General features: G+C 43.9%; 1 protein-coding gene, 3 non-coding genes and 6 pseudogenes across 7 annotated transcripts; 5 read left to right on the top strand and 5 right to left on the bottom strand.

Annotated features, from left to right (window-relative positions):
- The first annotated feature begins 121,319 nt into the window (after nucleotides 1-121,319).
- Trnat-ugu (transfer RNA threonine (anticodon UGU)) lies at nucleotides 121,320-121,394 on the top strand. Its single transcript has one exon. It is a non-coding gene; the product is annotated as a tRNA-Thr (tRNA).
- A 28,181-nt stretch (nucleotides 121,395-149,575) lies between these two features.
- On the bottom strand, nucleotides 149,576-149,693 carry LOC126428652 (5S ribosomal RNA; annotated as a pseudogene).
- Nucleotides 149,694-210,542: 60,849 nt separating this feature from the next.
- On the top strand, nucleotides 210,543-1,068,286 carry LOC126428105 (uncharacterized). Of its 4 annotated transcripts, none has more exons than XM_050090006.1 (9): nucleotides 210,543-211,225; nucleotides 803,124-803,267; nucleotides 901,289-901,429; nucleotides 929,951-930,097; nucleotides 937,455-937,595; nucleotides 962,323-962,437; nucleotides 966,516-966,610; nucleotides 1,023,811-1,023,903; nucleotides 1,063,539-1,068,286. In XM_050090006.1, the coding sequence occupies exons 1-9, from the start codon at nucleotides 211,066-211,068 to the stop codon at nucleotides 1,063,769-1,063,771; spliced, it is 1,269 nt and encodes a 422-aa protein (XP_049945963.1). In that variant the 5' UTR covers nucleotides 210,543-211,065; the 3' UTR covers nucleotides 1,063,772-1,068,286. The 4 variants fall into 4 exon arrangements, with proteins under 4 accessions (XP_049945963.1, XP_049945965.1, XP_049945964.1 ...); XM_050090008.1 differs by lacking the exon at nucleotides 1,023,811-1,023,903 and adding an exon at nucleotides 1,048,118-1,048,149 and having other exon boundaries at nucleotides 1,063,539-1,063,669; XM_050090009.1 differs by lacking the exon at nucleotides 210,543-211,225 and adding an exon at nucleotides 796,779-796,805.
- Nucleotides 321,851-321,968, bottom strand: LOC126428505 (5S ribosomal RNA; annotated as a pseudogene).
- Nucleotides 360,746-360,863, top strand: LOC126428484 (5S ribosomal RNA; annotated as a pseudogene).
- On the bottom strand, nucleotides 396,101-396,175 carry Trnaw-cca (transfer RNA tryptophan (anticodon CCA)). Its single transcript has one exon. It is a non-coding gene; the product is annotated as a tRNA-Trp (tRNA).
- On the top strand, nucleotides 452,932-453,049 carry LOC126428654 (5S ribosomal RNA; annotated as a pseudogene).
- Nucleotides 489,734-489,808, bottom strand: Trnas-cga (transfer RNA serine (anticodon CGA)). The gene has a single exon. It is a non-coding gene; the product is annotated as a tRNA-Ser (tRNA).
- On the bottom strand, nucleotides 496,588-496,705 carry LOC126428522 (5S ribosomal RNA; annotated as a pseudogene).
- Nucleotides 1,068,287-1,089,802: 21,516 nt separating the features above from the next.
- On the top strand, nucleotides 1,089,803-1,089,919 carry LOC126428634 (5S ribosomal RNA; annotated as a pseudogene).
- The last annotated feature ends 37,378 nt before the right edge of the window (nucleotides 1,089,920-1,127,297 follow it).

Genomic DNA, 1,127,297 nt, shown 5'->3' with positions numbered 1-1,127,297 from the left:
TTTTAATAGCATCCAGGCGTCAATTTAATCAACATTTCTATGTTTTTAAAACATTTAATCCCAAAATCACTTGTCTTTATTCTGATGTGGACTCACAAGACTGAAATCATGAACTCTCTGTAGCTCGTCGTCTAGTGGCTAGCATTGCTACCTCTGGGTCACGGGTTCCTGGGTTCGATTCCCGGCCGGGTTGGGGATTTTCTCTACCCGGGAACTGGGTGTTTGTGTTGTCCTCATCATTCCATAATCATTCATGAAAGTGGCTAGACTGGACTGTGTACAGATTGGGAATGTGTACAGGTGCTGATGACCGCGCAATTGAGCATCCAAAATGTGTGTGAAATCTTATGGGACTTAACTGCTAAGGTCATCAGTCCCTAAGCTTACACACTACTCAACCTAAACTATCCTAAGGACAAACACACACACCCATGCCCGAGGGAGGACTCGAACCTACGCCGGGACCAGCCGCACAGTCCATGACTGCAGTGCCCAGACCGCTCGGCTAATCCCGCGCGGCAGTTGAGCATCCTACAAACCAAATATCATCATCATCATCTGAAATCATGAATTGTAGTCTACACTACAGGAACACAGAGACAAAAGTTCTCTAACAAAGAACCTGAGTCATACACCTTATTGTTAGCATCACTGCTGAAAGACAATTCTAGTGGCGTGTCTATGTGCCTTGCATTTGTGGTTCAGCTGAGAACCTTCTTAGAACAGATTATAAAGGTAAATTACACTAATGAAATCTATTAATTTAATTAAATGAATTTTATTTTTCAGTATTTTTATTACACTGAAATATTTGTCTAGAGGTCACATCCAATAAGGAAAATCACATTTAATTTATTCTAAATTTTAATATACATCATAGTGTGTAACCTTATGAACAATTTAAGCTTTAACACACCCTCATAACATAAGTCAGTACCAGTTAAATACCATTTCAGCAAATGGATTTCAGCGCATGGACAGCTATTGATAACATGTAGAAAAATACTTAATAAATGATAGAGAGATAATATGTGAGGCTAGTTTTGGTATTTAACAAAACAATTACCTCTTGTTATTTGATGATAAAGAAAAAAGTCGAAACTATCTGTAAATTTTATTACTTTCTGGTTATTATACACATGATTACCCATTTATGCATAATCAAAAAGCCACCAATTAGTACTCATTTTTTTCATTGACGATGTCCAATTTTTGTTCTAGCTGCATCTGAGAATGTTTTACCTTAGACAAATTGGAATTAGATTTGAGTTAACTCATAGTATACCGCTTTCGAGTTAATAACGAATGATTGCACAGAAAATGATGGGTATCTAGATTGCTTGCTCGAAATAGTGCTATTAATAGTGAAACATGTGAATGTATTTACATTATCCCAGGCAACAAGCAATGTGTTGTCTGATACAGTTTTGATAAGAAACTGCAATGGGAGTATATTTGTGCTGCTGGGACAAATTTTTACATGGTTTTCCTTTTATTTAACGGGATCTATTTGGCAGTCATAGCAGTTTAGAACTGAAAGCTACAGAAACGTTAGCCAGCCGAAAAAGGTATTACAACATTTCAGTTCCATATCGACAGGAACTGTTCTCATTATACACAATGTTGTCGCTTATGGATAACCAGAGCCTATCTTATTTGACTCTTGCTATGGAGAGCACCTCACCTTATTATCAGGTGGGATTGAGGGAGGACATAGAAACAAATCGGAAGCGGGCTGCTAGATTTGTTACTAGTAGGTTTGATCATCACGGGAGTGTTACGGAAATGCTTCAGGAACTCGGGTGGGAGTCTCTGGAGGAAAGGAGGCGTTCTTTTCGTGAATCGCTACTGAGGAAATTTAGAGAACCAGCATTTGAGGCTGACTGCAGTACAATTTTACTGCCGCCAACTTATATTTCGCGAGAAGACCACAAAGATAAGATAAGAGAGATTAGGGCTCGTACAGAGGCATATAGGCAGTCATTTTTCCCTCGTTCTGTTTGGGAGTGGAACAGGGAGAGAAGATGCTAGTTGTGGTACGAGGTACTCTCGGCCACGCACCGTATGGTGGATTGCGTAGTATGTATGTAGACGTAGATGTATAAGAATGTTGCATTTTAGGGGCTGCTGAATATTTTGGTGAATCGCTATAGAGCAATTACATGTCCTTTGATTTATTACCTCCGATTATCTTCGTGTCTCCCCTAAACTGAAAACGCAGAGAGTGGACAAAGAAATTGAAACAGCAAAAACACAACACACTACCGTACCTAATACAGTGTAGCAAAACCTCGGGCTTTCAAAACATCTTCCAGTCGTCTCGCATTACACCCTGTGCATCTTTCAAGGCAATCGTGTACCATTATTCCTGAAAACACATGGCGACTTAAGGTAATTATGAAGGCGATGGACAGTGATCACACACTCTTCTCTCCAAAACAGACCACAAAGGTTCAGTAACATTGAGATCTGGTGACTAGTGGCCACGGGTGATGCAATAATTCGTCGTCGTGCTCATGACACAAGTCCTGGACGATGCGACGCGTGCGAACGGTAGCCTAGTCGTCTTTGAACATAGCATCACCACTGGGGAACAAACATTGCAGCATGGCATGGACCTGATCAGCCAAACTGGTCACATAATCCTTGGCAGTAATGCGTTCTTGCAGATTAGCCGTGGGGTCCAAGGAACACCACGATATGGCTACAGAAATCATCACCGAACCCCCGCCGTGTTTCACTCTTGAGACGTAAACTCGGCCAGAAACCTCCAAACAAATGAGTTTCTTCCATTGCTCCATAGTTCATGTTTCTACATCTACATCTACATCCATACTCCGCAAGCGGAGGGTACTTTGAGTACCTCTATCGGTTCTCCCTTCTATTCCAGCCTCGTATTGTTCGTGGAAAGAAAGATTGTCGGTATGCCTCTGTGTGGTCTCTAACCTCTCAGATTTTATCCTCATGGTCTCTTCGTGAGATATATATAGGAGGGAGCAATTTACTGCTTCACTCCTCGGTGAAGGTATGTTCTCGAAACTTCAACAAAAGCCCGTACCGAGCTACTGAGCGTCTCTCCTGCAGAGTCTTCCACTGGAGTTTATCTGTCATCTCCGTAACGCTTTCGCGATTGCTAAATGATCCTGTAACGAAGCGCGCTGCTCACCGTTGGATCTTCTCTATCTCTTCTATCAACCCTATCTGGTACGGATCCCACACCGGTGAGCAGTATTCGAGCAGTGGGCGAACAAGTGTACTCTAACCTACTTCCTTTGTTTTCGGATTGCATTTCCTTAGGATTCTTCCAATGAATCTCAGTCTGGCATCTGCTTTACCGACGATCAACTTTATATGATCATTCCATTTCAAATCACTCCTAATGCGTACTCCCAGATAATTTATGGAACTAACTGCTTCCAGTTGCCGACCTGCTATATTGTAGCTAAATGATAAAGGATCTTTCTTTTGTGTATTCGCAGCACATTACACTTGTCTACATTGACATTCAATTGTCATTCCATGCACCATGCGTCAATTCACTGCAGATCCTCCTGCATTTCAGTACAATTTTCCATTGTTACAACCTCACGATATACCACAGCATCATCCGAAAAAAGCTTCAGTGAACTTCGGATGTTATCCACAAGGTCATTTATATATATTGTGAATAGCAACTCCTCTGCGGCACACCTGAAATCACTGTTACTTCGGAAGACTTCCCTCCATTGAGAATGACATGCTGCGTTCTGTTATCTAGGAACTCTTCAATCCAATCACACAACTGGTCTGATAGTCCATATGCTCTTACTTTGTTCATTAAACGACTGGGGGGAACTGTATCGAACGCCTTGCGGATGTCAAGAAACACGGCATCTACCTGGGAACCCGTGTCTATGGCCCTCTGAGTCTCGTGCACGAATAGCGCTAGATGGATTTCACGCGATCGTCTTTTTCGAAATCCATGCTGATCCCTACAAAGTAGATTTCTAGTCTCCAGAAATGTCATTATACTCGAACATAATACGTGTTCCAAAATTCTACAACTGATCGACGTTAGAGATATAGGTCTATAGTTCTGCACATCTGTTCCACGTCCCTTCTTGAAAACGGGGATGACCTGTGCCCTTTTCCAATCCTTTGGAGCGCTACGCTCTTCTAGACACCGACGGCACACCGCTGCACGAAGGGTATATTACGTTTTTACTGAAGAATTAGAAATGTAAAAATAATCTGCAAGATGGGTGCCTTGACTCTTAACGCTAGATCAAAAACGCACAATGGACTGATCGGAACAACGTTTGGCCCGATTCAGGAGAAATGAACAAGATTTTTTGCGCCGGTTTGTGACCACAAATGAAATTTGGGTACACTACTATACTGCAGAGACAAAAAAACAGTCGAAGGAGTGGAAACATGCTGATTCTAAGCCACCAAAGAAAGCAAAGACAATTCCTTCGCGGGAAAGGTGATGGTATCAGTGTTCTGGGATGTGAAGGGGTTCAAAAATGGTTCAAATGGCTCTGAGCACTATGGGACTTAACATCTGAGGTCATCAGTCCCCTAGAACTTAGAACTACTTAAACTAACCTAAGGACACCACACACATCCATTACCGAGGCAGGATTCGAACCTGCGACCGTAGCGGTCGCACGGTTCCGGACTGAAGCGCCTAGAACCGCTTGGCCACCACGGCCGGCGATGTGAAGGGGTTCCCGTTTGTAGATTATCTCCACACTAGGCAAGCAATTACTGAAGAATACTATGCTGACCTCCTGAACAAATTGCAACAAAAGATACGCAAAAAAAGGCCAGGTTTAGCCAGGAAGAAAGTCGTCTTCCATCAAGATCAGTTGTAGAATTTTGGAACACATATTACGTTCGAGTATAATGACTTTTCTGGAGACTAGAAATCTACTCTGTAGGAATTAGCATGGGTTTCGAAAAAGATGATCGTGTGAAACCCAGCTTGCGCTATTCGTCCACAAGACTCAGAGGACCATAGACACGGGTTCCCAGGTAGATGCCGTGTTTCTTTACTTCCGTAAGGCGTTCGATACAGTTCCACACAGTCGCTTAACGAACAGAGTAAGAGCATATGGAATATCAGACCAACTGTGTGATTGGATTGAAGAGTTCCTAGATAACAGAACGCAGCATGTCATTCTCAATGGAGAGAAGTCTTCCGAAGTAAGAATGATTTCAGGTGGGCCGCAGGGCAGTGTAGTAGCACCGTTGCTATTCGCAATATACATAAATGTCCTTGTGGATGACATCGGAAGTTCACTGAGGCTTTTTCGGATGATGCTGTGGTATATTGAGAGGTTGCAACAATGGAAAATTGTACTGAAATGCAGGAGGATCTGCAACGAATTGACGTATGGTGCAGGGAATGGCAATTGAATCTCAATGTAGACAAGTGTAATGTGCTGCGAATACATAGAAAGAAAGATCCCTTATCATTTAGCTACAATATATCAGGTCAGCAACTGGAAGCAGTTAATTCCGTAAATTATCTGGGAGTGGGCATTAGGAGTGATTTAAAATGGGATGACCGTATAAAATTAATAGTCGGTAAAGCAGATGCCAGACCGAGATTCATTGGAAGAATCCTAAGGAAATGCAGTCCGAAACCAAAGGAAGTAGGTTACAGTACACTTGTTCGCCCACTGCTTGAATACTGCTCTGCAGTGTGGGATCCGTACCAGATAGGGTTGATAGAAGAGGTAGAGAAGATCCAACGGAGAGCAGCGCGCTTCGTTACAGGATCATTTAGTAATCGCGAAAGCGTTACGGAGATGACAGATAAACTCCAGTGGAAGACTCTGCAGGAGAGACGCTCAGAAGCTCGGTACGGGATTTTTTTGAAGTTTCGAGAACATACCTTCACCGAGGACTCAAGCAGTATATTGCTCCCTTGTACGTATATCTCGCGAAGAGACCATGAGGATAAAATCAGAGAGATTAGAGCCCACACAGAGGCATACCGACAATCCTTCTTTCCACGAACAATACGAGACTAGAATAGAAGGTACCCTCCGCTACACACCGTCAGGTGGCTTGCGGAGTATGGATGTAGATGTAGATGTAGATAATATGGCTCCATCAGACTTCCATCTCTTCGAAAAACAGAAAATTTTTGTTGCTGGGCGAAGATTCACTTCAAACGAAGAATTGACAGCCAGAGTTGACATCTATTTTGCAGGCCTGGAGGAAACTCATTTTCGAGATGGGATCAAGGCACTGGAACATCGTTGCACCAACTGCATTTATCTAAAAGGAGACTACATTGAAAAACAAAAAAAGTTTCACTGAAGTACTTTTTTCTATTCCGTCCCGAGAACTTTTCAAACCACCCTCGTACAAATTCCACAAATACAAATAACAGACTCCCAATAGGCGTGTCTCAACACACACACACACACACACACACACACACACACACACAACATTGTGCAACTACGATCGTAACTCTGGCGCACGGTGCTCCATCACGCACCTGACCTCACGCATGTGCGTGCGTTGCTCTTTTTTCCCTCCCGTCGCTCGGGGCAAGTTTTACAGCGCGAGTGATCAACGACTACACAGTACTCGCGGCGTCCTACGCCAGTGCAGCGGTGAAACAAACTGCGCGAATCTGCACCACCGACCGCTGCGGAATGGAAAATACAGTACCCTCAAACGTTATTTTGACGTCCAAAATTTCATTGCGACACAGAAACTTACGGAAGAGACACGATGCCAACGTGAAGCTACCGACAAGCGTGGTGTAACTCTATTTAATTTTCCGCTCGTTTCGTAAATCAAAGACCTGTTACAGCTACTCGATGTATTCTCAGCCGATTGGTTCAGAACGGAGCATCTTTCTTCGACATAATGTAAATTTTCGGTTGATTAAAGTTGGTTCCCGCGTAACATAATAGGTACTTTTGTCACTTTTTTATGTTTAATTTGGTGAACTGAAACTAGAGTAAACTGAATTGCTATTTTTTAAAACTGGAGAAACTGCAAAAGGTGGAAATTTGACTAGATGGAACCTGGATAAACTGAAAGAACAGAGGTTGTAGAGAGCTTTAGGGAGAGCATTAGGGAACGATTGACACGAATGGGGGAAAGAAATACAGTAGGAATGGGTAGCTTTGAGAGACGAAATAGTGAAGGTAGCAGAGGATCAAGTAGGTAAAAAGACGAAGGCTAATAGAAATTCTTGGGTAACAGAAGATATATTCAATTTAATTGACGAAAGGAGAAAATATAAAAATGCAGTAAATGAAGCAGGCAAAAAGGAATACAAACGTCTCAAAAATGAGATCGACAGAAAGTGCAAAATGGCTAAGCAGGCATGGCTAGAGGACAAATGTAAAGATGTAGAGGCTTATCTCACTAGGGGTATGATAGATACAGCCTACAGGAAAATTACAGAGACCTTTGGAGAAAAGAGCGCCACTTGTATGAATATCAAGAGCTCAGATGGAAACCCAGTTCTAAGCAAATAAGGGAAAACAGCAAGGTGGAAGGAGTATATGGAGGGTCTACACAAGGACAATGTTCTTGAGGACAATATTATAGAAATGGAAGGCAATGTAGATGAAGATGTAATTGGAGATATGATACTGCGTGAAGAGTTTGACAGACCACTGAAAGACCTAGGTCGAAACAAGGCCCTGGGAGTAGACAACATTCCATCAGAACTACTGACAGTCTTGGGAGAGCCAGGCCTAACAAAACTCTTACCATCTGGTGAGCAAGTTGTATGAGAGAGGAGAAATACCCTCAGACTTGAAGAAGAATATAATAATTGCAATCTCAAAGAAAGCAGGTGTTGACAGGTGTGAAAATTACCGAACTATTATATTGGAGCAAATAAGCCCTCGGTCACAAATATTAAGTCAAAATTGACCTGGTTTCGACGCTAGTATGAGCGTCGTCTTCAGAATTAGACTAACTGTTCTGAAACATATTAGGTATATAGTACATTAATAAAATTAAAGTTTGTACTGACTGGAAGAGATGCAGTACTTACAAATCACATATTAAAAAAGATCTGAGTCGGAAAGGCGACGTCATGAGCAGTTGTGAGATGGCGAGCCGCTAAGGGCTGCTCGTACTTTAGTGAACAAGGGTTGCAACGAGACTATTTCAGAACAGTTAGTCTAATTCTGAAGACGACGCTCATAGTAGCGTCGAAACCAGGTCAATTTTAACTTAATATTTGTGACCGAGGGCTTATTTGTTCGAATATAATTCTAACACGGTCACTGAACCTCAGCAGCTATGTTCAAAGTTTTACCGAATTGTTAGTTTAATAAGCCACTGCTGCAAAAAACTAACACGAATTCTTTACAGACGAATGGAAAAACTGGTAGAAGCCGACCTCGGGGAAGATCAATTTCGATTCCGTAGAAATGTTGGAACACGTGAGGCAATACTGACCCTACGACTTATCTTAGAAACTAGATTAAGGAAAGGCAAACCTACGTTTCTAGCATTTGTAGACTTAGAGAAAGCTTTTAACGATGTTGACTGGAATACTCTCTTTCAAATTATGAAGGTGGCAGGGGTAAAATACAGGGAGCGAAAGGCTATTTACAATTTGTACAGAAACTAGATGGCAGTTACAAAAGTCGAGGGACATGAAAGGGAAGCAGTGGTTGGGAAGGGAATGAGACTGGGTTGTAGCCTATCCCCGATGTTATTCAATCTGTATATTGAGCAAGCAGTAGAGGAAACAAAAGAAAAATTTGGTGTAGGAATTAAAATCCATGGAGTAATTCGAGGTTCGCCGATGACATTGTAATTCTGTCAGAGACAGCAAAGGACCTGGAAGAGCAGCTGAACGGAATGGACATGGTCTTGAAAGGAGGATACAAATTGAACATCAACAAAAGTAAAACGAGAATAATGGAATGTAGTCGAATTAAATCGGGTGATGCTGCGGGAATTAGATTAGGAAATGAGACGCTTGAAGTAGTAAATGAGTTTTGCTGTTTGGGGAGGAAAATAACTGATGCTGGGCGAAGTAGAGAGAATATAAAATGTAGACTGACAATGGCAAGGAAAGCGTTTCTGAAGAATAGAAATTTTTTAACACCGAGTATAGATTTAAGTGTCAGGAAGTCATTTCTGAAAGATTTTGTTTGGTGTGTAGCCATGTATGGAAGCGAAACATGGATGAAAATGGTTTAGACAAGAAAAGAATAGAAGCTTTCGAAATGTGGTGCTACAGAAGAATGCTGAAGATTAGATGGCTAGGTCACATAACTAATGAGGAGGTATTGAATAGAATTGGAGAGAAGAGAAATTTGTGGCACAACTTGACTAGAAGAAGGGATCCGTTGGTAGGGCATATTCTGAGGCATCAAGGGGTCACCAATTTAGTATTGGAGGGCATTGTGGAGGGTAAAAATGGTAGAGGGAGACCAAGAGATGAATACACTAACCGGATTCAGAAGGATGTAGGTTGCAGTACCCGTGGTCTAGGAGTAGCGTCTTTAATTCATCATCAAAACGTCTTCGGTCCCGGGTTCGATCCCCACCACTGCCTAAATTTTGATAAATAATCAGCATTGACGGCTGAAGACTTCCGGCATAAGAAGTCAGCCTCATTCTGACAGCGTCCTTGTCGAAGAGGGCTGAGGAGCGGATAGAGATTCAGGGCACTCTCTTGTCCTAGGGGTGGGAAATTGCCCCTAAAGGTGGAAGAATCAGCAATGATCAACGACATGAGGTTGCAGAAGGCAATGGAAACCACTGCATTAAAGACACGTAACGTGTATCCACAGGACATGTGGCCTGTAATTGAAGAAGTGTCATGATGATCTCTCCATTGGCAAAAGATCCCGGAATAGTCCCCCATTCGGATCTCCGGGAGGGGACTGCCAAGGGGGAGGTTACCATGAGAAAAAGATTGAATAATCAACGAAAGGATAACGTTCTACGAGTCGGGGCGTGGAATGTCAGAAGCTTGAACGTGGTAGGGAAACTAGAAAATCTGAAAAGGGAAATGCAAAGGCTCAATCTAGATATAGTAGGGGTCAGTGAAGTGAAGTGGAGGGAACACAAGAATTTCTGGTGAGATGAGTATCGGGTAGTATCAACAGCAGCAGAAAATGGTATAACAGGTGTAGGATTCGTTATGACTAGGAAGGTAGGGCAGAGGGTGTGTTATTGTGAACAGTTTAGTGACCAGGTTGTTCTAATCAGAATCAACAGCAGATCAACACCGACAACGATAGTTCAGGTATACATGCCGACGTCGCAAGCTGAAGATGAACAGATAGAGAAAGTGTATGAGGATATTGAAAGGGTAATGCAGTACGTAAAGGGGGGCGAAAATCTAATAGTCAAGGTTACAGGAGAATATGGGCTTGGGACAAGGAATGAAAGAGGAGAAAGACTAATTGAGTTCTGTAACAAGTTTCAGCTAGTAATAGCGAATACCCTGTTCAAGAATCACAAGAGGAGGAGGTATTCTTGGAAAAGGCCTGGAGATACGGGAATATTTCAATTAGATTGCATCATGGTCAGACAGAGATTCCGAAATCAGATACTGGATTGTAAGGCGTACCCAGGAGCAGATATAGACTCAGATCACAATAAAGTAGTGATGAAGAGTAGGCTGAAGTTCAAGACATTAGTCAGGAAGAAGCAATACGCAAAGAAGTGGGATACGGAAGTACTAAGGAATGACGAGATACGTTTGAAGTTCTCTAACGCTATAGATACAACAATAAGGAATAGCGCAGTAGGCAGTACAGTTGAAGAGGAATGGACATCTCTAAAAAGGGCCATCACAGAAGTTGGGAAGGAAAACACAGGTACAAAGAAGGTAGCTGCGAAGAAACCAATGGTAACAAATACTTCAGCTGATTGATGAAAGGGGGAAGTACAAACATGTTCCGGGAAAATCAGGAATACAGAAACACAAGTCGCTGAGGAATGAAATAAATAGGAAGTGCAGGGAAGCTAAGACGAAATGGCTGCAGAAAAATGTGAAGACATCGAAACAGATATGATTGTCGGAAGGACAGACTCAGCATACAGGAAAGTCAAAACAACCTTTGGTGGCATTAAAAGCAACGGTGGTAACATTAAGAGTGCAACGGGAATTCCACTGTTAAATGCAGAGGAGAGAGCAGATAGGTGGAAAGAATACATTGAAAGCCTCTATGAAGGTGAAGATTTGTCTGATGTGATAGAAGAAGAAATAGGAGTCGATTTAGAAGAGATACGGGATCCAGTATTAGAATCGGAATTTAAAAGAGCTTTGGAGGACTTAAGATCAAATAAGGCAGAAGGGATAGATAACATTCCATCAGAATTTCTAAAATCATTGGGGGAAGTGGCAACAAAACGACTATTCACGTTGGTGTGTAGAATATATGAGTCTGGCGATATACCATCTTTCGGAAAAGCATCATCCACACAATTCCGAAGACGGCAAGAGCTGACAAGTGCGAGAATTATTGCACAATCAGCTTAACAGCTCAAGCATCGAAGCTGCTTACAAGAATAATATACGGAAGAATGGAAAAGAAAATTTAGAATGGGCTAGGTGACGATCGGTTTGGCTTTAGGAAAAGTAAAGGGACGAGAGAGGCAATTCTGACGTTACGGCTAATAATGGAAGCAAGGCTAAAGAAAAATCAAGACACTTTCATAGGATTTGCCGACCTGGAAAAAGCGTTCGACAATATAAAATGGTGCAAGCTGTTCGAGATTCTGAAAAAAGTGGGGGTAAGCTATAGGGAGAGACGGGTCATATACAATACGTACAACAACCAAGAGGGAATAATAAGAGTGGACGATCAAGAACGAAGTGCTCGTATTAAGAAGGGTGTAAGACAAGGCTGTAGCCTTTCGCCCCTACTCTTCAATCTGTACATCGAGGAAGCAATGATGGAAATAAAAGAAAGGTTCAGGAGTGGAATTAAAATACAAGGTGGAAGGATATCAATGATACGATTCGCTGATGACATTGCTATACTGAGTGAAAGTGAAGAAGAATTAAATGATCTGCTGAACGGAATGAACAGTCTAATGAGTACACAGTATGGTTTGAGAGTAAATCGGAGAAAGACGAAGGTAATGAGAAGTAGTAGAAATGAGAACAGCGAGAAACTTAACATCAGGATTGATGGTCACGAAGTCAATGAAGTTAAGGAATTATGCTACCTAGGCAGTAAAATAAACAATGACGGACGGAGCAAGGAGGACATCAAAAGCAGACTCGCTATGGCAAAAAAGGCATTTCTGGCCAAGAGAAGTCTACTAATATCAAATACCGGCCTTAATTTGAGGAAGAAATTTCTGAGGATGTACGTCTGGAGCAGAGCATTGTATGGTAGTGAAACATGGACTGTGGGAAAACCGGAACAGAAGAGAATCGAAGCATTTGAGATGTAGTGCTATAGACGAATGTTGAAAATTAGGTGGACTGATAAGGAAGGGAATGTGGAGGTTCTACGCAGAATCGGAGAGGAAAGGAATATGTGGGAAACACTGATAAGGAGAAGGGACTGGATGATAGGACACCTGCTAAGACATGAGGGAATGACTTCCATGGTACTAGCGGGAGCTGTAGAGGGCAAAAACTGTAGAGGAAGACAGAGATTGGAATACGTCAAGCAAATAATTGAGGACGTAGGTTGCAAGTGATACTCTGAGATGAAGAGGTTAGCACAGGAAAGGAATTCGTGGCCGGCGGGCCGCATCAAACCAGTCAGTAGACTGATGACCAAAGAAAAAAAAAAGGTTGCAGTAGGTACTGGGAGATGAAGAAGCTTGCACAGGATAGAGTAGCATGGAGAGCTGCATCAAACCAGTCTCAGGACTGAAGACCACACCAACAACAACATCGTGTGTCTGTGTTCTAATCCTAAACAATGTAAATGGTGTAGTTACGGAAAACGCTAACTTATAAAAGAGCCGCCAAACTGAAATCGTGTACCTGTACTTTAATTACCTTCAAGTATACTATGTGATGAAAAGTGTCCGGACACCTGACTGAAAATGACTTACAAGTTAGTGGCGCCCTCCATCGGTAATGCTGGAACTCAGTATAGTGTTGGCCCACCCTTAGCCTTGATGACAGCTTCCACTCTCGCAGGCATACGTACAATCAGGTGCTGGAAGGTTTCTTGGGGAATGGCAGCCCATTCATCATGGAGTGCTGCTCTGCGGAGAGGTGTCGATGTAGGTCTGTGGGGCCTGGCACCAAGTCGGCGTTCCTAAACATCCCAAAGGTGTTCTATAGTGTTGTGACTTGGCAAGACAGCCAAGCCACTATGAGGTAGCCGAAAGGCACGCGTTTAAGCTCACAAGGGTGGCGCGAGGTCTGGAACAGTTAAAGGAGTTGAGTCTAGTAAAAAAAGTACGTAGCTTCTGGAATACTTAACTTTAATCCGTAATTGGTAAACATCGGTCTGACTGTACCTGCATCACAAGATAAATAGCAAATGATAATGTCGCCTTGCTAGGTCGTAGCAAATGACGTAGCTGAAGGTTATGCTAACTATCGTCTCGGCAAATGAGAGCGTAATTTGTCAGTGAACCATCGCTAGCAAAGTCGGCTGTACAACTGGGACGAGTGCTAGGAAGTCTCTCTAGACCTGCCGTGTGGCGGCGCTCGGTCTGCAATCACTGACAGTGGGGACTCGCGGGTCCGACGTATACTAACGGACCGCGGCCGATTTAAAGGCTACCACCTAGCAAGTGTGGTGTCTGGCGGTGACACCACATTCCTCCCCCGCAAATCAGCGTACGGTTGTGGTATAAGGCTTCCACCCGCCGTGGGGAGGACCCCATGTTGACGTATGCGACGAGGTGGGGAGCCTAACAACAGGCGAGGCTGTGCCACCCGCACCCTGCCATGCGGTCCGAGGGGAGCTAGGAAACGCCTGAAAACCTAGTCCAGGGTGCACGCCAACATGCGGTGTACGCGCCCGTAGAGAGACAGGAGGGGCCGAAGGGTCGACCACCATCGGGTCGGGGCACCCGACGGGCGAAGACGTCCTTTGGTCCGGAGCGGGCAAGAAGTCCATGGCGTAGGACAACGGGTCACGGGAAGCGATCGGCGGCGCGTGACCCAGGGAGGCGCCCGGCGGTTGCAGCGACGCGTCCACTGCGGGCGTCGCCGGCGGGAGAACAGGCGGCGGCGGTGGCGGCGGCGCGTCGCCATGGGGCAAAATGGAAGGCAGCGTCGGTAACACCTGGGGATGAGGCGAGCCAGTTGATAGGTCCCCAGGGCGCTGGTCGGACGGCACCGTCGCTGAAAGCAGACGGGGAGCGGCAGAACCCGTGCGACGACAGAGGCGCAGCTGATTGAGATGCCGACGCACCTCACCAGAGGCCCCCAAAACCAGATACATAACGCGGCCGAGGCAGCGAAGAATGCACCCTGCGGGCCAACGCCGTGAACCGCGATAGTTGCGATACTATACAACGTCGCCTGGGGCAAAAGCAGGTGTCTGCCGCTGCACAGGAACCTGATGCGGCGGATGTAGCAAAGACATCAAGGTGCGATGAGGGCGACCGTGGAGCAACTCAGCCGGCGAGCGACCATCTCGGGGCTGAGAGCGATACGTGGACAAAAAGAGCAATAACGCGTCCTCCCCAGAATGAGACTCTTTCAACTTCAACATCTGTGACTTGAAAGTCCTGACCAAACGATCAGCGGCACCGTTTGACTGCGGCGAAATCGGCGCGGACGCCAGATGTTGAATACCATTGGCCTTGCAGAATGACTGAAATTCTGCGGACATGAATTGTGGGCCATTGTCGGAAACAATAGTCTGTGGAAGACCTTCAATGCAAAAGATAGCGGATAACGCTTGCATGGTGGCAGAAGACGTCGTGGAAGACATCCGGACAACAAAAGGAAAATTACTGAATGAATCTACCACAATCAACCATCGAGCATTCCAGAATGGACCAGCAAAATCGATGTGTAAGCGTTGCCAAGGGGAAGTGGCTTTTGGCCATGCAAAGAATTTCCGCGGTGGTGCTGATTGTTGTTCGGCACACACCATGCAAGAAGAGCACATATTCGTAATCGCGGCATCGATTCCGAACCAAGTACAGTGCTGACGAGCAAGTTGTTTCGTTCTCACTATACCCCAATGTCCTTGGTGGAGAAGCCGTAAGACAGAGGACTGTAACGAACGTGGCACCACGACCCTGGACTGATCATTATCAAAACGCAACAGCAAAACACCACGTCGTACAAAAGTCTCTCCTTGTGAGCAAAATATCGGCGAACCAACGGATCCTCGATCCGTGACTTCGACAAGGGCCATTGCGTAGCAACAAAACGCAGAACGGTAGCAAGGACAGGGTCTGCAGCTGTGGCTGTAGCTACACGACGAAAATCAATCGGAAACGAGTCGACCACGTCATCGGTTTCCGAATCAATGAACATGCAAGCAAGTTCGGAGGAATCGAGTGCTCTATCCTCAGCAACAGGCAAACGGGACAACGCATCGGCGTTTCCGTGCTTAACAGTGGACCTATACAAGATATCGTAGCGGTACTGCGAGAGGAAAATTGACCAGCGAATGAATTTCTGTGCAGTACGTGGAGGGACAGGCTTGTTCGGATGAAAAAGCGATGTCAAAGGTTTGTGGTCTGTGATGATGGTAAAGTGACGACCATACAAGAAATCATGAAACTTAGTAACACCAAATACGAGAAAGGCAATATGGCGATCATGCGATCCATCTTTGTGCGCAAGCACAGCACCGATCCCGAAATCCGATGCATCCACCCTCAACAAAAGGGGCTTCCGGGGATCGAATGGCGTAAGGCAAGTATTGGAAAGCAACGCCGATTTCAACTGGCGAAAGGCGCGTTCGCATTCCGTCGTCCAGACGAACGGAACACCTTTACGGCGTCAGCGATGAAGCGGAGCTGAAATGGAAGAGGCGTGGCGCACATATTTATGGTAGTAATTGATTTTTCCCAGCACACTCTGTGGCTGCTTCAAATTCTGCGGCGAAGGCAAGTGTTGTATGGCACGGAGGTGCTCTGGACTGGGATGTATGCCTTGGGCATTGAGTACATGTCCCAGATATGGTAAGTCACGAGCAAAATACACACATTAGTCCTTCCGCAAGCGAAGACCATTTTGTCGCAAGACCTTAAATGATGTTCCGAGATTGGCTAAATGTTCTTCTTCCGTCTTTCCGGAGATCACGATATCGTCCAGATAGTTTGCTGCTGAAGGGACCGACGCACAAACAGTTTGCAGATATTGCTGAAACAATGCAGGGGCGGATGCACACCCGAATGGCGGTCGTTTGAATCGATACAAACCAAGATGCGTGTTAACCACCAAAACGCGCTAGGATTCTTCGTCCACTGGTATTTGCAAGTACGCATCTGCTAGGTCCAACTTCGAAACATATTTACCCGGGCACAGTTTGTCAAAAAGATCTTCCGGGCGGGGTAAAGGAAAAGTTGCCATCACTAGTTGTGGATTCGCTGTTGCCTTGAAGTCCACACAAAGTCTCAATTTTCCGGAAGGTTTTGACAAAATTACTAAGGGTGATGCCCAGAGAGAAGCCTCCACACGTTCAATCACACCTTGTGATTCCAAATCGTTTAACGTTCTTGCGACCTCATCATGCAATGCGTGGGGAACATTGCGCGCTCTGAAAAATTTCGTTTGCGCGTTGACTTTCAGTTCCAAATGTGCTTTATAGTTCTTAGCGCAACCAAGGCCCGGTGCAAAAATGTCTGCAAACTCTTCACATAGACAAGAAACACTGTCTGAAGGCACAGTCTGGTTCACTGATAGGACCTGATTTACTATAGACAAGTTAAACAACTGAAATAAATCTAAACCAAACAAGTTCACTGCAGAAGAAGAACGCAGGATGTACAATGACACAAGTTTTGTTTGTCCCTTGTATGTTGCAAGAAGGCTGCACTGTCCTAACACAGGGATTGCTTGTCCTGAATAACTACTGAGCTTAACATTTGCGGCACGCAACGGAGGTGTGCCCAGTTGTTTGTACGTGTCGTGATTGAGCAGTGAACTGTAGCTCCGGTATCGAGCTGGAATGGGATCACTTTGCCGTTAATGTCCAAATCTACAAAAAGTTTATTGTCCTGCTGACGACAAAAGCGACTTTCGCGTGCAACGTGAACTGACACTGGTACAGAATCACTTGCGACTTGACGGGATTTCCGGCGATGTCAACGCACACTATTTGTGGGTCGAACACAGTCACTGTTAGAGAGAGAGGCACTGGGCGGAGTGGAATGAACTACACGAATTTCCATGGGCGAAGGTTCATGGGCCTGAGTATTCTGGGTTCGATTCCGATGCCGGCGTGAAGCAAAGGGCCTGGAATGGTTGTGAGTGTCCAATCGGAGCTTTTTCTGGCAAACACTTTGAACATGTCCTTTTTTATTACAGAAAAAGCAAATAGCCTGGCGTGACAGGCAATTCTCACGCGAATGTCTAGTAGCACACCGCGGGCATGATTTCACTGCATTTGCTTGCTTGCACGGCACACGTGGCGGAGAGCTTGGCGGCAGCTGCGCGGCCAGGCGCGAGGGCTGTTTACTGTTCCGTGCAGCTCGCCCGGCGGGCTGGTTAATGTGACACACGGCTGGTGAAGTTTCAAATGATTCCGGAGCAAAGTCAAGTGTGTCTTGCCGATCCAATATGCCCATCACTTGTTGAAGGGAGGGATTGACTAGTTTCAAAATCTGTTCCCGTATACAAACATCAGAAACGTTCTGTGCAATTGCATCACGTACCATAGTATCTGAATAAGGGAGGCCATATTGACACTCAAAAGCACAATCCCTAGTAAGGCCTTGCAAAGTTGCAACCCACTCCCCACTGTGATAGTGACGCGCAAAACGACAAGGGGTGTAAGCCCCCTCCATGGAAAACACGACCGCACCATGACACCACCGCCTCCTAATTTTACTGTCGGCACTACACACTCTGGCAGATGACGTTCACCATGCATTCGCCATACCCACACCCTGCCATCGTATCGCCACATTCTGTACCGTGATTGGTTACTCCACACAACGTTTTTCCACTGTTCAGTTGACCAATGTTTACGCTCCTTACACCAAGCGAGTCATAGTTTGGCATTTACCAGCGTGATGTGTGGTTTATGAGCAGCTGCTCGATCATGAAATCCAAATTTTCTCACCTACCAACTAATTGTCATAGTACTTGCTGTTTATCCTGATGCAGTTTGGATTTCCTGTGTGAAGGTCTGGATAGATGTCTGCCTATTACACATTACGACCCTCTTCAATCGTCGGCGGTCTCTGTCGGTCAAGAGACGAGGTCTGTCTGTACGCTTTTGTGCTGTACATGTCCCTTCACGTTTCCACTTCACTACCACATCGGAAACAGTTGACATAGGGATATTTAGGAGTGTGGAGATCACGCGTACAGAGATATGACGCAAGTGACACCCAGTCATCTGACCACATTCGAAGTCCGTGAGTTCCGCGGAGCGCTCCATCCTGCTCTTTCGCAGTGTCTAATGACTGCTCCAAGGAAAAAAAATTCAAAACCACACATCCTGTTGGAAAAGGTATGGCTACGGTGTTTTTCGATTCCGAAGGATTCTTGCTTGTGGACATCATGCCAAGTGGAACCACCATAAATTCTGATGCATATGTGACAACACTGAAGGAACTTCAAGCTCGACTGAGTTGTGTACGACCACATCGGCAAAAGCAGGATGTTTTGCTGTTGCACGACAATGCATGGCCACATGTCAGTCAAAAAACCATGGAAGCGATCGCAAAACTCGGATTGATAACACTGAAACACCTGCCTTACAGTGCTAATCTGGCTCCATGTGACTACCATCTCTTTGGGAAACTGAAAGACTCTCTTCGTGGAACAAGGGTTGAAGATGATGACTGCCTTGTGCCGCTGCCAAATAGCAGATCCAACTTTAGATAGACCGATAACTTACGCGATATCGATATTTCTCAGATATAGATATTTTTCGAGATATAGATATTTTTGGGATGGATATTTTTCGAAATATATCAATATTTTTAGATAGATTGATGTTCTCTGATTATTGACATTCTTCGAGATAATGATATTTCTCGATAGATCAATAATATTCAACAGGTCGACATTTTTCGACAGATCAATAAGTTTCATAGACCGTTAAATGTAGAGAGGTCGATAACTTTCGGGAGATCAATAACTTTCTATGCAAGGATGACTGTCGTGATTTCGATATTTTTCGAGATATCTACATTTTGATAAATCGTTCCGTTTGAACAATACATGTAAACAGATGGTACTTGCTATCAGATCGATATTTCTGGATAAGGTGGTGACTTTCGAATTATCAGTTTATCTCGATAAGTCAAAATGTCGATAATTTTCGATTGTAATTGTACATATATAGAACGATGTCATAATAATTCGATATTTCACGTTATGTCGACATTTATTGACATGTACCTTTAGCAATATATCGAACCTTTACGACATGTCGAAAGGCAACGGTACATCGATATTTACCAGTATGTAGGTATTTCCTGATAGATCGGCTGGTTTCGATATGTCTGTGATTTTCGATAGATCATAAACATTATGTATGTCGATGAATCTCATGTTGTCTATAACTTTCGATACATCGATATTGTTCGTAATATCGAAAACATACGAATAAATGGAATATTTAAGGAGATCTAAAACTTTCGGTGTATCGACAGTTTACCGGAGACCTTTATACCTCGATATATATTGATAGCTTTCATGTGATCAATAGCTTTCGAGCGGCTGATACCTATCGACGGATCAATATGTTTAGAGAGATCATTAAATTTCCAATGACTAATCTCTTTCGAGAGATCGATGGTTTCCGAGATCGAACGCTGTCGAGAGGTCAATTACCTTCGAGATGTCAATAACTTTCGTGGTATCTGTCGAGAGATAGATACCATTTGAGATATCCTTTGATAGATGGATCTTCTTTGAGAGATAGACAACATCTTGTCCACTGATTTTGGCCTTCTAGGCCATCAGACCTCACCCCTTGCGATTTTTCTTCTGTGCGGGTACTTGAAAGAAAGAATCTTTGTGCCACCTATGACATAATTATATATATCGGGTGATCAAAAGTCAGTATAAATTTGAAAACTTAATAAACCACGGAATAATGTAGCTATAGAGGTAAAGATTGACACACATGCTTGGAATAACATGGGGTTTTATTAGAACAAAAAAAAAAAAAAAACAAAAAAAAAAGTGCACAAAATGTCCGACAGATGGCGCTATACAGCAAAACATGTCTGCTACTGTGGCGGGTGAGAGGTACACCTATATGTTACAGAATCGCATCATCCCCAGCCTGGCTGATAAACACCTGCTGGAACGTACGATGTTTATGCAGGATGGCGCTCCCCGTATTGCTAGACGCGTGAAAGATCTCTTGTGCGCGTCGTTTGGTGATGATCGTGTGCTCAGCCGCCACTTTCGTCACGCTTGGTCTCCCAGGTCCCCAGACCTCAGTCCGTGCTGTTATTGGCTTTGGGGTTACCTGAAGCCGCAAGTGTGCCGTGATCGACCGACATCTCTAGGGATGCTGAAAGACAACATCCGACGCCAATGCCTCACCATAGCTCCGGACATGCATTACAGTGCTGTTCACAACATTATTCCTCGACTACAGCTATTGTTGAGGAGTGATGGTGGACATATTGAGCATTTCCTGTAAAGAACATCATCTTTGCTTTGTCTTACTTTGTTATGCTAATTATTACTATTCTGATCAGGTGAAGCGCCATCTGTCGAACATTTTTTTGAACTTTTGTATTTTTTTTGTTCTAATAAAACCCCATGTCATTCCAAGCATGTGTGTGTCAATTTGTACCTCTCTATCGACATCATTCCATGATATATTCAGTTTTCAAATTTATACTGACTTCTTGATCACCTTATATATATATATATATATATATATATATATATATATATATATATGTATATATATATATATATATATAACTTCTATGGACTTTGTCCCACTTCAACATGGGGTCGGCCCTGTTACTATGGATTTGGCGACGTTAGTGTCAGAGGATGGCCGGATGACCTTTCCGTCGGCAACCCGTAACCCCCCCCTCCCCACGGACGGAATTAGTGTCCCCCAGCTGTCTGTGTCTAGTGCGAACGTTTTTCAAATGTCTGTGTCTGCGAGTCGTGTAACTGAGGTGTGACATGGGAACCAGCCCAGTACTCACCTAGTGGGATGTGGAAAACCGCGTAAAAACCACATCCAGCCTGGCTGGCACACCGGCCCTCGTCGTTAATCCGCAGGGCTGATTCGATCCGGGGCCGGCGCGATTACCTGAGTCCAGGAAGCAGCACATTAGCAGCCTCAGCTGACCTGGCCAGAACGTGGCTGGCTCTGAGCACTATGGGACTTAACATATGTGGTCATCAGTCCCCTAGAACTTAGAACTACTTAAACCTAACTAACCTAAGGACATCACACACATCCATGCCCGAGGCAGGATTCGAACCTGCGACCGTAGCGGTCACGCGGTTCCAGACTGAAGCGCCTTTAACCGCACGGCCACACCGGCCAGCAGGCCAGAACGTAGAACAGATTAGAATAATCCATGCATTTTCAGTAATCTCTTTTATTATGGAGTTACTTGTTACTGCAATTGCGAATTTTCACGGGTTGGCTGGACTTACCAGATTTTCGTTGCCTACCATCCACATAGATCATGCAGCCTTCGAATTAAGAATGTCAACAGTTTTTGCCTGCTGTCGATATCGATACTTGCAAGATACTGTTCCGATGAATTCCGAGACCATATCACAATCTGAGTTCCTGAGATCAACCAGGACATGAAAAAGCAGCGAGAAGGTGACTCCAGTCTATACATGTGCAGAGAGAAGATTTAATAACATATTTTTTATTTTACGTACTAAAACATGGCTGCAATCCATCTGACAGATTATGAGTGCAATGTTAGTTCTAATGGCAAAAATATATTTTTTTTTGCATGATATAATGAAAATTTAACATCTATTCTTTTTTCCTGTATTTGCACTGTGAATCCTTGCTTCTCACTAAATTTCATGATTATAGGTCAACTGGAAGTTTAGTATAGATCCTGGTGAGTAGGTTTTAGGGTCTCAAAATATGACCGTAGTTTTTTACTGCGTTGTGTTTCACACCACCAAGCGACTGTGGACCTTAGTACGTCACATAAATTTGATCTTGATACGTCTACCCGTTCCTGAGAAAAAGTGATCTTAAGATACGGACATCTACATCTACATCTACATCCATACTCCGAACGCCTCCTGACGGTGTGTGGCGGAGGGTACTTTGAATACCTCTATCGGTTGTCCCTTCTATTCCAGTCTCGTATTGTTCGTGGAAAGAAAGATTGTCGGTATGCCCCTGTCTGGGCTCTAATCCCTCTGATTTTATCCTCACGGTCTCTTCGCGAGATATACGTAGGAGGGAGCAATATATTGCTTGACTCCTCGGTGAAGGTATGTTCTCGAAACTTCAACAAAAGCCTGTACCAAGCTACTGCGCGTCACTCTTGCAGAGTCTTCCACAGAGGTCTATCTATCATCTCCGTAACTCTTTCGAAATTACTAAATGATCCTGTAACGAAGAGCGCTGCTTTCCGTTGGATCTTCTCTATCTCTTCTGTCAACCCTATCTGGTACGGATCCCACACTGCTGAGCAGTATTCAAGCAGTGGGCGAACAAGCGTACTGTAACCTTCTTCTTTTGTTTTCGGATTGCATTTCCTTAGGATTCTTCCAATGAATCTCTGTCTGGCATCTGCTTTACCGACGATCAACTTTATATGGTCATTCCATTTTAAATCACTCCCAGATAATTTATGGAATGAACTGCTTCTAGTTGCTGACCTGCTATATTGTAGCTAAATGATAAGGGATCTTTCTTTCTGTGTATTCGCAGCACATTACACTTGTCTACATTGAGATTCAATTGCCATTCCCTGCAGCATGCGTCAATTCGTTGGAGATCCTCCTGCAATTCAGTACAATTTTCCATTGTTACAACCTCACGATATACTACAGCATCATCCGAAAAAGCCTCAGTGAGCTTCCGATGTTATCCACAAGGTCATTTATGTATATTGTGAATAGCAACTCCTCTGCGGCACACCCGAAATCACTCTTACTTCGGAAGACTTCTCTCCATTGAGAATGACATGCTGCGTTCTGTTATCTAGGAAATCTTCAATCCAATCACACAATTGGTCTGATAGTCCATATGCTCTTACTTTGTTCATTAAACGACTGTGGGGAACTGTATCGAACGCCTTGCGGAAGTCAAGAAACACGTCATCTACCTGGGAACCCGTGTCTATAGCCCTCTGAGTCTCGTGGACGAATAGCGCCTATTCAAAACCCATACTGATTCCTACAGAGTAGATTTCTAGTCTCCAGAAAAGCCATTATACTCGAACATAATACGTGTTCCAAAATTCTACAACTGATCGACGTTAGAGATATAGGTCTACAGTTCTGCACATCTGTTAGACGTCCCTTCTTGAAATTGGGGATGACCTGCGCCCTTTTCCAATCCTTTGGAACGCTACGCTCTTCTAGACATACAGTACACCACTGCAAGGAGGGGAGCAAGTTCCTTCTCGTACTCTGTGTAAAATCGAACTGGTATCCCATCAGGTCCAGCGGCCTTTCCTCTTTTGAGCGAATTTAATTGTTTCTCTATCCCTCTGCCGTCTGTTTCGATATCTACCATTTTATCATATGTGCGACAATCTAGAGAAGGAACTACAGTGCAGTCTTCCTCTGTGAAACAGCTTTGGAAAAAGACATTTAGTATTTAGGCCTTTAGTCTATCATCCTCTGTTTCATTATCATTTTAGTCACAGAGTGTCTGGACATTTTGTTTTGATCCACCTACCGCTTTGACATAATACCAAAATTTCTTAGGATTTTCTGCCAAGTCAGTACACAGAACATTACTTTCGAATTAGTTGAACGCCTTTCGCATAGCCCTCCTCACACTGGCCGGCCGGTGTGGCCGAGCGGTTCTAGGCGCTTCAGTCTGGAACCGCGCGACCGCTACGGTCGTAGGTTCGAATCCTGCGTCGGGCATGGATGTGTGTGATGTCATTAGGTTAGTTAGGTTTAAGTAGTTCTAAGTTCTAGGGGACTGATGACCACAGAAGTTAAGTCCCATAGTGCTCAGAGCCATTTGAACCTCCTCACACTATATTTCGCTTCGCGTAATTTTTGTTTGTCTGCAAGGCTTTCGCTATGTTTACGTTTGCTATGAAGTTTCCTTTGCTTCCGCAGCAGTTTTCTAACTCGGTTGTTGTACCACGGTGGCTCTTTTCCATCTCTTACGATCTTGCTAAACGGGAAGTTTAGTATAGATCCTGAAGAGTAACTTTTAGGGTCTCAAAATATGACCGTATTTTTTTTATTTGCCTTGACTTACAAGCTTAAATGTTTCACACCACCTAGCGACTGTGGACGTTAGTACGTCACATAAATTTGAACTTGGTAAGTCTACCCGTTCCTGAGAGAAAGAGGTCTTATGATACGGACAGACAGGCAAAAAACGACAAGTAATTAAAAAACTAACACTTTTCGGATTTTTTACTTTACTTCCGCTGTGAAACATTGGTTCTTGACAAATTTCATGATACTACCCCGACGTGAAGTACAGCATAGTTTTGACGAGTGAATTTTCGAGTAGTATAGTATGTGATACAAATGGCCGCATCTTTTGATTGTGTTGGTCTTAACAGGCGGCCGGACAACAAAGCGATGCTACAAGCTTTGCGTTTTTACCGACTGAGTTACGGAACCTTAAGAACGAGAACGTCGCATCCAGACCATTTGTGCTGAGAGTCTGTCGTTCTGGTTCGTGGCACAGACCATTGTCCACCAGCGTCCGGCTACCGGTGTCCCGGTCTGTGGCCTTCACTGACTACGGACAAGGTCGTCCGCGTCACGCTCATGTTGTCACTCGTTCCTGGAGTGCAGCCTTGGCTGCCGCAATCCGTGCACTCGCATGGCGGCAATTGGTAGCTCAGCGGTGGAGATGTTAACACTACCGTTCTACTGTAGAGTCTGTGAAGGACGTGACAATAGACAGTCCGTAGACGGCTTTCGCCTTATACGCCGCGAATCACGACACGGTGCGTCGCAAGAGGTACACTACTGGCCATTAAAATTGCTACACCAAGAAGAAATGCATATGATAAACGGGTATTCATTGGACAAATATATTATACTAGAACTGATATGTGATTACATTTTCACGCAATTTGGGTGCATAGATCCTGAGAAATCAGTACCCAGAACAACCACCTCTGGCCGCAATAACGGCCTTGATACGCCTGGGCATTGAGTCAAACAGAGTGTGGCGTGTACAGGTACATCTGCCCATGCAGCTTCAACACGATACCACAGTTCATCAAGAGTAGTGACTGGCCTATTGTGACGAGTCAGTTGCTCGGCCACCATTGACCAGACGTTTTCAGTTGGTGAGAGATCTGGAGAATGTGCTGGTCACGGCAGCAGTCGAACATATTCTGTATCCAGAAAGGCCCGTACAGGACCTGCAACATGCGATCGTGCATTATCGCAGATCGAATGAAGGGTAGAGCAACGGGTCGTAACACATCTATAATGTAACGTCCACTGTTTAAAGTGCCGTCAATGGGAACAAAAGGTGACCGAGACGTGTAACCAATGGCACCCCATAACATCACGCCGGGTGATACGCCAGTATGGCGATGACTAATACACGCTTAAATAAAATATGGCGTTTCAGTCTTCGATCTCTATTCTTTATTTTCAGTTACCGGTTTCGGGCTAGCTGCCCATCTTCAGATCATATACTGTAGTTACAGAGTAACTTGTCCGTACAGAACACTCGGTTCGTTGTCATAACTTTACTTACGACAACGAACCGAGTGCTCTGTATGGACAAGTTACTCTACAGCTACGATATATGATCTGAAGATGGGCAGCTAGGCCGAAACCGGTAACTGAAAATAAAGAATAGCTATCGAAGACTGAAACGCCATATTTTATTTAATCAACGATCGCGGAATTCCCATTGAGACTATCATGTCTAGTTTTGATGAATACACGCTTCCAATGTGCGTTCACCGCGATGTCACCAAACACGGACACGACCATCGTGATGCTGTAAACATAACCTGGATTCATCCGAAAAAATGACGTTTAGCCATTCGTACACCCGGGTTCGTCGTTGAGTACACCATCGCAGTCGCTCCTGTCTGCGATGCAGCGTCAAGGGTAACCACAGCCACGGTCTCCGAGCTGATAGTCCATGCTGCTGCAGTCGTCGTCGAATTGTTCGTGCAGATGGTTGTCGTCTTGAAAACGACCCCATCTCTTGACTCAGGGATCGAGACGTGGCTTCACGATCCGTTACAGCCGTGCGGATAAGATGCCTGTCATCTCGACTGCTAGTAATACGAGGCCGTTTGGATCCCGCACGGAGTTCCGTATTACCCTCCTGAACCCACCGATTCCATATTCTGCTTACAGTCAATGGATCTCGACCAACGCGAGCAGCAATGTCGTGACACGATAAACCGCAATCGCGATAGGCTACAATCTGACATTTATCAAAGTCGGAAACGTGTTGGTACGCATTTCTCCTCCTTACACGAGGCATCACAACAACGTTTCACCAGGCAACGGCGGCCAACTGCTGTTTGTGTATGAGAAATCGGTTGGAAACTTTCCTCATGTCAGCTCGTTGTAGGTGTCGCCACCGGCGCAAACCTTGTGTAAATGCTCTGAAAAGCTCATCGTTTGCATATCACAGCATCTTCTTCCTGTCAGTTAAATTTCGCGTCTGTAGCACAACATCTGCAGCAGTGGTTGACAAGAAAATGAGACAGGGTGTTATTCAATTTGTACATTGAAGAAGTCGTAAAGAAAACCTATGAAAAATTTGGAATAGGAATTAAAGTTCAGGGACAAGAAATAAAAACTTTGAAGTTTGCCGACAACACTCTAATTATATCGCAGCTAGCAAACAACTTCGATGAGCAGTTGAACGAAATGGACAGTGTGCTGAAAGGAGGATATAAGATGAACATCAACTAAAGCAAAGCGAGGATAATGCAATCTAGTCGAACTAACATCGAGCACAGATTTAAGCTTCAGGAAGTCATTTCTGAAAGTATCTATATGGAGTGTAGGCACGAATGGAAATGAAACATGTGTGATGAACAGTTTAGGCAAGAAGAAAATTGAAGTTTTTCTAATGTGGTGTTACAAAAGAATCCTGAAGATTAGGTCGGTAGATCACATAACTAATGAGGAGGTACTGAATAGAACTGGGGAGAAGAGAAATTTGTGGTACAACCTGACCAGAAGAAGGGATCGGTTGATAGCACACATTCTGATGCACCAAGGGATCGCCAATTTAGCACTGGAGGGAAGCTTGGGGGGTAAAAATCGTAGAGGGAGACCAAGAGATGAATAAATAAAGTAGATTCAGAAGGATGTAGGTTGCCGTCGGAGATGGTGAGGCTTTCACAGGATAGAGTAGCATGGAGAGCTGCATCAAACCAGTCTCTGGACTGAAGACCACAATAACACATACATGATGTGCACAACATCAACATCTTAGCTGCTCGCATTGATGAGAAGCTGAACTGGAAATCAGATGTCAGAGATCTTCTTAAAACACCTTAGCTCTGCAACTTCTGAGTTATAAACAATATCAGATTTAGCAAATTGAAAAATTAATGTATTTTTCCTATTTTCACTTACTAATACCTGATGACAATACGTTTTAGGGTTAATTATCACTAGGCGAACTGTTTTTGTACAGAAACATGTAGTAAGGATAATAACATGTGTAACCACTGTAGGACTTTTTTTCAAGACAGCCCTATGCTGACAACAGCATCACAGACATTTACTTAGGAATTTTGTTGCCAACAATCAATGACAGTTTCAAAGCAACATTAGTTTCATACACATAATACTAGAAGGAGAAGTGACTTACACCATCCACTTAGTGTTAGTCAGAAAGGTATTAACTCAGCCATAAAAATCTTTGAACATGTTCTCCGATTTCTGTATGTGTTAAGAAATCGTTAATTAAACATGTAAATTGTCACAATGTTGTTGTAAAACTGACTCACTGCATGGCATGGCGAGAGGTTGGAATTATGATGCACATAACACCTAAATAACTAACAGTTAAATAGTTATTGCAAATTATCACAGATGACTGGCTGCAGTCATTTCTGATAATCTTCATCCACTTCAGTCTCAGTGTTCCACACCCATAATTTGATACAAGTTTTAAATATTATTTTACAGAAAGCCTTTATGTAGGATGTAATCAATATGATAATACAAACATGAAGGTATTCCGTCCCAATCAGTATGGAACGATGTTATACACAAAAACAAAGTGAGTGAATTGCACAATTCTTGCGCTAGTAGAATATCACTGGGAACAAATAATTATAATCAAAATGCGTTTTACTGAAATTTCTCTCTTGCTTTCTGCTCGTTGTCTAAGGTGGATTTATTATGTGACGACAGAAACATCTTTCTTCGCGTTTTTCGTCATTTATTGATGTTAGATCTGTTGTTGATAACCTTCCTGCACACAAATAACGAACATCCTCAGATGAGAGCGATAGAATCTTTTAGGCAGAAAGTTAATCGTAGACTGACTGGCATATTATTTATACAGGTGGAAACCTAAATATTACTCTCTGCACTGGCACGCAATGCCCGTTTCCCACGAGAGTGTTTTGGAAACAGGAACATCCTAGTTTTGTTACTTTCATAATCTGCACATTAATTTTGAGAAAAATATATATCTTTAGAACCCTGAGAATTAGGGTTACAAGAACACAGATTTATTTATTCACATATTATTGAATGTCACAAAAGAACATTATAAAATGCGAAATATTTCTAGTTTCAATAATGTTTCTAAGAAAATTTTTTTTGGGAACATAAAACTGTTGTTTCAAAAGTGAAGAAAAGGTGGTGGAGGTAGTCGGGCTATTATAAGTACTTTTCAGGTGTATAGATATTTGACGCAATACATTCTTAGTAGGTATTGTAATTTTATCATATTTCTTTAAATAAAATGTATTTAGCAAAGCTAACTATACCAGGAGAATCAGGAGACAGGTAGATAAACGCAGAATAATGAATGAAACATCTTTAATAAAATGTCAACCAGTTCTGGAATACTTTTGTTACACTCTTACTGCAAAAAAGAAGTATAAAATGTAGTTTGGTTGATTAGCTTCCCATTTTGTTTTAATTCCTTCCTTTATTTTAAAACGGACCATGTGATGCCGAATCATTATTGCTACTGTGTAAGGCAAATGTGTTGTAGTAGACTATAGCTCAAAAGAAATACTTTTATTAGTTACGATGCACACCGAATGAAACATTTAGTTATGGAAGTATGTGATGGTATGTAATGCATAACTGAGATGTAAATTAGTATCGACAGCTTTTATAAACAATGGAATCAATATTACGGTAATGGAAATGTACCCACCCCAAGATACTCCTTTTTTTGTAACTGTAAGGTTTCTAGTTTACTTTTTGGCACTCAACAAAAGTTATGTGAGCTTTAGATTTTCTTTTAATGTGTTATATTTCATACGTGTACACTAAACATTTTTCAAACAGTATTCTTCTATATTCGATATGTTACGTCATAGAGATCCTGAGTACAAGCAGTGTGATCTTTGGTTGTGAGCAGCACTGTCGTTGATGTAAGCGTTCTAAGAGAAACTAGTAAGAGCGTCAAGCGTTTGTTACGCTTCTCAGCTGTCTTCAAACAGCTTTCATAGTACAGAGAGAAAATTACAAGGGCGATGGATTGTGAAACATGACTTTGTAAAGATTAATTGGATCTTTTCAGGTTAGGCGTTACTGCACTGCTTGCTTGCCTCATAGTTACGATATATTAGGATAACGGAATTTTTCTTTATTGGCCTGGGCCAGTCAGTTTCATTGTTCAGACTTGTGTAAGAAAATTTGTCAGATCACATGGCTTGCACTCAGAAGTTAGTTTTAGAACTCCTTTACCATTTTCGGTAGTTAATTTCATGGTAGAGAATACTTTGTTTTAAATTTTAAATATTTTTGTAAATATCATTTTAATTGTTGAGGTATGACTATCAGTTTTCGGAAAACAGTTTTTAATGGATAAATTACTTTTAATCATTTAGATATTTCGCATTTCATCATTATCCACTCACGAAAGAATTTCATATTTTCTGATTATTTGTGTCGCAGCATTGCGCTTTGCGGAACAGAGTAAGGTTGAAGCATGAGCTGGTTAGAATAGTTCCACGTCCTCGAATTGCAATGCACAAGGCCTTTTGTTTCCTATTTACCTTGTTTGCTGGTGCGCTGCATATTTTGTATTCATCACTTACAGCAATACCGAGAGTCTCTTGCCACAAAAATTGGTTAGGGTCGGTTTAACAGTGCAGTCAGGATTCAGTGAGACCAGTCAGTTAGCTTTGCTTTTCAAAATTCACTATCACGTCAAATTAGGCAAAGTTCAGTTCAGATTTCATTCCATATGCAGGCAGTCTTTTGTTTTAGAGAGCAGTGTTGGGAACTTGTTTGGGCCGGCCGAAGTGGCCGTGCGGTTAAAGGCGCTGCAGTCTGGAACCGCAAGACCGCTACGGTCGCAGGTTCGAATCCTGCCTCGGGCATGGATGTTTGTGATGTCCTTAGGTTAGTTAGGTTTAACTAGTTCTAAGTTCTAGGGGACTAATGGCCTCAGCAGTTGAGTCCCATGGTGCTCAGAGCCATTTTTTTTTAACTTGTTTGGTCAGATTGTTTGAGTAAACAGTTGGGTTATTTATTATTTAAAAATTCGTTTGCTAAATTTATGTAACATTTTATCCTGTTAGTTTGTGTGTTGGAACTGCAGGTCACGTATTTTGACGTCACACATTGAAGTATTGCGTTGCACAACACAAAATTCCACAGGATCGCTTATCTATCGCTTTAGGTTTCGCTTTATAATTGATTTGTTGACGTTGCTTATGATACAGATACAGTTTGAGTTATCGAGGAGGAGGAGTAAGAGACTAGCGTTTAATGGCCCGTCGACAACGATGTCATCAGAGACAAATTACAAGCTCGGATTAGATTCAAATGGCTCTGAGCACTATGGGACTCAACTTCTGAGGTCATCAGTCCCCTAGAACTTAGAACTACTTAAACCTAACTAACCTAAGGACATCACACACATCCATGCCCGAGCCAGGATTCGAACCTGCGACCGTAGTGGTCGCGCGGTTCCAGACTGTAGCGCCTAGAACCGCTTGGCCACTCCGGCCGGCCTCGGATTAGGGATGGATGAGGAAAGAAATCGGCAGTGCCTTATCAAAGGAACAACTCTGGCATTTGCCTGAAGCGATTTAGACAAATCACGGAAAACCTCATCAGGATAGGCGGACGCGGGGTTGAACCATCGTCCTCCCGAATCCGAGTCGAGTGTGCTAACCACTGCGCCACCTCGCACGGTAGCTTCAGTGTTGGCGATTCATTTTATCAGATAGCATTTTCGTAATTACACAATTGCATTGTTCTGGACAACAACACAGATGTTGTTGTGGTCTTCAGTCCAGAGACTGGTTTGATACAGCTCTCCATGCTAATCTATTCCGTGCAAGCTTCTTCATCTCCCAGTGTCTACTGCAACCTACATCCTTCTGAATCTGCTTAGTGTATACATCTCTTGGTCTCCCTCTACGATTTTTATCGTTCACGCTGCCCTCCAGTACTAAATTCGTGATCCCTTGATGCCTCAGAATATGCCCTACCAACCGATCCCTTCTTCTAATCAAGTTGTGCCACAAACTCCTCTTCTCCCCAATCCTATTCAGTACTTCCTCATTAGTTATGTGATGTACCCATCTAATTTTTAGCATTCTTCTGTAGCACCACATTTCGAAAGCTTATATTCTCTTCTTGTCCAAATTATTTATCGTCCACGTTTCACTTCCATACATGGTTACACTCCATACAAATACTTTCAGAAACGACTTCCTGACACTTAAATCTATACTGGAAGTTAACAAATTTCTCTTCTTCAGAAACGCTTTCCTTGCCATTGCCAGTCGACATTTTATACCCTCTCTACTTCGACCATCATCAGTTATTTTGCTCCCCAAATAGCAAAACTCCTTTACTACTTTAAGCCTCTCATTTCCTAATCTAATTCCCGCAGCATCACCCGTTTGAATTTGCCTACATGCCATTATCATCGTTTTGCTTCTGTTGATATTCATCTTATATCCTCCTTTTAAGACACTGTCCATTCCGTTCAGCTGCTCTACCAGGTTCTTTGCTGTCTCAGACAGAATTACAATGTCATCGGCGAACCTCAAAGTTGTTATTTCTTCTCCATGGATTTTAATACCTACTCCGGATTTTTCTTTTGTTTCCTTTACTGCTTGCTCAATATACAGATGGAATAACATCGGGGATAGGCTACAACCCTGCCTCACTCCCTTCCCAACCACTGCTTCCATTTCATGCCCCTCGACTCTTATAACTGCCCTCTGGCTTCTGTACAAATTGTAAATAGCCTTTCGCTCCCCGTATTTTACCCCTGCCACCTTCAGAATTTGAAAGAGAGTATTTCAGTCAACAACACAGATACACGAGTACAAAGAACAGCAGTTCACTTGCTGCAGTTTCAATTCACAAATTGAACATGAAACAGTTACGTAACACACTCTTAAGTGTCAAGCTGGGTGCAGTCGTTTACGCAACACAATATTTCAACAGTATATCCTGAAGTCACCTTCAGCAGGTACGAAGTAGTGCGGTATTTTGAAAGAGTACTTTGTCGTCCTCTCGGAGTGCACCAGGATCGACACTCGAGAGCAAGAGGAGCAGTCGATTCAATGACAAAGCGTTGTCACCGCTCTTTGCGCGGAGGAGATATACCAGAGTATCACATGAATTGTGACGACAAAGTACGCTGTGGAAAAGTCGTGTTACGAAAACGGCTGTGCGCGGCTCGACATCTGAGGGCAATACAAACTACATACGTTACGTAAACAAGGCCCCTTCTCACGCTGTTGGCAGCTAGGAGCTGCTCTACACACATACGAAGTCCCCACTCTGTCCTCTGCGGGCCCTTTTAAATATTCACGGGGACCAATGCGGCATCCAGCAGAGGAAACTGGCGCCGGAGGGGGGGGGGGGGAGGGGGCGGTGAAGGGGGGAAGGAAACTCGATAAGGGAAACCCAGGCGCCCTACCCATCCCTACTGCACCCACTTGGGCCCTCCAGGCGGACCAGTTACATCGGGGCCCCATCTCCCGGCAATCTAACGCGAACCCTTCCTCCGGCGGACAACGAGGGCCGTGCAGAATCACGACTTAGGAAGACACGCTCACAGGCACTGATATTACGAGACGAGGGCGCTTTGTATCGCACGAAGAGCAGCGCTAGATATTGTAGGGCCACTTCCACGTCGCGTTTCTTACAACGCGGCGCCCTGTAAAGCGTCACCAGCGTTTCTGAGCAACGGCCAAATCTCACGAGAACATCTCTGCTACAAGCGAGGGACGCTATAGAAATTTTGCAACACAAGTGCTCTACTTTCAAAAGTTGCAACGTGGTCTCGGATTAAAACAGTGATTCAGGAAGCATAGAATGTGTCTTTTATTTCCACCTATGATCAGAAAACTTGTGGTCAGACTACCTGTTCCAGTGAGCAATGAGCATCTTCAGACGTGTTTTGCAACATGTCCTAATACAATAGAGCCACAGTGGCATCGTCACAAAATATTTATCGATACGGCTTTATTATATAACGACTTGTTATAAAACACGTCTGGAGATGCTCATTGCTCATCGGAACAGGTAGTCTGAGGACCACAAGTTTTGTGATCATAGGCGGAAACTGACAAAACACTACCATCTGGTGAGCAAGATCTATGAGACAGACGAAATACCCTCAGACTTCAAGAAGAATATAATAATCCCAATCCCAAATAAAGCAGGTGTTGACAGATGTGAAAACTACCGAACTATCAGTTTATTAAGTCACAGCTGCAAAATACTAACGCGAATTCTTTACAGACGAATGGAAAAACTGGTAGAAGCCGACCTCGGGGAAAATCAGTTTGGATTCCGTGGAAATGTTGGAACACGTGAGGCAATACTGACCGTTGTTGTTGTTGTTGTGGTCTTCAGTCCTGAGACTGGTTTGATGCAGCTCTCCATGATACTCTATCCTGTGCAAGCTTCTTCATCCCCAGTACCTACTGCAGCCTACATCCTTCTGAATCTGCTTAGTCTATTGATCCCTTGGTCTCCCTCTACGATTTTTACCCTCCACGCTGCCCTCCAATGCTAAATTGGTGACCCCTTGATGCCTCAAAACGTGTCCTACCAACCGATCCCTTCTTCTAGTCAAGTTGTGCCAGAAACTTCTCTTCTCCCCAATTCTATTCAATACCTCCTCATTAGTTACGTGATCTACCCACCTTATCTTCAACATTCTTCTGTAGCACCACATTTCGAAAGCTTCTATTCTCTTCTTGTCCAAACTGGTTATCGTCCATGTTTCACTTCCATACATGGCTACACTCCATACAAATACTTTCAGAAACGACTTCCTGACACTTAAATCTGTACTCGAGGTTAACAAATTTCTCTTCTTCAGAAACGATTTCCTTGCCATTGCCAGTCTACATTTTATATCCTCTCTACTTCGACCATCATCAGTTATTTTACTCCCTAAATAGCAAAACTCCTTTACTACTTTAAGTGTCTCATTTCCTAATCTAATCCCCTCAGCATCATCCGATTACATTTGACTACATTCCATTATCCTCGTTTTGCTTTTGTTGATGTTCATCTTATATCCTCCTTTCAAGACACTGTCCATTCCGTTCAACTGCTCTTCCAAGTCCTTTGCTGTCTCTGACAGAATTACAATGTCATCGGCGAACCTCAAAGTTTTTACTTCTTCTCCATGAATTTTAATACCTACTCCGAATTTTTCTTTTGTTTCCTTTACTGCTTGCTCAATATACAGATTGAATAACATCGGGGAGAGGCTACAACCCTGTCTCACTCCTCTCCCAACCACTGCTTCCCTTTCATGCCCCTCGATTCTTATAACTGCCATCTGGTTTCTGTACAAATTGTAAATAGCCTTTCGCTCCCTGTATTTTACCCCTGCCACCTTCAGAATTTGAAAGAGAGTATTCCAGTTAACGTTGTCAAAAGCTTTGTCTAAGTCTACAAATGCTAGAAACGTAGGTTTGCCTTTTCTTAATCTTTCTTCTAAGATGAGTCGTAAGTTTAGTATTGCCTCACGTGTTCCAACATTTCTACGGAATCCAAACTGATCTTCCCCGAGGTCGGCTTCTACCAGTTTTTCCAGTCGTCTGTAAAGAATTCGCGTTAGTATTTTGCAGCTGTGACTTATTAAACTGATAGTTCGGTAATTTTCACATCTGTCAACACCTGCTTTCTTTGGGATTGGAATTATTATATTCTTCTTGAAGTCTGTGGGTATTTCGCCTGTCATGACTGGCTCTCCCAAGGCCATCAGTAGTTCTAATGGAATGTTGTCTACTCCCGGGGCCTTGTTTCGACTCAGGTCTTTCAGTGCTCTGTCAAACTATTCACACAGTATCTTATCTCCCATTTCATCTTCATCTACATCCTCTTCCATTTCCATAATATTGTCCTCAAGTACATCGCCCTTGTATAAACCCTCTATATACTCCTTCCACCTTTCTGCCTTCCCTTCTTTGCTTAGAACTGGGTTGCCATCTGAGCTCTTGATATTCATACAAGTGGTTCTCTTCTCTCCAAAGCTCTCTTTAATTTTCCTGTAGGCAGTATCTATCTTACCCCTAGTGAGACTGACCGTAAAACTTATCTTAGAAGAAAGATTAAGAAAAGGTAAACCTACGTTTCTAGCATTTGTAGACAATGTTCACAATGTTGACTCGAATACTCTCTTTCAAATTCTGAAGGTGGCAGGTGTGAAACACAGGGAGCGAAAGGATATTTACAATTTGTACAGAAAGCAGATGGCAGTTACAAAAGTCGAGGGACATGAAAGGGAAGCAGTGGTTTGGAAGGGAGTGAGACAGGGTTGCAGCCTCTCCCCGATGTTATTCAATCTGTATATTGTGCAAGCAGTAAAGGAAACAAAAGAAAAGTTCGAAGTAGGTTTTAAAATCCATGGAGAAGAAATAAAAACTTTGAGGTTGGCCAATGACATTGTAATTCTGTCAGAGACAGCAAAGGACTTGGAAGAGCAATTGAATGGAATGGACACTGTCTTGAAAGGAGGGTATAAGATGAACATCAACAAAAGCAAAACCAGGATAATGGAATATAGTCGAGTTAACTCGCGTGATGCTGACGGAATTAGATTAGGAAATGAGAGACTTAAAGTAGTAACGGAGTTTTGCTATTGGGGAGCAAAATAACTGATGATGGTCGAAGTAGAGAGGATATAAAATGTAGACTGGCAATGGCAAGAAAAGCGTTTCTGAAGAAGAGAAATTTGTTAACATCGAGTATAGATTTAAGTGCCAGGAAGTCGTTTCTGAAAGTACTTGTACGGAGTGTAGCCATGTATGGAAGTGTATCGTGGACAATAAATAGTTTAGACAAGAAGAGAATAGAAGCTTTCGAAATGTGGTGCAACAGAAGAATGGTAAAGATTAGATGGATAGATCACATAACTAATGAGGCGGTATTGAATAGAATTGGGGAGAAGAAGAGCTTGTGGCACAACTTGACCAGAAGAAGAGATCGGTTGGTAGGACATGTTCTCAGACATCAAGGGATCACCAATTTAGTACTGGAGGGCAGCGTGGAGGGTAAAAATCTTAGAGGGAGACCAAGAGATTCATAAGTATGTAGTCTGCAGTAGGTACTGGGAGATGAAGAAGACTTAACATCTGCGGTCATCAGTCCCCTAGAACTTAGAACTACTTAAACCTAACTAGCCTACGGAGATCACACACATCCATGCCCGAGGCAGGATTCGAACCTGCGACGGTAGCGGTCACGCGGTTCCAGACTAAAGCGCCTAGAACCGCACGGCCACACCGGCAGGCAGCTTTTCTCAGTCTATGGGAATGGCTGTTCACAGATGAGGCTGTCGTGTTTAGTCGAGTGATCAGTAGTGACTGAGATGAAAGAAACGTTCAAGAAGTAATTGCGAAAAGATGTTAATGACGTAAGATTCTCTGGTGGCATTGCTACCCTCTGCGGAAGTACTGTAGAACTGCAGGCGCTGTTTAACGAAATCAGCGCAGTACGGACTGACTGTAAGCAGACGTAAGACGAAAGTTACGAGGAGCAGCAGAAACCAGACTCGCATTAAACTTAACATAGAAATTGGTGACCGCGAAACAGACAATGCGGATTGATTCGGCTACCATTGAGGCAAATTACGGACTAAAGTGGACATGAAAAACAGGCTGGCACACACAAAGAGCGCATTTCTGGCCATTGAGTCATTAGTCATCAGACTGGATTGATGCAGCCCGCAAAGAATTCCTCTCCTCTTTTCTGTCGGACTGCACGTGATCAAGTATTTTGCAGGATGTATTCCTATGTCTGTCTTCCTCCACAGCTTTTACCCTCTGGAGCTCCCTATAGTACCATGGAATGTACTCCGTGCTGTCTTAACAGGTCCTTTCATACCATCTCTTCATCTTCTCAGTATTTTTCATACATATGCCAAAGATTTCGGTTCTCTTCAGTTCCGATTTTCCCGCGTTCCTTTTCTCAGTACCTTACAATGCTGTGCTCCAAACATACATCCTCAGAAACACACTACTGGCCATTAAAATTGCTACACCAAGAAGAAATGCAGATCATAAACGGGTATTAATTTAACAAATATATTATACTAGACTTGACAAATGATTACATTTTCACGCAATGCGAGTGCATAGATCCGGAGAAATCAGTACCCAGAACAACCACCTCTGGCCGTAATAACGGCCTTGATACGCCTGGGCATTGAGTCAAACAGAGCTTGGATATCGTGTACAGGTACAGCTGCCCATGCAGCTTCAACACGATACCACAGTTCATCAAGAGTGGTGACTGGCGCATTGTGATGAGCCAGTTGCTCGGCCACCATTGACCAGACGTTTTGAGTTGGTGAGAGATCTGGAGAATGTGCTAGCCAGGGCAGCAGTCGAACATTTTCTGTGTCCAGAAAGGCCCGTACAGGACCTGAAACATTCGGTCGTGCATTATCCTGGTGAAATGTAGGATTTCGCAGGGATCGAATGAAGGGTAGAGCCACGGGTCGTAACGCATCTGAAATGTAACGTCCACTGTTCAAAGTGCCGTCAGTGCGAACAAGAGGTGACCGAGACGTGTAACCAGTGGCACCCCATACCATCAGGCCCTGTGATACGCCAGTATGGCGATGACGAATACACGCTTCCAATGTGCATTCACCGCGATGTCGCCAAACACGGACGCGGCCATCATGATGCTCTACACAGAACCTGGATTCATCCGAAAAAATGACGTTTTGCCATTCGTGCACCCAGGTTCGTTGTTGAGTACACCATGTGTCTGTGATGCAGCGTCAAGGGTAACCTCAGCCACGGTCTCCGAGCTGATAGTGCATGCTGCTGCAAACGTCGACGAAATGTTCGTGCAGATGGTTGTTGTCTTGCAAACGTCCCCATCTCTTGACTCAGGGATCCATTCGTTACAGCCATGCGGATAAGATGCCTGTCATCTCGACTGCTAGTGATACGAGGCCGTTGGGATGCAGCACGGCGTTCCGTTTTACCCTCCTGAACCCACCGACTCCATATTCTGCTAACACTCGTTGGATCTCGACCAACGCGAGCAGCAATGTCGCGATACGATAAACCGCAATCGCGGAAGGCTACAATCCGACCTTTATCAAAGTCGGAAACGTGATGGTACGCATTTCTCCTCCTTACACGAGGCAACACAACAACGTTTCACCAGGCAACGCCGGTCAACTGGTGTTTGTGTATGAGAAATCGGTTGGAAAGTTTCCTCATGTCAGCATGTTGTAGGTGTCGCCACCGGCGCTAACCTTGTGTGAGTGCTCTGAAAAGCTAGTCATTTGCTTATCACAGCATTTTCTTCTTGTCGATTAAATTTCGCGTCTGTAGCACGTCATCTTCGTGGCATAGCAATTTTAATGGGCAGTAGTGTATTTTCCAGGAATTAAGTGAGGCCTATGTGTGATACCAGTAGACTTCTCTTGTCAGGATCTCTTTTTCCCAGTGCTAGTCTCCATTTTACGTCCTCCCTGCTTCGTCAGTCATGGGTTATTCTGATGCCTATGTAGCATAATTCCTTAACTTCGTGTGCTTCATGATCACCAATTCCGATGATAAGTTTTCTCTGTCTTGTTTCCTGCTCTCATTTCTTTCGTTTTTCTTCGGTTTCCTCTCAATCCATAATCTGTGCGCATTAGACTGTTCATTCCAGTCAACACGACCTATAATTCCTCTTCACTTTCACTGAGGATAGCAATGCCATAAGCGAATCATATCACTGTTATTATAGAACCCTGAATTTTAATCAGACTCCTGAAACTTGGTTTTATTTCCGTCATTGCTTCTGTTAACATCAAAGATAGGTCGTAATATGAGCAAGAAATCTCTGAGGTTGTACGTCTGGAGCACAGCACCATATGACAGTGAATTACGGCCTGCTGGAGAATGGCAAAAGAAGAGAATCGAACAGTTTGAGATGTGGTGCATGTAGAAAAATATACATTGGCCAAACAGGCCGGAGCTTTACTGCGCGATACGAAGAACATACATCAGGTACCGAACGAGCAAAATCACTCTTTGGCCATCACATAGCGTTAAATAAGTATGCCGAAGGGATGGTACAACAGAATTTGCAAGTCCTTCGTTACGCTAATAAAGGCTCATTATTAAATATTTTGGAGAAGATCGAGATATATGCCCATTATAGAGATGAACCGTCAGTGCATCTCAATGAACAGTTAGATTTTCGTGAAAAATATTTTTATGAGCTCTTTGACGAAATTCTATGAACACATATCTACTCCTTTGTTCAGAAAATCATAGGACCCAGTTGTATCCATGGCAGAAATGTACCTTAGGACAGTACGTAAATATTTATATCACAATTTTAAACTTGCAACTAGAAATATTACGAAATATGACTCCGTTTTTAATAAATAAGTTTTATAACATTTTAATAAGAGACAGACTGAATCTAGCATAGATGTACACTTGCAGTCGAGTCACAACTCACATATCGATATGATGCCGCAATGCCAAAGACCTCCACAACATCGTTGACTTTGAAACCATTGTGGTAGTACTACCTTAGCCCATAGAGGGCACACTGACTATGCATCGTCTGTACAGTTATTTTAAAGCTTTTAATTGATATTTTATACAATTCCATGATTGTAAAGCGATATTGTACATAACTATTTTTATGTTAATATTGTACTTTGTTTTTTACGTTTTGACGGTTATGTGAACCCATTTTTACACTGATTGGTTGATGTGAGGTCGAGGGAGAAGAGGTAGGCGGAGCATCTTCGTACTTAAGCGTATGCTCATCACTTGCTGGCACCCCCTCTCTCTGCCCCCTTCTCTCCCCCAAGTCCTTTTGCCTTTTCTCATTCCCTCTCGCATCTGCCCTGCCCCTCCCCCCCCCCCGCCCCCCGCCCTTATGAGTCCTTTTCCTCCTTGTTCCCCCCCCCCCTTTTTCGTTTTTTCCTCTCCTCGTTTTTCCCCCTCCTCCAGGTCCCCCATACCCTGTCTGCCCTTGGCTCGGGAGTGTCATCTTTGTGCCGCCATCTTTGTGCAGTGTTTCACAGTGAGTGTTTTACAGTGAGTGTTCCGTGTTGTGTGCCTTTTGGGAAGCGTTGCGAACGGTCGTCATACTGTCGCTGGGTGTGATTTTTATCTCTTGCGAACAGAAGCCAGACTGTCACCATGTTTTTTTTTATTGTGTGTCTACTATGTTAGTTGTCTGATTCCTGTGTATTTTATTAACATTGCCAACCCCTTTGCTTTCTCTTTTAACTTTCCGCATTTTTCCGCCATTTTACACTTTAAGTCACCGTTATATCGCCTGTTTTTCTTGTTTCGTTTCTTCTTCCGTTTTTTAAAAAAGTCATACTAAGCTGCTGCCAGCCTGCCCCCTTTGGGGGGGAATTGAAAATCAATAAAGGAAAAAAAAACTTGCTGGCACCAATTGACATCACAGCAGCTGAGAAGAGTGCTCCACCTACCATCTTCGAAGGATGCCATGGGTAGAACACGTCTTATTGTATTTTATCGTCCACGCCTACTACAGTAGTACAGGTTTATATGCCAACTAGCTCTGCAGATGATGAAGAAATTGATGAAATGTATGATGAGACAAAAGAAATTATTCAGGTAGTGAAGGGAGACGAAAATTTAATAGTCATGGGTGACTGGAATTCGGTCGTAGGAAAAGGGAGAGAAGGAAACGCTGACTGTGGATTGGGGGTAAGAAATGAAAGAGGAAGCCGCCTGGTAGAATTTTGCACAGAGCACAACTTAATCATAGCTAACACTTGGTTCAAGAATCATAAAAGAAGGTTGTATACATGGAAGAAGTCTGGGGACACTGACAGGTTTCAGACATTATATAATGGTAAGACAGGGACTTGGAAAACAGGTTTTAAATTGTAAGACATTTCCAGGGGCAGATGTGGACTCTGACCACAATCTATTGGTTTTGACTTGTAGATTAAAACTGAAGAAACTGCAAAAAGGTGGGAATTTAAGGAGATGGGACCTGGATAAACTAAAAGAACCAGAGGTTGCACAGAGTTTCAGGGAGAGCATAATGGAACAATTGACAGGAATGGGGGAAAGAAACACAGTAGAAGAAGTATTGGTAGCTTTAAGGGATGAAGTAGTGAAGGCAGCAGAGAATCAAGTAGGTAAAAAGACGAGGGCTAGTAGAAATCCTTGGGTAACAGAAGAGATACTGAATTTAATTGATGAAAGGAGAAAATACAAAAATGCAGTAAGTGAAACAGGCAAAAAGGAATACAAATGTCTCAAAAATGAGATCGACAGGAAGTGCAAAATGGCTAGAGGACAAATGTAAGGATGTAGAGGCTTATCTCATGAGGGGTAAGATAGATACTGCTTACAGGAAAATTAAAGAGACCTTTGGAGAAAAGAGAACCACTTGCATGAATATCAAGAGCTCAGACAGAAAACCCAATTCTAAGCAAAGAAGGAAAAGCAGAAAGGTGGAAGGAGTATATAGAGGGTCTATACAGGGGCGATGTTCTTGAGTATCAATATTATGGAAATGGAAGAGGATGTAGATGAAGATGAAATGGGAAATATGATACTGCGTGAAGAGTTTGACAGAGCACTGAAAGACCTAAGTCGAAACAAGGCCCCAGGAGTAGACAACATTCCATTAGAACTACTGACAGCCTTGGGAGAGTCAGTCCTGACAAAACTCTACCATCTTGTGAGCAAGATGTATGAGACAGGCGAAATTCCCTCAGACTTCAAGATGAATATAATAATTCCAATCTCAAACAAAGCAGGTGTTGACAGATGTGAAAATTACCGAACTATCAGTTTAATAAGTCACAGCTGCAAAATACTAACGCGAATTCTTTACAGACGAATGGAAAAACTGGTAGAAGCCGACCTCGGGGAAGACCAGTTTGGATTCCTTAGAAATGTTGGAACATGTGAGGCAATACTGACCCTACGACATATCTTAGTAGCTAGACTAAGAAAAGGTAAACCTACATTTCTAGCATTTGTAGACTTAGAGAAAGCTTTTGACAATGTCGACTGGAATACTCTCTTTCAAATTCTAAAGGTGGCAGGGGTAAAATACAGGGAGCGAAAGGCTATTTACAATTTGTACGGAAAGCAGATGGCAGTTATAAGAGTCGAGGGACGTGAAAGGGAAGCAGTGGTTGGGAGGGGAGTGAGAGGGTTGTAGCCTCTCCCCGATGCTATTCAATCTGTATACTGAGCAAGCAGTAAAGGAAACAAAAGAAAAGTTCGGGGTAGGTATTAAAATCCATGGAGAAGAAATAAAAACTTTGAGGTTCGCCGATGACATTGTAATTCTGTCAGAGACAGTAAAGGACTTGGAAGAGCAGTTGAACGGAATGGACAGTGTCTTGAAAGGAGGATATAAGATGAACATCAACAAAAGCAAATCGAGGATAATGGAATGTAGTCGAATTAAGTCAATAGCAACAGCAGCTTGTTCAGACTCCCAAGAAGAGAAATCGAATATCCAAGACTTGATAACTCTATGCAGACTGAAGGGACGAATGAAACTTTGTACCAAGGCTGGGTTTCGAACCCAGGTGTTCTCTGAATTAGGAGGGTAACTGAGTTTCAGGTGGGATTTCACGATTCGTTTGGTGCTGAGAAGCTATCACAATACAATTGGAGAGCCTCTACAAGCTGTTTGAGTTTAGGAGGAATACCAAGTGGGCTGAGACGTAAGTGGGAATTTGGAGTGAGGATGGAGGCATGCTAGGGTAGTCCGTGAAGCTGTGCAAGGCAGCCACTGCGCCGAGGCGGCGTAATAGTCAGTGCATTTGCCGAGTGAGCGGGAGGCCTCGGTTCGAATCCCGGCCTTGGTACAAGTTTTCATTCGTCACTTCAGTCGGGATATAAACATCAAATATGTTTGAGACTTGGAAAAGTCTCTGGAGCCAAGTAGTTCCATTTGATCAAAACCGCACAGAGCGAGCTCATAAAGCAAATACCACGAAAGAAACACATAGAAATGGATGGATTATTTCAATCCATTTTATGTAGTTGCCAGACGTATCTGTTATGTTACATCACTTCTGTTATGTAATATTTTAGGTTGTGCTTCATAAAGTAGTTCCATATGAAATGGTAGAGTCGATGTAGGTTTGGGGATAGTTAATGATCTTAGACTTATATCAAGGGCCAGTCGGAGTGGTCGAGCGGTTCTAGGCGCTTTAGTCTAGAACCGCGGGACCGCTACGGCCGCAGGTTAGAGTCCTGTCTCGGGCATGGATGTGTGTGATGTCCTAAGGTTAGTTAGGTTTAAGTACACTACTGCCCATTAAAATTGCTACACCACGAAGATGATGTGCTACACACGCGAAATTTAACCGACAGGAAGAAGATGCTGTGGTATGCAAATGATTAGCTTTTCAGAGCATTCACACAAGTTTGGCGCCGGTGGCGACACCTACAACATGGCGACATGAGGAATGTTTCCAACCGATTTCTCATACACAAACACCAGTTGACCGGCGTTGCTTGGTGATACGTTGTTGTGATGCCTCGTGTAAGGAGGAGAAATGCGTACCATCAGGCTTCCGACTTTGATAAAGGTCGGATTGTAGCCTTCCGCGATTTCGATTTATCGTATCGCGACGTTGCTGCTCGCGTTGGTCGAGATCCAATGACTGTTAGCAGAATATGGAATCGGTGGGTTCATGAGGGTAATACGGAACGCAGTACTAGATCCCAACGGCCTCATATCACTAGCAGTCGAGATGACAGGCATCTTATCCGCATGGCTCTAACGGACCGTGCACCCACGTCTCGATCCCTGAGTCAGCAGATGGGGACGTTTGCAAGACAACAATCATCTGCACGAACAGTTCGACGACGTTTGCAGCATCATGGACTATCAGCTCGGAGACCGTGGCTGCGGTTACCCTTGACGCTGCATCACGGACAGGAGCGCCTGCAATGGTGTACTCAACGATGAACCTGGGTGCGCGAATGGCAAAACGGCATTTTTTCGGATGAATCCAGGTTCTGTTTACAGTAGCATGATGGTCGCATCTGTGTTTGGCGACATCGCGGTGAACGCACATAGGAAGCGTCTATTCGTCATCGCCATACTGGCGTATCACCAGGCGTGATGGTATGGGATGCCATTGGTTACACGTCTCGGTCACCTCTTGTTCACATTGACGGCTCTTTGAACAGTGGACGTTACATTTCAGATGTGTTACGACCCGTGGCTCTACCCTTCATTCGATCCCTGCGAAACCCTACATTTCAGCAGGATAATGCACGACTGCGTGTAGCAGGTGCTGTACGGGCCTTTCTGGATACAGAAAATGTTCGACTGCTGCCCTGGCCAGCACATTCTCCAGATCTCTCACCAACTGAAAACGTCTGGTCAATGGTGGCCAAGCAACTGGCTCGTCACAATACGCCAGTCACTACTCTTGATGAACTGTGGTATCGTGTTGAAGCTGTATGGGCAGCTGTACCTGTACACGCCATCCAAGCTCTGTTTGATTCAATGTCCAGGCGTATCAAGGCCGTTATTATGGCCAGAAGTGGTTGTTCTGGGTACTGATTTATCAGGATCTATGCACCCAAATTGCGTGAAAATGTAATCACATGTCAGTTCTAGTATAATATATTTGTCCAATGTATACCCGTTTATGATCTGCATTTCTTCTTGGTGTAGCAATTTTAATGGCCAGTAGTGTATTATTGGTGACTAAAGTCTCTGTTTTGCGTACATGATGTATTAAACACACGGAAAAATCCTACACACTTATGCACCAACCCAATATATAAAGCAGCTGTAAATTATTGGAGGAAGCCCAAGAAACGTTATAATTTTAAGTACCGTGTAAGGAACACCCTACTGAATACTTTCGCTGAAGGTTTCCTGACGGACCAGCAGAGAGGCATTACGGTACCGCTAGGGAGGATTTTACGTCCTGCCAGTTGCAACATTCCTGGCCCTACAGCACATCCACACACGTACACAACCACACGCGGACACACTACTTGCTTCGCAAATCGCATCCCGGCGGCTGCAGCGGTGCGGACCCTCATGCAGTATTGACGCGGCTCACCGCCAGGGCCGCAGGTGTCGGCGGAGTCTCATGAATATCTCTGGCCGGCAGCTGCCCCTCTGCCTCCCAGGGGATCCCCCTGCACCGCTGCACGCGCATCTCTGGTGGTCGCGGGCCGGATACCACGCCATTTCCTCTGCCGGCCGCACATTCACTGTGCTTCTCCCACTAAGCAGACTACTCTTTTGGTTACTCGACATATAAGTTTCAACACAGCCATGTTTTTGGTGGGGTCTTTCCATGACTGTTGAAAATACGAATGAAAACATAATGTAAACAATACCACATTTTTAAATAAACTATTTAAATTATGCCTTTCAGATAGCTATATTTGACAATTCTGTCTGATGATGACCAAATATTGCAAGTTGCATTTGTAATAACAATAATAAAAATGACATCCGTAATTAGAAACAACCATTTTTAAGACATACATGAAGTTTGTGGAACCAGACAACCTGTAACTAAACAAAGTTTTTTTATTTGTGGCGTATTTCGTGGCGCTTTGTCCCATGATCAGATGATGGTATGTGGAAAATAAATAAAAAAACTTTAAATTTAGGCACTGGCGACTTTCTGTTTTATTACTTTGAAGCACTGACATGTCAAACAACTACACAAAGTCACGGCCACTAAAATACACAATAGGGGTCACACAGTTTGTGCACAGGAGCAAGCTGCGATACTTACGTCACAGAAAACCCTGTTAGTGCCCCGTACGGCACCACTGCCGTACGTACTGTGTTGCGATTAAGTTTTTGGGTGATAAGAAAGCCGTCTACTTGCTTATGAATTGTTATCGGTGATTGACTTTTAAGTGCAAATTAATGCTACAGTTATCACTATATTGAGGGGTTCAGTGAAAAAAAAACATTGATTAGCTGTTCATGGCGACTTGTATTAACCACTGCATGAGGAAAAAGAAAGTTAGGAATTAACTTTTATCAATCCCTGAGACCATAGCTGCGAAATAAAAATTGATTACTGCTTGTAAGGATGACTGCAAGTTATACCGACCCTTTCACGACAGTACACGCTACCAACACGTTCCAAAAAGCCGCGCAAGAAAATGCTATTTTTCGCGGGTCATACCTCGTGTTCTATTGATCACAGATATAATGTGTCAAGGGCTTTGGATAGCCCTTGGCCCAATAATCACTTGTATACCCATCGGAGGAACGAGGATACAGCAGCTATGCTCAAAATTTAAATGTTGTCCACTTCTCCCACCCAAGGTAAATTGAGCAAATCGGTTGGTTCTTTTGCGGTCTAGGGTAGAACGTAGGCGGCTTATTAAAGCACCATTTGTTCATAGGCGGTTCCAGAGAAAATCCAGAAAAACCATGATTTTTGGGTACAAAGGTACCAGTTGTGGGAATGGCCACTTGTACAATTTCTGGGTTTGGTACCGCGTCATAATGTAAAAACTACTGCTGGTATAGAAAAACCAACGTTTCGGCCGCTGCAATCGTGGCCGAAACGTTGGTTTTTCTATAGCAGCAATACTTTTTACATTATGACGCAGTACCAAACCCAGAAAACTTTTATGTCGACTGACTCTGGCCGCGTAAGCCTACGCAATGTACAATTTCTGTTCATGGCAGATCACCGAAATTTTTTCATATGTTATTAAGATGATGTTCTGAGCAATCTTGTATCTTTTTCCGATGTCATTATCCAGAGGTTCATAGATACCGTACTTATGCAAGTGGTATCTGGTCTGACGTGTAAATGTAGTTTTAGCTGACGTAATGAGAGAAATGGCAAGGGAGACACGGCTAGGGTTCTAGTGCCATCGCAAGGGATGTAGCCAAACCATGCTTTAGCCAGAGTTTTTTGACCAAGGAAGCTTTATGATACGCCGTGTCTGTACAATAGGAACTTACTTATGTAAAATCTGGTGTGAGGCGGAAACATAGTTTATAAAGTGGCCTAGAACGGAGAATTTTGTTGTAAAGAGTTTCCGTTATCACCTGGGAAACCCATGTTGTATTACTGAAGCACATGGAAAAATTCTTTTTACGTAAAATCCCTTCTGAGATGTAAAATCAGTTTTGCTGTGTTTCAATTTCACATACGTAAACTATCTAAATTCTATTGACCAATATATTTGATTTCATATGAGTTACATGCCCTGACACGTCAGAGAAAAGAATGGAACCGGTGGAAAAACTATCGAAGAAAAGAAAATGGGAATGTGTTCCTGTTTATTAAAAGACTCTGACTGGAAAGTGAATTATCAGCTACCTCATTCTAGTGTCTTTACTACCTTTAAAATTTTTCTCAAAAATGTTGGTATGGGAACATATTTGCGCTTTTTTACGCTGAGAGAAGAAGTCAGCGGCAACCCGCCAGGGTAGTCGAGATCGCTAACGCGCTGCTTCCTGGACTCGGGTAGGCTCGCCGGCCCCGGATCGAATCCGCGGATTAACGACGACGGCCGGTGTGCTGGCCAGCCTAGATGTGGTTTTTAGGCGGTTTTCCACATCCTACTACGTGAATGCCGCGCTGGTCCCCACGTCCCGCCTCAGTTGCACGACTCGCAGACATTTGAAACACATTCACGCTGTTTCACGATTTAGACTAGACGCAGACAGCTGGGGTACGCTAATTCCGTCCCAGGGGGGTGGGGGTGGGGGTGGCAGGAAGGGCATCTGGCCATCCCTTAACATTAATATGCCAAATCCGATTAACCATGTCCGACCCTGCGTCACTGCGGTGCAAGGCGCAAGCGATAGATAGATATATAGAAGTCAGTGGCAATGGGAAAAGGTGGGAAAGTAATAAATTCTGGAAGATGGTAGACTGTGATTGTGGTATAGAAACAGTGAAGTAGACGACAATATGAGAGAAAAAGAGGCGAACACTGGAACATAGTTCACAGTGACAGAACAGTGCTTGGAAAAAAGTGAAGGAGACAGTGCGACTTGGTCAGGGATAAAGACAAGAAGAAAGTGGAAGTGCATGAGAGCCAGTGATATTGAGTGACAGTCAATGACAATGACAACGAGAGAGGTAGCGACTGTGAGAAGAGACAGCAGCAGCGGGAAGGAATGAACGAGTTACTAACAGTAAGAGAGAGCAACAGAGAGATTTGACAGTAAGAGGAGACTGTAGCAGCTGGATATGAGGAAGGGGGCTTTGGCTGTGAGATAATTACAAAGAGTTGGGCCTAATGAGTGGATCGGTATCAACTTCTTAAAGCGATGGACTAGTTGGTGCAAATGAGGTACAGCTAGGGGAGCTTGTGGGAGTAATAGGTGAGTTGCATGTTTAAAAAAAATATCGAATATGTTCGCATGCGAAAGTTATTGGAAAATTTTTAAAGCTGCTGAGGAAGGTAGACTGAGGCAGCTGGTATCCCTTTTCAGCAATATTTCACATTTTTTTGTGGTCTGATAGGACTATTTTTCCACTTGTTCCGTGAGCCAGATCGCTGGCCGATCATCAGCGATCGGCTTGTTATCTTTGGCGCGTCCCCGGGCATGAGCATCTTTGCGTTTTCGGCTGGGGCGCGCGGGACGGCGAGTAGCAGTCGGTTTCGGGCCGGCCGGTGGGACCGGCGGAGTTGTGGCTCGGGCGTAAGCACGTGTGTGTTACGCTGGGGCTGTCAGCTATTCGTGAAACTCCTGCGGCGGTTACTGGTTGCCTGGAAGGCATTTGACATAAAATGTGCCAAGCCTCGCAGTGAGAGGGGAGTCCGGAGTTGGTGTTGGCCTAGATGTTTGTACAAATTGAGGTGCCTGTGTGAGAAGCATGGCGTGGGCCCGTCGGTTGCTTCGTCCTTCTGGCAGCCACCGCAAGCGGATGTTCGGCCGGAATGTCTACAGTTTGTGCTGAGCATAGTGTGAACAATTTCTCGTAGGATGTGTTCCCAGCCAGACTTTTAGCCTGTGTTATTTGTGGCTGCTGTTCCCTTGTTCGTTACTGCTTCCAGGTGTCCTGTAAGGTTTCACAGCAAAACTGTGTTTTTGTGGCATTCTGTGTTTCTGGCTCAGCCTCCGCCTGGAAAGGGAAAAGATGTAACTTTTCAGGCTTTCCCGGCGAGATCTTGACATGTGGCATAATCGGGTCTACTGCCAGATGTTTGTGTCGCTCTGGCACAATATTTCGGCCACGTAACTCGTTGCCATCTTCAGGTGCTACCTGAGACTGCGGTATTGGAGGATCTTGTCCAGTATTTATGCCGAGAGGGCGCTGGGTGCTCTCTCTGCCGTCTGGCGCTGCTTGTAATGTGTTGTCTCTTCCTCAGCAGTAGACCCGATTATTCCACATGTCAAGGGAAAAGATCTTCTGAAATTCCTTAATGCTGTAATTTAAACATATAAAAAAAATGTACTTTCAGAATAAGCGCCTGTTTGTTTGGGACACTGCAGTTCAAACAGGAGTGGCGTAATATTAATGGGTATTTGTTATTCGTGAAATGAAGTGTATTTAATGTCTTGCAGTTTTCTGGGGCACGCAGCTGTGTTATTGAACTCATTTTGTTCTGTCGGGTGAATGACTGCACCCCATTTCAGTGTATTCTTTTGAGTAGTATTGTAAGGTTTTTTGGATATTTGTCAGTTGGGTGTATTGATTCAATTTTGTTTTTCTCTTTCTTTTGAATTACGGTGAATCGTTTAGTTTATCTGGTTATTGGCTTAACTCGCGCTTCACGCATTGAATCAGCTGATATTGAAATTGTTTTTCTTTTATTTCTGTTTAATGTCAGACAAATTCAAATATAACTTCATTTATGTTTCCAGAGTGAGATTTTCACTCTGCAGCGGAGTGTGCGCTGATATGAAACTTCTTGGCAGATTAAAACTGTGTGCCTGACCGAGACTCGAATTCGGGACCTTTGCCTTTCGCGGGCAAGTGCTCTACCATCTGAGCTACTGAAGCACGACTCACGCCCGGTCCTCACAGCTTTACTTCTGCCAGTATCTCGTGTCCTACGTTCCAAACGTTACAGAAGCTCTCCTGCGAACCTTGCAGAACTAGCACTGCTGAAAGAAAGGATATTGCGGAGACATGGCTTAGCCACAGCCTGGGGGATGTTTCCAGAATAAGATTTTCACTCTGCAGCGGAGTGTGCGCTGATATGAAACTTCTCCGCAATATCCTTACTTTCAGGAGTGCTAGTTCTGCAAGGTTCGCAGGAGAGCTTCTGTAAAGTTTGGGAGGTAGGAGACGAGATACTAGCAGAAGTAAAGCTGTGAGGACCGGGCATGAGTCGTGCTTCGGTAACTCAGATGGTAGAGCACTTGCCCGCGAAAGGCAAAGGTCCCGAGTTCGAGTCTCGGTCGGGCACACAGTTTTAATCTGCCAGGAAGTTTCATTTCATTTATGTTATCTGGCATAAACGTGTTGGATTGACCTTAATGAATTATGTGCAATCGAAGTAAGGGACGCAGTCTTTCATTAGTGCTTAACAGTGGCGTGTGGTTCGGGTTGCGAGCCCCGTGCTCGAACCAGTTCTGGTAGCAGAGCGTTGTTGCTCTGTGGTTACTGCTATTGCGCATGGTTCATCTTTTAATTAATGGATGTTGTCTTTAAATTGTAAATTTTTGGTTCTGCTGTGCGCTGTTCGTGTGCATATTTTACAGAATTGTCATGTGGGCACGTGCGGTCGTGGGGACTGGGTGCCTGAAGAAGGACCAATTGCAATACGAGTTACGGATTCGAGGACGGTGGCGTGAGTGAGCTGTCTGCGCGGCTGTGCTCGTCCTGCCACCTGCTGAAACCTTCACTACTCCTCCCGGTAGCTGCCGATCCACAGTGGACGTCCCGCTGCGCTGCGACTGCCCTGCCGCACTTCCCCACTTCCCAGCTCTCTCGCCCACCTCGGGCAGTGGTCGGAAGTCGCCCGTTGGGCGTGCCGGCTTCGCCTGGGGTCACGGCCAAACTTCACGGCCACGCCTCCGTCTGACGCAACGCAGAACGGCAAGTGAAGTGGCCTCGCGTGGTCGCCTGTCATACGGTTCAAGAGCGACGCAACCTCCCGGAGAACCAAGCCAAACGGCGCGTCAGCAGCTAGCGGAAAACCCCATTTCTTCACTTACGGCAGTGGTTCCTAAACACGGGCTAATTACCCCCCGATGGATAAGTTGTAATTTTCTGAGGGGTAAAAACAAAAGGGTTCAGTTGTGTTTCGGATACTTTTAAAAATCTTTAGTATTATCGCTATTTTGTAACTATTGATTACATAAGTTGTAAGTAGCCTCTTTGTATGTTGGCAGCTCTATAGACTGTATTAATATCGCTGACAGCGCTTCGCGCCCTCGGTAAGAGAATGTGTAGTTGCATGGACTAGCAGGTATCCAGCGGACGGCTTGGACATATCTCCTTCGTGAAGACTCAGTGTTTGTATGATATGTATTGTAAAATGAGGATGGATACACACACACACACGCACTCACTGGTCATACCGGACTCGAGAGCCCATTACCGCAGCAACATATTTTCGCCATCTGTCCCTGTCTTGGGCTATTTCCTTCCATTCACCTTCAATACCTAGGCTACTCAAATCAGCCTTCACATTGTCCTCCCATCTACGCCTCGGTCTCCCCACAGGACGTTTTCCTTCTAGGTGCTCCACCAGTACTCTGCGCGCTGCCCTGCCCTCATCCATTCGAGCTACGTGACCCGCCCATCGCAGCCTACGTGATTTAATAATACTGATTATGTCAGGGCTTTAGTAGAGTTCATGAACCTCTTCGTTATGCAGTTTTCGCCACTCTCCGCTAATGTCGCCGTCTTTGCTCCGAAAATTTTCCTCAAAATTTTGTTTTCAAATTCTCGAAACGGCTTTTCATTTTGCACAGTGAGAGACCAAGTCTCACACCCATACAACATAACTGATAGAATAATAGTTTTGTATATTCTAATCTTTAAATTCCTAGACAATATCCGTCGTGAAAGTAGTCTATTCAGTGAGAAGTAGCACGCATTTCCCGCCCGTAATCTCTTCTTCAGTTCGGATTGAGCCGGCCACAGTAGCCGAGCGGTTCTAGGCGCTACAGTCTGGAACCGCGCGACCGCTACGTTTGCGGGTTCGAATCCTGCCTCGGGCATGGATGTGTGTGATGTCCTTAGGTTGGTTAGGTTTAAGTAGTTCTAAGTTCTAGGGGACTGATGACCACAGCAGTTGAGTCGCATAGTGATCAGAGCCATTTTTTTTTGTTATCTTACGTGGCACCTGTCAGAGCCAAAGGCCCGCTAGTGTACCTCTGATGACTGCACGACACGAAGTTTTACGCTTCACCTAAGCCCGTCAAAACCGCCATTCAAATTGTATCGAACGGATGGACGTGTGGGAGTATCGAGACAACCTCATGAATCCACGGACCCTGCATGTCAGCAAGGGACTGTTCAACCTGGTGGAGTCACTGTAACAGTGTCGGACGTGTGGAGTTGGAGTGATACTGGACCACGGATACGTCTATATACGACTCTCCAAAGTGACACGTATGTAAGCATCCTGTCTGATCACCTGCATCCATTCATATGCACTACTGGCCATTAAAATTGCTACACCACGAAGATAACGTGCTACAGACGTGAAATTTTACCGACAGGAAGAAGATGCTGTGGTATCCAAAGGATCAGCTTTTCAGAGCATTCACACAAGGTTGGCGCCGGTGGCGACACCTACAACGTGCTGACATGAGGAAAGGGTCCAACCGATTTCTCAAACAGAAAAGTAGCAGTTGACTGGTGAAACGTTGTTGTGATGCCTCGTGTAAAGAGGAGAAATGCGTACAATCACGTTTCCGACTTTGATAAAGGTCGGATTGTAGCCTATCGCGATTGCGGTTTATCGTATCGTGACATTGCTGTTCGCGTTGGTCTAGGTCCAATGACTGTTAGCAGAATATGGAATCGGTGGGTTCAGGAGGGTAATATGGAACGCCGTGCTGGATCCCAACGGCCTCGTATCACTAGCAGTCGAGATGACAGGCATCGTATCCGCATAGATGTAACGGATCTTGCAGCCACGTCTCGATCCCTGAGTCAACAGATGGGGACGTTTGCAAGACAACAATCATCTGCACGAACAGTTAGACGACGTTTGCAGCAGCATGGACTATCAGCTCGGAGACCATGGCTGCGGTTACGCTTGACGCTGCATCACAGACAGGAACGCCTGCGATGGTGTACTCGACGACGAACCTGGGTGCACGAACGGCAAAACGTCATTTTTTCGGATGAATCCAGGTTCGTCCAGTGGACGTTACATTTCAGATGTGATACGACCCGTGGCTCTTCCCGTTCATTTGATCCCTGCGGAACCCTACATTTCAGCAGGATAATGCACGACCGCATGTTGCAGGTCCTGTAGGGGCCTTTCTGGATACAGAAAATGTTCGACTGCTGTCCTGGCCAGCACATTCTCCAGATCGCTGAGCAACTGAATATGTCTGGTCAATGGTGGCCGAGCAACTGGCTCGTCACAATAACGCCAGTCACTACTCTTGATGAACTGTGGTATCGTGTTGAAGCTGCATGGGCAGCTGTACCTGTACACGCCATCCAAGCTGTGTTTGACTCAATGCCCAGGCGTATCAAGGCCGTTATTACGGCCAGAGGTGGTTGTTCTGGGTACTGATTTATCAGGATCTATGCACCCAAATTGCGTGAAAATGTAATCATTTATCAGTTCTAGTTAATATATTTGTCCAATTAATACACGTTTAGCATCTGCATTTCTTCTTGGTGTAGCAATTTTCATGGCCAGTAGTGTACAGTGTTCATTCCGACGGACTTGGGCAGTTCCAGCAGGACAATGCGACACTCCACACGTCCAGAATTGCAAAACTGTGGATCCAGGAACTCTCTTCTGTGTTTAAATGTTGTAGCTCACCGCACCTCACACCACAAGGCCGAGGTCGGGGCCCGTGTGACTTGGATAGATGTTCTCTAGGAGACAGTGCTCAGCAGGTCTACGTCATACGTGCAAACGACAATCATTTGTGTGCATGCAGAATCTGCTTTCTTCTCTGAAGGCTACGACCCGCCATTGCATCTTCCACACGCTCATGTGATGACACCAGCCCAGCCGCAGACACCGATGCTGCAGCGTGATGGGAATATGGATTAGAGACGTCTGTTGTAAGTAGGCTGTTTAGGTTCTTACAGAGTGTTTCAAAAATAATCGGTATATTTGAAACGGCAATAAAAACTAAACGAGCAGCGATAGAAATACACCGTTTGTTGCAATATGCTTGGGACAACAGTACATTTTCAGGCACACAAACTTTCGAAATTACAGTACTTACAATTTTCAACAACAGATGGCGCTGCAAGTGATGTGAAAGATATAGAAGACAACGCAGTCTGTGGGTGCGCCATTCTGTACGTCGTCTTTCTGCTGTAAGCGTGTGCTGTTCACAACGTGCAAGTGTGCTGTAGACAACATGGTTTATTCCTTAGAACACAGGATTTTTCTGGTGTTGGAATTCCACCACCTAGAACACAGTGTTGTTGCAACAAGACGAAGTTTTCAACGGAGGTTTAATGTAACCAAAGGACCGAAAAGCGATACAATAAAGGATCTGTTTGAAAAATTTCAACGGACTGGGAACGTGACGGATGAACGTGCTGGAAAGGTAGGGCGACCGTGTACGGCAACCACAGAGGGCAACGCGCAGCTAGTGCAGCAGGTGATCCGACAGCGGCCTCGGGTTTCCGTTCGCCGTGTTGCAGCTGCGGTCCAAATGACGCCAACGTCCACGTATCGTCTCATGCGCCAGAGTTTACACCTCTATCCGTACAAAATTCAAACGCGGCAACCCCTCAGCGCCGCTACCATTGCTGCACGAGAGACATTCGCTAACGATATAGTGCACAGGATTGATGACGGCGATATGCATGTGGGCAGCATTTGGTTTACTGACGAAGCTTATTTTTACCTGGACGGCTTCGTCAATAAACAGAACTGCCGCATATGGGGAATCGAAAAGCTCCATGTTGCAGTCCCATCGTCCCTGCATCCTCAAAAAGTACTGGTCTGGGACGCCATTTCTTCCAAAGGAATCATTGGCCCATTTTTCGGATCGGAAACGATTACTGCATCACGCTTTCTGGACATTCTTCGTGAATTTGTGGCGGTACAAACTGCCTTAGACGACACTGCGAACACTGGTTTATGCAAGATGGTGCCCGGCCACATCGCACGGCCGACGTCTTTAATTTCCTGAATGAATATTTCGATGATCGTGTGATTGCTTTGGGCTATCCGAAACATACAGGAGGCGGCGTGGATTGACCTCCCTATTCGCCAGACATGAACCCCTGTGACTTCTTTCTGTGGGGACACTTGAAAGACCAGGTGTACCGCCAGAATACAGAAACAATTGAACAGCTGAAGCAGTACATCTCATCTGCATGTGAAGCCATTCCGCCAGGCACGTTGTCAAAGGTTTCGGGTAATTTCATTCAGAGACTACGCCATATTATTGCTACGCATGGTGGATATGTGGAAAATATCGTACTATAGAGTTTCCCAGACCGCAGCGCCATCTGTTGTTGAAAATTGTAACTACTGTAATTTCGAAAGTTTGTCTGCCTGAAAATGTACTGTTGTCCCAAGCATATTGCAACAAACGGTGTATTTCTATCGCTGCTCGTTTAGTTTTTATTGCCGTTTCAAATATATCGGTCATTTTTGAAACACCCTGTATATTGGTAACGCCACCGCCACGTAGCGCTCTGTATGAAAATGACTGGCTGTGCTGTGTTTGTCTCTGATTTTGTCCCATCGTGTCTAACTTTTGAAGATTTTGTTCCATTATGTCTAACCTTTGAAGATTTTTTTCCATTGTGTCTAACTTTTGAAGCATTTGTCGCATTTGTTGTATTAATTGTAATAACAATGCACTGATGTCTGAAACATTTTCCTCAATGCTATTTGGCAGTGCATTTGAACCGCCAATATTCACTTCTTGAAAAGCAGAAAATGTGTCTTGACTCATTTGAGAAAAGAGTGAGGACGCAAAACCTGAATCTACAGTATTTGCCAGATTGTGTCCTGTCAGTTCGGATTCCTGAGGAGAGCTGTTGCCGACCGATCGATCGATACTGCTTCCCTGTTCACTGTCTACACCATTATTTGCAGCCCGCTCCATTTGCCTATGCACAGTTACCAAATTACTACTTTGAACATTAGTTAATTCATTACACAGTGGCGCTAACACACTGCTTTCGTCTTCACTATCATTTCTCAGTTTACTTTGGAGCCTAGTGTTACGTTTTTCACACGCCATAATTATCACGTATTTCACACGATAACAAGAAAAGCACAAATTGAAGAGCAAAAATAAGAAAACACATTAACATAGCACTGAAAATAATATCTAGTTAATTGCTAGTGCAGCTGCATAATACTTGGTGCAAACCTACATGCATGCCACAACTGTTTTACTGTACAACAATGAAAAACTACAACTACAAAGGAAATTCTCTCTATAAATACGCGCTAGCAATAAACAGTAGCTGCAATAATTACACAAACTACAAGAAAAAATCAGAAGATTCCAGTGAGGTATCCTCGGCTAAGGGTCGACATATGAAACGTCCCCTTAGAAAAATAATACATGACTGTGCTTATCAATCTCTTACATTATTTGATTTTCAAACAGCTGAGCAGAACTGAACGTACTCAGACATTTCGCTCTTCACCTATTCTGATCAACACTAAACTGACACACAATATTTTTAGCACAACGCAATCTGACTTTCAATAATCCCTACAAAAGAATGGCCCTGACTAACATTAACGTATACCTTCCGCAAATCACTTACCTCACAAAAATCTTCGTTACTCGTACTACTGCAATACAGCGACCGCCACTACTGCCAGCTAAATAAAAGATTCTAACTACTGAAGGCACTAACTACTGATAGGCATAGTTAGCAAATGAAAGATTTTGATAAAGAACAAACAATGTATTTACCTTAACAGTGTTCAAAAGTCATAATATATATATCAGTTCATGACATCCAGTTTTACAAATTTACTGTCTCTGATGGACACACGCCCAGATCGTCCGCTCTCAAAACTCCGCCATCCCTCTCCCCACATCCACCACTGCTGGCGGCTCACCTCCAACTGCGCAACGCTACGCGCTGTTCACATCCAGCTGCCAAACACTACAATAGCGACTATGCCAACAATGCTAACCAGCCACAGACTGCACACAGCACAGCGCCAGTGATTTTCGCACAGAGCGCTACGTGGCGGTGGCGTTACCAATATAAGAACCTAAACAGCCTACTTACACTGTGCCTTAGTCCCACTGCTAATAACCATTTTGCGCCAGTTCGTGTTGGCACGCCTGGGCTCACGAGCCCTGTTGTCTGGGCTGTCGTAGCAGTACTATCTGCCCTTACGGTACGATCGCCCTGGCTTGCGTCTGTGCTGCGTGGGCGTCCAGAACCTCATCTACGACTATGATCACGTGGCCACTGATGCCAGCCAGCACCGTTGCACAACCTTGGGTGTCAGTTCTCCGCTAAGGACCATCCCCCCACTCACAAGGCAACAGTTGGACCAGACTCCCTCACCTGGCTAGCACGAGTGCGTCTGTGTGGCATAGTTGCCTGATTGCATCACGTGTTTGCTTCACACTGAGCCTTCTGGCTTTGAGCATTCAATATTAAAGGGTAGCCACAGATCGCTCTCTGGTAGCTGTGCCGCTACGCTGTTGGCGAACGACGTGGCAACCATTATCAGTATATTTGCTATCCCCCAGGTGGCGTATGTCGTCATCAGGTCGTCGATGTCATCTCTTGAGGTGTACTAATTTTTTACGGCAATGTACACACATCAAAAAAAGTTTTGCAGCACCTCGGTTCCGATAGTTCAGGAACCTGTACAGAAAATTGGAATAGAGATCAGTATACGAGGTGCATTCAAGTTCTAAGGCCTCCGATTTTTTTTCTAATTAACTACTCACCCAGAATCGATGAAACTGGCGTTACTTCTCGACGTAATCGCCCTGCAGACGTACACATTTTTCACAACTCTGACGCCATGATTCCATGGCAGCGGCGAAGGCTTCTTTAGGAGTCTGTTTTGACCACTGGAAAATCGCTGAGGTAATAGCAGCACGGCTGGTGAACGTGCGGCCATGGAGAGTGTCTTTCATTGTTAGAAAAAACCAAAAGTCACTAGGAGCCAGGTCAGGTGAGTAGGGAGCATGAGGAATCACTTCAAAGTTGTCATCACGAAGAAACTGTTGCGTAACGTTAGCTCGATGTGCGAGTGCGTTGTCTTGGTGAAACAGCACACGCGCAGCCCTTCCCGGACGTTTTTGATGCAGTGCAGGAAGGAATTTGTTCCTCAAAACATTTTTGTAGGATGCACCTGTTACCGTTGTGCCCTTTGGATCGTAATGGGTAAGGATTACGCCCTCGCTGTCCCAGAACATGGACACCATCATTTTTTCAGCACTGGCGGTTACCCGAAATTTTTTTTGGTGGCGGTGAATTTGTGTGCTTCCATTGAGCTGACTGGCGCTTTGTTTCTGGATTGAAAAATGGCATCCACGTCTCATCCATTGTCACAACCGACGAAAAGAAAGTCCCATTCATGCTGTGGTTGCGTGTCAGCATTGCTCGGCAACATGCCACACGGGCAGCCATGTGGTCATCCGTCAGCATTCGTGGCACCCACCTGGATGACATTTTTCGCATTTTCAGGTCGTCATGCAGGATTGTGTGCACAGAACCCACAGACATGCCAAATCTGGAAGCGATCTGTTCAAAAGTCATTCGGCAATCCCCCAAAACAATTCTCTCCACTTTCTCGATCAATTCGTCAGACCGGCTTGTGCGAGCCCGAGGTTGTTTCGGTTTGTTGTCACACGATGTTCTGCCTTCATTATACTGTCGCACCCACGAACGCACTTTCGACACATCCGTAACTCCATCACCACATGTCTCCTTCAACTTTCGATGAATTTCAATTGGTTTCACACCACGCAAATTCAGAAAACGAATGATTTCACGCTGTTCAATAAGGAAAACGTCGCCATTTTAAGTATTTAAAACAGTTCTCATTCTCGCCGCTGGCGGTAATATTCCATCTGCCGTATGGTGCTGCCATCTCTGGGACGTATTGACAATGAACGCGGCCTCATTTTAAAACAATGCGCATGTTTCTATCTCTTTCCAGTCCAGAGAAAAAAAATCGGAGGCCTTAGAACTTGAATGCACCTCGTAAATATCATTTCCGCCGTTTCTATTGCTCATGAAAACCACACATTGCATGTTGTACCATCATACAGCGAGTCGATCAGAGGTGGTGGTCCAGATTACTATACACACCGGTACCTCTAATACCCAGTAGCACGTCCTCTTCCATGGATGCTGAGCCGTGGAAAAAAAACTTGCTGATTTGAAGAGCGCGCCGCAGCGCGTAGTGTGAAGCAGTCGCCCTCCGTTTCTGGCGGCGGCGCCGCTGTGGCAATCGCAGCTTTGGTGTCTCCCTCTGGTGGGAAAAGGGGAAAGGTTGCTGTTCACGTGCATTTAAGGGGCGCTATGAGCTCGCCAGTGAGTCAGTCTGGGTCAGTCTCACGTCCCCAGTTTGCTAGTCTGTCTCTCGTCCGCATTTTTTAGGCAGTTAGTGTCTGTCTGTCGCTCGGAGTGCAACTAAGTCTGTCGTTCGCACCAATCTTTAAAGCCGGCGAAATGAGAGTCTTTCCACTCCGCCAGTAAGAGAACAGCGAATGGTCGCCCGGTCGGGGCTTAGTTCCTGCACCTGAGTCTGCGCGTTAGGCCGCCAGTCTGCTCGAGTTTGCTCAGGCAGTGGTCATTGGCGGTTGGATCGATTGGTTGGTCGGTCGCGCACTGAGACACGAGATGACTTGTCCGTCATGAGCGTCGGCGCATGTGAAGTCCCCACGTGAGTCCAGTGGGCCGCGGCGTATAGCGAGGGGTAGTGACTTCGCGGCCGACACGAGAGCAACAGGAGTCAACCCACGACATCGGTCTGGCCGGGGCGAGCTGCGACGCCGTGAGACGGGAGATCGGCGCGCCTTCCTGCGCCCGTTGAAGCGGCTGGCAGCGGACGGTTCGGGAGAGCGATTTGGGGGTGCTGCGCCAGGTCTTGTCGAGAAATCGCAGTTTATTAGAAGTTAAGTGATTGGTGATATGTTGTTGATTTACTCTTGTTAAATTCTACTTGTTTTCTTGGTGAAGTCACCGTGTACTGTAGAGCATCTTATACTATTGTTTGGCCAACCTTGTAGAATTTTATATAAGATTGCATTTGATGGGCTTTTGTTTAAATGATCATTTTAGTATATAAAATTGCCACCCTTTCACCGTCAGACTTCTCTTAGAAGTTAAAATCAAGTTGCACCTTCCGTGGCAAGGTTAATATTTTAATTGTTAGTATTTTGTACCATTTCCATCCCTCCTACAGGGGGTGCATAATTTGTATGCTTGTTTGAATTGGTAAAATTTTTAGTTTAAAGTAATCTGGTGTGTTGCAGATTTGCACTAGTGTAGTCTTTCAGAGGTTGTTGTGAGCGGTCGTAACTACGGCCGTGTCAAAAGGGAGCGGCAAGGTTCTCAGCCCGAAAGCTCATATAGTCAAAAATTTGTTTCTTTCTGCCTCTGAATAAATTGTAACTTGATATTTAGAGGTTGATTTCTGATTATAGTTTTAAATCTGTTTCCTTTAAAAAAATGCTTTAGGCACCATTAAAGTGAATAAATTGTCATTTGTTAAAAATCAATTTGCTTATGATTGTATCAGTTACTCCCTGGCAACTACTTCCACACTCACATAGTGTGATTAAATGTGTTAATGTTCTTGATTCGCTAGTAAATAAAATAAATTTCTAAGAATATTCTTTGAAAATAAGCCACGGTTCAGATGCATTCCTGTATGCGTCGTGGCATACTATCCACAAGTCCATCAAGACACTGTTGGTCCAGATTGTCCCACTTCTCAACGGCGGTTCGGCATAGATCACTCAAAGTGGTTGGTGGGTCACGTCGTCCATAAACAGCCCTCTTCAATCTATCCCATGCATGTTCGATAGGGTTCATGTCTGGAGAACATGCTGACCACTCTAGTCGAGCGATGTCGTTAGCCTGAAGGAAGTCATGCACAAGATGCTCACGATGGTAATGCGAATTGTCGTCCATGAAGACGAATGCCTCGCCAATACGCTGCCGATATCGTCACGCTATCGGTCGGAGGATGGCATTCATGTATCGTACAGCCGTTACGGCGCCCTCTATGACCACCAGCAACATACGTCGGCCCCACATAATGCCACCCCAAAACACTCCGAGACGCCAGGACACTTCCCTTGTTGACAGCCCTTACTGGCACAAAGCAACAATGCGGAAGCGAGCGAACCGCAGTATTGACCGTCTAGACATGGCTGAACTACAGACAACACGAGCCGTGTACATCCTTCCGGCCGGCCGGTGTGGCCGAGCGTTTCTAGGCGCTACAGTCTGGAACCGCGCGACCGCTACGGTCGCAGGTTCGAATCCTGCCTCGGGCATGGATGTGTGTGATGTCCTTAGGTTAGTTAGGTTTAAGTAGTTCTAAGTTCTAGGGGACTGATGACCTCAGATGTTAAGTCCCATAGTGCTCAGAGCCATTTGAACCATTTACCCCCTTCCTGGTGGTATCAGTGGAACTGATCGGCTGTAGGACCCCGTCCATCTAATAGGCGCTGCTCATGCGTGGTTGTTTACATCTCTGGGCGGGTTTAGTGACATCTCTGAACAGTCAAAGGGACTGTGTCTGTGATACAGTATCCACAGTCAACGTCTATCTTCAGGAGTTCTTCGAACCGGGGTGATACAAAACTTTTTTTGCTGTGTGTACCTCTACATCCACATCGATACTCTGCAAATCACATTTAAGTATCTGGCAGAGGGTTCATCGATCCACCTTCACAATTCTCTATTATTCCAATCTCGTATAGCGCGCGGAAAGAATGAAGACCTACATCTTTCCTTACGAGCTCTGATTTCCCTTATTTTATTGTGGTGAGCGTTCTTCCCTATGTATATCCCTCCCTATATATAACCCTTCTGAGTTCATCGTTAGGAAGGGAGGTCGCGTGAATTGCAAAATTGAAATGAATTCCCGTACAGCATCATTCCCGAAGAAAATGCACATGCTGGCTTTCCTGATCCAGTAATTCCAGCAGGGCTAACAAAACAATAAAAAGTTTATCATTTTGAAAACATAAAGACGTGCTACAAAGAGGAATAAAGGTACAGCGTGTCCCGAAATAGAACATGAACCAGCGAGAAGTGACGAAGAAGATCCTAAGGAAGAATCTGGCCCTGCCACACAAAGAAGAAGAGACGAAAATGCTGTTTGTAGATGATCTTGAACCTCTTCAGAGAAAAGTATTTTAGAGATAGGAAAAAAAAAAATCACGTGGCTACTATAAAATATGGATACTCAATCATATAGTTTTGGGGATTTAAGAATTCAAAATTTTAGATAATTTGTGTCCATGAATGGCTTCAAAATCAAACTTTGGTTTAAGTGATGGAATGAATAGAGTAAAAATACCACTATTTTGCCAAAAAAAGGCTGCACCTGGTACGCTAAATTTTCTCAATTTTGGGCCAACTGATTTTGCTTTTAAATTTGTGTACACTAAAATGTGCTGTAGGTCCGAAACTGTTAACTACTTGAGGCGTAATGTTAACTTAAAAAAAGTCTGTGCCTCTTGACAAAGGACTTTTTAGGTTAATATAGCCTGACTGAAAAAAATCGCAGCATCGTGAGACATGAACGAAAGTCGGTAGGCGTGTTTCTACATCCGAAACATGATGTCTATTCAAATTTCGCGCCCGCTCCGTAAGTGTGGCACTAGCAGCGCCAGTATTAGGACGAAAATCAAGTTAGCTTTACATAAACGCAGTTACGGACGTAAGCGTTAGTTACCTTTGAGGTTGGACGTGGTCAGCTGACGTTAGTCAAGAATTCGTTTAAGGTGACTGAACCATAGATTTATTTTCAAAGAATATACTTACGAATTGTTTTTTATTTACTAGCGATTCATCAAGAACATTAACACAATTAATCAGACTATGTAACCGTGGAAGTATTTACCAGGGAGTAACTGATGAAATCATTATCAAATTGCTTTTAACAAATGGAAATTTTATTCGTAAAGTTTTTTTAAAAAAAAGAAACAAATTTAAAATTATAAGCAGAAAGCACCCTCTAAATATCAAGTTACAATTTATTCAGACGCAGGAAGAAACAAATTTTTGACTGTATGAGCTTTTGGGCTGAGAACCTTGCCGCTCCCTTTTGACATGGCCGTAGTTACGACTGCGGACAACAACCTCAGAAAGGCTACACTGGTGCAAATCTGCAAGACACCAGATTACTTTAAACTAAAAGTTTTAACAATCCACACAAGCACACAAACTATGCACCCCATAGGAGGGGTGGAAATGGTACAAAACGCTAAAATTAAAAAAAAAAATTAACTTTGCCACCGAAGGTGCAACTTGATTTTAACCTGTAAGAAAAGTCTTGCGATGGAAGGGTGGCAACATTACATACTAAAATGACCATTTAAATAAAAACCGATGAAATTCAATCTTATGTAAAATTATACAAGGTCGGCCAAACAAGTTAACATGCTCTACAGTACACAGACACCGCCTCTCAATATGATAGGTAAGATCAAAACATATTTAAGGAATTAGGCTGTTACACTCCAAGCAATAAATTCCTTAACACGCCGAATCCGACAAACATGACAGAGGCAGCTCCGAACGACAGACAGACACTAACAGTCTAACAAATGTGGACGAGAGACAGACGAGCAAGCTGGGGACGAGAGACTGACTCCGACTGACTCCCTGGCGAGCTCATAGTGCCCCTTAAATGCACGTGAACAGGCAACCTTTCCCCTTTCCCACCAGAGGGAGACACCAAAGCTGCGATTGCCACAGCGGCGCCACCGCCAGAAACGGAGGGCGACTGCTTCACACTACGCGCTGCGGTGCGCTCTTCAAAACAGCAATTTTTGCCACGGCTCAGTGACAAAGACGCCTCACTGAGTTTGGACGAGATCTTGTAATAGAGCTACGAGAAGTTAGATGTTCCTTCTGTGATACTGCACAGAGACTTGGCAGGAATTTAGCCACTGCACATGACTACTGGCCCGCATTGGTCACTAGAAGAAACAGGGCTCCGCATGGTCATATGGCACCACCTACAGGGAGGGCCAAAATGCTCGGCGTGTGGCTCTGGCGCATCGTACTGCATCTGCAGCAGCAATTCGAGCAGCAGTTGGCACCACTGTGACACAACGAACTGTTACAAATCTGTTATTTCAAGGACAGGTCGGAACCAGACGCCCTGTAGCGTGGATTCCAATGACCTTGAACCACCACCATTCTCACCTCCAGTAGCGTTAAGCCAGAGCTCCTTGGAGGGAGGATGGAGGTGTGTTGTGTTTTATGATGCACGCTGGTTCTGCCTCGGTGCTATAGTGCGCATCATTTACAACGGCGGCCGAGTTTAGGTTCGTTCTGCGCATCTGACGTCACAAAACACAGTCAGCCAATGAACAGAGAACGACGTTGCCAGAGCTCGACTGCAGTGCAGAGCACGGACGAGTGTCTTCAGTTTTAGAAACATTCAGTCATAAATAAAGTAATTGAACAAAAGCAATGTCTTGATAGCAGACTTTCTTTTATAGAAAGTTTGGAAAAAACATTCCTTATACCAATTGCTTCATATTCTATTAATTAATTAAACCAGACAAGCACTAAGCCTCCTAATTCAGGCGATAGCAAGAAAAGGTGTTTGTATCATTCTCACGAACCGCTTTTTCACAATAAAGAACAGCGGTAATTGTTTATTTCCTATTGTACTTCGACGAAACGTGAGTAATTCGTAGTCATACCAACAGTGTTTGTCGGTATTTTGCGTGATTGTTTAGAATCCTCCAGCAGTTTTACTGAACAACGAGTTGCATTAGCGTAATGGTTAAGGTGTTTGACTACTAAGCAACACGTTCTGAGTTCAAACGTTGTTCGGTACTTAATATTTTCTTTGTTTAAAAACGATATCGAAGTGTCTTACTTCATGAATTTTATTCGTTTGAATGTAATTTTTTGAAATTTCTAGTGCTTTGTCTCTTCATTATAATCATAATAAGTTTTCGGTTTATTAATTTTGTCCTCCAATATTTCTTTTCACAGCAGTTAAAAATAATGAAAAGGCACACATACAATATTCATGTTATCTGTTTTGTTTGTATATCTTCTCTTCCGCTGTCGCTGTTTTACTATTCATATTGAGATATATTCTTTTGCGACAGTATTCAAAGTATTACTTTGAGCGGAATTTCCGCTCATACATTGCCAAGCTACTTGATTGTCTGACGCAGTTCTTTGCTTCGCTGCTTTTTCAACATCATCATATTCAATGAAACTTCCTGGCAGATTAAAACTGTGTGCCCGACCGAGACTCGAACTCGGGACCTTTGCCTTTCGCGGGCAAGTGCTCTACCATCTGAGCTACCGAAGCACGACTCACGCCCGGTACTCACAGCTTCACTTCTGCCAGTATCTCGTCTCCTACCTTCCAGACTTTACAGAAGCTCTCCTGCGAACCTTGCAGAACTAGCACTCCTGAAAGAAAGGATATAGCGGAGACATGGCTTAGCCACAGCCTGGGGGATGTTTCTGGAAACATCCCCCAGGCTGTGGCTAAGCCATGTCTCCGCTATATCCTTTCTTTCAGGAGTGCTAGTTCTGCAAGGTTCGCAGGAGAGCTTCTGTAAAGTCTGGAAGGTAGGAGACGAGATACTGGCAGAAGTGAAGCTGTGAGTACCGGGCGTGAGTCGTGCTTCGGTAGCTCAGATGGTAGAGCACTTGCCCGCGAAAGGCAAAGGTCCCGAGTTCGAGTCTCGGTCGGGCACACAGTTTTAATCTGCCAGGAAGTTTCATATCAGCGCACGCTCCGCTGCAGAGTGAAAATCTCATTCTGGGATCATATTCAATGTTTTTGTTGACTGATCTATGTTTTGGGAGGTATTTTCTGTCCGTTGTGACAAACACAAATTGTTTACGCACTGTGCCTCACTGACAATATATTTTAGTTTCTATTTTTTATTACATCCACAATTCAAAAATGGTTCAAATGGCTCTGAGCACTATGCGACTTAACTTCGGAGGTCATCAGTCGCCTAGAACTTAGAACTAATTAAACCTAACTAACCTAAGGACATTACACACATCCATGCCCGAGGCAGGATTCGAACCTGCGGCCGTAGAGGTCGCTCGGTTCCAGACTGTAGTGCCTAGAACCGTACAGCCCCTCCAGCCGGCCGTCCACATTTCAGTTTTGTGTACTTCGCCAACTTTGTTTTAATCAGAACTTTTTAGAAAAAAGCGAAATGACTCTGGTATATAGAAAACTTTTATTACAGTCGTGAAAGACGGAATATTTCTCAATATTACATACGACACCAATCTGGTACTTAAATGAGATATTGTTATACAGTAAATTTTTTATGAAATTTAGGTATCTTGTCCACATTTCATTCTCAATACTGTGGCAACTAAAATGGACCATACGTAAAGTATACGCTATGGACTTTTACCTCTGCAAATTCTTCAAAATTTCGTGCAATGGTTTACTACAATTGATGCTGCAGAATAACTGCGTTGAACATCGAAATAGAATTAACTGATTTATGGAGGGAAGGTATCAGTCAAGAAGATGTGTAGAAATCAGATTTTTGGGCCAAATAGTTTTTGTGAAATCGAATGATAAATGTGTCAAAGCAGTCGGAACACCATGTGTCTGCACAGGCGAGCAGTGCAGTGATGACAAAATCGCGCACAGCGCGTAATGCGGCGAGCACTTGTCTGTAGCAGAGAAAGGGTTAGTGCGGCCGTGGTGGCTTTACTTCACAAACTGCGCGCTCCCCCCTAAACGTAAGTTTGCGAACTATACTATACTATGGCGCTGCTTCTCTCGGCGCGTGCGTCGTTTGCCACTGGCAACGCAGCAATCTCCCGCGTCTGGGCGGGCATGCGCGAACCGCCAAGATAAAAGAATTGAACTATAGTAATGGCCGCGTGTTGGCCAGAAGAAGGCCAGTTGAGGTCTGCTAGACAAACTGCACCTACACCTGGAGATACAGTCCGGAGTGCGATTTCGTATGACAGCGAGCACACTCTCATGGTTATACCATTTGTACATCAGTCTGGTGATTCGACCTGTCGTGCAGACATTCGCGAACAGCTTGTAATATTTCTGGCTTAGTCAGCCATCATATTAGGCTTCAAGAAGCTGTTCCCAGAGCAGTGGAGATGCAAAAAGTACATAGATGACGAAATGTGGTGTGAGGTACCTGTGACAGATGTTAGATTCGGTACCATTCCCGTGAGAAAGACCGCCTGCATAATGCTACTGCTCTGTGATTGGCTGCTGTGTTCGGAGCAACGGCGCCAAAACATTATAGTTATTATTATTATTAGTTAAACTACTCATTGGAATGACTTCACCTTTTAATATAAATATCTCTCAACAGCCGACTATCAATCAGTCATTTTAGAATTATTAAAAACAATTTAAATCAAAAACAAAAGACTGTCGAAATTGCAGACGAAGCACTTCGGAAGCGTTCGGGTCGCGCCTTTTCTAGTATGTCGGATGTGTTTCCAGTTTTTATTTAAGTTGCTGTTCGTCACTCTGGAATAGGCAGTCGAGATGTACAGTCATGTTGTCTGTGGCAGGATGTGTTTGCCATTATTCAGTATTAAAAGATTCACTCCGGTAGTCATGAGGCACAGACACGTGCCACAAATACTGTAAAGATACATCTTCGTAAACATTGTGTTTGATCACGTATTTTGCTGTATCAGAAGGTGTTGTATTAAGATCATGTAGTCTTCTCGTGTGGCTATATTAAAATACGCGAGTGGCATCCCAAAGAGGTGATACATTATTTTAGAACAGAACCTCGCCAGAAGTCAGTTTCAGCCTCAAGATACAGAACCTACGACCTGCGTGCTGTTTCCTGCGCTGGGGACATCAACTTGAAGACAGCAGGTTAGTGAACTATAACAGAAGCTTCGTATTCCACACAGTGCAGTGGAAACAACTAGGCGCCTCACGTGTACTGCATGTACAGAACAAATGTGCTCAGTGACACGTCATCTGCAGTAATGCAGGGGAGGTAAAGGTGGACGATCGTTATTAACACCAGCCACCAATTCATTCTTCCTTTCTTGCCGTAAGCTTCCCATGAGATATTTTCGAACAGAATAACGGTCGCCAACTTCCCGCTTTTGTAACCCAAACTGCTCTACATAGACATCTTGTCTCGGGCTGTTCGATCACTATCTCCGCCTGCAATCGAGCACATATGGGACATCATTCGGCGACAACTTTAGAGTGATCAACAACACGCATTAACCGACCCTGTGCTGATCAACTAAGTGCAACAAGCAAGGAACTCCATCGCAGAAGCTTACATCCGGGGCCTCTACAACACAGTGCATGCACATTTCCATGCTTGCATTCAACATTCTCACGGATACATCAGTTATTACATGGTACACCCCAGGCGGTACATGCTTCACCCACTGTCCCTGCCGTCGAGACATCTTCCCGGGTACCGGGCGCGGTTGGGCCACTCTCTCCCCAAGGGGAGTGGCGGGTTCAGCGGCGTTCGCGGCGCACGAGGCGGAGGGTCAATGTGGAGGCTGGCCGTGTGGCATCGCCCGCTCTGCCTGTGAGTGGACATGTGGCCGCTCCTTCAGCAAGGTCCGAGCAGGCACACGGGGGGAGGATTTATTAGTTATTGGGAGCTCCAACGTTAGGCGGGTGATGGAGCCCCTTAGGAAAATAGCGGAAAGGTCGGGGAAGAAGGCCAGTGTTCACTCTGTCTGCTTGCCGGGGGGTCTCATCCGAGATGTGGAGGAGGCCCTGCCGGCGGCGATAGAGAGCACTGGGTGCACCCGACTGCAAATTGTTGCTCATGTCGGCACCAGTGACTCCTGCCGTCTGGGTTCAGAGGTCAGCCTCAGTTCGTACAGGCGGTTGGCGGAATTGGTAAAGGCGGAAAGCCTCGCTCGCGGGGTGGAAACTGAGCTAACTATTTGTAATATCGTTCCCAGAACCGATCGCGGTCCTCTGGTTTGGAGCCGAGTAGAAGGCTTAAACCAGAGGCGCAGACGATTCTGCGGAGATCTGGAGTGCAAATTTCTCGACCTCCGCTATCGGGTGGAGAAATGTAGGGTCCCCCTGAATAGGTCAGGCGTGCACTACACGCCGGAAGCGGCTACAAGGGTAGCGGAGTACGTGTGGAGTGCACATGGTGTTTTTTTTAGGTTAGAGAATCCCCTCCCTAGGCCCGACAACACGCCTCCTGAGACGCGGCAAGGTAGGAGTAGGCAAAATGCAACAGGGAATAACAATATTAATGTGCTAATAGTAAACTGCAGGAGCGTCTATAGAAAGGTCCCAGAACTGCTCTCATTAATAAACGGTCACAACGCCCATATAGTACTAGGGACAGAAAGTTGGCTGAAACCAGATGTAAACAGTAATGAAATCCTAAACTCAGACTGGAATGTATACCACAGAGACAGGCTGGACAGTGAAGGGGGAGGCGTTTTTATAGCGATAAGAAGTGCAATAGTATCGAAGGAAATTGACGGAGATCCGAAATGTGAAATAATTTGGGTGAAGGTCACGGTTAAAGCAGGCTCAGACATGGTAACTGGATGTCTCTATAGGCCCCCTGGCTCAGCAGCTGTTGTGGCTGAGCACCTGAAGGAAAATTTAGAAAATATTTCGAGTAGATTTCCCTACCGTGTTATAGTTCTGGGTGGAGATTTTAATTTGCCGGATATAGACTGGGAGACTCAAACGTTCATAATGGGTGGCAGGGACAAAGAATCCAGTGAAATTTTTTTAAGTGCTTTATCTGAAAACTACCTTCAGCAGTTAAACAAAGAACCGACTCGTGGCGATAACATATTAGACCCTCTGGTGATAAACAGACCCAAACAGTTAACGCAGAACAGGGAATCATCGATCATAAAGCGGTTACTGCATCGATGATTTCAGTCGTAAATAGAAATATTAAAAAAGGTAGGAAGATTTTTCTGTTTAGCAAAAGTGACAAAAAGCAAATTACAGAGTACCTGATGGCTCAACACAAAAGTTTTGTCTCAAGTACAGATAGTGTTGAGGATCAGTGGACAAAGTTCAAAACCATTGTACAATATGCGTTAGATGAGTATGTGCCAAGCAAGATCGTAAGAGATGGAAAAGAGCCACCGTGGTACAACAACCGCGTTAGAAAACTGCTGCGGAAGCAAAGGGAACTTCACAGCAAACATAAACATAGCCAAAGCTTTGCAGACAAACAAAAATTACGCGAAGCGAAATGTGGTGCGAGGAGGGCTATGCGAGAGCCGTTCAACGGATTCGAAAGTAAAGTTCTATGTACTGACTTGGCACAAAATCCTAGGAAATTTTGGTCTTATGTCAAAGCGGTAGGTGGATCAAAACGAAATGTACAGACACTCTGTGACCAAAATGGTACTGAAACAGAGGATGACAGACTAAAGGCCAAAATACTAAATGTCTTTTTCCAAAGCTGTTTCACAGAGGAAGACTGCACTGTAGTTCCTTCTCTACATTGTCGCACAGATGACAAAATGGAAGATATCGACGACAGAGGGATAGAGAAACAATTAAAATCGCTCAAAAGGGGAAAGCCCGCTGGACATGATGGGACACCAGTTCTATTTTACACAGAGTACGCGAAGGAACTTGCCCCCCATCTTGCAGCGGTGTACCGTAGGTCTCTAGAAGAGCGTAGCGTTACAAAGGATTGGAAAAGGGCAAAGGTCATCCCCGTTTTCAAGAAGGGACGTCAACAGATGTGCAGAACTATAGACCTACACTCCTGGAAATTGAAATAAGAACACCGTGAATTCATTGTCCCAGGAAGGGGAAACTTTATTGACACATTCCTGGGGTCAGATACATCACATGATCACACTGACAGAACCACAGGCACATAGACACAGGCAACAGAGCATGCACAATGTCGGCACTAGTACAGTGTATATCCACCTTTCGCAGCAATGCAGGCTGCTATTCTCCCATGGAGACGATCGTAGAGATGCTGGATGTAGTCCTGTGGAACGGCTTGCCATGCCATTTCCACCTGGCGCCTCAGTTGGACCAGCGTTCCTGCTGGACGTGCAGACCGCGTGAGACGACGCTTCATCCAGTCCCAAACATGCTCAATGGGGGACAGATCCGGAGATCTTGCTGGCCAGGGTAGTTGACTTACACCTTCTAGAGCACGTTGGGTGGCACGGGATACATGCGGACGTGCATTGTCCTGTTGGAACAGCAAGTTCCCTTGCCGGTCTAGGAATGGTAGAACGATGGGTTCGATGACGGTTTGGATGTACCGTGCACTATTCAGTGTCCCCTCGACGATCACCAGTGGTGTACGACCAGTGTAGGAGATCGCTCCCCACACCATGACGCCGGGTGTTGGCCCTGTGTGCCTTGGTCGTATGCAGTCCTGATTGTGGCGCTCACCTGCACGGCGCCAAACACGCATACGACCATCATTGGCACCAGGGCAGAAGCGACTCTCATCGCTGAAGACGACACGTCTCCATTCGTCCCGCCATTCACGCCTGTCGCGACACCACTGGAGGCGGGCTGCACGATGTTGGGGCGTGAGCGGAAGACGGCCTAACGGTGTGCGGGACCGTAGCCCAGCTTCATGGAGACGGTTGCGAATGGTCCTCGCCGATACCCCAGGAGCAACAGTGTCCCTAATTTGCTGGGAAGTGGCGGTGCGGTCCCCTACGGCACTGCGTAGGATCCTACGGTCTTGGAGTGCATCCGTGCGTCGCTGCGGTCCGGTCCCAGGTCGACGGGCACGTGCACCTTCCGCCGACCACTGGCGACAACATCGATGTACTGTGGAGACCTCACGCCCCACGTGTTGAGCAATTCGGCGGTACGTCCACCCGGCCTCCCGCATGCCCACTATACGCCCTCGCTCAAAGTCCGTCAACTGCACATACGGTTCACGTCCACGCTGTAGCGGCATGCTACCAGTGTTAAAGACTGCGATGTAGCTCCGTATGCCACGGCAAACTGGCTGACACTGACGGCGGCGGTGCACAAATGCTGCGCAGCTAGCGCCATTCGACGGCCAACACCGCGGTTCCTGGTGTGCCCGCTGTGCCGTGCGTGTGATCATTGCTTGTACAGCCCTCTCGCAGTGTCCGGAGCAAGTATGGTGGGTCTGACACACCGGTGTCAATGTGTTCTTTTTTCCATTTCCAGGAGTGTATATCTGTAACGTCGATCAGTTGTACAATCTTGGAACACCTATTATGTTCGAGTATAATGACTTTCCTGGAGACTACAAATCTACTCTGTACGAATCAGCATGGGTTTAGAAAAAGACGGTCGTGTGAAACCCAGCTCGCGCTATTCGTCCACGAGACTCAGAGGGCCATAGACGCGGGTTCACAGGTAGATGCCGTGTTTCTTGACTTCCGCAAGGCGTTCGATACAGTTCCCCACAGTCGTTTAATGAACAAAGTAAGAGCATATGGACTATCAGAACAATTGTGTGATTGGATTGAAGAGTTCCTAGATAACAGAACGCAGCATGTCATTCTCAATGGAGAGAAGTTTTCCGAAGTAAGAATGATTTCAGGTGTGCCGCAGGGGAGTGTCATAGGACCGTTGCTATTCACAATATACATAAATGACCTTGTGGATGACATCGGAAGTTCACTGAGGCTTTTTGCAGATGATGCTGTGGTGTATCGAGAGGTTGTAACAATGGAAAATTGTACTGAAATGCAGGAGGATCTGCAGCGAATTGACGCATGGTGCAGGGAATGGCAATTGAATCTCAATGTAGACAAGTGTAATGTGCTGCGAATACATAGAAAGATAGATCCCTTATCATTTAGCTACAAAATAGCAGGTCAGCAATTGGAGGCAGTTAATTCCATAAATTATCTGGGAGTACGCATTAGGAGTGATTTAAAATGGAATGATCGTATGAAGTTGATCGTTGGTAAAGCAGATGCCAAACTGAGATTCATTGGGAGAATCCTAAGGGCCGGCCGGAGTGGCCGTGCGGTTCTAGACGCTATAGTCTGGAACCGCGAGACCGCTACGGTCGCAGGTTCGAATACTGCCTCGGGCATGGATGTGTGTGATGTCCTTGTTAGTTAGGTTTAAATAGTTCTAAGTTCTAGGGGACTGATGACCTCAGAAGTTGAGTCCCATAGTGCTCAGAGCCATTTGAACCATTTTGAATCCTAAGGAAATGCAATCCGAAAACGACGGAAGAAGGTTACAGTACCCTTGTTCGCCCACTGCTCGAATTCTGCTCAGCAGTGTGGGATGCGTACCAGATAGGGTTGATAGAAGAGACAGAGAAGATCCAACGGAGAGCAGCGCGCTTCGTTACAGGATCATTTAGTTTCGAGAACATACCTTCACCGAAGAGTCAAGCAATATATTGCTCCCTCCTACGTATATCTCGCGAAGAGACCATGAGGATAAAATCAGACAGATTAGAGCCCACACTGAAGCATACCGAAAATTCTTCTTTCCACGAACAATACGAGACTGGAATAGAAGGGAGAACCGTTAGAGGTACTCAAGGTACCCTCCGTCACACACCGTCAGGTGGCTTGCGGAGTATGGATGTAGATGTAGATGTAGATGTATTAAAGTACCAGCATTTCGCATTTTCAATGGCTTACCTCGCGTGATCTTGCAATGTTAATCACTTGAATATGTTACACAGACAAATGTATACCCGAAATTTCATTACTCCACGTTAATTATTTTTTGTGTGGAGATTTTTTTCCATGAGTGTATGTTGGCCAGTCAGGCAGAGCTGTAGGAATTAGTTTGTCTGAACGTAAGCGGAGCTTAAGAAAGAAAGATTCAAATTTTGCCGATCATCTTTTAGCAGAAAACCAGTTATGTGAGGTAGAATGTGCAGTTAAGAAAAGCAGATAGGTGACCTTACTCTACATACTGGAAATCAACAAACATATGACACACAACGCCAGTTTAGTATTAAATAATGATACCCTTTTTTCCCCTCCCTCTTTTACGATAAATTTTAGTTGCAAATAGTGGATTGACCTGTAAAGTCAACTTTATTTTTTCATTAGTTGTTAAGTGTGTGAGTCCCACGTCATTTTATGTGTGTTTGCAACATTCTGTTTTCACCTGAAGATGACCTAAGGATCCAAAAGCCGGTTCGTGATGAGACGAATATAACTTTGAAGAAAAGTAGTTGTTTCCTATTTAATATTATTATTATTTTCCGCCAAGCATCGATGGAATATTCAGTTATTTTAGTAACTTCACACGTAATACTGTAGCAGGGCCTATAAGTGAATTTATCCGTATGTCTCTAGTCTAAAACGAAGCGTTTGTGTATATATTTAAAAAAACGGTAAACAACAGCTAGATACATCGTTGTAACGAGGATGACTATTTTAATCGCACTTAATTAGTGACGACGACGTTCAAAAGTAATTTCAAATTATTTCGAAATCTGACCCACGAAAGTACCTTTTGAAGGTGTGCTTCTTAGTGTTTGTTTTGTAGACAATAACGTCTTTACTGAATTTATTTTACATTGGAAAAGATAACGAAAATTGTTTCTGGGTGCATTAAGATCAATGGAGCACATCTTGAACGGTTTAATTAATGTTTTATCAGATCATCCTCTTGGGTGAATAGCTATCAGCTACCGGTGTGTTGTCTTCCGCTAATCATAATATAGCAGCAAATTATTAAAACGTACAACGGAGTTTATGGCACTGCAGAATTTTTTGCTGTGGTGTTTAGAAGGAAAATGAACGAATATTATTCTTTCATATCACTAAAATCCAGTTGTGTGTTGAAGAACCTGTACCAGCGCACAAGAAGCGGCCAGATAACAGCTTTTCTGAAAGAGTAAGAAAAATGCTGAAAAAAGGGAAAAAGAGCTGTCTCTGGCTTTTACAACAAAGTTTCGGCGCAATTAACCACTCCCCCCTCTTCTCAAGAAAACAATTCACGGCCGCAGTACACGGTTTGTGCTGAATCCTCCCCGCCTTTGTGCCCAGAGTTTTACGTTGTCTCAAGAGAAGAGGTAAAAAGAAAAAAAAAGCTGATGAGGAGAGTCGGCATTTATCCTTGAGACAATGGCCGCTTTCTGCTTCTGCAACTCGAATGCTCTGCCAGGTGCAGAGAAACCACCTTACCGAGACAATCGCCCATTACACATTGACACACTCTCTGGATTTTCAGTAGCTATAATAATTTTACTGATATTCTACCAATATCACCGTCTAATTTTTTTTTTCGGATGTTTCTTTCACTTCATGAGTCAAATCATTCTAATTCTGGGTTGACAAAGACGAATACCAAAATTTTTATTTAATTATAGTTTCTGAGATATACGATAGGTGGAAGTACAGGATGTCCGTAAATTATCTTTACAACTGAAGACTTTCACAACTTTAAAACTATACTAGATATTAACAAATGGTTTTCAACATGCTATAAGTCAAATCGAAATTTTTTTAACTTCCAGGTGACGCAATTTTGACGCAGAATTGAACTTTAAAAACTGATAAAATGTGGACATCGCACGAGAAAGGTCAATGTGTGGCCCGGTTCACACAGACGACTTCCGATACCCAAGCGCAACGGAACTTTCCAACAAGGTATAGAAGGTAACCACCGTCCCCACCAACTATTCGGACTTGGAACACGTGATTTATGGAAACACGTAGCGTTCTCCATAAAACAGGGGGGCAGGTCGCCCATCTGTTTCAGACGCTGACGTAGTCAAAGTACGGCAGGCGTTTGCAAGGTGTTTGGCAGAATCGGCCAGAGACTTAGAAATGAGACCATCATCAATGCACAACGTCTTGCATGAGAGGTTACGGCTGTATCCCTACAAGGCACAGCTGCTTAAGGCCTTGAAACCTACGGACAAACCTCAGCGCGAACGGTTTGCAGTTGATATGCTAGGCGAGACTGACACAAACAGTGACTTTTTGGAAAATATTTGTTCCTCCGATGAGAGAACGTTTCATGTATCCGGCAAACTGAATCGTCATAACGTTCGCATATTGAGTTCATAACAGCCTCAAGTTGCACATCAGACAGTTCAAAATGGTTCAAATGGCTCTGAGCACTATGGGACTTAACATCTGAGGTCATCATTCCCCTAGAACTTAGAACTACTTAAACCTAACTAACCTAAGGACATCACACACATCCATACCCGAGGCAAGATTAGAACCTGCGAGCATAGCAGCAGCGCAGTTCCGGACTGAAGCGCCTAGAACCGCTCGGCGACACTGGCCGGCCAAAACAGACAGTCCCAGGGTCAGTGTTTGGTATATACCGATACACAATTGCGTCATTGGTCCATTATTTTTACCGAGTCTGCCGTCAACGGTGGCGTTTACCTGGACATGTTACAAGAGTTTTCTGTGCCACATTTGGCACATGCAACCCAGTGTCATATTCCAAGAGGTTAGGGCATCACCCTACTGGTCCTAAACGTCCGTCAAATTGTAAATGAAAAGTTTCTGGGTAGGTGGACTGGACGAGATGGTCCAATTCGATGGCCGCCGAGATCCCCTGAGTTCACACAACTACACGTCTTCCTGCGATGTTCTGTAAAGGATCTGTTACTTCGAACCAAGGTTAGGGACCTGCAATCCTTGAAGACGCCCATTCGCAATGCATTTGAACATGTCACTGTGGAGATCTTGAATCGTATATGGAGAGAAATGTAGTTCCCACAAGATGTTATCAATGCCACTAAGGCTGCACACATTGATGTGTGCGAATGAGGATACAAAATTTTATGAGTTATCTTATCACACATTGAAAAACATTGGTTAATATCTACACTACTGGCCATTAAAATTGCTACACCAAGAAGAAATGCAGCTGATAAACGGGTATTCATTGGACACATATATTATACTAGAAGTGACATTTGATTACATTTTCACGCAATTTGAGTGCATAGATCCTGAGAAATCAGTACCCATAACAACCACCTCTTGCCGTAATAACGGCCTTGATACGCCTGGACATTGAGTCAAACAGAGCTTGGATGGCGTGTACAGGTATAGCTGCCCATGCAGCTTCAACACGATATCACACTTCATCAAGAGTGGTGACTGGCGTGTTGTGACGAGCCAGTTGCTTGGCCACCATTGACCAGACGTTTTCAATTGGTGAGAGGTCTGGAGAATGTGCTGGCCAGGGCAGCAGTCGAACATTTTCTTTATCCAGAAAGGCTCGTACAGGACCTGCAACATGCGGTCGTGCATTTTCCTTCTGAAATGTAGGGTTTCGCAGGGATCGAATGAAGGGTAGAGCGACGGGTCGTAACATATCTGAAATGTAACGTCCACTGATAAAAGTGCCGTCAATGCGAACAAGAGGTGACCAAGACGTGTAACCAATGGCACCCCATACCATCACGCCGGGTGATACGCCAGTATGGCGATGACGAATACACGCTTCCAATGTGCGTTCACCGCGATGTCGCCAAACACGGGTGCGACCATCGTGATGCTGTAAACAGAACCTGGATTCATCCGAAAAAATGACGTTTTGCCATTCGTGCAGCCAGGTTTGTCGTTGAGTACACCATCGCAGGCGCTCCTGTCTGTGATGCAGCGTCAAGGGTAACTACAGCCACGGTCTCCGAGCTGATAGCCTATGGTGCTGTTCCAGCAGATGGTTGTTGTCTTGCAAACGTCCCCATTTGTTGACTCAGGGATCGAGACATGGCTGCAGGATCCGTTACAGCCATGGGGATAAGATGCCTGTCATCTCGACTTCTAGTGATACGAGGCCGTTGGGATCCAGCACTGCGTTCCGTATTACCCTCCTGAACCCACTGATTCCATATTCTGCTAACAGTAATCGGATCTCGACCAATGCGAGCAGCAATGTCGCGATACGATAAACCGCAATCGCGATAGGGTACAGTCCGACCTTCATCAAGTCGGAAATGTTATTGTACGCATTTATCCTCCTTACACGAGGCATCACAACAACGTTTCACCAGGCAACGCCGGTCAACTGGTGTTCGTGTATGAGAAATCGGTTGGAAACTTTCCTCATGTCAGCACGTTGTAGGTGTCGCCACCGGCGCCGACCTTGCGTGAATGCTCTGGAAAGCTAATCATTTGCATATCACAGCATCTTGTTCCTGTCGGTTAAATTTCGCATCTGTAGCACGTCATGCTCGTGGTGTAGCAGTTTTAATGGCCAGGGGTGTAGTATAGTTTTTAAGGTATGAGAGTCTTAAGTTGTGAAGATAATTTATGGATAAGCTGGATTTTATTTTAACAGACTAAGAGAAACCCATACATTTTAATTACACACTCCAACAGCACTGAAAGTGTCGTATTATTTTAGCCGCTTTCATGTCATCTCGTTGTCTCTGTAGGGCTATACTGTGGGTAGCCAGGAGATGGTGTTGGTTGGTGGCCGGTATCCTCGTTCTATAACCCAAACTGCACGCAGTTAGTAACTGGGTTCTTTATTAATAAACAAAGAGCTACTATGGTACGAGCTTTCTTCTGTACGGTCCAAGCAGCCTCAACGCTGCTGAAGCAGAAGTCCGCTAAGATCACTATAAGGTTTCTATGTACTGCCTGTCTCTGTGCCAGAGGCTAAGTCTGCGGCTGCGTCTCAGTGACACGCTGGATCTCACACGGCGTACAGACTCGAACTGACTGACTAACTGGCCCGACGGTCCACGACGGCGATCCTAAATATTGGCGGCGGAGGGGGCGTTGGCGGCGCGTTTCCAGCAAGCCTTGTCGTTCTCTCGTAACCTCTATGCCTCACGGTGTCATCTCGCCAGCACAGAAAGTCCTTTTGACATTTTTTTTTACTGACATTTCCAGTGTAGGAGATCTAAATTGCTGGAAGAATACTTGGCAGTTGGTTGAATACGAAGAAAATCAGGTGGTGGCTTTATGAGATCACTATCTTTTGGCTTTCCTCTCCTGACATCCCTAGGATCCCTAAACACAGACCAGTAGTAATTCTCAAGTATCACCTCATTCAAATGCCCTCGGCATTTGTTCCTTTATAGAAATATCCTAATAGAAACTCTCTTCTTGTTGTACAACAGCAAAGGAAAAGGTCTACAGATAAGTGAAGAAATTGCTGTTTAAGAGACATGTTGCATCCGAGTTTATGGTATCTTTGCAAAAATGCTTTCAGCATATGACTGCAGCTTTCGTTATCTTTTGTTGCTTAACAATTCATGAAAGGCTCCCTGCGCAGTTTAACATTCTTTTGTCAAAATCAGACTCTTGGGATGTGGAAGGCCTATTCGTTTATTCTTCTTCTTCTTCCACAGTGTCTTCATTATTACGTCAAGCTCACAATTCTGGGGTGAATTAAGAAGAGTCAAACTGTCTGAATGTGGAATAGGTCGAACAGCAGATGAAAGATTACAGTACTGAACACTGAGCGAGGTGGCGCAGTGGTTAGCACACTGGACTCTCATTCTGGAAGACTGCGGTTCAATCCCACGTCCGGCCATCCTGATATAGATATTCCGTGATTTCCCTATATCACTCCAGGCAAATGCCGGTATGGTTCCTTTGAAAGGGCATGGCGAACTTCCTTCCCCGTCCTTGCCTAATCCAATGAGACTGATCACATGTCTGTTCTCCTCCCCCAAACAACACACCCCAGCCACGGTACTGAACTGTTACTTGCTTCACTAGAGCTGACGTATTCGTCTTGTGAGAATCGGCAACTGTATGGATATTTAAGATAATTCTCATTTATTGTTCAGTCTCAGCTGCACATTTGTAATTACGTTACACGTTTCTGTACTTCAGGATCATCTTCAGATCTAAAACAAAGTAAAAGTAAACATGTACCATCTAATATATTACAACAAGTAGAAAAGAAGAGAACTGTATGTAAATGTTGAATTTACTTAAGTAGTTGCGCCATCGAACAGTCTTGCCTACTCAAAATCACATTTCAGAGTACTGTGTTTTCCAGTTGCAGGCAATGTTTTAAATAGATGTATGTTGGAGATAAGGGGGAGAACAGGGAGGCTGAAGCGGAAATTTGACAAGGAATGCTTTTATCAAAATATAATTCCAACGTATGCAAAAGTTAAAATCGGGAATGAAAAGCAAGAGCTCGTTAAATAAAGAAGAAAACTGAAATTATATGAGTAAAAGCAGAAATCAGGGAGGCATACAGGAACAAGGACGTATTAAATGAACAGTTGCAGTTATTGCAAATTTCAAGGTAACTATGACGCCACCTCCTGTACAGTGTCATAGCCAGTGTAGATTTATTGTCGATAGAGTGGGCACCCTAAGAACCAAAATAACTGAGGCATCATTAGAAAATTTTATGTACGACACGTGGAAACAATGGTGAAAATTGTGCCTAAAAAGCACGTGTTCTTCGGCAAGCTTCTTAATCTTACGGATATTCCTCTGACAGCTGAAGAAATATTTCGTCAAAAGGTTTAAACTATTGTCCCAAACCAACGTTAGGACAGAAAGACATGAAGACAGTAATAGCAGAGGTCAAATACGCTGACGTAGCAAAGCTTCCCAGTCGTAAAGAGAATGACCTAATCCCAAAGTACAAAGGCGATAGAAACACAGCTGCAATCAGAAAGTAACCGTACTAAAGAAAGTAAAATTATACACTGAAGAGCCAAAGGAACTGGGAAACCTACCTAATATCGTGTAAGGCCACCGTGAGCACACAAAAGTGCCGCAACACGACGTGGCACGGACTCGGCTAACGTCTCAAGAAGTGCTGGGGGGAACTGACACCACGAATCCTGCAGGGCTGTCCATAAATCCGTAAGAGTACGAGGGGGTGGGGGTGGAAATCTCTTCTGAACAGCAAGGCATCGGAGATGTGCTCAATAATGTTCATGTCTGAGGAGTTTGGTGACCAGCGAAAGTGTTCAAACTCAGAAGACTGTTCCTGGAGCCACTCTGTAGCAATTCTGGACGAGTGGCGTGTAGCATTGTTCTGCTGGAATTGCCTAAGTCTCTCGGAATGTACAATGGACATGAATGGATATAGGTGATCAGACAGGATGCTTAAGTACGTGTGACCTGTCAGACAAGTATCTAGACGTATCAGGGGTCCCATATCATTCCAACTGGACACGCCCCACGCCGTTAAGAGCCTCTACCAGCTTGAACAGTCTCCTGATGACATGCAGGTTCCATGGATTCATGAGGTTGTCTCAATACCCGTACGTACCCATCCGCTCGATACAATTTGAAACGAGACTCATCCGACCAGGCAACATGTTTACAGTCATCAACAGTCCAATGTCAGTGTTCACGGGCACAGGCGAGGCATAAAGCTTTGTGCCGTGCAGTCATCAAGGGTACACGAATGGGTCTTTGGCTCCGAAAGCCCATATCGACGATGTTTCGTTGAATGGTTCGCACACTGACACTTGTTGATGGCCCCGCATTGAAATCTGCAGCACTTTGCGGAAGGGCAGCACTTCTATCGCGATAAACGATTCTCTTCAGTCGTCGTTGGTCCCGTTCTTGCATGGTCTTTTCCTGGCGCAGCGATGTCGGAGATTTGATGTTTAACCGGATTCCTGATACGATACACTCGTGAAATGGTCGTACGGGAAAATCCCCACTTCTTAGCCACCTCGGACATGCTGTGTGCCATCGCTTGTGCGCCGACTGTAACTACCACGTTCAAACTCACTTAACCCTTGATAACCTGCCATTGTTGCAGCAGTAACCCATCTAACAATTGCGCCAGACACTTGTTGCCTCATACAGGCGTTGCCAACCTCAGCGCCATATTCTGGCTGTTTACATATATCTGCATTTGAATACGCATGCCTAAACCAGTTTCTGGCGGTGTCCCAATGCCATTATTCCCTCTCTGTAGTGTTCCTCCAGAAGTGCTGCGAAGTTCCCATGTAAAGCCGCGATGGCTTCTCGATTGGACGTAAAGCGCTGACCAATGAGGAAATCTTCAGTTTTGAGAATAGATGGAGTTCCGTGTGAGCCAAATCTGCGGAACAGCGTGGATGTTCCTGCACTTCATAGTACAAATCCCTCAGTTTCCCCATTGCAAAGACAATTTTGTGGGCGCGTGCACTGTACTGGTGGAAGATGACTTTCTGCTGCTTTAAACGGCGTCTGCCTTCACGATTGCTTGTGTCCAGTTTCGTTAGAAGTTTAGTATTCTCCAGTTACGGTCTTACCTTTTTCAAGATAGGCAGTCAGCAAAATTCCTTTCGCATCCCAAAACACCTAAGCCACGATCTTTTCCATGGATGGCACCTTCCTTGCCTTCTTTGTAGTCGAAGGACCGGCTTCAGTCCACTTAATAGCCTGCTGTTTGCATTCGAGCATGCATTGGTGAATCCATGTTTCATTCACTGTCACGACAAAAAGTCACATCCCTTTTTCTTAAATCGCACCAAGCATATTTCGGAAAGTGTCCTGCTAACATGTAACACGTCAGCCTCAGTCACAAATAGAAACCAAACTTTACCCAGGTTTCAGCCAAAATAATTTGGCCTTCTTCAGAAGCGAGTGACACTAAACTACTGCATGCCAAAGTTTGGCCATGTCATGTATAAAACTGCTAAATTTAGCATTGGAGGGCAGCGTGGAGGGTAAAAATGGTAGAGGGAGGCCAAGAGATGAGTACACTAAGCAGATTCAGAAGGATGTAGGTTGCAGTAAGTAATGAGAGATGTAGAAGCTTGCACAGCATAGGGTAGCATGGAGAGCTGCATCAAACCAGTCTCAGGAATGAAGCTGGCCTGAGCTCCCAATTGGTGCACATTGACAGCGCAGAAAGATACGTATATAGCTTCTTTTCTGTGTTTACTTCGTAGATTCTTACTTAAATTGCGTGTGAGTTTCGTACAGGAGATGTAATTTCGAGTTTTAGTTACTGTAATCGTATATTCAGGCAGATTGTAGCGCAGTCGTTAGGCATTTGTACAGGTTAGTTCATACATTCTTTGCGTGTTTCCCTTGCATAATCTAGGCACGGACTCATGTTTCAGTAACTGTTGTTCAACATCGATTACAATGGACAGGGACTGTGATTGCTGTGTTCGGATGAGGGCTGAGTTGGCATCCCTTCGCTCACAGCTGCAGGCGGCGCTGACTTCGGTCGCACAGCTTGAGGCTGTTGCCAATGGGCACCACTGTGGGGAGCCGGACTTTGGTATCATGGGGAAGTCAACCTCGTCCCGTCTGTCCCCAGATCGGTTTGCCGCTTTGGTTGCCCCGGTTGCTGCCCGCAGTGTGGCTGAGCCCTCGCCTGTGGTTGATTGGGAGGTCGTTCCAAGGCGTGGCAGGCAGCGAAAGACGTTCCCGGAGGCTGATTGGAAAGCCTCCACGGTGTGTCTGACAAACAGGTTTCAGGTACTGTCTCTGGCTGAGCCAAATGCAGCTGCCTGTTCTGTTTGAGAGAATGATTCTCAGCCTTCAAGGTCCGGGCAATCGCAGAGGGTGGGCTTATTGGTAGTTGGGAGCGTAATGGGGCCCCTTAGGGATATGGCGGCTAAGGAGGGGAAGAAATCCAGTGTGCACTCCGTTTGCATTCCGGGTGGAGTCATTCCTGATGTGGAAAGGGTCCTTCCGGATGCCATGAAGAGCACAGGGTGCAGCCAGCTGCAGGTGGTGGCACATGTCGGCACTAATGACGTGTGTTGCTTTGGATCTGAAGAAATTCTCTCTGGATTCCAGCGGCTATCTGATTTGGTGACGGCTGCCGGTCTTGCTTACGAGGTGAAGGCAGAGCTCACCATCTGCAGCATCGTTGACAGAACCGACTGCGGACCTTTGGTGGAGAGACGGGTGGAGGGTCTGAATCAGAGGCTCAGACGGTTTTGCGACCGTGTTGGCTGCAGATTCCTTGACTTGCGCCATAGGGTGGTGGGGTTTCGGGTTCCGCTGAATAGGTCAGGAGTTCACTACACTCAGCTGGCGGCTACACGGGTAGCGGAGGCTGTGTGGTGCGGACTGGGCGGTTTTTTAGGTTAGAAGGCCTCGTGAAAGTACGGGGTCGGCTGCAATCTCAAAGGGTGCATGGCAAATACAGGACGTGCTTGGATCAAGGAACAGTCGGAATTGTAGTTGTAAATTGTTGTAGTTGTGCTGGGAAAGTCCCTGAGCTTCAAGCGCTAATAGCACAGAATCGGAAATCGTTATAGGTACAGAAAGCTGGCTAAAGCCTGAAATAAGTTCTGCAGAAATTTTTACGAAGTCTCAGACGGTGTTCAGGAAAGATAGATCAGGCAGAATTGGTGGTGGAGTGTTTGTGTCTGTCAGTAGTGGTTTATCTTGTAGTGATGTCGAAGTAGATATTCCGTGCGAATTGCTATGGGTGTAGGTTATACATAACAGCCGAACTAAGTTAATAATTGGCTCCTTCTACCGACCCCCAGACTCCGATGATATAGTTGCTGAACAGTTCAGAGAAAATATGAGTTTCGTAACGAATAAATACCCCACTCATACGGTTATAGTTGGTGGGGACTTCAACCTTCCCTTGATACGTTGGCAAAAATACTTGTTCAAAACCGGTGGTAGGCAGAAAACATCTTCCGACATTGTCCTAAATGCCTTCTCCGAAAATGATTTCGAGCAGTTAGTCCACGAACCCACGCGAATTGTAAATGGTTGCGAAAACACACTTGACCTCTTAGCCACAAACAATCCAGAGCTAATAGAGAGCATCATGACTGATACAGGGATTAGTGATCACAGGGTCGTTGTAGCTAGGGTCAATACCGTTTCTTCGAAATCCACCAGAAACAAACGCAAAATAATTTTATTTAAAAAAGCGGATAAAGTGTCACTAGAAGCCTTCCTAAGAGACAATCTCCATTCATTCCGAACCGACTATGCAAATGTAGACGAGATGTGGCTCAAAATCAAAGATATCGTAGCAACAGCAATTGAGAGATTCATACCTCATAAATTGGTAAGAGATGGAACTGATCCCCCATGGTACACAAAACAGGTCCGAACGCTGTTGTAGAGGCAACGGAAAAAGCATGCGAAGTTCAGAAGAACGCGAAATCCCGAACATTGGCTAAAATTAACAGACGCGCGAAATTTGGCACGGACTTCATTGCGAGATGCCTTTAATAGGTTCCACAACGAAACATTGTCTCGAAATTTGGTACAAAATCCGAAGAAATTCTGGTCGTATGTAAAGTACACAAGCGGCAAGACGCAGTCAATACCTTCGCTGCGCAGTGCCGATGGTACTGTTACCGACGACTGTGCCGCTAAAGCGGAGTTATTGAACGCAGTTTTCCGAAATTCCTTCACCAGGGAAGACGAATGGAATATTCCAAAATTTGAAACACGAACAGCTGCTAGCATGAGTTTCTTAGAAGTAGATACATTAGGGGTCGCGCAGCGACTCAAATCGCTTGATACGGGCAAGTCTTCAGGTCCAGATTGTATACCGATTAGGTTCCTTTCAGATTACGCTGATACAATAGCTCCCTACTTAGCAATCATATACAACCGCTCGCTCACCGATAGATCTGTACCTACAGATTGGAAAATTGCGCAGGTCGCACCAGTGTTTACGAAGCGTAGTAGGAGTAATCCATCGAACTACAGATCTATATCATTGACGTCCGTTTGCAGTAGGGGTTTGGAGCATATACTGTATTCAAACATTATGAATCACCTCGAAGGGAACGATCTATTGATACGTTATCAGCATGGTTTCAGAAAACATCGTTCTTTTGCAACGCAGCTAGCTCTTTATTCGCACGAAGTAATGGCCGCTTTCGACAGGGGATCTCAAGTTGAATCCGTATTTCTAGATTTCCGGAAAGCTTTTGACACCGTTCCTCACAAGCGACTTCTAATCAAGCTGCGGGCCTATGGGGTATCGTCTCAGTTGTGCGACTGGATTCGAAATTTCCTGTCAGGAAGGTCGCAGTTCGTACTAATAGACGGCAAATCAGAGTAAAACTGAAGTGATATCAGGTGTTCCCCAGGGAAGCGTCCTGGGACCTCAGCTGTTCCTGATCTACACTCCTGGAAATTGAAATAAGAACACCGTGAATTCATTGTCCCAGGAAGGGGAAACTTTATTGACACATTCCTGGGGTCAGATACATCACATGATCACACTGACAGAACCACAGGCACATAGACACAGGCAACAGAGCATGCACAATGTCGGCACTAGTACAGTGTATATCCACCTTTCGCAGCAATGCAGGCTGCTGTTCTCCCATGGAGACGATCGTAGAGATGCTGGATGTAGTCCTGTGGAACGGCTTGCCATGCCATTTCCACCTGGCGCCTCAGTTGGACAAACGTTCGTGCTGGACGTGCAGACCGCGTGAGACGACGCTTCATCCAGTCCCAAACATGCTCAATGGGGGACAGATCCGGAGATCTTGCTGGCCAGGGTAGTTGACTTACACCTTCTAGAGCACGTTGGGTGGCACGGGATACACGCGGACATGCATTGTCCTGTTGGAACAGCAAGTTCCCTTGCCGGTCTAGGAATGGTAGAACGATGGGTTCGATGACGGTTTGGATGTACCGTGCACTATTCAGTGTCCCCTCGACGATCACCAGTGGTGTACGGCCAATGTAGGAGATCGCTCCCCACACCATGATGCCGGGTGTTGGCCCTGTGTGCCTCGGTCGTATGCAGTCCTGATTGTGGCGCTCACCTGCACGGCGCCAAACACGCATACGACCATCATTGGCACCAAGGCAGAAGCGACTCTCATCGCTGAAGACGACACGTCTCCATTCGTCCCTCCATTCACGCCTGTCGCGACACCACTGGAGGCGGGCTGCGCGATGTTGGGGCGTGAGCGGAAGACGGCCTAACGGTGTGCGGAACCGTGGCCCAGCTTCATGGAGACGGTTGCGAATGGTCCTCGCCGATACCCCAGGAGCAACAGTGTCCCTAAGTTGCTGGGAAGTGGCGGTGCGGTCCCCTACGGCACTGCGTAGGATCCAACGGTCTTGGCGTGCATCCGTGCGTCGCTGCGGTCCGGTCCCAGGTCGACGGGCACGTGCACCTTCCGCCGACCACTGGCGACAACATCGATGTACTGTGGAGACCTCACGCCCCACGTGTTGAGCAATTCGGCGGTACGTCCACCCGGCCTCCCGCATGCCCACTACACGCCCTCGCTCAAAGTCCGTCAACTGCACATACGGTTCACGTCCACGCTGTCGCGGCATGCTACCAGTGTTAAAGACTGCGATGGAGCTCCGTATGCCACGGCAAACTGGCTGACACTGACGGCGGCGGTGCACAAATGCTGCGCAGCTAGCGCCATTCGATGGCCAACACCGCGGTTCCTGGTGTGTCCGCTGTGCCGTGCGTGTGATCATTGCTTGTACAGCCCTCTCGCAGTGTCCGGAGCAAGTATGGTGGGTCTGACACACCGGTGTCAATGTGTTCTTTTTTCCATTTCCAGGAGTGTATATGAATGACCTGGGTGACAATCTGAGAAGTTCTCTTAGGTTGTTCGCAGATGATGCTGTAATTTACCGTCTAGTAAGGTCATCCGAAGACCAGTATCAGTTGCAAAGCGATTTAGAAAAGATTGCTGTATGGTGTAGCAGGTGGCAGTTGACGCTAAATAACGAAAAGTGTGAGGTGATCCACATGAGTTCCAAAAGAAATCCGTTGGAATTCGATTACTCGATAAATAGTACAATTCTCAAGGCTATCAATTCAACTAAGTACCTGGGTGTTAAAATTACGAACAACTTCAATTGGAAAGACCACATAGAGAATATTGTGGGGAAGGCGAGCCAAAGGTTGCGTTTCATTGGCAGGACACTTAGAAGATGCAACAAGTCCACTAAAGAGACAGCTTACACTACACTTCGTTCGTCCTCTGTTAGAATATTGCTGCGCGGTGTGGGATCCTTACCAGGTGAGATTGACGGAGGACATCGAAAAGGTGCAAAAAAAAAAGGGCAGCTCGTTTTGTATTATCACGTAATAGGGGAGAGAGTGTGGCAGAGATGATACGCGAGTTGGGATGGAAGTCATTAAAGCAAAGACGTTTTTCGTCGCGGCGAGATCTACTTACGAAATTTCAGTCATCAACTTTCTCTTCCGAATACGAAAATATGTTGTTGAGCCCAACCTACATATGTAGGAATGATCATCAAAATAAAATAAGAGAAATCAGAACTCGAACAGGAAGATTTAGGTGTTCGTTTTTCCAGCGCGCTGTTCGGGAGTGAAATGGTAGAGAGATAGTATGATTGTGGTTCGATGAACCCTCTGCCAAGCACTTAAATGTGAATTGCAGAGTAATCATGTAGATGTAGATGAACAACACGTTTGTGTTCCGCAGTGAGAATACGCTGCACCCACCTTGCGCAAAGCTTTCTCGTGTTCAGTTCTTGCTTCGAGCTGTGACCAGGACGTTCCTCTGACATCCCTAGCGCATTAGCAGTATCACGCAACTTTATACGCCGATCTTCCAAAGTCACATCATTCACTTTGTGGTTGGTTTCCGGTGTGGTTGCACTTTCTGTACGTCCTTCTCGTGGATCGTTGTGGACGATCCCACGACCACGTTTAATCTCGGCTTCCCATTTCTTCACGGTGTAAACTGAAGATGAAGAGCCGCTACACATATTTTCAAGCCGCACATGAACGTCGGTAGATGTTAAACTTTCTTTTACGAAGTTTAATCACCACATGATACTCGACTTTTTCCATTTTCTAGATTTATGTGCACTACTTCTTTTTTCTACTATTTGCAAAATTTTGGATGCTACATATTGAGTGTTAGAAGTGAAGATGATCCTGAGTGATCGAATCATGTCATCTAATTGAAAATGTGCAATTGAGATGGAACAATAAATAAGAAGTATCTTAAATGTTCTTTTCTTGACCGCCAATCCAGGTTTTATAGGTGCAGTCAGGCGGAAATAGTAGTTATCTGCATGGTGTGCAGTCCCACGTGAAGCTACAACCGCAGCTTTTTTATTTTCTCACCCATTCTCGTTGACTAACTGAACAAGAGGTGCCACACATATGCTGAGGCCATGATTTATCATGGTCTCCTACCTTCATATCAAAATAACGTCGATGGACAGTCTTCAGAAATGGCGTCAGACTGAGATTCTACGACGAAATTACTCATTGAATTTACATATTTCCTTGGCATTTCGATTTAACAAATTTTCCACCTGAAAAGCACTCGAAAACCAGAAATTCTGCACTAATTACAACACAAACAACTTCATTCTCACAGTCACAAAAGTAATAACAATGTTTATAAAGTACGAACAGACGAAGAGTGTGGTACGGGACTTCAAGTCCCACCGCCACACCTCCAAAGTGAATTGCAGTGACGACGCAGTCACTGCCCTGTGGAAATTTACTGCTTCACCAACACAGTTAGACCGCAATAGACCGGTAATGCTGTATTGTAACATATCACCCCGGACTACAAGTCCATTAAAAGAAAAGAACGTTGCAACATCAAAACAAAATAATCGCCGAAAGCATTATATCTTTTTCTTCCTTGAAAACTTGCATTCCAGTATGGATAAACGAAACAAGACTATAACTATGTTAATATTACGAGGAAAAGGCTTGTACCAAACCAATGAATACGAGTAGCTATGTGACTCGGTAACGGTTTGAGTTCTGAACTAGAGAGATTCATTCGCATTATATCTTTTTCTTCCTTGAAAACTTGCATTCCAGTATGGATAAACGAAATAAGACTATAACTATGTTAATATTACGAGGAAAAGGCTTGTACCAAACCAATGAATACAAGTAGCTATGTGACTCGGTAACTGTTTGAGTTCTGAACTAGAGAGATTCATTCGCATTATATCTTTTTCTTCCTTGAAAACTTGCATTCCAGTATGGATAAACGAAACAAGACTATAACTATGTTAATATTACCAGGAAAAGGCTTGTACCAAACCAATGAATACGAGTAGCTATGTGACTCGGTAACGGTTTGAGTTCTGAACTAGAGAGATTCATTCGCGATACTTGCGTGTAGCATGTCCTATAGACAGTAATTTAGATGCATAGTGAACGTTACGTTGTCTGCACGTAGTGCACTTGTTCCACATCGTCGACGACAGTTACTTCATCCAACAAGGACGCTCTAAGTAACTCGTATTCTGATGTATCAGGCGATGTAGCCGCCATGTAACGCAGCTGTCTCAAAACTTTGAACCTTCCTCTATCCAGTGACAAGCACACTGGGTTTCTACCTTTTATAGTTCGCCCATGATAAATATTTGACATCCTTTCTTTTTGAATCACCGGATATTTACATTGCATTAAAGCGAATAAATGATGACCAACTATGGAGCTTACAATGATCAGTGATACTGTAAGCATTTCCCATTGTTGAAATGTTCTGTAAAAGGCAGTTTCAATTTTTGATGAGAGAAAGTAGAAACCTAAGTGTTTTAATCTCTGCGGGTATTTGCTTGTGGCTATCTAACAGCAGATAACTGGAACGTGAGTCAGGCATTTTTTTTTTTTTTTTTTGAAGGAATTCGAAACGGGACTTCGTGGTTTTTTTGTTTTTTTTTTTGTTACCCTTAGCTTCTCAGGTCATTTTTTGCCACACTCTCTCCCTCGTGCGGTTTCACAGACTGCTACATTTATCAGCCATAAAAACTACACTCAGCAATTTCAGTGAAACAGTTTAGATTTTTATGTAAAAAATTTCATTTATACCACCAAAAAATATTTTCAAATAAATTTTAAAGTTTATTTTTGCGAGAAAACGCAGTTTAACAGAAAAATGACAGAATGGTTCAAATGGCTCTGAGCATTATGGGACTTAACATTTGAGGTCATCAGTCTCCTAGAACTTAGAACTACTTAAACATCGCACACATCCATACCCGAGCCAGCATTCGAACCTGCGACCGTAGCGGTCGCGCGGTTCCAGACTGAAGCGCCTAGAACCACTCGGCCACACCGGCCAGCCAAAAATGACAGAATGAACATAATATTACATGATAATATTAATGCTATGAAATCTCAAACACCCTGCTCTGTAAATTTTACTTTATGCTATATTTTTAATGTTAATTATACCTGTAATGATAAAAAGATAAAAAAACTCCCATAAAATATTTAAAAAATGGAAATTACACTAGTACTTTTAAAATTTTCAGTTTCCTTCTCCCAGGTTTGCTTTGCACTCGCTGGAAATTTTTGTGGAGAATTCAGGTCAGATTGGCTTCTTGCAACAATGGCAAAAACAAGGTGTGTTTCTCTTCTTTTTTGGGTCAAGATGGAGCACGTTTTGCGTTTCCCAATCGTTCTATGACTTCCATTCTTGGTTCTACTACATCCAAAGACAGTAAGTGGATGAACGAAGTTCACGGGGTATGTGATAGCTGATGACATGCCTCTTATAGTTGGTTCTACTACACCCAAAGACAGTAATTGGATGAACGATGTTCACGGGATATATGATAGCTGATGACTCGCCTTTTATCTGTGGTGTCACCAACGAGTTTGCAAGCTTCTTCAAAAAATTAAAGCGGTTCACGTGAGTATTGTCTTCGTAGAAACTGTGAAGCACAAACTCAGGTACTCCTCATATGTCCAACACGTGAAATATTAATGCCATTGGGCTTCATTGGAAAAGGCTTCGACGACCAGCGATATTTGTTTCGACCTAACATATTTCTAGCAGAACTTTTAGCTAAAGGTTCAGTCTCTACACTTCTGTCTTCATGTCGTTGATCACTTGTTTCATTCAAGGAATTCACGGATACCAGAAAAAATAAATTCATCTTCATTTTCTCGCTGTCCCTTTTCTGAGTTATGTTTTCGTGCAATATATTTGTCGCTTGCAGTTTGTCACTATTTGATCCAGCTTCACTTCCTACACTATCCTCGAAACATTTTAAAACAGTATCCTTAAAGTCGGTGTTCGTAACAGGAACAGTAGACGGAGACATGGCTCCTGAATCCATAACGCAAAGTCTCAGGTGCGTTCTCAGAGACTGCTAGCACGAAATAAGCGGTAGTAGCATAAGTCCACGTCACGTTCAAGTGGCTCCTGAAAAAAAAAAAACACAGCAGCTTCGGGAAAGAGCAACCAGACAGTGCTGTAGTTATCGAACCCCACCTCTGCGCATCAGCAACACACTAATAATAAACGCAAGCGGTTTGTGAGACCACACCTGCGACGTTAAGGACTAAGATTCGTTTCAGTACGACTTAAAACGAAAATTGGCGTACTTTATGCGTTAAGTCATCAGTTACTACAAACAAACAATTAAATCTCTTGAGCATTACATTATAATGTTTCAGGACTGACTAATGTTATGGCCGAGAGCATATATATATATATATGAGCAAGTGGGAGATGGCCAACTGAGTTAAGGGAATTATACCAGCACCTGCCTGTAGTTACTTAGGAAAATACGGGAAACTTAAGGTCAGAATGACCTGATAATTAACCAGAAAAATTGTCTCATGATATATAGTGCCTCATTCAGAGACAACAAATGATCTCTGCTAACGTTTGTTGAAACCGCAGCAATAATGAAACACGACGCTGTCCGACAACAATTAAAAGGCGTTCGAAGTAGTTTGTTTCGTGCCAGCGACTACGAAAGAACCTTGAGTGAAGCCATTCGAAGACTTTTCCACTCCGACAGCTGAACAAACGCTGCAAAACTTGTTTCTGTATAGCGGTTCCCTGATGAGAGGAAATTGGTTTACAGACTTCTGTTTATGCCATCGAGATAAGACCGCGAAGATAAAGTCACTAGTCGTTAGCACGAGGCAACATTATCTCGCAGCTGATCTGCTGAAAATAGCTTTGTACTTCACTGCGTTTGCAGGAGAACGATTAAGCGAGCGAGTATTGCCTTACGCGAATGAGTATTTCTGCGTGTGTGAGCGCGCGAGCGGTGCGTGTGTTTTGTTTGTGTTTGTGTGTGTGTGTGTGTGTGTGTGTGTGTGTGTGTGTGAGAGAGAGAGAGAGAGAGAGAGAGAGAGAGCTGAGCCTTGTTTAGCTTGAAATGTATTTGGGGTGTAGGTAAATTTCCATTACTGTAGTAGTCGATATCGAGCCATATTCAAATAGAAGACGTATGTTTAACATATAGTAATAAGGACACCTAATCGTATTATTTGTTTTAAGATAAAAATATAACAGTTTCGGCACCTACAAAGTAAGTATTAAATAAAATTTCTACACAGGTGAAAGTTGTTTGTATTAGTTTTGACATATCTCAATGTAAACCTCCTTTTCTCAACTTTTAAAAGAACTGTTTTTTCCATAAATATTTTGCTTCGAAAGATGATAAAAACCTTCGGATTCTAAAATAGTCTTCCTCAAAATTACTAAGATTTCTTTCACCAATACCATATTCTTGCAATAGAAATCTTCAGGTTTTTAAAAAGGTATGCTTTTGTAAAAACTAATGTTATAATTGTAAAATTATTGAAATTAATAAGTTTATGTTTACAGCGGAAAATCAGTGCTGCATTAATGATGAATACTTATATCTAAAATACACTTAGTTTTTCTGATGTTTAATTTTGTTGCATAGTGATTAAGGTATTCAGAAGGATGTAGGTCGCAGTAAGTACTGGGAGATGAAGAAGCTTGCACAGGATAGGGTAGCATGGAGAGCTGCATCAAACCAGTCTCAGGACTGAAGACCACAACAACAACAACAACAACAATGATTAAAGTGGTACATTACAAGTTCCACCTATTCTTCGCACAACGACAACCCTACAGCCAGCAGCGTTAGTTGCGATAAATGCTTGTAAGCGATTAGTAAAACACCTCTACCACAATAATGTTATTAACGGGGACAAACACACTGGATATCATTACTGTTATCACTTATTATCGCTCCCGATTTTTTTGGTAGTCGTAGGAGATGGTAGAGTATAAATTTATTGCAAGCCAGATGTTTTGTGCCATGCCGGTAGCGAGAATATTGAGCCAGTTAACAACAATAGTACTGTTTACTACGTTGTTGTTTCAGAATGGTAATGAGAGACGCCAAACTTTACCTCCCCTGTCACGTGATCTTATTTGCCTAGTTGCCCCATCATCGCCTGAAAATAACGCATCCGACAGATCTGAAGAAGTGAAACACAGTGTAAGCTTTCAGTTATGCATGATAAAACTAATTTTGCTGATAGAACGTTTTATTATCAGTTAGGCCGGTTGCAAACACTCCTTTTAAATGGGAGAACCCCAGCCACAAACGAAAACTCTAAGACGTTCCGCAAGGAAATCAAACTCAGTTTTTTAGTTTATTCTTATACTTTCAATACAGCAGATAAATTTTAAGTACAAAAGTATATGAGATTTCCTTTCAGAGCAAATTTAATATATTGAAATTATCGCCTATTCCTGTGGATCTCATTCTGAAATCGTAAGCTGAAAAAAAAATGATTTTCTGTTTGTCTACAGCCTATGCTGCAACGAATCGTCATAAAGGCACAATAATAAAAAAATAATTGGAGTTCGAAGGCCAAGGCGTCACTTTGGTGCTATCAAATGAAAACTGATCCGTTTAAGGCACGATCTGAATATTTTATTGTGAATCCAAAACTACGCAACCGTTCTTTACACATAAAACGACTCGTACGCTTTCCGTTCAACTTAAGCAATAAAAATTGCTGTTGCTCACAATACTTTACTGCTGTATTTGATATCGCCACATTCCCGTGGGGAAGTCATTCGGCTGACGTAACATCATCGTGATACTTTGACGACCTATAATTTGGTTGGAACGATTAGTTAAATCGCAGGAATTTATGGAATTCAGCTTCACCACAAGACGTGAAACGCAATTTTGATGCTCCTGTGTACCCTGAACGAACAGAAAGACTTCTACTGTTTCGTCCAAATTTTATAGACGCAAGAATAGCGCACACTTCAAGTGTGATTTATGTTTGGCAAATAAATAACTGTGAATAATCTGCTGCAATTTAAATTAAATTAACAGAGTTGGTGATCCCATTATTCATATTACTTAAGGGTTAAGACCGCGGAATCCCAATTTAAGGTTGCCCAAGTAACAGCTTCAAGGGAAAGAAAAATTTGATTTTCGGCATCTCATGTAATTATTGACCAAATTTTAAAGATTAAAATGCTGTCATAATGTACTCATTAAGGACTTTAATTCTATGTTGAAAGTTTTGTACCGTAAGGCAAGTATTAGAACTATAAACTTTGTGTGTGTTTTGAGGCATTGTAACTCAGAGCGCGAGAATTATGCAGACTATACTGATCAAGTATTTGAGAGTGACAGCACTTAGTGATTTCCAAAAAAAAAAACTTTACACACCTTTTCGAAACTTTTTCTCGCTTAGATTGTAAGGTTCTCATGTGTTGTCTGCTATTGTAAGTAAGTCACCTTTATTGTACTGGGACAAAGATAAATGATGGCACTGCATAAGTGGTGAATAAGATCCTTGACTCTGTGTATTTACTGTAATCCGTGTTTGACCTGCTAGTCAGTTGTGAGAGCTAGGACATTAGAGGCACAGCACCGTGCGGCTTTGGTTTCTAGAGAATGAGTTTAGTTTTCCGTGAATATTGGAAAAGTTATATACAATACTTTATTGTGGAGATGAAACCTCATTTATAATACTTCCTTGTGCTCTATACTGTTGGAGAATATTTTGAAGAAATATTAAAGGAACTATTTGTAGTTTCTTTGCAATGCGAGAATTTTGTGATTGTTAAGAGTCTTCTTGAATTCTACTGTCTTTTTGTCAACAATCACTTTGATTTCTTAAGAAGAATTTTCTTTAAAATAAGACCCGCCTCCATAATTCCAAGTAACGTTTTAAATATTCTGTCGTGTGTGTATTGCACCTTTAGCCACAAGAAAAAAACGACCTTTAGCTGCTGCATCTGCTGACTTGTATTTGCTTTCGAGAACAGCAGTACAAAGACAAAAAAAAAAAAAAAACAGCTTGCTGAGCAAGAAATAAGCGACTTTCATTTCAAGGCAGATGTCGCCTTGCATTCTTGAGTAAACAGTGTGTGGTCGGGATTGTCAGGTGTTGTGCAAGCAAGCAGATTAATATTCAGTGAACAGTATTGGAATTTCAAACAGTTACTTATTCCGAGTAGAGCAGTAGTTTATTTTTGTGGAAATTCAATGTCAATCATTGCAGGTTCATATGGCGACACGTGCGTAATGTACACTACGTGATCCAAAGTATCCGGACAACCCCCCCCCCCCCCTCCATCCCCCCAAAACATACGTCTTTCATATCAGGTGCATCGTGCTGCCACCTACTGACAGGTACTCCTTATCAGCGACCTCAGATATTCTTAGACATCGTGAAAAAGCAGAATGGGGCGCTCCGCGAAACTCACGGACTTCGGACGTGGTCAGGTGATTGGGTGTCACTTGTGTCATACGTCTGCACACGAGTTTTCCACATTCCTAAACATCCTTAGGTCCACTGTATCCGATTTGATAGTGAAGTGGAAAGGTGAAGGTACACGTACAGTACAAAAGCGTACAGACCGAGGGCTCGTCTGTTGACTGACAGAGACCGCCGACAGTTGAAGAGCGTCGTAATGTGTAAGAGGCAGACATCTGTCCGGACCATCAGGATAATTACATTAAATGTATTTTTCCGAAACCCAACCAAATCTTCTCCAAGACAACCTTCCACTACTCCATTCATTCTGCACAAATAATAATTAGTGTCAGTACTTTGCAACTATGACTTATTAAACTGATAGTTCGGTAATATTCACAAGTGGCGTTACGTCACTTTTTTGGAATTGGGAGTATTACAGTTTTCTTCAACTCTGGGGGGATTTTTATAAACTTTTATGGACGGCTAAATGCGCTTACTAGGGCTCCGGCTGCAACTATTGTAGTCCATACAGTCTCATAAACGTTGGTGTCAGTATAAAGTGTGGTGAATTCTCATTTTGTTCGTCTTTAATGTTTGTTGCCTCGGCAGTATACCTCCTAGAAGGCTTCGTAACCTCTGACGGAGAAGTTTGTTGTAAATTCCGAAGTACGGGAGCCTTAACTCGATACGGCAGCCCTGCTGAACGAATAATTTATTCGCGCTCTGCACTTTTAACGAGGAGAAAATGCTGTTGGAAATTTTAGTACGGCGCGTGAGTTAAGACCTCAAAGATAACGCTGCGGGTGAGGACGTATCGCGAAAGAGATCTGACTGCACGGGAAGTTGTGTCGGGGTAAATAGTTCCCGCGGAAAATTGTGGGAGGGGAGATGAAGTAGGCGAGCATCAGTGTGGGAAGGCAGGGGGAGCGGGGGAGGGGGAGGGGGATAAAATAAAGAAAAAGCTCTCTAGAGAGAGAGACAGCGTGCAGGGATAAAAACAGAAGAGAGAGGAGACGGAGAGAGAGAGCTCAAAAGAGGAAAGTAAACACGTGCCGACTCTGAAGAGACACCGGTGCCAGACATTTCAGCGCAAAGGCACTCTTCTCTGTAGAACCCAATTATAGCTAAAATGGAATGGGTAGAAAGCTTCTTTTCGCGTTACGGTCTCCAGGAGATGTATCTGAATATTACAAAACCCGAAAAAAATGTTCCGGAAAAGTCCCAGGTGTTGAACACTGTGACAGACCTGTCAGGCCTTCTCGCCGTGACTGATTAATGGGTGTGCTTCCAGGCGCTCTGCTGACTCATTGCTTCCACTACGTGGACAACACATCGAGGACCGACCGCGTCGTCTTCTCCAGATTGAAAGGTCTAGTCATGAAATCAATTTTTTGGGTTCTGAATCTCAGTCGGTGAAAACGGAATCATTATACTATCACTGATGTCTGTCAGTCTGTCGGTCCGACTGGAAAAACTCATTTTTCCTAGGAACGGGCAGACGTATCAACTCGAGATTTGTGTCAGATACCACGCATTACGGTATCTCGGCCGTGTGAAAAAGTGAAGCTTCTACGTCAGTCCAGATGCGGCCATAAACGTCACATACACTACTGGCCATTAAAATTGCTACACCAAGAAGAAATGCAGATGATAAACGGGTATTCATTGGACAAATATATTATACTAGCATGTGATTACATTTTCACGCAATTTGGGCGCATAGATCCTGAGAAATCAGTACCCAGAACAACCATCTCCGGCCGTAATAACGGCCTTGATACTCCTGGGCATTGAGTCAAACAGAGCTTGGATGGCGTGTACAGGTACAGTTGTCCATGCAGCTTCATCACGATACCACAGTTCATCAAGAGTCGTGACTGGCATATTGTGACAAGCCAGTTGCTCGGCATCCATTGACCAGACGTTTGCAATTGGTGAGAGATCTGGAGAATGTGCTGGCCAGGGCAGCAGTCGAACATTTTCTGTATCCAGAAAGGCCCGTACAGTACCTGCAACATGCGGTCGTGCATTATAGTGCTGAAATGTAGGGTTTCGCAGGGATCGAATGAAGGGTTGAGCCACGGGTAGTAACACATCTGAAATGTAACGTCCACTGTTCAAAGTGCCGTCAATGCGAACAAGACGTGACCGAGATGTGTAACCAATGGCACCCCATATCATCACGCCGGGTGATACGCCAGTATGGCGATGACGAATACACGCTTCCAATGTGCGTTCGCCGCGATGTCGCCATACACGGTTGCGACCATCATGATGCTGTAAACAGAACCTGGATTCATCCGAAAAAATGACGTTTTGCCCTTCGTGCACCCAGGTTCGTCGCTGAGTACACCACCGCAGGTGCTCCTGTCTGGGATACAGCGTCAAGGGTAGTCGCAGGTCTTATGGGACCAAACTGCTGAGGTTATCGGTCCCTAAGCTTACGCACTACTTAATCTAACTTAAACTAATTTACGCTAAGGACAACACACACACCCATTTCGGAGGGAGGATTCGAACTTTCGACGGGGAGAGCCGCATGGATTGAATTTTGGACCCACCCCCATTCCGTAGACATATGAGTGCCCTCGCACTTAACTTTCACTAAGAACAATTTGTAACTTTTGCAGGCGATACTGGTGAACAAATCCCACTATAAAGTGGTTCTCAGAAGATTGACTCTCCCTAAATATTGAAAAAAAACTGTGGTCAGCTCTGTACAACATATAGAATCATACCGACAACTGGTGTAGCACATGAGCAGGAGTAACTAAATATGGTAAAATTCTCACACTTTTGGGTGTACTTATTGATGAAAATTTCCGAGCTGATAGTCCATACTGCTGAAAACGTCGTCGGACTGTTTAAGCAGATGGTTGTTGTCTTGCAAACGTCCCCATCTGTTGACTCAGGGATCGAGACGTGGCTGCACGATCCGTTACAGCAATGCGGATAAGATGCCTGTCATCTCGACTGCTAGTGATACGAGGCCGTTGGGATCCAGCACGGCGTTCCGTATTACCCTCCTGAACCCACCGATTCCGTATTCTGCTGACACTCATTGGATCTCGACCAACGCGAGCAGCAATGTCACGATACGATAAACCGCATTCGCGGTAGGCTACAATCGGACCTCTGTCAAAGTTGGAAACGTGATGGTACGCATTTCTCCTCCTTACACGAGGGATCACAACAACGTTTCACCAGGCAACGCCTGTCAACTGCTGTTTGTGTATGAGAAATCGGTTGGAAACTTTCCTCATATCAGCACGTTGTAGGTGTCGCCACCGGCGCCAACCTTGTGTGAATGCTCTGAAAAGCATAAGAAATCATTTGCGTATCACAGCACCTTCTTCCTGTCGGTTAAATTTCGCGTCTGTAACACGTCATCTTCATGGTGCAGCAATTTTAATGGCCAGTAGTGTACGTCGATATTTCCAAACTCACTCACGTAAGCCAGTAGCCCCCATTAGAGTTGACCCCGGATCATGAAATTTCGCTAGGTGCAAGATTTCACAGTACAATTACAGGAAAAAAATCCCAAACTAGTTAATCAGGTAAGTACATCACATAAAAAATATTGTTTGCCCTGTGTCTGCCGTTCCGTGTGTTAAGGCCCCTTCTTCACCGGAACTGATAGAGGCAGCAAGTTGAAATTTAGGTCACTTACTATGCTCTACGGTCCCTTGACGATGTAAAAAATGTAAGCTTTTAAGTCAATGCAGTCAAAAGATAAGGCCGTTTATGTCACTCCTCAAAACCAATAGGTTTCTTCCCGTTAATCTATGATCATGAAATTAGCCAACAAGCAAGATTTCACACTACAAGGAAAAACTCTGAAACTTATTGAATTGTAATTATATCGCATAAAAATATCTTTTGCAATGATAATGCACATTGCGTTCATTATCCATCAAAAGCATAATAGTCGAACATTACTGCATGCAAACCTAAAATATAAGTTGATAGTCATGTTATAGAAGCCAAATAAATATATTATATGAAACCTTCTCTTTCTGCATATATAAACTGAAGTCCCCTGCTCGCTTCATTTTGCATGTGCTGACAAGTCTGAGGGGCGAAGGTACAGATTTTGATACGGCCTTGGCATTCCCGGGACCTATATCTTGCCAGTACAGCATCGATGTGGACAACAAGCAAAAATCGTTGGATTCTCGATTTCCAGCATTGATGAACTAAATATCTACATAACTGAGTTTGCACGAAGCCCTCAATGCGCTAGTGCTACTCGCGTTTGGCCAATATTTTACGTTTGTCGGTTAAGACGCCTTCTTTTCAGGAATGGGCAGAGGTATCAAATTCTAACGTCTGAGTCGCGCTCACTCCCTTAAATTGACTTTACCACTACCAGCCTTTAAATTTCTTACCATCAAACTTACAGGCTTGGACATCATCTCAGTGACCTCACAGGAACCTGTGAAACCTTGCAGTAGCTAACCTCCAATCTTTGCTCCATATTTCTGATTCTCAATAATAACACGGTCAACGGTCACCAGTGAAGTCCGACAGTGATGTCACCTTCACTATTCAATTTTTGACCTGAGAAGGTCATCCTTGCTGTCAGCGTTCCTCCATTCCTCAAGTTAATAATCTTAGTATAACTGAACCTCAGTTTCAAGTGGAACATTTACCTCACGATCAGGCTGATTAATTGTCGAATTCACTTAATCAGTTCCCAGACGTCTTGACTAACCCTTTCGGGCTTGTTGGTAATGACGAATACGAAATTCAGCTCAGTGACGAAATCATTGTCAGGTATTATCCCTACCACTTGTCACCATCTAAAATGTAGAACTTATACAATTAAATTTTCCTTCAGACATATGAATCTCAATTTTATGTATGATAATGACAGATTCTCAAGAAATCAATTGAAATTTGTGCCACTGTTGGGAAGGACGGTGTCCTGTTGACTAGGCAGACTTGTTAGCCATTACACGACCGTAGCGGTGTAGGTAATACTAGTGCAGGGACTATCTTAGCCGAATGCCGTTCCCATTACGTATGAAGCTTGGCCGCTTTTCCAGTACCGGGGAGCGTTGGCAAACCTGACGATCTAAGAAGAGGAAAATAGGCTAAAGGGGGGAACTGAAGTTCGTGTGAGGGAGGGCACTGGCCTAGGGTAGCCCGTGCGTGTCTGTTGCAAGTATTGCTATGCTTGTGTAATGACTAACACATCTACCTAATAAGCAGGAGAGCCAGGTTCAAGTCCCGGCTGTGGCACAAATTTTAATTGATTTCTTCGGCGTCAATCATTATCGTAAAATGTAGAAGATGAGAAATGTATTTGATACATCTACATCTACATATATACTCCGCTAGCCACCAAATGGTGTGTGGCGGAGGGCACAATTCGCGCTAAAGTCATATTTCCCCCCCTCTGTTCCACTCGCGGATCGCGCGAGAGAAAAACGACTGTCTGAACGCCTCAGTACGAGCTCTAATTTCCCTTATCTTTGAATGGTGATCATTACGCTATTTGAAAGTTGGTGGTAATAATATATGCTCTACTCCTCCGTTAAGACTGGATTTCGGAATTTAGTGAGCAGCCCCTTCTGTTTAGCGCTTCGTCTATCTGCAAGTGTGTCCCACTTCAATCTTTCTATGAGATTTGTAACGCTCTAAATGTATCAGTCACGAATCTTGCCGCTCCTCTTTGGTCATTTTCAATCTCTTGAATCAGACCAAACTGGTAAGGGTCCCATACAGACGAACCATACTCTAAGACTGGACGAACTAACGTATTGTAGGTTATTTCCTTTGTTGAAGGACTGCATCGCTTCAGGATTCTAACCAATAAGCCGCAATCTAGAGTTCGCCTTACCCGTTACTTGTGTAATCTGATCATTCCGTTTGAGATCATTTCGAACAGTCACACCCTGATACTTGACTGATGTTACCGCTTCCAAAGACTGATCATTTATTTTGAACTCATACAATAATGTGGATTTTCGCTTTGTTATACGCACTAGGTTACACTCACTAATATTGAGAGATAACTGCCAGTCATTACACCACGCATTTATTTTCTGCAAATCCACATTGATTTGTTCACAACTTTCGTGTGATACTACTTTCCTGTAGACTACAGCATCATCGGCAAACAGTCCAAGGCCACTGTCAATACCATCAACCAGGTCGTTTAAGTAAATCGTAAAAAGCAGAGGACCTATTACGCTGCCATGGGGCACACCTGAAGTTACTCTTGTTTCTGTTGAATACGTTATTGTATTTGATATTTGAAGGAGCTAATATTAGGAAGTTTGTATCTCTGTAAGCATCTCGCATGCTTCTGATGCCGAAAAGGAAGGGGAAAACGTTACAGGCCAGTAGCTGACTGTTGCGCTCTCAACCAAAAACCTAGTCAGGTCGTGTGGAAATATCTTTCCGCGGTCATCTTGTGTCTGCTCGAGGAATAATGATTTATAAGGAAAGAATCAGATCTTTTGATGATTTTCTGCCTTAGATGATTAAGAAAGGAACAGCACGTTTTATTGGCATGGTTAATTTTTTATGGAAATTTATTTCTGGGTTTGCTGTGTTGGCTGCATTCCTTAATCAATTCCAGTGCAGAGGTGAGCCTTTTGTTAGTAGCAATAGCACGTGGCATTAGATGTCTTAATACAGGCCCTCAGTAATGCTCTTATCCTTGCAATACACGAATTTCAACGTGAATTTTGTTTGCAGACAGACGCCTACAATCTAGGCATTGCCGCCATTATGTTGAAGATCACCTGTGTAGCCATCGACCACTGGTTTACGCATCGATAGCTGCTCCTAATGGTGAGGTTAAATATTCATTGTATGAGCTGAGGTGTTGGCTGTTCTGTTCAAGTTATAAAAATTTAAATTCTATCTGCAGCACAGAAAATTTCGTCTAGAGACCGACAACGAGGTCCTTATTTGGGTTTCCGGTCGTCTTCACAACTGGGATGGATGGCTCGTTGGGCGGTTCGGATTTCAGGCTTCTGTTTTACTGTTACTCGCATAAAAGGGGGTAACAGCCGAACTGCAGAAGCGTTGAGTCGAGTCTTTAATCAAGGCCAGGAGCCAGAGAAACTGTTGCATGAAGAAGGGGATTTGCAGTTCCTCAGTACCACCCTGACAGAGACTGACTATCTTTTTCAAAAACTTATCAAGACGTAATACCAGGATCAAAGGTTTCATCACCATCATCAGTTATTTGCTATATTAGCAGGTCGTTTGCCTCTCCATTTTCTGCGATCCATTGCTTCCTTCTTAAGGCTGCAGTATGTTCTACCGTCCATCATGTCAACCAGTATCTGGAATCTCTTTCTTCCTCGCTTCCTTTTCCCTTCTACATAACTTTCTAAAACTGTTTTTATCAGTCTGTCGTTCTTTCTTAATATATGCTCAGTCCAATTTCTTTTTCTTCTCTTCATTACATCTACTAACTGTCTTTTCTCTCCCACTCTTCTCAGTACCTCTTCATTTTTTACTCTGTCCATTTAACTTATTCTTTCCATCCCCCGCCATGTCCACATCTCAAAAGCATCCAGGCTGTCTCTGTCTTTCTTCCTCATAGTCCATGTTTCAGCGCCATATAGAAGAACTCTCCATACAAGACATTTTATGACTCTCTTCCTGAGTTCTCTGTCCAGACTGCCGCAGAAAATTCTCCTTTTCTTATAAAACGCCTCTTCTGCCATTGCTGTCCTTGTTTTAATTTCCGTGGTGCACTTCCAGTCGGTGTCTATCCTGCTTCCAAGATACTTAAAATTTTGCACCTGTTCCAGTATTTCTCCATTCATCATAATTTTTATTTCCTTATTTCCTCCTAGTGCCAATACTTTTGTTTTATTTAATTTTCATTCCATATTTTTTTCTGTTAGTTTCAATGGTGTCCACTAAATCCTGTAATTCTTTTTCCCCTGTGGCTAGAAGGACTATGTCATCAGCAACCCTCAAACACTCTCCTTCCTCCAATTTCTACGCCATTGTTGTCTAATGAGCATTGGTCAATCATATTTTCCAAGTAGAGGTTGAAGAGAGTAGGTGATAGACAGCATCCTAGTCTTACTCCTTTTCCTAGTCCGATCCAGTTTGTACTTTCTCCTCTCACTTTAACTGAAACTTTTTGATTAAGATACAATGAGTTTACAAGTCTTCTGGTTTTCCAGTCCACTCTATTTTCCCTCATTATAGTCACCAGCTTGTCCCAAATCACATTGTCAAATCCATTTTCTGGATCGATGAAGCACATACATAGGTCTCTTCCATTTTCAGTAAACCTTTCTCCTAAGATTCGTAGAAGCCCTATTGCATCTCTGGTGCCCGTATTCCGTCTAAAGCTAAACTGCTCCTTGCCAAGATTCTCCTCCATTACTTTTTCAAGTCTCTTATTAATTATTCTTAACATCACTTTGGCTGCATGTGAAATGAGGCTGATTGTCCTGTGCTCGCTGCATTTCTTGGTTCCTTGTTTTTTTCGGTAATGGAATCATTATTGTTGTCAGAAAGTCCTCAGGCCATTCACCACTGTCATATATTTTATTACATAATCTCAATATTTCTCTTATTCCATCTTGGTTAGAGCATTTTAATATTTTTCCCGGTATCGTATCTGTACGTACCGCTTTACCATTTTTCATTGCAGGGTTAGTGATATTAAAAATCAGTTCCTTCAGGTCAATCTGTTCAAGGGTATTGACTGAACGATGGTATTGCGCTAAATACGAAAGGAGGACTAAAGTCTGTCTTTGCTGTGAGCTTACTCCCACAGTTTACTATTATTTCCATTTTTCTCCTTGTGCAGGCCATTCAGAGTTCTTTGCAACTATGATGAAGACTGAGTATCATCTTACTTCGCTCTGCGTAAATTATGATGTCTGAAAACTGCTATGACAGTCTCACGAGTATCAGGTAACTAAACCTAATACCAATACATATCGGGTCTTTTACAGCCCAGTTGAGAACAGGGGCTAACGGACAAGCTTTTCACATATTACCTGGAGCCCATTCCGCGAAGTAAACGTGTATCCAGAAAGGCCCGTACCGGGCCTGCAACATGCGGTCGTGCATTATCCTGCTGAAATGTAGGGTTTCGCAGGGATCGTATGAAGGGTAGAGGCACGGGTCGTAACACATCTGAAATGTAACTTCCACTGTTCAAAGTGCCGTCAGTGCGAACAAGAGCTGACCGAGACGCGTAACCAATGGCACCCCATAACATCACGCAGGGTGATACGCCAGTATGGCGATGACGAATACACGCTTCCAATGTGCGTTCACCGCGATGTCGCCAAACACGGATGCGACCATCATGATGCTGTAAACAGAACCTGGATTCGTCCGAAAAAATGACGTTTTGCCCTTCGTGTACCCAGGTTCGTCGTTGAGTACACCATCGCAGGCGCTCCTGTCTCTGATGCAGCGTCAAGGATAAGCGCAGCCACAGTCTCCGAGCTGATAGTCCATGCTGCTGCAAACGTCGTCGAACTGTCCGTACAGATAGTTGTTGTCTTGCAAACGTCCTCATCTGTTTACTTAGCAATCGAGGCGTGGCTGCACGATCCGTTACAGCCACGAGGATAAGATGCCTGTCATCTCGACTGCTAGTGATACGAGGCCGTTGGGATCCAGCACGGCGTTCCGTATTATCCTCCTGACCCCACGGATTCTACACTCCTGGAAATTGAAATAATAACACCGTGAATTCATTGTCCCAGGAAGGGGAAACTTTATTGACACATTCCTGGGGTCAGATACACCACATGATCACACTGACAGAACCACAGGCACATAGACACAGGCAACAGAGCATGCACAATGTCGGCACTAGTACAGTGTATATCCACCTTTCGCAGCAATGCAGGCTGCTATTCTCCCATGGAGACGATCGTAGAGATGCTGGATGTAGTCCTGTGGAACGGCTTGCCATGCCATTTCCACCTGGCGCCTCAGTTGGACCAGCGTTCGTGCTGGACGTGCAGACCGCGTGAGACGACGCTTCATCCAGTCCCAAACATGCTCAATGGGGGACAGATCCGGAGATCTTGCTGGCCAGGGTAGTTGACTTACACCTTCTAGAGCACGTTGGGTGGCACGGGATACATGCGGACGTGCATTGTCCTGTTGGAACAGCAAGTTCCCTTGCCGGTCTAGGAATGGTAGAACGATGGGTTCGATGACTGTTTGGATGTACCGTGCACTATTCAGTGTCCCCTCGACGATCACCAGTGGTGTACGGCCAGTGTAGGAGATCGCTCCCCACACCATGATGCCGGGTTTGGCCCTGTGTGCCTCGGTCGTATGCAGTCCTGATTGTGGCGCTCACCTGCACGGCGCCAAACACGCATACGACCATCATTGGCACCAAGGCAGAAGCGACTCTCATCGCTGAAGACGACACGTCTCCATTCGTCCCTCCATTCACGCCTGTCGCGACACCACTGGAGGCGGGCTGCACGATGTTGGGGCGTGAGCGGAAGACGGCCTAACGGTGTGCGGGACCGTAGCCCAGCTTCATGGAGACGGTTGCGAATGGTCCTCGGCGATACCCCAGGAGCAACAGTGTCCCTAATTTGCTGGGAAGTGGCGGTGCGGTCCCCTACGGCACTGCGTAGGATCCTACGGTCTTGGCGTGCATGCGTGCGTCGCTGCGGTCCGGTCCCAGGTCGACGGGCACGTGCACCTTCCGCCGACCACTGGCGACAACATCGATGTGCTGTGGAGACCTCACGCCCCACGTGTTGAGCAATTCGGCGGTACGTCCACCCGGCCTCCCGCATGCCCACTATACGCCCTCGCTCAAAGTCCGTCAACTGCACATACGGTTCACGTCCACGCTGTCGCGGCATGCTACCAGTGTTAAAGACTGCGATGGAGCTCCGTATGCCACGGCAAACTGGCTGACACTGACGGCGGCGGTGCACAAATGCTGCGCAGCTAGCGCCATTCGACGGCCAACACCGCGGTTCCTGGTGTGTCCGCTGTGCCGTGCGTGTGATCATTGCTTGTACAGCCCTCTCGCAGTGTCCGGAGCAAGTATGGTGGGTCTGACACGCCGGTGTCAATGTGTTCTTTTTTCCATTTCCAGGAGTGTAGTAAGAACAATAGCCACAAATAATGAATTTGATTCCAGCACTATTGACAAAATTCTCAATAAAAAATTACACCCAGTGAGCACATACATCGACCGAAAAGGAAATGGTGTAATTTACATTTGTAGGTAAAACTTCAAATAGGATGAGCAACATTTCAAAAGCAAAGGGTTTCTGTGTGCTTTTCTACGTCCCACAGGCCGTAGGCAGATATCTCTTCAGGTCAAAAGATAAACTGCAGTACAGCATGGAAAGTGGGGTTAATAAGATCATCGGTCATTGTTGCTACGTTGGCCAGAGTGGGAGGTCAATCTCCACTAGGCTCAGAAAACACCACAGAAGCTGAAGATTAAAGAGGCCAGGATATTCTCTGCCGAAATGAAAACCACGAATACAGCATTGATCAGACGTCCTACACAAAGAGGGAAATGGTGCACTCAGTTCGAAATTTTAGAAAAGTAAGAGACAGACAGGTGTTCAACCTGGAGGAGGCTCTGTAATGGCGTGGGGCATGTGCAGTTGGAGTGATATGGGACCAATGATACGTCTAGATACAAGTCAGACATGTGACTCGTATGTAAGCACCCTGCCTGTTCACCTGCATCCATTCATGTCCATTGTCCATTCCGAAGCACTTGGGCAATTCCAGCAGGACAATGCGACACCCCACACGTCCAGAACTGCTACAGAGTGGTTCCAGGAACACACTTCCTGGAACCACTCTGTAGCAGTTCTGAGTATAAACACTTCTGCTGGCCACCAAACGCCGCAGACATTAACATTATTGAGCGTGTCTGGGATGCCCTGTAACGTGCTGTTCAGAAGAGGTCTCCACCCTGTCGTACTCCTATGGATTTATGGACAGCCTTGTAGGATTCATGGAGGCAAATGATAATGAAATGGACATCCTAGCTGCAAAGAAGCGTTGATATACTTCATTGAGGACATGTTGAAGATGTGTGCCTCGACCGGTACTCGAACCGGTACTGAGCCACCGAGGGCACAGAGGACAGTGCGCCTGCAGGAACTTATCCCTTGCGCGCTCCCCGTCATATATAGTTAAAATATGGCTTCCCGGCCATTGACCTTCTTGCGCGAACGCACACGCTATGCCCGAACTCGTACGGAACTTGGTAGATTAATTTGCCACGAGTAATGAGTATGATGGGCAAACATCTATTAGGCGCACTACGAATGTAGTGGTGTGGACATGTTGGGAATGTGGGTCTCAAGGGGAGCGTGCAAGGGATAAGTGCCTGCAGGCGGACTATCCTCTGTGCCCTCGGTGGCTCAGATAGATAGAGCGTCTGCCATGTAAGGAGGAGATCCCGGGTTCGAGTACCGGTTGGGGCACACTTTTTCAACATGTCCGCAGTGAAGTATATCAACGCCTCTTCGCAGCTAGGGTGTCCATTTAATTATCATTTCATTCTAGGAAAGCTGCATGGTCATCAACGGTAACTGTTCCTTCGGGAGCAGATATTACCGTCATATACAGGGTGTTACAAAAAAGTACGGCCAAACTTTCAGGAAACATTCCTCACACACAAAGAAAGAAAATATGTTATGTGGACATGTGTCCGGAAACGCTTACTTTCCATGTTAGAGCTCATTTTATTACTTCTCTTCAAATCACATTAATCATGGAATGGAAACACACAGCAACAGAACGTACCAGCGTGACTTCAAACACTTTGTTACAGGAAATGTTCAAAATGTCCTCCGTTAGGGAGGATACATGAATCCACCCTCGGCCGCATGGAATCCCTGATGCGTTGATGCAGCCCTGGAGAATGGCGTATTGTATCAAAGCCGTCCACAATACGAGTACGAAGAGTCTCTACATTTGGTACCGGGGTTGCGTAGACAAGAGCTTCCAAATGCCCCCTTAAATGAAAGTCAAGAGGGTTGAGGTCAGGAGAGCGTGGAGGCCATGGAATTGGTCTGCCTCTACCAATCCATCGGTTACCGAATCTGTTGTTGAGAAGCGTACGAACACTTCAACTGAAATGTGCAGGAGCTCCATCGTGCATGAACCACATATTGTGTCGTACTTGTAAAGGCACATGTTCTAGCACCACAGGTAGAGTATCCCGTATGAAATGATAACGTGCTCCATTGAGCGTAGGTGGAAGAACATGAGGCCCAATCGAGACATCACCAACAATGCCTGCCCAAACGTTCACAGAAAATCTGTGTTGATGACGTGATTGCAAAATTGCGTGCGGATTCTCGTCAGCCCACACATGTTGATTGTGAAAATTTACAATTTGATCACGTTGGAATGAAGCCTCATCCGTAAAGAGAATATTTGCACTGAAATGAGGATTGACACATTGTTGTATGAACCATTCGCAGAAGTATAAAGTAGTGCCTGCACACGCTGTACATGGTACGGAAACAACTGGTTCTCCCGTAGCACTCTCGATACAGTGACGTGGTCAACGTTACCTTGTACAGGAGCAACTTCTCTGACGCTGACATTAGGGTTATCGTCAACTGCACGAAGAATTGCCTCGTCCATTGCAGGTGTCCACGTCGTTCTAGGCCTTCCCCAGTCGCGAGTCGTAGGCTGGAATGTTCCGTGCTCCCTAAGACGCCGATCAATTGCTTCGAACGTCTTCCTGTCGGGACACCTTCGTTCTGGAAATCTGTCTTGATACAAACGTACCGCGCCACGGCTATTGCCCCGTGCTAATCCATACATCAAATGGGAATCTGCCAACTCCGCATTTGTAAACATTGCACTGACTGAAAAACCACGTTCGTGATGAACACTAACCTGTTGATGCTACGTACTGATGTGCTTGATGCTAGTACTGTAGAGCAATGAGTCGCATGTCAACACAAGCACCGGAGTCAACATTACCTTCCTTCAATTGGACCAACTGGCGGTGAATCGAAGAAGTACAGTACGTACTGACGAAACTAAAATGAGGTCTAACATGGAAATTAAGCGTTTCCGGACACATGTCCACATCACACCTTTTCTTTATTTGTGTGTGGGGAATGTTTCCTGAAAGTTTTTCCGTACCTTTTTGTAACACCCTGTATAGTTCATGGTGCCAGTTCCGTCCAGCACTACTTCAGACATTAGTCGAGTCCATGCCACGTCGTGTTGCGGGTTTTCTGCGTCCTCGCGGGAGCCCTACACGATATTAGGCCGGTGCACCAGTTTCTTTGGCTCTTCATTGTATGTTTCCGGGGCTTAACATTTTAAATTAATTATTTTTCCAGGCCTCTCTCTGCCTGCAACAAGGCAAGCCCACTTATTGAATCAACAGAGCAGTTAAGTTACGAAGTGAGGAAGCAGTGTGGGAGAGAGAGATGTTTTTTGACGGGCGGCTCGGCCAGTACAGTGAGAGAGAGAGAGAGAGTTCCCCCGGGGCGCCGCTTTCTGCCGTCGGCGCGGACCTCTCGTCCTCGCGAGGCGTTGTTAGCCTCCGTAAACACCGCGCCCTGCACGCAGGGCCTGAGGGCGCAAGGGCGGAGGGCGGAGGCCTCGCCCTGATTTCCCCCGAGGGCCCGCGGCGCGCGCTAAAAGGGCGCCGGTTTTGCGCCGCCGAAGACTCGCAGCGCACGTCTGAGAACGAGCTTTACGACTCAGCACTACACGCCGTAATCACTGCTGGCACATACTCTGCCTCTCTGTGTATTACCTAAAGGCCCTCAGACTCGTGACGGACCTAGAGTTAATGCGAGTGACTCAACAAGAGATGGCCACGACGATGGGATCACGAATTTACTTCAGAGTTTATACACCTCTAGCAGGCCGTTGCAACAACGTGATGTGTAAGCAGAAAGGTGCGCTAGTCTAGTTCTACACGTCTGTGTAACTGATGTACAGTACTTTGATTTTATCCATACTGAATGAGAGGTCGTGGTTGTGAATGTCAATGTTAAAAAATATATCGACTCAACCACTTGTTTATAGTGTAAAACACTAAGGCTCAAATGGCTCTGAGCACTATGGGACTTAACATCTATGGTCATCAGTCCCCTAGAACTTAGAACTACTTAAACCTAACTAACCTAAGGACATAACACAACACCCAGTCATCACGAGGCAGAGAAAATCCCTGACCCCACCGGGAATCGAACCCGGGAACCCGGTCCCGGGAAGCGAGGACGCTACCGCACGACCACGAGCTGCGCACAAAACACTAAGATTGACGTGTTTCGGAAGTCAAGCTTGCATCATCAGAATAATAAAAAGTAAAAGAACCTGTTAAAACTCGCTAAAATGGGACATAAACCAGGCACAATAAAATTGATGATAAAATTAAAACATCGTGGCTACTTCCCCTGTTGCAGCCGTGTCTTCCAAGGTGCATCTCCACATAGTCGTTAAAATATAAAAAACTCTAAAATGGTGTCGCCTATGGTCTTCAACATCTAACCACATGGTTCTCTCTCCTGTCGTCGTAAACCGCCCGTGCGTCTTCGTTGATACCACACAGCACGTAGCCAAACACGACACTGAAACGCGAGAGCTCACGCGCAAGTAAACAAGGAAGCCACCGAGATGTCTATACAAACAGATAACGTATACATGTTCCAAGGACCTCATGAAATGATGGTATCCTGCCAATTGCTAAAAATGTAGTCACTAAAAGAAACCAGTGAAATGTTTGAAAAAGTTATTTGTATCACCAGTTAGCTGTTCATTCAGTGTGTTCTGATTATCCACGCTATGTATCGTAATTTCCAGCTGTTCTAGTAGATCCAGCTTTTTGCCTTTGTCCTGTCTATGTAAAATAACGAGATCCTAATCTGTTCCCAACATGGGGTGTCCCATTTCCCAAATATGCGTGGCTACAGCTGACTTTTCGAAATTATTAAGCCGGAAAGCATCGCTATGTTCTTTGTAACGTACTTTGAAGGACCTACCAGTTTGGTCCACATAGCTTGCCTTGCACGTGTCACACTGAATTTTATGGACCCCAGCTCTCTCATATTTATCGCTTTCCTGCTGTAATTTATTTCTTACTTTAAACCGCAGCGTATTATTGGTCTGAAACGAGGTATCAACTTTAAAAGGTTTGAAAATGTTTGCCACTTTTTGCGAAATATCAACGAAGTATGGTATTGTGACTCTCGTAATATTATTTGCGGTATTCTTCCTTGCATTCGCGCGCTGTTTCTGTCGAATTAATTTATTGACAACATTTTGGTGATATTCGTTAGCTCTGGCTAGTTGTTTCACGATGTTCAGCTCAGTCATTCTGTCTTCTTCATTCATAGGGACTCTAATGGTTTTATCTATCAAAGATCTAAAAGCAGAAAGTTTCTGGCTCTTAGGATGGCAGGAATTATTTTGTATCAACACATCAGCTGTGGTTGGTTTCCTAAATATTTAAAAAACTTGTCTACCATTTTGTTTCCTAATACTTAGGTCGAGAAATTGCAGTTCACCGTTTTTCTCTTCTTCCACAGTGAATTCAATTTTACCGTGTAACTCGTTAAATTTATTTACTATTTCTGCAACTTCTTTTTCTTGTCCATTAATTTTATTATCAATTTTATTGTGCCTGGTGCATGTCCCATTTTAGCGAGTTTTAACAGGTTCTTTTACTATTTATTATTCTGATGATGGAAGCTTGACTTCCGAAACGCGTCAATCTTAGTGTTTTACACTATAAAAAAGTGGTTGAGCCGATATATTTTTTAACATTGATGTGCAGTATCTGTTCGTAGCCGCCCGCTGTTAGATTTCATGGTGGTCAAGTGTTTAGCGCCCGATATACATAAGAAAAACGTGTATGGGGCGACGGTTAGACTCCTGCTGTAACTTAAATTTTAATCTATATTTAATTTATATCACAGTCTTGGTTGCAATTTTAGTTTTTTATTTCTCAACGACGCGTTTCGCCTTATTTAGGCATCTTCAGGTTATCTTTTCTAGGTGGACGCAAGAGGCAGCATTATGCTTACTGCCTGAGCCCCCATCTTACTCTGTTACTCGCTCCTGTGAACGGGAACGCGTTATGCAGATCTTGGTGCCTCTCTCGACCATCTAGAAAAGATAACCTGAAGATGCATAAATAAGGCGAAACGCGTCTTTGAAAAATAAAAAAACTATAATTGCAACCAAGACTGTTTTTAACCAATACTGTTCTGCACTGGTTTGCTGTATGCTGCATACGGATTGGAAGAATTTCTAATTTATATGACATTTGAGACGTAATAAAAATTTTAAAAAATCACGTATGTTTGCATGAAGTTTTAGTTATTTTCATGTTATTTGACTGCGTACTGTCTTTAATTAAATTTAGTTACTAGAACAACCATATTTAACTAATCGACAAGTAAATCAAGAAACGAGTAGAGTTTTCCTGAAAATGTATTCCTGTCGTGATTTACGAGAACCCTTGCACATTCGGTCTGGCAGGGTACCGGAACTACTTTGCGCCTCGGCGCTTAGGGCTGCAAGGGTAGGCCCCAGTTGGCAGTCAACCTGCGTAGCGGTGAGACGTGGCTAGTGTAGCAAGAACGAATACTATAGGTGCAAATTTTTTGAATATCGAAAATTTTCTCTTGCACTACAAAAGTTAAAGTTTGTGCGGGACTCGATCCATCGCCTTATACACATACATGTTATGGAGCTAGAACGCTAACTACTCGTCCAGAATGAACTCTAAGATCCGCCACCTGCGCACAGAAACACTACAGGCCATTAAAATTGCCACACCACGAAGATGACGTGCTACAGACGCGAAATTTCACCGACAGTAAGAAGATGCTGTGATATGCAAATGATTAGCTTTTCAGAGCATTTACAGAAGGTTGGCGCCGGTGGCGACACCTACAACGTGCTGACATGAGGAAAGTTTCCAACCGATTTCTCATACACAAACAGCAGTTGAATGGCGTTGCCTGGTGAAACGTTGTTGTGATGCCTCGTGTAAGAGGAAATGCCTACCATCACATTTCCGACTTTGATAAAGGTCGGATTGTATCCTATCGCGATTGCGGTTTATCGTATCGCGACATTGCTGTTCGCGTTGTTCGAGATCCAATGACTGTTAGCAGAATATGGAATCGGTGGGTTCAGGAGGGTAATACGGAACGCCGTGCTGGATCCCAACGGCCTCGCACTCTAGCAGTCGAGATGACAGGCATCTTATGCGCGTGGCTGTAACGGATCGTGCAGCCACGTCTCGATCCCTGAGTGAACAGATGGGGACGTGTGCAAAACAAGAACCATCTGCACGAACAGTTCGACAACGTTTGCAGCAGCATGGACTATCAGCTCGAAGACCGTGGCTGCGGTTACCCTTGATGCTGCACCAGAGACAGGAGCGTCTGCAATGGTGTACTTAACGACGAATCTGCGTGCACGAATGGCAAAACGTCATTTTTTCGAACGAATCCAGGTTCCGTTTACAGCATCATGATGGTCGCATCCGTGTTTGGCGACATCGCGGTGAACGCACATTGGAAGCGTGTATTCGTCTTCGCCATACTGGCGTATCACGCGGCGTGATGTTATGGGGTGCAATTGGTTACACGTCTCGGTCACCTCTTGTTCGCATTGACGGCACTTTGAACAGTGGACGTTACATTTCAGATGTGTTACGACCCGTGGCTCTACCCTTCATTCGATCCCTGCAAAATTACACACTTCAGCAGGATAACGCACGACCGCATGTTCCAGGTCCTGTACGGGCCCTTCTGCATACAGAAAATCTTCGACTGCAACCCTGGCGAGCACATTCTCCAGATCTCTCACCAATTGAAAACGTCTGGTCAATGGTGGCCGAGCGACAAGAGGCCAGTCACTACTCTTGATGAACTGTGGTATCGTGTTGAAGCTGCATGGGCAGCTGTACCTGTGCACGCTATCCAAGCTCTGTTCGACTCAATGCCCAGGCGTATCGAGGCCGTTGTTATGGCCAGAGGTGGTTGTTCTGGGTACTGTTTTCTCAGGATCTATGCACCCAAATTGCGTGAAAATGTAACACATGTCAGTTCTAGTACAACATATTTGTCAAATGAATACCCGTTTATCATCTGCATTTTTTCTTGGTGTAGCAATTTTAATGGCCAGTAGTGTAGCGCACCCCTTCCATTTCAGGCGTGCGGGCTGTGCGGGGCTTCCACTGTCAGTCTTTCGAGGTGCAGGGGTACCTGTGTCCCTCAGTCGGTGGAAAAGTCTACCGAAAAGCTCATCAGTGGGTACTCTGCGCTGTGGATTTTTTTCAGCATAGAATGCACGGGCTCGCAGGCTACGTCTATCTGGTAAAGTATAGCAGAACATCATATCCACCATTTCACTTGTCGATTAGCAGGCTTCCATTGCTAACAAGTCGTGGAAGAGAGAAAATGTAAATGTTCTGCACCGTTTGTACCTGCAAACAGCGCAATAACAGTAAACACATAAGTGAATCCTCGTTTGGAAGAGGGTGAAACGTCACGATACGTACCAAGGGTTCACAGTACCGTACAACAAGGCACGCAAACACGACGATAATTAACGTAGCCTACAACACGACTCCAACCACACAACTCCATGTAGACCACCTAAAGTAGGTAAGAGTACTGTGAGTAAGGCATGGTAACAGCCTGCTGATACGTTTGACGGAGCGCCAATACAACGATTGTTCTAATATCCGCAACCAAGCGTCGTGCAGCCTTTCCTATAAACACGGATGTATCTCGCAAAGTGTGCGTTTCCCGACTCATGTTTACTGGGTTTATTTTTCTGGTTACGATGAGTGCTACCATCTCTCAAAATATTCGACACTTTGTTTTAAACACCCAGTATAGTTGAGGAACAACAGAAGACTTATAACACTGCCTTGGGGAAAGTTGGTTGCTAATCCACGATTTTGAATCGACTACTGTGTACTGTGATCTTCCTTATAGCAAATCAAGAATCCAGTCTAACAAGCGAATCGATACCTCAAAGGCACGCAATTTGATCAAAAGCGTCTAGTGAGGAATGCTGTCAAATGCTGTGTCAAAAACCTTCAGGAAATCTGGAAATATGGAGTCAATTTGAGATCCCCTGTCTATAACACTGATTACTTTCTGGGAATAAAGAGTTAATTGTGTTTCACAGCCGGCTGGGGTGGTCGAGCGGTTCTAGGCGCTACAGTCTGGAACCGCGCGACCGCTACGGTCGAAGGTTCAAATCCTGCCTCGTGCATGGATGTCCTTAGTTTAGTTAGGTTTAAGCTAAGTTCTAGGGGACTGATGACCTCAGAAGTAAAGTCCCATAGTGCTCAGAGCCATTTTAGCCATTTTTGTAAAAATGAAGACAGTGTGGAAGAAGAAGAAGAAGAATAAACCAATAAGCCTTCCACATCCCGATTTTGAAGAAAGAATGATAAACTGAGCAGGGAGCCTTTCATGAACTTTTAAGCAAGAAATGATACGAAAGATGCAGTCATATGCTGAAAACATTTTTGCAAAGATACCATAAACTCAGATGCAACATGTCCCTTAAACAGCAGTTTCTCCACTTACCCGTGGACTTTTTCCTTTGTAGTTGTACAACAAGAAGAGAGTTTCTATTAGGATATTTCTGTAAAGGAACAAATGCTGAGGGTGTTTGTATGACGTGATACTCGAGAATTACTGCTGCTCTGTGTTTAGGAATCCTAGGAAAGTCAGGAGAGGAAAGCCAAAAGATAGTGATCTCATTAAGCCACCTCCTGATTTTCTTCGTAGTCAACCAACTGCCAAGTATTCTTCCAGCAGTATAGAACTCTTACATTGTATATGTCAGTAAAGAAATGTCAAAAGGACTTTCTGTGCTGGCGTACGCTGGCGCGAGCACACCGTGAGGCATAGATGTTACGAGGGCGTCGATAGAGGCCAACGACAAGACTCGCTGGAAACGCGCCGCCAACGCCCCCTCAGCCGCCAGTATTTAGGATCGCCGCAGCGGACCGTAGGGCCAGTTAGTCAGTCAGTTCGAGTCTCTATGCCGTGTGACATCCAGCACGTCACTGAGACAGGGCCGCAGACTTAGCCTCTAGCACAAAGACAGGCAGCACATAGCAACCCTATAGTGAACATAGCGGACTTCTGCTTCAACAGCGTTGAGGCTACATGGACTATACAGAAGAGAGCTTGTACCACACCACATGGAAACTTCACTTCAGTAGCTCTTTGCTTCTGAATAAAGAACCTACACTACTGACCATCAAAATTGCTACACCAAGAAGAAATGCAGATGATAAGCGGGTATTCATTGAACAAATATATTTTACTAGAACTGACATGTGATTACATTTTCACGCAATTTGGGTGCATAGATCCTGAGAAATCAGTACCCAGAACTACCACCTCTGGCCATAATAACGGCCTTGATATGCCTGGGCATTGAGTCAAACAGAGCTTGGATGGCGTGTACAGGTACAGCTGCCCATGCAGCTTCAACACGATACCACAGTTCATGAAGAGCAGTGACTGGCGTATTGTGACGAGCCAGTTGTTCGGCCACCATTGACCAGACGTTTTCAGTTGGTGACATATCTGGAGATGTACTGGCCAGGGCAGCAATCGAATATTTTCTGTATCCAGAAAGGCCGGTACAGGACCTGCAACATGCGGTCGTGCATTATCCTGCCGAAATGTAGGGTTTTGCAGGGATCAAATGAAGGGTAGACCCACGGGTCGTCACACGTGTGAAATGGAACGTCCACTATTCAAAGTGCCGTCGATGCGAACAAGAGGTGCCCGAGACGTGTAACCAATGACACCCCGTACCATCACGCCGGGTGATAGCCACTATGGCGATGACGAATACACGCTTCCAATGTGCGTTCACCGCTATGTCGCCAAACACGTATGCAACCATCCTGATGCTGTAAACAGAACCTGGATTCATCCGAAAAAATGACGTTTTGCCATTCGTGCACCCAGGTTCGTTGTTGAGTACACCATCGCAGGCTCTCCTGTCGGTGATGCAGCGTCAAGGGTAACCGCAGGCATGTTCTCGAGCTGATAGTCCATGCTGCTGCAAACGTCGTCGAACTGTCCGTGCAGATGGTTGTCGTCTCGCCATCGTCCCCATCTGTTGACTCAGGGATCGAGACGTGGCTGCACGATCCGTTTTAGCCATGCGGATAAGATGTCTGTCATCTCGACTGCTAGTGATACGAGGCCGTTGGCATCCAGCACGGCGTTCCGTAATACCCTCCTGAACCCACCGATTCCATATTCTGCTAACATATTCTGCAGCAATGTCGCGGTACGATAAACCGTAATCGCGATAGGTTACAACCTGACCTTTATCAAAGTTGGAAACGTGATGGTAAGCATTTCTCCTCCTTACACGAGGCATCACGACAATGTTTCACCAGTCAACTGCTGTTTGTGTATGAGAAATCGGTTGGAAACTTTCCTCATGTCAGCACGTTGTAGGTGTCGCCACCGGCGCCAATCTTGTGTGAATGGTTTGAAAAGCTTATCATTTGCAAATCACGGCATCTTCTTCCTGTGGGTTAAATTTCGCGTCTGTTGCACGTCATCTTCATGGTGTAGGAATTTTAATGGCCAGTAGTGTATTTAAGTCTTCAGTTGTAAAGATAATTTGCGGACACCCTGTACTTCCTCCTACCGTATATCACAGAAACTATACCTAATCAAAAATTTTGGTATTCGTCTTTCTCAACCCAGAAATAGTATGATTTGATTCATGAAGTGAAAGAAACATTCGAAAAAAAATTATACGCTGATATTGGTACAATGTCAGTAGAATTATTGTAGCTACGGAAAATCCAGAGAGTGTGTCGACGTGTAATGGGCGATTGTCTCGGTATAGTGGTTTCTCTGCACCTGGCAGAGCATTCGAGTTGCAGAAGCAGAAAGCGGCCATTGTCTCGAGGATAAATGCCGACTCTCCTCATCAGCTTTTTTTTTTTTTCTTTATACCTTTTCTCTTGAGACAACGTAAAACTCCGGGCACAAAGGCGGGGAGGATTCAGCATAAACCGTGTTCTGCAGCCGTGAATTGTTTTCTTGAGAAGAGGAGGGAGTGGTTAATTGCGCCGAAACTTTGTTTTAAAAGTCAGAGACAGCTCTTTTTCCTTTGTTTCAGCATTTTTCTTACTCTTTCAGAAAAGTTGTTATCTGGGCGCTTCTTGTGCTTTGGTACAGTTTCTTCAACACACAACTGGAGTTTAGTGAAGGTATATGAAAGGATAATATTCGTTCGTTTGCCTTATAAACACCACAGCAAACAATTAAGCAATCCCATGACGTCCGTTGTACGTTTTAATTATTTGCAGCTACATTATGATTAGCGGAAGACAACACACAGGTAGCTGTTACCCATCCACCCAAGAGGATGATCTGATAAAACAGTAATTAAGTCGTTCAAAATAGGCTCCAAATGGTTCAAATGGCTCTGAGCACTATGGGACTCAACTGCTGAGGTCATTAGTCCCCTAGAACTTAGAACTAGTTAAACCTAACTAACCTAAGGACATCACAAACATCCATGCCCGAGGCAGGATTCGAACCTGCGACCGTAGCGGTCATGCGGTTCCAGACTGCAGCGCCTTTAACCGCACGGCCACTTCGGCCAGCTCAAAATAGGCTCCACTCGGCTTAATGCACCCAGAAACAATTTCCGTTATCTTTTCCAATGTAAAATGAATTCGGTAAAGACATCATTATCTACAAAGCGGACACTAAGAAGCACACCTTCAAAAGATAATTTCGTGGGTCAGATTTCGAAATAATTTGAAATTACTTCTGAACGTCGCCGTCACTAATTAAGTGCGATTAAAATAGTCATCCTGGATACAAGGATGTACCGAGCTGTTGTTTACTCGCAGGAGGCGTGTGCGAGATTGTTCCTGCAGTCGCGCTATCCTCTGTGCCCTCGGTGGCTCAGCTGGATAGAGCGTCTGCCATGTGAGCAGGAGGTCCCGGGTTCGAGTCCCGGTCTGGGCACACATTTTCACCTGTCCGTGGTGACATATATCAACGCCCGTCAGCAGCCGAAGGTATTAATATGATTCTAATTTCGTTCTAGACGGCTGCAGGTCATCAATGGCGTCTGTTCTTTCGGACATGTACATAAAAGTACACTGAGGCGCCAAAAGTAATGGGATTCCTTCTAAGTGGTAGTACAGCAAATCGTCGTGGCATGGACTCACCTAGTCTTCGAAGTCCCCTGCAGAAAGTTGACCCAAGCTGCCTCTAAAGCCATCTATAATTCCGAAAGTGTTGCCGGTGGAGGATTCTGTGCACGAACTGACCTCTCGGTCATGTCACATAAATGTTCAACGGGATTTAAGTAGGGGGAATCTGGGTGGCCAAATCTTGCGCTCGAATTGTCCAGAATGTTCTTTAAACCAATCGCGAGAAATTGTAGCCCGGTGACACGCCCCATTGTCATTCACAAAAATTTCATTGTTGTTTGGGAACACGTATCCAAACATAACCATTTCTAGTCAATGATCGATTCGATTGGACCAGAGCACCCAGTCCATTCCATGGAAACACAGCCCACACCATAATGGAGCCACCATTGTTGTAACTGACAGTTTGAAAGCTTTTACAACTTTTATTTACGTGGTCTTCATGGAAATGAATGAATAACAACGGAAAGTCTCAATCACAGAGCCAGCAAGAATCTCCTACTAGAGGCAACAAAAGATAACGTCTAAGTTTCCCACAAGACCCCGAGGTAACACACATACACTCAATTCCAATTCCTATTCCGATGGCGATGACGTAGTCTTCCGGGAAGACGTCCTTGAGGTCGGTACTCGGCGTGAACTGACGTCCAGTGCTGGTTTTAGCCGTTAAATAGCATTGGCCAGCCAATCAGATGTTGCCGTAGCAATACTTCCCGCAGGCCATCTCGAACTCGATCTGCAGGAAGTAGTATGCGGAATGTCTGTTTCCATAACAGCCTATGTTTACAATTGCTTACGCCTTGGGAATAGACAACATCGGTCCTGTGTAGTGTTAGATGTGTTGCCGGCCCGCAGGGGATACCTTGGCGACGGCGTAACAACCATAATGTTGAGCAGTGCCTTTTTGACGGGTCCGTGGCTTCGTGACGTCTGCGCCACAGTCGAACCCTAACGTCTACTGCTACCAACTGAAATCAGGACTCATCTGACCAGGCCACGGTTTTCCAGTCGTCTAGGTTCCAGTCACTATGGTCGCGAGCCCAGGAGAGGTGCTGTTAGGAAAGGCACTCGTATAAGTGCCCTGCTGCCATAGACAATTAACGAGAAACTTCTGCGGTTATTTCATGCACAGTTTCTTGTCTGTTAGCACTGACAGCTCTAAGCAAACGACGTCGCTCTCGGTCGTTAAATTAAGGCTTTTTCCATGGTCAGAGGTAATGCCTGACACCTGGTATTCGTGGCACATACTTGACACTGTGGGTCTCGGAACACTGACTTCGCTAACGATTTCCGATGTAGAATGTCCCATACGTGTAGCTCCAACTACCGTTCCATTACGTCGTGTGGCCATATTCAGGTTGGAAATCTTGTGAGACGAATCACCTGAGTACAAATGGCAGCTCCGCTACTGCATTGTCCTTTCATTCATTGTGTCTGCGAAACTGGCGCCATCGGCATATGTGCATATCGCTATCCTATTCCAAAATCGTACTGGAAATCGATCTCGGTGAATATCAATAACTCAAGAACAGTCTTAACCGCATTTATTATTGTTATAATGCCGCCAACCGGTTTCAACCCGACGTAGGGGGGGCGTTTACACCATTGGTCGACTGCTCGTGGTGTCATTCCTGTATACATAACGGCAGGAAACTATCGAGCAATGGTGTGAACGCCCAGAAGATGACCCCTACGTCGGGTTGAAACCGGTTGGCGGTATTATAACAATAATAAATGCGATTAAGACTGTTCTTGAATTACTGATTATAATACTAATCGCTGCTTCTCTCCACAACCATGTCGTCCAAAAATCGATCTCAGTGAGATGGATCTGTAGTTCAGCGGATTACGCCTACTTCCTTTCTCGAGTGCACCCTGTACAACTTCCGAGTCTCTTGGTGCGGATCTTTCGTACACCTTCTGGGTCCGAGTGTAGGTCCAGGCGATGTGAGGCAGCGAAAACACACACACCCTGTGTCGCCTGTGGTCAGCCGTGTCACGCTGTCCTCGTGTTGCCGCAGTAAACGACGAGACGGCCGCAAACACGGTAATTGCCGTCGCCAACAAGTGTAGGCTGGAGCTGGGCCACTTGCTGCTCGCTGAGGCAGCAATTGGGGGCGGCCGTTTCGCCGCTCTGTGACGCGTCATCCTCAGCAGTTTGCTTGCCGAGTGCCCGACTTACTGGCGGCAGGCCGTACTACCGGCTTCAACGCTCATCTCCCTTCATCTGCCAACAAACTCCTCTCCATTTTACATATTCCGCTGTTGGCGTTTGCTTCAAAGACTTTCGAGGCAAACCCCCTTCTTGCAGCGGTGTACCGTAGGTCTCTAGAAGAGCGTAGCGTTCCAAAGGATTGGAAAAGGGCACAGGTCATCCCCGTTTTCAAGAAGGGACGTCGAACAGATGTCCAGAACTATAGACCCATATCTCTAAAGTCGATCAGTTGCAGCATTTTGGAACACGCATTATGTTCGAGTATAATGACTTTTCTGGGGACTAGAAATCTACTCTGTAGCAATCAGCATGGGTTTCGAAAAAGACGGTTGTGTGAAACCCAGCTCGCGCTATTCGTCCACGAGACTCAAAGAGCCATAGACACGGGTTCACAGGTAGACGCCGTGTTTCTTGACTTCCGCAAGGCGTTCGATACAGTTCCCCACAGTCGTTTAATGAACAAAGGAAGAGCATACGGAGTATCAGACCAATTGTGTAATTGGATTGAAGAGTTCCTAGACAACAGAACGCAGCATGTTATTCTCAATGGAGAGAAGTCTTCCGAAGTAAGAGTGATTTCAGGTGTGCCGCAGGGGAGTGTCATAGGACCGTTGCTATTCACAATATACATAAATGACCTTGTGGATGGCATCGGAAGTTCACTGAGGCTTTTTGCAGATGTTGCTGTGGTGTATCGAGAGGTTGTAACAATGGAAACTTGTACTGAAATGCAGGATGATCTGCAGCGAATAGATGCATGGTGCAGGGAATGGCAGTTCAATCTCAATGTAGACAAGTGTAATGTGCTACGAATACATAGAAAGAAAGATCCTTTATTATTAAGCTGCAATATAGCAGGTCAGCAACTGGAAGCAGTTAATTCCATAAATTATCTGGGAGTACGCATTAGGAGTGATTTAAAATGGAATGTTCATATAAAGTTCATCGTCGGTAAAGCAGATGCCAGACTGAGATTCATTGGAAGAAGCCTAAGGAAATGCTATCCGAAAACAAAGGAATTAGGTTACAGTACGCTTGCTCGCCCACTGCTTGAATACTGCTCAGCAGTGTGGGATCCCTACCAGATAGGGTTGATAGAAGAGATAGAGAAGATCCAATGGAGAGCAGCGCGCTTCGTCACAGGATCATTTAGTAATCGCGAAAGCGTTACGGAGATGATAGATAAACTCCAGTGGAAGACTCTGCAGGAGAGACGGTCAGTAGCTCGGTACGGGCTTTTGTTGAAGTTTCGAGAACATACCTTCACCGAAGAGTCAAGCAGTATATTGCTCCCTCCTACGTATATCTCGCGAAGAGACCATGAGGATAAAATCAGAGAGATTAGAGCCCACACAGAAGCATACCGACAATCCTTCTTTCCACGAACAATACGAGACTGGAATGGAAGGGAGAACCGATAGAGGTACTCAGGGTACCCTCCGCCACACACCGTCAGGTGGCTTCCGGAATATGGATGTAGATGTAGATGTAGAAACTCTAAAAAATTTTCTGTTCTAAAAACAAATCAAACCTATACTCATAGAGGGTGTTTATAAATCTACAGGGTGGAAAGTATTTAAACCGACAAACTCTGGGAGATTGTAGGGAACATTAAAACAAATATTTTTCCCTAATGTCATTTTTTCCTATTAGGATTACTTAAACCGGTGGAGGCCGTATTACGCTCTTCAGTTGTTAGAGGCCGTATTATGATCTTAAGTTCTTAGAGGGCGTATTACGCTCTTCAGCTGTAGGCAACTGTTGTGCACCAGTGTAGTAGTGCATTGTCTCTGTTTACTAATGGACCGATACACTTGGAGTGAGTACACTGATATGGTTGGTGCGTACTACGTAGCGCACCACAACGGACGAGCTGCACAGCGGGTTTATCAACAACAATATCCTAATCGCCGTATCCCGCATCATACGACCTTTGCTGCTGTGTACCAACGTCTGCGTGAGACCGGGTCAATTAGCAGATTACCTGGACGGACGCCGTCGCACGGTAAGAACGCTGCAATTTGAGGAAGCTGTCTTGCAGCATGTGGAGCGGGATCCTTCAGTCAGCACTCTTGAAATTGCAGTTAACATGGGAACGAGTCAGACGAATACAAGAACAGTCCGTCGAGAGCAATTGTTACGTCCATTTCACTTACAGCGAGTCTACAACCTGGAACCAGTTGATTATCCATCCAGAGCACAGTTTTCGCAGTGGTACCTGGAAAAGTGTGAAATGCCTCCTACATTTCCATCCTTTGTGTCTTTTACCGGAAGCAACGTTCGGTCGTGATGCAGTCTTCAACATGCACAGTTGGCATGTTTGGAGTGAGGATAACCCACATGCCACAGTTACTAGCGCTCATAAAGTGCGGTTCTTCGTTAATGTGCGGGTCGGTCTTGTTGAGGATTGTTTAATTGGGCCGTATCTGCTACCTAGGCCATTAAATGGCAGGCACTATTACAATTTTCTCTCCAGAGGATTGCCAGAATTGCAGGAAGACGCCCCGCTCCCTACAAGACAATGCATGTGGTTCCAACATGACGGGGCGCCGGTATATTTCAGTCGTCGTGTGCGTCGATTCCTGGAGCGACGGTTCCCAGAAACGTGGATTGGCAGAGGTGGTTCTGTACCATTGCCTGCTCGATTTACGCAACTCCTGTTGCATCAGAGGAGGATGTGGTTGCCTGGATAGTAGCAGCAACAGGAACAATTCATTATACTCCTGGGGTTTTTGCCCGTGTCAGACAGAACATGATTTGACGGTGTAACCTTTGGCCGACCGGTGCGGCCGAGTGGTTCTCGGCGCTTCAGTCTGGAACCGCGCGACCGCTACGGTCGCAGGTTCGAATCCAGCTTCGGGCATGGACGTGAGTGATGTCCTTAGGTTAGTTAGCTTTAAGTAGTTCTAAGTTCTAGGGGATTGATCACCTCAGGTGTTAAGTCCCATAGTGCTCAGAGCCATTTGAACCATTTGGTGTAGCCTTTGTTTACGTGTCAATAAAGCCATTTTTGAAAATCTACTGTAATTGAAATTGGGTTGCGTTGATGTGTTGTCTCCTGGTCATAAAAGAAATGGAAAAGTGCTTGTTGGTTTAATTAAGCTGCCGCCAGAGAATTCTTCCTGTACCGGTTTAAATACTCCTCGTAGGAAAAAAATGACATTAGGGAAAAATATTTGTTTTGATGTCCCCTACAACCTCCCAGAGTTTGTCGGTTTAAATACTTTTCATCCTGTACATAGACGGCCGCGGTGGTCTAGCGGTTCAGGCGCTCAGTCCGGAACCGCGGGACTGCTACGGTCGCAGGTTCGAATCCAGCCTCGGGCATGGATGTGTGTGGTGTCCTTAGGTTAGTTAGGTTTAAGTAGTTCTAAGTTCTAGGGGACTGATGACCACGGATGTTAAGTCCCATAGTGCTCAGAGCCATTTGAACCATTTGAACCTGTACATACAGGGTGTTTCATAGTTCACATTACACACTTCTAGAGGCTGTAAAGGGGAATTAGTAGATAGAGTTTTACACGGAAATCCCTGTCCGGAAACGTCATCCAAAGACGCTACAGAAAGTCATAGTTACAGGCACCTGCGCCTATCGATGTACGTGTACAGGGTGTTACAAAAAGGTTCGGCCAAACTTCCAGGGAACATTCCTTACACACAAATTAAGAAAAGATGTTATGTGGACATGTGTCCGGAAAAGCTTAATTTCCATGTTAGAGCTCATTTTAGTTTCGTCAGTATGTACTGTACTTTGTCGGTTCACCGCCAGTTGGCCCAATTGAAGGAAGGTAATGTTGACTTCGGTGCTTGTGTTGACATGCGACTCATTGCTCTACAGTACTAGTATCAAGCACATCAGTACGTAGCATCAACAGGTTAGTGTTCATCGCAACGTGGTTTTGCAGTCAGTGCAATGTTTACAAATGCAGAGTTGGCAGATGCCCATTTGATGTATGGATTAGCACGGGGCAATAGCCGTGGCGCGGTACGTTTGTATCGAGACAGATTTCCAGAACGAAGGTGTCCCGACAGGAAGACGTTCGAAGCAATTGATCGGCGTGTTAGGGAGCACGGAACATTCCAGCCTATGACTCGCGACTGGGGAAGGCCTAGAACGACGAGGACACCTGTAATGGACGAGGCAATTCTTCGTGCAGTTGACGATAATCCTAATGTCAGCGTCAGAGAAGTTGCTGCTGTACAAGGTAACGTTGACCACGTCACTGTATCGAGAGTGCTACGGGAGAACCAGTTGTTTCCGTACCATGTACAGCGTGTGCAGGCACTTCATTATACTTCTGCGAATGGTTCATCCAACAATCTGTCAATCCTCATTTCAATGCAAATGTTCTCTTTACGGATGAGGCTTCATTCCAACGTGATCAAATTGTAAATTTTCACAATCAACATGTGTGGGCTGACGAGAATCCGCACGCAATTGTGCAATCACGTCATCAACACAGATTTTCTGTGAACGTTTGGGCAGGCATTGTTGGTGATGTCTTGATTGGGCCCCATGTTCTTCCACCTACGCTCAATGGAGCACGTTATCATGATTTCATACGGGATACTCTACCTGTGCTGCTAGAACATGTGTCTTTACAAGTACGACACAACATGTGGTTCACGCACGATGGAGCTCCTGCACATTTCAGTGGAAGTGTTCGTACGCTTCTCGACAACAGATTCAGTGACCGATGTATTGGTAGAGGCGGACCAATTCCATGGCCTCCACGCTCTCCTGACCTCAACCCTCTTGACTTTCAATTATGGGGGCATTTGAAAGCTCTTGTCTACGCAACCCCGATACCAAATGTAGAGACTCTTCGTGCTCGTATTGTGGACGGCTGTGATACAGTACGCCATTCTCCAGGGCTGCAGCAGCGCATCAGGGATTCCATGCGACGGAGGGTGGATGCATGTATCCTCGCTAACGGAGGACATTTTGAACATTTCCTGCAACAAAAGTGTTTGAAGTCACGCTGGTACGTTCTGTTGCTGTGTGTTTCCATTCCATGATTAATGTGATTTGAAGAGAAGTAATAAAATGAGCTCTAACATAGAAAGTAAGCGTTTCCGGACACATGTCCACATAACATATCTTCTTTCGTTGTGTGTGAGGAATGTTTCCTGAAAGTTTGGCCGTACCTTTTTGTAACACCCTGTGTAAATGGTGATTCCGAGACAATATTACAAATTCTCTAGGCTATTGGAGAAGGATATATGTATCAATTCGTGTTAAGGGTCCCTGGTTTGGAAACTACCGAGTCGAAAGTTACAAGCGAATATCATTCTGATACCTCTGACAGTGCTGTTGTTGCTAAGAATGTAGGTATGCAACTTTCAGATACGGTGAAGTGTGGACGAAAACGAGGAAAATGTCTAGTAGATACGGACTCTAAAATGCATATTTCCGAGGACTTATTCGTCTTCACTAGTGTGAGAGCCTGCATCTGGCGATCTCGCGGTTTCGTTCTCGCTTCCCGAACACGGGGTCCCGGCTTCGATTCCCGGCGGCGTCAGGGATTTTCCCCTGCCTCTAGATGACTGGGTGTCTGTGTTCTCCTTATCATGTCATCATCATTCATGAAAGTGACGAAATTGGGCTGGGACATTTTTTCTTGTTTTGATTCATACTAGCACCTCAGAAACTTGCCTACCCTACAATCTTAACAACAGTGTCAGTACATGTACGAGGGTTGTTCAATAAGTGGAAATGAAGTCCCATTCTTCTTGACAGAGCATAGGGGAACGGTACTAGGGACCTGTACCGCCGTACTAGGCAAGATCTGAATGGCGATGGTTTGCCATTGCCTTCCTCCGACCGTAATAGGGATGAATGATAATGATGAAGATGAAACAACAACACCCAGTCGTCTGAGGGCAGGTGAAAATCCCTGACCCCGCCGGGAACCGAACCCGTGACCCTAGGCTCGGGAAGCGAGAACAGCGGAAGTTCTACATCTACATCTACGTGATTACTCTGCTATTCAGAGGCAGAGGGTTCAATGAACCACCTTGAAGCTGTCTCTCTACCTTTCCACTCTCGAACGGCACGCGGGAAAAATGAGCACTTAAATTTTTCTGTGCGAGCCCTGATTTCTCTTATTTTATCGTGATGATCATTTCTCCCTATGTAGGTGGGTGGCAACAGAATGTTTTCGCAATCGGAGGAGAAAACTGGTGATTGAAATTTCATGAGAAGATCCCGTCGCAGCGAAGAACGCCTTTGTTTAAATGATTGCCACTCCACGTATCATGTCTGTGGCACTATAACCCCTATTTCGCGATGATACAAAATGAGCTGCCCTTCTTTGAGCTGATACGGATCCAACACCGCACAACAATACTCCAGAACAGGGCGGAAAAGTGTAGTGTAAGCAGTCTCTTTAGTAGACCTGTTGCAGCAGCCGAGAATTCTTCCGGGTTGTAAGGCCGTGGTCCATGGAACTCTTCTATCCCCGACGTTTCGTCCAAAGCTACGTTGGAGATCTTCGGAGGTGCTTCTGGTTGGGGTGAGCCTTGCCGACAGACGAGTCGGACGTCAAAGAACGGCCGAAATACCATGGAAAGTGGGTGTTGTCTGGATTTCACGTGATAGCATAGATAAACCTTGTCAAGGATAAAATATAACTATCGATCACAGTATGTCAAAGATAAAAACTTCTCATCGATTCTGTAGCACTACTGTCCATGTATTGCTGAGTTTCATAGCTTCTTCTTTTCTATATAGCCGTGGATAATAGTTCGTCATAGTACGTAAAATTTCAGTTTCAGAAAATTTCAATACGTGATCACCCGACTGAAGAGGATGTTCCGCCACGGCTGATTTGTCTGTTTTCCCTAGTCGGCAAAGACTTTTATGTTCCGTCAACGGTGTATTCTCACTTCTCTTTGTAGTTCCAATGTAGACCCTACCACATGTACACGGAATCTTATATACACCACTAGCAGACAGACGGGGACGTTTATCATTAATGGAACGCAGTGTTTGGCCTATTTTCTTAGTTGGTCTGAAAATCGGTCGAAAGTTATGTTTCCTGAAAATCTTGTCTATTTGATGCGTAAGTTTTTTGATGAAGGATAGAGGAGCCGTGTTCTTCCATCGCTGTGTCCTATCGTTGTCCTTAGGCCACCTGTTATTCGGTCCCAAAACTCTATTTATTTCCTTACTAGAGTACCCATTCTTCTCAAGAGTCTGCTTTAGATGTTTTAACTTGGTGTCCAGGTGTTCCGGCGTACAAATCCTTTTAGCTCTCTCCACTAGACTTTTAATTACACCTCTTTTCTGTTGTGGATGATGAATGGAATCCTTATACAAGTGTCTGTCGATATGTGTAACCTTCCGAAAGACTTTATGTTTCAAGCTGCCATCAGTCTGTCTCATAACGAAGACATCCATGAGGGATATTGCATTGTCTTTCTCCATTTCCATGGTAAACTGGATTTTAGGATTTATACTATTTAAATAACAAAAGAATTCCTCTAAAGCTTTTTTGCCATGTGACCAAACCACAAATGTATCATCCACGGATCGATACCATGGACATGGTTTCTTATTCGCTTTTTCCAGTGCTAATTGTTCGAATTCTTCTACGTAAAAATCGGCGACACCATCAAACTGCTCATAAAACTCATCCTCCCACTGGAACTGACTAGAGGTGAGACAGCGTCTGAAAAGAGCAGTCAAATCTGCTGGGAAAACATCCGCTATGTAAAGCATAACTTCGTTAAGCGGAATCATCGTAAATAACGTAGTTCTTTATTTATGGCATTTCTCAAGAAGATAAATTGTTAACATCGGGTATAGATTTGAATATATAGATATAGATATAAATGTCAGCAAAGCGTTTCTGAAAGTATTTGTGTGGTTTGTAGCCGTGTATGGAAGATAAACTTTGACGACAAAGAGTTTAGACAAGAAGAGAATGGAAGATTTTAAAAGGTGGTGCAACAGAAGAATCCTGAAGATTACATAGGTAGATCACGTAACTAATGAGGAGGTACTGAAAAGAATTGGGGAGAAAAGAAATTTGCGGCATAATCTGACCAAAAGAAGGGATCAGTTGATAGGACACGTTCTCAGACGTCAAGGGATCACCAGTTTCGTAGTGGAGGGAAGTGTGGGGAGGAAAAATCGTAGATGGAGACCAACAGATTAATAATAAATTAGGCAGCGTTGCAATAGTTACTCGGAGATGAAGGCTTACACAGCATAGGAGAGCCTCATCAAACCAGTCTGCGGAATGTAGAGCGTAACAATAACATATAAAGGGAAAACTTTGTTTCCAAAAATTTCGGGAAGTTCTTGACCTATGTACTTCAAGTTTTTGCATGATACTGTAATAAAACATTCGGACGGACAAGGTGTCCAATGAAGGTGTTCCTGATTTCAAAATAAAATATACTGGAAACCAAAATCTTGTGATTGCTTTAATTTCAAGTTTGACGGTGGATAACAAATGGCAAAAGAAATATTTTCACGTGTAAAATTTTCCTTTGGTTATACTGCCAAATCTCAAGTTCCTAGTTCAATGGGAAGTACCATGTAGGTTTTGATGAGTGAGTTTTCATTATCAAAATATGCGTATAAACGGCCGTATCTTCCGACTGCATTGACTTGAAAGCTTCAATTTTTCATACAGCCAAGGGACCGTAGATCTTACTATGTGAGATAAATATGAACTTGATACGTCTCCCATTTCCTGAGAAAAAGAGTTCTTAACAATCGGAGAGCAGTCAGACAGACAATCGGATAACAAACCGATCCTATAAATGTTCAGTTTTTACCGATTGAGGAACACTAAAAATGTCCACCCTTTCTCATTTTTAAAGCTGTCAGTGGCTCAGAAAGGTGTTCAATACGCACCACCAAAATTTTTTGATCATTTGCCAAATACCATAAAATATTTCACAGGTACTGAAGCAAGTTTTAAATCTAACCTGAAGTTGTTGGACATCTCCTTGTATTGCATGGACGACTTTCTATTTAAAATTTGGCGCCGTGTAGATTTTATCTGTAGTGCCATGAGTTGAACTAAAAAAATTATTTGTTCATTAATGTTAATACTAATCATGTGTACCTGTAAAGTGAATCTTTCCACAGCATTTCGATAAACAAATAATCCTGAGTTAATAACGAGCATCAAAGCCGATCCAGGGATTAGTGAACACAGGGTTGTCGTAGCGAGATTGAATATTGTAACCCCAAAATCCTCGAAAAATAAGCGAAAAATATATCTACTGAAAAAAGCAGATAAAAATTCACTTGACGCCTTCCTGAGAGACAATCGCCACTCATTCCAAATTAACAATGTAATTGTACACCAGATGTGGCTTAAATTCAAAGAATATGATCGGTAGCAATTCAGAGATTTATACCAAATAATTTAACGAACGACGGAAATGATCCTCCTTGGTACACAAAACGAGTTAGAACACTGTTGCAGAAACAACGAAACAAACATGCCAAATTTAACAGACGCAAAATCCCCAAGATTGGCGATCTTTTACAGAAGCTCGAAATTTAGCGCAGAGTTCAATGCGAGATGCCTATAACAGTTTCCAAAACGAAACTTTGTCTCGAAACCTGGCAGAAAATCAAAATAGATTCTGATCGTATGTGAAGTATGTTAGCGGCAAGAAACAATCAATGCCTTCTCTTCGAGAACAGCTCCCAACATGAGTAACGTAGAAGTAAATATCCTCGGAGTAGTGAAGCAACTTATATCAATAAAAGTAAGTCTTCTGGTCCAGACTGTATACCAATTAGGTTTCTTTCGGAGTATGCTGATGCATTAGCTCCATACTTAACAATCATATAGAACTGTTCTCTCGACGAAAGATCCGTACCCAAAGACTGGGAAGTTGCACAGGTCACACCAATATTCAAGAAAGGTAGTAGGAGTAATCCACTGAATTACAGGTCCATATCTTTAACGTCGATATGCAGCAGGATTTTGGGACATATATTGTGTTCGAACATTACGAATTACCTCGAAGAAAACGGTCTATTGGCACACACTCAACATGGGTTTAGAAAACATCGTTCCTGTGAAACACAACTAGCTCTTTATTCACGTAAAGTATTCATTGCCAGTGACAAGGGATTTCAGATCGATTCCGTAATTCTGGATTTCCGGAAGGCTTTTGACACTGTAACACACAAGCGGCTCGTAGTGAAATTGCGTGCTTATACAATATCGTCTCATTTATGTGACTGGATTTGTGATTTCCTGTCAGAGAGGTCACAATTCGTAGTAACTGACAGGAAGTCATCGAGTAAAACAGAAGTGATTTCTGGCGTTCCCCAAGTTAGTGTTATAGGCCCTTTGCTGTTCCTTATCTATATAAACGATTTGGGAGACAATCTGAGCAGCTGTCTTCGGTTGTTTGCAGATGACGCTGTCGTTTATTGACTAATAAATTCATCAGAAGATCAAAACAAATTGCAAAACGGTTTAGAAAAAATATGAGAATGGTGCGAAAATTGGCAGTTGACCCTAAATAACGAAAAGTGTGAGGTCATCCATATGAGTGCTAAAAGGAATCCGTTAAACTTGGGTTACACGATAAATTTGTGAAATCTAAAGACCGTAAATTCAACTAAATTGCTAGGTATTACAATTACAAAAAACTTAAAGTGGAAGGAACACATATAAAATTCTGTGGGGAAGGCTAACCGAAGACTGCGTTTTATTGGCAAGGCACTTAGAAAATGTAACAGACCTACTAAGGAGACTGCCTACACTACGCTTGTCGTCCTCTTTTAGAATATTGCTGCGTGGTGTGCGATCCTTACCAGATAGGACTGAAGGAGCACATGGAAAAAGTTCAAAGAAAGGCAGCACGTTTTGAATTATCCGGAAATATGGGAGAGAGTGGCACAGAAATGATACAGGATTTGAGCTGGAAATCATTAAAAGAAAGGCGTTTTTCGTTGCGACAGAATCTCCCCACGAAATTCCAATCACCAACATTGTCCTCCGAACGCGAAAATATTTTGTTGACATCGACCCACATAGGATCGATCACCACGATAAAATAAGGAAAATCAGAGCTCGTACGGAAAGATATAGGTGTTCGTTCTTTCCGCGTGCTATACGAGATTGGAATAATAGAGAATTGTGAAGGTGATTCGATGAAACCTCTGCCAGGCACTTAAATGTGATATGCAGAGTATGCATGTAGATGTAGATGTAGATATAGAATCACCTGCGTATCCAAGCAGTTTGTACATCTTATGCAGATGTGTCGTTTAGTGTATGCCGTGCACAATGTGTTACAGTTTTAATGGGCAGTACTATAATTCGTTGTCTTTATGGCTATAAACAACAATGTACAGATCTAGATGGCTAGTGTATGAGGTGTGCGAGAAAAGTACTGAGACTGATTTTTTTCTACCAAACTTTTTACTTTTTTTTTTTTCAAACAACAGTATTGTTCCCTTCAAAGTAGTTTCCTACGGCAGCTATACACAGGCCGAGTCACTGTACCCAGCCTTGGTAGCAGCGCTGAAAGGTTTCAACTGGCAGGGCCTCCAATACGTCGGTCACGTTCTTTTGAATCTTCTCCAGAGTCACAAAGTGACGTCCTTTAAAGACATTTTTGAACAATGGGAAGAGTCACAAGGACCCAGGTGAATACGGAGGCTGTGGAACAACAGGAATTGCTTTTGAGTGCATGGAGCTGGCTGTGTGACATCGGGCATTGTCATGATGGAGCACCCACTTGCCTACAGTGTCCCGTCTCATTTGATTCAACCTGAGACTTTCAAGGATATCTTTGCAAAACACTCGGTTCACACTTTGTCCTGGATGAATGAATTCCTTATGCAAGATACCACTTCTTCTTCTTCTTCTTCTACTTCTTCTACGAGATCAGGCCTAGTGGACCGCACGCTGCTAAAAGTTTCCTCCTCCAATGTATTCTGTCCATTGCTGCTATCCGCCATCCGTCCACATATATTGATGATCGGGCCGGCAGCGGTGGCCGAGCGGTTCAAGGCGCTTCAGTCCGGAACCGCGCGTCTGCTACGGCCGCCGGCTGGAGTGGCCGCGCGGTTCTAGGCGCTACAGTCTGGAACCGCGCGACCGCTACGGTTGCAGGTTCGAATCCTGCCTCGGGCATGGATGTGTGTGATGTCCTTAGGTTAGTTAGGTTTAATTAGTTCTAAGTTCTACGGGACTGATGACCTCAGAAGTTAAGTCGCACAGTGCTCAGAGACATTTGAACATTTTACTACGGTTGCAGGTTCGAAAGCTGCCTCGGGCATGGATATGAGTGATGTCCTTAGGTTATTTAGGTTTGAGTAGTTCTAAGTTCTAGGGGACTGATGGCCTCAGATGTTAAGTCCCGTAGTGCTCAGAGCCATTTGAGCCCTTTTATTGACGCTTGGTTTAAAACTTCATGGAGTCCATCCCTCCAACGCATCTTGGGTCTCCCTCGCGGTCTCTTTCCTGTAGGTGTGAAATCCAGGAGCTTCCGAGGCCATCTGTGATCCTCCATCCGGGCCACATGGCCGGCCCACTGCATTCGTTTGGCTTTGACAGTTCCTGCTATGTTGGGCTGCTGGTTTAGTTCCTCAAGCTCTTGGTTGTGTATGATCTTCTATTTCCCTGTGTCTGCATCCAGAACCGGACCGAGGATCATCCAGATTATTGTTAAAGATTGGAGCTGCACCGTTTCATTTTTGATTTCCAGAATTGATAATGTTCTCTCAAAAACGAGGAGCTTATGGAAGTTCTGTTTCCCAATACTCCATGTCTCACTGCCCTATAGAACAAGCTGGATCAGGCAAGATACCACTACTGTCAAAGAAGCAAATCACCATTGTTTTTTTCTTTTATTTGATCGCCGGCCGCAGTGGCCGTGCGGTTCTAGGCGCTAAAGTCTGGAACCAAGCGACCGCTACGGTCGCAGGTTCGAATCCTGCCTCGGGCATGGATGTGTGTGATGTCCTTAGGTTAGTTAGGTTTAATTAGTTCTAAGTTCTAGGCGACTAATGACCTCAGAAGTTAAGTCGCATAGTGCTCAGAGCCATTTGAACCATTTTATTTGATCATTCGAGCTTTTTTCGGTCGAGGGGATGTCTCAGTGTGCCATTCCTCACATTGCCGCTTTTTCTCAGAATCGTAATCAGAAGTCCAGCGCTCATCACACGACTGAACCATTCGTAGACATTGCCAATCCTCTAAAGAAGATTAACGTAGACGTTTCTTCGAGTGTACTTCTGTCTAGTTGTGAGATATTTTGGGCACTATTTTGGCACAAAGCTTTAGCAAGTGCAATACTTCCGCCAAAATTTGATGTACGGTGAAACTGTTTAGGAGTACCACGTAACCCATCGTCTTTATCGTGAAACGCCGTTCTGATCGCGCACTAGCACAAAGACGATCGACCATTTCGTCGGATTTTGAAGTTGAAGGTCTGTCTGAGCGGAGATCAACTCCAACGTAATCTCGGCCTTCCAAAAACGATTCGTGTCAGCGAAAAACTTGTGCTCTTGATAAGGAATGTTCCCCACATGCCTCCCCAATGTTTCAAAAATCACACCCGCGGATTCCCCAGTTTAACAAAAAACTTGACGACGTAACCTTGCTCTAAATTCCGCTGTTCCATTTTCGTAATGAACAACAAAAACACAACTTCACTGATGGCGCTCTCAAAAAACACGTGATGGCTATACGGATTTGAAATAAGAGTGAGCATCTGTAAGGAGTGAACACACTGGTCTACCCAACTACACTACTGGCCATTAAAATTGCTACACCAAGAAGATGTGCTACAGACGCGAAATTTAACCGACAGGAAGAAGATGCTATGATATGCAAATGATTAGCTTTTCAGAGTATTCACACAAGGTTGGCGCCGGTGGCGACGCCTACAACGTGCTGACATGAGGAAAGTTTCCAACCGATTTCTCATACACAAAAAGCAGTTGACTGGTGTTACCTGGTGAAACATTGTTGTGATGCCTCGTGTAAGGAGGAGAAATGCGTACCATCACGTTTCCGACTTTGATAAACGTCGGATTGTAGCCTATCGCGATTGCGGTTTACCCTATAGCGACAATGCTACTCGCGTTAGTCGATATCCAATGAGTGTTAGCAGAATATGGAATCGGTGGGTTCAGGAGGGTAATACGGAACGTCGTGCTGAATACCAACGGCCTCATATCACTAGCAGTGGAGATGACAGGCATTTTATCCGAATAGCTGTAACGGATCATGCAGCCACGTCTCGATGCCTGAGTCAAGAGAGGGGGAAGTTTGCAAGACAACAACCATCTGTACGAACAGTTCGACGACGTTTGCAGCAGCATGGACCAGCTCGGAGACCATGGCTGCGGTTACCGTTGACGCTGCATCACAGACAGGAGCGCCTGCGATGGTTTACTAAACGACGAACGTGGGTGCACGAATGGCAAAACGTCATTTTTTCGGATGAATCCAGGTTCTGTTTACAGCATCATGATGGTCGCATCCGCGTTTGGCGACATCGCGGGGAACGCACATTGGAAACGTGTATTCGTTATCGCCATACTGGCGTATCACCCGGCGTGATGGTATGGGGTGTCATTGGTTACACGTCTTGGTCACCTCTTGTTCGTATTGACGGCACTTTGAACAGTGGACGTTACATTTCAGATGTGTTACGGCCCGTGGCTATACGCTTCATTCGATCCCTGCGAAACCCTACATTTCAGCAGGATAATGGACGACTGCATGTTGCAGGGCCTTTCTGGATACAGAAAATGTTCGACTGCTGCCCTGGGCAGCACATTTTCCAGATCTCTCACCAATTGAAACCATCCGGTCAATGGTGGCTGAGAAACTGGCTCGTCGCAATACGGCAGTCACTACTCTTGATGAACTGTCGCTCGGATGTTGTCAGGCTGTTTACTTTTGCCACACACCTCGTAGTTTGAACCTCGCAGAAGACGCATGTTTTATTTACCTATGGCCGTATTTGATTCCCTATTTTTTCCGTCCTGTTAGTGTTAGACACAAGGGCAAGTGACTCTCTCTCTCTCTCTCTCTCTCTCTGTGTGTGTGTGTGTGTGTGTGTGTGTGTGTGTGTGTGTGTCAGCACGTCAGCACGTGCTCCGGTCACGTGCGCCTACGTGGTCGCGTGCTGCAGCAGCGGCAGCAGTGCGGTGGTGGGGGTTAGGTGGGGGCTGTGTAGCAGCAGAGGAGGGGATCGATACCCCCTCCATATCCTCCCCCCTGCCCTCCCCCGCCTCTACCACGAGCCACTGCGGCAGACGCCCTCGGCCCACCGACGCCTGGCGTCTTCCCAGGCGTCAACCTGCCGACCCGAAACCGCGGCAGACACTGGGTGGGACACACACCGCCGCTGAATGCCACGGCCACAGGCCAGCGAGAGCGCTCCGCGGTTCACCCTTAACGAGTACTTGGCAGGGAGTTCACAGAACCAATTCCAGACTACCTGTCCACTACCGTTCCCCTCTCGAAAAGCACGTCGGAAACACCGAAATCATTCCGTGCAAGATCTGACCTCCATTATTTTATTACCACATCCGTTTCTGCACTATGAATGTGTTAGTGAAAAAAAAAAAAATATATATATATATATATATATATATATATATATATATATATATATATATATTCACATTTCACAGAGAAAACTGGCGATCGGAAATTCGCCACAACGAAAAATCACCTTTCTTTATACACTACTGGCCATTAAAACTGCTACACCAAGAAGAAATGCAGATGATAAACGGGTATTCATCGGACAAATTTATTATACTAGAACTGACATGTGGTTACATTTTCACGCAATTTGTGTGCATAGATCCTGAGAAATCAGTACACAGAACAACCACCTCTGGCCGTAATAACGGCCTTCATACGCCTGGGCGTTGGGTCAAACACAGCTTGGATGGCGTGTACAGGTACAGCTGTCCATGCAGCTTCAACACGATACCACAGTTCATCAAGAGTAGTGACTGGCGTATTGTGACGAGCCAGTTGCTCGCCCACCATTGACCAGACGTTTTCAATTGGTGAGATATCTGGAGAATGTGCTGGCCAGGGCAGCAGTCGAACATTTTATGTATCCAGAAAGGCCCGTACAGGACCTGCAACATGCGGTCGTGCATTATCCTGCTAAAATGTAGGGTTTTGCAGGGATCGAATGAAGGGTAGAGCCATGGGTCGTAACACATCTGAAATGCAACGTCCACTGTTCAAAATGCCCTCAATGCGAACAAGAGGTGACCGAGACGTGTAACCAATGGCACCCCGGGTGATACGCCAGTATGGAGATGACGAATACACGGTTCCAATGGGCGTTCACCGCGATGTCGCCAAACACGGACGCGACCATCATGATGCTCTACACAGAACCTGGATTCATCCGAAAAAATGTTTTGCCATTCGTGCAACCAGGTATCACTCACTATAAAACTTGTCCCTAATTTCTGACTGTCGCAATGATGATACGCGACGGTGGTATGCTTTATCACGCAACCGCATAACAAGAATTACATCGATTCTGCACGTAGCTGGTTGTTGCGTAATGTACTCCAGAAAGACGTCACCAGCTTCAACACTAGCAGTGTGAGGAATCTTCATGCTCTCTCCTCCTGTGTGCTCTTTTTCATCACTTTCATCATTACTTTTTGCACGCGTTTGATTATTTCTTTACCTGTTAAAGTTTGGTCCGTGTCACAGTTTTCCTCAATCAGCCACTTAGTAACATCTTTACCATCAATTTCTTCTCCTCCTGGAAGGTTGCGGAACATGTCAGTGTACAAAGTAATTGATAATTCCGCATTGACTGGCTCATCGCTGTCACTCGCTACTGGATCCAACTCGGCATCAATGGATGGTGACAATTTTCTCCAGCTCTTCATTATGGTAGTAATTTTTACTTTATCCCATGCTTCGGTGTATTTTTATTGCTTTCCACGCCTTCAGTATAGTCTAGATATAGTCGTTTTCACTTTCATTCAGCAAGGAGACAAGAAGTGAATGTCGACAATGACGATTAACTGATTCCAAAATTCCCTGGTCCATTGCCTGAATTAGGGCTGTTACATTGGGTGGGAGAAAGAGTGCTTGTGTACATACCATCGAACTTTACATCTAAAGGATGACTGGGAACATTGTCAAATACTATAAGTATAGCTTTCAGTGGAAGCTTTTTCTTCTTTCACTCTTTTCTCTGTGCTGGTACAAACGTTTTATGGAACCACCGAGAGAATATTTGTCTGTCCATCCACGTTTTGTTCTGAGCGCAATACTGCACTGGTAGAGTATTATTTATTTATTTATTTATTTACACGTCAAGTTCCGTAGGACCAAATTGAGGAGCAAATCTCCAATGTCATGGAACGTGTCAGTACATGAACTTACAACATAAAAGTAATAACAGATAAAAATAGATGTTCATGAACCTGCAAGAAAATCAGTCCATAAGTTTAAGCAAACGATATCAGCTATACAATGAGAATCAGCTTAATTTTTCAAGGTACTCCTCGACAGAATAGAAGGAGTGACCCATGAGGAAATTCTTCAGTTTCAATTTGAAAGCGCGTGGATTACTGCTAAGATTTTTGGATTCGAGTGGCAGCTTATTGAAAATGGATGCAGCAGTATGCTGAAACCTTTTTGCACAAGAGTTAAGGAAGTCCGATCCAAATGGAGGTTTGATTTCTGCCGAGTATTAACCTAGTGAAAGCTGCTTATTGTTGGAAATAAACTAATATTGGTAACAAGAAACGACAATAAGGAATATACATATTGAGATGCCAATGTCAAAATACCTAGACTCGTGAACAGAGGTGGACAAGAGGTTCGTGAACTCACACCACTTATTGCCCGAATCGCCCGTTTCTGAGCCAAAAATATTCTTCTATAATGGGAAGAGTTACCCCAAAACATAATACCATACGACATAAGTGAATGAAAATAAGCAAAGTAGACTAATTTACGTGTTGAAGTATCACTCACTTTCGATACCGTTCGAATAGTGAAAATGGCAGTATTAAGTCGTTGAACAAGATCCTGAACGTTGGCTTTCCACGACAGCTTACTATCTATCTGAACACCTAGGAATTTGAACTGTTCAGTTTCACTAATCATATGCCCGTTCTGTGAGATTAAAACGTCAGGTTTTGTTGAGTTGTGTGTTAGAAACTGTAAAAACTGAGTCTTACTGTGATTTTACGTTAGTTTATTTTCTACAAGCCATGAACTGAGGTCATGTACTGCACTACTTGAAACCGAGTCAATGTTGCACACAACATCCTTTACTACCAAGCTAGTGTCATCAGCAAACAGAAATATTTTAGAGCTACCCATAATACTAGAGGGCATATCATTTATATAAATAAGGAACAGGAGTGGCCCCAACACTGATCCCTGGGGCACTCCCCACTTGACAGTACCCCACTCAGATCCCACATCACAGCCGTTTTCAACATTGTGAATAATGACCTTTTGCTGCCTGTTGCTAAAGTAAGAGGCGAACCAATTGTGAGCTACTCCCCTTATTCCGTAATGGTCCAACTTCTGGAGCAATATTGTGAGATCAACACAGTCAAATGCCTTTGTTAAATGAAAAAATACGCCAAGCGTTGGAAACTTTTTGTTTAGGCCATCCAGTACCTCACAGAGAAAAGAGAATATAGCATTTTCAGTTGTCAAACGACTTCTAAAGCCGAACTGTACATTTGATAGCAAATCGTGTGATATAAAATGGTCGATTAACCTTACACACACAGCCTTTTCGATAACTTTTGCAAACACTGATGGCATAGAAATAGGTCTAAAATTATCTACATTATCCCTTTCTCCCTTTTTATAAAGCGGCTTTACTACTGAGTACTTTAATCGCCCAGGAAACTGACCATTCCTAAAGGAAAAATTACAAATATGGCTAAATACAGGGCTAACATGTGCAGCACAGTACTTTAATATTCTGCTAGACACTAAATCATAACCATGAGAGTCCTTAGTCTTCAGTGATTTAATTATTGACTCAATCTCCCTCTTGTCTGTATCACAGAGGAGAATTTCAGACGTCAATCTCGGAAAGGCATTTGCTAAGAAATTTATATGATTTCCTGTAGAAACTAAATTTTTATTTAATTCACCAGCAATGCTCAGAAAATGGTTGTTAAATACTGTACATATATCTGATTTATCAGTAACAGAAATATTGTTACTGCGAGCTGACTTTATATCATCAACCTTGTGCTGCTGACCAGACACTTCCTTCACAACTGACCATATGGTTTTAATTTTATCCTGTGAATTAGCTATTCTATTTACATACCACATACTTTTTGCCTTGCTAATAACATTTTTAAGCACCTTACAATACTGTTTGTAATGGGCTACTGTAGCTTGATTGTGACTACTTCTAACATTCTGATATAATTCCCGCTTTGTTCTACATGATATCCTTATCCCACTAGTCAGCCAACCGGGCTGTCCATTACTGCTAGTACCCCGTTTAGAATGTTCTAATGGAAAGCAACTCTCAAAGAGCATGAGAAATGTGTTACGGAAAGCATTGTATTTATCATCTATATTATCGGCACTATAAACATCTTGCCACTCTTGTTCCTTGACAAGTTTTGAAAAACTCTCTATTGCTGTTGGATTAACTTTCCTACGTAGTTTGTAATTAAATACGACATTGGTGTGAGTACAAAAACCTTATAGTGTTAAAATTTGTGCATCATGGTCTGAAAGGCCATTCACCTTTTTACTAACAGAATGCCCATCTAGTAATGAAGAATGAATAAAAATATTGTCTATGACTGTGCTACTGTTCCCCTGCACCCTAGTTGGAAAAAACACAGTTTGTATCAGATCATATGAATTTAGGAGATCTACCAACATCCTTTTTCTTACACAATCGTGTACATAATTAATATTCAAGTCACCACATATAACTACTTTCTGGTACTTCCTCCAAAGTGAATCAAGAACCCTCTCTAGCTTAAGCAAAAATGCTCTGAAGTCGGAGTTAGGGGACCTATAAACAACAGCAATTAGAAATTTAGTTTCACTAAATTCAAATAATGCTGCACAACTTTCAAATATCTGTTCAGTGCAGTGTCGTGATACGTCTATGGACTCTAATGAAATAATGTTTTTTACGTACAGAGCCACTTCCCCACCCCACAAGGAACTCCTCGAGAAACAGCCAGCTAATCTGTAGCCTGGTAAAGGAAGCCTCTGAATTATCAAATTATTTAAGTGGTGCTCTGATATACCAACAATTTCAGAGTCAACATCTATAAGCAGTTCACTAACTTTATCTCTAATACCTCTTATATTTTGATGAAATATGCTAATTCCTTCTCTACTTGGAAGCATTACATCCTCTGGGGGTGAGCCCTTAGTTAGAGGCAGTTCCTTTAAGTAGGTATACCTATCAGCTGACTTCAGTCTAAAAAAGGTGCAGCTCTAACACCAACTACTACAGGAATTTTTCCATGAGTGATACCACTACCACCACCACGACCACCCACTACACTGTCACCTATAAGCTTAGCCAGCCTCCCCTTCCCATACCTATTGAGGTGCAGGCCATGCCTGGTGAAACCCCATCTACTGATAGACGCAACTGGCACCACTGAGATGTGATCCATGCCCTCCCCAGCCCCACGTTAACGCGCCTAACAGCCGCATTAAGGTGAGGCCGATCATGACGCTGAAACAGTTGCACGAAATGCACATTAGTGCACCAGATTGAGTAGCTATCTTAACCAAGTCAACACTGACATCATATTCCCTGTCCCAATCGAGACTGTTCCCTGGTCCACCCACTAACACTACCTGATACTCTTTCGTAAAATTCTTACATAACTCCCCTATGCTTTCAGTCACCTGAGCCAACCCTGCACTAGGCTTCACAATGCTGGTGACCTGGTACTCACTCCCCAACACTGCCTGCAACTGTTGGCCCACACCTCTACCGTGGGAACTATCTAGCAGCAGAACCTCCTTCTTTCTGCTAGACTTTGCAACTAACTTAGGCCTCCTAATTGCTGAGGACTGCTGCAAGTTACCTACATCTACGGCTACACGAGGCTCCTCTCCACTCAACTCTGACAGTTGGTCGTATCTATTGCATGTATGCAAAGTAAAACTGTCTGAATACCTCCTCTTCCAAGCTACCTTCTTGCCAACTGCCAGTTCCCATTCCCCAACACCCTTCACCCTCCTCAACCTATCTAGCTCCTCCTTTGCGCATTGTAACTGCACCTGAAGGGCACAGATCTTATGCTCCTGCTCCTCTATTAACTTCTTTCTACTACAGATTCTACATTCCCAGGAGAGGATCTCCCTAAAATGACCACTGGCTTCCCCAGTGCATTCCCCCCAATGAAAATACTTTGAACAAATCCCACACCGTAATCCACTACTCACAAACCTACGATAGAGCCCACACTTTTCACTCACGATAAATTTTACAATTACTGAAAAAAACTATACGTCTACGTTACCGAAGTTCAGTTACACCAGTAGAACTATTTAAGAACTAACAATAATGATCTCGAAATTCTCTGCCTACTAAGAAAGCAGCTACTTGTATTAATACTACTACAACACAGCCGATACCAATACCAGCAAAACATCACAAAATTATTAGTTAAAAGCAAAAAATTAAAACGACCACTGTAACACTAAGCGAAGTTAAAACACTAAATGAAAATTTTACAGAAATATTTCACTAGAAAGAATAATAAACGTCAGTTGAAAACTGAAGCACGAAATTTACTAAACGACTTCAACACACTGAAAACTCTACAAAACACAGCGAGCGAACGTTTACAAAAGTTTATTAAGTCGTTATTTCGCCACAAACGGCACGCAACACCGCTGAAATCTATTATATTTAATAACTGTATTACAGAGCACAAATAAGTTGGTCAGTACTTAGCTTATAACCGCTACAGCTGCAGTCAGTGTGTTGAAAACAACGTGGATTTTGGGATTTTCCAATCACCATAAGCGGTAGTTTATGAATCCCATTTGCATTAAAACACGCCACTAATGTTATGCACTGTTTCTGTTGCTTGTAACCACGAGTTTCCTTCTCGTTCTTGGCAACTCATGTATTTGAAGGACGCATCTACTAAAAGAGTCCTACTTCATCAGCACTATACAAGGCATCAGCAGTTAAATCTTCTTCCTCTATTATCTTCCGTACTTTGCTTACAAACTCATCAGCATCCTTAGCATTAGCTGAGCGACTTTCCCCGGTGACTGTCAGCTGCCGAATGCAATGTCATTTTTTTTCCAGTTTGATAGCCAACTTTCGCTCGCTGCAAACAAGTTACTATCGCCAAGTTGTTTGTTAAATGCAGCTGCTTTTTCCTTTATAGTTGGGCCACTGACTGGAATTCCTTTACTGCGTTGTTGTATGAACCATCTATAAACAGCCATGTCCCGTTCCTCATTCTCACTCTTTCGCATAAACTTCCGTTTTTCCGCCTCACTATCCATTTGTGTTGAGTACTGTGGAATAACATTTTCTTTCTTTTTGATGTCATAAATAGTTGCTCGTCCAACACTAAACTCAGCAGCAATGGCTTTCTGCGAAGAACCTCCATTTAACGTATCTAAAAATTTGAGTTTCTGCTTGAGGTGCAGCGTAATGTGTTTCCTTTTAAAAGACACGACTCCGAACTGTCATAAAAGCTACAATTTCAAAGACAGTATGTAAATCATTGTTTAACTAAGGGTTGTTGTGCACGATAATTCACTGCACACATGTTTTTGGATGTGCGCCGGATTACTGAGGCCGGAATACTGAGGGCCGGATTAGCGAGAGTCTAGTGTGTTCCTGTACAGAGACAGACATTGACGGGTTTCTAGGTGCCAATGTAACAGGCAATCATTCCAACACAGCTGAGTGGCGCCACGTTGTTTAACTAGTGCCTGCTGGCCGCGTGTGAAATCCGAGGAGTGTCGAAAGGGATGCCTGTCACACAGGCGCCTAGTAATCAGTGAATGGCTCTCTCTGTGCAGGAACATTTTTAGAGTGCCCGACAAAGGTGTGCAGGTGATGCTAAGGGTGTTGCCAAACTGAGGGCCTCAGAAGGACCCGTTGGCGTTTTATTCACGTGCGTGCGAATGTCGCAGATCCAATGATCACGACGACACAGCGGGGCGCGAAACAGGAGCCATTAAAAAATCGTAAACACCCTTTGCTGCTTCGGGTCACGTTCAGTTTGGGCCCAATTACTTTGAACAGTCCCTAGTGGTTCTACTCCGTACACCAGAGCAAAAATTGCAAACGCACCCCAAGGCTCGGGATCACGTTCAATGGGGTTGCGGGCCCACAGTGACCTCAGTGAAAGATTGAGTCGTCGAGGGGCGTGTCATCAGTGTCAAGGGCTGTCAAGAACGTCGTCCTGTCGCTTATCGCACATTGGCTTTGATTCAGAGCACAAAAGCAAGTAGGTCATAGGCGCCCATGCTATAACCTTGTTGTTGTTGTGGTTTTCAGTCCAGAGACTGGTTTGATGCAGCTCACCATGCTACTCAATCCTGTGCAAGCTTCTTCATGTCCCAGTACCTACTGCAACCTACATACTTCTGAATCTGCTTAGTGTACTCATCTCTTGGTCTCCCTCTACGATTTTTACCCTCCACGCTTCCCTCCACATTAAAATGGTGATCCCTTGATGCCTCAGAATATGCCCTACCAACCGATCCCTTCTTCTAGTCGTGCCAAAAATTTCTCTTCTCCCTAATTCTATTCAATACCTCCTCATTAGTTATGTGATCTACCCATCTACGGCATTCTTCTGTAGCACCACATTTCGAAAGCTCCTATTCTCTTCTTGTCCTAACCTTTTATCGTCCATTTTTCACTTCCATACATGGCCACACTCCATACAAATACTTTCAGAAACGACTTCCTGACACTTAAATCTATACTCGATGTTAACAAATCTCCATTCTTCAGAAACGCTTTCCTTGTCATTTCCATTCTACGAAAAATATCCTCTCTACTTCTACCATCAGCAGTTAGTTTGTTCCACAAATAGCAAAACTCCTTTACTGCTTTAAGTGTCTCATTTCCTAATCTAATTCCCACAGCATCACCCCATTTAATTCGACTACATTCCATTATCCTCGTTTTGCTTTTGTTGATGTTCATCTTATACCCTCCTTTCAAGACACTGTCCATTCCGTTCAGCTGCTCCTCCTTTGATGTCTCTAACAGAATTACAATGTCATCGGCGAACGTCAAAGTTTTTATTTCTTCTCCACGAATTTTAATTCCTACTCCGAATTTTTCTTTTGTTTCCTTTACTGCTTTCTCAATATACAGATTAAATAACATCGGGGATAGACTACAACCCTGTCTCACTCCCTTCCCAACCACTGCTTCCCTTTCATGCCCCTCGACTCTTATAACTGCCATCTGGTTTCTGTACAACCTTAGAACACTAATACGAAAAAGAAGTTAAAAGCAACTACACCTTTAGCGCAAAGAGAGCTACGAACAAGGACTTCATCTTGGAGAAAGGTCCACGAAATACGCCATGCAGACAGCGGAGGTCCCAAACTAAAGACTAAATGTTCTCCGTCATATTGCTATGAAGGACAGAAAGTAAAACACGGTCGACAGCCCGCGGATCGTTCGCTAAAACGGCCAACAGCTCGAACAGCAAGAATACGCTAGAGCGTAAGTGGTTAAAAAATGGGCATTCCGTCACTAAATGGCGGTCCGTCCAAGGTTGACGATACTGAGCACATATTGATGTGGGATCACCACATAACAAATGACAGTGGCTAAAACGACAGAGCCCAGTAAGCAACATAGCTAAAATGATCTCCTGCTGAGATGAGGTCGGTCAAGCAGCTGGACGAGGTTTAATTCCATGGAGCTTGTTCCCATGAAGGGAGACCAGTGGGGAGGCAAAAGGCGACAGCACCTGCTGACACACGGTGAAACTTCCCCTTAGAAAAATTATCAATAACTGTGCTGATAAACCTCTTACGTTATTTGGTACAGAGTCAGCTGAGTAAAAGTGAACGTACTCGGACAATTCTCTCTTTACTTATTCTGATCATCAATAAACTGACATACAATATTTTTCGCGCAACGCAGTCTGACTTTCAATAATCCCTACAAAAGAATGGCCCTGACTAACAATAACCTATACTTTTCATGAATCACTTACCTCGCAAAACTCTTCGTTGCACGAACTACTGCAATTCAGCGAGCGCCATTACTGCCAGCTAAATAAAAGATTCTAACTACTGAAGGCACTAACTACTGACAGGCATAACAAATGAAAGAATTTGATAGAGAACAAACAATGTGTGGTGAGCGTACTGTAAGACCTTCAGTAGACACACCATCAGATTATTTGACTTGTCACACTAACGAAGTAGGCGAGTGTCAGCAATATGTCTCGTGGTCTTATCGTGGCGTGTTTATCTTCTGCCGTTAGGTCAGACAATAGAAATGCCACTTGCACGCTAAGAGTAGCAGATTGACGGTAAGCAACTTTAAACAGAACTTGATTAATTTTCACACACATTTATTAAAATAATAAAAAAGCACTCCGTCTGCAGGCCACGAGTGGCCTACCGGGACCATCCGACCGCCGTGTCATCCTCTGTGGAGGATGCGGATAGGGGGGGCGTGGGGTCAGCACACCGCTCTCCCGGTCGGTATGATGGTATACTTGACCGAAGCCACTACTATTCGGTCGAGTAGCTCCTCAACTGGCATCACGAGGCTGAGTGCACCCCGAAAAATGGCAACAGCGCATGGCAGCCTAGATGGTCAGCTATCCAAGTGCCGGCCACGCCCGACAGCGCTTAACTTCGGTGATCTCACGGGAACCGGTGTATACACTGCGGCAAGGCCGTTGCCATTAAAATAATAACAAGCATAAAAATTACTTAACTTGTTTCTGGATGCTATTTACAATCTGAAGTTCCTTTGGTACTGGTACGTTAGTATTATTCTCACATATATCTCTGATACTTGACAGAAGTGTCTATACATTTATCTTCATGGCTATGTACAGGAATATGGTAATGTTATTAGGCGCAGACTGAAACTTGACTATAGACTGGTACAGACAAATGTAGAGCTCGTACAGACTGGTATAGACTAATGCAGACTGGTACAGACTGGTGCAGACAAATGCAGACTGACTAATCGGAGGTCTGTACACTCGTTATAATACCTCACGCCTTCAGGTATCACTGCGCGAGTGTGATCCGCGAGGAGAAAAGGTTCTACGTTAGCAGCAGTCTCATTGGCTGCGTTACATATTAATACGCGGATCGGCGGAAGCAGAATTTGGTCCGTCTCTAAGACAGCGCCATCTCGTAGTGCGGAGACGGACGAGCGCTGCGCCTGCGATGTTGTGCTTAGCGGGGCGCGCTCTAGTGGGAAAGTTGTGTACGCGCTGACTGCGCAGAACTATGTACACAACACAATGTATTTACCTTAATAATGTTCAAAAGTCATCATATATGTATCTATGAATTCATGACATCCATATTTACAAATTTCCTTTTTCTGACGGACATACGTCCAGATCGTCAGTTCTCAAAACTCTGGCGTCTCTCTCCCCACATCCACCACTGCTCGCGGCTCACCTCCAACTGTGCAATGCTACGCGCTGTTCACATCCAACTGCCCAACACTTACAATAGTGAATATTCCAACAATGCCAACCAGCCACAGACTGCACACAGCACAGTCAGTATAGAGCGCTACGTGGCGTTACCAATATAGAAACCTAAACAGCCTACGTACATAGCCCTTATGCTCCCCACAAAAATCTTACAAATTGTTTTGGGCAGTGCGCAATAGATATTTGTTAAAAAAATTTATATTAACGATAACAGATATCAAATGCACACAATTATTTATATACTGTTGGTCAAAAGCAACAATTGCCCTCTGTCCATGAAGACTGTCCTGATCATTCATGACAGTAGTAATTGCAGTTTTTTTCACAAAGTTTGAGCAGTAACAGAAAATGCACACGGAAGTAGTGGATTTTCATGCAGTCTTGAAGAAGTAGTGTTGTCCTTCGAACGGAAAGAGAGTGCTGACTCCTGACATGCAGACAGGTAATGGGCCACAACAGAGCAAACCCACAGCAGAGTCAGTCGGAGTTTTGATGTATATTGGTAGGTAGGTCATCACAGAGCAGACCCACTGTAGTCCTGGTAGATTATGGTAATGGTGGACCATCAAAAGTGCAGACCCACTGTAGTCCCTGTAGAGATAATGGTATTGGTGGGCCATCAATGGTGCAGACCCACTGTAGTCCCTGTCGAGATAATGGTATTGGTGGGCCATCAAAGGTGCAGACCCACTGTAGTCCCTGTAGAGATAATGGTATTGGTGGGCCATCAAAGATGCAGACCCACAGTAGTCGTTGTAGAGACAATGATATTAGTGGGCCATCAAAGGAGCAAACCCACTGTAGTCCTTGTACAGATTGCCAGCAGCCATTTGTTGTGACGGTGCGGGTGCACAATAACCATGGAAGAGTCTTGCGGATAATGTAGCAAGTCCATAAACCACCACTTGTGCACTCACAAACTTTCTGTAATGTCCTAAGAACCAGCAGTGCTGTTAACCACTCCCTTGCTGAATTATCAACACGCGTGCAAACGCTAACAGTCTCCTTTTTTTTAAACTTACACATATTATGCATACACTACGACCAACAGAAACGTGTGCAGTGAAATGCAACTTAATGTGAAGAACTGGTGTGTATACAATTACAAATTTACAACACGAGAATACAATTAAGAAGGTAGAGAAAACATCATTAAAGAACATAATAATACAGATAACATATGTAGTGATACAGGCTTTACAAAAGAATAGAAATAAATATGTACGTCGGTGTTACAGGAATTATGACATAAGTAAATACGTAAAAGATGAGAAGGGCTTTCGAAACGTTAACTTCACGCTTAAGCATTAAAACAGAACAGAATAAATAATGTGTAAACACCTGTACAAGGTAAACAACGTATTATTATTGCACAGGCTACTTACAACGGGAACACAGAGATCATGGGAGGGGACGGAAGGCCTAGCTGGCTGAGGTACGGGGACTGCAGCCTTGCCAGCAGAGTCAGCGGCCTCGTTTCCCGTCAGACCGACGTGACCAGGAAACCACATAAACGTGACAGTGGCTCCATCAACAGCAAGCAAATGGAATATTTCTTGAGCCCGTTGCACTAGGGAATGGACTGTGTACAGTACACAGAGCTTCTGAAGTGCACTGAGAGAGTCGGTTGAAAAGCCTGTGTCGGCGGATGTAGTGCGTGGCCTGATACAGGGCGAAGAGCTGTGCTGTGCATATTCAGCAGTGTTCTGGAAGCCGACACCGAAAATGGTCGGCGCCAGTGACGGAGGAACAGCCGACACCACAACCGATCTTAAAGTCACCAGTGGTGTCACTAAGTTGCGTCGGAAGGTCAAGAAACTTGCAGCGCGAAATGTGTCGGTGTCAACGTCCAAAGGTAAGCGGCGGTTTCGTTGAAATACTTTACGCCTGAGACGTTTTCGCGTCGATTGTCAGCAGCGGTGTGTCTGAAATGTTTTCTTCGTCCGCCGATACAAGAACTGCTCGATTTCAAAGCAGTGGATCGTGTTTGTAACCTCCATCATAGAGTCGTCAAAAGAAGGGTGGAAATTAACTCAAGCCCACGATGGCATTTTCCAGAATCGTGTGCCGGCCGAAGTGGCCGTGCGGTTAAAGGCGCTGCAGTCTGGAACCGCAAGACCGCTACGGTCGCAGGTTCGAATCCTGCCTCGGGCATGGATGTTTGTGATGTCCTTAGGTTAGTTAGGTTTAACTAGTTCTAAGTTCTAGGGGACTAATGACCTCAGGAGTTGAGTCCCATAGTGCTCAGAGCCATTTGAACCATTTGAACCAGAATTGTGGTGAAATTTCGTGTCAGTATGACACAATTTTTGCCTGCAATACTCTCTTTCAAATTCTGAAGGTGGCAGGGGTAAAATACAGAGAGCGAAAGGCTGTTTACATTTGTACAGAAATGAGATGGCAGTTATAAGAGTCGAGGGGCATGAAAGGGAAGCAGTGGTTGGGAAGAGAGTGAGACAGGGTTGTAGCCTCTCCCCGATGTCATTCGACCTGTATATTGAGCAAGCAGTGAAGGAAACAAAAGTAAAATCCGGAATAGGTATTAAAATCCATGGAGAAGAAATAAAGGCTTTGAGGTTCGCCGATGACATTGTAATTCTGTAAGAGACAGCAAAGGACTTGGAAGAGCAGTTGAACGGGACGGACAGTGTCTTGAAAGGAGGATATAAGATGATCAACAAAAGCAAAACGAGGATAATGGAATGTAGTCGAGTTAACTCGGATGATGCTGAGGAAATTAGATTAGGAAATGAGACACTTAAAGTAGTAAAGGAGTTTTGCTATTTGGGGAGCAAAATAACTGATGAAGGTCGAAGTAGGGAGGATATAAAATGTAGACTGGCAATGCAAGGAAAGCGTTTCTGAAAAAGAAAAATTTGATAACATCGAATATAGATTTGTCAGGAAGTCGTTTCTGAAAGTATTTGTATGGAGTTTAGCCATGTATGGAAGTGAAACATGGACGATAAATAGTTTGGACAAGAAGAGAATAGAAGCTTTCGAAATGTGGTGCTACAGAAGAATGCTGAAGATTAGATCGATAGATCACATAACTAATGAGGAGGTACTGATTAGAACTGGGGAGAAGAGAAATTTGTGGTACAACTTGATTAGAAGAAGGGATCGGTTGGTAGGACATGTTCTGAGGCATCAAGGGATCACCAATTTAGTACTGGAGGGCAGCGTGGAGGGTAAAAATCGTAGAGGGTGACCAAGAGATGAATACACTAAGCAGATTCAGAAGGATGTAGGGTGCAGTACGTACTGGGAGATGAAGAAGCTTGCACGGGATAGAGTAGCATGGAGAGCTGCATTAAACCAGTCTCAGGACTGAAGACCACAACATGACACCATTAGCCCACCTTAAACCTCACATGATGCTAGAATGAGATTTTCACTCTGCAGCGGAGTGTGCGCTGATGTGGAACTTCCAGGCAGATTAAAACTGTGTGCCAGGCCGACGTTCGAAGTCGGGACCTTTGCCTTTCGCGGGCAAGTGATCTACCATCTGAGCTGCAGAGTGAAAATCTCATTCTGGAAACATCCCCCAGGCTGTGGCAAAGCATGTCTCCGAAATATCCGTTGTTCCAGGAGTGCTATTTCTGCAAGGTACGCAGAAGAGCTTCTGAGAAGTTTGGAAGGTAGGAGACGAAGTACTGCCAGAATTAAAGCTGTGAGGACGGTTCGTGAGTCGTGATTGGGTAGCTCAGATGGTACAGCACCTGCCCGCAAAAGGCAAAGGTCCCGAGTTCGAGTCTAGGTCCGGCACACAGTATTAATCTGCCAGGAAGTTTCAGACACGTTGCTGTCTGAAGATTTGCCGGGCCCGAGGGTGAGATAGCAAGGCGCCACGCTTCGGTACCATTAAAGAGGAAGGTTGTAGACACCTCTCAGCCACATTTCAAACTTCTGCACTGTACTGAGAGACAAATACGGGGGTTCGAAAAAATGACCCTTTGCTCCTGTTGCGTAGCGTAGTTCCGCGCATACAACTCCTATAATTATTGTAGCAACGCTCCGTCGCAGCCCTAGGAAATTAGAGATACTGAAATACGCAACCACTGTTTCGAAACCAATTGAGCCTACTGGAAGCGAAGATGTAGTCACGTTGTTATAGAGGTACTGTTACGCCTTGGAGCGAATACACAGCGGACTTTGTCCCCCTGCCAGCTCATTTTTGTCAGGAATTTTTCGTTCGGTGAATATTGTTGCGTGACTGCGACAGAGCACGCGTCACGGTCCTTCGTAATGAGGCCAGAAGGGCGTCGGCACGGAACTACCGGCCAATGGCTTCTAGTGTCTCTCCGCTACAAGGCATTCTGTAAGCTCCTAATTTACATCCAGAATGTGGCGCGAAGAGAAATGTTGCTCTCAAAATATAAGGAACCATCAAAATGTTTCCGTTCGATGGCAGTGCACTCCACAATCGGTATTCCACTGAGGAAAAATCGCAATTATCCCAACCGCCGCACCAGGTTGAAGATGGCCGTTTGGTAAAACACTGTGTTCTGTTGCGTGAACAAGTCCGCAACTGCCTATAGGAATCGTCGACCCTTCGAGGCCTTTTCTATGAACCCAAAGGCGTGGTAATCTCATGGCGAGGGATCAAAACTATAAGGCGGATGCTGCATTGTCTCCCGCTTCTGACGTTTCGTCTTATATGCGTATACATTCTTCATTCTCCGAACGACTTCGGCAGACAAGAAAAGAATAACAACATGTTGGTCCTGTTTGAACGCATTTGATAATAACGTCGCCATAGTTCACGTTTCCGCGTTTACCGCACGCACGTCGGAAAGTCACGAATGTCACACTAATCCCTTGCGTTCATGTCGGTGCTTATATACCAGCATCGGAGTCGAGCTACGTTGCGTATCCGTTACAGCGACGCTCTGAAATGGACACTTTTTTGATTGCCCCTTATATCACAGATCGGATGCGCCAGACGCCACTAGTCTAAATACACCTTTCAAACGCATTGTTGTACACACGAGACGTAGACGGCCACTTAGCTTCCTAGATTCTTGGTCGGCGTCTTAAAAGCATGATTTGGCACAGTAGGTCACTGTGAAAATTACCAGTCTGGGTCAAACAACAGACGAATCTCTGTTGTTGTGTTCTTCAGCGTGAAGACTGCTTTGATGCGTCTCTCCGTGTTACTGTAGCCTGTTCAAAGCTCTTCATCTCTGAATAACTACTGCAACCCACAGGCTGCTTGTTACAGTCAAGCCACGGTCTCCCCTCCAGTTTATATCATCCACGCTTGCTTCCATCAACAAACTGACGACTCTTTGGCGTCTCAGAAAGTGCCTATCAACCTATTCCTTCTTCGAGTTAAGATGTGTGATAGATTTCTTTATTCCCCGATTTAGTTCAGTAACTCGTAATTAATTAATTAATTGATTAACAGTTCTAAGCAAAGAAGGGAAAGCAGAAAGGTGGAAGGAGTATATACAGGGTCTATACAGGGGCGATGTTCTTGAGGACAATATTATGGAAATGGAAGAGGGTGTATATTAAGATGAAATGGGAGATATAATACTGCGTGAAGAGTTTGACACAGCACTGAAAGACCTGAGTCGAAACAAGGCCCCGGGAGTAGACAACATTCCATTAGAACTACTGACAGCCTTGGGAGAGCCAGTCCTGGCAATACTCTACCGTCTGGCGAGCAAGATGTATCAGTTTAATAAGTCACAGCTGCAAAATACTAACGCGAATTCTTTACAGATGAATGGAAAAACTGGTAGAAGCCGACCACGGGGAAGATCAGTTTGGATTCGATTGAAATGTTGGAACATGTGAGGCAATACTGACCCTACGACTTATCTTAGAAGAAAGATTAAGGAAAGGCAAACCTACGTTTCTAGCATTTGTAGACTTAGAGGAAGGTTTTAACAATGTTGACTGGAATACTCCCTTTCAAATTCTGAAGGTGGCGGTGGTAAAATACAGGGAGCGAAAGGTTAGTAACAATTTGTACAGAAAGCAGATGGCAGTTATAAGAGTCGAGGAACATGAAAGGGAAGCAGTGGTTGGGAAGGGAGTGTGACAGGGTTGTAGCCTCTCCCCGCTGTTATTCCATACGTATAATGAGCAAGCAGTAAAGGAAACAAAAGAAAAGCTCGCAATAGGCATTAAAATCCATGGAGAAGAAATAAAAACTTTGGGGTTCGCCGATGACATTGTAATTCGGTCAGAGACAGCAAAGGTCTTGCAAGAGCAGTTGAACGGAATGGACAGTGTCTTGAAAGGATGGTGTAAGATGCACATCAACAAAAGCAAAACGAGGATAATGGAATCTAGTCAAATTAAGTCAGGTGATCCTGAGGGAATTGGATTAGGAATAGTAAAGGAGTTTTGCTATTTGGGGAGCAAAATAACTGATGATGGTCGAAGTAGAGAGGATATAAAATGTAGACTGGCAATGGCAAGGAAAGTGTTTCTGAAGGAGAGAAATTTGTTAACATGGAGTATAGATTTAAGTGTCAGGAAGTCATTTCTGAAAGTATTTGTTGGAGTGTAGCCATGTATGGAAGTGAAACATGGATGATAAATAGTTTAGACAAGAAGAGAATAGTAGCTTTCGAAATGTGGTGCTACAGAAGAATGCTGAAGATTAAATGGGTAGATCACATAACTAATGAGGAGATATTGAATAGAATTGGGGAGAAGAGGAGTTTGTGGCACAACTTGACTAGAAGAAGGAATTGGTTAGTAGGACATGTTCGGAGGCGTCAAGGGATCACCAATTTAGTACTGGAGGGCAGCGTGGAGGGTAAAAATCGTAGAGGGAGACCAACAGATAATACACTAAGCAGATTGAGAATGATGTAAGTTGCAGTAGGTACTGGGAGATGAAGAACCTTGCACAGGATAGAGTAGCATGGAGAGCTGCATCAAACCAGTCTCAGGACTGAAGACCACAGCAACAATACAACCCATCTAATCACAGTCCTTTTCATGTAGCATCACACTTCAAGAGCTTCTACTGGTTGTCGTATCAGACGCCAAATGCGGCATATTTACACCAAATGTAGTGGGTGGGTGCCAGGAGGTGCCGTATTAAAACTCGGTGAGAAATTTCCAAATGATTTATTGGTTTCCACTACAGAGCTTCGTTCACCCCAGTCGACGTCACAGGCCCTGCAATGCTGAGGCCACTGCCCCGGCCACCTGTGCAAGGCAGCGCTGTGTCGTGCCGGCCTTGTAAGCCAGCTGTAGAGTTCCGATTACGTCAGGATGGCTGCGCCAGCAGCTGACTCAGTGACCACTGTCCTCGTTGTCTCCATGCTGCTCCTCCTGGAGCTGTAGGCTGGCCCCACTGCTGCTTCTTCCTCAGCTGGCGTAGCTGGGGATGCAGCGGCAACGACAGCCCGTGATCCGGCGTCCGAATCTGCGGCCCCTCGCCACGGAAGTCTCTGGCGTGTGTCAGGAGCAGAGACGACTGCCCGCGGTAGCGAGCCGAAGAGTGGCCCGCCATAGTTGACTGCAGGCCCCGCGTCGGCCTCAGAGGGTCGAACCAACGACCCGCCGTGGACTGGGATGCTGTCGCCCCATCTGTTGCTGCGTGGAGTGACACTCCCCGCCGTCCAGGAGAGCTGCCACACTTCAATGAATCTCGTTAGAAAACAACACCTATTTATACTCGGCTGCGCATCTCTGTTCCACTAACACGTCACTACGCGTCACGTACGCACCACACCCCGGTTGCACCAGTGGGCCCCTATTGTCTTCAACTTGGCCATGCGAAATGCTGTGTTTACTCTTTTCAGCGGTTCGACGGCCCTGTGGCCTCCATTTCACTTCACAACCGCTGGTCAGCGTAACTTGCTGCAATCCGGCCCACACCTGGCTGTAACTTGCGCTCAGAATATCGCACAAAACTAACTTTTCCTGTCCTAAACGGTGGTGCCGCTGCATACTCTTTTCTTGTCTGAACTGCTTGTCATCCAAGCTCCATTTCCCTGCAAGGCCACGCTCTATACAAGTACCTTCTGGAAATACTTCTTAATACTTCAATTACGAATTTTTCTTTTCTCAGAGATGCTTTTCTAGATATTACCAGTCAGCAGTATGTGTGCCCTCTACTTCAGCCATCGTCATTTATTTCGTTGCCCAACAGCATAACACAGCTACTACTCTTAGTGTCGCATATTCTAGTTTCATACCCTCATCACCACCTGATTTATTTCGATTACACTCCATTTCGATTTACTCTCGATTCATGTATCCTCTACTCACTTGACTGGTCATCCCATTCAGGGTCCATCCATTGTTCCTCTCTTTCGCCGAACACAGCAATGACAGCAGAGAATCTTGTGGCTGATGTCGCTGCGCCCTGAATTTTAATCATATGGCTCACTTTTACATCCGTCTTCCTCGACACACAAATAGAGAAGTAGGGGAGAAGTGCTGCATGTCTGTTCTACGCCCTTTTAACCCAAACACTTCGTTCTCGCAAGGATGGCTGACATAGTGTTTAGTGTATCTGGGATTGTAAAACAGTTAAGATCCTTAGATGCCAGGAAGGCATCTGGCCCAGACGGCATCCCCGTAAGATTGTATGTTGACTTTGTTACAAATATAGCACCATTCTTATTCATCATATATCAGAGATCATTGGAAGAAGGCTCAGGTCATCTATAAAAAGAGTAGAAAATAGGATGCACATTATTACCGGCCAATATCACTGACATCGATTTGTTGTAGAATCATGGAATATATTTTGTGTTCAGACATAATGACCTTTCTAGACTCTGAGAAACTCATCTGCAGAAACCAGCACTGGTTTAGGAAACAACGGTCATGATAGACACAACGGTCGTCTTTGTGCGGGACATACAACAGGCTCTAGATACCGGCTCCCAGGTTGATGCTATATTTATCGACTTTCGAAAGGCGTTCGACTCAGTTCCGCGCTGTCGCTTGCTCCAAAAAGTGAGAGCTTACGGTCTATCCGATGACATATGCGGTTGGATAGAAAGTTTTCTAACAGACAGGGAGCAGTATGTCGTCCTGAATGGGCAGAAAGAAACAAGCGTAACTTCGGGTATGCCCCAGGGCAGCGTAAAAGGTCAGCTGCTTTTTGCGATTTACATAAACGATCTGGTTGATGGTATTGACAGCACCAGTAGAGTGTTTGCCGATTATGCTGTAGTCTACAGGAAAGTAGTATCACGCGAAAGTTGTGAACAAATGAATGAGGATTTGCAGAAAATAAATGCGTGGCGTAATGACTGGCAGTTATCTCTCAATATTAGTAAGTGTAACCTACTGCATATAACAAGGCGAAAAGCACCATTAATGTAGGAGTACAAAATAAATTCCCTGTCTTTGGAAGCGGAAACATACGTCAAGAACGTGGGTGTGACTATTAGAAATAATCTCAAATGGAATGATCAGATTACACAAGTAAGGGGCAAGGCGAACTCATAGATTGTGGTTTATTGGTAGAATCCTGAAGCGATGCAGTCATTCAACAAAGGAAATAGCTTACAATATGTTAGTTCGTCCAGTCTTGGAGTATTGTTCGTCTGTATGGGACCCTTACCAGTTGGGTCTGATTCAAGAGATTGAGAAGGTCCATAGAAGAGCGGCAAGATTCGTGACTGGCACATTTAGCCACCGCGAGAGCGTTACAAATCTCATAGAAAGTTTGAAGTGGGACACACTTGCAGATAGACGGTGCGCTAAAAGGAAGGGGCTGCTCACTAAATTCCGAAATCCGATCTTCGCCGAGGATGTAGAGCATATATTAATACCACCAACTTTCAAATCGCGCAATGGTCACCATTCAAAGATAAGGGAAATTAGAGCTCGTACTAAGGCGTTAAGACAGTCGTTTTTCCCGATCCGCGAGTGGAACAGAGGGGGGTGGTGGGGGGGATATGACTTTGGCGCAAATTCTGCCCTCAGCCACACACCGCTTGGTGGCTAGCGGAGTATATATGTAGATGTAGATGTAGACATGGGGTATGAGAGAGACCACCCTAGCTGCTCGATCTATGAGGATATTCACTGGGAGTACTTCGTTATAGTTAATCTGAGAACGGGTAGTATTACGTGGTTTCCGACACATCAGAAACCTAGTAGTGTTCTAACCATAAACAAATAAGCCATGAACAGAGCTTTCCTGTTTTCTGCTATTGCCGACTGACATTTGAGCCCGTGGCTGTGTGCAAAATATAGATTGACTCTTACACAGAAGATTGCAGGAACCAGCCACTTATTAAAACTGCAGTAATTGTATGACACTATAACAAAATATATAGACAGAAAGATGGGTTGGCAATGGGTAGCAGCCTAGCTGGGATGTTAGCCGGTATTTACATAAATCACGTAGAGCAGAGATTTTTGAAGCTAACAGTCACATCAACAGAAAAATCATCTACTACAAAAGATATGTTGTTGTTGTTGTGGCCTTCAGTCCCGAGACTGGTTTGATGCAGCTCTCCATACTACTCTATCCTGTGCGAGCTTCTTCATCTCCCAGTACCTACTGCAACCTACATCCTTCTGAATCTGCTTAGTGTATTCATCTCTTGGTCTCCCTCTACGATTTTTACCCTCCACGCTGCCCTCCAATACTAAATTGGTGATCCCTCGATGTCTCAGAACATGTCCTACCAACCGATTCCTTCTTCTAGTCAAGTTGTGCCACAAGCTCCTCTTCTCCCCAATTCTATTCAATACCTCCTCATTAGTTACGTGATCTACCCATCTAATCTTGAGCATTCTTCTGTAGCTCCACATTTCGAAAGCTTCTATTCTCTTCTTGTCTAAACTATTTATCGTCCACGTTTCACTTCCATACATGGCTACACTCCATACATCGCTATGCTCGACGTTAACAAATTTTTCTTCTTCAGAAACGCTTTCCTTGCCATTGCCAGTCTACATTTTATATCCTCTATACATCGACCATCGTCAGTTATTTTGCTCCCCAAATAGCACCTCAAAATTTTTATTTCTTCTACATGGATTTTAATACCTACTCCGAACTTTTCCTTCGTTTCCTTTACTGCTTGCTCAATCTACAGATTGAATAGCATTGGGGAGAGGCTACAACCCTGTCTCACTCCCTTCCTAACCACTGCTTCCCTTTCATGTCCCTCGACTCTTATAACTGCCATCTGGTTTCTGTAGAAATTGTAAATAGCCTTTCGCTCCCTGTATTTTACCCCTGCCACCTTCAGAATTTAAAGTAAAAAATGAAAAATAAAAGTGCAGTTTTGTAATATTTGTAATATTTATATATGCACATCCATCCCAAACCATTTACTGTGCTTTCAACGTATGCTATGTCCGCCCTCGGTAGCTGAGTGGTCAATGCGACAGAATGACTATCCTAACGGCGCGGGTTCGATTCCCGGCTGGGTCGGAGATTTTCCCCGCTCAGGGACTGGGTGTTTTTTGTCCTAATCATCATCATTTCATCTTCATCGACGCACAAGTCGCCGAAGTGACGTCAAATCGAAAGACTTGCACCCAGCGAACGGTCTACCCGACGGGAGGCCCTAGTCACACGACATCTTTTATTTAACGTATGCCACAATATGTCCATAGCGATAACATTTATTTATGGACATCTGGCCATTATCATTAACTTTTGTTCCAATGTATAGCATAATATTTACATAATGTCACTGCAGGAACACTTTATAACAGACTGCTTTATTTGTTTATCTTAATGTTAATCAGTTCTCTTTCATTGTAAGTAGCAAGTAACGTAACATTAGCAAATTGTAAATTTCTACTGTCACACACATGTACATAATGAAATATCTCTGAGAGTGGAAGTCTTTGTCATTGTTGTGGTTGTAATATCGCCATCTTAGTAAGCATACCTCCATGTGATGAAACTTCTAAGCGTGTGAGTGGTGCGTTACATTATGCACATATATACACAAAAAAGTGTATTATACAGTTATGGATGTTGCAAGATGATAGGCAACCTGCTCTGGAACGTAATGGCGCGGATTCTTCATTGTAAGCAACCGAAACATCTTCCATTTGATAATTATAATTTGTTTACATCACTTAAAATCGTCCTGAGGCACAATTACAATTAGAAAGACATTGTCTCACATTTTGTTTTGGTTGTAGGGCATCACCACCCCAAGGAAGTTTCGACAGGTGAGAAAACAAAACACAAATGTAATGTAAGGCGTGAACTAACCGTTTGAAGATGAACCTATTAGTTCGAAACCGGTAACGGCGCAGTTTAAGTAAATAAATGCGATTGTGAAAAGTGGCTGGTTTCTGTAATCTGCTGTGTAAGAGTCAACCAATATAAGCGAGACAAACCACTATCGTGTATACAATTTTTGATTGATAAGGGTCGTGTATACAATATTTGATTGATAAGGTGTTACAGATGGTTGCGAGAAAGAACCCGAAACAGTACATTTTCACAGCAGAACGTTTGCTTTCTCGGAGCTCCTTTTAACAGAAAATCTGTACATTGCTGTTTAAAAATAATGTAGCTTAGGGTCTCCCTGTATGTCTGTTACAGTATCGTACAAAAATCTGAAGTAAATCGGCCAAAAGCTTTTCGAGATTTTTGTTAACAGCGTTTCGTCTTTGTGTGTTATTCATATATGCTTATACACTATACAGGGTGAGGCAGCTCAGTCACAACACCCATTGTATCTCCCCAACCAGAACAGTTACAAAGAGGCCGTTTGGACAGTGAATTGCAGGGACAGGGGCTACTTGAATACATCACATTTCATTTTTTTGCCATTTTTTACTACGGAGGTATGCGGCCATCTTTGGTTTTTTTTTAATGGAACACTATGTTAAATTTTAGCGTTAACATGATGGGCTTAATAAGACGGTTTCAAATATGTGTACATCATAATATTTAGGCGAACAGTTTTTGAGACACAGATATGTTCTCGTATCGTGTTCGTCCTTCGAAGCGCCGTTGTCCAATGCGACCTTTCCTGTTGACCACTGAGGAACTTAACAGGGAAGGCGTTGTTTTCCTGCTTCTAAATAACGCCGCAAGGTGGCGCACGAGGTAGCTGGAGAGAAGGGCATAAATGTGCTGCTGGGGTAATGAGACATCGCATTTCCATGACAGTTTCTTGGAGCAGACATGAACACCAACGAAGAAAAGTTAGATAGGCTTCTAGTGTGTGCTGAAAGCAGAGGAAATGCTGTTAGAGCAATAAAACGATATGGAGAGCTGTATCCTGATCGTGAGCGCCCTACGCGCCAGCTTCTTGCACGCATTTGCAAGAAACTACTTGAATCGCGATCATGGAACGCCATACAGAGGACGAGGCAGAAAACTGCAACTGGCGAGGTACATGAAGAGGGCGTTCTAGCGTTGGCGCATAACGACCCTACTGTTTCGTCGCGACGTATCGCCTCGGAATGTGGTATAAGTCGGAGAAGTGTTCTACGCGTATTGCACCGGCATAGATTTCACCCGTTTCACCTCTCATTACATCAAGAACTCTCCGGTGTGGATTTCGAACGGCGCCAGGAATTTTGCCGCTTTGTTCTGCAGCGCCTACAAGATGATCCAACGTTTTTTCAACGGGTGCTTTTTACTGATGAAGCGACTTTCACCAACCACGGTAATGTGAATTTGCATAATATGCATTACGATGGCTTCGACAGGTACAGCAGCAGCATCCGTGGAGTGTTAACGTGTGGTGCGGCGTCGTCGTAAATGTCATTGTGGGGCCGTACGTCATTCCGGGTGTTCTAAATGGCAATAACTATGCACAGTTCCTGCGAAACGTTCTGCCCATTTTGCTGGAAGAGGTACCACTAACTACGCGTCAGTATATGTGGTTCCAACATGACGGCTGTCCTGCTCACTCTTCCCGTGTGGCTACAGAGCTGTCAAATGAAAAGTTCCCGGATTGTTGGATAGCACGACGTGCTGAAGTCAAGTGGCCAGCCCGGTCTCCTGTTTTGACCCCTCTTGATTTTTTTCTGTAGGCAGCAATCAAACATAAAGTTCATGCTCAAATGCCAACTACGCCAGACGATATGAAGCAACGTATCATCGAAGCGTGCTCTGATATCTCACGTGACACCCTCGCAGCCGTTCACAAATCATTTGAACGGCGACTGCAAATGTGCATTACACCAGAGGGGAAGCATTTTGAGCACATGCTTCAGTAAAGTTTTGTATCATGTAGAGTATGTATTTTGCATCTTTGTGTGTATTTGCTTCGTAATGTGATCAATAATAGATATTTACAAATAAAAACCAAATACGTACGAAATACACTACTGGCCATTAAAATTGCTACACCATGAAGATAACGTGCTGCAGACGCGAAATTTAACCGACAGGAAGAAGATGCTGTGCTATGCAAATGACAAGCTTTTCAGAGCATCCACACAAGGTTGGCGCCGGTGGCAACACCTACAACGTGCTGACATGAGGAAAGTTTCCAACCGATTCCTCATACACAAACTGCAGTTGACCGGCGTTGCCTGGTGAAACGTTGTTGTGATGCCTCGTGTAAGGAGGAGGAATGCGTACCATCACGTTTCCGACTTTGATAAAGGTCGGATTGTAGCCTATCGCGATTGCTGTTTATCGTATCGCGACATTGCTGCTCACGTTGGTCGAGATCCAATGATTGTTAGCGGAATATGGAATCGGTGGGTTCAGGAGGGTAATACGGAACGCCGTGCTGGATCCCAATGGCCTCGTATCACTAGCAGTCGAGGTGACAGGCATCTTATGCGCATGGCTGTTACCGATCGCCCAGCCACGTCTCGATCCCTGAGTCAACAGATGGGGACGTTTGCAAGTCAACAACCGTCTGCACGAACAGTTCGACGACGTTTGCAGCAGCATTGACTATCAGCTCGGAGACCGTGGCTGCGGTTACCCTTGACGCTGCATCAGAGATAGGAGCGCCTGCGATGGTGTACTTAACGACGAACCTGGGTGCACGAATGGCAAAATGTCATTTTTTCGGATGAATCCAGGTTCTGTTTACAGCGCCATGATGGTCGCATCCGTGTTTGGCGACATCGCGGTGAACAGTGGACGTTACATTTCAGTTGTGTTACGAACCGTGGTTCTACCCTTCATTCGATCCCTGCAAAACACTACATTTCAGCGGGGTAGTGCACTGCCGCATGTTGCAGGTCCTGTACGGGCCTTTCTGGATACAGAAAATGTTCGACTGCTGCCCTGGCCAGCACATTCTCCAGATTTCTCAGCAATTGAAAAACGTCTAGTCAATGGTGGCCGAGCAACTGGCTCATCACAATACGCCAGTCACTACTCTTGATGAACTGTGGTATCCTGTTGAAGCTGGTTGGGCAGCTCTACCTGTACACGGCACACAAGCTCTGTTTGACTCAATGCCCAGGCGTATCAACGCCGTTATTACGGCCAGAGGTGGTTGTTCTGGGTACTATGCACCCAAATTGCGTGAAAATGTAATCACATGTCAGTTCTAGTATAATATATTTGTCCAATGAATACCCGTTTATCATCTGCATTTCTTCTTGGTGTAGCGATTTTAATGGCCAGTGGTGTAATTGTGACCACTAAGAGCCTCCTCATATACATTTGTATTTCTGTTACTTAAAACGTATTAACATCTTGTAATATATTAATAGTACGTTTTCTACTATTTTGGTATCACAGTTCTCAAATAACTGAATAATATCTGCGCGACATCATTAGTTAATTTTTGCGCAAAATATCGCAGTATGTATGACTATTGTCGGGTAAATGGGCGTGTTTGTGTAAGGACGGACTCGTGACGTTTACCATGTACTCTGCACAACAGAATAGGTTGCACTGGACAACGCCGCTTCGAAGGGCGAACACGATACGAGAACATATGTGTGTCTGAAAAACTATTCACCTAAATATTATGATATACACATATTTGGTTGGTTGGTTGTTTCGGGGAAGGAGACCAGACAGCGAGGTCATCGGTCTCATCGGATTAGGGAAGGACGGGGAAGGAAGTCGGCCGTGCCCTTTGAAAGGAACCATCCCGGCATTTGCCTGGAGCGATTTAGGGCAATCACAGAAAACCTAAATCAGGATGACCGGACGCGGGATTGAACCGTCGTCCTCTCGAATGCGAGTCCAGTGTCTAACCACTGCGCCACCTCGCTCGGTATATACACATATTTGAAACCGTCATTTTGAGCCCATCATGTTACGCTAAAATTTAATATAGGGTTCCATGGCCTCATATCTCTGGAATAAAAAATAGCACAAACATGAAATGTGATGTATTCAAGTAAACCCTGTCCCTGCAATTCACTGTCCAAACGGCATCGTTGTATCTATTACGGGTGGGGAGACACAAGGAGTGTTATGACTTATCTGCCTTACCCTGTATATATTTTAAAAAGTATTGTCCATGCTAATCCTTAAAAGAGTAATATGTAAAAATATTAAGCAAATCGGTCAAAAATTTTTCGAGATTTTTGGAATCATTGTTAAACAACGTGTTATATTGTACTTCAGATTTTCGGTCTTTCCCTATTGCTTATACCCAATTACCTGAGAATTTCAAAAATCTTGCACCACTTCACGTTGCCGAACGCTTTTCCCACGTCGAAAAACCCTATGATTTATGCCGTGCTTCCATTATTAGGCGCAAGGTCAGAGCTTCATCTCTGGAACTTTGAAAAATTGGTCATCTAATAGATGTTTAGTTTTCTTACCGTTCTTATGTATATTGGCAGTAGCTTCTGTATATTAACTATGAGGCTGCTGCGCGATAGATAAGCCCTCCCTATCTGCGAGATTGTGTGTTCCACAGTCTTCATGAAATCATATGTTGTACATCTAATGTCGCAAATTCTACACACCATCTTGAATAGTCGCTTATTTTTCAATTTTCCTTGTTGTTGTTGTTGTGGTCTTCAGTCCTGAGACTGGTTTGATGCAGCTTTCCATGCTGCTCTATCCTGTGCAAGCTTCTTCATCTCCCAGTACTTACTGCAACCTACATCCTTCTGAATCTGCTTAGTGTATTCATCTCTTGGTCTCCCTCTACGATTCCTACCCTCCACGCTGCCTTCCAACACTGAATTGGTGATCCCTTGATGCCTCAGAACATTTACTACCAACCGATCCCTTCTTCTAGTCAAGTTGTACCACTAACTTCTCTTCTCCCCAATCCTATTCAATACCTCCTCATTAGTTATGTGATCTACCCATCTAATCTTCAACATTATTCTGTAGCACCACATTTCGAAAGCTTCTATTCTCTTCTTGTCCAAACTATTTATCGTCCATGTTCCATACATGGCTACACTCCATACAAACACTTTCGGAAACGACATCCTGACACTTAAATCTATACTCGATGTTGACAAATTTCTCTTCTTCAGAAACGCTTTCCTTGCCATTGTCAGTCTACATTTTATATCCTCTCTACTTCGACCATCATCAGTTATTTTGCTCCCCAAATAGCAAAACTCCCTTACTACTTTAAGTGTCTCATTTCCTAATCTAATTCCCTCAGCATCACCCGACTTAATTCGACTGTATACCATTATCCTCGTTTTGCTTTTGTTGATGTTCATCTTATATCCTCCTTTCAAGACACTATACATTCCGTTCAACTGCTTTTCCAAGTTCTTTGCTGTCTCTGACAGAATTACAATGTCATCAGCGAATCTCAAATTTTTTATTTCTTCTCTCTGGATTTTAATACCTACTCCGAATTTTTCTTTTGTTTCCTTTACTGCTTGCTCAATATACATTCATGTCCCTCGACTCTTATAACCGCAATCTGGTTTCTGTACAAATTGTAAATAGCCTTTCGTTCCCTGTATTTTACCCCTGCCACTTTCAGAATTTGAAAGATAGTATTCCAGTCAACATTGTCAAAAGCTTTCTCTAAGTCTACAAACGCTAGAAACGTAGGTTTGCCTTTCTTTAATCTAACTTCTAAGATGAGTCGTAGGGTCAGTATTGCCTCACGTGTTCCAATTTTTCTTATGATTTTAAAAATTCGAATGGAATCTAAATGTTATAGACGCAGGGTTATGGGGCTTTATCCGGAATATATTTCGATCTAGGTACAAAGAGCCTTCTCCACAGTGCTAAATAATTGCTTCATGATTGCAAACTTGTGGGACATTGTGTAAATAGATGACGCTAGTGTTTGGGAAGTCCGCACCTTGTCTGATTTGCAGCCGTTCAGATTCTGTCGCGCAGCAGCTGAGTTGCCTGAATCTGGAGGAAAAAACACCCGCGCGTGTCTTCGAGGCGCGGGGCGATTACCTGCGGAATATTTACGATCTGCGGGATGGGGTTATGATGTAATTTACCCCAAGGAGGGGTTAAAAATTACCCCTGTTATCAGCTGGAAGCGGACTCCAGCGCCGTCGCTATCTCCTCCAGAGGGCCGTGCCCCCGTTAAGCGGGCTGTCTGCTCCAGCAGCGTTATCTGGACAAGCCTGGAGACAGGCTGGCCATCGCAGTGGGGAGTCCCTGTTGTCTGTTTGTGTGGCCAGTGTCTCGGTCCAGTGAATCGAGCCGCTGTGACGCAGTTGGAGCAAGTTCGTCTCGCCCGTATTCAGACACGGTTCTCTGTGCTGGGCACGTCTGTGCTCTGACGGGCCGAACTAAATTTGACTTTCCTCACGCGAGATAGTAACAGGCGCACGTGTCAGTATTCGAGGAATGATAGGAAGTTTTAATTACGAGGCTCGTCCACAAAGGAAGTTCCGTTTCTATCCGCGGCAGCGCTACGATCGCAGGTCCGAGCATGCGCGGCAGTTACTCTGACTCAAGGAGAAGACATGTGCGCCATTTTCACATCGCTGCTGCCGATGTGTGCTTTGTAGTGCTTCTTTGTAATGTCGGCCGTAATTGAAAATGCCCCCGCGAGGCGCAATTCCTTAATGGTCTCTCAGTAACCACGTGCATTGATTGTTTGGTCTCGTGGTAAGAAATCAATGAGCTAAATGCCTTTTCTGCCCCAAAAAACAGTGCACATGACTTTTCGAGGCGTCAAGATTTTCTTAGGCTTAACCTTCGTTGGGGATGAACTGTACCTCCATTCCACTGATTGCCGTTTTGCCGACGGCTGTGGCCGAGCGGTTCTAGGCGCTTCAGTCTGGAACCACCCGACCGCTACAGTCGCAGGTTCGAATCCTGCTTCGGGCATAGATGTGTGTGATGTCCTTAGGTTAGTTAGGTTTAAGTAGTTCTAAATTCTTGGGGACTGATGACCTCAGATGTTAAGCAATAGTGCCCAGAGCCAATTGAACCATTGTTTTGATTGCCGTTTTGTTTCAGGGGTGTCGTACGATTCCCTAGTCTCATCCCCCGTGACTATCCGAGAAAGAAAACCATCGCCTTCTTCAGCGCAGCGTGTCAAAAACTGAAGTGCACTGCCCATCCGTTGTTTTTTGTGTTGTTTAGTAAGAATTTTGGTACCCAACGTGAGAAAAGTTTTCGAAATTTGAGTTTTTCATTAACAATTTCATGAATTAGTGATCGTGAGATATGCGGAACTTCCATAGCAATAGCACTAACAATGGGAGGCCACGACGTTTGGAACGCGGATTTACTGTAAACTCCGTACACTCATAGTACTCCACGAGGACAACAAAATGTGCAAGCAGTAGCGCGTACTTCTCAAGCGTTACTGAGAAAATCGCAAGATAATTTCGGTCGTCGAATATATATATATCTGTGCGTGGCCATTTTAACCATGAAGCGACTGCAGCCGAGTGGCGATGGCACGGTAGCTCAGCGTTTTCGGTCAGACGGTTAGCTTTCCTTTGTGATAAAAAAAACTGAGCGAACGGATCAACGAACAAACTGAACGCGTGTCATCGCACGTCCGCCCTGAGCAAATTCAGCGAACAATATAGAACGAAATCTTTTTTAAGACGCTATTAAAATACACTCGATCCTGCATAACCAATTATCAGCGCCGATTTTTAAGGAAATACTGCGTTATGCATGGTTTGCTTCCAAACTACCGTCTGAAAGAGAGGTTTTTGAAAATGTTAACAAGGGTTGTTTTTCCACAGGAAACGTCAAAAGACCTTGCGTATGCGGAAACACAGCATTTATTCAATGGAGCTGGTGCCGTTTAACTTTATGTTTTCCATGTTTTTACGAAAAATACCATCCTGCAACTTGTACTCGTAATGTCGAAAGCGACGATTAATTGTACATCTTTCGAAAGGCGTCTGTGCCGGTCAAAACTTGGAGGTAACAAATCGTTTCGGGCTCCTTCCAGGTATAAGGCATTTCTCAAATCACGGACAAGCATTCACTTTCAGTATGACTTTATGCGTTTGGCCGTTTAATAGTCGATAGTTATGAATATTGTACTATATGTGAGAATAAAAATTAGTAGACTGCCGAATACCATAGTAATTTTAATAAAATTTCATCCGATTACACATACTTTCCCCATTATATCAGTTGTAATATAAATAATAAAGAAAATGACTGTGTTGAAAATAAAAAAAAAATAAAAAAACTGACGAACGCAACTCGATCCAGAGATCCAGCGGCTTGAACGTCAAACACTTTTTTTAAATTGTTCTATATTGTTCTTTAAATTTGTTCAGGGCGGACGTCCGATGACACCCGTTCAGTTTGTTCGCTGATCCGTTCGCTCTTTTTTTTTTTTATCACAAAAGAAAGCTAACCCTCTGACCGAACACGCTGAGCTACCGTGCCGCCAACACTCGGCTGCACCCGCTTCATGGTTAAAATGGCCACGCACAGATGTATATATATTCGACGACCGAAATTATCTTGCGATTTTCTCAGTAACGCTTGAGAAGTACGCGCTACTGCCTACACATTTTGTTGTCCTCGTGGAGTACTACGAGTGTACGGAGTTTGCAGTAAATCCGCGTTCCAAACGTCGTGGCCCCCCCTTGTAAGTGTAAACTTACGGTTGTGCTTAATCTTCTCTTCAGTTGTGTCAACCAGTTCATCAGTAACCGCAAACAGGCGTCCACTTCGTTCTTCATCGTGCACTTAATCACGTCCTTCATTGAGCAGTCTGACCATCTTCTAACCATTGAATCACTCATAGCATTTGGTCTGTAAGCCTCGCAGATTTGCCGATGAATTTCCTTTGGTTTAACTCTCTTTGTATTTAGAAAACGAATCACAGGTCTGATTTCACACGCAGCGGCATTTTCAATTACGGTTAACAATTTAAAGAAGCACTACAAAGCACACGTCGGCAGCAGCGATGTGAAAATGGCGCACGTGTCTTCTCCTTGAGTCAGGGTAACTGCCGTGCATGCTCGGCACCGCGATTGTAGCGCTGCCGCCGATAAAAATAGAAACGGAACTTACTTTGTGGACGACCCTCGTATTACTAGCGGACGAACGAGTAGTTGTCCAGGTGTTCATTTTTATAATTTTCTATTACACACGAAAACAAAGAAAAGAAACTACAGTCAGTCAAAATTTTTACAATATTGGTAGAGTCATTAGTTTAAGGAAAAAAGAAGTAATGGGAGGCATAGGCATAGGGAATTCAGTAACAGAGGTGGAGTTTAATAGAGCTTTGGAAGACGTGCGATCGAGTTAGGTAAAATGATAGATAACAGTCAATCGGAATTTCTAAAACCATTGGGGGAAGTGGGAACTCAACGACTATTCAAGCTGATGTTTAAAGTCTATCAGATTGGAGACATACCACCATACTTACCGAAAAATAGCATCCACGCAATTGTGAAGTCAGCAAGGGCAATTAAGTGTGAGAACTAACGCACAATCAGTTAAATAGCTCATGTGTCCAGCTCGTTGAGAACAATAATACGCAGAAGAATGGAAAAGAAAATTGAGGATCTGTTAAATGACGAGCATTTTGGCTTGAGGAAGGTAAAGGCACAGAGAGGCAGTTTTGCCGTTACGGTACGGTAGATAATGAAACCAAGGCTAAGAAAAATCAAGAGACGTTTATAGGATTCGTCGAGCTGGAAAAAGCGTTCCACGATGTAGAATGGTGCAAGATGTTCAGAAATCCTGAGAAAAATAGGGGTAAGCTGTAGGGAGAGACGGGTAATACACAATATGTACCAGAACCGAGAGGGAACAATGAAAATAAAATGACAAAAATGAAGTGCTCGGGTTAAAAAAAGAGTGTGAGACAGGGATGTAGCCTATCGCCCGTACTGTTTAATCTATACGAGGAAGAAGCAAATTCCGGAAGTAAAATAAAAGTTTAGGAGTGGATTTAAAATACAGAGTAAAGGTCATCAGTGTTATGCTAAGGGAAACTGAAGAATAATTAGAGGAAAGTGAAAAAAAAGCCCTCGGTCACTATTTTTAATGAATTAACCAGGTTTCAGCACTGCTAGGAGTGTCTTCCACAGAATTTAAATCAAAGGATGGTCTATAACATGGTCACAGAATTATGACTAAAACCGTACAAGTATGGAATCATCGTGAAAGACTGGCAGTACTTATATGTCATGTCTCTGAACGTGCAGCCATGTGCAAAATTTTAAGAATTAGAGGACGTGTTGAATGGAACGAATAGCCTCATGAGTTCAGAATATGAACTGACAGTAAACCGAAAGAAGAGGAATGTAATTGAACGTAGCAGAAATGAGCTTAGCGATAAACTTATCGAAATTAGGGAAAGAATGAAGAAATTATGCTACCTTGGATGGAAAATAACATACGACGCACGAAGTAAGGAGGATATTAAAAACAGGTTAACACAGGCAAAGAGCGAATAGCTGGCCAAAAGAAGTCTTCTAGTATCTAACATAGGCCTGAATTTGAGGAAGAAGTTTCTGAGAATGTATCTTTAGAGCACAGTATTGAATGGTAGAGACTCATGTATTGTGAGAAAACCGGAACAGAGGAAAATGGAAGCGTTTGAAATGTGGTGCTACAGAAGAATGTTGACAATTAGATGAACTGATAAGGTAAGGAAAGAAGAAGAACTCCGCAGATTCGGCGAGGAGAAGGGCATGTGGAAAACACTTTGAAGAAGAAGGTGCAGGATTACTAGACCTGTTTTAAGACATCGAGGAATAAGTTTCATGGTACTAGACGCACACGGGAAAAACTGTACGGGAAGACAGAGACTGAAATGTACCCAACAAATAATTGAGGACATAGCGTCAAAGTGCTGGTCTGAGAATTTAAAGGTTGTTACAAGAGAGGAATTTGTGGATAGCCACATCAGCCAGTCAGGATACTGACGATTAAAAAAAAGTGATCGGTGGGCGAGAGTTACGATCAGGAATAGACTGAGTTAGGAAAACACGAGCGACGCGCGGCACTGGGCGCCAGTGTTGGCAAATCGGCGCAGGGTCTTATATGCTCGTTCACCCGAGCGTTGAGCCTTGCAGCATAAAACACGAACGCTATCCCACATAAGGCTTGCGAGACAGTTTTTGGCAAGGGTCGGCCGTGACGTAACGTCCTGCATCTGCATTGTGTACACAGGGCGATATCGAACGCGCCTGCGAGATCGCGTGTAGGCAGCCCGCACAACAGGGCGGTAAGCGTGGTGGCGGCATTCCAGCTGGCCACTGCTGTTGGCTCGCACACACACAAACAAAGATCGCTTGCTTTTCCCGTTACTTTCAGCCTACACTCTCAAAGTCAAAAAATGGCTCTGAGCACTATGGGACTCAACTGCTGTGGTCATCAGTCCCCTAGAACTTAGAACTACTTAAACCTAACTAACCTAAGGACATCACACACATCCATGCCCGAGGCAGGATTCGAACCTGCGACCGTAGCAGTCGCACGGTTCCGGACTGCGCGCCTAGAACCGCGAGACCACCGCGGCCGGCACTCTCAAAGTCCTTCGCAGTTTATAGCGTTTGCAGGCATATTTATCTGTACAGTCAACACACAGGTGACGTAAGTCATGGGCTCCTTTATATGCATGGCGATCACAGCCGAAATATTGCGTGATTTGAATAAACAAAGCTGCTGCGTATGTTTATTCAAATGATAAAAAGTCATGGGATACCTTCCAATATCTTGTCTTAATTCCTTCAAAAAGGCTCAAATGGCTCTGGGCGCTATGGGATTTAAATTCTGAGGTCATCAGTCCCCTTGAACTTAGAACTACTTAAACCTAACTAACCTAAGGACATCACACACATCCATGCCCGAGGTAGGATTCGAACCTGCGACCGCAGCGGTCGCACGGTTCCAGACTGTAGAACCTAGAACCGCTCGGCCACCCCGGCCGGCTTAATTCCTTCGCCCAGCGTAGTTAGCAATCGACGAGGCATGGACTCAACACGTCGTTGGAAGTTCAAAATGGTTCAAATGGCTCTGAGCACTATGGGACTTAACTTCCGAGGTCATCAGTCCCCTAGAACTTAGGACTACCTAAACCTAACTAACCTAAGGACATCACACACATCCATGCCCGAGGCAGGATTTGAACCTGCGACCGTAGCAGCAGCTCGGTTCCAGACCGTAGCGCCTAGAACCGCTCGGCCACCCCGGCCGGCCGTTGGAAGTCCCGTGCAGAAACGTTGAGCCATACTGTCACATTATTGTGACATCGACGGTGTTCATCTGAAATATCAAAAAAATTTCTAAAAAGTATTATACCTTCCTACTTATAGTCTAGAATACGACGGAGTATTCTCCAAAAGAAATATTTTGCCACTTTTCACCAAAAGTAGAACTATCTTTTCAAGCAGTATATTTTTTTAATTTAACCTGTGGAAAAGAAAATATTATTATAAACTGAAGCGCCATAGAAACTGGCACAGGAATGCCTATTCAAATTAAGAGATGTGTAAACAGACAGAATAGGGCGCTGCAGTATAAGACAACAAGTGTCTGGAGTAGCTATTAGATCGACTACAGCTGCTACAATGGTAGGTTATCAGGCTTTAAGTGAGTTTGAACGTAGTGTTATAGTCGGCGCACGAGCGATGGTACACAGCAGCTCCAAGCCAGTGATGAAGTGGCAATTTTCTCCTACGACAATTTCACGAGTGTGCCGTGAATATCAGGAATCCTGTAAAATACGAAATCTCAGGCATCGCTGCAGCAGGAAAAAAGATCCTGCGAGAACGGTACCAACGACGACTGTAGTGAATCTTTCAACGTGACAGAAGTGTAACCCTTTCGCAGATTCCTGGAGACTTCAATGCTGGGCCATCAACAAGTGTCAGCGTGCGAGCCATTCAACAAAAAAAAAAAATCGATATTGGCTTTCGAACCCGAAGACCCACTCGTGTACCCTTGATGACTGCACGACACAAAGCTTTATGCTTCGCCTGGGCCCGTCAACTCCGACATTGGACATTTGATGACTATATACGACTCTGTTGCCTGGTCGGACGAGTCTCGTTTCAAATTTTATCGAGGGGATGGTCGTGTACGGGTATGGAGACCTCGTGAATCCATCGACCCTGCATCTCAGCAGGGGACTGTTCAATCTGGTGGAGGCTCTGTAATGGTGTGGGGCGTGCCATGTTGAAGTGATATGGGACCCCTGATACGTCTGGATACGACTCTGACTGACGACACGTACGTAAGCATCGTGGTCTCCAGGAAGATTCTTCTGAGTCTGCTGCCAAACTCCCCAGACATGAACAGTATTGAGTGTATCTGGGATGTCTTGCAACGTGCTGTTCAGAAGACGTCTCCACGTCTAGTACTTTTACGGATTTATGGACAGCCATGCAGGATTCATGGTGTCAGTTCCCTCCAGCACTACTTCAGACATTACTCGAGTCCATGCAACGTTGTGTTGCGGCACTTCTGCGTGCTCGCGGCGGCCTTACACGATATTAGGCAGTTGTAGCAGTTTCGTTGGCTGTTTAGTATATTTGGACTGAAATAGTATATGAACATTCTCATCCTTTATAGGTGCATGTGATATATATTTCATCATGAAAAAATAAAAATATTCAGAGATTTAAAAATATATAGCGTGAGAGGCCAGAAATGTTGCCTGTGTTGCTCGTAGAAAGTTGTTAAGAAAATTATAAAATTAATTTTGGTAACATGTGAGACATCATTATCGTACAATGGCTTCTATGAACGCCATTTATTTACGAGAGACTCCGTGCGCGGCAGTGCGAGAGTAGTTGCGATGGCTTACCTTAATACCAGCGATAATTTTTTATTTGTAGTTGTTAGAGGCCTTTCATCGCTGCACCCGTCACCCAAAATGCCGATATAAGGAGTCCAAAGGTAACTATAGATACTTTCGTGTCTCTATTTCCTACGATGTCGAGCAAAATATATCTCTTTGTAGGGTTTTGTGAGACCCGAATTTTACATCAGTAAGCTACAGCCCTATTGTCCCAAACACGGAATATATGCACTGGGCGCAAAATATTCGCTGTTGCTGCTGCTATGTCTTCAACTAAGATCTCTGCACGAGGATAATTAATTTTTTTACAGAGATCACTGCGTATTTTTATAGCCGTCGTACGCACTCATATGTCGTAATAACAAAGTACAGTTCTTCACACTAACTTTCCGTCAAATTTCACCGTAATCGTTTATATCCCATTCTTGGAGAATCAAATTACTTCCTCACATCTGCAGATTCTTCCGGTGTTACATCACTGTTAATACGCCATACCATCGATTCCGATAACCGGCAAGCTTTTGCTGTCAGGGCAGAATTAGATAATTAACCGGTTCAGCTGTAAATACAGGGTGACACAGAATAACGGGAATGTTTGAAATGAGTAGTGGCAGCCATGGGCAGGTGGCAGCACTGCGGGTTCGTGACAGTTAGCGAGCAAACAGTCCGCTATTTCAGTAATCGTGGATCAGTGGAACGGACAACAGCGTCCGTTAGCCATAAAAATGTTTTATAAAACCAACGATAGTTTGGTAGCGGGGCAGAGGGAGTTTCGACGTGTTTATAATTTAGGACTTCATGATGCCGTTCCGTCGAAACAAGCGATAAAATGTTGGATTAATAACTTTGAAGACACTGGATTTGCCCACAAGAAGAAACAAACAGGACGACCAAGAAGTGTCTGTTCTCCAGCGAACATTGATGTTGTACGCGAGTCTGTCTTACGGAGCCCACGGCATTCAGTTCGTAAGCAAGCAGCATTGATTGGAATATGCTGGGAGAGCGTTTGCAGAATTCTTCATCTTGATTTAAAATTTTATCTGTACAAACTACAGATGGTGCAAAAATTGTAGGACAACAATTACCGGTTACAATTAGGATTCTGTCAACAAATGATAACAAAAATAAACAATGACGATGAATTTCTAAAGACGTTGTGGATGTCAGATGAGGCACATTTTCATCTCACAGGTTACGTGAATAAACAGAGCTACCGTTACAGGGCAAACACAAATCCTAATGACGTTCACGAGCGCCCTTTACACGCTAGTAAAGTGACAGTATGGTGCAGTGTTTCATCACATAGGATTATCGGACCGTATTTTTTCGGAAATGAACAGGGAAACGCAATAACTGTCAATGCCGATCGTTGCGTGGAGATGTTACGAACTTTCGTTACACCTGCATTGAACAACGTTCCAGACGTTCAAAAAGCCTGGTTTCAACAAGACGGAGCGACACCACACACTGCACGGTAACCAATGGCATATGTGCGAGAATTGTTTGGCATCCGTGTGATCTCGCGATTCGGTGACATTCCCTGGGCGACCTAGATCGCCATATTTATCCGTTTGTGGTTTTTTTTCTTGTGAGCCTACCTGAGGAGCAAAGTCTACACGACTCGACCAAGAACCATGGATAAAACAGAGAATTAGGGATGCAGTTCACATTATCCCAACTGAGATGTTGCAGCGGTCAATGAGGAATCTCAACAGCAGATTTCACAAATGTACTCGTACAGGAGTACGCCATCTACAGGATGTAATTTAAAGAAAAATTATAAATGCCGTCAGTGTTTCGTAAATGGCAAAGTTGTAAGGTTTCAATTATTATGAATGTAATTCCTTCCAGTCATCACTTCTAGTTTTATTCGATTGTGGAAATGTTCCCGTTTTTCTGTGTCACCTTGTAGTTTGATTGGTTCAAAAGCACGACCTGTTTCGGCGATTACAAGCCCATCTTCAGATGCAAAAGGACCGTGAGGCGCGTGGCCAACGCACACGAACTTCAGGGCTCCGGGCAGGTGACAGCCACACGTGGAGCCGAGACACGATTCCGCTTGGTGTTCATTGAGTGCAGTGTGTCCAGTGTGCCACGCCCCTCATGGATCTTATACACCTCAAGATAGGCTTATAGCGCCCGAAACAGGTCGCGAACCAATAAAGTTATTTACAATTCAAGCGGTTAAATATCTATCATGAAGCTCGAAATCTTACGCTTTTGTTGTCAGTTTATGAATTTGGTTAAAAATTGTACAAATGGTGATCAAAAAGTTTGAAGGCCGTACAGTACTGAATCTACACTCATGCTCACAAATTAAGGCTAACTGCAGAATGTGGTGCCACACAACGTGGCACTACACAAAACTGGCGCTAATAGCACAGGCACATAGGGAACACACACGACACATATCTGTAAGTCCGCGGTATTGGTGATAAGTTGAGAAAACTGTCCCGAAACACATGTACTACAAAACGCCACTGTTTCCTGCGCATATACCCCGACATCAATATGGGATATGATCACCGTGCACACGTACACAGGCCGCACAACGGGTTGGCATACTCTGGATCAGGTGGTCGAGCAGCTGCTGGGGTATAGCCTCCCATTCTTGCACCAGTGCCTGTCGGAGCTCCTGAAGTGTCGTAGCGGTTTGAAGACGTGCAGCGATACGTCGGCCGAGAGCATCCCAGACGTGCTCGTTGGGGTTTAGGTCTGGAGAACAGGCAGGTCACTCCATTCGCCTGATATCTTCTGTTTCAAGGTACTCCTCCACGATGGCAGCTCGCTGAGGCCGTGCGTTATCATCCATCAGGAGGAAGATGGGACCCACTGCACCCCTGAAAAGGCGAACATACTGGTGCAAAATGACATCCCTGTACACCTGACCTGTTACAGTTCCTCGGTCAAAGGCATTCAGGGGTGTACGTGCATCAATCATAATCCCACCCCACACCATCAAACCACGACCTCCATACAGGTCCCTTTCAAGGACATTAAGGGGTTGGTATGTGGTTCCTGATTCACGGCAGATGAAAACCCGACTAGAATCACTGTTCAGACTATACCTGGACTCGTCCGTGAACATAACCTGGGACCACTGTTCCAATGACCATATACTGTGTTCTTGACACCAGGCTTTACGGTCTCTCCTGTGACCAGGGGTCAGTGGAATGCACCTTGCAGGTCTCCGGGTGAATAAACCGTGTCTCTTCAGTCGTCTGTAGACTGTGTGTCTGGAGACAACTGTTCCAGTGGCCGCAGTAAGGTCTCGACCAAGGCCACCTGCAGTAATCCGTTGCCGTCTGCGGGCACTGATGGTGAGATATCGGACTTCTTGTGGTGTTGTACTCTGTGGACGTCCCGTACTGTAGCGCCTGGACACGTTTCCTGTCTGCTGGAATCGTTGCCATAATCTTGAGATCACACTTTGTGGCACACGGAAGGCCCGTGCTACGATCTGCTGTGTTTGACCAGCCTCCAGTTGCCCTAGTATTCTACCCCTCATAACGTTATCAGTATGTGTTCTCTGAGCCATTTTCAACACACAGTCACCAATTGCACGTCTGAAAACTTCTGCACACTTACTCGCTGCACCGTACTCTGACATTCACCAACACACCTCTGCGTATGTGGACTGCTGCTAGCGCCACCGTGCGACGACCGCAGGTCAATTTCACCGCATGGTCATACCCCGAGGTGATTTAAATCCGCAAACCGCCCACCAGAGCGTTGTTTCACCATATATCAGGATTATCCTTAATTGATGAGCATGCCTGTATATGCCTATCAAGCAAAATCGCCGTGAGCACTGAGGCAATCATGCCACCGACGCACAAGGCTGAAGTTACTCGTTTGGTGGAACACCGAGTCCTGCTACGTGAACAAGTCCGTAGCTGGCTGCTGCAGATCCTTCCCCGACAGGAATCGCCGATCCTCCGAAGCCATTTTTATGTGACTGAAGGCACGATAAACGCTTGGGGAGAGAGCAGCACAGGTGACAGCCACACGTGGAGCCGACGCCCCTCACGGTTCTTATACACCTGAAGATGGGCTTGTAACGCCAGAAACAGGTCGCGAACCAATGAAGCTATTTACATTTGAAGCGGTAAAATATCTATCATGAGGCTCAGTTGCGGATGTCCTATTATCCAAATCTTACGCTTTTGTTGTCAGTTTATGAATTTGGTTAAAAATTGTACAAATGGTTATCAAAAATTTTCCTTTCGAAGGCCGTAGAGTCCAGAATCTACAGGGTGAAAAGTATTTAAACCGACAAACTCTGGGAGGTTGTAGGGGACATCAAAACAAATATTTTTCCCTAATATCATTTTTTCCTATCAGGATTGTTTAAACCGGTGGAGGCCGTATTTCGTTCTTCAGTTGTTAGAGGGCGTATTACGGTCTTCAGTTGTAGGCAACTGCTGTCCACCAGTGTAGTAGTGCATTGTCTCTGTTTACTAATGGAGCGATACACCTGGAGTGAGTACACTAAATGGTTCAAATGGCTCTGAGCACTATGGGACTCAACATCTCAGGTCATAAGTCCCCTAGAACTTAGAACTACTTAAACCTAACTAACCTAAGGACATCACACACACCCATGCCCGAGGCAGGATTCGAACCTGCGACCGTAGCAGTCCCGCGGTTCCGGACTGCAGCGCCAGAACCGCTAGACCACCGCGGCCGGCTGGAGTGAGTACACTGATATGGTTGGTGCGTACTACGTAGCGCACCACAACGGACGAACTGCACAGCCGGTTTATCAACAACAATATCGTAATCACCGTATCCCGCATAATACGACCTTTGCTGGTGTGTACTAACGTCTGCGTGAGACCGGGTCATTTAGCAGATTACCTGGACAGGGACGCCGTCGCACGGTAAGAACGCTGCAATTTGAGGAAGCTGTCTTGCAGCATGTGGAGCGGGGTCCTTCAATCATCACTCGTGCAATTGCACGTAACGTGGGGACGAATCAGACGAATGTAAGAACAGTCCTTCGAGAGCAATTGTTACGTCCATTTCACTTACATCGGGTCCACAACATGGAACCAGTTGAAAATGGCTCTGAACACTATGCGACTTAACTTATGAGGGCATCAGTCGCCTAGAACTTACAACTAATTAAACCTAACCAACCTAAGGACATCACACACATCCATGCCCGAGGCAGGTTTCGAACCTGCGACCGTAGCGGTGGCTCGGCTCCAGACTGTAGCGCCCAGAACCGCACGGCCACTCCGGCCGGCAACCAGTTGATTATCCTCCCAGAGCAACAGTGTGGAATGCATCCTACATTTCCATCCTCTGTGTTGTTTTCCGATGAAGCAATGTTCGGGCGTGATGGAGTCATCAACATGCACAATTCGCATGTTTGGGATGAGTATAACCCACATGCCACATTTACTAGCGCTCATCAAGTGCGTTTCTTCGTTAATGTGTGGGTCGGTGTTGTTGGGGACTGTTTAATTGGGCCGTATCTGCTACATAGGCCACTAAATGGCAGGCACTATTACAATTTTCTCCCCAGAGCATTGCCAGAATTGCTGGAAGACGTCCCGCTCCCTACAAGACAACGCACGTGGTTCCAACACGACGGGGCGCCGGCACATTTCAGACGTCGTGTCCGTCGATTCCTGGACCGACGGTTCCCAGAAACGTGGATTGGCAGAGGTGGTCCTGTACCATGGCCTGCTCGATCCCCAGATGTGTTCCCTCTGGACTTTTTGTGTGGGGAGAGATGCACAACCTTGTTTACGCAACTCCTGTTGCATCAGAAGAGGATCTGGTTGCCCGGATAGTAGCAGCAGCAGGAACAATTCAGGATGCTCCTGGGGTTTTTGTGCGTGTCAGACAGAACATGATCCGACGGAGTAACCTTTGTTTACGTGTCAATGGAGGCATTTTTGAAAAGCTACTGTATTTGAATTTGGGTTGTGTTAATGTTTTGTCTCTTGGTCATAAAAAAAAAGGAAATGTATTTGTTGGTTCAATTAATTTGCCGCTAGAGAAATCTTCCTCTGCCGGTTTAAATACTCCTCATAGGAAAAAAGTGACATTAGTGAAAAATATTTGTTTTGGTGTCCCCTACAACCTCCCAGAGTTTGTCGGTTTAAATACTTTTCACCCTGTATATGCGTATGAAGCAAAATCGTCGTGAACATTGAGGCAATCACGACACCGACGCAGCAGGATGAAGATACCAGTTTGGTGGAACACCGAGTCCTGCCGCGTGAACAAGTCCGTAACTGGCTGCTGCACATCCTTCCCCGACAGGAATCGCCGATCCTTCGAAGCCATTTTTATGTGACTGAAGGCACGATAAACGCTTGGGGAGAGAGCAAGACTAAAGGGCGGGTGCTTGAGTGTGTCGCACTTGCCGAAACTTCTGTGTTACGACATTCGCGAGATGGGGACGTGCCTTATCTTAAAGCAGCTGCACCCCTTGGTAGACCACTCCAGGCTGGTACTTTTTCGACAGACGTAGTGCGTCATACACGTTCTCCATTTTGCGATGAATGTCTACCGGTGTTTGTCGTTGAGCATCCAATAAAGCAATGTTCATACTCTGGCGATGTTTGGACGCATCTGGTAATAACGCCACCACAGCTCACGTTTCCGCATTTACAGAACGCACGTCGGAAACACACGAATGCCACACTAATCCCCAACCTTCATATTGGTGCTTATATACCCGCATCGAATTCGCGCTGCGTTGCACATACGCGTCAGCATCTCCCTCGAACGGAAACTTTTTGACGCCCCTGACATTATTCTTGGCTTCTTCACAGTTGGCTAGATCAGTAAAAAATTCAATACGTTCGATTACGACAAGTTTAGTTTGTTTCTGTTTTGTCGCCCTTTACGGATCGACCTGCGTTGCACTACAGGGAAGCTCTTGCTCCTGCATTACGCTCACTGCGAAATACGAGTCAGTGCACGTTGCCGCGGAAAACTGAAATTTCTACATCTACATCTACATCTACATTGATACTCCGCAAGCCACCCAACGGTGTGTGGCGGAGGGCACTTTACGTGCCACTGTCATTACCTCCCTTTCCTGTTCCAGTCGCGTATGGTTCGCGGGAAGAACGACTGTCTGAAAGCCTCCGTGCGCGCTCTAATCTCTCTAATTTTACATTAGTGATCTCCTCGGGAGGTATAAGTAGGGGGAAGCAATATATTCGATACCTCATCCAGAAACGCACCCTCTCGAAACCTGGCGAGCAAGCTACACCGCGATGCAGAGCGCCTCTCTTGCAGAGTCTGCCACTTGAGTTTGTTAAACATCTCCGTAACGCTATCACGGTTACCAAATAACCCTGTGACGAAACGCGCCGCTCTTCTTTGGATCTTCTCTATCTCCTCCGTCAGATCGATCTGGTACGGATCCCACACTGATGAGCAATACTCAAGTATAGGTCGAACGAGTGTTTTGTAAGCCACCTCCTTTGTTGATGGACTACATTTTCTAAGCACTCTCCCAATGAATCTCAACCTGGCACCGGCCTTACCAACAATTAATTTTATATGATCATTCCACTTCAAATCGTTCCGCACGCATACTGCCAGATATTTTACAGAAGTAACTGCTACCAGTGTTTGTTACGCTATCATATAATCATACAATAAAGGATCCTTCTTTCTATGTATTTGCAATACATTACATTTGTCTATGTTAAGGGTCAGTTGCCACTCCCTGCACCAAGTGCCTATCCGCTGCAGATCTTCCTGCATTTCGCTACAATTTTCTAATGCTGCAACTTCTCTGTATACTACAGCATCATCCGCGAAAAGCCGCATGGAACTTCCGACACTATCTACTAGGTCATTTCATGTGAAGACACGACACCACACGGAAACACTGGCGGTAGCCTCTTCCACCGCTGTAGTCTCTATGTGGCAACAATGCTCCCAAGCGGACAAACCGTAACACTTCGCGCCTGAATACGTCATGCAACGCGTGTGACCTCCAGGTGCCTATTTTCGTGATGGTAACTATAGCAGAAATCCTTGTAAAACACATGATATGTTGAATTTAAGTGACGAAAGGTGAAAATATGAAAATGCTAGCGAAATGGAATCCAGACATCTAGAAAATGAAACTGACAGAAAACGCAGAGTGACTAAGCGGTAATAGATAGTGGACAAATGTAAGAAGCATGCATGACTAGGTGAAGGATAGCTGCCATCGATGGGACAATTGAACAGACGTTTGGAGAAAAGGGAAGTAGCTACATGGATATCAAGAACTCGGATGACAATCTAAAACGAAGCAAAAGAGGAAAGTTGAAAAGTGAGAGGAACATGTAGAAGGACTTCAAAACGGAAATTAACTTGAAGGCAAAGTTACAGAATGGGACAGGAAGTCATTGTTGATGAGGTGGCAGATAAAATACTGCGAGAAGAATTTGATAGAGCAATGAAGCAAGTGGGAGCAAGGTCCCTAGGGTAAACGGCATTCCCTCAAATTTACTGATATCCTTGGGAGAACCAGCAAAGAGAAAACTGTGTATAAGATATATGAGACAGATGAAAAACTCACGGACGTCGACGAGAATGTAATAATTTAAATTCCAAAGAAAGCACGTGCTGAAAAGTGTGCATATTACCGAACAATCAGTTAGCGTATCATGACTACAAAATACTGACACGAAATATTCATAGAAAAATGGAAAAACTAGTAGAGGCTAACATCGGAGAAACTAAGTTAGATATTTTCGTCACTTGTATGACTTCTCCTAGAAAAGAGGTTATGAAAAGTCAAACCTACATCTACATCTAGATCTACATTCATACTCCGCAAGCCATCCAACGGTGCGTGGCCGAGGGCACTTTACGTGCCACTGTCATTACCTCCCTTTCCTGTTCCAGTCGCGTATGGTTCGCGGGAAGAACGACTGCCGGAAAGCCTCCGTGCGCGCTCTAATCTCTCTAATTTTACATTCGTGATCTCCTCGGGAGGTATAAGTAGGGGGAAGCAATATATTCGATACCTCATCCAGAAACGCACCCTCTCGAAACCTGGACAGCAAGCTACACCGCAATACAGAGCGCCTCTCTTGCAGAGTCTGCCACTTGCGTTTGCTAAACATCCCCGAAACGCTATCACGCTTACCAAATAACCCTGTGACGAAACGCGCCGCTCTTCTTTGGATCTTCTCTAGCTCCTCTGTCAATCTGATCAGGTACGGATCTCACAGTGATGAGCAATACTCAAGTATAGGTCGAACGAGTGTTTTGTAAGCCACCTCCTTTGTTGATGGACATTTTCTAAGAACTCTCCCAATGAATCTCAACCTGGCACCGCCTTACCAACAATTAATTTTATATGATCATTCCACTTCAAATCGTTCCGTTTGCATACTCCCAGATATTTTACAGAAGTAACTGCTACCAGTGTTTGTTGCGCTATCATATAATCATACAATAAAGGATCTTCTTTCTATGGATTCGCAATACATTACATTTGTCTATGTTAAGGGTCAGTTGCTACTCCCTGCACCAAGTGCCTATCCACTACAGATCTTCCTGCATTTCGCTGCAATTTTCTAATGCTGTAACTTCTCTGTATACTACAGCATCATCCGCGAAGTTCCGACACTATCTACTAGGTCATTTATATATATTGGTTCAAAAATGGCTCTGAGCATTATGCGACTTAACTTCTGAGGTCATCAGTCGCCTAGAACTTAGAACTAATTAAACCTAACTAACCTAAGGACATCACACACATCCATGCCCGAGGCAGGATTCGAACCTGCGACCGTAGCTGTCCCGCGGTTCCGGACTGAGCGCCTAGAACCGCTAGACCACCGCGGCCGGTATTTATATATATTGTGAAAAGCAATGGTCCCATAACACTCCCCTGTGACACGCGAGAGGTTATTTTAACATCTGTAGACATCTCTCCATTGAGAACAACATGCTGCGTTCTGTTTGCTAAAAACTCTTCAATGCAGCCACGCAGCTGGGCTGATATTCCGTAGGCTGTTACTTTGTTTATCAGGCGACACTGCGGAATTGTATCGAACGCCTTCCGGAAGTCAAGGAAAATGGCATCTACCTGGGAGCCTGTATGCGGTGGTCTCGCGGTTAAGGCGCTCAGTCCGGAACCGCGCGACTGTTACGGTCGCAGGTTCGAATCCTGCCTCGGGCATGGATGTGTGTGATGTCCTTAGGTTAGTTAGGTTTAAGTAGTTCTAAGTTCTAAGGGAGTGATGACCACAGAAGTTAAGTCCCATAGTGCTCAGAGCCATTTGAACCATTTTTGGAGTCTGTATCTAATCTTTTCTGGGTCTCATGAACAAATAAAGCGAGTTTAAAGAAAACGTAGATTGGAGAATGCTTTTTAAACGTTGACTGGTGTACACTCTTAGAAGTTCTGAAGCTAGCAGGGGTAAAATCGTGGAGCGAAAATTTATATGCAGCTTGTACAGAATGTAGACAGCAGTTATAAGAGTAGAAGGGTGCAAAATAGAGACAGAATTTGAGAGAGGAGTAATTTAGTTTTGTCGCCTATTCCATACGGTATTTAATCTGTACACTGAGCAAGCGGAAAAGGAAACGAAAGAGAAATTGGGAAAGTGAATGAAAATTTATGGAGAAGTTTGCTTGTAACACTGCAATTGCGACAAAAGAGTCGGAAAAGCAGTTAAACATAATGGACAGTGCCTTGAATAGTATTTATAAGATGAACACTAACAAAAGTAAAGAAAAAGGGTAACGAAATATAGTGGAATTTAAGCAGATGATACCGATGGAAGTCGATTACGGAAAAAGACAGTAAACGGAGTAGATGAGGTTTTGTATTAAGGCTACAAAGTAACTGACGATGGTCCATGTAGAGAGTATGTAAAATACTGACGAGCAATAGCATAAAATGAGTTTCTGAAAAAGACAAGTGGAAATTTTGGATTGAAGAAGTGTTTTAAGAAGGTGTTTATACAGAGGATAGCCTTCGACGTGGACGATGAACAGTTCAGACATGACGAGAATAGCTGTTGAAACGTACTATTACAGAATGAAACGTCCCCTTTGAACAATTATACAAGACTGTGCTTAAACTGACACACAATATTTTGTTAGCGCAACGCAATCTGACTTTCAAAATTCTCTACAAAAGAATGGCCCTGACTAACATTAAACTATACCTTTCACAAATCACTTACCTCACAAAAATCTTCGCTGCTCAAGCTACTGCAATACAGCGAGCGCCACTACTGCCAGCTAAATAAAAGATTCAAACTATGGAAGGCACTAACTACTGATAGGGATAGTTAGCAAATGAAAGATATTAATAGAGAACAAACAATGTATTTACCTTGATATCATCATATATAAATATAGCAGTTCATGACAAATTTCAAAACTCCGCCACCTCTCTCCCCACATCCACCACTGCTGGCGGCTCACCTCCAACTGCGCAACGCTACGCGCTGTTCACATCCAGCTGCCGCTGCCCAACACTACAATGGCAGACAACAATGCAAACTAGCCACAGACTGCACACAGGTGGCGTTACCAATAAAAAAACCTAAACAGCCTACTTACATAGCCCCCATGCTCCCCACAAAAAATTTTACAAATTGGATTGGGCAGTGGCCAATACAGATTTGAAAAAAAATTTTTCATAATTACAATAACAAAGAAATCAAATGCACACACTTATTGATACAATGTTGGTCAAAAGCTAAAAATTTCTCACAGTCCATAAAGACAGTCCAGATTGTTCATCACACTAAAAATGCAGAGTTTTTCTCAAAGTCTGAGCAGTAAAAGAAAATGCACACAGAAGTAGTGGATTTCCATGCAGTCTTGAAGAAGTAGTGTTGTCCTTCCAACGGAAAGACAGTGCTGACTCTTGACATGCATACAGGTAATGGGCCACAACAGAGCAAACCCACAGCAGAGTCAGTCGAAATTTTGAAGAGTATTGGTAGGTAGGTTATCACAGAGCAGACCCACTGTAGTCCTGGTAGAGATTACGGTATTGGTGGGCCACCAGAGGTGCAGACCCACTGCAGTCCTTGTAGAAATAATGGTATTGATGGATCATCAAAGATGTAGACCCACTGTAGTCCTTGAAGAGATGGCCAGCAGCCATCTGTTGTGACTGTGCAGGTGCACAATCACCACTGAAGAGTCTTGCGGACAATATAGCAAGTCCATAAACCACCACTTGTGCACTCACAAAGTTTTTGAAATTGTCCTTAGAACCAGCAATGCTGTTATCCAGTCCCTTGCTGAATCATTAACACACGTGCAAACACTATCAGTCCCTACTTCTCACATATTGTCCATATACTATGACCAACAGAAACGCGTGCAGTGAAATGTAACTAACAAGTTAATAATATCATGAACTGGTGACAATTACAATTTTATAACATAAGAATACATTAACAAAGGTACAAAACACATAATTAAAAACATAATAATACAGATAACATTTGTAGTAATAGGGGCTTTACAAAAGAATAGAAATAAACATATACATCAGTGTTACAGGAATTACGACATAAGTAAATACATAAAAGATCAGAATAACTTTTGAAACATCAACTTTACACATGACCAATAAAACAAAACAGAATTAATAATGTCTAACATCTTTACAAAGTAAATAACATATTATTAGAAAAATTCTACAACATAAGTCTGATGAGGTAAACATCTAAAGACAGGAAGAACATATATACACAAGGGTACCCAAACACATGGTGAGATAACACAAAAGGAAAGGACAGGGTTTGTTTCATTGCAGTATTTTGCAAACAAAACTTTCTTTGCTTCTTGGAGATCTCCCTTCATTCATCATTATTCCCAAAAGTCCTATCTAAGCCTGCCTTCTGTATTTTGTTCACATCCTCTGTCAAAAATAGTTTTTCTCTCTGCTTTCTGTATTCTGTTCACATCCTCTGTCAATAATAGTTTTTCTCCACTGTACAGTATCCTTTTTATTTTGCCAGACCGTTTTCTGATAGCTTCTCAATGCATTTCTTATAAATTTATAATAGTTAGTTTCCTATATAGTCTCCTCTTAAGCTAACTTAAATCTACTGAGCTCAGATACTAAACTAAGGGACGAGGCAATGCAGCAGCACATAACAAATTAACACAAACAGCAATGCAAAAAAATGGAAAATTGCAAAGCAAGCTACAGTAAATATAAATTACCAAGCAATGCAACATTACAACTAATATGAGCCAATGTACAGTAACAAGAAAAATAAGTCAGTAGTAAAACCAGTTTAACAGAGTAACACAATTTAAAATTCAGTAGCACTATGCCTGGCAAACAGCAGCAGCAAATATAAAAAATATAAAACTTATATCTATACATGACAAAGCTCAAGCAGAAAAGATATTACAGTAAAAACAACAATGCAGATAAGGGAAGTGTATATTCACATCTTAATGTCTATGTAAATTAAAGTGGTGCACCACAACAACTTATTATAAAAAAAATATTACCATGAACTTGAAAAGAAAATTATGTGTCCAGTTACTGTTACTAGTCCCTTCCTATTGTTCTTTCCTTTCCAAGTGCTCCTTTTTTTAAGGAATGTGGATTACAAAATTATCATTTAATAGATCTGTTGACAGAAAGTGCTCACATTAGCAAATACATCTAAGTTTATTTTATAAAACTAATGCTGTAACACAGCTGGAAAACAGGTATCAAATGAAATAAGCAATTACGCAAACCAAAGCATAAAAATATCATTCAATAGTCATGTGACATTTCATAAGTTAGTAGAAATTCTCTCAACTCTCGTAGAAAGACGCTTGTCGTAATCAGGTGTGCAGATGTAAAAATATTTCTCGTCATTTCATTAGGCATTTCAGTAAATATCATAAATTACGAGCTCCACAGTATGCTTTCAACAAGGAAATGTCAATAGCGAGTATAATGGCCTCCCCTTTTTTTTTCTACCTGTGCCGCTGAAAGGCTAATGGCTTTTTTTCGGGCGGCTGTCGCCCAGGTGGGTGCCCGCGACGCATTACGTGCAGGTGGTCACTTAACTTTCTTACGGAAATATTTACGACAGCAGTTTCCGCTACAGTGACAGTCTCACATAAAAATATTTCACAGGTCAAGAATTAGCGTTGCAAATCTGTAGAAAGAAAATTCTATAAATATAAGTGTCCAAATAAAATATTCGTCAGCATTGTGATACAGTCACGCATTTACGCACATTTCATAACTCTTAAAGCACGATTCTTGGTTTCCAACATACTTCTTATTCCTCATATACGGTAGCCTCATCTTATTGATCATAAACATATCTCAACAGCATAGTACACATCGACGTCGTAATAATATCATAACATCTCAGTCAATTCTCACAATCGTCGTAGCTTCCTTCAATAATTTCAAAGCCTAAAAAGAATTCTCTGCTCATTTAAATAGTGTCACCTACCTCAAACGTACTTTAAAAATCATGATCTCATACCAAATACATCATTCAAAGCTCTCATAGTATCACAATGGGTCCAAAAAAATATGAACAGTTCACACAGTACAGACAAAATACAATTTCATAAGTGTGAAGTAATCCAACTCTGTAATTGCGTAAACATCTGTCACTGACGTAGTAAAAAGAATGTTTGTTTCTCTGTCAAATAATCAGATAGCTGTGTAATTCTGTGTTAGATAAATATGGTACCGAAGTGTAAAGTTGTATAAGCAAATACCATATTAGCTAGGGCTCTTTGTGCTTGCCAAACACATGGTACACAAAGTAAGCGTGTACCCCCCTGAGGATTATTGTAATTATACCCTCAGGTGTTACAGATTACAGCAATGGAATGAAATGTATCACGGAAAACTTTCTTTGTAATTCAAAAATCTTAAAACATTTATTTTTAAAGTACAAAATTAATCACTCAAATACGTGTCCTGTAGCGCTAAATATGCGTCTTGCTGTAAGATAATCTCTGTGGAAGTGTCGTAGTTATCGTCCTCCGAAAGCTAAGTTCTGCAGAAGACAATGTACTTACCTCATGATAGACGAGAGTGAAATGCTTTGCGTATAGATATCTTAGTTATTACGCTTATTGTTGTGGTAAAGAACGTACTGTACTGTAACGTATTGTTGTGCTACGGAAAACCCTGTCTCATTGTAGCTATACTACAAAAGTTACTACTAAAACATGTTTTACTTTCCAGAATAAAACAGAAAAACTGTGCAGATATAAAACAGAAACACCGCAAAAGCAACATTGTATATTGTCACTCATTAGTAGCGTCGTGATAAAATCATGTAGCTGTCACATAAACTAACCACTGTGTCATCTGGTATTTCACAGAAAGTACTTTAAATCCAGAATATATTTTCAAGTAAACCAAAATGTTGCATTAAAATCTCATTAGCAGTACCAGTATATGTTTTAAGTATGTGAGCTTTATGGTCGTTACGTAATCGTGCCACTAACAAACAAGAATGTACACACACAATAACGATGTGTCGTCAGTTCACTATAACAATGCATTCGTAATTTCTGTTGAAATAAGTTCTCTTGGTTCTTGACTGGATATTTAACTTCAAACATTGTTGCATGGTAACAGTCTCTAAGTCTGACAATGCATACTAGAAATGTGAAGTGAAAAGTTTTATGGCGAACATAAAGTTAAAAAGCAGATTATCTTTCAATAAACGGTTTTACATGTGAAATGTGGTGTAAACCTTTACTCTTCCTAGTACTCAGAGTTTGAACTTGAATGCAATTGTCAGGCGGTATACGTCGGTGAAGAATACTGGAATTTTTCTCAAGGTTAGCGTCTATGTTATTTTTCTCTGAGCCAGCCGGCGCACGCGGCTGCCTGCAGTGCGAGTCATTGTCTGTCCCTTTGTTGGCGCGCGTCGTTATTGGGATTAGGAGACCTAGCTTCTACAAATTCACGTTGTCGAAAGTGCCCTGCTCTGTTTGAATCCCGCCAATTCTGATGCAATTCAGGTCTGTCGTTACAATCACATCGTCTGTCGTCATGTCGGTAGTTCCTGTAGTTTCTTTCTTGTCGGTTAAGTGGTGGAGAATTTCTCCCTGAATCGTAACTGCGCACTGGACCGTTGCGTCTAAAGTTATTCTGTCTCCCGTAATAATAATTATTTTGGTTCCCATATTGTCTGTTTCTCTGATTGTCTCTGTGATAGTCATTACCACGGAGAGGTGATCTTTTCCTGTAGTTATTACTACTCTGCCAATGGTTGTGATACGGGTGGTGTCTGTTTTGGTCACGATTTGTGTTGTGAGAATAGCCTTGTCGTGTCCAGTTATTATTTCTTTCATCGCGGAATTGCGACGGATGTGACCTGTAGTTGTTGTGTTCCTGTTTTCGCATTACGCGATTGTCAGTGTCAATTTCTAGTTCTTGTAACAGTCCCTGAAAAGCCTCAATGTCTTCTTTGCAACGTCCTGCTAAAATAATATGTCGTAAATGTTCAGGCAATTTGAGTAAGCAAATGCGGATGAGTTCTGAGGGGCTGTATGGGTTTGAAAGATACTGATTCTTATGCAACATGTCTTCAAAATATTTCATAAGACTGGAAAATTCAGATTGTTCGAAACGTTTCATCATTATGATGCCATGTTTTACTCGGTCTTGTGTGGCTTGAGACCAATATGCTGAGAGGAAGGCATGGTAAAATTCTCCTTCACTGTGGCAATCGTGAATGACTGATCGCATTCTTACAGCTGGTACATTCTCCAAGTAGCCACACATAAATTCTAATCTGTGTTCTAACGACCAGTTGGGAGGAAAACAATGCGAGAATTGATGGAGCCATGCTTGTGGATGAATGTCGTTGCCAGAATTCTTAAATGTTTTGAATTTACGTGTAGTAATGAACACCTTATAGTCAAAATCATCATGTCGGCGAGTCGCATGTCGGTCATTGTTACTTCGTTTCGGCGGTTCCATCTCAAAATCCAATGCGCCTTGCCAATTTCTTTCATAATTTCCGAAGTGTCCTGTGTTATTATTTTGTGTTTGTTCCGTATTTCTATGTCCCTCTTCCCGTACTGGAGCGCGAGTGTCCTCTGAAATATGTAATTCTTGTATTACTTGTGCCAACTGATCTTGCACTTCCCGGATTTCTCTTTTGTACTGTGTATTGATTTGATTTTGATTTTGTTTGAATTTTCTTATTTGTTCATACTCTTCTGTGTCAGTGAAGGCTACGGGTCTTGTGTCATTCAGATCATCATCTACCTTTGTAGATAAGTTAGTGACCTGATCCGAAAGTTCGGCTACTTTCTCCGATAGTGTACTTATTTCCTCCATGTGTCTTTCTGAACCAATTTTCAGGGTATCTACTGTGTCCTTTAAGTTTTCCTGAGTTCTTGCAAGTTGCGTAACCGAATCGGTAGATGCAACTGAGTCAATTTTAGCTTGCAAGGTCTCATGATTTTCATGAACAATAGTTTGCAGTTCTTTTATGGCTGCTTCGTGATTCTGTAATACATTTTCATGACGCGAAAAAATAGGTTGGAAATGCTCACAAATTTGTGTTTTTACGTCATTACAGACCTTTTGACATTTCGATTCGATGTTATGTAACTCAGTGGTTAAATCTTCACGTGTTTGTTCAAGTGTAGTGTCTAACTTTTGAAGATTTTGTTCCATTGTGTCTAACTTTTTGAGATTTTGTTCCACTGTGTCTAACTGTTGCTGTGTTTGTCTCTGATGTTGTTCCATTGTGTCTAACTTTTCAAGCTTTTGTCCCATTTGTTGCATTAATTGTAATAACAATGCACTGGTGTCTGAAACATGTTCCTCAGTGCTTTTCGGCAGTGAAGTTGCACCGGCAACATTCACATTTTGACAAGCAGAAAATGTGACTTGACTCATTTGAGAAAACGGTGAGAACCCAAAACCTGAGTCTACAGTATTTGCAAGATTGTGTCCTGTCATTCCCGATTCCTGAGGCAAGCTGTTGCCGACCGATCGATCGATAATGCGTCCCTCTTCACTAATTGTTTCACTGTCCACGCCATTGTTTGCCGCCCGCTCCATTTCCCTATGCACAGTTACCAAATTACTACTTTGAATGTCTGTTAATTCATTACTCTGCGGCGCTGTCACACTGCTTTCGTCTTCACTGTCATTTCTCAGTTTACTTTGGAGCCTAGTATTACGATTTTCACACGCCATTATTGTCACAATATTTCACACAACAACACAGAAAAGCACAATTTGAAGAGCAAAAATAAGAGAACACATTAACATAGCACTGAAAATAATATTTAGTTAATTGCAAGCGCAGCTGCGAAAAACTTGCTGCAAATCTACATGCATGCCACAACTGTTTTACTGTACAACAATGAAAAACTACAACTACAAAGGAAATTCTCTCTATAATTACGCGCTAGCAATAAACAGAATCTACACTAATTACACAAACTACAAGAAAAAATCAGAAGATTCCAGTGAGGTATCCTCGGCTAAGGGTCGACATATGAAACGTCCCCTTTGAACAATTATACAAGACTGTGCTTAAACCGACACACAATATTTTGTTAGCGCAACGCAATCTGACTTTCAAAATTCTCTACAAAAGAATGGCCCTGACTAACATTAAACTATACCTTTCACAAATCACTTACCTCACAAAAATCTTCGCTGCTCAAGCTACTGCAATACAGCGAGCGCCACTACTGCCAGCTAAATAAAAGATTCAAACTATGGAAGGCACTAACTACTGATAGGGATAGTTAGCAAATGAAAGATATTAATAGAGAACAAACAATGTATTTACCTTGATATCATCATATATAAATATAGCAGTTCATGACAAATTTCAAAACTCCGCCATCTCTCTCCCCACATCCACCACTGCTGGCGGCTCACCTCCAATTGCGCAACGCTACGCGCTGTTCACATCCAGCTGCCGCTGCCCAACACTACAATGGCAGACAACAATGCAAACTAGCCACAGACTGCACACAGGTGGCGTTACCAATAAAAAAACCTAAACAGCCTACTTACAAGAAGAACGCAGAGGATTAGGTGGATAAATTTCGAAGGGTGTTCAGTAAGTAATGCAACACATTTTTTTTCTAAAAACAGGCTGGATTTATTCAGGATTCCAGTACGCCATATTATTTCCCACTCTTTTGGCTACAAAACCCTATTTTTCACAATAATCTCCGTTCAAGGGGACAGCCTTATGGCGCCTTATTGGGAGAACGTGTACGCCCGCATGGTCCCACTCTGCTGGTCGAAGTCGGAGTGAGGGTCTTGGTGCATCTGTAACCTCCGCATCCTGCGGCGTGCGTCCTTCGTTGGACCAAACAGGTGGACATCGGAAGGTACGAGTTCTGGCCTGTAGGCTGAGTGAGGAAGAACAGACCAATAAAGTTTGGTGAGATTCTCTAGGGCGCGCAGATCTGTGTGAGGCCTTGCGCTGTCAATTGTCACGGAGATGGAGAAATTGGTTTGCATTCTTGTGACGACGAACACGCTGAAGTCGTTTCTACAATTACCGGAGGTTAGCACAATACACTTCAGAGACGCACAATGAGGGAGGACGTCAAACAGAATAACCCCTTGAGGGTGGGAGAAGAAAGTCGACATAACATTATGAGTCGAGGGTGTGGCGCCAATACATGGATTAACGTTTTGTTTCCGGTTCGAACTGATGACCCTGAAGCAATGTTTCATCTCCTGTGACGGTGTCTGACAAAAAAAGTCACGATCAGTCTCGCAACACGCAAGCAATTCCGCACTCATTGTCCTTCGTTGCCCTTTATAGTGTTGTGTTACGCGGCGACAAAACCTGTGGGTAAACATCTTTGAGTACCCCAACAGTTGAGAGTCAGCACTACCAACAGATCAAGAGACGTCCACCTGAGCAGCCAGATATTTTATTGCAATCCGTCGACCACATCAGTTGATAGTGTGCGCACGTTCCAACATACAAAGTGTCACAGGAGATCGTACAGGTTTGTACGACTTTTTTGCAATGATGTCAGACACCTCGTGCATCGGCTCACCGTGCTTTTGTTCACCGCCAGATCTCCGTAGACTTTCTGCAAGTACCTAAGAATATGAAACTTCCTGGCAGATTAAAACTGTGTGCCCGACCGAGACTCGAACTCGGGACCTTTGCCTTTCGCGGGCAAGTGCTCTACCAACTGAGCTACCGAAGCACGACTCACGCCCGGTACTCACAGCTTTACTTCTGCCAGTACCTCGTCTCCTACCTTCCAAACTTTACAGAAGCTCTCCTGCGAACCTTGCAAAACTAGCACTCCTGAAAGAAAGGATCTGCCAGGAAGTTTCATATCAGCGCACACTCCGCTGCAGAGTCAAAATCTCATTCTGGGAACATCCCCCAGGCTGTGGCTAAGCCATGTCTCCGCAATATCCTTTCTTTCAGGAGTGCTAGTTCTGCAAGGTTCGCAGGAGAGCTTCTGTAAAGTTTGGAAGGTAGGAGACGAGGTACTGGCAGAAGTAAAGCTGTGAGTACCGGCCGTGAGTCGTGCTTCGGTAGCTGAGTTGGTAGAGCACTTGCCCGCGAAAGGCAAAGGTCCCGAGTTCGAGTCTCGGTCGGGCACACAGTTTTAATCTGCCAGGAAGTTTCATATCAGCGCACACTCCGCTGCAGAGTGAAAATCTCATTCTGGACCTAAGAATATCTGCGACGCTCTGTCTTGCGCTAAAAGAAACTTAATTACTGGCCTCTGCTTGGAACGCACCAACCTTTCAGATGACTACGTATAGCGCTGTCACCTATCGGTTATTTCATGGAACTATGGGGGCTGCAGCGGGACTAATCCACAATCTCCCACAATCAATTCCGCGTTTTTTTGAACCGAAATTGCCCGATAAAAACCATATTGCATTACTTATTGATGGACCATCGTATATGTTTCATTTAAGCTGGCAACATCCAATGTAGCTCGTAACGTAGTCTCAAACGCGTTGCCATTCTGTCCTACAGCATCATTAGCAATCTTATCTAAAACCTTTCGGGTAACAGAAACTCTACTCAGGAATGACCTCGTGACGAGGTAAACACACCTATGAGAATCGTACCAAAGAGGACTAAGCAGGAACTATTGAACGTATACAGAAAAGAGGGGCACGAATGGATTTATTCGACCCATAGAAGAGTGTCACGGGAGTGCTGAAGCAACTGAAGTGGCAGACACCTCATGACAGACGCCAACTGTCCCGTGAAAGCGTAATTTCTTAATTTCAGGATCTGACTAAAGGTGAGGGATCTACACTGAAAATGGCACACCTGCGTAATACGTGCAGGGCCCTAGCGAACACGCAGAAGTGCCGCAACACGAGTCGATTAATGTCTGAAGTAGTGCTGGAGGGAACTGACACCATGAATCCTGCAGGGCTGTCCATAAATCCGTAATATTAGGAGGGTTTGGAGATCTCTTCTGAACAGCACGTTGCAAGGCATCTGAGATATGCTCAATAACGTTCATGTCTGGAGAATTTGGTGGCCAGCGGAAGTGTTTAAACTCAGAAGAGTGTTGATCGAGCCAGTCTGTAGCAATTCTGGACGTGTGGGGTGTCACATTGTCCTGTGGGAATTGCCCAAGTCCGTCGGAATGCACAATGGACGTGAATGGATGCAGGTGGTCAGATAGGATGCTTACGTACGTGTTACCTGTCAGAGTCGTATCTAGACGTACCAGGAGTTCCATATCACTCCACCGTTACAGAGCCTCCACCAGCTTGAACAGTCCTCCGCTGACATGCAGGGTTTATGGATTCGTGAGGTTGTCTCCATATCTGTACACGTCCTTCCCCTCGATACAATTTGAAACAACACTCGTCCGACGAGGCAACATATTTCAAGTCATTAGCTGACCAATGTCGGTGTCGACGGACCCAGGGGAGGCGTAAAGCTTTGTGTCGTGCAGTTACCAAGGGTAGACGAGTGGACCTTCGGCTGCGAAAGCCCATAGCGATGATGATTCTTTGAATGGTTCGCACGCTGACACTTGTTGATGGCGCACCATTGAAATCTGCAGCAATTTGCGGAAGGGTTGCAGTTCTGTCACTCTGAACGATTCTCTTCAGTCGTCGTTAATCCCGTTCTTGCATGATCTTTTTCCGGCTGCAGCGATGTCGCGACCTCAGAAATGCTGTGTCCCGTCGCTCGTGCGACGGCGTACAATGCTGTGAAGAACCGCGAAGCGGGTGTCAATGCAGCTGCTAGACATTAGTAGGTACAGTCCACCACATACGTGTTGGACCCCCCCCCCCCCCCCCCCATCACCATGATCTTGAAGTTGGTGGGGAGGCTTCCGCGCCTCAGCGATACAAATAGCCATACCGTAGGTGCAACCACAGCGGAGGGGTATCTGTTGAGAGACCAGACAAACATATGGTTCCTGAAGAGGGGCAGCAGCCTTTTCAATAGTTGCAGGAGCAACAGTCTGGGTCATTGACTGATCTGGCCTTGTAACACTAACCAAAACGGTCTTACTGTGCTGGTACTGCGAACGGCTGAAAGCAAGGGGAAACTACGGCCGTAATTTTTCCCGAGGGCATGCAGCTTTACTGTATGGATAAATGATGATGGCGTCCTCTTGGGTAAAATATTCCAGAGGTAAAATAGTCCCCCATTCGGATCTCCGGGCGGGGACTACTCAAGAGGACGTCGTTATCAGGAGAAAGAAATCTGGCGTTCTACGGATCGGAGGATCTGGCAAGTAGATTAGAAAATTTAAAAAGGGAAATGGATAGGTTAAAGTTAGATATAGTGGGAATTAGCGAAGTTCGGTGGCAGGAGGAACAAGACTTTTGGTCAGGTGGATACAGGGTTATAAATACAAAATCAAGTAGGGGTAATGAAGGAGTAGGTTTAATAATGAATAAAAAAATAGGAGTTCGGTTAAGCTACTACAAACAACATAGTGAACGCATTATTGTGGCCAAGATAGACACGAAGCCCATGCCTGCTACAGTAGTACAAGTTTATATGCCAACTAGCTCTGCAGATGATGAAGAAATTAATGATATGTATGACGAGATAAAAGAAATTATTCAGTTAGTGAAGAGAGACGAAAATTTAATAGTCGTGGGTGACTGGAATTCGAGAGTAGGAAAAGGGAGAGAAGGAAAAATAGTAGGCAAATATGGATTGGGGGTAAGAAATGAAAGAGGAAACCGTCTGGTAGAATTTTGCACAGAGCATAACTTAATCATAGCTAACACTTGGTTCAAGAATTATAAAAGAAGGCTGTATACATGGATGAAGCCTGGAGATACTAAAAGGTATCAGATAGATTATATAATGGTAAGACAGAGATTTAGGAACCAGCTTTTAAATTGTAGGACATGTCCAGGGGCAGATGTGGACTCTGACCACAATCTATTGCTTATGAACTGTAGATTAAAACTGAACAAACTGCAAAAAGGTGGGAATTTAAGGAGATGGGGCCTGGATAAACTGACTAAACCAGAGGTTGTACACAATTTCGGGGAGAGCATAAAGGAACAATTGACAGTAATGGGGGAAAGAAATACAGTAGAAGAAGAATGGGTAGCTTTGAGGGATGAAGTAGTGAAGGCAGCAGAGGATCAAATAGGTAATAAGACGAGGGCTAGTAGAAATCCTTGGGTAACTGAAGAAATACTGAATTTAATTGATGAAAGGAGAAAATACAAAAATGCAGTAAACGAAGCAGGTAAAAAGGAATACAAACGTCTCAAAAATGAGATCGACAGGAAGTGCAAAATGGCTAAGCAGGCATGGCTACAGGACAAATGTAAGGATGTAGAGCCTTACCTCACTAGGGGTAAGATAGATACTGCCTACAGGAAAATTAAAGAGACCTTTGGGGAAAAGAGAACCACTTGTATGAATATCAAGAGCTCAGATGGGAACCCAGTTCTAAGCAAAGAAGGGAAAGCAAAAAGGTGGAAGGAGTATATAGAGGATCTATACAAGGGCGATGTACTTGAGGGCAATGTTATAGAAAGGGAAGAGAATGTAGATGAAGATGAAATGGGAGATACGATACTGCGTGAAGAGTTTGACAGAGCACTGAAAGACCTGAGTCGAAACAAGGCCCCCGGAGTAGACAACATTCCATTAGAACTACTGATGGCCTTGGGAGAGCCAGTCCTAACAAAACTCTACAACCTGCTGAGCAAGATGTATGAGACAGACGAAATTCCCTCAGACTTCAAGAAGAATATAGTAATTCCAATCCCAAAGAAAGCAGGTGTTGACAGATGTGAAAATTACCGAACTATCAGCTTAATAAGTCACAGCTGCAAAACACTAACCTGAATTCTTTACAGACGAATGGAAAAACTAGTAGAAGCCGACCTCGGGGAAGACCAGTTTGGATTCCGTAGAAATATGGGAACACGTGAGGCAATACTGACCCTACGACATATCTTAGTAGCTAGACTAAGAAAACGCAAACCTACATTTCTAGCATTTGCTGACTTGACGAAAGCTTTTGACAATGTTGACTGGAATACTCTCTTTCAAATTCTGAAGGTGGTAGGGGTAAAATACAGGGAGCGAAAGGCTATTTACAATTTTTACAGAAACCAGATGGCAGTTATAAGAGTCGAGGGACATGAAAGGGAAGCAGTGGTTGGGAAGGGAGTGAGACAGGTTTGTAGCCTGTCGCCGATGTTATTCAATCTGTATATTGAGCAAGCAGTAAAGGAAACAAAATAAAAATTCGGAGTGGGTACTAAAGTCCACGGGGAAGATATAAAAACTTTGAGGTTCGCCGATGACATTGTAATTCTGTGAGAGACAGCAAAGGACTTAGAAGAGCAGATGAACGGAATGGACAGTGTCTTGAAAGGAGGATATAAGATGAACATCAACAAAAGCAAAACGAGGATAATGGAATGTAGTCGAATTAAATCGGGTGATGCTGAGGGAATTAGATTAGGAAATGAGACAATTAAAGTAGTAAAGGAGTTTTGCTATTTGGGGAGCAAAATAACTGATGATGGTCGAAGTAGAGAGGATATAAAATGTAGACTGACAATGGCAAGGAAAGCGTTTCTGGAGAAGAGAAATTTGTTAACATCCAGTATAGATTTAAGTGTCAGGAAGTCGTTACTGAAAGTATTCGTATGGAGTGTAGCCATGTATGGAAGTGAAACATGGACGATAAACAGTTTGGACAAGAAGAGAATAGAAGCTTTCGAAATGTGGTGCTACAGAAGAATGCTAAAGATTAGATGGGTAGATCACATAACTAATGAGGAGGTATTGAATAGGATTGGGGAGGAGTTTGTTGCACAACTTGACTAGAAGAAGGGATCGGTTGGTAGGGCATGTTCTGAGACATCAAGGGAACACAAATTTAGTATTGGATGGCAGCTTGGTGGGTAAAAATCGTAGAGGGAGACCGAGAGATGAGTACACTAAGCAGATTCAGAAAGATGTAGGTTGCAGTAGGTACTGAGAGATGAAGAAGCTTGCACAGGATAGAGTAGCATGGAGAGCTGCATCAAACCAGTCTCAGGACTGAAGACCACAACAACAACAACGTGTCGGAAGTTCGTCTTGGACCATCACCTGTTCTAAATAGAAGGTACTGATAAAAAAATGACGTGGCACATAATAAAACCGCAGTCTAGTTGTTTTCCTCCGAACAGAAGGACAGTTCGAGTGATGGCTTTCAAATTAGCTGAAGGACTGGCGATATACGAGGGTCACTCCAAAAGAAATGCACACTATCTTTGTAAAAATAAAGTTTTCATTCTGAATGTGTGAAAGTTTCACAGTGTGTAGATACATCCTACCCGCTTGTTTTCAAACTTATTTCAACCTGTTCTCGAAGGGTGGCGCCGTCACAGCATGTCTTCAAGATGGCTGCTACACTTGATGTTCGTCAGAAGCAACGTGCTATGATATAATTCCTGTGCTGTGAAAACGAGACAGTGGGAAACATCCACACGAGGTTGAAAATGGTGTACGGAGATGCCGCTGTCTATCGCAGTACAGTTAGTCGGTGGGCAAGCGGGTTACGTGATGAAAGCGGGCACGGCAATATTGAGGATTGTCCTCGCAGCGGCAGGCCTCGTACTGCACACACTCCAGACAACGTGCAGAGAGTTAACGAATTGGCGACTGCTGACAGACGCATGGGATAGGGGATGGAAGTGTTTGCAGAATACTGAAAGTGTTGACATTAAAAAATGTTTGTGCCAGGTGGGTTCCCAGGATGTTGACAGTGGCTCACAAAGAAACAAGAAAAACGGTATGCAGCGAACTTTTGTAACAGTACGAGAATGGTGGAGATGAATCTCTTGGAAGAATTGTGACAGGTGATGAAACATGGCTCCATCATTTTTCACCAGAGACGAAGAGGCAGTCAGTGGAGTTGCATCATGCAAATTCACCCAAGAAAAAAAATCAAAATCACACCTTCTGCTGGAAAAGTTATGGCTACGGTGTTTTTCGATTCCGAAGGACTCTTACTTGTGGACATCATGCCAGGTGGAACCACCATAAATGCAGATGCATATGTGACGACACTGAAGAAACTTCAAGCTCGACTGAGTCGTGTTCGACCACATCGGCAAAAGCAGGATGTTTTGCTGTTGCACGACAATGCACGGCCGCAAATCAGTCAAAAAACCATGGAAGCGATCACAAAGCTCGGCTGGACAACACTGAAACACCCGCCTTACAGTCCTGACCTGGCTCCATGTGACTATCATCTCTTTGGGAAACTGAAAGACTCTCTTCGTGGAACAAGGTTTGAAGATGATGAATCCCTTATGCACACTGCCAAACAGTGGCTCCAACAGGTTGGTCCAGAATTTTACCGTGCGGGTATACAGGCGCTGGTTCCAAGATGGCGTAAGGCAGTTGAGAGGGATGGAAATTATGTGGAGAAATGAAAATATTGTTCCTAAAGGATGTATCTACACACTGTAAAACTTTCAAACATGTAGAATAAAAGATGGATTTAAATAAAAAATTGTGTGCATTTCTTTTGGAGTGACCCTCGTACATACCTGCAACGATGAATAAAGAAACAATAGCAAGCTATTTCACCGTGCTAGAGAGATGCCTCCGGGACAATGATTTAGTCGGGAAACCAGGTCATATTTTTCATATAGGATTGTCGTGGTTTACAGCTGAATAACAAACCTTGGAGAGTAATAGCAAAGAGAGGCTAAAAAATGTGAGCACTATTACTAGTGGTGAAAAAGGCGAAACAACTTTATTTGTTGCTTGTTTCAGCGCTGAAGGAGTGTAAATTTCTCCCTACTGCGTTTTCAAGGGGAAGAATACGGAACAAGCGTTTACTGATGGAATGCCACCTCGCTCACAAGTTTTGATGAATGAGGTCCGTCAACAAGTGCCAGGGTGCGAACCATTCAACGAATGATCATCGATAATGGTTTTCGGGGCCCACTCGTGTACTCTTGATGACTGCACGACACAAAGCTTTACGCCTCGTGTGGGCCCGTCAACAAGGACATTCGACTGTTGATGACTGGAAACATGTTGCCTGGTCGAATGAGTCGTTTCAAATTCTATCGAGCGGTTGGACGTCTCCGGGTATGGAGACAACCTCATGAATCCATGGACCCTGCGTCTCAGCAGGGGACTATTCAAGCTGGTGGAGGCTCTGTAATGGTGTGGAGCGTGTGCCGTTGGAGTGATATGAGACCCCTGATACGTCTAGACACGACTTCATCAGGTGCCACGTATGTAAGGATCCTGCCTGCCCACCTGATTTCATGTCCACCTGCATTCCGACGGACTTGGACAATTCCAGCAGGAAAATGCGACACCCCACACGTCTAGAATTGCTACAGAATGGCTCCAGGAACACTCTTCTGGCATATTTTGTGCTAGGCTCAGAGATCATTTTCCTCCGAGAAAACCGTCTGGAAAAGTTTTCCTAATTTTGGATGGGCATGCCTATGGCGGATGTAATAGAGTGTCCAAAGGCTAATACCACAACACTGTCAAGTCTGCCTAGTCGTACTGCCAACTTCTCTCACTTTCTTGAACGCCGTTTCTTCAAGTCATTGAAGACGTTTTACTAGTCCGCTTGTAACAGTTTCATCTACAATAACCTTCTCAGACAAATAACAAGACTGTTGTAAGTAGGCTGTTTAGGTTTTTATGTTGGTAATGCCAACTGTATGATTACATGATGATGGCGTCCTCTTGGGTAAAATATTCCGGAGGTAAAATAGTCCCCGATTCGGATCTCCGAGCGGGGACTACTCAAGAGGATGTCGTTATCAGGAGAAAGAAAACTGGCGTTCTACGGATCGGAGCGTGGAATGTCAGATCCCTTAATCGGGCAGGTAGGTTAGAAAATTTAAAAAGGGAAATGGATACGTTGAAGTTAGATATAGTGGGAATTAGTGAAGTTCGGTGGCAGGAGGAACAAGACTTCTGGTCAGGCGACTACAGGGTTATAAACACAAAATCAAATAGGGGTAATGCAGGAGTAGGTTTAATAATGAATAGGAAAATAGGAATGCGGGTAAGCTACTATAAACAGCATAGTGAACGCATTATTGTGGCCAAGATAGATACGAAGCCCACACCTACTACAGTAGTACAAGTTTATATGCCAACTAGCTCTGCAGATGACGAAGAAATTGAAGAAATGTATGATGAAATAAAAGAAATTATTCAGATTGTGAAGGGGGACGAAAATTTAATAGTCATGGGTGACTGGAATTCGAGTGTAGGAAAAGGGAGAGAAGGAAACATAGTAGGTGAATATGGATTGGGGGACAGAAATGAAAGAGGAAGCCGCCTGGTCGAATTTTGCACAGAGCACAACATAATCATAACTAACACTTGGTTTAAGAATCATGAAAGAAGGTTGTATACATGGAAGAACCCTGGAGATACTAAAAGGTATCAGATAGATTATATAATGGTAAGACAGAGATTTAGGAACCAGGTTTTAAATTGTAAGACATTTCCAGGGGCAGATGTGGACTCTGACCACAATCTATTGGTTATGACCTGTAGATTAAAACTGAAGAAACTGCAAAAAGGTGGGAATTTAAGGAGATGGGACCTGGATAAACTAAAAGAACCAGAGGTTGTACAGAGATTCAGGGAGAGCATAAGGGAGCAATTGACAGGAATGGGGGAAATAAATACAGTAGAAGAAGAATGGGTAGCTTTGAGGGATGAAGTAGTGAAGGCAGCAGAGGATCAAGTAGGTAAAAAGACGAGGGCTAGTAGAAATCCTTGGGTAACAGAAGAAATATTGAATTTAATTGATGAAAGGAGAAAATATAAAAATGCAGTAAGAGAAACAGGCAAAAAGGAATACAAACGTCTCAAAAATGAGATCGACAGGAAGTGCAAAATGGCTAAGCAGGGATGGCTAGAGGACAAATGTAAGGATGTAGAGGCCTATCTCACTAGGGGTAAGATAGATACCGCCTACAGGAAAATTAAAGAGACCTTTGGAGATAAGAGAACAACTTGTATGAATATCAAGAGCTCAGATGGAAACCCAGTTCTAAGCAAAGAAGGGAAAGCAGAAAGGTGGAAGGAGTATATAGAGGGTCTATACAAGGGCGATGTACTTGAGGACAATATTATGGAAATGGAAGAGGATGTAGATGAAGATGAAATGGGAGATATGATACTGCGTGAAGAGTTTGACAGAGCACTGAAAGACCTGAGTCGAAACAAGGCCCCCGGAGTAGACAATATTCCATTGGAACTACTGACGGCCGTGGGAGAGCCAGTCCTGACAAAACTCTACCATCTGGTGAGCAAGATGCATGAAACAGGCGAAATACCCTCAGACTTCGAGAAGAATATAATAATTCCAATCCCAAAGAAAGCAGGTGTTGACAGATGTGAAAATTACCGAACTATCAGCTTAATAAGTCACAGCTGCAAAATACTAACACGAATTCTTTACAGACGAATGGAAAAACTAGTAGAAGCCAACCTCGGGGAAGATCAGTTTGGATTCCGTAGAAACACTGGAACACGTGAGGCAATACTGACCTTACGACTTATCTTAGAAGAAAGATTAAGGAAAGGCAAACCTACGTTTCTAGCATTTGTAGACTTAGAGAAAGCTTTTGACAATGTTGACTGGAATATTCTCTTTCAAATTCTGAAGGTGGCAGGGGTAAAATACAGGGAGCGAAAGGCTATTTACAATTTGTACAGAAACCAGATGGCAGTTATAAGAGTCGAGGGACATGAAAGGGAAGCAGTGGTTGGGAAGGGAGTAAGACAGGGTTGTAGCCTCTCCCCGATGTTGTTCAATCTGTATATTGAGCAAGCAGTAAAGGAAACAAAAGAAAAATTCGGAGTAGGTATTAAAATTCATGGAGAAGAAATAAAAACTTTGAGGTTCGCCGATGACATTGTAATTCTGTCAGAGACAGCAAAGGACTTGGAAGAGCAGTTGAATGGAATGGACAGTGTCTTGAAAGGAGGATATAAGATGAACATCAACAAAAGCAAAACAAGGATAATGGAATGTAGTCTAATTAAGTCGGGTGATGCTGAGGGAATTAGATTAGGAAATGAGGCACTTAAAGTAGTAAAGGAGTTTTGCTATTTGGGGAGCAAAATAACTGATGATGGTCGAAGTAGAGAGGATATAAAATGTAGGCTGGCAATGGCAAGGAAAGCGTTTCTGAAGAAGAGAAATTTGTTAACATCCAGTATTGATTTAAGTGTCAGGAAGTCATTTCTGAAAGTATTCGTATGGAGTGTAGCCATGTATGGAAGTGAAACATGGACGATAAATAGTTTGGACAAGAAGAGAATAGAAGCTTTCGAAATGTGGTGCTACAGAAGAATGCTGAAGATTAGATGGGTAGATCACATAACTAATGAGGAAGTATTGAATAGGATTGGGGAGAAGAGAAGTTTGTGGCACAACTTGACCAGAAGAAGGGATCAGTTGGTAGGACATGTTCTGAGGCATCAAGGGATCACCAATTTAGTATTGGAGGGCAGCGTGGAGGGTAAAAATCGTAGGGGGAGACCAAGAGATGAATACACTAAGCAGATTCAGAAGGATGTAGGCTGCAGTAGGTACTGGGAGATGAAAAAGCTTGCACAGGATAGAGTAGCATGGAGAGCTGCATCAAACCAGTCTCAGGACTGAAGACCACAACAACAACAGCAACATGCCACGTAGCGCTCTGTATAAAAATCACTGACTGTGCTGTGTGCAGTCTGTGGCCGGTTGGCATTGTTGTAATATTCGCTACTGTAGTGTTGGGCTGTTGGATGTGAACAGCGCGTAGCGTTGCGCAGTTGGAGGTGAGCCGCCAGCAGTGGTGGATGTGGGGAGAGAGATGGCGGAGTTTTGAGTGCGGATGATCTGGACGTGTGTCCATCAGAGACAGTAAATTTGTAAGACTGCATGTCATGAACTGATATATATATTACGACTTTTGAACACTATTAAGGTAAACACATTGTTTGTTCTCTATCAAAATCTCTCATTTGCTAACTATGCCTATCAATAGTTAGTGCTTTCAGCAGTTATAATCTTTTATTTCGCTGGCAGTATTGGCGCTTGATGTATTGCAGTAGTTCGAGTAACGAAGTTTTTTGTGAGGTAAGTGATTCATGAAAGGTATAGATTATTGTTAGTCAGGGCCATTCTATTGTAGGGATTATTGCCGGCCGGAGTGGCCGAGCGGTTAAAGGCGCTACAGTCTGGAACCACACGACCGCTACGGTCGCAGGTTCGAATCCTGCCTCGGGCATGGATGTGTGTGATGTCCTTAGCCTAGTTAGGTTTAAGTAGTTCTAAGTTCTAGGGGACTGATGACCACAGATGTTAAGTCCCATAGTGCTCAGAGCCATTTGAACCATTTGAGGTTTATCAGCGTAGTAATTCAAAAATTTTTCTAAGGACACGTTTCACTGTAATTTGGCGAATTCTTGGGATCCGCTTGGGCGAAAGCAGCAACAGTGCCGAATCCTTTATCTGGATGTAGGGCAAGTTTAATCGCACCTTTCGGAATGGCAGTTTTCCCAGAGCGTGCCTACCTCCCCACCGAAGAATCAGCGGAACCAACACTGGTAGAAGCACCTCCTACCACCAGTGGAGTAGTTAGCAGTGCTCCTACAGTTTTCAAGACATCACAGAGGTGCTAGCGGTTCCAGAGATACTTCAAACACCAACGAAAGTCCCAAATAAAATAACTCTGATCGTGGAGGTGAAAACAGAAAATCACAGCACGACGTGCTTCCACAAAAGTTGCTAAAACTATGGAAAACATTAAACTGCAAACTGACAAAGCCAACGGAGCTTATTAAAAAAAGCAAGGAGGTGTATAGGCAAAAAGCGAAGAAGCCAAGAGCTCTGTCAGTGAAGGAAAAGAGCAGGAGCCACACATCTGGCTGAGCAGACTCTGACCCCAACCTGGAGATGACAAAGAAGGCCCTGGCGAGAACGTGTGTGCGGGAGTGCTACTGCACAGTCATCAAAGCTGGTTGGCTCAAATGCGTCATCTGCAAATTTCGATAACACTTGTGACATACATAGTAAAGTTGGGATGTGGAGAAAGAGATAAGAAGCGGATTTTTTTGATGTGTCTCATAATTTTTAAAAGTTACCAGTTTGAACGGCGAAGGGCATTGCAAAGCCTTTTGTCGGCGTCTAATACCCTATTTATTTAATTAGAATGTTTTCTACGATTTATTTCATGTTGTAATTGTTGTGGGTTGGCAGGAGAGCCAACACCGGGCTACAAGAGGAAGCCGAAAGGCACGCGTTTTAGCTCACGCAGGCTGGCGTGAGGTCTGGAACTGGTCAAGGAAATTAGAATTAAGAAAACGGACGTAGCTGGTGGAATACTTAACTTTAATCCGTAAATGCTCTTGACGGTACATTATTCATAATATCAATAGTAACTGGTAATGGCGCCTTGCTAGGTCGTAGCAAATGACGTAGCTGAAGGGTATGCTAACTATCGTCTCGGCAAATGAGAGCGTAATTTGTCAGTGAACCACATCGCTAGCAAAGTCGGCTGTACAACTGGGGCGAGTGCTAGGAAGTCTCTCTAGACCTGCCGTGTGGCGGCGCTCGGTCTGCAATCACTGATAGTGGCGACACGCGGGTCCGACGTACACTAACGAACCGCGGCCGATTTAAAGGCTACCACCTAGCAACAAGTGTGGTGTCTGGCGGTGACACCACAGTAATAAATGAAACATTGCATAGCTTGGCATACTTTTTTGACTTTGTTACCTAGTGATGGTCACTCCATCTCACCCAGATGGTCTAGGATCCATGGACCAGTAACTTTTTTTAACCTCGGAGTCCTAGCCGACAATTTTCAGGAATTTGTCCTATGACTGTTGCAAATATATTTGGTACTAGATAACTGTGGGTCTTTTTAATTATTATAAAATGCCTGGGGTGTCCTCGATTGGCATTAGAAGAAATGTGGTCCGTTTCTCCCGGAATTACACTGTATAACATAGTAACCACTTAAGTACCATAACCACTTAACCTCACGTATTTATTTACGCTGTATTTCATCGTTTGGAGGTTAGTTATTTTCACATAGGGCGCTTCTAACACTGTTTTTCTACCGTAAGGCAACAATACTTCGCCACAGTGGAGTAATAAAAACCGAAAACAGACGATAATGCAAAGTGTATCTTGAAAATCATGTGAAACAGCCGACTGATGATGAAGTTTCCACTTCGAAACCGGTAACGGCGCTATTTACCTTCATAAATAGCAGTATTAATAGTGGCTGGTTGCTGCTTTCTTCTCTGTAAGAATTAACCTACATTAAAATTTACCACGTCGACCTACGCCCTGCTTCCCTCCCTCGCTGCTTTCGGCGCAGCCTCCGCGGCCGTAATCCCATCCGGAGACGGCCTCCGCATAGCTGCGCGGCGCGACACAACAGACGCCAGAGTTCCGCTCCCCACTCCTTCCGCCCCTCCCCTTCCCCTCTCGCCCGCCCCCACCCCGCCTCCCTCCCTCCCCTCCCCCCCCTCTCGACTCATCGACGCGCGCTGCAGTGCCGCCAGCCCACAGTCTGCACGCTGGAATCCCCCGGTGCAGCAGCGGCAGCGGCAGCGGCGCACACCACACGGCCAGGACGACCACGACGTCGACGCCGCCCCGGCCGGCCACTTGTCGCGGGGATCCCTCACCCTCCACTATCACCCGACGCTCCGGTGTACTTGCCCCCACCCCACATGCGGCGAATCCGTCTAGCGGCGAGATAAGCGGGCGAAAACGACGAAAATATTGCCGAAAATAGAGAAGCCACCCCCCTGTGCCGCAGAAGGGGGTGAAAACTGCCACCCGCCGACAGGGATGTGACGACCGCCGGAACACCTCCACGTAGAAAAATCCCGCGGGCAGCAGCCTTTTGTTTCCGCATTTTTCTTTTCCGTTCGCTTCGTTCCGCCGCACAGTAGTTCGTTTACAATTCCTCCCTATTCTCATCCATGTTGTCCTCCAGCTTAAATCGCTAGCCTCTTGATTCTTTTCCTTTGTCTCCCCTCACTTTCTTCCCGGTATACCGTTTGCAATAGCGAGCTTTATTTTTTTTTTAAAGAAAGTAAAAAACATGGGGGGAAGACGTCCGGCGCCGAACAGGCGCTACGGAAGCCACGCATCACGGTGGCTGACCCTCCACGGGCCGTGGTGGTTGATCGCGATGGTTGCCGCTGCGCTGGTTGGCCACGTGGCGGGAGCTGAGGTGTCCGTCTCCACCGCGGCCGAGAATGGTGAGTCACCACCGGTCGACGTCAGAATCTCCACTGTCGCCTCACTTTCACGCTTGGCTCTCTGCTAAGAAACTAGCTCGTAGAGCGGCATGATGTTGACTGTTCGCTTTGCATGGCACCTCCTTTGTTCGTCTCAAAATGATCAAGATACTTCCTTACCCGCGCTGTTTTTCCAATAAAAGCACTGCGTCCTAGTCGCTGAAGGGTGAGAACGAATTCCACACCATCAAATATTCCAACATTTATAGTACGCTACACGGCCAGTCAAATTAGCAACAGTTGAAGTAAGTTTCGCGATTACAGCCACAAACAGACTTAATAAATCAAGCTAATGGAAGACATCCTACACAAAAAGCAGTGTGTATGATATATAGCGTCCATAGTTGCTTCACAGTTATTTAAGCGGGGTAGGACGTCAAACGGGCCGACTTGGAGCAGGAGAGGCACCACACATTTTAATTTCCACTGTCTATACTTTTACAAATAAATTCATAAATCTTTGTCAACACGACCAGGAAAGATTCAGGTTTCAAACTCATAGCAATGTAAGTTCAAAAGTATAACAAAATAAACTTTTTTTTACGTGTGAAATTTCATCATTTTTTCACTTACTATTGGCTACATTTGTTGCTACAGGTACACTTTTCTTCAGAAGTAAGAGAGATTCTACGATGCATTTTGCACAGCATACGAACCATACTTACAGGGGTATAAAACTCTAGAATTTATTTAATTAATGAAAAAATGAATGAGCTGTTACATGTTTAGAAAAAACTCAAATTTTATGGTTAATTATCTCAATTTTTAGCACAGTTTTTAATAGATTTGGAAAATTCTAGAGTTTCATACACCTGTAAGTACGGTTTGTATGCTGCGCAGAATTCATAGAAGTATCTCCCTTATTTATGAAGAAAAGTGTACCTATTACAACGAATGCAGCCAAGAGTAAGTGAAAAAATGATGACATTTCACATGTAAAAAAAAAAAAAAATTGTTATATTTTTGAACTTCCACTGCTATGAGCGTGAATCCTGAACTCTTCCTGGTCATGCTGACTACGTTTTATGAATTTATTTGTAAAAGTATAGACAGTGGAAATTAAAATGTCCTGTGATGCCTCTCCTGCTCCCAGTCGGCCAGTTTGACGTCCTACCCCCCTTAAGGTACTTAAATTCCGTCTGTGCAACTACGAAAAAAAAAATGCGTATTTGTATCACCACACGTATTCCGCTTTATTGATATATCACGTCGTTAGCGTTCTGCAATGAAACATATTTAAAATTTGCTTTGCCTTCGACATTTAAAAGCAATTCTTCGCGAAAGATACTGAGGTGTGATTGTTTTAACTCACGGCATTTTACGTCCGATTTGTCCTAACTTTAGCAAGTGACGCCCACTTGTTAATTTTTGAGATGCTCCTTTGTCTGGCAAGGTGTTTGTTTGTGGCATTACTCGTTTCCTGACGTGAAATGTAGACAGACGCCAGCTCACACTGCTGTGTCCTATTTCACATCAAGGAACTTCTATTGCAGCAAACAACAACGTGAGAGCATCCAAAAGCACCAGTATCAAAGGAAGGAACACATCAAATGTGCCAGCAGACTTAACTGTAAGCGAAAATCGGGCGTAAAATGCCGCAAGTAAAAAAGAAAATGGTACCTCAATGTCTTTTGTAACGACCTGTTTTTAGATCTAGCAAGTAAACAGAAGTTGTAAACATGACCACTGACGGTGTTTTACCTAGGTAAAAGCAAACGCGCATGCTCATATAAAGGAGCATTTGGACTGACGGAATTTAAATAGCTTTAAACCTTTATTTTATTGGAGCAAAACAGGTTTCGACCGTCTTGGTCACTATCAAATGCCTGAATACAGAAAAACATGCATTAATGCAAAAGTTTATTTCATCTGTTGTATAGGAAAACTAACAAATATATCGAATAATTCACAGAACAAGAGCTACTTACATTACAAACCATCAAGTGCGTCCAACGTCGTCAGATCTCTGAACAACAGACATTATCAAAAACCATGGGTGTAAAAATGGTAGAACACAGAAAACTGTATAACATGAAAGTACCAACCGTAATTCGTAATTAGTCTCTATGTGGCTCATGTTACTAATTGCGATGTATGTTTCCTGTTATACAGTTTTATGACTTTAGATTCGAGTAATTTGTCAATAATGATGGTTGAGATATGCGACTACGCGGGACGCACTTGGTGTTTTGTAGGGAAGAGTGTTAGCTTAATATATTTCCTTATTCCATTTTTAAATGATGGCATTCAATTTTTATGTGCTGCAGTCGTTTTTTGAAATTGCAAGAAATACTACGGAAAATTCAGTGTTTTCGAAATCTGAAAACATGTTTCGAGGTACAGAATGGACACGTACCTAGAAACAAACAAATTTAAAAGCGCTGTAATCGAAACAGACTTGTCAAAATTGTATTCAACAGTCGATGTTACATTGATAGTCTACTACACACCAGTGAAATCGAATTAAGCAAAAGTATTTTGAAATAGTAGCTATTGGACACATAGATAAATTTCCATTTTCAAGACTGGTAAAAACTATTGAAGATATTACAGAAACTCACTTCATCTGCAAGTATCACATGTTCCACGGTAAAACACCGCCATCTGTTCCTGTGTACAAGAAAGTGCACTACCGACAAAGTATGGCTTAACTATCCACATGTTATACAAATAGTTTTAAAAAACATATAGGATTTTATTCGTCATAAGCATATGTACCTGGAGAAGTAACAATATACTGTAAATAGCTTTAACGTATTTACAAACTCTGCATGAAACACAACCTCATGTTTCAAAACAACAAACATTTTAGAAAATGGCGCATACTGCTTCTGGCAGTCTGAAGCGCGCATTCCTTCATTTGATTCTAAAATCAATTACTAAGACTGAAATAGACTCCAAAACACATCGTGTGTTCCTACGTACACTATCGTCGAGGAACAGCACTTTCCCCTACTGTAACTGGCCCTTATTCTGTCAGTAATTTGATATAGGTCTTTTCTCGTACAACAGCCAAAAAGAGGTTTCCTGTATTCAGGCACTTGATAATGAATAAGAATCTCGAAACAAGTTTTATGAGTACAGTTTATAATATCTTTCCAGAACGTTTTTCACTTGAGATAACTGCAATACTGAGCACTAGGCAGCAGGGAAATTTAAAGATACAGAGATCTGTTAAATGACACTGTTACATACATGAAGGCGAATATTGCTGATCCTTTATATTTTATGAAAGCTTGCATAACAGTTGATCTTTAGTTTCCTTTCGTACTATTACAGAATTTCGACCTTAGGCCATTTGTCAAGCACCTATTTACGTTTGCTAGCTGCCAGAGCATCAAAACTCGACTGAATTTGCAATTTTTGCCATCGCAGATTCTTTATGATCGATCGTCTAAATACGTGAAATAAATGGCTCTAGCACCGTCGTAAGTTGTATTGAAAAGTACCTATTTTTATTTTTTGGTGGTGACTAACTTCGGACACCTGTGTCCATTTTCAATCTACCTGTGCAGTAAGTGTGCAAATATAGGCGGTAGCCCAATTATCGAAACTGCCCCTGCAGTAATAAAAGCTATATATATGGCCTACTTAACAACAGCAAAATAAACTAGACAGAGTTCTCTAAAGTGCGTCCTATGTGGGGTATTTTGCTCTTGCTAAGTCGGCCATATACGGCTTTTATTATCGCTGGGGCAGTTTCTATTGTTGAGCTATCGCCTATATTTGTCACACTTACTGCACGGATAGTTTGAAAATGGACACAGGTGTCTGAAATTAATCACCATCAGGAAATAAAAAATAGATACCTCTCAATGCAACTTACAGTACGACGGAGCTACAACCATTTATTTCGATTATAAGACAAGCTGCGGACATATTTTTTCCCTACATCATGCTGCAAGTTCGTAACTAGCTACGTGTCTACGTAGCACGAAAAAGAAACTGTGTAAAAACTGAGACAGTTGCAGGCGGCGTGGATTCTCTCAGCAGGTGCGGACCCAGGTGCAAAGAAAATCGTTCTTCGTATTCGAAAGTTCCTGGCAGATTAAAACTGTGTGCCGGACCGAGACTCGAACTCGAGACCTTGCCTTTCGCGGGCAAGTGCTCTACCAATTTTTTTAACCAACTGAGCTACCCAAGCACGACTCACGCCCCGTCGTCACAGCTTTACTTCTGCCAGTACCTCGTCTCCTACCTTCCCGAGTTCGAGTCTCGGTCCGGCACACAGTTTTAATCTGCTAGGAAGTTTCATATCAGCGCACACTCCGCTGCAGAATCAGCGCACACTCCGCTGCAGACTGAAAATCTCATTCTGTTCTTCGTATTCATTTGAAATAATTTAATGTAACTGTGTAACGTCGCAGCCTTATTTAATTTCCTCCAACATAAATGGAAGGCTAAAAACTTATTAATGGTGTTGGTGTTTCTACGTAACAAAACAGATATATAAATATGGAATATGAATTTTTGATAGGGAAACGTTTGCTTTCATTCCCGTTGATTCTTCCAACATTTTACGTGCTCGAAGTCGGCAATGACCCAAGCTTCTTCCAAATATCGCGAATTGTTTCCGATTATTGTAATCAATTATTTTCTATGAAGACAGCTCAAATAACAGATTCATACGGTCCTGGAACAATCAATTCGTTTTGTTACGTCAGTTACCTTCATGAGTCTGCTGTCGAATGAATACCTGCACGGCAGGATAAATGCAAGTACACTACTGGCCATTAAAATTGCTACACCATGAAGATGACGTGCTACAGACGCGAAATTTAAATGCTGTGACATGCAAACGATTAGCTTTTCAGAGCGTTCACACAAGGTTGGCGCCGGTGGCGACACATACAACACGCTGACATGAGAAAAGTCTCCAAGCGGTTTCTCATACACAAACGGCAGGTGACGGGCGTTGCCTGGTGAAACGTTGTTGTGATGCCTCGTGTAAGGAGCAGAAATGCGTACCATCACGTTTCCGACTTTGATAAGGTCGGATTGTAGCCTATCGCGAATGCGGTTTATCGTATCGCGACATTGCTGCTCGCGATGGTCGAGATCCAATGACTGTTAGCAGAATATGGAATCGGTGGGTTCAGGAGAGTAATACGGAACGCCGTGCTGGATCCCAACAGCCTCATATCACTCGCAGTCGAGATGACAGGCATCTTATCCGCATGGCTGTAACGGATCGTGCAGCCACGTCTCGATCCCTGAGTCAACAGATGGGGACGTTTGCTAGACAACAAATCTGCACGAACAGTTCGACGGCGTTTGCAGCAGCACGGACTATCAGCTCGGAGACCATGGCTGCGGTTAGCCTTGACGTTGCATCACAGACAGGAGCACCTGCGATGACGAACCTGGGATCACGAATGGCAAAACGTCATTTTACGGATGCATCCAGGTTCTGTTTACAGCATCATGATGGTCGCATCCGTGTTTGGCGACATCGCGGTTAACGCACATTGGAAGCGTGTATTCATCATCGCCATACTGGCGCATCATCCAGGGTGATGATATGGGGTACCATTGGTTAGACGTCTCGGTCACCTCTTGTTAGCACTGACGGTACTTTGAACAGTGGACGTTACATTTCAGATGTGTTACGATCCGTGGCTCTGCCCTTCATTCGATCCCTGCGAAACCCTACATTTCAGCAGGATAATGGACGACCGCATGTTGCAGGTCCTGTACGGGACTTTTTGGATACAGAAAATGTTCGACTGCTGCCCTGGCCAGCACATTCTCCAGATCTCTCACCAATTGAAAACGTCTGCTCAATGGTGGCCGAGCAACTGGCTCGTCACAATACGCCAGTCACTACTCTTGATGAACTGTGGTGTCGTGTTGAAGCTGCATGGGCAGCTGTACCTGTACACGCCATCCAAGCTCTGTTTGGCTCAACGCCCAGGCGTATGAAGGCCGTTATTACTGCCAGAGGTGGTTGTTCTGGGTACTGATTTCTCAGGATCTATGCACCCGAATTGCGTGAAAATGTTATCACATGTCAGTTGTAGTATTATATGTTTGTCCAATGAATACCCGTTTATCATCTGTATTTCTTCTTGGTGTAGCAATTTTAATGGCCAATAGTGTAATTTTTTTCTATGAAGACAGCTCAAATAACAGTTTCATACGGCCCTGGAACAATTTGTTCGCTTTGTTACGTCAATTACCTTCACAACGATGCTGTCGAATGAATACCTGCACGCTAGGATAAATGCAGGTAATAGGGGATGAGTGTTTTTTTGTGTTTGTAAAGCTTGCGTTCTCACAGATCCATACAAATCACTATTTAGGCTTCGACTGAGTACTGTTTAGTTTTGTCTCTTGCTTTTTTTTTTTCGCCAATGATACAGTCGCAGTGGATTAACGTATTTGGAGGTGGACAATACGCTCCTCGCGTCAGACAGTCCGTGCTGCGTCACTATAGAGTTTCGACAATAAATTAGTGATTGCCGGAACGTACTTGTTACAGCTAGTGTGATTCACGAACACTAAAAGTCACGTCCAATAGATCGAAGTCATTCTGAAGGATATAGAGATATCGAAATGCCGCGCGGGATTAGCCGCGCGGTCTTAGGCGCCGCAGTCATGGACTGTGCGGCTGATCCTGGCGGAGGTTCGAGGCCTCCGTCGGGCATGGGTGTGTGTGTTTGTCCTTAGAATAATTTAGGTTAAGTAGTGTGTAAGCTTAGGGACTGATGACCTAAGCAGTTAAGTCCCATAAGATTTCATCGCATTTGATTTTTGAGAGATATCGAATATGTTATTTACTCTGTCTAGTTCACCGATGAGGCAAAACACTAAGACCACCTTATTAATATTGCATTGGTCAATGTACAGTACACAATACGGCAATGATTCAGCGTGCCGAGCATTCGACAGATGTTTAATGTGTTTCTAGAGGTACTCACCGCCAGATGACCCCCTAGCGTCTCAGATGTGTTCAAGGGATGCAGATCGGGCAACATGGTGGCCAAGACAAAGTGCAGCACGATTCTCACCTTGTGACACGGACAGTTATCCTGCTGGAAAATGATGTCACTGGCGGGGAAGATATGCAGCATTGAGGAGTGCAGGTGGTCCGCAATACTCACGTACTCCACGGCCGTCGCATTGCCTTCGTTTGGTACCACAGGTCCTGCGGAAGCCCAGGTGAATGTCCCCCATTCCATAACGCTGTGCCAGCTGAGTGCGGTGCACATTTCGAGCAACCGTTCACTTGGATGATTGCATATTCGGAAACGATGATTGATCCAGTGTAAGAAGAAACGTGACTCATCCGACAAAGCGACACGTTTCCAATAATCCGCGGTCCACATATCAACAATCCGGTACCCAATTTGATTGGCGATTCTAACACACTTTGTTTACCAGCTTTTACCAGCTTCTAGCTAAAAATGTTCGATCAGCATACTCGTAGATTTCGAGTTTGTCTTAAGTTCAATGGAATGCTTGGACCGTGTACTTATCTTGTTGGTTTCCACGACTTTTCTCCACCAATTCAATGTTAATTGGGGTGCAGAATATTAACTGCTTCACTGCAGAAATACCAGGAGTCAATGTGGAAAGACGATTATGTTAACTAATTTACACCAGCACATAGTTAGCATTTTCTGTTAATTTTATACTGTTCCGGAACATTCGTACAATGGACAGCTCAAAGAAAGAAAATGAAAACAACTGCCGCGCTGTGTGGCCGCGCGGTTTGAGGCGCAATGTCACGGATTGCGCGGCTCTCCCGCTGGAGGTTCGAGTCCTCCCTCGGGCATGTGTGTGTGTGTGTGTGTGTGTGTGTGTGTGTGTGTGTGTGTGTGTTTGTGTTGTTCTTAGCATAAGTTAGTTTAAATAGTATGTAAGTCTACGGACCTATGACCTCAGCAGTTTGGCCCCTTAGGAATTCACACACATTTGAAAATTTTTTTAAAACAACTGCCACTCTGTTCCCACTCCCGAGCTCTTATATAGTTTCAAATGATTTTTATTCCAGTCTCTGATCACAACATCAATTCTTTAGACGATGACCGGTTTCAGTCCGTAATGACCATCCTCAGATCTTTTTTACACCATGTCCTAAAGTGATAAGGCCGTAATAAAAAAGATCTGAGGATGGTCATTACGGACTGAAACCCGTCATCGTCCAAAGAATTGATACTGTGATCAGAGACTGCACTAGAAAACATTTGACAGCATTGGATCACTGTTTGTGTACGTGATTATGTCGCAGTTGGTGAAACTTACATGGTTTCTTAAAAATACAAATTCTTTGAAAGTATTGCTCAACAAAGTCATGTTGAGTTACAATTAAAATTGGTGCTTCATAAGAAGTTACAGTTACAGTCTAGTATGTAATAAATGACTGACTATAAGAAAGCTATTTCTAAAATTGCTTTTTAAATTTAGTATCAAAATTCTGCTTGAGAAATATGACTAACTATACTTAATAGAAAACAATTAATATCTTCTTAATTACGACAGGAATTTTGATACTAAGGTAGTTTGGAGTACTTTACATAACGCGGGAATAGATGTTGAGGTTCAAATTTTGCACGGTAATGTCGTTTTGACCAAATGATCGAAATAATACTTTGTTTATGACAGAAAGTTGTAGAACTCGTAGTTACAGAATTAACTGCAATGAGTATGATTTGAGGTTTCATAGAAACATAATCCCTTGTGAGTGAGCATAACGTTTAGTGCGTCAGCTAGCGAGAAATCTAGCCAAACATTAATTTTCACGTTTTATGAAATAATCGACTTTTGACAATTAATTTCCCATTTAATGACTTAGCTGATTATATCACTAACATTTCTACGTGATTATTCTCTGATAGTTGCATAAACGGAATAACGTTACAGTGAGTAAATATCATAAAATTGAAAATTACAAGAAGATGCTTTTCCAGTAATTAAAGATTCCTGTTAATTGTATTTAAATGGGTCGTAGTTGACTAAATGGGTCTGTTACGTTTTATACACCTCGTATACAATGCTCTTGTTACAATACAGAGTACCAAAAGTTGTATTTTAACGTTTGGTGCACTCTGAAATGCGTATAATACGTAAAATCGTCGTACCGAATACTTCATATAAGGGTCCCAATAGTATGTCTTGTCACACGGTGCAGTTGAGGGAACACGATGGGGAGTTTCCTTCGTGGGTGGTATGAGGCAGTCCGCCACCATTTCCCCTCCTCTGCCATCCTCTTCATCTCAGAGTAGCACTTTCACACTACGTTCTTCATTACTTGTTGGATGTATTTCGGTCTCTGTCTTTCCCTAGAGTTCTTACCCTGTACAGCTCCATCTGGTACCATGGAAGTCATTCTCTGAAGTATTAACACGTGTCCTACCATCCGGTCTCTTCTTCTCAGTCTTTTCCACATATTCCTTTCATCGCCTCCTCACTTACCTTATCAGTCCACGTAATTTTCAACATTCTTCTGTACGCCACATCTCAAACGCTTCGATTGTCTTCAGTTCTGCCGGGCGGTGTGGCCGAGCGGTTCTAGGCGCTTCAGTCTGGAATCGCGCGGCCGCTACGGTCGCAGGTTCGAATCCTGCCTCGGGCATGGATGTGTGTGATGTCCTTAGGTTAGTTAGGTTTATGTAGTTCTAAGTTCTAGGGGACAGATGACCGCAGATGTTAAGTGCCATAGTGCTCAGAGCCATTTGAACCATCTTCTGGTTTTCCCACTGTCCATGTCTCACTACCATACAATGCCGTGCTTCAAACGTACATTCTGATATATTTCTTATTCAAATTATCGCCTATGTTTGATTCTAGTAGACTTATCTTGCTTTTGCTCTTGCTCTTTGCCAGTGCTAATCTGATTCTGACGTCCTCCTTGCTCCGTTCGTGATTTCTTATTCTGCTGCCTAATTGGTAGGATCTTTAACTTCATCTACTTCGTGAACATAATCCTGATGTTAAGTTCCTCGCTGTTCTTATTTCTGCTACTTCTCGTTACTTTCGTCTTTCTTCGCCTTGCAGTCAATCCATATTCTGTGCTCATTAGACTGTTCATTTTTCATTGAGGATTGCAATCTCATCAGCGAAGCCTATTACTGATATCCTTTCTCCTTAAATTTTAAGTTCACTCCTGAACTTTTCTTTTATATCCATTATTGCTTCTTTGATGTAAAGATTGAAGAATAGAGGTGAGGAACTGCATTCCTGTGTTACACACTTTTTAATCCGAGCGCTTCGTTCTTGGTCTTCCTCGCTTATTAACCCCTCTTGTCTCAAGTACGCGTTGTATATTATCCTTCTCTCCCTATAGCTTACCCCTACTTTCCTCATAACTTCGAACATCCTCTTGTACCATTTGTCGAACGCTTTTTCCAGGTCAACAAATCCTATGAAAGTGTCTTGATTTTTCTTTAGTGTTGCTGCCATTATCAGCCGCAACGTCAAAATTGCTTCTCTGGTGCGTTTACCTTTCCTAAAGCCAACCTGATGGTCATCTGACCACGGATACCTCATATCAAAATGATTCCTGAACAAACGCCGAAAGGCCGGCCGGAGTGACCGTGCGGTTCTAGGTGCTACAGTCTGGAGCCGAGCGACCGCTATGGTCGCAGGTTCGAATCCTCCCTCGGGCATGGATGTGTGTGATGTCCTTAGGTTAGCTAGGTTTAATTAGTTCTAAGTTCTAGGCGACTAATGACCTCAGAAGTTAAGTCGCATAGTGCTTAAAGCCATTTGAACCAAACGCCGAAATTTCTTCGATGGACTTACGGTTGATCCTATACACACTACTGGGGTTTCTTCACCTCCTTGTTTCAAAATTCATGGCACAGAAAATTAAACTTGGCACTGAGGCATGTGTCTGTATTCATTTGAAATGTGTTCAGATCGCACAGTCAAAAAAACCAACAGTTCTGTAACGACAAAACCGTCTGTTTCCCATGAGGGTTTTTTTCGTAGGACTCCCGAGCAACGTCAGTACGTGATGGGAAAGCCCCCTTGCTCGGATACAGGACTGAATCCGTCGTGACAGACCACCGATGACATCATCAAGCCAGTCCCGGTCAAAACTGTTCCACTCTTCAATGCCGATTGTGCGTAAGTCGCGCAGACCACTCAGTCATTGTCGATTTCGATAAACAGCTCGTCTCTATCGATCCCTCACATATGCGACTGGATTTGCGTTTCGAGAACTGAAGACCACTCGGATGTAGTGACGCTGGCATGTTGAAGGAACGTGTTCATGAGAAAAGCACGTTGAGCCTGTTGATTTACCATCTATAGGGACGACACTGTCACTAAAATGTCGGCGATACGGTCCCAGTATAGGCTGCAGAATCTCGTCCCTGTACCGTAGAGCTGTGAGATTGCCTCAACAACCGCAAGTGGTGTGCGGTGGCCCCATGTAATCTCACCCCAGGACACCACCCAACCACCGCCTCGTTGAATAAGTGGGACCCAGTATTGGACGCGTCTGATATTACCGAGTTGTCTTCAAACACATTGTCTGCGATTATCAGATAATAACATATCCGGATTTTGTCCGTAAACAACAGTCAACGTCAGTCCTGGGGCGTTCATTGGGCATGGTTCTTATGCACTTTTAACGAAGTCCGTGGTGCTGCTGTTTACGACGAGATGCCTGCCATGGTCAACGGTAATGGAGATTCGTCTCCTGACAGTCTGACGCAGTACACGACGTCCTGGAGCCTCTCGGAACGCCAGATTCAGTCCTGGAGCTCTAAGATATCGATCATCCTGTGTATCTGTCGAATGTGGACGGCCGGTACGGTAAAAGCCCGCAACACTACCTGGAGCCGGTACCGCGTCCACACCACATCACTTTCTCTTCTAAATACACGTCGAGAAAACTCTCGTGGCTGACAAGTCTTCTGCACTCATGGGATTTTCTGATATCTGGAATGTGTTTTCTTATAGGACCACTATCCAAGGATTTCCACCCAATAATATTCAAACAGCAGACTCTGTCCACAATTTATTAAAATGCCAATACTAAACTCTTTTAAATAACAACAAATTCATATAACTTACAGAACTTAACAAATGGTTAAAAGAATGAGCTTTAAAAAACAATAACGGCGGCTTGCCACCATAAAATCAAAGAACCTTTTACAATAGTGCTTTTAGAGTTTACCCAAGAGACAAAATCCAATAATAAGTTAACCTGGCAACACAACTTAAGATCATTTGACACTTGGCACCATAAAATCGGAAAACAGTAAGAGCAGTAATAAACTTAAAATAAATAATAATAATGGCAACTTGGCACCATAAAATAAAAGAAATTTCTTGTGCAAGAACTAATTACAATGGTGATTTAAAAGATTTTACTGCAGAGACCAACATCCAATAATAAGTTAACTTGGCATTACAATTTAAAATCAATTATATAAAAAAAACTTTGAGAAAGATAATGGCACTTGGCACCATAAAATCAAAGAAACGCAACATACAACCAATAAATATAATAACAAAATAATAATTTGATACAACCAAAGGGCGAGGGCAACTCCCAGCGCAATCACAGACGAGCGAGCTCTCAACACTTTCAGAGCCTTCCCACTACAAACGGTCCCCGAAATAAACCGCTGAGAGCTCCCCGACATGCCTCCCACAACTGCCCATCACTTACGCACCTTGGTTATGTTCTGTAACACACGACAGATAATATCAACACAAGATAAAACTCAAAAATACGGTATAACATCCCGACAGCACATGATAACCACGACGCAGTTAACTCGGGCGCTCTTGACAAGTGCCGGAAGCCAACACACACGACACAACAAATAGCGCTTCTTAAAACAAAACAATAACAGCCAAGTGCACATGAATAGTCAAACCACAGGCTTAGAAGTGCCTTAACGACACCAAACGCTACTATTCCACCAAGTTAATAATAACGCAGTGAGATAAAAATACAGAACATACCACTAAATGCTGTTACACAAACCAAATTGACGAGATCGTGTTGTTCAGGTCCCAGAAGACCACATATACCAAGCAGCAGTAATTCGCTATGCCTATACTGTCCAAAACGGCCTTTCGTGGGCAGACCATACCTAACACATCAAATGCCAATCTCGCGTCCGTCGGCAGTCGTAATTTAATATATTATTATTTTTATTTTGATTGTTGCCGACTTACGTGGTGGGCCTTAATAAAAATGATATTTCATTCAATTTTTATTTACGATTAAATGCTTTTGTGAAGTTCTCCTTTTTAACAATATTAATCTTGAATTACTTGTTACGTTAATGAATGTTAGACTCGCAGAATCTTAAGATTTGATCATATAAGTTGAACAATGGAATGAACTTTTCATATTAATTTCCTCGGCTAGTCAGTTCACTTTAAAGCAAAAAATCTTTAGTTATTAATTACAATTGCGTCCCACACACGCGCTAGAGTATTTTTTCTTACCTCCGTTAACCATTGCCTCGTAGTCGGAGTTCTGGCTCTGACTCTCGGCTGTTGTACTGAAAATAAGAATCTTAAAGCTACGCATTTTCTGCAGCGTCGGGCAGCTGTGGAGAAAAATGTATATTATGTTAATAGCGGGCGATTATTTCGCTTCCGCTTTTTTTAAGTTAATATCGCCACGTAATGGCGTCGTTGGCTGCATCGGCCGCTGCGATTGTTGAACTGCAAATTACTCGAATGCAGGTTAATTCAAAGGAAGGCGGACATGAAATCGGGGTCACCTCTTACAAATTAAAAGTGAACAATGATATTAAATCAATATATTATTTGCTTAATTAATACAAATATGCTTACATTTGCCAGCACTCGCAAGATGTCCGTCTACACGCAATCAAGACAAGAGAAGAAGTGAAGACGACTAAAAAATTAACAAAAGAGCCTATCTTGTCGTCTCTTTAGATCATTTTGTTATATTTCTTTGCACTCGAAACTTACACAGAGAAATTATTATTTTATGGGTACATTATGAAATAAAATTTTTTAGTGTCTCTTCTTTATAAATACTGTTTTTTACGTGTTTTCTTATTACCTCACTGGGGACGCTATACCAAATATACCATACATGAACGCAACTCCGGGTAGGTAACAGGAACCACCTACGTGAATTCCTTCAAAAAGCGACGAACAGGCACCACCAAAGGCAACGCTGAGCAGACCGGCTGGGCAACGACCCACTCAGCGGGATAACCAAAAGATACTCCAGTTGAGCAAATAAATTAGTACCAACAAATGTCGTAACGTGCCACACACACACACAGCAAAAATTTCCAACAACGCCGAGCCACATCAGAAACCGCTGCTGGAGCTTCCAGCAGAAAATCTGACGAGCCAACCGAGCCCACACCCTAACCTGGTAGACGACTCCAAAATTCAGCAACTAGTGGTCTCCGGGCCAGAGTATCACAGGACCCCACCGGACCTCCACATCAGACAAGCGGGCAGAACGAGTACGCCAAGTAATCACCACCGCATGTCCAGCACAGCGGCGAGTCGCCTCCTCCCCAGACCACTCTGCTCATACTGCGAGGCACAACAACCTTAACCCGTCGGCACACGGACCGTGCATCCGAACGTTGAGCGTTGAGCGTGCCGAGTTTCTGACGTCATAGCGTGGAATAGCACGCTCGGGAGTCTTACCGAACGTGCAGAGCAATATCCGGCGTGTCAGATATTCTGAGCGTGCGTCTGAGCGTTGACCAATGAGATGGCACAACGCCACCTACGTCACACGCACGCCGTCTCCCTTCAGTGCAGAGTTGTGATGCGCCATATTGGCATTCATTTCAAGCCTGTATGTATATTTGCCGTTTCTGAGCACCAGCAAATTGAGAATCACTGGAAAACCAGTTGTTAACTGTGTGATTCGTTCCAATAAAACGATGAGAAACATCATATTCGTGGCAAAAGAATTATTGTAACTTGCGTATAATGAGAGTAGGCTATTTGAAGGCAGCGACACACTGAAGATCCACCCAAAATGCATTTTTCTTGGTACAATTTGTTGCCATTAAATTTCAGTTAGTAACGTATCTGCGATTAAGGTTTTAACAAGCGGTAAGACACTATGATTAGATACGAAAGGTGTGATGCTGGTTTACCGTAATGAATAGCGACAGTGTCCTACAACGAGTTTTTTTTTTTTTTTGTTGGGGCGGTGGTTCGCGTCATGACACAATCAGTTATTTTTTCCTAACATTCGCTTTTTTATTAGGTTCTGGTACTTTATTATTAGTTTAATAAAAGTATAGACTATAATATTTGATGTTATGTAAATACAAGTTCACCTTTTTTTGAGGGGTGACATTGTTCGACTGGCTTAATCGAAAGGACAGCTTGCGCTACTTGTATAAAGATACTTTGCTCCGTCTTCTTTTACGCTTCGTAATTCACATGTTGAAATGATTCTGCTACTGGGTAGGAACAGTGATCAAGTAAGACTGACCTTGGGGTGTTACTAAAATGTGGGAATGATGGCTCAAAATGGTTCAAATGGCTCTGAGCACTATGGGACTCAACTGCTGAGGTCATTAGTCCGCTAGAACTTAGAACTAGTTAAACCTAACTAACCTAAGGACATCACAAACATCCATGCCCGAGGCAGGATTCGAACCTGCGACCGTAGCGGTCCTGCGGTTCCAGATTGCAGCGCCTAGAACCGCTCGGCCACTTCGGCCGGCTGGGAATGATGAAATAATGTTTATCTTATGCGGAGAAGTGTTCCAAATTTGTACCGCACTGTTTGTAATGGAACTTCTATATGTCTATGTCCTTGTTGATTGGACATGGTACTTTCCTTTTCGTGGACGATGGAAGAAATGTGCGTATTAATAGAGCTAACGTGGGAGTTTTACGCGCGCCCGTTGAGTAAACAGTGTGATTTACGAACTAGAAACATCCCTCAGCTGCCGCTGGAGTGCGTTGCGATCGCGTATACCAGGTTTGGGCCCACGTACCGTATGCACAAGTCGCATCGTTCCTGAGCGTTCAGCAGCACGTTGAACTTGGCGAGCTCGACGTTAACGTTCGACAGCACGGCCCGTGTGCCGACGGCTTTAGAGCTAGTCACCAGCAGGTCAGGCAGAGCGAACTTCACGTTCCGTGCAATACCCAGAAAACCGACTACCCTCTCGCTTTCCGCCGGCCACCGCAAACACTCGCCAGCGACGTAATAGTAATAGCAAATTACCACCGAAGCGCCACCCGCACCAGAACAGCGAACTATAGTCGATTATAGCGCGCGCTCTAAACAAGATCACAGGATAGCGGCGCGCGCCATATCAATAGCTATCATTCGTCTCAATTGTGCTTCACGGCATGGCGGATCTGACTCTGTCGTTCCGCAGACCCTTAAATGCTTCCCTGCTGGTGCCCTTAAATGCTTCCCTGCTGGTGATGATGATGATGTTTAGTTTGTGGGGCGCTCAACTGCACAGTCATCAGCGCCCCTACAAAGTCCCAATATCTGTACAGACCATTTTTTTCATAATCGAATCTAGCCACTGTTACGAATGATGATGATGATGATGATGAGCACAACACAAACGCCCAGTCCCCGGCCAGAGAAAATCCCCAGTCCGGCCGCGAATCGAACCCGTGATCCCGTGATCCAGAGCCAGCAACGCTAGCCACTAGACCACGAACTATGGACTTCCCTGTTGGTGATTTATTTGGAACCGAGATGCTGCAATCGATTCGAATAAGACGATTTACCCGTATGTGCTAACTGTGTGTATGTTTACTCTGTTTAATCTGTCGAGTCAAGGCGTCGTTCTGTTGTTTAAAATGGTTAAAATGGCTCTGAGCACTATGGAACTTAACATCTGAGGTCATCAGTCCCCTAAAACTTAGAACCACTTAAACCTAACCAACCAAAGGACCAGAATGAATCACACACATCCATACCCGAAGGAGGATTCGAACTTGCGACCGTAGCGGTCGCGCTGTTCCAGACTGAAGCGCCTATAACCGCTCGGCCACAGCGGCCGGCGTTCTAATGTTTAGAAACTGTCACACTTGAGCTGCCTATCGGCACAGGAATAGTCACAATAGGGCAATAGCAACAGTCCTGTACGATATGTCGTGTGATGAAGGAGTTTTGTCGACCTGTGAATTATTCTGTTAATTTTTTTTATCTTTCGTTGTCGTCTCCCATAGACGCGATTCCGTCCTGTCAGCGTCTGAGTGAAAGGGTGAGGGAACGGCGCAATTGTCAATAGTTTCCAACTCGACAGAAGCAACGTCACCGAACAAATTTCGTATTGTCAGACCCAATTGCACTGATGCGCGGATATTATCTGTACAACACAGTCACAAAGGTAACTGGGGTTATCAACCGGAACGGATTACTCTGTGTCAACTCACTGGCGACCAACACTTCCCTGTGTAATGGCCGTCATTAAACGACCACGATAAACTGTTGTGTCTGTGTGTCTATTTGCCGGGACAATTGCGTCACACCCCGTGCGACCTTTTATATGGGCTTGTCCACACATGTACAAACAAATAAACGCATATTTAGGCATATTCGCAGTGTTTATGACAGTTTACATGTTTACGTCTTCATCCGGAAATCGGTGTCACGGGGTAATAGCTGTTTTTAATCCCCCCCTCCCAGATGAACGTTTCATACTTTGGAACCTATACCTCTAGTCCACCTTACTATTTTTCTTACTTTGACATTTATTAATAACAAGACATTTACAACCACTGAATATGCACTTCGTCAGCGTTTATACCAAGCTTATGTCAAAATAATAATTCCTATTTCATAGCTTTTCTAAGCATTTAATCCGCTAGCGTATTTACCAATTATCCCGATGACTATTTGTGGTGTCACCGCCAGACACCACACTTGCTAGGTGGTAGCCTTTAAATCGTCCACGGTCCGTTAGTATACGCCGGACGCGCGTGTCGCCACTATCAGTGATTGCAGACCGAGCGCCGCCACACGGCAGGTCTAGTCTAGAGAGACCCCCAGTTGTACAGCCGACTTTGCCAGCGATGGTTCGCTGACTACAGACGCTCTCATTTGCAGAGACGACAGTTTAGCATAGCCTTCAGCTACGTCATTTGCTACGACCTAGCAAGGCGCCATATTCAGTTACTATAATTCATATATTCAAGAATGTATTCTGAACGAATAATGTTGTGAATCATGTACCGTCAAGAGCGACGTTCATCATTAATGGTTTAAAGTTAAGTATGAAACTAATTACGTCCGCTTTCTGAATTCTAATTCCTTGTCATGTTCCAGACCTCACGTCAGTTCAGTCTTCCCTCCTCACGCCAGCCTGCGTGAGCTAAAACGCGTGCGCTTCGGCCTCCTCTAGTAACACGGTGTTGGATCTTCTGCTAACACAAAACTATTCGCCACTGCGTCTAGACTAATTGCGTTTAAAATCCTCTCAATTCTTCTTTTCTTCCTACTGCCCAACTGTACGATAGTAAAGATATAAATATCTTCGAAGTAACATCGCAAACGACGTATTTTGTATAAAACCATTTTTGCTTTTGGCGGTTGAATACATATGATAAAGTGCTCCTGTACCGCTAACGTGAAATACCATATTTAGAAGTTTACGCTAAATGTTAAGAGTGGGAAAACTTCATTTACTCACAAAATTTTATTTTGTTGCATCACACTGTACGATCTGTGGCCATAGGTATACGTACGCATGTATGCTAACGTTTGTCCGCCACCTTTTACATTGTCTTTTAAACGTTCTCACTGCGTGCATCTAAACTCTTAGCCACAGTCTCCAACTTGCAAAACAGACAGTTTAACATTCGCTCCATCCATCTGTCCAAAAACCTAGGAAATACCAGTGTTTAGCGTTTAAAAAAACCTGCTGATTTGGTATCAACGACCCATTTTAACTGATCGACAAAAATATGCCATACGATACACACCTATGACTTTGCATTCCGTATGAAGGCAAACTGCCCGTATATTCAAACTTCATGACTGATTAAAACTGTCTTTCGGACCGGGACTCAAACCTGCAATCCTACCTTCGCCAGGGATGTTCTCACCGACCGAGCTATCTATGTACGACCCCGACATGTGTTTATAGTCTGTTTTTTTTTTCAGTACGACTCTGGTATTTTCCAAACGGCACAGAAGGTCCCTAGTTCGAGTCCAGGTCAGACGCACAGTTTTGATTGACAACGATGTTTCGAAACAGTGAGGTTCCGCTGCAGATAGAAAGAGTACTTCTGAAGATAATTTCTTATACTCAAAAATGTTTATGACTAGGGTACATTTCAAATAATATGTTTCTTTCAGTGAAGTCTCACAATATTGGAAAGTAATACAGTGAAAACCCAAAACATTATGACTACGTACTTAGTAATGTTTAGCCCATCTGCGAAAGGTAGTGCAGCACAGATTCTGGGTGGCATGATTTCGACAAGACCTTGATAGCTTTGCGGAGTGATGTGACACCCGGCAACTATGCACAGAAGTTTTAGTAACATTTTCGAAGCAGAGAGATCTTGTAAGCTACACTATGTGATCAAAAGTATCCGGACACCTGGCTGAAAATGACTTACAAGTTCCTGGCGCCCTCCATCGGTAATGCTGCAATTCAATATGACGTTGGCCCACCCTTAGCATTGATGACAGCTTCCACTCTCGCAGGCATACGTTCAATCAGGTGCTGGAAGGTTTCTTGGGGAATGGCAGCCCATTACTCACGGAGTGCTGCACTGATGGGAGATATCGATGTCGGTCGGTGAGGCATGGCACGGAGTCGGCGTTTCAAAACATCCCAAAGGTGTTCTGTAGGATTCAGGTCAGGACTCTGTTAAGACCAGTCCATTACAGGGATGTTATTGCCGTGCAACCACTCCGTTAGGGGCCGTGCACTATGAACAGGTGCTCGATCGTGTTGAAAGGTGCAATCGCCATCCCCGAAATGCTCTTCAACAGTGGGAAGCAAGAAGGTGCTTAAAACATCAATGTAGGCCTGTGCTGCGATAGTGCCACGCAAAACAACAAGGGGTGGAAGCCCCCTCCATGAAAAACACGACCATACCATAACATCACAGCCTCGGAACTTCTGTTGGCACTACACACACAGGCAGATGACGTTCACCAGGCATTCGCCGTACCCACACCCTGCTATCGAATCGCCACATTGTGTACCGTGATTCGTCACACAATGTTTTTCCACTGTTCAGTCGTCTAATGTTTACGCTCCTTGCTCCAAGAGAGGCGTCGTTTGGCATTTACCGGCGCGATGTGTGGCTCATGAGCAGCCGCTCGACCATGAAATCCAAGTTTTGTCATCTCCCGCCTAACTGTCGTAGTACTTGCAATGGATCCTACGGTTTGGAATTCCTGTGCGATGGTCTGGGTAGATGCCTGCCTATTACACATTACGATCCTCTTCAACTGTCGGTGGTCTCTGTCAGTACGCTTTTGTGCTGTACGTGTTCCTTCACGTTTCCACTTCACTATCACGCTGGGAACAGAGGACCTAGGGATGTTTAGGAGTGTGGAAATCTCGCGTACAGACGTATGACGCAAATGACACGCAATCACCTGACCACGTTCCGCGGAGCGCCACATTCTGCTCTCTCACGATGTCTAATTACTGAGGTCGCTAATATGGAGCACCTAGCAGTAGGACGCAGCACAACGCACCTAATATTATAAACGTATGTTTTTGGGGGTGTCCGGATACTTTTGGCCACATAGTGTGTACACTGATAAGCCAGAACATTATCGCCGCCTCATAATTAATAAAATATTCCGCGCTATTACGCCGTGGTCGAACGGATTTCACCAGGGTTTTTTTCGTTATATTACGTTTATACCTTTCTGTCCCGGTGTCCTTGTGGTAGCGTAGGGTGCAACTGCATGCAGGTAAACAATCGAGAATGCCTTTTTGAAGTTGAAAATAGTTGTGTAACTAACAGGCCGAGGCGACGGTTTTCGGATCACGGTTTTATTTTGAAGTCCGTAGCCTACACCTCGTTGACATTTTGAAATATTTCTCTTCCTTCCGATAGTTTGGAAGCAAACCATATATGACCAGTGATGAAAGAACTGTACATTAAAAATTAAGTTTAAGTGGAACTCGAACCGTCGCCTCACACGCTTTCATTTTTCGTAGCACGGACGCTAACCGCTTGACCACAATGAGCTCAAACGATTGCTACCAAGCACACATACAGGGTGTTTCAAAAATGACCGGTATATTTGAAACGGCAATACAAACTAAACGAGCAGCGATAGAAATACACCGTTTGTTGCAATATGCTTGGGACAACAGTACATTTTCAGGCAGACAAACTTTCGAAATTACAGTAGTTACAATTTTCAACAACAGATGGCGCTGCGGTCTGGGAAACTCTATAGTACGATATTTTCCACATATCCACCATGCGTAGCAATAATATGGCGTAGTCTCTGAATGAATTTACCCGAAACCTTTGACAACGTGTCTGGCGGAATGGCTTCACATGCAGATGAGATGTACTGCTTCAGCTGTTCAATTGTTTCTGGATTCTGGCGGTACACCTGGTCTTTCAAGTGTCCCCACAGAAAGAAGTCACAAGGGTTCATGTCTGGCGAATAGGGAGGCCAATCCACGCCGCCTCCTGTATGTTTCGGATAGCCCAAAGCAATCACAGGATCATCGAAATATTCATTCAGGAAATTAAAGACGTCGGCCGTGCGATGTGGCCGGGCACCATCTTGCATAAACCACGAGGTGTTCGCAGTGTCGTCTAAGGCAGTTTGTACCGCCACAAATTCACGAAGAATGTCCAGATAGCGTGATGCAGTAATCGTTTCGGATCTGAAAAATGGGCCAATGATTCCTTTGGAAGAAATGGCGGCCCAGACCAGTACTTTTTGAGGATGCAGGGACGATGGGACTGCAACATGGGGCTTTTCGGTTCCCCATATGCGCCAGTTCTGTTTATTGACGAAGCCGTCCAGGTAAAAATAAGCTTCGTCAGTAAACCAAATGCTGCCCACATGCATATCGCCGTCATCAATCCTGTGCACTATATCGTTAGCGAATGTCTCTCGTGCAGCAATGGTAGCGGCGCTGAGGGGTTGCCGCGTTTGAATTTTGTATGGATAGAGGAGTAAACTCTGGCGCATGAGACGATGCGTGGACGTTGGCGTCATTTGGACCGCAGCTGCAACGCGGCGAACGGAAACCCGAGGCCGCTGTCGGATCACCTGCTGCACTAGCTGCACGTTGCCCTCTGTGGTTGCCGTACGCGGTCGCCCTACCTTTCCAGCACGTTCATCCGTCACGTTCCCAGTCCGTTGAAATTTTTCAAACAGATCCTTTATTGTATCGCTTTTCGGTCCTTTGGTTACATTAAACCTCCGTTGAAAACTTCGTCTTGTTGCAACAACACTGTGTTCTAGGCGGTGGAATTCCAGCACCAGAAAAATCCTCTGTTCTAAGGAATAAGCCATGTTGTCCACAGCACACTTGCACGTTGTGAACAGCACACGCTTACAGCAGAAAGACGACGTACAGAATGGCGCACCCACAGACTGCGTTGTCTTCTATATCTTTCACATCACTTGCAGCGCCATCTGTTGTTGAAAATCGTAACTACTGTAATTTCGAAAGTTTGTCCGCCTGAAAATGTACTGTTGTCCCAAGCATATTGCAACAAACGGTGTATTCCTATCGCTGCTCGTTTAGTTTTTATTGCCGTTTCAAATATACCGGTCATTTTTGAAACACCCTGTACATACGCCACAAAGTAGACGCGTAAAACTTCTCTTGTAATTTTCTCGCAGGTGCCGGAGTAGTGCACCTTGCTACTTGCACATTATGTAGTTTTAATGGTCTACTAAAGGTGTAAAAAGTTTGAAGTAAATCCGTGATCACGATGTTGTTGCCTCCCCTTGTTAGACCTCTTCTTACGAGGGGAGGCCGAGACGTTCCGATCACGAATACACTTCACACTTCGTCGTCCATTAGGACAAAATAAGGGCAAATAGTAAGGCACATTACTTTGCAGTTTCAAGAAAATCGCATGAGAAGTGTCGAGTGTCGAATATTTATCGGTACGTTGCGGCGCTGAGCTCGAGACGGCGGCGGTCAGGTGGTTAGCGTTCAAGCTCCGTAATCACTGGATCGAATACCGTTCAGTTTTTTAAATGCATATATTTCCAACTCTCGTCATGTTATTTCACATATAAGATACAAGCGAGGTCATCGGTGCCAACGGAATACGGCTGGATGGGGAAGGAAGTTGGCCTTGCCCTTTCATAGGAACCATCTCGGCATTAGCCTGGAGTGATTTAGCGACATCACGGAAAATCTAAATCAGAATGGCAGGACAGGGTCTGAACCCTCGTCCTCCCGAATGCGAGTCCAGTGTGCACTGCGAGTCGACTGCATCACCTCGCTGCTCGGTAATGTTTTCTGAATTTGCATTCTTATTTGCCGGTTTACTGATTGCAATTATTACAACAAATTTAATATTTGTAACTACTTAGCCGCGCGGAGTGGGCGCATGGTTTGAGGCGCCATGTCACGGATTGCCCGGTCCCTCCCGGCGGAGGTTCGAGTCCTCCCTCGGGAATGGGTGTGTGTGTTGTCCTTAACATAAGTTAGTTTAAGTAGAGTGTAAGTCTAGGGACCGATGACCTCAACGGTTTGGTCGCCTAGGAATTCACAAAAAATTCACAAACATTTGAACATTTTTTTTTTGTAACTACCTAAAGGTAAACGATAAAACGTTTCCGCGACTCCTTTTTGGACTCTTTTTCACTGTAGACCTGTTTGAATTAGGAAAGAGGGACTGATGACCCCGTAGTTTCGTTCCTTTAGTCTCCAAACCAAAAGGAAGTCTATCACAGGACACAAACGCATGTACAAACTGACTTTTTGCTGCTGCATTATTCATAGCATTCGTCATAGGCAGTAGTCGAAGAATGGAGAATTACCTATACTTTTGTAGTAAAACTTAAAATCATCTGATTAAAAAAAAATCGCATGTACACTATTGTTCGCGCTAGCACATCCTACGATTATTTGTACAGTACCCTTATATTCTGGCTTATTGTAACTCGTATTATTGAACAAAGTTGTTTACACCTTTATTTATCGATGTCCGACTTGGACCTTCCAAGCCGGTTCCTCGTCCTTGAGACCTGTCTGTGGGCCGAAGCGTCCAGGTGCGAAGCATTTCGGGTACCTCAACCGGCTGCAGCTGTAAGGGGTTTCGAAACGGCAGGTATACGAGTACGTTTGCAGGGAAACGTCATGCATTCGGTTGTTTACTTGTCGACAGTTATATACGCAATATTTGTTGTATAAATTAAAATCAGTGAACAGCCCAATATCACTGGAAACGCAAAAAAATTTCATGTAAAGACACGTGTCTTTTGTATTACATTACCTGTCAAATGTTATCTACGAGGGCTATCCACAAAGTACATTACGTTTTGGAATTAAAAATAAATTAAGTATTGGATTTTTTTAATTATATACAGATGAAAGCCACACTTAAATACTACTTTTCTACATAGTTGCCATTTAAATTAAGGCACTTATCGTAGCGATGGACGAGCTTGGAAATTCCTTCGTCGTAAAAATCTGCCGCCTGCGCCTTCAACCACGTGGTTACCTCTTCTTGAAGCTGTGCGTCGTCATCAAAACGCTGCATAGCCAACCACTTCTTCATTGCTGGGAATAAGTGGAAGTCGCTCGGTGCCAGGTCGGGACTGTACGGCGGATTAGGAAACAACTCCCACTTAAAAGATTCGAGAACTTCACGAGTGGCATTTGCCGTGTGGGCCCGGGCGTTGTCGTCAATCAGCAAGATCTTTGAGCCCAACTTTCCCCTGCGCTCGTTTTGTATTGCTCTTCTGAGGTTGTGCAGAGTTTGGCAATACCTTTGAGAGTTTATTGTAGTGCCTCTTTCCAGGAAATCCACAAGAATCACACCTTTTCTGTCCCAAAAGAGGTAACCACATGGTTAAGGCGCAGGCGGGCGAATTTTACGACGAAGGAATTTCCAAGCTCGTCCATCGCTACGATAAATGCCTTAATTTAAATGGCAACTATGTAGAAAAGTAGTATTTAAGTGTGGCTTCCATCTGTATATAATAAAAAAAATTCCAATACTTTATTTATTTTTAATTCCAAAACGTAATGTACTTTGTGGATAGCCCTCGTATATCAAATAATATGGCCGGTGATGAAAAAAATACATATTTAAAAAACAAAAAAATAACTGGGTCTCGATCCAGGGATCTAGCGTTTACGGATCTTGAACGGTAAAGCACTTGACCGCCGGCACCTCGTGCTTCGAGTCGCAAAGCACAGACATTTATAGGACGCGTAAAATTTCTCTTCAGATTTTTCTCCAGGTAACCTAAGTAGTACGCCTTAATGTAGCACGCGCAAGTTACGTTGTCCTAATGGACTTTTAAAAGTGTAACCTATTTTCGCTTAGAAACTCTGAACATTCCCCGTAAATGCGACAAAACTGCATTTATCGATGTAGTAGATGCCGTGTCAATTTATGCTTCCCATATTTGTATGACAGCCAAGGTCCTTGCAGCAGTGGTAACACCGGTTCCCGTCGGATCACCGAAGTTAAGCGCTGTCGGGCTGGGCTAGCACTTGGATGGGTGACCATCCGGTCTGCCGAGCGCTGTTGGCAAGCGGGGTACACTACACAGAGTACGCGAAAGAACTTGCCCCCCTTGTAACAGCCGTGTACCGCAAGTCTCTAGAGGAACGGAAGGTTCCAAATGATTGGAAAAGAGCACAGGTAGTCCCAGTCTTCAAGAAGGGTCGTCGAGCAGATGCGCAAAACTATGGACATATATCTCTGACGTCGATCTGTTGTAGAAATTTAGAACGTGTTTTTTGCTCGTGTATCATGTCGTTTTTGGAAACTCAGAATCTACTCTGTAGGAATCAACATGGATTCCGGAAACAGCGATCGTGTGAGACACAACTCGCTTTATTTGTTCATGAGACCCAGAAAATATTAGATACAGGCTCCCAGGTAGATGCTATTTTCCTTGACTTCCGGAAGGCGTTCGATACAGTTCCGCACTGTCGCCTGATAAACAAAGTAAGAGCCTACGGAATATCAGACCAGCTGTGTGGCTGGATTGAAGAGTTTTTAGCAAACAGAACACAGCATGTTGTTATCAATGGAGAGACGTCTACAGACGTTAAAGTAACCTCTGGCGTGCCACAGGGGAGTGTTATGGGACCATTGCTTTTCACAATATATATAAATGACCTAGGAGGTAGTGTCGGAAGTTCTATGCGGCTTTTCGCGGATGATGCTGTAGTATATAGAGAAGTTGCAGCATTAGAAAATTGTAGCGAAATGCAGGAAGATCTGCAGGGAGTGGCAACTGACCCTTAACATAGACAAATGTAATGTATTGCGAATACATAGAAAGAAGGATCCTTTATTGTATGATTATATGACAGCGGAACAAACACTGGTAGCAGTTACTTCTGTAAAATATGTGGGAGTATCCACGATTTGAAGTGGAATGATCATGTAAAATTAATTGTTGGTAAGGCGGGTACCAGGTTGAGATTCATTGGGAGAGTCCTTAGAAAATGTAGTCCATCAACAAAGGAGGTGGCTTACAAAACACTCGTTCGACCTTGCTCATCAGTGTGGGATCCGTACCAGATCGGGTTGACGGAGGAGATAGAGAAGATCCAAAGAAGAGCGGCGCGTTTCGTCACAGGGATATTTGGTAAGCGTGACAGCGTTACGGAGATGTTTAGCAAACTCAAGTGGCAGACTCTGCAAGAGAGGCGCTCTGCATCGCGGTGTAGCTTGCTGTCCAGGTTTGGGCAGGGTGCGTTTCTGGATGAGGTATCGAACATATTGCTTCCCCCTACTTATACCTCCTGAGGAGATCACGAATGCAAAATTAGAGAGATTCGAGCGCGTACGGAGGCTTTCAGACAGTCGTTCTTCCCGCGAACCATACGCGACTGGAACAGAAAAGGGAGGTAATGACGGTGGCACGTAAAGTGCCCTCCGCCACACACCGTTGGGTGGCTTGCGGAGTATAAATGTAGATGTAGATGGAGAAACCTTGTGAGGCAAACTGAGGAGCTACTTGATTGAGAAGTAGCGGCTCCGGTCTCGTGAACTGACATACGGCCGGGAGAGCGGTGTGCTGACCACATGCCCCTCCATATCCGCATCCAGTGGCGCCTGTGAGCTGAGGATTACACGGCGGCCGGTCGGTACCACTGGGCGTCCCAAGGCCTGTTCGAACGGAGTTTAGTTTATATCTGTATAACAAGTACCGTCCTGCAACGAGTGATGTCGAGAGCACACCCGACGACTAATTTGTACGTTACTCTTGCGGTCTGCACGTTGTGACTTAAGTGATTGGGAATAACGTCATTTGCATCATTGTTTATCGAGGTTTAACTTGGGCTTTCCAAACGCATCCCTCGTCCTTGAAAATGTAAATACAAATAGTAATCAGTCAAATAAAATATCAAATTCACTACAACTTCATGAAAATGCACGTGGTTTTTTCTTCGTTATACAAGGTATTACCTTTGAAATGTCATACAAATTAAATAATGTGACCACTGATGAAAAAGATGTAGATTGAAGAGTAAGTGGTACCGGGATTCGAACCGTCGCATCGTCCTAAGCGCGAACACTAATCACATGACCACCCTGACATTTAACGGGCGATATCTCCTCAGAGATAGGTCAATTACATAATAGAGGCGGAAAACTTCTCTTGCTATTTTCTCGCAATTTGCAGAGTAGTGGCCCTTACTACTAGCAAATTATGTCGTTTTAAGGGGAGGTTTACTATCTTTTGGTTAAAAAAATCGATTTTTTTAAATTGCATTTTTGGATCTATAAAAGTGTTTCAAATCCACCCCTGAAACGGTTTTTCCGAATACGGAACGGAAATGTTTGATATTCGAGGTTGTATATAAAATGTACCTGCCTGAAATCGGCCTTTTTCACGCAGCTGTTTTTTTCGGGAATTTCGATATTATAGCCGCGAAAAATTATTCTGTGTGCTTGCCCATGACTAAAACTGATAAAGTGATCAAGGAGCTTACGACGTACTAGGGCTTGCCAATCCGACGGCATTCCAGTTCGGTGGAAAAGATGAAGAAGGCAATTTGGGCAACGTATTTCCACAAGTGTTCGACAGATGATCACCCACAACACCAGAATTCTCCGGCTGGGGAAACTAGTTGGTGCAAGTGGCGCATTGCAGAGCCTGCCGGACATCTGGACGGATATCAACACGACCAGCCGCTCTCCAAAGAGTTTCAAAAAGTGATTCATGCGATCTACGAGGCCCTTTCGGAGGACGAGCTATTGTGCCGGTGCTTGGGAGGAAACAAACAAAATTCCAATGAAAGTTTGAATGAGTGTGTTTGGCCCCAAGCATTTGCATTCTGGTGCGAAGACTGTGGAGATTGCGACTTTCCTGGCAGTGAGCAGCTTCAACGATGGGTATTCAGCAATTCTGAAGGCCATAAGAACGATGGAAGTCCCCCTGGGACTCTCTCTATTCGACGCAGTTCGCCAAACATTCCGACCACCACCGGATTCAAGCGGCCGAAAACCGCTTGTCACCGGCCGTACGAGCGGCTCTGGAGCAGCGCAGGATGGCTCAGATGGAGCAGACCGCCCTCTGTGAGGAAGAGGAAGGACTAGTTTATGGACCCGGAATAGCAGATTGAAAGTACGTTGCATAATATTGCAGTTATATGTAGTCAAAACTGCAAACGCGTTTTTCTCGAAATGCCTTTTTTTTATCGCGCGGTATCTTAACTTCAAATCTACTGAACCGATTGGCATGATTCTTTGTTTCCGACGAAGCTACTAAATTGTCTAGGACTTGTACCACTTTCATTCCGATCCATCAAACTATAAATATTTTTACCTGGCCGACGAAGTCGGAAAATCGATGAAAAAAACCCTATTTTTTTCAAATGGCCGCCATATTGTCTCCTATGGTCGAAATAAGCGAGGTACAACTCGCAAACGACAACTCAGTTTTAATTTCAGACGAGCCGGCTGACCTGTGACAAACCGCACGTGGAAATCTACATCGAAATTTTGTTTCGTTCCGACGGCACTTCCGCATTTGCTCTTTGACATTTCCGGTTGAAAAAAATTCCAGTTTGTAGAGGAAATATCAATAAACATTTTAACCAAATTTTACACTGATATCTATAATAAATACCGAGAAAAAAATTCTCAAAGAACATGCTTTTTTCGGGCCAGAGATAGTAAGCCTCCGATTAATGGTGTACTAAAGGTGTACAAAGACTGAAGTAAATCCGTGATGCCAACGTCGTGGTCTCCCCTTGTTAGTAAATGCGGTCCAAGTGGAAAACACTCTCTTCATTCAACAAATTTACGGAAGTAAAAGAAAGATTAAAAAAATATATTGTTTTCAATTGTATATCTGTAATAAAATTTTCCGTTTCCAGTGGTGCAATTCTGCAAACGTCGTCTGCTTCACAATGCCTCGTGCGTCCGGCAGTGGCACACAGGTCGGCTTTCCGCAAATGAATCGGTTAGCGACAGCTGGATCGATCCTGCCTCACCTTCGACTCACGGCCGCATGCTCTCGTCAAACATTAAAACACTGCCGGCGGGCGAAGAATGAGGTGGACGGCGTTAGCTGGTGACGTGCTTCCGCTTTCCAAGACAAGGCGACACGTAATGAGTGAAAAAAAAAAAGTTTGTAGCGGAATGAACGCAATACATTGACGTCCCGAGTTCCGAGTAACGTCATTCATCAAAGTGTCTTACCACCGTCGTGTATCCGTTGTGCAGTTTGAATCGCACAATGGAAATATTTTATTCGGGAAAAATGTGCTTCTACTGACCTTGAACGTCAAGAGGACGAGATAATATTAGCGTATAGGAGTGAACTCCCGATTCCTTACAAAATCGAACGCCAATGTACAATGCTTTAGACGTCTGATTACTTTACAAATGAGTTAATGTGTTAAATACTTGACGTTAAGCATGCAAGCGAAAATTCAGATTATGCTTGAAGTTTGTTCGGAGTCGCTAAGTGCGCTCATTGTGAAACACTGGGTATGTATATTCTGCGGAATTTGGCTTCCGCTTTAAGCAAACAGTAGTCTTTTTGCATGTTTATGGCGTCGGATCTGCTGAACTAGTGCCATAAAATGATATAGTTTTCCAGGTACATTCAGCAGAGTATGTGGATACCGACTGCAAACTGTGTTGCGAATAGAGTGGATAGTAAAGAATTAATAAATTAAAAATACATCCCTGACGCTGTTTCACTCCATCAACAGTGAAATGTAGGAAGCGATAGACTTTTTTCCTTTCTTCTATTTATGAGGGTGGGGTGAAAGTGTCAGTGAGAAAAAGTCTCGTGTAAAAGTTTGAAGTTACATGTTTTCTAGCAAGTCGCTAAGTGATATCATTCTTAAATACCAGATGAATATAATCCGTGTGTTTCTCCGCAGCCACATACGCCGGATGAACGAATAAGCATCGTTCAATAACTAATACCCCCAATTTTTTTCTTCGAAAATATTTATTGTTAAGAGGCAGAATTTGGTGACTACACTACTGGCCATTGCAATTGCTACACCAAGAAGAAATGCAGATGATAAACGGGTATTCAAAAATATATTGTACTAGAACTGACATGTTATTACATTTTCACGCAATTTGAATGTATAGATCCTGAGAAATCAGTACCCAGAACAACCACCGTAATAACGGCCTCGATACGCCTAGGCATTGAGTCAAACAGAGCTTCGATGGCGTGTACAGGTACAGCTGCCCATGCCGCTTCAACACGATACCACAGATCATCAAGAGCAGTGACTGGCGTATTGTGATGGGCCACTTGCTCGTCCACCATTGACCAGACGTTTTCAATTGGTGAGGGATCTGGAGAATGTGCTGGCCAGGGCAGCAGTCGAACATTTTCCTAATTTAATTCCCTCAGCATCACCTGATTTAATGCTGCTACGTTCGATTATTCTTGTTTCGCTTTTGTTGATATTCATCTTATATCCTCCTTTCAACACGCGGTCCATCCTGTTCAACTGCTCTTCCAAATCCGTTGCTGTCTCTGACAGAATTATTTCATCATCAAACACCAAAGTTTTTATTTTTTCTCCCTGATCTTTAATTCCTACTCGAAATTTTTCTTTTTTTTCCTTTACTGCTCGTTCAACGTACATATTGAATAACATTCGTGACAGCCTAAAATCCTGTCTCACTCCTTTCTCAACTACTGCTTCCCTTTCATGACCATGGACTCTTATAACTGCCATCTGTTTTCTGTACAAGTTGTAAATAACTTTAGGCCCCCTGAATTTTACGCCTGCTACCTTTAGAATTTCAAAGAGACTTTTCTGTCAACATTGTCAAAAGATTTCTCTATGTCTACAAAAGCTATAAACGTAGGCTTGACTTTTCTTGACGTATCTTTTGAGATGTTCAAATGGTTCAAATGGCTCTGAGCACTATGCGACTTAACATCTATGGCCATCAGTCCCCTAGAACTTAGAACTACTTAAACCTAACTAACCTAAGGACATCACACAACACTTTTGAGATGTCGTAGGGTCTGTATTGCGTCGTGTGTTCTTACTTTTATCCAGAATCCAAACTGTTCTTCCCCGAGGTCTAGTTCTATAATTTTTTCCTTTTTTCTACAAAATTTGTGGTAATATTTTTCAACAATTGCTTGTTAATCTGATACTTCGTTTAATTTCACACATGTCAGCACCTGCTTTCTTTGGAACTCCAATTATTACATTCTTCTGGAAATCTGAGGCTGTTTCATGTGTCTCATACATCTTGCACACCAATGAAAAAGTTTTTTCATGGCTGTTTCTCCCAAAGCTATCAGTAGTTCTGACGGGATATCGTGTACCACCAGTACCTTGTTTCTACTCAGATCTTTCAGAGCTCTGTCAAATTCTTCTCGCAGTACTGCATATCCCATATCATCTTGATTTACGTCTTATTCCCCTTTATATAACAGTTCTTTCAAGTTCACCTCTCTTGCAGAGACGGTCTACATACTCCCCCCACCTTTCAGCTTTCCCCTCTTTGCTTAGGACTGGTTTTCTATCTGAGCTCCTTGTGTTCTTTGTCCCAAAGAACTCTTTAATTTTCCTGTAGGTGGTATTTATATTTCCCATAGTGAAATATACTTGCAAGTATTTACATTTGTCGTCTAGCCATTCCTGCTTAGCCATTTTACACTTCCTGTCAATCTGATTTCTTAAACGTTTGTATCCCCTTCCGCCTGTTTCATTTCTTGTATTGTTATATATTCTTCTTTCATCAATTAAAGTCAGTATCTCTTCTGTAATCTAAGATTTTCTAATTGGCATTCTCATTTTACCAATTTGAATCTCTGCTGCCTTTACAAAGATGACTGAAGCATTATTCCAGAAGTCACCTGGAAGTAGCTGCGACCACTGTTCACCTGACAGAAACGTTTGTTTTCGACATAACGACATAATGCGCAGTCAGTATCACCTGTGGTCTGATTAAGTTAGAATGACGTGCGCAGGTTCAGCCGACTACTTGGCCGGGACAGGTTCATTACTGCCGTGGTCGGCCGTCGATTCAATCACGACAATCGATTCCCCCAGCTGACCTGCTAAACGGTGCCAAGCGCCGAAGGACGCCCGAACAACAGGCGACGCAAACGCCACTGTCGGCGTACAATAGCCGTAAAAGTGACGGGTCGCGTTGTGTGCTAGCAAACCATCGCAATCCGCGACATATTCGCAGAAAAACAGCCAAATGTTTGCTACAAGCAAGAACACTAATGTGATTGCCAGTTGTTTCACACGCAGGAGTTTGAGGTTTAGTCAGATGTCTCACCACCGAATAACCTCATTCCTGAGACTATGCGCTCTCGTACGTAAACAACATCGAATATTGCAGAATCTATTTATATTAGACAAATCAGAAACCTTTCGTTCTGTCAGAAACGCGAAAATGTATGTATACTCAAAACAGAATTACCAGCTCCTTATTAGCTTCCAGAATGAGATTTTCACTCTGCAGCGGAGTTTGTGCTGATATGAAACTTTCCTGACAGCTTCTGTGAAGTTTGGAAGGTAGGAGACGAGGTACTGGCAGAACTGAAGCTGTGTGGACGGGTCATGAGTCGTGCTTGGGTAGCTCTGATGGTAGAGCACTTGCGCGAAAGGCAAAGGTCCCGAGTTCGAGTCTCGATCCGGCACACAGTTTTAATCTGTCAGGAAAGTTGCTTATTAGCTTGTTTGTCCCTCTTTGGAACTAAATACATCATCGCTGATTCTGTGTGTCAGGGATCCGACAGTTTGTTGCTAGATTTGTGGAGGTATGAGGCATTAGCTCCCCACGCATAAGTAATGTAATTCGCTTACATAACGGGCCGCTGATTTGCGTATACAGTGATGGCGCCCAATAGCAACCCAAATGGGTTCCATAGCATTTACGTCAGGCGAATTTGGTCACGAAGAAGTCAAAGTTGTTGTTGTGGTCTTCAGTCCTGAGACTGGTTTGATGCAGCTCTCCATGCTACTCTATCCTGTGCAATCTTCTTCATCTCCCAGTACCTACTGCAGCCTACATCATTCTGAATCTGCTTAGTGTATTCTTCTCTTGCTCTCCCTCTACGATTTTTACCCTCCACGCTGCCCTCCAGTACTAAATTGGTGATCCCTTGATGCCTCAGAACATGTCCTACCAACCGATCCCTTCTTCAAGTCAAGTTGTGCCACAAACTCCTCTTCTCCAGAATTCTGTTCAATACCTCCTCATTAGTTATCTGATCTACCAATCTAATCTTCAGCATTCTTCTGTAGCACCACATTTCGAAAGCTTCTATTCTCTTCTTGTCCAAACTATTTATCGTCCATGTTTCACTTCCATAAGTGCCTACACTCCATACAAATACTTTCAGAAACGATTTCCTGACACTTAAATCTAGACTCGATTGTAACAAATTTCTCTTCCTCAGAAACGCTTTCCTTGCCATTGCCAGTCTACATTTTATATCCTCTCTACTTCGACCATCATCAGCAATTTTGCTCCCCAAATAGCAAAACTCCTTTACTACCTGTCCGCAGCTCATGGTCGTGCGGTAGCGTTCTCGCTTCCCGCGCCCGGGTTTGATTACCGGCGGGGTCAGGAATTTTCTCTGTCTCGTGATGACTGGGTGTTGTGTGATATCCTTAGGTTAGTTAGGTTTAAGTAGTTCTAGGTTCTAGGGGACTGATGACCATAGATGTTAAGTCCCATAGTGCTCAGAGCCATTTGAACCGTTACTACTTTGTCTCATTCCCTGATCTAATACCCTCAGCATCACCCGAGTTAACTCGACTACATTCCATTATCCTCGTTTAGCTTTTGTTGATGTTCATCTGAAATCCTCCTTTCAAGACACCGTCCATTCCGTTCAAATGCTCTTCCAACTCCTTTGCTGTCTCTGACAGAATTACAATGTCATCGGCGAACCTCAAAGTTTTTATTTCTTCTCCATGGATTTTAATACCTACTCCGAATTTTTCTTTTGTTTCCTTTACTGCTTGCTCAATATACAGATTTAATAGCATCGGGGAGAGGCTACAACCCTGTCTCACTCCCTTCTCAACCACTGCTTCCCTTTCATGTCCCTCGACTCTTATAACTGCCATCTGGTTTCTGTACAAATTGCAAATAGCCTTTCGCTCCCTGTATTTTACCCCTGCCACTTTCAGAATTTGAAAGAAAGTATTCCAATCAACATTGACAAAAGCTAAGTCGTAGAGTCAGTATTGCCTCACGTGTTCCAATATTTCTACGGAATCCAAACTGATCTTCCCCGAGGTCGGCTTCTACCAGTTTTTCCATTCGTCTGTAAAGAATTCAGGTTAGTATTTTGCAGCCGTGACTTATTAAGCTAATAGTTCGGTGATTTTCACATCTGTCAAGACCTGCTTTCTTTGAGATTGGAATTATTATATTCTTCTTGACGTCTGAGGGTATTTCGCCTGTCTCATACATTCTGCTCACCGGACGGTAGAGTTTTGTCAGGACTGGCTCTACCAAGGCTGTCAGTAGTTCCAATGGAATGTTGTCTACTCCCGGGGCCTTCTTTCGTTTGTTCGCTATAATGCTCCTCATACCACTGTATCACTGTTCTGGCTCCGAGACACGGACAATGATACTGTTGAGAGATGACGTCCCCGTCGGCAAGACATCAAGCATGAAGGGATGCACGTGGTTCGCAGCTGTCAGCATGTCTTCAATTACTACCACAGGTCCAATGCAAGCGCACGAGAATGTCTCCCACTGCGTAATACTGCTCCCACCAGCCTAGGTCCCTGGCGTGCTGCACGTTTCGGGCCACCGTTCACCTAGATGACGGCGTTCGTGGAGACGACTGGTGACCTAGTGTAGCAAACATGTCATCCACCCGAAAAGCCGATTCGATGGTCGAATTCCGATGGTCCTGTGTCCACTGCAACCGTAATCGACGAAGTTGTCGGGTCAGCATGTTAGCACATAGGGATGGTGTGCTGCGGAGCTCCATGTTCAACAGTATACGATGAACGGTGTGCTCCGAAACACTTGTGTGTGCACCAGCATCATTGCTTTTTCGGCAGAGATGCTACAGATCAAAAATGGCTCTGAGCACTATGGGACTTAACTTATAAGGTCATCAGTCCCCTAGAACGTAGAACTACTCAAACCTAACTAACCTAAGGACATCACACACATCCATGCCCGAGGCAGGATTCGAACCTGCGACCGTAGCAGCTGCGAGGTTCCTGACTGTAGCGCCTAGAACCGCTCGGCCACTCCGGCCGGCTGCTACAGATCACCATGTATCGTACTCTACAGAGCATACACGCCTCCGAACCCCACGTTCTGTGAAGAGTAGTGGACGTCCAACCATTTAGTGCCTAGTGGTGGTTTCACTGTCCTTCTACCTCTTTCCATAGATGCTCACGACAGTAGCACGCGGACATTCGACCAGCTTCGCCGCTTTCGAGATATTCGTTCACGGTCTCTGCGTAATAATAGTCCGCCCTTTGTCGGAGTCGCTTATCTCAAAATGTTTCCCCATTTGCAGCTCGTATCTTCGCTAGCGTGATCCCCCGTCCGTGTCTGTTCCGCTTACATACCTTAGTTATCACCTTACGTGCCCGCAACGCCACGTGCAGGCATCCAACATCGGAGTGGGCAGTGGTTATACTGTTTCGTCTTATCAGTGTGTGTGTGTCATATAGCAATATCCGATCCTACCACTTTTAGTTTGAAGAGTTTTTAGCAAACAGAACACAGAATGTTGTTCTCAATGGAGAGACGTCTGGCGTGCCACAGGGGAGTGTTATGGGACCATTGCTTTTCACAATATATATAAATGACCTAGTAGATAGTGTCGGAAGCTCCATGAGGCTTTTCGCGGATGATGCTGTAGTATACAGAGAAGTTGCAGCATTAGAAAATTGCAGCGAAATGCAGGAAGATCTGCAGCGGATAGGAACTTGGTGCAGGGAGTGGCAACTGACCCTTAACATAGACAAATGTAGTGTATTGCGAATACATAGAAAGAAGGATCCTTTATTGTATGATTATATGATAGCGTAACAAACACTGGTAGCAGTTACTTCTGTAAAATATCTGGGAGTAAGCGTACGGAACGATTAGGAAGTGGAACGATCATATAAAATTAATTGTTGGTAAGGCGGGTGCCAAGTCGAGATTCATTGGGAGAGTCTTTAGAAAATGTAGTCCATCAACAAAGGAGGTGGCTTACAAAACACTCGTTCGACCTATACTTGAGTATTGCTCATCAGTGTGGGATCCGTACAAGGTCGGGTTGACACAGGAGATATACAAGATCCAAAGAAGAGCGGCGCGTTTCGGAGATGTTTAGCAAACACAAGTGGCAGACTCTACAGGAGTGGCGCTCTGCATCGCGGCGTAGCTTGCTGTCCAGGTTTCGAGAGGGTGCGTTTCTGGATGAGGTATCGAATATATTGCCTCCCCCTACTTATACCTCCCGAGGAGATCAGGAATGTAAAATTAAAGTGATTCGAGCGTGCACGGAGGCTTTCCGGCATTCGTTCTTCCTGCGAACCATACGCGAGTGGAACAGGAAAGGGGGGGTAATGACAGTGGCACGTAAAGTGCCCTCCGCTACACAGCGTTGGGTGGCTTGCGGAGTATAAATGTAGATGTAGATGTAGTTGAAGTTTCCTGAAATCTTTGCTCATTTTCTTTTCTTTTTCTTTCTTTCGATCTATTCCTGCGTGGTTATGCTGTCAATGGTTCAATTCTGTAATTATTCACTATAGATAATGATACTACGGCGTCATTCACCTCCGAAAGTTAGACTTTTTTTATTCATCAGTCTTATGACTGGTTTTATGCTTCCTGTCACGAATCCCTCTTCTCTATCAACCCTTTCACCTCACTTACAGCTTACGTCCTCAATTATTTGCTGGATGTATTCCAGTGACTGACTTCCTCTACAGTTTTTGCCCTCTACAGCTCCCTCTAGTGCCATGGAAGTTGTTCAGCGATATCTCAACAGGCCCTATCATCCAGTTCAGTTTTCTATATATGCCTTTCCTAGCCGATTCTGCTGAGAACCTCCCCGTTCCTTACCTTATCAGTCCACCTAATTTTCAACATTCTTCTGTAGCACAACATCTCAAATGCTCCGTTTCCGTTCCAGTTTTTCCACAGTCAATGTTTCACTACCATACAATGCTCTGCAATATATACGTCAAATTAAGACTCTTTTTTCTCAGGAATGGATAGACTTACCAAGTCGAAATTTATGTCTCATACTAGGCTTTAAGGTCCGTTGTCGGTGTAAAATCCTGAACCTTGTAAGTCAATGGAATCAAAATATACAGCCATTTGCATTTTTTTGGTACTCGCGAGTCCACTCACGAAAACTTATATAGTACTTTCCGCTGCTGTCGAATACTGAAATTTGGCAAGGAGCAAGGTTTCAGATAAAGGAAAACCACATCTCAGATGCTTCGATTGCCTTCTGTTCCGGTTTTCCCACAGTCCGTGTTTCACTACCATCCAATGCTGGGTAATAAAAATCATTAAAATTGATTACCGAGTCAATTTTGGAACCAGTTTCTTGTATTTTCTTACCAAGCTCTTGCGCAGTACTTTACTTTTTTTCTTGTTTTGGTCCATACTAGCACCACTGAAAGTTGTTTGCCCCCTACAGTTTAGCAGCAACAGTGCTGGTATCTGTATTCTACTGTCAGAGATATCATAACGGTTTTCGCTTCTAATTTTCGACTCTTTCGTTTTCGATGACTGGTGCTTTACCTCAGATTGATACGTTTATCCTTATCAGTCACTCTATAATATGACATCATCATGAAAACACCCTTTATATATATTGTTGTGTCTAGACAAGACAGCCTAGACACAATGAGAGGAAGGCGAAAGGCACGCGCTACGCTCACGCAGATGGGCGTGAGGTCTGAAACAGGATACGTAATGAATGCTATAAAGAAAAGTACGTAGCTTCTGGAATACTTAACTTTAATCCATCCTTTTTGGTACATCTGGAGATTGTGGCGATACAAGTGAGACTCTTTAGATACATGCAATGTTACTAATGGAGCCTTGCTAGGTCGTAGCCATTGACTTAGCTGAAGGCTATTCTAACTATCTGCTCGGCAAAGGAGAGAGGCTTCGACAGTGTGCATCGCTAGCTACGTCGTCCGTACAACTGGGGCGAGTGCTAGTCCGTATCTCGAGACCTGCCTTGTGGTGGCGCTCGGTCTGCGATCACGCAGTGGCGACACGCGAGTCCGACATGTACTAATGGACCGCGGCCGATTTAAAACTACCACCTAGCATGTGTGGTGTCTGGCGGTGACACCACACACACACACACATATATATATATATATATATATATATATATATATATATGTATATATATATATGTCATCATAGACACCATATATATATATATATATATATATATATATATATATATATATATACGAGGCCTGTTCAGAAAGTAAGCTCCGATTGATTGCCAAATTGAAACCACAGTGAACATCAGAAATGTTTTACTTGTAACAATTAGCTACACCTTTCAGCTACTTCTCTACGTAGTCGCCGTTCTGACTTAGACTTTTGTCATAGCGTTGTACCAACTTTTCAATAGCCTCATCATAGAAGGCAGCCGCCAGTGCTTTCCACCAATTCTCCACGCTGGCCTACACCTCGTTGTCTGTGTCAAAATGTTGTCTTCAAAGACGGCGGTTCATGTGACCAGAGATGAAACTCAGGGGGAGACAATTGCGGACTGTATTGTGGGTCATCTAACATTTCCATTTGAAAACGATGCAGGAGCATCTTCATTGCCCCTGCAGAATGCGGCTGAGAATTGTCGTGAAGACGAAACAGCACGACAGTTATGTAATGTTAGCTGCATAGCTTCAGGCGAAATTTCTCACCAGGCCCTCGTACTTGGCGGCAGACACTATTTTCTAGACATCTTTACGCACTCACTGCGAGCTCAGAAATGAGAAGAGCGACGTGATGCTAACTGGGGCTATACTAGAGACACTACCCAACACATCTGTGCAAAGCTTTATCGGATTTTCATAGTCGTTTCCATTTCGCGACCGATCGGAGCTTACTTTCTGAACGCTCCTCGTATATATATATATATATATATATATATAAAATCATGAAAACACCCTTTATATATATATATATATATATATATATATATATTTATTTATTTATTCTAGAGTGACTGATAAGGATAAACGTATCAATCTGAGGTAAAGCACCATTCATCGGAAACGAAAGAGTCGAAAATTAGAAGCGAAAACCGTTATGATATCTCTGACAGTAGAATACAGATACCAGCACTGTTGCTGCTAAGCTGTATATATATATATATATATATATATATATATATATATATATATATATATATATATATATATATATATATATACGTTTACAGGCGCCTGTGCCTATAACTTAGCTCTGTAGCGTCGTTAGCTGACGCATATAAAGCTTGATCGACTGAGTCCCCTCTACATCCACTATAAGCGTGTAACTTGAATGGTGAAAGACCCTGTATATACAGCATACCACATTAACCTTGACTGTCCCGAATAAGATTTTGCCCAGAGGAAAAAATTAAAGAAATCTATCACGGAAATGACGTTTAACGACCGGAGGGATGTTAACCCGGGTGACTGCCTTTCTTGTAAGTTGGTTCGTTACGACGATATGAAGAGCAGTAAGTCTGCTTTAAACAGCGGCCTGTATTTTTTGTTTGGTAATCCACTACTTCTCCTCAAGAACTGTTTAGAATGCTATCGCAGTGTAAAATTCACATGAATATGAAGGTATTAACTACAAGGGCGTGCGGTAAAGTAATGCCTTCAACCTTTTTCCTTCTGAAAACTCATAAAGATGTTTAATAAAACAAACTGTATCAACATTCTATATCTTTCTTCTTCGTGTCTACATATTTATTCCTCAACATAGCCGTCCTGGTGACGAAGACATTTTTCCTAGCGGGAAACCAGTTTGTTGATACCATCACTGTAGAATGTTTGAGCTGTGCGAAATGTCCATTAAATAATTAAACGCCTGCCGGGTACAGGAGACGGCAACACGGAGCGATTCGGCAGGTTGCCGATCTGCCTTACTGTAGGCGCATTGTTTCAGACGCGCAATTGAGCTGTGTCCGAACTGTGGCAATAAACCGTTTCCAGATCATGCGAAGCTGACTACGATAACGACGTTTCACTATGATCTCAGAGGCTGGAATTCTGAAGCCAGGTACTCCTTATGTTTCGGTTCAACATACAAAGCTCGTGCGTGGTGCAGCATGGCACTGTCATGCTGAAGAAGCATAGTTTGTGAATTCAAAACTCGATTACAGAACGCTGTTTCTCGCACACCGACATTGCTATGTGGCCCACCGCCATGTCATGCCCTACCATTCCGAGCCGCATTGGGTCGGAACTTATGTAAGCGAAGCAGGAAAGTCGCCCGAGTAACAGGCATACCATGTAACACCTCAACCGATACTGAGAACAGAACAAAAAATTGGGAGACATTAGTTTTCAGCACGCCCACATATTTCGTAGAAAAAAAATTAAATTCTAGCGTAATTCTTACGGCGCATATGTGTTAAAAAACAGCAGGCTCTCTCTCGATATGGCGATAGGGGTATGGGGGGGGGGGGGGCAGTTTCACGGAAACGATACACGAACTGAGGGAGGCAATCATTAAAAAAAAAGGGTGTGTTTCGTTGTGGCGAGAACTTCTTATGAATGCTGAATCACCAACTAACTCCTCAGAAGGAGTGTTTAACACCCTGTCGACATCGAGGTCATTAGAGATAAAGCACCAGCTCGGAATATTTCAAAGATTGGTAAGGAAATCGGTTGTGTCCTTTTCTAGGGAACCATCCTTGCATATCACCTGGGGCGATGTAGGGAACACAGGACGTTTATTCGGAATTGAAAATACGGAGAACCTCCAGGTCTGGAATATAACGACAACAATGAATATTTGTACTGCACTGGGACTCGAGCCCGGATTTCTCGATTGTCGCGAGCGGTCGCCTTAACCGTTTCGGCTATCCGTGCACACTTTACAGCCAGACCCAAACTTCCACAAGTCGTTGTCTACCCGTCAGTAACATGCACTCGTAAACTTACTCTAATTCGCTCGCGGAAGACATTTTAATCGAAGGTCGCTCGTTTCATACCAGCGGATAAATACAATATTACAGTCTCTATGTATGTAAGACGTACGATGCACTGTCCCTTCAGACATGCAGGAATCGCCTTAGGAACATTCCATCGTACTTCTTACATACACAAGGACTGCAATATCGATTTAGGGAAATCATGGAACACCTAAATCAGGATCGCCGGACGCTAGATTGGACCGTCGTCCTCCCGAACACACTTTGCTAACCACTGCGCCACTTCGCACAGTTTCTCTTCAGAATGTGAAATTATTTTGTTGGCACCCATATACAGGGTGTTACAAAAAGGTACGGCCAAACTTTCAGGAAACATTCCTCACACACAAATAAAGAAAAGATGTTATGTGGACATGTGTCTGGAAACGCTTAATTTCCATGTTAGAGCTCATTTTAGTTTAGTCAGTATGTACTGTACTTCCTCGATTCACCGCCAGTTGGCCCAATTGAAGGAAGGTAATGTTGACTTCGGTGCTTGTGTTGACATGCGACTCATTGCTCTACAGTACTAGCATCAAGCACATCAGTACGTAGCATCAACAGGTTAGTGTTCATCACGAACTGGTTTTGCAGTCAGTGCAATGTTTACAAATGCGGAGTTGCCAGATGCCCATTTCATGTATGGATTAGCACGGGGCAATAGCCGTGGCGCGGTACGTTTGTATCGAGACAGATTTCCAGAACGAAGGTGTCCCAACAGGAAGACGTTCGAAGCAATTGATCGGCGTCTTAGGGAGCACGGAACATTCCAGCCTATGACTCGCGACTGAGGAAGACCTAGGACGACGAGGACACCTGCAATGGACGAGGCAATTCTTCGTGCAGTTGACGATAACCCTAATGCCAGCGTCAGACAAGTTGCTGCTGTACAAGGTAACGTTGACCACGTCACTGTATGGAGAGTGCTACGGGAGAACCAGTTGTTTCCGTACCGTGTACAGCGTGTGCAGGCACTATTAGCAGCTGATTTGCCTCCACGGGTACACTTCTGCAAATGGTTCATCCAACAATGTGTCAATCCTCATTTCAGTGCAAATGTTCTCTTTACGGATGAGGCTTCATTCCAACGTGATCAAATTGTAAATTTTCACAGTCAACATGTATGGGCTGACGAGAATCCGCACGCAGTTGTGCAATCACGTCATTAACACAGATTTTCTGTGAACGTTTGGGCAGGCATTGTTGGTGATGTCTCGATTGGGCCCCATGTTCTTCCACCAACGCTCAATGGAACACGTTATCATGATTTCATACGGGATACTTTACCTGTGCTGCTGGAACATGTGCCTTTACAAGTACGACACAACATGTGGTTCATGCACGATGGAGCTCCTGCACATTTCAGTCGAAGTGTTCGTACGCTTCTCAAGAACAGATTCGGTGACCGATGGATTGGTAGAGGCGGACCAATTCCATGGCTTCCACGCTCTCCTGACCTCAACCCTCTTGACTTTAATTTATGGGGGTATTTGGAAGCTCTTGTCTACGCAACCCCGGTACCAAATGTAGAGACTCTTCGTGCTCGTATTGTGGACGCCCGTGATACAATACGCCGTTCTCCAGGGCTGCATCAGCGCATCAGGGATTCCATGCGACGGAGGGTGGATGCATGTATCCTCGCTAACGGAGGACATTTTGAACATTTCCTGTAACAAAGTATTTGACGTCACACTGGTACGTACTGTTGCTGTGTGTTTCCATTCCATGATTAATGTGATTTGAAGAGAAGTAATAAAATGAGCTCTAACATGGAAAGTAAGCATTTCCGGACACATGTCCACATAACATATTTTCTTTCTTTGTGTGTGAGGAATGTTTCCTGAAAGTTTGGCCGTACCTTTTTGTAACACCCTGTATAAAGACAGAAATGATCGTCCTAATAAGAGAAATCAAAGCTCTCACGGGAAGATTTAAGTTTTTCCTCTTGCCCCCGCCCTGCTCGAGAGTGATGCGTTAGAGAAACAGCTTGAAACTGCTTTAATTAACCTTCTGTCAGGCACTTAATTGTGAATTGCACGATGATCATGTAGATGAAGGTGTAGGCACGCAAGTGTCGCTCCAACAGCCTGATGGTTACAACCTTCACAGCTGTAAGTGTGAGTGTGACTGTACTGAACAGCAACGCTACACTCTGTGTGCTTTAGGGAAGCTTTGTATAATGTTGAACCGAAACATCAGGAGTACCTGGCTCCAGAATTACAGCCTCTGAGATCATAGTGAAACGTCGTTATCGTAGTCAGCTCCGCATGATCTGGAAACGGATTATTGCCACAATTCGGACACAGCTCAATTGCGCGTCTGAGAGAGTGCACCTACAATAAGGCAAATCGGCAACCAGCCGAATCGCTCCCTGTTGCCGTCTCCTCTACCCGGCAGGCGTTTAATTTATTAATGGTCATTTCGTACAGCTCAATTGCGCGCCTGAAAGATTATATTAGATTAGTACTTGCTCCATACATCGTGAATACCACACTTCGTAATGATGTGGAACGTGTCAGGTTAATAAAAGATGTCTATACGAGATATTACATTAGACAAAATATTACATGGCACTCAATATTTTTAATTTTTTTGTAGGGGTTGGGAAATTACCCACTTACTATATCCAAAAATTCATCTAATGAGTAGAAGGAGTTGCCATTAAGAAATTCTTTTAGTTTCCTTTTAAATGCTATATGGCTATCTGTCAGACTTTTGATGCTATTAGGTAAGTGACCAAAGACTTTTGTGGCAGCATAATTTACCCCCTTCTGAGCCACAGTTAGATTTAACCTTGAGTAGTGAAGATCATCCTTTCTCCTAGTGTTGTAGCCATGTACACTGCTATTACTTCTGAATTCATTCGGATTGTTAATAACAAATTTCATAAGTGAATATATATATTGTGAGGCTACAGTGAAGATTTCTAGCTCTTTGACTAAGTGTCTGCAGGGTGATCTTGGATGAGCTCCAGCAATTATTCTGATTACACGCTTTTGCGCAATGAACACTCTTTTACTCAATGACGAGTTACCCCAGAATATGATGCCATACGAAAGCAGAGAATGAAAATAGGCGTGGTAAGCTTATTTACTCAGATGTATATCGCCAAAATTTGCAATGACCCTAACAGCATAAGTATCTGAACTCAAATGTTTCAGCAGATCCCCAGTGTGTTTTTTCCAGTTCAACCCCTCATCAATGCATACACCTAGAAATTTTGAATATTCTACCTTAGCTACCGATTTCTGATCGAGGTCTATATTTATTAATGGGGTCATTCCATTTACTGTGTGGAACTGTATATACTGTGTTTTGTCAAAGTTTAATGAGAGCCCATTTGCAGAGAACCACTTAATGATTTTCTGAAAAACATCATTTACAATTTCACCAGTTAATTCGTGTCTGTCAGTTGTGATAGCTATACTTGTATCATCGGCAAAAAGTACCAGCTTTGCATCTTCGTGAATATAGAATGGCAAGTCATTAATATATATTACGAACATCAGAGGACCCAAGACCGAACCTTGCGGCACCCCATTCTTGATTGTTCCCCAGTTTGAGAAATCACCAGTTTTTTGCATATTATGTGAACTGTTTATTTCAACTTCCTGCACTCTTCCAATTAGGTATGATTTAAACCATTTGAGCACTGTCCCATTCATACCACAGTACTTGAGCTTACCTAGAAGTATTCCATGATTTACACAATCAAAAGCCTTTCATGATCACAAAAAATCCCAACGAGTGACTTCCGGTTACTCAGAGCATTTAATATTTCATTAGTGAAAGCATATATAGCATTTTACGTTGAAAAACCCTTCTGGAAACCAAACTGACATTGTGTTAAAACTTTATTTTTACAAAGGTGTGAAGCTACTCTACAATACACTACTTTTTCAAAATTTTTGGATAAGTCAGTCAGAAGAGAGACTGGGTGGTAGTTGTTGACATCAGACGTATCCCCTTTTTATACAGTGGTTTAACAATGGCACACTTCAGTTTATCTGGGAAAATACCCTGCTTCAGAGAGCTATTACATATGTGGCTAAGAATCCCACTCATTTCTTGGGAACAAGCTTTTATCATCTTGCTGGAAATGCAATCAATTTCATGTGAGCTTTTATTCTTGAAAGAGTTTATTATCTTCCTAATTTCAGAAGGAGAAACAGTGCGCCTACAATACGGTAGATCGGCAACCTGCCTTATCGCTCCGCGTTGCCGTCTCCCGTATCCGGCAGGCGTTTAATGAATAAATGATTATATCTCCTACATGTAAAATGAAAGTGGAGGGAGGAGAAAGGAAGGAAGAGAAACAAACAGAAGGGATTATTGATAGCTGCATCTCGACTTTATGCATAATCAGCGGCACCGAGTGAAAATGTATGCCGGACCTAGATTCGAACCGGGATCTCCCATTTACTGGGCAGTTGCGATAACCACTGCGCCACCTGTACACAGTGGTCATCGGAAATGCGCAGAGTATTTCGGCGCGCCTCTCAGCCGACCCACGTTCCCACCGAGGGCCACCTATCTGCGGCAGGCGCCTCTGCCCTTCATGCTCACTTCTTTGAGATCCTCGACAGGAGCTTGTATATTGTGCATCCACACAATGTGGTGGACTTATGGCCGATCCAGGTGAGTCAATTATATGAATGTATGGTGTATGGATACGTGTAAATAAAGATACACTCCTGGAAATGGAAAAAAGAACACATTGACACCGGTGTGTCAGACCCACCATACTTGCTCCGGACACTGCGAGAGGGCTGTACAAGCAATGATCACACGCACGGCACAGCGGACACACCAGGAACCGCGGTGTTGGCCGTCGAATGGCGCTAGCTGCGCAGCATTTGTGCACCGCCGCCGTCAGTGTCAGCCAGTTTGCCGTGCCATACGGAGCTCCATCGCAGTCTTTAACACTGGTAGCATGCCGCGACAACGTGGACGTGAACCGTATGTGCAGTTGACGGACTTTGAGCGAGGGCGTATAGTGGGCATGCGGGAGGCCGGGTGGACGTACCGCCGAATTGCTCAACACGTGGGGCGTGAGGTCTCCACAGTACATCGATGTTGTCGCCAGTGGTCGGCGGAAGGTGCACGTGCCCGTCGACCTGGGACCGGACCGCAGCGACGCACGGATGCACGCTAAGACAGTAGGATCCTACGCAGTGCCGTAGGGGACCGCACCGCCACTTCCCAGCAAATTAGGGACACTGTTGTTCCTGGGGTATCGGCGAGGACCATTCGCAACCGTCTCCATGAAGCTGGGCTACGGTCCCGCACACCGTTAGGCCGTCTTCCGCTCACGCGCCAACATCGTGCAGCCCGCCTCCAGTGGCGTCGCGACAGGCGTGAATGGAGGGACGAATGGAGACGTGTCGTCTTCAGCGATGAGAGTCGCTTCTGCCTTGGTGCCAATGATGGTCGTATGCGTGTTTGGCGCCGTGCAGGTGAGCGCCACAATCAGGACTGCATACGACCGAGGCACACAGGGCCAACACCCGGCATCATGGTGTGGGGAGCGATCTCCTACACTGGCCGTACACCACTGGTGATCGTCGAGGGGACACTGAATATTGCACGGTACATCCAAACCGTCATCGAACACATCGTTCTACCATTCCTAGACCGGCAAGGGAACTTGCTGTTCCAACAGGACAATGCACGTCCGCATGTATCCCGTGCCACCCAACGTGCTCTAGAAGGTGTAAGTCAACTACCCTGGCCAGCAAGATCTCCGGATCTGTCCCCCATTGAGCATGTTTGGGACTGGATGAAGCGTCGTCTCACGCGGTCTGCACGTCCAGCACGAACGCTGGTCCAACTGAGGCGCCAGGTGGAAATGGCATGGCAAGCCGTTCCACAGGACTACATCCAGCATCTCTACGATCGTCTCCATGGGAGAATAGCAGCCTGCATTGCTGCGAAAGGTGGATATACACTGTACTAGTGCCGACATTGTGCATGCTCTGTTGCCTGTGTCTATGTGCCTGTGGTTCTGTCAGTGTGATCATGTGATGTATCTGACCCCAGGAATGTGTCAATAAAGTTTCCCCTTCCTGGGACAATGAATTCACGGTGTTCTTATTTCAATTTCTTTTTGGCTTCATAAGAAGCACAGTGCAAGATTAATTTATTTTTCCCATTTCTTCTGATCCTTTAGAGTTTCGTCAACACTTCACTGACATTCGTATTCCACTCTCTAGGACAGATGTGTCTGCGTTGTATAGTTTCGTCACCTGAGTTCTTAGTTGGAAACGTCTCTGAAGGTGTTAGAGCTGTTTTTGTTGTTGCAGTCTTCAGTCCGAAGACTGGTTTCATGCAGTACTCCCTGGTACTTTATCCTGTGCGAGGCTCTCCATCTCTGCATAACTCCCACAACCTACATCGATTTGAACCTACTTATTCTTTTTTATCTCCTTCTCTCCCTCTACAGTCTTTACACCCACACTTTTCTCTGTTACGAAAATGATGATTCGTTAATGCATCATAATGTGTCCTATCAATAGATCCCTATTTTGTCAAGTAATGCCATAAATTAATTTTTTCCTCAATTCCATACTGTACCTCCTCATTACTTACCCAATCGAACCATCTCATCTTCAACATTCTTCTGTACTCCATATTTCAAAAGCTGTTCGCTTCTTGTCCCAACTATGTATCATCCACTTTTCACTTCTGTACAAGGCTATAAATGAATGAGTATGAAGAAATTCGTAACATTTAAATACATTACCGATATTAACAAATTTTGCCATTGCCAAACATCCTTCTATTTCCTATCTACTTTGAGCATCACTAATTAATTTCCTACCAAATTCGCAAAATTCGTCTACTACTTCTCGTGTCTCATTTCCTAATGTCATTCAGTGAGCATCGCCTGATTCCATTACACTCTATCGCTCTTGTTTCACATTTATACTGAAAAGCCAAAAATACTGGTACACCTGCCTAATATCGTGTTGAGCAGGCAGAAGTTCCGCAACACTACGTAGCGTGGACTCGACTAATGTCTGAAGTAGTGCTGGAGGGAACTGACTCCATGAATGCTGCAGGGCAGTCCATAAATCTGTAAGAGTACGAGGGAGGTGGAGATCTCTTCTGAACAGCACGTTGCAAGCCGTCCCAGAGATGCTCAATAATGTACATGTCTGAGTAGCTTGGTGGCCAGCGGAAGTGTTTAAACTCAGAGGAGTGTTCCTGGAGCCACTCTGTAGCAATTCTGTGGGGTGTCGCATTGATCTACTGGAATTGCACAACTCCTTCGGAATGCACAATGGACATGCATGGATGCAAGTGATCAGATAGGATGCTTACGTATGTGTCGCTTGTCAGAGTCGTATGTAGACGTATCAGGGGTCCCATATCACCAACTGCACATGCCGCACACCATTACAGAGCCTCCACCAGCTTGAACCATCCCCTGTTGACATTCGATGTCCATGGACTCATGAGCTTGTCTCCATAACCGTGCATGTCCATCCGCTAGATAAAATTTGAAAGGAGACTCGTCCGAGCAGGCATCATGTTTCCAGTCATCTACAGTCGAATGTCGGTGTTCACGGGCCCGGGCGATGCGTAAAGCTTTGTGTTGTGCAGTCACCAAGGGTACACAAGTGGGTTCTAGGCTCCCAAAACCCATATCGATGATGTTTCGTTGAGTAGTTCGCACGCTGACACTAGTTGATGACCCAGCAGTGAAGTATTGAATTTCTGCGGAAGGGTTGCACTTCTGTCCTGTTGAACGGTTCCTTTCAGTCGTCGCTGAGGCCGGCCGGTGTGGCCGAACGGTTCTAGGCACTTCAGTCTGGAACCGTGCGACCGCTAAGGTCGCAAGTTCGAATCCTGCCTCGGGTATGGATGTGTGTGATGTCCTTAGGTTAGTTAAATTTCAGTAATGCTAAGTTCTAGGGGACTGATGACCTCGGCTGTTAAGTCCCACAGTGCTCAGAGCCATTTGAACCATTTGAAGTCGTCGTTGATCCCGTTCTTGCAGGATGTTTTTCCAGCCGGAGCAATGTCGGAGACTTGATGTCGTACCAGATTCCTGGCATTCAAGGTACACTCGAGAAATGGTCTTACGGGAAAATCCCCACTTAATCGCTACCTCGGAGCTTCTGTCTCCCATCACTCGTGCGCCGACTACAACATCACGTTCAAACTCTCTTAAATCCTGATAATTGCCATTGTCACAGCAGTAACCGATCTAACAATTGCGACAGACACTTGCTATTTTACACTACTGGCCATTAAAATTGCTACACCAAGAAGAAATGCAATGATAAACGGGTATTCATCGGACGAATATATTATACTGGAACTGACATGTGATTACACTTTCACGCAATTTGGGTGCATAGATCCTGAGAAATAAGTACCCAGAACAAGCACCTCTGGCCTTGATAACGGCCTTCATACGCCTGGGCATTGAGTCAAACGGAGCTTGGATGGCGTGTACAGGTACAGCTGCCCATGCAGCTTCAACACGATACCACAGTTCATCAAGAGTAGTGACTGGCGTATTGTGACGAGCCAGTTGCTCTGCCACCATCGACCAGACGTTTACAGTTGGTGAGAGATCTGGAGAATGTGCTGGCCAGGGCAGCAGTCGAACATTTTCTGTATCCAGAAAGGACCGTACAGGACTTGCAACATGCGGTAGTGCATTATCATGTTGAAATGTAGGGTTCTGCAGGGATCGAATGAAGGGTGGAGCCACGGGTCGTAACACATGTGAAATGTGACGTCCACTGTTCAAAGTGCCGTCAATGCGAACAAGAAGTGACCGAGACGTATAACCAACGGCACCCCATACCATCACGCCGGGTGATACGCCAGTATGGCGATGACAAAGACACGCTTTCAATGTGCATTCACCGCGATGTCGCCAAACTCGGATGCGACCATCATGATGCTGTTAACAGAACCTGGATTCATCCGAAAAAATGACGTTTTGCCATTCGTGCACCCAGGTTCGTCATTGAGTACACCATCGCAGGCGCTCCTGTCTGTGCTGCAGCATCAAGCGTAACCGCAGCCATGGTCTCCGAGCTGATAGTCCATGCTGATGCAAACGTCGTCGAACTGCTCGAGCAGATGGCTGTTGTCTTGCAAACGTCCCCATCTGTTGACTCAGGGATCGAGACGTGTTTGCACGATCCGTTACAGCCATGTGGATAAGATGCCTGTCATCTCGACTGCTAGTGATACGAGGCCGTTGGGATCCAGCACGGTGTTCCATATTACCCTCCTGAACCCACCGATTCCATATTCTGCTAACAGTCATTGGATCTTGACCAACGCGAGCAGCAATGTCTCGATACGATGAACCGCAATCGCTATGGGCTACAATCCGACCTTTATCAAAGTCGGAAACGTGATGGTACGCATTTCTCTTTCTTACCCGAGGCATCGCAACAACGTTTCACCAGGCAACGCCGGTAACTGCTGTTTTGTTTGAGAAATCGGTTGGAAACTTTGCTCATGTCAGCACGTTGTAGGTGTCGCCACCGGCGCCAACCTTGTGTGAATGCTCTGAAAAGCTGATAATTTGCATATCACAGCATGTTCTTCATGTCGGTTAAATTTCGCGTCTGTAGCACGTCATCTTCGTGGTGCAGCTATTTTAGTGGCCAGTAGTGTATATAGGCGTTACCGACCGTAGCGCCGTATTCTGCCTGTTGACATACATCTATATTTGAACACGCGTGCCTACTCCAGCTTCTTTGGCTTCTTCAGTGTGTATCACCTATCTTCTCCTTTAGTCTACTCGTATCTTTTTTTAGAATTTTGAACATCTTGCACCATTTGACATTGACGAACGGTTTTCTTAGGTCGACAAATTGTATGATCGTGTCTTGATTTTTCCCCAGTCTTGTCTCCATTATCAAGCGCAACTTCAGAACTGCCTCTCCTGAGCCTTTACTCTTTCTAAAGGCAAACGCATGGTCATCTGACAGGCCCTCAATTTTCTTTTTCATTCTTCCGTATATTATGCTTGTCAGCAGCGTGGGTAGTGAGTTGTTAAGCTGATTGTGCGATGTAGGTCTCTCAGTTATCTGCCGTTTCCCAGTCCGCCACAGATATCGAAACGATCGCTATTGAAGAAAACTGAAAAGGACTATGACGCTCGCCGTCCGCCTAGCTAGATTTTGCCATCAGAATATACATTGCCTGAGTAGAAAATCCTGTATTCGGTGACTGCAGGATTTGTTTAGTCGATTCCGGACACGCGTCTTCTCCCCTGGTTGCGCCTATCCTGCTGTTTGCTTTCTCCGTCGTGTTCTGTGCAGACAGAGAGTCCCAATTTGCTCGTCTTCGGGCGGCAGTCAGACTGAATCGGTGCCCGGTAACCGGACAGGCGGTGTCTGGTGGCGTGGGAAACCTAGCCAGCCGCGGTGCGCGGGACTGTCGGCGCCAGGGAAATCGATATCGGCGATGTTGGCAGCGCTGACAAAACACCGCGTTAGCCCGCCGACTGCGGCTGGCGCCGGGCAGTCGTCACGTGACCCAGCCACGGGACGGGCTGTTGTGGTGTGACGTTCATTTAATAAACGGATTTAAATTCCGGTTGTGGTAATTTGCTGTCGGGAGGGCTTTTAATTATTCTGTGTGATTGATCTAGAGTCCACCGATCTGCCCAGCCGAACCTCGTTGCACAGTGATTTTGTCACCGACAGAGGCCAAATAACACACGAAAGGGCTGTAATTTAAATCCCCTAATAGTCACTGCTTTATACTGCTGGACAGGGTGACTCACTGTAAGACGTAATACCCTTTTTACCTCGTGAACGGTTACACTCATCGAATCCAGATTTTCGACAAATCTTAGAGCGTCAAAGGGCACGTGTGTTTTTGTTTGGTTAATGTTTTTAGAATTGTTATCAACTGAAAGTTGAAAGACAACATTCCATTACAACTACTGACGCCCTTGAGAGAGCCAGTCCTGACAAAACTCTACCATCTCGTGAGCAAGATGTATGAGACAGGCGAAATACCCTCAGACTGCAAGAAAAATATAATAATTCCAATCCCGAAGAAAGCAGGTGTTGAAAGATGTGAAAATCACCGAACTATCAGCTTAATAAGTCACAGCTGCAAAATACTAACGCGAATTCTTTACAGACGAATGGAAAAACTGGTAGAAGCCGATCTCGGGGAAGATCAGTTTGGATTCCGTAGAAATATTCACGCGAGACAAAACTAACCCTACGACTTATCTTAGAATCTAGATTAAGGAAAGGCAACCTATGTTTCTAGCATTTGTAGACTTCGAGAAAGCTTTTGACAGTGTTGACTGGAACACTCTCTTTCAAATTCGAAAGGTGGCGGGAGTAAAATACAGGGAGCGAAAGGCTATTTACAATTTGTACAGAAACCAGATGGCAGTCATAAGAGTCGAGGGACATGAAAGGGAAGCAGTGGTTGGGAAGGGAGTGAGACAGGGTTGTAGCCTCTCCACGATGTTATTCAATCTGTATATTGAGCAAGCAGTAAAGGAAACAAAAGAAAAATTTGGAGTAGGTATTAAAATCCATGGAGAAGAAATAAAAACTTTGAGGTTCGCCGATGACATCGTAATTCTGTCAGAGACAGCAAAGGACTTGGAAGAGCAGTTGAACGGAATGGACGGTGTCTTTAAAAAAATGGCTCTGAGCACCATGCGACTTCACTTCTGAGGCCATCAGTCGCCTAGAACTAATTAATCCTAACTAACCTAAGGACATCACACACATCCATGCCCGAGGCAAGATTCGAACCTGCGACCGTAGCGGTCGCTCGGTTCCAGACTGTAGCGCCTAGAACCGCACGGCCACTCAGGCCGGCGACAGTGTCTTTAAAGGAGGGTATAAGATGAACATCAACAAAAGCAAAACGAGGATAATGGAATGTAGTCGAATTAAGTCGGGTGATGCTGAGGGAATTAGATTAGGAAATGAGACACATAAAGTAGTAAAGGAGTTTTGCTATTTGGGGAGTAAAATAACTGATGGTGGTCGAAGTAGAGAGGATATAAAATGTAGACTGCCAATGGCAAGGAAAGCGTTTCTGAAGGAGAGGAATTTGTTAACATCGAGTATACATTTAAGTGTCAGGAAGTCGTTTCTGAAAGCATTTGTATGGAGTGTAGCCAAGTATGGAAGTGAAACATGGACGATAAATAGTTTGGACAAGAAGAGAATAGAAGCTTTCGAAATGTGGTGCTACAGAAGAATGCTGAAGATAAGATGGGTAGATCACATAACTAATGAGGGGGTAGTGAATAGAATTGGGAGGTAGAGGAGTTTGTAGCACAACTTGACCAGAAGAAGGGACCGGTTGGTAGGACAAGTTCTGAGGCATCAAGGGATCACAAATTTAGCATTAGAGGGCAGAGTGGAGGGTAAAAGTCATAGAGGGAGACCAAGAGATGAATACACTAAGCAGATTCAGAAGGATGTAGGTTGCAGTAAGTACTGGGAGATGAAGAAGCTTGCACAGGATAGAGCAGCATGGAGAGCTGCATCAAACCAGTCTCAGGACTGAAGACAACAACAACAACAACAACATCAACTGAAATACTGAAGTAAATACTTTTTTTAAAATGGAACCGTATACTTTTCATAACTGCATTCGATAGTTCTTGAGGAGACAATTACAGTAATATAGCGTTTGATAATGTCGACGCTTGGACATGTTGTAAAAATACGAAAATGTCCTAGAATTTGTGATCAAGGTGGCTGGAATCGACACTAGCGATGCAAACTTCGCCAAACAGAGCTCTCGTGCTACGGTGTGTCAGAATGACTACACATTTTCCTGTTTAATTGTCTGCACTGCAGGTCGCTCATTTCTGCTTCAACATTCGTTGCGTGCAGACATGTACACCAGTGAGGAAAAGTTGGATAAAATAGTTTTATATGGTGTGTGTAACAGAAATGCAGTAAAAACGGTACAGGGCTATCTATCCGGAACGTCAGCTTCCGATGTGCCAGGCAATTGCACGAACCATTAAGACGCTAGTGCGGGTAGGTGTCATTGGCGTCCTACATCGACAGAAATTCCATCCCTGTCATCTGTCACTACATCAGGCACTCTACGACCGTGATTTAGAGTGTCGTACCGAATTTTGTCAGGTTGCCCTTCAGCAACTGAGAGACAACGCTATGTTTTGCAAACGTGTACTCTCTACCGATGAAGCATCGTTTACTAACCACGATATTGTAAACTTACATAACATGCACTACTGGACATCCACACTGGCTTCGTCAGGTGTAACATCAACTCCCATGGAGCGTAAACATACGGTGCGGCATCATAGTAAATTACATTCTGAGACCTTACTTCATCTCGGACATTCTCACTCGCACATTCTGACAACATTCTGACGGTTCTTCTAGAAGAGGTATTAATGGATATTCGACAGAGTTTGAGGCTGCAACACGACGGTTGTCTAGCTCATTCGTCTCGTGTTGCAACGAAAATACTAAATGGGGACATTCTGGACGTTGGATAGAATGAATATGTGTCCTTGAATCGCCAGTGCGTGATCTACCATATCATCCACCGTAATTACATATCTTCATCGTTCTACGAACAGCGATTGCAAATGTGTCTTTCAGTCCATGGTCAACAATTTGAACACATGCATAATAAAGGATAGAGTTATTTTTTTGGAGGGCCAAATACATGTTATTTAATTGGAGTGGTTATCAAATCATTGTTACCAAACTGTTTATTTGATTTTCGTGTGTACGAAATTGCATCACAGTCTCAAATAAGTCGACAGCTTGTACTGCACGTGGCAGGTAACACTGTCATTACGACGTTTCGTTAAGAACAATATTTATTTTCCGGAGAGCAGATGAGTCCGGGTGCACCAGTTTAGGCTCAATCACAATTGATTTCAAAAATGATGTTCCAGCAGGTTCTTTTGTTATTTGCATGAGAGAGAAAAGGTAGTAAGAAAATAGCTGTGATGGAGACAGTGTTTAAATCTTCCAACTTTGACTGCCGTCACTTAATTCAAGAAACAAAAATTCTCCGTAACTACGAGATATTCTGTAAAGGCTTCCTCTAACGCTGCAGCATGCAAAAATAAAGTATATCATTAGCTGAAGATATTTTTCGCAGCTTTAATAATCTCCCCATTATTCTTAGGTGTTATACAACTACACAGAAATAAGTATCTACAACTTGCGATCAACATCCAGCTTCTATTCCTGTCGTCAGTCATCAACATCATATCGATAACTACACAAAACCCAACCGCCAGGAAAACATGAAGCGATGACGGCAAGCCATTAGGCATGGCTCGGTCTTTAAAGGCGTCACCCATTAAATCAAAATGAAAATGCAACACAAATTTTTTTCTAGTGATAAAACACACACACACACACATAATCCACAACTTGTGTAAAATATGTCGAACATACATCACGTGCGTTGTTGCCCAAAATGTGTGTCAGTTACACACTTTTAGTTACATGGCATGTTTCGATCACTCAAGATCTTCTTCAGAGTAGTGAACTCTCGTATGAGGTACTGAATAAACAAGACGCTGCTGCAACTACTTAGGTCTGAAGATGATTCTGAGTGATCGAAACATAACATGCAACTAAAAATGTGCAAGTCGGAATGAATAGTAAATGTGAAGTATTTCAAATATTAATACTGTTGGCCATTCTCAGAAGATGAACATGTCGGCCGTTATGAAATAAGTCCATGACACTACAATATTTTGCGACAGACGAGATTTGCCCTCCCTGCATACGGACGTTGTACTGAAAAAGTTTGGTTTCGCTCATACCCGACATCTTTTACGGATTTAAATTTTTTTCTCCTTTTGCATCATCACTTAACATGCTTTGTCAATAAATATGTAGCTTCCTCGAAATTCTGTATTCTTAAAACCAGCAAACGAGGTAGTTAATATATTAACTGCTGCGCTGCGTACACCATATTCTTCTTTCCTCAGTTTTAACTTAACGCAAAACTGTGTTAATCATTTAACATCTGATTCACTGCTGAATACCGTTCCAGCATTTGTTATTGGCGGATCCACTCTCTCCGATTATGGGTCTGTAAGCAATTCGGCTGGGTTCTGTGTCTGTGCTAGGTCACGAGTTGGCTAATGACCTGTTCAAAACACAGCCTACACCAAGGCGGGGGTCTTACGCCAGGTCGATATTTGAGGCAAATATTATGCAACCGCTAGTCCGCTGCACGTACGTCATGACCTAAGTAGACATGGCTGTCTAAACATGCAAGACACCACCACAGATTTCGTCACACAATGCGATTGAAACCGTAGGAGAAATATATGCTGCACGGTCATTTAGAGCAACACATGCAAGGCGAGATGATCTCACGCAGAGATTAAAAAAATACATTAGAGCAAAAAATAAGCGTTTTACACTGTGGGTGATTCAAATGTTTTATGGAATTGATAGCATAGTCAACAGATACATCACGTTATGTTTAACAAAAAGAATACGTTAAGATGTACTTCGTCATTCATCAGTTGGAGACAGAAGATATTTTTCTCGCGAGGAAAAACATTAATGGAGTTCCACAAGGTTCAATGCTGAGGCCTCTGCTGTTTTTCGTGCATATTAATGGTTGGTTGGTTGGTTGGTTTTGGGGAAGGAGACCAGACAGCGAGGTCATCGGTCTCATCGGTTTAGGGAAGGACGGGGAAGGAAGTCGGCCGTGCCCTTTGAAAGGAACCATCCCGGCATTTGCCTGGAGCGATTTAGGGAAATCACGGAAAACCTAAATCAGGATGGCTGGACGCGGGATTGAACCGTCGTCCTCCCGAATGCGAGTCCAGTGTCTAACCACTGCGCCACCTCGCTCGGTGCATATTAATGGTCTTCCATTTAATATACAAGGGTTGTTCGGAAATTAAGGAACGATCGGTCGCGAAATGGAAACACAGTGAAAATCAAAATTGTTTTCTTTGCACATTTAGCTACACCTACCAGGTATTTCTGTACATAGTCGCCGCTCCGACTTAGACATTTGTCGGAGCGTTATACCAAATTTCCAACACCATCGTCATAGAAGGCAGCCGCCTGTGCTTTCCGATAATTCTCTACGCTGGTCTATAGCGCGTAGCCTGCGCCCAAGTGTTGTCTTCGTATCCAGCGTTTCATGTGAACAGAGATGATACTCAGGACGAGCCAATTAGGGCTGTGTTATGGGCGATTGAACACTTTCCAACGTAAAGGCTGCAGGAGCGTCTTCACTACCCCTGCAGAGTGCGGCTGAGAATTGCCATGAAGAAGGAAGTGCGTGGCAGTTGTGTTAGGTGGGCTGCATTCATTAAGGCGAAGCCCCTCAGCGGGCCCTCCTACTTGGCGGGAGACATCGTTGTTCTAGGCACCTTTACTCGCTCACAGTGCGCTCACAAGTGAAAAGAGCGTCTTGATGCGATCGCAAGTCTCTAGAGGAATGGAAAGTTACAAATGATTGGAAAAGAGCGAAATGCAGGAAGATCTGCAGTGGATAGACACTTGGTGCAGGGAGTGTCAACTGACCCTTAACATAGACAAATGTAATGCATTGCGAATATATAGAAAGAAGGATCCTTTACTGTATGATTATATGATAGCGGAACAAACACTGGTAGCAGTTACTTCTGTAAAATATCTGGGAGTATGCATACGGAACGATTTGAAGTGGAATTATCATATAAAATTAATTGTTGGCAAGGCGGTTACCAGGTTGAGAATCATTGGGAGAGTCCTTAGAAAATGTAGCCCATCAACAAAGGAGGTGGCTTACAAAACACTCGTTCGACCTATACTTGAATATTGCTCATCAGTGTGGGATCCGTACCACATCGGGTTGATGGAGAAGATCCAAAGAAGAGCGGCGCGTTTCGTCACAGGGTTATTTGGTAACCGTGATAGCGTTACGGAGATGATTAGCAAACTCATGTGGCAGACCCTGCAAGAGAGGCGCTCTGCATCGCAGTGTAACTTGCTCGCCAGGTTTCGAGAGGGTGCGTTTCTGGATGAGGTGTCGAATATATTGCTTCCCCCTACTTATACCTCCCGAGGAGATCACGAATGTAAAATTAGAGAGATTCGTGCGCTTTGAGACAGTCGTTCTTCCCGTGATCCATACGCGACTGGAACAGAAAATGGAGGTAATGTCAGTGGCACGTAAAGTGAACTCCGCCACACACCGTTGGGTGGCCTGCGGAGTACGGATGTAGATGTAGTTGTAGACGGTCATACTAGAGACACTGCCCAAAAAGTCTGTGAAAAGCCTCGTCGGATTTGCAGTGTGGTTTCCATTTCGCCACCCATCATTCCTCACTTTCCGAATAGCCCTACTGTATCAGATTTAGATCTTTTTGCAATAGGCACAAGTGACAGTCAATCCATATAATCATAGACTCAACATAATATGTTGTAAATAATATGTTTGTAAGTATTGGTGACTGATTTTTTACTTTTTTTAAGCGCAGTCGGGACTTGGATGGACGACCATCCGGGTCGCCATGCGCTGTTGCCATTTTTCGGGATGCACTCAGCCTCGTGATACAGATTCAGGAGCCACTCGAGCAAGTAGTACTGGCTCCTGTCAAAGAAAACCATCGTCACGACCGGGAGAGCGGTGTGCTGAGCACACGCCCCTCCTATCTGCATCCTCAGCTGAGGATGACACGGCGGTCGGATGGTCCCAATAGGCCTGAAGACGGAGTGCTTTTTCTCACTTTTTAGAAAGTGCTAAATTTGAAGCCTGGGCAGGAGTTAAGAAGCGCGACGGCATTTTCAAGGCTCGAGGGGATATTCGGCGAATGGACGGGCCTGCCAGCTCCCCCGACTTAAATCCCTTGGACCACCTGTGGGATGCGTTGGCGAGACGTCCTGCACCACGCCCACATGTACCAAAGCAGCTGTCAACCGCGCCAGTGGAAGAATGGAACGCCCTGTCACGAGCAGCCCTCTCAACCTTGTGGCCAGTATGGGAGCACCTGGCAGAACATGCACTGCCGTCCTTGATGACCACACGCCTTATTAAGAACCATGTGCCACCTTTAGGAAAGTCCAGGGGAGCATCGCGAAACACGGTGACTGCAGCGTTAATTACACTACTGGCCATTAAAATGTCTACACCACGAAGATGGCGCGAAATTTAACCGACAGGAAGAAGATGCTGTGATGTGCAAATGATTAGCTTTTCAGAACATTCACACAAGGTTGGCGCCGGTGGCGACACCTACGACGTGCTGACATGAGGAAAGTTTCCAACCGATTTCTCATACACAAACAGCAGTTGACCGGCGTTGCCTCTTGTAAGGAGGAGAAATGCGTACCATCACGTTTCCGACTTTGATAAAGATCGGATTGCAGCCTATCGCGATTGCGGTTTATCGTATCGCGACATTGCTGCTCGCGTTGGTCGAGATCCAATGACTTTTGACAGAATATGGAATCGGTGGGTTCAGGAGGGTAATACGGAATGCCATGCTGGATCCCAACGACCTCGTATCACGAGCAGTCGAGATGACAGGGATGTTATCCACACGGCTGTAACGGATCGTGCAGCCACGTCTCGATCCCTGAGTCAACAGATGGGGACGTTTGCAAGACAACAACCATCTGCACGAACAGTTCGACGACGTTTGTAGCAGCATGGACTATCAGCTTGGAGACCGTGGCAGCGGTTACCTTTGACGCTGCATCACAGGCAGGAGCACCTGCGATAGGTACTCAATGACGAACCTGGGAGCACGAATGGCAAAACGTCATTCTTTCGGATAAATCCAGGTTCCGTTTACAGCACCACGATGGTCGCATCCGTGTTTGGCGACATCGCGGTGAACACACATTGGAAGCGTGTATTCGTCATCGCCATACTGGCGTATCAACCGGCGTGATGGTATGGGGTGCCATTGGTTACACGTCTCGGTCACCTCTTGTTCTCATTGACGGCACTTTGATCAGTGGACGTTACATTTCAGATGTGTTACGACCCGTGGCTCTACCCTTCATTCGATCCCTACGAACCTAACTTCAGCAATGCACGACTGCATGTTGCAAATCCTGTACGGGCCTTTCTGGATACAGAAAATGTTCGACTGCTGCCCTGGCCACCACATTCTCCGGATCTCTCACCATATGAAAACGTCTGGTCAATGGTGGCCGAGCAACTGGCTCGTCACAATATGCCAATCACTACTCTTGATGAACTGTGCTATCGTGTTGAAGCTGCATGGGCAGCTGTACCTGTACACGCCATCCAAGCTGTGTTTGACTCAATGCCCAGGCGTATCAAGGCCGTTATTACGGCCAGAGGTGGTTATTCTGGGTACTGATTTCTCAAGATCGACGCACTTACATAGCGTGAAAATATAATCACATGTCAGATCTAGTCTAATATATTTGTCCAATGAATATCATCTGCATTTCTTCTTGGTGTAGCAATTTTAATGACCAGTAGTGTAGAGTCTCTGAATAAAAGTGTCATTTATGTTCGTCTTACTACGAATTTCTTTGGCTTGCCTCATGTATAACGTTCTAGCGTTTCTTTTTGTGTACCGTATAAGTTCTGTTGAGCTATTTTTTTTGGCAGTGACACAAAAGTTACTGCCGTCTTTAAGTACCGCACACCAGCCTGACAATATAGAAGGGACCATTTGTCTGGATATTCTGACACGGCTGTCCTCTAGCTGCGGACTTTGGAACTGCACTATGGCCGATATAACGAATAGGAACTCTATCCACGCGCGTGTGTAATTTTTCGGTTCGTCTTATAGGTTTGATACAGTCATCTTCTGAAACGCCAGACGTACTTAGAATAAGTCGTAGCTGTTTGGTTCCTGGAAGTGAAGAGAGAGAGAGACGGCTAATCCTTACACACACTTTTTTGGATGTGAGGTCCGCCAGTTATGCAAATCACCGTTTTTCTCAGTACCCAAACAAGTTTCGGCACCACTGTGCCATCATCAGTGGGTTTTCGTTTTTTATTTATTTTGCAATTTGAACATTTTGTTAAATGATTATCAAATTATGTGCATTTTTACTTCATACAACAGATCATTTCTTTTTGTAAATACCTTTACATTTGGTGTGCATGAATTTTCTGGATCACTTTTATGTCAATTACTACAGGTAGCTTGTCATCTGTAACCAAACGATGTTGACGAGAAAGTTATTTGGTGGGAGTTAACCTATCTTCTAGAATGTAATTTAGTTTTTCGCGATGTTTTCGCGCCTATTTTCGTATTTACTTACGTTTTCGTGTGGCAAGCGCTTCCATTCTCCGCATCTTGCTAAGATGTTGTGATGCATACGTAGCTATAACAAGTATTATCCACAAATAACGTAGTAAAACGCTTTTCACTTCAGCAGAACACAGTGTGATTGTGGTTTGTTGTGTGTCCCAGCCCAGTCAGTGTTCATCTGTTCACCAGAGTGTTCGGCGCCAAATTTGAATTTTGTTTGCATTTCATCATTGTGGGAGTGAGTGTGTGTGTTTCCTTAACTGTGTGTATTGTCTTTTATATGGTATTCCTTTTGTGTGTAAATGGTGCGTCTTTGCAGATTTTAGCGTATCCATTATTCGTGTGTGTGTGTGTGTGTGTGTGTGTGTGTGTGTGTGTGTGTGTGTGAGGTGTGTGTGTGTGTGCGTGTCCGAGTGTGTGTAGACTTTATCTATTTCTGCTGTTTTTATTTGTAAAGTTCCTTTAATTTGTTAAGTAGTGTGGCCTTGCAGAGTGTAGAGTATTCGTTTAAGACATGTTTTCCTTCTGCTATTGCCTTCTGTATATGGAAGTTTTCCTCGATGGTTAGTTTGCTGTATAGGCTGTGGCTGGGTTTTAGTATTCTTAAGTCTGTATCTATTGTGGTTCGGTGGTGATTGTTGGCTATAAGGTGGTCAGCAAATGTTGCTTTTTAAAGCTCTGAGATGTTGTGAATGTCTGGTTTTGAAGTTTCTGCATGTTTTTCCTGTGTATACTGACTGGCAAGTGTTACATGTCAGTTCATATAACTGGCGGACCTCACATCCAAAAAATTTTAACTGCAAACACGGCCAATACAAGGAGCTGGATATCAAAAGAGGGACCTTACACACACTCTCACCTGCATTCTGGACCTTCCAACGTCTTCGACATCCAGTGATGCAACATCTCTTCGCTACTATGCCCTTCAGTGTTTGGACGCTCATATTTTGACAAACTGCCTGCCGCCTCATTTGCGTTTCTGCCACGTGCCCATCGTCAGCACGATCCGCACACGGTCGCGCCTCTCTGGGAAGGTCGCAGATCAGAGCCAGCAGGGAGCAAACTGGCCTCCGCATGTCTTCATTTGGTCGCAAGTTAGATTGCTGTCTGCCGGCGGGAGACCGGCATTAAATTTGATGAGAGTCCGCGCATGGGAGAGAATGGAATAGCGAGGGGGAGTTTAGGCGGCGAAATTTCCATGCCGGGGCGAGCGCGCCCAAGTAAATTCATTAATTTAGATCCCGTCGTTCCACGGGGAACGGACAGGGTAGCCTAGAAGGGTTGCGTGTTTTTTTTTTCCCACCCGGGGAGGGCCTTATGTAACGTGGAGTTGGAAAACATGACTTCCGGGTTATGTAAAGCGGTAAGAGGCCTGTCATCTCCATGCGGCAGGGGACAGATGGCAGCTCTTGTCGTAATCACCGAAATATATCAGCGAGTGCTCGCGAGCAGATGCCCTCTAGAAAGGACTGCATGGACTGCTACGTGACCTTAATAACCCTTTCTGCTGCTATAGACACTGAAACATATTAATGCAGTTCGTTCTTACAAGAGAATCTCTTCGATTTTCTATACGATTATACATATGATTTGTACATCAGTGCTTGGACATCAATACCTAAAGCAGTACGACATAGTTCTCAAAAAAAAAAAAAAGAAATGTTGGAAGAAATCGTGTTTGAAGGGTGGAATATTTCCGACTAGAAAAATTTCGAAATTCTTAACAATAAGGAGCTCAGTGCGTAATGTGAAAGTATAGTTATCGTAACGTAGTTGATCAAATTTAGTTGGTACAGTCTTTTTTTATTTAAATCTCACACTTATCAACAAATGGAAATGTTAATTATCAAATATTCAACCATAATTATTAATAAAAGTTGTAACTTTCCCGAAGAAATTAATTAATTAATTAACTGTTGTGAACTAAACTTGACATGGAACCTATATTAAACTTCGTGTGTCGGTGTTGTTGTCCTACATAATACAAGTGGAGTAATTACGAAGAGCTATCTGATGAAATGAGGCGCTAAATGTATGAAACTGTGTAACTGTATACTTATATTGCAATTAACTTCAACCAAATAAATTAGAACAACTAACGCTGGAAACTAAATAATCTGTCCTGTGAAAACCCGTACTGTGCACTACAGTAAACAGTGGTACAGTGTGTCACGTCATACTACACGAATTGCAAAACTAACCAAAAAAATTACTACATAATATTACAAACCGATTTTTGAAAGAATAAATAACCGATGCGTTTCTATAAAAAAATGCACTGTGAATTTACGCGTGTGAGCTGAGTAAAGAGAATTTCAAACCTTAGATAATACACACGCAATTATAACACTGCACTGTAAGAATGACTGCGTGACAAAAAAATTTAATCGGAACTGAACTTTACCTAAACTGAACCTGATAATAGCTTTGAACTGCAATAGTTCACTGTGAATGATGTTTCTATGTTTTGACTGTGATGTAAAACTGGTACTAACAAGTTTTCAAGGCTTACTTGTGGCAACAGAAACTCGGTACTGCACGAAGTGATGGACAGAAAAAAAAGCATTGCAACAGCAAACTAGCCAAAGGAAAGAAAGCCTTGCTCAGTACAACACTACTCTAAGTTAATCATACTCTAGTTTTGACCACTGTGTTCCGTTCGCAGCAGTCAGACGACACACACAACCAGAAAATACACTTTCATGAGGAGATATTGGTACATTTTAAAAAGTTGAATGATGGAAAGGAACTCATTTTTAAAAATTATGTTTTGAATAATGAAACTCATTCTTTGACAGTCGCAATGATCTTTGAAAATAAAATACTTTGATAACAAATATTACTCTGCCATGAGATTCATTATTGAAAATGTAAAGCAGTGGTAAATGTACAGCTTGTGAGTGAGAGCCGTGTGAATAGATAACTTGTTTAATCACGCCTCAGTAATGAATTGACTCATATCAATAAAGACAAATCCCACTAAAAATTTCTGTTATCCTGCCACATCATAAACTAGCGCAAGAAAGCGCTGCAGCAACAACAGTACCTGGAAATCTTCACCTCTCAAAGTGATCTTTACCAAGTCACATTCCCAAAATTCGTCGTCCTCCGTATCCTTATCCGTGTGTTCTATAAGCTGTTTCCACACGGCTCACTCACTAGCTTCTCTGAGAATGCTACTGCAACGTAAATGCTACTAGCAACCAAACATTATATTGCTTCTACATCCCAGTGATGTAACATATGAACTCGTGAATACCTCTCTTTGAAAAATATCCTGTACACAGATATGAAGTGTCAGACATCCAATTGAAATAGAGCTTATATCACTTTCCTTGTATACGAAAAATAAGCTAGAAACCACACAAAGTAACATCTTTTTTTAATTACTAATCATTCGAAAATATATTGAAATACTATGCAGACATACGAAAGGCGTTGTGGTAAAATGAAAGAAGGTTATAAACATCAACTAGCGAACGTGGCAATACTTCGGAGTTGCTATAGATGTAGGGGAACTAGATAAGCACCTTTATCTCTCTCCCTCCCTCTCTTTCTCCATGTCCTCCACCCCCCTCTGTTCATTTCTTACCTCACCCCCTCCCCCCCCCCCCCCCCCCCCCCGGCTCTGTTCGTCTCCTCTTCCTGCCTTTCTGTGACTTTTGAGTCGCGTTTATTGTCACTGCAAACGAAAGCTAGATTGGGAATTGAAGTCTCTTAAAATGAGTGGTTAAATCAGTTCGGATCACTAATATTTGGGGTATGAGAGAGAACTCTCCAACGGATAGATGAGGAGAGTTTTAATTTGCAAACGGGTAGCATTACAAAGTTTCCAACTATTCAGATACCTCAGTAGCATTCTGATCGTAAATCGTATGAGCCACAAATACAAATAAACCTGTTGCTCCGTTAGAACCGACAGCGAGTAACAAATCAAACAGAACATTGCAGTGTATATAATTTTTGTTTAAAGTTATATCTAAGGGAAAAAATGTATACGGGAAAAGTTTGTCTAACAACCTGCTATCGTAGTTAAGCCTGACTGTAAGAAAGCAAATTAAACCGAACATATTCACAGAATTGCTTTTTTTTCTTGCAGTCGGTTTTAACAGAAAACATGTGCATTGTTGCTTAAATATAACCTATATCCATCTGTATGATTATTAGAGTTCTGTGCAAAAATTTGAAGATTATATACAAAATATAAATTATTTATTTCTTTGAAAAGGTAGCCTATGTCGATTTGGACGTTTCTTAGAGTATTGTGTAAAAACATAAATATGTCAAGAAATTTCCGAGCATTATGCTAACCACATTTCCATGTTATATGTTATATTTATATTAACGTATTGCATATATTAAAAAACAAGTAGTCTATTTCCATTCCACTGTTCATAAGAACATCGTGTAAAAATTTAAAGTAAATCGGCCAGGAACTCTTAGATATTTTTGATAATATTAAACAAAATTTTTCCAGATGCAGTAGATACATATTACATACTTTACGCGTTAACAAGTAGATGTCCTATGTCCCTCCGAAAATTTAGTAGAGCATCGTGTAAAAACCTGAAATAAATATGTAAGGACCTTTCAGAGATTTTTGGAAACAATATTAAACATCGTCTTGGGTTCTGTAGTGGTATAGATGGTATTGTGCGATCTCCAGACATAAAAAAGTGTTTTATTTTCTTTCCAGTGTTTCCCAGTTTTGTACACAAATTTGGTTTAGTGTGAATACTCGCATTTTGATGCGATTAGTAACTGAAAATAAAACGTTGTTATTTATCCTAAAAACTTATGATTCGTTTCATCTTAATTAACACCTTTATTTGTTAATAAACATGGAATTCAAAATGAAACCGAAAAATGACGCTTCTAGCGTTGTCTAAACTAATTAACTCAAAGCTAGTTACTAACAATTATTGTTACAAGCTCGAAAATTCTTTGTAAACAATAGTGGGCGTAAATCTTGTAATCACCAAAGGCGATTTTTGCAGCTGATGGGGAAGATGACGAAACATCAAAAAATCGTCACTTCGTTAACAGAGGGAGATTTGGTGGAGGGGCGACAGTTGTAGACGGCGAAGGACGCAGGAGCCAAAGAAACTGCTACACCTGCCTAATATCGCGTAGGGCCCCCGCGAGCACACAGAAGTGCCGCAACACGACGTGGCATGGACTCGGCTAATGTCTGAAGTAGTGCCGGAGGGAACTGACTCCATGAATCCTGCAGCGCTGTCCATAAATCCGTAAGAGTATAAGGGGGTGGAGATCTCTTCTGAACAACACGTTTCAAGGCATCCCAGATACGCCCAAGAATGTTCATATCTGAGGAGTTTGGTAGCCAGCGAAAGTTGTTAAACTCGTAAGAGTGTTCCTTGAGCCACTCTGTAGCAGTTCTGCAGGCGTGAGGTGTTGCTTTGTCCTGTTGGAATTACACAAGCCCGTCGGAATGCACAATGGGCATTAATGGATGCAGGTGATCATACGGGATGCTTACGTACGTGTCACCTGTCAGAGTGGTATCCAGACGTACCAGGTGCCCAGTCTCACTCCAGCTGCACACGCCACATACCATTACAGATCCTCCACCAGCTTGAACAGCCCCCTGATGAAATATAGGGTCCACGGACTCGTGAGCTTGTCTCCATACCGGTACACATCCATTCGCTCGATAAAATTTGAAACGAGACTTCTCCGACTAGGCAACATGTTTTCAATCACCAAAAGACCAACATCGGTGTTGACGGGCCTAGGCGAGGCGTAAAGATTTGTGTCGAGCAGTCACCAGGGGTACACGAGTGGGCATTGGGCACCGAAACCCCATTTCGATGATGTTTAGTTGAATGGTTCACACGCTGACCCTTATTGATGGCCCAACATTAAAATCTGCAGCAATGTGCGGCAAGGTTGCACTTCTGTCACGTTGAACGTTCCTCTTCAGTCGTCGCCCGTCCTGTTCTTTTCCAGTGGCAGCGACGTCGGAGATTAGATGTTTTACCAGATTCCTGATACTCACGCTACACTCGTGAAATGGTAGTACTGGAAAATCGCCACTTTATCGCTATCACGGAGATGCTGTATCCCATCGCTCTTGCACCGACTGTAACACCACGTTCAGACTCACATAAATTTTGATAACCTACCATTGTAGCAGCAGTAACCGATCTAACGACTGCGCCAGACACTTGTTGTCTTACGTAGGTGTTGGCGACCGCAGCGCCATATTCTGCCTGGTTACACTACTGGCCATTATAATTGCTACACCAAGAAGAAATGCCGATGATAAACGGGTATTGGACAAATATATTATACTAGAACTGACATGTGATTACATTTTCACGCAATTTGGGTGCATAGATCCTGAGAAATCAGTACCCAGAACGACCACCTCTGGCCTTGATACGCCTGGGCATTGAGTCAAACACAGCTTGGATGGCGTGTACAGGTACAGCTGCCCATGCAGCTTCAACACGGTACCGAACATTTTCTGTATCCAGAAAGGCCCGTACAGGACCTGCAACATGCGGTCGTGCATTATCCTCCTGAAATGTAGGGTTTCGCATGGCTCGAATGAAGGGTAGAGCCACGGGTCGTAACACATCTGAAATGTAACGTCCACTGTTCAAAGTGCCGTCAATGCGAACAAGAGGTGACCGAGACGTGTAACCAATGGCACCCCATACCATAACGCCGGGTGATACGCCAGTATGGCGATGACGAATACACGCTACCCATGTGCGTTCACTGCGATGTCGCCAAACACGGATGCGACCATCACGGTGCTGTAAACAGAATCTGGATTCATCCGAAAAAATGACGTTTTGCCATTCGTGCACCCAAGTTCGTCGATGAGTACACCATCGCAGGCGCTCCTGTCTGTGATGCAGCGTCAAGGGTAACCGCAGCCATGGTCTCCGAGCTGATAGTCCATGCTGCTGCAAACGTCGTCGAATTGTTCGTGCAGATGGTCGTTGTCTTGCAAACGTCCCCATCTGTTGACTCAAGGATCGAGACGTGGCTGCACGATCCGTTACAGCCAAGCGGATGAGATGCCTGTCATCTCGACTGCCAGTGATACGAGGCCGTTGGGATCCAGCACGGCGTTCCGTATTACCCTCCTGAACCCACCGATTCCATATTCTGCTGACACTCGTTGGATCTCGACCAACGCGAGCAGCAATGTCGTGATATGTAAACCACAATCGCGATAGGTTACAATCCGACCTTTATCAAAGTCGGAGATGTGACTGTGTGCATTTCTCCTCCTTACACGAGGCATCACAACAACCTTTCACCAGGCAACGCCGGTCAACTGCTATTTCTGTATGAGAAATCGGTTAGAAACTTTTCTCATGTCAGCGGCGCCAACCTTTTGTGAATGCTCTGAAAAGCTAAATACAGCATGTTCTTCGTGTCGGTTAAATTTCGCGTCTGTAGCACGTCATCTTCGTGGTGTAGCGGTTTTAGTGACCAGTAGTGTAACAACTGCGTTAGACACTTGTTTGTCTTATATAGGCGTTGCCGACCGCAGCGCCATTTTCTGCCTGTTTGTATATCTCTTTATTTGAGTACGCATGCTTGTATCAATTTTTTTGCGTTTCTGTGGGCGAACATCTAATACACTACTGAATCTAATTTTCCTCTTACTGTTCGTTGCCTGCCCCTGACTGTCGTCAAGAAGTTCATCGTCGGCTGTCAAGAGCTTCACGCCTGCAGATGAGGGAGTAAGTGTGTGTGCCAGTTGTGTGCTGCCGACAGACACGGAAGGCGTTGGGAGGCGCTGCGACCGGCCTATTGCAGACAGTGCACACCCCCTCCCTGTTGTGGCCACTTCTTAATCCGGCTGTCTGGGTCGGTCCGAAATAGAGGGCGTAAACACGGCACGACGGATCGATGTGTGTCGGCTGGAGCCTGATGGATGGCACGGGAGCCGGGCGTCCAGGCTGTGCTGACGTCTCGACGTCTCCCCTCTACCACGCCCGCTCTGCCGTAACAGGTACCACCAGCGCAGAAGCAGTCAAAGGATAACGTTAACTCTCTTGAGTCTAGTACGTCTACAGCGTGGTCAAAAAAACTGGCCGTTCACCTTAGGCTAGGCAACTCAACTTAGTCCTCAATTACAGTGGAACGATACAAAATGGCTTCGTGTTCAGGTGTAGCATGTACGTCTACAGCGTGGTCAAAAAAACTGGCTGTTCACTTTAGGCTAGGCAACCCAACTTAGTCCTCATTTACAGTGGAACGGTACAAGATGGCTTCGTGTCCAGGTGTAGCATGTACGTCTACAGCATGGTCAAAAAAACTGGCCATTCACCTTAGGCTAGGCAACTCAACTTAGTCCTCATTTACAGTGGAACGGTACAAGATGGCTTCGTGTCCAGGTGTAGCACGTATGTCTACAGCGTGGTCAAAAAAACTGGCCGTTCACTTTAGGCTAGGCAACCCAACTTAGTCCTTATTTACAGTGGAACAGTACAAGATGGCTTCGTGTCCAGGTGTAGCAGGTACGTCTACAGCATGGTCAAAAAAACTGGCCGTTCACCTTAGGCTAGGCAACTCAACTTAGTCCTCAATTACAGTGGAACTGTACAAGATGGCTTCGTGTCCAGGTGTAGCACGTATGTCTACAGCGTGGTCAAAAAAACTGGCCGTTCACTTTAGGCTAGGCAACCCAACTTAGTCCTCATTTACAGTGGAACGGTACAAGATGGCTTGGTGTCCAGGTGTAGCAGGTACGTCTACAGCATGGTCAAAAAAACTGGCCATTCACCTTAGGCTAGGCAACTCAACTTAGTCCTCATTTACAGTGGAACGGTACAAGATGGCTTCGTGTCCAGGTGTAGCATGCACATCTACAGCGTGGTCAAAAAAACTGGCCGTTCACTTTAGGCTAGGCAACCCAACTTAGTCCTCATTTACAGTGGAACGGTACAAGATGGCTTCGTGTCCAGGTGTAGCAGGTACGTCTACAGCACGGTCAAAAAAACTGGCCGTTCACCTTAGGCTAGGCAACTCAACTTAGTCCTCATTTACAGTGGAACGGTACAAGATGGCTTCGTGTCCAGGTGCAGCAGGTACGTCTACAGCACGGTCAAAAAAGCTGGCCGTTCACTTAGGCTAGGCAACCCAACTTAGTCCTCAATTACAGTGGAACGGTACAAGATGGCTTCGTGTCCAGGTGTAGCAGGTACGTCTACAGTGTGGTCAAAAATACTGGCCATACACTTTAGGCTAGGCAACCCAACTTGGTCTCCAATTACAGTGGAATTGTACAAGCTGGCTTCGTTTCCAGGAGTAGCAGGGTTCAGTTGGCTGCGGGGGTGGCAAATGTGCGTGGCGACCGGTCTGCAGTCTCTATCAAACGATTTTAAACGAATTAGTCGGTAAAAAAAATGTTAATTCTAGTTCGGCTCGTAGGTTAGTTCGTCAGCTTCATGATGAACTGCTTACCATTTCGTTAATTTTATATAGATTATGGCAAACGATAGCACGCAATGAGGGGAGTGTGTAGCAATATGTTTACTGTACTTAATTTCCTTATCTAGCGCGATACACAAGTAACTGCGGATTTCTTCGATGGAATTACGTAATTTTTAAGGGTCGTCAACAGCTGGTGCAACGAAAATTGTTACAGCTTCCTAGAAATCAAAAGAAGTTTTTGACACATGGTTCTGACATTCACAATACGATTTCACATCCAATGTATGAATTTGTTCACAAAATAGCTCTGAGCACTATGGGACTTAACTTATGAGGTCATCAGTCCCCTATAACTTAGAACTACTTAAACCTAACTAACCTAAGGACACCACACACATCCATGCCCGAGGCAGGATTCGAACCCGCGACCATAGCGATCGCTCGGTTCCAGACTGTAGCGCCCAGAACCGCACGGCCACTCCGGCCGGCAGTCAAAGGACTCTATGATATACTAAAATGCGAGAAAATGTATTTACATGAAAACAAATATTCTGCAACAACAATCTTCAAATTTATGTAGTTCAAGCGAACCGTGAGGATCTGCTGTGACATTTTCAACTTTAAGAATCTGCCCCCAGACAAGAGGAATTGGAGCCAACTCAACATCAGAAGCTAAGTAAACTAGAAAGTTTATTGTAATCTTTGCTCCTCTCAAATCTACATAAGGAAGGGGGCGGAGGGGGGGGGGGGGATTACAAACTAGATAAAACAATTAGGTGCATTTACTGTTGCTCTTCATATAATTACTATTTTCGGACACAGAAGAATCAGCCTTTGCTTAATTCCACAACAGTACCTTCTGGAACAATTTTGTGGAGTAACTATTTGTCGAATACTTTTTTATATTAAAAAAATTTATACTTGGATCACAGTCTTTCTATTCGACACCAATCGGGGGGCTTGTGTGTCCCTAACCTACCCCAGTTATCCAATAGTGGAAAGGGGACCTACAGTTTGACGTTAAAAAATCACCATCCAGGATACAACACTATACGGTTACCCCAAAATTATGCCAGTATGTTGGTTGGTACTCTTCCATGGCCTCTCATTCCAGATGAGAAGAAAATTTAAAAGAAGAACATTAATCAATCATGGGTCAAGAAGGAAAACGCAGAATTTGTGCAAAGTGGTCTTGACCTCTCGGTTGAACGAAGGCGCGAACGTGCACAAATGCGTGGTGAAGTTGTAGAACAGAAGTGTTGTCTGGACGACAGTTCCGACTATGATCTGTTCTAATTTCGCTGTTACATGTTCGTAATTACATTTTGTATGACACAGGAGGCATTAGGGTTTGATACATCTTCGTGCAACACTTACACAACGTGCCCATTATTGTGGAGTCTCGGGTCTGACTACTGTATTGAATCCCGCGAATGTACCTAGCGCTAACGACTCAGTTACAATGGTGGCTTGCGAGCCGAGTCTCTAAAAGCCGGTGTAATCCGCCCCATAAAGCACCTTGCGCCGGGGAAGGGGTGCTCGTTAATGTCCAAGTTGAGACGATAACCAGCCATTTTACGACGCTAAAGGTGTAACGTTGGAACTTCCCCGTGACGATGTCTGCTCCTCGCTTCCTCGTCTTCGTCAACTCCTGTAATTTTGTGAATTTCTAAGCGCTGCAGGGAACATCCAATTAACGAGCTGCGCTATCGCCGTAGATTGCAACCGCCGTCAATGCTAGAGAGCCCTACTGTCTTTCTGGGCTCGTTATAAGTGGCAATGCCCAAGGTAGCTTTAGTAGTTCACCGATCGCTACTTGTGACATGTTCCTTTTTCCCTAAATTGAAAAAAAATCAACGGGTGCAATGGTCCTCAATTCACTGGGATGGCACGGTATCGACTATTGTATGATTTTATTTGTGGTTAGATTTCTGATCTTCTGCCCAGTTCTTGACTACATTTTCATGTAAAATATTTCGTCAATGATGAGACAGATTTCCGAAACAAATTTTAAACTGTACATTTCTAGGGGCAGACGTGCACTCTGACCACAATTTATTGATTATGAACTGTAGATAAAAACTGAAGAAATTGCAAGGAAAGTATGAAATTAAGGAGATGGGACCTGGGTAAGTTGAAAGAACCAGAGGTTGTTGGGGGCTTCAGAGGGAGAATTAGGCAACGATTTACCGAAGCTGGGGAGAAAAATACAGTAGAACATGAAAGGGCACCTTTGAAAGATGAAATAGTGAAGCCAGTAGAATGAAAAATAGGTAAAAAGACAATGCCTAGGAGTAATCCTTGAGTATCACAGCAGATATTGTATTTAATTGTTGAAAAGGGAAAATGTAAAAATGCAGCAAATGAAGCACTCGAAAGGAAACACAAACGTCTAAAAATGAGATTGACAACAAGTGCAAAATGGCTAAGCAGGAATTGTTAGAGGGCAAATATATGGCTATACAAGCACATATAACTAGGGGAAACATGTATACTGCCTACAGACAAATTAAAGAGACGTTTGGAGTAAAGAAAAACAGCTATATGAATATCAAGAGCTCTTATGGGTAACCAGTATTACGCAAAGAAGGTGATGCTGAAAGGTCAAAGAGTATGTGAAGGGTCTATGCAAGGTAAACGATCTGAAACCAAAATATTAGAAAGGGCAGAGGACATAGATCAAGATAAGATTGGAGATATGATACAGTGAGAAGAATTTGGTATAGCAGTAAAAGATCTAAGCCGAAACAAGGCTCTGGGAGAAACGACATTCCGTCATAACTGCTGATAGCCTCTGGACAGTCAGCCATGACTTCACTCTTCCATCTGGCGTGCAAGATGCACGAGCCAGGGAAATACCCTCAGACTTCAAAAATAAAATAATAATACCAATTGCAAAGAAAACAGTTGCTGACACGTGCGAATGTTACCGAAGTATTAATTTAATAAGTTATGCTTGCAAAATACTAACACGAATTCTCCACAGAATAATGGACAAACTCATACAAGGCAACTTCAGGGAAGATCTGTTCGAATCCTATGGAAATGTAGAAACAAGGGAGGCAATAATGACCGTACGACTTACCTTAGAAGATAGGTTAAGGAAAGGTCAACCCACGTTTATAGTTTTTGTAGATTTGGAGAAAGCTTTTCACAATATTGACTGAAATGAGTCTTTGAAATTCAGAACGTTTCTGGGGTCAAATACAAGGAGCCAAATGTTATTTATAACTTGCACTGAAACCAGACAGAAGTTACAGGAGTCGAGGGGCATGAAAGAGAAGCAGTGGTTGAGAAGGGAGTGAGCCAGGGTTCTAACTTTTCCCTGATGTTATTCAGTTTGTACATAGAGCTACCAGTGAAGGAAACCAAAGAGAAATTTGGAGAATGAATTAAAGTTCAGGGAGAATAAATAAAACTTTTGAGGTTTGTTGATGACATTGTAATTGTCAGAGACAGCAAAGGACTCGGAAGAGCAGCTGAACGGAATGGACGGAGTCTTTAAACGAGGGCGTGATATGAACATCAACAAAAGCAAAAAGAGAGTAATGGAACATAGGCAAATGAAATCAGTCAACGGTGAGGGAATTAGATTAGGAAACGAGACAGTGATTGTAGATGAGTTTTGCTGTTTTGCCAGTAAAGTAACCGATGAAGGACCTCAAAAACCTCCAATGTTTTTCCGTGCACAGGAGAAAAATTAACGGCAAGTGGAAACACATATCCGAAACAGTCGTCCAACAAGGCAACGGAGCATTGCATTTAGAGAAGACAAGGCCTTTCTACGCAGCAGCTAGCTCCATCTCCTCCACTGGCTATCGTGGCAATCAGCTGCGATTACTGAATAGCAAACAACATTGCTAGACATTCCGCGTGTGTTCCATACACGTACAGAGCCACGTTTGCTGCAGAAAGGGTTGCCTAGCTGCAGGCGACAACGCCTATAACTTCGACGCCCGGTAGCGTCTTTGGGAAACGTTTCTGGTCAGAGGTTCCTATCCTCAATTTGTCCCTCAAGACCCCCTCTACAACCCCTTGACGTTTGTTGCAACATCCCTGGGATACCCTGTATATGAATGTTGCCTAGAATGGATGATGTAAATTTCATTGCCTATCTTATCGTTCCTATTCTCAATTTGTCCCCCACTACAACCCATTGATGTTTGTCACAACATTCCTGGGATACCCAGTATATCACTCTTACCCATAATGAATGATGTGAACTTGGCTGCCTATTTTAAGGTGCATTATTTGTTGTCAGGACCAGTTTTACACAGGTGTGCCAAACATAAGAACGAAAATAACTTTTGCATGTTGTGTCTCTGCCAAGAAACTTGATGAAACTTGAAACGTATGTAGAAAGAATTGTTATAGCGTAGTACAGAAGGTAAGTGAAAGAAACAAGCAATGACAGTAACAGAAATGACACTTTTATTCAAAGACAGTAATAATTATACTGAAAATAAAACTCTTCAGGGTATCAGACCGCATCGTCATAATTTAAAATGCGCCAACGTTTCGGCAAGCGTTGCAGCTAGCCTTCATCAGGGCCTTACGTAAGTTAACGTAAGGCCCTGATGAAGGCTGCAACGCTGGCCGAAACGTTGGCGCATTTTAAATTATGACGATGCGGCCTGATACCCTGAAGAATTTTATTGAAGAAGACAACGGCCGCGGAAGCCTACGCTTACAATTATACTGAAGTCAATGCAATGATGGTCTCCTGGACATCAGGAAAGGTGGGACACAATTCTCAATCTGGTGTGTGGTCACCGTAGACAGCAATGCATGCTGTGCGATGTGCTTCCATGCTGGACACAGGGTTTGGTAAAGAGTCCTCGTGGTACAGTGTTACATTCCTCCACCAGATGGTTGACAACTGCTTGATGGTCGTAGGTGCATGTGGGAGTGGTATAACATGTCTGACCACAGCATCCCACACGTGGTCGATTGCAATTAGGATGGGTAAACAGCAATGACCGTGCATTTTTCCTGGGTGCATAAGGTATTCCCACATCTTGCTATATGATGGTGCGTCCAACATTGTCGAACATGATCCTTTTGACGGTCAGAGTGTCACAGTGTACAGAGGCGTAATGTTACATGGGTGTACTGACTCCCAAATCTTTGAACACACACTAGTGGACGTTATAGCGACACTGTACTACTTCTGTATGTGCTTACTTTTGGCGGTGCATTTGGTCCTGATTCATTTCTATGGGTGTCAATGCGCGATCCCGCATTGAACAGCGCAGATGGAGGAACGCTTGGAATGAGACGATATTTGGCGAATACAGGATGCTCATAAGCACCAATGCCCATCGAGCAGTCGTCACCCGCACTGGTGGAGGAACGCAACACCTTAGCACAAGAACTCCTTAACAAGTGCTCTACCATCTGAGCTACCCAAGCACGACTCACGCCCCGTCGTCACAACTTTACTTCCACAAGTACCTCGTCTCCTACCATCCAAACTTCACAGAAGCTCTCCTGCGAAACTTGCAGAACAAGCACTCCTAGGTGAAAGGATATTAGCCACAGCCTGGGAGATGTTTCGAGAATGAAATTTTCACTCTGCAGCCGGGTGTGCGCTGATATGAATTGTCCTGGCAGGTTAAAACTGTGTGACTGACCGAGACTCGAATTAGGGATTTTGGCCTTTCACTGGCAAGTGCAGTACCATCTGCTGCTCTACCAGGCTGTGGCTAAGCCGTGTCTCCACAATATCCTTTCTTCCAGGACTGATAGTTCTGCAAGGTTTCGCAGGAGAGCTTCTGTGGAGTTTGGAAGGTGGGAGACGAGAACCTGGCAGAATTGAAGCTGTGGGGACAGGTCGTGAATCTTGCTTGGGAAGCTCAGATAGTAGAGCACGTGCCCGCGAAGGGCAAAGGTCCCGAGTTCGAGTCTCGGTATGGCACACAGTTTCAGTGTGCCAGAAAGTTTCATATCAGCGCACAGTCCGCTGCAGAGTGAAAACTTCACTCTGGAAGTTCCTTAACAACGTTAAAGCCAGCTTGGGAGCACTTTCCAGAGAGTGCACTGCCCAACGTGCTGACCGTACACTCTATTAAAAACCATGCTTCGCCTTTTGGAATGTCCCAGGGACCATAATTAATCGCAGTCACTTTAGTGTAGTTGTCATCTTTGAATAAAAGTGCCGTTCTGTTCGTGTCATTGCGTAATTCTCTCAGTTACCCTCTGCACTATGCTGTAGCAATTGTTTCTATGTATGGTCCAAGTCTCATTGAGATATTTTACTTCATAGTGAGAGATCTTACGAAACTTAGTTTTGCCCTCAAGTTTTGAACACCAGTCTGAAACTAGCCCAGGAAGTAAATGATGCACCAATGTTAAGGTGCATGAAATACTCAGTGGTCCAGTTTTAGTTTCTCGCAGACTAATGCCGTTTGTGGACACAAGTGTGTAGTTTCCTGATGATATTCCACTAAGTTCAAAAACGGTCAGTAATATTCAAATGTAAATTAAACAAAATGCGACTGGAATTTTGTACCAAGAAGTAATGGGAGAACGTATTAACTTCAACATTAGTTAATATGTGAGTCCCCTCAAGTTAATTTTCCTGTGAAACACATCTAGAGGCCGTCTCTGAAGTTCGTGTAGTTACTCGAAAGTTTCAGACATTCGTCACAAGTGTGTACATAAGCAGCATTACACAACACGAGTGACGTTATGAGCAGAGACGGACAAGTTAAATTGCCCCTTTGACGCTAATCACTACTCCACAGCGCAATTAGCTGGAAACCTGTAGTTTGTAGGGAGAACGAGGAAATGAGCTAACGTGAGCCAGTTAGTGGTTCGGTATTACTAGTAGCGACAAGCAGTCGCCGTTAATAAGGCAGCGCAGCTGTTGCGGTAGCGCAGTTATGGGAGTGGGGAGACTGAGTGTTGCGCCGTTAATGTTGGAGCACCGAGTGTAACGATTCGGTAACAGTCGACACTGCACGCTGGTCGGCTGTGATCGTCACAGCCGAAGTGCAGCGCGACTGAAATGTAGGGGATAAAAAAGGTAGCCAGCCCGAGTGAGGTAAACTGGAATGACGACGTAGAACAAACTGTGGAAAGAGCAGATTGTAGGCTGCGATCCGACCGCTTTGTATTAACATGGGAAGTAAAACGCAGCGAATAACAAATACTACTCCAACAATCGCTATGTATTAACAGGGGGAAGTAAAACGCAGCGAATAACAAACACTACTCCAACAATCGCTATGTATTGACAGGGAGAAGTAAAACGCAGCAGATAAAAACAGTACTCCAACAGTCGCTATGTATTAACAAGGGGAAGTACAACGCAACAAATAACGAACACTACTCTAACAATTGCAATGTATTAACAGGGGGAAGTAAAACGCAGTGAATAACAAACACTGCTCCAACAATCGCTTTGTATTAACGGGGGAAGTAAAACACAGCGAATAACAAACACTACTCCAACAATTGCTATATATTAACAGGGGAAGTAAAACGAAGCGAATAACAAACACAGCTAGAACGATCGCTATGTATTAACAGGGGGAAGTAAAACGCAGCGAATAACAAACACTACTGCAACAATTGCTCTGTATTAACAGGGGAAGTAAAACGCAGCCGATAACAAACACTACTCCAACAATCGCTATATATTAACAGGGGGATGTAAAACGCAGCGAATAACAATCACTACTGCAACAATCGCTATGTGTTAACAGGGGGAAGTAAAACGCAGCGAATAACAAACACTACTCCAACAATTGCTATATATTAACAGGGGAAGTAAAACAAAGCGAATAACAAACACAGCTAGAACGATCGCTATGTATTAACAGGGGAAGTAAAACGCAGCGAATAACAAACACTACTGCAACAATTGCTCTGTATTAACAGGGGAAGTAAAACGCAGCCGATAACAAACACTATTCCAACAATTGCTATATATTAACAGGGGGATGTAAAACGCAGCGAATAACAATCACTACTGCAACAATCGCTATGTATTAACAGGGGGAAGTAAAACGCAGCGAATAACAATCACTACTCCAACAATCACTATGTATTAACATGGGGAAGTAAAACATGGCGAATAACAAACACTACTCCAACAATCGCTATGTATTAACAGTGGGAAGTAAAACACAGGGGATAACAACCAGTACTCCAACAACCGCTTGGTGTTAACAGAGGGAAGTAAAACGCAGCGAATAACACCCACTACTCTAACAATCGCTATATATTAATAGGGGGATGTAAAACGCAGCGGATAACAATCACTACTCCAACAATCGCTATCTATTAATAGAGGGAAGTAAAACGCAGCCAATAACAAACAGTACTCCAACAATCACTATGTATAAACAGGGGGAAGTAAAACGTGGCGAATAACAAACACTACTCCAACAATCGGTACATATTAACAGGGGGAAGTAAAATGCAGCGAATACAAACACTACTCCAACAATCGCAATGTATTAACAAGGGGAAGTAAAACACAGCGAATAATAAACACTACTCCAACAACCGCTTCGTATAATGGGGGAAGTAATATGCAGCGAATAACAATCACTACTCCAACAATCGCTATGTATTAATAGGGTTAAGTAAAACGCAGCGAATAACAAACAATACTCCAACAATCACTATGTATTAACAAGGGGGAAGTAAAACGTGGCGAATAACAAACACTACTCCAACAATCGCTTTGTATTGACAGGGGAAGTAAAATGTAGTCAATGAAACACTATTCCAACAATCGCTATGTATTAACAGGAGGAAGTAAAAAGCAGCGAATAACAAACAGTACTCCAATAATCGCTATGTATTACCAGGGGAAGTAAAATGCAGCGAATAACAAACACAATTCCAACAATCGCATTGTATTAGCATGGGGAAGTAAAACACAGCATGTAACAAACACTACTCCAACTATTGCTGTGTATTAAGAGGGGGAAGTAAAACACAGCGAATGACAAGAAGGAAATTGCACATACCTGCAGAAACATCGGAAAAAGTGCGTCTGCCGGTTATCAGGAGAGACGTGCTGTATAATACTGCGAAGCAGATTTAATGAATGCATATTGTAAAATTTAGATCAACATCAAATTATTGCTGGTATCCGAAGAGTTAATTTTCTGAATATACAAATGTACTCATTCAAAGTAAGATGACTTTGAATGTTTGTGAAGGCAAAGCCCCTCATACTAGAATCAGTCACACCTTGGAAAGAAATTTTTTTCTCATATTTCACAGTTTTGTGGCGTAGGTTTCACTCCTATTTTGTTTTTACCGTCCCTAAGCTAAGTGTCACAAGTTCCCGGTATCGGCGAATGTGTTCGAAAAATAAATAACTTTTTAATGTTTCACCTTATGTTGCTTGACAATGTATAAAAACCGACTCTTATTTTTATGTCTCAAGGGCAGACCTGATGATGGCAGTAGCCGAAACGCGGTTACAAATAAATAAATATGTAAGTTATTTAGACTCCTTTATTCAAAAAGTATACAAACCAGTGAACATTCCAGCCCCAATACTTAATTATTTGCAATCCCATCCATAAAACAGTTTCGAATATGTAATTTACAGATGAATTGATATGGAGTTAATGCCTTAAATACGCTTAGGTGACAAAAGTCACGGCATACATCCGTGTCGAAACTCTTTTTGCCCGATGTAGTGCAGCAACTCTACGCAGCATGGGAGTCCACTGCAGGAACACTGACCCATAATTCTGAAAATGTTGTCGCTGCATGATTTTGTGCATACAGGGTGGTCCATTCATCGCGACTGGGCCAAATATCTCACGAAACAAGCGTCAAACGAAAAAACTACAAACAACGAAACTCGTCTAGCTTGAAGGGGAAACCAGATCCGCTATGGTTGGCCCGCTAGACGGCGCTGCCATAGGTCAAACGGATATCAACTGCGTTTTTTTTTTAAAATAAGAACCTCCATTTGTATTACATATTCGTGTAGAATGTAAAGAAATATGAATGTTTTAGTTGGACCACGTTTTTCGCTTTGTGATAGATGGCGCTGTAATAGTCACAAACATATGGCTCACGATATTAGACGAACAGTTGGTAACAGGTAGGTTTTTTAAATTAAAATACAGAACATAGGTACGTTTGAACATTTTATTTCGGTTGTTGCAATGTGATACATGTATCTTTGTGAACTTATCATTTCTGAGAAAGCATGCTGTTACGGCGTGATTACCTGTAAATACCACATTAATGCAATAAATGCTCAAAATGATGTCCGTCAACCTCAATCCATTTGGCAATACGTGTAACGACATTCCTCTCAACAGCGAGTAGTTCGCCTTCCGTAATTTTCGCATATGCACTGACAATGTGCTGACGCATGTTGACAGGCGTTGTCAGTAGATCTCGATAGCAAATATCCTTCAACTTTCCCCGCAGAAAGACATCCGGGGACGTCAGATCTGGTGAACGTGCGGCCGGTGGTATGGTGCTTCGACGACCAATCTACATGTCATGAAATATGCTATTCAATAAAGCTTCAACCACAAGCGAGCTATGTGCCGGACATCCATCATGCTGGAAGTACATTCTGTCATGCAGTGAAACATCTTGTAGTAACACCGGTAGAACATTACGTAGGGAATCAGCATTCATTGCACCATTTAGATTGCCATCGATAAAATGGGGGCCAGTTATCCTTATTCCCATAATGCCGCACCATACATTAACCCGCCAAGGTCGCTGATGTTCCCCTTGTCGCAACCATCGTGAATTTTCCGTTGCTCAATAGTGCATATTATGCCGGTTTACGTTACCGCTGTTGGTGAATGACGCTTCTTCGCTAAATAGAACGATTGCAAAAAATCTGTCATCGTCCCGTAACTTGTCTTGTGCCCAGTGGCAGAACTGTACACGACGTTCAAAGTCGTCGCCACGTAATTCCTGGTGCATAGAAACATGGTACGGGTGCAATCGATGTTGATGTAGCATTCTCAACACCGACGTTTTTGAGATTCCCGATTCTCGCGCAATTTGTCTGCTACTGATGTGCGGATTAGCCGCGACAGCAGCTAAAACACCTACTTGGTCATCATCATTTGTTGCAGGTCGTTGTTGACGTTTCACATGTGGCTGAACACTTCCTGTTTCCTTAAATAACGTAACTATCCGGCGAACGGTCCGGACACTCGGATGATGTCGTCCTGGATACCTAGCAGCATACATAGCACACGCCCGTTGGGCATTTCGATCACAACAGCCATACATCAACACGATATCGACCTTTTCCGCAATTGGTAAACGGTCCATGTTAACACGGATAATGTATCACGAAGCAAATACCGTCCGCACCGGCGGAATGTTACGTGATACCACGTACTTATACGTTTGTGACTATTACAGCGCCATCTATCACAAAGCGAAAAAAGTGGTCCAACTATAACATTCATATTTCCTTACGTACTACACGAATATTTAATAAAAATGGGGGTTCCTATTTAAAAAAAAAAACAGTTGTTATCCGTTTGACCTATGGCAGCGCCATCAAGCGGCCCAACCATAGCGCCATCTGGTTTCCCCCTTAAAGCTAGACGAGTTTCGTTTTTTGTAGTTTTTTCGTTCGACGCTTATTTCGTGAGATATTTGTCCCGATCACTATCAATCGACGACCCTGTATACTGAAATCTCGCTTATGTGCCATAAATGTTCGACGGAATTCGTATCGGGCGACCTGGATGGCCAAATTATCAGCTCGAATTGTCCAGAATGTTCCTCGAAACAATCGTGACCAATCGCGGCCCAGTGATATGACGCATTGTCGTCCATAAAAATTCCATCGTTGTTTCGGAACATGAGGTACATAAATGGCTGCAGATTGTCTGCAAGTAGCCGAACATAACCATTTTCAGTCAGTGAGCGGTTTAGTTGGACCAGAGCACCCAAACTTTTCTAGATCCACCACCAAGTGCCCTGTTGACAATTTGGGTCCATGGTTTCGCGAGGTCTGCGTCACACTCGGACACTACCGTCAGCTCTTACCAACTGAAATCGGGACTCACCTTCACCAGGCCACGGTTTCCAATCATCCAGCGTCCAAGCGATATGATCACGAGCTCAGGAGAGGCACTTCAGGAGATGTCATGCTGTTAGCAGAGGAACTCGCATCGGTCGTCTGTGCCACAGACCCATTAACGCCAAATTTCGCCGCACTGTCCTAATGGATTCGTTCGTCGTACGTCCCATATAAATTTCTGCAATTATTTTACGGAGTATGTAAGTCTGCAGGCTTTCGTGGCCGTTGTCAATGAAGTTAAAATCTTCTGTGTTATTAGGCCGCGTCATGTTTCTTCTAAAATGTTCGACGTTTCGACCCCTCCGCTGGGATCTTCCTCAGGATCTTTTGGTGTCTTTTGTTCTAGCAGTAGTGGACACCAAAAGATCCTGAGGAAGATCCCAGCGGAGGGATCGAAACGTCGAACATTTTAGAAGAAACATGACCCAGAAAATTTTAACCCCATTATTTTACGCAGTGTTGCTTGTCTGTTAGCACTAACCACTCTAGGCAAATGCCGCTGCTGTCGGTCGTTAAGCGAAGGCTGTCGCCCACTGCGATGTGCGTGGTGAGAGGTAATGCCTAAATTTTGATATTCTCGGCACAGTCTTTGCACTGTCGGTTTCGGAATATTGTATTCCCTAACGATTTAAGTGGGAGAATGCGTCTAGCTGGAACTACCATTCCACTTTACAAGTATGTTAACTCCTGTCGTGCGGCCATAATCACGTCGAAAACCCTTCCACATCAATCACCTGACTAGAAACGACAGCTCCGCTAATGCAGTGTCGATTTAATCTTTGTGTGCGCGATACTACCGCCATGTGTTTACATCTACATCTACACGGATACTCTGCGAATCACATTTAAGTGCCTGGCAGAGGGTTCATCGAACCACTTTCACAATTCTCTATTATTCCAACCTCGTATAGCGTGCGGAAAGAATCAACACCCATATCTTTCCGTACGAGCTCTGATTTCCCTTATTTTATCGTGGTGATCGTTCCTCCCTATGTAGGTCGGTGTCAACAAAATATTTTCCCTTTCGGAGGAGAAAGTTGGTGATTGGAATTTCGTGAGAAGATTCCGTCGCAACGAAAATCGTCTTTCTTTCTTTATGTACATATCGCTACCCTAAGACTTCTCTGACCTCAGTGTATTTGACGTTAAGCAGTAAAACCATTTACGGTGAATTATGTTGGTTTTGCATGTTTCGGATTATTCACCCACAGACTTAGTGAAAAAGTACTAAATTAAAACCTTATGACTGATTCTGCAGTTTTGCTGTATTAACAGCGAAAATGTAGTAAGGAATAGATTTTTTTGCCCCCTTAGTTTGTGAGAGGGTGTCACCGAGAAAGAGTTTGGTAAATGTTTGAAATTACGTGTAAAGCTTGTTGCAAGACGCCAAGTGTTGCCATTTTCAAATACTGGACGAATAAAATATGGGTAATTTGGGCACCATGATTTACGCGGACTCAAGAGATGTACACAGTTTGTAAATTCAGTATCTGTCTTATTCCATTAAAACTTTCACGCGAGATTAAAGCTCCTAATGAGTAGAGCATGACAGAGTTCCAAATTTTTAAATTGCGTCAATAGCAATGTGAAGAAATTCAAAAGTTTGTTGCCATGAACGCCGCTTGATAGCAAACCTCCAATAGGAATCGACTGACAGGTCGTTTGGTAATATACGAGATGTTATCGAAATCTTTCGGGCAATTCATTCTCTTTATTAATATCTCTATGAAGAAATGGGACATGTCTTACTTGGAGTATAATTCCGCGCAACTTTCTAAACACGTATCGTAGTCGCTGCCTGGGTCTACAGTACGGAATGAGAGCGAGAGCCTGGAAATCGGTTATTGACTGAACTGCGGGGAACCTTTGCGTCTCTCATGTCTCACTTTCTTTATCTCTCTCTCTCTCTCTCTCTCTCTCTCTCTGCCGGCCGGGGTGGTCTAGCGGTTCTGGCGCTGCACGCTGCAGTCCGGAACCGCGGGACTGCTACGGTCGCAGGTTCGAATCCTGCCTCGGGCATGGGTGTGTGTGATGTCCTTAGGTTAGTTAGGTTTAGGTAGTTCTAAGTTCTAGGGGACTTATGACCTAAGATGTTGAGTCCCATAGTGCTCAGAGCCATTTCACTCTCTCTCTCTCTCTCTTCGTGTCCCTCGGCTCCTCTTCTTGGCTGAGACATCTCTACCACCACATACCCCTCTAACACATCCGTACTTCCTGTCTGTGCTGGATTTAGGCCAATGGTGAGCTTAACGTGATGCATGGGGCAGGCGATCCCATGTCGAACGCAGTGCGTCACCTAGCAGCACAGGCCGCATCGAAAATTACGTCCGTAGCAGAGCACTACGTCATCACTTGCTATGGCGTACACTGCTCAGGAGAACGCCTGTAGTAAATTTACAGGGCGTCAAACATTTCGTTCACATCGTTTCAGAAGCATATAAGACGAAACAGCCGTTTACGTGACAAATCGCGGCCCGACACCCAGTTTAACTGCTGAGTACTTTACGCTATGCATTCTTTAGTGATCTACAGGCAGAATGCCGCAGGTTTTTGGGTGTGCACAATGCTGAAAACTCGAACTTGCAACGGGACATCCTTTCCTCTACAGTAGTTGTCGATACCAGTATTGTTTTTCGAATTTTGGACCGTTCAGTATTATCTCAGTTGGTTTTCTGAAAACTGTATTATAATTTTATACACGGTATGTTATATTTCAAGCTAAAATTTATGAAAAGGAATTACTTTATAAAATATTTTAGTTTCTATGTTATAATCTGTAAGTACTAGTTCTCAAGGTGCAGTTAAAATTATTTTCTTAGAAACATTTGAAATAACGAATTATTGGCATACTTGAAATTTCTGTTATTAATTACACAATCCTGTACTGTTTACTATTTTTTGGATTCATTTATGAAATAATAATCTAAATTAATCATGTAACTGAAACTAGTAGAAATTCATTTGTTAAGAAAAATCGTAAGCTGTGAGTACCGGGCGTGAGTCGTGCTTTGGTAGCTCAGTTGGTAGAGCACTTGCCCACGAAAGGCAAAGGTCCCGAGTTCGAGTCTCGGTCGGGCACACAGTTTTAATCTGCCAGGAAGTTTCACATCAGCGCACACTCCGCTGCAGAGTGAAAATCTCATTCTGGAAACATCCCCCAGGCTGTGGCTAAGCCATGTTTCCGCAGTATCCTTTCTTTCAGGAGTGCTAGTTCTGCAAGGTTCGCAGGAGAGCTTCTGTAAAGTTTGGAAGGTAGGAGACGAGGTACTGGCAGAAGTAAAGCTGTGAGTACCGGGCGTGAGTCGTGCTTCGGTAGCTCAGTTGGTAGAGCACTTGCCCGCGAAAGGCAAAGGTCCCGAGTTCGAGTCTCGGTCGGGCACACAGTTTTAATCTGCCAGGAAGTTTCATATCAGCGCACACTCCGCTGCAGAGTGAAAATCTCATTCTGAAATCGTAAGCCCTTTGGAATATTGTTGCCAACGGCCTTGATGCAGTAGCAACACCGGTTCCCGTCAGATCCAAGAAGTTAAGCGCTGTCGGGCTGGACTAGCATTCGGATGGGTGACCATCCGGTCTGCCGAGCGCTGTTGGCAAGCGTGGTGCACTCAGCCCATGTGAGGCAAACTGAGGAGCTACTTGACTGATAAGTAGCGGCTCCGGTCTCGTAAACTGACATACGGCCGGGAGAGCGGTGTGCTGACCACATGCCCCTCCATATCCGCCTGCAGTGAGTCCTGTGTCTGAGGATGACACGGCGGACGGTCGGTACCACTGGGCTTTCCAAGGCCTGTTCGGACAGAGTTTAGAGTTATTTCCGCAGGGTGTGGGGGTTGTAAGATTGCCTCTGATGTGTGCGAACGGATTTTTGTGCGAAAAATGCAATTTCGGGTTTGTTAGTGTGCTAAATCAAAAGACTGTATGATATACTAAAATGTGAGAAAATGTATTTACGTAGAAACAAAAATTCTGCAACAACAACCTTCAAATTTATTTAGTTCAATCCAGCCGTGAGGACTTGCCGTGACATTTTCGGCTTTAAGAATCTGCCCCCTAGACAAGAAGAACTGGAGACAGCTAACATGACAAGCTGAGTAAACTAGAAAGTTTACTGTATCAGATTAACTTCCATTCAGAAGGCTGTTATATTGACTTGTAAATAATAGATTTCAGCTATAAGTCGTACTTTTTAAATTTTATTGGCAGATCTACACTTGAGCTAGCGACTAGCCATTCTCAATTCACTATCGTTTTTGATCGATGCGTGTAATTGCCTGTTGGTCGGGCTTCATCCACCGTAGGGTAGCTTGCGGAATATCTATGTAGTTGTAGATTTAGATGTAGAGTGCTCGCTAAAAGCAGATTGGTGTCAAACGTAGGCCTTACCTTGAGCAAGAAAGTTTTGTGAATGTGGGTCTGGAGCAGAGCTTTGAAGGGAAGTTAATCACAGGCTGTGCGAGGATCAGACAAGGAGAGAATAGAAGTGTTCGAGATGTGAGGCTATAGATGAATGCTCAAAACTAGGCGGACTGATAAGGTAAGGTATGAGGAGGTGACCCTCTGCATCGACGAGGAGGTGAATGAGCGCGAAGCTCTGACTACAATAAGGGACAGGATGACTGCACGTGAGTTGAGATATCTACAATTACATCTACATTGGCCAAGCCACCTGACTGGGTGTGGCGGAGGGTAGTTTATGCACCGACGTCACATTCCCCTTTTCCCGTTACAGTCGCATATGGTTCCCTGGAAGAACGATTGATGGTAAGCTTCCGTGTGGGCTGGAATCTCTGGACGGTGTTTTCGCGAGATATACGTTGGAGGGACCAGTATAGTGGTTGACTTTGCTAGGGACGTACGCTCTCGGAAGCTTTAACAGTGGACCACACCGTGCTGCAGAATGCCTCTCTTGCAGGGTCTGCCAATGAAGTTGGCTCCGCGACGCTTTCGCGCTTGCTAAATGATCCTTTAACGAAACGTGCTGCTCTTCTTTGGTTCTTTTAAGTAATTTCTGGCGTTCCCCAAGGTAGTGTTACAGGCCCTTTGCTGTTCCTTATCTATATAAACGATTTGGGAGACAATCTGATTAGCCGTCTTCGGCTGTTTGCAGATGACGCTGTCGTTTATCGACTAATAAAGTCGTCAGAAGATCAAAACAAACCGCAAAACGATTTAGAAGAAATATCGGAATGGTGAGAAAAGTGGCAGTTGACCTTAAATAACGAAAAGTGTGAGGTCATCCACATGAGTGCTAAAAGGAATGCGTTAAACTTCGGTTACACAACAAATCAGTCTAATCTAAAAGCCGTAAATTCAACTATATACCTAAGTATTACAATTACGAACAATTTAAATTGGAAGGAACACACAGAAAATGTTGTGGTGAAGGCTAACCAAAGACTGCGTTTTATTGGCAGGACACTTAGAAAATGTAGCAGACCTACTAAGGAGACTGACAACACTACGCTTGTCCGTCCTCTTTTAGAATACTACTGAGCGGTGTGGGATCCTTACCAGATAGGACTGACTGAGTACATCGAAAAAGTTCAAAGAAACGCAGCACGTCTTGTATTATCGCGAAATATGGGAGAGAGTGTCACAGAAATGATACAAGATTTGGGATAGACATCATTAAAAGATAGGCGTCTTTCGTTGCGGCGGAATCTTCTCACGAAATTCCAATCACCAACTTTCTCCTCCGAATGCGAAAATATTTTGTTGACACCGACTTACATAGGGAGGAACGATCACCAAGATAAAATAGGGTTTTCAGAGCTCGTAGGGAAAGATATGGGTGTTCGTTCTTCCCGCGCACTATACGAGATTGTAATAATAGAGAATTGTGAAGGTGGTTCGATGAACCCTCTGCCAGGCACTTAAATGTGATTTGCAGAATATCCATGTTAGATGTAGATGTAGATCTTTTCTGTTTCCTCTAGCAATCCTATCTGGTACTGATCCTACACTGACGAGGATCGGTCACACGAGTGTTTTGTAAGCTTGCATGTACAATAAATGGGAGTGGCGCTACACACTTAGGCTGTGTATTGCTTTGAAGCCAGCGCCGACCGCCAGTAACCGCTAAAAATAAGCAGACTACTGTTTAATATTGCTTCTGCTTCTTAATTTCTGTCGTGTCGACGCAGCAGTTATAAATAGCAAATATTACGGTGCTTTCGTAAACAAGACAGTATCAGGAAGTCATTTTCTGACGTTCTTCTGGTCTTAAAGGCATATCTGACCCAGTAATGCGACGCATTTGGAGTCGTTAATGTAACTTTCTTTTTCCTACAGGTCTAAAATAACCAAGAAGCGAAGTATGCGGTGTGAATAGGCTGCTTTCCTAATCCAGCACTTTTCTTAATCCGGAATGACGAAACCGGTGTTCCGTGTGTGTACTCTTCCCGAAAGTGCTGAGAACATATTTTGCGGTGTCTTGACGGTTTCCAATATCTCCTCCTCACAGCGTTCAACCAGAGAGGTCTTCGAGTTGTACTGATAGGAAACATAAACTCAGATTTCGGATATAAAGCCACTACTGAAAAAGTAACCAGCGCGACTAAAATTCATGTAAATAATAGATTTGAGCCATCAGTCGTCCTTTTTCATTTTATTGGCAGATCTTGATTTCAGCTAGAAACTAGCCATTCTCAATGCACTATAGTTTTTGATCAATGTATGTAATTCCTGTTGGTAGGGCTTCATCCACAGTTGATTAAATACTCAATTTACAAGTCAACATAACAGTCGGTGCGTGCGACAGCCTTCTGAATGGAAGGTAACCCGAGAAAATTGATGTATATGAAAGAAAATATAGCTTGAGAGAGAACAACTATGAATGAAATACGAGTCTTTTACACTTTAGACTATAACCAGAAGAACTAGAACACAGGTAAATGATGCAAGGTGGCATTATTATTAAAACATTTCCACCAGAAGATGATGTTTGGACCAACTAACACGGCCGACGTCGGCTACAAATTTGTGGCGTCATGACCAATCCCCTCATTAGACCGCTATGTTTGTAAGCTGCTTCCTTTGTTCGCGGACATGCGCGATCATTCCATTTCAAATAGCTTCGTACACCTACTCCTTGATATTTTAGGTAAATAACTGCTTCCAGTGATTGTTCTCCATTCGTGTAATCATACAATAATGGGTCTTTCTGTATATGTATTCGCAATACGTTACCTTTATGTTGAGGATCAACTGCAACTGACTGCGTCAACCGTCAACCCTTTTCAGATCTTCCAGGGTTGCGCTAAAATTTTCTAGCGTCGCAGCTTCCCTGTATACAACAGCATCATCGGCTATATCAAGGAATAGCTTCCGCGATAGTAGGTGCTAAGAACTTTAGGGGAAGAGATAGACTTAAATATTCCCAACAAGTAGTCCATTAATGTGACCACCGCCTATGTCAGACGTCAACGTGCAATAACCAGTCACACATGGAAAGTGGCATCTAATGCAATTGAGGGCATATAAAGCGTGTTGGGCGAACACGGAAAATAGCGCAGGCGTTGTCGTAATTTCATCTGACGTCCAAAAGGGCATGATTATCGGCTTTCTACATATACATCCACACAGCGCAAGCCACCCGACGGTGTGTTGCGGAGGGTACTTTGAGTACCTCTATCGCTTCTCCCTTCTATTCCAGTCTCGTATTGTTCGTGGAAAGAAAGATTGTCGGTATGCCTCTGTGTGGGCTCTGATTTTATCCTCATGGTCTCTTCGTCAGATATACGTAGGAGGGAGCAATATACTGCTTGACTCTTCGGTGAAGGTATGTTCTCGAAACTTTAACAAAAGCCCGTACCGAGCTACTGAGCGTCTCTCCTGCAGAGTCTTCCACTGGAGTTTATCTATCATCTTCGTAACGCTTTCGCGATTACTAAATGATCCTCTAACGAAGCGCGCTGCTCTCCGTTGGATCTTCTCTATCTCTTCTATCAACCCTATCTGGTGCGGATCCCACACTGGTGAGCAATATTCAAGCAGTGGGCGAACAAGTGTACTGTAACCTGCTTCCCTTGTTTTCGGATTGCATTTCCTTAGGATTCTTCCAATGAATCTCAGTCTGGCATCTGCTTTACCCACGATCAACTTTATATGATCATTCCATTTTAAATCACTCCTAATGCCTACTCCCAGATAATTTATGGAATTAACTGCTTCCAGTTGCTGAACTTCTATATTGTAGCTAAATGATATGGGATCTTTCTTTCTATGTATTCGCATCACATTACACTTGTCTACATTGAGATTCAATTGCCATTCCCTGCACCATGCGTCAATTCGTTGCAGATCCTCTTGCATTTCAGTACAATTTTCCGTTGTTACAACCTTTCTATATACTACAGCAGCATCCACAAAAAGCCTCAGTGAACTTCCGATGTCATCCACAAGGTCATTTATGTATATTGTGAATAGCAACGGTCCTACGACACTCCCCTGCGGCACACCTGAAATCACACTTATTTCGGAACACTTCTCTCCATTGAGAAAGACAAGATGCGTTCTGTAATCTAGATTCGGGCCAAGCGTGGAAGCGTTAATGAAATGGTTCAAATGGTTCAAATGGCTCTGAGCACTATGGGACTTAACATCTGAGGTCATCAGTCCCCTAGAACTACTTAAACCTAACCAACCTAAGGACATCACACACATCCATGCCCGGGGCAGGATTCGAACCTGCGACCGTAGCGGTCGCGCGGTTCCAGACTGAAGCGCCTATAACCGTTCGGCCACACAGGCCGGCCGTTAATGAAACGGCTATGTTTGTAAATGGTTCGTGTGCTGCTGTCGTTAAAGTATGCAGTGCAAGCAAAATGGCACTATCCAAAACAGGTGCCGAAGCAACTGTGGTGTACCGAGTGCCAAAGTTTACAGCGGTGGAGGAGGGCCAAAGAGACGTGTATGGACGAACAGAAGTGCAACTGTAGGGCAGTTGATCGTCCAGATGAGCCCAGCAGCTACCAACAGTGTCTCCTCTAATGGCCGTTCGGCGGGCTTTGCTGAGTGTGGGCCTCCGGAAAAGGCGCCTGGTTCACACATACATACTGGCTGCTGTTTATCGGGGATGAAGGCTGGACGCCAGTACTGCAATTGGACGCCCACACAGCCTTTTCACATGAATTACGATTAGTGTCCCATCAGAGAGAAGGCCGTTCGTGTGTGCGGCGTGAAACGTGAGAAAGCAAACAGCCTACAATAATCTTCGGAATGGTCCAGGCCATATGAGGGAGGGTTAAGGTCTGGGGAAAGACTGCGTGGCGTTCCCTAGGTGATCTCGTCATTCTGTAAGGCGCAATTGATCAAGTTTATATCCGTCCTTGAGGATGAGGACCTAGGGCAGTGGCGATAGTTTGAGATGAGGAATTTGGCCTCGTGAAACCAGCTGGAAGACTCATTACCCTTCCCGCAACCCTCTTGAGCAAACTGCGCAGTGAGCGGATAGCTGGCCTGGTTTGTGGAATGGTCGAGGCCATATGAGGGAGGGCTACGGTCTGGGGAATATTTCCGTGGCATTCCCTAGATGATCTTGTCATTCTGGAAGGCACAAATGATCAACACAAGTATGTAGCCATCCTTGAGGATGATGACCTAGGGCAGTGGCTACAGTTGGAGATAAAGAATTATTTGCATATCGTTTACATGAATTCATACAACATTGACTTTATCTTATCGAGTTTAGGTTCGAATGAAGCGTCTTGTTGTGCGTTATATGATTGTGAGGGTGCAATATGTGAGTAATGAAGGTCAGGAGACCACGACGTCTTACACTGCCTGCTGAACGTCTTCGTCCGACAGGAGTCGCCGACCCCTCGTGAAACCAGCCAGATTACCCTCCCCGCGACCCTCTTGAACAAACTGCGCAGTGAGCGGCCAGCTGGCCTGGTTTGCGCTGCCATACCGTCAGGTCCCGCGGTCTGGCGTGACGCCTGCGCCCTTCTGCGGTCTGGCCCCCACCACACCGCATTCCCGGCTCACCGCTTTATTGGACAGCGGGAATGCGGCAATTAAGTTGCTGCGTCGGGACCGCGCTGTACCCGCAGCAAAAGCCACATGTGTGCGAGTGGCGTGCGACCCCTGAATGATGCGGAATTGACAGCTAGCTGTCGCCAGAGGCGGACCCGCCACTATAAAAGGAGGCAGGAGTGTTGCGTTGTCGGCAGAGAAGCACGGACAGCACAGTGGGACGGGCAGCAGAGCTCACAGACTTCGAGCGTCGACTAGTCACTGGCTGTCATCTAACAAATCAATCAAGGACATTACAACCCCTCTGAAACCCCACAAGTTTTGATTGTGGCGAGGAAACGCCGTAGAGCATTCACGGCTAGAGCAAGACCGTCCAGACCTCATCTACTGGAGGACAGTGACCACCGAGCGCTGCTCAGTGTTTGTAAACAGTCACACAAAATTATGATCCCACAACGCTACCACGCTAACACAAACACAGTACATCACTGTATCCCAGTGTTTTAAAGTGGGATACGACCATTACTGTTTACAATATAAACAAATGATGTAATACACTGCTGGCCATTAAAATTGCTACACCAAGAAGAAATGCAGGTGATAAACGGGTATTCATTGGACAAATATATTATACTAGAACTGACATGTGATTACATTTACACGCAATTTGGGTGCATAGATCCGGAAAAATCAGTACCCAGAACAGCAACCTCTGGCCGTAATAACGGCCTTGATACGCCCGAACATTGAGTCAAACAGAGCTTGGATGGCGTCAACAGTTACACCTGCCCATGCAGCTTCAACACGATACCACAGTTCAACAAGAGTAGCGACTGGCGTATTGTAACGAGCCAGTTGCTCGGCCACCATTGACCAGACATTTTGAATTGGTGAAAGATCTGGAAAATGTGGTGGCCAGGGCAGCACTCGAACATTTTCTGTATCCAGAAAGGCCCGTACAGGACCTGCAACATGCGGTCGTGCATTAACCTGCTGAAATGTAGGGTTTCGCAGGGATCGAATGAAGGGTAGAGCCACGCGTCGTAACACATCTGAAATGTAACGTCCACTGTTCAAAGTGCCGTCAATGCGAACAGGACGTGACCGAGACGTATAACCAATGGCACTCCATACCATCACGCCGGGTGACGCCAGTATGGCGATGACGAATACACGCTTCCAATGTGCATTCACCGCGATGTCGCCAAACGCGGATGCGACCATCATGATGCTGTAAACAGCATCTGGATTCATCCGAAAAAATGACGTCTTGCCATTCGTGCACCCAGGTTCGTCGTTGAGTACACCATCGCAGCCGCTCCTGTCTGTGATGCAGCGTCAAGGGTAACCGCAGCAACGGTCTCCGAACTGATAGTCCCTGCTGCTGCAAACGTCGTCGAACTGTTCGTGCAGATGGTTGTCGTCTTGCGAACGTCCCCATCTGTTGACTCAGGGATCGAGACGTGGCTGCACGATCCGTTACAGCCATGCGGATAAGATGCCTGTCATCTCGACAGTGATACGAGGCCGTTGGGATCCAATACGGCATTCCCTATTACCCTCCTGAACCCACCGATTCCATATTCTGCTAACAGTCATTGGATCTCGACCAACGCGAGCAGCAATGTCGCGATGCGATAAACCGCAATCGCGATAGGCTACAATCCGATCTTTATCAAAGTCGGAAACGTGATGGTACGCATTTCTCCTCCTCACACGAGGCATCACATTAACGCTTCACCAGGCAACGCCAGTCAACTGTTGTTTGTGTATGAGAAATCGGTTGGAAACTTTACTCATGTCAACACGTTGTAGGTGTCGCCACCGGCGCCAACCTTGTGTGAATGCTCTGAAAAGCCAATCATTTGCATATCACAGCATCTTCTTCCTATCGGTTAAATTTCGCGTCTGCAGCACGTCATCTTCGTGGTGTAGCAATTTTAATGGCCAGTAGTGTAGAAAGTGTCGGATGGTCTTTAAGGCTATACGCAGTTGATGCAGTCGTCTATACCAAAGTAGCAACGCCAGAAGATATTAATAGTTTGCAGAACGACCTACAGAGAATTGATGAATGGTGCAGGCTCTGGACGTTTGACCCACAACGCAAATAAGTGTAACATATTGCGTATACATACGAAAAGAAATCCACTACTGTACGGCCACACTACTGATGACAAACAGCTGAAGACTGCGCCCGCCGTAAAATATCTAGACGTAACTATCAATAGCGACCTTAAGTTGAATGACCACATTAAACAAATAGTGGGAAAAATAGACACCAGACACATTTATCGGTAGGATCTTAAGGAAATGTAAGTCATCGGCGAAGGAAGTGGCTTGTAAGGGGCTTGTTCGCCAGATTCTTCAGAATGGTTCATCAACACACATTAAAAAAAGTTTTGCATCACCTGGGTTTCGACAGTGCCGGAAACTGTGCAGAAAATTCATATAGAGATAAACACAAACATTATTTTCGCCCTTTTTATTGCTAATGAAAACTACACTTTGCATGTTGTACCACCATACAGCGACACCTTCAGACGTGGTGGTCCAGATTGCTGTACACACCGGTACCTCTAATACCCAGTAGCAAGTCCTCTTGCATTGATGCATGCCTGTATTCCTCGTGGCCTACTATCCACAAGTTCATCAAGGCACTGTTGGTCCAAATTGTCCCACTCGTCAACGGCGATTCGACGTAGATCCCTCAGAGTGGTTGGTGGGTCACATCGTCCAGACCTTTTCAATCTATCCCAGGCACGTTCGATAGAGCTCATGTCTGGAGAACATGCTGACCACTCTAGTCGAGCGATGTCGTTATCCTGAAAGAGGTCATTCACAATATACACAATATGAAGACGAATGCTTCGCCAATATGATGCCGATATGGTTGCACTATCGGTCGGAGGATGGCATTACGACCCGTGGCTGTACCCTTCATTCGATCCCTGCGAAACCCTACATTTCAGCAGGATAATGCACGACCGCATGTTGCAGGTCCTGTACGAGCCTTTCTGGATACAGAAAATGTTCGACTGCTGCCCTGGCCAGCATATTCTCCAGATCTCTCACCAACGGAAAACGTCTGGTCAATGATGGCCGAGCAACTGGCTCGTCACAATACGCCAGTCACTACTATTGATGAACTGTGGTATCGTGTTGATGCTGCATGGGCAGCTGTACCTATACACGCCATCCAAGCTCTGTTTGACTCAATGCCCAGGCGTATCGAGGCCGTTATTACGGCCAGAGGTGGTTGTTCTGGGTACTGATTTCTCAGGATCTATGCACCCAAATTGCGTGAAATATGTAATCACATGTCAGTTCTAGTATAATATATTTGTCCAATGAATACGCGTTTATCATCTGCATTTCTTCTTGGTGTAGCAGTTTTAATGGCCGGTAGTGTATATCGCGAATCTCACTTATTCCTAACAGTTTACCATTTCACTTTGCACGTCCACAGTTCCCAGTGAGCTTACGTTGCGTCATGACCATAAACAGAGCACAAGAGCACACACTGCGTGCTGCATGTGTCGACCTTAGTGTCAGGTGCATTTTGCACGACTAGGTGTATGTGGCACTCTCCCGTGTTTGTGAAGCAAACAAGCTCTTCGATCATGTCCCCGATCATTCTGTTTCAAAGGTTCTATACAGAAACACTTTATAAGTGAGAAATAAATCACACGTGTACATAGTCTCAGGTGCAGCTACAAATAAATGCCCGTGGGTCACTGGCTTTCTCCACAACAATGAATATTGATAAATCAGAATTTCAGGTTTGAGGCGCTCGTTAGCTGAGGCACCCCACATACCGGCTGGTTATAATTAAACTTTCCCTATTTATATTATTATTATAACACGGATCTATCGTACACGTACCAAACTTGGCAGCATTAATGTCCATTGTATGGGGTGCAGGATGCCCATGCGTCACCGCCCCACCGTCCAGTTCCAACTACGGCTACCAGGTGCCGTCATCAGTCACTGTGGTTCGTAGTCCCACACATCTGACCAGTAGCAGTGCACTTGTTGACGTGGCAACATGAGCTTGGACAAAAAAGGAGCAGCGCTTTATTGGTGAAACTCTGCTATTGTTGTTCTTGTGGCCTTCACTCCAGATACTGGTTTGATGTAGCTCCCAGTACCTACTGCAGCCTACATCCTTCTGAATCTGCTTAGTGTATTCATCTTTTGGTCTCCCTCTACGATTTTTACCCTCCACGCTGCCCTCGGGTACTAAATTGGTGATCCCCTGATACCTCAGAATATGCCCTACCAAGCGATCCCTTCTCCCAGTCAGTTGTTCCACAAATTTCTCTTCTCCCCAATTCTATCCAGTACCTCCTCATTAGTTATGTTATCTACCCATCTCATCTTCAGCATTCTTCTGTAGCACCACATTTCGAAAGCTTCTATTCTCTTCTTGTCTAAACTATTTATTGTCCACGTTACATGGCTCCACTCCATACAAATACTTTCAGAAACGACTTCCTGACACTTAAATCTATACTCGATGTTAACAAATTTCTCTTCTTCAGAAATGCTTTCCTTGGCATTGCGAGTCTACATTTTATATCCTCTTTACTTCGACCATCATCAGTTATTTTGCTCACCAAATAGCAAAACTCAACTACTGCTTTAAGTATCTCATTTCCTAATCTAATTCCCTCAGCATCACTCGACGTAATTCGAATACATTCCATTTCCCTCGATTTGCTGTTGTTGATGTTCATCTTATATCCTCCTTTCAAGACCCTGTTCATTCCATTCAGCTGCTCTTTAAAGTCCTTTGCTGTCTCTGACAGAATTACAATGTCATCGACGAACCTCAAAGTTTTTATTTCTTGTCCATGGATTTTAATTCCTGCTCCGAATTTTGCTTTTGTTTCCTTTACCGTTTGCTCAATATAAAGACTGAATAACATCGGGGATAGGCTACAACCCTGTCTCACTCCCTTCCCAACCACTGCTTCCCTTTCATGCCCCTCGACTCTTATAACTGCCATCTGGTTTCTGTACAAATTGTAAATAGCCTTTCTCTCCCTGTATTTTACCCCTGCCACCTTCAGAATTTGAAAGAGAGTATTCCAGTCAACATTTTCAAAAGCTTTCTCTAAGTCTACAAGTGCTAGAGACGTAGATTTGCCTTTCTTTAATCTTTCTTCTAAGACAAGTCGTAGGGTCACTATTGCCTCACGTGTTCCAACATTTCTACGGAATCCAAATTGATCTTCCCCGAGGTCGGCTTCGACCAGTTTTACCATTCTCTACTATCCAGACAACAGTAATGCTGCAGCTGTACTTCGAGAATATCGCCGGCTGAAAGGATTACGGAAGGGTCGTCTTTCTCCACCTGCTGTGCGGGGCACGATGAAGAAGTTGGAATCAACTGGAGAACTGGGCGTCGCTCCGGGAAGAGGCTGACGACCGGTTGCAGCACTGGTGGTTGATGACATCTCTGTTGCTACGGCATACAGCGCTTTGCGCAATTTCCGATCGCCAGGCAGTGCGCGTGCTGTGTCACGACAGTTGAACGGCCCGTGGTCCACTGTACGGAAGGTGCTTCGAACCATTCTCAAATGATAACCGTACAAAACGCGGCATGTCATTCTCAATGGAGAGAAGTCTTCCGAAGTAAGAGTGATTTCAGGTGTGCCGCAGGGGTGTGTCCTAGGACCGTTGCTATTCACAATATATATAAATGCCCTTTTGGATAACATCGGAAGTTGACTGAGGCTTTTTGCGGATGATGCTGTGGTATATTGAGATGTTGCAAGAATGGAAAATTGTACTGCAGTGTAGGAGGATCTGCACCGAATTGACGCATGGGGCAGGGAATGGCAATTGAATCTCAATGTAGAGAAGTGTAATGTGCTGCGCGTACATAGAAAGAAAGATCCCATATCATTTAGCTACGATGTAGCAGGTCAGCAACTGGAAGCAGTTAATTCCATAAATTGTCTGGGAGTACAAATTAGGAGTGATTTAAAATGGAATGATCATATAAAGTTGATCGTCGGTAAAGCAGATGCCAGACTAAGATTCATTGGCAGAATTCTAAGGAAATGCAATCGGAAAACAAAGGAAGTAGGTTACAGTACGCTTTTTCGCCCACTGCTTGAATACTGCTCAGCAGTGTGGGACCCGTACCAGATAGGGTTGATAGAAGAGGTAGAGAAAATCCAACGGAGAGCAGCGTGCTTCGTTACAGGATCATTTAGTAATCGCGAAAGCGTTACGGAGATGACAGATAAACTCCAGTGGAAGACTCTGCAGGAGAGACGCTCAGTGGCTCGGTACGGGCTTTTATTGAAGTATCGATAACATAACTTCACCGAGGAGTCAAGCAGTATATTGCTCCCTCCTACGTATATCTCGCGAAGAGACCGTGAGGACAAAATCAGAGAGATTAGAGCCCACACAGAGGCATATCGACAATCCTTCTTTTCACGAACAATACGAGACTGGAATAGAAGGGAGAACCGATAGAGGTACTCAAGGTACCCTCCGCCACACACCGTCAGGTGGCTTGCGGTGTATGGATGTAGATGCAGATGTAGAAAATCCATATCACACCATAGGGCGCACAATGATGTGTCGACTTTGCTCTCCACTTTCTCGTAAGGACTGAAGTTGACGAGGGCTGGACCCTGGATCATCTCATGAACACACGAAGCTCATTTTTCTCTGACGGCTGAGGTGAACACACAGAATTGTCGAGTGTGGGGATCTTCACCTCCAGCCACTGTGCGTGAAATTCCTCTGTGTGGTGAACGTGTCACCGTACGGTGTGGCTTCACGGCAACGTTCATCATTGGCCCATTCTTATTTGAACAGGTTGGCGCTCAAGGACCAAAGACGTGCAGTGCGACTGGCCGGCATCACTGCGATATGCTTCGCCAGCATGTCGTACCCGCCCTACAGGAGAGAGAGACACATTGAACTCAACAGTTTTCTTGTAAGATGGGGGCCCCACCGCACATCACTCGTGACATTCATCTACTTCTCTGGAACACTTTTGGAAACGATTGAACTATCATTCGATTCTTTCCAAATGCTTAGCCAGCACTATCACCTGACCTCAGTCCCTGTGATTTCTGGTTGTGACGTTACCTGAAGGACATGGTTTACCAAGGAAACACTCACACATGTGCTGATCTGAAGCACAAGAGAGGTAGCCAACACACCTATGGATGTGATTTGTTCCGCTGTGCTTCGCTCTTGAAGTCCACCTGCTTCTCCGAAGCACGTTTTCAAACGATCGAATTATCAGCCGATAGTTTCCAAATGCTTGGCCGCCACGATCACCCTACCTCACTCCCTGTGATTTCTGGTTGTGGGGCTACCTGAAGGACAGGGTTTACATCATTCAAACATGTGCTAATCTGAAGCGCCGCGTATCAAGACAGACAGCCAGCATACCTGGGGACATGCTTTGTTCTCCTGTGGAGAATGCAAATCTTCGCATTCAGATTCTTCTGGACACTGATGGGCGCCATATTGAGTCCCTTTCATAGAAGTAATGGTACCGGTATGTAGTGCTATGGTGTACCGTAGCAGCACATTAAAAGTGTTTCAATTCAGTTGATTCTGCATTATTTCTCTTCCCCATGTCCTTTACTTCAATGCTACCAAGTTTGGTACTCGTACGCTAATTAGTTTACGTGTAAGTCGAAATAAATCGGGGAAGTTTAATTATAACCACGCGGTGTATCTATAACACACTTTCAAACTACCATAATCACACCCTTCAATTTTCATAGTTCCTCTGGCATCCAGTGCTCATATTCTCCATTATGTACGCTGTAAGCAACAAAACATCTGTGATAAGATAATACTGGTAAATGGTAGACGTGTGTAGGAGACGCTTTCACGCGCCACCAGCTTGCTTATGCCTCTCTGGGCTGTGTTTGTTGGAGGACCACGGGAAACTGCTGAACTTCCCGTTTCAGTCCACCGGAGCGCGAAATGAGTCCGTTGCCGGCTTCAGTGGAGACGATGTGCCGCGAAAATTTTCCAGCTGCCAAAATTGAGCCGCTCGCCAGATAAGATATCTGCAAGGTCTTGTCCAGAGACAGACAGACATTGAACTTCTTACTGTTCTCACATTTTAATTAAACAACTAGGATCACTAACAAGTTGTCTTCCTCTATTTTCCGTCTTTCATTTTTTCCCTGTATTCCTCTACCTTCTCCTTACGTTATCTTTTTTCTATCGCCTGTCCATGTCATTACCCTTTTTTTCTAATTTGAAAATCTTTTGATTCTTTAGTGTTGCGTCTTTGTAATTCTGTGCTTATTTCTGTGACCAAGTCTACCGTTGACTTCTTTTTCCTGGTACACAGGAATGTATCCTTTATTAATCTGCTATCTTTCGTTCGGTAGCGATGTCCGAATGGAAACGGATACTTTGTTTTTTCGATTACCTTCAATGTTTTAAAAGATCTTCTCATCAACTCGCAATTTCCCACCCGCTTTCGTTCGTGTTGCATGTTTTTTCCCTTCTTTTATTACTATTCCCTCCCACCTGACAAATAGTTTTGTGTGTCTGAGTGTTTTGTGCGTGCGTGTTTGTCTGTCTGTCTGCGTGTGTGTGTGTGTGTATTTTGTTGCACATTCGTTTCCACAATGCGTGTTTCGCACTGGAAAACAGTGTTTTCGGAATATGGTACTTGTTTAAATATCTACGAGAATGCATTCTTTTATAATGTACGTGCCAGTCCTGTAATTAACGTTGTGCAAATATTGGAGAGCTACATCTCTGAAGCAGCTTTGAGAAGTTTTGAAACATGGTACTGCGTGTTTCCGTGGAAGTAATCTGGCCTGTATGCGAGTATCTCGTTCATCTCAAACATTTTTCTTAGGCCAAAATCGCCATCATGTTCAAATTTCAAAAATTCCAGACACTGTACTGTCTGTAATAACATTTATTGCTAGCGGTCAGCCCATTTCGGTTTTCAGTCACCTTCAAGTCAGTTGTTCAAACGTTCCCGTTGGAAACTTGTCTGACTTGTAGAGGGCAGTGAGTACATAAATGTCTGACTTGGAACCCATGTCCGTAAACGACATCCAGCGAGGCTACAGAGCGTCGAAGTTACAGACGCTGGCCCCTGTAAATCTGTGTATAAGGGTGGTCCATTAATCGTGACCGGGCCAAATATGTCACGAAATAAGCGTCAAACGAGAAAAGAACAAAGAACGAAACTTGTCTAGCATGAGGGGGGAAACCAGATGGTGCTATGGTTGGCACCCTAGATGGCGCTGCCATACGTCAAACGGATATCAACTTGGATGATGTCGACCAGGGTACCGAGCAGCATACATAGCACACGCCCGTTAGTCATTTCAATCACAATAGCCATACATCGACACGATACCGACCTTTTCCGCAATTGGTAAACGGTCCATTTTAACACGGGTAATGCATCACGAAGCAAATACCGTCCGCACTGGCGGAATATTACGTGATACCACGTACTTACACTTTTGTGGCTATTACAGCGCCATCTATCACAAAGCGAAAAAAGTGGTCCAACTACGAGTCAAACATTCATCTTTCTGTAGGTACTACACGAATATGTAATGGAAAATGGGGGTTCCTATTTAAAAAAGCGCAGTTGATATCCGTTTGACTTATGGCAGCGCTACATAGCGGGTCAACCATAGCGCCATCTGGTTTCCCCCTTCAGGCAAGAAGAGTTTCATTCTTTGTAGTTTTTTCGTTTGATGCTTATTTCGTGAGATATTTGGCCCGGTCACTATCAATGGACCAACCTGTATACAAGGTGGTACCACGATGATGTTACAAACTTTGAAGGATGATGGACAGTGATAAATGTATCAGTTTGAGGTAAGGGTCCCTGTACCGGAAACGAACGAGTCGAAAGCAAAAGAAAACCGTTCTGATACCTCTGACGGTGAAATAGATACACCGGTACTGTTGTTGCTTAGAATGTAGGGTAGAAAAACTTTCAGAGGTGGTACTATGGACCAATACCAGGAAAAAAATGTACAATAAACTTTGACTCTAAAATGTATACCTGAGGCGCTATGAGCACTTGTTCATTTTGTTTAGCGCGAATCTCCTGTATTAAACACGTGCTCATAGCTCTTAGGCCCGTTACACACTGTAACACTGGTGACGACAGAGATGCATTCGTTTGAACTGGAGTATTCACACAGGGACACCACACCGCTTCACCGAACCACTTTGATCCAGCAGTGACTCACTCTCGCCACATGTGACGGACAAGGTCACTGTGTTTACAGCTGTCACCGCCAGACGTGCATTAGTTTTAATTGGAGTGTTCACAATGGAACGAAGATCAAAGACACAGCGCTGCAGGTTTGCCAACCGACAGGCTGGCATTTCTGAGGCAGTGACGCGAAACATTCATTGTACATTGTACTCTACACATTGTAGCCATGAGTTTAGATTTGATTAACACGGAAGATTTTGTAAGTGAGGTAGAAAGTCGTCCTGATATTTGGGATGTGAAAAGCGATGACTAAAGCAACAAAGTGAATAAAAAAATGCGTGGCAAGAAAGTATAGCGAAGTTCGTGCCTGATTTCAATGAGAAGAGCATGGATGAGAAAAACAAAACTGGTAAGTTGTATTTTTTCAAATTTAATACCTTAGCCTATAAAAGGCTAGCGAAGTTTGGTTGTTACCCCTGTACGAGTCCATTTCACTAACTAATCAGTTGGCAATACCTGCGATGTCAGACACCAATGCTCCAAGAGTGTTCACCACACACACCAAAGACCATCACTGGCGACCGTCATCAGTGTCCCAGTGCGAAAAAGGCCTTAATGCATCCATTTTAGAGCTCGTGTTTATTGAACATTTTTTCCTTGTCTGAAAGTGGCCTATCCTACAACCTTAGGAACAGCAGTACCGGTACACGTATTCCACCGTCAGAGGTATCACAACGGTTTTGGTTGATAACTTTGATTCATTTCCGGTACAGAGACCCTTAAGTCACATTGATACATTTATCAATGTCCATCATAATATCAAGTTCGTTCCTTTCTTCCAGTGCGTACGCACAACATGTGCAATCTCTTAAGAGGAGTAGGACATCAAATGGGCTGACTTGGGGCAGGAGAGGCACTACAGGACATTTTAATTTCCACTGTCAATGCTTTTACAAATAAATTCATAAAACTTTGTCAGCATGATCAGGAAAGGTTCAGGATTCACACTCACAACAGTGGAAGTTCAAAAACATAATAAAATAATTTTTTTTACTTGTGAATTTTCATTTTTTTTGCTTACAATTGGCTGCATTTGTTGCTTTCGGTACACTTTTATTCAGAAGTAAGAGAGATTCTTCGATGAATTTTGCACAGCATACAAACCATACTTACAGGCGTATAAAACTCTAGAATTTATTTAATTTATGAAAAAATAAAAGAGCTGTTACATTTTAAATTTCATATTTAGAAAAAATTCAAATTTTTACCACAGTTTGTAATAGATTTGGAAAAATCTAGAGTTTCATACACCTGTAAGTATGGTTTGTATGCTGTGTAAAATTCATCACATAATCTGTCTAACTTATAAAGAAAAGTGTACCTATGGCAACAAATGCAACCAATAGTAAGTGAAAATATCATGAAATTTCACACACACACACACACACACACACACACACACACACACACAAATATTTTCGTATGCTTTTGAACTTCCACTGCTATGAATATGAATGCTGGATGCTTCCTGGTCATGCTAACAAAGTTTTATGAATTTATTTGTAAAACTATAGACTGTGGAAATTAAAATGTCCTGTGGTGCCTCTCCTGCCCCAAGTCAGCCCATTTGATGTCCTACCCCCCTTAAAGGAATCAGAAACTGCAAGTAAGAGGTCATGCTTAGGTGGTGTCACTGCTACATCAGAAGTCTGGGAATTTGGATCGGAAGACGAGCGTGCTCGGATGGCCGGAGACTTAGGACAACCAGTCGCGTAAAGCGGGAGATCTGGGTTCGAATCTGAGTTCGGCACAAATTTGCACCTGTTACTACCGAGACATTCCAGTGCCCAAATGAGGGTAACGTTATCAAAAATAATATATTACGTAGGACTTCATTCTTTCTCGGTAACGATTAACAATTTATGAACGCCTCTTGTAAGTTACTGTTAGGAACTGAACGTGACGAAATGGCTCTTAATACGTTTTAGATCCTTGTTCCTAAACGTAAACTATATAGCGACCGAGGAAAAGTTGCAAGACTGGTTTTATTTCTGGGAATTTAAGAAATGTCAGCGCAGTAGCTTAGGTGGCAGCTCGAACTAACAACTGCAAACAACATATGTGCATTCGACCAGTCAGTCGTGAGCAGGCGGTGTTAAATAGTCTACGTGGTGGCCGCAGTTTGTCAACGTTGCTGTCTCACAAATCGCAAATGGGGCAACACCTGTAAATCAAGTGTTCAAGACATTGTGCAGAATGTCTCTAAGAAGAGAAAAGCGATTGTAAAACCCTCGCACACCTTGTCACCCGTAGAGGAACAACGACGCATGGATGTCCGCTGCGAGTTGTTGGAAATGCAAAATCCGGACAGTTCCCGCGCGATCACTACGGTTGCAGGTTCGAATCCTGCCTCGGGCATGGATGTGTGTGTCGTCCTTAGGTTAGTTAGGTTTAAGTAGTTCTAAGTTCTAGGGGACTGATGAGATCAGATGTTAATTCCCTTAGTGCTCAGAGCCATTTGAGCCATTTGAACCGGACAGTTCATTTCTGGATAATATCAACAGATGACTAGACCTAGTGTGATGAACATGGAGCCACCACAGAATGGCAGAGTACATAAATCCTGATGAAGGGTCAACGCCTTGACGACATATCCGACATTCCAGCCATAGTAACGCTCGAGTTGAACAACATCCCAACGGAGGAGTTTCCGGACAGTTTCACGTGGTTGTTTGAATGCCCTGTGCGTGTACTCGACTTGACAGAAACACTGTAAAACAGCTGAAGCACTAAAAGCCAGGATTTTAATTTTTCTATACTTTATATTAATTCAGTCTCAGTTTTGTCGACTGACGAGGTACACGTATTGGTACTAATTATTGTGTTGAGTCTTATGACGTATAGACATTTTTAGACGCGTTTTCGAACTTTCAGTCAAGTGCGCGACGTCATGCTGAGAAGTTTTGAAACCTCCGTCTGACCTCGCCCCGAAGAGCAGTAATGTGACAAGCCGTGGCCACGGGAGTCGAGTGGATTAACTTGTCAGCGAAAGCATGGCGGCGCGCGCACCAGAGGGGAGGGGGGGGTGCCATTTGCTATACGTCTCTCTCTCTCTCTCTCTCTCTCTCTCTCTCTTTCTCTCCCCCCCCCCCCCTCTGGGGAGGGGGAGAGGGTAGCCATTTGCTATACCTCTCTCTCTCTCTCTCTCTCTCTCTCCCCCCCCCCCCTCCCCCCCCCCCCCCACACACACATACACTCACACGCACTAGGACTGGCGGTTATATCAGAAACAACCTATTTTTGTTCATACCGATTTTTTTCGTCTCCAGTTTAACCCGACTGCTAAAACCACTCAAACTAGCCGGTTTGTTTTATTGCTGTTGTTTCCAGCAATTAACGTAGACTTCGAAAAAGGACTGAAAAAAATTTAGTGAAATTGAAGGACTACAAAATGTCGACCAGTAAGAAGTTGGGGCTCTAACAGAAGTCAGTCTCCGCGTCCCCAGAAAAGACTGCCCAGTTGAGGGAGACGGGCACGATGACAGCGAGAGCGAAATGTGACAAGTCGATGACTTCCCTGCATCGTCACTTTTGGATTAATTTTCCACTCTGAAGCAATAACAAAAATCGCAAGTGTATTGGGCAATAGCTACGTCAATCAAATTCACCTTCCCTTCCAAGGAACAATGTGGCTGTTTTCACCTTATCGATTCGTCAAGTCTGTTGTGCCTACTCCTATTTTTAATCTAGTATGTTGGAACACGTGAGGCAATACTGACCCTACGACTTACCTTAGAAGAAAGATTAAGGAAAGGCAAACCTACGTTTCTAGCATTTGTAGACTTAGAGAAAGATTTTGACAATGTTGATTGGAATACTCTCTTTCAAATTCTTAACGTGGCAGGGGTAAAATACAGGGAGCGAAAGGCTATTTACAATTTGTACAGAAACCAGATGGCAGTTATAAGAGTCGACGGGAATGAAAGGAAAGCAGTGGTTGGGAAGGGAGTGAGACAGGGTTGTAGCCTGTCCCCGATGTTATTCAATCTGCACATTGAGCAAGCAATTTCTTCTATTGCTCTCGAAAAGATCCCAGAAGCTGTTAAGCAGTTTGGCTCGTAAGTATAAACAGAGAGTTGCCGTCTCAGGAACAAATTCTGCGCTTCGCATCTTTTCACCCCGAGTCATCCTCGATACACAAAAACCCGCGCGTGATGCAACACTCTTCCTGAAGCGATAAACATTTTGTACGAGTGTTTAGCAGGTATTATCTGGCCGAGAGCTGAGCGAGTTCGGTCCGGAGGGTAACTCACAGGACTGTGAGCAGTCGACGTCCGCGACGTCGATGCTGCGGGTCGTTTGGCAGGCGGTATAGCAGGCGCTTAACGAGCCGACAGCTTAGGGGATGACGCGGCCCGTTTAACTTGGCTGCAGATCCGTTCTCGTGGCAGGTCTCCAGCAACGCAATGTAAACTAGTCTGGATTACTGCACTGCTCTGTCAGCGCGGAACCCACCCTCGAAACTTTCCTGTCTGGATTGCTTGCTGAGTGTACGGCCGTTCATCCCAGGACAACTCGTGCCGTTGAAAGCAGGGCGGACTGAATAGCCGTGTGATCGACGCAAGCAATCGAGCGCACAGGAAAAATAATCGATGACGTCATAAGAAGAGGACATCAGGCCATTTGGAGCACTGTAGGGGTTTGGACAAAAACATGGGAACACCGCGAGATATGCGTTCTTGAATAAAAATACAGAAGCTAGCAGAGCCTGCAGGTTGCGTTGTTGTATTTGGCCAAGAACGCCGGCTGTGTAATGCCCTTAGTACGTTCCGTGTCAGCCGTGGTCAGAACACCCGCCTGTTTCTTTAGATACGTTGACGATACCTTCGTTGTTTGGCCTCATGGTAGGGAGAATTTGAATGTCTTTCTAGAACATCTGAACTTGATCCACCCGAACATTCGTTTGACGATGGAGGTGGAAGAGGATAGTTGCCTTCCCTTTCTTGACGTGTTGGTTAGGAGGAAGGATGATGGCTCATTGGGACATGCAGTCTATAGGAAACGTACTCACACCGACTTGTACTTACAGGCTAATAGTTGTCACCATCCGGCTCAGCGTGAAGGGGTACTTCGTAACTTGGTACACAGGGCACATGTCGTTTCTGACGCTGAGACTTTGCTAACTGAGCTGTCCCATCTTGAAGTTACATTTCGTCGTGATAGATTGAACGTGCGTTGTGCTATCGACCAACTGTAAATCGGGTCACTGATGATAATTTTGAGTCAACAGCTAAGTCTACTCCCTTTTTGCCTTACGTAGGAAACACGTCCAACAAGATCGGTCGTATTTTACGGAAATACGGTGTGAAATGTGTTTTCCGACCTCCATCTAAAATTAGAGCACTTTTGAGTTCCGTTAAGGATCGTGGACTGTGTAAGGCGGGTGTATGTCGCATTCCTTGTAGCTGCGGCATGGCATATATTGGTCAAACTATCAGGACCGTGGAGGACCGATGTACTGAGCATAAACGGCACACACGATTACAGCAGCCAAATAGATCTGCTATTGCCGAACATTGCTTGGATACTGGTCACCCCATGTTATATAACAACACCGAGATATTGGCATGCACGTCCAGCTATTGGGACAGTGTTATTAAGGAGGCAGTTGAGATTAAATTAGAGAGCAACCTCGTTAACAGGGATGGAGGTTTCTGTTTGGAATCCGGCTCTCTCCCTTGTCAAGAAACAGAGGGACAGAGTGAATGCTACCTCACCTACGAATACATAGTCTGACTATCGGTAGCTCTGACTTTGGTCATCTTTGGTGGCACTAGTGTTCAGTGTGTGTGTTATCTTTCCTGCCTTGAAAATGGCAGGGTGTTCTCACGCCGAAATATCGGCGGTCGCTGAAAGTGCTACCTGGCTGAATTCCCGGAAGTTATTTGAAAGTTGTATACTCCAGGAGAGGTCTCACAATGTTCTTTGTAGCTGTGAGTGCGTTATGTCGGAGGCCAGAGAAATCAAACTTGGGCACGCTGATGGCGCTCATATGCCGGATGCTTCCGTTACCAAGGGAGCATAAGTGTCTGGTGATCCGTGAGGCACCGTATCGGAGATTTATACAGCGAAAAATCAGTACTGGGAATATGGAAGAAATCTTATGATTGTATTTGCGGACACTGAAACAGCGTATGACAGTGTACCTCGAAACAAGATACGGGAATCCTTGGAAGACCTAAAGGTGCCAAGGTACCTAAATGATGAAGTCAAAATGTAATACCAAAAGTGATACAGCTGTGTCCAGATATGTAGTGGACGAGCAGAATAGTTTGAAACAAAAAGGTGTCCAAAATGGAAGTGCCCTCTCACAACTCCTGCTTGTAGTAGTAATGGACAATATCATAAAATCAATCAAGAAAACACACACCGAACCAGATTCCCTGGTTTCTGCTGATGATTTGATAGTATGGGGAGAGAGGAGCTGAAGCACAGAGGAATGTAAATGATAGGTTAATGACTGGAACAACACTTTCGAAATTTTCGGACTAAAAATACGTAAAACAAAGACAATAGAAATGACCATCAAAAGGCAAGGAACAACCTCAAATATATTTCGAGAAGGACTCAAAGTAGAATATGTTTTCCATTACAAGCACCTAGGAAGCATGATCTCGAAAGACAACACTATTAAGCAGAAAATACTCAGAAGCACATAGGAACCAAAGGCAAATCAGAAATCTTCCCTGGGATGATAAACTAAGCTCCGTCCGAACAGGCCTAGGTAGGCCCAACCGCACCGACCGGCCGCCGTGTCATCCCCAGCCCACAGGCGTCACTAGATGCGTATATGGGGGGGAGGGGGGGGCGGGGGGCACGTGGTCAGCACACCGCTCTCCCGGCCGTATGTCAGTTTACGAGACCGGAGCCGCTACTTCTCAGCCAAGTAGCTCCTCAGTTTGCCTCACAAGGGCTGAGTGCACCCTGCTTGCCAACAGCGCTCGGCAGACCGGATGGTCACCCATCCAAGTGCTAGCCCAGCCCAACAGCGCGTAACTTCGGTGATCGGACGGGAACCGGTGGTACCACTGCGGCAAGGCTGTGGGCTCTGGGATGATAATAGGCCACGAAAAACAATAGCGACCATGTACCACACCTATGTCGTACCAATCGTAACACATGGTTTAGAAACGTGTACCATACTAAATAAAGACCTGAACAGGCAAGAGATATGAGATTCATTAAAACTGTAACCAAACAACTAGAAAGGACAAAACCAGGAAAGGGGTGAATAGAAAAGTAGCTGGTGTTGAGGTTTCTGTTACCAGTATGATAAAGAAACGCAGGCTTCAGTGGCATGTTCACACAATGAGAACGAACAACGAAAGAAATGCCAGAAGGCATTTCAACCTCAACGTCGTAGAAAGAAGACTCCGGTGAGGATCAAGAAAACGCTGGTTTGAGGCGGTAAAGTGGAGGAGAAAGGACACAAATGGGAAGCTGTCCTGGAAGTGAAGAAGTATGAAGACAGAAGGGGATGGCGAGCGCTTGTACACCACACCCAGAAAACTGAAGTTGCAAAACTACGACGAGGACGATGATGATGATGATGACAGCGAAAGCGGAGAAATATCATCCGCTAAGACATCTTCAGATGCTACTGGTGGCATTTGATGAATAAGTGTTGATGCGTTATCAGTCACCATCTCCGTAAACGGAATGTCGTTTTCTTTTACACACTTAAAGTGTGGAAAAGTCCTACATGCAAATAAATGCAGATAAAAATATAGAAGCTCCATTTGCATGTTTGGATAATTCAGAAATTGTTTACATCCTGACAGATGTGACTGCACTACTAGATGCTATTTCAATATTTGAGGTATAGTGTATAGCTGGGGTGATCTTCCGATGTTATTCAATCTGTATATTGAGAGCAGTAAAGGAAACAAAAGAAAAATTCGGAGTAGGTATTAAAATCCATGGAGAAGAAATAAAAACTTTAAGGTTCGCCGATGACATTGTAATTCTGTCAGAGACAGCAATGGACTTGGAACAGCAGTTGAACGGTATGGGCACTATCTTGAAAGGAGGATGTAAGATGAACATGAACAAAAGCAAAACGAGAATAATGGAATGTAGTCGAATTAAATAGGGTGATGCTGATTGAATTAGATCAGGAAATGAGACACTGAAAGTAGTAAATGAAGTTTGCTATTTGGGGGGCAAAATAACAGATGATGGTCGAAGTAGGATATAAAATGTAGACTGCCAATGGCAAAGAAAGCGTTTCTGAAGAAGAGAAATTTGTTAACATCGAGTATAGATTTAGGTGTCAGGAAGTCGTTTCTGAAAGCATTTGTATGGAGTGTAGTCATGTATGGAAGTGAAACATGGACGATAAATAGTTTGGAAAAGAGGAGAATAGAAGCTTTCGAAATGTGGTGCTACAGAAGAATGCTGAAAATTAGATGGGTATATCACATAACTAATGAGGAGGTACTGACAGAATTGGGGAGAAGAGGAGTTTGTGGCACAACTTGACTAGAAGAAGGGACCGGTTGGTAGGACATGTTCTGAGGCATCAAGGGACCACAAATTTAGCATTGGAGGGCAGCGTGGAGGGTAAAAACCGTAGAGGGAGACCAAGAGATGATTAAGCAGATTCAGAAGGATGTAGGTTGCAGTAAGTACTGGGAGATGAAGCTCGCACAGGATAGAGTAGCATGGAGAGCTGCATCAAACCAGTCTCAGGACTGAAGACCACAACAACAACATGTGTGCTCACTGTTCGTGACAGAGGATTACTGAAGACGATTGTGCAGAAAAATAAGAGCACGACTGCGGCAGAGGTTACTGCAGAACTGAATGTCGCACTCGCGAACACTGTCAGCACCAAAACGACACGAAGGGAAATCCATAAGCAGGGAACTGCAGGACCAACTGGAATTCCAAAAACAAACATCAGTGATGCAAACGCCGGTAACAGCAAAACGTGGTGGCGAAGATATAAAAGTTGGACTATGGGGAAAAGGGAGAGCAGAGATTGGATCCGCGGTCGGCACGCCTCCCCGAATCTCGAAAGAGACCTGCTTACGCGCGCGGCTACAAGGGCGGGTACATGATGCCGATCATATTGATCTGTGTTCTCAACAGTGACTGCCACAGGTCGATGAAAAGCTTTTGCTTCACACACAACATTCGTTCTATATTATATGCTTTAGAAATAGTCGTATGATAACTGGAATACGAAACGGAGTGAAAGCTATCATTGCTTTAGTTAAAATTTCAGGGCGTTACATAAAACTGTTCAGTGACGTCTCGACTGCATCAGTGGGATATAACATCACAGAAGGAGGGCCACACAGCCGTCAATCGCAACCCCATTAGTTATTATTGTACTTGCAAATCTACGTTCTTCCATACGTTCTTACAGGTGTATACGCACATCTGTAGGAACATATAGGACATGAACTGCCGAGAGTCTGTTGAATTGTAACGAAAATGCACTGAAGATGGCTATTTATAGCCGAAATCTAGATTTTAACAACTAATGGGATTGCGACTGTCTGCTGTGTGTTTCTCCTTCCCCTTAAAATCTACGATCGCTGTGCACAACGGTCTGATGCAATCAAAATTGGTTATCAACAGAGACACAACTGGTTCTAGTGAGCCCTCATGAGCTTGCGATCCGATTGTCACTTTTGTCAGTGAAGATGACTTACGCAATTCAGCCACGCAGGTTTCTTCACGTATGCCATGACCAGCTGAAGGCAAACATTCAAAATTACATCCTGTAGACCTACCATATTCTGCGGATGTTGGCTGCTGCGTTTCGGCCCCTATTCCAAACCACTGCCAGACATTTTGTATGGGATTTAGTAGGATCGGGTGGTTTTGTGGGCCAGTCGAGATGCGTTAGAGTATATCGGTGTTCGTCCTTTCCGACAGCGGCAGCCAATAGCAAAAACCCAGTGTAAGAATTCACGCTGTGTTATAATCTGCGGGTCGAGAGCTGCAGAGAAATTGCAATTGTAAACTGTACAGAGTGGCAGTCGCAACTGTGCCGAAGTACTGCATCAGCTGTAGCCAAGCTCAGTTAACAGACGCTGCCCAAGGCGTCGCCTGCCCGGCTTGCAACCCGCAATTCAGAAGTGCTGGAAATGTTGTCTATCCCGCAGAGGTATTTGAGAACTCGACATGCCAAATACTCTTTCCTTTACATTTTCAAGATTACCAGGATTACACTGGGACCATTACCCTTTTCCAAGACGATGACAGTCCATTCACAGCGCTGCACACATACGCTCCTCGCTCCACGAAGCCGTTATGAGGGCTCGAGTCCACATCATAACGTATTACATCTTTATACATATTCCGCAAACCACCGCACGGTGCATGGCAGAGGGCACCTTGAACCATTACTAGAACATTTCCTCCTCTGTTCCACTCGTAAATGCCTACTATGCCTCGTCCTTCGATGACTCCTTTGATCGTCTGTATGGAGCTCGTTCCTCTTCTCTGTTACCTCCTGGAGTCCGCTTTCGGTACTTGCTACAGCGCCTTAACTTCATACTACCTGCATCTTTCCCGGTGGGTGCGACCCCTTCACCACCTTGGCTTCGTGAAGCAGCCAATGTTAACCTTGGCCTTCATTTGCTTACTAAGGACACTACTCCAGCATCGGTCTACCGCCTTTAGTTTCACGACCCTCTGATGGAACTTCACGATAGTACCTTTATGCACACTGATGGCTCTCGGGCTGACCCTGGGGTCGGGTGTGCCTTCGTCACTGGCTCCCGTGTCTTTCGATGTTGGCTTCCGGCACACTTCTCAGTATTTACAGCCGAGACCCTCGCCCTGTATCAGGCCACGGAGTATAGACTTTTCAGTTGTGTCATCGCCCTTCAAAGTCTACACTCCTGGAAATGGAAAAAAGAACACATTGACACCGGTGTGTCAGACCCACCATACTTGCTCCGGACACTGCGAGAGGGCTGTACAAGCAATGATCACACGCACGGCACAGCGGACACACCAGGAACCGCGATGTTGGCCGTCGAATGGCGCTAGCTGCGCAGCATTTGTGCACCGCAGCCGTCAGTGTCAGCCAGTTTGCCGTGGCATACGGAGCTCCATCGCAGTCTTTAACACTGGTATCATCCCGCGACAGCGTGGACGTGAACCGTATGTGCAGTTGACGGACTTTGAGCGAGGGCGTATAGTGGGCATGCGGGAGGCCGGGTGGACGTACAGCCGAATTGCTCAACACGTGGGGCGTGAGGTCTCCACAGTACATCGATGTTGTCGCCAGTGGTCGGCGGAAGGTGCACGTGCCCGTCGACCTGGGACCGGACCGCAGCGACGCACGGATGCACGCCAAGACCGTAGGATCCTACGCAGTGCCGTAGGGGACCGCACCGCCACTTCCCAGCAAATTAGGGACACTGTTGCTCCTGGGGTATCGGCGAGGACCATTCGCAACCGTCTCCATGAAGCTGGGCTACGGTCCCGCACACCGTTAGGCCGTCTTCCGCTCACGCCCCAACATCGTGCAGCCCGCCTCCAGTGGTGTCGCGACAGGCGTGAATGGAGGGACGAATGGAGACGTGTCGTCTTCAGCGACGAGAGTCGCTTCTGCCTTGGTGCCAATGATGGTCGTATGCGTGTTTGGCGCCGTGCAGGTGAGCGCCACAATCAGGACTGCATACGACCGAGGCACACAGGGCCAACACCCGGCATCATGGTGTGGGGAGCGATCTCCTACACTGGCCGTACACCACTGGTGATCGTCGAGGGGACACTGAATAGTGCACGGTACATCCAAACCGTCATCGAACCCATCGTTCTACCATTCCTAGACCGGCAAGGGAACTTGCTGTTCCAACAGGACAATGCACGTCCGCATGTATCCCGTGCCACCCAACGTGCTCTAGAAGGTGTAAGTCAACTACCCTGGCCAGCAAGATCTCCGGATCTGTCCCCCATTGAGCATGTTTGGGACTGGATGAAGCGTCGTCTCACGCGGTCTGCACGTCCAGCACGAACGCTGGTCCAACTGAGGCGCCAGGTGGAAATGGCATGGCAAGCCGTTCCACAGGACTACATCCAGCATCTCTACGATCGTCTCCATGGGAGAATAGCAGCCTGCATTGCTGCGAAAGGTGGATATACACTGTACTAGTGGCGACATTGTGCATGCTCTGTTGCCTGTGTCTATGTGCCTGTGGTTCTGTCAGTGTGATCATGTGATGTATCTGACCCCAGGAATGTGTCAATAAAGTTTCCCCTTCCTGGGACAATGAATTCACGGTGTTCTTATTTCAATTTCCAGGAGTGTATGTGCGTTGTAAAGCGCCCATCCTTTAGTGTAGCGGGTCCAGGAAAACTGTCACTCACTCACTCTTCGTGGAGCCAGTTTCTGTGGCTCCCTGGTCATGTCGGTGTTACAGGAAACGAGGACGCCGCTGCTAAGGCTGCAGTGCTCGTACCTCAGCACGCAAGGTCCTATATTCCCCCCTGATGATCTCTGTGTTGCCGTCTGTCAGCAGGTGTTGTTCCTTTTGCGTCGCCAATGGTCCTCCCTTCACGGGAATAAGCTCCGGATTATTAAGCCTCTCCCAGCGGCTTGGACGACTTTCTCTTGGCCCTTCCGCCGCGAGGTCATTTTAACTAGTTTGCGTATAGGGTACTGACTTTTCAGCCATCGTCATTTTCTAAGTGGCGCTACCCCACCGCTTTGTACTCAATGCGCCCAAGTTTTAACTGTCCGCCACTCCCTGACGCAATGTTCATTTTTTAACCGTTTACGTTCCCGCTTGGGTTTGCCGTCTAAGTTATTGGCCGTTTCAGCAAATGACGCGCGGGCTGTCTACTGCGTTTTATTTTTCATCCGCCAAAGCAATATGGCGAAGGCCATTTAATTTTTAGTTTTGGACCTCCGTTTGTTTATGATCTTTTTTTTTAGCCCTATTTCCATGTTCCTGTTTTTAGCTGTCCTCTACTATGTCAGTTGGGATTGACGTATAGTAGTTTTGTAACTCCTCTGTGTCTTCGTGTTCTGTAGTTTCGCCTTGGGCGCGTATCGTCCCAGTTGCTTTTGAGCCCTAAAGCAAAACAAAACAAAAAACAATAAGAGGAAATTGTTCCTTATGATCATGATGAAGGATACTCTATTGAGAACAAAATAACAATAATAATAATATATTTCTTTTTATGTTTGTCCATTTAAACTGTACTTGCATCGAAAGTCAGTGCTTTGGTTACATAAAACCGCACAAGTTGGACGATCAACTTATTTTTATTACTTATTTATGTATTACTTTATTTCTGTTCTATAAGGATATAAAAGTCACAACAGATTAACACTGAATGATGTGCGGTTCTAATTACGTGAAAAAGTAAACCCATTTGCTCTCTCACACATTCATTTGTCTCTCTTTTTCCCTACCAACGCTGCCCATACTAGCGGTTACCGTACCATTCACTACGTCATTTGTGTGCTGTACCAAATTTAGCGAACTGTAGTTTCGGTAGAGCGCAACACGAGCTCCCACACATGTTATGTTGTTGTTATCCTCTGCAATACCACAGCAAAAAAAATAAAGTCACTATCGTATTTCAGGAGCTACAAACATTAAAAATTTCAGTCGTACGTTGCAAAACTCGCCAAGTTATCACTACTATAACTTAGCGAACATCGCAACTCGTTATATTTCAGATATTAACTTCCTGTTGTATTGCAGGAGGATGAATTCCCTGTCAGCCGCTGAGCACAGTTCAGTATTGGATTATTTTGTACAGTCGCATGGACGTCCGTATATTCTATTTTCCAGTGACTACATTAATTAACGTGTCATCCCTCGAAATCCAGGGCAAATGATCTTCGGTCCGTATATCTGTGTGAGTACTGTATCAATTATTATACGTGCTGAATTTTAAGTAAGTTAATATGGCTTCGTTTCGTTGCAATTCTTGGACTATGACTCCGGTACTTTACAATTATTGTTTTCTCCCAAAGCTTTTCACCGAAATTTCGACAGTCATTCCACTCCATATCGTCAGTGGATATTAGCGACGAGCGTCGTGCCTATGAAGGCTAATTTTGTGGTGTGCACGAAACTGGTGGGTAGTAAACATACACTGACGTAGTGACAAAAATTTAAAAGCATCTACATATATTTCTTCGTGAAGAACTTCAAAATTTGTTTATGGTGCATGAACACAGTTAATTTATTTCAGTTACGGAGATTGTGCATGATAGGGGAGAAGGTACAGTAATTACTATGTTATACGCTAACAAAATTATAAAATTTAAATTACAAACAAAACTGAAATTTCATGCTAATTAAGAAGAATCTTTTTAGATGAGCTATAACACTAGAGAAGAAGCACTTAGATTGGCCAGGAACTAGATCATCTGCATCTTAAGAGTCCCTACGTATATTCTATATTTTTAATGGTGATGTTTATAAAGTAATAAAAATCAAATATCGCACAGTATTATGTACTTGTACAATAGGCGTGTTGAAAGTTAGGTGGACTGGTACATATAAGGAATAAGTAGCTTTTCTGAAGAGTCTGTGAAGAAAGCAACATGCGGAAAAGACTGACAATAAGAGGGGACAGGTCGATGAGACACGTGTTAAGGCATCTGTGTCACCAGAGGCAGCTATACAGCGTGGTCCATTGATAGTGACCGCGCCAAATATATCACGAAATAAGCGTCAAACGAAAAAACTACAAAGAACAAAACTCGTCTACCTTTAAGGGGGAAACAAGATGGCGCTATGGTTGGCCCGCTAGATGGCGTTGCCATAGGTCAAACGGATCTCAACTGCGTTTTTTAAAAATAGGAACCCCCAACCCCCATTTTTTATTACATATTCGCGTAGTACGTAAAGAAATATGAATGTTTTAGTTTGACCACTTTTTTCGCTTTGTGATAGATAGCGCTGTAATAGTCACAAACGTGGTATAACGTAACATTCCGCCAGTACGGACGGTATTTGCTTCGTGATACATTACCCTTGTTAAAATGGACCATTTACCAATTGCGGAAAAGGTCGATGTCGTGTTGATGTATGGCTATTGTGATCAAAATGCCCAACGGGAGTGTGGTATGTATGTTGCTCGGTATCCTGGACGACATCATCCGAGTGTCCGGACCGTTCGGCGGATAGTTACGTTATTTAAGGAAACAAGAAGTGTTCAGCCACATGTGAAACGTCAACCACGACCTGCAACAAATGATGACGCCCAAGTAGGTGTTTTAGATGCTGTCGCGGCTAATCCGCACATCAGTAGCAGACAAATTGCGCGAGAATCGGGAATCTGAAAAACGTCAATGTTGAGAATGCTAGATCAACATCGATTGCACACGTACCATATTTCTATGCACCAGGAATTGCATGGCGACGACTTTGAACGTCGTGTACAGTTCTGCCACTGAGCACGAGAGAAATTACGGGACGATGACAATTTTTTTGCAATCGTTCTATTTAGCGACGAAGCGTCATTCACCAACAGCGGCAACGTAAACCGGCATAATATGCACTATTGGGCAACGGAAAATCCACGATGGCTGCGACAAGTGGAACATCAGTGACCTTGGCGGCTTAATATATGGTGCGGCATTATGGGAGAAAGGATAATTGGCACCAATTTTGTCGATGGCAATCTAAATGGTGCGATGTATGCTGATTTCCTACGTAATGTTCTACCGATGTTACTACAATATGTTTTGCTGCATGATAGAATGGCGATGTAGTTCCAACATGATGAATATCCGACACGTAGCTCGCGTGCGGCTGAAGCGGTACTGAATAGCATATTTCATGACGGGTGGGCTGGTCGTCGAAGCACCATACCATGGCCCGCACGTTCACCGTATCTGATGTCCCCGGATTTCTTTCTGTGGGGAAAGTTTAAGGATATTTGATATAGTGATGCACCGGCAACGAATGACAACATGCGTCAGCGCATTGTCGATGGATGTGCGAACATTACGGAAGGAGAACTACTCGCTGTTGAGAGGAATGTCGTTACACGTATTGCCAAATTCATTGAGGTTGACGGACATCATTTTGAGCATTTATTGCATTAATGTGGTATTTACAGGTAAAATCGCTGTAACTGCATGCGTTCTCAGAAATGATAAGTTCACAAAGGTACATGTATCACATTGGAACAACCGAAATAAAATTTGAAACGTACCTACGTTCTGTATTTTAATTTAAAAAACCTACCTGTTACCAACTGTTATGTAAAATTGTGAGCCATACGTTTGTGACTATTACAGCGGCATCTATTACAAAGCGAAAAAAGAGGTCCACCTAGTCTCCTATTTTAAAAAAACGCAGTTGATATCCGTTTGACCTATGGCAGCGCCATCTAGCGGGCCAACCATAGCGCCACCTGCTTTCTCCCTTCTAGCTAGACAAGTTTATTTGTTTGTAGTTTTTTCGTTTGACGCATATTTCGTGAGATATTTGGCCCGGTCACGATCAATTGACCACCCTGTAGAGGGCGAAAATTGTACTAGAAGATAGAGAGTGGTATACAACCAGCAAGTAATTGAGGCCATAGACTGCAAGTGCTATTCTGATATGAAATGGTTGGCTCAGGAGAAGAATTCGTGGCGGATCACATCGAACTGTTGAGTCATCCCCCCCCCTCCCCCCCCAAAAAAAGCAATGAAAATATATAGAAAGAGTGTACAATATCGTATTATGGAACCACCTTCACATCTGTAGTATTGTTGCTGGTGGGGTGTCAAAAAATCAAAGTGGCTGGGATTATTTGGCCTAACAGTTGACAGATTGCAGCCTTCCTATCCACAGTAGCGGTAGGAGGGGATGGGTCACGAGTCCTGCTCCCCAGTTGACCCCGATGTTCATTTTCACCTGGGACCGTTGTGGAGAAATAGGATCTACAGAAAACTGGACTGAGCCCATTACCACCAGATCCAGACAATAGTACTCTACCCGCTAGACCGCCATGAGGACTTGATGATGTCACAACTGTTTTCATTCCGTACGAAACCTTAAATTTTGTTAATTTACTGAAGTTTATTCATACTCTTTTTACATAACGTCTCTTTGATCGCGCATAGCATCTATAAAATAAACTTCCCTAACTTCTTTCAGATTTTTTAATTTTGTTTAAATTTATTTACATGCCACAAGGGATTAGCTTTCATATGTGCGACGCTCCTCATTCATACGGACTGTAATGCGGTTTTCTCAACGTACTTTTGAGTGAACTGCTGTCTCCTCTCCTGGTATGATATGTTTAAATTTATAATCTGGATAGATTCACTTTCAACGTTCCTACTTATTTACATTATTCCTTCTTTCGTTGTTCTGAGGATAGGTAGTGTCGGCCGAAACCGCTAGTGTATTTTAGAAATTTTTTGTGATTGTGGCGAACAATACAGCTCCTAAAAAGAAAGTCAAATGAAACTTTATGGTTCCGGAGACCTTTTCACGTCTCAAGCATCTATCGCGTATACACGCACACTGAAGCGACAAATGAGAATTTGTAGCAAGACCAGAATACGAATCTGGGTTCTGCAGATACGCTAACCACTATGCCACTCTGGCACAGTAGCTTTGTGCAAACTCCACGGACTACCTTAGCATGCCTCCCTACTCATTCCAAATTCCCATTCACGTCTCAGCCCACTTGATATTCCCCCTAAACTCGAGCAGCGTTGTACAGGCCCTCCAACTGTATTTGAATATCATCTGAACATCGAACGAAATGTGGGATCCTGCCTGACATACAGGCGTAGGTGCTTTAATCAAATGAAACTGCAGTTGGTGCACTCGTACGAAGCCACTGTGCCAGGGTGGCGCAGGGGTTAGCGCATCTGTCTCAGTAAGCAGGGGACGCGGGTTAGAATCACCACCTTATTACAAATTTGTATTCGTCGCTTCAGTTTGCATATATCCACTGTAAAGCAAGTAACAGTGCAACACTTTAGATGAATGAGATATTTTTTTGATGCATTTGTTTCTTACATGCTCTTTTATGGTAATAAGAGAATACGCAAATGACGAAGAGCAAAGTCTTAAATCACGTGTTGGTGATTGCTTTAGTGCGAAAAGTAAAATTACTCTGTGGTGAACTGACATACTGCTAGCTGTCGGAATTATTGTGAAAAAAAAAATTTGAGGAATATAATTTTAAACTATTGAAATCGTAAAATAAAACTTGCGTCTAATGAACGGTGAACAAAATTGTTTACATTCAAAAGTTATGTAGGTTATTGAGTGCAGCTGTGAGATATTCATAGAGAAGCTTCTTCTTAAGTTTTTATTCTCTGATATTAGACTCTTTGGTCATCTGAGAGTACACAGACCTGAGGTACCTCGCCTATTAACCGTCGGGAGCGTAGTTAAACTTATCTGACGCTTTAGATAAATAGCCTAAATCTGGTTATTATGCATATGCAACATATCTAAGATTTGCAAGATGGTGCAGAACCTGGTTATGTTGCATTCCACGTTTTGCCATTGTTACGTTTGCTATGTGCAAGTGTCTCCCATGAGAAATATTTGTAAGTACCGTATGTGATGTCTACGTTCAGAGGATCAACTCTAATTTTTCCATTTGGTAGTTTTTTTGTTTGTTCATTATTTCACCTAATGATGGTTGAAACAACCAAAATCGGCCAAGAATAAATATAATTTATACAGCTGATTCAAATAAAAATGCTTTACTGCATTTCTATAATGGTTTAAATGGCTCTGAGCACTATGGGACTTAACATCTGTGGTCATCAGTTCCCTAGAACTTAGAACTACTTAAACCTAACTAACCTAAGGACATCACACACATCCATGCCCGAGGCAGCATTCGAACCTGCGACCGCAGCCGTCGTTCGGTTCCGGACTGAAGCTTTCTGTATTTCACATTCAACATAGTTAATTGATGTGACGTCACAAGAACAAAAAAAAAACAGTAACTCAGCATCTGAATGCATGTCGGGTATATCAGTGCCTTTCCTGGGAAGTAAAATTTGCGGAAATCCACACCAACGAAGAAAGCTATTCGAAGCAAAACTGTCCTCATGCGGCTTTCCACCGCGAAATCCGAAATAAATTTCAAACTTCCGCCCGCGCGCCTTATGTCACTGCCAGTACTAGTCCTGTCTGCACATTCCCGAGCCTGGAGCAGCGGGTCTGCTGCGATACCACAGGGCACAGTGACGGGACCAGCTTCAGTGCTGCGGGGATACGGCGACGCTCAAGTGCTCCCATAATTCAGCTGCGGGCTTCCGTCTGGACCACAAGCGGCCACGGCGGACGCACTGAGCTTCCTGAGGTCAGATCCCCGATCGATATGGTAGCGGGTGCAGCCTCTAAACGCCCCACTCCACCTTCCCGATGACTTCCGACTCAATTAATAGTTACAGTTTACTGATTATCACCATGAAATCACACCTAAGCAACGGTCCCGTATTTCTTACTTGCCTGTACAACTTATCTCCAAGCGTGTCTACATCTACATCTACATCCATACTCCGCAAGCCACCTGACGGTGTGTGGCGGAGGATACTTTGCGTACCTAGATCGGCTCTCCCTTCTATTCCAGTCTCGTTCGTGGAAAGAAAGATTGTCGGTATGCCTCTGTGTGCGCTCTAATCTCTCTGATTTCATCGTCATGGTCTCTTCGCGAGATATACGTAGGAGAGAGCAATATACTGCTTGACTCCTCGGTGAAGGTATGTTCTCGAAACTTCAACAAAAGCCTGTACCGAGCTACTGAGCGTCTCTCTTGCAGAGTCTTCCACTGGAGTTTATCATCTCCGTAAATGATCCTGTAACTAAGCGTGCTGCTCTCCGTTGGATCTCCTCTATCTCTTCTATCAACCCTATCTGGTACGAATCCCACACTGCTCAGCAGTATTCAAGTAGTGGGCGAACAAGTGTACTGTAACCTACTTCCTTTGTTTTCGGATTGCATTTCCTTAGGATTCTTCCAATGAATCTCAGTCTGGCATCTGCTTTACCGACGATTAATTTTATATGGTCATTCCATTTTAAATCACTCCTAATGCCTACTCCCCGATAATTTATGGAATTAACTGCTTCCAGTTGCTGACCTGCTATACTGTAGCTAAATGATAAAGGATCTTCCTTTCTATGTACTCGCAGCACATTACACTTGCCTACATTGAATTTCAATTGCCATTCCCTGCACCATGCGTCAATTCGTTGCAGATCCTCCTGCATTTCAGTACAATTTTCCATTGTTACCACCTCTCGATATACCACAGCATCATCCGCAAAAACCATCAGTTAACTTCCGATGTCATCCACAAGGTCATTTATGTATATTGTGAATAGCAACGGTCCTATGACACTCCCCTGCGGCACACCTGAAATCACTCTTACTTCGGAAGACTTCTCTCCATTGAGAATGACATGCTGCGTTCTGTTATCTAGGAACTCTTCAATCCAATCACACAATTGGTCTGATAGTCCATATGCTCTTACTTTGTTCATTAAACGACTGTGGGGAACTGTATCGAACGCCTTGCGGAAGTCAAGAAACACGTCATCTACCTGGGAACCCGTGTCTATGGCCCTCTGAGTCTCGTGAGCGAATAGCGCGAGCTTGGTTTCATACGATCGTCTTTTTCGAAACCCATGCTGATTCCTACAGAGTAGATTTCTAGCCTCCAGAGAAGTCATTATACCCGAACGTAATACGTGTTCTTGGTTTGGAGCTCTGTTTATTCTCTATTCATGTAACATTAAATACACTATCAGCTAGGGATTTGGTTCATCATGATAAGACGGGAAAAAAGCTGAATTTGTACACATGTAGCGGCGTAACCTGCATTCCAACAGCGCACGAACCAGACTAGTGGAGCAGGTATTCCCGTATCGGCAGATGCAGATTAAACGGGCCCTCTACGATATCTGTCGTCGCACACTGAACTCACAAAAGTCACAGGACACCTGCTGGCATCGTGTCGGACCTACTTTTGCCCTGAGTAGTGACGCAACTAGCACGGACTCACAAATCGCTGGAAGTCCCGTGCAGAAATATTGAGCCAAGCTGCCTCTACAGCCGTCCATACTCACGAAAAGCCGGCCGGAGTGGCCGTGCGGTTCTGGGCGCTACAGTCTGGAACCGAGCGACCGCTACGGTCGCAGGTTCGAATCCTGCTTCTGGCATGGATGTGTGTGACGTCCTTAGGTTAGTTAGGTTTAATTAGTTCTAAGTTCTAGGCGACTGATGACGTCAGAAATTGAGTCGCATAGTGCTCAGAGCCATTTGAACTTACGAAAATTTTCTCGGTGCGGGAATTCGTGCACGAACTGACATCTCGATTAAGTCGCAGGAATGTTCGATGGGATTCATGTCGGGCGATCTAACTGGCCAGATCAAAAAAATGTTCAACATGTGTGTGAAATCTTATGGGACTTAACTGCTAAGGTCATCAGTCCCTAAGCTTACACAGTACTTAACCTAAATTATCCTAAGGACAAACACACACACCCATGCCCGAGGGAGGACTCGAACCTCCGCCGGGACCAGCCGCGCGAACCGTGCAAGGCGCCCTAGACCGAACGGCTACCCGGCGCGGCGCACAAGTTAATATGAACAGTTGACAGGATTACAAGGGCTCAACATGCTGATTACATTCTCTTTGTATCTTTGTATGTTTACACGACAACAATTCAGAATCAATATTCATTCTCCGAAAGTTTGTGTTTATCACGCAGTATATAGAGGAGTAATCTACATTTTATTCAGAGGCGTCATTTTCCCACTCCACACTGAAGTTCATGCCATTGGTAGTCTTTATGTTCAGTGTAACTTTATTGCACATTTTTTCAAAACTATAATCTTACTGTAAGAGAAATTTTATTTGACAGATCACAGTAATTACAATATGGACTACTACTTTCGACAAATTTTAATTGCCTTCATATCTAAAAGAAATTTTCACAGCAAAGTTTTTACAATAGCATTTTGGAAGTCTAACATATCAAAATATGTGCGTTTCATGCCTTCTAGACTCATCAAACACTGTGTCACTCTATGCAGTGCAGGGTCATCTATTCATCTATTCATGAACGTGCAGGAGCTCAACTGTAATGTAGATAAAAGCAATTATGAAAAAATCAACGTCAAAAAATTATATTAAAACATGTCAGAGGTGGATATACTTCATTCGGTCAAACACACCACTTTTGAATTATACGTCAAGGAAGCATAATTGTGGCAAACACTAAAATAACTTACAGATAAAATACATTTGGTACGTCCGTGTCGACAGTTGACAGCACATTGACAAGTAGTTATCAAACCGACTTTATCGTATTACATAGTACCACTGGAAGGCAGTAGTCGCCAAGACGGCAGCTTACGAACATAATACAGACGTATTTTTTATGTTCGTATAATACGCACAGAGATATCAATAGTCTGCAAGTACAATTTTTTATCAGTAGCTTTTGTGAGTAGTTATCACAATTATCTTTTCATTACCTGACGTACGACGCTACATTAGTGCGTCACATCCTGTGAAGTACGTGCACCTATGTCATGTTTTACTATAATCATGACTGGATTTTTCATAATTCCTTTTGCCTACATTACATTTGAGCTCCTGTATGTTCATAACTAGATGACAGTGTGTTACATAGAATGGCACAATGTTTGTTCTATGTAGACGGTATGTAAGCGCATATTTTGAAAAAGTGCTCTCGATAAGTAATTTCGAATACTGAACTGTAAAAATCTGTTGTAAAAACTTTGTTCTAAAAATTTCTTTCAGCCATTAAGATGGATATTAAAATCTTATATGAAGAGGTTCAAATGGCTGCCGGCCGCGGTGGTCTCGCGGTTCTAGGCGCACAGTCCGGAACCGTGCGACTGCTACGGTCGCAGGTTCGAATCCTGCCTTGGGCATGGATGTGTGTGATGTCCTTAGGTTAGTTAGGTTTAAGAAGTTCTAGGGAACTGATGACCACAGCAGTTGAGTCCCATAGTGCTCAGAGCCATTTGAACCATTTTTTTCAAATGGCTCTGAGCACTATGGGACTTAACTTCTAAGGTCATCAGTCCCCTAGAACTTCTTAAACCTAACTAACCTAAGGACATCACACACATCCATGCCCGAGGCAGAATTCGAACCTGCGACCGTAGCAGTCGGGCGGTCCCAGACTGTAGCGCCTAGAACCGCTCGGCCACCCCGCCGGATATGAAGAGGTTTACGACATAATGATGTAAGCCAGATGTTGACGAAAATAAGTTAAGCGCCGTGTTACGAAGTAGGAACTGCCCTCTTTTGGATGGCACAGTGATGGAAGTCCTCGTGTGCACAATAGTATCACAGATGGCGACCACACGTTCTGCTGAGAAAAGGTTTGTGTGTTACGTGTTGTGGCAAGGTGAGCGACGTCTAACTTGCACCACAGTGCTATGAGACAAAATTAGATTTTCTGTTCACTTGTTATGGCAATGCGAAGTAAGTCTGACTTGCATCACAATGCCACGAAACAAAATGAGATTTTATGTTCCACCACGAGGGAGTTTTCGTTTCTTTATTATAACTATTATTACTATTTTTCTGGAAAGTTTGTTTCATTTTAACGTTATCAAAACCGTTTCCATGTAAGTTTTGTACTATAACGCACTTATACTACTACGATTAATGTGCTCAAGTATTGTCAGTTCAAAGCGAAACTGTTAATGCAAGGTCAAATTCATGGAATTTATAGTAATTATGGTGATAATATTAACATTACTACATTTAACTAAAGACCCAATATAAATACTATCTCTCATTAGACATCATGTCCCCAAATACACTTCTCCTAGGTTTTCCTGATGTATCTGTACATTTTTTAGAAAAGATTCACTTTCTCAAAATGAGCAAAACTGACTTACACCAATATACAACACACCTCCTCATATATAATTATCGCCATCTGATCAAATAAAACTTCTTTAAAAAGAAGATTTCAGAATTAGATTTTGACTCTGCAGCGGAGTATGCACTGATATGAAACTTCCTGGCAGATTAAAACCGTGTGCCGGACCGAGACTCGAACTCGGGACCTCTGCCTTTCACGGGCTTGCTCTACCTAAGTTCGAATCTCGGTCCGGCACACCCTTTTTTATCTGCCAGGCAGTTCCAAGAAAATTTGATTTTTCATACTACGAGATAGCTCTCCTGCTGACAGTGTCAGATAACCATAAAGTTATCTCGTCTTTTTTCAGTAGCTATGAAGTTGCTGACATCAGCGAAAATAACTTTTTTATGACCATCACTATTGGAAAACACATTTGTGTGTGTGTCAGGAACAATATTGCTCCCAATACCTACCCTGAGAAATTCCTATAGTAATACATATTGGTTCTCGTTAAGTCTTTGACTAAATCTGAGTGGCTGTTATCCTCATTGTGGATCATGAGAGGTTTACTTTATTTCCGTACGTAGTGGAATCTACATCATAACGTATTCTGATGCGTATGATAGTTCCATATGGATATAACGGGATGCTTGCGCAGCTACATACATCTGAAGATGATGAACTTTGATCGAACGTTTTTATGTCATAAAAATAACTGTGGAATTCGGACGGAAAATAAAAAAAGTAAAAATTATAAAAATGTAAGAAATTCCGTTCTTGCTCTTGAGATACGTGTATCCATCACTTGAAATGCTGTAAATTTGCCTTTCCTATCAGTAACCTGCCTAACCCATCTCCAACTTCCCACTCACAGCGCATTCCGTGCACCCGTCTGCTGCGATTATAGCGCTTACCGTGTTTACCTGTAGAACCGCACTGCGTAGCTTGTGCTATGTTTGTAGTGAGAACGTCTGTCTGCATGTGTGCCTAGCACTGCACGTACCCGTGTCGCTTGCAAACCACTGAGCATGCCTCTGTGTCTAGAATAACAAAACTTCCAGTGCGTTGTGTGACCTAATGCTGTAAAAATTTTCCCAAAATTCTAAAAGTCTTGCGTTCTAAATACTGTGCCTAGAAACCAGAGACTCTCTGTTTTCATCTCAGACTCTAACTCTTTTCTTTGTCTCATAGATCTTTCCTGAGTAGAGGTTAACACTATTACAACTACTGTTACTAGTCTTAGAAAAAAAATACAAGTTTTCGATAGACAATATAGAACTTCCGGAAGCTAGACTTAGAGAACTACTTAGTTCTTATTTACAAATTAAAACGGTAATTCTATTTATATTGGATAGTTATCAAAAGGTTGCAGTCGAAGATAGCATTTTTAGGTAGACTTCATTTACATTAGAAGTAGACATTTAGTAGCATAAGAATTTCAGCTTAGGAGAATGGAAACAGCACAAGACAGAAGATAATAGCAGAAATATATGAGAAGTGTCAGTGATAAGTAAGTAAGTAAGAAGAAAGTAAGACACTACTTAGACCAATACCATTTCGTTGTTTTTTCTTTTAATTAGTACCTACAAACATATTTTCGTTTAATTTGTAAGCAGGTATACTGGTATAATTCATCCTCAACAATTTAACACGCCACGCTAGAAGTTTAAGTACAATCTTGACGTTGCCTTATGACTAAAAAATCGAAAACTGTGTGATATATTACATACCTGCATTATCGTGGAGTAAGATAAACATTATGAAATATGTTTCTTTTCTTGCTGATTGCCCAAAACGCTGCACAAATGAAAACTAGAGTTCTGTAATGTAAAACTAGTTTCACAACACAGCTACATATACTACAAAACTTACTTTCTGGAATGCTGTGTCAGTATTGCCTCCCGTAATATTAAACTAAAAATCAATTTTCCCCAATAAATTATGATAAAGAGTGTTACTACAAACAACTAAGAAAAATAGAAAAATCAATTTCTTGTGTATCACTCCACTGTACCATCATTTACAGCAAAGTATTGTTTTTTTTCTTCACATCATTTGTCAAAGAAAACCGAGAAATGTCTAGTATTGTTCCAAATGTATATAAATAAACTGTGTACTGTGTCTGAGTTTTCGATAAAATATGCGTGTTGCTGCATAAATGTGGATTTAGTAGTAGGAGTAAAGTGATTAACAAAAAAGACATTGCAGGTCTCCTCAAGTAACAATATTCTCGGCACAAAAAATTCTAGAGTCGTCATCTAAAACTGAACTGGATATTTTTCAGTTTCTTTACGTCCTTTATAGATCAGATATATGAAGCCTGATGGCATGCGTATTATACATTTCTAGCCGTCACACGTTGCACATGTGTGCTTGTGTAGTAGGTTTCCTGATTCAGTGTCTTAAAAGAAACGTTTAAATCTTTCAGAATATGTGGATATGAAACCTGGGAATTCGCTGCGAAGTAATTTTTTTTTGTTTGCTAAATACTATATGTCATTTAAAAGAAATCATTTAAAAATTAGAGATTAGTAATGATATATAATAGCCACAGGATACTCTTGTGGGTTAAAGAAACAGAGAAAATATTTTACAAACGCAAAGAAGAAACGATGCTTGTTATGTTATTGCAAAAAGGATAAAGTACAAGAAACAACGATTATTAGCTGTTGTATAATCACTGCTTTGACAAAGAGATAAATGCAGAAATAATACCATTTACAATTTGTAAACTATGTTTTTATTGCATATTTCATACAAAGTCAAAAAAACGTGTCCTATATTTATATCAGTTACAGTACAACTGCCGTGCGGTTTCGTTGTTAATGCAGTAAACAAACTGTATGTCTCTTGACAGCTACTCAGTCACCTTTATGTCTGTGCGTTTTTTTTCACTCGTATTTCTAAACACTTTTGCGGCGAAGAAATTCGCTTACAGAAATATCCGTCGTTTTAAATCTGAGAACGGAACAATAAGATGAAATACTCTTTTGACACCAAATATCGATGCAAAAGAAAGAGTTTTCGTATTTGAGTTGTGAGAACATATTTTGTCTCTAAGTACAGAACGGCGCTCGTACTGCGCTTGTTTGGTATTACTCACAACAGCCTCCAAATTTCTGCTGCCGACAATTTCAGGCTGGGTACTTACTCATATCATCATCAATGAATTATAGTAAGAGAATTCAAATTATTAATAACTTTCGATTAACTAAATGGTGTCATTTTAACACCCTGACACTACAGCTCTTGCTTAGATTGCTCTGGTAAAGTTACAAGGTCTACAACGTATTAGTAAACGGCTGATTTAAGTGAATGATAAATTTAGATATTTTAAGAAATTTCTGCAGATTGTGTCTTCCATTTTATTCGAAATCTGTCACTGGTGGTGCGTCACTGTTAGGTGTTCATTGTAATAGTTTAGTTATTGACCTTAGCTTAGGTAATTTATTTTAATTTTAATGTATTTTTGGTTAACTTTCTTGGTTCTTTGTGTCTTGTGAATGGACATCTGATGAGGGAAGCCAGGCTTTTGAAACGTTTAGTATTCTGAAAAAACTAATTCACAATCCCAGAGGTTGGAACAGTCATCACTGCGCATTCTGAAGGTGCCACGCTGATGAAAATTGCATCTAATAGAAGTGGACAAGCTTATCTTTGCCATGTGTTCCTGGGACTAAAGTTATCAACACTACACGAAGTCTGTCCACGGTAGCTGAGGTGTCAGTGGGACAGAATGTCAATCCTAAGGGCCCGGGTTCGATTCCCGAGTCACACTCCACGAAAAATGTTTCACCTCTGATGTTAAACTGATTGCTGCCACCAAGAATTTCTTATTCATGACGGAGTGTCACATTACCTTTACAAACGCATTAATTGGTTTCAGGAAATTTGGCGTTGTCAGCAGGTGGTTTGTAGACAGGCTGTTTCAGGGTGAACAGTAAATATTTTGGGATGTGGTCGCATAGACCATTTCTAATAAAACACTGCATGTAGAGTGCATCTAACTTTTAGGGGTTACAGAAGTGCAACTGTTAGAATGAAGCGGAAGCAAATACACACAGTAGGTGTTAAGCAAAGGGAAATGCTTAAGTTCAAAGTTTGAAATCTTCTCGGTTTTCAAGCCGCGTCGATTCGAATAAAATTCCTGAGCTTTGGATAGTTACCTCCGCCATCGTCGGCGGAAGTAAAACCTCTGACTTCCGGGGCTGTTTTTTTTCCCTTTATTATTCTTTCAATTCCCCACGACGGGGGGCGGGCTGTCAGCGGACAAAAACGCCCCGCTCTTCAGCCAAAGGTTACAACAACCGTATTTAAAAAGGGATAAAAAATATAAATGGTGACAATAACAGATTATTTTGCAAAAAAATGCATTGATGGACGATAGTGATGATTTTTGAGTAAAGACAAGTGACAATGAAGGAGAATTTGTAAAATACACATAAATGGGAAATACTGTTTTTAAAACTCGTTTGACGATTTTATACTACAGTTAAAACATAGTCTTGCTTGAACATGAATGATGGCATGGTTTAATGGTGGTGCTAGGTGACACAGGAAAAAGTTGTCGTGATGACGGTGCGATGATACGACTCTGGGGCCCAGTTGAACCGCAGGGTAACAATTACAAGGTAGCAAGGTCGGTGAAGGGAGGGAAGGAGATAACTGGAGTATGGTGTGAGGTGGAGCGTTGTGATTAGGGGTGGAAAGAAGGATGGATTTCACTGCTGTGGAGTGGGAGTCCGGATTGGCACGGTTTTCCGCTTACACAGCAACGATTGCAGCCTCTGGCAGGAATCAAAGAGAACGGAAACGAAGCGTGCGCGGAAGGTGAGTTGCGCAGTTCATAGCAGCCCCAGCACACGAGAAGCACAGGCCGCGACTCTTACGTCACAGCACGTGACTCTGCAGGTCTTACGAGTCCCTGCAGCCATGTCCGGCAGGGGGCGAGTAACTGTTTCAGACGAGTTTAATAATTCCTGACTGCACTTTTACATGTGTGCAAGTACTGCATAGCACACGACGAAGTTAAGACCTTCTAACAATACTACCATCTGCAAAGTAGGTTAGAAATCAGATTAATAATGTTGCTCACGCAGCATATGTTCCCTGTATCGGGCAACAACAAAGTTATTGAATGTGGATGGTATCGTCAGAACGGAAATAATGAAGTCACTGTAAAAAAAGTCATTAATTTTCGCACTTACCTTGAATGTATTCCTATGTAGATTTCGTCCAAGTTGTTATGGCTCGTCTTGTTGATTCTAGGGTGATTCCACTTTGACTGCTAGAAGGTCCAGATCTGTATTTTAGCAATATTTGAAGACCTAACAAATGCGTTTTTCAGAAAATTCTTAATGATCAAACAATCCCAGATCAGAACAATGGTATGGTAGAAATAACTTTTGACTTGGTGTTCACGAACCACATTTTTATTAAACTTCTTGTAAATTCACATACACTTCTTCTTAATTGTCACATCATCAAGAAAACAGTTTTGTGTCAATGTTCATATATTTAATTGCCACTTTAACCAAATACAAGACTTGACTGTTCTTTTACAAAGCGCAGTAACAACTTAACTTCTGCAAAGTGAAACAAAGACTGCTCTGTGCGCATTCGCGCCAAAACGGTTACAAGTAAGTCAAAGATTATGACAGTCTCTCCAGAAATGAATACACACAAGAACCATATCACTACAATATATCGATACATCGGAGTACCTATACATTAACAAAACCAAATGTGAATATTGTCACAAAAATATGTCTGTTACTTCGTGGTAAAGTAGTACGATATTACTGGTATCGAGAACTGGGGTTGGAGTGCCGCAAGTGGTCGCGTAAGTAAAGAACCATTACAACCTTTAGTGAGTATCTTTTCAGTTAGGAACTGATTTTCACGGAGGCGAACGTTCGCGAAGTGTGGTGCACAAGTCGACTAGTGTGACGTCCCAAGTCCGTTGCAGGGCCCATATTTCTCCTGGGCCCTCCTGCAGGACCGAGTGATGACAGGTTTCAGAATGTCGCTCCCGCCTCTCTAAAATCATCCGTCTTTGCTTCCTTTCGGTATGCAATGCCCGTCCCCATGGCTAACTAAGTGTATATAGCTGGTCTCCGTTAAAACTAACGCGACTTTGAGAAGATTTCATTCAGAAAAGCCGTCGCGAGAGACTCCGAGGACATTGATCTTCTTGGATTCACTCTCCACCATCAATGCACTTTCGAATTTCATGATCACACCAATTGTAGCTCTTCTGAGGGCGTCTTGACGGTCGCTACTGGGATCAGCACTACTCATATTCCCTACTATCAGTTCGCCTCGTGTCCTTTCCTTTTCTTGTAGAAGTCCTCTTTCAACCATCGCGGCAAGCCAGACTCTAAAGTGGTAAGAACAGGGCTCTTGGTAACCTACAAATGTGAGCATTTCTCAGACGCATCTTTTGGGGAATTTTGGGTTCAGATGATGCGCCACCTGACGACTAGAACGTGCATGGAGCCCGTTATGTTGGAACGAAGTACCCATCCTTGTAGCCGAAGCAAATTCTTCCAGTAATGCTAGGTTTTCGAGAAAGTCTTAGATAACACGGTTCTGTAAGACGATGCGATAACACAGCACATCTAGTCAACTGCTTGTCTGTCATACCACGCCACACATTTACACATAATCACCTCCACAATGGATCTGGGTTTTCGTCAGATCATCAGTGTATTATGAGTCAATGTGGAGTCGTCAGTAAACAACATGTTGTGACGTAGTATCAAAATGTTCAAATGTGTGTGAAATCTTATGGGACTTAATTGCTAAGGTCATCAGTCCCTAAGCTTACACACTACTTAACCTAAATTATCCTAAACACAAACACACACACACACACACACACATACCCGAGACGTAGTACCTGTCCAGTAGCAAATCAATATGACTGCACCTTTGTGGTATTGGAGACAACAATACAAATAGATAATCTAAGTATAATAAGTGTGTTACCACTCACACAGAACGTAGAACTGTAGTTACCTGAACACAAATAAAACTTTTATCATCCGGATGAGTGCACTCAGTCTTGGTGACTGGCAAGCGCTGGCCATGATGACAAACTGCTTGCTCATTGCTATCCACGTTTGTCATCCGGCAGGTGCCTGGTGTCTATAGAAGCCATGGTAAAGTAGTTTCGTCGTCTTCGGTGCCATCTTGACACACTCATCGCTATCATCCTTGCTGAAAGGGCGCGCCTGCTCATTATGCAACCAGTGACTCCGGGCCGTACAAAGAGATGCCGCCCGACGGGAGCCGGAGGATGTGAGGCAGTATTAAACCTTACCTGGCGATTAGCAGCCAGCGATAAAATTCCAGTCGTCTACCTTCAACTTCTAATTGGACATTATTGAAGTTTTACAATAGCTCAAAATTTACTACGAACTTCAATGCGAGATGCTTTTAATATTTTCCACATCGAAACTCTGTCTGAAAATCTGTCAGAAAACCCAAGGAGATTCTTGTCATATGTCATACCAACGGTAAGACGCAATCAGTACCTTCACTGCGCGATGAAAATGTTGATGTCACTGATGACAGTGCCACTAAAGCGAGTTACTAAACACGGTTTTCCGAAACTCCTTTACGATTGAAGACGAAGTAAATATTCCAGAATTCGAATCTAGAACAAGTGCCAACATGAGTAACTTAAAAGTACATATCTTCAGTGTAGCGAAGCAGCTTAAATCATTTATTAAAGGCAAGACCTCCGGTCCATATTTTATACCAGTCAGGTTCATTTCAGAGTACACTCCATAGTTAGCAATCGTATACAGCCGCTCACTTACTGAAAGTTCCGTACCTAAAGATTAGAAAATTACGCATGTCACACCAATACCAAGAAAGGAAAAAGGAGTAATTCGCCGAATTACAGACGCATATCACTAACGTGGATTAGGAGTAGGGTTTCCGAACATATACTGTGTTCGAACATTACAAATTACCTCAAGGGAAACGATTTATTGACAGTCAGCACGGATTCAGAAAATATCGATCTTGTGAGACGCAACTAGCTCTTTATTCTCACCAGGTAATGAGTGCTATCGACAGGGAATATGAAATTGGTTCCATGGTTTTACATTTCCAGAAGGATTTTCACACCATTTCTAACAAGCTTTCTTTAATCAAATTGCGTCCCTGTGGAGTATCGTCATAGTTGTGTGAGTGGATTCGTAAATTTCTGATAGAGAGCTCTCAATTCGTACTAACTGACGGAAAGCCATCGAGCAAAATAGCAGTAATATGTTGCGTTCCCCAAGGAAGTGATACAGGCCCTCTGTTGTTCGTGGACTGTGAACTAGTATGTAAGGGACTATCTGAGCAGCCCTGTTAGATCGTTTGCGGAAGATGATGTCTTTTACCGTATAGCAAAGTCAACAGAAGATTAAATCTAATTGCAAACCGACTTTGTCACGACATCTGTATAGTGCGAAAACTGGCAATTCACTCTAAATAATGGAAAATGTGAAGTCATACACATTACAAAAGGAAAGCTAACCAACGACTGCGTTTTATTGGCAGAACACTAACAGAGGACATCCAAAAAGTTCAAAGAAGGATAGCTCGTTTTGTACTATGGTGAAATAGGGTACCAAGGACATGATATGTGAACTGGGGTCGCAATCATTAAAAGAAAGGCGTTTTCCCTTGCAGCAGGAGTTTCATATGAAATTTAAATAACCGACTTTCTCCTCCGATTGCGAAGATATTCCGTTGGCGCACAGCTGTATAGGGGGAAGTGATAATCACGATAAAATAAATCAGGGCCCATATAGAAAGATTTAAGAGTTGGTTTTTCCCGGTGCCCATTTCGAGGATGGAATGGTAGAGAAATGTCTTGAAGCTGGTGGGATGAATCCTCTGCCAGTCACTTAATTTTGAATTACGGAGCAATCACGCAGGTAAGGATGTAGATGAGTGTTGAGTTGGCTGCGAGTGGTAAGGATAGAGGTCATGCGTACATAATGTCCTCTACATTCCTGAATATCAAACACTGATGCTGGTAGAAATTCTGCGTGTGCCTATTGTAGCAACTGAATAACGCCTTCCAGTTCAATCATGCTCAGCTCATCAGCAGATTCAGATGAGATACGAGTACTGTAAACGTGACTAAGAAAATCATCGATCTGCTACTCTGCGGAAATCGTGTATGTATTCTCTACAAGTAAGAGGGCTATTCAGAAAGTAAGATCCAGTCGGTCGCGAAATGGAAACTATAAAATATTTGCAACAGTTAGCTACAACTTCCAGCTTCTTATCTACATAGTCGCCGTTCCGACTTAGACATCTGTCGTAGTGTTGTGCAAGCTTTCCAATCCTCTATGCTGGTGTGTGGCTCGTTGTCTGTGCCAAAACGTCGCCTTCATAGGCAGCGATTCATGTAAGCAGAGATGAACCTCATGAGGAGTCAATTATGGGCTGTATTGTGGGTGATCAAAGAGTTTCCATCGAAAACGCTGCAGGAGCATCTTCATTCTAACTGCATAGTGCGACCGAGAACGGTCGTGTAGAAGGAAACGCATGGCAGTTATGTTATGTGGGCTGCATGATATCAGGCGAAATCTCTCACCAGGCCTTCATACTTGGCGGGAAATACTACTTTCTAGGCATTTTTACGCGATCACTATGCACTCAGAAGTGAAAAGAGCGACGCGATACGATCGACAGGCATGCTAGAGGCAGCACCCAACAAGTCTGTGCAAAGTTTCATCAGATTTTCACTGTTGTTTCCATTTCGCGCTCAATCGGACCCCACTTCCCGAATACCCCTCGTAGCAGGAGTGTTACAAGTCTTGTATGCTGGCGTACTCAGCATTTGTAAACAAGTGCGAATACAGTAGAATTGGCCAACAAATCACACTCACAGCTGAAAAACTCAGTTACGTAAAGTTAAGTATAATCATACAACTTGAACTTGAAACCGAAAATTTCTGTCTTTCTTTCTTTCTTTCTTCCGCGTACGCCGTAGTCCTCCAGCGATCGCAGGGTCGGCGTGGTTACAACAGATTTGGCAGTATTAGTTTATTTTTTAGGGATGGCCAGATGCCCTTCCTCCCACCACCATGTACCCCCCCCCCTCCAGGACGGAGTCAGTGTACCCCAACTGTCTGCGGCTCGTGTAAATCGTGAAGTAGTGCGGACGTGTTTCAAATGTCCGCGACGCGTGTAACTGAGGCGGAACGAGGCGACCAGCCCGGTATTCACCTAGCGGGAAGTGGAAAACCTCCTAAAAACCACATCCAGGCTGGCCGGCACATCGGCCCTCGTCGTTTATCCGCCGGGCGGAATCGATCTGGGGGACCGGCGCGCCTACCCGAGTCCAGGAAGCAGCGCGTTAGCACTCTCGACTACCCTGGCGGGTAACTTGAAACCGAAAATGGGAGTCAATAAATGAAGCCACAGTAGCTGGAGTACCAATAACCAGAATTAAAACTCGTCTCGGTAAGCAGCTGTATATCAATAATCAATAAAAATTTGATCTTATACTAAATGTTTTATTCGAATTAGTCTGTAGTACCACCGCCGGAAGTATTTAGTAATTGCTACACCACGAAGATGACGTGCTACAGACGCGAAATTTAACCGACAGGAAGACGATGCTATGGTATGCAAATGATTAGCTTTTCAGAGCATTCACACAAGGTTGGCGCCGGTGGCGACACCTACAACGTGTTGACATGAGGAAAGTTTCCAACCGATTTCTCATACACAAACAGCAGTTGACCGGCGTTCCCTGGTGAAACGTTGTTGTGATGCCTCGTGTAAGGAGGAGAAATGCGTATCATAACGTTTCCGAATTGATAAAGATCGGATTATAGCCTATCGCGATTGCGGTTTATCGTAACGGACACTGCTGCTCGCGTTGGTCGAGATCCAATGACTGTTAGCAGAATGTGGAATCGGTGGGTTCAGGAGGGTAATACGGAATGCCGTGCTGGATCCCAACGGCCTCGTATCACTAGCAGTCGAGATGACAGGCATCTTATCCGCGTGGCTGTAACGCATCGTGCAGCTACGTCTCGGTCCCTGAGTCAACAGATGGGGACGTTTGCAGGACAACAACCATCTGCACGAACAGTTCGACGACGTTTGCAGCAGCATGGACTATCAGCTCGGAGACCATGGCTGCGGTTACCCTTGACGCTGCATCACAGACAGGAGCGCCTGCGATGGTGTACTCAACGACGAACCTGGGTGCACGCATGGCAAAACATCATTTTTTCGGATGAATCCAAGTTCTTTTTGCAGCATCATGATGGTCACACCCATGTTTGGCGACATCACGGTGAACACACATTGGAAGTGTGTATTCGTCATCCCCTTACCGGCGTGATGGTATGGGGTGCCATAGGTTACACGTCTCGGTCACCTCTTGTTCGCATTGACGGCACCTTGAACAGTGGACGTTACACTTCTGATGTGTTACGACCCGTGGTTCTAACCTTCATTCGATCCCTGCGAAACCCTACATTTCAGCAGGATAATGCACGACCTCATGTTGCAGGGCCTGTACGGGCCTTTCTGGATACAGAAAGTGTTCGACTGCTGCCCTGGCCAGCACATTCTTCAGATCTCTCACCAATTGACAACGTCTGGTCAATTGTGGTCGAGCAATTGGCTCGTCACAATACGCCAGTCACTACTCTTGACGAACTATGGTATCGTGTTGAAGTTGCATGGGCAGCTGTACCTGCACACGTCATCCAAGCTCTATTTGACTCAATTCCCAGGCGTATCAACGCAGTTATTACGGCCAGAGGTGGTTGTTCTGGGTACTGATTTCTCAGGATCTACGCAACCAAACTGCGTGAAAATGTAATGACATGTCAGTTCTAGTATAGTATATTTGTCCAATGAACACCCGTTTATCATTTGCATTTCTTCTTGGTGTAGCAATTTTAATGGCCAGTAGTGTATTTCTTCTGAAACAAGCTGTATATGGCACAGCGCACAAAAGCTCGGTGCGGTAGCAGAACTTCCGGCTCGTCCACGGGAAGCGCAACGCATCGCAGTCTGGCTACGCTGAGCCAGATGGAGGCGTTGCGCGGAGAGCGGCGCCAAATGGCAGTCCAACCCTGTCCGGGTGGCCGCACAGTTGGCTCAGTAACCGCGCAATTAAGGGCGAGTGCGCACCGGCCACTGCTCGCTAATTGGAGGCCGTAATGCTGGACCGCGGTGCGCCAAATCCGCGGTCACGCGTCTCGGGTGTGGAGCAGCATACGCACGAGCCCGTGTACACACGCGGCAAACGCACCAGTCCCTATCAAAATTAACGACTGGATTTCGGTAGGTAATGTAACACTTTTTCTTCTCTGAAAACAGGTTGTTTTTATTCAGGATTCCGATGAATCGTTTACTATTCCCCACTCTTTTGGCTACGAAGCCCTATGTTCAATGTGGCAGCCTGGGAGGGCCTCTATGTCTGCGTGCTACGCGAAAGAACTTGCCCCCCTTCTAACAGCCGTGTACCGCAAGTCTCTAGAGGAAAGGAAGGTTCCAAATGATAGGAAAAGAGCACAGGTAGTCCCAGTCATCAAGAAGGGTCGTCGAGCAGATGCGCATAACTTTAGACCTATATCTCTGACGTCGATCTGTTGTAGAATTTTAGAACATGTTTTTTGCTCACGTATCATGTCACTTCTGGAAACCCAGAATCTACTCTGTAGGAATCAACATATATGCCAGAAACAGCGATCGTGTAAGACCCAACTCGCTTTATTTGTTCACGAGACCCAGAAAATATTAGATACAGGCTCCCAGGTAGATGCTATTTTCCTTGACTTCCGGAAGGCGTTCGATACAGTTCCGCAGTGTTGCCTGATAAACAAAGTAAGAGCCTACGGAATATCAGACCAGCTGTGTGCCTGGATTGAAGAGTTTTTAGCAAACAGGACACAGCACGTTGTTCTCAATGGAGAGACGTCTACAGACGTTAAAGTAACCTTTGGCGTGCCACAGGGGAGTGTTATGGGAACATTGCTTTTCACAATGTATATATAAATGACCTAGTAGATAGTGTCGGAAGTTCCATGCGGTTTTTCGCGGATGATGCTGTAGTATACAGAGAAGTTGCAGCATTAGAAAACTGTAGCGAAACCCAGGAAGATCTGCAGCGGATAGGCACTTGGTGCAGGGAGTGGCAACTGACCCTTAACATAGACAAATGTAATGTATTGCGAATACATAGAAAGAAGGACCCTTTACTTTATGATTATATGATAGCGCAACAAACACTTGTAGCAATTACTTCTGTAAAATATCTGGGAGTATGCGTGCGAAACGATTTGAAGTGGAATGATCATATAAAATTAATTGTTGGTAAGGCGGGTACCAGGTTGAGATTCATTGGGAGAGTCCTTAGAAAATGTAGTCCATCAACAAAGGCGGTGGCTTACAAAACACTCGTTCGACCTATACTTTTGTTCATCAGTGTGGGATCCGTACCAGGTCGGGTTGACGGAGGAGATAGAGAAGATCCAAAGAAGAGCGGCGCGTTTCGTCACAGGGTTATTTGGTAACCGTGATAGCGTTACGGAGATGTTTAACAAACTCAAGTGGCAGAGTCTACAAGAGAGGCGGTCTGCATCGCGGTGTAGCTTGCTGTCCAGGTTTCGAGAGGGTGCGTTTCTGGATGAGGTATCGAATATATTGCTTCCCCCTACTTGTACCTCCCGAGGAGATCACGAATGTAAAATTAGAGAGATTCGAGCGCGCACGGAGGCTTTCCGTCAGTCGTTCTTCCCGCGAACCATACGCGACGGGAACAGTAAAGGGAGGTAATGACAGTGGTACGTAAAGTGCCCTCCGCCACACATCGTTGGGTGGTTTGCGGAGCATAAATGTAGATGTAGATGTACTATTCTACTGGTCGTCGTCAGAATCAACGCCTTGCTGCATCTCCAAGTTCGACATTATCCACGTACGAGTACCGCTTGCCGCGGAGTGCATCCTTCCTTGGGGCAAACGGATGGAATTTGGGAGGTGCGAGATCCGGGCTCGAGGGTGGATGAGGAAGAACAGTCCAATGAAATTTTGTCAGCCCCTCTGGCGTGCGCAGCCTCTTGCAGCGAGGTGGTTTGCTTGTGATTGCCCTATCAAACGAGAGTGTTCGCACGTTCCAACACTGCAGGGGTCACACCTGCGTGCGGCCGGCGGGCACGTTAGAGATCGGACAGGTTTTCGCGACATTGTTGCGATGATGACAGACGTCTCTGCACAACGACTCACCGTGCTTTTGTCCACTGACCGGTCTCCCTAGACATTCTGCAGGCGCCTACGAATATCTGCGATGCTTTGATTTTCCTAGATAAGAAACTCAGTGATAGCATTCTGCTTTGAATTCACCTCCGTTACAGACGCCATTTTGAAAGCTGCGTATAGCGCCGCCCGCTATCTACATGTACATTTACATCTAAATTTATACTCCGCAAGCCACCCAACGGCGTGTGGCGGAGGACACTTTACGTGCCACTGTCATTACCTCCCTTTCCTGTTCCAGTCGCGTATGGTTCGCGGGAAGAAGGGCTGCCGGAAAGGCTCCGCGCGCGCTCGAATCACTCTAATTTTACATTCGTGATCTCCTCGGGATGTATAAGTAGGGGGAAGCAATATATTCGATACCTCATCCAGAAACGCACCCTCTCGAAACCTGGCGAGCAAGCTACACCGCGATGCAGAGCGCCTCTCTTGCAGAGTCTACCACTTGAGTTTGCTAAACATCTCCGTAACGCTATCACGCTTACCAAATAACCCTGTGACGAAACGCGCCGCTCTCCTTTGGATCTTCTCTATCTCCTCTGTCAACCCGACCTGGTACGGGTCCCACACTGATGAGCAATACTCAAGTATAGGTCGAACGAGTGTTTTGGAAGCCACCTCCTTCGTTGATGGACCACATTTTCTAAAGACTATCCCAACGAATCTCAACCTGGCACCAGCCTTACCAACAATTAATTTTATATGATCATTCCACTTCAAATCATTCCGCACGTACACTGCCAGATATTTTACAGAAGTAACTGCTACCAGTGTTTGTTCCGCTATCATATAATCATACAGTAACGGACCCTTCTTTCTCTGTATTCCCAATACATTGCATTTGTCTATGTTAAGGGTCAGTTACCAGTCCCTCCACCAAGTGCCTCTCCGCTGCAGATCTTCCTGTATTTCGCTGCAATTTTATAATGCTGCAACTTCTCTGTATACTACAGCATCATTTGCGAAAAGCAGCATGGAACTTCCGACTCTGTGTACTAGGTCATTTATATACATATATTGTGAAAAGCAGTGGTCCCATAACACTCCCCTGTGGCACGCCAGAGGTCTTCATGAAACTATAGGTGCTGAAGCGGGACTATTCCATGATGTCCCACAACAAATTCCATACTTTTCAACCGAAATTAGCTAAGAAGAAAGTATCTGTACGTCCATCTTTTGAGAGATCCTTGCGAGACTCGGTTGTTCCATGCAGGATGTGAATTGAAACACCTTTGAGCCGTCTGCTTTCTATGCTTATTTTATTTGGCTACCACTTTAGCTTTCAGCCTTCTACTTTACAAACTTATTTTATTTGGCTACCAGTTTCGGCGATCTACTACGCAATCTTCAGGCCCCTGACCGACTTGTAGCAAGATTCAACCTTGCTTCTGATCGAAACAGGGGACAGCAACATTGGTATCATTTGCCGGCAGATGATGATTCAAGAGATCACTAAAGCAAGCAGTACTGCTGATCTCTGTTTTGACCAGAACCTTCTAACACGTCGTTCAGGGGACTGAAGATGGCGTAGTAAATCGCCTAAAATTGGAGACAAATAAAGTAAGTTTGGAAACTAGAAGGCTGAAAGGTATTTCATTTCACATCCTGCAAGGAAAAAGTATGCTGGATTACTTACTGAACGCCCCTCTCACAAGTTTCTTCACTACTGGCCATTAAAATTGCTACACCAAGAAGAAAAGCAGATGATAAACGGGTATTCATTGGACAAATAGATTATACTAGAACTGACATGACATTACATTTTCACGCAATTTGGGTGCATAGATCCCAAGAACAATATCCTCCTCCTCCTTGATACACCTGGGCAAAACGATACCACAGTTCATCAAGAGTACTGAATGGCGTATTCTGACGACCCAGTTCCTCGGCCACCATTGACCAGACGTGTTCAATTGGAGAGAGATCTGGAGAATGTTCTGGCCAGGGCAGCAGTCGAACATTTTCTTTATCCAGAACGGCCCGTACAGGACCTGCAACATGCGGTCGTGCATTATCCTGCTGAAATGTAGCGTTTCGCAGGGATCGAATGAAGGGTAGAGCCGCCGTTCGTAACACATCTGAAATGTAACGTCCACTGTTAAAAGTGCTGTCAATGCGAACAAGAGGTGACCGAGACGTGTAACCAATGGCACCCCATACCATCACGCCGGGTGATATGCCGGTATGGCGATGACGAATACACGCTTCCAATGTGCGTTCACCGCGATGTCGCCAAACACGGATGCGGTCATCATGATGCTGTAAACAGAACCTGGATTCATCCGAAAAGATGATGCCGGCCAGTGTGGACGAGTGGTTCTAGGCGCTTCAGTCTGGAACCGCGCGACCGCTACGGTCGCAGGTTCGAATCCTGCCTAAGGCATGGATGTGTGTGCTGTCCTTAGGTTAGTTAGGTTTAAGTAGTTCTAAGTTCTATGGGACTGATGACCTCAGATGTTAAGTCCCATAGTGATCACAGCCATTTGAACCATTTTGAATAAATGACGTTCTGCCATTCGTGCACCCAGGTTCGTCGTTGAGCACACCATCGCAGGCGCTCCTGTCTGTGATGCAGCGTCAAGGGTAACCGCAGCCACGGTCTCCGAGCTGATAGTCCATGTTGCTGCTAAAGTCGTCGAACTGTTCGTGCAGATGGTTGTTGTCTTGCAAACGTCCCCACCTGTTGACTCAGGGATCAAGACGTGGCTGCACGATCCGTTACAGCCATGCGGATAAGATGCCCGTCATCTCGACTGGTAGTGATACGAGGCCGTTGGGATCCAGCACGGCGTTCCGTATTACCCTCCTGAAGCCACTGATTCCATATTGTGCCATCAGTCACTGGATCTAGATCAACGCGAGCAGCAGTGTCGCGATACGATAAACCGCAATCGCGATAGGCTACAATCCGGCCTTTATCATAGTCGGAAACGTGATGGTACTCATTTTTCTTCCTTACACGAGGCATCACAACAACGTTTCACGAGGCAACCCCCGTCAACTGCAGTTTTTGTATGCGAAATCGGTTGGAAACTTTCCTCACGTCAGCACATTGTAGGTGTCGCCACCGGGGCCAACCTTGTGTGAATGCTCTGAAAAGCTAATCATTTGCATATCACAGCATCTTCTTCCTGTGGGTTGAAATCTGCGTCTGTAGCACGTCATCTTCGTGGTGTAGCTGTTTTAATTGCCAGTAGTGTATTTCAATAAAAAGTCACATTGCGGCATTGTAGGCTTGGATAGACCCTGCTGTTCACTCCCGATTACAACGTCCCACAGAAATGGGGCTGCGAGTACCGCGTAGAACACTGTGACAGACGCTATCGTTCAGTAGTACTTCCCGTTCTAAAAACATTTTCATGAATGGAATACTAACTCTCACTAATCTGATGAGGTACGAAGGGTGTAAATGTTTCAAACCGATACATGTCCCCACTGCACTGATTGTTCCGGAGTAGTACCGATCACGTTCGAATAATTTAAGGGAGTTCAACCGGGCGACGTGATCGACAATCGCCAATATTTCGACAAGAGTACATCCTGCCATTTTCAAAAGGCGTAACTGCAGTAAGTAAGCGACGTGCAAGGGAATTTAAAACCTCAGTTTGCAGAGAAGCTGCAAAAAGATCACACACACGACCGAGGTCATAAGTTACCGATAGTGAAATTAATAACCAACGGGTGAGGTAGCATTAATACTGTCCGTCGGCTTTTTGACAAGAGGGACAGAGCAGAACTCTACGCAGAATGGCTGATTTGCTGTTGTTAACACTGCGCAACGTCGTCTTGGGGCGCCGGTCATCCTATGGAATATAATAATACGGAAATTCTGGCAGGCACTTTCAGCTACTGGGGTAGTATTTCCTTTGTTTTACATCTATGGTCACTAACGTATTGCCATCAGGCTACCTGTTTAGGTCTATTTATTTATTTTTATTTATTTATTTATTTATTGTTCCGTGGGACCGAATTGAGGAGAAGTCTCCATGGTCATGGAAAGAGTCAATACATGAAATTATAACACGATATTAGAAACAAATAAAATGAAATATAAAAAAACATATTCAGGTGACAATTCGTAAGTTTAAATGAAGAAAATCAACAATGTAACACTGGAATTTGCTTAATTTTTTAGCTCTTCCAGGAGCTCCTCGACAGAATAGAAGGAGTGAGCCATGAGGAAACTCTTCAGTTTAGACTTAAAAGAGTTTGGGCTACTGCTAAGATTTTTGAGTTCTTGTGGTAGCTTATTGAAAATGGATGCAGCAGAACACTGCACTCCTTTCTGCAGAAGAGTCAAGGAAGTGCATTCCACATGCAGATTTGATTTCTGCCTAGTGTTAACTGAGTGAAAGCTGCTAACTCTTGGGAATAGGCTAATGTTGCTAACAACAAACGACATTAAAGAAAATACATACAGCCACATATAATGACCATCTTCAGATCTGTATACATTATAGACCGAAACCGGTAGCCTGATGACAAAAAATTTGTGAAAATACACGTAAAGTAAAGGAAATTTATTTTGTATTTGGGTCACTGTTCAATTCCCGACTATGTCGCAGCTTCTGATACTGGGATAGTGTTACTAAGGAAGCAGTTGAAATTAAATTAGCAAGTAATCTTGTGAATAGAGTTGGTGTTTTTTTCTTAAATTCTGCATGGAATCCTGCTCTCTCCTCTGTCAAAGAAACCGGGAGACCGAGTTAATGCTACCTCACCCGTTAGTTATTAATTTCACTACCTTTCTGTAGTTTCTCCGTAAATCGGGGTTTTTAAATTCCCTTTCACAGTGCTTACTTACTTCAGTTATGTCTTCAAAATGACAGGGTGTGCTCCTGTCGAAATATCGCCGTTACAACTACGTCACCCGGCTGCAATCCCGTTAGTTATTTGAACATTGTATGCGCCGGGAGAAACTTAAGTCTCCAACCACATTCCCCGTTTGCTCCTGCATGTCATCAGTGACTGTAAATGTTTTATTAGTACTGGTGCTCCGTGTGCAACTACTGAAATGCAGTTTCTTTGTAACTGTACAAGTTTCGTTTTACACAGTTAAAACATCGCCAATGCTAGGGTATTTTCGTCCGTTTCTTGCTTACAATGGGCGTGTCAAAGCTGCTTGTTACTATTTCAGCAAGAGCGCTAATAATCACAATATTGAATACACTAAATCCATAAACATACACACATACATTTAATGTACTTAAATTTTGTACGGGGATACATTTTTGCTGGACTTACACAACAGGCCATTAAAATTGCTACACCACGAAGATGACGTGCTACACACGTGAAATTTAACCGACAGGAAGAAGATGCATTGATATGCAAATGATTAGCTTTCCAGAGCATTCACACAAGCTTGGCAACGGTGGCGCCAAATACAACGTGCTGATCTGAGGAAAGTTTCCAATCGATTTCTCATACACAAACAGCAGTTGACCGGCGTTGCCTGGTGAAACGTTGCTGTGATGCCTCGTGTAAGAAGGAGAAATGCGTACCATCATGTTTCCGACTTTGATAAAGGTCGGATTGTAGCCTATCGCGATTGCGGTTTATCGTATCGCGAAATTGCTGCTCGCGCTGGTCGAGATGCAATGACTGTTAGCAGAATATCGAATCGGTGGGTTCAGGAGGGTAATACGGAACGCCGTGCTGCATCCCAACGGCCTCGTATCACTAGCAGTCGAGATGACAGGCATCTTATCCGCATGGCTGTAACGGATCGTGCAGCCACGCCTCGATCCCTGAGTCAACAGATGGGGACGTTTGCAAGATAACAACCATCTGCACGAACAGTTCGACGACGTTTGCAGCAGCATGGACTATCGGCTCGGAGTCCATGGCTGCGGTTATCCTTGACGCTGCATCACAGACAGGAGCGCCTGCGATGGTGTACTCGACGACGAACCTGGGTGCACGAAGGGCAAAACGTCATTTGTTCGGATGAATCCAGGTTCTGTTTACAGCATCATGTTGGTCGCATGCGTGTTTGGTGACATTGCGGTGAACGCACATTGGAAGCGTGTATTGATCTTCGCCATACTGGCGTATCACCCGGCGTGATGGTATGGGCTGCCATTGGTTACACGTCTCCGTCATCTCTTGTTCGCATTGACGGCACTTCGAATAGTGGAAGTTGCATTTCAGATGTGTTACGACCCGTGGCTCTACCCTTCATTCGATCCTTGCGAAACCCTACATTTTAGCAGGATAATGCACGACCGCATATTGCAGGTCCTGTACGGGCCTTTCTGGATACAGAAAATGTTCGACTGCTGCCCTGGCCAGCACATTCTCCACATCTCTCACCAATTGAAAACGTCTGGTCAATGGTGGCCGAGGAACTGGCTCGTCACAGTACGCCAGTCACTACTCTTGATGAACTGTGGTATCGTGTTGAAGCTGCATGGGCAGATTTACCTGTACACGCCATCCAAGCTCTGTTTGACTCAATGCCAAGGCGTATCAAGGACGTTTTTACGGCTAGAGGTGGTTGTTCTGGTAACTGATTTCTCAGGATCTATGCACCCAAATTGCGTGAAAATGCAGTCACATGTTAGTTCTAGTATAATATATTTGTCCATTAAATTTCCTACCTTTTTCCTGTAGGCCTAACAGTTTGTGTATTGAGAGGGAGTCCGCAGCTCGTGGCCTCGCGGTAGCGTTCTCGCTTCCCGAGCACGGGGTTCCGGGTTTGATTCCCTGCGGGGTCAGGGATTTTCTCTGCTTCGTGATGACTGGGTGTTGTGTGTTGTCCTTGGGTTAGTTAGGTTTAAGTAGTTCTAAGTTCTAGGGGACTGATGACCATAGCTGTTTAGTCCCGTAGTGCTCAGAGCCATTTATTGAGAGGGAGACAATATGAAAATCTTGCACGCAGTGTTTGGAGGCACTGCGGGTTGCATAAAACACATCGGTAGGAGCAGCTGAATAACCTTGTACACACAGCCGCGCGCGCGCGCGTGCTTGTGTGTGTGTGTGTGTGTGTGTGTGTGTGTCTGTGTCTGTGTCTGTGTATGTGTGTGTGTGTGTGTGTGTGTGTGTGTGTGTGTGTCTGTGTTTGCATTGAGTACTGCATTAGCTTTCGAGAGCAAACACGGTAACGGCGTGCTGGGATTAGCATCTCAATGCGGCTCAGAGAAACAGGCGAGCTGGCACCACTAGAGGTACCATTCTATTCTGCCTCGACGTGCCGCGCTTTCTGTGCGCTTTAGTCAGATCCAGCTGAGAGTGAAGAGCGAGGCTATTCAACTACAATGCTTTTGTCACTTGGGTCCAGTAGTCTGGTCACGTACCTCAAATACGAGGTCCAGAGACAGAAATCCCACATAAGCAGAAAAATATAACCACGTTGAATAACTTGGAGGGGTTTCAGGAGGATTGGTAAATATTTAGGAGGTGGGAGCGTACGGCAATTCGAACAAAACATTCCATATAACATCTGTCCAGTTTTATTGCTACATTTTAACCCAAACTGTACAGCAGAAAAATGATCCTATTGGAGTACAAAATAGGTTGATATGCTCCAATTTAACAAAATAAAACCTGACTGAAAAGTAGGATATAAGCTGCCTCGTTCTAACTTCCTCAGCAACTTTAAAAATGTCCCCAAAAATTTTGACATGCATACATATTCGCATTCTTTTTAACACGCAACAAACCTCTCACTCACACAAGCTTCACTCGCTCACACCCAGTAGTACTGCAGCCAACGGCCTTGCCTCGGTGGTAACACCAGTTCCCGTCAGATCACCGAAGATAAGCGCTGTCGGGCTGGGCTAGCACTTGGATGGGTGACCATCCGGTCTGCCGAGCGCTGTTGGCAAGCGGGGTGCACTCAGCCCTTGGGGGACAAACTGAGGAGCTACTCGACTGAGAAGTACCGGCTCCGGTCTCGGAAACTGACATACGGCCGGGAGAGCGGTGTGCTGACCACATGAACCTCTCCCCTTCGTGCAGCGGTGTACCGTAGATCTGTAGAAGACGTAGCGTTCCAAAGGATTTGAAAGGGGCACAGGTCATCCCCGTTTTCAAGAAGGGACGTCGAACAGATGTGCAGAACAATAGACCTATATCTCTAACGTCTGTTGTAGAATTTTGGAACACGTATTATGTTCGAGTGTAATGACTTTTCTGTAGACTAGAAATCTACTCTGTAGGAATCAGCATGAGTTTCGAAAAAGACGATCGTGTGAAACCCAGCTAGCGCTATTCGTCCACGAGATTCACAGGGCCATAGACACGGGTTCCGCAAGGCGTTCGATACAGTTCCCCACAGTCGTTTAATGAACAAAGGAAAAGCATATGGACTATCAGACCAATTGTGTGATTGGATTGAAGATTTCCTAGATAACAGAACGCAGCATGTCATTCTCAATGGAGAGAAGTCTTCCGAAGTAAGAGTAATTTCAGGTGTGCCGCAGGGGAGTGTAGTAAGACCGTTGCTATTCACAATATACATAAATGACCTTGTGGATGACATCGGAAGTTCACTGAGCCTTTTTGCGGATGATGCTATAGTATATCGAGAGGTTGTAACAATGGAAAATTGTACTGAAATGCAGAAGGATCTGCAGCGAATTGACGCATGGTTCACGGAATGGCAATTGAATGTCAATGTAGACAAGTGTAATGTGCTGCGAATACATAGAAAGAAAGATCCCTTATCACTTAGCTACAATATAGCATGTCAGCAACTTGAAGCAATTAATTCCATAAATTATCTGGGAGTAGGCATTAGGAGTGATTTAAAATGGAATGATCATATAAAGCTGATCGTCGGTAAAGCAGATGCCAGACTGAGATTCATTGGAAGGATCCTAAGGAAATGCAATTCGAAAACAAAGGAAGTAGGTTACAGTACGCTTGTTCACCCACTGCTTGAATACTGCTCGCCAGTGTGGGATCCGTACCACATAGGGTTGAAAGAAGAGATAGAGAAGATCCAACGGAGAGCAGCGCGCTTCGTTACAGGATCATTTAGTAATCTCGAAAGCGTTACGGAGATGACAGATAAACTCCAGTGGAAGACTCTGCAGGAGAGATACTCAGTAGATCGGTACAGAGAACATACCTTCAGCAAGGAGTCAAGCAGTGAATTGCTCCCTCCTACGTATATCTCGCGAAGAGACCATGAGGATAAAATCAGAGAGATTAGAGCCCACACAGAGGCATACCAACAATCCTTCTTGCCACGAACAATATGAGACTGGAATAGAAGGTAGTACCGAGAGAGGTACTCAAGGTACCCTCCGCCACACACCGTCAGGTGGCTTGCGGAGTATGGATGTAGATGTAAATGTAGATATCCGCATCCAGTGACGCCTGTGGAATGAGGATGACACGGCGGCCGGTCGGTCCCGTTGGACCTTCCAAGACCTATTCGGATGGAGTTTAGTTTAGTTCACAAGTACTGTAAGTCGCTCGTAACCATCCACTCTCAGTTGCCCTTTTGCACCCACTCATTCCTCCCAACTAATTGTCATTATCTCTTTGTGTCTCCTCCGTTCAGTGCTACTACTACTGTCTCCTCTAACTGTCTCCCACTTACTCTCTCTTATTGCTACTGTCTCATTCATTCCTTCCCACTGCTTCTGTCTCTTCTAAGCCATTTCTCTCTTCCTCGTGGTCATTGTCACACATTTCGTCTCTCATTATCACTGGTTCTCACCCACTTCCATTATCTCCTTATCTTTACTCTCTCCCTCTGGCACTGTCCCTTCATTCTTTTCCTGACACTGTTCTGTCACTGTCAACTGTGTTCTTCACAGGAAAAATCGACGGTAGCAGAATACTGCCTAAATGAGGGACACAAAATGAAATTTGAGGAAACTGTTGTGGTTGCCAACATTTCCGGTTTTTGGAACAGTGTTTATAAAGAGGCGATTGAAATTGGGTTGGCTGATAATTTAATCAACAGAGACAATGGATTTCCTCTTAGCAACACGTGGAATCCTGAATTATTTCGCATCAAAACTGAACGTTCTTCGGTGCGGCCCTGAGTGCGATATATCGTTGCCAGCAGTGTTTCACTAAGGGCGGCGCCACCTCCCTGTCTTGGAAGGCAGAATCCGTGATGGGCGGCGCATGCGCCGTGTACTGAACGGTGGCCTATATAGGACGTCGATTTGCAACCTGGCGTCAGTTCTCAGCGGGACTCATCAGCAGAAGCAGCATTTTCCTGAAGATGGCGACCAGTTGGATCGCCGAAATATCGAGTCATGTTGATTTTAGGATCCGGCAGCAAACCCGAAGAGACTTTCATAACAGATTACAATACATTCAGCTAACAAGTGAGGACGCAAGTTGCAAGTACTGCTCCGAGATGAAGAGGTTGGAACTGGAGAGAAATTCGTGGCGGGTCCGAACCAGTCTGAAGACACCCCTCCCCCTCCCCACCCCCGCCAAAAAAAATCCAAACATTACAAGTATTAATAATCCTTGGAAGCCGCCTTGCGGAACTCGTTAGAGAGAAAGTATTTCTCCCGCTTCTCTTTCGACAGTGTTTTGAGTAAGGAAGCGACAGTCAGCGAAGTGTGAGGTAAGGGTTCGGAAACTATTTGTGTCACTGTAGATGTTACGCACTTCTGGAGAACCGACACACATAACGAGTCGCATTGGTGTGAGGAAGCTTCCTTGAGGTTCTTCCGGCACTCAGGACGGTAATCGAAACTCGCCGCAGAGAACTCCAGCGAGCCGGAAGAGAAACAATGTAATTAAGAAGAAGCGGCAAACGGTGTCGGGAAGTTCCAGAGTGATTGGAGGGAGAAAAAACACGAGCCGAGAGGACTGTTCCTGAGGAACCAGGAGGGTCTGCGGTTGTTTGCTGGACTTTCTGGGGAGGTGTTTGGCGAGGGGCGGAGGGGGGAAGAGGAGGGTTCAGGGAGAGGGTGGTGACGGGGGTAGGGGGGGGGGAGGGAGAGAGGAAGAAAGTGAGACAGACGTGGGCGGGGGCTCGTTACCGGCTGCGCAAGACAAAGGCCAATTACGAAGTTCATTACGAGCGGACTGTGGGACTACTGGAGGCGTAGATCCGGCAACCTGGGCAAGAAAGAACAGGCGGCCACTGGTAGGACACAAGAAGACCTGCCCCGCCCACCTACCTCACTCTCTGCCCTGTCCTTAGGTTGGACTCTGTGGCCTAACATGACTATTCAGACATACAATTACCAGCTGAAAAAACCTCCCGTCGAAGCACAAAACAAGGAGAATGATCCGCTCATCAAAAGACTCTCATAAAAATGTGGATCCCGCTGCCCCAATCCTCCTTCCCCCTTACTCACCACAAATTTTAACATGCAAACATATACGCATTCAAAATATCCACGGGTGTACTGCCGGTCTACAGTGTCCAACGGGCACAATATTTCGGCGATCATACATGTCGCCATCATCAGGTGAACTGACGGACTGAGCTCCTGTGAACGTGCCGGCACGGAGATCCGTATGCTATGGCTGCTCAGGGGGAACTGGGTTCGGTCGCGGCGGCGGTCGATTTAAATACCCTCCGCCCGTGGCGCGCTCCCTCCGCTGTCCGCGCCCCGCGCCACGGTCGCGCGGTGGAACAGATTGCGACGGCGTCTGAGATGACGTCGGTGTGATGGCGCTGTCCGCCGTGGTCGTCACAGCTATACGATTGCTCGATTTACTCTTGATTAACCCAATCGCTGGTTCCCAAGCCTTGCTAAGATTCTGCCGATGTCTCTCTGACGCACTGCCACTGTCTTTATCCCTTTCTTTTTCTCTCCCATTGCCACGGTCTCTTCTTTTCTCACTTACAGCCTGCTGTCTTTCTCTGAATCACCATTGTCTCCTCCCCACACGTGCCTTTCAAGATGGTTTGCTCCTGGTTATGACTCCTAGATCGGGCAACTTTATGTGGGTTATGGAGGAGTGTCTGTAACTCTTTTCTGAAAGCATTTCTATCGAGTGTAGGCACGTATGGAAGTGAAGCACAGACGATAACTAGTTTAGACAAGAAGAGAATAAAAGCTTTCCATGTGTGATGCTACAGAGAATGCTGAAGATTAGATGGGTAGATCACGTAACTAAAGAAGAGGAATTTGTGGCACAACTTGACTAGAAGAACAGATCGGTTGGCAGGACACATTCTGAGGCATCAAGGGATCACCAATTTAGAACTGGAGGGAAGCCTGGAGGGTAAAAACCGTAGAGGGAGACCAAGAGATGAATACACTAAGCAGATTCAGAAGGATGTAGGTTGCAGTAGGTACTGGGAGATGAAAAAGCTTGCACAGGATAGAGTAGCATGGCGAGCTGCATCAATCCAGTCTCTGGACTGAAGACCACAAGAACAACATGGAGAAGGAGATTAGTATTTAACATCCCATCGACAACGAGGGACAGTGTACATACTCGGATTAGGGAAGCATGGGGAAGAAAATCGGCCATGCCCTTTCAAAGGAACCATTTACCTGAAGCAATTTAGGGAAATCACGGGAAACCTAAATCAGCATGGCCGGACGCGGGTTTGAATCGTTGTCCTCTCTAATGCGAGTCCAGTGTGCTAGTGGGTAAGAGGATGGGGGAAAGTGGACAAATATTTTCGTTTTAAAGTCTACCAGTCTTCGAGTGTCCAAACACTCCAAGCCTATGTACTCTTATGGTCTCTATTCATCTCTCCTTATCATTTCGAGTATTTCTATCTCTTTTGTTCACACTTTTTCTATCTCCATTCATTTCTCTTTCGCTTTCATCGTCACTTTCTCTCTCTCACCACCACAATTTGCTCTCCCTTTTTCTCCCACTGGCACTGTCTCCTCTCTCTTCCAGCGTCACTGTCTGTCTGTTACTCTGTTTTAGCACAAATAAGCGTGAATATATTATTACGCTAAAATTTTTCGTGGGGAAAGCGGAATGAGGACTGAGACCGTTGATTCCCTATTTTTCTGCTAGAGCGGCATCTTTGCCCTTTTTTGAGTCCCGGCAAGAACATTTTCAGTGACTTCCCTACTTTCCCCTGTTTCAGTACGATGTGCTGCTTGCATAAGACGAATTCTGTAGGTCAGAAATCTTTTTATATGGTTCGACATTTTTATGTACTTTTATACCTATAAACAACAAATAATGACACATTAGGTCAACACAAAATTGTTTCCCATCCAACAAATTTTACTTTTCACTACCTTGCATAAAAATGCACAAAGTTTTTGGCTATACATATGGCATACCAAAAAATGGGGTGTTTGATTTGCAAGTACTGAGAATTTCGTAAGACATAAAAATATTTTCTAAGGTGCTTATGCCGTCCGGTGAGCCATCTAATAATATCCAGGTTACGACAGCTTGTATAGGCGCGAAGTGTCTATTACATAGAAACAGTACCTAATGAGTTTTATTGGAGAAACAGTAGCAACTAAAAATCGTTTGGTGACTTCAGAACCCTTGAGATGACACTAGGACCTTTCCATATCTTTATTAAATCAGTTAAAACTACATTTACTTCTCATACCGGACATTACGTGCCTATTTTACGTGCGTAAGTACGACAACATTGCGTTTTTGTATATCAGTGAGGGATAATGATAAGGGAAAAAATGTTTCAAGGTTCTCCGAGAACATAATGTCAGCAACATGTGGTACAAATATCGACAATTTGCGATGAATACAAATTATAGAAGTGAACATACCTACAATTGCTGCTTTTGGTACCTAAAAATGATTGGTTTTCCCAGGAACCAACCATGAATAAATGGTGCTATTAAACGAAAGAGCCAAAAAACTGGCACACCTGCCCAATATCGTGTAGGGCACCTGTGATCACGCAGAACTTCAGAAACACGACGTGATATGGACTCGACTAATGCCTGAAGCAGTGCTGGACGTGACTGACACCATGACTCCCGCAGGGCTGTCCATAAATCTGCAAGAGTAGAAGGGGTGGAGATCTCTTCTGAACAGCATGTTGCAAGACATCTCAGATATGTTCAATAATGTTAATGTCTGGGGAGTTTGGTGCTCAGCCGAAGTGTTTAAACTGAGAAGAGTGTTTCTAGAACCACTCCGTAGCAATTCTAGACGGGTCTACTGGAATTGCCCAACTTTATCGGAATGTACAATGGACGTGAAAGGATGCAGGGATTAGACAGAATGCTCATGTGCCACCAGTCACAGTCATATCTAGACGTATCAGGGGTCCCGTATCACTCCAGCTGCACACGTTCCATATCACTTAGAGCCCCACCAGCTTGAACAGTCCCCTGCTGACATGCACCGTCCATGGATTCACGAGGTTGTCTCCATACCCGTAGACGTCCATCAGCTGCTCAACACAATTTGAGACGTGACGTTCGACGAACCAACATGTTTCCAGTCGAATGTCGGTGCTGACGGGCCCAGGAGAGGAGTAAAGCTTTGTGTTGTGCTGTCATCAGGGGTACACTGCTGGCTCCGAAAGCCCATATCGCTGATGCTCTATTGACTGGTTCGTACGTTGACAGTTGTTGATGGTCCAGCACTGAAATCTGCGGGACGTTGCGGAAAGATTGCACTTCTGCCACGTTGAACTATTCTCATCAGTCGTTGTAGGTGCCGTTCTTGGATCTTTCCCCGGCCGCAGCGATGTCGGAGACTTGATGTTTCACCAGATTATTGATATTTACGGTACACTCGTGAAATGGTCGTACGGGAAAATCCCCACTTCATCGCTGCCTTGAAGATGCTGTGTCCCACTGCTCGTGCCCCGACTATAACACCACATTGAAACTCACTTAAATCTTGATAACCCGCCGTTTCTAGCAGCAGTAACCGATCTAACAACTGCGCCAGACACTTGTTGTCTTATATAGGCGTTGCCGACCGCAGCGCCGTATTATGTCTGTTTACATATCTCTGTATCTGAATACGCATGTCTACGCCATTTTCTATGGCGCTTCAGTGTGTAAACCGTCTAAAGCCAAACCTAGACTACAGCTGATGCACAAGAGCCAAACGATTTGCTAAACTTGCTTGAGCTGGATGAAGTTTTTATTTTTTGGCCCTCTACTGTAGGATTCTTATTGTATGCCGGTTTTTCCGATAGGTATATATACAAATGGTCTCTAGGACAATGTCATTAATAGAACCCGACATATGAGCCCCGAGAAGATCACACTTCCGGGCTCGGGTTTTTGGAACATACGAGTATTGTTATCTACACTGTCTTGCAAGGACCGACTGACAGGAACGCAACAAGTTCTTCTAGATATCTGAAGTCACACTAACTTCAAAAAATATTATACAGTTTAAGTAAAACTGACAGGGAGAGTATTCACGATCCTTAAGGTAAGCATCCGAATTTCCATCGGCTGCTCATGGGCCAAATGATGGCACTTCGGTAGCCTATCTTAAGAAGCGTGAGGTAGTTTCCCTGGCCGTTTCTCTTAGTGTACAGGTTGATGTACTAAGGCTTTTCACACACAATTAACATACGTTCGCATATAGGCAATATTTTCCACAATCTAAAAACTAAAAATGCCGTCGGATCACTACAGAACCATGTTTTTAACGTACAAACGTCGTAGTGCAAACATGTTTCCACAAGTGATCCTAAGGCAAGCAAAGGTGATGTTATGAGTATCAATAGAACGATTTGAGAAAAAAAAGTTTGTGATGTTATGAGTAACAGTAGAACGATTTGAGAAAAAAAAGTTTGTTCCTTCCTTTGTTCTTGCGCCCTCGTGTTTTTGAAATCTTTTGGTAAGGCAAGGAAACGGGTGTATTTCCACAGTGTTTCACTACAGATCATTATAATGAGGTTCGTGTAGCTCATTTTCGCGTTTTGCACCTTCTCGTTTTGCAGCCGTCCACCGCATAAATAATTTATACGTGTAATTAGCATCTGAATTTTTTATATCTACAAATTTATTCCGTGGTTAGATTTCTTTCTCGTGGATAGACGACTGTTAATACCGTCACGTTCCGAGAGAGAACCGCCATGAATTATTCATCAGTGCGAAATGCAATATAGCCATCTTGTTACAGGTTTCAATACCACAACAAAAATGGCAGCATTTGGTAATTACATACAAATGTTGTATAATTACTCAAACATTTCCAGTGACCACGCATGGGAACAATCGCGTAATCAACATTTTGAAGAGTATGAAATTATCTTAAAATAAAGTAACTAAAAAAATCATTATTCACCGTTACTCAACATACAAGTAAAGTGAAAACAGATCTTTGAGCGATAATTCTTTTTGTGGTTTTGCTATAGTGCACCAAAACTGGTAATTTTTAATTATAAAAACGTCTGTTTAGTGTCACTCGTGTCAAAACGCTTAAAACAATGGATGAACTAAAAAAATTCTATATATTTATATTTCATTCAGAGTGACAATATCTGTAATAGTATTTATTGGCCAATAAACTACACTATGTGATCGAAAGTATCCGGACAGTTGCCTGAAAATGACTTACAAGTTCGTGGCGCCCTCCATCGATAATGCTGGAATTCAATATGTGTTGGCCCACCCTCAGCCTTGATGACAGCATATGTTCGATCAGGTGCTGGAAGGTTTCTTGGGGAATGGCAGCCCATTCTTCACGGAGTGCTGCACTGAGGAGAGGTATCGATGTCGGTCGGTGAGGCCTGGCACGAAGTCGACATTCCAAAACATGCCAGAGGTGTTTTATAGGATTCAGGTCAGGACTCTGTGCAGGCCAGTCCATTACAGGGACGCTATTGTCGTGTAACCACTCCGCCACAGGCCGTGCATTATGAGCAGGTGCTCGATAGTGTTGAAAGATGCAATCGCCATCCACAAATCGCTCTTCAACAGTGGGAAGCAAAAAGGCGCTTAAAACATCAATGCAGGCCTGTGCTGTGATAGTGCCACGCAAAACAACAACGGGTGCAAGCCCCCTCCAAGAAAAACACGACCACACCATAACACCACCGCCTACGAATTTTACTGTTGGCACTACGCACGCTGGCAGGTGACGTTCACCGGCCATTCGCCATACCCACATCCTGCCATCGGATCGCCACGTTCTGTACCGTGATTCGTCACTCCACACAACGTTTTTCCACTGTTCAGTCGTCCAATGTTTACGATCCTTACGCCAATCGAGGCGTCGTTTGGCATTTACCGGCGTGATAAGTGGCTTATGAACAGCCGGTTGTCCGTTGGTACTTTATGCTTTCTATTTGGAGCATCAGCAGGAGTAGTAGGAACATCAGTAAGAATACTTATTCATGCTGAATAAGGTCAACCAGGGTCTCTAATTGGAGAGGACCAAATTTATAACGTTATTATTACAGCCCACGCATTTGTAATAATTTTCTTTATGGTAATGCCTGTTGTAATTGGTGGGTTTCGTAATTGACTTGTACCATTAATAATTGGTGCACCAGATATAGCATTCCCAAGAATAAGTAATACAAGTTTGTGATTACTACCGCCCTCATTAACCCTTTTTCTTACATCTTCTATATTAGATAATGGTGCTGGTACAGGATGGACAGTTTACCCTCCTCTAGCAGGAGCTATTGCGCATGGGGATGTAGATATAGTCATTTTTTCACTACACTTAGCAGGTGTATCATCAATTCTTGGTTCAGTAAACTTTATTACAACAGCAATTAATAGACGACCAGAAAGTATAACTTTAGACCAAACACATTATTTGTTTGGTCTGTAGCTATTACAGCTCAGTTTTCTCACCTCCCGCCTAACTGTCATAGTACTTGCAGTGGATTCTTATGTAGTCTGGAATTCCTGTGTTATGGTGTGGACAGATGTCTGCCTATTACACATTACGACCCTCTTCAAATGTCGGCGGTCTCTGTCAGTCAACAGACGAGGTCGGCCTGTACGCTTTTGTGCTGTACGTGTCCCTTCACGTTTCCACTTCAGTATCACGTAGGAGACAGTGTACCTAGGGATGTTTAGGAGTGTGGGGAGTATGGGATTTTCTTGTACAGAATTGTAACACAAGTGACACCCAATCACCTGACAACGTTCGAAGTCCGTGAGTTCCGCGGTGCGCTCTATTCTGCTCTCTCACGATGTCTAATGACTACTGAGATCGCTGATATGGAGTACCTGGCAGTAGGTGGCAGCACAATGCACCTAATATGGAAAACGTATGTTTATGGAGGTGTCCGCATACTTTTGATCAAAAATGTTCAAAATGTGTGTGAAATCTTATGGGACTTAACTGCTAAGGTCATCAGTCCCTAAGCCTACACACTACTTAACCTAAATTATTCTAAGAACAAACACACACACCCATGCCCGAGGGAGGACTCGAACCTCTGCCGGGACCAGCCGCATAGTCCATGACTGCATCGCCCTAGACCGCTCGGCTAATCCCGCGTGGCCATACTTCGGATCACATAGTGTATTTGTGTTCCACATCTCCTCGTAAACCACTGGATCGATTTCCGCCAAACTTGGTAGACATAATTATCACTTATTTTTTTGGAAGAATCGTCGTTGGTGTAAGGAAGAGTTTCCAATCAAAGGGGTGAGCATAGTTGTTAAAAAGTGTAGCCTACGGCGTGCGAATATCAAGACTTCATTGATCTAGTATTTGAGAATGAGAACACTTAGTGACTTGCAACAAACTTCGCACACAATTTCAAACCTTTAGAAACATATTTATCCTTGACAACCTACATAAAATGATTAAAGGAAAATGTTTGTCGCCTACTACATTTTCGCAGCTCGTGCGGAAAACTGCCGCGTTAGGCATGACATCTGAATTTAAAGAAGGAAGAACGGAAGACTGGGTTTAACGTCCCGTCGACATCGAGGTCATCAGAGACGGAGTACAAGCTCGGACTGTGTAAAGGATAGGGAAGGAAATCGATCGTGCCCTTTGAAGACAAACATTCCCGCATTTGCCTGGAGCGATTTAGGGAAATCACGGAAAGCCTAAATCTGGATGCCCAGACGCAGGTTTGAACAGCCTTCCTCTCGTTCTAATCTAATACCGTGTTCGCGATTGATTTTGCTTGTACCATGGCAGCCTGTCGTTGTATTACACATAGTTCAGGAGACATAACGCCATAAACATTGAGATGCGTGGGTAACAGCCTCATCGTGCATGATGTTTACATTTATTACTTCTTTGGTACTAATTCTGCTAGCGATACATTTTGCACATATATTAGCTAAGTGGGACGTGTGTATATAGGTGAACGCGTACATAAAAACTCCACCTAAATCGTTGGTTCGGCATCAACAGAACTTGCCACGAAGTCTGACAGTCTAGAAATAAATATCATGGGGGCAAGAACCAGCAACTGATACTGGGTTGGGAGTGATAACGTGGTCGTAGAATGGGGGAGGAAGACACGCACAGAAGGAAGGGGGGAAAGAGGGCATGGACACAGAAATGGGGGCGGAGGAAGTGGACAGAGAGAGGGGGGGAAGGCGAAATGGGCAGATGATGGGAAGGGGAAGAGTGGGGAGTAGGAGATGGAAAGAGGAAAGAAAGGAGACGGACCGAGAAAGGGCGAGGAGGAGACTGACAGGGAGAGAAAGAGCAGATACACAGAAGAGGCAGGACCAGATCGTCACAGAGTGGAGAGGAATAGATGGACAGAGAGAAAGGGAAGTAACAGAAAGAGGGGCAGAAGGAGACAGTGTCAGTGAGTGGAGGAGGTGGAAAGAGAGAGTGGGGGAAAGAGATGCACAGACAGGAAGGCGGAAGAGATGGACAGAGAGAGGGGAATCAGGTGGACTAATAGAACTAGGACAAATACATACCTTACACCAGGTACTCAACTACGAGTGGTAAGGAAATAATACTGGTAGTGAATACGTGGTGGAATATATTTACTCCTCTGTACGGACTTTCAAGCCCTCATGCGTATTTCCAACGAGTTTCGTGTTGTACTCAGGCGCATTTACCTCCTTTCCTTACTTCAGCTCGTTTTTCCAGTTTCAGGTTCACTGTAGTTCTTCTGGCCCTTCCATCCGCACTGTTGGTCAGTTAAAACTGATATTGTGTTGGGAGTGATAACGTGGAGACAAAAGGGGCGGGGTTAGGATAAAAAAAATAATTTTTTGTTTAAACAGTTTACTTAATGTAGAATGTATATGTTATTAATTTGTAACTGATCCAAGGTTGTGCAGCGTGCTGTATTTAGTATCGCATCAAGGTATGTCAGGAGAGCATGGCCAACACAGAATATTGCGTTGCCTTGTGGAAGATGTCACAGGGATTTCTGCGGCAACACAGCCTAAATCAGAGGTGGTCACCTTGTGCACCCAATGACACACTTTGGCAACGCTTGTTCTCCTTCGAGCCTCCACAAATGAATACGACCATTGCGGAGGTGCACAAAGAAATGGGACTCGTCTGAAAATGCGGCGTGACGCCACTTCTAGATCCTGTGCTGTCGTTGATTACACCACTGCAGACACAATACCAGCTGTTGCCACATCAAGGGAAGCCACAACAAGGGTCTCTGTGCTGATAGTCTGTGGTGCTTCAGATGACGTAGCACTGTCTGTGCCGATACTCGTCTCGCAGGGAACAAACCCATTTCCTGGCGTCATGTACAGCAAGTAGCTGAACGATCCCGTACACCCAAGCCAAAAATACGGCTGTCCTCCCTGGCGCTAGACGCGTCCTGTATGGCTCTTCTAAACCCACCGATTTCATACTGTTAGTGAGTGGTCCACACCATTATTATTAGCATAAGCAGAGTGTTGTACTGAAATGATACATCAGAGGCAGGGAAAGTAATTTCTGTATGGGGAGATAAGCTGTACAGACTCCAGGGCCATCGTCTTCCCCCACAAACGCGTGGTGCACATCCAGTGGAACGTAGGTTTCGCCTTTAGCGTCCTACATGTGTTCCATGGGGTAAATATGGTGGCTAAGACATCAACATCAGTTTAGCATCAAGCTTTTCAAGCCATTGCAGCACGACTATGGTCTTTTGACAGGGACAATTATGCTGCTGGAAGATGGCATTGCAGTCAGAAAAGACTTCAAGTATGAAAGTAATGCAGGTGATCTGTGGTCTTTGACGCAGTCCACAGCTATCATGGTGCCTTCTACTATTAGCACAGTACTCATGGAAATCTAAATGAATGCCTTCCCTTAGCACAATACTGCACCCATGGCCCAGCATACATGTTGCAGTTAATGTTGTTGTTGTTTTTGGGGAAGGAGACCAGACTGTGAGGTCATCGGTCTCACCGGATTAGGGAAGGACAGGGAAGGAAGTCGGCCGTGCCCTTTGAAAGGAACCATCCCGGCATTTGCCTGGAGCGATTTAGGGAAATCACGGAAAACCTAAATCAGGATGCAGTTCACGTTTTGAGCAACCATTTACCTGGATGGCTGTATATCCGAACTGCATCATTGACTTAGTGTAACAAGAAACGAGTTTCATCTGTCCACTGACCATCTTTTTATTGACCCGCAATCCGATGTTGATGATCATGTAGGGTCGACATGGCAATGTGTAGGGAACTTCCTCTGGGGTGTCCTTGCTCAACCGTATGTGATGGACGATGTACTCCAAACCACTTGTGCCTGCACAAGCACTACACTCTGTCGCCACATCTGCCACATATCGCCGCCTATCCTGCTTTACGAAGTCGGCAAACCTCAGACCTGCAGGTTGTGTCATTAAGCTGTCGACACCTACTTGTGGTTTCAGAGTCCTTCAACCAGTTTCCGTACACGCCCACGTCAGCAGCACGTAAACAGTCCGCCTGCTTCGCCATTTCTTTTTTCAGCTGCTGCGTCATAACATACCGGCCATTATCAAAGTCGCTTATGCCAGTGGATATCATCATTTGCGGACCGCATCGTCGCTAGAATGATTCACCATTCATTTCTGCTCCGCCTTTAAACATTCTTCATGGCGTCACATGCGTGCGATGGAAGTACATGCCACACGGTCTTGCAGTGTTTGGTGCTGGTAATGTTTCGGATCGCCAGTGCATCTGCAAGTGGTAGCCCCACGGCACTCCTCAAGTTAATGCAAGGATAGGGAAACCCCTGCCATGTGTTCGCTAGGGGTCCAGTTTCTAGCCAGTAACGTTGCCACTCCGAGCTGGTGAAGTCTAGCGGAGCGTCAAATTGCTGTTTGCGCACGACGCGGTGCGAAGCAAACACCGGCCGTGAGTTGATGGCGACCTTACACGAGGTGACGGGTCGAGAAATTAACGAGTTCTGCTGCAAGCAGCACCACTAGGGCTGTAAAACTGGCGGATAAATTTTGCACCGCATGTTTTCAGTGTTGTCGAAATGTATATCCATCACAAATTATTCATTACTGGTTAACTTCCTGCTGCACGTCAATATGTGTAAACAGATTTGTCAAATTTGCTTTAGATTCTCGTCCGACTGACAAGGAGGCCATGTGCCAATCAGATTTGTGTGTGTGTTTTTTATGCTGGGTGGTTATAATGAAGCGGATTTTTCCGAGTGCTTGTAAGGTGTCAGGCGAATCCAACACCTTCCATGAAAACCCTGACACGATAAGCAAATCCAGTAGTATGTCACATAGCTCCGAATAAATCGTGACAATAAATTAACCAAAGTAATACGAGTAACGAGTGAGCAAATGGAATACCACAGACTAACACAAGAAGGCCTAAATGCATGTCATACCTTCCCACCGTGAGACAGACGCAGTCCTGAGGGGAGAAACGAGAACAGAAGCCGAGAGCAGAACCCTGTTAAGCGAGAAGGCCCTACGATAAGGGATGTACACTCACGTCGCCAGCTAACCGCTAGGACCACCCCCCCCCCAGCCCATGTTAAAAGCTAGAGCCTTCCAGAAGAAAGTATAGATCTTACGATAACACAAAAAGGGCCACACCCCAGCCGCAAGTTTTAGCGTGAGACTTTCTCGCGTCTCTATTACGTCAGGACCACCCCCCAGCCCAAGTTAAAAGATAGAGCCCTCCAGAAGAACAGTATAGATCTTACGCTAACGCTAAAAGGACCACACCAGCTGCAAGTTTTAGCGTGAGACTTTTTCGCGTCTCTGTTACGTTGCAAACTTTAAAAACATTGCCCCACCACGAAAAGTATAACGTTTCTCATTGGATAGACAGAATTTTTGTAGGCGGAGCTTAAGATTAACATTGAGACCCTGATTGGATGAAAACACAGCCAGATAGTTTTTTTAAACCAACTTCGGTAAATTGTAGTAAGGAGAATTTAGGGAAGAGTTGCTTCCGAGACGGCGAGGTGAGTGGAGCTGTGCTGCTCGCCACCCCCTGACGAACACCGACAAGGTAATGAACGCACGCGATGCCGCGTAACAGCGCATAAAGCTTCACTCAGAACTGCAGAAGTCTCATCTGTTACACCCCCTTTTTGCGTAATACTAGTGTCGATCGTCAATTAAAGCTCATGGTGTTCACATTTGCCACTTGAAGTAAAAATCTGAAACACGATGATTTTTCTGTTATATAGTTATTGAGAAGCCACATCAGCCACTGTAATTTACGAAAAGTTAGATAAGTAATTAAAGATAATTGAGGGTCACTGTAGGCCATTTTGATAGTTTTCTCCTTTGTGAAACTTAAACCTAGATTATAGATGTTATATGGCATAGGTCATCCTTCGATCCATTGTAGAACTTGGAAACCCATTCAGGGAATATTCGTTCACATTTTTGTTGAACGCAGTTGGTTTTTACCATCCTGTATTAAAATATTTCCTTTTATCAATAGTGCAATTTATAAACAATGTTTTGTGAGTAGAATAAAATTTCCAATGGTAAATGTAACTGCTTTTTCGACGTTATTTTACCAGCTAACTAAAAATAGGAAAGCCTTGAACCCCTTCCACTAAATTTAGTTAGCATTAAAATTCTTTTACAGGGAGTGCAGTGGAGCTGACGCTGAAATCATTAAGTATTTGGTTGCATCATCGCTACTCTAAAAAAAAAACGGTTCAAATGGCTCTGAGCACTATGGGACTCAACTGCTGAGGTCATTATTCCCCTAGAACTTAGAACTAGTTAAACCTAACTAACCTAAGGACATCACAAACATCCATGCCCGAGGCAGGATTCGAACCTGCGACCGTAGTGGTCTTGCGGTTCCAGACTGCAGCGCCTTTAACCGCACGGCCACTTCGGCCGGCCCGCTACTCTCACTGAACTCTTCTGAACTGTACATGTCATGTGTGGTCTGGCGTCTCCTTACCAGCAACAGGTCCCAGGTTCAAACTAGTCAATTCCCTAAAAAAACACGCTCAGAGCGTCGTTGCGCGAAAGTGGTAGGGAGACACGATATAGAACAAACAGACACCACGCAGAATGTTAGATGCAGCAGTGCTGGTTGTATACATCGCAGGACGGTGAAACATCGTTGGAATGTTCATTAATCGGCGCACTCGCTGTGTATGCTGGAAAAAATAGTTTCACTTTCTGCCACCAGGTGAAAATATACTTCAGTATGCTGTTTTGTCACTTGGTCACGCATGTTAACCTCTTTCGTGAAATGAGTGTTCATGTGAAGGATTAAGAATGTTGAATTTTTCTGTACCAAACATAATGGCTATTGAGAAGAAAGACTGATGGTAAAGTTGTTTGATAAGAATGGTAGCAATAAATGTACTGAAGATTATTTTAAAGAAATATGAAGAAATGGGTGAATTATGTGGTGCATCAGGAAGAGGAAGGAAGCCCATTTCCATGGCAGTTTTTGATGGAGTTGCTGCAGATAAACCAGACTGTGCAACATATGCCTGAATTTCTGCAGCCAGTGCTTGAGATGTGTCACGGAAATTTTTTCTCTCCTGTCAACAGTTAAAAAGACTTTGTGGCGCATTTTACATTGCCATCCCTGCAGATTCAAAATGTGCACCAAATGAAACCCCAAGATGGTTTTTTTGCACGCACGGAAATGGATGACATGTGGCCATAGAAAATTCTTTCGACGGGCAAAGCACATTTTACTTTGCACTTTACCGTCAGAGCATAGAACTGTCACATGTGGGATTCTACTCCGCCATACGTTGCGCAGGAACAGCCACTTCACTCAGCTTATGTGACTGTGTTGTGGGGTTTCACAAGCTCGCTCATTCCCGGTCTTCGAGTAGATGACACCTCGTGGGCCTGTTAGGTGTATGGTGACATATGCACAGTATTTGTGCAACACATGATTCCAGCTTTGCAAGAACGTAACTGTGTAGACACCACCATTTTCATTCAAGATGGGGCGGCACCACATGTCGCTTCCTAGGTGAAAGAGTTGCTTCTATAAACCTCTGCCAACAACGGTGGTGCATCCCTACGCGAGCTCAAGATGTGTGGTCTTCCAGATCCCCCAATCTAAATCCACGTGACTTCTGTGGAAATATCTGAATGATCGTGTGCATCAGGCATGCATCAGGACTCTTTCTGATATGAAGGACGGCATGTGACGACATATCGCTCTGATTATACTACACATCCTGCGAGCAACAGCCGACCATTTTGAACATGTGTTGTAACTCGTGACCATATCGTAGCCAGAACCACTGTTATGTATTTGATCATCCATTTTCCTGCACTCACACCACATTATGGCTGCTTACAAAGCAACGTTTTCACCTGGTGGTACAAAGTAGAAACATTATTTTCTTCGACACAGTCCATGAGTGCATCTGCGACATTTCAGCATCCTGCGACGTATACACCCTGCACTGCATCACTCGAAACACCGGCACAAAATGGTTCAAAATGGCTCTGAGCACTATGGGACTTAACATCCTAGGTCGTCGGTCCCCTAGAACTTAGAACTACTTAAACCTAACTAACCTAAGGACGTCACACACATCCGTGCCCGAGGCAGGATTCGAACCTGCGACCGTAGCAGTCCCACGGTTCCGGACTGCAGCGCCTAGAACCGCACGGCCACTGCGGCCGGCAAACACCGTCAATTTCCAGAATGAAATTTTCACTCTGCAGTGGAGTGTGCGCTGATCTGAAACTTCCTCGCAGATTAAAACTGTGTGCCGGGCTGAGACTCGAACTCCGGACCTTTGCCTTTCACCGGCAAGTGCTCTACCAACTGAGCTACCCAAGGAAGGCTGTGAGGACGGGGCGTGAGTCGTGCTTGGGTAGCTCAGTTGGTAGAGCACTTCCCTGCGAAAGACAAAGGTCCTGAATTCGAGTCTCGACCAGGCACACAGTTTTAATCTGACAGGAAGTTTCACCGTCAGTTTGATTATAACCACGGCGTATTTATGGTTCGCGACTGAAGTATCAGTATCTCAAAGCAGTTAAATGCACTTTCAAAAATTATTGAGAAAATTGACTTTGAAGTTTTAAAGGTTCCCAAGTGTCTTTAGTACCCTCAAGAAAAGTCGATTTTTCAACAGGCGGTTTGATGGAGTGCTTACATGCAAAGCGGGTGGTCTAGATTAGACTCCCAGCAGCTTCAAATTTTTAAACAACTGTGTATGTTCTAGGCGTATTTTAGTGAAGTGTGGAGTGAGTAATTATGGAACAAAGGACCGGTAGCATTCGAGACTGCACTTGTGTCTCGTTTCAGTCACAATTTTTTTCGTTTTTTTTTTTCAGTCCAACTTAAACATAAAATTCGTCAAATACATGCCAATTAACATATATTTAATTGACTGGAAGGAGCGATGTATTTGCTTTGAAGAAACTTTTAGTAGCCAAGATAGCAAACTTGTTGGGACAGGACGTATATGAAGTTTTTTTGATGAACAGAAGATGACACTCTTAGCTGTTAAAATCGGTAGTCAGAAATAAAGAGCACTGAGTGCGTTCTTGACTGTTAAAAGTTTCTTCAAAACACTTCTAATTGTCATTTGGATCAAAAATGTTCGTCTTCTTACTTCTAATTACATATCACACACAAAAATCCGGTTTTCATTGCAAACATAAATTCTTAATTACCGATCTTTGATAAGTGATTATTAATTAACTTGGTTTCAATTACAAAATAACTGGCATCTGCCCTCACAGCACCCACTGGACGTGTTGTATCGGGGCAAACGGTGTACAGAAGGCTTCAGCAGAGTGGCCTTTATTGTTGGACACCTGCTGTCTTTGTACCTCTGGCGTGTCTTCATAGAAGGGAAGGTCTACTAGAGTGGAGTCGTCAACATGCCACCTGGACGGTCGAACGGTGGGCCAATGTTCTTTTCACAGGTGAGTCTCGGTCTGGAGAGTGATTCTCGACGGATTCACATCTGGAGGCAACGCGGAACACTATTTCGAGATCAGGACATTTTGGAGAGAGACCGAGGAGGATCCCTAATGGTGAGGCAGGGAGTGAATTGGGGCGAGGTCTAACTGATGTCAGAGATCGTGACGAGATCTTGGGACCTCATGTGCGGTTGTTGCGAGGTGCTGTGGGCCCAGACTTCGTACTGATGGACGATAACGCTCGACGTCATAGAGCACAGGTGTTTGAGGATATACTGGCGTGGCCTGCACGACCACTCCCCCCCCCCCCCCCCCCCCCAATTTGTATCACACAGAGCATGCAGCTCTGCGATAGTGACACAGTGCTTTATGCAGTATATACTTTAATTACTTTCACTCTTCGAATTTAATGGTACTCTGTTTCAGGAAACACAATAACCAAAATTTGAGAAAGAAAAAAGTGATAAACTTGTTGGCGCCGTAGTATGCGGTTGGGTACTATTCGGCAAGTAACAACACTACATTTATTTTCGGTATATATAGTCGGATATCATTCTTAAACGCCGAGAGTAAAAGTGGGCCCAGTGGTAATCCTTATGGTACACCAACAATTTATTTTCGTATCTTGAAGATGTTGAAAGACTACATTCATACTTTCTGACTGATGAAGAGTTTTCCTGCATTGTTTCAGTTAATATAGATGAAAATTAAATACAGCAAAACATACGGGCTCAAACACGTACGCTCTCACTACGCTTGCAGCGAAATATTGCATTGCCGAACCTACTCCAGTAGGGGAGAAAAAATACAGTTGCCTCATTTGGTCGCAGCGGTGAGTGCCAGGTTTCTATTGTGCAGGACGACAATGGTCCTCTGATGCAGTGAACGGCCCTTGCAGTGCGCGGCGTATTGTGTGCGCGCGTGTGTGAGCGTGGGTGGAAAGTACTGCGGACCCGCGCGCTGTTGTCCATCGCCACTAATGCGTGCTCCAGCGGACAAGAGGGGCCCAGGAAGAGTTAACGAGGCGCAGTGTCATGTGCATGTGCGTGTGCATGTGCATGTGCGAACGCGACGGCAGCTCGTTAGGCAGTCGTTGCACGCTAACGACCAGCGCACTGTAGAGGGGCGCGAGAATTACAGCAGCGAATGGGATAATGCCAGAGAAATTACACGCTGCTGCCTCCTCAAACATTTATTTTATGAATGCCAACAACACAGCTCCAATCTGCGCCAGCAGTTAGTGACTTCGAAACCTTCTTCTCTACATGCCAGTTTCTCAGTTTTTCACCCTCATTCCACATTGAGAAGATACTGCTGCTAAGATTTTGTATGTAGTGCCCCATGAATCCACATCTTTTGTATAATATCAAAAACTGTGTTACTATGGACGCTGCTGTCGATTAGTTTCCATCTTACCTAACTGACACAGTGTAGGAAAACTCTTTATGAAGGTCAGAGACAACGTGTAACGGCTTTACAACTTCACAATGCGAGCAAAAATTGTATTTGCCCTACCATACGGATCAATATTCGGTCCATTTTTATTCTTGTTGTTTAAAAATGATATCCGATCATATATTCAGAAGGTGTTGCTTGCTGAACACAATACCCGAACACATTATATAGCACGATTGTTAATTTTTTTCTCGTAATTGGTAATTGTGTCTTCGAGAAACAAGTACAAATAAATTTGAGAAGAGTACAGTTAACTGAATTATGTACTGCACAAAGCATTGTGGCACTACCGTGCACCACACTATGGAGAGGAATTTACTCTGCTCCAGTACTGACATGAATTATCACAGTCGCACAACAACCTCCAATTAAATTTGATTATTTTATTTTAATTTCTTCTCACCTCACAGATGTGTGAACATGTGTCACAAAGACTATCTAGGTACATTTAAACGATAAATCACGGTTTTTTATTAGTGTCTGTGCGTGAAACGAGCAAATTCAGAAGGCATAACATCATGTGCAAACGCAACGCGTACTCATTAGCTTCTCGTCGTATACTAACGACCAACGCATTTTTCCATGTCTGCGCGACGTCGGCATCTTAATTATTTTATTTGGCAATCTTAGTGGTAAAGGGTGGCCGAATGACCTTCCCGTTGCCATCGTCTCCCTCTCACCCTACCCATGGGACGTAACTCGTATACTCCATCGATCTACGTCTGGCAGACACGAACTCGGCAACTTTTAATGACCACAAGGAGGGTCCCGTGAAATGGTCAGTTGATCCCACACTAGAACTCGGCAACTCAGTACGAAGGTAGCCAGAAGGCGCGAACCTGGGTGGTGTTCCCAGCCCTAACCGAACTCGTCGGTCCTGTGAAGGACAGCAACTCTTTAACGTCTCTGCAGAATCAAAAGAGTGCCTCGTTGTGTGGTTAGTCACCGAAGCATAAAATACGGCAGAAAGTAATTTTTTGCACACCTACTTTTTGTATCGTATAGTATATATTTTACCTGCGACTGTTATAAATTCAAACATTAGAGAAGAATTCTAGGACTTGGATTATGACGCTGCAGAATAAATTTCCGGTGTTCCGCTGAATAATTTACAGTAGGCAGCGAAAACTTATTTTCGCATTTGGAAGCCACTCACGACCACACCCTTCTTCCAGAAACTTATTAAACAGGAGAATATTATCGAATTTTGCTAAAAAAAAAAAAAAGAAAGAAAAAGGGCAAGCTTTTGACGAAAGACCATCGAAACTTGACAAGTTGATGACAATGCGTCAACCGTGAAGGCGTTAACGAGGAAGAGTGTAATGTATATTCGCAACAATATTACTCACGCTCGTTTGAAGAGTGTGCTGAAATTGCCAAAAACCACGATGGAAATTCAGGTTGCCTTATCACAGATGGGGCTGACAATCACAAAAGGCGATGCCTTTTTTCCTCAGTAATGATATGGAAAATGATCATCATGGTATATTTTCGATGGACTGCAGTCTATATTGATGGATGGTATTTTTCAATATGCAGCAAACACTTTCTCCAGTTTTTCAAGATCCACTACTGCTCTCGCGGTTTTTGCATACCATTAGTGTTCAGAGTTATAAAATATAAGAAGAAAGAAAAAATCTAAAATTATACAGATATGTCCCTGATTTTCAGGGAACACTCGTGAAATGGTCGTACGGGAAAGTCCCCACACCATCGCTACCTCAGAGATGCTATGTCCCATCGCTCGTGCACTGACCATAGCACAACGTTCAAACTCACTTAAATCTCGATAACCTGCCATTGTAACAGCAGTAACCAATCTAACAACTGCGGCAGACACTTTTTTTGTCTTATGTAAGCGTTACCGACTGCAGCGCCGTATTCTCCCTGTTTACAAATCTCTGTATTTGAATACGAATGCCTGTACCACAAATAGTGAAACTCGCTAATTAGAGCTTGTCACGTGTGTTTGATACAAAGCAGCCGTGAGCAGGACATAAGATAAAAGAAACAGGAAATATTTTACTTTCGTGCGTCAAATGGGCAATGAAAATTTTGATGTTTATGTATAATTTTTTTATATCTTGTCCATTTCTGCAGCATTTACAGTATTCTTTATGAACGTTGTAAATAGTGGCGGTGGTTGTGCACTCGCTCCGTTCCATTAAAATTGCTACACCAACAAGAAATTCAGATGATAAACGGGTATTGATTGGACAAACATATTATATTAGAACTGACATTTTCACGCAATTTGGGTGCATAGATCCTGAGAAATCAGTACCCATAACAACCACCTCTGGCCGTAATAACGGCCTTGATACGCCTGGGCATTGAGTGAAGCAGAGCTTGGATGACATGTACAGGTACAGCTGCCCAAGCAGCTTCAACACGATACCACAGTTCATCAAGAGTAGTGACTGGCATATTGTGACGAGCCAGCTCCTCGGCCACCATTGACCAGACGTTTTCAGTTGGTGAGAGATCTCGAGAATGTGCTGGCCAAGGAAGCAGTCGAACATTTTTTGTATCCAGAAAGGCCCGTACAGGACCTGCAACATGCGGTCGTGCATTATCCTGGTGAAATGTAGGGTTTCGGAGGGATCGAATGAAGGGTAGAGCCACGGGTCGTAACACACCTGAAATGTAACGTCCACTGTTCAAAGTGCCGTCAGTGCGAACAAGAAGTGACCGAGACGTGTAACCAATGGCACCCCATACCATCACGCCGGGTGATATGCCGGTATCGCGATGACGAATACACGCTTCCAATGTGCGTTCACCGCGATGTCACCAAACACGGAAGCGTCAATCATGGTGCTGTAAACAGAACCTGGATTCATCCGAAAAAATGAGGTTTTGCCATTCGTGAACCCAGGTTCGTCATTGAGTACACCATCGCAGGCACTCCTGTCTGTGATTCAGCGTCAAAGGTAACCGCAGCCACGGTCTCCGAGCTGATAGTCCATGCTGCTACAAATGTTGTCGAACTGTTCGTGCAGATGGTTGTCGTCTTGCAAACGTCCCCATCTGTTGACTCAGGGATCGAGACGCGGCTGCACGATCCGTTACAGCCATGCGGATAAGATGCCCGTCATCCCGACTGCTAGTGATACGAGGCCGTTGGGATCCAGCACGGCGTTCCGTATTACCCTCGTGAACCCACCGATTCCATATTCTGCTAACAGTCATTGGATCTCGAGCAACGCGAACAGCAATGTCGCGATATGATAAACCGCAATCGCGATGGCCAACAATCCGATCTTTATCAAAGTCGGAAACGTGATGGTTGGCATTTCTGCTCCTTAGACGAGGCATCACAACAACATTTCACCAGGCAACGCCGGTCAACTGCTGTGCGTGTATGAGAATCCTCATGTCAGCACGTTGTAGGTGTCGCCATCGGCGCCAACCTTGTGTGAATGCTCTGAAATGCTAATCATTTGCATATCACAGTATCTTCTTCCTGTTTGTTAAATTTCGCTTCTGTAGCACGTCATCTTCGTGGTGAAGCAATTTTAATGGCCAGTAGTGTATTAACCTTCGGCCGGGACGTTATAACCTCTTAAGGGGTTGCAGCGGCTTCTGTAAATTTAGTTTAAGACGAAGAGGTACGTGTTGAATGAAAGGGGTGCCTACTTACGGAGGGGAGCAAAAGAGAAGTGCCGAAGCAGGTGTTGGGCGCCGCGGGAGTCGTCGCTAACGGCCATTAGGTAATGGGGGAGAGCCGCTCGTGCGAACCGCATCTGCGGGTGAATTATTTATCGACTGCGTCACGCGCGTAGACGACGCCGCCGTGACGTCACGGGACGCCGCTCAGCTCTCCGCCTGAGACTGTACGTACCGGACCTTGGCCGGCATCCCGCCAACTCATCGATAACCCACCACTCCGAGACATACGTAATACTTGCGGTGTCACGTGACCTCTACAGCCGATCGCTTTGTAAACGTGTACAAGCCAAGGACGAAGTGCTCGGATTGATAACGCACAGTCTCGATCTTTCTATTTTTCCTCTCTTCATTCAGGGTTTCCGTGAGCACTGTACCGCACGTTATGGTTTCTTCATTAAAAAGGTCTTTCTGATGTAATTTCTCATACTTGGCGAGACGTTTCGTAGATCTACGTGAGAAGCCTGTGATGAATTGGTGTCTGCAGCTTCGTGGTAGGTGCTATCTCGAGATTCTTTGTAATGTTTAACAAATGCCTCGTAATTTTCAGATGTGGGTGTGGGGTCCACAACGGCTTTGTGAAGTTCCCCAAGAAAAGATGTACAATTTGGCCTTTGTAGCGTAACGACGTAAGTTTTGTATAAATAATTTTATTTTGATAAAAGACCATATCCAGACTTCGTCACCTACGTCAGTTACAAAACACTTGAAAATTATTTAAATTCTTTTTAAAGTTGTGTCTGAGTGGTTCTTGAACGAAACTGTAATTAAAACAGCATCATTTGAGTCGTATGCGCCGAATTACGTCACTCAGTCCAATTGGTTTGCGCAAACTTTTTTTAAAATTTAGATGTCGTTTGTTTCTTCTCAGAAATTATATTAATGCAAGTTATCTGCTTTAATAAATATTAGAACCACACTGAATTAACTTTTAAGACTCAAACTCGCGATGAACGTTTTCAAAAATTTAATAATCTTGTCAAATAAAGCAGTAATACTTCTTCCTTAATATAATTATTTATAAATGAATTCTCGGAACACGTATTTAAACTTTTGTAGTATACACTAGTTTATTATCTTCCTATATACTACATATAGACGTGAACATGAGCCTTGACAAGATAGGACTGAACATTTAGAACATGATTAAACTTTCTATGATGTCTTTGTTGTAGAAACATTACAAATTCTTTTTTTTTCAGTTTTTAGAAGCACGACGCAACAACTCGGTTTCAGGGTCCTCTGTTGCTCTCTGGCTATCGACCCGCGACGTATAGTGGCCAGCAATTTTCTCTCTGGTCCCGGCTGTGAATATGCTGTCTCCGATCGTTGCGCCGCCCTCTCCGTACATGAAACATAAAAAATAAATACAAAACTTTAGATAATTCACAAACATTACAAATATTACAAAATACATAAACAAAAAACTTAATTAAACTTATATTCACCTGCAAACTGGGCTGACACTGGTGGAGGGGTGACGCTTCAATTTCGCGTCCCACTACACCTTCCTGAAGTCAAATCTCCTGCAGGAGAGCACTGTGGCATACACCTGTTTGCCTGTTGCATAATAATAATGTAGATGTATGTGAAGAATCAGTACAGGTTGGACTTTTGTTGAGACACCTAGGAATAACTTCTACGGTACTAGGGGGAGCTTTAGAGGGTAAAAACTGTAGAGGAAGACAGAGATTGTAATAGAGCAAACGAATAATATAGAGGACGTAAACTGCAAATGCTGCTCTGAGATGAAGTGGCTGGCACAGTAAGGGAAGTCGTGGCGGGTAGCATTGATGCAGTCAGCTGACTGATGATATTACCCTGAGCCAATCCTGAGGTCGCATTGTAATCGAGAAGTCGAACGAGGAGTGGGTGGTCCAGAGCACGCTCGGAAGTGTCAGTCAGACAGCATTATCTCTAAATATCACCAACTGCGAAATAATCGCGTGTACAAACAGTGATCCAATAGTGTAAAATGCTTTTTTGTTCCAGTCTCTGATCACGAATGAATTCTTTAGACGATGACCGGTTTCAGTCTGTAATGACCATCCTCAGATCTAAAATATATAAATATATACATCTAGTGAGCAGTGTGTCGTTTAACATAAAACAGCAATATGTATCACAATATACTGTCATACACCAGGGAAATGTACAGATAAAATATGGTATAACGTACCTTTTTTACACCATGTCCTAAAGTGATACAGCCATAATGGCATCGTCAAGACATATAAATATAATCAGCAGAGCATCGTCACATAGATTTAAGATATGGTGTAGAATAGGCCACATCGCCCACATGGTCATTATTGCCGACTAGCTACTGAGGTACAGTAGCATCCAGAAACCTGTTTGCCTACACCCTCCCTAGATGTCGCTAGTGTGGGCTTGCTTATATGTAGTCATCATTTACGCAAAAACATAATCTGATAAAAGCACATTAGATAAAATGCATGTAGCAGACTTATTAAAATTGATGACTACCATAGAAACCAATTGTGATACACTAAAAGATTAATGCAGTTACCCATGTAAAATTATTAAAAGAAAATATATGAAGAGAATAGGTCCGACCCTTTTTTTATGGTGAATTTACGGTCAACAATTAACATAGCGTAATACGTTGTCTGTGGCAAGCTACAAATTACTTATGAAAGATAAACTGTCTATATGACAACTGAAAGAGAGACAGATCAATGATCAGCGCCCTCTGTTGGGTCGGCCGCCAGGATCTTATTTAGGCGCGCACCAATCGTCAGAACTTAACCACTAGAGGGCTTAACATACAGCGTGACATGTGTCCCACAGAAAACTTTTAAACAACATATAAGCATTCAATAAATAAAATTATATAGTGTGGCTATACATTCCATGAGTAGGCAATGTATTACACCATATTAATTGTTGACCGTAAATTTACCTTAAAAAAAGGGTCGGACCTATACTCTTCATATATTTTCTTTTAATAATTTTACATGGGTAACTGCATTAATCTTTTAGTGTATCACAATTGGTTTCTATGGTAGTCATCAATTTCAATAAGTCTGCTACATGCATTTTATCTAATGTGCTTTTATCAGATTATGTTTTTGCGTAAATGATGACTACATATAAGCAAGCCCACACTAGCGACATCTAGGGAGGATGTGGGCAAACAGGTTTCTGGATGCTGCTGTACCTCAGTAGCTAGTTGGCAATAATGACCATGTGGACGATGTGGCCTACTCTACACGATATTTTAAATCTATAGCCCACGTCGTCCACATAGTGATTATTGCCAACTAGCTACTCAATAATGTTCATGTGCCTAGTGTCGGATCTACACAGAAGTGGCAAAGAAACTGGTTACACCTGCCTAATACCGTGTAAGACCCCCACGAGCACGTAGAAGTGACGCAACACGACGTGGCATGGACTCGACTAATGTCTGAAGTAGTACTGGAGGGAACTCAAACCATGAATCCAGCAAGGCTGTCCATATATCCGTAAGAGTACGAGGGGGTGGAGATCTCTTCTGAATAGCACATTGAAAGGCATCCAGATGCGCTCAATAATGTTCACGTCTGGTCGGCGGAAGTGCTTAAACTCAGAAGAGTGTTCCTGGAGCCAGTCCGTAGCAATTCTGGACATGTGCGGTGTCGCATTGTCCTGCTGTAATTCCGTAAGTCCGTCGGAATGCACAATGGACACGAATGGATACAGGTGACCAGACAGTATTCTTGTGTACATATCACCTGTCAGAGTCGTACCTAGACGTATCAGTGGTCCCATATCACCCCAACTGCACAGGTATCACACGATTACAGAGCCTCCACTAGCTTGAACAGTTCCCTGCTGACATGCAGAATAGATGGGTTGGTTAAGTTGTCTCCATACGCGTACACGTCCATCTGCTCGAGGCAATTTGAGACGAGACTCGTCCGACCGGGCAACATGTTTCCAGACATCAACAGTCCAATGCCGGTGATAACAGACCCAGGCGAGATGTAAAGCTTTGTGTCGTGCAGTCATCAATGGTACAGGACTGGTCCTTCGGCTCCGAAAGCCCATATCAGTGATGTTTCGTCGAATGTTTAGCACGCTGCCACTGATGGCCGAGCATTGAAATCTGGAGCAATTTGCGGAAGGGTTGCACTTCTGTCACATTGCACGATTCTCTTCAGTCGTCGTTGGTCCCTTTCCTGCACGATATTTTTTCCGGTCGCAGCGACGTCAGAGATCTGATGTTTTATCGGATTCCTGATATTCACGGGTCACTCGTGAAATGGTCGAACCGGAAAGTCACCACTTCATCGCTACCTCGGAGACGCTGTGTCCTATCGCTCGTGCACCGGCTACAACACCACGTTCAGACTCTCTGAAATCTTGGTAAGCTGCCATTGTAGCAGCAGTAACCGATCTAACAACTGTGCCAGAGAAAATTCCTGACAGATTAAAACTGTGAGCTGGACCGAGACTCGAACTCGGAACCTTTGCCTTTCGCGAGCCAAGTGCTCTACCATCTGAGCTACCCAAGCACGACCCACGCCCCGTCCTCACAGCTTTACTTCTGCCAGTATCTCGTCTCCTACCTTCCAAACTTTACAGAAGCTCTCCTGCGAACCTTGCAGAACTAGCACTCCTGAAAGAAAGGATACTGTGGAGACATGGCTTAGCCACAGGCTGGGGGGATGTTTCCAGAATGAGACTTTCACTCTGCAGCGGAGTGTGCGCGAATATGAAACTTCCTGTCTCCGCAATGTCCTTTCATTCAGGAGTCCTAGTTCTGCAAGGTTCGCAGGAGAGCTTCTGTAAAGTTTGGAAGGTAGGAGACGAGGTACTGGCAGATGTAAAGCTGTGAGGACGGGGCGTGAGTCGTGATTGGATAGCTCAGTTAGTAGAGCACTTGCTCGCGAAAGGCATTGGTCCCGAGCTCGAGTCTCGGTCCGGCACACAGTTTTAATCTGCCAGGAAGTTTCATATGAGCACACACTCCGCTGCAGAGTGAAAATCTCATTCTGGAAACTGCGCCAGAGAGTTTTCTTAAATAGGCTTTGCCGACCGCAGCGCCTTGTTCTGCCTGTTTACATATCTCTGTATTTGAGTACGGATGTTTACACCAGTTTCTTTGGCGCTTTAGCGTAGTTTGCTACCAGTGGATAGGCACCAGCGGGGAACTTGCCCCCCTCACCGCTACGCACTTAGCGTAAAGCAGGGCACGCGAACGGCCGAAACGAGAAGTCCGGGGATCGATTTAGTGACGTGTCGAGAGTCGGTAGCCGGCCTGGCCGGGCTTTTACGCGCAATAAAGTTCGCCCGTAGATAGCGGCGCTAATCGGCCGTGAGAGCACGCAAACGGCCTGGAGTGGGGCTGGAGTAAGAGGCAGGGCGCAGGGGGGGGGGGGGGGGGGGGGGGAGTGTGGGCGGTTCTGCGGATGTGAGACCGTTTTTTTGTCGACTAGGCAGACCTGGGTTTCACTGCACTCGATACCTTCGTAATGGCTCTGAAAGCGTGTGTTCAGGGCCGCTACGTCACCAAGGGAGACGATTGTAGCACGATGCTACGCTACTGGTCATTAAAATTGCTACACCAGGGAGAAATGCAGATGATAAACGGGTATTAATTGGACAAATATAATATCCTAGAACTGACATATGATTAAATTTTCGCGCAATTTGGGTGCATAGATCCTGAGAAATAAGTACCCATAACAACCACCTCTGGCCGTAATAACGGACTTGATACGCCTGGGCATTGAGTCAAACAGAGCTTGGATGGCGTGTACAGGTACAGCTGCCCATGCAGCTTCAACACGATACCACAGTTCATCAACAGTACTGACTGGCATATTGTGACGAGCCAGTTGCTCGGCCACCATTGACCAGACGTTTTCAATTGGTGAGAGATCTGGAGAATGTGCTGGTCAGGGCAGCAGTCGAACATTTACTGTATTCAGAAAGGCCCGTACAGGACCTGCAACATGCGGTCGTGCATTATGGTTCTGAAATGTAGGGTTTCGCAGGGGTAGAATGAAGGGTAGAGCCACTGGTCGTAAAATATCTGAAATGTAACGTCCACTGTTCAAAGTGCCGTCAATGTGAACAAGAGGTGACCGAGACGTGTAACCAATGGCACCCCATACCATCACGCCGGGTGATACGCCAGTATGGCTATGAAGAATACACGGTTCCAATGTGCGTTCAATGCGATGTCGCCAAACACGGATCCCACCGTCATGATCTGTGAACAGAACCTGGATTCATCCGAAAAAATGACGTTTTGCCATTGGTGCATCCAGGTTCGTCGTCGAGTACACTATCGCAGGCGCTCCTGTCTGTGACGCAGCGTCAAGGGTAACCGCAGCCACGGTCTCCGAGCTGATAGTTCGTGCTGGTGCAAACGTCGTCGAACTGTTCGTGCAGATGGTTGTTGTCTTGCAAACGTCCCCATCTGTTGACTCAGGGATCGAGTCGTGGATGCACGATGCCTTACAACCATGCGGATAAGATGCCTGTCATCTCGACTGCTAGTGATACGAGGCCGTTGTTATCCAGCACGGCGTTCCATATTACCCTCCTGAACCCACCGATTCCATATTCCGCTAACAGTCATTGGATCTCGACCAACGCGAGCAGCAATGTCGCGGTACGATAAACTGCAATCGCGATAGGCTACAATTCGACCTTTATCAAAGTCGGAAACGTGATGGTACGCATTTCTGCTCCTTACACGAGGCATCACAACAACGTTTCACCAGGCAACGCCCGTCAACTGCTGTTTGTGTATGAGAAATCGGTTGGAAACGTTCCTCATGTCAGCACGTTGTAGGTGTTGCCACCGGCGCCAACCTTGTGTGAATGCTCTGAGAAGCTAATCATTTGCATATCTCACCATCTTCTTCCCGTCCGTTAAATTTCGCGTCTGTAGCACGTCATCTTCGTGGTGTAGCAATTTTAATGGCCTGTAGTGTATTCGGAACATTAGATTTTTCTATTCCTTTTCTTTATGTGTCACTGTGAATTAGAAATGCACTTGATGGCTTTCCATAATACCACCTCATATTACGGAATATTAGAGTGGAGCGTAAGTTATTTGTTTTACATGTTGGTATTTCCGTTCTTATGGCTTTCAGAAACAGCTGAATTCGCTAAAAATTTAAGAAAGCTCCAGGCACTGATGGATTTCCCCTGAGATTCTGTACAGCTAGCGCCTCTCTTCCGCATATCTCTCGTAGAAAGAAGTAGCTGAAAAGACTGAAAGAAAGCACTGCTCACTCTCGACTACAAGCTGAGTAAGAGATGCGTTCCACCAAACTACAACTCAGTATCCTTGACATCGATTTGTTGGAGAATCTTAGAACATACTATGAACTCAAAGGTAATATGATATCGGGAACAGAATGACCTCTTCCACCTTAACGGAGACGTATCCGCAAAAACAGCCATCATCTGAAACCGAACACGCTTTTTTCTCACGTGATATCTTGAAAGCCATTGACTGGTTACGTGGATATCCAAAAATTATCTAGCGCCAGGCCTACACTTATCATCAAAAGTACTATCTTATATAGTTTGTGATGTCACTTAGGATTTTTCGGTGGAAGCAACTTCGGGTGTGACCAACGGAAGTGTGTTCGGATCCTTGCTGTTCATGTTGTGTATTAATGACCTTACAGACAATGTTAGTAGAAAACTCAGACTATTTTCGGATGATACCGTTATCTATAATGAAATACTGTCTGAAAGAAGTAGCATAAATATTCAGTCAGGTCCTTATAAGATTTCGAAGTGGTGCAGCTTGCAGTAAACGTTCAAAATGTGAAACTGTCCATTTCACGAAATGAAAAATGGAGTATCCTGTGAGAACAATGTTTGAGTGGCGCTTGGAAACTGTCAATTTATACAAATACCTGCGTGTAACAGACGGTAAGAACGTGAAATGGAACGATCACAAAAATTCATTCGTTGGTGAATCAGGTGGGAGACCTTGGTTTACTGGCAGAAAAACTAGTGAAATGTAGTGAGTCTCGAAAGGAGACAGCTTACGAAACACTCGTCCGAACCATCCTAGAATATTTCTCAAGTGTGCGGAACCCATACGAAAGGAGACTAACAGGGGATATTGAATTTATCCGGAGAAGGGCAGCACAAATGGTCACAGGTTTGTTTAATCAGTGGGAGATGTCGAAAGAATTGAATTTTCAGACTGCTGAAGCTAGACGAAACCTATCTTGAGAAACAATGTAAATGAAAGCTGAGAGACTAACAGCATTAAGGTAGTATTTTACACGGCAGACCTGTTTCGGGTTAACTGCCATTATCAAGTGACCTGTGGAAATAACACTGGTAATATTACGTTTACGTAAATCTTGGATGTTTTAGGTTTACATTTCCATTGGTACTCACGCCTAGTTGGAAGTGACGACTGTATTACATCTGTAGCAAATTTTTTCTCTCAAGTCGTGGTAAGTGCAATATTTTTTGTAGTTACAAATCTTAGACAGTAAGTATTTGACAGATTATTTAAAAGTTGAATATTTTGATAGTTGTCTGCTACGATCCTTCATGTTAACAAAAGTACACACAGGTTAACATAGTTGATGCTACATTTCGTTTGTTTTTATTTTCCTTTGAATTTCATTTATAGTCTGGATATGTTTTGTTTTCCAGAAGATTATCCGTTTTTGTTGCCCTGTTATGTCAAAAAAAAAGCTTCTTTATGTTTCAACTCTGTGACATAATAGAATACGAAAACCGATAGTCATATGGAATACAAAGCATACAGAGACTATAAATAAAATTCAAAGAAAAATAAAAACAATGAAATGGATCATCATCTCTGGTACGTTGTATGTACTTTGTAAACATAAAGCGTCGTAGTAAACAAGTTTCAAAACATTCAGCTGTCAAAACATCTGTCAAAAACGTATGTTTTACATTTTGTAACTAAAATATATACAAGAAATATACAAACTACTGTACTTAACACCACCTGCCAGAAAAAATTTACAACTGTTGCAATATGATCGTCACTTCCAACTAGAGGTAAGTACCAATGCAATGTAAACACAAACGGCCATGATTTACTTGGAGATAGTCTTGCCATTGTTATTTTCGCAGGACACTTGATAATGGTAGTTAAGGGGGGATAGGACGTCAAAGGCGCCGACCTGGAGCAGGAGAGGCATCAAAGGACATTTTAATTTCCAGTGTCTATACTTTTACAAATAAATTCATAAAAGTTTGTCAGCATCAGCAGGAAAGATTCAGGATTCACACTCATTGCAGTGGAAGTTCGAAAACATAAAAAAATTATTTTTTTTTACGTGTGAAATTTGATCATTTTTTCACTTACTAATGGCTGCATTTGTTGCTGTAGGTACACTTTTCTTCATAAGTTACAGAGATTCTTCTATGAATGTTGCGCAGCGTACATACCATACTCACAGTTGTATGAAACTCTAGAATTTATTTAAATTATGAAAAAACAAATGAACTGTTATATTTTAAATTTCATGCTCAGATAAAAAACACAAATTTTATACTTAATTACATCAATTTTTACCACAGTTTTTAATAGAGTTGGAAAACTCTAGAGTTTCATACACCTTTAAATATGGTTTGTATGCTGTGCAAAATTCATAGAAGAATCTCTCTTACTTTTGAAGAAAAGTGTACCTATAGCAACAAATACTACCATTAGTAAGCGAAAAAAATTATGAAATTTCACATGTAAAAAATATCATTTCGTTATGTTTTCGAACTTCCACTGCTATGAGTGTGAATTCTGAATCCTGCCTGGTCATGTTGACAAAGTTTTATGAATTTATTTGTAAAAGTATAGACAGTGGAAATTAAAATGTCCTGTGGTGTCTCTCCTGCTCCAAGTCGGCCCGTGTGACGTCCTACCCCCCTTAAGTCGAAACAAGCTTCTCCTGTAAAATATTAAGTATATTACCTTATTCCTGATAATTTTGGAGCTTTCAGATGGTTCAGATGGCTCTGAGCACTATGGGACTCAACTTCTGAGGTCATTAGTCCCCGAGAACTTAGAACTAGTTAAACCTAACTAACCTAAGGACATCACACACATCCATGCCCGAGGCAGGATTCCAACCTGCGACCGTAGCGGTCTCGCGGTTCCAGACTGGAACGCCTACAACCGCACGGCCACTTCGGCCGGCTTTGGAGCTTTCATTCTCGTCTTTAACGAGGTACACTATGCCGCAGGGCCAACGGAACGTAAAATATCATGAGAAAGTCTCCTATCAAAGTTTGAAGAAACGGCTTTAAATGATGACACTGAGACTATAGTGCAAAACCCTACGTTCCGCTCACATTCGGAGCGTGAGGATAAGATTAGATTAAATACAGCATGCACAGAGGCATTTAAATAGTGTTCCATACATGGATGGAACGAGAAGACGGCCATCTGGAGTGGCCGAGCGGCTCTAGGCGCTTCAGTCTGGAACCGCGCGACCGCTACGGTCGCAGGTTCGAATCCTGCCTCGGGCATGGATGTGTGTGATGTCCTTAGGTTAAAAACTTCCTGGCAGATTAAAACCGTGTGCCGGGCCGAAACTCGATACCTTTGCCTTTCGCAGGCAAGTGCTCTACCAACTGAGCTACCCAAGCACGACTCACGCCCGGTCCTCACAGCTTTAGTTCTGCCAGTATCTCGTCTCCTACCTTCCAAACTTTACAGAAGCTCTCCTGCGAACCCTGCAGAACTAGCACTCCTGAAAGAAAGGATACTGTGGAGACATGGCTTAGCCACAGCCTGGGGGATGTTTCCAGAATGGGATTTTCACTCTGCAGCGGAGTGTGTGCTGATATGAAACTTCCTGGCAGATTAAAACTGTGTGCTGGACCGAGACTCGAACTCGGGACCTTTGCCTTTGGCGGGCAAGTGCTCTACCAACTGAGCTACCCAAGCACGAGTGACGCCCCGTCCTCACAGCTTTACTTCTGCCAGTATCTCGTCTCCTACCAGAGCACTAGCCCGTGAAAGGGAAAGGTCCCGAGTTCAAGTCTCGGTCCGGCACACAGTTTTAATCTGCCAGGAAGTTTCATATCAGCGCACACTCCGCTGCAGAGTGAAAATCTCATTCTGGGTCCTTACGTTAGTTACGTTGAAGTAGTTCTAAGTTCTAGGGGACTGATGACCTCTGATGTTAAGTCCCATACTGCTCAGAGCCATTTGAACCATTTTTGAACTAGAAGAAGCGTTAATCCAAATGTTCAAATGTGTGTGAAATCTTATGGGACTTAACTGCTAAGGTTATCAGTCCCTACGGTTACAACTACTTAACCTAAATCATCCTAAGGACAAACACACACACCCATGCCCGAGGGAGGACTCGAACCTCCGCCGGGACCAGCTGCAGAAGCGTTAATTACTGTTACTGTGGGACGTAACCTGTGGCGTGTACTTCACAGTAGTTTGCAGACTATAGATGTAAATGTAGGGGTAGATGGGTACTGCTGTATCCACCTATGTCTCTATCTAGCTCCATCTCTCTCGCCATCTAGTAACCCATAACACTGTCTCATTCACTTCGATCTTCACAGGCCAATCTCGCTAGTTGCACACACTGCGCCGGGCTAAACAATTACCCCAGAGACGTTAGTTGACCCAGTTACACCCAAGCAAATAGATTCCAAACTGCGATCTTATCAAGTAGCGTCACCTAATAACGGAACGACTCTAGGATAGAGCTGTCCTATTAAGGGGTCGCGGCAGCGGATCTATTTGTAAGTGCCGCTGGGACGGCACATAAAAACGCCGCAATGCGAAGCCATTAACGGCGCTAATGGTCTGTGTGGGGCCGTGACTAGCGGGCGCTGAGTGGTGATTAACGGCCTGCGTCGCAGTGGTCAGACCACACTGGACCAGAACGCTGGCTGGCGTTCTCTGTCTGCGGCCGCTCGAGAGATATGCGACGCGTGGGGGAAACCAGTGAAAGCGTCCACCCGTAAGCGGTCGGACTGGAGGATCGCGCTCGTACTGGGATGTCACAGTGCGGTTCATGGCTTACCAGCAGTACAAAAATATCTGTGACAAAATTCCGTCCCGTGAGTATTTTCAGTAGAAAGTACACATCAAAGAGATACACTTTGGCAACGCAAAAATCGCATCTACGTCAAATATGAACAAGTTTACTGTTAACAGTCATTGTTTATTTGTCTCCACGACTCGTTTCAAAGGTTTAAACCTCCATCATCAGGTGGATTTACATTTGCTGGTATGATATGTGTGTGTGTGTTGTGTTACGATTTTTTGGAGGAACATTTGGCACTGTCTAGTGGAGAAACAAAACACAATTCCACAACATGGTCTGGGGGTGTCCTTTGACAAAAACTAAACGTGTATCTAACAAGGAGACGGCACGAGCGTGGGGTCGGGGATTTGTCCGAAATTTTGTGTGGTGAAAGAGGACGTCTAACACCTCACGTGGTTAAACTATTAGGACGCACTACCCGGAAAATCCCGGGAAAAATCGATCCAAAGTTTCTTAAGTGCCTTATGAATATAAAATGTTAGTACACTGCCGAGCCGCCGTGTGGCCTAGATGTTTAGGGCTCGGACCCTTACGCCAGAGGTCTCGGGTTCTATTCCTCCCGTGGCACTTTTTTTCTTCTGTTTCATTTTCTTTTGTTAGTCCACCAATTATTCAAAAAGTTTCCCAAACCTACATTATCTTTAACAAATTAGTTACATTATTGAATAAAAATTATTTTCTTTTTGTCCAACAACACAATTAATGGCGGTGGGTTTTCTATTTTTCATTGTAAAGTATATAAGGAGAATCACTGGGTTTTTAATCAGAATAACAAATTCGATTGGGAAACATTCAATTTTTATACATGAAGAACCGCAGTGGTAATTATTGTAAAAACAAACAAAGCAATAATTTTTGCGACATCTTGCGCAACATATAAAAGCGGTTTTTTTTACAATCACAGGGCGTCTGCAATAAATCTGTACAAAAATATGCCCCAATAACATTTACGAAAGTGTTGTGAGTGTCTGATAATTTTGATAATTTTGAGCCAAACCAGGCATATTGAATCATGCCTCGGAATAATGGTGCCGATAACTGATGCTGAATTATAGAATGAATTTTTATACTGTCTTCCTGGGAATTAAATTCACGATTCTCCTGTAACAATGCGCTGTAATTTTGCAAGCAACAGAAGAAAAAAAAAAAGAGCCAGAGGAGGAATCGAACCCGAGACCGCTGGCGTAAGGCTCCGCCTTCTAACCGTGTAGGCCAGACTGCGGCTTCGCAATGGATTAACATTTTATACTCATAAGGCACCTAAGAAACTTTGGATCGAGTTTTCTCGGGATTTTCCTAATAGTGCGTCCTAATATTTTAACCACGTGAGGTGTTAGGGCTCCTCTTTCACCACACAAAATTTCGGACAAATCCCGAACCCCAGAGTCGTGCCGTCTCCTTGTAAGGGTAAAAATAAAATAAGTAAAACAATTTTGACTTTATCAATACTGGATGATAGATCGTGGTTGTGAATGTCAATGTTAAAAAATATATCGGCTCAAACATTTATTTATAGTGTAAAACACTAAGATTGACGCGTTTCGGAAGTCAAGCTTCCATCATCAGAATAATAAAAAGTAAAAGAACCACGTAAAACTCGCTAAAAATGGAACATGCACCAGGCACAATAAAATTGATACTAAAATTAAACATCGTGGCTACTTCCCTTGTTGCAGCCGTGTCTTCCAAGGTGCACCTCCACATAGTCGTCAAAATATAAAAAATCCTAAAATGGTGTAACACGTGCAAGGCAAGCTATGTAGGCCAAACTGGCAGGTCCTTTAAAGTACGTTACAAAGAACATAGCGATGCTTTCCGGCTTAATAATTTCGAAACGTCATCTGTAGCCACGCATATTTGGGAAACGGGACACCCCATGTTGGGAATAGATCAGGATCTCGTTATTTTACATAGACACGACAAAGGCTAAAAGCTGGATCTACTAGAACAGCTGGAAATTACGATACATAGTGTGGATAAACAGAACACACTGAATGAACAGCTAACTGGTGATACAAATAACTTTTTCAAACATTTCACTGGTTTCTTTTAGTGACTACATTTTTAGCAATTGGCAGGATACCATCATTTCATGAGGTCCTTGGAACATGTATACGTTATCTGTTTGTATGGACATCTCTGTGACTTCCTTGTTTACGTGCGCGTGAGCTCACTTTCGTTTCAGTGTCATGTTTGGCTACGTGCTGTGTGGTATCAACGAAGACGCACGGGCGGTTTACGACGATAGAGGAGAGAGCCATGTTGTTAGATGTTGAACACCATAGGCGACCCCATTTTAGGTTTTTTTATATTTTGACGACTATGTGGCGATGCACCTTGGAAGACACGGTTGCAACAAGGGAGCCGGCCGGAGTGGCCGAGCGGTTCTAAGCGCTGCGGTCTGGAACCGCGAGACCGCTACGGTCGCAGGTTCGAATCTTGCCCCGGGAATGGATGTGTGTGATGTCCTTAGTTCTAAGTTCTAGGGGACTGATGACCTCAGCAGTTAAGTGCCATAGTGCTCAGAGCCATTTGCAATAAGGGAAGAAGCCACGATGTTTTAATTTTATTATCAATTTAATTGTGCCTGGTGCATGTTCCGTTTTAGCGAGTTTTAACAGGTTCTTTTTATTATTCTGATGACGGAAGCCTGACTTCCGAAACGCGTCAGTCTTAGTGTTTTACGCTATAAACAAGTGGTTGAGCCGATATATTTTTTAACAAAAACAGAGTATCTCCAAGGTGTGTCGTAACACATTACATGTGTACTGTCATATTTTGTAAACAAATATGGCGTCTGGAAACAATTGCTATATGATCGATGCACCTAATAGTTTCCAGACGCCATATTTGTTTACAAAATATGACAGTACACATGTAATGTGTTACGACAGTGAAAGGAACCTGTGACCACTGGAGATACTCTGTTTTACTTATTTTATTTTTCCCGTTAGCATTTTGTCAAAAGAAATCCCAAACTATGTTCTGAAATAGAGTTTTGTTCCTCCCCTAGACACTACCACAAGTTGCTCCCAAAAATCGTAACACAACACACACACACACACACACACACACACACACACACACACACACATGTCATAGTAAAAAATGCAAATCCACCTGATGATGGACGTTTAAACATTTGAAACGCATCGTGGAGATAAGTAAACAATGACATTTACGTCAAATACCCTTATCAGTACCGTATACCGGTTGTCTTCAGCTACTACGGTCACAACAGCTCAGCGTAACTATCTTTTTTTCCCAAATACAGGATTTTGTTTTTTGTACGTTCATTAAAAACTGTTATAAGATTCCATAAGCTTCCTATGAGAAGGGCTCGCAGCATGCATTAGGTGAGTGAATGACGTATTACATATTCTCCCGTTTTCTGCTGTACAACGATTTTATTAGCTCTTTATTTACACAGTACGAGTATCGTTTCGGCAGTTTGCCATTTTCAAGTAAATTTGCAATATAAAATACATCATTTTCGTATAAAATAATAAAAGATACGTTAGATGGCTTACTTCTAATACTATAGGTATTTACGTCTCTCTGTGTCACAACACAGTGTCTTGGAGTGGCTGTTGAGATTGTGTCTCAGTTCCCGAGCTGTTGAGGCTTGTCAGAACTTTACATTATTTTGTGCACTTTTTTTTATTTTTACTTGCTATAGTTCGATTGTTGAGTCCCCTCCACTGACAGATATATGTTTGCAATGATTTACAATTCATATTCACGGAATTTCACTGGTAATAGCTACATACAAAGATCGTATTATTCAATGCTTCTAAGCAGCGTCTAAGGATAACACTCATTTCACGAGACTTCATGCATACTTGACGTACATACTTCATTAGCTTGCACGCTACGATACGAAACTGAATATGGCGATTGCCAAGCACGCCACATCGAACGCTGGCGGAAGTCGATAGCAGTTTCTGCTGTCTTCGATACTGCGTGTGACGTCAAAAGGCGTCGGGTGTGTATGGAGTTTTGCGAAATGGGTGTTGCCCTTGCACGCTACATGAGAGCATAGACTAATATGATCTGCTATGAGTCAAATTACGCGAATATAAATTTTAAATCATTGTAAACACATATCTGTCAATGGAGTGGACTACACACTCAAACGGACGTAAGTGCAGATAAAAAAATTCGCAAAATAACTTAAAGTTCTCCTCATTCCGCACCTACCTGATTCACCTGATCTTGCACCCTCAGATATTAACTTTTACCGCTCTCTGTTGAACAACCGTCAAGGAACTTTCCTTCCGTATGAAAACGCGCTCCTAACACGTCTCGACGAAACTTCCTGGCAGATTAAAACTGTGTGCCGGACCGAGACACGAACTCGGAACCTTTGCCTTTCGCGGGCAAGGGCTCTACCAACTGAGCTACCCAAGCACGTCCCGTTCTCACAGCTTTGCTTCTGCCAGTGCCTCGTCTCCTACCTTCCAAACTTAACAGAAGCTCTCCTGCGAACCTTGCAGAACTAGCACTCCTGAAAGAAAGGATATTGCGGAGACATGGCTTAACCACAGCCTGGGGGACGTTTCCAGAATGAGATTTTCACTCTGCAGCGGAGTGTGCGCTGATATGAAACTTCCTGGCAGATTAAAACTGTGTGCCCGACCGAGACTCGAACTCGGGACCTTTGCCTTTCGCAGGAGAACTTCTGTTAATTTTGGAAGGTAGGAGACGAGGTACTGGCAGAAGTAAAGCTGTGAGGACGGGACGTGAGTCGTGCTTGGGTAGCTCTGTTGGTAGAGCCCTTGCCCGCGAAAGGCAAAGGTCCCGAGTTCGAGTCTCGGTCCGGCACACAGTTTTAATCTGCCAGGAAGTTTCATATCAGCGCACGCTCCTCTGCAGAGTGAAAATCTCATTCACGTCTCGACGAGTTCTTCTCCTCAAAACCATGTGATTTCTTCAGTCGTGGATTCAAAAAGTTCTCTCAGCATTGGCCGAATGTTGCAACTACTGAAGAAGAAAATATGTTATTGATGACTAAAGGCCGGCCGGGGTGGCCGTGCGGTTCTAGGCGATACTGTCTGGAGCCGAGCGACCGCTACGGTCGCAGGTTCGAATCCTGCTTCTGGCATGGATGTGTGTGATGTCCTTAGGTTAGTTAGGTTTAATTAGTTCTAAGTTCTAGGCGACTGATGACTCAGAAGTTAAGTCGCGTAGTGCTCAGAGCCATTTGAACCAACCATTTGATGACTAAAGTCTCTGTTATGCGTATCTGTTCTGTTTATTAAACCTTTGAAAACCTTTACGAACTTAGGCACCAATCCAATACGTATCGTTTAAGAAACAGTGTGTACTACAGTCTTATTGGGCAGAGCAAAATTGGAAAATAAAAATAAACTTACGTGTAGACCAAGAACCGAAGTCTTGTATGCGAATGTCCCAACGCACCACCGTACTGATAAAGAAAGATATTTGTCGTACATCTGATTACACTGTTGTCAAAGTCCGTCTCTTTGACGTCCTTATAACACATCCTGAATTTTCTTTAGATTCTTCTGTTTATTGTTCGTGTCAGAATGTTGGATGCATGAGACATTAAGGTGATTGTGTTACAGTTCTCACACTTACGTGCGCTTGCTATATTCGGAATTTGGAAATTTGTCATAACTTCCCATGGGACCAAACTGCTGAGGTCATCAGTCTCTAGGCTTACACACTACTTGAACACTTGAACTAACTTCCGCTAAGGAGAACACACACACCCTTGCCGGAAAGAGGACTCGGAACCGTGCCAAGGCGCCTGAGACCGCGCGGTTACCCGGCGCGGCAATATTCGGGATTGTATGAATATGAATATATATTTTGACAATGTTGACTGGAATACTCTCTTTCACTCTCTTTCAAATTCTAAAGGTGGCAGGGGTAAAACACAGGGAGCGAAAGACTATTTACAATTTGTACAGAAACCAGATGGCAGTTATAAGAGTCGAGGGACATGAAAGGGAAGCAGTGGTTGGGAAGGGAGTAAGACAGGGTTGTAGCCTCTCCCCGATGTTGTTCAATCTGTATATTGAGCAAGCAGTAAAGGAAACAAAAGAAAAATTCGGAGTAGGTATTAAAGTCCATGGAGAAGAAATAAAAACTTTGAGGTTCGCCGATGACATTGTAATTCTGTCAGAGACAGCAAAGGACTTGGAAGAGCAGTTGAACGGAATGGATGGTGTCTTGAAGGGAGGATATAAGATGAACATCAACAAAAGCAAAACGAAGATAATGGAATGTAGTCGAATTAAGTCGGGTGATGTTGAGGGTATTAGATTAGGAAATGAGACACTTAAAGTAGTAAAGGAGTTTTGCTATTTGGGGAGCAAAATAACTGATGATGGTAGAAGTAGAGAGGATATAAAATGTAGGCTGGCAATGGCAAGGAAAGCGTTTATGAAGAAGAGAAATTTGTTAACATCCAGTATAGATTTAAGTGTCAGGAAGTCATTTCTGAAAGTATTCGTATGGAGTGTAGCCATGTATGGAAGTGAAACATGGACGATAAATAGTTTGGACAAGAAGAGAATAGAAGCTTTCGAAATGTGGTGCTACAGAAGAATGCTGAAGATTAGATGGGTAGATCACATAACTAATGGGGAAGTATTGAATAGGATTGGGGAGAAGAGAAGTTTGTGGCACAACTTGACCAGAAGAAGGGATCGGTTGGTAGGACATGTTCTGAGGCATCAAGGGATCACCAATTTAGTATTGGAGGGCAGCGTGGAGGGTAAAAATCGTAGAGGGAGACCAAGAGATGAATACACTAAGCAGATTCAGAAGGATGTAGGTTGCAGTAGGTACTGGGAGATGAAAAAGCTTGCACAGGATAGAGTAGCATGGAGAGCTGCATCAAACCAGTCTCAGGACTGAAGACCACAACAACAACATGAATGATGGTTTTCAGGAAGTCTTACGGTATTTCTCCGGACTCACAGATTCCACAAATTAACTTCAGTAGTCAGTTAGCTGCCACCGATTTTAGAAATTCTGAAGGAATGCTATCTAACCCTTCTGCCTTATTTGGTCGCAGGACTGCCAAAGCTCCGTTAAGCTCTGGGGTGCCATTGGTCTAACAGTAACAAACCACAAATTTTAAAACAAGACCAGTGTCTCATCTCAATAGCGTGACTTGCTGCTGGTCTGTAGGAACTCGTAAGGCGAGCCTGGTGGAAGCGCCCGCTAGATGAAGCTGTCTGCAGCTATACAGGGTGCCTATACAGAGAGGCCCTAGTGTCTACAGAGCAAGCAGACATTGGCTGGGTGAATGGCGCTGCCATTAGGAACACAACGGCGGGCTAACGATCTCTCCAGCGCTCCACTTCTGGACAACACTAGCTGGGCTCCACGTGGCCGCCCACACACCGGCTGAAAGGGTTGCTCAGGACCCTAACGCCAAAGCACGGATATTTTTTTCTCTTTATTGTTACTTCATCCCCTCGTCGCAGAGCGGCGAGGGAGAGATGATAATCGAACAGTACTCCACCCTTCAGCCGAAATATTCAAGAAATACAAGAAATGGAATCAATCATACAATGAAGGCTTTCACGACCGGATGGTACTGTTGTTGATAAATCTTCCGGGTTGTATGGCCAATTTTTACATGGATAAATTTGAACAATTAGTGTTGAATAAAGCAAATAAGAAACCATGTTGTTGGTATCGTTATGTAGACGACACATTCGTGGTTTGGACATACGGTAAAAATGCTTTAGACGAATTTTTTGATTATCTTAATACACTCCTGGAAATTGAAATAAGAACACCGTGAATTCATTGTCCCAGGAAGGGGAAACTATTGACACATTCCTGGGGTCAGATACATCACATGATCACACTGACAGAACCACAGGCACATAGACACAGGCAACAGAGCATGCAAAATGTCGGCACTAGTACAGTGTATATCCACCTTTCGCAGCAATGCAGGCTGCTATTCTCCCATGGAGACGATCGTAGAGATGCTGGATGTAGTCCTGTGGAACGGCTTGCCATGCCATTTCCACCTGGCGCCTCAGTTGGACCAGCGTTCGTGCTGGACGTGCAGACCGCGTAAGACGACGCTTCATCCAGTCCCAAACATGCTCAATGGGGGACAGATCCGGAGATCTTGCTGGCCAGGGTAGTTGACTTACACCTTCTAGAGCACGTTGGGTGGCACGGGATACATGCGCACGTGCATTGTCCTGTTGGAACAGCAAGTTCCCTTGCCGGTCTAGGAATGGTAGAACGATGGGTTCGATGACGGTTTGGATGTACCGTGCACTATTCAGTGTCCCCTCGACGATCACCAGTGGTGTACGGCCAGTGTAGGAGATGGCTCCCCACACCATGATGCCGGGTGTTGGCCCTGTGTGCCTCGGTCGTATGCAGTCCTGATTGTGGCGCTCACCTGCACGGCGCCAAACACGCATACGACCATCATTGGCACCAAGGCAGAAGCGACTCTCATCGCTGAAGACGACACGTCTCCATTCGTCCCTCCATTCACGCCTGTCGCGACACCACTGGAGGCGGGCTGCACGATGTTGGGGCGTGAGCGGAAGACGGCCTAACGGTGTGCGGGACCGTAGCCCAGCTTCATGGAGACGGTTGCGAATGGTTCTCGCCGATACCCCAGGAGCAACAGTGTCCCTAATTTGCTGGGAAGTGGCGGTGCGGTCCCCTACGGCACTGCGTAGGATCCTACGGTCTTGGCGTGCATCCGTGCGTCGCTGCGGTCCGGTCCCAGGTCGACGGGCACGTGCACCTTCCGCCGACCACTGGCGACAACATCGATGTGCTGTGGAGACCTCACGCCCCACGTGTTGAGCAATTCGGCGGTACGTCCACCCGGCCTCCCGCATGCCCACTATACGCCCTCGCTCAAAGTCCGTCAACTGCACATACGGTTCACGTCCACGCTGTCGCGGCATGCTACCAGTGTTAAAGACTGCGATGGAGCTCCGTATGCCACGGCAAACTGGCTGACACTGACGGCGGCGGTGCACAAATGCTGCGCAGCTAGCGCCATTCGACGGCCAACACCGCGGTTCCTGGTGTGTCCGCTGTGCCGTGCGTGTGATCATTGCTTGTACAGCCCTCTCGCAGTGTCCGGAGCAAGTATGGTGGGTCTGACACACCGGTGTCAATGTGTTCTTTTTTCCATTTCCAGGAGTGTAGCATAAACCCTAAAATTCGGTTTACCATTGAAGTGGAAAAAGACCAGGCTATTTCGTTTCTCGATGTGTTAGTCATGAGACAGACCGATGGCAGTCTAAAACATAAAATGTTTCGGAAGAGCACACATACTGATAGATACTTAAGTAAGAACTCCAGTCGTCACCCATAACAAAAAAGAGGTGTAAAGAAAAGTTTAGTGGAGAGGGCAAAACGGATTTGTACGTCGGAACATCTGGATACGGAACTGAATCATCTGAAACAGGCCTTCGAAAAGAATGGGTACAAAGAAATTAATAGAGTTTTAAGACCTAATTACAGCAGGCCAGCCGGCCGCGGTAGTCTAGCGGTTCTAGGCGCTCAGTCCGGAGCCGCGCGACTGCTACGGTCGCAGGTTCGAATCCTGCCTCGGGCATGGATATGTGTGATGTCCTTAGGTTAGTTAGGTTTAAGTAGTTCTAAGTTCTAGGGGACTGATGACCATAGATGTTAAGTCCCATAGTGCTCAGAGCCATTTGAACCATTTTTGAACAGCAGGCCAAAGGACAAGGATGGTACACAGCAATGGAAGAACATGGTGTCTTTACCTTTCATTAGTAAGGTTACAGATCGAATCGGCAAAATTTTACTGAAACATAAAGTGAAACCGGTATTCAAACCTACCAGGAAAATAGGACAAGTGCTTCGTTCTGTTAAAGATAAAAGGCCACCATTATCATCTGGCAGTGTGTATAAAATTCCGTGTACTTGTGGCAAGGTCTATATTGGTACTACGAAAACAAGTGTGAATACAAGGGTAAAGGAGCATAAAAGTCTTTGCCGACTGGGAAAAACAGATAAATCGGCCGTTGCGGAGCATGCACTTCAGTCCGGTGACCATGTAGTTAAGTTTTCTGAAACTGCAGTTTTAAGTGCTACCACGAACTATTATCCACGCCTGTATAGGGAGGCTATTGAAATTTATAAACATGAAGATAATTTTAATGGAAAAGAAGAGGCCTTGAAATTAAGCGAGATATGGACAGTAGCGTTACAGAATCGATAAGTATGATGGACTATTATCGATAGTTACATTTTATCTTTGACTAGTTTTCTCTCTGCTACTATGTGCGAGCTAGACCACGCCCACTGTCCTCGGTATTTAGGCCGCTCTCTGACGCCCGACTCGTCAATCGGCAGGACTCAGCAGGACCAGCCATACCTCTGAAGATGTCCAACGTAGTATTGGACGAAACGTTAGGAATAGAAGATTTCCATGGACCACGGTCATATAACCCGGAAGAATTATCAACAACAAATGGAATCAAGTTTTTAAAAGGACGATCTATACTACAACTGCAGTAGAATCATGTGAAATTCTTACCGCAATTCGTATAGAATTAATTAATTCCATCCATTTTGAATATTTACGCTGTGGTCTACTGACGCGTATGCTCTAGAACAGTTAACTTCCCTGCTTTTATATTTTCGGAATGGTTTTCATATTGTACAATTTAATCTCACTGCAAATGGAAATGTAAGTGAGAGGGCCTGACATATAATATTTGTTATTGACACTGAATCTCTGTGTTAAAAAGTCTGTCGTGAACTGTATTCCATGCTCAAAGAGATGGTTTCTGCACTGTTTTACCTGTGGCGAGCCTTGGCCGGCCACATTGCTACTTTCACGGTGACTTTTTGCTGGAAGAGGATTAGATGAAACATGAAGCCCACAATTAATCGTTTTCAACCGTTCGCTTTCTTTTTTTGGGTCGTTTTGTTAAGATACCAAACTGCACAGTTCAGTCACATTAACGTGACCACCGCTTATGTTCGGCATCAACGTGCAATAACTCACAAGGTAAGAGCCTACGGAATATCAGACCAGCTGTGTGGCTGGATTGAAGAGTTTTTAGCAAACAGAAGACAGCATGTTGTTCTCAATGGAGAGACGTCTACAGACGTTCAAGTAACATCTGGCGTGCTACAGGAGAGTGGTATAGGACCATTGCTTTTCACAATATATATAAATGACCTAGTAGATAGTGTCGGAAGTTCCGTGCGGCTTTTCGCGGATGATGCTGTAGTATACAGAGAAGTTGCAGCATTAGAAAATTGCAGCGAAATGCAGGAAGATCTGCAGCGGACCTATCCGCTTGGTGCAGGGAGTGGCATCTGACCCTTAACATAGACAAATGTAATGTATTGCGAATACATAGAACCTTTATTGTATGATTATATGATAGCGGGACAAACACTGCTAGCAGTTACTTCTATAAAATATCTGGGAGTATGCGTGCGGAACGATTTGAAGTGGAATGATCATATAAAATTAATTGTTGGTAAGGCGGGTGCCAGGTTGAGATTCATTGGGAGAGTCCTTAGAAAATGTAGTCCATCAACAAAGGAGGTGGCTTACAAAACACTCGTTCGACCTACACTTGAGTATTGCTCATCAGTGTGGGATCCGTAACAGGTCGGGTTGACAGAGGAGATAGAGAAGATCCAAAGAAGAGCGGCGCGTTTCGTCACAGGGTTATTTGGTAAGCGTGATAGCGTTACGGAAATGTTTAGCAAACTCAAGTGGAAGACTTTGCAAGAGAGGCTGTCTGCATCGCGGTGTAGCCTGCTATCCAGGTTTCGAGAGGGTGCGTTTCTGGATGAGGTATCGAAGATACTGCTTCCCCCTACTTATACCTCCCGAGGAGATCACGAATGTAAAATTAAGAGATATTCGAGCGCACATGGAGGCTTTCCGGCAGTCGTTCTTCCCGCGAACCATACGCGACTGGAACAGGAAAGGGAGGTAATGACAGTGGCACGTTAAGTGCCCTCCGACGACACCGTTGGGTGGCTTGCGGAGTATAAATGTAGATGTAGATGTAGAAGCAATCACAGAGCAGCACTAGCAGTGGAGGGGATACAAAGCGTGTCGGGAAAAGTGGGAAACAGTACACTCGTTGCCGTACTGCGGTGCCATTTATATGACGTCCTAAAGGACGTATGGTAAACCACCAATGTTGATTCGTAATATTGTTAGCAGTTAAGTTACCTCTTGCAGCAAAGCGAACTTCGACCGTCGGAGGATGGTATGGGACTTCAAAGTCCCACCGCCACAACTTCAACGTGCACTCCAGTGATGTATTTGGAATGACATCACTGTCGAATGGAACAGTTTTACCATCCATAAAGGCAGTAAGACTGTGAGCCACCGGTGAAGCTCTATTTCAGCATCTCACATGAACGTCAAACCATGAAACCATGACATGATTGGCTATCGGGGCAAAAGTGGAAGCATTCCAGAAACTGATAAGTTTGCAAACTGTTCTCCTGGCGCCGGCTGTAAAGTATACTGTAAATGGGAAAATGGCGCTGTCCAAAACCTGGGTGCACCAAGGCCGTAGATGACAGGGGTGAACGCTGAGGAGATGTGTACGGGCCTCTGCAACAGGTAGCTGGTCCATCCACCCGTGCTGACTGATGTTCGTCGGCGACGAAGGCTGGAGTTCACACGCCAGTGCTACTACAGTCATGCTCATAAATTAAGGATAATGGCTAATAGCATAGGCACATAGGTTACACACATGACACAGAACTGTAAGTCCGCGGTATTGGTGATAAGTTGAGAAAACCGTCCGGAAACACATGTGTTACAAAATGCCACTGTTTCCTGCGCATGTACCCCGACATCAGTATGGGATATGATCACCATGTACACGTACACAGGCCGCACAACGGGTTGGCATACTTTGGATCAGGTGGTCGAGAAGCTACTGGAGTATAGCCTCCTATTCTTGCACCAGTGCCTGTCGCAGCTCCTGAAGTGCCGTAGGGGTTTGAAGTGCAGCGTCGACCGAGAGCATCCCAGACGTGCTCGATGGGGTTCAGGTCTGTAGAAGTGGCAGGCCACTCCATTCGCCTGATATCTTCTGTTTCAAGGTACTCCTCCATGATGGCAGCTCGGTGGGGCCGTGTGTTATCATCCATCAGGTGGCGCCCACTGCACCCCTGAAAAGGCCGACATACTGGTGCAAAATGACGTCCCGATACACCTGACCTGTTACAGTTCCTCTGTCAAAGACATGCAGGGATGTACGTGCACCAGTCATAATCCCACCCCACACGATCAAACCACGACCACCATACGGGTCCCTTTCAAGGACATTAAGGGGTTGGTATCGGGTTCCTGGTTCCCGCCAGATGAAAACCCGGCGAGAATCACTGTTCAGACTATACCTGGACTCGTCCATGAACATAACCTGGGGCCGGCCGTAGTGGCCGAGCGGTTCTAGGCGCTTCAGTCTGGAACCGCAAGACCGCTACGGTCGCAGGTTCGAATCCTGCCTCGGGCATAGATGTGTGTGATGTCCTTAGGTTAGTTAGGTTTAACTAGTTCTAAGTTCTAGGGGACTGATGACCTCAGCTGTTAAGTCCCATAGTGCTCAGAGCCATTTGAACCATAACCTGGGACCACTGTTCCAATGACCATGTACTGTGTTCTTGACACCAGGCTTTACGGGCTCTCTTGTGACCAGGGGTCAGTGGAATGCACCTTGCAGGTCTCTGGGAAAATAAACAATGTCTGTTCAATCGTCTGTAGACTGTGTGTCTGGAGACAACTGTTGCAGTGCATGCGGTAAGGTCCCGATAAAGGCTACCTGCATTACTCCGTGGCCGTCTTCGGGCACTGATGGTGAGGTATCGGTCTTCTTGTGGTGTTGTACACTGTGGACGTCCCGTACCGTAGCGCCTGGACACGTTTCCTGTCTGCTGGAATCGTTGGCATATCTTGAGATCACACGTGGAGGGGAACCGCTACAACGTGTTTCCACCGCGCCATCCATTTGTTCATATCTACAATTTTTTTCATCGTCTTCTTCTTCAGCCCGTCGACTAATGGATTTTGGCGACCATTCCATGCGTCCTTAGTCTATGAACCGTAGAATCAAGTGGTTGATCTACACTTGGCAATCCTGTCCACTGCTTTTTGTTACCTGAGCAAGATATTACTCTTCAACCTTTCTTCTTTTTGCCCTCGACCTTCGCTTCTATTACATCTACATACACACTCCGCAATCCACCATATGGTGCGTGGCGGAGGGTACCTCGTACCACAACTAGCATCTTCTCTCCCTGTTCCACTCCCAAACAGAACGAGGTAAAAATGACTGCCTATATGCCTCTGTACAAGCCCTAATCTCTCTTATCTTTGTGGTCTTTCCGCAAAATGTAAGTTGGAGGCAGTAAAATTGTACTGCAGTCAGCCTCAAATGCTGGTTCTCTAAATTTCCTCAGTAGCGATTCACGAAAAGAACGCCTCCTTTCCTCCAGAGACTCCCACCCGAGTTCCTGACGCATTTTCGTAACACTTGCGTGATGATAAAACCTACCAGTAACAAATCTATCAGCCCGCCTCTGAATTGCTTCTATGAACTCTCTCAATCCGACCTGATAGGGATCCCAATTGCTCGAGCAGTACTCGAGTATAGGTCTCCTTCACAGGTGAACCACATCTTCCCAAAATTCTTCCAATGAACCGAAGACGACTATCCGCCTTCGCCACAACTGGCGTTACATGCTTGTCCCACTTCATATCGTTCTGCTATGTTACGCCCAAATTTGATTTGATTTGAAATTCATCGTTTCTCTTCCGAACTATGTTCGGACGATGAGATCGGTTACACTGTGGCCATGCACATAGACGCGTATTTATGTGAAAAGATGTGCCCTCTTCAGCCGAAGTGGGTCTTCGGCGGAATGCAACTACCCTATATCGATGCCACTGTGACCGCACCCTAGACACTAAGACGATACACTGAAGCCCCAAAGAAACTGGTATAGGCGGGTGTTCAAAATGGCTCTGAGCACTATGGGACTTAACTTCTGAGGTCATCAGTCCCCTAGAACTTAGAACTAATTAAACCTAACTAACCTAAGGACATCACACACACCCACGCCCGAGGCAGGATTCGAGCCTGTGACCGTAGCGGTCGCGCGGTTCCGGACTGTAGTGCCTAGAACCGCTCGGCCACCCCGGCCGGCATAGGCGGGTGTATTCAAATACAGAGATATGGGTATATAAACAAGCAGAATACGGAGCACGGTCCGCAATGCCTGTATAAGAAAACAAGCCTCTCACGCAGCTGTTAGATCGGTTACTGTTGCTACAACGGAATGTTGTCAAGATTTAAGTGAGTTTCAACGTGGTGCACCAGCGATGAAATGGAGATTTCCCCGTACGACTATTCCACGAGTGTACCGTCAATACCAGGAATCCGGTAAAACAGGAAATCTCCGACATATGCGGCCGGAAAAAGACCCTGCAAGAACGGGACCAATGATGAACGAAGAGAAGCGCTCAGCGTGACAGAAGTGCAAGCCTTCCGCAAATTGGAGAAGATTCCAATGCTGGGTCGTCAGCATGCATCAGCGCCAACCGTTGAACGAAACGTCATCGATATTGTCCTTCGCAGCCGAAGGCCCCCTTGTGTACCCTTGATGACTGCACAACACAAAGCTTTACGCGTCGCATCGGACTGTCAGCACCGTCATTGGACTACTGATGACTGCAAACATGTTGCCTGGTAGAACGAGTCTCGTTTCAAATTGTATCGAGCGGATGGACGCGTACGGGTATGGAGACAACACCATGAATCTGTGGACGCTGCATGTCAGCTGATACAGGCTCTGTAATGGTGTGGGGCGTGTCCACTTGGAGCGATATGGGACCCCTGATATGTCTAGACTCTGACAGGTGACGCATATGTAAGCATCCTGTCTGATTACTTGCATCCATTCATGTCCATTGTGCATTCCGACGGACTTGTCCAGTTCCATCAGGACAAAGTGTCAACCCAGCACGTCCAGAATTGCCACACAGTGGCTCCAGGAACAGTCTTCCGAGTTTGAACACCTGCTGGCCACCAAACTACCCAGACATGAACATTATTGAGCAAATCTACGATGCCTTGCAACGTGCTGTTCACAAGAGATCTCCACCCCCTCGTACTCTTAAGGATTTATGGACAGCCCTGCCAGATTCATGGAGTCAGTTCCCTCCAGCATTACTTCAGACGTTAGTCGAGTCCACGTCACGTCGTGTTGCGGCAATTCTGCGTGCTCCCGGGGACCCTGCACGATATTAGGCAGGTGTAACAGTTTCTTTGGCTCTTCAGTGTATATTTGGCCCTGCTTACTGAAGTTATCCCTTCTTCTCCCTCTAGAATTGTCCCCCCTCCACACAAACGCTTCCCTCTATTAACAAAGTGACGATTCCTTGATGTCTCATAATCTTCCCCATCACCTGCGAAAAAAACCCTTTGGTGATACAAGATTGCCGCCCACTTTTATGTAAAAAAAATTTTCGAGCTTGTAAAAATAATCGTTAGTACCTGAGGGTATAGCTTTGGAGTGTGGTGAACGTGAGTTAATTCTATAATGCTGCGTCACATGTGAAAGTTGCTGGATTTGGGCGGGTTACTCCTGTAACTGAAATATCAGATCTGAAGATGGTTCTGAATGAACCGAAATCGGTCATAAGAATAAAAAAATTTGCAATCAAGACGGATTATAAGTAACATTATAAAATCACTGATTACTGATATCCCATCAGGCATTGCTAAGTGAGTTAATTCGTTTAGATAACGCTAGAAGCGTCATTTTTTGGTTTCATTTTGAATTCTAGCTCTGCTTCAGACATAAGTCAAGTCCATGCCACGTCGTATTGCGGGACTTCTGGGTGCTCACAGATAGCCTACACGATATTAGGCAGGTGTGTCAGATTTTGGCTAAATAACGATATAAGATAGAAATGAGTGATAATTTAGAGTAATGTATTTAAATAAGAGCAGAGTTGCAATATTGGGCAGTTTTAGTAAATTTCTGAGGTTTGCTTCAGTTCCCGGTAGCGATGCGACACCCTGCGCCTTGCACTGCGTAAGCGCTTTCCATATCGATGCGAGCGCGACACGCGAAGGCCTAGCTAGCTTGTATACCCGCTTCGCTTAACGCACGAACTGGCAGCCAGGTGCTTTCTCCGCAAATTTACCGCCGCGGATATCGCCTGCGGGCATCTGCAGGCAATATGGTGCGCGTTTCGCTGATCTCGGACTAGGAAATTACTACCGAGAAACGCGGACATGATTTTCTTTTTACCTTGCGTAAAGCATACAGTGGCGACGTTTTCCTAGTACTGTGCCACTAAGAACTGGAAAGGCCATAGATATTTATCACGAACTCTCACATCGATCTCGCTGCTACAGGGAAAAATAATGTCTTTGGGAACAGAATGAGTGGTGACTGGCACCGTCCTTTTCGCATAGCAAATTGGCTCGGGAAACAGAGGTTAATACGCTAAAGGTTTAGCATTACATAGCGCGGCCTAATCTGTTCAAGTGCGGACAGACGACAAGACTAATACGGTGGAATGTCGCCCCGGAAATCCAGTAGTGATGACACTGTTTCGGCTCGGATCATTAGACGAATAACCGACCACTATGTTATCTCCGCTTTAGGTAGCTAACAGCAAGAGTCCACTGTTCCTTCACAGGGTCCTCTCACATTAACGTTGAACGTGAACGTGCAATAACGGTTCACAGACGTAAGGTGGCAGCACTAACTGGGGGGGGGGGGGGGCGGGGGGAGGGGGAGGGGGGGCGGCAGGGTATATACACTACTGGCCATTAACATTGCTACACCACGAAGATGACGTGGTACAGACGCGAAATTTAACCGACAGGAAGACGATGCTGTGATATGCTAATGATTAGCTTTTCAGAGCATCCACACAAGGTTGGCGCCGGTGGCGACCCCAACAACGTCCTGACATGAGAAAAGTTTCCAACCGATTTCTCATACACAAACAGCAGTTGACCGGCGTTGCCTGGTGAAACGTCGTTGTGATGCCTCGTGTAAGGAGGAGAAATGCGTACCATCACGTTTCCGACTTTGATAAACGTCGGATTGTAGCCTATCGCGATTGCAGTTTATCGTATAGCGACATTGCTGCTCGCGTTGGTCGAGATCCAATGACTGTTAGCAGAATATGGAATCGGTGGGTTCAGGAGGGTAATACAGAATGCCGTGCTGGATCCCAACGGCCTCGTATCACTAGCAGTCGAGATGACAGGCATCTTATCCGCATGGCTGTAAAGGATCGTGCAGCCACGGCTCGATTCCTGAGTCAACAGATGGGGACGTCTGCAAGACAATAACCATCTGCACGACGTTTGCAGTAGCATGGACTATCAGCTCGGAGACCGTGGCTGCGGTTACCCTTGACGCTGCATTACAGACAGGAGCGCCTGCGATGGGGTACTCGACGACGAACCTGGGTGCACGAATGGCAAAACGCCATTTTTCGGATGAATCCTAGTTCTGTTTACAGCATCATGATGGTCGCATCCGTGGTTGGCGACATCGCGGTGAACGCACATTGGAAGCGTGTATTCGTCATCGCTATACTGGCGTATCACCAGGCGTGATGGTATGGGGCGCCATTGGTTACACGTCTCGGTTACGTTTGACTCAATGCCCACTCGTATCAAGGCCGTTATTACGGCCAGAGGTGTTTGTTCTGGGTACTGATGTCTCAGGATCTGTTCACCCAAGCTGCGTGAAAATGTAACCACATGTCAGTTATAGTATAATATATTTGTCCAATGAATGCCCGTTTGTCATCTGCATTTCTTCTTGGTGTAGCAATTTTAATGGCCAGTAGTGTAAATCGTGCCGGTAGGTCGTGGAAAACAGTGCAGCCGTTGTCATGATGCGGAAACGGAGTAACTTATCTGACGTCCAAAAGGGCAAGCCAATTGGCTTTTGCACCAAGGATGGAAGCATCTCGGAAGCGGCTGAGTCTGCAAACTGTACACATGCCGCTGTTGTTAAAGTGTATCGTGCTACACTGGGGATGGGGCCCCTCCTCGCCTACACCAACGTGACCAATGTGGTGACCAAACCAAACGTTCTACTGTCACCTCCGTATAACACGTTAGTCAGGAGTCACAGGATGTGGGCTGTGATGTTATCCATGCGTCTGGGTAAGATTGCTCATTAACATGGTCCATCAGGAGATAGAAAGTGGACGAAAGCTGCTGGATTTGGACGGGTTACTCCTGTAACTGAAATATCAGATCTGAAGATGGTTCTGAATGAACCGAAACCGGTCATATGAATAATAAAAAAATTTGCAATCAAGACGGATTTTAAGTAACATTATAAAATCACTGATTGCTGTTATCCCATAAGACATTATGTCTGTTTTTGCAAAGCTTATGGAGTATCGGAGCAGACTTACGATTGGATTCAAGACTTTCTTGCAGATACAACTCAACACGTCGCTCTTAAAGGAACAAAAGCACCACAGGGATGTGTGATAGGACCGTTGATGTTTACATTATATAGAAACAGTCTTGTAGGAAGCGTCGGATGCTCGTTAAGGCTATTCGAAGATGATGCAGTTTCTATACCAAAGTTGCAGACAGTAAGAATTTCCAGAACGACATGCAGAGAATCGATGAATGGTGCAGGCTCTGGCAGTTAACAATGAACGTACATAAATGTAACATATTGCGAATACATAGGAAAAGAAGTCCACTACCGTTTAGCTACACTATTGATCAAAAATACCTGGAGACAGCGTCTACCGTACCTATCAGATTCATCGGAAGAATCTTAGGAAAATGTAACTCATCCACGAAAGAAGTGTCCTATAAGGCGCTTGTTCGCCCGATTCTTGAGTGTTGTTCATCTATCTGGGATCCCTATCAGGTAGGACTGATAGAGGAGATAGAGAAGATCCAATGAAGATGGGCGCGTTTCGTCACGGTATCGTTTGGAACTGGTGATAGAGCGTTACGGAGATGCTAAACAAACCCCACTGGCAGACGTTTCAAGAGAGGTGTTGTGCATCACGGAGAGATTTACTATTGAAATTTCACGACATCACTTTTCAGGAGGAGTCGGACAACATGTTGCTTCCCCGCACATACATCTCGCGTATTGACCACGAGGTGAAAATTCGATCGTAAGTTACTTTAAGTTACATTAAGCCTAGGGACCAATGACCTTAGCAGTTTGGTCCCATAGGAGCTTACCACAAATTTCCAAATTTCCTCTAGCTTTGTGTGTTTCCAACTATGCTTTGCCACTGCAACTTATGCTATGAAAGACGTTTTATCTCCTTCTTGAAGCGGGCCTATCTCCCTAGAAAGGCATATCCGACCGTGTCTCATTAGGTTCCTTTTTTTCGGATGGTTTCCTGCATTTTGTCCTCATTCCGAAAAACAGGCTTCGTCCACCAAAGGTTCGGTGCAAACTTAATTATGCATACAGATAGTTCACCCATCCTGAGAATCGAGAATTACTCCGATTTTTGCCTGTCATCGATATCGATACTGGCACGATATCAAAATATGAGAGATAAATGGCCGTATCTTTTGACTGCACTGACGAAAAAGCTTAAATTTTTACAGCGCCAAAGAACCATAGACCCTAATGCGCATCGTAAATTTCAACCTGATATGTCTGCCTATTCCTGTCATAAAAGGGGTCTCAACAGACGGAAAGACAAACAGTAGTATAACATGACAGAAAAAAAGTTTATTTCGAGAGATTCAATTACAAATTAACAATTTTCGGATTTTTTTTCCTTTACGTGTACTGTAGAACCTTACTTCTTGCCAAATTTCATGATTCTGTGTCAATGAGAAGTAACCTATAGGTGTTGAGGAGGGAGTTTGCGAGTATCAAAATGTATGACACAAATGTTATTACCTTTTGTTTCCACTTACTGGATAGCTTAAAGTTTCTACACCGCCAAGTGACCACAGTCCTTAGTATGTGAAATACGTTTCGACTTGATACCTTTACCCATTCCTGAGAAAAAGGGGTCTTAACAGATGGAAAGGCAGCCAGAAAGACAGACGGACCAGAAGTGATCGTATAATGTTTTCGTTTCTACCGACCGAGGCACGGAACCCTAAATATCAGTGAGAATAATGCAATCAACGGTGGATAGGCCACCAGCGTAGCTCGGCTTGTCCTGCCGGGGGGCCCGGGTGCGATTCCCAGCTGGTTTTGAATGGAAGTCCGAAGATGCCGTCAGATGTGACAGCCGTGGATGGTCTATCGGACCGCTGCAACTCGTGGAGCTCCGCCGAACCGCCTTTTGATGACCTCATCCTCAGCTCCCAGCGACTAACTGTACTTCTGTCGACAGCAGATGCTCCATAGACTGCTCAAGTGTTCGTGAATATTCCGCACAGTTTCTTTCTCTGCAGTGAGAAATTCAATGGCGGCACGTTGATTGTAACGAACATAACCCACAGACGCCATTTTGGATCTGTTCTGCAGCTACGCTATCTGTCGGAAGTGACGGAAACTTGGCGCGCTCACTCAGGAAACTTCAAATAATACATACGCAACGTTTCGTATTAGCAGCATTGTTTATAGCTGAGAAAAAAAATGAGGTGCATTACTTTCTGGGCAACCCATCAAAAACACATAGTTGTGTTCTTGGCATTTGGATGTCTTTGCCACTAATCCAGTATGTGCGTGAGGGTCACCCTTGTATTTTTTTGCGCCACACTATCAACAAGTCTGGCTGCACTTCTCTCCTAACGACACTCGCGTGCGGACAGTATTGTCTAATGGGCTCAGAATGACACACCACAGGTTTCCAATTTCAGTTCATGCGTGTTTCGACTCGTCGATTTTCGCTTAAATGTTTTGTTTTCTTCCTCTGTTTCCATCCTTGTCCCGTTCTTCTCGTTCGTCGGATTAACTGTCTCAATGTGACCACACCATAATCCATTGCTCTTCTCCAGTACTTTCACGTTGTTCTTCTCGTCGACTTTCCCTTATTCGTTACAATGCTCTCGAATCACAGTAAGTAGTCTTTCCTTTCTTTCTTCTGTTCCTGCGTCCCCTCGTTTCTTTGTTAATTTGCTTGAGATTGTGTAACACGCTTGTACGTTTTGCAATTCTAGCGACAGAAGACCATTTTTAATTGATTGTAACATACATGCACCGATGAAATGAAATGAAATATCGTGTAGAGAGGGCCTCCCGCCGGGAGGATGCCATTCGTGGAAGACATTTTGAGGACGATGAGGAGGTGATTCACACAGTGAACCACTGGCTCCCCCAGAAGGACAAAGATTAGTACTGACAGGACATACAAACCCTTGTTTCGTGCTGGAGGAAGGCCACAGAACGGGATACGGATTACGTGGAAATATAGCGTGTGTTTATGAAACACCATTCTTTCGTGTGTGTACTTCTTATTATGTTTAATAAACAATTGTTGAAGGTAAAAAATGCAGTGCATTACTTTCTGGGCAACCCTCGTATAAGAGGAAAGGCTCGATCATAAGAACATTTCCTACACCATATTCACTGACTTCGAAATTGTGTTATTTGGGGCGACATTTACACCCAATAAAGACTCTTACAGGCAAGTTTTTCATGTCCACCGACAGATTTATCACCGAGTGGTCTCAATACTGCCAACAGAATTAATCACCGACAGTCCTACGTGTGTATTACGTCACTCGTAAACAACTCCAAGTGGACCAGATTTGGACTGACATCCAGAGTACACGAAAAAAAAAAAAAAACGCTAGGGAATCAAAACGACTTCTCCAAAATCACAACGGAATTACATTCAAAATTTCCCTGGAATGGATGGTGCCCGTCAACTATGTGCCTGAAAAACTGGACTCCAAGTATGTTGTTCAATCAAGTGCTGTGATGGCAACGCAAAAGAGTGCCTGTGAAACAATAAAAATATATCTTGTATTTCATAACAGCACAAAACACCTAATAATTCATAATAAACCTTTATTCTTTCCAGGCCATGATAGCTAAATCAGTTAGTGCAAAGTGCGATAGAGAAAGATTTCACGTTGGTGCCTCAGAAGTTTTGATGTGGAAAATCTTACAACTTTTTAAATAAAACCAACATTAACATTCTATATCTTCAGTTTTCATATGTATACAGGGTGGTCCATTGACCGTGACCGGGCCACGAAATAAGCGTAAAACGAAAAAACTACAAAGAACGAAACATGTCTGGCTTGAAGAGGGAAACCAGATGGCGCTATGGTTATCCCGCTAGATGGTGCTGCCATAGTCAAACGGATATCAGCTGCGTTTTTCAAATAGGAACCCCCATTTTTTATGACATATTGGTGTACTACATAAAGAAATATGAATGTTTTAGTTGGACCTAACTGTTACCAACTGTTCGTCTAAAATTGTGAGCCATATGTTTGTGACTATTGCAGCGCCATCTATGACAAAGCGAAAAAATTTGCCCAACTAAAACATTCATATTTCTTTACGTATTACACTAATATCTAATAAAAAATGGGGGTTCCTATTTAAAAAACGCAGTTGATATCCGTTTGACCTATGGCAGCGCCATCTAGCGGGCCAACCATAGCGCCATCTGGTTCCCCCCTTCAAGCTAGACAAGTTTCGTTCTTTGTAGTTTTTTCGTTTGATGCTTATTTCGTGAGATATTTGGTCCCGTCATTATCAATGGACCACCCTGTATACACTGAAGAACCAAAGAAACTGGTACATCTGCCTAATATCGTGTAGGGCCCCCGCGAGCACGCAGAAGTGCCGCAACACGACGTGGCATGGACTCGACTAATGTCTGAAGTAGTACTGGAGAGAACTGACACCGTGAATCCTGCAAGGCCGTCCGCAAATCCGTAAGAGTGCGAAGTGGTGTAGATCTCTTCTGAACAGCACTTTGCAAGGGATCCCAGATATGCTAAAAAATGTTCATATCTGGTGAGTTTGGTGCCCAGTGGAAGTGTTTAAACTCATAGGAATGTTCATGGAGCCACTCTGTAGCAATTCTGGACGTGTGGGGTCTGCTGGAATTGCCCAAGTCCGTCGGAATGCACAATAGACACGAATGGGTGAAGGGGATAAGACAGGATGCTTACGTTCGTGTCACCTGTCATAGTCGTATCTGGACGTATCAGGGGTCCCATATCACTCCAAGTGCACACGCCCCACACCATTACAGAGCCTCCATCGCCTGCTGACATGTAGAGTCGATGAGTTCATGATGTCGGAGATCTGTTTTACCGATTCCTGATATTCACGGTACACTCGTGAAATTGTCGTAAGGGAAAATCCCCACTTTGTCGCTACCTCGGAGATGCTGTGTCCCATCGCCCGCCCGCAGACTATAGCACCACGTTCAAATTCACTTAAATCTTGATAACGTGCCATTCTAGCGGCAGTAAGCGATCTAAGAACTGCGCCAGACACTTGTGCTCTTATACAGGCACATATCTCCGTATTTGATTGGTTCAAATGGCTCTGAGCACTATGGGACTCAACTTCTGAGGTCATCGGTCCCCTAGAAATTAGAACTAGTTAAACCAAACTAACCGAAGGACATCACACACATCCATGCCCGAGGCAGGATTCGAACCTGCGACCGTAGCGGTCTCGCGGTCCCAGACTGCAGCGTCTAGAACCGCACGGCCACTTCGGCCGACTCCGTATTTTAATACGCGAGCCTATACCATTTTCTTTGGCGCTTCAGTGTGTTTGCAGCCCTCTGCCGCTAGAAGGCCTCGTACTGTAGCGTGTAACATGGCGGCGTGTGACGTAAGTATGCCGGTGAGTGAGAAGAAGCGTGCTACAATCGACTTTCGGATTCGACGGGTTTGTCCACACACGGAGCACCCTCTGATTCAGCATGACAATGCGAGGCCACACACGAACGCTGCGGCATCTGGAACAAGCCGACGCCTCGGGTTCACGGCCATCGCGAGAGTCGAGAACTGGCTCCATTCACTTTTCATCTTTTTCTGAAGCTTCACTCTCGCGGACTTCACTTAGGTAGAGATGAAGCGGTGCAGACAAACGTGTGGCGGTGGCTCCGTGAACAAAGTCAAACGTTCTACAGTGACAGTACGAGCAAACTGGACTCTCGGTGATAGACGCGTGTTCGTCGCCAGGGTGACTTTATTGCGAAATAAATATGTAGAGATTGAAACCTTCCCGTCTCCTCTATATCTCTCTTTTTTTTTTGTTACGCAACTTTTCCTTCTACAATAACCTATGAAACCGTCTCTTAGGATTTCTATCTCTTGCTTAATAATAACAAATGAAATCTTCCCTTTGAAATTAATTCTATTTCTCAATCTTCGCATACAAATTTAAATGCTGCTTATTGAAAGTGATTTGCTGATTATTTCGACGAAACATAGAATGTGTCGTCGTCGTGGCCCTCAGGCGTTACCTGCAATAACCCAAAACTGTTCCTTACCTTTTTTTACTGTCACTGGATCGCCATCTGACTGCTACATCGAACTGCGACATGAATATACTTACTCTGTTTTACTGTACTCTATTAGCCGCTGGTGGGCTTTCATAATAAGTGGCTGTATTTATTACCAAAGGTGACGTTATTCTTTAACAGCAAAGCTGACGTTATTCTTTAATTAATTTGACTGAAGTTACGTAATTCATAGTTACACTTTTTTTTGACAATAATAAAATTTTTGCAAAGTTTTACGTTGATGGTTTTTTTGGGATAGATTATAATCAGTAATGCAACTTTGATGGCAAAAATTAATTATATTCTGAAAACGTTTCTTCAAATATATACTGATGGTAATGAAATGATTTTACAAACGTTCAAATGGGACTTACTTTTTACAATAACCTTACAACTAGCAATGCGCAATCATACCTTCAGTAGTCTTGAGTTTCTCAAAAAATTAATTCAATAATATCAGTTCCTCTTATGATAATAGTTAGCAGATGTCTCTGTACATACGTTTGTAATCTCTTGTAAATCATAGCTGGGGGCTGGCAGGCACACCGCTCCTCTCAACCTCTCGCTTCAGACCTGCTACCGACTCGCTTCACTTCTCGCTTACTACTGACTTCCTACGAACGCTAAATTGCGGTCTCTCCTGCCAACAATGCTTTCTGATGCAGGCAATCCCTGCTACCATTACGAAATGTATCAATGCGCGGTCTTTCCCGCTCTTTTCTTAAAATGTATCTCTCCCGCCCGTATTAAAATTATATCAATGTGCGGTCTCTCTTGCCAACAATACTTTGGTGCAGACAATCCCTGCTACCACAATTATTTCCAACATGACAAATATTAATTATTCCTGCTTAATCCTATCAATAAAGTATAAACATCTTTCATAAATTGTGATTAGACAATAGAAATATACACGTATTACAAGATGAAGAATGAAGATGTAGAATACTAATAAAGTTTGTTTTATTTTAAAAGCTGTAAGAATTTTTACATGTAAAATTCCGAAGCATTACTTTTCAGCACGCCCTCGTAATATTTATGTCATTACACACACATACACACATACAGACGCACACACACACACACACACACACACACACACACACACACACACACACGCATACCAATTGACCCACACATGCTTACTGTGGTATGAAACGTATTCAGCAATCGGCACATAATATCAGCTTTGTAGCTCGTACGAATTAACATGGACCCCACCCACGTATTCCATCAGCAATAACACTGCACTAGGGCGTAAATTTCACAATGATTGCGCCCACCTGAAAAAATGAACGATCACAGTCAGTGCGAGTAATATTACACTAACAATATTTGGAAGCAGCGTGAAACGCTTCCGCAGTGGTGCAGCACAAAAATGTGACTGGCAGAATCTCGCACACCAGTGAACCGCTAAATCTGCGGCGTATTTTACAAACGCAGTCGACATGCAGAAAATATTGGGTGTTTGAACAGGGGTGGAAAATATTTGGTTCGGTGACAGCGTCGAAAAAGCATTGATGAAAATAAACAGGATGTTCATGGTCCAAGAGTACCACTGTTAACATTCGTTGCCGGCCTTGCCACCTCAGTGATGAAGAAGGAGTTTTTTTGTTTTTTTTTCTGGTCATCAGTCTACTGACTGGTTTGATGCGGCCCCCCACGAATTCCTTTCCTGTGCTAACCTCTTCATCTCAGAGTAGCACTTGCAACGTACGTCCTCAATTATTTGCTTGACGTATTCCAATCTCTGTCTTCCTCTACAGTTTTTGCCCTCTACATCTCCATCTAGTACCATGGAAGTCATTCCCTCATGTCTTAGCAGATGTCCTATCATCCTGTCCCTTCTCCTTAGCAGTGTTTTCCACATATTCCTTTCCTCTCCGATTCTGCGTAGAACCTCCTCATTCCTTACCTTATCAGTCCACCTAATTTTCAACATTCGTCTATAGCACCACATCTCAAATGCTTCGATTCTCTTCTCTTCCGGTTTTCCTCGATGTACAGATTGAAGAGTAGGGGCGAAAGGCTACAGCCTTGTCTCACACCCTTCTTAATACGAGCACTTCGTTCTTGATCGTCCACTCTTATTATTCGCTCTTAGTTGTTGTACATATTGTATATGACCCGTCTCTCCATATAGCTTACCCCTACTTTTTTCAGAATCTCGAACAGCTTGCACCATTTCATATTGTCGAACGCTTTTTCCAGGTCGACAAATCCTACGAAACTGTCTTGATTTTTCTTTAGCTTTGCTTCCATTATTAGCCGTAACGTCAGAATTGCCTCTCTCGTCCCTTTACTTTTCCTAAAGCCAAACTGATCGTCACCTAGTGCATTCTCAATTTTCTTTTCCATTCTTCTGTATATTATTCTTGTAAGCAGCTTCGATGCATGAGCTGTTAAGCTGATTGTGCGATAATTCTCGCACTTGTCAGCTATTGCCGTCTTCGTAATTGTGTGGATGATGCTTTTCCGAAAGTCAGATGGTATGTCGCCAGACTCATATATTCTACACACCAACGTGAATAGTCGTTTTGTTGCCACTTCCCCCAATGATTTTAGAAATTCTGATGGAATGTTCTCTATCCCTTCTGCCTTATTTGACCGTAAGTCCTCCAAAGCTCTTTTAAATTCCGATTCTAATACTGGATGCCCTATCTCTTCTAAATCGACTCCTGTTTCTTCTTCTATCACATCAGACAAATCTTCACCCTCATAGAGGCTTTCAATGTATTCTTCCCACCTATCTGCTCTCTCCTCTGCATTTAACAGTGGAAAAGAGGAAGTACAGAACCTGTTGAATGATATGAACAGTCTAGTGAGTACAGAATAGGTGTTGAGAGTAAGCAGAAGAAGGACGCAAGTAATGAACAGCAGAAGAAGTAACATTACCGATAAAAATTAAGAACAAAATTGAGGGTCAGGAAGCAGAGCATATTAAGGAATTCTGCTACCTTGTAAGAAAAAAAACGAACGACGGATAAAGGAAAGAGGACGTAATAACAGACTAGTATGTGCAAGGAAGGCATTCCAGACCAAGAGAAGTCTGCTGGTATCAAACGTAGGCCTCAATTTGAGGAAGAAAAACCTGAGAATGTACGTTTGGAGCACAGCATTCTATGGTACTGAAACATGGACTGTGGGGAAACTGGGAAAGGAGAGAATCGAAGCGTTTGAGATGTGGTGCTCTAGAGGGATGCTGTTAGTTAGGTGCACTGGTAATGTAAGGCTTGAGTAGGTTCTCCTCACAATCGTCGAAGAAAAGAAGATGTGGGAAACACTGACAAGAGGCGGGGGGGGACAGAGTGAGAGGACGTGTGTTAAGAGATCAGGGAATGACTTCCATGCTATTAGAGGGAACTGCAGAAGGTAAAAACTTCATATAAATATTTTTTTCAGACCGTGTGAAACGCATGCTGGTGTTTTCGAAAAAAATGGTAAGTCTTTATTGAAGCAGTTTGTTGTTAGGGAAGCACACCAGTTACTTATAATCGTTTGAATTAAATCTTCAAGAAATGCTACTAACAGGTGCATTGTGTCACTCATCTCGCTTTGCAAGATGAACCGACAAGTATGAATATTACCGAAACATCAGTTTGAAAATGCAGGAATACATAATCCCGAGTAAATAAGGATCGTCATGACGCATGCAGGGATTAGGAGACACAAGGTCGACGTAGCGAAACTGAATACTGTAACATCCACATCCACCAAAAATAAACACAAAATTAATTTCTTTAAACAGGCACATAAAGATTATGCTGACGCCTTCCTAAGAGAGCGCATCCGCTCCTCTCCAACTGACTGTATAGGCGTAAACAAAATGTAGCTTCAATTCATAGAAATAGTACCCTTGGCAATTGAGACACGCATAGAAAATAAATGAATAAGAGTCGGAACTGATCCCCCATGTGACATAAAACAGAACACAGTTGTAGAATCAGTGAAAAAAGCATGCCAAATCTAAAAGCTCGAAATTTAGCACGAGCTACAATGAGAGATTCTGGTCATATTTAAAGTACATCAGCGGCAGGACGCAATCAGTACCTTCACTGTGGGATAACAATGGTAATATCACTGATAACAGCACCATTAAAGCGAAGCTACTAAACACTGTTTTACGAAGTAAATATTCCAGAATTCGAATTAAGAATTGTCGCCAACATAAGAAGACGTAGCAGCTTAAATCAGCCTCTGACGCAGATTCCTTTCAGAGTATGCTGAGACAATACCTCCACACTTAACAGTCATATACAACCGCTCACTCGTCGAAAGACCCGTACCTAAGAGCTGGAAAGTTGGACAGGTCACACACAAGAATGGAAATAGTAGTAATCGACTGAACCGCAGATCCGTATCACTGACATCGATTTGCAGTAGGATTTTGGAACGTATACCGTACTCCAACATTATGAATTACCACGTAGAAAACGATTTAATCACCAGCAGAAATCAAGAATTCAGAAAATATCGTTCTTGTGGAACACAACTATTTATTCACACGAAGCAACGAGTGCTGTCGACAGTCCGTATATCTAGATTTCCACAAGGCCTTTGATATAGTATATCACAAGCGGCTTCTAATCAAATAGCGCTTGCATCGAATATCATTTGTGATTTCCTGTCAGAGACTTCACAGTTCATACTAGCTGACGGGAGCTCATCAAGTAAAACAAAAGTGATGTCTGGCGTCCTGCAAGGTAATGTTATAGGCCCTCTGCCGTTCCGTATCTATATAAACGATTTAGGAGACAGTCTGAGCAGCCGTCTTAGGTTGTTAGCAGACGATGCTGTAATTTAGCTCCTAGTAAAGTAATCAGCAGATCCACACCAATTGAAAAATGATTTAGACAATATATGTTGAAACGTCCCCTTTCAATAATAGTACAAGATTGTGCTTAAACTGATACACAATATTTTTTTTAGCGCAACGCAATCTGACTTTCAAAAATCCCTACAAAAAAAAATGGCCCTGACTAACATTAACCTATACCTTTCACAAATCACTTACCTCACAAAAATCTTCGCTACTCAAGCTACTGCAATACAGCGAGCGCCACTACTGCCAGCTAAATAAAAGATTCAAACTACTGAAGGCACTAACTACTGATAGGCATAGTTAGCAAATGAAAGATTTTGGTAGAGAACAAACAATGTTTTTACCTTAATAGTGTTGAAAAATCATAATATACATAAGAGATCATTGTATATCTTACAAATTTCCAAACTCCGCCATCTCTCTCCCCACATCCACCACTGCTGGCGGTTCACCTCCAACTGCGCAACGCTACGCGCTGTTCACACACATCCAGCTGCCGCTGCCCAACACTACAATGGCAGACAACAATGCAAACTAGCCGCAGACTGCACACAGCACAGCCAGTGATTCTCACACAAAGCGCTACGTGGCGTTACCAATAAGAAAACCTAAACAGCCTACTTACAATGTCTATGATGTGGAAAATGGAAATTCAGTCTAAATAGTGAAAAATGTGTGGTCATCCATGCGATTACTGAAGGGAATAGGTTTCATTTCGGTTACACGAAAAATAACACAAATCTAAAGGCAATCAATTCAACTGAATACCTTACAATTAGGAACAGTTTAAATTGGAACTATCACATAAGTATGTTGTGGGTAAGGCGAACGAATGATTACGTTTCCTTGGGAGAACATGTAGGAGATGAAACGGATATACTAAAGAGACTGCCTAGACTATACTTGTCCGTCCACTTCTAGAGTATTGCTGCGCGGTATGAAATCCATACCAGATAGCACTCACGGAGGGCATCAAGAAGTTCAAACAAGGGAAGCTGGCTTTGTATTACAAGGGACAGAGCGCCACGAATACGATAGCTGAAATGGACTTGCAAAAATTAAAACAAAGGCAGTTGTCGATGCGGCAGGTCTTCTCATGAAATTTTCAGTTACCTATTTTCTCCTCCAAATGAGAAAATGTTTTGTTGGCTCCCATCTACACACTTTTGGACGAAATCTGAATCATCAACTTCCTCTTCCGGAAACTAGATTATTTTACTGACGCCCACCTACATAGGGAGGGAATGATCATCGTAACAAAATGAGAAAAATCAGAACTCGTACGGGAAAATGTGGGTGTCGGTTTTCCCCGCACGCTTTCCGAGAGTGGAACGTTACGGATATATTCTGAAGGTGGTTCGCTGAAATCTCTGTCAGGCACTTAAGTGTGGATTGCAGTGTTCAAATGTGTGTGAAATCGTAAGGGACTTAAGTGCTAAGGTCATCAGTCCCTAAGCTTACACACTAGTTAACCTAAATTATCCTAAGGACAAAGACACACACCCACGCCCGAGGGAGGACTCGAACCTCCGCCGGGACCAGCCGGATTGCAGTGTAGTCATGTAGACGCAGACGGACTGCTAGGCCAGTTTTAACAGTAAGTAACGTCAACCTTCGAAACTACTGGGTGTATCAAAAGAATCATCCGATTTTGCACGTCTATATTTCTGAAACTAATAAACATATACAATGAGTTCTGTTTTTTTAAGGAACGGGAAACTCAAAATTAATTTTTCAAGCCTTTTCATCGGTGTTCAATAAGGCCCTCTTGAGATACACGCCATATGTCAATGTGGTATTCAAATTCTTCCCACACTGCAGCGATCATGTCTTGAGTTACAGCTTGCACAGCTGCTGTTATGCGATGTCTCAGTTCATTCATTGCAGTTGGTAACGGAGGCACATAAACAGTCTTTTATAAACCCCTAGGAGAAATAATCACATACAGTCAGGTCCGGTGGCCTTGGAGGCCAGTAATGTTAGGATGAATCATTTGGTCCAGTGGGATCGATCCATCGCTCAGTAATCCTTTGATTGAAAAAATCCTGCACTTCCAGATGCCAGTGTGGTGCTGCCCCATCCTGTTGGTAAATGAAGTCGTTCGAATCGGTCTGCAACTGTGGGGAAAGAAAGTTCTCAAGCATACAGCGATATGTGCTTCCTGTAACGGTATTCTCGGCAAAGAAAAAGTGGACCACACACCTTTTCCTGTGAAACTGCACAGAACACATTAAATTTCGGAGATCCGTCTCATGGTGTACAACTTCTTGTGGTTGTTCCGTACCCCATATTCTCACATTATGACGCCTTACCTTTCCATTTACATGTAATGTTGCTCGTCGCTAAACACTAAAAGTGGAACGAAACTGTCGTACTCCATCTTGCCAAGAACTAAATTACTGAACACCATACGTTTTTGTTTGTCACCTTCGCGAAGAGCTTACAGTAGCTGAATTTCGTATGGTTTCACGTGTAAAAGTCGACGCAACACACGCCAGACGGACATTGGAGGCATGTTGCGCTGTCGAGCTGCACGGCGAACGGATTTCTGCGGACTCCTTCTGAAACTATGGCGGATGCGTTCGACGTCTGTGTCAGACAATCGGGGACGGCCCAGCGATTTGCCTTCACACAAACAACCTGTTTCTCTGAAATGTTTATGCAAACGTCTTCTGTGCTGTAGAAGGATGCACACCTTACCTAGTACGAAAGTCACGCTGAACAGTTATTACTGACATGCACTGCGCAAAACGTGGAACACAAAACGCTTGCCGGCCGCGGTGGTCTAGCGGTTCTAGGCGCTCAGTCCGGAACCGCGCGACTGCTACGGTCGCAGGTTCGAATCCTGCCTCGGTCATGGATGTGTGTGATGTCCTTAGGTTAGTTAGGTTTAGGTAGTTCTAAGTTCTAGGGGACTGATGACCACAGATGTTAAGTCCCATAGTGCTCAGAGCCATTTGAACCATTTGAACAAAACACTTTCTGTTGTACCGACACCATTTTCACTAGAACTGAAGTGGGCGCACACTGCTGCTACCTATCGGGAACCATGTAAAACTCGAGACTCTGCTCTTACCAACACAGTACGTTGTTCACGCACGTATCTCAAAAACATAATAGTTACGATCTTTTTTAAAAATCGGATGATTCTTTTTGATACACCCTGTACATTAATACCACATCTCAATTGTGCCGTCAGGTGCCTCTTTGTAAGATCTTAAAAACGTTACCGTCACATAAATTTTCTGTCGCAGCGAAGTAGAAGACAATGGGGCTCATCCGAATAACAGATGAAAATTTAAACAGGCAAAAATTCTACCAGGAATCTGACAGCTTATTAGGTACACATTATCGTTTATTTGACAGTCAAAATCTAATAATAGCTACTTAAAAGCCAATTTACTAAGGCAACATCTATATTGGTACACCTCTATTCGGGAATACCCTACCAGCTCCTGGCTGCATATCTAACGGTTTCTAGGCGCAACAATAACTAGATTTCCATATTTCGTGTATTTATCTATCGAATTTAAAATGCTAATAGGAGAAGTATTACAGTTGGAACCACTGTATATGTTACATGGCAGTGGAACTCATAGCGCGCAAATTACCCGTACTATACATAAATTCAAACCTCTAAGAAACTTTTTCTTGCTCAGAACCCCGCTGAATGAGGAAAAGAGAAGAGTTCATCGCTTACTACGTTTTTCCTTTCATGCAGACAAACTTCAGCATCAGGCAAGATCTTTCCATTTATCACTTCTTCCCCAGTAACTCTATTTGCGGTACAGTTTGCGGACAGCGTCCCCATATGTGATACCTGGGTCTGATGAAAGAGATGGTCTGACAGACCTAATTAGACCGGGTTAAATACCGGGTGATCAAAAAGTCAGTATAAATTTGAAAACTTAATAAACCACAGAATAATGTAGATAGAGAGGTAAATATTGACACACATGCTTGGAATGACATGGGGTTTTATTAGAACCAAAAAAAACCACCCCATATTGCTAGGCGCGTGAAAGATCTCTTGCGCGCATCGTTTGGTGATTATCGTGTGCTCAGCCGAAACTTTCGTCATGCTTGGCCTCCCAGGTCCCCAGACATCAGTCCGTGAGATTATTGGCTCTGAAGTCGCAAGTGTATCGTTATCGACCGACACCTCTAGGGATGCTGAAAGGCAACATCCGACGCCAATGCCTCACCATAACTCCGGACATGCTTTAGAGTGCTGTTCACAACATTATTCCTCGACTACAGCTATTGTTGAGGAATGATGGTGGACATATTGAGCATTTCCTGTAAAGAACATCATCTTTGCTTTGTCTTACTTTGTTATGCTAAGTATTGCTATTCTGATCAGATGAAGCGCCATGTGTCGGCCATTTTTTGAACTTTTGTATTTTATTGATTCTAATAAAACCCCATGTCATTCCAAGCATGTGTGTCAATTTGTGCCTCTCTACCTACATTATTCCGTGATTTATTCAGTTTTCAAATTTATACTGACTTTCTGATCATCCCGGTATATAAATAAATAAATAACACGTACCACTGTATGCACCTGAAAAATTACACCATTGTACAATACATAGTTCAGATGTCATAAACACTGAAATGCGAGAAACACTGGTTTTTGCTAAAACTGGAGTGTAAATTACCAACAATGTATTCATTCAGTGTTTCATAAAGAGAGCACTTTGTGACTTCCACCAAACTTTAAGCATAATTTCAAAAATTTTCTGAACTCATTCTCACTTACACGCGGGATGTCACACATTTAAACACATGTAATCAGATGTTTTTCATGTTCTTGTGTACACGGGAGGTAGATTTTGCAAGGAATCGCGGGTTTACTGATGGAAGCTAATGCTTACTCACGTATCTCATTCGTCTTCTTCAGAACTGTAGTAATAAAAGCACAAATGGGTAAAAAAAACCATAAGAAATAAGATTGTACAGTTGCACATTAGTACTAATGTATGTAGTCTGTTGTATTTTCCGCAATCAAGGACAAAGGTTTAGTGCTATTACCCATAAATTTTTATTGATGGAAAAAGTGGCGTAACAGACCTCATCAATCGTAAAATAGAAGAAAAATTGTGAGGAGAAGATGAAGTACGCGAAACAGAGAATAGTAAATATTGAAAAGAGTAAATACCCATTATTACTACAGCGTGAATGTTGGGGACAAAGAGTATATCGCCCTTCGCAAATCGTTCAATAGGCACAATCTGTAGTGTGTAATTTCCCTAGTGATTCCACGATCCATTCTGGAGATACGGCGGCGCAACCGACAATTTTTCCTCTGATCGATGAACCGGAGCAAAGTACCTCGTAAAGGGCGACACAAAAGAAAAAGATTGTTGCGGGGAGGCGCAAAAAAAAAAAGGGAAAAAATCGAAAATTGTCGCAGTTTCGGCGAAACGGGCCATTTCGTCCTCGGGAGCGGAAGCTAGCGAGCTAACAACGTTGCCCTCAGAATCGATTGTTGCAGTCACGCAGCGTTAGCGCAGAGGCGGCCGCACGCCGCAATCTGATTGGCCCCGGCGGCGCGTGTCCTTATCTGATTGGGCGCGGCTGTTGCAAAGTGCACAGCATACAAGAGAGTCCACCCGCTGTGCTTTGCTCGCCCTGAGTTGGGTTGGTTGTGGAACTGCGGGATCTCTTTACCACCAGGCGGGCGTTCTTAAGAGGGTGCGGAACGCATTACTTCTGCTATCACATGGCCGGGTTCCGCGAACACTTACTTCGCCTGCTACAGAGTTTTAATGCGACTTAGGTGTCGTGACTGCAAGAAATGTAGTAGCAAGAACACAAAGAGAGACAAGCATCACCAGATGACTCAACCACTGTCATTATTCCTTTCACTTTACATACGACATCGATACTGAGACTTTCTTATGTATCTTTTCTGGCATATAAAGGAGCTCATTAGTAGGTACCCAAAACCACAACCCCTGTGTACACACACACACACACAAACACTATATATATATATATATATATATATATATACAAGGTGGTCCATTGATCGTGACCGGACCAAATATCTCACGAAATAAGCGTCAAAACGAAAAAACTACGAAGAACGAAATTTGTCTAGCTTGAAGGGGAAAACCAGATGGCGCTATGGTTGGCGCGCTAGATGGCGCTGCCATAGGTCAAACGGATATCAAATGCGTTTTTTAAAAATAGAAACACCCATTTTTATCATATATTTGTGTAGTACATAAGGAAGTATGAATGTTTTAGTTTCTAACAACCCTACCACAACAAAGGTCAAAATTTAATAATGATTGTGGTGTTGCACACGCTGCTAAATACTGCATTTTCGGGCAACAACAAAGTTATTATGTGGCAGGTGTCATTAGAGCACAGTTAATAAAGTCATTTCATGAAATAATGGATAAACTAGGCACTCATCTTTTCGTGTTTCCCACGCTGGTCTCGTTGTAAAATCATGGCTCAGTCGTCGAAAATCTAGATGGTGATGATTCCAAGCTCAGATGCAAAGAGGCCTAGGTTTTATTCTGCTATATTCAAAATTTTCATAACTGTGTTTCACAAACCATTCTTGAAGATTAAACTTTTGAAAGTTAGCACAATGGTGATGTAAAAAATAATCAGCACTCCGAATTTAAGTTACACTTCTTTTTTATTGCTTTTGTTCCAATGGCACGTAACACACAAAACATCACTTCACAATACAAAACATACTTGAAAACACCTTCCTCACTGTTAAAGTTCACATTGTATAAGCTGAGTACAATATGCGTCTTTCCAACATGACGACCAAGACTTGACTTTTTCAAGGTCCGGCTCTCTAACTAACTAATAAATAACCGCTTACGCGCCCAAAAATCAGAGTTACAAGTACGTCAAAGATCATAGTGACAAAAGAAAGAATACAAATAAGAATAATATCATTGCAACATAAACATATCGATGTATCAAAGTACCTCTACATTAATGAAATCAAATCTGAATGTTGTCTCAGAAATATGTCAACTACTTATAGAAACACAGTAAAATATTGCTGGTATCGAGAGGTTCAGGTGAACTGCCGTAATGGTTACGTAAATCAGGTACCATTACAAGTTGGTCCACTTCTTTCCCTTTGTGATAGATGGCGCTGTAATAGTCACAAACATATGGCTCACAATTTTAGATCATTGGTAACAGGTAGGTTTTTTAAATAAAAATACAGAACGTAGGTACGTTTGTACATTTTATTTCGGTTGTTCCAATGTGATACATGTACCTTTGTGAACTTATCATTTCAGAGAACGCATGCTGTTACAGCGTGATTACCTGTAAATATCACATTAGTGCAATAAATGCTCAAAATGGTGTCCATCAACCACAATGCATTTGGCAATACGAGTAACGACATTCCTCTCAATAGCGAGTAGTTCGCCTCCCGTAATGTTCGCACATGCATTGGCAATGCGCTGACGCATGTTGTCAGGCGTTATCGGTGGATCACGATAGCAAATATCCTTCAACTTTCCCCACACAAAGAAATCCGGGAACGTCAGATCCAGTAGACGTGCGAGCCACGGTGTTTCGACGACCAATCCACCTGTCATGAAATATGCTATTCAATACCGCTTCAAACGCACGCGAGCTGTCTGTCGGACATCCACCATGTTGGAAGTACATCGCCATTCTGTCATGCAGTGAAACATCTTGTAATAACATCGGTAGGACATTACGTAGGACATCAGCATACATTGCACCATTTAGATTGCCATCGATAAAATGTGGGCCAATTATCCTTCCTCCCATAATGCCGCACCATACATTAACCCGCCAAGGTCGCTGATGTTCCACTTGTCGCAGCCATCGCGGATTTTCCGTTGCCCAATAGTGCATATTATGCCGGTTTACGTTAACGCTGTTGGTGAATGACGCTTCGTCGCTAAATAGAACAGGTGCAAAAAATCTGTCATCGTCCCGTAATTTCTCTTGTGCCCAGTGGCAGAACTGTACACGATGTTCAAAGTCGTCGCCATGCAATTCCTGGTGGATAGAAATATGGTACGGGTGCAATCGATGTTGATGTAGCATTCTCAACAGCGACGGTTTTGAGATCCCCGATTCTCGCGCCATTTGTCTGCTTCTGATGTGCGGATTAGCCGCGACAGCAGCTAAAACACCTACTTGGGAATCATCATTTGTTGCAGGTCGTGGTTGACGTTCCACATGTGGCTGAACACTTCCCGTTTCCTTAAATAACGTAACTATCCGGCGAACGGTCCGGACACTTGGATGATGTCGTCTAGGATACCGACCAGCATACATAGCACACGCTCGTTGGGCATTTTGATCACAATAGCCATACATCAACACAATATGGACCTTTTCCGCAATTGGTAAACGGTCCATTTTAACACGGGTAATGTATCACGAAGCAAATAACGTCCGTACTGGCGGAATGTTACGTGATACCACGTACTTATACGTTTGTGACTATTACAGCGCCGTCTATCACAAAGCGAAAAACGTGGTCCAACTAAAACAGTCATATTTAATTACGTACTACACGAATGCGTAATAAAAAATGGGGGTTCCTATTTAAAAAACGCAGCTGATATCGTTTGACCTATGGCAGCGCCATCTAGCGGGCCAATCACAGCGCCATCTGGTTTCCCCCTTCAAGCTAGACGAGTTTCGTTCTTTGTTTTTTTAGTTTGAGGCTTATTTCGTGAGATATTTGGCCCAGTCACGATCAATGGGCCACCATATATATGTATGGAGAATCCCAGCACTGCCCAGGTATTTATAGCAGTGTCTGGCCTTGTGCTTAGTAATGTGACATGTGTCATAAGATGAAATAATTTTGCAGGTGCATTTAGTGTCATAATTGGATACCATCTGCAAAATGAGTTGCGAATGGAGTTAGTAACAAATGAAGTAATAAATTTAAACATCACACACGATGTGACAGTTTTTCATGCATCTCGTTGTTTATGACGTATTATCTCCTGAATTATGTGTCATACAGTTTTGTAATTTTTGCGCTGAGGATTAGTGGTATATATGCATGCTGCGTGTAAAGTGTGTTGCGAATACAGTTATTAGTAAAAAAGCAATAACTTGTAATGTCAGTCATCGCGCGGCACTTTTACTGCATGACCAGCAGAAACGTAGTAAGCAATAAACATTTTTCTTTTATCATTTTGTAGGGGTTATCAGAGACGTAAAATTTTGTAAAAGTTTGATATTATGTGTTAAGTTCGTTGGAAGTTGCTAAGTGCTCTCATTGCCATACACTGGATTAATTTCACCCTCACCCTCATCCCTTTGATAGGTAGTAGTTCTTACTCCAACAGCGATTATTCCCTGACAGTAAAAGATATGTGTGTCATGTTTGGTAGAAAACGGTGTTGTGGTATAGGAGGAGATGTGGAACATAAACACACACACACATTATATATGTATACACCACGAATTTATTTTGTTTCATCCTGAGTTACAGCCCAGCGTTCCATCATGTGTCTGCGGTAATACAGTGGTTTTTAAAAATAAAAACAATTCTGTACTGTTTATTTATTCTTAACTTACAGAATAAACTAAAGCATATCTCTATCGCTGTAATACAGCTGACCCCATTGTTACCCCCCCCCCCCATACTATTCAAACGAAAAATACAGTAAAACTTCCTAGCAGATTAAAACTGTGTGCCGCACCGAGACTCGAGCTTGGGACCGTTGCCTTTCCCGAGCAAGTGCTCTACCACTTAGCTACCGAAGCACTTCTGCCTATATCTCCTCTCCTACCTTCCAAAGCTCTCTCCAGGACTAGCACTCCTGGAAGAAAGGATAAGAAAGGCTTAGCCACAGCCTAGAGGATGTTTCCAGAATGAGATTTTCACATATCAGCGGAGGTGCGCTGATATGAAACTTCCTAGCAGATTAAAACTGTGTGCCGGACCGAGACTCGAACTCGGGACCTTTGCCTTTCCCGGGCAAGTGTTCTAGTGGTAGGGCAATTGCACACGAAAGGCAAAGGTCCCGATGCAGAGTGAAAATCTCATTCTGAAAAATACAGTACTTTCTGAAGTGAAACACTTCTCAAACCAGCCAACCTGTTAGTATCAGTGCTCTGCAGCAGATATAACAGTTGCTTTTGCAATGGTGCCTTACGATGTCACTTCTGTAGTATCGGCCAAGATAGATGTGAAAATGATAAAATATTTTAATTAATACTATCTTTTCCATAATTTGAAATTACAATAAACACTAATTTTTCGTATGGTGCAGTGGATCATAACAGAAACTGGACTCTGTCACACATTATATGTTGTTTGACATGAAGATAGAATGGGTAAAAACAAAGAAAATCAAAACACAATTGCTAAATACTGATGGAACATAAAGTAGTTATCTATATCAAAAGATTTGCTTTGAATATGGAACTACAAATCTGAAATTGACTGTTTTAATTACCTTAATATTAATTAAAATACCATCTATATGTGTATTATGCAGAGATTCATTGACAGACTTTTGACGGAATTCAGTTGATCCACAAATGAGTGGTTTACAAACCACCGATTCTTGAATATTGCTAGACAGTATCGAATCCTTAGTAGATAGGATTAAAAGAGGATAGCGTTATGGAAGCGCTCCATAAATTCCAGTGGCAGAAGCAACAGGAGCGGTGTTGTGCATCATGGCGAGATTTTCTCTTGAATTTCCGAAGCAATACGACCCAAGAAGAGACGTGCAGCATTCTGCTTCCTCCGACATGTGTCTCCTGAAACGACCACGTCAAGAAAATCAGAGCAATTGGAGGTGACACGGAGATCCAGCAACAATTATTATTCTTCCGAAACACCATTCGCGAACATAAAGGCAGCGGATGAAACGGTAGTGGAACAGAATTATCCTGTACTGTCTTCTACTAAACATCGTAAGATGGCTTACGATGTATAGATGGAGATATACAGATTTTCCTATCCACTGATGGGGACCTAATATTGGCAGGCTTAGCGGGCAGTGTACTGAATTCCGGTAAATCTCATTGAACGAAATATTAGTCACCCCAATACATGTCTACACGATACTCTGCAAGCGGCAACTAGTCACTTCCTCTCCTCTTGCACTCGCAGACAGAACGAGGGAAAAACGACTGTTTAAAAGTCTCCATACAATCTCTAATTTCTCGCATCTCACCTGCGTGGTCCTTACGCGAAATGTACGTTGGCTTCAGTAGAATCGATCTGGAATCCATATCAAATGCCGGTTCTATAAATTTCCCGAACAGTGCCTCACGAAAAGAGCGTCATCTACCTTCTTCCCATTAGAGTTTACGAAGCATCCCCATAATATTTGCGTTCTAACAGACTTCACCAGTAACAAATCAGACAGTCTCCATTCTGGGTGAACTACACTTTCCCAAAATTCTCCCAATAAAACGAAGTCGAGCATTCTCCTTCTCTACTGCCAACCTGACGTGCACATGTCATTTCATATTACTTTGCAAGGTTGTTGTTGTTGCGGTGTTGGTGTTGGTGGTGGTCTTCAGTTTGAAGAACAGTGCGGAGAAACAGACAGTAAACAAGAGAGGTTTAGACCAATTGCTATAATAGGGGAAATCCGGGGAAATGTGGGAGGGTTGTTCACGGTGAGCAGTTAATCAGGCAGCTCGAGCAGTGTGTGTGTGGGGGGGGGGGGAGGGGGGAGGAGTCGGTTACTTGTAGGATTAACCCTAGCTCGTGGCGCAGCAGCTGGTGCGAGACAGTCGGCCTCCACTGCGGTTAATGCAGGCGTGGAAACAGCTGTGCAGCAGGGGAGGTGTGGGGGAGGTGCGGGGGAGGCAGGAACAAAGGAAACGCAACGCGCCGCAGAGGCTTCGATCGCGACGCCGAGCCGGCGCCAGGCCGCCCGCCGGTGCACGCGTGGCGTCGCGACGCCTGCAGTGCCCCACTCTGCCGCGCTTTGGCGCCGTACGACGTAGCGTGGTGGTGGTCGCAGGTCTGCCACCGTGGCCGCCCTGGGAGGAACATCGGTCAGCCCACTCCCACTGAGAGAGCGCACCGGTCGCTCTGCAGAAGGTGTGCGGACATCTGCCACGCCGGACATTTGCCACGCCGGACATTTGCCACGATTTTAACTGCTCCGTTGGGTCCCTTGTCTCCCCCTCCTCCTCCTCCTCCTCATAGCTTACTAAGCCTTTCTGCTGGTTCACTTAACATATTACCAGAATCTCTTTGGATTTTCCGCCACATTTCTAGAGAGAGTTTCGTTGTGGAAACTATTAAATGCATCTCGCATTGAAATCGGCACCAACTTTCGAGCCTCAGTAAAACTTCGCCAATCTGGGAGATTTTCCGTTCGTCTAAATTATACTTGCCTTTTTCGGTGCTTCTGCAGCAGCTTTCTGTCGTGTTTTGTGTACCATGGGGGTTCAGTTCCGTCTCTTATTAATTTATTTGGTATGAATCTCTCGTGTGGTGTTGATACTATTTCTTTGAACTTAAGCCACATATTGTCTTCACTTACATAGTTTGGGAGGATTGGAGACTGTGTCTTAGAAAGACGTCAATCGAATTTTTGGTTGCTTTTATAAATAGATATATTTCGCGTTTAGTTTTTGTGAATTTCTTTGTTACGGAATTGAGCCTCGCTACGACTGTGTGTTCACTAATCCCTGTATCCGTCGTGATGCTCAGGATTATTTGTGGCTAAGAGGTCAAGTGTGTTTTCGTAACCATTTACAATTTGAAAGGCCTCGTGAACTAACTGCTCAAAAAATCTTAAAAAAAAGCATTTACAACAATTACGGAAGTTGTTTTCTACCTACAATAGGATCTGAAAATGTATTTTTGTAACATACGGAAGGTAGATTGAAGTCACTGCCAACTGTAATTGTATGAGTAGGCTACATATTTGTGATGAGACTCAAGTTTTCTTTGAACGGTTCAGCAATTGTTTCATCTGAGACAGAGGGTCGGTAAAAGGAGCCAGTTATTAATTTATTCCGGTTGTCGAATATAACCTCTGCGCATACTAAGTCACAGGAACTATCTGCTTCAAAGTCGATTGTGAACTGAAACACACATTACATTATTTTTCCTTAAATTGTGCTTCTTGTAGTCCAGATCATTACAATTACGGCTTTTCTCTCCTAAACCTAGGATACTTTCTCTGTGACCCTGTAAATACCAGAGCTAAACAATGTAGAACAACAACGTACGTTACAAGCATGGCGTTCTGTATTACTTCATTTCCTTATTTCTAACATTTTGAAAATGTACGTCGACTTTAGATGACATGTCAATCATAGATGTTCTTATCTCTATCTAGTGAACGTATTTTCAGTCATGTCGTCAACATTGTCCCCCTGCACTTTATTCAAATGGTTCAAATGACTCTGAGCACTATGGGACTTAACAGCTGTGGTCATCAGTCCCCTAGAACTTAGAACTACGTAAACCTAACTAACCTAAGGACATCACACACATCCATGCCCGAGGCAGGATTCGAACCCGCGACCGTAGCAGTCGCGCGGTTCCGGACTGCGCGCCTAGAACCGCGAGACCACCGCGGCCGGCTACACATTATTAACTACTGTTTCACTGCAAGGGATATCGCATTTCAGAGAGTAAATTAATTATTGACTATGTTGGTCTTCTTTTCAAACATTCACATACCCATTTCTTCTTTCCTTATTGACTTTTGGGCATGCAGTTGTAGTAATTAAAGTAGGCACAAATACAGTGATAAAAAAGAAATGATTAGCGTACATTCTCATTCTCTTTACATCGTTCCTTTCTTGCAGCTCCCATGGCGATGGACTGTTTCTATCGCAATCAGTAAGCGTGAAAGGAAGGTACTGTACAGACAGAGGAATCTGTATTTATATTTGGCAGAACTAATTACGTACTGACATAATCGTCGGTATTGCTTTCGTTTCCCAAAAGTTATAAATATTTCGATTTCGGAAAAGAAGCTCTGTATTTGGCCAAGATGTCGAAGAAGAAGGTCCCTTACGCACTGGTTGTACGGAGTAAGATGTGGAGCAGGCGGTTTTAAAGCGGACAGAAGTAGTACGAGGAAGAGCGTCCCTTACCTGAGGGATCGCTACCTGGCGAAGGGGCAAGTGTGGCAAATGTCCGGCGTGGCAAATGTCCTGCATTCTTGCAGAATGCTACGACTGGTATCTGTCAGTCACGCGACCCTCCGACGCTGTCGAAAGCCTCGGCAGTGAACGTGTGGCGATTAAGACGGGATGCGCACTCCAAGAAACAGAAACGCCGCACCACGAAGGAATCATACGAATGGGACGGAAATGGTAAATGTGGTGTGCATGTACAGACGAACAAACGATAACAATTACGAAAGCAATGGATGATTCATTCAAGAGAAAGAGTTTAAACTGAACAAGTCAATAACGCGTTGGTCCACCTCTAGCCCAAAGGAAGCAATTATTTGGCTTGGCATTGATTGACGGAGTTGTTCGATGTCCTTCTGGTGCATATCGAGCCAAACTCTGTCCAATTGGAGAGGTGGTTGGAGGGCTGTGCCCATAATGCTCGAAACGTTCACATTTGGGGAGAGATTCGGCGAAGTTTCTACAACATGTGAACTGGATCCACCCGAACATTCGTTCTACGATGGAGGTGGAAGAGGATGGTTGGTTTCCCTTTCTTGACGTGTTGGTTAGGAGGAATGATGATGGATCATTGTGACATGCAGTCTACACCGACTTGTACTTACAGGCTAATAGTTGTCACCATCTGGCTCAGCGTGAAGGGGTACTTCGTACCTTGGTACACGGGGCACATGTCGTTTCTGACGCTGAGACTTTGCCAGCTGAGCTGTTCCATCTTGAAGTTACATTTCGCCAAAATGGTTATAGTGATAGACAGATTGAATGTGCGTTGCGCTATCGACCAACGGGGTGATTGATGATAATTCTGAGTCAACACCTAAGTCTACTGCCTTTTTGCCTTACGTAGGAAACACTTCCAACAAGATCGTTCATATTTCACGGAAATACGATGTGAAATGTGTTTTATGCCCTCCATCTAAAATTAGAGCGCTTTTGAGTTCCGTTAAGGATGATCTTGGTTTGCGTAAGGCGAGTGTATATCGTATTCATTGTAGCTGCGGCATGGCATGTATTGGTCAAACTATCAGGACCGTGGAGGACCGATGTACTGAGCATAAACGGCACACACGATTACAGCAGCCAAGTAGATCTGCTATTGCGGAACATTGCTTGGATACTGGTCACCCCATGTTATATAATAACACCGAGATATTGGCACGCGCGTCCAGTTATTGCGACAGTGTTATTAGGGAGGCAGTTGAGATTAAATTAGCGAGCAACATCGTTAACAGGGATGGAGATTTCCGTTTAAACTGTGTCTGGAATCCCGGTCTCTCCCTTGTCAAAAAACAGAGGGACAGAGTCAATACTACCTCACCTGCGAATTCATAGTCTCACTATCGATAGCTCTGACTTTGGTCATCTTTGGTGGCACTAGTGTTCAGTGTGTGTGTGTGTGTTATCTTTCCTGCTTCAGTCCGAGAACCGAAGTTTTAAATTTGCATGTACGTCGTCTGTCTGTTGCAGTTTGCCTTGAAAATGGCGGGGTGTTCTCCCGCCGAAATATCGGCGGTCGGTGAAAGTGTGAAACGTCCCCTTAGAAAAATTAATGAATTACTGTGATGATAAACCTCTTACGTTATTTGATTTTCAAACAGCTGAGCAGAACTGAACGTACTCAGACATTTCTCTCTTTACGTATTCTGATCAACACTAAACTGACACACAATATTTTTAGCGCAACGCAATCTGACTTTCAATAATCCCTACAAAAGAATGGCCCTGACTAACAATAACCTATACCTTTCATGAATCACGTACCTCACAAAAATCTTCGTTACTCAAACTACTGCAATACAGCGAGCGCCAATACTGCCAGCTAAATGAAAGATTCTAATTACTGAAGGCACTAACTACTGATAGGCATAGTTAGCAAATGAAAGATTTTGTCAGAGAAAAAACAGTGTATTTACCTTAATAATGTTCAGAAGTCATCATATATATATCAGTTCATGATATCCAGTATTACAAATTTACTCTTTCTGATGGACACACGTCCATATCGTCCGCTCTCAAAACTCCGCCATCTCTCTCCCCACGTCCACCACTGCTGGCGGCTCACCTCCAACTAGACTTGGCCACTGTTTCTATGTTTCGATACAGTTTCAGTGTTTCGGAACGGCTACGGTTCACTGTTTCGAAACAGTGGTGTTTCATTCCACCCCTGTCTCGGATAACTGGACCAGATTCGGTCTCGAGCCAGACACAGAAACTGTATCATTGTTTCAAAATAAGGCTGTTTCAGTCCACCAGTGCTTGGAACGGACTAATTGTATCGAAATAGTGATGTTTCATTCCCCTCTGTGTCGGACGAGATTCGGGCTCGGCACAGGTACTGAAACACATTTAACATACCACTTCATGGAACACTTTCAAGAGTGTCAAAATCTTTTTGACAAGCAATAGCATGAAGCTTAAGATATCCGAAAACAAAGCTTCGTTTCTAGCTGACTGTCATATTCCGAAATGGCGTAACATTTGCTTTATAAACGCTAACCAAGCAATAAAACAACGCATACTATTCACATTCAAAATAATAAATATGTGAAAATCATTCAGTTAAATTACATTGTTTGATAGCATACGCTTCTCTGTTCATGTACAGTAATCATATTAAGAAACGTAAGTAAGCCTACAACATTTTGAATAAAAAAAGGCGTAGAGTGACAGTTATTAGACATACACATAAATTTGATGTAGGTATAATTGCAAGCAATCTGTTTGACATATCACTGATGTGAACGGGAAGGACTAGGAAGCATGGTGAATTTATAGTAACGGTTCGAAACACCTTGAAAGTCAAAATTTTTTTCTGTTATATTTTATTATTTATTCGAATTATTTGGCGTTATTTGTGAGTCTATACTCACTGTGCCTATTATCCACAATGATTCCCTTTGTGTGCATGGAAATTAGCAGGATGGGTATATTACCCATACTAAGGGAATGTGGGAATCCCAGTAGCATATCTGTTGTTTCTGCAGTTTGCTCCCACCTCCAGTTTCGTTCGTGGTGGTTCTTCTGTCTTCAGCTATGGCTTTCCTCAGCCAATTGAAAAGTATGAAAGTCACACGACACGAAAGCAGCGCATTTGCTGCAGAAATACGAAACTGCCAAGACGCCTAAGTGATAATTTCATACTTTCTGCGATATGATTAGCGCTCTCGCACCTCATTTGTGTTTATGTGGACATACTTATACAGTAGAGAGTAGACAGTCAAGATGATAAAATGTGTAGGTTTGTTAGATTACAAAACACAAACTGTTTCACTGTTTCGAAACAACGTATCGAAACATTACATTGTACTGTTTCATTTGTTTCGAAAGAGTTACGTGTTTCAGTTTGCCCATCTCTACCTCCAACTGCGCAACGCTACGCGCTGTTCACATCCAACTGCCCAACACTACAATAGCAAATATTCCAACAATGCAAACCAGCCAGAGACTGCACACAGCACAGTCAGTGATTTTCATGCAGAGCGCTACGTGGCGTTACCAACATAAAAACGTAAACAGCCTACATACAACAGAGTTGTTCCATGTCCTTCTGGTGCATATCGAGCCAAACTCTGTACAATCGGCGAGCTGTTTGGGGGGCTGTGCCCATAATGCTCCAAACGTTCACATTTGGGGAGAGATCCGGCGGCGTTTCTGGCCAGGCTAGGGTTTGGGAGATGTAAAAATTCTCGCCGCATGCGGATGAACATTATCTTACTGAAATGTAACGCCAGGGTGGGCTGCCACGAAGGGCAACAACACTTGAGTATTCGCAAATTTTATGATTCTAGGTCAACGGCAAGTACCCTACAGGTTTTGACGAATGGATTTGCTAGTATAAAAAATGTGACATAAATCACCTTTATCTTTTGATTCCACTGGCTTAGAAGCTTCATTTTTTTTTACATCGCCAAGGGACTATTGTCCCTAGTATTTGACATAAATTTCGACTTGATACGTGTTTCCATCCTGAGAAAAAGGGATCTTAACAGGGGGACACAAAGTGAGACGCATAATAAATGGCTAGAAAGCAACAATTTTCGGATTTTCTCCCTACAGTTGTGCTGTGTATCCCTGGTTCTCGCCAAATTCCATGATCCTAGGTCCACGGGAAGTATGCTGTAGGTGTCGGTGAGTGACATAAATGGCTGTACCTTAGCTGCACTGACTTAGAAGTTCCAATTTTTACACGATGAACGGATAGTAGACCTCAACAAGCGACACAGATTTCAATTCGTACGTCTATACGTTACTGCGAGGATCGATTTTTAAGAATCGGATAGACAGACACACACAGGAGTGCTACTGAGTGGTGGTATAAGCGATCCTTTTTAACCGGAGATACAGATCCGTATTAGTAAAGGAAAAAAAGTCTGAAAGTTGTTCATTTGTAATTATAATACACGAGGAAAGTATATTTTTGTCTCCAGAATGAGATTTTCACTCTGCAGCGGAGTGTGCGCTGATATGAAACTTCCTGGCATGGATACTGGCAGAAGTACAGCTGTGAGTACCGGGCGTGAGTCGTGCTTCGGTAGCTCAGATGGTAGAGCACTTTCCCGCGAAAGGCAAAGGTCCCGAGTTCGAGTCTCGGTCGGGCACACAGTTTTAATCTGCCAGGAAGTTTTATATTTTTGTCCTTTTTCGGTCTGATTGCAAACTTAAAATTAAAACACTGTAAAAGGTCTTGGAATTCCTGGGACTTACATCGTGCCAGTACCAAAGTCGATAAGAGGCAAAAATGCTAGAGGTTCTCGAGTAGGAATAGGTAACTACACTACAAGCCATTAAAATTGCTACACCAAGAAGAAATGCAGATGATAAACGCCTATTCATTGAACAAATATATTATACTAGAACTGACATGCGATTAAATATTCACACAATTTGGGTGCATAGATCCTGAGAAATCAGTACCCACAACAACCACCTCTGGCCGTAATAACGGCCTTGATACGCCAGGGCATTGAGTCAAACAGAGCTTGGATGGCGTGTACAGGTACAGCTGCCCATGCAGCTTCAACACGATACCACAGTTCATCAAGAATAGTGACTGGCGTACTGTGACGAGCCAGTTCCTCGGCCACCATTGACCAGACGATTTCAATTGATGAGAGATCTGAACAATGTGCTGGCGAGGACCGCAGTCGAACATTTTCTGTATCCAGAAAGGCCCGTACAGGCCCTGCAACATGCGGTCGTGCATTATCCTGCTGAAATGTAGGGTTTCGCTGGGATCGAATGAAGGTTAGAGCCACGGGTCGTAACACATCAGAAGTGTAACGTCCACTGTTCAAGCTGCCGTCAATGCGAACAAGAGGTGACCGAAACGTGTCACCAATGACACCCCATACCATCACGCCGGGTGATACGCCAGTATGGCGATGACGAATACACGCTTCCAATGTGCGTTCACCGCGATGTCGCCAAACACGGATGCGACCATCACGATGCTGTAAACAGAACCTGGATTCATCCGAAAAAATGACGTTTTTCAATTCGTGCACCCAGGTTCGCCGTTGAGTACACCATCGCAGGCGCTCCTCTCTGTTAATCAGCGTCAAGGGTAACCGCAGCCACGGTCTCCGAGCTTATAGTCCATGCTGCTGCAAACGTCGTCGAACTGTTCGTGCAGATGGTTGTTGTCTTGCAAACGTCAGCATCTGTTGACTCAGGGATCGAGGCGTGGCTGCACGATGCGTTACAGCCATGCGGATAAGATGCCTGTCATCTCGACTGCTAGTGATACGAGGCCTGTGGGATCCAGCACGGCGTTCCGTATTACCCTCCTGAAACCACCGACTCCATATTCTGCTAACAGTCATTGGATCTCGACCAACGCGAGCAGCAATGTGGCGATACGATAAACCGCAATCGATAGGCTACAATTCGACCTTTCTCAAAGTCGTAAACGTGACGGTACGCATTTCTCCTCCTTACACGAGGCATCACAACAACGTTTCACCAGGCAACGCCGGTCAACTGCTGTTTGTGTATCGGTTGGAAACTTTCCTCATGTCAGCACGTTGTAGGTGTCGCCACCGGCGCCAACGTTGTGTGAATGCTCTTAAAAGCTGATCATTTGCATATCACAGCATCTTCTTGCTGTCGGTTAAATTTCGCGTCTGTAGCACGTCATCTTCGTGGTGCAGCAATTTTAATGGCCAGCAGTGTAAGTCTGTACGGAACCGCCATTGAGCAGCGCGCGTCCTATACGCACTGTGCCACTTTCCTTGTCTACATTGACTGGGCTCCTGCGCCACCGCAGTAGTCAAATATTTTGTTAATATTATTAATTTAAACTTTCCCGTGTGGGGAGTGAAAAAAATAACGACTTTTGTATAACCGTTACGCGAAAGCTAATTTCGTATAAAGTTCGATCTAAACTTAACAGTCCCAAGCACAGTAGTTGCTCGCAACGGCCAGAGAAACAAAACGATTTTATTGTTGCTGTTACGAAGTTAAAAATTAGAAAATTTTGAGGTATAATTTACAGAAACGTCAGTTTTAGGTTTTGCAAGCGCATGAGTAACCGGGGTACAATGCTATAAAACAAAGGAGATACGTTATTTATGTACGTATGAGTAACGTGCAACATCATTTTGGTTGCAGTTTTCAAATTTCCTACACCGACAGTATTCGTGGGACAGACCGGTGTAACACGGGTTCATTTACAGCGCAAAGTTCCAGAGGCACCCACGTACGGGGTCGGGCAGGGACGCGGCGTGATACTCTCGCTCCCTTTTTGACGAACGGCCGCGCCGCTCTGGTGAATAATGCATGATCGGCGAGTCGCGTACGAGCAAAAAAAATATGTATGAATAGCTTTAAAGTTTCATACCGGGCCGCGAGGTGTTCCACAGCGGGCAGCAGTATGTCGGAAAACGGGAGATGTTCTGCCGAGAAGAGAAGTAGGAGAGGAACACTCAAAAAAAATTTTTAAAAAAGGGGGAAACAAAAGCCGCGTGACCAATTTGTGTACCCTCAGAGCTGTATGAATTCACGAGTGATTGATGACATCGCATCAAAGCGCCTGGCGCGGATAGAGGTAGCAGTCCGACAGAAATGAGCGCAGTACTAGGGCGGACATGAGTTTCCCCACGTTTGCGAAATGAAAGTTTAGGTCTGCGTTAGAGGAAATACAAGCAGACTATTTGCTGACGGAAAAGTTGTAGGAAGCTACACTTCAAAGTGGTATGAGCAGAGGTGATACTACATTTTTATTCCATGTAACCAGTGTCCCACTCATGACGTCTTTTCTCACACTTGTCTTGCTCGCGATGGATGGGTATAAAACTGTTCACCAGATTCGTTTCTCATGACTCATTATCAGAAATAAAAAGGTAATCAAACACAAAATTGGAATTTATAGTTAAATAGATTTAAAAAATACAAAGATTGCAGGAAAAGAAAAGAAAATGTAATTACAATGAAATGAACACCTTTAGCTGCTAACAGGCGTTGACATACGTCAACGGGGACGGATGAAAATGTGTGCCCCGACCGGGACTCGAACCCGGGATCTCATGCTTACATGGCAGACGCTATATCCATCTTAGAATATATATAGAAAAAAATGTTTTTCTTTTTTTTTTAATCTCATTATTTACACAATATCAAAATCTGCCCACGTCCGCATAATTCGTGCACGTGCTTACGGCCAATATTCCTGTCGTGTCGTACAAGAAATAGCACGCAAGAACTACGCACATTCAGTTTATTCATTGGTATTAACCAAACAGATGGGAATCGGCGTCGCTAATTTCTCGGTAACAGAGCGGAGGTCCAACCAGTTCAACATGTATTCAAATGAATGACACACCTACTAACCTGGATAATAGCATTACAATTTCTTCTCTGTCTTCGCTGCACAGGCGAAGTTGACATTCCGTGACAAAGCTTCAACTAAACATTCACGCGTGTGTGAGAGGCGAGGTGTCAGGGAATACGCAAGGATCGTTGCATGATGCAAATAATCCAAATTCAGGAGACGTAATTATACGAGTTTCATTCAAGTTACAACACTTCCCATTTCCTTCCTCACACGTTAATCACAGGAAAACTGTGAAACTTGTCGGCGTAACCTCCCTGCAGCCGTACAAATTTTTCACAACGTCGTCGCCATGATTCCATCCGCGGATGCGAACGCTTTTTTAGGACTCTGATTTAAGCACAGGAAAATCACTGACCCAATAGCGGCGCGGTTAGTGAATGTGCTGCGACCACGGAAATTGCCTTTCGTCGTTGGAGACAGCCAAACATCGCTAGTAGCCAGACTAGGTGAGCAGGAAGCATGAGAAGTCATTTCAAAGATATTGTCACGAAGAAACTGCAGCCTCGCATCCGCAAGACGCGCTGGTGCATTGTCTTGCTGAAGGAGCCACACGTGCAGCCTTCTCCGGCCATTTTTCAACGCAGTGCTGGAAGGTGCTTATTCTTCGAAACATCTTGGCAGGATACACCTCTCACCGTGGAGCCCTTTGCAACGTAATATGTGAGGTTACGCCAATTTTTTTTACCATTGGCGCTTGCTTAACCGAAATTTTCTTGGTGGCGATGTGTGTGGGTGTGTGATTTTATCTTGGAACTCTTTCATTTGGTCGGTGTTTGCATAGAAAACAGTAATATCAGAAACTGAGTCCGCCTTGATGCAAAACACCTTGTTTTTCGTTTATTTCTTTATTATCCCAAACTAGTTTCGGGGACAAATATCACCATCATCAATGTTTTTTTTTTAATCTAAATCATGCAGAAAATAGCATGATTACACAAGCACAGTAGCACATTATTACATTTTTTACTATTCGTTTTTTGAAATATAGTTTACTATGGATACTTTCATCTACCTAATTTATTGTACGTTACAGCATATTTTAAGCAATTATTGTCGCTGTTTGCGACATATTTTTGGTGCGCTTTTTTCTGTTGCCTTTTTTTACTTACAAGGGAACCTCCCCATCACACCCCCCTCAGATTTAGTTATATGTTGACACAGTGGATAGGCCTTGAAAAACTGAACACAGATCAATAGAGAAAACAAGAAGAAGTTGTGTGGAACTATGAAAAAAATAAGCAAAATATACAAACTGAGTAGTACATGTGCGGCATAAGCAACATCAAGGAGCATGAGAGATCGACAGCGTTGTGGTTTTGTGGTTAGCGTGAGCACGTGCGAAACTAGAGGTCCTCGGTTCAAGTCTTCCCTCGCGCGAATATTTTAATTATTTATTTTCAGACAATTATCAAAGGCACTCACACATAATCAACTTCGCCCTCCAAAATTCCAGGATATGTTCAGATTTGCTTGGACATATGCAGGATTTGACGGTCTACGCACGGAAAAATTTGAAAACGTTAAAAACATATGTTTTGACAGAGCACAGGGAAAAGTGTGCGACTGTGAAACGGTTGCATTCATTTGTTGCAGTTTATGTGACAAACTCTTGTGTTTTCATCAGTTTTTTGGGAGTGATTATCACATCCACAAGAAAACCTAAATCGGGCAAGGTAGAAGAATCTTTTTACCCATTCGCCAAGTGTACAAGTTAGGTGGGTCGACAACATATTCCTGTCATGCCGTCACCAGTGTCGTATAGAATATATCGGAAGTGTTTTCCTGTGGAGGAATCGGTTGACCTATGACCCTGCGATCAAATGTTTTCGGTTCCCATTGGAGAGGCACGTCCTTTCGTCTACTAATCGCACGGTTTTGCGGTGCGGTCGCAAAACACAGACACTAAACTTATTACAGTGAACAAAGACGTCAATGAACGAACGGACAGATCATAACTTTGGGAAAATAAAGAAAGAAAAATTTTTCATAGAAGGGAAGACTTGAACCAAGGACCTCTCGTTCCACAGCTGCTCACGCTAACCACGGGACCACGGCGCGCCCGAGCTCAGATTCTCCTTGATGTTGCCTATCTTGCACATGGACTACTCAGTTTGTATATTTTGCTTATTTTTTTCATATTCCCACACAACTTCTTCCTGTTTTCTCGATTGATCTGTGTTCAGTTTTTCAAGGCCTATCCACTGTGCCAACTTGTAACTCAATCTGAGGGGGGTGCGATGGGGAGGTTCCCTTGTTAGCGAACATCATATCATCTGGAAACCATGTGAGCGGCTGGTAGTAAACAAATACTAAAAGGTGATCTTCGAATGAAAGCAATATATACAGTACTTGGGTTTGTGGTAGTGTTGTGGAAAACCAGTTATTTGGTGTGTACTGACCTGTTACTTAGCTATTCGTCAGCAACGAACGTGAGTACACGAACAGCTAAGTAACAGGTCAGTACACACCAAATAACTGGTTTTCCACAACACTACCACAAACCCAGTACATGTTGCTGACATACGAAGTTCACCTTTTAGTATTTGTTTACTAACAGCCGCTCACATGGTTTGCAGATGACATGATGTTCGCTAAGTAAAAAACGGCAACAGAAAAAAATCGCACAGAAAATATGTCGCAACACTGACAATAATTGCTTAAAACATGCTGTAAATTAGGTAGTATGAAAGTATCCATAGTAAACTATATTTCAAAAAACGAATAGTAAAAAATGTAATAATGTGCTACTGTGTTTGTGTAACCATGCTATTTTCTGCATGTTTTAGATTTTAAAAAAACCCACTGATGATGGTGATATTTGTCGCCGAAACTGGTTTGGGAGAATAAATAAATAAACGAATAATAAGGTGTTTTGCATCAAGGCGGACTCAATTTCTGATATTACTGTGTGTGTGTGTGTGTGTGTGTGTGTGTGTGTGTGTGTGCGTGTGTGATTTCATTGAACTGACTGGCGATTCATTTCAGGACTGAAAAACAGCATCCGTGTCTCATCTACTGTCACAGTCGATGAAGAGAAAGTCCCATTCCTGGAGTCATGACACGTCAACGTTGCCAGGCAACACGCCACGTGCACATCCGTGTGGTCTGTGGTCTGTCAGCATTCGTGGAATCCACCTGGGGGACATTTTTCGCATTTTGAGGTCTCCGTGCAGGATTCTGTGCGCAGATCCCACGAAAATGCCAAATAGGGAGACGACTTGTTCCACACTCATTCGTCGACCCTCCAAAACTTCTCTCCCCACTGGCTCCATCATGTCGTCACACCGGACAAGGCTGTCTCGATTTGTTGACACACGACGTTCGGCCTTCTCTGAACTGTCGCACCCACGAACGCACATTGGACACATTCGGTGTCGCTCCACGCAGGCAACGGCCTTGCCGCAGTGGATACATCGGTTCCCGTGAGATCACCGAAGTTAAGCGCTGTCGGTCGTGGTCGGCAGTTGGATGGGTGACCATCCAGGCTGCCATGCGCTGTTGCCATTTTTCGGGGTGCACTCAGCTTCGTGATGCCAATTGAGGAGCTACTCGACCGAATAGTAGCGGCTTCGGTCAAGAATACCATCATAACGACTGGGATAGCAGTGTGCTGACCCCACGTCCCTCTAACCGCATCCTCCATTGTGGATGACACGGCGGTGTCACTCCACGCAATGATTACACGTTGTTCCTGTAAGGAAATCGTCCCCATTTTGAATATCAGAAACCTCCTTCTCGCAGCTGCTATTCGCCTTCTGTGTGCTGTATACCGCTCCCATGTCTGTGACGCATACATAAATGCACACATATTTTAAAACAAACCGCACGTTTGTGTTCCCAGTTCAGCTGCAGGCCGTCACTTCTCCCTTCCCTGTGCTAACCTCTTCATCCTCAGAATAGCACATAGACTCAAAGCACTCTAATTTTTGTTGATTTTATGCCAATCTTTTCCTACAGTTTCTACCCCCTATACCTTTACTCACATACCTTGATGATCATTCTCTGATGTCTTAACACAAGTCCTGCAGTTTCTTAATTTCTTGTCAGTGTCTTCCGCAAATGCAATACAACGAACATAGCCCAATAACAAGGAGCTTCCAGAAAAAATTAGAAAAACATAGGCATAATTCATAATCTAGAACAAAACCTCTACAAAGAGATAAAGTAATCCATCACTAGAACATCAATTAAATTAAAAACCTAGAGTAAGAAACTCTCAGAGATTAGCAGATGATAATCCAGTGTCATCCCGACTGGGGTTTTGGTGGTTTCCCCCAGTTGTAAGGCGAATGCCGGGATGTGGAATTCCACTACTTAGATATAAGAAAATCTAACTACAAAATGACATGAGCCAACACAAACGTAACATCCAAGAAGGGCAGGATTTCCCAATGAAACAAATAAACGGTGTCCCAACAGTATCAGACATCCCCAGCCTGAGATGGACCTGAGTCCCCAGCAGCCGCCACTACCCAACAGGGTATGGCAACCTTTTTTTAAAAAAAAAAATCTCGCTGATTCTGCAGAGAGACACTTCATTTCTTACCACATCAGTCCACTTAAATATTAGCATACTTGTGTATATACCACGTCTCAAACCATTTGATGCTCTACTTTTCCGGTTTCCCCAAAGTGGACAACACACTGCCATATACCATGCTGTGCTCTAAACATACAATCTCAAAAATCTCTTCCTTGAATTAGGGTCTATGTTCCATTACACTAAAGTTCTACACTTTGTTCTGTAATAACTCTGACTTACCTTACTTTTAGTTTTGTAGTGACATTGCTCTTGCTCACAATACGAGGTTCCTACAGTCCCAAAGTGGTACACAATTTTAATCTAACGGACGCACAGTCAACACAGCGTGTTTCCCACCACGACTATTACAAATTCAAATTTGCAAAATATGCCCTCCTTTCATGCAAAAATAGCGTTTTATGTCTTTGGTGGAAAATCAATTTCACACAGCGAAGTAATATATTCCCGACCAATGCCCGAATTAATAAAGCTTCGCCAACTAATAGAATAGCGGGGAAAATAATGAAAATTAATGGTCGTTAAAAAAAACGCGAACTCATTCAGTGTAAACCCTTAACGAATCCCAAGCGGATCAATTTGTATTGCTCGCTGGATGGCGCCGCCGTTAATTTAAAAATTCGTTCAGCTAATAGCCTTTATAAGTACTGTTGTGTGCTGAATTTAATTGTTTCATTCTGGCGGTATTAAAATTGGAGTGTGGAAGTTTCTGTGTGCAGTGGGCCTCCAAATAATTCTTCTCCTAATGAAGAGAAAACAGAAATGTTATACTATATGATTTACCAATTTACATTTGTATTTCCTTCCTGTAAGTTTTGTTATCAAGTTAAGCATATTCCATCATCTTTCGAGAGTGCATCTGGAACAAAATTATATCTTCTTACAACATATCGGCTCACAAATCTCTAATCAGCATCAAGGCGAATTGGTTGTTGAATTAAAACCACTTGACGAAAATATAATGTGGAGTAAACAACAATTTTGTTCCACATGTACGCGCGAAACATGAAAATTTAAGAAACAGGTTTACAGCATTTTAACATTTACCATTTGCCTCCCACTGCTGGATCAAATTATGCTCAACACTTTTCCTCATATTAGGTCATTCAGCTTCATGCAGTTCCAATTCATACAGTTTGATCGTCTTTCATTACGTTTTCTCGAAGTAGTTTCCTATCGGTGATAAACCAGCGATGACACTTAATCATCTACATCTACATGACTACTCCGAAAACCTCACATAAGAGCCTGGCACAGATTCTTCGGACAACCTCGAGACTATTTCCCTTCTATTGCACTCTCTAACAGCGCGTGAGAAAAGACGAGGACTTAACTCTTAGTGAACCCGCTCTGATTCCTTCTATTTCATTACCATGGTCATCTCTTCCTATGTACAATGTGACAATTACTGAACTATATGAAATAAAATCGTCATAACTTCTAAAAGGCTTGCGTTAGGACGTTCAAACTGCACGATTGGCCGCGTGGCATGATGGGAATTACTGTGCGCTGTATGGTTTAGCTAGGCGGCAAAGCCCAGATTCATTTGGATGGGTTCGTCAGTAAGCAAAATTGACGCGTTTGGGGAACTGAGAACCCGCACTTCGCGATAGAGAAGTCTCTTCACCCTCAACGTGTGACTGTGTGGTGTGCAGCATTCACGGAATAAGCGGTGCAAAATTCCTTGATGGCACGGTGACTACCGAACGGTACGTGAAGGTTTCGGAAGATGATTTCATCCCCATTATCGAAAGTGACGCTGATTTCGACGAGATGTGATTCATGCAAGACGGAGGTAGACCTTATCGAAGCAGGGGAGTGTTTGATGTCCTGGAGGAACACTTTGGGGACCGCATTTTGGCTCCGGGGTACCCAGATGCCATTGGCATGGGCCTCGATTGCCCGCCATATTCTACGTCTCCGAACACATGAGACTCCTTTTTGTGGCCCTATATTAAAGACAAGGTGTACAGCAATAACTCCAAAAGTATTGCTGAGCCGAAAACAGCCATTCAGGAGGTCTTCGACAGCATCGATGTTCCGACACTTCAGCTGGTCATGCAGAATTTCGCTATTCGTCTGCGCCACATCACCGCCAATGATGGCGGGCATGTCGAACATCTCATAACCTAAATCCCAATATTTGTAGTGATGTTTACATGTCGAATAAAGTGTGCGTATGCCATAGTTTGTAACTAATTTACGTTTTCTTTTTCATATAGTTTAGTAGTTGTCACCCTGTAAGATGGTGACAACAGAATATGTCCATATTCTGAGTAGAAGGCCGGTGATTACAGTTTTGTGAAAACATCATGCCGTAAGGGAAGAGGCCTTTGTTTTAATGACTGCCATCCCAAATCGCGTATCATATCCTTCACAGTCGCTACCCTATTTGGCGATGATACAAAATGCGTTGCCCTTCTCTGGCCTTTTTCGATTGTCAACCCTGTCGGGTAAGGATCCCATACCTCACATCAGTACTCTACCAGAGGACGCAAAAGTGTAGTTTAGGCAGTCTCTTTCGGAGACTTGTTACGTTTTCTTAGTGTCCTGCCAGTGAAACGCAGTCTTTGGTTTGCCTTCCCCACAACATTATGTGAGTGGTCATTCCAGTTTAGACTGTTCGTCATTCCCAGGTGTTTAGTTGAATTTACAGCCTTTGCATTTGTGTGATTTATCGTGTAACCGAAATTCAGCGAATTCCTTTTTGTACCCATGAAGATCACCTCACATTTTTCCTTACTCGTACACAAATGCCCCTAGTAGTAGTATGCGGTAAAATTGACAGTATCGTAAACTCCATACAGTTCCAAGTTCTGGACGATCATGGCTCTAAGGCGTTTTCCATCAACGCAAATCGAACCGGGCACTACCGTTTTGAGCGCCTGCGTGATTTTCCGATCTCAGCGACTAAGGGGGTTTAGTCGCTGTACTTGAACGATGATAAAACAGCGCGGCTGTTATCTTCGATATCATCACGGACTTTACATTTCCGGATGTTTGCTGGCAATGTAAAACCTCTTCCGATACCGAAAATCGAACCATGTAGTTCCTTTGTTGGATTTAGTAGCAGCAGTTGGATGATGTAAAATAGAGAAATTGGTATCTTCGATAAAAACATACCGTTCCCGTGTACAGATGAAATATGGCTATAAAATTCTCTTCCAGCATCGGATATCAAATAATCTACTTCATTTATCAGATTTAGGCGACGATGATAAATAGGAGAAGTTGTTCCCTTGTCAAAAAACACTTATTATTGTTATTTTGCGAGCTGGTTACAGCTCTTTCGGCTTTTTCTTGCAACCTCGTATCCAAGTTTTCGATTGTTCTTTCGACCTTCTTTCAAATTTGAAAAATATGCAAAAATCAGCCCACCGGTTGCATAGGTTTTCTATATACCTTGATCAGGTTTCGTCACCTCTAAGGGTGACGATATGTTCTTCATGTAATTACCTTACCTTCTGATGAAGTCACCCTTAGAGGTGACGAAACCTGCTCTGGCTGATTTTTACATCTTTTTCAAATTTGTGTATACGGTTGCTGCAAACGTCAGCCATGTTCAAAATTCACCTTCTTTCAAATTTCTTCGTTGCATATCCTCTTCCACCTGATTTTTTCCATCCTGCACAGAATCTTCCTCTTTTTCTTTTCTATTGAGGTTGCCTACTTAGTCCTTTATTCGGTCTTCGTCCCTCCTCTAATCTTATTACATGTCCATACCATTTTAAAAGACGTTTTTCCATATTCAACAGTGATGTACGTTGGAATTTTCATCCGCTTCATGATCTCTATATTTGTGTCCATCTCTCCCCGTGAAAGTCTTCAACTTCTCAAAATAAATAAATAAATAAAAATAAATCCATTTGCATGGCTTCAAGTCTTCTGCTCTGTTTTGTCATTTCTCCGGTATCTACGCCATCTAAACAACTGCTTTTTATTATTGATTCATATAACGTTTGTTGTCTTTCCCTTAACTTTATCTTAGCGAGGAGTGAAAAACATATAATTAGTTGCTAGTTTAGCTTGCATTGTTCTCTGATCTATTTGTTGTTTACTGGAACCCTGACATGGTAGCTTAGAACGTGCAGAGATTTATACTTTTCACATGCCTCAGTGATTTTCCCATCTCTGATAACGTCATGTTGTATACTTCCTGTAGTGTTGGCAGAAGAGCCAACACCGTGTTACTAGAGGAGGCCGAAATGCACGCGTTTTAGCTCACGCAGGCTGGCGTGAGAAGGGAAGAACTATACTGACGTCAGGTCTGGAACATGACAAGGAACGAGAATTCAGAAAGCGGACGTAATTAGTTTTATACTTTAATCCATTAATGATGAACGTCGCTCTTGAAGGTACATGATTCACAATATCAATCTCAATAGTACTGGGTTCCCGGGTTCGATTCCCGGCGGGGTCAGGGATTTTCTCTGCCTCGTGATGGCTGGGTGTTGTGTGCTGTCCTTAGGTTAGTTCGGTTTAAGTAGTTCTAAGTTCTAGGGGTCTGATGACCATAGCTGTCAAGTCCCATAGTGCTCAGAGCCATTTGCACCATTTCTCAATAGTAACTGAATATGGCGCCTTCCTAGGTCGTAGCAAATGACGTAGCTGAAGGCTACGCTAAACTGTCGTCTCTGCAAATGAGAGCGAATGTAGCCAGTGAACCATCGCCAGCAAAGTCGGCTGTACAACTGGGGCGAGTGCTAGCGAGTCTCTCTAGACTAGACCTGACGTGTGGCGGCGCTCGGTCTGCAATCACTGATAGTGGCAACACGCGGGTCCGACGTATACTAACGGACCGCGGCCGATTTAAAGCCTACCACCTAGCAAGTGTGGTGTCTGGCGGTGACACCACACTTCCTACAGAGAGAAATTATTGATAGTAAAAACTGTGACGTTCCGTTTTCTGGACGATTATGGCTATGAAAGCCTGTTCCAGCACCGGGAAACAAATGGACAAATCCTCTTGTCGAGTATCGCCGTGTTTCACTGATCTCGGCGACGCAAGCGCATGTGGTCGCAGAGTACTGTGGCGCAGATAAAATGGAGCGCCTGGCAACTGGACGGCTGATATGAGTGCGTGAAGCTGTCAGACCCGATTCGGCGTACAGCGCGAGTCAATTACCAAACCTGGCCGCACATGATGGCCGTCGACACGGCGGCAGCAATTAAGTCCGGCAGCCAAATTAGCGACCCTTCCATCGCGCGTCTACTCCCACGGGATGGGGGCCCCACCACGCCCTGACCCCCGTGACGTCATACTTCGCGCTCGCCGCTGCGCGCAACCGAATTCGGGCCAATTAATTACGTAGGGTCGGTAGGTGGAGCGCTCTCAGTTCTGCGACCTGGCTCGTATTCCGTGCGACGCGAACTCTGCAACGCTCAGTGTCCACGTGTGGGGCGGACGCTGCGTATGCGTGCGTGCGTAATGCGTGCGTGAGCACCGGAACGCGATAACGTGACTACGGTGAGTCAGCGCACTTTGCCTGTGAGGTGGCCCACGCCCAGCGTGACAACTCAACGCTATGAGTTATCGCCGGCGGTAGAAGTACTCGCGCCGGGCTGTGACACGAGGCAGTGGTATTATTATTAATTAACATTCTCATTACTCACAGAACGCTACATCTACGGTGAACTCACCACTCAGGCTGTTAAGCCGTCGGCACACGAACCGTGCTGTCGAACGTGAACGTCGAGCGTGTCAAGTTCAACGTGCTGCTGAACGCTCAGAAATGATGCGAGCTGTGCATACGGTACGTGGGCCTCAAAGTGGTACACGCGATCGCAACGCAATCAAAAATGGTTCAAATGGCTCTGAGCACTATGGGACTTAACTTCTGTGGTCATCAGTCCCCTAGAACGTAGAACTACTTAAACCTAACTAACCTAAGGACATCACACACATCCATGCCCGAGGCAGGATTCGAACCTGCGACCGTAGCAGTCCCGCAACGCAATCGGCGGCAGTTGCGGGAAGTTTCTAGTTCGTAAATCAGACTGTTTACTAAACGGGAAATGAGACGGTTAAAGTAGTAAAGGAGTTCTGCTATTTGGGGAGAAAAATAACTGATGATGGTCGAAGTAGAGACGATATAAAATGTAGACTGGCAATGGCAAGGAAAGAGTTTCTGAAGAAGAGAAATTTGTTAACATCGAGTATAGATTTAAGTGTCAGGAAGTCATTTCTGAAAGTATTTGTATGGAGCGCACCCATGTATGGAAGTGAAACATGGACGATAACTAGTTTGGACAAGAAGAGAATAGAAGCTTTCGAAATGTGGTGCTACAGAAGAATGCTGAAGATTAGATGGGTAGATCACATAACTAATGAGGAGGTATAGAATAGGATTGGGTAGAAGAGGAGTTTGTGGCACAACTTGACTAGAAGAAGGGATCGGTTGGTAGGGCATGTTCTGGGGCATCAAGGGATCACCAATTTAGTATTGGAGGGCAGTGTGGAGGGTAAAAATCGTAGAGGGAGACCAAGAGATGAATACACTAAACAGATTCAGAAGGATGTAGGTTGCAGTAGGTACTGGGAGATGAAGAAGCTTTCACAGGATAGAGTAGCATGGAGAGCTGCATCAAACCAGTCACAGGACTGAAGACTACAACAAAAAGAACAACAACTAAACGGGCGCGCGTAAAATTCCCACGTTAGCTCTATTAAAACGCACATTTCCTCCATTGTCCACGAAAAGGAAAGTACCGTGTCCAATCAATAAGGACACAGCCTTATGAAAGGTCCATCAGAAACAGTACGATACAAATTTGCAATACTTCTTCACATAAGATAAACATTATTTCATCATTCCTACATTTTAGTAAAACCCCAAGGTCGGTCTTACTTGATCACTGTTCCTACCCAGTAGTAGAATCTTTGCAACAGTGAATTACGAAGCGTAAAAGAAAAAGGAGCAAAATAGCTTTACACAAGTAGCGCAAGGTGTCCTGTGGATCAAGCCAACCGAACACCCAAAGAAATGTGAACTTAAATTTCCGTAACATCAAAAATTATAGTATATGCTTATATTAAACAAATAATAAAGTAACAAAACCTTATAAAAGCCGGCCGTTGTGGCCGAGCGGTTCTAGGCGCTTAAGTCCGGAACCGCGCTATTGCTACGGTCGCAGGTTCGAAACCTGCCTCGGGCATGGATGTGTGTGATGTCCTTAGGTTAGTTAGGTTTAAGTAGTTCTAAGTTATAGGGGAGTGATGAACTCAGATGTTAAGTCCGATAGTGCTGAGAACCATTTGAACCATTTTTGAACCTTATAAAAAGGCATATGTTAGGAAAAAAATTTACGTACTGGCAAGTCGCGAACCACCGCCCAAACATAAAAATTTCACAAATCAGTGACGCTCCTCACCACGCTAAACGAACATATTGAAATTGTTTGCCATTTCTAGAATGTCACCAATCTTAGCACTTGCTGAAAATTTTAATCGTAACTATGTTACTAACTGAAATTTAGTTATAACAAATTGTACCAAGAACAATGCGTTTTGGGTGCATCCTCAATGTATTGCTGCCTTGAAATAGCCTACTCTCACAATACGCAAGTTACAATAATTCTTTTGGCACGAGTACGATGTTTCTCAGTATTTTATTGCGACGGATCACACAATTAGCAACGGGTTTTCCAGTGATTCTCAATTTGCTGGTGCTCAGAAACGACATATATACGTGTAGGCATGAAATGAATGCCAATATGGCGCCTCACGACTTTGTGCTGAAGGAAGACGGCGTGCGTGTGACGTAGGTGGCGTTGTGCCATCTCATTGGTCAGCGTTCAGACGCACGCTCAGAATATCTGACATACCAGATACTGCTCTGCACGTTCGGAAAGACTCCCGAACGTGCTATTCCACGCTATGACGTCAGAAACTCGGCACGCTCAACGCTCAACGTTCGGATGCACGGTCCGTGTGCCGACGGCTTTAATCACACTCTTTAAACGAGCACACTGGACTCGCATTCGGGAGGACGACAGTTCAATCACGCGTCCGGCCATCCTGATTTAGGTTTTCCATGATTTCCCTCAGTCACTCCAGGCAAATTCCGAGATGGTTTCTCTGAAAGGGCACGGCCGACTTCCTTCCCCATCCTTCCCTAATACGATGAGACCGATGACCTCGCTGTCTGGTCTCCTTCCCCAAAAAACCCCAACCCTTAAACGAGCACAGTGGCTACTTCGGAGTGTACGGCAATAAAAAAGGAATAAAAGCGAGATAGTGTTAATACTTTCCACTGCCCTGTGTGGAATACATAAGTTCTTGTACACTTCACTAACCTGCTGTCTTCATGATGATGATGTCTCCAGCGCAGAAAACAGCACGCAGGTCGTGGATTCTTATCCTTGAGGCTGAAATTCGCAAGGAACTGCTCCTACGAATAAACTATAACTCATTCGGGATGCCACTCGCGTTTTTATTGATATAGACACGAGAAACTATTCTTGATCACAACGTATTGAACATGTCTTTCCACAGTCATTATATCCGGCTAAAACAGCATGAAATACATCCTGCCACAGACAACATGTCTGTCTACTGGAACCGTCAGAACTGGAGAATAAAATTACATGAATCAAATACTACTATTACGCCAGGTTGAGATTCATAGGAAGAATCCTAAGAAAATGTGACTCATCGACGAAAGAAGTAGCTTACAAAACGCTTGTTCGTCCGATTCTTGAGTATTGCTCATCAGTATGGGACCCTTACCAGGTTGGATTAATAGAAGAGATAGACATGATCCAGCGAAAAGCAGCGCGATTCGTCATGGGGACATTTAGTCAGCGCGAGAGCGTTACGAAGATGCTGAACAAGCTCCAGTGGCGGACACTTCAAGAAAGGCGTTACGCAATACGGAGAGGTTTATTATCGAAATTACGAGAGAGCACATTCCGGGAAGAGATGGGCAACATATTACTACCGCCCACATATATCTCGCGTAATGATCACAACGAAAAGATCCGAGAAATTAGAGCAAATACGGAGACTTACAAGCAGTCGTTCTTCCCACGCACAATTCGTGAATGGAACAGGGAAGGGGGGATCAGATAGTGGTACAATAAGTACCCTCCGCCACACACCGTAAGGTGGCTCGCGGAGTATAGATGTAGATGTATTACAGACAACATGTATGTACCTAGCAACGGTCGGAACTGTAGTAAATAAAATTGCATGAAACAAATACTGCTATAACAGACAACATGTCTGTCTACTGGAACGGTCAGAACTGGAGAGCCGGACTGCCCGAGACACTTCGCGCGCCAAGCCAGCAAGGCGTGACCCGAACGCCACCGAAGTGCATCGGCAGTAATATCGTCAGTGTTTTGTTTTAGTAATGCTTCGATTTTAATAATTTTGAAATGACTGATTGATAGCTGGGTGTTGAGAGATGTTTATTTTAAAAGAATGAGGTAATTTCGATGACAGGTTTAATTAATAATAGCAACTAAAGTTTAACGTTTTGGCGCCCTACCGCCGAACACAGCAGCCAATCACAGAGCAGAAGCGCCATGCAGGCGGTCTTTCTCACGGGAATGGTACCGAATCTAACATCTGTCACCGGTGCCTCACCCCACATTGCGTCATCTCTATGCTTCTTGCATCTCCACTGCCATGGGAATAACTTCCTGGAGCCTAATATGATGGCTGACTAAGTCAGAAATATTATAGGTGCTGCAACTGGAGTGTCACAACTGGAACCAGACGGTGACGTGACTGGAGAAGGGTGACTGCAGCCATGTGGCGGGTACACTATCTGATCAAAAGTATCAGGACACCCGTATGTAATGCGGAATTCACCACCAGATATCACGATGGTGGGATCGGCCAGTATAAAACGAGGCGTTTAGTAACGCTGCGCCAGTAGAGAAGCGATAATAGCAGAAAAGCTGAGTGACTTGGAACGTGAACTAGTCACTGCAAGTGACCTGAGTAACGAATCCATCAGCGACATTTCAACCCTTCTTAAGCTGCCCAAGTCGACTGCTCGTGGTGTGACCGAGAAGTGGAAATGCGAAGAAATAGCCACAGCTGAACGGAGACCAACATGGCCTGATGTACAGACGGAGACGGACTGTCAAGGATTTCTGAGGGTGATGATAAAAAAAATCACATGAAATTATGGGGAGGAATCATAGTGCCATTAGCAATCCAGGTTAAGGAACTAAAAAAATTGTTTATTGAAAGATGACTAACATTCGGCTGTACAACACGTTTTATTCCACCGTCTACATTTTGGTCTCAGGCCATTTTCAAGTGTTACAACTATGAAGAATCATTAAATTTTAGTAAAAAACAAGTCGTCGTCATTTTTTTTCACGCTGTAAATCGAGGAGCCATCGTCGATGGCGATCCAGACTTCATGTGGAAGGTAATTAGCTTGGGTTCAATTTATTATGTACGAATATACGTTTGGGGTCAACTTCTTTGGGCATATATATATATATTCAGCATAAATTTGAAAACTTCATAAACCACGGAATAATGTAGATAGAGAGGTAAAAATTGACACACATGCTTGGAATGACATGGGGTTTTATTAGAAACAAAAAAAAGCACCCTATATTGCTAGACGCGTGAAAGATCTCTTGCGCGCGTCGTTTGGTGACGATCGTGTGCTCAGCCGCCACTTTCGTCATGCTTGGACTCCCAGGTCCCCAGACCTCAGTCCGTGCGGTTATTGGTTTTGGGGTTACCTGAAGTCGCAAGTGTATCGTGATCGACCGACATCTCTAGGGATGCTGAAAGACAACATCCGACGCCACTGCCTCACCATAAATCCGGACATGCTTTACAGTGCTGTTCACAACATTATTCCTCGACTACAGCTATTGTTGTGGAATGATGGTGGACATATTGAACATTTCCTGTAAAGAACGTCATCTTTGCTTTGTCTTACTTTGATACGCTAATTATTTCTATTCTGATCAGATGAAGCACCATCCGTCCGACATTTTTTGAACGTTTGTTTTTTTTGGTTCTAATAAAACCCCTTGTCATTCCAAGCATGTGTGTCAATTTTTGCCTCTCTATCTACGTTATTCCGTGATTTATTCAGTTTTCAAATTTATACTGACTTTTTGATCACCCGGTATATATAATGATGTATGTGTGTGTGTGTGTGTGTGTGTGTGTGTGTGTGTGTGTGTGTGTGTGTGCGTGCGCGCGTGCGCGTGTGCATGAGACCACCTGATTAATCGATTGTTTGTCTGTATTTGCATATATGGAACAAAATACATCACCGATTCTGCGTATCAGGTTCAAATGGCTCAAATGGCTCTGAGCACTATGGGACTTAACATCTGAGGTCATCAGTCCCCTAGAACGTAGAACTACTTAAACCTAACTAACCGAGGGACATCACACACATCCATGTCCGAGGCAGGATTCGAACCTGCGACCGTAGCAGTCGCGCGGTTCCGGAGTGAAGCGCCTAGAGCCGCTCGGCTACCGCGGCCAGCTGCGTATCAGGGATCTGACCGATGGTTGGTAAGTTTGTAGAGGTATGTGTCATTAGATGTTTACCCACAGGACACGAATTTGGTGCAAATAAAGTGCTACTGGTTAGCGTTCGCGATGGTGACGCCCGATAGCGATCCGGATTGGTTCCACGTGATTTACGCCACGCGAATCTGGACGCCAAGAGATCAATGTGGGGTCAGTATACCGCTCCTTAAACTACTGTAATACGGTTCTGGCTTCGGTAAACGGACAATTATACTGCTGAAAGATGATATAGCGATAGGGGAAGACACCAAGCATGAAGGGATGCAGCCTGTTAGCAGCTGTCAGTGTGTCTTCGATTACTGCCACAGGTCCCATGAAAGCGCAGGAGAATGTCTGCCATAGCGTAGTACTGCTCCCACCAACCTGCGTCCGTGACACGTTGCACGTTTCGAGCCGCTGTTCATCTCGACGACGGCGTTTTTGGAGACGACCAGCGACCTAGTGTGCCAGAAATGTGATTCACCCGAAGGGGCAGACACGTTTCCATTTATCGACAGTCGAATCCCGATCATCCCATATCGACAGCGATCGTAATTTTTATTAACAATGAAAGTCCTCCAGGTGTACTTAAGATTTCATATTTATTGGGCTACCTTCGTACATCCATATTTAAACTGGATGATGGTGGGACATCAGCTGGTATAATTTTTATTAAAAATGAAACTCCTTGTATATATATATAGGGTGTTACAAAAAGGTACGGCCAAACTTTCAGGAAGCATCCCTCACACACAAATAAAGAAAAGATGTTATGTGGACATGTGTCCGGAAACGCTTGATTTCCATGTTAGAGCTCATTTTAGTTTCGTCAGTATGTACTGTACTTCCTCGATTCACCTCCTGTTGGCCCAATTCAAGGAAGGTAATGTTGACTTCGGTGTTTGTGTTGACATGCGAGTCATTGCTCTACAGTACTAGCATCAAGCACATCAGTACGTAGCATCAACAGGTTAGTGTTCACCACGAACGTGGTTTTGCAGTCAGTGCAATGTTTACAAATGCGGAGTAGGCAGATGCCCATTTGATGTATGGATTAGCACGGGGCAATAGCCGTGGCGCGGTACGTTTGTATCGAGACAGGTTTCCAGAACGAAGGTGTCCCGATAGGAAGACGTTCGAAGCAATTGATCGGCGTCTTAGGGAGCACGGAACATTCCAGCCTATGACTCGCGACTGGCGAAGACCTAGAACGACGAGGACACCTGCAATGGACGAAGCAATGCAGTTGACGATAACCCTAATGTCAGCGTCAGAGAAGTTGCTGCTGTACAAGGTTACGTTGATCACGTCACTGTATGGAGAGTGCTACGGGACAACCAGTTGTTTCCGTACCATGTACAGCGTGTGCAGGCACTATCAGCAGCTGATTGGCCTCCACGGGTACACTTCTGCGAATGGGTCATCCAACAGTTTGCAATCCTCATTTCAGTGCAAATGTTTTCTTTACGGATGAGGCTTCATTCCAACGTGATCAAATTGTAAATTTTCACAATCAACATGTGTGGGCTGACGAGAAGCAGCACGCAATTGTGCAATCACGTCATCAACACAGATTTTCTGTGAATGTTGGTGATGTCTTGATTGGGCCCCATGTTCTTCCACCTACGCTCAATGGAGCACGTTATCATAATTTCATACGGGATACTCTACCCGTGCCGCTCCTTTCTACGCAACCCCGGCACCAAAAGTAGAGACTCTTCGTGCTCGTTTTGTGGACGGCTGTGACACAATACGCCAATATCCAGGGCTGCATCAGCGCATCAGGGATTCCATGCGACGGAGGTTGGATGCATGTATCCTCGCTAACGGAGGGCATTTTGAACATTTCCTGTAACAAAGTATTTGAAGTCACGCTGGTACGTTCTGTTGCTGTGTATTTCCATTCCATGATTAATGTGATTTGAAGAGAAGTAATAAAATGAGCTCTAACATGGAAAGTAAGAGTTTCCCTACACATGTCCACATAACATATTTTCTTTCTTTGTGTGTGAGGAATGTTTCCTGAAAGTTTGGCCGGACCTTTTTGTAACACCATATATATATATCCATATATATATATATATATATATATATATATATATATATATATATATATATATATATATATAATTTTTGTTGAACTGAATTGAGAGGGATGGAAATATTAAATATTTAAAAAAATCAGTGACTATATTTACTGTCATAATAAGGTGGCATCAGACATATACTTTGAGAATTTCGTCTCCGTAAGGAGGTTCGTGGGCCACATTATTTCTGAGCTAAAATGAGATAAATACTGAAAATACAGTTTACATATAATGTTGAAATTTTAGGATGATGGATTAAACAAATAATAAAATCACAATTAATCATAACTATAATTACTGAAGTGCACTTACATTCGAAATACAATATTAATCACTAGTGGTATGTTGATTATCCGCACGTCGGCATCTCGTCCACGCACAGTGGAAATTTCCTTATATAATTACTAGCATGCGCGAGTATGCGCCCTGCAGTACGCAGTGACTTTTTATAAAATTAAAGAGTTTAAATTAGAGCGGCCAGTCTAACGCGAGAGGCTCTCCCTCGACTTCATTCCAGAACAGATAACAGAAGAAGTGATTAACAAAAGACTAGACATCCATTCTGTGTCTCACCAGAGATCACATGCGACCGCGCACAAGATAACTTGCATTGGCTTTCATGCTTTATTAAACAGGGTTCTCTGATTAAAATAAATAGATTTACATGCTGTGGCTAAAAATGTGCCTGTACTTAAGATCTCATATTTATTTGGCTACTAGTTTCGACGTTGCGTGAACGCCATCTTCAGGCCCGTACACTTTGATGATATCAGTTGTGTGTGGCTGAGTACTAGAAGTCCGAGGTGAGACCCATACATGCTCCATATGGATGGCGGGCAGTAACCAGTGTAATTGACGATGTCGTTGGGTCAACATGTGAATACGTAGGGTTGGTCTGCTTCCGAGCTGAGTGTTCAACAATGTACGATGAACAGTGTGCTCCGAAACACTTGTGCGTGCACCAGCATTGCGCTCTTTCGTCAGAGACGCCACAGATCACCATCTATCCTACCATACAGAGTAGACCAGCCTCCGAAGTCCACATTGTGTCAAGAGTCGTGGACGTCCAACCATTTAGCTCCTAGTGGTAGTTTCACTGTCCTCCTGCCTCTTTCTGATGCTCACGACAGTAGCACGTGGACATTCCACCAGCTTCTCTGCTTTCGAGATACTCATTCATAGGCTCAGCGTAACAATAATCTGCCCTCTGTCAAAGTAGCTTATGTCAATAGATTTCCCCATCTGCAGCCCATATCTTCGCTCGGGTGATCCAATCTCGGTATCTGCTCTGCTCGCAGACTTGTATACTTTGCTACTGTGTCACGTGCCCCCAATGCCACCACGCGGCATCAAACATCACTGTGGGCAGTGGTCGTAATATTTCGTCTCATCAATGTGTGTCTGTGTGTGTCCTATGTGCAAGCAAATGTTTATTGGACTATGGTGTTAAGATTTGAAGTATATCGGTCAAGACCTTTTTGAGACTTTTGGTAATAATGTTAAAAAAACCTCTCCTCTTTATACGGTAGTACAGATAAAGACGCTCCCACAGGACAGAGCAGTGTTGTGAGCGGCACCAAACCAGTCTTTGGACTGAAGACCAAAATATTCGCCTACTAGAAGCGCCGATCAGGGGCATGTTTGCTTTTCTTGTCATGAAACACATTTTAGGGTTACAATGCGAATACTAACGCTAAGAATCCTAGATTTTTATTAGGAAATAGGGTGCGTTCTGAATAGAAATTACTGCCAAATAAATTGTTTGGCAGTGTCCATAGTGTGATATGGTAGCATATTTCCTAAAAAAAGAATAACTTGCTTAATTTTACTTTATAATTTGAAACCAGTCCTGAGTCAATAGTGTATATTTCACGAAAAATGAAAAATTCCAACAAAATAGTGAAGCAGTAACCTAACGTAAGGGGGGACTGAGGGAGAGGGGAATTTCATGCACTGAGTGGTCATTTCTTGTCGTAGAGTTACAGAGATGTTAATGTTTATGGCCAGTTTCCTATTATTTGTATTTATAAATATACATGCCAATGTTGCAGTAAAAATGTGCCAACAGGTTTGCACAGAAATCATGTAACTTGGGATGTTCTTGCTTGTCTGTCAGCGGTTTCAGATAACGGTTTTTATGGATAAAAAATGGTTCAAATGGCTCTGAGCACTATGGGACTTAACATCTGATGTCATCAGTCCCCTAGAACTTAAAACTACTTAAACCTAACTAACCTAAGGACATCACACACATCCATGCCCTACGCAGGATTCGAACCTGCGACCGTAGCGGTCGCGCGGTTCCAGACTGAAGTGCCTGAACCGGATACTAAGCAATGGTAGTGACATTAGTCGGCAAATAATATATTGTTCCTGAAAAAAAAAGCTACATTTTGGAGATGTGAATCAGGAACGATCTATAACAGTGTCTTCACACTTCTTCTACATACCAGGTGCGACACTAAAGTAATGAGACTGATTTTCTTTGCAAGATGTGGCAACCCTGCGGCTTGCGTAGGCACAATATCTTTGACCTTGGTCTATAAGCTGCTTCTAGTCCAAGCAGCACATCGATGCAACTGCTCAGTCGTGAGTTGTGCTGTAATAAGTTAACACGTATTTGTGTCTCTCGTCATGGAAATGGAACTGCATAATATTGCGGTATGCCCTTTCTTTTTGCGTTAAATTGGGTGAAAACGTGACGACAACTTACAGTAAGCTTCAGAAGGCTTCTGGAGAGAAGGTTATGTCAAGAGCTCGAGTTTTTCATTGGCATAAAAGTTTAGTGAAGGCAGAGCGAATGATGAAGATGAAGACCGCAGTGGACGACCATCAACCTCACAGGCGGATGTCAACTTGGCCAGGATGCGTGAACTCGTACGATCTGATCGAAGATTATCCGCGAAAATGATTGGAGAAGAACTGAACATAAACTGAGAAATGGATCGTCTAATAATAACTGAAGATCTTGGTATGAGAAAGACTTATGCAAAAATGGTCCCCAAAAATGTCACACCACAACAGCGAGAATCACGGAAAAATCTGGCAGCAGATCTGTTAGAGCAAACGGAAATCAACCCAGAATTGTTAAGCCATGTTATCACTGGTGATGAAAATTGGTTTTTCCAGTACAATCCCGAGACAAAATGCCAGAGTTCGCAATGGTGCTCAAAGGGATCACCCAGACCAAAAAATGCTCGCTTGTCGAAGTCAAAAGTGAAATGCATGCTTATGTGCTTATTTGATTCCAGGGGAATTGTTCATAAAGAATGGGTGCCTCCTGGACAGACAGTTAACCAATATTACTACAAAGAAATTTTAGAAAGACTTCGTAAAAGAGTTCTTCGTGTTCGTGCCAACATTGCTGATAATTGGATTCTGCATCACGATAATGCGCCAATCCATACTGCTCTGTCAGTACAGCAATTTTTAACCTCAAAACAAATTTCATTACTACCACAGCCACCTCATTCACCAGATATCGCTCTGTGCGACTTTTTTCTATTTCCAAGAGTCAAAATGGCGGTCAAGGGACACCATTTTCAAACAACACGAGATGTCCAAAAAGCTGTGACGAGGGTCTTGGCGGATATTACAGAAGATGAGTTCCAGAAATGTTACCATGAATGGCAGAAGCGCTGGAAGAAGTGTGTGCAATCAGAAGGGAACTACTTTGAAGAAGACAACACTAAACTTGACTAAAACGGTAAGCAATTTTTTTTCCACATCAATCTCATTACTTTATTGTCTCACCTCGTATAACAGATAGTGTGATGAGGAGGAAGGTGTACAAGTAATATGGAATACGCTATCTGTCAAGGTGAGAAGCATGACATCATAATACATGTGAGATGACGTTAGATCTCTATACAGTAACTATTGACAGGGTGAATGTATTTCCATGCACAGGCGCTCGCATGCTGCGAAAATAGGAAAAAACTCTTCGCGGTAGATAAAGTATACAGGGTGAAAAGTAATTAAACCGACAAACTCTGGGAGATTGTAGGGGACATCAAAAAAATCTTTTTCCCTGATGTCATTTTTTCCTGTGAGGAGTATTTAAGCCGGTAGAGGAAGATTTCTCTGGCGGCAAATTAATTAAACCAACAAACACTTTTCCATTTCTTTATGACCAAGAGATAACACATTAACACAACCCAATTCCAATTACAGTAGATTATCAAAAAATGCCTCCATTGACACGTAAATACACCGTCGCATCATGTTGTGTCTGACACGGGCAAAAATCCCAGGAGTATCCCGAACTGTTCCTGCTGCTGCTACTATCCGGCCAACCAGATCCTCTTCTGATGCAACAGCAGTTGCGTAAACAAGGTTGCGCATCTCTCTCCACACAAAAAAGTCCAGAGGGGACATATCTGGGGATCGAGCAGGACATGGTACAGGACCACCTCTGCCAATCCACGTTTCTGGGAACCGTCGGTCCAGGAATCGACGCACACGACGACTGAAATGTGCCGGCGCCCCGTCATGTTGGAACCACATGCGTTGTCTTGTAGGGAGCGGCATGTCTTCCCGCAATTCTGGCATTGCTCTGGCGAGAAAATTGTAATAGTGCCTGCCATTTAATGGCCTAGGTAGCAGATACGCCCCAATTAAACAGTCCCCAACAACACCAACCCACACATTAACGAAGAAACGCGCTTGATGAGCGCTAGTAACTGTGGCATGTGGGTTATCCTCACTCCAAACATGCGAACTGTGCATGTTGAAGACTCCACCACGACCGAACGTTGCTTCCTGTAAAAGACACAAAGGATGGAAATGTAGGAGGCATTTCACACTTTTCCAGGTACCACTGCGAAAACTGTGCTCTGGGTGGATAATCAACTGGTTCCAGATTGTGGATACGCTGTAAGTGAAATGGATGTAACAATTGCTCTCGAAGGACTGTTCTTACATTCCTCTGATTCGTCCCCATGTTACGTACAATTACACGAGTGTTGATTGAAGGATCTCGCTCCATATGCTGCAAGACAGCTTCCTCAGCGTTCTTACCGTGTGGCGGCGTCCCTGTCCAGGTAATCTGCTAAATGACCCGGTCTCGCGCAGACGTTGGTACACAGCAGCAAAGGTCGTATGATGCGGGATACGGCGATTAGGATATTGTTGTTGATAAACCCGCTGTGCAGCTCGTCCGTTGTGGTGCGCTACGTAGTACGCACCAACCATATCAGTGTACTCACTCCACGTGTATCGCTCCATTAGTAAACAGAGACAATGCACTACTACACTGGTGGACAGCAGTTGCCTACAACTGAAGAGCGCAATACGCCACCTAACGTTAGCGACAGCCCCGGACGGTGCACAAGTCCCGCCCAATCACCCCCCTCCATACCAATCCATATCCTAAGCTCCGCCCATCGTCTGCCGCATGTTCCAACATCAAAGTTGTTCGTATCACAGATATGCCAGTCATAACAAGGGAGAAAAAAGTGAGTAGTTAGTACGAAATACAGTTTTTCCGGTACCATTGTGAAAAGAATTAGAAATATGTTCATTGAATATGCGAGTTGAAAAATCATCAATAAGAAATAAAAATAAAAATTGTATCCACACTGTCTTTTTTATTTCATGAGCTTACATCTGCATTATATAAAAAAACTCTGATATTTGTTAACTGCAGTGAGCGCAAATTTCCGTCACCTCGCGTAGTGTAAGAAATTCTGTTGGGAAATATTAATTGGTAGTATCGTCAAGGATGCTGTCCATTATCTCGATTCTCTAAAGTCAATGTTGTGCATAAACAAGGCAAAGTCGATGTCTTGGTTTGTTTCTGATTACCTCATTAAGACTCAAGAAGATAAGAGTGGGATAATGTAGAAATGCGTAATGCAAGCAGTCAGATATTTATGCAGTGACATTCTTCATTAGTATTTGCCCGTGTAATGGGTGAATGTTTACTTGTGAACTCTTAGCTTATAGCAGACACGAGATTACTTTGAGTTCTTCTTCAGTGTTTGAGAGCTTTAGAGCTGCCTATTGGTAAACATATGTACATAACTTCGTCAGTGTCATTCCAGCACATGTTATCGTATTTTAATGTCTGTTAGATATCAGTTTTGACAGCAGTTGGCCACAGCAGTCAAGATTAGGTACCTTGTGTATGATAACTTTATTGAGAGTGCATATCTATGTTTCATTTTGACAGTATTACACGAACTGCTATGAAGTACTAACAGCACAACACTGCTAGTATGAACAACCGCGGTGAAACGAAAAACGACGAACAAAAACACGACAGCGACGAGAACTACCAAAGATCATATTGATGTGCTCTTGGTTGGTGTGGCAGGGGGTAGGTGTGGAGGGGGTAAATGAATGGGTGGGGCTTGTGCAAATGTCCGGGGCTGTCGCTAACGTTTCCTCAATACGCCCTCTAAGAACTGAAGCTCGAAATACAGCCTCTAACAACTGAAGATCGTAATATGCCCTCTAACAACTGAAGATCGTAATACGGCCTCTAACAACTGAAGGGCGTAATATGGCCTCGACCGGTTTAAATAATCCTCATGGGAAAAAATGACATTAGGGAAAAATATTTGTTTTGATGTCCCATGCAACCTCCCAGAGTCTGTCGGTTTAAATACTTTTCACACTGTAGAGTGATTCAAGGCCATACGCTCGCTGGTTTCTTCAGCGAAAGCACGTCCCAGAGCACTCGTTTACTAGCATTTGATAGTGGCGGGAGGCCAAAAGGTCAGCCCGCACAGGACAAGGTCCCCGTCTCGGCACCGAGACTCCTCCCCCTCTCCCTCCCCCTCTCCCCCCGCCCACCAGCGCCAGCGTGCCGCAATAAACGGCCGCAGACTCCGCCGCAGAGCAGAGCCGTAACTCACGACGGCTGGCGACCGCGCCAGGACGCAGCGGCGCATCATGGCAGCGCCGGGGGATTCCCCCAGAGAAAGCGGGACGGCTGGATGGCTGGCTGGCTGGCCGGCGAGCCTACACGCGCGTCGCGACGCGGCGCTCGTGACCGGAATGCGGCGCAGCCCGCTGACGCCTCAGGCGTCGTAATTTCTGGAGTCTTCTCCGCGCCCGGCAGCTGATGGAAGATTCATGCAGCACCTTCTGTCTAACAGGATGGGGCTTTCCACGGTCTGATTTTTTCTGGTCACGTCCACTGCGTCCGCTTCGGCAGCAAGTCGTACGTCATTGTAAATTATACCCACAAATTTCAGTATGAAGTAGTACGTGTCTTGCATTCACATAGCAAGAGTTGTGAGCTCCCCATGAAACTTGCATGTGCTGCATTCCCAACGTGAGTTAGGTATTAGAATTTGTTTATCCCCAACGAAATTTGGGTGTACAGTATAATACAAATGGCTATGAGCACTATGGGACTTAACATCTTAGGTCACCAGTCCCCTAGACTTAGAACTACTTAAACCTAACTAACCTTAGGGCATCACACACATCCATGCCCGAGGCAGGATTCGAACCTGCAACCGTAGCGGTAGCGCGGTTCCGGACTGAAGTGCCTAGAACCGCATGGCCACAGCAGCCGGCGAGTATAATACACTTATCTTTTTCCTCAATGATCGCATTACAAATTAAAAATGCAGAGTCTGTATCGTCAAGTCCATTGTACCTCTGGAAAATGTTTACATATACTATTTTGCGAAATGAATCGAAGTAACTCGTTGAAAGCCATCAGTTTCAGTGAAATATATCTTCATTGTTTATTTTTTACATCATGTTCCACCTATGTTCGACACAGGGCGCTATCATTGAGAAATACACTACTGGCCATTAATATTGCTACACCAAGAAGAAATGTAGATGATAAACGGGTATTCATTGGACAAATATATTATACTAAAACTGATATGTGATCACATTTTCACGTAATTTGGGTGCATAGATCCTCAGAAATCAGTACCCAGAACACCCACCTCTGGCCGTAATAACGGCCTTGATACGCCTAGGCATTGAGTCAAACACAGCTTGGATGGCGTGTACAGGTACAGCTGCCAATGAAACTTCAACGAGATACCACAGTTCATCAAGAATAGTGACTGGCGTATTGTGACGAGCCAGTTGCTCAGCCACCATTGACCAGACGTTTTCAATTGGTGAGAGATCTGGAGAATGTGCTGGCCACGGCAGCAGTCGAACATTTTCTGTATCCAGAAAGGCCTGTACAGGACCTGCAACATGCGGTCGTGCATTATCCTGCGGAAATGTAGGGTTTCACAGGGATCGAATGAAGGGTAGAGCCACAGGTCGTAACACATCTCAAATGTAACGTCCACTGTTCAATGTGCCGTCAGTGCGAACAAGAGGTGGCCGAGACATGTAACCAATGACACCCCATACCATCACGCCGGGTGATAACGCCAGTATGGCGATGACGAATACACGCTTCCAATGTGCGTTCACTGCGATGTGGCCAACCACGGATGCGACCATCATGATGCTGAAAACAGAACCTGGATTCATCCGAGAAAATGACGTTTTGCCATTCGTGAACCCAGGTTCGTCGTTGAGTACACCATCGCAGGCGCTCCTGTCTCTGATGCAGCTTCAAGCGTAACCGCATCCACGGTATCCGAGCTGATAGTCCATGCTGCTGCAAACGTCGTCGAAGTGTTCGTGGAGACAGTTGTTGTCTTGCAAACAGACAGACTTTAACGTAACATTTCTACTTCTCTGTAACGACCACATTTCATTCAGTATAGCGTCCTATTTGCAACAGCCCAAGTATTTTGAACAGTGTAATTGTTATTGACACACTCAAACGTAGATGATGTACTTTTTCTGGTCATGACTTTCCGAGTTTTAAGTATTCTTTTGGCGGCAGCAGAATCTAAAAGTAAAGTTAGTGGTAGTATTTATGTGAACTAAGTGTGTTTTTAAAATTTAATTTGAAATGCATTGTACATATTTGATACTAATTTTACCCGGCTCAACAGTTATGTCGCAATCTAAAACTCATTTTGTTTTCTCTGTTTTCTAAAATTGTCACCGTGATAATAATGATCGAAAAACGATAAATTTTTGTAAATACGGAAATTTAGAAGCTAAAAAAAGTTGAAAGTAATCAAATGGTAATATGTAGCTATTGTGCTCATTAAAATCAAAGATATAAGGATGACGTTATCATTTTCGTTGTTTACGTTCATGGTATATGTAATTGCATGCCTGATGTATTACTATTATGTAAGAGATTTTTGATAATGAAGCTGTTTACCAGGGATCACAGTATCTGTCCTCTAACAAATCATTTAGCACTTTTACCAGCTAGCCTATGTGGCAGGTTGTAAGAGTATTTCACACTTTGTTAATCATATTGTATTGCCATTATCTTCTTTACAAGTACTTTAATTACATCACTGAAGTGCTTCGCATACGTCGCTGCATACATCGGAAACTATATGATACACAGCAGGTATATAAACGCGAAACAATTACTGTGGTAAGATAATAGTATCCAGTTGCTAGTAACCGGAGTGCAAATACTAGCCATTCTTCAGGTTATGCTGGTTGTTGAGAATTAATATTTCTATATCAAACTTCCTCCTCAGTTATTATGAGAAGCAAATTACTCTGTGATAGGGGCATCTGTAGCTGCCTACTTTCTGCAAGAAGAAAGCAGACCGCTGTCTTTTGAGCAAATTTTATTAAGGTACTGCCCGTTTTGTGTCTGATTTCATATAATCAGGTTCGTGTAGACAATGAAACACGGTAAACAACAAGGAAAAGAACACAGAAGGCGTAACTACTTAGTTACCATAATGGCGATAGGGCGGAAAGTCAGTGAATAAATAGTTGGTGAACGTAATACATTTGCATGACAGCAAATCAACACGACACGGAGGGGACTAAACGAGCCGCACTAATCACAGGCGACGTTTACAGAGTGTCTGTGTATTTTATGAATAAAAGTCCGCCGGCCGCGGTTTCCGAGAGGTTCTAGGCGCTACAGTCTGGAACCGCGCGACCGCTACGGTCCCTTGTTCGAATCCTGCCTCGGGCATGGATGTGTGTGATGTCCTCAAGTTGGTTAGGTTTAAGTAGTTCTAAGTTCTAGGGGACTGATGACCTCAGAAGTTAAGTCCCATAGTGCTCAGAGCCAGAGCCAATAAAAGTCCGGCGACTGTCTTTAGTTCGGTTTTTCAGGTTTTCATATCCAATACGTATTTCAGAGCAAGAACTCTGCCACCATCGTCCCTTAGGAATACTTTTAAGTTTGTCATTGTGAACTGGTAAAGCGGATGCACGTTATCAAGGTTGTGTTTTTATATAAAAGGAAAATATAATCATATGAGGACGAGGAAAAAAACTTGGACCGGCATTAAAAGAGATGTACATTTCTAAGACGTTTCTCCCTAAGTCCACTGTGACATTTCTCAAAGTTACTTGGGTCTCATCGCACATATTTCACCAGAAAACTGATGAAAACATTCAGAACAAATATCCTGTGTAGTAAAGGATATTGTATTAGATCATTTAGTTTGTTACGTTGGAGACAAAAGATTTGTGTCAAATGATGTAATATTCTTAGAGTCTCACGAAATTGCACACTATCTGACAAAAAGCTAAGTACCTAGAAGGGGACGGGCAAACGAGATGAAAAATCAGCGATTTGAGCAGGTGTGTGACGGTATTTTAGTGATCCCAAAATCGAGTCAAATTTACGAACAACTTGGCAATTTGAGCCCACTTGTTAGCACGAAGAAGCAGTTGAGAAGGGTGTCATAATGCTGTTTCTTTCTCTCCTGAGAGTTGCTGTTATATCTGGTCTTTCATATCATGGATACTGGCAGTGGGACAGAGTTGTCGTCCACGCTGATTCCACAAATGTTCTGTCAGGAACGGATTTTCGGATCTTGTTGGCCACGGGAATGCGACGGCTTTGCTGCATTGGCAACACCGGTTCCGATCAGATTACGGAAGTTAAGCGCTGTCGGGCTGGGCTAGTACTTGGATGGGTCACCGTCTGGGTCTGCCGAGTGCTGTCGGCAAGTGGGGTGCACTCAGCCCTTGTTAGGCCAATTGAGGAGCTACTTGATCGAGAAGTAGCGACACCACTCATGAAAACTGACAATGGTCGGGAGAGTGCTGACCAAATGCCCCTCTGTATCCGCATCCAGTGACGCCTAAGTTCAGAGGATGACACGGCGACCGATCGGTACCATTGGGCCTTCACGGCGCGTCCGGACGTTGTCTGTTTGGCCACAGGAGTGCCTCGACATCCACGTGGGTAGTTCATAGAGATATATCTCATGTGTGGAAGAGCATTGTCCTGCTGAAAAATGGCACTGCATGAGGACGCAGGATGGCCGTGGCGTAGCGTTGTGCCGACAGAATTCCATCAGTCACAACTAGCCACGATTTGAAGTCATACCCGATCGCTCTCCACACCATGAGGCGAGAAGTAACACCGCTTTGTCTGGTCAACACAGTGGATGAATGGGACCCCCTCCACGTTCGCCTACGATGGTCATCTGGGATAGTGCAGAACAGCCATTCATCGCTGAATGCAATGCGACGTCATTCCTCAACACTCCGCGCTTCCCGTTCACGGCACTACTCCATACGCTGCAGTCTGTACTGTGGTGTTGACAGCAGTCTACGCATGGGATGGTAATTCCCTAGCCCAGCTGCTGCTAGTTTCCGCCCAATGGTGCTGAACGACACAGAATGTTGCAAGAAGTCCATTACTTGTACTGGGATGGGGGGGCACAGATGGGAAGGTGTCACCACGAGCTTGGTTCACAATACCGCTATCCTCTTCCTTGTGGTGATCAGGCGCGGTCGACCAGAACCATGGCGGTAAGTGTGCTCACCATCGCACTCCCATGCGTTCGAGCAATGGCCCACTCTCACTTGCAAATGTCCCACAGATCTGGTCCAGCCAGCCAAATGGAGACCCAGTCGGTCAGGTGCTGATAACGGTGTCTCACACGAGTACGCGGCATCGCGTCCTTCACAGTGACCGCTCAACATCTGACGCTGTTCGCGCCCCTTAAACGAGGTGTGGATATAAAACAACAGGACTTCTGCTGTCACAGAGTAAGTACGCATGCGCCAAAGACGAAAGGCCAATAGCTGTCAACAGTGAAGCTATCTCAGCCGAATGCGGCATCTCTGGCGTAGGTAGATAAACCTCTGAGTCAGTGGCTTTCATATACGTAATTCTGTTTCACCAGAGAAATGATAAGTGTAATAACAATGAATTGTCGGGAGGTTTCACAGGAAACTTGCAAAAACTGCTATTGAAACGTATCTTCTACTAAGACAAGTGTATGGCAAAGGTTGCTTATCACTTGCGAATTTTTGAAAGGTTAACCGTTTCCGCTATGGCAGACGAGGCGCTGAAGATGACTCACGCCCGGGACGCCCTTTAGCATCAAGTTTGTAGTTGTTGTGGTCTTCAGTCCTGAGACTGGTTTGATGCAGCTCTCCATGCTACTCTGTCCTGTGCAAGCTTCTTCATCTCCCAGTGCCTACTGCAGCCTACATCCTTCTGAAAGTGTATTCATCTCTTGGTCTCCCTCTACGACTTTTACCTCCCACGCTGCCCTCCAGTACTAAATTAGTGAGCCATTGATGCCTCAGAACATGTCCTACCAACCGTTCCCTTCTTCTAGTCAAGTTGTGCCACAGACTCCTCTTCTCCCCAATTCTGTTCAATACCTCCTCATTAGTTATGTGATCTACCCATCTAATCTTCAGCATTCTTCTGTAGCACCACATTTCGAAAACTTCTATTCTCTTCTTGCCTAAACTATTTATCGTCCATGTTTCACTTTCATACATGGCTACACTCGATACAAATACTTTCAGAAACGACTTCCTGACACTTAAATCAATACTCGATGTTAACAAATTTCTCTCCTTCAGAAACGCTTTCCTTGCCATTGTCAGTCTACATTTTATATCCTCTGTACTTCGACCATCATTAGTTATCTTGCTCCCCAAATAGCAAAACTCCTTTACTACTTTAAGTGTCTCATTGCCTAATCTAATTCCGTCAGCATCACTTGATTTAATTCGACTACATTCCATTATCCTCTTTTTGCTTTTGTTGATGTTCATCTTATACCCTTCTTTCAAGAACGGATGAAAATATCGAAAAATTAGGTAAAGTGGTGCAATCAGGACGTCGTTTGAGTATTCTACCGATGGCTGAAACTGTAGGAATTGATGAAGAATGTGCAACGCAAATTTTGCATAACCTATTACAGGTGAGTACAGCGTATGCGGAACTAGTGCCGAAAATTCTCACGATCGAACAAAAAGGAGCTCTTCAAAATGTTTTTACTGATAGGGCCCAAATTCACCAAGAGCGAAAAAAGATTAAATGAGCAAAATCATGATTCAAAGTGATATTCATGGAATGGTGTATCTTCACTGGATTCCTGAAGCTCAGTCTGTTAATCAACATTACGACCTTGAGGTTCTCGCTCAGCTCCATGAGAAAATAAGAAAAAAAATGCCCCGAATTGTGGAAGAACGAGTCATGGGTTCTGGCCAAAGCAACGCACTGTCTCATCCTGCATTGTCTGTGAAGAGGTTTCTAGAGAAATTCGGCGTCCCAGTATTAGACTACTAGCCTTATTAGCCTGACCAAACACTGTGGGACCTTTTCCTGTTCCTCAAGGTCAAACCGGAATTAAAAGGAACAAGATTTCAATCCATCCATTGAAGCAGTGAAAGAAAAAGCTGCACGAGTCATCAAGGAGCTCATGGAGGAAGACTTCCAGCACTGTTCCCATCATCAATGAAAACTTCACATGTAACGTTGTAAGGATAGAGGAGGGGAATATATTGAGGATAACAAAAGTTAGATATGTATGTTCTTGAAATAAAATGTTTCACAGCAGTAATCCCGCTATGTTATCGCCATAGCTCGTATATTCCACCAGGTCTGGTAACAACACTGATCACGAACAACACTGTTGTTACCCAGTGGCTCTTCTACCTGTCACAGAGAACTGTAACTCTGATCATTTACATATTCGTCTATGGTGTGTATGTATACGAAGTTACATTGACGTCCGATCATGTCTTGTGAGTGTTTCACGGTTTAATCAGACAGTACATACTCACAACGAAATGTGTCACAGGATAATACAAAACGAGAGGCTAGAAAGGGTAGGTTGTTCCAAGCCAATGTTTGAGGCAAAATATTGAGCAACTCTGTATATCTGCCACCCCTCTTTCCGCTAACCCAGGGGACTTGTTACGGAATTGTTTACCTCGAATACGCAGGTCTATTCGGAATGTAAGGTCTGATCTGTCACAAAGTGGAAACCTCTGTGAAACTGAAAAATATTTTATTTGCAATAGTTAGCTACACCTTCCAGCTCCTTGTCTACATAGTCGCCGCTCCGATTTAGACATTTATCAGAGCGTTGTAGGAATTTTCCAATACGATCGTCACAAAAGGTAACCGCCTGTGCTCCTGCCAATTCTCTACGCTGGTCTACAGTTCATTGTATCTGCCCGATACATTGTCTTTATAGCCAACGGTACACGCAAGCAGAAATGAAACTCAGGGACAGTCAAAATTACGGGCTCTATTGCAGGTGATCAAATACTTCCCGTCGAAGAGACTGCAGGAGCACCTTCATTGCCCCTGCAGAGTGCGGCTGAGAATTGTCATGCAGAAGGAAACGCATGACAGTTGTGTTATGCGGGCTGCATGACATCAGGCGAAATCTCACACCAGCCTCTCGTACTTGGTGGGAGACACTATTGTTCTAAGCATCTTTACGTGCTGACTGTGCGCTCAGAACTGAAAAGAGCGACATGGCGCGATCCATGGGTATACTAGAGACGCTTCCCCCACGCATCTGAGCAAAGCTTCATAGGATTTTCACTGTGGTTTCCATTTCACACCCCATCAGACCTAACTTTCCGAACAGCCCTCGTATTTAATTTCTATTTTAGTAACGCTCGTATGTTTTTACGTTTGCATAATAACAGAACCTGCCTTCTGTTGCGATTGTCTTACCAAGCCATACTGAAACGCCTTAAGGGGACCACACCCTGCCTACCCAACCCATGTTCATTTAGGCATATATTTGACCCATTTCTGAAAAAAACTATCTGATGCAGGACCATAATATTTTTACTGTATGTTACATGATGCTAATAGAGTTTACTTTATCCATTTTATAGTTTTTAAGAAATACCAGGTGATCAAAAAGTCAGTATAAATTTGAAAACTGAATAAATCACGGAATAATGTAGATAGGGAGGTACAAATTGACACACATGCTTGGAATGTCGTGGGGTTTTATTAGAACCAAATAAATACAAAAGCTAAAAAATGTCCGACAGATGGCGCTTCATCTGATCAGAACAGCAATAATTAGTGTAACAAAGTAAGACAAAGCAAAGATGATATTCTTTACAGGAAATGCTCAATATGTCCACCATCATTCCTCAACAATAGCTGTCGTCGAGGAATAATCTTGTGAACAGTACTGTAAAGTATGTCCGGAGTTATGCTGAGGCATTGGCGTCGGATGTTGTCTTCCAGCATCCCTAGAGATGTCGGTCGATCACGATACACTTGAGACTTCAGGTAACCACAAAGCCAAAAATCGCACGGACTGAGGTCTGGGGACCTGGGAGGCCAAGCATGACGAAAGTGGCGGCTGAGCACACGATCACCAAACAACGCCATCTGTCGGAGATTTTGTGAACTTTTTTTTGGGTTATAATAAAACCCTATGTCATTCCAAGCATGTGTCTCAATTTTTACCTCTCTATCTACATTATTCCGTGGTTTATTAAGTTTTCAAATTTATACTGCCTTTTTGATCACCTGATACTTTTGTACATTTATTAACAAAAAATGTTAAGTTTTTTCTGCAGAAAATATTAATTTGTGAACTTCCTAACTGGGGAATATTAATGAATGTAGTGCCAGAGGTGGCTTTTTATGTTATGCAGAGTCTCTGAAAATTCCGTTCATTTATCTATGATAGTTTCTGACATAATGGGGCATATGTACTGAAAATAGACTTTAAAGAACAAAATTTGTTACTTACAGTTAATTAAAACTGTCCTGCTACATATGATGGCACTTATTTGGCCTCTAGCAGGACTTTCAACTTCTTTTTCACCTCCCTGGATGTTTGTCTTGCTTTCTTGGCCATATTAGATGCAGACCTGTCTGCATCGGCTATCCTCATTTTAGCGCAATGTTGCAGCCCAGTGATCATATTTTCACCTGGATTAATTCCCAGCTGTTTCAGCACCCAACACTTTCCAATATTACCACAACTGAATGTAACAACAGCATCATGAACTTCTAGTTTCATTCTATGCATGCCTACAAATACAGTTTTAGGAAGGCGGTTCCAAATTATGCTGTTGAAACATTCATTTGGGTTCTGCGTCTGCCCATGCAGACATTTTCTTAGAAGGTCAGGATGAACCAAGTCTCTGAAAATAGGTTTAATTGCTGTAATAACAGCAGCAGAAAGGGAATGCTGCTGAGAATAAGATTCTCCAGTTGCCTCAGCCCTATTGTATTTACACCACGAATTTTCTCCTGATGGACACAATCCATGACATGGCTTATCATCATAGAGGACTTATGGAAGAATATGGCCCAAAGATCTCTCTTCATTGCCTCCAGATTTTCTTTATTTCTCCCAATTTCCTGCCCATAGTATACCTACAAGTTTTCTATTTCAGTTTTAGTTAACCGACCCTGTCCGGTCAACAATTTTCCATCTTCTAATATTTTTGCTCTCGTATCAATAGTTAGCTTTCTCAGCCTTGTTCCCAAACGTTTTTGAACATGGCCTACACATTCTATTTTTGCTAATAATGGCGTCTCCATATGGCTTACAGTTGACAGTGGGTGACAGAAAAGTGGGCGTGGTACATAAACACACGTGGTAGGAAAATGCTGTTTAAATGCTCGAAAAAAATTTTTTTCAGCAAAATCCTTTTCAGGGTACTTAAATAAAACCTTAATCTATCGAAATATGATGAAAACCGAAAATCGACTTTTTTCGACCTGAACGACGGTGTGGTCCCCTTAAGTAAATGTCAGTAACAATGATAACGGAGCTTTCGTAAAAGAAAAGTCATACAGTTTTGCCCAAGAAAAACAGTCATCTAAATTTTCAATGTAATTTACGACGCTTATGAAATTATTTCTTCCGTGTATTTGTAACTCGCAGTGCGAGAAGCCCTGGAACTAAACATCACCAAGTTATCCGGTTTTATTTGCTTCGACCGCTTTCAGCCTTTGTTACGAAAAGGAACCCTTCTACGACTGATGTTCTAATATGTCCCACACCCAACATCATATCTCTCCGCGGTGTTGGAATCTCTGCCCATGTCTGCTGCACGTGCTATAATCCCTTCTACTTTATCCCGGTACACACAAAGAACAGCTCTAGTGCTGATTAAAATTCCGCCCACGGAGTAAATAAACATGTCGGGAACGAAGCTCCTGCTAACCGTATACTTAGTATCGGTATCCGATAACAGATACCGCGCCGACTCGGAATCGCCTTTCCATTGCTACGCCGTCCTCTTCTAAAGGAGATGGCTCCAATACTGACTCGTCGGTAATCTGATTGGGAGAAATGGCTCGGTCTCCCCGGACAAGAGAATTACATTTCGGACTGAACGGCATAAAGAAATAAGCTAATTACTTTCGGGCACGCGAGACTCATTAACTGTCGAGAGGAAAAGTTTTTATCGCCTTCCTGCGCTCCGGAGCAGGCGGCACCGACGTCTATAGCATCGAGAGATTAATCTCAACTCTATAATTACTTCTGCATCCGAATTAGTGTTATTTTCGGAGCTCCTCACAACGATAAAGTTATGTTATAGAGGCTTGTTTCACTAGTAAAGACCCATTTGATCACAGTCTATTTATTCATTTACTTAACCTGATCAGATTAGGGGCATCAGGCCCTCTCTTACATCGGACCAGTGCTCCACACATGCACCATTTCACACGTCAGAGTTACATCACGACAATAGTCTAAATAAGAAAATTAGATTACTCTAGTGACAATATGAATAAAGAGTAGTGCCTAAGACCTAATAAAGTAAATGTTGGCAGTATTTTTACAGCAGGTGCTATACATACAGATTATGATAAAAGCAATAATAATAACAGTAAAAAAATCAAATAATAATGATAAACACGAGAAAAATTGGCAATAGTAATGAAGATCTGTGCAGATGTACATTAATATCTTGGTGTGTAAAGTAGATGTTTACTAGTATAGCGAGTTTTGGTGAAGGGAGATTTAAGGAGGGGGAAAGAGGGAAGTAATGAGGTGAAGTGCATTCATGTACAGAGGAAGGCATTACTGTTGCTTAAGTAGATACGTCATTAACTGTTTTTTGAAGTCGGACATGTTTTTCAGATCTCTAACATAACGAGGGAGGTTATTCCAGAGTCGGGTTCCCGCTACTGTAAAAGACTTGGAGAAGGTGACTGAGCGATGCAGTGGAACAGACGGGATTTTATTGTGATGGGAACGTGTGTTTCTGTCATGTTGTTCCGACATAAGCGTTAAGGACGAGGAGAGATATAAGGGACAGTGTACATTTATAAGGCAGTAGATGAGACAGAGTGTATGGAAATCTCTGCGTTTGTCTGCACGCACCCAGGACAATCTTGCATATGCTGGTGAAATGTGATCAAAAAGTCGAACGTCACAGATATCTCGGACACAGGCATTGCTGACCAGTTCCAGACGTCGCGAATGTTCCTGAGAGAGGCCTTGTAGGATAATATCGCTGTAGCCAGTGATTGCGAGTATAAGCGTTTGTACTAATTTCTTTTTAAAATCGAAAGGGAAGAGTTTTTTATATTTTTGTAGGACATGAAGGGATGCTGATGCTTTTTTGCACACTGCAGTTACGTGCTCTGTCCAGTTTAGATATTCATCTATTATTATTCCCAAACTATTTGCCGAGGAGAGAAGTTAATATTTGTTCCATTTAAGATTATACGATTAAGTACAGCAACTCTGAAATACTTAATATGGCAATTTGGTTACTCAAAAGGCACATTAATTCATTCACACGAAGTTATTCACAAATAGGCCTATCTCCATAGTTTCAGAACACTAGTGCGCAAAAACTGCAAACCGCAGAGCAAGCCGACCGAAGTGGCCGAGCGGTTCTAGGCGCTACAGTCTGGAACCGCGCGACCGCTACGGTCGCAGGTTCGAATCCTGCCTCGGGCATGGATGTGTGTGATGTCCTTAGGTTAGTTAGGTTTAAGTAGGTCTGAGTTCTAGGGGACTGATGACCTCAGCAGTTAAGTCCCATAGTGCTCAGAGCCGTTTTTCCGCAGACCAAAATGAGACATATCAGCAGTTAGCGGATCACTACATGTTTCTGTATCTACATGATCACTCTGCAAGTTACACTTACGTGAATGGCAGAGGGGTCACCGAATCACCTTCATATTAGCGCGGGAAAAACGAACAAATAAATCTTTCCATTGGAGCTCTTGCCACGGAGCGGGATAGGTCATCTGTGTGTTGTTGTTAACGCTATCTTTCAGTCGGCCTACCTCGATAGGATTCTTGCCGATGCCCCTTCACTCTGTAGTAGCAGATATGTGCTAGGCAGTGTAAATCAGCGTTGATGAAACCACTACCTGATACCTACCACACAGAGGCCGCATAATTCTAGTTCAAAGTCCGTTCCTGAAAGTTCATGACACAAAAATTGGGCGTTCGGGATGTTCAGTCTATCTACAGAAAAGCGTTTAAAAGTAGATTAACTCTGTTTTTTATTTATATTGAAACACATGACGTTGCTATCAAGTCCGTATTTAATATGCTGAAACGTTATCATTGAAAATTCACTGTCTGTATAACAAACATTCACTAGAAAAGTAGCCAGAATTTTAGCAAGTCCGACCCGACTAATTTTCACGTTCTACCAGTCACAGACCCACAATTATTCGCGAGTTAAACATTCGGTCGTTTCAGTGGTCTTCTTCGTAAGAGGTGCTCGCCAAAATATTCCATACAGAGTACGAAACACGCCACGCGGAGTTGTTACTACGACCAGGAAGTTCACGCGCTCATATCTCTCAAACTCTTTAACTTAGAAACACGAAACTTTCATTAAAATGTTCGTAACTCCAGTCGCTGCAGTCACGATATGTTCGAACCGAAATTAGCTCACTATTTCCTCATGTTACAGAGTATTTTTAAGGATCGGTCTGACATCGTGTTATCCGTAGACCGGCTAGCAAGCGACTCTCCCGACGTATTCTCTTCTCTGCCCACTCCTCTATTCGTATGGAGACAGCTTAATTTTGATTGGCTGCTGAACTAAACGACCAATAAGAACGTTCCTTCCTGACCATTATCATGGCAAATCTTCCGTTATCTAGTCACTAATTTGATAGTAATTAACATCAGCAAAACTTCAATTTCTTGTATTATGTTTAATCAAAATAAGCAAAGCGCGAAGTATTCTTCAAATTGATAAATAAACTTATTCCGCCTCCAACTTCCATTCGAGCTGCTTTTACACAAAAGTATGCTAACACAGACATTCGTCATCTGAATAACTTTCCCATGGTTCCTTTGTACAAGGTTTTACGTAAAATGAAATATTAAATTTTAATGTATGTCCCACATACACTCTCTCAATCATTCTCACACACTCACACAACAAAATATGTGGCGTCACCGCTAGACACCACACTTGCTAGGTGGTAGCCTTTAAATCGGCCGCAGTCCGTTAGTATACGTCGGACCCGCGTGTCGCCAACTATCAGTGATTGCAGACCGAGCGCCGCCACACGGCAGGTCTAGTCTAGAGAGACTCCCTAGCACTCGCCCCAGTTGTACAGCCGACTTTGCTAACAATGGTTCACTGTCTATATACGGTCTAATTTGCAGAGACGACAGTTTAGCATAGCCTTCAGCTACGTCATTTGCTACGACCTAGCAAGGCGCCATAATCAGTTACTATAATTACTTCAAGAATGTATTCTGAAAGACAATATTGTGAATCGTGTACCGTCAAGAGCGACGTTCATCATTAATGGATTAAAGTAAAGTATCAAACTAATTACGTCCGCTTTCTGAATTCTCATTCCTTGTCACGTTCCAGACCTCACGTCAGCATGGTTCTTCCCTCCTCACGCCAGCCTGCGTGAGCTAAAACGCTGCGTTTCGGCCTCCACTCGTAACACGGTGTTGGCTCTTCTGCCAACACAAAAAAATATAATCAAACAATAATTCTGACCGGTTTTTTTACGTAATGCAAAGTGACTGAAGTTTTAAAAAGAAAATTCTAATTAATTGATTTGTTATGCACTGACAACTTTGTAATGGCTTCAAATGACAATGAAAGTCAATCTGTTATTGTTCCTAACTTGGTTTTTTAAAAAGAAAAAAAAATCAGTCGTAGGGTTTAAGACTTTTAGGTGATTCTCTTTATCCCCGGAACTATAGTAAATAAAAATTTGAAATTTTGACAGCATCATTCCATTAATAACAAAAGGCTGCGTAACAAATTTGAACAAAATCGGATAGTAACTAAATGGATTATTTATATTCCTAGAGGGTATGAATCTTCGTATCGACCGAATGTCTGCTGTTCTATGCAGTTTTCACGGCAGGCAGCGTCACCTGTGCTGTGAGTGAGCGGAAAAAAGTAACATAGCTATCAAGCAGCCACCGTACTGCGTGCCTTACTGCAACGAATGTTATCTCGTAATAACTTGCTTCGTTATACTCTGATTCCTCTTATTTTATTACGATGACCATTGCTCCCTATACAATATAAACAGATGCAAAACACCAAACCATAACACATTACGAAACGTAGTACAGTGTAGGAAACCCGTTGGCAATCAAAACAGCTTCCAATCGTCTCGGAATAGAGAGACACAGGTTCTGTACGGTTTCCAACGGAATCTTATGCGATTTATCCTGGAGAATCGTGGCAAGTCAGGAAACGACGATGGAGATGGGTAGCAATCAAGCATCCTTCTAGAATGAGATTTCCACTCTGCAGCTGAGTGTGCGCTGATATGAAACTTCCTGGCAGATTAAAACTGTGTGCCGGACCGAGACTCGAACTCGGGACCTTTGCCTTTCGCGGGCAACTGCTCTACCAACTGAGCTACCCAAGCACGACTCACGCCCCGTCCTCACAGCTTTACTTCTACCAGTACCTCGTCTCCTACCTTCCAAACTTTACAGAAGCTCTCCTGCGAACCTTGCAGAACTAGCACTCCTGAAAGAAAGGATACTGCGGAGACATGGCTTAGCCACAGCCTGGGGGATGTTTCCAGAATGAGATTTTCACTCTGCAGCGGAGTGTGTGCTGTTATGAAACTTCCTGGCAGATTAAAACTGTGTGGCGGACCGAGACTCGAACTCGGGACCTTTGCCTCTTGCGGGCAACTGCTCTACCAACTGAGCTACCCAAGTACTACTCACGCCCCGTCCTCACAGCTTTACTTCTACCAGTACCTCGTCTCATACCTTCCAAACTTTACAGAAGCTCTCCTGCGAACCTTGCAGAACTAGCACTCCTGAAAGAAAGGATATTGCGGAGACAAGGTTTAGCCACAGCCTGGGGGATGTTTCCAGAATGAGATTTTCACTCTGCAGCGGAGTGTGCGCTGATATGAAACTTCCTGGCAGATTAAAACTGTGTGCCGGACCGAGACTCGAACTCGGGATATTTGCCTTTCTCGGGCAAGTGTTCTCCTTTCTTTCAGGAGTGCTAGTTCTGCAAGGTTCGCAGGGGAGCTTCTGTAAAGTTTGGAAGGTAGGAGACGAGGTACTGGCAGATGTAAAGCTGTGAGGACGGGGCGTGAGTCGTGCTTGGATAGCTCAGTTGACAGAGCACTTGCCCGCGAACGGCAAAGGTCCCGAGTTCGAGTCTCGGTCCGGCACACAGTTTTAATCTGCCAGGATATTTCAAGCATCCTTCTGTTCAAAGTTGGCAATGAAGGCCCAAGAGTGTTGAGATCTCGTCACTGTGGCGCCAAAGAGATGTAACTGTTCACACTCGTATTCACAAAACCAGTTCCGGGCGACGCGCGCTGTAGGAACGGGGGTCCTGTCGTCATGGAACACAGAGTCACCGTTTGGGAACAAACCCAGTACCACAGGATGGACCTGATCAGCCAAAACGGTCACACAGTCCTTGAGAGTAATGCGACCTCGTAGAGTGTGGTGTCACCGCCAGACACCACACTTGCTAGGTGGTAGCCTTTAAATCGGCCGCGGTCCGTTAGTATACGTCGCACCCACGTGTCGCCACTATCAGTGATTGCAGACCGAGCGCCGCCAGACGGCAGGTCTAGTCTAGAGAGACTGCCTAGCACTCGCCCCAGTTGCACAGCCGACTTTGCTGGCGATGGTTCACCGCCTACATACGGTGTCATTTGCAGAGAGGACAGTTTAGCATAGCCTTCAGCTACGTCGTTTGCTACGACCTAGCAGGGCACCATATTCACTTACTATGTCTTCTCAACAGATACTATTGTGATTCATGTACCGTCAAGAGCGACGTTCATCATTAATGGATTGGAGTTAAGTATCAAACTAATTACGTCTGCTCTCTGAATTCTAATTCCTTTTCATGTTCCAGCCCTCACGTCAGTATAGTCCTTCCGTCCTCACGCCAGCCTGCGTGAGTTAAAACGCGTGCATTTCGGACTCTACTAGTAACACGGTATTGGCACTTCCGCCAACACAACAGAGAGTACCCAAGAGGGCCATGGCAAACCATGACGTGGCTGCACAGATCATAACCCAACTCCCTCCTTGTTTCGCCCTTTGTATATCAATTCGGCCAGCTGGAATTTACACAACTACGTGGAAAGGTCGAGGAGGCGTGGCATAGCGAATCCCAGGACATAACTCACGATCTGTAAGATCCACTGGATACCAGCGGCTGCATTGCCGTCTGTGGAGGCTACCTCACGTACTACCACGGGTGTTTCAGCATTCATCTGGTAAACGTAATCATTTCATGTATTTCATATGTACTGTTTCAACAACAAATCTTGAGTGAATCACTAACCCCTAGAGTGTGTACTAATTTTTCTTCCGTCAGTGTATTAGTAGTGGTGATGGAGAGCACGGTTTCAGATGCGCCTTACAGATGCTGTCGCGTGACCTCACTATCCGTTTCCCCCGTTTCGGCGCTTCTTTCACTCGCGGCGAAGCAACTCCGCTAATTGGAGACCGGGCCACGCACCGCGCAGCGCTCGTTAAACGCACGCAGGGGCCATTTGCATCACAAAGGGCGGCTCCCGGCTGTCTCTGAGACTTTCCGCTACGCCCGGCTAATTCGCCAATTAAGGATCCGACCTGCGACACGTCCGGGACACACGGTTAACACGGAGCGTCTGTTCCACATCACTGAGAATCGGATGTTTCAACAAGCGTTCAGGACGAGAAATAGAATCTGCACCACACCTAAATACTCGCTTCTTTACAGTCTTGCACGAATACACATATAGCTGTGCACTCGTGAACAGTAAATATTATGTGTTCCACAGGGCAGAATTGGAATTAATTAAATATACGCCATATGCCTCATAGCTAAATATTCAGAGATGATGTTCCACAGGGAAGCATTCTAGGTCCGCTCATCTTGCAACCTGCCTCACAACTTAATACGGTTGAAACTTGGTTTGTGGTAACTACACTGACGGAAAAAATTGCAACACCAAAAAATACACTACTGGCCATTAAAATTGCTACACCAAGAAGAAATGCAGATGATAAACGGGTATTCATTGGACAAATATTTTATACTAGAACTGATATGTGATAACATTTTCACGCAATTTGTGTGCATAGATCCTGAGAAATCAGTACCCGGACAACCACCTCTGGCCGTAATAACGGCCTCGATACACCTGGGCATTGAGTCAAACAGAGCTTGGATGGCGTGTACAGGTACAGCTGCCCATGCAGCTTCAACACGATATCACAGTTCATCAACAGTAGTGACTGGCGTATTGTGAGGAGCCAGCTGCTCGGCCACCATTGCCCAGACGTTTTCAATTGGTGAGACATCTGCAGAATGTGCTGGCCAGGGCAGCAGTCGAACATTTTCTGTATCCAGAAAGGCCTGTACAGCACCTGCAACATGCGGTCGTGCATTATCCTGCTGACATGTAGGGTTTGCAGGGATCGAATGAAGGGTAGAGCCACGGGTCATAACTCATCTGAAATGTAACGTCCAATGTTCAAAGCACCGTCAACGCGAACAAGAGGTGACCGAGACGTGTAACCAATGGCACCCCATACCATCACGCCAGGTGATACGCCAGTATAGCGATGACGAATACACGCTTCCAATGTGCGTTCACCGCGATGTCGCCAAACACGAATGCGACCATCATGATGCTGTAAACATAACCAGGATTCATCCGAAAAAAAGATGTTTTACCATTTGTGCACCCAATTTCGTCGTTGAGTACACCTTAGCAGGGGCTCCTGTCTGTGATGCAGCGTCAAGGGTAACCGCAGCCATGGTCTCCGAGCTGATAGCCCATGCTGCTGCAAACCTCGTCGAACTGTTCGTGCAGATGGTTGTTGTCTTGCGGACGTCCCCATCTGTTGACTTAGCGATCGAGACGTGGCTGCACGATCCGTTACAGTCCTGCGGATAAGATGCCCGTCATCTCGACTGCTAGTCATACGAGGCCGTTGGGATCCAGCACGGCGTTCCGTATTACCCTTCGGAATCCACCGATTCTATATTCTGCTAACAGTCATTGGATCTCGACCAACGCGAGCAGCAATGTCGCGATACGATAAACCGCAATCGCGATAGGCTACAATCCGACCTATATCAAAGTCGGAAACGTGATGGTACGCATTTCTCCTCCTTACACAAGGCAACACAACAACGTTTCACCAGGCAACGCCGGTCAGCTGCTGTTTGTGTATGAGAAATCGGTTGGAAACTTACCTTATGTCAGCACGTTGCAGGTGTCGCCGCCGGCGGCAACCTTGTGTGAATGATCTGAAAAGCTAATCATTTGCATATTACAGCACCTTCTTCCTGTCGGTTAAATTTCGCGTCTGTAGCGCGTCATCTTCGTGGTGCAGCAATTTTAATGGCCAGTAGTGTAATAAATATGGAGTAATAAAATTTCTGGAATACATTAACTGTGTCTAACATATTTAAGCGATTAACGTCGCAAGACCAGATGTTAATGTAAGCGCAAGGTAAGCTATTGCAAATGTGAAATGCTGGTTCATCGATAACCGATGTGACCGCCAGCCGCCAGAATGTTGAATGCAAGCATGCAGACGCGCATGCGTTGTGTTGTACAAATGGTGGATGTCTATATCTGGGAAGCAGTTCTATGCCCGTTGCACTTGGTCGGTCAATTCATGGACTGTTAGTGCTGTTTGTAGGTAACGCTGTCGTCCGCAGATGTCCCATTTGTGTTCGAATGGAGGCAGATCTGGTGATCGAGCAGTCAAGACAACATGTCGACACTCGGTAGAGTATGCTGGGTTAAAACAGCATCATGTGGGCGAACGTTATCCTGTTGGAAAACAGCGGCTGGAATGCTGTACATGAGTGGCAGCGCGACAGGTCGAATAAAGAGGCTGCGGGTGATAGGGATAACTGGGAGAGTGCTCATGTTGTGGTACCAAATAAAAAAAATTGTTCAAATGGCTCTAAGAACTATGGGACTTTACATCTGCGGTCAGCAGTCCCCTAGACTTAGAACTACTTAAACCTGACTAACCTAGGGGCATCACACACATCCAGGCCCGAGGCAGGATTCAAACCTGCGGCCGTAGCAGCAGCGCAGTACCGGTCTGAAGCGCCTAGAACCTCTCGGGCACAGCGGCCGGCCGTACGAAATCGCAACTGCAGACCGTTACTCCAGGTGGAAGTCCATTGTGTCTAGTATGCAGACAGTTTGGTCTGAGGGCCTCAACTGGCATTCTTCTAATCAACACACGGTCATCACTGGCACCAAGGCAGAACCAGCTTTCATCAGGAAACACAACAGACCTGTACGATGCCCTCCAATGAGATCTGGCTTGACAGCGCTGAAGTCGCAAATGGCGGAGATATGGGGTCAGTGGAATGCACGGTACAGGTAGTCTGGCTCTGAACGACCCCTGAAATAACCGATTTGTGACATTTCGTTATGTCACTGTGGTGCCAACTGCTGCTCAAACTGCTGCTGCAGGTGCAGTACGATGCGACAGACGCCAGATGCGAACATGACTATCTTCCCTCTCGGTAGAGCCACAGGGCAGTCCGGAGTCCTGTATTCTTGTGACCGTACCTTCCCGTGACCACCGCTGTTAGTAATCATACACAGCCGGTGCTACGTCTTACTGCACTATCGCAGAATGAACATCGAGCTTCTCGTAGCCGTATTATACTAATGGCATTCAAAATAGCTACACCACGGAGATGACGTGTTACAGACGCGAAATTTAACCGACAGGAAGAAGATGCTGTGATATGCAGATGATTAGCTTTTCAGAATTCACACAAGGCTGGCGCCGGAGGCAACACCTGCAACGTGCTGACATGAGGAAAGTTTCCAACCGATTTCTCACACACAAACAGCAGTTGACCGGCGTTGCCTGGTGAAACGTCGTCGTGATGCCTCGTGCAAGGAGGAGAAACGCGTGCCATCACGTTTCCGACTTTGATAAAGGGCGGATTGTAGCCTATCTTGATTGCGGGTTTATCGTATCGCGACATTGCTGCTCGCGTTGGTCGAGATCCAATGACTGTTAGCAGAATATGGAATCGGTAGGTTCAGGAGGGTAATACGGAACGCCGTGCTGGATCCCAACGGCCTCGTATCACTAGCAGTCGAGATGACAGGCATCTTATCCGCATGGCTGTAACGCATCGTGCAGCCACGTCTCGATCCCTGAGTCAACAGATGGGGACGTTTGCAAGACATCTGCACGAACAGTTCGACGACGTTAGCAGCAGCATGGACTATAAATTCGGAGACTGTGGCTGTGGTTACTCTTGACGCTGCATCACAGACAGGAGCGCCTGCGATGGTGTACTCAACGACGAACCTGGGTGCACGAATGGCAAAACGTCATTTTTTCGGACGAATTCAGGTTCTGTTTAGAGCATCATGATGGTCGCATCCGTGTTTGGCGACATCGCGGTGAACGCACATTGGAAGCGTGTATTCGTCATCGCCATACTGGCGTATCACCCGGCTGTACCTGTACACGCCATGCAAGCTCTGTTTGACTCAATGCCCAGGCGTATCAAGGCCTTTATTACGGCTAGGGGTGGTTATTCTGGGTACTGATTTCTCAGGAGCTATGCACCCAAACTGCGTGAAAATGTAATCACATGTCAGTTCTGGTATAATATATTTGCCCAATGAATACCCGTTTATCATCTGAATTTCTTCTTGGTGTAGCAATTTTAATGGGCAGTAGCGTAGATGAGCTCGTTCAAACCCAGTGAGGTGTAGGCAGTGGAGTCTTTGTTGTCTTAAAGGCGATCTTGACTAACACCAGCTCACGACTTCCAATCTCAAAGGCCACTGACTCCTACGATCGTATTTAAAGCAAACCCAGTTTTCAAGCTGACAGCGCCGCTACTAGCGCTCCTCATATGCGACCGGCGCTATATGTGAACAGACATCATCTTTAAGATGTAGAAACACACCTAGCAACTTTTGTTTACGTCGCACGACCCTTAAACAAAACTAAACTCCTCCCGAACAGGCCATGATGGCCCGACGGTACCGACCGGCCGCCGTGTCATCCTCAGACCACAGGCGTCACCGGATGCGGATATGGAGGGGCACGTGGTCAGCACACTGTTTCCCCGGCCGTATCTCAGTTTCCGAGACCGGAGCCGCTACTTCTCAATCAAGTAGCTCCTCAGTTTGCCTCACAAGGGCTGAGTGCACCCCGCTTACCAACAGCGCTCGGCAGACCGGATGGTTCCCCATCCAAGTGCTGGCCCAGCTCGACAGCGCTTAACTTCGGTGATCTGATGGGAACCGGTGTTACCACCGCGGCATGGCCGTTGGCTGCACCTCTCTTACTTGGTGATTTTTAGTCACTATATTTTTAGTCACTATATTTTGCATTCCACAGGGTAGAATTTTAGATCTGCTGTTGTTGGGAGAGGTTAAATATACACTATCCGCCTCATAGCTAAATATTCACTGTTGTGGTACTGTATGCTGATGGCTACAGATATCAGCGTGCTTGTCGAAAGTAATAGGCAGATGGTCTTCCACAAGGAAGCATTGTAGGTCCGCTGCTCTTGAAATCTATCCCACGGGTAAATACGAAGGTTCGAACTTGAGTAGTGGGAACTAATTATTTACAATTTATAGAAAAGATATCCGTGTCCCAAAGTTTTACCATCCTTCAAAGCAGTCACCAGCATTGTGTATAGCTCGTAGCAGTGCCACTTGTGTTGATAGTTGGAGTGGAGCGGTCTACTGCCGACGAATCTTAGTAACAGGTGCGAAGCGAATGGCATGAAGTGGTTCATTCAGCTATTTAGGAATCAAGGTGAAGTCGCAAGGGCGTAAGTCCGACGAATGTGGTGGGCGGTACCACACCCCCGAGCCCAATCGAACGAGCAAATCAGTCGCAATTTGCGCCGTATTCGCCCGAGCAATTGTCTACAAAGGGTAGAGAAATTCTGCAGAGACTGTTGTCGCGATTTTCTCTGTTTATTTATGGAACACATCCTACGACCAACCTATTGAATCCTTGTGGTCTCCTTTTTAGAGAAGGGTGTGTGATTTCTATCCACCTCAATCATCATTACCCAAACTTGGCTCTATTTTTCAGGAAGATTCCCTTGTAAAACAGGCGAGACCTGCATTTTTCTTACAGTCCGGGCATGGATGTGTGTGATGTCCTTAGATTAATTAGGTTTAAGTAGTTCTAAGTTCAAGGAGACTGATGACCTCAGATGTTAAGTCCCATAGTGCTCAGAGCCATTTGAACCATTTTGAACCCATTCGCCATGACAACGCTCGCCCACACATCGCTCGGCAAACCGTTGCTCTCCTGCAACAGTTTCACTGCAACATAATCAACCACCCACCCTATAGTCCTGACTTGGCGCTCAGTGACTATCACCTGTTCCCTAGGTTAAAAGAACATTTGACCGGAAAGCGATTCAGCTCCGACGACGAGGTGAAAGAAGACGTTCATAACTTTTTGAACAGCATTGCGAGAGCTGGTATGACATGGGCATAGAAAAACTGCTACAGCGTCTACAAAAATGCATCGACAGAAACGGTGATTATGTCGAAAAATAGCTGACTGTTGAAGCTGTAAACCGATCCACTGTGGAAATAAACAGGTCTATGTACTTATAAAAAAAATAGACCTTACTTTTGGGATTACCCTCGTACGTATGTTCTAGCGTTTTTCCGTAGGTTTAATAAAGAAACAGATACATATGACAGAGGCTTTAGTTCTCCTTCACTATGTACAACAGTCTGCAGGTGCTGGGGTGACTTTTCGATTCCGCGACTGTAGAAATTACGTGGTTTTGGCCGAAGAAATCATAGTGCCATGTTCGGAGCGCATTTTCTTGCGGAAAGGAAGTTCCTTGAAGACTGTTCGATAGATAGCGGGAAACGTGAAAATCTGAGAGTGCAAGATCAGATGAATAAATTGGTTGCGGAATGCCTGCCCAACCCAACTTCTGCACAGTTTTTTTGTCAGTTTAGCAGAATGCGGGCGGGCGTTACAGTGGAGTAGCATCAGTTACATCTCGAGCAAGCAGTTCGTAGTACACCACACAGTCGCTCTGCCACCAGATGCATAACATTATCTTTTGTGGATGCGAGCAGGTCTTTCTACGACGAATTGCTGCTTTGTCTGGACTGAACCATTCCCTTCTTGTCCTTATGTCAGCATAAAGAAACCATTTCTCATTGCTAGTAGCGATATAGGATAGGAATGGTCGGTGTTGTTCACGAGTCAATTGATTACGAGCAAGCAGAGTTGCACGTATGGTCACCCACTGATTTTTCCGGTTTTGGCTTAGAGCATGAAATATCCATACAGCCAATCTATGAACCTCCCCAATTGCGTGAAAATGTCGCACGATGGTGGAAAGGTACCGATATGTGGATGACACAATCTGTCTTGTAGATGAAACACATAGCAGGATAGAAGAGCTCCACAGTAACATCAACACAGTACACCCACAAGTCCACCCACAACGGAAATGGAAAACAACAACAAACTAAATTTCTTGTATCTTAAAATCACAAGAAACAACCACCAACATGAATTCTCCATCTACAGAAATCCCACATCCACAAGCAGTGTTATCCACAGCTCATCCAACCACCCGACAGTGCAAAAAATATGCCAGTTTCACACAAATGCTCCACAGGATAAACAGAACACCTCTTAAACCAGGAAACTGCACACAGGAACTAAACATAATCAAACAAATTGCTATTGACAACGACTACAAAACAGACATCATAAACAAACTCAACAACAAGGTAAAACGGAAACATGCAGCACACACACAACGCAACAGACCACACCACTTCAGAAAAAAGAGAGAGATGGTACACACTAACATACAATAACAAAATATCACATAGAATAGGAAAAATCTTAAAAAAAAAGGATCCCAATAACATTCAGAACAAACAATACAGTTCAGAAAATACTAAGACCAGTCAGAAAAACCCCAGACCAGCAACGCTGAAATATATCAACTCACTTGCAACTCTTGTCAGGCCCACTACATAGGACAAGCAAGCAGAAATTTCCGAACGAGGTACACAGAGCACGTGAGAGCTCTAAGAAGTCACAGCACACATTCAACTTTTGCAGAACATCTAATAAACAAAAACCATAAGCCCACTAATATCGCAAACGATCAACGCATTCTGAGAAACAGCAACAGTGTATACCGACAACTAACAATAGAAGAAAATTTTCACATACAAAAGGCTATAGTCGAAGGGAAAAATGTAATAAATGAAAATACAACACTGTGCAACAACACACTCTTTACCGCTCTGAGAGAACTGACCAAGGACACAGAAGGCACACACACGCAAAAGAACCACTTCCGCATCACACACAGGGACATAAATAATGAACAGAAGTCGTCGTAATCCGCGCTACAGTTTTTCATAGCCTTTCTCGCCACTTGCGATACGCCTCTCGCGACATACGCGAACAGCAAGATGGCGCAATATTCTGGATCAGTAACAAAGTTTTCTTTTTTTGTGTAAAAAGCAGCAACACACCACGCAACGAACGTGAGTACACGAATAGCTAAGCAACAGCTAAATACACACCAAAATAACTGGTTTCCACAACACTACCACAACCCCAAGTGTATACTGGTGACATACGAAGTTCACCTTTGAGTGTTTGTTTACTAACAGCCGCTCACATGGTTGCAGATGACATGATGTTCGCTAAGTAAAATGACGACAACAGAAAAAAGAGCACAGAAAATATGTCACAAACAGTGCCAATAATTGCTTAAAACATGCTGTAGCATACAATAAATAAGGTAGTATGAAAGTCCCAATATAAAACTATATTTCAAAAGACGATTTGTAAAAACGTAATAATGTTTTGCTGTGTTTGTACAACCATACCATTTTATGCATGTTTTAGATTTAAAAACCCCACTGATGATGGTGATATTTGTCGCCGAAACTGGGTTGGGATGATAAAGAAATAAACGAATAACAAGGTGTTCTGCATCAAGGCGGACTCAATTTGTGATACTACTGACCTGCATCAAACTGTGAAGGTCTTCCTGAATGTCGAGAGCCAGTAATGTCAAAACGATTCTCCTTAAAACGAGCAAACCATTTTCTTGGTGTACTCTGTCAAATCTTATTATCCCCACACACGGGGCAAATGTTAATGGGTACCTCCGCTGCCGTTCCCCCTCCATTTTCTAGCGTCCACAGCTCCACTCGCTACCTCCACACGACGAAACGTCAACATGTAAACTCAAATAGCAACAGTGTACCACAAACAAAAAATTACAATCGATAAATAAACCCATAGCAACCGAAATATCAACAAGCAAATCGAAAACTTATGCACCCCTCCATTTCCTAGCGTCCACAGCTCCACTCGCTACCTCCACACGACGAAACGTCAACATGTAAACTCAAATAGCAACAGTGTACCACAAACATAAATTTACAATCGATAAATAAACCCATATCAACCGAAATATCAACAAGCAAATCGAAAACTTATGCACCCCTCCATTTCCTAGCGTCCACAGCTCCACTCACTACCTCCACACGACGAAACGTCAACATGTAAACTCAAATAGCAACAGTGTACCACAAACATAAATTTACAATCGATAAATAAACCCATATCAACCGAAATATCAACAAGCAAATCGAAAACTTATGCACCCCTCCATTTCCTAGCGTCCACAGCTCCACTCACTACCACCACACGACGAAACGTCAACATGTAAACTCAATTAGCAACAGTGTACTACAAACAAAAAATTACGATCGATAAATAAAACCATAGCAACCGAAATATCAACAAGAAAATCGAAAACTTATGCACCCCTCCATTTTCCAGCGTCCACAGCTCCACTCACTACCTCCACACGACGAAACATCAATATGTAAACTCAAATAGCAACAGTGTACCACAAACATAAAAATTACAATCGATAAATAAACCCATAGCAACCGAAATATCAATAAGCAAATCGAAAACTTATGCACCCTCCATTTCCTAGCGTCCACAGCTCCACTCACTACCTGCACACGACGAAACGTCAACATGTAAACTCAAATAGCAACAGTGAACTACAAACATAAAATTACAATCGATAAATAAACCCATAGCAACCGAAATATCAACAAGCAAATCGAAAACTTATGCACCCCTCCATTTTCTAGCGTCCACAGCTCCACTCGCTATCTCCACACGACGAAATGTCAACATGTGAACTCAAATAGCAACAGTGTACCACAAACATAAAAATTACAATCGATAAATAAACCCATAGCAACCGAAATATCAACAAGAAAATCGAAAACTTATGCACCAACCTAATAAAAGGGCATACATCAGGCGGCCGAACTCCGCAGAATGTGTCTTCTATTCAGTGATGCGATATGCACGTTTCTGAATTTGAAGTAGCTAGACCTGTACTACTCCTGAGGAGGTCTCCAGCATTAGAAAACGAAACTTTATGCGCAGAAACGTTTCCTCGTCCAAGGCTCAACGTTCACAAAACAGAATTAGCCGAAGACCTTTTTTTTATCCGGTTCTGGAGTTGGATGCACGTGTGCTAACAGCAGACTCGTTCGAACTGATGCAACATTGATCGTGTGGCGGACGCGGTGCAGAAAACCCGCCGGCACGTGTAGTGTGTGGATGCTGCACGCAACGATGACGTGAAACATGTATGGCTGGCGGCGGACCAGCCCTGAATGAAACATGAGCGGCCGTCGTATTGTGGGTGTGGTTGGTACTGTAGCCGACGACGAATGTCCCACGTTTACATTCGCTGCTATCCGTCGGCGGCGGCACAGCAAAACACTAGTGACAGCTACAGGGTGGCTTCCACTGCTGCTCTTTCATCCTGAGCACTATGAAGTAGAAATGAAACAGACACACTTGAAGTGTTAAGTAGACATCGGACATCAACATCAGGTGCCCGCAGGACACATCACGCAAATACCGCATAACACCGCTTCTCTCTCTCTCTCTCTCTCTCTCTCTCTCCCTCTGGCCTTTAATATTGCTACACCACGAAGATGACGTGCTACAGACGCGAAATTTAACCGACAGCAAGAAGATGCTGTCATATGCAAATGATTATCTTTTCAGAGCATTCTCACAAGGTTGGCGCCGGTGGCCACACCTACAACGTGCTGACATGAGAGAAGTTTCCAACCGATTTCTCAAACAAAAACAGCAGTTGACCGGCGTTGCCTGGTGAAACGTTGCTGTGATAGATCGTGTAAGGAGGAGAAATGCGTACCATCACGTTTCCGACTTTGACAAAGGTCGGATTATAGCCTATCGCGATTGCGGTTTATCGTATCGCAACATTGCTACTTGCGTTGGTCGAGAGCCAATGACTGTTAGCAGAATATGGAATCGGTGGGTTGAGGAGGGTAATACGGAATGCTGTGCTGGATCCCAACGGCCTCGTACCGCTAGCAGTCGAGATGACAGGCATATTATCCTTACGGCTGTAATGGATCGTGCACCCACGTTTCGATCCCTCAGTCAACGTTTGCAAGACAATAACCATCTGCACGAACAGTTCCACGACGTTTCCAGCAGCATGGACTATCAGCTCGGAGACCATTGCTGCGGTTATCCTTGACGCTGCATCACAGACAGGAGCTCCTGCGATGGTGTACTCAACTACGAACCTGGGTGTGCGAATGGCAAAACGTCATTTTTTCGGATGAATCAAGGTTCTGTTTACAGCATCACGATGGTCGCATCCGTGTTTGCCGACATCACGGTGAACGCACATTGGAAGCGTGTATTCGTCATCGCCATACTGGCCTATCACCCAGCGTGATGGTATGGGGTGCTATTGGCTACACGTCTCGGTCACCTCTTGTTCGCATTGACGGCACTTTGGACAGTGGACGTTACATTTCAGATGTGTTACGACCCGTGGCTCTACCCTTCATTCGATACCTGCGAAACCCTACATTTCAGCAGGATAAAGCACGACTGCATGTTGCAGGTCCTGTACGGCCCTTTCTGGATACAGAAAACGTTCCACTGCTGCCCTGTACAGCACATTCTCCAGATCTCTCACCAACTGAAAACGTCTGGTCAATGGTGGCCGAGCAACTGGCTCGTCACAACACGCCAGTCAGTACTCTTGATGAACTGTGGTATCGTGTTGAAGCTGCATGGGCCACTGTATTTGTACACGCCATCCAAGCTCTGTTAGACTCAATGCACATGCGTATCAAGGCCAAATTGCGTGAAAATGTAATCACATGTCAGTTCTATTATAATATACGTGTCCAATGAATACCCGTTTATCATTTGCATTTCTTCTTGGTGTAGCAATATTAATGGCCAGTAGGATATATAAGCGCCAAAGATACTGGTGTAGGCATGCGTATTCAAATACAGAGATATGCGAACACGCAGAATACGGCACTGTGGTCGGGAACGTCTATATAAGACAACAAGTGTCTGGCACAGTTGTTAGATCGGTTACTGCTACTAAACTTTCAGGTTATCAAGAATGAACGTGGTGTTACTGTCGGCGAGTGATAGGACACAGCATCGCCGAGGTAGCGATGAAGTGGGGATGTTCCCGTACGATCGTTTCAATAGTGCACCGTGAATATCAGGAATCCGGTAAAACATCAACTCTCCGATATCGCTGCGGCCGGGAAAACATCGTGCAAGAACGGGACCGAGGACGACTGAAGAGAATTGTTCAGCGTGGCAGAAGTGCAACTCTTCCGGAAATTTCTACAGATTTCAATGCTGGGCCATCAAAAAGTGTCAGCAGGCGAACCATTCAACGAAACATCATCAATATGGGGTTTCGGAGCCGAAAGCCCACTCGTGTGCCCTTGATGACTGCACGACACAAAGCTTTACACCTCGCCTGTGCCAGACAACACCGTCATTGGTCTGTTGATGACAGAATACATGTTGCCTGGTTGGACGCGTCTCGTTTCAAATTGTATCAAGCGGATGGACGTGTACCGATATGGAGACAACCTCGTGAATCCATTGACCCTGCATATCAGCAGGAGACTGTTCAAGCTGCTGGAGGCTCTGTAATGGGGTGGGATGTGTAGTTCGAGTAATATGGGACCCGTACTACGTCTAGATACGACTCTGACAGTTGACACGTGCGTAAGCATCCTGTCTGACCACCTGCAACCATTCATGTCCATTGTGCATTCCGACGAACTTGGACAATCCCAGCAGGACAACGTCCAGAATTCCTCCAGAGTGGCTCCAGGAACACTCCGCTGGCCCTCAAACTCCCCAGACATGAACATTATTCAACGTGCTGTTCAGAAGAGATCTCCAGGCGCTCGTACTCTTACAGATTTATGGACAACTCTGCAGGACTCTTGGTGACAATTCTCCCTGGCACTACTTCCGAGATCACTCGAGTCCATACCATGTCGTGTTGCGGCACTTCTACGTGCTCATGGAGGCAGTACACTATATTAGGCAGGTGTACCAGTTTCTTTGGATTTTCAGTATGTATAAATATATATAGCGTGATGTGTCCTGGGGGACGATTGATATACACACATCAAGAAAAGTTTTACATCACCTCGGTTCCGAGAGTTCCGGAACTTGTACAGAAAATTGGATTAGAGATAAACATCATTTTCGCCCTTTTTATTGCTCATGAAAACCACATATTCCATCTTGTATCACCACACACTGAGAAGTGGTGATGCACATTGCTGTACACACCGGTACCTCTAATACCCAGTAGCAAGTCTTCCTGCATTGATGCATGCCTGTATTCGGCGTGGCATACTATCCACAAGTCCATCAAGGCACTGTTGGTCCGGATTGTCCCACTCCTTAACGGCGATTCGACGTAGATCCCTCAGAGTGGGTGGTGGCTCACGTCGACCATAAATTTCCCTTTTCAATTTATCCCACGCACGTTCGATATGGTTCATGTCTGGAGAACATGCTGGCCACTCTAGTCGAGCGATGTCGTATTCCTGAAGGAAGCCATTCACAAGATGTGCACGATGAAGGGACGAATTGTCGCCCATGAAGACTACTGCTTCGCCAATATGCTGCCGATATGGTTGCACTATCGGTCGCAGGATGGCATTCACGTATCGTACAGCCGTTACGGCGCCTTCCATGACCACCAGCGACGTACGTCGGCCCCACATAATGCACCCCAAAACAGCAGGGAACCTCCACCTTGCTGCACTCGCTGGATAGTGTGTCTAAGGCGTTCAGCCTGACCGGTTTGCCTCCAAACAAGTCTCCGACGATTGTCTGGTTGAAGGCATATGCGACACTCATCGGTGAAGAGAACGTGATGCCATTCCTGAGCGGTCCATTCGGTATGTTTTGGGCCCGTCTGTACCGCGCGGCATGGTGTCTTTGTTCAATAGATGGATCTCGCCACGAGCGTCGGGAGTGATGTTGCGCATCATGCAGCCTATTGCGCACAGTTTGAGTCGTAACACGGCATCCTATGGTTGCAAGAAAAGCATTTTCATTATGTTGGCGTTGCTGTCAGGGTTCCTGCGAGCCATAATCCGTAGGTAGCGGTCATCCACTACAGTAGTAGCCCTTGGGCGGCCTGAGCGAGGTATGTCTTCGACAGATCCTGTCTCTCTGTATCTCCTCCACGTCCGAACAACATCGCTTTGGTTCACTCGCAGACACCTGTACACTTCCCTTGTTGAGAGCCCTTCCTGGTACAAAGTAACAATGCGGACACGATCGAACCGCGGTATTGACCGTCTAGGCATGGTTGAACTACAGACAACACAAGCCGTGTACCTCCTTCTTGGTGGAATGACTGGAACTGATTGGCTGTCGGACCCCCTCCGTCTCATCGGCACTGCTCATGCATGGTTGTTTACATCTTTGGGCGGGTTCAGTGGCATCTCTGAACAGTCAGAGGGCAGAGGGACTGTGTCTGTTATACAACATCCACAGTCAACGTCTATCTTCAGGAGGTCTGGGAACCGGGGTATGCAAAACTTTTTTTGAGATGTGTATGTGATGTTTCAAAATGAATACAGTTGCAACGAGAATCTCTTAAATTGATTTCTCTTTTTTTTGTGTCATGTCCCGGCGTAAAGTTTATGGATCTTCTTTTACACTGAAGCAAGTGTAGCTGTTGTCTTGATGTGTTAGAACTACGGCTGTTTCCTCAACTGGAGGAACCTGATCGACAGATCATTATTTGGCAGCAATACTGGGTCCCGCCTGACTGGCATAACTCGTTACGCGATTGGTCAGATGACTTTGTACGCGACCGCTGGATCGTCCACACGGGGCCGGATGACAACTTGTTTTGCGTTGTTCACTCGATCTGACGCCATGCGATTTTTTCATGGGGAGGGAGGCGATGGGTCATAAAGGATCATGTGCATATTCCTCCGCTAGTAGCTGATCTACCCGACATAAAAACAGGACAGATGCAGTTGTTAGATTTCTCCAGAAGCACTGATTACGTTTTTGGGATGAACTCGCCTATCGACACGATGTGAGCCCTGTGACGAATGGTGCTCACATGGAACACCTGTAAGAAAACAACTTGAGTTGCTCTTTCGCTTGATGTATTATTTACAATTGTAAGTTGACTGTAGTAAACGCTACAAAGCCTTAACACCCTTCTACAACACCCGCCACCACCACAGTCATTCCCTGAGGTCAGCACGTGTCCTGCCATCGTGACCCTTCTTCTTGTCACTGTTTTCCATCTGTTCCTTTCTTCACCGACTCCTCGTTGAACTCCCTCATTACTTACCTTATCAGTCCACCTAATTTCCAACACCTTATGAACCGCCGCCTCATTAAGGCTCTGATTCTCTTGCGTTCCAGTTTTCCAACAGTCCATGTTTAGCTACCGTACACTGCCGTCCCCAAAAGATACATTCTCAGATATTCCTTACTGAAATTAAAGCTGATATTTAATACCAGGACACTTCATTTCATCGGAAATGTTCCCTTTGCCTGTGTTAATAATCCAAGTCCTCCTTTGTTCGTCTGTCATTTTGCTTGCAAGGTAGCGTAACTTCTTCACTTCGTCTACATCGTCGTCCCCAGTTCTGATGTTACGTTTATCACTACTTCCATTTCAGCTACTACTTATTACTTTTATTTCTTCGACTTATTCTCAAGACATTTTGCGCCCTCGGAAGACTATCCCACTGAACACAGGCTGCAATTCTTCTCCTGCTGCACTGAGGGAAACCTTGTCATCAGAGAACGTCGCCACTGACATCCTTTCACGCTGAATTTTTATCCTACCGTTAAACTTTCCTTTTATTTCCGTCGTCGCTCCTTCGGCATATAGATTGAGCAATAGAGGTGACGGACGATATCCCAGTCTTACACCCTTATTGATCCGAATCCTTCCTTCTTGGTCTTTTAATCTTATTTTCTCCTCTTGGTTCTTCAACATCTGTACTACCATAGAAATACAAGTCGTTGTTTAACGTTTTTACCAAGAATCTCGGAAAGTACTTGTCTGATTTACTTCAAATTTTTACACGTTCCTCTAATAAACGTTCGGACACTCATAGGCTATACATTTTTAAATATATATATATATATATATATGTTATATAAAATACATAGGTAATATACAAAGGAGAAACTTTGTGATTAAGAATTTCGAATTTCGATAATTTAATGACCGCTTTACTTCAACTTTTTTGCACGATACTCTAAAAACATTCAGTCGAACGTAGGATACATATTTTTTAAATGCTTGTGGAATATACAAAGGCGAAAAGCTGTTTGCAAAAATGCGGATACGATCTTCATCGATTTGCTTCAGATTTTTACACAATACCCTAATAAACATTCACACGGACGCAGCCTATTTATTTTTAATATACACTCCTGCAAATTGAAATAAGAACACCGTGAATTCATTGTCCCAGGAAGGGGAAACTTTATTGACACATTCCTGGGGTCAGATACATCACATGATCACACTGACAGACCCACAGGTACATAGACACAGGCAACAGAGCATGCACAATGTCGGCACTAGTACAGTGTATATCCACCTTTCGCAGCAATGCAGGCTGCTATTCTCCCATGGAGACGATCATAGAGATGCTGGATGTAGTCCTGTGGAACGGCTTGCCATGCCATTTCCACCTGGCGCCTCAGTTGGACCAGCGTTCGTGCTGGACGTGCAGACCGCGTGAGACGACGCTTCATCCAGTCCCAAACATGCTCAATGGGGGACAGATCCGGAGATCTCGCTGGCCAGGGTAGTTGACTTACACCTTCTAGAGCACGTTGGGTGGCACGGGATACATGCGGACGTGCATTGTCCTGTTGGAACAGCAAGTTCCCTTGCCGGTCTAGGAATGGTAAAACGATGGGTTCGATGACGGTTTGGATGTACCGTGTACTATTCAGTGTCCCCTCGACGATCACCAGTGGTGCACGGCCAGTGTAGGAGATCGCTCCCCACACCATGATGCCGGGTGTTGGCCCTGTGTGCCTCGGTCGTATGCAGTCCTGATTGTGGCGCTCACCTGCACGGCGCCAAACACGCATACGACCATCATTGGCACCAAGGCAGAAGCGACTCTCATCGCTGAAGACGACACGTCTCCATTCGTCCCTCCATTCACGCCTGTCGCGGCACCACTGGAGGCGGGCTCCACGATGTTGGGGCGTGAGCGGAAGACGGCCTAACGGTGTGCGGGACCGTAGCCCAGCTTCATGGAGACGGTTGCGAATGGTCCTCGCCGATACCCCAGGAGCAACAGTGTCCCTAATTTGCTGGGAAGTGGCGGTGCGGTCCCCTACGGCACTGCGTAGGATCCTACGGTCTTGGCGTGCATCCGTGCGTCGCTGCGGTCCGGTCCCAGGTCGACGGGCACGTGCACCTTCCGCCGACCACTGGCGACAACATCGATGTACTGTGGAGACCTCACGCCCCACGTGTTGAGCAATTCGGCGGTACGTCCACCCGGCCTCCCGCATGCCCACTATACGCCCTCGCTCAAAGTCCGTCAACTGCACATACGGTTCACGTCCACGCTGTCGCGGCATGCTACCAGTGTTAAAGACTGCGATGGAGCTCCGTATGCCACGGCAAACTGGCTGACACTGACGGCGGCGGTGCACAAATTCTGCGCAGCTAGCGCCATTCGACGGCCAACACCGCGGTTCCTGGTGTGTCCGCTGTGCCGTGCGTGTGATCATTGCTTGTACAGCCCTCTCGCAGTGTCCGGAGCAAGTATGGTGGGTCTGACACACCGGTGTCAATGTGTTCTTTTTTCCATTTCCAGGAGTGTATGTAACATATATATATATATTTTAAGACGTGTATTATTTTAATATGTGTAATACACATAATATGCGTAATATATAAAAGGGAAAATTTACCTACCATAAATCTTGAAGTTTTTGGCCGATTTACTTCAAAATTTTTACATGATACTCTAATGAACATTGGAATGACATAGGCTACATATTGTTTAGTATGTATAATATACAAATATAAATGTAATATGTACAGGGGAACTATAATGTAGCAATTCTTCCTGTTTGTGGTCCAACTTTCATCGAAAAATGTTACTTGGCAGTGACACATCATGCGAAGCTTACTTTCGTCCACTATGTGTTGCCTGGCGCAAATTGTGTTTTGGGTCCAATCGAAAAGGCTGTGCATCGACTATGGAAAACATCGTGACAACTTTTTATGACTTACTGGTCTACACGATTACGTACAAGCATTATGAAGTCGATAGTACTGTAAAGCGATAAATGCTATTTTGTCGTATCAAGAAAGTGTTCCTCCTACCTTACTCTCTTTTACCTGTCTCATTTACTTTCATAATTACTGTGAGCGGTTGACTTACCTGAAACAAAAAGAAAAAATAAAACGTTAACACGAATTTACTCCTGTCATTCTCTCTCTCTCTCTCTCTCTCTCTCTCTCTCTGTCACTCACACACACACACACACACACACACACACACACATACACACACACAATACACACAGAGAACTTTGCGTCTGTTTCGCAATATATAGATTTATCATCTGTGCTTATTGCGGCAGAGATATTTTCACTGTTTATGCTGAAGTGCGTAGACAAGACGTTGTTTAACATTTTCAACAAAAAAACTCGAAATGTTCTCGACTGATTTTCTCCAGATTTTTGTAAGAAACTGCGATTAACCCTTGTACAGACATTGACTATAATTATGAAATATGTATGATATGTAAATACGTATGAAACATATAAAGAGGAAATGTTGATTCCAAAAACCTCGACAAGTTCTTGACTGATCTATTTCAAATTCTCACATCACACTATAAGGTACATTTGGACAGACTATATAGTTTCTCTTTGTATATAATTTGGAACAAAAATTGTATAAACAACTGTAGGGCATTTTGTTTTCTTCCTCACGATCGGTTTTGCAGACAACAGCGTAGTTTCATTTGTGGATTATGGGCATATGACTAGAATACTAATACGAAATATGAATCATCCGAAATTTTGTAATCCTATCCATTCCCAGATTAAAACTATGCGAAAAATTGTCACCGAAGCTACTCTCCCCACAGATCCAACACCTGCAGAGGTCTCTCTCACATCACGTATACCAATCATTCCAATAGATGTAATTGTTCATTTTAACTGACTACAATTCCGTAACAATGTTTCGTTTGCAAAATGGGAGGGGAGTAAATGGATAGAGGGGGGGGGGCGGAGGAGGAGGAAACAGAGAGAAGAGGGATGAAGGAATTTAGGATATACATCCAATTCATATTTAGCAATTCTGAATCATTGCCATGTTCGCTAGCATTGAATATTATCAGTATTCCTCTATAGCTGACAGCTATTCTTCTCAGAATTTCGAACTATTTCTATCATCGTAGATCGTTGAGCACTTTTTCCAGGTCGACAAAACCTATGAACGTGTCTAGATTTTTCTTTAGTTTTGCGTCCATTATCAACCGTAACGTCAGAATTGCCTCTCTGGTGCCTTTACCTTCCCTACAGCCAAACTTACCGTCATCTAGCACATCCTCATTTTTCTTTTCCATTCTTCTGTACATTATGCTCGTCAGCAATTTCGATGCATGAGCTGTTAAACTAATTGTACGGTAATTCTCGCATTTATCTGGCATTTCTCTCTACGGGTTTGTGTGGATGGCGTTTTTCCGAAACTCTCAAGTACTTTACCGGTCTCATGCATTTTACACAGCAACTTGAACAGTCGTTAGGTCGCCGCTAACCCCAATGATTTTACAAATTGCGGTACAGTGTTATCTATACCTTCTGCCATATTTGACCTTAACACGTCCTAAGCTATTTAAATAATAATTCTAATACTGGTTCCCCTATATCTTCCTGTTTCTATTGTATCACGTCATCAGTCAAGTCATCCCCCCCCCTCCCCCCCCTCCCCCCCCCCCCCCCCTTAGAGGACTCCAATGTACTCTTTCCACCTTTCTGCTCTCTCCTCTGCATTTAACAGTGGAATTCCAATTTCACTACTGATGTTACCGCCGTTCCTTTTAATTTCAGGGAAGGGTGTTTTGACTTGTCCTCATGCTGAATCAGTCCTTCCGACGAGCATTTCTTTTCTCATTTCTTTACGTTCTCAATGCAGCCATATCGCTATGGTTCCCTTGCACATCCTACTTATTTTATTATTTTGCTGCAAGATTTTTAATGTTTTGTTTTTTAGTTCAGTGAGATAGACGCCTGTGATTGTGATCTAACACCTCGAAATCCGATCATGAAATACGGGAAAGATTTTGTGATGGAAGACTGGATTCCACAAGTTCAAGAATAGCAGCAATCTCGGTGTTAACCCGTCGCTAAATACGACCTCACCATTACAGCAACAGGTGATTGGAACGTTGCGCACAACAGCATAGCGGCGCGAGCTAACCGCGTGGTCAGGGGCGCATTGTCACGGTTCGCGCGACTCCGCCCGTCGGAGGTTCGAGTCCTTCCTCGGGCATGGGTGTGTGTGTGTGTGTGTGTGTGTGTGTGTGTGTGTGTGTGTGTGTGTGTCCTTAGCGCAAGTTCTTCTTACATCCATATTTAAATTGGATCATGATGGGACATCAGCTGGTATAATCTTTTTTTTGTTGAAAATGAAACTCCTCCAGCTGTATTTAAGATTTCATATTTATTTGGCCACTAGTTTCGACGTTGCGTCGACGTCATCTTCAGGCCCGTACACTTTGATGATATCAGTAGTGTGTGGCTGAGTACTATAGGTCAGCGTTGATACCAATGCGTGTTCCACAAGGATGGCGGGCAGTAACTAGTGTCAAGTAAAAGTTGGATTAAGTAGTGTGTAAGCCTATGGACCTATGACATCAGGAGTTTGGTCCCACAGGAACTTGCCACAAATTTCCAATTTACAACATGTCCGAAATAATAGTTCGCCATTTTTATTTTTTTTAAGTCTAATGTTTATGCAGATTCACAATACTTTGCGATTGCTGTTAATGGCAACAGACTTCCCGCGCCCGGATTCCCGGGTTCGATTCCCGGCGGGGTCGGGGATTATCTCTGCCTCGTGATGGCTGGGTGTTGTGTGATGTCCTTAGCTTAGTTAGGTTTAAGTAGTTCTAAGTTCTAGGGGACTGATGACCATAGATGTTAAGTCCCATAGTGCTCAGAGCCATTTGAACCATTTGAATGGCAATAGAACTGAAAGGGGATACAAAGAAACTTCGTTTCGCCACAGTGACACCCGCACAGACGTTCATGCTGCGGCAGTACGGACTAGAACAATAGACGATAGTGATGAAATGAGGCGCGTTGTGTGTTGTGGGAATGGAGTTACATAGATAAATGACTCTTTTAAAAATTGTAAAAGCAAATTTTGCGAACCTGACACATTTTTCAATAATGTCGTTTTATAGTGACGGATGGAGTGATTATTACAATACATCACGACCAACTGATCACTACAGCGCAGGCTCGCCTTTGGAACGCAATACAGCAGCGATTTCATATGGTGTGCATTCACAGTAGCGAATATGAAAAAGAGACCATAGTCTTTAAGGTATGCGCTTTAAATTCCATGTTTAGTGGACAGTCCAATGATTACTGGACTTTTTCTCCTTGTTTTGGTCAATACCAACTTTATATATATAGGGTGGTTCATTGATAGTGACCGGGCCAAATATCACACGAAATAAGCATCAAACGAAAAAACTATGAAGAACGAAACTTGTCTAGCTTGAAGGGGGAAACCAGATGGCGCTATGGTTGGCCCGCTTGATGGCGCTGCCATAGGACAAACGCATGTCAACTGCGGTTTTTTTAAATAGGAACCCCCATTTTTTATTACATACACGTGTAGTACGTAAGTAAATATGAATGTTTTAGTTGGACCACTTTTTTCGCTTTGTGATAGATGGCGCTGTAATAGTCACAAACGTATAAGTGTGTGGTATCACATAACATTCCGCCAGTATAACGGTATTTGCTTCGAGATGCATTACCCGTGTTAAAATGGACCGTTTACCAATTGCGGAAAAGGTCGATATCGTGTTGATGTATGGCTATTGCGATCAAAATGCCCAACGGGCGTGTGCTCTGTATGCTGCTCGGTATCCTGGACGACATCATCCAAGTGTCCGGACCGTTCGCCGGATAGTTACGTTATTTAAGGAAACAGGATGTGTTCAGCCACATGTGAAACGACAACCACGACCTGCAACAAATGATGATGCCCAGGTAGGTGTTTCAGCTGCTGTCGCGGCTAATCCGCACATCAGTAGCAGACAAACTGCGCGAGAATCGAGAATCTCAAAAAAGTCGGTGTTGAGGATGCTATATCAATATCGATTGCACCCGTACCATATTTCTTGTGGTGTCACCGCCAGACACCACACATGCAAGGTGGTAGCCTTTAAATCGGCCGCGGTCCGTTAGTATACGTCGGACCCGCGTGTCGCCACTGTCAGTGATTGCAGACCGAGCGCCGCCACACGGCAGGTCTAGAGAGACGTCCTAGCACTCGCCCCAGTTGTACAGCCGACTTTGCTAGCGACGGTTCACTGACAAATTACGCTCTCATTTGCCGAGACGATAGTTAGCATAGCCTTCAGCTACGTCATTTGCTACGACCTAGCAAGGCGCCATTATCAATTGCTATTTATCTTGTGATGCATGTACCGTCAGATCGATGTTCACCAATTATGGATTAAAGTTAAGTATTCCAGAAGCTACGTACTATTTTTGCTACTATAAAGACCTTGTCCTGTTCCAGACCTCACGCCATCCTGCGTGAGCTTAAACGCGTTTCTTTCGGCTACCTGTCGTAGTGGATTGGCTGTCTCGCCAGTCCACAACATTTCTATGCACCAGGAATTGTATGGCGACGACTTTGAACATCGTCCACAGTTCTGCCACTGGGCATAAGTGAAATTACGGGCGATGACAGATTTTTTGCACGCGTTCTATTTAGCGACGAAGCGTCATTCGCGAACAGCGGTAATGCAAACCGGCATAATCTGCACTATTGGGCAACGGAAAATCCACGATGGCTGCGACAAGTAGAACATCAGGGACCTTGGCGGGCGCGGCATTATGGGAGGAAGGATAACTGGCCCCCATTTTATCGATGGCAATTTAAATGGTGCAATGTATGCTGATTTTCCACGTAATGTTCTACCGATGTTACTACAAGTTGTTTCACTGCATGACAGAATGGCGATGTACTTCCAAGATGATGGATGTTCGGTACATAGCTCGCGTGCGGTTGAAGCGGTATTGAATAGCGTATTTCATGACAGGTGGATTGGTCGTCGAAGCACCATACCATGGCCCGCACGTTCACCGGATCAGACGTCCCCGGATTTCTTTCTGTAGGGAAAGTTGAAAGATACTTGCTGTCGTGATCCACTGACAACGCCTGACAACATGCGTCAGCGCATTGTCAGTGCATCTGCAAACATTACGGAAGGCGAACTACTCGCTGTTGAGAGGTATGTCGTTACACGTATTGCCAAATGCATTGAGGTTGACGGACATCATTTTGAGCATTTATTGCATTAATGTGGTATTACAGGTAATCACGCTGTAAGAGCATGTGTTCTCAGAAATGATAAGTTCATAAAGGTACATGTATCACATTGGAACAACCGAAATAAAATGTTCAAACGTACCTACGTTCTGTATTTTAATTTAAAAAACCTACCTGTTACCGTTATGTAAAATTGTGAGCCATACGTTTGTGACTATTACAGCGGCATCTATCACAAAGCGAAAAAAGAGGTCCATTTAAAACATTAATATTTCTTTACGTACTACACGAATATGTAATAAAAAATCGGGGTTCCTACTTAAAAAACCACTGTTGTTATCCGTTTGACCTATGGAAGCGCTATCTAGCGGGCCAACCATAGCGCCATCTGGTTGCCCCCTTCAAGCTAGACAAGTTTCGTTCTTTGTAGTTTTTTACTTTGACGCTTATTTCATGAGATATTTCGCCCGGTCACTATCAATGGACCACCCTGTATGTATGAGACGTAGTACTGTGAAGGGAACTGACACCATGAATCCTAGAGGGCTGTCCATTAATGCGTAAGTGTACAAGGGAGTGGAGATGTCTTCTGAACAGTATGTTGCGAGGCATCCGAGATCAATAATGTTCATATCTGTGGAGTTTGGTGGCCAGCGGAAGTATTTAAACTCAGAAGAGTGTACCCGGAGCCACTCTGTAGCAATTCTGGATGTGTGGGGTTTTCCTCTGGCCTGCTGGAATTGCCCAAGCCCGGCGGAATGCACAATGGACGTGAATAGATGCAGGTGATCAGACAGGTTGTATACGTACGTGTCACCTGTCAGAGTCGTATGTAGACGTATCAGGGAACCCGTATCACTCCATCTGCACATGTCCCACACCATTACAGAGCTTGAACAACTCCTGGTGACTTGCAGGATCCATGTATTCACGAAGTTACCTCCATACCCGCTCGATACAATTTGAAACGAGACTCATCCGGCCAGGCATCACGTTTCCAGTCATCAACAGTCCAATGTCGGTGTTGATGGGCTCAGGCGAGGCGTAAAGCTTTGTGTCGCGCAGCCATCAAGGCTCCTCAAGTGGGTGTTCTGCTCCGAAAGCCAATATCGATGATGTTCCATTGAATTGTTTCGCACGCTTACAGTTGCTGATGGCCCAGCATTTAAATCTGCAGAAATTTTCTGTCATGTTGCTTCTGTCATGTTGAACGATTCTCTTCAGCCGTCGTTGGTCCCATTCTTGCACGATCTTTTTCCGGCCGTAGCGATGTCGGACACTTGATGTTTTACCGGATTTCTGATATTCACGGTACATTCGTGAAATTATCGTGCTGGAAAATCCTCACTTCATCGCTACCTCGGAGAAGGTGCCTCCCATCGTTCGTGCGCCTACTACAACACCGCTTTTCAAACTCACTTAAATCTTGATAACCTGCCACTGTAACAGCAGTAACCGATCTAACAACTGCGCCAGACACTTGTTGCCTATATAGGCGTTGCCGACCGAAGCCGTATTCCGCCTGTTTACATATCCCGCCATTTGAATACGCAAGCTGTATCATTTTCTTTGGCGCTTCGGGGTATACAGGGTGTTACAAAAAGGTACCGCCAAACTTTCAGGAAACATTCCTCAAAATGGTTCAAATGGCTCTGAGCACTATGGGAATTAACTACTGTGGTCATCAGTCCCCTAGAACATAGAACTACTTAAACCTAACCAACCTAAGGACATCACACACGTCCACGCCAGAGGCAGGATTCGAACCTGCGACCGTAGCAGCCGCGCGGCTCCAGACTGTAGCGCCTAGAACCGCTCGGCCACTCCGGCCGGCAAACATTCCTCACACACAAATAAAGAAAAGATGGTATGTGGACATGCGTCCGGAAACGCTTAATTTCCATGTTAGAGCTCATTTTAGTTTTGTCAGAATGTACTGTACTTCCTCGATTCACCGCCAGTTGGCCCAATTGAAGGAAGGTAAGGTTGACTTCGGTGCTTGTGTTGACATGCGACTCATTGCTCTACTGTACTAGCATCAAGCACATCACGACGTAGCATCAACAGGTTAGTGTTCATCACGAACGTGGTTTTGCAGTCAGTGCAATGTTTACAAATGCGGAGTTGGCAGATGCCCATTTGATGTACAGGTTAGCACGGGGCAATAGCCGTGGCGCGGTACGTTTGTATCGAGACAGATTTCCAGAACGAAGGTGTCCCGACAGGAAGACGTTCGAAGCAATTGATCGGCGTCTTAGGGAGCACGGAACATTCCAGCCTATGACTCGCGACTGGGGAAGACATAGAACGGCGAGGACACCTGCAATGGACGAGGCAATTCTTCGTGCAGTTGACGATAACCCTAATGTCAGCGTCAGAGAAGTGGCTGCTGTACAAGGTAACGTTGACCACGTCACTGTACGGAGAGTGCTACGGGAGAACCAGTTGTTTCCGTACCATGTAGAGCGTGTGCAGGGACTATCAGCAGCTGATTGACCTCCACGGGTACACTTCTGCGAATGGTTCATCCAACAATGTGTCAATACTCATTTCAGTGCAAATGATCTCTTTACGGATGAGGCTTCATTCCAACATGATCAAATTGTAAATTTTCACAATCAACATGTGTGGGCTGACGAGAATCCGCACGCAATTGTGCAATCATGTCATCAAGACAGATTTTCTGTGAACTTTTGGGCAGGCATTGTTGGTGATGTCTCGATTGGGCTCCATGTTCTTCCACCTACGCTCAATGGAGCACGTTATCATGATCTCATACGGGATACTCTACCTGTGCTGCTAGAACATGTGCCTTTACAAGTACGACACATGTGGTTCATGCACGATGGAACTCCTGCACATTTCAGTCGAAGTGTTCGTACGCTTCTCAACAACAGATTCGGTGACTGATGGATTGGTAGAGGCGGACCAATTCCATGGCCTCCACGCTCTCCTGACCTCAACCCTCTTGACTTCCATTTATGGGGGCATTTGAAAGCTCTTGTCTACGCAACCCCGGTACCAAATGTAGAGACTCTTCGTGCTCGTATTGTGGACGGCTGTGTTACAATACGCCATTCTCCAGGGCTGCATCAGCGCATCAGAGATTCCATGCGACTGAGGGTGGATGCATGTATCCTCACTAACGGAGGACATTTTGAACATGTTCTGTAACAAAGTGTTTGAAGTCACGCTGGTACGTTCTGTTGCTGTGTGTTTCCAATCCATGATTAATGTGATTTGAAGAGAAGTAATAAAATGAGCTCTAACATGGAAAGTAAGCGTTTCCGGACACATGTCCACATATCATATTTTCTTTCTTTGTGTGTGAGGAATGTTTCCTGAAAGTTTGGCCGTACCTTTTTGTAACACCCTGTGTATCTGGTGAATTCGGAACTGGTGTGTTCGCTCTCCTTCCTACACTGACGTGTAGCCCACTTGCGCCCAGCAACAGACTCGGGTGGCGAGTTGTCAGTGAAATGGCCAGCAGCGGACAATGGCAAGCCGAGTCTCCAACCACACGGGGACGGCGAGTTCGAATAGGACGCCAGCGGACCCGCTGGTGATTTCCAAGCGAGTACTCAGTCTTGATGTCTGGTGCTCAGTCCTCGCGCCTCTCCGTATGCCATTAATAAACAAACGCGGACGCGCAGCGGCGGCTCGTGTGGCCCCTACCCTAGGGGGGTGACCGGCGACAGCGATTACGGCCACCAGTGCGCGGCCGGTGCTTGTTTGCAGACAAAGAAGTCTGGCCGTCGGGTCGATGCTCGCGCTCTTAACCCTCATGCATCTGGAATGACGGACACGCCGAGTTCGGCACGCGACAACCTGTTCCCGCCGTCACGGTTCGCTTTCTCCCCGTTTACTCCAGCCGTCTCGATGATTACGGTGTAAACTACGGCTCACTTGGTAGCTGGCTGCACTCTTGGTGATACCCCGTGTTAGAGAGCCATTTACTGATACAGGGCACTGAGGTACTGGGTTGGCACATACGTTTGTAGCGTCTTTCCATGAGTGTAATAAATACAAATGATACACATAACAGAGACTTTAGTTATCAGGCCGGCCGCCGTGGCCGAGCGGTTCTAGGCGCTTCAGTCTGGAACCGCGTGACAGCTACGGTCGCAGGTTCGAATCCTGCCTCGGGCATGGATGTGTGTTCTAAGTTCTAGGGGACTGATGACCACAGATGTTAAGTCCCATAGTGCTCAGAGCCATTTGAACCATTTTTTGTTCATTTTGGATTTGTACTTGAATAAATACGAATTTTTGAAAATGGGTCCATCATTCATACTACTGGCCATTAAAATTACTACACCAAGAAGAAATGCAGATCATAAACGGGGATTCATTGGACAAATATATTAGACTAGAACTGAGATGTGATTACATTTTCACGGAATTTGGGTGCATAGATCCTGAGAAATCAGTACCCAGAGCAACCACCTCTGGCCGAAATAACAACCTTGATACGCCAGGGCAAGGAGTCAAACAGAGCTCGGATGCTGTGTACAGGTACAGCTGCCCATGCAGTTTCAACACGATACCACAGTTAATCAAGAGTAGTGACTGGCGTATTGTGACGAGCCAGTCGCTCGGCCACCGTTGACCAGACGTTTTCAATTGGTGAGAGATCTGGAGAATGTGCTGGCCAGGGCAGCTGTCGAACATTTTCTGTATCCAGAAAGGCTCGTACAGGACCTGAAACATGCGGTCATGCATTATCCTGTTGAAATGTAGGGTTTCGCAGGGATCCAATGAAGGGTAGAGCCACGGGCCGTAACACATCTGAAGTGTAACGTCCACTGTTCAATGTGCCGTCAATGCGAACAAGAGGTGACCGAGACGTGTGACCAATGGCACCCCATACCACCACGCCGGGTGATACGCCAGAATGGCGATGACGAAAACACGCTTCCAGTGTGCGTTCACCGCGATGTCGCCAAACACGGATGCGACCATCATGATGCTGTAAACAGGACCTGGATTCATCCAAAAAAATGACGTTTTGCCATTCCTGCACCTAGGTTCGTCGTCGAGTAGGCTATCGCAGGTGCTCTTGTGATGCAGCGTCAAGGGTAACCGCAGCCACGGTCTCCGAGCTGATAGTCCATGCTGCTGCAAACATCGTCGAACTGTTCGTGCAGATGGTTGTTGTCTTGTAAACGTCCCCGTCTGTTGACTCACGGATCGAGACGTGGCTGCACGGTACGTTACAGCTATGCGGATAAGATGCCTGTCATGTCGACTGCTAGTGATATTAGGTCGTTGGGATCCAGCACGGCGTTCCGTATTACCCTCCTGAACCCACCGATTCCATATTCTGCTAACAGCCATTGGATCTCGACCAACACGAGCAGCAATGTCGCGATACGATAAAGCGCAATCGCGATAGGCTACAATCCGACCTTTATCAAAGTCGGAAACGTGACGGTACGTATTTCTCCTTCTTACAAGAGGCATCACAACAACGTTTCACCAGGCAACGCCGGTCAACTGCTGTTTGTGTATGAGAAATCGGTTGGAAACTTTCCTTATGTCAGTACGTTGTAGGTGTCGCCACCGGCGCCAACCTTGTGTGTGTGCCCTGAAAACCTAATCATTTGCATATCACAGCGTCTTCTTCCTGTCGATTAAATTTCGCGTCTGTAGCACGTCATCTTTTTGGTGTACCAATTTTAATGACCAGTAGTGTAGAATAACCCTGCAGTTGCTGTCGAGAGAGCGTTGGCGACGTGTTGTTTGTGGGTATGTCTCCGGCCTCTCTCGTGACAGGCGCGCTTGGTCCTGCGTATACTATCGATCTTAGCTTCATCTTTGCCGACCGGTGAGCCGGCAAGAGCTTACGCCAGCACGTGGCGTCAACACTTGCACCAGGACGTCATGGCATACTACTTTTCTATTTTTTTTTTTTTTTTTGCGTCTTTTCAAGACATAACCTACCCGGAATCAATTTTCTCCGAGGAGAGGCCAGCGGGTAAGTTGCACGGCGTGTTGTCCACTACGTAACCTCAGTCGGTGACGTAAGCTACAGAGAGTAGAGATTAGAGGACCTCCGTGCTTAGACGGAGCGCTCCTTCCGCGCGGTGGACGGGTGGGGGTAGTTTGGGCGGCGGTAAACACTCTGCCGTGGAGCCGAGCGGCCCTCCCCCACACTCTGCCGGGCCCTGGAGCCGGTCCTTTGCATAAGTAGCGCCGGCACCGCCGCATTTGCATGGCAGACGCTTGGTCCGGAAACTTGAGGAGCCGTCCCTGTCGTGACGGCAAACACACTGCGGAAACACATCTCCCTGTGCGCCGCGGAGTTTCTTGCATCTCGAAAGAAAATGAAACGGTGCATCCGCAGCTGTTGCAATGCCACATCATCATGGGGTCGCCGTAATAATTACAGCGCGGAAGCGCTCTAACAAATATACGTACGAAAAGGCCACGCGGAGAACCGCATTTGGCGGAGGGCGGGGGGACGGTCTCAAAGAGAGAAGTCTTCCGAAGTAAGAGTGATTTCAGGTGTGCTGCAGGGGAGTGTCGTAGGATCGTTACTATTCACGATATATATAAATGACCTTGTGGATAACATCGGAAGTTCACTGAGGCTTTTTGCGGTTGATTCTGTAGTATATTGAGAGGTTGTAACAATGGAAAATTGTACTGAAATGGAAGAGGACCTGCAACGAATTGACGCATGCTGCAGGGAATGGCAATTGAATCTCAATTTAGACTAGTGTAATGTCCTGCGAATATATAGAAAGAAAGATCGTTTATCATTTAGCGACAATATAGCAGTTCAGCAACTGGAAGCAGTTAATTCCATAAATTACTTATTAAGTAATAGAACCCAGTACGTTGTCCTCGATGGTGAGTGTTCATCGGAGGTGAGGGTATCATCTGGAGTGCCCCAGGGAAGTGTGGGTTGAGAATAATTAAATCACCAGGTCCTTATGGGATTCCAATTCGGTTTTACAGAGAGTATTCCACTGCATTGGCTCCTTACTTAGCTTATCTTGCCCAACGTAAAGTCCAGAGCGACTGGAAAAAAGCGCAGGTGACGCCTGTATATAAGAAGGGTAGAAGGACGGATCCTCAAAATTACAGACCAATATCCTTAACATCGGTTTGTTGCAGGATTCTCGAACATAATCTCAGTTCGAATGTAATGAATTTCCTTGAGCCAGAGAAGTTTCTGTCCATGCATCAGAACGGCTTTAGAAAGCATCGCTACTGCAAAACGCAACTCGCCCTTTTTTCACATGATATCTTGCGAACCATGGATGAAGGGTATCAGTCGGATGCCATATTCCTAGACTTACGGAAAGCGTTTGACTCGGTGCCCCACTGCAGACTCCTAACTAAGGTACAAGCATATGGGATTGGTTCCCAAGTATGTGAGTGGCTCGAAGACTTCTTAAGTAATAGAACCCAGTACGTTGTCCTCGATGGTGAGTGTTCATCGGAGGTCAGGGAATCATCTGGAGTGCCCCAGGGAAGTATGGTAGGTCGGCTGTAGTTTTATATCTTCATAAATGATCTTTTGGATAGGGTGGATAGCAATGTGCGGCTGTTTGGTGATGATGCTGTGGTGTACGCGAAGGTGTCGTCGTTGAGTGGCTTTAGGAGGATACAAGATGACTTGGACAGGATTTGTGATTGGTGTAAAGAATGGCAGCTAACTGTAAATATAGGTAAACGTAAATTAATGCAGATGATTGGGAAAAAGAATCTCGTAATGTTTGAATACTCCATAGTAGTGTAGCGCTTGACATAGTCACGTCGATTAAATATTTGGGCGTAATATTGCATAGCGATATGAAGTGGGACAAGCATGTAATGGCAGTTGTGGGGAAGGCAGATAGTCGTATTCGGTGTATTGGTAGAATTTTGGGAAGATGTGGTTCATCTGTAAAGGAGACCGCTTATAAAACACTAATACGACCTATTCTTGAGTACTGCTCGAGCGTTTGGGATCACTATCAGGTCGGATTGAGGGAGGAAATAGAAGCAATTCAGAAGCGGGCTGCTAGATTTGTTACTGGTAGGTTTGATCATCACGCGAGTGTTACGCAAATGCTTCAGGAACTCAGCTGGGAGTCTCTAGAGGAAAGGAGGCGTTCTTTTCGTGAATCGCTACTGAGGAAATTTAGAGGACCAGCATTTGAGGCTGACTGCAGTACAATTTTACTGCCGCCAACTTACATTTCGCGGAAAGACCACAAAGATAAGATAAGAGAAATTAGGGCTCGTACAGAGGCATATAGGCAGTCATTTTGCCCTCGTTCTGTTTGGGAGTGGAACGGGGAGAGAAGATGCTAGTCGTGGTACGAGCAACCCTCCGCCACGCACCGTATGGTGGATTGCGGAGTATGTATGTAGATGTAGACGTAGATACCTGGGAGTAGGTATTAGTCGTGATTTAAAATGGAATGACCATATAAAATTAATCGTCTGTGAATCAGATGCCAGACTGAGATTCATTGGAAGAATCCTAAGAAAGTGCAGCCCGAAAACAAAGAAAGTAGGTTACAGCACACTTGTTCGCCCACTGCTTGAATACTGCTCACCAGTGTGGGATCGGTTCCAGATAGGGCTGATAGAAGAGATAGAGAACATCCAACGGAGAGCAGCGCGCTCGTTACAGGATCATTTAGTAATCACGAAAGCGTTACGGAGATGATAGATAAACGCCAGTGAGGACTCTGCAAGAGAGACGCTCAGTAGCTCGGTACGGGCTTTTGTTGAAGTTTCGAGAACATACCTTCACCGAGGAGTCAAGCAGTATATTGCTCCCTCCTACGTATAACTCGCGAAGAGACCATGAGGATAAAATCAGAGGGATTAGAGCACACACAGAGGCATACCTACAATCTTTCTTTCCACGAACAATACGAGACTGGAATAGAAGGGAGAACTGACAGAGGTACTCAAGGTACCCTCCGCCATTCACCGTCAGGTGGATTGCGCAATATGGATGTAGATGTAGACCTTCGGTTGCTATTTTCGCGAGGAATACGGGGTAACAAGTTTTAGGTTTAGCCGGACCAGCGATCATTTGTATAGCCATTCGAACATCTGACTTACTGTAGCCTTGCTTCAATATATTAAGGAATGTTTGAAGGATGAACCGGAGCTTGCACCGAATCAAATTGTAAGAATAAATTAATTCATTTCGCAAAAGACTGTAATTGGGCTTCATTTAATGCGCAGATATGCAAATATTTTAATATGTTATTCTACAAGTAAAACTAAAGAAAAATTTCCTATAAACATAGGTCCGCAAATGTTTGGTTACGGAGTTACGGCTTATAAAAGATTTTGCCTGAAATTTAGCAACTTCGCTAATATGAAGCCACCGCAAAACTGTACGAGGTTAAACTAAGGCACGATTTCCATTTATTTTCTTTTTATTGGTCTGGCGAATCTAATAAAACATGTCCCAGACGTGTATCTGCAGTACTTTTCCAGAACATCCAGAGAAGCGAAGATTATTATACAAGGAAATTTGTTTACTTTCCATTAATAATGTAGAAACGTTTATGTTATTGTTGGCAACCGTTAGTGAGTTGTTTCAGTCGTTTCCTATATTGTTCAGTGAAAGAACATAATAACAACTGTGCATTTAAGTGAAACCACGTAGTAACTGTTGTGGTTTGCATATTATTTATGAAATTGGGATGCCTTTCAAATTAACGACAGAGGAATACGGCGATATGGTGTTTATTTATGGCAAAAACAAATTGGGCGAAGTAGTTAATAAACTAAAAATTTTACAAAATTACTTCTTTGCTTCTCTGGATATTCTGGAAAATTACTGAGATACATGTTTCGGTCATGTTTTAATAGATTCACCACATCAATAACAACAAAATAAACGGAAATCCTACTTTCCTTTAGCGTCGTACAGGTTTGTGATGGCTTCATATTAGGGAAGTTGATAAATATCAGGCAAAATCTTTTATTAGTCGTAACTCAGTAACTAAAAATTTGCGGACCTATGTTTATCTGAACTTTATTCTTTAGTTTTTTAGTTGACATATTAAAATATCTGCATATCTTCGTGAATCACCCTATATATATATATACCGTTCACATTTTACGTAATAAGCCGGCCGGCGTGACCGAGCGGTTCTAGTCGCTACAGTCTGGAACCGCGTGACCGCTACGGTCGCAGGTTCGAATCCAGCCTCGGGCATGGATGTGTGTGATGTCCTTAGGTTAGTTAGGTTTAAGTAGTTCTGAGTTCTAGAGGACTGATGACCTCGGAAGTTAAGTCCCATAGTGCTCAGAGCCATTTCAACAATTTTTTACGTACAAAAACACGTTTTTCTGGGAGGTTTCTGAGGCGCCCCAATTACGTACTTTAAACATGTACGAATCCGTTAAAATTTTGCGCGAAGACAGATAAATAGATAAAGTCAAAACGAATTTTTTTATCCGTTACCGAGATAAGATGGCTTAAAGTCAAGATAAATGTTGTGACTTGGTGGAACGTGCAGGCTTGGTTGCTACCTGCGTTCATGTTGAAGCATGCGTTTCGCGTCGTCTTTTCACATATTTCTGCAATTTCTGTATTTACTTTCTATCAAATAACAGATAAAATTCATACAGAATTACACTCTTCCAATGTAGTATTCACAAACTGAAAACGTACATACTGCGGTTTCAGTAGCTTCCCGTACTTTGCAGTATAGCTCTTACTTTCTTACAGTTTGCCATCTGCCACCATACAGATTAAATAGAAACGATATGCACATCGAATATTAAGCCTGAGAGTTAAGCTTCTGTGCTTTACATCATTCTACTCTATGACTGCGCCTCTGTGTGTGTATTTTTGTGTGTGGGACGCATCAAATGTCATGATTTTTGTCAATATCCGTAATTTTAAAAGCAGCGATGGCCGCATTGGTGGCTTTTAAATCTCGTTTTTAAATGCGTTTATGGTGGATTGTTGTCCTCTTCAGAATATAATTGTTGCCTCGAGATCTACCCGTACTAGGAAATCTAGGACTTTCCAAAATCGTAATAATTCGTTGAGTGAATTTAACTACTAAATAATAAAAGTTTTATTTTCTGTATCCTTTAAAAAGTCAAAGAAATGGTTCACAATAACCCCTCAAATGCCACAGTAATATAATTTGTATCTGCTCGCATGAACTGTAAAATTGCAACTACTTCTTACGACGGTGCAAACATGTCTGACTTTACATCGTCTCTTTCCGACAAGTGCGAGAGATCAGAGATTACACTTGATGCCAAAGAGTGTAATCATTTACAGTGATGGCAGAGATAGCATTCAAAGTGACTTTACACATACTTTTACGGAAATATTACAAAGTTTAATGAAATCGTTGCTATAAGTAACTTTATAAAATTAATGCAGTTATCTTGCTTATTCGTCAACTTCAAAATTACTCTCTGCATATCGAATGAAAGCAGTAGTTCACAAATAATACCGTTTGGATGTAAATCAATTTAGATAATGTTTTTGATGAATGAAAAGATCGACACACATCTCTATACAAGTATTAGTAATATCGTTTAAGTTTGACTACATCACTGTACACGATATATTCGTATTAATTTTAAAGGTAACCACATTGTCTTCACAGTCAAACTGCACGTACAACTTGCACTGTCTCACTGGTTACAAATTACGAAAACAACATGGCGAACAGCTGAATGTGTTTTCGGCGGGAGTTTTGAATCTTCTTTCGACCGCAGAATTTAAGAGGTGTGTATTTGTCTGCAAAGTTGCTGTAACTTCAACGAAACATATTGTGGTATAAAAGAAGAAATAAATGTCTTTCTTCAAGTCAGAACAATAACAAAAACAAATTCATTTTTAAGCAAACAATACGAACTTAGGTTCCGTCTTTAATGACCCCGATGTGAACGGGGCATTAAAACCTAATCCTTTCTTCCTGTTTATAAAACAGCTGCACACACTGGATGGGTCTTGGTAGTTTTTACTCATTTCAAGAGAAGCTAGTTTTTACACGCATCTCATTGTTTTATGACGTCACATCTCGTGAACTATGTGTGGTGCAATTGCAGGTACGAGGGCTGTTCGGAAAGTAAGGTCCGATCGGTCGCGAAATGGATACTACAGTGAAAATCAAAAATTTGTTATTCGCAACAGTTTGCCACACCTTCCACCTACCTCTCTAAATAGTCGCCACTCGCACTTAGACATTTGTCGTGGCGCTGTGCGAACTTTCCAGTACCCTCGTCACAGAAATCAGCCGCCTGTGCTTTCCGCCAATTCTCTACACCAGCGGTTCATGTGAGCAGAGGTGAACAATGGAGGGAGCCAATTAAGGGCTGTATTGTGGGTGATCAAACACTTCCCATCCAAAACGCTGCATGGGCATCTTCATTGCCCACGCAGAATGCGTCTGAAAATTGTCTTGAAAAAAGAAATGCATGACAGTCATGTTATGTGGGCTGCATAGCTTCAGGCGAAATCTCACACCATTTCCAGATACTTCGCTGGTGATATTGTTGTTTTAGACATTCCTAGGTAATCACTTTGTGCTCTGAACTGAAAAGAGCGATGCGAAACGATCGACAGGCACATCAAAGACACTGCCGAACACATCTGTGTTAAGTTTCATCGAATTTTCACAGTGCTTTCCATTTCGCACCTAATCTGACCTTACTTTCCAAAGACGACTAGTACATTCAGTGATTTATCTGAATAATGTCTGCAAAATGTGTCGCGAATATATTTAGTGATAAAGAGGTTATAAATTAAACAGTCATCCCTGACGCTGAAGTTTTACTGTATGAACAGTGAAAATGTAGCAAGCGATGAACTTTTTTTGCTTTCATCATTTTGTGACGGGTGTCAGTGAGAAATTGTTTCGTAAAGGTATGAAATAGTACGTAAAATCTGTTGGAATTTCCGAATTACTGTCATTGTCAGTCAATGGACAGATATAATCTGGGTAATTGAGGCATCATTTGTTTTGCTGCCTCAAGGTTCATGTACACTTTCTAACGGTAATCCTTGACTTACTGTGCTTAGCCTTTCACGTAAGATTATACCTATTAGTGGGTAGATTATGACAGGATTTTAAATTTTTAAAGTGCGACAACATTTATATGGAATATTAAAGATAACGTTATCGCTGCCACTGGAAGGCTTCCGATTGGCAACCTGCAAATGGTGTGTGTGACGCACTATGCACTGTGCACCTTGTACGGAAGTAGCCTACTCACGCCGTAGTAAATTCACATCAGTCTTTCCATTGTGTGCCAGCCAGTCCGCGGTAACTAGCTCTGACGTCATAAAGGTTGCGCAATACTTTAAAAATCAAATAAATAACCTAAAATGTTTCTAGCATCTCAGGAGTAATACTAAATCAACATGTGTTGAATGTCAGTTCAATAACTTTAACCATTCTCGAAATTTGGACGTTTTTCTGTAAAAATCATTGGCGCAACAGAAAAGAGCTAGAGACTTAAAAATTTATATTTAGATTCCTTTTTCATAATTATTTAATAGAAACAGTCTTCTGGATCTCACAAATTAAGATTTTAGTTGAAATTCATGATCTTCTGGTTTTTGTCTTAAAAATTAAGGAAGCAAGATAGATTAAGTAGGCTAATAAATAAGGCTAGGATGTTTAAGTTTAAGTAGAATGGAGATCCGCTATAATTACAAAGATGTGAGAAGTTTCATTTGAATAACTATAAAACTATAGCGATAGCGTATCTCCAAAGGGCAAGTTCAGAGTTCGTCTACTGCGTGCAGTGTAATTAAATTAATTCTCTCGCCCAAAATATTTAACTTAGCCACGTCAAACTTTTATTATGATTACTTACGTGTGTGTTGATTGCGAATTTAAATTGAGAGCTTCATCTGCCATCAGCAAAGGAAGTGATGATTTATTCGGTAACTTAAGGTGGTGCATTACTAGCCCAGCGGCTAGTCGGGAGAGCCGATTTGATCAGGCGTTCCCTTAGCCGTCCGCACCGCGGCTTTATATATAATAACGCTGCGCAAGAGAGAAAGGCCCCAGTTCTCTCCAGACGCTGAATAGCACGCCATCTGTGTCGGGAGCCGCGTCGCGTCGGTATCATTGCTACAAACAGCCTCGGATGCCGTATTAAGTTACTCGGAATACGCGTAACCATGAAATCATTTTCGAGAGAAGTGTTAATTCTGGGATGACTTTAATGATATATCTTCAGTTTGCGTATGTCGTATTTGCACGTGCAGCCTCGGGACAGACATTCTACCATTATTTAGCGTGGCGTTTGATGAGCATTATTATCAAATTATGGCGAGCATTCATTTAAACATTTAATTTGGACAGTTATAGCTGCATCAGCGCATTAGACTCTGAACGGCTCTGTTAGACTGTTTGGATTTTTTCTTTTTCTTTTCATCTGTGGCTTTCAGAATACAGCGAATTTTTAGAAAATCGTTTTTGATTATGAATCCCAGACAATCTCCTAATTTCTCAGAGCTATAAGCTGCAGCTATAAGTGTGTTTCTCAGATGAAGTGGGCACTAGGAACTCTAATTACAGGCTTCACGTTTTGCTAATCACTTTCTGGTTGCCAATATTGTAGTTAGAGAGCCGGTGTTGAGAACGGCAAAAGACAGCATAAATAACATTCAAACATTTATACAACAGTACATTATTCCACCTGCCGCCCCACATATGGATAATCGGCTGGGAAGTGTTTCTACATTCAAACGTATATAACAACAAACAAATTTTCTAACCGCCGCCCCACAGCCTGTTTAGCTGTTTACTAACGCACATGACCCTTATCATCCAGTTCATAACATTTAGACTCAAACAAATATTCTTAGATAGAAGGCCATTCGCATCTACAGTACTTGGCAATGATATCACGTCTTAGCTTGAACCTGTAAAAGCACTGACTTAATCTGGAAAAATGTATTTGAAAATTGCTTTGTGTTTCGAAAACAACTTCACCCATAGAACGAAAGATTTACTGATGATGGACGCGTGCTAGGGTAATCCGTTCAGTTGTGCAAAGCCACGATGTCAGGGTGGCGTAGTGGCTAGCCCATCTGCCTAGTGAGCAAGGGCCTGGGTTCGAATCCCAAAAAATGGTTCAAATGGCTCTGAGCACTATGGGACTTAACTGCTGAGGTCATCAGTCCCCTAGAACGTAGAACTACTTAAATTTAACTAACCTAAGGACTAACCTAAGGAAATCACACACATCCACGCCCAAGGCAGGATTCGAACCTGTGACCGTAGCGGTCGCGCGGCTCCAGACTATAGCGCGTAGAACCTCTCGGCCACTCCAGCCGGCGTTCGAATCCCACCCATGGTACAATTTTTCATCTGTCCCTTCAGTCTGCATAAATGCAAAATATCACTTCCTTTCACAAATCTCTGGATACAACTAGACGTCCAGTTACTTCCTTACATAATGAGGAAGTAGCCAAGCTATCTAAAAGGGTTACGAAAAACTGTATAGACAAAATCTTTTAATAGTCCAGATCGCAAATGTGTAACATTCAGTCATTACTAGTTTCGGCTGACTATTCAGACACCTTCAGACCGATTATCAATGCGAGTATAGTGTCTAACTACAGGGTGTTTCAAAAATGACCGGTATATTTGAAAAGGCAATAAAAACTAAACGAACAGCGATAGAAATACACCGTTTGTTGCAATATGCTTGGGACAACAGTACATTTTCAGGCAGACAAACTTTCGAAACTACAGTAGTTACAATTTTCAACAACAGGTGGCGCTGCAAGTGATGTGAAAGATATAGAAGACAACGCAGTCTGTGGGTGCGCCATTCTGTACGTCGTCTTTCTGCTGTAAGCGTGTGCTGTTCACAACGTGCAAGTGTGCTGTAGACAACATGGTTTATTCCTTAGAACAGAGGATTTTTCTGGTGTTGGAATTCCACCGCCTAGAACACAGTGTTGTTGCAACAAGACGAAGTTTTCAACGGAGGTTTAATGTAACCAAAGGACCGAAAAGTGATACAATAAAGGATCTGTTTGAAAAATTTCAACGGACTGGGAACGTGACGGATGAACGTGCTGGAAAGGTAGGGCGACCGCGTACGGCAACCACAGAGGGCAACGCGCAGCTAGTGCAGCAGGTGATCCAACAGCGGCCTCGGGTTTCCGTTCGCCGTGTTGCAGCTGCGGTCCAAATGACGCCAACGTCCACGTATCGTCTCATGCGCCAGAGTTTACACCTCTATCCATACAAAATTCAAATGCGGCAACCCCTCAGCGCCGCTACCATTGCTGCACGAGAGACATTCGCTAACGATATAGTGCACAGGATTGATGATGGCGATATGCATGTGGGCAGCATTTGGTTTACTGGCGAAGCTTATTTTTACCTGGACAGCTTCGTCAATAAACAGAACTGGCGCATATGGGGAACCGAAAAGCCGCATGTTGCAGTCCTATCGTATCTGCATTCTCAAAAAGTACTGGTCTGGGCCGCCATTTCTTCCAAAGGAATCATTGGCCCATTTTCAGATCCGAAACGATTACTGCATCACGCTATCTGGACATTCTTCGTGAATTTGTAGCGGTACAAACTGCCTTAGACGACACTGCGAACACCTCGTGGTTTATGCAAGATGGTGCCCGGCCACATCGCACGGCCGACGTCTTTAATTTCCTGAATGAATATTTCGATGATCGTGTGATTGCTTTGGGCTATCCGAAACATACAGGAGGCGGCGTGGATTGGCCTCCCTATTCGCCAGACATGAACCCCTGTGACTTCTTTCTGTGGGGACACTTGAAAGACCAGGTGTACCACCAGAATCCAGAAACAATTGAACAGCAGAAGCAGTACATCTCATCTGCATGTGAAGCCACTCCGGCAGACACGTTGTCAAAGGTTTCGTGTAATTTCATTCAGAGACTATGCCATATTATTGCTACGCATGGTGGATATGTGGAAAATATCGTACTATAGTGTTTCCCAGACCGCAGCGCCATCTGTTGTTGAAAATTGTAACTACTGTAATTTCGAAAGTTTGTCTACCTGAAAATGTACTGTTGTCCCAAGCATATTGCAACAAACGGTGTATTTCTATCGCTGCTCGTTTAGTTTTTATTGCCGTTTCAAAAATACCGGTCATTTTTGAAACACCCTGTAAATGCTTAGATAAAGACACGTGGTCATCGGCATAGTAATAGCTCACGTGTAAAATTAACTATAATGAACTAATGGTATTTACCATTACCATGAAAAATTAATATTCTGTAAACAGTCTCATTACACCAGTAACTCGCCAACAACAACATCTACTATGTGACCAGCTCACAGCAATCAGCGTTGTGGTCAGTGTTAAATATGAGCTTGTGCTATGATGATCCAAGCTCACTATCGGACACTGCTTTCGAAAGGGTAATTGACCTGAAGATGGCTGAATATTTAGCCAGAACTAGTGATCACCGACTGTTATACAAATGGCAACTGGGCCCGTTAAAAGATTTTAGCTTCATTAATACCAAACGCTGCCAGGTTTTCACAATTGTAATGAAGTAACGTTTATTGAAAATTGCAGAATTAACATAAATTGTATTCCAAAGCTCAGTTTAAATGCATTCTTGACTAACACCGCCTCACCGTGTCCAGTCTCAAAGGTAACTGAAGCTCACAACTGCCACAGCACGTGTTTGAGGCAAACTTGATTTGCATCCTCATGGTGGCGCTATTAGTGCGACTGGCGTGCAATATGAATAGACAAACAGGCCTACCAACTTTCGTTTACCTCGCAAGACTTGTTTTCTGTCAGTGCATTTAATTTTTAAATCAGGTACCCCTACGCAGGACAGCCTGTAAATGAACAGAAAAACACTCTTCTGCAGAAGGAGTAGTTCTAAAAACGAAACCTTTTTCTTCTCTCCTTGAGGTTAAGCTGCATTCGACATAAACTGAAATGCCGTCGTTACTGGAGCCAGGTAGCGGCAGAGCGCACTTGCACATCGCGTGGTGCGCCTCACGTCCGCAGCGGCGAAGCAATGGGCCAAACAAGCCGGGCCTTTCACGTCACGCACCCCCTCCCCCACCTTCGCCGGACTGCTCCTTTTTCTGCCCCCCTTCCCCCCCTTTCCGCCCCCCCCCCTCTCACGCCGCCCCTCCCACCCTGTCGTCCTTTGAACTGTCCCAATGTTTGCGTCGCGATTGGCCCTCCCCTTTCCCAGCCTTCCTGAATAGCGCCAGCGGGCAGGCGGTCTTCTGCCTTCGCCTTTTCCTGGACACCGCTTTGCCTGACTGGCTTCGCTCTTTCCTTCCTGCCCGCTCCGGCCAGCCGCAGGCGGTTTCCATCCGAATAAAAAAGACGCGGTGTTCTCCCCTTTGAGGCCGCGTCGGTAGTAGCTCATTGGGAAGCAGACGTGAAGGCAGCTATTCACGATTATCGGCTACTCCAGTCCACCGGATTATCCAGTTACTTTCCTTCAGATTCCTGCAGTTACGCCTTTACGTCATCAGCATTTCGATTGAACTGTAACTGTGCCACACCTGTTTTCACTCCGTTTCAAATCTTTCCAGCTCCTCCTGCCTACGAAAGCTGTTTTTGTTTTAACCAAAAATAGCCAATAAATAAAAGCGTTATTTAAGGTTGAATTACAAGTACACCTTCTTTTTCCTACTGATTTTTCTTTATTTCAAACTAGTTTTCCGGTTATATACCAATCTTCAGGAAGCAACTGACTATGTTCATCATCAGAATGAAGCTGATGTAAACATTACGCCATGTATTATTCCGATTTTCCTGAAATCTCACTGGATTTCCTCTCACGTGGAGCAGAAGCCAAGCTGTGACCAGTACAGCCAAGTACGATAACAAGGATACGTATGATGCTGTGTTAAGCCGCGTACACACTGAGACTGAAACATGTTTTCAAAACATGTTTCCGGTAGCTTGATGTGGACACCATTTGGAAACATGTTTCGAAACATGTTTGGAAACACAGAAACATCTATCCGTAGCAGTGTCGGTACAGATCAAAGGAAACAATGTTTCCGGCTAGCTACCACTTGTCACCGCTGCACAGCGCTAGCGTATGTGTGTGTGTGTCGTCAACTTTTTAGCGGTGTTCTGTTTACTGTCGTTTTCGTTTTCGCTTTGTTTTTGTAGAATAATGGAGTGGTCAAGGCAACAAATTGTCGATTTAATTGCAATGTACCAGGGGGAGGATTGTTTATGGAACGTCCGGAGCAAGGATTACAAAAATACCGTTAAAAAACACGATGCAATTGCAAAAATTGCAACAGCTTTTGGCACGGACAAGGGAAGTGTTGAGAAGAAAATACGATCGCTCGTGGTTGCGTACAGGCGCGAGAAAAGAAAAATTATTGCCAGCAGACCATCTGGTAGTGGTGCAGACACTGCATATGACTCGAACTGGTTCGGCTATCGGCTGCTGCAGTTCTCGGACAATGTACATGAGCCAAAGGAGACAACAGATACTGTGGAAAATGAGGTACGAAAATTATGCTTGTTTGTCTTTATTTGTATTTTATAGTACACAGTCACATTCACCCATAGTTATTTTGCCACGGTACACTTCCTTGTGGGCTTAAAAAATAATTAGCAAATTCGTCTCGAATTTGTTTATTCGTGGAAGCAGCTTTCCTTGGTATGTTCTGTGCTGAAATGAAAACTGATGCAGTGTCATCTCGTCTCCATGTGCCTGGAATCATTTCACCTGTTTGTAAATCGTAGGAATCGAAGCTTCCATGTGGGGTGTACTGGTTCCTTGCCGCAGCATTTCGCCTTAAAAAATTGTGGAGACATACAGCTGTAAGTGTGACAGTTTTTGCCTTTTCCGGTTGTAGCAACATAGGTTTTCTAAACACACGAAAAACTGAAGCCATAATGCCGGAAGTGTTCTCAACAACCATTCTGGCCCTTGAAAGTCTGTAATTAAAAACTCTCTCTTTTGAACTTTTAACATGTTCTCCCGGGTAGGGTTTCATAATGTTTTCCTGTAAGGGAAAAGCATTGTCTGCTACAAAAACATATGGTAGGGCCTTAGTGCCACCTGGCAAGCATTCGGCATGTGGCAAGTTAAGTTTCTTTTTGTCAATTAACTCATTTATACTCGCGTTTTTGAACACACCACCGTCTGATATTCTGCCTTGGCAGCCGATATCTGCGTACAAAAGTTGTAGCTGGCATCGACGACAGCAAGCAGCACAATGCTGAATGAACCTTTATAATTATAATATTCACTTCCACTACCAACAGGGCACTGTAGCACGATATGTTTCCCGTCAATTGCTCCGACACAATGGGGGAACTGAAGAATCTGTGAGAATAAACATGCTGTTTCACTCCAGTCGTTTTCAGTCGCAGGTATCTGAAAGAAAGAAATTTGATTTTCAGGTTTTCGTACATTCGCCAGAGGGCACAAATTAGGATGAAGAGGTTGCAGCTGGACCTTCCAGTCCTCCACCACCAAAAATCAGATGGGCGAGAAAAAAGACATGCAGCAACCCTTCAAGATTGCGTCTCAATTGCTAACTAAAGTGCTGCAAAAACAATAAGACAAGGACGATGAATGCAGTTTTAAGGAAATTACCCGAGTTACAACGAGCAAAAACAATGGCTTTGCTTAATAATGTACTAATGAAACAAAATGTAGCGTATTTAGAAAGTGAGTAGTCGAAAAGGGGTATGAATGTAGCAGGGCCATCATCATCAAGTAACAATTCCCCTGTTACATTTACAAGTTATGTAGACAGTGACAACGCAGTTGAAGAAGTTGTGTTTGACGAATTATGTAACGTAATTGAGAAATAATAACACTTCGAAAATGTGCTTATTTAACGATGTTTTTCATTTACTTACCTTTACATAATCCTTCAGTACTTCCACCAGAGCTCCACATACTTCGGGTACTATTTTAGATATTGCTTGTTTCGAAATGCGAAATAAATACGCAAGGCTCTGAAATGAATCTCCTGTTGCCAGGAAACGAAGAGTAACTGCAAGCCTTTGGTTGACTGAAATAGCTTTCCTGAAATTCGTGTCTTTTTTTGAAACAAATGGTGATATCATATTTGCCAGATATTCAAAATCGGTAGGTGAGATCCGAGTGAAGTTGCGGAAGCCAGAGCCGTCTTCCATACTCAGCTCACGTAGCAGGTTATTTCCGCCAGTTCTTCTATAGAATGTTTTTTTCCAACAACGACGAGGACGCCTTTCATTTTGTTTGTGTAAACCTTCTAGCATTAATAATGCAGCTCCACATATCATTATTGTTTCTTCGACACCAGACATAACGCAGCAGCAGACGATACGAACACAATAACACAAGGGGCACTGCAGACGGCGTGAACACACGAGAAATGTTTGCCGCCAGTGTGGACGGAAACAGAGACCAGAAACAAAGTCGGAAACATTTGCCAAACATCGCAGAAAACAATGTTTCCGGCAGAAACATGTTTCCAGTGGCAGTGTGTACGCGGCTTTACACTCACATAGACTGAGCGATAATGCGGGACAACAGCTTTACTGCCGCATTTAACTTTGACAGCACTGGCCAGCCAGCGGTCCAACTAACCAGAAATGGCGTGAGCAATTGCAATTCGGACGTATAAAGAAACGAGCAAAGAAACAATATAGCCATTTATTTTTTTTTTAAATTAAATAATATTCGGAAAAACTCGAGCACTACTGCGCTTATCTTAGGCTACCAGACGGAAAGCATAGAATGCTGTCGCTTTAGTCTTACATAGTATTCTAATTACAAACAAGAGTGATGAAACTTCCTAACCTAAACACTAAGTACACTACTGACCATTAAAATTGCTACACCAAGAAGAAATGCAGATGATAAACGGGTATTCATTGGACAAATGCATTATACTAGAACTGACATGTGATTACATTTTCATGCAATTTGGGTGCATAGACCCTCAGAAATCAGTGCCCAGAACAACCACCTCTGGCCGTCATAACGGCCTTGATACGCCTGGGCATTGAGTCAAACAGAGCTTGGATGGCGTGTACAGGTACAGCTGCCCATGCAGCTTCAACAAGATACCACAGTTCATCAAGGGTAGTGACTGGCGTATTGTGACGAATCAGAAGCTCGGCCACCATTGACCAGACGTTTTCAGTTGGTGAGAGATCTGAAGAATGTGGTGGCCAGGGCAGCAGTCGAACATCTTCTGTATCCAGAAACGCCCGTACAGGACCTGTAACATGCGGTCGTGCATTATCCTGCCGAAATGCAGCGTTTTGCAGGGATCGAATGAAGGGTAGAGCCAAGGATCGTAACACATCTGAAATGTAACGTCCACTGTTCAGAGTGGCTTCAGTGCGAACAAGAGGTGACCGAGACGTGGAACCAATGGCACCCCATACCATCACGCCAGGTGATAAGCCAGTATGGTGATGACGGATACATGCTTCCAATTTGCGTTCACCACGATGTCGCCAAACACGGATGCGACCATCACGATGCTGTAAACAGAACCTGGATTCTTCCGAAAAAATGACGTTCTGCCATTCGTGCACCCAGGTTCGTCGTTGAGTACACCATCGCAGGAGCTCCTGTCTGTGACACAGAGTCAAGGGTAACTGTCGCCATGGTCTCCGAGCTGATAGTCCATACCTTACACGAGGCATCACAACAACGTGTCACCATGCAACGCCGGTCAACTGCTGTTTGTGTATGAGAAATCGTTTGGAAACTTTCTTCATGTCAGCACGTTGTAGGTGTCGCCACCGGCGCCAACCTTGTGTGAATGCTCTGAAAAGCTAATCATTTGCATTTCACAGCATCTTCTTCCTGTCGGTTAAATTTCGCGTCTGTAGCGTGTCAACTTCGTGGTGTAGCAATTTTAATGGCCAGTAGTGTAGTTAAACTTTCCGTATTTAACACGTTATAACACGTAAACTAATTACCATACGAGTACCGAAATTGGTAGTATGAATGTCAAGATCATGGGAAAGGGAAATAATGCAGAATCAATTCAACTGAAACACTTTTAATGTACAGGTACGGTACATCATACAATTAGACACTGGTGCCAAGGCTGCTACAAAAGGGGCTCAACATGGTCCCCATTAGTGTCCAGAAGAGTCTGAAAGGGCGGGATTGCATTCTGCTCAGCAGAACGAAGCATATCCGTGTTGCGTGTTGCGCTTTAGATCAGCAGATGTTAGAATGTTGCACAGGTAAACCCCGTCCTTCTGGCAGCCACACAACCAGAAATCACAGGGAGTGAGATTACGTGATTCTGCCGGCCAAGCATTTAGAAATTCAATCGTTTCCAAATGTGTTTCGGAGAAGCACGTAAACTTCGGGAGTGATGTGCGTTGGGGCCCCATCTTGCATGAAAACTGTTGAGTTCAATGAGTCTCTCTCCTGAAGGGCGAGTATGACACGCTGGCGAAGCATATAGCGGTAAAGTCGTCGGCACAGGGACCGTGCATCCGAACGTTGAGCGTGCCGAGTTTCTGACGTCATAGCGTGGAATAGCACGTTCGGGAATCTTTCCGAATGTGCAGAGCAGTTCAAAAATGGTTCAAATGGCTTCGAGCACTATGGAACTCAACATCTGTGATCATCAGACCCCTAGAACTTAGAATTACTTACACCTAACTAACATAAAGATGTCACACACATCCATGCCCGAGGCAGGATTCGAACCTGCGACCGTAGCGGTCGCGCGGTTCCAGACTGAAGCACCTAGAACCGCTTGGCCACATCGGCCGGCTGCAGAGCAGTATCTGGTATGTCAGATATTCTGAGCGTGCGTCTGAGCGTTGACCAATGAGATGGCACAACGCCACCTACGTCACACGCAAGCCGTCTCCCTTCAGTACAGAGCTGTGAGGCGCCATATTGGCATTCATTTCAAGCCTATACGTATATACGCCGTTTCTGAGCACCAGCAAATTGAGAATAACTGGAAAACCCGTTGTTAACTGTGTGATTCGTTCCAATAAAATAATGAGAAACATCATATTCGTGACAAAAGAATTATTGTATCTTGTGTATTATGAAGGCAGCGACACACTGATGGCCCACCCTAAATGCATTATTCTTGGTAGAATTTGTTATAATTAAATTTCAATTAGTAACGTATCTACGATTAAGGTCTTCAGCAAGACGTAACACACTATGATTACATACAAAAGGTGTGTCGTTAGTTTAGTGTATTGAGTAGCGTTACTGTCTTGTCTTCAATTTGTTGTGGCGGTGGTTCGCGTCTTGAAACTCCCGAATTTTTTTCCTAACATTTGAAACGTCCCCTTTGAACAATTTATACAAGACTGTGCTTAAACTGACATACAATATTTTTAGCGCAAAGCAATCTGACTTTCAAAAATCCCTGCAAAAGAATGGCCCTGAGTAACATTAAACTATACCTTTCAGAAATCACTTACCTCACAAAAATCTTCATTACTCGAACTACTGCAGTACAGCGAGCGCCACTACTGCCAGCTAAATAAAAGATTCAAACTACGGAAGGCACTAACTACTGATAGGGATAGTTAGCAAATGAAAGATATTAATAGAGAACAAACAATGTATTTACCTTGATAGTCATAATATATATAGCAGTTCATGACAAATTACAAAACTCCGCCATCTCTCTCCCCACATCCACCACTGCTGGCGGCTCACCTCCAACTGCGCAACGCTACGCGCTGTTCACATCCAGCTGCCGCTGCCCAACACTACAATGGCGAGTATTACAACAATGCAAAGCAGCCACAGACTGCACACAGCACAGCCAGTGATTTTCATACAGAGGTGGCGTTACCAATAAAAAACCTAAACAGCCTACTTACACATTCGCGTTTTTATTAGGTTGCTTGAGATACTTGTATAAAGATATTTTGCTCATTTTTCATTTACGCTTCGTAATTCACATGTTGCAAAGATTATGCTACTGGGTAGGAACAGTGATCAAGTAAGACTGACCTTGGGGTTTAACTAAAATGTGGGAATGATGAAATAATGTTTATCTAATGCGGAAAAGTATTCCAAGTTTGTACCGCCGCTCATTTGTTGGATACTTCCCACGGGTCGAATGATACCGAGTCGATCTGATATGCTTCGGAAAGAGCTGATCCGTCTGAACTACCCATCCTGACAGCACTAATTTCGCCAGAACCTCGTCTCCTCCCTTCTTCCAGAAGCGCTAGTTGTGCAAGGTCTGCAAGAGGGCTTCTAGGAGCTTAGAATGTAGGAGACGAGGTACTGCCAGCCGGAGTGGCCGATCGGTTCTAGGCGCTTCAGTCTGGAACCGCGCGACCGCTACGGTCGCAGGTTCGAATCCTGCCTCGGGCATGGATGTGTGTGCTGTCCTTAGGTTAGTTAGGTTTAAGTAGTTCTAAGTTCTAGGGGACTGATGACCACAGCAGTTGAGTCCCATAGTGCTCAGAGCCATTTGAACGGGGTACTGGCGGAATTAGGGGTGTGAGTAGGGGTCGTGAGTCGTGCTTGGGTAGCTCAGAAGGCGCTAGCACGGTAGCTCAGTGTGTTCGGTCAGAGGGTTAGCTGTCTTCTGCAATAAAAAAAAAAAAAACTGAGTGATTGGATCAACGATGAACTTGAATGAGTATCATAGGACGTACGTCCCGAGCAAATGCAACGAACAATAAAAAAAAGATGATAGGTCACTTTCCGGCAAAAGGTAAAGGTCCCGAGTTCGAGGCTCGGTCCGGCACACAGTTTTAATCTGCGAGGAAGTTTCAAACCTCACTTTTTCTACGAATTTCTCACTGGTGCACGGTAAAATTGCATTGCAGCGAGGTTCAGTTCGTTACATCCGGACGGAAGTTTTGTAGTTTACTAGCGTCTGGGAACGCAGATGATTACGGGAGACGAACAAATTCCGGTGACAAACATTGCATGCTAATAAGAGTGAAAATAAATAAGTAAATACAAAACAAAAGCGCTCATGATGCGGAACAAAAGAAATGCGCACGTGTCACAACAGAGCAGGTTTTTCTGGTGTCTGCTGCGTGCAGAGCCCGTAATCAGCTTTCTCTCTCCCGCCCGCATCGTTAAGTGAACGCGTTTTTGTTTCACGGAGGCTCACAAAAGCGGACCGCGCTGACGAAAATTACTGCGCGAATTAATTCTCAGAACAATACCGCTGCTCCTTCTCTACCTAGACACAGTGTGTAGTCTGCAAGAAAAAGGAAAATATGCACGTGAGCGCGCGCGCGCGCGCACACACACACACACACACACACACACACACACACACATACGCGCGCGCGCGCGCGCGCGCACGCACACAGCACACAGACACACACACACACACACACACACACACACACACACAATGGAAGGAGGAAGAAAATTAAGGACACGGAATGTGGCATGTATGCAATAAAGAAAGAAGGTTAATAAATAACACATTTGCTTCATTTGACGCAAGGACTTTGTTTCTAATTAATTTATCTTTGCCACCTTGCACTCGCTAGGTTGCAGGTTCGAATCCTGCCTCGGGCATGAATGTGTGTGATGTCCTTAGGTTAGTTAGGTTTAAGTAGTTCTAAGTTCTAGGGGACTGATGTCCTCAGATGTTAAGTCCCATAGTGCTCAGAGCCATTTGAGCCACCATCTACTGCTACAGTGTAGTGGATAGTGGTGGTGGTGTTACTCATAGAAAACTTCATGTGGTAGTTGGTGTTAGAGCTGCACCTTTTTTAGATTGAAGTCAGCTAATAGGTATACCTGCTTAAAGGAAGTTCCTCTTACTAAGGGCTCACCTTCCGAGGATGTAATGTTTCCAGGTAGAGAAGGAATTAGCACATTTCATCAAAGTATAAGAGGTATTAGGGATAAAGTTAGTGAACTACTTATAGATGTTGACTCTGAAGTTATTGGTATATCAGAGCACCACTTAAATAATTTGACAATTCAGAGGCTTCCTTTACTAGGCTACAGATTAGCTGGCTGTTTCTCAAGGAGTTCCTTACAGGGTGGGAGAGTGGCTATGTACGTAAAAAACATTATTCCATTTGAGTCCATAGACGCATCGCGAAACTGGACTGAACAGATATTTAAATGTTGTGCAGCGGCAGTTGAATTTAGTGAAACTAAACTTCTAACTGTTGTTGTTTATAGGTCCCCTAACTCCGACTTCAGAGCATTTCTGCTCAAGCTAGAGAGCGTTCTTGATTCACTTTGTAGGAAGTACCAGAAACTACTTATATGTGGTGACTTCAATATAAATTTTGTATATGATGGTGCAAGAAAACGGATGTTGGTACACCTCCTAAATTCATATGATCTGATGCACACTGTGTTTTTTCCAACTAGTGTGCAGAGGAACAGTAGCACAGCCATAGACAATATTTTTATTCATTCTTCATTACTAGATGGGCATTCTGTTAGTAAAAGCGTGAATGGCCTTTCAGACGATGACGAACAAATTTTAACATAAAAGGCTTTTGTACTGAGACCAATGTCATATTTAATTACAAATTATGTAGGAAAGTTTATACGACAGCAATAGAGAGTTTTTTTAAATCTTGTCAAGGAACAAGAGTGGCAGGATGTTTATAGTGCCGATAACGTAGATGATAAATGTGATACTTTCCTTAACACATTTCTCATGCTCTTTGAGAGCTGCTTTCCATTAGAACGTTCTAAACGGTGTGTTAGCAGTAATGGGCAGCCTGGGTGGCTTACTAGTGGGATAAGGATATCATGTAGAAAAGAGAGGGAAATTTATGAAAATGTTAGAAGTAGTCACAATCAAGCTACAGTAGCCCATTAAAAACAGTATTATAAGGTGCTTAAAATGTTATTAGGGAGGTAAAGAGTATGTAGTACGCAAACCGTACAGCTAATTCACAGGATAAAATTAAAGCCATATGGTCAGTTGTGAAGGAAGTGTCTGGTCAGCAGCACAAGTTCGACGATACAAAGTCAGTTTGTAGTAAAAATATTTCTGTTACTGATAAACCAGATATATGTACAGTATTTAACAATCATTTTCTGAGAATTGCTGGTGAATTAAATAAAAACTTTGTTTCTACAGGAAATCATATAACTATCTTGGCAAATGCCTTTCCGAGATTGATGTCTGAAATACTGCTTTGTGATACAGACAAGAGTGAGATTGAGTCAATAATTAAATCACCGAAGACTAAGGACTCTCATGGTTATGATGGAGTGTCTAGCAGAATATTAAAGTACTGTGCTGCACATGTTAGCCCTGTATTTAGCCATATTTGTAATTTTTCCTTTAGGAATGGTCAGTTTCCTGAGCGATTAAAGTACTCAGTAGTAAAGCCGCTTTATAAAAAGGGATAAACGGATAATGCAGAGACCTATTTCTATGCCATCAGTGTTTGCAACAGTTATTGAAAAGGCTCTGTATGTAAGGATAATTGATGATGTATATCATACGATTTGCTATCAAATGTACAGTTCGGCTTTAGAAGTCGCTTAACAACTGAAAATGCTATATTCTCTTTTCTCCGTGAGGTACTGGATAGGCTAAACAAAAGGTTTCGAACGCTTGGCATATTTTTTTTATTTAACTAAGGCATTTGATTGCGTTGATCACAAAATATTGCTTCAGAAGTTGGACCATTACGGAATACGGGGAGTAGCTCACAATTGGTTCACCTCTTACTTCAGCAACAGGCAGCAAAAGGTCATTATTCACAATGTTGATAACGGCTGTGATGTGGGGTCTGAGTGGGGTACTGTCAGGTGGGGTGTGCCTCAGGGATCAGTGTTGGGGCCACTCCTGTTCCTTATTTATATAAATGATATGCCCTCTAGTATTATGGGTAACTCTAAAATATTTCTGTTTGCTGATGACACTAGTTTGGTAGTAAAGGATGTTGTGTGCAACATCGGCTCGGTTTCAAATAGTGCAGCACATGACCTAAGTTGATGGCTTGTAGAAAATAAACTAACTCTAAATCACAGTAAGAGTCAGTTTTTACAGTTTTTAACACACAATTCAACAAAATACGACGTTTTAATTTCGCAGAACGGGCATATGATTAGTGAAACTGAACAGTTAAAATTTCTGGGTATTCAGATAGATAGTAAGATGTCGTGGAAAGTCCATGTTAAGGATCTTGTTCAAAGACTTAATTTTGTCATTTTTGCTATTCGAACGGTACCTGACTTAAGTGATCTTTCGACACGAAAATTAGTCTACTTTGCTTATTTTCATTCACTTATGTCACATGGTATTATATTTTGGGGTAACTCTTCCCATTCTAAAAGGATATTTTTGGCTCAGAAACGGGTGGTTCGGGCAAGAAGTGGTGTAAGTTCGCGAATCTCTTGTCGACTTTGTTCACAGTCTGGGTATTTTTGACATTGCCCTCTCAGTACGTATATTCTTTACTGTCGTTTCTTCTTAACAATATCAGCTTATTCCCAAGAATTAGCAGCTTTCACTCTGTCAATACTCGGCAGAAATCAAGTCTGCATTTGGATCGCACTTCTTAAACTCTTGTGCAGGAAGGTGTGCAGTATACTGCTGCATCGATTTTCAATAAGCTGCCACAGGAATTCAAAAATTGTAGCAGTAATCCACGCGCTTTCTCATCGGAAATGAAGAGTTCCCTCATGGGTTACTCTTTCTATTCTGTTGAGGAGTTCCTTGAAAAATTAAGCTGATTCTTATGTTGTATTGTTGAATGCCTTTACTTAAACTTACGGCTTTACTTGTTTTGGGTTCATAAACATTTTATTTTATCTGTTATTACTTTTATGTTGTAATTTCATGTACTGACACGTTCCGTCATCTTGGATATTTGCTCCTCAATTTGGTCCTACGTAACTAGACGTGTAAATAAAGAAACAAATGAGCACTGTTTTCGGAATCGATGTTAGTTGGCACGGAGGTGATCAGTAATTCACTTTCCCATCTTTGTACCCGTCGCAATTAAACGGATATTCAGCATATCCCCTAGAGCTGTAACGAGCTTCTCACGCGTTACTGAGAGGATAGCTGTTTAGCACCCCAGGAGGGAGGGTTAAGTGGATCTGCTCGGTGGGAGCTAGAGAGACCTCCTGGACAGCGTGCGAGTGGTGGTCCCAGCCTCCCCAACCACCACTCCGCCCTCTTACCCTTTCCTCTGCACAGAATGCCCTCGAAGAAACCCCTGACTCCCAAGGTGCCCCCAGCTGAGCAACTAACGCACTGTGCGGCATGCGGATTCTTTAGCCCGCAGCTGGTAGCCTTAGAATCTGTGGAATGGCCTATCAGGTCCTCGCACTTGACAGCACGCACTTGATGCGTAGATCATCGAGTTTTTTCTTGAGTCATCGGTGTTCTGGATATCTTCCTCTACAGTTTTCACCCTCTGAAGCTCCCTCCGGTACCTTTGAAGTTATTCCTTGATGTTTTAGCAGATATCATATCATACTGGATCTTCTCCTTCTCAGTCTATTCCATATACTACTTTCTTCGCCGATTCTTCGGAGAACCTCCTCATTCCCTGCGTTACCAGTGCGTCTAACTTCCTGCATTCCTCTATACTGCAGTGGTTCCCAACATGTGGTCTGCGGACCCCCAGGGATCCGCGAGCTATGCCACAGGGGTCCACAAGATGCTATTGGAATAAAAAATATATTAAATATATTTCGTACAATAACAAATTTTTTGCTTTGGCCACTCAATATTTTTTCAATAATGAATATGTCAATGTTTTTTCTAAGTACCAGAAATAGAAAACGTATAAAAAGACGCTTAATTTGACTTTTTTAGGCACTTGATACTGTGATATGACAAGGTACCAATCATGCTCGATGAGGGGGACCTCGAGAAAATTTTGTTGGGAACCCGTGCCCTGTAGCATCACATCTCAAACACTTCGATCGTCTTGCGGCTTCTTCTCGTCCCTGTTTTCCATATATTCATTTACTCATCGATCCCGTACAGAACCGCCGAATGCTATAAGTCCATCTTAATTTCTAACATCTTTGCATAGAACCACATCTCAGACGTTTCAGTTGTTTTCTTTTCCGGATTGGCTACAGTTTACGATTCACTGTCACACAATGCTCTGCTCCAAGTGTAGATTACCAGAAATGTCCTCCTCAGATTAAGGCTGACGAATGAAGCTAGCTGACTTCTTTTAGCCAGAAATGCCGTCTTTACCTGTGGTAGTCTGTTTTTTTTACATCCTCATTGCTTCGGCTGTGATGCGTTATTTTCGTCCCAAATAAACAATCAACAGAATTCGTTCATCTACTCTACGCCCCCCCCCCCCACCCCACCAATGAACCATGGACCTTGTCGTTGGTGGGGAGGATTGCGTGCCTCAGCGACACAGATAGCCGTACCGTAGGTGCAACCACAACAGAGGGGTATCTGTTGAGAGGCCAGACAAACGTGTGGTTCCTGAAGAGGGGCAGCAGCCTTTTCAGTAGTTGCAGGGGCAACAGTCTGGATGACTGACTGATCTGGCCTTGTAACACTAACCCAAACGGCGTTATTGTGCTGGTACAGCGAACGGCTGAAAGCAAGGGGAAACTAGTCATAATTTTTCCTGAGGGCATGCAGCTTTACTGTATGGTTAAATAATGATGGCGTCCTCTTGGGTAAAATATTCCGGAGATAAAATAGTCCCCCATTCGGATCTCCGGGCGGGGACTACTCAGGAGGACGTTGTTATCAGGAGATAAAAAACTCGGGTTCTACGGATCGGAGTGTGGAATGTCCTAATCGGGTAGGTAGGTTAGAAAATTTAAAAAGGGAAATGGATAGGTAACAGTTAGATATAGTGGAAATTAGTGAAGTTCGGTGGCAGGAGGAATATGACTACTGGTCAGGTGAATACAGGGTTATAAATACAAAATCAAACAGGGATAATGCGGGAGTAGGTATAATAATGAAAAGGTAAATAGGAATGCGGGTAATATAGGTGATGTAGACTGGCAATGGCAAGGAAAGCGTTTCTGAAGAAGAGAAATTTGTTGACATCGAGTATAGATTTAAGTGCCAGGAAGTCGTTTCTGAAAGTATTTGAGTGTAGAATAGAAGCTTTCGAAATATGGTGCTACAGAAGAATACTGAAGATTAGATGGGTAGATCACATAACTAATGAGGAGGTATTGAATAGAATTGGAGAGAAGAGAAATTTGTGGCACAACTTGACTAGAAGAAGGGATCGGTTGGTAGGGCATATTCTGAGGCATCAAGGGATCATCAATTTAGTATTGGAGGGCAGTGTGGAGGGTAAAAATCGTAGAGGGAGACCAAGAGATGAATACACTAAACAGATTGAGAAGGATGTAGGTTGCAGTAGGTACTGAGAGATGAAGAATCTTGCACAGGATAGAGTAGCATGGAGAACTGCATCAAACCTGTCTCTGGGCTGAAGACCACCACATCAACACTCTATGGCCCCCAGTTTTGTTGTTAAGTTTATCGCTAATCCCATTTCTACTACTCATCATTACTTTAGACTTTCTTCGGTTTCCTCTGTATTCTGCGCTTATTAAACTCTTCACTGCATGCAAAACATTGCGTAATCTTTGGTACTGTGCGGATGATATTTTTCTCGAATGTCTGATGATATGTCTCCAGAGAATAGTGCGATCAAACACTAATGGATGCCACCTCCTATTTAAGCACAAAGCGTTATATATGTCCCTGCACGAATCATCAGTCCTCCGCAAATCTTCCTTCGTTTCGTGATGATCGTCTTCTGTCGCTGCTGTCTTCCTGTAGACAGTAGCATCTTATGCGAAGAGCGTCGTTTCAAATGGTTCAAGTGGCTCTGAGCACTATGGGACTTAACACCTGAGGTCATCAGTCCCCTAGAACTTAGAACTACTTAAACCTAACTAACCTAAGGACATCACACACATCCACTGAAGCGCCTAGAACCGTTCGGTGACAGCGGCCGGCGAACAGAGTCATTTACCCGTCAGTGTTATCCAGTATATCATTAAGCTATACAGCAAACTGCAGACGGTCCATCTGCTAATAAACCAGTTTGCTGATTACCCAAGCAAAATTAGTCTATTTAAAAGAAACTAAAAGCTAAAGTAAAAGTTTTCTGTTTTAATTCGGAAGCATATTTTTATTTAAGGTATTCGTTATCCATATGATTCCATGTTTCATTGCGCTCACAGAAGCACTGGAATACGTTTCTCCTTACACTCGTTGTTGTTATTGTGGTCTTCAGTCCGAAGAGACATTTAAAGCAGCTCTAGACACTAGCCTATACTGTGGATGCTGCTTCACACCGAATACTGCTGCAACTTACATCGTTCTGAATCTGCTTACTGTACTCATGACCGCCCAGTCCTCTACAAATTTTACATCCACACATTGTTCAATTACGGAAATGATTCCTTGATACGTCACGATGTGATCCACTCTTTTAGTCAAGTTGTACCACATATTACACTACTGGCCGTTAAAATTGCTACACCAAGAAGAAATGCAGATGATAAACTGGTATTCATTGGACAAATATATTATACTAGAACAGAGATGTGATTACATTTTCACGCAATTTGGGTGCATAGATCCTGAGAAATCAGTACCCAGAACAACCACCTCTGGCCGTAATAACGGCCTTGATATGCCTGGGCATTGAGTCAAACACAGCTTGGATGGCGTGAACAGGTACAGCTGCCCATGCAGCTTCAACACGATACCACAGTTCACCAAGAGTAGTGACTGGCGTATTGTGACGAGCCAGTTGCTCGGCCACCATTGACCAGACGTTTTCAATTGGTGAGAGATCTGGAGAATGTGCTGGCCAGGGCAGCAGTCGAACATTTTCTGTATCCAGAAAGGTCCGTACAGGACCTGCAACATCCGGTCCTGCATTATCCTGCTGAAATGTAGGGTTTTGTAGGGATCGAATGAAGGGTAGAGCCACCGGTCGTAACACATCTGAAATATACCGTCCACTGTTCAAAGTGCCGTCAATGCGAACAAGAGGTGACCGAGACGTGTAACCAATGGCACCCCATACCATCACGGCGGGTGATACGCCAGTATGGCAATGACGAATACACGCTTCCAATGTGCGTTCACCGCGATGTCGTCAAACACGGATGCGACCATCATGATGCTGTAAACAGAACCTGGATTCATACGAAAAAATGACGTTTTGCCATTCGTGCACCCACGTTCGTCGTTGAGTACACCATCGCAGGCCCTCCTGTCTGTGATGCACCGTCAAGGGTAACCGCAGCCACGGTCTCCGAGCTGATAGTCCATGCTGCTGCAAACGTCGTCGAACTGTTCGTGCAGATGGTTGTTGTCTTGCAAACGTCGCCATCTGTTGACTCAGCGATCGGGACGTGGCTGCACGATCCGTTACAGCCATGCAGATAAGATGCCTGTCATCTCGACTGCTAGTGATACGAGGCCGTTGGGATCCAGCACGGCGTTCCGTATTACCCTCCTGAACCCACCGATTCCATGTTCTGCTAACAACTGGATCTCGACCAGTGCGAGCAGCAATGTCGCGATACGATAAACCGCAATCGCGATAGGCTGCAATCCGACCTTCATCAAAGTCGGAAACGTGATGGTACGCATTTCTCCTCCTTACACGAAGCATCACAACAACGTTTCACCAGACAACGCCGGTCTACTGGTGTTTATATATGAGAAATCGGTTGGAAACTTTCCTCATATCAGTACGTTGTAGGTGTCGCCACCGGCGCCAACCTTGTGTGAATGCTCTGCAAAGCTAATCATCTTCTTTCTGTAGGTTGGACTTCGCGTCTGTAGCACATCTTCGTGGTGTAGCAATTTTAATGGCCAGTTGTGCAGAAGGTATAACATGATTTTTGTCAGATCACTGTATGGTCCAAGTGTCATCGAGGTATGTTGCTTGACAGTGCCACATGACGCACTGCAATGTAATGTCTAAAATACGTCAGAATTCTGGAATAAACAAAAAGTTTCGGCCCCCTCCCCCACCCTTGCGGACGCGGGTGATAGTGAGCTCGCTATTTCGTTCACTACACGACAGAGGCAGCTGCGTCTAGTGCCTTCCGTATGTCAACGACCTGGTCGCCTTTGTGTACTGAGCTTTGGGTCTCCTGGACGAGCAGAGCGGGCCGCGTTTCCAGCTGGTGAGGGACTCAGCTGAGTGAGGGCACGGTGTGAGCGGTCGGTGTCTGCCTTTCATTAGCCGAGGTCCTGCCTAGTGTTTCCACACAGCCCCGCGTCATCAGGAGCTGCGATCGCGATAAGACACGACACGGTGATGGGCGGCGTTGGTGCGGGGGGGGGGGGGGGGGGGGGTACGCTTGCCGACGTAAACAGCGCGCCACGTGTTCCGACACTCCAGACAAGTGCGTTGCTGAACATCCTACGGACCGTAGACGTCGGTCAACTGTAGTGGCGCCAACATCCGAAGCAAAACAATTCTTCTCAGCAACTTGGATACATGAGCTGCTGACCTACTTGTGCGATAACTGTCGCACTTGTTGGCTCTTGCTACCTTTGGATTGCGTAGATGATTTTTTTTGGTGTTCAAATGTGTGTGAAATGTTATGGGACTTAAGTGCTAAGGTCATCAGTCCCTAAGCTTACACACCAGTTAACCTAAATTATCCTAAGGACAAACACACAGACCCATGCCCGAGGGAGGACTCGAAACTCCGCCGGGACCAGCCGCACAGTCCATGACTGTAGCGCCCGAGACCGCTCGGCTAATCCCGCGCGGCGATGATGTTTTTCCAAAAGCCGGTTGGCGTACCGCAAGTTCCATACCTTCTACACATCAACGTGAACAGCCATTTTGTTGCCACTTCCCTCAATGATCTTATAAATTCCGATGGAATGTTATGTATTCCTTCTGCCTTCTTTGATCCTTAACTTGTTCAAAGCTCTTCTAATTTGTAATACTGAATCCACTGTCTCTTCGCCGTGGCCTCCTGTTTCGTTTTCCATCACGTCACCAGGCAAGTCCTCCTCCAAGTGGCTTTCAGTGTACCGTTTCCACCGATTCGGTATCTCTTCCGTGTTATCGATAGCAACGATGCCACGGTGTAGGTGCAAGTTCATAAGTTGGCACTACGAGACACCGACGGACGACAGCGCCCTCTAGCCTCTACGAGCGTCGCTCCGGATTCAGCCCATTTGATTCCGAGGAGACGACCTAGCAACATTGTTTCTACTTCTTAGGGGGGCCATTACTGACTTTGTTACTTCAGTGATAGTTTGCCCTACTACTAGTGACTATTAACGTTGATGCCTATCCAGTCGCACCTATGGGCTCTTCAGTGTAAAGTTACGCATGTCATTGACTAATAATTAAATGTACTTTCACGTAAAAAGCTGTACCGAGAATCTTACCTCACCTGCTCCTGCTCACTTCCCATTCGGCCCACCCATTCAGTTTACAGGAGCAGACCCACGCGCTGCCTTCCATGCGGGGTACGGAATCTTCTGTGTTTAAAAGTGGAATTTCCGTTGCACTCTTGATGTTACTGCCCTTGCTTACAATCTCACTGGTGCCTGTTTTGACTTTTTGATAGGCTGAGTCAGTTCTTCCCGGTACTCGCAGCTTTTTCGATTTGTTCAAATTTTTCATGTAGCCGTTTCACCTTACCTGCCATGCACGTCCTACCTGTAACGTTCCTAACTCACTTGTATTTCTCTATTCCTGAATATTTTGGTTAACCTTTCTCATTTAATTAAGACGCCACTTGTCGTTTAGCACTGCCGCCTCGTAGCAGGTACACGTTAATCAATGCAAATCCAGCCAGCAGTAAACTACATCTCCCTGAACAGTCCGGGCTCCGTCAATGGGTGATTAAGTCGATCACGCAGCGAACACGCCTAATCACCATAACAGGGTCTGACCGCCTATTGCTGGACAGTCGTGTCCCGTACGTCACTATCACCACCTCGTCGGGTGACTGGCCAGTTGGAACCCGCGCATTCTGTGTAATCCGGAGGTGGCACACTACACTTCGCGATTCAAACCGCTCATCTTTGATGGGCCGCCACAGCGTTTTGTTACTCCTTAGCACTGAAGATAGATGGAAGTCTTTTTTTTGGAAGTATCACGTTGAAGACATCGAGCAGAAACAGAATGCCGCTGTCTTCACTGTAGCAACTGTGCCGTCTCTCACACTGGCTTCTCTAATTGCACCTGTGTACTGTGTTCTCACCGAGGAAATTCCTAGTCTGGAAAACTGATTTTCGTTGTCGGTTAGAGAACTTGGTGTGGGCTGTTGTTCTGGAGTCTCGGTATTTAACTCTTCCGCTCAGGACCAGCCGGACATTCTGGCCGAGTGGTTCTAGGTGCTACAGTCTGGAACCGCGTGACCGCTACGGTCCCAGGTTAGAATCCTGCCTCGGGCGTGGATGTGTGTCAAGTCGTTACGTTAGTTAGATTTAAGTATACTCCTGGAAATTGATATAAGAACACCGTGAATTCATTGTCCCAGGAAGGGGAAACTTTATTGACACATTCCTGGGGTCAGATTCATCACATGATCACACTGACAGAACCACAGGCACATAGACACAGGCAACAGAGCATGCACAATGTCGGCACTAGTACAGTGTATATCCACCTTTCGCAGCAATGCAGGCTGCTATTCTCCCATGGAGACGATCGTAGAGATGCTGGATGTAGTCCTGTGGTACGACTTGCCATGCCATTTCCACCTGGCGCCTCAGTTGGACCAGCGTTCGTGCTGGACGTGCAGACCGCGTGAGACGACGCTTCATCCAGTCCCAAACATGCTCAATGGGGAACAGATCCGGAGTTCTTGCTGGCCAGGGTAGTTGACTTACACCTTCTAGAGCACGTTGGGTGGCACGGGATACATGCGGACGTGCATTGTCCTGTTGGAACAGCAAGTTCCCTTTATGGTCTAGGAATGGTAGAACGATGGGTTCGATGACGGTTTGGATGTACCGTGCACTATTCAGTGTCCCCTCGACGATCACCAGTGGTGTACGGCCAGTGTAGGAGATCGCTCCCCACACCATGATGCCGGGTGTTGGCCCTGTGTGCCTCGGTCGTATGCAGTCCTGATTGTGGCGCTCACCTGCACGGCGCCAAACACGCATACGACCATCATTGGCACCAAGGCAGAAGCGACTCTCATCGCTGAAGACGACACGTCTCCATTCGTCCCTCCATTCACGCCTGTCGCGACACCACTGGAGGCGGGCTGCACGATGTTGGGGCGTGAGCGGAAGACGGCCTAACGGTGTGCGGGACCGTAGCCCAGCTTCATGGAGACGGTTGCGAATGGTCCTCGCCGATACCCCAGGAGCAACAGTGTCCCTAATTTGCTGGGAAGTGGCGGTGCGGTCCCCTACGGCACTGCATAGGATCCTACGGTCTTGGCGTGCATCCGTGCGTCGCTGCGGTCCGGTCCCAGGTCGACGGGCACGTGCACCTTCCGCCGGCCACTGGCGACAACATCGATGTACTGTGGAGACCCCACGCCCCACGTGTTGAGCAATTCGGCGGTACGTCCACCCGGCCTCCCGCATGCCCACTATACGCCCTCGCTCAAAGTCCGTCAACTGCACATACGGTTCACGTCCACGCTGCCTGTCGCGGCATGCTACCAGTGTTAAAGACTGCGATGGAGCTCCGTATGCCACGGCAAACTGGCTGACACTGACGGCGGCGGTGCACAAATGCTGCGCAGCTAGCGCCATTCGACGGCCAACACCGCGGTTCCTGGTGTGTCCGCTGTGCCGTGCGTGTGATCATTGCTTGTACAGCCCTCTCGCAGTGTCCGGAGCAAGTATGGTGGGTCTGACACACCGGTGTCAATGTGTTCTTTTTTCCATTTCCAGGAGTGTAGTTGTAAGTTCTAGGGTACTGATGACCTCTGATGTTAAGTCCCATAGTGCTCAGAGCCATTTGAACCATTTTGAACTCAGATACATACCAGTATACACTGTACAGTCACATTAATGTAAACACCTGTCACAAGGCTAGTGACCACCTTTTGAAGCGTGGACTGCTGCGAGACGTGTAAGGAGAGAGTCAGTGAGGTTCTGGAAGATACCAACAGGTATGTGGACCCATTCCGACTTCACAGCCGAGGTCAGCTGCGCCAGGTTTCTCGCTTGAGGAGCCACTGTGTGAACACCTCCATCGAAGGGGTCTCACACGCTCTCGATTGGGTTTCAATCCGGAGGCGTTTTGTGGCCAGGAGAACACGGTAAGCTCGTTCTGGAGTTCGTTCTGCGAGCTGCGTGGCACGTCGCGTTGTCCTGCTGGTAGATGCCACCGTGCCAAGGAAAAAACAAACTGCATATAGGGACCGATATGGTCTTCAAGAGTAGATGATCCACTGTGCCCTCCAGAATATAGAGATCGCCCAGGGATTGCCACGAAACCATTCCCCAGACCATAACGATACCTCTTGCGTCCTGGACCCTTCCGACGTCGCAGGACGTTTGGTTTAAGACTTTCCACGTCGTACACGCCAACAGCCACTAGGTCTAATGGAGCACAACATGTGATTCTTCTGAAAAGACCACCTGTCGCCGCTCAGTGGATGTCTAGACGCGGCAATGGCGTGCCAATTCCAGCCTTCGTCGCACCATGAACGGGACCGAGCGAGGTGGCGCAGTGGTTAGCACACTGTCTACCGTATCTTCCTCTATCGTCGGCGTCGTCGTTGTTGCCGTGAGACACCGTTATACCAAGTGGAAAGGCGCGTCGATCTTAGAGCGTGAGATATGGTGACCTTAAGTCATTGACAACACACAACGGTCACGGTAGCACCTGATTCCAGAATAGCTGCAGTACTTAGGATCTACGAACTACCCCCTCTTGACCAGGTCCCCAGGATTTAACTCGTAACGAGATCCCTTCGAAGCAAATTGACATAACGATCGTCCATAAAGGCTTCGTACAACGATAAGAAATGTTACAGTTTATGGAATAATGACAGATACAACCAAACTGTCTTGTTTCTTCTGTTTTATTTAACGTAACTTTGTTCACAGTTTTATTTCGCGTTCACCACTCATTCACACTCTGATGTCGAGTATATGCGAGTGCCTGAACCCCAACTCCCAAGTTCCACGGAAACCCTTTGATGAACAGTCTTGGTTTCTTGACACCAACAGTCAATGATAATATACAGTTTTTCTCCTTTTCATAAATTGGAGCCCGCTCTCCGCGATATAATTAAAAAAAACGGTCTCAATACCGCGTCCCTCGTGAGATGCGTATAGATTTATCCCGGAATTGACCGCCCTGTAGGTGTACTCAGTTGAATGACCACACTTCGCTATCCGCGATTTCGTGTAACTAAATGTCATTTTGTTACTCTGATTGTATAGCGCAGTTATTTAAAACTTGCCCCTATATTTTTTCACTACGCACAATTAGCACTTCTTTACTTGTTTATTTCTACAACGAAAAAAATGACGCTATACCATCGGCTTTGTCGATAGCAAAACACCTCAATATGTCCCATTTTACCTCTTCTTACAGGATCGGCTACCTTACTCATAAATTTCCTACATATTATTTTCAATAACATTAAACAGGTATCGCCGTTATATTTTAACTGTGTTCAAAAGCATGTTATTATGACCGAACAAATCGCGCGGTTTGCGTTTTTAACGTTAGCTTTACACTCGCCCAGCCTTTATTCATGCAATATTATATATAAATATACAGGCAGGACCGAAAGATAGATCTCTCTACCGTAACCAATAGAGGCAAATACGCTATTCAAGTTCCGTTACATCTGTCTTGACTCGTATTGTTACAACTGGACTCGCATTTGGGAGGACGATGGTCCAATCCCGCGTCCGGCCATCCTGATTTAGGTTTCCTGTGATTTCCCTAAATCGCTTCAGGCAAATGCCGGGATGGTTCCTTTGAAAGGGCACGGCCGACTTCCTTTCCCATCGTTTCCTAATCCGATGAGACCGATGACCTCGCAGTTTGGTCTACCACCCCCCCCCCCAAAAAAATGGGCGCCAGCGTGGGTGTACGAACCTGGCGCCCGCTCCACAGGGCCGTATGCAGCAACGCTCCCTGGACGGTCGTTGAGGAAACACTGTTGGTAGCCCCTAAAGTAATCTGGGCTGTCAGTTGCTCAACTGTCTATTCGTCGGTACACATGTCCGCAGTCATTATCATCTTGTCGTCTAAGGGCCCTGGTGCATTACAATTGGCGCAGGTTTTGGATATCGCCCTGTTCCCATGTACGGTATACTCTATACGCAGCTGCACGCGAACGGTTTACAACCTCAGCCGCTCCGAAAACGCTTCCACTACTGTCCCGAGAGCCAATGATCACTCCCTTGTGGACGTCAGATAAATCGATCCATTTCCGCCTTACGATTATGACTGCACTATTATACGCATCCCGGAGACACGCCTTATATACCCTCCACTGCCAGTGCAGGCATCTACCGTCTGTGAGAGGCGCACGTCGAACATAGACAGTGGTCATGTTAACGCAACTCGACCGTTTACTTACCCGCATACAGTTCTTGCACACTACTGGGCATTAAAATTTGCTACACCAAGATGAAATGCAGACGGTAAACGGGTATTCATTGGACAAATATATTATACTAGAACTGACATGTGATTACATTTTCACGCAATTTGGGTGCATAGATCCTGAGAAATCAGTACCCAGAACAACCACCTCTGCCCGTAATAACGGACTTGATACGTCTGGATGGCGTGTACACGTACAGCTGCCCATGCAGCTTCAACACGATACCACAGTTCGTCAAGAGTAGTGACTGCCGTATTGTGACGAGCCAGTTGCTCGGCCAACTTTGACCAGCTGTTTTCATTTGGTGAGAGATCTGGAGAATGTGCTGGCCAGGGCAGCAGTCGAACATTTTCTGTATCTATAAACGCCCGTACAGGACCTGCAAAATGCGATAGTGCATTATCCTGATGAAATGTAGGGTTACGCAGGGATCGAACTAAAGGTAGAGCCCAGGTCGTAACACATCTGAAATGTAGCGTCCACTGTTCAAAGTGCCGTCAATGTGAACAAGAGGTGACCGAGACGTGTAAGCAAAGGCACCACATACTATCACGCCAGGTGATACGCCCGTATGGCGATGACGAATACACGCTTCCAATGTGCGTTCACCGCGATGTCGCCAAACACGGATGCGACCATCATGATGCTGCAAACAGAACCTGGATTCGTCCGAAAAAATGACGTTTTGCCATTCGTGCACCCAGGTTCGTCGTTGATTACACCATCGCAGGCCCTCCTGTCTGTGATGCAGCGTCAAGGGTAACCGCAGCCACGGTCTCCGAGCTGATAGTCCATGCAGCTGCAAACGTCGTCGAACTGTTCGTGCAGAAGGTTGATGTCTTGCGAACGTCCCCATCTGTTGACTCAGGGATCGAGACGTGGCTGCACGATCCGTTACAGCCGTGTGGATAAGATGCCTGTCATCTCGACTGCTAGTGATACGAGGCCGTTGGATCCAGCACGGCGTTCCGTATTACTCTCCTGAACCCATCGATTCCATATTCTGCTAACAGTCATTTGATCTCCACCAACGCGAGCAGCAATGTCGCGAATTGGGCTTCTAGTCAAGCTGTACCAAAAATTTCTCGAATACTGTTCAATACTTCCTCATTAGTTATGTGATCTGCCCATCTAATCTTCAGCATTCTTCTGTAGCAATACATTTCGAAAGTTACTATTCTCTTCCTGTCCAAACTATTTACCTTCCACATTTCACTTCCATACATGGCTACACTCCATACAAATACTTTTAGAAACGACTTCCTGACACTTAAATCTATACTCGATGTTAACAAATTTCTCTTCTCCAGAATCGCTTTCCATGCCACAGCCAGGGTACATCTTCTCTACTTCGACCATCACCAGTTATTTTGCTGCCCAAACAGAAAAACTCATATACTACTTTAAGCGTCTCATTTGCTAATCTAATTCCCGCAGCATCAGCCGATCTAATTCGACTACATTCCATTATCCTCGTTTTGCGTTACAAGTGAGGACAAGCCACGAAAACCTGATTAGTTCGGCAGGCGACACTCTCGTTACGCTTCCTGTATTAACTGACTGCATCAAGTGAACGTCCTCTCGTATTCTCGAGGCTAAGTACTCCGCTGGTTTGTTCAGTTCCGGCTGAGATTTAGCAAGCGAGCGAAACAGCGGCTCCTGGCCGGCGGGCGCAAACACGCCGCCATAAGCCCGCCGCTGCTTTTTCGACCTCCGAGTTCGCCCCGCCGCTGTGATTATTGTGGAGAGCCCGGCAGGGCCGCTAACGAGATGCATTGTGTCCCCGCGCACCATCGACCCCATAGCGGATCCCCACTTGACACAGTTCCGCCCCGCCCCACGCGAAATACCAACCAGGTCTACCGCCCCTGCACCGTGGAGAGTGCAGCGCAGACATCGAATGAATAGTCCTTCTTTCTGTCAGCGGCTATTGGTGACATCCACACCACTAACCCCCTCAACCACTACCCTCCATTTTCTACAAAGAATCCAACTGCCAGGTATAAAACAGCACCAAACGTCTGATTACTTGACAAAAGAGATGACGTGTACAATACTTGACGATAAGCAAGTTAAACATTTATGGTTGAAGATGCAAAATCCCAGTCATTGTAATGCCACTTCCTCGGAAGAGAAATAAAAATCAAAAATTAGCTCCCAGTACCCCAAAGATTTCCCCCCAAGTCCCAAATTCCCAGAAAAGTGAATAAGCGAACGAAGTTCCATTTATCACTATTATTAGGACAATAACAAGTAATTACATCAGGAATCTAAGATTTGACAATTTAGCAATGTACGAAAGAAAGATTAAATTTCAGTAAAATTAAAATCAAAATCATAATAAATCGCATAATTAGCATAAATTAACATTCGCGAAGTAGAACCAACCATCCCAAGGAATGCTCCGTGTGAGCACAATTAGGAAATCGTGAGTAATGACTAAGTATAATTCAATGCACTGTCACTACGTTACGAGAGTTAGCCAAAGCAGGTCATATATTCGAATGCTTGTACATGTAGGCGCGCTTAGATTGTTTTTGAGATTGAATAATTGCGATCTATTATGACGCAGTAATACGATCTTCTGACTTCAAATATCACGGCATTAGAATTCGAACGGAGGACTTTTACCTACTGGAATAAAGTGAACTTTTAACTATATAATTGAACTAGACATTACTTAGACAGTGATTTAGGCAACGAATTCTGAGAGACAATTTTCATTCATAACAGCCAGTGGTTTATGGAACTTCAGTGATAGGTCCGACGTATATAATTTAAATCCCCCCAACACTTGGGAAAGTTTTCTCCTCAAGGCTAGGTTGGGAAGTGACTGATAGTGTGCAATAAAACACCCTCTCGTGGCAAGTCGTGCATTTGCGATTTAAAATTCTATCAAATTATTGACATGAAACTCACGAGTAATAATTACTCGCAGCGATAATATTTGACTGTAGCGCTCGGCGCTTGTGTAGAATCTTTGACTCAAATAACAAGCCCACTGTTACTATTTCTTAGATACTTGAAATTACCACCAGCTTGTAGGGAATTTGTTGTGGATGTGACTGAATTGGTTTTGTCATTAATATTTCATCTTTAATCAGTTAAACATCGATTACGAACGATTAATTACGATTCTTGGTGAAGTAAATATCTCACGCACGTCGACAATTCGGTTCAGCACTGTTATTTTGTTTAACGTATTCTTCGTGACTTGATAACGATCTCAACACTCCACCGACTGTCGCCGAGTTTTAGCCGAGGCCAAGTACAAATCAAACCAAATCATCAAGAAGAAGAGGCGTTATATCATGTAAATAAAGAACGTTTACGATATATTAAGTTAAACTGTGTGGGCTTTGAATTAACTATGCACCCTCAGAATCAGAGATGAAATATTAAAAGTTTTGGCTGCTTTCGTTGTCTACCGGCTGGGATACGTAGTTGCCGAATCACACGCCAAATACTGCAGAGTCTACAGCATACGATAAGAATACACACATGAACCGATTGGTCGAATTTTTCTATCACTCGGCAATTGCGAATTATGAATGTAGCATATAAATTTATAAATGAAAGATAGCAATTAAATAAAATCTGCAGGTACTACCTTAACGGCTTTAAATGATGAGTACGAAAGCAGAAGTACTTTTGAGAATGCGGTATATTTCTGCAAAACACTTATTGGTGTCGATGAACCAGCAATTAAGTAAAATATAAGTTGAATAACAGGGAAACAATAGATTCCTACTGCACTCGTAATTAGTTATTAACAACAACATAGCTCGAGAGACATTCAGTTCTAAACGAACACCACGTCTTCGCCGTAGAAGCTACGAAAATCTGACATGCGCGAAAGTCGGCACTCCGAAATATTTCCATCTGCCGCGGCCACGCAAACCGCTCCACACTTTCCAAGTCTCTCCGCGACTGTGCGTCCGCCGCGCCGCCGCGTCCAGCACTTTCTGAGTCGTGTGCCGTACTCCAGAACTGCCGCACCGGCCGTGTCCTGTGCCGTCCTGCCCAGAACTACCTCATCTCCTCTCTGGAAACCATGCTCTCCTCCCACTTCCATCCAGTCTCCCCATTCACGAGCGCTGTTATTGGCTAGAGCACTCCCGCCATATCTTCAAGAGAGCGCATATTCACAAACTTAATAAAACACTTTCTAAATACTGGATGTACATTTAAAAAACTTGAAATTAAATAAATATTCCTACAGCTGGACCACAAACCCGCTCTAACACGCATTATTAGATACATAAACAATTAAATAAACATGTATCGAAAGAAAAGAAGCAAAAGGTAGGCCAGGAGCCTAATGTTCTGTGCCTTCTAAAACACAGTAAATAATTGACCAGTTTCTTCACCAATAGCATATATCGGATAGTAACAAACACATAGATGAATCAATATACACTATTGGCCATTAAAATTGCTACACCACGAAGATGACGTGCTACAGACGCGAAAGAAGATGCTGCGATATGCAAATGATTAGCTTTTCAGAGCATTCACACAAGGTTGGCGCCGGTGGCGACACCTACAACGTGCTGACATGAGGAAAGTTTTAAAACGACTTCTCATACACAAACAGCAGTTGACCGGCGTTGCCTGGTGAAACGTTGTTGTGATGCCTCGTGTAAGAAGGAGAAATGCGTACCATCACGTTTCCGACTTTCCGCATAGTAGCCTATCGCAATTGCTGTTTATCGTATCGCGACATTGCTGCTCGCGTTGGTCGAGATCCAATGACTGTTAGCAGAATATGGAATCCGTGGGTTCAGGAGGGTAATACGGAACGCCGTGCTGGATCCCAACGGCCTCGTATCACTAGCAGTCGAGATGACAGGCATCTTATCCGCATGGCTGTAACGGATCGTGCAGCCACGTCTCTATCCTTGAGTCAACACATGGGGACGTTTGAAGGGAACAACTGATTGCACGAACAGTTCGACGACGTTTACATCATCCTGGACTATCACCTCGGAGACCATGGCTGCCGTTACCCTTGACGGTGCATCACAGACAGGAGCGCCTGCAATGGTGTACTCAATGACAACCTGGGGTGCACGAATGGCAAAACGTCATTTTTTCGGATGAATCCAGTTTCTGTTTACAGCATCATGATGGTCGCATTCGTGTTTGGCGACATCGCGGTGAACGCACATTGGAAGCGTGTAGTTATCGCCATACTGGCGTATCACCCGGCGTGATGGTATGGGGTGCCGTTGGTTACACATCTCGGTCACCTCTTGTTCGCATTGACTGCACTTCGGACAGTGGACGTTACATTTCAGATGTGCTACGACCCGTGGCTCTACTCTTCATTCGATCCCTGCGAAACCCTACATTTCATCAGGATAATGCACTACCGCATGTTGCAGATCCTGTACGGACCTTTCTGGATACAGAAAATGTTCACTGCTGCCCTGGCCAGCACATTCTCCAGATCTCCCACCAACTGAAAACGTCTGATCAATGGTGGCCGAGCAACTGTCCCGTCACGTGTTGAAACTGCATGGGCAGCTGTACCTGTACAGGCCAACCATGCTCTGCTTGACTCAATACCCAAGCGTATCAAGGCCGCTACTACGGCCAGAGGTGGTTGCTCTGGGTATTGATTTCTCAGGATGTATGCGCCTAAATTGCGTGAAAATGTAATCACATGTCAGTTCTAGTATAATTATTTGTCCAATGAAAACCCGTTTATCATTTGCATTTCTTCCTGGTGTAGCAATTTTAATGGCCAGTAGTCTATCTACATTTACATCTACATCTGCATCTACATAACTACCCTGAAAATCACACTTAGGTGCCTGGCGGAGGGTTCATCGTCCCACCTTAACAATAATTCTCTATTATTCCACTCTTCAACAGCGAGCGAGAAAAGAACATCTATATCTTTCCGCGGGAGCTCCGAGTTCCTCTGTTTTATGAAGATTATTTTCCCCTAAGTAGATAGGCGTCAACAAAATATTTTCCCATTCGGACGAGAAAGTTGGTGATTGAAATTTGGTGAGAAGATCCCGTCGCAGCGAACACACCTTTGTTTTCATTATTTTCACCCCAAATCCTCTAACATGTCAGTGACACTCTCCCCCATATTTCTCTATAATACAAAACGTGATGCTCTTCGTTGAACTTTCTCGACGTACTTCGTTAGTCTTATCTGTGAGGACCCCTCACCGTGCAGCAATACTCCAGAAGAGGACGGAAAGCTAGTGTAGGCAGTCCCTTAAGTAGTTCTGTTACAGCTTCTAAATGTTGTGTCAGTAAAACGCAATCTTTGTTTTGTCTTTCTCACAACATTTTCTGTGCGTTCTTTCCAATTTCGTAGTTGCAATTCCTACGTATTTAGTTGAAGAATTTACGGCCTATAGATTTGACTAATTTATCGTCTAACCAAAGTTTAACGGATTACTTTTAGCACTCATGTGGATGAGCTCACACTTGCTCATCAGATGGTAGAGTATTGTCAGGACTGGCTCTCCCAAGGCCGTCAGTATATTCCATTAGAACTACTGACGGCCTTGGGAGAGCCAGTCCTGACAAAACTCCACCCTCTGGTGAGCAAGTTGTATGAGACAGGCGAAATACCCTCAGACTTCAATAAGAATATAATAATTCCAATCCCAAAGAAAGCAGGTGTTGACAGATGTGAAAATTACCGAACTACAGTTTAATAAGTCACAGCTGCAAAATACTAACGCGAATTCCGTACAGACGAATGGAAAAACTGGTAGAAGCCGACCTCAGGGAAGGTCAGTTTGGATTCCGTAGAAATGTTGGAACACGTGAGGCAATACTTACGACTTATCTTAGAAGAAAGATTAAGGAAAGGCAAACCTACGTTTCTAGCATTTGTAGACTTAGAGAAAGCTTTTGACAATGTTGACTGGAATACTCTCTTTCAAATTCTTAAGGTGGCAGGGGTAAAATAGAGGGAGCAAAAGCCTATTTACATTTTGTACAGAAAGCAGATGGCAGTTATAGGAGTCGAGGGACACGAAAGGGAAGCAGTGGTTGGGAAGGGAGTGAGACAGGGTTGTAGCCTATCCCCGACGTTATTCAATCTGTGTATTGAGCAAGCAGTAAAGGAAACAAAAGAAAAGTTCGGAGTAGGTATTAAAATCCATGGAGAAGAAATAAAAACTTTGAGGATCGCCGATGACATTTTAATTCTGGCAGAGACAGCAAAGGACTTGGATGAGCAGGTGAACGGAATGGACAGTGTCTTGAAAGGAGGATATAAGATGAACATCAACAAAAGCAAAACGAGGATAATGGAATGTAGTCGAATTAAGTCGGGTGATGCTGAGGGGATTAGATTAGGAAATGAGACACTTAAAGTAGTAAAGGAGTTTTGCTATTTCAGGAGCAAAATAACTGATGATGGTCGAAATAGAGAGGATATAAAATGTAGACTGGCAATGGCAAGGAAATCGTTTCTGAAGAAGAGAGATTTGTTAACACCGAGTATAGATTTAAGTGTCAGGAAGTCGTTTCTGAAAGTATTTGTATGGAGCGTAGCCATGTATGGAAGTGAAACATGGACGATAAATAGTTTTGACAAGAAGAGAATAGAAGCTTTCGAAAACTGGTGCTACAGAAGAATACTGAAGTTTGGATGGGTAGATCACATAACTAATGAGGAGGTATTGGGGAGGAGTTTGTGGCACAACTTGACAAGAAGAAGGGACCGGTTGGTAGGATACGTTCTGAGGCATCAAGGGATCACATATTTATCATTGGAGGGCAGCGTGGAGGTTAAAAATCGTAGAGCGAGACCGAGAGATGAATACACTAAGCAGATTCAGAAGGATGTAGGTTGCAGTAAGTCCTGGGAGATGAAGAAGCTTCCAGAGGATAGATTAGCATGGAGAGCTGCATCAAACCAGTCTCTGGACTGAAGACCACAACAACAACAACGTATTTAGTTGAAGAATTTACGGCCTTTAGATTTGACTGATTATTCGTGTAACCGAATTTTAACGGATTACTTTTAGCACTCATGTGGATGACCTCACACTTTTTATTGCTTAGAATAACTGCCAAATTACGTACCATACAGATATCTGATCTAAATCGTTTTGCAAATGGTTTTGATCTTCTGATGACTTTACTACATGTTAAACAGCATAGATTTTAATTTGATACGTCTGCCCGTAGCTGAGAAGAAGGGTTTGTAACAGTCGGACACACAGACAGACTGACAGTTGAATAACAAAGTAATTTGCGATCGATTGCTGGACCCCAGTAAACAGAAGTACATAGAGTAAACCAAATTTTCGTCAGTAACTTCGCTGTACGATTTTCGACAAGCTCGGGACTACTTTAATGCTGATGAAAAGCTCTCGGGTTTCCATCTCACTGCTACTGCATGTTATACCTGCCACCTACTTCGCCGGAAGGCGTTGAGCACTATACTCGTCGGAATGTCGCGCGATCTCAGTATTACCACTTGGCTGGAAACCGATAGCTTTCATCACACAGTATGGGCCAGGAAAGTATACATTCAAAATTTGATGCTGTTTGAATGAAAACTTTTTTTTCCCCAACAGTGAATTCTGGAAGCTAATGTCGGTGGCAGAAATTGTTCCATACCCGGGGCAGACAGTCTTGAACGCGCTTGCTCAGCATAGAGTTCGACATTATTGAGACGGAAACGGGCTATAAGGCATCAGCAGACTAGATCCCCTGTTTCTTGCCCCTGGCGTTTCTACAGATAGGAGCGCTCAGTCGTCAGGTCCCACGTTGCACTCACAGGTGCAACAGCCGCGTTTTATTGCGCGACTCCAGCGAGTCTGGCGTTCCGTGGACCGGAATGTGCTCGTTTACGGTCGCGCACTATAATTTCGCTCGATTTATGGACTCTGCAGGACGCCTTCGCCGAATATTCCGTGGCAATAGAGCAGGAAGTAAAGTGGACGTCTGAGAAACGGTGTAAGGCATCTGGTGACACAGAGATGGCGATGGAATAATAGCAGCACGAGGGTGGTTTGATAAGTCGGGTGAAAAGGCAAGAGAAATGTTTGCTTCGTAAACAACTCGCCTTAATTCTCGACTCAGCCTCCTTTGAGGGGTATGCACTTGGTCCAGCGATCCTCTATCTCTTTCATATCATAGAAAAAATAGTTTCGTCAAACTCTGCAAAATACCCACTGACTGCAACTGTGGCTTCCTCATTTGATGACACTTTCTTCCCACGAGGCGAAAGTTTAGGGAACAGGAAGGAGTCGGCTGGCAGGTGTGGCCGAGCGGTTCTAGGCGCTACAGTCTGCAACCGCGCGACCACTACGGTCGCGGGTTCGAATCCTGCCTCGGGCACGGATTTGTGTGATGTCCTTAGGGTAGTTAGGTTTAAGTAATTCTAAGTTCTAGGGGACTGATGACCTCAGATATTGAGTCCCATAGGGCTCAGAGCCATTTGAAACATTTAGGAAGGAGTCACTTGGTGGCTAGCCGGTAAGGATGGTGGATGAGGAACGGATTCAATGCAATGCAATGCAACGAAATGTAACGATAGACGAGGTAAAACTGAAGTGTGGGATAGTGCATTAGTCTGGCGACAGAGCGCTTGCTCTTCTTACAACCAACACAAATTTTGAACGATCCAACAGTGAAGCCTAGTAGGTTCCAGTTATGGTTCGGCCTTGTTCCAAGTAATCCACGAGGATTATTCATTGGCTACCCTTCACCTGACCAGGTGACAAAATGGTCTTTTCCTCCTTCCGTGTACTTTCACCCGACATTGTGCACTGTTTGACTGCCATTTTGATTCTGGTATCTAATGATGGGTCCGGGTTTCATCAACATTCATAAAAGGACGAAAAAAATCTTGCGGACTGCCATTAACGTCGCCAGACACTGTGTTAAAATGTGCTGGATGCGCCTTCGGTCGATTATGTGCAATTGTGGCACCCACCTCGCACACAGCTTCTTCATAGCCAATCATCCATGCAGGATACTGTATACTCGTTCAGTTGAGGTGTCTACAGTCTCAGAAATCTCAGGAAATTTTATTCATCGGCCTTGCAGTACCATATCATGGATTTTTTCAGTGGCTTACTTTGTGGGGACCACAATTTGGCAGCCAAATAGTCTTCAATGATGGAGCAGAGTCCAAATGTACTTCATCGAGTTCTGTTAGTGGCGAGTAGTGTATCTGGACGTAACGCTGAAAACAGATGAGAGGTAGAACGAGCACGCGATAACAGTGGTAGGGAAGGCAGATGGTCAACTTCGGATTATTGGCATAATTTTAGGCAAGAGTGGTTCACCTGTAAAGGAGACCGCATACTGAACGCTGGTGCGACCTGTTCATGAGTACTGCTCTAGTGTTTGGGACCCGTACCAGGTCGAACTGAAGGAAGACACCGAAGCAATTCAGAAGCGGAACCGAGTGAGGTGGCGTAGTGGTTAGCACACTGGAGTCGCATTCGGGAGGACGACGGTTCAATCCCGCGTCTGGCCATCCTGATTTAGGTTTTCCGTGATTTCCCTAAATTGCTCCAGGCAAGTGCTGGAATGGTTCCTTTGAAAGGGCACGGCCGACTTCCTTCCCCGTCCTTCCCTAATCCGATGAGACCGATGACCTCGCTGTTTGGTCTCTTCCCCCAAACAATCCAAAACCCAAAAAAAATCAGAAGCGGACTGTTTGATTTGTTACCGGAAGGTTCGAAAAACACGTCTACATCTACATCTACATTTATACTCCGCAAGCCAACCAACGGTGTGTGGCGGAGGGCACTTTACGTGCCACTGTCATCACCTCCCTTTCCTGTTCCAGTCGCGTATGGTTCGCGGGAAGAACGACTGTCTGAAAGCCTCCGTCCGCGCTCTAATCTCCCTAATTTTACATTCGTGATCTCCTCTGGAGGTATAAGTAGCGGGAAGCAATATATTCGATACCTCATCCAGAAACGCATCCTCTCGAAACCTGGCGAGCAAACTACACCGCGATGCAGAGCGCCTCTCTTGCAGAGTCTGCCACTTGAGTTTATTAAACATCTTCGTAACGCTATCACGGTTACCAAATAACCCTGTGACGAAACGCGCCGCTCTTCTTTGGATATTCTCTATCTCCTCCGTCAACCCGATCTGGTACGGATCCCACACTGATGAGCAATACTCAAGTATAGGTCGAACGAGTGTTTTGTAAGCCACCTCCTTTGTTGATGGACTACATTTTCTAAGGACTCTCCCAATGAATCTCAACCTGGTACCCGCCTTACTAACAATTAATTTTATATGATCATTCCACTTCAAATCGTTCCGTTTGCATACTCCCAGATATTTTACAGAAGTAACTGCTACCACTGTTTGTTCCGCTATCATATAATCATACAATAAAGGATCCTTCTTTCTATGTATTCGCAATACATTACATTTGTCTATGTTAAAGGTGAGTTGCCACTCCCTGCACCAAGTGCCTATCCGCTGCAGATCTTCCTGCATTTCGCTACAATTTTCAAATGCTGCAACTTCTCTGTATACTACAGCATCATCCGCGAAAAGCCGCATGGGACTTCCGACACTATCTACTAGGTCATTTATATATATTGTGAAAAGCAATGGTCCCATAACACTCCCCTGTGGCACGCCAGAGGTTAGTTTAACGTCTGTAGACGTCTCTCCTTTGATAACAACATGCTGTGTTCTGTTTGCTAAAAACTCTTCAATCCAGCCACACAGCTGGTCTGATATTCCGTAGGCTCTTATGTGTGACGGAGATGCTTCGGGAACTCAAATGGGAGCCCCTGGAGGGAAGGCGACGTTCCTTTCGAGAAACACAACATTAAGAGAACCGGCATTTGAAGCTGATTGCCAAGCGATACTTACAGCGCACCAAAGGACCACGAAGATAAGACACGAGAAGTTACAGCTCATACGTATGCATGTTACAGTCGTTTCTCCCTCGCTCTGCTTGGGAGTAGAGCAGGAAAGGAAATGAATAGCAGTGATACAGGATACCCTCCACCACGCACCGTATGGTGGTTTGCGTAAAATATACGTGCACTACTAGCCATTAAAATTGCTGCACCAAGAAGAAAAGCAGATGATAAACGCGTATTCATTGGACAAATATATCATACTTGAACTGACACATAATTACATTTTCACGCAATTTGGGTGCATAGATCCTGAGAAATCAGTACCCAGAACAACAACGTCTGGCGGTTGTAACGGCCTTGATACGCCTGGGTATTGAGTCAAACAGAGCTTGGATGGCGTGTGCAGGTACAGATGCCCGTGCACCTTCAGCACGATACCACAGTTCATCAAGAGCAGTGACTGGCGTATTGTGACGAGCCAGTTGCTCGGCCACCGTTGACCAGACGTTTTCAATTGGTGAGAGATCTGGAGAATGTGCTGGCCAGGGCAGCAGTCGAACATTTTCTGTATCCAGAAAGGCCCGTACATGACTTGCAACATGCGGTCAGGCATTATCCTGCTGAAATGTAGGGTTTCTCAGGGATCGAATCAAGGGTAAAGCCACGGGTAGTAACACATCTGAAATGTAACGTCCACTGTTCAAAGTGCCGTCAATGCGAACAAGAGGTGACCGAGACGTGCAATCAATGGCACCCCATACCATCACGCCGGGTGATACGCCAGTATGGCGATGACGAATACACGCTGCCAATGTGCGTTCACCGCGATGTCACCAAACACGGATGCGACCATCATGATGCTGTAAACAGAACCTGGATTTATCCGAAACATGAAGTTTTGCCATTCGTGCACCCAGGTTCGTCGTTGAGTACACCATCGCAGGCGCTCCTGTCTGTGATGCAGCGTCAACGATAACCGCAGCCACGGTCTCCGAGCTGATAGTCCATGCTGCTGCAAACGACGTCGAACTGTTCTTGGAGATGGTTGTTTTCTTGCAAATGTCCCCATCTGTTGACTCAGGGATCGAGACGTGGCTGCACGATCCGTTACAGCCATGCGGATAAGATGCGTGTCATCTCGACTGCTAGTGATACGAGGCCGTTGGGATCCAGCACGGCGTTCCGTATTACCCTCTTGAACCCACCGATTTCATATTATGCTAACAGTCATTGGATCTAGACCAACGCGAGCAGCAATTTCGCGATACGATAAATCGCAATCGCGACAGACTACAATCCGACCTTTGTCAAAGTCGGAAACGTGATGGTACGCGTTTCTCCTCTTTACACGAGGCATCACAACAACGTTTCACCAGGCAACGCCGGTCAACTGCTGTTTGTGTATGAGAAATGGGTTGGAAACTTTTCTCATGTCAGCATGTTGTATGTGTTGCCTCAGGTTCCAAACTTGTGTAAATCCTCTGGAAATCTAATCATTTGCATAGCACAGCATCTTCTTCCTGTCGGTTAAATTTCGCGTCTGTAGCACGTCATCTTCGTGGGGTAGCAATTTTAATGGCCAGTAGGGTAGACGTTGGTGTTACTATAACCGCAGAATTAATAAAATAAATGGTAAATTAGAGTAGCAAATCTGAAACTACACAAAAAATCAAACTCAAAACTTTACATTAAAACAAGGTCTTGGAATTCCCAGGACAGATGTCTCGCCAATACTGATATCGATAAGAGTCTTAACGTGTCGAGATTCCGTATTTCAGGAGAGGAACTCTCTCTTGGCAATCAGTTTGCCACGTCTTCTCTTCTGCCGACTGCTCCCCATCGAAGCCCCTACCGTCCTCTCCCCCCCAACACCCACCCACACCCACCCACCCACCCACCCACCCACACACACACACACACACACACACACACACACACACACACACACACACACTACAGAGAAAAGATAAAATTTAAACAGCCTACTCTCACAGAGGAGAGTGTGAGTAATTGGAAGGACAATATGAGGGCCGTCCCGGTAGCTGCCCTGCAGTGGTCTGCGTGGAGACAGCAGAGAGCCGGCCGGGCCCTGCTACCTGCTACTTGCTGCTCCGAGCCCCAGCAGAATCCTTCTACCAGCGTCGGCGGCGCGCAGAGCAAATATTTGCCCCCCAGACTCCCCCAAGTTCTCCTCCGCTCTCGGTGGCTCCTTTCTCAGACAATCCTTCTCGCAGAACGGCAGTTCTCGGAAGCAGACGGACGCAGACCGGTGAAGGAAAAGCTTTACTTATTAGCCCAGGAAAATGCCTGCTTTCTTCTCCTACTTCCACATCTTTTCCTCATACCGGAACCCACCACACTTATGGAGTCGCTGCTACATAATTTACACTGACGGATAAAAATCGCAATACAAAGACGGATAAAGTAACTAATGTAAACTTTCTAGAAAACATCTGTTATTATAATTATCTGTCTTTAGCTGACTGCATTGTGATTAAAAAGAATTACATCAGACGCGTTTCGCTTTTATTTACAAAGCAACTTCTGTGCTATTCTGTAAATTGAAGGTACACATTTGTACATTTATTTGAGTCTTTTAGGTTGAAAACAGCGTTTTCTTTATGAAATTGGTCTGTAAGTTACATAAGGATTCAAAACAACAAACAGACATTTGACATATACCGAAAACCGACAGCAACAGGCACAATTATGTATGAGACATCCACAACACCGCAATTCTCAAAAGCAGGCAGCACTTAGATACATGCTCCACAGACTAAACATAGTACCATTAGATACAGACAATTACCAAAAAACACAAATGGTTCAAATGGCTCTGAACACTATGGGACTTAACTTCTAAGGTCATCAGTCCCCTAGAACTTAGAACTAGTTAAACCTAACTAACCTAAACACATCACAGACATCCATGCCGGAGGCAGGATTCGAACCTGCGACCATAGCAACAGCGCGGTTCTGGACTGTAGCGACTAGAGCCGCTCGGCCACCCTGGCCGGCAATTACAAAAAAAAGAAATGAATACTATAATACAAATAGCCACAAACAGTAGATACAAAGAGAACTTAGCAACAAAGCTGGCAGCGGAGCGAACAATGGAATTGAATATGGTTTCGTGATATGATCGCACCACATGCAACGGTAATTTATAGTCAGCCGTACCAGCGTGGAGAATCTTATACATAATGTTGACCACATTCTTGAGTAACAGATTTTACGTGTTCTAGAAAATTTCTTTTCTCTTCTAGAAAACAATAGACTGGCTGGGTGAGATTAAGATATGTGAACACAAAATAAGCAGTCTTGCATATGCCGATGACTTAGTTGTGATGGCAGATTCGATTGAAAGTTTGCAAAGTAATATTTCAGAGCTAGATCAGAAATGTCAGGACTATGGTATGAAGATTAGCATCTCCAAAACAAAAGTAATGTCAGTGGGAAAGAGATATAAACGGATTGAGTGCCAAATAGGAGGAAGTCCTTAGGATGCATATTCTCACAGGATGGCAACATAGTGAAAGAACTGGAAGCGAAGTGTAGCAAAGCTAATGCAGTGAGCGCTCAGCTACGATCTACTCTCTTCTGCAAGAAGGAAGTCAGTACCAAGACTAAGTTATCTGTGCACCGTTCAATCTTTCGACCAACTGTGTTGTATGGGAGCGAAAGGTGGGTGGATTCAGGTTACCTTATCAACAAGGTTGAGGTTACGGATATGAAAGTAGCTAGGATGATTGCAGGTACTAGTAGATGGGAACAATGGCAGAAGGGTGTCCACAATGAGGAAATCAAAGAAAAACTGGGAATGAACTCTGTAGATGTAGCAGTCAGGGCGAACAGGCTTAGATGGTGGGGTCATGTTACACGCATGGGAGAAGCAAGGTTACCCTAGAGACTCATGGGTTCAGCAGTAGAGAATAGGAGGAGTCGGGGCAGACCAAGGAGAAGGTACCTGGATTCGGTTAAGAATGAAGTAATAGGTTTAACATCAGAAGAGGCACCAATGTTAGCACTGAATAGGGGATCATGAATTTTATAAGGGGGACTATGCTCCAGACTGAACGCTGAAAGGCATAATCAGTCTTAAATGATGATGATGATAATGATGATTCTAGAAGAATGCTTAAGTACCCACAAACAGTGCTGCTTTTTAGAGGTATTGCGTCAAGCCTCAGGGAAGGATTTTTGGCAAGATAAATTCCTTTCAGAAGTATATATGTGGAATTCAGAACGGCTATAATCTATTTGTTGCTCTCGCACGAATGCTGCGTCTGAGCAAGCACATCATTCGGCTTTTCCTCAAGTCTCGCCCTAGGATGCCATCTACGAATGCAACAACTCCTTCGGTACCATCTGCCCCGTCCAACAGATATAATAGGGGTTCAATAGTAAGATCGAAGAACGGTGGACCATTTATGGAGCCTTGAGGAGAGCCCTTGATAACCTTTCTCTTCCCCGAAAGCCACTGGAAGCTACGTCCACTACAATAATATAATGTTCAACTGCGCGTGAATTTCTAAGGGGCCAAACGGCTGAGATCATCGGTCCCTAGAGTTACACACTGCGTAAACTAACTTCAACGGACTTATGCTAAGAACAACACACACACACACACACACACACACACACACACACACACACACAGAGAGAGAGAGAGAGACACACACACACACATGCCTGAGGCAGGACTCGAACCTCCGGCGGCAGGGCCGCGCAATCCGTGACATGGCGCCTCAAACCGCGCGGCCACTCCGCGCGGATGAATAATCTACAAAGCTTTTATACAGACATTTGGGAACCCAGAGATCTTGGAGGAGTGCGAACATCGAAAGACACCGAATATTGCGTAATGCGCATGCGTTATCAATCATGAGCGCAACAGCGTACTTCGTTGTCGAATTTTCTACAGTCGGAAGAGCTCTGTTAACGCATCGTTTATAGACTTCCCTTTTCTGAAACCATATTGATATGTTGCAGGCGAACAGGGGTCTCAGTCCTTGAGCACAACACACGATTCAGATATATTTATAGAGTTATTGTAACGACAGAGATTGAGTCACATTAAACAAGCTTCGCACGACATTGCGTAAGGCCGAATGTTTGAAGGCTGTCAGTTACTCATTGCGCCTGGGATACCAGTCATAAATGAAAATCTACAATTTATTTAATTTATGAGAAAATGAGTCAGCTGTTACATTTTAAACTTCACGTTTAGGTTCAAATGGTTCAAATGGCTCTGAGCACAATGGGACTTAACTAAAAATGGCTCAAATGGCTCTGAGCACTATGGGACTCAACTGCTGAGGTCATTAGTCCCCTAGAACTTAGAACTAGTTAAACCTAACTAACCTAAGGTCATCACAAACATCCATGCCCGAGGCAGGATTCGAACCTGCGACCGTAGCGGTCGCGCGGTTCCAGACTGAAGCGCCTAGAACCGCTCGGCCACCGTGGCCGGCTCACGTTTAGGAAAAACTAAAATTTTCTACTTAATTATCTCAATTCTTGCCACAGTTTTTAACTGATTTGGAAAATTCTGGAGTTTCATACACCTATCAATATGGTTTGTAAGCTGTGCAAAATTCGTCGAAGAGTCTCTATTACTTATAAAGAAAAATGAGCCTATAGCAGCAAATGGTTTGTATGCTGTGCAAAATTCATCGAAGAATCTCTCTTACTTACAAAGAAAAATGAACCTATAGCAGCAAATCCAGCCAGTAGTAAGTGAAAAAAACTGATGAAATTTTACATGTAAAAAAAATATTTTGTTATGGTTTTCAACTTCCACTGCTATGAGTGTGAATCCTGAATCCTCCCCGGTCATGCTGACAAAGCTTTATGAATTTATTTGTAAAGGCATGCTGTTGTTGTTGTGGTCTTCAGTCCTGAGACTGGTTTGATGCAGCTCTCCATGCTACTCTATCCTGTGCAAGCTTCTTTATCTCCCAGTACGTACTGCAGCCTACATCCTTCTGTATCTGCTTAGTGTATTCATCTCTTGGTCTCCCTCTACGATTTTTAGCCTCCACGCTGCCCTCCAGTACTAAATTGGTGATCCCTTGATGCCTCAGAACATGTCCTACCAACCGATCTCTTCTTCTGGTCAAGTTGTGCCACAAACTCTTCTTCTCCCCAATTCTATTCAATACCTCCTCATTAGTTATGTGACCTACCCATCTAATCTTCAGCATTCTCCTGTAGCACCACATTTCGAAAGCTTCTATTCTCTTCTTGTCTAAACTATCGTCCATGTTTCACTTCCATGTATGGCTACAGTCCATACAAATACTTTCAGAAACGACTTTCTGACACTTAAATCTATACTCGATGTTAACAAATTTCTCTGCTTCAGAAACGCTTTCCTTGCCATTGCCAGTCTACATTTTATATCCTCTCTTCTTCGACCATCATCAGTTATTTTGCTCCCCAAATAGCAAAACTCCTTTACTACTTTATGTGTCTCATTTCCTAATCTAATTCCCTCAGTATCCCTCGATTTAGTTCGACTACATTCCATTATCCTCGTTTTGCTTTTGTTGATGTTCATCTTATATCCTCCTTTCAAGACACTATCCATTCCGGTCAACTGCTCTTCCAAGTCCTTTGCTGTCTCTGACAGAATTAGAATGTCATCGTCGAACCTCAAACTTTTTATTTCTTCTCCATGGATTTTAATACCTACTCCGAATTTTTCTTTTGTTTCCTTTACTGTTGGTCAATATACAGATTGAATAACATTGGGGGCAGGCTACGACGCTGTCTCACTCCCTTCCCAACCTCTGCTTCCCTTTCATGTCCCTCGACTCTTACAACTGCCATCTGGTTTCTGTACAAATTGTAAATAGCCTTTCGCTCCCTGTATTTTACCCCTGCCACCTTGAGAATTTGAAAGAGAGTATCCCGGTCTATATTGTCAAAAGCTTTCTCTACAAATGCTAGAAACGTAGGTTTGCCTTTCCTTAACCTAGCTTCTAAGATAAGTCGTAGGGTCAGTTTTGCCTCACGTGTTTCAACATTTCTATGGAATCCAAACTGATCTTCCCCGAAGTCGGCTTCTACAAGTTTTTCCATTCGTCGGTAAGGAATTCACGATAGTATTTTGCAGCTGTGACTTATTAAACTGATAGTTCGGTAATTTTCACATCAGTGAACACCTGCTTTCTTTGGGATTGGAATTATTATATTCTTCTTGAAGTCTGAGGGAATTACGCCTTACATCTTGCTCACCAGATGGTAGAGTTTTGTCAGGACTGGCGTAGACAGTTTAAATTAAAATGTCCTGTGGTGACTCTCCTGCTCCAAGTCGGACTGCAGGTTTATTCGGTTGTTTCATTCAACTGAAAAAAAAACAACAATGAGAGGAGATACTGGCAGAAGTAAAGCTGTGAGGACCGAGCGTGAGTTGTGCTTCGGTAGCTCAGATGTTAGAGCACTTGCCCGAGAAAGGCAAAGGTCCTGAGTTGGAGTCTCGGTCGGGCACACAGTTTTAATCTGCCAGGAAGTTTCAACGAAAAAAAAAAAAGAAAAGAAAATCGAGTGGTCAATCGTCTATTGTAACCGGTCGCCTGTGCAGTCGTAGTGCTACCAGACAGCGACGAGTTTGGGTTGGACCACAGAAGACCGCGCGTCACCTACTGGCAATAGGTGGCGGGTCGGCGACCGCTGTGAGCTAAGCACAGAACTCTGGGTTGCCCGCAGTGGCTCTGCTCTGCGGAGGCCAGGCGCCGTAATGGCCCGAATGAGGGAGGGGAGCGACGGGGGGAGGAGAGGGGAGGGAGGTAGGGGGCGGAAGCGGGGGAGGGGAAGGCGCCAGGCCCGGGTATCGAACCGCGACGCGACAGCACCTGCTGACACGGCCGCCCTGCCCTGCCCCTGCACGGGGCGGCGCCGCTACCCGCGGAGCACGTGGCCGCGTCTCCGCCCTGTCAACACTTCAGACGCACCGTTCTCTGCAATTTCCGTTTACCGACTCGACAGACAACCACTTCACAGTGGTTTGCAGGGTATACGAGGATCGACCGTAAAATACGTATAAAAGTTGAATAATAACTTTATTTTACAATTATTCAGGTATTACAATACGGTCTGCTTCAAAGTACTCGCCCTGAGTCGTGATACACTTCTGCCAACGCCGATTGCACTGTTGATAACATTGCTGAAAGTCTTCAGTTGTGATGTTGTTCAGTTGCCGTGTCGTTTCCGCCATGATGGCTTCCACATCTCCCAAGTGCCGCCCCCGAAGTACCATTTTGCATTTCGGGAACTTGAAGAAGTCACACGGGGCTAAATCGGGTGAATAAGGCGGGTGGTCTGTCACGGTGATTGAGCTTCGGGCCAAAAACTCGCGCACAACCTGCGACGTGTGAGCGGGCGCATTGTCTTGATGAAGTATCGACCTGCCCCCTTTTGCCAACTCCGGTCGAACTCGGGCCACACGATCTCTGAGACGTGTCAGAACTTCAACGTAAAAATTTCCGTTCACTCTCTGGCCGGGAGGGACAAATTCCTTGTGAACAATGCCCCTTGAATCAAAGAAAACAATCAACATTAAAGTACTTTAAACATAGCTGCGCTACAGCAACGGTTCCACGTAATCAGATTAAGAGCAGCCGACCAGTTGCAAAGGATAAAGTAATCTTTACTTAGGTTTCAATAGATATAAATCTATCTTCTTCAGAAGAATAAAACATAGCCTTGAGAACAGGGTTTGTCAGACAAATAAAATAGGTACCTATTTTGTTTGTCTGACAAACCCTGTTCTCAGGGCTATGTTTTATTTGACTAATGAAACTAGGCAGATGTTTGTAAAAACGATAAGGACATATCGCTTTATATTAATGTAATACTGCCGTCTTCTGAAGAAGATAGATTTATATCTATTGAAACCTAGGTAAAGATTACTTTATCCTTTGCAACTGGTCGGCTGCTCTTAATCTGATTATGAATCAACATTACCTTCACATTGGACCTTGATTTTCGCGACGTTTTTGTTCTCGGTTCTCCTGCTACTTTCCATTCCTTGCTTTGAGCTTTGAGCTCCACTTCGAATTCGTAAAACCAGGACTCGTCCCCAGTGATGACTCGGTTGAGAAAGTCCCCTCGTTCCTCTGCTTCCAACCAATCCTCACAGCACTCGACCCTCTTTGCTTTCTGTTCTGGCGTCAAGAGCTTCGGTACGATTTTCCCACACAATTTCTTCATTTCAAGTTTTTGTGTCAGGATTTCGTGAACGATTGTTTTGGGGATTGACAGCTCGTCGTCAATCATTCTGACCGTGAATCTACGGTCTTTAAGAACATAAGCCCGAATTCGTTCAACATTTGCATCGGAACTCTATGTCGACGCGCGTCCTGGGCGAGGGTCATCGTTCACTTCTTCTCGGCCATCCCGGAACCTTTTTAACCACTTGTTCACGGTTGGTTCCTTCAGAGAATTGTCTCCGTAAACCTGTTCCAAACACTAAAAAATCTCACGGCCGTTCTTGCCTAGCTTTGCAAGAAACTTGATGTTGACGCACTGTTCCTCAATCAGTGAGAGCTCCATGCCGACGGCAGATGAAAAAGGGTAACTGTCAACAAGCTGCCGCACACTCCCACCTTCACGCAGATAGCTCTGACTCGAACTGAGCGTTGATGGGATTGATTACAGCAGTAGTCCCACCTGGCGGTGACTGAAACTTGTAACATAAAGACATTATTCAACTTTTATACGTATTTTCCGGGTAAACCTCGTAGATGTAGATTACAGGGATCAGATAGTCTCTAACGGAGCTGAAAGAAGATAAAATATTGAATTTACAGCAGACTTCAAAAAACTTTATCAGACACAAACGAACAAACATACACATACAAAAAGCGCGAAAGAAATTGGTACACCTGTCTAATACCGCGAGTACACAGAAAAGCCGCAACACGACGTGGCACGGTCTCGGCTAATGTCTGTAGCAGTGCTGGAAGGAACTGACACCACGAATCCTGCAGCACTGTCCATAAATCGGTAAGAGTATGAGGGGGTGGAGATCTCTTCTGAACAGCGCGTTGCAAGGCATATCAGATATGCTCAATAATGTTCATGTCTGGGGAGTTTGGGGGGCAGTGGATGTGTTTAAACTCAGAAAAGTGTTCCTGGAGCCATTCTGTAGCAATTCTGGACGTGAGGGGTGTCGCATTGTCCTCCTAGAATTGCCCAAGTCCGTCGGAAAGCACAATGGACATCAATGGATGCAGGTGATCAGACAGGATGCTTATGTGCTTATGTACATGTTAGCTACCAGAGTCGTTTTTTTTTTTTTGGTCATCAGTCTACTGACTGGTTTGATGCGGCCAGCCACGAATTCCTTTCCTGTGCTAACCTCTTCATCTCAGAGTAGCACTTGCAACCTACGTCCTCAATTATTTGCTTGACGTATTCCAATCTCTGTCTTCCTCTACAGTTTTTGCCCTCTACAGCTCCCTCTAGTACCATGGAAGTCATTCCCTCATGTCTTAGCACATGTCCTATCATCCTGTCCCTTCTCCTTATCAGTGTTTTCCACATATTCCTTTCCTCTCCGATTCCGCGTAGAACCTCCTCATTCCTTAAGTTATCAGTCCACCTAATTTTCAACATTCGTCTATAGCACCACATCTCAAATGCTTCGATTCTCTTCTGTTCCGGTTTTCCCACAGTCCATGTTTCACTACCATCCTCAGAAATTTCTTCCTCAAATTAAGGCCGGTATTTGATATTAGTAGACTTCTCTTGGCCAGAAATGCCTTTTTTGCCGTAGCGAGTCTGCTTTTGATGTCCTCCTTGCTCCGTCCGTCATTGGTTATTTTACTGCCTAGGTAGCAGAATTCCTTAACTTCATTGACTTCGTGACCATCAATCCTGATGTTAAGTTTCTCGCTGTTCTCATTTCTACTACTTCTCATTACCTTCGTCTTTCTCCGGTTTACTCTCAAACCATACTGTGTACTCATGAGACTGTTCATTCCGCTCAGCAGATCATTTAATTCTTCTTCACTTTCACTCAGGATAGCAATGTCATCAGCGAATCGTATCATTGATATCCTTTCACCTTGTATTTTAATTCCACTCCTGAACCTTTCTTTTATTTCGATCATTGCTTCCCCGATGTACATATTGAAGAGTAGGGGCGAAAGGCTACAGCCTTGTCTTACACCCTTCTTAATACGAGCACTTCGTTCTTGATCGTCCACTCTTATTATTCCCTCTTGGTTGTTGTACATATTGTGTATGACCCGTCTCTCCCTATAGCTTACCCCTACTTTTTTCAGAATCTCGAACAGCTTGCACCATTTTATATTGTCGAACGCCTTTTCCAGGTCGACAAATCCTATGAAAGTGTCTTGATTTTTCTGTAGCCTTGCTTCCATTATTAGCCGTAACGTCAAAATTGCCTCTGTCGTCCCTTTACTTTTCCTAAAGCCAAACTGATCGTCACCTAGCGCATTCTCAGTTTTCTTTTCCATTCTTCTGTATATTATTCTTGTAAGCAGCTTCGATGCACGAGCTGTTAAGCTGATTGTGCGATAATTCTCGCACTTGTCAGCTCTTGCCGTCTTCGGAATTGTGTCGATGATGCTTTTCCGAATGTCAGATGGAATGTCGCCAGACTCATATATTCTACACACCAACGTGAATAGTCGTTTTGTTGCCACTTCCCCCAATGATTTTAGAAATTCTGATGGAATGTTATCTATCCCTTCTGCCTTATTTGACCGTAAGTCCTCCAAAGCTCTTTTAAATTCCGATTCTAATACTGGATCCCCTATCTCTTCTAAATCGACTCCTGTTTCTTCTTCTATCACATCAGACAAATCTTCACCCTCATAGAGGCTTTCAATGTATTCTTTCCACCTATCTGCATTTAACAGTGGAATTCCCGTTGCACTCTTAATGTTACCACCGTTGCTTTTAATGTCATCAAAGGTTGTTTTGACTTTCCTGTATGCTGAGTCTGTCCTTCCGACAATCATATCTTTTTCAATGTCTTCACATTTTTCCTGCAGCCATTTCGTCTTAGCTTCCCTGCACTTCCTATTTATTTCATTCCTCAGCGACTTGTATTTCTGTATTCCTGATTTTCCCGGAACATGTTTGTACTTCCTCCTTTCATCAATCAATTGAAGTATTTCTTCTGTTACCCACGGTTTCTTCGCAGCTACCTTCTTTGTACCTATGTTTTCCTTCCCAACTTCTGTGATTGCCCTTTTTAGCGATGTCCATTCCTCTTCAACTGTACTGCCTACTGCGCTATTCCTTATTGCTGTATCTATAGCGTTATAGAACTTCAAACGTATCTCGTCATTCCTTAGTACTTTCGTATCCCACTTCTTTGCGTATTGATTCTTCCTGACTAATGTCTTGAACTTCAGCCTACTCTTCATCACTACTATATTTTGATCTGAGTCTATATCTGCTCCTGGGTACGCCTTACAGTCCAGTATCTGATTTCGGAATCTCTGTCTGACCATGACGTAATCTAATTGAAATCTTCCCGTATCTCCCGGCCTTTTCCAAGTATACCTCCTCCTCTTGTGATTCTTGAACAGGGTATTCGCTATTACTAGCTGAAACTTGTTACAGAACTCAATTAGTCTTTCTCCTCTTTCATTCCTTGTCCCAACCCCATATTCTCCTGTAACTTTTTCTTCTACTCCCTCCCCTGCAACTGCATTCGAGTCTCCCATGACTATTAGATTTTCGTCCCCCTTTACATACTGCATTACCCTTTCAATATCCTCATACACTTTCTCTATCTGTTCATCTTCAGCTTGCGACGTCGGCATGTATACCTGAACTATCGTTGTCGGTGTTGGTCTGCTGTCGATTCTGATTTGAACAACCCGGTCACTGAACTGTTCACAGTAACACACCCTCTGCCCTACCTTCCTATTCATAACGAATCCTACACCCGTTATACCATTTTCTGCAGCTGTTGATATTACCCGATACTCATCTGACCAGAAATCCCTGTCTTCCTTCCACTTCACTGACCACTACTATATCTAGATTGAGCCTTTGCATTTCCCTTTTCAGATTTTCTAGTTTCCCTACCACGTTCATGCTTCTGACATTCCACGCCCCGACTCGTAGAAAGTTATCCTTTCGTTGATTATTCAATCTTTTTCTCATGGTAACCTCCCCTTGGCAGTCCCCTCCCGGAGATCCGAATGGGGGACTATTCCGGAATCTTTTGCCAATGGAGAGATCATCATGACACTTCTTCAATTACAGGCCACATGTCCTGTGGATACACGTTACGTGTCTTTAATGCAGTGGTTTCCATTGCCTTCTGCATCCTCATGTGGTTGATCATTGCTGATTCTTCCGCCTTTAGGGGCAATTTCCCACCCCTAGGACAAGAGAGTGCCCTGAACCTCTATCCGCTCCTCCGCCCTCTTTGACAAGGCCGTTGGCAGAATGAGGCTGACTTCTTATGCCGGAAGTCTTCGCCCGCCAATGCTGATTATTTATCAAAATTTAGGCAGTGGTGGGGATCGAACCCGGGATCGAAGACGTGTTGATTATGAATCAAAGACGCTACTCCTAGACCACGGGTACAGCCTCCAGAGTCGTATCTAGACGTATCGGGGTCCGATATCACTCCAATGGCACACGCCTCACAGCATTATACAGCCTTCACCAGCTTGAACAGTCCCCTGCTGACATGCAGGGTCCATGGATTCATGCGGTTGTCTCCATACCCATACACTCCATCCGCTCGATACCATCTGAAACGAGACTCGTCCGACCAGGCAACATGTTTCCAGTCATCAACAGTCCAATGTCGGTGTTGGCGGGCCCAGGCGAGGTGTAAGGCTTTGTGTCGTGCAGTCATCAAGGGTACACCAGTAATATCGATGATGTAGGGGAGCAGCATTGAAATCTGCACCAATTTCCGGAAGATTTGGACTACTGTCACGTTGAACGATTCTCTTCAGTCGTCGTTGGTCCCGTTCTTGGAGGATCTTTTTCCAGCCACTGCGACGTCGCAGATTTGGTATTCACGGTACGCTGGTGAAATGGTGGTACGGGAAAATTTCCACTTGATCGCTACCTCGGAGATGCTGTGTCGCATCGCTCGTGCGCCAGACTATAACACCACGTTCAGACGCAGTTAAATCTTGATAACCTGCCGTTGTAGCAGCAGTAGGCGATCTACCAACTGCACCAACCACCTGTTGTCTTATATAGGGGTTGCAGACTGCTACGCCGTACTCTGACCCTGTTTACATAGCTTTCTATTTGAATACGCATGCCTATACCAGTTTCATTGGTGCTTCAATGTAATTAATGAAAATGTGTTTAACGATCTCGGATTGTTTCATAAGTTTTCTGACTGGTTCGATGCTGTCCGTTACTACTTCTTCACCTCTCCATCGCAGAGTAGCACTTGGGACACACGTCCTCAGTTATTTGCTGGCTGTATTCCACAGTTTTTACTCTCTACAGCTCTCTCTAGTACCCTGGAAGTTATTTCCTGATCTCTTAAGACATGTGATGTTATTCTGTTCGTTCTTCCCTCCTTGTTGTCACTATTTTCCACATATACGTTTCCTCGTCTATCCTGCGGAAAACTTACCTTATCAGTCCACCTAATTTACAACATTCGTCTATAGCACCACGTCTCAGACACTTAGATTCTCTTCTGTTCCGGTTGTCCCACAGTCCATGTTCCACTATCATACAAAGCTGTGCTCCAAACGTAGAAATTTCTTCCTCAGATTAATGCTTGATACCAGTAGACTTCTCTTGACCAGGAGTTCCCTGTTTGCCTGTGTTTGTCTGCCTTCTATGTCCTCCTTGCTTCGCCCTTCATATGTTATTTTGATCACAAGCTAACAGAATTCCTTCATTCGTCAACTTCGTGGTCCTCAGTTTTTATGCTAAGTTTATCGCTAATCTTATTCTGCTACTCGTCAATGCTTGCATCTTTTTCGGTTTATTCTCTTACTCATTAGACTGTCCATTACGTTCGACGGTTCAGCAATTCTTCGACTTTCACTGAGGACAACAATGTCGCCAGTGAACCTCATCATTCATATGCTTTCACTTTGAATTGTAAAAAATGTTCAAATGTGTGTGCAATCCTATGGGACTTAACTGCTAAGGTCATCAGTTCCCAAGCTTACACACTACTTAACTTAAGTTATCCTAAGTACAAACACACACCCATGCCGGAGGGAGGACTCGAACCTCCGCAGGGACCAGCCTTTGAATTTTAATCCCACTCTTCAAGTTTTATTTCCGTCAGTGCTTCTTCGATGTATATATTCAACAGAAGGGGGCGAAAGGCTACATCCCTGTCTGACACCGTTAATCTGAGCTCTTCGTTCTTGTTCTGCCAGTCTTATAGCTCCTTCTCGGTTCTTATGTATAATGATATATTATACTCGTTTCCCATAGCTTACTCCTGCTTCTCTCATAATTTACAACACCTCGGACCGATTTTTAAAGCCAGCCGCTGTGGCCGAGCGCTTCTAGGTGCTTCAGTCCGGAGTGGCGCTGTTGCTACGGTCGCAGGTTCGAATCCTGCCTCGGACATTGGTGTCTGTGATGTCATTAGGTTAGTCATGTTTAAGTAGTTCTAACTCTAGGGGACTGATGACCTCAGATGTTAAGTACCATAGTGCTTAGAAACATTTGAAAGATTTTTCGAGGTAGACTAAAACTATGAACGTGTGTTGATATTTGTTACATCTTCCTTCCAGTAATCTAGACAGTAGTATTCGCAGAAATATTCACAAGGTTTTACTCGCATAAATCAACCATAAATATAGACCCTTTTAATAAATTTATTTCCTTTATTATATTGGGATTTGTTCCAGGTTCTCGTCGATTATTTGAAGAATCTATCGTCCTGAGCTTTCAGTGAACACCCCTGAAAAAAAAAAAAAAAAGAGGAGGAATACTGTGGTAGCGTCACATACATGTCCTGTTTCGCATACGTTCAGGGTAAATCGTTTAAAACGGCGCTCTGTACCACAAGCCGTAATGAAGTTATGTCCTTCACGAAATCCTTATGAGCTGATTGTTGTGTCTAGACAAGACAGCCTAGACACAATGAGAGGAAGCCGAAAGGCACGCGCTTAAACTCACGCAGGCTGGCGTGAGGTCTGAAACAGGATACGTAATGAATGCTATAAAGAAAAGTACGTAGCTTCTGGAACACTTAACTTTAATCCATAATTGTAGAACATCGCTCATGATGATACATGCTTCATATAAGAAATATCAATTGAATACGGCGCTTTGCTAGGTCGTAGCAAATGTAGCTGAAGGCTATGCTAACTATCGTCTCTGCAAATGAGAGCGTATTTGTCAGTGAACCTTTCCTTGCAAAGTCGGCTGTACAACTGGGCGAGTGCCAGTACGTCTCTCTAGACCTGCCGTGTGGTGGCGCTCGGTCTGCTATCACTGACAGTGGCGACACGCGTGTCCAACGTATACTAATGGACCGCGGCCGATTTAAAGGCTACCACCTAGCAAGTGTGGTGTCTGGCGGTGACACCACACTGATTATTTACAAAATCACCGTAAGAAAGGTAAATAAGCTCTGCTGTGGCATCTGAAGTGTCGTAGCAAGCATACAGTATGTTAGCCACGGTCGTTGTGTCCTCTGCATTACACCGAGGACTTTCGGAATGTACGCGGTGCACCATCCACTGACATTGCTATGAGAGCCTCCCACGTGTTAATGTCTATAGCGCTCCGGTCGTGAATTATTAATAACGCAATTGGGATCGCTCTGGACCTAATGCATTTTCTATTAGGCAATTCGGTTAACGTTGGATCGAACGCTATAAAATCTCGCTGATGATTTTAAAAAATTTTGTAATTACAATGTCTTTTAGCACGTTCTGGTACAATCACATTTCATACTCCCCGAATGAGAAACGCAACAAAAGAAAAGCGCTTTAAGAGTGTCAGACCAGTCACTATGTCGAAGGTTGTAGGGTTTCAGCAGCAAACCCCTGGTCTTTAAATAATCGAACTAGCACTTGTCAAACAGCTTCCAACTTCTGAGTGATTTTGCGGATGAGTTAATCTGTAAAATGTTGGACATAAGCGATAAAAAAAGTTCAGAAAATGTTTGGAGTTACGTTTAAAGTTTGCTGGTGGTCGCTAAATGAGAGAATTATTAAACAACGGACGAGTATAGTCTTTGTACGAGGGCTGTTCGGAAAGTAAGGTCCGACCGATCGCGAAATAGAAACCACTGCGAAACTCAAAAAATTTTTATTCGCAACAGTTAGCCACATCTTCCACTACCCCTCTAAATAGCTGCCGCTCAGACTTAGACATTTGTCGTGGCGTGGTACAAACTTTCCAGTACTCTCATCACAGAAAGCAGCCGCCAGTAACTTTCATCAGTTCATTACGCTGGGGTGCCTTTCGTTGTTTGTGAGCAGTGATAACGGAGGGAGCCAGTTAAGGGCAGTATTGTGGGTCATCAAACATTTCCCATCGAAAACGTTGCAGTAGCGACTTCATAGCCGCTGCAGCATGCGGCTAAAAATTGTCTTCAAGTAAGAAATGCATGAAATTTATGGTATGTGGGCCGCATAGCTTCAGGCGAAATCTCTCATCAGATCCACATGCTTGGCAGAAGACCCCGTTGTTTTATCTCTAATGAAAAACAGCCCACAATTGCACTAAATTACACTCCTGGAAATTGAAATAAGAACACCGTGAATTCATTGTCCCAGGAAGGGGAAACTTTATTGACACATTCCTGGGGTCAGATACATCACATGATCACACTGACAGAACCACAGGCACATAGACACAGGCAACAGAGCACGCACAATGTCGGCACTAGTACAGTGTATATCCACCTTTCGCAGCAATGCAGGCTGCTATTCTCCCATGGAGACGATCGTAGAGATGCTGGATGTAGTCTTGTGGAACGGCTTGCCATGCCATTTCCACCTGGCGCCTCAGTTGGACCAGCGTTCGTGCTGGACGTGCAGACCGCGTGAGACGACGCTTCATCCAGTCCCAAACATGCTCAATGGGGGACAGATCCGGAGATCTTGCTGGCCAGGGTAGTTGACGTACACCTTCTAGAGCACGTTGGGTGGCACGGGATACATGCGGACGAGCATTGTCCTGTTGGAACAGCAAGTTCCCTTGCCGGTCTAGGAATGGTAGAACTATGGGTTCGATGACGGTTTGGATGTACCTTGCACTATTCAGTGTCCCCTCGACGATCACCAGTGGTGTACGACCAGTGTAGGAGATCGCTCCCCACACCATGATGCCGGGTGTTGGCCCTGTGTGCCTCGGTCGTATGCAGTCCTGATTGTGGCGCTCACCTGCACGGCGCCAAACTCGCATACGACCATCATTGGCACCAAGGCAGAAGCGACTCTCATCGCTGAAGACGACACGTCTCCATTCGTCCCTCCATTCACGCCTGTCGCGACACCACTGGAGGCGGACTGCACGATGTTGGGGCTTGAGCGCAAGACGGCCTAACGCTGTGCGGGACCGTAGCCCAGCTTCATGGAGACGGTTGCGAATGGTCCTCGCCGATACCCCAGGAGCAACAGTGTCCCTAATTTGCTGGGAAGTGGCGGTGCGGTCCCCTACGGCACTGCGTAGGATCCTACGGTCTTGGCGTGCATCCGTGCGTCGCTGCGGTCCTGTCCCAGGTCGACGGGCACGTGCACCTTCCGCCGACCACTGGCGACAACATCGATGTACTGTGGAGACCTCACGCCCCACGTGTTGAGCAATTCGGCGGTACGTCCACCCGGCCTCCCGCATGCCCACTATACGCCCTCGCTCAAAGTCCGTCAACTGCACATACGGTTCACGTCCATGCTGTCGCGGCATGCTACCAGTGTTAAAGACTGCGATGGAGCTCCGTATGCCACGGCAAACTGGCTGACACTGACGGCGGCGGTGCACAAATGCTGCGCAGCTAGCGCCATTCGACGGCCAACACCGCGGTTCCTGGTGTGTCCACTGTGCCGTGCGTGTGATCATTGCTTGTACAGCCCTCTCGCAGTGTCCGGAGCAAGTATGGTGGGTCTGACACACCGGTGTCAATGTGTTCTTTTTTCCATTTCCAGGAGTGTATGTTTATTTTCAACCTTGACCATGGTTTCTGCTGTAATAATAGAGCCTTCTTCAGAAGTCATACACACTAATAAATGAAAAATGTCTTAGCCCAGCGGCTGCGTCAAGACCAATAAAATAACTTCAAGTATGGTAGTAATATAGTAAAAATAACAGAGGTAGTGGCGGAGGACAGACATAAGCCTGTTTCTAACATAAGTAAAATTATATATGGTACCGTATGTCCTCCGTCACTACCTCTGTTATATTTATTATTACTATATTACTACCATACTTGAAGTTATTTTATTGTTCTTGACGCAGCCGCTGGGCTAAGACATTTTTCATTTATTAGTGTGCATGACTTCCGAAGAAGGCTATATTATTATAGCAGAAACCATGATCAAGGTTTAAAATAAACATAAATCAGTGGAACTGTGGGCTGTTTTCATTCGAGACAATTTGTAACGGTTGCTGTTGTCGCTGCCATGATGAAAATACTTTTGTTTTACTCATTTCTACGGGCATGCTAAAGACACTGCCCAACACATCTGTTCAAAACTTCCACCAGATTTTCACAGTGCTTTCCATTTCGCTCCAAAAAATGGCTCTGAGCACTATGGGACTCAACTGCTGAGGTCATAAGTCCCCTAGAACTTAGAACTAGTTAAACCTAACTAACCTAAGGACATCACAAACATCCATGCCCGAGGCAGGATTCGAACCTGCGACCTTAGCGGTCTTGCGGTTCCAGACTGCAGCGCCTTTAACCGCACGGCCACTTCGGCCGGCCATTTCGCTCCTAATCGGACCATACTTACCGAATACGCCTCGTAATTTACGCTCCATTTTAAGCGAAAGCTAGTCTTTCGAGCATCTCAACTATTATGACGTCATGCCTCCTGGACTGTGAGCCACATAATGATGTATTTTTGCTGGTACATTCGGTGGTATATGTGGATGTCAAACGTGTTGCGGACTGAGTTAGAAGTGAAGAATTAATAAATTAAGACGTCACGCCTGATGCGGCAGTTCTACTGTATGAACAGCAGAAATATGGTAAGCCATAAACTCTTTTACATTCATTATTTTGCGAGTGATATCAGCTATAAAAAGTTTCGTAAAGATTTTAAACTACCTTGGAAGTTTCTAGGTGCTCTCATTCGTAAATAGCGGGCGAATATAGCCTGGGTATTTGCGCGTTGTACTGGCGTACCGATTTAAAATGATCGGTCGTTCGCGGCCGATGTCTGTAGTCAGTGGAATCTGCCGATTCCTGCGCCGCTGTGGCGATAGCCTCAGACGCAGCGGAGTGTGCGCTGATATGAAACTTAGTTTCGTTCGCAGGTTCGAATCCTACCTCGGGCATAGATGTCCTTAGGTTTAAGTAGTTCTAAGTCCTAGGGGACTGATTACCTCAGACTTTAAGTCCCATAGTGGTCAGAGCCATTTGAACAATTTGAAAGACTAGATGGCGCTTCTAGGATTTATTTATTTATTTTTGACTAAGTGACAGATGTGTTTTTGGAAGGTTAGATCAGCGACAGAATTAGGCGCTGCTCTCCTGTCTTTTCTAATGTGAATTAACAGCGAATTTACTCAACTAGAAAGTATGGATTTACCAATTTCGCTTGCTGTATTAAAAATTTAAAAGCATTGGTTTGCTTCTTTGGATAGGTTTTTCTATAAAACACGAATTTAGTAAATTTATTGTGTGGTGTGCGTGTCAACACATAACATTTTGATTTCGTTTAGATTACGAATAAAAATGGCTAGAAAATAGTCGAGTCTTTCTGAATGCACCAGAACGGCTACAAGACTGATGACTGTGTAGTCTCAAGGATCTGATGAAGATGGTGAGATGAGACTTGCTGTGGCTCGAGAACATCAGGCTTTAACTCGCTCTCTGGAAACTCCTTCCAAAAGCGAGGCGCAACATGACCGTGATCGAGAGGATCATGCATCACATCGCTCCTCGAAACCACTCACGTGTGCTTAGAGCTACCAGCTAGCTATATGGGGTCTCTCCCACGCCAGTGAAGGAAACGTGCTCTACGCTCATGTCTCCAATCATACCACTTGTAAACTAAAAGGAGTTGATAGGTCAAAAATAAATTTAATGTGTACAAACTCTCTGCCGCAGCTATAAAATAAATACCTGGGCAATCTTTGGTCTCAGAGCTAGCTGGAAATAAACTTATGATAATGATGGAAGCTGAAGAAATCAATCAAAATTTGTACTACAGGGGACTGTAACACGGGTCTCCTTGCTTACTAAGCAAAAATGCTGACCATTACACCACCCCAGCACCATTATGAATAGTGGTGCACGGAACAGCTATTCCAATACCGGAGACCCCAGGCAATAGTGACAATTTAGGGGGAAAATAAGCTAGGGACTTGGGTAGTCCGTGCAGCAACGTTCAGCATAGTACTGCGATGGTGTTACAGTCAGCTTTACTGCCTAGAAAGCAAGGATACCTGCATATCAGTCGCGACCATAGCACAAATTTTAATTCATTTCTTCAGCTTAAAGATGAGACTTAAATGTATCGGGCAAAATTTAGCTATAGGAAAATAAACTAGTTCATATGTACTTCAAGATATACAAATCTTGAAGTACAAATTATTAAAAACTTCAAGTAATGTCACAACATCGTAGTTGATAGTGGCCAGAACAAGAACTGATTGCAACTCTAACATGCGATCATTTACGCATAACTGTACAAATTATCGTAACAGGAGATTTTCGCAGCTTCAGACTTCTCATTGCCCTGGCGACCATTTAGAAGCTGAGTCTGGTGACTTGAATTACACCATGTCGGTAATAAACAGCCATGCGCTCAAAAAAATTGTAGTTTTATTTTGAACAATTATTACTATTGAAAATCATTAATATTAACATACACTACACCGTATAAACCATTAAATTTCGGCATGCAGCCACGCAAATAAAATTTCCTCAGAGTTTGTGCTTCAGGATATAAATGGCTGGATGGCCAGTTCTTCAGTGGCACAGTGCAAATATCTGTATAACTACACTGGTAATCGGCCAGTTATAACTATAACAATCGGCCTGACGTAATGGAACACTGAATACTAGAAATGTTTGTACGTCACGGGACGTTTACAGCTGAAATTTATGAGGCGAAAGTAATGGTAAATGTGAAATAATTATGACCCACTCGCATCACAGAGAGAGAGAGGGGGCAGAAGCTACTCGTGAAAGTTGATACTACTTGTACACGTCAGAGTATTGGCTCGCAGAACATTCCGACTAGCCTCTGCCCGATATTCTTTTCCTCTCGGCATGCGGCCGCTAGAGGATCCCATTTAAAAGCAGGCAGTTGCAGGGGGCTTAAGCGCTCCGCCGAGGAAAGTTCCAGAACTAATTCTCGCCAATGCTCCGTGAGTTGTGGGGCACTTCTGAGCGAAATGGTTTGGTGGGAGGAGGGGGAGGGGGAGGCAGGAGGGAGAAAAGAACTAGGACTGGCCGCTGGTCTACGAGGCAGTATTAAAGACCCAGCTCAGGAACTGCCGACCAAACCGGCTTGCTCAGTACAGCACGCAACTCACCGCTGCTAAAGCGCGCGTCATTTATGACGGCGGCCGAGTTTAGGTTCATTCTGCGCATCTGACGTCACAAAACACAGTCAGCCAATGAACAGAGAACGACGTTGCCATAGCTCGAGCGCAGTGCAGAGCACGGACGAGTGTCTTCAGTTTTAGAAACGTTCAGTCATAAATAAAGTAACTGAACAAAAGCAATGTCTTGATAGCAGACTTTCTATAAAAGAAAGTTTGGAAAAAGCATTCTTTATACCAACTGCTTCATATTCTATTAATTAATTAAACCAAACAAGCAATAAGCCTCCTAATCCAGGCGATAGCAAGGAAAGGTGGTTGTATCATTCTCACTAACCGCTTTTTCGCAATAAAGAACAGCGGTAATTGTTTATTTCCTATTGTACTTAGACAAAACGTGAGTAATTCATAATCATACTAACAGTGTTTGTCGGTATTTTGCGTGATAGCTTAAGTCCTCTGGGAGATATATTTAACGATGAGCTGCGTTAGCGTAATAGTTAAAGTGTATGGCTGCTCAGCGAAAGGTTCTGAGTTCAAACCTTGAGCGGTGCTTAATATTTCCTTTATTTAAAAACAATATCGAAGTGTCTTACTTCATGAATTTTATTCGTTTGAATGTAATTTTTTGAAATTTCTAGTGGCAACTAAAATCGACCGTATGGAAAGTATACGCTATGGACTTTTACCTCTGCAAACTCTTCAAAATTTCGTGCAATGGTTTACTACATCTAATGCTACACAATAACTGCGTTGAACAAAATTAAGTCATTTATGGGGGCAAGGTATCAGTCAAGAAGATGTGTAAAAATCAAATTTTTGGGCCAAATAGTTTTTATGAAATCGAATGATAAAGTGTGTCAAAGCAGTCGAAACACCATGTGTCTGCACAGGCGAGCAGTGCAGTGATTACAAAATCGCTCGGAATGCGGGGAGCACATCTGTGTAGCAGCGAAAGGGTTGATGCGGCCGTGGTGGCTTTACTTCATAAACTGTGCGCTTCCCCCTAAACGTAAGTTTGCGAACTATACTATACTATGACGCTGCTTCTCTTGGCGCGTGCAACTGGCAACGCAGCAGTCTCCCGCGTCTGGGCGGGCATGCACGAACCGCCAAGATAGAAGAATTGAACTATAGTACCATGCGTGCCCACTTCTCTCCATATTACGTAGCCTACAGACGCTGATGAGCCACAACATAGTCACCACCGGCTTAATAATGTGTTGCTCCAGCTCTTGAATGCGATACGGAAGCGATTCTGCGCGTCATGGATTGGACAAGTGGTTGGTCGGTTTCTGCAGGTACGTGGCACCAGATGTCTTATGTACAGGTCACGTGACAGCGTCCCAGACGTGTTTCAGGTCAGGAAAATCTGGTGGCCGAGACATAAACGGCAGTTGAGTGTCACGCTTCTCAAAGCACAAATGTGGTCCTCTACATCTACATCCATACTCCGCAAGCCACCCGACGGTGTGTGGCGGAGGGTACCTTGAGTACCTCTATCGGTTCTCCCTTCTATTCCAGTCTCGTATTGTTCGTGGAAAGAAGGATTGTCGGTATGTTTCTGTGTGAGCTCTAATCTCTCTGATTTTATCCTCATGGTGTCTTCGCGAGATATACGTAGGAGGGAGCAATATACTGCTTGACTCTTCGGTGAAGGTATGTTCTCGAAACTTCAACAAAAGCCTGTACCGAGCTACTGAGCGTCTCTCCTGCAGAGTCCTCCACTGGAGTTCATCTATCATTTCCGTAACGCTTTCGGGACTACTAAATGATCCTGTAACGAAGCGCGCCGCTCTCCGTTGGATCTTCTCTATCTCTGCTATCAACCCTATCTGGTACCGATCCCACACCGGAGAGCAGTATTCGAGCAGTGGGCGAACAAGCGTACTGTAACCTACTTGCTTTGTTTTCGGATTGCATTTCCTTAGGATTCTAGCAATGAATCTCAGTCTACCATCTGCTTTACCAACGATCAACTTTATATGATCATTCCATTTTAAATCACTCCTAATGCATACTCCCAGATAATTTATGGAATTAACTGCTTCCAGTTGCTGACCTGCTATATTGTGGCTAAATGATAAGGGATCTATCTTTCTCTGTATTCGCAGCACATTACACTTGTCTACATTGAGATTCAACTGCCATTCCCTGCACCATGCGTCAATTCGTTCCAGATCCTCCTGCATTTCAGTACAATTTTCCATTTTTACAACCTCTCGATACACCACTGTATCATCTGCAAAAAGCCTCAGTGAACTTCCGATGTCATCCACAAGGTCATTTATGTATATTGTGAATAGCAACGGTCCTACGACACTCCCCTGCGGCACACCTGAAATCACTTCGGAAGACTTCTCTCCATTGAAAATGACATGCTGCGTTCTGTTATCTAGGAACTCTTCAATCCAATCACACAATTGGTCTGATAGTCCATATGTACTTTGTTCATTAAACGACTGTGCGGAACTGTATCGAACGCCTTGCGGAAGTCAAGAAACACGGCATCTACCTGGAAACCCGTGTCTACGGCCTTCTGCGTCTCGTGGACGAATAGCACGAGCAGGGTTTCACACGACCGTCTTTTTCGAAACCCATGCTGATTCGTACAGAGTAGATTTCTAGTCTCCAGAAAAGTCATTATACTCGAACATAATACGTGTTCCAAAATTCTACAACTGATCGATGTTAGAGATATAGGTCTATAGCTCTGCACATCTGTTCGACGTCCCTTCTTGAGAACGGGAAAGACCTGTGCCCTTTTCCAATTCTTTGGAGCGCTTCCAGTCTTGTGAGACTTATCGTGCTGGAATATGGGATCGTCGTCGGGTAGGACGCCAGGCATCAATGAACGCAGGTGCACCCACTGACATTCGAGTGAGCGGCAGCTGTGGTGGGGCCTCCGATTACTACCATAGTTGCTGTAGTCACCAAGGTGAATGTTCGCCGTAGCATAATATTCCCACAGTGACATGCAGCCGCGGCACGGTGTATGTTTCAGATGTTCAAATGTGTGTGAAACCTTATACTAAGGTCATCAGTCCCTAAGGTTACACACCACTTAACCTAAATTATCCTAAGGACAAACACACACGCCCATGCCCGAGGGAGGACTCGAACCTCCGCCGGGACCATCCGCACAGTCCATGACTGCAGCGCCTCAGACAGCACGACTAATCCCGCGCGGCTATGTTTCAGACAGCTGTCTGTTTGCATGACGGCGTATCAGATCACGACGATGTAACAAGGACCGTAATTGACCAAACCAGGCGTTTCTAATGAATCACGTTCCAATATCGATGATCCAGTCTCTGTGTCGTTGGGTCAACATGGGAACGACCACATGAAACCAGTTGTAGGAAATGTTGATGCCAGCTTGAGATTGATTGGAAGAATCCATACGTAATGTAGTCCTTCAAAAAAAGGAAGTAGCTTACAAAACACTCGTTTGAAAAATCCTTGAATATGACCCGTCAGTTGGAATCTGTATCGGAATTCACAGTGGAAACAGAATAGATCCAAAGAAGAGCAGCGCGTTTCTTTACAGCTTAATGTAGTAAAGGACGAAACAGCCTTGCCGATGCTCAGCCAGCAGACGCGACAAAAGAAGCGTTGTACAGCACGCTACGATTTCGGGACTATACGTTCCTACAAGAAGGACGTAATATATTCCTTCCTCGCACGACCATCTCGCGGAGAGACCATGAAGATAAAATTAGATAAATTCGAGCCAGTAATTGTTTTTCCCCACAACCACTTCCTACTGGAGCAGAACAAAGGAGAAGTGACACTAGTACACTGACTAGCCTCCACCACAGACACTGTATGGTGGCATGCGAAGAATACGTCTACATGTACGTTGATACGTAGATTTGAGCACGTAGGGGTCTTACCCTGCAGCAACGTATGTTCAACGATTACGTTCCGAAACGCTTCCACCTGCATCGGCACTGTACTCTGACGTCACGTGTGCCACAGATCACCGCCTACTCTACTTCACAGAGCGGCCAGGTCTCCGACCTCCACGTTATGTGGTGAGGCGTGGCTGTCCATCACCTGGTCTCGTACTCGTGGTTACGCCGTCCTCTCCATAGACCATCACGGCAGCAGCGTGCGAACAGCAGACCAGGTTCGTCGTTTTCGAGACACTGGTTCCCTACACAGGGCATCTGTCCACGTCGCTTATCTCAGTAAGTGTCTCCGTCTGTCATTACCCTCAAGAGCCAAACAAACTGAAGCGCCTAGAACCCTCGGCCACACCGGCCGGCGCTAGATTACTGCTCTGTCGTTTGGGATACCTACCAGATAGAACTCACCAAGGACATCGAAAACGTTCCAAAGAGCGCAGCTCGTTTTCTATTATCGCATAATAGAAGAGGGAATGTTACGCATATACCATGCGAGTCCGGGTGGCAGTCATCAATCAAATGCGTTTTCCGTTACTGCGAGATCTTTTCACGAAATTTCAAAGTTCTCCTCCGAATGGGAAACTATACTGTTGACACCCACCTACATACGAATATACTATCATTGTATACCTATACAGGGGCGATGTTCTTCAGGACAATATTATGGAATTGGAAGAGGAGGTAGATGAAGATGAAATGGGAAATATGATACTGCGTGAAGAGTTTGACAGAGCACTGAAAGACCTGAGTCGAAAGAAGGCCCCGGAAGTAGACAATATTCCATTAGAACTACTGACAGCCTTGGGAGAACCAGGCCTAACAAAACTTTACCATCTGGTGAGCTGCATCAAACCAGTATCAGGACTCAAGACCACAACAACAATAATCATTATAAGGAAAGAACAGAAATCAGACCTCGTACGGGAAGACGTAAGTGTTCGTTTACCCAGCGCGCTGTTACAGAAAAAAAATGGCTCTGAGCACTATGGGACTTAAATTCTGAGGTCATCAGTCCTCTAGACATAGAACTACTTAAACCCAACTAACCTAAGGACATCACACACGCCCATGCCCGAGGCAGGATTCGAACCTGCGACCGTAGCGGTCGCGCGGTTTCAGACTATAGCGCCTCGAACCGCTCGGCCACTCGGCCGGCGCTGTTACAGAGTGGAACGGTAGAGAAATAGTAGCAGTGTTAAGTGTCAGTTGCGGAGCTGTAGTGTAGATGTATACCAGGTGTAACGGTATGAAATGAGCGTGTTTTTTTTTTTTGTGAAAATGAAACACTAGTTTTGAATTGAAAAGTAAAGACATTTTATTCAAACTACTGACCATTGTTTTCTATACATTTTGACCACCTTTCTGGCAATTTGTGACACCACGCCAATAGAAATGCTCGTCTTTTGAAGCAAACCAATCAGACACCCAATTTTCGACTTATTCGTAGGAATCGAAGTGTTCCTCAGCCAATGCGTGTCCCATTGGTAAAAACAAATGGTAGTCGGAAGGGGCCAAGTCTGCTGAATACGGCGGGTGGGGTAGCAGCTCCCAGCCAAGTGTTTTGATTGTATCCTGGACCAGTTTTGCTTTGTGTGCAGGTGCATTGTCATGTAAAAAAATTACTTTGCCATGCCTTCTGGCCCGTCTTTTTTCGATCAATGCATAGTTCAAATTGATTATTTGTTGTCTGTAGCGATTAGTATTCACAGCTTCACCGGGTTTTAGAAGCTCATGGTACATCACACCTTTCTGATCCCACCAAACACAGAGCATTGTCTTCTTGCCAAATCGATCTGGTTTTGCAGTCTATGTTGATGGTTGTCCTGGATTAACCCATGATTTTTCCCGTTTAGGATTCTTAAAATAAACCCATTTTTCATCGCCAGTAACAATTCGATGCAAAATTGATTTTCTTTCATGTCTTTGAAGCAAAACTTGACAAATGATTTTTCGGTTTACCATCTGTCTTTCATTCAATTCATGTGTCACCCATTTTCACACTTTTGGATCTTTCCCATAGTTTTCAAACGGCCAGAAATTGTTTGTTGTGCAACATTTAGCATTGCTGCAATTTGCTTCTGACTCAAAAGTATCATCTTCATCCAATATTGCTTGCAATTCAGCGCCTTCGAACTTTTTTGGTGATCTTCCACGTTCTTCATTTCTTACATCAAAATAATTATTTCTGAACCGTTGAAACCATCTTTTGCATCTTGCTACTGATAGAGCATGATCACCATATGCCTCGACAAGCATTTGATGTGACTCTGCAGCACTTTTTTTCAAATGAAAACAAAAAATTAATGCTTTCCGCAAATCATCAGTTTCTGCTACAAAATTCGACATTGTTAACACGGTGAAAACATATGCTGTTGTTTGTTCCATGACCTGATGTATACTAAATATCTCTGACAGATGTCATACCAACCAAACAAAACAAAAAATTAAGGCTCGTTCACAACAAATGTTAACCATCGACACACTTGTATCTTAACGCTCATTTCATACCGGTACACCTAGTATGCACATGTGAGTGTTGGCAGCATCGGCCCTCCGTTTAGCGAGGTCGGGACTTCCCCTTTAGATGAAGACGCACCGCTGCGTGCCCGCTGCAGCCTGCCGTGACGTCACGCAGACGCACAGTGGCACAACCCCCCTCTCCCGCCTCCAACATTCCTACCCCTTTTCTTACCCCCCCGCCACCTTCATCCCTCCCCTCCACCCCTTCTTCCTCCCCCTCATTCATGCTTGCTGCTCTCCGCAGTGTCTCTGCAGCGACTTTGCAGCAGAGCAGCTTCCTCATACTGCAGCGGCAGAAATATACAGCCGCGTCCTCGGTCTACGCGGATTATAATCCACCTCGCAACACTCCACCATACCTCATCCATATGTACGTTCAGTCTCTGCAAACCACATTGTGAAGTGTATGGCAAGGGGGAGGGAGTGGAGTACTCACTGAAATACACTACTGGCCATTAAAATTGCTAAACCACTAGGATGACGTGCTAGACGTGAAATTTAGCCGACAGGAAGATGATGCTCTGACATGCAAATAATTATCTTTATAGGGCATTCACACAAGGTTGGCGCCGATGGCGACACCAACAACGTGCTGACATGAGGAAAGTTTACACCCGATTTCTCATACACAAACAGGAGTTGACCGGCGTTGCCTGGTGAAACGTTGTTGTGATGCCTCGTGTAAGGAGGAGACATGCGTACCATCACTTTCCGACTTCGATAAAGGTCGGATTGTAGCCTATCGAGATTGCGGTTTATCGCATCGCGACATTGCTGCTCGCGTTGGTTGAGATCCAATGACTGTTAGCAGAATATGGAATCGGTGGGTTCAGGAGGGTAATACGGAACGCCGTGCTGGATCCCAACGGCGTCGTATCACTAGCAGTCGAGATGACAGGCATCTTATCCGCATGGCTGTAACGGATCGTGCACCCACGTCTCGATCCCTGAGTCAACAGATGGGGACGTTTGCAAGATAACAACCATTTGCACGAACACTTCGAAGACGTTTGGAGCAGCATGGACTATAAGCTCGGAGACCGCGGTTGCGGTTACCCTTGACGCTGCGTCACAGGCAGGAGCGCCTGCGATGGTACACTCAGCGGCCAACTTGGGTGCACGAATGGCAAAACGTCATTTTTTCCGATGAATCCAGGTTGTGTTTACAGCATCAGGATGGTCGCATCCGTGTTTGGTGACATCGCGGTGAACGCACATTGCAAGCGTGTATTCGTCATCACCATACTGGCATATCACCCAGCGTGATGGTATGGGGTGCCATTGGTTGCACGTCTCGATCACCTCTTGTTCGCATTGACGACACTTTGAACAGTGGACGTTACATTTCAGATATGTTACGACCCGTAGCTCTACCCTTCATTCGATCCCTGCGAAACCCTACATTTCAGCAGTATAATGCACGACCGCATGCTGCAGGTCCTATACGGGCCTTTCTGGATACAGAAAATGTTCGACTGCTGCCCTGGCCAGCACATTCTCCAGACCTCTCACCAATTGAAGACGTCTGGTCAATGGTGGCCGAGCAACTGGCTCGTGACAATACGCCAGTCACTACTCTTGATGAACTGTGGTATTGTGTTGAAGCTGCATGGGCAGCTGTACCTGTACACGCCATCCAAGCTCCGTTTGAGGCGTATCATCGCCGTTATTACGGCCAGAGGTGGTTGTTCTGGGTACTGATTTCTCATGATCTATGAACCTAAATTGCGTGAAAATATAATCACGTGTCAGTTCTAGTATAATATATCTGTCCAATGAATACCCGTTTATCATCTGTATTTCTTCTTGGTGTAGCAATTTTAATGGCCAATAATGTACGTGCTCTGGTCTCACCACTGAGAATGTTATGCACCAGTTGTCAAATGTGGACATGGGATAGCGGCTGGTGATATGCACTGATCAACCGGAACATTATGACCACCTACCAGATAACCGGTACGCCCACGTTTGGCACGGGTAACTGCGGCGACGGGTCTTGCCATGGAAGCAACGATGCCTTGGTGGCTCGCGTGAGAGAACTGGCACCACGTCTGCACACACAAGTCACCTGATTACCGTAGATTTCGTGTAGGAAGCGATGAACTCTGACGCAACGTTCAATCACATCCGAGATGTGTTGGATCGGGTTCAGACCTGGCGCGTTTTGGGGCCAGCACATCAATTGGAACTCGCCACTATGTTCTCCAAACGACTCGATCACACTCCTGACTTTGTAACACGGCTCATTATCCTGTTGGAAAATGCCACTGCTGTCAGGGCACATGATCCTCATGAAGGGGGTGTACATGGTCTGCAACCAGTGGGCGATACACCTTGTCCGTCATGAGGCTTTGCAAGAGCCTTATTAGACCCAAGGATGCGCACGTGAATGTTCCTCAGATGATAGCAGAGCCGCCGCCAGCTTGTCTCCGTCCCGTAGTACAGATGACGAGGAGCTTATTCCCTGGAAGACGACGGATTCACGCCCTCCCGTCGACGTGATGAAGAAGGTATCGTGATTCGTCAGACCGTACAACGCTCTGCCACTGCGCCAACGTCCAATGCCTACATTCACATGCCTATTTCAGTCGTACTTGCCGATGTCACGTTGTTAACATTGCCACATGCATTGGTCGTCGGCTGCGGAGACCCATCGTTAGGAGTGTTGGGTGCACTGTGTGTTCAGACACACTTGTACTCTGCCCAGCATTAAGGTCTGATGTTAGTTCCGCCAAGACTCGCCGCCTGTCCTGTTTCACCAGTCTGCCCAGCCTACGGCGTCTGACGTCTGTAACGAACGGTGACCGCCCAACTCCACAACGTCTGGGCCTGGCTTCATCCTGGTTTCGCCACGTGTTTAAGACACCCACTACAGCACTTCTGGAACACCCGACAAGTCGAGTAGTTTCCGAAACGCTCGTGCCGAGCGTCCAGGACATCACAATCTGCCCTCGGTCAAACTCAGGTAGATAGCGCGCCTTCCCCATTCTACACACCGACAGCGCCCTCAGTGATACCATATTCACCGTGCCTGACTAGCAGTCATTCCCCGCCAGGTGACGCTGCTATCACCTGGACGGATTTATGTCAATAGTAGGTCGCTGGTCATAATGTTCTGACCGATCAGTGAAAATAAAGAAGGTGCTACAGAAGAATGCTGAAGATTATATGGGTAGATCATATAACTAATGAGGAGGTATTGAATAGGATTGGGGAGAAGAGAAGTTTGTGGCACAACATGACTAGAAGAAGGGATCGGTTGGTAGGGCATGTTCTGAGGCATCAAGGGATCACCAATTTAGTATTGGAGGGCAGCGTGGAGGGTAAAAATCATAGAGGGAGACCAAGAGGTGAATACACTAAGCAGATTCAGAAGGATGTAGGTTGGCGTAGGTACTTGGACATGAAGAAGCTTGCACAGGATAGAGTAGCACGGAGAGCTGCATCAAACCAGTCTCAGGACTGAAGACCACAACAACAACAACTATCACCACCGCCGTATGATCAAGAAAATTTATTTCAGTTTATTTTCTGCGAAACACTTACGTAATCTTCAGGTCCCTACAAACCAAAACAGTACTTTCATACGCTGTACCGTGTACCGTAGAACCCACATAATTCTACGGGATGTTTAAAAAAGAATGACCCAATTTGGACGATAATAATGACGAATCATGGGACATATGTATTGTTTGAATGGGCGTGGCCTAGAGTTTCAGAGAATCGCCATTAGATGTCAGTCAGTGCGTCTCATCAGTTTGCACTGTCAGAAGTAAGATGCTTTTCCCTCAACGGAAGGCGTTTCACGTGCTGCAGTTTGCAAAGAGTAAGTCAGTGATTTCGGTCCAGCGTGCTTTTCGTCGTCATTTGGCATATAGGGACTGCAGAACTCTCATGACATTAGTGAGAACGAAAGAATCTAATGTGAACGTTTCTTGTGCCATTTCTAGTGAAAGAGTGTATGGCACCTTCTTTTTTTTTAGGAAAAACACAGTGACTGGAATGAGCTATATAGTAATGCTGCAAAATTGGCTTTTTCCACACTTCAGGAGGGCTCCAATGACTTCATTTTCCAACAGAATCAAACTCCAGCACACTGGCAGAACAACAGATGTCAGTTTCCCAGTCACACTCTACCTCAACACTGGATCTACATCTACAGCTACATCCATACTTCGCAAGCCACCTGACGGTGTGTGGCGGAGGGTACCTTGAGTACCTCTATCGGTTCTCCCTTCTATTCCAGTCTCGTATTGTTCGTGGAAAGAAGGATTGTTGGTATGCCTCTGTGTGGGCTCTAATCTGTCTGATTTTATCCTCATGGTGTCTTCGCGACATATACGTAGGAGGGAGCAATATACTGCTTGGCTCCTCGGTGAAGGTATGTTCTCGAAACTTCAACAAAAGCCCGTACCAAGCTACTGAGTGTCTCTCTCGCAGAGTCTTCCACTGGAGTTTATCTATCATCCCCGTAACGCTTTCGCGATTACTAAAAGATCCTGTAACGAAACGCGCTGCTCTCTGTTGGATCTTCTCTATCTCTTCTATCAACCCTATCTGGTGCGAATCCCACACTGCTGAGCAGTATTCAAGCAGTGGGCGAACAAGCATACTGTAACCTACTTCCTTTGTTTTCGAATTGCATTTCCTAAGGATTCTTCCAGTCAATCTCAGTCTGGCATTTGCTTTACCGACAATCAACTTTATATGAACATTCCATTTTAAATCACTCCTAAAGCGTACTCCCAGATAATTTATGGAATTAACTGCTTCCAGTTCCTGACCTGCTATTTTGTAGCTAAATGATAAGGGATCTTTCTTTCTATGTATTCGCAGCACATTACACTTGTCTACATTGATATACAATTGCCATTCCCTGCACCATGCGTCAATTCGTTGCAGACCCTCTTGCATTTCAGTACAATTTTCCATTGTTACAATCTCTCGATATACCACAGCATCATCCGCAAAAAGCCTCAGTGAACTTCCGATGTTATCCACAAGGTCTTTTATATATATTGTGAATAGCAACGGTCCTACGACACTCCCCTGCGGCACACCCGAAATCACTCTTACTTCGGAAGACTTCTCTCCATTGAGAATGACATGCCGCCTTCTGTTATCTATGAACTCTTCAATCCAATCACACAATTGGTCTGATAGTCCATATGTACTTTGTTCATTAAACGACTGTGGGGAACTGTATCAAACGCCTTGCGAAAGTCAAGAAACACGGCATCTACCTGGGAACCCGTGTCCATGGCCCTCTGAGTCTCGTGGACGAATAGCGCGAGCTGGGTTTCCCAAGGCGCACACGCGCGTTGTCCCGCTTTCTTGGCCTCCGATATCGCCAAACGTGACGACGTGCGATTTTTTCTTCCGAGTATATGTGAAGGAAAGAGTTTTCATCTCCCCTTTAACTTTTTGCCACAGAATAATTGAGGAACAGAACAACAGCTGCCGCAACTTCTGTAAAAGTAGGTACATTGCGTTAAGTACATGACGAATTTAGCCATCGTCCAGATGTTGTTTGTGCTGCTGCCTTTAAAATAAACACATCAAAAACACATTCGTGGTGTCATTTCCCTTCAGCACTATTTCAGACGTTAGTCGAGTCCATGCTACGTCGTGTTGCGGCACTTATGCGTGCTCGCGGAGGCCCTATACGATATTACGCAGGTGCCGCAGTTTCTTCGGCTCTTCGGTGTATGAAACTTGGTCATCAGTTGCCAGCTTCGTTCGCATGAGAAGATTATAGACCTTTCGACGCACTGTGCATATTCACGGTCGCTGCAGGTATCCTCAAAACAAGACTAACGTACTACTGCTAATGAACTACAAAAAATGGTTCAAATGGCTCTGAGCACTTTGGGACTTAACTTCTGAGGTCATCAGTCCCATAGAACTTAGAACTACTTAAATTTAACTAATCAAAGGACATCACACACATCCATGCCCGGGGCAGGATTCGAACCTGCGATCGTAGCGGTCGCGCGGTTCCAGACTGTAGCGCCTAGAACCGCTCGGCCACCCCGGGCGGCAATGGACTACATAAAAGTTGTTCTATAACGTTTGATTTAACAATGGGTGGGCGTGTAAATGCCTGCAGGTGCAAACAGACAACTATTCTACCACTAATTCTCTATCAGAACCAGTATATTTTTTGTAAATATGAGCTGAGTATGTGTTGTAAGCTAAAGGCCAATAAATTCGATTAAAAGAAACTGTAGATGGTGAAATTCTGACTAGTAAATGAGTAGAACTCGAATATCGTCCCAATGTGCCACGATCGACGAGTGGAGCACACTCTAAAATTCTAGCATAAGAGAACAACAGATCTCAGGGCTTCTAAACGTCTTACTCCGTCTCTAATAGTTCATACCTTTTGATATTTTTTTAATGGTAGTGGAACTTCATGGACACCGTGTAGTTCGCATTCATTCTGTAATATAATAGCGGTTGAGACCTGCCGGCACATACATTTCCAGCTTTTATATCACATTTTAGACTACCTTTCAAGCGGTATTCGTTTACACCGTTTTTTTTTCTCATCTACAGTTTAACGTGACTGTTAACTCCGCTCAAAATAGCCGTTTTATGATGCAAGCGACAGTCGGTTCTATACTGCTGTTAATCTCTGTAATTATGGTTGAAGAATTCTAAGGCTCCCTCAGGCTTCTGCAGTATCTGTTTCAAGATGCGTCGAATCAATGTATCAAATAAAATACATAAATAAAACTTTCTCCATTTACCACTCGTTCCTTTTCTGGGAAAGTAATGAGAGGTTGAAAACTAGAAAAAATTGCCAGAATTCTCCGACTGATTCTATTGTTTTCAATTGCTGCTCAAAAATCATGTAGTAGTCGAGGTTCACAGCACTATTTGGGCAGTACGAACAGTCGGTGCTAGAGGGCGAAAACTGAGGTTGGAGATTAAATGGAAAAAGGTACGTTATGTGGACGCAGGCAGCAGATGGCTATTTTTACTACAAAATATAAATGCACTGTTAAGTTTTTAATTTATTAATTTTGCCTCAATTTCGTTTTCGTTTTATTACTTGGTAGAAATGGTAGACATTAACATTTTCGGAAAAATTTGTAGCATTCTATATACTTAAGTATTTCGAAGAAGAACCCGTTTTGTAGTCAAATATATTAATCGACTTTTTAACAGGAATTTAAATACCATTGACTTTTTGCTAAGAGGAGTAAAAAGGCTCTTTCAAGAAATTCAAATCAAGAATTTAGACAGGAGAAAAAATAAAACATTTACCAGGAACAATTACATCAATATAGTTAAAATTTCAATACTGAACTAAATCGTTGTGCAATATTTATTGTCCAGTTTGTTCGTAAATACTGGATGTATAAGCTGTTGATTCGTAAGTTGACCCCTTTCATCAGAAACGATACCACTCAAACACACTAGCAATATTCTGGAAGCCACAAAACTTCCTACCAACAATAAATATTCTTTAGCACAAAGGACAAGCCTGGCATACCCCTTTTAATACTCTAGCAGAAAACGAAAACACGTTTACTACTGTCTAAGCAACGTTGTATTGATTCTCATGCCATTCATTTTTTTTTCATTACTAAAGGTCGGCGTTGTTATTATAATAGCTCTGATCGTCTTACCATTTTATACAATCATCCAATATTTCAAGATAATGGAAATTATTGGAGTAAACATAAACGCCTGTCGTGACAAATTAATATACCAATCGGTTTATCAATAGGTAACGAAATACCTGTTGTAACCGAGACCAAATAAAAACCACGGGTTATTGAGAACTGAAATTCCAGTATGAGTTTTAACCAGTCGCTTTTTCCCATCGCTACTGCTTCTGTTGCACAGTACACCATCAATGCACTGTGGCAGCGAAACTGCGCCCCCACCCCCACCCTCACACACACACACACACACAGCACACACACACAAATTCACATACTCCGGTGTCATAATTCTTCACGTTGCCAGGCAGGGTAATCCCCTTTTCGGCCTTTGACGCACTTCTGCCAACAGTGGCAAGAGATAATCCGCCGCTATCGTCTATCTCGCCATTTGCCGCTACGCTTTTAGCTGGGATCTCTGTGGCTAGTGTATCATCTCTCTCTCTCTCTTTGTCTCTCTGTATTCCTCTCTCCGCCCATACAGTTTCACTGTGCAGCGCGCCCAGTACAAACTTGATCTTCCCCACACCTTGCGCGAACTTTGGCGGACGGATTACCTCCTCATCTTGCGACTGAAGCACAAGAAGTTAGGAAACTGATCCCCAGGACAGAACTCGGTGGATGGAGCGTGACCAGAATGTGGCGGTAGGGGTTGTAATATACACTGTCTCACAAAAACAGTGAAGCAGCCGTGAAGGGAGAAGGAGAAATCGAAATGAAACTTCACGAGTCGAGAAGGTATGTGATGTTACTGAAGTGATCATAAAATCGAGGCAAATTTACTAAGAACTTGGCAGTATGACCCCATCGATTAGTATGACGTTGCGACCCTTCTGGTCTGAATGCATACAGTTATTCCGTTTGCAAGGGTGTCACTTGGCGATATATTCTGTCCTGAGCCAAGGTGGCCCGCAGCTGCTGTAGCTTGACATTCTGGAAACTGACACTGCGACAGAGCTAGCGCCCGATCTGGTCTCACACATGGTCTATCGGGCACAGACGTCGGGACCTTACAGGCTCCGGATATACACTGAAGAGCCAAAGAAACTGGTACACCTGCCTAATATCGTGTAGTGCCCCCTCGAGCACGCAGAAGTACCGCAACACGACGTGGCATGGGCTCATACTACTGGGGAACTGACACCATGAATCCTGCAGGGCTGTCCATAAATCCGTAAGAGTACGAGGAGGGTGGGGATCTCTTCCGAACGTCACGTTGCAAGGCATTCCAGATATGCTCAATAATGTTCATGTCTCGAGAGTTTGGTGGCCAGAAGAAATGTTTAAACTAAGAAGAATGTTTCTGGAGACACTCTGTAGCAATTCTGGGGGTGTGGGGTTTCGCATTGACCTGCTGGAATTGCCCAAATGCGTCGGAATGCACAATGGACATGAATGCATGCAGGTGATCAGAGAGGATGATCGTATCTAGACGTATCAGGGGTCCTATATCACTACAACTGCACACGCCCCCCACCATTGCAGAGCCTCCATCACCTTGAACATTCCCATGATGACGGGCAGAGTCCATGGATTCATGAGGTTGTCTCCATACTCGTACACGTCCATCCGCTCGATACAATTTGAAACGAGACTCGTCCAACCAGCCAACATGTTTCCATTTATCAACAGTCCAATGTCGGTGTTAACTGGCCCAGGCGAGTCGTAAAGCTTTGCGTCGTGTAATCATCAAGATACTGCCTACAGGAAAATTAAAGAGACCTTTGGAGATAAGAGAACGACTTGTATGAATATCAAGAGCTCAGATGGAAACCCAGTTCTAAGCAAAGAAGGGAAAGCAGAAAGGTGGAAGGAGTATATAGAGGGTTTATACAAGGGCGATGTACTTGAGGACAATATTATGGAAATGGAAGAGGATGTAGATGAAGATGAAATGGGAGATATGATACTGCGTGAAGAGTTTGACAGAGCACTGAAAGACCTGAGTCGAAACAAGGCCCCCGGAAAACATTCCATTGGAACTACTGACGGCCTTGGGAGAGCCAGTCCTGACAAAACTCTACCATCTGGTGAGCAGGACGTATGAGACAGGCGAAATTCCCTCAGACTTCAAGAAAAATATAATAATTCCAATCCCAAAGAAAGCAGGTGTTGACAGATGTGAAAATTACCGAACTATCAGTTTAATAAGTCACAGCTGCAAAATACTAACACGAATTCTTTACAGACGAATGGAAAAACTAGTAGAAGCCAACCTCGGGGAAGATGAATTTGGATTCCGTAGCAACACTGGAACACGTGAGGTAATACTGACCTTACGACTTATCTTAGAAGAAAGATTAAGGAAAGGCAAACCTACGTTCCTAGCATTTGTAGACTTAGAGAAAGCTTTTGACAATGTTGACTGGAATACTCTCTTTCAAATTCTAAAGGTAGCAGGGGTAAAATACAGGGAGCGAAAGGCTATTTACAATTTGTACAGAAACCAGATGGCAGTTATAAGAGTCGAGGGACATGAAAGGGAAGCTGGTTGGGAAGGGAGTAAGACAGGGTTGTAGCCTGTCCCCGATGTTGTTCAATCTGTATATTGAGCAAGCAGTAAAGGAAACAAAAGAAAAATTCGGAGTAGGTATTAAAATTCATGGAGAAGAAATAAAAACTTTGAGGTTCGTCGATGACATTGTAATTCTGTCAGAGACAGCAAAGGACTTGGAAGAGCAGTTGAATGGAATGGACAGTGTCTTGAAAGGAGGATATAAGATGAACATCAACAAAATCAAAACAAGGATAATGGAATGTAGTCTAATTAAGTCGAGTGATGCTGAGGGAATTAGATTAGGAAATGAGACACTTAAAGTAGTAAAGGAGTTTTGCTATTTGGGGAGCAAAATAACTGATGATGGTCGAAGTAGAGAGGATATAAAATGTAGACTGGCAATGGCAAGGAAAACGTTTCTGAAGAAGAGAAATTTGTTAACATCGAGTATAGATTTAAGTGTCAGGAAGTCATTTCTGAAAGTATTTGTATGGAGTGTAGCCATGAATGGAAGTGAAACATGGACGATAAATAGTTTGGACAAGAAGAGAATAGAAGCTTTAGAAATGTGGTGCTACAGAAGAATGCTGAAGATTAGATGGGTAGATCACATAACTAATGAGGAAGTATTGAATAGGATTGGGTAGAAGAGAAGTTTGTGGCACAAATTGACCAGAAGAAGGGATCGGTTGGTAGGACATGTTCTGAGGCATCAAGGGATCACCAGTTTAGTATTGGAGGGCAGCGTGGAGGGTAAAAATCGTAGAGGGAGACCAAGAGATGAATACACTAAGCAGATTCAGAAGGATGTAAGTTGCAGTAGGTACTGGGAGATGAAAAAGCTTGCACAGGATAGAGTAGCATGGAGAGCTGCATCAAACCAGTCTCAGGTCTGAAGACCACAACAACGACAATCATCAAGGACACACGAGTGAGCCTTTCCCTCTGAAAACCCATATCGGTGATATTTCGTTGAATGGTTCGCATGCTGACACTTGTTGATGAACCAGTATTTAAAGGTACAGCAATTTGCGGAACTGCCGCACTTCTGTCACGTTAAACCATTATGTTCAGTCGTCGTCTGTCCCGTTCTTCTAGGATATTTTTCCGCCCGCAGCCGTGTCGGAGCTTTGATGTTGTATCGGGTTTCTGATATTCACGGTACACTCGTGAAATGACCGTACGGGAAAGTCCCCACTTCATCGATATCTCGGAAATGCTGTGTCCCATCGCTAGAGGGCCGACCATAACACCACGTTCAAACTCACATAAGTCTTGACGAGTAGCTATTGCAGCTGCATTAGCCGCTATAACAATTGCGGCAGACACTTGTTATCTTATGTAGGCGTTGCCGACCGTAGTGGCCGAGCGGTTGTAGGCGCTTTAGTCCGGAACCGCGGGACCGATACGGTCGCAGGTTCGAATCCTACCTCGGACATGGATGTGTGTGATGTCCTTAGGTTAGTTAGGTTTAAGTAGTTCTAAGTTCTAGGGGACTGATGACCTCAGAAGTTAAGTCCCATGGTGCTCAGAGCCAGCCGACCGTAGTGTCGTGTTCTGCCTGTTTTTCGTATCTCTGTGTTTGAATACCATGCCTATACCAGTTTTTTTGGCTCTTCAGTGTAAGTTCTTGTAAAAGGATTATATTACTTACATGTAGTCTGGATCACCCAAGGTAAAGTTGATTTGCGTCCTGCTCCAAAAGACAAGAAAGGTGTCTCTGCGATGTGCAGGCCATGGACATGTTTATGGAAACATCAGTGGTTACATTCGAGTTTGGTTATTATAGAGGCGAGGTGCCTAGGCGTTGAATTTGTACTAGTTTTCTTGGAATACGGAACCGACATGTGAACCATTGCGTACTTCTTGCCTTTGTCTCTTGTTTTTCCCCCCATTCCCGTTGCCAGTCTTCTACAACTCGCCTGTGTGTAGGACACAGCGGCGATCCGTACTTAGGATGGCGGTCCAGGCGATATGTCCTTTCAAAGCAACTCATCTGGCTAAGCGGAAGACAGATTCATTGCCAGTAATCTGACCATGTGATTTCACCCAAGCATTGATTCGTGCATGAAGGACAGCAGTTTCATTGACTGGCATCGTGTGCACACGATCCTTGACATAACCCTACAAAACAAGTCTAATGACGTCATATGTGGAGAACACAGGGGCTGGGATCACACGACAAATTCACCTCTCACGACATGTGTCATACAGAAAGTTCAAACTCCAATATAGGGATGCACCATCATGTTGGATGATAATGGACGACATGTAGCTCTTCGATCTGTGTTAGCAGCAACTGCTAGAGCAAGTCCAGATAAAAATTTCCCGTTATGGTTTTCCCTGCGAAAAGAAGTGAGCCTACGACACTACCGTGTGTTAGACCACACCACACGTGTTGTCTGTCATGGATGTGTTCACGCGTGTTGTGTGGATTTTTGTAGTCCCTAATCGTAATGTTAGAGCTATTCACAAGTCGAGTCCAGAAATGTAGAACGTTGCTTCCCCTTAAAATAGGCTGTTTTTCAGACAGTCATTCTCAGCATCTATGGTGTGCAGCATGGAACACGCAATTGCATACCGCAGAAGACGATCTTGAGGACTCAGTGCTTGCACCATTTGCACTTTCTTCAGACATGGAGCTTGGGGAGAATGACTTTTTAAAAGCCTCTGCGCGTGCAGTAATTATTCTAATCTTGTCTTCACGATCCCTATGGGAGCGATATGTAAGGGGTTGCAGGGTATTCCTAGAGTCGTCTAAAAGCCAGTTCTAGAAACTTTGTTAACAGACTTTCTCGGGATAGTTTATGTCTCTTTTAAATTACCAGTTCAATTCTTTCAGAATATAACACTCTCTCACAGGTCAAACAAAGCATTCGTGCTGCCTTTCACTGTGTACATTCAATTTGCCCTGTAAAGTCGTCGTTGTAACGCGTGCCACACACTTGAGCAGTATTGCAGAGTGACTCGCACAAGTGTTTTGTATGCAATCTTGTCTGTAGATTAACTTTATTTCGCTGATATTGTACCAGTGAACCGAAGTCCGGCACCTGCTTCACTGATTACCGAACTTGCGACATCGTTCCAATTCGTGTCCCTAGAGTTTTCGTATGTATGAGCTGCCTGATTCTGACTGTGACCCACTGACATTGTAGTCAAAGAACATTACGTTTTATTCCGTTCTGCAAAGTGCATTGCTTTAAATTTCTGAACATTTACAGCAAGTTGCCGACCTGTGCACCTCTTCGCAACCTTATCAGTACATGACTGAAATTCGCCACCACTTAAAAAAAACTCACAAGCTGCGACATCGTCACGAAAAACAGTGACCCGTATATATAATAATTTTCCTTTAATTTACGTCTATGGTCACAAACATTTTGTTAGCAATTACCAGTTTCGGTCTTTAATGACCATCATGAGATCTGTTTCATAAAAACAAAGTCCTAATGGCTGCAGTACATTAGGACTTTGTTTTTATGAAACAGATCTGATGATGGTCATTAAAGACCGAAACGGGTAATCTCTTAACAAAAAGTTTGTGACCATAGACGTAAATTAAAGGAAACTTATTTAAAAAAACTGATGGGTTGGTTGGTTGGTTGGTTTTGGGGGAAGGAGACCAGACAGCGAGGTCATCGGTCTCATCGGATTAGGGAAGGACGGGGAAGGAAGTCGGCCGTGCCCTTTGAAAGGAACCATCCCGGCATTTGCCTAGAGCCATTGAGGGAAATCACGGAAGACCTAAATCAGGATGGCCGGACGCGGGATTGAACCGTCGTCCTCCCGAATGCGCGTCCAGTGTCTAACCACTGCGCCACCTCGCTCGGTACTGATAGGAAAGCTGAAGTTATACAGTATTTGAACAAAAAGAAAAAAGATATTAGCCTACTCCTTTCCACTGAGCCGTCATTTTATGCACTTTTCGTTCTCCACAGTAAATCTTGATTAGAATTGCACACTGCAGTGGACTACCGTGTGAGAAATAATGCAAATAACGGCAATTTCTGGGCATTGGCCAACAGACCACAGCTGCGTACCTATCAGTTATAGAGCTTACGGTAATGGCTGTGGGCAGAGAGAGAGAGAGAGAGAGAGAGAGAGAGAGATGGGTAGGTAGCCCCCTGGCACGCCAGCCATTTTGCCTGTCACACGGAAGCAGAGCTGACAGGATAAACCGTCGCAGGCAGCTTATATCTGATCGCTGTTGGCAGCACTGAGTGGCGCCACTGCGCAGGAAATCCCCCAGTGAGATTAATAATGGAAAACGGCTGTCACGAGACTACGCAGATGCCGTCAGCTGACTGCGGCCCTGAACTGTGACTACACGTTCTGAGCAAATGGCACAAAACAGTGTTGTGAGATGTAATCACGTAAATTTCTACACTGCTTCTCAACTCCTGAACGCACCATGAAAATTTAGAAAACTTTGAATATTGTTCCTATTATACGCGATGTGTGACTGTTACAGGTGCAAACGGAAGGGTCGAATAGACGAGAATGAATCTTAATATACATAGGTTCAGAATCCAATGGTTTCCCCTATACGACGTAAGCACAAGTGTGATAATACATTACTGGCCATTGAAATTGCTACACCACGAAGATGACGTGCTACAGACGCGAAATTTAACCGACAGGAAGAAGATGCTGTGGTATGCAAATGATTAGCTTTTCAGAGCATTCACACAAGGTTGGCGCCGGTGGCGACACCTACAACGTGCTCACATGAGGAAAGTTTCCAACCGATTTCTCATACGCAAACAGCTGTTGACCGGCGTTGCCTGGTGAAACGTTGTTGTGATGCCTCGTGTAAGGAGGACAAAAGCGTACCATCACGTTTCCGACTTTGAATAAGGTCGGATTGTAGCCTATCGCGATTGCGGTTTATAGTATCGCAACATTGCTGCTCGCGTTGGTCGAGATCGAATGACTGTTAGCAGAATATGGAATCGGTGGGTTCAGGAGGATAATACGGAACGCCGTGCTGGATCCCAACGGCCTCGTATCACTAGCAGTCGAGATGACAGGCATCTTATCCGCGCGGCTGTAACGGATCGTGCAGCCACGTCTCGATCCCTGAGTCAACAGATGGGGACGTTTGCAAGACAACAACCATCTGCACGAACACTTCGACGACGGTTGCAGCAGCACAGACTATCAGCTCGGAGACCATGGCTGCGGTTGCCCTTGACGCTGCATCACAGACAGGAGCGCCTGCGATGGTGTACTCAACGACGAACCTGGGTGCACGAATGCAAAACGTCATTTTTTCGGATGAATCCAGGTTCTGTTTACAGCATCATGATGGTCGCATCCGTGTTTGGCGACATCACGGTGAACGCACATTCGAAGCGTGTATTCGTCATCGCCATACTGCCGTATCACCTGGCGTGATGGTATGGGCTGCCATTGGTTACACGTCTCGGTCAGGTCTTGTTCTCAATGACGGCATTTTGAACAGTGGACGGTACATTTCAGATGTGTTACGACCCGTGGCTCTACCCTTCATTCGATCCCTGCGAGACCCTACATTTCAGCAGGATAATGCACGACCGCATGTTGCAGGTCCTGTACGGGCCTTTCTGGATACAGAAACTGTTCGACTGCTGCCCTGGCCAGCAGATTCTCCAGATCTCTCACCAATTGGAAACGTCTGGTCAATTGTGGTCGAGCAACTGGCTCATCACAATACGCCAGTCACTACTCTTGATGAACTGTGGTATCGTGTTGAAGCTGCATGGGTAGCTGTACCTGTACACACCATCCAAGCTCTGTTTGACTCAATGCCCAGACGTATCAAGCCCGTTATTACGGTCAGAGGTGGTTGTTCTAGTTCCTGATATCTCAGATATGTCAGTTCTAGTACATTTGTCCAATGAATACCCGTTTATCATCTGCATTTCTTCTTGGTGTAGCAATTTTAATGGCCAGTAGTGTAGTAATGTTATAATACCTTTAGCGTCTAATTCTACGTTTCTTTCGAAACAGTCGAACTGAAGTGTAAATTACAAAGTGATTAACTCACAACGTTTGGTTTCATCTGTATCTGGGTACCTACAGGGTGTTTCAAAAATGACCGGTATATTTGAAACGGCAATAAAAACTAAACGAGCAGCGATAGAAATACACCGTTTGTTGCAATATACTTGGGACGACAGTTCATTTTCAGGTGGACAAACTTTCGAAATTACAGTAGTTACAATTTTCAACAACAGATGGCGCTGCAAGTGATGTGAAAGATATAGAAGACAACGCAGTCTGTGGGTGCGCCATTCTGTACGTCGTCTTTCTGCTGTAAGCGTGTGCTGTTCACAACGTGCAAGTGTGCTGTAGACAACATGGTTTATTCCTTAGAACAGAGGATTTTTCTGGTGTTGGAATTCCACCGCCTAGAACACAGTGTTGTTGCAACAAGACGAAGTTTTCAACGGAAGTTTAATGTAACCAAAGGACCGAAAAGCGATACAATAAAGGATCTGTTTGAAAAATTTCAACGGACTGGGAACGTGACGGATGAACGTGCTGGAAAGGTAGGGCGACCGCGTATGGCAACCACAGAGGGCAACGCGCAGCTAGTGCAGCAGGTGATCTGACAGCGGCCTCGGGTTTCCGTTCGCCATGTTGCAGCTGCGGTCCAAATGACGCCAACGTCCACGTATCGTCTCATGCGCCAGAGTTTACACCTCTATCCATACAAAATTCAAACGCGGCAAACCCTCAGCGCCGCTACCATTGCTGCACGAGAGACATTCGCTAACGATATAGTGCACAGGATTGATGACGGCGATATGCATGTGGGCAGCATTTGGTTTACTGACGAAGCTTATTTTTACCTGGATGGCTTCGTCAGTAAACAGAACTGGCACATATGGGGAACTAAAAAGCCCCATGTTGCAGTCCCATCGCCCCTGCATCGTCAAAAAGTACTGGTCTGGGCCGCCATTTCTTCCAAAGGAATCATTGGCCCATTTTTCAGATCCGAAACGATTACTGCATCACGCTATCTGGACATTCTTCGTGAATTTGTGGCGGTACAAACTGCCTTAGACGACACTGCGAACACCTCGTGGTTTATGCAAGATGGTGCCCGGCCACATCGCACGGCCGACGTCTTTAATTTCCTGAATGAATATTTCGATGATCGTGTGATTGCTTTGGGCTATCCGAAACATACAGGAGGCGGCGTGGATTGGCCTCCCTATTCGCCAGACATGAACCCCTGTGACTTCTTTCTGTGGGGACGCTTGAAAGACCAGGTGTACCGCCAGAATCCAGAAACAATTGAACAGCTGAAGCAGTACATCTCATCTGCATGTGAAGCCATTCCGCCAGACACGTTGTAAAAGGTTTCGGGTAATTTCATTCAGAGACTACGCCATATTATTGCTACGCATGGTGGATATGTGGAAAATATCGTACTGTAGAGTGTCCCTGACCACAGCGCCATCTGTTGTTGAAAATTGTAACTACTGTAATTTCGAAAGTTTGTCTGCCTGAAAATGTACTGTTGTCCCAAGAATATTGCAACAAACGGTGTATTTCTATCGCTGCTCGTTTAGTTTTTATTGCCGTTTCAAATATACCGGTCATTTTTGAAACACCCTGTAAGTACTGATAGACTGCGTTTCGACAACAAGTGTACCAATCATGGCTGGCCATTGCCATGACCCCTGTCTTGAACCCATTGGACCTTTTTTTTGCATGGTGACATGTGGAACACTTGCTATAATGTGTCTGTTGCCAACTCCATATCTGCACTTTGGATCCTCGGGGACTTTATTATACTGTTCCCATGAACTCAGTCGTTACCAGCGGCCCCCCTCCATTCCCTGCCTGTTTATTGGATGCCAAGTGGAAGGTCCCAGTGACTTGCAAGATTATACGTTGATACCACCAATTCTTAATACTCTCTCCATCGGCGACCTTGATTTACTGCTGAACCACAGGCCATACATGACCGGGTGAACGACAGTTGCGGAGAACAGGCGAACAGACTTGTCTATGACCGAATAGATGTGCAACTGACCACCCAGATGAACCGAGGTGCTACAACAACGTCTCTTCAACGACCATTCAGTGAACTTAGCAGCGTGTGGGCATCCACAGAAAGCGTCTGGTTCGTGCACCCATGCTGAATATTTTTCATCAGCGACGAAGGCTGGAATTTGCCACGCCAGTCAGCACCTGGTCTTCCAGTCAGTGGCGACAGGTAGCCTCTCCAAGTGTCACGTGGTCTGCTCCATGGGGCACGTGGCTGTTGGCATATACAGCGTGAAAGGTGGGAAAGTAAACGTCCTGCAACAATCGTCCTAAGAGTGCAGGCGTGAGGAGGGTGCATTATGGTCTGAGGAATGTAACTGTGGCATTCCCTGTGTGATCTCGCCATTCTGAAAGACACAGTGGATCAACACATGTGTGGACCTATCTCTGGGACCATTTCCACCTCTACATGTGGTTTATTTTTCCTGAGCATTTACCAGAAGAACAGTGCAATGTGCCACACAATTTCCAGTATACATGTGTGGTTCGAAGAGCACCGGAATGAATTTACCGCGCTCCTGGCCGCCAAGATCGCCGAATTTGAACCCAATCCCGAATCTGTGGGACCACCAGGGTCGGGCTGTCCGCGCCGTGGATCCTCAACCGAGAAACCTAGCACAGTTGGCACTGGAGTCAGCATGTTTCTACATTCCAGTCGGCACCTTCCAGAACCTCACGTCTCGGGCTGCGGGTTATTAAGGCTTTCAACAGGTGGTTCAAATGACTCTGAGCACTATGGGACTTAACTTCTGAGGTCATCAGTCCCCTAGAACTTAGAACTACTTAAACCGAACTAACCTAAGGACATCACACACATCCATGCCCGAGGCAGGATTCGAACCTGCGACCGTAGCAGTCGCGCGGTTCCAGACTGTAGCGCCTAGAACCTCTCGGCCACTCCGGCCGGCTCGACAGGTGGTCACATTAATGCGACTGGACCATGTATTATCATCAATAGTCATTTTACAAAGATTCATAAGTTTAATTGGAAATCCCAAGTGCGCCCATACAGTCCACAGGTTTCATGAAGTTGATGAACAAGTAGTTCTTTTTGGACTTCGTTATCTTACAAGTATGTGATCAGTAGTGGATCTATTTCTGCAAAAGCCATTTTGATGATCCACGAAAGTATTTTCAGCGTATCGTTTCAAGCAGTTCAGCAATAAACAGGATAAATTCTTATAGGCTGTGTTAACCAATTACGCGGAAGAGCCAAAGAAACTAGTACACCTGTGTAATATCGTGCTGCGCCCCCTTGAGCACGCTGCCGCAACACGACGTGGCATGGACTCGACTAATGTCTGAAGTAGTGCTGGAGGGAACTGACACCATGAATCCTGCAGTGCTGTCCATAAATCCGTAAGAATACGAGGAAGTGGAAATCTCTTCTGAACAGCACGTTGCAAGGCATCCCAGATTTTCTCAATAACGTTCATGTCTGGGGAGTCTGGAGGCCATCGGAAGTGTTTAAACTCAGAACAGTGTTCCTGGAGCGACTCTGTAGCAATTCTGGACGTGAGGGGTGTCGCATTGCCCTCATGGAATTGTCCAAACCCGTCGATATGCACAATGGACATGGATGGATGTAGGTGGTCCGACAGGATGCTTACGTACGTGTCACCTGTCAGAGTCGTATCTAGACACATCAGGGGTCCCACATCACTCCAACTGCACACGCCTCATACCATTACAGAGCCTCCAGCAGTGAACAGTCCCCTGATGACATGCAGGGTCCATGGATTCACGAGGTTGTCTCCGTATACTACACATCCATCCACTCGATACTATTTAAAACGTGACTCGTCCGATCAGACAATATGCTTCCAGTCATCAACAGTCCAGTGTTGGCATTGACGAGCCCAGGCGAGGAGTATAGCTTTGTGTCGTGCAGTCACCAAGGCGATGATGTTTCGTTGAACGGTTCGCACGCTGACACTTGTTGATGGCCCATCACTGAAATCTGCAGCAATTTACGGAAGGGTTGCACTTCTGTTACGTTGAACGATTCTCTTCAGTCGTCGTTGGTCCCGTTCTTGTAGGATGTTTTTCCGGTCACAGCAATGTCGGAGATTTGATGTTTTACTGGATTCCTGATAGTCACGATGTACTCGTGAAATTGTCGTACGGGAAAATTCCCACTTCATCTACATCTACATCCATACTCCGCAATCCATCATACGGTGCGTGGGGCGGAGCGTACCTCGTTCCAAAACTAGCATCTTCTCACCCTGTTCCACTCCCAAACAGAACAAGGGAAAAACGACCGCCTATATGCCTCAGTACGAGCCCTAATCTCTCTTATCTTATCTTTGTGCTCTTTCAGCGAAATGTAAGTTGGCAGCAGTAAAATTGTACTGCAGACAGCCTCAAATGCTGGTTCTCTAAATTTCCTCAGTAGCGATTCACGAAAGGAACACCTCCTTTCCTCTAGAGACTCCCGTCCAAGTTCCTGAAGCATTTCTGTAACACTCGCGTGATGATCAAACCTACCAACTAACAAATCTAGCAGCCCGCCCCTGAATTGTTCTATGTGCTCCACTTCATCGCTATCTCGAAGATGCTGAGTCCCCACGCTCGTGAGCCGACTGTAACACCACGTTCAAACTTACTTAGAGAAGTAACCAATCTAGCAACTGTGCCAGACACTTGTTGGATTATATAGGCGTTGCCGACCGCAACGCCGTATTCTGCCTGTTTACGTAACATGAATACGCATGCCTGCACCAGTTTGTTCGGCGGTTCTTTGTATATTTCCCTACTGTTTGTGAAGTGTTCCCTGTCTCCTTTTTTGTGTATCATGACTCATATTGATGATTTTCATTATGTTGGTATGGTATCTGTTGTCCACATTACCTGCATCGGGTGAAACAAACATCTATGCAGTGCGTATTCTTCATATTTTAATATCGCAACTGGAATTCCGTCACTCCCAGTTGCCTTTCACTTTCTATGTGTTTGATACTTCTCGGCACCTCTTCATATCCCGGTTCTGGGATTTGGTCGCTATTGGGTCTGATTCTGGAATCTGTAATTCGAGATTATGGGTCAGAGCAAAACAGTAGAGGGTCAAAATCTTTCTTACTTGTTCATATTGCATAGTTCAATAATTATATCACTGTTGTTGTTGTGGTTTTCAGTCCTGAGACTGGTTTGATGCAGCTCTTCATGCTACCCTATCCTGTGCAAGCTTCTTCATCTCCCAGTACGTACTGCAGCCTACATCCTTCTGAATCCGCTTAGTGTATTCATCTCTTGGTCTCCCTCTACGATTTTTACCCTCCACGCTGCCCTCCAGTACTAATTTGGTGATCCCTTGATGCCTCAGAATATGCCCTACCAACCGATCCCTCCTTCTAGTCAAGATGCGCCACGAATTTCTCTTCTCCCCAATTCTATTCAATGCTTCCTCATTAGTTATGTGATCTACCCATCTAATCTTCAGCATTATTCTTAGCACCACATTTAGAAAGCTTCTATTCTCTTCTTGTCTAATTTATCGTCCACGTTTCACTTCCATACATGTCTACACTCCATACAAATACTTTCAGAAACGACTTCCTGACAAATCTATACGCGATGTTAACAAATTTCTCCTCTTCAGAAACGCTTTCCTTGCCATTGCCAGTCTACATTATATCACTAAACTGAAAAAAATGTTGCGGCGGGTGAATGGGGACCGACAGACCGCCGTGTGAACCTCTATCGCTGTCAGCTTTCTAGATCTTGTAGACGCTACTTCTCAATCAAGTAGCTCCTCACCTGGGCCCACGATACTTATTGCACGCTGTGCCTAGTCATCACAGCAAGGAAAAATCCCTGGCAGTACCGGTAATCGAACTAGGGTCCACCGCCACAGCAGCCAGAAGCGCCGATCGCTGACCTACGGAGGCAGACCAGATCGGGAAGAGAGAACTCTGAACTGAATTAGTAATTAAAACTGTGAGGGGTCCCGGACTGTGCAGTACGCTACGCTGAAAACAAAGGCGGACTGATTGCGTACAGTACATGCGGGAGCTCTCTAATTAGAACGCTCTTGCTCCGCGATTGTTTGCTCGGTGTGATGACTTTACAGCACTCCTAACAGAGTTTACATTCGATTCAGAGTCCGTGCGAATGTTTCCACAGTCGTTTGTTTACTTACAACTGCAACAGTGCGTCCATAAAGTCATGTGAGCCGAGCATCACCTTTGCTCCACTCCAAAGTGCGAAGTAGCAGAAAGCAACACACAAGGGAGATATGTAAAGAAGCATGACTCCAAGCATGGTTCTCCACATGCTGTCATTTATACCAGTTAACCCAGATTTTAGGAGGAATCCAACTCCCGTGTAATCTATACTACTACAGATTTATAAAGACATGTCGTTGTTTAATGTTGTTAGCGAAAATCTCGAACAGTTCTTGACCGATTTACTTCAGATTTTTACGCGATATTCTAATAAAATTTCAGACAGTCATGGGCAACATATTTTTAACATGTATGGTACATAAATATCTATATAATACATGAAGGGGGAATGTTGCTGGCAAAAATCTCGGAAAGTTCTTGTCTGATTTACTTCAAATGTTTCCATGATACTATAATAAACATTAGGACTGAAATAGACTATATACAGAGGGGTCCAAAAACATGTAGCCACTGTTTAAAATCCATAACTGTCAAACTAATTGACGGAGTTGTCTCATCTTTGGTAGTGTAATATTTTGTAGCTCCGGCAATCGCCACACAAGCATTGTATTGCGTTGTTTTGTTTTGTCAGATGACAGTCGCCAGATAGTCAGTGTTTTGTTCTTAGTTGCACCTAGTTACTCGAGTAAACATGGCTGGCGCAAGGCTTACATTCGATGAAAGGAAGTCAGTTTTGAAGTGGTATTTTAAGTACGAAAACATTAATGAAGTTCAACGGCAATGGCGAAATGAGTATCAAACAGAGCCACCGACACGTTTAACGATTCGTCGCATTCGATACAAATTTGAAGACGAAGGTTGTGTTAAAGAAGTACACAAACAACGATCTGTACGACGTGTAACAGTAACAAGTCCAGCTAACTCCCGTCGTGTGTTACAACAATTCACTCGCTCACCACAGAAGTCTGTGAGACAGTTTGCCCGTGAAAGCGGAGTGAGTCGCTGAAATGTTCTGCAAATTTTGAAGACAGCAAAGTGGAAGTGCTACATCCCACGATTGCTACACGCAATGAACGAGGACGACCCAGATCGCAGAAAGGAGTACTACGAGTGGTTTACTAACATGGTGCGCAACGATGAAGAGTTTGCAGAGATGATTGCGTGGTCTGATGAGGCACAGTTCGAACTCAATGGTACAGTAAATCGCTACAATTGCAACTACTGGGCTGCCAAAAATTCGAACGTCCATGTAGACAAAGCCGTGAATTTGCCAGGAGTAAATGTGTGATGTGGGTTGCCTTACCGGGGCTTCAAAAAATGGTGCAAATGGCTCTGAGCACTATGGGACTCAACTGCTTTGGTCATAAGTCCCCTAGAACTTAGAACTACTTAAACCTAACTAACCTAAGGACATTACACAGATCCATGCCCGAGGCAGGATTCGAACCTGCGACCGTAGCGGTCGTGCGGTTCCAGACTGTAGCGCCTTTAACCACTCGGCCACTCCGGCCGGCTGACCGGGGCTTGATTGGGCCATTCTTCTTTGACGGCACGGTTACCGGTGGGATGTACCTTCAGTAGCTTCAGACATTTACCTGCCATCCGAGACCTGTATGGAGACGGAAGAGTTTGCTTTCAACAAGATGGTGCCCCAGCCCACTACAAAAATCGTGTTAGGGCGTATCTCGATGAAAATCTACCAGGAAGATGGACCCCTCTGTATATATTAAATATTTATTATACGGCATTTATAACATAAAACAGGAAACCACTGTTGGCAAAAATCTCCGAAAGTTCTTTACCCATTTACTTTAAACTTTTACATCACACTCTAATAAACATTCAGACGGACATAGGCTATGTATTTTTTTAAAAACAACAGTGTACAGGTTTTTTGTTAAAATCAACTGCAGGAAAGAAAATGTGTGCCATGTTGTGAAAAATGTTCGTTTTGTTTTTAACAGTCAGTTTCAGTTACCATAGCAGAACATATAAACCATTAGAGAAACGGTTTCTCCCAAATAATTCTCCCTCTTTATACATAAATTTAAACAAAACTTGTGTAAACAACAATGTGCTGCTTTGTTTTATTCCTCGTTGTTGATTTAACAGAATACAGAAAAGTAATATTTATAGCTTATCGGCGTATGGTTAGAATACTACTACGGAATCTGAGTCGCCTTAAACTTCGCAGTCCTGCCCGTCACCAGATTAGATCTATGCTAAATACTGTCACTGAAGCTCCTATCCTCTAAGATCCTGTAATGGAGAGGTGTCTCTACGCTACGCTGGTTTGTTGGGTTGGGTTGTTTGGGGAAGGAGACCAGACAGCGAGGTCATCGGTCTCATCGGATTAAGGAAGGATGGGGAAGGAGTCGGTCGTGCCCTTTCAAAGAAACCATCCCGGCATTTGCCTGGAGCGATTTAGGGAAATCACGGAAAACCTAACTCAGGATGGCCGGACGCGGGATTGAACCGTCGTCCTACCGAACGCGAGTGAAAAACAAATGGACATTTGTGTTGGAAGTGGTGTACTACCACGTTTTAGAACGAAGGATACCCTTCCAGTTTTTAATAAAACAATGAATGAAAAACATTTCTTAGTACAATACATTATATCGTTTCTCAGATCATTCGCTTTCAATTTCTTCACAATTTACCAGGCATTCGAACCAGTTCTAAAAACGTGTTCCTTCCGCTCCGGTTCTGTTGCCTTCATCCACTTCCACACGTCTAATCTCAAATATCTTTCGGTAACATCACATTTCAAGAGCTTCGACATTGCTCTTGTCTCAAGTGTATACCGTTCAGTCTTCTTCCGTACGAGGCAGCACTTCAGACATATAATCTCAGGAAAGACTTCATAACACTTAAATTTACGTTAGACTAGCAAAACCGGCAATTCTTTGCTATTGCTAAATGTGTATGGGAACTGGATATACGTGCTAATCTGTGATATCCTTTGGATTGTATTACGACGCAAATTTCGTCCGCTTGCTGCAGCTTCGCGCATTTTGCAGGTATGCAACTTGAAATTGTAATAAATCTTAATGAAAGAGATTACTTTGTTCTTGTCGTTTTTACTTTGTTCTTGTCGTTTTTACGGTGTTTTTAATTTTTTGTACAGAACACAGTTACAAAACTTCAGATCACACAACAGTTTTATTTTAGGATAATGTGTCGGAAGAGTGCGAACTGATTTTATAAACTATATGTTAGTGAAAGGGCCACATACAGTGATGACCATGCTAAAAAAACTCTGGTCGTAAATCAGTTCCAACGTATTTCAGTGCTTGACTTTGAGTCATGTTTATATTGCTGCAGACGAAACCTTGATTACGATGGAAATAACTGAAACTGAATAGGTAAATCGGTTGTGGGCAATGGCATACACGGTGTGAGAGAGACTTCTATACAGTTGCTGTACCTGATGATAGTAGCGTCAGCGACAGATTTTTCGCGTAACGTTGATCGGCGAATGGACAGGATTACAAAGTTTCCCACGATTCAAATTGCGTAGTAGTATTGTAGACGTAAACCGATAAACCACAAATACAACTTTCCTAATACACAGGTTTTCTGACAAAACCGATTGCGAGGAAGATAAGAAAACAGTACATTGTTGTGTATATAATTTTTGTTTACAATTACGTACATATAACATACGGAGGAAAAATATATACGGGAGAAACAATTTGTTTAAAGGTTTAAATGCCCTGCTATCCTTGTTAAGACCGACAGCTAGAAAGAAAAAGACCCTGCAAATTTCTGCAGTTCAGCACCTTAGTTTTTGCAGTCGGGATTCACAAGAAACCTATATATTATCTTTTATTTTTTTAATATATCCAACATTTCCTCTCTCATGCTACTACAAATGTAATTGTAACTTTTCAGAAATGCTTTTCTAGTTATTTTCGGTCTAAATTTTAGTTCATTCGCTTATCATGTCGTTTTTGGAAACCCAAAATCTACTCTGTAGGAATCAACAGCGATCGTGTGAGACCCAACTCGCTTTATTTGTTCATGAGACCCACAAAATATTAGATACAGGCTCCCAGGTAGATGCTATTTTCAGCACTGCCGCCTGATAAACAAAGTAAGAGCCTACGGAATATCAGATCAGCTGTGTGGCTGGATTGAAGAGTCTTTAGCAAACAGAACACAGCATGTTGTTATCAATGGAGAGACGTCTACAGACGTTAAAGTAACCCCTGGCGTGCCACAGGGGAGTGTTATGGGAACATTGCTTTTCACAATATATATAAATGACCTAGTAGATGGTGTCGGAAGTTCCATGCGGCTTTTCGCGGATGATGCTGTAGTATACAGAGAAGTTGCAGCATTAGAAAATTGTAGCGAAATGCAGGAAGATCTGCAGCGGATAGGCACTTGGTGCAGGGAGTGGCAACTGGCCCTTAACATAGACAAATGTAATGTATTGCGAATACATAGGAAGAAGGATCCTTTACTGTGTGATTATACGATAGCGGTACAAACACTGGTAGCAGTTCCTTCTGTAAAATATCTGGGAGTATGCGTGCGGAACGATTTGAAGTGGAAAGATCATATAAAATTAATTGTTGGTAAGGCGGGTACCAGGTTGAGATTCATTGGGAGAGTGCTTAGAAAATGTAGTCCATCAACAAAGAAGGTGGCTTACAAAACACTCGTTCGACCTATACTTGAGTATTCCTCATCAGTGTGGGATCCGTTCCAGATCGGGTTGACGGAGGGGACAGAGAAGATCCAAAGAAGAGCGGCGCGTTTCGTTACATGGTTATTTGGTAAGCGTGATAGCGTTACGGAGGTGTTTGGCAAACTCAAGTGGCAGACTCTGCAAGAGAGGCGCTCTGCATCGCGGTGTAGCTTGCTGTCCAGGTTTCGAGAGGGTGCGTTTCTGGATGAGGTATCGAATATATTGCTTCCCCCTACTTATACCTCCCGAGGAGATCACGAATGTAAAATTAGAGAGATTAGAGCGCGCACGGAGGCTTTCAGACAGTCGTTCTTCCCGCGAACCATACGCGACTGGAACAGGAAATGGAGGTAATGACAGTGGCACGTAAAGTGCCCTCCGCCACACACCGTTGGGTGGCTTGCGGAGTATAAATGTAGATGTAGATGTAGATTTTATTTCTCGCCACCGTTGGGTGGCTTGCGGGGTTTATAAATGTAGATGAATTATTTTACTTTCAAGATACCAAAAATTATTTACCTCTCTCATTATTCAGACCTCTATTCCGTTTTGTCTGCTAAATATGCTGAATTTTTTGCATACATTTTCTTCTTACGTCAGTTAAGTAGCTGTGGAGTTCCTATGTTCCGTTGGAAGAAACAGCAGAAAATTCATTTAATCTTACTGTTTCCTCAATTTTCTGTCTCATTTGCGTTCACAGTTAACGGTGACTAGTTGCGAACGTTTTTGTTCATTTTCAAATCATTTTCTGAGTCATTCTGATGTAATGAATGAAATAATTCCACAATTCCATTCTCATGCGTTCACATTTGAACGTTCTGCATCCTTGAGTTATTAAGTAATATCCTTGAGGTAGCGTTCTCTCTTCCCGCGCCCAGGTTCCCGGGTTCGATTCCCGGCGGGGTCAGAGATTTTCTCTGCCTCGTGATGACTGGGTGTTGTGCGCTGTCCTTAGGTTAGTTAGGTTTAAGTAGTTCTAAGTTCTAGGGGACTGATGACCTCAGAAGTTAAGTCCCATAGTGCTCAGAGTCATTTGAACCATCCTTGAGATATTAACCAGTTTGTGAAGGAGCTTTCTTTCGCAGCGTATTGAGTGTAAAATCTAACTGCAGTTCCTCCAGGACCAGGTGCGTCGTGCATTTTCTACGGCGTTAATTCCTTTTCAATGTTCGGAATGCTAATATTAACACATGAAATTAGCGAGTCTATGTGGCAGTCAAACTTTGGAACGGTTTAGTCCAGATGAGTGCGTAGGCTTTTAAATACAGAATTCTGGACTGTATCTATTGTCTTCATGACTATAAACAGCACGACAGTCTTCGGTGTCCGCAAGACCGCTACGATCGCAGGTTCGAATCCTGCCTCGGGCATGGATGTTTGTGATGTCCTTAGGTTAGTTAGGTTTAACTAGTTCTATGTTCTAGGGGACTAATGACCTCAGCAGTTGAGTCCCATAGTGCTCAGAGCCATTTGAACCATTTTTTTCTTCGGTGTCCTCTTGCGCTGTGTAAAAGATACACTTTGACACTATTGACACGTTTGGAGCGATGCCCTGTCGTTACCCATATTTCGAGGTCACGACGGTTTGTGTGACTGATAAGCAATTTAGATGCAGCCAAAAATTCGCGATTGCATTTTGATTGCCGCTTCGGAAACAGAGCTGCTCATTATACAGCGGTCTGTATTTAAATTGGGCGTTTAATATCCGACGGTCGCCATTTCCTGGCCAGGTTCGTCAAACATTCGCGGGAGTGTTTTCCGGTATCGATACCCTCCAGGTCGACGGCAGCTATCGAATTTCGTTTCCGAAATTGCCGGGCGGGTTTTAATCGGCCGAGGTAATACCGCTTTGCTGTCGCTTTCGCATGACGCCATTCCGGCGCGCGCGTGCGGCCAGATATTAAAAATTTCATCAGCGCTTCCTCTGCTGTCACACCACTCGTGACGCGTGCGTGCTTCTGTCAGCACAAAGGCAATATGGCTGCAGGAAAAATAATTTCGTCGATCGAGCCCATGCATCCGTACGGTATACGCGTTTTAGCTACGGACAGATCTCTTGCGAAAGCGTTGAAACAGACGATGGTGCCTTATGAGCCAAGTTACACATACAATAACACGATATGTTTTACGATTTTATGCATATTTCAATAACAACATGCCTAACTTAATTCTAAGTACAAAAGTTATCACAATTTATTTATCAACTGCATTTCATTCCTTGAATGGCACGTCCTGTCCGCTTCACCCTTCTACGACAGCGTACACAAACTATATCCATTTTCTGACTTGTTTGACGTCACCAACCCCTCTCCTGTGCCAACCTTTTCATCTCTGATTTGCACTTGCAACCTGCGTCCTCAATTATTTGCTGGATGTATCCCAATCTCTGTCTTCCTCTACAGTTTTTACTCTCTATAGCTCCAGGTATTAAAATCCACGGAGAAGAAATAAAAACTTTAAGGTTCGCCGATGACATTGTAATTCTGTCAGAGTCAGCGAAGGACTTGGAAGAGCAGTTGAACGGAATGGACAGTGTTTTGAAAGGAGGATATAAGATGAACATCAACAAAAGCTAAACGAGGATAATGGAATGTAGTCGAGTTAACTCGGGTGATGCTGAGGGAGTTAGATTAGGAAATGAAACACTTATAGTAAAGGAGTTTTGCTATTTGGGGAGCAAAATAACTGATGATGGTCGAAGCAGAGAGGATATAAAATGTAGACTGGCAATGGCAAGGAAAGCGTTTCTGAAGAAGAGAAATTTAGTTAACATCGAGTATAGATTTAGGTGTCAGGAAGTCGTTTCTGAAAGTATTTGTATGGAGTGTAGCCATGTATGGAAGTGAAACATGGACGATAAATAGTTTAGACAAGAAGAGATAGAAGCTTTCGAAATGTGGTGCTACAGAAGAATGCTGAAGATTAGATGGGTAGATCAAATAACTAATGAGGAAGTATTGAATAGAATTGGGGAGAAGATGAGTTTGTGGCACAACTTGACTAGAAGAAGGGATCGGTTGGTAGGACATGTTCTGAGAAATCGAAGGATCACCAATTTAGTATTGGAGGGCAGCGTGGAGGGTAAAAATCGTAGAGGGAGACCAAGAGATGAATACACCAAGCAGATTCAGAAGGATCTAGGCTGCAGTACGTACTGGGAGATAAAGCAGCTTGCACAGGATACAGTAGCATGGAGAGCTGCATCAAACCAGTCTCAGGACTGAAGACCACAACAACAACAACAACAACAACAACAACATAGCTCCCTCAAGCACCATGGATGTTATTCCTATCTTAACAGATATACTACCATCCCGTCCCATCTTCTTGTTAGTGTTTCCAATATATTCCCTTCCTCGACTGTTCTACGGAGTATTTCTTCATTCCTTACCTTATCAGTCCACATAATTTTCAGGATTCGTCTGTAGCTACGCACCTCCAACGCTTCGATCCTCTTCTGTTCCGGTTTTATCATTCTCTGTGATTTACTACCATACTCTGCTGTGCTCCAGAAATTTCTTCCTCGAGTTAAGTCCTCTGATACCAGTAGGCTTCTCTTGGCCACGAATGTCCCTTTCGCCAGTGCTAGTCTGCTTTTTACGTCCTCCTTGTTCCGTCCATCACTGGTTATTTTGCTGCCTAGGCAGCAATATTCTTTAACTTCCACTACTTCGTTTCCCCCAATTTTGCTGTTAAGCTTCCCTCAAATCCTATTTCATCTATTTTCGTTTCTCTTCAGTTTACTCTCATATTCATTTGACTGTTCATTCCATTCATCGACTTTCCCTCACGATAGTAACGCCTCAGCGAATATTATCACTGATACGCTTTCACTCTGAATCGTAATCCCACTCTTGAATCTTCCTTTTACTTCCGTCAGTGCTTCTTCAACGTACAGATTGAACAATAGGGGAGAAAGACTGTATCCCTATCTTACACCCTCTTTAATCCAGTTCTTTGTTCTTTGTCTTCCAGTCTTATTGTTCCCTCTTGATTCTTGTTCATACTCCGTATCACCCGCCTTTCCCTACCTCTTACTCCTATTTTGCCCCAAGATTTCCGACATCTTGCACTGTTTTACAGTGTCGAACGCTCTTCCTAGGTCGATGAATGCTATGAGGGTGTACCTATTGCTCAATAAAGAGAATTACGAAATAATTTTGATCATCTCAGAGCAGTATTGACGGCTTGCGCGATATACTGACCGAGACTGCAGAGCTTTAAAAATATTGAAGCCCGCTCAAAACACACTCAAAATATTGTGAAATATACTGTAGCGTGGAAGAGCGCAATCACTTAATGCATGGCAGTTCCGGCCGAAGTCGAGGGAATTCAGTTCGCTGAAAAAAGCAAATGGCAAAAGATCAGGATGTGTGCTGGCGGATCTATATTTGAGCATCATGCGACACTTCGAGAGATGAAATTCATGACTATTTAGAAAACGCCAGATACCTCGTTCTCAACATCCGCAGCAGAGGATCTGAAGATTACATGTCCCAGTGAGCATATTTTGCTTTTACAGCAGTTATCACACAACAAGTATAAGATCATGTAAGCTTTCAATCAGAAAATAACAGTTTTGTTTCATTAGCAATATTTGTTACAGTAGAGAAATATGTAGGAAAAGCTATGCACATCACTTTATCACGTGATGGAGCGCCGACGTGTTCTGTACGAAGTCAAAGTTCCAGCTGACACGTCCCGGGCTATTTTGCATAGTAATACTGTGCCGTTCTTGGCCTCGCACTTTCGCCCAATATATTGACACAATATTATTGCGTGATAAATTTTCTGAGAATTACAAACATATTGTGGTATTAAATGCTGTCGGAAGTTTTTTCTAGGTCCTCAAATGCTACGAACGTGTCTTAATTTCTTTTGAACTTCGATTAGGCCTACCAAGCGCAACTTGGAAGCTCAGTTTCTTATGCCTTTACCTACCATAAACCCAAAATGATATCATCCAAAAGATCCTCAATTTTCTTGAAAATCATTCTATCGTAACTGTCAGAAATCTCGGTGCGTAATCAGTCGATGTGATGGTTCGATAGATCTGGCATTTGGTACATTATGAATATACTGCAACACAATCTGTACTTTTATCACGACCGTCCAGGGATTATATCCGGCGATAGGTCGAAACTTTTCGAAGTTTTCTCACCCCGACACTACGCACAAAATGATGAAAGGAAAACAAATTATTGCTCGCTACGTTTTGGTCTTTCTTGCAGTAAAGCTTCAGCATTAGGCATTAGGCATTACTCCTTTACTGCTACCCCTGTTCGCAACACATTTTGCACACAGTACTCACATATACCACTGAATTTACCTATTATTGCAGGACAAGGGGTACAGGAGGTATGACGTCATAATCATTTAGATACGTAGAAAACTTGCTTCTGCTTAAAATAGAGTCCAAATTACCAAGACTATGTTCATCGACTTCCAATAAACATTAAATATGATTTCAAACTCCTCCTAAACTTTTCTTCGCTCACATGTTAACGTCAAATATTTAACATATTAACTCGTTTGTAAAGAAATCCGACGTCTAGAGCCGTTTTATGATAGGAGCTCGATTACGTAAAGACCCGGGGCTTTACTGCCTTATTAGCTCCTTACTACAAATACCGCTTTTTTAATTTTGGCATTTTACAACACATTACCCGTTATCTTTCCGTCCCAGAATCGCGTTTTCCGTCCTTTTTTACAATATTAATGTTTCCAAAAATCAGTTTTGTCCTAGAACAAAATGAAAGTATTTTCTCACAGTAAAAAGTCCTTGGGTACCCAATGTTCTTCAGCGTAAAATCGAAAATTCCGCTCCCCAGATTTATGTTTTCCGTTGTGACTCTCTGCTGCAAATTATCGTAAACTTTTAACCCGTACTGTTTCATCACACTTTTCACAGACGGCTGTCTAGAAACAGCATCTTTCGATAGTCCATCGCCACGAACTTAGGCAAAAATATATGTATATCTTTATTTTCAAAACTGCTATTATTTTAGGATATTCACTGGCAAATAGTTCATGTTATTTTACAAAATACGCTGGAGGAAAGAAAAAAGGAAAAATAGTTACGTTGTGTCCAGTACCCAATCACATAACTCAGTCCGCAGACATTCTTCCTTTATTGAAATACCTAAGGCTGTCTCGAGAGCAAACCAGAGATATCTTTTCCCCGCGAGCAGACCGCACGCCGGAGTACAATCTCTGCCAGAAGGCGGTAGGGCTAGGATGCAATTTCCTTTGGCAGTGTTGGGAGGGGACGACTTTGCCGATGACAGGTCGGCGAAATGAAATACGCGACTCCTTTATCTGGCCTCGTGGCTGCTGGGAGCGAGTTAGCCCGGCCTCCAGCCTATTGGCAGGTCTTCCCCCTCGTGTTATCTTGGGGGCGCGGCTATTGGCAGATCGCGCTGTCGCAGGTAAGAGCCGGCTAAAATGAACCGAGGCGGGCCGGTATTTCAGATAACTGCGGAAGGGTGTCGTCTTTTTATTGAAGAGGGACACATTTTTCTTTCCGAGACACTTCGCTCCAGTTGAACTTTACAAATCGTTTATTTGGATAAAATTGTAAACACGACCCAGGCGCTACAAGTAATAAGAAAAACTATGAGGGAGTATTCATAAAATAAGACTGAAAGGACCCATACAAATGTGAGCTTCAGGTTATTACTTGATTGCGTACGAGAAAGTTGTACCATTCATGTAAAACATCCATAAAATTTATCAAATACGTAGCATGCGACATCCAATGCGAGTGAGGCATGAGGAGGTTCTCCGAGTCCACCAGTACCACACCAGGTGAATTGGGACTAACAGAAAAATTTACCAGTAGTTGTGGATGTCCCTCAAAGAGCATTTACTTTCGAAGGTTTTTCTGATCACTGAAGTGGGTAAATGTGTAGTTGCTAATGTGTCAGTGTTAGTATAAGCCTTTTTTGGCAATTAACCTTGAATAAGGAAAAATGTGTAGTTATTCACATGAGTACTAAAGGAAATCAGCTAAATTTCGATTACGCGATAACACACACAAATCTGAAGGCTGTGAATTCAATTAAATACTTTGGGATTACAATTACAAATAACCTAAATTGGAACGATCACATTGATAATATTGTAGGTAGAGCAAACCAAAAACTGCGATTAATTGGCAGAACACTTAGAAGGTCCAACAGGTGTACTAAAGAGACTGCTTACACCACGCTTGTCCGCCCTATTCTGGAGTACTGCTGTGCGGTGTGGGATCCGCATCAGGTGGGACTGACGGATGACATCGAAAAAGTACAAACAAGGGCAGCTCGTTTTGTACTATCGCGAAACAGGAGAGATAGTGTCACAGACATGATACGTGAATTGGAGTGGCACTCAGTAAAAGAAAGGCGTTTTTCGTTGCGACGGGATCTTCTCATGAAATTCCAATCACCAGTTTTCTCTGCCGATTGCGAAAAAATTCTGTTGGCACCCACCTACATAGGGAGAAATGATCATCGCGACAGCCTGCCGGAGTGGCCTTGCGGTTCTAGGCGCTACAGTGTGGAGCCGAGCGACCGCTACGGTCGCAGGTTCGAATCCTGGGCATGGATGTGTGTGATGTCCTTAGGTTAGTTAGCTTTAAGTAGTTCTAAGTTCTAGGGGACTGATGACCTCAGAAGTTAAGTCCCATAGTGCTAAGAGCCATTTGAACCATCATCGCGATAAAATATGAGAAATCAGGGCTCGCACCGAAAAATTTATGTGCTTGTTTTTCCCGCGTTCCGTTCGAGAGTGGAACGGTAGAGAGACAGCTTGGAGGTGGTTCATTGAACCCTCTGCCAGGCACTTCATTGTGAATAACAGAGCAATCACGGAGATGTAGATGTATTTGGCTCGGCACTGATTAGTAACGTTTTTGGGTGTCCTGATGGATATCGTGCCAGATTCATAGAGTGCCAAATTCTATACAACTGGCTCATTAGACTGACTAAATGCCCCTAATGCCTGGAAAGTCATTGTCTGCAGTAGAATTGTCCTCATTCATGAGCCCGCTTCGAACTGAGGCCAGATGCCCAGCAAATACATATCTCGAAACGCGCCGGACAGGGGTGGGACACCAAGGTTACTGTCGCTCGCTATACGGTCCCACACCCAGGAGTAATGGTCTGTGGCAATTTCTTTTCATAGCAGGACGACTTTGGTTGTCATCCGCGGCAGCTTTGCATCACATCGGTACGTCGTCGGCGTTCAGTCCCCCACTCTGCCGCCATTCACGGCAAGCTGACCTGAGCACACGTTTCAGCAAAATAATGCCCATTCACACAAGGTGGAATTCTCTACCGCTCCCCTGCCTTGGCAAGCAAGGTCGGCGGATCTCTCTCCAGTTGAGAACGTTTGGGGAGCACGACACCCCTCAGGAGAACTTAAATATCTTCAACATTTAGCGGCCCAGTCAGCAACTGTATAAATATTAATTTTAATTTTAATAATCAAGAGCCTCAGTTGCACCGTTTACCTAGAATTTACCTAGGTTTCATTCGGGATAACCCAACCTTCTTCAGAATAGCAGTAAGTACCGTTTGTCCATAGTGGACATCGTCAAGCTAAAACTACAAATCCATAAATTATCGTCAGACTGTAAAAACTTATCTGGAACTGCCTCGGCCCCACTTCTTGCAGTACAGCACTCGTGGCTGCCGCATTCCGGTCGCGAAGTGGGGCCGACGCAGTTCCAGACAAGTTTTTACAGTCTGGCGATAATTTATGGATTTGTAGTTTTAGCTTGACGATGTCTACTATGGTCAAACGGTAGTTACTGTTATTCAGAAGAAGGTCGGGTTGTTGTTGTTGTTGTTGTTGTGCTCTTCAGTCCTGAGACTGGTTTTATGCAGCTCTCCATGTTACTCTATCCTGTGAAAGCTTCTTCATCTCCCAGTACCTACTGCAACCCACATCCTTCTGAATCTGTTTAGTGTATTCATCTCTTGGTCTCCCTCTACGATTTTTACCCTCCACGCCGCCCTCCAATACTAAATTGATGACCCCTTCATGCCTCAGAACATGTCCTACAAACCGATCCCTTCTTCTAGTCAAGTTGTGCCACAAACTTCTCTTTTTCCCAATCCTTTTCAGTACCTCCTCGTTAGTTATGTGATCTACCCATCTAATCTTCAGCATTCTTCTGTAGCACCACAGTTCGGAAGCTTCTATTCTCTTCTTGTCTAAACTATTTAACGTCCACGTTTCACTTCCACACAAATACTTTCAGAAACGACTTCCTGACACTTAAATCTACACTCGATGTTAACAAATTTCTCTTCTTCAGAAAGGCTTTCCTTGCCATTGACAGACTACATTTTATATCCTCTCTACTTCGACCTTCATCAGTTATTTTGCTCCCCAAATAGCAAAACTCCCTTACTACTTTAAGTGTCTAATTCCCTCAGCATAACTCGACTTAATTCGACTACATTCCATTATCCTCGTTTACCTTTTGTTGATGTTCATCTTATATCCTCCTTTCAAGACGCTATCCATTCTGTTCAACTGCTCTTCTAAGTCCTTTGCTGTCTCTGACAGAATTACAATGTCATCGGCGAACCTCAAAGTTTTTATTTCTTCTCCATGGATTTTAATACCTACTCCGAATATTTCTTTTCTTTCCTTCACTGCTTGCTCAATATACAGATTGAATAACATCGGGGATAGGCTACAACCCTGTCTCACTCCCTTCCCAATCACTGCTTCCCTTTCGTGTCCCTCGACTCTTATAACTGCCATCTGGTTTCTGTACAAATTGTAAATAGACTTTCGCTCCCTGTATTTTACCCTGCCACCTTCAAAATTTGAAAGAGAGTATTCCATTGTTAAAAGCTTTCACTAAGTCTACAAATGCTAGAAACGTAGGTTTGCCTTTCCTTAATATAGCTTCTAAGATAAGCTGTAGGGTGAGTATTGCCTCACGTGTTCCAATATTTCTACGGAATCCAAACTGATATTCCCCGAGGTCAGGTTCTACCAGTTTTCCCATTCGTTTGTAAAGAATTCGCGTTAGTATTTTGCATCCGTCACTTATTAATCTGAATGTTCGGTAATTTTCACATCTGTCGGCACCTGCTTTCTTTGGGACTGGAATTATTATATTCTTCTTGAAGTCTGAGGGTATTTCGCCTGTCTCATACATCTTGCTCACCAGATGGTAGAGTTTTGTCAGGACTGGCTCTCCGAAGGCCGTCAGTAGTTCTAATGGAATGTTGTCTACTCCTGGGTCCTTGCTTCGACTCAGGTCTTTCAGTGCTCTGTCAAACTCTTCACACAGTATCGTATCTCCCATTTCATCTTCATCTACATCCTCTTCAGTCGGGTTATCCCGACTCAAACCTAGGTAAATTCTAGGTAAACGGTGCAACTGAGGCTGTTGATTATTAAAATTAAAATTATCCTCAGGAGAACATCCAACAACTCTATCAATCAATGTCAAGCCGAGTAAGGGCTTGCATACGGGACAGAGTGGACCAATGAGTTACTGACTAGGTCAATTCATGAAGCTGTTTCTCTTCAATAAATCATTCAATTTGTCTGAAACTGTAATCGATTCATTCTCTGCACATATACAACTACTGATTTCCATCACACTCGGATAATTCCTTAGTGGCACATGACTTTTTTGTCTTAGAATGTAGATTAATGAGTTTGTCTGGCATGGAGGGTATGTAGTGGCTGAAAGTGCTGGCACAAAATTATGGTGAGATGAGGGAAGGCTCCAAAGTAGTCAAAAGCGCGATGAATAAGAGGAACTGAAATAAAATAGAGACGAGGGGCCGAGGCAATTCCGGGTTGAGAACGCACGGAACGGGACCGCATGGCTCCCCTGCCTCCGCGAGTTACACTCGGGCGGCCAGGTTTTTTGTCGCGGCGCTGCCGGCGGGAAAATACTGCCACGCCTGCCACGCGCGCCGTAATGAGAAATAATGCGGCAGCCGCAGCAGGTAGGTATAAGAGTGATTAAAAAACGCGGGACGGCGCACGCTAAGTCTCGCTTCTCTTTTTGTTTTTATAATGTTTAATTTCGCGCTCGCGTGTTCCCTCGACGCTGGCGCGTGCTGGCACGTGTTTTGTATCTGTGTGTGTAGGTCTGTCTAGCGCCATGCCCTAGATAGGCCGCTCACAGCGAAGAACTTCAAGTTTGTACTAACTGTGCGCGTGTGTGACGCTATTCTTCGCCACTGGGATAACGACATATCAAGCTTCTATCTCCCTTGCATTCTCACTTTATTGATAACTAGCGAACCCCTGAATGCATCGCAATTTTTAATTATGTAAGGGGATTGCATATGTATCCTAAATTCTTTGCCTCCCACTCATCTCTTCCCATCTTATCACCCGCTCCCTCCCTCCATGCATCTCCTCGTCTCCTCATCTCTCCGAGCATAACCTCCTACCCCTCTCTCTTCCCGTCTGCTCCTTACCCCTCCTCTATATGTCCATTTGCGTCTGAATGTTCAGTAGAGTACCGTGTAAAGATTTGAAGTAAATCCGACAAGATCTGTTCAAGATTTTTGGTAACAACGTTTCCCCTTTATTCGTTACATATATACAGCCTGTGTCCGTCCAACTGCTCATTAGAGAATCGTATCAAAACTAAAAGTGCATCGGTCAGATTTTTCGGTAAGAACGTTTCCGCTTTACATACTACACATGCATTTACACTACTGGCCATTAAAATTGCTACACCTTTTGAAATTTTATTGGCAGATCTAGTGTATAACATGTTACATTAACATCCATTACAACGGCTTTCACTTTAAGAAATGGTCGGATAAAAGTATGTCCCTGCTGAATGAGAACGTTACTGTTTGCGATCAGCAGTGGAACGACGTGGAATGTTGTCTGCTGTGGCCGACGATGTAGCAGCAGTGACTGCTGAACTGAAACAGAATCCCACTGCTCTCGCACTAGGCGTGAAGTTCAGCGGCACGAGAAAATTGAAACTGCGGCAGAAAAAGACTAGAGAGAGAGAGAGAGAGACGGAAAGCACAGCTGCCCGCGGGATGAAAACAAAAGAAATGCCGAACGCTTGTTGAATTAGCGCGGTTCAGCGAAGCGAGGAGAACTGAGCGAGTCTACCTTGCGCTGGCTGGGGTGATTCACGGTATAATTGGTCGAAACAGGACTAAAACAATGGCAGCACTGAGGGTTTCTGAAGCGAGCGGCTGCCGCACTACTACCAAAATCCCTCTCTGATGCTGGCCCGCCGTCGGATATGCCAGCAAGCCGGTGTAGATGAGGGCACTCCAAACTGCGTCCCGAGAAACACCGTATCGAATATCTATACCGCGTTCGGGGAAAACGGAAAAAACATCATCCGCTAGGTCATACCGCGGGCGAGAGTCTATACTGAGTGATCGTGACGGACGGCTATCGAGGAGGATTGTGACGAAAAATAAGAGGTGACAGGTACAAAAGCCACTGCAGGGCCGAATGTCGCACTCGCGAATCCTGTCAGCACCGAAACAATCCGAGGGTATGTAAGTCTGCAGGCTTTCGTGGCCGTTGTCACTGAAGTTAAAATCTTCTGGGTTATTAGGCCGCGTCACGTTTCTTCTAAAATGATCGACGTTTCGACCCCTCTGCTGGGATCTTCCTCAGGGTCTTTTGGTGTCCACTACTTCTAGAATGTCAGAGACGAGTGTCGCGTCCTCTTATAAAGGGGGAGTTTTCACGCGTTCGTGTTGGAGAAGTGATAGTATTGGTTAAAATTCATATGGCTACCATTGGTGGGCCATAGTCATTGGCTAATATTCCCTATATGATGCAGAAGAAGGGTCGTTGGTAACTCTCATCTCCTGGTGGATACCAATGGCGGTCCATCGCCATTGCATAGAAAGGCACTGTTCCACACTTATGCTGGAGAAGGGTTATTGGTTGAAATGCCTTCTACCGCAATTGGTTGGTCGTCATCAGTGGCTAGATTCGAAACGGACAGAGCATGAGAGGGGGAATGTTTACCCAAAATGTTATTGTCCGCCGGGGTGACTTGCAGCGCGTTGTTTATGCCGCTTCCTTGATGGCGGGGAGCCACGATGCCGGAAGCGTATAGCCGTCCTCTCTATTGAAATTAGACGCATTCTTAGAAATTTCAACCACTTCTCGGACTTCACTTCTATAAATGTTTGTTTCCTTAGCCAGTACACGTACGTTATTAAAATCGATGTCAGAGCCACAGTTCTAATGATATTCCGCTACTGCCGATTTTGAACTTTGTTTTAGCCGCATGTGCCGTTCGTGTTCCTTAATGCGTTCTTTAACAGTTTTCCCGTTTCGCCTCTATAGACTTTGCCGCAGCCACATGTCACTTGATAGACGCCTGTATTGTGGAGGCAATCAGGTGCATCCGTTTTGCGTCGGAAAAAATCTTTTATCTTGTTCTGACCTAGAAAGATGTCTGAATACCACTTTTCCTTAAAATTCTGCTAATGCGGTCAGTGACCCCAGAAACGAGTGAGACGGAGTGAGAAGGCGGTTCCTCGTCATTCTTATTAGCGGTATAAATATTCCGCCTAAAAGCCCTGTCGATTGAATAACTATCATGCCCATATGGCTTCAATGTCCTATCTAAAAAATTGAACTCCGATTTGCAAGTTGTCGTCGTCGCTGATACGGAAGGCACGCGAAGACAGAGTGTTGGGTACTGCTTGCTTCTGGGCTGGGTGGTGGGGCGAAGTGGCATCTAAATACCTGTTTGTGTTAGTCGGCTTTCTGTGCACTCTGTGACCTAGAGTGTTATCAGATCTTCTGTATACCAACACATCTAGGAGCGGGAGACCGACCCACTCTCAACCTCCAATGTCAATTTTATTTTGGGGTGAATTCCATTTAAGAAATTATGGAACGCATGAAGTTCTTCTTCGCCATGTGGCCATATAACAAATGTATCGTCCACATAGCGGAGCCAGCAAGAAGGCTTCAAAGGAGCACTACTTAACGCTTGTTGCTCAAAATGTTCCATAAACACGTCAGCTGCAACAGGCGAATTGGGTGAGCCCATAGCAAGGCCGTCAGCCTGTTCATAGAATTCATCATTGTATTTAAAATAGCTCGTACGAAGACATAGTTCAATTAAGTCACAAACATCTGGAGCAACATTCACTCTTATGATCTCCATTGTATCTGGTACTGGGACGTTAGTAAATAACGAAGTCACATCGAAGCACCTGCGAATATCTTGAGTTTGCGTATAATTTCTAACAAATGTTTCGAATCTTTTATAAAAGTGTATGTTTTGCCAACTAGATGTCTCAGTTTGCTAGATAAATGACCGCATAAGCAGAATTTTAAAGAAAAATGGTATTCAGACATATTTATTTAGTCAGAACAAGATAAAAGACTTTTTCCGATGGAAAACGGATGCACCTGATTGCCTCCACAATGCTGGCGTCCATCAAGTAACATGTGGCTACGGCAGAGTGTATGTAAGTGAAACGGGAAGAACTGTTAAAGAACGCATCAAGGAACACGAACGGCACATGCGGCTAAATCAGAGTGCAAAATCGGCAGTAGCGTAATATCGTGAGAACTGTGGCTCTGACAGCGACTTTAATAACGTGCGTGTACTGGCTAAGGAAACAAACATTTATAGAAGAAAGGTCCGAGAAGCGGTTGAAATTTCTAAGAATGCGTGTAATTTCAATAGAGAGGACGGCTATAGGCTTCCGGCATCGTGGCTCCCCGCCATCTAGGAAGTAAATACGCGGCCGCGGTGTGTGAGCGGCATAAACAACGCGCTGCAAGTCACCCCGGCGAACAGTAACATTTTGGGTAAACATTCCCCCTCCCTTCTCTGTCCGTTTCGAATCTAGCCACTGATGACGACCAACCAATTGCGGTAGCAGGCATTTCAACCAATAACCCTTCTCCAGCATAAGTGTGGAACAGTGCCTTTCTATGCAATGGCGATGGACCGCCATTGGTATCCACCAGGAGATGAGAGTTACCAACGACCCTTCTTCTGCATCATATCGGGAATATTAGCCAATGACTATGGCCCACCAATGGTAGCCATATGAATTTGAACCAATACTATCACTTCTCCAACACGAACACGTGAAAACTCCCCCTTTATAAGAGGACGCGACACTCGTCTCTGACATTCTAGCAGTAGTGGACACCAAAAGATCCTGAGGAAGATCCCAGCAGAGGGGTCGAAACAACGATCATTTTAGAAGAAACATGACGCGACCTAATAACCCAGAAGATTTTAACTTCAATCCGAGGGTAGCCAGATAAGCCGAGATCGCAGCGCGAGCTGGAATTCCACAACCATTCATCAGAAATGGGAATATTCGTTATAGAAAAATGTGCTGCCGAAGCCTTGACTATGGAGGAATGGAAGAAAGCCATTTGGTCGGATGAGTTCTGTGTCACACACTTTCCGACTTCTTACAGAGGTTACGCCCCAAGAGTGAAATATGGCGCGCGGGGGGGGGGGGGGGGGGGGGGTTCCGTGACGACTTGGGCAGTCATCTCCTGGTATTCCACGCTCTTCGTGGTTATTGTGCGAGGCCTCATTACTGCCAAGGATAACGTGAACATTTTGGCTGGTCAGGTCCATCCTATTGTACATTTTGTTCCACAGGGGTGATGCTGTCGCCTGAGTGGGTAAAGTCCGAAGGCCAGGTGGTGGTGCTCTGTTGCAAGACTGACAGGCCCACTGTTCACACATCTCGCATCGCCCAGGACTGGTTTTCTGGGCACGAGGATTAATTGTGACATGTCTCACAGCCGCCACAGTCATCAGATCTCATTATGATTATGCCCCTATAGTCTATCATGCAGTGACTGGTGCCTGGTCGCTAACTACCTCCATCGTCATTAGCTGAATTTGCCCCTATTTTGCACGAAGAATGGTACAGGATTCCCTTGAAAACCGTACAGGACCTGCTTCTACGGCGTTTATGTATTCTGAGACGACAGGAAGCAGTTTTGAATGCCATCTGGTTTTCCACATCGTATCAGTCACTGTAATGCGTTGTGTTCTTGGTGTCTCCACATCTTCCTCCAATCCCAGAAGGTTCTATGATTGCACTGAAATGCTAGCTATCTGTACGTGCCACCATGTAGTAAGACTCCGTGGCACTTGACGGAACATGCATGCCTTGTTTTCATAGCCGGCAGTCTAGTCCCCCAAAGCCTAGTAACTGGAAGACTGCCGGCCGGGGTGGCCAAGCGGTTCTAGGTGCTACAGTCTGGAACCGCGCGACCGCTACGGTCGCAAGTTCGAATTCTGCCTCTTGGATGTGTGTGATGTCCTTCGGTTAGTTAGGTTTAAGTAGTTCTAAGTTCTAGGGGACTGATGACCTCAGAAGTTAAGCCCCATAATGCTCAGAGCCATTTCGAACTGGAAGACTAACATTATTCCATTTTTACGGCTTCGTACCTCAGTCGGTAAAAACGCAAACCTTATAGGGTAACTCTCTTGCCTATCTGTCTGTCTGTCTCTTAAAAACCCTTTCTTAGGAAGCAGTAGACCAATCATGTTGGAACTTATGTTATGTATTAAGGTCTATCGTCCGTTGGCTCTGTAAAACATTGAAGTCACTGTAATCAAAAGACACCACCATTTACGTCTTGTACGATGGCCATTCAATAATTAAAGAGACAAACTCCTCTCGGGAAGAAGCTGCTAGTGGGACAAGTTTGGTACTTTTACGACTTTAAGTTGGCATCACTGGGATGAGTCCTGATCAGCTGATGTTTTGTTTATAACATCAAAAATTCATTTCAAGGTGGCGAGTCCACATTAGTTGAACGACGTTCTATTATTCGTTTTGTACTTGCTGAAGGCAAGAAGCCAGTCAGTGTATAGTGTAGAATGTGTAATGTTTACGGTGAAGGTTGTATGAATCGTGCAAATTTTTACAAGTGGGTAGAGCAGATCAAAAATGGTCGCGACTCAGTGACTGACCAACACCGTTCTGGCCGACCAGTTGCAGTTTCCACTCCCTCACTTGAAAGTCGCACTGATGACATTATTCGTGCCGACTGCCGTGTGACTGTGGAAATAATAGATGATAAGGTTCAGGTTAGTACTGGTACAGTTCATAACATTATCTGTAACAAGCTGAAGTGCCGCAAAACATGTGCAAGACGGGTCTCAATGGAGTTGACGCGGCTACACAAGAAAACAGGAATGAGACTCTGCACAGAGCTAAAGGAACGTTATGAAAGAGAAGGTGAGCACTTTCTCAACAAAATTTTAACTTGTACTGTTGTTCACTATTATGAGTCAGAATCAAAAAGGCAAAGCACACCAACTCACGTGTCAAGAAAAAATTCTAAACCAAATCATCAGCAGGAAAAGTCATGTTGACGGTGTTTTGGGATGCTGACGGTCCAGTTTTTTGTGATTATCTCGAAGAGCAGCGTACGATGAACAGCCAATAATACTCGGATTTGGTTTTAAACGAGGTGAAGCAAGCCATGACAGAGAGACGTCGTGGATCTCAGAGGAGAGGTGTGATTCTCCACCAAGACAACGCACGTCTACATCTACATCTACATCCACATCTACATCCATACTCCGCAAGCCACCTGACGATGTGTGCCCGCAGCTCGTGGTCGTGCGGTAGCGTTCTCGCTTCCCACACCCAGGTTCCCGGGTTCGATTCCCGGCGGGGTCAGGGATTTTCTCTGCCTCGTGATGACTGGGTGTTGTTTGATGTTCTTAGGTTTAAGTAGTTCTAAGTTCTAGGGGACTGATGACCATACATGTTAAGTCCCATAGTGCTCAGAGCCTTTTTTTTTTTTTTTTTTTTGGCGATGTGTGGCGGAGTGTACCTTGAGTACCTCTATCGGTTCTCCCTTCTATTCCAGTCTCGTATTGTTCGTGGAAAGAAGGATTGCGGTATGCCTCTGTGTAGGCTCAAATCTCTCTGATTTTATCATCATGGTCTCTTCGCGAGATATACGTAGGAGGGAGCAAGATACTGCTTCACTCCTCGGTGAAGGTATGTTCTCGAAACTTTCACAAAACCCCGTACCGAGCTACTGAGCGTCTCTCCTGCAGAGTCTTCCACTGGAGTTTATCTATCATCTCCGTAACGCTTTCGCGATTACTAAATGATCCTGTAACGAAGCGCGCTGCTCTCCGTTGGATCTTCTCTATCTCTTCTATCAACCCTATCTGGTGCGGATCCCACACTGCTGAGCAGTATTCAAGCAGTGGGCGAACAAGCATACTGTAACCTACTTCCTTTGTTTTCGGATTGCATTTCCTTAGGATTCTTCCAATATTGCTCAACTAACCAGTAAAACCATCGACAAAATGGGCTGGGAAGTTTCTGGCTCATGCCCCTTACAGTCCTGATATAGCAAATACTGATTTCCATTTTCTTCGGTGCATTGAAGGAGGCATTACGTGGGAAGACGTTCCAGGACAACGAGGACGTGAAAAAGTTTGTCGGAAATTGGTTCAAATATCAAGATGAAGAGTTCTGTGCAGTCGGAGTAAAGAAGCTTGTAGCCCGTTGGAAAAAGTGCATAAACGTTCAATGGGATTATGTTGAAAAGTAGAAAGGATACTGTTTTGTAAAAATAAATACTTTTTTCTCCAGACCAATTTGTCTCCTTAATTACTGAACGCCCCTCGTATTTTAATACTCACAAACTTACTGACCAAAACCTGTAAGGTACTTCTCGTTGACCTTGAATCTTGAAATTCGGCAAGAAGCAAGGCTTCACAGTAAAATTAAAGGAAGAAAAATCCAAATAATGTTGATTTGTAATTGCATGAAACGAAAAAAAATTTTTTTTGTCCTTTCTTATTCGACTTCAAACTAGAAATTAAAATATTCTCTCAAGGCTTGGAGTTCCTAGGACCGATATCTTGCCAGTATCAGTGCCGATTACAGGGAGAACTGGCCAAGATTCTCGAATCCCGCAAAGGATGGACTGTCTGTACACGTAATTAAGTTTGTACGGAACCCTAGTGCGCGAATCCTAGCCAACTTTTTCGACAGTCACGTGGCCCAGGCAACAAAGAGCGTCGTAGTGTCACCGGCCCTGTACCTTCCGCGGAAGGGCGTGTTTGTTTTATTACGCCAGCGCTGAAGGACGATGCGGCGGATGGCCGGCTTGCATGACGGGAAATGCGCTTTTTATTGCAGGCCGTGCGGTTTTTCACCGATGAGGAACTGCTCTGCACGAAACACGCTCTCCGGTTCCAGCGCTGGAACCACGGACGACGGTTCTGGAGAGAGAGGGTCAATATATCACCCCCGTTGGCTCATTGAGTCATGGCGGACATGCGACCGGGAACAACGGCCAGGCATTTCCGCCCCTCTCCAGCAATGGAGCCTTCGCAGAATACAGCACAGTGTTCGTGTCACATACTGTAAATGCAACAAAATCTTGGTATTAGTAACCAGAAACTACGAAAGATCAGGTTCTAATCCTTGAATTTATGACGCAAATTGGATGTTCACTGCCGGAAAAAAATAGTGCACCCCTTTTAGAGGTTACAAATTCATTCGGGATTTATTATTGCAACAGTGCATACGGAGTACATGAAATGACTGCATTTATAGATCAACAGCACAAGCGGTTCTGAGTTACCAGGTTGCTGAAACTCCCATACTACACTACTCGCCATTAAAATTGCTACACCACGGTGATGACGTGCTACAGACGCGGAATTTAACCAACAGCAAGAAGATGCTGTGATATGCAAATGATTAGCTTTTCAGAGCATTCACACAAGGTTGGCGCCGGTGGCGACACCTAAAACGTGCTGACATGAGGAAACTTTCCAACCGATCTCTCATGCACAAACAGCAGTTGACTGGCGTTGCCTGGTGAAACGTTGTTGTGATGCCTCGTGTAAGGAGGAGAAATGCGTACCATCACGTTTCCGACTTTGATAAAGGTCGGATTGTAGCCTATCGCGATTGCGGTTTATCGTATCGCGACACTGCTCCTCGCGTTGGTCGAGATCCAATGATTGTTAGCAGAATATGGAATAGGTGGGTTCAGGAGGGAAATACGGAACGGCGTGCTGGATCCCAACGCCCTCGTATCACTAGCAGTCGAGATGACAGGCATCTTAGCCGCATGGCTGCAACGGATCGTGCAGCCACGTCTCGATCCCTGAGTCAACACATGGCGACGTTTGCAACACAACAACCATCTGCACGAACAGTTCGACGACGTTTGCAGCAGCATGGACTATCAGGTCGGAGACCGTGGCTGCGGTTACCCTTGACGCTGCATCACATACAGGACCGCCTGCGATGGTGTACTCGGCGAGGAACCTGGGTGCACGAATGGCAAAACGTCATTTTCTCGGATGAATCCAGGTTCTGTTTAGAGCATCATGATGGTCGCATCTGTGTTTGGCGACATCGCGGTTAACCCACATTGGAAGCGTGTATTCGTCATCGCCATATTGGCGTATCACCCGGCGTGATGGTACGAGGTGCCATTGGTTACACGTCTCGGCCACCTCTTGTTTGCATTGACGGCACTTTGAACAGTGGACGTGACATTTAAGCTCTACCCTTCATTCGATCCCTGTGAAACCATACATTTCAGCAGGATAATGCACGACCGCATGTTGCAGGTCCTTTGCGGGCCTTTCTGGATACAGTAAATGTTCGACTGCTGCCCTGGCCAGCACATTATTCAGATCTCTCATCAATTGAAAACGTCTGGTCAATGGTGGCCGAGCAACTGGCTCGTCACCCTGTATCCTGCGTCCATTTTGATGGTGTATGCAGGTCAGTGTCGAGTATCTCGACAACTGTCTTCAGGTTTATTAGCTTTTCACTTAGATTCAACTGGAGGTCCTCAGCATACATGTGTGAGGAAACTGATTACACATCATATCTGGCAACAACCAAAAGAGTATAGGACCTAATACCGAACCCTGGGGAACGGGTGCTACTACCTACCTCCATTGTGAATTTATGGTGTCGAACATGATCCACTGCTGGCGAGACGTCAGGTATGAGCGGAACCAATGTACTTCTCTAGGCATTAGTCGCATCTTGTGCTTGCATGGCAAGCATCAGGTCATCTGCCAATTTTATTAAGGCAGACATTGCGCTGCAATGTTTATGGACACCTGATTGTTATTGATGGAGTAGTTAGGTAGTTTGTTAACTGGTCGTGGATCGTATATTATAAAGCCTCTACAGCATCACCTGTAGCTTAGACAGCCGGAAATTCTGACAGCAGCAAATACATATCTCAAACGTTAAGGCTTCTGGCTGCTTCCTATATTCCACGTCTTCGTGATGTTATCTTTCAACAAGATAACGCAAAACCAACCCATAATGTGTTGATTTAGCCCAATACAGAGCGGGATTCGATTCTTGTCCTGAGCTGTAATCTCTCCACATTTCTCACCCTTTGGAGACGTCTCGTCTTCGGTCTCCGTAAGACTGGAAAGCCATCACTTGCCAGCCGCTACGGTTAACGAAGTGAATCGTAAGGTTGAAGCACCACAGAACGACGTACGCACATATGTTACCAAAGCTCAGTTTTAGTCGATCACCTGGCCGGTTAGATTCATTGCTCCTGTCCAGTGTGGCATGTTTTTGTGCTGAATCTCGCACACCCTGATGGTCTACCTGTTTAATTGCGTATTCTTCCTACCATATTGCATAAACGCCATTTGTAACATTTCATTATTTGCTATAGTCTACATATTATTCTAACATATATGGTATATACATACATTTATACTACATAAATGAGAAATGTTTTCAAAAATCTCAAAAAGTTCTAGACCGACTGTCTTCAAATTTTCACACCATAGTCAATGTTCAGATGGATATAGTTTACATATTTTTAATATAAATGTATAAACACTGTATAAACTGGGTATGTTCTAACAAGGGAACCTCCCCATCGCACCCCCCTCAGATTTAGTTATAATTTGGCTCAGTGGATAGGACTTGAAAAACTGAACACAGATCAATCGAGAAAACAGGAAGAAGTTGTGTGGAACTATGAAAAAATAAGTAAAATATACAAACTGAGTAGTCCATGGGTAACACATGCCACATAAAAGTCAAGGTGAGCTCAGGAGCGCCGTGGTCCCGTGGTCAGCGTGAGCAGCTGCGGTACGAGAGGTCCTTGGTTCAAGTCTTTCATCGAGTGAAAAGTTTAATTTTTTATTTTCAGGCAATTATCAAAGTGCAGGTACTCACACATAATCAACTTCGCTCTCCAAAATTCCAGGGCATGTTCAGATTTGCTAGGACATATGCAGGATTTGACGGTCTACACACGGAAAAATTTGAAAATGTTAAAAACATATGTTTTGACAGAGCACAGGGAAAACTGTGCGACTGTGAAACTGTTGCATTCACTTGTTGGAGTTTATGTGACACACTCTTATGTTTTCATCACTTTTCTGGGAGTGATTATCACATCCATAAGAAAACCTAAATCGGGCAAGGTAGAAGAATCTTTTTACCCATTCGCCAAGTGTGCAGGTTAGGTGGGTCGACAACATATTCCTGTCATGTGACGCACATGCCGTCACCAGTGTCGTATAGAATATATCAGACGTGTTTTCCTGTGGAGCAATCGGTTCGTCTACGACCTTGCGATCAAATGTTTTCGGTAATCATTGTAGAGGCACGTCCTTTCGTCTACTAATCGCACGGTTTTGAGGTGCGGTCGCAAAACACAGACACTAAACTTATTACAGTGAACAGAGACGGCAATGAACGAACGGACAGATCATAACTTTGCGAAAATAAAGAAAGTAAAATTTTCACTCGAAGTAACACTTGAATCACGGACCTCTCGTTCCGCAGCTGCTCACGCTAACCACGGGACCACGGCGCTCCTGAGCTCACGTTTTCCTTAATGTTGCCTATCTTACGCATGGACTACTCAGTTTGTATATTTTGCTTATTTTTTCATAGTTCCATAAAACTTCTTCCTGTTTTCTCGATTGATCTGTGTTCAGTTTTCAAGGCCTATCCACTGTGCCAAATTATAACTAAATCTGAGGGGGGAGCGAAGGGGAGGTTCCCTTATTAGCATAAATTTTCAAAACTTCTTGACCACAGTACTTTAAACCTCTACACGATGCTCTTATAATAATTTGCTGAACAATATATACAGGCTCTCTGCTAAAACCGATTGCAAGAAACAAAATGCTGTGCTCTGCCGTGTTGAATTTCGTTTCCTTCCACGCACCCAGTTTTAACTACGATAACAGGACTCGCAAACCATTAGACAAATTGTTGAGCCACGTAAGACGTAATACCCCCTTTTATGTCGTGAACGGCTATACTTATCAAAACGCGGTTTTCGGAAAATGTTAGAGCGTCGCTAGTATGTTTTTGTTTGGTTAATGCCTTTAGCACTAGTATCAACGGAGATATTAAGGCAAGTAGGTTTTTCAAATAGAATAGTGTCCTTTTTATAACTGCAAACGATAGCTCTTGAGAAGACAATTACAGTGATATGGCGTTTGTTAATGTTGACATTGAAACCTGTCGTAAAAAAATTCGAAAAATGTCCTAGAATTATAGACCACGCTGGCCGGACACGACATTTGCGGTGAAAACACCGCCAAGCATAGCTCTCGTGCTGCTCTGTGTCAGAAAGTCAACACATTTGCCTGGTTATTTGTCTGCACTGCAGGCCGCTCGTTTCTGCTAAACAATCGTTGCGTGCAGACACGCACACCAATGATGAGAAGTTAGATATACTACCTTTGTATGGTGAATGCAAAACAAATGGCGTAAAAACAGTACAGCGATATAGGGCTATGTATTGGGACCGCCAGTGTCCGCCGCCAGACATTTGCACGAATTATTAAGACGGACTGGGTGGTTGAAGGTAACAAAGCGGAGAAGAAAGAAGACTGAAACTGGTAGAGAACATGAAGAAGCTGTTCTGGCTACGACACTAATGAATCCGCACAGCGGTACGAGACATATTGCCAGGGAATATGGAATTAGCAAGCGAGATTCATTCGCGTCCTACGTAGAATTTCCGTCCGTACCATTTGTGACTATATCAGGCACTCGATGAGTGGGATTTCGAACGTCGTACAGAATTTTGTCGGTGTGCCCTTCAGTAATTGAAAGACGACCCTATGTTTTGCAAACATATACTATCAATGAAGCAACGTTCCCTAATTACGCTTATGTAAATTTGCATAACACTCACTACTGCACAACCGAAAATCCACATTGGCTCCGTCATTTGCAACATCGATGCCCATAGATCGTTAACGTATGATGCGGCATCACAGTAAATTACATTGTGGGACCTTACTTTATCTCAGACGTTATCAGTGGACATTCTGACGAATACTCTGCCGATCTTCTAAAAGAGGTACCACCTGATATTCGATAGTGTATGTGCCCGCATCACGACAGTTGTCCATCTCACTCGTCCCGTGTTGCAACGCAAGTACTGAATGCGAAGATTCTGTTGCCAAATGGTCTGCGAGGTCCCCAAATATGGGTACTCTCGATTTCTTTCGTTGGGGAGCACTCAAAGATGCAGTCTATGACGAAGCCCCAAGTGCGCCAGACGATATGTGTCGTCGAGTTGCCAGTGCATGCTGTACCTTCTCGTCCATTGCAATCACATATGTTCATCGTTCTTTCAGGACACGGTTTGAACACAACCTTTAATTAAGGATAAAGTTATTTTTCAGAGGAAAAAATTTATATTATGTGATTTGGTGGTTACCAAATCGTAGTTAGTAAATGGTTTATTTCATTGCATTGCACGCAGCTAGTAACACTCTCATTACGCGCTTACGTTCAGCATGAAACTAGGTTTCGTTAAGAAGAAATATTTATTTTGCGGTTTACAGCTAGTCACTAAAGTATGATTAATGAAATGTTTAGTTCAACGAGTGTATCCCATTTGATGAATTGTGAGCCGTGTAGTACAGGCAGTTGTCTGAAAGCATGTATTTCACCTCTAAGAAGCACACATCCACTTGCAGGAGAAGATAGGCCAAATCTTCCATCTAACATTTAGATATTTAATACAGTAGTTACTTTTTGCAGCGAACTTTATTTCTGAAGAATGAACAGTTGATTTCTCTGGTTAAGCTCACGTAAATCTGGGAGGATACACAAATGTGAAATAGTTTTCCTCAGTCCTTTGTGATCCGCTAGATTGTAGCTTATGTCGTATGTCCATATACAACATTAGTAGGTGAATCTGCAGCTAGGTCGTAAGTTGGTTCAAGGGGAAATAAAGATTTATTCTCGGAGCGTAGGCCTACCTTAACGGACTAATGACCATAGATGTTAAGTCCCATAGTGCTCAGAGCCATTTGAGCCTACCTTAACGGCTTACAGCTACGCAGCCTGGTCCGAGATGCCTGCTTGGTAGTGTTTGATTGACAAATGGCGTTTCCGAACACCGTCCTCTGACATTGTAGGACATTTTTCCATATTTTTTTTACAACAGGTTTCAACGTCAACGTTAACAAATGTTTATCACTGTAATTGTGTTCTCAAAGGATATCGAATGCAGTTACGAAAAGTATACGGTTCCATTTAAAAAAAGTACTTACTTCAATATTTCAGTTGATACCAGCTCTAAAAGCATTGTCCAAACAAAAACGCACGTGCCTCTCGCCGCTGTAGCATTTGCCGGAAACCGCGCTTCTATGTGTGTATCCGTTCACCAAATAAAAGGGTGTTACGTCTTACGTGCCTCACCCTGGATATTCTTTCTCCTTAAATATAATTTAAACAAAAATTGTATACACAGCTAAGTGGTATTCTGATTTCTCTCTCACAGTGGGTTTTCAGGAAAGTTGCATTTAGGGGTTATCGGTTCATGATTAGAATGCCGCTACAGAATCTGAACTGTCTGAAACTTTGTGATGCTGTTCACTTGCAGATTAAAACCACACCAACTACTGTCATTAAAGGTGCTACCTCTCACATCCACCAAGTGGAGAGATCTCTCACATACCCCCTTTAGCAACTATCCCAACCGACTTACCCATTCATTTCAAGCGAATTCAATTTCCAATAACAGCTTTGTTTGTAGTAACAATAAACAGGAGTCAAGGTGAGAGAGAGGGGGAGTGGAGAAAGAGGAGATGCACAGAGGGAGAGGGGGGGGGGGTCAAGGAAATGGCCATACAGAGGAGAAAGTAGGGGATGCACGGAGAGAGCGAAGATGAGGATAAGGAGAGATACAGGGAGGCAGAGATGGGGGCAGAAAGACATTAGGACATATATACAATTTGCATACATAATTAGCAACAGCGAAGTATTGCCGGGTCGCTAGGAATGCAGACTTTCTCGGCGAATTTCACTGATGGAACCTTCTCGAGCTGTCAGCCGACTCGGGGTGTCTTCTTGTTTACATGTTTCGAAGAGTTTCCCCCCGTTATCTCCACCCATATTGTGCGATTCACGTCCAATCAGTTCCTTTATAGCTACCGGACTGCAAACTCTTCTGTCGAGGACCGAATGGTTGGGCCAATAGCGTTGCTCTGCAAAATGACTGAGCACTATGGGACTCAACATCTGAAGTCATCAGTCCCCTAGAACTTAGAACCTCTTAAACCCAACTAACCTAAGGACATGACACACATCCATGCCCGAGGCAGGATTCGAACCTGCGACCCTCGCGGTCGCTCGGTTCCAGACTGTAGCGCCTAGAACCGCTCGGCCACACCGGCCGGCTTGCTCTGCAAGACATGTCGCGACCGACTGGTGGGGGGGAGTCAGAGCACTACAGGTCCGGGACTCGAATCCTGCTACTGCCTGTCTCTTCCACCCGTTTCTTCCGCCACTTTCATATCGGAGCGTCCCCTGCGTATTCTTGCCAACCGTGCATCCCATGTGGAAATCAGTTCGAAATCTCTGTCCCACCACCTCGTTCACGTCCGAATCCAAGAAGCTGCTCGAACGGTATAGCACCTTTGCCCGTTCCTAAACATATGTATGACTCTGGCGACATATCATGAGAGTTTCGGAAAAATATCATCCACACAATTCCGAAGACTGCAAGAGCTGGCAAGTGCGAGAATTATCGCACAATGAGGTTAACAGCTCAATGACAAGAATAATACGAAGAAAAATTGAAAAGGAAATTGAGAATGTGTTACAGGGCCGTCAGTTTCCTTCAGGAAAGGTAAAGGCACCAGAGAGGCATAGCTGACGTTGCGGTTGATAATGGAAGCAAGACTAAAGAAAAATCAAGACACGTTCATAGGTTTTGTCGACCTGTGTGAAGCGTTGGACAATATAAAATGGTGCAATTCGTTCGATACCCTGAGAAAAATAAGGGTAAGCTATAGGAAGAGACGGGTAATACACAATATGTATAAGAGCCAAGAGGGAATAATAAGAGTGGATGACAAAGAACGAAGTGCTCGGATTAAAAAGGGTGTAAGACTGGGAGGCAATCTTTTAACCCCGCTGTTCAATCTGTACATCGAAGGAACAGTGATGGACATAAAAGAAAGTTTCAGGAGTGGAATTAAAATTCAAGATGAAAGGATATCATTGATAAGATTCGCTGATGGCCTTGCCGTCCTCCTATGACGTGCAATGCGAACCGGAATCGCATCCAGATGGCTGTGGCTAAACTTCCTCACCATCTAACCCGTCACAGACCGTACATCCACCGCAGATATCGGCCTGCCCTGTGATTCCCACTCTGATGTCAGTCAGTACGGGGGATCCACCTCAATGTTATGGCGAGCGCAATCGTAACTTGCGCCGTCCCGGTTACACAGTTGGATTCGACGGGCTGTTTCCATTCCGCTCCCCCCCCCCCCCCCCCCATCCACCCTCCGACCCTCTCCCACCACCAACCTCCCCCCTTCATTCCAGTTCTCCCACCACACCTCCCGCAGACCGCAGATTCTATTCCATACCGGCATGCTAACTCCAACAGCCACGGTAGAAATCTCTGATGCAGGCGGGCCCCTGCATACTGCGTGACAAGCAACCCGCATAACAGCCCGTGTGAGTAGCTATTCACCGAGACTGCCGCTAGCGCAAATGCAGTAGGCAGTAAACGTCCGTCTTCAAATGAAAGTTCACACTGGTGTCAGAGTTTGCATAAAAAATAGATATGTTTTGCAAAAGGATTCCACCCTGACCAAGCAATTTTCGAACATTTTTCTTCCCATCCCCTACAGGTATCAGTAATGTCAAACAACACTAATTTTTTTCTGACCAACAAAAAGCAAAAAAATTTACGTTAGAATACATACAGTTTTAGGAACGGTGGCCATTACATTTCAAAAGTTTTAACAATACAGGGTAATTCAAAAGTCGCGCGACATTGACTAACTCCGTTATTTGTGCAGATACCGAAGAAAGCGGTAGAGGGCAAACATTGTGTTAAACCATGAGCTTATTTGTTCTAACACAAAATTCACCATTCCTTCAAATAACAAATAAAACAAAATGACTGTCAATGTCGCTAACTGAAACAAACAAAAGCAAATCGCCGGCCAGCGTGGCCGAGCGGTTCTAGGCGCTTCAGTCCGGAACTGCGCGACCGCAACGGTCGCAGGTTCGAATCCTGCCTCGGGCATGGATGTGTGTGATGTCCTTAGGTTAGTAAGGTTTAAGTAGTTCTAAGTTCTAGGGAACTGATGACCACAGATGTTAAGTCCCATAGTGCTCAAAGCCATTTGAAGTTCTGCGTCTGTTTCTGTACACTACAGATTTGACATGGCCTCAGAGGAAAGAGTCAAGTGGTGTCTTAAGGGGGGTAGGACGTCAAACGGGCCGACTTGGAGCAGGAGAGTCACCACAGGACATTTTAATTTCCACTGCCTATTCATAAAACTTTGTCACCATGACCAGGAAGGACTGAGGACTCACACTCATCGCTGTGGAAGCTCAAAAACGCAGCAAAATACATTTTTTTACATGTGAAATTTCACCATTTTTTTCACTTACTACTGGCTACATTTGTTTGCTATAGGTACACTTTTCTTCCTAAGTAAGACAGATACTACGATGACTTTGGCACAGTATGCAAACCATAGTTACAGGTGTATGAAACTCTAGAAGTTATTTAATTTACGAAAAAATTATTGAACGGTTACATTTTAAACTTCATGTTTAGAAAAAACTCAAGTTTTACACTTAATTATCTCAATTTTTTCCACAGTTGTTTAATAGATTTGGAAAATTCTAGCATTTCATACACCTGTAACTACTGTTTGTATGCTATGAAAAATTCATCGAAAGAATCTCTCTTACTTAGGAAGAAAAGTGTACCTACATCGACAAATGCAGCCAGTAAGAAGTGGAAAAATGATGAAATTTCACATGTAAAGAAGGGTATTTTGCTACGTTTTTGAACTTCCACTGCGATGAGTGAGTCCTCAGTCCTTCCTGGTCATGGTGACAAAGTTTTTTGAACAGACAGTTGAAATTAAAATGTCCTGTGGTGACTCTCCTCCTCCAAGTCGGCCCGTTTGACGTCCTACCCCCCTTAATAGCACTTACTGTTGTTCACGTAGCTGCCTGTCAGCTGTAGCAGAGGTGATGCGTCGCTACAGTCTGTCAACTGCAAATCATAATATTTTCTGTGCAGGTCAATACTTTATGTGGAAAGAAAAAAATTCACCCCTATTATGAAACTATTAGTGTTTGCAACATTTGGGGCTTTTTTTGAATACTGGTTTGGCCTACTAAGGGCCAACGGCCTTGCCGCAGTGGTAAAACCGGTTCTACATCTACATCTACTACATCTACATTTATACTCCGCAAGCCACCCAACGGTGTGTGGTGGAGGGCATTTTACGTGCCACTGTCATTACCTCCCTTTTCTATCCCAGTCGCGTATGGTTCGCGGGAAGAACGACTGTCTGAATGCCTCCGTGCGCGCTCGAATCTCTCTAATTTTACATTCGTGATCTCCTCGGGAGGTATAAGTAGGGGGAAGCAATATATTCGATACTTCATCCAGAAACGCACCCTCTCGAAACCTGGACAGCAAGCTACACAGCGATGCAGAGCGCCTCGCTTGCAGAGTCTGCCACTTGAGTTTGCAAAACATCTCCGTAACGCTATCACGCTTACCAAATAACCTGTGACGAAACGTGCCGCTCTTCTTTGGATCTTCTCTATCTCCTCCTTCAACCCGATCTGATACGGATCCCATACTGATGAGCAATACTCAAGTATAGGTCGAACGAGTGTTTCGTAAGCCACCTCCTTTGTTGATGGACTACATTTTCTAAGGACTCTCCCAATGAATCTCAACCTGGTACCTGCCTTACCAACAATTAATTTTATATGATCATTCCACTTCAAATCGTTCCGCACGCATATTCCCAGATATTTTACAGAAGTAACTGCTACCAGTGTTTGTTCCGCTATCATATAATCATACAATAAAGGATCCTTCTTTCTATGTATTCGCAACACACTACATTTGTCTATGTTAAGGGTCAGTTGCCACTCCCTGCACCAAGTGCCTATCCGTTGCAGATCTTCCTGCATTTCGCTACAATTTTCTAATACTGCAACTTCTCTGTATACTACAGCATCATCCGCGAAAAGCCGCATGGAACTTCCGACACTATCTACTAGGTCATTTATATATATTGTGAAAAGCAATGGTCTCATAACACTCCCCTGTGGCACGCCAGAGGTTACTTTAACGTCTGTAGACGTCTCTCCATTGACAACAACATGCTGTGTTCTGTTTCCTAAAAACTCTTCAATCCAGCCACACAGCTGGTCAGCTATTCCGTAGGCTCTTACTTTGTTTATCAGGCGACAGTGCGGAACTGTATCGAGCGCCTTCCGTAAGTCAGGGAAAATAGCATCTACCTGGGAGCCTGTATCTAATATTTTCTGGGTCTCATGAACAAATAAAGCGAGTTGGGTCTCACACGATCGCTGTTTCCGGAATCCATGTTGATTCCTACAGGGTAGATTCTGGGTTTCCAAAAACGACATGATACGCGAGCAAAAAACATGTTCTAAAATTCTACAACAGATCGACGTCAGAGATATAGGTCTATAGTTTTGCGCATCTGCTCGACGACCCTTCTTGAAGACTAGGACTACCTGTGCTCTTTTCCAATTATTTGGAACGTTCCGTTCCTCTAGAGACTTGCGGTACACGGTTGGTAGAAGGGGGGCAAATTCTTTCGCGTACTCTGTGTAGAATCGAATTGGTATCCCGTCAGGTCCAGTGGACTTTCCTCTGTTGAGTGATTCCAGTTGCTTTTCTATTCCTTGGACACTTATTTCGATGTCAGCCATTTTTTCGTTTGTACGAGGATTTAGAGAAGGAACTGCAGTGCGGTCTTCCTCTGTGAAACAGCTTTGGAAAAAGGTGTTTAGTATTTCATCTTTACGCGTGTCATCCTCTGTTTCAATGCCATCATCATCCCGGAGTGTCTGGATATGCCGTTTCGAGCCACTTACTGATTTAACGTAAGACCGGAACTTCCTAGGATTTTCTGTCAAGTCGGTACATAGAATTTTACTTTCGAATTCACTGAACGCTTCACACATAGCCCTCCTTACGCTAACTTTGACATCGTTTAGCTTCTGTTTGTCTGAGAGGTTTTGGCTGCGTTTAAACTTGGAGTGAAGCTCTCTTTGCTTTCGCAGTAGTTTCCTAACTTTGTTGTTGTACCACGGTGGGTTTTTTCCGTCCCTCACAGTTTTACTCGGCACGTACCTGTCTAATACGCATTTTACGATTGCCTTGAACTTTTTCCATAAAAACTCAACATTGTCAGTGTCGGAACATAAATTATCGTTTTGATCTGTTAGGTAGTCTGAAATCTGCCTTCTATTACTCTTGCTAAGCAGATAAACCTTCCTCCCTTTTTTTATATTCCTATTAACTTCCATATTCAGGGATGCTGCAACGGCCTTATGATCACTGATTCCCTGTTCTGCACTTATAGAGTCGAAAAGTTCGGGTCTGTTTGTTATCAGTAGGTCCAAGATGTTATCTCCACGAGTCGGTTCTCTGTTTAATTGCTCGAGGTAATTTTCGGATAGTGCACTCACTATAATGTCACTCGACGCTCTGTCCCTACCACCCGTCCTAAACATCTGAGTGTCCCAGTCTATATCTGGTAAATTGAAATCTCCACCTAAGACTACAACATGCTGAGAAAATTTATGTGAAATGTATTCCAAATTTTCTCTCAGTTGTTCTGCCACTAATGATGCTCAGTCGGGAGGTCGGTAAAAGGAGCCAATTATTAACCTAGCTCGCTTGTTGACCGAAGTTGAGCGCTGTCAGGCTGGGCTAGTACTTGGATGGGTGACCATCCTGTCTGCCGAGCGCTGTTGGCAAGCGGGGTGCACTCAGCCCTCGTGAGGCAAACCGAGGAGCTACTTGGCTGAGAAGTAGCGGCTCCGGTCTCGGAAACTGACATACTGCCGGGAGAGCGGTGTGCTGACCACATGCCCCTCCAGATCCGCATCCAGTGATGCCTGTGGGCTGAGGATGACCCGGCGGCCGGTCGATACCGTTGGCCTATCATGACCTATCTGGCGGTTAGTTTTTTTTTGCCTACTAAGGACCACATGAAATAATTTATGTATTCCTTCTTTTCTCCTATCTTTCTTTCTTACCAGTAATTTTTCATACTTTTTCATACTCATGTTTTTCTCTTCTTTCTTCCGTCAATATTGCAGCTGTCATTTATTTTGTTTTCTCCTGGAAGCTCTTGAAACTTTTTACCTTTGCTCTGAACCTTTCTCTTACTACTATTTCTTCCTCCATTATTTCCATTTCTCTCAGGTCTGCTCTAACTTCTTTTATCCACGTCATTGATATTTTGGGGTTTCTGTCAAAGAAGTTAAAAATTATTTTTGTTATTCTGTTTCCATGTAGCCTTCTTGGCTGTCCACAGAATGCAACTCTTCTCTTCCTCATCGTGCCTCACATTAGCTCTACTTTTTCAAAAAATGGTTCAAATGGCTCTGAGCACTATGGGACTTGACATCTGAGGTCATCACTCCCCTAGAACTTAGAACTACTTAAACCTAACCAACCTAAGGACATCACACACATCCATGCCCCAGGCAGGATACGAACCTGCGACCGTAGCGGTCGTAACGAAAGGTATTCTGATGCATAAAGGCATTCTGGTTTAATCAAAGGCTTGTAGCGCCGAAGTTTTGCGTTTATGGTAATAGATTTCTTGTCATACAGGTTTTTTGCTAGTTAAAAAGGCACCTCCTTTTTCCTTGTCCTTACTAGGTTAGCTCCTTTGTTTAAAGCATTTGATTGTATTACATCACATAAATATTTAAATTTTATAGCCTTTTTTTCTGCAATTATCAGTTTCCATTTTGGACTTTATTAATGTTATTTTCCCGACACTAAGGCAAGTAACACCAAAAAAAGTAGAAAAACCCAAATACTAATAGTTTCATTGTCATATTCACTTTATAGTACAGAAAACTGTTAGGACTAAAAGGAGAAAGTCGGATTGGGTTATTTTACATTTTGTAATGTTATTTACCTTAAAATAACATTAGCATACCTTTCCTCCTGATGGCGGGAGTATGATTTGCAGCTCTTTCATCTTGTTTCTGTTTGATAGAATTCAACACACATTAACTCGCTAAACGCCTCTCCATTGCCACAGCCCATCTAAGTAAACTGTGTCGTTGCCATAATTTGGGAGCTAGGGGCTACAACTTACTTGCGTACGCCAGAAAATTCGGCCGTATTTTAACGAGAGCGTCGCGTAATGTGAATGTATGTGGAAAGGCTTGTTTTAGCTGGTTCGCCTTATACAGGGAATATACTAAGTCAAGTGCAAGAAACGATACTTACTCTAAAAAAACAATCATAGCATACAAGATGTTCACAGAAACTTTTTGAGAACAGCAGCTTACAAAATATTAAGGTAAGCTTAATTAACCATGTGTCTTGCAAGTTTTGTGATGCAGAATGATGTACAAGGTGCACCAGAGCACTACCAACGACATTTCACAGGTGCTAGTATGGATTGAAACACAAAAAAAATGTCCAATGGACATCGGCTCCATAGTGCATGCCTTAAGAATTAATGGACACTTCTTCAGCAGGAGGGATGTGTTTCCCATCGGCGAAGATGGACGAGTTCTTACATGCACTTTAGAGCTCATGTTAACCAGCCTATTTCGCTTCGAGTGATGGTTCTTGTCCTCTCCCTCAATACTGACTTTCTCCTGAGACAACCTGTGTATATACGGGTTGAAAAATGTAAAGTGCTGTTGATGTGCGGTTTTCACAGAATGGATTGGTAGTCAGGGGCTCATATTGTTAACCAATAAACATAATCTAATAATATGTAGAAACTAAATTTTTCGTGGAAACACACATTTTTTTAAATGGCCCAATGCCTACTGCCATTAACAATGTAAAAGTAGGGTACATTAGAATGTCAGTGGTATGTGTTGCAGGATTATACTGTGAGTCGTTTATGAGATATCGTATTTTGAGAAGCTCCCACACTAACACTTGTTTGTGTCATTCAACCTGGGTAGGTTTTAGGTATGATGTTGATATGTTTACTTACAGTGTGCTTGTGCGGTCCTTGATTGCATTGCGACTTGCCAGTCAGTTAGTGAATGGCAGTCCAAGTAGTAGATGGTGAGTGGACGATGGGATTTACAAATGCAGAAAAAGCCGACATGATCGTGGTGTATGAAGGGTGCAGAGAGAATTCAGTTCTACCTTGTGCGGTGTATGCAGCTAGATATCGCAACAGAAGTCAACAGTCTCGGCAACGTCGTTGGTAGTGCTCTGGTGCACCCTGTACATAATTCTGCATCACAGAGCTTGCAAGACGCATGGTTAATTACGCTGACCTTAATATTTTGTAAGCTCCTCTTCAGTTGCTTACTTGAAAGTGGTACACCTACGCAGTGTAACAGAAGGCATCAACTGGTAACAGAAGAAGGGGAAACTAATGTTCCTGCTAGACGTCAGCTCCCGCGCAATCGGACGAGTAACAGGTGTGTCAGGCAAGTGTCCCATGCATTCTCCATCAACATACACTACTGGCCATTAAAATTGCTACACCACGAAGAGGACGTGCAACAGACGCGAAATTTAACCAACAGGATGAAGATGCTGTGATATGCAAACGATTAGCTTTTCAGAGCATTCACACAAAGCTGGCGCCGGTGCCGACACATACAACATGCTGACATGACGAAATTTTCCAACCGATTTCTCGTACACAAACAGCAGTTGACCGGCGTTGTCTGGTGAAACGTTGTTGTGATGCCTCGTGTAAGGAGACGAAATGCATACCATCACGTTTCCGACTATGATAAAGGTCGGATTGTAGCGTATTGCGATTGCCGTTTACCGTATCGCGACATTGCTGCTCGCGTTGGTCGAGATCCAATGACTGTTAGCAGAATATGGAATCGGTGGGTTCAGGAGGGTAATACGGAACGCCGTGCTGAATCCCAACGGCCTCGTATCACTAGCAGTCGAGATGACAGGCATCTTATCCGCATGGCTGTAGCGGATCGTACAGCCACGTCTCGATCCCTGAGTCAACAGATGGGGACGTTTGCAAGACAACAACCATCTGCACGAACAGTTCGACGACGTTTGCAGCAGCAAGGACTATCAGCTCGGAAACCATGGCTGCAATTACCCTTGACGCTGCATCACAGACAGGAGCGCCTGCGATGGTGTACTCAACGACGAACCTGGGTGCACGAATGGCTAAATGTCGTTTTTTCCGACGAATCCTGGTTCAGTTTACAGCATCATGAAGGTCGCCTCCGTGTTTGGCGACATCGCGGTGAACGCACATTGGAAGCTTGTATTCGTCATCGCCATACTGGCGTATCACCCGGCGTGATGATATTGGGTACCATTGGTCACACGTCTCGGTCACCTCTTGTTCGCTTTGACGGCACTTTGAACAGTGGACGTTACATTTCAGATGTGTTACGACCCGTGGCTCTACGCTTCCTTCGATCCCTGCGAAGCCCTACATTTCAGCAAGATAATGCACGACCGCATGTCGCAGGTCCTGTACGGGCCTCTCTGGATACAGAAAATGTTCGGCTGCTGCCCTGGCCAGCAGATTCTCCAGATCTCTCACGAATTGAAAACGTCTGGTCAATGGTGTCCGAGCAACTGGCTCGTCACAATACGCCAGTCAGTACTCTTGATGAACTGTGGTATCGTGTTGAAGCTGCATGGGCAGCTGTACGTGTACACGCCATCCAAGCTCTGTTTGACTCAATGGCCAGGCGTATCAAGGCCGTTATTACGACCAGAGGTGGTTGTTCTGGGTACTGATTTCTCAGGATCCATGCACCAAAATTGCGTGAAATTGTAATCACATGTGAGTTCTAGTATAATATATTTGTCCAGTGAATACCCGTTTGTCATCTGCATTTCTTCTTGGTGTAACAGTTTTAATGGCCAGTAGTGTAGGTTCCATCCCTATCACATCTCTCTCCGTCAAGAGTTGCATGGAAACAGAGAATGGTGTTGACTTCTGTACATGGGCATTAAGACAGGATACGACAGATGTATCATGTATGTCATTTATTGATGAAGCCACATTTACTAGTCATGGCCAGGTAAACAGCCGAAACATGCACTATTGGTCTTCTCAGGTGGAAGGGCAGCGACGATGAAGTGTAAACGTATGGAGTGGGACAATGAATCATCAGCTCATAGGCCCATTTTTCATAGACTGATCACTGAACGCTCACAAGTATCGCAGCCCCCTAACAGACCACCAATTATTACTGCAGCGTTCTTGGACACCTCCGCTGCAACGCTGGTCCGTGTGCACCAGTCGTGTAGGCTGGAAGTGTCTACTGCCGCTGCCGGCCGTCGTTTTGAACGCAACCTGCGATGGTCAGTTGTCTCGTTACTGGCCAGAACCCATGTTAACTAGTGTATGCATTTGTGGTGTTCTTTACTGTGCTACCACAGGTATTGCACAAGTGTCAGTGTGGGAACTTTCCAAAATATGATATCCCGTAAACGATTTGCTCTAGAATCCTGCAACACATACCACAGACGTAGTAATTGACCCTAATTATAGTCTGTTAATTGTTCCGTTTAAAAAAGTATATGTCTGCATAAAAATGCAATTTCTAAGAATTATTATAATCAGTAGATGGGCCAACAATACGAGCCCCTGACTACCAATCCGTTCTGTGAACGCCATACGTTAATAGCACTTTTCATTTCCGCAGTATTTACGGTAGAAGTTTTAGGTAAAGTCACCCCGTGTGCGAGGGCTATTCGGAAAGTAAGGAACGTCGCGAAATGGAAACCACAGCGTAAATTAAACTTTTATTTGCAACAGTTAGCTACAACATCCAGCTACTTATCTCCATTGTCACCGATAGGACTTAGACGTTTGTCGTAGCGTTGTACCAACTTTCCAATACCCTCGTTATAGAAGGCAGCCGCCAGTGCTTTCCGCCAATTCTCTACGCTGGCCTACAGCTCGTTGTCTGTGCCAGAATGTTGTCTTCATAGCCAGCGGTTCATGTGAGCAGAGATGAAACTCAGAGGGAGACAATTACAGGCTGTATTGTAGGTAATCAAACATTTCCAATGGAATGCAAGAGCATCTTCATTGCCCCTGCAGAATGCCGCTGAGAATTGTCTCGAAGACGAAAACGCACGACAGTTATGTTATGTTAGCTGCATAGGTTCAGGCGAAATTTCTCACCAGGCCCTCGTACTTAGTAGGGGACACTATTGTTCTAGGTATATTTACGTGCTCCCTGTGTGCTCATAACTAAAAAAAGCGACGTAAGGCGATCGACCCAACACACCTGTGCAAAACTTCATCGGATTTTCACTGTGGTTTCCATTTCGCGACCGATCGTTCCTTACTTTCCGAATAACCCTCGTATATTGCTTACAGTATGAAGTCGTTAACAATATCCTGGAAGTGTATTGTCTATTAGTGCATATTTATAAAAAGGTGTTTCCTCGATTCTTGCAATAGTTTTCTTTATCCGTCGGCTGTGTGCACCCAGTGGTATTCGCACCTTGCTTTCTCTCGGCTACACTGCGACCTTTGGTCCGTACTAGTTACCATCTTGGGTACCTACTCTGTCTTTCCCCGCGATCGTCAGTTATTCACGACAGAAGAGCGGAACTTGTGCACAGAGCCGAACTTTGGGTCATAAATCAGCCCCTAAACCCCATCCAGTCGGGACATGCTGACGGAATACTAAGTCAAGTGCAAGAGACGTTACTTGTTTTACTTGTTCCAACAAACGTAGCGTGCAACATCTGGGAAGAGTCATTTTTCACAACGGGGAGCTTACAAAATTTTAAAGTAACGTAATTAACCATCTCTCTTGCAAGATTTATGATGCAGAATGTAATAATGTAAACGAGGAAATTAGGAGATATAACGGTATACTGTCCGGTGTCTCCTAATTATCAGTGGTAAAGCTAGCAAATTTTCGCAGAGGCATTAACGGCATTTGATAAAATTGTAGTTACATATAATTAGAGCTAGAGATAATGCCAGAAGTGTCCAGATGAATGTAACTACTTCTTCTCATTGAAAAATGTTACGCACTGCACTTCATGAGAACGTAGAAACACCATTAAGGAGGCACAGTGGGACGCAGCCACGTCACACTAACAGCTACAAGCAGTAGCAGTGCTAGCAGATACGAAGTGCAGCGACCACACTAGCTCCGTCGTAGATACGCAACAGGGCAGAATTCGATTCCTTAGTGGTATACAACGAAACGGCGATTTTTCAGTGAAATACTTTCTTAGAGAACACCAGCAGCCCTCCACTGGAATACTGCAGAAACGCGTGCGACCGGCAACATTTCGGAGTAACAGGGACGACGGCACAGTGTGCAAGGAAGTGCAGCGGGAAAAAAAATGGTTCAAATGGCTGCGAGCGCTATGGGAATCAACAGCTGAGGTCATTAGTCCCCTAGAACTGAGAACTAGTTAAACCTAACTAACCTAAGGACATCACAAACATCCATGCCCGAGGCAGGATTCGAACCTGCGACCGTAGCGGTCTCGCGGATCCAGACTGCAGCGCCTTTAACCGCACGGCCACTTCGGCCGGCACCGCGGGAAAGTCTGAGAGAAATACTACGTCTGTACTACTGAACGACTGAATCGGTCACCTGCTCACATAGACTGACTTGCTACTTGGATCTCTAACAGCTTCCAGGGAGAACAAAAGTTTGATTTTCAGCATCTTTTACAATTAGTCACGGAATTTTAAAATTGAAAATACTGCCATAACCTACACTACTGGCCATTAAAATTGCTACACGAAGAAGAAATGCAAACGATAAACGGGTATTCATTGGACAAATATACTAGAACTCACATGTGATTACATTTTCACCCAATTTGGGTGCATAGATCCTGACAAATCAGTACCCAGAACAACCACCTCTGGCCGTAATAACGGCCTTGATACGCCTGGGCATTGAGCCAAACAGAGCTTGGATGGCGTGTACAGGTACAGCTGCCCATGCAGCTTCAACACGATACCACAGTTTATCAAGAGTAGTGACTGGCGTATTGTGACGAGCCAGTTGCTCGGCCACCATTGACCAGACGTTTTCAATTGGTGAGAGATCTGCAGAATATGCTGGCCAGGGCAGCAGACGAACATTTTCTGTATCCACAAAGGCCCGTACAGGACCTGCAACATGCGGTCGTGCATTATCCTGCTGAAATGTAAGGTTTCGCAGGGATCGAATGAAGGGTGGAGTAACGGGTCGTAACACATCTGGAATGTAACGTCCACTGTTCAAAGTGCCGTCAATGCGTAGAAGAGACGTGTAACCAATGGGACCCCATACTATAACGACGGGTGATACGCCAGTATGGCGATGACGAATACACGCTTCCAATGTGCGTTCACCGCGATGTCGCCAAACACAGATGCGACCACCATGGTGCTGTACACAGAACCTGGATTCATCCGAAAAAATGACGTTTTGCCATTCGTGCACCCACGTTCGTCGTTGAGTACACCATCGCAGGCACTCCTGTCTGTGATGCAGCGTCAAGGGTAACCGCAGCCACGGTCTCCGACCTGATAGTCCATGCTGCTGCAAACGTCGTCTAACTGTTGGTGCAGATGGTTGTTGTCTTGCAAACGTCCCCATCTGTTGACTCAGGGATCGAGACGTGGCTGCATGATCCGTTACAGCCATGCAGATAAGATGCCTGTCATCTCGACTGCTAGTGATATGAGGCCGCTGGGATTCAGCACGGCGTTCCGTATTACCCTCCTGAACCCACCGATTCCATATTCTACTAACAGTCATTGGATCTCGACCAACGCGAGCAGCAATGTCGCGATACGATAAACCGCAATCGCGATAAGCTACAATCAGACCTTTATGAAAGTCGGAAACGTGATGGTACGCATTTCTCCTCCTTACACGTGGCATCACAACAACGTATCACCAGACAACACCGGTCAACTGCTGTTTGTGTATGAAAAATCGGTTGGAAACGTTCCTCATGTCAGCACATTGTAGGTGTCGCCACCGGCGCCAATCTTATGTGAATGCTCTGTAAAGCTAATCATTTACATATCACAGCATCTTCTTCCTGTCGGTTAAATTTCGCGTCTGTAGCACGTCATCTCCGTGGTGTAGCAATTTTAATGGCCAGTAGTGTAATTTCCATTTTAGGTCCGAGGTTTTATGTGTTGTTGTTCTTCTTGGTACTTTAAGCTTTGGTTACAGGGTACGACCTACTTTAATTAAAAATATGAATATGGCTCTGTGTGTCTGACATAAATAAATCAATACTCATCAAAACTATCGTAAAGGAGTTTATTGTACTACGAAATTAAAGAAGGATTTTAATTAACTCAGCTTATTACACGCAACTGCAAAAACAATGTTTTAACGGCCATTGACAATTAAAATCTAATGCCCTGTCAAACCTGGACAACGGGTCTGGAATGCGACACAGATTACCGGACAGCTGGAGGAAATGTTTATATTCGTATTAGTCATACGGTGATTACTGTAGGTTAGTTGAAAGTTTTATCATCAAAAATTATTCTAATTATTAGCCTTGTGAAAGGTTTAAGTGAAAATAGTTATTAGGGCAACAGACGTAAGGAAATGTGTAAAGCTCTATCTCAGATAACATTACCGTTACCTGTACTTTTTCTCTAAAAATTCCCAGGCTGTTTACTGAAACTTTATTATCGTTATCATAAAATCTGATATGTAGCCGTACAGCTTGTATTACGAAAACACTTATACCGACATGTCAGTATTCAAACATTATCTGGAACTTCCTACAGTCGGACGTGTCAGTATTCCGACAGAGAACAAAAACCGAAATTAATTGCTCTCCCTATAAATCACGAAGAATCAGTTCTCTTGTATCTGACTGCTATTTTTAAGATATACTCTAACATCTCCTAACAATTATACCGTAATGCTCCTGTACACAATAGACAACTTATCTCGGCTTTGATTTCTTCTTTCCGGTTTTACATCAGTTACAGAACAGCTTGGAAAAAACGGTCGCATAACAGGCCCTCTCCACGCTATTCTGTGCAAGCCTCCCCATCACTACATCCATTTCAACCTGCTCACTGCTTTCAAGCCTAGCTCTCGCTATACAATTTTTATCCCCACACTCTTCCCTCAGTTTCGAAAAGGGACAATTCCATTGTGCCTCAAAATGTATGTCTTCAACAAATCCCTTCTTTTACTCAAGTTTTCCCATAAATTCCTTTCCTTCCCAAATTGATACACGTGCATTTTCATTAGTTATCCGGTCTACTCATCTAATCTTCAGCATTCTTTGTAGCACCACATTCCCTTCCTGTATGACTTTCCTGTCCACGTCTCAGTCTCCATGCAGTGCTACACTGCAGATAAAATAGATCCCAAGCCTTGAACTGATATTCGACATTAAATCGTTCCTCTCCGTCAGAAATTCTCTTCTTGCTATTTCCATTCTGCATTTCATATTATCTCTGCTTTGTCCCTCATTAGTTATTTTGTTACCCGAACGCACCTACAATTTTCATAATGTAACTCTCCCAGCACTGCCTGATTTAATTCGAATACATTCAGTAATTCTTGTTTCACCTTTGTTGATAATCTTAAAACCTCTTATCCTTTCCGTTCAACTTCTAGTCTTTTATCCTCTCTGACACAATTAGAATGTCATCGACAAATCTTCGTACCGAGTGAGGTAGCAAAGTGGTTAGCACACTGGATTCCCATTGGGAAGGACGACGGTTCAAACCCCATCCAGCCATCCTGATTTAGGTTTACCATGATTTCCCAGAATCGCTTAAGCAAATCCCGGGATCCTTCCCTAATCCGAGCTTGTGCTCCGTCTCTATGTAGAGATTAATAAAACCGGGTATGGGTTATGACCCTGTCGCATATAGGCATTGCTTTTCGAGTTTAGTGTTAATATTTTTCGTGGTTTACTCCCTTCATATTTATGAACTGTCCACCTTTTGACCTTTTTAATTGCATTACCACTGCACTGTCAGAGATGACATTTACTGGTGTTTTTGCCACATTATAGATGACTAACATCTCGTAACTTCATTGTCGTCGATAGCTGGCTAAAGTTTCATTATTGCCTCGTAAGCCGAAAGTTGGTTAACTGAATAATTAATTCTGTAAAAAATACGCTGTATTGTGTTCATCATTTATAAACTATCATTGGAATAAATCTTTTTTTCCCCTCACATGGTAAACTCTAGCAATCAACCAGCAAGCAGACCCTAATTTTCAAACTCAGACATTTTTGCATCTTTCAACACACACGATAGACTCCAACAGACTATGGAGATATTCACCGCAAACATTCCTTAGCTCTACTATGAACCATGCCTGCTATAAAGCAAAATCCGATTTTATTTCACGTGTATGGTTCTGTCAGTACGACCTATATCGAAAACTCAGACACAACTAATTGTTAAATGTAGTAGATTTACGTGTAACTTAAATTAATTTTATCCATAACTGATGTAGTTGCACTCCATGACTATTCTTTTAAAGAGTAATGTTGGAGCAAATCCACTAGTCACTTTGGAAGTGCTTTATTGAAAACAGTTTCTGGTTAAGGATTTATGTCCTTCTTCAGATGATTACCATCAGTTTCATCTTTCCGACATTGAAACCGACTTCAAAAGTGACTGGTAGCGGATTTTCTATAGTACCCTTTATATGTAGTTTGACAAAGAATGCAGGAAAGTCAACAGTAATAGTAATAGCTATCTACCTTAACTGTTGTAAGATACTAGTGGCTAATTAAGTAATGTTCAATGTTAAAATATATATTATCTGTAGCAAACAGTGAAGAAACGTGCAAAGTATTTAGATCGTAATCCTGTATGTTTGTTTTATGTAAAAAAAGTAACTAAATAAAATTTGTCGTTTTTTGTAATGTAATATTTTTAACGAAGATCCATCTTACACCCTTGTGCTCCCTCAGCGAAAAGCGTTGCAGCATTTTATACCAATAAGAGCAAATTAGCTTCATTACTTTTCCCACAGACATCAATACACTTGTACACAGGGCTCTTATGTAACTTGAGCACCAGTATAATCACAACTATGAAGGTTAACATTTCATTATCATCTCGAAAAAATAAAGTTATACAAATAACATTTGTTTATGAGGTTTATTCGCAACTGCAGAATCTTTCAGGCATTAGCTACTTTAAGTGTGAAGATATTTCCTCTTGGTGACACATGAAAATCTGGGACTCGAACCAGATTTCCCACTTGTCGTGAGCAGCCACCTTAACCACTTGGTCTATCTAAGAACGCCTCTAGAAGCAACCCAAACTTTTACGTGTCACAATGTCTACGACCCATCGTTTGCAACTGTACTTGGATTCACGCCACAGTGTTTCAAGAAGCCAAACGTATTCAGCATTAGTATTACGATCGTCTTTATGCCTGTTGAAGGCATACGTTTAGTACAGCTACAAGATCATCACCACGGTCTCTTTGTTCATACTTAAAAACAAGTATTGCAAGCCCCGACGGGCAAAAATAACGATCGTAATACTATCGTTGAATACATTTGTCTCCTTGAAACCCTATGCAGGGAATCCAAGCAGAGTTGCGAGCAACGGGGTCGTAGACAGGATGATATTTGGAAGTTTGGCTCATATTAGGTGGTGTGCTCAGATTGCCGAAGTGGTTAAGGTGACCGCACACAGTAAGTGAGAAATTCAGGTTTGAGTCCTGGTCGGCATATATTTTCTGGTGTCACCAAAACGTAATAACTTTGCACCTGATGCTTCTAATGTCAGAAAGTTTCCACAACTGCGGAATAAATTTCATAAATTTAGCACAGCTGCAAGACCGTCACCAGTGTCTGTTTCCTCAGACATCGTAAAACACAAAATTTTTTTTGCTTGTTTGCAGGTAAATAAATGCAGTCTTGCTACAATTTGAAATGCCCTTGCCGTACTACTGTAGCAAGCCGCTACAGCATCAATAACAAAATGGTGCTGGCATTTGATGACGGCCAGTCCAGATGGCTAAAAATGTATTCTGCAATGGCTTGACGCGACTGCAATATTTCAGTACTATGCAGCTGGTATTACAGTGTGGACCAGAAATGCAGACATTTACCTGCGGGCAAACAAACAATTAATTGCATAACATTGTTGTTTAGGAGTGCCACATAAAACTTTTACTGCCTCACACGTATGATGGTCAAAAACCATGCTTTCATTTACTGAGTATTCTGTTAGATATTACATGGGACAATACCGAGTGCGCAGAACACGAAGTGCGTGTGCCATTTGAACGCGCAAAGAAAAGAGTTAGCGTTTGCTTGTTGTTGGTTGTGTACTAGCAGTTACACCTCGGGCACGATTTTCGCAAATGTTATTGTGCATACGTGAGATGGGAACTGAATATTTTAAGAGCTGCTTGTGCATTGTGTTTTTATGTGCGCTGTGCTACACCTTAGCAGGATACGAAACTCCCAACAGCCGAAGCAAATGGTCATTACCTACACGGCTGTGCATCAGACTTGTAAGATGCACATAACTTGTTGCTTTCCTATATATTGTTTCAGTGTGCTGCAATGTGCTACTTTTTTGTACATGTGTGTGTGTGTTATCCACGGCATATATATAGGTGACTATGAACGTATCACAAATGTATGCGCTGTATGCGGCTCACTGTGCATTGAACGTACTTGCATACATGTTTGCCACGGCATGTGTTTTGCCATAAGTGTTGCGTCATAGCTGTTTGGTTGCCGCTTGCAGATTGATGTGTGTCCCAAACATCCTGCTCCCTTCAGTTCCTTGCCACTTTGCCGCTTGCTTGCTCCAGATGTGTTGGAAATGATTGATGCCAGATAATAGCCACCTGAATGCGATTTGTCTGTCTGTGTGTGTATGTACATATGGCGAAGGAAGCGCCCGCGAGTGGATATTATGTACCAGCTGGCAGCTGTTGCGCAGAACGCATTTGACTCATTCTTCAGTTCGGCAGCAAGGCGCAATTTTATTTATTTTTTTCCCTGTTTGTTGCAAGCAGAAACGGAATGTGTCGATGTGAAACCGCACAGCGCTTCACCCTCTTGCCTTTTCTTGTAGATCACCAGCACGGGAGAAATGTCACCAACTGTGCCAAGCACACCACTTGCCACCTGTAACGTTACTGTATCCATGTTCATGTTGTTCATGAACATCTTCATGTCCATGTTGTTTATGTTCATGTTCATGTTCTTTATGTTCCTTTTTCATGTTGTTTATGCTCATGTTTATATCGTTTATTTTCATGTTCATGTTGATGATGATAACGTTCATTTGCAGTGCATCTCAGGTAAGTACCAAACGATCTACTCTCGACTGTTTCAGACAAAGTGACACAGACAGGACACATGAGATACGCCTCAGGATGACTAAGTGACTTTGACACGACTTCTGTTCCATACAGTTTATGATACAGAGATGTGGTTCTTGATAACACATTGCCGATGATACAAGTATACCTATCACACCCGACAGACAAGAATTAACTGGTGAAATCGTAAACGATGTTTTTCAGAACATCATTAAGTGGTTCTCTGCAAATGGTCTCTCATTAAACTTTGACAAAACACAGTATATACAGTTCCACACAGTAAACGGAATGACCCCATTAATAAATACAGACTTCGATCAGAAATCGGTAGCTAAGGTAGAATATTCAAAATTTCTAGGTGTATGCATTGATGAGGGGTTGAACTGGAAAAAAAAAACACACTGAGGATCTGCTGAAACGTTTGAGATCAGCTACTTATGCTATTAGGGTCATTGCAACTTTTGGCGATATACATCTGAGTAAGTTAGCTTACCACGCCTATTTTCATTCTCTGCTTTCGTATGGAATCATATTCTGGGGTAACTCATCATTGAGTAAAAGAGTGTTTATTGCACAAAAGCGTGTAATCAGAATAATTGATGGAGCTCATCCAAGATCATCCTGCAGACATTTAAAGAGCTAGAAATCTTCACTGTAGCCTCACAATATATATATTCACTTATGGAATTTGTTATTAACAATCCGACCGAATTCAAAAGTAATAGCAGTGTGCATGGCTGCAACACTAGTAGAAAGGATGATCTTCACTACTCAAGGTTAAATCTAACTATGGCTCAGAAGGAAGTAAACTATGCTGCCATAAAAGTCTTCTGTCACTTACCTAATAGCATCAAAAGTCTGACAGATAGCCATATAGCATTTAAAAGGAAATTAAAAGAATTTTTAATGGCAACTCCTTCTACTCATTAGATGAATTTTTGGATATAGTAAGTGGGTAATTTCCCAACCTCTACAAAAAAAATTATTGAGTGTCATGTAATATTTTGTCTAATGCAATATCTTGCATAGACACCTTTTATTTACCTGACACGTTCCACATCATTACGAAGTTTCGTATTCATGATCTATGGAACAAGTACTAATCTAATCTAATCTAATCTAATCAGGAGGTAGAAAATCATAAGCAAACTTATCTATATCGCTCCCATTAAACTGTTAAAGCTTCTTACCTACCAAACTACGCGTTCAGTCAACTACAGTTTAATTCAGTAGGCATGGAAACAACAACAACAACATCGCTGGAATAGGGGGAGACCACATTAAGTCGAAATCGTTACTATAATCCCTCACCGCCATTTGGATATCATGCTAATAAAAACTGATTGTTTTTCGTTTAAGGGTGACATTGTAGTAAACATTTTGAACTCCGACGTGTTTTACTTCTATCCAAATGAAAACACCTGCGGACGGAATGGCAAAATGATACACGTATTCGCTTTTACAAAAGTTACTTTTGAGATAATCGTTGAACAGATTATTAGATCCGCATCGAGATTTCTTTCTTCCTGCGTAAAGACATATTGGTAGAGATTTTTTTACAATATTCCAAATATTTTCTCATTTTCTCATTGAAATAAGTTCCAAAACAAATGGATATAGTTGGGAATGTAATACGTCAAGTTGACTACACATTTCCTCACAGCTGCCACAACTTCCGGCGGATGATCGAATTATTTGTTAACTTTGTGTCTGAGTTCTAAATCACACTACGAGAGTTTCCATCCTACAAGTACTTCTCGAACGAAATTACAGATTACGAATTTGCCCATGCTGCTAGCTGTTGATACCCGTGGCTGTGGATTAAATTAGCTACGTGGAAAAATACAGCAACCGGACGCTTTTTATACAGCTATATAAATACATTGTTTGTTGAAATAGTCTGGATATGGCTGTCAATCAGACAAGGATTGACCATTGTATTAGGATGCTTTTATAGACCACCAGCATCCGCAACAAACGTCGCAGAACGTTTCAGGGAAAGTCTTGACTACATGGGAAATAAACATCCAAATTATCCATTAGTTATAGGTGGAGACTTTAATATGGCATCCATTGACTGGGAAAATTTCACGTTTATCACGGGGGGCAGAAGCAAAGATTCGTGTGAAGTTATTCTAGGAGCACTCTCAACATACAACCTTGAGCAATTGGCTAGAAAACCAACTCGAGATGAGAACATATTAGATATCTTGGCCACAAACAGACCTGATCTTTTTGAGGAAGTTAATCTAGAAGAAGGTATTAGCGACCACAATGCCGTTGTGGCTTCTATGTCAGTGGAAGTTGCAAAAAAACCAAAGAAACAGCGTAGAGTATTCTTACTTGGGAAAGCAAATAAAAATGTCATTGAAACTTCCTGGCAGATTAAAACTGTGTGCCGGACCGAGACTCGAACTCGGGACCTTTGCAAAGGTAAAGGTCCCGAGTTCGAGTTTCGGTCCGGCACACAGTTTTAATCTGCCAGGAAGTTTCATATCAGCGCAGACTCCGCTGCAGAGTGAAAATCTCATTCTAAAAATGTCATTAATGAATATATTCATAGTCAGCTCCAAGCATTCACCGCAGGACACAAAGATATTGAGCAACCTTGGTCGGAATTTCAAGGTATTGTCCACCACGTCCTAGAGAAGTATGTGCCTAACAAAAGTATAGTGGAGGGAAACGATCCACCTTGGTACAACAAACATATTAGGAAGTTGCTGAGAAAGCAAAGAATTTTGCACAGTCGTTTTAAACGTAGTCACTGCCCCCCCCCCCCCCCCCCCCCCTGAGAAACAGAAATTATGCGAAATGAAAGCAGCTGTCTGAAGGACAATGAGACATTCTTTTAACGAATTTGAAAGCAATATTTTATCTGCAGAGTCTAAAAATAACCCCCAAAAATTTTGGTCTTACGTAAAATCTATCAACGCTACAAATAATTCAATACCTTATCTTGCTGACAGTACGAGTAATGTAACTGATGATGATAAACAGAATTCCGAAGTTCTAAAGCTAGCTTTAAAAAACTCGTTTACGGTAGAGGACTGCAGCACCATTCCCCTTTTCAGTTATTGAACAAACGCAATGATGGCTAACATAGTGTTTTGTGTATCTGGGATTGTAAAACAGTGAAGATTCCTATATGCCAGGAAGACATCTGGCCCAGACGGTATCCCCGTAAGATTATATGTTGACTATGCTACAAATATAGCACCATTCTTATCCATCATCTACCAGAGATCATTGGAACAGCGGAAAGTTCCACAGGACTGGAAGAAGGCCCAGGTCATAGCAATCTATAAAAAGAGTAGAACATCGGATGCACATTATTTCCAGCCAATTTCACTGACATCGATTTGTTGTAGAATCATGGAACATATTTTGTGTTCGGACATAATGACGTTTCTTGACTCTGAGAAGCTCATCTGCAGAAACCAGCACGGTTTTAGGAAACAGCGGTCATGCGAGACACAGCTGGCCCTCTTTGTGCATGATATACAACAGGCTCTAGATACCGGCTCCCAGGTTATTGCCATATTTCTCGACTCTCTAAAGGCGTTCGACTCAGTTCCGCACTGTCGCTTGCTCCAAAAAGTGCGCGCTTACGGTCTATCCGATGACATTTGCGGTTTGATAGAATGTTTTCTAACTGACAGGGAGCAGTATGTCGTCCTGAACGGGGTGACTTCAACAGAAACGAGCGTAACTTCAGGTGTGCCCAGGGCAGCGTAATAGGTCCGCTGCTTTTTGCGATTTAGATAAACGATCTGGTTGATGGTATTGACAGCGGCATTAGACTGTTTGCGATGATACTGTAGTCTACAGGAAAGTAGCATCACACGAAAGTTGTGAACGAATCAATGAGGATTTGCAGAAAATAAATACGTGGTGTAATGACTGGTAGTTATCTCTCAATATTAGTAAGTTTAGCCTGCTGCGTATAACAAGGCGAAAATCCCCATTAATGAACGAGTACAAAATAAATGCCCAGTCTTTGGAAGCGGTAACATCCGTCAAGTATGCGGGTGTGACTATTCGAAATGATCTCAAATGGCTCTGAGCACTATGGGACTTAACAGCTGAGGTCATCAGTCCCCTAGAACTTAGAACTACTTAAACCTAACTAACGTAAGGACATCACACACATCCATGCCCAAGGCAGGATTCGAACCTGCGCCCGTAGCGGTCGCGTGGTTCCAGACTGAAGCGCCTAGAACCGCTCGGCCACCACGGCCGGCTGATCTCAAATGGAATGATCAAATTACACAGGTAGCGGGTAAGGCAAACTGTAGATTGTGGTTTATTAGTAGAATCCTGAAACGATGCAGTCTTTCAACAAAGGGAATTGCTTAAATACGTTAGTTAGTCATGTCTTAGATTATTGTTCGTCTGTATGGGACCCTCAACAGTTAGTTGGGTCTAATTCAAGAGATTGAGAAGGTCCAAGGAAGAGCGACAAGATTCGTGACTGGTACATTTAGCCATCGCGAGAGCGTTACAAATCTCACAGAAAGTTTGAAGTGCGACACAATTGCAGATAGACGGCGCGCTTAGCGGAAGGGGCTCCTCACTAAATTCCGAAATCCGACCTTCACCGAGGATGTAGAGCATGTATTATTACCACCAACTTTCAAATCGCGCAGTGATCACCATTCAAAGATAAGGGGAGGCGTTCAGACAGGCGATCCGCTGCGAGTGTAACAGAGGGGGGCGGAATATGGCTTTGGCGCGAGTTGTGCCCTCCACCACACACCGCTTGGTAGCTAGCAGAATATATATGTAGATTTACCTATATTCAGTAGTCATGAAAGATTTAGGAAGGCTCTTCAAGCAGTATTCTATCCTACTTTTTATTGTTGAAGCCAACAATCGTATCTGGGGGGGGGGGAGCGCTCTCTGTATTTCTAGGCATACTAGTGCACATGTTTATTTTTTACCACGACTGCGGAAGGAGCCAGTCGGCTAGCCGTTGACAAGTGAACACGTGTAAATTGTAGTCGTCGAATTTCTTGCTACGGGAAAAATAACAAAAAACGTGGAAGAAGGTTATTGCATCGTATTTTGTTGTAATGTTGTCGATTCTCAAGTTGAAACAATCCACAAGATTCGACATGTGTTTGTGGACGAAGTAATGGGTACCCACACTTCCATTCTTATTGTAGCCTCTTGGTTCTTGTACGTGGGCGCGCTGAAAACAAATGCCTCCGATTTTTTAAAGTTAAAAATTATTAAAGCTTTTTAAGTAAAACAAACGTTATTAACAATCTGCATCTTTATTCTTCATATTTATTTCTCAACGTCGTCACCCTGGCGACGAAAACATTTCTTCCAACGAGAGACCAGTTTGTTGACACCGTCACTGTAGAATTTCTGACTTTGCTGACGGAGCCACTACCTCACATCTGGTTGCACCGCTTCATCACTATCAAAGTGAAGTCCTCGAAAGCGTTTTTTAAGTTTTGAAACCATATGAAAATCGTATGGGGCCGAGTCGGGACTGTCCTGAGGATGATCCATAACAGTGAACCCAAGGCGCCGGACTGTGGCGGATGTCGCAGCCCTCGTTTGTGGTCAGGCGTTGTCATGCTGAAAGTGTGGACGTCCTCTCTGAATTCTAGAGTGGATTACGGCGCGCTGTTTCTCACACACTTCCATAATTACGTTCAACACCATGATGTTACATGCTGCAGTTCTAAACCCTCTAGCATCACAGTGTTACAAATATGTATAGGGGCGGAACGGGATACTTAATGTTTAACAATTTCGTATATAATAAGGGAACACAAGGAAACACTTCTTAAAGTGATAAAGAAACACCTTGTACTGTAACCAAACTTACCTTACCTTAAAATCAATTAAAACAATACTTTTGCATTTTTTACAAGTTTTCAAAGAAAGTCTTGCATATTTCCCGTTACGCCCCACCCACTGGGCAGAATGGGATAAGGGTATTTTTTGTTAAATTATTGCATAAACGTTGAATTTGAATTACTAATATCGTATTAAACTGTGACAAAATGTTGTATAACAGGCAATTCAGTCTAAGGAATGTGTAATTTAAACAATTAAAAACTCATTCTTCAAAATAAGAAAATATTTTAATGTCATTCTGAAAAATATACAATGCTTAATAGCCACCAAACCACTAACTACTAGCCCTTTCGGCGATAGTCACAAATCAGTATTTCCTCTTCATCTTCACTGTCTGTGCCAGAACATGAATTGTGTGCCCACTCTGGGAAGCGACCCAGCCCTCATTAGAAACGGAGTAGAAGTCTCCACAGTACAGACACTCAGCATCCTCTCCCTCTCTCTCTCTCTCTCTGATTCTCTCTTGTCCATCATCTTCTTCCTTTTATTTTTCTTAAGGTCTTTGATGTCCTCTGTTTTGGTTTTTTTTATGTGTACAGTTTGATATTTTTGCCTTGAGTTGCACTGCACCTGACGTCTCTGTCCTGACATTGTTGGTATTTATGCACCCTCCTCCTTTCTGTAGGCCTACTTTACGTGCGACAGCATTCTGCAGTTCCTTCTTATAAGGAGAATCTGTTAATACGACAGTTTTTCCTTTTCGTCTTGTAGTCCGCCGAGTATTTTGACAGATTAGTGGGATTGGAATGACAGCCTCGGGCGATATCTGGAAAGCTGAGTTGTTCGGCAACAGAGCTGGTTGGGAGAGTCTGGCATCGGTGAACATCCAGGCTGGGTTTGCTTTCTACTTGCATCAAAATATGACAGGGCAGAACGGGACACTATCCCATTCTGCCCCGTCCCGTTCTGCCCCAAGAGCGCTTCTGAGGTTAACAACTTCTATGGAGTGTAATAACTGTCGAATTTAAACGCAGTAAATAACTAGAGTTTAACAAATGCCATGCACTTTAAGGGAATGTGTCATTTTAGGGTATACAATTAACAATTAACATCTTACCTGGCGTTGAAATTCACCAAACGTCAGATCAACGCAAGCGGTAACGTGACGGACAACAATTCACTTAGATCTCTCACTTCAAACTGAATCAGTCTTGTTGCAACCCTTGTTCACAGTACGAGCAGCCCTTAGCGGCTCGCCATCTCACAAGTGTTCACGACGTCGCCTTTCCGGCTTAGATCTTTTTCAATATGTGACTTGTAAGTACTGCATCTTTTCGAGACAGTACAAACTTTAATTTTATTAATGTACTATATTCCTAATGTTTTAGTACAGTTAGTCTAATTCTGAAGACGACGCTCATAGTAGCTTCGAAACCAGGTCCATCCTGACTTAATATTTGTGACCGAGGGCTTATTTGTTACAATATAATTCGGTCACTGAACCTTAGCAGCTATGTTCAAAGTTTTACGTTTATAAATCAGAATGGCTGCCCTCACTTCCCTTCCATTCGAAGAAATAGTTACATGGCCATACAACAGGTTGCAACACTGCCCAGTCTAGAAAAGAGCTAATTTCCCATTGTGCCCCGTTATCCCGTTCTGCCCCGAGTTACTCTACATGAAGAATATAAAAGCAGAATGTTAATAACGCTTTAAGAGATTCCACATAAAAAATTCGGAGGCAATGCTTTTGAGCACGCCCTTATACGATTGCGAGTTATGCTTCTTTTCCTACAGCTTACACCTATTTTCATGATATTTTCACCGTTATGAATTATCGACGTCCTTCCACAGGCGGGCAAATCGAACGAATCTGTCTTCATTTTTGTTAAGCCTCGCCTCTATTGATAAGTTCAACGTTAGTGCTGATTCTCTGGCGCGTTTGACTACCCAAATGCAAACTGATAGCGGTGTGGCATATCTTCGGTTTGCTTTTCTGTTCTTCTGCATATTACTCTCGTCAGCATCTTGCCGATCCTTGAACGGTTGCCGCATGTATCTGCCACTGTCATCTTCTGAATTCTATGGATGACAATTTTGCTCCTAGATTCTACAAACAAACTTGAATAGCTGTTTTGTCCCCCCAGTGACACTCTACATCAATGTTACACATGCTTTCGGCCGTATCTGATCTCAAGTCTTCAATAGCATTCTTATATTCTGATTTTAATAGAAGATCCCTTATGACTTCTTAGTCGTTTCTCATTATTTCTTGTACTTCTTCCACCCATCCATCCTTTCGCCTGTGTTAAATAGAAATCCTCTTGCAATCTTCATCTTCACGCTATTACCTTCAATTTCATCGAAGATTGTTTTGCTTTTTCTATAAGCTGAAAATGTTCTTCCGACGAGTTATTATTCTTCACTCTCGGCTCTTGTACATATTTATTTATTTATTTATTTATTTAACCTGATCAGATTAAGGCCATCAGGCCCTCTCTTACATCGGACCAGTGTTTCACACATGCAGCATTTCGCACATCACAGTTACATCATGACAATAGTTTAAATAAGAAAATAAGACTACTCTAGTCACAAGATGAATAAAGAGTACTGACTAAGACCTAATAAAGTAAGTACTGGCAGTATTTTTACAACAGGTGCTATACATACAAATTATGATAAAGGAAATAATAGTAACAGTAAAAAAAAGAAATAATAATGATAAACATGAGAAAAATTGGCAATAGTAATGAAGATTTGTGCAGATGTACATTAATATCTTGGTGTGTCCACCGTTCCTTATAGTTCACAATTATTTTTCTGACAATTTCGAACCCTTCCTGACATTTTCTATTCCCTGCTGTTAATTCGCTCAGATTGCCTACACATCCTGTTCATTTTATCCCTGAGCCGCGCGGGATTAGCCGAGCGGTCTGGGGCGCTGCAGTCATGGACTGTGCGGCTGATCCCGGCGGAGGTTCGAGTCTTCCCTCGAGCATGAGTGTGTGTGTTTGTTAAGTAGTGTGTAAGCTTAGGGACTGACGACCTTAGCAGTTAAGTCCGATATGATTTCACACACATTAGATCATTTTTGAACATTTTATCCCTGAACATATTTTTACGTACTTTTATTTGCAGATAGTTTAAGTATTTCTTTCTTTATACAAAGTAAAGCTTGCACACAAATAAAACGAGAGAAAGGAAAAAGTTATCGAGATAGAGCATTACATTTTGTAGTGCAGCTATGATCGTGGACCCTCTAGACGATTTCATATCGTTCACTGACAAATTTATCTGTATTACAAAACAACTAACCCCAGCGCACGGTCATGCAGTCCCAGTTGCAGGCTGCCTATCTCGACTTCCAGGGACAACAAAAATTTGATTTTTCCATATTCCGTATAGTCATTGACCCAATTTAAAAATATTAAACGCTGTCACAATCTACTCATTAAGAGGTATGATGTTATGTTAAGGTATTAACGCCGTAGGAGTAGTATCACAGTTAGAAATTGCATATATATCTTGAGGTGAAATCAGTTTGCTGTTTCCAACAAACTTTAGACATCATTTCAAACATTTATGAAACTTTTTTCTAGGCTGAAATTCCGTGCCCGCTTCCCTCCCATTCCCTTTCTTGAAAACAACGGAAAGAAAAAAGTTTATCGCTACTCCATTTTCGCTCTTCATGCAGTAAAACTTCAAAATCATAGTAACGTTTTAACGTATTATTTTTTTAGTACTAACACCACTCGAAATACATTCTTCAGACATTATCCATGTGTACCAGTGAATATACCTAAAAATGATGATATTATACGATGCACCGTCCGAGAGAAATGACGTTTTATAGATGGGAGTGCTTGTCACTAACACTTTGAGTATTAGTGGTTTCTGCCATTTTTTAAAAGTACTGATGCCTTTCTAATGAAACCAGCGGCGCTACTGCAAGACACAGATAGCTGGTGGCACAGGGAGCTACTTCTAAGAACAGAGCGCACTGCAGCGGTCACTTACAGCGTTCAAGGCAACAAGTAGCGCGGAGACTGTGGTTCCAGGAGATTGAGACGTGTGTTTTCTTAACGATGATCGTATTGAAAAGGTCATTGACGCTGTAACTAAGTACATGTAAAGAGACAGTAATGGCAGTTTATGTTTGTAATACTAGTGTTTTGAGTGGTTTGCACTAGGGCATTATGTACTTTTGATGTTAATTTATTAAATTTTAGGCTTATTTTTGCTTGTTATCTAGGACTGTAATTTGTTTCAGTGATTATGAGTTTGTGAAAGTTTCGCGATGTGGGATTGTGTCTAGGAAAACAGTAAATTGTTTTCGAACATACCTCTTGAAATGATGGGTGGACTGGAAAGTGTAGGCCGGCTGAAGTGGCCGAGCGGTTTTAGGCGCTTCAGTCTGGAACCGTGCGACCGCTACGGTCGCAGGTTCGAATCCTGCCTAGGGCACGGATGTGTGTGATGTCCTTAGGTTAGTTAGGTTTACGTAGTTCTAAGTTCTAGGGGACTGATGACCTCAGATGTTAAGTCCCATAGCGCTCACAAGGGGAAGGCCTGGCACACGGCCAACCGATTCGGCTCAGATTTGGCAGGTCGCTAGTGTACAACGTAAAACGAAGGAATCTAAGATATTTTTGGTCAACAGCCCCGCAATTTTGAGAAAATGACCCCTAAAGATTATGACGAGCAACCGACTCAAAATTGGCGGGATCGATAGATAACTGTAAATAGAGCATTTTTCATCATCAGGTATGGGGTCCGAAAACGCATACTTTTCCAGAAATCGAGGTAAGAAACTATTACAACTGCCGCTTCTGTACCCACATGGTAAACGCTTTTCGCCGACAGCACCGATAGCAAAGTCTGCTTTCGGCTGCGGTGGGGCGAGGACGTCCGCTGCGCCCCGCCGTGATCCCTCGTGAGGAATTCGCAGCACTCTTATTCGGAGTTGTTTTGATGTGACAAGCCTTAAAAGTTTAATACTTTACTAGCTCACGGCGTTTGGGAAATTAGTTTGCCTACTTTATTATCATCATTCCTTACTGATTTACTTACCTTATTAACCCTCCTATCCCTATCAATTGAGATAAGGAAAAATGAAGACGAGAACATCCGCGAGGTTCCTTCAAGATTCGAACCCGGGTTTTCCGATTCCCAGACAGTTACCTTGGCCATTGCGCTATCGCTGCTGTCGGCGAAAAGCGATTACCATGTGGGTACGGAAGCGGCAGTTGTAAAAGTTTCTTTCCTCGATTTCTGGAAAAGTTTGCGTTTGCGGACCCCATACCTGATGATGAAAAGTGCTCTATTTACAATTATCTATCGATCCCTCCAATTTTGAGTCGATTGCTCGTCATGACCTTTAGGGGTGATTTTCTCAAAAATTCGGGGGTGTTGACGCAAAATATCTGAGAGTCCTTCGTTTTAGGTTGTAGACAAACGACCTGCCAAATTTGAGCCGAATCGGTTGGCCGTGTCTCAGGCCTTCCCCTTGTCAGTGCCATTTGAACCATTTTTGAAAACTGTATGTTCAGTTGTTCCAGAGTGAAACAATAAATTTAAAACAATTAATTGTTTACTTTTTCCTAATTTCTTCTTGTATTCATTGCTTATTATGATGATAGAGGTCAATTTTGTGAAAAATTTTAAAATTATTTTTTTTAAATATTGCTAGAACTCAAACGCTTAAACAATGATGGCGGTGTGTTTACTGGCAGCTGCTATCGTACAAAAAGACAAAGAGTTGAGTAATTTTTAATGTAATTTTACTTTTTAATTAACAACTTAAACGACATTTTGAAAATGAAAAGCATTTGTTATACGAGATTTCGGCGTATCTAATACGTGGAGCATTCCGTGTTTACAGTATTACGAGCCGGCCCGTCGGCTGTTTGGAAACAGGGAGCCCGTCCCACCATTTATCAGCGTTAATCTGCCCTGTTTGCCTAATCTGAACCACTGACAGCACAACACGTCAACCCTAGACGAGCGCGCAGCTCCTATATGCGGGAAGGTCCCGCGCAACACAAGTATGCGCCCTAAGCGCCAAGGAATGAAGGGGCTGAAGGCGGGAGGAGCGTCGTAGGCAGGTGGGGAGGGGGAAGGGGGGTAATTGCTTTTCCTATAATGCCTGCGGGCGCAGAAAATGGGAAAGGCAGCGGCGGCGGCGGCGGCGGCGGCGGCGGCGGCAGCGGTTGGTTACGTCGGCGGGCGCAACTGTACACTTCCCCGAAGCGAAACACTGAACAGGACCCTGGACAGGAAGACGGACGGCGAAGAGACACGAACCTAGTGCGGTATCTGTCCGCGCTGCGGCGGCGTTCGTCGTATAATTACGTCCATCGCTACGACACGGATATGTTACCTGCTTTACAAGCCTCGACCTTGTGCAGAAAAAAAAAAACACTGTCTTAGCATTTGTCGACTCAAACGACAAACGATCGACGAGATAAAGTGACGTAAGATTTTAGAAATTTTAAGAAAAAAGAGAATTTATCAAAAAAAATTAGACTCCCATCTGCAGTCGTGACTAATAATGTGTAGCACACCAAATGTATTCGCAATTGCGATTAATTACAACTGTCAGGTGTAGAACGGAATCACGACAATGAAAATCTGTGACAGTAGCTTGCCTGCTATCGGAACGTAAAACACGATATTGCAGTGCCTTTGTTATTCTCATTACGATGCAGCGATATGTGACTGTTGATGACACCGTGGTGTATGGGAAGTGCCTTTGTTATTCTCATTACGATGCAGCGATCTGTGACTGTTGAGCCCGCATCTCGTGGTCGTACGGTAGCGTTCTCGCTTCCCACGCCCGGGTTCCTGGGTTCGATTCCCGGCGGGGTCAGGGATTTTCTCTGCCTCGTGATGGCTGGGTGTTGTGTGCTGTCCTTAGGTTAGTTAGGTTTAAGTAGTTCTAAGTTCTAGGGGACTTATGACCACAGCAGTTGAGTCCCATAGTGCTCAGAGCCATTTGACCCATTTTTTTTTTTTTTTTGTGACTGTTGATGACACCGTGGTGTATGGGAAGGCGTCGTCGTTGAAGGCGAGCATACAAGATGACTTAGAGATAATTGCTAGTTGTAGTTCCTGTGGTGAATGGGAACTTGCCCTAAATGTAGGGACATTAAGACAGGCAACACAACTTACATCATTCGTGAATGGTGCATACGGTGTGTTGCGGGTTGCCTATCTTTAGATGCACGAAATATTTTCAGCTCCTGTTTTAGGTTGCCCACCTGGTACTTCGCAGAAATTGTCAGGAGCAACTGCGAGATCAAGAGAATGGAGGTAGCGGGCGGCGGAAGTGCAGCAGATGGATGCCTGATGGAGTGGGCGGGCGCAGAGGAGACGGGGGGGGGGGGGGCGAGGGGAGGGGGGAAGGGGGTGGCGGGGTTTTAATCTGCACGGGTTTCTTGGGGCGCCCGGCGGCGCGGGCTATTGGGCTAGCACAATGCGGCCATTGTTCGTCGAGGTGGGAAGCTGCGAACCACCTCGTGAATGGCTGGGCTGGCAGGCTTCGGGCCACAGCCGCCCGGGAGCCATCACCGGCGGCTGGCGGAGTCAGCAGCCGTGATCTGCAAGTGACCGCCGAGTATCTGCCGGACGGTGCATTAGCATGAGCCGTAACCTGAGAGCGATTAAGGAGAGCTTCACGCAGGAGGTTGCCATCGTTCAACCATTGAACAGACTGCTTACTGACAGCATAGAAACAGGCATAGCTCCCTACTTGGCAATCATATACAACCGCTCGCTCACCGATAGATCTGTACCTGCAGATTGGAAAATTGCGCAGGTCGCACCACTGTTTAAGTAGGGTAGTAGGAGTAATCCATCGAACTACAGACCTATATCATTGACGTCGGTTTGCAGAAGGGTTTTGGAGCATATACTGTATTCAAACATTATGAATCACCTCGAAGGTAACGATCTATTGATACGCAATCAGCATGGTTTCAGAAAACATCGTTCTTGTGCAACGCAGCTTCTTTATTCGCAGGAATATTGGCCACTATCGACAGGGGATCTCAAGTTGATTCCGTATTTCTAGATTTCTGGAAAGCTTTTGACACCGTTCCTCACAAGCGACTTCTAATCAAGCTGCGTGCCTATGGAGTATCGTCTCAGTTGTGCGACTGGATTCGTGATTTCCTGTCAGGAAGGACGCAGTTCGTAGTAATAGACGGCAAATCATCAAGTAAAAAAAGTGATATCAGGTGTTCCCCAGGGAAGCGTCCTGGGACCTCTGCTGTTCCTGATCTATATAAATGACCAGGGTGACAATCTGAGCAGTTCTCTTAGGTTGTTCGCAGATGATGCTGTAATTTACCGTCTAGTAAGGTCATCCGAAGACCAGTATTAGTTGCAAAGCGATTTATAAAAGATTGCTGTATGGTGTGGCAGGTGGCAGTTGACGCTAAATAACGAAAAGTGTGAGGTGATCCACATGAGCTCCAAAAGAAATCCGTTGGAATTCGATTACTCGATAAATAGTACAATTCTCAAGGTTGTCAATTCAACTAAGTACCTGGGTGTTAAAATTACGAACAACTTCAGTTGGAAAGACCACATAGATAATATTGTGGGGAAGGCGAGCCAAAGGTTGCGTTTCATTGGCAGGACACTTAGAAGGTGCAACAAGTCCACTAAAGAGACAGCTTACACTACACTCGTTCGTCCTCTGTTAGAATATTGCTGCGCAGTGTGGGATCCTTACCAGGTGGGATTGACGGGGGACATCGAAAGGGTGCAAAAAAGGGCAGCTCGTTTTGTATTATCACGTAATAGGGGAGAGAGGGTGGCAGATATGATACGCGAGTTGGGATGGAAGTCATTAAAGCAAACACGTTTTTCGTCGCGGCGAGATTGGAAATTTACTTCACTTATGACAACGAACCGAGTGTTCTGTACGGACAAGTTACTCTGTAACTACAATATATGATATGAAGTTGGGCAGCTAGTCCGAAACCGGTAATTTAAAATAAAGAATACCGATCGAAGACTGAAACGCCATATTTTATTTAATGAACGATCGCGGAATTCCCATTGAGACAATCATGTCTAGTTTTGATAAAATCAAAGTGACTGGTATAAAGGACAGGTGGCTCCCATATACACCCTGTAAGGGGTAGAAATGCAGGCATTTTTACATGTGGTACTTTAATGTGTAAACACATTAGTGTATTCCTTGTTTTTTTTTTCTGCATCGATTAGTCTTCCCAAAAAGACTTCACAAACATTACGACCTGATGTTTTCTGCGTGCCTGTAAGTGCACCACTAAGTTGACTAGATCTGTCAGTATGGACTAACCGCCTTGCCTGTACGCGTCCATACTTCAGCTATAATTATTAGTCCGCAAATGACGTAAATACTGATGTATTTTTGTTCAGCACACAGTCCCCATTCACCAACAGATGTCTCTGCAGTTATACTCCTCACACTCTGTATAGGAAGGGTAGAAGAACACACCTGCAAAATAACAGTCCAATACGCTGACGTCGGTTTGCTGCAGAACTCGTGCACACGTTCTGTGTTCGAAAAGGATACATTTTCGCTTCTGTCCACAAATCAGCACGGATTTAGAAAGCATTGCTCATGCGAAAATCAGGTTTCCCTTTTCGCGCATGATATCCTGCAATCCATGGCTAGAGGACAACAGAGAGACTGCACATCGCTATACTTCCTGAAAGCGTCATATTCAGTGCTCCGCTGCAGACTGATATTAGCGCACATGTTCTCACACATGTGAGTGGCTCGGAAACGTCTTCAGTAATTGACTCCAGTACGTTCTCCTCGACGTCGAGTGTTCATCAGAGACGAGGGTATAGATAGGAGTGCCTCGTGGAAATGAAGTTCTGTATACATGAATCATCTGACATACACGGTGAACAACAATTTATGTCCGTTTGCTGATGATGCTGTGATGTACGGGACGTTGACTGTAGGAGAATACAAGATGGAATTGACGGAATTTCCAGCTGCTGTAGTGAACAGAAAAATGTAAGTTAACGCGCGAAAAACAATCCTGTAACGTTCAACTGCTTGAGTCGCAGTGTGCGGCTAAAAACCTATGCGTAACGTCGGAAAAAGATATGAAATGAAATGAGGACGTATGGTTGGTAATAGGGAAGACGAATGGTCGACATCGTTTTTTGGGAAAATTTCGGGAAAGTGTGGCTCATCTATAAAGGAGAGGGCGTATACAACATCAGTGTGACACATTCTTCAATGCTGCCCGAGTGTGTGAGATCCTCACCAGTTCGGAATGAAGAAAGTCATTGAAGCAATTCAGAGGCGGATTGGTAGATTTGTTACCAGTAGGTGCGAACAACACGTAAGTATTACGGAGATATTTCGTGATCTCAAATGAGAATGCCTGGAAGGAAGACGACGTTCTTTTCGCGAGGCACTATTGAGAAAATTCAGAGGAGCTGCATTTGAAGCTGACTGCAGAACGATTCTGTGCCCCCCTCTCCTCAACGCATAATTTGAGCAATAATCACGAACATGAGATAAATTGGGTATATACGGAGGGAAGGAAAATCACTGGCAGTGGTACGTTGTACCCTGCGCCATGCACCATACACTGGAGTGTGGTGTGTGTGTGTGTGTGTGTGTGTGTGTGTGTGTGTGTGTGTGTGTGTGTAAATGTAGAAGTAGATGCACCCGTTTTGTGAAATACATACAATACAGAAAATCACATGTATATTATCATAGCAAGAAAGATTGAGATAACGGACGTAGCCACGGTATAAGCTCGGATTGGTGGTCAGGTGAAAGAAATAACATTCTGGTTCATACAGTTTGAGGTATGGGTATGATAAAGTTACAAAATACATAATCAGTAACTGTTGAGATACAATAATCTGAGCGAGTGTATACGTGAGATGATGGGCCTAAGACCTAAGCCTGCATCATTCCCAATAAATCTTCGCATTGCAAGACAGTTACTGAGCTAATTAACATAGTGGGCAAAGCTTCTAGCAACGCGCATTTGCGTGCAAGATCACATATCACCGAACTGCATTCAGTTGCTTTGAATGGCATCGCGGTATCTGATTATGATTACACATCTACACTGAAGCGCCAGAGAAACTGGTATAGGCATGCGTATTCCAATACAGTGATATGTGAACAGGCAGAATACGACGTTGCGGTCGGCAAAGCCTATATAAGACAAGTGTCTGGCGCAGTAGTTAGATCGGTTACTGCTGCTGCAATGGCAGGTTATGAAGATTTAAGTAAGTTTGAACGTGGTGTTACGCTCGACACAAGAGGGATGGGACATAGCATCTCCAACGTAGCGGTGAATTTGCGGATTTTTCCGTACTACCACTTCACGAGTGTATCGTGAATATTAGGAATCTAGTAAAACATCAAATCTCCCAGAACGCTGCGGCAGGAAATAGATCCTGCAACAATGGGAACGACAACGACTGAACAGAATCGTTCTACGTGACAGAAGTGCAACTCTTTGGCACATTGTTGCAGATATCAGTGCTGGACCATCAACAAGTGTCAGTGTACGAACCATTCAACGAGACATCACCAATACGGGCTTTCTGAGCCGAAGGACCATCCGTGTACCCTTGATGACTGGACGACACAAAGCTTTACGCCTCCCCTGGATCTGTCAGCACCGACATTGGACTGTTGATGACTGGAAGCATGTTGCCTGGTCGGACGATTCTCGTTTTAAACTGTATCTAGCGGATGGACGTGTACGGGTATGGAGACAACCTCATGAATCCATGGGCCTTGCATTGTGATATGGGACCCCTGATACGACTAGGTACGACTCTGACAGCTGACTCGTACGTAAGCATCCTGTCTGATCACCTGCATCCATTCATGTCCATTGTGCATTCCGACGGACTTGGGCAATTCCAGCAGGACAACGCGACACCCCACACGTCCAGAATTGTTAGAGAGTGGCTCCAGAAACACACTTCTGCTTCTGCTGGTCACCAAACTCCCCAGACATGAACATTGTGGAGCATATCTGGGATGCCTAGCAACGTGCTGTTCAGAAGAGATCTCCACCCCCTCGTACTGTTACGGATTTATGGACAGCTCTGCAGGGTTCATGGTGTCAGTTCCCTCCAGCACTACTTTAGACATTAGTCGAGACCAATCCACGTCGTGTTGCTGCACTTCTGCGTGCTCACGGGGGCCGCACATGATATTAGGCAGGTGTACCAATTTCTTTGGCTCTTCAGTGTATTAATGGGCGTTACCATGGGGTGTGCCCACACTTCGCGCTTATAACAGGTCGAACGCTGTCGGAGACAATTTCAATGAGGCCTCTGAATGTCTGTGGAGGAATGGCATCCCATTATTCCTCAAGAACCGAAACTAGATAAGGTACTGATACGAGTCGCTGCGGTCGGGGTCGAAGTCTGACTGATGTGAGAAGTGTTCAGTTGGGTGCTGGTCGAGACTCTGGGCAAGCCAGTACATTTCAGAGACGTCCATTGGCTCATTGGTGCTGTTCCGTGATAGATGCATTGTAGTGGTGATAGAGTTATCTACTGTACACAGCACAGATGTGTTCGTATCCTCCCGCATTTAACGTTTTCTTGCACCAATAATGGGCCTGCACGCTTATCACGAAAGACACCTTCATGTCGTAATCCTACCTTCTCCGTATTTTCTGTTGATGAACATGGTGGCAGGTAGCGTCGTCCAGGGGTTTGCTGAATCCAAACCGTTCCATCGGATTGCCACGGGGTATTTCACGCAATTTTTTTACAACCACCCTCCTCAGTTGCTGTCCGTCAGTTCATGAGGTGTGTCTGCTCTCAGCATAGCTGAAGTTGTTCCTTAGGGGTTTCCGCTTCACAGTCACATCACCAACAGTAAGGTTGAAATGTCCCTGATGGATCTGCTACTCTGGTGGCATCCAGTGACTGGTGCACGTCTGAAGTTACTGAGCTCTCCTGACCCATCCACTCTGCTGCACTGCTTCTCTACTGACAAAACAGCCCTCCCCATATCTCCTTTTATACAGGCGCACCAGTCTCTCATGACATCTAGTAGTCGATTCCACATCACATAAGGGTGTCCAGATGCTTTTGATCAGATAGTGTGCGATCTACAACTTCATCAGTAGGTTTGAGCTATTTTGCAGTGCCTCCTCCAGTGGCGTGCTATGGTACTGCTATGGTGAAGTCATTTGAATGTGAGATAATACAGAGGACATGTATCAGCAAAACAAACAAATATAAATACAGAACTTTATATTTTCGGTGAGATTGAAAATTTGAAGGCTACCGTTCGTTTTCAAATACACTACCTGATAAAGAAAAGGGAAGCACACAGAAGACCTGGTTGGATGATTATGTGACTCTGTACATGTACACATCATCAGTGCCTATGAAAATGATTGCAATTGTCTCTGACATGTAGATTGGCTACCAGAATCAATATGTGTTGTTCATAATTATTATTGTTACCAGGTCTGATGAGGTGTATGGCAACGGCCTTGCCACAGTGGCCGCCACTTGGATGAGTGACCATCCAGGCCGCCATGCGCTGTTGCCATTTTTCGGGGTGCCAACTGAGGTGCTACTCCACCGAATAGTAGCGGCTCCGGTCACAGAAAACCATCATAACGACTGGAAGAGTGGTCAGCTGACCACACGCCCCTCCTATCCGCATCCTCAGCTGAGGATCACACGGTGGTCGGATGGTCCCAATGGGCCACTTGTGGCCTGAAGACGAAGTGCTGATGAGGTGTATAAGGGTCGTGAGCAGCCTCAGATACTGAGTGATGAAAAGGGCTATGAAGAACACAGAGTTATCAGCACCAGTTGGAGTTTGAAAGAAGACAATCACCACCAGTTGGAGTTAGAAAGGCATCTCATCGCAGGTCTCCATTTGGTCGGCTGGTCTAACCGTCCAGTATCCAGAATTGTGGGGCATATGGATGTGAGAGTGCATAGGGACATGAGGGTATGCAAACACATCCTCAAGGCTCCAGTCAAGGGAGGATTTCCGTACTGTGTACCAGCTACAAGGCAACGCCTTCATATCTGTCCCTGCTAAATGACAACAAGTAGTGGACTTCCTGCAACATTCTGTTCGATTCGGCACCATTGGTAGGAGACTAACAGCGGCTGGACTACGGAAGTGCCGACCCATGTGTAGACTCCTGTTAACACCACAACACAGACAGCTGCATCTGGAATGGTGCTATGACTGACAAGCATAAACTGTCGATGAATGGCGTCGCATTGTGGTTCCGGACTACGCAAGCTGACCGTCGTCGTCGAGTATGGTGGTGACATGGGGAGAGGTCCCATTCTTCCAATGTCTTACAGAGGCACGGTGTGGCGAGCCATTGACTATGACCTCATATCACTGGTGGTAGTGACTGAGGGTACTCTGACAGCACAACGATATACCACGGATGTGCTGGATCCTCATGTGTTACCTCTCACGTGCAGGACCAGTTAGAAAAGTCTTTCCACGCAAGTCACTTAAGGTTCGTTGTCCGAAGTCTTCCCACGTACACATTTACTTGCGTCATTTTTCGCTACTAATTGCGATTCACACTGTAGACAGATATTCCATTTTGGAGCCCCTGATGTTTTACTGAGTTTGGCACCACAAGCAGTGGCTCATGTCACTTGGATCTTATACGGAACTGCACAAGCGACGGTATCACTGTGCAATTTTTCATCAGGACAATGCTCGTCCAGACATGTCACGAGTCTTTGTACTGTCTCTGAGATGCTGAGGTATTCTAGCAAGATCACCAAGTACGTCCGCAATAGAACGTGTGGGAATAGCTGTGACAATGCTGTAACAGTGTCAGTAGCTAATATAACAAGCAGAGAGTACAACAGCTGTGGACCAGCTTGCCTCAAGAAAAGAAACATCCAGTATTATGACAGCCTTCCCAACCAAATCAGTGTGTGCACCCACGCCAGAGTGGGGCAGTGTCTTGCTTAGAAGTGCGTTCATATTGTTTGGTTGGTTGATCTGTAGGGACTAAACTGCATGCTTATCAGCCTGCCCTCAAACTGCCAAGTAGTTTGTCAATTTGACTCGATTTTGTAATCACATAAATAACATCACATACCTTCTCAATATGTGAAGAGTGCTCCGTTCACCCCTCCACTTCATGGTGTCATTTTTTTGTGAGGTAGTCTATTTGAGACTTTTTAAACACAGTACAGATTAAAACTGGATATCACCTGTACGAAAAATCGTCTTTTAGCATACAGCACGCATTTTAAGAAAAAAATTTTAAAGAGATTTAAGTGAAACCTTTTCGAAGTAAAGAGGATATCAAATGTAGACTGGCAATTGCAAGGAAAGCGTTTCTGAAGAAGAGAAATTTGATAACATCGAATATAGATTTAAGTGTCAGGAAGTCGTTTCTGAAAGTATTTGTATGGAGTGTAGCCATGTATGGAAGTGAAATGTGGACGATAAATAGTTTAGACAAGAAGAGAATAGTAGCTTTCGAAATGTGGTGACACAGAAGAATGTTGAAGATTAGATGAGTAGATCACATAACTAATGAGGAGGTACTGAATAGAATTGGAGAGGAGAGAAATTTGTGGCACAACTTGAGGAAGGGATCGGTTGGTAGGGCATATTTTCAGGCATCAAGGGATCACCAATTTAGTATTGGAGGGCAGCGTGGAGGGTAAAAATCGTAGAGGGAGACCAAGAGATGAATACACTAAACAGATTAAGAAGGATGTAGGTTGCAGTAGGTACTGGGAGATGAAGAAGCTTGCACAGGATAGAGTAGCGCGGAGAGCTGCATCAAACCAATCTCTGGACTGAAGACCACAACAACAAGTGAAATCTGTTGCACATGACTTGGTACACAATTTTAAGGAGGGGTGGGCTGCAGAGTTGTGCAGCAACTGTCGTTTTAGGGATGCTGAACAGGAGCAGAAATGATTAGTGAACAAGTTAAAAAACAAACAAAAGATTTACTTCAGCTGCATTTCTACAAACGTACGGGAACTCAGTACAAAGAGTGCAGCAAGGAACATAGTCCAGATGTTACAACACCAACAACGACGGTAACAAAGCTGTGACGAGGCTGCGTCCGCATAGCTTCCTGTAGCGATGTGGTTCCAGGGTTGGCTGGCGGCGAGTCGCTGCCGCCGGCCCTCCTGTACTGTGGTGGCCGAGCGGCTCTAGGCGCTTCAGTCTGGAACCGCGCGACCGCTACGGTCGCAGGTTCGAATCCTGCCTCGGGCATGGATGTGTGCGGTGTCCTTAGGTTAGTTAGGTTTAAGAAGTTCTAAGTTCTAGAGGACTGATGACATCAGAAGTTAAGTCCCATAGTGCTCAGAGCCATTTTTGGTACAAAGCTTCTGGAAGCTCCACCAGACTGGGTCCACCAGATCCTGTGTGACAACTATCGACATCACACAAAAACTTGCAATTCCTTTGCTATGACGCCCGTGGCGTAGTATCTGAGAGAGGCGACGGGTGTCCAACCCGGTACCACGCGACCGAATAACCAAAGGAAGGACTGGGCCACTTCTTGTTCGTTTGCACACAGTTGATGGGTAGACAACAAAGATTTTATTTAACATTGCTGTTGATGTGTTGGCAGAAGAGCCAACACTGTGTTGCTAGAGGAGGCCGAAATGCACGCGTTTAATTACACGCAGACTGGCGTGAGGTCTGGAACAAGGTAAAGTAATTATAGTAGCCAAAAATAGTACATAGCTTCTGGAATACTTAACTTTAATCCATAATTGGAGAACATCGCTCTTGACTGTACATAATTTCCATCTCAATATAAACTGGTAATGGCGCCTTGCTAGGTCGTAGCAAATGACGTAGCTGAAGGCTATGCTAACTATCGTCTCGGCAAATGAGAGCGTATTTGTCAGTGTAGCTTCGCTAGCAAAGTCGGCTGTACAACTGGGGCGAGAGCTAGGAAGTCTCTCTAGACCTGCCGTGTGGCGGCGCTCGGTCTGCAATCACTGACAGTGGCGACACGCGGGTCCGACGTATACTACCGGACCGCGGCCGATTTAAAGGCTACCACCTAGCAAGTGTGGTGTCTGGCGGTGACACCACAGCCGTCACATTACAAGCCAGTGATTTTTAACATTTTATGAGTTATTTTAAATACACTGGTAACAACCTAGCCAGATAAAATTTTTCACTCACAGCCAGGAGAGTTAATATAAAAACCAACTAAGACGGAAACTCAACAAAGTGCCAAAGCAAAATGCCAGAAGGGCTGATTTTAAGGGACAGCAAACAAACGCAGCCAAAACCTCTCAGACAAGCAGAAGCTAAACGATGTCAAAGTTAGCGTAAGGAGGGCTATGCGTGAAGCGTTCAGTGAATTCGAAAGTAAAATTCTATGTACCGACTTGACAGAAAATCCTAGGACGTTCTGGTCTTACGTTAAATAAGTGGCTCGAAACAGCATATCCAGACACTCCGGGATGGTGATGGCATTGAAACAGAGGATTACACGCGTAAAGCTGAAATACTAAACACACAGGAGGAAGACAGCACTGCAGTCCCTCTAAATCCTCGCACAAACGAAAAAATGGCTGACAACGAAATAAGTGTCCGAGGAATAGAAAAGCAACTGAAATCACTCAACAGAGGAAAGTCCACTGGACCTGACGGGATACCAATTCGATTCTACACGGAGTACGCGAAAGAACTTGCCCCCCCCCTACCCCCCCCCCCCCCCCCTTCTAACAGCCGTGTACCGCTAGTCTCAGACCTATATCTCTGACGTCGATCTATTGTAGAATTTTAGAATATGTTTTTCGCTCGCGTACCATGTCGTTTTTGGAAACCCAGAATCTACTCTGTAGGAATCAACATGGACTCCGGAAACAGCGACCGTGTGAGACCCAACTCGCTTTATTTGTTCATGCGGCCCAGAAAATATTAGATACAGGCTCCCAGGTATATGCCATTTTCCTAGACTTCCGGATGGCGTTCGATACAGTTCCGCACTGTAGCCTGATAAACAAAGCAAGAGCCTACGAAATATCAGATCAGCTGTGTGGCTGGATTGAAGAGTCTTTAGCAAACAGAACACAGCATGTTGTTATCAATGGAGAGACGTCTACAGACGTTAAAGTAACCTCTGGCGTGCCACAGGGGAGTGTTATGGGACCATTGCTTTTCACAATATATATAAATGACCTAGTAGATAGTGTCGGAAGTTCCATGCGGCTTTTCGCGGATGATGCTGTAGTATACAGAGAAGTTGCAGCATTAGAAAATTGTAGCGAAATGCAGGAAGATCTGCAACGGACAGGCACTTGATGCAGGGAGTGGCAACTGACCCTTAACATAGACAGATCTAATTTATAGCGAATACATAGAAAGAAGGATCCTTTAATGTATGATTATATGATAGCGGAACAAACACCGGTAGCAGTTACTTCTGTAAAATATCTGGGAGTCTGCGTGCGGAACGATTTGAAGTGGAAAGATCATATAAAATTAATTGTTGGTAAGGCGGGTACCAGGTTGAGATTCATTGGGAGAGTCCTTAGAAAATGTAGTCCATCAACAAAGGAGGTGGCTTACAAAACACTCGTTCTACCTATACTTGAGTATTCCTCATCAGTGTGGGATCCGTACCAGATCGGGTTGACGGAGGGGATAGAGAAGATCCAAAGAAGAGCGGCGCGTTTCGTCACATGGTTATTTGGTAAGCGTGATAGCGTTACGGAGGTGTTTGGCAAACTCAAGTGGCAGACTCTGCAAGAGAGGCGCTCTGCATCGCGGTGTAGTTTGCTCGCCAGCTTTCGAGAGGGTGCGTTTCTGGATGAGGTATCGAATATATTGTTTCCCCCTACTTATACCTCCCGAGGAGATCACGAATGTAAAATTAGAGAGATTAGAGCGCGCACGGAGGCTTTCAGACAGTCGTTCTTCCCGCGAACCATACGCGACTGGAACAGAAAAGGGAGGTAATGACAGTGGCACGTAAAGTACCCTCCCCCACACACCGTTGGGTGGCTTGCGGAGTATAAATGGAGGTGTAGATGTAGAACCAATAACGCCTGAGGACTGACTTAAAGAAATTGCCACTACCACTACCAATAACGGTTGAAGGGCAGATTTTAAAAAAATTGAACAACCAATAACGCGTGAGGGGCTGATTCCAACAACAAATGGCAAGCTGCAACCACTAACGCCTCAATGGCAGATTTTAAGAAATGGCAGCTACAACCAATGATGCCTGAAGGGCCAATTAAATAAATGCAATTAAAAACTCAATAATTGGCCAGTACTTGAAACAGGCAAGGGCTACCAGAATGAGATTATCACTCTGCAGCGGAGTGTGCGCTGATATGAAACTTCCTGGCAGATTAAAACTGTGTGCCGGACCGAGACTCGAACTCGGGACCTTTGCCTTTCGTGGGCAAATGCTCTACCAACTGAGCTACCCAAGCACTACTTATGCCCCGTCCTCACAGCCATACTTTTGCCAGTACCTCGTCTCCTACCTTCCAAAGGTCCCGAGTTCGAGCCTCGGTCCGGCACACTGTTTTAATCTGCCAGGAAGTTTCATATCAGCGCACTCTCCGCTGCAGAGTGAAACTCTCATTCTGGAAACATCCTCCAGGCTGTGGCTAAGCCATGTCTCCACAATATCCTTTCTTTCAGGAGTTCTAGTATTGCAAGGTTCGCAGGAGAGCTTCTGTAAAGTTTGGAAGGTAGGAGACGAGGTACTGGCAGAAGTAAGGCTGTGAGAACGAGGCGTGAGTAGTGCTTGGGTAGCTCAGTTGGTAGAGCACTTGCTCGCGAAAGGCAAAGGTCCCTAGTGCGAGTCTCGGTTCGGCACACAGTTTTAATCTGCCAGGAAGTTTCAGGCAAGGGCTATCTTAAACACACGCTATTTGACAGCAAGGTTCAAATGGTTCAAATGGCTCTGAGCACTACGGAACATCTGAGGTCATCAGTCGCCTAAAACTTAGAACTACTTAAACCTAACTAACCTAAGGACATCACACACAACCATGCCCGAGACAGGATTCGCATCTGCGACCATAGCGGTCGCGTGGTTCCAGACTGAAGCGCCTTGAACCGCTCGGCCACACCGGCCGGCCGACACCAAGGTATTTGACTGAATAATTAACAAGACACTTTAAACAGAAGCAAAAGCTTTAACAAAGGAATCACAGTAATAGGCAGACCTTAAAATTTCCACACTTGATAAATACAATCGTCAATAAAATAACTGAAGATTTGGGTCTTAAGTCAGTGCGAGCTGCTTCACATTTCACTCATACATGACATGGCCGGTACATTACAGCCAGCTCACAAACCACAAGTTTGTCTACAAGAGACTAGAACATTCCATTACCAGCCGATACTGACAAATAAGTACAATACTAACAGATATGAGAACCTAAACTGAATTACGCTGGCCCCACGTTAATAAGTAGGCAACGCGAGGAAACATTCTGCAACTGAAATACAAGTTCGTGGCCCCAGCCGCCAAAGAAACAAACACACGTGACATACCATCACGCCAGATTAAATCGTACACAGCAAACACTCTCTCCTTGAAGTAGTTAAAGAAAAACAGTATAAAATGTATTAATATAGGGAGGGGCAGATTGAGCCGACACAGAGATCAGATCAATAAGTACAGTGAGGCAATTCAAATTGCATGTCGACTAAGTAAAACGGCTGGCGATGGCGATGGCGGAAGAATCATGAGGAGGTGGCAAACATTTTCGTAGTGCAGCAGCAAATACACTACTGGCCATTAAAATTGCTACACCAAGAAGAAATGCAGATGATATTAGAGTATTCATTGGACAAATATATTAGACTAGAACTGACATGTGATTACATTTTCACGCAATTTGGGTGCATAGATCCTGAGAAATCAGTACCCAGAACAACCACCTCTGGCCGTAATAACGGCCTTGATACGCCTCGCCATTGAGTCAAACAGAGCTTGGATGGCGTGTACAGGTACAGCTGCCCATGCAGTTTCAACACGATACCACAGTTCATCAACAGTAGTGACTGGCGTATTGTGACGAGCCAGTTGCTCGGCCACCATTGACCAGACGTTTTCAGTTGGTGAGAGATCTGGAGAATGTGCTGGCCAGGGCAGCAGTCGAACGTTTTCTGTATCCAGAACGGCCCGTATAGGACCTGCAACATGCGGTCGTGCATTATTCTGCTGAAATGTAGGATTTCGCAGGGATCGAATGAAGGGTAGAGCCACGGGTCTTAACACATTTGCAATGTGCGCCCACTGTTCAAAGTGCCGTCAATGCAAACAAGAGGTGACCGAGACGTGTAACCAATGGCACCCCATACCATCACGCCGGGTGATACGCCAGTATGACGATGACGAATACACGCTTCCAATGTGCGTTCACCGCGATGTCGCCAAACACGGCTGCGACCATCATGATGCTGTAAACAGAACCTGGATTCATCCGAAAAAATGACGTTTTGTCATTCGTGCACCCAAGTTCGTCGTCGAGTACAGCATCGCAGGAGCTCCTGTCTGGGATGCAGCGTCAAGGGTAACCGCAGCCATGGTCTCCGAGCTGATAGTCCATGCTGCTGCAAACGCCGTCGAACTGTTCGTGCAAATGGTTGTTCTCTTGCAAACGTCCTCATCTGTCGACTCAGGGATCGAGACGTGGCTGCACGATCCGTTACAGGCATGCGGATAAGATGCCTATCTCGACTGCTAGTGATACGAGGCCGTTGGGATCCAGCACGGCGCTCCAATACCGATTCCATATTCTGCTAACAGTCATTGGACCTCGACCAACGCGAGCAGCAATGTCGCGATACGATAAACCGCAACCGCGATAGGCTACAATCCGACCTTTATCAAAGTCGGAAACGTGATGCTACGCATTTCTCCTCCTTACACGAGGCTTCACAACAACATTTCACCAGGCAACACCGGTCAACTGCTGTTTGTGTATCAGAATTCGGTTGGAAACTTTCCTCGTGTCAGCACGTTGTAGGTGTCGCCACCGGCGCCAAAATTCTGTGAATGCTCTGAAAAACTAATCATTTGCATATCAAAGCATCTTCTTCCTGTCGGTTAAATTTCGCGTGTGTTGCACGTCATCTTCGAGGTGTAGGAATTTTAATGGCCAGTAGTGTGATTATGCTCGCCTTAGCTGAGGACTGCTGATTTCAGTGCTGATCTAGCAAAACCGGAATGGGTAGCCTGTAACGAATCCCGCCTGTACGTCTCACACAAACACCTAGGCCGTCATTCCATACTCCCTTACAGGTTGCAACTAGCACGTTGCGGCGTGCCAACAGCCCGTACTGAAACCTCCACAAGCAGCGGCGTACGGCGCACTCGTTCCTCTCCAGCGAGGCCGGGCGTGTTTACTTCCTCACACAGGCCACTGCTTCCAGCTAAAAGCACACACCGTGCAAACTACGAGCTATCACGTGCCAAGCCAATCCAGAACTCACTGCCTGACCGTTCGCATTGACAGCCAAGTCGCGACTCTCTACTGCACACATATTGCTATTGTGATCAAAATGCCCAACGGGCGTGTGCTATGTATGCTGCTCGGTATCCTGGACGACATCATGCAAGTGTCCGGACCGTTCACCGGATAGTTCGTTATTTAAGGAAATAGGAAGTGTTCAGCCACATGTGAAACGTCAACTACGACCTGCAACAAATGATGATGCCCAAGGAGGTGTTTTAGCTGCTGTCGCGGCTAATCTGCACATCAGTAGCAGATAAATTGCGCGAGAATCGGGAATATCAAAAACTTCGGTGTTGAGAATGCTACATCAACATCGATTGCAGCCGTACCATATTTCTATGCATCAGGAATTGCATGGCGACCACTTTGAACGTCGTGTACACTTTTGCCACTGGGCACAAGAGAAATTACGGGACGATGACAGATTTTTTGCACGCGTTCTGTTTAGTGACGAAGCGTCATTCACCAACAGCGGTAACGTAAACCGACATAATATGCACGATTGGGCAACGGAAAATCCACGATGGGTGCGACAAGTGGAACATCAGCGACCTTGGCGGGTTAATGTATGGTGCGGCATTATGGGAGAAAGGATAATTGGGCCCCTTTTTATCGATGGGAATCTAAATGGTGCAGTGTATGCTTATTTCCTACGTAATGTTATACCAATGTTACTACAAGATGTTTCACAGCATGGCAGAATGGCGATGTACTTGCAGCGTGATGGATGTCCGGCACGTAGCTCGCGAGCGGTTGAAGCGGTATTGAATAGCATATTTCATGACAGGTGGATTGGTAGTCGAAGCACCGTACCATGGCCCGCACCTACTACACGAATATGTAATTGATATCCTCTTTGACCTATGGTAGCACCATCTAGCAGGCCAACCATAGCGCCATCTGGTTTCCCCATTCAAGCTAGACGAGTTTCGTTCTTTGTAGTTTTTTCGTTTGACGTTTATTTCGTGAGATATTGGCCCGGTTACGATCAATGGATCACCCTGTATAAGCTCATGGTTACGCCATGACTTTTGTCACCTAATTGTAATTCTACACTGAAACTTGCGGTATAAGTATTAAATGTTTTTTTAGTTTAAAATAAATTGCTTCGTAATAAATAATATGTTTGTGGTAGCGGCGGCGTTAATTCGCCACACGACGCAAGCGGCGTTACCTGCAGGTGAGCAATACGGGAACGGGGGAATGACAGAGAGTGATTAGCATCTCCGTGGCGACGGGAGAGCGGGAGAATCAGTTCCACTCGGCAATGGCCATGTGGGTTGTGTATAGTGGGGGGGGGGGGATGCCAGACTGACCCCAAAGGCAGTGGGCTACAAGGGCGGTAATGGCGTTGCACCTCGCTCTCCGTGAGGGATGGCCGCGGTTGCTTAATGGGAGGCGAGGGTAAGTACAGCGCGGGCCAATCTGTCCCTGGAGAGGCGGTTGGAATCCAATTTTCTGTCCACCGTCTTCCCATTGGCCGCTTTGGACCGCAGACGCGATTACCTGCACTGGGGCAGCTAATCTCTGCATACTGGCCGGCACTCAAACACACCGCTGTGTGCTGTGGATAGCACCGTTCACGCCAGTACATCGCCCGTGAATGCATTACACATTGGGAGCGGACTGCAGTCTTGCACTCAGCCAATGATACTCCAATACTACAATAACGTCAACATACTCTAACAACCCCACCACAACAATGGTCAAAAATTAATTATGATTGTGGTGTTGCTCTCGCTGTTATATACTGCATTTTCGGGCGACAACACGGTTATATTATGTGGCAGGTGTCATTAGAGCACAGTTAATAAAGTCATTTCTTGAAATAATGGATAAACTAGGCACTCATCTTTTCGTGTTTCCCCCGCTGGTCTCGTTGTGAACTCATGGCGCAATCGTCGAAAATCTAGGTGGTGATGATTCAAAGTTCGGATGCAAAGAGGCCTAGGTGCTATTCTGCGATATTCAAAGTTTTATAGATGTGTTTCATAAACCATTCTCGAAGAATAAACTTTTGCAAGTTAGCACAATGGTGATGTAAAAAAGTAATCAGCACTCCGAATTTAACTTACACTTCTTTTTTATTACTTTTGTTGCAATATCACGTAACTCACAAGACATCACTTCAAAATATAAAACATACTTGAAAATATCTTCCTCACTGTTAAAGTTCACATTTTATAAACTGACTACAATTTGCGTCTTTTCAACATGACGACCAAGACTTGAGTCTTACGCGCCCAAAAATGAGAGTTACAAGTTCAACAAAGATCATAGTGACAAAAGAAAGAATACACATAAGAATAATATCATTGCAATACAAACATATAGATGTATCAAAGTACCTCTACATTAATGAAATCAAATCTGAATGTTGTCTCAGAAATATGTTAACTATTTTACAGAAACACAGTAGAATATTGCTGGTATGGAGAGGTTGAGGTGAGGTGCCGTAATGGTTACGTAATTCAAGTACCATTACAATACGTATACGCCAGACAGTCGCATTATCATAAAGAGAAAATCAGTTGTCATTCTTCTGTACTATACGTACACGTTTGAATGCGCACTTTTATCTCAGCCGGCAAAACGGAACTCCTACACGATCACTTTGTTATCGCTCCGTCTGTCTCTCTCTCTCCGTGTGTTACAAACCCTTTATCTCACGAACGTATTGACCTACCAAGTAAAAAATTCTTTCGAATACTAATGTCTACGGTCTCGTGGCAGTATAAAATATTGAACTTCTTAGTCAATACAGTCAAAATATATGGCTATTTACATCATATACTGGGAGTAAGAAATACATACGGCACAAATGATAGGACACATTCCACACACGCAGACAAGAAAAATATATGTTATATGAAAAATGGGTTTGGAAACGTTTTGTTTCCGTGTAACAACTCATTTTCTGTAGCGAGGTTCAACGAGATCAGATTGTAAATTTTCACAATCGGCATGTATAGGCAGATTTCAATCCTCACACTACTATTGGACCAAGTAATCAACAAAGATTTTCTGTAAATGTTTGGGCCGGCATTGTTGGTCACTGTTTGGTACAGCCTCACCTTCTTCCACCCATGCTCAACAGACAACGTTATCGTACTTTCGAAGAGAATGTTCTACCAGATCTGTTGGCGGATGGCCGGCCGGTATGGCCTTGCGGTTCTAGGCGCTTCAGTCTGGAACCGCGTGACCGCTACGGTCACAGGTTCGAATCCTGCATCGGGCATGGATGTGTGTGATGTCCTTAGGTTAGTTAGGTTTAAGTAGTTCTAAGTTCTAGGGGACTGATGACCACAGATGTTAAGTCCCATAGTGCTCAGAGCCATTTGAACCATTTGTTGGCAGATGTGCCTTTAGCTGTGCTACGAAACATGTACTTAACGCAAGATCGAGCACCTTATCATTTTAGTGCTAATGCCGATCGAATTCTAAATAACAAAAAAATGGTTCAAACGGCTCTGAGCACTATGCGACCTAACTTCTGAGGTCATCAGTCCCCTAGAACTTAGAACTACTCAAACCTAACTAACCTAAGGACATCACACACAACCATTCCCGAGGCAGGATTCGAACTTGCGACCATAGCAGTCGTGCGGTTGGGGCTGAAGCGCCTAGAACCGCTCGGCCACCGCGGCTGGCTCTAAATAACAGACACGGTGACATATGGTGAGGGAGTGATGGGCCAGTTGCATCGCCACCACGCTCTCCGCACCTAAACCTACTGGACTTTTATTTGTGGGGCCATTTGAAAGCTCACGCGTATGGAACCCCAGCACTAGATGTTCAGAGTCACCGTACCCGTATTATGGAAGGCTGCAGAATCACACGCAATACTCGTGGGATACATCAGCGCATCTGAGATTCACTACGACGGCGGGCTGATGCGTGTATCAACGCCCACGGAAGGTATATCGAACACCTCCTGTGAGTAACAGTTGCATGTGGTACGCTGGTGCGTTCTGTTCTTGTGTGTGTCCGATGACTAATGAGTTGGAGAAAATGAGTTGTAACATGGAAACAAAGCGTCAAAAATGGTTCAAATGGCTCTGAGCACTATGGGACTTAACATCTATGGTCATCAGTCCCCTAGAACTTAGATCCACTTAAACTTAACTAACCTAAGGACAGCACACAACACCCAGCCATCACGAGGCAGAGAAAATCCCTGACCCCGCCGGGAATCGAACCCGGGAACCCGGGCGTGGGAAGCGAGAACGCTACCGCACGACCACGAGATGCGGGCGAAACAAAGCGTTTCCAGACCCGTCTTCATATAGCAATTTTTTCGTCTACGTCTGAGGACAGTGTCCTGCCATTTCTGCTCTACATTTTTGTTGCACTTCGTATTTTGATACTCGCAAACTCACTCTTCAAAACCTATAAAGCTGCAGAGCACTTTCCGTTGAACTACAGCCATGAAATTTGGCAAGAATCAAAATTACGCAGTACAACTAAAGGAAAAGTCTAAAATTGTTTATCTGTAATTACACAAATCAGAAAAAGTTTTGCATCACCTTAGTTCCGAGAGTTCTGCAACCTGTAGAGAAAATTCGAACAGAGATCAACATAAACATCATTTCCGCCATTTTTATTCCTCATGAAAACCACACATTGCATGTTGTACCACCATATAGCGAGACCTTCAGAGGTGGTGGTTCAGATTGCTGTACACACCGGTACCTCTGACACCCAGTAGCACGTCCTCTTCCATTTAGGCATGCCTGTATTCGTCGTAGCATACTATCCACAAATTCATCAAGGCACTGTTGGTCCAGATTGTCCCACTCCCTCAGTGTGGTTGGTGGGTCACTTCGTCCATAAACACTCCTTTTCAATCCATCCCAGGCATGTTCGATAGGATTCATGTCTCGAGAACATCCTGGCCGCTCTAGTCGAGCGATGTCGTTATCCTGAAGGTAGTCATTCACAACATATGCACGATGGGGGTGCGAATTGTCGTCCACGAAGACGAATGTCTCACCAATGTGCTGCCGATGTGGTTGCACTATCGCTCGGAGGATGGTATTCGTGTATGGTACAGCCGTTACGGCGCATTCCATTACCACCAGTGGCGTACATCGGACACTCATAATGCCACCTCAAAACAGCAGGGAACCTCCACCTAGCTGCACTCGCTGAACAGTGTGTCTGAGGCGTTCAGCCTGACCGGGTTGCCTCCAAACACGTCTCCGACGATTGTCTGGTTGAAGACATATGCGACACTCATCGGTGAAGAGAACGTGATGCCAATCCCGAGCTGTCCATTCGGCATGTTGTTGGGCACATCTGTACCGCATTGAATGCTGTCCTGTTTGCAAAGAAGGGCATCGCTGTGGAAGTCGGGAGTGAAGATGCGCATCATGCAGCCTATTGCGCATAGTTTGAGTCGTAACACGACGTCCTGATGCTCCACGAAGAGCATTATTCAACACGTTGCCGTTGCTGTCAGGGTTTCTCCGAGGCATAATCCGTAGGTAGCGGTCATCCACTGCAGTAGTAGCCCTTGGGCGGCCTGAGTGAGGCCTGTTATCGACAGTTCCTGTCTCCCTATACGTCCTCCATGTTCGAACAACATCGCTTTGATTCACTCCGAGACGCCTGGACACTTCCATTGTTGAGGGCCCTTCCTGGCACAAAGTAACAATGCGGACGCGATCGAACCGCGGTGTTGACCGTCTAGGCACGGTTGAACTACAGACAACGCGAGCCGTGTACTTCCTTCCTGGTGGAATGACTGGAAATGATGCCGGCCGAAGTGGCCTTGCGGTCCTAGGCGCTGCAGTCTGGAACCGGAAGACCGCTACGGTCGCAGGCTCGAATCCTGCCTCGGGCATGGATGTTTGTGATGTCCTTAGGTTAGTTAGGTGTAACTAGTTCTAAGTTCTAGGGGACTAATGACCTCAGCAGTTGAGTCCCATAGTGCTCAGAGCCATTTGAACCATTTTGAACTGGAAATGATCGGCTGTCGGACCCTCTCCGTCAAATAGGCACTGCTCATGCATGGTTGTTTACATTTTTGGGTGGGTTTACTGACATATCTGGTCAAAGGGAATGTGTCTGTGATACAATTTCCACAGTCAACGTCTGTCTTCAGGACAGTGATGGAAAACTTTGTTTGATGTGTGTATATCACACAAAAAATATTTCTTTGTCAGTTCTTATGCGACCTCAAACTTAAAAGTTTTGGGATTCCCGGGCCCAATATCTTGCCAATATCAGTGTCATCAATGGGCAAAAATCGTCGTCATTCTCGATTCTCGGGGTGGACCACCTATCTGCATACACAAGTAAGTTTTTACGCAACCCTCAGACCGCAAGACACATTTGCACCTGGTCAATTTCTTTTTGCTTTTCCTACCAAATTCATTATCGCATGCACTGCGACGTTCTCTTATACAGTATACACAGGGTCGACGGCGAGAAATGGATGCTCGAATACAAATGCAGTTGCTGGCCAAACCTGGATGTTGTGCTGCTGTATTTGGTCACAAACGGCACCTGTGCAGTGTCCTCAATACCTTGCCAGTGTCCTGTATAGTTGTGAGTGGCTTATCTCGGAGCTAAGTCCACTCGAACGTGGGCAAATTGTTCGTGCTTATACCAAGACAGCCGAAGTGTTAGGCGTTTCAAGACTTTGCACTATCGAAGATTTATCCAGCATTCAAGGAATGCGCAGAAACGACATCCGGTAAGTCACAACGCAGACCAAAGTATGTGTTGAGTCACCGTGGCGGGCGGTCATTGAAGATGAATGTGACGAAAAATAGAACGACGACAGCTGCAAAAGTCACTACAGAATTGAATATCGCACTCGCGAACCATGACTGTGGAGGGGGCTCCATACGTAGGGAATTGTAAGGCGAGCTGCTTCAGTCCGGAACCGCGCGACTGCTACGATCGCAGGTTCGAATCCTGCCTCGGGCATGGATGTGTGTGATGTCCTTAGGTTAGGTAGGTTTAAGTAGTCCTAAGTTCTACGGGACTGATGACCTCAGATGTTAAAGTCCCATAGTGCTCAGAGCCATTTGAACTATTTTTTGGAATTCCCAAGCCACTCATCAGTGATGCAAATGAGCGTAATAGGGAAACGTGGTGCCAAATCCATAAAACTTGGACTACAGAGCAAAAGAAGCAGGTCAGCCGGTCGTATGTGTCCTTTTTCATACTGTTTGCAGTTTCCGGTCGAATTTACGTTCCAAGCGTCAAACATGACGTGACTTCCGTGGTGATTTGGGCAGCCATATCGTGGTATTCTATTGGCCTCATGGTTACCCTCCTAGCTTCCTTTACTGTCGACAATCATTTTCTTCTCGGTCAATTAAGGGTGAAAACAAGCTGAATTTGTTGTGGCCCATGGTGAAATATTCTCGCATCAGCCCCTGTAGTTTCGTGAAGTTCAGATAGGTTTCCAACGAAATAACCGTCATTGAGTTTCTTTTGGCGGAAAAACAGAGCATCGCAGATATTCATAGGCACCTTCAGTGTCTACGGAGACATGACAGTGAACAAAAGCACGGTGAGTCGTTGGGCGAGGCTTCTGTAATCCTTGCAAACCTGCATGGCATTGAATAAAAGCACGATGAGTCGTTGGCGAGGCTTCTGTCATCCTTGCAAACCTTTGTGGCATTGAATAAAAGCACTATGAGTGACCATTTTGGCTGATCTGATCTATCCTATGGTTCAGTGTTTGTCCCCCAATGGCGATGCTGTGTTCTAAGATGGCACGGCCCCTGTCCACTAACCTCGCGTCATCCAGGGCTGATTTTATGAACACGAGGATGAATTCTGCCATCTCCACTGTCCACAACAATCACCAGATGTCAACATCTTTCAGCTTTTGTGGTCTGCTTTGGGCAAAATGGTACGTCACTGCTATCCACCTCCATCTTTGTTACCAGAACTTGTCACCATTTTGAAGGCTGAACGGTATAACATTAGCTATACAGGACCCGTATTTATCCACAGTACCTTCCACTACCTTGCAGAATATTTCTGTTGGTCTGAAGTGCTCGTTATACATACAGCACTTCAAACCAGTTGGAAAAATACTTAAAGAGAAATTGAGGGCCCATTACGACGCGGCTGTGCAATAGGAAGGGTTTTAACAAAACTGATATCGGCTGCTCAGGTCCCATACACTCGACGGTCGTTCGCAACATTATATCGTTCGCCAAGTCGGCTCGCAAGACGCAATACAGTACCGATGGGTCCAACAGTTACAACTTAACGATTGCCTCCGTCGCGTTTGATAGCGCATAGGCAGTTACAGGTGGAGGCGCTGCGCGCCTGTGGAGCAGGCAAACCGCAATGCGGCACTGCCCCCTGTGCGGCCTAACTTTATGGCGCTTTTCAGGCTCTCGCGCGACGTAGCTGGCAGTCCAACAGCAAGGGCCATTCCGTAACAGGAAACGAGAGACTCAGATACGACGACGCGTAAACACAGCAAACGTAACCTACAGAGGATCGGCTGTACATTCTGCTAAAAAAAACTCATTTGCCAGTTAACTTCACGATACACAACCAATGTAGTTCCCTTTCTACAACAACACACACGACTGGATAGTTTTAAGTTTTTGCGAACGGCAACTGGATGGCACTATTCAGATGTGATATAACCATTGTCTTAAACTTTCTCAATGGATGTTCGTAACCCTGAGAAAAATTCAACTAGTCTGTAAGGAAATGCGGTTAAAATACAATACGAACAAGCAGCAAGAGGGAACAATAAAATTGGAACACCAAGAACTGGGTAAGATAAGGATGCATTCTTGCCGCTCCTAATGTTGACTCTATAAATTGAAGAAGCAATAACGGAAATAAAAGAAGGGGTCAACAGTGTGATTAAAGTCAGAGTGAAACGATGCCAATGATAAGATTTGCTGATGATACTGCTATACTAAGGTGAAGAAGTAATATAGGATATGTTGGATGGAATGAACAGTTTAATCAGTACGGACTGAGAGTAAACAGAAAAAAGAGAAGACTAACGCTAAATCACAGTAAGACTGAGTTTTTACACTTTCTAACACAATTAAAAAAACACGACGTTTTAATTTCACAGAATGGGCATATGATTAGTGAAACTGAACAGTTCAAATTTCAAGATGTTCAGATAGGTATCAAACTGTCATGGAAAGCCCATGTTCAGGATCTTCTTGAAAGATCTAATGCTGCCATTTTTACTATTCGAACGATATCTGAAGTAAGTGATCGTTCTACCGAAAAGTAGACTATACTTTGCCTATTTTCATTCGCTTATGTCGTATGGTATTATATCTTGAGGTAACTCTTCCCTTTCTCAAAGGATATTTTTGGCTCAGAAACGAGTAGTTCGGGCAGTAAGTGGTGTAAGTTCGCGAACCGTTTGTCGATCCACGTTCATTGATCTGGGTCTTCTGACATTGGCCTCTCAATATACATAGTCTTTACTGTCGTTTCTTGCTTATAATATCAGCTTATTCCCAAGAATTAGCAGCTTTCACTCGGTTGATACTAGACAGGAATCCAATCTGCATTTGGATCGCACTTCCTTGACTCTTGTGCAGAAAGGCGTGCAGTATACCACTGCATCCATTCCCAATAATCTACCACAAGAATTTAAAAATCTTAGCAGTGATCCATGCGCTTTCAAATCGAAACAGAAGAGTTTCCTCATGGGTCACTCCTTCTATTCTGTTTAGGAGTTCCTTGAAAAACGAAGCTGATTCCTGTGTTATATTGTTGATTGCGTTTCCTTACATTTATGGCTTGTCTTTTTTTGTGCATAAACATAAACCTCACATCCTACAATTTTAAAATATTCAAATGTGTGTCAAATCTTATGGGACTTAACTGCTAAGGTCATCAGTCCCTAAGCTTACACACTAGTTAACCTAAATTATCCTAAGGTCAAACACACACACCCATGCCCGAGGGAGGACTCGAACCTCCGCCGGAACCAGCCACACAGTCCAGGACTGCAGTGCCTAAGAGCGCTCGGCTAATCCGGCGGGGCTACAATTTTAACTGCAAACACGGTAAACACAAGGAGTTGCAAATCCAAATAATGAATATCACTTTATAATCTCTGTTATTGTATTGTATGGTAACCGGGGACCTGGAAGCGACGGAGAGGCTCCGTCTCCGCTGCAGCCGCAGTGGTCCACAACCCCACGACGACTACCGCAGTCCACTTCACCCCTCCGCCGCCCCACACCGAACCCAGGGTTATTGTGCGGTTCAGCCCCCGGTGGACCCCATAGGGAATGTCTCACACCAGACGAGTGTAACGCCTATGTTTGCGTGGTAGAGTAATGCTGGTGTACGCGTACGTGGAGAAATGGTTTGCACAGCAATTGCCGACATAGTGTAACTGAGGCAGAATAAGGGGAACCAGCCCGCATTCGCTGAGGCATATGGAAAACCGCCTAAAAACCATCCATCCGCCTAAAAACCATCCGCCTAGAAACCATCCAGTCCGCCGGGCGGATTCGTGCCGGGGACCAGGCGCTCCTTCCCGCCCGGAATATCTGTTATACTTTTATGTTGTTATTTCTTGTACTGACACGTTCCATGACCTTGGAGATTTGCTCCTCAATTTGGTCCTCCGGAACTAGATGTGTAAAATAAAAAAAAGTAATGAGATGTAGTAGAAATGAGAATACTGAGGAACTTAACATCAAAATTTGTGTTTGAAATAGACGAAGTTAGGGAATTCTAGTGCCTTGACAGCAAAATAGCCCGTGTCGGACGAAGTAAGACCGACATAAAAAGTAGATTGCCACAGGCAGAGAGGGTATTACTGTCCAAGAGAAGTTTACTGGCATCGAACATAGGCCATAACTTGAGGAAGGAACTTGCGAGAATGTACGTTTGGAGCACAGCATTGTATGGTAGTGAAACATGGACAGTAGGGAAACAGGAACAGAAGAGAATCGAAATGTTTCAGTTGAGTGTCGCAGAGGAATGTTGGGAGTTTGGTAGACTCACAAGGTAAGGATTTAGGAGGTTTTCTGCAAGATCAGCGAAGAAAGGAACGACCCAAAAACACTACCATTAATCAGACAGACATAAGCTGGCACAACATCGAACGTTAAATGAAATCTCTGATCACAACTGGAGTGTCCCAAGGCGACGGATTATTATGCAACCTAGTCCTGTACAAAGTAATGAGGGAATTCAAAAAAGAACTGAAAACTCATGAGTTGAACAATTAGTTCATGAGCCCACTCGAAGCGTAAATGTTTGCGAAAACAACAAATAATCCTGGACAAATAGGGAGTATCCTGACGGACACAGGGATTAGCGACCACAAGGCAGTTGCTGCTAGGCTGAATATGGCAACACCTAAAACCATCAAAAAGAAACGTAAGGTAAATCTATTTAAAAAAAACTGATAAAAATGCCCAACGCCTTTTTAAGAGGTAGTCTCCACTCCTTCCGATCTTATCATGCAAGCGTAGAAAAGTTGTGGAACAATTTTAAAGAGATAGTATCGACAGCAATTGAGAGATATATACCACATAAATTAATAAGTGACTGATCCCCTATGGTAAAGAAAACGGGTGAGATCACTGTTGCAGAAGCAACAAAGAAAGCGTGCTAAATTTAAAAGAACGAAAAATCCCCAAAATTGGCAAACTTTGGCAGAAGTTCGAAATATAGCGCGTACTTCAATGCGAGATGCTTTCAATAATTTCCACGAGGAAACTCTGTCTCGAAATCCGGCAGAAAACCCAAAGAGATTCTGGTCGTACATTAAGCACACCAGTGGTAAGAGACAATCAATACCTTCACTGCGCGATAACAACGGTGAAGTCACTAAAGCAGAGTTTTCCGGAACTCCTTCTCCAAAGAAGACGAAGTAAATATTCCTGAATTCCAATCAAGATCAACTGCCAAGATGAGGAACATAAAAGTAGATATCCTGGGAGTAACGCAGCAGCTTAAATCACTTAATAAAGACAAGGCCTCCGGTCCAGATTGTATACCAGTGAGGTTCCTTTCAGAGCATGCTGATGCAATAGCTGCATATTTAGCAATTACGAGGGTTGGAACTTAAATAGTGGCAACTATTTATTCGCAACCGATACAAAAGAGTTACATGTTTGCACCTGTTACTGTCCTTCAAAGTAGTCACCAGCGTCGTTTAGAACCCGTTGTCGGCGATGTGGAAGGCGTAGTATACCGTTAGCAGAGCCTGTTCTGTTGATGTTGCGAATGGAGCGGTCTACTGTCTGTCGAATCTCTGGAACAGTTCTGAAGCGAATGCCACGAAGTTCTGAAGCGAATGCCACCTTCGGAATAAAATCAGAGTCACAAGGACTTAAGTCCGGGGAATATGGTGGATGGTACAGTACGTCTCAGTCCCATCGACCGAACAGAGCAGCCACAGCTTGCGTTTTATGTGACCGCGCATTGTCGTGCAAAATGATGGGTGGGTTGCGCAGAAAGTCTCGCCGCTTCTTTCGTAAAATTGGCGCAGGTGATGCTCCAAAATCGAACAGTAATACTGTGCATTTGATTCTGAAGATGAAGGAACCACTTCGTGGCATTCGCTTCAGAACTGTTCCAGATATTCGACAGGCAGTAGACCGCTCCATGCCGGCCGGAGTGACCGAGCGGTTCTAGGCGCTTCAGTCCGGAACCGCCCTGCTCCTACGGTCGCAGGCTCGAATCCTGCCTCGGGCATTGATATGTGTGCTGTCCTTAGGTTAGTTAGGTTTAAGTAGTTCTAAGTTATCGGGGACTGATGGCCTCAGATGTTACGTCCCATAGTGCTCAGAGCCATTTGAACAATTTTATACGCCTCCATTCGCAGCATCAATAGAACAGGCTCTGCTAACGGTATACTACGCCTTCCACATCGCTGGCAACGGGTTCTACACAACGCTGGCGACTACTTTGAGGGACAGTAACAGGTTCAAACATCCAACTCCTTTGTATCGGTTGTGAATAAATAGCTGCCACTATTTAAGTTCCAACCCTACTATATACAACCACTCGCTCATGGAAAGATCCGTACCTAAATACTGGAAAATTGTTCAAGTCACACCAATACCCAAAACGGGAAGTAGGAGTAATCCGCTGGACATCAGGCACATATCACTAACGTCGATTTGAAGTAGAGTTTTGGAACATATACTGTGTTCTAACATTATGGAGTACCTCGGAGAAAACAATTTATTGACACGTAGTCAGCACAGATTCAGAAAATATCGTTCTTGTGAAACACAACTAGACTTTTATACTCATGACGTAATGGGTGCTATCGATAGGAGATGTCAAATTGATTCCATATTTTTAGACTTCCAGAAGGCTTTCGACACCGTCTCTCACAAGCGTCTTCTAACTAAACTGTGTGCCTATGGAATATCGCCTCAGTTGTGACAGGATTCGTGATTTCCTGTCAGAAAGGACACAGTTCGTTGTAATAGACGGAAAGTCATCGAGTAAAACAGAAGTAATATCCGGCGTTATGTTATAGGGCGTCTATGCTTCCTGATCTACATTAACGACATGGGAGACAATCTGAGTAACTGTCTTAGATTGTTTGCAGATGATGCTGTAAAGTCACCAAATGACCAAAACGACTTTCAAAATGATTTAGCTAAGATATCTGAATAAAGAAAAGTGTGAAGTTATTCACAAGAGTACTAAAAGAAATCAGCTAAATTTCGACTACGCAATAAGTCACACAAATCTGAAGGCTATAAATTCAACTAAATACTTAGGAATTACAATTACAAATTACCTAAATTGGAAGGATCACGTAGATAATGTTGTGGGTAGAGCAAACCATAGACTGCAATTCATTGACAGAACACTTAGAAGGTGCGACAGATCTACTAAAGAGACTGTTTACACCATGCTTACACGACTCTTGTCCGTCGTATTCTGAAGTACCGCTGTGCGGTGTGGGATTCGCATAAGATGGGACTGACTTATGACATCGAGAATGTTCAAAGAAGGACAGCTAGTTTTGTATTATGGCGAAATAGTAGTGATGGTGCCATAGACATGATACGTGAATCGGAGTGGTAATGATTAAAACAAAGGTGTTTTTCGTTGCGACAGGATCTTCTTATTCTAGGCGCTTCAGTCTGGATCCGCCAGACAGCTACGGTCGCAGGTTCGAATCCTGCCTCGGGCATGGATGTGTGTGATGTTCTTAGGTTAGCGAGGTTTAAGTAGTTCTAAGTTCTATGGGACTGATGACCTAAGATGTTAAGTCCCATAGTGCTCAGAGCCATATGATCCATTTTTTGATCTTCTCATGAAATTTCAGTTTTCTCCTCCGATTGCGAAAACATTCTGTTGGCACCCGCCTACATAGGGAGAAATGATCATCACGGTAAAATAAGAGAAATCAGGGCTGGTACAGAATAATTTAAGTGCTCGTTTTTCACGCGCGCTCTTCGAGAGCGGAACAGTAGAGAGAAGGTGGTTCACTGATCCCTCTGCCAGGCACTTTATTGTGAACAGAAGAGTAATCACGTAAATGTAGCTGTAGATGGCCCCCACATCATGAAACTTGGGATGGCACCTCTGTGTCGTGGGCGAATGCACAGGTCTGCGCCAGACACGTATACGTCCATCACTCACATACAGCCAGAACCTGTTCTCATCACGGAAGACAACAGATCGCCAAGTTAGCCGTGCTTGCGAGCAGACAGTTCCCAATGATTCTCGCTGACAGAGCAGACGCAACAGTGCTCACATTTCGTCCTTGGATGACGTTCAGTCGGAAGACGCTACTCGCACAGTGCTTTGATCCTAAAGTACGTGTGTACTACGCACGCGCCCAGAATCTGGCTTACAGCTGTAGGAATATTCTTAAGACCACTACTGAAAGCTTCGAGACACCACCCATACAATGTGGCCCACACGTGCAGCAGTCCGTCGATACGTCCCACCAGTGTCCGCAGCTCGTGGTCGTGCGGTAGCGTTCTCGCTTCCCACGCCCGGGTTCCCGGGTTCGATTCCCGGCGGGGTCAGGGATTTTCTCTGCCTCGTGATGACTGGGTGTTGTGTGATGTCCTTAGGTTAGTTTGGTTTGAGTAGTTCTAAGTTCTAGGGGACTGATGACCATAGCTGTTAAGTCCCATAGTGCTCAGAGCCATTTGAACCACTTGAATCATCCCTCCAGCTTCCCGCAGACCAACAGTGTGTGTAATATGTAGGGATCTGTTGCACTTTAGATGAAACTCGCGCCATCAGAAATTCAGAGGAACCTGATAGCGTCCTCCTTGCGTACGTTCCTCACCGCGCGGCGCACATTGTCGGGAGAACGTATTCTGGTCCTGCCAGTGATTGAATACCCAGACCCCGTATTGTGCTATTGAGAGGCGTCGACGCCATTTTTCATGTGCTCTATTAACAGGCCGACCTCACGGTACAGCCTCACCTCTTAATCAATGCTGACAGCAGAGTTATGGCCCCGAATTGAACGCAGTGCTCCTCGTTCATACCCAATAATTTGGAAACGAGATTCCTCCACCGATCATTAGCGAGAGATAAGCAAAGAATACCATAGCGTTTTTGCTGATAAATAATAGAGTTTTCAACTGCAATTAAAAAAACGTTTACTATGAAAACGCTTACCACGAAAAATCGATTAAGACAGTAGAGTATCGCTGTCTCAACAAAATACTATGTACGAGAGCATGTTGAAAATTAATGGTCCCGAATTTTTTATTCACTTCTCAACATTGGGTGGAGTATCACATATTATGCATATTACTCCGTCAACTTTCGCTGACGCAAGTTGTAACCCTCTGCCACTAGCGGGCTCAGAACTGTAGCTTGTAGGTCGGCAGTGTGTAACGTAAGCATGGAGGTGCCGACAGGGGTGGCCGAGCGGTTCTAGGCACTACAGTCTGGAACCGCGCGACCTCTACGGTAGCAGGTTCGAGTCCTGCCTCTGGCGTGGATGTGTGTGATGTCCTTAAGTTAGTTAGGTTTAAGTAGTTCTAAGTTCTAGGGGACTGATGACCTCAGAAGTTATGTCCCATAGTGCCCAGAGCCATTTGAACTATTTTTAAGCATGGGGGTACTTGAGAAACAGCGTGCTGTAATCCAGTGTACGCACGGTGGCTGCTTCGAATGCTCACTCATAACATGAACGATTTCTTTCGTGTTTTGATCCCCTTAACAACACTGTGGCAGCTGTTAGAAGCTGGCTGTCACCATTGTGATCCTGAAAACGAGAGAGCATCAGCGGTGATCCGCCTCAAAGAATCATCCACGCCAAAAAAGAAAAATCATGGAGCTGTCAGCAGGGAAAGTCATTCTCAATCGACACCACCATAAAGTAATAAAAAGACCCTTACAGAACCGAAAGCACGAAAACAAAGAGATTGTCCACACATGTGAAACGTGCCCTTAGAAAAATTAATGAATTACTGTGCTGGTAAACCCCTTACGTTATTTTATTTTCAAACAGATGAGCAGAACTGAACGTACTCAGGCATTTCTCTCTTTACTTATTCTGATCAACACTAAACTGACACACAATATTTTTAGCGCAACGCAATCTGATTTTCAATAATACCTACAAAAGAATGTCCCTTACTAACAATAACCTATACCTTTCACGAATCACTTACCTCACAAAAATCTTCGTTACTCGAACTACTGTAATACAGCGAGCGCCACTACTGCCAGCTAAATAAAAGATTCAAACTACTGCAGGCACTAACTACTGATAAGCATAGTTAGCAAATGAAAGATTTTGATAGAGAACAATGTATTTACCTTAATAGTGTTCAAAAGTCATAAAATATATAGCAGTTCATGGCATCCAGTCTTACAAATTTACTGTCTCTGATGGACACGCGTCCAGATCATCCGCTCTGAAAACTCCGCCATTTCTCTCGCCACATCCACCACTGCTGGCGGCTCACCTCCACCTGCGCGACGCTACGCGCTGTTAACAGGCGACTGCCCAACACTACAATAGCAAATTCCAACAATGCCACCCAGCCACAGACTGCACACAGCACAGCCAGTGATTTTCATACAAAGCACTACGTGGCGGTGGCGTTACCAAAAGAAGAACCTAAATATCATACTTACACATGGACCACCCTCTTTTTCAGCAAGACAATGCCAGGAAATAAACGAGCGTTGCGACATCAGCAATACTCCGACGCCCTGCGTTCACTGTTATCGATCGTTTGCCGTACAGTCCCGACTTGGCCCCTTTCCGATTTTCACACGTTTCCAAAACTTAAAGTGGAAATGAGCGTATGGCATCGTTGGCTAGGAGGCCCCCATCCGGGGAAGTTCAGCCGCCAAGTGCAAGTCTTATTTCAGTCGAAGCCACATTGGGCGACTTGTGCGTCGGCGATGAGGATGAAATGATGATGAGGACAGCACCCAGTCCCCGAGCAGAGAAAATCTCCAACCCGGCAGGGAATCGAACCCGGGCCCGCTTGAATGGGAGGCGAGCAAGTTACCACCCAGCTAAGCAGGCGGACTCCGAAACTTCGACGACTTCACTCTCATAGTCATGAAGTGGGGCCGACAGAGGCGGTGGTGTCGCTCCACAAACAAAGTCAAAAATTCTACAGTGACAGTATCAAAGAAGTTCTCTCTCGTTGGGAGAAACGTATTCGACACCAGGCTGAGCATATTAGGAAATAAATGTGTAAACATGCAGAATAAAGACGTACAATGTTAGTAAAATTTAAGAGTTTCCAAAATAAAAAATTCGGACACATTAAAAAAGTGGTTCAAATGGCTCTGAGCAGTATGGGACTTAACTTCTGAGGTCATCAGTCCCCTAGAACGTAGAACTACTTAAACCTAACTAACCTAAGAACATCACACACATCCATGCCCGAGGCAGGATTCGAACCTGCGACCGCAGCGGTCGCGCGGTTTTAGACTGTAGCGCCTAGAACCGCTCGGCGACCCCGGCCGGCTCGGACATATTATTTTACGTTTCTTTTACCAACCTTTTTGTTCAGCGGCATGCTACAGTATTGCGGAAAGGGGGCTTCGCTACGTAGTACGAGTGGACACAGGCATCTGGAAAGAAACAAAAACGAATTACGTCACTTCGTTTTTTTCTGAGGTAAAAGTTAAATCGCTGTGTCTGCCGTCCTTGCACCTGCTTTCAGCATTCGGAATAACAATCAGATTTATTGGCAAAATTTTTTTGCCCATTAAACCGAACATGACAAACAAGCCTTGTACCAGCAGTTATATTACCACAAGCTGCGACATTGTCACGAATAAAACAGTGGCCCATATATCCAATAATTTTCCTTTAATTTATGTCTATGGTCACAAACTTTTTGTTAACAGATTACAGGTTTCGGTCTATAATTAACATCGTCAGATCTGTTTTATAAAAACAAAGTCCTAATTTACTGCAGCCATAGAGGCATCGTCAAATGCTAAACGCAGAATCAGCACCAACATCGTTGTTTATATACATTTGGCGATGCTGGTGCTGATTCTGCATTTAACATTTCACGATGCCACTACGGCTGCAGCACATTAGGACTTTGTATAAAACAGATCTGATGATGGTCATTATACACCGAAACCGGTAATCTGTTAACAAAAAGTTTTGTGAACATAGACGTAAATTAAAGGAAACTTATATTACCACTTGTATTTGGAAACTGGCCAACCACAGTGCTTAAGTCAGTCTTCCATTTATGGCTGCGTCGAAGTAGATGAATACTGTTTCCAGATCACTGTTTTCGTGGTGAAAATCTTATCATTTCTTTATTTTTAAATACTCGTACACACTTCTTAAAGTGCGATGGCAGACAAATCAGTACTGACAAGAAGCTGCTGTTACGCTCAGATAGAAGGTACAACCACTTAAGACAGCTGATGCCAGACGGAGGTTACAAATACAGATCATACGAAATTCAATATTCCATCACATAACAATAACATAGGTTAAATTTGTGTCATCTGAGTGATGTGGAACACTCAAATATTCCAAATCATTCGAAAAAAAAAAAAACAGGGTAACTGTGGAAGCTTTTCGCCATTGCAAATGTCCACTCAGTCGCTGACAACTGAGTTGTGGTTCCGAAGATTAATTATCAAACAAGAAGATTGTGAGTGAAGTCGGAATATTATTCATAAAGTGTATATTACTAAGCGGCTACCCAAGAATATGTAGACTTAGAGAAAGCTTTTGACAATGTTGACTGGAATACTCTCTTTCATATTCTGAAGGTGGAAGGGGTAAAATACAGGGAGCAAAAGACTATTTACAATTTGTACAGAAACCAGATGGCAGTTATAAGAGTCGAGAGACATGAAAGGGAAGCAGTGGTTGGGAAGGGAGTGAGACAGAGTTGTAGCCTCTCCCCGATGCTATTCAATCTGTATATTGAGCAAGCAGTAAAGGAAACAAAAGAAAAGTTCGGAGTAGGTATTACAATCCAGGGAGAAGAATTAAAAACTTTGAGGTTCGCCGAGGACATTGTAATTCTCTCAGAGACAGCAAAGGACTTGGAAGAGCAGTTGATCGGAATGGACAGTGTCTTGAAAGGAGCGTATAAGATGAACATCAACAAAAGCAAAACGAGGATCATGGAATGTAGTCGAATTAAGTCGGGTGATGCTGAGGGTATTAGATTAGGAAACGAGACACTTAAAGTAGTAAAGGAGTTTTGCTATTTGGGGAGCAAAATAACTGATGATGGTTGAAGTAGAGGATATAAAATGTAGACTGGTAATGGCAAGTAAAGGCTTTCTGAAGAAGAGAAATTTGTTAACATCGAGTATTGATTTAACTGTCAGGAAGTCGTTTCTGAAAGCATTTGTATGGTGTGTAGCCATGTATGGAAGTGAAACATGGACGATAAATAGTTTAGACAAGAAGAGAAGCTTTCGAAATGTGGTGCTACAGAAGAATGCTGAAGATTAGATGGGTAGATGAGGAGGTGTTGAATAGAATTGGGGAGAATGTGGCACAACTTGACAAGAAGAGGGGGTGTTGAATAGAATTGGGGAGAAGAGGAGTTTGTGGCACAACTTGACTAGAAGAAGGGATCGGTTGGTAGGACATGTTCTGAGGCATCAAGGAATCACCAATTTAGTACTGGAGGGCAGCGTGGAGGGTAAAAATCGAGGAGGGAGACCAAGAGATGAATACACTAACCAGATTCAGAAGGATGTAGGCTGCATTAGGTACTGGGAGATGAAGAAGCTTGCACAGGATAGAGCAACATGGAGATCTGCATCAAACCAGTCTCAGGACTGAAGACCACAACAACAACAACCCAGACCCCAGGTTGTCTAACGGCATCGAGAGCCTACAAAAGTTTGGCCTCCAATGTTTCGTCTAATTGTTGACCCGAAATTTGACAATGACAGCACTTTAGCGACTCCAAAAAAAAAAAAAAAAAAAAAAAAAAAAAAATCTACACATTGTTTCGAAATTTTTCTCGCCCCCCACACTTTCCACAAAATGATGAAAGGAAAACAAATTTTCGTTCAGTGCATTTTTAATGTTCAGGCAACCAAACTTCAGTATCTCGAAAAACGTTTCAATGTATTACTACTTTACTGCCGACTGTGTTCGCAACACAGTTTACGATCAGTTTCCACAGTCACTGAAGAGAGAAAGAAACTGGTACGTATGCCTAATATAGTGTACGGCCTCTGCGAGCACGCAGAAGTGCCGCAACACGACGTGGCCTGGACTCCACTAACGTCTGAAGCAGTGCTGGAGGGAACTGACGCCATTAACCCTGCAAAGCTGTCCATAAATCCGTAAGAGTAGGAGCGGGTGGAGATCTCTCCTGAACAGCACGTTGTAAGGTATCCCAGATATGCTCAATAATGCTCATTGGTGGGGAATTTGGCGGCCAGCGGAAGTGTTTAAACTGGAAGAGTATTTCTGAAACCACTCTGTAGCAATTCTGGAGGTGTGGAGTGTCGCATTGTGCTACTGGAATTGCCCAAGTGAGTCGGAATGCACAATGGACGTGAATGGATGCAGGCGATCAGACTGGATGCTTGCCGGCCTGAGTGGCCGAGCGGTTCTAGGCGCTACAGTCTGGAACCGCGCGATCGCTACGGTCGCAGGTTCGAATCCTGCCTCGGGCATGGATGTGTGTGGTGTCCTTAGGTTAGTTAGGTTTAAGTAGTTCTAAGTTCTAGGGGACTGACGACCACAGAAGTTAAGTCCCATAGTGCTCAGAACCAGACAGGATGCTTACGTACGTGTCACCTGTCAGAGTCGTATCTAGACGTATCAGGGGTCCCATATCAATCCAGCTGCACACGCCCCACACCATTACAGAGCCTCCACCAGCCTGAACAGTAAGGTTTTCTCCATACCCGTACACGCCCACCCGCTCTATACAATTTGAAACGAGACTCGTCCGACCAGGCAACATGTTTCCAGTCTTCAACAGGCCAATGTCGGTGTTGACGGGCCCAGGCAAGGCGTAAAGCTTTGTCTCGTGCAGTCATGAAGGGCACACGAGTGGGCCTTCGGCTCCGAAAGCCCATATCGATGATGTTTCGGTGAATGGTTTCTCACGCTGACACTTGTTGACGACCGAGCATTGAACTCTGCAGCAGTTTGCGGAGGGGTTGCACTTCTGTCACGCTGAACGATTCTTTTCGGGCGTCGTTGGTCCCGTTCATCCTGGATCTTTTTTTGGCCGCAGCGATGTCGGAGATTTCACGTTTTAGCAGATTCTTGATATTCCCGGTACACTCGTGAAATGGTTGTACGTGAAAAGCCCCACTTCATCGCTGCCTCAGAGATGCTATGTCGCATGACTCGTTCGCCGACTATAACATCATGTTCAATCTTCATAACCTGCCACTGTAGCAGCAGTAACCGATCTAACAACTGCGCCAAACACTTGTTGTCTTGTACAGACGTTGCCGACCGTATTCTGCCTGTTTACATATCTCATACCTATACCAGTTTCTTTGGCGCTTCAGTGTATATCGCTGGATGTACCTGTAATATAATATCATGCGCGGCACATAGTTCAGGGCATATGATGTTATAAATATTAAGATGTGTGAAAAACTGTCTTTTTATTAGAACAGACGGAAAATTACCCTTACTGCTTTCATCCACTGTTTCATAATATTGTCGCTTACAAAAAAGATGGTTCAAATGGCTCTGAGTACTATGGGACTCAGCATCTGAGGTCATCAGTCCCCTAGAACTTAGAACTACTTGAACCTAACTAACCTAAGGACAACACAGACATCCATGTCCGAGGCAGTGTTCGAACCTGCGACCGCAGCGGTCTCGCGGTTCCAGACTGAAGCGCCTAGATCCGGTTTTTTTTTTTTTTTTTAAGGAGAAACAGAAAGCTTTATTATTCACAAAATAAACATAGTACGTCCTGGCACATGACAACTGTCCTGGAAGGAACCTCGCTGCCGTCCTACCATGCAGCATGAAATAACAACAAAATTAAAGTGGGGCCACCTCCAGCACCCTAAAGAAAAGTATTTATAGATATGAAAACAAAATGCGAAGCACATCCGTTTGCTAACTGTGCAAGCGTTAGTTTTTCCTAGGTCGCATACTCGCATAGTGTCTTTAGCTGATCACTTTACTTGGTCGGTTTCACAACGACAGCCCCGCCGCTCACCTTTGCGCACCCGGCACACTCCAAGTATATGGCGGGTCCGCAAAAACCGTTACTAGGAAATTGGCATACCAATCCTTGTACTTGTGTGTCCATCTTGCAAGTATTGCCAGTAATCCAGGACGTTTAGTACGTTCCGACGTGTGTCTCTATAGATGTAATGGACCGTCATACCTGTGATCCACGCCACTGCGTTCGTCTTATGACGCGGAAAATGCGTTTCCTCTGGAAAAAATACTACGCAGGAGAGACTGCTGTACACATAGTGGGCCGCATGAACGCTATTATTTTTCTTGCGAGAGTCCGGACAGCCAGTGCCTCGGCGCAGACCAGCCGATGCTCGTCCGTATGCAGCACGCAGCATTGCTGACACATGGGCGAATCCGCCAAATGTATTGCGTACTTTTTTGTCCATCGTAGGGTATTTTCGGTTCACGACAATGTACCATGTTGATCTGACTGATGTAGGTAGGTGCGGGTGGTGGACCGTGCGCCACACCACGGCTGTCGCTTACATGCTTAACGTCAAGTATTTGACGCATTAACACATTTGTAACCAGACGTTTCGAGCTGTTTTATACGTGGCAGTTCGATTGTTTAAAGAATCTGTGGTTTAACTGTACATCCCTAACCTAGAAGTTACAGTCACTGACGGCCCACAATTTTAAGTTTATTAATAACGTTCTGTTCGTCCCAGGCTCATAACGCTTCGTAGTGTGACGTGTCCGTATTGTCGTACACGATCTCAGGAATTTCCTAACTGTTATGTTTATCAGTGTGAAAGAAGGATCTTTAGGCTTTGACGCGTCGTGCCGACGATTATGTTATTAGGGACGGAACAGAAACTCGGATTGTAGAAGGATGCGGAAGCAAACTGGCACTGTCCCTCTCAAAGGAACAACAACGGCATTCGCCTTAATACAATTATGGAAATTACGAAATCCTGAATGTACACTACTGGCCATTAAAATTGCTACACCAACAAGAAATGCAGATGATAAACGGGTATTCATTAGACAAATATATTATACTAGAACTGACATGTGATTACATTTTCACGCAATTTGGGTGCATAGATCCTCAAAAATCAGTACCCAGAACAACCACCTCTGGCCGTAGTAACGGTCTTCATATGCCTGGGCATTGAGTCAAACCTTGGATGGCGTGTACAGGTACAGCTGGCCATGCAGCTTCAACACGATATCACAGTTCATCAAGAGTAGTGACTGGCATATTGCGACGAGCCAGTTGCTCGGCCACCATTGACCAGACGTTTTCAATTGGTGAGAGATCTGAAGAATGTGCTGGCCAGGGCAGCAGTCGAACATTTTCTGTATCCAGAAAGGCCCGTACAGGACCTGCAACATGCGGTCGTGCTTTATCCTGCTGAAATGTAGGGTTTCGCAGGGATCGAATGAAGGGTAGAAACACGGGTCGTAACACATCTGAAATGTAACGTCCACGGTTCAAAGTGCCGTCAGTGCGAACAAGAGGTGACCGAGACGTGTAATAAATGGCACCCCATACCATCACGCCGAGTGATACGCCAGTACGGCGATGACGAATACACGCTTCCAATTTGCGTTCACCGCGATGTCGCCAAACACTGATGCGACCATCATGATGCTGTAAACAAAACCTGGATTCATCCGAAAAACGACGTTTTGCCATTCGTGCACCCAGGTTCGTCGTTGAGCACACCATCGCAGGCGCTCCTGTCTGTGATGCAGCGTCAAGGGTAACCGCAGCCACGGTCTCCGAGCTGATAGTCCATGCTGCTGCAAACGTCGTCGAACTGCTCGTGCAGATGGTTGTTGTCTTGCAAACGTCCGCATCTGTTGACTCAGGGATCGAGACGTGGCTGCACGATCCGTTACAGCCGTGCGGATAAGATGCCTGTCATCTCGACTGCTAGTAATACGAGGCCGTTGGGATCCAGCACGGCGTTCCGTATTACCCTCCTGAACCCACCCATTCCATATTCTGCCATCAGTCATTGGATCTCGACCAACGCGAGCAGCAATGTCGCGATACAATAAACCGTATTCGCCATAGGCTACAATCCGACCTTTATCAAAGTCGGAAACGTGATGGTACGCATTTCTCCTCCATACACGAGGCACCACAAAAACGTTTCACCAGGCAACGCCGGTCAACTGCTGTTTGTGTATGAGAAATCGGTTGGAAACTTTCCTGATGTCAGCACGTTGTAGGTGTCGCCACCGGGGCCAACCTTGTGTGAATGCTCTGAAAAGATAATCATTTGCATATCACAGTGTCGTCTTCCTGTCGGTTGATTTTCGCGTCTGTAGCACGTCATCTTCGTGGTGTATCAATTTTAATGGGCAGGATTAATTGACGACTCATACTACATGCATTTGATTTCTGCACCCTGAGCGGGACTCGGTGGCATTTTCTAGGTACTGCCGAGTGTATGTTGTCATAGGAACGGCGTCTCCGCGAAACCGGGCGGAGTAACCGGATACTGCGCTGCGACCTCGGTGGCTTCTCTGGAGACACATAAATATCCCGCGTTTAAGCAGAAGTCGGAATCCTCTAAGCAAATAAGAGGAAAGCTGGGCCCCGAAGGGTTCTGGGAACAGCGGACGCCACCGGCAGGAAACTGGAATTATTTCGCTGTATTCAGAGAGGCGATGCGGCACCGAGTAATCCCTTTGGACTCCACAGTGCGAAAGCTCGAAATTTATGGCCTGACAATGAAATGTGGAATTCAGCAGCGTAGCAGAATTGCGAACTCAAACGAGCGATACATTGACACATCACCTGTGGGTCATGTTTATTCACTAACCTCCCCCTCAAACACACACACACACACACACACACACACACACACACACAAACATACGCCCAACTCGATGGAACTTGAACCATACATCGAAAGAACTGCCACAATATAGTACAGAAGGGAACTCAAAGCACTGTGCAATGAGACGAACAGAGATGACAAGCTTATTCTAAGACAAGACCATCCTACATAATACACCAGAACGTACTCTCTTCTCTTTGGTTGAGAAACGGTGTAGTCAGTCATCTGTCAGTAAAAAACGACGCCATCCAGCGACTTTTACTACGAACCAATCGCAAAAGAATAGCTTTTATGAGCAATTTATTAAAAGAGCAAATTTTAGAAAAACACCCAGCTATCAAAATAACTTCGTCTTTAGATAACCGAATTATCGTAAAATGTTTCTTATTTCCCCCAGCACCATAAACTGGCAAATTACACTTTACAATTTTCCCCTGAGAGTGTGATTCATTTTCTGTGTAAGATAAATTCCAATGACACTATTTACTCAGTTAATAGGTATAACGATATTGATGTATTACATTACTTTCAATTCACATATTCATTCACACTAATAACTTAACATATCAAATCAGTAATAATTGTTGTTGTTGTGGTTTGATGCAGCTCTCCATGCTACTCTATCCTGTGCAAGCTTCTTCATCTCCCAGTACCTACTGCAACCTACATCCTTCTGAATCTGTTTAGTGTATTCATCTCTTGGTCTCCCTCTACGATTTTTACCCTCCACGCTGCCCTCCAATACCAAATTGGTGATCCCTTGATGCCTCAGAATATGCCCTACCAACCGATCCCCTCTTCTAGTCAAGTTGTGCCACAAATTTCTCTTCTCTCCAATTCTATTCAATACCTCCTCATTAGTTATGTTAGTTATGTGATATACCCATCTAATCTTCAGTATTCTTCTGTAGCACCACATTTCGATCGCTTCTATTCTCTTTTGTTCAAACTATTTATCGTCCATGTTTCACTTCCATACATGGCTACACTCCATACAAATACTTTCAGAAACGATTTCCTGACAAATCTATACTCTATGTTAACAAATTTCTCTTCTTCACAAACGCTTCCTTGCCATTGCCAGTCTACATTTTATATCCTCTCTAAATCGATCATCATCAGTTATTTTGCTCCCCAAATAGCAAAACTCATTTACTACTTTAAGCCTCTCGTTTTCTAATCTAATTCCCGCAGCATCACCCGATTTAATTCGACTACATTCCATTATTCTCGTTTTGCTTCTGTTGATGTTCATTTTATATCCTCTTTTCAAGACACTGTCCATTCCGTTCAGCTGCTCTTCCAAGTCCTTTGCTGTCTCTGACAGAATTACAATGTCATCGGCGAATCTCAAACTTTTTATTGCTTCTCCATGGATTTTAATTCCTAGTCCGAATTTTTCTTTTGTTTCCTTCACTGCTTGCTCAATATACAGATTGAATAACATCGGGGATAGGCTACAGCCTGTCTCGCTCCCTTCCCAACCACTGCTGCTCTGTCATGTCCCCTCCCGTCTCCGGCCATCCTGATTTAGGTTTTCCGTGATTTCCCTAAATCGCTTCAGGCAAATGCCGGGATGGTTCCTTTGAAAGGGCACGGCCGATTTCCTTCCCCATCCTTCCCTCACCCGAGCTTGAGCTCCGTCTCTAATGACCTCGTTGTCGACGGGACGTTAAACACTAATCTCCTCCTCCTCCTCTGTCATGTCCCTCGACTCTTATAACTGCCATCTGGTTTCTGTACAAATTGTAAATAGCCTTTCGCTCCCTGCCACCTTCAGAATTTGAAAGAGAGTATTCTAGTCAACATTGTCAAAATCTTTCTCTAAATCTCAAATGCTAGATACGTAGGTTTGCCTTTCCTTAATCTTTCTTCTAAGATAAGTCATAGGGTCAGTATTGCCTCACGTGCTCCCGTGTTTCTACGGAATCCAAACTGATCTTCCCCGAGGTCGGGTTCTACCAGTTTTTCCATTCGCCTATAAAGAATTCGTGTTAGTATTTTGCAGACGTGGCTTATTTAACTGACAGTTCGGTAATTTTCACATCTGTCAACACCTACTTTCTTTGGGATTCAACAAGAATATAATAATTTCAATCCCAAAGAAAGCAGTAATACTTAATAGAAGTCATAATACTCAGAGAAGATAAAGTTTCAGTTCCAAAATACATTATTTTGTTTACTTAGAATTTTCTAGTCCTTAACATGCTGACAGCTTTCGGCCACAGCCGCCACTACTATGGACTGCTTCTCGACAGGAGCGCACATCTGTCACGCAAGAATCACGGCTCATAGTCTATATGAAGCTATCTGCCGTCGCCTGACTTCCGTAGGCGAGATGAAATGAAGGGCTTTTTCAAAAGTGGTATTAGTCAATTTTTGTTCATATTGAGATACAAAGTTAAATGAGCGCTGAAAAATCTGCAGTTGAGATACCAGAAATATGCAAGCATATGGCTTCTTGCTAGAGATGAACCTTTCTTTCTGTTTGTTTGGCTCATTAATTTCAGAAGCATTATATACAGAAAAGTGGAGATAATGGACTTGTACCACATACATACGCTGAAGGTCCAAAGAAACTGGCATAGGCTTGCGTGCTCAAATACAGAGGTGTATATAAACAAGGAGAATACGGCGCTGCGGTCGGCAACGCCTGTATAAGACTACAAGTGTCTGGCTGAGTTGTTAGATCGGTTACAGCTGTTACAATGGCAGTTTATCAAGATTTGAGTGAGTTTGAACGTGGTGTTATACTCGGCGCACGAGCCATGGGACACAGTATCTCCGAGGTAGCGATGAAATGGGCATTTTCCCGTACGGCCATTTTACGAGTGTAGTGTGAATATCATTAATGCGGTGAAACATCAAATCTCCGACACCGCTGAGGCTGGAAAAAGATCCTGGAACAACGGGAACAACGACGACTGAAGAAAATCGTTGCGCGTGACAGAAATGGTTGAAATGGCTCTGAGCACTATTGGACTTAACATCTGAGTTCATCAGTCCGCTAGAACTTAGAACTACTTAAACCCAACTAACCTAAGGACATTACACACATCCATGCCCAATGCAGGATTCGCACCTGCGACCGTAGCGGTCGCGCGGTTCCAGACTGAAGCGCCTAGAATCGCTCGGCCACTCCGGCCGGCGCGTGACAGAAGTACAACCCTTCCGAACACTACTGCATATTTCAGTGCTGGGTAATCAACAAGTGTCAGCTTGCGATCCATTCAACGAAACGTCATCGATATGGTCTTACGACCCACACTTGTACCCTTAATGACTGCAGGACACATAGCTTTACGTGTCGCCTGTTGATGACTGGAAACATGTTGCCTGGTGGGACGAGTCTCGTTTCAAATTGAATGGTCGTGTACGTATATAGAGACAACATCATGAGTTCATGGACTCTGCTTGTTAGCAGGGGACTCTTCGAGCTGGTGGTGGCCCTGTAATGGTGTGGGGCGTGTGCAGTTGGACCCCTGATACGTCGAGATACGACTCTGACAGGTGACACGTACGTAAGCATCCTGTCTGATCACCTGCACTCATTCGTGTCCATTGTGCGTTCCGATGGACTTGGGCAATTCCAGCAGGACAATGCGACACCCCACACGTCCATAATTGCTACAGAGTGGCTCCAGGAACACTCTCCCAAGTTTAAACACTCCGCTGGCCACCAAACTCCCCAGACATGAACATTATTGGGCGTATTAGGGATGGCTTTCAACGAGCTGTTGAGATCTTCACCCCCTCGTACTCTTACGGACGGCCATGCATGATTCATGGTGCCATTTCCCTGCAGCACTACTTCAGACATTAGTCGAGTCCATGCCACGTCGTGTTGCGGCACTTCTCTGTTTTTACACCATATTAGGCAGACGCACCAGTTTCTTTGGCTCTTCAGTGCATATACCGCTAAGAACGCTCTTACGATGTCGGTGGCTTTTCCGTTGTGTGGCAAAGGTGTCCCAAACATCTCCGTAATAGTCAAGTGTTTATCGAACCTGTCCAAAGCAAACCTAGCAGCCCACCTCTGAATTTTTTCGATGACTTCGTTCAATCTGATCTGGCGGGAATCCCAAGAATGAGTGCTCAAGAATGAGTTGCACTAGGGTTCTACACGGCGACTCTTGTATGGGTGAGCTACAATTCTCTCAAATTTTGATAGTAAACCGAAGTCGACCAGTCACCTTCCACATGCGCGTTCCATTTCGTATGCCCTTCCAACTTTGCGCCAAGATATTCAATCTACATGTCTGTGTCAAGTAACCTACTGCTAATGCTGTATTCGAATATTATGGGATTTTTCCCCTATTTATCTGCATTAACGTACATTCTTGTACATTTAGACCAAGCTCCCATTCATCGCACCAGCTAGAAATTTTGTCTAAGCCACCTTGTATTCCCCCACAGTCACTCAACAACTACAGCTTCCCGTACACCACAGCATCGTCGGCAAACAACCGGAGATGCTGCCTACCTTGTCCGTCAGTTCACTGATGTATATAGACAAACGAAATACTGACACGAATCAAGAAGAAAAGAACTGTATGGCATAACTTGACTAAAAAGAAGATTAGATTGATAGGACTCATACTGTTCAGATATCATCAATGAATGACCAGTTTCTTAACGAATATAATTGTAAGAGTGGGGGAGGGGAAAAAATTCCGAAAGGAAAACCCTCATATGAAAATAGTGAGCTGTTTTAATGGAGATGGAGAGATTTGGACACGACACACCAGCGCGGGCATCTTGAACACATCAGTCTTCATACTGCTAACTAAAAACAAACAGTTACAGTAACTCTCAGCAATGATAAGCTCAAATTTGGCGTCGGGATCGCTGTAATTCAGGCTGGGATACATGAAGAGTTTCCGTAGCAGTTCATGTGCACGTGTGAACACACCGAAGCCGGCCAAACACTTTTTCAAGCACCGCTTGTGAATCACGTCGGAAACAAAGCAATCCTATCACTCCGTAACGCCGATGACGGCATGTCGATCTTCTCTGCAATTCTGGCGCCTCTAAAAGATTTACGTCCCGCAGAGGCAATGAGATCGGAAGTCGTAATTTGTCACTGGGGGAGAAGCCGTTCTCCAAGTCAGAGAGGATCGCTTTGTAGACGCCTCCTGCCCGATTGCCTAGTTGCATTATTCACTACGCCTCTAGCTGCAATGTACCAGAGGTACTTCAGGCGATGAATGGTCGAGCTCCTTGAGATTGATTCCGCGTCCGGTGCAGAAAACAGGGAAACATTTCTCAGTATTTAACGTCCTCTCAGACAAACAGAAGCTAAACGATGTCAAAGTTAGCGTAAGGAGGGCTATGCCTGAAGCATTCAGTGAATTCAAAAGTAAAATCCTATGTACCGAATTGACAGAAAATCCTAGGAAGTTCTGGTCTTACGTTAAATCAGTAAGTGGATCGAAACAGCATACTCAGGCACTCTGGGATGATGATGGTATTGAAACAGAGGACGACATGCATAAAGCTGAATACTAAACACCTTTTTCCAAAGCTGTTTCATAGAGGAAGACCGCACTGCAGTTCCTTCTCTAAATCACCGCACGAACGAAAAAATGGCTGACATCTGTCCAAGGAATAGAAAAGTAACTGAAATCACTCAACAGAGGTAAGTCCGCTGGACCTGACGGGATACCAATTCGATTCTACACAGAGTACGCGAAAGAACTTGCCCCCCTTCTAACAGCCGTGTACCGCAAGTCTCTAGAGGAACGGAAGGTTCCAAATGATTGGAAAAGAGCACAGGTAGTCCCAGTTTTCGAGAAGGGTCGTCGAGAAGATGCGCAAAACTATAGCCTTTATCTCTGACATCGATTTGTTGTAGAATTTTAGAACACGTTTTTTGCTCGCGTATCATGTCATTTCTGGAAACCCAGAATCTACTCTGTAGGAATCAACATGGATTCCGGAAACAGCGATCGTGTGAGACCCAACTCGCTTTATTTGTTCACGAGACGCAGAAAATATTAGATACAGGCTCCCAGGTAGATGCTATTTTTCTTGACTTCCGGAAGGCGTTCGATACAGTTCCGCACTGTCACCTGATAAACAAAGTAAGAGCCTACGGAATATCAGACCAGCTGTGTGGCTGGATTGAAGAGTTTTTAGCAAACAGAAGACAGCATGTTGTTCTCAATGGAGAGACGTCTACAGACGTTAAAGTAACCTCTGGCGTGCCACAGGGGAGTGTTATGGGACCATTGCTTTTCACAATATATATAAATGACCTAGTAGATAGTGTCGGAAGTTCCATGCGGCTTTTCGCGGATGATACTGTAGTATACAAAGAAGTTGCAGCATTAGAAAATTGCAGCGAAATGCAGGAAGATCTGCAGCGGATAGCCACTTTGTGCAGGGAGTTTCAACTGCCCCTTAACATAGACAAATGTAATGTATTGCGAATACATAGAAGGAAGGATCCTTTATTGTATGTTTATATGATAGCGCAACAAACACTGTTAGCAGTTACTTCTGTAAAATATCTGGGAGTATGCGTGCGGAACGATTTGAAGTGGAATGATCATATAAAATTGATTGTTGGTAAGGCGGGTACCAGGTTGAGATTCATTGGGAGAGTCCTTAGAAAATGTAGTCCATCAACAAAGGAGGTGGCTTAAAAAACACTCGTTCGACCTATACTTGAGTATTGCTCGTCAGTGTGGGATTCGTACCAGGTCGGCTTGACAGAGGAGATAGAGAAGATCCTAAGAAGAGCGGCGAGTTTCGTCACAGGGTTATTTGGTAAGCGAGATAGCGTTACGGAGATGTTTAGCAAACTCAAGTGGCAGACTCTGCAAGAGAGGCGCTCTGCATCGCGGTGTAGCTTGCTGTCCAGGTTTCGAGAGGGTGCGTTTCTGGATGAGGTATCGAGTATATTGCTTTCCCCTACTTATACCTCCCGGGGAGATCACGAATGTGAAATTAGAGAGATTCGAGTGCGCACGGAGGCTTTCCGGCAGTTGTTCTTCCCGCGAACCATACGCGACTGGAACAGGAAAGGGAGGTAATGACAGTGGCACGTAAAGTGCCCTCTGCCACACACCGTTGGGTGGCTTGCGGAGTATAAATGTAGATGTAGATGTACATGTAATAAAAAGTGTATGTGAAAAGTGCCATGTACGTACTAACACACTACTTTTACATCCAACTTAGGTGTTTGGTGGATAGCCGGCCGCGGTGGTCTAGCGGTTCTGGCGCTGCAGTCCGGAACCGCGGGACTGCTACGGTCGCAGGTTCGAATCCTGCCTCGGGCATGGGTGTGTGTGATGTCCTTAGGTTAGTTAGGTTTAAGTAGTTCTAAGTTCTAGGGGACTTATGACCTAAGATGTTGAGTCCCATAGTGCTCAGAGCCATATGAACCATTTGTTTGGTGGATAGTACTTCTGGTATTATTATCGTAACCTGCTCGTATGGCGGGGGGCAGGGAGTAATACACTATCTAACAAAAAGACTCTGGAGGGGTGTGTGTGTGGGGGGGATAATCAGTATCTAACCAAAAGTCTCTGGATATTTTATTTTTTTATTTTATTTTTTGCGCAAAAACAACTGTGGCCATAGGCATTGGAACACCAATAAGTGAAAGAAGTGAAAAGGGACTACACGTTATGACCAATGGACACAAGGAGTGAGAGATAAAAACAGGACTTCCTCTTGGAGAAAGGTCCAAGAAATGCGGCGTAGAGACAGCAGAGGTCGCGAACCAAAGATTAATGTCCTTCGTCATATTATTATGACGGGCAAAAAACAAAACGCGGTGAACAGCCCGCGCGTCTTTCGCTAAGCCGGTATGTCAGACGGCAAACATACAGAGGAACGTAAGTGGTTAAAGGAGACCGCTTATAGAACGCTGGTGCGACCTATTCTTGAGTACTGCTTGACCGTTTGGGATCCCTATCAGGTCAGATTGACGGAGGACTTAGAAGCGATTCAGAGGCGGGCTGCTAGACTTGTTAGTGGTAGGTTTGATCATCACGCGAGTGTTGCGGAAATGCTTCAGGAACTCGGGTGTGAGTCTCTAGAGGAAAGGAGACGTTCTTTTCGTGAATCGCATCTGAGGAAATTTAGAGAACCAGCATTTGAGGCTGACTGCAGTACAATTTTACTGACGCCAACTTACAATTCGCGGAAAGACCACAAAGATAAGGTAAGAGAGATTAGGGCTCGTACAGAGGCATATAGGCAGTCACTTTTCCCTCGTTCTGTTTGGGAGTGGAACAGGGAGAGAAGATGCTAGTTGTGGTACGAGGTACCCTCCGCCACGCATCGTATGGTGGATTGCGGAGTATGTATGTAGATGTAGAAAAAAAGTGAATTTGGTCAAGAAATGGGGAACCGTCAAAGGCTGACGACAACGAGTACAAAGTGGTTGGAGATAACCACTTAAGAAATGGCGATGGCTAAAAAGGCAGCGCCCAACACGCAACCTATTACTGGACATTAATACGGGGTATGTCGAATCTTCGTCTTGAAGTCTGATAAGGACGCTTCCAATGGGACTCCTGAAAGTCTGTGCGGGAATGGCAGCCAATTCTTCCTCAAGAGGCGAAACCAGATAAAGTAGTCTATTTGGACTCTGGCGCCTGGAGTGAAGTTGAGGTTCCCACTAATCCCAAAGGTTTCCCATTGGGTTCAGGTGGAGACTGGGGGCAGGCCAGTCCGATCCACTGTGTTATCGCCCCACATGTGCAGCTTTATAGCTTAGTGCATTGTCACGCTGATGGAAACAGTGATCGTCCCCGAACTACTTTACATACGATGCAATAGTTATCTAAAGTGGTCATATCTACATCTACATCCATACACAGCAAGACACCTGACCGTGTGTGACGGAGGGTACCTTGAGTACCTCTATTGGTTCTCCCTTCTATTCCAGTCTCGTATTGTTCGTGGAAAGAAGGATTGTCAGCATGCTTCTGTGTGGGCTCTAATCTCTCTGATTTTATCCTCATGGTCTCTTCGCGAGATATACGTAGGAGGGAGCAATATACTGCTTGACTCTTCGGTGAAGGTATGTTCTCGAAACTTTAACAAAAGCCCGTACCGAGCTACTGAGCGTCTCTCCTGCAGAGTCTTCCACTGAAGTTTATCTATCATCTCCGTAACGCTTTCGCGATTACTAAATAATCCTGTAACAAAGATCGCTGCTCTCCGTTGGATCTTCTCTATCTCTTCTATCAAATCTACCTGGTACGGATTCCACACTGCTGAGCAGTATTCAAGCAGTGGACAAAAAAGCGTACTGTAACCTACTTCCTTTGTTTTCGGATTGCATTTCCTTAGGTTTCTTCAATGCTTTACCGACGATCAACTTTATATGAACATTCCATTTTAAATCACTCCTAATGCCTACTCCCAGATAATTTGTGGAATTAACTGCTTCCAGTTGCTGACCTGCTATATTGTAGCTAAATGATATGGGATCTTTCTTTCTATGTATTCGCAGCACATTACACTTGTCTACATTGAGATTCAATTGCCATTACATGCACCGTGCGTCAATTCGCTGCAGATCCTCCTGCATTTCAGTACAATTTTCCATTGTAACAACCTCTCGATACACCACAGCATCATCTGCAAAAAGCCTCAGTGAACTTCGGATGTCATTCACAAGGTCATTTATGTATATTGTGAATAGCAACGGTCCTACGACACTCCCCTGCGGCACACCTGAAATCACTCTTACTTCAGAAGACTTCTCTCCATTGAGAATGACATTCTGCGTTCTGTTATCTAGGAACTCTTCAATCCAATCACACAATTGGTCTGATAGTTTACATGCTCTTACCTTGTTCATTAAACGACTGTGACGAACTGAATAGAACGCCTTGCGGAAGTCAAGAAACACGGCATCTACCTGGGAACCCGTGTCTATGGCCCTCTGAGTCTCGTGGACGAATAGCGCGAGCTGGGTTTCAGACGATCGTCTTTTTCGAAACCCATGCTGATTCCTACACAGTAGATTTCTAGTCTCCAGAAAAGTCGTTATCCTTCCGCATTTAACGATTTCTTGAGCGCAGTAAGGTGAGGACACCATAAACACAAAAAATACCTCCATATCGCAGCAGCACCTCGTCTGTGCTTCATTGTTGTAACTACACATGATGGTAAGCAAAGTCCTAAGGCATTCGTCAAACCCATACCCCTCCATCGGACTGCCACAGGGTAGAGCATGGTTCATCACTCCAAAGCATGCTGCTCAGTGGCGTTGCTCTTTACAGCACCTCAAGCGTCGCCTAGAACTGCAGAAATTTATGGCTTATGAGGAGCAGCTCTATCACTGTATCCCATTCTTTCTAACTCCCTACGCACAGTCACTGTAGTAAATGGACTCTAAAAGCACTTTGGAAGTCGCGTGTCGTTCCTTCCTCTGGTTTAATGTGATATTTTTACAGCCATCCTTCACAATACTGGTCGGTCCCTCTCTGTTAGAATATGATAACTGTCTCGTCTTTGTTTAGCTGTGACTGTTTCTTCACGTTTCCACTTCTGAATCACATCACCAACAGTCGACTTGGGCAGCTTTAGAAGGGTTGAAATGTCCATGATGGATGTGTTACTCACGTGACTGCCGACTCCCAACGACTTGTCAACGTTGAAAGGCACGGCGTTCTCCAGACAAAATGGTTCAAATGGCTCTGAGCACTATGGGACTTAACTTCTAAGGTCATCAGTACCCTATAACTTAGAACTACTTAAACCTAACTAACATAAGGACATCACACACATCCACGAGGCAGGATTCGAACCTGCAGCCTCTCCCTACAGACCCACTCGGCTGCTACTGCTTCTCTTCCACCCAACACAATACTCCCCCACCTCCTTTTATACTGGCGGCGCCGGCTCTAATGACGTCTACTGGGCAATTCTCAATTACTTAGGGGAGGGTCTGGGTATTTTTGATCAGATATTGCAGCTTGTCTGACTCTTCTGATAACGTACTGCCTCGGAATTGCAAATAGTACACCCCCTCTGAGACGCACAACAACTCTCTTGTAGCGTTTATCTCCCTAGTTTGTTCAGAATCACCTCAACGCTCTTGCGCCTGATAAACGAACCTATGACGAAACACTCTGTTCTTCGTTGGATCCTTTCCAGCCCTTCAATTAACGCAACCTAGGGTATCAGACTAATACCCGGTGGAAGCGTGCTGGGTCCATAACCCAGAGGTCCGTGGATCGAAACCACGCTCTGCTACCAGTGATACGCTCGCCAAACCCGCTGGGCAGAACACGTAATCAGGACTGTAGAAAGGGCCAAATAGGTTGGGATCAGTTTCACCTTCCAATTGTAATTTGTTGTAATCTAATAACACTTTTACAACCAAATCGGCACATAGCCGGATCTTTACCGAATGCAACTCTCTCACGGCTGAAGGCCTCCAAACAAGAAATATTAACTAATCAACAAGATAAAAATCCAATTAAGATAGTAATGAAATAATTAAAAAAAAACATCACAGCAAGGTAGATGGAACAACCATATGCAAGGTGCAATACAAATGCCTGAATGCCACAATTAAGCTTTAAAATTTTAGAATATATTACCATAGACTTTTAAAGGCAGAAGCCCACAATGTTTAAAAACAAGAAATCTTAAAAATCAACAAGTTAAAAACTCAATTAAAGAGGCAAATAAAATAAAAACAAAACATATCACGGCTAAGTGCAAATCCTCAAGGCAAAGTAGATAGAATAAACATATCCAAGGCACTATACGAATGGCTGAAGGCCTCAATTAAGTTCCAAAATTTTAAAATATATCCATAATCTTTCAAAGGCAGAAGGCCCCGATGTTTAAGCTTGAAAGATAAATTTAAGAATTAATTTCGCAAAATTTTTAAGAAAAAAAGAAAAAATAACCATAAGCCTTAAATTTTAAGTAGCTGAAAACCAGAAAATTAAACACCGGTGGCACTCAGAAGCCTCCAGAGAGGTCGGTCTGCCCTCGTTCACTTAGGAGAGACAGGTGGTGAGCCCGACTACAGTTGATCCATCGGAACCCAACCAGGGGACCACCACGGAACGACCGACACAACGACTTGCTTTCCATCAATCATGAGAACTCAAACAGAAAAGGTTACAAACGTGATAATCCACAATGGACCATGAATTAGCTGTCAAAATTACACACCATGTTGGACAGCGACAACAGGTGAGGAAAGCACGCTCCCTGAAATTACGTTAGTGGCCAGGGCAGGTAACCGGAAGAGTAACGGCCACTAGGCAGAAAATTCCGCTGGAACACTTGAATTTGAAACACGGTAATATAGTTAACTTCACCCAAAAGAACACTGCCTAACTTCCACTGGTGCACTCGAATTGTACTCAAGCAAAATTGTTAATTGCACCGCATGACGGCTAAATTTTAGCAGTAGAAATACTCGGTGTTGCTCACAGGAAAAGCTCCCCAACAGCGAACCACCGAAACGAACCACCACAACATGAATGGACGTGGCTAGGGTAGTTAAAACCACTACTCAGCTATGACGTCCTGGGTCGGTGAACCACGAAGCTCGTGGCGATCGGACAGCTCCACACACGCTCCGACACTCCGCAGGGACCGTCAGCGGACGCAGCCGACTGCACCGCGCGGAGTTAACTTCCCTGGTCCGCAGCAACCGACCAACACCTCTCAGAATGCTCACAACATCTAAAATAGTCGTCAGTCGTAGTAACGCCAACTACACACACAACCTGATGAACACTTGCACGAAGACCTGAACGATACCCAACAGTAAATAAACACACACGAAGACAAATCGGGAGTCGATGCAAACACACACACAGCCGGCTCACGAACGATCGGCGAGCCAAAACGCGTCGTGTGGTAGGACGACCGACCGACGGTCCACCAAGACCGTGGCCCGGCTCAAGTGATGCGTGGCGGCAATGGTCGGGCGAGCCATGTCGGTGCAGACCTCACTGCTGCTCCAACCCGACTGCACTAGTGCCACATTGCAACTCCCCGACTGGCAGGTCCGGACTGCGCTCCAAACGCGTTCAAACTGCCTGGCAGACCCGAACTCGCGACCCGAACTCCCTTACGACAAACGACCGGGAAGTAATAGCAGTCGAGCAAAGATACTAAGAGAGGGGATATATCGATACTCACTGCTAGCGCCGCTCACGGTCAGGCAAAGCAGCAACTCAGTGACACCAGTAATTTAAATTAGCGTAGTGAGGTGGGAGTACGTTAAAAACAGGGTGTAAAATACATGGTGGCGGGAACACGAGCCACGCACTGAACCAGTGCTCAAGAATTGGTGTAACAAGTGTTCTGTACGATATTTATTACGTGGATGAATTACCTTTCATCAAGTACATCCAATGAATCTCAACCTGCTATCTGGTTTTTCAGCCGTTTTTTTTATGTGTCTTCATCAATCTTTAGGTCGCTCCAGATGGTAGTTAGCGTTTTCTGTGATTTGACGCCAATAACGTCATCGGAAAGTAATAAATATCTTCGCATTTTTGTGTACAGCACCTCTCTACAAGGAGGGTGCGAACGTTCGTCCTCGTCGCCATCGTAGAGAGATAAGGACAGACAAAACTTTGATTTTCACCACCATTATACTGTGCATGGCCGATAGGAACAACCAACTATGATAGATGTGCCCAGGTAGCCAAGAACAACGCTACTGTACTAGTGTAATAAACAAAATACAGTAATAGTTCTTTGGAATGAGAATCCACACTATTCGGCTCAGGCTGAGGGTTAGTTGCTGATGCACTGGACTGTCCTAGCATGTAATCACTGACATGGAATGGAATCTCCTAGTGGGTGATCTCAGGAATATTCACATGCGGACAAAGTTCATGATTCTAGAATGAAATTTTCACTCTACAGCGGAGTGTGCGCTGATATGAAACTTTCTGACAGATTAAAACTGTGTTCCGGACCGACACTCGAAATTGGGAAGTTTGCCTTTCGCGGGCAGGTGCTCTACCATCTGAGATACCCATGCACGACTCACGCGCCGTCCTCACAGCTTTACTTCTGCCAGTACCTCGTCTCCCACCTTCCAAACTTTACAGAAGCTCTCCTGAAGCCTTGCAGAAGTAGCACTGCTGGAAGAAAGGATATTGCGGAGACAGGGCTTAGCCACAGCCTGGGGGATGTTTCCAGAATGAGATTTTCACTCTGCAGCGGAGTGTGCGCTGATATGAAACTTCCTGGCAGGAGAACTTCCGTAAAGTTTGGAAGGTAGGAGACGAGGTACTGGCAAAAGTACAGCTGTGAGGACGGCGCGTGAGTCGTGCTTGGGTAGCTCAGTTGGTAGAGCACCTGCCCGCGAAAGGCAAAGCTCCCGATTTCGAGTCGCCGTCCGGCACACATTTTTAATCTGCCAGGAAGTTTCAAAGTTCATGATGATAAAAGTCCCATGAGGTTGGTGATCTCAAAGACAAGTCGGAGGCAAAAACCAAAAGAATGGTTCAAATGGCTGTGAGCACTATGGGACGTAACTTCTAAGGTCATCAGTTCCCTAGAACTTACAACTACTTAAACCTAACTAACCTAAGGACATCACACACATCCATGCCCGAGACAGGATTAGAACCTGCAACCGTAGCGGTCGCGCGGTTCCAAACTGTAGCGCCTAGAACCTCTCGGCCACCACAGCTGGCTATTGTTGCAATAGTGCATATGGGATACATGAAATTGTTACATGCTCAGATCAATAGCACAAGCGGTTCCAAGGTACCACATATTGACCCATGCTGAAACATGTGTATTATTAGTAAGGGGTCTAACCTCCACGGGCGGCAAAGGAGGTGCTGATTCTGTCATCCAGACGACCCTACCGATGGCGAATGCTGTTCTGGGATACGTTAAGCCATGCCTGGTCATCGAGCCATGTTTTAGTGGAAACATATCACTTGCTCAGATGAATCGCATTTATTGTCAGATGAGGTCGACTATTGTGTCTGGATATGCCATATAACGGTACTTTACGGGCAGGCGTGTCAATTAGCATCATATTAATTAAAATCGGGGATAAATAGACTTTATTTTGGAAGAATTAGAAAAGGGGAAAGTAATACGAAACTTTAGTAACTGCACAGTATTACTAAGAAGCAATATAATGAAAAGTAATAGAAAGCAAAGTAGCAAAGAGCAAGCGGGACAGAAAGATATAGGGGCGCGTTTGTTTTCTAATACATATAAAAGAACATGTAACACATTATTGAGCTCTCTACCTTCAGTTATCGCAATCGGGCTAGTCGATGAAAAAGTGGTACGCGACTGCGAAATTCGTTAAGGAGATTATTTAAAGACTCTTCAAGCACGTTTAAAATACATTACGTGTGACGAAGTGATCAGAGACGTTTATTGTCGGGTGAAGTGAAAATGATTCCGACAACATAATTCGAAATCTGTGTTAGCTGGGAAAAATACTCTTGGGAAACTATTATGGTTGTGGAACACACGAAAGTTGTACACAACGGAAAGGTATAGTTTACGTAATTCGCCATTTTATAACATTGTGAAACGCGTGTGCGCGGAACATTAATAGAATCTTATCCTTGGACGGTTGCGGGGGGTAACTGATACAAACAACGAGACAGCATAAAAAATAGTTCGCTTATTAACTACCAGATATTAACTAATGGGGACCTAAAACACTAAAAAAGAAGGATAGGATCATCACCTCCAATCCCGATTCGTATTTCATATTTAATTAGTGAAAAGAGAAGTGTTAATAAACAAACTACATTTCGATTTTATCCACGATTTTGGCTTCATTACGTAGTCTTGACAACATGATAAACAATATCTGTGGAATTTGTATGCAACGTATCGTCATAATATTTAGCCAACCAATATTGTGGGACACCAAATGCATGAAATTGTTCTTACAGAGGATGTATAATATGTGAGAGCGACGAACTATATTGAGAAACTGAACATCCATTACGTACTTGCATGTTTATCTGCGAAAATGGTCCTTGTCGGTACATCAGCATAGAGTTCGAATAGAATCGCTGGAACATTGCAAACCATTCAGATTAATCGAACATCTAAATGCGCATAATGCTGGTACCACCAGGATGTGTTGTTTCTCCTCACGTCTGGAACCGCGCTACCGCTACGGTCGCAGGTTCGACTCCTGCCTCGGACATGGATGTGTGTGATGTCCTTAGGTTAGTTAGGTTTAAGTAATTCTAAATTCTAGGGGACTGATGACCTCAGATGTTTAGTCCCATAGTGCTCAGAGCCATTTGAACCATTTTTTTCTCCTCACCCCCGTGGCAGTAATTGAATTAAGAGTCAGCCGGGAAATACATTTAAATCAATTGACTACCACTGAGCTAGCGTCACGAGTTTTCAAACGTCCACTGCGATGCAAAAGGCGAGTGACACCACGAGTGCTAACGTCGATCGAGGGGTGTCGTCGTGATCGTATTGAATGACATTGAGAGGTCACAACCATTGTGCTCAAGCTGCTCAAAACATCGACTGCACCGTGGATGGAAGCTGGTAGGGACACTGTTACGCTATTTAGGAGACTGATTTGGGGTAGAAATGATTATACAATATTAAACACTGTCTGAATAGACCACGAATTCCGAATGGTAGCGACTGGCCGCCGTGGCATCCTAAGCACTGTTCAGGTATTTCTGTAAGAGTCGCCAATTGAAGATTCGCACGTCACTTCTCGTCCCATCATATCCCACACATGCTCGATTGGAGCCAAGTCCGGAGATCGTGCTGACCATGGAAGTTGCTGCACATCTTACAGAGCACGTTAAGTTTCATGGGCAGTGTGTGCGTGTTGGAACAACACATCACCTTCCTGTTTCAAGAACGGCAAAAAAATGGGTTTAACAACATTATACACTTACTGACCCTACGACTTATCTTAGAAGCTAGATTAAGGAAAGACAAACCTATGTTTCTAGCATTTGTAGACTTAGAGAAAGCTTTTGACAATGTTCACTGGAATACTCTCTTCCGAATTCTGAAGGTGGCATGGGTAAAATACAGGGAGCGAAAGGCTATTTACAATTTGTACAGAAACCAGATGGCAGTTATAAGAGTCGAGGGACATGAAAAGGGAAGCAGTGGTTGGGAAGGGAGTGAGACGGGGTTGTAGCCTCTCCCCGGTGTTTTTCAACAAAAGCAAAACGAGAATAATGGAATGTAGTCGAATTATGTCGGGTGATGCTGAAGGAATTAGATTGGGAAATGAGACACTTAAAGTTGTAAAGGAGTTTTGTTATTTGTGGAGCAAAATAACTGATGATGGTCGAAATGGAGAGGATATAAAATGTAGACTGGCAATGGCAAGGAAAGCGTTTCTGAAGAAGCGAAATTTGTTAAATCGAGTATAGATTTGTGTTATGAAGTCGTTTCTGAATGTATTTGTCTGGAGTGTAGCCATGTATGGAAGTGAAACATAGACAATAACTAGTTTGGACAAGAAGAGAGTAGAAGCTTTCGAAATTTGGTGCTACAGAAGAATGCTGAAGATTAGATGGATAGATCTTATAACTAAGAATGAGGTATTGAATAGAATTGGGGTGAGGAGGAGTTTGTGGCACAACTTGACGAGAAGAAGGGATCGGTTGGTAGGACATGTTCTGAGGCATCAAGGGATCACCAGTTTAGTACGGGAGGGCAGCGTGGAGAGTAAAAATCGTAGAGGGTGACCAAGAGATGAATACACTAAGCAGATACAGAAGGATGTAGGTTGCAGTAGGTACTGGGAGGTGAAGAGGCTTGCACAGGATAGAGTAGCATGGAGAGCTGCATCGAACCAGTCTCAGGACTGAAGACCCCAACAAACACTTACCGAGCGCTGGTTAGCGTTCCCACCAGAGACACGTAAGGTGAACACCAGTTGTAGCTTATCGCACCATAAGGCCGGAGGTGGGGCCAGTGCGACTTGGATTGATGCACTCTACGAGACAGCGCTCACCAGATCTACTTCATACGCGCAAATGACCATCACTTGGTGCTGGAAGAATCTGAAGACCACGGCGCGCTATTCCACCTTCCAAGTGATCCTCTGAGGGCACCATTCGACCTGTACGCGTCGATGTGGTGGCGTAGTGGAAGACGGGCTAGAGGTGTGCTTGCCCGTAGTCCCATTGCTAATAACTAGTTGTTAGTGTTGACACGTCTGAGCTCACAAGTCGTCCTGTGCTGTGACAGCTGTACGATCTGCCACTACTGCCCTTACAATACGACGGTCTGGGCGGGTGTGTGTGCTGTGTGGACGTCCAGAACCTCGTCTACGGTTGTGATAATGTTCACGTGACCACTAATACTGGCATCGTTGCACAACTGGGCGCAGCATGTCCAACTTCTGTGGCAGTTCACCGAAAGGACCATACCGCCGCTCGGATGGCCAGAATTTGGCCCAGTTTAAAGTCGCTCACTTGACTATAGGAAGCGCGATTGCATCTTCGTGGCGTGGTTGCCTGCTTGTTCCACACGTCTGCACCATACTGGGCCTTCTGGCTAGGAGAATTCCCTGTTAGAAGGTAGACACAGGTGGCACTCTGATAGCTATGCCAAAACGCTGCTGGAGGACACCAACCATTATATCTACTATCCCCCAGGTGGCATATGCCGTCGTAGGACGAAAATCGACGTCGTCCTGTGTACTTATTTTTTTCCGGCAGTGTTTTTAACAACTTTCGTGAGGCGGAATCCGTAGATAGTAAAGGAACGAGTTAGAAGACAGAATTAATGAAGCAAAGTCCTGAGGCAATAAATGAGAGGCAGAGAGCAGAAGCTGTAAGAGCTAATGGCAGGAGACATTTGGTGGGTCTACGCTGCGTTGTGAGAAGCCAATTAAAGTGTTAGGAAGTATTAGATAGCCATATAGGGAAAAAATTCCTTTTCCTTCCGCACAGCGTCTGAAAAATTTCTGAAGAATAACGAGTCTAGATAGCCAACAAGGCGGTGTACGGCCTTCGTCCCTACGTCATGCCCCAGAGAGGAAGTTGTGCGAGGTGTAGTCAGAGGCGTTGCTGAGACGACAGTACGGGCGAGAAGCGGTCGCGGACAGAGCCGCGAGAGTGTTAGATTGAAGCCAGTGGAAAGAAGGTAGCTGCTGCAACGCTCTCTTGATCTTTCGAGGGGCGTTCAGAAAGTAAGCTCCGATCGGTCGCGAAATGGAAACGACAATGAAAATCCGATAAAGCTTTGCACAGATGTGTTGGGTAGTGTCTCTAGTATAACCCCAGTTAGCATCACGTCGCTCTTCTCGTTTCTGAGCTCGCAGTGAGTGCGTAAAGATGTCTAGAAAATAGTGTCTGCCGCCAAGTACGAGGGCCTGGTGCGAAATTTCGCCTGAAGCTATGCAGCTAACATTACATAACTGTCGTGCTGTTTCGTCTTCACGACAATTCTCAGCCGCATTCTGCAGGGGCAATGAAGATGCTCCTGCATCGTTTTCAAATGGAAATGTTAGATTACCCACAATACAGTCCGCAATTGTCTCCCCCTGAGTTTCATCTCTGGTCACATGAACCGCTGTCTTTGAAGACAACATTTTGACACAGCGTGGAAAATTGGCGGAAAGCACTGGCGGCTGCCTTCTATGATGAGGCTATTGAAAAGTTGGTACAACGCTATGACAAAAGTCTAAGTCAGAACGGCGACTACGTAGAGAAGTAGCTGAAAGGCGTAGCTAATTGTTACAAGTAAAACATTTCTGATGTTCACTGTGGTTTCAATTTGGCAATCAATCGGAGCTTACTTTCTGAACAGGCCTCGTATATTCGTACAAGGAATTCAGTTAACAGGCGGAACTCTGATAAACATCAGTACCTATACATCTACATCTACATATATACTCCGCTAGCCACAAAGCGGTGTGTGGTGGAGGGCACAATTCGCGCCAAAGTCGTATTTCCCCCCCTCTGTTCAACTCGCGGATCGCTCGAGGGAAAAACGACTGTCTGAACGCCTCAGTACGAGCTCTTTTTTTCCCTTATCTGAATGATGATCATTACGCGATTTGAAAGTTGGTTGTAATAATATATGCTCTATATATTAGATTTCGAAATTTAGTGAGCAGCCCCTTCTGTTTAGCGCGTCGTCTATCTGCAAGTGTGTCCCACTTCAAACTTTCTATGAGATTTGTAACGCTCTCGCGATGGCTAAATGTACCAGTCACGAATCTTGCCGCTCTTCTTTGGACCATCTCAATCTCCTGAATCAGACCCAACTCGTAAGGGTCCCATACAGACGAACAATAGTCTAAGACTGGACGAACTAACGTATTGTAAGTTACTTCCTTTGTTGAAAGACTGCATCGCTTCAGGATTCGAACATTAAACCGCAATCTAGCCGTTACTTGTGTAATCTGATCATTCCATTTGGAATCATTTCCAATAGTCACACCCACAAAGTTGGCTGATGTTACCGCTTCCAAATACTGATCATTTATTTTGTAGTCGTACATTAATGGGGATTTTCGCCTAGTTATACGAAGTAGGTTACACTTACTAATATTGAGAGATAACTGCCGCCGCGCGGGATTAGCCGAGCGGTCTGAGGCGCTGCAGTCAGGGACTGTGCGTCTGGTAGCGGCGGAGGTTCGAGTCCTCCCTCGGGCATGTGTGTGTGTGTTTGTCCTTAGGATAATTTAGTTTAAGTAGTGTGTAAGCTTAGGGACTGATAACCTTAGCAGTTAGGTCCCATAAGATTTCACACACATTTGAACATTTGAGATCACTGCCAGTCATTACAAAAAAAAAAAAAAAAAAAAAAAAATTGTTCAAATGGCTCTGAGCACTATGGGACTTAACAGCTATGGTCATCAGTCCCCTAGAACTTAGAACTACTTAAACCTAACTAACCTAAGGACAGCAAACAACACCCAGTCATCACGAGGCAGAGAAAATCCCTGACCCCGCCGGGAATCGAACCCGGGAACTGGGGCAGTCATTACAACACGCATTTATTTTTCTGCAAATCCTCATTGATTCGTTCACAACTTTCGTGTGATACTACTTTCCTGTAGACTACAGCATCATCGGCAAACAGTCTAATGCGGCTGTCAATACCATCGACCAGGTCGTTTATGTAAATCGTAAAAAGCAGAGGACCTATTACGCTGCCTGGGGTACACCTGAAGTTACTCTTGTTTCTGTTGAAGTTACCCCGTTCACGACGACATACTGCTCCCTCTCTGTTAGAAAACTTCCCATCCAACCGCATATGGCATTGGATAGACCGTAAGCGCGCACTTTTTGTAGCAAGCGACAGTGCGGAACTGAATCGAACGCCTTTCGAAAGTCGAGAAATATGGCATCAACCTGGGAGCCAGTGTCTAGAGCCTGTTGTATATCATGCACAAAGAGGGCCAGCTGTGTCTGTCTAAGGCCGCCACTTTAGCGTGGAAGCACCTAAGTTGGCAAAGTCGACCTTTAACTTGAGATTCAGAATAAACTTAAAGATTAACAGTACCTTTATCGGTTATTCTCCCAGTCATCCTCCAGTGACCTACCTCCACCTCACTGAATAACCGCCAGACAATCAAGTTGTCCACTCACTTCAGTCAGCCGTCTGTCGGCCGCTGTGGCCGAGCGGTTCTAGGCGCTTCAGTCCGCAACCGCGCTGCTGCTGCTGCGGCAGTAGGTTCGAATCCTGCCTAGGGCATGGATGTGTGTGGTGTCCTCACGTTAGTTAGGTTTAAGTAGTTCTAAGTTCTAGGGGACTGATGACCTCAGAAGTTAACTCCCATAGTGCTCAGTGCCATTTGAACCATGTGAGACTTAACTTTTCCCGGCGAATAGATGTTCGAACAACTTACAAGTTTGCTGCCAGGTGATGTAGTCGACCACCGCCGATATTTCGACAGGAGCACACCCTGCCATTCTCAAGGCACAAATGCAAGGAAGAAGAATTGTGCAAGGAAATTTAATACCTCGGTTCACAGAGGAGAAGCAAGGAAGACACCACACACACAGAACAAGTGTCAACACAAACAAAGATGACCAACACCATAAATATCGATAGTGACTAATCAACAGGTGAGGTAGTACCTAATTCTGTCCCTCTGTTTTTTGATGAGAGACAGAGCCGGATTCCAAGCAGCATTTAAACAAAATCCACCATCTCTGTTAAGGTTGCTTGATAGTTTGATTTCAACAGCTTCCTTAATAACACTATTCCAATAGCTGGACATGCAAGCCAGAATCTCCGTATTGTTGTATTCCATAGGATGACCGGTGTCAAGGCAGTGTTCTGCAATAGCGGATTTGCTCGGCTGTTGTAAGCGTGTGTGACGCTTATGTTCAATACACCAGTCTTCCACAGTCCTGATTGTCTCACCAATATATGACATGCCACAACTGCAAGGAATACGATGGACCCTAGCCTTACGCAAACCAAGATCATCTTTTTCGGACGCCAACAGGGCCTTAATCTTAGAAGGTGGTCGAAAAACACATTTCACATCATATTTCCGCAAAATACGGCCAATCCTGTTGGAAATGCTTCCTGCGTAAGGCAAAAAGGCCATAGACTTAGGTGCCACTTCGTTGCTATCGTCATTCACCCGTTGCACAGAAGGCTGATGGCGCAACGCACGTTTGATCTGCCTCTCGCTATAACCATTCTGACGAAAGGTGACTTCGAGATGTGGTAGCTCAGCTGCCAAACTTTCAGGGTCTGAGATAACGTGGGCCCTGTGAACCGAGGTGCGAAGTACTCCTTCACGCTGAGCTGGATGGTGACAACTATCAGCTCGCAGATACAAGTCAGTGTGAGTAGGCTTCCTATAAACAGAATGTCCCAACGTACCATCAGTCTTCCTTTTGACCAACACATCAAGGAAGGGAAGGCATCCATTCTTTTCCACCTCCATATTGAACTGAATATTAGGGTGGATTGAATTCAGGTGTTCCAAAAACCGATTTAAATTCTCACTACCATGAGGCCAAACAGCAAAAGTATCGTCTACGTATCTGAAAAAACACGCAGCTTTCAAAGTCGCTGACTCCAATGCACGTTCCTAAAAGTCCTCCATAAACGCCGGCCGCGGTGGCCGAGCTGTTCTAGGCGCTTCAGTCCGGAACCGCGCGACTACTACGGTCGTAGGTTCGACTCCTGCCTCGGGCATGGATGTGTGTGCTGTCCTTAGGTTAGTTAGGTTTAAGTAGTTCTAAGTTCTAGGGGACTGATGACCACAGCAGTTAAGTCCCATAGTGCACAGAGCCATTTTAACCAGACCATCCTCCATAAGCAAATTGACCACAATAGGCGAAACCGGCTTCCCATTGCAACTCCATCAGTCTGTTCGTAGTACTGACCATTGAATAAAAAGTAAGTGGAAGTCAGCACATGTCGAAACAAATTTGTTAACTCGACACCAAACTTAACCTCAATTGGCTGCACTGAATCAGAGAGAGGAACGCGAGTGAAAAGAGAAACCACATCAAAACTGACTAAAATATCAGTCATTCAAACGCAATCCCTGCAATCGATGTAAGAAATCTGCAGAGTTCTTAATGTGGTGTTACAACCTGCCTACTAGTGGGCTCAACAAGGGCAAGATGTTTAACTACACGATAAGACGGAGCACCAATATTAGAAACAATAGGCTTACAACAGCCTAGCAAATCCGCTATTACAGAACACTGCCTCGACACCGGTCATCCTATGGAATACAACAACACGGAGATTCTGGCTTGCAGGTCCAGCTATTGGGATAGTGTTATTAAGGAATCTGTTGAAATCAAACAATCAAGCAACCTTATTAACAGGGATGGTGGATTTTGTTTAAATGCTGCTTGGAATCCGGCTCTGTCTCTCATCAAAAAACAGAGGGACAGAATTAGTGCTACCTCACCTGTTGATTAGTCACTATCGATATTTATGGTGTTGGTCATCTTTGTTTGTGTTGACACTTGTTCTGTGTGTGTGGTATCTTCCTTGTTTCTCCTCTGTGAACCGAGGTATTAAATTTCCTTGCACATTTCTTCCTCCTTGCATTTGTGCCTTGGGAATGGCAGGGTGTGCTCCTGTCGAAATGTCGGCGGTGGTCGACGACGTCACCCGGCAGCAAACCCGTAAGTTGTTCGAACATTTGAACCATATTCAGCCGTCTGAATACCTGTCGCACAATCCGTGGCGAAAGTCACTTTGGGGTCGCGACAAGTGTGTTCGGACCAGTACGGGTTAAAACAGCTGGCACATTATCAAGTCAGTCACAGTTACGGTGGAAAGTGAAAACGTTTTGGCAACTGTGGTTACGGTTCTATGTGCAGCATACCACGCTGCACACCAGACTCGCCGCGGTGCACGTTCTTGACAACATCGGACGGTATCCGCGTATCGCCCCCGGCGAGGCTAAAATTCCAGCTGCTGGTGCCGGAGCGAGCTGAGTGATTAAGTTCTCCGCCGGCGGTTATCGGCTTAGAGGCGGCCGTGGAGCGGCGTTCTCCATCAGGGCCATTAGAGCCGGCGCTGCCAGCTCCCCACCCGACCTCTGGAGAGTCAATAAAAGGGCCACCGCTGCCGATGCGTGGGTGGGGCGTACCAGGCACGTTGTGTGTGTGTGTGTGTGTGTGTGTGTGTGGGACGGGCTAATCCCCACTCCAGGACATAGCTATTCTGGGGGCATGCACAACCTGTGCCCTCCCGATTTATTTTCATATTAACACACTCGCATTAACTACAGAACTTTTTTTTTCCTTGCTTTAGAAATCCTAGATGCTCGGTCCTCTTCCCCCAATTCGGGCTCTGGTGTATATATTCAGCGCGTCACTGCTACGTGCAGGGTGGTTATACGAGGAGCGTTCAATAAGTAACTCTACGCATTTACACTACTGGCCACTAAAATTGCTACACCAAGAAGAAATGCAGATGATAAACAGGTATTCATTGGACAAATATATTATACTAGAACTGACATGTGATTACATTTTCACGCAATGTGGGTGGATAGATCCTGAGAAATCAGTACCCAGAACAACCACCTCTGGCCGTAATAACGGCCTTGATACGCCTGGGCATTCAGTCAAACAGAGCTTGGATGGCGTGTACAGCTGCCCATGCAGCTTCAACACGATACCACAGTTCGTCAAGAGTAGTGACTGGCGTATTGTGACGAGCTAGTTGCTCGGCCACCATTGACCAGACGTTTTCAATCGGTGAGAGATCTGGAGAATGTGCTGGCCAGGGCAACAGTCGAACATTTTCTGTATCCAGAAAGGCCCGTACAGGACCTGCAACATGCGTTCGTGAATTATCCTGCTGAAATGTAGGGTTTCCCAGGGATCGAATGAAGGGTAGAGCATCGGGTCGTAACACATCTGAAATGTAACGTCCACTGATAAAAGTGCCGTCAATGCGAACAAGAGGTGACCGAGACATGCAACCAATGGCACCCCATACCGTCACGCCGGGTGATACGCCAGTATGGCGATGACGAATACTCGCTCCCAATGCGCGTTCACCGCCATGTCGCCAAACACGAAGGCGACTATCATGATGCTGTAAACAGAACCTGGATTCGTTCGAAAAAATGACGTTTTGCCATTCGTTCACCCAGGTTGGTCGTCGAGTACACCATCGCAGGCGCTCCTGTCTGTGATGCAGCGTCAAGGGTAACCGCAGCCACGGTCTCCGAGCTGATAGCCCATGCTGCTGCAAACGTCGTCGAACTGTTCGTGCAAATGGTTGTTGTCTTGCAAACGTCCCCATCTGTTCACTCGTGGATCGAGAAGAGGCTGCACTATCCGTTACAGCCATGCGGATAAGATGCCTGTCTTCTAGACTGCTAGTGATACGAGGCCGTTGGGATCGAGCACGGCGTTCCGTATTATACTCCTGAACCCACCAATTCCATATTCTGCTAACAGTCATCTGATTTCGACCAACGCGAGCAGCAATGTCGCGATACGATCAACCGCAATCGCGATAGGCTACAATGCGACCTTTATCAAAGTCGGAAACGTGATGGTACGCATTTCTCCTCCATACACGAGGCATCACAACAACGTTTCACCAGGCAACGCCGGTCAACTGCTGTTTGTGTATGAGAAATCGGTTGGAAACTTTCCTCATGTCAGCATGTTGTGGGTGTCGCCACCGGCGCCAACCTTATGTGAATGCTCTGAAAAGCTAATCATTTGACTATCACAGCATCTTCTGCCTGTCGGTTAAATTTCACCCCTGTAGCACGTCATCGTCATGGTGTATCAATTTTAATGGCCAGTAGTGTACGTCATATTGCAATAGTAAATACTTTTTAATTTTGCCACCAGCGGAAAAATGCTGCTATCGGACCACAGAAAAGGCGAATATGCTCCTGTTTTAAAAGACTCGGACTCAAAAACTGAGTACCAAGCTGCCACATTTTACCTTTCTGAGCACCTTTAAAAATCTTCCCAAAAATTTACTCTCCGAACATACTCGCGCTCTTTTTAACATGCAATTCACCTCTCACACTCTCCCCTAACTGTAATTCGCTCACACCCATCCACTTCCAGTTGCCCATTCTATCTCACTCATCCAGCCCAACTCTCTGTCACTGTCTCCTCTCTCACAGCCACAATCTCCTTCCCTCTCTCCTCACTCTCACTCCCTCCCTCTTGCTCTCTGTCACTTCTACTGTCTCATTCATTCCTGCCGACTGTTGCCGTCTCTCCTCACCGTCACTATTTCCCTCTTCACCGAAATCATTGTCAAAGGACTCGGGCACTCGTTATTACTTGCTCTCACCCACTTCAACTTTCTCCATTTCTATATTCCTTTCCCACTGGGTCTGTCTGCTTCACTCTTTTCCTAGCAATAGCAATGAGTGTCAGCTACGTTACACTGTCACTGTATCCCTCTGTTTTTCTCTCGCAGTGCCGTTGACTCCTTTTCTCTGTCTTACCACACCTGCTGTCTATTATGGTTCAATTGGCTCTGAGCACTATGGGACTTAACTTCTGAGGCCATCAGTCCCCTAGAACTACTCAAACCTAACTAACCTAAGGACATCAGACACACGCATGCCCTAGGCAGGATTCGAACCTGCGACTGTAGCGGTCGCGCGGTTCCAGACTGTAGCGCCTAGAACCGCTCGGCCACACCGGCCGGCGCTGTCTATTATCTTGTAGTATTTGTTACTCTTCTGTCTCTTTCTCACAGCTACTGCCTTTTTTCTCAGCAAAAAAAGCAAGAATATGTTCACATGCAAAAATGTTGGGAAATTCTGTAAAGATGCTGAGGATGGTAGAATGGGGCAGCTCTTGTCCCGTTTTTCACTCGCAGTCTTTTAAACAAGAGTATACTGGTCTTTTTTTCATTTCCCAGAGGGGCATTTTTTCGCTGGTTCCCTTCTTTTCTCTGTTACATCCGAGCTGACTTTATGAGCCAGTAAAATTTTAGTAGTCTACTTACGTGAAATTTGAATATCGCAAGACTAACTATATACCTCATACCAGAGCTTACGTGCCAAAAAAGTTTTGTATGTGCTTCAGTACCACAACATGTGTTGCCAGAACTTTCTGACGATAACGGTGACATTTCATAGCATATTTCTACGTGCTACGTAACTTCATAAACAACGATTTCGGCTCACATCGGATTTTGCTAGCGCTTTTTACCTGTAGCCTGCATTTAGGACAGCTTTGAACCCCTGTCTCCCGGAAACGCATAAAGACATGAAGAAAATTTTCAAGGTTGTTCGAGATCGGGACTTTAGGAACACATCGAAAATAATTACACCCATTTTCTGTGCATAGGCGTTTTGGAACTTGCGGCTCGTTTTTGGTAGCCAAAAACCGTGTCTTGGAATGTTTCTCCATAAGGGAGAAAGATTTTTGAAAACGTATGGATTAAACTCCTAGATAAATGCATAAAGAATGTACCACTAAAATTTGAGCGATTTGCCGCCGGCGGTTAGATATCCGCTGCTGACGGCGAAAATATGGTGTTACCGCATTTTTCGGTTTTCTCATGAACAGCTCACGGTAAGGCCCTTAAGGTCCACCGTAGACCACATCAAATGCAGCAAAGAGGATAGATACAGTAAGGCGATCCTTCTATTGGGTATTGAGTGATCCTTAGCCCGAGGGCTATCCAAGACACTTGACCCTAACTTTCTATTAAAAAAAATAGTACCTGGGTTTAAGTCCTGAATGAATTCCGTTTTTATGCACGGCATTCTGGGTCATGTTGGTAAAGCATGCTGTCGTATGCGTACCGATATCTGACACAGACAAACGGATAAATCAGTAATGTGCAACGTATAAGAAATTTAATATTTGCTGTCTTGACTCAGTGCATTAGTAAATCTGACATTAAGGTCTCGTGCAAACCTGTGAACGGCGTAAGCACACAGCCCGCAGTACCGAGTATGATAATCTTTGTCTGTAGTATGTCCGCCATTAACTGAGAGCAGTAAACGTAGTTGAAACCATAGCTCTAAAAAATTCCATACAATTGCTGACTCCACGCTAGGCTAGCCAGTAAATAGCGCAGGCAGAGTGTGTCACACCACGGATTATAACAAAGTTTCTCCGCAGCAAAAAAGAGTCGTTTATGACAGATAAAAGCCTTCCTTAATGCTCTACTGCATTATGGACAGCGGTCACCACGATCGGCGTTCACGACACGCGCTCAGCGCTGCACGCGACTGCACTGCTCTGAAGCTACCATCAGCGCAACAAATTCACAACAGCGGCTGCGGTAACGAGTCGAACAAATTTCTCTGCAACAAGCCACCGAAAATCGAATCACCCAGCAAACAACCTCTGAAACTGAAAGATGGACGCGACCATATGATGAAAAATAGAAACCCTTCATAACTTCTTTACGGTTACACTGCCAAAATTATTTATTTATTCTACTTGATGTTACTATTGTTGTTATGCTTCTCAGTCCAAAGATTGGTCTGATGCAGCTCTCCGCGCTATTCTGCACAAGCGTCCCCATCCCTGCATAACTAATTAAACACACCTCCCCTTACGACAGTCAAGTTTTGCTCTTCCTCTACAACTTTCACTCCCAAAGTTTCTTCCACTGCCTAGTTGACCTCTCCCCGGTGTCTCTGTCTGTGCCCTATCAACTGGTCCCGTCTTTTACACAAGTTGTGCGATAAAACTCTTCAAAATTTTGCAAAAACACACATAATGTCTGATGGGAAACCGCAATCACTGGCTATACAATGTTAATTACAATCCGTCTTGATTGCAGAAATGTTTATTGACATGACGGTTTCGGCAACCGAAACTGCAGACCCGAAGATGGTTCTAGAGGAACCGAAACCGTCATGTCAATAAACACTTTTGCAATCAAGACGGATTATAATTAACATTGCGTAGCCAGTAATTGCGGTTTCCCATAATCTAAATTGCAGATCTGAAGATGATTCTACAGGAACCGAAACTGGTCATGTGATAAACAGCAATCAAGACGGATTATAATTGTTTGTTGTTGTTGTCTTTAGTCTTGCGACTCGTTCGATGCAGCTCTCCGTGCTACTCTATCCTGTCCAAGCTTCTTCATCCCCCAGTACTTACTGCAACCTACATGCTTCTGAATCTGCTTAATGTATTCATCTCCTGGTCTCCCTATACGATTTTTACCCTCCACGCTGCCCTCCAATGCTAAATTTGTGATCCCTTGATGCCTCAGAACATGCCCTACCAACCAGTCCCTTCTTCTTGTCAAGTTGTGCCACCTCTCCTCCCCAATTCTATTCAATACCTCCTCATTAGTTGCGTGATCTACCCATCTAATCTTCAGCATTCTTCTGTAGCACCATTGTAAAACTCTTTTTTTTTTTCGATTCGATTCAGTAACTCCTCACCTATCCATCTATTCTCCATGATTATTCTGTAGCATCACATTTTAATACCTCTGCTCTCTCCTGGTCATTTCTCGTCCACCAACCAAGGGCACTGACACGTTGATGAGACCAGTTCTTGTCCGATCTCCGACGATGAGCAATGTGCACGGATGCGTGACCGTCCGGGGAGAAGCGGTCGCCGTTTGTTTTAATGACACGCAGATCGAAGAAGTGGCGTCCAACAACTGAAATTTTAATTTCTTATATTCTTGTTCCTTTTTCCCCACACTACTCTCATTTTTTCTGCATGCGCTCTCTTCCCTTCCCCTGTCCATTTTGTTCCTGCTTTCTTCGCAGCTTCGTTCTCTGGCTTAATTTCCCATTAGTCAACTTCCTGCATAAATACCTATCTGTCCAAAAATCTGAGCTATTTGTAGGTCCTTTTGTATCCTCGGTAAAGTTCTTCTATGTGTTTAAGAATTTTCTAAGTCTTGTTTTGGGAAGCCTAGAGATGTGCTCATAAAATTTTAATCGCCCTTTTCTGCCCCAAGGTTGGACAATTTCTCAGTTGTTTGACGAGATGGTAGTCTATAGCCCTCTTCTGTTTACTTTGGCCCTGGTATCTTTCTGATGGGTTTATGTTCTTCCTTTGATAAGTTTTATAGATCACTTTTGATGTGGAGTGCTAGGGTTTTACTGGCATATACGACTTCAGGCTTCAATACTGTATTATAGTGCTGATTTTAATGTTTTTGGACAAGCATTTGTTATTGTACACCTTTATGGTTCTTCCGTAGGCTCTCTTTACTTTTTGGAGGCGAATATTTTGTGTTATTTTTCTCGTCTCGTAGGTTCAAGAACTTCACCTAATTATTTAAAATGTCGGTATTCTATAGTCAAGTTTTGGGCGTTAGTTTTTGTGGCAATGTACTCAGATTTTAGGAAAGATATTTGCAGACCAACTTTCTCTGCACACACTTTAAAGCTTTTAACCTGTTCGATTACTGTTATTTCATCGTCCGCTAGTAAGGCTAAGCCATCAGCAAAAACTAAACATTAAATTCTAGTGTCATCCTTGACTTACGCCATTTGTATAGGTTTCCAGCAGTTTTTATTCTTCAGTTCCTCTTCCCATTGGCGGATGACCTTGTCCAGCACAAGGTTGAATAGGAGAGGAGACAGACCATTACCTTCTCGGAGGCCAGTTATGGTCAGCTAGGGCTGGGATATGGTGATGCTGAGGGAATTAGATTAGGAAATGAGACAGTTAAAGTGGTAAAGGAGTTTTGCTATTTGGGGATTAAATAAATGATGATGGTCGAAGTAGAGAGGATATAAAATGTAGACTGGCAATTGCAAGGAAAGCGTTTCTGAAGGAGAGAAATTTGTTAACATCGAGTATAGATTTAAGTGTCAGGAAGTCGTTTCGGAAAGTATTTGTATAGACTGTAGCCATGTATGGAAGTGAAACGTGGACGATAAATAGACAAGAAGAGAATAGAAGCTTTCGAAATGTGGTGCTACAGAAGAATGCTGAAGATTAGATGGGTAGATCACATAACTTATGAGGACGTATTGAATAGAATTGGACAGAAGAGAAATTTGTGGCACATCTTGGCTAAAAGAAGGGATCGGTTGGTAGGACATGTTCTGAGGCATCAAGGGATCACCAATTTAGTGTTGGAGGGCAGCGTGGAGGGTAAAAATTGTAGAGGGAGACCAAGAGATGGATACACTAAGCAGATTCAGAAGGATGTAGGTTGCAGTAAGTACTGGGAGACGAAGAACCTTGCACAGGATAGGGTAGCATGGAGAGCTGCATCAAACCAGTCTCTGCACTGAAGACCACAACAACAGCAACAACAACACATATATATATATATATATATATATATATATATATATGTGTGTGTGTGTGTGTGTGTGTGTGTGTGTGTTTGTGTGTGTGTGTGTGTGTGTGTGTGTGTGTGTTTGTATGTGTGCCGCGCGCAACACTACATCCCAGACAAATTCCTGCGCAAAAAATTTCGTACCACTTAAAATATATACCCAGATTCCCCTTTTCAGAAACGCGTTTCTTACGGTTGTATTGTGTCACTTCCACTCCCGTAATCTCCAATTACTTTGCTCCGGAAATAGTTAACAAAGGCATCTCACATAAAAACATTTTTGTAATTCTTCTTATATTCGTGATACATGACGTTCAGTATTAAAGTATTAGTCACCAAAAGCATTTCGGAGCAACTCTCAAAAAGTTTCGAGAAAATACACTTTGAAGTTTTCGGAGCATCTGTATTGCCCTAAAGTAAGATAGTTTTTTCGATAGGCCACGTGAATCTGTGGTAGAATGCTCACCAGCGATGAAGGCCTCCTGGGTTTACCCTGGCTGACGCTAATTTTTAAACGAAGGTCCATGTTCTACGAGGACTTTCGTGGGACGTAAAATACGCAAGGATGGAAAATAATTCAGTGTGGATTTTTAATCAAACAACCGTTATTAACAATCTTCTATAAAACATCGGTAATTAAGAACTTATATTTGCAATGAAACTGAACTTTCGTGAGTGATATAAAATTACAAATAAGAAGACAGAAATTTTTTCGTGAAAATGACATATGTTAAATAACATATATTTGACGAATTTTATATTTAAATGATTCAGGATACCGACTGAATTAAAAAAGAAAAAAATGACCAAAACGAGACTTCAACCCGCGATACGAATAAAGTGAAACTATTTCCCTCACCAGAAGAAACATCACCAAGGTGATCACTCTTTGGACACAACACGTCACAATAAAAGGCTGGGAGCAACCTAGTCAAGTGACCACACAAAACAAATTGTACTAAGGCTCAGAATTTTACGATTTCATTCAATAGAAGGGCCGAAATTAGTTTAGTTCGACGTTCGTTTTACCAGTACGTATTAACAGGATCGTAAAACACGAAGAATATCCAGTATTCCGGCACGGACAGCAACGCCCTGGCCCGAGTAGACTGCTACCGTCAAGCATGCAGCGCTGCTTAGTCGCTGCTGTAGTACTGGCTTTCCTTCGTGTCTTACTGTCTCTGTTAATAGATACCGGTAAAACGAATATCGGACTACACTACATCTACATATACATCCATACTCCGCAAGCCACCTGACCGTGTGTGGAGGAGGGTACCTAGACTATCTCTTCTCCCTTCTGTTCCAGTCTCGTATTGTTCGTGGAAACAAAGATTGGCGGTACGCCTCTGTGTGCGCTCTGGTCTCTCTGATTTTATCCTCATGGTCTCTTCGCGAGATATACGTAGGAGGGAGCGATATACTGCTTGACTCCTCGGTGAAGGTATGTTCTCGAAACTTCAACAAAAGCCCGTACCGAGCTACTGAGTGTCTCTCTCGCAGAGTCTTCCACTGAAGTTTATCTATCATCTCCGTAACACTTTCGTGATTACTAAATGATCCTGCTCTCCGTTGGATCTTCTCTATCTCTTCTATCAACTCTATCTGGTACATAACCGACACCGGTGAACAGTATTCAAGCAGTGGGCGAACAAGTGTACTGTAACCTACTTCCTCTGTTTTTGGACTGCGTTTCCTTAGGATTCTTCCAATGAATCTCAGTCTGGTATCTGCTTCACCGACGATCAACTTTATATGATCATTCCATTTTAAATCACCCCTAATGCGTACTCCCAGATAATTTATGGAATTAACTGCCTCCAGTTGCTGACCTGCTGTATTGTAGCTAAATGATAAAGGATCTTTCTTTCTATGTATTCGTAGCACATTACACTTGTCTGCATCTCGATATACCACAGCATCATCCGCAAAAAGCCTCAGTGAACTTCCGATGTCATCCCCAAGGTCATTTATGCATATTGTGAATAGCAACGGTCCTACGACACTACCCTGCTGAAATCACTCTTACTTCGGAAGACTTCTCTCCATTGAGAATGACATGCTGCGTTCTGTTACCTAGAAACTCTTCAATCCAATCACACAATTGGTCTGATAGTCCATATGCTCTTACTTTGTTCATTAAACGACTGTGGGGAACTGTATAGAACGCCTTGCGGAGGTCAAGAAACACGGCATCTACCTGTGAACCCGTGTCTATGGCCCTCTGAGTCTCGTGGACGAATAGCGCGAGCTGGGTTTCACACGATCGTCTTTTTCGAAACCCATGCTGATTCCTGCAGAGTAGATTTCTAGTCTCCAGGAAAGTCATTATACTCGAACATAATACGGGTTCCAAAATTCTACAACTGATCGACGTTAGAGACATAGGTCTATAGTTCTGCGCATCTGTTCGACGTCCCTTCTTGAAAACGTGGATGACCTGTGCCCTTTTCCAATTCTTTGGATTACTATGCTCTTCTAGAGACGTACGGTACACCGGTGCAAGAAGGGGGGGCAAGTTCCTTCGCGCACTCTGTGTAAAATAGAACTGGTATCCCATCAGGTCCAGCGGCCTTTCCTCTTTTGAGCGATTTTAATTGTTTTTCTATCCCTCTGTCATCTATTTCGATATCTACCATTTTGTCATCTGTGCGACAATCTAGAGAAGGAACTGGGTCCGCTCCATCGAACCGTCAACTACAGTTAAACCTCAAAAATCATAATGTTCGCACCGGGAAACAAATCGATCCCAACGCTTTCCGTCGACACTGGACATCGCATGAAGACGTGGAGAGCGGTCTTTGTTTGGGCTGACTCCAGCTACACACTGCAAAAACGAAATTGCTGATATCTGCTGAAACTCCAGAGAAAATGCGCTCGAGTCTCTTAGGAGGGGCACAAGTGCATAATCGCGATTTGAAATACCGTACCCCACTTCAGTCAGTCATTGGCCACTTGGTTTCAAGAGCGCCAGATAGATGGAGATAAAACAGCATAGCGCAGATCTAATGTTTTATACATGTATCTCTATTATAGTTGTCATTTTAGTCTGATTAATTTAAAATAGGATGTTAAATGGAAATGTCATCAATGTCATTCTGAAATGGAAGTAGTCCGTTGTGGAAGAAACATTTGCCACGAATGTCTGGCATTTCGGAGAATAGCTGCTACTTTAAGGGCCGGAAGTAGAGAATACATTTCGTGTTCCAAGTACAATTTACTCATAATCTAATATCTGATGAAAACCTCAAGGGTCACTTCTCCAAATTTCTTGGACCTTGACTTAGCTCAGAATCTTAAACTACCCTAACAGATTCAAGTGCGATTCGTGGTTCATGCCGGGATAGCTCAATCAGAAAGAGCATTTCCAACGAAGGACAAGCTTTTGGACTCCAGTCCCGTCCAAGGACACATTCTTCAGTTTCTAAAAAGAGCGCACACTCCAATCGAGAGTGACACATTCATTCTAGATTATTTCTAATTTAGAATAAATGATTCACGTTATCAATTACTACAGTACTTGCTATCAATAACTTCAATTTGTTTTGTCATTTAGTCCACATATCTTGTTGTTGTTGTTGTGGTCTTTAGTCCAGAGACTGGTTTGATGCAGCTCTCCATGCTACTCTATCCTATGCAAGCTTCTTCATCTCCAAGTACCTACGCCAACCTACAACCTTCTGAATTTGCTCAGTGTACTCATCTCTTGGTCTCCCTCCCGAGGTCATCAGTCCCCTAGAACTTAGAACTACTTAAACCTAACTAACCTAAGGACATCACACACATCCATGACCGAGGCAGGATTCGAACCTGTGACCGTAGCGGTCGCGCGTTTCCAGACTGAATCGCCTAGAACCGCTGGGCCACACAGGCCGGCAAGAATCATAAAAGAAGCTTGTTTACATGGAATAAGCTTGGAGATACTGGAAGGTGCCAGATTGATTACATAATGGTAAGACAGAGATTTAGAAACAAGGTCTTAAATTGTAAGACATCTCCAGGGGCAGATGTGGACTCTGACCGCAATCTGTTGGTTATGAACTGTAGATTAAATATATAAATGACCAAGTAGATAGTGTCGGCTTTTCCCGGATGATGCTGTAGTACACAGAGAAGTTGCAGCATTAGAAAATTGCAGCGAATTGCAGGAAGATCTGCAGCGGATAGGCACTTGGTGCTGGGAGTAGCATCTGATCCTTAACATAGGCAAATGTAATACATTGCGAATACATAGAAAGAAGGAACCTTTATTGTAAGATTATATGATAGCGGAACAAACACTGGTAGCAGTTACTTCTGTAAAATATCTGGGAGTATGCGTGCGGAACGATTTGAAGTGGAATGATCATATAAAATTGATTGTTGGTAAGGCGGGTGCCAGGTTGAGATTCATTGGGGGAGTCCTTAGAAAATGTAGTCCATCAAAAAAGGGGGTGGCTTACAAAACACACATCCGACCTATACTTGAGTATTGCTCATCAGTGTGGGATCCGTACCAGTTCGGGTTGACAGAGAGAAGATCCAAATAAGAGTGACGCTTTTCAACACAGGGTTATTTGGTAAGCGTAATAGCGTTACGGAGATGTTTAGCAAACTCAAGAGGCAGACTCTGCAAGAGAGGCGCTTTGCATCGCGGTGTAGCTTGCTGTCCAAGTTTCGAGAGGGTGCGTTTCTGGATGAGGTATCGAATATATTGCTTCCCCCTACTTATACCTCCAGAGGAGATCACGAATGTAAAATTAGAGAGATTCGAGCGCGCATGTTGGCTTTCCGGCAGTCGTTCTTCCCTCGAACCATACACGACTGGAACAGGAAAGGGAGGTAACGACAGTGGCACGTAAAGTGCCCTCCGCCACACACCGTCGGGTGGCTTGCGGAGTATAAATGTAGATGAATGTATATGAACAGGTTGAAAGATACTGACGAAAATTTCAAGAGAAATAACAGTAGATATTTTTACAGAACATTCAAAGAAAATATGAAGGTTCATCAGCCTCCTAGCCTCTGCTTCCGAAGAATGGATGGATCCCTCGAAACGAACACGAGAGAAAATTGCAAAATCCTCAAACAATACTTTGATGTACATCTGAGTTGCAAGAAACCCACAGAAAAACTAACCTTTCAAAAGGCCACAGCCAACCCAGATTCTAATCCACCCACAATAGAAGAGATAGAGAGAATCATCAAACAAATGGAAAATAACATAGCAGCAGGAGAAGATGGTATTATTGCCGAAATCTGGAAACTCCAAGATGATCACCAAGCAAATTTGTAAAATTATCTTTTCTCGCTTTAATCCCCCTCCCCCGCAAAATAATGACACGAAAAAGAAAATTTTATCGTTTATTACATTGTCACCTTTCATGCAGTAAAGCCTCAGCGTCAGGCAAGAAATTCCAGTTTATTATTTCTATACTACTATCTCTATTCGTAACACATGTTCCCAACAGTATGCGCATTTACCACTGAATGTGCAAGCAACATTATATCATTCTGCGACATATGGGTCACGACATATAACGCCATACACATTGGTGTTCGTAGAAAAGTACCTGTTCTTAAAATGGAATTCAAACTACTCACAACGTACTCATCCAGTACTTGATAATCATAGTACGTAGTGGCTGCCAACCAATTGCGAACATAATTTCAAGGCTTTCCTAAACTTTTTCTCAACTACAGTCCCACAAGATAATGAAACGAAAAAATTTGTCACTTACTAAATATTCGTTGTTCACGCGATAAAAGTTCAGCATCCAGCATGACGTTTTAACGTATTACTTGTGTAGTACTAAATCCATCCGCTACCATTTAGCAGGCAATATCGAGCACTGGTTTTGACTTTGTCAATTGTCTACGGGTGAATAATTCGATTCTAATGACATCATAAAGATTTTACATACATCATGTGGCAGGGATATAATACAGGCAGCGAAAGGCTATTTACGATTTGTACAGAAACCAGATGGCACTTATAAGAGTCGAGGGGCATGAAAGGGAAGCAGTGGTTGGGAAGGGAGCAAGACAGCCTCTCCCCGATGTTGTTCAATCTGTATATTGAGCAAGCAATGAAGGAAACAAAAGAAAAATTTGGAGTAGGTATTAACATCCATGAAGAAGAAATAAAAACTTTGAAGTTCGCCGATGACATTGTAATTCTGTCAGAGACAGCAAAGGACTTGGAAGAGCAGTTGAACGGAATGGGCAGTGTCTTGAAACGAGGATATAAGATGAACATCAACAAAAGCAAAACGAGGATAATGGAATGTAGTCGAATTAAGTCGGGTGATGCTGGGGGAATTAGATTAGGAAATGAGACACTTAAAGTAGAAAAGGAGTTTTGCTATTTGGGGAGCAAATTAACTGATAATGGTCGAACAAGAGAGGGTGTAAAACGTAGACTAGCAATGGCAAAGAAAGCGTTTCTGAAGAAGAGAAATTTGTTATCATCGAGTATAGATTTAAGTGTCAGGAAGCCGTTTCTGAAAATATTTGCATGGAGTGTAGCCATGTATGGAAGTGAAACATGGACGATAAATAGTTTGGACAAGAGAATAGAAGCTTTCGAAATATGATGCTACAGAAGAATGCTGAAGATTAGATGGGTAGACCACATAACTAATGAGGAGGTATTGAATAGTAGTGAGGAGAAGAGGAGTTTGTGGCACAACTTGACAAGAAGAAGGGACCGGTTAGTAGGAAATGTTCTGAGGCATCAAGCGATCACAAATTTAGCAGCGTGGAGGGTAAAAATCGTAGAGGGAGACCAAGAGATGAATACACTAAGCAGATTCAGAAGGATGTAGGTTGCAGTAAGTACTGGGAGATGGAGAATCTTGCACAGGATAGAGTAGCATGGAGAGCTGCATCAAACCAGTCTCAGGACTGAAGACCACCACAACAACAACAACAAGAACAACAACAACATAGTAGATAACTAGAAGAAAAAACTGTGACTAGTAGTTGTAAGGAAACAGAAGTTCCAAACGTATAAGAAATGTATAGCACAAATGATGCAAAAAACTACAATTTCCTATGTTGTACGACAGTGTGTTGCAGAATCTTATGGTATGTTCTGAGCACAAACCTAATGAGTTAAATAAAGACTTCTTCCACGGCAACGATCATAGGGTGGGTCATTTGAAAACCAATTCGATTGGCTCTTTTTGCAGACGCGTCCTAAAAGGCATGGATGACGCCAGTCACATACATGCACTATCAGATGTGATCCACAAAGTATTTGTCTCATTAACACTGCAACGTTTACGAGGTAAACTACGACTATATGGGTATCCACAGTGTTTCTCACTTGACTGAGGATCACTTTGTAGAGAAGAGACAGCGTGTTATGTTCGATGGAGAGTCATCGACACACGTAGAATCAGCTTCAGGCGTGCCGCAGAGAGGTGCGTCACGACCCCAGCTGTTCATTCTGTACATTAATGACGTCGCGGATAATGCTGACAGTAACCACAGATTTTTCGCAGACGATGTTTTTATCCACAACGAAGTACTTTCTAAAAACCGACATACTTTCTGTCAAGGTTTCAGAACTGTTACAACATTAGGAAGTTGAGAAACGTAAAACAATGCACTTCACGAAACGGAAAACGAACTATCGTATGACATAAGATCGATGATTCACGCTTAAAATCATTCAGATCATACGTATTTCTGAGTAGGGACATGAAATGGAATGATCACATAGGCTCGATCATGGGTACAGCTGGTAGTACACTTCATTTTATTGGTAGAATGCTAACAAAATGCAGTCAGTCTGCAAAGGAGAGTACTAGTGTGACCTATCCTGTTAGGCGATAACGAACATATGCAAAAAAATTCAGCACGTATGGCTACAACTTCGTTTCACCCATGAGAGAGTGTCACAGACATTCTAAAGAAACTGAACTGATGATAGACGCAAAGTATCCATTGGAAGCCTACTTCACAGATGTCCAAGACGTTGGATGTTGTCTGAGTACCAAATCGATGAGGGATATTTACCGCTTGAAAAGCTACCAAAGTCGACAGTTGGTGACGTAATAATGAAGTGCGATAGCGAAAGAGTAGAGACAGATGTCCCGTGCTGACAGACGGAGACGTTCAGCCATGTGAAGGATGGCCGTAAAATGTGGCCCGAGATGAGCGGAGTCAATCACTCGTGAGGTTCAAAAAAGTCCCACCTTTACTCCGGCTAGCACAAAGGTTGTTTTATGCCGTTGAAGAGTGTGGGGCACAATGGTGGAACAGCTCCTCATAAGCCACACATTTCTGAAGTCGATGCTAGCGATGCTCGAGTTGATGTAAGGAGAGACCCCACTGGACAGTCGATGGCGGGAAATGAGTGATTTGGAGTGATGAATCACGCTGTACCACGTGATAGTCCGATGGATGGGCTTGGATTTTGAGGATCCCTGAACAACGTCGGCTTTCATGATGTGTAGCGTGAATCCATGGTTCATGAACCATGAACCTTGCCGTTGGTGGGGAGGCTTGCGTGCCTCAGCAATACAGATGGCCGTACCGTAGGTGCAACCACAACGGAGGGGTATCTGTTGAGAGGCCAGACAAACATGTGGTTCCTGAAGAGGGGCAGCAGCCTTTTCAGTAGTTGCAGGGGCAACAGTCTGGATAATTGACTGATCTGGCCTTGCTGTGCTGGTACTGCGAACGGCTGAAAGCAAGGGGAAACTACAGCCGTAATTTTTCCCGAGGACTTGCAGCTTTACTGTATGATTAAATGATGATGGCATCCTCTTGGGTAAAATATTCCGGAGGTAAAATAGTCCCCCATTCGGATCTCCGGGCGGGGACTACTCAAGAGGACGTCGTTATCAGGAGAAAGAAAACTGGCGTTCTACGGATCGGAGCGTGGAATGTCAGATCCCTTAATCGGGCAGGTAGGTTAGAAAATTTAAAAAGGGAAATGGATAGGTTAAAGTTAGATATAGTGGGAATTAGTGAAGTTCGGTGGCAGGAGGAACAAGACTTTTGGTCAGGTGATTACAGGGTTATAAATACAAAATCAAATAGGGGTAATGCAGGAGTAGGTTTAATAATGAATAAAAAATATAGGAGTGCGGGTAAGCTACTACAAACAGCATAGTGAACGCATTATTGTGGCCAACATAGACACGAAGCCCACGCCTACTACAGTAGCACAAGTTTATATGCCAACTAGCTCTGCAGATGATGAAGAAATTGATGAAATGTATGACGAGATAAAAGAAATTATTCAGGTAGTGAAGGAAGACGAAAATTTAATAGTCATGGGTGACTGGAATTCGTCAGTAGGAAAAGGGAGAGAAGGAAACATAGTAGGTGAATATGGATTGGGGCGAAGAAATGAAAGAGGAAGCCGCCTTGTAGAATTTTGCACAGAGCATAACTTAATCATAGCTAACACTTGGTTCAAGAATCATAAAAGAAGGTTGTATACCTGGAAGAATCCTGGAGATACTAGTAGGTATCAGATAGATTATATAATGGTAAGACAGAGATTTAGGAACCAGGTTTTAAATTGTAAGACATTTCCAGGGGCAGATGTGGATTCTGACCACAATCTATTGGTTATGAACTGCAGATTGAAACTGAAGAAACTGCAAAAAGGTGGGAATCTAAGGAGATGGGTCCTGGGTAAACTGAAAGAACCAGAGGTTGTAGAGAGTTTCAGGGAGAGCATAAGGGAACAATTGACAGGAATGGGGGAAAGAAATACAGTAGAAGAAGAATGGGTAGCTCTGAGAGATGAAGTAGTGAAAGCAGCAGACGATCAAGTAGGTAAAAAGGCGAGGGCTAATAGAAATCCTTGGGTAACAGAAGAAATATTGAATTTAATTGATGAAAGGAGAAAATATAAAAATGCAGTAAATGAAGCAGGCAAAAAGGAATACAAACGTCTCAAAAATGAGATCGACAGGAAGTGCAAAATGGCTAAGCAGGGATAGCAACAGGACAAATGTAAGGATGTAGAGGATTGTCTCACTAGGGGTAAGATAGATACTGCCAACAGGAAAATTAGAGAGACCTTTGGAGAGAAGAGAACCACTTGTATGAATATCAAGAGCTCAGATGGCAACCCAGTTCTAAGCAAAGAAGGGAAGGCAGAAAGGTGGAAGGAATATATAGAGGGTTTATACAAGGGCAATGTACTTGAGGACAATATTATGGAAATGGAAGAGGAAGTAGATGAAGACGAAATGGGAGATAAGATACTGCGTGAAGAGTTTGACAGAGCACTGAAAGACCTGAGTCGAAACAAGGTCCCGGGAGTAGATAACATTCCATTAGAACTACAGATGGCCTTGGGAGAGCCAGTCCTGCCAAATCTCTACCACCTGGTGAGCAAGATGTATGAGACAGGCGAAATACCCTCAGACTTCAAGAAGAATATAATAATTCCAATCCCAAAGAAAGCAGGTGTTGACAGATGTGAAAATTACCGAACTATCAGTTTAATAAGTCACAGCTGCAAAATACTAACGCGAATTCTTTACAGACGAATGGAAAAACTGGTAGAAACGGACCTCGGAGAAGATCAGTTTGGATTCCGTAGAAATGTTGGAACACGTGAGGCAATACTAACCTTACGACTTATCTTAGAAGAAAGATTAATAAAAGGCAAACCTACGTTTCTAGCATTTGTAGACTTAGAGAAAGCTTTTGACAATGTTAACTGGAATACTCTCTTTCAAATTCTGAAGGTGGCAGGAGTAAAATACAGGGAGCAAAAGGCTGTTTACAATTTGTACAGAAACCAGATGGCAGTTATAAGAGTCGAGGGGCATGAAAGGGAAGCAGTGGTTGGGAAAGGAGTGAGACAGGGTTGTAGCCTCTCCCCGATGTTATTCAATCTGTATATTGAGCAAGCAGTAAAGGAAACAAAAGAAAAATTCGGAGTAGGTATTAAAATTCATGGAGAAGAAGTAAAAACTTTGAGATTCGCCGATGACATTGTAATTCTGTCAGAGACAGCAAAGGACTTGGAAGAGCAGTTGAATGGAATGGACAGTGTCTTGAAAGGAGGATATAAGATGAACATCAACAAAAGCAAAACGAGGATAATGGAATGTAGTCAAATTAAATCGGGTGATGCTGAGGGAATTAGATTAGGAAATGAGACACTTAAAGTAGTAAAGGAGTTTTGCTATTTAGGGAGTAAAATAACTGATGATGGTCGAAGTAGAGAGGATATAAAATGTAGACTGGCAACGGCAAGGAAATCGTTTCTGAAGAAGAGAAATTTGTTAACATCGAATATAGATTTAAGTGTCAGGAAGTCGTTTCTGAAAGTATTTGTGTGGAGTGTAGCCATGTATGGAAGTGAAACATGAACGATAAATAGTTTAGACAAGAAGAGAATAGAAGCTTTCGAAATGTGGTGCTATGGAAGAATGCTGAAGATAAGGTGGGTAGATTACGTAACTAATGAGGAGGTATTGAATAGGATTGGGGAGAAGAGAAGTTTGTGGCACAGCTTGACTAGAACAAGGGATCTGTTGGTAGGACATGTTTTGACGCATCAAGGGATCACAAATTTAGCATTGGAGGGCAGCATGGAGGGTAAAAATCGTAGAGGGAGACCAAGAGATGAATACACTAAGCAGATTCAGAAGGATTTAGGTTGCAGTAGGTACTGGGAGATGAAGAAGCTTGCACAGGATAGAGTAGCATGGAGAGCTGCATCAAACCAGTCTCAGGACTGAAGACCACAACAACAACAGCGTGAATCGTGATACACGGAGGAGGCGGTGTTATGGTACAAGGGCGTTTGTGTTTGGGTTGGGGTGCCGTTATTTACACTTAAGAAATCGCTAAATACGGAAGGATATGAAGACATTTGACATCATTGTGTGCTGCTTACGGTAGAGGAGCAGTTGGGAGAAGATGATATTCTTTGTATCGGCATGACAATGCAACTTGTTACAAAGCAGCATCTGCGAGACAATGGATTGTGATCAGTAGCGGAGTGGTCTGGCCGGGTTTCCGACCTGAACGCAACGGAACACCTCCGGAACAAAGAGTCCAACGTCACTCCCTACTATGATCTCGGCTCTTGAGAAAGAATAGGTTGCCATGTCGCCACAGACGTTCACACAACTCAGTGAAAGTGTCCTCAGCAGATTTGAAACCCCTTTTTTAAAATCCAGTAGTAGTCATCAGGTCGTGCACTTCGTCCATCTAACAAGGAGACGGCACGACGCCAGAGGTCTCGGCTTCGATTCCTTTCCCGGCACTTTTTTTTTTCTTCTGTTTCATATTCTTTTGTTATTCCACCAATTATTCAGAAAGTTTCCCAAACCTGCATTATCTTTAACAAATTAGTTACATTATTGAATAAAAATTATTTTCTCTTTGTCCGACAACACAATTCATGGCGGTAGGTTTTCCATTTTTCATTGTTAAGGGGCTCCGGAACGCCCTATACTTGCAATGTTAAAATAACGCTTATAAATTACATCTTTCCTCACAAAGTATTTGAGGTAGGAAGTTGAACTTTTTACAGATTATTTATTGGAATATGGGCTACAACTTAACACAGGGATTTTACAAAATTTTAGTTCAGTTATTAAAGATGATTTTTTTTAATTGTAATGAAAATTCACAACATTTTTTTGCAATTTTTTATTTATATATTCAAAAATATACAGTTTTTTGGAAAAAGGCTGTGTTAAATTATGCAGAAGGTACTGTGTAACATTTACTGAAAGTTTGAAACAAATATGTTTGGAAGATCCTTAGAAAACATGTAATTAGTATGAGAAAATAAAAGTTTTGGGAATCGGGCGACAAAGATTGGATTAACTTTTTAGTGCATTCCAGGTCCATAGGATGGATTATCTTCATCCTCTGCAAACTCCTCCTCCAGCTTCCTCTTGTTCCTCCTCCTGTTTACTCTTGCTTGTATTTCTAGACTCTTTACAGCCCTGTCTGCAGCCCGAAGGCGTTCCTTGTCTAAAGCAAGCATCGCTCGTTGTTGTGTTCGTAGATTTTGCTACCATTTTCTTCAGTTGCAGTTACTGCAACACTGTTCCAAAAGGTGGTCATGTATGAACACTTATCACATTTCAGTTGTATTTCACTAGCAAGTCCTACATGCTTTATTATGGAGAGTTCCAGTCCAACTTCACTACAATGAATACATCTCACACAGTTTGAAAAAATTCCTTTGAGAACCGACATATCAAATATTTCATTCACATCCGATTCGCCCATAAAACATTCATAGTTTTCACTCATTGAACCAAGCTTCTTCTGTGAAGTATTTTTTTTTTTCCCACTTTGACTGCTATGGGCAGGTGTACTTGAGAGGTTAGGTTCACTCACTTGGTTATCGTCTTTATTGTTTACAGTAATAACACATACCTTTGGCTTTCCAAAATTTCTCCTTTTCTTAAAAGCCTTCAGAGGATTTCTAATAACTTTACTTTAACTCAGTACTATACTTCAACAAAACAGAGACTCAAGAAACAGAATTAATTACGAATATTTTCGAGATAACGACAGAGTAAATAAACATGAAACAATCGACAGTCACACCAGCGATATATATTGAACCATCACAGGTTAGCCACAACACATACTTTATCTCACATCACTAAAATGTACCTGATGAACACGGACGTTAATAATAACACCATTTGACAGCAGTTTAACAGCGCCACAGTGGGTACGCCCATGTAGAACACATTTCAAAAAAAAATTTAAAAATAGTTGTAGTCTTCGGAATTGAATAAATTATATATCTATTAAAAGGTAATAGTCTGCAGATTCAGAAAACGCAAAAAAGTAAAAATTGAACTTTTCATGATTTTGAGCCTTTCCGGATCCCCTTAAGTATATGAGGAGAAACATTGGGTTTTTAATCAGAATAACAAAGTCGATTGGGAAACATTCAATTTTTATACATATAATAATTATAAACAAGAACCGCAATGGTAATTATCTTAAAAACAAACAAAGCAATAATTTTTGCGGCATCTTGGGCAACATATAAAAGAGGATTTTTTACAATCACAGGGCGTTTGCAATAAATGTGTACAAAAACATGCCCCATTAACATTTACGAAAATGTTTTGAGTTTCTGATAATTTTGAGGCAAACCAGGAATATTCAATCATGTCTCGGAATATTGGTGACGATAATTGATGGTGAATTATAGAATGAATTTTTATACAATCCTCCCGGGAATTAATTTCACGATTCTCCTGTAACAATGCGCTGCAATTTTGCAAGCAACGAAAGAAAAAAAAAAGTGCCGGAGGAGGAATCGAACCCGAGACCTCTGCCGTAAGGGTCCGAGCGCTAACCATGTAGGCCAAACGACGGTTCGCCAACGAACTAACATTTTATTCTCATACGGCACCTAATAAACTTTGGATCGATTTTTCTCGGGATTTTCCGAGTAGTGCGTCCTAATAGTATAACCACTTGAGGTGTTAGGGGTCCTCTTTCACCATACAAAATTTCGGACAAATCCCCGACCCCACGGTCGTGCCGTCTCCCTGTAAGCATCGCTGACGTAGGTACCACGAACACTAGCTTAGAATAGTTTCAAGGCACGCTGGGGCATTTAAGCATGTAGTGTTCGAGAAGTCAACACGTGAATGGAACAGGAAATAAATCGTAAGAGGTTATGAAATAGAATTTGCGCCCTGCGATACACTTCGACGTGATTTGCACAGTACGGATGTGGTAGTGGATTCCGGATTAAGCTGTCACGTATTATCGTAGCAACATTTAGGACAGTAAGTTCCTGAAGTTTTGTCTGTCAGTAAATAAAATACGAGGGACGTTCGATAAATAATGGAACACATTTTTTCTTACGGTACCTACTGGGACGGCCTGTACGCCCACACTGTACCACCCTACTGGTTGACGCGCGAGATATGTCTTCCTGCGTCAATAACCCTACCATCACCCACGTACTGCTTCCTGCAGTGTGAATCGATCACTGTCCCAAACAGATGGAGTCAGGAGATGCGAGGGGGAAGAAGAATGGAAAAGTTTTGTGAGGTCCTCCAGGGTGTGCAGCCTTGGGTGAGGCCTTGTGTTTTCGTGGATGGGAAGTGTTGGGATTTTTGAAGTAAGGAGCACGATGGAGTCGTTTCTTCATTTCCCTCAGAGTAACACAATACACTTCACAGTTGAATGTCGCACCATGGGGGAGGACATTGTTATGCCGGAGCCAAGGTAGCCCCTGAGGGCCGGCAATCCATATTACACCACAGAGGACAAGGTTGTCTACATCCAAGGCGTACCAAAAGCACCATGGCATTTACATACAAGATAATGGAAACAGACATTCCGAGGTCGAGCCACGGCCTGCAGGAAGTATCACTACGCAAAAACCTGATAGGCTGGAGACAGTTACTTAGGGGCTATAACCAGCCCCGAAGTTCAGATCACTCTCGATGCCGACCTCGTGTACTTCGACCACTGAAGATTACGTCTTCGTCTCTGAATTGGACTCTTACTAGTGTGTGTGTGTGTCTTACCACGAACCTTTGTGGAAAATTAGAAGTGAACTTCTGTTTGCCTCAATTAGGAGACATTCACTGGCATCGTTATTGTTACCTTTCTTTTGTTGTTCAGTCTTCAACCTTGTGAACTTACATCAATAAAAGTCGTATTTGTGAAAAATTGCGATTTGTCACTCACAACAGACATGAAACATAATATCCCCTTCAGTGTCCCAGAAGACTTTAGTGGCTCAGGATGTGGCTGTGATCGTTTTCTTCGTAGGAGGGGTGGGTTGGTGCCTTTCCATAGTTTTCCGTTTTCTTTCAGATTCGAAGTGATGAACCCACGTTTCCTCTGTTTTCTTCGTTGCTCTTTACGGGCTTCTGTTAGGCGACGAGGAAACCAATGGGCGCACACCTTTCCAGTGGGTGGACGAGTGTGTCAGCACTATCAACAGAGACTTCCAGTTGTTCAGCGAGGTCCCTGATTGCTATCCGACGATCACCTCGAATAAGAGTGTCCACACATTGTATCATGGCGGGTGACACAGCTGTGTGCCGCCATCCGGCACGCGGGAAACTGGATAGATTTTGTGCGACGTTGTTGTGATGATGAGAGAAACCTCGCCCAGCGACTGACTGTGGTTTTTTCCCTGCCACGTCTCCGTAAACATTCTGCAAGCGCTTATGAATATCTGCGATGCTCTGGTTTTCCGCGAAAAGAAAGTCAGTGACAGCTGTCTGCCTGGAACGCACCTTCGTTACAGGGGCCATTTTGAAGGCTACGTGTAGCGGCGCTACCTATCGGAAGTTGACTAAACTAAAGGCGCTGAAGCGGGAATATTCGACGAAAAAGAAAAGTTGTTACACTTAAACTTTCTGGCAGATTAAAACTTTGAGCCGGACCGAGACTCGAACTCGGGACCTTTGCTTTTCGCGGGCAAGTCCTCTACCGGCTGAGTTACCCAAGCACGAAGCACGACCCGTCCACACAGCTTTATTCCCGCCAGGCCAGTACCTCGTCTCCTACCTTCCAAACTTCACAGAAGCTCTCCTGCAAAACTAGCAGAACTAGCACTCCTAGAAGAAAAGATATTACCAGGACATGGGTTTGCCACAGCCGGGTGGATGTTTCTAGCAAAGCTATGTCTCCGCAATATAATAACTTCCAGTAGTGATAGTTCTGCAAGTTTCGTGGGAGAGCTTCTGTGAAGTCTGGAAGGTAGGAGACGAGGTACTGGCGGAATTAAAGCTGTGAGGACGGGGCGTGATTCGTTCTTGGGTAGCTGAGTCGGTAGAACACTTGCCCGTGGGAGACATGGGTCTCGAGTTCGAGTCTCGATCTGTCATACAGTTTCAATTCGCCAGGACCTTTCATATCAGCGCACATTCCGCTGCACAGAGAAAATTTCTTTCTGTTGTTACACTACTTGTTGTTACACTACGTATCGAATCCCCTCCAATAAAATAGCCGTTATCGAAACAGAGAACGCCCGATATCGCATTCCCTACACGCCCTTTTCTTTGCAAATGGTCCTCGTCTCCCAGCCGACCCTTCTTCTTTCCGCCACCCCGTCGAAAAGTGGCAATGGAGTGACAGAGGCCAGGTAGTGGCTGAACTGACTATCGATTACTCAAAAACAGTCTTAATCGCATTTATTATTATTATACCGCCAACCGGTTTCAACCCGACGTAGGGGTCATCGTCTGGGCGTTTACACTGTCAAATTATAGATATCTGTCAGAAAGACTCCATTGTACACAGCTAAAATTAAGTAAATTTAAAATATGTTACCCACTGGTCGACTGCTGGTGGTGTCACTCCTGTCTACATAACGGCAGGAAACTACGCGAGGCTAACGTAGAAAACATTTGAGTCAGTTTTACTAAAACGACTAATATGGAAAGTAGGAATACATATATTACAATTCGTTCATTTACGTAGAAAACGTCTGAGTCAATTTACTAAAACGGCTAATACGGAATGTAGGAATAGATATATTGTAATTCGTACACTTACGTACAAAACATTTGAGTCAATTTAATAAAACGGCTGATATGGAATGTACGAATAGATATATTGTAATTCGTACATTAACGTAGAAAACATTTGAGTCAATTCACTAAAACGGCTAATATGGAATGTACGAATAGATATATTATAATACAAGACGATACCAGTTTTCGTGTGCCACAAATTGTTTTACTTTATATTATGGCACATAACGTAATATACATTTACGAATTTTATGAGATGGCTACGGAACATTTGATATTATTTTAGATTTAACAATATAATTGTAACTCTTTAAATGGAATGGTTCCGTTTTCTGTTATTTAGTGTCACTTAAATTTATGTTAAACCAAGGTGACTAGTAATCACATATGATAAACTGTATTAAGGGCCGTTGATCGCCGCTGGGGGTGTCGCCGTCCATTCACGTGATCTCGGCACGCTATTTAAGCCCATACGAAGGGCTAGCCTCGCATAGTTTGCTGCCGTTATGTAGACAGGAGTGACACCACCAGTAGTCGCCCAGTGGGTAACATATTTGAAATTTACGTAATTTTAGCTGTTGTGCAATGGAGTCTTTCTTATGGATATCTATAATTTCACAGTGTAAATGCCCAAAAGATGACCCCTACGTCGCGTTGCAACCGGTTGGCGGTATAATAATAATAAATGCGATTAAGACTGTTTTTGTATAATTGATTAATCATACTAATCGCTGCTTCATCTCCACAACCGTTGTTGTTGTGGTCTTCAGTCCTGAGACTAGTTTGTTGCAGCTCTCCATGCTACTCTAACCTGTGCAAGCTTCTTCACCTCCCAGTACCTACTGCAACCTACATCCTTCTGAATCTGCTTAGTGTATTCATCTCTTGGTCTCCCTCTACGATTTTTACCCTCCACGCTGCCCTCCAGTACTAAATTGGTGATCCCTTGATGCCTCAGAACATGTCATACCAACCGGTCCCTCCTTCTTGTCAAGTTGTGCCACAAAATCCTCTTCTCCCCAATTCTATTAAATACCTCCTCATTAGTTATGTGATCTACCCATCTAATCTTCAGCATTCTTCTGTAGCACCAGATTTCGAAAGCTTCTATTCTCTTCTTGTCTAAACTATTTATCGTCCATGTTTCATTTCCATAGATGGCTACACTCCATACAAATACTTTCAGAAACGACTTCCTGACACTTAAATCAATACTCGATACTAACAAATTTCTCTTCTTCAGAAACGCTTTCCTTGCCATTGCCAGTCTACATATTATATCCTCTCTACTTCGACCATCATCAGTTATTTTGCTCCCCAAATAGCAAAACTCCCTTACTACTTTAAGTGTCTCATTTCCAAACCTATTTCCTTCAGCATCAACCGACTTAATTCGACTACATTCCATTATCCTCGTTTTGCTTTCGTTGATGTTCATATTATATCCTCCTTTCAAGACCCTGTCCATTGCATTCAGCTGCTCTTCCAAGTCCTTTGCTGTCTCTGACAGAATTACAATGTCATCAGCAAACCTCAAAGTTTTTATTTCTTCTCCATAGATTTTAATAGCTACTCCACATTTTACTTTTGTTTCCTTCACTGCTTGCTCAATATAGAGATTGAATAAGGAAAGGCTGCAACCCTGTCTCACTCCCTTCCCAACCACTGCTTCCCTTTCATCTCCCTCGACTCTTATAGCTGCCATCTCTCCACAACCATGTTGTCCAAAAATCTGTGGACTGACTACGACAGGACAGACAGACAGCGGGAGTACAGAGTAGTGCAGTAGTGGTGTACTGTGCAGCGGTGATGCAGTGTGTAGCGGGATTGTGGTTTCGCAGGCGCGGAAGCGGCGACGCCGACGGCGGTGCAGCACCGGCTGGGCGACGAGTGCGGCGAGGACCTTCCGGCGGGCGCGGAGTGCGTGGGCGTGCCGGGCGCCTTCTGCAGGCCGGAGGACGGCCGCTGCGCCTGCCGCGAGGGCCGCGTCGCCGCCGCCGACGACCGCGACCGCTGCGAGCTGCGTAAATAGATAGCCCAGCACTCGAGTCACTGTCTGTGTGTCTGCCGCGGCTGCCTACCTCACAGGCGCGCAGCTGCCAGCGCTTGCCGCGCCGCGCCACCTAATATCGCTGTCGCAAGCACTACCTACACTACTGGCCATTAAAATTGCTACACCACGAAGATGACGTGCTACAGACGCAAAACTTAACCGACAGGAAGAAGATGCTGTGAAATGCAAATAATTAGCTTTTGAGAGCATTCACACAAGGCTGGCACCCGTGGCGACACCTACAACGTGCTGGCATGAGGAAAGTTTCCAACCGATCTCTCATGCACAAACAGCAGTTGACCGGCGTTGCCTGGTGAAACGTTGTTGTGATGCCTCAAGTAAGGAGGAGAAATGCGTACCATCACGTTTATCCAAGTCGCAAATGTGATGGTCGATTGTGGTTTATCGTATCGCGACATTGCTGCTCGCGTTGGTCGAGATCCAGTGACTGTTAGCAGAATGTGGAATCGGTGGGTTCAGGAGGGTAATACGGAACGCCGTGCTGGATCCCAACGGCCTCGTATCACTAGCAGTCGAGATGATAGGCATCTTATCCGCATGGCTGTAACGGATCGTGCAGCCACGTCTCGATCCCTGAGTCAACAGATGGCGACGTTTGAAAGACAATAACCATCTGCACGAACAGTTCGACAACGTTTGCAGCAGCATGGACTATCAGCTCTGGGACCGTGGCTGCGATTACCCTTGACGCTGCATCACAGACAGGAGCGCCTGCGATGGTGTACTCGACGACCAACCTGGATGCACGAATGGCAAAACGTCATATTTTCTGATGAATTCAGGTTCTGTTTACAGCATCATGATGGTCGCATCCGTCTTTGGCGACATCGCGGTGGACGCACATTGGAAGCGTGTAATTGTCATCGCCATACTGGCGTATCACCCGGCGTGATGGTATGGGGTGCCATTGGTTACACGTCACGGTCACCTCTTGTTCGCATTGACGGCACTTTGAACAGTGGACGTTACATTTCAGATGTGTTACGAGCCGTGGCTCTACCATTCATTCGATCCCTGCGAAACCCTACATTTCAGCAGGATAATGCACGACGGCATGTTGCAGGTACTGTACGGGCCTTTCTGGATATAGAAAATGTTCGACTGCTGTCCTGGTCAGCACATTCTCCAGATCTCTCAGTAATTGAAAACGTCTGGTCAATGGTGGTCGAGCAACTGGCTCGTCACAATACGCCAGTCCCTACTCTTGATAAACTGTGGTATCGTGTTGAAGCTGCATGGGCAGCTGTACCTGTACACGCCATCCAAGCTCTGTTTGACTCAATGCCCAGGCGTATCAAGGCCGTTTTTACGACCAGAGGTGGTTGTTGTGGGTACTGATTTCTCTGGATCTATGCACCCAAATTGCGTGAAAATGTAATCACATAATATAATATATTTGTCCAATGATGACCCATTTATCATCTGCATTTCTTCTCGGTATAGCAATTTTAATGGCCAGTAGTGCATATACAGAGTGATTTTGCCAAATGCAGACAAACTGCAGCAAACGAATTCTGACAGGATGATGAGCAAAAAATCTCACGAGGACAAATGGCCGAAAATGCGTTTCAAGAGACGTCCACCCTGTTCTGACAGTGTACGTTCCAGTGATGCGCGTGAGAACACACCAGACAAGTGGGAATGTTCTGCCTGTATTGGTGTTTTAGTGATGTGGTGGCAGAAAACCATCAGCACCAGTTCAGGCTCAACGGGTGGTCGGGTCAGACGTTGTCCACAAGCCTCCTCATGTAAATGCAGAAGTGAGCTGGGGTACCATGATGTAACAGCCACCATTACACTTCCTACCACCACAGACACGTCTTGTAGTGCGGGAGGTAGGGTAACGCCAAGGAGGTGCACACATTCCTCCTCGTCTGTCAGTCATTGTGGGAAGATGGCTGATCCCACCACGCGGCCGCCAGTCATCCCAGCCCATAGACTGAAGCTCACCAAGCGAAGACAGTTCCCTGGTTACCATGCCGCCAAAACACTACAACATACAGAACATTCCCACCTGTCCGATGTACATAGTGTGTCCCAGTTTCGTTATTGCTGCCTGTGTAAAATGCCAAACTGTAATTCTATCTCGCGGCGAGATGCGCCGTTACGATACTTCAAGTTTCAGGAACAACTGTGTACAAAGACAAAGCGCTAGCATTGCTGCAGGAGGCAATCTAGCCGTGAACGTAACAGAACCCGTCGGAAAATGGCAGAGAAGCACTGAGGCGACATCATGGGTTTTTGAGTCCTGCAGCGTTGTGGGCGATAATTCGTCGAATACTGACAGACATGTTTCTGATTGCTTCTCCATGACGACACCCCAACCCACAAAGAAAAAATTATGCACGAGTTTTTGACCAGAAAACGTGTCACAGTCCTGGATCACCCACCGTATTCGTTGTATTTAATCCCAGCCGACTTCTGGTCGTTCCCCAAATTGAAGTTGGCAACGAAAGGACAGCGTTATGGCAGAATTAAGGAAATCCAAGAAAACTGTGCTCCATTACTAAATGCAGCTCCAAAAATGGGCTAGAGTCACTGTTTCAAAATACTTTTAAAAAGATTTCGCCTGTGTTTTCATTCAGGATGAGAGCTTTTTTAAAATAAATGCAGTAGTTTTGTGAAGATAATCTACGAATTTTATTTTTCTTATGGACTGTCCTAACCGAACTGGGACACACTTTGTTTTCTGTTGTGTGCTTTCATTCACTGAAACTTTACACCTTCAAAGATCTCTTGGTGTGGTTCTCACTGAGGTGATACGATATCCGATGCAGTACACAACGCGACTTTTGATATGATTGGCAGAGTGTGCAGAAATGTAATTGAAGCTACTTAACTGGTTCTGACTGGCACGACAGCATTACAGTACCGAAACGATTCTCTATGAGATCGACCGACACAACACAAAATGCTAGTTGCCCCACGCAACTGTGTTGTGCAGTGCTGAAAATAAAACTAAACTCTGTCCGAAAAGGCCACGGTCCAACGATACCGACCGACCGCCATGTCATCCTCAACAATACGCATCACTGGATGCGGATATGGAGAGCCACGTGGTCAGCAGACGGCTCTCCCAGCTGTTGTAAGTTTTCGTAACTGGAGCCGCTATTTCTCAGTCAAGTAGCTCCTGAATTGGCTTCAGAAGGGATAAGGGCACCCTGTTTTCAATCAACACCTTTCAGCAGACCAGGATGGTTACCCATGCAAGTGCTAGCCTAGCCCGAAAGTGCTTAACTTCGGTGATCAGACGTGTGCTAGTGCTGCCACAGTGGCAATGCAATTGCATTGCATAACACAGGGAGGGAAATTCCAAGTCATCTGATGAGTTTACACAAAAGTAGTTTTATAAGCACGAAGCTAAGCTACATCTCCCTCTGTAAATAGTTTCTCAGTAAAACTTCTAGTTTTCACAGTCAAAGTCAAAAAGACTGTTTTGGGATTTGTGCAAGTACTCTCCTATGTAATCTTTCTTATTCGGTTTTGAGAAAAGCATGTGGCAAAAAGAAAAATTGTTTTTATCGCATCTTACAGCCTGATCATGAACTACTGTTGCTTTCGCTATTGCCCACTTAGAAATTAAGTAAAACACACCCGGTATTGTGAAGAGTTCGCAGTAAAAAAAAGTCATTGGCGAGTTTAGGTTTGTTGTATTATAGATCAACAATGCTGCATGCGGAATGAAACCGACATATCGAAATTCTTCTTAACGCTGGAAAGAGGGCCATTCCTCTTTGTTGTCTCGAATAAATGTACGAGGCGTGTTTTTTAACTTATTACCGTTTTGAAACTAAACAAAGACGTGCTAAGCTATCTCAATAATTTTATTTTTACATGAAAGCCTGTACCTTAATGTACTATTCTACACAATTTCCTTTGAATTTTGAGGCCCTTGTCATTACGTTGTACCAGTTTTTGAATAGCCTCCTCATAGAAGTCTGCCGCCTGACTTGTTAACCACTGTTTTGACTTCGTCATCGTCTTGAAGACGCTGACCGCCCAGGTGTTTCTTCAAGTGCAGGAACAGATCGCAGTCACTGGGCGCAAGATCGGGGCTGTACGGAGCATGATCTGGAGTTTCCCATCGAGAATATGTGATGAGATCTTTGGTTTGATTCGCCACATGCGGACGGGCATTGTCTTGCAGCAAAACGATGCCCTTGCTCAACTTGCTACGCTTTTTGTTCTGAACTGAACGGCGCAGATTGTGCAATGTCTTACGGTAAGCTGCTGCATTGATTGTGTCATTAGGAGGCAGAAATTTCACGAGCAATACTCCTTTTCTGTCCCAAAAAACTGTGCATATGATTTTCCGGGCAGAAATTGTTTGCTTACTTTTCTGGGTGAATCTGAATGCCGCCATTCCATGGACTGCTGCTTTGATTCTGGTGTGACGTAGTCCACCCATGTTTCATCTTGAAGAAACACGTGGGCGGTCAGCGTCTTCAAGACGATGACGAAATGGTGATGCAGTGGTTAACAAGTCAGGCGGCAGACTTCTGTGAGAAGGGTATTCGAAAACTGGTACAACGTTAAGACAAAGGCCTCAAAATTGAAGGAAATTATGTAGAAAAGTACATTAAGGTACAGGCTTTCGTGTAGAAATAAAATTATTGAGATATCTTAGCACGTCTTATTTTAAGTTTCAAAACGGTACTTTGTTAAAAAACACGCCTCGTATAAGACACAAAGGAATTAAAGGCATACGCGTCCAGTAGGCACTGATTTACATCAATGAGAGAAGTTTCAAATTTGTGCCGGATCAAGATCCGAAAGTGGGTCTCCTGCTTACTAGGCAGATGCACCGACCACTACGCCATCCAGACACAGTGGTCAACACAGCCCCACCGACTACACTAGCACACCATCCAGCATACCCAAATTCTCAGCTTATGCACACGCTGCAGAGCTGCAGATGTAGTGCCCCTTGCCCACTATCCTCATTAAATTAAAAGTTCGAGGTTGGCGTGCATTTTCACTGAAGAGATCATTTCTTTTCGCCGTCTTAATTTTTAAATATTACATATAGATGTGTGTGTGTGTGTGGGGGGGGGGGGTGTTTGTGGGTGGTGTCTGCACTTTCAGATGTATCCGAAAGAAGAGATACAGTTTTATGCTGCAGCCACTATGAATCTAGACACAAATGGGTTAAATACATTAGCTGCCAGTGGACATTCATATATATCAGTAGCGTGAGAATAAGTTCAGAATTTGCGACTGACCGGAAGTGCGCTAAGGCAGTCCGTCCAGGTGCCCTGACCACTGTGTCCGGATGGCTTAATCGTCAGCGTATCTGCCTAGTAAGCAGGAGACGCACGTTAAATCACCGTCTGGCACAAATTTTCAACTATCCCCAATTAGTTAATTCAACGGCCACTGTCAGCTAATGTCTTTAATTCCCTTATGTCTCCATTCATAGTGGATGTAAGATCGAAACCGTCTCTCTCCTTTTCAGACATCTCCGAAAGAACAGACGCAACGTGCACAAATAGATGAGATACACTACTACTGGCGATTAAAATTGCTACACCAAGAAGAAATGCAAATAATAAACGGGTATTCATTGGACAAATATATTAGACTAGAACTGTCATGTGATTACATTTTCACGCAATTTGGGTGCATAGATCCTGTGAAATCAGTACCCAGAACAACCATCTCTGGCCGTAATTACGACCTTGATACGCCTCGGCATTGAGTCAAACACAGCTTGGATGGCGTGTACAGGTACAACTCCCCATGCAGCTTCAACACGATACCACATTTCACCAAGAGTAGTGACTGGCGTATTGTGACGAGCCAGTTGCTCGGCCACCATTGACCAGACGTTTTCAGTTGGTGAGAGATCTGGAGAATGTGCTGGCCAGCGCAGCAGTCGAACATTTTCTGTATCCAGAAAGGCCCGTACAGGAGCAGTAACATGCGATCGTGCATTATCCTGCTGAAATGTAGCGTTTCGCAGGGATCGAAGGGTCGTAACACATCTGAAATGTAACGTCCACTGTTCAAAGTGCCGTCAATGCGGACAAGAGGTGACCGAGACGTGTAGCCAATGGCACATCATACCATCACAGCGGCTCATACGCGAGTATGGCGATGACGAATACACGCTTCCAATGTCGCCAAACACGGATGCGACCATCATGATGCTGTAAACAGAAGCTGGATTCATCCGAAAAAATGACGTTTTGCCATTCGTGCACCCTGGTTCGTCGTCGAGTACACCATCGCAGGCGCTCCTGTCTGTGATGCAGCGTCAAGGGTAACCACAGCCACGGTCTCCGAGCTCACAGTCCCTGCTGCTGAAAATGTCGTCGAACTGTTCGTGCAGATGGTTGTTGTCTTGCAAACGTATCGATCCGTTGACTCAGGGATCGAGACGTGGCTGCACGATCCGTTACAGCCATGCGGATAAGATGCCTGTCATCTCGACTGCTAGTGATACGAGGCCGTTGGGATCCAGCACGGCGTTCCGTATTACCCTCCTGAACTCACCGATTCCATATTCTGCTAACAGTCATTGGATCTCGACCAACACGAGCAGAAATGTCGCGATACGATAAACCGCAATCGCGATAGGCTACAATGGGACCTTTATCAAAGTCGTAAACGTGATGATACGCATTTCTCCTCCTTACACGAGGTATCACAACAACGTTTCACCAGGCAACGCCGGTCAACTGCTGTGTATGAGAAATCGGTTGGAAACTTTCCTCATGTCAGCACGTTGTAGGTGTCGCCACCGGTGCCAACCTTTTGTGAAAGCTCTGAAAAGATAATCATTTCCATATCACAGCATCTTCTTCCTGTCTGTTAAATTTCGCGTCTCTAGCACGTCATCTTCGTGGTGTAGCAATTTTAATCGCCAGTAGTGTATGTGGAAGTTGTCCGCGGCGAGAATGGCAGCGACGCGCCCAACGTGAGACTTCTGCTACCTGCTGCGTGTTGTTGCTCGTCGTAGTAACTTATACAGAAACGCATCCGTATTTTTACTTTCAGTTGGGTGTATCTCCCTTCCTCCCCTCCCCGCCCCCCTAACCCCGCCCGCCCCCCCCCCCCCCCCCCCCACACACACACACACACATCCGGAAAGATTTTCCAGCCATTCATCCACACGATCTTTTCCGTTCCTCATCCCCTCATTCTCTCGGGGACCGTTCGTGGCAGTTTGTCACCATTTAGCAGAATCATCCTGCATATTCGTCAGCATTTTCCGTACTCGACAACAAGTACAGATTTAGTACAGCTCCGCAGGGATCACCGCGACTCGGCGCCACACACCTGTCTCACGGCAACGCTAACTGTATCAGCAGTGCCCGGCGCTACACGGCAACTCCACGCGCTATCGCTCGCTGACTCACATTTGCCCACTGAGTGAATAACGCTGCCTATGCCGCTGCACTGCACTGCGCTGCACCTTGTCCTCGCCACTTCTGCATCGACACTATTTACCTTTGGCAGCGAAACTGTAACATAATTCTACGTCATTTAAACTAATCAGTAAATGAATGCCAAGAGAACATACAAAAAAAAAATCAAGGAATAAAAAGGAGACTGTGTGTGTGTGTGTGTGTGTGTGTGTGTGTGTGTGTTACTCCACCTACACTGACATTGCTTTTATCCCTGTTTACTCGTAATGTTTTGTGGTTTAATCATAGAACGCGCAGCTCTCAGCATTTTCCCTGCTTCCTCACAAAACTTGGAGCAATATTCCGCTTTACCTAAGATACCATTTGATTAATTCAGCTGTACAAAAATTTGTTTCAACACTTTCTGTACTATCTTCAGTGTGTTCTCTCGATTTCGCATTTACAAGGATATAAGTCATTGCGACCTGAACTTTTCCTTAAAATACTGTAATTTACAATCGCCTTGGTTCCTAAATGGTATCAACAATCATTCCATTTACTTACTTTCTTACATGGCGCTATTGTTCACTTATGTTGGTAGGTTTATCAAAAAAAGATGGCTCAAATGGCTCTGAGCACTATGGGACTTAACTTCTGAGGTCATCAGTCCCCTAGAACTTAAAACTACTTAAACCTGCCTATTCTAAGGACATCACACACATCCATGCCCGAGGCAGGATTCGAGCCTGCGACCGTAGCGGTCGCGCGGCTCCAGACTGAAGCGCCTAGAACCGCACGGCCACTCCGGCCGGCAGTTTATCTGTACCATGAATTTTACAGCTAGTCTCGTTTTTTTTATGCTGTGATCTTACTTCCTTTACGTATTAACACTTAATAAATAAGGGAACAACATATAAAATCAGGATAAGCTGTCGAAGGCATAGTACACATTAAATCACATAAATTACAAACACACACGACTGGCCGGCCGGGGTGACCGTGCGGTTCTAGGCGCTGCAGTCTGGAACCGGGCGACCGTTACGGTCGCGGGTTCGAATCGTGCCTCGGGCATGGATGTGTGTGACGTCGTTAGGTTAGTTAGGTTTAAGTAGTTCTAAGTTCTAGGGGACTGATGACCTCAGCAGTTAAGTCCCGTAGTGCTCAGAGCCATTTGAACACACGACTGATAACGTCATGCCAGAAAGTAAATAGACAAAAAAAAATCTCACTGAAGGTGGTACAAAAAGTGCTGAAACACATTTTGCTAAAACGAAATTACTCAGACTGTACCTTGCATACGTCTGAATTTCTCCGAAATGAATCAGACCGTACCTTGCGTAAGTCTGAATTTCTCTCCAAGTTGTCTGGTACGTTCCTCGCACATTTGTTTATTGAAATATTTTTAATTTTGTTGCAACTGTACTGTCAGAAATGACGTTAGCTCTCTTGCACCACTTCGCTCCCATGTGTAATCACTTTTTCAAAATTGTTCACCATTACTGGATCCTGGAGCTATAGTTACTTATAACCAGATGATGGCTTTGTAGCCGAACATAAAAACAGACTGATACTGTACAACAGCTGTATTTTTGCGCATTTCATTTATAAATAATTTTCAGTTCGCAACTTCACCATCTTGCTATCTACAAAAAAAAATAGTTAACTCATTTCTCTGTGACCCTGATTCAGTAATATATTGACGACCCAAAACAAAAGTCGCACGAATCCCTGGAGCAAATGAGCGTGCTAAATTTAATTCACCCATGACTCGTCATCCCACAAAAATACACACCATTTCTCTAGGATTCGATAGTTTTGCTGAACCATGTATATTGTCTTTTGTAAATCGAGGGAATTCATAGGACTAAAGACGCCTCGTAAAAAATGCTTGTGCCTAGTGCCTTGTGCCTAGAAAGCACCATATTTTTACAGTATCCAGCTGTTTTGCAACTACTGAACACGTTAACTGTGCCGATTTATAGATCGTGTATTACTGCACTAACAATTCCAATGTTAGTTTTTAAATTGATTATCCTGTTACAACTTACTTAATTGTCTCACAATCCTTGGCTTCTTTATAAAGTGCGTCTTAGAAGGAAGTCTTTACTTCCGATGCTGTTTGCACTATTTATGAAAACTTATTCGAATTTCAACGTATCCTCCGTAAGCAGTCTAAATAGTATTAACGCGGTAGTTATCGGATACATTAAACAGCTACACCCTTTGCGCAATAAATAAGCCATTCCGTGGGAGATTTATAACTTCCGCTTGTCCTGAGCACTTAGTTTAACATCCCTATGATGCAACAGCCCTGATTAAGCTTTTCCAGGTCTACCGTAAAGGCTGACAAAAGAGACCGGAAAAACATTGTGTAAAGTGGACTGTCGTTATGTTTTCTGCCATAGCATGAGAAAGATTACAGTTCGTCTTCCAAGTAGAAACTGCTGTGTTTATTGGAAATAAAATGCGCTGTTATAAACTGATTATTTTTTAAGTTTCAAATCCGTGACATTGATATAGCTTTTAATGAGCATTCAATGCAGGACAGAAATGGAACACTATAACCACGTATTACATTGAAGCCTTTTTGGATTTTTCGTTCGCGCTGACTGAAAAATACAATGTGGCTTCAAGCCGCGACATTCTGTGTAATGTTCCACGTTTCTTGGGAAGAATAACAGTTCTTTCTCTACCATAACCGAGAGCGCAAAGTATTTTCTCTACATTTTCTCGCCCCGCAGGATTGTTTCTCATGTCAAAATGGCATAGGACTACAGAAAGCAGAACGTATGCTGTAGTCCGAAAAGGGTTTAGCTCCACAACTGTCTAGTGACAAATAAATCGTTATTCAATTAAACAGACACGTTAGACCGTTTTGATTAATCTAATGGCTCACATTCTGTGTTCATGTGTGACAATACATAGACGGTTGTAATTTTCGTAAGAACTTGGAATGAAGTATGTCAGTAAACTTGCAATGTATTATAATATCTAGTCTACAGTTTGAGCAAGGACAAATTTCTGTGGTAAGGCACACGAAATTATGTTCTTTACGTCTGTGGCGTGCGCTTAAAGATCTCGCTCTTCATCACTCATCGCAACTATACCAATGGTTTTCCATACTGCAAAAATAAACCCCGCTGTTACAGGTTTGCAAAGATGCATGACCTTCGAAGTGATGTGCATGTCTGCCATAATAGCTTTCTACTCGCTCCAAAAACGAAACTATGACGCTGTGCAGAAATATAGGACATCACTTGTAGTGTATATTTACACCATTAGATACTCACGCCAAATGTAATCAAAATATTAAGAATACTATGTAACATTTCAGAACATTGGGTACAAACTATTTCTCCGCTGCTGCAACGCATGGGTTAACTGTGAACAACGTATATTTTCAAATATCATTGTAACCAATGACGATAACCTCATGTTCAAAAAACTGTTTTCACAATAGCATATCGCTATAATGCGCCTGCTAAAGCAAAACTAAATGTACAAACACTGCTGCAACGCTTTCCGCTAATTTTCCCATCCCACCCCAGAGGTCAACGATGTTTCTTTTTTCTTCCCACAGAAACAGTGAAACCAGTGTGACGCACGAGTGGCACTCATTCCACAGATTTCAGTCTCTCACACAGCATTGCAGGAAACTGCTTTGTACATGAAGAAGAAAGAGCTACTGAAAATATTGAAGCATTCAGAATTTTTGCTGGTGCCAACGAAGAAGCGGTCACTGTTGGACGAACAATTATCTGCAATACTTCCCGATTTTGCGCTTTTCGTTTGTGCTGCCCAGTCCTGGGATTATCGGCTATGAATGAAAAGTTTATGTTGGTGGTCAGTGCATTTTTCTTGGACGGGAGCAAATGATGTAAGCTGGGCTGCCTGTCGTAAGGTGCGTGAAATACACTGGTATGCAAAACGTCAGGACGAAAGCAACTTTCGCATGATGCGTCGCTGTCAAGCAATATAGCTCCATGGAACTTGGAGAATAAAGAACTGCTATAGTGTAGTACAGAAGGAAGTGCGGCGGCGCGGTTCTTTCCGTCCCGTTACGACGAACCTGCACCTACCTGTGAACATTGTCTCACCAGATCATCAGTAGGAAAGCCGTGTGAAGCCTACTGTACTTCGACGTGAACCAGGCTGCAATTTAAGTCACTAATCTACGTTTCGGGAGAAACACGAAATGAAAGTTTGGAAATTTTGTCCTCAATTAATATATTCTGAAACTTAGGTGAACAAGTATCACTGCCAAGCCCGTGCTAGTCTTAATACAGTCACTCACAATCCCTTTCAGTCACGTCAGCAAGTTTATGGTGTTGCATTTCCCGAAAACGTAATAGATACAAAAATACTAATTGTTTTTGATTGAGAACGCTCGCCAAATATTAAGTCTGTCGGTACCAAATGCAGTCACAGTTTTTAGCCACCAACATGCTCAATACGCCACGCGGAATATATGTCTTTTCTCGTCACAAAATTCTCTTAAAAATTCCGAAATTTCTACACACACATCGGAATAATTATGCCGTCACTTTCCAACACTTTTGATGTACGAAACACTGCTAGATCCGGCAACTTATCATTTCCATCGGAACAACTACTGTACACATCCGATCTCTTTCATGGCTAGGCTTCGACCCCTCTCTAGAATACTCTGAGTCTTCTCTACCAGCAGAGAAAGGCGCGCGAAGAATATTGCTTTACCACCGGTCAGTTTACTTAACAGCCAATAGCAAAACAACATTCTCCCGCGTCAGTCCGCGCTTTTCATTCCTAACCAATCGCAAAATAGTAAACCTAACGACTGCACTTTTTACCGATGTAATTATCTAATATGCTGAACTTTTGTTTATGCATAAAGTTATTTACTATTGTTATTTATACCTGAATTAATTTTCCCTTTGCCATAAACTTACTTTACAAATCTATTCTATAAAAAAAATCCCCTTTGTTCATATCCATACTTCTTCGAAATGTTCGCACACTAAATCCTACTACATAACTCGTTAAACCATTATCTTCATGTTAACATTAATTCACACTCACGCATCATTCATACTGCTAAAATACATTTATAACATTTTACATACACAAAAAGTCATAATGACACTTTATGAAAATATGAAACGTCCCCTTAGAAAAATTAACGAATTACTGTGCTGATAAACCTCTTACATTATTTGATTTTCAAACAGCTGAGCAGAACTGAACGTACTCAGACATTTCGCTCTTTACTTATTCTGATCAACACTAAACTGACACACTATATTTTTATCGCAACGCAATCTGACTTTGAAAAATCCCTACAAAAGAATGGCCCTGACTAACAATAACCTATACTTTTCATAAATCACTTACCTCACAAAAATCTTAGTTACTCGAACTACTGCAATACAGCGAGCGCCACTACTGCCAGCTAAATAAAAGATTCTAACTACTGATAGGCATAGATAACAAATGAAAGATTTTGATAAAGAACAAACAATGTATTTACCTTAATAGTGTTCAAAAGTCATTTTATATATATATATATATATATATATATATATATATATATATATATATATATATATATATATATCTCAGTTCATGACATCCAGTCTTACAAATTTAGTCTTTCTAATGGACACACGTCCAGATTATCCGCTCTCAAAACTCCGCCATCTCTCTCCCCACATCCACCACTGCTGGCGGCTCACCTCTAACTGCGCAACGCTACGCGCTGTTAACATCTAACTGCCCAACACTACAACAGCAATACTGCAACAATGCAGACCAGCCACAGACTTCGCACAGCACAGTCAGTGATTTTCATACAGAGCTCTACGTGGCGTTACCAAAATAAAACCTAAACAGCCTACTTACAAATAGTATAACAGCTTATGAAAAACATTATATTACTTTAGTGCACTCTACTGGGCACAATCGAAACTAAATCAGTCCCCTATCCAATACTGTCCTCTATCGGCTGATACATAAACTACGTGGGCGTTCACTCTCTCGTCACCATCTGTCACTCTCCAGCTCTGAGATACATCTCCCACTTAACCGCCTCCAAGGCAGGATCGTTATATGGCGCTACGCCTCAGAAGGTAACTAAAGCAATGCGTTATGAGATGAAAACAAATGACATCCTGCCTACTCGTCAAATTTGGGGTGCTTAGGAAACGTGCTTCTCTGAGAGCGTCTTTTCAGGGAGAAATACATTCGGCCATGATTTTTTTTTTTATTTGACGCTGCGCGACCGCATCGAAGAGCCAATGTGGGGGAGGTCTTGGAACCACAGGACACTTGGTGAATGGACTGTTCTGCCCGACCCCCGACTTAAATCTCATGGAGTATGTGAGGGATGCGTTGCGGAGGTATTATATCTCTTAAAAAAATAATGTAACTATTTATCTAGGGGAAACACTCTCCTAGTAAATTTGTTTGTCCTTTGATTTATCGTGATCTGTTACTGATTTTTAGTGAAGTTAGTTTTTGCGATTAGTTTTCAAAAAAAAAATACAAAAGAGATATAATAAGCAAAATAATGAATTTCGTAGGTTGCCAATTACGTATTATATCTGGTTTTATCGAGCGCCAGGCTCCCTACAAATTACTGTAAATGCAATAGCGTAGCATTACTCAACTCCAGTTCACTGATCTGAAATTATTACTATCACAGAAAATAGACAAGTTTTAATAAAATTATTTCCCTGGATTCCTTCAATTAATCTCACTGAATATTATTACATAATGTCTTCCGCTCCGGCTGTCAGACATTGTGCTGCGAAAAAGTATTTTTAAATGTACCACGTAATGGCGGCCAGTTGTTAACAGTCAGAGATCACTGTTACTCGCTCGGCAGCAGCTGGAAATATGCTAAATAATTTTCATTAAATATTCTTTTCATAAGATAAATGTGGGGTAGGTTCTTGAAATAACACACGGAGATCACTTTATACTAATATATTCTTACTAGGACACAGTTTACACCATTAAATATTTGCAATTACGTTACGACAGAAACAAATGCTAGCGCAGCACAATAGCTTGCGTACCTTATTCCAGCTAACACCAGAACGAACAGAACAAAACAGACTAGAGAGAAGAATGAGCATTGCATTGTGTTTTATACTCTTACAAAGATAATAATACTTCTTTTAATTACTTACACATTATAATCTTATACAATAAAAATAATGTCTTTTCTGTATCTATCGATCTATATTGTATATTTTTACGGTTAGTGTTATTACCTTTCGCAGATAAATCGATGTTTGCAGTTCATTTTGAGTCACATACAGTCATTTTTACTTATGTTTCATCTCGATAATGGTGAATATTGCAAAAGGGGCACTACAGAGGACGTCCACATGCACGAAAGACCGTCCAGCAGTTGTCATACGCACTGGTGGGGGGAATGCAACACCCTACCAGAAGAGCTGCTTATTAAGATCGCGGCCTGAATCGAAGCACTTTGCAGAGGATGCGTTGCTCTCCGTGGTGGTCACACACACTATCAAGAACCATATCCCCCTTTGTAATGTACAGGGGAGCAACGTGACTTACGGTAACTTCAGAGTAATTACTGTCTTTGAATAAAAGTGTCATTGGTGTTCGTCACACTGCACATTTCTTTCAGTTATCTTCTGTACTATACTGCAGCAGTTATTTCTATGTTACCTGGCATTGACACATCAGGTGAAAGTTACTTTCGTCCTTAAGTTCCGCAAACCAGTGTATTTTCCGGGCCAGTATTACTTTGCCGACGCTATACAACACAATTAAAGAAATACACCTTTTTGGTTCAAATCGTTTTAGTGTTTCTCAAAATATTCGCCTTTAAGTATTACATACTTTGTCGGCATTCGAACATATTCTCGAAACATTTTAATTTGTACTTTGATGTTGGTAGCTGAGAACACGCTTTCTGAAGGATTCAGTAGCCTCGTGATATTATGTAAAGCGTAGTCCACTCCATCACGCGTGTTTGTTTGGCACAAGGAAGCAGAGATAACTCGGTAGGCGATACATCAGGTGAATACTGACAGTTAGACAGTAATTTCCAGTTTTTTCTCCGTCAGTTAATCAGTTCCTTGTTGCGCTCTAGACACGTGGGATTGATGATGATGATGATGATGAATGATGCGATGTTTTCGCGTATTTTTATCGCTTTAATCGTCTTCTTATGGCAAACAAATTCTTGCATAACATTCAGCCTCCTTCTTCTCCCTTCGTGGATTGGGTGACTTCACCTAATCCGGTCAACAATATCCGTACATCTCATATGCGGTCTGCCCCTTTTACCTTTTCCGATCCAGGTTTTCAGTCAAGAATTTGTTTCGAATATTTTCATGCACTTTATCAACATGTTTCTGTACACTGACTCACATTGTAATTCACTTCCAATGTCCTCATTACTGAAGCGATTTTGTAAGTCCTCGGTTTTGTAATTCCTCGGTCGAATATTTCATTACTCCGACACCCACGAGCCTCCTTTTGAACTCGTAACACCTCCGTTTTTATCCCGACCTGATCTGATCGAATAGCAGCCCAATATTTATTATTAACATGACCGTGAACCTAAGGGGGCTGGTAATCGGAATTGACTGCTACGGAAGTTGTTACTTTCCAGTTCGTCCTGTTCCATACTATAATACTGAATGTATGGTAATAAGGAACACCAACACAGTTTTACTAATTACGAACTTATATTCTTCTCAAAACACAAAAAGGAGACAGCCACTGCCTTCATCATACATATCTAATTACGGCTAATCTCAGCACAGGCTTCCTTCATTTGCCATTATCGTCACACGCTAATCCATCACTGCATCCAACACTGCAATCCAAGGTTAGGCCGGCGCGGTAGACGCGAAACTAAATATCGGCACTAGTAACGTCACTGATCACTTTTATAAAAACACTTCATCACTTTCCCGGTATTTATTTATTATTTAGAGGTCTAACCACGGCGATGGTGACACCCTTCTCGGTTAAAAACCCTGTATTCCAATAATGGCCTCCACACACGCACCATTCCCGCCAACCACTCCAGCGCATCTCGACACTCGCTCTCGCAACACGTCACAATCGATTGTTCGCCCTATCGACCTGTGCCGAGTGCAAAGTTATTGTAAGGGCCTACGGACCGCTTACAAACTTCAATCAAATTGCACGGAATCCGTGGAGAACAGATCTTTCTCGAATGTTTAATCAAAATCGAATATGCTTCACTCTTCTAAATGCTTACGAATGCCTCCACCTCACTCTAATTCACATACCTATTCTCGGCATGGACGTCGTGCACAGTAGAGGGCTGTTTGTAAGAACCTGCAGCATTTCAGAATACGTGTGCGTGAAAACTACAAAACATGCGAAAACAACACACACATGGGTGCACAGAGCATCTCTGCAGGTTTAGATTCGTAACACGCAGCGTGCCGTACTTGCAGAATGCACCACTAGTGGAAAGGCGTGAAGGCGTGTCAGACCGTGAGGACAAATCATGTGCTCCGTACTGTCGCATCGAATTAGTTCGCGCCTGAGGACAGACTACCAAACAGGCAGCAAAGCGGGGTGCTGTCATTGCGCCATCCCGGGCAGCAGCAACGGTGATTTCAATGAATTACACGACCGTGCTGAAGTTTGTCGCGCCATATGATGGCTTCCTACAGTTTGTCCCCACTGAGCTTAATTACTCTGTACATTTCTTCCACCATTCAGCGACCCCTTTTTTTTCTTAGCTCTGGGTCGCCCTCTGACCTTGAGGGGTAGACTACAACCCTGCCCCACTCCCTTCTTTAACTAGTGTTTCACAATAAAGGATGACAGCCAAAACAGTTGCAGGATAAAAATTTATTAAAATTCGGTATATATAAATATACCTTCATCAGAAGTAAAAAAAAACCTGAACAGGAAGACACTTTCATTAGCAAAACCTTAGCATCGGAATGATTTTTTTTTTACTTTATTGCATTTCAATTCCCCCCCGAAGGGGGCGGGCTGGCAGCAGCTTAGTATGCTGCTCTTCAGCCTACAGACTTATTTAAAAAGATGAAGAGAATAAATCATAAAAACAGGCGATAAAATCGGAGACTCAAAGAGTAAGATGGCGAAGAGGAGGAAATGATCTTTTTTTCCTTTATTGTAATTTTGATACCCGTACAACAACAGGTAGGCTGGCAGCAACACCATACGCCGCTCTTCAGCCTCAGAGGAAACAATGATAAAACACAGAGAAGACACATATGAGTTTGAACAATTGGCGGGTAAAAAACAGTAGAGACAGAACATAAAAAACACGAAGCCGTTCACACTAGATGAAAAACCACTAAAACTGTCGACACGACGCACAGACACTGATGATTTCGACGGCCCATGTGAACGTTGAAGCGTGACGCCGAACACTGAACACAGACACTACGGCACACACACGAGAAACTGATGGTGATGATCTCCAGTGAGCGAATGTCCACGTAGTGTGTACGAGTCCGGGGACCTGCCAAGACGGGAAGATGGAGGGGGAGGTGGAGAGGGGAGAGCAAAGATGCCAATGGCACAGGAGATGGTGGGAGGAGTGGAAGAATGGGGGTGGGGGAAGCCCAGGGGAGGAATGTGGAGAAAGGGAACAGGGAGGGAAGGGGGAGAGTAGGGAGAGAGGGTGCCCAAAGGAGCAAACACAGGAAGAGGGAGGGAGGATCACAGTTGGTAGAAGGGGTAGATGGAGGGGAGGAGGGCATCATCAGGGAGGGGGAGCTGGCGGAAGCCACCTTGGGAGAGGGTAAGGAGGGTGGAGAGATGGAGAGCAGGTGGGACGTGGGAATACAGGCACGGCAGCGGGTGGGGGAGGCAGAGGATGGGTGAGACAAGCAGGTGAGGAGGATCGAGTTTACGGGAGGTGTAGAGGATCCATATCCGTTCGAGGAAAAGGAGGAGCAGAGGGAAGGGAATGTCGTACAGGATCCATGTGGGGGAGGGGAGACGGATGTGATAGGTGAGGCGTTCTAGGATCTGAGGGGATTTGTAAAAGGTAGAGGGAGCGGAGAGCCAGGCAGGGTGGGTGTAGCAAAGGATAGGGCGGATGAGGGATTTATAGGTATGGAGGATGGTGGAGGGGTCCAGACCCCAAGTTCGGCCGGAAAGGAGCTTGAGGAGACAGAGGCAGGAGCGTTCCTCGGCTTGGATCGTCCGGAGGTGGGGGGTCCAAGAGAGGCGACGGTCGAGGGTGACACCAAGGTACTTAAGGGTAGGGGTGAGGGCGATAGGACGGCCATAGATGGTGATGTAGAAATCAAGGAGGCAGAAGGAAGGGGTGGTTTTGCCTACTATGATCGCCTGGGAGGAAATGAGAAACACTAAAGCTTAAGTAAAGTGAAATTACCAGAGTAATACAGGCACAAAATCTTATAGTTACTTTCTAAAATTACATCATGAATTGGAGATTAACAAAACAATTGTGCCAAAGGCATCATCAGTAATTAAGACATCTTCTCCATTTGTACAACATGATTATGGGCACAGGGTCAATGCGAACAGTTTCATAGGCAAAGTACTGGTGCTAAACTGTTTGCATTGACCCTGTGCCCATAATCATGTTGTACAAATGGAGAAGATGTCTTAGTTATTGACGATGCCTTTGCCACAATTGTTTTATTAATCTCCAATTCATGATGTAATTTTAGTAAGTAACTAAAAGATTTTGTGCCTGTATTACTCTGGTAATTTCACTGTTACTTAAGCTTTAGTGTTCCTCATTTCCGACTGATATGTCCAAGCCACCCCCACCAGTCCACCTTCTCCAGTATGCTGATGACTCCGCCTTCCTGGCTCTCTATCCTACCCTTCAACAGTCCCAACATACCCCCCAAACCCACCTTAACCAGTTCACCACTTGGTGTAACCAGTGGTTCCTCCATCTCAACCCCTCCAAAACCCAGGCAATCATCATAGGCTGCACCACTCGCTCCTTTCGTCTCCATGATTTTTACCTCACCCTTTATGGTCGTCCCATCCAGCTCAGCCCCACCCTGAGATACCTTGGCCTCACCCCCGACCGACACCTCACCTGGACCCCTCATCTCCAGACCGTCCAGCAGAAAGCCCATTTGCACCTCCGCCTTCTGAAACTCCTGTCTGGCCGGACATGAAGATTGCATCCTTCTACCATCCTCCACACCTACAAATCCCTCATCCATCCTATCCTCTGTTATGCCAGCGTTGCGTGGATCTCCACCCCCACTCCCTTTTACAAGGCCCTCCAAATCCTTGAACGCCATGTGCTCTGCCTTGCCTTCCGTATCCGCCTTCCTTCCCCCACATGGCTCCTGTATGAACTAATCCCCCTTCCCCCACCTCCTCCTGTTCCTCCAACATCTCCGCATCCTTTACATTGTCCGCAGGCTTGATCCCCCCCACCCTCTGGTTTCCTCCATCCCCTCCACCCCCCGCCCGTTGCCGTGCCTCTATCGCTGTATACCTCCCTCTCTCCACCTCCATACCCTCCATCTCCTTCATCAGGGCAATTTCCAGTGCCTCCCCCTCCCAGACGATGAACTGCGCTGTGACGTCTACCCTTCGTTTCAACTATAGCCTCACCCTTCCCCCCCCCCCCCCTCCACAGGGCCCCCTTTTTCCTCTCCCCTACTTCTCCCAGAGCAGATTTTCCTCCTTCACCCCCCTGAGACCCTGCACCCCATACTTGCCTCTTTCCTTCCCACATCCCTCCCTACCTGGCCCTCTTCAGCGCGCCCCCTGCCCATCTCCCCCCTCTCTTCCCCTCCCTCCCTCCCTCCCTTTTTCCGGTCTCCATCTCCCTTCGCCTGGCAGATCCTCCGTCTTCATCCTCGTCAATGTGCCACGTCAGTGTTGTGTTTAGTGCTGTTTCTCCTGTGCGCCAAGAGGTGTGATTTCAATTGTGTACTGCCTTGAGGTTCGCCGTCAGTGTTTTTTATGTGCTGCACCATCCGTCGATACTTTTTATGCTCCTGTCATACTGTACCTTGTGTTCTTTTAACTGTCGCAGTGTGTGGCTTTTTGTGTGTGCTACTTTTTTACAGTTTTTTTTATCTCCAATTTTCAGTCGCCCCTTTCTTTTTGTCTATTGCCTTCCATGATGTCCCCCTTTTTTATACATATGTTCACCATGTTTTCTCCTTTTATATTTTTAAATGTCTTCTATTGTTTGTTCTATGTCTTTCGGCTGAAGAGCAGTGCACATGCTGCTGCCAGCTCGCCCCGATGGGGAATTGAAATACAATAAAGAAAAAAACCATTTCCGATGCTAAGGTTTTGCTATTGAAAGTGTCTTCCTGTTCAGGGTTTTTTTTACTTCTGATGAAGTTATATTTATATATACCGAAACCTTGGTCAAGAATTTTAATCAATCTTTATCCTGCAACTGTTTTGGCTGTCATCCTTTATCGTGAAGGATTTCAACAGTTGCTGTTTCAGCCATGTTTAAAATCTTGTAACTAATGTTTCCCTTCCACTCTTGTCAGCGGAGTACTGTTTTGTACACATTCTGCAGAAGCTTTCGAGGCTAGCGCTATATTGGACGACTGATAGGAAGCGGTGTTACATAACGGCATACTGTGTCGGACTGGAAGTAGGGAGATGTGCTTGGATGAGTGTACAGTAGAGTAGTGTAGTGTAGTGTAGTGTGTGGAAACGAGAGGGCGCCTTCAGGAGCGGCTCTGCCGTGTGTGCCTCAGCGGCCAGGCTGGGAGAGGAGTGCCACTTCGACGAGCAGTGTGGCGTCGCGACGCCGCGTACCGTCTGCGTCCAGGGGCGCTGCCGCTGCTCCGAGGGTCTGGTCGCCGTCAACGTGAGCGTCGAGGAGGCCGGCGGGGGCGGCGGGGGCGGCGGTGGCGCCGGGGGCGAGGACGGCGGCGACGGCGACGGCGGCGGCCAACACGCCGCCTGCATCGGTACGTCCGCACTCGCTGCTCGTCCCCCACTGCAGACCGTCACTGCGCCGCCGGAGGAGGCAGCGATACATCGATACATCGAAAATTCAAACTGAATTTTGATATCGACATGACGTACCGACTGAGAGGCACCCACATGCCCTGCTCATACTGTGGCATCAAGCAGTCAGGCCTGCAAGATGAGTGGTCTGCCAAACGAGTGGATTTATTCTTATTTCTCAGTGACTGATTATGAGCTCTAGTGCCCACAGTGAAGCTATAATTATTCTCCTCTTTGAATATTACGCAACGGAAACGGATAACGCAAACTGACTATTAGCAATTTACACACACTCTGGCAGTACCACATTTTCTTTCTTGCTCAACGGCTTTGATCAGTACGTGGCCATCGCACTGAATATTAATGGCGCACACATCATAAATTCTGGGTATCATGACTACACACTATTCGAAAAACAAGGCCATCAGTCTTTTTCTTTTCACTATCTTTTTTATTCCGATAACTTCTATTATGATTCAAAGATAAACTAAACACACCATTACATTTTATACAACAATTACACATGAGAAACTCCGCCCAGTGGGCATGGCTTTACATTGGTGATTATCTTTTGGCCTCGTAATGATCTAACGCTACAATGCACTTTCTGGATAGGATGGTGGATCTTTTGCTATATCACACACTTCGACTCTCACACCCATCATCACGCAAATTTACTCCAGACCGAGCGGTACAAAAAGGAACATGCATAACCCACTGCCTCTGAACCTATCTTGCTACTCTCCCATGCGAACCACACATACTTAAATTACATGAAATACATCACACTGGCAACATACAATACGTCAAAAAGAATAGTCACAACTTTAGAATCACTTCACTTTTCCTCTGTAATTAGTATTCATCCCAGTTTCACCCGACACTGCCCCACTTCGTAACTTTTCTTTCCTACTACGAACTCTGGAGGACATATGCACGTCTTCCTGTGCAATGCAAGCCAAGTGGCGTTGCTGGATAGACGGCTGACTCTCCTTGCTTCTCTCTCAGAATATTAGAGTTTGAATCTAGCATCACACGGAAACATAACACCCAAAGTAATATTAAGATCATATTCGTCATACATGCGAGTCCTCAAACTGATACCATGGACGAGTACTTCTCTTTATCCTTTGTCTCATATACAGATTGAGACTCACACAGTACTCACCACGTGGAAGTACTCGTCTCTAATTTCAAGTCCTGCACACGCCATTTCTTAAATATTTCCAACACACGCCAGTAATTCAGCTTAACTTTAGCGCTCGGAAGTATTTCAACTTAGTACTAGCACTCGCAAGTATTTCAACTTATTGCTACACGTGGTTACATTGTGACCGTTGGTCGCTTCCGAATATTACTACGATCCCCTTAATATTACCTGCCTGTCATTTAATTCTCCCCACAAAAGTTCCTGAAATAGAGAAATAATTATTCCAATCTACTCTTAAGTATTTCACATGCATACCATCTCTCCACTCTTTTGTCTTTACGGAGCACACCTAACACAGGTCTTACCAACGCAAGATCCAGCGCCAGAGTACTGAAACATGGCCGTTCTTCAGGTCATCCCGCCCCTCCGCCGAGGTGGGGGAGCACCTTGCTACCGTATTGGTCAGCCACATTTCAGGCGCTCAAAGCTCAGGTAAATTTCATCTCTTTGGTTCCACCAAAGGTGACCAAAGGACCGTCTCAAAGATGATCATATACTGCACATTCACTATCTGCGGTTAGCAGACGACCATACATTCATTCATTTCGCATATCTGACCAAATTGGATGTTGGGATTTATTTTGTGGGAGTGCACGTATGATCAATTACATAAATAAATTGTCCTTCTTTCCCACACTGGTATCCAGCTTCGGTGTATTAAGTGAAATTGAGTTATTATTACAAAAAATATGTTGTTCTGACAAGAATAGCGAAGAATGTTGTACCTATTTTCGATGTCGGGCGGTACTGTACCCTTTCATGACAAACGGCCTAATAAAAAGTTATCACTGCCACTTGATTGCAACGCCTCACCCCCATCACCATCCCTACTATTTTTGGCTCACACGATACGTTCTCAACGTCACCACCAGCAGATTTCACGACACCTCGCACCTTGCTACAGGGCATTTCACATTGTACAGAAGTATAGAAATTGGCACACAGCATAAAAAGTTTACATACGATATAAACATTGTAAATGTAATATGTAAATACTGTAAACAGCTGATGCGCTACTCATACCGCTATGTAATTACAGCTGTACTCATATTATATTACCATTCAACAGAATACCCATCACACACAAACACACACACACACACACACACACACACACACACACACACACATACACACACCACGTCCGGATGGAATCCCAATTCGATTTCACAAGGGGTACCCTACGGCATTGTCCATCACCTAGTTTGCATTTATCGAAAATCTCGTGAACAGTAGTTAAATGAACAAAGTAAGAGCATATGGACTCTCAGACCAATTGTGTGATTGCATGGAAGAGTTCCTAGATAACAGAACGCAGCATGTCATTCTCAATGGAGAGAAGTCTTCTGAAGTAAGAGTGATTTCAGGTGTGCCGCAGGGGAGTGTCGTAGGACCGTTGCTATTCACAATATAGATAAATGACCTTGTGGATAACATCGGAAGTTCACTGAGGCTTTTTGCGGATGATGCTGTAGTATATCGAGAGGTTGTAACAATGGAAAATTGTACTGAAATGCAAGAGGATCTGCAGTAAATTGACGCATGGTGCAGGGAATGGCAATTGAATCTCAGTGTAGACAAGTGTAATGTGCTGCGAATACATAGAAAGAAAGATCCCTTATGATTTAGCTACAATACAGCAGGTCAGCAACTGGGAGCAGTTAATTCCATAAATTATCTGGGAGTACGCATTAAGAGTGATTTAAAATGGAATGATCATATAAAGTTGATCGTCGGTAAAGCAGATGCCAGACAGAGATTCACTGGAAGGATCCTAAGGAAATGCAATCCGAAAACAAAGGAAGTAGGTTACAGTACACTTGTTCGCCCACTGCTTGATTACTGCTCAGCAGTGTGGGATCCGTACCAGATAGGGTTGATAGAAGAGATAGAGAAGATCCAACGGCGAGCAGCGCGCTTCGTTACAGGATCATTTAGTAATCGCGACAGCGTTACCTAGATGATAGATAAACTCCAGTGGAAGACTCTGCAAGAGAGACGCTCAGTAGCTCGGTACGGGCTTTTGTTTAAGTTTCGAGAACATACCTTCACCGAGGTGTATTGCTACCTCCTAAGTATATCTCGCGAAGAGACCATGAGGATAAAATCAGAGAGATTAGAGCCCACACAGAGGCATACCGACAATCTTTCTTTCCACGAACAATACGAGACTGGAATAGAAGGGAGAACCGATAGAGGTACTCAAGGTACCCTACGCCACACACCTTCAGATGGCTTGCGGAGTATGGATGTAGATGTAGAATCTCTCGCCCAGCACAAATCCCCAATTGACTGGAAAAAATCTCAGGTGACTCCAGTATATAAGAAAGGTAAAAGAACGGACCCATAAAATTACGGACCTGCACCATGTCATAGCACCTACATTATGACATAGCACTACCATTTGTATCATTCTGATGCCTGAATCGTTTATGTAGTTAAGGAACAGCAAAGTGCCTGTAACACCACCTTGAGGAACGCCAGAAATCAGTTCTGTTATACTCTAAGACTTTCCGTCAATTACTACGAACTGTGACCTCTCTGACAGGAAACCACGAATCCAGTCAGATAACTGCACGCAATTTCACTACAAGCCGCTCGTGTGGTAGCGTGTCAAATGCCTTCCGGAAATCCAGAAATACGAAATCAATTTGAAATCCTTTGTCAGTAGAGCTCAACACTTGATGCGAATAAAGAGCTAGTTGTGTTTCACAAGAACGATTCTTTTCGAATCCGTGTCGACTGCGTGTCAATGGAACGTTCTCTTCGAGGTTATTCATAATGTTCCAACACAATCTATGTTCCAAAATCCTGCTGCATATCGACGTTAATGATATGGGTCTGTAATTAAGTGGATTACTCCTACTACTTTTCTGGAATATTGGTGTGACCTGTCCAACTTTCCAGTCTTTTTGTACGGATATTTCGCCTAGTAGGGCGCATGGAACTTCCGACACTATCTACTAGGTCATTTATATATATATTGTGAAAAGCAATGGTCCCATAACACTCCCCTGTGGCACGCCAGAAGTTAACGTCTGTAGAAGTCTCTCCATTGAGAACAACATGCTGTGTTCTGTTTGCTAAAAACTCTTCAATCCAGCCACACAGCTGGTCTGATATTCCGTAGGCTCTTACTTTGTTTATCGAACGCCTTCCGGAAGTCAAGGAAGATGGCATCTACCTGGGAGCCTGTATCTGATATTTATATGGGTCTCATGAACAAATAAAGCGAGTTGGGTCTCACACGATCGCTGTTTCCGGAATCCATGTTGATTCCTACAGAGTAGATTCTGGGTTTTTCAGAAATGACGTGATACGCGAGCAAAAAACGTGTTCTAAAATTCTACAATAGATCGATGTCAGAGACATAGGCCTATAGTTTTGCGCATCTGCTCGACGACCCTTCTTGAAAACTGGAACTGCCTGTGCTCTTTTCCCATCATTTGGAACCTTCCGTTCCTCTAGAGCAGGCTCGTCCAAACTGTGCCCCTGGGGCGCTAGCATCCGCGATCGCCCGCGGCCAGCGCCCCGGGCGAATTCCTATGTTGCTGCTGTGGCCGAGCCGTGCCGCTTAGCTGGCCGTGCGGACCGCCCGAACGCCAGCCGATAGATATATTTGTTCGCCCGTTTTCCCTTCGGGCAGAGGACGTCTCACAAGTGCTTCAACTAGAGCTGATTGACCTACAGTGGCATATCCGCCTGAAGGACCGCTTTCTTATGCGTAAAACTTTGGATGACTTTTACAGCTGTCTCCCACGAGAGAAATATCCTCTTTTGGACAAGCACGCGGCCAAAGTTCTCTCACTGTTTGGTTCCACGTATATTTGTGAGCGCTTTTTCTCTCTTTTAAAGCTTGCTAAAGCTAAGAACCGTTCATTCCTTGGCGATAAAAATTTGACCAATTCTTTGAGGTTAGCAGTCTCACGGAATATTGTACCAAGCCTAGACAAAGTCGTTTCCTCGAAAAAGAAAAATGTGTAAAATGTTAATTGTCTTCTATAACAATGTTGACTGTAAGGACTAAAGAGCTTTATAACCTTAATTCTATTTTAATAAGTTTTCAAACTTGGTTAGTTAAAATTATTACGTACAAAACAGCAAACTAAGGATCCGATTTCTAAACACTGAAAAGAGATACAAAAATTGTAGCACGAAGTATAACAAAAAATACTTGTAACTACTAACAGTAAGAATGAGACACTATATCCTTTACATTAATTCTAAAGTGGAATATCCTGTTTACGTTAGATACCGAGCGAGGTGGTGCAGTGGCTAGCACACTGGACTCGCATTCGGGAGGACGACGGTTCAATCCCGTGTCCGGTTATCCTGATTTAGGTTTTCTGCGATTTCCCTAAATCACTCTAGGCAAATGCCGGGATGCTTCCTTCCAAAGGGCACGGCCGTCTTTCTTCCCCGTCCTTCCCTAATCCGATGAGACCGATGACCTCGCTGTCTGGTCTCCTTCCCCAAACAACCTAATCCTAACCTTTACGTTAGATCTTACCGCCGGACAGTCGAGCGCAGAGCAGTGCTGTGCGGTCTTACTCGCTCTGCAGCTCTCTCTCTCTCTTTCTTTCTCTCTATCTCTCTCTCTTTCTCTCTTGTTCCTATGGCGACACTAGCGACACACGGTCGCGGACGGGGCGCTGAACTACACTGCCTTGCGCCCGCTGGGCGCAATTCTTGGATGAGCCTGCTCTAGAGACTTGCGGTACACGGCTGTTAGAAGGGGGGCAAGTTCTTTCGCGTACTCTTTGTAGAATCGAATTGGTATCCCGTCAGGTCACCCGTAACAGCACAAAGCTGACACTTGGCTTGACAGGTGCTCGTCACAACCATCCACACAGTACAGATACTGAGGTGACACTTGATTGGTGGCCGGGGGGAGACCACAGTGAAGCACCTCCACTAGGACCTTGCCGTGAGAGGTGTTCCCGCAACCACTGCAGTACACTCACCCATTCTGACATGTAGTGTTTTAGCGTGGTGTCTGACGACGCCCGACACTGCTCTGGACTGTGGTGTGTGGTGACGCCTCTCACTCTGGTCTCCTGCCCTCCAGAGCCCGGCCGGCGGCGCCTGGGCGAGCCGTGCAAGGACCGCAAGGAGTGCGGCGCGCCGAACTCGTTCTGCCTGCCGGGCAAGGATGTGTGCGCCTGCCTGCCGGAGTTCCCGCTCAGCGACGGACACAGCCAGTGCGGAAAGCGTGAGTACCCCGCACCTGGCAGCCTCACACTTACTGTACTTCATTTCATTACCTTCTTATAGATTTCAAGCTAAGTCTATTTGACCACGTACAGTTATGCGACAGGGGTAGGGCAAAATATACTGGCGCCGAATGTATTTCGTGCACCTCAGGATGTTGTTGTTGTTGTTGTGGTCTTCAGTCCTGAGATTGGTTTGATGCAGCTGTCCATGCTACTCTATCCTGTGCAAGCTACTTTATCTCGCAGTACCTACTGCAACCTACATCCTTCTGCATCTGCTTGTGTATTCATCTCTTGGTTTCCTTCTACGATTTTTACCCTCCACGCTGCCCTCCAATGCTAAATTTGTGATCCCCTGATGCCTCAGAACATGTCCTACCAACCTGTCCCTTTTTCTTCGCAAGTTGTGCCATAAGCTCCTCTTCTCTCCAATCCTATTCAATACCTCCTCATTAGTTATGTGATCTACCCATCTAATCTTCAGCATTCTTCTGTAGCACCATATTTCGAAAGCTTCTATCCTCTTCTTGTCCAAACTATTTATCGTCCGTGTTTCACTTCCATACACGGCTACACTCCATACAAATACTTTCAGAAACGACTTCCTGACACTTAAATCTATACTCGATGTTAACAAATTTCTCTTCTTCAGAAACGATTTCCTTTCCATTGCCAGTCTACATTTTATATCCTCTCTACTTCGACCATCATAAGTTATTTTGCTCCCCAAATAGCAAAACTCCTTTACTACTTTAAGTGTCTCATTTCCTAATCTTATTCTCTCAGCATCACCCGACTTAATTCGACTACGTTCCATGATCCCCGTTTTGCTTTTGTTGATGTTCATCTTATATCCTCCTTTCAAGACACTGTCCATTCCGTTCAACTGCTCTTCCAAGTCCTTTGCTGTCTCTGACGGAATTACAATGTCATCGGCTAACCTCAAGGTTTTTATTTCTTCTCCATGGATTTTAATTCCTACCCAAATTTTGTTTTTGTTTCCTTTGCTGCTTGCTCAGTATACGGATTGAATAACATCGGGGAGAGGCTACAACCCTGTCTCGCTCCCTTCCCAACCACTGCTTCCCTTTCATGTCCCTAGACTCTTATAACTGCCATCTGGTTTCTGTATAAAGTATAAATAGCCTTTCGCTCCCTGTATTTCACACCTGCCACCTCTAAAATTTGAAAGATAGAATTCCAGTCAACATTGTCAAAAGCTTTCTCTAAGTGTACAAATACTAGAAACGTAGGGTTTGCCTCACGTGTTCCAACATTTTAACGGAATCCAAACTGATCTTCCCCAAGATCGACTTCAACCAGTTTTCCCACTCTTTTGTAAAGAATTCGTGTTAGTATTTTGCAGCCGTAACTTATTAAAATATGAAATATGGACGATAAATATTGTAGAGAAGAAGCGACTAGAAGCTTTCGAAAAGTGGTGCCACAGAAGAATGCTGAAGATTAGATGGGTAGATGACGTAAGTAATGAGGAGGTACTGAACAGAATTGGGGAGAAGAGGAATTTGTGGCACAGTTTGACTAGAAGAAGGGATCGGTTGGTAGGACACGTTCTGAGGCATCAAGGGATCACCAATTTAGTATTGGAGGGCAGCGTGGAGGGTAAAAATCGTAGAATACTCTAACCAGATTCAGGAGGATGTAGGTTGCAGTAGGTACTTGGAGATGAAGAAGCTTGCATAGGATAGGGTAGCATGGAGAGCTCCATCAAACCAATCTGTGGACTGAAGACCACAACAAAACAACAACTACCTACGGTGACTGGCATTCCAGTTGGGAGAGTGGAACGAAACACCACATAGTTTTTATATAACAGGCGATTGAAAAGTTCCGTTAGAAAGCCGTACAGCCCAGAATCGGTATCCCAATTTGGATAAATCGCCGTAAGCTCTGAGGCAATCATCCTGCCAACAGACCATGTTGAAGGTAAGAGTTTGGCAAAACACCGTGTCCTGCTGCGTGAAGAGGTCCGTAACTTCCTGCTGCACGTCCTCGTCGACCACTGAAGACCTTTTTTAACCGACCAAAGGCACTGCGGATGCTCGAGTCTCTCGCACTTGAGTTGGCGTAACTTCTCCGTTACGGATTTTGCGATATGGGGCCATGCTTTATCATGAAGCAGAAGCACAGAAATTGGCGAACCATTCCACAACGGCGGCTTACGGTAGACCTGCTGTCACATACACATTCTTCATTCTTCGATGGATGTCTACTTGTGTTTGTCCTATGGCAGCCAAAGGAAAACAGCACGTTGGTGCTGTTTGGACGCATTTGGTAATCCACAGCCTCTAAACGCTTAATAAAAGAAAACATTGCCCGCAGCAGGGTAAATATAGACAATCCTTAATTGAATCGTGGGACTAGCTAACTTCGACGACCTATCATTTTCAAGCACGCGAAAACCAACGTGGAAGAGTATCACGTCTCCATACACCTCTCCATACACCATGTAAAAGTAACACATTACACAACTCACACTGACATATCAACTTACTGTGCGATGTTCCTACTTACATGTGTAATGTTACGTATTACCTGTCGTAACTATCAAAGTATTTTTCACTACACATAAAAAGTAAACTTTATATTCCATTCTTACATTGCGAATCGATCCACATTAACATGACAACTACAAACACCACTTAAAGAACGACATTTTTCCACCAGACTGTGTATAATTTTTCCGTTTTTCACACTACTGGTTTCGGACATTTCCACATGAAATTCCCATGCGTGTCTCTGATAACATATGGGGCTACAGCATCATCATTAATTTAAAAAATCACGCGCAGTGTATAATGTTACTAGAGACAGACTTGTGAGTGGGCAATGCCCGAAATTGGCAGTGCGAAAATTAAAAAGAAATTATACCCAGTCTGTAGAGCAAATGTCATTCCTCAAATTTATTGAGGCTGTGCAGAAGAAAATGATTTAAACACCATATTGGAACTTTGCTCTAAGTACTGCAGCTTGACAACTAACAGCAGGTGATATTTTGTTACCAAAGATACGCATACATTCAAACACGAATATCAGAAGCAGACTACAAATATTGCTGCCATGCCAGACTTAGGGGATGTATTGTATCCCAGACAATCAGCGACCAAAGACTTCTCAAAAGCATATGAGCAAACATAATAAAATATTTTATAGGATACATTAACAATAATATACGAAATAAGTGCAAATTTCACAAAATATTGAGAACCAAACAATCCATTAATTATTGCTGGTGTGCCAGACTTAACGAATGCCTTATTTTGTAGGTAATTAGTATCTGAAGGCTCTGTAGAGACAAACAGAAGCCATTCTTGAGTTTCTCCCGGCGTATTTGATAATCAAAATATCCACGGATGTACTGCCGGTCTACAGTGTCCAACGGGCACAATATTTCGGCGATCATACATGTCGCCATCATCAGGTGAATCTCTGTGCCGGTACGTTCACAGGAGCTCAGTCCGTCAGTTCACCTGATGATGGCGACATGTATGATCGCCGAAATATTGTGCCCGTTGGACACTGTAGACCGGCAGTACACCCGTGGATATTTTGATAAACAGAAGCCAGTTTACTGTCTTTTCTTTACGAAAGAGTAAACCATAGAAATACAATTTTCACAATTTTCTAAATTATATTACTACTGACAACCTAGCAGAATTCTCTTATAGAGGACGATTTATACTCGTAAAAATATGTCTGCACGTTTGCCATGTATTTCGCTAAAATGAGTAAATAGTGTTAGTAGATAAAAAAGCAAAAAATTACGTGTATAAACGACACCCATTTGTGGGTAAACCTTACGGGACACATGAAGGTGCGAAAAAAATCCTCTCAAAAACGTGAATGTCGCCTTACCTTAAGCAAATACATGGTAACCCATCACATTATTTGAGAGTAATGCATAGTGTCATGTAGTAAAGTTAAGAAACCCCACGTAGAAATTATTGCATGAGGTACATCGAGTAAAAAATATGAGCTGTTACTGATTCCTTAATGAGAGAAACTAGGTGTTCAAGTCGCATTCACAAACATTTTTTTAGAAAATGCATAGAGGGTACCAAAAGGCATGAAAACTTTTTAGCGTCTATCAACCGAGTGCCGCAGGACGGCAACCTAACTGCACGTGTGATAAAACTGCAGGAAGCAACATTGCGTGCATCTCGTAATCCGTGGATTACACCATGTGATAACTATCGTAATGTAAAACAAATTAAAATACGGCAGGAGTCAGCTCATTGTAATTGCAAATTAACGTGGGAAGATAACGTTCAAAAACTAGAATGAATGTTTCCGAACCAGAAGCGTCTGCGCGGAGAGTATGACACCTAGGATGGCGGTTATCGCTAAACAACCGGTTTTCTGTTGTATAGGTACTTTTCCTAGCCAATTTAACTTGAACGTCAAAACCGCTCAAAGTAAACGGTTTCTGAAATAACTGATTCTTTTTATTCACATTATTTGCTGTAATAAAAGTAGAAATCGATCAAAGGTTGGAAAACTTAGACTCTCTCAGTTTCAAGATGGATAAATTCAAAATATTAAATTAAATAGGCAAACAAAATAAAATTAGTCCGTACACTGTTCCCTGCTTTCCTCGACAAGTGATAAGCGGTTGAACACAACAAAAAGTCACTTGTATTCTCCTATTGATTCAAATTCTTTGAAACTCTGCTCAAAAATGATATTGTAATCGAGTATCACACCGCTATTTGGGCATTTCGAATAGTCAGTGCTGAATGGTGGAAACTGAACTTGAATCTCCCTGTTTCTCATGTTAATTTGTCCGTTTACAAAATCCACAAGCAGATAAAGGTATAGTATCTAAACAAAGTCAACATATCAGCTACTTCCTGTTTTTATTGTAAACTGTGAATGAATTATTAAGTTTTCTCGTTATATCATGTTTGCAAATTTGTCGTGCCCCATTCTGTTCTTAATCTTTCAACCCCTATCTCACAACGTGACTTTTCTGAAACGTATACTGCAGCATCGAGACTCCGGGATCCCTGTCTTTAAACCAAAATCTAAGCAGGAAATCATCTGAATCTTTCAGTTAAAGCTAAATAACATTTACTTTTAGAACTTAAGTGTCGTTTAAATACTCCTTGTTGATCATATTGCGATAAATGAAGCCTGCAAGGAATTTACTTTTTCTTACACAAAATCACACATTTTGTGTGGTTCTTAAAATAGCACGCAGAAATGTTCTGTTAGAGAAATCAGTTTTACATCCTGAAAAATTATACACTGAAGCGCCAAAAAAACTGGTATAGGCATACGTATTCAAATACAGTCATATAGGCGCTGAGGTCGGCAACGCCTATATAAGACAACAAGTGTCTGACACAGTTGTTAGATCGGTTGCTGCTGCTACAATGGCAAGTTATCACGATTTAAGTGAGTTTGAACGTGGTGTTATAGTCGACGAACGAGCGATGGGACACAGCAACTCCCAGCTAGCGGTGAAGTAGCGATTTTCCCGTACCACCATTTCACGAGTGTACCGTGAATATCAAGAATCCGGTAAAACATCAAATTTCCAAAATCTCTGAGGCCGGAAAAAGATCCTGCTACAACGGGCCAACGGCAACCGACATCCTTCTGAATCTGTTTAGTGTATTCATCTCTTGGTCTCCCTCGAAAATTTTTAACCCCCACGCTGCCCTCCAATACTTAATCGGTGATCCCTTGATGCCTCATAACGTGTCCTACCAACCGATCCCTTCTTCTAGTCAAACTGTGGCACAAATTCCTCTTCTCCCCAATTCTGTTCAGTACCTCCTCATTAGTTACGTGATCTACCCATCTAATCTTCAGCATTCTTCTGTAGCAAACCATTTCGAAAACTTCTATTCTCTTCTTCTCTACACTATTTATCGTCCATGTTTCACTTTCATACGTGGCTACACACTATACAAATACTTTCAGAAAAGACAACCGAACACTTAAATCTATACTCGATGTTAACAAATTTCACTTCTTCAGAAACGCTTTCCTTGCCACAGCCAGTGTACGTTTTATAACTTCTCTACTTCGACCATCATCAGTTATTTTGCTCTCCAAATAGCAAAACTCATCTACTACTTTAAGTGTCTCATTTTCTGATATAATTCCCTCAACATCACCTCATTTAATTCGACTAAATTCCGTTATCCCCGTTTTCCTTTTGTTGATGTTCATTTGATAGCCTCCTCTCAAGACACTGTCCGTTTCGTTCAACTGCTCTTCCAGGTCCTTTGCTGTCTCTGACAGAATTGCGTGTCATTAGCAAAACGTCATAGTTTTTATTTCCTCTCCTTGGACTTTTTTTTTGTTTCCTTGACTCCTTGCTCAATAGACAGAGTTGAATAATATCGGGGATAGACTACAAGCCTGTCTCACTCCTTTCTCAACCACTGCTTCCCTTTGGTGCCCCGCGACTCTTATGGCAGGCATCTTGTTTCTGTACAAATTGTAAAGAGCTTTTCGCTCCCTGTAATTTACCCCTTCCACGTTTTAAATTTGAAAGAGAGTATTCAGCCAACATTGTCAAAAGCTTTCTCGAAGTCTACTAATGCTATAAACATTGGTTTGTCTTTCCTTAACCTGTCCCCTATGAGAAGTCGTAGGGTCAGTATTGCATCGCGTGTTCCAGAATTTTAACGGAATCCAAACTGATCTTCCCCGTTGTTGGCTTCTACCAGTCTTTCCATTCGTTTGTAAAGAATTCGTGTTAGTATTTTGCAACGATGACTTATTAAACTGATAGCTCAATAATTCTCATACCTGTCAACCCCTGCCTTCTTTGGGACTGGAATTACTATATTCTTCTTTAATTCTGAAGATATGTGGCCTGTCTCATAGAGATGGAAGAGTTTTGTCATGGCTGGCTCTCCTTAGGCTATCAGTCGATCTAATGGAATGTCGTCTACTCCCAGAACCTTTTTTCGACTTAGGTCTTTCAGTGCTCTGTCAGATTCTTCACGCAGTATCATATCTTCTGTTTCAACCACATCTACGTCCTCTTCCATTTGCATCATATTACCCTCAAGTACATCGCCCTTGTTTCAGTAAAAATCAAGAACTTTGGCACTGCTGCTATCGAGAATTGATGATTCAGTTTTTTTAAAACGCTTATAAGTATAAAAATTAAAAAAAAACACCTCTTATAACTGTGACCAAACAAGTAGCGAAAAATACCGGTTATTCAGAACTAAAATACCGTTGTCGTTTTAGCGGGTCGGTTTTTCGCATCCCTAATGAGGCCACATACTCGATCCTCTCACGCTCTCTGCTTCACAACCCCTCGCAGGGTGCAGACGTTGTTGTTGTTGTTGTTGTTGTTGTTGTTGTGGTCTTCAGCCCTGAGACTGGTTTGATGCAGCTCTCCATGCTACCCCATCCTGTGCAAGCTTCTTCATCTCCCAGTACTTACTGCAACCTACATCCTTCTGAATCTGCTTAGTGTATTCACCTCTTGGTCTGCCTCTACGATTTTTACCCTCCACGCTGCCCTCCAATGCTAAATTTGTGATCCCTTGATGCCTCAGAACATATCCTAATAACCGGTCCCTTCTTTTTGTCAAGTTATGCCACAAACTCCTCTTCTCCCCAATTCTATTCAATACTTCATCATTAGTTATGTGATCTCCCATCTAATCTTCAGAATTCTTCTGTAGTACCACATTTCGAAAGCTTCTATTCTCTTCCTGTCCAAACTATTTATCGTCCACGTTTCACTTCCATACATAGCTACACTCCATACAAATACTTTCAGAAACGACTTCCTGACACTTAAATCTTTACTCTATGTCAACAAATATCTCTTCTTCAGAAATGCTTTCCTTGCCATTGCCAGTCTACATTTTATATCCGCTCTACTTCGACCATCATCAGTTATTTTGCTCCCCAAATAGCAAAACTCATCCACTACTTTAAGTGTCTCATTTCCAAATCTAATTCCCTCAGCATAACCTCATTTAATTCGTCTACATTCCATTATCCTCGTTTTCCTTTTGTTGATGTTCATCTTATGTCCTCCTTTGAAGACACTGTCCATTCCGTTCAACTGCTGTTCCAAGTCCTTTGCTGTCTCTGACAGAATTACAATGTCATCGGCGAACCTCAAAGTAGAGGCCGGAAGTGAACGGCGGGACAGCTGGTTGAGGGACGCCAGCTGTGGACCGTGCCGGTCCGGTCATCCACGTGGCGGGGTTAAGCCGAAACGCGCACCCCATGTTGACCTCGGCCTACCGTCGCCCCCCCCCCCCCCTCCCTGCGTACAGTGTGCGTGTAGGACCGCACTGGAGGCAGGCGGCACCCCGGAAATCGATTCCACCCCCGTGCCAACCACCCCGCACCTGTGCGTGAGCACCGCCGCCCTACAGGGCAGAGGGGGACGCCCGGCCGTGCTGAGCGGCAGGCAGCGCAACCTCCCGGTACAAACACGGTGCGACTGCCACACAGTAGGTGACAGACTCTGACCTTGTGCATCTGACTCGATTCATCGTAAAGCGATCTCCACACGGGACGACACAGTTGACGTTTATGTGGAGCTTTACGAGTTTTGTGATGTTGAAACGTTTCTGTTGGATTCCTTTCATGTTAATTTTTTAAAAACTGTTGTCATTTACAGCATACATTCCACTTCTAAATTTACTGTGCCATTTCTATCTGGATGGAGACTGAACAGTGGAACGTGTTACTTTTACACGTAATCAAGGACGATCTGTCACACTACTACACTTTAAAACACAGTTTATATGTAATTCATGTCACACAGTCTCATACGGAACCTACATCCATTTTCTTTTATATATTGTATATGATAAGATACTGTCATCCCCGTTCCCTTCTGTGTGAAAGGATGAATGAGCAAACGTATTTCTAGTTGCATGCTTGATGGTAGCAGAAAAGCCTGTCTGCTGGAGAACAGCAGGACCAACGTTGGAACAGGTAGCTACGCTTTCTAAAAGCAAGGTATAGGAAGCTGCCTCTCTGGTCACTTCCGTTTTGTATCTGGAAGCACCCTTGGTAGGGGCCCATGGCAGTCTGTCCGCAGCGAGCGTCTGAAGTGGTAAGATCTCCGGCTAAGCGCGTCTCTGCTAAGTCCATAGGACAATGGACTTCTTAAGCACAAATGTATAAGCACGTGGTACTGGTCTCACAAAGTACACCTCACGTGGGTTAAACATAAAGAAAAGTTGCTATATTGAAAACTATTGTCAAGACGATGTAGCGGACACTGGTTACTTTGTGCTACAGAAATATCAGACGTGACCGCGAGTTCTGATGGCTGTCCACACCATGAAGCCTGGGATGGCACCTCTGTATCCTGGAAAGATACACTGCAGAACAGGCCACTCAACAGGCCTGCACCATATACGTGTACGTCCATCAGTCGGATACAGACAGAGCCTACTCCCATCACTGAAGACAACATAGCGCCTTTCCACTCTCCGGTCGACTCTTTCACGTCACCATACTAGCCGATAATGGCGGTGTCGTGGTGCCAGAGGTAGTCTGGCCAGACCTTGGCAGTGCTGGAAGCAGACGGTTCCCGGTGTTGCCTGATGGCACAGCAGGTCCAGCATGTATCCGGTTTTTTCGTCGCCTGATGACGTTCGCCGAGCCAGCACTGGTCGCACAAGGTGTCGACGTGCGTCTTTACGGCGCCGGCGTCCAGAAGCTGCAGCAACGTGTTCAGTGTGTAGCTCTGGCGCATCGTACTGCAGCAGCAGAAGCAATTTGAGCACCAGTTGGTACCACAGTGACACAACGAACTGTTACAAATGGGTTACCACAAGGACAGCTCAGAGCCACACGGCTTGTAGCGTGCATTCCACCAACCTCAAACCGTGTGACAGTAGGAGCATTCTCATGCTTATCCCATGCAAGCTGAGTGCATATTTGTACGTCAGTCTGGTGGTTCGACCGGTCGTGCTGCCATTCATATACAACATTTCCAACAGAATAACGCTTGCACACATATCACTGTTGTAACCCAACATGCCCTACAGAGTGTCGACATGTTGCCTTGCCCTGGTCGATCACCAGATCTGTCTCCAACCGAGCACATCTGGGACATCACCGACAACAGCTCCAGTGTCATCTACACCACTGGCCATTGCTACGCCACGAAGATGACGTGCTACAGAGGCGAAATTCAACCGACAGGAAGAAGATGCTGTGATATGCAAATGATTAGCTTTCCAGAGCATTCACACAAGGTTGCCGCCGGTGGCGACACCTACAACGTGCTGACATGAGGAAAGTCTCCAACCGATTTCTCACACATAAACAGAAGTTGACCGGCGTTGCCTGGTGAAACGTTGTTGTGATGCCTCGTGTAAGGAGTAGAAATGCCTACCATCACGTTTCCGACTTTGGTAAAGGTCGGATTGTAGTCTATCGCGATTGCGGTTTATCATAACGCGACATTGCTGCTCGCGTTGTTCGAGATCCATTGACTGTTAGCAGAATATGGTATCGGTGGGTTCAGGAGGGTAATACGGAACGCCGTGCTGGATCACAAGGGCCTCGTATCACTAGCAGTCGAGATGACAGGCATCTTATCCGCACGGCTGTAACGGATCGTACAGTCACGTCTCGATCCCTGAGTCAACAGATGGGGACGTTTGCAAGGCAACAACCATCTGCACGAACAGTTCGATGACGTTTGCAACAGCTCGGAGACCATGGCTGCGGTTACCCTTGACCCTGCGTCACAGACAGGAGCGCCTGCGATGGTGTACTCAACGACCAACCCGGGTGCACGAATGGCAAAACGTCATTGTTTCGGATGAATCCAGGTTCTGTTTACAGCATCATGATGGTCGCATCCGTGTTTGGTGATATTGCGGTGAACGCACATTGGAAGCGTGTATTCGTCATCGCCATACTGGCGTATCGCCCGGCGTGATGGTATGGGGTGCCATTGGTTACACGTCTCGGTCACCTCTTGTTCGCATTGACGGCACTTTGAACAGTGGACGTTACATTTCAGATGTGTTACGACCCGTGGCTCTACCCTTCATTCGATCTCTGCGAAACCCTACATTTCATGCACGACCGCAAGTTGCAGGTCCTGTACGGGCCTTTCTGGATACAGAAAATGTTCGACTGCTGCCGTGACCAGCACATTCTCCAGATCTCTCACCAATTGTAAACGTCTGGTCAGTGCTGGCCGAGCAACTGGCTCGTCACAATACGCCAGTTACTACTCTTGACGAACTGTGGTATCGTGTGGAAGCTGCATGGGCAGCTGTACCTGTACACCCCATCCAAGCTCTGTTTGACTCAATGGCCAGGCGTATCATGGCCGTTATTACGGCCAGAGGTGGTTGTTCTGGGTACTGATTTCTCAGGTTCTATGCACCCTAATTGCTTGAAAATGTAATCTCATGCCAGTTCTAGAATAATATATTTGTCCAATGAATACCCGTTTATCATCTGCATTTCTTCTTGGAGTAGCAATTTTAATGGCCAGTAGTGTACAAACAGCATTAATCGGCCCTGTATTGACGAAGCAAGTGGAACAGGGGTGGAATTCGAGCCCACAAACTGGCAACCAGGACCTGTACATCACAATGTGGGCACGTTCGCATTTACACCCATGAACCCCACATAATATTTACATCGGCAGTAAACATATTAATCACATAATGATATGCTCTCATAACTGCAACGAGGTGTCACTCAAAATGCCAATTAAATATGGAGCAGATACCTTTCACGCCTCCTGGGAACGCTCGTGGTTTGCTCCCCTTAAATGGTCTATGATAGTGACGAGCTTCAGTTAACTAACGTAGTTCTCTGAATTTCATGCAGAGCCCTGCGCAACGTACCGTCAACAAAATCACCGCTACGCAGGTCAAGTCGTCCTGGCGATAGATACGCTATGTAGAAATAATTCAAAAACCAAGGTCGCTTAAACACTGTTTACTAGATGACCAGTTTCAACACACTAAAGGTGCCATCATCGGATCTGAGTGTGGTGGCACCTTTAGTGTGTTGAAACTGGTCATCTAGTAAACAGTGTTTAAGCGATCTTGGCTTTTGAATTATTTCTACAACAGAATGATCGCCCTACAGCTCACTATGTGTTCACTGCAAGATACGCTATGTGATCAAAAGTATCCAGACACTCCCTGAAACATACGTTTTTCATATTAGCTGCATTGTGCAGCCAACTGCTGCCAGGTACTCCATATTAGACACCTCAGTAGTCATCAGACATCGTGAGAGAGCAGAATGGGGCTCTCCGCGGAACTCACGGACTTCGAACGTGGTCAGGTGATTGGGTGTCACTTGTGTCATACGTCTGTACGCGAAATTTCCACACTCTTCCACATCCCTAGGTCCACTGCTTCCGATGTGATACTGAAGTGTAAACGTGAAGGGACACGTACAGCACAAAAGCGTACAGACCGGCCTCGTCTGTTGACTGACAGAGACCGCCGACAGTTGAAGAGGGTCGTAATGTGTAATAGGTAGACATCTATCCAGACCTTCACACAGGAATTCCAAACTGCATCAGGATCCACTGTAAGTAGTATGACAGTTAGACGGGAGGTGAGAAAACTTGAATTTCATGGTCGAGTGGCTGCTCACAAGTCACACATCACGCCGGTAAATGCCAAACGATGACTGGCTTGGTGTAAGGAGCGTAAACATTGGACGATTCGACAGTTGGAAAACGTTGTGTGCAGTGAGGAATCACAGTAAAGAAAGTGGCGATCTGATGGCAGGGTGAATGAACGGTGAACGTCATCTGCGAGCGCGTGTAGTGCCAACAGCAAAATTCGGAGGCGGTGGTGTTATGATGTGGTCGTGTTTTTCATGGCAGGTGCTTGAACTCCTTGTTGTTTTACGTGGCACTATGACAGCACAGGCCTACATTAATGTTTTAAGCTCCTTCTTGCTTCCCACTGTTGAAGAGCAATTCGGGAATGGCGATTGCGTCTTTCAACACGATCGAGCACCTGTTCATTTTGCACGGCCTGTGGCGGAGTGGTTACACGACAATAACATCCCTGTAATGGACCGGCCTGTACAGAGTCCTGACCTGAATCCTACAGAAGATGTTTTGGAACGCCGACTTTGTGCCAGGTCTGTCAGACTGACATCGATACCTCTCCTCAGCGCAGCACTCCGTGAAGAATGGGCTGCCATTCCCCAAGAAACCTTTCAGCACCTGACAACGTATGGCTGCGAGAGTGGAAGCTGTCATCAAGGCTAAGGGCGGGCCAACACCATATTGAATTCCAGCATTACCGATGGAGGGCGCCACGCCCTTGTAAGTCATTTTCAGCCAGGTGTCCGGATACTTTTGATGAAGTAGTGTATTCCGCTCTACATTTTTCATTACTACATTGCTTCATATCTCAAATGTATAACAGTATTGTTCTTTTCCCTAATTCACGGTAATCTCTGAAATCCGACTCGTGTCCGTGGTATTGGGAGGGAGTGAAGTTGGTTTCTGTCGGTGCCGCCGCGAGTATGGAATGTCACGCGGCTCTAATTTTCTGCACGAGGGATGTCGGGCAATAATGCGAGAGAGACAGCTGGCTGGGCGACTTCAAAGGGCCGCCGCCAGCGGGTGGCGGGGGAGGAGGGGGGGGGGGGAGGCGTGCGTGGCATTCAGCAGCGCGGCGTAGGCGGGCATGCTGACAGCGCAGGGCAGAGCTGGATGTCGCTTCCTGCAGCGGCGGAACACTCTGATGTAACGACCATTGTTTTCCGCACTCCGATCATCCACGCTTTCGCGTCTTTGACAACAAGCGAAACTTAACTGTCACTGCCGCTGACCTCTTTTCAACAAATGATGCATGCAGTAAAGCGTAGCTCATATTTTTAGCAAACTGTGCCCTAGCATCACCACCTAAACTACAGGCCTGCGCTCACACTTGTGACGTCACATACTGACGGCCGGGTCTGTATCGGAACGCACCTGTTAAGCACTCTGCAGCTATACGAACTTTGCGAGTTTTGGAGCTGAGACCGCACAGATATACTCGTGCTTTCCTCTCCCACATGTCCTTGTAACGAAAGTATGGAGATTTATATCATTGCGTAAAGTAACTGAACAAAACTGCGGTCATTAAAATTGCTACACCATGAAGATGACGTGCTACAGACGCGAAATTTAAGTGACAGGAAGAAGATACTGTGATATGCAAATGATTAGCTGTTCAGAGCATTCATACAAGGCTGGCGCCGGTGGCGACACCTACAACGTGCTGACATGAGCAAAGTTTCCAACCGATTTCTCACACATAAACAGAAGTTGACCGGCGTTGCCTGGTGAAACGTTGTTGTGATGCTTCGTGTAAGGAGGAGAAATGCGTACCTTCACGTTTCCGAGTTTGATAAAGGTCCCATTGTAGCCTACCGCGAATGCGGTTTATCGTATCGCGACATTGCTGCTCGTGTTGGTCGAGATCCAACAACTGTTGGCAGAATATGGAATCGGTGGGTTCAGGAGGGTAATACGGAACGCCGTGCTGAATCCCGACGGCCTCGTATCACTAGCAGTCGAGATTACAGGCATCTTATCCGCATAGCTGTAATGGATTGTGCAGCCACGTCACGATCCCTGAGTCAACAGATGGGGATGTTTGCAAGACAACAACCATCTGCACGAACAGTTCGACGACGTTTGCAGCAGCATGGACTAAAGCTCGGAGACCGTGGCTGCGGTTACCCTTGACGCTGCATCACAGACAGGAGCGCCGGCGATGGTGTACTCAACGAAGAACCTGGGTGCACGAATGGCAAAACGTCATTTTTTCGTATGAATCCAGGTTCTGTTTACAGCATCATGATGGTCGCATCCGTGTTTGGCGACATCGCGCTTAACGCACATTGCAAGCATGTATTCGTCATCGCCATACTGGCGTATCACCAGGCGTGATGGTATGGGGTGCCATTTGTTACACGTCTCGGTCGCCTCTTGCTCGCATTGACGGTACTTTCAACAGTGGACGTTACATTTCAGATGCGTTACGACCCGTGGCTCTACCCTTCATTCGGTCCCTGCGAAACCCTACATTTCAGCAGGATAATGCACGATCGCATGTTGCAGGTCCTGTACGGGCCTTTCTGGATACAGAAAATGTTCGACTGCTGCCCTGGCCAGCACATTCTCCAGATCTCTCACCAATTGAAAACGTCTGTTCAGTGGTGGCAGAGCAACTGGCTCGTCACAATACGCCAGTCACTACTCTTGATGAACTGTGGTATCGTGTTGAAGCTGCATGGGCAGCTGTACCTGTACACGCCATCAAAGCTCTGTTTGACTCAATGCCCAGGCGTATCAAGGCCGTTATTACGGCCGGAGGTGGTTGTTCTGGGTACTGATTTCTCAGGATCTATGCACCCAAACTGCGTGAAAATGTAATCACATGTCAGTTCTAGTATAATATATTTGTCCAATGAATACCCGTTTATCATCTGCATTTCTTTTTGGTGTAGCAATTTTAATGGCCAGTAATGTATTTTGGCGATTTGCCTTAAATTTGAATACAAACTGTAATTTTAAATTCTGTCTTTTACCTCAGGAGCTACGCTTTCTTGCAGTAAAAAATCGGCAATATGCAACAACAAGCAGACGTTTTCGTTTTTAAATAAAGCAGCTGGAGCTCCTACAGAATTTAAGAATTTGTTTCCCTGGTTATTTTTGCAAATGTTCCTCTCCACTTCAAACTTTGCTGATCTCACACGAAACTCAAATTTTTCGACGAAATGGAGCACCTCCTAACATAATGTTTGATAAATCAAAAAACCCGAAAAATATTTTATTTCCCTGTTTCTCCAGAACTTTAGAACCTTAAACATGAAAAGATTTTTTCTCCTATATCCTTGATTGAAATTCGTGTCACAGAGTGCTGTTAATTTAATCATAATGCTCTTACCTCGAAATTATGCTTCTTATACTGCTTAATCTGTCGAACACTGAATTCATTAAAGCAATTTTCTGAGGTAGATTACTCAAATTGAAATTATTTCCGAATAGCTGTATATGTAAAACTGAACAAAATCATTCTGTAGCTCTTCCAAAGAAAAGTACTGGAAACTCAATAATCTGGTAGGAATGATGAGGAATACTAAACATTTTCGAGTCACACTAATTAATATAACCATTCTGTGCGACAATAGTTGCAAATATGAGAGACATTTCACAGCCAGCTTCGTATTAACCTAGCAGCAATGGACCAGAATTAAGAAACAAATTATACTGGTACATGATACGTAACTGCTTTAAAAACAATTGGCAAATGTGGTGCAATGGAAACAAATAACACGCTACAAATTTTTTGTCGTTTACTTACCCCTGAATGATGTAGACACAGCCGGCCCAAGTGGCCGTGCGGTTCTAGGCGCTGCAGTCTGGAATCGCGAGACCGCTACGGTCGCAGGTTCGAATCCTGCCTCGGGCATGGATGTTTGTGATGTCCTTAGGTTAGTTAGGTTCAATTAGTTCTAAGTTCTAGGGGACTAATGACCTGAGACGTTGAGTCCCATAGTGCTCAGAGCCATTTGAACCTTTTTTTTTTTTTTTTTTATGTAGACACAAATTCCTGTCCGGGAATAGCTGCGATCCAGCGATTTCTCAACTTCACACATTTGGGAAATCGAAACATGTGCACTTTCATGCCTTTTTGAGATTTACAATTTCCCTGGCAAAAGGGAACGCAGCACTTGTGTGCCATACTTCGAAGAACTGTAGGCGAATACTGTATGAAATATATGACACCTGTACGTATCACGCACTTTCAACACAACATACACGCCAACAGGACTGCCGACTGAAGATAAGATGGCCAACAGTTTGTGACGTCACGCGCCAATATGGCCGCTGTGCGTAGGCCTTGTATCTAGAAGGCTTTGGTCCTAGACGATAATGGACGCTATTTTTCGAGGGGGTTTGACAAAAATACGGGAACACCAAAAAAGACAAGACGTTACCATGGAGAATACGGTGTAGGAAAAGCGTTCCCATTCAAAACAGCGGAAAGTCGTCACAGAATTCATGAATACAGCTCTGCATACTATTCAAGGGAATTTGATACGGTTCTTCTCGCAGAATAGTTGCTTGTTCAGGGACCTGTAAGGGAGGTAGATAGCGATCACGAACCCTTTTCTACAAAGTCTACCGCAGCAAGAAGTACATAATAATTCCAATCCCAAAGAAAGCAGGTGTTGACAGATGTGAAAATTACCGAACAATCAGTTTAATAAGCCACGGCTGGAAAATACTAACACGAATTCTTTACAGACGAATGGAAAAACTGGTAGAAGCCGACCTCGGAGAAGATCAGTTCGGATTCCGCAGATATGTTGGAAGACGTGAGGCAATACTGATCCTACGACTTATCTTAGAAAATAGATTAAGGAAAGGCAAACCCACGTTTCTAGCATTTGTTGACTTCGAGAAACCTTTTGACAATCTTGACTGGAATACTCTCTTTCAAATTCTGAAGGTGGCAGGGGTAAAACACAGGGAGCGAAAGGCTATTTACAATTTGTACAGAAACCAGATGGCAGTTATAAGAGTCGAGGGGCATGAAAGGGAAGCAGTGGTTGGGAAAGGAGTGAGACAGGGTCATAGTCTCTCCCCGATGTTATTCAATCCGTATATTGAGCAAGCAGTAAAGGAAACAAAAGAAAAATCCTCGGAAAAGAAATAAAAACTTTGAGGTTCGCTGATGACATTGTAATTCTGTCAGAGACAGCAGAGGACCTGCAACAGCAGCTGAACAGAATGGACAGTCTCTTGAAAGCAGGGTATAAGATGAACATCAACAAAAGCAAAACGAGGATAATGGAATGTTGTGGAATTAAGTCGGGTGATGCTGAGGGAATTAGATTAGCAAATGAGACACTTAAAGTAGTAAAGGAGTTTTGCTATTTGTGGAGCGAAATAACTGATGATGGTCGAAGTAGAGAGGATATAAAATGTAGACTGGCAATGGCAAGAAAAGCGTTTCTGAAGAAGAGAAATTTGTTAACATCGAGTTTAGATGTAAATGTCAGGAAGTCGTTTCTAAAAAATGGTTCAAATGGCTCTGTGCACTATGGGACTTAACATCTGTGGTCATCAGTCCCCTAGAACTTAGAACTACTTAAACCTAACTAACCTAAGGACATTACACACATCCATGCCCGAGGCAGGATTCGAACCTGCGACCATAGCAGTCGCGCGGTTCCGGACTGCGTGCCTAGAACCGCTAGACCACCGCGGTCGGCAAGTCGTTTCAGAAAGTATTTGTATGGAGTGTAGCCATGTATGGAAGTGAAATGTGGCCGATAACTAGTTTAGACAAGAAGAGAATAGAAGGTTTTGAAATGTGGCGCAACAGAATAATGCTGAAGATTAGATGGCTAGATCACGTAGCTAATGAGGCGGTACTGAATAGAATTGGGGAGGAGTTTGTGGCACAACTTGACTAGAAGAAGGGATCGCTTGGTAGGGCATATTCTGAGGCATCGAGGGACCACCAATTTAGTATTGGAGGGCAGCGTGGTGGGTAAAAATCGTAGAGATGAATACACTAAGCAGATTCAGAAGGATGTAGGCTGCAGTAGGTACTGGGAGATGAAGCTTGCACAGGATAGAGTAGCATGGGGAGCTGCATCTAACCAGTCTCTGGACTGAAGACCACAACAACAACAACAACCGTAGAGGCTCAGTAGTACTGAGATGTGAAGACAGTGTTAGCCAGGGGAGAATCGACAATTAATTCTCGCGCTCACAAAACAAGTCCTCGAAGATGCGAGCTAAGTGAGCAGGGGCCGTGTCGTGTTGTAACAAAGCATCGCCATTTGGGGACAAGTATTGTACCATGCGATACACCCAGCCAGCCAAAATGGTCACGTAATCCTTGAAAGTAATGCGACCCTGCAGAGCAATCGTGAGGTTCACGGAATATGGCTGCCCAAACCACCACCGAACCTCAACTGTGTTTCATTCTTGAGCAGTAAAACCGTCCACAACCTTGGAAACAGTCTGAGCAAAACTCATCTGACCTAACGATTTCCTTCCATTGTTCCAGAGTCGATGTTTTTCGGTTTCGGCACCTCGTTTTTCCCGTTAATGGTATTTCCATCACAGATGAGTGGGTTTGTAATACCAGCTTGCCCTGTAATTCCCTGCAGAAGCTTCTCGCGCAGGCGCAGTGCCCTGTACCAACACCGACTCAAAGGAAGGCCTCGGCGCTTGTTCGTGACGTCACGTCAGCTAGGCACGGCGAACGCCAGGTCTGTTGCAGGCATACTCATAATGGTGGTGTCTCCCTCCCTGACACAGGAAAATGTGAAACTATCGGCGGTAGTTGACCAACACACATTGTTCTGAGAGATTTCTGCAATCAATTAATTGTGCAATTCATTACACTTCTTAATAAATAGTGTACTCCTGAACTTAAATTTCCATCTGTTTTAAGGATTGACATACAAAAACAACTTCATGGCCCAGCAGCAACAGAATTTGTGCTTCTTTACCTTATTTGTAAATCTGAGGAAGTTACGTTTGTTCTGGGTTGCTTTTACAAGAAACTGTGAGTATATTGGTGCTCTTCTGTAGATATCTTGGTTGACTATGGGGTGAGGAGCACTGAATGTTAATGAAATATCTTGCGATTGTAGACGTTGGGGGAGGGGGTGGGGGACAGAAGAAGAGGCAAAAGAGAGATACTTGTTTTATCAAATAATTTTTTTTTATCTTATAAAGTTTCTCCTTTCAGTTGCAAGAGGGGAATATTTACCTTTTCTAATGTGCATGTTTAAAAAAGCTTAAGCTCAGCAGTATTTTCGATGTATGAAGCTATTTTGTTTCCTATTTAGAATTCCTTTCGTTGAAAACGACTGTAATCTAATGACTGGCAACAGTTGGACGTTTACACATGCAAATTAGTTCACATTTCCAGTGACGATGTCAAACGAAAATAAATAAATAAATAAAAGAAACGAGTTCATTGTAAGGGGGTTGGGTTAAGTTTCGATAACAAAATGGATCAAGTAAATATAGTTACTTAAATGTAAAATTTCCGAAGCTTGCAATGGGGCAAAGCATCTTCTCATATTGATCTACGTTTGTTTTGACAGGATTCAGTAATACAGAACTATGATCTTTATTTTTAGCTTTACGATAGTAAGAAAATCTGTCACGTAAATAAAAGTGCAGAATCTAAAGCAATACCAAACATTTAGTCCAAAAATAAGAGATTTATAGTGATAAGCACGCCCAGGCGTTTCTGCCTGCAACAGACCTGGCGTTAGCCGTGCCTATCTGACGTGACGTCACCAACAAGCGCCGAGGCCTTCCTTTGAGTCAGCGTTGCCTGTACCCGGGGTATAAACGAGCCACCGTTTCTGATGTTCATTTAGTTTCGGCGTGATTGTGTACTTAGAGGTCGCACGTGAAGATCACTGCCAGATGGATCGCCGAAACATCGTGTAGTGAAGACGATCATATCTGGCAGCATATCTGTGGAGAGCATAAACGTGCTATTAGTTTGCTTGCGAATTAGACATATAGCGCAAACGTTTTCGGTGGAAGACAGATATATAGATAAATGACGGTAAGAAAGCTACTGCAGATAGTAGGTACCTTCTTTCGCCGGTGGAGTTCAGGTATAGGACACACAGTGTATGAGTTTAAGTAACTTCGTCGTATAGTGAGAACAGCAACTGTACTTACTCCACTGCTAATGCGCAGTACTCAGATTTTCGGAAAATGGAACTTGTCTGTCAAAATGGCTCTGAGCACTATGGGACTTAACTTCTGAGGTCATCAGTCCCCTAGAACTTAGAACTACTTAAACCTAACTAACCTAAGGACATCTCACACACCCATCCCCGAGGCGTGGCGCCTAGAACCGCTCGGCCACCCCGGCCGGCGAACTTGTCTGTCCTTTCGCCGAGTTTTGTGTCACATTCTGTAAATGAAATGTACAACACTCACGTAATTACCTTGTATGCAGGGTGAGTCAGCTAAAGCTACATCTACACTGCATCCGTATCTCTTCCGATCAGTTGTAGAGAGATTACGTCGTCCGTTTCGAGTGCGATAACAGGCGTCATAAATCGACAGCTATAAATTTAAAACTTAGTAAAATATGTCAGAAAATCCTTGCATATTCCGTTACGACTCACTGGAATGCTCACCTCGGCATATTTACTTCATACATTTGGTATGGCGCGTCTTAATGTACACCTTCAGCCCATCCGTAATTCTCCCGATCTGATACCGGATGACATCGGAAGAAAAATAAACGCCAAGACCACACTCTAAGTGCCTATAATTAAAGCCGGATATGGCAAACACGATGACCCCCAGTTACAGACCGAAAAGCTTGTTTGAGCTCCGGTATCTTAAGCCGACGCGACATTATGACTGCGGAAACTGACAAAGAGTTTTTGATTCATCTTGTGAGGTATTAGCAGTGCTTGTGGAACCAGATGAACAAATATTTGATAATAGGGACATTAAACCTCCTGTGTGTGTTTATTAGGAGGGAATTATCAGTAAAAGTGTTTGAGTGCTAATCACAAGCGTAATGGTTACAAAAAAAATCTTTCAGAGTTCTTCAGTTAATGCACGTTTCATAAATGTTTTAAGAATTTTTATAAAAACATTTTTACGTTTTTATAAAATCCTTATCGTCTTCATGGATTAGGTCTTTTGGCCGGTTCCGCCTCAGAACCGACGGACGTTCAACGTTCCTCTTGCCGGTTGGCTTATACTGCATTGCCGCTTTATTTAGTCTATCGTTAGACATACGATGGACATGATTTTTCCACTTCACTCGGTATTTTTCAGTTATGTTTATAACAGGTTCAACATTTAATTTCTGCCCAATATTGATATTTCATTTATGGACTCTGATGATTCGATTCGTCGTAATACGAGTAAATCAGATGTTAGGGTACAACACTCACTACCATACAGCAGCAAAGTTAACGCTGCTACTTTGTAGAGGTTCAGTTAATATTTCTTTCTGTACGTTATATTTTAGTGTACTTTATTGTATAGAAATGTCTAAATCTGGCCAATTTAGCTCTAAGTTCAAATGGCTCTGAGCACTATGGGACTCAACTGCTGAAGTCATTAGTCCCCTTAGCTCTAAGTCATATGACATCTGAAATTTAAAACTGCACCCTAAACACTTAAACTCACTTACTCGTTCAATTATTTGTCCGTCTATAACAATTTTGGCTCTTCTGGGTTCCAGTCCTTGAAATGCCATCACTTTCGTTTTATCTGCTAATATTTTTATTCCATGTTTAGCGGTATTTTTACTCAATTTTTGTACTGATATTTGAACTTTTCTTGAGATTCTCGTATTACAATCTGATCATCAGCAAATAGCATCGTCATAAAACTAAAATTATCACTTATTAATGTGTCATATAATGAAGTCAACCTGACATCAGCAAAATCTTTCACGTTCCTCATAATACGCATCATTATTGTATTATTTTTTTGTAGTAACTGAATTGTCGTAATAAGATGTACTGTAACTCTCAATTCCTTAAGTGACTGACACAGCATTTTCCGCTTTACCTTGTCAAATGCCTTTTCATAGTGGATAAAAACATAGTAAGTTGTAAAATCTAAATTCCGTTCTTTTCTCTGTTTCTTGTGCCAAAATGATGAAACAATCAGAACATAACCGGCTTTTTTTTTTATTTTAAGATATGTTGCACCTCTAATATACGTGGTTTCACTGTTGGTACTAATCTCTTGTTTACAATTTTAGCGTACAGTTTCTAGAAGGCACTTAGAAGACTTACTCCTCGGTAATTTGCACATTGTGATTTCTCGCCTTTCTTGTAAATATGGCATACCAAAGCTTCAGTCCATTCGTCTGGTACATGGAGTTCAGCCCCCAAACATTCATAAAACTTAGAAGCCTATATTTTGTTTGATCAAATGCATATTTAATCCTCTTCATGTTTATATTCTCAGAGCCAGGCGACTTTTTACTTTCTTTGATCACATTTTGTAACTCTTCCGTTGTTATCAGATCTGCAGAGTAGATGGTATTGGTGTTTATTTCCGTTTCTTCTTCATTATCAGTCTACAGACATTTGAAGTATTTTAACCAGTCTTTTCCGGATATTACATTTCGTTGTAAAGCATCTCGTTCGTTATCAGTCTACAGACATTTGAAGTATTTTAACCAGTGTTTTCCGGATATTACATGTAGTTGTAAAGTATCTCGTTCTTGTTTATTCAAGTGCTTCATGATCTTGTGTACTTTGTTTTGTTTTCCACGAATATCATGTTCTATTTCACTCACATATTGGTCACAACTTTCACGTTTAACTTTTCGTATATCTTTCCTTACTAAGTAGATTCGTTTTCATAATCCCCCCTGTAATTTACATTATTAAGCGATGACGAAGTTTTTAGACTAGTCGCCTTTTTGCGTTTTATTAACTTGCTAATATGAACATTCCAAATCGTTAATCCCGTTCTAGATTATTTCTTTTTCCTCATTCCTAACGCTTCGGCGACTGTGTGCATTGTAATTTCTTTAGTAGTACTCTATTCATTATTTATGTTGTTGCTTACTGGTTTCGTTTAACAGTTCTCATTTAGTCTCTTTTGGTATAATAATCTGATACCCTATCGTTGGAGCAGCTGCACCTCGTAAGTTTTTACATTCGACTGGGAGTTTATGCGTCGCTTCTTCCACCTTTTAAAAAAAAAGTTATGTCACTTGTTACTAAAAAGTGATTTGACGATACATCCAAGCCTTCTGTAAACTGAAATGATAATTAGACACCCTAGCTGCAAGCAGGCGTTGATACACTTCATGGGGAACATGTTGATAATGTGTGCCCCGACCGGGACTCGAACCGGGATCTCCTGCTTACATGGCAGACGCTCTATCCATCTGAGCCACCGCGGGCACAGAGGATAGTGCGTCTGCAGGGACTTATCCCTTGCACGCTCCCCGTGAGATCAACATTCCCAACACGTCCACAACACTACATTCGTAGTGCGCCTAATAGATGTTTGCCCATCATACTCATTATGCCATGTAAGCAGGAGATCCCGGGTTCGAGTCCCGGTCGGGGCACACATTTTCAACATGTCCCCCATGAAGTGTATCAACGCCTGCTTGCTGCTAGGGTGACTACTTAATTATCATTTCATTTCTAGCAAAGCTGCATGGTCATCCACGGTAACTGTTCTTTCGGGAACAGATACTACCGTCATATATACTTCTGTAAACTCTTGTGTCTCTTTTTGTTATCCATGTGTTTTATTTGCGAGAATGTAGTCTATTATTGACGCTGTACCTCGAGCTGCCCATGTAAATTTATGGATGTCACGATGTTTAAACAAGATGTTTGTTATTCGTAACTCATTGTGTAGTAAACTCTGTTAGCTTCTAAAAAACCCTATTGTAAAAAACTGCATTTTCATTAACACTGCCTTACCTAAGGATGCACTTGCAACGACGTGAAACAGGTAGAGTTCCCAATAAAGGACTTTAAAACTGCTAAAGCGCCTTGAAGAACATACATTCGCAGTGAAACCCATCAATTGATACGGTCTTTCTAGTAAAAAATTGTTTCACGATTCTTAAATACACAACTGGCCATTAAAACTGCTACACCACGAAGAAATGCAGATGACAAACGGCTATTCATTGGACAAATATATTATACTAGACCTCACATGTGTTTACATTTTCACGCAATTTTGGGTGCATAGATCGAGAGAAATCAGTATCCAGAACAACCACCGGCCGTAATAACGGCCCTGATACGCCTGGGCATTGAGTCAAACAGAGCTTGGATGGCGTGTACAGGTACAGCTGCCCATGCAGCTTCAACACGATACCACAGTTCATCAAGGGTAGTGACTGGCGTATTGTCACGAGCCAGTTGCTCTTCCACCATTGACCAGACGTTTTCAATTGGTGTGAAATCTGGAGAATGTGCTGGCCATGGCAGCAGTCGAACATTTTCTGTATCCAGAAAGGCCCATACAGGACCTGCAACATGCGGTCGTGCATTATCCTGCTAAAATATAGGGTTTCGCAGGGATCGACTGAAGGGAAGAGCCACGGGTCGTAACACATCTGAAATGTAGCGTCCAATGTTGAAAGTGCCGTCAATGCGACCAGACGCGAGCGAGACGTGTAAGCAGTGTCACCCTATACCATCACGCCGGGTGATACGCCAGTATGGCGATGACGAATACACGCTTCCAATGTGCGTTCACCGCGATGTCGCCAAACACGGATGCGACCATCATGATGCTGTAAACAGAACTTGGATTCATTCTAGAAAATGACGTTTTGCCATTCGTGCACGCAGGTTCGTCCTTCAGTACACCATCGCAGGCGCTCCTGGCTGTGATGCAGCGTCAATGGTAACCGCAGCCACGGTCTCCGAGCTGATAGTCCATACTGCTGCAAACGTCGTCGAATTGTTCGTGCAGATGGTTGTCGTCTTGCAAACGTCACCATCTGTTGACTCAGGGATCGAGACGTGGCTACACAATCCGTTACAGCCATGCGGATAAGATGCCTATCATCTCGACTGCTAGTGACACGAGGCCGTTGGGATCCAGCACGGCGTTCCGTATTACCCTCCTGAACTCACCGATTCCATATTCTGATAACAGTCATTGGATCTCAACCAACGCGAGCAGCAATGTCGCGTTATGTAAACCGCAATCGCGATAGGCTACAATCCGACCTTTATCAAAGTCGGAAACGTGATGGTACGCATTTCTCCTCCTTACACGAGGCATAACAGCATCGTTTCACCAGGCAACGCCGGTCAACTGCTGTTTGTGTATGAGCACGTCATCTTCGTGGTGTAGCAATTTTAATGGCCAGTAGTGTATTAACAATATTAGTAAAAGTTAAATGTCAACTACAACATTTTTAGTGCTGGATTTCATATTGTTTTATTTTACTTCAGACAGCTATAAATTGCAACTGCATCAAATTATTTTACTGCAATAATCAGCACTTAACGATTACAAACCAATAACTGTCATTGTTACACAGCGCATTCGCGCAAAATCTGCAACTGTCTGTGAGCCCGCTGTGACGTTCCGTTGAACTACTTCGTTGAAGGGGTGATTCGGCAGAACAATCGCGCAATGTAGTGTACCCGAAGAAGCCACCGCTTTCACGGTCGACAATATAGTCTCGCTGTGAGCCGGCAGATTTGACTACTCTCTCTGATTTGTCAGTTTCAGTGCCCGTAGATTTTCTAGTAAACACCATTAGACAGTCCCAGTACCGAAGGCCCATTCTACATATCTTCCGGCCATCGCTTGCCTGTAACTGAAAAACTTCTCTTCGTGTGAGAGATGTCTTTGGAGTAAGGATTCATTGTGTAAGTTATTAAAGATGTGCATGGTCTCCAAGCGTGGTAAATGGAATATCTGCAACAGTGCTTCTACTAGGTGATGCATGCGTTAAATTGGATAACAGATGTCAAAGAATATAATCAGTCCCCGAATTTTTGTGCGTAATTTCGTAACAATTGGCAGGTTTAAAAAAAAAAAAAAAAAACCTCTCCAGACGTATCTTCATTAAACTGGTGCACCCGTACCTTTTTTTTCTGTGTCTCTTTTTGAGGAGAACCTTCTGCTCTAGCAGAAACCAACATAAAACAGCACCCTCAGTCATGCTACACCCACAACACAACTGCACCTAAGTCCGGATCGGACACTAACCGACTCCACGTAGGCATCCTCGCCGGACGACGTCGGCTCACATACTCTCTTTACAGCTGGTCGGGGGAAATACGGATCCATTGTAGGTGTAGTCTTCGCTCTCACTCTGCATACAAGGTAATTTTATTTACAGAATGTGACACATTTCATCGCAGTATAAACGCAAAACCCGGCGGGAGGACAGACATGTTGGATGGAAAAAAATTTGGAAACTTGTGGTTAAGTTTCTATGGGTCCAAACTGGTGAGGTCATCGGTCCCTAGGTTTAAACACCACTTCATCTAACTTAAACTAACTTATTCTAAGGACAACACACACCCATGTCCGAGGGAGGACTCGAACCTCCAGCGGCTGGTGGAAGGAGCAAGGAGGGGGGGAACCAGCGTGAACCGTGGTAAGACTACCTCGAGCGGCCATCTTTGATTAGCCGAAAATCTTAATACTGCACATTAGTAGTAGACTAAGTACAGCTGTCTTAGCGTACGATGAAGTTACTTAAACACATACACAGTGTGAAATTTTGTTGCAGTACACACCTCCCTCAACAAAATTTCGAATCCTGTTCGTCGTTTTAGGGTGAGTATTTTGGCATAAGGTACCTGCGCTCGCCGGTAGCTCTTCTCGCTCCCATTTATCTTCGTATCTGTCCTCGACTAAAAATGTTTGCACAACAGAGCGGATAGCGAGGGAGTGCGCTGTGTATCTAGTTTGCAAACGAACTAGTAGCATATTTAGTAACACCACTTGCTGCTGACAACAACAAAGATCAGGTCACTCTTCGCCCTCAACGGTTCTCTGTGCCTTCCCGGCAGTGTTAGTTGCACAGTGGTTGGAAATATGGAAACGCTGCAACAAATGAATGCTCCAACATAGATGAAGACGCTAGCCAAACCTGCAGTTGCCGCTGTTACATTTGACAGCGAACGGCATCTGTGGCATGTCCTCAATATGTTCCAGGTATTAGTCGTGATCAGAGGAATGCTTCAGGCAGTTGTGAGTGCGTTAAGTCGCAGGTAATTGAATTCGAACGTGGACAGATCGCTGGTGCTCGTACGGTGCCTGCTTCTGTAACCAACGCGGCCAGAGTTTCAAGAGGCACCGGTCGAAGATTTATACCGAATACAGGGAAATTGGAAATGCGCCATCCGCTAGGTCATAACACGGTCGAAGGTGTCTGTTGAGTGACTGACGATCATGGAAGAGAACTGAGAAGAAAAATAAGAAGATTCCAGAATGGTGCCCCATTGGCAGTGGATTGCTAGGCGAGCTATAATTCCAAAACGATTAATCACTGATGCAAATGCTCCTAACAGGACAACGTGCAGACGAAGACGACAACTCTAGGGCCGCCCGGAGTGGCCGAGCGGTTCTAGGCGAAACAGTCTGGAACAGCGCGACCGCTACGGCCGCAGGTTCGAATCCTGCCTCGGGCATGGATGTGTGTGATGTCCTTAGGTTAGTTAGGTTTAAGTAGTTCTAAGTTCTAAGGGACTGATAACCTCAAAAGTTAAGTCCCATAGTGCTCAGAGCCATTTGAACCATTTTACAAATAATAAGAGACGCTTTTGACAGCTGATCATTGTGCCATAGCATCGGAACGGTATACATTCGTAGCACACAAGTTATAACTCTAAAAACATCAAATACGGGGGTAATCCCAAAAGTAAGGTCTCCTTTTTTTTGTGAGAACATAGACCTGTTTATTTCTACAATGCTTTACATCAGTTTACACCTTGAACATTTAGGTATTTTTCCACATAATCACCACTTTTGTCGATGCATTTTTTAGACGCTGTGGCAGTTTTTGTGTGCCCATGTCATACCAGCTCGCCCCCATGCTGTTTCTGGACTCAATTGTCACGGGTTACGAAACCTGGGCATACCGGACGTACCGCTTTACACCTGAGACCAAGCAACAATCACAACTTCGCCAAAGCCGCGGAAATTCAAACAAACACAGTCTGCCGGTAAAGTCATGACAACCGTGTTTTGGGATCAGAATGGGTATTGTTGGTCGCCTTTATGCACACTGGGACCACAATTAACGCTGACAGGTACTGTGAGACACTGAAAAAAATCAAACGGGCAATTCAGAACCGGAGAAGAGGAATGTTGAGCAAGGGCGTACATATTCTCTGTGACAACGCTCGCCCACACATCGCTCGGCAAACCGTTGCTCTCCTGCAACAGTTTCAGTGAAACATAATCACCCACCCACCCTATAGCCCTGACTTTGCCCCCAGTGACTTTCACCTGTTCCCTAGGTAAAAAGAACATTTGACCGGTAAGCGATTCAGCTCCGACGACGAGGTGAAAGAAGAGTTTTATAACTTTCTGAACAGCATGGCGCCGAGCTGGTATGGCAAGGACATACAAAAATTATTATGTCGAAAAATAGCTAAATGTTCAAGCTGTAAACTGATGTAAACCATTGGAGAAATAAACAGGTCTATGTACTTATAAAAAATTGGAGACCATACTTTTAGGATTACCCTCATAGATGAAGCCTGTCCCAACCCATAAGTACTTTCCTGTCATTTGATTATAACAAATCGTAGCTAAAATGACGCGTTATCGCAGACCTTCAGTTTACCGATACATCCAAACAGCTGATATTTGTACCACGTACTCTATGAGAATGAAAGCCCACCAAACAAGTTGTTTAACGACATTCAGTATGGAGGCTCCCATGTTCTGTTTACGACGTAGAACGATGCCGCACTCATTGGCCATGTTCCTCTCCAGAACGCTAACATCCGACAGGCGATTCATATCCTCGTCCACGTGCGTTTCCCCGTCCCGAGAGAGGACGGCTTTACACGGAGATAGATTTCCGAATTTTAAGAATAATTAATACGCAATCAAGCGATTTTTTTCTCATTCACACGGTAAGAATCTGTTTCTCATAAAACAAATCTTCAGAGAAAGTATTAGCTAATACGAGGGTGAGTCAAATGAAAACCTTAAATATTTTTTTAAAATATTATTTATTGTGCAGAAGTGGTACAAAGCTGTATCACTTTTCAACATAATCTTCCCCAACGCTCAATGCAAGTCCTCCAGCGCTTACAAAGTGCATAAATTCCTTTAGAAAAAAATTCTTTTGGTAGTTCGCGCAACCTCTCATGCACCGCGTGGCGTACCTCTTCATCAGAACGGAACTTGCGTCTTTCAGTGGTCCAAACATATGGAAATCACTTAGGGCAAGGTCTGGTGGGTATGGTGGATGAGGAAGACACTCAAAATGCAGGTCTGTGTTTGTTGCAACTGTTGTGCGGGCAGTGTGGGGCCTTGCACTGTCATGCTGCAAAAGGACACCTGCTGACGGCAATCCACGTCGCTTTGATTTGATTGCAGGCCGCAGATGGTTTTTTTTTTTTTTTTTTTTTTTTTTTTTTTTTTTTTTTTTTTTTTGAGACCTGTGTATGATGCACTGGTGACAGTGGTCCCTCTAGGCATGTAAAGCTCCAAAATGACGCCTTTTTCGTCCCAAAAGAGAGTCAGCATAACCTTCCCTGCTGATGCTTCTGTTCGAAACTTCTTTGGTTTTCGTGATGAGGAATGGCGCCATTCCTTGCTCGATCTCTTCGTTTCCGATTGGTGGATGTGAACCCAGGTTTCGTCCCCAGTAACGATTCTTGCAAGGAAGCCATCACCTTCTCGTTCAAAGCGCCGAAGAAATTCTTCACAAGCATCAAGACGTCGTTCTCTCATTTCAGGAGTCAGCTGCCGTGGCACCCATCTTGCAGACACTTTGTGAAACCGGAGCACATCATGCACAATATGGTGTGCCGACCCACGACTAACCTGTAAACATGCTGCAATGTCATTCAGTGTCACTCGGCGGTTTTCCTTCACTATGGCATCAACTGCTGCAATGTTCTGTGGAGTCACAACTCGTTGTGTCTGACCTGGACGAGGAGCATCTTCCACTCAAGTCACACCATTTGCGAACATCCTACTCCATTCGTAGACTTGCGGCTGTGACAAACATGCATCACCGTACTGAACCTTCATTCGTCGATGAATTTCAATAGGCTTCACACCTTCACTGCGCAAAAGCCGAAAAACAGAACGCTGTTCTTCGCTGGTGCAAGTCGCAAGTGGGGCGGCCATCTTTATACTGATACTGCGACGGTATGTGTGCATCTGCACTACGCTGCCGCCTACAGGCCATTCTGCACGCTGTTTGTAGCGCTCTTACCAAGTTACAGGATAACGGCGTGAAATTTCGATTTGTTATTTCAAACTTAAGGTTTCTTTTGACTCACCCTCGTAGTTCTGCAGCTGAGGTGCTGTCTGCCAGTACTTGGCCGGCCCAGAGAGTCAGGGATCTGGTATGTTTGTATTCGATGAACAGAACAGAGGGGGAGGCGATAGCCAGTGATCGGTGCCAGCTGCCTGTGGCAGAATGACATATAGCACAGCGATGCCGCTCGCTGCCAGGGGGAGGGGTGGTGGTGTTTGTGGGGTAGGAAGGGGGAGGGGGTGCGCGAGGTACCGGCGCCTCTGGCAGGGCCGCCCCGTCGACCTCAGTATCGATTCTGCTGCACTGTAGTGTCCGTGTCTCGGCATGCTGGCTCCGTGGACAATCTCTCGCCACCCCCCGAGGTCGGCGCGTGAAATTGAAAGGACACACAGAATGCAGAGAAGGAGAAAGGCAACATACACCTCGCCACTGTCATTGTCCTCCCATCCGTACCTGCCCTCAGGACACAGAACCTCGACTGTATCGCCGCTGGATTCCCGTGGAGAGCACAGTTCCTCAAGGCTTCATACTGGGTCTGACAGTAAAGACACAGACGGTCGCCGATTGCTCGCATTTGCAGACGTCAAGGCAGACAACAGTGCAGCAGTACGTGGCTGGAATAGCGTCATCTTTTCATTTCTCAGATTACTTTCTTCCAGTACTATATACAGACATGTCTCTCTTTAATACTATTACCAAAAATCTTGAAAAGCTCTTGACCAGTTTAAATCAAATTTTTACATTACACTCTAACAAACGTTCAGACAGATATAAGCTACAGAGGAAGCGTTTTAGCGAAGGTATTGAAAAGTTCTTGACCGACTTATTTCAGATTTTTACATGATACTCTAATAAACCTTTCGATGGACATGGGCTACATATATTTTAATATATACGATATGTAAATATATGTTTAAAAACTGTGCTATTCGATGAAAACAAGTTAATGTTTAATGTTATTACAAAAAACTTCGAAAAGTTCGTGACCGAATTATTTCAAATTTTTACACGATACTCTAATAAACGTTCAGGCGGATATAAGCTATGTTACAGATGTGGTCTTCAGCCCAGAGACTGGTTGATGCAGCTCTCCATGCTACTCTATCCTGTGCAAGCTTCTTCATCTCCCAGTACCTACTGCAACCTACATCCTTCTGAATCTGTTTAGTGTATTCATCTCTTGGTCTCCCTCTATGATTTTTACCCTCTGCGCTGCCCTCCAATACTAGATTGGTGATCCCTTGATGGCTCAGAATATGCCCTACCAACCGATCCCTTCTTCTAGTCAAGTTGTGCCACAAATTCCTCTTCTCCCCAATTCCATTCAGTACTTCTTCATTAGTTACATGATCTAACCATCTAATCTTCAGCATTCTTCTGTAGCACCACATTTCGAAAGCTTCTATTCTCTTCTTGTCTAAACTATTTATCGTCCATGTTTCACTTCCAGACATGGCTAAGCTTCATACAAATACTTTCAGAAACGACTTCAAAAATGGCTCTGAGCACTATGGGACTTAACATCTATTGTCGTCAGTCCCCTAGAACTTAGACTACTTATACCTAACTAGCTTAAGGACATCACACAACACCCAGTCATCACGAGGCAGAGAAAAGAAACTACTTCCTGACGCTTAAATCTATACTCGATGTTAACCAAATTTCTCTTCTTCAGAAACGCTTTCCTTGCCATTCATCATCTTCATCTTGGACAGTTTCCAGCCACTGGCTGGATCTGTCGGGAACACAAGCCTCTCCATCGTGTTCTGTCTTTCCACCATTCCCCCTCTTCCACCTTCGTCCAGTTCTCTCCTCTTCTCGTCGCACATTCCTTCACTCCCTTCACCCATCTATCTTTTGGTCTTCCTCTGGGCCTCTTCCCCTCCAGTTGCAGATCAAACATCCTCTTTGGAATTCTTCCCTCATCCATTCTCTTCATGTGTCCATACCACTGCAGTCTTGATTTTTCTATCCTGTCCTGTACTGGTTCCTCCTTTAGTATTTCCCTCACATACACATTTCGCAATCTGTCTCGTCTTGTTACACTCAACCTGCTCCTCTGGAACTTCATTTCACTAGCCTGTATTCTACTTTTGTCGCTTTTGTGCATTACCCATGTCTCACTTCCGTATGCCAATATGGGGATAAAGTAGGTTCGGTATATAATTCCCTTGGATTTCTGTGGCACCTCCTTGCTCCAAATAAGCCCTCTAATGCATTTGTAGAACTGCCCTGCTTTTCTGCACCTTTCATTTATTTCCATTGCGTTTCCCCCCCCCCCCCCCTTACTTTCAATCATGCTTCCCAGGTACTTGAAGTTCTCTACCACTTGTAGTTTTTCCCCTCCACAAGTTATATTCACATTTGGCCTATTCTTCTTCCTTGTTGTGACAATTATTTCACTTTTCCTTGCAGAGAAATGCATTCCATATTGTGCTGCCGTTGCGTCCCATACATCTAACTGCTCTTGCACCTCCTTCTCGCAATTTCCCCATAACATCAGGTCATCGGCAAAAAGCACTGCTTTCATTTTATGATCTCCAATTGCATCTGATACTTGCTGTAGGATTTCATCCATAACAATAATAAACAATAAAGGCGAAAGTGCACTTCCCTGTCGCAGCCCATTTTCCAGCTTGAACCATGCAGTACGTTCCCTCCCCACTTTCACACAACTCTCACTTCCCTCATACATTTTTCTGACTTTTCGTGTTATCTCTTCATCTATCCCTTTTGCGTCCTTTAGAGAACGATGGGGAGGTGATTCACACAGTGCAGCACTGGCTCCGCCACCAGGACAACAACAACAAAAAATGTTCAAATGTGTGTGACATCTTATGGGACTTAACTGCTAAGGTCATCAGTCACTAAGCTTACACACTACTTAACCTAAATTATCCTAAGGACGAACACACACACCCATGCCCGAGGGAGGACTCGAACCTCCACTGGGACCAGTCGCACAGTCCATGACTGCAGCGCCTTGGACCGCTCGGCTAATCCCGCGAGGAACCAGGACAACAATTGGTATCCAAAGGGCACACGCGCCCTTCTTTCGCGCTGGCGGAATGCCATAGAATGGGATGGAGGTTATGTGGAAAAATAGGGCGTGTAGTTAAAACACCATTCTTTCGAGTGTGTAACTGTCATTAAGTTCTAGAAAGAATTGTTGAAGAAAAAAAACGCGGTGTATTACTTTCTGGGCAACCCTCGTAGAACCGACTACGGGAAGGAAAACGCTATGCTATGCCGTGCCGTGCAAATGTGGATTTTCGTTTTCTTTCTCTCAGTCAGTTTTAACTACAATAACAGGGCACCTTAATCATTAGAAAAACTCTTCTCCCTTATATATAATTTTAAACTTCAATTGTGAACAGAAATATAAGCTGTTTTGTTTTATTCCTTGCAGTCGTTTTTAACAGAAAACAGAAAGCTGTATTTGCGCTTATGGGGTTAATATTGTAATACTAGTACATAATCCGGATCGTCGGAAACCCTTTGTGAAGTTACCCTTCGCAGATTCAGACTACGCGCAATGCTGACATTGAAGCTACTGTAGTCACGGATCCAGTAGCTGCAGAGGTCTCTCTCTACACCTGGAGCCGGCCTGTGTGGCCGTGCGGTTCTAGGCGCTTCAGTCTGGAACCGCGTGACCGCTACGGTCGCAGGTTCGAATCCTGCCTCGGGCATGGATGTGTGTGATGTCCTTAGGTTAGTTAGGTTTAAGTAGTTCTAAGTTCTAGGGGACTGACGACCACAGAAGTCCCATAGTGCTCAGAGCCATTCGAACCATTTTTTTCTACCCTTGGAAACGCTCTGGCGGCAGAGGATTGCAACTTGTGTCAGCGAAGCGGCAAACTCTAATTAGTACCATGCATTACATGTAATACCTTAATCGATATTCAAAACGGAATAAAAAATTCGGATACATTACTTTTCCAGCACGGCCTCTTATTTGCGTGAAACAGCCCGTAATGTCTGAAACACGGATATACTAAGTCGGAGTCTGATTGCAGTGATCCCATTATTTTGTCATCCGTTATTAAAATACCCCCTTCCGCTCTTCCAGCTATCCGAAGCTTCATCTACATTTTTTATGACAGCAAGTGAAATAGTCTCTAAGACAAATAAAACGACGCACTAAGAAGGAATTATCCGAATGGGTCTGAAACACATGTGAACACACAAACAAATGATCACAATTTCAGAAAGATTGGATGATGCATAAACAGCTTCACAAACTTAGCAGGTCAAGAACGCGTCGGTCCACCTCTGACCCTTATGCAAGCACTTATTCTTCTTGGGACTGATTGACAGAGTGAGGGATATCTTGTCAGATTCTGTCAAATTTTCGCGTTAGGTCGTCAAAATCCCGAGCAATTTGAAAGGGGGAGGGGGGGGGGTCCGGCCCACAATGCTCCAAACTTTCCCATTTGGGGAGAGATCCAGCGACTTCGCTGGCTTGGGCAGGCTTTGTCAAGCACGAAGACAAACAGTAGAAACTCTCAAAAAAAATGGTTGAAATGGCTCTGAGTACTATGGGACTCAACTTCTGAGGTCATCAGTCCCCTAGAACTTAGAACTGCTTAAACCCAACTAACCTAAGGACATCACACACACCCACGCCCGAGGCAGGATTCGAACCTGTGACCGTAGCGGTCGCGCGGTTCCAGACTGTAGCACCTAGAACCGCTCGGCCACCTCGGCCGGCAGAAACTCTCACCTTGTGCACGCAGGGATTATCTTTCTGAAATGGCTTGCCATGATGGGGCACAAAACAGGCTTCGACGTCAAAATCATCATTATTGAAGAGGTGAGACCATTTCTACATCTCCATCTACATCTACATCCATACTCCGTTAGCCACCTGACGGTGTGTGGTGGAGGGTACCTTGAGTACCTCTCTCGGTTCTCCCTCCTATTCCAGTCTCGTACTGTTCGTGGAAAGAAAGACTCTCGGTGTGCCTCTGTGTGGGCTCTAATCCCTCTGATTTTATCCTCATAGTCTCTTCGCGAGATATACGTAGGAGGGAGCAATATACTGCTTGACTCCTCGGTGAAGGTATGCTCTCGAAACTTCAACAAAAGTCCGTAGCGAGCTACTGAGCGTCTCTCTTGCAGAGCCTTCCACTGGAGTTTATCTATCATCTTCGTAACGCTTTCGCGATTACTAAATGATCCTGTAAGGAAGCGCGCTACGCTCAGTTGGATCTTCTCTATCTCTTCTATCAACCCTATCTGGTATGGATCCCACACCGGTGAGCAATATTCAAGCAGTGGGCGAACAAGTGTACTGTAACCTACTTCCTTTGTTTTCGGACTGCATTTAATTAGGATTCTTCCAATGAATCTCAGTCTGGCATGTGCTTCACCGACTATTAATTTTATATGGTCATTCCATTTTAAATCACTCCTAATGCCTACTCCCAGATAATTTATGGAATTAACTGCTTCCACTTGCTGACCTGCCATATTGTAGCTAAATGATAAAGGACCTTTCTTTCTATGCATTCGCAGCACATTATACTTGTCGACATTGAGAATCAATTGCCATTCCCTGCACCATGCGTCAGTTAACAGGCGCCAGGGTGCTGTGGAACGAGACTTGTAATACGGCTTGTGTTCCCCACGGGTCGATGCAGGGACCAGTGTTAGTGTGGGGAAGCGGTGCGCTTCTCGCACGGGAGGCTGGAACAATATTGGAAAACAATTCCCCGAGGCGGCCTGGTGCAAACTCATCGGCTTCTCTCCCCTCCCTCCCCCTTCGCATTTCGCCCACCTACTCCTCCTCCGCCGCCATCCTTTCACTCACTTCCACAGTCCATCGCTTCACCTCGAAAGCTTTACAACGCGGCCGGGCCACTCACGATATTCCAGCTTGCAACACCGCTACTCCTCACCACGACAGAGCTATGCCGCTGCGCACAGCCGCAATTTCCAAAACACTGGACAGTTAAATCACTTAATTAGTAAATATATTGCATAGAACATACCTCATTATGATGTGGAAAATATCAATTAGCTGACAAGTATTATGGGTTTGACGTAACATGCTGACTTTTGATAAAAGTAGTTTTAGTTTAATACGTCACCAGATAATATACGAGGGGCGTTCAATAAGTAACGCAACGTATTTCTTTTCTCCGATAGATGGCGGCGCTATACGTAGAGTTGAAAATGGTGTGTGTAACAGAGAACAAACTTAATGGCGCCACGGCTCAGGAGCATTTACGATGCCGTTTCTTAAATACATTAAAGCTGTGCAGCGTTGTTTACAGAAAATAAATTGACGGGAAAATGTTGGAGCACCAAGAAGGAGTTGTGCCACATAAACGAGAGTTCGTAGGCGTTTTTTTATACCTGGAAGATGGTGTCTATTCAAATTTCGAGCATGTCGCAAAACAGTGGCGCCAGTAGCGTCAGTAGAAGGATGCAAACAAGTTTGCTTTAAATACACGCTGTAACGACAGTGAGCGTTAGTTACCATTGAGATGGGACATGACGAACTGATGTTAGTCAAGAATGCCTCTTAGGCGTCAAAGACGGCATTATCACTGAACCGTGATTTATTTTCAAAGAATACTCTTAAGAATTTGTTTTATTTACTAGCGATTCATCAAGAACATTAACACATTTAATCACACTATGTAAGCATGGAAGTAGTTGCCAGGGAGTAGCTGATGAAATCATAACCAAATTCGTTTTAACAAAAGGGAATTTTATTCCCTATAATAGTGCCTAAAAGCATTTTTTTAAAAGAAACACATTTAAAATTATAATCAGAAAGCACCCTCTAAATCAAAGTTACAATTTATTCAGAGGCAGAAAGAAACAAGCTTTGACTGTATGAGCTTCCGGGCAGAGAACCTTGCCGCTCCCTTTTGACGCGGCCGTAGTTACGACCGCTCACAACAGCCTCCGAAAGACTACACTGGTGCAAATATGCAACACACCAGATTACTTTAAACTAAGAGTTTTAACAATTTACACAAGCACACAAACTATGCACCCCCCGTAGGGGGGAATGAAAATGGTACAAAACACTAGCACCGAAGGAGCAACTCGATTTTAACTTCTAAGAAAAGTCTTACAGTGAAAGGGTGGCAACTTTATATACTAAAATGATCATTTAAATAAAAGCCCATGAAATGGAATCGTATATAAAATTCTACAAGGTTGGCCAAACAATAGTTAAGATGCTCTACAGTACACATATACCGCCTCTCAAGATCATAGGCAATAATATCAAAGTTTCCAAAGATCAATACATATTTCAGGTATTAGGCCGTTACACTCCAAGCAATAAATTCGTGTGGCCGAGCGGTTCTAGGCGCTACAGTCTGGAACCGCGCTGCTGCTACGGTCGCATGTTCGAATTCTGCCTCGGGCATGGATGTGTGTGATGTCCTTAGGTTAGTTAGGTTTACGTAGTTCTAAGTTCTAGTGGACTGATGACCACAGATCTTAAGTCCCATAGTGCTCACAGCCATTTTTTGAATAAATTCGTTAACACACCAAATCGGACAAACATGACAGAGGCAGCTACTAACGCACGGTAGATTGATAGGGAGATTACCGAACAACCCGGACCGCAGGTTGCTCTAACCCGCCCCTACTCCACAAGGGAAAAACGGACCACCCAATTTATAAACAATCACCTTCTCGCGGGTGGGCAAATAGAGAAGAATGGTGGGACGACCCCAAAGCAAAACGGCTGGTGACCTCACCAAGAAAATAAGTAGAATTTAACAAGAGTAAATCAAACAACACATCACCAATCACTTAACTTGTAATAAACAGCGATTTCGGTAGTAGACCTGGCGCAGCGCCCCCAAATCGCTCTCCCGAACCGTCCGCTGCCAGCCGCTTCAACGGACGCAGGAAGGCGCGCCGATCTCCCGTCTCACGGCGTCGCAGCTCGCCCCGGCCAGCCCGATGTCGTGGGTTGACTCCTGTTGCTCTCGTGTCGACCGCGAAGCCACTACCCCTCGCTATACGGCGCGGCCCACTGGACTCACGTGGCGACCTCACATGCGCCGACGCTCATGACGGACAAGTCATCTCGTGTCTCAGTGCGCGACCGACCAACCAATCGATCCAACCGCCAATGACCACTGCCTGAGCAAACTCGAGCAGACTGGCGGCCTAACGCGCAGACTCAGATGCAGGAACTAAGTCCCGACCGGGCGACCACTCGCTGAGTTCTCTTACTGCCGGAGTGGAAAGACTCTCATTTTGCCAACTTTAAAGGTTGATCCGAACGACAGACATACTAGCACTCCGAACCACAGACAGAAACTAACTGCCTAACAAATGCGGACGAAAGACAGACTAGCAACCTGGGGACGAGAGACTGACCCAGATTGACTGACTGGCGAGCTCATAGCGCCCCTTAAATGCACGTGAACAGCAACCTTTCCCCTTTTCCCACCAGAGGGAGACACCAAAGCTGCGATTGCCACAGCGGCGCCACCGCCAGAAACGGAGGGCGACTGCTTTACACTGCGCGCTGCGGCGCGCTCTTCAAAACAGCAATTTTTACCACGGCTCAATCATCACCTCGCTGAGTATAAACGGCGTCGTGTAACAGGGATATTCCGTGAGGGGCACAGCAGAAAGACTTGCCAGGAATGTTGCCACTGTGCGTGATTGCTCGCAGTGGTGCTGCAGACGGCCACGTGGCACGACCGAGAGACAAGTGCATCGTGTTCAGTATATGGCTCTGACGCATCGTTCTACATCTGCAGCAGAAATCTGAGGAGCAGGTGACACCACAGTGACACAAGAACCGTGACAAATCCGTTACTTCAGGGACAACTCCCAGCCAGACGCCCTGTGACATGCATTCCACTGACTGCGGCAATGCCAAGCGAGAGCTCATTGTAGGGAAGGGTGGAAGCATGTTGTGTTTTCTGATCGAAGCTGGTCTGCCTCGGTGTCAGAGACGGCCGTGCGCTGGTTAGGAGTCCAAGTGAGGTTCTGCAAACAACCTGTCTGCATGCTGGGAGTAGGCATTAGGAGTGATTTAAAATGGAATGACCATATAAAATTAATAGTCGGTGAAGCACATGCCACACTGAGATTCATTGGAAGAATCCTAATCAAATGCAGTCCGAAAACAAAGGAAGTAGGTTACAGTGCACTTGTTCGCCCACTGCTTGAATATTACTTACCGGTGGGGGATCCGTACCAGATAGGCTTGACGGAGGATATAGAGAAGATCCAACTGAGCGTAGCGTGCTTCGTTACAGGATCATTTAGTAATCGCGAAAGCGTTACTAAGATGATAGATAAACTCCAGTGGAAGACTCTGCAAGAGAGACGCTCAGTAGCTCGGTACGGGCTTTTGTTGAAGTTTCGAGAAGATACCTTCACCGAAGAGTCAAGCAGTATATTGTTCCCCCCTACGTTTATCTCGCGAAGAGACCATGAGGATAAAATCAGAGAGATTAGAGCCCACGCAGAAGTGTACCGACAATCCTTCTTTCCACGAACAATACGAGACTGGAATAGAAGGGACAACCGATAGAGGTACTCAATGTACCCTCCGCCACACACCGTCAGGTATGGATGTAGATGTAGATGTAGATGCTAGATACACTGGACCACCACCTGGAATCATGGTCTGGGTTGCGGAGCCCTCTCGTGGTTAGCCCGTGCACCCGAACTGGAAATTTGTGTTTCAGTCTGGTGAGTCCACCTCTTGTGTTGCCACTCATAAACAGCATTCCATGGTGGTATTTTCCAACAGGATAACGCCCGCCCACATCCCTCTGTCGTAAACAACGTCTACAGAGTGTGGACACGTTCCGTTGGCGTGCTCGATAGCCAGATCTGTCTCCAATCGAATACATATGGGACATCATCAGAAGACAACTTCAGTGTCATCCACAGTCAGCATTAACCGTCTCTGTACCGAACGACCACATGCTACAGGCATGGAACCCCATCTCCTAAACTGGCATTGAGTATCTGTACAACACAATGCAAGCACGTTTGAATGCTTGCCTTCAACATGCTGCCGGTTACGCTGCTTATTAACGTACCAGCGTTTCACATTTGCAATGGCTTGTCTCGTCCTTACATTAACATGTGATTTTGCGATGTCAATAAACTTAAACATGTTACCTAGGCGAATGTATTCCCAAAACTTCATTCCTTTCCATTATTTGTTTTATGGTGCTGTGACTTTTTTCCCTCAGAAAGCCAATCGCGTAACATCATCAAAGTTAAGCGCTGTCGGGCTTGTCTAACACCTGGATGGGTCAGCCAAGTATTGTTGGCCAGTGGGGTGCATTCAGCTCTGGTGACGCCACCTGAGGAGCTACTTGACTGAGCAGTAGCAGCACCAGTTCCACAAAGTAACGACTCACTCGGGAGAGCGATGTGCTGACCACATGCCCCTCTATATCCACATCCGGTGGCGCCTAAGGGCTGAGGATGACATGGCGACTGGTCGGTACAGTTGGGTCTTCAAGGCCCGTTCGGATGGTGTTCCGTTGTTTTATACACTACTTACCATTAAAATTGCTACACCACGAAGATGACGTGCTAAAGACGCGAAATTTAACCGACAGGAAGAAGATGCTGTGATATGCAAATGATTAGCACTTCATAGCATTCACACAAGGTTGGCGCCGGTGGCGACACCTACAACGTACTGACATGAAGAAAGTTTCCAACCAATGTAAGCTTTCACGGCCGGTATTGCCTTCACTTAAAACTTCCGGGCTGATAGGCCGTGGTCGAAGTATAAAACTGTCTCCTGACGTTTCGTCTCCGACTGCGGGAGACATCCTCGGAGGTAAAGCTTTACCTCCGAGGATGTCTCCCGCAGTCGGAGACGAAACGTCAGGAGACAGTTTTGTATTTCGACCACAGCCTATCAGCCCGGAAGTTTTAAGTGAAGAAATTTTCCAACCGATTCCTCATACATAAACAGCAGTTGACCGTCGTTGCCTGGTGAAACGTTGTTGTGATGCTTCGTGTAAGGAGGAGAAATGCGTACCATCACGTTTCCGACTTTGATAAAGGTCGGATTGTAGCCTATCGCGATTGCGGTTTATCGTATCGTGACACTGCTGCACGCGTTGGTCGAGATCCAATGACTGTTAGCAGAATATGGAATCGGTGGGTTCAGAAAAGTAATACGGAATGTCGTGCTGGATCCCAACGGCCTCGTATCATTAGCAGTCGAGATGACAGGCATCTTATCAACATCGCTGTAACAAATCGTGCAGCCACGTCTCGATCCCTGAGTCAACAGATGGGGACGTTTGCAAGACAGCAACCATCTGCACGAACAGTTAGACGACATTTGCAGCAGCATGAACTATCAGCTCGGAGACCGTGGCAGCGGTTACCCTTGACGGTGCATCACAGAAAGGAGCGCCTGCGATGGTGTACTCAACGACGAACCTGGGTGCACGAATGGCCAAACGTCATTTTTTCGAATGAATACAGGTTCTGTTTACAGCATCATGATGCTCGCAGCCGTGTTTGGCGACATCGCGGTGAACGCACCTTGGACGCGTGTATTCGCAAATCACCCGGCGTGATGGTATGGGGTGCCATTTGTTACACGTCTCGGTCGCCTCTTGCTCGCATTGACGGTACTTTCAACAGTGGACGTTACATTTCAGATGTGTTACGACCCGTGGCTCTATCCTTCACTCGATCCCTACGAAACCCTACATTTCAGTAGGATAATTCACGACCGCATGTTACAGGTCCAGTACGGGCCTTTCTGGATACAAAAAATGTTCGACTGCTGTCCCGACCAGCAGATTGCCCAGATCTCTCACCAACTGAAATCGTCTGATCAGTGGTGGTCGAGCAACTGGCTCGTCACAATACGCCAGTCACTACTCTTGATGAACTGTGGTATCGTGTTGAAGCTGCATGGGCAGCTGTACCTGTACACGCCATCCAAGCTCTGTTTGACTCAATGTCCAGGCGTGTCAATGCCGTTATTACAGCCAGAGGTGATTGTTCTGGGTACTGATTTGTCAGGATATATGCACCCAAGTTGCGTGAAAATGTAATCAAATGTCAGTTCTAGTATAATATATTTGTCCAATGAATACCCGTTTATCATCTGCATTTCTTCTTGGTGTAGCAATTTTAATGGCCAGTAGTGTATATCAAGAAAAGCATGAGATCCAAAACAGAGCCCTGTGGGAACCCAATTTTACCAGTCTTATAACCAGACTGATTGAGAATCGAGTGAAAGTGGCACATGTCCAAGTTCCGAGAGATCTCAGATTCATACGAACTGCCGGTCGGCCAATCACGACATCTCGAAAGTCATGAGAGTTTGTGTTCGGCAGACTTGAACATAAGTCAACAGTAACATAGAGCGAACTCGAAACGACACTAGAGACACCATCACGGGAAGGCTGCGGAGATTCGTGCGGAAGAGTTTAAACGGCCGGGTTTCCGCAGTGCAGGGTCAGGCGATGCGGCAGCCGTGCGGCGAAAAGTTACCCTTGCAGTGAAAAGTTCTGAAAGAATGGGGGGGGGGGCGGGGGGTTGATTGTAGGTGGAGGGGGAGCGGAACGCGAAGCAGTGAGAGGGGGAGAGGGAGAAGGAGGGACGAATACCGTGGAAGGCGCTGCGCTGCGACGGGCAATTATACGGACGTCGCTCCTTTAATAGCTCGCGAGTGACTTAGAACGTGCAGGTGCCTAGCAATGGCTACAGACTGAACAGCGATTCTACCGCCACCATTGTGCATCTCGGGTAAGAACACGGGGGACAACATAAGAGAAATGAGGGTTTATACGGAATCGTATGGACCGGCGTTTGTCCTCTGCTCCGTACATGAATGAAACAAAAAACGGAGGTACACTCTGTCATGTATCATGTGGTGCCTTGCTGAGTATGTATGTAGATGAAGATTAGAATATGCGGATCACATCTACATCTACATATATACTCCGCTAGCCACCAAGCGCTGTGTGGCGGAGGGCACGATTCGCGCCAAAGTCATATTTCTCGCCCTCTGTTCCACTCGCGGATCGCGCGAGGGAAAAACGACGGTCTCAGCGCCTCAGTACGTGCTCTTATTTCCCTTCTCTTTGAATGATGATCATTACGCGATTTGAAAGTTGATTGTAATAATATATGCTCTACATCCTAGGTGAAGATTGGATTTCGGAATTTAGTGAGCAGCCCCTTATGTTTAGCGCATCGTCTATCTGCAAGTGTGTCCCACTTCAAACTTTCTATGAGATTTGTAACGCTCTCGCTATGGCTAAATGTACCAGCCACAAATCTTGCCGCTCTTCTTTGGACCTTCTCGATCTCTTGAATCAGACCCAACCGGTAAGGGTCCCATACAGACGAAAAATACTCCAAGACTGGACGAACTAACATACTGTAAGCTATTTCCTTTGTTGAAGGATTGCATCGCTTCAGGATTCTACCAACAAGCCTCAATCTAGAGTTCGCCTTGCTCGTTACTTGTGCAATCTGATCATTCCGTTTGAGATCATTTCGAATAGTCACACCCACATACTTCACGGATGTTATCACTTCCAAAGACTGGGCATTTATTCTGTACTCATACATTAATGGGGATTTTCGCCTTGTTATATGCATTAATTTACACTTACTAATATTGAGAAATAACTGCGAGTCATTACACCACCCACTTATTTTCTGCAAATCCTCATTGATTGGTTCACAACTTCCGTGTGATACTACTTTCCTGTAGACTTCAGCATCATAGTGTAGCAATTTTAATTTCCAGTAGTGTATAAACTCTATAGCAGTGACTTACGAACTTGTGTGAATTGCTCGCATGGAAATTGCATACATCGAAGGACACTGATAATTTGCGTGTCGCCAGTTGCTTGCGACGCCTGTTTGTAAAAAGGCAAAGTTAAGTATTGTGAATTTACTTTACTGAAATAACTCCATTAATAAGATCTGCTTGAATGTTGTCTAGCTATCCGAGAAAACAGCTTCCTAGGCACCCTATACTAAACGAGTGGGCAATTGCTCAAAAATCCATATTTTACGGCTTTGGCACCACATTTTCCTGTTTTGCATCACTGACGACTGTTTTTGGATTTCTTATTTTTTTATTTTATTTTTTTTTCCTGAGAGGGCTCACGAGTGCGCCATTCCGTTCTGGAGTGGCTCCTGCAGGTGTCGTCGCATTCCTCTTCCACGAACGACAGTTTGTCACGATCACTCCACATACACTTGCGCCCGTGTTGTGACTTACCAGATAACGTCTTCTTTGATACGGTGCCTCTTGGAACACCAAACAATGCGGCTACCCTGGTTTCAGGGGCACCCACCACACGAACACCGACAGTTTGCCCACGTTCTGATCCACTTAGCTGCAGTGTAGTGCGCTCACAACTACACAGAACACTGTTTTAAGCGCAACAGACACTTGCAACGTATTGAGGACACTGAACGGTTGCCGCTCGTGCCCAAATACGACAGCATCGCTGGCTTGGCTACGATCTGTATTCACGTTCAAGCACGTATTTCTCGCGGGATTTCGACATTTCTGTCCAATTCCTGTATTATGTACACTTGCATCAGAATATGTATAGCACATTAGCACGGATGCTGGCACGCAGCTGGAAAGGTGAGCACGCGCATGTTAGGATGAAATGGTGGACGCAATGTGCAATGGCAAGCATGCTGGCAGCAACTGAATGCAAACAGCGGCGTGTACTTTCAGGACAATTTAGCAACCATAAATGATGATTCCTGTCTACATCTACATCTACATGATTACTCTGGGATTCACATTTAAGTGCTCGGCAGAGGGTTCATCGAACCACAATCATACTATCTCCCTACCATTCCACTCACGAACGGCGCGTGGGAAAAACGAACACCTAAACCATTCTGTTCGAGCTCTGATTTCTCTTATTTTATTTTGGTGACCATTCCTACCTATGTAGGTTAGGCTCAACAAAACATTTTCGCATTCAGAAGAGAAAGTTGGCGACTGAAATTTCGTAAATAGATCTCGCCGCGACGAAAAACGTCTTTGCTTTAATGACTTCCATCTCAACTCGCGTATCATATCTGCCACACTCTCTCCCCTATTACGTCATAATACAAAACGAGTTGCCCTTTTTTGCACCCTTTCGATGTCCTCCGTCAATCCCACCTGGTAAGGATCCCACACCGCGCAGCAATATTCTAACAGAGGACGAACGAGTGTAGTGTAAGCTGTCTCTTTACTGGACTTGTTGCATCTTCCAAGTGTCCTGCCAATGAAACGCAACCTTTGGCTCGCCTTCCCCACAATATTATTTATGTGGTCTTTCCAACCGAAGTTGTTCGTAATTTTAACACCCAAGTACTTAGTTGAATTGACAGCCTTGAGGATTGTACTATTTATCGAGTAATCGAATTCCAACGGATTTCTGTTGGAACCCATGTGGATCACCTCACACTTTTCGTTGTTTAGCGTCAACTGCCACCTGCCACACCATACAGCCATCTTTTCTAAATCGCTTTGCAACTGATACTGATCTTCGGATGACCTTACTAGACGGTAAATTACAGCATCATCTGCGAAAAACCTAAGAGAACTGCTCAGATTGTCACCCAGGTCATTTATATAGATGAGGAACAGCAAGGTTCCCAGGACGCTTCCCTGGGGAACACCTGATATCACTTCAGTTTTACTCGATCATTTGCCGTCTATTACTACGAACTGCGACCTTCCTGACACGAAATCACGAATCCAGTCGCACAACTGAGACGATACCCTATAGGCCCGCAGCTTGATTAGGAGTCGCTTGTGAGGAACGGCGTCAAAAGCTTTCCGGAAATCTGGAAATACGGAATCAACCTGAGATCCCCTGTCGATAGCGGCCATTACTTCGTGCGAATTAAGAGCTAACTGCGTTGCATCAGAACGATCTAAGTCATCGTGTTGCAGACACGCCCTCCACGCATGCATGGTGTAACTGATACAGCGAACTGTTTTCTCCTCTCATTCCTTTTTTGTGTGTGTGTGACGTTTCTGCAGCGAACTCCTGCCTCGCTCGAAGCCAAAGGAAAGCAATTTTGTTTCGCAGGAAATCACATTTCGCTTCGGCCCCCATCGGTGATTTCGGCGCGGCTGCCCCTACCACTGTAAAGCGTGCGTGGTCGATTATTTATTGCTGCAGTAAAAACCCCGGGCGGGAAAATACGGAGAGAGAGATTTGCGGGCTGTAAAAAAAAAATTTAAAAAAATAGGGTTAGTGAGGCGGAATGGCCGCGCAGCGGGCGAACTCAGCAGGTGGCGCACGGGAAGGGCCCGAGGGACTAGCTCTGTCATTTGTTTTACTGCTCGCTGTCCTGCCGCCGTGTGGATACCTGTGTTACCGAGCAGTGCCGTAAGCACTCACAACACAGGTTAGGTAACCTGATGCGAATACAAACTCTATAAAGTATAGCCACATGCCAACTAGTAACCTGAACGAGAAAAATGAAAATTGACACACACAGTGGTTACGGTTACTACAAGCCACAGCACAAGTTGGGAAACGGGGCCAAATTTCTAGTAGTTTACTGTCGAGTTGACATTTTCACACACAAATCATTTATTCATATCTTATTGAAACTAGCAGTACCGCAATAAACAGCCTTTTAAACACGCCACTAACGGCAATCAAGTAATTTACAGCAATGCAACACTTTAAAAATTTCTTTTAAAAAACGGCAGTCAAGTCATTTATAGCAATACAACAGCTTAAAATTAAAAAAAAAACACACACACAGAAGGTAACAGTACGGCAATAACAGCCTTTCAAAACACGCCGCTAACGGCAATCAAGTAATTTATAGCAATACAACAGTAAAAAAAAATTTAAAGAACATTAGTAAACAGGCTACTAAGGTAAATACAGAACTTTGTGAATAAAGTACGGTGAGGTAGTGAAGCTACCAACACCACCATTAAAAAAAATCAAAGGTCTCAGCAAACACACGATTACTGGCAATAAAGGAATGGAGGAACTTAAAAAAGTTTTTAAACAAAGTGTCCTGGGATGTCATTAGAACATAACAGATATGACGGACGTGTAAGGCGGCCACAAATCACCCACTCAGGGATGCTCATGCTAGGCAGAATACTGACCAATTTAAATACGCCCGTAAACACAATTGCCACTCTCAGGCTGGTCACTGCACCGACTTTTAGCCAGCGAAAACTCGTTATAAGATGGCTTAACTTGCTGACAGAATTAGAGCTAACCTCGTGCAAGGAAACATTACACTACACAGTCCTGAATGAGTGACCACATGATCAACCAGCGAGAAGCATGAATTTACTCATAACCCACGACAGAATAGCGAAACAATTAAACTGCCAAAACTACACCTGCCATCGGGCAGTAGCGAGAGGAGGAGGAAAGATCACTGTCTTCAATTACACCAGTGCCGGGGAGAGGAAACCCGATCGCCGGAGGCCACAAGGCAGAAGAGACACTGATTACGCAAACTCATTACTTAATGATTAAACCTTCCACTAACCTAAGTTGCAATTATGCTCGAACCGGCAGTACACGACCTCCAGTGGGAAGGATCCACACATCCGACCGCGCACGCGTCGCCAGCGTACCCAACACGCCACGGTCACGCGACAACACGCTCTGTCGCCGGAGTTCACGTCTTCTCTCCAACGTTGACGGGTAGTGACCGCTCCTTCATTTTTTTGCTTTTTTTTCTTTATTGATTTTCAATTCCCCCCGAAGGGGGCGGGCTGGCAGCAGCTTACTACGCTGCTCTACAACCTACAGACTTTTTTTAAAAAAAAAAGGAAGAAGAAAGAAACAAGAAAAAACAGGCGATAAAATGGTGATTTAAAGTGGAAAATTGGCGTAAAAATGCGGAAAGTTAAAACAGAAAGCAAAAGGGGGCGGCAATGTTGATAAAATACACAGGAATCGGACAAGTAACATAGTAGACACACAATTAAAAAACATGGCGACAGTCTGGTTTCTGTTCGCAAGTGATAAAAAGCACGCCCAGCGACAGTATGATGGCTGTTCGCTACACTTCCCAAAAGACACAACACGGAGCACGCACTGGAAAAACACACTGTAAAACACTGCACGAAAAAGGCGGCACAAAGATGGCACTCCCGATCCAAGGCAGATGGGGGGGGGGGGGGGGGACCTGGAGTAGGGGGAAAAACAAGGAGGGAGGAGAGGAAAAAACGAAAAGGGGGGGGGGGAGCTCCTTCATGTTAGGTGTCTCCTTTTAAACTCCAGTGTTGAAACGGAGGATTTACAGAACAACAAATGTCCCACCAAGGCGAAATGAACAGCAACTACTCGTGGGGCAATTCTGTATACCACCAACACGCGGGGAGCTCTTCCGTCAACTCGACCCGCTCGTTACACACAACCGACGTACATCACGTGGCGACTCGGTACAGCCGACCACGCCTGCTTCGCGCTGGAGAACCACACTGCCCTCCCGTGTCCACCACACACTCTCTCTCTCTGCGTGCAACGCCCTCACTTCCGCGCCACCACACGAGGTTACAACCGGTCAAAAATCTCACTTCCTCCATATCCGGAAGCAAAATGCAGATATCGATAACAGAGGGAAAAAGACAACGAAGCAGCCACTTAATGACAGACAACATATCAAACAAACATGTCAGGGGAAGAAAAGGAAAACCAATGCAATCTAAACACAAGGTGTAGCACGAGTCGATACACGGCTCAAAAATATTTCAAGGTACACTGTCCAGTCACAGTGACTACCAGTTAAAACCCTGAATGAACACCTTTTGCAGCGAGGATCACTGCGAGAGATGCAGAAAGGGAACCAGTTAGAATCTGGAAGGTACCGCCAGGAATGGAGATCCACGCCGACTCCAGCGTCACGGCCAGCTAGAATGATGATCCACGGCGTGAACAACCCGATCCACACAGATTCTCGATTTGGTTTTGATTCGGGAAGTTTGGCGGCCAGGTGAGAGCGGTAAACTCATTCTTGTGCTCTTCAAACCATGCACAAACACTGGAAGCTGTGTGAAAGACATGCTGCATTGTCGTTCTGATAGACACCATCAACCTGAGGAGGAACAAAGTGCATTGTGCCTTCGGGGATGACGAGACCACCCTGTGAATGATATGAAGACATTCCACAGACCATAACATTTCTTCCCCCGGCCTCGACCCTTCTGACGAACTTGCAGGGTGTTTGCTTTCAGATGTTTCACGCCGTACGCGCCAACGGCTATCTGGCCAATGGAGCGTAAAACGTGTTTAATATGAAGGCCACACGTCGCCATTCAGTGCACTTTCAGTTTTGGTACTGGCGTACTAGTTCTTCGTCGCTAATGAACGGCAGTCGGCACGCGTGTGTGAACCGGGCGCCTGCTGCGGAATGTTGGCTGAACAGTAATTGAGAAGAAACTGTTGGCAGCTCCTTGGTTCCTCTGGGTGGTTAGTCGCTCCACAGTTACACGTCTGTTCGTCCTTACACATCTCCCTGTCATCTACAGAGTGTTACAAAAAGGTACGGCCAAACTTGCAGAAAACATTCCTCACACACAAATAAAGAAAAGATGTTATGTGGACATGTGTCCAGAAACGCTTAATTTCCATGTTAGAGCTCACTTTAGTTTCGTCAGTATGTACTGTACTTCCTCGATTCACCGCCAGTTGGCCCAATTGAAGGAAGGTAATGTTGACTTCCGTACTTGTGTTGACATGCGACTCATTGCTCTACAGTACTAGCATCAAGCACATCAGTACGTAGCATCAACAGGTTAGTGTTCATCACGAACGTGGTTTTGTAGTCACTGCAATGTATACAAATGCGGAGTTGGCAGATGCCCATTTGAGGAGGAGTTTGTGGCACAACTTGACAAGAAGATGGGACCGGTTGGTAGGACATGTTCTGATGCATCAAGGGATCACAACTTTAGCATTGGAGGGCAGCGTGGAGGGTAAAAATCGTAGAGGGAGACCAAGAGATGAATACACTAAGCAGATTCAGAAGGATGTAGGTTGCAGTAAGTACTGGGACATGAAGAAGCTTGCACAGGATAGAGAAGCATGGAGAGCTGCATCAAACCAGTCCCAGGACTGAAGACCACAACAACAACATGTATGCAGCAACTTCACAAAATTAAGTTACACGTTCGTCCCTCGTTTAAGACCGTTTCTCAACAAGAGCACCGAGCGAGGTGGCGCAGTGGTTAGACACTGGACTCGCATTCGGGAGGACGACGGTTCAATCCCGCGTCCGGCCATCCTGATTTAGGTTTTCCGTGATTTCCCTAAATCACTCCAGGCAAATGCCGGGATGGTTCTTCTGAAAGCGCACGGCCGACTTCCTTCCCCATCCTTCCCTAATCCGATGAGACCGATGACCACGCTGTCTGGTCTCCTTCCCCAAAAACAACCAACAATCAACAAGAGTGGCGCATTGTCAGAAGCGAGTACATCTCCCGGGATCCCTGCAGACACAGTTCTACTGCGGTACAAGTAACAGCTTCGTCACAGTGTGCGAGTGAGCTGATGCGGCAGGTCGAAAGTACTCCGAAGTTGAAGTACGCGGGGCAGTGCGATTCTCGTGGACGAAGTCTGTAAATTCAACAGACATTCACCTCGACAATCTGACGGTATATGTACAAAGTGCTATATCATGTCCGGCCGCAATGAAATGGCGCGAACAACTTAACCAAGACCACAGAAAGACGTGGGTTGTGCCGATTGCGAAGTCCAGACCTTGCAACGTGCGCTTTCCCTCTTTTCAGCAAGCTGAAAGTATATCTGGGGGGTGAAGGAGATTTTCCAGCGATGAGGAAGTTCACGCAGCAGTTCTTGAGTGGCTCCGTGATGAAGAAGCGGATTTCTACTGTCGAGGAATTCAGCGACTGGTAGAGCGTTGGCAGAGAGTTGAAGACTATTTTCAAAAACGTATAACTGTGTCAGTTTGAAGTGTAGTGGATCATTCAATAAAAGTTAGTTGGCCTGTCATAATTATGTGTAACTTGCTTTTTGAAGTCTCATTGTACATATATCGTAAATAAACTACGAAAAATTCGAGATGGGAGTAGGGGTTGAGGGGAGCGTATATTATGTAACTTTTGCCGAAGAAAGAGCCAGAAAGATGGAGGCAGCCCACGTACAGACTATGCCATAACACAATGCCAAATCCCTATCTTATTACACACACCTAAAAAAGTTTTGCATCACCTCGGTTCCGAGAGTTCCGGAACCTGTACAGAAAATTGCAATAGAGATCAATATAATTTTCGTCCTTTTTATTGCTCATGAAAACCACACATTACATGTTGTACCACCATACAGCAAGACCTTCAGAGGTGGTGGTCCAGATTGCTGTACACATCAGTACCTCTAATACCCAGTAGCACGTCCTCTTGCACTGATGCATGCCTGTATTCGTCGTGGCACACTATCCATAAGTTTATCAAGGCACTGTTGGTCCAGATTGTCCCACTTTTCAACGGCGATTCGCCATAGATTCCTCAGAGTGGCTGATGGGTCACGTCGTCCATAAACAGCCCTTTCCTATCTACCCCAGGCATGTTCGATAGAATTCATGTCTGCAGAACATGCTGGCCGCTCTGCCGATGTCGTTATCCTGAAGGAAGACATTCACAAGATGTGCACGATGGGGCGGCGAATTGTCTATCAAGACGAATGCCTCGCCAATATGCTGCCGATATGGTTGCTCTATCGGTCGGAGGATGGCATTCACGTATCGTACAGCCGTTACGGCGCCTTCCATGACCACCAGCGGCGTACGTCGGCGCCACATAATGCCACCCCAAAACAGCAGGGAACCTCCACCTTGCTGCACTTGCTGAAAAGTGTGTCTAAGGCGTTCAGCCTGACTGGGTTTGTTCCAAACACGTCTCGGACGATTGTCTGATTGAAAGGATATGCGACACTGATCGGTGATGCGAATCCTGAGCGGTCCATTCGGCATGTTGTTGGGCCCATCTGTACCGCGCTGCCTGGTGTCATGGTTGCAGAGATGGACCTCGCCATGGACGTCTGGAGTGAAGTTGAGCACCATGCAGCCTATTGAGCTCAGTTTCAGTCACAACACGGCGGCCTGTGGCTGCACGAAAAGCGTTATTCAACATGGTGGCGTTGCTGTCAGGGTTCCTCCGAGCCATAATCCGTAGGTAGCGGTCATCCACTGCTGTAGTAGCCCTTCGGCGGCCTGAGCGAGTTGTCATCGACAGTTTCTGTCTCTCTGTATCTCATACATGTCCGAACAACATCGCTTTAGTTCACTTCGAGACGCTTGGACACTTCCCCTGTTGAGAGCCCTTCCTGACACAAAGTAGCAATGCTGACGCGATCGAACAGCGGTATTGACGGCCTAGATTCGGTTGAACTACAGACAACACGAGTCTTGTACCTCCTTCTTGGTGGAACGACTGGAACTGATCGGCTGTTGGACCCCTCCATCTAATAGGCGCTGCTCATGCAGTGTTGTTTACATCTTTGGGCGGGTTTAGTGACATCTGTGAACAGTCAAAGGGACTGTGTCTGTGATACAACGTGGACAGTCAACGTCTATCTTCAGGAGTTCTGGGAACTGGGGTGATGCAAAACTTTTTTTGATGTGTGTGCAATAAATTCAAACACTACGAGTATCGTAGACAAAACCCAGTTTTATATGTAGCAGAGACAAATCGGAGAAAGGGACTCTGAGAAATAGAGAAAAAAGAAGGGTAATTGTAAAGAAGATTCTTAGACGACAAAAAGTAACAGTGAATGAATTTACTTTCCATTTCAGATAGAGTGGGATAATATATCCAAAGTTTGAAATTTTCTCTAACGCAACAAACGAAAGGAGGCTCACTTTCTATAGACACATTTCAGGGATGAAACAAGAAAGATTTGCAACTTTGTTTATTTACGGATCACATAATGAAAACAAACACACAACATTTGCGAATTAGTGTGAATAATCGCGAACTCACTCAGTCTTTTATCTCCAGGTCCTATTTCCTGTTCCATTCAATTGCTTCATCCGATGCGTGGTGAACGTTCCTTATCGTTCTACATCTACATATACATACATACTCCGCAATCCACCATACGGTGCGTGGCGGAGGGTACCTCGTACCACAACTAGCATCTTCTCTCCCAGTTCCACCCCTAAACAGAACGCGGGAAAAACGACTGCCTATATACCTCTGTACGAGACCTAATCTCTCTTATCTTATCTTTGTGGTCTTTCCGCGAAATGTAAGGTGGCGGCAGTAAAATTGTACTGCAGTCAGCCTCAAATGCTGGTTCTCTAAATTTCCTCAGTACCGATTCACGAAAAGAACGCCTCCTTTCCTCTAGAGACTCCCACTCGAGTTCCTGAAGCATTTCCGTAACACTCGCGTGATGATCAAACCTACCAGTAACAAATCTAGCAGCCCGCCTCTGAATTGCTTCTATGTCCTCCCCCAATCCGACCTGATAGGGATCCCAAACGCTCAAGCAGTACTCAAGAATAGGTCGTATTAGTGTTTTATAAGCGGTCTCCTTTACAGATGAACCACATCTTCCCAAAATTCTACCAATGAACGGAAGACGACTATCCGCCTTCCCCACAACTGCCATTACATGCTTGTCCCACTTCATATCGCTCTGCAATGTTACGCCCAAATATGTAATCGACGTGACTGTGTCAAGCGCAACGCTACTAATGGAGTATTCAAACATTAAGGGATTCTTTTTCCTATTCATCTGCATTAATTTACATTTATCTATATTTAGAGTTAGCTGCCATTCTTTACACCAATCACAAATCCTGTCCAAGTCATCTTGTATCCTCCTACAGTCACTCAACGACGACACCTTCCCGTACACCACAGCATCATCAGCAAACAGCCGCACATTGCTATCCATCCTGTCCAAAAGATCATTTATGTAGATAGACAACGACAGCGGGCCTACCACACCTCCCTGGGGCACTCCACATGATACCCTCACCTCCGTTGAACACTCACCATCGAGGACAACGTACTAGGTTCTATTACTTGAGAAGTCTTCGAGCCACTCACATACTTGGGAACCAATCCCATATGATCGTACCTTAGTTAGGAGTCTGCAGTGGGGCACCGAGTCAAACGCTTTCCGAAAGTCAAGGAATATGGCATCCGTGTGATACCTTTCATCCATGGTTCGCAAGACATGTGAAAAAAGGGCGAGTTGCGTTTTGCAGGAGCGATGCTTTCTAAAGCCGTTCTGATGCATGGACAGCAACTTCTCTGTCTCAAGGAAATTCATTATATTCGAACTGAGAATGTGTTCGAGAATCCTGCAACAAACCGATGTCAAGGATATTGGTCTGTAATTTTGAGGCTCCGTCCTTCTACCCTTCTTATATACAGGCGTCACCTGCGCTTTCTTCCAGTCGCTTGGGACTACGTTGGGCAAGAGATTCGCGATAAATGCAAGCTAAGTAAGGAGCCAATGCAATAGAGTACCGAATTGGAATCCCATCAGGACCTGGCGATTTATTTATTTTCAACCCATTCAGCTGCTTCACAACCCCAGGGATGTCTATCACTATGTCCTCCATATGGGAATCTGTATGAGACTCAAACGGCGGTATATTTGTACGATCCTCCTGTGTGAAAGATTTCTCAAATGCTTGAGGGGGACTGTCAGCAATGGTACGGTGGGCACCCCAGTCACAATCTGCAGAACTAGCCCATCGCCAGTTGTGTATTAGATACCATTTTCCTTCTCCAGTTCAAATCCGTTTCATGATCCTCCGTTGATGTATGAGCAAATCAAATCCTCGTAGTGGCATGGAAGGTTTTCCAACTACAATGAGGAAAAACATCGCAGCACCAAAAGAACTTAATGTAAAGTAATGAAATTTTGGGAATACATTTACCTAGGTAACATATTTAAGTGATTAACACAGCATGATCACAGGTTAATGTATGCGCGAGATAACCACTGCACATATGAAATGCTGGCACATTAATAACCGACGTAACCACCGGACTGTTGAATGTAAGCATGCAAGCGTCCATGCGTTGCAGTCGCCGGGTGTCAGTTTGTGGGATGGAGCTCATGCCTGTTGCACTTAGTCGGTCAATACAGTGACGGTTAATGCAGTTTGCGGATGATGCTGGAATTTTCCTTCGATGATGTCTCACATGCGCTCGGTGATAGTGAGGGACAGAATGTATACAACGACAGCGAGGAAGAGAGCGGTAATGGCAATGAGAATTGAGAGCAGCAGAAGTAGGAAGGAATGAATGAAATGTTAGCAGTAAGAGAGAACAAGAGGGAGATAGTGACAGTGAGAGAAGACTGTAGTAAGAGGACAGAACGGCGGAGACTGTGGTTGTGAACACAGGAGACAGTGACAGAGAGATACAAAGAGATAATGACACTGAGGTGAGCTGAATGATTGAGTGAGAGTAAGAGGGAATGGATCGGTATGAGCGAATTATACCGATGGACTAGAGGTTGTGAGTGAGTCACAGTTAGGGAAGCTTGTGAGAGTTCGAGGTGAGTTGCACATTAAGAAAAGCACGCATATGCTCGCATGCCAAAATATGTGAGAAAACTTTTAAAGAGACTGAGGAAGGTCGAATGAAGCATTGTTGCCTCAGCCTTCAGTCGGAGTCTTTTAAAGAAGCAGCAATACATTCGCATTTTCTGTGCTCCGATACGAGCATTTTTTCCGATGGCAGCAATATATTCTGAATAAGTCCATTAAATTTCGGGCATGCAGACGCGCAAATAACTGGACTCAGCAAGTTTTAAACCAACGGGCTTCTGGAGGTACGTGGACTACACACTCGTGGTATGGCCCCCTGGGATGGATGAATTACATCGATTTCTTTAGCATTTTAATTCCATCTATGCTAGCATTAAATTTACTATTGAAATAGAAAAAGACGGTTGCCTCCCCTTTTTGGATGTTTTCGTTCGCCGTAAAGGTGATAGTACATTAGGCCATGCCGTATATCGGAAACCAACACACACAAATTTATACCTTCAAGCCGGTAGCTGCCATCACCCTTCACAAACCATAGGTACCCTTAAGAACTTAGTGCTTAGTGCGCACTGTACACCCGATAAAGACAATTTGCAAGAAGAGCTCACATACCGCAAGAGCATTTTTAAATCGAATGGATTTTCTCCGCAACAAATTCGTAGAGCATTCGATGCAAAACCTAACATTCAGGTATTTGATAGTAATTCCTTCAGATCTAGTGCGGTTTTGCCCTACGTGGATGCTCTTTCCTCGAAGATAGGACGTGTTCTTGACAAACACTGTGTTAAGGTGAGCTTCCGGCCCCCCCACGAAGATTGCAGCTTTACTCGGCTCTTTGAAGGACGATTTACAGCTTCGTAAAGCGGATGTGTATCAGATTCCTTGCGGAAATTGTGAGAAGTCGTACATAGGTCAAACAACACGCACCGTTCATGAGAGGTGTGTGGAGCATCGAAGATACACACGCTTAACACAGCCAAACAAGTCAGCTGTGACCGAACATTGTACTGATACATGGCATTCCATGAATTACAGTGACGTGAAGATTTTAACATCTACCTCTTCTTTTTGGGAATCTGTCTCCAAGGAAGCTATAGAGATTAGATTAGCTAATAATTTAATAAATAGAGATAATGGTTTTAATTTGAACAAAGTATGGAATCTGGCTCTTGGGGTAATTAAACTGCAGAGCAGTCGTCATGGTATCACCGCCGCCGATCAAACATCGATAAGCGAATCAAATGTCTGTACTCCTTCACCACAGGCTGCGCATGTGTAAGCGTATTTCTCTGTCGCCAACCAGCATCTGTTGCCCGCATGCGCATCACCGCCGCGGTGGAGTATACAGGGTGTTACAAAAAGGTAGGGCCAAACTTTCAGGAAACATTCCTCACACACAAATGAAGAAAAGATGTTATGTGGACATGTGTCCGGAGACGCTTAATTTCCATGTTAGAGCTCACTTTAGTTTCGTCAGTATGTACTCTGCTTCCTCGATTCACCGCCAGTTGGCCCAATTGAAGGAAGGTAATGTTGACTTCGGTGCTTGTGTTGACATGCGTCTCATTTGTCTACAGTACTAGCATCAAGCACATCAGTACGTAGCATCAACAGGTTAGTGTTCATCACGAACGTGGTTTTGCAGTCAGTGCAATGTTTACAAATGCGGAGTTGGCAGATGCCCATTTGATGTATGGACTAGCACGGGGCAATAGCCGTGGCGCGGTACGTTTGTATCGAGACAGATTTCCAGAACGAAGGTGTCCCGACAGGAAGACGTTCGAAGCAATTGATCAGCGTCTTAGGGAGCACGGAACATTCCAGCCTATGACTCGCGACTGGGGAAGACCTAGAACGACGAGAACACCTGCAATGGACGAGGCAATTCTTCGTGCAGTTGACGATAACCCTAATGTCAGCGTCAGAGAAGTTGCTGCTGTACAAGGTAACGTTGACCACGTCACTGTATGGAGAGTGCTACGGGAGAACCAGTTGTTTCCGTACCATGTACAGCGTGTGCAGGCACTATCAGCAGCTGATTGGCCTCCACGGGTACACTTCTGCGTATGGTTCATCCAACAATGTGTCAATCCTCATTTCAGTGCAAATGTTCTGTTGCTGTGTGTTTCTATTCCATGATTAATGTGATTTGAAGAGAAGTAATAAAATGAGCTCTAACATGGAAGGAGGCGTTTCCGGACACATGTCCACATAACATATTTTCTTTCTTTGTGTGTGAGGTATGTTTCCTGAAACTTTGGCCGTACCTTTTCGTAACACCCTGTATAAGGCCGCGCTTGGCATCTCGTCGTCAGTCTTGTGACTCACTCTGAGGATGGCCGGACTATACGCGGCCGAAATATCAGTGGAGGAAATTTTATTCGCGCGGCTGCATGCCCGAAATTTAATGGACTATTCATTACGCCGCGAGAAGTTGAAAATGCACAAGCTAGATGCTGTGTAAATAAGATAATTAACTGCCATTTTTATGCAACTAACAATACAGAGAGAAAAAGGACTAAGCGATGTGATTCCTTTTCAGCTACTAAATTGAATAAAGTGTCAGGGAAAGAAAGTGAACGATATGAAGAAGTGTGTTGATTCTAAAGCCATAATAAATATCAGAGACGTTGCATTGCCCTTGGCATAACCAGCACAATGTAGTCATAACTCGGGTTATAACTCCAGGACCAGCAACAGAGCTCTGTGAAGTGAAGATAAGCGGTGAACGTTTGTGACTAAAATAGGTTCTTTAACGGCCGAAAAGTACTTATCTAGCAGTCCGGCCCCAACTTGCGGTAGATATATTCTTTACGCCAGGCGGTCAAACCGAAAGCCGATTCACGAGTTTATGACAGATTACCTGCGACATCCCGACCCCGCTATGCAGTTTACTGCTGCTTATTTCTGGAAGGGAAATCCAGCTAAGGTGCCAAATTACCGTACTCCTCACGATTCCACTGAGTGATGCGTAAACAACTGGAAAGCAGAAAAATTCATCTTCCGAAGAGTATCACCAGAAGTACAAAGCGATTTGAGAAGAGTACCAAAAGTAAAACAAAAAGATTAACTGAGAAGTTACGTACAGCCATGAGCCAAAACAAAGTGACTAGTGCCAACACCGACTCAAAGGAAGGCCTCGGCGCTTGTTCGTGACGTCACGTCAGCTAAGCACAGCGAACGCCAGGTCTGTTGCAGGCATACTCATAATGGTGGTGTCTCCCTCCCTGACACAGGAAAATGTGAAACTATCGGCGGTAGTTGACCAACACACATTGTTCTGAGAGATTTCTGCAATCAAATAATTGTGCAATTCATTACACTTCTTAACAAATAGTGTACTCCTGGACTTAAATTTCCATCTGTTTTAAGGATTGACATACAAAAACAACTTCATGGCCCAGCAGCAACAGAATTCGTGCTTCTTTACCTTATTTGTAAATCTGAGGAAGTTACGTTTGTTCTGGGTTGCTTTTACAAGAAACTGTGAACATATTGGTGCTCTTCTGTAGGTATCTTGGTTGACTATGGGGTGAGGAGCACTGAATGTTAATGAAATATCTTGCGATTGTACACGTTGGGGGAGGGGGTGGGGGGAGGGACAGTAGAAGAGCCAAAAGAGAGATACTTGTTTTATCAAATAAATTTTTTTTATCTTATAAAGTTTCTCCTTTCAGTTGCAAGAGGGGAATATTTACCTTTTCTAATGTGCATGTTTAAAAAAGCTTAAGCTCAGCAGTATTTTCGATGTATGAAGCTATTTTGTTTCCTATTTAGAATTCCTTTCGTTGAAAACGACTGTAATCTAATGACTGGCAACAGTTGGACGTTTACACATGCAAATTAGTTCACATTTCCAGTGACGATGTCAAACGAAAATAAATAAATAAATAAAAGAAACGAGTTCATCGTAAGGGGGTTGGGGTAAGTTTCGATAACAAAATGGATCAAGTAAATATAGTTACTTGAATGTAAAATTTCCGAAGCTTGCAATGGGGCAAAGCATCTTCTCATATTGATCTACGTTTGTTTCGACAGGATTCAGTAATACAGAACTATAATCTTTATTTTTAGCTTTACGATAGTAAGAAAATCTGTCATGTAAATAAAAGTGCAGAATCTAAAACAATACGAAACATTTTGTCCAAAAATAAAAGATTTATAGTGATAAGCACGCCCAGGCGTTTCTTCTACCTGCAACAGACCTGTCGTTCGCCGTGCCTGGCTGACGTGACGTCACCAGCAAGCGCCGAGGCCTTCCTTTGAGTCGGTGTTGCTAGTGCCCACCGCCTTCCAGACATTGTGAGCGCGTGACGTCATAAGGAAAGAGCACCGACGGAGAAAAAATATCCCAGCACCAAGAACCAGTTGTGCGAGATAAAGGAAAGTTGGTAGGCATGTTTCTAAATCCGGAAGATGATATCTATTCAAATTTCGCGCCAGTCACATGAGAGTTGGGCTCGTAGAGCCACTATCACCATGCATATCAAATTTGCTTTAAATACACGGCGTAACGGTCGTCAGCGTTAGTTACCTTTGACGTTGGACGTGGTGAGCTAATGTTAGTCACTAGTGCCTTTATCAACACCTCGTTGAGTTTCAAAGCAATCGTGTAATAGCCTACGAGAAGCTGGACGTTCGTTCTAACACACTGCAAAAGCATTGGTAGGAATGTACGTGATTGCTGGCAATGGTGGTATCGAGTATGTACGGTCGAATGAAGACCAGACTCTCGACAGCCACGTGGCGCTACCGAGACGTAAGACCATCATGTTTGGTGTACGGCTTTGGTTCGTCGTACAGCATCTGCAGCAGCCATCTGAGCAGCAGCTGGCACCACAGTACACGTAGAAGAGTTCCAAATCGGTTTCTTCAAGGACAGCTCCGAGCCAGGCGCCCTGCAGCGTGCATCCACTGAACCCAAAACCACCGCCATTTACAACCTGAGGGGTGTCAAGCGAGAATTTATTGGAGAGCAGGGTGAAGTTCTCTTGTGTTTTCTGATCAAACCTGGTTCTGCTTCGGTGACAGTGACGGCCGTATGATGGTTAAAAGAAGGTCAGTTGAGGTCCCGCAACCATCTACATCTACATCTACGTGACTACTCTGCAATTCACATTTAAGTCCTTGGCAGAGGGTCATCGAACCACAATCATACTATCTCTCTACCATTCCACTCCCGAACAGCGCGCGGGAAAAACGAACACCTAAACCTTTCTCTTCGAGCTCTGATTTCTCTTATTTTATTTTGATGATCATTCCTACCTATGTAGGTTGGGCTCAACAATACATTTTCGCATTCAGAAGAGAAAGTTGGTGACTGAAATTTCCTAAATATATCTCGCCGCGACGAAAAACGTATTTGCTTTAATGACTTCCATCCCAACTTGCGTATCATATCTGCCACACTCTCTCCCCTATTACGTGATAATACAAAACGAGCTGCCCTTTTTTGCACCCTTTCGATGTCCTCCGTCAATCCCACCTGGTAAGGGTCCCACACCGCGCAGCAATATTCTAACAGAGGACGAACGGGTGTAGTGTAAGCTGTCTCTTTAGTGGACTTGTTGCATCTTCTAAGTGTCCTTCCAATGAAACGCAACCTTTGGCTCGCCTTCCCCACAATATTATCCATGTGGTCTTTCCAACTGAAGTTGTTCGTAATTTTAACACCCAAGTACTTAGTTGAATTGACAGCCTTGAGAATTGTACTATTTATCGAGTAATCGAATTCCAACGTGTTTCTGTTGGAACTCATGTGGATCACCTCACACTTTTCGTTATTTAGCGTCAACTGCCACCTGCCACACCATACAGCAATCTTTTCTAAATCGCTTTGCAAATGATACTGGTCTTCGGACGACCCTTTTTTTTTTTTTTTTTTTTTTTTTTGGTCATCAGTCTACTGACTGGTTTGATGCGGCCCGCCACGAATTCCTTTCCTGTGCTAACCTCTTCATCTCAGAGTAGCACTTGCAACCTACGTCCTCAATTATTTGCTTGACGTATTTCAATCTCTGTCTTCCTCTACAGTTTTTGCCCTCTACAGCTCCCTCCAGTACCATGGAAGTCATTCCCTCATGTCTTAGCAGATGTCCTATCATCCTGTCCCTTCTCCTTATCAGTGTTTTCCACATATTCCTTTCCTCTCCGATTCTGCGTAGAACCTCCTCATTCCTTACCTTATCAGTCCACCTAATTTTCGACATTCGTCTATAGCACCACATCTCAAATGTTTCGATTCTCTTCTGTTCCGGTTTTCCCACAGTCAACAGTCCACGTTTCACTACCATACAATGCTGTACTCCAGACGTACATCCTCAGAAATTTCTTCCTCAAATTAAGGCCGGTATTTGATATTAGTAGACTTCTCTTGGCCAGAAATGCCTTTTTTGCCATACCGAGTCTGCTTTTGATGTCCTCCTTGCTCCGTCCGTCATTGGTTACTACCTAGGTAGCAGAATTCCTTAACTTCGTTGACTTCGTGACCATCACTCCTGATGTTAAGTTTCTCGCTGTTCTCATTTCTACTACTTCTCATTGCCTTCGTCTTTCTCCGATTTACTCTCAAACCATACTGTGTACTCATTAGACTGTTCATTCCGTTCAGCAGATCATTTAATTCTTCTTCACTTTCACTCAGGATAGCAATGTCATCAGCGAATCGTATCATTGATATCCTTTCACCTTGTATTTTAATTCCACTCCTGAACCTTTCTTTTGTTTCCAGCATTGCTTCCTCGATGTACATATTGAAGAGTAGGGGGGAAAGGCTACAGCCTTGTCTTACACCCTTCTTAATACGAGCACTTTGTTCTTGATCGTCCACTCTTATTATTCCCTCTTGGTTGTTGTACATATTGTATATGATCCGTCTCTCCCTATAGCTTACCCCTACTTTTTTCAGAATCTCGAACAGCTTGCACCATTTTATATTGTCGAACGCTTTTTCCAGGTCGACAAATCCTTGATTTTTCTTTAGCCTTGCTTCCATTATTAGCCGTAACGTCAGAATTGCCTCTCTCGTCCCTTTACTTTTCCTAAAGCCAAACTGATCTTCAGCTAGCGCATTCTCAATTTTCTTTTCCATTCTTCTGTATATTATTCTTGTAAGCAGCTTCGATGAATGAGCTGTTAAGCTGATTTTACGATAATTCTCGCACTTGTCAGCTCTTGCCGTCTTCGGAATTGTGTGGATGATGCTTTTCCGAAAGTCAGATGATATATCGCCAGACTCGTATATTCTACACACCAACGTGAATAGTCGTTTTGTTGCCACTTCCCCCAATGATTTTAGAAATTCTGGTGGAATGTTATCGATCCCTTCTGCCTTATTTGACCGTAAGTCCTCCAAAGCTCTTTTAAATTCCGATTCTAATACTGGATCCCCTATCTCTTCTAAATCGACTCATGTTTCTTCTTCTATCACATCAGACAAATCTTCACCCTCATAGAGGCTTTCAATGTATTCTTTCCACCTATCTGCTCTCTCCTCTGCATTTAACAGTGGAATTCCCGTTGCACTCTTAATGTTACCACCGTTGCTTTTGATGTCACAAAAGGTTGTTTTGACTTTCCTGTATGCTGAGTCTGTCCTTCCGACAATCATATCTTTTCCGATGTCTTCACATCTTTCCTGCAGCCATTTCGTCTTAGCTTCCCTGCACTTCCTATTTATTTCATTCCTCAGCGACTTGTATTTCTGTATTCCTGATTTTCTCGGAACATGTTTGTACTTCCTCCTTTCATCAATCAACTGAAGTATTTCTTCTGTTACCCATGGTTTCTTCGCAGCTACCTTCTTTGTTCCTGTTTTCCTTTCCAACTTCTGTGATGGCCCTTTTTAAAGATGTCCATTCCTCTTCAACTGTACTGCCTACTGCGCTGTTTCTTATTGCTGTATCTATAGCGTTAGAGAACTTCAAACGTATCTCGTCATTCCTTAGTACTTCCGTATCCCACTTCTTTGCGTATTCATTCTTCCTGACTAAAGTCTTGAACTTCAGTCTGCTCTTCATCACTACTATATTGTGATCTGAGTCTATATCTGCTCCTGGGTACGCCTTACAATCCAGTAACCGATTTCGAAATCTCTGTCTGACCATGATGTAATCTAATTGAATTCTTCCTGTATCTCCCGGCCTTTTCCAAGTATACCTCCTCCTCTTGTGATTCTTGAACAGGGTATTCGCTATTACTAGCTGAAACTTGTTACAGAACTCAATTAGTCTTTCTCCTCTTTCATTCCTTGTTCCAAGCCCATATTCTCCTGTAACCTTTTCTTCTACTCCTTCCCTTACAACTGCATTCCAGTCGCCCATGACTATTAGATTTTCGTCCCCCTTTACATACTGCATTACCCTTTCAATGTCCTCACACACTTTCTCTATCTGTTCATCTTCAGCTTGCGACGTCGGCATGTATACCTGAACTATCGCTGTCGGTGTTGGTCCGCTTTCGATTCTGATTAGAACAACCCGGTCACTGAACTGTTCACAGTAACAAACCCTCTGCCCTACCTTCCTATTCATAACGAATCCTACACCTGTTATACCATTTTCTGCTGCTGTTGATATTACCCGATACTCATCTGACCAGAAATCCTTGTCTTCCTTCCACTTCACTTCACTGACCTTACTAGACGGTAAATTACAGCAACATCTGCGAACAACCCAAGAGAACTGCTCAGACTGCCACCCAGGTCATTTATATAGATCAGGAACAGCAGAGGTCCCAGGACGCTTCCCTGGGGAACACCTGATTTCACTTCAATTTTACTCGAACCACCGTGGCTACACACACTATACCTACGCCTGCAGTTGTGGTCTGGAGTGTAATTTCGTAAGCACTATCGTGGTTATCCCACGCACCCCGACTGCAAATTTGTACGTCCGCTGACTCGACCGGTTGTGCTGCCATTCATGAACAGCATTCCAGAGGGTGTTTTCCAAAAGGATAACGCTCGCCCACATACAGCTGTTGTAACCCAACATACTCTACCGAATCTTCGTTGATCCATTATGGATCGTGGTACGACGGCTGGCATGAGCTTCTGGATGCAATAATTTACCAACAGCCGTATGTATTGTAGAAATTTATTTTATGAACTTCTTATGTGCTATCAGTTTCGACATTACATTGATGCCATCTTCAGGCCCCACTCGTAATAGTCGTAAAATCGTTACACACGGAAGGAGCCATGTAACAGACTGTGTCGCCTGGCCACCAAGAGCTGTTGCAGGACGAATTGATTCACGGATCCAGTTATATGGCTCCTTCCGTGTGTAACGATTTTACGACTATGACGAGTGGGGCCTGAAGATGGCATCAATGTAATGCCGAAACTGGTAGCACATAGAAGTTCATAAAATAAAATAAATTTCTACAATACATACGGCTGTTGCAACAAGAAGATACTCTACCGAATGTCGATACGTCGCCTTGGCCTGCTCCATCACCAGATCTGTCTCCAGTCGAGCAAATATGAGACTTCATGGGACTTGAACTCCAGCGTCATCCACAAACAGCATTAACCGTCACTGTATTGGAACTCCATCCCACAAACTGACATCTGGCACCAGTACAAGACAATGCATGCCCGTTTGCATGCTTGCAATCAGTTTGGCGGTTTCACTGGTTATTAATATACTGGCTATTCACATCTGCAAAGACTTCTCTCGCGCTTACATTAACGTCTGATCTTGCTACGTCAACTACTTGAATATTTCACCTAGACTAGTTCAGTCTCACAAGTTCATTAATACATACTTTATTTCTTGGTGCTGGGCCTATTTTTTCTATTAGCGTATACAGGGTGGTCCATTGATAGTGACCGGGCCAAATATCTCACGTAATGAGCATCAAACGAAAAAAATGCAAAGAACGAAGAAACTCGTCTAGCTTGAAGGGGCAAACCAGATGGAGCTATGGTTGGCCCGCTAGATGGTGCTGCCATAGGTCAAACGGATGTCAACTGCGTTTTTTTTTAAATAGGAACCCCCATTTTTTATTGCATATTCGTGTAGTACGTAAAGAAATATGAATGTTTTAGTTGGCCACTTTTTTCGCATTGTGGTAGATGGCGCTGTAATAGTCACAAACGTATAAGTACGTGGTATCACGTAACATTCCGCCAGTGCGGACGGTATTTGCTTCGTGATACATTACCCGTGTTAAAATGGACCGTTTACCAATTGCGAAAAAGGTCGATATCGTGTTGATGTATGGCTATTGTGATCAAAATGCTCAACGGCGTGTGCTATGTATGTTGCTCGGTATCCTGGACGAAATCAACCAAGTGTCCGGATCTTTCGCCGTATAGTTACGTTATTTAAGGAAACAGCAAGTGTTGAGCCACATGTGAAACGTCAACCACGACCTGCAACAAATGATGATGTCCAAGTAGGTGTTTTAGTTGCTGTTGCGGCTATTCCGCACGTCAGTAGCAGACCAATTGCGCGAGAATCGGGAATCTCAAAAACGTCGGTGGTGAGAATGCTACATCAACAACGATTGCACCCGTACCATATTTCTGTGCACCAGGAATTGCATGGCGACGACTCTGCGTAGTGTACAGTTCTGCCACTGGGCACAAGAGAAATTACGGGACGATGACCGATTTTTTGCACACGTTCTATTTACCGACGAAGCGTCAATCACCAACAGCGGTAACATCAACCGCCATAATATGCACTATTGGGCAACGGAAAATCCACGATGGCTGTGACAAGTGGAACATCAGCGACCTTGGCGGGTTAATGTATGGTGCGGCATTATGGGAGGGAGGATAATTGGCCCCCATTTTATCGATGGCAATCTACATGGTACAATGTATGCTGATTTCCAACGTAATGATCTACCGATGTTACTACAAGATGTTTCACTGCATGGCAGAATGGCGATGTACTTCCAACATGATGGATGTCCGGTACATAGCTTGCGGTATTGAATAGCATATTTCATGACAGGTGGATTGGTCGTCGAAGCACCATACCATGGCACGCACGTTTACCGGATCTGACGTCCCCGGATTTCTTTCTGTGGGGAAAGTTGGACGATATTTGCTATCGTGATCCACCGACAACGCCTGAGAACATGCGTCAGCGCATTGCCAATGCATGTGCGAACATTACGGAAGGCGAACTACTCGCTGTTGAGAGGAATGTCGTTACACGTATTGCCAAATGCATTGAGGTTGACGGTCATCTTTTGAGCATTTATTGCATTAATGTGGCATTTACAGGTAATCACGCTGTAACAGCATGCGTTCGCAGAAATGATTTCACAAAGGTACATGTATCACATTGGAACAACCGAAATAAAATGTTCAAACGTACTTACGTTCTGTATTGTAATTTAAAAAAGGTACCTGTTACCGACTGTTCGTCTAAAATTGTATGCCATATGTTTGTGACTATTACAGTGCCATCTATCACAAAGCGAAAAAAGGGGCCCAACTAAAACATTCATATTTCTTTACGTACTACACGAATATGTAATAAAAATGGTGGTTCCTATTTAAAAAAACGCAGTTGATATCCGTTTGACCTATGGCAGCGCCATCTAGCGGGCCAACCATAGCGCCAGCTGGTTTCCCCCTTCAAGTTAGGCAAGTTTGACGCTTATTTCGTGAGATATTTGACCCGGTCACGATCAATGGACCACCCTGTATAAGTGTGACACAGATGAATGGAGAATCATTATTATGACGGTACTGAACGTAGATGGGGAAAATCCAACGGCTTAATTGACTTTCATACTGTCACAGCCCCGGCCCTCGAAACGAGGAGCTCAGAAACAAGGAAAGAGGTTGCCTACTTGAGTGCTCCCGTCGTGAGCATCTATGGAAAGCAGGGGAAGGATGGCGAAACCACGCATGATGGGCGAGGTTTTGGATGTCCGTGCCTCGACACAAAACGTGGAGGTCGGTGGCCAGACGGCTCTCTAAAGTAGGATAGCGGGAGACGTGTGGCATACCTGAACACAGAGCACAGCGCTGGTGCAGGAACGATTTCAGTATACATCGCCATCTGTAAGTATTTCCATCCTGACGCAACAACAGAGTGAGTTGCAGTGGGCACAAAATCATCGATATACGAGCGTATATCAGTGGAAATTTCAGTCAGATTAGGTGTATATATGACTCATTTTATTACGCTTTTATTAACTCGCTCTCCTGTCTGTCTGTCTGTTAGCCGGCCGGTGTAGCCGAGCGGTTCTATGCGCTTCAGTCTGGACCGCGCGATCGCTACTGTCGCAGGTTCGAATCCTGCCTCGGGCATGGGTGTCTGTGATATCCTTAGGTTAGTTTGCTTTAAGTAGTTCTAAGTTCTAGGAGACTTACGACCTCAGATGATATGTCCCATAGTGCTCAGAGCCATTTGAACCATTTTGTCTGTCTGTTCGATACAAATTTTGCAATTGATTTGAAGCTAACTTCCCGATGAGCTAGAGACTTGAAACTTCCAACATTTCAGAACTGCATGACAATGCAACATTAATTGGGTTTCTTGTCTGGTGTGTGGTGGAGGGTACTTTTTATACGAATGCCGTTTCCCAGTGGGTTAGAGACTTTAAATTTTCAGCATAGCTCAAAACTGGATGACAACGCAATATTAACTCTCTTTCTTGTGTGGTTTCCCTATGTGCTACAGATCTGAAAATTTTGACATAGCTCAGGACTGCATGAGAATGCAATGTTAACCCATGCTGAAAAGCAATGCGTTCGAATTTTTATGTGAAAAGTCTTACAGCTTTTTAAATAAAACAAACTTTTTTAACATTCTGCATCTGTATTCTTCACGTATAGGTATTTATTTCTTAACACAGGGTGAAAAGTATTTAAACCGACGAACTCTGGGAGGCTGTAGGTGACATCAAAACAAATATTTTTCCCTAACGTTGTTTTTTCCTATGAGGGTTGTTTAAACCGGTGGAGGCCATATTACGCTCTTCAGTTGTTAGAGGCCGTATTACGATCTTCAGTTGTTAGAGGGCGTATTACGCTCTTCAGTTGTAGGAAACTGCTGTCCACCAGTGTAGTAGTGCATTGTCTCTGTTTACTAATGGAGCGATACACCTGGAGTGAGTACACTGATATGGTTGGTGCGTACTACGTAGCGCACCACAACGGACGAGCTGCACAGCGGGTTTATCAACAACAATATCCTAATCGCCGTATCCCGCATCATACGACCTTTGCTGCTGTGTACCAACGTCTGCGTGAGACAGGGTCATTTAGCAGATTACCTGGGCAGGGACGCCGTCGCACGGTGAGAACCCTGCAATTTGAGGAAGCTCCCTTGCAGCATGTGGAGCGGGATCCTTCAATCAGCACTCGTGCAATTGCACGCAACATGGGAACGAATCAGACGAATGTAAGAACAGTCCGTCGAGAGCAATTTTTACTTCCATTTCACTTACAACCTGGAAACAGTTGATTATCCACCCAAAGCACAGTTTTCGCGTTGGTACCTGGTACAGTGTGAAATGTATCCTACATTTCCATCCTCCGTGTTATTTCCCGATGAAGCAACATTCAGGCGTGATGGAGTCTTCAACACGCAAAATTAGCATGTTTGGAGTGGGGATAACCCACATGCCACAGTTACTAGCGCTCATCAAGTGCGGTTCTTCGTTAATGTGCGGGTCGGTCTTGTTGAGGATTGTTTAATTGGGCCGTATCTGCTACCTAGGCCATTAAATGGCAGGCACTATTACAATTTTCTCTCCAGAGGATTGCCAGAATTGCTGGAAGACGTCCCGCTCCCTACAAGACAACGTATGTGGTTCCAACATGACGGGGCGCCGGCACATTTCAGTCATCGTGTGCGTCGATTCCTGGACCGACGGTTCCCAGAAACGTGGATTGGCAGAGGTGGTCTTGTACCATGGCCTGCTCGATCCCCAGATATGTCCCCTCTGGACTTTTTTGTGTGGGGAGAGATGCAAAACCTTATTTATGCAACTCCTGTTGCACCAGAAGAGGACGTGGTTGCCCGGATAGTAGCAGCAGCAGGAACAATTTAGAATACTCCTGGGGTTTTTGCCCGTGTCAGACAGAACATGATCCGATGGTTTAACCTTTGTCTACGTGTCAATGGAGCTATTTTTGAAAATCTACTTTAATTGAAATGGGTTGTGTTAATGTGTTGCCTCTTGGTCATAGAAAAAATGGAAAAGTGTTGGTTGGTTTAGTTAATTTGCCACCAGAGAAATCTTCCTCTACCGGTTTAAACATTCCTCATAGGAAAAAATGACATTAGGGAAAAATATTTGTTTTGATGTCCGCTACAACCTCCCCGAGTTTGTCGGTTTAAATACTTTTCACCCTGTATAGTCATCCAGGCAACGAACATATTTCTGCCAACGAGAGACCAGTTTGTTGATGCCATCACTGTAGTTTGTCTGACACTGTTGACGGAGCCACAACCTTACGTCTGCTTGAGCGCCTCATCACTAGCAAAGTGAAGTCCTCGAAGATGTTCTTTAAGTTCTGGTAATATGTGAAATCGTACGGCGCCAAGTCGGGACTGTACGGAGGATGATCTGCAACAGTCAAAACTCGAGGCGTCGAATTGTTGCAGACGTCGCAGCGCTCGTGTGAGCTGTGCTGGTAGTGTCGTGCTCAAGGAGACGGTGTTCCAAGTGTGGACGCACTCTTCAAATTCAAGACTCGATTACAGCACGTCATAGTTACGTTACACACCGCCATGTTACACGCCACAATTCGGAAGCCTCTAGCGGGAGAGGTTTGGAAGTTCCATCAGCTAAGCGGGAAAGTCGATCGAGCAAAGTGCATGACATGTAGTATCTCAGCCAATACTGAGAACAGAATCAAAAATTTGGAGACATTTCCTTTGCAACACGCCGTCGTAGTTACCTTCAGACGCCATAGAGGGCGCACACAGCACGGACTATGCAATCTTACGTTACACAAATAGTTTCCACTTGAACACTAATACGATTCGTCCACTGCCAACAGCAACATCAGCAGCATCCTCAATGACAACATCAGGACCACGTATATAGCCGCCGCCAATAAGAGCCCAACTGGTTTTCCTATTAATGATATTAGTCATCATTCACTGGATTCAAGAATACACCAGTGTTTAGAAATTGATCAGTGCAGGCGAACTCTAAGTTGCTACACCTCCTTATCACAACTCTTCTTCTTCCTCCTACAACGTTTCTGCTTTCTGCATGTCATTCACAGAGCTTCTTCCAGTCTTCTCTTTTCTCCCAAAGTCTATTGTTCAGCATTTCCTCCCATTGAACACCTCTTCGGTTCACTTCATCCTTCACGTCGTCCATCCATGTTGTTCGTGGCCTTCCAATTCATCTTCTTCCGGATTGTGTCCACTCCAGAGCTCTTCTTTGCAGTCTTTCTTGTGCCATTCTTTCAACATAGCCAAACAATTTCAGCCCATTTCACACTATATTTGAGGCCCTTTCTCTGAAGCATGTTTCATTACTTATCCTGTCCCTTCCCATTTTACTCAGCATTCCTCGTCGAAGGCGTATCTCTGTCGCTTGTATTCTGCTCGGATGTTTCTATGTCCATCTCCAACTTTCTGATCCATAGATAACAAACTGGCAGATTATATGACTTGTATAACGTGATTTTTGCTTTGGTGGGTATTGGACAGGTGCATAAGTTCGTAGCGTTTTACCATACGTTTAATAAACACAACAGACACACATAACAGAGACTTTAGTCCTCAGTAGTACATCCGCTTGCAAACGCTGAGGTAGCTCTTCGAATTGGCGACTTTAGAAATCATGGGGTTTTGAGGCAGAGAACTTGTCGAGACGCGTACGGAGAGCATTTTCATCCTGAAAGAAAGTTCCTTGAAGGTTGTTCAACAGAGAGCGGGGAAGGTGAAAATCCGAGGATCTGGTGAGAAAGGTGGGTGCGTCGAAACTTCCCAACCCAACTCGTGTACAGTGTTTTTTGCAGTGCAGCAGAATGCGGGCGGGCGTCATTGTCGAGTAGCATCACTGCACGCAGCCTTCCTCCTGGTCGTTGTTCTCGGATTGCGTCTACAGAATGCCTCAGTTGTTGACAATAAATGTCAGCAGTGGTGGCTGCAGCACGGGGAAGCAACTCACCTCACGGTCGCAGTTCCACCAGATACATACCACTCTTTTACAGAAGTGCGCACGTCTTTGTACGCGGAGCTGCTGCTTCTTTGTGCTCAACCATTCCTTTCCTTTCCTTATGTTTGCATGTTGTTGTTGTCGTCTTCAGTCCTGAGACTGGTTTGATGCAGCTCTCCATGCTACTCTATCCTGTGCAAGCTTCTTCATCTCCCAGTACCTACTGCAACCTACATCCTTCTGAATCTGCTTAGTGTATTCATCTCTTGGTCTCCCTCTACGATTTTTACCCTCCACGCTGCCCTCCAATACCAAATTGGTGATCCCTTGATGCCTCAGAACATGTCCTACCAACCGATCCCTTGTTCAAGTTGTGCCACAAACTTCTCTTCTCCCCAATCCTATTCAATACTTCCTCATTGCTTATGTGATCTACCCATCTAATCTTCAGCATTCTTGTGTAGCACCACATTTCGAAAGCTTCTATACTCTTCTTGTCCAAACTATTTATCGCCCATGTTTCAGTTCCATACATGGCTACACTCCATTCAAATACTTTCAGAAACGACTTCCTGACACATAATCTATACTCGATGTTAACAAATTTCTCTTCTTCAGAAACGCTTTCCTTGCCATTGCCAGTCTACATTTTATGTCCTGTCTACTTCGACCATCATCACTTATTTTGCAGCCCAAATTGCAAAACTCCTTTACTACTTTGTCTCATTTCCTAATCTAACCCCCTCAGCATCACCCGACTTAATTCGATTGCATTCCATTATCTTCGTTTTGCTTTTGTTGATGTTCATCTTATATCCTCCCTTCAAGACACTATCCATTCCGTTCAACTACTCTTCCAAGTCTTTTCCTGTCTCTGACAGAATTACAATGTCATCGGCGAACCTCAAAGTTTTTATTTCTTCTCCATGGATTTTAATACCTACTCCGAACTTTTCTTTTGTTTCCTCTATTGCTTGCTCAATATACAGATTGAATAACATCGGGGAGAGGCTACAACCCTGTCTCACTCCCTTCCCAACCACTGCTTCCCTTTCATACCCCTCGACTCTTATAACTGCCATCTACTTTCTGTACAAATTATAAATAGCCTTTCGCTCCCTGTATATTACTCCTGACACCTTCAGAATTTGAAAGAGAGTATTCCAATCAACATTGTCAAAAGCTTTCTCTAAGTCTACAAATGCTAGAAACGTAGGTTTGCCTTTCCTTAATCTTTCTTCTAAGGTAAGTCGTAGGGTGAGTATTGCCTCACGTGTTCCAACATTTCTAGGGAATCCAAACCGATCTTCCGCGAGGTCGGCTTTTATCAGTTTTACCATTCGTCTGTAAAGAATTCGTGTTAGTATTTTGCAGCCGCGACTTATTAAACTTATTGTTCGGTAATTTTCACATCTGTCAACGCCTGCTTTCTTTGGGATTGGAATTATCACATTCTTCTTGAAGTCTGAGGGTATTTCGCCTGTGTCATACATCTTGCTCACCAGATGGTACAGTTTTGTCAGGACTGGCTCTCCCAAGGCTGTCAGTAGTTCTAATGGAATGTTGTCTACTCCGGGGGTCTTGTTTCGACTCAGGTCTTTCAGTGCTCTGTCAAACTCTTCACGCAGTATCGTATCTCCCATTTCATCTTCATCTATATCCTCTTCAATTTCCATAATATTGTCCTCAAGTACATCGCCCATGACACTTAATTATTGTTTTATGTGGGGTTTGGGGAAATTACCGACTTACTACATCCAAAAATTGAACCAATGAGTAGGAGGAGTTGCCATTAAGAAATTTCCTTTTAAATGCTATATGGCTATGTATCAGACTTTTGATGGTATTAGGTTGAAGGTGAGCGTAGCGAGGGGGGCAGCCGGCATCGCATCTGAGACGTCGTGGGCAGCAGTAGAGAAATCTCTAGCGCCGTTCCAGGCTGTCGTGGATGCACTCAGCAACGTCTGTAACATGGAATATAAACATGGCACGCAAGTAACAAATGTTAACCTTTAACCTTTCATGGTGGAATTAAAATGTGTTCCTTATAATTGTTTATTCGGTGTTTCTCTTCCCCACGTCGTTTCAAACGTTTCCGCAAAGATACACTGTTCTGTCATCGACAGGACTTCCCGGGGCCTCTGTCAAGTTGCGAAACTTTAATTGTAACCCTATGGGGTATCGTCTCAGTTGTGCGACTGGATTCGTGATTTCCTGTCAGGAAGGTCGCAGTTCGTAGTAATAGACGGCAAATCATCGAGTAAAACTGAAGTGATATCGGGTGTTCCCCAGGGAAGCGTCCTGGGACCTCTGCTGTTCCTGATCTATGTAAATGACCTGGGTGACAATCTGAGGAGTTCTCTTAGGTTGTTCGCAGATGATGCTGTAACTTACCGTCTAGTAAGATCATCCGAAACCAGTATCAGTTGCAAAGCGATTTAGAAAAGATTGCTGTATGGTGTGGCAGGTGGCAGTTGACGCCAAATAACGAAAAGTGTGAGGTGATCCACATGAGTTCCAACAGAAATCCGTTGGAATTCGATTACTCGATAAACAGTACAATTCTCAAGGCTGTCAGTTCAACTAAGTACTTGGGTGTTAAAATTACGAACAACTTCAGTTGGAAAGACCACATAGATAAAATATTGTGGGGAAAGCGAGCCAAAGGTTGCGTTTCATTGGCAGGACACTTAGAAGATGCAAGTCCACTAAAGAGACAGCTAACACTACACTCGTTCGTCCTCTGTTAGAATATTGCTGCGTGGTGTGGGATCCTTACCAGGTGGGATTGACGGAGGACATCGAAAGGGTGCAAAAAAGAGCAGCTGGTTTTGTATTATCACGTAATAGGGGAGAGAGTGTGGCAGATATGATACGCGAGTTGAGTTGGAAGTCGTGAAAGCAAAGACGTTTTTCGTCGCAGCGGGATCAATTTACGAAATTTCAAACTTTTTCTTCCGAATGCGAAAATATTTTGTTGAGCCCAACCTACATAGGTAGGAATGATCATCAAAATCAAATAAGAGAAATCAGAGCTCGAACAGAAAGGTTTAGGTGTTCGTTGTTCCGGCGCGCTGTTCGGGAGTGGAATGGTAGAGAGATTGTGATTCGATGAACTCTCTGCCAAGCACTTAAATGTGAATTGCAGAGTAATCATGTAGATGTAGATGTAGATGTAGATCCTATATTTGTGGATGATTGCGAACTTCACCGACAATTCAGTTTTTAATTGAAGTAAGAGGAAAAATAGGCTGTGGCGAGAAATCGTCTCTTGGAGTACAGCCGTGTGGCCCTAGTCCTACGGATCCGGCAACGGGGCCGCATAAAAAAAGCGAGAGACGACAAAGAAGGGAGACTACGGGCAGGCTGCTGCGCCTCTAAGCTAGGTACAGAGATGGAGAATGCAAAAGCAGAACACGAAATGGTATGCGTTTCCATGCAAAGGCAAAAGCAAAGAGGAGGAAAGTGTGGAGGGAGGAAAGGCGAGGCAGAGTAAGGGCCAGCAATTAACGGGTTTTCTTTAGCGCTGCCCCAGCCCGTATAGGCGAGCGAGCCGGCAGGATGCTTTCACCCGCAGCACCGAAGCAGACGGGTGCCCCCTGCTCGCGAGTGCCTCAAAGAGAGCCGCAAAGCCCCGCTACGCTGTGTTCCAGAGATAATAAGTAACCGGCCCGACCTCCGTCCCGTGCGGCCGCGATATATCGAGTCGCTGTGATCGACCCGGTTTTGCAAACTCCACGGATTCCGAACACATTGGTCGTACGAAACCCAAATAGTGTGTTCGACATACGGTTTCCTGACCGCCACGGATCTAGCGAGTCTGGTAGACGCAGTATTTCTTGACCTCATAACAGCGCTTGACTCGGCACTACACCAACGTTTATCTACATCCATAATCCGCAAGCCACCTGGCGGCGTGTGGCGGAGGGTACCTTCAGTATTTCTATCGGTTCGCCCTTCTATTCCAGTCTCGTATTGTTCGTGTAAAGAAAGATTGTCGGTATGCTTCAGTGTGGGCTCTAATCTCTCTGATTTTATCCTCATGGTCTCTTCGCGAGATATACGTAGGAGGGAGTAATATACTGCTTGACTCCTCGCTGAAGGTATGTTCTCCAAACTTTAACAAAAGCCCGTACCGAGATACTGAGCGTCTCTCCTGCAGTCTTCCACTGGAGTTTATCTATCATCTCCGTAACGCTTTCGCGATTACTAAATGATCCTGTAACGAAGCGCGCTGCTCGCCGTTGGATCTTCTCTATCTCTTCTATCAACCCTATCTGGTACGGATCCCACACTGCTGGGCAGTATTCAAGCAGTGGGCGAACAAGCATACTGTAACCTACTTCCTTTGTTTTCGGATTGCATTTCCTTAGGATTCTTCCAATGAATCTCAGTCTGGCATCTGCTTTACCGACGATCAACTTTATATGATCATTCCATTTTAAATCACTCCTAATGAATACTCCCAGATAATTTATGGAATTAACTGCTTCCAGTTGCTGACCTGCTATTTTGTAGCTAAATGATAAGGGATCTATCTTTCTATGTATTCGCAGCACATTACACTTGTCTACATTGAGATTCAATTGCCATTCCCTGCACCATGCGTCAATTCGCTGTAGATCTTCCTGCATTTCAGTACAATTTTCCATTGTTACAACCTCTCGATACACCACAGCATCATCTACAAAAGCCTCAGTGAACTTCCGATGTCATCCACAAGGTCATCTATGTATATTGTGAATAGCTTCAGTCCTATGACACTCCCCTGCGGCACACCTAAAATCACTCTTACTTCGGAAGACTTCTCTCCATTGAGAATGATATGCTGCGTTCTATTATCTAGGAGCTCTTCAATCCAATCAAACAATTGGGCTGATAGTCCATATGCCCTTACTTTGTTCATTACACGACTGTGGGGAACCGTATCGAAGGCCTTGCGGAAGTCAAGAAACACGGCATCTACCTGGGAACCCGTGTCTATGGCCCTCTGAGTCTCGTGGACGAATAGCGCGAGCTGGATTTCACACGACCGTCTTTTTCGAAACCCATGCTGATTCCTACAGAGAAGATTTCTAGTCTCCAGGAAAGTCATTATACTCGTAATACGGGTTCCAAAATTCTACAACTGATCGGCGTTAGAGATATAGGTCTATAGTTCTGCACAACTCTTGGACGTCCCTTCTTGAAAACGGGGATGACCTGTGCCCTTTTCCAATCCTTTGGAACGCTACGCTCTTCTAGAGACATATGGTACACCGCTGCAAGAAGTGGGGCAATTTCCTTCGCGTACTCTGCGTAAAATCGAACTGGTATCCCATCAGGTCCAGCAGCCTTTCCTCTTTTGAGCGATTTTAATTGTTTCTCTATCCCCCTGTCGTCTATTTCGATATCTGCCATTTTGTCATCCGTGCGACAATCTAGAGAAGGAACTACAGTGCACTCTTCCTCTGTGAAACAGCTTTGGAAAAATACATTTAGTATTTCGGCCTTTAGTCTACCATCCTCTGTTTCAGTGCCATTTTGGTAACAGAGTGTCTGGACATTTTGTTTTGATCCACGTACGGCTTTGACATAAGACCAAAATTTCTTAGGATTTTCTGCCAAGCCAATACATAGAACTTTACTTTCGAATTCATTGAACGCCTCTCGTATAGCCCTCCTCACACTACATTTCGCTTCGCGTAATTTTTGTTTGTCTGCAAGGCTTTGGCTATGTTTATGTTTGCTGTGAAGTTCCCTTTGCTTCCGCAGCAGTATTCTAACTCGGTTGTTGTACCACGGTGGCTCTTTTCCATCTCTTACGATCTTGCCTGGCACATACTCATCTAACGCATATTGTACGATGGTTTTGAACTTTGTCCACTGATCCTCAACACTATCTGTACTTGAGACAAAACTTTTGTGTTGAGCCGTCAGGTACTCTGTAATCTGCTTTTTGTCACACTTGCTAAACAGAAAAATCTTCCTACCTTTTTTAGTATCTCTATTTACGGCTGAAATCATCGATGCAGTAACCGCTTTATGATCGCTGATTCCCTGTTCTGCGTTAACTGTTTCAAATAGTTCGTGTCTGTTTGTCACCAGAAGGTCTAATATTTTACCGCCACGAGTCGGTTCTCTGATTAACTGCTCAATGTAGTTTTCAGATAAAGCACTTAAAAAAAATTCACTGGATTCTTTGTCCCTGCCACCCGTTATGAACGTTTGAGTTTCTCAGTCTATATCCGGCAAATTAAAATCTCCAACCAGAACTATAACATGGTGGGGAAATCTACTCGAAATATTTTCTACATTATCCTTCAGGTGCTCAGCGACAATAGCTGCTGAGCCAGGGGGCCTCTAGAGACATCCAGTTACCATGTCTGAGCCTGCTTTAACCGTGACCTTCACCCAAATTATTTCACATTTCGGATCTCCGTCAATTTCCTTCGATACTATTGCACTTCTTATCGCTATAAACACGCCTCCCCCTTCACTGTCCAGCCTGTCTCTGCGGTATACATTCTAGTCTGAGTTTAGGATTTCATTACTGTTTACGTCTGGTTTTAGTCAACTTTCTGTCCCTAGTACTATATGGGCGTTATGACCATTTATTAATGAGAGCAGTCCTGGGACCTTTCTATAGACGCTCCTGCAGTTTACTATTAGCACATTAATATTGTTATTCCCTGTTGCATTTTGCCTACTCCTACCTTGCCGCGTCTCAGGAGGCGTCTTGTCGGGCCTAGGGAGGGAATTCTCTAACCTAAAAATCCCCCATTTGCACTCCACACGTACTCCGCTACCCTTTTAGCCGCTTCCGGCGTGTAGTGCACGCTTTACCTATTCAGGGGGACCCTACATTTCTCCACCCGATAGCGGAGGTCAAGAAATTTGCACCCCAGATCTCCGCAGAATCGTCTGAGCCTCTGGTTTAAGCCTTCCACTCAGCTCCAAACCAGAGAACCGCGATCGGTTCTGGGAACGATACTACAAATAGTTAGCGCAGATTCCACCCCGCGAGCGAGGCTTTCCGCCTTCACCAACTCCGCCAACCGCCTGTACGAACTGAGGATGACCTCTGAACCCAGACGGCAGGAGTCATTGGTGCCGACGTGAGCAACAATTTGCAGTCGGGTGCACCCAGTGCTCTATCGCCGCCGGCAGGGCCTCCTCCACATCTCGGATGAGACCCCCTGGCAAGCAGACAGAGTGAACACTGGCCTTCTTCCCCGACCTTTCCGCTATTTCTCTAAGGGGCTCCATCACCCGCCTAACGTTGGAGCTCCCAATAACTAATAAATCCCTCCCCCCGTGTGCCTGCTCGGACCTTGCTGAAAGAGCGGCCACATGTCCACTCACAGGCAGAGCGGGCGATGACACACGGCCAGCCTCCACATTGGCCCTCCGCCTCGTGCACTGCGAACGCCGCTGAACCCGCCACTCCCCTTGGGGAGAGGGTGGCCCAACCGCGCCCGGTACCCGCGAAGATGTCTCGACAGCAGGGACAGTGGGTGAAGCATGTAACACCTGGGGTGTACCATGCGACGCACCAGACTCCCCACTGCCGCTACACTCCGAGGCAGCAGCCTGAAGACGGCTGACCGCGGCCATCAACACGCTCAGCTGTTCGCGAACAGTGGCCAGCTCCTCCTGCGTCCGTACACAGCAGTCACTCATCCTATCCATCCTATCCATCCTAAAAAATCAATTTACTATAGAGAGTTAATCAACTTTTAACTAGAATGCTAATTCACTAAAGGCGGATGATTGTTGACTAAACTGTGGTTGCTAGCCACTTCTTGTAGAAAACAATGAAGATAGCACTACCTGTCTCTGGACTGTATTCAAAACAAACACTAGCACTACTGGCACTATGGCTGACTAAAGGGGCTCTCAGACTATTCAAAACAAACACGAAATCTATGGTACACTATTACTAGGACTCGACAATTAAAGCTTCCTAAAAGCAAAAACACACGGAAGAAGAAGTGACAAGTAAGAAAAATACAGTTAATACTTAAATTAACGTAACTCGCTGCACAGCAGGCGTGAAGCAGACGGCAGTTAAGACGACACCGCTTCTTTCTCGGTTGGAAATAAGGAAATGTGTGTTTCAGCATTCTTTGAAATTTAACCTCTGTGGGTTAAAATAGTAGGTGAAAGTTTCTTGAAAATAAATCATTATTAAAGAACTACTAAAGCATTTTTGAAGCTAGATCTATGAAAACTGGCGTTTAACTTATCGGTTAGGAAAGTCCCAGACGAAAAATGCGTATTTTAGCATAGTCCCTACTGACCACTATTGTGCGGGTCGCATTACAACTGCCGGCCGGAGTAGCCGAGCGGTTCTAGGCGCTTCAGTCCGGAACCGCGCAACTGCTACGGTCGCAGGTTCGAATTCTGCCTCGGCCATGGATGTGTGTGATGTCCTTAGGTTAGTTAGGTTTAAGTAGTTCTAAGTTCTAGGGACTCATGACCTCAGATGTTGGTCCCATAGAGCTCAGAGCCATTTGAACCTTTTTTTTTTCTTTCTTTGCATTACAACTACTGTACCGTTCACAATAAAAGTTGGAATATCCGACCGTCAACTTCATTGCATTTTGCATTCTTGAGAGTTCTACCCCTAAGGGATGAAATTGGGGATGAAAGGTTTTTTGAAGAAATAGCTCTATTAAGGCAATTTTGATGCTACGTATATGATAATAGATATTTGGTTTCTCGGTTGGAAATAAGGAAATATGTGTTTCAGCATTCTTTGAAATTTAACCTCTGTGGGTTAAAATAGTGGGTGAAAGTTTCTTGAAAATAAATCATTATTAAAGAACTACTAAAGCATTTTTGAAGCTAGATCTATGAAAACTGGCATTTGACTTATCGGCTAGAAATAAGAAATACGTGTTTCAGCATTTTTGGAAATTCAGAGCTTAAGTAGGTAAAATATGGGGTGAAAATTTTTAAGAAAATATTTCGTTACATTAAAAAAATTTTAAAGCTAAGTCTATGAATACTGGTATTTCACGTCTCAGTTAGATAGAAAGCAACACGTGTTAGGGGATGAAGTTTCTATGGAAATACAAAAATCGCAGAAGGTGTGGAAAGTTTAAAAAGTGTTGCAATTTGTGAACATCATAAAAATTGAAACTTCGTGGCAGATTAAAACTGTGCGCCGGACCGAGACTCGAACTCGGGAACTTTGTCTTTCGCGGGCAACTGCTCCACAAAACTTTTTTATGTTTTTTTTAATTCCACAAAAACAGTAACAAAAATGGCTAGCTTACAATGAAATGACATAAATAAGGCGACAGAAAATTGCAGTCATAAATCACAGCATTCATAGAGTGAGTAATGATACTCAGTCTTTGGCAGTAGCACACATTTAGCACCTGAGCTACCCAAACACGACTACCGACCCGTCCTCACATCTTTAATTCCGCCGGTACCTCGTCTCCTACCTTCCAAATTTCACAGAAGTTCTCCTGCGAACCTTGCGGAAGCCGGCCGTTCTGGCCGAGCGGTTCTAGGAGCTTCAGTCTGGAACCGCGCCACCGCTACGGTCGCAGATTCGATTCCTGCCTCGGGCATGGATGTGTGTGATGTCCTTAGGTTAGTTAGGTTTAAGTAGTTCTAAGTTCTAGGGGACTGATGACCTCAGATGTTAAGTCCCATAGTGATCAGAGCCATTTGAACCATCCACAATGCGACAAAACAGATCGTCTCGCGTATTCAGCTCTCGTTTCTGCACCTCAGACTTCATCCAGCACCATAAACAAATATATAATGTCCTAAGATTAGGAGATCTTGGTGGCCCGTTAACTGCACTACCACGACCAATCCAGGTTGATGATAATGATGATCCCAGAATGAGATTTTCACTCCGCAGCGGAGTGTGCGCTGATATGAAATGATGTTTGGTTTGTGGGGCGCTCAACTGAGCGGCCATCAGCGCCTGTACAAAGTCCAAATTTTTAAGCAGTCGTATCTTGCCACTGTCACGAATGATGATCATGAAATGATGAGGAGAACACAAACACCCAGTTCCTGGGCACAGGACATCCCCAACCCGGCCGGGAATGGAATCCGGGACTCTGTGATCCAGAGGCAGCAACTCTAGCCACTAGACCCTCAAACGTCTGGTAAATTTGTAGGGATTCCGTCATGCTGCAAGTACATTGTAGCAGCGTGCCGTTATTGAATTCTTGTGTGCAGAAAAAGAGATCGTGGTAAACATCCATAAACTTTCATATGCAGTTTATGGTGATGCTGCAGTTGATAGGAGTACAGTTGGGCGATGGGTAAAGAAAGTCACAGCCTCAGGAAATGCAGAAACAGAGCTCCATGATCAGCCACTCTCGGGACGTCCTGTCACAGCCACTGCCCCAGACGTGCTGAATCGTGCGGATGCCATTATTCGTGTCGACCGGCGCATCACAACTCGACAACTGGCTCTACGGTTGTCGGTCAGCATTGGAAGTGCGTCTGCAGTGATCGAGACTCTCGAGTAATCAAAGAGGTGAAACTTCCTGGCAGATTAAAACTGTGTGCCGGACCGAGACTCGAACTCGGGACCTTTGCCTTTCGCGGGCAAATTAGAGCACTTTTGAGTTCCGTTAAGGATGATCTTGGACTGCGTAAGGCGGGTGTATATCGTATTCCTTGTAGCTGCGGCATGGCATATATTGGTCAAACTATCAGTACTGTGGAGGACAGATGTACTGAGCATAAACGGCACACACGATTACAGCAGCCAAATAGATCTGCTATTGCCGAACATTGCTTGGATACTGGTCACCCCATGTTATATAACAACACCGAGATATTGGCATGCACGTCCAGCTATTGGGACAGTGTCATTAAGGAGGCAGTTGAGATTAAATTAGCGAGCAACCTCGTTAACAGGGATGGAGGTTTCTGTTTAAACTCTGCTTGGAATCCGGCTCTCTCCCTTGTCAAAAAACAGAGGAACAGAGTCAATGCTGCCTCACCTACGAATTCATAGTCTCACTATCGATAGCTCTGATTTTGGTCATCTTTGGTGGCACTAGTGTTCAGTGTGTGTGTGTGTGTGTGTGTGTGTGTGTGTGTGTGTGTGTGTGTGTTATCTTTCCTGCTTGTGTCAGAGAACCGAGGTATTAAATTTGCATGTACGCCGCCTGTCAGTTGCAGTTTGCCTTGAAAATGGCGGGGTGTTCTCCCGCCGAAATATCGGCGGTCGCTGAAAGTGTTACCTGGCTGAATTCCCGGAAGTTATTTGAAAGGTCCCGAGTTCGAGTCTCGGTCCGGCACACAGTTTTGATCTGCCAGGAAGTTTCATATCAGCGCTCACTCCGCTGCAGAGTGAAAATCTCATTCTGGAACCAAAGAGGTGCTCACGATGGGTTCCACGAATGCTCACAGCGGACCACAAGACTGAAAGAAAGGCCATTTCATCTGAATTGTTGGAGCGTTTTGAAACCGACGGAGAGGGCTTTCTGCCACGGATCGTTACGGGAGACGAATGCTGGGTGCACCACTTTGCGCCGGAAACAAAAAGGTAGTCCATGGAGTGGCATCATCAACATCCAACACAAAAGAAGAAATTCAGGACAACCACTTCTGACGGAAAAGTCATGGTAACAGACTTCTGGGATTGTGATGGTGTGATGGCGTCATTCTCGTGGATGTTAGGCCAAGAGGATCAACTATCAGTTCAGAGGCATACGTGAAGACTCTGAATAAACTCAAGAACCGTTTCCGACGTTTTCGAATGGACAAGAATTCAGCAGAAATCTTGCTCCAACACGATAGTGCACGCCCACACACAAGTCTGTGAACCCGAGAACACATCGCGAAATTGGTATGGACATCATATCTCATCCACCCTACAGTCCAGACCAGACACCCTCGGACTTCCATCTCTTTAGGCCACTTAAAGATTCTCTACGGGGAACACACTTTGAAGATGGCGAGAGAGTGAGCCATGCAGTGAAACGATGGCTACGCCTACAGCACAAGAGCTTTTACCAGCGCGGGATACATGCTCTTTCACAACGTTGGCGTACAGCCACAGAACATGATGGAGACTATGTAGAAAAATAAGACATGGACATGTTGATGTATACTGTCACCAAATTCTGACGCTTAACAATAAATGTGTTCTGAGAAAAGAATGTGAGGTATTACTTATTCAACGACCCGCATACTATCTTACTCTAGCGCAACTAGATGGTCGGCTTAAATTTAAATAGTGTACATGACTGTGTAGTCCAGATGCCTGGAGGAAAGCATCTGGAATCATAGGAATGTGAAGGGGTTGTCTGCCTGCATGCGCCTAGGACTACCGGGTGATCAAAAAGTCAGTATAAAGTTGAAAACTTAATAAACCACGGAATAATGTAGATAGAGAGGATAAAATTGATACTCATGCTTGGAATGACATGGGGTTTTATTAGAACCAAAATGCAAAATGGCGCTCCACCCCATATTGCTAGACGTGTGAAAGATCTCTTGTGCGCGTCGTTTGGTAATGATCGTGTGCTCAGCCGCCACTTTCGTCATGCTTGGCCTCCCAGGTCCCCAGACCTCAGTCCTTGCGATTATTGGCTTTGGGGTTACCTGAAGTCACAAGTGTATCGTGATCGACCGACATCTCTAGGGATGCTGAAAGACAACATCCGACGCCAATGCCTCACCATAACTACGAACATACTTTACAGTGCTGTTCACAACATTATTCCTCGACTACAGCTATTGTTGAGGAATGACGGTGGACATATTGAGCATTTCCTGTAAAGAACATCATCTTTGCTTTGTCTTACTTTGTTATGCTAATTATTGCTATTCTGATCAGATGAAGTGCCATCCGTCGGACATTTTTTGAACTTTTGTATTTTTTTGGTTCTAATAAAACCCCACGTCATTCCAAGCACGTGTGCCAATTTGTACCTCTCTATCTACATTATTCCGTGATTTATTCAGTTTTCAAATTTATACTGACTTTTTGATCACCCGGTACTTTGCAGGCTGCCTCTGTACAGGCGTATTGTCAACATTGTCAATAAATGTAAGCGGGTGCCACCGAGGCTGCTGCGAACTGGGGAGTCTTAGAGAGATCCTTAGCCGTTTTATTCGCATATGTGTCATTGTCGAACCTCCTAGTAATCACGCCACAGGAGGACTTGAAACATGTCTGAAAATGCAAAAGCACCCTTTGCAGCTGCGCATCACGTTCAGATTTCGTAGAACGGTTTTGAACGGTCCCTAGAGGTTCCAACCTGTACATGACAGCAGAAACTGCGATCAACGCTCTGAGGTGTGGGGTTGATCTGTTATTCTGTTATTCTGCGTAACGGATTAATCTGAGATGTACCCTTTACCCTGTGGCTCCTGCAAGATGCAATTTCCATCCCCACACTACTACAGAAGTCAGACAGACGCTCCTACCGTTCTAAAGAGAAATGCCTGAAAAACTTTCAGCAATAAATATCTTCTGGAGTCGTCTGCTGTAAGGAAATGACGCAAAAATTCACAAAATTTCTTACTTGGGTACTGGAGTAGTGCTAGTTAGTGTAAGAAAAACATGAAACTAACGAAAGTTATTATTTATTTTTGTAAAATTCTGAGAAATCACAATGACACTTTTAGTTATGAATTGAACAACTTATATCCTGGTTCTTTTCGGAATGTGAAGATACCTTTCAAGGATAGGATTCGCTAATGAAATTTCTACACAAAGTTTAAGATGGTTGTTGACTTGGCAGAATGGCTGAGAGGTGCACCTACTCAACTTGAATAATTATCCTTTAGAATGTTGCTAGGTACGGTCGAGGCTGTCACGTGTGAAATGCAGTGAAGTGTACTGTTGTGGAGGAAATATGGGGCTCGCAATAGCTGTAGCGCACAATACCGTAAGCTGCGATGACTGCTGTCTGCGCCGCTGGCTGCTGACAAATAAGGTAACTCTCGTTCTATCTGGATTGACCTTCGCCAATCAAAGTCTCCCTACGCCTTAATGAAGTCAAGGATTCCTACTCGCCCCTAGTCTAACTATTGGCGTGGTACACCGGTCAGATAACCAGTCCACCGCGATGCCACTCAAAAATTCGCTCGCAGGCGTTTAACTATAACTCTGTCCGTTCACACCGCGCAATAAGTGTGTAGGCCAACACAGTGAACAACGCTTAATTGCAAGGACTCAATATAGAGTCGCACTTCGATTCGTTCTCGACAGAGGTTCTCTCCCAGTGAAGTACTGAGCAAAGACTTGTTCCTCGCTCCAAGAGCGACAATGGAACGGCGCCTCTCCACGCCAGACATGAAGGGGTATATCTTTCGGTCTCTTCCATTACTCCTTCAGCTCAAGGCGTCAGAAATATCGTCTGCCAATCAGCATTCCATTTCTAAAACTGGACAATGACGTTTCGTTTAAGGCGACCAACCCGGAAACCTGTAGCTTTGGCGTTTGGCGTTTGCTGTCTCCCTGTAAAAATCTCTGAAACCGTGCTATGTGTAAAGAATGCGTAAGCTGGTCGCTCCCACACAATGTAGCGGAATTTGCTTTTAAGCCGAACACGGGGTCGTTCCCCCTTTTCATTCGGCCTCACGCTGTCTGCTACATGGGCGGTCACTGACTGACATAGGCTGGGTCGTCCTCTGAAGGGCCTTGCGTCCCGTTGTGCGGTTTCTCTCCCGCACTAAAAGCTTTTGTGACCGTCGTGTCTGGAATGTATGTGTGCACGCCAGGCTCGAGTATTTCAACCACGGTGCGCTCACTTGTCAATTGCATATCGTTTACATGAATTCATACAACATTCACTTTATCTTATCGAGTTTGGGTTCGAATGAAGCGTCTTGATGTGCGGAATATGATTGTGAGGGCGGAATATGTAAGCAATGAAGGTCAGGAGACCGCGATGTCTTACAACGTCCCAAGCGAGAGGGTGGTTTCATTGACGCCATGTTCGACAACACCAGAGCCGTTTCCGAGTCTAGTCTGAGCGGCGGTGCATCTGAGATGTTTTCCTCCGCCAGTCGTAAGAAAACCGGACGATTTCAACGCTGGGCGTCGCGGTTGTGACCTCCACCGCACAGGTGCCCAAAGAAGCAGAGAAATGTTGGTAGGGTGGGTGACGTCCAACGGCACTGGACAGAATTGTGGTGAAATTGGATGGCACTGTGACATTATTAACCCATATTAGAGCTCAAATCAATCTTTGCGCTGTGGCTTCTTTTTCACATGTTCGACAACTTGCTGTCTGCAACGCCGCCGAGCCCAAGGGCGAAACCGCGCGCTTGTGCACCATTACAGAGGAAAGTCGTAGGTACCTTTGAGCCTCATTTCATACTTCTGCATCACAGTGGGAGGCAATTACGAGGTTTCGAAGAAGTGACTATTTAATTGTGGTCCACAGTGCAGATACATATATTGTTGTTGTTGTTGTGGTCTTCAGTCCTGAGACTGGTTTGATGCAGCTATCCATGCTACTCTATCCTGTGCAAGCTTCTTCATCTCCCAGTACTTACTGCAACCTACATCCTTCTGAATCTGCTTAGTGTATTCATCTCTTGGTCTCCCTCTACGATTTTTACCCTCCACACTGCCCTCCAATGCTAAATTTGGGATCCCTTGGTGCCTCAGAACATGTCCTACCAACCCGCCCCTTCATCTTGTCAAGTTGTGCCACAAACTCCTCTTCTCCCCAGTTCTATTCAATATCTCCCCATTAGTTATGTGATCTACCCATCTAATCTTCAGCATTCTTCTGTAGCACCACATTTCGAAGCTTCTATTCTCTACTTGTCCAAACTAGTTGTCGTCCATGTTTCACTTCCATGCATGGCTACACTCCATACAAATACTTTCAGAAACAACTTCCTGGCACTTCAATCTATTCTCGATCTTAACAAATTTCTCTTCTTCAGAAACGCTTTCCTTGTCATTGCCAGTCTACATTTTATATCTTCTCTACTTTGACCATCATCAGTTACTCTGCTCCACAAATAGCAAAACTCCTTTACTACTTTTAGTGTCTCATTTCCAAATCTAATTCCCTCAGCATCACCCGACTTAATTCGACTACATTCCATTATCCTCGTTTTGCTTTTGTTGATGTTCATCTTATAGCCTCCTTTCAAGACACTGTCCACTCCGTTCAGCTGCTCTTCCAGGTCCTTTTCTGTCTCTGACAGTATTACAATGTCATCGGCGAACCTCAAAGTTTTATTTCTTCTCCATGGATTTTAATTTCTACTCCAAATTTTGCTTTTGTTTCCTCTACTGCTAGCTCAATATACAGATTGAATAACATCGGGGACAGGCTACAACCATGTCTCACTCCCTTCTCAACCACTAATTCCCTTTCGTGTCCCTCGTCTCTTATAACTGCCATCTGATTTCTGCACAAGTTGTAAATAGCCTTTCGCTCCCTGTATTTCACACCTGCCACCTTTAGAATTTGAAAGAGAGTATTCCAGTCAACATGGTCAAAAACTTTCTCTAAGTTCACACATGCTAGAAATGTAGGTTTGCCTTTCCTTAATCTATTTTCTAAGTCGTAGGGACAGTATTGCCTCACGTGTTCCAACATTTCTGTGGAATCCAAACCGATCTTCCCCGAGGTCGGCTTCTACCAGTTTCTGCATTGCTCTGTAAAGAATTCGTGTTAGTATTCTGCAGCTGTGACTTATTAAACTGATAGTTCGGTAATTTTCACATCTGTCAGCACTTGCTTTCTTTGGGATTGGAATTATTATATTTTTCTTGAAGTCTGAGGGTATTTCGCCTGTCTCATACATCTTGCTCACCAGATGGTAGAGTTTTGTCACGACTGGCTTTCCCAAGGCCGTCAGTAGTTCCAATGTAATGCTGTCTACTCCCGGGGCATTGTTTCGACTCAGGTCTTTCAATGCTCTGTCAAACTCTTCAAGCAGTATCGCATCTCCCATAAATAAGTATACTTATTTTTAAAATATATATGGACTCTCGGAATGCACATTGACGATGAAACACAGAAATTGCGTCGGGATTTAATACAAAAGGCATAATAATAAAGAGTGACTCTTCTAATTGTTTGTGGTTTGCTTTGAGCGTTTCATGGGAGACCAGTATTAGATTCCGATGCTCCACAACATTTGAAAAGAATCTGAAGGAAAGCCGGCCGTTGTGGCCGTGCGGTTCTAGGCGCTTCAGTTTGGAACCGCGTGACCGCTACGGTCGCAGGTTCGAATCCTGCCTCGGGCATGGATGTGTGTGATGTCCTTAGGTTAGTTAGGTTTAAGTAGTTCTAAGTTCTAGGGGACTGATGACCACAGATGTTAAGTCCCATAGTGCTCCGAGCCATTTGAACCAATCTGAAGGAAGTCACGACAAAGTGTTCCTGGAAACGTCAGCAATTGTCACTCTTTCGGGGGGAACTCTTCAGTACCCGGAGTCTTCTGTTTTCCTCGCCAGGTTCTACCGCCCTGTTGTCATTCCCGACACCTGCGCGTAAAGAACCGTTTCTAATAAAAGGGGAACCGGAGACGGAATGAGGAGGAACTGGGCGAGAAGTAGCGAGGTGGGTGAAAAATAGCAGGGTAAGGTGCGAAGTGGGGGAGAGGGTCCGAGCCAGCGGTGAGAATTACATTCTGTCCCCAGCAGGCGGAGTGGGGCGACGGGAGGTGGATATCCTGTACCTGCTGAAACCGAGGTGCGTAAAAAACTGAACGGGTCTCTCTCGTATTACTGCCGACGTCTTCAACTGCATGTTTGTAAGCTGTCTTAGAGTATGTGGCGGCGGCCAGGTACATTCTTGGAACCATTTGTCCTTCTTGCTTTTTCACTCGCAGATCGCATGCGGGATGATTAATTCTCCTTGCCCGTTTGTACTGTAACACCCCACCCGTCACTTATCTGGTTTTGGCGTGTGTTCACCCCAGCTAATTGACTAACAGATCAACAGAGAGTGAAAAACTGCCGCAATATCGGATAACGCAAAGAAAGTAATAAGGCCCTGTGACTCCTGATTGAACTGCGGTGGCAGTGTTGACACAAATTGATTCAAAAGTGATCACTTTTAATTAGAAAGTGGTGCACATTGATGTTATATTCAGCTATTGAACACCAGAAGCAAATGTTGAACATCAAATTAATTAAGAGAATGACTTGGGATTTCAGCTACTTAATTGAAAACAGATGCAGTCGATTAGCACAGATTTATTTTGACTCCCGACCTTCCATCATCACATTACATGACTCTCCTATCAGACAGTGGTAATAAATTGCGTTTACGTGGAGTAAAGCGCGATAAATCAAAATTAATTCCTATCGACTGACCCAGGCGTAATGCGAAGTGCGAGAAGAATTCCCCAATACACGGCCCATCAAACCCATGTGGAAACTTTGCCGACGTGATCCAACAAATTAATCAGTAGCCTAATTCAAGCAGGAGCGGGTGCAATATCACCGAATTCAGCGCTATTTACGAAGCAACAGAACAAACAAAAGTATCTGCATTACTACATTCAGTTACAGTGGTGATATCATAGATTGCCAAGAGACAGCAGAGTTGATTAGATGGCATTGTACTAGGTTTGGTACCTCAAGTTACACAAATTAGACAAGTAGCAAAGTTAAGTACTATATTGTAATAACATGCTGTTAATAAAATAAATGTGATTCGTTGTTTCTTATTATGTTGCTAGAGAACTTTTAGATAGCACAAATAACATCATTTGTAATCATATTAGCTGAGTATCCGGAGTTTCCTGTGTATCTATTTATTCCAATATTCTGTTCGGCCATCTCCTCCTCTCCCCACTCTCAGTCTATCCCCTCCCGCCATTCCACCTGTCCATCTGGTCCTGCCAACACTCTCTGTCCATTAGCTCCTTTCCCCTCTCCCTGCCCATCTGCTCCTCGCCCCTCTCTCCATTCATCTCCAACTTCTCCTTCGCTCTCACTATCCATCTTCTCCTACCCTCTTCTCTCTCCACGTTACCACCCCCAACCCCAATAGCAGGCTGCTGGTTCTTACCTCCACAGTATTTATTTTGAGATAGCGAGTAGTATATGTACCAAGTTTGATTGAAATCGGTCAGGAGCCGGCCGATGTGGCCGCGCGGTTCTGGCGCTGCAGTCCGGAACTGCGAGACCGCTACGGTCGCAGGTTCGAATCCTGCCTCGGGCATGGATGTGTGTGGTGTCCTTAGGTTAGTTAGGTTTAACTAGTTCTAAGTTCTAGGGGACTAATGACCTCAGCAGTTGAGTCCCATAGTGCTCAGAGCCATTTGAACCATTTTTGAAATCGGTCAGGTGGTTTAGGAGGAGATGTGGAACACACGTACATACATATATACATATAAAATGTTTCCCAGAAGTGTTGCAACAGATTTCGCGGGGTTGTACAGGAAGTCTGGACGACTCTGCGACCGGAAATGTTGTCTGACGACGCTACATAACGCCGAAACTACTAGGCGCTGCGCCTGTCGCTAGGCCAACCCTTCAACAGGAAACATGATTTTGTTCTCTGGCGCAGTTTATTCTTTTCCTGCATATCGAAAAAAAATGAGATTTTAGAGGGTTCAAGGAGAAAAATAAACTGCAGATGGAAACCCACATCCAAACCCTTCATCCACTGAGGCAGGACCTATCTCCGCAGCAGCTACAACCGTCTTCTCTACTGGCGACCGGGCCAATACGTCGCGAACACTGAATAACAAACAACATTCGAGATGTTCCGATTACGATCCGTCAGCGCGCAAAGTCACATTTGCTGTCGTAGGGGTGGTCTAGCGGAGGCGCCAGCGTCTATAGCTTCGAAGCTCTGTAGCGTCGTTTGATGACTTTTCCGGACACCAGTTTCTGTGCTCGATTTCTTTCTCAAGACGTCCTCTACAACACCTCGAAGTTTGTCGCAATACATGTGGAGCACCCTGCGTAGATACACACATCCATTTTTGTAATGTAGGTTTTCCAAACATTTTGGGGTCAAATTGAAGAATATGTTAGTGGGTCGACAGCCGATTACATTGAGATAGAGAACGAATGGTCAGACATGCGTATTTATAGTGTTATGGACGTACACAACGTACACCGCATAACAACACAGCTTGCAGTAAGTGTTCAAAGCCTCCCCGTTTGCCTGCTCCACGTTACCTGTTGCTACTGCAAGATGTGCTGCCACAGTTCCTTGTTATTCGCGGGAAAATGTGCTTTCAACGCGACGATGAACCAGCCCACACCGATGTTAATGTCTGCGAGCACCTCAACAACACGTATCCTTATCGTTGAATTGCAAGGGGACATCGCCGGATCTCAGACCTCTGGAGTTTCTCCTCTGGGGTTACGTAGAGACGTTGGTGTATGAAACCCGCTTAGAAACGGATGAAGACCTGCTTGCTAGGTTCCAGTCTGCCTGTCTGTTCGTAAAACAGATACCAGGGATCTTTGAGAGAGCGCGGCCTAACTTCATGAGCCGTTGCCCGGCAACCGTTGAGACTGGCGTTGTTACTTTGAACAATTACTATGAGCTACACTCTTGTGATGTGGTGAATGCTGCGTACGTGCATAAGACGGTAAAATGTACAGGGTGATCAAAAAGCCAGTATAAATTTGAAAACTTAATAAACCACGGAATAATGTAGATAGAGAGGTAAGAATTGACACACATGCTTGGAATGACATGGAGTTTTATTAGAACAAAAAGAAACAAAGTTCACAAAATGTCCGACGGATGGCGCTGGACAGCAAAACGTCAGTAACGGCTACCGTGACGGGTGAGAGGTACGCCCATATGTTACAGAATCGCATTAGCCCCAGCCTGGCTGATAAACACCTGCTGGAACGTACGATGTTTATTCAGGATGGCGCTCCACCCCATATTGCTAGACGCATGAAAGATCTCTTGCACGCGTCGTTTGGTGGTGATCGTGTGCTCAGCCGCCATTTTCGTCGTGCTTGGCCTCCCAGGTCCCCAGACCTCAGTCCGTGCGATTATTGGCTTTGGGGTTACCTGAAGTCGCAAGTGTATCGTGATCGACCGACATCTCTAGGGATGCTGAAAGACAACATCCGACGTCAATGCCTCACCATAACTCCATACATGCTGTGCAGTACTGTTGTGAACATTATTCCTCGACTACAGCTATTTTTGAGGAATGATGGTGGACAAATTGAGCATTTCCTGTAAAGACCATCATCTTTGCTTTGTCTTACTTTGTTATGCTAATTATTGCTATTGTGATAAGATGAAGCGCCATCTGTCGGATATTTTTGAACTTATTCCGTGATTTATTGAGTTTTCAAATTTATACTGACTTTCTAATCACCCGGTATTTCCGACCATTGGTTCCCTATCTCAGTGTGATCGGTTGCGGACCTTCTATCACAAAGTGTTCAATTTGAACCAAACGATTTGAGACATCGTGTTTGTATGGACTGATAAGCGCCAAATACGAAACTGCAGACCGAGGTCTTAACAATATTAATGGCTTTGCAAGATTTCTGTAAATTTCACTCCCCGACTGAATCTACATCTACATTTTTACTCCGCAAGCCACCCAATGGTGTGTGGCGGAGGGCACTTTACGTGCCACTATCATTACCTCCATTTCCTGTTCCAGTCGCGTATGGTTTGCGGGAAGAACGACTGCCGGAAAGCCTCCGTGCGCGCTCGAATTTTTCAAATTTTACATTCGAGATCTCCTCGGGAGGTATAAGTAGCGGGAAGCAATATATTCGATACCTCATCCACAAACGCACCCTCTCGAAACCTGGACAGCAAGCTACACCGCGATGCAGAGCGCCTCTCTTGCAGAGTCTGCCACTCGAGTTTGCTAAACATCTCCGTAACGCTATCACGCTTACCAAATAACCCTGCGACGAAAAAGCGCCGCTCTTCTTTGGATCTTCTCTATCTCCTCCGTCAACCCGACCTGGTACCGATCCCACACTGATGAGCAATACTCAAGTATAGGTCGAACGAGTGTTTTGTAAGCCACCTCCTTTGTTGATGGACTACATTTTCTAAGGACTCTCCCAATGAATCTCAACCTGGCACCCGCCTACCCAACAATTAATTTTATACGATCATTCCACTTCAAATCGTTCCGCACGCATACTCCCAGATATTTTACAGAAGTAACTGTTACCAGTGTTTGTTCCGCTATCATATAATCATACAATAAAGGATCCTTCTTTCTATGTATTCGCAGTACATTACATTTGTCTATGTTAAGGGTCAGTTGCCACTCCCTGCACCAAGTGCCTATCCGCTGCAGACCTTCCTGCATTTCGCTGCAATTTTCTAATGCTGCGACTTCTCTGTATACTACAGCATCATCCGCGAAAAGCCGCATGGAACTTCCGACACTATGTATATATATATATACATAGTAATGGTCCCATAACAGTCCCCTGTGGCACGCCAGAGGTTACTTTAACGTCTGTAGACGTCTCTCCATTCAGAACAACATGGTGTGTTCTGTTTGCTAAAAACTCTTGAATCCAGCCACAGAGCTGGTCTGATATTCCGTAGGCTCTTACTTTGTTTATCAGGCGACCGTACGGAACTGTATCGAACGCTTTCCGGAAGTCAAGGAAAACGGCATCTACCAGGGAGCCTGTAGCTAACATTTTCTGGGTCTGATGAACAAATAAATCTGAGTTGGGTCTCACACGATCGCTGTTTCCGGAATACATGTTGATTCCTACAGAGTAGATTCTGGGTTTCGAGAAATGACAGCGGTTGCTGAGAGATATCTACGCGGCATTGTTTTTGGTCAAAATTCAACTATCTCGGAACAAACTTTGGTGCTACACGTCTGCCGGGTGACGTCGTCGAACACCGTCTCCGAAAAAATTGCTTGACGTGAGACAAAGAATATGTCGTCATCACCAGCAACCTCTCTGATGGTGATACGGCGATTTTCCAGAAACATTTTCTGTACTTGTTCCACACTGTCACCAATGTGCTTGGGCATCCAGTGTGGTCGTTGTCTTCACCGTGTTCTGAACCCTCTTTGAAACGTTTATACCAGGGCTTCCCAACCTTTTCAGCTCGCGGACCCGTTCTTCAGTCGAAAATCCATGGCGGACCCCTAGTCAGTCAAGAGCACAGTAACTTTAAATTTCAGAGCGAAACCCATGGGAACGGAAAGCTTCGTAATGGAAGTGCCATGTTCCCAATGACCCCCCTCCTCCTACCCCCCCCCCCCCCCCCCCGAAGTATCAATAGTCTTTGGTTTAGAGATGAATGAAAACAACTTGAAATTAACGACCCAATTTGAATTCCCACTGTATCCAGACACTTACTAGTGGATTTACTCCGTTTGTTCAACACACTATAGCCTGATTAAAATTACTTGATAATTCCTCCAAGAGCAATCAACGTCACGTCCAAACTGTTCGTTGTTGACAAGCTGCCGCTAATGGTCTGTTCACTTCCACTATTTGGCTACTGTAGTGTAAGGAGCATGCATATTTCGTAACAGTCGTATGTGTGTGTGTGTGTGTGTGTGTGTGTGTGTGTGTGTGTGTGGGAGGGGGGGGTTGGGTGGGTGGGTGGGTGTGGTTTTTCGTGAAATCCGAAGAAAAATGTTCAAATGTATGTAAAGTCTTCCTTCGGTCGTCCTCCCTCGTCATTCATTTCAACTGGAAACTTCCCTTGTTGTGAAGGCGATGGAGAAACTGCATCCTTCTTCAATGATCCTGACTTCAGCCATCGATCCATATTAGAAGTAATAAACTGGTGAAAAATCGACTTATGAAGCAGGTAGTGACATGGCAAGTTTAACATTTAATGATGCCTGGTACCGCATATGTGCCAGCGAGCACTGTGATTGGTCGACAAAGCTCGCTCCGCGCATGCGTAAAAGGTTTCAGCGCATCTAGCATCGTGAGCCGGGGCACAAACGACCCCCGTGTTATTGCTAGACAGTCGATCAGAGAAGCCGCATTCTCCGGCCCTAAACTGCGTATACGTTTTTAATATTTTTTTGTGGGAAGTTTCCTAATTTAAAAAACCTCTCTCACACCGGCCTGATTTAGCTTCACTGATCAGGATAGTAAAAACATGCGTATGTTAAGAGAATTTTCATTCACAAAGCAGGCTTATCACATTCACACAGTTCAATACTGTTCTACCCTGATTAAATTGAGCTTAACTTAAATTCCATAAGGCAGTGAAGCAATGTCGAAGTCTCGGTGCGACGAAAATTGTCAGTCGATCTCCTGAAAACATTTGCAATAATTATTAACTTTCCGTGACCACATGGGGAAGACCGGAGATCTGTTGGTGAGACCGTGTTAGCCTATTCATTACAAGTAATAAACTGGATATCTTGAGCATACAAAACGGCAGGTTCGTTCAGTGTAAATCAGACGTTCCCCATTGATCCCGTGCAACACAGCGTAGTAAGCAGACACTGTCAGTAATAATCAATTAAATAATACGCGAACACACTTACTTTAGTTTAGTTCATGTATTAAATTCCTTCTCATACAAAATCTCATCAAGATGGCGAACACTGTCCTCGCATTCGGGAGGACGACGGTTCAATCCCGCGTCCGGCCATCCTGATTTAGGTTTTCCGTGATTTCCCTAAATCACTCCAGGCCAATGCCGGGATGGTTCCTCTGAAAGGGCACGGCCGACTTCCTTCCCCATCCTTCCCTAATCCGATGAGACCGATGACCACGCTGTCTGGTCTCCTTCCCCAAACCAACCAAGATGACCACTAGCTCAACAATACATACATATACAGCCTCCTTCTTTCACGGCTAATCGGTAAGCATTGCCTCATTCTTTTCATAAGAGAAAACAGATAGCAGAGAAGCTATTGCATGGAGTAAATGGACGCTCCAAGGAATAATGGGGCTTGAAACTACTTTGCATTGATAATCATCGTATATTAAAGTTTAGGAATCGGTAAGATAAGAAGAGATATTTCGACATACGTACTGAGTTATATAATTTATAAAATTTCTGAAAATATCGCGGAGAGACCGCTGCAAGAGACATTACACGTTCTCACTTAGGAACCGCAGAGGCTGCTTGGGAATACGACTTGAAGTAACAGTACACATGTTTTTCACACGAAAAAAAAAACAGTGATGAATTTGATTTTCACATTTTTATTCAATAATTTTACTCATTATTTTACACGATTTGGTGAAAGGTGGCCGCGGACCCCCTAGAAAGAGCCAGCGGACCCGTAAGGGGTGCGCGGACCACAGGTTTGGAAGCCCTGATTTATACTAATCATAGCCTCTTGTCTTACTCACAGTAGAGTCTCCAAAAGGCCACACTCAACAGTGAGAAAGCGGTGCTGCACTTCATTCCGTTTTCAAGCGAGATTTGATGTAAATCCTTTGACCCATCTTTTTCGTAAGTAAAAATTCGCCGAGCATTCGAAAACACGTATAACTTTTTTGACTCTTACATCTAACATATTTTTGACATTATTGTGTGTGTGTGTGTGTGTGTTGTGCCAGCCGCAGCCTGTTGTCTCTCGTGTTCCAGCGGCCGCCTGGAACGACTCGTGCGACTTCAGCGAGCAGTGCCTGGCCACCACGGACAAGACGGTCTGCAGGGCGGGCCGCTGCGTCTGCATGTACCAGATGCGCGCCGAGCGGCAGGCGGACGGCTCCACCAAGTGCCTAGGTGAGTAGCTCGGCGCGGCCGCGCGCGCTGTGGCACACTCCGTCTCCAGCACCGCCAGTAAAGGAATCGACCGAAAAAAAAAGCGAGCGCAGCACTGGCCGATGCGTGACTTGACACAACATCCACCCGCTTTCAAGTCAGTCGGTCACATGTTCCCACAGATCATTCGAACGTTTGTTTTTGTCGAAATGGAACCGCGCGACCGCTACGGTCGCAGGTTCGAATCCTGCCTCGAGCATGGATGTATGTGATGTCCTTACGTTAGTTAGGTTTAAGTAGTTCTAAGTTCTAGGGGACTGATGACCACAGCAGTTAAGTCCCCTAGTGCTCAGTGTGGTGTCACCGCCAGACACCACACTTGCTAGGTGGTAGCCTTTAAATCGGCCGCGGTCCGTCAGTATACGTCGGACCCGCGTGTCGCCACTATCAGTGATTGCAGACCGAGCGCCGCCGCACGGCATGTCTAGTCTAGAGAGACTCCCTAGCACTCGCCCCAGTTGTACAGCCGAATTTGCTAGCGATGATTCACTGACTACATACGCTCTCATTTGCAGAGACGACAGTTTAGCATAGCCTTCAGCTACGTCATTTGCTACGACCTAGAAGGCGCCATATGCAGTTGCTATGTCTTCTGAACAGATAATATTGTGAATCATGTACCGTCAAGAGCGACGTTCATCATAATGGATTAAAGTTAAGTATGAAACTAATTGCGTCCGCTTTCTGAATTCTAATTCCTTGTCATGTTCCAGACCTCACGCCAGTATAGTTCTTCCCTCCTCACGCCAGCCTGTGTGAGCTAAAACACGTGCAATTCGGCCTCCTCTAGTAACACGGTGTTGGCTCTTCAGCCAACGCAACACTCTGAGCCATTTGAACAATATTTTTTTCTGTCGAAATGATGACGAACGAGTCAATTTACAGGACATGTATTCATGACTAATTTTAACATCAATGTACATACATATTTTTCAATCCCTCTCATGCAACTAACTTAAAAACATGGTTTTCTTCCTGTTTTCGTATATACCGGGTGTTCCATTGATCGTGACCAGGCCCGCATCTCGTGGTCGTGCGGTAGCGTTCTCGCTTCCCACGCCCGGGTTCCCGGGTTCGATTCCCGGCGGGGCCAGGGATTTTCTCGGCCTCGTGATGGCTGGGTGTTGTGTGATGTCCTTAGTTAGGTTTAAGTAGTTCTAAGTTCTAGGGGACTGATGACCATAGATGTTAAGTCCCATAGTGCTCAGAGCCATTTGAACCATTTGATCGTGACCGGGCCGGCCGGTGTGGCCGTGAGGTTCTAGGCGCTTCAGTCTGGAACCGCGTGACCGGTACGGTCGCAGGTTCGAATCCGGCCGAGGGCATGGATGTGTGTGATGTCCTTAGGTTACTTAGGTTTAAGTAGTTCTAAGTTCTAGGGGACTGATGACCACAGCAGTTAAGTCCCATAGTGCTCAGAGCCATTTGATCGTCACCAGGCCAAATATCTCACGAAATAAGCGTCAAACGAAAAAACTACAAACAACGAAACTTGTCTAGCTTCAAGAGGGAAACCCGATGGCGCTATGGTTGGCCCGCTATATGGCACTCCCATGGGTCAAACGGATATCAACTGCCTTTTTTTAAAAAGGAAACCCCATTTTTATTATATATTCTTGTAGTACATAAAGAAATATGAATGTTTTAATTCGACCACTTTTTTTCGCTTTGTGACAGATGGCACTGTAATAGTAACAAACATATGGCTCACAATTTTAGACGAAGAGTTGGTAACAGGTAGGTTTTTTTAAAATTAAAATACAGAACGTAGGTACGTTTGAACATTTTATTTCGGTTGTTACAATGTGATACATGTACCTTTGTGAACTTATCATTTCTGAGAACACATGCTGTTACAGCGTGGTTACCTGTAAATATCACATTAATAGAATAAATGCTCAATGCATTTAGCAATACGTGTAACAACATTCCTCTCAACAGCAAGTAGTTCGCCTTCCGTAATGTTCGCACATGCATTGACAATGCGCTGACGCATGTTGTCAGGCGTTGTCGGTGGATCACGATAGCAAATATCCTTCAACTTTCCCCACAGAGAGAAAGCCGGGGACGTCAGATCTGGTGAACGTGTGGGCTACGGTATGGTGCTTCGACGATCAACCCACCTGTAATGAAATATGCTATTCAATACCGCTTCAACCACAAGCGAGCTATGTGCCGGACATCCATCATGTTGGAAGTACATCGCCATTCTGCCATGCAGTGAAACATCTTGTAGTAACATCAGTAGAACATTACGCAGGAAATCAGCATACATTGCACCATTTAGATTGCCATCGATAAAATGGAAGCCAACTATCCCTCCAAGGTCGCTGATGTTCCACTTATCGCAGCCATCGTGGATTTTCCGTTGCCCAATAGTGCATATTATGCCGGTTTACGTTACCGCTGTTGGTGAATGACGCTTCGTCGCTAAATAGAACGCGAGCAAAAAATCTGTCATCGTCCCGTAATTTCTCTTGTGCCCAGTGGTAGAACTGTACACGACGTTCAAAGTCGTCGCCATGGAATTCCTGGTGTATAGAAATATGGTACGGGTGCAATCGATGTTGATGTAGCATTCTCAACACCGACTTTTTGAGATTCCCGATTCTCGCGCAATTTGTCTGCTACTGATGCGCGGATTAGCCGCGACAGCAGCTAAAACACCTACTTGGACATCATCATTTGTTGCAGGTCGTGACTGACGTTTCACATGTGGCTGAACACTTCCTGTTTCCTTAAATAACGTAACTATCCGGCGAACGGTCCGGACACTTGGGTGGTGTCGTCCAGGATACCGAGCAGCATACATAGCACACGCCCGTTGGGCTTTTTGATCACAATAGCCATACATCAACACGATATCGACCTTTTCCGCAATTGTTAAACGGTCCATTTTAACACGGGTAATGTATCACGAAGCAAATACCGTCCGCACTGGCGGGATGTTACGTGATACCACGTACTTATGCGTTTGCGACTATTACAGCGCGATTTATCACAAAGCGAAAAAAGTGGTTCAACTGAAACATTCATATTTATTTACGTACTACACGAATATGTAATAAAAAATGGGGGTTCCTAGTTTTAAAAAACGCAATTGATATCCGTTTGACCTATGGCAGCGCCATCTAGCGGGCCAACCATAACGCCATCTGGTTTCCCCATTCAAGCTAGACGAGTTTCGTTCTTTGTAGTTTTTTCGTTTGATGCTTATTTCGTGAGATATTTGGCCCGGTCACTATCAATGGACCACCCTGTATATGTATAATCGTTCCTGTCATTGCCATACGTCTGTTTCGTGCAATTAGACACCACATCCAGTGCTGCAAATGGTTACCATGCGTTCCGGCACATCCTTCATTTCTCCTTCTCAGCAAATCACGCACTCCTTCAAATACTGTATTCGAATTGCGCACATGCGTTGGTCACACTCTCTGCACATTGGCGATGGGTTCGGCCCTTAAATGTCCCAACACCCAGAAATTCAATAGAGTCAGGCCCGGCAAACGAGGAGGCCAAGCCACTAGACGTTCTCGACCAATCCGTCACCAGTGAAATGTTGCGGTGAAGTACTGCCGCACGACCCACATAACAGAGGGCGGCGCCTCGTCCTGCATAAAACACAGTGGTTCTCTCTCCGCAAGGCTAACGTTCCCCAAAGTCCAGCTCCGCAGCAGAGTGGTCGTTCCCCTCCTGGCACGGACGGCTGTTTACTTCTAAGCCACGGAGTACTCACGCGAGTAAGTACGCTATAGACGCAAATGGCTCAGTCATATGTAAAGTCAACCATCAAGATCAGCTTCGCTAATGGATTTGCGAGACCCTGAACTTTCGAAATTGAAAGATTCATACGGGAAGAGATCAGAATACATCCACAGGACCTGATCACCCACCTCTCTAGCACCAGTAGCGTGGTTTACCGTAAACTGATCAACGACGGAGTATGTGATAAAATTGTACGCGACCATAAGAATAGCTAAAATTCAAACAATCTGATGGCGGTGTGGGGATGAGGTTAATCAATCACTTGGGACACCCGACTCTGCACTATTTTGGTGTCTGGCCTTCCCTTTGAAGTCCCGGAAGACATTTTGGTCGATGCTTTATTTATTTATTTATTCACCCGAGGAACAATATATATTGTATGGATGTCGTCAGTTTATAATACATGAGCAAACATACATTTACAATGAAACAAATTTCTCATATTTTATGTAGTTTTTATAACTAGTCATACACACATTTATAATTACATCATATTTTGGTGATAATGTTGCTAATAATCTACATCTATGTTAGATATTCTTTTACAGTATAACAACTTTTACTTACTAAGAAGGTTTGAAGCTTTTGTCTGAAAGTGAGGGGCTCATTTATTTCTTTAATTTCCTGTGGTAATTTGTTATACAGTTTTATCCCATTATAAAATATACTTTTTTGCGTCTTTGCCTTGTTCTTTCTATCTAGATGGAGATGGTGACAAGATCTTGTTTCATGGTCATGTATTATGCTGTTTATGTTATACGTGTTGAGATTTTTCTTAATGAACATTATGTTCTGAAAGATATACTCACAAGAAACAGTTAGAATGCCTAGCTTTCTAAATAATTCTAGACAGTGGGCCCTGATGTTGCTGTTTGTTATTATCCTTATGGCTCTTTTTTGTACTTCGAACACAGTTTGTATGTTACTGGCACTTGTACCCCAAAACATGATCCCATAGCTGAGGACTGAGTGTAGATATCCGTAATATGTTATTTTAAGACAGGTATTATTGCATACCGGTGCAAGGATTCTAAGAGCATAGCATGCTGTGGATAATTTCTTTGCCAAAATGTTGACATGGTTTGTCCATTTCAGTTGGCTGTCTACATTCATCCCCAACAATTTGGTACTTTTTACACATTCTAATTCATTATTATTAACTTTTATTCTAGTGGCATTGTGTTTTTTGTTCAATTGGAAGTTAATATACTTAGTTTTCTTTACATTTAGGGTTACTTTATTTTTTAATGACCAGTTGTGGACATCACTGAGAGCCTCGTTTGCTCTTTCTGACAGTTGTGTTGCATTTTCACCTGTTATTATTATGTTGCTGTCATCAGCAAAAAGTATTTTTTCTCCATGTCTGATACTTTGTGGGAAGTCGTTAATGTATATAAGAAACAATATTGGGCCTAATACACTTCCCTGTGGGACGCCTATATTCACATGTTCTGGGTCAGACAGGTGTTTTACAAGGGAATTGTTTGAAACTTGTGATATCTCAACTCATTGAACTCTGTTTTCCAAGTTTGATTTAAACCACTTCTTTGTCACATCTCTTGTTCCTATTTGCCCTAATTTATGAAGTAAGATTTTGTCAACTGTATCAAAGGCCTTTGACAAGTCTAGAAAGATACCACTTACATTTTCACCTTTGTCCAGTGCTTCTAAAATTACTTTAGTGAACTGTACTGTAGCAGATTGTGTGCCTTTTCCGGGCCTAAAACCAAATTGGTCATTGGAAAGAAGGTTATATTTATTCAGGTCATTTAGTAGTCTCTTTTTGACTAGTATTTCTATTATTTTAGAAATGATAGACAGTATAGAAATCAGCCTGTAGTTCTCTACATTTCCCACATCTCCGTTTTTAAGGATAGGTAAAACTTTTGCTTGTTTTAGGTAGTCGGGAAAGTATCCAGATTCGAAAGATTCATTAATTATGTCTGTAAATGGGCCCTTTGTGGAGTCTATAGATTCTTTAATTACGCAGACTGGGATTTCATCAAGTCCTAATGAAGTTTTATTTTTAGTTGGTGTACTGCTAGTGCCACTTCCCTTTCTGTAGTCGGCAAGAGCACCATTGAGTTTGTTGGCTGGTTCTGAGTAGGTAAATCATACGTATCTGGAAATTTCTGCTGTAATTTTTTTGCAATACTACTGAAATATGAGTTTACAAAATCAGCTAATTTTTTACGGTTACCTACTGGTACATCTTAGTGTTTAATATGTGAATTGCGGTCCTTTTTAGCAGAGTTAGATGTTTCCTGTTTGAAGATGTTCCAGGCTGCTTTGATTTATAACCATCTGGACGTGAACTCAGCTGTACCGCCAAAAAATTGATCACTTTTGAACGTACCCCGTTCTTAACGGGGTGAGGTAAGTTCAGATCGAGCATCCCGTCTTACCTTCTTATTGGTTGTTTCAGAGCGGTAGTTATTTACGACAGGCATCCCAAGACCTGCTCGGGTTGTGGCAAGGAAAGCCACGTACACTCACAGAGCGTCCAAGGGATTATAATTCAGGTACCGACGGGCGAAGCTGTGCCCATACCCACGACAGCATCCACGCCTCTTACGTATGGTACTGCCTTCCGAAAGCATTTCCCTTGCACGCTCCCCCAATATCAAACGGCATAGTCGACACAGGTGGATGCCAATGCGTCCCAAATGTCAAGCGAGGAAACCTCCGCTGAGCAGTTGCAACAGAAGTTCGATGCCGCAGGAACGAATATGGAATTCGGCTGGCTGGTGGTATCGACGGCCACTACTGTCCCCAACATGCAAGACAACGGGACTTGGAAATAGCATTCGGATCTGGATATGTAAGTACGACAGCACAGTTACCAAAACAGCGAAAGAAAATATGTCGCACGCCATCAGACGACTGCTAACTTCGTATAGGAGAAGATGAATGCAAATGGGCAGACGATGACGACACAAGAGAGTACTGGGGTGTCTGACGAAGACCGACGTTACACCAGCGAATGCGATTGCCCTCTCCAGCGAGACCTATAAGGCGGACCCCAGGAAGTTCCAGAAGTGGGTGCAGTGTAGGAAGACGTGGCCATAACAGCTGCGGCTTGGCAGAACAGGACTGATGGCAGGGGGAAAATCCAGTCGCCTGCAACCGTGGGTGTCACAGTTGAGGCGACACCACCGAGAGACCACTTCATAACTGATTCACAAACACCACTGACAGAGACCGCACCGACAAGTACAACGTGTGCCTAACAAGCGCGGTCCCCAACACGCTGGACGTCGAATGTCGTTCCTCGTCGTATCCATTAATACTAATACCATACTATCACGGACCATGGTGATGTTACTCAAAGATGTAGCACATGCGGCAGATTGCACACCGCTCTTTTACTGTAAGTATCCGTCGACGAATTCCCGTCCCTCTATGGTTACAGCAACTACACTACTGGCCATTAAAATTGCTACACCACGAAGATGACGTGCTACAGACGCGAAATATAAACGACAGGAAGAAGATGCTGCGATATGCAAATGATTAGCTTTTCAGAGCATTCACACAAGGTTGGCGCCGGTGGCGACCCCTATAACGTGCTGACATGAGGAAAGTCTCCAACCGATTTCTCATACACAAACAGCAGTTGACCGGCGTTGCCTGGTGAAACGTTGTTGTGATGCCTCGTGTAAGGAGGACAAATGCGTACCGTTACGTTTCCGACTTTGATAAGGGTCAGATTGTAGCCTATCGCGATTACGGTTTATCGTATCGCGACATTGCTGCTCGCGTTGCTCGAGATCCAATGACTGTCAGCAGAATATGGAATCGGTGGGTTCAGGAGGGTAATACGGAACGCCGTGCTGGATCCCAACGGCCTCGTATCACTAGCAGTCGAGATGACAGGTATCTTATCCACATGGATGTAACGGATCTTGCAGCCACGTCTCGATCCCTGAGTCAACCGATTGGGGACATTTGCAAGACAACAACCATCTGCACGAACAGTTCGACGACGTCTGCAGCAGCATGGACTATCAGCTCGGAGACCGTGGCTGCGATTACCCTTGACGCTGCATCACAGACAGGAGCGCCTGCGATGGTGTACTCAACAACGAACCTGGGTGCACGAATGGCAAAACGTCATTTTTTTCGGATGAATCCAGGTTCTGTTTACAACATCATGATGGTGGCATCCGTGTATGGCGACATCGCGGTGAACGCACATTGGAAACGTGTATTCGTCATCGCCATACTGGCGTATCACCGGCGTGATGGTATGGGGTGCCATTGGTTACACGTCTCGGTCGCCTCTTGTTCGCATTGACGGCACTTTGAACAGTGGACGTTACATTTCAGATGTGTTACGACCCGTGGTTCTACCCTTCATTCGATCCCTGCGAAACCCTACATTTCAGCAGGATAATGCACGATCGCATGTTGCAGGTCCTGTACGGGCCATTCTGGATACAGAAAATGTTCGACTGTTGCCCTGTCCAGCACATTCTCCAGATCTCTCACCAATTGTCTGGTCAATGGTGGCCGAGCAACTGGCTCGTCACAATACGCCTGTCACTACTCTTGATGAACTGCGGTGGCGTGTTGAAGCTGCATGGCCATCTGTACCTGTACACGCCATCCAAGCTCTGTTTGACTCAATGCCCAGGCGTATCAAGGCCGTTATTACGACCAGAGGTGGTTGTTCTGGGTACTGGTTTCTCAGGATCTATGCACCCAAATTGCGTGAAAATGTAATCACATGTCAGTTCTAGTATAATATCTTTGTCCAATGAATAGCCGTTTATCATCTGCATTTCTTCTTGGTGTAGCAATTTTAATGGCCAGTAGTGTAGATATCACTAGCTTCACAAACCAGCACCGGCACAGCGATACTACTTACGGAAGGCGTAGTACTGGAGGACGTCAGCTACTTATTATCGTCACGTGGAATGGCTGCAACAATACTTCCAGTGAAGCTTACCAACATTTACGCACCGTCAGACATGGGCAAACGAAGAGAGAGATCAGGCTTCTTCATGAAAGGAATAGTGTTGCTATTTCTAGGACGGGCGCTAATTACGTCCTCAGCGTCCACATCCATTGTGTGCTGGCGCCAAATGATCAGCTCCCACGTTATAGCCCATGCTCAAAATTGAGAACAGTGGTAGGAGACCTTCAGTTGGTAGATTCGTGAGAACCCTACCATTAGCACTTATCAGCTGAAATCGGGACTCATGTGACCAGGACACGGTTTTCCTATCGTCTAGGGTCCAACACCAGACTCAGCATACAGGAAAGTCAAAACAACCTTTGGTAACATTAAAAGCAACGGTGGTAACATTAAGAGGGCAACGGGAATTCCACTGTTAAATGCAGAGGAGAGAGCAGATAGGTGGAAAGAATACATTGAAAGCCTTTATGAGGGTGAAGATTTGTCTGATGTGATAGAAGAAGAAACAGGAGTCGATTAAGAAGAGATAGGGGATCCAATATTAGAATCGGAATTTAAAAGAGCTTTGGACAAATAAGGCAGAAGGGATAGATAACATTCCATCAGAATTTCTAAAATCATTGGGGGAAGTGGCAACAAAACGACTACTCACGTTGGTGTGTAGAATATATGAGTCTGGCGACATACCATCTTTCGGAAAAGCATCATCCACACAATTCCGAAGACGGCAAGAGCTGACAAGTGCGAGAATTATCGCACAATCAGCTTAACAGCTCATGCATCGAAGCTGCTTACAAGAATAATATACAGAAGAATGGAAAAGAAAATTGAGAATGCGCTAGGTGACGATCAGTTTGGCTTTAGGAAAAGTAAAGGGACGAGAGAGGCAATTCTGACGTTACGTCTAATAATGGAAGCAAGGCTAAAGAAAAATCAAGACACTTTCATAGGATTTGTCGACCTGGAAAAAGCGTTCGCAAATATAAAATGGTGCAAGCTGTTCGAGATTCTGAAAAAAGTAGGGGTAAGCTATAGGGAGAGACGGGTCATATACAATATGTACAACAACCAAGAGGGAATAATAAGAGTGGACGATCAAGAACGAAGTGCTCGTATTAAGAAAGGTGTAGGACAAGGCTGTAGCCTTTCGCCCCTACTCTTCAATCTGTACATCGAGGAAGCAATGATGGAAATAAAGAAAGGTTCAGAAGTGGAATTAAAATACAAGGTGAAAGGATATCAATGATACGATTCGCTGATGACATTGCTATCCTGAGTGAAAGTGAAGAAGAATTGAATGATCTGCTGAACGGAATGAACAGTCTAATGAGTACACAGTATGGTTTGAGAGTAAATCGGAGAAAGACAAAGGTAATGAGAAGTAGTAGAAATGAGAACAGTGAGAAACTTAACATCAGGATTGATGGTCACGAAGTCAATGAAGTTAAGGAATTCTGCTACATAGGCAGTAAAATAACCAATGACGGACGGAGCAAGGAGGACATCAAAAGCAGACTCGCTATGGTAAAAAAGGCATTTCTGGCCAAGAGAAGTCTACTAATATCAAATACCGGCCTTAATTTGAGGAAGAAATTTCTGAGGATGTGCGTCTGGAGTACAGCATTGTATGGTAGTGAAAAACGGACTGTGGCAAAACCGGAACAGAAGCGAATCGAAGCATATGTGATGTGGCGCTATAGACGAATGTTGAAAATTAGGTGGACTGATAAGGTAAGGAATGAGTAGGTTCTGCGCAGAATCGGAGAGGAAAGGAATATGTGGAAAACACTGTTGAGGAGAAGGGACAGGATGATAGGACATCTGCTAAGACATGAGGGAATGACTTCCGTGGTACTAGAGGGAGTTGTAGAGGGCAAAAAGTGTAGAGGAAGACAGAGATTGCAATACGTCAAGCAAATAATTGAGGACGTAGGTTGCAAGTGCTACTCTGAGACGAAGCACAGGAAAGGAATTCGTGGCGGGCCGCATCAAACCAGTCAGTAGACTGATGACCAAAAAAAAAAAAGGGTCCAACCGACGTGCTCACCAGCCCGGTACAGGCGCTGCAAGCGATGTGGTGCTGTTAGCAAAGGCACTCGCGCCCTAGGGCGGCCTGAGCGAGGCACGTCATCGACACTTCCTGTCTCTCTGTACCTCCTCCGTGTCCGAGCAACATCGCTTTGGGTCATTCCGAGACGCCTGGACACTTCCCTTGTTGAGAGCTCTTCCTGACACAAAGCAACAATGCGGACGCGATCGCACCGCGGTTGAATTACAGAAAACATGAGCCGTGTATCTCCCTCCTGGTGCAATGACTGGAACTTTTCGGCTGTTAGACCCCCTCCGTCTAATAGGCGCTACTCATGCATGGTTGTTTACATCTTTGGGCGGGTTTAGTTACATCTCTGAACCGTCAAAGCGAGTGTGTCTGTGATACAATATCCACAGTCGACGTTTATCTTCAGGAGTTCTGGGAACCGGTGTAACGTAAAACTTTTTTTGATGTGCGTAAAATCAACAATATGGCTGTCTCACTCGTTTGACCTTCTTTGACTGCGTCTCGTTTCTAGTCCATTGCAGGTGGAAACATTTCTGCATGTCTTTCTTGCATTCACAGTGCCTTTTTTTTATAATTCGGCGTAAATCGGTTCCGCATTAACGCATTAGTATATCTGCCGAATTTCGCTGCCATACGATAATTACAGTCCACACTGGAACTCCGTGAGTAGGTGCACTTTAATTATAACCGTACAGTACGTGAAGCTCTTTGGTAAATCTAGAACTCTGAAAGCGACTGACTCATTTATAGTAGCGCTGTATATTCGTGCGGAGTTCGCTATACTGCTGTAGGACTGAATGTTACACTTTTCCAGCGTCGCATGACGCCTTCCTTGCTTTCGTGCGCGACTCGGCTGAGCTGGAGCGACCACTTACTCGAGCAACAGCGGTAACGACCCCTTCCCCTTAGCTGCGCATAATCGCGAAAATGCGTCCGTGCCGTGGGCGACGTTTGCGACGCACGCGATCACGCTACTTGACGTGACGCTGTTGCTGTCGGCGAGAGAACTGTTGATCGATAGACGCGGATCAAATCTGTGGAATGGTGTATTATAGTAAAATATCGTTTTTTAATTTGTCTTCGCCGGCATCGCTTTGACCTGTAACAATTCTGTGTTCCGTAGCGCAAGCTTCATCTGCTTGACACTAGGACATAGGTAAATTGGTTTCATATTTTCTATTTTACGTAGATGTTTTTAAATGGTTCTGATATGTTTTATTTATCAAGACGGAAGGTTTGAATTAGCACAACTTTTAATGGTTTTCATGCGCATATATATGTATCCATGGATTTTAATGTGCGCGTGTGTCTGGCACATAGCACAAGTGCCCTCTCTCGGCGAAACTGTCTGCCCTAGTGTTTTCACACTCTCGTCACGATAGTTCATAGGCGAAGTACATCGACCCTCTGTCCGTAATCATGTTGTATAAATGGAGATGATGTTTTAACTACTGACGACGCCTTTGGCACAATTGTTTTATGAATATCCATAGCAGGATGTGATTTTAGTAAGTGACTAAACGTTTTTGTGCCTGTAATACTCTGGTAATTTTACAGTTACTTAAGCTATAGTGTTTTTTTCTTTCTCATTTCCGATGCTAAGTTTTTGCTAATGAAAGTGTCTTCCTGTTCAGGGTATTTTACTTCTGATGAAGGTATATTTAGATATACCGAAACCGTGGTCAAGAATTTTAATAACTCATCTTTATCCTGCAACTGCTTTGGCTGTCATCATTTACCGTGAAGAATTTCAACAGTTGCTGTTTCAGCCGTGTTTAAAATCTTGACTTCTATGGCACTCACATAAATTCTGAAGTCCAAACAGTGCACAAGAAACAGCGTTAACAGTCTCCTCTTCACATTCAACTGCCTGCTAACATATCTTTTGTGTTTACACCTGTTCCTTGGATCATGCACGCAACATCTTGCTGTGATGTAGAACATGACAACAAAATGGCTTCGAGGTAGCCATTTATATAACTAATTTCTTGATTCTTGAGCTATAGAAAAATTTGATGAATGTACCACAACAAAGGAAATATCACTTATACAGAAATACATCTACATGGTACAAGGAGTTCTCGAGCGGAAATGATTTCAATTTTCTTTTAAAACTTTCGCTAGCTGCCAGCACCTTTAATGAACAACGGAGTAAGTGTAGCCTACTGCGTGTAACAAGGCGCAAATCCCCATTAATGTAAGAGTACAAAATAAATGATCAGTCTTTGGAAGCGGTAACATCCGTGAAGTATGTGGGTGTGACTATTCGAAATGATCGCAAATGGAATGATCAGAGCCGGCCGAAGTGGCCGTGCGGTTAAAGGCGCTGCAGTCTGGAACCGCAAGACCGCTACGGTCGCAGGTTCGAATCCTGCCTCAGGCTTGGATGTTTGTGATGTCCTTAGGTTAGTTAGGTTTAACTAGTTCTAAGTTCTAGGGGATTAATGACCTCAGCAGTTGAGTCCCATAGTGCTCAGAGCCATTTGAACCATTTGGAATGATCAGATTACACAAGTAACGGGTAAGGCGAACTCTAGATTGCGGTTTAATGGTAGAATCCTGAAGTGATGCAGTCCTTCAACAAAGAAATAGCCTACAATACGTTAGTTCGTCCAGTCTTAGAGTATTGTTCGTCTGTATGGGACCCTTACCAGTTGGGTCTGATTCAAGAGGTTGAGAAGGTCCAAAGAAGAGCGGAAAGATTCGTGACTGGTACATTTAGCCATCGCGACAGCGTTACAAATCTCACAGAAAGTTTGAAGTGGGACGCACTTGCAGATAGACGGCGCGCTAAACGGAAGGAGCTGCTCACTAAATTCCGAAATCCGATCTTCACCGAGGATGTAGGGCACGTATTATTACCAGCAACTTTCAAATCACCACTCAAAGATCAGGGAAATAAGAGCTCGTACTGAGGCGTTCATACAGTCGTTTTTCCCTCGCGCGATCCGCGAGTGGAACAGAAGGGATGGGGGGGGAATATGACTTTGGTGCGAATTGTGCCCTTCGCCACACACCACTTGGTGGCTAGCGGAGTATATATGTAGATGTAGATGTAAGAGGTGTTCAAAAATTTTTATGGTTACATACTTCGTTCCTTTCCGTGCAAGAGTAAGGTAAAATTGTGGACAATGGAGGCAGATTTTGTTCCTAGTGGTATATTTATGGAAGGTACTATTATCATCAAATTGGGATTCAAATGGTTCAGATGGCTCTGAGCACTATGAGACTTAACATCTGAGGTCATCAGTTCCCTACAACTTAGAACTACTTAAACCTAACTAACCTAAGGACATTACACACATCCACGCCCGAGACAGGATTCGAACCTGTGACCGTAGCGATCAAATTGTGCCCGGTCATTCACAATAAATCTTACAAGAGAGTAAACGTACACGGTCAGCCGTAAGTACCTGTGGAGTCTCAGAAGACGACTTGCCCGAGAACTACAAGACATACGGAAAACTGGCACTGACAAGGGATAGTATCAATTCCAGGCGCCCTGACAGGGAAACATTTTTGACTTGAAGTCATGTCTTAAGGAGAAAGAAAGCGCACTGGCAGGACAGCTGTAGGGGTCAGGGATTTTCTCTGCCTCGTGATGTCTGGGTGTTGTGTGATGTCCTTAGGTTAGTTAGGTTTAAGTAGTTTTAAGTTCTAGGGGACTGATGACCACAGCAGTTGAGTCCCATAGTGCTCAGAGCCATTTGAACCATTTGAACCTTAAACTAACTGATGCTAAGAAAAACACACACACACCCATGAGCGAGGGAGGACTCTAATCTTCTCCGGGAGGGGCTGCGCAATCAGTGATATGGCGCCTCTAACCACGCGGCCACCCCGCGAGGCCTACACCTCTGATACGACACTTTTGTGGCGTTCTGAAAGTACAGCTTTTAAACTTTTGCGCGCAGGTTGTTTGTCACTCGCTCTGGTCCGCTGCAGCCGCCTAATACCCGAGCGTGGAGCACCTGTTTGTATTCCTTGGAAACGGACAACGTAACACGAAGAACAGATTTCTCCAAACTGTTTCACTCTTTAGCATTGATTATAAGTAACGCGCAAGTGGTTGCACGATCCTCGATTGCAACACGATTTTTGAGTAGAATTTCAAAAAATTAGAATCCATAGGACAATATTGCCAATTCTTTTGTAGTACCCCACCCCTCATTACCTTCAGAGTATATCAGGACAAATAAGCCCTTGGCTACAAATATTAAGTCAAAATTGACCACGTTTCGACGCTACTATGAGCGTCGTCTTCAGAATTAAAATAACTGTTCTAAAACATATTAGGTATATAATACATTAATAAAATTAAAGTTTGTACAGACTGGAAAGAGATGCAGTACTTACAAGTCACATTTTTTAAAAATCGCTGGAAAGGCGACGTCATGAATAGATGTAAATAAGATGGCGAGCCGCTAAGGGCTGCTCGTACTTGAGTGAACAAGGGTTGCAACAAGGGCTTATTTGTTCTAATATAATTCTGACACTGTCACTGAACCTTAGCAGCTATGTTCAAAGTTTTACCCTCAGAGTAAATGCAACAAACAGTATATGGACGAAGATTTCTTTTGTTTTTTTTTTCTTTTATTTGCCAATTTAATTTAACAATTTGCTTCTAGGAATTCTGAAACGTATAATTCAAAAGTCCGAGGCAGTCCTAGAATTTTTCAGTTTTTTTTTTCGATGTCTGCATTTATTATTGCAAATAATAGCAACAGAAAACAGAAACATCAGTTATTTCAAAAACCGGTTATTTTGAGCGGTTTTAACAGTCATGTTAGATTGGAGATGGAAAACACCAGTATAACCGAAAACCGGTCGTTTCAGCGATAACCACCATCCGAACTGGGGCGACAGCAATATAACACGCTTACGATACTCTGTTGTATTGGCCGGTGCAACACGAAGTGCTGGTTGGCCAGTTTACATTTGGTGCATTTTGGGTCACACAACATGTCGAATTTGTCTTGTATGATACACGTAGAGCGAAATTTCAAGCCATCTAATGTGCCTAAAAAGACAGTTTTATTGCATGAAGCATCTCTGTAGTTAATTTGTCAGTAAATCTCTTACTTTTCACACAAAAAATTAAAAACCATGTTTTCGGATTCGCCCGTGTCTGCTACGCACTCTTCCTGAGTCGGTCTTTAGGATATTATTCGGTAAAATAATTGGCAACCAATGCTGTTCAATCGCAATAAAGTCTTGAGATGTTCAGTTGACTCTTTTATTAGAACGTGTTACGCGTTTCGGGATTACACCCATCTTCAGACAAAACAGACTTCAACTCCTTCCTAACCAACCAGGCGTACAGCCTTGGCAACTCAAAGAAAGTGTCGAATAACATACGTTATTGAAGTTTAAGTCTGAAGATGGGTGTAATCCCGAAACGCGTAACATGTTCTAATAAAAGAGTCGATTGAACATCTCAAGACTTTGTTGCGACTGTACAGCATTGGTTGTCAATTATTAACATAAAAATGATCGCAGCCCTCAGACGGGATTTTATGTCCTGTATATCATTATTCGGTAAAATAAACTGAGTTTCTGCCGTCGTATAGCCTGGCATCACAGCTTGATAACGAACTGGTTTTCTTTCCGCTGCTGCCCGTAGTTATTGTGATACTTTGAATTTAAGCAAAACACAGCGCATATTTTGAAAAGTCTTCAGTAAAATACGTATTCGCTGGTCAGTTTACGTCTGGGGAATTTTGGGTCGTAACATATCAAAATTGTTTTTAACGCTGGAAAGAGAGCACTACCTGCATCGAGTCCTCAGTAATTACGTGTTATATTTATAAGTCGTTTGCAGTGAGGGCGGCAGCGACGCGCCACACGCGAGGCTCTTGCTGCCTTCTGTGTCTTTTTACTTCTGTCGCCCCTGAGGGAACACGAGTGTCGGATGGATAACGGCCGCGCCGCGCCACTTTTCCTGCAACATATAGTGCTGCCTCAGTGAGAACCGCGCCTAGGAAGATTTACGGCACTGTGGCTGACAAGGGAACCTCCCCATCGCACCGCCCTCACATTTAGTTATAAGTTGGCACAGTGGATAGGCCTCGAAAAACTGAACACAGATCAATCGAGAAAACTGAAAGAAGTTGTGTGGAACTATGAAAAAAATAACCAAAACATACAAACTGAGTAGTCCATGTGCAAGATAGGCAATATCAAGGATAATATGAGCTCAGGACCACCGTGGTCCCGTGGTTAGCGTGAGCAGCTGCGAAACGAGAGGTCCTTGGTTCAAGTCTACCCTTTCTTTATTTTCGCAAAGTTATGATCTGTCCGTTCATTCATTGACGTCCCTGTTCACTGTAATAAGTTTATTGTCTGTGTTTTGCGACCGCACCGCAAAACCGCGCGATTAGTAGTCGAAAGGACGTGCCTCTCCAATGGGAACCGAAAACATTTGATCACAAGGTCATAGGTCAACCGATTCTTCCACAGGAAAACACGTCTTATATATTCTATACGACACTGGTGACGGCATGTGCGTCACACGACAGGAATATGTTGTCGACCCACCTAACTTGTACACTTGGCGAATGGGTAAAAAGATTCTTCTACCTTGCCCGATTTAGGTTTTCTTGTGAATGTGATAATCACTCCCAAAAAAGTGATGAAAACGTAGGAGTTTGTCACATAAACTTGCAACAAATGAATGCAACAGTTTCACAGTAGCACAGTTTTCCCTGTGCTCTGTCAAAACATGTGTTTTTAACATGCACCACCTTCGGCTGTAAATTGGAATGACAACAATGAAAATTTGCGCTGGATCGGGACTCGAACCCCGTATTTCCCACTTTAAGCGAGCGGTCGTCTTAACTGCTTCGGCCATCCGTGCACGAATCACGGCCAGACCCAAACGTCCATACGTCGTCGTCCATGTGTCACAACCTGCACTCGTTACGTATATTCCTTTCCACGAACATATTTATTTGAGTCGAGGGTACAGTGTGGAACCGCGCGACCGCTACGGTCGCAGGTTCGAATCCTGCCTCGGGCATGGAGGTGAGTGATGACCTTAGGTTAGTTAGGCTTAAGTAGTCCTAAGTTCTAGGGGACTGATGACCTCAGATGTTAAGTCCCGTAGTGCTCAGAGCCATTTGTACCATTTGTGTCATAATAGGGCCCAGTATTCGAGAATAAATAAGAAATAGCAGTGATTGTGTAAATATTAAGTATGCATGCATGCATATTCGAATGAACATTGCATCGTACCTCTTCTAAACACTGGCACAGCTATTGGGCAGTCAGCAATAGTCAGCAGGCGTAATCGTGTTCAGGATGACTACATACTCGCAAACAAAAAAGTTGTATATACACTACTGGCCATTAAAATTGCTACACCACGAGGATGACGTGCTACAGACGCGAAATTTAACCCACAGGAAGAAGATGCTGTCATATGCAAATGATTAGCTTTTCAGAGCATTCACTCAAGGTTGGCGCCGGTGGCGACACCTACAACGTGCTGACATGCGGAAAGTTTCCAACCGATTTCTCATACACAAACAGCAGTTGACCGGAGTTGCCCGGTGAAACGTTGTTGTGATGATGCCTCGTGTAAGGAGGAGAAATGCGTACCATCACGTTTCCGACTTTGATAGAGGTCGGATTGTAGCCTATCGCGATTGCGGTTTATCGTATCACGACATTGCTGCTCGCGTTGGTCGAGATCCAATGACTGTTAGCACAATATGGAATCGGTGGGTTCAGGAGGGTAATACGGAACGCCGTGCTGGATCCCAACGGCCTCGTATCACTGGCAGTCGAGATTACAGGCATCTTATGCGCATGGCGGTAACGGATTGTGCAGCCACGTTTCGATCCCTGAGTCAACAGATTGGGACGTCTGCAAGACAACAACCATCTGCACGAACAGTTCGACGACGTTTGCAGCAGCACGGACTATCAGCTCGGAGACCATGGCTACGATTACCCTTGACGCTGCATCACAGACAGGAGCACCTGCGATGGTGTACTCAAAGACGAACCTGGGTGCACGAATGGCAAAACGTGATTTTTTCGGATGAATCCAGGTTCTGTTTACAGCATCATGATGGTCGCATCCGTCTTTGACTACATCACGGTGAACGCACATTGGAAGCGTGTATTCGTAATAGCCACACTGGCGTATCACCAGGCGTGATGGTATGGGGTGCCATTGGTTACACGTCTCGGTGACCTCTTGTTCCCATTGACGGCACTTTGTACAATGGACGTTACATTTCAGATCGTGGCTCTACCGTTCATTCGATCCCTGCAAGATAATGCACTACCGCATGTTGCAGGTACTGTACGGGGCTTTCTGGATACAGAAAAAGTTCGATTGCTGCACTGGCCAGCACATTCTCCAGATCTCTCACCAACTGAAAAGTCTGGTCAATGGTGGCCGAGCAACTGGCTCGTCACAATACGCCAGTCACTACTCTTGATGAACTGTGGTATCGTGTTGAAGTTGCATGGGCAGCTGTACCTGTGCACGCCATCCAAGCTGTGTTTGACTCAATGCCCAGGCGTATCAAGGCCTTTATTGCGGCCAGAGGTGGTTGTTCTGGGTACTGCTTTCTCAGGATCTATGCACCCAAATTGCGTGAAAATGTAATCACAAGTCAGTTCTTGTATAATATATTTGTCCAATGAATACCCGTTTATCATCTGCATTTCTTCTTGGTGTAGCAGTTTTAATGGCCAGTAGTGTAACTGTGTTTTCAAATCGTTTAAACATTAACTTCCGTCAGGCAAGGCGCCATAACTCTTCTCAGAGTGAGCTAGCACACCTCCGATTCTTTAAAGAACCGAACTCTCATGCATAAAACACGTTCAATCGTCTTATTACTTTACAAATTAGTTAATCTCACAATTTTTGACGTTGAGCATATAAAGGAGAATAAGTTTAGTAAAGGTTTGACATTATGTTTACATTTTTATTGTAAGTCGCTAAGTACGCTCATTATCAAGTCAAGGAAATTTCCGCGCCACTTAAAGCAAGAGCTAGTTTCCCACGTATTTCCATGTTTATGACGTCATATCTCCTGAACCATGTGTCGTGATATAATTTTATGTGTATGTGAATATTGTCTGCATAATGTGAAGCGAAGGGAATTAGCAGTATGGAAGTAATAAATTGAAACGTCGTGCCGGATCAGAAGTCTTACTGCAAGAACCACAAAATGTATTAGGCGATAAACTTTTTTCCTTTTCTTGTTTTGTGGAGGCGTCAATGAGAAATACATTCATGAAGCCAGAATGAGATTTTTACTCTGCAGCGGAGTGTGCGCTGATATGAAACTTCCTGGCAGATTAAAACTGTGTGTCGAACCGAGACTCTAACTCGGGAACTTTGCCTTTTGCGGGCAAGTGCTCTACCATCTGAGGTACACAAGCACAACTAAAGCCGCATCCTCACAACTTTACTTCTGCCAGTACCTCGTCTCCTACTTTGCAAACTTCACAGAAGCTCTCCTGCGAACCTTGCAGAACTAGCACTCCTGGAAGAAAGGATATTGCGGAGACATGGTTGTGAGGAGGGGGCGTGAGTCGTGCTAGGGTAGCTCAGACGGTAGAGCACTTGCCCGCGAAAGGCAAAAGTCCCGAGTTCGAGTTTCCGTCCGGCACACAGTTTTAACCTGCTGGGAAGTTTCACATTCATGAAGGTTTTAAATTATGTGTTAAGTCTGTTGGGATTCGCTAAGCGCTCTGCATTCTCAAATACTAGATGGATATAACGTTCGGGGCTGCTACGGTCGCAGGTTCGAATCCTGCCTCGGGCATGGGTGTGTGTGATGTCCTTAGGTTAGTTAGGTTTAAGTAGTTCTAAGTTCTAGGGGACTTATGACCTAAGATGTTGAGTCCCATAGTGCTCAGAGCCATTTTGAACCAATATAACGTTGTTAATTTGCCTTAAGGCGTACGTACAGTTTCTAACTGTAATTCCTGTCTTGTTATGTTGAACCTTGAACGTATGATTATATCTCTCGATGATCAGATCGCGATAGCGTTTTAAATTTTTAAATTCGAGCAGTGATTGTATGAAATATTGAGAATCAAATTTTTGTTGCCCCTCGAAGCTGTTAAATAACCAACTGGCAACTGGGACCCTGAACTATGAATCATGAACCGGTTTCGCGTTTAGTAGACAAGTAGGGTAACAGGAGTTAGTATGTGCCTACGGTAGTATGGTCCACTCGGTGTTCCTTGGGTTCGCTGCAGAACAGCAGTGCTTGGAAGAAAGTGCAAACATCACTCCCCTTTGTCAGGACTTGAGAAGTATGGCTCGTTGAGTTTCTGTCGCAAGTAAGTTTAATTTGTTTTTCAGTGTCTAATCTGATGAACTGTATAATTTTCAGCATCGGTTTACAATTTTAAAGATAAAAAGTAGCATTATCATACAAATATTAAGACGTAAGTAGTTTAATGTATATTACACACTAATAACAAAATTCCACTCCCTCAAGCCGGTTTCTGTTTCTGCCATATTTTAATGCGCAATGTCAGCAGGGTAGCATGGGCCATACCAAAGTCGACTGGTATAAGAATATTTTTGTTTTATTTATTTTAGAGCACGATACCAAGGTTGGAGAAGAAACGCGCCGATTAGGGTCGATGGGAGTGGTAACAAGTGTTTTAGAAGGCGAAACGGCCAAAACGGCTGCTGCCGATCAGTTTAATGTTTCTAGAACTACACTCCAAACGAGATCAAAATCGTTTTAGGCAATCAGTACACGTCTGAAACACCTCAGATCTTAAATCAACATTTGAAGAAAACTACGAAAAAATGCTGCTAGCTAAGACTGAGTTTCAAAAGATGGTTCGCGATTTAACACAAGATTTAGAACTGCCTCACAGATTTAACAGAGTAAAGAAATTGACAAGTAAAAATTTCTGCCAGAACTATAGGAAGAAGTGGCCAGAAAGCCTCACTCCAGAAGTTTAATCTTTCTTCAGGTTCCATCAGCCACAACTTGAATGGTTTATAGGAAACCTACCATCACATATATGGTAATACCGGCCAGTTCTCAACATCCAGTGATCCATAACCACTCTGCCTTCAATTCAATGATACATCACCTACTATCGATCCCCGTGAATAAAGACATCTTCTAAATGGAAGTAAGTGCAATCAAACACCATCAAATAATTCTCTAGATGTCCATTTTTTCAGAGATGGTTGTGGAACTTCGCTATCCACTACAGAATGTCAAATCAAACACCTTTCAGCCGTCAAACTTCCGAACTTATTTTATTTGCCTACCAGTTTCGGTGATTTACTACGCCATCTTCAGACCCCTGACTGAGGTGTAGGAATATTCCACCTCGGTTCTGATCAGTCGGCAGTAATGGTTGAAGTGATCGCTATAGCAACCAGAAATCTACAGATATCATTATTTGAATGCTGGCCCCTATTTTGGCCAGAATGGAGGTGGAATCTTCGTACACGTCTCTCAGGGGCCTGAAGATGGCGCAGTAAATCGCCGAAATTGATAGTCAAATAAAATAAGTTTGGAAATTAGGCGCCTGAAAGGTCCACCACCATCCAGCACCAAACAATGACTATCCTCCTAACTTAGTGGACTCCATCATTCATAAAAAGCAGAAACGACTGGTGTTCTCTCTTTTTTACCCTGTCCTTCATCCATCACCTCAAGAACGCAATAAACGGTGCATTCTTAGGAAAAGTCCCGGTGGACTCTCCAGGAACGTAAAAACGTCATTTTATGGGCTCATCAGCGTTGGAGACTTTTTGCTAAGTGGTAAAGACAGCACTCAAGCTTTGGAAAAGAGTGCACTATATAAAATTACCTGTAATTGAGGCAAATTCTGTATGGGTCAGCCTCGAATGGCAATATGTTGAAGGAACACCGCAGAAGCTGGTAATTTAGAAAAGAAAACTCTACTTTTTAAGACCAACTGCTGAAAGAAGGCCACAGTTACGAGATGAAACATTAAGTAAGACATCACATCCATAAAGGAAGGAAGATGAACTATCTCGAAACAATGGAAATTAGTTAACACATGTCCATTAACTCAAGTGTTGTACTGAATGACCAGACACAGTTCTCTTACTCGGCACTTCTATCTGCAGTTACTACTCATAACCCCACCCAGCCCATGTTGTAAATTACGCCTCTTACTCACATGCCCCATTTCCTTTATTTCAGTTACATTAATTTCCCTCGTTGTATTAAAAACAATTTTTACTTTGTGTAATCACAGCTGCTTCGCTCGACTGGTTAATATGACTATAATATCTCATCTGATTGTAATTTAGGACCTATTAAGGTTCAGCCACAACTTTGAAATACCTGACTAAAATTTGCTGTTCAATTATTTTCTTCTGTGTACAACTGTTGTAATTTGTGTATAGTTTATTAGTTAATGTGTCACATATTTTATCTTAGTTGTATAATCCTTACATCACATTTACACTGAAATAATCTCTCATGTTTTATTTCTAATTGTAACATTAACGGTTTTCATCTCTGTAAATGGAGATGGACTAGTTCAAAATCATTGATCAAACAAAATTTCACTGCACCACATACGTATCTTTGTACCTGATGTAGGTGTAAAAGACGAAAACCGGTTCGTGTAAGAAATAATAAATATTGTAGAAGTAACTCTTCAGGCTTTCCCGGCGATCTAATGACATCTTGGGTTGTCGGGTGTTCTGCCGGATATCAGCGTCGTACTTGCACGATATTTCGATCACGTAGCTCGTAACCTTCATCAGGTGCGACCTGAGACTGCTCCTCGAGTGGACCTGGTCCAGTATTTATGCCTATGGCCTTCCCCCTCCACCAACGGCTGAAGGCGCTTCCTCTGTGGTCCGCGCCCATTCCCTGTGACCTGTTGGAGCGTTGCCGCTCCGTTTCTCGTCTGCTGCGGCTCTGGATGTTCCCTCTGCGGTCCGCGCCCACCAGTCCCACTTCTGGGTGTTCCATCTTCGGTCTGGTGCTCCTGGCAGTCCGTCAGGGGCTCGTTTACCATCTCCATGTCTCTGGTTCTTCTGTTTGTGTAGTGTTGCAGCTGGCCCCGTTGCTCCTTTAACAATTCCAGAGCCGGATCCCAGGCTCTGCTTAGCTGGTACCCTGTGTCACGATTCATAAGATCGTCAGCCATTTTAATCTCAATCGATTCTCTTATAACACTGTCCCAAAATCTGGTTGTTTGTGCTAGAATCTTGGTATCCTCATACTTCGTGGAATGATCTAGTTCTAGACAGTGTTCAGCAATGGCTGACGTAGTCACCTGTCTTAATCTAGTGTGCCTCTGATGTTCTTTGCACCTGATCTCCACAGTTCTTGTCGTCTGGCCAATGTAGGACATGCCACATTGTCAAGGTATATTGTAAATCCCTGGTTTTCGTAACCCCAGGTCGTCTTTGACATTCCCCAGCAGCCCCCCGATCTTGTTGGATGGACAGAAAACACACTTGATATTGTGTTTACGCAGGATCCTACTGATCCTGGCAAAAATAGAGCCAGCATAGGGCAGATATGCCACCTTGTAGAATATTTCACCAGTGTTGTGTGTGTTTCGTTCACAACTTTTTTTTATCATCTTGCACTTTTGATATATAAGCAGGGTGATTTGTTTCTGAACCACATAAATATCTCTCTCATTTAAAAACGTATATTTTGCTGTGCGGCCCATACTACCCAACACTTTTCTTAATTATTTGAAACTGTAAGTTTTAGAGAATTTTTTCTTGCTATGTTTCGTATCAGTTAGAAATATTTGTTCACTACTTACACCAAACAAATGTACAAATAAGGGGTTTAAGCAGTTACTCCTTATTTCAAAAAAACTACATAGGTATTACATCAATTTCGGGTTGGGTTGTTTGAGAGAGGAGACCAGACAGCGAGGTCATCGGTCTCATCGGATTAGGGAAGGATGAAGAAGGAATTCGGCCGTGCCCTTTCAAAGGAACCATCCCGGCATTTGCCTGGAGTGATTTAGGGAAATCACGGAAAACCTAAGTCAGGATGGCCGGACGCGGGATTGAACCGTCGTCCTTCCGAATGCGAGTCGAGTGTGCTAACCACTGCGCATCAGTTTCGGTTCCAATGATGCATACTAACAGCCGTTCTCCTTACACTCTTCAGCCATGTTGCTGTTATTGGAACAACAACCGACACTGGGCGACCTTCTTGAAACTCATCGCTAAACGAAGCACGAGCGCAATTAAAATCCGCAAATCAGTCGTGAACGATCTTTTCTGAAGGGGAATGATTACCAGAAATTTAACGATGCGAAAGTCCTAAAAGGAAAGCATAAAACGATAATGTCAGGAGAAATTTTGGTCTTATGTCAAAGCGGTAGGTGGATCGAAACAAAATGTCGAGACACTCTGTGACCAAAATGGTACTGAAACATAGGATGACAGACTAAACGCCGAAATACTAAATGTCTTTTTCCAAAGCTGTTTCACAGAGGAAGACAGCGCTGTAGTTCCTTCTCTAGATTGTCGCACAGATGACAAAATGGTAGATATCGAAATAGACGACAGAGGGATAGAGAAACAATTAAAATCGCTCAAAAGAGGAAAGCCCGCTGGACCTGATGGGATACCAGTTCGATTTTACACAGAGTACGCGAAGGAACTTGCCCCCCTTCTTGCAGCGGTGTACCGTAGGTCTCTAGAAGAGCGTAGCGTTCCAAAGGATTGGAAAAGGGCACAGGTCATCCCCGTTATCAAGAAGGGATGTCGAACAGATGTCTCTAACGTCGATCAGTTATAGAATTTTGGAAAAAATATTATGTTCGAGTATAATGACTTTTCTGGAGACTAGAAATCTACTCTGTAGGAATCAGCATTGGTTTCGAAAAAGACGATCGTGTGAAACCCAGCTCGCGCTATTCGTCCACGAGACTCAGAGGCCCATATACACGGGTTCCCAGGTCGATTCCGTGTTTCTTGACTTCCGCAAGGCGTTCGATACAGTTCCCCACAGTCGTTTAATGAACAAAGTAAGAGCATATGGACTATCAGACCAATTGTGTGATTGGATTGAAGAGTTCCTAGATAACAGAACGCAGCATGTCATTCTCAATGGAGAGAAGTCTTCCGAAGTAAGAGTGATTTCAGGTGTGCCGCAGGGGAGTGTCGTAGGACCGTTGCGATTCACAATATACATAAATGACCTTGTGGATGACATCGGAAGTTCACTGAGGCTTTTTGCGGATGATGCTGCGGTATATCGAGAGGTTGTAACAATGGAAAATTGTACTCAAATGCAGGAGGATCTGCAGCGAATTGACGCATGGTGCAGGGAATGGCAATTGAATCTCAATGTAGACAAGTGTAATGTGCTGCGAATACATAGAAAGAAAGATCCTTTATCGTTTAGCTACAAAATAGCAGGTCAGCAACTGGAAGCAGTTAATTCCATAAATTATCTGGGAGTACGCATTAGGAGTGATTTAAAATGGAATGATCATATAAAGCTGATCGTCGGTAAAGCAGATGCCATACTGAGATTCATTGGAAGAATCCTAAGGAAATGCAGTCCGAAAACAAAGGAAGTAGGTTACAGTACGCTTGTTCGCCCACTGCTTGAATTCTGCTCAGCAGTGTGGGATCCGTACCAGATAGGGTCGATAGAAGAGATAGAGAAGATCCAACGGAGAGCAGCGCGCTTCGTTACAGGATCATTTAGTAATCGCGAAAGCGTTACGGAGATGATAGATAAACTCCAGTGGAAGACTCTGCAGGAGAGACGCTCAGTAGCTCGGTACGGGCTTTTGTTGAAGTTTCGAGAACACACCTTCACCGAGCAGTCAAGCAGTATACTGCTCCCTCCTACGTATATCTCGCGAAGAGACCATGAAGATAAAATCAGAGAGATCAGAGCCCACACAGAGGCATACCGATAATCCTTCTTTCCACGAACAATACGAGACTGGAACGGAAGGGAGAACCGATAGAGGTACTGAAGGTACCCTCCGCCACACACCGTCAGGTGGCTTGCGGAGTATGGATGTAGATGTAGATGTAGAACCTAAGGACTTCACACACATCCATGCCCGAGGCAGGATTCGAACCTGCGACGTTAGCTGTCGCGCGGTTCCAGATTGAAGCGCCTTCAACCGCTCGGCTGCACCGGCCGGCGAAGATGAAACAATGGAAATTAGTTAACACATGTTCATTAACTCAAGTGTCGTACTGAATGACCAGACACAGTTCCCTTACTCACCACTTCTATCTGCAGATACTACTCATAACTCCATGCAGCCCATGTTATAAATTACTCCTCTTGCTCACATGCCCCATTTCCTTTATTTCAGTTACAATAATTTCTCTCGTTGTATTAAAACAATTTTTACTTTGTATAATCACAGCTGCTTCGCTCGACTGGTTAATATGACTATTATACCTTATCTGCTTGTAATTTAGAACCTATTAAGGTTCAGCCACAATTTTGAAATACCTCACTAAAGTTTATTGTTCAGTTATTTTCTTCTGTGTACAACTGTTGTAATTTGTGTATAGTTTATTAGTTAATGTGTCACATATTTTATCTTAGTTACATAGTCCTTACATCGCATGTACACTGAAATAATCTCTCGTGTTTTATTTATAATTGTAACATGAACATTTTTCATCTCTGTAAATGGAGACTCTCTGTTGATGAACTAGTTTAAAATCATTGATGCAACAAAATTTCACTGCACCACATACGTATGTAGATGTAACAGCCGAAGACCGGTTCGCGTAAGAAATAATAAATACTGTAGAATATTTCACCAGTCTTGTCTGTGTTCCGTTCACAACCTTTTTTTATCATCTTGTACTTTTGTATATAAGCAGATCGATTTGTTACTGAACCAGAGAAGAGTCTCTCTTATTTAAAAACGTATATTTTGCTGTGCAGCCCATACTACCCAACACTTTTCTTAAGTATTTGTAACTGTAAGTTTTAGAGAATTTTTTCTTGGTGTGTGTCGTTGCAGATAGAAATATTTTTTCACTACTTACACGAAACAAATGTACAAATAAGGGATTTAAGCAGTTACTCCTTATTTAAAAAAAAAGAAAAAGAAAAAAAAGCTTTACATCAATTTCGGTTCCAATGATGCATACTAACAGCCATGTTGCGTTGAGATTTATTGGAGCAACAACCGATATTGGGCGACCTTCTTGAAACTCACCGCTCAACGAAGCACGAGCGCAATTAAAATCCGCAAATGAGTTGTGAACGATCTTTTCTGAAAGGGAATGATAACCAAAAATTTAATGAGGTTCAAATGGTGCAGATGACTCTGAGCACTATGGGACTTAACATCTGAGGTCATCAGTCCCACAGAACTTAGAACTACTTAAACCTAACTAACCTAAGGACATCACGCACATCCATGCCCGAGGCAGGATTCGAACCTGCGACCGTAGCGGTCGCGCGGTTCCGGACTGAAGCGCCTAGAACCGCTCGGCCACTGCGGCCGGCTATTTAACGAGGGGAAAATCCTAAAAAGAAAGCACAAAACGATAATGTCAGGCGAAATTTTACTGTTTTACACTTTCTTTAAACACTCACCTTAAAACGGACTACTCGGTCACTTTAAGAGTTTCCACCATTTTTCAGTAATAAACGAAATGATGTTACACGAAAATAGTGCCTCCTAGCGCCGTTTCCCAGAAATTTAAGAAGCGGCCACAGAAGTGGCAGTGGATGTTGACAGTGGGGGAGAAGTCTTAAGCGGTGGCATGTTGCAGGTGGCGAGCTGAAGTACGGCGACCGCTGCGACGACTCCAGCCAGTGCGGCTTCGACCACGGCATCTGTGAGAAGCAGAGCGGCAAGCAGCTGTGTCTCTGCCAGCCGGACTACCCCGTCACCAACCACATCAACATGTGCGGAAAGCGTGAGTACTGCCTGCCCTGTCTGAACAGTTAGGACTCACTTTGTTAAAAGTAGGCAGTCGCCCGACTCATTTGACGCTATCCTCCATCCTTTCCTATCCTGTGCTGATCTTTCCATCTCCTTTAAGAAAAAAAAAATTGCACGTCATTTTCGACGGCGACCGAGTTTAGGTTCGTTCTGCGCATCTGACGTCACAAAACACAGTCAGCCAATGAACAGAGAACGACGTTGCCAGAGCTCGATTGCAGTGCAGAGCACGGACGAGTGTCTTCAGTTTTAGAAACGTTCATTCATAAATAAAGTAATTGAACAAAAGCAATGTCTTGATAGCAGACTTTCTTTTATAGAAAGTTTTGAAAAAGCATTCTTTATACCAATTGCTTCATATTCTTGTGGTGTGCGTACTGTAAGACCTTAGGTACACACACCATCAGATTATTTGACTTGTCGCTCTAACGAAGTAGGCGAGTGTCAGCAATACGTCTCTTGGTCTTATCGTGGCGTGTTTATCTTCTGCCGTTAGGTCAGACGATAGAAATGCCACTTGCACGCTTAGAGTAGCAGATTGACGGTGACCAACTTTAAACAGAACTTGATTAAATATTAACAAGCATAAAAATAACTTAACTTGGTTCTGGATGCTATTTGCAATTGACAGTCTGAAGTTCCTTTGGTCTTGGTACGTTAATCTTATTCTCACATATCTCTGATACTTGACAAAGTGTCTATACATTTCTCTTCATGGCTATGTACAGGAATGTGGTAATCTTATTAGGAGCAGATTGAAACTTGACTATAGACTAATACAGACCAATGCATACTAATGCAGACTAATGCAGACTGAATAATCGGAGGTCTGCACACTCGTTATAATACCTCACGCGTTCAGGTATCACTGCGCGAGTGTGATCCGCGAGGAGAAAAGGTTCTACGTTAGCAGCACTCTCATTGGCTGCGTTACATATTAATACGCGGATCGGCGGAAGCAGAATTTGGTCCGTCTCTAAGGCAGCGCCATCTCGTAGTGCGGAGACGGACGAGCGCTGCGCCTGCACTGTTGTGTTTAGCAGGGCGCACTCTAGTGGGAAAGTTGTGTACGCGCTGACTACGCGGAACTATGTACACAACAATTCTATTAATTAATTAAACCAAACAAGCAATAAGCCACCTAATTCAGGCGATAGAAAGGAAATTCATTCTCACTAACCGCTTGTTCTCAATAAAGAACAATGGCAATTGTTTATTTCCTATTGTACTTCGACGTAACGTGAGTAATTCATAGTCATACCAAGAGTGTTTGTCGGTATTTTGCGTGATTCTTAAATGTCCTCCAGTGTTTCTGTTCAACGACCAACTGTGTTAGCGTAGTGGTTAATGTGATTGGCTGCTAAGCAAGACGATCTGAGTCCAAATCTTGTTTGGTGCTTTATATTTTCTTTATTTAAAAACAATATCGAAGTGTCTTACTTCATGAATTTTATTCATTTGAATGTAATTTTTTTGAAATTTCTAGTGCCAACTAAAATCGACCATACGAAAAGTATACACTGTGGACTTCTACCTCTGCAAACTCTTCAAAATTTCGAGCAATGGTTTACTACATTTAATGCTGCACAATAACTGCGTTGAACATCGAAACAAAATTAAGTCATTTATGGGAGGAAGGTATCAGTCAAGAAGATGTGTAAACATCAAATTTTTGGGCCCAATAGTTTTTGTGACATCGAATGATAAACTGTGTCAAAGCAGTCGAAACCCCATATGTCAGCACAGGCGAGCAGTGCAGTGATTATAAAATCGCGCACAGCGCGGAATGTGGGGAGCACGTCTCTGTAGCAGCGAAAGGGTTAATGCGGCCGTGGTGGCTTTACTTCATAAACTGCGCGCTCTCCCCTAAGCGTAAGTTTGCGAATTATACTATGGGGCTGCTTCACTTGGCGCGTGCATCTGGCAACGCAGCAATCTCCCGCGTCTGGGCGGCCATGCGCGAGCCGCCATGATAAAAGAATTGAACTATAACAATGCTCATTTACGCCATCCTTAAAGCGTGCAGCAAGGAGAGCGCTAAAGTGAACGGGACAAGTCTTCTACGGTAAGATGCGCCACAAAACACTCATCGGGAGACCCAGTTGCATGCGCTGAGAGTAGCCTCTCATGGAGTCGAATGCTAAAAGGAAACAAGCAATGCTTGCTTCTCCCGTGGCCGCTGCATTATACCGTGACAATAAACAACACGAAAACAAGATGGTCACTACGAGCGAAAAAAAATGCGTGAGCACACTGCCGGAGAGAAGAAGGGTGACATTTTTTTAGAAAATAACTTCTTTTAGAGGACGAACAGTCTTTACGAAATTAACTTGGGGTCTTGTGCAACAGCACCGTCATGAGAAATTACTTCTTCTGAGAAGTGGTCAGCTACGCTAAATGTACGTTTATATGGACCGTAGTTTAGATTAGATTAGATTAGTTTTTCATTCCATAGATCCGTTCTGAGGAGATCCTCGTGGATGTGGCACATGTCATTTTTTTTTTTGAGCTGAGATAACAATACTAATAATATGAATATATACAATACATCATTTGTTTCTATTAAAAAATTCGTCAATGGAGTAGAAGGAGTTGGCCGCTAGTAAGTCTTTCAGGCTCCTTTTAAACTGATCTTTATTTGTAACTAAATTTTTTATGTTTGCTGGCAAATTATTGAAGATGAGTGTTCCCGAGTAGTGGACCCCTTTTTAACTACAGTAAGTGCTTTTAAGTCCTTGTGCAGGTCATTTGTGTTCCTGGTATTGTATGTATGAACTGAGCTGTTTGTTGGAAAAAGAGATATATTATTTAGGACAAATTTCATTAAGGAGTAAATATACTGAGAGGCAGTAGTTGGTATACCCAGTTCTTTGAAGAGGTTCCTCCATGACGTCTGTGAATTTTTTGTTGTGGTGGTCTTCAGTCCTGGGACTGGTTTGATGCAGCTCTCCATGCTACCCTATCCTGTGCAAGCTTCTTCATCTCCCAGCACTTACTGCAACCCACATCCTTCTGAATCTGCTTAGTGCATTCATCTCTTGGTCTCCCTCTACGATTTTTACCCTCCACGCTGCCTTCCAATGCTAAATTTGTGATCCCTTGATGCCTCAGAACATGTCCTACTAACCGGTCCCTTCTTTTTGTCTAGTTGTGCCACATACTCCTCTTCTCCCCAATTCTATTCAATACTTCATCATTAGTTATGTGGTCTACCCATCTAATCTTCAGCATTCTTCTGTAGTCCCACATTTCGAAAGCTTCTATTCTCTTCTTGTCCACACTATTTATCGTCTCCACACTTTCACTTCCATACATGGCTACACTCCATACAAATACTTTCAGATACGACTTCCTGACACTTAAATCTACACTCGATGTGAACAAATTTCTCTTCTTCAGAAACGCTTTCCTTCCCATTGCCAGTCTACATTTTATATCTTCTCTACTTCGACCATCATCAGTTATTTTACTCCCCAAATATACAGTAAAGCTGCATGGCCTCAGGAAAAATTACGGCCGTAGTTTCCCCTTGCTTTCAGCCATTCGCAGTACACTCCACAAATAATACGTATTACAAGCTTTTGGACTCTGAAAACTTTTGTTTGTCTTGAAGAGTTACCCCAAAATATTATACCATATGACATTATGGAATGGAAGTAGGCAAAGTATGCAAGCTTTTTCATTTTTATGTCGCCTATGTCAGCTAACACTCGAATTGCAAATACAGATTTGTTAAGGCGTTTCTGCACTTCTGTGGTGTGCTCCTCCCAATTAAATTTATTATCAAGTTGTAATCCCAGGAATTTAAGACTCTCAACCCCTTCTATCTGCTCTTCTTCATACTTTATGCATATGCTGAGTGGAGACCTCTTACAGGTTCTGAACTGCATATAGTGAGTCTTTTCGAAATTTAATGTCAGTGAGTTGGCTTTAAAGCATTTATTAATATCCACAAAAATATCATTAGCAGAACTACACTCGACACACTATTTATTGCAATACTTGTGTCATCTGCAAACAAAACGAACTCTGCTTCTGGCAGTGTAACTGATGAGAGATCATTAATGTACACAAGAAAAAGCAATGGCCCTAAGATGGAGCCTTGTGGGACACCACATGTAATTTCTTCCCATTCTGATGATGAGTGATGACTTAAATCACTATTCGCACGGACTGAGGTCTGGGGACCTGGGAGGCCAAGCATGACGAAAGTGGCGGCTGAGCACACGATCATCACCAAAGGACACGCGCAAGAGATCTTTCACGCGTCTAGCAATATGGGGTGGAGCGCCATCCTGCATAAACACCGTAGGTTCCAGCAGGTGTTTATCAGCCAGGCTGGGGTTGATGCGATTCCGTAACATATCGGCGTACCTCTCACGGTAGCAGTACCTGTCACGGTGGCAGTTACGAAACCAGAATCGCGCATTTCCTCGAAGAAAAAAGGCCCGATAACGGTAGATGTGGTAAATCCAACCCATACCGTGACTTTCTCGTCGTGCAATTGAGTTTCCACGACAGTTCTAGGATTTTCGGTAGCCCAAATTCGTTTTGCTGTCCAGCTCCATCTGTCGGGCATTTTATTAACTTTGCTTTTTTTTTTTTTTTTTTTTGTTCTAGTAAAACCCCATGTCATTCCAATCATGTGTGTAAATTTTTACCTGTCTACATTATTCCGTGGTTTATTACGTTTCCAAATTTATACTGACTTTTTGATCACCCGGTACATGTCTCTCTGCCGTTGTCTCTCCTCCGCCACTGGCACTTTCTCCTGTTTGTCTCTCCCAGTGTAGCTGCATTCATCGGTTTCAGTCGCTCTTCCTTACCACTGCCTTCTTCTCTGACGCTTTCACTGTCTCTCTGTCCCACTCCCATTGCCTTTTCCCATTCTTTTTCTCTTACATTGCCACTTTCTCTTTCTTTCTCGCTCGCAATCTGTTGTCTTTTTCTTCAACCACCACTGTCCCCTCTCCACACATGTCCTTGGGGATGGTTTTCTCGCGGTTTTGAGCGCTAGACCAGGAAACTAACACATGGGTGTAGAAAATGGGGGAAATTTAGTGAATTAATATGTCAAATATCCGCCTCAGTTGCGAAAGACCAGAAAAATTTCGCAACTGAGGCAGATTTTTGACATATTATGCTATCACAGTTGCTGACAGTCCTGCAACATGTTAAAAATTCTTAAAGTTAGCGAACTTTTTTCGAGCTAAAGTACGCCGATCTGCGGGGAGTAGACCCCCAGGCCTATGTATGGTCTCGACACATCTCTTTTCCATTTCCACTGTCTCCTCCTCTTTTGCTCCCACTACTTCTATCTCCATCCATGTTTCTTTCTCTTTTACTACCACTGTCTCTCACTGACTGTCAGTAACTCGTCTCTCTTCGGCTCCCACTGCTATTATCTTCCTCCATTTTTCTTTCTCTTTCTCTTCCACTTCCTCTCCCCCGCCATCACTATTTCCTCTCTCTTTCCCGCCCACTGTCACTGTCTCGTCTCTCTCCCACCGTCCCACTGCTTATATAAAATGAATTCTCTCGGTCTGGAAAGTTTTGACAGTTTATTTATAAACTTCCACACCTTTACATACTGTGACACATATAAACAACAAGGAAGTATGCACAATATAAGACTGCCACAAAATCGACTCTGATACAAAGCAAATTCACTTTACACTACTTTACATAAACATGCACAACAATTTGAAGCTACATCTATAGATGTCAAAAGATTGGTATGTTTAATTTGCGAGTACAATGAATTTCGGATGGTCAAGACATTTGTCGGGATGGTTCCTTTGAAAGGGCACGGCCGATTTCCTTCCCCATCCTTCCCTAATCCGTCTCTAATGACCTCGTTGCCGATGGGACGTTAAACACTAATCTTCTGCCTCTCAGCAACTTGGACGCATGAGCTATTAAGCTGATTGTCCGATAATTCTTGCAATCTTGGGAATTATGTGAATGATGTTTTTCCGACAGTCAGATAGTACTTCGCCAAACTCTTTTTCATTCTACTCACCAAAGTGAATAGTTGTTTTGTTGCCACGTTCCCTCAATGATTTTAGAAATTCCGATGCACTGTTACCATCCCTTTTGCCTAATTTGATTTTAAGTCTTCCAGAGGTCTTTTAAATTCTAATACTGGATCCCCCATCTCTTCCATATCGATTCCTGTTTCTTCTCCTATCACGTCATCAGCCAAGTGTTTGCAGAATGAGATTTTCACTCTGCAGCGGAGAGTGCGCTGATATGAAACTTCCTAGCAGATTAAAACTGTGTGCCGGACCGAGACTAGAACTCGGGACCTTTGCCTTTCGCGGGCAAGTGCTCTACCAACTAAGCTACTCAAGCACGACTCACACCCCGTCCTCACAGCTTCACTTCTGCCAGTATCTCGTCTCCTACATTCCAAACTTTACAGAAGCTCTCCTGCGAACCCTGCAGAACTAGCACTCCTGAAAGAAACGATATTGCGGAGACATGGCTCAGCTACAGCCTGGGGGGATGTTTCCAGAAAGAGATTTTCACTCTGCAGCGGAGTGTGCGCTGATATGAAACTTCCTGGCAGATTAAAACTGTGTGCCGGACCGATACTAGAACTCGGGACCTTTGCCTTTCGCGGGCAAGTGCTCTACCAACTGAGCTACCCAAGCACGACTCACGACCCGTCCTCACAGCTTTACTTCTGCCAGTACCTCGTCTCCTATCTTCCAAATTTTACAGAAGCTCTGCTGCCCGCGAAAGGCAAAGGTCCCGAGTTCGAGTGTCGGTCCGGCACACAGTTTTAATCTGCCATGAAGTTTCATATCAGCGCACACTCCGCTGCAGAGTGAAAATCTCTTTCTGGAAACATCCCCCAGCCTGTAGCTAAGCCATGTCTCCGCAATATCGTTTCTTTCAGGAGTGCTAGTTCTGCAGGGTTCGCAGGAGAGCTTCTGTAAAGTTTGGAAGGTAGGAGACGAGGTACTGGCAGATGTAAAGGTGTGAGGACGGGGCGTGAGTCGTGCTTGGGTAGCTCAGTTGGTAGAGCACTTGCCCGCGAAAGGCAAAGGTCCCGAGTTCGAGTCTCGGTCCGGCACACAGTTTTAATCTTCCGGGAAGTTTCAAGTCTTTGCAGTCTTTCCACCTACCCACTTAATGCTCAAATACGCCCGCCGTGCACACAGTAGTCACCAGCCCGGCTAATGTCTCTTTTTCCCAGTCCGCTAGAGAGGAGCAAGCACACCCCCTTCTGACCCTCCGCACCTCCTGACAGTCGAAAGAACCCGTGTGATTCGTGGCAGTTACCCTTCGCAGCGCCGTGTTTACGGGCTGCCCACGTGTTGCAGCGGCCAAGATCAACGAGACGTGCGAGTTCTCGGAGCAGTGCGAGCGCACCACCGAGAAGACGGAGTGCCGCGACGGCCGCTGCGTCTGCCTCTTCCAGATGGGCGCGCTCTACAAGAACGACGGCTCCGTCGAATGCGTCGGTGAGTACCGCCACGCCGGCAGCACACGTTCTAGTATGATAAAATAAAAAATAAAAACAAATAAGTTAAATATACTTGGATCGGCCGTGCTTCCCCACGCCGTGACTTCCTCCCCGGACCTGCGCCTGCCCCAGTTGCAGCAGACCACACTTACGTGCACCTGATGCAGCCGGAAAATTTGACTCGCAACTCTCACTCGGCAGGATTGGAAAACTACACACCACGTTGCAGAATTAAAGGTTCGTTACTCCTTTACCACAGTTACGAGGAATATAAATTTGACTTCTTCAGAAGGAAAGTGGACCTATTGAACATCTTAATACACACACACACACACTGAAGAGCCAAAGAAACAGGTACACCTGCCTAATATCGTGTAGGGCCATCGCGAGCACGCAGAAGTGCCGCTACACGCCGTAGCATGGACTCGACTAATGTCTGAAGTCGTGCTGGAGGAAATTAACGCCATAAATCCTGCAGGGTTCTCCATAAATCCGTAAGAGCACTAAGGGTTGGAGGTCTCTTCTAAACAGCACCTAACCGTCAATTAGGGCGGTTCACAAACAACAACTAAAGTACACATGGCATCCCAAAAACGTTATCGTGGAAGTAGGGGCCAGGAGGTGCTGGTGAAATAACACACACTGCTAAGGATATCTTTGTATTTTAAAAGGCTTTCTCAATAATATATATATATATATATACATACAGGGTGAGTCACCTAACGTTACCGCTGGATATATTTCGTAAACCACATCAAATACTGACGAACCGATTCCACAGACCGAACGTGAGGAGAGGGGCTAGTGTAATTGTTTAATACAAACCATACAAAAATGCACGGAAGTATGTTTTTTTAACACAAACCTACGTTTTTTTAAATGGAAACCCGTTAGTTTTGATAGCACATCTGAACATATAAAAAAAATACGTAATCAGTGCCGTTTGTTGCATTGTAAAATGTTAATTACATCCGGAGATATTGTAACCTAAAGTTGACCCTTGAGTACCACTCCTCCGCTGTTCGATCGTGTCTATCGGAGAGCACCGAATTACGCAGGGATCCAAAGGGAACGGTGATGGACCTTAGGTACAGAAGAGACTGGAACAGCACATTACGTCCACATGCTAACACCTTTTTATTGGTCTTTTTCACTGACGCACATGTACATTACCATGAGGGGTGAGGAACACGTACACACGTGGTTTCCGTTTTCAATTACGGAGTGGAATAGAGTGTGTCCCGACATGTGGTGGCCATCATTTGCTGCACACAATTGCAATCTCTGGCGTAATGAATGTCGTACACACCGCAGTACATCTGGTGTAATGTCGCCGCAGGCTGCCACAATACGTTGTTTCATATCCTCTGGGGTTGTAGGCACATCACGGTACACTTTCTCCTTTAACGTACCCCACAGAAAGAAGTCCAGAGGTGTAAGACCAGGAGAACGGGCTGGCCAATTAATGCGTCCTCCACGTCCTATGAAACGCCCGTCGAACATCCTGTCAAGGGTCAGCCTAGTGTTAATTGCGGAATGTGCAGGTGCACCATCATCCTGATACCACGTTTCCAGTGGGACATTTTCGAGCAACGTTGGCAGATCATTCTGTAGAAACGCGATGTATGTTGCAGCTGTTGGGGCCCCTGCAGTGAAGTGAGGACCAGTGAGGTGGTCGCCAATGATTCCGCACTATACATTTACAATCCACGGTCGCTGTCGCTCTACCTGTCTGAGCCAGCGAGGATTGTCCACGGACCAGTAATGCATGTTCCGTAGATTCACTGCCCCGTGGTTTGTGAAACCCGCTTCATCGGTAAACAGGTAGAACTGCAACGCATTCTCCGTTAATGCCCATTGACAGAATTGCACTCGATGATTAAAGTCATCACCATGTAATTGCTGATGTAGCGACACATGAAACAGGTGAAAGCGGTGACGATGCAGTATGCGCATGACACTACTTTGACTCAGTCCACCGGCTCTCGCAATGTCCCGTGTCCTCATGTGTGGGTTCATGGCAACAGCAGCTAACACACCAACTGCACCCGCTTCTCCTGTGACGGGCCTGTTACGGACCCGTTTGCGTGCTACGACCATACCTGTTGCATACAGTTGGCGGTAGATGTTTTGCAATGTGCGGCACGTTGGATGCTCTCTTTCCGGGTACCGTTCTGCATACACCCTGCAGGCTTCAGCTGCATTTCATCGACACTCGCCATAGATGACTATCATCTCCGCCTTTTCAGAGTTCGAATACACCATGGTCACAGTTCCTAAAACACTACAGTATCACAGACGTCTGGTAACACGGTGTACTACAGTTGGTCTGCGTGCGGAGACGAATGCAGAATAACAATAGCAGCAAGCGCTACATGCGGACACTGCGACAGCTAGACCAAACCACAACAGTGCACTACAGCCACACTCGTAAACACGGTCGTCATCGTAAACATGTCCCTGCAGATGCTGCTCGCCGACCGTGGCCCGTGTTTGTTACAACACGCAACTGAACGTTGGAGGTTTCAAGCGTCAACTTTAGGTTACAATATCTCCGGATGTAATTAACATTTTATAATGCAACAAACGGCACTGATTACGTATTTTTTTATATGTTCAGATGTGCTAACAAAACTAACGTGGTTCCATTTAAAAAAACGTAGGTTTGTGTTAAAAAACATACTTCCGTGCATTTTTGTAAGGTTTGTATTAAGCAGTTACACTAGCCCCTCTCCTCACGTTCGGTCTGTGGAATCGGTTCGTCAGTATTTGATGTGGTTTACGAAATACATCCAGCGGTAACGTTAGGTGACTCGCCCTGTATATATAGGGTGTTACAAAGGGGTACGGCCAAACAGGAAACATTCCTCACACAGAAATGAAGAAAAGATGTTATGTGGACATGTGTCCGGAAACGCTTAATTTCCATGTTAGAGCTGATTTTAGTTTCGTCAGTATGTACTGTACTTCCTCGATTCACCGCCAGTTGGCCCAATTGAAGGAAGATAATGTTGACTACCGTGCTTGTGTTGACATGCGACTCATTGCTCTACAGTACTAGCATCAAGCACATCAGTACGTAGCATCAACAGTATAGTGTTCATCACGAACGTGGTTTCGCAGTCAGTGCAATGTTTACAAATGCGGAGTTGGCAGATGCCCATTTGATGTATGGATTAGCACGGGGCAATAGCCGTGGCGCGGTACGTTTGTATCGAGACAGATTTCCAGAACGAAGGCGTCCCGACAGGAAGACGTTCGAAGCAACTGATCGGCGTCTTAGGGAGCACGGAACATTCCAGCCTATGACTCGCGACTGGGGAAGACCTAGAACGACGAGGACACCTGCAATGGACGAGGAAATTCTTCGTGCAGTTGACGATAACCCTAATGTCAGCGTCAGAGAAGTTGCTGCTGTACAAGATAACGCTGACCACGTCACTGTATGGAGAGTGCTACTGGAGAACCAGTTGTTTCCGTACCATGTACAGCGTGTGCAGGCACTATCAGCAGCTGATTGGCCTCCACGGGTACACTTCTGCGAATAGTTCATCCAACAATGTGGCAATCCTCATTTCAGTGCAAATGTTCTCTTTACGGATGAGGCTTCATTCCAACGTGATCAAATTGTAAATTTTCACAATCAACATGTGTGGGCTGACGAGAATCCGCACGCAATTCTGCAATCACGTCATCAACACAGATTTTCTGTGAACGTTTGCGCAGGTATTGTTAGTGATGTCTCGATTGGGCCCCATGTTCTTCCACCTACGCTCAATGCAGCACGTTATCATGATTTCATACGGGATACTCTACATGTGCTGCTAGAACATGTACCTTTACAAGTACGACACAACAGGTGGTTCATGCACGATGGAGCTCCTGCACATTTCAATCGAAGTGTTCGTACGCTTCTCAACAACAGATTCGGTGACCGATGGATTGGTAGAGGCGGACCAATTCTGTGGCCTCTACCCTCTCCTGACCTCAACCCTCTTGACTTTCATTTATGGGGGCATTTGAAAGCTCTTGTCTACGCAACCCCGGTACCAAATGTAGAGACTCTTCGTGCTCGTATTGTGGACGGCTGTGATACAATACGCCATTCTCCAGGGCTGCATCAGCGCATCAGGGATTCCATGCGACGATGAGTGGATGCATGTATCCTCGCTAACGGAGGACATTTTGAACATTTCCTGTAACAAAGTGTTTGAAGTCACGCTGGTGCGTTCTGTTGCTGTGTGTTTCCATTCCATGATTAATGTGATTTGAAGAGAAGTAATAAAATGGGCTCTAACATGGAAAGTAAGCGTTTCCGGACACATGTCCACATAACATATTTTCTTTCTTTGTGTGTGAGGAAAGTTTCCTGAAAGTTTGGCCGTACCTTTTTGTAACACCCTGTATGTACATATTGCGTTTCGTACTAGAATGTCGTGTTCCCAGTTGGGCACAGCTTTGCCACAGGAAACACGAAAGCGGTCGAAGACGTCCGTCTTCTGGTCGCCTCCTGTCAGAAGGAGGCTAGTTTTTGATTACGCAAAGGCTTCTATTATTTGGAAAAGAACAACCCGGATTTCTTTACGTAATCAGTATGAAATTTATAATCACCTAAGGGACCTTTAACAATGAACTATAAAAAAAATTGCATTTGCAAATGAAATCATTAATAAATGGGGCAGCTATGAGTTGTATAGAAGACAAGGAGCGGCCTTCTGTCTACGACCAGGATGCCGCAATATTCTCTGCTGTACTAATGGCTGTTTTGCATTTATAAAATAATATGGCATGGAGGTAAAAACAATATAAAGGAAAAGAATAGAATAAAAAATCTGGTAAACACTAAATAGGCCTATATTCAAACAATGCTCACAAGCAATTAGGGGTTATTTATAAACAGTATAACTTACATGAGTACTTTTCTAACAGTATGGTGCGATCAGATTTCAGCCTGCCCTGTGCTGTCTCCTTGGTTCACGTTTTTGTCACAAATTACAGTAATTACTTTTCTGCTTCCTTCAAGACAATTCTTGCACCGTTCAACACCGTCATCACAATAACTCGCCGGTTTACAGTTTCGAACATAAATTACTTGAATTTTATTAATTAATAATGTTGTCTGCACGCTGGCAAGACCGCTCACTTCTATGGCTTAAAGACGACCTTCTTTACGCTTTCACATTACAAGCAGAAGTACGATAGAATCTGAAGATCTACAAAAGTTTATACTGTCACCTTTTACTTAGATCGAAGCGCAACGTTCAGTTCAGCTTCTGTTAAAATGTTTCTTTGACTGCGCAATCGATGTATTAGCGTCCGCGCTAGATGCGCATCTTTACAGTTCCGTAAATTATATAAAACAAATGTCTTTCAAAGAATAGGTCTCATAAGTTGATCGTTTAATATACAGATAGGTGAATGCCTTTCCCAGGGTACTCACAGCTTTCATATGACGGAAATCCCAATAATATTACAACGTGCAGGGTGAGTCAGGACGAAGGCTACATGCTCTGAGGGGTTATATTATTGGCGAGTGGCGAACCTTTACAAAAAAGAAAAAGAAAAAATAAAAAAAAATTTAAGAAACCTTCTAATCCACGTATGCCCTTTTCTTAACCGGATCCGACATACAACTGCTTGAAAATAACAGGCATCGGCCGTGCTGAAACTACATATGACGTCGTGGTGCCCAAGGAGTATATTCCAAATATTTTGGTAACACGCTGTGAAGGAAATCAAGATACCGCAGTCCATTACGATGGTTACCTAAAACAATCGGAGTGACGAGTTCGTCATTAATAATTACGCACCAAACGTTCACTGAGAAACATCGTTGAAAATTTGTTTTCACAGTGGGGTGTAGAGTTTCACGTGTTCTTGACGCCGCTCCGTGTAAATGCTGACTCATCAGTGAACCGAAAACGTGGAATACAACATTCCGTACCAGTGAACTCTGAACAGCAACATATCAGCTGTCTACAAGGGCTGAGAAATTCCTTGCAGTTGACAACGGACTTTTTGATCATACTTTGTGAGAAAATGTACACAACTAAACAAAACATTAGATCACCTGCCTTTCTCCTGCCGCCCATTCTTTTCATTAGTTTGCTCGGAAATCGTTAAGAACGGGACATACGTTCACATTACGTTTTGTGTTCAGAATCTCTAACAGCATCCCGCTGACTCACCCTGTATGTTCCTTCAGTAATGGCTTCTCAGCACTACGGTCTTAAAATATAAAAATTTGGTTACTTAATGTACAGGGTGTGTCACAAAAGTTTGGAAAATTATTTTTTAAAGATGTTCATTGTCTTTTAACGCATAAAACCGTAAAAATCTTGCAAAACATAAGGACGATAGTTATTTTCGAATGACGTGCCTCTGCTCGATGAAACTTGGACTATACATAGAAAGAACTGAAAGAACACGTCAGGAGACGAACACATACGACACTTTTACTCAAAGAAAATAATTAGACTGAACTCACCGCCATTCACGATGGTCCCCTGGACATTACAAGCAGCGGGACATAGTTGTGTGATCACCACGGGTTAGCAATGCATGCTCTGTAAAGTGCTCCCATGCTAACCACATGACTGGTAAGAAGTTCTGAGGCAGGGCGTTCCATTCCCCAAACAGCTCGGCTGACAACTCGGTACGGTCGTTGGTGAATGTGGACCTGGTGCAGAACCACTCCCCAACGCACCCCACAGCTGCTGTACGGGATTTAAGTCAGGAGCGAGGACAAGCCAGTCCATTCGTCCAACATTCCAGAAGCTCCACCTGCGTCGTTAGATGCAGTCGCGCATTCTCATTCATAAAAAGCAAGTCAGGGCCGAATGCACCCCTGGAAAGACGCACACGGGGAAGTAGTACAGTGTCGTGATAACGATCTACATCTACACCCATACTCCGCAAGCCACCTGACGGTGTGTGGCGGAGGGTACCTTGAGTACCTCTATCGGTTCTCCCTTCTATTCCAGTCTCGGATTGTCGGTATGCCTCTGTGTGGGCTCTAATCTCTCTGATTTTATCCTCATGGTCTCTTCGCGAGATATACGTAGCAGGGAGCAATATACTGCTTGACTCCTCGGTGAAGGTATGTTCTCGAAACTTCAACAAAAGCCCGTACCGAGCTACTGAGCGTCTCTCCTGCAGAGTCTTCCACTGGAGTTTATGTATCATCGCCGTAACGCTTTCGCGATTACTAAATGATCCTGTAACGAAGCGCGCTGCTCTGCGTTGGATCTTCTCTATCTCTTCTGTCAACCCTATCTGGTACGGATCCCACACTGCTGAGCAGTATTCAAGCAGTGGGCGAACAAGCGTACTGTAACCTACTTCCTTTGTTTTCGGCTTGCATTTCCTTAGGATCCTTCCAATGAATCTCAGTCTGGCATTTGCTTTATCGACGATCAACTTTATATGATCATTCCATTTTAAATCACTCCTAATGCGTACTCCCAGATAATTTATGGAATTAACTGCTTCCAGTTGCTGACCTGCTATATTGTAGCTAAATGACAAGGGATCTTTCTTTCTATGTATTCGCAACACATAACACTTGTCTACATTGAGATTCAATTGCCATTCCCTACACCATGCGTGAATTCGCTGCAGATCCTCCTGCATTTCAGTACAATTTTCCATTGTCACAACCTCTCGATATATCACAGCATTATCCGCAAAAAGCCTCAGTGACCAGTTAGCGAACTGTGTTCAGTGACCTAGAGATCAGTACGCACACGCAATATTATCCTTCTACACGCTGTAACACTGGACCACCAAAACGACCATGTGCGACAGTTCTGAACGTAACCTTGTATGGCGGGAGGTGGTAACAATTAATACACCCACAAACATTTTCGAACATTATCGTTTTGGTGGTCCGGGTACTTGGGTGTGGAGAGGCTTTATGTTGCATCGACGTACTGAGCTCCGGACCTTTCAACACGATTCGCTGACCAGTCGGCGTTGTTGTGATACTGTACTCAAGCCCGTGTGCCTCTTGTCATTCGAAACGGACTTCATTTTTTTTTATCGATGACAGTGCGAGGCAGCATCGATCAGCGCAGGTGGTGGAGCTTGTAAGTAGGCTGTTTAGGTTTTTATGTTGGTAACGCCACGTAGCGCTCTATATGAAAATCACTGACTGTGCTGTGTGCAGCCTGTAGCTGGTTTCAATTGTTGAAATTTGCTATTGTAGTGTTGGGCAGTTGGCTGTTAACAGCGCGTAGCGTTGCGCAGTTGGAGGTGAGCCGCCAGCAGTGGTGGATGTGGGGAGAGAGATGGCGGATGATCTGGACGTGTGTTCATCAGAGACAGTAAATTTGTAAGACTGGATCCCATGAACTGATATATATACTATGACTTTTGAACACTATTAAGGTAAAGACATTGTTTGTTCTTTATCAAAATCTTTCATTTGCTAACTATGCCTATCAGTAGTTAGTGACTTCAGTAGTTAGTGACTTCAGTAGCTAGAATCTTTTATTTAGCTGCCAGTAGTTCAAGTAACGAAGATTTTTGTGAGGTAAGTGATTTGTGAAAGGTATAGGTTAATATTAGTCAGGGCCATTCTTTTGTAGGGATTATTGAAAGTCAGATTGCGTTGCGCTAAAAATATTGTGTGTCAGTTTAGTGTTGCTCAGAATAAGTAAGAGAGTAATGTCTGAGTACGTTCAGTTTTGCTCAGCTGTTTGAAAAGCAAATAATGTAAGAGGTTTATCAGCACAGTCATTCATAAATTTTTCTAAGGGGACGTTTCAAGGTCGTGGGACGAGAGGATATTCGGCGAATAGACTGGTCTTTCCATCCCCCCCCCCCCCCCCTTCTCCACAGCTTCCCGACTTAAATCCCATCAAGCGCTTGAGGGATGCGTTTGGGAGACGTACTGTATCACGACCACAAGGACCAATGACGATCCAGCAGTTGTCAACCGCGGAGGTGGAGGAATCGAACGGCCATCACAAAGACTCCCCACCAGCCTTGTGGCCAACGCAGAAGCGCACTGCACACCATGCATTGTCGTCCGTGGTGATACATACTGTATTATAAGGCCCATGCCCCGCATTTTGTAATGCCCATGACACCATAATGAATCGTGGTACTTCCGTCAGTAAGTTTTGCTTACTCGTGTATTTCAAAGTGAGCCGCAGCCCTGACCGAATGCAGAATTAAAGTTGGTCACATGACTAGTTATAGCCAAGCTGCAGTTGTTACCACGCAGTGTAAGCACAGATAGCTATTGCTGTAACGTTACATAAAACTTACTATCAAAATGCTCGTGATGTGCAGAAAGTAAATGTCCTACGTTAAACTATTTTAGAGCCGTCACTGTTAAAATAATAAGGGCAGAAACATTAGATTGTCAGATAAATGTTACTTATCTTCCTATGGCTGTCTCGTTATTTAGGATGTCGGTTCCTGTTTATGCTTTCCAGTTAATAGGTCAAAGATTTACGTTTCAGTAAAAGTCGCTGGTATAATGTTGCTTTTTAACATCATCAGTATTTATTCATAAATACTTGAGACCTTGTGTTGAAATGTTGCTCAATGCATTTACTTAACAAGTAAATGTATTGTACAACATTTCAACACGAAACAAAGAACTTCGTGATTACATTGATCAACCTCTACAGTAACTGAAACTACTATGGTGCGTTTGGTGCCTAAAATTTCTATAACTGTCCTTCTAGAATAGGATGTAGTTCAAATGAATTTTATTGTGCCTGTCTTAATTGAAATTGCTTTTCAGGTATAATTTGCATAATGTTTTCTGGAAATAACTATTTATGTAAGGATTTATGTGCCTAATAATTAATAATGAAGGTTGCAAATTTTGACACTATAAAAAGCGTAATTCTCGATTAAACTGTTGACAGTAAAATTAGAAACATTAGAGATGAAAACATAAATTTTGTTTACATGTAAACTAAAGCATAATAATATTAGTTTCACCGTAAAGTGGTTTTTTATTCATTTAAATTAACAATTGTGATTATTAATGTTCATGGCTCAAGATCGATGTTGCTAAATGGGTCGATATGAAAAATTAAATTATATTATTAGATTTTTGATGAACAATTGTATGTAAAATCATCTTCAGATGTGGTATATATAATGTAAGTACAAAAATTAACTCAAATCAGCCCCAAATTTATATGGAACCGAACATTTCAATTGAAGTACGAAAGTTCTGAGGAGACAAGATACATCACACTGCGCAGAATGCTTTTAGCGTGGCAGCCGCGACGTGTTGCTGTTAATGCCATTAAAGTTACTGGCGATGAGAAGCCAAAGGAATGAGAGTATAGACACAGAAAGATCTCGGAACGGAGAAGCAAAAAAAGTTGAGTGAGTGGACGTTGGCTAAAGTAGGGCAAGAGGGACACGATGATGGGTATGGTAGGAGTCAAGTATGTCTCAAAGAAGAACAAGCAATCCGCGCACAATAAATATCCCGCTGACGATAAAAATATAAGTGTCTTACACATAAATGTCTGCAACATATCAACAATACAAAGAAACCCCAGATATGCAAATACTACAGGTTCTTTACCGCACAGAACTGGAGCTCTAGGTCATCAAGGAAACAACAGCGACAGTTATTCTGCCTAAGGGATTTGCGACGTTATGAAGGAATTCAGTGACAGTACTTCGTACAGAAATTAAAAAGTAACAGTCAAGGTCATAAATGTAGACAATGTAGTCTATGGAGAGCAGCGACCTGATGCTATATTTAAGTTAAAGTGAGCGGTCGAGATCGCAATAATATTTGTTTATTCACTGGTTTCGGCTTCTGTAAATGCCATCTTCAGAATTTTTTGCCCCCTATGGATAGTGCTGGCGGCTCTTCGAGTGTACGATCGTGGTGTCGCGAGAAAACCAGAGAGCCGCCGCCAACAGCCACAGGGGGCCAAAAATTCTGAAGGTGGCATTTACATAACCGGAAACCAGTGAATAAACAAATATTATTGCTATCTTCACTGTTCATTTTAACGTAAATGTCATTCAAGATCCTACATTTGTTTCACACTGCCCGACAAAAAATGTGTGCATTAAATGAACTCGCAATTGCGAATAAGGACAACCATCAGCTGTAGAATGGAATGACAACAGTGAAAACTGGTGCCGGACCGGTACTCCAACCCGGATTTTCCGCCTATCGCGTGCGGTCGCCATACCATTTCGCTATCCGAACATCGGTTCATGGCCGCATCAAACTGCCATATGTCGTCAGTCATGCGTCAACGGCCTGTACTAGTACATCCATTATGTACAGGGTGATTCAAAAAGAATACCACAACTTTAGGAATTTAAAACTCTGCAACGACAAAAGGCAGAGCTAAGCACTATCTGTCGGCGAATTAAGGGAGCTATAAAGTTTCATTTAGTTGTACATTTGTTCGCTTGAGGCGCTGTTGACTAGGCGTCAGCGTCAGTTGATGCTAAGATGGCGACCGCTCAACAGAAAGCTTTTTGTGTTATTGAGTACGGCAGAAGTGAATCGACGACAGTTGTTCAGCGTGCATTTCGAACGAAGTATGGTGTTAAACCTCCTGATAGGTGGTGTATTAAACGTTGGTATAAACAGTTTACACAGAATGGGTGTTTGTGCAAAGGGAAAAGTTCTGGACGGCCGAGAACGAGTGATGAAAATGTAGCACTCATCCAGCAAGCATTTGTACGCAGCCCAGGAAAATCGACTCGCAGAGCTAGCAGAGAGCTGCAAATTCCACAATCAACTGTATGGAGAGTCCTACGAAAAAGGTTAGTTATGAAACCTTATCGTCTGAAATTGGTTCAAGCACTGTCTGCAGCTTATAAGATTAAAAGAATCGATTTCTGTGATTTTATCCTTGCTCTAATGGAAACAGATGAATCTTTCGTTTCAAAGATTGTGTTTAGTGATGAAGCAACTTTCCACACTAATGGGAAAGTCAACCGTCACAATGTCTGTATATGGGGCACTGAGAATCCGCGGGAAACAACTCAGTATGAACGTGACTCGCCTAAGGTGAACGTTTTCTGTGCCATTTCAGCCAATAAAGTTTTTGGTCCCTTTTTCTTCGAAGGTGCTACTGTAACTGGACTACAGTATCTGCAGATGTTAGAGAATTGGCTGTTCCCTCAGCTCGAACAAGAAGCACAACAATTCATATTTCAGCAGGATGGAGCGCCACCACATTGGCACTTATCTGTCCGTAACTACTTGAACGTCAACTACCCGAGGCGATGGATCGGCCGCCAGGCAGCCCGTGACAGAGCACTTCATCACTGGCCTCCAAGAAGCCCTGATCTTACTCCCTGCGATTTTTTCTTATGGGGGTATGTTAAGGATATGGTGTTTCGGCCACCTCTCCCAGCCACCATTGATGATTTGAAACGAGAAATAACAGCAGCTATCCAAACTGTTACGCCTGATATGCTACAGAGAGTGTGGAATGAGTTGGAGTATCGGGTTGATATTGCTCGAGTGTGGAGGGGGCCATATTGAACATCTCTGAACTTGTTTTTGAGTGAAAAAAACCTTTTTAAATACTCTTTGTAATGATGTATAACAGAAGGTTATATTATGTTTCTTTCATTAAATACACATTTTTATAGTTGTGGTATTCTTTTTGAATCACCCTGTATATTCCAGTACAGATCAGGAGTTGCACTCGCCACAGTGCCTGTTCCTTTGGACATGCATGCATACATGCGTTGTAGACCGAGCGAAGTGAAGCAGTGGTTAGCACACTGGACTCGCATTCGGGAGGACGACGGTTCAATCCCGCGTCCGGCCATCCTGATTTAGGTTTTCCGTGATTTCCCTAAATCGCTCCAGGAAAATGCTGGGATGGTTCCTTTGAAAGGGCACAGCCGACTTCCTTCCCCGTCCTTCCATAACCCGATGAGACCGATGGCCTCGCTGTTTGGTCTCTTCCCCCAAACAACCCAACCCAACCATGCGTTGCAATCAGAATAACACAGGTATTGCCGAAAGCAGGCAAGCGACTTTCAAGTACCACGTCTGACCTGTACGGAAATGCACATAATGGATGCATGAGTACAAGTCGTAGGCGTGTGGTTGACGACATATGGAAGTTTGGGTCGGGCCGTGAGTCGTGCACGGATACCTAAACGATAAGCGGGAAACCCGGGTTCGAGTATCGATCTGGTACAAATTTTCATTGTCGTCATTCCATACTACAGCCGATTGTTGCCTTATTCGCATTCATTTGATGTATTTCATAACGGCTGTAGTCGCCGTACAGATCAGGCATTGTAGTAGCCGCAGTGCCTGAAAGGAACTTTGCATTGTAATCAGAATAACACAGACAGTGCAATGTCATAAAAATTTAACCAGCCACAAGACTTGGCCAGTTGTTGTCTATGACCGTTGTACACGTACGCGACGTGTACGTGGGAGGAAGTGATATGTATCATCGGTTGTCTTAGAATGTACACTGCCGAAATCTTACGACAAATCAAATCATTGCTTGATGCACAAGGCCTTTCTTCCAGCATCTCTAACCACAGATTAATGAGTATTTCTGCACGTAAATGATTAGAGTCCCAACCAAGACTGCATTATCGTCGTTTCTTGGTTAGTGTTGCTACCAGGTCTGATAGGACATACAGGGTTTCTATAAAAAGTAGTGGGACTGATTTTTTACTGACGCGACTGTAATCCGCAGTGCGCGCTCTCCCGGGGGGGGGGGGGGGTGTTATATGGCCGAAAACGCGCGTCGTGCCAGTCGCCTGCGGGCTCTTGTCTCAGCAGCATCGTGCGTTGGGTAGACACGTCGCAAAGTCATCGGCGTTGAGGACGAGGACCGCTCGGAACGCCAATCAACCAGCAAAACTGACGAAAAAAATCGACCGTATTCGAGGTTTATTGAGCGCCGACCGTCGGATGAGTGTCAGGATGATAGCAGGCGACCTCGGACTCGATAAAACGACTTTTGTGTTAGCAGAAGAGCCAACACCGTGTTACGAGTGGAGGCCGAAATGCACGCGGTTTAGCTCACGCAGGCTGGCACGAGGAGGGAATAACTATACTGACGTGATGATGAACGTCGCTCTTGACGGTACATGAGTCACAATATTATCTGTTCAGAGTACATTCTTGAAGGTAGTTCTTATAGTAACTGAATATGGCGCCTTGCTAGGTCGTAGCAAATGACGTAGCTGGAGGCTATGCTAAACTGTCGTCTCTGCAAATGAGAGCGTATGTAGTCAGTGAATCATCGCTAGCAAAGTCGGCTGTACAACTGGAGCGAGTGCTAGGGAGTCTCTCTAGACTAGACATGCCGTGCGGCGGCGTCCGGTCTGCAATCACTGATAGTGGCGACAAGCGGGTCCGACGTATACTAACGGACCGCGGCTGATTTAAAGGCTACCACCTAGCAAGTGTGGTGTCTGGCGGTGACACCACAATGACAGTGCACAACATCATCACCAAAGAATTGTCCATGAGGAAGATCTGCGACGAGATGGTCCCGAAGATCTTGCCAGACGTTCAAAAGCAAGCACGTGTGAACGCCTGCCAAACAATCTCCAGAGCCTTGCAACTGATCTGGAATTTTTAGATAACATCACCGCAGACGAATCCCGTGTGTTTCACCACGACACGGAGACAATGCGCGTGAGTGCCGAATGGCACACCGCAGCATCCCCACGTCCCAAATTGGCTGGCATGAGCAAATCGAAGGTGAAACCCATGCTGATCGTATTTTTCGACGTCAGGGGCGTCGTTCGCCATGAGTATGTCCCCCGAAGCCAAACTGTCAACAGTGCGTTGTATTGTGAAGTGCTCAAGAGACTGAAAGGCAGGATCCATCGCGTGAGGCTTGCCCTCGCCAATGACTGGAAGCTGCATCATGACTACACGCCGAGTCACATCTGCTTGATGATGGCTAAGAAACGGATTCAACGATCGCCCAGCCCCCCCCCCCCCCACCCTACAGTCTCGACGTGACCACGACAGTCTTGTTTTTGTGCCCCAAACCAATCACTTCCCTGAAAGGACACTATCATGGGTCCCTGGAGGAGGTCCAAGCCGCCACTACGAGGACTCTGAAGGCCATCCCAGACTCAGGTTCGCGGCAGCGTTTGAAGCGTGGATGTCTCGCATGCAGCGGGTTGTTGACTCTCAAGGATCATACGTTGAAGAGTACTAAGTGGTTGTAGCGATATCTACAATACGCTTTGATTCTCAAGCTCATTACTTTTTATACAAACTCTGTATAAGGGGTGTGAATAGCGTCAGTGTTGGGTGATCACTGTAAGAGACACGGAAAGGCAGCATGATCGTATCGGAGGTGAGGGTATCATCTGGAGTGCCCCAGGGAAGTGTGGTAGGTCCGCTGTTATCTACATAAATAATCTTTTGGATAGGGTGGATAGCAATGTGCGGTTGTTTGCTGATGATGCTGTGATGTACGGGCAGGTGTCGTTGTTGAGTGACTGTAGGAGGATACAAGATGACTTGGACAGGATTTGTGATTGGTGTAAATATAGATAAATGTAAATTAATGCAGATGAATAGGAAAAAGAATCCCATAATGTTTGAATACTCCATTAGTAGTGTAGCGCTTGGCACAGTCACGTCGATTAAATACACTCCTGGAAATGGAAAAAAGAACACATTGACACCGGTGTGTCAGACCCACCATACTTGCTCCGGACACTGCGAGAGGGCTGCACAAGCAATGATCACACGCACGGCACAGCGGACACACCAGGAACCGCGGTGTTGGCCGTCGAATGGCGCTAGCTGCGCAGCATTTGTGCACCGCCGCCGTCAGTGTCAGCCAGTTTGCCGTGGCATACGGAGCTCCATCGCAGTCTTTAACACTGGTAGCATGCCGCGACAGCGTGGACGTGAACCGTATGTGCAGTTGACGGACTTTGAGCGAGGGCGTATAGTGGGCATGCGGGAGGGCGGGTGGACGTACCGCCGAATTGCTCAACACGTGGGGCGTGAGGTCTCCACAGTACATCGATGTTGTCGCCAGTGGTCGACGGAAGGTGCACGTGCCCGTCGACCTGGGACCGGACCGCAGCGACGCACGGATGCACGCCAAGACCGTAGGATCCTACGCAGTGCCGTAGGGGACCGCACCGCCACTTCCCAGCAAATTAGGGATACTGTTGCTCCTGGGGTATCGGCGAGGACCATTCGCAACCGTCTCCATGAAGCTGGGCTATGGTCCCGCACACCGTTAGGCCGTCTTCCGCTCACGCCCCAACATCGTGCAGCCCGCCTCCAGTGGTGTCGCGACAGGCGTGAATGGAGGGACGAATGGAGACGTGTCGTCTTCAGCGATGAGAGTCGCTTCTGCCTTGGTGCCAATGATGGTCGTATGCGTGTTTGGCGCCGTGCAGGTGAGCGCCACAATCAGGACTGCATACGACCGAGGCACACAGGGCCAACACCCGGCATCATGGTGTGGGGAGCGATCTCCTACACTGGCCGTACACCACTGGTGATCGTCGAGGGGACACTGAATAGTTCACGGTACATCCAAACCGTCATCGAACCCATCGTTCTACCATTCCTAGACCGGCAAGGGAACTTGCTGTTCCAACAGGACAATGCACGTCCGCATGTATCCCGTGCCACCCAACGTGCTCTAGAAGGTGTAAGTCAACTACCCTGGCCAGCAAGATCTCCGGATCTGTCCCCCATTGAGCATGTTTGGGACTGGATGAAGCGTCGTCTCACGCGGTCTGCACGTCCAGCACGAACGCTGGTCCAACTGAGGCGCCAGGTGGAAATGGCATGGCAAGCCGTTCCACAGGACTGCATCCAGCATCTCTACGATCGTCTCCATGGGAGAATAGCAGCCTGCATTGCTGCGAAAGGTGGATATACACTGTACTAGTGCCGACATTGTGCATGCTCTGTTGCCTGTGTCTATGTGCCTGTGGTTCTGTCAGTGTGATCATGTGATGTATCTGACCCCAGGAATGTGTCAATAAAGTTTCCCCTTCCTGGGACAGTGAATTCACGGTGTTCTTATTTCAATTTCCAGGAGTGTATTTGGGTGTAACATTGCAGAGCGATATGAAGTGGGACAAGCATGTAATGGTAGTTCTGGGGAAGGCGGATAGTCATCTTCGGTTCATTGATAGAATTTTGGGAAGATGTGGTTCATCTGTAAAGGAGACCGCTTATAAAATAATACGACCTATTCTTGAGTACTGCTCGAGCGTTTGGGATCCCTATCAGGTCGGATTGAGGGAGGACATAGAAGCAATTCAGAGGCGGGCTGCTAGATTTGTTACTGGTAGGTTTGATCATCACGCGAGTGTTACGGAAATGCTTCAGGAAGTCGGGTGGGAGTCTCTGGAGGAAAGGAGGCGTTCTTTTCGTGGACCGCTACTGAGGAAATTTAGAGAACCAGCATTTGAGGCTGACTGCAGTACAATTTTAGTGCCGCCAACTTATATTTCGCGGAAAGACCACAAAGATAAGAGAGATTAGGGCTCATACAGAGGCATACAGACAGTCATTTTTCCCTCGTTCTGTTTGGGAGTAGAACATGGAGAGAAGATGCTAGTTGTGGTACGAGGTACCCTCTGCCACGCACCGTATGGTGGATTGCGGAGTATGTATGTAGTTGTAGATGTAGATGTAGACAGCGTTAATGGCACCTGACCGGGCCTTGTTGTGCTTCTCTATTTGGCCGAATAGCCGAATCATGCAGTAGCGAGATTTGTGGAGCATTCTCATGTGACAGTAGTCAGATGTTGGATGGCATGGCAACGTTAAGGTCAGGTATACTCGTCGTCGAGGTTCCGACGTCTGACCGCCACAAAGTACGATCGCCAGATGTGCTCCAAGCGCATCGTAACCCCTTCACATCTGCACAAGTAATAGATTCCCTGCAACATTCTGTGTCATACAGCACCTTTGGTCGAAGACTAGCAGCACCAGTATTGGGGAATTACCGCCCCCTGCGTGTGCTGCCGTTAACAGCACAACACAGATGGCTATGACGTAAGCTCAGGTCTGTTAGCGATTGATAGATCTCTAACGACACGACAGTACGTCACGGGCATCTACATCTACTTTACATATATACTCCCCAAGCCACCCAACAGTGTGTGACGGAGGGCACTTTACGTGCCACTGTCATTACCTCCCTTTTTTGTTCCAGTCGCGTATGGTTCGCGGGAAGAACGACTGCCGGAAAGCCTCCGTGCGCGCTCGAATCTCTCTAATTTTACATTCGTGATCTCCTCGGGAGGTATAAGTAGGGGGAAGCAATATATTCGATACCTTATCGACAAACGCACCCTCTCGAAACCTGGACAGAAAGCTACACCGCGATGCAGAGCGCCTCTCTTGCAGAGTCTGCCACTTGAGTTTGCTAAACATCTCCGTAACGCTATCACGGTTACCAAATAACCCTGTGACGAAACGCGCCGACCTTCTTTGGATCTTCTCTATCCCCTCTGTCAACCCGACCTGGTACGGATCCCACACTGACGAGCAATACTCAAGTATAGGTCAGACGAGTGTTTTGTAAGACACCTCCTTTGTTCATGGACTACATTTTCTAAGAACTCTCCCAATGAATCTCAACCTAGCACCCGCCTTACCAACAATTAATTTTATATGATCACTCCACTTCAAATCGTTCCGTACGCATATTCCCAGAAATTTTACAGAAGTAACTGCTACCAGTGTTTGTTCCGCTATCATATAAGCATACAATAAAGGATCCTTCTTTCTTAGTATTCGCAATACATTACATTTGTCTATGTTAAGGGTCAGTTGCCACTCCCTGCACCAAGTGCCTATCCGCTGCAGATCTTCCTGCATTTCGCTGCAACTTTCTAATGCTGCAACTTCTCTGTATACTACAGCATCATCCGCGAAAAGCCGCATGGAACTTCCGACACTATCTACTAGGTGATTTATATATATATTGTGAAAAGCAATGGTCCATAACACTCTCCTGTGGCACGCCAGAGGTTACTTTAACGTCTGTAGACGTCTCTCCATTGAGAACAACATGCTGTGCTCTGTTTGCTAAAAACTCTTCAATCCAGCCACACAGCTGGTCTGATATTCCGAAGGCTCTTACTTTGTTTATCAGGCGACAATGCGGAACTGTATCGAACGCCTGCCGGAAGTCAAGGAAAATGGCATCTACCTGGGAGACTGTATCTAATATTTTCTGGGTCTCATGAACAAATAAAGCGTGTTGGGTCTCACACGATCGCTGTTTCCGGAATCCATGTTGATTCCTACAGAGTAGATTCTGGGTTTCCAGAAACGACATGATACGCATCCTGTGCCCTCGTGCTGCAACTCTCAAGCGATAGTATTGTGGTGCCAATTTTCAGCAAAACAATGCTTGTCCACACGTGACACGTATCTTTATGAACTACTTATGTGACGATGTACTTTCGCGGCTGTCGCTTCTGAGACAAGCTCCGACATCAATTTCATCCCAATGCCAGTATCCGCGATATCAAGGACCAGTTTCACCAAGTGTGTGCCAGCTTCTCTCAGGAGAGGACACAATGGCTCTATGACACTCTTCCCAACTGAGCCTCTGCAAGCATGCACGCCAGAATGTGTGCAACGCCATACTGATAAGTTGGCTCCTACTGTAAGTTCTTTGTACATTTTACTCGAGTTTGTACTCACTGTGGTAACATAACATACCGTCTCAACCCGTGATGTTTCATTTCGTTCCCCTTCTCGGTCCTTCACTTTTTTTCTTCGGACAGTATATTAATTGATTAGGGTATTAGCGATCTATCATTTTTTCCGTGACGCAAAAAAGATATAAGAGTATCCATGTCGAGCTATTTACGGTGAGACGACTACGTAGATCTAGGCTGCACAGGAGAAAGTTGTCAGACTAATTCACAGGAAGGAAGGTTGTTGTTGTTGTTTTTGTGGTCTTCAGTCCTGAGACTGGTTTGATGCCGCTCTCCATGCTACCCTATCCTGTGCAAGCTTCTTCATCTCTACTCCCTACTGCAACCTACATCCTTCTGAATCTGCTTAGTGTATTCATCTCTTGGTCTCCCTCTACGATTTTTACCCTCCAAGCTGCCCTCCAGTACTAAATTGGTGATCCCTTGATGCCTCAGAACATGTCCTACCAACCGACCCCTTCTTCTAGTCAAGTTGTGCCACAAACTCCTCTTCTCCCCAATTCTATTCAATGCCTCCTCATTAGTTGTGTGATGTCTAATCTTCAGCATTCTTCTGTAGCACCACATTTCGGAAGCTTCTATTCTGTTCTTGTCCAAACTTTTCTTCGTCCATGTTTCACTTCCATACATGGCTACACTCCATACAAATACTTTCAGAAACGACTTCCTGACACTTAAATCTATGCTCGATGTTAACAAATTTCTCTTCTTCAGAAACGCTTTCCTTGCCATTGCCAGTCTATATTTTATCTCCTCTCTACTTCGACCATCATCAGTTATTTTGCTCCCCAAATAGCAAAACTCCTTTACTACTTTAAGTGTCTCATTTCCTAATGTAATTCCCTCAGCATCACCCGACTTAATTCGACTACATTTCATTATCCTTGTTTTGCTTTAGTTGATATTCATTTTATACCCTCCTTTCAAGACACTGTCCATTCCGTTCAACTGCTCTTCCAAGTCCTTTGCTGTCTCTGACAGAATTACAATGTCATCGGCGAACGGAACCAATTTCGTGCTCGAAGTAAGACGTTCATATTTCTATCACTCACCCGATGTCTTTTTCTTTGTGGTAAGTTCCTATAATACCAAACTGCTGAGGTCATCGGTCCCTAGGCTTACACACTACCGTACTTAAAGCAACTTAGGCTACGGACAGCCCATGCCCGAGGGAGGGCACGAACCTCTGACGAGAGGAGCCGCGCGAACCGTGGCAAGGCGCAATAGACCGCCCGGATACGACTCGCGGCTCAGCCCCTTATCAAGAGAAGTTTCCGTCAGAGTAGTACCTGAATAACGGAGTGCAGAAATACTCATTAATCTGCGGTGAGAGGCGCTGGAAGAAAGGCCTTGTGCATCAAGCAATGATTTGATTTGTCGTAAGATTTCGGCAGTGTACGTTCTAAGACAACTGATGATACATATCACTTCCTCCCAAATACACGTCGTGTTTTAATGACGACGTTATACTTGATAGGGATTAGCATTAAGTAATCCCGTGGCTGTGAACGAAACTTTTTGAAGCAACACGGAAACTTGAGTCTTACTGTACAGGTTGTTACAAAAAGGTACGGACAAACTTTCAGGAAACATTCCTCACACACAAAGAAAGAAAATATGTTATGTGGACATGTGTCCGGAAACGCTTACTTTCCATGTTAGAGCTCATTTTATTACTTCTCTTCAAATCACATTAATCATGGAATGGACACACACAGCAACAGATCGTACCAGCGTGACTTCAAACACTTTGTTACAGGAAATGTTCAAAATGTCCTCCGTTAGCGAGGATATATGCATCCACCCTTCGTCGCATGGAATCCCTGATGAGCTGATGCAGCCCTGGAGAATGGCGTATTGTATCACAGCCGTCCACAATACGAGCACGAAGAGTCTCTACATTTGGTACCGGGGTTGCGTAGACAAGAGCTTTCATATGCCCCCGTAAATGAAAGTCAAGAGGGTTGAGGTCAGGAGAGCGTGGAGGCCATGGAATTGGTTCGCCTCTACCAATCCGTCGGTCACCGAATCTGTTGTTGAGAAGCTTACGAACACTTCGACTGAAATGTGCAGGAGCTCCATCGTGCATGAACCACATGTTGTGTCGTACTTGTAAAGGCACATGTTCTAGCAGCACAGGTAGAGTATCCCGTTTGAAATCATGATAAGTACAGTACATACTGACGAAACTAAAATGAGGTCTAACATGGAAATTAAGCGTTTCCGGACACATGTCCACATAACGTCTTTTCTTTATTTGTGTGTGAGGAATTTTTCCTGAAAGTTTGGCCGTACCTTTTTGTAACACACTGTATAACTTCATTTATTCCAGGACCCGTTTTAGTTTTTCCCTTGAGTTGGCATAATACCCTTACATCTTCATCACTAGGACGCTTCCCAAAAGAAGACATTGTCCTTATTGACTGTACAGTTTTCAGTTTACCAGGGGACCGATGCCAGACTTTCGCATTTTTATAGTTTTAAATAATGACAGAATTTGGAATAAGTGTAGCTGTTGGGATAAGGGTAGTTGTGGAAATGAAAATAAAATACTTTTAAAAATGAACCAAAAAACGTGAGATAGTGATTATGAATTTGTTACACATTCCTGTAAATTAATTTCCATGTGTCCAAAAATGTGTTCCGCATTCGGAATGTTTGTCCCGGTTTGTACGACGGGCAGAGACCATGGACTGTCAGTACGGCCACATAACCTATAACTTTAACTCGACAAGCAATCTCAGTTACAATAAGCACGTTAGGCGGTAGTAGCAACAGGTAAATAACAATTAAAGGCTACAATGACAGACATGTTTGTCGTTTCGGGAAGTTTATTCGTTTACAAAAGTCAACCTGTAGGACGGGCAGAGATAGTGAACTAACCCAGTGGTCACAGCTATTATCTATGACAATGGTGTATACAAATTATTCAGTTAGCAAGTACTGTAAAACAAATATGACGGTATTTGTAATAAGATAATATGGAAAGGGAGTCCGTTATTTGTAAATAATAAGTTGAAATCTTAAAATATGAGTATGAAACTGGACATCCATGAAACCCTTTTGCCTATGATACTTAAAAGTCTCATTTATGTTGTATGCAATGTCAGAAGCAGATTGAAAAGCCTTTTTAAAGATGCCTCATTAATCCCTGTACAATTAGTATGTATTGATAAAAAGGGATGTTGACTTAGAAATAATATACACTACTGGCGATCAAAATTGCTACACCAAGAAGAAATGCAGATAACAAACGGGTATTCAACGGACAAATATATTGTACTAGAACTGACATGTGATTACATTTTCACGCAGTTTGGGTGCATACATCCAGAGAAATCAGTACCCACAACAACCACCTCTGGCCGTAATAACGGCCTTGATACGCCTGGGCATTGAGTCAAACAGAGCTTGGATGAGTGTACAGGTACAGCTGCTCATGCAGCTTCAACATGTTACTACAGTTCATCAAGAGTAGTGACTGGCGTATTGTGACGAGCCAGTTGCTCGGCCACCATTAAGCAGACGTTTTCAGATCTGGAGAATGTGCTGGACAGGGCACATTTTATGTATCAAGAAAGGCCCGTGCAAGACCTGCAACATACTGTCGTGCATTATCCTGCTGAAATGTAGGGTTTCGCAGGGATCGAATGAAGGGTAGAGCCACGGCTCGTAACACATCTGAAATGTAACGTCCACTGTTCAAAATTCCGTCAATGCGAACAAGAGGTGACCGAGACGTGTAACCAATGGCACCCCATACCACCACGCCGGGTGATACGCCAGTATGGCGATGACGAATACACGCTTGCAATGTGCGTTAAGCGGGATGTCGCCAAACACGAGTGCGACCATCATGATGCTGTAAACACAACCTAGATTCATCCGAAAAAATGACGTTTTGCCATTCGTCCACCCAGGTTTGTCGTTTATTACGCTGTCGCAGGCGCTCCTGTCTGTGACGCAGCGCATGGGTAACCGCAGCCGTGGTCTCCGAGCTGATAATCCATGCTGCTGCAAACGTCGTCGAACTGTTCGTGCACATGGTTGCGGTCTTGCAAACGCCCCCACCTGTTTACTCAGGGATCGAGACGTGGCTGCTCGATCCGTTACAGCAATGCGGGTAAGATGCCTGTCATCTCGACTGCTAGTGATACGAGGCCGTTGGTATCCAGCACGGCGTTTTGTATTACCCTCCTGAACCCACCGATTCCATATTCTGCTAACAGTCAATGGATCTCAACCAACGCGAGCAGCAATGTCGCGATACGATAAACCGCAATCGCGATAGTCTACAATGCGACCTTTATGAAAGTCGGAAACGTGATGGTATGCATTTCTGCTCCTTATACGAGGCATCACAACAACGTTCCACCAGGCAACGGCGGTCCACTGCTGTTTGTGTATGAGAAATCGGTTGGAAACTTTCCTCATGTCAGCACGTTGTAGGTGTCGCCACCGGCGCCAACCTTGTGAGAAATGCTCTGAAAAGCTAATCATTTGCATATCACAGCGTCCTCTTCCTGTCGGTTAAATTTCGCGTCTGTAGCACGTCATCTTCGTGGTGTAGCAATTTTAATGGCCAGTAGTGTACATGATCTGCAGCATTCGGATAACCCCTATGCAACATGTCACAACAGATGTGACATTCAAATCAACTCACCAGTCCACATGTGGAAAGACTTAATAAACATCAACACCATCTGTATCAAATACGTACATGGGGGAGAATAACGTCAGTGTAATTTAACAACCGAACTCTAAGGATCCACATCATCCCATACATCAACATCATCTTACTCCATAAGAAAGTGATGTAAAAAGCCCTTTGTCTCTATATTTCCTATAGTGATTTAGAGACATTATGGTTTGTACACGGGGCTACCGACAGTCTTTTTTTCTGCATGAAATGAAACAGGAAATTGGATTATGATATATTTTGTACCGTCCATTATACACAATACGAAGGCTCGAGAAGTAGGAAAATATACCTGTAAGTGATAATGAGCAGCTTGCAAAATGTATATTTTGATGTGTGTCACATGGAGCAGACATCAAGCAGGAGCCGCCGTCGCTGCAGTACGTTGACCCCACCATGATCGGCGTCCTGGTCGGCTTGGGACTAATGTTCATCATCCTCTGCGTCGTACTGCATCTCTTCAGCAAGTAAGTCTCCTCCGAGCCTACTGCTTCTGTTTTCTTTCTCGGTTTTCAAACGTTTCTCCATGATCTGTTCAACACACTTATCTGTAACTCACTGTAGTTACACCCCCTCCTCCCCTTTTCCCTTCCCTCCCCCTTGTCTATAGAGGCGTCTATCGAAAAGTTTTTCTTAACAGGCACTGTCACTGGCATTTCAGTCTTTTTCATTGCCATTATCCTTTGTGTTTGTGACACTATTAAACATGACTTCAGAAGCTCTAAGCTAATTAACATTATCTTTATTCTGAAAGCTTGCTATTATTATTATTATTATTAATTACTATTAATATTATTATTCGTGTTCGTAATTATAATTAGCCTCATAATAATATCTCAGGTTACATATCTAAATCACAGTACCCATATAAATTGGCAATGTTTAATGATAGTTTAAATTACTGGGTGATCAAAAAGTCAGTATTAACTTGAAAAATTAATAAACGGAATAATGTAGATAGAGAGGTAAAAATTGACACACACATGCTTTGAATGACATGGGGTTTTATTAGAACCAAAAAGATACAAAAGTTCAAAAAATGTCCGACAGATGGCGCTTCATCTGATCAGAATAGCAATAATTAGCATAACAAAGTAAGACAAAGCAAAGATGATGTTCTTTACAGGAAATGCTCAATATGTCCACCATCATTCCTCAACAATAGCTGTAGTCGAGGAATAATGTTGTGAACAGCACTGTAAAGCTTGTCCGGAGTTATGGTGAGGCACTGACGTCAGATGTTGTCTTTCAGCATCCCTAGAGATGTCGGTCGATCACGATACACTTATGACTTCAGATAACCCCAAAGTCAATAATCGCACGGACTGAGGTCTGGGGAACTGGGAGGCCAAGCATGACGAAAGTGGCAGCTGAGCACACGATCATCACCAAACGACACGCGCAAGAGATCTTTCCACACGTCTAGCAATACGGGGTGGAGCGCCATCCTGCATAAACATCGTACGTTCCAGCAGGTGTTTATCAGCCAGGCTGGGGTTGATCCGATTCTGTAACATATCGGCGTACCTCTCACCCATCACGGTAGCAGTTACAAATCCAGAATCACGCATTTCCTCGAAGAAAAAAGGCCCGATAACGGTAGATGTGGTAAATCCAACCCAAACCGTGACTTTCTCGTCGTGCAATGGAGTTTCCACGACAGTTCTAGGATTTTCGGTTGCCCAAATTCTGCAGTTGTGGGCGTTGACAGACCCTCGGAGCGTGAAATGGGCTTTGTCGGTCCTCAACACGTTACTCAACCAATCGTCATCTTCCGCTATCTTTTGAAACGCCAACACCGTAAATGCCCTCCACTTCACTAAATCGCCGGGTAACAGTTCATGATGCCGATGGATTTTGTACGGATAGCATAGCAGGGTACGCCTAATTGCCAACGAAACAGTAGTGTATGGGATCCTGGTGCGACGTAGAACTGCACTAGCGCTGACTTCCCCGTGCGTAGACGAACCCGCTACGGTTTCCATTTCTTCCTGAACTGTCTCAGCAGCATTACGCCTTGTGCTCAGTCGGCCACTACAGGGTCTATCGTCTAAACAACCCATGCCTTCGAACTTCGAAATCATTCTCGCCACAGCTGCATTTGTCAACGGACCTTTACCCGTTCGAATCCCCTTCCTAGGGCGATAGGATCGTAACGCTGACCTAGCACATTCCCCGTTCTGATAATACAGCTTCACTAAAAGCGCCTTTTCTGGTAACGTCAACATGCTGCGACTCCTGGTGCATCTGATACTCTCTCTCTTTTTTTTCCTTTATTGTGATTTCATTCCCCTGCCCCATATGGGCAGGGGAAGGCTGTCAGCGGCACAATCCGCCGCTCTTCAGCCGAGTGACATGACAACGTAAAATAAGAATAAAATGTTACATACATAAGGCGATAGAGGGGATTTTAAAACAGAATAATGGGAGAAAATGGAGGTAAAAAATATACTAACACGGAGACGCTCATGGAGGACGATTAAAAAAAAAGTCACCAGAAAGTTAAAAAACACAGTTGGCGATTCTTCAAAACTCAGAGAAGACACTGAATGGACATGCACAGGTTAAAAGTCGGCCACGGTAATAAAAACACTCCGGAACAACACACTTAAAACCCACTTGGAGCACACACGACGAAGAATGAAAGTGCCAGGGGGGACCTGTCGAGGGAAAGGGCAGAGAGGATGGAAAAGGAGGGGAGAGCAAAGGCGCAGCTGGGGAAGCGGCGGGATGAAGACAGGAGGGGCATGGCATCAGTGGGTACATGAAGAAGCAGGAGACATGTGGGGCGGGGATGAAGACGGAAGACAGGGCAGGAGGGAGTGCAGAGACACTGAAAGGAGGTACAAGAGAGGGGGGGAGTAGGAGTGGGAAGCCGCTCAGGAGGAGGGAGGGGGAGGAGAGGGAGCCCTGAGGAGGAGGTAGGAAGATTGGGTTAGAGTTGGTAGGATGGGTAGATGTCACGGCGAAGCTCATCATCCGGGAGGGGTAGACGGTGGAAGTTGCATTGGGAAAGGAGATGAAGGGTGTGGAGATGGAGAGAGGGAGGGACACAACGGTAAAGGCGCGGCAACTGGTTGGGGGTGGAGAGGAAGGGAGACCCCAGGGGGTGAGGGGGATCAAGGCGGCGGACAATATATAGTGGGTCTAGGCGCTACAGTCCGGAACCTCGCGACCGCAACGGTCGCAGGTTCGAATCCTGCCTCTGGCATAGATGTGTGTGATGTCCTTAGGTTAGTTAGGTTTCAGTGGTTCTAAGTTCTGGGGGACTGATGACCTCAGAAGTTGAGTTCCATAGCGCTCAGAGCCATTTGAACCATTTGAATATATAGTGTGCGGATGTGTTCAAAGAAAAGGAGGGGCGGAAATCCAAGCTACGGTGGCATAACAGAGGATGGGGCAGATCAAGGATTTGTAGGTGTGAAGGACGGTGGAAGGACGCAGACCCCACGTCTGGTCAGACAGGAGTTTCAGGAGGCGGAGGCGGTTGTGAGCTTTGTTTTGGATGGTAAGGAGATGGGGAGTCCAGGTGAGGTGACGGTCGAGTGTGAGGCCAAGGTATTTGAGGGTAGGAGTGAGGTGGATAGGACGGCCATAAATGGTGAGGTAGAAATCATGGAGGCGGAAGGAGTGGGTGGTGCGGCCTATGATGATCGCCTGGGTCTCGGAGGGATTTAACGGAGGAACCACTGGTTGCACCAAGCGGTGAATTGGTCAAGGTGGGCTTGGAGGGTATGTTGGGACCATTGAAGGGTAGGATAGAGAGCTAGGAAGGCGGTGTCATCAGCGAACTGGAGAAGATGAACAGGAGGGGGAGGTTTGGGCATATCAGCAGTGTACAGGAGATAGAGGAGAGGGGAATGGACAGAACCTTGGGGCCCGCCGGCAGAGGGATAGAAAGTACGGGAGTTGGAATTGTGGGTATTCGCATAGGAGCGATGATGGGAGAGTAAGGAAGCAACGAGACGGACGAAGTTGATGGGGAGAGCATAGGTCTGGAGTTTGAAGAGGAGCCCGGGATGCCAGACACGGTCACAGGCGTTCTGGAGATCAACAAAGATAGCGGAGCGACGGGAGTAAAGTTGGAGGGAAAGAAGATTGGTAAGGTTAAGGAGCTGGTCGTCGGCGGAGGAGATTCTCTCTCTCATTACAGCTCCTTTTATACACGATTGTCATGCGCAGTCACTGACGTTTTGCTGTCCAGCGCCATCTGTCGTACATTTTGTGAACTTTGTTTTTTCTTTGTTCTAAGCGTGTGTGTCAATTTTTACATCTCTATCTACATTATTCTGTGGTTTATTAAGTTTTGATCACCCGGTGTGTATGCCACAACAACATCGTTAATTTTGTTACAGTGTTTTTGATTTCCTTTAATCAAACCAAAGTTATTTCTCAACATTTTGCACAAAAATTAACCAACAATAAGCTTAAAAACACCCTTGTTAAACTTGTATCCGTATGGTCTCACATTCTGAATTGCATTTAGATGACTGGCTAAGGTCCCGTTAGATGGCGGAGGCGAATGTAAGCCGCGTGTGTCCGCAGGGCCCGGTGGCGCGAGAACCGCACCATCTTCAACACGCCGAACCCGCGCCTGATGAACGTCTCGCTGCTGCGCGACAGCAAGCTGATTCACGGAGGTGAGCAGGCGGCGGCTGCGGGCGCGGCCGCCGCCGCGGGGGCGGCTGTGGGGGCGGGAGCTGGCGCGGGGGCGGCGGCGGCGGCGGCGGTGGGTCGGCGCGGCAGCCCCCAGCCCAGCCTCGCGTCGCTTGCCGACGCCGGCTCCGCCGGTACTCGATCCTCGGACCACCGCTCCGCACGATCAGATGAGATGGCAGACCCCGCCAGCCAGACGCCCTGCACGCCGCTCCGCTCAGAGTAGCAAGTAGCCGGCGAGGGGCGAGCAACACACCACACGCACACACACACACACAAACACACACACACACACACATACAGGCAAACACACAACACACAGTGAGAGAGAGACAGAGAGAGAGGATTGGAGGAGCAATAAATTCCTAGCAAACACATCTACATCCCCCACACTCATTTTCTACAAAGGACGCATAAAGCTCATGTTCAGGAATTGTTGACACTCCCTATTAACACACACTCAAACACAGGGACACAGACATAGCAGGGATCACCAGAAATCCAGTTACAGGTTGCCTATATGGCGACTTCCACGGGCAACAATATTTTGTATTTTTTAACTAAAGTTCACTCTTGATCACTACACTTATGTCTCAATAACATAGGTGACCAGTTTCGGTTATATTTATATAACCATCTTCAGACCAATGGCTCCCTTGGAGGATGGTAGTTGATTTCGTAGCAGCTGAAGAGAGCTCCGCCTACCATCCTCCAAGGGAGCCATTGGTCTGAAGATGGTTATATAAATATAACCGAAACCGGTCACCTGTATTATTGAGACACAAGTGTTGTGATCAAGACTGAACTTTAGTTAAAAAATGTTTACCAAAATTGAACAATATTTTGGTTCTCAGTAGGATTTTCGTAACTTTTTATGTTTATGGTACTTGAAATTCAGAACTCATATATCAGTCCACCAAAGCAGTTATATGCCAACGGTCAGTGGTAACACTGGTTCCCGTCAGATCACCGAAATTAAGCGCCCTTGGGCTTGGCTAGCACTTGGATGGGTGACCATCCGGGTCTGCCGGGCGCTGTTAGCTAGGCGGTGGCCACTCAGCCCTTGTGAGGCCAACAGAGGACCTACGTGACTGACAACGGCCCCTTCATACCTGCATCCAGTGACGCCTATTGTCTGAGGATAACTTGGCGGTCGGTCGGTTCCGTTGCGCCTTCTAAGGTCTGTTCGGACTGAGTCAGTCAGTCAAAGCAGTTATACATACCTCTCAAAAATTCTCGGTAGAATCGACTGCGAAATTTTTCCATTGTCTTTAATACCCAAAAGTACGACCGATTTCTCGACGGGCAACATGGTGCTGTGGTAGAGTAATTGCCTCCCACGTGGGTGGCCTGAGTTTGATTCTAGGCTGTCGTACATTTTTATACAAAGATGCATGCCTTGCGTACATTGCCGTGAAGAGTATATATAATACATAAAATAGGAAAAAAATTTTTTTTACTTTTTTGGCTTTCGGGTTGTGTCCGTTCAGCCATCTCAACAGTGGAATATCGTTTTTGACGATCCGAACGTAATAACTCCACAACACAACACCCTATCACCGAGCGCAGAAAAATCTCAGGCCCGGCTGGCAATCGAACCCGTGCCTCTGCTCTTAATGATCAGCAGCGCTAACCACGTAGCAGCCGATGCGGAAGAGAATAGAGTTGAACTGTATTGTCTTTTCTTTCAATGAAACAAATTTTATTAACAATCTTATATAAAATATGATTAATTAAGAATCTTTATTTGCAATGTAAACTGGATTAAGTGTTTGATGTCAAAATAAGAACACGCACATTTCTCATAAAAACGATAATTAGGTATGCATTAAGTAGCATGTTTGATGACATTTATTTTCAAACTGAACTGCTCGAAAAAAGGAAAAAATAGTTACCGAAATGGGACTTGAACCAGCGGTCATCAGTCTCGAGCGCTTCCGATTTTTTCCATATTTATGCATTTTGCGCTTCACGGAGGTGCCTGTAGAACATGCATCTTTGTTTAAAAATTTGCATTCGCCCGGAATCGAATCCACAGCTCTCACGTGGCAGACAAGCACTCTACCACAGAGCTACATCTCCGTCGAAAAGTTGGCTTTACTTTACGGTATTAAAGGCACTCGAAAAATAATGTTCTCTAGAATTTTTGAGAGTTGCAATTAATAGCTTTGTGCAATTATATTTGAGTTGTGTTCTTCCTTTAACTTAATTATAAAAAATTGCAAAAAGCTGATGGCAATGCGGTCTCTTTGTGAATATTTCAGATAATTGTTGAATTTTTAATTCAGTCATAATATACTCATTAATAAGTATAGTCTTCAAAACAGTAAGTCAAGAAACTGTGTATATGTCCTGCAGCGCAACTCACGGCCCGCAAATCATCCAAATTATATTCATCCAGTATTTGTGAACAAGCGTACTTAGCGACTTCCAACAAATGTTAAACATAATTTCAAACCTTTTGTAAACTTTTCTTCGCTTACATGCTTAACTTCAAATATTTAACACCCTAACTCCTTTCCAAAGAGACGTCTGAAGCTCGTATATACATGGGAATTCAATTCTTTAATGAATCGGTTTTGGGGGTTAACTGGTACAATACAGGTTGATTCACGAGGATATGCAAATATTTTAATATGTTATTCTAAAAGTAAAACTAAAGATAAAAGTTCATATCAATATGTTTAGTTACGGATTTACGGCTAATAAAAGATTTTGCCTTAATTTTAGCAACCTCGACAATACGAACCCATCGCGATACTGTACGAGGTTAAAGTAAAGCACGATTTCCGTTTATTTTGTTATTATTGGTCTGGTGAATCTAATAAAACATGTCCCAGACGTGTATCTGCAGTAGTTTTCCAGAACATCCAGAGAAGCAAAGATTATTGTACAAGCAAATTTGTTTACTTTCCATTAAGAATGTATTTGTTGGCAACCGCTAGTGAGTTGTTTCAGTCGTTTCATAACTTTGAAATAAGTTAGTATTCTGTATTGCTCAGTGAAAGAACAAAGTCAATACACGTCGGGCATTACCTGCTCGCATTATGAATACAATAGACGAAATTAAGAACAACCATGCGAAATTGAAACGAGCAACAAAACCTGTTCATACACGTGCAGGTAAATGCATTGAACTCGGTGGGGATACTTTTGAACATTTAATGTGAAAATATTGTGAAATTGTGTGTACACTCTACAACTTCCTTAACACTGAGCTTCGTTTTTTCACGTTTAACATGATTTCACATGTGCTATGGTATTAATAAAAGCAGATTATCTGACACATTTATACAGTTTCAGTTAACGTTATTAACATCATTTTTCCAAAATTAAATTCTCTACAACTTCTGTTGAAAACTTTATGCAATTGTCTGGAATTTAAAAAAGAAATTTGGTCAAGTAGTTAATAAATTAAAAATTTTACGAAATTACTTCTTTGCTTTCCTGGGTGTTCTGGGGGACATGTTTTATTAGATTCACCAGATCAATAAGAACAAAGTAAATGGAAATCGTACTTTAACCTCGCACAGTTTTGCGATGACTTCATATTAGCGAGGTTGCTAAATTTCAAGCAAAATCGTTTCTTAGCCGTAATTACGTAACTAAACATTTGCGGTCCTATGTTTACATGAACTTTTTTCTTTAGTTTTACTTGTAGAGTAGCTTATTAAAATATTTGCGTATCTTCGTGAATCACCCTGTAGAATGACGCTTTTGGCTGGAGCGTCACACGACACACTTCATTCTAGCAACCCATTTCACAAGGATTTCTTTTGTGCTCGTAGATCTAGGTACCAAATAAGCCATGTGCAAGAAGCATACAGTACTTGTCAGTAACCTGACCGCTCTGGAGTAGGGTTAGGGTCTGTAAGATAGCTATGCCACTGAGCTAGCCTTTCTCCAAACACACATACACACACACACACACACACACACACACACACACACACAAACACGCATCTACCTAAAGCGTCCCACAACCAGGCTTCCCAGGCCGTGCGAAACAACTGATTTATTATGCGTAACAACAGCTCGTAATTCATATACATACAAACAAAATGTTAAGCAGTACGGCAGGGAATCATCATGAACAGCTAGGGTCAAGTACGAGTTTTTTTTGAAGCATACATCATAATTAAATAGTTTACTGCGGACTGGGGGCAGTGTGTATGAATAGGAAAAACACACATTCGCACACACACACACACATGCATAAGATACCCCGTAAATTTACTTCCACTGGCAGTTGTTTTGCTCGAATAACTAGCGTTTCGTTATTATTCGCATATGGGATCCCCGCCTTTCCGATCGCAAATGGTCAAAGAGCTCACCTTCTCTGTGAATCAGTCACGTCTACTACTTGCTGTATCAAGCTGTTTGAATAGAGGAAAGAATGCTAGACACCATTCCATTTATGGCAATGAAACCCGTTTAGGCGCATTCGAGTTTCTTTAAGGAGTCAGCCCCGATGACAACATTTCTTAAAATTCTTTTTTACGATATTCTGAGCCGCGCGGAGTGACCGTGTCACGGACTGCGCAGCCCCTATCGCCGGAGGTTCGAGTCCCTCCCTCGGGCATGGGTGTGTGTGTTGTTCTTAGCGTAAGTTAGTTTAAGTAATGTGTAAGTTCTAACAACCCCACCACAACAATGGTCAAAAATTAATTATGATTGTGGTGTTGCTCTCGCTGCTAAATACTGCATTTTCGGGCGACAACACGGTTATATTATGTGGCAGGTGTCATTAGAGCACAGTTAATAAAGTCATTTCTTGAAATAATGGATAAACTAGGCACTCATCTTCTCGTGTTTCCCACGCTGGTCTCGTTGTGAACTCATGGCTCAATCGTCGAAAATCTAGGTAGTGATGATTCCAAGCTCGGATGCAAAGAGACCTAGGTGTTATTCTGCGATATTCAAAAGTTTTATAGATGCGTTTCAGAAACCATTCTTGAAGATTAAACTTTTGCAAGTTATGACAATCGTGATGTAAAAAAGGAACCAGCACTCCAAATTTAAGTTACACTTCTTCTTTATTACTTTTGTTGCAACATCACTTCACAATATAAAACATACTTGAAAATATCTTCCTCACTGTTAAAGTTCACATGGCATAAACTGACTACCAAAGCTTGACACTCTAATAACCGCTTATGCGTCCAAAAATCAGAGTTACAAGTACGTCAAAGATCCTAGTGACAAAAGAAAGAATACACATAAGAATAATATCATTTCGATATAAACATATAGATGTATCAAAGTACCTCTACATTAATGAAATCAAATCTGAATCTTGTCACAGAAATATGTTAACTATTCTACAGAAACACAGTAGAATATTGCTGGTATCGAGAGGTTGAGGAGAGGTGCCGAAATGGTTACATAATTCAAGTACCATTACAAAGTCTAGGGGCCGATGACCTCAGCAGTTTGGTCCCTTAGGAATTCACACACATTTGAACATATGATATTCTGAATACCAGTTCCGCCAGCTTACGGAAAGCGAGGCAGTTAACTACCTCGAGGAATGTCCACCAATATGAAGATCAGTAGTAGTTTTCAGAACACGCTTCATGGACGCTTAACTGGCGACGAGCATCCCGGAACGTAGCGGTACCGCACACTCAATCGCAAGCTACACATTAAAGGTGCGTTTCCACCTGCACGCTTTGCGCCTGGCGGTCGTACGACTGTCATTCTCAATGGATAGAAGTCTTCCGAAGTAAGAGTGAATTCAGGTGTGCCGCAGGGGAGTGTGGTACGACCGTTGCTATTCGCAATATACATAAATGACCTTGTCGATGACATCGGAAGTTCACTGAGGCTTTTTGCGGATGATGCTGTGGTATAACGAGAGGTTGTAACAATGGAAAATTGTACTCAAATGCAGGAGGATCTGCAGCGAATTGACGCATGGTGCAGGGAATGGCAATTGAATCTCAATGTAGACAAGTGTAATGTGCTGCGAATATATAGAAAGAAAGATCCTTTATCATTTAGCTACAATATAGCAGATCAGCAACTGGAAGCAGTTAATTCCATAAATTATCTGGGAGTAGGAATTAGGAGTGATTTAAAATGGAATGATCATATAAAGTTGATCGTCGGTAAAGCAGATGTCAGACTGAAATTCATTAGAAGAATCCTAAGGAAACGCAATCCGAAAACAAAGGAAGTAGGTTACAGTACGCTTGTTCGCCCACTGCTTGAATACTGCTCAGCAGTGTGGGATCCGTACCAGATAGTGTTGACAGAAGAGATAGAGAAGATCCAACGGAGAGCAGCGCGCTTCGTTACAGGATCGTTTAGTAATCGCGAAAGCGTTACGGAGATGATAGATAAACTCCAGTGGAAGACTCTGCAAGAGAGACGCTCAGTAGCTCGGTACGGGCTTTTGTTGAAGTTTGGAGAACATACATTCACCGAGGAATCGAGCAGTATATTGCTCCCTCCTACGTATATCTCGCGGAGAGACCATGAGGATAAAATCAGAGAGATTAGAGCCCACACAGAGGCATACCGACAATCCTTCTTTCCACGAACAATACGAGACTGGAATAGAAGGTACCATCCGCCACACACCGTCAGGTGGCTTGCGGAGTATGGATGTAGATGTAGATGTAGACTGACACTCTCGTCATCTTCAAAGTGTATTCCCCGTAGATAATCTTTAAGCTCCAACAACTCAGATGAAATGGCCTTCCTCTCAATCTTGTGGTCCACTGTGAGCATTCGTGAAACCCATCGTGAGCATCTCTTTGAATATCCGAGAGTCTCGATCACTGCAAACGCACTTCCAATGCTGACCGACCCGACAACTGTAGAGCCAATTTTCGAGTTGTGATGCACCGGTCGGCACGAATAATGGTATCCGTACGATTCAGCATGTCTGGAGCAGTGGCTGTGACAGGACGTCCCGAGCGTGGCTGGTCATGCAGCTCTGTTTCTGCATTTCCTGAGGCTGTAACTTTCTTTACAGATCGCCCAAAGCTACTCCTATCAGCTGCAGCGTCGCCATACACTGCATACAAACATTTATAGATGTTCACGACGGTTTCTTTTTCTGCACACAAAAATTCAATAATAGCACGTTGCTTGTAACATGAGTCGTATGTAGACGACATTTTGATGCTGTATTACAAGCAATTGCCTCACAAATGCTGCTCTATGACTTTATACCTAGTCATGCTCCGAAATTTTCCTTTACTGCACGCAGTACGCAGTGCTGTAACGTATGTTGATATCCTACTGCATTCAGTGTTTTCTTCAGTGCATGGACAGGACCACACGCTAACCACGAAAAACACCCCCTTACAGTACCACAGCCTCATCCGTACTTCATTGTTGGCGTTACACGCCTCGTAGTGGCCCCTTATCAGTTAGAGGGCCCGCACAACAGACAAGCAAGATGGGCTGTCAACCTCCTCTCAAGAGCTCAGATCGAAACATCGCGCCAGAAGACATGTGACAGTGTTTCCACCAATTGGAACTCATGTGACTCATGTAGCACTCCGCCAAATCGGCGTTATAAGCGCGCCCGGACAGTCAAACAAGCAGTGTTTACCCACCACTAGAACAATTCTGGCCAGTACTTACGCCGGCTCTAGCACAGCATATACTCACCATAACATTCAGTAGCTCGTTGCATCTTGTAATTGGTAGATTTTGGTCATTATTTTGTTTCGTTGGCTTACATTCTTGTCTGGTTTTTCTACCACAAGAATTGTGGGGTTTTCTTGTTGTTCTTGCGTTTAAAAATTCGTGCATGACTAGAAGGCGTTTTTTTAAGTACAATAAAGTGTGTTCACACTTGACTGTTAGTTCTTTCCTGACAGCCGCAGGTAACGTTCTCCAGGATTCTCCTGACCTAAACGTCTTCTATCGAATTGCAACAGAGTATAGGCTGATCCATCGCTCCAAATCACTTATTTCCAGACATCTACTATCCAGTTGCGACGCTCTTCACACAACCTCAAGCGTCGTTTAGCACTAATCACAGAAATGTTTGCCTTACGAGGAGCTGCTTGCCGTGGCACTCAATACGTACAGTCATTGTACTAGCTCCTGGTGGCAGCTTTCAACTGACGAGTGATTCCTTCCACTGATTTCATGTTACAACCCTTCGCGGTGGTGGTATTGGTGGTGGTAAGTTCCTGCGAGACCAAAATGCTGAGGTCATCGGTCCCCTGGCTTACACACAACTTAACCTACCTTTCGCTAAGCACAACACACACGCCCATGCCCGAGGGAGGACTCGAACCTCCGACGGGGGGAGCCCTGCGAACTGTGGCAAGGCGCCCAAAGACTGTGCGGCCACAACCCTTCGCATTGCTCGACGGTGCCTGTCTGTCAGTTATGAGGTCTGGCGGGTCTTGCTTTAGCTGTGACCGTTCCTTCTCGTCTATCATCACATCACCAACAGTCGTCTTGGGTAGCTTTGGAAGGGTTGAAGTATCAATTATGGTTTAGTCAGTCAGATGGCATCAAATGCCTAGGCCGCGTTCTCCTGATCAACTCATTCTGGTGTTACCGCTTCTCTACTGACAACGCAACACTCCTCGCCTTCTTTGATACTGGCTGGTCCGCCTCAAGTGACATCTAGTGGTCACTATCGCATTACATCGGGATGTCCGGATACTTTCGAATAGTAGTGTAGGTGTGTTTATTAGAAGAGCAACGTGTTTCTCTGTATTTTCGCGATAATCACATCGTCCTACTGCTATTATAATGGGTAGTCAAACGAAAACGAGATACAAGGTGATTCACGAAGATATGCAAATATTTCAGTACGTTATTCTACAAGCAAAATTAAAGAAAAAAGTTCATATGATCATAGGTCCACAAAAAAGTTACGTACGGAGTTACGGCTAACAAAAGATTTTGCCTGAAATTTGGCAACCTCGGTAATTGGAAGCCATAACAAAACTATACGAGGTTAAAGTAAAGTACGATCTCCATTTATTTTGTCGTTATTTATCTGGTGAATCTAATAAAACATGTCCCAGACATGTATCTGCAGTACTTTTCCAGAACATCCAGGAAAACAAAAAAGTAATTTCGTAAATTTTTTAGTTTATTAACTACTTGACCACATTTGTTTTTTAAATTCCATACAATCGCACAAAGTTTGCAACAGAACTTGTAGAGAAATTAATTTTGGAAGAATGATGGTAATAACGTTAACTGAAACTGTACGTCTGTGTCAGATAATCTGCTTTTATTAATAGCATAGCCCACGTGAATTCGTGTTAAACCGAAAAAAAACAAAGCTCGGTATTAAGGAAGTTGTACAGTGTACACAAAATTTCGTAATACATTCACAATAAAGTATTGGTTAAAAACAGTCTTGGTTGCAATTTTAGTTTTTTTATTTTTCAACGACGCGTTTCGCCTTAGATTTTTTCTAGATGGACGCGAAAGGCACCAAGATCTGCATAACGCGTTCCCGTTCACAGGAGCGAGTAACAGTAAGATGGGGGCTCAGGTAGTAAGCATAATGCATAACCTGAAGATGTCTAAATAAGACGAAACGCGTCGTTGAAAAATAAAAAATCTAAAATTGCAACGAAGACTGTTTTTAACCAATACTGTTAAGTACTGATTTGCTGTTATGCCACATATGGACTGGAAGAATTTCTATTCACAATAAATGTTCAATGCATTGAGCTTCATGTGGTATAAACAGATTCTGTTGCTCGTTTCAGTTTCATAGGGTTGTTCTTAATTTTCTCAATTGCACTCACAATGCCAGCAAGTAATGCCTCACGTGCATTGACTTTGTTCTTTCACTGAGCAATACAGAAAACTAACTTATTTCAAAGTTATGAAACGACTGAAACAACTCACTAACGGTTGCCAACAAATACACAAACGTTTCTACATTCTTAATGGAAGGTAAACAAATTTGCTTGTACAATAATCTTTGCTTCTCTGGATGTTCTGGAAAACTACTGCAGATACACGTCTGGGGCATGTTTTATTAGATTCACCAGATCAATAACAAGAAAATAAATAGAAATCGTGATTTACTTTAACCTCGTACAGTTTTGCGAAGGCTTCATATTAGCGAAGTTGCTAAATTTCAGGCAAAATCTTTTATTATCCGTAAATCTGTAACAAAACATTTGTTTATATGAACTTTTTTCTTTAGTTTTATTTGTAGAACAATGTATTACAATATTTGTATATCTTCATGAATCACTCTGTATATGGTAAAATGAGTAAGTAAACTGTTTATTATTTCAAAAGTAATCGCCAGAACTGTTAGCACATTTATCCCAATGCGCCCGTCTACGGAATCGTGACCGTGTCCACGCGTGCACCTCTTCGTCCGAAGCAAATCGACAGCCAAGAGTGTCGTCCTTCAGGGCTCCAAAAAGATGAAAAGCGCATAGAGAGAGAGAGACGGGTACTGTATGGAGGGTGTGTAAGGCCTTCCCAGCGAAACTTTCGCAGTATAGTCGAGACAACTGCAGTAACATGTGAGCGGGCAATATCCTGCAACAGAATAATAACGCCCGTCAACATTCCTAGGCATTTGCACTCTGAAGTATTCCTTTTGCTTTAACTACGCTCCAGATGTTTCGGTGGGAAGCCCTTTCACATCATATAATCCTCTCCCACGCGATTTCCGAATGTTTGGAGCCCTGAAGAAAGACATTCGTGACCATAGATTTGCTTCGAACGAGGAGGTATACGCCTGGGTACAATCATAGACTTGCGATTGTATTCAAGACTTCCTTGTAGGTAGAACTCAACACGTCGCTCTTAACGGAAAAAAATCAAAACGAACAATATCACATCGATACTCAAATTTCTCTCATACTCGGGCAAGCATGTCCGTCACTGATGTTATGGCAGAACTGAGCCACTTCAACTCTTCCAGGTTCTGTGGAAGTGATGGTCCATAAACGTTGTCTTTAACGAAACCGTACAGGAAGAAGTCAGAGGCTTTTAAATCCGTCGGCAGCTCCTTGACGACCAATCCAAGGGTTCGTTAAAGATTCGAACTGATATTCACGCACTTGGCGACTCCAGTGATTCGGTGCCCTGACTTGAAAAATGAAGTCGTCTTCGTGCAGCCTCGGAAGCAACAAGTTTTGTAACATAGCGAGATACTGCTGACTGTTAACCGTGTTTCCATCAAAGAAGAATGAACCGTGAAAAGATGATCGGGATATCGCACAAAACACATTGACTTTAGGCGAATCTCGTACATGTTCAGTGGGTTCCGTGGGGACCAAAATTCGAATATTGTGTTTGTTTACATGATCACTAACATGGAAAGTCATTACATCACCGAACACGATGCGTTGTGCAAAAGTGTCATCATTGTCAATAGCATCACGAATCTCGTTACAGAATGCCACACGTTTGTGTTTGTCATCAGGACGCAGTGCTTGTAACAGCTGTAACTTGTATGGCTTCATAACCAACCGACATCTCCAAACATGCCAAATTGTCGCTGTAGGTAGTTGCAACTCCCGACTGGCACGACGAGTTGATTTTGAAGGACTACGTGGGAAAGAATTCATGTAACATTTTTTTTTCTTCAGAACACGAGGGCAGCCAGGACTCTTTCCTATACAAACACACCCCGTGTCTAGAAACTGTCGATACCATCTGCGAATGCTCCACCCATTCGGAGGATCAATTTGGTACCTCGACCTGAAACGTCTTTGCACCGTAATCACGGAATTGCACTTCGAAAACTCGAGAACACAAAACCATTTCTGCTGCGGAGTAGCCATTTTAAACATATGATGGTTACAAAGCAAAACAGAAGATAACTGACATCTAGCGGCTATTAATATAAACTAGACTACTCGCAGATGATGCAGTTGTTTATACCAAAGTAGCAACGCTAGAAGACAGTAAGAATTTGCAGAACGACCTACAGAGAATTGATGAATGGTGCAGGCTGTGGTAGTTGAATCTGAACGTAAATAAATGTAACGTATTGCGCATACATAGGAAAAGAAATACACTATTGTATCGCTACACTACTGATGACAAACAGCTGGAGACAGCGTCTGCGGTAAAATATTTACGTGTAACTGTCCAGAGCGACCTTAAGTGGAATGACCACATAAAACAGATAGTGGGAAAAGCAGTCACCAGACTCAGAGTCATCGGAAGGATCTTAAGGAAATGTAACGCGTCCACGAAAGAAGTGGCTTATAAGGTGCTTGTTTGCCAGGTTCTTGAGTATTGTTCATCTATCTGGGATCCCTATCAGGTAGGACTGATAGAGGAGACAGAGAGCATCCAACGAAGAGCGGCGCGTTTCGTCACGGGATCGCTTAGCTGGCGAGAGAGCGTTACGGAGATGCTAAACAAACTCCACTGGCAGACGTTACAAGAGAGGCGTTGTGCAGTACGGAAAGATTTACTATTGAAATTTCGGGACAGAACTTTACAGAAGGAGTCGGACAACACATTGCTTCCCCCCACATACATCTCCCGTACTGACCACGAGGAGAAAATTCGAGAAATTAGAGCCAATCGTTCTTCCCACGCACTATTCGCGAGCGGAAGAGGGTTGGAGGTATCAGGTAGTGGTACCGAAAATATCCTCCGCCACACACCATTAGGCGGCTTGCGGAGTATGGTGCAGATGTAGATGTAGATGCAGATAGTTCCGAAGGCAACAGCGAACGTTTTTCCATCAAGACATTGACCATCTTTTCTCACAGTGGGATAAATGTATTAACAGTAATGGCGATTACTTTTGGAATAATAAACAGCTTCCGTACTTTTTTCCATCTGTCTTGTTTTCATTTGACTGATGTCAAATGATGTTCCACCTTTCCTGTTCCTTTAAAGTCCAGGACATTGAGCATGCTATCCTTATATGCAGAAGAAGGTTCCGCGGCGTGTTAATGCAATAAATCTTCTCAGGTTTCTTGCCGAATTCGTCTACAGTGTGTCCGAAGATGGAATGATAGAACATTCCTTCCCAAAAGTTGCGAACTCACCGCGGATTGATGCGGCAAGAAATCCGAAGAGATTTTACTGCGTGTCGTCACTACTCAGGTTGAAACTGTGTGATACAAGAATTTCACGAGAATTCTCTGATTGATCTTGAGTCTCAGCTGATGGTCTTAACATGTATTCGTCATCAGGCCCTCTTAATATATAGTGGCTGAATTTTCGAAAGATATCAGTCGGAAAGTTCCGCATGGGGTTGTTTGCGATCTCGCCGTGTGTGCTTGCTATCTACAAAAGCTGATGCGGCTGCCAGTTATTTTCACGTGAGACTTGCTGATTGATATCTTTCGGGAAAATTCAACCAGTATATATTTATAGAGCCCGAAGACGAAGTGTATCGTCGAAATCGGTTGCCAATAAATTGATATTGAAACTACAGCTGACGGTTGTGTTGAAAACTGTAACATGTTTTGAATTATCTGTTAAGGTTGGTGAAGCTGATTTTGTCGTGCCTAAAGAAACAAAAATAGTTACAGAGATGATGAAGAAGACATGTTGTGAATTATTTGTTAAGGAGCGGTAAAGTTGGTTTTGTGGTGCACAACGAAAAAAAAATTTATAACAGGAATGCTGCTTTGGTTCATTTTTGATAGCCTATTACGAAACGTTTCTTGCAAAAAGAGCTACGAAAAATTATCAATATAAACTGAAGTTTCCGTCATTGGAATCACTGGCTGAAATTATCACTGTTGATGATACACAACATTTGTTCGCTAACTTCGACTTCTAGGCATTTTTATTTTAGTGAATACGTGGCTACTGCAGTCTAGCCATGGCTACCGACAAGAAACTATTAAACTGATGCAACATCATTGATTACTGATAATGTATGTACTACACTGCAATATTTCTCTTGTAATTCTAGGACCCGTTAAGTTAAATAGCGCTACACAGAGAAATATTCTCGCTATTTCTCTGAGTAGCGCTATTTAACTTAATTTTTTACTTTTGCTGAAAAAGACTTTAGAAGAATAACTTGTGTCATTTGTCAACACAGGATAAATAGAAAGTATTGTTTTATGATACTTTGGTTACTGGATGATGTAAGCTGCTCTCTACTTATTTGTCCATTTTTTTACAATTTCAGTTTGTGTAATGAGATAATTACGACGCTACGAGATGAATTTAAGCATACTAGTTATGATGTGTTTGCTAGCACTGTAGATTAACTGTGAATCAGGTCTAGCCTGAACTAGCTGATATCTGCAAGTGGCTCAGCGGATCCTGGTGTCCATGTGTTGTGTCTTTAGCACCTGCCTGAAACCAAACGTGTGTCGCACGTAGTGTTTCACCGTGATGCTTTCGTAGTCACAAGGAAAAGTTCCCTAAAGGCAATTGGAGTAGTTGCCATCTCCAAAGATTTAGTATTAGTAAAACTATCAATCTGCTCACTATAAGTTTTAATTGACGTGGAAACTGTCTCTCGCGTTTCAGAACAATCTATTAACATGAAAAGTTACGTCATCTATGTATACTATTGAAAGGGGATCTGGGACATTAAGAAAGGACGCGTTGACATCGAGGTTATTAGAGTAGGAGCACTATTTCGACATGGACAGTGATACGGAAGGACAACGGACATATTGGTAAAGGAATCTCTCCGGCGTTCGCATTACTTATTCTACGAAAACCAGGGAAAACATATATCTGGATGGCCAGACGTGAATCTCAATCCAAGTCATCCCAGTGAAGTAGAAATGTCTTAATCACTGAGATGATAGGGAGCATTAGAGACAAACCTCCCGTCAATGACAGAGTCGTTAGGGACAAAGCACAAGTTCAGTTGACTGAGGGAAGGATGAGAAAGATATCTTCCATGGTCTTGTCGAAGGAACTAACTTTCAGCTCGCAGTTTAAATTGCACTGCGCAAAAGAATTATAGGGTCACGATTTTGAAATACCGCCATTTTCGCAATTTTTACTCCACTGTGACGCAGAAGTTTAAAATTTGGCTAAAAGGTGCATACAGCCATCCTCTGTAATGGTGTAAAAGCTTGGCGGCCTGAAATATCAACCTCGGTCTCAGCGAAGCTTCAAACAACAAATTGTGTCGACACCATAGAGTAAATATCTCTGGAGTCAGCATTGCGTTCTGCGCATGTTATCAACATTAAACCAGGATTGTCACGTGTTTTCGGGACTTCGCTGTGCGTGTGTTCTTTCCTCAGTTTGAAGTTTATAATATCAAGAGTTTTTGTTGTGTTTTCACCGTTTGTTGATAGTGTAATAGCGATAGTGAATTACTGTTGTTGCTACGGATGCAAAGAAAAATATGCGAAAGGAGGGATAGTAACTTTTCATGGGTACTGTGTTTAAAAATTTCGAGACGCATTATAATTATTGCTTGAATCTGTAGACCTATTTTTCTACGATTTTATGACTATATAATAGATATTACGGCTCGTACAAAAGCTTACAAACAATCACTTCCTCTCGTAAATTTGCTAGTGGAACAGGAAAGGGAATGGTTAGTTGTTTCAGCAAATACTATCCTCCATGCATTTATCAGTGACTTGTCGATTATGTATATAGATTTGAAAGACGGGAGACAGATAAATTCAATAGAGTGGGAGTCCGTAATTGTCTTCGTGTAATATGTGTGTCCAAACCTTTTGTTTACTATAAAGTTACAGTAGGAGACTATGTTAAGTGTGTCTAGGACATGGAGAATGATTATGTGTGATTTATATTTTAGTTTCCCGAAGGATGAACAATGAGTAAAAATATGGCTCCAGAAAATAAGGAGCAGTAATTTTTTCCCCACAAAATATTTCAAAGTATGTTCGAAACATTTTGAAGAGGAATGTTTAGAAAGATAAAAATTTGGACGTGTGTGGCTGAAGGTAGATGCTATACCAACTATTTTTAATTTTCCACAGCACCTACTACCAATTCCTGCATTCAGCTTAAATACATTTTCTGCACAAATCAAATAAAAAACACAATAGTGTACCTAATAAAAGTACACATTCATCTTCTTTGGTGATATTTTGCCTTCAATTTATTTTCTTCTCCATTTGAAAAGAAGCGTAAAATATTAGTCAACATGTCGCCAAACTCATTCATTTGTGTCACTTTCCACTTCCCTTAATGGTGTTATATGGGTTGATTGTTACATGACCAACTGTATTTGCTTTATTAGTACATTTATTCTCCGATCGCCTTCTTTTCCCTTTCTTACTCAGTCTACTATTCATTTAATAAACTGGGAGCAAGTACGTAAAATGCGTTAAATAAACACTTCAAAGTGTCACCAGTAAGAAAAACTGTGCTTTAGGTCGCAAAAACGAGAAAATAAATACGCAGAAATATCAGAAAAAAAGGACAAATTAGCAGGGATATAATCACTAATGTGAGGCAAATTCGGTGTTTTTCGGACACTTGCAAAAGTACTAGCGTACTGTCAAGTCGTTTTGCAAGACTATCACTGCAAAAATTTACGTCAGGCTCTGTAATACTATAAAGTGCCGTATCATACCGAAAGCTACCAAAAATCGAGCGCATCTGAACTGTGACACCTATCGCAAAGAAGCAGAATGCAATATCACTTGCCCGTAAAATTTACGTAGCTGGTTAACTCCCGGTATCAAATGGATACTGCTAAAATGTCTGCGCAACATATATAAATAATCCACGACACGTACGAAAAGAATCCGTCTGTACTAGGGATCAACATATATAAATAATCCACGACACGTACGAAAAGAATCCGTCTGTACTAGGGATGTAGTGACATTCGAAATATACAGGGCGCTATACGGACAAACACACGACGTCCCGAGAACACGTGACCAGGCCGGCAATCTATGTTGACATCACAAAATCTGTTCTGCGCATGTGAATGCTCACTCCAGAGATATTTACTCTATGGTCGACACACGCGAAAACAATGCCAGAGCTCAGAAAGTGAGGTGTAAGGTAGGTTGACGACGTCACATTGGCACCAAATTTCACCTCATTTCCGCCCAACGTCACCGTAGACGTGTCAGACAATGGGAACGTATTTGTTCCACGTTTACCCACACCTCACCTCTTCTCTTGATGCCGCTGCGCTGCAGGTCAGAACCGCGACGCCCAGTGTTGAAATACACGGTTTTTCTTACAGGTGTCCTAGGTAAAGGTTTCAGACAAACCGCCGCCCAAACCGACAAGAAAACACCTTAGGAGGTGGCATCAGGTGCGTCAATGTGATCACCCCTTCCCTTGGGACACGCACGTGTCAATGTCATCCCCTCCCCCCTGACCCGCAGAGAAGAGACTATGCTGCCATATGGCCAACACTCGTAACTTTTTATTCTCTTAGGTATCGAACGAACTATGATTTACTTAAGGAAAGGGATGATTTATTTTCTTAATGGTCTTCAACTGCTTGTTAAACCTTTATGTGGGAACTACAACGACATAAAGTTTGTTTATGATTACGAGGAAACTTCTCGCAGAAACAGCAAAACTAATATGATAAACGCGAACTGAAGGAACACAGCTGTTTCACCTACATTGCAGAAAATAGTAAATAACTTCACGAAAACTTCGCAGTGATGTATCCGATCTGTCCTTCTCTATATTGTCGCACAGATGACAAAATGGTAGATATCGAAATAGACGACAGATAGACAAACAATTAAAATCACTCAAAAGGGGAAAGGCCGCTGGACCTGATGGGATACCAGTTCGATTTTACACAGAGTACGCGAAGGAACTTGCCCCTCTTCTTGCAGCGGTGTACCGTAGGTCTCTAGAAGAGCGTAGCGTTCCAAAGGATTGGAAAAGAGCACAGGTCATCCCCGTTTTCAAGAAGGGACGTCGAACAGATGTGCAGAACTATAGACCTATATCTCTAACGTCGATCAGTTGCAGAATTGTGGAACACGTATTATGTTCGAGTATAATGACTTTTCTGGAGACTAGAAATCTACTCTGTAGGAATCAGCATGGGTTTCGAAAAAGACGATCGTGTGAAACCCAGCTCGCGCTACTCGTCCACGAGACTCAGAGGGCCATAGACACGGGTTCCCAGGTAGATGCCGTGTTTCGCACGCAAAGCGTTCGATACAGTTCCCCACAGTCGTTAAATGAACAAAGTCAGAGCATATGGATTATCAGACCAATTGTGTGACTGGATTAAAGAGTTCCTAGATATCAGAACGCAGCATTTCATTCTCAATGGAGAGAAGTCTTCCGAAGTAAGAGTGATTTCAGGTGTGCCGCAGGGGAGTGTCGTAGGACCGTTGCTATTCACAATATACATAAATGACCTTGTGGATGACATCGGAAGTTCACTGAGGCTTTTTGCGGATGATGCTGTGGTGTATCGAGAGGTTGTAACAATGGAAAATTGTACTCAAATGCAGGAGGATCTGCAGCGAAGACGCATGGTACAGGGAATGGCAATTGAATCTCAATGCAGACAAGTGTAGTGTGCTGCGAATACATAGAAAGAAAGATCCCTTACCATTTAGCTACAATATAGCAGGTCAGCAACTGGAAGCAGTTAATTCCATAAATTACCTGGGAGTACGCATTAGGAGTGATTTAAAATGGAATGATCATATAAAGTTGATCGTCGGTAAAGCAGATGCCAGACTGAGATTCATTGGAAGAATCCTAAGGAAATGCAATCCGAAAACAAAGGAAGTAGGTTACAGTACGCTTATTCGCCCACTGCTTGAATACTGCTCAGCAGTGTGGGATCCGTACCAGATAGGGTTGATAGAAGAGATAGAGAAGATCCAACGGAGAGCAGCGCGCTTCGTTACAGTAATCGCGATAGGGTTACGGAGATGATAGATAAACTCCGGTGGAAGACTCTGCAGGAGAGACGCTCAGTAGCTCGGTACGGGCTTTTGTTGAAGTTTCGAGAATATACCTTCACCGAGCAGTCAAGCAGTATATTGCTCCCTCCTACGTATATCTCGCGAAGAGACCATGAGGATAAAATCAGAGAGATTAGAGCCCACACAGAGGCATACCGACAATCCTTCCTTCCACGACTGGAATAGAAGGGAGAACCATTAGAGGTACTCAAGGTACCCTCCGCCACACACCGTCAGGTGGCTTGCGGAGTATGGATGTAGATGTAGATGGCATAAGAGACAACATCCCTGTGAGCTTGATTCCTGACAATGGATTTCTTATCATCTTCGTCTAGGCCTTCTACAGCTACATCTATACTCTGCAAACCACCGCAAGTCGTGTGGCAGAGGATACTGGGTGTTGTGTGGATTACAAATTCTAGAGAAAGAGACGAAACTTTCTGAATACGATTTTGATCCTGCCTCTCCCCCTCCCCTTTCAAAGAAAGAAAAGTCACACTCTTATTTTTAACCCTGTTTTACGCCGGAGCGAATACAAGTGAAAGAGCATCAGCGAAAGAGAATTCTTTCTGGTGTAAACGGTAGTCGAGCACGAGCGAAATGAATATCGTTTGTTCGCATTCGTTAGTGTTAGCTTGCATTCCGCTAGTTGTCGGTCTTCCAGCGAATCACCATTGTAAGTTCACGACGTATCCGCTTCAGCGGTAGCAGAACTGAAAGCTTTACTCTGCTGTCCTGTCTACTTGACATCAGCAGTGGAGTGGTATGTAATCTTGCTGATGGAAGAAAATATATATCATAGATGCTTCTGGGATGTAAGAGATCGACACCACGAATGCCAAAGGAAAAGAAATACGCTGAAGAGCCAAAGAATCTGGTATACCTGCTTAATATCGTGTAGGGCGCCCAAGAGCACGCAGAAGTGCCGCGAAACGATGTGGCATGGACTCGACTAAAATCTGAAGCAATGCTGGAGGGAACTGACACCATGAATCCTGCAGGGCTGCCCATAAATCCGTAAGAGTAAGACGTGGTGGAGATCTCTCCTGAACAGCACGTTGCAAGGCATCCCAGATATGCTCAATAATGTTCATGTCTAGCGAATTTGGTGGCAGCGGAAGTGTTTAAACGGAGAAGAGTTTTCGTGGAGCCACTCTCTAGCAATTCTGGACGTGTGGGGTGTCGAATTGTCCTTCTGGAATTGTCCGTCGGAATGTACGATGGACATGAATGGATGCAGGTGATCGGACAGCTGCTTACGTACGTGTCACCTGTCAGAGTCGTATCTAGACGTATCAGAGGTTTCATATCACTCCAACTGCACACGCCCCACACTAATACAGAGCCTCCACCAGCTTCAACAGTCCCCTGCTGAGATGCAGGGTCCACGGATTCATGAGGTAGTCTCCATACCCGTACACGTTCATCCGCTCGATAAAATTTGAAACGTCCGACCAGGCAACATGTTTCCAGTCATCAACAGTCCAATGTCGGTGTTGACGGGCCCAGACGAGGCGTAAAGCTTTGTGTCATGCAGTCATCAAGGGTACACGAATATGCCTTTGGCTCCAAAAGCCCATATCAATGACTTTTCGTTGAATTGTTCGTACGCTGACATTTGTTGATGGCCCAGCACTGAAATCTGCAGCAATTTGCGGAAGGGTTGCAGTTCTGTCACGGTGAACGATTGTCTTCAGTCGTCGTCGGTCCCATTCTTGCAGGATCCTTTTCCGGCCACAGCGATGTCGGAGATTTGATGTTTTACCGGATTCCTGATATTCACGGCAAACTCGTGAAATGGTCGTACGGGAAAATCCCGACTTCATCGCTATCTCGGAGATGCTGTATCCCATCGCTCGTGCGCCGACTATAACACCACGTTCAAACTCACTTAAATCTTCTTGCTGACCTGCCACTGTAGCTACAGTAACAGATCTAACAACTAAGCCAGGAAGTTGTTGTCTTATATAGCCGTTGCCGACCGTAGCGCCATATTCTGACTGTTTACATACCTCTGTACTTGAATACACATGCCTATACCAGTTTCTTTGGCGGTTCGGTGTTATAATTGGTAGAAAACTGCCGAAGCATTGCAAGGTACTCCTGCGGACGTGACAAAGATAATAAATTCATTACATGCTTGCATCAGGCTGAAACGGAGTCAGTACACACAAGCTTTAGATTTCTTTTTATTAAAAACGAAAATCCTAATAAATTTCATTGAAAGTAAAAGAAAATGCTAATATTTATCTACAGGGATTATCCTGATTAAACTGAAAAATATACGAAAGACTTGATCATTCTTGTTGGTTACGTTCAAGGTGTCTGTAATTACGTGTCTGGTTTGTCATTCTTACGTCAGAGACCTTTGATGATTAATTAAAATGGTTTACCCGCGTGAGTGCTGGCTGCCCACCAACAAATTACACGATTCAGTCACATAATGTAACCACTGTCTATGTTTGACATCAACGTGCAACAATCACACACAAGCAGTGGAGGAGGGTGTATAAAGCGTGTCGCAGGGGACTCGAGAAACAGTGCAGTTGTTAGAATGAGATTTTCACTTTGCAACGGAGTGTGCGCTGGTATGAAACTTGCTGGCAGATTAAAACTGTGTGCCGGACCGAACCTCGAACTCGGGACCTTTGCCTTTTGCGGGCAAGTGCTCTACCAACTGAGCTACCCAAGCACGACTCACGCCCCGTCCTCACTGCTTTACTTCTGCCAGTACCTCGTCTCCTACCTTCCAAACTTTACAGAAGCTCTCCTGCGAACCTTGCAGAACTAGCACTCCTGAAAGAAAGGATATTGCGGAGACGTGGCTTAGCCACAGCCTGGGGGATGTTTCCAGAATGAGATTTTCCACTATGCAGCGGAGTGTGCGCTGATATGAAACTTGCTGGCAGATTAAAACTGTGTGCCGGACCGAACCTCGAACTCGGGACCTTTGCATTTCGCGGGCAAGTGCTCTACCAACTGAGCTACCCAAGCAGGACTCACGCCCCGTCCTCACTGCTTTATTTCTGCCAGTACCTCGTCTCCTACCTTCCAAACTTTACAGAAGCTCTCCTGCGAACCTTGCAGAACTAGCACTCCTGAAAGAAAGGATATTGCGGAGACATGGCTTAGCCACTGCCTGGGGGATGTTTCCAGAATGAGATTTCCACTCTGCAGCGGAGTGTGCGCTGATATGAAACTTCCTGGCAGATTAAAACTGTGTGCCGGACCGAAACTCGAACTCGGGACCTTTGCAATATCCTTTCTTTCAGGAGTGCTAGTTCTGCAAGTTTCGCAGGAGAGCTTCTGTAAAGTTTGGAAGGTAGGAGACGAGGTACTGGCAGAAGTAAAGCTGTGAGGAAGGGGCGTGAGTCGTGCTTGGGTAGCTCAGTTGGTAGAGCACTTGCCCGCGAAAGGCAAAGGTCCCGAGTTCGAGTCTCGGTCCGGCACACAGTTTTAATCTGCCAGGAAGTTTCAGTGCAGTCGTTGCCGTAATGAAGAAATGGAGCGGTTTATCTCACGTTCAAAAGGGAATTATCACTGGCTTTCGGGAAAAGAGTGGAACCGTTTACGAAACAGCTAAGTTTGTAAACTGTTTCCTTGCCGCCTTGGTTGGTTGGTTGGTTGGTTGTGTTGGGGAAGGAGACCAGACAGCGAGGTCATCGGTCTCATCGGATTAGGGAAGGACAGGGAAGGAAGTCGGCCGTGCCCTTTGAAAGGAACCATCCCGGCATTTGCCTGGAGCGATTTAGGGAAATCGCGGAAAACCTAAATCAGGATGGCCGGTCGAGGGATTGAACCGTCGTCCTCGCGATTGCCGCCTTGGTTCAAGGATGCAGTGCACGGCGAAATGGCGCCGTCTAAAACTGGCTTAGCTTCCTTCAATTGGGCCAACTGGCGGGGAATCGAGGAAGTACAGTACATACTGACGAAACTAAAATGAGCTCTAACATGGAAAGTAAGCGTTTCCGGACACATGTCCACATAACATATTTTCTTTCTTCGTGTGTTAGGAATGTTTCCTGAAAGTTTGGCCGTACCTTTTTGTAAGACCCTGTAGAACTACTTGACTAAAAGAAGGGATAGGTTGATATCTTCAGGTATCGATAAACAGTTAATTTGGTAATGGAGGGAAGCGGCTGGGGTAAGAATTATAAAGGAAGGCCAAAATTTGAGGTTCAGTAGATGAAGGTTGCAGTAGTTGTGCAGGGAGGGATGACAAGAGGTGCATCAAACCAATCTGCAGACTAAAATCACAATTACACAGCATAACGACACTTGACAGTGTACCAAGTGGAGACGAGTAATAATTCGATTATTTTAGACGGGGTAGATCAGTTATGTCGAGGCAGTCTTGACCAGATGACGTAGTTAATAGTTCCCTGGAGCACAAGCTTCTTTGCAACCGCACCTCGCGAGGCACACCGCATCCATCCACATCCCTAACATTCCATAGCAAACTGACGCAGTCTGTGGCTCAACAGGTGTCCAAGGTGGGCGTCGTGGAAGCCGGACCAGTACGAAGACTTGCAGCCGCCAATCCAGCGTCGCCTCCTCCGGTACACACCAGAGCATGACTCGAGTATCCTGCATGCAGACACCGCATGCACTCCCATACCGCAGCACAGCAACCACTCGTATACACTCCCCTCGTGGTAATAGGCACAAACTGTCACTTCCCTGAAGTTACAACACTTCAAAAATGGCTCTGAGCACTATGGGACTTAACATCTGAGTCATCAGTCCCCTAGAACTTAGAACTACTTTAACCTAACTAACCTAAGGACACCACACACATCCATGCCCGAGGCAGGATTCGAACCTGCGACCGTAGCAGCAGTGCAGTTGCGGACTGAAACGCCTAGAAATGCTCGGCCACACCGGCTGGCAGTTACAACACTGATCCATGGTCTAAGCAACTGACTGGTCTACATACTGCCAAGTCAACAGTAAATGCTCTCTCCCGCGACAGGCAATGAGAGGTTATACATAGCTTATCGCCTTGTTTACGAAACTTCGCGAAGCCTTCTGATCGCAGAAGTAGATAACATCGCCCTTACATTGGCCGCGTCCAGGGTAGACTGCCATTGTCAATTTTTCAGGCCCCTACTAGGTTACGTGGGCCGTAATCTATAGCCGTCTTTGGTTATACCACGTGGTTGCTCAATTTATAGTGGCTGTTACAACCCGTTCAGTTGTTGCACGCTACTAATGAAAATATGTGCCCAGGAGCCAAAGACAATGGAACTGTATTCACACAACACATCAAGCAAGTTCAACGTAATGCCGATTCAGAAAAAACACGAGTATAATATCGTCATGATCTGATATGAATGACACAATACACAACAGTTTCTTTGCAGACACGAGCCGCATTGTTTATGCTAGCCGTGTCAGAGTTAAGTATGCTGGTCTGTCCTAATAGGGTATCACTGGCGTAGACAGAAGTGTTCCTACATGGATGTAGTTCCTGATTGATGCACTTGTTACGGGACGGTTTTTAGGAAACAGTCTCACAACATATGCACCCCAGTAATTTACATCGATATAAATGATACGCCACAATACTAGTGATTGTCTGTAAATAACTAATGCAGCCTTGCTATTCTCTCACTCTTAATTCATATCTGCAAAATTTGTAGGTGGGCACTGGGGTTTATAGATCGGACGCTCCAGGTTAGTGAGTTGAACCCTGGCGGGCGTCAAGCAAGAATGTGGCGGGTGGACAGGGTTGAAAATTCAGCCGAATCATGGGAGACGTCGATAAAGATATGGGAATGTACCCTGCAAAATTTTGAACAGGGAGACTAAAAGTGAAAGAAGAGTTATAGTGATTTTGATTTATTACAATAACGAAGAGTATTACACAACCTATGGAAGTATTAACGTGATCCAATCATAGATAAATAAATGGCAACCTGATGGCAACATTATATCCTTGATTGAAGGGGAAAATGCTAATTGCGGAATTCCTAGTTATTGTCGTTTAATGGAAATAGATTGTTCTACAGGAGTGAATATGTCACACCTGTGGGCGAAGATGGAAGCAAACTGTTCATTACCGTAAAAAGACAAGTCTTTGGAATGAAACTTGAAGTAACCGAATTCTGGAAAAGTGACTAACTTCCCTGCACCTTGTCTCGCGGTTGCGGCATGATCGCACCGTAACACTGCAGGTGGCGGCCGAGGTGGCTGCAGAACGACGCCCGCCAGTGGCTGAGTCCAATGTTTCTGCGTCCCCAGTGCATCAGGTCAGACAGCTCTGCGCCGCCTCTCAGCAGCGAGGTCAGATGGCAGAGGCTCCGAATCTTGCCCTCGGTCTGATTTCCAGTCGAATGTCAATTAAAAGGACCTGTTGTCCCCTATCCATCATTTAGAAGTTTAGCTCGAGGGAGCTGAAGTGGGCAAAAACCGTGGTGGAAAACAGAGACTGCGATATAGCCAACAAATATTTCACGATATGGGGTGCAATTCCTACTTTGGGATGAAGAGGTTGGCACAGGAGAGGTATTCGGCGGTGCTAAACAGAAAAACATTGTATACTGAAGTCAGAGGCAGCCAGTTATCTTGCAAAAAGCTTGTTTGCAGACCCATGTTTGGCCGGCCGAAGTGGCCGCGCGGTTCTGGCGCTGCAGTCTGGAACCGCGAGACCGCTACGGTCGCAGGTTCGAATCCTGCCTCGGGCATGGATGTGTGTGATGTCCTTAGGTTAGTTAGGTTTAACTAGTTCTAAGTTCTAGGGGACTAATACCCTCAGCAGTTGAGTCCCATAGTGCTCAGAGCCAGCCAGACCCATGTTCACTGGAACATTTTTGCTTCTGTTATCATATACTTTCACTACTATCAGTTTTCACTTTTAGTTATGTTATACCCTATGTATGGGATAATCAAAATGAAACTGGACTGCAAAATACTTATAAGTCTAACAAGGAGCTGACTGTAATTAATGAACAGGACAATTGCCCATTACAGAAAATACTGTAAGCTTTTCTATACACAAATCGGTTGCTGTCACACTTCTGCACATGTGCATCTCCCGTATGCTTTGTCCCGAGTACTTCACTGTGCCATTACGTTTGGGTGGGTGAAAGGAGCAGGCATGTTCAGTTATCAGTTGTCTGCAATACAAAATCATTTCATGATAAAACAGTGCGTGTTCTTTGTCGAATATAATGAGAAGCACAGTTGCTGGAAAACGTGTGCGGAACTATTAGTGGGAAAACGACGCAAAACGCACTCTGAAGCGAATAAAAATAGAAACTAGCGGAATAGAGTTCGAACACCGGGAAACATTGCTTCCAGCATAGTTTTTTTTTGCCCATCCTGCATATCTTAATCATCTTCTTCTCCTTCTCCTCTCCTCTTATTTTACCTTTTCCCATTTACGAGGGTAGTTCAATAAGTAATGCAACACATTTTTTTTCTCGGCCAATTTTGGTTGAAAAACCGGAAATTTCTTGTGGAATATTTCCAGATATTCCAGCTTCGTCTCGTATAGTTTCATTGACTTCCGACAGGTGACAGCGCTGTACGGAGCTGTTAAAATGGCGTCTGTAACGGATGTGCGTTGCAAACAACGGGCAGTGATCGAGTTTCTTTTGGCGGAAAACCAGGGCATCTCAGGCGCTTGCAGAATGTCTACGGTGATCTGGCAGTGGACAAAAGCACGGTGAGTCGTTGGGCAAAGCGTGTGTCATCATCGCCACAAGGTCAAGTAAGACTGCCTGATCTCCCGCGTACGGGCCGCCCGTGCACAGCTGTGACTCCTGCAATGGCGGAGCGTGCGAACACACTCGTTCGAGATGATCGACGGATCACCATCAAACACCTCAGTGCTCAACTTGACATCTCTGTTGGTAGTGCTGTCACAATTGTTCACCAGTTGGGATATTCAAAGGTTTGTTCCCGCTGGGTCCCTCGTTGTCTAACCGAACACCATAAAGAGCAAAGGAGAACCATCTGTGCGGAATTGCTTGCTCGTCATGTGGCTGAGGGTGACAATTTCTTGTCAAAGATTGTTACAGGCGATGAAACATGGGTTCATCACTTCGAACCTGAAACAAAACGGCAATCAATGGAGTGGCGCCACACCCACTCCCATACCAAGAAAAAGTTTAAAGCCATACCCTCAGCTGGTAAAGTCATGGTTACAGTCTTCTGGGACGCTGAAGGGGTTATTCTGTTCGATGTCCTTCCCCATGGTCAAACGATCAACTCTGAAGTGTATTGTGCTACTCTTCAGAAATTGAAGAAACGACTTCAGCGTGTTCGTAGGCACAAAAATCTGAACGAACTTTTCCTTCTTCATGACAACGCAAGACCTCACACAAGTCTTTGCACCCGAGAGGAGCTCACAAAACTTCAGTGGACTGTTCTTCCTCATGCACCCTACAGCCCCGATCTCGCACCGTCGGATTTCCATATGTTTGGCCCAATGAAGGACGCAATCCGTGGGAGGCACTACGCGGATGATGAAGAAGTTATTGATGCAGTACGACGTTGGCTCCGACATCGACCAGTGGAATGGTACTGTACAGGCATACAGGCCCTCATTTCAAGGTGGCGTAAGGCCGTAGCATTGAATGGAGATTACGTTGAAAAATAGTGTTGTGTAGCTAAAAGATTGGGGAATAACCTGGTGTATTTCAATGCTGAATAAAACAACCCCTGCTTCAGAAAAAAAATGTGTTGCATTACTTATTGAACTGCCCTCGTATTTGTGAGATCGCCATTGTTATGTGGGTTGAAGCAGTATTAGCAACACATGGTGGCCAGATGCCCTTCCTGACGTCACCACTCCACCCAGGATGTGGACTCCACCTGCTTGTGTCTATAGTTCAATTATTTTATCTTGGCGGCTCGCGCATGCCCGCTCAGACGCGGGAGATTGCTGCGTTGCCAGTTGCACGCGCCAAGAGAAGCAGCGCCATAGTATAGTATAGTTCGCAAACTTACGATTAGGGGGGGAGCGCGCAGTTTATGAAGTAAAGCCACCACGGTCGCATTAACCCTTTCGCTGCTACAGAGACGTGCTCCCCGCATTCCGTGCGATTTTGTAATCACTGCACTGCTCGCCTGTGCTGACACATGGTGTTCCTACTGCTTTGAGACACTTATCATTCGATTTCACAAAAACTATTTGAGACGAAATTCTGATTTTTACACATCATCTTGACTGATACCTCCCCCCATAAAGGACTAAATTTTGTTTCGATGTTCAACGCAGTTATTGTGCAGCATTAAATGTAGTAAACCATTGCACGCAATTTTGAAGAGTTTGCAGAGATAAAAGCTCATAGTGTATACTTTCCATATGGCCGATTTTAGTTGCCACTAGATATTTCAAAAAACCACATTCAAACGAATAAAATTCGTGAAGTAAGACACTTCGACATTGTTTTTCAATAAAGAAAATATTAAACACAGAACAGGTTTGAACTCAGAACCTTTCACTTAGCAACACAACACTATAACCATTAGACTAACGCGCCTCATCGTCCAATAGCCTTCCTGGAGGACTTTAAAAGATCACGCAAAATACCGACAAACACTGTTGGTATGACTATGAATTACTCACGTTTCGTCGAAGTACAATAGGTAATAAACAATTACCGCTGTTCTTTATTGCGAAAAAGCGGTTAGTGAGAATGATACAAACACCTTTCCTTGCTATCGCCTGAATTAGAATGCTTATTGCTTGTTTGGTTTAATTAATTAATAGAATATGAAGCAATTGGTATAAAGAATGCTTTTTCCAAACTTTCTATAAAAGAAAGTCTGCTATCAAGACATTGCTTTTGTTCAACTACTTTATTTATGACTGAGCGTTTCTAAAACTGAAGACACTCTGTGCTCTGCAATGCAGTCGAGCTCTGGCAACGTCGTTCTCTGTTCATTCGCTGACTGTGTTTGTGACGTCAGATGGGCAGAATGAACCTAAACTCGGCCGCCGTCGTAAATGACGTGCACTTTAGTGTACATTTCATCTTCAAGAGGAAGAACGTTTTTTTTTCTAACGTTTTCTATATGCTTGTGTAGCAGGTATGTGAGGTGACTCGTGGGTACCAACCCAGTATTTACCTAGGTGGATGTGGGAAAACACCTAAAAACTAAACCCAGAGTGGCCAGCTCACCAGCCCTTATCGTTAATCTACAGGGCGGATTCGATTCAGGGCAGGCTCGCTTCCCCAAATCCTAGAAGCTAATGCACTTAGCTATCTGGGCAGGTTGCCCACCCCATGTATGTTGTTGTGGTCTTCAGTCCTGAGACTGGTTTGATGCAGCGCTCCATGCTACTCTATCCTGCGCAAGCTTCTTCATCTCCCAGCACCTACTGCAACCTACGTCCTTCTGAATCTGCTTAGTGCACTCATCTCTTGGTCTCCCTCTACGATTTTTACCCTCCACACTGCCCTCCAGTACTAAATTCGTGATCCCTTGATGCCTCAGGACATGTCCTACCAACCGATCCCTTCTTCTAGTCAAGTTGTGCCACAAACTCCTCTTCTCCCCAATCCTGTTCAGTACCTCCTCATTAGTTATGTGGTCTACCTATCTAAGCTTCAGCATTCTTCTGTAGCACCACATTTTGGAAGCTTCTATTCTCTTCTTGTCCAAACTATTTATCGTCCATGTTTCACTTCCATACATGGCTACACTCCATACAAATACTCTCAGAAACGACTTCCTGACACTTAAATCTATACTCGATGTTAACAAATTTCTCTTCTTCAGAAACGCTTTCCTTGCCATTGCCAGCCTACATTTTATATCCTCTCTACTTCCACCATGATCAGTTATTTTGCTCCCCAAATAGCAAAACTCCTTTACTACTTTAGGTGTCTCATTTCCCAATCTAATTCCCGCAGCATAAACTGACCTAATTCGACTACATTCCATTATCCTCGTTTAGCTTTTGTTCATGTTCATCTTATATCCTCCTTTCAAGACACTGTCCATTCCGTTCAACTCCTCTACCAAGTCCTTTGCTGTCTCTGACAGAATTACAATGTCATCGGCGAACCTTAAAGTTTTTATTTCTTATCCATGGATTTTAATACCTACTCCGAATTTTTCTTTTGTTTCCTTTACTGCTTGCTCAATATACAGATTGAACAACATCAGGGAGAGGCTACAACACTGTCTCAGTCCCTTCCCAACCAATGCTTCCCTTTCATGTCCCTCGACTCTTATAACTGCCATCTGCTTTCTGTACAAATTGTAAATAGCCTTTCGCTCCCTGTATTTTACCCCTGCCACCTATAGAATTTGAAAGAGAGTATTCCAGTCAACATTGTCAAAAGCTTTATCTAAGTCTACAAATGCTAGAAATGTAGATTTGCCTTTTCTTAATCTAGCTTCTAAAATAACTCATAGGGTCAGTATCGCCTCACATGTTCCCATATTTCTATGGAATCCAAACTGATCTTCCCCGAGGTCAGCTTCTGCCAGTTTTTCCATTCGTCTGTAAAGAATTCGCGTTAGTATTTTGACCCCATGTATATGAAGTAAAATTTAATTTGAGAGATTTGGGCACACAAAAAGGTTTACCTACAGTATTTCTTCCCACATTCCATATGAGACAGGAACAGGAAAGGGAGGCTAAATATCCTTCGCCATACACTGTAAAATGGACTGTGGAGTATAGATGCAGATGTAGAATGGTATCCTCAAACACATCCCTATAGTTTGTCTGGTCTCCTTAGCTAAATCTGATTCCGACCTGTGTAGCCCCATTTGACTCAGACCCGTGCAGCCCCATTTGACTCAGACTCGTGTAGCCCCATTTTACTAGCAGCTGAGAGAAGAGAGACAGGCGCTAGACTGCTAGAGTTGAGACAGGAACAGGAAAGGGAGGAGAAATACCCTCCGCCATACACCGAAAATGGACTGTGGAGTATAGATGCACATGTAGAATGGTATCCTCAAACACATCGCTATAGCTTCTGTCTGGCCTCCTTAGCTAAATCTGATTCCGACCTGTGTAGCCCCATTTGACTCAGACCCGTGTAGCCCCATTTGACTCAGACTCGTGTAGCCCCATTTGACTAGCGGCTGAGAGTAGAGAGACAGGCGCTAGAGCCTGCTAGCTGGCTGCGGTGATTCCCGCTGCTGTTTTCCCGGCGCTGACTCGCTGACTCGCCGACTGCTGCTGCAGCAGGGGACGCGGCAAGGCGGCCCAGCCGGGCCAGCGTGAGGACGGCGGGCAGCCGCAAGGCGAGCGTGGCGTCGCTGCGCCAGGCACCGTCGGCCGGCTCCATCGTCGCCAGGGACAAGTAGCCTGCTCGCCGCCCCATTTGACACCGTGAGGAAAGCGGACCGCAGGTCCCCACTAGCTGCGCAATTACACAGCCCTAGGCTTCCAGGTGTCCACTGGACACTGTGGCAGAAGTGTAGTCACATGTTCCCTACCATTGCAAGTAGACCCGTAGACGTCCATCTGACGCAATGCAGCATAGTATTCCTACTTGCGGCACGCTTAGAACTCAATAGAGGTGCAAATGTGTAGCTCTAGATATTGGACGGGAAATGGAACAGATAGCCGCATACCCTGGCATGCTTACACAGAAGTGCTCTGGGGTGCAAAACTTAAGGACAGATTGAGATTTTCACTCTGCAGCGGAGTGTGTGCTGATATGAAACTTCCTGGCAGATTAAAACTGTGTACCGGACCGACACTCGAACTCGGAACCTTTGCCTTTCGCAGACAAGTGCTCCACCAACTGAGCTACCCAAGCACGACTCACACCCCGTGCTAGTTCTTCCAAAGTTCGCAGGAGAGCTTCTGTAAAGTTTGGAAAATAGGAGACGAGGTTCTGGCGGAAGTAAAGCTGTGAGGACGGGGCGTGAGTCGTGCTTGGATAGCTCAGTTGGCAGAGCACTTGCCCGCAAAAGGCAAAGGTCCCGAGTTCGAGTCTCGGTCCGGCACACAGTTTTAATCTGCCAGGAAGTTTCATATCAGCGCACAATCCGCTGCGGAGTGAAAATCTCATTCTGGAAACATCCCCCAGGCTGTGGCTAAGCCATGTCTCTGCTATATCCTTTCTTTCAGGATTGCTGGTTCTGCATGTTTCGCAGGAAAGCTTCTGTTAAGTTTGGAAGGTAGGAGGCGAGGTACTGGCAGAAGTAAAGCTGTGAGTACCGGGCGTGAGTCGTGCTTCGGTAGCTCAGATGGTAGAGCACTTGCCCGCGAAAGGCAAAGGTCCCGAGTTCGAGTCTCGGTCCGGCACACAGTGTTAATCTGCCAGGAAGTTTCTTAAGGACAGATGTTACTTTTGCATGATGTATCACTTCCAAGTAACATAACTCGATGAAACTTGGACCAAACACGGAAAGAACTGCTATAATATAGCACAGAAGGTCACTGAAAGAAATACACAACGAGACGAACAGAAATTACACTTTTATTTAAAGGCAATATTACAGTGAACGCGCCACAGTTCATAATGGCGCCATGGTCATTACAAAAGGCAGGAACTAACGGGGGGCGTGATCACCATGGACGGCAATGCGTTCTCTGCAACGCGCTCCCATACTGGCCACATGGTTGATACTAGTTCATGTTGTAGGGTTTTTCATTCCTACATCAGTGCGGTTGAGAACTCCCGGATAGTTGTTGGTGCACGCGGATTTACTACAGTATGTCTCCCCAACACACCCCACACGTACTAATTGGGATTTAAGTCAGGGGAGCAGGCACACCAGTCGGTTCACCTCTCATATCAAGCGTTCCACCAACTGCACTGTTCGATGCAGTCATGTTTTGTCATCCATAAAACAGAAATCGGGGCTGAATCAAAGCATGTGAAGAAACACGTGGAGAAGTACAGCGTCACAAGTACGTTGACTGTTTAATGTACCGTGCTCAAAAATTTGGAGATCAGCACATCCCTTCCCCCACCATATCACATGGGTCACCAAAACTATCACGTTCGACAACGCTGACTTACTTGATTTAATTCCTTTTGGTCCCTATGGGGGCATAGGGCATCCAGGAGAACTCGCCATCCGTCTCTGTCTTTGGCCATCTGGCCGGAGTGGCCGAGCGGTTCTAGGCGCTACAGTCTGGAACCGCGACACCGCTACGGTCGCAGGTTTGAATCCTGTCTCAGGCATGGATGTGTGTGATGTCCTTAGGTTAGTTAGGTTTAAGTAGTTCTACGTTCTATTGGACTTATGACCTCAGATGTGAAGTCCCATAGTGCTCAGAGCCATTTCTTTTGCCATTTGCCTCAATTCTACCCAGGTCTTGCCAACTCTTTTTGCCTCCCCTTCCACTGTCCTCTTCCATGTGCCTCTCTTCCTTGTTCCCTGGGAATTCCATTCCAATGCTTTTTCTCGATGGCTCCATCTGGTTTTTTCAAGGTGTGCCCCAACCAGCCCCACTTTCTCTCTCGTATCTGGTCTTCTAAAGGTATCTGGCTTGTTATTCGCCAGAGCTCCTCATTACATATTTTTTCTGGCCACCAGATATTGACGATGCGTCGAAGACATCTATTTATGAAGCTTTGTAACTGGGATGTTATCTTTTTATCCATTTTCCAGCTTTCACTGGCGTACAGAAGGACAGCCTTCACATTTGTATTAAAAATAGACATTTTTGTTTTGTACGTGATATTTCTATTTTTCCATATTGGATACAATTGTATGAAGGTAGCATTTGCCTTTTTAATGCGGTTTTTCACGTCATCTCCAGCTCCACCATCTTCCGCCACTATACTACCCAGATATAGGAATGAGTTGACAGTCTCTTCCCGCTGCTCGCTTATTAACAGTGGCACCTCCATGTTCCCTGAATTTACTCTCATTTCCTTTGTTTTGCCTGTATTTATCTTGAGGCCAGCAGTCTCTGCTTCTTCTTTCAGCAAGTTTAATTTAGTTTGCATATCAGTCAGCCTTGGAGCTAATAAAACTATGTCGTCTGCAAAATCCAAATCCTCCAGACGTTCATGGATCCCCCACTGGATTCCTCGTCTCCTGCCTGCTATGGCTATTCTCATAACAGAGTCTAGAACAAATAGAAAAAGTGTTGGTGACAAAATGCAACCCTGTCGGTCTCCAGTTGTTACTTTTGTGGGCTCTATCATATTTCCCTTGTGGAGTACGCAGCATTTGTAGCCATCATATAGATCTTTTACGATGTTTAAAATCTTCTGTGGTATACCATACTTCCGCAACACCTGCCAGAGCACTTTATGACAACACTGAACATATTCTCATATGGCGAGAGGTGGGAACACGTAATATACCACGAGCATTGTCCAACCTGATTGTTTCGATGGTCAAGGTGTTACGGTGTGGGGAAGCATAATGTTGCATTCGCGTGCTGATCTTAATATAATTGAACACAATACACTCACCAGTCAACGTTATTTTGACACTGTACTCCTTCCCATGCCCATGGCTGCATCAGCAACTAACTTCATTTTTATGGATGACAATGTGCAACCGCATCAAACAGGGCAGTTAGCGGAACTCTTGAAATGAGAGGATATTCGTCGAATGGACTGACCTACCCGTTTCCCTGACTTTAAGTCCATGGAACATGTGTGGTGTGCGTTGGGGAGACGTACTGCAGAGTGTACACATGCATCAACGACCATTCAGCAGCTGTAAAACCTCGCTGCTGGAGGAATGAAACGCCGTACCACACGAACTCTTACCAGCATGGGAGCACGTTGCAGAACATGGATTGCCGTCTGTGGTGATCACAGCCCATATTAAGAACTATGTCTAAGCCACCATCAGAAATCGCGACGTAATTATTGTCTTTGAATAAAAGCGCCACTTCTATTCGTCTCACTGCGTATTACTTTCAGTACCTTCTGTGCTGTACTGTAATGTACTGTACTGTATACTATACTGTAGCAGTTCTTTCTATGTATGGTCGAAATTTCATCGAGCTCTATTACTTGGTAGTGACTACTACTTCCGTCCTTAAGTTTTGCACACAAGTGTTTATTGACACGTTCCTAATTGGGACTGATGGAGAAATACAGCAAAGTTACCAGTCTGGAATAGAGGCACAAATGACGTAGTGTAGAGATATAGGGACCTTTCTCCGCAGCTGTAGCGCATGTAGAAGCGAAGGAAGTTTTATCTCTCTAGTCAGATATTGTGAGATAAACAGAGACAAAATTAAACCGCTGTGGCATGCTTAAAGTGAAGTAGAAATGTATGTCTCTCACTGAATAGCGTAGAAGAGATGGAACAGCATATTTAAAGCTTAATAATGATCCATATCTCGTTAGATATTATGAGATAAACGGAGTAAAAATTCCTGTTTGCAGCTCACATCGAGTGAGCTAGAGGCAAAGGCCAGCGGTGGCCAATGGGAGAGAAGTAAACCTCGTAACGGCTGAATTCACTATGAGCACTTGGTGAGACATTGTTACACGGAAAAAACAGACTTATTTAGCACTTTTTTGACTAATTATTTATTCTCATGTCCTAGGTTTTGCGCTATTAGCCCATTTCTATCATTACTAGCTAGTTTCATCCCAATGTAGCAGGTTTAGCTACATGAAACAATTAGCTCTTTTGCAGGACAACTTGGAGTGAACACACCCGGAATGAGTCGTCCTATACATCTTCAGATCGAACTAATGATTCAGGTCTGACATTAAATGGTGCAAGAGAAATGAAGTCCCGTATTATCATTTACTACAAGACTTAGAAGTAGACTGATAGAATTGGATTGGGTTGTTGTGGGGGAGGAGACCAGACAGCGAGGTCATCGGTCTCATCGGATTAGGGAAGGACGGAGACGGAAGTTGGCCGTGCCCTTTCAAAGGAACCATCCCGGCATTTGCCTGGAGCGATTTAGAGAAATCACGGAAAACCTAAACCAGGATGGCCGGACGCGGGATTGAACCGTCGTCCTCCCGAATGCGAGTCCAGTGTGCTAACCACTTCGCCACCTCGCTCGGTAGACTGATAGACGTACGTCTGGCGTGGTAAGACTAATGCAGTGTAATGTTTCTATTTGCAGCCTGCTTACGACAATTCAGATGCAAATGTTTAACAAGATACTGGAAGAAAAATGGAACTGGTAACCCTATCCTCTGGCACGTTTACAGAGGATCTCGCTGGCAGATACCTGTTTAGCACTGCGGAAGACTTGAAGCCAAAGATTATTTGTAATTTATACAAAATAAATTAGTGGCACAGAGTCAGTATTAGCTCCATTTTAGAAACAAACAAAGTTTAGGCTCCCCTGTTGCGCGTGATGAGAGGAAATGAGCTGAAATTGGTTCTCTGTTAACTACTTTACAGCGATGCACAGATGTTTGTCTCTAATTGAGCAGGGTAAGACAAATTTAACCAAATGCCTCTGTTGCAGACAGAGGTAGACTCAAAATAATACATCTGACGCTGTAAGAGTATGGAAGCCGTGAGCCCTACCTGAAACATATGTAGAGAGAGACATGGGATTGACTGCATGCTCCCAGAGAAATACCTCGCAAGTCCCTAATTAGGACGGTTACAGAAATGGAGCCGAAGGTTTCTGTTCAAGAGAGCAGCACAAGCCTTTTGTTAGTAGCGAAAGAGAAGCATGCCCATTTTCTTCCCTCCCGACATGCACATAGAGACAAGGAAAATTTCATCTGTCTTGTCTTGTCGGTCGTTATAGGACGACCAGAGCGAAAACTGGCTGTCTACAGCATTGTGAGAGCGAAGTAGAGACATAGGAGTCTTATTTGATAGCGTAGAAGAAGCGGCATTTGACGCTATCGGCTCTAGCACAGTTACGAGACAAATAGAGATTCAGATCTCATCAGATATTATGAGATAAAGGGAGCCAAAGATTTGTTTATTTACCAGGTATACAGAGCGAGGTAGAAACACTGGTACATTGTCAACAATACGAGATAAACCAAGCCTAACAATACGGAAAAGAATTCATTCCTCTAGACTGGCATTTGGGAATGAACACAACATATCTGGGTTCTCCATGGCATGTTTAGAACCAAATAGAAATGCAGTATGTCTATCATGAAACAGGTAAAGGTAAATAAAATCAGATGCAGGCAGAAGCAGACCGAAAGGAATCTATGTAAAGTCATAAGAACAGAAAAGGATCACTATCCACAGGAAGTGTAGAGATGGAAGTGCTACTTCCATCATTAGATATTGCACGAGAAAAAAGGTAAAATACACCTTATGTACTACACAATTGCTGCTGATTTCTCTTTACACACAGTGTTAGGAATGCTGCTTTTGCAGTGTACAGAAAGAAGTAGAGATACTAGTATTTTAATAGTTGCAGCGATAATTTTAGAACACCTTTCCCGTTAGCATGTTTAAAGGAAACTCATAGGAACAGATATTTCTTTAAAGCATATAAAACGAATAGAGCCAAAGTCTCGCCTACAAGCTGCGTATAAAGAAATAGAAACTTCAGCTGGTCTCTCTTCAGATTCTGTGAAATGAAGTATCTCCCTAGACGTAGTCAACACAAGAGAACTTAAGATAGCTAACTACTGAGTACTTTAAAAAAGGTATACAGGGTGTTACAAAAAGGTACGGCCAAACTTTCAGGAAACATCCCTCACACACAAATAAAGAAATAATGTTATGTGGACATGTGTCCGGAAACGCTTAATTTCCATGTTAGAGCTCATTTTAGTTTCGTCAGTATGTACTGTACAGTTGGCCCAATTGAAGGAAGCTAATGTTGACTTCGGTGCTTGTGTTGACATGCGACTCATTGCTCTACAGTACTAGCATCAAACGCATCAGTACGTAGCGTCAACAGGTTAGTGTTCACCACGAACGTGGTTTTGCAGTCAGTGCAATGTTTACAAATGCGGAGTTGGCAGATGCCCATTTGATGTACAGGTTAGCACGGGGCAATAACCGTGGCGCGGTACGTTTGTATCGAGAGAGATTTCCAGAACGGAGGTGTCCCGACAGGATGACATTCGAAGCAATTGATCGGCGTCTTAGGGAGCACGGAACATTCCAGCCTATGACTCGCGACTGGGGAAGACCTAGAACGACGAGGACACCTGCAATGGACGAGGCAATTCTTCGTGCAGTTGACGATAACCCTAATGTCAGCGTCAGAGAAGTTGCTGCTGTACAAGGTAACGTTGACCACGTCACTGTATGGAGAGTGCTACGGGAGAACTAGTTGTTTCCGTACCATGTACAGCGTGTGCAGGCACTATCAGCAGCTGATTGGCCTCCACGGGTACACTTCTGCGAATGGTTCATCCAACAATGTGTCAATCCTCATTTCAGTGCAAATGTTCTCTTTACGTATGAGGCTTCATTCCGACGTGATCAAATTGCAAATTCTCACAATCAACATGTGTGGGCTGACGAGAATTCGCACGCAATTGTGCAATCACGTCATCAACACAGATCTTCTGTGAACGTTTGGGCAGGCATTGTTGGTGATGTCTCGATTGGGCCCCATGCTATTCCACCTACGCTCAATGGAGCACGTTATCATGATTTCATACGGGATACTCTACCTGTGCTGCTGGAACATGTGCCTTTACAAGCACGACACAACGTGTGGTTCATGCACGATGGAGCTCCTGCACATTTCAGTCGAAGTGTTCGTACGCTTCTCAACAACAGATTCGGTGACCGATGGATTGGTAGAGGCGGACCAATTCCATGGCCTCCACGCTCTCCTGATCTCAACCTTCTTGACTTTCATTTATGGGGGCATTTGAAAGCTCTTGTCTACGCAACTCCGGTACCAAATGTAGAGACTCTTCGTGCTCGTATTGTGGTCGGCTGTGATACAATACGCCATTCTCCAGGGCTGCATCAGCGCATCAGGGATTCCATGCGACGGAGGGTGGATGCATGTATCCTCGCTAACGGAGGACATTTTGAACATTTCCTGTAACAAAGTGTTTGAAGTCACGCTGGTACGTTTTGTTGCTGTGTGTTTCCATTCCATGATTAATGTGATTTGAAGAGAAGTAATAAAATGAGCTTCAACATGGAAAGTAAGCGTTTCCGGACACATGTCTTCATAACATCTTTTCTTTATTTGTGTGTGAGGAATGTTTCCTGGAAGTTTGGCCGTACCTTTTTGTAACACTCTGTAGCTAGCTGTGATTTCCTTTTTTTATGCTGATGCGAGAAGTCTATGGCGTACTGTTTAACAACAGTATCAAAACTCTTTACTTTGAGCACTTCCAGATAAAAGTGGAGAGGCATCACCTTCTTTCAACACTGCGACAGAGATAGTGTCAAGCATCATTGTGTTACACACGACAGTAGAGGTGGTGTTCACTTATTGGATACAAAGATGAAGGTGAACCCAACCGTTCTCGGCCAAGGTGCAGTCCGAGAAGAATGGAAAGACTAGTCTTTCATCATACTACGTGATCGAAACAGCCTCAGACTATCTGTACAATGAAAGCTCCGACTCATAACAGACACTCTTGAGAGAAATAGGAACAGTTCTCCACTGTCGCACAATGTAGCTCTCTACCTGCACACTACTCATCTCATCACAGAATTAATCAAAGATGCGTGGCCGACGTAACACAAATATGGAAAAGTCAGGTGCCCCAAATTGCACCGCGGTTGGAGGCAAGAACAAAGCAACTCCCGCAAGGGAGAAAGGGAAATAGAGCCAAAGGTTTCTGTCGCATGCTTAACGTGAGGTGAAGTCAAACCTTCTTTTCGTATGGTGGAGGAGGAAAGAATCGGCGTGATACAAACAGAAATGGACGCCTTCATCCACAGAGAGGAAGGCATAGCAATACTTCATTAATGCTATGGTATGAACGGAGCTCGATATTTTCAGCAGTAGCACACTTTTGTGGACATTATATTCCATCTGGTGTCCTGGGAATACGGTGCATTTATAAGACAGTAAAGGTGCTGGTCTTGACGGACACCGAAGGATCGGAACCTCTTTTAGGAGCAATTGTGACAGTAGGACCGCATGGTGCTGTGATCCTGGTGAAAGAATATAATTATGAAAGTAAAGTCATTGCTTGTCATAGCTCCAATAATAAATAATGTTTCAAATGCAGTAGATATTGGCATTGTTCTTCTGAGACAACGAATGTAGTGTCTTAATCTGTGTGGGGTAGGGAGGCTTAGTTACTCAGAAGACCAACTCCAATCCACAGTGTGTACTCATCGCTGTCCACGTCTGTCGAAACACCTAGATGACTGAAAACGAAAGGCTGTGACGAGATGTAATCATTTAGCAGGCCACTTCACATTCTATGACGTGTTCCATCACTGCAGAGGTTATCTACTTTTTTTCTGTCGCATCCGAGTAGGTTAACCGTGATACATGTGTTCGTCGATTACCTGAGACTGAATAGACATTAGGGAGATCCTCCCACAGTCGACTGACTACTGTCCAGTGCGTGTTTTCTTCATTGTAGAGTTGACCTTCCTCCTTTTTATGGGCCATTGTGGGTTTCCATCGCTGTAAGGATCACTCAGTATATTTCTGTGGCACCAAAGTAAATCCATTCAGAAAAGTAGCTTGGATGTCGAAATGACAGTGAATCAAATGGTGTGGATTCAGAGCATTGCATCTCCAGTGCGATGTGTATGTTCACCTCCGTAAAGTTATCCTCTGTGTCTCTGTGGTACTAGAGTAGATTTATCACAATACGTACGATAAGTATAGCATCCAACCATGAACATCCTACATTAGGTTGTCTCCCAGCTATTATGGGTTTCCATTACTGTAAGGATCGTATTTTCGTAGCACCAAAGTAGATTATTCTGAAATGTAACTTTTGATGTCGGAATGAGAGTGGCTGAAAGAACAAGGATTCACAATATTGTACCTCCAGTGCAATGTGTATGTCCATCACTGCACAGTTATCCTCTGAGTTTCTGTGGCACTACAGTAGATTTATCACAATACATAGATAGCTATGTCCGAAAATGAACATCGCCAATAGGTTGCCTCCAGGCCATTCATGTAGGGGTCACTCGCAAAATTTCTGCGAGAAAAAAGCACATTTATTCTAATATGGAGCTTGTATATCTTGACGAGGGCCAATAAAAGGAAGTCGATTTCACAGTAGGTTGTCTTCAGTCTATTGTATCTGTAGGATTCATTTTTCTCTGTTTCTCTGGTATCGAAGCAGAATTAGCACAAAACACAAATAACTAGCGTGCCTGAACAGTCGGTTTTCTTCCGACTATTGTTGGCTTCCATCACTGTACCAGTCACTCGCTGTACTTCTATGGCACCAAAGCATATTTGTTCTGATACGTAACTTCGTACACAGTAGGTTGTCTCCCGGCTATTGTGGGTTTCCATTACTGTAAGAAACACTCGCTGTATTTTTCTGGCACCAAAGTAGATGTATTCTAATTTGTAGCTTGAATGTCTGGACGTGAGCAAATAAAAGGATAGTGACTTCACAGTAGACGTGATGTACGTCCGTCACTGTAGCATGCACCTTCTGTGTTTCTGTAGTACCAAAGTAGATTTAGCACAAGACACGAATAACTGGGGAGTCCAAACACAAAAATATGAGGACAGTAAATTTTTCCCTTCGGTCACTGTGGGTTTCCATTACTGTAGGGCGCCCTTGCTGTATTTTTGTGGCACCAAAGGATACACTGAAGTGAAAAAAGTCATGGGATACCTCCTATTATGGTGTTGGATTTCCTTTCGCCCTGCATAGTGCAGCAGCTCGACGTGTCACGAAGTCATTGGAAGTCTTCTGTAGAAATGCTGTGCCATGCTTCTTCTATAGCTGTCCGTAATTGCGGAAGTGTTGCCGGAACAGTATTTTGTGCACAGACTGATCTCTCGATTATGCCCAATGTCGGGTGATTTGGGTGGCCAAATCATTCGCTCGAACTGTCCATAATGTTCTTCAAGGCAAACGCGAACCACTGTGGTCTGGTGACAGGGTGCATTGTCATCCATTAAAATTCCATCGTTGTTTGGGAACATGAATGCCATGAATGACTACAAATGGTCTCCAAGTAGCAAAGATAATCATTTCCAGTCACTGTTCGGTGCAGTTGGACCAGAGGGCCCAGTCCATTCCATGTAAACACAGCCCACACCATTATGGAGCCGCCATCAGCTTACACAGTGCCTCGATGACAACTTGGGCCCACAGCTTTGTGGCACCTACGCCATACTCGAACCCTACCATCATCTCTTACCAACTGAAATCGAGACTCATCTGACCAGGCCACGATTTTCCAGTCATCTAGGTCGAACCGACACGATAACGAGCTCAAGAGAGGCACTGCAGACGATGCTGTGCTGTTAGCAAATGCTCTCACGCCAGTCGTCTGCTGGCATAGCCCAACGCCAAATTTTGCCACACAGTCCTGAAGGATACGTCCGCCGTACGTCCCACACTGATCTCTGGGGTTATTTCAGGTAGTGTTGCTGGTCTGTTAGCACTGACAACTCCGTGCACGCACCGCTGCTCTCAGTCGTTAACTGAAGGTCGTTGGCCGCTCTGTTGTCCGTGGTCAGAGGTAATGCCTGAAATTTGGTACTCTCGACACACACTTGTCACTGTGGATCTCGTAATACTTAATTCTCTAACGATTTCCGAAATGGAATATCCCACGCACCTAGCTCCAACTACCATTGCACGTCCAAAGTCTGTTAACTCCCATCGTGTGACCATAATCACGTTGGACACCTTTTCACACATATCACCTTAGTACAAATAGCAGCTCCACCAGTGCACTGCCCTTTAATACTTGGAGTACGTGTTCCTACCTTCACCTGTATACGTGTATTTGCTGTCCCCTTGACTTTTGTCACCTCAGTGTATTTACCCTTCTGTGTAAGTCGTGCGAGTGCAAGGAGTCGGCTCTCACAGTAGGCTTTGTCCAGTCCGCCGTGTGTGTCCAGCACTGTAGTGTCGTGTGTGTGGCACCGCCAGTGGAAGCGCTGGAGCGGTTGTGTGGCTGCCGCAGGAGACGGCGCGCCGGCCCGGCGGCCAGGCAGCAGGGGCAGCAGCGTGCGCTCGGCGACGAGCCGCCACCCCAGCCTCACCTCGCTCAGGCCGACCTCCTCGTCTGCGTCGCTCAGCACGGAGCGGAGGCTCAAGAACGGCGCCGTGCCGCGGTCCTCCACGGCCGCCGAGATCCAGGCCTAGGCCAGTCCGTACTTCTCTCTGTGTAGCAGAACCTCACGACGAAGGCACGAGTAGTCTGCCACGCCACAGCACTCAGCTCTGTTCACTCGCCACTCGCTGCCGATTGTTGGGGCTAGGTCACTTCCTCTGCACAGGACGTTTCGGTGTCACAGTTTCATCATCATAGGCGTAATATAATATATTGGTTTGGTGCATAAGTTCGTAGCATTTTTCCATAAGTTTAATAAACACAACAGATATACGAGGGCTGTTCAAAAATAAGTTGACTTTTAAAAAATTGCATGGGCAACGTACATTAGACTATCGATTTTTCTTTGTTACGTTGGTACACATGTCCTGAACATATGTTCACAGTGTTGAGTGGTACTTAAGATAAGTAAATAAATTAGTGAAATCAAAGTGAAGTAGAAATTAGAAAATAAATGAAAAACTTGGTTTAGTTTGGAGAGTTACATACTGGCAAACAGCGGGCTGAGCAGATGAGACAATGACCGTGAAGTCAGCAAGTTCAGGAGAAGCCATCGCCCTCCCCACATAAGCGGATGCTATCGATTCAGCCGACAGGGCATCGCCCGACCGGCTCCCGTGTCTCTCAGTTGTCACATGTGAGCAAAGGCCCTCGCCTACATTCCAAGAGCCAATGAGTGACGTTAAGAAGTTCCTTTGAGAAGCTTTTCAACGTGACAGAAGAGGCAATGACCGTGAAGTCGTTCACCTACAGTGAACTGAAGTGAATAAATATGCGAGACACAGTGGGCCGGACAGAGAAGAGAGTAGCAGTAGTTTTCAGTCAGTTTCAGTGCTGAAGAGCGTCATGCAGGAAGAGACTACATCATACACAGACGCACCAAGTCCGCCGCTGTCATGGAATAGCAAGCAGCAGCCTCGGCGCCAGAAGACAGAAGTTAAAAGGTATTTCAAGTCTATTTTTTACGTACCCGGGTGACTTTTGAGAACAGGAAGGAGACAGCCTCACATCAGCAGAGTCCGTTGTTCAAGTCCGGGACACTGGCCTCCCCGTGCATTGGACGGTGATACCTTGGATGTGGCGTCCCAGTGTTTCTCTTCTCTAAGCAGCCGCGTGTGTTGTGCGTCGGCCAGCGGAGCGGCGCCGCGGGGGAAGGCCAGTGTCCCGGACTCGAACAACGGACTCCCCCTTGCCAGTCTTTGGCTGTCAGATCTTCATCCCAGCTCACAGGTGACTGCTGATGTGAGGCCGTCTCCTTCCCGTCCTCACGAGTCACCCAGGTACGTAAAAATCAGACTTCAAATACCTTTTAACTTCTGTCTTCTGGCGCCGAGGCTGCTGCTTGCTATTCCATTACAGTGGCGGACTTGGTGTGTCTGTGTATGATGTAGTCTCGTCCTGCATGACGCTCTTCAGCACCGAAACTGACTGAAAACTACTGCTACTCTCTTCTCTGTCAGGCCCACTGCGTCTCGCGTATTTATTCACTTCAATTCACTGGAGGTGAACGACTTCACGCTCATTGCCTCTTCTGTCACGTTGAAAAGCTTCTCAAAGAATCTTCTTAACGTCACTCATTGGCTCTTGGAATGTAGGCGAGGGCCTTTGCTCACATGTGACAACTGAGAAACACGTGAGCCGGTCGGGTGATGCCCTGACGGCTGAATCGACAGCGTCCGCTTACGTGGGGAGGGCGATGGCTTCTCCTGAACTTGCTGACTTCACGGTCATTGTCTCTCCTGCTCTGCCCGCTGTTTGCCAGTATGTAACTTTCTAAATTAAACCAAGTTTTTCATTTATTTTCTAATTTCTACTTCACTTTGGTTTCACTAATTTATTTACTTATCTTAAGTACCACTCAACAACAGTTTGAAGCACAGTCTAACGTAACAGTAGCGACACTCACTGCTGTAAAAGTTGTTACCGTTTGACAGATGGAGCGACACTAGGGCTCCAAGCGGCGAGTAAGGTGAACGTCAGATGCGTCGTAAGCATAATGTTTGTTTTGCATCCATTTCCTACGTACTTTACGAAATATCTTAGTTATTTTCTTGCCTCTAAGGGTTTGTGTAGTATCAGAAGGCATATATGTTTCTAAAAATGATTCTAAAATAAGCGCAAGTATGGATAAAAACCGTGAATCGAATGGCAAGCTACAACACATTCGTGAAAAAAACACTTGTGACGTTGGATAGACCTGCAGCTTACCACATTGATATCAAAAGAATATAAACACACAGATTCACACGTAAGAAGCATAGACATGTACGTTTACATTCAAAAGCGATCGACAGCTCATGTATCGTTCTGAAGGCCTACAGTGTTTGTCATTGTCGTCGCCTGTTGCCACAAGTACGACCTTCATCTTTATATCATTCTAAGTGGGACAAGCAACTGCCAAACAGTGGGTGAAATATGTTGAAAACATTATAATGAGCTGATTACATTACATTTCATGCATAACCAAATATTTCAATAATTTTCAAACAATCTGTCAGTGAACAAGGTGTCAACAAAATAATGTCATCACACGAAGGAAGCAAGGAAAATTAAGTGACTAACAACAGAAGTGAATGAAATACATACCAAACATTATGCTTTTGTAAGACACGAATAACTGCACTTAATCTAACCACTTCATCATCAAAGCAGGTCTGTGTTGACGATTCACACGAATCTGGCACTGATACGTGGAGAGCTGAAATGGCTGCTTCTGCGTCATTGGACTGATTTACAGCTTTACATGGATTGTCAAATCTTTGTGGCAGTTTACTCTTCATTGTCAGTTGAGGTGGCTTATTTGGGGTGTCAAAAGGTGTGGGTACTGCTTTCCACATGAGTTTATTATTGTCTGCGTTCATGAACTGGTTTTGTTCGAAATGTAGCGAACAATACCTAATATTATTATACAGGTAAACTGAGTCTTTTTCATAACGTCTTCTCGTCTGTTATTTAGCCATTTTCTGCTCCTAAAACGAAACATTAATCATGTAGTTTGCAAGTGAATCCTGACGATACAGTTTAGTTCAAATGGTTCAAATGGCTCTGAGCACTATGGGACTCAACTGCTGAGGTCATTAGTCCCCTAGAACTTAGAACTAGTTAAATCTAACTAACCTAAGGACATCACAAACAGCCATGCCCGAGGCAGGATTCGAACCTGCGACCGTAGCGGTCTTGCGGTTCCAGACTGCAGCGCCTTTAACCGCATGGCCACTTCGGCCGGCTTACAGTTTAGTAACATGATGGAATATACCTCTCAGGATCCTTAGGAAACCTAAAAAAGATAGCCGTGGTGTCTTCTTCCTGTTTTTGCTGCAATTTATTGCGTTACAAACACTCCCGTTGTAAAAACCATTGTAGAAATCAAAATAAAAAACCACTATTCGCTTTCACGATCGCGCCGAACTCACAGTTTAAGTTACTGGCCGCTTGGGGCGCGGTAGGCAACAAAATCGAGGCAAAGTGTAGCGACTGATGTGTTAGACTGTGGTTTGAAGTGTACAGCATACTTCGTTTGTTTTTGACAGATAGAAAGATTAGAGGTGTTTTAGTGTGCTCAGCGATTTTCAGTTACCATGGAAAACGGAACAAAGATTTCGCATCACATTTTGTGTGAAAAATGGAATCCGATGCTCTAAAATACTTGAAATGTTGACAGTGGCATACGGTGAGTCTGCTCTAAGTAAAAATAACTTTACAAGTGGTACATGGTCTTCCAAGATAACCGAGATGATACCAATGACGAACGTCGCTCTGGACGTCCCAGCATATCAACAACACATGGTAACGTCGAAGCTGTAAAGAAAATTGCTTTGGAAAATCGTCGAATTGCCGTAAGAGAAGTTGCTGAGGATGTTGGCATATCAATCGGCTCGTGTCATGCAATGTTTCTGATGTTTTCGGCATGAGACGTGTCAGCGAAGTTTGTTCCAAAACTTCTCAATTTTGATCAGGAGAGCCATCGCATAACATCGTCAGGAGCTCTTGAATGCCGTCAATGAAGATCCTGATTTTCTCAAAAGGGTCATAACTGGTGACGAAACATGGGTTTACGGTTATGATGTCCAAACCAAAGCCCAATCGCCCAGTGGAAGCATCCCGGAGAGCCAAGACCGAAAAAAGCATGTCAAGTTCGATCAAATGCCAAAGTTTTGCTCACTGTTTTTTTCCATTACCGTTGCGTAGTCCATCATGAATTTTCGCCTCAAGGTCGTACGGTCAATAGGGAGTGTTACCTTGACATTAAGCGCCATTTGCGAGATGCAATACGCAAAAAACGTCCGGAATTGTGGAAAAACAATTCATGGCTTTTGCATCACGACAGTGAACCTACTCATTTATTGTAGTCTGGGAGAGATTTTTTGGCCAGAAATATCACGACAGTAATGCCTCAACCACCATATTCACCGGATTTGGTCCCCTGCGACTTTTTCCTGTTTCCGAAACTGAAGAGACCTGTGAAAGGACGAAGATTTTCAACGAATGAGGAAATAAAAACTGCGTCGCTGGAAGTACTCAAGGCTGAACCAAAAAGTGCTTATGAGAAATGCTTCGAGGATTGGAAGAGGCGTCGGCACAAGTGTATTGCATCTGAGGGGGATTGCTTTGAAGGGGACAACATGAATATTGATGAATAAATAAATATTTTTTCATAAAAATATAAAGTCATCTTAATTTTTGAACACATCTCGTACATAACAGAGATCTTAGTTATCAATAATATATTCTCCTTGACTATTCACAACAGTCTGCCAACGCTGGGGTAAATTTTCGAATCTACTAGAGGAAACACGTGAATTTGAGGTGAAGAACTCGTTGAGCCATGACTGGAACGCATTTTCGTCTGGAAAGAGTTCATTGAAGGTTGTTCGATAGCGAGCGGAAAAGGTGAAAATCTGAGGATTCAAGAACAGATAAATAAGGTGGATGCAATATAACTTCTCAACCCAACTCCTCTACAACGTATTTTCTCAGTCTAGCAGAACGTCACCAGGCGTTATAGCGCATTAGCATCACTTCACACAGTCTTCCTGGTCGTTGTTCTTGGACTGTGTGTGTGCAAGACGTCTTACTTGTTACAAATAAATGTCAGCGGTGATGGTTACATATCAGGGAAGCAATTCGTAGTACATCACACTGTCACAGTTACACCAGATGCGTATCATTATCTTTTGTGGATACATGAAGGTCTTTGTTTGCTTTGTTTTGGTTCAACAGTTCGTTTCTCTCCCTTGTGTTAACACAGAGACACAATTTCTCTTCATAAATAACGATTTTCGGTGTTGTCCATGAGTCGATTGATGACCAGCAAGTAGACATGCGCTTATGGCCACTATACTTTCCCATTGCATGAAATGTCACCCGATGTCGGAATTATAACAGTTCGTCACATTTGTCAGTGCTCAAATAAAATGACGTAGATCATTGTGGATTAATGTGTTTAAATGATCTTCATCGAATCCCGTAGGTCTTCCTGAGCATGGAGAGTCACCTTAAGTAAGACAAAACGATCCTCCTTAAAGCAAGAAAACCATTTTCTGTCGTGCTCTGTCCAACAGAATTATCACCATACATGAGGCAAATCTTTCTGGCTGCCTTTGCTGTTGTCACCCTTCTACTGAACTCAAACAGAATAATATGTTAGAAATGTTCCAATTTCTCAACTCGGCACTCCATTTTCTAGCACCACAGCTGCACTCACTATCTCCAGATGACAAAATGATAATATGTACACTCAAACAGTAACAGTGAATTACAATAAAAAATGACAATCAATAAACAAAGCCATAGCAACTGAGATACCAACATGCAAAACGAAAAGGCTATGTACTTACGCACCAACCTAATACCAGGGTGAACAAGACAGTGACGAGCACTCAGCCATAATTAATTGTACAGGCTGTTTGACTGCTATAGTTACAAACAAAAGAAGCAAGCACAGGGCAATGAAACAAACAAACAATCCTAATAAACATAGGTCTGGAGTCCCTTTGTTTCCTCGATATGACATATGCACTAGTGCAGTTGTGCCGATGTTACAACACTGTCAGTGTCCAGGACTACATTTTGGATGCTGTTCCTTGTGGTGAAAGTGTTGTGAGCACAGTAATTCAGCCCAGATATCCACAGTGACAGAAAAGTGTTCCCTTGGTATGGTTCCTTAAAGGTGGTTGCTTGCACACTTGCCAATCAAACACTTCCCTTAATAGGCCTGCATTACAGCATAAATGTGGCAGTGTAATAAGAAATAACCAATAACATTTATTGCTAGTATCCAATGGCGGCTCATTGAAAATTATACCAATATGCTACAATGTGGTGACCTATAGCCTATTAACTTATCATCATATCTAATCACAACTAAATTGAATATATTAATTTTATGTATATACTGAAATTTCATAATTAATAGTTTATCATTGCAAAGAATTTAAAAACATTAAAAAAATTTGGTATCAGCAGGAATCAAACCTGGGACCACTCAGCTGCTGTGCCACTACAACAACAGCTCCTCAACAATCCCCCACACTTTACATTTGGATCTTTAGAGAGTGTTTTACCTTTTCCTATTGCCCATTAAGGCCAGATATTTTAGGAACCTGAAATGGGTATCAACCTGCTCCTATTCACATACTTTTATTTTATCTATAGTTTCTGTCAAGAGAATCAATGGCCCTTTGGAAATCAATAAGCATCTTTTGAATTCAGTAATCTGTGACAAATGATTGACTTCAGATTAAATATTTGTTCAGAACATGATCTGCCTTTCCTAAAACGACCTTCACATTCACCAAAATTACTCTCCACTGTCGTTTCTGTTCCGTTTAGTATAATCTTGGAAAATGTGTTGTATGCAACTGGTTGCAAAGAAATTCCTCTCTAGTTTTTAACATTTTGTTTATTGCCTTTCTTATGTAGTGAATGTACTAAGGACATCTTCCACTCTCCTGGGATTTTTTTCAAGTTTTCTCAAATATTAATTTTATTTCATTTTTGATTTTTGGTATTGACCACTTCAAAAGTTTTGTTGTAATAGAGTCTTCTCCACTACCTTTATAAGCTTTTAATTGAAAGGAAACCATAAAACAACTTGTTTCTTTGATAGTTGGGGGGAAGTGTTTGAGTATTTGAGCTTACAGATTGGTTCTGGAAAATTAAGAAGCTGATCAAAATATTTTGGAAGTATTTTGAAATTTTCAGTGTTACATAAGCCAAATTCGTGTGTCTTGTCCCATGCCCCTCTGCTGATAGATTTACATTTGAAGTGCATCTAACTCTTTGAGTCTCACTTCCTACTCTCTTCTTTTTTTTTTTTTTTTTTTTACCACCATCTAGCCATTAGCCTTTTGACGAAGATGAGTAGTAACTGTAACTAAATTTAATGAACTGAACAGTTTAAATATATTTAAATTGTATCATTAATAGTTTAACATTGAAAGGAATAAAATAAAATGAAAAAAATGTTGGTACTAGTAGGGCTGAAACCCAGGTTCACACCTTGTCACTCTGTGCATTGGACCAGTCAGGAGTCGATCATAATGCAGCTGACCTTAATTTCAGCACTGGTTTCTCATTAATGGGGAGAGAGGCACTACAAAACCTATTTTCATCCTAATAGGTTGAAAAATCAGCCAACCAGTTTGAAATAAAGGTTTATTAGCCCGTAAACCTTTGTTTGCAACTGGTCGACTGATTTTTCAACCTCTTCAGGTTTACACAGTTGCTGTTTGCAGCAATATTTTCATCCATTTTATTTACACACCAGCATGCATTCGAAGAGAAATGCGGTGATGTTAGTGCTATTTCCCACTCACATTTGAAGAGAAATGACATAATTTTAGTGTGATTTCTAGATCACATTCAAAGTAAAATGGCATAATTTTAGTGTAATATTATCAGTGTGCTGTAGCACATTATCACATGATAACCAGCCGCCACTAAGAGTATGTGATAGAATGGTAAGCCCTACTTAAATTTGGTACAATTTGATGTATGACAGGAATAATCAAGGTGAAATGAATGGAAAGGAAAGGGAATGGAAAAGAGAGAGGAAGGAAATAATGACTTCCCTGCACAGGGGTTGCAGCAAAAAAAAAAAAAAAAAAAAAAAAAAAAAAAAAAAAAAAAAAAAAAAAAAGAAAGTTCAAAATTTATTCCAGAACGAGAGTCGAAGGCAGATGCTCCACTTCTCTAGAATGGTTGCCTTAAATGCATCAGCCTTCCAGACACACTTTCCATCCAACCCAAATGCCTAATTTTGGGTCTGATGGAAAACTTGTGCGGATGGCCAATGCGGTTAAGGCAACCATTCTAGAGAAGCTGAACATCTGAGTTCGACTCTCATTATGCCACAAATTTTCAACTCTCGCCATTACATTGCCCTGTTTCCCATGCTGTTTCCTTCAACCCTAATTATTCATGTGTATGTCCCTGCTGCTTCATCACAAGTGGTGTCTGCTCTGTCAGACATGTCCAAAAGTCCAAAAGAACTGATTTCTCTCATATCTATGATGTTCTATACCTAATAGAATAATTTCTAACTTTGCTCTCTCTTGACAGTCTATGGCACTGATACTATAACTGATACTAATGATTGCAGAAACTCTGTTAATGATCCTAGTTCTCTGTGTGTAGTGTCTGCTAAGTCAGAAGGTAATCTTTCATGGTGCTGTATTGAGCTGGCTGCAGGCGTTGAACTGTCTAACTGCTGATTCAGGACTGGACGAAAGTCCATGGTACACAAATACTTTCTTTGAGATGTATTTGCAAATCTAATCCTGGAAAGCTCACATTTGTACTTACACAACACCTGTATAGTATTGACAAAATATAGTTAAGTCCAATATAGGTTACTAGGGCACTGAAACGCAAATGACACCATAAGATAATGCACATTGAGGCCATCACAGGTAATCTCTCTTCAGTGTTACATAGTATTTTGATACATCATCAGCATAAATAGGACAGGACAGCAACCAAGCAGTCAACTGTAATACAAAAATGATGATGATAACATTTCCCTCTAGTAATCTGTTACCTTCAGACATCACTTAACATACATAGTTTCAGTCATCTAGAAATTATGTGGCGTATATATTAACATCTGTACAAGATGTTTGAACACAATGGGAGATATATGACTCAGTGTGTTGGCCAACTGCATTTTGTCTTTCCAAGATGACATTCTCATGAACGTTTTGTTTTTGTTTTCCACTGTTTTTAGGTTCTCACTGCACCATTTCTAACAAACTATAAAAGCTAAAGGATGACTACTGCTGCATCCTGTGACTTGAACCCAAACCTTTGCCTTTCACAGATAATGGTCTTGTCAATCAAGTTACCGAGTGAGGCCTCAAAACAAGATTTAAAGCTTCAATATGTCAGTACCTCTTACATATTTTCCAAACTATTTTGTTCTGCATATTTTTCTGAAGTCGTCATTCAGGCACCTTGCAGCAAGAAAAGAATTACTGAAAAACAAGCTCTCATATCACACCATGGGGCACTCTTTGATGGTGCTTTCAGCAAGGCAATTGACCACAAAAGCAAGGGTCAAGGTCCAAATCCTGGTCCAGCACACAGCCTTAATCTGTCAAGCAATGTCAACAGAACTCTCCGCAAAACTGCATCACTCTGAAGCAGACTGACACACAGAAATAACCTCCACAGTGTGTCAAAGCTGTGTTCTGGACATCAACATGAACTCCAATCTTAGACTTATAGGACCAGTGATCTGCCATGTGAAATGCTCCCTTAGAGATTAACACAGGGATCGAACTCCTAGGCAAATTACTCAAAACAGGAACAACGTATCAGGGTGGCGTAAACCACTGAAAGTACGGGTGTCCCAATAAATAAACACATTAATATTACCTAATTGTTCAGTCACTACATATCAACTTTGTCCAGCCAGGTTTAAGCCTCTACTCTAAAGTAGACATTTACATCAGGAACAAAGCCAACCTCAGAGCATGAGTGCGGAGGATAAATCTAGAACTGTTTGGTCCACCTGGAAAAAATCTTTAGTTCCAAAAAAATGATGATGCAAGAGTCTTAATCTGAGACCTGATTCTAGTGAGCCAGATGAGCAACAATCTTCAGATCAAATAAACTTCAGGTTGGTAATAACACTGGGTTTCAAGTGGGAAATGTGGAAATTTGGAACACGGCAACCCCATGGAGTGAGGATGGCAACTTCAGAGGTAAAAGGTTATGGAATATGAAGTGGATGTGGTGGGATGAACAGAGCAGAAGTCCAAAGGGCTAAGGACCCCATACACAGACTGACAGGCTGACCAATCTACCAACCCACTCACTGAACAGGTTAGCTCCAATCTGCTCACTTGTGTGTGGACAATGAGCTTGTGGTCGAGTCTGGGGTTTAAGGGCATCGCTCCACTGGTGGACCCCTACCTACTTACACCAACCAGCCAGCACACACTCTACCAGTACTGGCAGGTAGGGTAACCAAGTTGATATTGGTGTCCACACACAAACAGGTCACGGCTATGGTTGGCGAGGGGGTCACCCACACTGTTTGAGCTGTGAATGGGCACCCTTAGATACAATCAGGTGACCAATGGGTTTGTGCAGACAACAGAGTATCTGGTGCTCAGGACCAACTTCTACATTGTGCTGCCTCCCTTCCGTTATCCCTTCCTGCTGACATCAGTAGGATTCCAATCTGTCCCAACATTGTAGGTATCATCTCTACTTTTCCGTAACTGTCGCATGTCCCAAATGAGTATGATGGGGCACACTCAAGCCCCTATTTTTCTGGTTTACTTCTATAGTTATACTTTTTTATATCATATTGTATAATTTTCATCTGTGGAAAGTGAACTTCTTGTAAAAATAAACTATAATACGAGCTTCTTAGAGTTCTATTAACATGTTCTAAGATGAACAAAAAAAAACTTCTAAAAGCCACTACACGAGACAACAAGTACATTTACAAGTTCCATACCCAACCCCACTGATTTTCACCAGTGTATAAGGCAAACACTGTTAACTTTTAAATATTTTAAGCTTCAAGTATGATATTTGTAGTTTAGTTTTGGTGTAAGGATAAAAACTGACAGAATCTTAGTAAGAACTGCACATTTAATATATTAAGCACTACCTTTTGTTTGGGATGTCCTGCCTTTTGGCTTGCCAAAGGTGGCATTGTCCCAACTTTTGACTTGTCAATGGTGGCACATTCATGACTTTAGACTAGCCAAAGGTGGCAACCCTTAATATCATTCTATTTTTTGTTTAATTCTCTTCGTTGATTAGCTGGTTAATTGAGATCAGAATGACTTTATAATGGAGTAAAAGGTACACATAGAAGTGATCGGTTATGTATGATACAATTCAAAACATGAAACAACACATAGTACCCAAGCAGCACTGCAACAATAATGTGATTCCTTTTTCATTATTCCATTGTTGGTCAGTATGAAGCTGAAACAAAACAGCCAATACAAAGTACACTCTTCCTACTTTCATTGCATTGCCTCACTTGGGAAAACGAGTGGCTCCATCTAGTAGCCTAAAACAAGAAACAAGAATCTCCATATCAGGGTAAGGGAGGTCTTAATGGAACTGTTGATCCACACATTCCAGTCTAAATCTCCTCGTGATTCCCTTTCACATATTACCCCCCCCCCCCCTCCTACTTTAGACCCCTCCAATCCATTTCCTACCTGTCTTTTTTCTTCCCCCTCTACTTCACCCGTATCCTTCCCTTTCTTTCTGCCCTTCCTTATTTTTTCAGAAGTCACAGAACTGTGGCCCTCCACCTCCCCCTGAAATGGTATCTATGACACACGCCCACCTGCAGTGCTTCAGTTATGCCACGATAAGCACATAATCTCCCCCCCCCCCCCCCCCCCACAACATTTGTGCCATGCACTAGATTGCTGTTTAGGATGGAGATGGGCAACAGAGTCTTATCACTGATGATTCCAAAACCATACCAAACTGATTCTGCACAACACCAACTCTTCAAAATAGAGAAGTAGCACCAAGAACTCCGATCCTGAACACGAGCGAGCCCTATGGGCTTCAGCTGTGTGAACCAAGTGCACTATTTCTCTATAAATCATGTTAGCAAAAGATGTCTGCTTGGCAGTAGTCATTTCTTCTTTTGCTACTTGAATAAAATGACACTATAGAAATAACTCAGAGACAATGACTGTTTACAGCTGTGTGTTGAGGAAAAGGCTTCTTTTTGTAAGCAGAAGATAGATAAACAAGGGATAGGAGAACTTACGTGTCTCACTCAATTAATTCTTAAACTGTCTTTCTTTCTAGGTATATTTCTCATTCAGTTATTGCACCCCTTCTGTGCCTGGACACTTTGCAGGGGCCTATCTTCCTACACCTTTAGTATGGCCTTCAGTAAGCCCTAGACTGATAGGAAGCTATTATATGTTGATAACAGACTGGTAAAGACAAAGAAAGTGTGTAAACAGGTTTCCTAAAGTTGGGTGGCCTAGTGTGGTGTGGCAAAAGCCATATCTGATGTTAAGATGAAATTGGAAATGGAAGAGGTGAGGATAGTAGAATTAAACTGAATATGATTCTAAATGCATAAACCATTTCCTAAGTTCAGTATTTGGAACATTGTGGTGTCCACTGCTGAGTCCTTCTGTTTATTGGCATCATCCACTGAACAAGCCACACTGAATCTTATGCAGTAGAGACAATTTGAGTTAATATCGATTTATTTTCCATACTCTCACAAATTCTCAATGACCTGTGCTACCCCTTCCATACAAATTCTTTTGGATATAGAGAAGTGTTACAAAATTATGGCAAACGGTCATTGCAGTGACAGAAATGCAGATATGAGGTAAGTAAGTCAGCAGTCCCAATCAGAACATATCTGGTTATCATACAGAGTGTCAATCACAACTTATTTTCAGAGGCAACAAGCAGTTGCAGGAAGCTATCAAATCATATGAGTTGTGATGTAGGTTTCACATATACTCCCCTATTCCCTAATGCTCTGATATCTATACTGTGTGTTTGGAAATTCCTGTTACAGACTTCTAGGACTTGCAAAAGGGAATGACTATATGATATTTTGAATAGGAACCCATGTCCGGGAATGTACCATTCCTGTTCTACAATGGTATCAATTCAGATGTGTAACATGTCCACATCAAATTCTATTCACAGATGAATGTCAGTTCAGTAGGGATTGTGTCCTGAATTCGTGAAACAGCTATGTCTGGACAGACAAAAACCCTTGTGCCACACATGTTCGGGGATTTCAGAACTGGTTTGGTATCAATGTATGGGCAGGTGTTTTGGACAGTCATATGATTGACCATAACTTCTTCCTCTCAAGCTACCTGGTCCTGTACACTTGATCTTCTTACAAAATGTTCTGAATCCATTCTTGGAAGCTGTGCCATTCAATGTCCATCAGTAAATGTGGTTTCAGCATGATGTTGCCCACCTACCTTCTCACGCTCAGTTCAGAGACATCTCAACAGATGATACTGTGAAAGACTGATAGGCCAAGATGGACCAGCCATATGGTCACCGCAGTTGCCAGATTTAAATCCTACAGACTACTTCTTGTGGGGGCATATGAAAATTTTAATTTACTGGACTCCTGGCATATGTTCTGGCCGATGCACTAGAAACTGAAGAGACACCAGATGGGATGAAGTGTGTGTTCCATGTACAGGTACAATGTCTGTAACAATGTTGGTAGTCACCATATCGAGCCACTGCTGTAATGCATCAGTACCATCTGTATGTACAGCATGCTGGGGTCTTTTTTGTTTTGGAATAATGTAAACACATAATGTTAAGTGCTAATACAAACAAATGTGCTTAAGCGATAAACAGTTGTTTCATTACGTTTCCTTCAGTTCCTCAAACAGAAGTGGATGAGTTAAACATCTGAATTGAAACAGTCATAGAATGGAAATGGTACATTTCTGGACATGGGTTCCTATTCAAAAGAATATGCACTCACTCTCCTTTACAAGTTCTAGAAGTTTGTAACAGGAATTTCCGAACACCCTGTATTTATTCATGGAACTAACACTGCGTTGTAACTAAGTCACCTTGTACTCTGTCCTACCTCTCAAGAATGCTTGTCAATATTCAAGAATCTGTGGAAGTTATAGTAGCAGAGTAGTAGAGGTAAGATGAAACTGGGCATTAGGTCTACGAGTATCCTCAGGTAGACCAGTGATAACATGCTTGTAAAAGCCAAAGATCTGGGTTCTCAGTTCATATCTCTGTCCATCACACATTTTTGCCACTCGAGGTTCCAAAGTGCGGACTGCTCAATCCAGTCTGACACTCAACAGGTGATGCAGCGCGCCGGCGCCACTCCTACCTGGTGGCGAGCCGCCAGCCCAGCATGTCATCTCTGCGACCGCCGTCACCGACGCCTTCCTTTGGTACTAACAGAAACCCATCAACAGTAGATAAGCTGCTGTCATCTTCTGATGGATAAGTAGAAGTTGCTCCTATCCAAGTGCCAGCACCGTGCTCCTAGAAGTTGTGAGCAGCTGTTTCAAAGATGTGCGGCATCTCACATCAAGTTTCCTGCCTGAACTTCCATTTGGATGTGCAGTTACTTCTTTCTAGGCAACAGAAGCTTCTTCATGCTGCCAAAGGACCGTTTGAATGTGCTGGCTACTACTGTCACTTTTGTTTCACCTTGGGCTGTTCCTGAGGAAATGATCACAAATGACATTTCACTCACATAGCTATCAACCACTGCTTCATTGTCGTGCTGTAGCTCACCATAGATTTTTAGTTTATAGACATTATAGTGGGATTACAATATTTTTCCATTCATTTATCCAAATATGCAACAATTTTGCCTAGAGAAATAGAAGAATTGTTTGATAATAAAGCTATGATTGCTCATTCCTGATGTTTTTATCATAATTTTGCAGCTTCCTTTGATAGCACAGCATAAAGTATGGGCAGGCTGCATACAAAAGAAATGGGCCCTCATTGCATCAAGCTGTTTCTAGCGAAAATTCAGATTGTTTTTTAGCACTCATTATGCAGATCTTAAGAATTTTGTATTGCTGTTAAATGCCATTTTTTTTCTTTTTATTAGATGGCAGAAGCACCTTTAGATATCTAGGCAGTTTTTGAATGTATGTGTCAATGATTCATAGTACTTTCTTTCTTATTTTGTTTTAGCACAGCGAAGTGTGCAACTTTAAACAATATCTGCCTGCAATGTTACAAAATGTATCACTTTTATTCAAATGAATGGAGTATTGTGCAACAAATTTGATCTGATTCATTTATGGTTTTGTTAATTACTCTCTTAATTCCACATAAAATTGAAATGTGCATTTCTTACCACATTTCTAAGTTTCCATCAGTTATTAACCACTACTTCACTGTTTTGCAGTAGTATTTTTTAATTTTCTTTTGCCTTTCAGTGGAATTTTCAAATATATTTTTGTATTACTTTATCAAGGTGTGTGAAAATCATTGTTTACAAGAGAAGCAAGTGAGCACATAATAAACCAAAGAGCTGGTAGCACAACCATCCAACTACTACATTTGCTTTTATATTGGGTGTGCTTCTTCAGCAAAGAATATGCCAACAAGGTAGAAGATGTTACTGTGAGTACTTAGCTGGCAACTTGCCAAAACTTCACATTTCTTTGTTCATTTCAACTTGTTCCCTTTCTTTCACTACTGACACTCAGATAGTTTCTCTTTGTCAATGGAAACAGAGGTAGGGAACTCACATTCCTTCACATTACTGTGTTTCAAGAACTACCTGATCACAAAATGAACAAAAAATAAGCAATAGGTTACAGATAATACTGAAGAATTCGTTCCAAAAATTTATGTGGAAATCTTAATCTTTATTTTCTGATTCTTGTCAAGTTCTCGAGGAAGAAATTGGAAAAGTGATAACTTCGTTGGTGAAAAAGGAAATCTGTTATGGCTGGAACTGAATTACTAATTTACAGTTTCAGAAAATGAGATATCTCTATGTAGAGCAATATACTTAGATCAGCTGTTGTTTATGTGAACTTCTGCCACTAGAGAAATGGTAATCCAATACTACCAAAACAACCAAAACAAAGAGAGAGAATGAACATTCAGGATGAGGCTGAATTATACACACAAAGTTTCAGATATTGATCTAGGTGGTTATCTGATTGACTGAAAATAATGAATCTTTAATGTCCTGTACCTCATTATACATTTTTGCATTAGTTCTATTTTTAACTGTACAGTACCTAGAATACTTGCACAAATTTTTCAGCTGACTCAGGTACTTCCTGTTGGTAAGACAGTTAAATACTTTGTTTCTCCCTTTGCTACTAGCACATTTAACTGTGTTGTCAATGTTTTCTTTACAAACATCACATGTACCATGCTGTATCACATGTACTTGCATTGCTTCAGAGTTATTCTGACTGCAGAACAGTCCTAGTGGTAATATGGCAATGAACAGCATTCATTAATTTGTAATGAGTCAGTGGAGAGTATGGGTACCTTACATCAAAACACTCCAAAAGAATTCAGATCAACCTCAAAAGTGTGTCAGCAGCGTTTTGACTCAACTTGCATACAGTCACTTTCATCCATATATAACTAATTAATGGGAAATGAAATAGCATAGAATAAATATTGTCTATCTACATTGTAAGATATTTTATCAGAATAACCTCAATTCAGATGAAAAATGTTACTCAGTCTCAGTATATAGGCAGTAGTTTTGTTATGAAGCAGAAAAACAGCAGAACAATGAATTTCTTGGGTGATTTCATTCCTGGTATGATGTCTTTCCCATGTTTTGCAACCCTGCCAAACTGCAGAGAACTGGCATGACCAACAGTGCTATACAAGCATGTGTGTGTCTATGTGACTGTCGTTACTAATGCTTCAGATTTTAATACAATTGCAGCTCAGAGAAATGTTGCTGCTTCATCTGGAATGAAATCTAGAATCTTTTCTAATAGCAACAAAAGCATCAATAATGAGCCGAATTTCAGTCATTGGCCTTTCCTGTGTGCTTACAAATTGTGTCCTGTCTGTAGTTCAAGCACTGTGCCAGTTTCAGACAACTTGTCTACATTCATTCAAAACAAGCCTTAACAAACCAATTCCTGGGCATTATATATCTAACATTTTATTTTGTTTTCCTATCATTGTGTTATATCTGGCCACTTGGTATGTTGTGCAGGAAGGCACATTGATCAGTTTTCAAGAAGGAACCCATATATGGAAATGTATGGCTTGTGCAGAGGAGAGTGCCGAAAACTGATGTGGGTTTGCATTTCGCATTACGTCAACAAATTCAAAACAAGTAGTACATTTTGCTGTCTGTGTTACAAATGGGCTTTGAACTGCATACCTCCTATGTCACATTGGTGATTCTGAGCCTCATGCACAAGAGACAATACATGTAGTTGTCTTTGAAGTATTTCAATCACTCCATGGACCTGAGCAATAATGTCCTCCACTGATGTTACAACTATGCCGTATGCCCTACTCTTCATAGTGCCCCACAGAAAATAGATGAGAAGTGTCAGATCTGGCAACCATACTGACCACAGAAGCAGTTCACCCTAACTACAGAAGTAGTTCACCCTAATCCACTGATTGGGACATGCAACGCTGAGGTGATTCCACACACTGAAATTGAAGTACGTGGAAGCTCTGTCATGTTGCTACCACATGTCCATCCAAACATTTTGTGTCACTTCATCCAATAGCATATGCATCCTTAATAAATGTGAGGTAAACTGGTCCTGTTAGTCTGTCTGGCAGTAAAAAATGGTTCAAAATGCTCTGCGCACTATGGGACTTAACATCTGAGGTCATTAGTCCCCTAGATTTAGAACTACTTAAACCTAACTAACCTAAGAACATCACACACATCCATGCCTGAGGCAGGATTCAAACCTGCAACCGTAGTAGCAGCACGGTTCCAAACTGCAGCGCCTAGAACCGCTCGGCCACAACAGCCGGCTGTTTGGCAGTAGATATGGACCAATGATATTGTCACCAATTAAACCAACCCAGATGTTAATATCAGTTCTGTGTTAATGATGTTGAATCACCTGCGTACATGGATTTTCATCCATTCACACATGCATGTTGTGTAAGTTTAATAAACATTCATTAATCCATGAACAGCACCTAGCTCAGAAAATGTGACTGGAGCATGCATTGTTGTAAATACCACTGCGTAAAATATACCCATCACGTGTAGTCCTCCTTCCATAATACCTGGACTTCCTGCAGATGATACGGATTGAGCCAGAGTTCATGGACAACATGCCGCATGGCACTTTTGCCCATGTGTAGTGTCTGTGCCACCCACCAAGTGCTGGTGGCTGGGTCCTCTTCGAACATTGTCAGTACACCTGCCTCCAAATACAGTGTTTGAATTGAACGTGGATGACCTACATCACATTTTGGCACCTACTAGGGCACAAACAGTACACTGGGGATAGTATTTGCAAGTACAAAGCACAAAGTGCTGCTACTTTATGTACAATGGACACACCTGAGGCAGAAACTTTCTGGCTTCTCTGAGGCATCTCTCAATGGTTGCAAACATAGAATGATGTGGGGTATGTCTGTCTGGAAAACGTTTCACATACAATCTTGCAGCAGGTCTCCCACTGCAGTCTGCTTTGCCTTATGCAACCACCATGTCAGTCATTCCCGCAGCTTGTACTGGTACATGTTGCACTGTTGTCAACAATGTTACTGCACTGGCAGACCACACAAGATCCACAGTAGAATGCACACGAGGGTTGTGTGTTGAGGAATGAAGTTTATGTACAGGAACATTATTAGCCTCAGGCTGTCCTTCCGCAGTACACAGATGACTAAAGGGTTCCATACTTTCTGTATTCAGACACCAAAATGAATTGGAACAAACTGTCACAACTGTTCAATCTCAAACTCCAACACCCTCCAACGCCCAAGCTGTGCCTTTTATGGATCTGTGTTTTTTCTTGAAAACTGATCAATTTTCCAGCACAACATACTACGCATTGCTGGTGGGTTTTTATTTATTTATTTATTAATTTCTTTCTTTTTTTTTGGTGGGGGGGGGGCGCATCCTGAATGTGATTTATAAAGCAATTTTTCAATCTAAAATTCTCTTCTTAGAATTTTGTGGTCCTTTTTCACTCTGCCATAACAACTTGAAGGAATCTTGTCGTTTACAGGATGAGCAACTTAAGCCATTAACATAAAATATTGCTGAAACCACTGAAGATATTGAAACAAAGTTTTTGCATCTGATAATATATAAAGGAACGATTATTTTGCTTGATAATCAATGTTGATAATCATTTTTATAGCATTCAAGAGCCCTCAAAATGAAGAATGCAGTGATCTACATCCACTTCCAATTATGTAATCACTGCAAAAAAGTCTATGGTTGAGAATACTTCCTCCACTGTACACAAATTGGGTTTCCCTCCCATCCCTTTTTCACATAGTGTGTGGGAAGAAAATTGCTTACATACCTATGTGTGCACTGTAATTAATCAAATCTTATCTTCACAGTCCCAACAGAGGCAATATGCAGGGGATGTAGTATATTTCCAGGTTCCTCACTTAATGCTGCTTCTTGGAAATTCCTAAGTCGGCTTTCAAAGAATAGCTGATGTCTAGGTTTTTCAGCATCTCTGTGATGTGATGTTTCATATGATTTGCAGTGAAACTGTAAAAAAAATGTGGGTGGGGTAGGGGGGGGGGGGGGGGTAGTGGGAGGGAGGGAAGGATTAGGACTGTATTGAATATGAAGGACAAGACTGTCATCAAAAACATTCTTCTCTATTACCCATATAATATGTCCAAACAGGCAGTCCAGTTACATGCCAACAGCCATATCAGTATACTTCACTTTCTGAGGGCTTTCAGGTGCCATTAAATTCCTTTACTATATTTTTTTAAAAATCACAGCTGCTGGAATATCATCATCATCTTCATGATCATCATCGCAACCAACAACAACAACAACAACAACTACAATGAGAATGCCTTCATCATCAGCAGCAGCAGCACCAGGAACAGTTTTCAGTCACCAGCTGGGTCTGTTTTGCACATAAGCCCACCATTTTCCTCCATCCTCCCATCACCACTCTATCACCACCATGTTCCAGTCCTCTCGTTTTCTCCAAATACTCTTGTCCACTCCTTCCAGCCAACTATCCCTTGGTCTTTTACCTTGAAGGTTCAGTTCATGCATATTTCTTGGTATTCTATTATATGTCTGTACCACTTAAGCCATGCCTATTCTATCCACTCATGTTAGGCTACTTCCTTTGCCACCTCCCTCTCTTCAGTTCTCATTCTGACCATACTGATACTATATACAGGGTACCCCAGGAGGAATGGTCAATATTCAGGGATGTAATGGGAATTATCATTTGAAGCAAAAACCTTTAAATGGATACACACCCTATTCTGAATGGTTTCTGTGACAGAACACATTTAACGTATATTGTTATTTATTTTCTGTGTTATTCAATAAACTAATAGGTTTACACGTGTACAACAGTTAGTAAACATTATAACAAGCTCTATGTGAAATGGGTATAAGTTTTCCACATGTAATATTCAGCACACACATGTTCCTGGGACACTGATACACGTAGAGTCACTGTGTGCTGGTAGTACAACTACATTGCACCATTTCAACAATGTGTTGCTGTTTCTGTGCAGGTTATTGAACTACATGTTCAGAAGAAAAATGGGAACTTGAAAGAATACCTGTTTCACGCAATATCCTAAAAACTCTGGTAAACAGTCTACAATCAGGAATTCGATGTGTCAGGAAGTGCCAACGGCATTCTTTGACAGCAGCAAGAACACAACCATTGCAGAAGCCATAAACATACTCCATATTTACATATGTGGCAAGTGTGGGTATGAACACAGTTAACCAATGCTTGTCTCTCAATCCCTTGCACTGTTTCACTCATGATGCAATGTGGACAGCTGTGCATTCAATGGGCTAGTTTACTGGCAGAAAGACATCCTTAACAAAGAGGTTGAAAGCAATGCTATAGATTGGGTTAGAATAGAACATCAAAGAGTTTGGGTGGGTAAGACACATACATGCACACCATTAGCCCAAAAACAAATCACATCACTAGCCCAAAAACAAATCACATCACTAGCCCAAAAACAAATGTTCATTAAATGTGTTCTATCTCAGATACCATTCAGAATAGGGCATACGAAGAGTTTTGCTTCAAATTCACGTTCCTGTCATATCCCTGAATATTGACCACCCCTCCTGGGACATCCATTATACAGGATGAAGAAAAGAATATGGTTATAAGGTCACAGCAGGGTGGGTGATGCTGAAACAAGCAAAATTTTCCAAACAACCACTGGCCAGAAATGCTAAGACCATGAAACAAAGACAGTCAGTGATGACTGTGCAGAAGTGTGTGCATTTAAACTAACTTGCCCCAACTACTACTTGTTATGCTGCAAAGTGCAGTTACCAATTAAATTAGCTGAAGACAATGGTTTCAGCTGAATATCAGAGCTAGGGAAACTAAATTCCTATCCATACCTGGTTACATTCGACACAAATTTTTTTGTGTTTTTGCAGAAACAGCACTGCAGTAAGGTAGTCAAGGTGTGGTGCTGTATGGTACAATGTTATTAATAATAAAAGCTGAAGGTCACATATCTTAATTTCTGTTATATACAGAGAGCATGGATGAACATTTACTCTAACAAGTTCAGTATATCAGTAAATGTGATTAAAACACTCAAACATATTTGCTTACTGGACAAACTTCAGCATGCTCAACACTGACAGACTCTCAGTTTTTTGGTTGTAGCTCTATATAATGCACTTCCAACCTAATGTAAACTGGAAAATTTTACTCAATTCAATATTCTCTGTCATGCTCTGACCTTATTTGTGTTTACACGTAAAAACATCATGAGCTGTGACTGCACAAAAAAGCTCATCCCTTTGCATATCATCAGTAGTTATAAATCTCATTTCAATATTTTTGGACCAAATGAGGTGGTGCAGTGGTTAATAAACTGGAATCATATTTGCATGGAAGGTGCTCAAAGTGCCTGTTCAGTGATCAATCTCTAATGATCTCATTGTGACAATGAGGCCCTTAATTTTGATTCCTATTTTTCAATATCTTTTGTGGTTCTGGGAATATTAGAGGTAAATTGTTCAAGTAACTCACACAGTGTATTGCTGCAGATGCTCAAAACTTACGTTACTGCTTTATGGATCTGTCAAGCAGGCTGACTCTTTTTTCCAAATTCTCAGAAGTTTTACGTAGAGAAACTTGCATCTTGATACAAAGCGAGTGCTTGTCTGACACACATAGTCAAATGAATTAGAATGGGGTGATTTTACTGGGCACTGGCATGGTAAACCCTCCTCTTACATATTTCTTTATTTAAATGTTCATTATCTTTCTAAATATTAGAACACTGAACCACAAAGAAGCATGATAGCTCAGAAGATATGTAAAACTGTAGTTGCTTTTGTTGCAAAGACAAAAGTGTGGAATATGCACTGAATTACTGTATAATAAAATTTAATATATTGAAAATGCTGTTAGGTATCTCTGTGTGTCTATTGAACATCTTCTCGTTAATTTGTAATGCTAATGAACAAACGGAACAGTTCAAGTTCCTAGGCATTCGGATAGATAGTAAGCTGTCGTGGAAAGCCCATGTTCAGAAACTAAATGCTGCTTTATTTACCATTAGAACAGTATCTGAAGTAAGTGACAGTTCAACATGAAAAGTAGTCTACTACGCATATTTTCATACGCTTATGTCGTATGGTATTATATTTTGGGGTAATCCTTCTGATTCAAAAAGGGTATTTTTGGCTCAAAAATGGGCTGTTCGAGCTATATGTGGTGTAAGTTCGAGAACCTCTTGTCGACCCCTATTCAATAGCCTGGGAATTCTGACATTGCCCTCACAGTATGTATTTTCTTTAATGTCATTTGTTGTTAGCAATATAAGCTTATTCCCAAGAGTTACCAGCTTTCACTCAGTTAATACTAGACAGAAATCAAATGTGCATGTGGAATGCACTTCCTTGACTCTTGTGCAGAAAGGAGTGCAGTATTCTGCTGCATCCATTTTCAATAAGCTACCACAGGAACTCAAAAATCTTAGCAGTAGCCCAAACACTTTTAAGTCTAAACTGAAGAGTTTCCTCACGGCTCACTCCTTCTATTCTGTCAAGGAGCTCCTGGAAGAGCTGAAAAATTAAGCAAATTCCAGTGTTACATCGTTGATTTTCTTTATTTAAACTTACGACTTGTTGCCTGAATATTTTTCTTATATTTCATTTTATCTGTTTCTACTATCATGTTATAATTTCATGTATTGACTTGTTCAATGACCATGGAGACTTCTCCTTAATTTGGTCCCACGGAACAATAAATAAATAAATAAAATTGGGTTTAAATTTACAGGAAGAATATCAGACCTCATTGTTGTTTTCTGCAGACTACAAGAATAAAATCTTCTCATTGGCTGAGCTGCACCAAGTCATATGTACAACCCAATCTTTAAATGACTTCCATTGCATCTGTCATCAGATGTAAATCTTATATCGGAGTTATGACTGTGTCCTCTATAGTCTCTATAGTGAGAGGACAGAAAGCTTATGGGATGTAACAATGGGAACTTGGCAATTTGAATATCTGTGGAAAGAGTATTAGCAGTAACAAGACAGTGTCACCTGTAATTCTCTCTGTCTAATTAATTAAAAATAATGGTGACACATCCATTGTCCCTCCATCAATTGTGACCTTTTTTGGGCCACACATACAGTAGCCATTGCTAAGCAACATTCAGTGAGTCCCTAAAGCCTCACTTTAAGTTATTTTCTCAAATTTTAATTAATTTTTTTATTAATTCCTACTGAGAAGTAATTTGGACAACAACAAAAATTCTCTTTTTGATTGTGACAACACCACCCACAAACACGGAGAACCAATAGCTGTGGAAGGAGGAGTTAGACAAATTCACCATGATAAGACATGACTATGCACTTCTTTAGCAAAAACTCAAGTGATCGCAAAATTTGGATTTTCTGCTGCTGCCATCCACCAAACTGTGCAGATGAGGTATCAATTTCATTTGTTAAGTCAAAAGAAGAACAGTATTCAGAGACAACAATAGTGACTGCACGTGAAGAAACTGATGTAACATTGCACTCTTGACATGTTTCAAATTCAAGAGTTAATTTCAAGGACAGCACAAAGCATCTATCTATGTTAATGAAGACTACTATGAATAACAAGTCTTTATGAAGGAGAGCAATTAATTGGATAGACAAAAAATCTACTCACCATGCAGCAGCAGGAAACACATATATAAAAGGCATTATATTTGCAAACTTCTGGAGCCAGTGGCTCCTGCTTCTGATAGAAAGACTGAAGGGGAAGGAAGAGGGGCAAAGGAAAAGAACTGGTGGTGTTTGGGAAAAGGTGAAGAGTTCAGAAAACTCATCCAGAGTCCCAGATCAGAGGAGACTTAACAGACATCATGAGAAAGAAAGACTCCTTCTCATCCAGTCTGGTAAGTCCCCCCAATTCAGTGTCCTAAACCTCGCCAGTCCTTTTCCTTCATCTTGCTTCCTTCTCCTTAACCATTCTGCCAGTAGAAGGAGCCACTGGCTCCAAAAGTTTGCATAAATAATACATTTTATATGTGTATTTTCCTGCTGACACTTGGTGAGTAGATTTTTTTCTAGCATCTTCTGGCTACTAGTACCATATACACTTATAAGCACCCAGCTACTGATTTCCATAAGTTTCCTGTCCTCTTCTATATATGGAGGACAACATCAAAAACCTAGGAGTGAGTTTTACTGTGGGTGACAGTGGCAATAGTCTTCACGAAAAGCTTAAGTTCTAAATCAAATTTCAAGTGGCTTTGTCACTGAGAAGATTTTGTCCAACAATTATTTTAGCTTGAGCATCTAACAGTAGCTGCCGTGGCTGATTGCCAGAGTAACAGATCAGAAGCATTTTTGCAGCTGTGGCTGTGCTGTGAAGCTGATGTGCTGACCCGACATATTGCTTCCTCCAGTTTGCAGGAAAATAATAGAGAGTATGAAACTCTGCTTTTATTTTGTCTTGTTGCAACAGTCATCAACTTCAGTGAAATTAATACCAGCAACTCATCTGAATGATATAATTAGATCACCTATACATATAGGCTGTAACTAAAAGTTGTAAGTAACAAACGAAAAGAAAAGGGCCATAGCTTGTCGACATGAAGGGGGAAATGGAATGGCACGTAGATCTGCTGACATTGAAAGAGAGGAGCCAATGTTCTACGATTTCCAGTCTTTAGCAAAATGGAAAGCATATGTTAGGTGAAACTGAAACCTATAAAATTTAAGAATGTGCTACATTAAGCCGATTTGTTCACCAGTAATATATGGGCACTCTAAAGCAAAAAGTGTGAATTGCGTAAAGGTAATAACTTTGAAAAAAAAAATCAAGAAATCCTGCTTTTTTCAGACAGTTGCTTTCTCTGGCTAATAATTTGCCTTTCTAATTATGCTAACTTCCTCCAAATCTCATTTATTGGATCTACTTGTTTGCTGTTTTCCATGCCTTGCACTTTACGAATTTATCTTGATCAAAATGCCTTGACAGACAATTTTTCTTTTACATCTCCACACCCTTCCCAAGCCTGTCGTTTTCTCCGTTTAACCTTCAGCTGTATATTACCGCCTGGTTATAAAATTCAGATTTCGATACTCAGCTCTTGAAGCAACTGTCAATCCAGTCCCACAAAGCACATAGCTTGGTGTTGCTTTCTCATCACATTTAGAAGAGAATAAAAATTACTAATATATTTAATTTGCACCAGAATCAGTAAAATGTCTCATATACATGGGGCAGACAGCTGTGTTTGATGAAAACATAAAGCACAATATAATACTGCAAAACAAGCCAGAAAATAAGAGAAGTTATGACCCTAAAAATAAATAGTTTAAGGTATAAAGTGCCACAACATTTTATGATGAAAGGTGCAAGCAAAATGCGATTACTGTTTCACATTGTTTCTGGTGTGCACTCCTTATTGGTATAGTAAACATTATGATAGTCATTTTAAATCATACATTTAGTAAACCAAAAACAGAACTTAGAACAATGTCATTTCATAAAATTTTGTAATATCTCTTTAAACTCACAGTAAAAAAAATGCACATCACATAAACACCACATATTCATGAACACACCATACACACATGTACAAGGGTCCTTTCATTTTAAAGTGCCCAAACTTACCTTTTTTTTTACTTCAAGAAAGCAATACTACTGTTTTATTACAGTACCTTCTGTTGTGCAACGCCCACTTGCCATGCTTCAGAGAGTAGAGTTAGGTCAGTATACTTCAGGCATTAGAGGCCTATCTCTGACCACAAACTGCTTCTCAGAAAAGGCTCTCAATGCGCCAGCTTCTACTGCTGCTTTACAGCTTTGCTAGTGCATTTATGCATTTGACTTATTTAAGGTTATGAGCTTTTAATTTCTAGGCAGTCTGCTTGTAGTGTAAGTATTGCAGGTGTTTATAAATATTCCATTCATACTGGGAGCTGCTTAAGTGACATTATAATTTTATCTCAAAAGTGATAAACAATTTTAAAAATAAACATGAATTTAAATGCACAGGTATAAACAGGTTCTTAAATTAATTGATGTTCTCTTCACATGACATGTATCATATTCATCTGACAAAATTTTATATATTAAAAGCAATGAAATACCAAGTCACATGTTCTCTTCACATGACATGTATCATATTCATCTGACAAAATTTTATATATTAAAAGCAATGAAATATCAAGTCACGGGAATGGTTTCCACTTCTTATGTTCAATGTATAAACATAAATGTTTCTCACAACCTGTTGACACAGATCATCTTACAAAAAGATTATTCCTTCTCATTGCCTCCTTATCAGTAAACTTTTTACAGAACTGCAGGATATTTTTTGTGCTACTAGCTACACAAAGGGTTGGTTTGTGTACCACAGATGTGGGTGTAACTCTAAAGCATGTGACATATGAGAGGAGGTGAAATGTTATTTCTTCCATATCGATACTTACCTATATTTAGTCAATAATACTGTGTACTCACTTGTGTATTCATTTTACAGTGAATGTCATGTGTTACAAATGTAGATTCAAAATATTGCCAATATACATTAATTTAGGTGTCAATAACATGCAGAAATTCTGTTTCAGTAATTTTTATTTATTCTTATTATCATCTTTTTTGAGCATTTGTGAGAATCATTTGAAACAGACTATTGCCTAGGTTTAAAGAAGGGTATGGAAGGTAGGATTAGAGGGAGGATGGCTGTACTGAGAAAAGTAGCCAGCCTGAAACGACTTGTCAAAATAGAAAGCTGACCTCAGAGAGGTCGGAACAAGATATTAACCTGGCACATGCACTAAAATCCAGAAATTACAATTAATAACAAATACAAGAGAATATATATCATAAACTGGAAAGTTCAGAATCCCAGAAGACACATTACAAAAAAGTAACAAAATAGTAAAATCCCTTCCCCAACAGCAGATCGGTTAACAGGGGATATGATTACCCACAGGAGGCACACAGGCTCCACAGTGATGTGATGTGCTCTTTGTGAGAAGATGGTTCAAGTACAATTCCAGAGAAACAGAAATCCTGAAAAGTCATTGCTTTGACTGATAGACTACACTTCATCTTCCCTATGCATTCCAGACATTCTCTCATAGGACATAGATCTGGAAGCACCAATGATGTGGCCATAAGGTGGATAGTGCCATGCATCCAAGAAGATCCTCCAGCAGATCAGCTTGACGAGCAAAGGCTTTACCATCCACAAAGAAGAACCCTGTACCAATTGCCTGTTGGAATACAAACAAATTTCTCTGAACCTCCAATAAACATTTGATTGCTTAACTCCAAATCCTGAGATAACTGTAGCCTCTGCAGTTACTACTGGATTTTTCAAGCAGTTAAATCAAGATACCCGAGTTGCTATTCTTCACCAAACTATCACAAACATTTCCTGTAGCTCAGAAATAATGCCAAAGCATTGATACATTGTGACACATTCAGTATTTCACAATGCTGAAACTGAGATTTACATTTTACCTTCTTGATGGTGTTTACGAGCTCTACCCTGCAAAACAAGGCCTAAAGTCTACCTTTGCAATATTACATAGCAATCCTCACTCTGCCCACAATGAAAGTGCACACACAATTGAGATCTGCATGTCTACTATGTTGTTTCCTCTTTCTTTGAGTCACTCATTATTCACAGCAGAAAATACTCTTTTTCCATATAACAGAAAATTCTAGTTTACATGCACTAGTGTGTGTGTGTGTTACTCATGCAGAACCTTATCACTTCTGTCAGCCTTTGCAGCCCTTGTCTTCTATTCTAGCACTGTGTTTCAGTTCATTTACATTATCCAGAATGAATCTTTCTCCAGTGCAGTTTATACTGTAATGAAATTCGTAGACTGATTGCATGCCAGACTGGGAGATGAACCTCATTCTTTGGCTTTCACCGGCGAATCCTTTAAGAACTGAGACACCCATGTTAACTGCATGGAAGAATCGTCCAGACACCATAAAGAAGGTAACACATAACCCATAGTCTCACTAGTTCTGTATGTGCTGCAAACTGCCTTTTCAAGGCTTTGGCCCGCAAGTCCAAATCTGACACAGTTTAGATATTGCAGAAACATTTTCATATCAGAGAGCAATCCCTATTGATATGGCAATAATTTTTATTTTGTTGTTGGGTATGCTTTCTGCCATCACAAACATAATTTGCCCTGTGGGACGTAAATTCTATACACCACATATCTGTGAATCATTTAAACTTTGTTCTGTGTGTTGTGTCTCTGGCGTAGAGTCAGTGATTCAAGCAGACATCTACTTAGACAAATGTAGAAAACCACCAAACAAATGATAATCAGAATAATTGCCATTATAGTGGCGTGTAGATTCAGTCTGTGTCTAGCTTACCACCCTGTTTTGCAAGCCAGTACTCAGTGCATTAAACTATATGGGTGAATCAACAGGTCTAATAATCATTATAAAATAGAAATGTGAACATATTAACACAAGTCAATGATGAAGATGCAAGAATCAGAATGGCATTATCTCAGATGTTTTATATGTATGTGGTAACATCCATGCCTAACAATATTAAGTACGTCAGTCACTCAAAATGAGAATAAAAATACTCAGTGCTCAATTTATACTGTTATACAAGGGCAGTCTTTACATCATGATTCCATTTATGGCAGCTCAGTAGAAAACAGAGATATATGAATTTCAAATTTTTCGGTATTCTGCCTGTCATCTAATTTCCCATTCATACTATATCATGCACACGTAACCTTTTGCTGTTATTCAGTCTATTAATATTCTTCACTTACCTGGCCTTATTGTCTTTCCTAATACCATACTGCAGTTGACATGGGTCTAAACTACCTGCTAAATGTGATTTTTTATTTATTTTAACACTAAAGTAAAAAGCATACTTAACAAACATATATGTGTACTGACTGCTCAAAAAATTATTTACAAATTAAGATACAAACTAAATCCCATTCTTTTAAATTATATGTCTGGTAAATCCAAGAAAAAATATTGCTCTCTTGACAAGTCATAATTCAAAGGCTTTGCATGCATGAATGATTACTCCCACAAGAGTCTTTGAATTATTACTTCACAAAGAGAGACTTTTGTTCACTCACTTCTATCATTTCCCAGAACATCTTTCCGTCTAACACCAAGATAAGTGAAGGCTAATTGTACTTTTTGCTTTCTAATAGTGGTATACTTATACTTGTTAGCTATCTCTTAAGTTTTGCTCTCAGGGATACATGACTTTCTACTCATCCCATACATTAATGCAAAAGATGCAGGTGATACTGACAGCAGACAACAATCCCCATTTGTCAGAATTTCAGAGTGTTGGGATTTTTACCTCCAACTCTGGAAATAAGAATTTTAAATGTTATGTGGTAATCAATCAGCAAGTCAGTTTTACCTGTCATCCAAGTAATTCAATAGCTTTTATTTTTTAATGATTGCTTTACACCAGTTTGAATCAATAATGGACAATAGTCCACACAAGTCACTCACTAAGTTCTGGTAGTTGCACTATTACATAAAAAATTAATAGTTAACCTGAATGATGTACTTATGGAGATGCTGCTCTTAAAGACTGACAGTGCAAATTTGAGTTATGAATTCCAGAAGTGTCTGTAGTGATTCCACTGTTTTGGAAAACATTATTTAAAACTATACCATCATTTGATTTGTGAAAATAGCCTGATTGCATTGTGGTGACAATGGATGAACTATCTTCCTCTCACATGAAGTTAAAATCTTCTCTTACAATTTTCAGGCCTCAGAAAAGTAAAATTATTGCATATTGTGCATAGCATTGCATTGCTGATTTATAATTATTTTTAGAAATGCCTACTGTTTTTGCTGTAGAGATATATAGGAATTCGATCTTGGTATCACTGAGTTATAACTGCTGTGAGGGTTTCAGAGCTTCACATTAAAACACTGCTGGCACCATGCATATACAACTCTTACTGGACCTACCTTCACCATGCATGTTACACAGAAAAGAGAACAGAGGAACAAGTAGGGATGCCATCTGCACTTGATGTATTATACTAGTAGAGCATGCAGCAAAGTGGCATGCTGCATGGAGAAAGTGCTGATACAGCACACCACTTAAAATTAAGGTGCCTGCAAGCATGTATGTTCTATCTATAGTTCTATTTAACTTTATGTTTGCAAATTATATTAGAGATGAAATAAGGTCAAACAATGGAATATCCAGGATGGAATGTAACATTATGAAGTAAGGTCAGTTTGTTAAGTATGACATCTGGCCATAAATGACCTTTGAAAATTTTCAAGTGCATTTGACACATTTTTTTCCAAACCTCTTTGCACAGTAAAGCATAAAATGAATTCTCATTTGAACAACAATAAGAAAATTATAATTTTACTTCAAATATTTAATAACTGCTAGAAAACAAAAAAATGCATGCAAAAATATTATAAACAGAAAATAAAGTATGAGATATTTGTTTAAACTGTGTGTACATGATGTATTTCCTACCTTTCTCAGGCGCTACTGTATTATCTTGAGCACAACGGCGAAAATCTGTAAAAACACAGCATGAATGTCACTTTTAGTGGGATGTGTGCTTTGAATTAGACCACGAAGTGCTGAGATAACTCAGCAGTAAGATCATCTCTCATGAAATGCAGGAGGCTAGGTTTGAGTCACTGTTCCTCACCCAAGTTCAGTATGCCAGGAACACGCATTCCACAAAACAACTCTGATATCCCCCCCACCGGCCATGTGGAAATTCTTCTTTGTCTTCCTCAACAGGTGTGATTTGACTCTTTAGTGCAGCATTTCTTAAACTGTGTTCCCTGGAGCCCTGGGATTTCGTGGACATCACCTGTGGGTTATGTGAAACTAACATGTCTTTTTTCTTTATACTCAAGAAAGTAACTTAAAAAATATTAACATCTCTACAAAATTAAGAAAAAGTAGAACAACAGTTAACTGTCACTTTTGCTTACTAGTTTGAGTAGTTTGTATGAATGCAACACTGGCAGCAAAGAAGTCTGTATTGATCCCTGGGTGCAAGAAGCTGTGTTGTTGCTTTTACTGTTTGCAACTACTTACACAAGCGAAACAGGCTTACCAGCTTACTTGTTAACAAAAATAAATATTGCAACAGACTTGATGCCAAACCTGCCATGAGAAAGCTTTAATTCATAAAGACTAAAATTAAATATGCCAACAAAAATAAAGCCCTGAAATTCAAAAGACTGGATTTCACTCCTAAAGTCAGCCTTTGGATTTTTTCTGTAATGACTTCTTTCACCTCTGGCCTTTTTGTGCATTTCTCATATCTTTTTTGCTTCTTATTACTTTGCCTCCTTATCTCAGGAGATGCTACTCAGATACAAGGTAATTTTCATAAATGGGAAAAATTGCAGGAAATGGCCCCTGATAGGATAAAGGAGCAAAACATGCCAAATGGACATATGGTTGTAATTGCATTCCAAAGTTGCATTGACAGTGTAGGTTTCAGTGACTGAAAGCGCACATGATAACACACCAGCTAAGTGGAAATTTTCTGTCTGTACTAGAGTTTTAGTTCTGCTCTCTAGATAGCTATAATGTGTCAATGATGGTGGTGCACTAGTACATCAGTACATGGGGGTATCTGCTTCACTGCGGTTGTCGACTCCCTCTGGTGTGGACGCAAGTCATGTAGTGCAGTGCTGAGAGGTGATGGCTCAGTATACCATACAGGAACAGGCCAAAATAGTCTTTACATACAGACAGGCAAATGGCAATGGGTGGGAAGCAGCATGACAGTACAAGAAAAAGAATCCTTGCCTATAACTGTTGTGGATTGGCAAGAGAGCCAACCCACTATGAGAGGAAGCCGAAAGATAAGCGTTTTAGCTCACGCAGGCTGGCATGAGGTCTGGAACAGGTCAAGGAAATTAGACTAGCAAAAAAGGACATAGCTGTGGAATACTTAACTTTAATCCATAAATGGTGAACATCGCTCTTGACGGTACATGTTTTAGAGCATCAATAGTAAATGGTAATGGCGCCTTGCTAGGTCGTAGCAAATGGCGTAGCTGAAGGCTATGCTAACTATCGTCTCGGCAAATGAGAGTGTATTTTGTAAGTGAACCATCACTAGCAAAGTCGGCTGTACAACTGGGCGAGTGCTAGGAAGTCTCTCTAGACCTGCCGTGTGGCGGCGCTCGGTCTGCAATCACTGATAGTGGCGACATGCGGGTCCGACGTATACTACGGACCGCGGCCGATTTAAAGGCTACCACCTAGCAAGTGTGGTGTCTGGCGGTGACACCACAATAACAATTACATCATAAACTGTCTGTGACAGTATTCCATGGTCTGTGTGTGACTGGGATGTTTACTGGAATTGGTAATGAAGAAAGGCAGGTGTGTCAGGTATAGACAAAGGGGCACTCGATAAATAACACAATACTTTTTCTTTTCTGAAAGCAAGTTGGTTTTATTCAGGATTCCAATACACCATATTATTCTTCACTCTTTTGGCTACAAAACTCTGTTTTTCAACTTAATCTATGTGCAATGTGACAGCCTTATGCCACCTTATAAGGGGCTTGTTTGCCCGCATGTTTCCACAGCACTGGTTGACATCAGAGCCAATGTCTTGCTGCATCAACAATCTCCCCCACCATTCACATAGTGCTTTGCATGGATTGCATCCGACACCTCTAAGGCAGTGTCAGGGCATCCTTCATTGGGCTAAACAGATGGAAGCTGGAAGGTGTGAGGTCCGGGCTGTAGGGTGGATGAGGAAGAACAATCCAGTGAACTTTTGTGAGCTCCTCTTGGGTATGCAGCCTTATGTGAGCCTTTAATTGTCATAGGGAAGGACAAGTTTGTTTGCATTTTTGTGGTGATGAACACATTGCAGGAGTCACAGCTGTGTGCTGCTGGCCAGCACATGGGAGGCTGGACAGGTTTGTGTGACCTTGTTGTGGTGATGTCAGACACCTTGCTCAACCATCTACCAGGCTTTTGTTCACTGCCAGGTCTCTGTAGACATTCTGCAAGCACCTATGAATATCTGTGATGCTCTAGCTTTCTGCCAAAAGAAACTCAATGACATCTCTCTGCTTGGAACACACCTCCATTGCAGACACCATTTTAAAGGCTACATAATAGTGCTGCCACCTATCTGGACTTCATGAAACTACAGGAACTGAGTTGGGAATGTTCCATGATATACCACAACAAATTTCATATTTTTCCAACTGGAATTGGCTGAGATAAAAAAATGTGTTGCATTACTTATTGAATGCCCCTCAATGTGAGCATTGGCTGAATTGGTGTTGAACATTGTAGCAATGGCCCTAGTATCAGCACCAGATAGGTGGCTCACCATTATGAGGTAAGCCAGACAACTGTGTGGAGCATTCTCCTTCACATCCATTACATGGGACAGTGTCGTCAACCTTCACAACATCCACCTGTGTAGTATGGAGTATCGTCACGGTATGGTGGCAATGATCCATCAGCAAGCCTTAATGAGTGAGTGGGAATAATTGGCGACCATCTCCTGGTTCCAGTCATCCTTAGCCACAATGCTTCACACCCAAGGGGTATCTGTAATTCCTGCAGGTGCACTGCCTCCCCTGCTGGGAGAAGTGTCTTTGGTGGTAGGAAGGCTAATATAACCACTGCATGATGGTGCTCCAGCACACTTTCAAATTCCTGCACGGAGGCATCTCGATAATATCTACCTTGGCCAATGGATCGGACAAAACTGTCGAGTCACATAGCTGGTCTGGTCGTTGAGCCTCAGCCATTTAGATTTCTATTTGTGGGGACACCTGAAAGAAGTTGTGTATGTGACACACATCCCAAACATGCATACACTGCAATAACACATTCCTGCTGCCTGTAATTCCATTCACTTGTGGGATGGCACATCTGAATGTGTGATCCGTTGCTACTGCCTCATGTTAGCACATGCTTTAGAGGCCCGTGGGGGTCATTTCGAACACCTTACCCAGTAGTGTCTCATCGGAAGTTGATGTGTGTTGCATTGGACTGTGCAGATGAGATGAATTAATACACGCACACCATGAATTTCTGCCCATATGTCAATACAATCTATTTGCTCTTTAGGCCTATCTTCTTAGGAAACGTTTCCTGCAGTTTATACCCATTTAGCAACATCACCCTGCATACAAATGTCACCTGCCATAACCATTTGTTTGGCTGGAATTTTTGAAAGCAAGTTTTGCGCAATATTTGTAAATTCCCAACTAATGTGTAAGAAAGAGGCGCATGATGTCTTTATTAAATCCAGTGACAATAGTAGCACCTCTGACCATTAGATGACGATATGAGCTGACAGCTTAGTTCAGCTTCTGCAGACAGATAACACTGTGTGTGGAAATAGAAAATCCTGTCCCTTCATCTTCCCACATTGAGTTTATCCCCTCTCTCGAACTCCTCACCCTCTTGAAGAACAGACTTTTCTTCACAAGACACTCTTTGTAAGCAGCCTTCATCATTTCAAGAATTCTTGAACATATTTTCCCTATTTTTAAAAGGAACTTCATCACAACCCTTTGGTTTTCAAAATCAATCCCTTTCCATTGTGATGATAACAAGCCATGTGTGTATAAAAACAGAATGCACTCAGCATGATGTGGTCTAGGAAACTGACTGCAGTTGGTAGAATTTTTGGGAAATGAAGAAACACAGAATTACCAATGCCAGCTTTCCAATGATGCTCCAGTGCTCACAATATGATCAATCTGTCAACTTAAGTATTATACATGATATTTAAACTGAACCACAGCAGAATCATCGACCCACCAATAAAGAAATATTAATTATCAAAAGCAAAATCTATGACATCGCTGAATAACAGAAAGGAAAGGCACTCTTAGTTGCTTACAAACAGCAAAGGTCTAGACAGGGGCCCCTGTCCACCAACACATTCGCTGTGTTAGTACGTTTTCATGCCTATTGCAGTGTAAGGCACGGGATCCCTTATGTTGTGATCAACTGTAATTTCCTTCTGATGTGAAGGAAACACTGCTGTATTTTAAAACTGTTTTTCAGCCATGCTTCCTGCCATTAAGTGTGTCACATCTAAAGTCATTATAGAAGTGTGGTACCATTCAGGCACACAACTCATCAAACCCAAAATGTCCTATGAGCTATAGGCACCATTCCTTGATTTTTCAGGTGTTTGCACTTTTCATCTGCATACTCATTCACAAAGAAGGCTATTACAGTAAAGTCAATTCACTGCTAAATTTTATATACAGTACATGTATTCTCAAGGAAAGCAGTAGTATTGACCTTGGAGAACAATTTAGAATCTGTACTGTTATGATAGAATCCCTCATAAGCTCACTGTATCTCCACAGGGAAGGGCCATACACTCTCCTGAATTCAAGCTTTATGTCCTCTGCACCTCATATTCCCAAAGCATCGCTGTCACATAATTTTTTGCATCCGTTTTCCTTTTCCATAATTTGCAGTGCTGAACTAAGTGGCAAGGACTGATTCTCTGTAGGAGAAGTTGCTTCTAGATTCACCAGTATATTATGAGTGTTCAAACAAGTCCTCATTGTTAACTTACACGGCAAGAACACTTAAAAATACACTTTCAGAGAAGAAATTAATACACTTATTACTTACTCCGATCAAAAGGTCAACAACAATGTTGTTAGTCAAAAGAAAATTACAATCAGGAAAGATACTGCACTAATTACTGAGGCTGACTTGGGACTGAAAGCCTTATCCTCTAGCCTGCAGAATGTCCCGCGGACCTGTTCGAGATATACCTGTACACGTTTCTCTGATGTAATTGTGGTCAACCCACTACCTACTGGATGGCAAAATTATCAAATCCACAAATGAGAATAAAAACAAAAGTCGGAATTTAAATTTATCGCCCCTGCATGCGTTGCCTATATCGCATAACGGACAAACACTCCGCGTTATAAGAAGGTCGTGATAATACAGCAAAGTCATTGTTTATCGTTGCCAACTTTCGTCTCGTGTGAACTAAAACTGAAGTTTAGTAAATAATGTGAATTATAGAACAATTTGTACACCTATATAAAATGACATATGATTTTTCTATTTCACTGTGGCATAAATAACTATCTAAAAATTGCTTTCAATTTAATGATTAGAAATAATTTGTTCGATACAACATTATGATGTGGAAGGCGCCGTTACTTACATATAACAGTGTCTCCTGCCGAAAAGCGTAAGAGGAACAAGAATGATACAGCGTAAGCAACCGAAAACTTTATACATAAAATACATGCAATATTGAACAACGCGCGCATCTGTTTGAATTTAGATTCAACATTGGTTCCACGAACAGCGATATAATTCGCATATCGATGGCACACTCGCATAAACCGATAAGATTCGATAATTGTAAACCCGCCGTCTGCATCGGGATATAGCATTTGTAATTAATTTATACCACATATAAATACTTTTGGAAACACCAATCGCATTTTTCTATCGCTGTCGCAGAGAAGTGCGAAAAGTAACGGCCAATGATAGTTGTTCTAAGAATACGATTATTCTGAGGCCAAATTCCTCACGATGGTTCTACAGATTGTTAGTAATATCACAGTCTATATTCTCTGCGACGATTTTAATTACAGCAGAAGAAACAAGAATGCACTGACTACGAGTAATACATTACTTTTCTTATGAACTGTGGCGAAAAATGTTTCTTTTGAAATTCAGGTTATTTCGTTATTCAATGTGCCCCTTTTTGCACAGTCTAGCATTGATACCATTTTACAGGTGATTAAACAATATTTCTTTCCTATTCTTAGCAAGTTGAAAACTATTTTTCTCTTGGAAACGGAAAAATAAAAAGTTTTGATACTGCCCGTAACATTCATCTTACTAAATTTTGTAAGTAATATGAAATGCAGCAACTAAAATCAAATCATAAAGATAGTGAGGGACAGAGAAGGATGGCTACATCAACAAGGCATTCCTTTAGTATCTGCTGCAGCTGCTGATGATGCTGATGACTGTGTCTATAAGCTGCGTAAACTAAATAAGAGACTACTGCAGTCTCTTGGATTTCCCCAAGGCAGTGGCAATTTTTGAAATCTATTAATTGCCAATTACCCTTACTGCCCTATCCACCACTCATGAAACTTAGTAGGTATGATATTCTCGATAATACTGTCTGATGCATAAATACTCATCACCGCAACCCTACAGTTCTTCTCCTTTACTGTCTACTTTTTAAAAAGATAACTTCTGGTCATCACCAGTATTCTCTCAAAAATTTACAGAGCTTAATGTTATGTGCATTTGGATAAATGAGGAGAAATAAAAAAAATACAGTTTCTATCATCACATGAGACAATAAGTTTCCATTATTATGTAGTGGAACTTTATTAGTTACACTGGTATCAGCCACTGCCTTGAAGTCTACTAAAAATGAGTGTCGTCTTAGTATGTGTTCCACATTCTTACCACCTTTGTTCTTACAAGTTCTCCTGGAGTGATAATTCTTTCACACATTTTCTCTGGTGTCTACATTGTACATGTAATGTTTGTTCTGAATGCCAAGTCCAAAACTTTTGCAGTACTGGTATTAAATTGAAGAAACCAGAATTCATATATGACATGTCTAATCAAATTTTGAATGTAGACAGTAATATATTCCAGACTGAGAGGAAGATAATTTGTTCAAAAACTGTATGCTACTCAAGTAATATTTATTTTCAGATATTTTATAACTTAAGTCAAGCAGGAAATAATGCGACTTATTTTCAAAGGTAGTGAGTGTGAAACAGTTTCTCGTGTGCTGGTAATGGAAAACAATGAATTACATGTTCAAAACAATGGACTTCTGGAATTTTGCCAGATGCTAATGATTGTTACCTTGTTCTCATTAATAACACATTTTTTAACCACATGAGCATGCATGTTATCTAACAGGTTGCCACAATTAATTACCCTTGTTTTTGTTTTCAGTTGCAGGAAAGGTCTAATTCAAATGCTTTGAGGTTTGTTGCTTGCATTTCTCTCGGGCTAAATGTATTGGTGTCGCATGATATGTGCAACTTTCAGTGCCTTTGCCTGCTTGCGAATTCCCTTCCTGTGGTCTGTAGTGAAAAGTAAACAATAATTTAAAAAATGCACCTCAAGAAACCCTGAATGTTGAGTAGGAGGAGTTCTGTACTGTTGGACATCCCTATGGGATTCAATTCCTCTTATAAGTTTCATTTGATGTCTGTCACTTGTTTCAGAGCACTATAACTTGATGTGGAAGCAATGCATGCCGGAATGGTATGGAGTACTTACTGATACTATGTCATTAAAAATTAGCAAATTTAAATTATGAAATAAAGATAAACATAGATTCTGTTGTTTGTTGGAAGCACACTGAAAATTTATTTTTCTTTGATGAAATTTTGTTTTAGTTCCCAGATACACATGAAGCAAGAGAATAGACAAGGTTTTGAGTCATATGAGTCATATTTATGAACAGATACCACTGAAGAAATGGTCCCATTCAATTAACCATCTGTTGAAACAATAATGAATCCTAGCAGGACAGGAGTAAAAAAATAGAAACAGAGGAATGAACTATATTCAAATGTTTAGCTATTTTGCAAGTAGCCAGAAGAGTGTTGCTATATTAGACAACAGATATCTACTTTTTTATTGTGAAATGGTTTTTATGCTCCAAAATGTAGGAAAATGACTGGCATAATTGTCCTGACTGAATTCTGGAATCAGTGCATTGGTTTTTTTGCCTTTGTTTTGATTCCTTGCCTAAAGTGCTCTATGGACAATTAACAAAAGTTGTTGCAGGTGTCCTAATGGAGTCTCCTTGTACCAGGAACTGCACTGTAGAAGTCTCAGAGTAACTTAATTGTTTTAAGAAATTGGCTCTTTTAGTTTTTTGTACCTTTCCATGAAACAAACATTTTTACACTATGTTATAATTCAAATTAATGTCTAAAAATGAGGAGGTAAGTTCTGGTAGAATATAAATGATGTAGGAGTAAAGGAGGCCATTCACCAAAAAGCAGAAATGTTGAGTCATCCACAGGCACACACAAAAGTGAAAGGAAACTTGCTAGTTTTTGTTATCAATCCTTTTTCAAGCTACAGCTCAAACACAAACACACACACACACACACACAACCACACACACAGATGCCTCTGACCCTACATAGTGCCAGAAGGACAAAGGGACAGACATGTCACAACATGTTGACAAATCATCACTCTGAATTGTCACACTGAATTAATCCACACCTGCAAGCAGACAACCCAATGCCTAGATTACCAAAGTGGTCTGTCGTCAAGCCTTTCTGGTCATATTATGTTAGTGACTTCAAGGAAGTGCTAGCACATTTTGACGCTTGCCAAGACACAGGTATTGCCCTTTGTGATCACTTGTAATGTAAGTTTAAAACTTGGAGAGATGCTTTGTCCACTGATATATGACTATTTTCTCTGGGGACTGGGTGGAGCTATCGAGTGGAAATTTATGACACATACTAAGGTATGTGGTTCCTTCATTGTGTACAAATTAGAAAATTCTAAGGCAATGCATTGACAACTAAAGCAATTTATGTCAGATACTTTGGTAATCAATAACTCACTTATTGACCATTGCAGGTGCCTTCTGCTTGACCTAGCAGCATAATATTTAGCAAGAGATGAGAATTACCAGCAATATTTATGAAAAATTCCGAAAACTGTTAACTTGTATTAAAATTCTTGTCATTTATATATCGACTATTGTAAAGCTCGACCATTACATAGCATGAATTCTCCAGGGACTGGTTGGAGCTATTGAATGGAAATTTATGTTATGTACTGAGGCATCTGGTCCCTTTGTTGTGTATAAAATATAAGGGGCATTCAAAAAGAAATGATCTGGAGTCTGGAATGTGCAAACTGGTGGCAGAAGGGTAATATCGTGGCGTGCATAATGAGGTGTGGTTTCGACTACAGCATGGAAGTTCACAGCCCATCGCTAGAGGGCATGCATGCATGCCACATGACTATACATAGCTAGCAGCAGTACGCATCAATTGTCCATCACTGCCAGTCGCATTGCAAACAGTGACATGGGGGTGTCAACAGAAGAGCAAAGAGCTGTTCATTATCTGACAGCAAAAGGAGTAGGAGGAACGGACATTCATCAACAAATGTCACAAGTGTATGGCGAAGACTGTATGTCCCTTGCAAGGGTCAAGGCATGGCACAAGCGCTTCAGGGAAGGACAGGTGTCATTAGCTGAAGATGCACAGCCTGGAGCACCACACTGAATTACCGATGACATCGTCCAGCTGGTAGATGCGCTCATTACCCAGGACCGCCATGTGACAGTGAAAGCCATAGCCGCCGTGGTTGGATTGAGGGTCGGAAGTGTTCACACTATCTTAAAGAATGACTGCTCATATGCAATTTGTGTGCCCAATGGGTGCCCCACAGTCTTCAACCACACCAGCAAGCATGTTGAATGGCCCACTGTCTTGTTCATCTGCAGCACTGTGCTTGGGAAGGGAATGCGTTCTTGGCACGAGTGGTGGCTGGGGATGAGTCATGGTGTCATCACTTTGAACCAGAATCAAAACTACAAAATCTCCAGTGGAAGCATCCAGGGTCACCACAACCAAAAAAAGCCAAGGCCATCCACACGAGTAGAGGAAAGGTTATGCTGACGTTCTTCTTTGACCAAGATGGCCCCCTTGTGACTCACTTCCTGCAGCACGGGACAACAGTGAATGCCCAGCATTACTCGCAAACCTTAACCACCCTTTGCCAAGCAATCAAATCAAAACAACCAGCCAGTCTCATCTGTGGGGTCATTCTGCTCCACGACAATGCAAAGCCTCATATGGCAAACACAGTCATGGCATTCCTCCGGAAATTCAAATGGGAGGTTCTTGGTCGCCCTCCATACAGTCCAGACTTCTCTCTCAGTGATTACGCCATTTTTGGTCCCCCTTAAAAGGGCTCTGAGGGGCAAACGATTCACCTCGGATGACAACGTCCAGCTGTACGTATGGAACTGGTTAACATCGCAGTCCCAGGAATTTTATGAGACAGCCATTCACCACCGTGTGTCACAGTGGGACAAGTGTCTCAACAGCCAGGGTCAATACTTCTAACATACTGGTGCTGGTTTCTGTAATTATGCCTCTGGCTCGTTTCTTTTTGAATGGCCCTTATAGAAGCTTCTATGTCAACGCAATCGACAAGTACGGTGATTTATGTCAGATTTTTGGTAATCAATAACACACATCGATCAATTCAAGTGCCTCCCACTGGACCTGGGAGTGCAATATTTGGCAAGAGATGAGGAGTAGCCGAAATATTTACAATAAAATGCAACAAGTGTTAATTTGTAGTAAAATGTTACGAAAAAATTACTTCTTTTTCATTAGTATATCAACTATCATAAAGTTCGACCATTACATAGCATGAATTCTGATAGTCCCAAAGGTACTTGTAATAACCCTGTGTATAATATGTAAATAACCATTACTAACTACACTGAGGTGACAAAAGTCATGGGATAGTAATATACACATATGCGTATGGCAGTAGTATCACAGACACGAGATATGAAAGAACAGTGCATCGGCGGAGCAGTCATTTGTACTCAGGTCATACATGCAAAAAGGATTCTGACATGATTATTGATGTGAATTAACAGTCTTTGAACGTGGAATGGTAGCTAGAGCTAGACGAATAGGACATGCCATTTTTGAAACCTTTAAGTAATTCAATATTCTAAGAGCCACAGTGTCAAGAGTGTGTTGAGAATATCAAATTTCTGGCATTACTTCTTCAGTGGCATATGGCCTTCACTTAACAACTGAGAATGATGGCGTTTGCATAGAGTTGTCAGTGCCAACAGGCAAGCAACACTGAATGAAATAATTACAGAAATCAATGTGGGATGTACAATAAACGTATCCATTAGGGTAGTGTGGTGAAATTGCCATTAATAGGCATAGCAGCAGAGAACCAACACAAGTGCCTTTGATAATGGCACAAAATCACCTGCAGCACCTCTCCTGGGCTCATGAGCATACCAATTGGACCCTAGATGAATTTCAGTTGGTAAGAGCTGATGGTAGGATTTGAATGTGGTGCACAGCCCACAAAGCCGTGAACCCAAGTTGTCAGCATGCCACTGTGCAAGCTGGTGGTGGCTCCATAATGGTGTGGGCTGTGTTTATTTGGAAAGGACTGGGCCATTGACTGGAAATGGTTATGTGTGGCTACTTGGAGACCATTTGCAGCCATTCATGCACTTCGTGTTCCCAAACGATGATGGAATTTTTATGGATGAAAATTTCCATGCCACAACTGTTTGCAATTGGTTTGGAGAACATTCTGGACAATTGAAGTGAATGATTTGACCACCCAGATCACCCAGTGTCAGTTTGTGCACAGACTCCTGCTTCGACAACACTTTCACAGTTACGGACAGCTATAGAGGCAGCATGGCTCAATATTTCTGCGGGAGACTTCCAACAAGTCATTGAGACAATGCCACATCAAGTTTCCACCTAGTTCGTGCAAAAGAAGGTCCGGCACAATATTAGGAGGTATCCCATGACTTTTGTCACCTCTGCGTCTATCTCTTAGTATCCCTTTAAGACCACAGCCATAGCGAGCTGATCCTACATTCTCGGCAGAAGTGTCAGGTCTGTCCCCCACCCCTCCCCCCAAAAAACTACATTTCTACCACTTTTCTACATAAAAATTATTATTTTGTAAGTAGGTCCAATAGAAATTAAGTATTACTGATAAAATTTCTTACATGATCTTTACTTATGTAAAATATTGCACACAACAAATTAAATCAAAAGTTTTACGGCCTTTCTAAAAAAAGTAAAAACAATATTGTATTGTTTATATAGGTATTGTACATTGGATGTAGTATGATGTAGAATAAAGACTTTGCTTTGGACAATCATCTTTTCCAAGGTTGATAACTTGAAAGAGATGATTATCCAAGGGAAAGTCATAGGGGAAAGACTGCAGGGAAGAAAATCAAGATTATGGGAAAGGATAGACAAACAAAACCTACAAAAGACTGGGAAAAACAGAGACAGACTGTTGAGAGGATCATGTGATGCGTCACAAACTTTCAGCTATAAAAAAACGAAGTGTTGATAATGATGATAATAAACCACGGATATAAGAATCCTTCTATGCTATTTCAGTGAGCAACATGTTGGATGGTATGTATACCAAAAAAATTGTTGGCAGTTTCCCAGCACATAAATTCACCTCTGAGAATAGGGCTATACCCATTGTTTTGTGTCAACAAAAGAATCTGAACATCATGTCAACCTCTCTGGGGAAACATTTCTGAAAGCCAGTAACCTGCAGGGACGCATTCAGTTGCTTGATGAGCAGTAAATCAATCATATTACCATCACATACCATTCACAGAAGGAAGTTCTCAATTTAAAGATCCACAGAGGTGTAAACATCAATTCCGGTCACTATCTTGTGCTCGTAAGGGTTAAGTTTACCCCAAAAGAGTGCACTGGAACAGTACAAGCCTTCATAAATTTGACACAAAAAACATCTAAGAAACTAATATAAAAGATAAATGGGAGAAAGAAGAAGCAGTCACCTGGGAACAGTTCCAAACCAAGATTATACAGAAAGCCAAGAAGCTACCCTGCAGAAAAAGAAAATAAAACAATTTTGGTGGGATTCAGTACGTGAAGACCCTTTGGAGGAATGAAAGAGAGTCTTCCAGAAACATAATGGTAAAAATTCACCCAAGACTAAAGAAGACTTTTTCGAGATTAGAAAGCAAGTGACTAAATTAACCAGACCGATAAAGAGGAGACGCATAGAGAGCAAGCAATATTAAATTATTGAAAAGAACTTGAGGGAAGTCAACACACATTACTCTTACAGAATGTACTTGGAAATATCCATTGATACACACCATAGAATCTGTGCTTCAAAAAGGAGGACAATAAACTTGCACTGACAAATCATGACAACTGTGTGGAGATACTTCCCTGAGCTACAGTTTGTAAGCATATCCTTTGCTCAGAAAGAACAGGACATCTGGGGAAGACAGCATCATCAGGGAGTTATTGAAGCATATAGGGACAAACACACTTGTGGAAATAACTTAAATCATCACAGAGATATAGCGCACATAAAAACTTCCAGAAGATTGGAAGTACATGCTCATCCACCCATCCCACAAAAAAAAAATGTGATGGAACAGATGTAAATAACTAGAGAAGGATCTCTCTCCTTCAGGTCACATGCAAGATATTCGCAGCATGTTTATTTCAAAGAACACACTTACACCTTTAACATAAGATCACTGAATACTGAACGAGCTTTCTATCAAGGTGTCCATGTGCAGAATAGCTCTTCAACCTAAATACAGTACTAAAATATAAGGCAACCCATAACAGCCCAGTCATCTACAATTTCATTGATTTAAAAAAGGCATGACTTAGTTTAATGACAGTCTCTTTTCAGTGTCCCAGAAGGACAGGGACTAGACACAAAGTCCAAGGTAAAATTTGTGGTGGAAATATGAGAACCTTTCGACAACAAAACAGGCATTCACTAAGGAGAGGAAGTGTCACCACTCAATCTAATCTTAGATAAAGTGTTTGGGGAATGGGAAAAAGAATTCATAAACCAAAATCACTGGAAACTTATTCAGCTTGTGTGAACAAAGATGACATTAATATCTCTTGCTTAATCATCACAGGCAATTTAGCAATTTTAGAGTACGGGGAAATCACAGCAGTTGGGTAGAAATCCTCAAAGAATGTGATGAAAAACCTGGCCTACAAATACTTTTTTTTCATCGGTAATAAATGTAACATTCAGAAATTAAACTTGAAGTACAGTAAATCAGAAGGTTAAGATACTTCAAGTGTTTCATTGAGATCATAGAACAAACAAGTCTACTAAAAGGAACACTGAGAGTTCAATTACAAAAACTCAAGAGAGCATGTAGGAGAACACAGGATGGAATGGGCATGCTGATACACAAAAATGTTAAACATTACAACACAGTGATAAATCCTGAAGTTCTGTATGGAAGAGAAATTTTAATTCTCACCAGAAAAGCCATTCTGGAAAACATCCTGAAGGAACATTGGTGAATTACAAAGGAAATTCTTGGACCAGAAAATCTGAGGCCTGGTATGAATTGAAACCCATAAAGCAACTGAGGAATTGTCAAACCTGGCAGCAAACATTAGAAAGAAATTATTTAAATTTTATGGACATGCTGAAAGACTCCCAGCAGTTATACTTATACACAAGATTATGGAGTATACTCTAGATCAAACAAGTTGAAAAGAACTGCGATGAGGCCCAGATACCCACAATGGAAGTAGCAGACACGAATCTGTTCCTTCATTCAAAAGATAAGCAGTTGTACAGAATGAGGTGATCTCCCCCCCCCCCCCCCCCCCCCAAAAAAAAGTCAAATAGCTCTGTGTGATCATGTGCAAATGACAACAACAATAATAATAAAAACCAGATTTTATTTGTTCCTTAAAAATTTTCAATAATGCTTGCATTACTGATTAGAAACAAAGGAAAAATGCTGTAATTAAGAACTGAAAAATATCTCTTTCCCAGACTACTAACCTTTTATTAAAATATTACTTTACATTTCTTTGCTTTGAGCAAAGAAACCTCACTGATTATGTCACTGTAGCCAGGTTTAATGGTTGTGTCATATCCTATAGACAAGATGCATGTGAGTGAACAGTCTGCTTCCATCCAAGATACTGCACTCATTTGCAAAGCTATTTCAATGTTTGAAAAGGATGTCTTAACTTCAATAAATGTTCAAAAAATCTGTTCTTTCAGCTAGCACTTGAAAGTAGCTATTACTTTAACTAGCTACACTGTATCAAAATCTCTGCATTTGACACCAAAACCAGCTGCACATTTTTCAGGATAAAACACAGACCTTTTTTTTAGGCATTTCCTGACAGGAAATAAAAGTCAGATGAAACATTTTGATTAAGTGAGATATGTTTTGCATTACACTTGCAATTCTGTTAAGCACTCTCTCTCAGTCTCACACCAGTCCTCAGTCTGCAAAAATCTGGTGCCTTTGGTCAAACAGCATACCTGTGTCAGCACTGACTTGCTGACATTTGAGATCCTGCAATACTGTACCAAGGTTGCAACAAGAGCTCCACTGTTGAACATAAGTGAGTTGTGTGGATGGCAGCTGTGTGAATCAGGCGTACTGTTGCCACATGAACCACCTTAGCATTAGATTTCTGTTGGGTAGTAACCATTTCTTTATGATGCTACTTGGTGAGGGCAATGGCCTTGCCGCAGTGGATACACCGCTTCCCATGAGATCACCAAAGTTAAGCGCTGTCAGGTGTGGCCGGCACTTGGATGGGTGACCATCCAGCCGCCATGCGCTGTTGCCATTTTTCGGGGTGCACTCAGCCTCGTGATGACAATTGAGGAGCTCCTCGACCGAATAGTAGCGGCTCCGGTCAAAGAAAGCCATTATAACGACCGGGAGAGCTGTGTGCTGACCACATGCCCCTCCTATCCGCATCCTCAACAGAGGATGACACGGCGGTCGGATGGTCCCAATGGGCCACTTGTGGCCTGAAGACGGAGTGCGCTACTTGGTGAAATGACACTACATACGTACCACTGTGATGACTGCCTCTGCAGTCACTGGCCAAGGGAAAGGCTTCTTCTTGTGGGCAGGAAATAGGAACACAAGGGGGTTGGAGAACTCATGTACCCTCCTGGTTAAATATTAAACTACATTTTTTTTAATAGGTCAGATTTTGCACCCCCTATTTGCCTGGGCCAACAGTTTCTCTAACCGAGTAAGAGTTTACAGCTGACAAAATTTTCTACATATTAATTTTTTGTTTAAAATTGTGGAGCATTTACCACAATCACTTTTGCTTGAAATTGGCAAAATTATATTTTGAAACCAAAGTAAAGCAGTTATTTTGTCTTTTGTTTCTCCAGTGTAAATGACCATAAGATATGGATGCTAAGTGCAATATGACTATGACAGCTAGACAATTTTTAAAAGTGAATTAAAAACAGTTCCAATCACAATAAAATATTTATTGGCAGTGGTAGGTGGTTTTGATCAAAATGTGACACACTGCAGACTATATTACAGCATGATAACAGGTATCCAGGATCCACAAATATCGATGTTGAGCAGTTAATGTTCATGGACCTACAATACCTGCTCTGTTCCCTACTACCGCCTGACATGACGGTGTAATATGATCTGAAAATGGTCACATTTTGACCAAAACCAGTAAATATTTCATGGTGGCCAAGAATGTTGCTAATTCCATTCTAAAATATTTTATCAAGACCACTGATATTCTCCATGAGAAATGTTCTCAAAAATTAGCTGGACAGTTACCGGTACTCATATTTCACGTAAAATAACATACATGTTCAATTTATGATCCCAATGTTCCCCAGTGACACATTGATCATTTCGCTGCTAGGAAAAAAAAATTAAATTTGCTTCCAGTAATTGCTTCAACTGCCCTCATTTATTAATCCAGAAATAAATTATATAAAATACTACCAGTAATGCAGATCCCATTTTAATTTGATGCAATTTGGTTTTGGCTCATCCACCTGTTGAACGATTCAAATGAAAATGTCTAAAGACAAAACACATTCGGTTTCACTGCTTGATATGCGTGGTTTCATTTAATACACTTTAATCATTTCTGAGTACATAAAAAATAATGAGCCATTAACCTGAAAGAGAAATCCTTCACATCAGCAAATGTCATTCATGTGTTGAGATATGTCTCAGTGTGCTTCTAACATCAGCTTATCGAGAATGTAATATGGGTATCTGTGTTGCTTTTTGATTTTGTCAAATATAATGTTCACTGTTAAATTCTTTAAGACATCAAACTGAGTATACTTTTGTCAATAGTAACAGTCAACCATTCTTACAAAGATAAACATCTTAAAAATTTGCAGCTCTTTCTTATTATGTTATGCAATAAGCTTAGGACGTTATTAATATGTGTCTCTGTATTAGTAGGTGTCTGTGTTAATCCCCATCCTGATCTCTTAAAAAGTAGAATTTTCATTAGCTAGAAGTTTAAAATAACTTATTCTGTTGTTTAAATTTGTATCTTTTGTATATTAAGTGTCTGTTAATGGCAACAATAGCTTCAAGTAAATCATTCACGATAATTTGCAGTGAATGCATTTTGACAGCTATTGAATTTAACACATTAATTCCCTGCTATTGATGTTGTCATTGTTCCTCTGGTTTTTTGTAGCAGTATAATATGATATTTTCAACAAAATTTCATGCACTAAAATGATACACAAGGTGATGCATGTATTCTCTAGCATGAACAGTGTTGTAGATTTGTCCTGTAGTTCAGTCTTAACAGAAAAAATAGTTGGGTGGTACTTCTTTGGTGTAAATTAATGACTGTAGCAGAACCATTATGATAATTTATTTCTGCTTCTGGAATTTGTTAAGGGCTTGCCGTAACAGGTGGTGATTATGAGTTTTAGGTAGGATGTTTGGATCAATAGAATAATTAATTTGGTGTTATGACAAACGTTTGATATTTCAAGTGAAAATACTTTTGACTTTTGATTTCAGTGTTATATTACAGTCTTGTCCTTCCTCATACAGTATTAAAGTTATTGCTGTTCTTTTTTTTGTATATAAAAATTAAACATTCAGCACATACATGACACAGGGATAGCAAGCATTTCTCGATAAAGAGACTTATCACTACAGTCATTTTGTGCGCTTCTAACAGCTTCTAATAAAAGGGCATTAAGGTTGTTGGAGTGCATGAAATTTCAAATAACAGTAACTGAAGTAGTTGAGGTTTTGTAGGAGTTGCTTTTACAGGCAGAAAGTGAAAGGATTTATTCACAGCAATAGATGAATATTCTACCAAGCCAATCTACCACATTTATTTGAACAGAGGTGAATTCCTAGACATGAATATGACTAGAGAAATCAAAATTACATGAGAGACAGAAGAAGATTAACATTCTGAGTAAAATATTGAGATTCCCAACATAGTAGGAATAGTAATGAAAGTATAGAAAAAATGTATGAGCCAGTACATATAAGTACAAGGAAATGAATGGTATTCTTCTCTGAACATCAGATACAATTGAATGATGGAAGCACTTACAAAATGATTACTGAACACAGAGAATCACTAAGGCAAATTGGGTATGAAAAATTAGAGTCATTCTGAAAGAGGATTGGAATAAAAGGCCCTGAAATTGTAGATAGAGGTGCATTTTAAAAGAAAATTCTTGGCAACCCTTCTCCTGAGGAAATGAAAAAGAAAACCAAATTGATTTTTGTCAGAGGATTGGAAACAACACCACTCTGATTAAATAAAAGAAAACAGAAAAAATTGGAAACTGTGGGAGGAGGATATTATTAATATAGTAGTTGTACATTTCAGTCAATCGAAATTTATGGTAAATTCCTATGAACAAAGGAATCTCAGAAAGCAAATGTTGTCACTTGTTTGAGGCTTACTGGCACCCCTCTCTAAATATTTTGTGCCTTTGACATACTTTGTTATTGGACATAAGGAAAGTAAATGTACTGAATTATAAGGTTTCTCTATATGAATCACACAGGTTTACATAGAAAGAGGAAATCAATATATTTTGTTAGCTGCAGGCTAATATGACATTATTGCATTGTGACAAGAGTAATAAGTAATAAATCTGTTGAGTTCAGAAACAGGCAAAGGGTAATAATGTTTCCTGTTCAGCAGAAGGCTCAGTAGGTATTCCAAATGCTGAAATATAATCAGAAATGTGTGTCTAATGCACATTTACCCCCACTCAGACCAATATCCCACACTGGTGACAACAACTTTTTCAAACGGCAAATGGCAACACACAAAATGAAGAAACTACTGAAACCATATATTGCCCAGAATAACATTGACCATGTACAGGTGTCTTTTCTAAGACATCCACAGAAATCCATCTGTGTGTCAATATATTTAGTTTATGGTGACATGCACAAACACTTCTATCAACAACTGCTTCTTGTTACCCTGACCATTTGTTATTTCTATTGGAAACAAGATGCTGAGCTTGCATTGCAACATTCCAATAAAGGATCAGCTACGTTCACCTTGTGGACACAACAACATTTCATATCCATGGCAAAGTACACAGAAATGGTTGCAGAATGTGTGGAAATCACAACCTGCAACCCACTGAGTATGAACTTTAGAGTCTAAACATGAATATGTGGTTCTACCCAATAAAGGTAATGTGCTGAGAACTGTGAATTATTTGTCTCATTATTACATCCACATCTATATCCATATCCTGCAAATCACTATAAAGTGCCTGGTAGTGTACATGTAATTACAATTTAATTAAGAAGCAAGGTGCACACTAAAATATGTATGATATAACCTCATTGATATGAAACAACAGCTAATGCAGGACAATAGCATAACAAGATTAATATGTTTTTTACTGTGAATATCTGTCAGTGGGAAACTACCTCCTGTTCAAATTAAAGAGTTCATTTTAATGAATTTTTCCACTGAGTATTAATGTCTGTACATCATATTATCAAGGAGCTTCTGCCAAACCCCTTGCCCCATCCATCATTCCATCATACAAGCGCATCACCCCCCCCCCCCCCCCCCCCCCACACACACACACCAAGACACTCTTTTTCTACACTCTAAACCTGTGCCGCTTCAATCACCACCAGATTGCCTGTAGCTTTGTCTTTAGAATACTCTTGTCTTTTACTTTAGGGCTGATTTCTGTTTTCATGTATTGGGGAGTTATAAATGAAATCAGTGAGTAGGAAGAATAAAATTGTCTTTTTTTCTTTTATTAGATGAGTGACTAAAATGATTTTTCTTAATATTTTTTTCATGAGAACATCATAATTTTATAGAAGTTCAGGAAGAACATTAATCCATGCAGATTTTAACACAGTAAATAATATAGTTCTCTTAGGTGTGTATTACACATGTACGAATTATTCTTTTCTACAACTTCAGATTGTACATTATGTTACTTCAACTTTACTGAGAAACAATATTGCACTGAAAATAAATATTACATATTATAATCAATATGCCCATGACATTAGCACTTGATAACATTTGTAATGAAAGTGCCAAGCCATAAAATTTATTTGCTAGATAATAAACATTTGTACTGCTGTATAAATTCATATCCATTTTTAATTTTTGGAACTTAAAAAGAGTCCGCTTTTATTATGCATAAACTTTTATTACTAATTTTAATTTCTTTGAATTTCAGCTGTTTTGTCACAGAGTATATAATATCACTTTTTAAGATGTTCAGAGTCATCCCATTTGGTTGGAATTATGTTTCTACGCTTCTGAGTGTACTATTGATGTAGTGAGAATTTATTTCACAATTTTCAATCAGTACAGGTATTTGATCTCCAACCAAAAATTGCCTTGTGCTTATATCATTAGGCAAATCAGCAACATGGAGTAAAAATAGAATACACCCAGCAATGAACTCTTGAATGTTGCTCGTTTGATGAATCAATATGCTTTTTAATTTGTTCATATCCAGACATCCTACATATGGCAGTTGATATGTATATGAGATGTGTTCAAAAAGCATCACGCCTTTGGGTTACAGAAATACATCTACTTTGATTTAGATGCACAGAACCCTAACCCCTTTGAAAATATTCTCCTCGATATGTGCACAGTCTTCTCGGTGTTCCCACCATTGTTGGAAACACTCCTGGAATGTGTCTTTTGGAATGTGGATCAGGTAGGCCATCACATTGAGCGAGATGTCTTCTCTTGACTCAAATTGTGTTTGTATAATAATTTATCATGTCACCATCTCTTACACATATATAAAATGTTCCCATTACCTATTTCAGCAAGTTGCCATCTTCAGATATGAAACATCCACTAAAGAGCTCCATACAGAATATATAACAAATACAGTCCAAACATCATGAAGTCAACTAAAATATCTCAGGGAATGTTCATCATATTGTCACATGGTATTTTCCCCGTGTTATGATATGATGTACATTCATGGAAATGTTTTTGTTGGCTCCATGATGTGCAAAGCGTTTAATTGTATTTCTTATATGTTCTGTAGAACACTCTTTAGTGGATGTATCACATCTGAAAATGGCAACTGCTTGCCAAAACTGGTATTTCGAATATTTCATATATGTGTAAGTGATAGTGATGTAATAAATTATTATACAAACATTTCAAAATGTCACTTACTTCCAATTGGCAGTGTGTCAATTTAAAAAAAAATATTTTTCCTTTCAGTGGAATTTTTAGCTCAGGAAATAGCCAAAAGTCACACAGAGTCATGTTGGGAGAGTAGAAAGCCCGAGTAACCACAAGAATGTTATGTTTGGCAAGGATGAGCTGAATGGGCAGATCCACCATCATGATAGAGCTGATAAGATTTTTCTGTTCATGGATGTGGTTGCTTGCATGCTGCACGGTGTCATGAAGGTGGCAAATTACCTCTCGGTAGTAATCCTTTGTGATGGTTTGGCCTTGTGGTGTGGACTTGTGATGCACCTGGCTTCTTGTGAGTGTGCCCAAGCACAGATCACTGTCCACTGATTTGCAGCCAACTTTGAAGCAGTTACACCACTCTTATCCATGATGATAATACCAAGAATATGTCTTTTTTTTTTTTTTTTTTTCCCCAAGGATAACAGGTCACGGATGCAACAGACATTTATTAACATTTCAACATGCAATTGAGAATGGCTACAAAGCCAAAATCATGTAGGTGTAAAATAAATGAACAATTAACATTCAAATGGTGAAAATTTTGATAAAATAAGTACAGTAAATAAATAAAAATAAAACCTTATCTATGAGTTGATCATGGCATTGTTTCCAAAAGATTGTTGTATCTTGTGACTATTTTCCACATGGGTGTAACCAAATTTTTGGCAAAATCTGATGCAATATCATTGCTCATTTTGTTCTGCCATTTTGACAATTGTTCACTACAAGTCCCCACTCACAGCCGACTGCCAGCGACTGACGCTTTCTGCTGGCAGGTGAAAATATACGACTGCACACGAATATCCCCCACCACATCTCCACTGAAGAAAGTCTCCCATACTCGATGGTTTATGCGGAAAAGGAGGTTTTTGAACACAGCTCATAAGTGCCTTTGAATGGAAACAGTTAGTTGCATAAGAGACTAGGTTATTGAACAACAGAAAACAAAAAGGAATAAAATTAAAATAAAAGTCTCAGTAATGTTAATGCTAAGTTGATAGTGATTATATAGTTGATAAGTAGAGCAGTGTCTGAAATTATGAGGAGTACTACAAAAGTGACACTTTTTCACGCAGGCGGCGGTTCCCGGCGGGGTAGCAAAGGCAGTAACGTGTCGGCGACATCGACACGCTCTCCGAGGTCGCCAGCAAAGCCTCCTCCCAGCCCGCTGGTCAGCTCAGCCCACCCACACAGTCTGGCAGCTGTGGCCGCGACACCTGCAACCACGGGCTCTGCACCCACGCTTGAGAGTGTCACTGTCGAGATACGTGGCAGCAGGGCAACGACGCCACAGCAGCAGCAGTTGTAGACAGTGCGGTCACCTCCCGGGAGTGCCACCTCACAGCAGCCTTCGCCCACCCACAGATACGATCACCTTTGCCTGTAACCTGGTCGCTGCGACGTACTGCAGCATCTTCACATCGAAAAATCATCGCCAGCTCCTCTGCGTGGTACTTGTACATATAATTGACAGTAACTGCACATTACATAAATTCGAAAAGCAATCGCAATGGCCAACTTAGGGTGCTTCCAGGGACAGGTAGTGCTGTAAAAATCACCAGAAAGAGAAACACAACAATTGTTGGCATATTCCCAGTTTTGGCCAGTTACATACTAGAAAATAAAAACTAAAGTTTTTACCTCTCTCCAGAAAATGTCACTGAAAAATAAGAATGATGTGTTTCCAATTAGGTTTTGAATTCTGTAACAAGCATTGCTCTTGTGTTGTTTGTGTGTGTGGGTGTGTGGGTGAGAATGTTTATGTACACGTACATGTATAACTGAATGTTTGTGGCCAGGCAAGAATTTCATTTTTTCCTTTCTCTCTGTGTCTCTCTCACAGTATTATTAATGTTATGGTATAAGCCTTGCAGCCATCTCTTACATAACACAACAGTTACATTTGACATTTGATTCTTATAGCTAAATGTGTAAAATATAGCCTTAGTAGGTCACAAATTGGCTATGGGACAGTAGTGAAGCTGACATTTTTAACTACCAAATTTTATATCACTTTTATAATTGTAAACAAATTCACTATACACCTAACTTTCCTGTTAACGTCACTTTGGCAACATTTTATGGTATATGAGAAACCAATATAGATACAAAAGTAAGGTGACAGTGTTTTATTGACACCATTTCACATGAAGCAAACCTGTGGTGTCTATACATGGCATACAATACAAGTATTCAGAATAGCCAAATAAGTACTTACATGGACAATTTTACCTCCTCTGTTTGAGGTTATTAATATAATTAACCATTAGAGGATAGCTCAGTAGCAGCTGCATTCTGAAAATTAACTCCAAGCTATCTTATACATACAGGACATCATCAGAAGACTGCAGCATCCAAAGCATAAAAACCTAGCAAAGTCCTTTCATAATATTCTGCAATATTTTCCTGAATGCTAGTTGCAGCAGCTCACATCTTTAAAGAGCCCATTCAGACCAGGTTACATGCAAAGGGGTCCACGAATTTTTCTTCAGTTCATTTGGCTTAATACTTCTGCCAATGTTACAGGCTATGAGCAGAAGACTAAAAGTGAATTTAGCACACACCTTCATAACTTTAGAAGTGGCTTCTCAGCTACGCAAAATGAATTGAAAATTTTATCATTACCTTTGCTACGACACACATTTTCTCGTGTATAATGAAGAGCCTTATTTTTTCTCAAGGGTAGAAATGCAAAGCTATGTGATAGTACAGAGGTTTTCAGTAGACATAGATCACTATGACTTGATTGTTGCTTCATAGCTAACGAAGGCATTTCAAAAGCCATAGCACAAATATTTTTTGTGGAAACATCTTTACCAATGACATATTTCTTCAGATAGCTACAATCTCAGCCATCCATTTCTGTGATATTGGTAACAAATCATAACTTCTTCAGAATTGGCCAAAACTGGACTACAAGTATATATATGGTGTAGGAATAGGTGCAAGTCTTGTGCAAACACTTCTCTACATTCTCAACGTATTAGGCTCTCCTACCGAAATATGAAGTTCAATGAAGAACTTCGTTCAACAGTTTCTTTCTTTGTGTATTACAACACAAAGTGCATTATGCAGCACACACCCACATGCACCTGTTGCCCATGAGATGAATTAAAACAATTGTCTCTATACATTAAAGTGATTTTAGTATGATACCCAGTTAAGTGCAGATCAGAAGATCATAACACCTTCTGAATGAGTCAAAATAAATAAAAGCTATAGAGAAAGACAGTTATTCAGTGTTGTCAGGAGGACTCAGAAATTATCCTAAGATTGTCTGAAACTTGAGACTCATTTGAATGACAAAAATTTATCATATGTACTGCTGATGCTAATCAACTGTAAGCATCAAACTCTGGATGAAATCAGGAGTAGTACTAAGTTTATCATGTAAGTGGAAAGGAAATGTGATTTATACAAGGGACCACCTGTTGGACGTGTATTAACTGTGTCTGTCATGTTGAGCCTCCAATGTGCTGTGTGAAAAATAGTTTTTCTTATTAATTTTTCCCCGTACAGTACAACGAATATAAGTGAGAAACTAAAGAAATATTATCTCCTTCTGAGAGACATGCTTGATTTCCCATAGAGGGTAACAGCTAAAATTCTAAAACCAATATATTGTCAGTATAAACCTCAGCTTTTTAAAGTTAAAAATTGAAAATTAATCTCATAAATATTCTCTTATATTGTCTTTTTGTGTGTGAAGGGAGAGCCCTTTAGCCATATTTTTCATTTAGTTCCATTGCAGTGCTCTTCTGGCTGCATTAGAACCCAGCATGAAGAAATTTTAACCAATTTGTAAAAAAGAAGACAATGAGAGACCTTTCATTTGGATTTAGCGTTTAGAATTTACATGAAATTATTGGTTCTACGTGAAAGTTTGAATCTCTTACTTTTAGCTCGAAATGCAATTTCATAGTAAAGTCATTTTCACATTGCATTTTCTTAAAAGTTGCCACATTTGAGAATATATATTTTATTTTGTAAAATTCTTGTGAATGCTTCAGATATTCACAACAGAGCAACAGCTTGAGATTAATCATTGACATGGTCACCTTTCGTATGGTTTGTTGAATAATGTTTCCATTCAAATAGAGAACTTCTCACAAACAAGATTCAGATCTGCTATGTACAAACATGTCGCAAATATTGCATGTGGATCTCTGTATGTGGAGATTATAACTCTTTGTTAATTACACTGTAGTCATACTTTTCATTATAATCTAGAGTCTAGTGAAGTTTTTGATTTTTCTACAGTACCTCACAAATTTAATTTTCTACTCTTGATGCACGCGTTGACCCAAAGAAAGTATTTTTGTGCCTATTCTATCCAAAAACTTCAGTATAGTTTACAATTGAAAATGTACAAAAGTATGATAAATGCACAATATGTAATTAGCCATTAGAAAGGATTTTAGCACAAGCAAGCTATGCAGATGATAAGTAGACTAGCAGTTTCTAAAATTGTGAGTGAAAATGAGCAACAGTAGTCAGAAGCATTTCAGAAGATGGTAGCCCTAAGTCTGAGTGCCTGAAATTAGCGTAGATACAACTTCTTATTTGATAAACAATTTTAAATAGATACATTTCGTTCTCATCTGCGTTTATACATTGACGATTTAAAAAGTGTCATCTAGAAGTAAGAAAACCTTTTGAATTTGCCGCTCATGTAGTTTGCAGTGGCATAGTGCTAACAGAAAATTAGGGGAAGGTTTTCTCGTTAGCACTATACGCTGTTTAGTTTGCTATTATTGCAGGAGATGGAGCATCTGATAACAATCAAGTATATTTGTAAGTGATTATTAATATAAGTCAATAAAACTTATTTTTCTGTTGACACAGTTTTCAAATACTTGGTGAGCTATCACATGTACATAAAATTAATAGCATTTTCTCAGTAGCAGCTATACTTTTGAGAATCTTTGCAGTTTTGAATACTACATTATAACACTCATATACTAATGCTGCTCAAGGGACTATATATACATACATATAGATACTGAATTTGCCCGAAGGGGTTGAAGAATCCTTCTGACAGTTACAGGATATGAACTATTATATAAATATTATACTTGAGACATAGATTTTAAGAATACTAAACTTTTATTTATAGAGATCGTATAAAAGTTGATAATACATGAAATGCTATTCATAACAGATGCTAATAATGCAGTTAAATATCTCTTTAGATTATTAAAAAATATGGTTTAAGACTTTCAGAGATTTATGTACATTTCTCCTAAGCAAAGCAAGTTAATAAATATTTTAAATAAAAATTTCTTAGAAAAAGTTTAATGTAATGCTTGAATCATTGGGGAAGAGGTTCAAGTATTATCATTAAACATCTTTTTTATAACTTCCAGATAAACACTTAACTTTAATTAGTATCACAATTGTAAAACTTCTGGGTTTAGCAAATGGACTTTATTCTATGAGAATTTGTTAACATTTGTCTTTGACCAGGAATTTATAGTTTATATATATATTATTGCAAAATGAGCTTTTTTCTACTATCTGCTATTAAAAATAGCTACTACACAGGTAGAGTAGACTAAGCGAGTGAAGTTTTCTACAATTCCTTCTCGATTAGATGCAGTCATTTATTTTTCTTGTGAATAAAAATTATAGAAGATGCATTACTTGCACAATATTTGTGGCTGAAAATGAAATGCCTCTTCTATATGTACAGAAAATGATAAATAAAAATGAAAACGTATATGAAATCTTTTCTTATTCTTGGTAACTTAAACATGTAAAAAAACTAAAGATTTATACATGTATGAAAGCTGAACTTATAATAAAAGAAACTGTCCTCTTACAATTTTCTAGCAGTCATTTTATCCACAACAGAGGAACCTCACCAGTACCAGATTCCTATCTTGTGTCTGTGCTGCCTCTCTCCCCCAGCCATATGTCACCCTTATCTCCAACCCTCCATCCTCCCTCAAGTTGCTCACTTCACCCATTACAATCATAGGTGTACAAATTCTCCTTCTAGTCTGCCTGCCCCTATCTCCATTGCAACCATTAAAGCAGCTCGACCTGTCGCAACGGAAATACAAGAGCACACGTGTACTGAAGCACAGTGGTTAAGGCAGTCCAACTTAAGTTTCCGCAATCATGCCGAGTTTTGAGGGACCCATTCAGCCTGCTGTGTCTGCCAACAGATTGCGCTAACAATCCAATGTGACTGGTCAGGTACATGTTTGCATAAGTAGTTTAACTGCAGCTCATTTATCATAACGGTGGATGTAGCAAAATGAACAAACCATACATAAAGGAGATTGAGGAGAAGTGATGAATTGGGGAATATATGGCAGTCACGAAGCAGAGTGCAAGTCCAACTGGGGAAAAGTTGTCATGTGTTTATGAGGCAGTAGGTGTCTCACAAGACAAATTGTGTAAAAAGTTACTAGACACTTGTGGTGAGTAATGATATTATGGCAAAATGATAACATTTAACACCATGTCATCATAGTAATATACTTTATTCACTTTGTAATCACAAAATGTAACAGCACAGACATCAAGTGAGTTCAAAGATCATCATAAAGAGAGATCACACAGATCAATGTATCGAACCACCACAGGAAGTGTGGAGCATAGTGTAGGAGTAAAAGGAGAAGGGAATTGTATCAGGGAGGTGATCAAGGAAGACACAACATAATATTTCATCCATGTTGGTTGCCATAGGGGATGACTGGGGTGGGAGAGTGGGATCTGAATCGGAGCAGAAGGGAGGGACTGCAGACGGTTGCATACAATGACAATTGACAGTATACCACACTCATTGGTAAAAGCTCAAAGGGAGCCATTGACAAAATCTTTGGGTAAGTGAATAGCTTGGACGAGTGTGAGGTTAACATCCCTAGATTTACATACATGAGAAGGCACATAAAAAAACAAACAAATAGTCATTATGACGTTGCACTGAAATGTCATCCAATGGGAATGCCATAACTTCGACAGTAAATGTGGTCATAGTTGAGCGCTGTGTTGGTGGTGAGAAGATCACACGATTCAAAGATCAGTGGTGGCAAATTGAAGCAGAAGACATACGTGTAGGTGTAGAACCGGTGGACGGAGTTGGATTCTGTGTTGTAACAGTTGTTGCTATTGTAGGCAAAATTGTTCTGTGGAATTTCGATCACAGAAATTGTCCAAATCGCTGGATTCACGGAAAACATTTAAGACGGGGTCACCAATGTGGCGAGTAATGATATTACAGTGAAATAATAACATTTAACACCACTTTATTGTAATGACATACGTTATTCACTTCGTGGTCACAAAATGTAACAACACAGAACAAAGCTAGGCATCAAGTGACTCCAAAGATCATCATAAAGAGAGATCACACGGATCGATGTATCGAGCCGCCACACACTCATTTCAGGAGCTTTAAGTATGTTATGACATGTTTGTCAGTTTGACCAGTAGTTTCCTCACTGCACACGTATTTTGAAAGAGGACAAGACTTAGTGGCTGACAAGTATGTGGAATGTATGCTGAGGTCTTGAGGCCATTTAGCAATATATGGGCTTTCTAAATTTAGGGCATACATTGAATTCTGGTGGTACACATAGTCCAAAGAAAGCTTAGCAATAAAGAAATACTTCTTCTTTCAGAGATGTACTTTTTACATATGTTGTTGTTGTGGTCTTCAGTCCTGAGACTGGTTTCATGCAGCTCTCCATGCTACTCTATCCTGTGCAAGCTTCTTCATCTCCCAGTACCTACTGCAGCCTACATCCTTCTGAATCTGCTTAGTGTATTCATCTCTTGGTCTCCCTCTACGATTTTTACCCTCCATGCTGCACTCCAATACTAAATTGGTGATCCTTCGATGTCTCAGAACATGTCCTACCAACCGATCCCTTCTTCTAGTCAAGTTGTGCCACAAGCTTCTCTTCTCTCCAATTCTATTCAATACCTCCTCATTAGTTATGTGATCTACCCATCTAATCTTCAGCATTCTTCTGTAGCACCACATTTCGAAAGCTTCTATTCTCTTCTTGTCTAAACTATTCATCGCCCACATTTCACTTCCATACATGGCTACACTCCATACAAATACTTTCAAAAACGACTTCCTGACATTTAAATCTATACTCAATGTTAACAAATTTTTCTTCTTCAGAAACGCTTTCCTTGCCATTGCCAGTCTACATTTTATATCCTTTCTACTTCGACCATCATCAGTTATTTTGCTCCCCAAATAGCAAAACTCCTTTACTACTCTAAGCGTCTCATTTCCTAATCTAATTCCCTCAGCATCACCCGACTTAATTCGACTACATTCCATTATCCTCATTTTGCTTTTGTTGATGTTCATCTTATACCCTCCTTTCAAGACACTGTCCATTCTGTTCAACTGCTCTTCCAAGTCCTTTGCTGTCTCTGACAGAATTACAATGTCATTGGCGAACCTCGCTAGAGCAACTTCTTCAGGGTGCACCCTCTTCCCCTGGTTTGTCGGAGTTCTTGCAGGATACCCCTGCATTGCCTCCATGTCTTCTCTTTGACGAATTGTAGTAATGCTTCACTTTTGGTTGTTGTCATCTCTTTGCCCTTCTCAGGATATTTTTGACTTCTGTATTGCCCGCGTGTGCGGACAACGGTGTTGGCCCTTGGTGGGCCGACTGCATGTCTGACGGGGCAGGGAGCGCCTCACTGCGGCTGCTGCTTGGTGGGCGCTTATGTGGCCGTCATCATTGCCTCTGCAACACGCTGCAGCGTGTCGGCAAGGTTTGCAACCTTGTCGATCGCCACAGACAGTGCAGAGACGGCTATGACCAGTATTTCTTCATGTGCTCCCATTGCAGCGTCTTGCCTTGGCACAGCAGGCTGACGGGCGGCTGCAATCGTGTTGCCACTCTTGCCTCCGCCCGTTGTTGTGGCGTCTTCTCTGCGCATTTTCCCCTTGGTAGGGGAAACGCGCTCGGCCTCAGGTGTGCCCTCTCGAGCACGTTTACTGGTGCGGATGCGCCTTCTTCTGTTCCCCACAGAGGTGTGGGCATCGTTAGTGCCTGCGGCTGCCTTCTGCATCCTCCCTGTTGCCTGCCACCTCGCCGGTTTTGCGCCTGGGCGCGGACAGCCGAGGGAGCGGCCGGCAGACTTCTGTGCTGACTGCCCGCGCTGGCGAGCAACCGCGGCTTTGAAAACTTCGCAGCCACGATAACTCGCCACATGCGGGCCGCCGCAGTTTGCACACTTCGGTGTGTGCATCCTAGGAAGTGGGCAGAGCCCACTTGCGTGGGCGCCAGCGCATTTCACGCATGCCTCGGGAAAGGAACAGTGGCGAGCCACGTGTCCCATCCCCTGGCAGCAGAAGCACTGGACGAGCCCCCTCTTCTGTTTGAGGCCCTCCACAGTGACCGATGTGTTGGCCACCTTCTTCAGCTCGAAGAGCCACCTGTTCTCTGGTGTGTCAGTGGCAATCACCAGCAGGGAAGGCGACTCTTTGTGACTGACGTGGGACTTGACCCACGTCACGTTTCTGACGTGGAAGTCCAGTTCCGCCAGCTCTTCTTTTAACAGGTCCGGTTCGGCCGCCACGGGGAAGCCCTTGACAACTACCTTCAGTAGCCTCTCCGGGATGGCGGCGTGCGTGTACCAGTGCAGGCCCTGGTTCAACGCCTCGGACGTCACCTTCATGTAGTCCTGCGTGTTGGCACCTTGCAGCCGCACATGGTTTCCAGAGGCAGCTCGCAGTGTGAAGTCGGCAGTCGTCCACTGCCTCACGAGCTGCAGGAAGCCCTTGTAGTCTTTGGCCACCTCAAAGACTATCGGCGGCGGCTGTCGATGAGACCGCCCGGTGGTGGGGGCCGTCTCTCCTTCATCGTCCGAGCAGCCATCTTCTGCAGCGGTCGTGGGCACCGTCTGCAAGAACGTTGACTGCTCCGGCCTCTCGTCATCTGCAAGCACGCCGAAGCGGTTTGCAGTCAATGTGGGTGGCGGGGAAGGCGTCGCCCTGGGTCTGGCCGCCCGTCGGGACGTAACGGTCGTCCAGGTGGTGCCTGCCACGCTGTCATCACGGATGGCACGTCTTCTGCCTCCAGTGGTAGAGACAGTAGGCTGCCTCTTCTTCTTAGCTGCCTTTTTGGCGCCGAGTTGAGCCACTGACATCAGCCGTTTGTGCCGCCCGCCATCAGGGAGATGTGGTGCGCTGGCTGCCGTCCTTTGCTCATTCATCATGGGCAGGAAGTCTGCAATGTTAATGATCACATCATCGTCTTCTTCTGACTCGAAGTCCATGTTCGGTGGCCGAGTCGTTGTAGGCGGTGGGTCAGACGGGGCCCCGGGGGAGCACGCTCCTCCGGACGGCGGTCTGCCACGCCAACTTCTCCGGTCGTCGTAGTTGGGGGCCGGATGAGGCCGTTGACTGAGCAGGCTCAGCCGAACGACGATCCGCCACACCCATTGCTCTGCTAAGCGATCCTCTGAACTCCGGGCATGCCCACGACATCTCTGCGTGCTGCCGGAGCGACGGCGAACCTCAACATTTTTATTTCTTCTCCATGGATTTTAATACCTACTCCAAACTTTTTACATATATGAAAGACAAACTTCGTGTTTGCTAAAATGCATATGGGGAATTTAGAACGAACTATTTTGACCACCTCAGCAAACCCATAACACACATCCTTGGAAAAGTAAATAGAATTGATATAACTGGACTCATATTTGGCTAGAATACACTATAGTTACAAAAACTAAACTGTCAAAACATTACTTTAGTTGGTGTTGCAGTGTAACAGACATCTTCAGGTTCTTAGGTACAAAGTACGTCAACTTTCAGAGACTGTTCTCATTACTATAGAAAGTGTATATTAGAGATGATCTTCTGATTGCCTGCATTGAGATTAGTCAGTAATAGTCTAAAGAGTGAAGTTGCAGAGAAATACCAAAATAAATAAATAAGACTGAAATATGCCGAAAAGGAAAACAAGTACCAAGAAAATCACCATTTTATGGGCTACAGTGACACAAAATGAATATATATTTCATTGAGCTTTGTCTTGTGATACTCAGATATGTTCATCAACCTCAGAATCCTACTCATAACACTACCAGGAAAGCCTACAGAATAAACTCCTACGCAGTGTAGCACAGCAGGAAGAAGGGTAGGCATACTTCCTTTAGCATGCTTGGGTTTGGCGTAGCTTGCGTTGAATGGGAGTAAAGCAGCGTGTCTGTTCTGCTGATAACATGTGGCAGCTTGGCTGCCTCACTAAGAGGCAAGCATGGCCGAGTTAAAAGCAGAAAATATATGCCTCTGATTACAACCCCTCACCTGAGTTGAGATGGAGTGCTGCTACAATATAGCCATGCATGTGTGTGTGTGTGTGTGTGTGTGTGTGTGTGTGTGTGTGTGTGTGGTGTGTGGTTGTGTGTGTGTGTGTGTGTGTGTGTGTGTGTGTGTGTGTGTGTGTGACAGAGAGAGAGAAAAAAAAACCTCTGAAAAAGGTTTTTTCCAAAAACTACTGGCAACTTGTCACAGAATTAGCACCAGAATAAAAAAAAACTGATCTGAACCCTAGTCTACAGACAAATTAGTTTTATATTATATTGTATGAATTCATTCATGTAATTGATCCACCTTGTTGGGAAATGAATCCACAACCTCCAGTGTGAATGATGCACATTTATGTTCAACCTCCAGCGGAAATCTAAAAATTGGCATACAACTAGGACACAGATAGGGCCTGCATATTGGTGGCACTAGGTGGGAATGTGAGTTGGCTGGGCATCATGCCAAAGCAGCCTGCGCATTTTCGATGAACTCTGTATCAGGACGACGCAGTGGTTAATGCAACTGCGTAGTAAGTAAGAGATCCCGGGTTTGACTCTCAGTCTGGCACAAGTTTTCGCTCATCGTCGCTGATTCTGCATAAAGTCCTGGTGCAGTTGATATCATAATGTGCATTCCCTTTCCTCTCTTTTCTCCCCCTCCACCTTCAATTTTCATAAAATTACTTTTACTTCTAGCCCTGTGAAGCTCACAGGTAATCCTAAATAAACTCATATTATTGACCACAAATACCATTAAGGAGTCAACCTGCAGAAAGATAAGTTTAAGAATATGAAGGACCCTAAAGATGATCCCAAGATGTTCAGTTCTAAATACTTTAGGAGTATAGGATACCCTCACCAAAAATCAGAAATGCTGAGTTGTCAACAGGCATACACAAGAGAAGGAAAACTTGCTAGCTTTCAGAATAAACCCTTTTTGAATGAAAATACAAATACACTCTAGCTCAAGAAAGGATTTATTCTAAAATTAGCAACTTTTCTTTCTATTTGTGTGTGCCTGTCAACAACTCAATGCTTCTGCCTTTTGGTGACTATTTTCCTTGACTCATAAGATATTTGCATCGTGCCAGACCTTTCCTACTATAATTAAGTTCAGTTCTAAACTTTGTGTAATATTGTTACTGCATACTTCCGTGGAATAAATATTTTTTTCACCTCAGCAATACTTATAATTGAAAGTTCAAGCCATGAATTTTTTTCCACAGTAATTGTGTAACAAATAGAACAATAAGCACACCACAAAAAATTAGGTCCTTAATTCACACTACTTTTGAAATTTGATAATAAGTCATACAGATAAATCAAAATATGAGTCCTTTTCAGTTTCTGTCAGCCAAGTGGTGCAAACCCTCTTGTTTTGCCAGAAGGTAAACAGACAATTGGTCAATCTGTTTGGAGGCATTCTTGCAACATGGCTATTTCTTTTTCTTGCACAATCAGAAAGCCTCTCAATATTTTATAGAGCTCCGAGGTCATCTTCTGACTTCCCCATCTTCTCCTACCGAGCCTAGGATCTTCCTGAGGATTCTCCTCTCTCTGACTTCCAGTTTCTCCATCAGATCTCTCCAGCTCGTGAAATGACATTCCATGGCATACAGGGCTTCTGGTCATATGACTGATGTGTAGTGCTTAAAGTTTCAGGTTGCGTGACAGGCGTTTTTTGTTATATGTGATCATAGTCAGTCAATGGGCTGGTTCCAACTTGTTGACTCTCATGGATAATGACATTTTTTCTGATAAGTTGGGTTCAATACATTTGTCAAGATACTTAAATTTATCAGTCCTTTTGATGTTTCCCTAGTCTAGTAACATCTCTCTGCCAGCTTCTTTGATGTTGGTGAAGAACTCTTTTCTCTCCAGCGACACTTGAAGACCCACTTTGGCTGCCTGTTTTCTGAAGCAGTTTACCTGCATTGTTGCCATTTCAAGAGAATCAGCAATCAGTGACATGTCATCTGCAAAAGCCACGCAATCTACAATCAGTCCTCTGTTCTTACGGTCCAGGTAGAAACCACTCTTAACACCCAAAGTGATCAGTTCCTTGCGCCGTTCTCTCACAACCTTTCCGAACACAGTTGAAGAGAAGTGGGGAGAGTCCATCCCCTTGGCTCACTCCAGTTTTTGTCTCAAAGATTTCTGAAATCTCACCTCTAAATTAGAATGGGTGTTGGTCAAGGTTTCTAGAATAAGTCTGCATATTTTGTTGTCTACTCTAGTTTCTGGAGTATTTTGTTAAGTGTTTCTCTATCAACAGAGTCATAGGCCTTCCTGAAATCAACAAAGGTGATGGATGACCACCTTGCAGTTTCTCATCTTGGAGTATGCCATTACAGTTTTAAGGTTGAGGATCTGTGCGGCACAGGATCGGGTCTTTCTGAAGCCTCCCTGATATACACCCAGTTGACTACACAGTTGATCTTCTGCCCTTGTTAGTAGCGCCTTGGAGAGAATCTTGTATGTTACCGGTGCAAGATTTATTTAGCGTGTGGCTAATACAGACATATCATGAAATTACATATATATATGTACATATTGGCACACAAGAAACTTAAGTTTGTTTTTACAACTGAATATCCAGTCCTTCAATCCAGCGCACTGCATCTGGAGTTGCTAGCAGGAAGTCCTCTTTGGCGCCGTGATAGGCTCGAATCCTGCATTCACTGACGATGTGGTGAACAGTCTGGTATGGAGCCCCGCAGTCACAAGCTGGATCAGGCAGCTTGTTCCACTTAAAGAGAGCATCCCTGCATCGCCCATGGCTGGTACGGATTCTGTTGAGAGTAGACCACGTCTTGCGTGGTAAGTCAAATCCACTTGGAAGTTTAGCACCTGAGAAGATGTTATGCAGGTGCACATCTGTCACTGCTTCCCACCGACCTTTCCATTCTTCAAGAGGTTTGAAATTCTTAGCCACCATGTCAGCAGCATCGCACAGAGTTGGATGACGTGATTTCAGTCTCTTGCGATTTAAAAGTGGCAGGTCGCTATACACGGGTAGGTTAGAATTCCTGGAGATCTTGTGGAATTCTCTCATAAGGGCAGTACATCTGCGTAGATCAGGAGGCATTATACCAGTTAACAGTGGAAGACAATAAACTGGAGTAGATCTGATTGTGCCAGATATTATGCGCATTGTCGTATTCAGCTGGGTATCAACAAGCCTTGTATGATGACTATTCATCCAAACAGGTGCACAATACTCAGCACTTGAGTATACCAAGCCCAGAGCTGAAGTTCGCAGGGTGGTTGCTGAAGATCCCCAGGTAGTTCCGCATAGCTTATGGAGGATGTTGTTTCGAGTCCTCAGCTTTTGAGCTAAGTTAAGAAGGTGTTGTTTGAAGCATAGTGTACGATCCAGGGTGACACCAAGATATTTTGGGTTCCAGTTGTGATGAAGAATTCTGCCTCTGAAACTTACCTCCACTTTTACGTTCGCCAACTGGTTATTTAGATGGAAGCAACACACTTCTGTTTTACTCACACTGGGTTGGAGTCTCCAGATTTTGAAGTAATTGTCTAATGCAGACAGGTCATTGGCTAAAATCTCTTCTGTTGTCTTCATTTCCTGGTGTTTGACGGCTAGAGCCAGATCATCGGCATAGCAGTATTTTCTGGACGAAGTGTAAGGTAGATCAGATAGATATAGGTTGAACAGTAAGGGTGAGAGAACTGATCCTTGAGGCAATCCGTTGTTCAGCTTCCTCTCCTTACTTATGTTGCTTCCAGTGATTACCTGGAACTTCCGATCACTTAGCATGCTGTTAATCAGTCGAGCCATTGTTCTGCAGGGTATGATGCGGAGAAATTTGTAGATAAGGCCTTCCCTCCACACAGTGTCGAAGGCGGCAGTTAGATCAACAAATGCCACAGATGTTTTCTGCTTCATTTGGTATCCTGACTCTATGAAGGATGTGAGAGACAATACTTGGTCGCAGCAGCTACGCCCTGGTCTGAAGCCTGCCTGATCAACTGGAACGTTCTCTAAGATAGCGCTACTTGTTGTTGTTGTGGTCTTCAGTCCTGAGACTGGTTTGATGCAGCTCTCCATGCTACTCTATCCTGTGCAAGCTTTTTCATCTCCCAGTACCTACTGCAACCTACATCCTTCTGAATCTGCTTACTGTATTCATCTCTTGGTCTCCCTCTACGATTTTTACCCTCCATGCTGCCCTCCAATACTAAATTGGTGATCCCTTGATGCCTCAGAACATGTCCTACCAACCGATCCCTTCTTCTGGTCAAGTTGTGCCACAAACTTCTCTTCTCCCCAATCCTATTCAATACTTCCTCATTAGTTATGTGATCTACCCATCTAATCTTCAGCATTCTTCTGTAGCACCACATTTCGAAAGCTTCTATTCTCTTCTTGTCCAAACTATTTATCGTCCATGTTTCACTTCCATACATGGCTACGCTCCATACGAATACTTTCAGAAATGACTTCCTGACACTTAAATCAATACTGGATGTTAACAAATTTCTCTTATTCAGAAACGCTTTCCTTGCCATTGCCAGCCTACATTTTATATCCTCTCTACTTCGACCATCATCAGTTATTTTGCTCCCCAAATAGCAAAACTCCTTTACTACTTTAAGTGCCTCATTTCCTAATCTAATTCCCTCAGCATCACCCGACTTAATTAGACTACATTCCATTATCCTTGTTTTGCTTTTGTTGATGTTCATCTTATATCCTCCTTTCAAGACACTGTCCATTCCATTCAACTGCTCTTCCAAGTCCTTTGCTGTCTCTGACAGAATTACAATGTCATCGGCGAACCTCAAAGTTTTTATTTCTTCTCCATGAATTTTAATACCTACTCCGAATTTTTCTTTTGTTTCCTTTACTGCTTGCTCAATATACAGATTGAACAACATCGGGGAGAGGCTACAACCCTGTCTTACTCCCTTCCCAACCACTGCTTCCCTTTCATGTCCCTCGACTCTTATAACCGCCATCTGGTTTCTGTACAAATTGTAAATAGCCTTTCGCTCCCTGTATTTTACCCCTGCCACCTTTAGAATTTTAAAGAGAGTATTCCAGTCAACATTGTCAAAAGCTTTCTCTAAGTCTACAAATGCTAGAAACGTAGGTTTGCCTTTCCTTAATCTTTCTTCTAAGATAAGTCGTAAGGTCAGTATTGCCTCACGTGTTCCAGTGTTTCTACGGAATCCAAACTGATCTTCCCCGAGGTTGGCTTCTACTAGTTTTTCCATTCGTCTGTAAAGAATTCGTGTTAGTATTTTGCAGCTGTGACTTATTAAGCTGATAGTTCGGTAATTTTCACATCTGTCAACACCTGCTTTCTTTGGGATTGGAATTATTATATTCTTCTTGAAGTCTGAGGGTATTTCGCCTGTTTCATACATCTTGCTCACCAGATGGTAGAGTTTTGTCAGGACTGGCTCTCCCACGGCCGTCAGTAGTTCCAATGGAATATTGTCTACTCTGGGGGCCTTGTTTCGACTCAGGTCTTTCAGTGCTCTGTCAAACTCTTCACACAGTATCATATCTCCCATTTCATCTTCATCTACATCCTCTTCCATTTCCATAATATTGTCCTCAAGTACATCGCCCTTGTATAAACCCTCTATATACTCCTTCCACCTTTCTGCTTTCCCTTCTTTGCTTAGAACTGGGTTTCTATCTGAGCTCTTGATATTCATACAATTCGTTCTCTTATCTCCAAAGGTCTCTTTAATTTTCCTATAGGCGGTATCTATCTTACCCCTAGTGAGATAGGCCTCTACATCCTTACATTTGTCCTCTAGCCATCCCTGCTTAGCCATTTTGCACTTCCTGTCGATCTCATTTTTGAGACGTTTGTATTCCTTTTTACCTGTTTCACTTACTGCATTTTTATATTTTCTCCTTTCATCAAGTAAATTCAATATTTCTTCTGTTACCCAAGGATTTCTATTAGCCCTCATCTTTTTACCTACTTGATCCTCTGCTGCCTTCACTACTTCATCCCTCAAAGCTACCCATTCTTCTTCTACTGTATTTATTTCCCCCATCCCTGTCAATTGCTCCCTTATGCTCTCCCTGAATCTCTGTACAACCTCTGGTTCTTTTAGTTTATCCAGGTCCCATCTCCTTAAATTCCCACCTTTTTGCAGTTTCTTCAGTTTTAATCTACAGGTCATAACCAATAGATTGTGGTCAGAGTCCACATCTGCCCCTGGAAATGTCTTACAATTTAAAACCTGGTTCCTAAATCTCTGTCTTACCATTATATAATCTATCTGATACCTTTTAGAATCTCCAGGGTTCTTCCATGTATACAACCTTCTTTCATACTTATTCTGTTATATATTAGCCTTTCAAAAAGCTTGTAGCAGCAGCTGAGTAGGGAAATGGGGCGATAGTTTTCTACCCTGTTGCTGGGTTTGCCAGGTTTCAGAACAGATATTATCTTCACCTTTTTAAACTCAGATGGAAGTTGACCAGTCAGCAGGATGTCAGTGAAGAATTCTGCCAGCCATTTCTTAGCTTTTCCTCCCATACGGATCAGGAATTTCCGGTGCAAGAGAATTTCCATGATAGTTGTTCAGGTTAGTAAAATCTCCCTTTTTGAGAAGCAGATGAATCAGAGCCATTCCAATCAGGTGGTATTTTCTCTGTTTGACGGATGTCCTGGATGATCTTGGTGAGCTTGCTCACAGCACTTCTTCCAGCACATTTCCAGAGATCAGCAACAATAGAGTCCTCTCCAGCTGCCTTATTATTCTTTAGAAGTTGAAGCTGAAAATGAGATTAAAGAACTGCGAATAACTGATCTCCAGAATGTACAGTCTGTGAGATGTACTCTGAAGGAAGACTGAGGATTTCAGGAAAAGCCCCAAAGGAAAGGTATCCCCCAGACAGAAGAAAGGAAGCAGAGGATGCAGCAGTACTGGGCAAAGATCAGAGCCCAAAGAAGGCTCATTTGGAAAAAGAAGAAGAAGAAAACATTTTTCCCTATACTCTTAAGAAAATTGACAAATCACTTTTTACAGGTGAATGTGTTTAAACTAAAAGCCAAGATGCCAATTGAAGGAGGAGGTAACCCCTGCTCAACAGTCATCAGAAATTCTGATCATTCGTCGACAAATTTGCTGCAAGAAAACAGATGTGGTTTACATCACCTTCTGACTCATAATCACACCCACATGCAGGGGAGTCATAAATGTTGGTTTTATACAAACCTACAGGGAATGAGGCACAGTTAAAGTGGAGTTGAATGATCATGGAAATTGTAGATCAATCCAAATACATTCTCTTAAACTGTGGTCTTGTGAGAATTTGAGGTGGTAGTGCCAAATAATATCCATCTTTTGTTTGTTGGGACACATTCCATGTCTATTGCCATGCTGTCTTCTGTGACTTTTGACTTCATGGAAATAATCTGCATACAGTAATTTCAAATCAAGAACAGTTCCTGTTGGTGCAGCTTGCTTCACTAGGAGATCAACTTCCTCATTCTAGCAGATGCCAGTGTGGGACTGTATCCAGAGCAGATTGATTGTCTGCCCTCACCATGTACAACACATGTACCGCATCCAGAATCCAGAATATAACGGTTGGTTGTTTTATTCTATCTTTAGTGTTCAACAGTTTTAAGAATACTCTGGGAGTCAGACACAATTAGTATTTTTAAGAAGGACGTTGAAGATACAAACTTAATTACTTCCAAAATTGCCACAGTCACTGCTATAAAAATTTAAGCACTGCTAGGCAGTTTGTAGGCTTTACAATTAGGGCCTGAGGGCTAAGAAAAGCATATCCAGCATACTCCTCTTGTAGACTGTTGGATCCATCAGTGTATACAGGGTGGTCCATTGATCATGACCAGGCCAAATATCTCACGAAATAAGCGTCAAAAAAAAAAAAAAAAAAAAAAAAAAAAAAAAAAAAAAAAAAAAAATTTACAAAGAACAAAACTTGTCTAGCTTGAAGGGGGAAACCAGATGGCACTCTGGTTGGCCCGTTAATGGTGCTGCCATATGTCAAACAGATATCAACTGCATTTTTTAAAATAGGAACCCCCATTTTTTATTACATATTCGTGTAGTACGTAAAGGAATATGAATGTTTTAGTTGAACCACTTTTTTCGCTTTGTGATAGATGGTGCTGTAATAGTCACAAACATATGGCTCACAATTTTAGACTAACAGTTGGAAACAGGTAGGTTTTTTAAATTAAAATACAGAACGTAGGTATGTTTCAACATTTTATTTCGGTTGTTCCAATGTGATACATGTATCTTTGTGAACTTATCATTTCTGAGAATGCATGCTGTTACAGCATGATTACCTGTAAATACAACACTAATGCAATAAATGCTCAAAATGATGTCCTTCAACCTCAATGCATTTGTCAATACGTGTAACGTCGTTCCTCTCAACAGCGAGTAGTTCGCCTTCTGTAATGTTTGCACATTCATTGACATTGTGCTGACGCATGTTGTCAGGCATTATCGGTGGATCACAATAGCAAATATCCTTCAACTTTCCCCAGAGAAAGAAATCCGGGGACATCAGATCCAGTGAATGTGCGGGCCATGGTATGGTGCTTCGATAACCAATCCACCTGTCATGAAATACACTATTCAATACCGCTTTGACCACATGCAAGCTATGTACCGGACATCCATCATGTTGGAAGTACATTGCCATTCTGTCATGCAGCGAAACATCTTGTAGTAACATCGGTAGAACATTACGTAAGAAATCAGCATACATTTCACCATTTAGATTGCCATCGATAAAATGGGGGCCAATTATCATTCCTCCCATAATGCCGCACCATACATTAACCCACCGAGGTCACTGATGTTCCACTTGTCACAGCCACTGTGGATTTTCTGTTGCCCAATAGTGCATATTATGCCAGTTTATGTTACCGCTGTTGGTGAATGACGCTTCATCACTGAATAGAACGCGTGCAAAAAAATCTTTCACCGTCCATTTCTCTTGTGCCCAGTGGCAGGCCTGTACACAATCTTCAAAGTCGTCACCATGCAATTCCTGGTGCATAGAAATATGGTACGGGTGCAATCGGTGTTGATGTAGCATTCTCAACACCGACGTTTTTCAGATTCCCGATTCACGCGCAATTTGTCTGCTACTGATGTGCGGATTAGCCGTGACAGCAGCTAAAACACCTACTTGGGCATCATCATTTGTTGCAGGTCGTGGTTGACGTTTCACATGTGGCTGAACACTTCTTTTTTCCTTAAATAACGTAACTATCCGGCGAACGGTCCGGACACTTAGATGAAGTCGTCCAGGATACCGAGCAGCATACATAGCACACGCCCGTTGGGCATTTTGATCACAATAGCCATACATCAACACAATACCGACCTTTTCCGCAATTGGTAAACGGTCCATTTTAACACAGGTAATGTATCACGAAGCAAATACCGTCCGCACTGGCGGGATGTTACGTGATACCATGTGCTTATACATTTGTGACTATTACAGCGCCATCTACCACAAAGCAAAAAAAGTGGTCCAACTAAAACATTCATATTTCTTTACGTATTACACGAATATGTAATAAAAATGGGGGTTCCTATTTAACAAAACGCAGTTGATATCCGTTTGACCTATGGCAGCGCCAACTAGCGGGTCAACCATAGTGCCATCTGGTTTCCCCCTTCAAGCTAGACGTGTTTCGTTCTTTGTAGTTTTTTCGTTTGATGCTTATTTCGTGAGATATTTGGCCCGGTCACTATCAATGGACCACCCTGTATACAGATATACCCAGGCTGCTGAGCTACAATGGGAGAATTACATCTTCAGTTTCTGTTAAGACTCAGCACATGATATGATTATAATAGACTCGAATCTGGCAGCTGAGTGTGTCAAGAACATATTCAAATAAAGGTAAATGTGAGGAACATCATATAGAATCTATGACAAAATTCCAAAAGTCGAAGTTTGTTCAGAGGGTCAGAATTTTAGTTCTTCTGTTGAAGGCATTCCATAATTGGTAAATGCAGTCTCTACTCTTACAGATAGGACTTTCCACTTGTTGTCTAATGCTGAAGGGCAGCTCTCCTACTTCCACCAAAGGAGCTGTTTTAGTTGAATGAAAATATGCTAACAATCACATCTAGTATTCAACACAATCAGGGTGATTTTTAAGTGTTTATAGGGCAGAACTGAACTTTCTTACTATTATTTTGGTATGGAAAGATATGAATACATCTACACATAGAGAAGTCCTATGTAGAGGACTTTGTTTGCAGCTGAGATATGCAAGTTTGTAACAGAAAAATCCAAAAGAGGCAATAGGACTGAGTTATGATTATTATAGAGGCTCAAAAGGCATTGGTTACAGGAATGAATGTGTATGTTACTTTGAGTGATACAAACATTGCTATTATTCAGTCAATGACTGTAACTTGCAACTATGGCTTAATGAGGTTATAAACTTTTGTTAAAGATTAAAATTTATTTAAACATTACAATTGGCCAGATTATTCTGGCCAAGAAGCTGCAACATACTAAGTCTAGGCAAGATTCATACACGTACGTGATAAGTGGTAGAGTTTGAAGATAGAGAGCATTTTCAAGTTCTCAATTCCACGAAAAATTCAGTTTTGAAAGACATCACTTTCATTGTAAAACATACATTCTAAGAAAGAAAGATGCTCCATGAATGTGTAATCCAAATAGGACAGAAATTAGTAGATGTGATGTACAGGTACAGACAAACAATGCTTACAATTGCAGAAAAATTGGATGATTTATTCAAGAGAAAGAGCTTCACAAATTGAGAAAGTCGATAATGCATTGGTCCATCTCTGGTCCTTATGCAAGCAGTTATTTTCCTCGACACGTATTTATTAATTTGTCGGATGTCCTCCTGAGGGACATCGTGTCAAATTCTGTCTAATTGGCACATCAGAGCATCAAAATCCCGAGCTGGTTGGAGGGCCCTGCCCATAATGCCCCAAACGTTCTCAGCTGTAGGAAGATCCAGCGACCTTGCTGGCGAAGGTAGGGTACGGCAAGCACAAAGACAAACATAGGATCTCTCGTCGTGTGCAGACGGCCATTACCTTGCCGGAGAGGAAGCCCGAGAAGGCTTGCGATGAAGGGCAGCAAAATGAGGCATAGAATATTGTCAACATACCTCTGTGCTGAAAGGGTGTCACAGATGGTCTTGATATGAAAAGACCAGACCATCAGTCCTATTTGTCAGACCATATGGAGGACAGCAGTCAGGTTGGTACCCCACTACTCTCCAGACTTGTCTTCGGCCTGGAATATCACTGACGGGAGAACAATTGCCTTCGGTGATGAGTGTCACTTCAAACTGAGTCCTGATGGCCGGAAGTGACCCATCTGGAGATGCCACGGACGGCAGTGGGGTACCACTCTGACTATCACCCACTACGTGGCCTGAAGAGCAGGAAAGGTGGTCTGGGGTTCCTCTTCTTTCCATAGCAGGACCTCTTTCATTGTCACAGTGGTACATTGATGATATTCTACTCCTTGTTTTGTCATCATTCATGGAAAGCCATCCTTAGCTTAGTTCCAGCAAGACAATTCCCACCCATACAGTCGTCCTCACACTTGTCGAACCCTACATTGGCCAGCGAGGTCATCGGATGTCTCCCAGAATGTGAATGCTTGGAGAAATTTGCAAAAGGCCCTCCAACCATCTCAGTAATTTTATTATCTAACACATCAATTAGACAGAATATTGCATGTTATCCCTCAGGGGCACATTCAAGAACTCTGTCAATCAATGCTAAGTTGAGTAACTGCTTCCATAAGGGCCCGAGGTGAACCAACATGTTCTTGGTTTGTTCAGTTTGTGAAGCTCTTTCTCTTCAATAAATCATGTCATTATTTGTTTGTCTCAATATGTACATTGTGTCTATTAATTTCTTGTCAATTCAGATAATATGTAGGTTTTCAGGATGAATACTCTGCACAAGCATTAACTATTTGAGAAAGTTAATACATTGCTTTTCATATTTAATTTCGCTGATGATGGAATTTAATGGCATGTTCAGCATTTGCAGCTGGAAATGTATATCCTATGAATCTGCATCAGGGTTCTTTCCAGGTAGTTGATGAACTGCAGATGTTTAGTTTCATCTGATCACTCATATGAATCAGAATTCAATAAATCAGATGGAATGACCACATCCATGACTACCAGTATGATCTACTAAAAATTATATGTAACTTGTGCTTCTCTTGTACAACATCCTGAAAGTAATAGAAAAATGCAATCAGATAGATGCAGTGTTTCTTGACTTCTGAAAAGCATTTGACTCATTGTCATGCTAACAACTATTAACAAAAATATGATCCAATGTTTCAAAACAAAATTTGCAACTAGACTGGGGATTTTCTTGCCAAGAACAACGCAGCACATAATCTTGGATTGGAATAACTTCACTTGCTACAATATTGCTCCTACCCCACATATATGTGAAATTTGCAAATTATTATATGAGCTCTATTTTCCAAATGTTTTTTCGTGTATAGTTTACAGGCTGCTGATAACAATAATGTGAACAGTTCACGTAGAAACTTGTTATTAAAAAAAAGTTTCAAACATTCACCCAAACAACATTGTAACTAAACAAAAGCAAATTTTACAGAAGAGCAAGAAAACTGTTTTATGCTTACCTATTTGTGCTGTCCTGAGGAAGAGAGTATACAGTATATAGGGTAAAATGCAATTCTGCTAATTTCTGTACAGTTATTACACATATGCGTATGTTATTTTTAAAATGTTATTTCAGTTTTCCTGGACACACTATACAGTGTTTATTGCTGTAAAAAGATGCATAGCAGCAGCAGAAGATACTGAAGAATATAACACCATTTCTTTTGCAATTACACCAGACATGTATATTCAGCACCAGATTTTCAGTCCTCGGTTGATGGGTTTTGTTACGCTGACATTGAAATATGCTATTCAATTGATCATTTCTTACAGAAATTGCATTCTTCTGCTGTAATATATTGACACATGTGTTCCATGTGCTTTTGATCAGTAGAAGTTTATCGTAGGAGTTGAGGAAATCTGAAATGTTAGAAGATGGCAGATTTCTTCTCCAAGTCCTCTCAGTTTCTTTGTAATGCTTTGACAAACCCTCTGTTGCAAGAATATTATGGGTTTTCCTTCATCTTGGTGTAGCAGGTTCATCATATGAAATTTCTTGCCGGACATGCTCAGTTATTTTGAGTGAGCCTCTATAGGAACCTCAGTCTAGTGTGGCTGAGATGTCTGAAATCCTCTCGTTCCACCTTGCAGACAAAAAAAATCCATTGTTTTTAACATTGGCAAGGACTGGAATACAATTATCCAGGTGACGTACCTGAACGCAGAGGTGGCTCATTTTTAAGGACCAGTAAAGGGGTAGGGGAGGCTGGCTACACTAGAAATTTTGAAATATACTTTTATCCAGCGTATTTTTTCAATATTATATCAAACAGATTAAGTATGATGTGACTCTGATGTAGTGCAAGTGACAGATACCAGTGGTAATGAGGCACTGATTCCACTGCTCCAATGTAGAAACACAATCTCACTCTGAGCTGCCAGTAGCCGGCCCAGGTCTCACCACTACCTCTCTCTCACTACCCATGCCCATCCCCTCAGTATATCGTTTCGCAATGCTGAACCTTCTACACCTCATTCTTCCAGTGTTAGGGGGTAGTGTCAGGTGGCCTTTCCTCCCTCCACACCACAGGCTCATAAAACTGCAGTCACAGCGACGTGACCAAGCAGTTTCCATTCCTCCATTTCGCCCCTCGTCATGGCTTAGTGAAGGGCCAGCTGGGGCAGGCTGTCTTGACGGAGCAGTTCACACACAGCCTCTTGAATGTTTCCTTGGGCCCTAATGGAAGTGTTAGGAATAGGCTGTCAAAACAGTGCAGTAGTCAATCCGTAACTTCTGTAACCGCCAAGTTTTGTGTTTCCCTTACTTTTTTCTCATGTTACTGTACAATGCTGATGCTGCAAGGGTCCTGCTATTCAGTACCCTTGCACTGTGACACAGCTTATCTTCCACAGACTTAGATCTGCTGCATCAAAGATGCTGAAAGAGACTTTTCTCATTCCAGTGGAATAACATGCTCGAAGAAGTTTAAGTCAATGTACAGGGTGATTCAAAAAGAATACCACAACTTTAAAAATGTGTATTTAATGAAAGAAACATAATATAACCTTCTGTTATACATCATTACAAAGAGTATTTAAAAAGGTTTTTTTTTTTCACTCAAAAACAAGTTCAGAGATGTTCAATATGGCCCCCTCCAGACACCCGAGCAATATCAACCCGATACTCCAACTCGTTCCACACTCTCTGTAGCATATCAGGCGTAACAGTTTGGATAGCTGCTGTTATTTCTCGTTTCAAATCATCAATGGTGGCTGGGAGAGGTGGCCGAAACACCATATCCTTAACATACCCCCATAAGAAAAAATCGCAGGGGGTAAGATCAGGGCTTCTTGGAGGCTTTCATCACTCGTTCTCGGCCGTCCAGAACTTTTCCCTTTGCACAAACACCCATTCTCTGTAAACTGTTTATACCAACGTTTAATACACCACCTATCAGGAGGTTTAACACCATACTTCATTCGAAATGCACGCTGAACAACTGTCGTCGATTCACTTCTGCCGTACTCAATAACACAAAAAGCTTTCTGTTGAGCGGTCGCCATCTTAGCATCAACTGACGCTGACGCCTAGTCAACAGCGCCTCAAACGAACAAATGTACAACTAAATGAAACTTTATAGCTCCCTTAATTCGCCGACAGATAGTGCTTAGCTCTGCCTTTTGTCGTTGCAGAGTTTTAAATTCCTAAAGTTGTGGTATTCTTTTTGAATCACCCTGTATTTCCTGTAATGTACAACTCTAACTTCTCTAAATGACTCAGCTACACATGTGTTACATTCCATCTAGGTGTTGTCATGTGTCTGTCTCACATGAGACTCAAAACAATAGTGCTATAAAAACACATCATCAAAGCCGTGATGATTCCTTTGCCATCACTGAAGTCACGGGCACTCCGTGCTATTCCCTGGCAGCTCCAGGGAGAAAACCACTCCACCCATCAGGTAGAAGCACCTGTCTATGACCCACATCGGTGATAGTGCAGGACTGGTACAATTCTGATCTGCACAAACTGTCAAAAAACCTGCTGAAATTGGGCGCTTCCTATTTACTAAGTACCTTAATCTACTAACTTCTTTCATCAACCAATGGACATTAAGGATGTGGAACATCTCATTCTATGAATGACACATTACATCTCACCCTTCCCCTCCTCCTCTCCCTGTACCCCAGTGAATCCTGCTGTTTCTCTCCCCTCCTTGTTCTCCTGCCTGGTCATCTACACAAGGGATTCCCAAACTTTTTCTTCAGTGAAACACTTTGAGAATCCTGGTACTCTGATGGAAGACCTTGTTTATTTTGAAGGTTAATACAACTGTAGAAAATGAGAATAACATGTTTTATTCATTAATACCTTCAATTTTAAATCGTAACTAATAACACGGATATCACAACAAAATTTAAAAAATAATTGGCACTGTCAAAATGTAGAAAAAAACTGCCACATTATTAACAGTTTTTTGTACAGCATACATTCACTTCCTGCAGAATACCAATGTTCCACAGCACAGTATTTGGGACCCACCAGCTTGGGCCCGTAGCCAGAGCTGTTCTGTACTGATAAGAATAGAATAATTACAGCATGCACAGATGCACTCAAACAATCATTCTTCCTACATTCCATTCATGAATGGAACAGGAAGAAACTCTAATAATTGGTGCAGGGTGATGTATCCTCTGCCATGCACTTCGTTTTGCAGAGTATAGATGTAGATGTAGATGCAGGTGATCCTGCACACCTGGCAGAAATGACAAAGCCACCCTCCTCCCCTTTCCCTCCACCCAGAAAAGCTATTTTTCTGCAATTTTTTTCATACAGATAAAGGGAACCTTGTAATTTATCAGGTACATCTAATAAAAATGAAGCTATATTGAAAAATGGCAACGGCTTTGCCGCAGTGAATACACCGGTTCCCGTGAGATCACTGAAGTTAAGCGCTGTGGGGCGTGGCCAGCACTTGGATGGGTGACCATCCAGCCGTCATGTGCTGTTGCCATTTTTTGGGGTGCACTCAGCCTCATGATGCCAACTCAGGAGCTACTCGACAGAATAGTGGTGGCTCTGGTCAAAGGAAACCATCATAACGACCGGGAGAGCAGTATGCTGACCACACGCCCGTCCTATCCGCATCCTCAATTGAGGATGACACGGCGGTCGGATGGTCCCGATGGGCCAATTGTGGCCTGAAGACGGAGTGTTTATATTGGAAAAATATTACTTAAATGAGGCATATAGCTGAAAAATATTTCACAAAACAAATCAAATGTATCATTGTAGTAAATAAATTACAAATACTTTCTAAAAGAATTTAAAGTAAAACGAAACCTATGTCCTATTGTTTGTGGCAACTACTGCACACAGATTTCTTCATGATGTATAGCAAAGAAACGACGTTTTTTGCTCCTTTTAAACTGCTATCAGTATATAGAACATTAATAGGAAATCAAAGAAAATAGGCTGTAATTAAATGCTGTCAATACATTCTTTGCCAAGAATTGTGTCATTATAATTTTACTTTACATTTCCTTGTTTTGAGCACAGGCAATTCCCTTGTAATGTCGTTGAAGTCAAATTTAGCAACTGTGTCATATTCCAACAACAAGATAACTGAATTTAACAGTGTGCTTCACCATAAGTAATTTTTTATCATCTTTAATTTGCTGAAACTGCACTGAATTGTCATAAATATCCTCTAAGCTATTTCAGTGTTTAGATATCGACAATGTAGGAAAAGATCTACATCTACATCTACATCTACATCTACATTTATACTCCGGAGGGCACTTTACGTGCCACTGTCATGACCTCCCTTTTCTGTTCCAGTCGCGTATGGTTCGCGGGAAGAACGACTGTCGGAAAGCCTCCGTGCACGCTCGAATCTCTCTAATTTTACATTCGTGATCTCCTAGGGAGGTATAAGTAGGGGGAAGCAATATATTCGATACCTCATCCAGAAACGCACCCTCTCGAAACCTGGCGAGCAAGCTACACTGCGATGCAGAGCGCCTCTCTTGCAGATTCTGCCACTCGAGTTTGCTAAACATCTCCATAATGCTATCACAGTTACCAAATAACCCTGTGATGAAACGCGTCACTCTTCTTTTGATCTTCTCTATCTCCTCCGTCAACCTGATCTGGTACGGATCCCACACTGATGAGCAATACTCAAGTATACGTCGAACGAGTGTTTTGTAAGCCACCTCCTTTGTTGATGGACTACATTTTCTAAGGACTCTCCCAATGAATCTCAACCTGGTACCCGCCTTACCAACAATTAATTTTATATGATCATTCCACTTCAAATCGTTCCATACACATACTCCCAGATATTTTACAGAAGTAACTGCTACCAGTGTTTGTTGCGCTATCATATAATCATACAATAAAGGATCCTTCTTTCTACGTATTCACATGGTACAGGTTCATAGGTTGTTACTTACCATAAAGAAGGCACATTAAGTTGCAGACAGACACTATTAAAAGACAACCAAAGATTCCAACCACAGCCTTCATCGGCAACAGTCAAACACTCACCATTCACACACACAAGCAAGCATACCTCAAACATGCATGATTGCCTACTCTGGCAACTCAGGTCAGTGCTCACAGAGTTGGCAGTCATGAGTGTGTGTGGTGTGCTTGCTTGTGTGCATGAATGGTGTGTGTTTCTCTGTTTGACTGTTGCCAATGACAGCTGTGGCCAAGGCAACTTGTTTTTTCTTCTGTATGGTAAGTTGCAATCTATCTTTACCTACATACCTATATTGTTGATTTTCCTACATGAAGTTTCCATTGTTCAGTGTTTGGATGAGCATCTTGTAACTGACACATAAAAAAAAGAGTGTACAAGAAGAATCTGAAAGCAGCTATTTTGTTAATTAGCTCCACTGTATCAATCTTTCTGCTACATATGGCCTCAAAAACTACATCTATATTCTGGAAACTACCTTGAAGTAAAAGGAATATTTTTCAAAATAAGATACACAGCTCTCATTAACACTTTCCTGGCAGGAAATTAAAGTGAAATGGATTATTGTGGTATATGTGAAATCTGTTTCCCATTTCACTTATTATTCTAGCAAATATTTTGAAGTAGCCTAACTTAAACAGTTTCACTCCAGTACTCAGTTGGCAGAAATTGGAAAAAAAACCAGGAAGCCTTCAGTTAAACAGTGTATTTTTGCTTCAATACACAGTGTGCAATATTTGAAATACCACAATACTGTAACGAAGTACAGTACCAGCAAAAACGACACTGTAGAACATGAGCTAGCTGTGTAGGCAGCTGCTGTATGAATTCATCTACATCTACATCTACAGAGCTACATTACAATCGACCATACAGTTCATGGAGGAGGATACCCCATACCAATAAAAGTCATTTCCTTTCCTGTTCTACTCACAAATAGAGTGATGGAAAAGAAACTGTCTATATGCCTCCACATGAGCCCCAATTTCTCATATCTTATCTTTGTGGTCCTTATGCACAAATTATGTCAGAGGCAGTAGAATCATTTTTCAGTCAGCTTCAAATGCTGGTTCTCTAAATTTTCTCAGTAGTGTTCCTCGGAAAGAATAAACCTTCCCTACAGTACCCAAAGCATCTCTGTGACACCTGTGTGTTGTTCAAATCTATTACTGACACTTAACCCAAATGATGCATGTTCAGTTCTGTATTCCTGCCCCAGCCCTAATGTCATTCATAAATGGGAAATGTTGCAAACAGCAAATGAGGCCACCTCTAACTAGCTTTCTGTATTCTGGAGCTATGTGGTTGAAAGTCAAGTATTCTTACAATCATTTTAAAATGAATAAGCTATATAATATAATGAAATAATAAGCAACCCATTGCCTATAAGAAATTTAATATCTTGAGCCGTTTTGGGCACTTAGTGCCCTTCTTCAGGAGGTTAAGCCAAATGCATTATTTACAAGTGTCAACAACAAAGTGCATATTGTGCTGTATGCACTTTATTATTGACACTCGCAAATAATGCGATACGCATAATCTTCTGGAGAAGGGCGCTAAGTGCCTGAAACCAGTCAAGAAATTAAAATTCTTATATGCAACTGGTTACTGATTATTTCATTATGTAATACAGTTGCTGAATATGGACAAAATACTAAAATGAATAAAGTGTATTGTTTGCCAAAAACGCCCCTTAATTTACCAAATATTGAAGAGAAGCTAGAAAACACACACTCACAAATTGAGTTTGCTTCTTTATATATTTTACTATCACTGAGAATATTTCTTGGATACGTCATACATTTATAACTGTATAATTACCATATTTACTATTTTTCCAGTGTTCTATCTGTAAGGGCAAAATCTCTTTCACATTATAGGAAACCATGGCCTGTAACAAGCAATTTCTGGTCTGCAGCAGTGAAATAATCATTAAATCGATAATCCTGCTTGGACTAAGAGTTAAAATAGTATATTTTAACTTGAAAATATTTAACACAACTCCTTTTTTGTTGTGTGAGATATGAGGAACTTTTTCATTATGTGTAACAGTTATAACACCGTTCTACTCCCATCAGTAGGTGGCAATTTTCATGGAACAGGACCATTTCTCCTCAATATATAAGTGCATCCTTCAATGTCCTTCCACCCACAAATGTTAACTTTAAATTCTCTTCCTTTATTCATGCTCTTTTGCACACCACTCATTACCACAACATTCAATACATCACCCATAATGTGTACACTTACAGTGTTGTTTGCAGCAACAAAGAACATAGTGGTTCAACAACGTTACCACAAAAATGTGAGGAGGAAATATTTTAAAAAACAGATTTGGGATGTGAGACTACTCTATTTTAACATTTTTCACTTTGACAAAATATCAGTTACAACATTGTTCAGGAGAACAATTCAGTGATTTGTTTTAGTATTCACACACCTCATTTGAAACTCATAATTTTCATATTTTGAAAGAAAATATTGTCTTTTCTGAAAACTGTTTAATTAAGATGTTATCTTTATTCAAAATGTCAGTTTACAGTATCTTCAAATCTAATCCTTTCAGAAATCTAGTGTCACAGTATTGCAGCCCTAGTTTTTGTGACTCCAGAAATATATAATTTTAACAGAGAAACATGTTATTTAATGAAATATTCAAACTATAAAACCTGAGTTTCTAGAAAAACCTTTTTGGGGCCTTTATCAATCATACTGCAGGCTGAAACCTATGCTTCATAAAACAAAACCATCATTTGTATATTTTTCTGCCTAATGCAAAACTATTTGATCAAATGTATCTTAATCCAATAGGTAAAGCATATTTGATCACTAAATGTCACAAGAGTGAAATTACAATGAAATCCAGACCATTAGCTGCTTACAGGCATTGATAAATATCAACAGGTACAGTTGAAAATGAGTGCCCCGACCAAGATTCAAATATGGGATCTCCTGCTTACACAGCAGATACTCTATCCGACTGAGCCATAGGACACAGAGGAGAGTGCGACTGCAAGGACTTATCTGTGGCACGCTCCTTGTGAGACCTACATTTCCAACTTACTGTCCACACACTACATCTGTAGTGCCCCTGCCCACTACACTCAATACCTGCAGCAGTCAATCTACTGATTCCTTTAAAAGTTTGAGCAATGTGAGTGCATCTGCACTGAAGAGGTTCATTGACCAGTAAGCCTTATCTATGTGAAGATGGTATCTATTGTTTCGGACATATATGAAAGAACAGATACCATCGGTGATCTTGCAGCTCTCAAAGAATGCAACAGGAACAGTTGAAAATGTGTTCCCCAACAGGCACTAGAACCCAGAATCACCTGTTTACATGGCAGATGTTCTATCTGACTGAGCCATCGAGTATACAGAGGACAGTGTGACTGCAGGGACGTATCTCTGGCACGCTCCCTGTGAGACAAACATTTTGGACTTACTGTCCACACACTAAATTTGTAGTGCCCCTGCCCACTATACTCATTACTCATGACAGACAATCTATCAATTCCTTTAAGAGTTTGAGCTATGTCAGTGCATCTGCAGTGAAGAAGATCATTGGCATATCCAAGAGAACAGATACCATTGGTGATCCTGCAGCACTTGAAGAATGAAATTATAATGAAATCCAGACAATGAGTTGCTTACAGGCGTTGATAAATATCAAAGGGTACAGTTGAAAATTAGTGCCCCGACCAGAACTCGAACCCGGGATCTCCTGCTTACAGTGTACCTGCTGACTTCTCTCCAACATGCTAATGCCACTCTCAGGAGTTGTCTTGCCATTAGATCGGTGCTGAGCTATTGCATAAGCCTCGAGGACATTATAAGAGTGTTCTGTTAGTACACATCTATGACACTGGCGTGGCTATGGTTACCACATGCAACCTCTCCTGGGAGACTAGTAGCTTGTAACCGATCCACCACTGCCTGTTTACTGTAACCCTCACACCCTCACATTGATGATGGGACACAGAAATTGCTTTGCGATTGCATACATCAGACTCCCTGCCGATTTCTCTCCAAGAGACTAATTCCACCCTCAGGAATTGTCTCCCCATTAGGCAGGTGCTGGGCTATTGCATAAGCCTCAAGGACATTATCAAAGTCATTCTGCAAGTGTACCTCTATGATACTGGCAGGGCAATGATCACTACATGGAAACTCTCCTTGGAGTCCAGTAGCTTGTAGCCGATGAAATGCTGCCTGTTTACTGCAACCCTCGCACCCTCACATTGACGATGCGATGCAGAAATTGCTTCCCGATTACATATTACAGGCTCCATGCTGACTTCTCTCCAAGAGACTAATGCCACCTTCAGGAGTTATCTCACCATCAGGTGGGTGCTACGATGCTCCATAAGCCTGCCATGGCACGGTCACCACATGGAACCTATCCTGGAAGTCCAGTAGCTTGTAATCGATGCATCACTGCCTGTTTACTGTAACCCTCATACCCTCACATTCACAATGGGACACAGAAATTGCTTCACAATTTATAGTTTGCGGGTGACCTTATCAGCGGTTGACCAATCACGTAACTGCAATTTAGTGCACCACGACTCGTAATTACTTGCATGGACCTTCTGTGTTTTGTGCCTGTGTATACAATTTCACACTTACTAATGCAGATGCTAGTGGTCTTGGTAATGGTCGGGTTACTGTGGCTGTAGTACATCTACCTAAAGTAGACACTGCAGCAGGTCTGGAGATTTTTAACATCTGAGAAGTTATTGCTTATCATACATTTCAGATAAGTGAAGTGTATAACAGAGATCATGGTACATCTTATTATACCTCTGCAATGCCATTGGTTCTTAGGATGAGAAATCGTCCTAAAGTAAATGAATCAGTGTCCATGTGCGTTAAAGGTGCACAGAATTGTGCTAAAATTGAAGTTGTTGGTGATTTCATGCATTATTATAGAATCAGAAATAAAGTATCTCTCCTTTCCTTATGTGACCTTGAAAAAATAATAAAAGACAATAAAATAATAAAAATAATAAAAGATAATAAAATATTACATGACACCTAATATGCTAATATGATATATATCTGGTATGACATACACTTCGATACGCTAGTGTCATATGTGCGGCGTTCTAGGTATTTTGCCCTGCCCACTCATGGTACCTTGCACACGACGCTCTAGTTTTACAAGCATTGTAGGGCACTAAATTGTCATTAGGTGATTGTGCAATTGGATGATGTGTTTAGTGATAACTGGCAGCTATACAAGTGATGTTTCTGATAAGACAGCATCAGTTGTCAAGCAGCTGCATGTGCAGGAGTATTGACACAGACTAGTGATCCCGTGTTATTATAGGAGGAGAAGGCATTTGCACCTTACAGTATATAAAGCTATTTATGGGGTTGTTATTAGTGCAAAGAGATGAGTAGCTGTGCAAGTAATTTTGCATGCGCCTACAGTGTTTTGTGGATGTGTATTCAACTTTATGCTTACTAACGCAGATGCCAGTGGTCACGGTAATGGTTGGGTTACAATGGCTGTAGTATGTGGACCTAAGGCAGACACTGTAGCAGGCCTGGAGACTTTTAACAGCCAAGAAGTTATTGCTTATCGTACATTTTGTGATTGCATACTACAGACTTCCTGCTGGCTTCTCTCCAAGAGACTAATGATGCCTTCTTAAGTTGTCTCTGCATTAGGCGGATGCTGGGCTACTGCATAAGACTCAAGGAAATTGTCGGAGTCATTCTGCTGGCATGGCTACAGTCACCACATGGAATCTCTTCTGGGAGTCCAGTAGCATGTATCTGATCCACCATTGCCCATTTACTGTAACCCTCGCACCCTCACATTGATGATGGGACACAGAAATTGCTTCGCGATTGCATACTACAGTCTCCCTGCCAACATCTCCCAAAGAGTCTAATTCCGCTCTCAGAAATTCTCATGCCATTAGGCAGGTGCTCGGCTGTTGCATAAGTCTTGAGCAAATTGTTGGACTCGTTCTGCTAGTAAACATCTATGCTACTGGCACAGCTATGGTCACCGCATGGAACGTCTCTTGGCAGTCCAGTAGTTGTAATCGATCCACCGCTGCTCGTTTACTGTAACCTTTACACCCAGACATTGATGATACAATACAGATATTGCTTCGCTATTGCATGCTGCAGGTCCATGCCAACGTCTCTCCAAGAGACTATTGCCACCCTCAGGAGTCGTATTGCCGTTAGGCAAGTGCTGGGCTATTGCGTATGCCCCGAGGATATTGTCAGAGTCATTCTGCTAGTGTACATCTATGATATTGACGTGGCTACAGTCAAGTCATGGAACCTATGTTGGGAATGGAGAAGCTAGTAACAGAAACACCACTACCCCTTTACTGTAACCCTTGTACCCTCAATTTGACGATGCGACACAGATATTGCTTCGCAGTTGAGCACTACAGGCTCCCTGCCAGCTTCTCTCCAAGAGACTAATGCAGCCCTCAGAAATTGTCCCACCATTAGGTGGGTAGTGCACCATTGCATAAGCTATGAGGACATTGTCAGAATCATTCTGCTAGTGCACATAGATGACACTGGTGCGGCTATGGTCACCACATGGAACCTCTCCTGGTAGTCCAGTAGCTTGTAACCGATGCACCACTAACCATTTACTCACACCCTCACATTGACGATGCAACACAGAAATTGCTTAGCAATCACATACTATAGGCTCCCTCCTGACTTCTCTCCAAGAGACCAATGCTGTCTTCAGGAGTTGTCTCAGCATTAGGCGGGTGCTGCACTTCTGCATAAGAATCGACAACATTATCAGAGTCATTCAGCTAGAGTGCATCTGTGATCATGGCACCACTACTGTCACTGCATGGAGCCAATCCTGGGAGTCCAATAACTGGTAGCCTATGCACAGCTGCCCATTTACTGTATCCCTCATACCCTCACACCGACGATGCGACACAGAAATTGCTTCACGATTGCCTATTACAGCCTCCATGCTGACTTCTCTCCGAGAGACCATTGCCACAATCAGGAGCTGTCTGGCCGTTAAGCAGGTGTTGTGCTACTGCCTAAGCTTCGAGGATGTTGTCGGAGTCTATCTGCTAGTGTAAGTCTATAATACTGCTGAGGTTATGGTCACAGCATGGAAGCTATCATGGGAAACCAGTAGCTTGTAACCAATGCCCCCATAACCCATTTACTGTAACTCTTGAACCTGGACATTGATGAAGCGACACAGACAACTGCTTCACAATTGCGTACTGCAGGCTCCATGCTGACTTCTCTTAATTAGACTTATTCTGCCCTCATTACTTGTCTGGCCATTAGGCAGCTGATGGGCTATTGTATAAGCCTCGATGAAATTGTCAGAGTCACTCTGCTAGTGTACATCTATGGTATTGGCACGGCTACAGTCACCGCATGCAACTTCTAATGGGATTCCACTGGCTTGTAACTGATGCACTTCTGTCAATTTACACAACCCTCGCACCCCCACATTGACAATGAGACACAGAAATTGCTTCACGATTGCATCCTATGGGGTATGTGCCAGCTTCTCTCCAAGAGACTAATGCCGTTCTCAGGAGGTGTTGTGCCATTAGGCAGATGCTGGGCTATTGCATAAGCCTCAAAGAAATTGTGGGAGTCCTTCTGCTAATATACATGTATGATACTGGTGTGGCTAAGTTCACCACATGGCACCTATCCTGGGAGTCCAGTAGCTTGTAACCGTTTACCATAATACTGACCTCCTCACATTGACGATGCGACACAGAGAGAGCTTCATGATTGCATAATACAGGCTTCCTGCCAGTTTCTCTCCAAGAGACTAATGTGGCCCTCAGGAGTTGTCTTGCCATTATGCAAGTGCTGGACTATTGCATAAGCCTCGAGGACATTGTTGGAGTCATTCTGCTAGTGTTCATCTATGATACTGGCGCAGCTACGGTCACTGCATGGAACCTATCATGGGAATCCAGTAGCTTCTAACCAATGCCCCACTGCCCATTTACTGTAACTCTTGAGCCCTGACATTGACGAAACAACACAGAAATTGCTCTGCAATTGCATACTACAGGTCCCTGCTGACTTCTCTTTATGAAACTTATTCCTCCCACATAACTTGTCTGGCCTTTAGGCGGCTGCTGGGCTATTGCACAAGCCACAAGGACATTGTCGGAGCGACTCTGCTAGTGTACATATATGATGTTCACACAGCTAGGGTCACTGCATTGAACCAGTCCTGGAGGTCCAGTAGCTTTTAACCGATGCACCACTGCCCATTTATTGTAACCCTCACATCCTCATATTGATGATGTGACATAGAAATTGCTTCACAATTGCATACCACAAGCTCCGTGCCTACTTCTCTCCAAGAGACTAATCCCACCGTCAGGAGTTGTCTCACCATTATGCAGGTGCTGGGCTATTGCATAAGCCTCGAGGACATTGTCAGAGTCATTCTGCTACTGTTCATCTGTGATACTGGCACAGCTTTGGTCACCACATGGAACCTCTCCTAGGAGTCCAGTAGCTTGTATCCAATGCACCACTGCCCACTTACTGTAATCCTCACCCACTCACATTGACGATGTGATACAGAGATTGCTTCGTGACTGCATACTACAGGCTCCCTGCCAAACAGATACCATCTTCAGACAGATTAGGCTTAACAGCCAATGATCTTCTTCAGTGCAGATGCACTCACATTGCTCAAACTGTTATGGTAATCAGTAGATTGACTGCCGCAAGTAATTTGTATAGTGGGCAGGGGCACTGCATATATAGTTTGTGACCATTAAGTTGGAAATGTGGTCTCACAGGGAGTGTGCCACAGATAAGTCCCTGGAGTCGCACTACCCTCTGTGTCCTCGATGGCTCAGTCAGACAGAGTGTCTGCCATCTAAGCAGGAGATCCCAGGTTCGAGTCCCGGTCAGGGCACACATTTTTGAGTTTCCCCTATTGATATTTATCAATGACTTTAAGCAGCTAATGGTCTGGATTTCATTGTAATTTCATTCTTCGAGTGCTGCATATCACCAATGGTATCTGTTCTTTCAGACATGTCCGAAAGAACAGATACCTTCTTCATATAAATGGTACAAGAGTTGAAACGGGACACACTGTGTTGTAAGCAGAGAAACAGGTACAGCAGAATGGGTCAGTCAGGAGAGCACAATGACATTTAACATGGACAAGTCAGTGGATGTCAGACGAGCAACAAATCCATCAGGATCATTTCAATCCTTCTAAAGTTGCCCAGATTGACTGATTGTGATGTGATTGTGACTTGGAAATTTGAAGGAATGACCACAAATAAACTGAGACCAGGCAGGCATCATATACTGCCATACAGTGACTCCTGAGGGAATTGTTTATCATGGATACAGAACATATGTTACCATTTTATATTCAGAGAGAGCTGGTTGCAACACCATCTGATGATTATCACAGTTATGCCTATTTTCTGGAAAGAGTGGAATGACTGAACAGCCATATGGCAGCCAGCAGAAAGATAGCCACAGTGAAAGGGAGTCTGGCTTGGATGTCTTATGCAGAGTCGGGAAAAGAGCACTTGCTCAAAATACAGGTGACAGAGTATTAGCCATTGTGAAGGTGATGTGGAACATGGAAATGAGTATATTCCACGTAGCCCGCTAAACTAAACAGTGTCTCGGTACAGGATCGGCCATAAACTATGAGGTCTGTGGCATCAATCTTAAGCAGGTAATATTTATGGATTGAGCGCAAGTGAAGTGTGGAATGAAGGTGTTGTGGATGACCTTCACAATGTGTGGCAGTGGTCGGTGGTGGCTGTAGGTCTGTCAGGTAATCAGTTGGAGCAGTTGTCACAATGTTCTAGTGACTTTGGTCATGGTGGAGAGACTGGCAGTCTTGAAGAATAAGGACAGCCTAGGGAATGAGTGAAGCGTGACGTGACCATCTGAGAAGTAGTTGAAGCCATCGTGACGTTCTTGACAAACTTTGGGCTGATGATACCTTCAGAATAATGAAGCTGTTTGACAAACAGGAACCAACTACAGTAGGAACATAAGAAATAACAATTCATTTAGCTGGCAAAACTTTGGGTTCCAAAACTTAATATTAGAGAGAGCAAGGGAGAAAGCACTTCTGAATTACAAGCAATAAAACTTGAACAAGCAAGTAAAGTAGAGAGTGCAAGAGCACCTTAGGAGGAAAGCAATGTTATCTGTAAATTTGTATTTGGTGGAGATTCTGCATATGACCTGCCCTTAATTCTGGATAATACAAATGCAATGAATATGCCTAAATCTGTAGTTAAGCTGGTTAAGTCACATAAAAACTCATGTAGCAGGTGAAGAATGACTTTACTGATCAGAAAGTATGCATGCTGCATTTCAGAATTGTTTCCATCTCGGATTTCTCAATATGGAAATAATTCCAAAATGCATCATGCATACCTTGTGATCAATAAAGCCTTTATTCACCTGCTGTATGACATTTTGTGTGATCTAAACTACAGATCTACACATATTTACTAGAATGGTTGCTAGCCTCCTGCGTGACTTTATGTCACACCTTTATTCCAAGTGCAGTGCTTTGAGGTTCACAGGCCAAGTAGGGTGAAGCCCAGTCTGTTGCTTCACAACTGGATGATTAGAGTTTAAATGTCTGACTGTATGAAGTTTTCAAACTGGAAAATTCACTATGTAACCCAGAGTTTGATAGAAAAGCAATAATTAAAGATCTGTATATGAAGAAGAGTTAGTCCCCATTGCAGTTGTTAAGCCTATTGTAACATTATTAGTAGGTGGTTCAGAGAGAGAACTATTAATCAACAGAAATTTTGTGATATCGACAATTTCTGAAGAATACTTCACAGCCTCACAAGCAAAAGAGACATGGTAGTGCTGACATTATCCAGTGTTAAAATCTTTGGCGCTACAGGATACCTGACCAAAGAAATCCAGCATAAAGTCACAACACCTGTGCAGTATTAGGATGTTATCTTGGAGCACACATTCTTCATCATTCTGAAGCTAAATATTAATATGGTTGTATGGGTAGTTTTTTTTTTTAATTTGAACTGCTGTGATGAAAATTTTGATTTGTGTTGCATGAAAATGTATATGAAGGGAGAGGAAGTAGTAGTTTCATTTGTGAAGCAAAAGGAGCAGATGTCTGAAGTTCAGATTATGACTGAACTCAATAATTAAAAAGAAGAAAAAAGCAAAGGTTTATATAACCTTATAGTTAAATTTGGAGCAGAAAGAGCAAGTACAGGCCAACCCCTAGAAGGGTAACGAGGGAAACTCAAGGTGGAGATAGATAAGGATATGACAGTAGAGGAGATGTTATCCTAATCAAAAAACATAGGTGGTTTCCTGTGCCTTGTGAAGCTTCACAGTTGGGCAACTGTGGGCATCTCAGCTGTGTAGAATAACTGTTCCTTTCCTTGTTTTATTCTATTCCTCTCTTCTTGGGTCTATTTCCTTTCTTCCTAATGTGGATGTAGGAACCTGAAAGATTTTCGTACAGTAATTGGTAGGGATGTTAGAGCAAGATATAAAATGGTATAAAGGTAGCCTGAGTAAGAGAGTATAAAGGGTTTAAATGTAGGAAAATGCATCCGCTGAAGTTGAAGTGGAAACTAGGAATAATTCGAGATAACCCAGGATACTGGAAACAATGATCTGGCATATTGATGTATGAATCATGTTGGAGTAGTTTAAGTTAAAAAGATTGAATGACAGCTAAGTAAAAAGGAAATGTAGATTGTAACTAAATTAATGGCACAAAGTGCAGATAATATATTAAAAATAGATTCTTTTTTTAACAATATTATGAAAAGGATAGTTGCTACTCGCCATATGACAGGGATGCTGAGTTGCAGATAGGCACAACAGAAAGACTCTCAGAAAATGAGCTTTCAGCCAACAAGGCCTTCACCAAGGGTGGAACACACACACACACACACACACACACACACACACACACACACACACACACACACACACACACACACACACATATATATATATATATATATATATATATATATATATATATATATATATATATATATATATATATATGTGCAACTGGGTAGTGGGGATGAAGAGGGGAGTGGGACAGGGAGGGAGGGGGGGGGGGGGAATTGTAAAGTGCTGCTTGTAGGAGCATACAGGGAAGAGGTGGAGAGAGGATAGGGCAACTAGGTGAGGTAGGGAGGATAGATTGTTGGTGGGAGAAGGGGTAGGGTTAGTGGAAAAGGAAGGAGGTAAAAATAATGTGGTTGTATTGGAGGAGTGAGGACTCTCTAGTGCTAGAATGGGAAAAGGGAAGGAGCTAGAGGGTAAGGACAAAGAGTAATGAAGATCGAGACAGGACGCTAATGGTAATACGATTTACTGCACGGAGAGTTCCAACCTGTACAGCTCACAAAATCTGATGTTGGTAGGAAGGATCCAGATGGCAAATGCTGTGAAGGAGTCATTGAAAGGAAGAAAGCTATGTTGGATGGCGTGCTCTGCAATGGGATGGTCCAGCTGTTTCTTGGCCACAGTTTGCCATTGGCCATTCATGCGGACGGACAGCTTATTAGTTGCCATGCCTACATAGAATGCAGCTCAGTGGTTGCAGCTTAGCTTGTAGATTACATGATCAGTTTCACAGGTAGACCTGCCATTGATGGAGTAGGTGGTGCTTGTAAACAGTCTGGAGTAGGTGGTGTTGGGACAGATCTTGAATCTAGGTCTGTGAAAGGGATATGAGCCATGAGGCAAGGGGTTGGGAGCAGGAGTCGTATAGAGATGAATGAGGGTATTGTATAGGTTCAGTGGGAGGGTGGGGATGATAGTGGGTAGCACATTCCTCATTTCAGGGCATGACAGGAGTTAGTTGAAACCCTGGCAGAGAATGTGATTCAGTTGCTCCAGTGCTGGATTGTACTGAGTCACAAGGGGAATGCTCCTCTGTGGTTTGACAGTGGGACGTTGGGAGATGGTGGGTGACTGGAGAGATAAGGCACAGGTGGTCTGCTTTTGTACAAGGTTGGAAGGGTAATTTCAGTCTGTGAATGCCTCAGTGAGATCCTCAGTGTATTTTGAGAGGGGCCACTGGTCACTTCAGGTATGACGTCCGTGGCTGGCTTGGCTATATGGAAGTGAGTGCTTGGTATAGAATGGGTGGCAGGTATCAAAGTGGAGGTATTGCTGGTGGTTGGTAGGTTTGATATGGATGGGGGTACTGAGGTGGCCATCTTCAAGGTGGAGGTCAACATCAAGGAAGCTGGCTTGTTGGGTTGAGTAAGACTAGGTGAAGCGAATGGGGGAGAAGGTGTCGAGGTTCTGGAGGAACATGGATAGGGTGTCCTCACCCTCAATCCAGATCGTGAAGATGTCATCAATGAAACTGAACTGGGTGAGCGGTTTGGGATTCTGAGTGTTTAGGAAGGATTCCTCTAGATGGCCCATGAAAAGGTTGGCACAGAATGATGCCATGTGAGTGCCTGTAGGTGTATTATTTGTACATAATGCCTTCAGAGGAGAAGTAACTGTGTATGAGGATATAGTTGGCCATGGTGATTAGAAAGGAGGTTGTAGGTTTAGAATGATAGTGAGGCAAGGTTTAAGGTTAAGAAATTCTGGGAAGTCAGTAGAGAGTGATATGGGGGCATGGGGTGAATCACAGCTGGATGGAGGAGTGAACTTTGTATAATCGCTGTAATGAATGTATACCCACCAAATTGGAGGACGCTGGGCCCAACAAGATATTAGCATTTTATTAGATTTCTTTGCTATACATTTGCTAGTGTTCCATCCTCCCCCAGAGTAGTGTTATGTTAGAGTAATTTGTCATCAGAGTTTGTATGCTGGAGTGCACCACACAACGAATTGCACTACAAGTAAAAGCAGGTAAGGGTAACAAGTTGAGTTTTAGCAGATGGCCTTCAAAGACACGGTACAAACTTGTAGGTCTGTGCTGCAATTGATTCTCACATTCCTGTGAGGCTTCTGTATGCTGGTACTGCCAGCTTATTCCATTGTATATTGTTGGTTAGGATATGGCAGCTACTTTCTCTTGGTGTTTCCCAATGTAAGAATAAAGAAGTAGGGAAGACAATTGCGTCCAACCTATTGCAGCACTTAAGTATGGAGGGGAAGGAGTTTTTGCTAAAATTTTGACTGGAGATGACACTTGCATTCCTTTTTGAACCTGAGATCAAGAGGCAGTCAATGAACTGGCATCACATGATATCACTGAAAAAGAAATATTCAAAACAGTGTATTCTGCTGGAAAGGTTGTGGAAACAGTCTTTTGGGATCCAAAGAATGTCATTCCGGTTATTTGTTTTGGAAACTGGGTTCACAATAAACTCCATCCAATAAATGAAAATCCTCTAGGAGTTTAAAGTACCTCTTCAACAAGTTTGCCGATCAAAATTTCAGGATTCAGAAAAAATTCCCAAATCTGTGTTCGGTACCCTCAGTACCTTAGAAACTTGGTTTCAGCTAAATGGGTTCAATCTAAACATATCTAAGACTCACATGATGCATTTCAGAACCAAACAGTCAAAATTTGAGCAGATTAAGATTGTACACAACAACCACAGTATAGAAGAAGTTGACTCAGTCAAATTCTTAGTTTAAATGTAGATAAAAATTTGAGCTGGCAGTCACACATTAAATACCTGGCAGACAATCTGAGCAGCTTTGCATTTGAAATACAAATATTATCAACTGCAACTGACGTGGACACACGAAAAGTAGCATATATGAGTTACTTCGAATCCATTATTAGATATGGTATTGTTTTTTGGTGTAACTCGACAAACATAGTATGGATACTGAAAATACAGAAAAAAATCATTCGAAATATGTGCACTGCAAATCATAAAGAACCAGGAGATTATTATATTTTTGTACACCAGACATGAATCATTTGAGGGAAACCATTTTGTCTGTTCACATGATACTATAAACAAAGAAAATTTTATGCTTCCTACCCACTGCCTCGGACTGTATGCCCAGTGACCTCGATACATGGGACTGAAAATTTGTAATAAATTAAAAGGGAACAAGTTGATGCAGATGAATTTAGGTTCAGTTAAAAGAAAGTTATATGAGGTACTGACACTGAAGTGTTATTACTCAGTGGATGAATTCGTGTGTGACAAACTGGAAATTTGATCTGGATACAATGTGTTACACATTTCAAGAAATATCCTTATAGTGTTATTATTTATTATAGTGCCATTATTTATTAATGTAAAAATCATTGTAACTGTTTTATAAATTTTTGACATGTCTCCTGTACACAAACCAAATGGATTGCAAATGTATGTCATGAGATGAATAAAACACAAGTCACAAAAATTCACAATGTTCTTTTGCATGAGAGTGCCAGACCACACACCAATCACTTCAACACTGGAAAAATTCCAAAAAGTTGGTTGGTAAGTCTTGTCTCCATCTTCCACACAGCCCTAACCTTGTACACCAGATTTCCACCTGTTCACTACACTCAAAGTAGCTCACTGGGGTTATCATTTTGAAGATGCATACATTCTGCGTGTCTGTGGCTGAGGAACCAGGACCATGATTTTACGACCATGATTTTTACCACACAAGTATACGTGCTACTGTTTCAAGGTGGAAAAAACTGTGGACACAGATGATGGCTATACTGAAAAGTGACAAATTAATGGTATCTGTTGTAGTGGGTATCCTATGCATATGGCATTTACTTTTCTTGTAAAACCTACACCTACATCTATGTGATTACTCTGAAATTCACAATTAAGTGCCTGGCAGAGGTTTCATTGAACCACCTTCAAGCTATTTCTCTATCATTCCACTCTCAAGCAGCGCACGGGAAAAATGAACGCTGAAATGTTTCCATGTGAGCTCTGATTTTTTCTTATTTTATTATGATGATCATTCCTCCTTATATAGGTGAGTGCCAACAATATATTTTCATGCTCTGTCGAGAAAGTTGGTGATTGAAATTTCATTACAAGATCCTGCCACAACAAGAAATGCCTTTGTTTTAATGATTGCCACACCAAGTCACATATCATATCTGTGGCACTCTCTCCCATATTTTGCAATAGCACCAAATGGTAGAATAAAACAAATAAAAAAGAAGGCATTACCTCATGACAGAGCCCCATAATTACAAAACCTGACAGCGTAAGTGAACTTCGGAAGCAGAGACCTGGAATTAACAGCAGCTATCAATTTTTTACACTTTATATTGGTAAAATCCACAAGCTGAATTAATGGTGTATTTGTGCCACACTGAATGAACCCCAAGTGTAGGTAACACCACAGGCTGTAGGCTGTACAGCACCTCAGGAGGACTTATCCCACCAATTACTGTGGTGCAATATGAGTTGAGGAATAACATCATGATAACTTGCATGGATGGCTCCCAAAAACAGTATGGAAATGCTGTAATGTTTGACTAGAATGTTAAAGAGGTTAGAAGAGCAATGGGAGGTGAGAGTGGGTCATGTGTGGAAGAGATCAGGGAGAGAGGATTTCATTTCAAGAATTGGCTTGAGAAGGTTGCAACCTTGGTAGTGTAAAGTGTTGAAGCATTTGAGGCCTGGAGGGTACTGGATGATGAGGGGAGTCTTTCTAATGTTTTTGGAAGTGAGGATCGGTATTAGTTGGAGGGGGCAAGGAGGACACTGTCCCAGAGATTAAGATGCTGCTGATGCTGACTAAATGTTTAAGAGACCAAATGGCTAAGGCCATCAATCTCCTATTCACAGGACATAAGCAGTGTACCCAGTCTGTCTGCGTATAGAGTAAATTCTGTGTGCAAGTGTGACAAAGTGTTCTAAATGTTTGTGTAGTGTATATCTGAGGCAGAACATGGGAATGAGCCTGGTATTCACCTAGTTGAATGCAATAAACAACCTAAATACCACATCCAGACTGGCCAGCACACCGACACCTCAGCATTAATGCGGCAGGTGGATTCAATCCAGGGCCAGCATAGCTACCCGTAATGGAAGGGCAACATGAATGGGTGCGAATTACATCCGTGGGGTAGCTGTGTGAGAGGAAAGCTGAACAAAGGTACAGGTGTTGTGGGGTTAGATGGTGGGGCAGCTATGTTTGCTGTGGATGCCTAAGCTGTGAGAAAGGGAATGTTTGATGTGGATTGGCAGCTGCCAAAGTGTAGGTTTGTTCTTTATCAGTTCATTTTATCTACACTGGGTATGAACTTTTGTGAAGTGGGGGTAATTCTCAGGGAAGGTGGCTTTAGATTTGGGAAAGGACTAGGTGTGTTTGACATTAAGAGTTAAGCTGTTCTAGGAAATGGAGTAGTTATTCTTCATCTTGAGTCCAGACCACGAAGCTGTCATTAACAATCTCAACAAACCAGGAGGCACAACTTCTGTGTCTTGAGGAATGCTTCTTCAAGGCAGCTGATGAAAAGTTTGTCATAGGACAGGGCCGTTCTGGTTCCCAAGGCAGTCACCCTTATTTGTTTGTAGATCTGGTCCTCAAAGGTGAAGTAGTGGGTAAGGTGACGATAAATAAAGTTTTTCAAGACGCCATCAGAGAGGTTGTGTTCTTGGCCTGAGTGACCAAGTGTTTGTGGGATATTTGAGTACAGGTAGGGTGCATAAATAGGGTTCCAGATGGGAACAGGTTTTAGACATCCCAGGAAATATGATGGGAAACTGTGAGAGTGGTTGGTGGTTTTGGTCAATCAGGACTGGAATGTATTTGGTAAGGGCTATGTTGCTAGCTACCTTGTAACAGCCAAGATGGCTGTTTTTACGTATTTTGAGAAGTAGGTAGAAGCTGGAGACAAGACGGATCAGGAGGGTGTGGTGTTCTATAGAAGCAGATTACAGTCCTCATGAAGGGCCTAGGATTTTGAGGATTTTCTGCAGCTTAGTCTAGATACAAGGAAGAGGACCATTACATACAGTTTTGTGTGTCAGTGTGTCAGAGAGAAAAAAATGCCCCTTGGCTATATACAGTGTGACATAGCAGGTGGATACTTGTCACCTGTTATTTTTTTTTTACACTCCCTCAAAAATCAAATTTTTTGCTAATTTTATTTTATTTTTCAATATATTTACCTACTGGTATGTAAAACCCACATAAAAATTTGAAGTTCTTATTTAGCCTAAATTTCACTAGAATTTCAGATAATAGAAACTTGGAATATTAGCAGTATAAGAAAAAGATAAATTACTACTTACCATAAAGATGACACATTAAGTTGCAGATAGACACAATGAAAAGATACTTACACGTTATGCACACACATTCATTCACACAAGCAAGCACACCTCACGCACACATGACTGCCATTCCCAACAGCTCAGAACAGAATGTCACAGCGTTCCCATCTGAGCTGCTGGTCATGTATGGGTGAGTTGTGCTTCCTTGTGTGAAAGAAGGTTGTGGCCAAAAGCTAATGTGTAAGTGTCTTTCCATAGTGCCTGTTTGTAACTTAACATGTCATCTTTATAGTAAGTGGCAATCTATCTTTTCCCTTATAATGTTGATGTTTCTCTGGAATTTATTATTCAGATTATTATTTTAGTGTAATTAGTTTTCATTGGAGCACTAACAATTGGAAAATGTAGTTAACTGAAGTTAGCACTAAAGTTCAAGACATGTAAAACTTTGTGAGCTAATCAGCATAATTCCATATAATGAATGACCCACACCATGGAAAATCCAGGATGGAATGTAACAATATAATGGAAAGGATCATTGCTACTCACCATATAGCAGAGATACTGAGTCACAGATAGGCACAACAAAAAGACCGTCAGAAATTGAGCTTTCAGCCAACCTTCAGAAATAGACACCACACACACACACACACACACACACACACACACACACTCACACACACACAGGTGGGTAGCAACTATCCTTTTCATAATACTTTTATCTTCCAAAATAATTAGATTTAATATTACAAGCAGGCATCATTTTTCATTGCAGATTTTGTCATAATCTCTGTCAGATTTTTACTATTGACTATATATTTTTCAGACAGCAGAATATCAATAGTACAGGAAAAAATAAATTGCTACTTACTGTAAAGAAGACACATCAAGTTGTGCACTGATATGAAACTTCCTGGCAGATTAAAACTGTGTGCCGGACCGAGACTCGAACTCGGGACCTTTACCTTTCACGGGAAAGTGCTCTAGCAACTGAGCTACCCAAGCACAACTTACGCCTCATCCTCACAGCTTTACTTCTGCCAGTATCTCATCTCCTACCTTCCAAACTTTACAGAAGCTCTCCCGCGAACACTGCAGAACTAGCACTCCTGAAAGAAAGGATATTGCGGAGACATGGCTTAGCCACAGCCTGGGGGATGTTTCCAGAATGAAATTTTCACTCTGCAGCGGAGTGTGTGCTGATATGAAACTTCATGGCAGATTAAAACTGTGTGCCGAACCGACACTCGAACTCGGGACCTTTGCCTTTTGCAGGCAAGTGCTCTACCAACTGAGCTACCCAAGCACAACTTACGCCCCATCCTCACAGCTTTACTTCTGCCAGTATCTCATCTTCTACCTTCCAAACTTTACAGAAGCTCTCCCGCGAACACTGCAGAACTAGCACTCCTGAAAGAAAGGATATTGCGGAGACATGGCTTAGCCACAGCCTGGGGGATGTTTCCAGAATGAAATTTTCACTCTGCAGCGGAGTGTGTGCTGATATGAAACTTCCTGGCAGATTAAAACTGTGTGCCGAACCGACACTCGAACTCGGGACCTTTGCCTTTTGCAGGCAAGTGCTCTACCAAGTGAGCTACCCAAGCACAACTCACGCCCCGTCCTCACAGCTTTACTTCTGCCAGTATCTCGTCTCCTACCTTCCAAACTTTACAGAAGCTCTCCTGCGAACCCTGCAGAACTAGCACTCCTGAAAGAAAGGATATTGCGGAGACATGGCATAGCCACAGCCTGGGGGATGTTTCCAGAATGAAATTTTCACTCTGCAGCGGAGTGTGTGCTATGTCTGTTGCACTCTTGGTGTTCACTCACGCCACAATTATGCACACCCTATATACGAAAACAACCAGGAACTGTAAGACTTTAGTACCTTAATGTGTAAAAAGTTTTGAGTGCTGTCCATAAACTAAACTAATGGACATTCAAGGAGCAATGAGTTATGATTAATAAGAGTCATTTTTGCTGGTATGAATGATTGTTGAACTCACTGAAACTCATCAGGGACTGGATTAAACGAATTACTGGAGCATGAACTGCTTTTATAAATTAACATAGGGCAGTGAACTGTGGCATTTACATGTAAAGATGAACTGTATTTTGGTGCCATGAGAGGATAATGAACTTCACCACTGGACAGTGACTGTTAAGCATTGTGAGTTCTGATCTGAATAATTGTGCTATTAATTTTCTGGGAATAAAATGTGTGTGTTAATGTCATATAAAATATCATTTCATGTACATCAGTGAACAAACACCATCCCACACTCAACTAGATTTTCACCCTTGTGGTGATCAAGACTAGTGTTGCTGAGGATGAGACTAAGAAATCCATGTCAGTCCCGTCCCAACTGGTGACTAGAAAGTCTGTTTATGCATGCAATTATTTCATTGTACACAAAAGTTACAAAAGACATTAGCATACTATAGCATCTCAACGTGATGTGGATTCAACAAGTTGTTGGAAGTCCTCTGCAGAATGTTGAGACTTGCTGCCTCTATAGCCATACATAATTGTGAAAGCATTGCAGATGCAGGATTTTGTGCACAAACTGACCTCTCGATTAAGTGCCATAAACATTTGCTGGAATTCGTGTCGGCAATATGTGTGGGCCAATCATTTGCTCAAACTGTCCAGAATATTCTTCAAGCCGATTGCAAACAATTGTGGCCTGATGACATAGCGCTTTTCCAACCATCAAATTTCCACCATTAAATGGCTGCAAATGGTCTCCAAGTAGCTGAAGACCGTGTGTGGTCAGCGATCGATTCGGTTGGAGCAGAGGATCCAGTCCATTCCGTGTACACACAGGCCACACCATTATGGACTACCATCAGTATGCACAGTACCATGCTGACAACTTGGGCCCACAGTTTTATGGGATCTGCACCACACTCAAAGCCTACCATCAGCTCTTACCAAATGAAATAGGGACTCATCTGACTAGGCCACAGTTTGCCAGTTGTCGAGGGTTCAACAGATGTGGTCACAAGCCGAGGAGAGGCAATGCAGCCATTAAGTGAATGGTGTTGGCCACTGTGTTGTCGCTGGTGAGAGGCAATGTATAAAATTTTGTATTCTCTGCACACTCTTGACACTGTGGCGTCTCGGGAAGGATGGATTTAATCGATGATGAACTGGCTATAGACAAGAAATAAGACTTGAAACATTAAATATACAAACATTGACTGGAAGGGTGGAGGAGATCGTAGACATGATGGAAAGAAGGAAGTTAGACCTATTGGGGTTAGCTGAAACAAGATGGAAAGGAGAAGGAAGGACAGAACTGAGGAAAGGCTACTGTCTGTACTGGAGTGGAAATGAGGAGGGAAGGAGAAATTGAGTTGGAATGGTAGTAAGAGATGGATTAAAAGAGGAAGTGAAGAGAATAAGTGATAGGATGATGAAGACCAAAATATAACTCAAGGGGATGACCATAGAGGTAATACAAGTGTATGGGCCGCAGGTGGGTTGCATTTCTGAGGAGAAACAAGAGTTTGAAGAGGAAATGCAGAAGCAGATGGGAAGGAAGAATATGATAGTAATCGGGGATTTAAAAGCACACTTTGGAAGAGAAACACAAGACTACGAAAGTGTGCTTGGACCAGTGGGTTGGGGCTGCTGAAATGAGGAAGGTGAAAGACTATTGGAATTCTGTTAAAGGAATGGCTTGCTGGTTGGGAACTCTTGATTCAGGAAAAGAGAGAGCCACAGGATTACCTGGTAAGTCAAGACTTAAAGAGAAAGTCGGTTGACTACTTCCTGTATGATAGTGAGATGAATAGGATCATCATTGACATTAAGGTAATACCATCAGAGGTCTTGGATAGCGACCACCATTCGCTTGAAATGAATCTGAGGGACTAAGGATAATAAAGGGACAGAAAACCAGGAAAGACGTATAAGGGTATGGAAGTTGAAGGAGGAAGAAAGCATGCTACAGTACCTACAAGCAGTAAAGGAAAGCATCCCAAAGGATGAACCAAAAATGGTAGAAGAGGAATGGGGTAGATTAAAGGGAACATTAGTAAGTGTGGCAGAAGCAGTATGTGGGAGGACAAGCAACAAAAAAAGATGGAGAGAAACACCATGGTGGAATGGTAAAACAAAGGATATAGAACAGAAGAAGAATAGAGCCTTTAGGGTATGGTTCCAGAAGAGAAAAGTAGAGACAAGAGAAGAGTATCAGACAAGACAGAAAAAAGCAAAAAGAGGAAAGAAGAAAGTGGATGGAACAGAGGACCAGAATGATGGAGGAGGATAGTGAAGGTTCAAAAAAGGTGTTACATGGGACGATTAAAAGTAAGAGGAAGAATGGTATGACAGATTATGCTGGGTGAACAAAAGTGGAAAGATGTAGAGCATAAGGAGGAACTGAAGAATATGTGGAAGGAGTATTTTGAAGAACTCCTGAACCCGAATGGAGACCTGGATGAGGAGGAACAAGCCGAGGAGGAAAAAGGAGGAACAGCAAGTAGAAAAAGACCTTACATGGGGAGAAGTGGAAGAGGAATTGGGCAAGATGAAGGGAGGGGAGTCACCAGGTCTGGATGGGTTAAGCTTAGAGATGGTGAGAGCAGCAGGAGAGGTGGGATACAATGGCTATATCGAGTAATGAAAATTGCGTGGAGACAGATGATGATCCCAGAAGGCTGGAAGAAGGGGATAACTGTCCCGATCTTTAAGAAGGGAAACAGAAAAGAGTGCAAGAACTATCAGGGGATAACATTGATGAGTCATTGTGCAAAGATTTTTGAGAAAATTTTGGAAGCACAAATCTGGGCAAAATTAGAAGGAAGAACGAGAGAAGAGCAATATGACTTCAGAACAGAAAGGTCCACGGTGGATTTAATTTTTGCTGTAAGACAACTGCACAAACAGCACTATGAATATGGAATATATCTACTAATGACCTTCGTGTACATTGAAAGAGTGTATGATAGTGTATGTAGAAGCAAAGTGTGGAAAACCCTGGAAACAGAGGAGTAGCAAAACAGATTATTTCGAGGAAAGGGAAATGTAAGATGGAAGTGTGAGCTGTGTGAAAGTGGGAGGAGAGAGATCAGCTTGGATTGAACTGAGGAATGGCTTGAGGCAGGTAAGTGTACTTTCATCATTACTCTTCATTGTAGTGATGGATGATGTAATGAGTACAGTAGCACAAGTGATTGGTGAAAGGAAGAGGAAAGCTATGGTGTTTGCAGATGATTTGATGATTTGAGGGAATAAGGAGGAGGAAGTACAAGAGCAGTTGGATGTATGGGAACGAACAGTACAAGAATATGGGATGAAGTTTAGTATAAGTAAGAGTGAGATGATTATCACAACAAGAAAGGAGGAGAGAGGAACAATGAGAAATGAGAATAACAATTGGTGGGGATTGATTGAGGAGAGTGGAGAGTTTCAAATACCTAGGAGGCCTGATACAGGAAGATGGAAAAAATGACAAAGAAATAAATGAGTGGGGGAGAAAAGCAGAAGCATTTCAGAAGTGTGTCTGAAGCCTGATATGGAGCAAGGATCTACCCCAAATCAGTAAAAAGGTTATATACCAGTCATACTATATCCCGATACTGACATATGCATCAGAAACCTGAATTATGAAAGAAAGAGAGAAAAGCAAAGTACAAGCTAGTGAGATGAAATTCTTGAGAAACAGTATTGAAGTGGCAAAGATAGACAGGTTAAGAAATGAGAGGATCAGAGAGTTAATGAAGGTGGAACCATTACAGGAGGAGATGGAGAAATCAAGGCTGAGATGGTATGGACATGTTAAGAGAATGGAGGAGAAGAGGACACCCAGGAGGATACACAAGATGAAACTGGAATGAAAGAGACCAAGAGGAAGATCGAGAGACAGATGGCTGAAAGGAGTAGAGGAATGCATCCAGAGGAAAGGAGAAGACTGGACCAAGGTGAAGGTGGAGAGATGGTGGCAAGACAGAAGACGATGGAATAAGAATAAGAATCTTTATTAGCCGTTCAGTATTTTCTCATACAATGGGCTTCATCAATAAGTTCAATTACAGTATAAAGATGGTTATATTCTCATAACAATGTATATATAAATCATATGAATGTTAGTGTAGTACAATAGCACACATTTGGAATTTTATACATTGTTAATTTTACAATAAAAAAGAAAACATTATACAAAATTATATTAAGCGAGGAGTATTCATGTTGATGACACTGTGTCATTATCATATACATGTTGATAACACTATGTCATTATCCTAAGCTATTGATACAAATATAGAGCACTCGAAATAGGTCTATTATGCCTATATGTTATATACTGTTTTTCCAAATTTAGGTCCTACTACAGGGAAATGTACCTTTCTCTATGTTAAAACAGCAAATCTGCCATATTACAATGTTTATATTCATCAACTGAGTAAAACGCTTTACCTTTGAGCCACTGACCCAATGTCTTAAGTTTATTTTTAGATACTGTTTGTACAATTTTAGGGAGCATATTAAACAGTTCGAGGCCTACATATTTATAACTATTATGTATCTTGGACAATCTAGAGTATGGCAGATCTATTGTGTGGTTTTGTCTTGTATTGTGGGTGTGGACAGATGACCTAAGGGGATATTGAGCTATGTTTTCTTTACGTGTAATAAGCAATAATAGACGTACAAACAAGGAACTGTCATGATGTTAAGTTTTTTGAAATGTTCCCTGCATGTATCCCTAGGAGATAAATCCACTATACATCAAAGAGCTTTTTTTTGCCATCTGAAAATTGATACTGAATTGGGAGAATTTCCCCAGAACAGAATACCATATGAAAGATGGGGGTGGATATAAGCAAAATATGAATGCAGCAGTAAGTTTTGGCTGACATTACTCCTAAGCTTATAAAGCAGGAGAGGCCTATGTTCCACACAGACCTGGGAAGAGGCTGGGAACTGTCCAAGATGATGACGATGATGATCATGATGATGATGATGATGATGATGATGATGGTGAGACCATGATAGTGTTACAAACTTTTAGGGATGATGAAGAAGGGTAAATGTATCAATTTTGAGCTAAAGGGGCCTCGGTCCAGAAATGACCCCATCAAAAGTTCGAAGTGAAAATTGTTCTGATACTTCTGACAGTGGAATACAAGTATCGATACAGTTTTCGCTGAGATTACAGTGTGGGCAACTTTCACAGATATTAATATGGATCAAAGCAAGGAAAAAATGTGCGGTAAATATGGACTCTGAAATGCATACCTTAAGAGCAATGAGCACTTTATCATCTTTGGTATTGTGAAACACATCTCCTATGGAACAAATGCGCATAGCTCTTAGCTCCATTTTAGAGCCCATGTTTACCAGACTTTTCTTTTTTAGGTCCATACTAACTGCTACCAAAATATGGAAAGCGCAGATGTTGCAGACAAAATGTTTCATAGTACTGAAGATGAACAAATGCTCACAGCTCTTTAGGTACACATTTCAGAGCCCATATTTACTGGACTTTTTCTCTCATTTTATTCCATGCTACCATCTACAAAAGTTGACTATCCTAGAACATTAGCAACACTAATGGTACATTTATTCCCTTGCCAGAAGTAACAGAACAATTTTTCTGTATAACTTACAATTTGGCTGTTTAAAAACCAGGGTCCCTTACTCGAATTGATACATGTACCCTTCTCCATGCCACTTTCCTTGATGTTGATCTCATCCTCACCCATATAGCCTTGGCATCCGAGGTAAACATATTTGTTAAGATGCAGACTCTTTACAGCAGCACACCACTATTCTTACCTCAGCCTTCACTGCACATAATTACCCCACCAGCCTAATTAAAAAGCAGATTTTCTGGGCCATTACATCAAATCCCGGTACTGCTGATCCCCGAACAACTTCGAAGCACACCACTGGTGACTCAGTATTATGCTGGTGTGGAATGTGTTAATCAGCTACTTTGAAAGGGCCATAATTCCTAAAATCGTACCCTGAAATGAGATCCATTCTGTCTACAGTTAGCTCACCACACCTCGAATAGCTTTCCGTCACCCTCCCAATCTCCGCAATATTCTTGTCAGACCCCATGCTCATTCTGCATCCATCCCTTCCCTATGGCTCCTATCCCTGTGACCGTCTCCATGGCGAGACTTGCCCTATGCACTCTCCTACTGGCACCTATTGCAGCCCTGCAAATGGCAAAACATACACTACAAAAGGGAGAGCCGCCTGCGAAACAACATGTCACATACCAGCTGTTCTGTAAACCCTGTTCGGCCTTCTACATCGGCATGTCTACCACCAAATTATCAATTAGGATGAACGAGCATATGCAGAGGGTGTATATTGGCAACTTGCAATATCCTGTTGTAGAGCATGCCCTACAACATGACATTCATGACCTTGGCACCTGTTTCACCACAGGCGCCATCTGGGTTCTTCCCTCAGACACCAGTTTCGTAGAACTCTGTCTGTGGTTCTCGCCACCCACCTGGCCTTAATTTACATTAATTTCTTCTGTCTCTGCATTTCTTCACTGTAACTACTCTTTGCTTCACTTCTTTTTAGTTTTCTACATCTTTCATTGTCTTTCCTGTCTATTTTTCACTACCCCTCTCCCATCTCTGTTATGTATTATGCACTTAGCTTTTTACTCTTATTAAATCATACATAATGTTTTAGCAGTAATCTCTGTCTGCATATTACCTTGTCTTCCACCTTTAAGCTCTCAGGTTTTCAAATCTCGTCTGATGCAGTCCCCCAACAATCAGTCTTTCATTCTCATCCCGTACAGTAAGTCTCCCCTGACTCGCGGAACTGGGTGAATTCCCTGAAATCTACCCCTTTTCCTGGACCTCTCCAGTCCTTTTCCTTCGCTCCTCTTCCTTCCCCTTCAGCCCTTCTGCCTGAAGAAGAAACCACTGGCTCTGAAAGCTTGCCAATTCAAACCATCTTTTAAAAGTGTGTTCTCGCGCCACTTTGTGAGTAAATTTTTTATCTATTCAATTAAATAACCCATGAAAGTTTGTAACATCACCACATAACCACACTGTATACTGATTTGGTATAGTACGTCACAGCTACAGTTAGTCAGATTTTTCATCTTATTGTGCTTTACATCTTGAAACACCCCTGTTAAGTCCTTTACTGGATTTTGCTTGATTTACCAAAGCCGCCAAACAGTTAATTATTATGATTATATAACCGTGTGCTTAATGGATGAAAGGCTATCGGTTTTTCTGCTGTGGTTTCGGGGGTATTTCAACCGAGTGCGGCTGTTCTGAGATGGAATAGTTAATGATTGAAAGTTTGTCTATTATTAAAGACCATAAAGGTTGTGATGTACAAATTGATTTGCATTTTCTACTAACACACAAATTCTGAGGCAGTTGCTACCTTCGCCTTACACATCTAATTACCGTTATATCTTTTATTGGTTGCTGATTATAAGTACTTCATCACATGCAATGATGATGGTTAATATTCACAACAATCCTCACTGCAATCCATAGTTGTTGCTGGTCGACATGGTTGACGCGAAACACGTAATTCGGCACTTGTCACCTTTGGTTCCATATCATTCGTGAATCGGTATTGATGAGGGTACAGCCCCACGACGATCAGGGAGACGTGCTCATTTGTCATACTCCGGTGAATTTACTGTTTACTATTCACTTGACCACCATTCTTGCCCGTCTCTCCAGTACTACTTCTCACTCGACACTCGTCTCACTGCCTCCTGCAGCACTGGACAATTGACTCCTGTCTGCTATCGACCTGGATGTCGGATACTAATATCTATGTTCGTGGGATCAAGGAACCCATACATCCCCGCCCTAAAAACCTTCTTCGTAGCCACAGGCGAAAAAGAATAATAGGAAAAATTCACCACACAGCATATAAATGAAAATGACGAACATAAGTTCTGGTTCACATACTGAAAGTTACATTGTATCACAAATAATACCCTATTGACTCCGGTAGCAAACTGCCCCTACAGAAACATCATACACCATCAATCTATCTTAATTAACATACCATGGTAAATATTTTTACAAACTTATCTTACATTCAGTTACCAAAAATCTTCACTTTTAAAGGTTTGTATGGGTTGTTAACTACATATTTGTTACTGGTTAGCTTTCTGTAACTTGCTACAGCAAAGACAAGAAAAACTAGTCTAATGCCAGCTACCCCTTTGGTATGCCGCCCTTTCAGCTGGGTTCCTGCCGTCCATACTATTATCACACTAACTTATAACTCACTTGGCCAACACACGTGAAAGTTAAGGAAAAAATTGACAACTTATTCATTTGAGTCAACAGCAGCAGAAAATGGTAGAATGGGAGTAGGATTCACTATGAATAGGAAGGTAGGGCAGAGAGTGAGTTGCTGTGAAGTGTTCAGCGATAGGGTTGTTCTCGTCAGAATCAACTGCAAAACAACATGACAGTGATAGTTTATGTATTGTACACATCCAAAGCTGAGGATAAGAGATACTGAACAGGTAATTTAGTATGTTACAGAGAGATGAAACTCTAATAGTCACAGAGGATTGGAATGCGGTTGTAGGAGAAGGAGTAGAAGAAAGAGTTAGGGGAGAACATGAGCTTTGTACTAGGAATGAGGAGAAAAAATGAGTTCTGTAACACATTTCAGTTAGTAATAGCGAACACACTTTTCCAAGAACTGCAAGAGGAGGAGGTATACTTGGAAAAGGCCAGGAGGTATGGGAACATTTCAGTTAGATTACGTCATGGTCATGCAGAGACTCTGAAATCAGATTTGGACTGTAAGACACACTGCAGAGGCAGATATATACTCAGATCACAATTTAGAAGTGATTAGGAGTAGGCTGAGACCAGTCAGGAAGAATAATGCACGAAGAAGTAGGATACGGAAGTACTAAGGAATGAAGGGATATGGTTGAAGTTGTCTGAAGCTATAGATACTGCGCTAAGAAATAGCTCAGTAGGCAGTTCAGTTGAAGAGGAATAGACATCTCTAAAAGGAACACTCACATTAGATGGAAAGAAAAAAATAGATACAAAGAAGGTAAGTGTGAGGAAACCGTGGGTAACAGGAGAAGTACTTCAACTGATCGATGAAAGAAGGAAGTACAAAATTGTTCAGGGGAATCCAGGAACAAAGAAATACAAGCCGACAATGTAGGAATAGACACACATTTAGTTGCAGACATGCACAATTAAAAAACACTTATGTAAAGCTTTCAGCCACAGCCTTCATCAACAAAAGAGAAATACACACCATTAATACACACAAGCAAGCACATCTCATGCACAAGACTGCCAACTCCAGCATCTTGGGCCAGAATGGCTGAAATCTTTATGTGAGTGTCTTTTAATCATGGCTGTCTACAATTTATTGTGTTCTTTATGGTATACAGCAATCTGCCTTTTCCTACATCACAGGAATACGAGTCGCTTAGAAATGAAATAAACAGGAAATTCAGGGAAGCCATGGTGAAACGGTTGCATGAAAAATGTGAAAATCAAAAAAGAAACAATTATTGGAAGGACTGAATAGAAAAGTCAAAACAATCTTCAGTGAAATTAAAAATAAGCGTGGTAACATTAAGAGTGCAATAGTAATCTCATTGTCGAATGTGAAGAAGAGAGCAGATATGTGGAAAAAGTACACTAAAGGCCTCTGTGAGGGGGAAGACTTGTCTGAGGACGTGATACCAGAAAAACAGGAGTCGATATAGAAGAGAGTGGCAACAAAGAAGACTATTCACATTGGTGTGAAGGATGTACGAGTATGGTGATATACCAGGGGAGGGCAGGAATCCTGCACGTGTGCGGTGCACTTGCACGCGTGCAGTTAACAGGTGTTCTGCGTGCACACAGGGGCAAGCTGGCCACCCGCTTCTCTCTCTTCCCCACCATACCTTCTCTCCGCTCCTTCCTCTTTAATGCTTTTTGTTTCCTAGCTTGCTTTATTGAATGAAGGAATAAGGTTAGTAGGAGTGCTTGAAAGAAATCATGGTTTGAAAGAGTACCTATTACCCACAACACATTTTATTTAATTATGACAGGTAGATTTTACAATACATTTAATGTCTGGAACAAAATTTCTGCATTCAGACAAATGCAAACAGTTACGTAAATTTTCATCACTGATGTTTGCTCTTAACCGAGACTTATTAATTTTCATAACAGAAAAAAAATCTCTCACAAACGTATGTCGAGCCAAACATTGACATTCTCTTCACGGCTTCACGATGGAGACGAGGAAACTCTTGCTGTGGAAAGTCGTGATAAAAGTCTATTACACGTCTTGCCAAAAGGAATTTGTCTCTCAGATGAGAATTACACTGTAGATCTACTAATTCATTTGCAAACTGGAATGAATATCATCTACAGAAACAGCAAATGGTCTCAAGAACCACTCAAAAACTTGGGATAAATATGATATATCCCCAAATTGTTTGAGAAATTCCTCTTTTACTGCACTAATTACAGAAACATATTCTTTGCAATTCTGTTCTCGCACAGTAGACAGAGTAGGGAAATGCACTGCGTGCCCTGACGAGAGCTGTCGTTCCCACAGCTCAAGCTTGTTAGTGAAAGCTTGCACCTTTTCAGCCATTTCACAAATTAGCTGATTTTCTCCTTGTAAACTTGTGTTCAATGCATTCATGTGTCCAGTAATGCCCACTAAAAATGCTAGGTCAGCAACTCACTCTGGATCTTCTAACTTGGTGTCATATACCTTCCTTTGTCCTTTAAAAACTGATTTATTGGCTCAGCTCAAAAAATCTTTTGAGTACGTTACCGCGGCTAAGCCAGCGGACTTCACTGTGGTATGGTATGTCACTGTACTCTTCCCCAATTTCAGCAAGCAGCACACGTGCAGCGCTGTGCGCTCACGAGCCACATGCAACGTTTGCCTGCCCCTGTGATATACCATCTGAATTTCAGAAAAACATCTTCCACATAATTCCGAAGACTGCAAGTCCCGACTAGTACAAGAATTATTACACAATCAGCTTAACAGCTCACGCGTCCAAGTTGCCGACAAGAATAATATGTAGAAGAACGGAAAAGAAAACTGAGGACGTGATAGTTGAAGAACAGTTTTGCTTTACGAAAGGTAAAGGCACCAGAGAGGCAATTCTGATGTTAAGGTTGATAATGGAAGCAACCTGGAAGAAGCATCTGACAATGTCAAATGGTGCAAGATGTTCAAAATTTTGAGATCAGTAGGGGTAAGCTACAGAGAAAGATGGGTAATATGCAATATGTACAAGATTCAAGAGGGAACAATAAGAGTTCAAGGCCAAGAACAAAGTGTCCAGATTAAAAAGGGTGTGAGACAGGGATGTAGTCTTTTGTCCTGACTGTTCAATCTATATGTTGAAGAAGCAGTGACGGAAATAAACGAAAGGTTCAAGAGTGGAATTAAAATTCAAGGTGACAGGATATCAATGACAAGATTCTCCGATGATACTGCTATCCCCAGTGAAAGTGAAGAAGAATTACAGAATCTTCTGAATCAGGGTGTATACGTGGACAAGAAAAAGAATTCCGGATTTCCCATTTAAAAAATACACTTTTTCTGTTAAAGTGACAGTATACTTTCCCACAGAACTCTAAAACTTATCGTTCCTTTGAATGGTTAACGTTTTATACACAGGTAGGTGTAAACCTTCCCAGCACTTTAGAACAGAATATGAAACCTAGCAAAACGTTGGAAAGGTCTCTGTTATGCACCAACATGTACGATGCATACTTTCGTATTACGAAAGTATAAATTCGAATTCCACCAAACACTGCACATTAGTTTCTGAAGAAATGAAATCGAGATCGTGATGTCCTTTTGTAAGCTAGTCATATCTCATTTCGCGTGATCTCGCCAGTTGATGACAGCAGATGTTCAGGGCATAGGACACGTGCTGTAGTCAGCCAATAGCAACTGTTAAAGAGTGCAAACACACAAACAGGAAAAGTGACAGATTTAAATTAATGTAGATACCGAGATACTGTAGCTACAAGAAAAGCTAAGGTTTCATGTATAATATTAATCTCTAAGATTAATAAGCTACAAGGGAAGCGAAGCTTTCACATGTAATATTGATCTTTTTTGCGTGTGTTACACTTTAAGATACATTACACAAATGTGCCAGTAAAATTTAAAATAATGACATAAACATCTGGTCTTCTGGGCTCGAAATTCTTCTAAGTGACTGGTCCTCAAAGTGTTAAGTTTTAAATGAGAGTCAAATGCTCTGTGATTTAATTAAAAGATCTTACATTATGCCATAAAAGAAACAGGATATCAGAGGATACCCCCAAGAGTATTGGACTTTCGTAAACCATACTCAAACGCATAATTAGGCTTGACGTGCACATTAGTATGTCCAGATTCACAATAAAGTAGCCCCAACCTGATATTAAGCTTTTCACTGTGGTTTTCAGGATGTAAATTTTCTTGGAGTACCACTACTGTACTAGATCATGTTTGGTTCTTTGTTATGGCACAATGCCACATGAGCCAGAAGATGAAAATGTGCACTTGAAATCCAACAAACAGTTGGAACTAGCCTATACTGAGGAATGAAACACTTTGTTTCAAATAAATTGACTGCCTCAGCGGAAAAGATTAACAGAAGCCAAATTTCTTTAGCAAACTTACAAAAATAACTTCATTGTTCTGTAAGACAATGAATGCTTGACTAACGAAAATGTGGAAACAAAATAAAATCAGAAAAATGAAATTAATTACATATTTCAGCATTCCATAATTATGAGAATATATTTTAATTTACTTGATAGTTTCTGGCCACAGAAATCCATTTTGTTTTTATCTGAAGTGGGGGCGGTAAATGGAGAAGAAACAGCAAAATCATTAAACATAAACACATTTCACATGAAGACTAACCTCCCCCCCCCCCTCCCCCCCACTAATAATCATACTGCTCTGTGCGTGTGCAATCTGGCTGCCAGGGTGCACCAGAAAATTTTTTCTGTTTAGCATCTGGCTTCCAGTAGCCAGAAGTAAGAGAAGGTACTGCTCGTATGCAACTCACTGCGCATGTGCCCGAGCCCTCTGGCAACTGCTCAAACTAATCTAATGCAAACAAGTTGTGACGTCGCACTCATTGGAAGCAGTTTGTTGTTACACATTTTGCTGTTGGCAGACACTTGTGTGTGCGCAGTGTTTTGTTGCTGTAAAAGGCACATTTCTTATGCAACTAACTATTTTTTCTTGTTATGTTTTATTGCTGCAGTATTATTCTGCAGTGGCGGGATACAGTAATATTCTTAGTTAGAGTATCAGTTATTACCAGTCAAAATCACAAAAATTTAGTTGAAAGTTAAAATAATGAAAAATTTTTCTCCCAGATGAAAAAATTCCCAGGTTTTTCTCAGATTTCCGGTTTCCTAGGGTGTATACTCCGCGAATGGAATGAACAGTCTAATGAGTACAGAATGTGGATTGAGAGTAAATCGAAGAAACACGAAAGTAATGAGAAGTAGCAGAAATGAGAACGCTGAGAAACTGAACATTAGGACTGGTGATCACAAAGTAGATAAAGCTGAGGAATTCTGCTACCTGGGCAGCAAAATAATCCATGACAGATGGAGCAAGGAGTACATAAAAAGCAGATGGCATTCCTGGCCAAGAGAATTCTACTAGTAGCAAACATAGACCCTAATTTGACGAAGAAATTTCTGAAAATGTACATTTGGAGTAATTGAAGATCTTAGGAAGATGGGCTATAGAGAGTATTGGCAAAGATCCAAGAGAAATGGAAGGAAGTTGTAGAAGAGGCCAAGGCTCATCATGAGCTGTAGAGCCAAGAAAGAAGAAGAAGAAGTTGCATTCCAATCTGTGTCTCCTCCCACAGCTCCCTCTAGTACCATAGCAGTTATTCCAGGATGTCTTAACAGATGTCCTACAATCCTGTCCCTTCTTCTTGTCAGTGTTTTCCATAAATTCCTTTCTTCACTGGTTCTCTAGAGAACCAACTCATTCCTTACCTTATCAGTCAACCTAATTTTCAGCATTCCTGTAGGGCCACATGCTGTGATTTTCTTCTTTTCCAATATTCCTACAGTCCATGTTTCACTACCACATAATGCAGACATTCGTAAAGGCAAAGACTCTTTGCCTTTACAAATGTCTGCTTGTGTCTGTGTATGTGTGGATGGATATGTGTGTGTGTGCGCGAGTGTATACCTGTCCTTTTTTCCCCCTAAGGTAAGTCTTTCCGCTCCCGGGATTGGAATGACTCCTTACCCTCTCCCTCAAAACCCATATCCTTTTGTCTTTCCTTCTCCTTCCCTCTTTCCTGACGAGGCAACCATAGGTTGCGAAAGCTAGAATTTTGTGTGTATGTTTGTGTTTGTTTGTGTGTCTATCGACCTGCCAGCGCTTTTGTTTGGTAAGTTTCATCATCTTTCTTCTTAGATATATTTTTCCCACGTGGAATGTTTCCCTCTATTATATTCATATCATTAATTTGAAGCCAACAATCACGTTTGTTATTGTTATCGTTATTGTTATTGTCACTGTTACATTTCGAAGTCTTTTCTGTCGTCTTATTTCCTCCTTCTGTTTTTGCCAGCAGTTTCACTTTCTATTCACCTTCTCCTTTTTTACCGTAATCCAGTACACAATTTTATCCCGTCGATATACACTCAATAATACGTAATAATACGTAAATCACTTCGAAACCATAACCAAAAAAAATTTTTTTTTTTCCGCTTTGCTGCTATAAAATCCACCGTTTCCAGTCCACAAACAGTTCCTTTTAGCTATTAAACAACCCTTTCGGCAGTTTTAATAACTTTTGCTTTATTTCCATTTCCGTTTTTCTCACATCACCGATCATTTTTAGCCGCTTCCCACAGGTTTTAACGTCATTATTTCTTCATCAAACAATTGTTAGCTTCATTTCCATAATCTGCCACCACCAAACCACTCCTTTTAATACATCCTCACGTAGTTTTTTCGAAATTTTCCCGAATTTCTCCACCCTTTAACGTGTTTTGGCGGCAACACAACCACCTAACCTTTATGCACATCATTATCTACCTACACAAGTTCACCACAGGATCAACATAGCCCAGCCCTAACCAACCCTTTTTCGCCTTTTTTCACACCAGATCTCCATTTGCTTTCTAATTTTACCTTTATCTCTCCCCATATATTTTTTCATATTTATTTTCATTTTCATTTCAGCCTCGTGTTCCACTTTCCACCTTCTAGTACCATGTCACCCTCACAACACCTTCACAACGACCCCATTAAGTTTTATTTACATTCCCTCCGCAAACATGCCTTCGCCCTAGCCAGATTACACTCCCATATTTTATTTTCTCAGGCCTGTCTGACATTTGGCATCACCCCCAAAGGCCTCACACTTAAAGTTCCCATCTCTGGCTGCAACCCTTCTTTCCATCAGTCCCTATACCAGTTCCAAACCAAACAATCCATTGCCCTCACCTGACTCTTTGCCTTTACAAATGTCTGCTTGTGTCTGTGTATGTGTGGATGGATATGTGTGTGTGTGCGAGTGTATACCTGTCCTTTTTTCCCCCTAAGGTAAGTCTTTCCGCTCCCGGGATTGGAATGACTCCTTACCCTCTCCCTTAAAACCCATATCCTTTTGTCTTTCCTTCTCCTTCCCTCTTTCCTGACGAGGCAACCATAGGTTGCGAAAGCTAGAATTTTGTGTGTATGTTTGTGTTTGTTTGTGTGTCTA

Source organism: Schistocerca serialis, chromosome 12, assembly GCF_023864345.2.
Source record: "Schistocerca serialis cubense isolate TAMUIC-IGC-003099 chromosome 12, iqSchSeri2.2, whole genome shotgun sequence".
NCBI classification, from domain to species: domain Eukaryota; kingdom Metazoa; phylum Arthropoda; class Insecta; order Orthoptera; family Acrididae; genus Schistocerca; species Schistocerca serialis.
The sequence above is the reverse complement of the archived record's forward strand: the minus strand, read 5'-3'. Positions and strand labels throughout refer to the sequence as shown.

Bases quoted from the DNA above. Each gene is read 5' to 3' on its own strand.
- LOC126428105 (XM_050090006.1), top strand. From the start codon at position 211,066: ATGGGGGGAAGACGTCCGGCGCCGAACAGGCGCTACGGAAGCCACGCA. The intron at 211,226-803,123 runs GTGAGTCACCAC...CCTGCCCTCCAG, and splicing joins CTCCACCGCGGCCGAGAATG to AGCCCGGCCGGCGGCGCCTG. The intron at 962,438-966,515 runs GTAAGTCTCCTC...GTGTGTCCGCAG, and splicing joins GTACTGCATCTCTTCAGCAA to GGCCCGGTGGCGCGAGAACC.